This window comes from Fusarium oxysporum, chromosome II (genome assembly GCF_013085055.1).
Source record: "Fusarium oxysporum Fo47 chromosome II, complete sequence".
NCBI lineage: Eukaryota > Fungi > Ascomycota > Sordariomycetes > Hypocreales > Nectriaceae > Fusarium > Fusarium oxysporum.
In genome coordinates this window covers 3694077-4724490 of record NC_072841.1, presented here as the reverse complement: position 1 = coordinate 4724490, position 1030414 = coordinate 3694077, and the positions used below count along the sequence as shown (strand labels likewise).

Below are 1030414 nucleotides of genomic sequence, written 5' to 3'. Positions count from 1 at the left end.
CCAGCATGTTTTCAAGTAACATGCATCTAGATCGGAAGGATTGGACATCGAGTTCAAGTTCGTGGATCTTGTCCTTGAGTTCTGATTCATGTTTCTCCTGGGCCTCACGTTGCTGATCAAGTTGTTCCTCAAGCTCTCCAACACGAGCAGCCCTCCTCTCTCGGAAGGCCCTCTGAGCTGCGCGGTTTTGAGCCTTGCGCTTAGTGGGTGGTGTATCGGTAGCGGGCTTCCTGCCAGGCTTGGGCCTTGGAGGAATCACCCATTCTTTAGAAGTCATAGACACCTTTGGAGGCTCCGGCGGAGCCGGCTGGGGGCTGATTACGGACGACATGGCCATCTTGTTGATGGAAGGAAGAGCAGTGCGCTGCTGAGGTTGTGTGGGTGGAGGTGGCTTCGCACTCGGCTTAATGGAGAGTGGCGTCCTGTGGCTGTGGGGACCCGATGTGGCTGGTGAGGCAGCAGGACTTGGTGCAGCAGAGATGGCACGATGCCTGGTTCCTGACTGTGAAGCGACAGGTGTCCTAGCTCCAGGGGATGCAATGGACTGAGGTGATGAAGCCGACATGGTGGGAGACGACGAGTAATAGATGTTGTGGTTGTGACGAGATCGGTTCTCTTTTCGGTCGGTTGTGCCAAATCGGGTCGGAGTTCCGAGAGGTAAATGTTGAAAGATTTGCCGAATCAAGTTTGTCAAATAAAAATTGCCGTAATTGAGTTGTTAATGTTTCTTGCTCCAATCCGAGCTCTTCGTGGACGTCAATGGTGGTTTGGGTTGACAGTCAATGCTGCAGATTGATAAGATTGATTGGGAGCGTAGCTGACACAACTGCGATGTGACAGCTCGGTGCGATCTCGGCTTTGGCCTCGGTTGATTGATAACGGCTGAGAGCCAGATTGACAGATTGATAAGGTGATGAACCCATCCGAGTACAGGAGCCGGAGGATTTATAAATGATCATCAATCAATCAGAACTAAGTTGGAGAGGGGAGAAAGGGTAGCAGAGAAGGAAATTAATCGCGGGGTGCCTCGTTACTTTTGTGCCCCGAGCACAACCGACGGTTGGGAAGCCAATGGTCCGATTCCAGGAGAAGATAGTGGATCTGATCAGATTGATAAGATTTGATTGATAAAAGTTTTGCGGACGTCACACGCCAGGCACGAATCATTTGCGCCAGGCATTCAGAGACAACCAGCCAGATGAAGTTTCATCAGATTACGACCGAATTGAACAGCAACTTTTCTCGTAATTTGATTGCCGACCAGGCATTTTTCAGGCATCCAGTCTCAGCGATGGATCTAATCAGTCATAACTTTTGGTGGCTCCGCAACACCTTGACCACCTGGACGCATCCAGCCGTGAGACCCTCAGAGCAAGTTATTAAAACTCAATCATTGACGCGACAGTCAGAATTCGGCATTTTATCAGCAGTAGCTCGTCGATCTTGCTGATAATCCTCCGCGGCAGTTCGAATCACGTTGCAGAATATTCGCATTCTCGTCATAATGTAACGAAAGGTAACATCATCACTGAAAATCTCCAATGGTCGTTCTCTGTTCAATGGGTTCCTCCACCGAAGCCCCTCCAAAGCATTGACACACACCTTCTTAATTCGTCCGAGGCTCGGGGCTCACCTGGACTTGGCCGGCATAAGTCGGAGTTGCACGAGCGAATCCGTGATCACGCAGCCATCAGATAAGATCCTTTCAGGATGTATAACTTTAGTGCCAATCCCAGGGTCTCCCTCCGACTTCGCTGTGCAATGGCTTCAACTCTCAGCCCTCTCTCTATACAGGCCTGGAATCCCCATGGAATTTGCGGCGGACTGTTGGGAAATGGCCCGCTCACGTGGGTGAAGTCGTTATATCCGGACTGGAACAGCCGATTATAGGACCTTAATTGAACTTGCATTTTCCGTCCATCCAGCGGCTGGTGGTTCGTGCCACTTGATGTTGGGGCAAGCTACTAAGCTTGGGGCCAGATGATGTGACATTGAACTGTAGCAAGGGTTCAACGCCGCCTGAAACAGCACGGAATTTTTGGCATCTGACATGGTCAATTTGAAGAGGCTCGATGTTCGATGATACCAATCAACTCGAAACCCTTGGCTCCAGTGGGATATTGACTGACTCCAATTCTCGATCTTCAATACGTTCAAGCCAGCTGTCCTTTAGCCTGGACTTATCCTCGGTAACATATGCTTCGGATCAGTTCCTCAAACGTAATGCGACCTGCTTCCTCTGACTTTCTCTTTGCCCGTCCAGTTGATTCGGTCATGGTATTCAGCGCTCGATCTCCACGGAGCTAAACCCTTTGCCAGGTTACACGGAGCAAGTCTAGAACCAACATGTCGATGATGGCCAATGGGAAAGGGCTCCTCACACGGAACTTGGAGTTCCAGATAAGGTGATCTTGGCGGTCGGTATTGCTGTCGGGAGCAAATGGCTTAGATCCAGGGCCGTGGGCGACAGGAAGAGTTCTTATATTCTCTCATTTTTGAGGAGACTATCATAAGAATAAACTCTAACTTAGCAGTGAAAATAGACATTTCATTAACCTTAATATGTGATATATTCATATTATGGAAGATAAATTGTTCTTGTTAATATATGGAAATAAAATCGCATTAAGAGTGATCAATATGCCAGTTCAAAGATATGGGGTCCATCGATAAGATCACAATATCCAATCAAGGCTAGCGCCGCCTAACTTCACCATCACAAGCTCCTCCACCAAATCCATGCCACCTAACCTTTAGCCTACGTCGAGACACTTACAGACAACCACCCGGTATACAACCACCCATAATGGCCGCCGCGCCAGACAACCTCTCATCCTCCATGGCAGATCTCAGAGTATCCGCTCCATTTACACTCTCCGGCTCAGACACTTCCTCTGTCGATGAAGATGCTCCTCTCCCATTTCCTGAAGCTCTCCCACGCGCCGACTTCTTAGCTCAAGACTTCCAACCTGCCGCCTATCTATCTGCTTTACCACATCGCCACCAAACTCTCGAGGATTTGCGATCAGATCTTCGCGACAGGAGTGCTGCGATCAGCTCTGAACTACTCGAACTCGTCAATTCGAACTACACAGCCTTTCTTTCGCTCGGCAGCGAACTGCGCGGCGGCGATGACAAGGTCGAGGATGTCAAGGTTTCTCTACTTGGTTTCCGACGAGCTGTAGAGGAAGTCAAGACGAAAGTTACGGAGCGAAAAGAGGAGACGAATGCCCTCAACGGAGAGCTACGTGGCGTACGATCAGCTATTGAGAAGGGACGCAAGATGATTGAGCTCTCTGAGCGTCTTGCATCACTAGAAGAACGCCTGTCCCTGGATAGTTTACCGAACAATGAAGAGTGGGACGAAGAAAGCGAGGAGGAAGACGAGGACGACAACTACGGAAGCTCCCCAACAAGGCTACTTGTTTCGGCACAAGAATGCAGCCGCATCACAAAGCTACTCGAGTCTTTAGACCCAGATGCCCCGTTTGTGATCAAGATGGAGGAACGTTTGACACGGTGCAGAAACACGTTGCTGCTGGACTTGGGCAATGCTCTAAAAGAAGCAAAGAAGGCTGGTGTAAAAGGACAGGATAGAGTGTTGAAATGCCTGGCGATATATAGAGTGCTAGATGCACAATCAGAAGCCGTCAAGGCCCTCAGAGGCAGTTCATAGCCACAATGAATAATGATACCCACGACGCTCACAAGGTCTATTCTTAATATGACATATGATACAATTATATAAGCTCAAGGCTATTTTTACATGATGCTCGACAATGCCTCGGGGGTAATCTGCTCCTCTGCATCCTTCAACTTTCCATTCAAGCTTATGCCAGGTCCATGGGTTGTGCTGAGAATAACCTCGTGAACCTCCTTGTGCACTTCCTCTGAAATCTCCGCACACTCTGCCTTGACCTTGTTCAGCAACACCTTGATGTTGTTCTTGAGCTGATCCGGCGAGTAACCCAACTGTCCAATAGCCATACGAATAACACCCTGTCTCTCACGATAATCAGCTGCACCAGCAGAGTCTCGCATCGACTTGACGACGTCGGGGACGATGGTTCGCATACGCTTGCTGGGCATGAGACCCTTGGGACCGAGGATTTTTCCTAGACCGGCTTTGTTGAGAGCTCCTTCGCTAGCCTCGTGGCAGATGAGACGGTCGAAGTTGATCTGTTCCTTTTTGATGGCTTCGAAGAGGGTTTCTTGACCGACGGCTACAGCACCTGCGGCGGTGGCTTGCTGAGCGATCTCGCTGCCTTCGGGGCAGATGACGGCAATTTGCCAATCGCTCTGGACGGGGTGGGGAAGTCGGACGCTGTTCTTGATGACGGGTCCGTTTCGGGCGGTCTTGAGGTTGATGTGAATTTCGTACTTGACCGAAGCAGGCGGTTGTCCAACTTCAACGGCTCGTAGGACTCTGTAGAATATTAGTCTCCCCCGCCTGGTGCCATGTTCCCAATCCCACTGACCTCATAGCTTCACATAACGAGTATTGAGGGAATTCCCTCTTGGCCAAGTTATGTCTCTTGAAGTCCTTAGGCAACGCCTTCTTCTTCTTTGTCTTCTTGATTCTCACAACCGAAGCCTGTCGAACTTGTTGAGCAGCCGCCGGGGCGAGGAACTTCGGTATCGTGGGAATTGCCGGTCGAGGAGTCTGGAGGAGGGATAGCCTGGCCATGGAGGCCAAGCAGCGGTCGATTGGCGCCATTGTGAGAGGTTAATTGAGAGCTCTGGCGGACCGGCCCTTGATCGTGATACTCAGATGGCGCAAAAAGTCGAGGTTACTAAAGTGTTTTAGGTGGGCCTGGAATATCAGGTGTCGACGCTTATCGATAAGCCCCTCAACTTAATGAGACGTGAACTTGGGAATGGAATCACTTTTGTTTTGGCGGAGAGACACTTGAGATATTGAATTGATTTTGCTAATATAGTCTATATACATGTAAACCTACTCAAATCACTCGCTATATCACTCGCTATCTAATCAACACAAACAAACATGTCCTTCAACTTGCCCAACACAACCTTCTGTCGCGCAGCATCAGCAGTCGTCTTATCAGCAGCATCACCAACACTAATAGAAGCAAAACATCCGTCCTTCAGAGCAATCTCAGTCTCAGTAGGAAGGCGATCCTCGCCACACCATTCAGTATCACGCTCAGACAGAAGACCAGTGTTGATGCGGGTCAACACCCACTGGAACTTGGACGCATCAGTACATTTACCCTCAACCTTGCCAAAGTTGACGTTGAGATAGACATCCTTGGGCAGGTAAGGCTTTCCAGAGTCGACAATCTTCTTGACGAGAGTGGTCGCGAGCTCAGCGTAGACAAGACTGCGCTTGGGCACGGGGCTAGTGTTGAAGGCCGTATTTCCGGTAGAAGCTCCAGAGAAGGCAATGGCTGGGATGCCTTCTTCGTGAGCAGCATAGCAAGCGGCGCCGACGGTGCCAGAGAAAGGAACTTGGAGCCAAAGGTTGGTTCCAACGTTGGGACCAGCGACAGCAAGCTCAGGAGCGGCGCCATCCCACAAGCCAGGACCAAAAGTGTCGATACCGTACTTCATTGAAGTGACAGGGAACGAGTTGACCCAATTAAGATCAGGGCGTTTGGGATCATGACCAACAGGGCCGCTGTTGGCAGGACAGCTGTCGTACTGACACGCCGTGGTGCGGTCCTTTGGCTTCTCATCCCTAGAGCCTATATGATGTTAGATTTGATTGAAACGCGTCTTTATGTGACTTACTGCTGCCAGACTTGTTCTCTGCAGGAGCCGAGAGAACAACGTCGTAACCCGCACTGTTCAAAGCGTCATTGAAAGTGCGGATATATGACTCTGCCCAGCCATCATCGTTAGATTGAACGATTCTCACAGCCTGAACCGCAAGGGGCAGAATAGCAACAGAAACGAAGGACTTCATGATGACTGAGTTGAACGAAAGAAGGTGGGAAACAAAAAAAAACGCGGGTTTCATACCAGGAGTTTCGAAACTATATATCCCCTTTCGCATAATCCATCCCAATATCTGATTCCTCTAATCATCCACTCCGTCCAATACCACCCTCGTGAGCTCTTAGTGCACCCTAGTCCCAAGCCACCAATCAGCATGCATAGCATCCTCCTCACCAGGTTCGCATCAAAGCTTGAAACCCCCAGGTCATCAGCATCGACCACCCACGTGCCGATCACCAGAGCTAATCAGCGACAGCCCAAGACAGTTTCGACGTTCATCATTTCCACGTTCACAGCTCAGTGGTGAATGACCCCTGGGACGCATGCAGGTCCGAAGAGCGCGTTTATTCACATTGAGGCAACGGCCCGAGCCGTTCGATAAGTTTTTAAGCTTTTCAGAGGGATTCGGTGACTGTTTTGAGGGTTGGTCCGGGGTGGAATCGCGAACTGCCGTAATCGGGTCAAGAGCCGGCGCCGGTTCGGGCGGAAGTGGAGAAAGCCCCGGGCTCGCTACCGGAGTGCGACTGGGTTGAATGTAACGGCGACGACCATCGAGAATTGTACTTGCATGTGACATTCAAGATATTGAACACTTCCACAAGCATGTCCCGGTGGTACCCAGTACTCAATAGAGAAAACGCATGAAGATTAAGGATAGTGGAAAACTCAGGATTTTAATCGTAGGAAATAAAAAGAGTTAGACAAGTTTAGGGTAAGCTTGGTAGACTGGTCAGTGTTATCTTTCCGCCTACTGGTAGCAAACGGCAGTCTTGGATGTGTTGGCAACTCAAAGTGGAATGTAGTTTTCATCACAATAGGTGACGCTGTGGTATGGATGAAAGAATGTATAAGCTCCATTATCTTGGCGGAAACGGACCGTATCGTACCCTCCAGCTCTCAATCATGGAAAATAGGGTCTATCATTAAGGTACTGTTACTGGTTTGCGGATATGGCCAACTACTTTGCAATTGAGTTCCACCACATATGTGCTTCTATCACATCGAGCTCCTTGTTGAACTCTGGCTCCTACTTTTCTGCAACTCAATGCAAGAAGTCGATGACTAGTGCATGGTTTCGTTAGTAATGACTTCTTTTCCGTGGTCTTTACGCCAGTGCTCACCAGGAAGATCAGGAGCGTTGATATCTACTCCAACGATCCGAGCCACGATAGACTGCGCCTAACCTGTACGTCAAGTTCCAGGTAGAGAAGAATGCTCGCGCCTTCTTTTTCCATCGGATCTCCCCTATGAGTGGGCTCTGACTCTGTCCGGGAATCTGTTGCTGTTGACAATAACCGCGTAGTCGATGGTATACATCCCCTCAGGTATCGAAGAGTGGCTTATTGTTGGTTGTGCAGTGGTCGAAAACCACATTTCTAACTCGCGATGAGCTTGCACAGGTTCGCTTAGCACCTTTCATCGTAAAGTAGAGTTGGCTCCCAGGTGAAATTTCCTTCTGTAAGTATCATCAATTCATGCCAGCAATTCCTCGGTGAGTATCATGTATAGCTGGTCTCCTGTGCATCATCATATGCAGATAGTGCGTCTTGAGTAGGAGCCCGAAAGAAGACGGGAGGTGGTGTTGAGCACAGCCGAACTTATACTTCTTTATAGCTCCATTTCAGGGTTCTTGGCTATTTTGCCCCCACGAGGTGGGATGCTACAACCAATTACGTTTCTAGCAACCGTTCCTGATAGAGCCGTGTGTTGAAGAATTATGATACAAAGAACAAAACCTTCAATTAGAAAACAAGAGTGTCATCCACGTATGAGTATTGGGGCCCAAATGTCATGGAGTCAGCACTTGTAGCAGGAAAAATACCAGTAATGGCGACAGTAGCAAACACCAGCACCTTAATTGCAAATACCCCCAGATCGTTTGTTACAGTCCTTGGGCTCAGAGAGCCTCATTTTGCATTTGATCAAGGGTGGCCTGCTATCCTCAAGGCGTTTGACCACTTCAATGGTTTGTGGACATGAACTTATTCTCGACAGACTCAGTTCCCTTGGTCTAGCGCATACAATGACTAGAACATGCAAATCTTTTCAGGGTCCTAAATCAGTTAGACTAGTATAAGATTCTGATTTAATTCTACCGGTTCGTGTGTCTAAGTAGGATGGCTCTGATTGTGCGTGGAAATGGTAAGAAACCCTGCGATCAAGCTGCATTTGATGCGCCGTATGTGTGGCTGCAATATCAGTGCAAGCATGGTGCTTTCTGTTTATTTCATTGCAAACAAGTTAGGAAATGTTTAGGATAATGATTGCGATGATGCTTGTAAAAAGTGACTGAATTATGGGCCTGGTTAGGGTAAGCTCCTTGACCATCACTCCCTGACTGGCTTTGACTGGCTGACAGGCCCTGAGACTGAGGGTAGTTGTCGTTCATCGAGAGATGAATATCATTGTTGACTGCCGCACCGGGTGATTCGAGATACGGAGGCTTGGGGTGCCAAGTTACTGCAGGCGGTGGAGGCTGTTGCGAAGCACGCTGATAGTGGCCATCGTAGTGAGGGTAGTTGTTTGGGAACCTGCCATATCCTTGGGGATACAAAGCAGGTTGCTCGTATTCCCATCCCTGCTGGCCGTAGCTAGGACCTGGTGTGGCGTTTCTGAACCCTTGAGGCTGGCCACGATCACGACCTCGTCCGATGTGAGGAGGAACATAGCCTCGGCCACCCGCGTATAGGTATCCGCGGACGTTAGCCCGATGGTTGTTGAAGGGCATCGTTCTGCTGCTGATGTATTGTTAATATTACCTGCAGTTATTGACGTTAAGTGTAGTGGAAGGGAAACGTGAAGTTGAGAGGAGAGAGAAACACAGAAGAAAATATGTTGTCGATGGAGATATTGAATGCCCGGCATGGACACTCGCGTTGATGGCCGTTGCTAGTGTCAGGGCAAAGTCCTGCCACTCCCAGACATCAACTCACACTCCGGCCAGTCAATGTACACTCACGCCCTGTTGCACTGGAAGTATACTTGAAGATTATACATTTCATTAATTATTTACTTATTATGATCGTGAACAATCAGCATTGCCCCTTTTCCGAGACCTTATCTCCTAAATCCAGTAGTTCCATGCTCAATGCACATCCTATCCCCCATAGGCGTATGAATAGGCCCATACGTCCAACTCCCTCCAAGTCCCTGGACTGCATCCTTCCGTTTCCTTGCACTCATCGCAGCTACACCCTCGAGACCTCTTACCCACGGTGCATCAGCAACGTACCAAAGTGCACCAGCCAGGCTTCGTGGATCGACGGGCAAGTCGGGCCACTTGACCAACAAACTCGACAGCATGGCGACGACCATGATGAGAAGAATACCAATGCTCAGACGGGAACATATCTCGTGGGCTTCACTTGTCTGTGTGAGACTGTATGGTACGTTGGCGAGCAGGATCGGGAGAAACTGGGCGAGGAGGGTGGTGAAGGCGGTGAAGAAGAGGAGAGGGTCGCGGATTCGAAGAGCAACGAAGAAGCCGGAGACTGGGTTTGTTGCTGGTGTCATGAGGACTGATCGTGTAGGAACTTGAGGGTCTTCAGCCATTCGACGATAGGGTGTGATAACAGCGACACCTGACAGGTCAGTATATGTATCAAAAAGGGGGTTAGAAGCGGCTTACTGGTGAAGAGGAACTCCCAGCAAAAGACAACAATGACACCAAGCGCAGAACAAACAAATCGTACACCAAAGTCTTGGCTCTCCATCAGCTTCTTCATGTTCTTGGGCAAGTGTCCAAACGTATCGACAAAGTGATAGTAGCTAATGAAACCAAGCAGACAGATCAAAAACACGAGGAATGTGAAGCGATACCAGAAACTCAATGCCATGAACGTCTGCGGTGCTCGACGACGAGTCTGTGGACGATACGCCATACCCTCTTCATACGGCGTGTTACCATAGGGGGCTATGATATCACGGTTGATGTCGCCAACGACAACAAGACCATACTCGTCTCTACCTTCTTGATTGCGGAACCATCCCATAGCAAACCTCTTCTCTGTAACAGCGCCCTTCAAGTCTTTCCAGTCTTGAGCACCCATCGATCGAATCTCGGGGTTACGAGCAACAAGCGCCGCCGTGTTGGCAGCACACCAGGGATTCGCAAACACGCCGGTTCGCCAGTGACGACTAATAACGCTGAGTGTGAACATGAGTAGAATGGCGATTGCACCGAGAAGACCGACGAGGGCGTAGGCAGCTGTGTTCGAAACACCAAGTTCAAGAGCACAGCCGTCAATGGCACCCTTTTTGCAGCGTCCATAGATCTTGAGACCGACAGCTTCACTGGACAACGGCGCCGCGATACTTGATGCCCACAGAGCGAGTGCCGTCAAGAACGGAAGAGGCTGGTTGTTGAACAAAAGTTTGAACGGAAGATAGATACTCATCCATCCATCGAAACTCAGCAACAATGCCTCACGACCCAAAGCACCGCCCTGCCTTGTCAAGGCAGCAAAAGGCTGATACTGCTGCGCCGACTGATTCAGCGCTCGAATCCCCATCGCAAGAAGAACAGCAATAATAGGCGGTAGAAACTTTCCAATGAAATACCCCGAATGCGTAAGCGTATGCGTCGTAGCCTCAACAACAATTTTCGTATCACCAGTCGGCGTCTCAACATCCGTAACAACAACCTTTGTCGGCGGCACAGTTGTAACACGCGTAGTCCCAACAGGCGTGGAAACAGACGTTATAACCTGTCCATCCGCCAGTGTCTGAACCATAGTGACAGGCGGGGGCGCATCAACTACTGTCTTGACCGTAGCAGCGACTTCACTGGTTCTGACCCTTGTAACAGGAGGTTTCGCTACTTTGCCCTCTGAATCTATAGTGAGAACCGAGTAGATCGTCGTCGTTCCAACAGAAGCGTAAACAATTGGTGGGCCAGTCCGTGTCGTTTCTCGAACGGTTGTGCGGACGGCGCCGTTTTCTTTTACGGTGATGAGGGTTTTTGTCTGGCCGGGTTGGACGACTGTTGTAGGCTGCCACTCTTCAGGGGGGACTGACTCTTCGGGGATGAAGGATGTGAAGGTTGACGCTGCCTCGGTGATGGTTTCGGTGAGGGTGGTTTCGCCTGTTTCTGTGATGGTCTCGGTTGTTTTGGAGACTTCAATTGAGCCTGGTTCTGTGACCATTGTTGTAAAGACTGATTCGACGAGGGCTGTTGTCAGAGTACCGCCTTCAACATCACCAGTTGCAGCAGGTGTGTCGTCTGTAGGGACAGGCTCAGGCTCGGGTTCTGAGGCTTGAGATTCTTCAGTCCCAGTGTCGGCTGTTGGTTCCGGTTGAGATGGTTCGCTTGCGACATCTTGTCTCTTCATGTAGAACAGATTTTCATTCGTGATTCTAAACGAACGACTTTCGAGTGTTGCTGTTTTATCATCGCCATTTAATGTGCGTGTAGCATAGATGATCAGCCCCATGAGACCCAACAACACAAGTATCAGAGCGCTGATGAAGGGCCATCGTAGAGGAATTGGTCGGTAATCAGGTCTCTCTCGTTCCCGCTTCTCAGGTTGTCCCGCATCTGTCTCGACAGGATACACCTCTTGTGCAGTGACAGGTTTATACTCGTATGTAGTTTGCTGTTGTTGCGGCTGTTGCTGCTGATACGGCTGATAAGGTTGATACGGCTCATTCTGCAAATACGGCGGCTGATACATCTTGACGATCGCAGAGCTTGTGTATCCAACTTGAGTCGCGTGCAAGGAAAGGAGGCTTTATTAAACTACCACAACCTCCAACGCCCCAGCCCACCGGTTCTTCAACTCTCCGAATGGCACGGATGCATTAGCAAGGCATTCGTCGTGTCATTGCAACTCCATCATTGGCTTCGCCCTCAACGGCATAATAACCTAAACGTAAAATCCAGGCGTGGCGTCTCCCTGGAAGACCAGGACAGCTGAGCTATTGAGAATGCAAGGTTGCTATTGGATCAACAGGCGAGTGGTGTTGTAGGGCTGAGAGCTAGACAGTCTCAAAGAGGAAATGCCAAGGCTGAGCTGGAGTCTAGACCATTTAAGCTTATCGATATTTGGGTAAAGCCATCATGTGTCATTTCCACTGAGCAGAATATTCGGCAGTTAGCCTTGCACTATTTCTATCTCGCATGTGGGTTTGATAAAAATGTTTAATTATTCGTATCTATGACAACTTTATTGACAAGGCAGATTCCAACGCCCCATGTCCAAAAACCAGTGTTCCAAACGCCATCCCAATGGTACCCAAAATTACCAGCCGAGAACGTTGAACAGGCTTGTTCGGGGATCAGGAACAGAACCGTTGAAAGTCTTTGCACGAACAGATTCGCTCTTTGTGGTGTTGTATTGACTAAAGTAGCGATCGAATGTTCGGGATTGGTTTGTGAGTTGCGAGCGAACGTAGCCGCCGACAACAGAGATGCTTCCAACAGCGATGAGAACAGGGAGGACCCTGAATATGTTAGATGTGGAGATTTTGAGACGAGGTGGATGCTTACTTGGGGCCGACAGTGGGCTTGATCATGAGAGCAGCCATTTTTATGGATTGATGTGATTGGTGGGTTGTGTAAGTGAGCTGAAGCTGAAGATGCAAGTGTTGTTGGTGAGAAGATCTCAGTGCTTGTTGTTGTGATTGATGGTGATGAGAAAAACTATTTAAGAGTAAAGAACTCCGTCATTATATATTCTCATCTCGAGGTCCATTTCGTTCAATTCCGTAACCATTTTCTTCGGTCGCATGTTGATGTTCTGAGCTGACGGTGGTGCTGTTTTTGGTGGTGCCATAGAATGATCCAGCCCTGGACACAGCCATTTCGGGCGATGCCGGGGTCCGCAACACCAAGAATTGGATCTCTACAGCTTGTGAGATCTTCAGGATGAATTGATAGATTATCTGTATTTCCAATTGATGAAATGTTATCATATAGGTTGCTTTGTTATTTTCTAAACGCTCAATGCCATTTTCAGAGTATTTTACATGTGATGTATGTATACGATTCTAATTATTCTCGAACAATTGGACACGGCATTGTAAATTTAATAGCTATGAACATGTGTACTTACCTCTACGGCAATCATATCTCAGCAATAATTCAATTGCAACTATCTACCGAATGCATCTGTGTATGCGATTATGGTGATGGCATTCTCAGAATCTGGTGTTGAGAAATCATCTGATTTTCGGAACCGGCGTCTACCGAACCCACCCAAAATTCTCCGGGAAATCAGTCCATCATTCGGTTCTCGACACACTCAGCCCCGAAGTCCATTCTCGACTGCCAAGATCGTCTCACTGATCAACTCTTAAGTCTGTCGTCGGAATCATCAGGAACAATGCTGTTTTTTCTTGCTTAAGCGTTTATCTTTAGTGATGCGACAGTGGATTGAGAGTGATGACCTCAAAGTCAGTGTCTCTGCATCAGAACCCTCCATGTCTTCTTCTTATCTGTGTATCAGCTCTCCGCACATCCCCGTCCAGGTATGCCCGGAGTCATGAAATGCCCACCGGTCAGGTCCCACAATTCCCGGTGCCTACGCCGGTAACAAGGCCGGCGACGTCATGGATGGGCGGAAAAAGATGACAATTGATACCTAACCCTTCGATTCAATTACATTCAAGAACATATTAGCATCTTTCCTCATAACTGGCATAAAGATCCTCGGCCTGGTCCAATCTCACAATGACCTTAATACTGAACCCAGCTCAAACCGTATCATATCATCTCAGCTACCGTTAACAGTCCATCAATACAACCATCCCCAAACCTCCAACCAAACATGGGAAAATTCCAATCCAGCCCCCAAGCCCTTTATCTACATGTCACATGTTTCTATTCCCGCCTCAATCCCAAAACGTCCATCACTCATCAATGACATCCAATAATCGTCAATGGCTACACCTCTCCAGATATTCTGACGCGGGGAAGCTCCTGATACTGTAGCTCACCACGTCATCCCTCCATCATTCAATGCTCTTAGATCATTGACCGAACCCTATTAAATAGCAAAGGTCCCTCAACTACTGAGATCAAATACTGCTTCATAATAATTGCTGTATCAGAAGAACAAGTCAAAATGTCCATGAGATTAATCCTTCGTCCGGTGGTGCGAATCCCACTCCTCCGCCCCCAGATCCGTCTTGCGACTACAAACCCTACGCATGTCCATCCAGATGGTAACCTCGGCGGTCCGGGAGGTCAGCAGCCCCCACCTGCACGCCCTGGCGGTCCGGAAGCTATCACAAGGAACTGGTACAGTCACCCTCACCCTCCTTGTTATCACCACTGACACTCCCAGGATGCCCATCGCTGCTGCTGCAGGTGTAATCGCAGGCGGCGTCTACATCATGCTCCCCGCACGAGGAAAATCCCCTGAGAGAACTCTCGAAAGCGACATGGTAGCCGCCAACTCGACTGCGATTGGATACATCGGTCAACCATCTGGAAAACCAGGCATTGCTTCTCATTACAGGGAGCTTCGAGATGGGAAGGAAGTCGAGTCGATGAAGGAGTTGAGTGGGAGAAAAGGAGGTGGTTCAATGGGTCCTTTCAGAGCGGAATAAATAATGAAAAATGTGTTCATAACGGAGGCGACCTGCCCAGAGTATCAAATTGTCTATCATCGCTCGATGGAGCTGTACATTAATAGTAACACATCGCTTACTTCTGCTCTAGAGGTTCGTCTTTCTTCTTTTGTAGCAGATAATCTCCCCCAAATACCGCTTTGTACACTCCTCTCAATCCCCTTATCGGCCATCCTGTTCGTGCAGTTGACTTCATTAGTTTCTCGTCACCTTCAATATCAACTTTGACTTTATCGTAGACATTCGGTAGATACGACGCTCCGTACTTTGCTCTTAGCGCATCGTACGCTTCTTTGTTGTAATGTGACCAGAATTCATCTTCTGTGTAGTATGCTTGGGCGTATAGCCATTTCTTTCCTCCGCAGTCTTGTACTTTTTGCTCCAAAGCTCGATTATGTCGAATAGCGTCTCGTCGGTTTCCTTGCAGAGGTCCCCATATTCCAAAGTTCATGAGTTCCACGGTTCCAGGTTTTGCGAATTCTGCGTGCAGACCATATCCAGAGTCCGGATCTTCTCGTCGTACTCGTAATGGACATATCCAGAGGGGATAGATTCTGAATTGCTTGTCCAGCCAGTTTTGAAACTCCGGTACACTGTTGTAAGGCACTCCGACATCTTGGACCATGTAATAGTCAAACAGGTTACTCTTGTGGCCAGCAGAGTACATGACGCGAGCTCGTAGGAGAGGATCCAGGATATATCGTGTCAGTCGGTTAAATGGTGTGAGAAAGTAGTCGAAGGCGTATTTGGCGACCCAGAATCCACCTCTGTCATATCGGAACAGATAATCCTTCAATGGGATGTAGTCGGCGACGCAGGTGACAGATCCCATCCGTAACCCATCTCGAACCTTTTCAACATGAAGATAAAACCACTTATCCTTCCGTCGATTCAGTTGCCTTGGCGTAGCACTGGTTGGTATCTCATCCACCATTCGTCCCGCACATACAACAGTCGTATCCTTGGAGTAGACAATCCCATCAACATAATCATTCTCCCATCTCTTACACTCCTCCTTGATAATCTTGACAGACTCAGACGGCCCCCTCGCAAGCCGATACTTGAGCTCAACATACTCCTTCGCCTCCTTCAACTGAACCTCCAGCAACGTAACAACACTGAGTGTTCCGAACGCCGAAGCAGCACCCCAGAAAAGATCCGGCTGTTCCGTTTTAGAAGCACGCGTAACAGTTCCATCCGCGAGAACAATCTCAATCCAATTCACAGTCGCGTCGAAAGCACCGTACCGAAAAGAGCTGCTCTCTCCCGACGTCCCCGAAAAGCCACCTCCAACGGTAATAGCCGGGAACTCCATAACGACCAGCGGAACAAGCCCCAGCGGTAGAGTCGCATCAACGAGGACTTCCATTGAGACATTTGGTTCAACGATCACCGTCTTGGAATCTTTGTTCACTTCGATGACATGGTTGAGCTTGCTTGTGTCGACGGTGTTGTCCACACGCCGGTTTGAGTGCCGTGTGCTGTTAGTTGAGCCATGGTATAGACGGAACGGTTCCTGGCGGGCGTGAAAGTGCTTAACTCTATCCGCCACGCCAGCGACGATGGTTTTATGAGCGTCCATCATGAGATGGAATCGCAGAAATAAAAAAAGAGAGATGCAGGAATCAAAGATAAAAGACTTGGCGAGTCGTTCAGAGTAGTATCGGGTCGGAAATAGCGAGGAATGATCCACAATTCCTTTTCCTTGTGTCGTGCTTGTGCTTGTGCTCGTGCTTACGACCAAGATTTTATGAGTCGATCACTCATGACGCTTGATTCCGACATATCCGAGCATCATGATTGCTTCGAATCAGCAAGACTCGTCTTATTTACATTTACTTGTTACGGTCTGAGGCGCCACGTCAAACACGTCAGCCCTGCTTTGACCATATCGCCAAGTTTTTTATTCTATTCTGGTCGATCTCAATATGACGTTTGTTGTTTCATTGGTTCAGCTTATGATGCATGAATAGGCGCGTTTGCTAGTGGACAAGCAATCCTGGAAATGGCCCCCACAAGACATTGACAACCAAACGCTGTTAATAAACTATCCTAATGACTCTGCAATTCTAGCTTTGATGTGTAACGCTCTGTTGTGTATTCTCCTATCGCTCCGGTGAATGCGAGAAATCATCCAGCCAAGGTAGTTCATAGTCGCTATCATGCTCATCCTCCTCGTCCAGAGTTTCACTTTCCTCGTTCCCATCGTCTTCGACCTCAGCAAAATAATCAAGATCGGCAATGAAGTAATCAAGATCCTTATCAGTAATAGGTCGTTTGTCTTTCCCGTTGATGAAGGGCTCGGGCGTTTCTTCCAACAACTTTTCCAGGACCTTGGCGTTTTCAATTACTCTCCCTTCCAATTTGTCTGTGTATCTCTTTGCCTGTGTTACGATACCAAGATAATCCGTTTCGATGCCATGTAGAGGACCGCACATCGCCCAGAGTCTTTCCTATCCTGCAATAAAACGTGCTTCGATCGTCCATCGGTCAAGATGGCCTTGTATTATACATCTCCGGCAGTTTGAAGGGACCCTGCCATTGGTCTTGGATTGTAAAAGAAAGCCTGTCGGTATTTTTACTTCGCCACCACACAGGGGAACAGCAAGTTCAGAGGTGTGGGCACAGTCGAACATGACACGATGAGTGCACGGTTCGACATCTTGGGCAACATCTCCCTTCTGCTTGCCTTGCTATGGGCAGATGGGTGACATCTCGAACGACTTGAAGTTATCGACGAGTGCATCGTGACACGAGTCTCCAATAACGTGTCCACAGGGAAACAACAAACCAGAATGTCCTTGTATCGGGGCCATGGTTTCGGCATCCTGGCAAGGTCTTCGACAGGCAACACAACGAAAGCGAATACACGCGAATTGCAAAGTCAACAAACTTTTCTTCCCCTCCGTGTCCTTGCACGCATTTTCTCCCTTGCTGTGGAATTTCACTGTGACTTTCCTCAGCCATTCGTATGCACTCGGCCAGTGAAATTGACTGGGGAGACCTAGGTTTTCCTTCGAGATCGCATTGAAGAACAGATCGGGCATGTCTGGGAACAAGAGTTGCCGTATGGCTGATAAGCTCACCATCTCGTCCTCGGCCGACTCGCCATCACTGTGTTGGGCGTCAGTCATCTCATCGTCTTTCGATGTCTCTTCTATCTTTTCCTCTGCCGTAATTTCTTCTGTCGTTTTGTTATCGTTAATTTTTTCGTCGGCCATCTTGTCGTCTATCGATTTGTCGTTGATAACCTCGTTGTGGGCTATGTTCTTATCGGCAACCTCATTGTCGCTCATGGTGATGATATCCTCGATAATCTGTAGGCTTTTATTTGTATGAGTGATATTGGTGTGATGGCTGATGATGATGTTGATGTTGATGTTGAGTCGACGTTGAAAGAGGTCAGTCCGACTGTTATGAATTGCAAGCACCTTCCAGCTGTGATTCACATCCCTAACAAAGGCAAGTTGTGTCAAATACGTCCTTCCTCATTACTATATGGAACGTACGCTGTAATATGATTAGGCAGGTGATGTCTATTCTACGCCTCAAACCTCAGTTTAGCAGGAACCCGGATCTGCACCCAGCAACTATCAGCCGAACGCCTTCTCATTCTTCTCCTGAGGGACATTATGACGATTTATCTCGCTTTCACGCCTTCTCCTTGGTACATCTCCCAGCGCCAAAGTCATCTGATCCAATGAATGGCCTACCCAAGTATATCGCAGCCAACTCAATGGTCTACGCTCCTCAAGCAACGCTTTTTGACCTGCGTTTTTATAGGAGAAGGCCAGGATGGTCTGAATCATAAACACAGTTGCATTCCCCAAACATGATGTGAGCTTTCCGAATCGAGTATCTTCAAACCGAATACCCAGGCGCTCTAGAACATGCTCAAATACTGCGGGTTGTTGAAGGCGTGTCTGAAACTGATTCTACTTCTTCAAGTCCCATATCTGCACATTGAGTTCTGCTAACCACTCCAAAGCAAGCTGCAACAGCGCAGTTTTGACGGGCTCTGGGTCAAAGGTCAGCAAAATGAGCTGTCGAAGACGTCCTTGCTCGACCTCATCTTTCCGTCTGTTCTTTTTTCTCAGCGCTGAATAGACTCGGTATAATCTGTACGCAAGATCTTTCTCCTGAACCCTTCTTGATCGGCCAAAAGCGAACAAATATGGCGACTGGTCTGATTCGTCTTGGTTCTCGAACTCTTCCACTATATAGTGGGGAGGTGTCATGTACTTGAACCAGGACGACCCACGATCTCCAGGCATGACGCCTTTACCACGGTCATACAAGATATCTCGCATGTCGAGATACGCGACTCCGGCCTCGATGATAGGATCTTGTCGATATGACGGCCCATCTATGGATACACTGAGCTCTCTCACGCAAATATGATGGAAATCCAGAGAGATAAGGATGTAATCAGTGTCAGGCATTTTGGCGAACTGGTTCTCTTCGGTATCTAGTGCTGGGAAGACGTTCTCCAAGCAGTTAGTAGAAAGGACACATGATTGGCAAGGGTTATAATCCAACTCTTCGTCAGAAATAGAGGTTTTGTACGAGTAACTCTCCTCGTCACTCGAAGTCGGCATCGTCAGAGCTGCGCTGAAGCAAAGAAGGGTCTCAGGTGAGGCTCGGGTCAGGATTTGAAAGAGTGGCCGGTTTCGATCTCATTGATTTGACTACAGAATATACAGCCGAGCAAACGACCTCTCATTTATATACGTTGATGTTCCTGTACTTCAAAGTACTTTCGTAAGTGAACGGCGACAAATTACGTCTATGAGCCAGGGTCGCACACAGTTTGTCAGTGAACCATGCCACTGTTTGCCCTCAACCACCCAATACCGCACAATTCAGAGCGAAATTCCAGACTTCAATCGTGTCGTAGTATCGGTCATGTGCAGAAGAAGAGATCCTTCCGCTGTGTAGTCTCATTCACCGTGCAAATACAGCTTGGACCTCGAGATTGACTGCACCCGGTTGAGTGAAGGGATTGCCTTGCAAATTACAGGTGAGGGCAGTACAATAAGAGCTTCACATCGATTAATATCTAACAATTCCAATCATATCTAAGCTTATTACTCTTCGTTACCATAGTGTACCCAAACATCACGTAAAGGTCAAGTTCCTCTTTGTGTGATTTACAGTCTCGGGATAGCTGTCAAGTAGGTCCCTCCCAACTTGAGCATATCAACAGCTTCCTTGACCATCTCATCGACAATCTCCCCAGCAGGCTGGATCTTGGTGATGGCTCCAGCAACCTGTCCCATCAAATGTGGCAGATCGAAATCGTTGCCCTGCTCAAAGTCGTACTCAATTGGTACAACACCCTTATCACACAGTTCCTTGATCTTATCTGGCTGCTCATGCCACTTCCTGATGTAATCGTTCGTCTTCATTCTCAATGGTCGTCCAGAGATAACAAGAGTTCGCTGCGTATCTTCGAATCCACATGAAACAACCTCCTTCTTATGTTCCTCACTGCAACTCGCTTCAACAGAGGCTACAAACCGTGTACCTACCCATACGCCTACAGCGCCCTGCATCAATGAGCTCGCAAGACTCCTTCCAGAGGAGATACCTCCGGCTGCAATAACCAACGCTGGCAGACCCTTGAGAAGAGGAGGGTGGTACTTTGAAGCAACGTCTGCGACGGCGGGGATGAGGATGGAGTTTGCAACATCTCCTGTGTGACCTCCTCCTTCACCACCTTGAGCGCAGACCATGTCAACTCCCAGCTCGAGCGCTTTGGTCTTGGATGTGTCAGTGAATAGCAGCCAACTCCGGTCTGTGACTTACTGCATGCTTAGGATGGCCAACCATGTTCATGACCAGGATTCCCTTATCATGAAACCTCTTAATCACTTGAGGTGGCGGTACACCAACAGCACTGACAAACAACTTGGCACCGCTGTCAATGATGATGTCCACCAACTCGTCCAACTTTCCACCAGTGTAATCATGGTTGGTCTTACGCGCATTGCCTCCGATCTGAGGCAGGGCGAGATCAACACCAAAGGGTAGATCAGGTCGCGAGAAATTGGCCTTCATTTCCGCAATGATCTCTCGAAGTTGATCGGGTGTGTATTGGAAACCACCGATTATACCGAGACCGCCAGCATTGGATACAGCTGCTGCAAGACGACCACCAGACACCCTAGCCATACCGGCGAGGATGATGGGGTGCTTGATTCCCAGCAGGGATGTAAGTGGTGTTGTAATTGGGCCTGGAGGTGCCATTTTTTTATATTATGAATGATAATAAAAGACGATGGTTTGCCAACAGATCAAGTATAAGAATACAATACAGCTGGATATTGGCCCTCGGCTCTTACATATCTGTGGGGATCGGCTCTTTTAAGCATCATCAACCGATCTACCGATTTGCGGGGGAAGCTTCATCCAAAGTCCGAGGCATTACCGCATTAGGCTACCAATTCGCGTATCTCATGTGCCTCTGAAAGCGCTCTGAACCCTTTCTGCATAAAATGCCGACACCGGTGATGCATTGTATTTGTGCATGTTATATTCGCTGAATCTATGAAGTTATCCCGCCTCATTCCCGTTTCATCGTTGGCTCAAATTCCATACTTGGCTCAATGTTGGTATCATACATGAAATATCCGTGACTCGCTATCATCCATCATTAGGTAGTATTACAGAGAGCGAAAGTCCTCGTCATTGGAAATGCGGTAAGCGCGCTGGAACGAAATCTGTCTTCTCTGGTGATTTTGTGCCATCGGGTTGTGAACTGTTTGGCGCTTCATCTTGTGTGGCGGGCTTGTCTTCGACTTCTTCGACGTGGTGGTAGGCGGCTTTTGAAGGCGATGCTTGATACACATCATCCTCTGCAACCTCTGGTTTTGATTCGGAGATTGATTTGGGGTCAGATCTTGGTGCGAGACCTTTTTCTGCCGCGAGTTGCGCTGCTGCTTGCTTCTTCCTCTCGACATCCTCGTCTTGTTCTTTTCGTAGCAGATGCTCTTCTTGTTCCAGGTCATGTAGAGTCGGTCCCTCAACATCTGGCGTTACAGAAAACGAATTTGATCGCTGCTCCATTCGGTAGTCGTCCTTGGAAGAAATTGACCCCAACGTCGTCCGCGATACTGTTCTCGACCCTGCCAAACCACTAGCTGGTCTTTTACCCTTACTGCTTGTTCTCCCACTTCTTCCGCTTCGATCATCCTTTCTAACCATGTCGTATGTTACCTCATCATCGAGTGGGATTGCATCTTCTTCACCTTCGCCATCGCTTGGGAATAAATCGCCCCGTGATCGATAAGAATCTGATGTATCGCCCGACCCTGTCGTCCCGCTGCGCTTTCTAGTCACTGTTAGGTCAAAGTCGTCATCGTCAGAATGTAGTAGTGGTTCATTTTCTCCTTCGCCATGTCGTCGTGGATGGTCTTGTAGATCTGCCGCACTAGGTTTGTATCGTAGAGTACCGCCCATCTTCCATGGTAGTTTGCTGAGGAAACCGATCGGTTGTGTACTAGGAATTACAGTCGGGTCATCATCCATACTTGGTTTTCGTCTTCGGTCTCGGGTTCCATAGCTCATACCGCGTTTCCTGCGCGGTTGTTCAGTTTCTCCCCCAGTATGCCTTCGCTGAGTGCCAGTCCCAGCCAACAATCGATCCCAGTCTTCATTACCCCATGTGCCAAACAGACCATTCTGCTCTTCCTCATACCAGTCATCATAAAAGTCGAAGCTGTACTCTGCTCTACTATGCGACAGCTCTCGTTCTCTGCGCTTTCGTAGACGTTCCTCAGGGTCACCTAGACATACTGTCGTACACTGTTCAATAGAGTGCGCGATGGATGAAAAGCATGGGTTGATATAATTATGTTGAAAGGTCCAGATTCCTGCTGCCGCATTCTCGGTTATGGTCTCGGTATCGTGGGCAATTTGGTTCCAGCGTTGGCGCAGTCGGGGGTCCTCGAGGAATGCCATTGTGAAGATAGTGGATATGACGTCGCAACATGGAAGCGCCGAGGTCGCAATGTTTCAGAAGATGTAAGAGGATTCAGAAGAGCAGATGATTAATTTGGGTGTGAGTCAATTAGTAGACATGATCGCAAAAGGTGAGGAGTTCACGATCAGCCATCAGAAGAATAATCTCGTGAGTGACAGGCTATGATTGAAGATCAGAGTTGATTGCAACTGTAAGACAGCGGTTGTTGTGGCACGTGCAGCGAGGTGAGACGATTAACAGTTGGGCTTGTTGGGTGGTTGGTTGAGTGGAGGTACTTTGAAACGTGGTTGTCTGGTGGCTGACCATCAAGTACTGGATCCACTGGGCTTGACTTTCGATATCTATGATACTCCAATGCTGTAATTCGACGAATCTCTTGACATGACGAACCTTATTATTTTTGGTGAGAGATGGCGAGGCGAAATCTTGTCAAGTTGTCCAAGCTTACACTCTATTTCGATTTGACGTTACATTTGTTAGACGAGGTAAGAAAATATTCGTATTGAGCTACGAGCAGTCTGCAGGTGGTATCAGGCAACGCAAGAAACAGTGATGTAGTACTAAACAGTCCAATGATCTCAAGTTGTGGTATCCTACTTCCTTGGGATACGCATATTTGCTATCACTCTTTCGATAAGCTCTTCCTTGGTGGCCTTTGGGTCGGGATGTAGATTTCTCTGCTTCTGTTAGCCTACGTCAACGGCTGTGAGTGATTCGCTTGCCTTGTTCAACCACAATTGGCATTCTTCCTTTGTCCATGTTTTTGGATCACCAGTAGGATCTGGCTGAGGTGGGAAAACACCCTGACCATCGTTTCCCCAGATTGTGTATGCCGCTGCCATAGAAACAACACCTCCAAAGACTGGGCATATCAGTATGTGGCTTACCCTGCAGATAACAGATACTTACAGAGGACGACGTTCTGAGAAGTGTTAGTGTGTTTGAGCTTGGCTGATCGATAGATACTAATCAATCAATAGATTGTCTGCTCTTACCTTGGACTTCATAAAGTTATCAAGCCGGGTCGACATGTTGACGACTTTCGTTTAGAGACACTGACGTTATCAACAAGTTTGGCAATCAGTAGATGTACACCTATTCCGGAGCAACAAGTGTTGTAGGGCGAGAAGGTCTAGTGAACAACAAAAATAATGCGGTTACAATGATAATAAGCACCTTAAGTATAAGTGTTAAGTTTCATAAGGTATTCACAATCACAATGAAAGGTGGCCATTTCAAGATTCCTGCCTGTTGCCTCATGGCCTCGTCTCATCGTCGTCTGCGCCACGTATTCTTACGCCACATCTCGGTGGATCGGCGACCAACTCTCCCGGACCAGTCCAACAAACGACAGTGGTCCGTGCACTACAAGGCCCCGCGAAAAGCAGCGCACAAAATTAATTCCTTCCCAAATTCATATCGAAATCGTCAACCCGTGCCTTTGACAAGTTTCCGTTCAACCCATCCACCTTGAACTACCGCCAAGATGCCTCAAGAGGTCGCCGATATCAAGAAGGTATGAGATACGAATTACAACGGAAGAAACGAAATACTGACTTAATTACCAGTTCATCGAGATCTGCCGTCGGAAGGACGCCTCCTGTACGTTTTGACGAAGAAAAACCTCCACGAAAAACGCAATTCGATTCTAACAATTATCCCAACAGCCGCGCGGATCAAGAAGAGCAAGCAGACCAACAACATCAAGTTCAAGGTCCGCTGCCAGAAGCACCTCTACACCTTGGTTCTCAAGGACACCGACAAGGCCGAGAAGCTCAAGCAGAGCCTTCCCCCCAGTATGATCCTCCGCCAGGACGCACGATGATACAAACCACTGACCCAGCACACAGACCTGCAACTCACCGATGTCTCCAAGAAGGCCAAGAAGTCTGCTTAAGAAGGTGGTTGAATAAAGGGTTTACTCTGGGTGTGGGAGGATTTCACAGGCACGAATGGGCGTCTCGGGATACCTTGCATTTCATCATGTGCTCTGAAAGGAGGATACTCGGATGAGTCCAAAAAAAATAAAAGAACGATTCGAGTCACAAGATACTGGGTTTTTTTGCGTGACGAGTGTTGAATTGGCTAATGCAGAAAAGGCTTGTGCTCGAAGCGGGAGACTTTGGTAGCTTCGAACCTCACAGCTATACCGGACTCGATCACGTCTTCGAAACCTGGGGATGCGATTATCACCATGATTGAATCGTCGCCTTCTATCCTCCATCCTGCCCACATTCTTTGACCTGGTAGTGTTGCGGATTGGGTCTCGATGGAACGAAATTCTTTTTCGAGAGATGCTTTTTCTTCGGGCTTCACTGATATCTTCCAGACCTTGACGGATCCTCTTGACAGAATGTCTCCTCGGAATTCATTTTCTCCAGCTGGCCCCAGATGATACAAGGCCACGGCGTCCTTGTCTTGACTGATGAATTCTTTGAGCTCTTGCATTAGAGAGATGTTCTCTTGACTTTGGATCCATTCGTTGTGACCACCCACAGATTCCCACGGTGCTGTGAGAAATAGGTACGGCGCTTCGCCATCGGTGATCCAAATGTCCGTGGTGTAATTATAAGGCTTTCCCTCAAGGAGATTGGGTTGGTGCTCCCTGATCCATTGAGCTTGTATTTGCTGGGTCTCCTTGAGGATGTTTCGTAGCTTATCCTCATCGTAACCTGGCTTTAGCTGGATGGAGGCTGTTTCAACGATAACGGCCATTTTATCGACAAAAGACTTGAATTGCTCAATTGACAAAAGTCTAGATGCCCTTTACCCTTCACGATGAAGCTGAATAAATAATCAGTCAATCAGGCATCTTTGACGACGTTGATGCGGGGTTCAGTCGATGATGCGCCATTGAGTTGCCTGGGAAGGATCACAGTCAGCAACGTACTGTAGTCGTCAGCCATCGGGTTGAATACTGGTCGTAGTCCAAGGAGATTTCCGTTCATTTGATATAGCCATCGTGTCAACCCTTTGTCCCAAATCCTTCATCATAGAATCTCATAGTACTCTTACAATATCCTCAAAATGTTAGCCTCAATCTTGAGACTGTCAACCAAGTCATTGCCGACAACGACATGCGTGCAGCCTTGACATATGGATGGATGCCTCGAATTATTCCGTGCCTGGATTGCCGCCCTCTAGAAACTTGAAGAATGTCAACTTATTCCCATCAGGGTCTTTGATAGCGAACTGCCGAAAACCCCACGGCTTATCTTCAATCGCTTCTTCAATTACATCGCTTCTCTGACCCTTGACAGTATCATGCAGCATGTCCAACTGCTCTGTACCCAATGCGATATATACCGACCCTGGTTTGACATCACCATCAGGTTTGAAGAAGTAGATATTGGCTGCTGCTTTATCCCCTGCAAAGATCGAGCAAAAAGTATAATCTGAAGACGGCCCGTCCTCTGGCTTTACCCCGCCCAATTCGAATCCAAGAAAGTCGACATAGAAATCAAGAGTTCTCTGTATCGATTTTGATTCGAACGTTGGAATGATTTTCCACGCTGAAGCGATTGGCGCCGTCATGTTGTGTCTGTTCAATATAGTATTCGTATAAAAGAGATGCGAATACGAAAGTGTTTCAATGCATTTAGCAGCCAAGAGGAGCGTTATGTATGCGACAATTGATGCACTCTTTGTTGTCCAGTAACAGGCTACAGCTTCTCCAAGTACGGATACGGCCACACCAATGAGTTATAGCTGCAGGCACCAGGATGGATATTTTCCCGCCTGTCGTCATATTTTAGCTTCGCCTCGACGACGTAACTGCAAGCCTCCAAGTTCCAACGACTCCAAATGTTCTGTTGCTCGGCAGATATTCGAGGCTGGCTCAAAGTCTCATAACCTGATTTACAGAGAACCGCCCAGCCAACCTCTTCGGGTGCATCGATCAACAGCTGAACCATACGGCTTATCCGACACGCAGGGTCACACGGTTGGGTTGCTGTTGTATTGTTCGTTGCTATCGTCATCATCATCAATCACGCGGCGACAAATGCCCATGCTTGTCTCTTCTGCATCTCTTCTGCATCTCTTCTTCAACTGATAGGCATTTCTGATTCTGAAACCTTGAAATACCCGGTCCTCGCCGGAAAACTCGGTTCATATACTTTTGCTTGTTCGATTTCCCACTCTCGGTTGTTGCATCGACAAATCGCGGGAGACGGGACGTCTAAGTCGTGGTGGGCTCAGCTCAGTCTCCAGATAAACCTAAGCCCAGCTGGAGACTCGACTTTAGCGCTAGACCGCCTATTTTGAGTTCTTCCAATTGGAGGCCTATCATTACACATTCAGTTCAACAACAGAGGACAGGTGTTGTGAGCTGTTGGCAACGTCTTGTAGGCATCTCATATCAACTCATCTCGAATTTGAAGACGAGATAATAACGGTAGCACCTAGATTGTAACCCAAGTCCCTTAGCCCGTCTCGTTAAAGCAGTTAGTTCCACCTCATCTTGTTGATCGTTGGTAACTGTCATCTGCACCATCGAGGCACTCACATCCGGAACCTTTCCTATTTCGGTTGACGGGCGTTTCCCTTCATCGTCCTGCTCGTGCACTTTTCCATGGAAACAAGTGTGAGGTGTGTCAGAAGGCAGGTACACTGATCTAGGGACAGAGGTGGAAAGTGCGGGGGACTCAATTACCCATTACGCCAACAATTCCCAGAGGTGCATCAACCTACGTCTAGACTTTAGCTAACACTTCTTCTGTGACGCTACTATCCCTTTCATTATCGTCTTTGACTTGCATTGCATTGTTGGGAGTCAAAGGTCCTTCCGTTGTTGCCCGCTTCCTAACTATTTTAACTTATCACACCCCCGCTCTCGAATTTAAAGAAGCTACTTTCCACCCCCTGACGATGGTCAAGAAAGGCAACCACTAATTTACCGAATTAAGCAACTTTCCTCCTTCATTTTATACTTTTCTTTCTACCGTTAAATTCAATTATCTTCATACAATCTTTTACTCCTATTTCTCGCTATTCACTTTCTACGAAACATACCGCAGGCAATCATCACGACAGGGGGCAGATCACGTAGTTGGAGACAATATCAACACCAAACAACACGCGCGACACAATCACCTCCATGCCGTCTGTGACCCCAGTCATGGTAAACGGGCTCAATGGGAGCCATGCCAATGGCAACGGCAATAGTCACGGCCCTGCCTCTGATTCCGGCTCCGAAACATCTGGCGACTCCAGCAATGGCAGTGTCCGTCGTCGCATGAAGTTGAATCGCAAAATGTCTAGCCCCATGGCACCTCCTTTCATGGTATCAGCACCAGGAAAGGTCATTGTTTTTGGGGAACACTCCGTTGTCCATGGAAAGGTAAGTCGGTTCCATCTTATCGCCAATTGCATGCTTACATGATTGGCGCATAGGCAGCCATTGCCGCAGCCATCTCACTGCGGTCCTACCTTCACGTCACCACTCTCTCCAAGTCGAAACGTACCGTCTCGCTCCGATTCGCTGATATCGATCTCGTTCATACCTGGAACATCGACGACCTGCCATGGGACGCTTTCCAACAACCCTCCAAGAAGAAGTCATACTACTCTCTCGTAACAGAACTCGACCCTGATCTTGTTGCGGCCATCCAACCACACATCGAAGTTGTCTCACCCAACCACCCAGAGGAGATTCGGAGAGTTCATCATAGCTCTGTCTCAGCTTTCCTCTACCTCTTCCTATCGTTAGGATCGCCATCCTTCCCCCCATGTCTATACACTCTCCGGTCAACAATACCAATTGGTGCTGGTTTGGGCAGCAGCGCGTCAGTTTCAGTATGCCTTTCAGCTGCACTTCTGCTTCAACTACGGACACTATCAGGCCCTCACCCAGATCAACCTTCGGAGGAAGCACGACTTCAAGTCGAACGAATCAACAGATGGGCATTTGTGTCAGAAATGTGTATTCACGGAAACCCTTCTGGCGTGGATAATACGGTTGCGACGCAAGGTAAGGCCGTGGTGTTTCAACGGACAGATTACTCCAAACCACCGACGGTTCGACCATTGTGGGATTTCCCTGAACTGCCTCTGTTGTTGGTGGACACCCGGCAATCCAAGTCTACCGCACACGAGGTTGGCAAGGTCGCAAAGCTCAAACAAACCCATCCTAAGCTTGTTGGCACGATCTTGGATGCGATGGACAAGGTCACGGATGCCGCTTCTGAGCTTATTCACAACACTTCTTTTGACAGCAATTCGGAGACGGACCTTAGCAAGGTGGGCGAGCTGATGACCATCAATCATGGCCTATTAGTATCACTAGGTGTTTCTCATCCACGTTTGGAACGAGTGCGAGAACTCGTCGACCATGAGGGTATTGGCTGGACAAAGTTAACTGGCGCTGGCGGTGGTGGATGTTCAATCACTCTTTTACGACCCGGTGTACCCACAGATAAGCTGCAAAAGCTCGAAGGACAACTAGAGTCTGAGAATTACGCCAAATTCGAGACGACCCTTGGTGGCGACGGTATTGGCGTCCTTTGGCCAGCTGTCTTGAAGAACGGTACAGAGGAGGATGACGAGGGCGGTATGGAGATTGATCTTGAGAAGTTCTTAGAAGCTGAAGGCACTGAGGGTGTCGAAAAGCTCGTCGGAGTACATGGCGATACTGGGGAAAGAGAGGGATGGAAGTTCTGGCGAGTTGAAAGCCAATAAATCACTAATAAGACAGAACACGCTCAAGCTGTTGAGCATTTACTCCGATTTACACCATCTGGTAAGCCATGCGAGGTCAAACATGACTAGGACTTGAAGAAGCGGTGGAAAAGGCCTGTTTGGTGGGAGTTTTTGGCATATATATGATTATAATCTAGTAATGCGACATGTTCTTTCTATTCACTCCGTTAGGGCACCGTACTCCGGGTCTCTGGGCATTCGATGTATAATAGGACTACAATTCAGGGCTTGAGGTATCAAATCATATCATATCAAAACATCTCCAACTACTCCTTTGCGCTCTGACCGCTCTTCAGCAGTGTCACACGGTATTTCCAATATCCCTCTCGTACAGGATCCCATTTCTCACCAAGTCGTCGTAGACACAGCTCAGCCTTTTCCTTGTCACCCTCTTCATCGTACAATTTGGCCAAGAAATCAAGCGCATGTGAACTGCGGACCTCTTCTCCTTCCTCTCCCAGTGCAGTGACAAACTTCTCGGCGAACTCTTTAAAGGAGGATAGGGGACGAGAGCCCTTGGTCAGAACAGCAAAGACATAGTTCCACGGAGACTGATTCTGCGGCGCTAGATCAATCTTCTCTTTGGAGTAGTTGATCTCTCGATCAATTGTCTCTGCTGGAACGCGGGGGTCTGCTTCCGTAGGTCCTGATCCAGGGGTGGAGGCTGTGGGGTCTGAGAAGACAAGATAGAAGCGGTGCGACCAAGCTGAGTTGTTTCGTACATCCTCTTCAATGTGGTTTTGGGTGGAAAGAAGCTCACTCATAGTCCACATGTACAACTTGGAGACGAGGTACTGGCGATACGACCAAACATGGTAGTTCTTGGCATCTGATTCCAGCATCTTTGTGATGAACTGCGTCTCAGAACGAGCCAGCTGACGAACAGTCGCAGTATCCTCCTCGATAAGAGGATAGTAGTGGTCCATCAGGAGCTGGCGATGGTTCCAAATCTGGTAGTTCTTGAGATTGCTGAGAGCAACCTCGTTCAACCATGTGATCTCATCAGGAATGCTGAGCTTGAGTACCGAGATAATCTTGAAGCGGAACAACCAGACAGTGTAGTGTGCTGGATTCATGGAAATGACGTGCTCTGTCAAACGCAGACTTCGGGGAGAGCACTCGTCTGCAGCCATGACGGCGCGAAGGTAGGATACGGCTATGATGCTGTTCAGTCAGTCACTCCTTTAAGGCCTGGGCATCAAACGGACGTACCCTCGGCGTAGTCGTCCGGGTAGGCAATCTGCGCGAGGGCGCCTTCGGGCTCATTCTGCGGGATGGGGATGACATCGTCCCATTCAGGATCCTGGGCCAGACTTCCCGTGATCTCCCCGTACAAGTCCCTCTTGAGCGCAGCCATAGCTTTTCTTCTCGTCTTTTCAGCGGCGATTTCCTCTGTGGTTACTTCGAGCTGCTTCTCTCGCTTCTTGAGAAACTGACGGTGCTGTATTTGTAGCGATGTGAGCTTTGCGTGCTTCAAGGTGCGCTGCTCAAGCTCGTCGGGCGAATATGTCCCGATATCTCGTCCGGAACGGTCTTTTCCCCAGGCGTAGTCGCGGGGAAGTCTGCGAATAGGTAGACCCTCTTTTGTAACGAACTTCCAGAACTCACGCTCTGTCTTGTTGGAAAAGGGTACTCGGCGGTTTACAGCGGGATGGATAAGGTTAACGTGTGCGTATGTCTTCTTCTCAGCGGGAGTAAGAGCCGATAAACCGACTTGCTGACGACGGTTCTCGATAGGATTCGTCTGGAAGAAGCGCTGCTGCGAACGCTGGGCGATGGTGTCTGGGGGAGATTCTGGAGCGGCTGGGAAATGTTAGACAGATATATAGAGGCCGAATCAAAAGGGCATACCTCTGGGCTCGGGGTTCGGGGCCTTGGAGCTGGCTTTTGTCTTGGGTGGCATTGTTGGAGTTGGAGAGCTACGTTTGTGATGGATTGGTGGGGTTTTGTCACTGGTTCTACTGTTTTTTTTGCTGTATGGGGATTGATGCATGTGCAGGGGAGGATACCCCGCCAAAATGAAGCTATTGTTCTTGAAGCCTCGTTGAAGAACAATATGAATACGTGCAAGAAGTGGTTGAGCTCGGATATTTGTTATGTAGTGTTGGCAAACAGTTGTTGGTGGTGTAAAATGAGTTACTTGTTGGTTTGATGTCTAAATTAACCGATACTTGGATGAAAGCCTATCATCTGAGTTCATCCGAATGCCCTATTGTTCTATGTGCTATGATACCGGCTCGTCTTTCATGCCTCATCAAAGTCCAGTTCTCCCCCGTTCGATCTGGATCTTTCGTTCATGATCTTCTACCCCGAGTGGCACGACCTGCCCCTATGGCTTCTGGCCATGGGGTTTCTTGGCCGAGTTTGCGTGACTGTTATCCTCATTCAACGCACGCTTGATCTTTCCAAAGCTTCTCTCAAACTCTGTTTCCTCTCTAATCGGTATCTCTTCACTCTCCGCCCAGCCCTACAGGGCGCGGAAGTTCTGAGACATGACCAGCCATTTCTTGACACCCTTCGGAGGGTTCTTGACCATAGATTCCCAGTTCGGTACGAGAACAAAGGTCTCGTTGAACATCTTTTGAGGCGCCTCTCTGCCCTTTCCGAATTGTACCCTGCCCATAACAGTAACGAGGATAGACATCTTGTCACCGTTCTTCTCCTTTTTCGCGCTGTCGAAGATGTTTTCGGGCGCGCCCATTGTGAAATTTGGGTTGAGGACGTGTGCGTCGAAGGATTCGATTTCATAGTGTGCGTCTTTGCCTTGCGCTTCGAGGAGTTTGGAGTAGTCGGCTGGTGTTGGGAGGACAGCACCGTTGATGGAGATGTCTGCGGCAATTGGGTATCTTTGGGAGGAGTTTATGTAGAATGGGAGGATGTTGTTTTGTCGGTTTATGGCTTGGTAATAGTTGCTGGTGAAGATTTCAGCAGCTGAGTTTGTTAGCTATTGCTTTCGCTGTATGATGATGAAGATGGCCTACCATCGCTGGAGGTTTGCACCTCTGTTGCTAGAGTTGGGGCTGACATGGTCGTGTTTGTGTGTGTATTGATGATTGGAGGAAAGGATTGAGTGGGAGGAAGAAGACGGGCACAAATAGGTCAGGAAACTTTAAGGTTGTCGCAAAAGTAAACAGTTCCAGGCAGAGTTTCAAAAAAGATGCCTGCGATGATGCAGGCGCACAGTTATCACAAACCTTACTCACACGGTACACTTTTTAGCTTATCGGATGAAGCTTTGCAGCTGCACTTCTATATCCCCACATTCCGCTCAGAATTACAGCAAGAATAGTAGCTTTAGAAGCTCTCAGGTGCCATGAGGGCCTTCAGGTTTCAATCATTACAAGGCCTACGCCAATTAAAGTCTAGATTGGCCTGTCAACCCAACTTGAGTCGCCTAGGATGCCGAGCCTATGCGCCAACCTCACAATGGCGCCGTTCGAATAGCACTGAGTCGACAGGCAAAGAGAAGCCATTTTACGTGACAACGCCGATCTTTTATGTCAATGCTGGTGAGTTTGATGTCTCGTAGCTTTGTCATATCTAATTGCTGTGTAGCTCCTCATATTGGCCATCTGTACACCATGGTTCTGGCAGATGTCATTAAACGATGGAAGCAAATCAGCGGCCATGAGGCCTACCTGGCTACAGGCACTGATGAACATGGCATGAAGATCCAGCAAGCAGCTCTGAAAGAAGGATTGCCACCGAAGGAATTCTGCGACAACAACTCCAACAAGTTCAAAGACCTCGCCGAACATGCCAACATCTCGCACGATTTCTTCATCCGAACCACCGATCAAGAACATAAAGATGTTGTACAGCAGTTTTGGCTTCTTCTCAAGGCTCGCGCACCTGAGGGATTGGGTCTGTACAAGGGAAAGCATGAGGGATGGTACTGTGTCAGTGATGAGTGCTTCTATCCTGAAGATCTTGTCCAGCCAAGCGTTTCTCCTCAAACAGGGCGCAAGATCATGGTCAGCACAGAGTCAGGCAATGAGGTTGAATGGGTTTCGGAAGATACGTGGTTTTTCCCGTTGTCCAAGTATAAGGAGAAATTGCTTCAGTTCTATGACGAGAACCCGACATGGATTCAACCAGCTCATCGTATGAATGAAGTGCGCAACTGGGTTCAAGATCATCTTGAGGAGCTCTCCATCACTCGCCCTGCAACAAGACTGAACTGGGGAATCAAGGATCCCGAAGATCCCAACAACACTATCTACGTTTGGGTGGACGCTCTTGTTAATTATTTAACCACATCTGGGTTCGGCACAAAGTGGCAGGTTGGTGATAAGGACACGGGAATCTGGCCAGCAGACATGCACATCGTCGGCAAAGACATCATTCGATTCCATGCGATCTACTGGCCTGCTCTTCTCATGGCCGCAGGTCTTCCCCTACCTAAGCAGATCCTCTGCCACAACCACTGGACCATGTCGAACCGCAAAATGTCAAAATCCATCGGCAACGTCGTCAACCCTTTCTTCGCCGTTCAGCGCTGGAGTCTCGACGCTTTGCGATACTTCCTCATGCGAAATGGCAGTTACAAGGGCGACATGGACTACGCGAACGAATCTATCGCTGCTATCTACGAGAAGGACCTTCAGGCCAACATTGGTAACCTGTTCAACCGAATTTCTCGTGTCAGGAATAATAAATGGAGTACGATTGAGGCAGTTGAATTTGCGAAGGCTGGGAAGTTTGAGAACCTCAAAGACATCTTGCCTACGACTTCTCCTGGGTCCGACTTTTTAAGTCTCGAGAAGAGTCTGCAGTGCCTACCGGAAGAAATTCGAACCAACATGGATAACAATCAAGTGAACCATGCCCTGCGGTGTATCTTTTCGCTTCTCCAGGACGTGAGTATTCCTTCTCCATTTGACGACCAGTGACTGACCTGTCTCTAGACCAACCGCTTTATTTCAGAGACTGCACCCTGGAAGATTGTGAAAGAGAAGAAGTCGGATGAAAATGCGCAAACCCGGCTCAATTGGGTTATTTACCGATCAGCCGAAGCTCTGCGCATTGCAGGCATCTTTCTGCAACCTGTCATGCCCGAAAAGGCTACCCAGCTACTCGATGGTCTAGGTGTCAAGCCAGAGCGACGTACCGTCGAGTATGCTCGCGCTAACGCTGATCTCGATTATGGCACAGGACCTGCTCTTGTGAGTAGACAACCTGATGCCTTTGGGTCTATGTTCCCTCCTGTCGCGGGCATTGAGCTGCCTGATGCTGAAGTTGTGGCTGGGATGGAAGGGCCAAAGAATCGATTGGGTCGTGTGGTGGCAGCGTTGGCGAAGGAGGCTCAAAAGGCTCTAGAGGCTGAAAAGACCCAACAGGTTGAGACCAAAGAGCCTAAGACTAAGGAAGCCGAGACTAAGGAGGCTGAAACCAAAGAGCCTGAGACTAAAGAATGATGGATGTGAATCAGTGTAACGAAACATGTAAAATATGTACAATATAAAGAAAGCGTTGGCATGTTATCCTGCATTTACCTCTGGTTGTGGTTGTAAGAAAGATTTTGGTGCCCCATTTTGACTCGACTTTTTCACCAATGGTGTTGAACTATGAATATTCACCTCACAACTTACACCTCACAAAATCACAATGAAGATCAACCAGAATATAGGTAAACACCAGGCTCTTCATAAAACGCACGTGTACTGATACGTAATAGCCATCTCAACAAGTAAAGCCTTGCTCGTTCCATACGAGGCGCATCATGTGAAGCAATACCACGCATGGATGCAAGATCCTGTAAGCTCTCACCATCACCAGAATCTCACATACTAACACGTCTCAGGATATCCAAGAAGCTACAGCTTCAGAGCCCATGACTTTGGATGAGGAATATGAGAACCAGCAGTCATGGCGCACATCGTCTGATAAACTCACCTTTATCGTCTGCGCACCGCTCGCCGAAGATGTATCACTTGTGAAAGCCGGCACCGCGGATGCAGACCCTCTTATGCGAGGCGATATCAACTTCTTTCTATACCCGTTTGAATCCGACGATGAAGACACAGAGACAAACACAGAAGGATGGGTTACAGGTGAAGTAGACGTCATGATCGCATCGCCCTCACATCGCGGCCAAGGTTTAGGGCAAGCAGCAGTTTGTGCATTGCTCGTCTATATCCAAAAGCACTTAGACGGAATACTAGCAGAGTATGGAGCAAAAGAACTGAAGGGCTTGATGGTCAAGATCAAGGAGGGGAATAAAGGAAGCAGGGCTTTATTTGAGAAGTTGGGATTTGTGCAGAAGGGAGAGGTGAATTATTTTGGAGAGATTCTCATGACTATTGAGTGGGATGAGATTCTGAGAAGAGATTGGTGGAAGGGAGCTGGGGAGGAGTTTAGGGAGGTCAGGTATGAGATGGTTGAGTGAGGACATCTGGATGAGACAGTTATAGATATAAGCAGCTATTGAAGTGGCACATCTCGGTCATGCTTATTTAGGTGCACCGGATGAGCTTATCCCACTATCGTTTTCCGAACCTTTATTTCTATTGAGCTGTAAGTCATCTCGAACCGTTTAGGTCACATTTACCCACTTCTGTAAAGATTACCGGGGTCTTCCATCTTCATGCATGTTACTAGAGGCTACCCTCACAGTTTTTTTTTATCTTTCTTGTTGGCTCATGGTGAGGAAGTGTACTATGTACGATAGATAAGGCATCTAACGAATTTCATCCTGTATCATGAGTAGGCTCATCTATCCCTAATGCTAGTCAATAACGTTGAACCCCTCATAGAAGCTAAACAGCTCTCTTCGTCCATTGATCATGATGCAAACTTACAAATCATCACATCACAACTTACCCATCCCCACACATTTCCAAACCATTGGCCTCACATTCACATATCTTCAAGCCATTGACTCTTCCCCTCAACCTTGCTTCACACCACAATCATCTGCCTTCCTTATCAGACCATAAGCGGGGTTCCCAGACTCATCCACTTGTGCATATAGAATCTCCTCGGTGTTGCACACGAACTGACCGGTCTGCTCTCTCCGCTTCCCCTCCGCGGACAAAGTTCCGCTGATCGAGCGATTTATTGGGTAGAATTTATCTGATCAACCCATTATTGGGCGAATCTTATCAAATGCCAAGACCGAGTGTGAGATTTAAAGTTAGCGTTGCTTAAGCATAAATACAAGCATCGAGCCCGACTTCCGGGGGGACATCGCTCGCCTTCAATTGCATCTGCGACTTTCAAAAATGTATTCCAAGACTCTTTCGTTGAGCTTGCTTTTTGGCAATGCTGCCAGTGAAGTCATTCATGGCGCTGTAGTCTTTAGCCGTCATGGAGATCGTATGTTTTGTCTACTCAATTAATGAATCTCACTTACATAAATAGGCACTACAAAGTGGTACGGCGCTCAATCTCTCACTAGTCTCGGCGCAGAGCAGAATTTCCAAGTTGGTCGAGATTACCGTGATAGATATCTCGCTTCAGACTCTCAATATCGTATCTTGGGTATTTCTGAGGATGAATACAAGCCTTCTCAGATCTTTGCCAGTGCTCCTGATCAGGGCATTCTCATGAACACGGCTACAGCTTTCCTTCAAGGGTTTTATCCTCCTCTGGCCGACCTCGATCCTGAGATTGCGTCTCAGACTCTTAACAACGGTTCTGAGAGCCAGGCTCCCCTTGATGGATACCAATATGTTCGTCTTCACACTATCAACGATAACTCACCAGACACCATCTGGATCAAGGGCGATGATGCTTGTCCTAAGTATGTCACTGCCTCAAAGTCTTTCATGAAGAGCGACGTCTTCGCTCAGCGCGAGGAAGACACGAAGGAATTTTACGAGCAATTCTACGATGTCCTCTCCGACGGCGTCTACAACCTTCGTCCTGAGAACATGACCTACAAGAACGCTTACAACATTTTTGATCTCGTCAACGTCGCTCGCATCCACAACAGCACCTCTCCAGCACGCAACGTCTCAAACGCGGACCTTCTTCAACTCCGCACCCTCGCTGACTCTGCAGAACTCGGCCAGAACTGGAACGAGTCTGATACCGCTCGAGCCATTGGTGCTGAGACTCTCTCCGGTGCTATTCTCAACCAGCTGAATGAGACTGTTACTTCTCAAGGAAAGCTCAAGTTTTCTCTCTTCGCTGGAAGTTACGATACTTTCCTTGCTTTCTTCGGTCTTGCGGATCTTCTTGATGTATCTCCCAATTTCTACGGTCTGCCAGACTATGCCTCTACAATGGCATTTGAGCTCTTCACCGATGATAACACGGACAGTTTCCCCTCGGACCCAGAGGCTGATCTCCGTGTGCGTTGGCTCTTCCGCAACAGCACGGCTGGTGATCTTGAGACTTACCCTCTGTTTGGGACTGGCGAGGACTCTCTTTCTTGGTCAAAGTTTGTGACTGAGATTGAGAAGCGTGCTATTACTGATGTTGGAGATTGGTGCACCAAGTGTGGCGCCGAGGAAGATTTCTGTGCTGCGTACAAGGACGATGACGAGACTGCCGAGGGCGAGAGTGAGAATAAGACTTCCAAGAAGGGTGGCATGTCCAACGCCGTTGCTGGTGTCATTGGTGCCATGGTTACCCTGGGTGTTGTCGCTATCGTTGGAGCTGCTGCTTTTGTTCTCTTGAGGCGCAAGCGAACTACCCCTGCTGGCGAGAAGAGCAGTGTTCGCAGCGGAAGCACTGATGGGAACGCGGCCAAGGTCTAGACATCACGATATGGAAAGGACTATATAAAAGAGTGTGTAACTTATAGGCTAATGAATGACGATTGATACTCCCCATCACTGTTATCCACTTCAATTTCTCTCCAAGGCAGATGTCTGTCGAGTCGCCCTATCGACGATAGTAAGGGCACCTTGAAGCTTCTCGATATCATGCTCCAGCTCTTTACGTCTCCTGGCAGTGTTCTCATTCTCTCCACCAACAATCTTCATCTCATCTTCCGAAAGGCTCAAAATTCGGTTCGTGTTGAGGCCAAGAACAGGCCCGTCTTGACCAGAGATGAACGATTCGATAACGGTGTTGTTAATGGTACGAATAAAAGCGTCCAGGGAGAGCTAAAGAGGTCAGCAAATTGTTGAAACTGAAGATATAGCTTATGGCACATACCTTGTAATAAACTTTGAGAACATCGTGGACATCAAGAACCATGTTCTTGCCCAGACTTTGGTGGACAGACTCAAAACACTTAGGAAGATCAAGATGTCCCGGATCGCAATCCACCCAAGCATTTGTGAGTCCCTCGTAAAATCTTAAGATTCTCCAGCCATGAATCTCGTCCCCAAAGCGAGGGCCAGTGGATTGCAGTCGCACACACTTTGTCTCCATCTCGCACTGAGACTTGCATAAGTCTTCAGTTCTCTGCATGGATTCTTTCCACGAAGCTTCCAAGAGTGTGGCCAACTCCCTCGACAGAGTTGTGGTGTCACTTTCCGCAGGGCAGACGTCGTTGAGGATGGAGGCAGTGCATCGATTGACGGCTTGTGCGACTCGCGCAAGGTGGATGTTCGCGATGTGTCCCCATTTCTTGACTTGCTCTCGATACATATCTGGGTAGATATCGGGGTTGATGATGCCATCGAGAAGAGATCCCTGATAGAGTGCGAGCTTCTCTTGGATGGCACCCATAAGATTTCTTGTGTCTTGAATTTGTGACAAGCCCGGGAACGCCTTGTCAAGTGAAGCATCGAGCTTCGTCTTGTTGACATTGCGAACACGAGACGGTAACTGCTTGTCCTCAGCCCTCGCCTGAGTCTCAAGAGCCAGACGTTCATCTAGCAGGACGCGAGGATCAACTTCTGCGTCCTCAAACTCCCAGGTACCACCTCGTGCTCGCATGAACTTGTCAAATTCAGCATTCAATCGACTAACTTCTCTGCGAAGCTCCATGCTGTGGTCGAGAAATCCTGGACGGTCTAGAGCCGTCTGTGCCATCTCTTCATATTTTCGTACAGTAGCAACAACAAATTGCTGTCTTGCGGCATGGCTAGTGCGAGGCTCTCCAAGCATGGTCTTCTCGTGTTGTCTTTCTTCAAGGTTATGCTGAATTGTACTGCGGAGTGTTGGGAAACAGTCACGTATCTTGGAACTCAGAAGAGTACCAAGGTATGACTTGGCTGCAGTTGAACCCAGACGGCTTTGAGAAACAGAGTTCCAGGGGCTCTTGCTAAACAGCTTCTTCTCTGCGGCGCTCAGGTCGAAAGAATCTGGATCTTTGTCTGCTCGATTGCGAACCAGGAACCAGCCACCAGGAAGGCGTCCAAGGCTATGAGTAGAGTTACCAGTTGCGATAGATACAATCTGACTCAATGTTAGCATGGTCAAAAGAGTTCATGTGGTTAACTTGCCCTCTTGGTCGCCTCTGGTTCATGCTGCACCATATCGCATTTTGTGAAAACGCCGACGAAGCGGTTTTGCTTGATAGGCTTCTTGGCCAGCCTCAAAATCTCCTGTCGATCAAAGTCTGTAGGTGCATCGATAACGCAGCTTCAGTTGTTAGTATGATCGATCACTAATATCGTGCCAAGCTGACTCACATAACGATGTTGTCTTCATTGTTCATGTACTCCTTGACCATAGCCTCAACCTTGGCTTGATCTGTCTCGTTAACAGCAGAAGCATTCTGAAATGTGCCTGGAAGGTCGAGAATACTGAAATAGGAGCGGTGGGGGCCTGACAGCTCGATCTTGAGGACTTCCGCTACGAAGTTCTTTCTGTCTTCTCCTAGACCAGTTCGAAGGCCCATGAATTCAGAGGATATCTGCGGTTGTCAGTCCAGGTACGTAAAACTGATGTGAGCCACCTACTTCATCGATGACCTTTGCAAATCTCTCCTTGGTGAGGATCTTGCCGCTGCACTCATAGTTCTTGATGTTGTCAGATGCAGGATCCAAACCAGGAACATCAACTTCAGCAGGATCAATAGTAATTCGGAATGAGTCGTCACTGTCTGGTTCTGTGCGACGAGAGACAATGCGTGTGGGGAACCGAGTGCAGCAGCCACTATCGACTGGGAAAGGGATTCCAGTCAAGCTTTGGAGGAGAGACGACTTTCCAGAGGATTGTCCTCCCACAATGATGAGCTATCACTTGTAAGTACTGCAAGAGTCCAAAAGTCCTAAGATTACATACCTGAGGAATGCTCAAGTCACCGGCACCAAAGGATTGCAGGGCATCAATTGCATCAAACAGGATGCGGTTGTGCTGACTATCAAAGGGATCTTCAGGCATGATCTCTTGGTTGGAATCATCACGTGGTCGAGGTGAAGAAACTGAAGTTGGAGAAGGATCATAAAACACGTCTCCAAGGCTGGAATCGGTTGGAAACTTTCCAATCACTTTTCTAGGGCTCTCCTTGCCGGAATTGAGGCTATCAACCCCTTTGTAAGGCGTTCGGGGAGGAGTATCAAGAGCGTGGGGATGCATAGAGAGAACTTCAACAGGTCCAGCCATGATGAATTGATGATAATAATAGATGAAAAATGAAATAACAAAGGAAAGATTCAGACAAGGGTATCTTGATATGAAATTGAAGCTGAAGAATGGATTGCCTCTATGATTGTTAGTGGGACTTGAGCAGATTTATAGCTTCCAGGACGACTTAGCTATCTCATCTTCAACAAGCATAGCACTCTTCTGTAGGATGAAACAAACTCACAGACTTTGTTGCCATCACACCAGCTTCTCATGCAACTACGCGCCGGCCATCAGTTAACCTCCGCATAAAGTCAAGGGTTTATTCAGCTCGAGTATATCTATTGCCGGATCAAGGCATCTCGGGAAGCAGTTTTTGGCCAAGAGCTTTCTTGGTACGTTAGAGATGACTTCCCAACCAAACAATTGAGACACATCGGCTGTATTGCAGATGGCTGAGACCATTGTCGACCAGCATAAGAGCGGATATAGGAACCAAATAGTCCAGAGATAACATAGAGTTCAGGTGAAGGTCAAGAAGGAATCAACCGGCAGATTTCGAAACGTCAGATTGTGATCTCATTGGCCGTTTTGGCATATGCTGTTGGTTGCTGCAAGCACTCATTCAGCTATCTGCAGGGGTTTGAGCGCAAAGCTGAGGGACGCAAGAGATAACTCAAAGAGGCAACTCGAAAGATTGAATGTTTGATCTTATCGGTCAGTTCCCCTGCAGTTTTAGAAACGGCAAGGCAATTGTTTTGAATTGCATTTATGACAGGCCAGTGTAGCACGGGTGGCAAGGCTGCTTTCAGCTCTGCGGGAGCTTTCCTGTTGAGCGAGATGTTGATAATGGACAAAACTCGCAATCAAGACCGAGATTGACGACACTGTGACTTGCAAGCGCCTTGGATAAATGAAGGTGACAAGATCCCAGAAAAAACGCATCCTAAGGGTCATTATACTGGCCGGAGAAGAAACACATCAACCAACAACCAACAACGGCGGTTGTTCAGCCTGAGCAGCCAATGAGATTTGACCGTGCCGTTTTCAACCTGAATCCATCGAGATGTCTCAAAGTCTAGCGTTGTTGTCGCTAACATTTTGACCTTCCAGGTGATTGTTGGCCACATCTTCCATTCACCATTGTGCTTTATCAAGAGCTAGGGGATGAAACAAAACTTGGGACAGCTTTGGAATGATTTGGGATAAACTTAGCCGGCTCTTCGATGAGTCGCTTTATCGCACATGATTGTACTGTAGCAAAGCGTTACGATGGTTGTTCATGGGATATCCACAAGACTGGGCTGTAGTTGGTGAGAGCTGGTGGCAAGCACAAAACCTTCATCGAAGTGATAGGAGACATGACTCATTTTTCGTGCATTACAAACACACAACTTAATAACGAATTGGAGAAAATTGATATCATCTTTGAGAAACTTGCTGATGATAAATCAGGATGAACGGAAGGTTCAAGTGAAGCCATTGAGGAGAAAAAGGAGGTACAGGGTAAACAGCCCCACCTCGAATCAGCAGCGTCACTTTCGATTGTAGCTCAAAATTTCAACATTTACATCACCAGCGACTCTACGGCCGTTGCAGCAACACACCACAAGCCGCAGTCTCGAATCTGCGCGCTCTACCGAAATGAACACAATGTTCTCTTCTATCACGCGCCTCGCGCGCCCAGTTCTGGCCAAGCCCCTCACTCAATCGCCCAGGTAAGCTCATCCTCATGCCTCTATCAAGCCATCACTAATTCCATCAGGACATTCACGACCCTCGTCCCTCTCCGACCCTCGCTCACTCCCATGAACGGCGCTATCCGAAGAACAGCTCTTCCCTCAAGCTTCACCCCCTCGACAGCCGCATCAGCCGATACCGTTCCTTCGAGCGCCATCTCAGCACACCCTGCCCTCGGCGATATGCAGATTCGCTGCGGACCCCGAAATACAATGAACGGACATACGAGGCTGGTTCAGAAGCGCAGACATGGATTCCTATGTCGCAAGCGAAGTAAGACGGGGAGGAAGATTCTCCTCAGAAGGAAGATTAAGGGCCGAAGGCACATCGCTCAGTAAGCCTGTGATTATGGCATGAGGAGGTTGGAGGGCATGTGTCAATGAAGCATGAGCGAATTGTGTACGATACCAGAGAAGAGAGCGGAGACTTGGGTACGGATGCCTTAGTCTCTCTCGTGATACAAATCTGTACAAAGACCTACCAAAAGAAACAAAGATCTTGCATTCTCACATCTCGGTGGAGTACCGAACTTGCATATTGCAGCTAAAGTTTAAACCAGGGGATAATATCACGCACTTTTACGAAGGACCAGTTCCAGAACATTTCGGACTTTTCAGAAAAAAAAACAAAAGCTCACAGCGTGATGACGCTGGTCGACGTCGGTGTTGCAGCAAGGCCAGCAAGGCAGAAAGCTCCGAACTATCGCACCTGACTTCGGAGAAAGTCTCAAATTAGAAAGATGAGATTCAGTTCCGATAGACAGATGCAGTCCTGATTCGGATTCACCGGAGCTACCGTTAGTCAACACCATCACGATGTGCGGAAAGTTCGAAACCCCGCATTCTCGAGTGAGAATCACAGGCTTCTTTTCAGGCACAAAGTGCATTGGCTTGGTCTTATTCCTCGGCTTGGATTTTCTAGTGTGGTGGCCTGCATGCTCTTGGTGTGCCGATCATCAGGTACGCAGTAAGCGGAGAAGCAGGCTGTGAATTGGAGATGTCTATCACCAGGTGCTTTTAACAATTGTCTATATGGAATTGTGTATAGGCAGTTTGACTAAAAAAAAAAAAAAAACCAATTGTCAATGCTGATAAAGAAACAAATAGTTTTGACTATCTGATCACAAGTCTATAGATGCAATTGCTATTATCATGGATGAATATCATCTGGCCTCAGCTTTTGAAAGTGATGATGATGACACTAGCGTCCAAGAGATGCAGCTTATGCCGGCCCGCCTTGCATTAAGAGGATGAGATGGTGTGAAAGGTGATGGAAAAGGTAGGTGTCAAGACTTGATAATGCAGCTGAAATGTAAGAAGTGAATAATTCAAGTAATCAGAGACATTTCATGTGATGTTGTACTACCGATTTTCTCATGTTCAATCAACGCCATATTCTTTCGTGAGGATTGGGAAATATGAATACTCGGATATCTTTCGTCTGATAAATGCCAGATTGACATTTAGTTAATCGTGTAAATAATCTCAATGCAATATTACCGCAATTACTGCACTTCCTGGGTTAGGTATCGTGTTCCCCAGATATCGGCACTTGACTCCAGATCAGTTAAACCGGTTTTCCCACACATAAACCCCACCTGACAAAAAGTCCCTTGTCGACAAAAAAGCAAAACCTTGTCAACTCGTAGAGTCTAACGCTGCACGCAATGGAAAACTTGATAGCGGTCAAGGCTGAACTGAATTGAGCCGAGAAGGTTGCAACATGTTTCGGGGTATACTTCCGTTGATCGGCTCTGCAAGTGATAGAGGTGAATGTTTCTGTGAAAGATGGTTGGTCAGTCGACTCGATATAGCTCGGGCGGTAAATCGTAACGTTTTATCTGGTAGTTTGTACTATAATTGGTTTGCTCATCACTGTGACACCAGAACTGTGATCTAACTATTGGATATCGACCAACCACTCTTTCGATTCATACGAATCACCAGACTATTCTTTTATTTTCTCTCCTATTTTTTTCTCAAAGCCCAAAGCCCTACCGTCCCAACATTTTGACAGTCCCCATCGTAATGTAACAGAGACTAACAAAACCCCTGTAGCCCACCATCTTGATCACGACCCTCACGTGGTCCGAGATCGTCGTTACCTGTAAGGGAAGCTCATCCGGGCCCAACGACAAACGGACCAAGGAAAAATGCTGTCAGAGCCCGATGAAGGGGACCTTGTCTGCTGGGATCATGGAGCCAAGAATGCGGGGTGGGCAGTGTAGAACACACCATGAAGGATTAGACTGCCGCGAAGCTTCATTTCCGCTGTTCGGCCCTGGGGCGGCGGTTATTACACCGACGACGTGAGGGTTTGCCAAGATGGATGGGGGGAGCTATGGGTGGATGTGTGAAATGTGATGGGAAGGGGAGAGACGGGATCAGCGACTGAGGGTGAGCGGGTATTGTGATGGGAGCTAGCTGAAGAAAAAAAGATATATAAATGTCTGGTTCTTCTCACGATGTCGATCTCTCAGTAGATCTCAAGGACAGCTTCAGCTTCAGCTTCAAAGGCATCTCTAGGAGTTGTACCTCGCCGGCCTATCCTCACTTACACCCATACCTTGGACCCTATCCCTTGTCACGATGCTTCTTCTACCACTCCTCTCAGCCATCACCCTCGCGGTAGCCAGCCCTGTAGCTCTCGATGACTACGTCAACTCTCTCGAGGAGCGAGGTAAACATAACCCCATCCCGATTACTTCATAAGCTCACATTCCCAGCTGTTGGTGTCACCACAACCGACTTTAGCAACTTCAAGTTCTACATCCAACACGGCGCCGCAGCTTACTGCAACTCTGAAGCCGCAGCTGGTTCAAAGATCACCTGCTCCAATAATGGCTGTCCAACCGTTCAGGGCAACGGAGCTACCATCGTGACATCTTTCGTGTAAGTACAAGGCTGCACAAACACATCGCACCCTTACTTACGCATCCAGCGGCTCCAAGACAGGTATCGGTGGCTACGTCGCGACAGACTCTGCCCGAAAGGAAATCGTCGTCTCGTTTCGCGGAAGCATCAACATTCGAAACTGGCTTACCAACCTCGACTTCGGCCAGGAAGACTGCAGTCTCGTCTCTGGATGTGGTGTACACTCTGGCTTCCAGCGAGCCTGGAATGAGATCTCCTCTCAAGCAACAGCTGCCGTCGCCTCCGCACGCAAGGCGAACCCTTCTTTCAAGGTCATCTCTACAGGCCACTCCCTTGGAGGTGCTGTGGCCGTTCTTGCTGCCGCAAACCTGAGAGTCGGTGGAACACCCGTCGACATTTACACCTACGGTTCTCCCCGTGTCGGAAATGCACAGCTCTCAGCCTTCGTCTCAAACCAGGCTGGTGGAGAGTACCGCGTTACACACGCCGATGACCCTGTCCCTCGTCTCCCCCCTCTGATCTTCGGATACAGACACACAACTCCTGAGTTCTGGCTGTCTGGTGGTGGCGGCGACACGGTTGACTACACCATCAACGATGTCAAGGTCTGTGAGGGTGCTGCCAACCTTGGATGCAACGGTGGAACTCTTGGTTTGGATATTGCTGCTCATCTGCATTACTTCCAGGCGACTGACGCCTGTAACGCTGGCGGATTCTCTTGGCGACGATACAGAAGCGCCGAGAGCGTCGACAAGAGGGCCACCATGACTGACGCCGAGCTTGAGAAGAAGCTGAACTCTTATGTCCAGATGGATAAGGAGTATGTGAAGAATAACCAGGCCCGCTCTTAACGAGGGTATGAGGTTTAATGGGAAATGACATGATTCATGAACGAAACCATAGTACATATGATGCAAATAGGATATAAAAAACATATTTCATTCACTAGCTTTACACATTACCGTGCGCCATGCAATGCCCTGCTACTGACTCAAAGGCCATGCTCAAATTGTTTCATAACTCCAAACACCAACCACCACGCGCTGTATCAGGGATTAATCATGAGATCCCTCAACCACCATGCCTTGAGCATTAGGAACACCAACAAGGATGACACCACGAGGTACGCGGACCTCTTTGACCTTCATGCATCCAAAAACGTTGACCTCTCGGATCTTGGGACAAGATCGGAAGATTGACCCCAAAATGAAATCAGTCACCTCTTCACAGAAGCTGATTTCCAGCTCTTTCAACTCTGGGTAACGAGCATCCTCGTGGAAGACCTCCTCGAAAGCCTCGCGTGAGATATGACGGCAAGCATGAATGTTGAGGTACTGAAGCTTCTCACCCGAATGAGCCATCAAGGCTTTGAAACCCTCACTGCAGAGCCCAACGCTATCTGGGTTCTCCCGAGGCTTACTTGCATCAATCTGTCGACATTTCTGGAGGTCCACAAAGTGCAAGGGAGGATTGGCCCATTTGGTGAAAAGATCAACAAAACCCTGGTCAGTCATAAACTCACTGTCCGTGATTCGGAACTTGGAAAGGGAGCGACAATGCTCGTGAATAGCCTGCAACAGCCCATCGTCAACTTCAGGAACAATCTTCAGAGACAAGGTCTTGAGATTGGCACCGATTTTCGAGACAACTTCGATGTAAGCGTCAGATTCAGTCTTGTGCTGTAACTGAAGTCCGAGATGCTCTAGAGCCGACAAACTTGCGATCGTTTTGATACCGTCGTTGGTTAGCTTTTGGTTATTCTCAACCTTGAGTCGCTTGAGATTGGGGCAATGATCTCTCAGCGTGGCTATGGTTTCGTCACCAAAGTGATTGTCTGTATAATAGACTTGGATACCCTTCAGCTTCTCGCCCTTCTCCTGGATGAACTTATGCCACTTCTCATCGCTCAAAAGATTGGCTCCATGAAGGTAGAATGTTTCGAGATTGATGTCACGGGACAAGAGGTAATCCATGACCTCGTCCTTGAACTGAATACCACATCGGATCTTGAGGTTTTTGAGTTTCGAAGCCGTCTGAAAGATGGAAATGTAATCTTGTTCACCAAGCTTTGCGCCATCATAGATATGGAGGTCCTCGGTGCCGGGCTGGACGAAAAGGGGCAAAGTCTCTGGCTTGAGGAGTCGACGCTTGGAGAACATGCGTGCAATTTTGTCAATCAAGTGATCAGGAAGGTCTCCAAGACTGTCAGCCAGATCGACGTTCTTGGCCAGAGTCTGTACACACAGAGTGGCCAAGCTCTTGGTACCAACGTCGCCGTCAAGTATCCGACTTTGAATTGCGCGACGTCTTCCAACAGGACCCGTATTGACCGGCTTCTTCGGCTTCTTTTTTTGGCCACCTTCTCGTTCTTTGGCTATCTCTCGCCCGCAAGGAGGACAAAGAAGTCCTCCGTTAGGACCAGCGACCGAGTAAGGTGTGACAGTGAATCGTTTCTCGCAAATTTCGCAGTGCTCTATCTGTCCAGGCAGAGGGCCAGAGTTCGATTCCATTAGCGCACGAGCAATTTCGTCATCAGATAAGTCTGATCGTTGCTTGCGCTTCTTGAAAGCTTTGCTCTCCTTGATCTTTGCGAGTTTCTTCTCTTCTTCTCGCTTACGCTTGAGTGAAGCTTCGTCATTGTCGTTGCGACTAGAACGTCGCCCGGACCTGGCACCTGCTGCAGAGGACTCGCCGTTCCCGTTCTCATCTTGAGCTGCATCCTCACGTGCGGCTTGTCGGCGACGTGCTTCAGCATCTGAGCGGATCTGAGCAGCAGAGATATTGTGCGACTAATCATGGTTAGTATGCTATAGCGACGTGCTCATCGTAACAGCCATAAACTTACAGCAAGGAAATCAGTCAGCGCTGATTGACTATTGAGATGTTAGTATGAGTATATGGCTAGAGGTGGTATTTTACTTACGGTCCATAGACAGCACGACCTTGTCGATTAGATTGATTTGTCTGGCCATTCTGGCCGTTTTGACCAGCTTGAGCGTTCTGGTCTTGAGCGTTCTGGTCTTGAGCGTTCTGGTTGTTACTGCGTGTTGCCCGCGCCCTGTATATGATAAGCTTATCGCCACTATAGGCATAAGAAAAACCTACATGATGGAGGAATAACGAGTGACCTAGCAAAATGAAAGATTTACACAAGAAAAGATTCCTCAATCTTCGGCGACCACATTAGCCACCCAGTGAATGAAAGGGAGGAGAGAATCAAGCTTGAAAAGGAGTTGGCGCAAAAAAGTAAAGTCAGAAGCAGCTCGGACAAGTGCAGCGCCGTGCAGTGGCGTTCCCGCTTGCGCATTCTTTCACGAGATTGACACCGTGTCACGTGATGCAATCGCCCCTTGAAGTGGCAAATCCAAGATCTCAGCATCAGGGTCCAAAATTGAACGGCAGCGACAATCTACTGCCGTTTGCAATATGAGATACTGCGGGGTTTCAGAACATACTGGGATATCAAAATGTAGATGCTAATACTAGACTTAGCAAGGCTTCTACCAGTATGAGTTTTGCTATATAATGAGCTATAAATGAACTCTTAATCTATGATGCAACTTATGGCGAACGGTTCTTGTAAGTGAGATTGGCCAATGTTTTCTGTCCCCGATCCTGCCAGGAACGATGCACCCCAATCAGATCGACAATCAAGACCCCCTGGCCCCTGACACGTGCCTGCGCGTAGCGGGGTGCTCTTTCTGACACTGTGAATCGTGAATTGGGGTATCAAACGGGAAGCAACGCCCCGAAAAAAGGAGCTGGTGGCGATTTGCCTTTAACTTCTATCTGACTTTTTCCCTTCATCCTCACGCTTTCATTGTTCATCCGCTTGGAGTCTTTCTCATCTCATTGAACAAATTCTGTCAATGTCAGTCGTTTGTTTGTGTGATTGTTCTTTTGTTGTTGCCCGCAGTCAATCAATTTGTATCTATTCACGGTCACTGCCCAGCACTGCATTCACGGCTGTGCATTAGTGAGCTGCCAACAGACAGGGGTTCAATTGCCGCCCTTTGCCTTCCACCAGGCTCCCATCGTTTGATCTCAATTTCCTGAAAGAAAACACCATCAAAGACTTTTAATCTTTGTCCTTAATCGTGCAGCTGTGCAATTAAAAGTCCCATTTGGAGGGCGACAAGCTGTCCCATCGCACATCGTATCCTAATCAGCAGAACATCCTCTTGGACCAACTGACATCATGCCTCGAGGTCGCCCTTCCACCCGGGGTACGCCCATCACTGCAGCAGATGGTAAGTCTGATGTTCATAAATGGTTATTATTTCTCACTAAAAAATTCTAGCTTCTAGAGATACATCTACTGCTTCTAATCGAATGACCCGCTCAGCCAGGACTAGAAGTCAGGCTGCCTCGTCTATACCAACTCCCACCCCAGCTGTAGATATTCAGCAAGATGCTCCCTTTGGGTCACGCCCAAGAGGAAGACCTAAGAAGAGTATCCCCGAAGTCGAGGCATCACCTCTGTCTCAATTTCCTACTTCTGACATCGCACTTCCCACTAAACGACGTGGCCGCCCAAGCAAAGCACCCATCATTGAGAGCGAGTCTGTATCATCAGTTCCCACGCCACTAGACCCAGATACAGGGAGCGATTATTCAACTCCTGCGTCTAGCAAAGTGCCAACCCCGGCAGCAGTCGATCATGGTAAATCAACTATCTTCGAAGTTCAACTTCCTGCTCCTTCTACCTCTCGCCCCGTTGACCGCGAGAGAGGTCTGCACAAGAGCGCATATTCTATGAACTCGAGGGCCAAAGGCCGGATGGTGATTGAAGACTCGGACGACGAAGATTTTGACAATTATCGAAACGCTCAAGTAGCTCGTCGCCTCCAGGATGAAGAACTCAAGCAAGCATCCAGTGCCGCATCATCATCACTTCCCTTACGAAGAAGCACCAGACCTTCGCTCTCCGGTAGTTTCAACACTCCCGCTCAGGCTTCTGTCAAGCGAGAACGAGCATCGACCCTGACTGACTCTACCGCTAAGCGTGGTCGCCCAGCGAAAAAGCCTAAAGTCATCGCCGACTCAGATGACGAGGAAATTGACATGGATGCGGAGATAGCCCAAGGGCTTGACCTGGACAGCGGCTCCTCATTGAGCTCATACGAGGATGAATCCTTTGCCGATGATGACGCTAGCGACAAGGAAGCAGCTCGATACATCTCCAGTGATGACGAAGACGTTCCAATGGCTATGTCGAGAAAAGCGGCCGGAAAGCGGCCAGCACGTCCCATGGCACGCACCGTACCCCGTGTCAAGGCACCTGCTGCGACTTTTGCCCACTCCGCAAGGAAAGCCGCGCAAGCTGACGGCCCGTCTGGTGATGAGCTCGATGCATTGGAAAGCGCTTTAGGTGATGCTGAGTCTACAGACTTCGCAACTGATAACAATGACGGCTACATCGACTTGAGTAGTAGCGATGCTGATGCAGATGACGCCGATAACAGAGACCATCTCGCGACTATCGCCAACAACCGAAGGGCTTTCAGGAACCAGGGTGTGAGCAGACGTGCCATTAGAGAACGAGAGCGTTTGGAGAAAAACCACCCTGAGATCATAGGCATGTGGGACAGGATTAAAAAGGAGCCAGTGATCAAGGCTGGGAAGGCTACACAACCGGAAAGAATTTCACGCCAACTCAAGCCATTCCAACTTGAAGGTCTTGCTTGGATGATGGAGATGGAGAAGGCAAAATACGAAGGTGGCTTACTCGGTGATGAGATGGGATTAGGCAAGACAATTCAGGCCGTGTCTCTGATTATGTCCGATTATCCCGCGAAACAGCCGTCGCTGGTTCTCGTGCCTCCAGTTGCGCTCATGCAATGGCAACAAGAGATCAAGTCTTACACCGATGGTGCCTTGAACACATTTGTTTTCCATGGAACAAACCAGAAGACCAAGGGGATCACCGTGAAGGAACTCAAGAAATTCGACGTTATCATGATGTCGTACAACAGTCTCGAGTCAGTCTATCGCAAGCAGGAAAAGGGTTTCAAGCGCAAGGATGGCATATACAAGGAGAAGAGTGCTATTCATGCGATCGATTTCCATCGGGTTATTCTGGACGAAGCACACTGTATCAAAACACGCACCACCATGACAGCCAAAGCATGCTTTGCTCTCAAGACTACCTACCGGTGGTGTCTGACGGGCACGCCTCTGCAGAACCGCATCGGAGAGTTCTTCTCTCTGGTTCGTTTCCTACAAGTCGACACCTTCGCGTCGTATCTCTGCAAGCAGTGTCCGTGCTCCACGCTTGAATGGTCGATGGACGAGCACAGTCGTTGCACTGGGTGCAAGCATCCGGGAGTGCAACATGTTTCTCTGTTCAACCAAGAGCTATTGAACCCTATTCAGAAATATGGGAATGCAGGCGCAGGCGCAACGGCTTTTGAAAGACTGCGTTTGATGACAGATCGCATCATGCTGCGCCGTCTAAAGAAAGACCACACCAACTCTATGGAACTTCCAGTCAAGGAGGTTTATGTTGACCGACAGTTTTTCGGAGAAGAGGAGAACGACTTCGCGAATAGTATCATGACGAACGGCCAGCGCAAGTTTGATACGTATGTCGCTCAGGGTGTTCTCTTGAACAATTATGCCAACATTTTTGGCCTCATTATGCAGATGCGACAAGTTGCTGACCACCCTGATCTCATTCTGAAGAAGAACGCTGAAGGAGGGCAAAACGTGCTCGTTTGTTGCATCTGCGATGAGCCTGCCGAAGACACAATCCGTAGCAGGTGTAAGCATGACTTTTGCAGAGCCTGTGTCGGTAGCTACGTCCGCTCTACTGATGAACCTGATTGCCCCCGTTGTCACATCCCCCTCTCGATCGATCTGGAACAGCCAGAGATTGAGCAAGATGAGAATCTCGTCAAGAAAAACTCCATCATCAACCGAATCAAGATGGAGAACTGGACCTCCTCTTCCAAAATTGAACTTCTAGTCCATGAGCTACACAAACTTCGCTCTGACAACGCCTCACACAAGTCGATCATCTTCTCTCAGTTTACTACCATGCTGCAGCTCATCGAGTGGCGTCTCCGTCGGGCTGGTATCACTACAGTCATGCTCGATGGTAGCATGACACCTGCCCAACGACAGGCCTCGATCGAGCATTTCATGAACAACGTGGACGTTGAATGCTTCCTGGTTTCTCTCAAGGCTGGTGGTGTGGCACTGAACCTCACCGAAGCCTCTCGAGTATTCATTGTTGACCCGTAAGTGTCTGAAACGAACATTGTTATCTGAGTAGCTGCTAACAATTACATAGATGGTGGAATCCAGCCGCTGAGTGGCAGTCCGCTGACCGATGCCATCGCATTGGACAAACTCGACCCTGCACTATCACGCGACTGTGTATCGAGGATTCTGTTGAAAGTCGAATGGTGTTGATTCAGGAGAAGAAGACTAATATGATTCACTCCACTGTCAACTCGGACACCAAGGCCATGGAATCGCTCACCCCCCAGGACATGCAATTCCTCTTCCGTGGTTCATAGACGAACTGGGACAACGGCACAGAGCAAAGAGCAAAGACCTTCATAAAAACTAATTGGTCTTTATGAAAACTGGAAATACGGGGACATGAATATGTACAGCATGTGGCATTGGCCACCAGACATGCAGGGTGTACGCATGGAGTTTGGAGTTGACATCAGTAAAGATGCCTTGTTCCTTAGAACGATTTGATTTTGGCACTCGGAGATTCAAACATGTATAAATTTAATGAACGAATTAAAGTATCTGAGAAGACCTGTGTGACCCCGTGATTTGTAATAAATGCAGGTGCCGTGGTACAACATGTCTCGCAAGAGATTACAGAGGTGTCTGAGATTGACAGTTCAGAAATTAATTATGATCTAATATCCGTCTATCTAGCTCTTTTCTCGTTTTCAAATATTGACTGTCAACTTTTGTGTTTCTATTTTCATCGGCCCATGATGAGATTCAAAACATACGAACAAAAAGATTCTCCAAAGAGAACACGAAAGAAATGGTTTCGCTAGCCATTAAGGTGCAAGAAGTGATTGGAATCACAGACCAAGAAGGGCCTTGGCACCAGGCTCGCTGCAGACGTAGATAACGTCGTGGGCGTTGGAGAAGCCGTTGAACTGAGTGGCAGAGCACTTTGTGTAGGCACCCATGTCCTCGAAGTACAGCCAGTCACCGACATCGAGAATGGAGTCGAAGCGAGTGCTCTCAGTGATGCGGTCGATGCCATCGCAGGTAGGACCCCAGACGGAATACTCGAAGCCCTCGCCCTCGGGAGTGGGATGGGCAGCGGTGGTCTCGAAGAGGGTCTTACCGGAGGCGCGGAGAACCTTGGCGATAGGCTGCTGGTGGTCAAACATGATGTTTGAGAAGTTGCCGTAAACGCCATCGTTGACGTAGAGCATGTAGCCCTTGCCATCGAGAGTGGGGTCCTCAACAGTTCGGCGAGCGATGATGTTGCAGGCGATGGTGAAGGCGGTGGCAACATAGTATCGACCTGGCTCGGCGATGATCTCGATGTTGCTGTGAGGAGGGAAGAACTCGTCGAGGGCGTCGCCGAGGACAGCAGCCATGGTCTCGAAGGTATCGCCGCTGAAGCCACCACCAACGTCGAGGGTGCGCATGTTGAACCCGAACTCGTGGGCCAGCTGGAAGACGGTGTGGGCGTCGCGCACGGCCTTGTAGAAGGCAAGAGGATCAGAGGCACCAGATCCAACGTGGAAGCTGACGCCAACAACGTTGAGACCAAGATCCTTGGCCAGGGCGAGAAGACCCTCAGTGGTGTCCATGGCGGCACCGAACTTCATGCTGAAGCGGCACAGAGACTCGCTGTCGTCGGTCATGATGCGGAGGAAGAGCTCAGCTCCTGGATAGAGCTTGGCGATCTTGTAGAGCTCATCGGCATTGTCAAAAGTCATCTGTTTGACGCCCACAGACTTGACGTATCGGACATACGAGTTAGTCTTGCAGGGTTGGGCGTAGATGATGCGGTCGGGGCTAAGTCCTGCGGACAGGACCTGCTCAATCTCGGTCTTGGAGGCACAATCGAAGCCGGTTCCGAGCTCAGATAGAAGCTTGATGATCTGAGGATCGGGGTTGCACTTGACGGCTGGTGTTTGTTAGTGTGTATCACAGCATATTGTCGAGATTTGTACTCACCATAGAAGGGCCGGACCCGAGGGAGATTCTTCTTCCAGCGAAGATGCTGGCGGTAGACCTCTCCGAGGTCAGCAACGAAGAAAGTATCTTCGTCGCCAGGCTCACACATCTCATGGTCAATGGCCTCCACGCGCTGGTGGAGAGCCTGACCGATGAGTTGCTTTGGAGTAATCACGCCATATTGCTCAAGAGGTTCCTGAAGCAGGGGTTTCTTTAATGCGATATGAGGGTGATTGACATTATGATTGTAGGTGTCGAGGACAGCCGTTGCCATAACCATATCCCAAACAGTTGCGGGGGTTCTTTGGGAAGTTGAAAGAGGGATTAAGTCCGTGGACTAGAAAGACGATACTTTATAGAAAAGTATATGTAGTAGAGTGAAGCTTGAACGTACGGGTTCAGCTGGTGTTAGGGCGGTCGAGAGCGGTAGCAGACTGATCCCTCAGTGGACTGGCGAGGCCTCCTCGACTCTTCCTCGGCAAGAGGAAGAACCTCTGTAAACCTCCTATGCGGCAGCTGACGGGTGTCGAAGAACGACGGGGGAGTGTAGTCGGATCGAGAGTCGTGCAAGACGGAGAGATCGAGGAGCTTATCGTCGAGCAGCAATAGCAGCGGGAGGGGGGATCGCGTTGATGATGTGAGAGGGCTTGCAGAGGCTGAAATCTTTGTCACTGACGAAGCTCACGGCCGGAGGAGCCGTGGTGAAGGCGGTGCCTTTAATAGACCAAAGGCGGGTCGAGTTTGGTGACGAGTTTGAGCAGTTTTCAAGTGCTCAAAGTTGCTAGGTTTTGTTGATAACGGTTGCGTATCAACGGGTGCACGTTGGAGCAGTTGAAGAGTATAAAAATTGTCGTGATGAAACGTGACAAGTTGTCGAAGAGGAGAGAAAGTGGATGGGGAGATGGGGGGGCCACCTTTTTATCTGGTCGGCTCTAGTCTTGGCCCAAGATAGAAAAAAGAGGTCGATGAGTTTAGTTTGGGCTCTGCTGATTCGAAGAAAATTGTGGAGGTCGCGTTTCCGTTGCAGGTTCTAATTGCATTTGCAGGTCCAAAGAATTCCAGGTCCCCAGGTCCAGGTCCAGGTCCAAGAAAGAATGGAGAGAGAAATTTTTACCCTCCACTGTGACGTTGACGAGAGGGGCAGTAAACTCTGTACGTACCGTGTACTTACAGGGGACTTTGAGAATTCGGTGGCGCAGTAGATGAACTGGCGCCTAATTATTGTTGTATAAAATACCTAAACTCTGTATATATTCCTCTCAACAACCAATGTTGAAAATTCGTCACAATTACAGTCACAATTCGTGGCCTGACCTCGTAAGTAATCGCCAACTGTAACTGGCGGTGGATGAACCATCTCGATTCTAGCTACAGGCCTAAGAAACAAGAACCCCGCGCTAAACCCAAAAGCCCCAGCAGCGGTAGAATATCCCATTGGTCTCAGACACTTCCAGAGTCTCGGGAACAAGACACCACACCTTGGAAAAAATGCAAAAATATGTACCGATACATGCAGTCCGTGCATGTGCATTTCCCAGTATAGAAGCCCGTTACGTTCCGGGTCTTTTCAAAGGTTTTCTTGACCGACAGAGTCACAGTCAAGAGTCTGGCCTGTAAGCGTCATGTCCTTTCCTTGGTATTTAGCATAAAGACCCAATAATTCCCTCAGTAAATAAACAAATCACAATACCACGAACCGCGTAAGGCTGGAGCTTATTCCGCGGTCAGGCACCATTGACCAACCCCTGGCTATCACTTCCCATCGTCATATTCTCCATCAAAAGGACACCGTCAACAAAGCCTTTTTAATGCCTCTCTAGTATTTATCGCATACGAATAGACGAATCGGCATGTTCTTCCGTCCGAGCATCTGTAACAGTCATACAGCATGTCAACGTTGGTCACTCTGTAACACATCACATGCATGTACTCTGCTCTTTAGTCCAGTAAATCCATCGCTCAAGGACTCCGGCTCTGATAGAACGAGCTACCACCTCTCTTCATCCATCACACCGACTCCCTTCTTCCACAATCTCCCCAGTCTCCAATCATAGAACTCCTCGTGCTTGGTGCTTTCGCTCCGCAGCCTCGAGGGTTTCCACAACAGATGCCAAGGTGAAAGTAGCTTCCAGAAATCAAGATAGACAGAAAAGAAAAAGAAGGGCTGTATCTGCTCTTGCGTTGCTCTGTGGTCTCTGTACCATTGCATAGGTAAAGAGATGTATCGTATCTGAACGCGTAACGAGGCAAAAAATCCCTCGTGTTCACATAGGGTGAAAAGTTCCGCTGCGATGCAATGTGAGGAGGGTCATTTATGCTTTGTTCATCTGTGTAATTTACACTTCATCGTACACGCCATCATACAGCTGTAACTCCAGCTGCTCATTGCTCATCCAAACCTCTAGCATGCTGATGCTTCCAACTCTAGGTCGTTATTAGCTTCGTAATCGTTTTCTTTTGGCCTTACTCGGCGCCCTTGACATCCATTTCGCGGATCTTCCATTCGCCATCAACCCAGGACTGCTTCTCTCCAAGGAAGGCGACTCTGCCTTCGCCCTTGGCCAGTCCGTCAACGAGGTAACGCTGCGCCACTTCGCGCACTTGGTCCTTGGTAACGTCAAGAAGCTCTTCACGCTTCTTCTGCTTCATCTCCTCAGTGATTCCTGAGAGGAATCGGCCCATACCCTCCTGGTTCACAGATTTGGGGGCATCAACTCCCTGGAACACAGAGATCTTGGCCTCCTCAAGGTCACGGTCCGACCACTTCTTATCGACGGCCCATTGCCCAGCACCGCGCATGATGCTCAGTGTGTTTTGAGGGTTAGGGTCACGGTAAGAGTAGAAACCAAAGAGGCCGTCAAGAGGTCGAGAGTAAGCACCTCCACCATATGCGCCACCCTTCTCACGGATTTCGTGATGCAGATGCTTATGTGTAAGAAGCTGTGACAGGATCTGGAGAGGTGCACCCTCCGCTGCTGTGTACGATGTGGTTGGTACTGACAATCCACCATAGTAAACTTGGTAAGGAAGAGGATAAAACGTCTTGCTATCCTTGGGAAGCTGGCGGGGAGAGGGGTTCTTCAGGTCGAGAGGATCGCGGGAGAGGTTGCCCACAAACTTCTGCAGGGAAGCACCATTCTCTGCAACACTCTCTGGGCCGCAGGTAATTGCTGTACGCAGGTTTCCACCTGCAAGTGCAATGCTCTGAATCTGCTTCAGCTTGGAGATAACATCTTCAAGCTTGTCCGTCTCAGGTCGGCTAGCTAAAGAAGTCACCAGCTGCACTTGAGAGAGGCCGGAAACTTGCTGTCGCAGCCACGAGGAACGGGTAAGACCAGACTCAGCACTACCCATCGCGAATCGATGTCCAGTGGATGCAATATCGTTCACAACACCGTCAGCAGATGCCTGAAGCAGCTGTCGAATTCTGAGGGCTGCCTCGGGGCTGTCGAAATCGGTTCCCAAAACGAGCTTCTGGATGATATCGAACATGACAGGAACGTTGCGATCTAGGGCCATACCGGTGAAGATGAGGCCTTCACTAGCTGCGTGGAAATCGGTGGGAGATGGTGTGCAGTGGTAACCAACTGAAACGCCACCAGTCTTGAGCTTGATCAGGTCTTCAAGCTGCTCCATGTTCAGGTCCTTAGTACCAAGACGCATGATGCTGTCAGTGAACAGAGGGACCAGCTCGCGAAGCTCATCAGGCAAGTTCTCCAATGTGTTGATAGCACGGAAGTATGTCAAGCCGTTCGTAGGAGCCTCGTGCCACTGGATCTTGGTGCCGTTGGCATTCTCGTCTCGCACAACCACAGGCTCCTTGCTTCGGGGAATATCCTTGACGTGGACAGTGGGCAGACAGCCGAGGTCCTCGGTGTTGGTCTTGTTTTGTTCGACCAGCAACTCCTGCTCTTGCTTCTCGAAATGCTTGCGGGCGTTCTCTTCACTGCCAGCCTCCTTGATAGCTGCCTGGATTCTGGTAGAAAGTCGCTCCTGTTCCTCCTTGACAAGATCCTCACCGTAGGTGGTTGAAGGGGCCATTGTGAACGTCAAAGTGTTATCGTTGAGCAAATACTTATCGATGAGACCCTCCAGGTAGTTACCCTCGGCCATCTTGGTTTGGAAACCATTGATGGTGTCGTTCCAGGCCAACGAGTCAAAGGGGTCCACACCGTTGAACCACTTGGGCTTGAGACGGTTCAGCATAGAAAATCCAAAGTTGGCAGTCTTATGCTTGAGCGATAACTCAAGCTGGTGGAGGGATCCGTCGATCTTGGTTTTGTCAAAGCCCTTCTCTCGGACGTCCCTCAAGATCTGTTGAACCTTCTCCTTGAGCTTAGGAACGTCTGCCTCCTGAACACCGGTGAGACCAATAGAGAAAATTCCCTTCTTAGCAGAGCTGTCATATCCAGCGTTGGGGCTCCAATCAGCGCCCATGCCAGCCTCAACAAGACCTCGGTACAGAGGAGAACCATAACCATCCATCAAGAGGGTTGATAGAAGTGCCAGAGAGAAAGACTCCAGCACATCTGTGGTGTCACCCATGATCCATGACACAGAGGTCTTGTACTGACGATCAGGGTCGACAAGAGGATCAAGTGGTCCGTACAGAGTAACTTCCTTGGGGCCGCTCAGTGTTACGGGTTCGTGAATTTGCTTGTCACCCTGGATCTTCTCGAAAGCCTGGAGCTGAGCATCGACCTGCTGCAAGTGGTCAACCAAGGGCATATCACCGTAGGTGAAGACCTTGGCGTTGCTGGGGTGGTAGTGCTCGGCGTGGAACTTTCGCAGTTGCCCGTATGTCAAGTCTGTGATCTTCTGGGGGTCGCCACCCGAGTTGTTGATATCGGGGAAGATATGGTCATGGAAGCGAATGTAGTAAAGATATCCAGCATCCGACATCTGACCCTTCATTTCGTTGTAAACGACACCCTTGAATACCAATTTCTTGCTCGCCTCATCCTCAGCAAGTGGGTTCTCAGGACCAATTCGCCAACCCTCCTGGGTAAAGTCGGACTTCTTAAGCAGTGGGTGCAATGTTGAGTCAAGGTACACAGACATAAGGTTCTTGAAGTCCTGCGCGTTGGTTGTCGCAAAGGGGTAGAAAGTATGGTCTGATGCCGTGAACGCGTTCATAAAGTTCGATAGTGTTCGCGGAAGCATCTTAAAGAAAGGGTCACGAATGGGATATCTATAGACAGTCAGCATTCTCTGCTTCCATGTCTATATCAAGACGAGTCGTACTTTTCGCTACCGCATAGTGTCGTATGCTCTAGAATGTGAGGAATACCAGTATCATCCGGAGGGTTCGTCTTGAAACCGATCGAAAAGACATTGTTGCTGTCGTCGCGGGCAATGTGCAGATAATCGGCTCCTGTCTTGTCATGCTGAAGGTGAAGAGCCGTCAACTCAAGCTCAGGAACGTGCTTGGATCGAACAAGGGTGAAGCCATGAAGCTTCTCGCCGGGTTTGGGAAATTGTGAAAGCTCCGTGACGGCCTTTCGAGCGCCGGCGGCGGCGTTACGAAGCATTGTAGCAGAGACGTATAAGAAACAATAAGAGAATTAATAATACAGTAAAATCAAGGAAATAGTGTACAGTCGGATATGCGAAACTATATGAAAGAGTTAAAATTGTCGTTAAACAGTCACCGGAGATTTCGATGTATGTAATGACGCCGGAACGATTCGCCCCGAAAAAGTGAAAGGGTCTGCTTTGTAACCCCAGCAGTTTCCTCATGGAGTGGCCGGGTCCCAGCCCACGTCAGTGCCAAGGACATGCCGTAATTGTGGGTGGCCAGTGGACACTACTCAGTAAGAGGCCACTGTGGGATAGCGCCAAAGCCTCCAAAGCCGCATTAGTGTCCATTGAAGCACTAACTGAGCGGCTCGAGATGCCCACCAGAATCTGTTAGCGACTTAGCAATTATCAACATAATCACCACAAAGGTCCATGGCAAAACCTATCCATCTCAAACCTCCATGAGCCCTCCATCTTGTCACACGTTAGCGACTGTATTATTCGATGCCCAACGAACCCTGACTCCAACGTTGTGTCCTTCCAGAATTCATATAGGTCGTACTGTTGCCGTTACTCAGCGTTGGTGTCGATTGCTATCATCATACGGACAAAGCCAATCTTGGTGCGAAGATATTCCCTCCTCAACCACTCAACGTGCCTCTTCGCTGCGAGTGCTTGGCTTGACAATTCATGCGTGAAGCCGACTAACAGCATCTTCTCGCATCTTAGCCGATACCGAATAGTGTTTTGAGTATCATTTTCTCGTTACCACAACTTCAACCCCTCATCTGGCGACGAACATCCCACCCACGATTAACGACGATACATCCCGCTTCGATGCCCCCGGCCTTTCCTGACCTCGTGACCCCCGCCTGAACGATTGCCGTCGCTACCTTGGCCCATCGTAGCTTCGACGGCGATGCCTGCCAGCCAGGTGGATGCTCCTGTAGCCAACGGGCATGACGGACACGCTCATTCACCTACCAAGAAAGGCAAAGGAAAGAAAGGAATGGATAACAACGAGGCATCGCGTCTGCTCCATGCGCGGATATCCCAGCTGGAGCAGGATGCCGCGGGAGATAAGGAGCAAGAGCTGGAGATTGGTGCGTCTCGCCCTCGTCGTCTGCAAGCGGCAGCCTCCCATGGATTCGGAACGATACTGATACGTGGATGGTACAGAACGTGAAGTGAAGAGAGCGAATCGGGATCTCCTTCAGCAGGTATCCAAGATGGACAACATGCAGAAAATCGACCACCTCACCAAGCGGTCTAGTGAACTGTTGGCTGATATGCGACGATTGGAGCGTGAAAATCAGAAGAACAAGCGGCGCGGGGACACCCTACAAAAAGAGAGAGATGCAAGCCGCACGGAGCTTAATAAGACTGTCGGTCTTAAGGAGAAGCTGGAAAAGTTATGTCGCGAGCTCCAGCGGGATAATAACAAGATGAAGGTTTGTGCGAGAGGGCTGACGGAGAGGCGTTGGCTAACTCTATTTGCAGAATGAGAATAAGGAGCTTCAGACGACACAGAAACGGAACAACGCTCACTGGGACGAAAAGTATGCTACACTCTTGACAAAACTCGATGGATATCAGGAAGAAAAAGATACTCCGAAGAAACAAGTCGTGGATATGGAAGTCGACGAGCTGTCAGTCCCAACCATTCTTTTACGTAGAACTCCGCTCACCTTTTGTTCACAGGTTCCGAATTCGCTTCAAATCGTTCATCGAGCAATACGAGTTACGAGAATTGCATTTCCACTCATTAATGCGCACCAAGGAACTCGAAGTGCAGTACCATATGGCGCGATACGAACGAGAGAAGAAGAACGCAGAAGGGGAATCGACGAAGGCGCGACATCTACAGGCGCAGGTCCAGGCGTTTACCAAGACAGAAACTGAGCTGAGGAATCAGCTAAATGTTTACGTTGATAAGTTTAAGCAGGTGGGTGGACTCGGATAAGATAGTTCGGCATGTTGACTAATGGCACAGCAGGTGGAGGATACCTTGAACAACAGTAACGATTTGTTCCTATCATTCCGCAAAGAGATGGAGGATATGTCGAAGAAGGGCAAGCGGTTAGAGAAGGAGAACGAAGCCCTGAAGCGACAGAAGGAGGCGACAGCTGCCAACATCATCCGCATGGCCGAAGAGCGCCAGGAGTGGAAGAAGAAGACAGAAACCGCCGAGAAGAAGACCGAGAAGCTCATGAGCATTATCCAGCAAATGCAGCAACAAGGGCGTAGGGTGCCACCCGGAATGTCCAACACCGTCGAAAGCGGTTACTCCGATAGTCACGGAGGAAACGAAGGAGACGAAAGCGACTACTCCGACGAGGAAGGCGAGGAGGAAGAACTTAGCGAGTTCGACGACGATACAGAGGAGGAACCACAAGGCAACGAGCAAGGAACGCCAGTGGCCTATGGTCCTGAACGTCCCCCTCAGCCGGTTCCTTCGGCGGCGACAAACGGGCACTAGGAGGCCACTCGGAAGGGGGCTCAAACTGGAGCCAGTGTCAAGAAAAGACTCCCCAGCTTTCACCTGAAAAATCCCTTTTCCGCTGTGAACTTGATGGTCCAGGCTATCTTGTATCAGGCGCAGAACTGGGGAGTTGTAGCTTTTGGGGGCGTGATGATGGCTTCGCGCGTACCGAAAGAGTAAGGATCTTGTTAGTTGGCTACTGGTTGGGCTACTTGCTAGAGATGCTTTTTTGTTGCTGTTTGTTGTTGCTGCTTCGCTATTGCGTGTAAGATGTATTGTCGTAGCTTGTGGATTATTCGAGCATTCATGCCTCGCTCTACTTGAATGTCTACCTTTTGAAGTGAGACATGTGTGAAGTATGCAACAATTGCACATATAAATGATTCGCGCCACGGCAGTTGAATCACTCCGTTCATGACATTCAAGAGTATGACATCTGCTGCTGTATTACTACAGTTGCTCTGTTCTTGTGTCGTATTCTGTCGTATTACCACATCGGGACATCGGGAAATATCACCGCCGACGTGCGTTAGGCCAGATCTACTCTATCATCTATCCCACTTTGATAAGCCGCGCAACAGGGGCGCATTAAGCAGCCTAGCTTCGCTCTTACAACTACAACCCCAGGTTTTCGGTTCATCAACAGCACCGCAACCATGGATTTCCTTCAGGTACGTTAATATCAAGCATGCCCTGAACACAACTAAATCCTCCAATTACTTCAATGGATGCTAACTCCAACAGCGCCTCGCGCGCTTCCTCGATCGACCGCTCTTCCCATGGAAGAAGCTCATCATGGGCTTCTCCGTAGGCCAATACCTCTTCGAATCGTTTCTCACTCTCCGTCAATATCGCGTCCTCCAGAAAACCAGCCCCCCCGCCGTCCTCTCCAAGGAAGTCTCCCAGGAAGTGTTCGACAAGTCTCAAGCCTACGGTCGCGCCAAGGCAAAGTTTGAAATCATCAACGGTCTCTACTCTCAGGTTCAGAATCTCGCTTTCATGCACTTCGATGTCCTTCCTAAACTGTGGTCCTGGACTGGTGATCTTCTTCTCAAGTGGGCTCCTGCGCGCTTCACTGGAGAGATCAGCCATACTATCGTATTCGTCTTGACTTTCGCCGTTATTAGCCAGCTTCTTCGTCTTCCTTCTTCGATTTATCAGACTTTCGTCCTTGAGGAGAAGTTTGGTTTCAACAAGCAGACGCCTAAGCTCTTTGTCACCGATCTCATCAAGACCCAAGCTCTCACCTTCGTTCTCGCGCCTCCTTTCCTCGCAGGTTTCCTCAAGATCATCCAGAAGACTGGTAACCAGTTCTTCTACTACCTGTGGCTCTTCGTCATTGCTCTTCAGGTCTTCATGATCACCATCTACCCCGTTGCTATCCTGCCTCTGTTCAACAAGCTGTCTCCTCTTGAGGATGGTGAGCTCAAGACCAAGGTTGAAGCTCTTGCCGCTAGCCTCAAGTTCCCTCTCCACGAGCTCTATGTCATTGATGGAAGCAAGCGAAGCGCCCACTCCAACGCCTATTTCTTTGGTCTCCCCTGGAAGAAGCACATTGTTATCTACGATACTCTCATCGAGAAGAGCGAGCCTGATGAGGTTGTTGCTGTTCTTGCTCACGAATTGGGCCACTGGAAGCTTGGTCACACGACCAGCTTGTTCGGTATCTCTCAGGTAAGTTTTTGAATTCTATCAGATTATTACTGAAGCTAACAAAAATTCAGGCCCATACTTTCTACATCTTCCTCCTCTTCTCTGTTTTCATCAACAACCACTCTCTGTACTCCTCGTTCGGTTTCCTCAAGCAGCACCCGATCATCATTGGTTTCATCCTCTTCTCTGATGCTCTTGCTCCTATGGATCTCGTCATCAACCTGCTTATGCATATCGTCAGCCGCAAGTTCGAGTTCCAGGCCGATGCCTTCGCTAAGCAGCTTGGTTATCCCGAGCAGCTTGCTCGCTCTCTTCTCAAGCTCCAGATCCAGAACCTTAGCACCATGGACGCCGATTGGATGTACGCCAGCTACCACTTCTCTCACCCCCATCTGTCTGAGCGCCTCAAGGCCCTTGGCTGGAAGGGCTCCGAGGGTGTCACCGACGGCGTCACTGATAAGTCCATTGGCAACGAGAAGGAGGGTGTTGTCAAGGCCAGTGGACGTGATGAGCTGTAAATGCAGCAAAAGATTATCTATTTAGATTACATCTGAACAGGGGCTCCTTAGTCTCCTTGGGAATGTGTTTTAGATACAGGAAAATGGCCGGTATGAGCTGGTCATCTAGAAAGGACTTGGCCACCCTTAGACACGTATAGAACCAGACTCAACTGTACAATACAAGTGTTTTTTTTTTAATCTTATCTATTCATGGCATTACTACCGATATGCTCTTTATGATCCCAGAGTCTACCTGTGCGCCATCTACATTTTACTCATTTGGTTCATCTAATCATCATAGGACTCGTCGGAATCGTAGGATCCCTCAGAACCTTCCAACCCTTCATCTTCTTCAGATGACTCTTCCTCTTCACCTTCTTCGGGCTTCAGGCCGTAATCATCGTGGAAGTAGCTAAGCTCGTGAGTCTGGACCTTGTAGCCCATGTCCTTGAACGCTGTCTCCATACCCTGGAATTTGTTAGTAATGACCAGAAAAGACAGGGAGTGAAACAAACCTCTTGCATGATCTTGGCGGCAGTGACAACGATATTGCTCTTGCCAGGCTCAAAGCACGGTAGGACAGTCTCAAGAAGAGCATTCTTGATCTCATCCTCGGTAACGGCTCGCACGCGTCGCAGAACCTCCTTGCCCCAATCCTTAGGCAGACCACGGACAACACCCTGGACAAAGTTCTGCTGGGCGGCGCTAGGCATGGTGGATTGTTCATCGGCGAACATAACAACGATCTGGCTGATGGTGCCCTCGAGCAAGTGACGATCAATATCAACTTCACCTTTTGCAATCTTGCTGATGGCCTCCTTAGAGGCCTTGATAGCCTTATACGCATCGGGTGAGCGGTAGACATGGTATGAGATGATACCAGAGTTGATATCCCGAGAGAAGTAGACGCCGTAAGCGTATCCAGCACCACGAACAGCGTTCCAGAGAGGACCTTCAGCAGCTTCGAGATATCCAATGGCAACCATGATGGAGGCGAGACGAGGATCGTCGAAGGAGGCCAGGCCTTGGGCTGTTGAGACTGAGTAGGAGCTCTCCAGAGTAGTCATGGGCACAATGATAGCGCCAACTGATCCAGGGTTGCGACCTTCATCGTTGAGCAGGCTCACAGGCTTAGGAATCTCGACCATGTTCTCAGCGACCGTCAGAGACTTAGAGAGTGTGTCCCAAGTAGTCAAGGGGTCCGGAAGAGTTTCTAGATTGGCTGTGACAAGGAAACGGAGGTTCTGGAAAGTGAAGAGCGAGTCTCGAACGGTGTTGAACCAACCAACAACCTTCTCGGGTTCCTTCTCGAGAAGCTTCTTGAGTCTCTTCAGATAGACTGCGCGAACAAGCACACGCTTGGCAACAGCCAGTGAGGACTTTTCCATATGAATAGCAGCGTTGACCTCGCTGGCCATAGATTTGCCATCACGCTTTGACTCAGGGATGTCAGCCAAAGCCTTGGTAACGCTGGCTTTGAGTCGCTGGGGATCAAAGATTGAGTCAAACATCATGGTGCGAATCCACTCAACGGCTGCAGCATACTTTTGAGGCTCAACCTGGAACTGGATCATTATTCCGTCAGGATCGCTGATGTAGCGAGCGGAGTGGAGGGAGTAGCTGATAGTGTCTCGCTCAAGTTCCATGACAACTTGCTCAAAACCGACTTGCTTTCCATCACGCATGATGTGTGTGTTGAAAAAGTTGTCGCTAAAGATTGGCATCAGGGGCTTTAGCTCATTGGGAACTTGAGAAGTGCCGATGTGGATAGTGATGTGAACAAAGTTGGTGGGAACATCCTCAAATTGGATGAAAAGAGGAAGCTTGCCTTGAGTTGTACCATCAATGAGTTTCTGTGCCGAGCCACTACCCAGACCGACTGCGCGTGCATGTCCTGAGCGAGCGGTATCCGACTCAATGAAGTGGATAGAATCTGTGCTAGGAACACTCCAGCGATCGACGACAGAGGCGGGAATGGGCTCATCATTCTTCTTCTTAGCATCTTCGAGACGCTTGGCAAGCTTCTCCAGACCTTCAGCACCCAAATCCTCCTTGCGCTTGGCAATCCGAGCTTCTTCATCCTTCTTCATCTTGGTGGCCAATTCATGGGAAGGCTTGCCGAGGATTGAGATGTGAGGAGCGTCAGCCATCCATTTGCTGAGGAAGTCTCGCCACTGCTGGTCTGTCCACTTCTCCAAAACATCGTACTCTTCCAAATCCTTCAGATCCTTAAGTGTCGAGCCATCTCGCTTGCCAAAGAGGTAGTCGGTGATGATATTTGTAGCGTAGAAAGACTCGGATGTCTCAGCATGGTACTTGACTTGACGCCTCTCACGACGGATGCACTCTCTCATGTAATCCATGTCGATAGGCTTCGAGGCAACTTCCTTCAGAAGCTCAAACAGTCGCTTCTCGACAAATTCAAGCTTCTCAGTAGCAACACCTGTGGGCTGCAGCCAAATGACCATGTCAGGTCGAGGGTCGGTCCAGTAAGAGACCGAACTGGCGAGTTCCTCCTTTTCAACCATGACATTCTCAAGAATGGAGACAGAAGAACCACAGAGGTATGTGAGAAGCACATTAAGGGCAGATGATTGGATAAGGTCGTTGCAGTTAGGTCCGAAGAAACCAACGAGGACCTCTCCAACGGATTCGTCTTCCTCTGGGAACTCAACGGTCACAATCTGTGTCTCGTTAATCTTTGGGGGTTGGGCGGAGTCAATCCAAGGCCTGTGACTAGTCAGCAAAGCACAATTCACTAATGATTATGCAACTTACCTCTTGAAAGGGGTATCAAGAGAAGGAATGTCATCCTTGATAGACTCTTCAAAGTCTTCGAGGATGTGGATAAGCTCATCTTGGTTGACCTCACCTACAAGAACCAAGCAAAGGTTTCGGGGCTGGTACATGTCCCGATGGAACTGGCGGATACGTTCAGGGGCAAGAACTCGAAGAGCATCAGTCATACCACCAGTCTCGTAACGGAATCCAACGTTTTCGGGATAGAGGAGACGACGGGCCTTGATATCCATGAGCTCAGAGCTGCGGAATTGCACAGCTTGCATTTCAGAATAGACAACACCAGCATCGTTGCCTTCGCCGTCGATGTGCCAGACCTCGGTCACGATACTCTCATCCGTAATGGTAGGCAAGATAACATGCTCGAGGTACACAGGGAGAACTTGGGCGAAACCATCCCAACCGGCGGTTTCAAGTGTGTAAGCCGTATGGTCGGTAGCAGTCCAGGCGTTTGTGTGGGAGTATGCACGGGAAGAGAGCTTGTCAAGAAGACCCTTGTACTGGTAGCTCTTGGAACCCATAAAGACGAGATGCTCAAGAGTGTGAGGAGCGCCAGAGTCGTCAAAGATCTCAGTGGCTAAAGTGAAGTAGCCATTGAGCTTAGGACCCTTGCGGTCAGCGACAACAACCTGCATTCCACTACGGTCTGACACATATTGAGTGATTGTGCAAGGCGCATAGTCCGTTTTGAAGCTCTGTATCTTGCGGAAATGCGACTTTGAAGGTTCTGGTGACATCTTGAAGTGTTTGAGGCCTACGAGGCTCCAAATAGAACTTGTTAAGTTAGCAAACTACTTATATATAGAAATCTGAGAGGAGTCAAAGAGATAGAGGAAGAGAGCCGGGCTTATAAAGTAAGAGCACGTGATAATTTAGTGACGAACGGGATATTATAAGACTGTGAGCGTTTGAGGAAACAAGAATCGGGAGTGGCGCTAATTCAAGCGGACGGTGATTGGGTTCGACCAAGAAAAGCAACTGTGTCAAAGAGAAGAAGACATGACTAACTCAATGCTGGTAGCCGCAAGAGAAACGTTTGACATGATGGTATAGACGATAACGCTGAGCAGGGCGACTACCGCTGCAACAGCATATCGTGAACGGGGGGTTTTGGGTGACATCACGACAGTGAAAGTGCTTTGTCGATGACAGTTATTCCCAATCTGAGAAAAGAAGCAGCTGGCAGCTATTCAGAGTTCAACTCGGACTGCATCCAACTGAAAAGAAAAATCGAGGGTTCCAACCAACTTCATACAGAGGAACAGGCAGAGTTATGCTGATATACGAATTCTCGCGAATAGCTGTTACACAGCAGCACAGATACTCAAGACCCCGCCATCAAGAGAAGAACACTGACAAGGAAGAAACAAGGTTGAAGGACAAGGCAGACAAGGCAGAAACCCACCAAAATATGTGACACGCAATGCAGACAGTACCTGATCACAAGGAAAATACTTTACGCACCTTCAAAGATTTGTTGCCTAAGTACCGTAAGATAAGGCTGTAGGTTGCTGCGAGTAAGAATGACGAGGAGAGGAGGGGTCCAATCAGTTACTGGGAATGGGCCTGACGAGAAAAATTACCCCGCTATCGAGGTAGCACTTGGTGTAATTGGTAACAGCAATACGACAGAAGACGGCTGAGGATGCGCAAGAAAGATTTAAATGGATGGTTTATATGAAGGGGATTGAAATAAGACATTGGATGTGAGCAAACATTTTGTTGAATGGTAGCAACCAACATTGTTTTAATATCTTTTGTTCCTACATCAACCACAAGCACGAATTAACCTAGGCATCTATCCAGGCATAGCCTCCGCCCTCCTCATAACTTTAGGTAGGAGCACAAGCCAAATTGCCATCGGCATTCTCAATTTTGGTTGGCACGGTCCTTGTCTTTCCATTCATGACCTCAAGAACAATGCAATCCAAAGATGGGCTTTCATGAACAATCCATTAAAGTGGCTTGTGCTCGCCATTGATTGGCTGTACTGCCGCTAAGCGCACTGGCCAAGGTTCAGCCACTCAGTGCTTGGCTTCAGTGGGAAAGTGGCAGGTGCACCAGGGAGGGAAGCTGTAGTGCTGTCATGACGGCACTGGGAAGTTGCCAGCTTGTGGCTGACTCTCGACTGTAAACTTGCGACAGACACCGACAGCTCATGGCAAGAGCCCAGAGCAAGCCAGAGAATATTGATGATTTACCTTGAACTTTGAGCTGTCCAATTACTATTCGAGTCCCACAAGTGCAACATATCAATATTAAGCTCCACGAACAACTCAGCAGCCGTTGTGCTAAACCCACGATACACATCTAGCTTCACCTGACGTTTTTCAACGTTCTTACGATAATACACCTCCGTCTGTCACGATGGCTGCGACAACGGAGCAAGCTCCGCAACAGCTTAGTGACGCTCTCGTCGCCTTCTCCCTCGAAGGTCGATTCCCCGACAATATCTCCGTTCTGCCTCCTGTTTCCGAAACCGACCTACAGCCTGCGATCCAAGCTCTGGCGAAAGCCAAGCGAGATCTGGAGGTAATATGACTCTATTCAAACGAATTTCAGCCAGCTATGTTGCTCACGACGCCCACAGGCCGAGCTGCACACCATCAATCAAGAAACAAAGCAAGATGTTGATTCCTGGATACGGAATTCAAAGACTCTACAGGAGGACATATTCCGCTCGAAGGCGATGGCCAATGAGATTGAACGGCAATCTGAAGCTCCTGATGCTTCTGGCGAGGCGATTCAAGACGCGGAGGAAAAAGCGGAGTTCTTGAATCGCGAAGTCCAGTACAGTCAACAGCTGCACGGCGCATTGCAAGGCATCAAACGTGTCAACCAGCTCCTAAGTGAAGTAGAAGCTGCTAAGAATGAACGCCGCATATTAGACTCGTTACGGCTACTCGAGAGTATGTTATAAAATTCCCATTGCCGATATCATGCTCACCACTTGACAGAGTCATGGGAAGCAATTGACCAAATTGGTGTAAGCAAAACTTGTCGAGTCATGAAACTTCTGAATCTTCGAAGTTTTGAGCTCAAATCTTCTGTTCATGAGGTTTTCGACCATATCTGGAAGACATTGATTCATGCCGATATTGAGACACGCCAATTCGCCGTTTACAATGCTGTTGAGGGTGAGGAAACTGCCTCGCAAACACCACTACCGCTAACAAGTCTTAGATGAGCAAATGAACCTCTCCGATGCAGTAGTTGGCCTTCAGGCTTACAAAGAGGTCGACGAGCGTATGGAACAGTTGTGGCGAAATGTAGATGCCGCAATCATATCTCCCCGGATGGATATCAAAAACAACACCTTGCCTACTATACAAGCAGATGGAGAGGTCCTGAAGCTATCAGGAGAAGCATCAAGATCAGTCGATGCTCTACTCACCGACCTAGAAACGTCCTTCACTTTTCTCGCCCAAAAACTTCCTTCTGATCTCTTGCCACCACTTGGTAACTTTATGATGGCAGACGTAATACCCAAGCTTATTGGGGAGTGGCTGGAGGTTGCAGTACCTTCGTCGTTGAAAGAGATGGGCAACTTCCAGGCCATGATCAAGAGAGCTCGCGAGTTCTGCCAGTCGCTGACTCAACATGGATACACGGGCTTCACGGATTTACAAGATTGGGTTGACAATGCGCCATCAATATGGCTTGGGAAGTGTCGCGAGACAACGCTCGACTCTGTCCGATCCAAGTTACTTGGCGGAATCGGAGAGTCAAAACAGGTCGAGAAGGTTGAGAAGCAAATGGTATCTCTGGCAGAAGGTAAAGAGATCACAAAAACGCCAGGAGGAGCTGCAGCAAACACCGAAGCTGCTGACTGGGGAGCTGATTGGGGTGATGCTTGGGAGGAAGATAATGAGCAACCCGAAGTCCAGAACAAATTTGCCTCGAAAGGCCCAGGCTCTGCGAAAGCCGACGAAGACGATGGAGCAGATGCATGGGGATGGGATGAAGAGGACACCACTACCGAGGCCAAGGACACCAAAGAAGCCCCCGAGAAGGATGAGGAAGATGACAGTGCTGCTGCTTGGGGCTGGGGAGAAGAGGACACAACCCAAGAGCCAGTGCATGCCCCGAAACCCAAGGGCAAAGCCCCTAATGCCCAAAACGAGACTCGAGAGCTTGTGTTAAAGGAGACATATAGCGTGTCGTCAATGCCTGAGCCTGTCCTCGAACTTATTTATGCCATCTTGGAGGACGGCGCTGCACTAACGAGAGACGATGTGGAATATGCGCCTGTTGCAGCTACAGCGCCTGGCCTCTTTGGTCTGCCAACATTTGCGTTAGCCTTGTTCAGGGCCATCTCACCTCACTACTACTCTAGAAGTGAGGGTGGCAACATGTAAGGACATTCCAAGAATCGGCTGAGGGCGTCACTAATCCGGAACAGGTTCCTATACAACGATGCTATGTATCTAGCAGAAAAGCTCTCCGAATTCGCTGATGGCTGGAAGAAGCGAGACGACTTAACACCTAGGGCGCGAAATATGCTACGGCTTGACAATGACATCAAGAGCTTGCAAGCCTTCGCCAATCGCAGCTATGCCAACGAGATGAACATCCAAAAGACCATTCTTCGAGATTTCCTTGGTGGAGCGCAAAGTCTGATGCAGCAAGATGAGATGGAGGCTTGTGTCGAGTTGGCTTCGGCCCGCATCCGTGCCATGGCTTCTGTCTGGAAACCTATCCTCGCTCGTTCAGTCTGGACTCAGGCTTTGGGTTCGTTGGCTGATGCTCTCGCGACCAAGCTCATCACAGACGTCCTCGAGATGTCGTCCATCGGTCAAGATGAGGCATACAATATTGCAAAAACAATCGCCACAGCTACTGAGCTCGACGACCTCTTCCTGCCCAGCACCCTGACAGGAACTGCTAAGTCGGAGGATGAGGTTCCTCAAACAGCTCAGTATGCTCCTAGCTGGCTACGTCTCAAGTATCTGAGCGAGGTTCTGCAAAGCAATCTCAACGAGGTACGGTATCTGTGGTGTGAAAGTGAATTGAGTCTGTACTTTTCAGTCTCTGAGGTTATAGACCTTATTGAGGCTAGCTTCGAGGCGAACTCAAGGACGAGGGATACCATTCGTGAGATTCAGTCCAAACCTACGCCTTTAGCTGGGCGATAAGAGATGTTTGCATGGAGATGAGGGCTGTTTGTGAGATATCTTGGAAAGATGCAGCATTTATGACGCTTTAGAAATACATATGTGATTGTCTGGCTGTTTGAAGCCTTGCTTCATCTCTGTTCTGTCTTATTTTGTCTTTGTTTTGTCTTGTTTTCATTTCTAATACTCAAATCTGTTGTCAGGAGCAAGTCCACAGCTCATCACCAACAACCACACAAACTCACACAATATGAGCAGCTCTATGGATAATAAAGTAGCCATCTACTACAGAAGCATCTCGTTCTTATACAATCAGCACCATATAGTGCTTTTACCTCAGGAGCAGCTTTCATGTTCATCGACTTCACTGCAACCTCAAGCTACCCTATACTTCAACCGTGTCGGAAAGTGAGGCCCAGAATCGCTTGTCCGATTACGAAGACGATAAGACCCTTGATGTTGGTTTACTTAAGAGAGTAATTGGAGTTATTCTGCCATTATGATTTATGGTCACTTGTTTGTGGTCTTTGAACTGACATCGGGGAGAAATCATTGTCACAATCACAGGCAACAACCTCACGAGCATTGAGGCTCCGTCACTTCACAGCTTTCAGAAACTGACCAGAAGATCACAGGCACCAAGAGGGAGACTCATCTGACGGCCATAACTCACCTTGTCCTTGACAGATGACCTCGCGTAATGACCTCTCAACACGGCATATCACAATCCACAAACTCAATCCGCCTTTCTCACCTTCGTAGCACAAACAATAGATATCGGTCGAGTTTCCCATCGTACCATAATCTAGTGAGCTGACTGACCGGAAACCCATAGCAAGGCAACAAGCGGAGGAACACAAAAGCAGATAGCATAGCATGAGACAGCTGCCGAGATGTCGCGACGTCATGTCCGCCGGATGAGTTTCTGTAAGAGGGTCATTCCCTGGCTGGTATGACGACTAAGCATGCCAAGACGGACGTGGATATCTCCAAGACAAGAGGACAGCCAGTGAAAGGAGCTTCGAGCATGGCACAGCAGCTGTAGGATGCTTCATCGGAGAGAAGCGGACATGATGGCTCTGACCGTGGGTTACAGACAGGTAGTCGCAGGAAAGATTGCGCATTTCAACCCAGGTCCTCCCTGTGTAATGTCTCGTGCCAGCGCATTCACCGACGAGGCAAACTTTGTCCAACAGTCGGGTGAAATCTCGGTGATGAGTCAATTCATATCAAATCCTGATGTTGGTTGATGTTTGTTGGTCTCAACAACGAAGGCATGTGCGTAAATTTGATGCCCGGCGAGCAAGCATGCATGAAATGAAACATGCAGCACAAGCGGAAGCCATGTCCATGAATAGCATATTCGATGAAGCCGCGGGCGATCCGCTGCCGAGTCCCGTAGACCAAAGCAGAGGTCAGAAGAAGGTCCACGTAGCATGGCATTGTTGAGCATAGCATAGCATAGCATAGCATAGCATAGCATAGCATAGCATAGCATAGCGGCAGTGACAGTTGGTTGAAACGGCGTCAGAAGATTGGACCACAAGCATCAAACAATGCCGCACAGATCCAAAAGGATTCAACGCAGGATCTCAAGAGGCTGAATTTCATGCCTTTCGGTGCTGGTGTTGTGCCTGTGCTGGGCTGGGCAGACTCTTACTTGAGTGTCAGAGTTAGACCCCCGGTGAGATGAGGCCCCTTCCATCTCCCTCAGAATCCTCTTAGGACACTTGGTCTTGTCTCAGCATATGATGAGATGAGATGGGGCCTGAGCTCTTACTCGTGGGTCTTTGCGGATGTTTTCCAGAAGCTCCGGGGATGCCATCCGGGCCATAGCTCTCAGAATAAGTTTTCTGAACTGTTCCGAGGCCCCCGTTCGAGTAGGGAATATCCATGAAATTCTGATCTTTTGCAACTTCTTGTTTGAGTAATTCGTTTGCGTCGTGGATACGTTTAGACATGGCCCCCAAGTCATGCACTTAGCCCCGACCGAAATAGATGTATATCCCAAACAACCGTCACTGTCACCCAACGGACTTGGACTTCTGTACCTACAAGGTCCACCCCCGCACTAGGACCAGCTACTCGGGACCAAATTCCCCGTTTCACATCTCGCGGTAGTAAGGGGAACCTTACCACTCTCTCTGTTTTTACTTCTTGGGCAGAACTTGCCATGTCCATGTCGTCAAAAACTCAGACAATAACTGGTCTTTGCCGCGTGAAACGTGACCAGATGAATATGCGAGTGATGGCGTGATGCCCCGGTATTGTAAGCCTGTGGGAGATTAATTCAATGCATCGACCCTGTTGTCAGACAGAGTAAATGCCGAATCCTCATGAATAGCAAACTCTACTGTACAACAAATAGATAGGGGTTGATCCTGCACTATCTGACTCATGGGATCAACTCCTACGCTGCTGTGCCTATCATTGCGAAACAGAGCCCGTTCAGCGTTAGGTTCAATTAGTGTCGGACCGTCGAAAAGTTGCCAAACTAGTCTCGAATAGACGGCCTTCAACAGTTGCCTGTTGAGGGAGTTGACGTGGCATGCCAGCACAGTCAGAATGACTATCTGTGGTGGTGAGGCTGATTAACCATTCCAACGACATGTGCTCAATTGCATCACCAAGCATGACGCCTGACTGATGACTTGTGAATATTGCCGAGTCATGTCGGCGATAACTCACCTGCATCTCGTCAAAGGGAGACGAACAGAGGTAGACTCAGCTGACAGAGGGTCAAATTGATATCATTTCTCCTCGCACGAGGTGTTTCCAGTACCACCATGAATTGTGATATCCAGTCAGCATCCTTGAGCTCGACGCCATGGCTCTGTGAATTGGTACTTTATGCATCATTGGTCTCATGATGAAAAGGCGGCCTATGCAGCACTGCACATTTATCCCTCAAAAAGCACATGCATAGAGGGTCGTTGCATCTATACGTGATGCTGGATATGAACCGCACTATGGCCTCTCACGCGATGTTGATATCGAGTGCACCATACCATGGCCACGATGCCGCGCCACGCCCTTCCGATCTTGTCTATGTTTGTCGTGCCGCAGCGTCTGCAACTCACCAGGAACGGCATGCGAGGTGCTGGCTTCGCAAACTCCCACACAGTCCAGCCCGAACTGATATTTCAAAGTAGGGTGACCACCTTTGCCAACAAAGTGACTGGTCACCTATGCAAGACGACCCATGGGGCCGGCCCGAGCCAGGGCTAGCGATTCCAGACACAACCTTCAACAAAAGACCATACAAATGGTTGATCAGGGCTCACATATGGCAGCACCCATCAGTGGTTTTGCCAACACAACCACCAACACAACTTTTACAGCAAATGAGATGCAAAGCAGCGGCTCGAGGGGTACCCTAGGATTACTGTTCATCGTCTTAAGGGTTCCAAGGTTGCACTCGTCAGCCTACATACAGCACACAGCCAGCTGACCCGACAATTGGGCACATACATCTCATATGCTGTGCCGTAGGTGCCTAGACGTTGGTGTGGTGAGATCGGCAAGGCTGAAGTCGCAAATATCCCCAATATGTTCGAGATGTGGAGTTGATATTTGCCAGCACACGAGGGTTGTGTGATGGTCTTGACTATCAATAGAAAACAAGACAATCTAGATGATGGTGTCTTGAACTAGGCGAATTGCCATGGCATTGAATTCAACCACTTTGGTTACAAGGCATGCACGAACCAGCCAGTGGTTTCTGAGCGACACGATACATTTTCAGACAGCAACCAAGCTGTCAGACAGTATGATTTGTGATATCTGTCAGAAATGGCAAACAGCCCGCTTGCCAATGACACCTTGCAGTGTCGCGACCGAACCTCTACCATTGGTTCCATGCTGAGGTATTTGGTGGCCTTCATGCGATGCAACATGTTGACTGGTCATAGTTGATAAAGCTCTGTAGCTACACAGCATATAGCCTGTACTACGACAACCTCTGACGCATCTTAGTTGCTGTTCCGTATAGAGAATACCACCGGGCTGCTGGGGCCTGTGTAATGAAGACAATCAAACTATGCTGACCAACAGATCACGCTCAGCCAAATTCCCAGCCACTGGTGTCAATAGACATTAATTTGTAGCACACGCCTCAAGACTAACAGTCAGCACCGACGCCGAAAGACGTCAAAGCTATAGCTGTCAGGGATCTCGAGTCAGGGGCCCATAAGAAGGATTCTAGAAGGCTGAGTATCTAAACGAACAGGCCAAAAACCCGACGACCCTAAGGATGTGAGGTAGGGGTTCTTGGTCCCTGGATGTTCCAAGCAAGGTATGCCCACCAAGAGTGGCATCCCAACCATCCGTGGTGATTTGCAAAAACACTGAGAATTGATGTGTGTTTCAATAACTTTCAAACTCGCCGAATGTTCGGGCGTCTGGAGCATGGTCCGGGGAGCTTCGATTATACCCGACAATCTGCTTCAATATAAACGATACAGTCGGCAGTTTGTATGGTTGTGTTGAAATTAGTGGAAGAGTGTCGTTTCGAAACCAAATCGCCAAGGTTCGCGATGCCTGGCTCGATTCTCCACTGATTGCCAGGCACAGCTGATCCCCTGAGGCTATGGCGTTTGTTGGTCCAAGCCTCCAAGTTGGGCGACAGATTAAACTTCGCACCGAAATCATGTACGTATTTCGCAATCAATCGCATTGTCAGTACACCATTCCAGAGCGCAATACTGCCGACTACCACAGCATATCATTGCGTAATGGTGCTTGTGTATCCTTCAATGAATCAATGGGTCTTGGACCGCGAGGTACCCATGGACATATAAGAAGAAACACGCATGTAACCAAGTGCTGAATTTTGCCTCTGGGCCATCAATAAAGCCGACCTGCGAATGCCGCGGACGCTAGCAAACAATGGCGCCTTGATACCTAGTTCAACGCTTTGATGAACCGGGGAGAAGTCCCGCGAAATTGTGTTGGCCGTTGACATTGGTGGTTAGGCATTGACAGTGAGTGTTGTCTGTCTTCTTGAAACCGCCGTTGAGATTTTTCATCCATCCGACACAAATGCGCCGTTGATGCGGAGTATTAAGCTCTGGAATTGATGTGATGCTACACCCCAACCTCAACTTCCCCAGAACCCCTTCTTGCGCGTCAATGATGTGCAGCAGCCACAGGCCCAAGCTTTGTGGTGTCAACGAATCTGCAAATGATATCCTGTGTGAAATTGTTTGCCATATGGCGCTCTGTAATTTGCTTCTCTGTCCACCATGTTTCCGGATGAGTTCGCCGGCGATTGATCCATGGAAAATGGTGGTGCCATGCCCTCCAGGTGGTCTGTTGCTCGTGAATCCGATCCAAAATTGAACATTATTGCGAAGCCTCTTCGGGTGATGTTTCTTACCATCAGCTCGGGTCAATTGAAGGCGCAGGCTCTAGACTCCACTGTAAGAGGAATTCGCCGAGGCCTCAATATAATCAAATGGCTGAGCATCGACTCCATTTTGCAGTACAAGGGTATGGTAGCTCAATTCGTTGCAGAAAGTCAATGCTACCTATGCCCTGAGTGTTCATATGCCCGTTCATGGTTGCTGAGACCAACACCGAGAGACTGTGACATAGCTGCAGATCGAGGAATCGAATGTTCGTTCCGAGGTTGGTGTGTTGTATAGATTAGTACAAAAAACTGGTTTAGATACCATCGATTGATCACCACAGACGTATCAAGTATGGATTGTCTGATGCATGTAACAACAGTCTGTATTGCAACCTTGAAGTTATCAATTTCAACACTCGGTGGTTCTTATCCGAATATCTACACCTCAATAGGAAGGCCGAGCTGATAGATCAAACGTAGATTGGCGGCTCGGATGCACGTTGTCACCCATTTGCTTAATCCATGCGGCATTGAATGCAGCGGCAGGCGCGCAATGAGCGGGCACTCCCGTGGTATCAATTCCACCGCGTGGTCTATATCAGTCCAATCACCAAGGTAGGATGATCTGGCGCCCCCATCACGAGCTTCTCTCGGTACCCGATTGCGCGGGATGAGGTCGTCTTAGAGGTGCCAGCTGTGTCGAACTAAAGAAAAACTAATGCCGCTTCTATACTCTGCCACGAATGATTGACGAATTCAAAACAGCCTCGTATGCGGTGCCGCAAACCTCGAGTTCAGGTTATCAATCTTGTGGTGATTGGATTGCTACCTGGCCCTGGTCATAGCTTTCGTATACGACCCTGTCCTCGAATAGGCTGCTGTTTGCATAGGGTATGCTTAAACAACAGACACCATCAAACGGCTAATTATCATCTTGCAGCATGCTCGTCAATGGTGTCCTTCCCCATGAAAACACCTGTAGCTCGCCTCACACGAATAATTGGACCCCAAGATGCAATTCGCATACTGTATCATTCACAGTGGTGGGCTTCATAGTACAGCAGGTTGATGCGAGCCAATGCAACAGGTCTGACGCTGTGCCACTTCTTGCTGGCATGGCATTGCATAGGTCGCCTGCAGACCATCAGGTGCCCAGAAGCAATGACGCGATAGAATGCATGGTGAGACTGGGCATTGCGTTGTGCCTTGCGCCGACAGGACAAGGTGATTGTGACGCAGTCACTGTAATTACTGGACACAGTCGAGTGTTCAAAGTCTCGATACAGAGCTTGATGGCATACCGCAGATGCTTGGCCCATGGTTGGCTGTCCTCCACAAAGGGTTAAGACCTCTGACATACTGCTTGAGGAAGGGCACGTGGATGCAACCCGTAGAACAGTGGAAATTGAGGGCGTGCCGCAGAAGTCTTGGAACGGAATAATCGGCAAACTTTGCTATGCTCTGTAAGAATACGGCGCATCTTGGACTGGCCGTGCCAACGCCCAGAAGGGATTAATACGATGGACAACACGGCCGCTTAGCAGGCCATGGGCTTGGCATTTACCATATTATGGTCAGGTAGGTAGCTGTGGCCCTGTGGATAAGATAGCTCAAATGGAACGACGATAGAAAATCGACTTGAATACGAGATTCATATCGGCTGCAGCATGCCTGAGAGGCAGAGGTACATAGAAGTACCTCAAACAAATCGAGTGCCTGAATATGGCGCGTGATAGCTTTGACGAAACATCGCATCCCTTGAGTATGCAAGGGCCCTGGCTGGGCCGTATCTCAATAAGACCTTTGGAAAAGTCATGACCGACATAGCCGAGACGCTGCCCCCTCATTCGAGTTGGAGAGAAACTGCAAGTCAAGGCGGCAGCTGTGTCGGTGGATTGAGTGATGAGCCTTCTTCACCCCTCTAAAAGGGCCAATGGATAATTTCTGAGGATGGGACTGTGGAACAAATCAATTCGCAGTCAGACACTCGCTGAAAGGGTGAGAACTGGGTCAAGCATGAGAAATTTAGAATACCATCACCAAATGTGATAGCGAATGAGCTTGCCCCGTGATTTCTAACGTAGCTTTGAAGATGTCAGAAGTTTGTGGTTCGTTTATCCGCTCTGTGCCCCCGCGCTCGTCTTTCATTGTTGTATCCGTAATGAGATTCCCTACGTCACCCGGCAATCGCGTCATATCACCATTCTGGTCACCCTTATTTTCCCGTGAACAAACTGGCTTGCCAGGTTCGCCCGTTCAATATAGGCTGATGACGGAATTTGGAAGACTTGTGTTGCTCTTGAATCTGCCATTTTGCGATTCGTTTGTCTATCGAGCCATGCCAAGTGAAAGACAGGGCTCACAAAGTTGACTGAACGATTTGCTTCTAAGGTTGAGTGTTGACACATACACAAGGCTGACCGATACCGCAGGTCGTCTCCCGAGACACTTGAGATCAGTTCTTTCAGGGGCTCAAGGCAGACGACGGCCCCATGTCTCACAACCATGCCCCTTAAGATCCCTTAGGGGCCGAGAACCCATAATAGATCCTACAACCGATTGGATGATGAATCAAGCAAGTGACGTCATTGTTCTTCCCCACGCAATTGAGCGAGCCCTTAACGAATCAATAGCGAATCAGAATTCCGCTGGCGGTTATGGCTGGCCCAGCACACCGGTGCCGTTTGAACACCCAATTTGCTTCTCAAGACACTCGAGATGCTGGAACCGCTCAAGAATATCCTATCACCGGCCCAGATTGGAACAAGTACCGGCACACCGCATGTGATACGACACTGTCGACATGGTCTTCGTTGCTGGCTCTTTGTCGTTCGGGGTCCAGAATGGATACCTCGTGACCATAAGAAATCTTGCTGGTCTGTCTAAAAATGTCGGTGTATGCAGCCTAAGATGAAATGCGGTCCATGGTTTGTCGTTTTCCACGACCCTGCTATTGGATTCTCAAGATTTCAAACAGGGCTGCTAATGATAGCAGGCCTCGATGTGTTGAATAACAAGCGCGAATGGGATTCTGGCATAGGCCACTAGAGTCTTGAGGACAATGAACTTTGTACGGAGTAACATCAACTCTATTTGCCATTATCCCCAAGGCAAGATGTGCATGAATAATGATAAAGAAATATTGAAAGGCCGTGTCCGTTGGAGTCGAGAAGGATATACGCCTGGCAAGGCTGCAGACTGTGTGTATTACCGAGTGTTTGTGATAAGAAAGCGGGGGATGGCGTCCGTCAAAGATGATGGATGAGCGGACAGCCGTACGGGCAGTATGCATTCTCCGTAACCCACGGCCGAGATATCTGGAAGGTCCCCACAGCGATATGCTGCCCGCAGCAAACGATCTTTTTACGTACACACCCCTATGCAGGTTCCAAGCCGGTCCGGGGCCCTTGTCTTCCCCCTGTCTGAAGCTTGGGGGCCCTGACCTAAAATTGGCGGGAGTCGGCGCCAAAGGATCGACGAGATGATGATCTCATTCCGTTGTTGGCTGTTCAGAGGTTTGTTTCAAGATGCAGTATGAGGATATTGCCAAATCAAATGGCGTATTGCTAAGACGTCCCACAGAAACTGGCGGAATGTGGGATATACATTTGAGGTCCAGGAACTGGTATCCTGGGGCATTCAGCCTCCTAAGTCTCAGGCCCTTCTGCCACCACTTCCCATGACGCTCCTCAACCCATCCCCTGGGCCCAAGACGCGATTGGCTTCCCCACAGGATTTCCTTGACCAGCGTATGATCCGTCTGGCTATCTCGTGTCTAGGCACGCTTGGAAGTTATAATTACCCTGATGTTTGATTGTGTTGTTTCGAGCGGGAGGAGAGACTAGAAAGCCAGTACGGGGAATCGAGAGGTGAGCCGATAGGCAAGTTTGACGAAAGAAATGGCAATCCAACGCTCCACTTGCGCTGGTGGTCAACGATGCGATGCTATTGTCAGCGAGCGGCACTTGGCCGTGTTTCGCTATTAGCAAAGCGGCAAAAGGCGATAATGCCACGTCACCACGACTATAAGTCCGCGGACGACTACATGATAGACATATCACTGGGTTTATGTGACCTCAGATTCCTTGGTTTGACCTTGTAAACGAGGGCAATGCGAAATCGTGTCTGGATTACCATCCTGCATGCCCTATCGAGTAAACCCTGCCCCCCCTTAACCGAGTATTTGGGTACAGTCAACCGTGGCTGCGTGGCAATCTGCACTGGGACCAGCAAGGAATTGAAACCCAACATGCCATACACTGATGCAGCCTTGTGCACAGCTCAGCCGCACGTAGGCGAGAGCACAGTAATCTGTAATCTGGCAGTCACTTTTGAAGATCAGGATGTGCCATCCTCTAGCGAGGGTAGGGCAGGGTTAACAACGACGGTTTGCCGGGGAAGGTTGAGAAGAGCCTTCCGGTGCTCGTGACAGTGGATACGAGAAGGCCCTAAATTGGTAGGACGAGGAGCCACGCGGGCGTTGAAGTTGACATTTTGGTAGTTGCTGTGGATGAGGCTAACGGTTTTCTCAAACAAGCTGCTTGGGTTCCTTGTTGATACTGAGATTAGACCATCCAGTAGCAGCTGAGGTAAGCGAATGCGCCGCCCTGCACTGTATAGAGAAAGATCAGTCATCGCTTTCTCCAGTATAGTGGATACAATCCCTTGAATAGCTGAGATTGCCTCGAGATGCTAAAGAGACACGATGTGATGCTGACAGAGAACACGAACGTGGAGGATTCAGATGCTAGGAAGAGCTTGATAGCGCGCTAGGGGAACGCAAGAAAACTTAGTGTTGAATCCTAAGAAACAAAAAGACTTAGGTAAGTTATGAACAGCTTAATGGGCCATTTGATGAGTTTATTTTGGCAGCCTTGTCAAGGTTTGAAGTTTTTTTGCTCCGTGAGGACGCCATCTGGCTGTGCCCGCAAAATCCAATTTTGGAAGCTGAGGCTGATGATTTTAGTGGAAGGTACTCTGTACGTAGTGGAATCTGGAAATGACCGAAGGACTCTCCTTCTGCCAAGCAATATAACAATATCAAACACTGCCCGCAGGCAGGTACATCTTCGATTTTGGGTCCTGACTTTCAAGGCATGGAATTCAACACCAGACCATACATCATCACGATATCAATATCGGCTGTTAGTCGATCTAAATCATCGGTGTTGCTCGTTTCAAATCCTCGGCTCTGCGGCCCCGTTCAAGGGCCAATTTCCCTCCGGTCGGGTCGGGTTGTTTGGCTGGAGTCAAAATCAACATTGGCGCTCCACACATCGTGTCAGACTGAGGTCATTGTTGGAGGAGGCTCAAAAGCCCGGCCAGTCCAGCCCAACGCAACCTAAAGCAGAGCAACGCTACGCTGCTGAGGCACAACACGGAGTAGGGCAGTCAAGCCGCCGTTCAGAGGCTCACCAGCCCCCTTGCAACCTTGCAACAGCATGAATCCTTGGGGCACAGGCACTTTTGCTTACTGCTCCCTCTGTGGTTCACTTGTTAGTAGTCTTGCGCATGTGGCTCCATGTGGCCTATAGAGTCAAATCTCTGGCATACAGATCGAGTCATCGCCTACGTATGCTGCATGAAAGAGGTACCACGTTTTGATATCAAAGTCCAAGTCAACGTCTGTGGCGATTGATTGGTAGCCCTGCTCCTTGACCAACGCCGGGCACATGGTTAGCCATGTGCCGAAGCGAGAGATTGAAGTGCTGTACACGCGAGTACACCCAATTCTAGGCGCGGAGACGGGTACTGTACGCGTATTGACGGGCGTTGAACGATTGAAGCTTCTACCATCCCCTGTCATGGAATTGTTCTTTTTCTATGACTATCGAAACTTGAATACGGTAGCGACGGGCAGCGGCTCCGACTGCTGTCAATGACTCCTCAAGCTCAGTGACCTGCTCGTCAATCATCCCAAGATTGTTTAGTCTTGGCCGGATCGCTAGCCGAAGCTGTCCTCTTTTTTCTGTCTGCTTACTGGTTCAAAGTACGCTTGGGAACCACCAGTTTGTGTCAAAGCTCTTTGACATTTCCTTTTCTCCCTTTTTGATCCCCTCGTGATCATGATTTGAGAGGGTCTTACAACCTGGGACAAACGAGAATGCAAATATATGCCAAGAGGACAGAAAGGAGCCGACAAAGACAAAATAATAAACAGTGAAGACGAGACAATATTTGATGGTTGCTCGGTTGAGCGTGGGCACCAAGCTTGTTTATTAGGCCAAAGTCAAAGTTTTTTTCTTGAAAAAAGTTGAAGCAGAAAAGACCCAACCCCAACCCAGACTATGGACTTTTTTACCACTTTGCCCCTCTTCTCTTTCATTCTGACAGTCTGACCGGATACGGTCTTGGTTGCCAAGTTCATATCGTGATCGTTGATTGCTCGATCGCCCTCGTCTAAAAGAGAACTTGGTCGAATTTGACAAAACTTTGCTTTTACCACAGTGTCATGGAATGGCTACCAAGGAGGGGTATGGCGTCTTATTGCATCGTCATTCTGAGATGGCTGCTCATCATCAAGCAATTGTGTTGCGACCAACCAGACTGATAGCACATGTCTATCGGACCATTTCGTCCACATTAATTCATATCGTTTTCATCTCGTTGTCAGACAGCTTTGTTAGTCAGGAACGGAGAATTTGCCTATCGCCCCTTCGGATTGCTCTGGCATGGTCGAGAAATTGGATTTGCGCCGGCGCGTCTCATTCTGATTGACCAGCTTGAAAGTAAAGGTGTGTAGCTCAGACCTCTCGGATCCAGCGGCGCGCATCTCTATCTCTCTTGTTTTGCACCGGCTCTCCCTTAAGACAAAACCGTTGATCGCCATGAGGATTTCATGCATTGAAGCATGGAAGATTGGTTTGTGTTGCAAGCCTAGTTGAGTTACACAAGGATCAAGTGCCGAAGTCATCAATCATCATCAACGATAATCGCAATCGCAATCGCAATCACAATCACAAGCATGATGATTTATGATGATGGTATTTATGGCGTCTTTCTCCACTCTGAATGGTTAGCCGTTAGTTCTGATTTAAGAGTGTTATTGGCCGCTGTTGTTGGTCCATTGCGGCGCACTACCGTACTCCGAATCGACGAGGAGTCCAGCAGAGCACTTTGAGGCAAGCGGTGTCGCGTTTATTCTGTCGACCTTGATGGACTCGGCGCTAGAAAAGCCAGAAAAGGGGTGCCGTAAGAGGAAGTGAAAGAAAACGGTGTGAGCCACACTATCCATGATCCATGGCATCCATATGATGGCCGAGCCCCGAATCCCGCCCACACGCGCAAAGCCTCAATCCGACCTTCAAAGGAACAGTCCAAGCCCACTACCGAGCGCTAATTGCAAGCTGGGACGCTAAAGTTACAACACAACGGTTCCCGAATTCCACGTATTCAAGGCTTCAGAGTAAATCTTTTATAAGATTAAGCTTCTGATTTGAGGAAGTTATGATGAGATAATGAAGCTTATCGCGTAATTGCCAAACCTATGATGCTCTATACGACACGCTTGGATTCCAGGGATTGTCTAATTCGCAAGGGGAATGAGGATGGAAAAGAGGAGAGCTTAGAGGAGGATTGAGCCAGGATCCATCGTCATCTTCCAACGTTCCGGTTCCCCATGTGGGAGATGGAATAGCCTTCTCACATAGGCATGGATGCTCTGACGATTTCCAAGAGTTTCGTTCGAATCAAGCTCACACCGCTCTGAGCACCTATTTTCAATGCAATGCAGTTCCCTTTACATCTCGCCCTTTCTTTTTCTTGGCTAGTCCATAGGTGATGGAAGACAGGGTAAGCTAACCAAAGATAAGCCAGCATCCAGTCCAGCCTATCCGATATATCCCTGGCACGTTGACGATGACCCTATGGTAGGACTTGCTTGGCCTATGCTATGTTTCTGAGTCTACCTTTTTGTCGCTGGGTTTTCCCGTGTAACCGTCTTGTCCTTCAACTGGCATGACTATGACTCTTCCCCCCCTTTCTTCTTGCCCTGTCATGTCTACCAATTGCTTGGGTGACTTGGCCCGTTCGCCCTGTTCTTAGCACCGAGGCATAGTGTGTACACGGGAAGTGAGTAATCAAGTAGGTGAACAGACAGGTGAGGAGGGAGGTTCACCGTATCTGTCTGTGTGTATAATGATTATATTGGTCTGGAAGGCACAACGTGGTATGTCGGTCAATCTCAGTTCGAGACATTGTCCTTTAACGACATTAATTTCTGGTCATGTGCACAGGTGGTGTATCAGAATAAGTTAGACCTCGGAACATTTCATCAGATTTGAGGTTGAGTTGAATGTGTTGCATTAGACCAGTGTCTCCCTGCAAACTCAACTTTGTCTCCCTTGTATCGATCAAGTCTTGAGCCTTGGGTAACACCTCTCAACCACCTAAACTTGGACTCTGTGTCTGGCTGCATAAGGAGGACATGCTCACTCACTCACACTCTCACACACACCATCAGGGCCTAACCATTCGCCTCCCCCTTGACCATTGACCATGGAAAACCCCACTCTATCAAGTTACAGTGGATGAAAATCATACACCCCTCCCCCCGGTCACCTCCCCAGTATCCACCCGGGTCTGTCTGTCATCCACAGTAAAAATTGAAAGGGAAAGGGAAAAAAATAATTAAAAAAAAGGGCTGTAGGGAGATGGAAGGGTACGTACCCCAGTCCAAGGTTCCCAGCGTTGGGAAATCCCTGGTCTCTGTATGTACAATACAAGCCCCAGTATCGTTGGATGCTGGTCCCATCAAATCAATCAATCAATCACTTACTCTGGTCATCCTCATCACCCTGCCTGTCTCTACCCAGACTCCACTCCTGAGTTGCACTTTGGAGATTGACAGCGGATCAATATGAGGAGAGGTGTAGATAGAGTACATAACATATTGTCTGTCTGTTACAAAGACAAGCACGGGCACACAGGCACAGGTACGGGTCGTGACTGAGACTTTAGTGGGCTGTTAGGACTAGGCTTAGTGAAGCTCACACAGACGCTTTCGACTCGGCCAACGCTGGCCAGCAGGCAGCGCCGTACAGCGCAGCGGAGGAGGCCCTAGGTACCTACAGGCTACAAGGCAGCACAGACTTTAAGTACTGACACTGACACTGCCAGAAGATCAACTCGTGTCAAGTGTCAAGTAGAGATGCTCCAAATAAAGAAAAAACAGTCTTGGCTGGTCACCCCTCCGCCATAATTTCCCGGCCCCAGCCCAAGAAGACACCCCCAAGTCAGTCAGAGAGAGGAGAGAGGGAGAGAGAGAGAGAGAAAGAGCCCAACCATAACAGCAACCGCCCAGGCTCTGGCTCTGGCTCAGCGCACCGCCGCCGCATACAAGACTCTTCCGCTGCCCGCGTCCAAGCACCAGCAGCTTCCATTCAGTCTCTTCTATTCTGTGATCTAGCTTTCTTGACGTTAGCTCTCTTTTTCCTGCAAAGTCTCAAGTCTCGCCCGCTCCAACGCGCGCCAAAAGAGGACGCCTCCATACTTTGAAGCTTCTGCCCTCCCTTGCCCAGTTCGCTCTACCAACTGTACCAAGAGGAGATTGCCCTATTTTTTTCTCTATCTTTTTTAACCTTCTGGTTCCCGGGCTATCATACAGCCACCGCCCCAAGCTACCACCTACCTTCCAGTACTCAGTTACCTTTTTTACCACAGGCTACTTATTACTACTTGGACTCCCCCCCTTTTCCATCTCAACTATCTTTTCTACCCCTCCCGCTCCACCACCAACTTTCCCATTGACAACCTAACTCACCTCTCTGCCTTTCTCACTTCTTGTCTGTCATAACAATCTACTTTCTTCAAAGAAACCCTTTGACACTCTACTCGAGAGAGACGATTCTTCCACTCCGTCAGCGTTACTCAGACTGCTCCATCACACGCTCAATAACCAAGCGCTGCTCAATTGCAAATCGCCGATCAATTTGCGACAGCTGAAATTCCGAACTTTGTCGCGTTCCCTTGACGTTGGGTGACTCAGCCAGTTCGACCTCGATCTTCGGACTCCCCTTCTTGGACCTGTTACTCAAAGAGCCTGCGGCTTCTCGGAATTGTTATCGTTTTCCAATCGAAATTGCGCCTGATCGAGATCTCCTCTGAAAAAGACCCATTGAACTTTCGGCAGTTTCGGGTTTTATCACATCGACACAAGGAAACCCACCAAGCGCAGGACGTTGTTGGTGTTGACACGCATCGAAGGAGGTGTTTGTAGCTTAAGCTACCCCAACCTGACCGACCTGTGGTTCTCGACGGACTCCTTCATTCTATTCAATCACCTGGACCAGTGGTTCTGCGCTGTGCTGCAGCTCTGTGCCTGTCGAAGACGAACGCCCTGCTTTGCTTGATCCAGCGACCCCAAGGCGGCCCTAAAGGAGCCACCTGCATATCCCGCCCTCTGCCAGCTCACCACGCTGCTGCGAACTTGGCACATCATCACGCCTCGGATCGGCCTTGCCAGGACCTACCCAGTCACCCGCTTGTTACTCAGCATCACTACCCTCGCGTGGTCCACTCAGCAACACCACAGGCTTCTTGCGTCCCTGCATCTGCATTCATTACGTGCGGTCGATACTGCCCTGGCTCTTCTGGCATCCTACCTGACACTGGCTGCACCCCAGAGTGACAGCTGCTCCACGAGGGATCGGCTTCCGCAGCCCCTTCCCCGCAATTCGCGTCTCTTATCGTTACCCCCAGGCCAGACGTCCCACCATGGCTCCCCATTCTGACTGAGCTTTTATATACGTCGATGCAACCTTCGAATGCGACCTGTCTCGCCCTCATAGTGTAATCACAACTCTCAGCACGACCATGTCTTTCAGCTTTGATTCAGACTCAAAATCCACATTAACAACTCACAACCTATCCGAAATGTCCTCATTAACACGCTATCAACTAGGTCAGGTCCAGACAGCCTTTCCTTCACAAACACAACCAGTCCCCATTCCCATGTCAGCTATCAGTGCTTCGTCAGGAACTTCAAACTCACAAGAAGGCTCACCACTCATGTCTCCCGACACTGCTGTTCTGACTACATACTCCTCCGTCCAGCCCTCGCCTGAGCCCATGCGAGGTAGGGAGGAGGAGGTATTCCCTTCAAGCTTCCAGTTGCCCGAATCTGTGCTGTCCCGGAAGACAAGCACAAACTCTCTTGGATACAATGCCATGTCGGAAGTCGCCAACAACAACAAAGGAGGCCTCATTCGCCGATTCTCAAACCGAGCCCAACGATTTGCAGGTAGAAGACGACCATCCTCTGGTGCCCCTGCCAGTCGTGACGGAAGTGTTGGCCCCAGCATTCTCAGACGTCGAAGTGACAGCAACGCTACAGCCCCTCAGGAGAACAGCGCCTTGACGGATACCGATGAGGAGCCTGAGATCATCCCCGACGACTGCATCTCCATGGTTGGACTTGATGGCGCTACCAACACCTCATCCGCCAACAGCACTCACGGATCCATCAGCGCAAGTGCTGGAGCTATGGCTGGCCCGGTGCTTCCGGCTGAGCTTCGCAATGGATGCCCAGTGAGAAAGGTTTCAAAGAAGAGCCGACCTAAGAGAATCAATCTTGTATACGAGACCGAATCCAACAAGCTTTCTTGGGATGCCACCCGACCTCAAAAGTCTCTCCATGTCGATGAGATTAGGGAGATTCGAACAGGCTCAGATATCCAACAGTACATCATCGACTATGGCCTTGGCGAGGAGGCGGCCAAGTACAGCGACAAGTGGTTCACTATTATCTACACAGTTCCCGAGAACTCGAAAACAAGATTTCTGCACATTGTTACAGACAACACTAAGAGCTTGTCACTTTGGACAGAATTCTTGGACGCCATGTTGAGATACCGTCAAGAACTTATGACATCGTTGATGGCATTCAACGACCGTGCTGTTGCCCAATATTGGCAAACAGAGATGGCCAAGGAGTTTGGCGACCAGGTTCGAAGCCCCGAGCAAGAGGAGATGAACATTGCTGGAGTGAAACGTGTGTGCCAAAACCTTCACATTTACAGTTCACAAGCGACCTTGGAAGTCAACTTTCACTTGTCTGATTCGCGGCGACGACAAAAACTAAACTTTAGGGAGTTCAAGGACTTTGTTCGACGCATGAAGCAAAGGACCGACGTTCAACGAATTATCCGTGGCTTTGCCGCCAACCCTGAGTTCGGTCTTACCTCGACAGAGTTTCTTACCTTTCTCCGCGACGTCCAGGGCGAGGATGTTGATTCTAACCGCGTTGCCTGGGAGAAGCTCTTCTCCCGGTTTTGCCGTCAGTACCGCAATGACGAGATCGATCTTCAAGAAAACGCCGAGATTATGTCCGAAGCCGCCTTTGTTGGTTTCTTGACGTCAGAGCATAACGATGTGATTCAACCCGAGCCTCAAAACATTGTCCTGGATCGCCCGATGAACGAGTATTTCATTTCAAGCTCCCACAACACCTACCTCCTCGGTCGTCAGGTTGCTGGTCAGTCTAGCGTCGAGGGCTACATCTCAGCTCTTGTCCGGGGATGCCGATGTGTTGAGGTCGATTGCTGGGACGGCTACAACGGTCAGCCCGAAGTTAACCATGGCCGCACCATGACCACTTCAATCAGCTTCAAGGAAGTTATGACCACCATCAACAAATACGCTTTTGTTAAGTCCAAGTACCCTCTTTGGATTTCACTCGAGGTCCACTGCAGCCCGGCTCAACAGGCGACAATGACGGAGATCATCAAGGAATGCTTCGGTTCACGATTGGTCACGGAGACTTTGGAGGCGTTCCCCGATAAGCTTCCTACCCCCTCTGAGCTTATGGAGCGTGTCCTCATCAAGGTCAAGAAGCCTCAGATTAAGGAAGAGCCTGTTTCCATTGGTAATGACTTCCGTGGTCGACGAAGGGGCAACAGCCTCAACTCGCCTATGATGCGACCCTCGGCTCCTGATGGTACTCCTTTGATGCCCTCTCAGTCCCTTCCCCAGAGCCCTATGTTGACACCCAGCCACTCCTCGCGAAGATTGGTCAGCAAGACCCGTGTCAACACTATCACCGAGGGCCGTGTTCAGGATATGATGAGCAGCAGCACTAGCGACAACGAGAGCGCAGGTGAACAGCCAGCCAAGAAGGCCCCCAACAAGACTGTCAAGGTCCTTGGTGAACTGGGTGTCTACTGCGCTGGTGTCAAGTTCTCTGGCTTTGACACAGTGGACGCGAAGCAGTACAACCACATCTTCTCCTTCATGGAGTCTAGCTTTGCCAAGCACTCCCGCGCTAAAGATCAGAAGATGGCACTTGATATCCACAACATGCGTTACATGATGCGCGTCTACCCCGACCGAACCCGCATCACCTCCAACAACTTCGACCCCCTCATCTACTGGCGACGGGGTGTCCAGATGGCCGCTCTCAACTGGCAGACATTCGACCTCGGAATGCAGCTCAACCGTGCCATGTTCGATGGCAAGGATGCTTCTGGCTACGTCTTGAAGCCCGCCGAGCTCCGGGACATTCAAGTTCTCCCCTACAACTCCGACATTGCCGAGGGCAAGAAGGAGCGCAGTGTAGTCTCATTCAGCATTGATGTCATCTCTGCCCAACAGCTTATGCGACCTGCCAACCTCCCCGCCAACAAGTCTATGGACCCCTACGTGGAGATCGAGATCTTCCACGCCAACGACAAGCGCGACAAGAAGGAGGCTGATTCTAACTTGGTCATGGAGCACGACTCGCCCCTTAAAGTCCAGACTGAGGTGATCCGCGAGAACGGCTTCAACCCCATGTTCGACAAGCAGTTCAAGTTCAAGGTTACCACCAAGCACCCTGACCTGATCTTCGTTCGCTGGTCGGTCAAGCTCTCCAACGATGGCGAGAGCTACAATGAGCGCCCTGCCGTCGCTACTTACACCGCCAAACTCACCAACCTCAAGCAGGGTTACCGCACCCTGCCTCTCCTCAACCATGCTGGCGACCAGTACCTTTTCTCTAAGCTCTTCTGCAAGATTAAGGTCGACTCGGTCCAGAAGATGTTGATTGATGCTCCTCGCCGCACCCAAGACGGAAACAAGCTCAACCGTCTTGGTGGCAAGGTCTTCAGCCGAATCAACACCAGCCCTAAAAGTACTATTGAAAAGTCTAGCTCCGAGAAGACGAGCTTTGACAGCTATTGATTACCAACTGAGCCACATCTATCTCATCTGTACGAACACTTTTTTCAACCTTCTTGGATATAATTTTTTTTACCATTCACTTCTCGATCGATCGATACTGAGCCTGACGAAGCTGGATCTGGACGCTGCTTAAGTCTGATATCGACAAGGATCTTGGGCAAAGGATATCCGAAGCCATCCTATGATGTTAGTCACACATCTTTATTCCATGATCCCAGGAGGATCCTGGCGCGACACGCGATGGGACTGAAGGGATCTGTGACTTGATGGATGGAACCTGCGCCATTACTGTTTACTTTGTTTCTTTTCCTTTCGTTTCATTTTATTCAAAGCAGGGTTGAAGCGTTTGAATAACCCTTTTAACAGTACCCTCTGGTACACGACGATTTCCTTAAAAATACGGCGCATGAAAAAAACAGTTAAAGATGGACAAATACCCCCTTTAGCGTGGACGGTGTTGGTCATTATTGGGATTCTATGTTTATATTATTTTTATTATCGTGGCATTGAACGCTGCTCCGATGGATCAAAGGAACAGGACGGGAATGAAAAGGAGTCTGCATACACCACGCTTGGCCGTGATTTGGGAGCGTCAGGGAAACTTGCATTGCACTGGGGAATACCGGAATTCACGTATTATAGATCGGCACAAGGCAGGGGAGCCAAACACTTGGGAAATATCTCTTTTCTGCTGAAACCACTTTCACTTTACTTGGCCCACAATATCTCTCTCATCTTTTGACTCTCTTGTTGATTCTCCTACAATCTGATGTCATCAATGCCACCTAGCACGGAGGACGAGATGATAGGAAGAAGGTTATTGCACGGGCGTAAGAGAGAATGGAATGGCTGGTGGAGAAGATGGAGATATCCCTCACCTTTGAGGCCTCTGAGATGGGACAATGGATCGACATAGGGAAATCATGATATACACATACCGGTGGCTCACGCTACAACAAACAAAACAAACAAACTACTGGACCACCCCCTCAATCTCGGGATAGGCGATATATTCCTTCACCCTTTCGTGGAAGAGGCCTTCTTGGCCTTGACCCAAGGGCGAAGAGGGGAATAATAAGGAATGAACTATTTTACAAACACATGAATCTCTGATACAGTCTGTGACTCGTATTCTCGTATTATTACCCCTGTTCCTTAACAAAATAGTCATAAACTAATCTCCACAAGTTCAACCTCCTAATCCGAGCGTCGAAACCGCCTCGTTCTTATTTCACGGTTCTCACTAAAAGGCGCTCGTTCCATATTCGTCTCGTCTTCCCCGCAGGGTCCCCCCCTCTCCAATGCTGATCTCCACGATCGTCGCGGGGGGGTGTGCGCCCGTTGAGAAGAGGACATCGTATGGAATGAGAATGAGGCTATTCTGAGTTTCTGGAAGAGGGGGGTTGGATAGTGGAGTTGAAGATGTCATTCCAGCTCGACGTTGTAACTTGTAAGCTTTGTCAGCGTTCAAGTCAACCCCGCTTGGATATGGACATACCGTAGTAGCTTCATCTCAAAGCGTAGCATTTGTAACGCTCCTTCATGAATATCGTCTGAGAGTCATGATGAGCGACATAAACCCCCTTGTACTGGAAAAGATACCTCAGGCCGATACTTGTCTCTCAGCTCTTGAACTCGCTAGGGATGCTTTGCCTATCCCTATCTTGAATCATTCTCTTCGAGTCTATCTTCTAGCTCGGTATATCGCCGAGAAAGAAGACTCTCCCTTCAAGTCTGAAGATCAGAGTCCACTTCTCTTTGTAGCAGCTATTCATCATGATATTGGAGCGAGCCACCTCTGCAATGGCGAGCAACGCTTTGAGATCTGCTCTGCCGACTGCGCAAAGGCGCATCTCGCCAAAAGCGGCTATTCTGAAGCTGCGTCACATCAAGTCTGGACTGCCATCGCAGTACATACGTCACCAGGCATAGCAGAGCGAATAGACCCCTTGTCCCGTCTCATACGCCTCGGCGTGCTGTCTGACTTTGGATCGAAAGATTACAGGACAAGTCTAGGCGTTGACGAATACTACACCGAGATCGAAAAGCTTCTGCCGAGATTAGATGCAGAGAAATGTCTAGGTGACGCAGTTGTCAGTCAAGCCAAGGAGATACCACATGTGGATAGTCTCACTTGGCCAAATGACGCCAAGTTCCCTGCTGCGAGCTGGCCTGGGATACTCCTACGGGCACATGCCGAGAACCCAGGGCATGACGGCGTCAATCCAGCTTTCTGAAACACGCCAAAGGTCTCGGTTGACAGGCGATATCATTGTCGTAGGGAGTGAGATTGGCGGTGTAACCCTTTTTTGAAAGTAACATAGTGATGATCAAGGGGTGTTGGTGTTGTAGATCTCATAAACGTGGACGATCTCAACTCGGCAGTTTTAGACTAATCACACGAGTCACGCTTGGCAAAAGAGTAGATCTATAGTAGATATACACCCGTGGATCCATAGGAAGGGTGGAAGTTAAATAATATTGGATATCGGATCATACACCATCAACTAAAACTCCGCCAAAACGTATCGGAGAAAAAGTAATCTGTACCAAGAAGAAGAAGAATAAGAAGAATAATAATATGATGATGATCGAACTTGAAAATAAAAGAATAGAACACAAAACTCCTCATCTCATGACAAGAAACGTTAAACGTCGAGGAACCTCATTCATTTCATTCGCTTTCGAAAACATAACCCTCCAAATGTCTAATCCACGCCTTCGTCTTGGAACTTTGGTGTCCCTGAACGGCTGAGATTGCTTGGTGTTCTACTGAGAGGACTGCTCTGTGAGCTTCCCTTTCGAAGCATGCCGCTCGCTCCACCGCGGCCCCAGTTGCCGTTGGTGACGACTTCAAGGGCGCGAGCCTCAGCGTCGTCACGACGTTGAGCTTCTGATGTGAAGCTTGGACTCAACTTGCCGTTTTCTGGCTCTGGGTTATTTGTGTCGATGAAGCCATCGTCGTCATCACTGTCCAAGTCTGCAAGCTCGTCGTCTACTGTTCGACCTCGAGGGCTGAGTCGGCTCATGGGCACATTTTGTGTTGCATCGGCATAAAGGTTAGGATCGCGGCCCAGAACCCGATCAGCCTTACTCATCGTCTTGGGTCCTGCAAGCTTTGGTCCTGGAGTGAAATGCCGTCCTGCACCTGTAGGTCGTTCGGGAACATCAGGAATATCATCTGGGGATCCCCAACCAGCGTTAACCTCACGAGCTCGTTGTTGCTCTCGCTCAGCTTTAAGTCGGTCCCGCGCCTCAAGCCATTTGCTGCTAGCTTCCCATGTCCAGCCATCTCCTGTTGTGTTGGAGACAGGGAAGAACCAAAGGGCGGGGGTAGGTCCGAATAGATGCAACAAGTTGCGTTTCCAGCCGAGGTCAAAGACATTAGGGAGCTTCTCAGAGTCCTGTTCGTCGAGATACTCCTCATATCGCCTTTGTCGTTGTTCTCGTTCTCGCTGAGCGTACGAAAGCTGAACAGGGTGAGAACCATCAGGGGGATACGACCGTCGCTCTTCGCCCTCTTCAGGTCGAGTGATACCTGGCAAAGCATTTGTGTGAAAGTCGACAAATTGGCGAGCAGCTTCCGGTACATTGTTGGCGGGATTGTGAGCAGAGTTGTAGGTCTTGCGCAAGGGTGACAGGTATCGTGTCTTTTCGAGACACTCGATCGTAGTTTGTCCACAACGTGCCAGGTGAATATGCCATCCTGTAAAAGCACCCACAACGAGACCAATAATTCCGCTGATGACGCTCAACATGATAAAGTTGACGGGCAGGAAAGTATCGATGTACTCCTGATCATCCAGCGCCTCGTACCAAACCCATGATCCGCTGACCGCAAATGACCAGAAGCAGAAAACAGTCGTATAAATGAGGAACAGGAGGAATGCCTTGTGGTTGCGCAGGCCGATGCACGTTGCTAACCAGGGGCAGTGGTGATCCATCTTCAGAACACATCGTCGACATGTCGAGCAGTGGTGCGCACGATCAGGCTTACGAGCCTGGCACTTCTTGCAGAATCGAAATTCGCCGTTACTCTTGACTGTAAAGGATGTGCCCTGCGGCGTATTTTGTGTAGGAAGGAGTCCATAACCCATATCGTTCGTTGTCGAGCCGGGGGGTGTAAAGACAGCGGTAGTGTAGCACCAGTTGAGCATAATGTAAAGTACAACACCTATTATCGAAGAACCTGTGCCTGTAAAGTTGTTAGATGGAAACATCAGCATCACCGCAGTCCAGACTTACCTATCCAACTGCTCTTCCTGCTGGCACTACCGATACAGACCACCACCCAAACCGCCCATGATGTCAAACCGTAAACGAAAGCCAGTGGAAAGTATGTCGCAAAAGTACAACAGCAACGCTCAATCTTGCGCGCCCATCTCCGAGCTGTCGCCATTGCGCCCGCTTGTATGTTGTCTCTGTAACCTCGAAGCCAGTCCAAACACTATCTCCCTGATCGCTCGTGCAATAAATATTCAGATATCTATTCGAATCGTCTCGTCATAGCGTTGTTCCAGCGTAGCGAACACAGGGGTATCGTTTAGTCGATCTTGAAGAAGCCGTTATTCGATAGCGGAATCTGGGGAAAGGCCAGAGGAGAAGATAGCAGCAGGCTTTGCTGCAAACGCTCAGTATCGCAGGTGTCTTTGACGCAAAATACACAAAATTATTAGATGATGAAAGCAAAGTTGAACTGGTGAAATATCCTGAAATTAATTACGGGAGTGTTGTCTACTCTCACTGTATCGTATTGGATTAGAGTGAAGCTTAGGTCATCAGGGGCCAATGGGTTCCACATTTAGCCCCGCTCCGGTTCTAAATTTACAACTCCGCCTCTTGAACGCGTAAACCCAACGTGCATCCGCTGCGGCTGCTGTAAGTTGAATCAGTGCAATGCTACATAATCTTATAGAGGAAGAAATGCTCGTATATGACTGTGTTTGCTCACGATAGATCAGTTGAATTAACGACTTCACGGCAATGAATGAATTACTTGGGCATCGTCAATGATTCAGCTACTATATAAGCTCAGGTACATTGCCCAGCAGTCTCCCAAGTTCACTTCTCAAACTTGCCAGTCTCAAATTCATTCTCCGCAACAATCATTCCGCGAATCTACCAATGAATCTGCATTCCCGTGTAAGGGTCTCCTCCATTGACCTTGGGGTTCTCCTTCTGCTCAACGAGGTCTGAGCCAGGGCTAGGGCCTTTGCCAAACGTCTTTGACGTCTCATAGCGAACGGTGCCATCTGCGTGTCTATCCTTGACGTTAACCATGCTAGCGAGAAGCTGGTCCATGTAGGAATTGTACTGCTCCGTGTCTCGGATCTTGCACTTGTTGCTGTTGGACTCAACATGCTGGGTGATCGAAGCAAGAGACCCAAACGTGTTGAGACAGTAGGGGCAGCGGTACTTGCTCGCAGAGTGAACCTCGGAGGTGAGGTGTGCGATGAAACCCTTCGCTGTCTTGAAGGCCTTGCCGCATCTCCCCATGCGACAATTAAATTTCTGAGTGTACTCGGAGTAAAACCGGCCCACGTTGAAGTTGGGATGCTTGGGGTCGAGATCGCTCATGAGGTCGAAGGTAGCTCTGGCGCTCGGAGCAGTGACTTGCTTGAGCTGCTCTTGAGTAGGGCGCTGAGCTGCAGGAGCATCTGGGAACAGGTTCTTGCCTTTGTTCCAGCTGTTTTCTTTCTTTTCCTTGGTGGGCTGGAGTGTGGTAGAACTAGATTCGCCAAGGCTGGGGAACTGACTCTGCTCGATAGTAAAGGGAGCAGGAATGCTTCCAGTTGATTCCCAGGTAGCATCAGGAAGACCCTTGTTCGCATTTTCGGGCATGTAGCCTCCATAGTTGTTCTTGAGAGGCTCTTTAGTCAAAGCTGTAAGGGCTTGGGAGAATTCCATCTTCTCCTCACGCATGGTCTCAATCGTGTTCGTATTGAGAATGAGACACTCTTTCTCGACGTGAGATACGAGTCCGCCAACTCGAACGAAAGGGCCTTTTCCACATCCTGTGCAATAAAGGCTTTGTTCCTGAGGGTGATCCTGCGGAGGAGTTAGCAGGGCAATACAGGAGAAGAAGAGATGAAACTAACCTGCTGGATGTGGGTGATTTTGGCGGATTCGGTGTGAAAGTCACGACTGCAGAACTGGCAGTGTATATGCTTAGCCTTGCCTTGAGCGCTCATCTTTTCTTTGTGATCGTGAAGCTGCTGCCACGTGCTGAAGATTCTCTTGCACGGATCACACCAGAACCTGTCGCTGGTGAGGGTGCCAGACCCCGTTTTATATTCGGAGACCACGATGGCTGTCGCGCCATTGGATTGGCGTTTGACGGCTGCCATCTTCTGTTTGGAGTGAAGGGTGAAGGGAGAAGAGAGAAGATTGGTGTTTGTCTGCAATAATGCGGATGGATGCGGAGGTGAAAACGGAAAGATGTGGGAAGGAGGGTGCAATCGAAATTTATATGCAGGTGAAAACGCAGGCAACAAGTAAACAAGAACACAGTGAGTCACTGTCACTGCGAAGCACGGCAAACGTGCAGAATAAGAATGTTAACGGGCTCGCAAAGAGGTGTGAGGAAACAATAAGTTTGAGGGGACAATAAGTTTGAGATGAATAAGAAAAGATCAAACCAACGAAGAGCCACGGGAGGAACAATAGCCGCAGAGCAAAATGGCAGAGAACGATTATATAAGTATCCTGATTGCTGGCAATTCACTTCACTTTGAGCATGATTCTGATACTCGTTTTACTTCTATAATGGTGCTGCCGACGGTTACTAACGCAAAGTTGGACTTCACATCGTTTTCTCGCAAAGAGTTTGAAAGCCAAGCACTGCTCAAACATGGGGTTTGTTAGCAACATTTTCCCATGGAAGCAGGGGAGAAGACAATAGAATGGAATTAGTACCATAGGGGCAAAATGCGAGAGTCTGAGCAACAAACTGTAATGGAGGTTTGGAAACGTGCCCAATGCACAATTGCGGCAGGGAATTGTTTGATGACTGCATTTCCCCTTTGCTTCCTTACAGCTGACTGCATACTGCCATGTCCCTTGCTTCTTGGTACTGTGATCTGGTTCCCGTATTGACAACTCATCCATACATCATCTCTCTATCTATATCCTCGTCCCTTACAGCTGTGATGTCACCATCTTCATCATCTCCTGAATCATCGTCATCCGAATCCTCATTTCCGGATCCCATCTCTTCCAATATCCTAGCCTCTTCTTCCCCTCGCTCGACCGCCCGTGTCTCTTCAGCTGGTGCCCGCTTCGGTCCTGCGTTGGGGTCTCTAACACGCACGCTGTAACCCTTATGCTTGTTCTTCTTTGTCGGTTGCCGTCCACGAAGTTGCGTAAGCTCCTCGTCTGTGAGACGTAGATTAGGCAGAGGGAGATGGAATGTTGCTTGATTGGATCGTATAGGAGTTTCGTCTCCTGCTTGTAGCGTCATTGCGAAATCTTCTCGTGTAAGGTGCCGGTCAAATTGGATCGCGACCAGTTTTGTCTTCATGATGGCCTTGACCTTTGCCCACAGACCTCCGTGATACCATCCGCTGCTTGGGTCCCATTCGGGACGGATAGCAGCATTCTCAAGAAGCTCTTTGAGTAGTGGGTCGGTAATATCGCATACTTGCCACACTTTACCATCAGTGTGAAAGGTGTCGCCGTCAAAAACGTGGCTTTCCGAGAGCTCCTCCAGAAATTCCTTCAAGGGGCCCATCTGGACCTTGCGTAGCGATTTCCACGTCTGACCGCGTTGGGCACGCTTCTGCTTAGGAAGCTTAAACATGAGAGTCTGATAGGTTCGATACTTCGGATCGGTCCGTGGATCGATACCATAAGGAACCACACCATCCCTCCATGGCCCTCCCTTGAACTGATAGGCTGCGTAGTTGAGATACTTTTTGAGCTCGTTCCAGTTCTTGAGTTTGCCTCCAAGGTGATTGAGTAGAGACCGCCGTGTCCACACTGGCCGCTCTTCAAAGGCCGCTTCGAGTTCAGCCATGATTTCCACCATTCTAGGATCGGTCATATCGGGTTCAAGTTGAGGTCCAGCTGGTGCAGGGTCTTCTGCGCCAATGAAGTAACCGACTTGCTTCACAGCTGTAGTGTTGACCGTACCGCCATCTTCAGTGGCACGTACGTAAGGGTTTTGCGAGTATTGGTAGTTGAAAGGGAGGCTCATGTGCGTAAACATCGGTGGTGGTAGAATATCGACATTCGGTCCTTTGTCAGTTCCAGGTTGGAACTTGAACTCCTTAATCTTGTCGACTGCAAGCTGTTAGTATCCTGAACAGATTTTGGACCAAAAAGCTTACCATCTCCAGGGAGCACCTTGTCCACGTATTGTTGCGCAAATGACGATTTGGACATATCCCAGTAAAAGTCCGCAAGCCCCCGAAATCGATGTGTGTTCCGAATAACACCAACTGCTTCAACCTGGTACTTGTCGACATTGTCTGCCATTGTTCGGCGCAATACTTTGGGGTCGTCCAATCTGGCATGAGATGAGACTCTGTCATTTTCTTGTGGTTGATCCTCAGCGTCGTTGATTTCAACATCTCCTTCCCATGGTCCATCAGTACCACGCTTGCGCTTACGCCCTGTTCGTTTTGGAACAGTGATTTTCAGCACGACATTATGACTGCGGGCATTGTGTGACATGATGGGTTTGCAGAACGGCATCTCTGGCGTCAGATAGAGGGGAATCGAGTTTCTCCCTGCATCCATGACCTGAATTCCTATTAGTCGAAGTAGAAGACTGAACTGTTATGAGTTCTTACATGCTGGAGATTTGGTACTCGGCCGAACGCCTTGATGGTACGGTCGATGTTTTCAACCACAGCAGGAATCTCAACAGCACCAATTGCGCGAGAAGGAACTGTATATCTGGGAGCTGAATCTGGATGAACCGAATCATTGGCTCTTTCACCATTGTCATTCTCTAGTTGAGTATCATCCAGGCTTTCATAGCCGTTCTCATCGGACGAAATCTCCATCTTTGCTTGCCAACTGTTATTGTAGTCGTGACATCAAAACGAAAGGCCCAATTTATGAGAAAAAGAATATTGTTGTATCTTCATGTAAGTTCTGTTGTCGCCCTGTAAACTCTAGGTTGAAAAAACAACACTGACAAGCTCCAGATACACACCGGAGCTAACTTTTATGGGAGGAAGACGGTGACACAACAGACCCAAGAATAGTGGCCAATTGGAACTCGCTGATGAGTCGGAGTCTGTGCTGATGCTGCCCAAATTAACGGAGGGGGAAAGTCGATGCCGCTGTTGCATTGGATACGCGATGATGATGACTTGACGTGATTCTCACCAGGTGCCCTTGACATTGATTTCGTTGTGGCTGGGGATGGGCTTCACGCACTGTCTTTCTGACCTGAAAACACTGGCAGAGGACAGTGTCATTCTAGTTAACTTCTGTGGCTGTTCTGGTCTGTGCTTACGACCTGGCTTATCAAACTCCAATGAATGTTGGGTTCGAAAGGGTATCGGTATCACGAAGAGAAACAACGAGACCAGAAAAGACTCACGATTGAAACATCTGCTTAACTCACGGCTGATATGATCTGAAAACACACTTTGTCGTTCCCATCTTAGCTATGGAATGTTCTAAGCTGTATCCTCTCTCTCACCTGAATTTGCACCTGCATGCCTCCAACAGCACAACAAAACTGGCTTACAATCAGTCAATTACTAGAAATAGAGAGTATCACTAATATGCTCAAGTCTAAAGCACATTTTAACGTTCGTCTGATATCCTTTCTTCTAGAATGGACTTTCGAGATTCTGTTTATCTGCGGCTGAACATTCCCATGTTAAATGCCCGGCCTCTTACACAGCCTACCTGTAATTTCGGCCGCGTGACTGGTTCAACTCACACCTAGTGGCACTCCAACTGACTCCCTTGACGCCCACTTCTTGGCAGATCGGTATTTGATGTCCTTTCAGTTGAACTTAGAAATAACTATAAACAACATAAAGTGATACAAATAATAGCTAAAAGATAGCCAATATCAAACGCATTAAAGCCAATGTACCTTAAATTATAGCAAGCATTGATCCAAGCCTCTCCCTAATTACCAGCTCCTACCAAGCATTGGGGTCCATTCAGGAGGGGCACATCCCCCTAATGTGCCTCTGCAGCGCCTCTAGTGGTTTCACCGCCCGTTCCTAGTCATCCCAACCAGGGTCAGTCCAATTGAGCTCACCAGTGCATGCCTAGGGGATCTGTTAGCGATAGCACAGCATCTGCACACTGTCACTAACAGCTGGTGATCTACGTGAACACCATGACCCGAACCTGACCTCCCTCTCCAATAATCGAAGCGCGTTCCCTCCAACTGGAGCTTCCACCCCCCCGCAAAGCACAATACCTACTCTTCGCCGGCGCCCAACGACAATCACGTCCGCTACCTACGACAAGTTTCCGATTTCCTCATCGACGACAACGAGGCTCGAGTCTGAAGCCGCCGTGAGCATCTCGACCACGCCGCGTCCTTGACATTTCTTCTTCTTCGTTCCACTTCCAGTTCTACTTTGCTCCTCACGACCTTTGATCTTACTACGTTTTCTCCTCCCTAAGACAAGACAGCAGCACCAGGAAGCATCAGCAGAGACCAACCCGGCCGAGCCCCCGTTCCAGTTTCCCACCCTCCTGCGCAAGTACCAGCCAGCGCCTCAGTCAGTACCAGCGCCCAGCACTCGCACTGCACAGCACCGCACTTGATTGCACCTCATCTCGACGCACTGTCGCCCAACACCTACCAAAGATCTTCAGCTCTGGCTGGTTCAGTGCTTCATCGTTCTTCTCCTGCATGGGATCAATCGTCGCTTTTCGCTTCCCGAGTAGTCTTTTTACACCAGCTGCCCCGGCCTCATCAGCTTAGAAGCTCTCGCACTCGCGGTCTTTCGTCCGGCTCTCGACAGCACCACAACGCTCTCGCCAGGCTGGCCCCTCTCCTCTTACCTTGAAATCGACCCCTAACAAAGATTATCGACATCGCTCATCGCTACGACGCCTCGATTCATTGATATTGTTGCTTGCGCAGCTGTTATCACATCCCCGACGTCCCTTTGCCCCTGACGTCGTTGCCCCGGTGCCCCACTGCCTCATACAGTTGAGCAGCGGGCGTCTTAAACCGCCCCTCCACACGACACGCTGTTGTCCGACAAGATGAAGCGCTTCAGTCAGAGAGTTGTATGTCACTGTTGCTTTATTATCTACTAGTTTTGCTTGTGCTAATATCATCCAGCTCTCGCGTGGGAAAGATCCAAATAAGTCTTCTAAGAAGAACAAGGATTCCAAGGATGGTACCGCGTCCCCTTCATCACGGGATTCCAATCAGTCACCCGTGCTCACGCCCTCATCCTCCACGTCGACCTTGAACGATCCTAGAAACAAGCCACTGCCACAGAACAATGCTGGACACGGAGGTGAACACGGCAGTGGCTCACAGCCCTCCAATCTGTCCAATGTAACTCAGGCCGGTAGCACCCCTGATCGCTTTGCAACTGGAGGCGCTTCGAGCCCCAATGGTGGAAGTGCCAACTCGAGACTTCCGCCAACTGTTGTCATCAGCCCAACACCAGGTGTAAGTTACACTTCTCGCTACCATTCAGTCTCGAACTTTCGACTAATCACAATTACCACAGCATATCCCTCCCCCCGGAGCCGCCGAGACGATGCCACACGATTTGGCCCCTCCTAAAGCAGGACAAAAGTCACTCTTGATCCATCGAGGAATAGATAACCGCGATGCGATTCCCGAGGGACTCAGAACCCCAAAGAGACAGCATTCTTCACGATTCGACATCTCCGCCCACCGCGAGCTTGAGAAGTTGCCTGGATTCCACGAGGTCCCCCCTAACCGACGACAAGAACTCTTCATGCAAAAGATTGATCAGTGCAACGTCATTTTCGACTTCAACGATGCGAGTGGTGACATGAAGTCCAAGGAGATCAAGAGGCTAGCTTTGCACGAGCTACTGGATTATGTCGCCAACAACCGACAAGTCATCACGGAACCCATGTACCCCAAGGTTGTCGACATGTTTGCCAAGAACTTGTTCCGTCCGATCCCTCCTCCAATGAACCCTCAAGGCGAAGCTTTCGATCCCGAAGAGGACGAGCCTGTTCTTGAGGTCGCTTGGCCGCATATCCAGGTCGTTTATGAGTTCTTCCTTCGCTTCATTGAGAGTCAGGATTTCAACACCAACATCGCCAAGGCCTACATTGACCACAGCTTTGTCCTCCAGCTTCTTGAGCTTTTTGACTCAGAGGACCCCCGTGAGCGAGACTTCTTGAAGACCACCCTCCATCGCATTTACGGAAAATTCCTTAACCTACGATCCTTTATTCGACGATCCATCAACAACGTCTTCTTCCAATTCACCTACGAAACCGAGCGATTCAACGGTATTGCCGAGTTGCTCGAGATTCTTGGCTCTATTATCAACGGGTTTGCTCTCCCTTTGAAGGAGGAGCACAAGATCTTCTTGACCCGAGTGCTATTGCCGCTGCACAAGCCCAAGAGTCTGAGCATGTACCACCCTCAGCTTGCCTACTGTATTGTGCAATTCTTGGAGAAGGATGCTTCTCTTACAGAAGATGTAAGTTGAACTTGTTGTTTCTTAGACGTCATACTAATCATCACAGGTGGTTTTGGGATTACTCCGTTACTGGCCCAAGGTCAACAGCACAAAGGAGGTCATGTTCCTCAACGAAGTCGAAGATATCTTTGAGGTCATGGATCCTGCAGAGTTTGCGAAGGTTCAAGAACCTCTGTTCCACCAGCTTGCCAAGTCTGTCGCCAGCCCTCACTTCCAGGTTGCCGAGCGAGCCCTGTACTTCTGGAACAACGAGTACTTCTGCAATCTTGTCAGCGACAATGTTGAAATCATTCTGCCCATTATGTTTGCTCCTCTCTACGAGAATTCAAAGGGCCACTGGAACAGGTATGTGACGTTGAACGCTCTGAAGGACCAAGTCTAACTGTCACAGAACGATCCACGGCATGGTTTACAATGCTATGAAGCTGTTCATGGAGATTAACCCACAGTTATTTGATGACTGCTCGCACGACTACACAGAACAGCAGAACAGCGCAGCAGCACGTGAAGCTCTTCGAGAGCGTAAATGGGCTGCTTTAAGCGAGAAGGCCAACCAACAGAGGGAAAGCAATGGCAATGGAACCGCCGATGCCCCATCAGCACAAAACCATGTCAACCCCATGCCTCGTGTAGACGAAGTCGACCCAGTCACCGAGGATAATTCGAAGCGCCTCGATTCGCTTAAGTTGCAAGACGGCCGACCCAATCTCCACGAGCGACAGAACTCTGTAGGATCTACTCGAAGTCGGTAATCCAAGTTAGCAGCTATCCAACATTCGTCAATGCATCGAACTTGGATAAGAAAGGGACGAATCCCCTTTCCAAAGTCGAATACAGAGGGACACTGGTGGATTCGGATAACGATCATTGCTGCATAGTCGTGTTTGGCGGTGGTATTATGATTATGAGAAGGGATTGGTTTTTCGCGGTTCAATAATGGACTAAAGAACACGCGTACTCGACATACAGTCACTTTTACTGGGATTGGGACTGGCCAGTGTGAGCACCGTCGCTATATTTCGCCTTTTGACTCTTGAACCTTCTTTCTTGGCTTGCGCCTCAGCTAGACCACATTCAGGGGGGATTGTTCTGGGGAGGACAAAAGCGTGCAGATATTACAATGCTACTGAGTTCTCTCTCTGGCTCTCGAGATGACAAGAAAAGAACGCGTGTTTTTATACTATATTGCCTGTCGTGGCATGATGGGAACCGAGCATTAAAAAAACATGGATGTCTACGCTTCTCGTGTAACTCTTTGGGGCGAATACTGAACTTTGTCTGTTCTTTTCTTCTTCTTTACTTCTTCTGGCTGTCTCACTTTTTTACCCTCCCGCGACATGGAACCGGGCGCCTGGAGGAGCTGTAGGTTCTTCGCTGGTCCCGGGTTTGAGTTGTGTTTTTGTGCTTTTGCTGTGTGTAAAGAGGGAAGAGGGATTGAGGGTCTGCTTGGTTTTATGTAGACGATGAATGAGCAAGACTAAAATAAAAGTCATTACTATTACGACGTCGGTAAATCATGGATCAGGTTGTGTGAAAGATGTGAATCAAATTCAGAGATCTATTATTCACATGTAGTTGTACATCAGTGTATCTCGTTACAAATGTCTCATTGAACACCTTACCATCCTCGACCTCGATCATATCCACCCCTCCCTCTACCACGATATCCGTTTCCTCTCCCCCTCCCTTGATATCCGTTGTGCGGCGGAGGTGGAGGCGGTGGAACATTCCAGCCACCCATCATCTGGCCCATCATGGCTGGGTTAGGGGGGAACCAGCCTGGTGCCATATGTGGAGGAGGCGGCGGAGGCGGCCAAGGACCTTGGTAACCTGCTGGAGGAGGCGGAGGGACAGGGAAGTCTCCTGGTGGGGGAATAGGAGGGAAAGGCGCTGGGGGTGCTTGCTGAGGAAAAGGAGGCGGGCGATATGGACGGTCTCGGGGGTCCTTGCCTTGGAAGGGCGGAGGTGAACGCGATGGTGATCTGCTGTACCCTGGGCGCTCAAATCGTGCTTTACGGCTTCGACTCCGACTCCGGCTTCGGCTGTAGCTGGGACTGCGTGGTCGTTTTGTGCTGCGATCGTTATCACGACTATATGATCGGCTTCGGCTGCGGGAAAGACTTCGACCCCTGGAGTCTTTTGAATCTCGTCGGCGCTTGTGCGTAGGTCGTGAAGAACTTCGTGATCGACTGCGTGAATAGCTGCGAGATCTGGAGCGCGAACGACCCCTGTCTGACCCCTTTCTACCCTTTTTCTTTCTCTCCTTCATTTTCTCGCAAAACTGACGGGACCAGCCGTAGTATGTGTCTCCTGCGATAACCTCGCCAGTGATTTCATCGAGAACAACTCGTTCCCCTAACTCATTTAGATCGTTACCGGGTTCGTCGTTCCACTTTTGCTCCTTCGAGAACATGCGCTCAACCTCTCCCAAGAGGTCTTGCACAGCGTTGACGAGAACCTTGTCTGCAGGGCCAGCAGCGAGTTGAATAGGCCGAATCTGGTCAGGAAACATTGGTTTCGTCGAGTTTGGAGTCAGGTGAGGTAGCCATGTTGTCGCGGGTAGATCATACCACGGTACTGTGCTGTCGCCGTGGAAGGAAGGGAGCGCAAAGGGCGCGTCCTTTGCAAGCTTGAGAGTAACATTGGATGTTTGCGCTTCTTGGGCGGTTTGAGGAGCTACACCACTTGCGAGAGCATCTTCAAGCTTTTTGGCGAAACTTGACTTGACGTATTGCTGATTCTCCCACAGGCGAATAAGATTCGCGATCTTTTGCTTATGTTTCGGGCAATTGTCGAACGCGGCGGCGCTTGCGATCATCCCAGGCAAAACGGGTTCCCAAGCTGTCGCAAACTTGAAGTCATCATTCCTCGTGACGGCGTGATACAGCACGTCATTTAAAACATACAGAAGATGCAGTCTCCGTCGCTTAAGGCTCGGCCGTGAGCCGTCGTCTTGTAGACTCTTGGATAGGGCATTGAAGTATTTTGCCAGGGCAGTCGTGCGCGCGGCAGAGGGCGCAATCTTATCGATGATCCAAACCTTGCATTTCTGTTTGACCAAAAAAAGCACGCAAAATTTAGTGACTTCTGCTTGGGTACAGAGGGAAGAGCTTTTCAAGCGATGGAGCAGACCTGGACGTTGGGGCGCGAGCACTTGGCGAGGGCGTCTGTTAGGATCGGGAAGAAGGCATCGACTTCAGGACGGCTAAGGGATGTTGGATCGGCGCGGAAGAGAGTGGCAGAGAGGGTGGCCTTTGCGATGGCCAGCTCTGGCGTGGCCATTCTTCTGAGTGGCACTAGAGACTCTATTACGAAGACAATAAAATGTTGAACGAACGAAGTTGATAATTGAAGCTATGGTGGAGCTGAGGCGAAGTTAGAGCCTCCTTCAACGGGTGCGAATGCGGCTAATTGCCGGGTCTCTCAGCACGTGGCTTGGCTGCACAAGCGGTAATTCGAGTATGACGCCCATGACGAGCCGCGAATAACGTCAGTTTACCTGTACCATCTCAGAAAAACACCCAATTCAATTTTTCGTAATACTGATTTAGTGAGAGTGTACTAACGTTGCAGCAACACAGAAAAGAGCGATTCTTTCCGTAGAAGCTCCAAGCGAGTTCGGAACCAGGTTCAAGGCTCCACTCCAACCGGTCTTGTCCGTAAGGATGTGTTGCATCCAGCTTATCACCGAATATGACAGCGTTGGTGAGCAAATTTGTGTACATTTTGCAGATGAAATAAATTCAATGTGATAGTTTCTCAATTCGAAATATCCAAGCAAACTGAAATCCTTTGCCTTTTTCTAGTAAATCATAATGACGATGCGTTAAGGTAATTGTTATACACAGCTCCAATACCGAGCCCTCTCCTCATATACACATTTCCGGGGTTGTTGGCTTAAGAGAATCGATCTCCCTTTGGACTTCGGTATACATTTGCACTTTCGTATTTGCTCTTCTCTCCAATTCGCTGGCTCTCGGTCTCGGGCGCATGTCTCGTAGGGGCAGGGTCGCTGCTTGCTTCTTGGCTTGGGGAGCCGGTACTATCGGTGCGGGCAGGGCTTCCGTTGCCCTCTGTGGTTTCCAAGTTCTCGATCATCTGTCTCTTCTTACGGTGGGCTTCCATCTTGGCCTGTCGGTCGGCGTTGATCTGCTGCTTAGCAAAGTAGTAGGCACCGCCACCAGCTGTGACATGGTCAATTGATGTGCTAGGGAAGAAGGAATTGTGAGGTTATGTACCGACGCAAAGAGAGCCCCAGCCCAGCCTATGATTAACATTGTCAGCTTCGAATTGCTAGATTTCGGGGGGGCGGAAATCGGAGGCGCAAAAGTACGAACCAGAAAGATTTAACCTAGAGCAGTCAGTATCAACGGCGCAATAATCGGATTTGTCTCCTTGGAAACTCACAGTGTTCATTTTGGCGATAATCGACAGTTCAGAGTGATGTTGAAATTTTTGACAGCGAAAATCGGGACGCAGGATTGAAAGACTGTAAGAGGCAGGGTTTTGTCAAGGTGTAAGTGGAATGGCCTGACATGATGAACCGAGAGGTTCCTTTCGAGGTCCAGGCCTTGTCGCTTGGCGCCAGATTTGGGTACGTACCGTTGAGGAGCTCTGGTGGTTTTCAGTGCTTGACTTGACCATCTCCCGCCGCTAGAACAGTTTCACCTTGGGGCGTTGCGGCAACCACAAACTGCCGTGAGAAAGGTCACAGGCGCAGCTTATACAGGGATCAATTCATTTGTGCTTTGATGGCACGGGGCGAGTTGAGTTGAACCTTATGATATGTGATTTTTGGCCTCCATCGGCACTTGATTCCTTGGGGCCAGTCGACAACCTGTAGTTGGGAAGTCTTATGATGAGTTTTGAGTATCTTAGGCCTTCTCTAACAAATATCTGTAGAGTTCTTCTAAGTTACAGATAAATATGTGCAACTGTTTCATGACAGTCGATCAACAGGTACAACGACTAAATCGGACAATTTCCAAGGTCCCTTTAGCATGATATCAATTTCAGCGAAAGCTTAGGCAATATAATTTATCCCAAGCCTCGGGATAACCTTAAACTATTTACAAAAATGTTCTTCCTTAGCGATTATCCTTACATCATGACGTTCCTTATTCCATTTACTGACCGCGTGGACATCTTGAACTTCGATGGTTTCCCCGCTGATACACCCCTGAAGCCTTAGCGGAAATCACTTACCCTGGTAGCTCTACAGTGCATCATTCATGAAACGAACCTATATGCACAGTATCAACCTCTCGCAAAACGCATGTCTCTACAGTGCCAAGAACAACGCCAGACGCACCCACTTATGACATAAGGGTGGCTCAGCCAGCTCGAAATTGTGAGAGACCACGCAAGACAACTCGCAGCAAGATCGACATCGAAGCCACGAGGAGAATAGGGGACTTTGAATGAGAAAAAAACAAGACACTTTTCCAAAACATCCCTCGCTAGTTTTCCACGCACTTCCACCACGATATCGACAATACGAGACTCTTTGGGTTCTCGCCAAAGGCCCCTGTCATCAACATTAACATCACCCACCCGCTCTTTCGTCGACCCCCAACGTTCCTTGTCACTGCCCAGTGCCGACTTTTGGAGCTTTAACTTACCGTCTCGAATTCTGACTTTTCATTACAATCTCTTTGCTTGACTCTGGCTTACTACGACCTGTCGCGCCGGATTCAGCTTCCACTTTCGACTGTTGATGCCTTCATGAGTGAGACGACTGGGCGTGGGTGTAGCGGGTAGAGTCACCCTCGACCCTCGCTGTCGAGAGGAAGCATTTGTTTTATTATCATGGAGCCAACTAACGGAGAAGGGCCCGATGGCTCTTCACTTGTATGAACCTCCATTGTCCCAAGTATTCACAATGCTAACAGTTCTACAGAAGCCGGTATCCTCATTACGAGCCCGATTCGAGAACATGGGCAACTCGACCAACTCCAACGTCAGCAAACCTGTCGATGTCCCGCCTACTACAGCTCCAGCTGCCACCGGACCTCCTTCACGACCTATCTCCCCAGCTCCCAAACCGAACCGTCTTCGTGATTTCAAACCTGGACAAGAAGTACCGCCGGCCAGTCCTTCGACCCCAGCAATCCCTGCGAGACCAAAGCCTAAGCCAGCGGCACTGTCTGTTAATCACGATGCCCCTCCCCCGCCGACGTCCGCACGACCAGCTCCGACCCCGAAACCACAAACAGTTCAGCTACAACAACCACCTGCGTCGGCTACGCTTCCAGCTGTGACAGTTCTTCCACCACAATCGCCCCCGAAGGGTCGAATCTCAGCACTGGCAGTTGGAGACCAACCTTCATTCGTAAACCCAGATGCTGTCGCGACACCTCCAACACCAACCGGCGGTAGCCGATCCTTCAAGATTCCAAGTCGATCACTTAATACTTCACCATCTTTCAATGCTCCTAAGTCTCCTCGCTCTGGCGGTTCGAGGCCGCCGTCACCGCCTCCACCTAGACGTTCTGGAGAGCTGATCAGGACTCGAGAACCCAAGGTTCCTCCTCCGCCGCCAGCCCCTCGCAATGAAAAGGCACTGATACCTGCGCCTCCCAAGATCGCATCGCTTTCTGGGCCAACAGTCATTGGGAAGGGTGGCATCTCCCAGGAAAACTCACCATTTAACAGTCCGCCAAGTAGCTTGGGATCTGGGGAGGAGACACCTCCAAAACTACCAACACGACCAAGGCCACAATCGCACATTGAACCAAGCAGGCCAAAATCTGTGGTTATGGGCTTCGATCCTCCGCCTGTTCATCATTCGATCACGACTATGAGAAAGGATCGTGAAGAGGCCAATGGGTTCTCAAGAGGCAATATAACTCCTCAGGTAACTGGCGAGCCTCGGCCAGCACTACCAGCAAGACCTGCAAACTTTGACATCCCGCCTCGACCTCCTCCAGTAAACAATAATAGTAATAGCATGCCTCCTCCCCCACGACCACAACGCCCCGCTGCAACGACAGCAGTGCAAGCCGTCGATCCGGCGCCTACTTCTTCACCACCTAAGCGAGTTGTTTCAACCCCTACGACACAGCAACCTCAGCAACAGCTTGCAGCTCCTTCACGAGGTCATGGCAGGTCTATGACGATAGATAGAGCATCTGACCGAACACCAGCCGAGTTCCGTATCGCCCCGACGACCGTTGCCGCCCCGATTGCTGCTGCCGCACCTCCAAAGTCTGTACAATCCACTCCAGTTGTTGCCGCAAAAATTGCTCCAAAGGCTGAGCCTATCCATCACGTCACGACATATCCCGAGGCTTCAAACACCAATCGACGACCACCCTTCAGCAAGCATGGAACTTATGAGATTCCAACAAAGTATGATGCGAGAAGTTTCGACGTTTGTGGTGAATTTATTTGCGCCAGTGGTTACATGACAAGAGTGTGGAGTCTCATAGACGGCGAGCAAATTATGAGCTTACAGCATACTGAGGGAGTCAAGGCGACAGCGGTAAGCTTCAAACCTGCTGCTGACCCGCGAGAAGAAGGCAAGAGGATATGGATCGGTACCAATACAGGAGACCTCATGGAAGTCGAGGTAGCGACGCATGCCATAACACCGAGCAAGCCAAATGTCCATGGTCGAAACGAAGTTGTACGAATATTCCGACATTGGAACGAAATCTGGACTATGGATGAATCGGGAACACTACTCGTGTGGGGACCGGATGAGAAAGCAGTTGCAAATATCACAGGACATCCGACTCAGAGTTACAAGCTTCCAAAAGGACACACTCATTCCATGGTTATCGGAGATTATCTTTGGCATGCGACAGGCAAGGAGATTCGAGTATTTGCGCCTACAGTCGATGGACGAACCCAATTTCAAGTGCTCGTTCGTCCCCTGATAGCGGATAGTGCCGGCGAGGTTACTTCTGGCACTCTTGTCAAGTCACATCCGGATAAGGTCTTCTTTGGTCATGTGGATGGCAAGGTGACTGTCTACAATACCAATGACTATTCGTGTGTGATGATGATGAACATCAGCACATGGAAGATCAACGCATTGGCGAGTGCAGGCAACTACATCTGGGCAGCGTACAACACCGGTAAAATATGTGTGTATGACGTGGAGGAGGCACCTTGGGTCATTCTCAAAGAGTGGCAGGGGCATGAGAATCCCATTGTCAAGATGGCCGCCGACCCCTCTTGCTCATATTTCCTGGACCGACAGCAAATCATTTCGTTGGGAGCTGATAACAAGATTAAAGCATGGGATGGCTTGCTTGAGGATGACTTCCTCGAAGATTCAATGAAGTCGAAAGATACTCAATACTGCGACTTCGACGAAATACGAGCCCTATTCTTTACCTGGAATGCCGGAGCATCGACACCTTCGAGTCTACGACATTCTGGTGGCGATTCAACATTCTTTCAAGATCTTGTTCAGTCTAGTGGCTCGCCAGATATCCTTGTGTTTGGTTTCCAGGAACTTGTGGACTTGGAGGACAAGAAGTTGACGGCCAAACGATTCTTGAAGCCCAAGAAAAAAGAAGCCGGAACAGACCAGGAACGAATGAGCCACCAGTACCGAGATTGGCGCGACTTTTTGATGAAGACCCTCGATGACTACATGCCAGCAGACGATTTATATCACCTCCTTCATACAGCACCTATGGTTGGATTGTTCACCTGTGTCTTTGTGAAAGCAACCCTACGAGACAGGATCAGGGGCCTCCAAGGCGCTGAGGTCAAGCGAGGTATGGGTGGCTTGCACGGTAACAAGGGCTGTGTTGCCGTACGCTTCCGAGTTGATGACACCTCCATCTGCCTCGTCAATTGCCATTTGGCTGCCGGGCAGTCACAAGCGAACGCCCGACACAATGACATTGCAGCCATTCTTGAAGCTAATCTTTTTGCTGTTGAACGAGATTCTGCTTCTCGCATTGACAGCTTCGTTGGTGGCGGTGATGGCAGTCTGATCATGGATCATGAGCTGTGTATTCTCAATGGCGACTTGAACTACCGAATTGATACCATGTCTCGTGATACTGTTGTTACAGCAGTCAAACAGAACAATCTGGGCAAACTCCTCGAACGAGACCAGCTTTTGGTGGCACGAAGACGAAATCCAGCATTCAAGCTTCGGGCTTTTGAAGAAATGCCCATCACATTTGCGCCAACTTATAAGTACGACGTTGGTACTGACAACTACGACACCAGCGAGAAGAGACGAAGCCCTGCCTGGTGTGACCGACTACTGTACAGAGGGCGAGGCCGTGTCGAACAATTTGATTACAGACGGCATGAGGTTCGAGTGAGTGACCACCGTCCTGTAACTGGAACTTTCAACCTTTGGGTCAAGAAGGTCGATCCAAGAGGTCGAGCAACAGCTTGGATGGAAAGTCAACAGAGCTTCGAAGATATGCGGGAGAAAGAAACGTCCGAAGACAAGTGAGTTTGAACGTGCTTCATCAACGGTGCTGAACTAACATGAAAACAGACTTTTGTTCTTAAGGGATACTTGCGGCTTTGACGAAGAGACGAGCAAGAGGCTCATTAGAGAGAAGTCAGCGAGACGTGACAACCGCAGTCCCGTTCGCGCTTAGTTATCTACTCAATACCCAGACGGCAAAGTCGTCTTGATTCCTAAAAACACAGCACAGAGAAGACACGAGATGCGTATGAACGAGTTGGATTGATGATTTATCGGAGTAAAAAGCAGGTTGGGGAGATTTCTAAAGGAATGCGGATGTGATAATGAGTATCACGGATAAGGGCGTGCGCAGGCGATAGACTAGTTGTTTTTACTAAATTTCTTGTCTTTGTTGATAGCTGGAGGTACGTTAGACATTGACATGGACACATGAGAGGATTGTGGACATTTATGATAGACGTTTGGTCACCCAAGGAGGAGGAGATACTGGGAATAGCTGATGATGAAAGACGAGATAACGGAAAATATAAGACATTGAGGTGTCGGGCGATTTAGTGTGTGAGAACAAATGTTGGTTGTTAATTCAACATATTGGAGTCTGGTAACCATGATCAGCTTTATCGGTGAGCTGCCCTTGTTCGGTCATCTTAAATCTACATTTCGGAAGCTCTATCGAGATTATAAAGTCAATTTACTGTTAATCGAGAATAATCATGCCATAATGCATCATTATCAACCTATAGCCTTCCAATATTGGCAAGCATAGGGTAACTCGCTTATATCCATCACTTTGGCGGTTCAATGTTTGTTAGTTGGATACAAAATGCCAAACCAACTTGAGATAAAAGTGGTAGAATGCTGATAGGAAGAATACGATTACGAGCTTTGGAACGGCTGGATACATCAAAATGCATGTCAGCCTGCATTTGTGTCTAGTTGGAGGCCAACTGCGCACGATGGATGAAGGATAGACGCCCCGCATCATCCGAAGTCCCCTGGAAATTACTGAGAAGCCCCTGTAACTGCAGCAAGCGGAAGCCGGTCCCGGAGGTTAATTCGTTATGGGTATGGAAGATGATTGGCTGGCTCGTGTGCGGCTCCTTGTTGAGCCCGTTGCCAAGTCACCTAATTCGTGAATGGATAAAGCCATCAATTTATCTTCTGAGTTGAGGTGAGAGATTGACTTTGAATTCTTCCTTGAATCTTGGTTCCATTGGTCTTATTAGTGAACAGGGACTGATAAGAGGCTTGGATTAGAGTCCCTACGGATATCTTTTGGCGGATTTGCTCATCATAGACTCGTCAGCCTTGACTAATTACTCTGGTTGATCGAGCGGTGAGACTCAACTCATCTCTTTCACCCTTTCAAAGCTCGACCTCAAGAAAAGTCTTGAAAATGGCGAGCTCAACAGAAAACACGGCTGGTCCTCGAAAGACACCCATTGCCAGCCCAGGACCCAACAGCAAACCTCTCCCAAGGCCAGAATTGACAGACGAGCAAAAGACAAAGTATGAGGCTCTGCTAGAGCAAGTCAAGGGTATCACCGAGATCCAATGTGAGAAGAAAGCCGACGAGGAGGACAAATCAGGCCCTATCACTGATCACGAGCGCTCATGGCTCACCCGCGAGTGTCTCCTCCGTTATCTCCGCGCTACAAAGTGGTCAGTCGACGACTCCGCCAAGCGGCTCAAGGCAACTCTCGCATGGCGTCGGGAGTACGGTCTTGAGGGTTTCACGCCGGAGTACATCTCTCCTGAGCAGGAGACCGGAAAGCAGATGATCATTGGTTATGATCGTCAGGGTCGTCCGTGCCAGTATCTCAACCCGGCAAGGCAAAACACGGATACTAGTCCCCGACAGCTGCATCATCTGTTCTACATGGTTGAGCGGGTGACGGATCTCATGCCGCCTGGAGTGGAGATGCTGAGCCTCATGATTAATTTCAAGCCCAGCAAGGAGCGCAAGAACACGAGTGTGCCCGTGTCTGTTGCGCGAGAGGTGTTGCATATTCTGCAGAACCACTATCCTGAGAGACTAGGCAAGGCTCTTATCATCAACGGTAAGTACTATGTATTTCTTGTAACAAAGACCAGAACTGACAATATCAGTACCGTGGATCGTATGGGGTTTCTTCAAAATCATCACCCCCTTCATTGACCCCGTGACGCGCGAGAAGCTCAAGTTCAACGAAGACATGAAGCAGTACGTTCCTCCCGAGCAGCTGTGGAGTCTCGATTGGGGCGGTGATATGGACTTTGAGTATGACCACGAGACATACTGGCCAGCGCTGAACGAGCTGTGCCGCCAGAAGCGTGACGAAAAGTACCGACGGTGGGAGGCAGCTGGCAAGGAGATTGGTGAGAGCGAGGATTATCTCGCGGGTGGAACGGATGTCAGTGTCAAGGGATTCAAGTTTGGTGAAGATGCTGGTGTCAAGGATGTGCAGGAGAAGTTGGCGGAGACTAAGCTGGAGGAGCAGTCTGTTGCGGCGTAGGTGTACGGTGATATGACGCGTGTTTTTTGGGTGAGATGATAGATGGTTGAGCGTGTGTCTATGTGCTAGGGCGGAGTGGCGTTGAGCCTCATCTGAGCTAGAACAGGCCTCGTGGGGGATCGACCGGTTTATACAGGTCTGAGGACGCCTGCTCGCGTAGTCGGCATAGTATAGACATTTTTCGTATTTCCCTCAAATTGCTTAGTAGGAGACTTGAATCGGAAGAGGGCAATGCGCGAATCGTTCCCGTGAACCAGCTAACTGAGGTTCGGCATGGTGTTGAAAGTGAATATCCTACTGCATCATGGGCGATTGGTCTTGATCACTCATGTTCACTTCTTCACTCTACTTCATGTCTTGCATCACTGCGTAATACTTCGCAGGGCACTTGGCGTATCAGCGCACCTGTATCAATATTCACAAGTGTTCTTGTCTACCATGGCTGAGCCTGTGTCTCACGCGCCAATCAATTCGAAAAGAATTCTCCGAACATGTTCACCAGTCGTATTCATATGTAACTGGCATAAGGCCAAATGTAACCAAGTCCTAATGCTATGATAGTTCACAAAGTGCAACAGAGCCTCACTCAAGCTTGTTCGGGCGCAATGGTTCACGATATGTATCCCAGATTGAACAAGCCTGGCAGTATGCAAAGACACAATAGGAAAAGCCGAGGTCATTTGACCATTCCAGCTTATGCCCATTCCTTTCAAACCCCTCTTCTCGTCTGCAGGTCCAGGGTGAAGATGCACGACACAAGGCTGAATAGCATGTAAGTCGTCGTATTCGGAGTGAAGTCTCCCCAATTTTGATAAAGGCTGACATGTTTTTTGTTTACAGCAAACATAAGTCCCAAACAAAAACAAGACAAATCTGACCCGAAAAGCATGCCAAAAACAACCTCCATCTTTCGTAGCGTTGATGCTGCCTGTTGGTTTTGCCTCTTCTTGTATGCGGTGCCTCAAAAAATGGAAATCCAACCACTCACACGAATTGGCACTCACACATTCTGCAGAGATAGGCAATGAGCGACCTACGCAATTCATGCACAACAAAACCATCGGAACCACTCCACATCGAGAGTGAACACACTTTCATTTGCTTATTTCCATAGCCAAGAATTGTTTGACTCATACTTGGTTATGGTTTGGGTACGGGAAAGTACTCGATTGTTACACAAAGTGCCATAGTCTATTTTAGGGTGAATCAAACCCCGTGCATGTATTCACGAAAACAAGAATATAAACAGTCTTAGTAGAGCCTAAAATCTAGGCAGGTTACGTGTGTACGTACGGGAAGTGCGTAAACTAATTGTCATGTACGTAGGGCAAAAAGAAAACAAGTGTGCTTTTTTGCTTGGTAACATGACCCAACATGACCTAACCACTTCCTGAAGGATTTGGACCAGGAGGAAACCAACCTACATTATCATCCATATAAATACAGGGTTGCTTCTATGGATTTGAGCTGCATACTACGCGCCCAAAGTGCATAACAAGGGACTCTCGAACCTCTCACAGCCTGATCTTCATCCATAGCAACAGGAACCTCAATCAACACCAACCAAAAGCTAGGCCGGGCCCAAGGGTCAGGTCATATGTCCTTCTTCTCTTCTTCACTTCAGGTATAAAAGAGGCCCCGAGGAAGACGTTGTGTGACCCTGCCAGCGCAGTCTTGCATCTAACTCGTCGGAGCAAGAAAGGGCCTCGATTGGATCAGTTGCTCACTTGCATCAGCATAAACATCTTCACCAACAGGAGGAACTGAACTTCTGCAAACCTGAAACCACCTGAACCTGCCTTATCACGGCCTGAACAACTTCACTCATTCATACACCATGGACATCACAAAGATGAGCAATATGGGCTGGCCTCCTTTTCTCCAAGCCATGAACAGCACCGCTCAACCACTGAACTCTTCTTCATCGTTCCCTGGAATAATGGACACTTTTCTTGTATCCGCAGGCCAAGCATCGCCTCTACTCCAGCTCTTCCTATTCGTCTACCGCTTCGTGGGCGCTCAGTTGGGTCTTGACCCATCTCTCCTCCTCACCCTCCTCGGTTGTCTCTGGGGCTTGTCTAAACTCTTCGATCAAGTATATGCAACGATCGATAACTTCCTTCACACCTATTTCAGGTGTACCATATACGTTAGCGAGAATGACCAGATCTATTCTACGCTCATGCAGTTCCTGTCGGAGCAGCAAGACATTGCGACTAATCGTCATCTTACAGCCCAGACTGTTTTTAAGAGTGCTTGGGACGAAGAAGAAGATCAAGCAGATGTGTTGGCCACGAATACTGTCGAAGACGCTGAAGATTCGCCTAAGTATCTCAACTTTGCCAGCGACGCAGCTAGATGTGTAAGTTTTTGTACTCGTGCCTTTTGCAGTCACTGACACCCCTTAGAACCCACGATATGTCCCAGCCATGGGCACGACAGGGTTTTGGCACGACAGGACGTACTTTCGGGTCAACCGTAAGAGAGAGTCTCTGCAAAGTACCAACGGTTGGGGAGGGACCAAGGATGTTGAGGAGCTTAAAATATCTTGCTTCGGCAGGTCTATTGGTAAGCCGATGGCACTGATCTTGAATCAGCACTTATCTAACGATTCAAAGACCCTATCAAGCAGCTTCTCGCAGATGCCAAAACAGCCTATTTCCTCGATACTCGCCACAAGACCACTATCTACCGCCCAAGAATAAAAGAAAGTCGCCGTGATGCTTGGAGCATGTGGCAGCAAGTTGCCCGGAGACCTATCAGACCAATGAGAACTGTGATTCTCGAGCATGAAGAGAAGCACGACGTATTACGTGACATCAACGAGTATTTGCACCCCGGAACTCCTAAGTGGTATGCTTCACGAGGTATTCCCCTGCGCCGTGGTTATCTCTTTCATGGACCACCTGGCACTGGCAAGACAAGTTTTTCGTTTGCATTGGCTGGTGTTTTCGGTATCGATATCTATGTCATCAGTCTTCAAGATCCTACCGTCAGCGAAGAGGATCTGGCTGTTTTGTTCACCAGACTTCCTCGCCGATGTGTTGTCCTTTTGGAAGACATCGACACTGCTGGTCTTCGTCGTCCCAACGATGAAGAAGATGAAGAGGAGAATGAAGACGGTACCGGAGAAAAGGCCGGCGAGGCCAAAGGCAAAAAGACTGAAAAAGCGGAGAAGAAAGAAAAGAAGAAATCCAAAAAGGCCAAAGACTCTTCCGACAGCGACACCGACAGCTCTGAAGAGGACAGAAAGAGACGCAGAAAGCGAAGACGAAACAGAAGAGACAGAGAGAATACCAGCAACAGGGGTACTAATAACATCTTGACTGTGGAAAGTATTTCACTTTCTGGACTTCTCAACGCCATCGACGGTGTTGCTTCGCATGAAGGTCGCATCCTCATCATGACAACCAACAAGCCCGAGTCCCTCGACGAGGCTCTCATTCGACCGGGACGAGTCGATGTGCAAGTTGGGTTCAAGAACGCAACCAGCGCACAGGCATCGGAGCTCTTTTACCGAATGTACGAGATGTCGCGTAACAAGCCAGTCCCTATGTCCAAGACCAAACCAACCGCACCCAAGCCACAGAATGGCAGTATTCACAGTCTCGTGGATAGCAAAGGCAAAGAGACCACTCTGTCGATCGATGATCTCAAGACGATCTCCCAGGAGTTTGGACAACTTATCCCAGAGGGTATGTTCTCGCCTGCGGAGATTCAGGGGTTCTTGCTCAAGCGCAAGAAGAGTCCTCGAAAGGCGCTTGAGGATGCTTCTGGTTGGATTGAGGCTACTGTTAAGCAGAAAGAGCTCAAATCCAAGGTTGTTACTGTCCAGTAGTCTAAGGACTTCAACAGATGCATTGCCGAGGGGGTGATTTTTGGGGTTGCATGAGGATGATAATTGCTGGACTTTGCTTCATGCTATAATCTGATGGCGGATCACGTAGTCTTAGAGCGTAATTAGTAATTCATGAGTCCATGCCTCACTTTCTTTAATTAAAGTTTTTGCTTTTGTAGATGTTGATGAATGTTTCAGTGCAATTGTGATAATGGACTTATCAAGGTGAACTCTCGGTGTAGCTCGGTCAGCACCTCAGGTCTCCACATATGTCACCTCCCTCTACCTCACCCTCCAGACAAGCCCACGTTTACACGTGCGACAACGAACCTCGAAGCACGACAACCACGCTAGATTTCCCCCGCCTTCGAGCTTATACAAATCCTGCCAAAGTAGTTCTGAAGCTGCGAAATGCTCCAGCGACAGTCTCACAGCCCATCATGAGCAACCTCCAACCCCCCAACACCGTGGCGCCAACGCCTACACCAAGCGGCAACAAAGACCCTGGCCTGCGATACCCCAGCAATGGAAAGAATATCTACAGTCGCCCATTGAATAGGACCAAGACGGCTGAGCTGAGCCAGGCGAGCTTTGCGTATCTGTTTGGCGAGATGGTGACGTATGCGCAGAGAAGGGTCAAGGGCATTCAGGAGCTTGAACAGCGGTACGTTCAATCCTCCCTGTTTTCAGGCGCAGAAGCTGATTATGCGCAGACTTAATCTTCAAGGCCACTCTATCGGTCTCAAACTCCTCGATCTTCTCCTCTTTCGCGAACCAGTGCGTACACAGACTCGACCACTAAGCATCATTGCCCTCCTCCACTTCATAAAGCAAAATATCTGGCAGCACCTCTTTGGTCGTCAAGCAGACCGACTCGAGAAATCCGCCAACCCCGAAACACCAGATGAATATATGATCATCGACAACGAGCCCCTTGTCAATCAATACATCAGCGTACCCAAAGAAATGAGTCAGCTTAACTGCGCTGCGTACGTAGCCGGTATTGTTGAAGGTGTCTGCGATGGAGCTGATTTCCCGGCAAGAGTTACGGCGCATACGGTTGCGGAGGGTGATATGTGGCCTGGCAAGACGGTCTTTCTTGTCAAGTTTAGACCGGAGGTCTTGGAGAGGGAGGGGTTCTTGGGGAAGAATTAAGTGGTGATGATGGAGTTTTGGAGTTTTTATGATGGGCTGGGTTTGATAGAGACGAATTGTGTCTTTGGCGATGTGATATCATGCCTGATTTAATATTGAACCATTCTGCCATGCTGCTTCTCTATAGTCATGCTACGCCCAACGCCTTGCTCAAAACAACAACAATGTGCACACGGCTCATCGTGGCAGAGCACTTCCAGAGCCCTTGGGCTTTCCACCAGTTCCAATACTAGGACCCTTGTTCATGAGCTCCGAAAGCCCCAAGTCCTTCCAAGCAGGCTCCTTTGACTTTTGCGTAGCGCGCTGAATTCCAAAAGCAGCATGTTGATCAGGCACGACATCGTCTTCGTCTTCCGGGTTGATGGGCTGGTGAACAGGTGGAACGTAGATCTCGTCATCGGGGAGCTTGTCCTTGCAGAAGTCCTCGAAGAGGTCTGCGTCGCGGGAGCGGTGCATGTGGACGAACGTGAACGATGAGTCTTTGTTCTGAAACTGTTAGCTGGGCAAGAAGGGTTTGGAGTAGGGTGAAGTTACCATTTTGAAGGATGTCAAGGTATCTTGAATGGTTTGTTTGTTGATGTTGAGGATCCGTTGGTTTCCACAGCGGGACGGATGGCGGGGTGTGGGGCCGTATTGAGAGCTCTGGCAGTTGGATATTCAGTACGGCAGTTGATCAATCTTCAGGGCTTGATGAGGTTTCAGATTTGAATTTCGATTATATTAGATAGGACATGCTGAAGTAATACTATGTTGCGAGTTATTTTGTGCTTTCCGTCCCATTGGCTTCCGAACGAGGTTCTCCTGCCCTCTTAGCTGCCTGCAGGCGGTTTCGGCGGCCTTTGTACTAAGTCACTAAGGTGTTACAGCCCACCGTGGGTGACTGGCTGAAGTATCTTTGCTTCTGCACCATCTTCAAAACGTGTCGGCTTGACCTTCACAGTCCGCTCTCTAAGCTTCATCTTGCAATCTTCACTAGCTGTTAGACTCATTCATTCATCTACTGGCTCCGAAGGCCACTATTTCAAACCGCTCACCATGGCGACTTCAGGCGAGCCACAGCCTGCAACCGTGCCACAACCTTTCATAACACCAAGACTACCCCTCGACATCCTCTATCACATCGGATCTCTTCTAGCTTCCGAGTCCATCACTGAGCATGAACACCAAATAGACAGTAACAGTTCCTGCGACTGCTGCATGGACAAGTCGTCAGCCTCTCTCTACAAACTGACCTATACATCCAAAGCCACCAGGGATGTCTTGGAACCCTTGCTCTATCGGAATCTCATCTTGACAACCCCCCAGGATGTTACAAACATATTCATCAATCTCATTCAAAGACCTGAACTTCGTCAACATGTTCAGTACATTCTTTGCTATGCTCCTTTGGCGGGACCACGGGTGAGGAAACTTGAAATGCCCGAATGCAAGAGGATTTGGTCAAAGCGATGTCCTTCTGACAAACCTGCTCTGATGCGTCTTCTCGATGGCGCTGGTCTTCACAAACTCGCTTGGTCGGCTTGTATGTTGGAGCATACCAAGCAACGATTCATGTTTTCCCCTGATTTCAAGCATGATGGCATTCTGGAACTGCTGTTTGCGTCTATTCTCTTCTTGTCGCCAAACGTGACCAGCTTTACCTGGCGAGATTGCAACAACAACCCAAAGGCCTTCATACTGGATCACATTATGTGCAAGGCGGTACACGATGGCCTTCCTCTCATGCCCAAGCTGCAGAAACTCAGCACCGAAAAGGCAGAGTTTGAGGAGAGCAAGCAAGCACAATTCTTCACCCCGCACATCAACCTGTGGGAGAACCTGTACAGCCTACAACTCAACGACATCGACTTGGACATGGAATTTGTTTTGATGCTCTTTAATGGAAGCTTCAAAGAGAACCGACCTGTGAGAGAACTTTGCGTTCGTTGTGTAGCTGGTTCAGAGCGACCAGAGAGCTTGACTTCGTTCCCACCAGGTTTCGAACTGGCATCGACAATGCTTCTAGGGGACAAGAATCTCGATAATTACAAGGACCAGTTCAAAGCCTTCCCTAACCTCAACCTCCTCGATGTAACTTTTGTCTTTCACAGACGACGCATGGAGGAAGGTTCACTCACTTTGAAGACTTTCCTACATGCCGTTGGGTCACCCGAGCGCTTATGCCTGACGGGCCATCCTCTGCCGACTTCGGCTTTAGACACTGGCGTCACACACTCGAGACTCAAATACCTAAAGGTCCGGGAACTTCAGCCAAATGCCCCTGCAAAGACGACATCCAAGGACAACCTCATCGCGGGGCTCAACCAATTCTGGAACAAAAAGTCCATAATCGTACCGAACCTTGAGGAGATTGATTGGGATCACTACACATTCAAGAGAGAAGACATGGAAGGTGAAGATAAAGCTGTCTGGGAACTTGTTGGAGAAGAGGAGTGGGAAGATGATTCGGGATCTGATGAAGATGAAGATGAAGATGATGCGTTTTGGTACTCAATGGAAAGAGGTGATATAGATGCATTTATAGAGGGTGCAATTGGTGTGGAAGATATGTGGGATGCCTGGGGACCTTAGAGTGGGATCAGGTACTACTGAAGATTTTGGAATCTACATCTACGCGCCCATGCAAAGAGGAACGGTTAAAGAACTAGATAGATTATCTTTGATCATCTAGGAGACACAATTCCCCGAACACTCCAGCCATCCGTCACGATCTTGGCAAACCCCCAGTCTCAAATGCCTTTCGTAGCGACCTTGTGATACATGGCTGAGCTAGTCTCGTATATCCGAGATCTTTAGACAGTTTCAAATAGCATTGTTTCGAGACCATAGACCTGGCAACATGATGTTAGGAAACCCCAATCCGAATTTCCGTCGAATTGCAGCGTCAGTAGATCACCCAAAGGCACTTAAAGGCGCTGTAAAGGGTACAAACCGACGTTTCGCTGCCTAAAAGATGGCTTGTCTTCCAGTCTTCAACCGTCATGCAATAGTCTCGTATCCTTGAGTCCTCAGTTCGCATCATCCTCATTCTCATCCTCAGGAACTGGAGTTTCAGTCAGAGTGCCTGCGACCCAAGCATTTCCGACCCCAGCTGTCGACAGATCGATGGCCATTTGAACAATCTCAGGGTGCTGAGCCTCCATGGTTTGGAAAAACTGCTGCAGTAGTTCAGGTGTGGCCATATCACGCATGGCATTCGCCAGCACTTCCCGTGGCATGTTGTTCAACTCCTGGAACAAATGCGCTTCAGTCTCAAGAATCCAGGAGTCAAAGTTGAAGTATCCCGTTTCACCACGGTTCTTGAGGTAGACCTTCTCCTGGCTGGACATGAGCAACCGGTCAGTAGCCATATTGGAATCCCATTTAGCTAGGGGCTGCCAGGAATCGTGGATTGGGTGATTTGCTTCGAGGGTGAACCCGAATTCATTGTGGTGTTCGATTCTGATGTGGGTAAACTCGGCCTTTTCGAACATATCGATGTCCCAGAAGACGTACCCCCATGGAAGTGACTGGTAAGGGGTAACTTCTTCATCGGATTCGTTCAGAAAGATTGCATAGCGACTTAGGACGTGCCAAGCACACTCTGGTCCGGGATCGGGATCTTTGATGAAGGGAGTTCGCATCATGAAGTCTGGAGTGTCCATCCGTGCCCATTTGCCGGGAGTCCCCTCGTAATCGTGGACAATGCAGGTGAGCTGCTCGTCGTTACCGGGGAAAGGGGGTCTGGTTGGGAGATTGGGGTTCCAATCAATGGGTGGATTAATCCTTCGCATGACTTTTGCTCTCAGAGGTCGCGACCCGGCAGTGAGGAAGTCTTTCAGAAAGGGGAGGCCTTGAGAAATAAGACTCATTGATCCAGGGCACAGGGCATGAGTGATGTAGTATGGCAGCTGGGTACCCAGTTCGATATCGCGTTCGAGAAAGGTGTTGAAAGCTAGAAACTGTTAGCATTATGCATAGTCATTATTCATGAGAGGACTTACATGGCGCGATCTCGGTAACCAGCATACCACAGATGCTAGTCAGCTGCTCAATCTCCACAGCAGAGTATTGGCTGTGAAAAGCCTTGAGAATACGGTGTTCCTCCAGATCTTTCAGGCAATGAACCCAGTGAGCCTCCTTATGCTCCTCTTCCGTCGGGGCTCTGTTCTTCCCATGATTATCATGTAGCTGCGAGGCAATCATGAGCTCCGTGATCTTCAAACACGCGTCCAAGCGATACAGCGCACGCTGAAACCGCACCCGAACATTAGTGTTGATAGAATATGCATTTTTGTACTTGACGACTGGATGATTTCGAATAAGAGACGAGGGAAGGCGTTCTGCGAAGTATTCGACAGCCTTATGAAGACGCCACATCTCCTTGACCCGATCGAACGTGAGGAACTGGCTGTAGATACGTTGCTGTTCGCTCGAATAGACGCGATTTATAGCCTTGATGCCAGCTTTGACACCCTTCCATTCTGCAATTTTCATGTTGAATGTCACGATGGCTTCCCGGTAAACGGGTTCGTCCATGGAGTTGAAGAGGATGCATGATGCAATGTAGGCTTGACGTTGCTTGAAAGCGTTGTAAAGTGTCGGACCGGAGATCATGGCAGCACGGATAGAGGCTCTGTCGGGGATGAAGGAGAGGGCATAGGAGAGAACTTCGGGGGGGGGTTTTCTCAATGGGGGACATCTTGTTGTCGCTCGTATCTGAGGCCATGTCGATGTCGTTGGAGGACTCCATTGAGGAGCCTGGCTTCGAAGGATCCGACATCGTGAGAGATCAGCGCGAAGATGAAGAAGGTTTCAAGAGTTAGGATTAACAGGAGACAAAGGATAAGGAGGAGTTAGCGGAGTTGTTTGTACTGTCGGGTGTTTGTCCGTGAATCATTCCGCGGGTAACTTAGCAGTTGCCACCACTTTTTGCAGCTGCCTTGACAAGCGGCTCGCCTTGGGCAAACGTCGTCTACTTTAAGCAACGAACAATCTTACAAGGCTTTATTCATAGAATCGTAGAGATGCTATTGGGCTGTAGAAACTTAACGTTTGACGTCAAGTTGTATCTTTGTCGTTTTGTGTAACCTTCCTGCTAACGACCCGATCCGTTTGGTTGCGAAACCACAAATAGAAGTTAGGCTGCTGGCTAATCGAGTTAAAAGAATTTCCACTGAAGCTGTGGAATTGGTACCTGGAAAATGCTCTATTATCTGCTTCGATACCTACTGGTCCTGATGTTGTTCCCAAAGCCCAGAAATGAATAAGAAGGCGTCCTCACTTGATCTTCAAGTCAGGTGTGTGCCCCAGTGCTTCCATCCTTTAGTACTGAGGTTCCAAGTTCTCCTCGTCTCAATCGGATGCTTCTAGCCATGTGTGTAACTGAAATGTCCAATCAACCTACGAACAACCAAGACGGTCCCGAAACAACTTCTTTCGTGGCCAAACACCCATGCATCCGTTATCTCAAAAGTTATCACCGTACTTCCAAGCCATTTCTGTAACATATGCATACCAGGTGTGATTTTGTGGAGTGAAATAGGTGCGTTGCATTCCCAAATCACATAATGATCCGAATCCCCAGTTCGCGATATCTCGAAACTCATCCGTTTGAATAGGGCCGCTTACAGGGTCGAAATTCTCTTGGGTGGCCACGGTTACTTTGCAGGATCTGAACCAAGACCATATGGATTGATTCTTCTGGATCTTAACGAGCCTAGGACTATGAATCGCTATATTAAGGGCGTGTTCACAATCTGATCGGGCGGCTGTGGTGTTCGTTCCGCATCCCCAGTAGTATGTGCTCGAATTGTAGGATGGGCTCCAACCTGGCATGTTGTGACGCAGAAAATTGGCGCCTGCGAGAGATAGAACAGACATGAGTGGTAATAGGAACCGCATTGTGGCAGATGGAACGTAGTTTGTGTTTCTTGAGATCGAATGTAAAGTGGCGGTTTTGTGGGAGGAGAAACTGCTTGCTGAGATGGGAGATTTGACCTTGTCACAGGGAAGAATGTCTCCTTTCTATACCCCATAATTCCATTTGATCCACTTCATATCTCCCATTCATATCTTTGATCACTGTATAATTGCCTATGGATAGTTGCTTAGCCAGTCGTGTGAATCGCAGTATGAGAAGATGGATGCACATCAATGCTCTGACTCACTAGTGACTGAAGCTTAAAATGAATGATGCTGCTCCCTTAGTGATTTGTACGTGCTATTGAACATTCTGTAACACTGGATTCGTTTTATGCTTTGTGAATGGCAGCTAGGTGCGATTTGACTTGGCCTTAGTACTCTTTCAATGCAACAGTAACGAGGAAGCGATGGTTTGTACTTGTGAAGGGCTTGAAGCGGTTTTGTTGTTGATGAGCCGCCCGAAGCATGAAGGCCACCTAGAAAACGATACAAGTCACATGGATATTCTAATCATCGTCCTCGAAACTAGGTAGCCTAAGAACTTATGGACAAGGTCAAACTCATATTACTATCAACCAGCCCCTGGACTCTCAAGCTCTTGAGAGAATAGGTTACTTTATTAGATGGCCAAACCAGTACCAGCCGAAATGACACTATCGGTTCCTCTAAAATTCATCATGAGGCTCCCAGCCCTTCTCCGTTACAAAGGCTATCCAAGTATTGTTGTCTGGTTTGACCGTTGTTCGGGCCCATTTATCAGGGCATTTATACACCATACCCCGATGAACAACATCCACAAATTCATCTTGTTGGATCTCGAGGGCAAAGTGACCGAGGGGCCCGGGTTGTATATAAAGCTGGCAAGAACCCCAATACTTGGTTAGACCATTGACTTTTCCGATACCGAACCAGCCCGTTTTGGAAACAGTCTTAAACCAGTCAAGTAGCTCGTTACAGTCTGAGATACTGAAAGGAGCCGTCTATACTATGTAAGTAGAAGGAAAATACTCCAAGATTGTTAAAAAGTAACCTACCTTACCACATCCCCAGAGATATTCGCCATCTTTATCTGGGGGGCTGCGAGACACAGGGCCCGCCGTCGTTAGCGAGAGGAGGGAGACGAAAGCTAGGAGGAGGCGCATGTTTTTAACCGGGTAGGTCTATTTTATGGTACTTTGAAGTGATAATCGTGGGGGGCGCTGTATAGTTAGAAGGGCCTTGGAGACATGAGAGAACTGACAAGTTCAAAGGGCGTGCTTCTTATAGGCAATCCATCGCCCCCATACAGCCATCAAACGCTGCTATTGAAAGCAACATCACTGTTTATGGCTTGGCGAATAGCTGTTGTAACTGCTTTGAATCGTAACCAGACATTCGAGCACAAACCTGCTCTGAATACTGAGTTCTGGAACTGATGGTGATGAGAGTTGCCATCGGGAAACCAGCGCCCTAACCTTTATTTTTCCATAAAATATTAAAAGCTCGTAGAACTTGACCACCGGAGAGCTTTGTGACAGCCTAACGGAAGGTGGACTGGTAGGTAAGCCACGAGAGAAACACCACGTATGAAGTAAACTTGTGTTTAAATGCCAATCGCGAACCATATTCGACAAGTGAGTAATTAATCAGAGTCGGGTCAGCTGCTGTTGCGCTCATTTAGTGCAACATCGTGAGTGTATAAGACGAATTGTTTGATTGAGATAAAATTAGCTGACTTGAGGTCATACCACTGCACATTTTGTTACATGTAGTTCATCGAACCTGTGATAATCCTAGATCAATGGGCATACCCTGTATGTAGACGTCGTGCAGCACAGTCGTTGACCGTTACGGATCAAAGAAACGCCGACCCACCACCGACGATCGCCCCTCCCGCGACTGGGGTGACAGCTCGGATGTCATAGCGGGGCACCACCTCGAGAGCTCCGACCTTCTTCCGTCTGCCTAGAGGAAGCTCAAACTCTCAATCTTTGTACCAACCAATCCGAATAGCATTCGTGTTTCGTCGAGTTCATTATATTTGACTTTTATCTTACTGAGATCACATCTCCTACTTCTGCATTATCCAATTTCCCCAATACCCCTCCATCCGTTACCCCGCGCTTATGATCTGAAACCACCAAGCTCACACCATCGTGAAGCTCGCTCAGTATGGCTTCTGGTCAAATCAATGCCACGCCGCAGGCGGTGATGGGCCACGTCACAAAGCTCAGTGATAATGATCCCGACTTCCGCTTCATGGCCCTCAACGATTTACTCCAACTTCTGAATATCGCCAAACCGGACTTTCTGCACCACGACTATAATATCGCCGCTCGTACTGTTGATAGTCTCATCAAGGTGTTGGACGATCAAAATGGTGAGGTGCAGAACCTTGCAGTGAAGTGGTATGTTAAGCGGACAATTCAATCTATAAAGTGCTAACGACAATCAGCCTGGGCCCATTTGTGGGCAAGATTCCGACACCCGTTATCGCTCCCTTGATCGAGAAGCTCTCGTCCCTGAAGCTCAAGAACTCCGTGGACAATGCTGTCCCTTCACTTGCACTGCGAAATGTCATCATCGCTCTCCCTCGACCAGTCCCAGGCATCCCACCAGCATCCGATGTGCAGGAAGCATACAGCGCCATCAGCCGCGTGTTGATCCCCCGACTTATTGGGCCCGGCCCCAAAACCCAGGTCCCAAAGAACCCCAGGGTCCCTCTTCCTCCTGTCCCCGAAGGACTCCTACAAAATGAAGGCGACCTCAACGCAGAAGCTGTCGACGTATTGATTGAGGTTGTCCGATGCTTTGGACCTATGCTTGTCCAAGTTGAAGTAGAGGCTATGCAAGAGGTTGTTATTCAGCTACTTGAAAGCGAGAAAGGCACATCAGTTGTCAAGAAGAGGGCTGTTGTGGCTATATCTATGCTCGCTGTCTACTTGTCTGACGAGCACTTGGAAGAAGTAGTCAGGCGAATCACCCTTGGTCTAACGAAGCAAATCAGCCCTGTCACCAGAAGATTATACATCTCGATCCTCGGTAGTATGGCCCGGTCGATTCCTGCACGATTTGGACCTCATCTTGCCGGTACTGCACCCTTGATTATCAAGGCACTTAGCGAGGAAGAACTTCAAGAACATCTCGATGCTCTTAGCGACGGAGATGATCTTGGGCAAGATTTCAACGAAGTTCGAGAAGCTGCTTTGGTAGCCCTAGATGCCTTCTTGGCCTCGTGCCCTCAAGAGATGCGCCCGTTCACAGATGAAACCATAGAAGCCTGCCTGCGATATCTCAAATATGATCCCAACTACAATGTGGATGACGAGGACGAGGATATGGAGGATGAAGAGGAAGACGAAGAAATGGACGAGGACGACGAATTTGATGCCGATGATGGCTTTGAGGACGACGATGACGACGCCAGCTGGAAGGTTCGACGGTGCGCTGCAAAGACCATCTACACAGTTATCTCAACACGCGGTAGTGGTGACCTGCTTGAGAACGGTGTTCTCTACAACCAGACGGCACCTCATCTTATCAAACGTATTTCTGAGCGAGAGGAGAATGTTCGCCTTGAGATCATTTCGGCACTTTCGCTCTTGGTTCGCAAGACTGGTGAAGGACTCCCCACAACAGACCTCTCCCTAGACGATCTTGAGCCAGACTCCGAGACCCGCATCCCCATCAGCCGGAAACGAAGACGTCAAAGTAGTGGTGGAGGCGCTTCTGCGTCCCAATTCATGTCAGGATCTGGATTGGTTTCACCCGTTTTGGAGAAAATTCCTCCTAGTGGCCCACGAGCTGACTTGGCTCGCCTTACACCGTCTATCGTTAAGGCAATCACTAAGCAACTTAAGGGCAAGACTATTCCTACCAAGCAGGCAGTCATCAAGCTTCTCAATGACATAGTTTCAGTTCAACACGGTGGATTGGCTGAGTACTTTGACCAAGTCATTGGACCTATAATAGAGGCTATCCAGCCCACTGGTGCTGTATCCGCCTCGACTCATGTGGCGTCCCATTCCGGCTCCTCTTCGGCGACTCCAAGCACGTTGAGAATCACTGCTCTTAGCGTGATAAGTGACATTGCAAAGACTCATTCATCAACTATTTTACAGCCGTATCTTACGAAGATTGTCGATGGTGTCGCATCTGCTGCCAATAACCGTTTTTATAAGATCTCGAGTGAGGCTATTCGCACCGTTGAGGAGTTGGTCAAGACAATTACCCCACCACGGTCACGCAATGCTGCCTCCAAGTACAAGGCTGAGCTAGAAAAGCTTTATACGGTCATTATTGACAGATCTTCCGCTCAGGATGCCGATGCCGAGGTTCGCCAACGCGCCATTCATGCATTGGGAGTCCTTATCTCGCGAACTTCAACCTCCGAGGGATCTTCCCTTCTCTCTGAGGATAAGGTAAAGACTGCTCTGGAAGTCCTCCAAGAGAGGCTGAAGAATGAGACTACTCGCCTTGCTGCCGTCCGCGCTGTGGAGAACGTAGCCCGTTATGCCCGGACCCCCGAGCAACTGGACAAGGCATGGGTTCAAGATGTTACTTTAGAGCTGTCCGCACAGCTACGAAAAGCAAATCGGTCGCTCCGTGGCTCTAGCATCATTGCTCTTCGTAACCTTGTCTTGTCGCCCGCTACGAAGGGTCAGCTCGAGCCCGACACTATTCAGGGAATTGTCACCGATTTGATGCCCATCATCGTTAACAGCGACGCGCATCTCCTTGGACCGACATTAATTATCCTTGCAAACTTGGTGCCTGAGCATCCAGAGCTGGTGGTCACTGATGAGATGATCGCTGCCATCTCGCAGCTTCTCAAGGAGCACCATGCAGGAATCGTTCTTGACCAACTTCTTGTGCTAGTCAGCAACATTGGAGAGAGCGGGGCCGGTCAGGGACTCATGCAGGGACTTCTTAAAAATGTCAGCGTTGCAGGCGACCCTCCCGTCGTCGGTAAAGTTATTGGAACTCTGCTCGTCACGGGTGGGGATTCAGTTGGTGTCAAGCTTGATAGCTTTGTCACGGAGCTCTATACCAGTGCTAAAACGAATGATGAAGCCCGAGTCAGTCTTGCCTTGGCTGTTTTAGGTGAAGCTGGAAAGAGGCTTGGAACAAGTTCAACCCTGAAGCCTGACCTTTTCTTGGATCAGTTCCACAAGGAGCCAGACAAGGTTTCTCTCTCAGCAGCCGTTGCTCTTGGCCAGGCAGGTTCCGGCAATGTTCCAGAATTCCTTCCTGTCATCTTGAAGACCATGCAGAAAGGTGGAAACACTCAGTACCTCCTTATTCAGTCCATCAAGGAAATCCTACAATCGATCTCTGCGCAGTCTACTGACCTGCGCAACTACGCCCCAGCTATTTGGGACGAGCTTCTCAAGGCTTCTGATAATGCTGACAACAAGGTCGTTTCTGCTGAATGTGTTGGACGACTTGTCACACTCGACCCTGCCGTTTTCATTCCACGCCTTCAGGTATGCATGCCCAAGCCCTTCCGTTCTGAATGTTCTAACTCTTCATAGGCTCTCCTGAAGGACCAGTCTCTGGGTATTCGAGGCATGGCTGTTCAAGCTGTTCGCTATACCCTCCCTGAAAGTGATGAGATTTTGGATGTGATGCTACGGGACGTCCTAATTCAGATGCTTCTGACAATGCTCCAAGATTCCGACATGGATATTCGCCGACTGGCAATGACCACACTCACTACAGCTGCTCGATCGAAGCCCGACCTAATCCACCCGCACCTGGGAGAACTGATGCCATTTGTTCTGCAAGAATCAGTTATCAAGAAGGAACTCATAAAGGAAGTCATGATGGGACCTTTCAAGCACACCGTGGACGATGGCCTTGAGGTCCGAAAGGTGCGTTTACGGTGAACTCGTTGTGAACAAGAACTGACTTGTAGCAGAGCGCGTATGAGACACTGTATGCCTTGATGGAGACTGCATTCAGTCGCATCAATAACATCGACTTCTACGATCGTGTCGTCGCTGGCCTCAAGGATGATAATGATATTAGGCAGCTCTGCAATCTCATGGTGACCAAGCTGATCGCGATCGACCCCGATGAGACAACTCGACGTTTGAACTCGATCGCTGAGGCTTACAGAACTGTCCTCTCAGTGAAATTGAAGGATAATGCCGTGAAGCAGGACGTGGAGAAACAAGAGGAAGCCAACAAGAGCATCCTCAGAGTGACCTTGCTGCTAGGCGAGAAGATGAAGGCCATGACTGGTAACGCTGGAGCAGCTACCAGTAATGCTGGTGCCGCCAGCACCTGGACAGGATACTGGGATTGGGTCAACAAGGAGTTTGAGAAGCAGTTGAAAGCACTTAGGGAGGAGAACAACCAATTGCAGACCCGGATGGTCTAGTATTTACACGGCGATGGCAATGGTGATGACAATACTGGAAGACGCAGTGAAGACAACTCATCCATTGGCACAGCGATGGATGCCATGACGATTGATGACAATGGCAATGGCGATGACAATACTGGAAGACGCAGTGAAGACAACTATACACCCAGTGACCTACCAATGGATGCGGGGATTGATTACGGGTGGATGTAGTTCTTTAGGAAGAAAACCGACAATAGTAGTTACACTACCGCATGAAATATAAGCTTTATTAGTCAAAAGCGTTGGGAATAACTTACTTGCTCGTTTCCTGGTTTGATTACTTGGAACCTCTTCACTGTTGCCTGTCTTTGGCAAGCAACTAAATCACAGACTTGGGGGCCAAAAATAAGTATGTATGTACCCACGAGGCCATCCTCGTTTCTTGATAGGATTTCTGAAAGTGAGCCAAAGACCTCCCAAGATGATTCTAAAGCTATCTTTAGATTAATAGGTTCTTCTGCCGCTTAGGATTGAGCTCATAGTCCTTAACTCCTCTCGCCTGTATATCTCTGTTTATAAACACCTGCTAGTCGTGTAGCTGAGCTGCTCTCAACATTATTCGGCGCCGGATGATGCCTAAATGGGTAAGTGGGATAAAGAGCATGATCGCCAGGCCAAGGAATGATGAGGACTGCATAGGGGGCCAGGATGTTATGCGGGGGATCCTGTACCATGCGGGAGGACAACGCGCCGTCTTATTTATATAGGATGCATTCATTTCATTCATTAACAGCCGATTGAGTCCTGTATTCATTGCTTCAGTCTTTGGGAGACTTACAAGATGAAGATCCAAGTGCAGCCTCTGCCTCTTTTGCTTTTACTCACTGGCGATGTACTCGCTGCAAAGAACTACCATTGTCCTCCAATTGGTCCAGTCCTCCCTGCGCCAACAAACCCAAGCTCACATCAAAATGTGAAAAATGCCATTGAAGCTATCACAGAAACTATAAAGGCCTATTCAAGCCTTCTGCATAGCTCGGCTGTATCAGTTGGCGTCGCATCAATCTACGAAGACAAACCCTTGCTGGATTTTCATCACACACCAGAGAACTTGGATCCTCGAGGCGTAAGCAAGATCGATGCCGACTCGGTTTATCGCATTGGTAGTATCTCGAAGGCGTATACTACCCTCGCTGCGCTCAAACTCAAGAGAGTGGGCATGCATGATCCGGTGACGAAATATGTCCCTGAATTGAGGAAGTTGAACAAGCAGCAGAGTGAGAATAATGCGATCACGACTGTCGATTGGGATAAGGTATCGCTGCAGGCTCTTGCATCACACATGGGAGGCATGCCTGCTGATTGTGAGTTTTGAGTTCAATGAGAAATCAGATACTGATGCGTGGTAGTGGTGACGGATTTGACGAGCTTCAGGAATTGGACCGACCTGGGTCTTCCTGCGGCGCATGATGTCTTAGGATGTGCTGGCCTGGTTGGAATACCTCCCTGCGACGTTCAAGGTGAGTTAACAACCAACACTCAAAAACAAAACTGACCGGCATAGATTTCTGGGACAACTTTGGCAAACGGCCTCCGACTTTTGCACCTTGGGGCAACCCCGTGTACTCAAACATCGCCTTCTTCGTTATGAGCTTGGTCATAGAGAGAGTCTCAGGACAGTCATATGAAGAGTTTGTGCAAAAGAATGTGCTTGATGTTGCGGGGATGAACAGTACGACTTATGCGAAGCCTGATGACTCTGTAGGGGCTATTGGACCTGACGACATTTTCTGGAATACTTCTATCGGTATCCTTAGCCCGTGCGTCTCCTTCATTCTGGGTGTAGTGGTCTTTAGCTAACTTGCACAGGGCTGGTTCGTTCTACTCATCAACAAAGGACCTCCTCGCTTTCGGATCTTCCATCCTCAAGCACGAGTTCTTAGACCTGCCAGAAACAAATAAGTGGCTCAAACCTGTGACTTTTACCAGTGGCAGGGGGCAATTTATCGGCGCGCCCTGGGAGATTGTGCGATCTAATAAGCTGACCTCTGACGAACGGGTGGTCAATGTCTACACCAAAGGAGGCGATATAGGAACCTATCATTCCATTTTTGCAATGATTCCAGACTATGGTATAGTTATAAGTGTATTAGTGGGAGGACCCGAGATTGCGGGAGGTCTTCCTCTGGTTTTCTTCTCACTGATCACAAAGGCTCTTGTGCCCGCTCTCGAAGCAGCAGGTAAAGACCAAGCGAAAAAGACATTTGCAGGGACCTACATCAATGAAGATACAAATTCGACTCTCGTTCTCGACGTCGATGACGACGGTCCAGGGCTGAGTATCACAAAGTGGATAGTCCGCGGAACAGACGTCTCGACACACTGGCTTCACTATCTCTCCGTGCTCAACCCCAACGTACCTAAAATCTCACTATCTGGGCGATTATATCCTACAGATCTTACAGCGGGGGACAGGAAAGAGTGGAGAGCAATGTTTAGAATTGGTACGGCGAATCAAATTGGGATGCAGGAGGGGTTGTTGTTCTGGGAGGATGCGAGTTGTATGAGTTGGGCGATGATAGATAGAGCAGCGTATGAGTTCTTGGGATTAGATGAGATGGTGTTTGAGAGTGAGGATGGAAGGACGGAGGAGGTTGAGCTGGTGGGATTCAAGACTACCCTCAAGAAGGCTAAGTAGAAGTATGCTGAACATGTGTATTCTGTCTATATCAGATGTGCCAAAGTTCACCAAATCGCTTTCGTTGACGTCGATCGTTATGTTGAGTATAGTGGTCGTTAGATGTATACCATAGACTGTTTGTATAATCAAGAATGTTGAGTGTAGTGTCATGTCAAAGACGAGGTGTCGAAACGTTGATGAGAGGCATCGTGCATGGGAAGGCCACAGCGTATTGTATTGGGTGTCGAATGTCAGACGTCGAGGGTGCAAGGTAGGGGATCGAAGAAGAACAGATTCTTCTGTAAGAAATTGTCATTAACTTAACAGAAAATGTAGATGAAAGTAAAACGTACCCTGGCTTCGACCAGAATTAGATGATGACCTTCTGCGGAAGCAGTGCCAGAAAACGAGAATGAAGGTGGGGACGTTGACTAACACGCCAACAATGGCGACTATGACTTCCACAGGCATGGCCATGCTGCGAGGGTTGATACTTGAAAGAGAGTAATTTTAATTGGGAAGAAAATAGAGTACTTGAGCAGTGGATGGGGAGTTTTGGCCCGAAAAGCTATCATTCTAAATGTGAAGCATGCGGCAGCCAGAGATAGTATATATATGCATCTCAGCTTCGCGAATTCTGGTGGATTTCCCCCGTTCCTGAAAGTATAAAAAAAAAAAAAAAGGTGTGACAATTCTGGTCTAGGTGATCTGCAGGTCGACGTCTTTTCGCATTGGCTGAGGCGATAGGGTTGGTACGAGTCTGCTGTAGGCTCCGATACATTCTTGCCAGTCCTGGCGGCGGTGGCGTATGATATTGTGCTTTTGAAAAGACATGGAAACGCGAATTCTGGCCACCCACTTCTGTTCCATGCTTATAAGTGGTTTTGGTTGTTTCTTTCGCGTGAAAGTATCATGGCTCTACGGCTCATGTTCGCCTTGGTACATTACGAAATCAGTGACCATGTTATAGAATCGTATGAAGCCCCTAGTTAAGAACCTCAACGTATTCACAGAAGCCATCTCGTGAAGTAGATCTGTGTGGAAGTTGCAACTGAAAAACGAGGAAATAAACCTACGTTGTCATCCATATAATAGAGGGTTGCTTTCACAGTTTAGCTGCATATTCTAGGCGCCCTAAGTATACAACAAGGCATTTGTAGGCCCCTCTTTGTTAAAGCCTGGTCTCCATCTGCAGTAATAGCATCTTTAGCTAGTACCAACCAAAAGCTAGGCCGGACCCGAGGGCCAGGTCATATGTTCTTCAAATTTGTTAACTATTGGCACTACAGATCCTTGCTCGCGTTGCTGTATGACAGGTGCGATTGATGAAACAAGAATTTTGGCTGCCAATCGGTGACTCGAGGAACCAGCCTCACTCGACCTCTGCTGCATGATGACCACGGCCTCCAAATCAGGCTCTGGCGGGGCATGGGTTAAACGCGAATTCTGGACAAAGGTCAGCTTTGACCAGGTACTCAGGTATTTTGAGTACTCGAAAGCCTGGTGGTAAATTCCTTACCTGGGTTGATACTTAAAGGCCCAACCCTCCCATCCATTCTCGACTTCCTGTACCATACCTTCACCACTTACCATTTACAAGAAGTCCTTACTCCAACAGGAATCTACTGAATCTATCCAGCATACCGCAAGCACAAAGAATTTCGTCCGCTCTGTGGGAAGCCCAAAGGTCTCGCATAACTGAGCTGTACGTCAACCAAGACAAGACTCTCGACGAGGTTATCCAGATCATGGCCGAAACTAACTTCCACGCTACGTAAGTCAAATTGATGCCAGTTGATTATTAAATATCTGACCATAGGATAGAAAGCCCCAATATATTCGTAAAGTGAATGTCAACTGGAAGCTGCAAAAGAACTACACCAAAGAGAAATGGCGGCATGCAGGCGTTTTAGTTGAGAAGCGCCAGGCAGAGGGGAAACTGACAGAACTCAGCATTGATGGTAAAGTTATCTCAGAGAAGAGGAGGAAGAAAGAGTTGAGAAGATATCATGCTTTACAAGTCGGAGAGAATTGTATGTGCCACGTGCTTGGATTCAGACACCTACTAATCCGTTGTGTGTATCAAGTCGCCAGTACCAATACTTGTGGCGTGGTTGCTTCTACACCGCCATCATCGAACTCCAAGGTTGTTCTCATCAGCCATCTCCCGTGGTTGAACTTCCGAGAAAGCTTCAATAACCTAAGTGAGTTTGTCATTAGCCCAACCGCCCTATATCATCCTACTGACGGAACGCAGTCAATGATCGGCATCCACTGTCCAACCCAAACCAACAAGATGGTTCAGTTAACTTTTGGGAAGTGGCCAATCCATTATTACGGATCGCCCACAACGATGGAGAAATGACTATAGGGAATCTAGCATTGCAAGAACCACCCAAACCTGCCACCGATCTGGTTTCCATGAACTTGGAGATAACGCAACAGAGACTCCATGAGCTGATGCCAACACTGAGTGATTCTATCAACAGCTTCCGACACCAGGGACCACTATGGTTGCAAACTTTCAACTCGCTAGTGTTTCTTTGCTCCAATAACCTGACGGGAACCGAACGCTCCACCTACGAGCTTCTTCAAATTGCCATCTCGAGTGGCTTTCTCGTCAAGATGAAGCATCTACTTACTACGAGGGGACCTACTGTCGAAATATTTGCAGTATATCTTTTGTTTGTGGCGCTCAGAGTTGAAGGAAGCAAAGGAATGGAGTTCCTGCGTTTCTAACTCGAGTCTGGGGTCAGCCCCGACAGCATTGATCCGAATGATTATAGATACTCTGCGCTCCACAGAGCCGTGAGACTGGAGAACCGGGCCGCCGTTCAGCTCCTTCTTCACTTTGGGGCAGATCCAGATGCAAAGATGCAGGGCAACAGAGAGGAAAGACTGGGGAGCCCCCTAAGTTTCGCCGTTGATTTAAGATATAGTAGGACAATCGCAGAGATGTTAATCGGCGCTGGGGCAGAGACCAACCTCGGACCTTACAAACCTCTTATCCGCGCTGCCAGAAGATGGGATACGGTCCTCGTGATACGACTGTTGGACGTTGGAGCAGACCCAAGGTTGTTAACAGCAGGAGGTCTTTCGATGATACACTTTGCGATCGCTTCTCACAATTTGGACTTGGTCAACATGATGATTGAAACGGGGGCCAACCCGAACTTATCGATCGAGGAACTTCAGATTACAGATCTTGATTACTCAGGGACGAGTTCAGGTTCTACCGCGTGGGCCAAATCCTTACTCCAATTCAGTTCGCAGTACTTGTAGGCCCTGCCAATATTGTCAAGCGACTCATTGAGGGTGGCGCAGTTATGGACCAACTTATTGAGCCAGACGTTCAAGAGAACAGGAATCAACCTCCACGATACGAAGGAATATTGACTCCTCTACAAATGTCTATCCAACAGAACCGGGGAGATATCACCAAAATCTTGCTAGATGCAGGCGCAACCATCGACTATCGACATCCAACCACCGCAACGGCATTGCAAATGGCATGCGGCTTATCAAGTCCGGACAGAATGAAGACGGAATTGATCGAATTCTTGTTGGCAAAAGGAGCAGATATAAATGCTCTTCCAGGAGAAAATGGAGGGAGAACAACAATACAAGCTGCAGTTGAATGTGGGGACCATGAACTTCTCAAACTTTTGCTGAGTAAAGGCGGTGACCTATTTGCTTCTTCCTCCAAGAACAATGGATTAACAGTTTTCCAAGCGGCTTTAAGGTCGGGCTCCGCTGAGCTTATGACCTATGTATTCCTGGAGTTGGGCAGTCAGGGTGGGAGTGCCAATTGCGTTGATGGCACGAATTACTTACTGGAGGCGATATCTACAGGTAACAAGCATATTCTAGACACGCTCATGATGTCTTGGAATCGACTTGGGTTACACTGGCATAAGGAATATATCCTGTCTGCCGCCAAAGTCGCCATCCGAAAGGACTTGACACACCTTGTTGAGACACACATTGTCGAGTTTCTCGACCATGTTCCACCTAGTATAACCCAAGAAGACGTCAACTCCATGATTTGCGAGTGCATATGGAGCGGAGATCATAGAACATTAGACTTGTTAATGCATGGTTCTATCGAGCACAATCTTGACTGTGCACAGTCTGAGTATCCAACACCTCTCTGGCTAGCAATACACGAAGGCAAGCATTACATGGCACAGTGTTTAATCAATATTGGCGCCAATCCCAATCAAGAATCACTAGCTATATGTCGAAAAGGCCTTTGTTGTGATATCAGACTCGAAATGCCATTGAATCAGGCGATACTTCAACTTGACAGCAAATTCATGGAAATCCTCCTTGACAAAGGAGCAGACCCAAACAAGGTGGGCCTTTTAGACGAAAGGACTGCGCTTGGGCTTGCTCTCCACCAGGATGTCTCGCTTTCAAAGGTCCAGCTACTTATACACCATGGCTCAGATGTCAATAAGCCTTCAGTATGGGGGACACCACTTGAACAAGTCGCACGAGGAGCCTTTCATCCACTTGAACAGGTCGCACGAGAAGCCTTTCATCGCTCTGATGCTCTGCAGATATGTCAATTACTTCTGGCAGCTGGCGCCGACGTTAATGCTTCAACTGGAAGCACTGCGCTTCAATTAGCTGTTGCTAATGATGATGTGGAGCTAGCCAAATTTCTTGTCGAAGTTGGCGCTAATGTAAACACTTCCTCGATTCGAACCAATGCACTTCAGTTGGCTGTTTCCAATAATAACCTGGATTTGGTCAATTTCTTTCTTGACGAAGGTGCTAGTGTTGATGCTTCGGTAGCAGGGCAGACCGCACTCCAAACAGCGGCCAATCTGGAGAACTTGGAATTGGTAAAGAATCTTATAGACCGAGGTGCCGATACCAACGCGAACTTCCCAGACAGTCTCGCCACAGCTCTTCAGTACGCCGCAATGCGTGGCAACATTGAGATTGTCAAGTATCTTGTCGATAATAGAGCTTCGGTCAACGAAGAGGCTAGCCCTTACTATAATGCGACAGCTCTCGGGCTTGCAGTTGTAAATAATCATACGCGGGTAGCCATATTTCTTATCGAAAAGGGCGCGTCTATCGATGCGAATCCAGCCCTCTACGGCGGGGCCACATTGCTTCAGATCGCCTCAAGACATGGGAATCACGAAATTGTCACTTGTCTGGTTGGAAATGGAGCCACAGTCAACGCGGCGCCCGCAACTGAAAGAGGGGCAACTGCTCTTCAATTTGCAGCAGTAAATGGCAACATCAAGATGGCTGTTTTACTCCTCAAGAATGGGGCTCATGTCAGCGCCAAAGGAGCAGAGGTTGATAGAAGAACAGCACTTAAAGGAGCAGCAGAACATGGCCGATTCGATATGGTATATCTTCTGTTGGAAAATGACGAGGAACCTGAGACAATTAAAGAAAGGTGTCATAATGCAGCAAAGTTTGCCGAGGCTGAATACCATGACGTGATTGCTCGGATATTAAGAGATTACAAGAGGCCATAGTGTTTACGTGGTGTCGAGAAAGGATGTCATTGATGATTGTATTCATAGTTTATCAAAGGTTTTGCTGCTGCAATCTTGAAGTGTCAGGTCTAAGCTAGCTGGTCCTGGGCAACCACGCTATTTTCAAGCTTCCTCCTTGTTCTTGTTTCTCTCATCCATCTCGACCTGCTCAACGCTGGCAGTCTCAATGTCCTTCTTTTGGTGCTGAGGGAGGTCTTCGTCGTGGACTCCAGCAACAGCGTGCTCAAAGGCACGACCACGCTTCTCAGGACCAAACATAGTGGTGAACATGATACCGAGAGCAATGATAGCAGTGGCGACACCCATCACAGGGCCATAAGCCTCAACCTTGTCACCGTTCTTGAGTGTGACGAATGTCTTTTCGGCGATGGCGTTGACGATCTGGGCTGAGGGAGACGAGATCATGTTGCCAATCTGGTAAGTGACACCAGGGAATGAAGATCGGAAGGCAGGAGGCGACAGCTCGTTGAGATGAATGGGAATAACACCCCAGGCTCCCTGAACGAAGAACTGGATGAAGAAGCCAGAAGCACTCAGTCCTCTCTCGGTTGTGGGGAGAATCCAGGCTGGGATCATGAGAGCAGACATGAAAGCCGACACGATAATGGCACGACGACGACCAACGAACTGACTGAGGTATCCAATGATTGTACCACCAACACAAGCACCAGTCTTCATGAGAATCGAGGCACGAGAAGCAGCAGAGTTGTTGAGTTCCTTCTGCTCTAACATGAAGGTGGTGTAGGAGTCTTGGGAGGTGTGCGAGTAGTAGTTGAACCAGGTCATGAGGAAACAACAGTAAACGCACATCTTCCACTCTGCGATGAGCATCTTCTTGCAGTCGGCCCAGAAAGCACCGGGAGTGGAAGACTTCTTGCCCTTGGCGCGGGCTTCGAGGAATTGTTGGGACTCGGGGAAGAAGATACGAACGATACCGACGGCAATTGAGATACCAGCTGATTAACATTAGTAAAAATGAAATGATAGGCTTTGACGATGTTGACTTACCGGCAATCCAGAAAACGGTCTTCCAACTCTCAGTGCTACCTCCAACGCCAAGGTTGGCGCATGCAGCCAAGACGTAGCCGAAAGAGTAGCCCTGCTGCAAAATACCGGACATCAAGCCTCGAGCGTTGGAGCTAGAGCGATATTAGCACGGAAATAAAAACATTCTCCAAACTTGGCAAACTTGGCATGGTAAAGTTCAATTGGGGTAGGGTTAACTTACGGGCACGACTCGAGAGCCATGGCGATAGCATTGCCGTAGACTCCGCCCATGAAAAGACCGAAAAGACTTCGCACGGCGAGGAATTGTTGAAAGGTTGTGCTGTAGATGGTGGCGATCTGAAGGACACCGAGGATGATCATGTTGAAGACCATGGGCCACTTGCGTCCCCATTTATCACCAGCGAGACCAAACATGGCTGCGCCGACAGATCGGAGGAGGAGAGTGAGGGTGATGGCGGTGGTGATGGAGGTCTTGCTGGTGTCATAGTAAACAGAGAGCTTCTTGGTCTGGATAGACAGAGCATGGAAGTCGAAAGCATCAGCAGTCCAGGCACAGAATCCTACAAGGAAAAAGATCCAATCCTTGCCAGAAAGCTGAGCCATTAGACTAATGGGGTTCTTGATGGGATCTGGGTCCCGCCATTCAGTGGTCTCTTCGCCATGCTCGTTGGTGATCACGACGCGCTGCTTCCAGATGAAGAGATCACTGAGAGCTTGCTTAGCTGTGGGAATGACACCCTTGACCACAGGGCCAGCGGGCTCGCCTGCAGATGGTTGCTTGACCATTGTAAAGATGCTTATACCGGTCTTGAGGGGAGAAGGGAGTAAGGAAGTGATGATGGTTGGGGAGAATTGAGTTTACGAGGAGAAGAGGGGGGATTTATATCCTCTTTGCGCAACGCCAGCCACGACCGCAGATCACAGCAACAAGCTTAATGTGTTATCTCCGATTACAGCATCACTAGTCCCCTGCCCTACCATACCATGCAGTGTAATGGTAACATACAGGCCAACATGTCGCACCAACACAAAACCCTAGAGTTACAGTAGACGTGGGGAGGGTCTCGAAGTTGGGGTACTCGTCTAGCGGATCATGCCCGTGAACAGAAAGTGAGGTGACCACCCTGGCTTTGTCTGTTCCCCGCAGAGCGAAGGAAGTATGGGGATGGAGAAGGGATTATCATTTGTTGAGCCGGGTGAGAACGGAGGGAGGAAGGATTTTGGTTTGTTGACTGGGATCAAGGTTGAGAGTTTGTTGTCTGTGTATGCGGGGGAGAAGAGGATGACACCGGATCCGCAAGTTATACGAATGAACGAGTTTATACATAATAATGTGACAAGAATACTACGTAGTCAATCTTTTCAATGCTTTTGCTGTATTGTCTTGTTTTTGGGTGTCTCGTTATATGACATATCCCCTCTCGCCATATCCTATGACGCTGTATCACTCCATCACCCACCAAGAGAAGGTTGGAAGCCATGAAACACAATTGGTCACATGGGATTAACCACCAAGATGACAACCCCGTTCGCATACATACAACAGGTGGGCACCTCCAAAACGTGCGGAGAGGCCGAGCCAGGCCTATTCGGCAATACGGCACCGCTATGCTTCTCAGTGTAACTGCCGATCACCCCGGAATTTACGCTTATACCACTTTAACGTTAGGGTTTGACATAACATTTTAAGGCTCCTTGTTAAGCTTACCTTGCACTGTGAAATATGGGGCCATCACACCCACTGAGTCTGCGGGGAGAGACAACTGATACCTAAACCACCAGCAGGCTAGCAAGGGCAGAAGGGTAGAACTTTTTTTCACAGTCCCCGCTTACGCTGTAACTCACTACAGAGAAAACAGAAACAAGTGGAGGCAGAATTGGGGGAGATACATGCCGAGTCTCCATCTCGATAAGTGACCTTGGCGTTGGAGGTGAAAGGTATTGGCGTTTTCTTGTTACATCTACAAGTCTACTGGGCCTGAGGGTGCACTTGGAGGTGTAGCGATGACCCATGACGGTGTTGGTTTAATCCCTCGTTGGTCCATGCTTACATGCATCGTCTGTCTGAGTTAGGATTGTTCTGGAAGTTGATCGCCGTGGCACTTCTGTAACATCGCTCCTCTTTCGCCAGTCACTTTTGCAGTCCGACTGTTTTTCTTGGTTGGCGATCATTTCGACGGGATGACCTCACTAAGTGCGTCTTGGCTGACTCGGGAAATAATCGCCTTGGCGCCGAGACGCTTTCTCGATGAGGAAATCCGTCGCATCGCAGCCGACTTCATTCATTGTTGACCAACGGTTTATCTTCTGGCACGTTTGTCGCTAAAGACCAGCCAAGTTATCGCGAGACGTTATGGACGACTACTAGAGATAAGAGACAACATAAGAATGTCAAAGCTTTACGAGTCAAGTCTCCTAAGTCAATCTTCCCTCCGTCTTTCCCCCAAGTGAACAAGGATTCCCTCCTCGGTTGGAGATTGAATCGCGGGGCTAGGCTGCATCTGCTTCTTTAGTCACAATCTCCGATCAGCATTAACCCAACAAAGTAATTGGCTAGAAAAGTCGACGCACTCTTCATCGCACTGATTGGTTCTTAACCCGCAAAGTCTCGACGTTCTAGTGGCGGCTCGTACGATATCTCCAACCTCCACTTGAGGGGAACGATGCCTCTAGCTTGGGGTTTCGAATGCCCGAGGTTAATGCAATATTGACTCCGTACTGAGATCCGGGGTATCTGGGGCTGTTACGCTTGTTCAACAGTGGGAGATTAGGGTTCGTGTCAGAGACAACGCATGGGAAATGTCGGGAGCACAATGTAACAGAGCCCAAAGTGCTACAGTTCCAGACCCCGACGATGCATCGAGACTGGAGACACAAACGAAAATCTCCTATCATCCCAAGCGCCCGCACCTCTAGCGTTTTCGAGAACATTTCCCAATTATAACTCATACAGCTCTTCTCCACGCGTTGGCAACCTTCTTCTCCAAATTGTGGCAAACTTACCCCTGCCAATACGTGGAATGCTTCCGCTTATACCTTGATAAGCATGTATGCTTTTTATTCGGATCATTTCGGAATGTGGGAGAATGGTATCATGATAGTGAAGTTTTGTTATCATGAAAAAGGGAATGAGCTGTTTTGATGTCTGTTTTGAGTGATCTTCCCCATAAAGAAGCTCAGATGTTTCCGTAGGTCCGAGATCTTAAATCTCAATCCCATAATCTGAATCTTTCTCCAGGTGTTAACCATGTCCGTCATACCACAGCTGCAGACTCCCCAGAATATGGTCCTCAGATCACCTGATTTGAGATACAGCTGAGATGAATCCTTCGTTAATCTTGTGTTATGGGGCTGTGATCAGATGTTAGCTGTGCATTGGAGACGCTTTGACTCCAACTTCGTAAACGCGCGGAACTAGGATTCCGTGGCAAGAGATAGTCTGATACTGGGGTCATGTTGTTGTGATTCGACGGTGATGTGATTTGGGGTAATGGTTCCAGACTATCGTTGAGGCATTATGGAGTAGTGTCTAAATTGTGAGCTAGGTATGTCACCCTCGTGGCTTAAAGTTTATGCTCAAGCCTTCTGTTAGTGACGGAGACTAGTCATCCCTTGTAATACTCTCTGGACCAAACAGCAGGGTTGGACGCGTAGCAAGGTCGGTTGCGCAAGATCGAAACCATCCCAGCTATCTCCACTGACATTCAGACGACAAGTCTAGAAGACCATGTCCCGAGACATCCGAAACTTCTAGACTGAACTATCTTGAGTGCACTACACGTGGTGTTATTGGAATTGTTTCACTGGTTTCAAGCCACTGAATTATGGATGGTTGAGTCGCCGCTTCGGTTCGTGATACCTGCTTGGTAAAAGCCGGTGCGGGCGCCGAATCACAATCCTTGGCATCTCATCTGTCCCACCGTCCCGGGCAAGACGAAAATAGGCGGTAAAGACACGGCTTGTCGTTATCTCTTTGACTGTTTTCTATGAGTCAGTCCGAGGAGAAAATGGTGTCAAGTATTCAAGGTGTCTGTAAGTTAGCGTCAGTCCTTGGTTGAAGTAGAAACGAGCTCTCTAGGTTAATAACCTTTGTATAGCGAGTTAATATTAAAGAGTGATAAACAGTGAGAGTGCCACGATGTGAGGAATTACTTGATATGAAGGTGTTAGATCAGTCTATGTATATCAAAGCCTTGATGCTGAGGGAGAACAGCGCAACCACATTTTTCTTGAGAGACATAGCAGTGTGTGATAGTTTATAGCTCGAAGGATAGACCCGCGTGGTAACCTTTGTTTACCTCTCTTCAAAGCCCTTCGAAGTCCTCATGTCTACCTCTATTACCTACTTGGATTTCCCAAGTCAGTTCCTTGTGCTGAGGGTCTAGGTTAAGCGATTTGAGGAGAATACTCCTCGAAATGACTCAACTCACGAATAAGAAATTCACCAGCACCTGGACCGATGTTTTTAAGTTACTGGAAGTGAAACGCATAATTTTTAAATGGTCAAAAGGCGTCTTTGCCAGAATGATACCTCATAGAAGCACCATTTCAGCTCATCACCTTCACGCATTCCTAGTTGACGTTTCCTCACTGGCGTGACATTTTATCTTTCGATAAGGCAAGAGAAGATACAGCTTACGAAATCACAATAGACTCCCTGATACTAAAGAGACATCTTATTTCCTTGGGTACTTTTGAATTACAACAGAGTCCCACTGTTCGTTTCTTGTCAGATTTCTGTAGCCGATGAGGGAGAGCATTTCACTAGCAAACCAACAATGGAACTCGTGATATTCCACGTGAGTCCCTCTGGACGTGAACAAAGCTCAAAATAATATGGGTCTTTGTCAATACACAAACACACTGTATCATCTTCTATTTAAAAACTGTGCCAACTCGAAGTCATAGCAAATAATCCTACCGCTTGGATTTGTGGCTTAGCTAGCCTTACGATACCCTCCTAGTCACAGTTGAAAAGAACGAAGCTTCGATTTGATCCTTCGGTCTTGAGTCGGAAATTTACTAAATACCGCACCAATAAGAGTAAGACTACTCTCCGCAAAACACCAACGTCATCAGTTGTGATCTTCACCGACGCGCGTCTGACTGGCTGCTTCGTTTCCTTTGAACGCTACGAATATTTTGATTGGTTGGAACATGAAACTAAACATCCTTCGAAACAAGTGTAGATCCTTCGCGTTGTAGGATTATACGAAAATCGGCAATTTCCAAAAGCGTCATTGGCCGTGGCGTTAGAAATGTTAGTAATTACCCAGTATTAGACTTTGATCAGCTTGAGCAAGCGCGTTGATCATGTAACTACTACCGAGAAGGAGCGAAACTTATGGGGCTTTCAATAGCATAGAAGTTGCGATCATCCCTTGGATGTTCTACCGTGACTTTTAGAGTAATCATTTTCTTCAATATGCTCAGTCTACTCGTGAAAGCAACAACATGCATCGCTTTGCTATTATGCCTGACTTGGTATGGGCAGACTCATTTTTATCGTGACCCTGGTAGTGTCTTCTTCGACAAGGCACGAGCATACGAGACACGGTACTCCGAACATCGCAAGGCCCAAGTTGAGAAGCTAATAAACTCGTACCCGGAGCTGAAAAAGCCGGCTCTGGGCAAGGCACGAAATGGAAACAAACTTCTCTGCGTAGCACTGAGCTCTGTGAAGCGTGAGACACAATACCTCCCTGTATGTGCTATCCCAAACAAACACCTGTGCTCAGGCTCATTAGAATAACAGACGACAATAGGGAGTATGGTACACAGCCTCGTGAAGGAAGAACGAGACGATCTACATATATCTGTCCTGATAGCGGAAACCGATCCGAGACGCCATCCCGGCTGGAACCACCAATGGCTAAACCGTGCGGCCGACGACATCTTTACCTACGATCTCAACGATACACAAACGGAACACCTGAACGACCTCGAACAAAACGGACGATATCAAGAAAAAGGCGTCTTCGATTACACTTACGCCCTTGAACGATGTTACGCCACCGGCGCATTATTTGTTGGCATGTTTGAGGATGACATCATTCTTGCCGAGGGATGGTTTATGAGATTTCTACAAGGACTATCACAGATATCTGACTCTGGCAACTGGCTTTTCATGCGTCTTTTCAACCAAGAGAGATCAACAGGGTGGTCGAGTCGGGAGATTGGCGGAAACAACGAATTCTTGATTATCCTAGGCATTGACATAGGAATCGCAGCCTCGGTGTGGTTCGTACGTCGACAATGGCGAGGTTCACGCAAGTATCTTGACCTGGAGACACTCGCGGTAACAGCCTTTATACTGGTACCGGGACTGATAGTACTGCTGTACCAGTCGGGAAAAGCATCACTATTTCCCCCGTCCCCTGGAGTATTCAAAGAACCTTTCGGGTGTTGCTCGCAAGCAATGGTTTTCCCAAGAGATAAGGTCCCCTTGCTGATTGATAGTTTAAAGGAAAGGAGGGAAGGGCAGATAGACTTGATGCTCGACGAGATTGCTTCGAGCAATGGTCTTGATAGATATGCTTTATATCCAGTTCAGGCACAGCATATTGGTGAGTTTACCAGACAGTGTTAAAGATCACCAGCTAAAAACTTTCAAGGAATCGATTCAGCTAGAAAGACAACAAAAGACGAAGCCCAAGCCATCTGGAGCATGGCCTTTGAAAATCAGAACCCCATAATTCTCAAGAAGGAGCACAGCAAACTCCTTGAAAAGTACGAATTATGGCGTGAGAAGGTTGAGCAAGATGCTCTCGACTCTATGTATCTCGATGAGTTATCATAGTATTTACCAGGCAATACAGTTAGCCCTCAAGTGAGGTTTTTTTCAACCAGGTAGAACTTGATTTTAGTATCGACTTTCACTTGTGCACTCGTAGCAGCTCTTAGCTGATGCCGAACGTGATATGTATTTGCGCTATATCGTATAAGAATCTAAGGCACCTGGTAGTAAAATAGCAGTTGTTGCGTTTCTAACATCTTGAGGTAGGCTAGGCCGCTAGAATAAGTTTGCCGGCATCGCCTACGTAACGCATGGAGATTTCGAGGATATGTTAATAGAGTAAGAGACCACCAGTAGACAATTATGTTGAAATTTCTTTTGTCGAAAATTCCTTTGCAAAGCCTGTAACTCGGCGCATTTCGGTAGCTTCATCCTCGGAGCATTTATAGACTCGGCGAGTATACTGACTAAGAATAAGGCTACTGTTATGCCTATGCTGAATTATCCGCCGGTCATTTTAAATCACACCAATAGGGCGGATGAAACATTCAGCATAGACAACAAGCAGATTCTGGTGTTTCATGATCCAGAAGAAGCAAAGATTCATCTTGAAAGGATGAGTTTCATAGAAAGCAACGCAAAGGTTCCGGCTGATCGGCTCATGCGCCAAGAATGTCACTTCGATCAAAGAATCCTAAAGGAGCAACTCCTTCATGCTGCTTCGTCTATTAGTGGATAGTCCGTGCCAGATTAATCTTTTAAAGTTTCGCCTTGCGGGACGGAAAAATTACCATGTTGCAAGCTAGCCTGTCAAACCAAAATACGACGATCATTCCCTCTATCAACAGTAGTACGAGCCTTTGCTTAAGATGGCAGAATCCACTTTGTCTTCAAGAGGTTTCTGCTTTCCTGTTAGAGACCCTTGGCCGTTGTCAAAGTGGATGCTCTCCACAACTGTTGGATCGTGGAGTTGAGGCTAAAATGAGGGTTATTCAGCATCCCACTTCATCGCGGTCAAGATGGGATGAATAGTGGAGTATGGGATGTTCGCGATATGAGAGAGTGAATTGTATCATTCATGCAATCAATGAGGCTCTTCACCGTCTCGACCGGCTATTCTGGAGAGCCAGGGCTTGGCATAGTCATGTTTTGTTAATACCATCAGAAAGGATCGCAGGAGCAGAAGAAAATCATTTTAAAGTGTTGGACAAAAGACCTGACAGCTACAATCTTCATACTAGTGACGCCTATAGTTGCCTAGTCTAGACTAACAATAAATCCTCGGCGAATATTTCCTCTTCCTCTCCTTGGTTTGATGGATCTTATCAATCTGATCAAGACATCAACCCCCACGAGTGTCACAGGCTAGATCCGAGAAGGCATAGCAGTGCCCACTCTTCATTAACCTCAGGGCATGAAGCTCCACCAGCAAACTCAAGGACATGCCATAACCGAAGTCTTGCCTGTGGGTGTCTTGGGCCGCGTATTTCCATTTATCCAGACGTGTTTCCTCTTTCTGTTGGTCCTGATGTTTTGACTCGTCTTTCACTCATCACCTCACTCTTTATTCTCTTAGCCTAGGTGCTACAGTCATTCTTTCTATAACATCCGGCAGGTCAATCCATTCATTATGCGTACCTCAACTATCATAGCCTCTCTGGCGGCTGCCGTCTCCGCCTATGAGCCCTGGCTCAACGAGCCTGACACTGGTCTTAACACTTACCTCGCCAGCACCAACTGGACGGAGGGCAGCCGTCCTCTTCTCAAAGATATCCGAGGCGTTCCAGACTTTGACTTTGCTGCTCGCCAAGTCTTGACTGATCAGCAATATGCTTTCTACCGCACTGCTGCTGCGGGAGAATGGGCTTACCGCAACAACCTCAAGGTCTGGGAGAAGGCTAGGCTCCGGCCTCACCAGCTCGCCAGCGTGAAGGGGCTCAACGAGACCCTGGGTGTTACTATCCTGGGCCATAACTTCAGTGCTCCCATCTTCATCTCACCTGCCGCTCGTGCTGGCTATGGTGACTCTGACCGTGGTGAACTCAACTTTGTTGATGCAGCTGCTGATGAAGATATTCTCTATGTTGCTGCTCTCTATGCCACCAAGACTATTGAAGAGATTGGTGCTCAACGCAAGAAGCGTGGAAACACTATCTTCCAGCAGATCTACTCCAATGCCAACCTCTCTGTTACTTGGGATGCCATGAAGCGTGCTGAGGACCAGGGCGTCAAGGCATTTGTCTGGACCATTGATGCTCCTGCTACATCTACTCGTCACCGAGCTGCTCGCTATGACACTACCAATGCGTATGTTCACGTTCTCACAATACCAACAATAACTAACAAACTTCAGTAATGGTGCCACTTCTGTTCTAAGCTGGGATCTTTTCAAGGAGATCAAGTCTCACACCAAGCTTCCCATCATTCTCAAGGGTATCACAACCACCGAGGACGCCCTTCGTGCTGTTGAGGCTGGTGCTGACGGTATCTGGCTCTCAAACCACGGTGGTCGCCAAGTCGACTACTCTCCCTCTCCACTTGAGATTGCATATGAGCTTCGACGCAACGCCCCTGAGATCTTCAAAAAGACCGAAGTTATCGCCGACAGCGGTGTCCGTTACGGAAGTGATGTTATTAAGCTGTTGGCTCTTGGAGTCAAGGCTGTTGGTCTCGGACGTCCGTAAGTTCTACTTTCATCCATCACTTGAGGACGTCTGCTGATATTCGTGAAGTTTCATGTACTCCAACGTCTACGGCGTCGAGGGTCCTAAGAAGCTTATCCAGATTCTCAAGACTGAGATTCTTGCGGATGCTGCTCAGATTGGTATCACTGATCTTCACAACATCCCTTCCAAGGTGGTAAGTTTAGTCAATTCTTAGGACAGAGACCATCCTAGCTAACAAATACAAGCTCAACACTCGTGCCCTCGAGCGCGATGTTTACCTCATGGACGAGAACTAAGATTTTTCGCCGCCCCAAGAGACGCATTTATGATATTTATATGTATATATCTTTGCAGTGGATAAATATCTGAAATTGGAAACACTTATCTAGGCGTAGTTCCCCATTAGTAAAGCATTGCTAGCACCAGTTGATTGGTCAGGATACCGAGCTGCATGGTGGCTTGCTGACTATCATGTGCCACGTCTCTAGACTTCCACTTTTTAAATTAACGACTCCATGTTTGAAGCCTCCCAAAAGCACAAAAGTAACCGCCCAAGGGGCGCTAGCCATGGAGGGTAGTACCTCCATCGAATGGAGATGCCATGTTTGCCGCCGCATACCATGGAACCTCGAAGAATGGCACACGTCGGCTGCTATTCAGCATCACGACTCTTTCGACGCCCTTGAGATCTCAGCTGACGGAGGTTGCTGTCTCTGTCGTAGTTTTCGTGCTACGGTATACTATAGTCTCAGAACCATAGGCTTAAAGTCCCCTCCGGCAGGTCCCTGTTTCCTATGGTTACCCACGAAAAGTTACATCGGGCTATCAGGAAGAGGGGATAATCTCGATGCGAGTAATTGGCCTGTAGTCTGCAGATTCTATGTTGGAGATGTTCTGTTTCTCCTTTCGATATCCGTACATCTCATTAGAGCAGATGAAGAAAATACAGTAAGTCAAGGGGATCACACATGGCTCTCTAAGAAATTAACGGAACGACAGGAGGCTGCCCCAGTGTCATTAGAAATGGCCTTGGAACCTGACTTGAAAGAAGAGCTTCGCGATCAAATTCACGATTGTATCAACAAACGTGGCGTCCACCAAGAATGCGACGTCGGGTGGTTTCGTCAAGATCTTAAACCAAATCCACCAACACGCCTCATAGATGTTGATACCAATGATCCCAGTATTGTTCGGCTCATCGTAACCGCCGAGGATTTGCAAAAAGACTTCATCCCTAAGTATCTGACGCTCAGTTATTGCTGGGGCTCTACCAATGGACACGCAAAAACTACCCGAGCAACAATAGCTGCAAGGCGCGAAGGGATCGCAGTACATAGCCTCCCGAAGACTATACAAGATGCTATACAACTTACGCGGCTATTGAAGTTTCGATACTTGTGGATTGATGCTATATGTATCATTCAATCAGATCTTGACGATGTGTACCTTGACGATTGGAACACAGAAGCACCTCGCATTGGATCGTACTACCTACATTCTAAATGCCTCATCTCGGCATCCGCTGCTTCGGATAGCAGCCAGGGGCTTTTCGTCAAGCAGAATGCTAGAAAGTATCCTCTGAGAACGTGTGCACTCGCTTTCAAAAATGAAAAGCAAGAGTATATCTGTCTCTCTGTACCAAGGCCATCGCCTTCAGAAGATTGGTCCGCTGAGCCGCTGAGATCAAGAGGATGGTGTTTACAAGAGGCTGTTCTGTCACCCCGTATCCTCCATTGGTCCAAGCATGCCCTGATATGGCAGTGTCACGGAACAACGAAAAGTCCTACGTATGGGAATGATTTGAACACTGCCCGAGATATACGAACCGGCCAATCTCATATCAGTTTTGCTCAAGAACCAGACCATGCTATGGCGATTGCATGGACGGAGCTTATCTCACGATACTCTAAGATGCATTTCACCTTCGAGACTGATCGACTCGTTGCAATTCAAGGCTTGGCTAACCGACTTGTCGACCTTCACGGTGGCGAGTACTTTGCCGGAGTGTTTCGTTCACACCTTGCTGATGGGTTGCTATGGAAGAATTCGTACGACAAGGCTCACAATGCACTGGCAGGAGTTCCCACCTGGTCTTGGGCTACGAGGTGCCTCAATATTTGGTTTCTTCCAGTCTCACATTCATTCATACGGTCTACGAAACCAAATGTCTTCCCGTACAACCGTAGCCCCATAAATCTCGATACTCCCGAGAAACGTGCTCTTCGATTCGAAGCTCCACTGCTCAACATAAACCTGGGAAGACCGTTCACGGAAACCGATATCGTTTCAACAGTGCAAAGACCTGTGTTTTCATGTCACGTCAGCTTCACAGAAGACAGTGAAGACGAATGCGTCGTGAATTTTGAATACGATGCAGAAAGACTTATGTCCGAGAGATTTGATATGCTAGAGGTGCTCTTTCTCGGACTGCATGTGCTTCATAAATTGCGGGGATATATCAGTCCGAGTGAGTTTGAAGAGTCAACTGTCATTGATCCTGATACTATAGTATCATGTGAAGGGATTCTCTTGCGAAAGGCAGGCCAATACTATGAGCGTATTGGGAGGCTTGATTTTGATATGCCCAAGAATTACAAACGCCGGATAAGCTTGAAGAAGCTGATGGACAGTAATAGAAAGAACGTTTGTCTTATATAGATATCTTAACATAATATTCGGCTTGATAAAAAGACCTGATGGTCTGAGAAGATAGCCCGGTGTTGTTCTTTTCTTAGGCCGGAAATTACAGTCTCCTCTGACTGAGAGAATAGAGCGGAATTCCTGACATCATAGAATGGATTGACCCTTATCAGCCTCGGCTTTTCATTTCGTCAGAGGCTGTGCGAACTTACAGCCCCATATCGAGGTAGAGCTGAGGCTCTGCTCTAAACCCCTTTGGGCGTCATGTTGCGATACCCTTGTAAAGCCAAGAACTACATCTCAACATCTGACCAATCAGACGAAGCGCAGCATGCTACCAAGTTCAGTAAGGTCAATATCGCCTTGACAAAGTCAGAGTTTCGGTATAAGTCTGGACTTGTCATTGACTATTTATTGGTATTTCGGTATCTGAGCCACTGAGAACAGGCGGAGCTGAGACGTTTAATGCTTGCTGATCTTGACAGCGGAATTAAGCTTGTCCACTATGTCTTGGCTTCTCAACATAGCGATGACATGGTCAAAGATGAGGTGGCTACTGTATAAATAGCTCTGACTCTCCCTGAATCTCGATTATGTTACAATATCATCAACAATTATCATGGTTTCCTGCAAATTTCTTACAGCCGCTCTTTGTGCGGGAGCAACGCTCGCACTTCCGCAATCTAAAACCCCCAGTAACCCAACCGCTACCATAGACAACGGCATCATAATAGGAACTTCAACATCAATTCCTAACTCCAAGACAAAGGTCAATCAATTTCTCGGAATCCCCTTCGCTGAAAAGCCTATCCGCTTCCGTCCCCCAACACCAGCCAAATCATGGGATACTCCCTACAATGCCACCGTTTACAAGCCCGCTTGTTTTATGAAGTTTAACTATCCCGAAGAACGACGGAATCGAACGATTGAGATTTTTGCTACACCTGGACCGCCAGCAGGGACTAGTGAAGACTGCCTGAACTTGAACATTTATGCTCCTGCAGGTGCAAAGGCTGGTTCAAAGCCTGTTGCGTTCTGGATTCATGGAGGAAGTTTCAGTCATGGGTCTGGATCTTTGCCTTATTATGAAGGATCCAAGATGGCAGGCTATGAAGACCTTGTTGTTGTTACTGTCAATTACAGGACCAATATCTTTGGATTTCCTGAAACCTACGATTTGCCTAAGGGACAGTGGAATCTTGGGTGAGCAAGATGAAGCATTTCAACTGTACTTTTATACTGACGTACCACAGCTTCCTTGACCAACGACTAGCCCTTACCTGGGTCCAAGACAATATCGCTGCCTTTGGAGGAGATCCGAAGAAAGTCACCATCTTTGGTGAAAGTGCCGGCGCAGGAAGTGTCGATGACCTTATCACGGCTCCACCAGATCCTCTCCCTTTCCGTGCAGCTATTCTTCAGTCTGGTTCTGCCTCAACAAACGTCACATCCACTGGCTCTTGGACGAATGCAACCAAGCTAGCTGGTTGTGACAAAGGCGACTTTGATAAAGTCCTCAAGTGCATGCGCGAGGTCCCCGCCGCCAAGCTCAAGGATATTATCGAAAGGGGCATGCTCGATTTTGCACCTCTCAGCGATGACGGGGTCACTCTATCAAACTATCCCCGCGACATCCGACTCGAGTCCAAGGATAATCCAAAGCTCATGGCTCGAGTTCCTGTCATGTTAGGCACAACAGCAGATGAGGCAAGAATCCCCGACTTCATGAACATCAACGTAAAGGATGCTCTGAAAACCTTGGCCCCTGGGATAAGTGACTTTCAAGTCTCGGTACTCAAGTTCTTCTACCCTATTGGATCTCCCGGCATCAACAACGAATTTGATCAGGTCACTAGGATGGCCACAGAGATCGGCATGCAGTGTCCCATTCGGTATGTCGCGGAGGATTTCGTGGAGACTGGTATCAAGACTTGGCGATATATCTACAATGCCAGCTTTGCCAATACTGAGATCTTCATGGGCAGTGGAGCATACCACTCCGCTGAGATTCCAACTCTCTTTGGGACATTTCCTGAGAAAGGTGCTACAGACTTTCAAGAGAAGTTGAGTAGAGAGATGCAGAAGGCTTGGGGTAAGTTCATCAGAGATCCCGCTAATGGACCTGGATGGGCGCAAGTTTCTAAAATCGGTGTATTTGGAGCCGGGGTGAGACCTGATTCTGGCAACAAACCAAAGAAGGCTATGAAAGTTGTAGACGCAAACATCATTGAGCCAAGATGCTTGATGTTCAAGGGAATTTGGGAGAAGGGTCAGACAAAGGCGTAATATCATGATTGGTGGATCAAACTCTGTAGAATTTGATAGTTGATTGATTTTCGATCAAAGCATTTCCCCGATTTATTTGGTTCTCTATATGTTTATAAAGATTCCTAAGGGTTAAATATCGGTCAGTCACATGGTAAGAGACCAGACATGTTCAGGTTAACATTTGACTTCCTAGTCGGCGTTGTGACCTAGTTATATGTCCAAAACTGACTCCCATTTTCAACTGCGTTGAGCTGGAACAGCGTCGTCTAATTCCAACTCTTTCCAAGCAGCAACCAAAGAATTTATATGCCTCTCCTCCGGATCCTCACTCATGCTCACGACAGTGATAGGATACTGCGACTTCACATGATTGGCAATCAAAATCTTTACTGATTCTTGGCCTGGTCCACGTCTGCCACACCCTTAAGAGTCGTGGATCTCCTTGTTCGAGCGTACCATTCAGCAGACTAAATGTAGTCACTGCCAAGTAGCACGAGTTTGCCTGATCTCTTAGCCCTTCAAAGCGAGAACAAGCGTAGATTGGAGGGCCTACTGAATCTGTAGTGGCTTTCCTCCCATTAAGCATGATTATCGGCCCGGCGTATGTGCTGGTTACACAGGCCACTCCACATTAATTTGGGTGTGGTGTCTCACTTCTATGACCTCAATTGCTGCAGCTACGCAGAGATAGGCTACTGGGCGCCAATGAAGTGATAGGGACAGTGAAATACATGGCTCGATTACACAGAAGAAGGACTGTTGGTGGTAAGCTAACAATTTAAGCCAAGGCACTTTTAATGTAAGTAGGATGCCTCATTGTCTCGGGTAGCCTCGTTTTGCGTATGTTCTGCTCAACAAACTGCCAGAGCTAAGTGATGCTTTGTCTAAAGATGAGTCTGGACTAGAGCCTGTATTTGGTCTTTCAAAGTCCCGTTTATATCCTTGTGTCTTAAGGATCATTCACCGGATCGAGAACACAAACCTGCGGCCCGCCCGTTCCACCTCCGCATCCGGAACCAAGCCGATCAAGACCTCACGTACGACGTCTGCCATGCTTCATCTGGCGAAAGATAAGCGAAGAAGCAGCGTTTCCACAGTTACCAATATCTAGCCAAGTAATGACAGAAGAACTGTATTTGTGTGGAAGTATAAGAAGCATGAGTCTCGATCAGAGTGATAAGCCTCGGTTTGAGGCATCCTAGAAGCTGCAGTCACGACCTTTCAGACAGTCTATCGAATCTATTGATATTGAAACGTTGGGCTTTCAGTAAGGAACGGCTAATGTGACTTATATCTCTTGCTGACATCACCCTGAAACACAGCATCATCATCTGCAAACGGCACTATTCACAATGTTCATCAAGACAGTCATTATCTTATTGGCCTCCTTATCGCACGGAAAAGAAATTATGCAGAGACGCCACGATGTATCATCACCTATCATGGATCAATTCCCATGGTCCTCCTTCCTCAACAAAACAGGCCTCGATCCGCTTCAATATCTCAAACCTCCATCTGACGACACACCCGAGACACTCGCCTGCACCACGGCAAGACCTCCAATCTCAGACATTCGGGCATCACTAACGATAACCAGGAACCTGGTCCCGATCGACTCGCCTGCCCAGTCGCCATAGCCGCATGGTCGAACCTCGCCGATGCAGAACAGTACATCTACATCCCATTTGACCAATGCCTATCCGCAACAGAAGGAACATGCAGAACTGTTGCGTGCGCGCCCACAGGAAATCTTACTATCAAAAGCGATGAAATAACAGGACGAATGTGGAATCCCGTATCGACAAAGTGTGTGTTTGGTGGCGTTGGAGGAATATGGCAGAATGATGGGTCAACCTTGGTCATTGAGATGGGATACGCAAGTCAAAAATGAATCAACACATATGTATTCGTACTGTACAAAAGAGTCTAGCTGGTATTCGTATCCAATATCCTTACAAAACCAATATGCCTTTCCCAACCTTGCGCCAAAAGAGGTATCTCCAAGTAATCCCATCCAAAGATCAAATCGCTTTCATAATCATTTTGTCCGTCCTTTTACGCTGCAGCAGCACTGACAGCTCCGGTCATAGAAGGTGGTGCTCCGGGCAACTCCTCACTGGGGTCAAGTTCGCCCTTCATCTCCTCCTCGCCCTCCTCGACCTTCTTCTCGGTCGTCTTCTTACCCACGGCGTCTCCAAGACCAATGATGTCGATCCATCGCCAGAACTCGACAGGGTTGTTACCGCTCTTGTCAAAGATGGCTTGATCATTGTTGATGCCGTCTTTGCAGGGATCGCCGTTGGCTTCGTTGAACTTGTCGAGCTTATCGAACGAAGTACCGTCAACGAGGTCTCCAGCGAATGTACGACCGACGGGGACGTTGTTCTCGCGAAGCATCTGGAGCTGGGCGCGGAGGTTAAGACGAAGCGCTCGCTCGGGCTGTTCAGCCTTGAAGATCTTCTGCGTCAACCATGGGAACAAGATTCCAAAGTCGGACTGGTTGAGATGCGCAGAGTTGACGACGTAGAAGAAGTTTGGTTCTGACATCTTGTACCCACTGGGTCGTTCGAAAAGCTGGGTTGTAACAACCTTGACGGTAGGATCTGGGCTCAGAACACGCGCCTTCATGTGAAGATGGTCGGTCCACTTGAAGAAGTGCTCCGATTCGACTGCCAGAATAGCCTTTCCACCAGGAGCGCTGGCCTTGTCGGCATATGCAGGTAGCGGCAGATTGAACAGGGGTGCCGAGTTGGGAGCCATCAAGGGCATGCACCACATGTCGAGCAACATGACGAGTGTCTTCTCAGTGACCTGCTTTCGAATATCACTGCCCTCAGCAGGGACAAAGATGGGCTTCTCCATGGCGGCAACTTCTGGAACATCGGCGTAGTATGTGCTCTTGAGCAATTGTGTCATAGTAGCTGCTCCAAAGCTGTGGCCAGCGAAGATGATGCTGCCAGGCTCGTGGATATTGCATCGGCCGATGAATTGATCGAGGCTAGGGGTCGAGCGGTTCAGGTTGGTCAATTGTGTGCCATTGTCAACGGCGAGCATGGCTTGATGGATCATACCGAGCTCCCAGCATCGAATTCGGAGTTGGGCTTCGCGGGCTTGGTAGACTTCGGGGCTGACATCGTGTGAGATCTTCTCGTAGGGAACATGAATTCGGCCGTTGGAGGTAATGGTTCCGTTTTGCTTCTCGGGAATTCGAATGAAGCTTGCGACGGCGCTGCCATCGCGATGCTCAGGGCAGATGACGACGATACCGTGAGAGGCAAGGGAGCCTGCGATGTAAGAGTAGGAGTTTCGGCATCCTCCCAGACCGTGGGAAAAGATCATGGTTGGCCATCGCTTGTTCTCGGTCGAGGATTCGAGGAGTTTCGCATTCTTGTGGGCTGGGATCGTAGTATAGTGAAGATGTCGGGGCAGGAATCTGCAGATTGTCAGCGCAAGTCTTGGGAACGATGCAAATGCGGCGCACTTACGAAAGGAACTCTGCCAACATAGGCCCAATACCAAGAAACTTTGTGTATGCAACGAGATGCTGTCGCTGAGGATTGGGCAACCAGCTGATGTGCTTCTCGTGCGATTCGGGAACAGCTGGGTAGAACATGCGATACTGGACGGTATGAATCTTATCGACGCCTTCTGGGGCAGCGCTGGGCGCTTCAAGTTCAGAGATAGGAATCTCGACATCGACGGTGCCGACCTTGTAGGGCCCTGTGTACTCAGGGAATGAGGGAATGGGGCTTAAGCGCGAGAGGTAGGACATTTTGGAGGCGTTCATGATGAAGCTTGATGCGACGGCGCGCAGAAATGAAGTGTCGCGTGTTGTGTATCAATTAAGGATGAAGAGAATGAAGAAATAACAATCGTTATGTAAGTTCAATAGCGATGGAAATTTTGTGCTTAGAAAGAGAGAAGACAGCGAAACTCCGTCGGCGATTGGATTGCTCGTACAACGCAAATAATCTAATTGTGGCTGTATCTCTTTGGTGACGTTTACACGGACGGGACGCTATGACAAGGGTACAGTACTTCTTTCACATGCAAGAAAATGAACAAACTATTCGCTGAAAGAGCCAGCAATTTCGACAAGAAAAAGGGGGAAAGCAAACAACATAAATAATTAAAAAGGAGTAAAAAAAGGTTTCACAGCATCATCGTCAGCATCATAAAACAAGGGGCAAGTCACGCGACAAAAAACCTGCAAAGGCTTGGAAGCATTGATCTATTCCCATTTGGTGACCGAATTGGCTGCAAGTGTCTTGTGCACAGTTACCAAGATCTTCAAGAATTTTTGCAACTAAAAAAAAAAGTTGGGAGAGGGTCGACGTCATGATAAGATGTCATAGTCCCAGGCCGAGGCAGAAAAAGTCCGGAGATTCCGTATTTCTTGGCACTTTTGTTCGAGAATTTTCGTGGGTTTTCTTGCAGCCATTACGGGGATGATCGTCAGGTCCATCGGTCTCTCGGCCGAGTTTAAACGTCCGTGATAGCTTCGATGTGTATCATTCGCAAACTCAATATGCAGATTCTGCTCTAGAGCTTACCCTCATGGACCGTAAACGTCGTAAAATCGTCAAACCCTCTCTGTTCTTCCGGTGATAACATGAAGTCCCTTTCGAATCATCTCCTTGGATCCCCGTCGGGAATGCCCTTCATGATGTCCATTTTGTCGTTCTCCTCTCCATGGTCTGCAGTCCTTACAGAAATCATGCCCACACTCAAAGTAATCCCATCGCCATGGCTTAACATCCTGCTTGCAAACATGACCCTCATTAGGTCCCTTCCCACATCTGCAACACATCCATCCTCTCATCATGCACTCTTTATATGCACATCCGGCCTCTCCGCAGGGTCTTAGCGATCGAATAACGGTAAAGTCAACACTCCCGCATGAGCACTCTGAGCTGTTGGCGATTTCTTTTCTCGTCTTGCAGTCGATATATCGGGCTTTTTCTTCGTGCCCGCAGGCATAATGTATCCATTCGCAGGTGCACATTGTGTATCATTTCGTAGTTAGAGTTGAAGATGCAAGGAGCCCACCTGCGCGAGACAGAAAAGCAGCCCAGTGTTTGTAACCCGCGCAAATCTCCATTCAGTGACACAAAGATCTATGCGAATTCCTTGGATTTCGGCCGCGTCATTGTCCGTTTCTCGATCTTTGCATCACGCTCCATGTACGTCTCCACAAACGTTCCGAACGACCACTTAAACTCCTCCTCAGCTTTTACCTTGAATCCGAGCTTCTCGTACACCAGCTTTCCCTTGGGTGTAGCCTCAAGAAAGCATGGGAGACCATCTGTGTCTGCACGCTCGATGCCCCAGCGGAGAATTAAAGTGCCCGCGCCTTTGCGTTGCCAGGTCTCGTGCGTGCAGATGACTTCAAGGTAATAATGAGGTCTATCGCCCATGAACTTGCGATGGCCTCGTGTCATAGCGCCAAAGAACTCGACGGCGAGATCACCATTTGCTGGCCATGCCTCGGCTGGTGGAGGATCTTGAATTGGGGCACCAGGCAGGGTCCATTTCGCTAGCGAGACTACCTTTTCGTCTTTTGAGTCTGGGGATGATTTGTGCGTGACGACGAGTAATTCACACAGAGGGTCTGCCATATCATCCGTGAAGGTCTTCTGAAAGAAGCGATTTGAGGCTTCAATGTCGGACGTGAAGATACGGCTTCCGATAGAGGTGTCACCAAAGGCTGAGTAATAGACCTGGCACATCTCAGGGATGTCCTCTGGGACAGCAGGGCGCAGCTGAAGAGGCATTCTGCGATAGTATAGCAAGCGATTCACTGAGTGTGAGGGAACACTGGAGATGATTCAGTGACAAAGCGGTGGCACGATTCATAAATATTGTAACACTGCTGAGCCGTCCTCTAGCATTGAATCGCAATAGGACATCCCCACAAGCGAATCCCAAGCGGAAAGTCTAGCGAGGTACCCTTGTCCAGCTTCACGGGAGAACTTGAAGATCAACTGCGCAATGTGGAGGGAAAGTGGCCATGTTGGAGTGTATGAAGATTCTTGAATCTGGTGAGGATCATAAAACGATGCCACAAAATGCAATAATTGGTGTTGAAAAGCCTCGTTGACGCGGTCGGTATAACTCATCTAACCCGGCTTATGCCGAATTACCCCGTCCCCCGCGCCCTTTACATCAAAAGCAACACTAAAGTATTGGCATGTAGTATGACTCCTCTGTCTTGGCTTATAAAGGTCGTGAGAAATATTGTAATTGAGATATAAACAAAGAACTACCAACATTATATACATCATCAACATTGACCGACCATGTCCAACGACCTCGCCACACAGCTCAAGGCTCTCCACAAGCCTTCATCACCAGTTGTCTTCCCGAATATCTGGGACGTTGCTTCGTTCCAAACTGTTACGTCCCTCAACAATGGGACTTCTAAGCCAGTCAAGGCTCTAGCGACGGCGTCTTGGGCTGTTGCAGCGACATACGGTATCCAGGATGAGGAGCTCACCCTAGAGCAGAATATGGAAGCGATTAGCAAGGTTGCACCGCTCGCCAAAGCGGCTGGCATTCCGTTGTCTGCCGATTTACAGGATGGATATGGGTCTCAGATTGAGTCTACTGTCAAGCGAGCGGTTGAGCTTGGCGTTGTTGGCGCCAACATCGAGGATGTGAGCTCTGAAACAGGCGAATTCTATCCTATCGACGAGCAAGTTCAACGTCTTAAGACGGCTCTCAAAGCTGCCTCTGACGCCGGTTGTCCCGATTTTGTCATTAATGCACGATGCGACACCTTCCACGTCGACACAGGCCTCTCAGAAGCTGAGGCGATGAAAGAAGCTATCAAACGTGGAAAAGCGTACCTTGAAGCCGGTGCGACAACCGTGTTTTACTGGGGTGGATCAGGACGGGGACTACGAAATGCATGGGTTGAGACATTGGTGAAAGAGCTTGATGGACGGGTTGCGGTCAAGCTGGCGCATAGAACCAAGGATGCGCTGTCAACTAAGGAATTGGGTGAGATTGGCGTTGCGAGGATTAGTGTTGGGCCAAGTCTGTTTCTATTGGCGCAGGCTGCTATTAAAGAGGCTGCTGAGAGCATCCTTAACGGTGGAAATTTGTAGTTACACATTCACGGGTGTACAGAAAAGTCTTTTTTGACGATATTCCTGATTATTCGTTGGTGTAGCTTTGTTGCCTGCGATGATGTGAGGTTCACGTCGCTCAACATTCGTGTCTTTGCAGATCTTGGATCATCCTCAAACAACATCTCTGATGACTCTTTTGGCCATCCAATTCCAGGCTCAGTTTCCTTCAGATGGAACTTTGGTTCGACGAAACCCAACTATACCACTTACAATGCTTTTTGCAGTTTGGGGCGGTGTTGGATGCCTACAGGCAGCCTAAGCCTTATGGGCCGGTGCCTGGATCTAGATCCATTGACGGGCTGTGCTGCGATCAGCACGGTCAGCAATTGCTGCAAATGGTCGCCGACGACATAATTCAGCCTATCAGATGATTATGAGAGGATTTTTACCCGCTGTTTACTATTGATTTTCGCTGGCGTAGCTATTCACAGCTTGACTTGGCATCCCTTTTTGCGGGTCTAGGTGATGCCGTGTGAGTAATATGCCGTCGTGCCTACAGATGGAGGCCTTACCTGAGGGCGAATCGGTGTTGTATAAAGAAGAATATATAAGCTGAAGCAAAAGTATCATCATTCTTCACACTTCTTCATTCCAATTCTCCAATCTTTACTACAACCGCCATTCCTCCCTCACATAATATCCTATCAACACTAATACTTACATCATGACTACTGACACTATGGACTCAACCAAGAGCAGCGGTGACGAGTCTACCGTTATCTTGACACCTGCAGACACGGAGCCCAAGGAGGAGACCACAGAGACCAAGACAGAACAAAAGACAGCAGACTCAAAGACAGAAGACTCAAAGACAGAAGAAACACCAAAAGAAGACGAAGAGAAGAAGGAGAAGGTCATGGTCGGTCTCCTCACAGAAAGCAAAGATCTATACGCAAAGTTCGATAAGAACGGAGACCGATCATGGACAGACAAGTACCCCGATGATCTTGAGGAAGCAGCAGAGAATGAAGAGACACAAAAATACGCCGTCATCATCCGCAAGCGGAAGCCCAAGGAGGCTGACTCCAACAAGCCTCTCGACATCGACTCCCTTGTCATTCAATCTCCCTACCTCAAGCGCGTTCTCGGAAAGGTCTTTGAGGATTATCCCGGTATCGTCACTGATGTTTCACGCCTCAAGTTTCATGCTCCCTTTGAGTGCTTTGTCCATCGATGGGGTCAATTCACTGCTGCAAAGGATGATCCCAACTATGATCAAATCACCCGTGAGCATGTTTCGCTGTTGCATAAGATCATGAGGGATGAGCTGGGAGAGATTATTCAGCTTCGGGAGGATTACTTCAAGAACCGCGCTGTTGCCTTTGAGCATGTTTGGACTCTCTTCCCTCCTGGTTGCACAGTTTGGGGTTCTGTTAAGGGAAGACCCGTTGCTGTTCGCTTCGACTCTGGATACCTTGCAAAAACACAGTGCGGCGGCCTTGCCTACATGATGAACTGCAAGGGCATTGATTGGGACGGAAGAAGTATGGGATGGTGCGATATCACCATGCAGATTAACGACTTCCCCGGCACTGCTCCCTTCTCCAGTCTCTCATGCTATCCTCTAGAGTACCACCCCAATCATGACCAAGCACGCAATATGCTTCTCGAGCGTGGACGCAAGTTTGAGAGTCTTGCGGGCTATCACTACAAGGCATACAGCGGCACTGCCATCTGGTGGGTCAATGCGACCAAGTCTCGTAAAGAGACTGTCAACTCACGCATTGTCATCGATGGAGCGAATTGGGAGAAGCAGAACCCCGACCATACCGTCTGGCTTAACTATCTGACTGGTGACGGTCCTGTCGCCAGCAGTGATCGGGATAGTGATGCTGGCAATAATGACGACGACGAGGATTGTTACAGCGATTGTTACAACGACTCGGGTGTCAAGAAGCCTGAATTTGATGATGACCAGCGCGCTCCTCTCAGCGAAGAGCAGCTCATCATGACGAGTCCCATGGTCCGCGGCTATGCCCTGAAGAACAAGCGATGGATGGAGTTCTTTATTGATGATGTAACAGAGGTCAAGTTCAACGAGAAGGCCTTCGACTCGCTTGTTCTTCCTGCCGATCAAAAGGAACTTATTCTCGCTTTCGCTCAAAGTCAGGTTAAGTTCAAGAATGTCTTTGATGATATCATCTCTGGAAAGGGTAAGGGTATCATCATGCTCTTGTCTGGCGGCCCCGGTATCGGTAAGACACTGACTGCTGAGTCGGTGGCTGAGGAGATGAAGGTTCCCCTGTATATCATGAGCGCTGGTGATCTCGGCAGCGATGCTTATGACATCGAGGAGAACCTTCAACGCATTCTCGAAATGGTGGCCAATTGGAACGCTGTCCTCCTTCTCGACGAGTGCGACGTCTTCCTTGAGGCTCGCTCAGCACATGACATCGAACGCAACCGCATTGTTTCAATCTTCCTTCGCATGCTCGAATACTACGAAGGTATCCTCTTCCTCACCACCAACCGCGTCAAAGATATGGATCAAGCCTTCCAGAGCCGAATCCACATGTCGCTCGAGTACCCTCCCCTCGATAACACCGCTCGAGAGTCTGTTTGGCGAGGGTTCTTGAGCCGCGCTATCAGTGTAGATGCAAAGATTGAAGGCGAGTCTGCGCATGAGATTACAGAGGGGGAGATCAAGGCTCTGGCTGGTCTGGAGCTGAATGGCCGACAGATTAAGAATGTCCTCAAGACGGCGAATCTTTTGGCTTGTCATAAGGGAGAGAAGTTGGCGTTTACCCATTTGAGGACTGTTTTGAGGGTCGAGGGTCATTCACTATAAGGCGTTGGGTATTGAAGGTCAAAGGTATATCATTGAAGAACTCTAAATAGACATAACTCTTATTACACCATTGAAGCAGCCGTTGCCTGTCCGTAAGTCACCCGCCGTGACTAGTAGTGCAAGTGATAACGACAAAGAACTTTAATTACCTTTGAACAAAAGACATATCAGACATATCCTAAAGCCCAAAATATTGTATTCCCCGGGAAGACAGAGTGTGTATCAGCAATATCTTCACCTGCTCCTAAAAGTACTCCCTCATATCCCTCTTCCACTTAACCCCATGGATCTCGGACATGAAGTCGTCAACGCACCTCTGAGTGGGCTTCCCCTTCCAATTTAAAACGCCGTGAACCTCAGGATCCCAATTTCGAGGATCTGGGTAACGGAGATCCTCGAATAGCATACGCACTATTCTCGAGAAAGTCTCAATGTCCTTTGAGGGGATGTTGCTGCAGTACTTCCTCACCAGGCAGTAAGCCACGGGTTCCAGTCTATCGAGAGATGGTGTTTTCCACGACCGCTTTGCCATGAAGTCCAACATGTACTTTCTAGCGCTGGCGTTAGGGATGAAACAAACCCTATCTGCACACCCCTCACCGTCGGGATGGTCGCGTTGGCAGATCTTGAACTTCATGTCCTTGCCGAGGATAGGATATGGGGTTTCACAGTCATTCCCTTCCTCCGTATATCTATCGCTATCCTCGTCCCAGCAACAGTTGGGAGGCCGACTGAAGGCGGCGTAGTAGTGTTGGGCGGGCGATGAGTGAGGTGGAGAGAGGGCATCCCTCTTCTTAATGAGGAGGTTGTGAAGACCGAGTTCGATGTCCATGTAAAGCTGGGTACGATAGAATCGGGCTAATTCATCTAGCTTTACCATATTGAACATGAAAAGACTGAGGGTTTGCGTGGAAATTCAGTGTTTGAGAATAATCGGAGGATGTGTAAAGTCTGATGAAATGTGGGATTATTGCGAGTCTTTAAAGACGAGAGTGTTTTAAGAGTAAGTGGATGCGTGAGAAGGGACGACTTTGAGAAAGACAAGATAAGAAGGCAAGAGTCCTTTTTTATAGGCACTTGAATTTATTTTGGTTCAAATAGAATTCTTGTTGTATAATAACTTCAATATGGAAAGCTTATTCCTTGAGAACTACGAGGTATCGCTCTGCCCTCAACAATCGGACGAACACGTATATCAGTTACCTTCAAACAAAGCTTATCGAGAACACTCTTGGCTTGGGAAAATTATTTCGAGATGTTTTGAGTAATATGAGAAGTTCTATCATGGGCAGCCTAACTGTTGTACAGAGAAGAGGCCACAAAATGATAGCCCCAACGGTACCTCTTGGACATTTTTGCCCTGGTAGACCCTCTCGAGTGAACCCCTTTGTCTTTGTTTGATGAAATTCACATAATTGTCTTGACTTATCAAGTTCAATTTGGAAACATGCCACTCACTGCCTGTGATTGAACCGGGTTAAATTACCACTCAGAATTCACACTTGATAAGAGACAAAAGTCTGTTCAAATGGTGCTGCAGCGAATCAAGATAAGGATTTCTCCTTAATGTGATCACTTTAAAAGTTTATTTGCAAAATTCATATAATAGAGTCTCTCGATTAGTTGGGGCTTCAGTTGAACCTCGCCATGATTTATAAACTTCAATAATAAGATTTACACAAAGTATATAAATTAGAGCAACGATTAATAGTGCAGCCAGTCATCTAGCTTCCCGTAACATCAAGAGTCGCCCAAAAACAAAAGTGTAGGTGAAGTTGAAAGAACTCATGATATTGATATAGAGGGTATTGCAATTTTCATGATAGTTGATTCAACTGAAGTGACTCAACTATCGAGGCTGACAAACTTAGTCTACCAACCACATTAGGCAATTCATAGCAATATATCGTGCTCAACCCCGCCTCGGCCCGCTATGAGCTGAGCTGCCTGAGCATTATCAACTTCTTCATGTAGGGCGTGATAACAAAGGGCGCGCTTTGACATTAGTTCCTCTCCGACCATCATTCACTTTCCAATCTAGACAAAGTCAAGAACCCTAATATCCTGCAGCTTATAAATACGATACTGGATCAAAGCTTATAAATCCAACTTGAAACTACTATAATCGCAGCGTTTCGACATACGACAATTATTGACATCGCTCGAGTTACCAGAATGGCAGACTTTCAACCTAAGAGCATTCTCATTTTCGGAGCTACCGGTAACATTGGGCGATATATCACGAATGCTATCGCCAATGCCCAGCCAGCATTCGATCATGTGGCCATCTTCACCTCGGAAGACACAGTTACCAGAAAACCAGAATTGATCAAAGAGCTCAAGTCAAAGGCAGTCAAGATTATCACAGGAGATGTCAATAATACTGAGGACGTAAAGAGGGCTTACCAAGGCGTCGACACTGTCATCAGTGCAGTGGGACGCAATGTCATCGAGACACAGATTGAGCTCTTTAAACTCGCAGCTGAGTCTGGTTCAGTTAAGTGGTTTTTCCCTTCAGAATACGGCACAGATATCGAATACGGTCCTCAAAGCGCCAGTGAGAAGCCTCATCAGCTGAAACTCAAGGTACGAAAGTATATTCGAGAAAACGCAAATGGTCTGAAGTATACTTTTGTCGTTACTGGGCCGTATATCGATATGTACTTTACCCTTTCGCCTGACGTCATTGAGGCTGGAGGATTTGATCATAAGAATAAGAAGGCGGTCTTGATTGAGAATGGGGAGGGCAAGATTGGCTTCACAACTATGCCTGAGTAAGTTTCATCTTGTGATCACTCTTCATAGAGCTGTGACTAATGTTTTATAGCGTTGGAAAGGCTGTAGTCGCAGCTCTTCGTCACCCCGCAGAGTCTTTCAACCGCGCCCTGATCGTCCAATCCTTCGTCGTCAACTCTAAGCAGATTCTGAAGGAGCTTGAGAAGCAGACTGGCGGTGAACCGTGGGAAGTTTCAAGCTACACTCTCGATGAGTTGAGGGAGGCCGAGAAGAAGGGGTGGGCTGCTGGAAATCCCAAGGCTGTTTCATATACACTCCGACGAATTTGGTCTGAGGGCGGCACGCTTTATGAAAAGACGGACAATGAGAGGATTGGACTCAAGGAGGAAGATCTGGAGACTTTGGAGGATGCTGTTAAGAGGGAACTTACGACTGGATACTGATTAATACCTTGTGATACTTGAACATACTTCTTCCGATGGCCAACACTGGGCTTGCTGAGCTCATTCTTCTGAAGTTTATAACAAATTATAGTTCGGTCTCGTCTAGAAGTGAGGTCTTGGGAAATGCAAAGGAGAAAAGCCTCGTTAGGGTACAAAACCTCTTTGATTGAGATGTGCAACAAGTTATATTCACTGAAATTGGCGCTTCTACGCATAATCGCATTCTTCATCTCTCGGATACCCATTCAATGTCATATCACGCCCCAATCTAAGGCCACCAAAGCCAATCGATTTCCATGTCAGCAAAAGGGTTGCGAGGAAACCAGTCAGGAAGATATTCGCCCCATCCCCAGTAATTTCCAGCCCCCATAGGATGGTCAGCGCACATTCGAATTTGCATGACATCAACATCGGGAGGAAGGTCATTAGGATCCCATTCCATGGGTCCAAGACGACCGCATTTCTCCTTGGCCATGGGCCATTGATCGGCTATGGCTACGGTAGCGAGACCAGCCGCGAGAAGGACTTGGGGCTTCATATTGGTTCTAGGGTGAGATGTCAGCAAAAAATCAGAAAATACATTAAAAATTCTTACGTCTTGTGATCTAAATGGTCGTGTTGATATGTTGGTTGAAATTATGGGTAATGAAGAAATAAGGTTAAAATAGAGGGTGAGACTGAACACGAAAAATGAAAAAAGCTCGGGTATATAGCCTGTCACCTTGCCTATTCCGAAACGTGGCGCTTCTCTAAATGGTTTGGATGCCTAAAAGGAATGGTTATGCTGACGCAAGCTAAGAAGAGGCACAGCTTCGGGTTCTGGGGATGAGCTGACACGATAGGTAAGATCATATCGTTGAATTCAATGAGTCCAGGAGCTCGCTTGTAGCAGTCAGTTGAGCTAACTCTAGCGGCACAAGCGCCTCTTGATGGCCTATCATCTTTGTTCTGGCGTATGCAGGCCGCTAATTTGGCTTGATGCTCCACCTGACAGCTTCAGAGCATGTGGCCCGGAGCAAGATGCAGGAGAACTGTGGTATTCCGAAGTGGATATGTGTTCATTGAGAATCAGCACCAAATCTCATGGACATGGCCAGATTGCAGAGTTTGTTGTCCACCAAGCTTGAAAAGAGACAAGTTTAACAAGATACGAGTCATCGTGTGACTAACGACAAGGATCATTTGCTGCGCCTCGAATCCTGGCGGATGCGACAGTCTAGTAATCGTTCCCATGACTGGTTCAACGACTTGATCAAATACCTGAAAACTGCCAAGTTACAGATCGATCCATTGGCCAAAGTGGATGTCTTTTTCGTGGTAGCCAGTCACAGTTTTGCAGACTGGAATTCCTTCAACAGCCAAGCATTTAACGAGAACCTCTTGGATGTCACGTAGGGCTAATGGGTGATAGTTCAAGACTATCTGGCTTTTGATAGAGTCGGGAGTTTCCTTTTTTTGTGCAGAGTTTAAAATATTCGATGACCAGGCGCTTGAACCTTACAGCAACATGTCTAGACTATCCAGCAACGACTCAAGAAACTCATGGATGATATCACCTTCATCGCGAGAAGTTGAGGTGGTCGTGGGGAAATGACAACTGGCAACATCTTGATCCAATGATTGGACAAATTCAAATCAGGTTTATAGTACGTGCTAACTAAATGGCTTCTTTCCCCGAGCAAGAAACAATTGCTGTTCACCACCAATCTCTCTAGGTACTTGAGACGGCGCCGAGGTCAACTTCCACGCCCAATCTTCAAGTCCAGCTTTATCAAACGAAATCTTTACTTCATTCTCTTGAAACCCCATTCTACTAATCGCTCCTAGCGTTCGATTTCCTGTCTGAGCACTACTGCCCGCAGAGCTTGCAACCCAGTCAATGATAAGTAAGATTCCTCCAGGTCTCAGTCGTTTTGAGAGCTGTAATATCATGTTCTCCGGGTCTTCGATATGATGGAGAGCCATGCACATGGCTACCACGTCAAAATCAAAGAATCCTGGGGTGTTGGTCTCCGGAGACGGCGTCAACTCGGGATCGATAAGATCACCCTGAACAGCTCGCATTTTTGTCGACGTATAGCCTGCTTTCAGTGCCATTTTGTTATACTGCTCTACCATTCCTGATGCTATGTCCATACCTCTCACTGTAGACATGAAGGGTGCGAGCGCCTAATAAAATCAGCATAGAGTTCAACGGTTAACGTCGTGGATCTTACCCGAGACGCCACGCCATCACCGCAGGCGTAATCTAACAGTTTTGTCGGTCTTGAAGATGGTGGCCTGATACCAATCCAGTCTATGTTGGAGCGTAGCTCTTTTGATATTTGATTGCACAGCTCAATAATCCAAGGCCATCGAAATAGCGCTGGAGGAGCATTACTGGCACGAGTTAGTCCTTGCGAGGGCCTTAGTAGGTTGAAAGGTTCATACTTGTAGTGAGCCTTGTTCTGCTCTCCCATTGACCTCGGGACTTCATGAGATGGACCATGGTGATGATGATGAGTATGGTACTGCAGATGGTGGTGGTGATGATGGCAATGGGGTATATCCTCCACGGGTTCGTGCTCCATTCTGATGAGAGGTTTGACAATAGGATTTCTGAGATGTATAGTATATATATTCATTCAAGTCCCACGATGTTCAAAATAGTCAAAGATGAGATTTTGCGAGCAAAAAGCTAGGTATCTTGGTTTAGCGACACCAAAAGGGTTGGTAGGTGAGAACCCTGATGGGCTCTTACATCAGTCTGTCAGAACACACGACAGATGAGTCCATATCACAAGAGGCGAGCTTAAGGATGCGTCCCAGTTTCAAATTGACTCAGCATTGATGTTTTTCTTTTCAAAAGGTCACATTTTCATGACCGCTCTGTTTATTGCCACGGGTCTGAGAAGTGCCATAACCAACTTCATTGCTTAGGCGGAACCCTAATGTTGAGCAGTTAACGAGTATTGCTTCAACTCAACTATGGGTTACATGGTTTTGATATAACTGAAATATTCTTTGAAAAAGCCCTTGGCTTTAGGTGAGTTATCATTTGTTCGCACCTCGATTATTTCCTGGGCGCCTTGGCCTTCTGATCTACTAAAATTCCGTCAACATTTGGAACTCAGGATGTGATTTCATGGTACGGAGGAGCAATTGGAATGAGACAGGAATCAAACTTCTGTAGTCGACTAGAGCTCGCTTTTCTTCCTAAGGAAGGCTATCAAGGCTTGCGGAAGTCCTAACGAAAACACAACAGTCGATCCAGCCTTCCAGTTGCTACAATATCAAATATGGAGTGCTCCAGGGTATCCAATCAAGATATGAGTTAAAGGTGATTGTGTACCGACAGGGGTGTGATAAGCTCCAACTGCTTATCAGACTTACTACCCCAATCTTCCCAAAACGATCATTTTCTACCCCAACTGTCATCCCTCAATCATGATTAACTTGTCCAATGTTACATGGGGTTCAGCGATCAGTAACGTCATATTGTAACAAGACAACTGAACGGGGGAGGTATCACGTGTATTGGAGAGATAATGAGCACAAATTCCTCGTCGAATCATGACTTGAGCACGAGTGTCGACCTATCTCGAAGTCGAATTATCATTCATTCTATCAGAAATCCTGCATCATGACTGGTTTAGCGCAAAGATATGAGATCAATGCTGATATGGGAGAAGGCTTCGGCCGATGGAAAATGGTAAGATCTCTGAAAGACAGTGTTTGTTACCAGATATTAACCAAGGTTTAATAGGGCCCAGATGAGGAACTTATGCCTCTCATAGATGCTGCAAATATTGCATGTGGTTTCCACGCTGGTGATCCGTCTATCATGCTAAAGACAGTCCGTCTCTGCAAGCAACATGGCGTCAAAGCTGGTGCTCATCCCGGCTTACAAGACCTCTTTGGCTTTGGACGCCGAAAAATGGAAATCGACCCCAAGGACATGTATGCAATGGTCTTGTATCAAGTTGGAGCTCTAAAAGCAATGCTGGACGCCGAAGGTGTTGAGCTCTCTCACATTAAACCTCACGGAGAACTCTTCTTCTACATGCAAAGAGACAAGGGAATAATGAGAGCTGTACTAGAAGCTTGTGCAACTTTTAAAGTTCCTGTATACGCCTGCCAGAACCCAGAACAGGAGGCTATGTGTAATGAGATGGGCGTTCCCTTTCAAGGAGAGGTCTACGTTGATATCGACTACTCACCAGAGGGAAGACTTGTCCCTTTTGCGCAATCTCATCCTGTAACGCCGGAGTTATGCCATGAACGGGCGTCTGGTGCTGCTATGAAGGATACAGGGAAGGACATCAATGGGGACCCATTCAACTTTGGATTTAAGGGGAAGCCGTTCAGCATATGTCTGCATTCTGATTCGCCGACTGTGTTGGAAAATGCGAAGCTGGTTCGACAGGCAGTGGATGAAGCGAACCGAAAGAAGTTTCCTTCACAGAATACCAATGGTCATAGATTGTAGACATTATCCCAAAATGATAAATACAGCAGGAAATCTGGTTTTCAATAGAAATCGAAAACTGTGTAACAACCTAGACTCACATGATTTTGACAGCTTGATTACTCGTACAAAATGAATGTCGAAATGCTATACCATCGTATACTTGAAACCGTTACTGCGCTTAAGCAGCGGAACGGGAGAAGTACCGATAGCATGGTTGTCTGACACACCTCCAAGTGAGAACTTGGTTCGTTCCTCGCTAAGAATGTCAATAAGATGGCCAGAAGTCCAGACCACTCAATCTGCCCTCAAAGAATGCCGGTCCTGGTCACACATGACGAGCTATCAATGCGGGGATGGTAGCTTGGCTCTTAGCTCCCCCTGTCCATTATATCAAGGGTCGCACGATAAGACTCGAAAGGTTGGGGTAGAAATAGGTTGTCTAGATTGCCTATCGCAAGCCACTTCGTCTAGTAAGTGATAATAAGGTAGTATAAATCATATAGATGTCTTGATGATCTGCATTGCTGTGGTGTTTTAAGACAAGGAGCAGTCTTTAAATATTTTTCTTCTCAAAATCCACAGAATTCTCATTGATGTCCCTTTTGTCTTCTTGATATTTATTTCGTGATCAAATACTGGTGCAATGACTTCTGGAGTCGCCATTCCTGGAACCGTCCAGCTCGTTGATGTCCAAGGCATCTTCAACGTGAAGCATGGCCAACAATCACGCGACATCGTCCTCGTTCCGCAGCCTACTGACGACCCCGATGATCCTTTACGTTGGAGTATCCCTCGAAAGACAAGAAATATCGTCTGCGCCATGGTATGGTGCTTCTTCGTCGCTGCCATGATCTCAGGTTTATCACCTGCTTACATCTTGATCGAGGAAGACACTGGCATTTCGATCGCTGATTTGAGTACTGGCAATGGTATTCTGTTCCTCTTTTTGGGATGGGGAACGATGATTACTCAATGCGTTGCTCTTGCATATGGTCGACGCCTCACTCTTATTGTGTCTGTCATTCTCACCACGGGTATTACTCTTTGGACCGCCTTCATCAAGTCGAGAGGAGAGTTCTTCACAAACCGAGTTCTGCTTGGTATTTGTGCTTCACCCCAAGAGACTCTTATAGAAGTCATTATTGGAGACATCTTCTTCGCGCATGACCGAGGCTTCTATATGGGTGCCTATAGCTGGACTTTATGGTGCGGCGCGTTCCTTGCACCCGTGGCATCTGGCTATGTCGCTCAAGAGCTCGGCTGGCGATGGATCCAGTATATCCTCACTATCATAGGAGGAAGCGTCGCTATCATTACGTTCTTCCTGTTTGAGGAGACAATGTTCTACCGCCATCACGACGTCGGAAACCTGTCTGATACAGCTGCACTCGACCCAGCTACCATCAAAGCCTCCGCGACAGTCGGAAAGGACGTCGAGGCTCCGTCAGAGAAGCAAGACCCTTCAGTCCAAGACGAGAAGTCCACATCACGATCTATGGAGGCAGCGGCGTATACACCAGGTGAGAGCGAAAAGACATATTTAGGGAAGCTCAAGGTCTGGGGCTATCACGACTCGCGACAGCCTAGCACCTTCAAGCTCTTCTTCCTCCCCATTCGACTGCTCTTCTCCTTCCCAGGCATTGGCTTCGGTGGCCTTCTTGTGGGTGGAATTCTCGCCTGGTATAACGTCGTTGGAGGCTCTCTAGCTCTGATCCTGGGAAACCCACCTTACAACTTCAGCGCCAACAACATTGGACTCACGTACCTTGCTTCTGTTGTCGGTGTCACTGTTGGGTGCTTCCTTTCAGGTTGGATGTCAGATGCCCTGGCCTTGTTCCTTGCCCGTCGAAATGGAGGTGTCATGGAACCCGAGCAGCGTCTCTGGACTTGTCTCGTCGCGCTTGTCATGCATCCGGCAGGCTGTCTGCTGTATGGTGTTGGCGCTTCGTATCATATCCACTGGTTTGGAGTTGTCTTTGGCCTCGGGTTGATCTGCGTAACTCTTCCCATGGGCTCCAATCTCGCTTTCACTTATATCCTTGACACTTACAAGGAGGTCGCCGGCGAAGGTCTTGTATCGACCATCTTGATTCGGAACATGATGGGTATGTACACACTTATATCACCATATCTTCACTACTAACACTATCCAGGTTTCGCGTTTGGGTACGCCGTGGTTCCAATGATTGAGAACCTTGGACTTCGCAATGCCTTCATCCTCATCGCCGTGTTGGGAGAGGCTGTCTGGTGCACTGCGATCATGATGATCTATGTTGGCAAGCCTCTGAGAAGATGGACCGCGCATTCTTATTGGAATCTCATTGAGCATTACGGTGCGACTGCTCATTGATCCTCCGTCCCTCAGGTACTAAAGGTTCGGTGGTAGACAAGCAGAGACTTAGTGTCGTTCGGCCAAGCAGTCACTTTCTTCTAGATAGTTTGAATCAAATCAAATCATTGCATTTTGAATTGAGCGCCGTCACATCCCGGTCGCAATTGTAAACATTGAATCCTGATACGTACCAGCGGTTACTGAAAGTCCCATGCAAATACTGGGATGATACTCTCCGTTTGCTCTCCAATAGTTACTTAACTGTGTCCGTGGAGGTACAGATTTCAGCATCCCTCAGCTCCAAATTTTTAGCCTGCTACCAAATGTTTCCGCAATAGCCTCTATAGATCATCGCAACATTTGTACATCCGTATCCCGTGTGGCCTCAATGAGCTCACTGATATGGGGATCCTGTTACACCTACCCCAATGGCTTACCATAATAGGAACACAAATTCCGGGTGCCCAAATTCTTACCTCTTTCGATCACCCCGCGTTGGGGTAGATAAGCTATCGAGATAGTGCATCTTAACCTGCCTGGAGGTGGAGAGGCTATCCCCAGTTTTGATAACACCTCACAAGCTGCTGCTCATCAACTCATACGTTCATTCCATGTTTCTGATCATTTTATAACAAGTCCAATCTTTCGGAAATTTATCAAAAGTTACCCTTTTTCTCATATCTGTCTTATCATATCTTGTTCTTTTACTGAACTCTCCAAATTCGCCTCGGTTGCAGTCATGGGTTCACTTGACTTACACACACTACAGCACATTCGCAAGGTGTTAATAGCGAATCGCGGCGAGATTGCTGTTCGCTGCATAAATGCCTGTCGGAAACTTGGACTTCATGTTGTCTCAGTATTTACCAATGCAGACGCAACTTCCCTGCACGTGAAGTTGGCAGACGAAGCAATCCTTTTACCAGGCGAGGATAGCTCGGCTTATACAGATGGGTAAGTATAGAAATTTCATCTTACGAATTCACGGCATCTAAACATTGATGACTTATAGGGATGCCATATTGGACATCTGCAAGCGCACAGGTGCAAATGTCGTATTTCCCGGATATGGCTTCCTCAGTGAGAACGCAGAGTTCGCTGACACAATTTCCTCTGCTGGCATCATCTTCGCTGGCCCTTCCACGGCTTCAATAAGAGCCATGGGCCTGAAACACGAGGCCAGAGGTATTGCACAATCGGCTAATGTACCAGTCATCCCTGGAACTCAACTATTGGCGTCTGCTGACGAAGCTACCAAAGCGGCGACAGAGTTGGGCTTCCCTGTTATGCTGAAAGCTACTGGAGGCGGCGGTGGTATGGGTCTTCAGATTTGCAATTCAGCAGATGAGATTGCGAAAGCTTTTGCTATGGTCGAGAGTCGCGCTGGTACGCTCTTCAAGAACAAGGGAGTCTTCTTGGAAAAGTACTACCCTCGTTCTCGCCACATCGAAGTCCAAGTTGCAGGCAACGGGGAAATCGTTGTCGCCTTTGGAGAACGCGAGTGCTCGCTACAAAGACGCCACCAGAAAGTTGTCGAGGAGTCTCCGAGTCCATTCTTGGAACGCCATGCTGGATTACGCGAAAGAATGCTTGACGCAGCCATCAATTACGCACTCCAGCTGAGGTACAAGAGCGTTGGCACAGTTGAGTTTCTTGTTGACGACGACACTGCGCAGTTCTTTTTTCTCGAGATGAACACTCGATTACAAGTGGAGCATGGTATCTCTGAGCTGTGCTACGGAGTTGACTTGGTCGAGTTGATGTTAAGACAAGCAGATTACGAACTTCGAGGCCAACTTGGCATCCCCTCTGAGACTCTCAAGGGCCTTGGCAGACCTCAGCCCCTTGGCTCAGCGATCGAAGTTCGTGTTTATGCCGAGATACCGCTCTGTAACTTCGCACCCAGTCCTGGTGTTCTCCAGCACGTTCATTGGCCACAAGGCGATGGTGTGCGAGTTGACACTTGGATCCAAAGCGGCCAGCGCATCACTCCTCTTTACGATCCCTTAATCGGTAAGGTTATGGTCCATAGTCCCGACGGTCGGGAAGCTGCGCGACGCAAGATGCTTGCAGCACTGGCGGATACAGAACTTCAGGGGACTCAGTCTAACCTTGAGTACCTCTCTGCAATTCTCGACTCGGAGTTATTCGCAAGTGGGAACACCCTGACCAATTCGCTATCGACTTTCGAGTTTAAGAGTTGCTCCATGCAAGTCCTTGAGCCCGGTGTATCCACCACGATCCAGGATTATCCAGGGCGTGTCTCTGTTGGACACGGCGTGCCCCCGGGAGGACCCATGGATGATCTTAGTGCTCGGATAGCAAACATTTTGGTTGGCAACGATGAAGGAGTTGAGTTATTGGAGGTGACCCTATCTGGTCCCAAGTTGCTGTTTCATGAGGCTGCGATTGTCAGTGTTTGTGGTGCCGAGCTTCCCATTGCGGTCGACGGTAGCGCGCAGCCGCTGTGGTCCAGACTTGTGGTCAAACAAGGTCAGATTTTGAGTCTGGGTAAAGTCACTGGAAGTGGTGCACGAGCATATCTCGCTGTTAGAGGCGGCTTTCCCGACGTCCCAGCGTTCCTCGGCTCCAAGTCAACCGCCCCAGAGCTTGGGTTCGGTGGCTACCAAGGTCGAAAACTCCAGACACACGATATCCTCGCACTGAGTCCTGATTCCAAAGTGCGAGCAGCCGAAGCGACAACGTTCACCTTTCCATCGCATCACGTACCCAAATTCGGAAGCACCACTATTTGTTGTATCGATGGGCCGTACGGTTCTGATGATATCCTGACAGAGGAGGGATCGAAGACGTTGTATGAAGGGGAATGGAGTGTCAGCCACAACAGTGGCCGAAGTGGTATACGCTTGCAAGGACCGCGATTGAAGTGGGCTCGAACATCTGGAGGAGGTGGAGGATCACATCCGTCTAATGTGTTCGAGTACGGGTATCCCAATGGCGGTGTCAACTTTACTGGAGAATCTCCCATTATATTTGCTAATGACCGACCTGACCTTGGTGGTTTCGTCTGCCCAACGACAATCTGCTCTGGGGAGATGTGGAAGCTCGGTCAACTCAAACCCGGTGACACCGTTCGGCTGCAATCCGTTTCATACGAGGATGCTCTGAAGATCACTCATGAGAAAAACGCTTATCTTGAAGCTCTGGCAGCCTTCGCTAATGGCAAATCTGGGGATGTAAGTGCTCCCCAAACAGCCTTCGCCGCGAAGCCCCCATCCTCCATTCTGCATCAGTCAACCGCAAGGGGTGTACATCCCCAGGTGATATATCGTCAAGGAGGTGATACCAGCATAATCGTTCAGTATGGAAACCAGACTTCGGACTTGCGAAACACAGTCTGTGTCCAACTGCTCACTCAGCAGCTGGCAGCTGCGAAACTGCCTAGTGTGCGAGGTGATCCTAACATTGCCACCCTCACTGTGCGTTTCGACCCAGTCCATATAGACCGTTCTGAGCTTCTCCAACAGCTTCTGACCTTTGATACGAACATTGGCGATACTAGCGGGGTGAAGATCCCTGCTCGACAGATAAGACTGCCTGTCTGTCTGGACCACTCTTCACTCGAGGAGTCGGCGCAACGGTACATGGAGAACATCAGACCGACAGCTGCATATCTCCCAGACAATGTCGAATATCTCCGCAAGAACAATGCTCTTGCAACGCGCCGAGACGTATTGGACTCTCTTCTCAAAACACCATGGTTGACTGTTGCCGTTGGTTTCTTCGTCGGAACACCTATCCTATTCCCTCTCGACCCATGGCGGGTGTTGACAGGCCAGAAGTATAACCCTAGTAGAGGCTATACGCCCAGTGGCTCAGTAGGATTGGGAGGATCAACAGTCGCCATATATCCTGTTGCTGCACCAGGAGGATACCAACTCATGGGCAGAACACTTGGTGGCTGGGATTCGACAGGTAACCGGCCTGGCTTCTCTCTCAAGAAGCCTTGGCTGTTCAATCACCTGGATCTCGTCAGTTTTTATGAGGTGACTGAACAAGAGTATGACAGGATGGAGCGAGATTTTGAGGCTGGTCAGTATACCTTTGACATTAGCGAAACAGCCATCGATATGGATCAGTACATCGCCAAGTTTGATACAGCAGAGAAGGACCCAGAGTATCAAGCATGGCGAGAGCGCCAATCAGAAGCGGCCGATAAGTTGGCTGCACTTGAGCAGAAGCTGTTCGATGAATGGACCATCTCAAAACAGTCTAGTGGTGGTGCAGATGAGGATGGCGACGTTGACTCGGACGAGATTGCTGTTATTGAGTCACCTGTAAACGCGAATGTATGGAAGGTCCTCGTCAAGCCTGGTGATGTACTGGAAGAGGGTCAGACCGTAGCGGTTCTTGAAGCCATGAAGATGGAGATTAATTTGGTTGTTGGTGAAGACCAGGTCGGCGCTGAAGTGGTCAAGGTTGTTCAGCCACCGGGAAGTGTTGTAAGTCCGGGAACGGTCGTTGTAAAGGCCCGGAGAAGCCAAGAGTAGATCATAGCGTACACTTAATTGAGACAACAATTGGAACAGCAACGGATGTCAAACTCTCGCTTCATGTAAGGAGGTTGAGTAATCTTGAAATTAAATTTCGACTAAGGTGCCTTTATCTGGACGATCGGGAATAGTGCTGGGAGGTCATTGGAGGTCACTGGATGTGAGTGGTCGTAGTTACCAGTTCAGCGGTGGCACCGTCACGTGGTTCCACTCGACCGGGCCGGTCTTGGAGGGCCCTGGGGCCAACCCAGTTCTTCTGTCAGTTATCGACTACACTCCACGAACACTCCCTGTCTGACCTGGTTGGTATGAAGATGTTGAAACTGACCAATGTTTATATTCCTTCCCATCAGACTTAGCTTAAGTCGCCACTTCTGTATTCAATGATGCAGCCCAGTATACATCACCAATGATATCAAGGACTAAACGTCCCACTTTACACCATGAAAGGCAGACCTCGGCTCCCAGTGCCTCTTTGCAGGTTCTGCAATAAGGAGTTCAAGAGACAGGAACACCTTGAAAGGCATATTCGCACACGTGAGTCACTCTACTGGATACTACTGTTGAAATGAGGCTGACCATTCTACAAGATACACGTGAAAGACCATATGGGTGTCCATGCGGCCGAACATTTACAAGACAGTGAGTTGACATATCAACATTTGCTTACGCTGGCGAAAGAGCTTACCAAGTCATAGAGATCTACTAAACCGTCATCGCCGACTTTCTCAGTGCTCTACCCATGGCTCAGGGAAACAAGCGGAATCAAATCTGGCGATATCGCCCGACGGGGCTGTGACAACTTCACCCTCTATCTCACAAGCTAGCGATGAGAACAATCATCACAGTCACCAGCTACAGTCTCAAGGAAACCCTTCTAATTTAATGCCTATGGAAGTCTCTCCGCACACAATGTCTTCGCAACAAGAGATGATGGGCCGGTTTTCAATTCATGATCGGCCATTGGGTTACCAAGAGCAGACACCAAGCCATATCTTTGAACCGCCGAAGGATCCCATCCGCAACAGCAATGTAACCCCAGCGGGCGCTTTGGATAGTCTTGACTTCATGCAATTTGAGTCGTTCAACGCGGATATGTTCCCTGACGAGATGGACATGATCAATAGTTATCTCGGGGAGGTTCTTCCCCCTGAACACTCACATCAAGGATTCACACCGGATACAACGAACTTCTTCACTCAATCGTTTGTTCCCGAGCCAGTTCTTTCGCCTGCTCCCTCGAGCCATTTACAGCCAGAGGCACCTGGTCATATAGAGTTGAGTAACGCGCCAAAGTCGACACTACCTTTCTGCCAGAAACAACAAGCCCAGCCAACTCCAGTTCGAAACAAGGTTGACCGGTTGTTGGATACTACAGAAGATATCGTAGCAACAAACCCCTGGGCTGTATCGGCTGCAGCTCATGAAAGGCTCTCCTTGGAGTTCTCAAAGCACAGGTCAGATATACCCCAGTCATTTACACTTCCCAGCAGACATGCGTTATCTCGATATATCGCAAGCTGGATACGAGGCTATCATCCACATTTACCATTCGTCCACCTTCCGACTACCAATCTGGAATCCATGTCACCTATGCTTCTCTTGACGCTGGCAGCTACAGGGTCATTCTATGGCTTTGAGCACCCTCAGGGGTACGCCATGTACTTCGTGGCCAAGGCTATGATCAACCATGAGCTAGAGGAAAGACGCCGTGTGTCAAATCGCCACATCCTCAGCGGTTTCCCTCGCTTTGCGGCGCTCCCTACAAGCTCCACAGAAGTCTATGATGCGCCAACAAATCTCCCTGCCGATTTAACAAAATTTGATATTGAACTATTACAATCCTTGTTGATTGCCGTGATGACTATGTCATGGCTCGATGGACCATTCGCTGAGGAGGCACTTTCTATGAGTAGCAAGTTAACTGCACTCACCCGCGACATCCTGAAACGTCTACCTGAGGAGAATGCCAATGATACATGGGAGGACTGGGGCCGCGATGAAGAGAGACGACGCACCCTTCTCTCAGCATATTTTACATTAAACATTCAAACCATCTGCTTCAACGTGCCGCCTCAGATGACAGCTACAGAGTTTAGCTTCGAACTTCCTTGCTCCGAAGCTGAGTTCAACGCGCCGGACTCGGAAACATGGAATCGTGTACGACGAAAGGTTGACCCACGCAAGCTCAACTTTCAGTCATGCTTTAAGCAATTACTGTCTGGAGAACCACTAGCCAAGGAGGTCTCGGCAACTGAGTTTGGCAATTATATGCTTATCCAGAGTTTGCTGATACAGATCTACTTTGAGCGTCAAGTATCGTCTGCCCTGTTGACTCCATCGCCAAGTCTGTCGGAGAGTACCATTGCGACTTATGCTGCTGCACTTGGTGCCTGGCAATCTTGCTGGGACTCTGCTATCGAATCTGCCCCCGATCCTTCCTCTAGGAATTCGCCGCTACCTTTCAACTCGACTGCGATGCTCCGACTAGCTCATATTCATCTTGGCTTTGGCCTCTACAGTCAATGCGAGTTGCTATCTCGGGATCCTATCGCCAAAGCCCAAGTGTTCGAACCGTATCAGAACCCATTGCCCCTGCGTGCTCCGCATCTTGATCAAGCTGTTCTTCATGCTATCTACGCTTTGAGGATACCTGTGAGAGTCGGTATTGCATTCGTGGCACGTGGCCGTACAGGTCATTGGAGTGTCCAACATGCTATCAGTCACTTTGGATGCGCCCTTCTACTTACCCACTGGCTTGAAAACATTTATCAGCTAGTTCTGTCGGATGGTACGTCAGCTCTCAGAGAGGAGGAAAAGCGCCTGCTTTCTATGGTCGATCGTCTAGTCGAAGAAACTCATCTAGAGGCTTCGCTAGGCCCCAAATCCGATTTTCCTGACAGGATAAGACGTTTGGCTGTTGCAGCAGTGAAGCTTTGGGCAGAAACTTGTAAAGGCATACAGGTCTACGAGATCGTCCATGTCGTCGGAGAAACACTTTCGCTAGTGGCAGAATCACTAGAGAAGCAGATTTAGGTTTGGAACAAGTAAAGAAGAGCCTAGGCTTGGTTAGCTGCACAGGCATGTGTAATTTCAATAACTTGAAAAGGCTGGGAATTCAAGGTTGTATTCTCTAATAGGAATGTTCCACGCGGGCTTTGAGTCAGCGGTCCCCGGAGTTACATTATAGACCACTGTGGAAAACTGGGAAGGTATTATACCATTATTGGGGACTCGAGAACCTCTTCGGTGTTCAAATATTTCAAAGTTTCAAGCGCTGAGTTCAAGGATTGAACTGGTAGAAGAGCCTGTACTGAACAAATAAGTTAGACCTGAAATCCGTCATTGTTCGGGCTACTATGTCTTTGTTCGAAGGATCTGATGGCAGTGTATTTCCTCCTGGAAAAACATTTGGCAGATTGATATTGGACAACTCGGTCTTTCAGTTAGTTGGGCAAGTACATTTTAAAAGCCATATATAATGCAGCCCCTCAAACGCATTGTTATTATTCAGTTCCAGTAATAAATCTATTCAGTATTCTTAATCCCCCTTCACCTACACCTCCTACTCCACCAATTACAGTAACCAAAATCACAAAGAGACAAAGCCCAAAACAAGGAAAACGGAAAGGCTCGCTCGAATTACATTTCGGCATGTGTCGTCTTCTTAAGCTCCAGTATGCTTGCTCTAGCAATGGCAAACCCCATTACATGGAGAACGTCCAGGGTGCATACATCCCTTGCAATGACAGACACGGCTGTTTCATAGAAGAAGCTTTAGCTCTGAAGCCAGGATCAGACACGACTCCCCCAGGCTCCCCTATTGAAAGGGAATATACCATTGTGAAGATTGGAGGTGACCGCGAGACATGTGCCAATAGAAAGGCCAGGAAAATTGAGGAGGAGGATAAGTTCTTTGTTGAAATGAATTCTGTAGTTGACAGAACGGAAAGGGAACTCAACGCCATGGTCATGCGTTGTGGCGAGATTTCTGCCAGTAACAGGAGGCGAAAGGTGAATCATGTTAGACGCGAATATCGACCGAACGATACTTGTTCTTCAGGGTCTTGCCAGAATCAGGTTCATGTTTCTCATGATGGCCGTAAAGGAATGTTCTGTAGGAAACATACTTGCGCTACCCAGGAGTTTGATTGCCTTTCAGATGTTTCTACTACAAGGAACGGTCCCCAATACTCTATATACTGCCCTCTACATACTTGCAGTAGAATTGGCTGTGGGCTTCAGATTATGGATCAAGATACTATCGTCTGCAAGAGGCATCACGATGAGCTTGAATTGGCTATTTCTGCTCTTCGCTGAGAGTTACTGGTTTGTTTGAGAAGCCTATGATATCTCAGCAAGGTATGCCTGGCTTCGAAATAACCCACCAAAAAATACTATACGCCGCCTCGAAAGTACGACACTCCAGCACGTCGCAAACGAAAAGGCCTGTCAGCGGAAAGGAATGATGGCTTCGTATTTATAGGAGACGGGCGGATCAACCAAGGGCTTGGGGGTCGGAATTTCATATTTATATATATCCCGGTCGGGGGCAAATAACGAGAGGAGGCGGGTTTTCTTACTATATATATACCTTTCATATAGCACATGCTCTTCACTGATCAACACACTTAAACTAATTTCCCTTCCGTTACTGGTAGGTTAGACATTGCCTTACCTTAATCATTTGGTTGTTGCAAAGCATTTATAGAGTAATACTTAATATCTAATAGAGATAATGGAGTTTATAGTAGTCACCTACAAAGCCTCCAGGAACATATATCATCCTAGATAGTCTGTCACAGCTTCTTTAGCTGACTACTTACTGTCACATTCGTCAAAGTCGCGAATCCAACTCAAACCAAATCTACCAAGGATTGCACTTTTCGTTAAAAAAGTATTTTCGTTATTCTCATATAGTCCTAAACTCCCTATCCTTTTCCGAAGCTTCCACCATCACAAGAATCCTCTATCAAGATCCATTCCTCCTAATCCAATTTTCATTTTGACTGACCCCTCTATGAAGTCTCCTTCGTCTCCTCAGCCTTCTCATCTCCCTCCTCGATCTCAACTGACCCAACAGCAGCGCTCAAACCACCCTCTTCTTGGTTCTTTTCCTCAAGCTTCTTAGCAGTTGACAAGAAGTACTCAGCAACATCGTTCTTGTGGTTGAAGTACGCCAGATCGAGAGGAACGTAATTCTGCTCGTTTGCCAGCGCGGGAGAAGCACCTTGCTCCAAGAGCAGCTTGATGACATCGAGGTGACCGCCTAGTGCTGCCCAGTGAAGACCTGTGTTTCCAGCTTCGTTTGCCTCGTCTAAGAAGGCCTGCTTCTGCTCCTTTGGTTGGGTATCGAAATATTGGATGAGTTCCCTGACGATTTCTACAAGATGTCAGCCTGGTATTGTTTCGCAATTGGATTGAAATTTGGGTCCTAGGCCTCGCAAAATTTCATCCCTTCAGGGTTGGACATACCTAGGTGACCATTTCCTGTCGCCATGTGTAAACATGTTGACTTGTTGGAAGCATCTTGGGCAGCCGCTACAATCTCAGCAGGGCTGACATTCTCTCGCTCCGCCAGGCTCTTAATAGTCTCTGTCAGATCCTCCTGCTCTCCTGCTCGTGCAAAGTAAATGAGGTCATCGATCTCTTCTTCTGTGAGTTTGGGTGCCATGATGATGCGCTTGGTGATGTTTTCATGTCAAGAATATAAAATTTTATGAAGATGAGGGGACTGTGTGGTTAGATACCCCGCTATTTTCGCACAGTGTGGGGTGTAGATCGCTGCAGGGTAGTCAAGTTCAATTTTCATCCTCGATTTCATGGAAAGGATGAGGAAACTACCAGCTAGTCGCTATGATACATACATCATTTCCCTCTTTTTCCTTGAACATAGACTCCTTCACCAAAGATCATAGCAGATTTCCCTTCAACAAGTCCATGCAAGTCAGATTCTCTCGCTAATGAGTGCTTCTCCAATTTCATCATCAAGCCATGAACACAAGTCCCCAGATTCATCGAGCCACTCAATTTCTGCTTTGACGCCGAGCATTATCATCAGTTGCAACTCGAGTCGTAGTTCTGAGCCTTCGAGCTCATTTGGAGAGTACAGGCTGATCTTCTTGAGTGTTGAGATAGCTGCAGCCCGCTCTCTGCCATTCAGATACGTGACGGGATCACGGCACTGGATCGATGTGATAGACACATGGCTTGGCTGTCCGTAGTTGCTGAGTGAGGTGTTGGTATGACCTCGGGAGAGATGCACTGATCTGATACCGAGCCACCGCAATGCTTCTATACCGAGATCAGCTTCGTGGCTCAGTCTTTCGGATCCGTGTCGGTAGCATCGCAAGATCTTGATGCCGTCGGGATCGTAGTCGAACAGCCCCAGGAGTGGCAGTTGGGGGTACTGTGTATGAACAAAGTTCAGGAACGAGCGCGTGGTCAAGTCAGGATATCCTTTGGCCTACTTGAGTAAGCGCGGGCTTCACGATTCACATTGTCCAAGCATACTGTGACAAGCACCCCAGGACCGAAGATGCAGGTTCTCCAAAATTGGGACGAGCAAAGAGATCGAAAAACGGCCTGCAGGAGTCAGCTTCGTTGAAGCGACGAAGAATTTGTACGTCTTACATCTTTCTCAACAACAAGAATCCATTTGATGTTTTGAACGTCGACGCTTGAGATTGACTGAACAGTCGGGATAGCAACTCCCTACATCACTCAGAATCAAGCAGAGAGTCATAACTAAGGATCTTACCAAATCTCCCGAACAAGGGTTCAGCGTACTCCCATCGCGGAAGCGTATTAGCAACGGTCCAGCCAGTGCACCCTTTGATGCTGCAACCTGCTCCAGTTAGTTGAAGTACCGTGGGCGCTTTTAACAACTCGCACAATATTCAAGTCCCCACGACTGATACCAAGACTGAAAGCAATATCATCAACAAGGTCATCCACTTGGCCTTGCTTCTCAAAGAGATGCTGGTGTTGGTAAAATATGTGGCTGCATATGAGCCCATTAGTACATCTCTTGCATCTGGGGCCAATGCACTAACCGCTTGGTCAGAACGGTGCCAGATACAAGAGCATCATGTGATAGTTGAAGAATGAGAAGTATGCGCGCTGCGACTTGTTAGTCAAATTAACAGAGACAACTCTGCCGAAGTCTGACCAAACTTGACTGCTTCCTGCTGGTTACGACCAGGGAAGTGAACCTGCTCTGGCTGTACATTTGCGGCACGACGTGTTGACCTCCGTGCAGAAAATGGAATTGACAGCTCTTGTCCCGCAGCTAAAGCGCTGATGATTTGCGCAAGAATGTCCTCAATGCAAGTGACAACCGTTCCAGCACTGGGGTTGTTGGTTATCGTATTCGTATCAGTATTCTCGTTCGCTGTCGTTGATGATGTGCGATTAGCTTGGGGATTCTGGGTTAGTTCTGGTATAGCAATTGATTGAGCAATTTCTGCCTCTTCATCCATGGTTTCTTGGCGCTTGTTGAAACAAGCTTATAACTTCGATGATTTTCGTAAGTAAAGTTCAAGATCTTGTCCGAATACGCAGTAGAGTCGCAATGCGAGATGTGGTTCTGTGGAGGTTTTCAAGATTGTCCAATGCCGAGAGTCAATTGATTTTCAGGGGCTTGACCGCTAGACATGGGGGACATGATATGCTGCAGGTGCCACCAGGAAACGGCGGGCCCTCCCGTACGTCGGGCGTACAGCGGGTTGGTAATTCAATCCGCCCCCGTGTTATAGTTTAGTTTTAAAGCATGTGCTGCTCATCAACTTGTGACTGGGGTTTTGTTCATGATCACTCCACTGCTCTTCTCTCAATTGACCCACGAAATTTGCCGTTGAGACCATCAAACTCCCCCAAACATGGTCGCAAATTCTACTGGACGTGAGGGTAGCGCGCTAAAGTCGCGTAAGCGCGCTGCTGACTCCGAGTCGGAACCGCTGTTGAAACAGGGTCAGCCATTCCCTAAGCAGCCTCGCATCAGCTCACAGTTGGACACGACAAGATGGAGGCTCAAGGACGATGACAGCCGTCACACATGGCACTACCTTGAGAACGACGATGATGCGAAGGAGTGGCCACAGAGCTATGCTGAGAAATGGTACCTGAATTTGCCTATGGTACGTTCTTTGCCTGATCCCCTATCCATCGCAACTAACATGTTGGACACAGGATCTCCCTGACCTTCCCACCCCCGATAACCCATTGGCAGCCGCGGAGAACGGTCTCGACTTTTTCGAAAAGCTTCAACTTCCCAGCGGGCATTGGGGTTGCGAATATGGCGGTCCTATGTTCCTCCTCCCCGGTATCGTCATGACCTGGTATGTCACCAGGACGCCAATTTCCTCCGCCAAAGCGACCGCGATCTATAACTACGTATCCGCACGAGCGCACCCAGAGGACGGTGGCTGGGGTCTACATATTGAAGGCGAGAGCAGCGTCTTCGGAACACTGATGAATTATGTGGCCCTTCGACTTGTCGGTGTCGACCCTGAGGACCCAGTTCTGGTTAAGGCTAGAGGAACTCTACACAAGATGGGAGGAGCATTGTATGCGCCACACTGGGCCAAGTTCTGGATGGCTATTTTGGGAGTCATGAGCTGGGATATCGTCAACCCTGTGCCACCAGAGTTTTGGCTGCTTCCTGATTGGGTTCCCTTTGCGCCATGGAGATGGTGGATTCATATTCGAATGGTGTTCCTGCCAATGGGCTGGCTATACTCGAGACGGTGGAGCTGCGAAGAGACCGATGTGATTCGATCACTGAAGAAAGAAGTATTCCTTGAGGATTATGCCAAGATAAACTGGTCAAGCCATCGCAACAGCATTGGTGTTGTGGACAATTATCACCCCAAATCATGGTTGCTCAATGCGGCCAACTGGGTGCTTGCCAATATCTGGATGCCCTATATGCGACCCAATTTCCTAAAAGAGAAAGCTGAAGCATGGGCCAGCAAGCAAGTCGATATGGAGGATGCCAATACGGGCTATGCCTGCTTAGCCCCCGTCAATGCTTCTATGAACACCGTTCTGTGCTATGCTCGCGATGGCCCTGATGACTATGGCGTCAAGAGGCATATCGAGCGACTTGAAGAGTATCTATGGGTCAAGGACGAGGGCATGTTGGCTAACGGCACCAATGGTGTACAATGCTGGGACACGGCATTCTTGATTCAGGCTGTTTTTGAGGCTGGTCTTCACAAGAACGAAAAGTACCGACCCATGCTCATGAAGTCACTACACTACTTGGAACGTCAGCAGATTCGAGAGGACTGTGTCGATCAGGAAGTGTGCTATCGTCAACCCCGAAAGGGTGGCTGGCCATTCAGCAATAGGGATCAGGGCTACGGTGTCAGTGATTGCATTTCGGAAGCACTCAAGGCTATTATCCTTCTACAGAAGGTGGGTGGCCTTCCTGAGGTTCTTGAAGATCGACGTCTTTTCGACGCTGTCGACACTTTGCTCCTGTACCAGAACGACAATGGTGGCATGTCCTCATACGAGAAGCGACGAGGAGGCGAGTGGTTGGAGATGCTCAATGCCGCTGAGGTATTTGGTCGTATCATGATTGAATACGACTACCCTGAATGCACAACAGCTTGCGTGACAGCTCTATCCATGTTCAACAAGCACTGGCCAGACTATCGAACAGACGAGGTCAGGACACTTATCCGGACGGCCGCCGAATGGATCAAGTCCAACCAAGGACCTGATGGCAGCTGGTACGGAAGCTGGGGTATCTGCTTCACATACGCTGGTATGTTTGCGCTTGAAAGCATGAAACACATCGGCCAGACATACGCAACAGGCGAGAACTCTAGACGTGGTTGCGATTTCTTCATCTCCAAGCAGAGAGCTGATGGCGGATGGTCAGAAAGCTACAAGGTACGTTGCACAGACTTTGCTTCACAGCTCTTACTAACAATCGCAGGCCTGCGAAACGATGGAATACGTCGAGCATCCTTCAGGCTCCCTCGTTGTCCAAACAGCCTGGGCTCTGATCGGACTGATGGAAGCTGAGTATCCTCATGTGGAACCCTTGAGACGAGGCATCCAGTTCATCATGGACCGTCAGAAGCCCAACGGAGAGTGGTTGCAGGAGGCCATCGAGGGTGTCTTCAACAAGTCATGCATGATCTCGTACCCCAATTATAAGTTCACTTTCACCATCAAGGCCCTGGGCATGTTTGCGAAAAGGTTTCCTGAGGAGAAGCTTGTACCAACCTGGGCTGTGGCGCAGAATGGAACGAACGGAGTGAAGACGAATGGTGTCAAGACAGTAGAGGTAAAGGTGAATGGCGTAAAGCCAAACGGTGTCAAGACCAACGGTGTCAAGGGCAAGGTATCTAAAAACTAGACGGATAGATACACATGATGCATGAATACTAAGGTACCTAAGATACAACGAGAAGGCGGCTGTCAAATTCAAGCCCTCGAAAGTAATTTTAATCACGAATACATCAAGAACATGCGTTTCAGACGCCTGCATGACTACCTACTGTCTGGCCCTAGGATTCTGCCCTCCACATTGACTTGTATATAAGTAGTCCAATGGTTGCCGACCGTTTTTCTGCTCTCCAGACTTCATCTTCATTTTCATTTGTTCTCACCTCTCTCACCCCCAAATCTAAAGCTATACCAAGTGTCGCCTCGACCTCATTTCCCGTTTTGCCCATCTCCATTCATCATCCTCACTTTGTAGATTGTTGGAATGTGACGCCCACTTCAATGATTCGCTCAAGGAACCACAACAGGATTGTCTCTGAAAGTAAATAAGGTACTCATTAATAGATCCTGAAGTTTATACTGCTCAGGGTAAAGGCAACTTAGGCACCAAAAGCTTCCACTTACACAGCGCGGGGGCTAACATGAGCTGCCTGCATCATGCCCCACCAAAGCTTCCAGAACCAACCATTCCTCACATCCAACTTCAACTTTAAACCTTCCACTGCCGCCTTCACACCAACTCTTAACAATACCAACTCACGTCATCGTCATACTGCAAACTTCCTTTTCCTCAAACATTCTTTTTAAACCCATCCATTGCAGTCTACCATGTCGCACATCACACTGGCCCAGCAAGGCCTCGCCGCCGCCGAAGCACGCAACTGGGATGAAGCTATCGAGAAGCTCTCAACCGCCTTGAAGGCCTCGCAGAACCCTGCATGGCTGGTCGCCCGATCGAAAGCCCTTATCAACAAGAAGCGCTTCCAAGAGGCCCTCGACGACGCCAACCTTGCTTGGCATACCGCATACCAACGAAACAAGCGGCCGCTCCTCATCGATGCCCACTACCGTCGTGCTGTCGCCTACTTTCGGCTTGGACAATATGCCAACGCCGATGCATGCTGTGTTTATGCTATGCGCTTAGTCAAAGGGTTTCCTGCGGTGGAGAAGGAAGATCCGGCGAAGAAGAACACAGACGAGAATGGATTCTATAAAGTGACCTTGAAGGATGCTCAGGAGGAGTCAAAGACCGACGATATCAACAAGTCACAGGGAGGGGCGGCAGGTGCGCTGGGAGCACAAGGCAATGATGTTGCTAATGCTAAAGAGTGGCGCATTGCGAGCACTTTGCGAATGCAGATCCTGTTCGCTATGGATAAACTTCCAGAGGATGACCCTGCACGCAAGCTCACCACGGCCAACAAGCCCGAATTGAAGGAGCTATCGGATGTGGGAAGCAAGAAGGCTGAGACTAAGGAATCAGCTGCTGCCACACAAACCGCCCCAAAGCCTACTGTGCCCGCTGATACCCCAGTACGACTCCAGGAATTCCAGAACGACACCACTATGACAGTATCCATCTTCTCCAAGGGCGTCAATAAGGACAAGCTCCAGGTCCAGTTCAGCCCCAAATCAGCTCACCTTGACTCTATCATTTGGCCCAGCGGCGACGAGAAGCCATTCACACTTGATCTGTGGGGTGAGATTGACACAGAGGCATCAACATACAGGGTTACGCCCAACAAGGTTGAGCTAGCACTCAAGAAAAAGACACCTGGAAAGTGGGCGCAGCTCAAGGGAGAGGCAGGAGATTCTGCTCCAGACGCTGCAGCCGCCGAGGAGGCAGAGTAAGTTTCACAAGTTCTCAGCCGGCACACCCTACTAACTTCACTCAAGAAAACTCAAGGTGCTCAAAGATGCTAGAAAGAAGGCCATGGACAACGCCGCGGCAGAGGCTCCTGCTCAAGAGAAGCCAACAGTTTCTACTGAGGCGAAAGAAAAGACACCTGCCGCGCAGGACTCTTCCAAGCCGGCATACCCCTCATCGTCTCGTACTGGACCCAAGAACTGGGACACCATTGGCGACGACATTGACTCTGATGAGGAAAAAGACGTCAACGTGTTCTTCAAGAAGCTTTTCAAGGACGCCTCTCCTGAGCAGCAACGAGCCATGATGAAGAGTTTCACTGAGAGCAATGGTACAAGTCTCAGCACTGACTGGGATGACGTCAAGAATAGAACTGTTGAGACGGTGCCCCCTGAGGGTGTCGAGGCCAAGAAGTGGTAGATGGCAATCGTTTATGAGCCAAGGATGGGAGATATTATGTTATGACTACTGATCAATGATTCATGATCTATGGTGTTTGGTGGGCTATTTCGGCGTATCGGAAAGGGAATGGAAAAGCAGCTCAAACTGAGCCATTAATTGAACCAATTCGTAATTTTCGCTATGCCGTGCGTGTTCTATATGCTATCCCAAGTTCAACACCTCGTAATCCCTTTCTCCCAACTCCGCAGCTCCTTTTCTCTTTAAGCCATCAACAACGCTCTCAACCTGTCCCCCGACCTTGTCAAACCACTTCGACGCCTTCAACTCTTCATCCTCCAACGTGCGACTCCATTCCTTGCCACTGCGATACTCCGCTGCCAAAGCTTCAGGCACATGTAGCACACGGCTCACAAGATCCTCTCGTGCAATATACGCTCCTCTCAACCATCTCGATCCTCCACCAACGTCAAACTGATTCCTTCCATGCATGACCCTCATGTTATCGAAAAGCACACACTCTCCTGGCTTCATCTTCATCTCGAACATGGCATCGGGGTCATTGATCAGCCCATCGAATAACTGCGCTGGTTCAAGCCAGGCTCTTGCATCAACGGCGGGAACCTGGAATTGATTCTGAAAGGGCGGACTCCAGTATACAGCTGCGAGATTTCCATCTGGTCCAACGTCAAACAGTGATCGCTGCTGACGATAGAAGTATCCGTGCTTCTCATAGTGATACGGAATCTTGACACGAGCGAGATTCTTGACTGTTGGGGAGTTTTGTAGCCACAGTAGCTTTCCAGCGAACAATCCATCACTAAACAGAGACTCTCCGCCGTTGCACGAGTTTTCCATGCAGTGAAGAAGTTGGATTGCGGGTGGACTCTCGAGGTATAGTAAATCCTGATGAAGACCAAGATATCCGCTTGTGTACGCTACATTCTCGGCGTCTGGCTTAGCACGAACGTCGAAAGTGCGGCCATAGAAGGTTTCTTTAATATTTGCGATGCGTGTTGTAATGTTGACGATGGAGTTCTCATCATGCGGTACGTTCTTCAGAAATACAAGACCGAGATTCGATAGATCGAGAAGAGTATGCCAGAATGCATCATCGCCCTTCATGAACTCATGATAGTCAATCTTTCGCACACGTTGCTGAATAGTCGCTTTGTCCCAGAACGTACGCCCTGTTTTGGGATACACTGCGTCTTGTCTTGGATATGGCATTCTCTCAATTGGTGCATGGCCAAGCGCCTTGTCGACAGAACTCCAAGGAAGGATCATCTCGTGATCTTTATACATGTCGTTTTTAAACGAGATGCCCACACCGGTTGAAGTCGTGTGGATGTTGTCAATGGCGATGTCTGAGGGAATTGCTGTTGTCGCAAAGCTCTTTTGACCAGAGGCTGGATCGACGCATGTTGTGCATGTACAGCTATCGCGAAGAATAGTGGCATCAAGGCGTGTCCAGCCGCCATGCTTCTCATCTTGAATTTGGATGAAGCGGTCTCCGCTGGAGATGGTGAGGTTGTTGTCTTTAGCTGAGAGGGTTGTTGTTGGCTCAAACAGCGGCGGAATCCCAAAGTTCTTTGTTGTGAGAGTCCGTCGATGTGTACGACATTGTGAATTTGTTGGTTTGAGGATGATTCTCTGAGCACTTGCTCGAGTTGATGAGAGTCCGCGAGGGAGAGCTCTACAGCTGTAAGCTGTCAACCTGGAGGAGAACATGATAGCGTCGGCCTTCTATTAACACAAACAAAACGTACAATCAAGAAACGAAAGAACTCTATGTGACAAGTCAAGATTGAAGTTGAGCAAGGATCTATATCTATATAATAACGATGGCGGCCATCCTCGTACCTCGGCCAAAAGGGAGACATTGCTTCATGTGGGGGTTCTCGGCTCTAAACCCCGCGTTGTTTGGAGCTGGACCCAGTGATGGCTTCAGTCAGAAGCAAAAATGGCCTCATGTGGTGATGCAGTGTGACACCAACGAGGCTGACATTTTCACATATTACGTTATACGAGCAGATGATGAAGCCCCAGATGATGTATGTTCATGAGGCCTCGAAGAGGGCACTGATATTGATTTGATGGCATAATACATATCGTGTACAGTAGATCGCAAACGCCTGATAGCCTGTTCCTACGCCAAAGAGCATATAATCCACCAGTATACCATTACACTTCCGTTGTATCATCAGTTCATCGTGAAGCGTCCAGCGATCAGCCTCTGTTGCGGTTAGCAGACCATCGCTTCACCATCACTTCTCTGACTTTGTATAGCTTCAATGCTTCAGCGACTCCCTGCTCCAAAGCCTTCTCAAATTTCGACGGTGGTGGTACATCAACGTACACCAGAACAAGACTCTTGGTGACGTGTGACAGAACGCGCACCGTGCCATGGAGCCACTGCCATGTCTTCTGAGGGTCCTGTTTTCCAGCCTCTTTCCAAAGGGCATGAGAATAAGATGGAACGACGATCAGACCGAACTCGGCGTGGTCAAAGACCGGGCCCTTAGCATAAAGCAGCCAGTCCACGCCAAACTTGATGCCTGCACGAGGTACCCAACCGAGCGATCTGAAGTAATGATACACTGCATAGTGAATGAGGAAGTTGTCGTCAGGCTGAAGCGCGGGATCCGCAGGTTCAACTCGAGGTGGGAAGTACGAATGTTGTCTGAAGAGTCTCAACAGGTCCGAAGATGAGAGCTGGGCACCCGAGGAAGGATCGGTGACCGTCAGAACACCCAAACCGAAGCTCAAAAAGAAAGCCTCCTCTGGCGTCAGCTGGAGGTGTTCCATGTTCTTCAGCACTGGCTTGCTAGTACGCTCCAAAGAGTTCTCTTCATTTTGTCCGTTTAAAGCCACGGGTGACGCAGCGCGAATATCGGCAAGCCCGTTAGGCGTGCCATTCGGCGTCGAACGCTTGGGGCTAGGGGGATCACCAAAGTGGAAAGTGGTTGATTCCACTGTTGGCGAGAATCGTACACTCTTACGTCGCTTCTTGGGCTTAGTGTTGTCTTCCTCGTCTGACGAAGATGCAACCACGGAAGTGCCATTCGCATCATGGTGAAGGATGCCGTTCGCAACTGGTTCCATGACATGACCATTGAGGAGGGTATCCACAGACAGACCCATCGCCGTTGGATGGACTCCGGATATTCCGAGACCGTCGATCTCTTCAGCTGTCTCGATGGCAGACTCTTCGACAATTTCTGCAGCAGAGTTCGGCATGCCTAGGATAGTCGCAGGGCACACTGGCGAAGCATGCGTAGGAGTGGACACAGGCAGGTTGACCGGCTTGATAGGCGTTGGCTTAAAAATGTCCACCAGTGAATTTGGCAGAGCCAAAAGTGCAGCAGGGCTGACAGGTGACTCGTAAGTTGGAAGGGCAGCCGACAGCGAAATAGGTTTGATGGACCTGGGCTCTGCGATGTCTTTCGACTCTCTGGCACGTAGCTCTCGTTCCTTGGCTTCAAAGGCTTTGGCTTCTCGTGCTTTGATCTCTCTCGCTTTGGTTTCTTCCGCTTCCTTACGGCGGGTCTCTCGGATCGCCTCTTGCTCGAGACGTGCTCGTTCCCACTTGGCACGCATACGCTCCTCTCTTCTCTGCACAGTCATAATCTCGCTGACGTGTGCATCAGCTAGTCCTTGGCGAACTTGTTCACGCTTTAACCAAGCTGGCTCACTACGACTTAGACTACCCTTCCCGTAGAAGCCTTGCTCCCACAAAGCTCGGGTAGAAGCATCATCCGTGATGTGGACGGATGATGTAGCAGCAGACCATACACCATTATGCACAACCGAAGGTTCCGCTTTAGGCGGAGACCACAGTTGGCCTAACCACGCATACGCGACATGGAAGAAGGATATGGGGTTATTCGGATAAAAGGCCGGCAAAGGAAATGTGCGGATCGGTGCCGGGAGGGCGTAGATCTGATGCAATGGAGGCCCTCGCTGCTGTGATTGCCGTTTGTCGGCGGAATCCGTGGTAGGCGGGGTACCAACGGAGACTGTGTTTGATGATTGAATCTCAGCCATTTCTCGCCGGGGTCATCTTGGTCTTGACAGATGTCAGTGGGGTTTTCAGAATAATCATGATGAATAAAAGAACCAAGTTTTGGTGTTGCTCAGATACCGTTGTAGTCTATAATATCAGAGCTTCATGGGAGACCAAATGAATGGATTCTCTAAGCATTTTGATATGGTGTCATCACCGCAACATGAAGCTCCGCTGCTCCGGGGAATTGAAGCACGCAGAAGCTGCAGCGTAATTGCATCTCAAGGATGAGGCATGACGAAGAAAAGAGAAAGAAACCTACCTATCTAGGACGTGACCCAGGCACGATGCTGGCTGGGTATTTAACCTCGTGGCCATCCACAGCAACACACTGCTCAACCTCGACGAGCTGAACAATGTCAATTGCTCAAGTGTGAAGCTCGACCGAGGTCCTTAAGCTTCCACGAGCTTTGAGAGATTTTGTTGTTGTGGTTTTTGTGAGGATGATGACAGGAAAAAGTTTACGGGGCTGAAAAGTCGAGCTTTTTCTTGGAATTGGAGCTCCCCACTTTGATGCCTTGTGCGCAAGGCCATTTCACTCACTGGCTCCGCTCCGGAGATTTGACAAACAACTCCACTGCAATTGGATGTTGGCGTACGAGGTTTGGAAGTAAAGCACAATATGTGAGATGACAAACTGCTGTTTTCTATTGCCATTTTCTGTGCGGCACCTCACCGCTCAGAAGCTTCTTGGTTTGGCGGCCTAGGTATTAATAAATATCACGTTTTCCCTGGGTCCAAACCCACGGCCAGCGAGATGTCCCCATAGTTGAACCAGAACTGCCAGTTCCCCGGCTCCTAGATACTTGACCTCCAGACCGGCGGGAAGAATGCATCGGTAGTGCAGGTAGAATTCAAGGCGGATTCAATAATCTCGCCTTGACTCTTCCAAATGTCTTACCTATACCTCGGCCATCTTTATGGTAAAACACAGCAATATTACCATGCTCTATGTCCACAGCATGGCGAGAAGATCGTTTGCATCGTGTCCATCGGTCTAGAACAATTCCAGGTATACATCATGATTGAAAAGCGCCGCCTTTCTTCTGAGCTTCTCGACGAAACTAACCCTTGCTAAGTGCTTGGGTTGCCTGGACTCTCTTGACAGCCTTGACGCTACCTTTCGCTAAATTGTCATTGTGGTCCCTGTGGAAGTCATAGGCCGTGACAAGAGCATGCCGTGGTCACTTTAAAGGCATTCAACTGCTCCAGTTCTTGCGTACTCGTGGAGACCCCGACTATATCATCCACGAAACCGGGTATATGCTTGCCATGCAATGCGCTTGTTGTCCTGGCAGGACTGCATCCTCTTCAGTATAAGGGTTAGGCTGGTGGTTTCAAGAGAGCTCAGGTAGGCTGAAAGAAGCAGGACGCGAGTTAGACGGTGGGCCGAAGTCCTATAGCCCAGTCTTGCTGAGAACACAACTTCGGGTACTTTGGAGTTAGAGGAGAGATGGGGATTTTTCTTTGGAAGTACTCACTCCCAGCATATTCGTATTAGGATCAGGAACGTCAGTTAATTACCTGTGAAGAAGCCTTGGGAACACATCGATCTATCCTACAAACTTTTTACAGGCTGCATATTATAAATGCTTTGCTGAGAAAGCATAACATCAATCAGCTATTGGATCAAGATTTGGAATGCTTCTTGCTCGGAATACAACGTAAATAGGCCGGTGATGACGACATGCGTGATCCAATAGCTATTCCGTAGTATTGTCCATCAGCTTTGATTGGGTTGTCAGCATTTCTCAGTGCCGGGCAAATAGGGCCATAAAGCTAAGACAAAAGTAATCATTTAACGTTACCTTCATAATCCTACACATGATAAGAAATGCATCACTTCTGTAATACCATGCAGCTACACCAGGAAACTTTAGCAAGATGCTATAAAGAAGGCTGGGTTCCTGTAGCATTGAAACATGACAAGCTTCAAGATTTCAACGACTTTGATCTAAGCCACTGAACACCGCTCACAATATCACAGCACATCGGCTGTTTTATATAAGCACCGATCTCTCATTAACCCCAACAATCTCTCCGAGTTCAAGTTCGTTTACGTCGCTCTGTCTCAAAAATGACTTCTTTCGATGATCACGGCTTCCCCGTAGTTCACCTTTCGAGCGATGGCTGGTCAACTGAGGACGAAGCAACTGCCACCTGCTTCTGCGGAGCTGTGCAGCTCGTACTTGTAAGTCTCTCTGAGTGGTATAAACTGAAGCGAAAACTTCAAAGTCCTGACATGATAATGAATAGCCACTGAAAAAGCCCGGTTTGCTCAATCGCCATGTCTGCCATTGCATCGACTGTCGCAAGATCGGCTCAGCCTTCTACCAATCCAATATTACAGTAGACGACACATATCTCAAGCACGTCCGTGGTGAGGACAATCTCTCAACCTTTAGTGAGGAAAAGACCATTCGCGCCAACGCGACCATGACCAATTACTTCTGCAAGACATGCGGTACTCTCATGTATCGTCGTGGCGCTCGTTTTCCAGGCTTGACGATTCTGAGGACCGGTACTGTTGATGATCTCAGCCTTGCAGATACGAAATTGAGACCGCAGGTTGAACAATTCATCGAGAGACGAGCTTCTTGGTCTAAACCCATAGATGGCGCGGCACAGGTTGTTGGGATGCACCAGCCTTCGGATATTGAGGGTATCCCTTAGCCTACTCACTAGAATCGAATGATATGAAGATAAAGCTCGATTTAATGGCATTTAAGTTCCTCATATAAGCAACTTATGTTTCCTACCCGCTTGTTTTTGTATTTGTTGAGCCTGTCAATGTGGCGCTCGAATCCTGTCTCCGACCGTACTCGCACATCAAAACTTGATTCACCACGGTGCTTATGCTGAATTCCCATAGTCCAGATATCTCTTAATCGTATTTAAAACAGGTCTGCTTATGATTCATCGACCGTCTTGTAACTGGTAATCATGGCATGTGCTTCGGAGATGCCACCCCACCAGTTCTGAGCGGCGCTCTGCGTGCCATGAACGTCCGTCGTGGAGGAGACCCGCGGTCTAACGAGGATGGTTGTGCACTGCTCTCACAAGACAGCCAATTATGGGACTATCGTGGATTTATGCTTGCGGACTTGCCGGGAAGGGTCCATCACTTCAAGACCCTAGTTCGGGGATTGCATCACTGTCGAATGTGAAAGCCAAACTGGAGGACAGTACATGTTTTTCATTTCCGACTGCCCATCTTAGAGGGAGAAAGAAGGTGTCTATTGACTTGCGCTATCATCTGTGCCCCCTTGGGGGTTCTGACTTCAAGAGGCAAAAGAACGGATTTCAGAGAGAAGGTGACAGGAGTTACCATGGAAGGCATACAGTACGCCGTTAGGTATGTATGGAAAGTTACCTTGCGACTGCTAATAAGTCTGCGGAGGATAAAATACCTAGATAAGAACTTGGGCTTTTTTATATATATTTAATTTAAAATATGTAGGTGCCAGAAATATTTAGTCTAAGGTCCACTAGATCTCTCCCAAATCTATATTAGTTTACCCAAGTATTTATATTATTTAGGATTGAGGTCCTAAATCTTTTTGCTTCCGCCTCCCTCCCTCCCATTATACCACTCCTGCACATTGGATGAAAATACTGCCTCTTTCAACAGTCCAATTCGGCAGGCGGTGACCTATTCGGGAAGGCGGTAAAGATCTTTCTCCTGGGAATGCATATACCTTGCATCTTGTTCAATTTCCATTCACCGATCAGGGCCATAATGTGGTCGTTGAAAGAGGTCATTGCTGGCGTGTCCTTGGCTGTAGCTGGCCTTGTTGCTACCGTTATCGCTATTGGTGTCCGGGCTATGTAAGTCACCGAGCTACTAACTATCTACGAGCTCTCCCTAACGCCCACAAGCTTTCGCAACTTTGCTAGCCGTCCAGCTCCTTCACCCAACCTGGGTGACAATACTCCTCATGTCACCATAATTCGACCCATCAAGGGCGTCGAGCCTCGACTCTACGATTGTATTGCCGCATCGTTTCGCCAGAACTACCCCCAAGACAAGATTTCGATTCGTCTCTGCCTCGAAAATGACACCGATCCGGCGTACCCGATCCTACAGAGGGTCCTTGAGGACTTCCCCGGTATTGATGCGCGCATCTTGTTTGAGGTAGACGACCTTGCGTTAGGCACGACGCCGAATATGGGGCCGAATCCAAAAATTCGTAATCTCAGCCGAGCATACCGAGAGGCCAGAGGGGATATTGTGTGGATTGTGGATTGCAACGTCTGGATGGCCAAGGGAGTCTTGGGGCGCATGGTTGCTAAGCTTAAGGGCCACAATGTTGGTGGCGATAACATTCCCTACAAATTTGTTCATCAACTTCCCATTGTTGTTGACTTGATCGACTATTCCACACCGGTTGCAGCAGACGGTCAGCCCCTGTTAGCTGCTTCCTCTGTTGAAGACGATGACTCTGATCACCTGGGCGAAGGGGGTTCTCATGATAACCCCAAGGTTTGGGCTCAGGGCGGTGGACGACTTGACGAGATGTTCATGGCAACGTCGCATGCCAAATTCTACAGTGCTATCAACACTTCTCGTCTAGCGCCTTGCGCTGTGGGCAAGAGCACCATGTTCTGCAAAACTCAGCTCGATCACGCGACCGACCCTGCACTGAATCCTAAGATACCTAGGGGCAAGAGCCTCCCAACGGGCGTGGATTACTTTTCGCACAATATCTGCGAAGACCATATGATCGGCGACGTCCTTTGGAATGCTGAATTTGCCGGTTACAGGAACCATGGGTTAGTCTGGGGTGATATTGCTGTTCAGCCGATGTCGGACATGTCTGTCAAGGCATATGCAGCACGACGCTCTCGGTGGCTCAGAGCGAGAAAGTTCACGGTTCTCCCAGCTACAATCTTTGAGCCATTCACCGAGTCTTTCGTGTTTGCCACGTATTTTACTTTTGCAATCACCACACTGCGGATATATGGCATTCCTCCGACTTGGCCTGCTAGGGTGATTACATGGCTTACAACGATTACTGTCTGGATGCTTGTCGACTTTTTAGGCTACCGACATTTGCATTCTGGCGTTACTATGGAGGTTGATGAAGACACACCTCGTTTCGCCAGAGGTTCCATGAATCGAGACGGAATCAAGAGTCGCAAATTCTCAGAGTTCTTAGCTGCCTGGATTGTCCGTGAAGCTCTAGCTCTTCCGATCTGGGCATACGCAGTCGTCTTCGGGAACACCGTGAACTGGCGAGGAAGACGATTCCGTATTCGTAGGGATACAACTGTTGAAGCACTTGACCCTGAAGAAGAAGAACGGAGTCGTCAGGTGCCGACTCCTGAGCTCGAAAGGGGATCTTCCCAGAATAAGCAACGGGTTGATTGAAGGTACCACGATTGAGCTGATGACATGATTTGCATGAGGTGGATGGATAGCATTGATATAGACATGGATAAAGTAATGTGTAACGACAGGGCTTAGAGGTAATAGTTGTAATGATAGAACACAGCGAAAACATAAATAGATCACAGCGTTTTTCACTTGGGTTATGGCAGCGCCTGAGGGTCGGGCAGTACCTGATCGTCCGCAACTTTAGACGAGTCATCTTGAATGTCGGTGCCTGCATATTTTGCCCATTACTCATTTTTATACTCAAAGTTCTGGAATGAGTCTCATCGTGAAGATGCAAGCCTCCTACCGCCACGTGATTGGACGAATTCCCCCACAGTGCCTGGTCGCTCTCCAGCATCAGCACCCCATTCGTTAGCATTTTCCCAGGGCACGATGCGGTGGTTTCTAGGTTATGCGAAGCGCAACTCAAACTTGTTAATACCCAGTACAAAACCCTTCTCCCAAGTTCCAAAGTAAGCACCTCCAACTCACCTCCTCACGTTACGTTTAGTTAACGATTTGCTCAAGACGCTCCTTCGCAATGGCTTCTCCTTCGGACCGTCGACCCCTCGTCATCTCTGGACCTAGCGGTGTCGGAAAGGGCACGCTGATCAAGATGCTCTTCAGCCGTCACCCCGATATCTTCACTCTTTCTGTGTCGCATACTACTCGCAATCCTCGTGAGGGCGAGACCGATGGCGTTGAGTACCACTTTGTCACCAAGGATGCGTTTCGGGATTTGATCGCCAAGGATGGCTTCGTCGAGCAGTAAGTCAAGCGCATCAACAACCAACACCTGTACTAATACTGGTTACCTACAGTGCTCAATTCGGAAGCAACCTCTACGGAACGAGCAAGGCGACCATCGAGGAGCAAACAGCCAAGGGCAAGGTCGTTGTTCTTGACATCGAAATGGAGGGCGTCAAGCAAGTCAAGGCCTCTTCCATCGACGCACGCTACGTATTCATCTCGCCCCCTGATACCGAAGAGCTCGAGAAGCGACTGCGCGGCCGTGGCACCGAGACCGAGGAGAGCATTCAACAGCGCTTGACACGTGCGCAGGATGAGCTTGCGTGGGCCAAGAATGCCGAGTTTGACAAGATTCTCGTCAACGATGACTTGGAGAAGACGTACCAGGAGCTTGATGCTTTTGTCTACAGTGAGAAGACCAACTAGAGTGGAATAGACGGGAGGTTATTTGAAGTTTGACACGCAGTGTGCGACGTCTTTGGGATGCGGTGTACAGGGTAACGCAAAAGTATAAACGAGAAGCATGATAGACCTGCAATGATCAATGATTATACCCAGTAAGACTGAGCTTATTGAGGCTGGTATGTTCTTGTGTGGATAGGGTTAACCTTTAGCAACTGCCTTGTGATCTGCATGTCTGTTGAAAGAAGATGCGAAAGTCTAATATGGGGTTCGTGAATCTTTGCTGAGAAGTTCAAAGGTTTCGTGACCAAAACTCACATGGTAGTCAAAGTTTGGATGGGCCAACATGACGGGTTAGCGTCTGGCCTGACTGCAAGATATCTGAGTACGTGTGTTGAGTGAGACTGTAGGAAGCTTGTAAAGATGAGAGACCATTATGATGTATCTAAGGCTGCAAGGGTTGTTTCCACCTCTTCAAGTCCAAGAAGAAGGAATATATTGACCTAGCATCATGGTAGTATAGAAACGGGTTGACCTAATAGAAGAAGAAGTATCCCCCCCTCAGCCATGCGTCGATGGAGAGTACTAAGAGTTCTGTAAGGACATGATCATTCAAGAGTTTTCTTCACGGTGTGCTCTCAGAGACTCAGAAACTTACTTTCGTAGAATCGTATGGTTCCAGACTGAAGTTTTCATGTGTATAGGGCAAACGAGGCTTGAGTGTATACCCTCATCGAAAGTATAATGAGATGCTGTCTATAAAGCCGCGCCCCCTTCGTCTTTTCTTTCAAGTCAACTTCTCCGCTTCAGATTCTCATCATACTTCTTACAGTATTCGTCAAGTTTTACTCACGTTTTCATTAAGTCACGACAAGACACTCACACAAACTTCACTTCATACGGTATTATCATATACCAGCCTATCACTACTCTTCTTTTAAGACCAAAGTATTCTCTCAAACATCCCATTTCATTTCATTTACGACTTCCATCCTCGATCACTCAAGATCATGCAGACCCAGAGCCACCTCAACAACACCCGCAAGGGAGAGTATGGGTTTTTGAAACTCCGAGGTCGCGAGAATTAAGTATCATAGGACGATTTTATTACTATTACGCTGTACCACCGCGTGAACAAGCTTCCAGCTTCTGGGTCATCCAGTTGTGAAACCTCTGAGAGCGATGATGCCTCCAGGGTCTCGTCAACTTCAGATACGTCGGGGTCAGGCACACCTATCGCAAACGTTCTGCCAGTCAAAGCTCCTGGATTTCACGTCTATGTTCCCATTCGCACACAAACACTCATTCTCACGCGAATCCAGGCTATCTTGGAACATGCCTGCTTTAACTTCGCCCAAGAGGCTATGCCAGACATCCTTGAAGAGACGCAGTGGTCATGCCCAGAAGCAGGAGAACTAAATGCTTGGGCATTCTACTTTAGGAAGCGCTGGGAAATACTCCAGCAGCTCAGTCGTTGTCAAGGAAGTGGCCTCATCCTCACCTCTTTTCTCTACTCAGCCAAACAAATTTGACATATTGCTGTTCACCGACAGCCCATCACCATGGACCACCTGTCCATGTTGATGAGTCATGTCATCAACTTCTGCATTTGCCTTGACGTCCCAAAGGCCTTGGACATGACCCGCAAGATTCGAGATTCTGCGGAAACTCAAATCCAAAAGCTTGCGGACTGCAAAAAGAACATCGAACAAGGACTTAGCACGGTTAGCCATGAGACCTCCATGACACGCATGGAACTCTGGGCGCAATGAGCAGCAAGAAATGCAAGAAGTTTGAGAAAAAAAAGAACGGCCATCTTCAAGAAGGTCGAAAATTTGCTCCTTTCTAGGGAGGTGGCGTGCTTTACCTTGGAAGACGATGAGGATGATGAAGAAGACGATGACGAAGAGTAATGAAGTATGGTGTTTAGAAGCTGGAATTTGGTTCTAGAAGGAGTTTTACACGATATTACGACAGCATGGATTACGATAATGATTAATGAATAATGAAGCCGAGTTATTTGAACTCTTGGTCATACTACTACACATTTATTACGTTTTGTGTCACTGTATAATTAAACTTGTGACCGAAAATGTGCCATAATTTTCATATATAATATAATCTCTGACTGAAAACTTTCATTTCATATCTGAACATATAGAGTTTGCTAGGAGTGAGTATCATTCGTCTCGTTTAGGCAACATATCTTCCATGTGATTCATCCGAGTACCAAATCGAATATTCTCGGCTTCACGCATGTTTTTATGACTTGAGAGGGCTTCTGCGGCTTATAACCACACGTATGTCACTGACCGGTCTCTTAACTCCAGTTCCTGGGATCATAGCAGGCAACTTCCACTCTCCCTCTGCAGGACTTATATCCCAAAGACTAACAACAGCTGACCCAAGAGAAATTATCTCTTTCTCTGCAAATGTTCGACCTTTGCACATAGCAGCTCCAAGGCCCCAGGGCTTCAACTTTCCGTATCGTGCCATGGCTTTTCCTGTTTCAGGGTCTGTATCAAGGAAACGATCAGGGATGAAAGTGTCAGGGTCCTCATATATCGAAGGGTTCTTGTTCTTCAGCGCGAGAGGAACGCTGATGTATGTTCCTTCTTGAAGATCATGTTTGATATTCCCATCGTTGAGACTGACGGGTTGAGTGACATAGCGAATAGATGTTGGCTCGTTGACCAAGCGATATGTTTCAAAGATGCAAGCCTTGAAGAGCTGACACTTCCGGAACAGACTCGGAAAGTCCATTGACTTGATCTCGGGTATGGCACCATCTGATAAGGTGACATAGGGGGAGATCTCGTCTCTGATTCGTTTAAGCAAGCCTGGAGTCGAATAAACGTAGAGCAAGAACCAGAACAACACAGGCTGAGCGTTGGCGTTGAGACCCCAAAAAGTACCAAGATCCGCTGCAGCACGTTCAGGAAACGTCCATCCGTCTCTGTTGTAAATCTTGTTTCGTTCTCGTAGCATCATACCAACATCTGACATGTCGGCACCAAGATCAACTGGCTCTCCTTTCTCATATTGGTCGACTCGTCTGTATACTGCCTCCAGACTATCGATGATTCTGGCTCTGGCCTTGAGGCCATCTTGCATTATTCTGAATGGAGCCCACTTAGGAACGCCAACCATGAGTAGTGGAAATAGGTCATTATCGAAGGTCCAGAAGTCATCTAGCAGCCGAGGATTCCGATCCAGTATGTCTTGGCCGTAGATAAGAGGAACAGACATACATGCTCCAAAATCTCGAGTCAAACTCTGCAGGTTTGCTTCGACTTTCCCCGGACTATCAAGTGTCTCTGGCTGAAGGACCTTGATTCCTGCAGAAAGCTCCCATCGTGCCATATCCTTAGGATTAGAGGAGAACGTGACAAGTGAAGCACCTCGTTCTGCTACACGAGACTTTTCAACATTGGCTGTCGAAGCGGCATCATTCAGAAAAGTTCGCTCAAGAGGAGGAACAAGATCCTTCAGTGATGTGTCGAATTTGGCTCTTAGCTCTGGAGTATCAGTGCTGCCAAAGACAAGGGTACAGAGTGAGTACTGTGCCGGATCAGAGTTGAAAGTGTGATGAGATTGGGCTAAGAGACGTTCTACGCCGGGCAAGTCGACAAAGATCTGATGTCCTGAAGTAAGACCGAACAGAGAGCCTCCATAGCGGCTTAAAGCTGAACTACATCACAATTAGCTAAGTTCTTAGTGTTGTAGAGAATGCGATTTACAAGATTCGTCGACCTATGCCATCTCCACTAAGGATATAACTCGCAATCGCAAGTTCAATGGGAGCATATCTCGGCAGATTCTTCTTATACCCCTTCCTCTCAGCCCCAGAAAATGCTTTACTAAATGCAAAAATCACCAGGACAGCGCATAAGAACTTGTAGGCCACCGGCAAAGAGCCAAACGTCGCCGAGGCGGTCTGGTAAAGCGAAGACAGCTCCATTGTCTCAACAACAAACTTGTACAAATTTACTGAGGGAAAGCTCTCTGTTTAAGAATGTTCAGGAGGCTGACACCATGTTCGCTTGACTGAAATTAGGGGAAATAGAGTTTACGTGATTGGTTGCATCAAGTGGAATTATCCCGACTAAGTCGACATCTTAGCGTCGCTGTATCAGCACTAGACGGGATCAGCATCCTTAAACTCGATCTCGGGTTTGGAGCTGTCTGATAGGTCAGTATGAAGACGTCGAGGTCGTCAATTTTTTGTAATTGGTTCAGGGCGATATATCCTATCTGCTAGGCTCTGGTCTCAGCTTCATGCCTGTGTACACATATTCGTTCATCAATCATGTTGCTCTTCAAATTCATGATAAACCGAATACGAGGAATTTGAGTTCTCATCATAATGATATGGTTACATTGACACCTCATTATCAGCCAAAGTCAAACTTTCCGACGAAGCCGGCTATCATATGATAGATGGCATTATCACGGATATAGATGGAGTAGTTCTGAGGCATCGTCTCCAAGTCTATGATGGATATTGCAGCAAGCCACATGCACCTAACGAGGCCGGTCTTACATATCACACTAGCCAAAGAGCCTTGATATCTCCTCACTTCAACTTCAGAGATAAGACTCACCTGTTAAAATAACTCATAATAAACAATCAAAATGGACTCTACAGTACGAACCTTTCAAGTCTTTGGCCTTACCTCGAGCCTTGTCCTCGCGGGAATAAACCTTGGCTCCTCACTCCTCACAGTCCCTCTTCTCTACAATCAGCCTACCTCCATCAATACACCCTTCTTCAAGGACTTCTACACCCGCGGGGCGGTGACTCTTGTCCCGCTCGCTCTATTCTCAGGTGCATCCTCTGGAATAGTTGCTTATCTTGTCCCCGCTCAACGTACACTCTGGGCAGTTGCTGCTGTCGCTACAGTGTCTCAGTTGCCCTGGACGGTGCTTGGGATGATGGCCACAAACAATCGACTCAACGATATTGCTGCTAGTAGCGTTGAGCAGGAGAAAGTTGGCCGTGATGAGGTCGTAGCTTTGTTGAAGAAGTGGAGATGGATGAATATCGTTCGGGGGCTTCTGGCCTTCGCTGGAGGCTTGTCTGCGATTTTGGCTCTTCAGAATGAGTAACAGCTCGAAGGGGAGGGATAGTGTGATAGCTTGATAGTCTTATGCGAGTGATATTGTCAAGAATCGATGCCCTTTCTCATGAGTCAGGGGTACGTAGTTAGTGGTATATCTGAAGAAATTCAATGCTCCTCTCCATGCTCAACGTCCTTCCAGTCAGTAGCCTCCCCGTCATTATCCATCTATGTAGTGGTCCCGACCATCCCAATGCAATTCCACCTTCCAGCGCTTTTTACAGCGACAATGCGTCTAAAAACGCCCCAAGGACTGACCAGTAACATCAGCAAAGAAAATCAACCCAATTAGATAAAATACAGGAATGCAGTCGTGTACTCATGGAGCAAAGTTGAAAGCCTCTGCCGAGTCGAGAGACAAAAACGCCTCCATATTCATAGTTCCAAAATCAATATCCCATCCAACATCAGCAGCTGTGAAATCTGCCATATCTTCTGATGCAGCGCCAGCAGGAGAGCTCGAACTCCCATTCATCTGACCAGTGACATCAAATCCGAATGGCATGGAAGGGAAGGTGAACGCAGGCTCGCTCCTCATACCACCTGCAACAGAGACAGGTGCTGGTGATCCAGGGAGCGTGGACTGCGGGGGCTGCTTCTGCTGGTTCGTGTCTACTGGATCTTTCAGTTCAAATCCGGCAGATCGGACCATCTGCTCTATTGAGGCGATTGTTATTGGAAGCTGGCCGGCGTTTACTCCTGCTGATCCCATCATGGAGCGAAGGCATCTTAGACCAGAGTGAATCCAGGGCAGATTGCGGTGAGCTGTCTTCTTTTCTTGAAGCATATCGAAAGCCAAAGCGTAGCATGCTCCCTCCATAAAGAAGCCATGATACTTGATATCCTGATTTCTGTTAGCCGGTTCTGACTCCGAGCCAAGGGAGGTAAGCGTACACGACAGAGAATATTAGTGGCACATGAGCCCGTTAAGAACCCAACGGAATTCCTCGCTGCTTCCAAGCAATACTCGCAAGCGCTATCGAGCCAAGGCGGAGGCATCTGTAGATTCTCTGCTGAAGTAGCAGCAGCACGGTCGTGATTCAGTTTTGCTCGTAAGATGAGAAAGGGGCGGAATGTTAATAGGAGTGTATGATGGTACACTATCTCGATTAGTGTGGTTCATGAGATGAATTGTGTTGGCTTACTTGTTGAAACCATAGCTTGGCACACACCGAGCTCTCCTGTGCTGGGGTCTCCAACAAGACCAAACTTCATATCCTTGAGTTGTTGCTCTGCAAACTGATGTAGTTCGCGGCGGATCTCGATGGCTGCATTCCAGACTGGCAACAGGGAGTCATGCCGTGGACTATATATTTTTTTTACACACTTGTCCATGATACGTGATAGAGTGACCAAAGACTTTAGTAGTTTTTGGCCTTTCGGTAGTGGTATGATCGAACCAGGGTCAGGAAGCGAGCTAGGTCGGCCAAGGACAAAGCATTGCCATCTGTACCATGTCAGTAGTGGTCAAAGTGGATAATTAATAAATATACGTTTCCCAGAAGAACAAACTCCAGAATGTTATTCTTCGCTGATTTGTATCGTCTTCAGTGTATCCTGGGCGTGAGCATCCATCCTTATGTAGACCAGCTGCTACTGCTTTTCTGCATGCAGTTCCGACATGCAAGAAACCTGAGTTTGGCCTTGCTCTTTCAGATTGGAAGTGAGCGTGAGAGTGTGTAAGCTTATATGAGAGCAAAGTTCAGGAGGTATGACTTATCATTAAGAGGTGTATCTGAACCATCTGCATGTTCACAACCTCATCCAATTTGGCAACTCCTTGTTTGGTTTTCTGAAAAAGAAAGTCTGCAATGGCTTCTTCGCCTGTCATTGAAGCTCCCAGTCCTACAGCCAGCATGATGATGATAGTCTCGGGTGCATCATAATCAAAGATACCTGGTGGTTGATATAGGGCACTTAAGCGACGGCGGTAATGGTCTTTACTCATGATGGGAAGACCGTGCCAATAGGTCAGAAGATATCTCTCGAGTAGCCGATGAGCAGTATCTGGGTCAATCAACATTGCTGAACAGTCATCTGGTACTGATGATGGCCGTTGGTTGTCGGCCAAATCTCCGAAGAATAGTCTCCGATGACTGAATAGGTCTAGACCCGGACCAACTTCTTCGACAATTCCAGAGCGTGACGGAGGATCATTTGGGCATGTTCCTGCTATTTGGTGATAGATCGAGTTGAGTAGGGCGAAATTCGATGAGGGGCCATAGTAAAGCTGGAGGAAACAAGACGGTGATGCGCGATGTGTCGCAGCAACACTATTATGTGTCAAACTGCGTTCACTGTCCATTGCTGATCCTGTAGGTCCGACAGATGCCGCGTCGTCGGCATTTGGCGTAGGCGGCACAGTTCCTTCATCGGAGGGTTCCAGAGACGTGCTCTCCATGGCATCGTGAGACATTATAGTCTCATAAGCTGCAGTTCGCGGTTTGACCTTGCGCGTCCGATTACGGGCCTTTTCGCGATAGACGCAACTGAGATTTCTCATGCTGCAGTTTTGACAGGGGGTCTCCCCATTGCACTTGATCTTCTTGGCGCGACATTCTTGACAAGCCTTTGAGATCCTCCATTTCGTCGTGTTCATGGTCGCCGTAGAGCTGTGTCTACTCTAGATATTGATAAAGATATGATAGACTATTGAATTCAATGCTCGGCATGCATGGAGTGATTAACTTAGTTTGTCTCGGCACGCTAGTGTGGATTTCGGTTTCATTAGCTGCATAAACTTTATTTGTTTTGGTGCATATATAGCGGGAACGGGCACTCCGTAGTAGGAAATCCGGTCGGCCGCTGCGTCAGGGATACCTTGAGCATCCTTGACAGATTCGTGCCTATGAAATTATCTAACAGCTCCAATTGCTCTTGATAACATCGGCAATAACCCCATGGTCCTCGTCTTGCTTGAGCCCGCTCACCACGACAACAGCAACTATCCCTTCAACTCCCTGGACGCGAATCGGGATAGCTCCACCATGGATTGCGTAGTCACCCTTGTTTGAATCTGCAATGGCATATTTGGCAGCGAAAGCAACCTCATCCCCCTTGAACTTGTTGTGCATGAACCACGTGCTATTGCCGAATCGGAGAACTGTGTTCCTCTTACGGCGAACCCATTGCTCGTTGTCGGGAGCTGTGCCAGGTCCGGTAACGGTTTGGAAAACAACCTGGGAGGTGTTTGCAAGGGCAATTGAGATCACCGTCGGCTTGCCTTCGACAGCGTATGGGTAAAGACGGGCGTAGAGAAGGTTACCCAGCACAAAAGCATCCTCTGTGGTGAATGATGTGAAAGTGAATGAATCGCAATCAGCCTTGAGTTCCTCGAGCTGTAATTCTATCAGTATAATGGCGTTCATTTTGTATCAGATTCACTTACGTCAGAAGGCGGCTTGGGAATCACCTCTGTCGTCGGGCTCTGGATGGCTCCCTGGACCTTCTCCAGCGCAGCGCCAGTTGTCGTCTCTCGGGTCAAGGCTTTAGGTGCCATCGCAATATTTGATGATATGACGGTTGATAGAGTTTATGGTTATTGATTTGTGAATGGTAAAGAAATTTGCTCGGTCGGCGATTGGATAGTGGAAGATATATGTCACCACGTAGGTGGCTCGGTTGGACCTTCATCTCGTGTGGAGACCACGATTTAGAAGCACCCAGAACATCATTTTCTTTTTCACCACAACATCTTGTATCAATTCCATAAGGTCATTATCTTTGTCATGTTTATTCTCGTAGGGAGTTTCTAGGCTAGCTATACATTGTAAATACTTGAATGGGATTCCGTGACTCTAGCTGAAAGCCTACAGAATCTACAGTGGTCAAGTAATGATATCCACTTGAAGTGACGTCAGAAATTGGATTGAGTTGGCGACGTCTTTCAGAAGACGACACGCCGTAAAACTTAAGCTTATTACTACTTCGATAAAGTTATGGTTGAAAACGGCCTGTATTTCTAGTTCAATAGATAGACCATATCGTAAATCTATACCGACAAAGAGTCTCCGGAAATATTTCTAATAACATGGAATTTCTAAAATTAGCTAGCCAACCAGGCTTCGACATGGGACCTGAGTCAAGCACACTTCATATGGAGCAGAGTCCTCGGATTTCATGCTACAAAAGATACCCTAGCCCTGGGAGCAAAAAGACTTCAGATTTTAAATATAGTGCTAAGATAAACTTATTAAAAAGTCCCCTAAGCTTAGCTAACTCATCTAAATATTTTTATCGTTTAGGATGAACGGACTAAGTTTTCCTGCCCCCTTAGCCGTTAAAGCTCCGTCTTATGCTCAGAGTCTCTATAATTAACACATGGAACACAATCGGTACAGCGATACCATGCTCCCGAGAATGTAACATTCAAGCTTGACATCCTCTTACTATATCTCCCCAACGATAAGAAATTCTGTCAAGGCTCAATCTAATCCGAAGTACCACCGGACATACTTCGCACAAATTGCTTTCAGATAGTCACTAAATTTACTATTGTATTTGTGTCTCCATCTAGCAGAAAAGGCCTATATAGGTTCTAGATATGGCCCTGAGAGAACTGCAGCATGGGAGATGGTTGCCATTCAGCTTTAGACACAACTTACACATAAAACGAGAACTTAAGGGGCATCCATCGCATCAGAAAAGGTTATCGTCCCAAGGCCATCAATGTACCCTCTCTGAAGGTGTGCAGACTCTCAAACCAATGAATATCAAATTTACAAAGCATGAGCTACACGTTAGCTGGCATCTAGGGTGACACCTCGCTTGCTCAACCTCCCTTAGATCTCTCTTTGGCCTTTGCTGCTCAATGAGCCACGTAAGAAAGACCCGGCCATCCCTACAAGCTTTTCTGCTACAGAGAAGAAAGAGCCGATATCAAACAATCTGTTCTTACTATAGGAGAAACCACACGTTCTAGAAAGCTAATACAAGTAGCAAAGCACTCGGTTTGAAATTCTGAGTAATAGTAGAAAATATAATCTTCCCTTGTGCCTTCCCTTTTCATGCTTCTCTGCTCTTCCCCATTATAATATCCTCTCCCATATTCATCCACCATTAACAAGCTCTTCCTTTTCTTCTTTTTGGACAGGAAATTTCATGTTATCATCATTTGTCTTCAACTAAACACAATATCTCCACATCTCCAGGCAAAATATCCATAAACATGAGCCAATCTTCTAATGGCCACCCCAGTGAGGGGTCTGCTTCAAGCCCGGCCATGTGTATGTCCTCAAGCCGTTCTGTGGTCTCAAGCTCTCCTACGCCCGCCAACAGTGAATCAGTTCCTAATCGCATATCCCCTATGGCGAGTGAGACTCCAAGCGCAAACTCCCAATACAAGGACTACGAAGAATCCCACGATGACAGGCTTCCTGCTGCTCCCTCGCAGATGGGCATGACCGATCATGGCAGTCGAACCTACCTCTCCCTAGGTGATGTAAGACATCATCCTGTCTTCATCAGCAGACGTCCACTGACTTGCCCTGACCAACTTGCTCGACAAACGAAACTCCTCGCGACCCATTACGATAAGCTCTCAGGCAACATCGCGATATTCGGCGACAGGCTTCACAATTTGCACGATGCGATTAACTTAGTGTTGGAGAGACAAAATCAGGAAGTCAACAACCCCAGGTCGTTCGTCACAGACCCTGTACACTGGCCCGATGAGGCCGCATCGGCACAGCATTCTGCACACAGCCAGTCGACTCCAGATCACAATTAAGCTCAATAGTTAGTGCGCATATTTTAGTAAAGTCCAAGTTACTGTCTTAGGAGTATTAGCTGGGTCTAATTGACAATCTTATACCTTTGAAGCCCTCTTCGAGGGAACTTAATGTGATTTTGACTGTGGTTTTTCATGCCAAGTGTGACTTCGTTAGTGGCTACGTCTGGGGGATTAAGCTTTTGTATTGAAGTCTATCTGCTTATCCTGAAAGCTAGATTGGATGATCTGTCCTGTTCACTTATTTCTCTACACTGTTGTGTACTCTGAGAATTTGAGAAGAGGTTTTTGGTCTTCTGCTTCTAGCAATGAAGGATCAGGACGACTTCTTATACGCTAGACAGCTGCAAATAAGGTTACTAATTAAGTCATTATAAAAGCTTATTATTATGTTTAAATTGGGAGGCTTATCTTTGTTTAGGCTATATGCATATTTCCTTCTAAAAGCTGAAGTCAGTTGGGCTTTTTCAGAGTTTTGGCTTGATATGTCTCGTTGAGATGTCATAAACTTTAACCATCAATCAATACCTTTGAAGCCTTTGGCTCAAAAAATGTGTAACTACTCTACCCGAATTGTCTTCACTACTACCTCACCTCAATATTCCAGATGTTAAAGGTGCGCGAGTGAAATACAAAGACGCATATTTAACTTAAGAAAATGCCGAGCAAATATCTCCAGGGTAACCTAAAATGACAACGAAGTAAAAGTCAACTTCCCCAAGAGCATAACTACCACGTAGGGATTATCCATCAAGCGAGAATCCTTAAAGAGTCTCGAACTCATTAGTCCTGAATAAGCGGCTCTTTATCGTGTAGCCGATCTACCGATGTTAACCTTGGTAGACCTTGGTAGCTGAGCTTGGTGAGCTTGGTTGTTAGTCCCCAGGGAGCAAGAAAACTTCTGACGTTAAATCAGGGTGCGAAAATAAACTGGTCTAGAGGCTTGCTAAGATAACCTAAACTTACCTCAGTATTTTCCTCACTTAGAAAAGAGGTCCCAAGTTTTCTTGCCTCCCCTTCTTAGTGTAGCTGTTGTCTTAGGTAGTCGTGACGTAACATCCGCGGCCCATCCCGGCCCCGTCTAAACCAGCACCAACGAAAGCGCCCCTGATCATCTTCAGCTCTAGACCCGAGGATCAAACCAGGAACTGCACAAGGATCTCGATCTTGAGCATGCATTGAGTTTTGAGATATGGAACGCAATTGGCCAATTGGACTGTCTTGGTCTCATGTGGGGAACGCCAAACTCACCCCGCAATGTCCGCATATGAGCGTCATTGACGTCACGTTTCCGGAGCTTTGGTCCTGAAGCTCTAGCTTGTGGTTTGTTTGCGTCGTGATCGTATGAATACGTCATTCCTTAGACAAATTGCAAAAAGTTATTTACTTAATTTCGAAATGCCATCTTCGACCTTTTCCTCCCCTCATCCTCACATCTTTCCCCTCTTCACTACAATCTGATTCTCCATTCTCCATCTCATAACAACCATTCGGACACAATGCTTCCCGCTCGCCCTCTCATTAGATCAACTGTGCCTCGTGCCGCACGTGCTTCTCGCGCTTCTCGCCAAGTTCGATTCCAATCTACAGCCTCGTCTTCATCGAGCAGCGCTCATCTCGCCTCCGGTATCGCTGGTGGTTTTGTCGGCTCAGCTATCTTCTATGGCATCTACTCTTACACACCCGCTGGCCGTGCTGCTTCAGGTATCAACAAGGCTGCCAAGGAGGCCCAGCAAAAATATGAGGCTGCCGCAAAGAAGCTCCAGAAGAACACTCCCGACGCCGACCAGGCTGTGAACTACATCAAGGAGTTTGCTTACTCCTACGTTGGGTGGATCCCCGGTGGTCGCGCCTACGTTGATGCTGCCTTCAAGGACTGGGAGAAGGTTCGAGAGAACAACAAGGATGAGGCCGACAAGCTCGTCAACGATGCTTACAAGCAGTTCCAAGATCTTTCCAAGTCTGGCCTGAGCCTCGAGACCGCTTCAAAGGCCTACGATGTCCTCGCCGATCTCGCTAAGAAGGTCGCCAACCTCGCTGGTGATGCAATCAGCGACATCATCGACAACCATCCCCAAGTCAAGGAGAAGCTTGGTGGCAACGTCGATCAGCTCAAGGAGCTCGGTGACAAGTATGGCCCCGAGGCTAAGAAGCAGGTCGACGAGACTTGGAAGCAGGTCAAGGACATCTTTGCTGGAGGTTTCAGTGCCGCCAGCATAAGCAAGGCCCGCAAGCTCATCGAGGAGAAGGTGGAGCAGATCAAGAAGCTCGGCGACGAGGCCTGGAAGAAGGGTCTTGAGGAGGCTAAGCCCTACCTTGACAAGAACCCCAAGGTCAAGGAGCTTATCGAGAAGAACGCCGACGCTCTCAAGGAGGGTAACACCGCCGAGCTGTTCAAGCGCGCCAAGTCTGCTGTCGACTCTGGCGACCTAGGCGACCTAGAGAAGTACGTCAAGGATGCGACTGAGAAGGTCAAGTCCAAGGGTAACGAGCTCACTGGTGGCTGGGTTGATATTGAGAAGTACATCAAGGAGATCCCCAACGGTGGCGAGGTCATGGAGAAGTTGCAGCAGTTGAGCGAGGTTGCGGACAAGCACAAGGAAGAGGGTGAGAAGCTGTTCAAAGAGACCGTCGAGGAGCTGCGACAGGTGCTGGAGAAGAAGTCTGAGAAGGCTCAAGAGATTGCTGGTGAGGCCAAGAAGGACGCTAAGAAGGAGACCAAGTAAACACAGAATTGTTCTCCAGTCCATGATTCCCTAATGATATTCTCTAATAATTGATCAAAAGTTCAGACAGTCAAGTTCCAATATTTCCACTACCAACCAACGCTGTGACCTGGCTAGCAAGTGAATATTCTTTCACCCAACTAAGGACTATACTTCAATCCCTTGCGACCTATCCGTCGGCCGTTGAGGAAGAAGTACTGCAAGTTCGCAACGACAGCCATAACAAGACCAACCGAAGCCAGAGCCATGATAGCGGTCCAGCCTGTCTTGTAAAGAGGAGCATCGCGCTCTTGGAAGAGTTGACTTCCAATAATGCCAGATGTGTTGGCTGACATGATGAGGATGGCCATGGTGATGGATCTCTCTCCAGCGGAACCAGCGTTGAGAGACATCCAAGAACCATTAAGGGGATCTATGAGAATATTAGTATAATGTGAATCTATCGACTATGTGGTTCAACTTACGCCATTGCCATCCGAAAGCATGTGTTAATGTCAACAGAGCGAATCGCGTATGTCCATCGGGTGAAAACACCATGACACGATCAGCGATCTGACGAGTCAGCAATGCATGAGTAAGTCTTGAAAAGAGTTGCTTACTGTAAATGCCCAGAACATGAAGATTCCAAATGCAACCAGAGGGCCACGCATTTGAAGTTTGTCACTGGAAGGAGTTAGCACAAGGTCTCAAATGATGAATTGGTGTTTCTTACCCCAGATAACCCCATAGTAGGTTGGTCACAACGAGGGCCCAAGATCCAATTGACACAAGGGCATTAGACTTGAGTCTTTCATAACCAAATGACTTTACAAGGCTTGGCGAGTAGGAGCCCATAGTTGTAGCGGGTGCGAGAGCACTGATAGTAAGTAGAACATGAGGAATGAGTCTCCAGTTTGTCATCTGCAGCCGTCAGCACACTGCGATATGATACACCGAATAAGATACATACCACATTGCGAAACTCTTCTTTAGTGACATTTGGCTTTGCGTGAATCTTGGAAGGATCATCCTTCAGAATTCTCTTCGTTAGGATCTCTCTCTCCCTCTCAGTGAAGACACCGAATTTGAAGAGTGAGACGGGGTTGAAGGGACTGTCGGGGAAGAACAGAATGAAGAGAATTCCAACGAGGATGGTGAAGATACCCTCAAGCTAGTATTGTTAGTTTAGATAGATAGGCTAAGGTTGTGTTGACTTACGATGAAAAGCCACTGCCAGCCTCCGAGTCCACCAACACCTCTCATGTGAAGACTGCCATGATTAGCATGGGAATCAAGATTTAGATAGCTTAAGTCATGCTTACATCCCATATGCAATGAGACCTGATGCTCCAGAGGCAATCATGTTACCCAGGAAGTAGATGGAGAATCGCTTGCTGGTCTCATCACGTTTGTACCATCGAGTAATTGTATACAGTCCTGCAGGGATAAATCCAGCTTCACAAAGACTAATCAAGTATTAGAAAATATTTCGCAAAATATCGAGAGACAGACATACCCAAGAAGAAGTCGAGTGGAAAGAAAAGCGCCCAAACCTTTCTGGAAGGCTTGAAACGTGGCAACGAGGCCCCTGTAAGACGTTAGACAATATCAGAAAGGAGACATTGGGTCTACTTTACCATGCAATGATCTGGGATCCAATCCACTTGGCGGGCCCAACACGGTAGAGGATGAAGTTGCTGGGAATCTATCATCATTAGCAACCCTTATCAACACACATACTTTGGAAGCATACCTCAAGCAGGACAATACCCGCAGACAAAAGCTGCTGTCCAACGTTGAACTGACTTTGAGTAATCCCAACATCAGCCATGAAAAAGTCTGTGAGAGCATTTCCACTAGAGTTGTGTCAGTCGAGTATATAGCCGAGTATCGGTGTAATCGTACATGTTTCCTCGATCGAGTTGAAGGGCAAAAAAGCCAAGGACTAAGAGTGGCATAATAGTGAAATCGACCCTGAACGGAGATAAAAGGTTAGTGTTGGGGAAAAACTCATAGTTTCTGGATGGTTTATTACTTACTTACGAATGAGTTTCGCTTCCTCTTCTTCTGTCCAGTCAACTTCGATGTGCTCCAGATCACTGGAACTACCATCTTGGCTACCAACAACTGTCTCATCAAAGTTCTTCTCCATTTTGAAGACTAAGTATAAGATAAAACTTAGACTTAGATTGTCAGTTAAAGGGTAATTGCTAGAGAAGTTGAGCCAAGTTCCGCGGGCGATCGCCCTCTTTATTTCTGCGACATCCCACGCGATAACCCGATCTTTCTCATCGCCATTGAACTCCACTGTTGCCTCTTTACCAGTAAAAGACAACAATTGCCAATTCCTAACAAGTAAAGATGTCTTGAGTTCGCCGAACCTTGGAGTGTAATGTGGGATAGTGGAGTTTTATGCCATCTATAGTGCCCATCACGCAATTGACCAACGAGCTCATCCTTGCAACCTATATTTCCGAAAGGCAATTTATTGATCGATATGCATAAAATGCTACAGTTTGAAAGATTCTGTCATATTAGAGTGCATGTCTTCATCCTGTGCAATAGTCTAGATGCCCATGGACTCAGCTGTCAATATGCTGTTGCAGAAATGGCTTACAACTAGTCCAAATACACGCAAAAGACACAAATATCCTGCTCCCCTACCATCATATGAAGTCCGCCTAACGAGATTCTGACATTAATATTCCGCTGCCAAGTATCCCGGGTATAAGTGCCGGATCTGTTTGCTCAATGCCACCATGCTATCACGACATTTAACCCCCATCTCAAGTCAATGTGTGTTGCATTCCTATCACAGTAGCGTGCGACGACATGCAGCCAGGCATGGCCATTCATGTGAGAAATGTCAATGTGCAATAATCAAGTCTTGAAACGCTTTTGTTTTCGCCCCCGAACTCCTCCTTCTAGATACTAGATAGGTTACCCACTTCAACACCACTTCCCATTTCTACAACAATCCCTTAGCCTTGAGATCATCGTGCGCCTTCTTCTGTCGGTCCCATTGCTTCTTCAAACCCTTCAATTGACTCTTGGGCACATCACTGCCATCTTTCATCTTAGTAGGCAGTCCTTGCTCATCCCAGGCACTGTATCTCTCATCACCCTTGAAGAGATCCTCGGGTCTGACCTTGGCCTTCTCACGAGCTTCTTGATCGGCCTTCTCGCGTGCAAGACGAGCCTCCTCCTTCTTTCGCGCCTTTTCAGCAGCTTGGGCGGCCTTCTCTTCACGTGCAGCAATCAGTTCAGCAGCGGGGATGAACTTGATCAGGGAGGCTTGGCCGTCAGGTCTGTCGTCCAAGTAAACGCCTAGGTTTGTGAGATCCTCGTCGCGAATACGATCTGTCAAGGAAAGAATAGCCTTCTTCGTTTCGGGTGCTTGGTTAGAAACAATGCGACGCAGCTCATCTCGAAGCTTAGAGACGGCACGAAGATAAGGCAAAGCCAATTGCTCAGGGTCGCGAGAGCCACCAGAAGCGATCGACTCGAACTCAGCAGTAGGGTCTTGCTCAAGCAATGAAGAAATCTCGGCGCTCTCTAGAGACAAGCCAGAAACATCTGACTTGACCTTGGTGAAGACCTCGGCGTAGGGCTGAACGGCTGTCTTTGGCTCAACGTCTGAGGCGATGACTGTGGCCCAGCCAAGGCCTTCATATGGCGGCGAAGCATTCGAATCAAGACCAAAGATGCCCACAATCTTGGTGATCCAGCGTGCAATAGACTCAAGAGCCACAAGATCAGCGTCCTTGTTGTCTCTCAAGTGCACGTTGGCAGTGTTGACCAACTTGAGGATGACAGACATAGCCTTTGGTGTGTCGATTGAGTTGACCAAAGCAGCCTCAAAGTCCTTCTTGGCTTGCTCGAGCTCAGCCAAGAGACCCTCACTGGCCTTGCCATCTGCGCTGAGAGACAGAGACTTGACATCATGTGAAATACCAGCCTCCGCCAGCAATGCCTTGACGTTGATGAAGAAGTTCTGCCATATGTCAGTCATGTTAGATCAAGGTCTGAGTCATACTCACGCTTATGGTTGACTCCCAATTGTCAGCTTGCAATCGCATATCCGGTGAAATTTCAACACCATCGTTCCATCGACCCATCAAAAACACAATTCGCATTCCCCTTGAAGAGTAGTTCGTAGCCAATGCATCCTGAATAGTTTGGAAGTTCTTGAGAGACTTGGACATCTTGGATCCAGAAATCGACAAGTGACCCATGTGGATAAAGTAGTTGACCCATGTGTGTTCGCCCTTACCATGCTCGCAGAAGTAAGCCTCGCTCTGTGCCAACTCATTGTCATGATGAGGGAATGCCAGGTCGATACCTCCAGAGTGGATGTCAATTGTTGCTCCTAGAACATCACTGCACATAACCGAGCACCTTGAATTCACTTGTTAACTCATTACTCAGTTGCCTTGGTTCATTTGAACTTACTCAATATGCCATCCAGGACGTCCATCTCCCCAAGGGCTAGGCCAGAAGGGCTCGCCAGCCTTGGACTTCTTCCACAGAGCAAAGTCGCCGGGATTCTTCTTTCCACCAAGGTTTTTTGAGAGGGAACCCTCGCCTTCCTCCTGGAGAGACTTGTCATTTCGGTTGTCAGGACGCAGTCGCGCATAAGTATTTCCGGCCTGCTCAAACGCAGAGATATCAAAGTAGACAGATCCCTCAGATTCGTATGCGAATCCCTTGTCAACAATTCTTTTGACGAAATCGGCAATTTGGGGAACGTACTCGGTAACTCGAGTGATAACGTCAGGTCGCAGTACGTTGAGCGCATCCATGTCGTCCATAAATAGCTTCTCCATGCTCTGAGTCAGATCTGTGAACATTGTCTGATCCCTCGTGTCAATGGTTTCCTTGTAAAGCGAATCGAGGAAGGGCAATAGAATCTCGTCGGTGCCGGGGAAGATCTCGCCAGAAGCGATAGCTTCAGCAGCAGCAGTCATATTGCTGAGGTGCATTTTGACCTTGGCCTCATCGTCGCCAGGCTTTCCCTCACCAGAAATGGTGCCGCCCGCAAGCACGTGTCCATACCCTGCCTCTCTGCGCTGAGCATAGTTGGTCGCATCGATGTCCTCTCCGTCCTTTAGCAGCAAAGGCAGGCTGCTCTTGGCGTATGCCCGGAAAGCGGCCAGGGCCAGATCTCGAAGTTCGTCCTTTGTGTAGTTCTTGTTCTTCTCGAGCTCGAGCAATCGTTGTCGTCGTGCCTTGATGATGATCTGTAGAGGTTTAGGCAAGTCGCATAGTGTCTAGCGAGCACTTCTTCATACCTTGTCGTCGATGTCGGTAATATTCATGACAAACTTGACATCAAAGCCAAAGTAATGCATCAGAATGCGACGAATAATGTCTGTAGAGACATAGTTGCGAGCATGGCCCAAGTGACTCTTGTCGTACACAGTAGGACCGCAAGCATACCAGGTAACTTTGCCCTTCTCAATAGGAACAAACGGCACTGGAGCGCCAGGCTTGAGCGAGTTATAGAGCTTTAGCGACTCCATTGTGCTCGTGTTGGAGCTGGATAGAGACGAATACAATCGATGGAGGGGTCGCAGTCGGGGCGTTGAGAACGGAGTGGGGATTTTGGATCGAATAAGACGTTGTCGAAAGAGATTCATACAGACGCCAAAAGGGAAGACGAAGGGGAGAGAAAAGGAGATGAGAGGGAGGGTATCGTAGGAGGAGAAAAGGAGGTGTATATGCAAGGCAAGGTAATGTACCTTAGAACAAGACAAATGTCAACAACGAGAGGCCTGAGTCACAGACGAGTCAAAGGGAGAGAAAGACGCCATAGATCACTTTTCGAGTCACCCGAGACCTGCCCTGAGCTACAGGGGAGCTACAGGGGACCAGCACCTGAGGTCCCCGTGAGGTCTGTCCAATAGCCTGGTCCATGATCATTTTTAGTGTCACATTGAGTGCCCCTCACTAAGGCTTTCAGTGGGGACAACGCTAATTGTTCAGCCTCGTGCGTATCCTGGAAATATTTTTCTGCCTCGTCTTTGCAAATCTAGTCTAATCTTTACCTACCTTATACCAACTCGATTCTTACGACACGCCTGTTCTTGCAGTCGCATCAATGGTTCAACCATCTCCTTTCCTGGAGCCAGGAACTACAACTTCCACTGGTGACTTGGCAATTGTTCTTCTTTCCAGAGATAACCTTCAGCCCATTACACTGGAACAGTCGACTGGCGCAGTCGATGGATACCTCGAGGGTGCAACTTTAAACACGCGATTCGGATCTTTCCCTCACTCGACACTTCTTGGTATTCCTTGGGGATCCCAAGTTCGTGCATCAAATGTCGACACCGGCTCAAGAGGGCGAAAGCGCCGCCGCGAAGCGACAGATGATGACACACCGACAACGACTGGCCCAGACGATAATGTAGCAGATGTGACGTCTAAGCCTGCCAAAAAGGCTGTCGCAGCTGCAAGTGGTTTTATCCATATCCTTCGACCGACTCCCGAGCTCTGGACAAGCAGTCTGCCTCATCGAACTCAAGTCGTGTATACTCCCGATTATAGCTACATCCTTCAAAGAATACGAGCAGTTCCCGGTACTCGAATCATTGAAGCTGGAGCCGGCAGTGGAAGCTTTACACATGCCTCTGCGCGTGCTGTGTACAATGGCTACCCCAAGGACGAGAACGATAAGAAGGGAAAGGTTTTCAGTTTTGAATACCACGAGCCTCGATATATTAAGATGCAAGAAGAAATTCACGAGCATAAGCTAGATGGTGTCGTGCAATTGACACATCGCGATGTGTATGGAGAAGGATTCAATGTGGACGGGAAGTCTCCCCAAGCAACATCAGTCTTTCTTGATCTCCCTGCGCCTTGGGAAGCGCTTCATCACCTTTCAAGACAGAAGCCCGATAAGCTAGAGAAGGAAAGCGAGAATGCCGACACCCCTGAATGGGTCTCACCTCTGGACCCCAAAAGAAGTGTTCATATTTGTACCTTCTCTCCTTGTATTGAGCAAGTTACAAGAACAATTGAGGAGCTTCGGCTTCTTGGCTGGAAGGACATTGACATGGTGGAAATCTCAGCTCGACGGATCAACACTATTCGTGAGCGAGTCGGAGCAAATCTTCCTGCGGAAAGGGGCAATGTCCAAACACCAGCCAACGTGAAGGAGGCCATGCAAAGGCTCAAGGAGATCAATCGAAAGACGAAAGAATTCCATAAGGTGCATTTCAAGTCAACGGACGGTGACGACGACTCATCAGCAATGGATGTAGATACCCCTGCCTCAAATTCACCCAAGACCGACGCCAATGGAAAGGCTGCTGAAGATAGCAAACCATGGATGCATGGCAATCTCTACCATAGACCTGAGAACGATCTCAAGACTCACACGTCATATCTCACCTTCGCTGTTCTGCCTCGAGAGTGGACCGAGGAAGACGAAGCAGCAGCTGAGGCGAAGTGGCCATGCGGAAAAGAGGGTGGAGTGATTGGAAGCCTCAACAGGCAGGCTCGCAAGCAACAAACAAGGGAGAAGCTGGCAGCAAAGAAGAAACAGAAGCAGGAGAACGATACCCAGAAAGAGGGAGTGGTCGAGGAGACTGCAGAGAAGCAATAATAAGAGAATCGCCGATAAGCGGTTGTGAGTTCAACGTATCAATTTCTCCAAACCAGTCTGCTGCAGTCCAATCGATGGCTGTGCCTTCAGTCAGCATTGTGATTGTTATCATTGTGATGTCCGTTACCTCAATTACAAAACTCCTATTCGCAAGGACGATATTCTAACTTCATGCGTCCATTCTGGTTCGAAATTCCGCCGCACGCGACAGGCAGCTGACAAGGCGGACTTGACTGAGGCCATCCATGCTCGACTTGCCAGATCAGGTACCTCGCAGGATTAGTCAAAGCGCAGCTGTTCAATTGGGAGATGCAGTGACACCTGTTCAACGCTCATAGCTTTCACAAAACACGCCTTTACGATTCTCAGCCAACTATATGAATAATCTGCTCATCTCTTACCCAATCAGGGACTCATTCACCATACCTCGACGACCCACGGGTTCCTGGAAACACGAGAGGTCGTTTTTTGTGTGTCTCCTGCATGCAGGCTTCCTTTCGGCACCCAGCGAGAAGAGTGAGGCTGTCGGGTGAGGAAATGCGTTAGGATTATCTGCGAACCTCGAGTTTGCGACCCGACGCAGCTGTCCTTTGCTTGGAGGGATATCCCTGGATTATATCTCTTTAACGTACCCGTGTTCTCGTGCACTTATTTCCGTTCTGGAATGCTAAGCGACCGCCGCATCACGAATATGGTGAACAAAAGACACACTGCGCATGAGTCCCAACCTTCAACTCCTGCATCGAAAGCCATTGAGCCATTGCCCGGGCGATCTCGGTGGTCGGAATGGGCTCTCCACAACTCGGGACTGTACTACTATCGAGCTCGATATATCTCATTCGAGGACATCTCATCAATACCGCCAACTGGGAGAAATTCGATTGTGCCGAATGTTCAAGGCGGATACATTCATTACCAATCCATGAGTGTCAATGAGGCGACCAGTCAAGGGTCCAGTCAAGCTCCAGAGCTATCAACTTGCTCTACCGTGACAACACCAACAACCAGTGATCCTCCAGTCTCTACACAAGAAGTGTACGGTCAGCAGAATGATCAACTTGTCGTTTCAACAAAGACGACCGAGGATAGCATGTTGATGAGCGGAGCGCTGCAAGCAGAAGCAGACACTACAGAAACTGTCGTAGTGATATCGAATTCCAATGCACCAAAGCGGAAATCAACTACATCAAAGAAACAGAAGGAGAAGAAGAAGCATGGAAAGAAGTTGGATGTGGATAAGAGGAAGCAAGTCAGCAATAAGGCGAAAGTGAACAAGTGGTTAGACACTCTATAGTCCCGTGTGGCATTCTTATGTTATCTGGACGGCATTTCAAGTTTATGGCGTTAATTAGGGAAATAGTAGTATGTTTCAGCGATCATGTCGAATCTCATTTGCATGGAAAAAGCATATAATACTCTCAGAAACTGTGAAACACAGGCACTGTGCTTTTCCTGCCCAGATCACGTACTTTACACAGTGTCAAACGAAACTCTTGCGGGCTCGGATCAACTCTTCTCCACTTCTCCAACATCCCTCACCACCAAGCCTCGCCATTTTTCACGATATACCAAGCTCCAGCTCAGCCTCGGCCTTGTGTACACGCGACAACACGAAAATCACACCCAACCACAAACATGACTTCCACAATCGGTATTCCTATTAAGCTCCTGAATGAGGCGCAGGTCCGTACTCCTTTAGATGGCACTCCTGATTGAGCTATCAAGCTAACTTTGCCTTATAGGGCCATATTGTGACGCTCGAAATCACTTCCGGTCAGACTTACCGTGGCAAGCTTCTTGACGGTACGCCCCCTCTCTTGCTATCCTTTCTTTTCAATTGTCTTGAAAGCTTGAATTTTTGCTGACACATCGCAGCTGAGGACAACATGAACGTTCAACTAAAGGACATCACCGTCACCGCTCGCGACGGCCGCGTTTCCCATCTCGACCAAGTTTACATCCGTGGCTCACACGTACGCTTCTTCATCGTTCCCGACATGCTTCGCAATGCCCCTATGTTCCGCAGCCGTAACGTACGTGGTCGTGGTGTCGGTCTTGCCAGAGGTCGCGCGACGGTCAGCCGAGCGCGCGCAGGCGGACGAGGAGGACGATAAACAAGACATAATAGAAATATGCGAGTTTTTGGCGTTCGGGCTTGGAATTTTACAATGGGCATGCCTCGATTTTGGGAAAATGAGTGGAACAGGCTTAGGTTGATACCAGTCTAGAAGGGGGATATGCCTTGTGAGGCTTGCAAGACCTCACAGTAGAGGGTGGTATTTTGAGATTGACTAGATTACAAAAATGAAGGCGTGTCTTACGCCTGGTATCTCGTCACCTTCTAAGTCCAATGCTTTTCAGTCCATACTGTACAGGTTCCCCTTTTATTTCATTCGTCCAAGAGCTTCCTGGGCCTTGACTACCAGCTCGCGAACCTCATTAATCTCATCACCTTTTTGGTCTACAACTGGCTTTTCCTGCTGCTTCTCGTGGCTGAGAACCTCTGCAACACTGTCCTCGACGCCTCGGAGAGCCTTACGGCCTTCTTCTCGCACTTCGCCCTCCCAGAATGTTCGCGCTGCATCCCATTTCTTCTGTAACCGGCTGCAACTCCAGACTATACCTAGTGCTGCTACAGCACCGGCTTCGTATACTGTCGAGGAGAAGGAAGAGATATAGAGAAGAGCGGCGAGGGATGTTGTAAGTCCAGATGTCCCTAACGACTGCACAACCAAGCGTTGTGCGAGAGCTTGTAGCGCAGGGACAGTCTCGTTTTGGAGATACCTTCGGGTAAAGGCAATATGGCCGGGCCATTTTGGTAGTGCCGGTCGGTTGTTCACTGGTGCCAATGGTTCCAACTCTCCTGGGCCAAGCCGCTTCAGCTCAATGTTTGCGTCGCTATCGTTCACAGAGTGTGGTTGAGGATAACTTTGGTCCGCATTTGCAGCTTGTGCGATCTTCCCGGTTAAATAAACAAGCTCTCGCTCTGCTGTTGGTAGGAACCGCTGGTTGAGCATATCGTTTGTGAGCATGGCAACATCATCAACCCTCCAGAATAGTTGCCACCATCCTAGCTTTCGCCATCTTCGGCCTGTGAACGCCAAGTCAAGCTCGTCTTGTAACTCTGCATGAGCTTGCTGTGACCATGCACCAGCTGCTTGAATCAGTACAGGGGAGAAGTCTGGCTCCTGACCGTTCAGAGTGGGAGCAGCCTGGTAAGTCTCCCTGATTTCACGACGATTTTCCTCCTCGCATCGCGCCAAAATGTTGTTCAACAGAGAAGTAATGAGCCCTCGCACTGCGGGTTTCGTGGTGCCATCGGGGGAGCTGATTCCTGACTTAAGCCATGTTGTTAAGGCAGGGAAGTTACTGTTGAACCAAAGCCGCTCATACTCAATGGCATTGCTGGAACTCTGACGAAAGAGTGACACTCCCCTCTCGGCAAGTGATGTATCAACAAGCGCAAAGGGTGTATCGAGCTGCTTCGAGTCAACACCTCTCAAATCAACCACTTTTAGCACAGACTCCTCTTCCTTGGCAACTGGTACCGATGTGACATTGACAGCTCCTTCAAACCCATCACCGACAAGAATCGCCCTGTGCACAGGTGTAGTAACTGGTGTTACTCGATCTTCAGCCGATGGAATGCCGACCTTGGGCACCAGAACAGACTCTTCGACCTCGATAGCCCGTGTTTGCTCATCTCTGGCGAACTCGGGAAGATGCGTCTCCATGAATAGTAGCTCCAAGTTGAGGTTATTCCATTCCGCCGAGGATACATTGACCTCACTCAAAAGACTCGTTCTGGTGACTGTTAAGGTACTCTGTTGCTCTGCAGTGGACCGGATTCGAACAACGAGGGGGTTCTTTGGGTCATGATCCTTCAATTGGCGCTCCCATTCTTGCTCATCCTGCAGCGGATCCGTTACTAAAACCCTCAGAACATTTTTCGCAGTCTGTCCCGCGTTCGAACCAGGTGCCAGTCCCAAGATCGCAACCCTCACAGCTTCCTGACCAGGTATTTGCCGCAGGCCCTGTAGTGCCAATTGCAATCTTGAAAGATTCACCAAAGACGGTGCGAGTTTCTGAATATCGAGAAGATGTTGTTCAAGCTCGGCACGAGGATTCGTCGACACAGTGTAGAAACGTTTTCCGAGGATAGCGCGACGAGGTCGTATTCGTGGCCTTGATGTAATGCAGCAGAATGGACATATCGAGACACCGTGAGGCTTTGATCTCGGTATCAAAACCCCGAGTTTGCCTGCACGAGGCAGACGGGCTCTCGGTGAAGCCATTTGCTTTGAGAAATGATTGGCGATGCGAGGTTCTACCTCATACTACAAGTTGCACTATAGGTTTGAAGATGGAGCTACCAAAGCAGGGAAGCTCCGTTGGCGGCAAAGGGTCGGCAAATCACGGAAAAGTCGTCACAGGCATCTTGACTCAAAGATCACCAACGAGCAACAGCCTTACAACTTAGGAAGGCCACTGTCGATCACTTGTTCTTTTGATTGTTTATGGCGGCTAACCAGACATACCAGGATTTCGATTGTGTTCAATCTCTAGCACGGACTTCATGACTGAGTTTCTTGTCCAACCATGGGTGATACCAGACAGGTGATTAGAGCCAGACTTTACGTCCTTATCTATATACCTGGATTAAAGTTCAAGATGGAAGCCAAATACTGTCTAACAATGCTTTGTCTCTTCGATATAGACAAGGTGATATGCTATCTTGTAGAGATATTGATAACTCAATGTGCATCGCAAGCATACGGAGTAGTGGTTATTCCGCACATCATGACCCACTAAAAATATAATCGCGGGGTGCCCCACCCTACGAGATGCTTCAGTACACCACCAGAAAAAAAAAAGAGGAAAACCCTGCCGTCTCTCACTCACAGTCAAGAACGCAATGCCGAAATCGTCAGATAGCAGGCGCGGCGGTGCCCGCAAGGGGCCATACGATAAGCCTGAAGCTCGGAAGTCAATCTTCAAATACAACACGAATATTGGCCAGCACATCTTGAAGAACCCTGGCATCGCCGATATGATTGTCGCAAAGGCAAACCTCAAACCCACCGACACCGTCCTCGAGATCGGTCCTGGAACCGGCGTCCTCACCACACGCATTCTAGAACAAGCCAAAGCGGTCAAGGCCGTAGAGCTCGACATACGCATGGGAGCCGAGTTAACAAAAAGAGTCCAAGGCAAGCCCGAGCAGCAAAAGTTGGAAATTATCATGGGCGATTTCGCCAAATTGGATCTCCCAGAAGCACTCCCACCCTTCGATGTTTGCATTAGCAATACCCCGTACCAGATTTCGTCCATCATCATCTCCAAGCTCATCTCTCTGCCTCGGCCTCCACGCGTCAGCATTCTTATGGTCCAACGAGAATTTGGACTACGGTTATGCGCTCGACCTGGCGATTCCTTATACTCTCGCCTTTCCGTCAACACACAATTCACCTCCAAAGTCGCCCTGATTGCCAAGGTCGGCAAGAACAACTTCTCGCCGCCACCCGAAGTCGAATCCGTTGTCGTGAGACTTGAGCCACGACCAGAAGTGCCTGCCGCCAACATACAGGAGCTAGACGGCATGTTACGTATCTGTTTCTCGAGGAAGAACAAGACTCTACGAGCTAGCTTCATTGATTCGGAGGAGCTCTGCCAGCGAAACTGGATCACTTGGGCGGCTATGGATCCCGAAAAAGTCAGCGAGCAAGACTTGCAGTTCTTCCGTGACAGCGAAGACACAATAGACGCTCACCAGTCTGTATGCGGAATTCCCGTTAGCAAGGCCACTCTCAAGAGCTTCATCCGGAGCAAGATTGAGCATGTCCTTGAGAAGACTGAACTCTCTGAAGCACGATCAGCCAAGTGTGACGAAAACGACTTCTTACGACTTCTTTTGGCGTTCCGCGAGAACAACATTTATTTTACATAATGTCCAACATAACGATCGCACAACGTATTTTATCCAACCACATCTTCAACCCGGTCTGGCCAGCTTGAGACTTCTATCATCAGCACCACTCTCAGCTCGTCTCTAACACCAAGGAAATTCGATTCCAGCGACACGAATTCGCATGAGAATGAGATCCTCGCTGGGAGTACAGTCGCTTTATGGATGATAGAGAAGGAGAGTGAGGAGGACGATGTCCCCAGCCCAACCTGCGCCAAGCCAACTCTCCAGTTTCATCCGAGAGCCGCTATTGCCGCGCATTATACCCCGATAATGGAGATTATCATGACTGCATTGAAAGAGGAACAAATAGTAGTCTACTGTAGTTCGGAGATTCGAGGTTGTCACCCGGAAAAACTCCTCAGAGCCGCGTAGCTTGGCATGAATGCAACACCCTGGTTCATCCTAAATCGCCCGATAATTGTACACTGATGTCATGCCGCAGATGAGAGAGCTGCATGGAATAATCCCAGGCTTTGATCGCTGGCTTACCTGCTGCATAAGGCCACGCGAAAATTCTCTTGCTTGTCGTTTTTTCTAGAAGGTGCAATATGATTGGTTGCAGTAATAATTTGAGGCGAACAGGCTTCACAGTTCTGCCTTTTTATTGCATATATTTTGGGTCGTGATAGTGAATCCTCCTGCAGCGTTCGACTCATGTCTTGCCTTGTTCTGCGCGGTTTATGAAGGCCTATCTCCTCTGCTTGAGGCGGTTATTGTAATTAGCTTATACGAAGCAAAATATAAGTAACTTGGATCCAAGCAAACTTTTATACTTTCAACTTGTATCTCGAGTGCATCTCTTGCCCTGCCGCTATAAACGCCTTGTTGGTTCATTTAGGCATCATCTGATTTCATTGTCATCTGATGAGTCTCAGCCTGAGAGTGCATTCACGTTTCAAAAAGTCTTCTCCAACTCAATCATGGCTGCAGTCATGGAACCCAACCCACCACCTTCATTCAATTCTCACATCCAAATGCCGGACATCAAAGACGCAATAAAAGCAGCCTTCCCAAGGACAGCAGAGTTGTTAAGCCTGCTAGAACAAACGAAACATATTCGCACTGATCTTTCTCTACAACAAAAGATCGTCTCAGACCTCGAGTCACAATTATCAGAATCTAACCGAGAACTCGATGGATTAGATCGCAAGCGTTTAGCTGATCTTGAGTCGCATAAGAAATACCGCGATGGCCATGTAATGAAGTTTCTTTACAAAGCCAGCGGTAAAGAGAACTCATTTACAGGTCAGGCTGAGAGGGAAGAGCAAAATTACCACAACACACTTCAACAGGCGCATCTGGCATCAGAGCACAATTCGAGTGTCAAGGCTAAGCTGAATGAAGAGCTTCGGAAAAAGAACGATCTCGACCAGAGCATGCAGAGTTACCTCGATCTTCAGAAACAGCTCGACGATATTTATGATGATATCTTTTCAGGTCCAACGCCAGAATTTCCGGAAGAGGACGCAAAGGAACAGCAGAGTAATAACGCACTATCTGCTTATGTCACTACAAAGACGGCCCTCGAACTACATCAAAAAGCATTAGGTCTGCTCGAGCAAGCAACAGCGACAATGACAGCTGGACTACAACAGGTCGACAAGGCTCTACAATCCGGAGACATGAATCATCTTCGAGCTCTAAATAAGGGCAGGGAACTTGTTCAACAGAGTAAGATGACGGTTGATCAGCTAGTACAGCTCGGTGCGGATGTGATTGAGCTGCCACCTGAGGCCAATCCCCGCACTATGGAGGTCACGTCTAACCTGGGCGATGTCTGGGGAAAGGTAGATATCACCGGTGGTCGACAGGAGGTAGCGCGATGCACAGCGGCTTTGAACAACTGTTTGAGTCAGGCGAAAGAGAGGAAGTATCATTTGAGTAAAGAGCTCAAGAGGAAGGGTGAAGAGATGGATGAAGCCCGTACGGAGTTACAGAAGGTTAGAAAGGGTATTTTTGAGGAGGTCATGGGTGATGATTTGGTCAAAGGGTCATAGACTGGCGAAGTATTCGGGATAGATACAGGGGAGATTAGACTCAACTCGGATCTCGGTTGATAGAGGGTCTTCAACCCGCAATCAGAAAGCATTGTTCAGCATCCTCAAAGTTGAGGTTGTCGTCTAAAGGAATGCTTGTGATTCGTCTTTTCGGCAACGGTCGCTTAAGTAGCCCAGCCTTTAACAGCTATGGATCCAATGTCAATGACACAATGCCAAGAATTGACAGCGGTTGATTAATTTCTTAGTGTCTGTGCAGAAGACTACTAGGCCTTTCATGTGAAGCTCCCTTGAGGTTCAACAAATCTGAAGGGCCCTTCTACATCGCAAGATGCCTAATCTTAATGGAATATTTCATCTGAGAAGACCGCAGGCTTTGTTTCTGTTCCTCAAACAAACAAAAACTTGGAGCAATTTACTATATCAGCTGCCAATCTACTCATAAATTGTCTTCTCGTTTATGTCAAGTGGCTTTCCCTCTGAATGTCACTGTCCAAGACATGCGTCTTTCATTCCCACAACATAGAGTCTTCTAGACATATCCCCTTTCTCAAAAAGGAAACCAAATCGTCAGGGACCGTTTTTCGCCAAATGTAAACGATTATTGAGACCCTTGGGCATTTTGACGGGTGCGTGGCCCAGGGTCACCCATTTCCATTCTGGGGAATAGCTCCAAAATGATGATTCATGACTTTGCGGCAGGACCAGGGGTTTGGCGCTCGTCTCTCCATACACTAAAGAAGCTTATATCAAAGCTGAATGTGAAGGGTCCTGCCGTAGGATTTAAAGATCCAACGTCCACCGCTGAAGAATGTTGTGTTACATCTGACTATTTCGTGATTATCAAGTATTAGCTTTGACTTTTCACTCATCCTCATCATGAGCAGCTCTGGTATGTTCGCAATTGCACTGGACATATCCCTGTGATACCTACGCTAGATACTAACAAGACTCAGGAGAACGCCCAATTAATGGCTATGTCGACCCAAACTTTCCCAACCCTAACGGCGAGTGGGATACGCCTGTAATCATTTACGGTTACACACCCGCGTTTTCTCTCGCCGTTTTCGCTGCAGCCTGGTTCGCCCTCTTCCTCGTCGTCCATCTCGTTCAAACAATCCGCTTTCGCAGCTGGTACTTTATCACATTCCCAATCGGTCTTCTCTTTGAGATCGTGGGCTACGTTGCTCGCTCGCTCTCAGCCAAGAAGGATCCGTACCATCTGCTGTACTTTATCCTCAACTACTTCTTCATCGTCACGGCGCCTGTGTTCCTCGCCGCGGGCGTGTACACTATCCTCTCCGCACTGATCCCTCGACTTGGAAGACGATATTCATTCTTGCCACCAAAGTTTATCCTTTGGTTCTTTATCACTTCTGATGTTATTGCTACGGTTGTGCAGATCACTGGTGCTGCTCTGATTGGTGTAAGACAGTCGAACCGAGATGATCCAACTGACGCCAATAACATTCTTCTTGGAGGTTTGGCTTACCAGGTTTTCTCTCTCGGTGTGTTCGTTGTCCTCACGGCTTCATTCCTTTTCCGTGCTCGAAGGGAGGTTAGTTCGCGCGGCAAGAAGCTCAGCTTGTTCTGCGTTGCTTTCGGAGTGGCTACCATCATGATTTATCTTCGAACCTGCTTCCGTCTAGCAGAGACAGCTGAAGGCCTTGGGGGACATTTGTATTCGAACGAGATCTTCTTTGCTTGTCTGGAGTTTGCTCCTGTGGCATTGGCTGTCTTGCTTTTTGCTATCTGGCATCCTGGAAGATGTGTCGGCAAGAAGGTTAGGGTGCAGGATTTGGAAAAGGAACAGACTCGAGTTCAGGACTTTTAGTTTGAGAAAAAGAGATACCCATTGTCAGTTAATCCATAGGCAGTAATCTTAAATCAAGTTTGTTGGATAGAAATATGATCTTCAGCTAGACAGGGAGGGACTAGGCCCTGTAGCTGCCAAGCTTAGTGGCTGTCTACCCGCTGGAACCGAAACCTTCAGCGGCGGGAGCTCCACCTGAGCTCCGGGGCTGCTTACAACTTCAACAAGCTCCAAGAATGCCAGCTCATCCCCACCATCAACAACCTCACAAACAAATATACGATGCCCCCTCTTCCCCCTTCCGCCAATCCTTTGCCGCGGCTGATCACATATTACCAAACTCATCATGACTCCTCGGGAAATCTCATCTCTCCCCTCTCTCTCATCACACAACCCGGTATCGCCATAACCCACGTCATTGTCGCCGCCATTCACATCAACGATGATCCTCAAAAGATCACGCTCAATGATTATCACCCATCTCACCCCATTTTTCAGACTATGTGGGCTGAACTACGTGTACTGCAAGCCTCAGGTGTGAAGGTGATGGGCATGCTGGGTGGTGCTTGTAAGGGCAGCTATGCACGCCTGGATGCCGACCAAGAGACGTTTGATCGGTACTATGGTCCCGTGAAAGACATGATTCGAGAGCGCGGTCTGGACGGCCTGGATTTGGATGTCGAAGAGGAGATGACCCTAGGAGGAATTGTGCGGCTGATAGACCGTCTACGCTGCGACTTTGGGCCAGCTTTCATCATCACTCTGGCACCAGTCGCCATGTCTCTTCTTGACTTCACCAAGAATCTCAGCGGCTTTGACTACGAGGCTCTCGAAGTGATGCGCGGACGTGATATCGCCTGGTACAACACGCAATTCTACTGCGGCTGGGGAGATTGCAGTAATCCCCTTATGTACGATCTCATGGTCCGCAAGGGCTGGCCACCAGAGAAGATCGTCATAGGACTTGTCACCAATCCCGAGAATGGAAGCGGCTATGTGCCGATGAACCCTCTCAATATGGTGCTCACAACGTTGCGGGGCCGATATGGATCGTTTGGAGGAATCATGGGCTGGGAGTACTTCAACAGTTTGCCTGGAGGAAAGGAACGGCCATGGGAGTGGGCCAGGGAGATGACCAAGTTGTTGAGAGGGCATTTGTTGTCGGCGCCTGCACAGGCTACACAACCAGTACTACCGGCGGCGGTAAAAAGTGGTTCGAAAGCAAAGAACGAAGACGTTGATCCAGATGGACCTGGTGGACAAGATGCACCAGTGCCAAAACAGTTTGAGTACTACTCGGATGGGCTTGATGATTAGACATAGAAAGCAACCTGGCCAAGGGACAGATGACTTTCACATTTGCGAGCGATAGCGACTATATAGCCCTTCGCAGTTCACTACGATAAAACGAATAGACCTGTGTTATAGAGGCAGTCCACTTGCGAACAAGGTCTTAACATCGCCTGCACAAAGGATGGTACTACTCTTCTTTTAAAAATTCCGTCAATCTCAGCACGATTTGCTTCATACATTCAGGAAAAGATACATTTATGCCAACTACATAGAAGTTATGATGTCGCTTGCCCAATCCCTGTTCTGGGATTTGATCTTTTCGGCTTTAAGGCTGGCCCAATGCTGTCACCAAATGCGGCTAAGCACATTCAACAGCTCACATCTTAGCACTTACAACAAAGCCGTGAGGCTTTCGGAGATGTGTCGTCAACTTTGCGACTTCCTGCCAAAATGAGGGTCGGATTGAGATCCAGTACTCAGTTACTAGCTCAAATCCAGCCATTTCATCTAGCTGCTGGTGCCACCATAATAGCGCTCATCGTCAACGCTCAACATCTCCGAAGCCTTCTCGTAACCACATCGCAATATATATATGACTCGCTTTCGAATGCTCTTTTTAACGTCTCTCAGACGCTTTTCGGGTTCAGCTACGACGACAGCATTTTCGATCAGCATATACGCCTGATTCATCTGTCAGATTCAGCATCCAACTCATCACCTAATCTCACTCTCCATACCTTCAAACTCGATGAATGTCCGCCATACATCGCCCTTTCTTACACCTGGGGTCCGGTTACACAGAACACAATCTTTGACCAAAGTTCAATTCTTTTGAATGCAAGGCCATTTCCCGTATTACCAAATTTACACCATGCAATCAAGCAATTACGCATCTCAAGATCAGGCCAGTACCTCTGGGTCGATGGAATCTGCATCAACCAGAGAAGTCTCCCCGAGCGCTCTGCTCAAGTAGCAATAATGGATCTAATATACAACGGAGCCGCCGAGACAATAATATGGCTTGGTCTCGCCACAGATCAAACAGCTAGGGCTATCGAACTCGTTCAAAAGATTGCGAAAGGCGCTGAGTCTAAGATCATAGAATGGGGAAGGGTTCAGTCATACGGCGATGCTTATATCATGAATGATCCTGAGCTCTTAAAAAGGAATGGCCTTCCAAATCTTACCGAGAACGACTGGCTGACTCTTCGAGATATCTACACAAGGCCGTGGTTCGGACGTGTCTGGATGCTTCAAGAAGTTGCCCTCTCTCGCAATCCAAGAGTTCTCATCGGCCATCACGAGACAGCATGGGATTCGGTTGGCGACACAGCTGGGCTGATCAACATGTCCGGTGCCCTTATCGGTTTGTTTACTGTGGGCTCCGGATCAGAAACCGCGCCTTTAATCTACTCTCTTGTTCACGCTGCTGGCCTTCATGTTACTCGCCAATGGGCCCAGGACAAGAATAGTCGGTACAAGGAGATTCTGAGAAGCATTGATTATTCTGTTGGGATACGCCAAGACCATCCTAAAAAGCTGCTGCTCGAGCTATTGCTAAGTAGCATCGGCTTCAAGGCGACTATTCCCAGAGATCGTGTTTACTCTCTGCTTGGAATCGTAAACTTCATGGAGCGTGCGAAAGGGAGACCTCGGCTCGACGTCATTGTAGACTACAAATCTCCTAACAATGACATCCTTATAGATCTGGGCATCAGCTTCTTTAGAGAAACAAAATCCCTACATCTCCTATCCCTCGCCGGTATCACCAGCCGTGCCGTGCCAGCTGACTTACCAACCTGGATCCCCTCTTTCGAGACAGTTCATGTCCCCGTTCTTGGCCCCAACTATACCAGAATGCTTCCATTCGATGCCGCCGCGAGGGAAGAAGCAGACTTTACAATCGACAGGTCTCTCCTCCATCTAAACATTAAAATTTTTAGTCCTCATCTAGGCACAATCGAAGAACTCGGTGAGAGCTGGTCTGATGTTATTCAAGGGAAGTTTAACGATACGATGAAGATGCTTCTTCACTGCGGCACAACCTATATACCTACGGGCCAACCAATAGTTGAAGCTTTCTGGCGGACTCTTATTATGGACTGCGACTTATCCCAGCGGCCCGCACCATCACATCTAGCCATGTCCTTCTCTAAGTGGATGCTTCTTGTCACTATCCAAGCCCTGATCGCTTATCAGCTCAAGAACCCATCTATGTACGATCAATTCGATGCCTTAGAGCCACTTTGGACCCTGGCTAATACTCGAGACTCTACCAATACCCTCCCCAAATCTGGTGATATGATCCCATTATTGTTTGAGCTTGGCTTACGCCACGACCCCAGTGTTCGGGTTGACACTGAATCAGAGAAGACTGCCAAGTTCGCTTCTTGGGCCGAGATATCCGCTCCCTTCGGAGCCTTATTACGTGTCAATCTTGCTGCAAGCAGACGTATTGCGAGAACCATTCGAGGCTACTTATGTCTAGTTCCTCTTCAGGCCAAGGCCGGGGATAAAATCATGATCGTCGCTGGCTGTGCAGCCCCCTTGGTCCTTAGAAGATCAGGCCCTTCAGAGAGCCGCTTTCAGCTTGTCGGAGACGCTTATGTTCATGGCGCTATGTTTGGAGAGCACATCACTGGCACTGGCGAGTCCTCCTGGAGAGATGTTCATCTAGTTTGAGAAGTGGCCTCATTCGGTTCGCCACAAATATTTTGACTGAAGTTCGGTTGTGCTTGTAGTGAATGATTTAATTATGGCCCATCATAGAGTCGAGTTAACTCATTGAAATACATGTCGAGAAGCGAAGGAAGTAATACCATATAAACCACCAAAATTGACCATCCCCTTGTTCATTCCTCATAACCGACATGACCTACACGCGCCGTAGAATTCCTTATGCACTTAATACAGATAAAAGATCCTTCAGTCCCCATTTCACCAGCATGCCATCCAGGGGCTGCACTGGGCCTGAATGTTGTAGCTGTTGTAGAGCGGGTAAGTACCCTTGACGGCTTCCAGAGCCGGATCAAAGAAGTCCTTGTTGAATCGCTCAGATTGGCAAGATGAACATGGACCAGCGAGGAAGTTGTCGTATGTTGTGTTGTATGCGAGATAGCCGATGGTCTTCTGATGAGAAACATCAATAGCCTGGAGACTGAAGGACTCGGGCATGACCACCCAATGATCCGCCGTGGAGTTACGCTTTCCTGGCACGGTCGGGTTCTGGTTGAAGAAAGTGCTACTCATGCCAATTTCATGGAGAATTTTGATCAATATCAGCGTCATATGAGAGTCAGAATCGATCTGGATGCCAGCACAGTCGATGTTGATGGTGTATCCGTCCCCTTTGACCGGCTCAGTAACACACTTTCCAGAGTCCCGATCCCAGGAGAACTTCTCAATGAAGGCTTGCCATGTGTTTGGCCAGTTGATGAAACGAGGGCTGAGGAGAATAGACACAAACAGCTTCCCAGCATTGGGATCAGCCGGAGGGTTTGGTTCACCACCTGTAGGACTAGGCGTTGCTGGCGGCTGTGAGACAAAAGTAGTCGCGGCAGGGGGGGCAGGAGATGTTTCCAAGGTAGAAGTGGGATTTTCCATGCCACTGGGACGAGGGGGGGCGCGGTTATCACGGTTGCAGACAAAGGCGGTCAAGCAGACCGCATCAGCGTTGACAGTCGTGTTGATGGCTGCGCTGACAGGGCGACCACGGTAGGCATAGCAGGTAAGTTCTTGACCACCTTCTTTGGTGGTGACTGCAGACCCAGCTGGTTGACCGTCAGCAATTCTCGGGTTGATGTAAGCTGTCCAGACGACACCGTTAGATAGCTTGACAGTGGTTCCCTTGGGATTCCAGGGGTAGGTTCCATCTGCGTAAGGAACTTCAACCTCCAGGTCAGATGGAGGGGGGAATTTGGAGACATCGCCAGGCCACTGAATGTCCTGGTACCAGTTCACCTGGCGAGAAGTAGACCATCCAGGGTGGGCTTTGTTGTCGCCAATGCCACAATCGGCAAGAATTAGGTCCTCATTGGGGTGACGAATCTGGGCTTGGGCAGTTGCCAGAAGGGCACCAATGGCCGCCAACTTGACAGAGACCATGTTTTTGAATGAAGGGTTTGCTTCGGGAAGGTAGTGCCGGTAGTTGAGTGCAGGCTTTTGAGATTGATTGAGTTATTTGAGGCAACAAATTGAAGGATTTGTGAGAACTGAGGAGATGCAGATGTGTATGAAGGAAGATGAAAAGGAGAAGAGAAGAAAACAGACGAGGGAGAATCTTAAACGACTGGATTCTGTCATATGGAAGCACTTTGACTGAGTTCCTTCTTTTTCAGCTACAGTGGCTTCATTCTGAGGACCTTGTTGGGGACCTCTGAGGTCATTGTCTTGCGTCTTGGGCAGGAGCCTGTCCATCACGAACTGGCGATTTGGAATGGGGAGGAAAGAACACAGGGACAAATGACGCGGTCAATACTCCTTACCTGCCTTCAAGGCTTGCATTTTGATATTTCCACATGATCCTTAGCGTCATGGATGTTGAGGACGTTGGGGTTTGGCTTGTGCAGTATCCCATAGTGGTAAGAGAGGCCATCAATGGTAGTACCTATTCGAAGAAGAACAAGGACCACGATGGCCTCACTCAATTGTGCCTATGTATTCCTGGACTGAGTTTTATTGCCCCAAGATCAGAAGTCCAGAGTTTAGCTTCACTTTGTATCGGTAAACTTTTTGGCAAATACGTTCAAGGCGATACCTATCGGAGATTCTCACGGTGATCTTTCCCACTGCAGTTCAACACTTGGACTTATGCGAAGCACGTAATCTTACAATGTCACAACAACAACAAATGTTGCCCGATTCTTTTCATGAAAACCGCGACGGTGTTTCCCGTAGTAAGGCCCAATATCTTTGACCTTTGCGCCTTTGTATCGCGCAAAAGAAGTTATGATCGACAAATACGAAGCAAACAATAAACGAACGAATTTATTGCTTTGTTGGCAAGCTGGTTACCCTGAACTGTAGCTGGAGCGCGCGCCGAAATCAGGCCGTCAGCAGCTCCACATAGAATTCAACAACGACTGTTGAAACTTTGGATTCACTTAACCATACCAACAAAACGCCTTCCCCAAGCCCGGATACTTGATCTCAATATGCGCCGCAACTTGATATCTTTCAATTGGCGCCCTAGCCTCCGTGCTCGCGCTCCCCCGCGCATCAACACCTCATATCGTCGCGCTGAGTCAACCCAAGCTTCCCGCATCGACCGCATCACATCTAAGCTTCCTCGACGTTTACAAAGATACACTAGCGGTTTACGCAACGCTCCAGTCTCGCACGTTGTTTCATTCTTGATCCTTCACGAAATCACAGCAATTGTGCCCGTGCTAGGACTATTTGGCCTCTTTCATTACACAAATTATGTGCCAGTGGAATACGTAACGGGCCACTTTGGAAGCTATGTCGAAGATGGAGTTGGCCGCTTTGAGAGGTACTTCACACGCAAGGGATGGTTTGGTTTTGGTCAGAACGAAGAAGGTGAGGCCTCAAATGCAGCTACAACACATCCGGACTCCAAATCCGAAGACGCAGTGGAGCGCTGGCATAGTGGAGATGGGCGGTACAAAGTGGTAGTTGAAGTTGCTCTCGCGTACGCAATCACTAAAGCTTTACTGCCGGTTCGTATCATCGGCAGTGTATGGGCTACGCCATGGTTTGCTGGGGTACTCATGAGAGCCAAAGGAATATTCACAAGCAAGCCTTAGTCACTTTGAAATCGAGCACGAAGGTTTTGAGAAGATTTTCTGTCTTGGTTTTTGTTATACCCACAGAGATGAAGTCATCCCACTTGTATGTGCTTTTTCCATTCCGTCATTCAGGGCGTTACAACATTGACAATTTAAGCCTTCTCGTAGACCCAGTTGAACTGGGCGGACTTCCAGGAGAGGACCTCACCCTCCTTGAACCAGAGAGCAATCTCCTTCTGGGCGTTCTCGACGGAGTCGGAGCCGTGGCAGACGTTGCGGCCGACATCGATGGCGTAGTCACCACGGATGGTACCGGGGGAAGAGGCAAGGGGGTTGGTGGCACCGAGGATGGCTGAATATGCAATTAGAAAATGATGAGCAATATTCAAACGATTGGAAACTTACCACGGCCAGTCTTGACAGCATCACGGCCCTCCCAGACCATGGCGCAGATGGGGCCAGAGGACATGTCTACATGAAGTTAGATTTGGTTGTATCAATTGGATTTGGGAGCCATACACTCAATCAGACCAGGGAAGAAAGGCTTGCCAGCGAGATCGGCATCTATAACGATGTTAGGGCGAATTGATATATCGAACGACTTTTGGGAATGACGCACAGTGCTTCTCGAGGTGCTCCTTGCCGGGGCTGACGAGCTTGATGGCAGCAAGCTTGAAGCTGTAAAAAGTTAATAGCTATAGCAACAACGACATACAAAACTACTCACCCTCGGTTCTCGAATCGAGAGATAATGGGACCAACGAGGCCACGCTACGGGAGCCTTGTTAGCTCTTATCAAATCAATTGTATAACCGTCGAGGTTTGTTTACCTGGACACCGTCGGGCTTGATAGCGATGAAGCTACAATCAAGTTAGCAAACCATCCAAACAGGAGCGTCAACCATGATGGAGTGAAGCTTGATGGCGGGGTAGCTTACGTCTGCTCGGAGGAGGACATTTTGGCGATATTCTTGTCTGGTATGACTTGAGATGTAGGAACAGAGTAAGAAGTAGAGGTAGAGGAGAGATCGACTGGAGGGGAAAGGCTTGAAGAAGGCGGTGAAAAGAGGATATAAAGGGCGAGGAGGGCGAAGAGAAGAGCAAAAAATCGCGGGGCCAGATTTTCCGCACTTCTCCGTACCTGCTGCTGCTTCCAATTCTTGCCGCTGGCGGCGGGGTCTTCTCGCTGGCGGGGCTCCTCTGCAGCCATGATGAGCTGGCGTTGAGGGGTCTTGGGTGCGAGATCCGGAGAATTCACACGGACACGTGATGTAATTAGTTGTCGAGGACAGATAGAAGTTACTGAATAAGAGAACAGGAGTAAGGAGAGGACTAGAGAAAAGACAAATGAACGATACTATGAGAGTTAGTACAGTTCAAAGTAAGACAAGGCTAATATAAAAAGAACTTAAGAGTATCGAAACTTCTCTACTTACAAAACTCAGAGCGTGTAAATGAACTATACCTGCATCAAAAAGAGCTTCTTACAGTGCATCCAGCGCAAAAGCTGAGCTCAGAAATCGAGAACTGAAATGTTTGATTAACGGGTCTAATCTTCTATCGAAGCTGCCCCGCCATTTCGGTATCCACTCCCCTGCGTCTGAAACCAACCCCAATTCGGAATGGAGTTTCACAGGGGGAGCTTAGGGACAGCTTGACTTGACTTCGACATCATCAAAGCTGAGGTTATCCCAGCATAAACAACAATAACATTCCTTGCAACCAGCGACGGGACAGAGGATATAGGCCAGGGGACCATATCTTATGTCTATGTGTTTTCTGAATTTAATTGACCAGTTTCCCGTTCATTTATTTCACCGTGTTTGAGCTCTGGTTCCTGACCGTCTCAACATCATGAGGTCGAATACGGCGTCGTCCTTTCGCTGGACGGCGCTATTGCTGCTGCTAGGCACCTTGACGTGCCTTTTCCAGTCAGCTAGTAAGTTTTCATGAGTGTACTGACGAAAGTCTCTGCTCACAATCTTCCCAGTTGCCGTGAAAGACAAGGACTTCAAGAAATGCGACCAATCCGGCTTCTGCAAACGAAATCGCGCCTATGCCGACAACGCTGTTGCCCAAGGTTCGAACTGGAAAGCCCCATATGAGATCTCGGCCGATTCGACAGTTTTTGAGGATGGAAAATTGCAGGCCGTGGTTGTCAAGACCATCAATAGCCATGGAGAGACCGTCCGTCTACCCCTTACAATTTCATTCCTCAAGTCTGGTGCCGCCCGAGTCACTATGGACGAAGAGAAGCGACGCAACAAGGACGTGGTTTTGCGAGACGATAGCCCTGTTCGAAAGGAAAGATACGACGAGGCGGACGATTGGGTTCTTGTCGGTGGTTTGGATCTTGACAAGGAGGCGCAGCTTGCTTTCCAAGATAAGTCTCAGATCAACATCAAGTACGGACCCGAGGCCAAGCAGGAAGCCATCATCAAGTTTTCACCTTTCGAAATCGACTTCCGACGTGATGGCAACTCGCATGTCAAGTTCAACGACCGCGGTTTGCTCAACATGGAGCACTGGAGACCCAAGATTGAGAACAAGGAAGGCGAGGAAGCCGCTGAAGATGAGAGTACATGGTGGGACGAATCCTTCGGTGGAAACACTGACACCAAACCCCGAGGACCCGAAAGCGTTGCCTTGGACATCACTTTTCACGGGTATGAGCATGTGTTTGGCATTCCTGAACATACTGGTCCTCTATCACTGAAGCAGACGCGTGGCGGAGACGGCAACTATGACGAGCCTTATCGTATGTACAACGCCGACGTTTTCGAGTACATTCTCGATAGCCCAATGACGCTTTACGGCTCCATTCCCTTCATGCAGGCGCATCGCAAAGGTTCATCAGTTGGTGTTTTTTGGTTCAACGTTGCCGAGACCTGGGTCGATATTACCAAGGCCAAGAACCAAGCGAACCCATTAAGCCTTGGAGTTGGTGGTAAGACTAGCACTCATACTCATTGGATCTCTGAGGCTGGTCTTCTGGATGTCTTTGTTCTTCTTGGCCCTACCCCCCAGGACCTCACCAAGACTTACGGCGAGTTGACTGGCTATACTGCTATGCCTCAAGAATTTGCAATTGCCTACCACCAATGCCGATGGAACTACATCTCCAGCGACGATGTTCGAAACGTTGATCGCAACATGGACAAGCACAAGATTCCATACGACGTCATCTGGCTCGACCTTGAGTATACAGATGATCGCAAGTATTTTACCTGGGAGCCTCACTCGTTCCCCGATCCCATCGACATGGGTGAGCACCTCGACGCTCATGGTCGGCAACTAGTTGTTCTCCTTGATCCTCATATCAAGAAAACCGATAACTATGCTGCTTCCGAGGAGTTGGTCGCTCAGGACCTTGGTGTTCATGACAAGGAGCAGAAGCTCTATGAAGGATGGTGCTGGCCTGGAGCTTCCAACTGGATCGACTGCTTTAACCCTAAGGCCATTGAATGGTGGAAGACTATGCTCAAGTTTGACAAGTTCAAAGGAACCATGTCCAATACTTGGATGTGGAACGATATGAGCGAACCCTCAGTCTTCAACGGACCCGAGGTGACTATGCCCAAGGACAACATTCACCACGGAGGATGGGAGCACCGTGATGTCCATAACCTGAACGGCTTGACCTTTCAGAATGCGACGTTCCAGGCTCTCCTTCACCGTGAGAAGGGCGAGCTTCGACGACCATTCATCCTGACCCGAGCCTTCTACGCCGGGTCGCAAAAGCTTGGTGCTATGTGGACCGGAGATAACCAGGCTGATTGGGGACACTTGGCTACATCTATTCCCATGACCATCAACCAAGGAATTTCCGGCTTCCCCTTTGCTGGTGCTGATGTCGGGGGCTTCTTTGGTAACCCCGAGAAAGATCTTCTCGTCCGCTGGTATCAGACTGGTATCTGGTATCCCTTTTTCCGAGCCCATGCCCATATTGATGCTCGCCGTCGCGAGCCTTACCTCCTAGGTGAGCATTACACGCCAATTGCAACCGCCGCAATCCGACTCCGATACTCGCTTCTCCCTGCTTGGTATACTGCATTCTACAATGCTGCCCAGGACGGAAGCCCCATTATTCGACCCATGTTCTGGACCCATCCCTCTGAGGAGGCTGGTTTTGCTCTTGAGGATCAGTTCTTCGTCGGCTCCACTGGTCTCTTGGTGAAGCCAGTCACAGAACAGAACAAGGAGTCCGTCGATATCTGGATTCCCGATGATGAGGTCTACTATGATTACTTTACCTACGATGTTCAAAAGACAAGCAAGGGCAAGTATCTCACAGTGAGCGCGCCCCTTGACAAGATCCCTGTTCTATTGCGAGGTGGTCATATCATCCCTCGACGAGATATTCCCCGACGATCAAGCGCTCTGATGCGATTTGATGACTACACACTTGTTGTCTCAGCCTCCAAGTCTGGCGCAGCTGAGGGTGAGCTCTATGTGGATGATGGCGACTCGTTTGATTACGAGCAAGGTCAATACATTCACCGCAAGTTTACGCTTAGTGGAAACACCCTGACCTCTATTGAGGCCGAGGGACGTGACACCAAGTCTATCAAGTCTGGCCCTTGGCTGAAGGCCATGGAGAAGGTGCACGTCGACAAGATCATCATTGTCGGTGCGCCCAAGACCTGGGACCAGAAGGAGGTGCAGGTTGAGTCTGAGGGACGAACATGGACGGCCAAGGTTCAATATCATGCAGCCAAGGGCAGCCGCGCAGCCTTTGCGGTTGTGGGCCGAGTTGGAGCCAAAGTTGGCGAGGATTGGAGCATTAAGCTTGCTTAAAAGACATGAATTTAGTTTGATTAGAGGTGGAGTGCAACTAAGAATAGACACAATTTTGGACATTAAATTGATTCACGAGTGGGCTATGGACGGCAGCATCCGCAAGAATTGCGACTATGGTATGTACTAGACTGTCACCATCGACAAAGGGATACAGTATCAAGTACTACTAATCAGGCAAGTATCGACAGTGATGGCGCGTCACGGAAATACGGACGATTTCAGAACGGCCGAGTGAGTGGAGATGCATTGAAGTCAAGTCCAGGGTTGAAAATAAGCATGATTAGAGCAATTACGAAACGGAATGCCTCAAGGGATAGAGTACAGCATCAGTGACGTCGGTGCCTTCGATGATTCAGAGTCGGATCATGAGCATCATGACAACGCACAACTCTTGAAGATAGTCGGATAAGAATTGGATATGCACTACATGTAAGCTGATCTGTGCATCAGAAGCCGACGAGGTGCATGGAAATTTGCTTCGATCAACTGGGGTGAAGATTATGGAGAAGCACGATCGAAACGAGATTTGCTCGCTTCAAGATAGCTGGGAACTGAGTTATGATATGCTTCGTACAGATGGGTCGATGTAACGTTTGTTAGGCGACCTATGCTCCTAATATTCGTTAACTATGAGGCAAATCATCATAAGAATGTTTAGGCTGATAATCGTGATCAAGTCACTTATTTTTCTGATCCCGATTATAAACCATCCTTATTTTTTTGTTATGCATGATAAATAAAAATCTCATTCGGTAAAATCCCTAAGCATCACTAGAATCATAGACCAGTTCCCTAAAGGATATCATAAGTCTATCCTGAACTTAGGGTAAGTGTTTCCCGAAGACCATCCTGAACTTCCAGGTTATGATGACTGAGCCGCAAGTTTCACAAGCTTGGGACGGATGAGGTTGGGAATACCAAGCCCGAGACCAAACAAGATGAAGTAATGATCGACTGTGACAGCTGTTTCTTGCGCATATTCACGCTTCCTGCATATGATTAGTCTCCCTTCGCGACACCAACATGAAGACCCTGACTTGGCCCGACCTGTGAGTTGCTTGATTCCAAGGGAGCCCCAACGCGGTCTGCATCGACGATTGACATTCAGTGGAGCTTAGTTGCCACTCACCACAAGAATTAAACTTCTACCGAGCAGCATATATAGCAATGCAATCTCGATAGATGTAAGCGATGACAAGGAATAAGGGATGATTATATTCGGAAACACGATAACGTAAATTTGGTTGTTTCAGATGAAAACTATCATGATCCTCATGGTTGGTTATCTCAGCCGTTGATATCGAACATGTGCTGGGACAGGGGGTTTTAATGGCTGCGCTGCGGGCGTTTGCAAAGCTTTATTTGGACAGCTAGCATTGGTTCCCAGTAATCCAAGCCCCCTGAGCTTGAGCTTTGATCAGAAATGGCTGGTTTCCATTCTAAACAATGGGTCTTGATGTTAAAATCCGCGGCCCGCGGATTAAGAGATGCTGAGTATCTGGAAATGGTTTCCTTTATCCTATGTAAGTGTTTATATGGTTCAAGCCTAAGCTTATGCTTCTTAGTCCTAAGCTTAGGATGATGTGTTCATAGTTCATTTAAGTGATGATATGTGATTCAGCGACCTTGAGATTCCCTCTTTGCAGCCAGCCTATAGCGCGCTTGCGCGGACATGTAAAGCTATCTTACACCAGAAATTCATTTAGTCCTGGCTGCTCTTGATTTCGGCAAGACGGATGCAAGCATGAATCGTCTAGAGGCTGGGCAGAGGATTTGAGTGGTAATCTAAGGGTCCTAAGTGTCTATGGTTTCACAGTCTGAGGCTCTTTTTGCGCACTTGAAACTGCCCCTACAGATTTTGTTTTTGGTGAGCCCCCACGCTGACGCGGATGGTAGCACAATGAGTTGAGGACGGGAGTGCCTGGCGGCAAGCCACTGTGCGTGTGTGTGTGGTAGGGATGCAGGGGACAACTATCACAAGATTGATATTCTCAACGGGAGCGGGAATCAACGGGGAGAAAAAGATTTTAAGTCCGCCACCAGCCATCCACCACAAAAATTATCATAAATGATCGTCACCATCATGGCCGCTGACTATTTTCAGCTAATGCACCAAGAATACGAGATGGCGAAATGCGTCAATATCGAAGAGATCGAGGAAAGTCAAAATAAGGGTGTTGACCTCAGATTGCCTCATTTGCAAAACAGCAAGGATCCATCATGAGCGCATCTTGGTCGTTTTCTTGGCTGTGACGTCAGCTTTCTAAACCCTGCGACTTGGTAAAAAAATCCAATGATTTTCTGTCTTGCTTAAACCCCTGATCCAATGCATCTACAGTGGACTTGCGCCCGTCTTTTGTCTCGGGTTAGCGAGTGTGACTGCGTCAGATCGACCTATCTTTTATTTGTACTGCAGATGCAAGAATTCATTCACGTTTTCGTCCCTGATTTTCGGCCGATTTTCATCAGTGACAACTCAGTCATGATCTGCACCGATTTTGACCAAACAAGTTCAGGCTATATCAACAAAAGAACTTACCAAGCCCTGAATTGGGGGGTGTAATGGCCCGGCGGCATCCTCGGGGTTTCCATTTAGGGAGTTCCACGGGTGACACCATCCACACCGTCTTGGCCCCATGTCCTGACTCCCGGCGAGACGGCGTGGATACTGAACATTACTCGATGATGAAGGCCGGTGGCTTGCCTTGACCCTGAGCCCCGTGGTTCCACTTTCGACGGGCTACGGGCTATGGCCGACCGACCTTATCACCACTAGACCAGAGCAAGATTTTTGTGTTGGCTGGATTCGGTCATGGAGGTGTGGGCATGTTTTCCTATCTTGATGATGATGGTGGGAAGAAGAAAAACAGTACTCTGTATGTATGATGGAATGTGGAAGAGAAAAGTCGAAGGAAAATTGCTACGCAAAAGACGGGTAACATATATGTTGCAGTAAAATCGGATAAAAATATCCATGAAAGAAATTCCACCTCCATAAAATCATTCTTCACTCCCTGATCAAGCAAGCCTATCTGAGGTGACCCATTCTTCCTCCATCTTGGCTACAGTGCATTGTCTCCAGTGCTCCACGGTCGCAGGTCGATCTCTTAAAGCTCAACAGCATCCCCGTCACCCGCAGGGTTTCCAATAATTCCCCCAGATTCTCAACTACTTTGTTTCCTTTTCCTTTTGTCGAAAAACTTCTCTCGCTTTCATAAAAATTAAGTGGGAGACGAAAAGTCGATCAATTTGCTTGGGGTGACGACATCATAACACCTCAACACCAAGCAATATATCTTTGCGCATATACAAACGTGCACTGATCGCCTCACCAGGCGAGAATCAATCTGTTCGATCGATGTCGTGAGATATCATCGGTTGATCAGTCCACCTCGCTTCACTTCACTTTTTCTTATTCGTCTTTGTCTTTCAATTTTTTTTTATTTTTTTTCATCTCACTTCCTCACAACGGAGCTCTTGAGGATCTTTCATCACTCACTCTTAACCATCATTCAGCAAGTCTCTTTCTTCATAGACTTGGCTTGCGGCGATACTTCCCCATCTTTCTTCCTCAGATATTGTCCTTGACAGAGCCTCGCGTTGTGAATACCACCAAAGGGGCCATCATGAGTTCCGATCCTCCGCCTCATGGCTTCGAGGAGAAGGAGTTGAAAGACTTCAATCTCAAACAACCACCTCCAACACGAAATCCATCCCAATTCAGCGCCTCACAGCAACAAGTACCAGCACGAACAGACTCACCAAACCCAGCGCCCGAGCAAAAGCAATCTGCTCCATCACTCGACACATTTCCTACTCTTCAAGCACCGCATGAAACAAACGACTCGACCTCAATCAGATCACCTATTGGACAGCGCGCCGATGCCAGCCGACTTGACGATAACATCGAACTTCTGCGGATCGAGCGTGCTGTGTCTGCTGATGATGCGAGTCAAATGAGGAAGCGTGCTCATAATGTTGAGCCCGAGGATGCTTTCAATGCACCTATTCCCGCCGAGACCTATCATAATGAGAAGAAAGTGGATCCCGATGCTTCTTTATTAAAATTATGGATGTTTCTGAGAAAGTTTCCCCGATTCGTTCGATATGTTGTGTATTTGATCCCTGGTGCTGCTATCCTTCTCATTCCTGTCTTGCTTGGCGCGTTCGCACTCAAGTCCGACGGCAAGCGACGAGATGTCAACGGTGTCGATCTCATGTGGTTTGGTATTTGGCTTGAGATTGTCTGGGGAGTTCTCTGGGTTTCTCGTATGATCACAAGTCTCCTGCCTCCAACTTTCAAGCTTGTTGCAAAGCTCTTTGGATCTACCAACGCCAAGAAGTGGAAGGACATTGGATACCAGCTTGACCTTCACACAGCCGTCTTCCTTTGGTTCCTTGCCATTCTCATCTCATTCGAGCCGACTATGCTGAACCACAACTTCCGGGATCGCAAGCCAAACTGGGTCAATATCATGAACAAGGTCATTATCGCTCTCTTCACTTTGGCGACACTCAATTTTGTCGAGAAGATCCTTATTCAATGGATCGCTTTCACCTTCCACCAGCGAACTTACGCTACTCGAATCGATAACAATAAGGCAGATATTGGCCAGCTTGTCCATCTTTATGAGCATGCCAAAGCCCACAATGAGAAGACCGACTACTTCTTCCAGCGCGGCAGCAACTCTGCCAGTGGTGCGCAAACTCCCCTGCAGACACTCCAGGACAACGCCCGAAACGCATGGAACAAAGTCGGTTATGTTGCTGGTCGGGTTGGAAATGATTTGATCGGCCGCAAGGTCGACAGCAACCACCCTCGCAGAGTTGTTAATGAACTGCTCAAGACCATGTCTACAGCTCACACCCTGGCCCGCCTGATCTATCGTTGTGCTGTCAAGGAAGGCGAAGACCTTGTCTACCTTGAAGACATGGAGAAGATCTTCGAAACTGAAGAAGAGGCCGAAGCTGCCTTTATGATGTTTGACAAGGACATGAACGGCGACATCTCACTCGACGAATTCGAAGCTGTGTGCAATGAGATCCATCTTGAAAAGAAGGCCATTGCCGCATCGCTCAAGGACCTTGATTCGGTGATTAAGAAGCTCGACAAGGTCTTTGTGTTCATCATCATCGTCATCACCATTATTGTCTTCATCTCGATTCTCTCTGGTTCAGCTGCTGCCGCTCTCGGTTCCGCAGGTACTGTGGTTCTCGGTCTGGCGTGGGTTCTTCAGGCCACGGCCCAGGAGTTCCTCCAGTCTATCATCTTCGTCTTTGTCAAGCATCCCTTCGATGTTGGTGACCGTGTGACTGTTTACGGATCTACCGGTGACACCATGATGGGTGATGATTACTACGTGACTGAGATTTCTCTTCTATACACCGAGTTTAAGAAGATGCAGGGTCACATCGTGCAGGCTCCCAACTCACTTCTCAACAACCTTTTCATTCTGAACCAGCGACGATCAAACGGTTTAGCTGATGTTCTTCCTCTGGTGATGCGCTTCGGTACTCCTCAGCATATGATTGATGACCTCAAGGCCCGTATGACCGACTTTTGTCTGGCGAACAAGCGTGACTATGCGCCTCGCATCATTACTGAGATGACCAAGGTTGATGAAGTGCGATCGTGCAGTATGAACATGATCTTCTTCCACAAGACCAACTTCCAGAACGAACTGCTCCGTCTCAACCGTCATAACAAGTTTGTCACGGAGTTGATGACTCAGATGGTCAACGTTGGTATCCAGTCACCGTTCCGCATCGAGCCTGGTGGCAGTCGTGAGCATCCGATGTACTGGTCTGGTCTCCAGCCTCCTCCTGCGTATGGAAAGGAGCCCGATCATGGTGGCGTTGAGCTTCACGACAAGCCCGCCCATGACCGGCCTCTTCACTCTGAAGGACCTCCTCTGAGCCATGTTTCCTCAACCTACAGCCGCCGAGGCGTCGATCGCATGGGTTCCATTGACAACAATGTCAACGACTTCCAAGATGTTTTCGAAAACAGACGAGACAACATCCACGCACAGCGACTTGCTTCCATCCGAGAAAAGGAACGGGGCTCCCGAATCGAAGATGAGAAGGAGCGTCGTTCGCTTGCCAGTTCTTCAGGAGTAGATCGCCGTACTTCGACGGATAGTCGATCCCGGGTGTTCGGTCGCGTTAGGACTGGGTCTAAGAGCCGACGTCCGGGCGATATTGTCTGAGGACTGTTATGAGATTATGAACAAAGCTAGCATTATAGAGTTCCAGATTGGTATATCTGGAGAGGTGCATAATTTTCTTTTATTTGCGTTTTTATCATGCACATTGACTGTGCTTTGATATTTTGGTCAGATAGGATTGTAGAGTATAGACAGCGAATATTCGACAAGATTGACTTGACTGATCTGATAAATGTCCCAGACTGAAGTGATGGACATTTGACGATCTATTTGACCGCATCATAGACGAGGTGCCATTAATTGGAATCTGTATGATGGAACCCGCGGAAGCGAGGACATACAGGGATGATCCTGGACTGTTGGAAGTGATGTAATGCTTGATGTAGAGAGAATAGTTGGCGAACCATGAGCATCGGGTATCAGAGTCTGGCAATCGGAAGGGTATGTCATCTCGCAAGGCCTGAGAGACTCTAGATCACTATTAAAGCACTCATCTTGGAGGTTCGCACTGTTCCTCAGGAGAACTCCAACTCCAGGTCCATTGACCCCTCAATCAAGGCTGACACCCTAGTCTAAGGGAACCAAGACCATGGTGGTAATTAGAGCTATTAGCGTAATTAAAGGGTCCTCTAAATCCGCCTTACAAGGCCCGTATCCAATAGCAAAACAGCTGATCCCATAGCTCGTCGGTCAAAGTGGAGAGTGCGCTCAGCTCCCGCGTAGGATCATCAGGCTGGACAATTGAAACCTTGGGCGCTTGTTTGACGATGGAAGGAATGTGTACCTGAGCGTTTATATATTAGCAGTATTCATTTCATCTCCTCTAATATACTTATCGCTTCTGCACGTTAAACGCCGAATCACTGTTGTAATTCCTTCGTGCCCTGTCCTTCCGGAGCTATCGCTGCCTGAGGTCATTCGCATCCAATAGTTGGTGGCTGCGTAGTTCAGCTGAAGCTCGCCCTTAACCGCCCGGCCACATCACCAAAGCCTCGTTTTCTCTACACCTCCGAGGACGGAATTTACCCTCCCTCAAGCATTAGCCATGCCCATCGCAGCGGCGCAATAATATTGACCTCTCCCTAGCGCAAACGAAGCGATAGAACCATGTCGGGCCTACCAGAAGGCTGGGAATCCGACTACGATGGCCGACGCTGGTTCTACAAGTACAAGCCAACGGGGCATATTCAGTACCACTTCCCAAAGGAAGGCGACGAGTTTCCCGACTTCATAGATACGTTTTCGCCAGCGCCAGTCCTTGCGCCCGAAGAACGTCTCGAATCGCAGCAGCAGGTCCGAAGATATGCGAGCACGACTACACCTGCGAAGTTGAGCCCGAAAAAGGAAGATGGAGGTTATGGTATGTCGGCTACGGCGCGGCCCGTAAGCATGACATGGGATGGTGGGTTTGAAGATGAGGAGAATGGAGTGTTTCAGCCAGAAAACTTTATGTATCTGGGGCCTGGCACTTATAATGATGTGAGCCCACTGGCAGAGGAGGAAGAGGAGGCTGCGAGACGAGTTGTTGCGGGCGGAATTGAAGGAAGAGTTGAGAAAAGCTCCTCTAAAGGTGTGAGTCCTCTAAACAGTGAGAGGGCGACGCCTGCTCAAGGGACGACAATCGCGGGTCCGGTCACAGGAGAACCCGTCTTGGTGCCGCCTACAGTTGTTGAAGAGGTTCATGAGATGCCGGTCGTCGAACCTCCTCCACCGCATGACCCTGTGGGCATTATCGCCGAGATGCCGACAGACGACACAGCTCAGGCCCATATTGAGAAACACCCTCCACCGGTCGAGATGGCGGATAACATGGTCCTGGCGCCTATCGAGACTGCAGTTTCTATGATGGCTGAGTTACCAGAGCGAACCAGTCCGAAGACCAAGAAAAAGGAGGAACCACAGCTTGCGCCTGGATCACTGCGGGACTATGGCGCACAAATGCAGCCGTTACGGATATCCAAGAAGCCTGCTGAGGAGATGCCGCCTGGCTTTCAATCATATAAGCCAGCAGATATTTCTGTTGATATACCCCCAAACCCAGCGCCTCTTCGACGAGCGACTTTCCAACCTGGGGGGTCAATGATGGACGCAAGTCCTGTTCGGCCTCCTGATAGAGGTCATTCTGGTACGCCCAATGTCCTGTCGCCGCCTCAGGTACCACCAAAGCGTCCTCTCGATGAGCCTTCACAGCCTCAAATACCGCCAAAGCACCCTGAACAACCTCCTCCTCTGAGCATCGCCAACAATGGATCTTTGGTCCCGGATCAGCAACCAGAGTTATCCCATATGCCTTCTGTACTGAAGCCAGCACGAGGAAAAGTTCCTGGTCAGCAAACTGTGCCTGGTCCTGCAAGACCACCACAAGGACATGGTTACGTACCGCCTACACAAGGGAAACATCCTCCATCTATGACTCCAGCACCCCTTTTTCAGCAACAGCGCCTAGAAGAACCGCGAATGGGCGTCCAAAGGGTCAACACTGTGCCTGAACTATTACCTTCTCAGAGACCACAGTCCACCGTCCAAACTGGACATCAGGTGTTAGCACCTAGTACAATGAATCAGCAACATGTACCAAAACGACCGGCTAGTGTGATGCCTGAAACGGTGGCTGGACAATCTCGGGAACAAATCCAAGGCCGTTACAATGCTGGGCCGCAACAAGGCGGAAATCTACCTTATCGAGGTCCAGTTGAGAATGTGTCACCGGCAGGTCTTCCGCGATCGGAAACTGCAGGGCCTATAACTCCATTTCCTCCATACCCAGTTGATAATCCACCTTATCCTGATGATGGACCAGTTTATCACAGAGAGAACCCGCCATACCCAGAAGAACCTTTTGTACAGAAGCAAATATCAGGTCAAGGCTCTAGCGATCCATCTCCCCCCATATCCAGCAACCGGCGACACTCATCATTTAGCTCTGCAGTCATCTCGCCAGATTCGAGACACGGCAGCATGTCATTTCCCACTCAAACGCCATCTCCCATGGAACATAGTCGTCGCGCATCAACCAATTCAAGCATCAATCCAAACTATACGCCTTCTCCTGTTTCCCAAACTTCGTCTTCAATGCAGAGTTTCTCACCAACGCCTCCGTCTGTTCCGACCAATCAGTATCAACAAGGATCATACTTTACTATGCAAGATGTTGAAGGTCAAGGCCATAACATTGCTGCCCGAGACGTGCTGCGCAAGAAATCTCTAAGTCGAAGCACGGATGCTAGACGTAGCTCGGTCGGGGCAGACCCTGTTGCTGCCCAACGTGGATCACCTTTGGCGCAACAAACTGGACAGGGTTATAATATTGCACCTCAGGGAGTATCACGTTCGCAGTCCCTTCGACAATTACCTCAAGGAAATGTTGCACCACAAAATCAACCTCCCACTGCGCCTACGCCACCACCACCACAGGGACAACAAGGCCTAGGACGCATCGAGGAGTACGAAGAAGCTCCGGGCGCAACAGTGAGTCGGTCTTCGACCGTGAGTGTAACAACAGACATGAGGAAGGGATCAGTAGGTTCGTCTGTGCAGCCAAGTCCGATGGGAAGTCGAAGAACAAGTTGGCAAGCTGAAAGCCCGAAAAATGTTTCACCTATCCAGTTCCAAGGACAGCAGGGCCCAATACCACAGGGCCATGCAGGACAGCCTATGCATCAAATGCAAGCTCCTCAAGGTGCTCCTATGGCAGCTCAGAATTCGAAGCAGTTGCAGCGAAAACCTTCACAAGGACATGCACCTCAACCTCAAAACCAACAATTGTCTGCCCGAGATTCGAGAGCACCTCAGGGAGTTCCTCCACAGCAAGGCCCTGGATCACAGGGGCAACCTATGCAAGGCCAGGTGATACCACCCCAGGTTCAAGGGAAAGCACCTCATCCTGGGCAGGTATCTACACCGGTGCAGAATGTTCTCCATAAACCTCCTCCTGCGCCTGCCCCAACGCCTCCAGCGCTAGCCCCTAAGCCTACACCAACGAGGTTGCAAAAACGCTCGTCTTATCCAGCCAGTCCAGCAGGACAGCTGCCTCCTCAACTCCAGTTCCCGCAGGGCCCTGTTCCTCCTGGGCAAATGCCACAAGGTCCAACGCCAGGTCCAATGCCTCCACAAGGACAACAACAAATGGCCTATCATGGCCAAGGATCCAACGGGAGAATGCAGCCGCAAGTCCAGATTCCTCCAAACCAACAGCAATGGCAGCCTGGCATGCAGCCTATGACACCTCAGGGCTCTCGCCCAGTCTCTATGCAGATGCCAACTCAGGCTTCACAAAGCGCTGGGGCAAAGGAAGGCAAGGAGGGAAAGAAGTGGCTCAAGTGGTTGAAGGGTGGCTCCAAATCTGTTTCACATAGTCCAACTACGCCAGTCATTTCTTCACCTATATCACCTGCTATTGGACGTCCCAGTTGGGGCGGTGGAGAGTATGCTCAGCAAGCTGTATGGCAGCCCGGGGAGCCTATGTCTTCTGCCAAACCAGGCTTCCAGGGAAATACGGTGCCTCCTCAATCTCAACCTGGGCAGATGCATCAACCAGCTCAACCACCAACTCAGCCCGTCCAGGCACCCCCTCAGCATGGCCAGATGGGTTTCAGACCTGGTCAACCACTTCCTCGGACTGGACCACTACCGCCTCAAGCCGCTCAGTTTCCCCAGACCAGTCAAGCGTCTCAGCAGCCAAGCCAAATACCTCCCCAGTCTGGACAGATGCTACATCAAGGAGGACCTCCAGCCCAGCCAGGCCAGATTATCCCTCAAACCATGCAATTGCCTTCTCAACAACGGCAACCACCTCAGAACAGACAGATGCCAATACAGCAGGGACAGATAAATACCCAGCCAGGACCAGCACCGACTCCATCGAGCCAGATTCCTCCTCAAGCAATGCAGTTGCCGCCCCAGAACCGACAGTCACCTCCCCAACAGGAACGAATGCCCACTCAACAGGTTCAAACGCAACCGCAGTTTAATCAAATGACGTTTAAGCCTGGCCAAGTTCCTCCCCCAGGTCCAGCACCGAGAGATCGACAGCCTGAGCCTAGAGGATACTCAACGGGAGGGCAATCTGTAGGAGTCTCGGCAACACAGCCTGTGACTATACCTCCTAAAGTGTCAGACCCTTCCATGGCTCCTCCTGTAAGAGTTGAACCGAGCAACATTTCTCAGCGACAAGCGCCACCTCAAAGACAACCATCCCCAGCCCAACCAAAAGCTTTGGAACAAGCACCTATGCCTCAGTCTAAAGCTTCTAAGCCGCCTCAACCTCCACAAATTGCTACGCCAAACACCCTTCAACCTCAGCCAAACAGCCAGAGAGGTATATCTCCACCCCCGCCTGCAGTGAGCCCCGGCTTGTCTGACGCGGCTGCTTCCTCGATAAGTCACATGTCCTCTTACAGAAGAGACAGCTTCTCGGATGCTGGGTCAATCACAACCATCGAGGTGGCTCAGGCACAGCCACAGCCTGTTTTGAAACCTTCCATCGTTCAAGTCCACAGGAGATCAACTGACATGATTAGCAAATCTCAAGTCCATCTGAATAACGACTCTCAGTCAAGCTCAGATGTGACTCCGAGAATATCCGCAGAGACTGCTCGTGTGGGAACAGAGGCTGCTCCGCCTCCCTCAAACCTACAATATCAGCAGGCTACTTCTAGACCTGAGCCCATACCTCAGGTCAACACTTCAAAGCACGATATCACTACAGCACCTTTGCCCTCCAAACCCGACGAGCCAAAGTTTGTCCAACCCCATACACGGGACCAACATATGAACCAGGAGCCAGCACCGCACAAGGCTGATCATCGCTCTGCGGCTTATGCCAATTCCAGTATTCCAAATCAACACAGCAACAATAATACCAAACCGATTTCGAATATACCACAACCGGCACCTGCCAAGCCAGCTGCCCCAGCCGCAGAAGACAAATGGGCAAAAAAACCAGTAGTAGACTATTCTGGTGGAGACTGGGGAGATGATGATGACTGGGACTACTGATATCTTGATTGTATACATGGCTTCACATTTCTTAGCGATCATATGGCGGAGTTCAGTATCCATTGTCAAGAGTTTGAGATTGTATAAGAGCAGGAACTTAATTGGGAAATATAGATAGAAAACTTGGTAATCTACAATCAAGAGTTGGTAGTTGGCTCTTCTCTGGTGGTTATACACATCGAAACTATTTGCTGGTGTTTGACTTCCCTCTCTTGGCCGCTTTTGTCCCTGGAGTAGCACGCTCAAAACAATCAGCGTAGCATTCTCCCGCTCGCTCTGAGAAGTGTTTTCAACAACACAAAGATAATGTTACTTAGTTCTGGCACAGAGATGAGTCACCTGCCTAAGAATGCTTGTCTTGTGTAAACTCTGCAGTTGAAAGAAGATCCCCATGATGTAAGTCAACGATAAATGCAAACAATACATGAAGGCGACCAAAAGTTTTCCTGAACGTTTCCAGGTATGTAAGTATAGCTTTTAGGACAAAGGGTGCTAGCATGGCATCCACTTCAGAATTCGAGCAAGATCCTGTAAGATATCCTGGTTGTGGTCGATCTCATACATCTGGATATGGACAGTATCGAATTGAGGGCGTCGAGAAAGAGCATTATGAGGTGCACTTGGAGAAGTTTGGAGCAGCAGAATTATATAGAGTATTATCGCAGGCATAATTCTATAACCAAGGGATGAGGCTGACAGTGATCTGGCACTGCATGGTACTTTGAACTTAAGATTGTCTTTAAATCCCTATAAGCTAACTCCTTATTCTGGTTTTCACTACTGTGCCACTGCCTTTTCAACTCAGAAAGTTCTCTTTATCACCAAACATTTCTTTCGGACTCAACGCGCATTTCCTTCATTCTTCCTACTTCGTCAGCCTCTCGACACTTCACCTCCCACCCAAGTCAGGGGATGATACTCACTCTTCGGTATTCTATTTAGACTGCTCTGTAACGATACTTTCAAACTTCGAAAACCGCAGTTCTCCAGTACTTGAGACTATAATCACCAAGCGAAGTTGCTAACATTCGATGAGGCTAACTTCTCTTACCATTTGTTTTGTTTCCTACCTTTGCTTCTGTTACCCTGCAAACTTTCAATGGCACCTCACAAACCTTCAAGAAAATAAACATGCCTGCCTCCTTTCATCTTTCGCGCCCCGCGCGCACTGCTAGTTTATCCTCTCTCTCTCTCTCTTGAATCATGGTATCTTTCTTTTTACATCTTACGCATGAGAGAAGATGAGACGCTTACCCAGGATATCTTCTATATATATTATTCTCAGGGTACAGTACCAAGCTGGCTGCTAGCTACGATATATTGGGTGGTCTTCTCTTCCTTGATGCCAACATAGCGAATCTGTACGTCTTTGTTATTCATGCCCGGTCTCTTCATCTCTGACGATTTCATTTTCCCCAAGCCTCAGTGCTGATAACATGGAAGAAAACGAGAACACCTTCCTAGATCTGGAGTCGAGTCTTATAAAGGAGCTATATCTAGAACCTGATGACAGCAGATTGTTAAAAGGGTTCAAAGACAACTGAGACAAATACAGCACATACTGGGATGAAGATACCCAGAAGAAGCTACTACAATACATCACCGCCGGGGATGTGAGAACGAACGATACCAATCGCGTCGACGCCAGCGGTCACAAATTTTGATAAACTAAGAAAAAAGTTGATGACATGGGCGATCTGGCCGTATTGAGAACCCATTATGGGATCGAAAAGTTGTCGAAACCCAAGTCTAAAATAACTGACAAGTTTATTGGCATCATCCCATCGTCTTGGGCTTGCCCAGACTTCAAGCTTGATTATCAACACTCTTAGTAGTGCAAGATCTTCCAGTTACAGAGACCCCCAAAGCGCTAGTCGTCGTCCTTCTCTCTTTGTCACATACCCCATTCATACTGTTGATTCAAAGTCGCCATCTCTTTTCAAGTCCTTGAGAACCACGGTGACACTCTTCCTCCTATCATCTGTGCAAAATATCCAACCAACGCCAGGACATTGCTCTTAATCCCAGTGACTGGAGTTATGCCACTGAGCGGAGCAGCAGAGCTCGACGTTCTCTCATCCGCCACAAAAGATGGCCACGACCTCAAGGTGAAGACTTCCAGGGGGAAGTGACATCTGTGCAGGACCTCACGGGTCTCGATCTCACAGACGCTAAGAAGGAGACAGATGGAGTTATCTCGTGAGTCCTTGACCACCCATTGTCTTAGCGGCACTGAATGTTGTACTAATCTTCCTAGGAACCAGCTAGGAGTTATGGTAGGGCTGCTTCTCCGTCTTCATTACCATACCCCCAAGGACTCCAACCTCGTCGGGACCTTCGAACCCTACACAGGTCATGTCATCCCGTACCAACCGCACTCTTTAACTTCACAAAATTGAACATAGAAAGTAAAATGTAAGGTAGGTTGAATAAAGCCTCCCGGTTGGCGAGCCAGAGGTGACGCATCGGCCAAGTGACTAATCAAGAGAGTCTTATGCCAAGCCGGCTGCTTGCTGGCCATCTGTCCTCTGGGGCGTAACCTTGGAGAGTTCCATGTTCTCTACAAAAAAGACAAGCACCAGCAGCTCCGACTTTCAGTGATCCTTCCCAGGGCGGTTGCCAAATCCCATCTTGTCTACTACGACGAGTGGGCGACCTCGCTCAGGGGCCCGATGAAGCTCGATCCAGTCACGAAGAACTGGCGCAGAGAGATCACGAGCTTCTAGAGTGAGCAAATGAGAATCTGCGACCAGGTGGTTTAATCTAAGGGTGAGGACGAACAGGGTACAGCAATCACAGACACTCAAGTCATTGATACTGCTAACATTTGCTTAACAGAAGATTAAACTCACTGATGACAGCATTAAGTTGCTGGTAATCCGGCTGTAGACGGTGGAGAGGAGGGGTTCCTGACAACGCTGTCAGTCAGGGTAGTCAGCAGGGCCGCAACATCGTCGGTGCCCATGGCGGGCGAGTCAAAGAGGAGCCTGTGAATGGGCCCGACCAGATGGTGATCGACAGTATCCCAAGCCTTGTAAACCACCAGCAGAATCACGCCTCAAATACAAGACACGCATCCAATTCCACTCCTATCGACAGACCCGACCAGATGATGATCGAGAATAACCCCAGCCTCCTCAGTCGTGAGAACCTCAAGCAGGATCAGGTGTCAAGGGAGCCTTAGTATTCTCATGTTTTGAATACCTGACGTGGAGAATTAGTGAGTCATCCAGGGCCATGTTGGGAAAGATTATCCAATGTTAGTTACAGGGATAAGACATAAAGCTGATATTGAAAACCATCTTCTGGTCTTTAGGATAACTTTACCCTAAGGTTACCTAATTCATCATAAACTTAGGACTAACTTTTCCTAACGCTTTGTAATCCTTGGGATAAGTTTATGTCGAGGCTTTTTTATCCTATTCTCGCCATAAGTGTCGCATAGTGAAAAGACTTATCGTATGTCTCTTAAGATATAGCATAATAGACTTTGTTCTTTAAATCATTATCCAAAAAGTATAGCAAGCAGCTGGCAAAGGCATTTCTAACCTTGTGCCCAAGAGGCTCGCTCAAATGAAAAGACTGCTCAGGTCAGAATACAGATTACGTGTCCAGGTCGTATGCTAATGTGAGGTTGCATTATAAAGCTCTAGACTTCAAGGTTATCTTCAGCATCAAGTTCTATTCTATATGCACAATCGCCAGGCTAGTTACATGTTTACATGCGAGCACGAAACCTGATGAGGGTAGTGACGAGGATGGCACTGGAGCGGGGAGTGCCACTCAAGATATTAATGTCTGCATGAAACTTCCATAACATTAATTAAATTCATGCAGAGATTCCTTGTTGTTGAAGGAGAATACCCAATCCGCATGGTATATCAAGTCTATGCTTCGGAACCCCTAGTACCTCTTGTTATTCGCAGGTCAGAGAGGAGAGAGACACCATAGGTCTATCTTGTTCTCTCATATATTCTCTTACTCTATAGCTGACTCAAAATAGGCTATTTAGTATCGACGGGAAAAATGGAGGTGCACAGGAGTGTAATAACTACCATTGAGTATACCAACTCTGTGAACATCATCGATATGCAAATATCAGCATTACCAATGTTCTTCACCCCTTTTTAGTTCATCGTCTTGATACATAGATAGAGACTTTCACCAAGTAATCGAGCGTGCTCATATAAATACATACACTCTGGATGGTCGATCTACAATAAGAGAAACAACAAGAGAATTGACTTACACGGCACTTGTCCAAAGTAACTCGACAAACAGCCAATCAACGCATTTTCCCCAAGAGCCAATGTTGCTGAGTGGGTCCTAAACCAAGGGCTCTCCACAAATTGCGAAATCGGTTATAGTACTCAAAATGAATATGGGTCTCCAACAAACACATCCGGTGTGGTGTATCGGTTTATCATTCCGCGTTTTCAATTGCACTGCAATAAATACCGCGGCGAGCGGGGTTCGACTCCCCGCACCGGAGAATCCAACGAGCTCACTATGAGTTAGTGATCTTTTTGTGGTGTTTTACAATTCGTGGTGAGACATATTGACCATGCCGAGAGTAAAGCGGTATTCTTTCTTTTTTTTTTTTTTCTTTTTGGTGATATATTCCCTACTCAGAAACCAGCTTACTCATGGGCTTTCCTTAATGGATTGATTATAGAAATCTTAATTAACAAACTACTTTTGTATGAAAATGCCTCTTGAAGTTTCTTTTCAGCTTCGTGGGTAGAACATCCACGAACACTTAGTACTATCTGAGAAGCCAAGCCATTTCTAGCTGATACGAACCCCTTGATATGAACCACCAGCTTGTATACTACAGCAGGGTAACTTCATCTTGCTCTGCTTCTCATCATGTTTCACTACCCTGTCAGCTTCTCTCATAGAGTTAAAGTCAGCGTACCTGCACGAACATGGTGCTTACGTGTTTTCATCCATCCCAATATATCCAATTATCCGGTTCAGTCACTCAGCTCTCAATTTGGCTTCATTATTGCTCCCAGCTGTCAGATCCATGATTCTTTGACATCTGCCAAAAACGGCAAAAGACTATCGACGCCGAAATAAAATTGTGGGGTGGTCCGTATCCCGGGGTCCCCACTAGCCGTCACCTTCCCTCCACCTTGTCCGAAACGTACCTTCCTTCCGCTTCTCTGAGTCTGTTCGAACAACATCATTGCATTTCTCGTCTAGCGTCTACAACGTTAATTCCTTAGAATACATCCTTTCTTTGTTCGTAACTAGCTAGCATAGGTACTCTCCCCCTATTGACTACACCCCGCATCATGACGTCTACCGCCCACCGCCGCCTACTCCAAGAGTATCGCGCTCTCACCAACAACCCACCAGAAGGCATCACCGCCGGCCCCATCTCTGAAGACGATCTTCTTCACTGGGAGTGCCTTATTCAAGGCCCTGAGGGTACTCCCTTTGAGGGTGGCGTCTTTCCTGCGGAGCTCAAGTTTCCAAAGGACTATCCGCTTGCCCCGCCATCAATGAAGTTCCTCGCCGATGTGTGGCACCCCAATGGTTCGTCAACTCTTCAGTCTTTCGCATGCTCATACTGACTTTCTACAGTGTACCCTAGTGGTCTGGTATGCATTTCGATCCTTCACCCTCCTGGCGACGATCCCAACCATTACGAGCACGCATCCGAACGATGGTCACCTATTCAGTCTGTCGAGAAGATCCTAATCTCTGTCATGAGCATGCTCGCCGAGCCCAACGACGAGTCTCCTGCAAACGTTGAGGCAGCAAAGATGTGGCGTGAACGGCGCACCGAATACGAGAATAAGGTCCGCGAAGGTGTCCGAAAAATGCTGGGTCTATAGCATATAAATACTTAGTGGCAAGGAGTATTGGCGCACATTTTTGACACGGCGAAGCATGGCATAGCATGGTGTTCGGCAGCGGTATCGCCGCCTAGATAGAATTCATATACTCATCCGACATCCGTCTCAAGACACGCTTCTAAGTGAACGCTCTACAAACTCCATCCCTCATGCTCATGTATAGATCATAGTCCATTGTCCGCCTTAAACTTATCCCAGCTCTCGTTGAGAGTGCTAAACACCAATCCTGCGATCAACCTGACCTCGGTACTTGCGTTTTGAGGAAGCTGCGACATGTTAGAAAGATTCTTGACAGGGTCATGTGTGATACAATGCTTACCTTGTCAGGATGTGTCTTTGCGATAGCTTTCATATACGAGATCTTGACCTTATTGTTCATAACTAGTTCGTGCAAGCCCACCTTCTTCCATCCACTGTTCTCCCACAGTACGCTATCGAGACTAGCAAGCAGAGCCCGAATATTGTCTCGTTTTCCGTCGCGCCAGGCAGATACCTTGGCATCAACCTTCTCGGAGAGCACAAACTTCTCGTCATCCTCCTTGGCTGCAGCCTCATTTGCCTCACGAAGGCGCGTGACGGCCTCAGAGCTCTTTTGAGGTCCAAGACTGGCTGTTGCGGAGGGTCTAGGCCGAGGTTTGGCGGCTGCTGGCTTCGGTGCTGGCTTGGGCTTGGGTGCCAGAGTGTTTTGGCATCTCTGTCGACCCTTAATGGCATTCGATCCACCAACGCCACTCTCGACACACAACTGCCAGACCGCACTAGCATCGCCCCATTTCTCCATCTGTTCTAGAGCTTCTGCTTTCCTGCTCAAGGCCTTACCGTAAAGGTCTTTCAGGTCTCGGTTTTCGTCTACTCCACTCTCATTCTTCACAGCCACCACTTCTCCTTGACCATTGCCAGGTCCGATAAGCTTGAGTGCACTATCGGCATCTTCGACAGCCTGCTTGGGCTCTCCGGTCTTTAGCGCAGTCAAAGCACGGTTGCAGAGGAGGAGGATGGCAAGAGGATGTGTCGGTGGAACAGCTGACAGCGAAGACGAGTAGGATGAGTGGGCAGCAGCATAGTCACCTCGCTTGAAGTGAGCTGTACCCTGGAGGCGGTGCTGTGTAGAGGTTTGGAGCGCGACGGGGCTGATAGACGGGATCTCCCGAGCTGGTCGTGGTGATGGTCTTGAGACAGGGGGTGAGGGTCGCTTAGCCTGTGGAGTTGGTCGAGGAGAAGGCTGAGCGGGTCGTGAAGGCATAGACTGGGATGGTCTAACTTCTTGAGAGTTGAAGAGTAGATCTGATTCTGGTTCCGCCGGCTTGGATGTCGGCGCTGGCGAAGAGGCCTGTGAAGATGTCTTATTTCTCCTATTAGGGCTTCTATAAGTAGAGATCTCATCGTCTGCCGCCAGTCTGTTGAGTCGCGATTTAGAATCAAAAGCCGATGTCGGTGGTTGCGCCTGCTGTTGCCATCGAGGTGCTGGACTGGCACGACTGCCAGCAGAGTGAGCGGGTGATTGTCCCCTCGATGTCTGAGGAGTAGCCCTCTGCTCAGTAGGTCGACTGTTAGTCCGACGAGGCTGGGGACGGCCGCCAGCTTCAAGCATCATAGCTTCGTCTGTAGCGTCTGCTCGTGCCTTTCCTGCGCTTTGCGATCTGGACTGCTGCTGTGCTTCCCGCATCCACTTAGGTTGGTTTGGGTCGCCTTCTTGTTGGAAATCGGCGACAGCCTGCTGCATCTTTTTCTGTCCAGTCTTCCAAAGTGAGTTAGCAGTCTTGAACAGGCTGTTACCCATTGCAGCAGCTGTCTTTGCCAAGTCCTGATCGCCCGCTGCAGGCGACCTGCTATCACCTCTTGGAGGTCGACTTCCGGGCCTACTAGAACTAGCAGATGAGGGTTTCGCCTGCGCCTGTTCCTTAGATTTTCGATGCGCCTCGTCCAGAAGCCAATTGACCGCAGCTTGAGCATTGTAACCGTCACCGCTCTCAACCAAAGCACGTCGGGCATCGTCAGCGGAGAACCCATAGTCCACAAGTTGCGCCACAGCTCGATCAAAAGGATCCTTGTTGACTCGTGGTGTTCGTTCAATATACTGCTCACGTGCTGGGGTAGCTTCCTCTTCAGATGAGCTTGAGTCCTCGTCTTCAATAGGCTTTCCAGGTTCCGCATTTGGTCTGCTGGCTTCCTGTTTACGTCGTACTTCCTCAACTGGACGTGCAAGATCTCCCAAAAAGTCGTCATCATCTGCCAATTGGGTAGATGCCGCAGGAGCAGCAGCGGGTTTCATCTGGTTCAGGCCAAAGGGATCATCATCTTCAACTCCAAAGGCGCCTCCATTCGCTCCTTTTCCGTTAGGATTCCATGCGTTGGGGTCGCTCAAGTTAATTGGCGCAGCTGCTGGGGCCCCATTCGCTGATGTCGATCGATGCGACTCAGGAGGAGGATAATAACTCGAATTGTCGACTTTGGTATCTTTATTGAAGGCGGCAAAGAGGTCGTCGTCGTCGATTTTTGGCGTGTTCGAGATAGGCGGCGGTTGTAACGCAGGGCTCGTCGATGCACCTCTGCTTCCAAGTGCGTCCCAGAACTGTCCATTACCAAACTGAGCCTCCTGTTGTTTCCTTCTCTCCTCTTCCTTCTGTCGCTTCTCAGCCTCAAGTTGCGCCTGTCGCTCAGCCAAACTCAAGTTCTGCTTCAACTTTGCCGGTCCGAAATTCATCAAATTGCTGAAACTATCCTGCGATGGCTTCGTCGGTGCCGGCTTAGGGGCCACGGAACCAGAGCCCTGTGTGGACAGAGGCGTGTTACGACCTGAGCCCAAAGGGGATGGTGTTGGTCGCATGGGCGCGAATGCCGAGTTCATAATAGGCGGCTTCGGTTGGCCGCCGGCTGGCTTAGAGGACCAATCGAGGCCTGAGAGGTCGTCCATCGTGAAATATCTGGTATGTTATTGGAAATAGTTAATCATAGTACGAGAAGTGAAGTAGTTGTCTGTTATCGCAACTGTGAGATGCGACCCTAGCCAGGGGCCGCATTCGGATGTGGGGTTATGTGGCTGTGCATAGCTTGTGGCTGCCTTATCACTTGATTCTGTACGGTCTACAGATCAGGTCCAGAGCGTTCACTCCTGTTTGCTTGATGGAATCGACTTAAGTGAAATGTTAATACTTTCTAGCAAACTCGGTAGACTTAATTGGATATCTCATGTCAGGATCGTTCCGAAGAAGGAATGCATCAAACTTGGCAAACCACTAGACGTGTAAACTCAGCCAGCCATGTCTGAAAGCAAAGACATTGGCGTTTGAAAGTTACTTTGGATTCCATACGCTGCCACAGCTTGACTGAAAAGAATTGTAAGTAATCACGGGCCAACCCGAAAGGAGAATACAAGTCTGATTAGCAGCGCAATGTATTCCAGACCAATGAATATTGCCATTGAGAAAGCTGATCCACTTACACACCATACGTCGCCTACCCTGTACTACTCTGATGGTTGATGTGGGCAATACTGTCATTATACGCAAGCATACGATATAAGTTTGTTTGAGTAAGTGACAACAGCGCACAGCCATTGATGTGAGCCACGAGTTGAACTGTCAGAGCGTAATTTTTCATCCTCATTATCTCTCCCTCAAGGATACAAAAGGTCGTGCGGATGCATGATCATGAAAGTAATGACATTATCGCTAGGATCCTATAATTTAACACCGCATCCTACTACGCTCATGTTTAGTTGTGTGATCAGTGATGTTTCGTGATGAAACGAGGCGATGGTCTCCAAAATGCCCAAATAACGCGGATATTGGGCACCAGGACCCTGTTCTCAAATTAGACTGTACCATCGTTACAACAGCTATAGTAGTAACCAATAAATAGAACAGCCAAGGAGCTTTGGGCGGTTCTGGACTGTCTACTGTAGCAAACGTGCATGGCGCTGGTTCAACGAGCTTTGAGGCAACCGAGAAACGTGGCCATGGTTGTACTGCCATACAGAAAACTCACTCTCATTAATGAGCTAAAGACTTGCAGATCAAGTATCCAATTCACGCTTGTATACGTAGTTGCAATGTCGATTCAATAATACCTCGTACTGGCACTCAATGTAAGGGAGATTGGACAAGTAAATCATACTGTAACAGATCTGCGTTGAAGCGTGGAGCAACTGGAGGGAACCAAAACTAACTGACTGGTATGAACATTGAACGACCAAAGCGTAGTGATCGAAATCTCCCAAAAATTCAACCAACAAACAGAGCCAAGGAAGCCAAGATTCTTAAGTTGAAAGATATTAATTATGTTGGTCTTTATTTACGATATTTACAGGGTCACCACCTTTATTAGCTAACTTCAGAGTCCAGACTGAGGTCATCCCGCCGTTAAACGACCAACGCCACTCTCGATTATGATAGGGGCTTGGGTGGCAGTGAGGAACAGACAGCCTATGATTGGCTGATGCCGGAAGTGAAACCCGTTTCAGGCATCTTGGCCCCTCAGATATTCCAACCCCTGGATGTAAATCCTTATGCAAAGCAAATAAATGTTTGGGAATTTACAACGTTGAAACTCTTGTAGAGACATATCAACGAAACAGACAAATGACGATGAACACCCAGGACCTGAAGATCATGGCCATCAATCAGCTCTCATTCAGAGAGGTTTCGTTCGTTACCACTTAGAAAACCCCTTGTCTCTCCCTTTGTCTTTGAGGCTTGGACCCTTGCCTCGCTCACAACACTAGCAAACCAGCCATCCGCAAACTTGACGACACACAATCTGAGACAATTTACCAAAAGCAGTCCAACGGCGTCATAGCCACACAGATCATGAGAGAGTAATTAGCGACCGATCTAACCGTGAATGACCAGCATGTCCTAGTGTTCCCTTTAGTGTGTAATAGAATGCCGTACGAAGGAGATTTGGCCATTCGATGTTATGCAATCATTTAAGCAATTGTGCACGTGGTGGAGCCCGCGCGACTCTGCAAGGCGCAGGAATCCAATCAATGTTTGGCTGAACAGTGAAGATCTGTAGATTCCAATCTGGAGAGTTGCTCATCCGTTGTGATTGACAGGAGAAATGATGGAAGCCCAGACCTTCTGGCGCCGTTCGCAATGTGACCCGATGCTGTGTACAGGCTCTGATTCGGCAACTCTTCTGCCGAGACGTCCCCTGGGCTTGCTGCTAACTGGCATTATCCAGGGACAGCCTTGGAGATCTCCATGTATTCATTCCGACTACCAGCTGCTGGGTGCCTTGTACCTGCATTTATCGCGTGCCGTTCATCCATGGAGAGGTATTTACGACATGCTATTTGCCCCTACCAGCGCTTACAACCTTCAAGATCGGCCAATGACCCCAGGGTATTCTTCTTAGTTCGGTATCACGACACAAGACCACTCTAACACCCCTGTGCGTTATAGGTTGACCCTTGGAACCGATGCAATTTTGACTGCGACACAACCAAACTATCCCCTCCCTTCTCAGAAGAGAAATGCTCCGTTGAGTGCCAAGATGAATTGAATTGCCCCCGGGCTAGAACCAAACACCCCATGCTCTTTGCTTTGCCTGTCAATGCCATGTTCTAGCGGCGTGTGCTCCCACTTCGCGGACGATCGTCCTCTCCATTCTCCATTCTCCATCTTTCCAGCTGTGCATTTCCCTTTTGTTATTCCATTCCTTTTCGATTGCTTTTATTCTCGGGTTTTATCCATTCACTCTTTTGAAGTTCGGGCTGGCTCGCTTCACACTCATTCAACTCTCTTTTCCGTCTCTTTGACGTTCGTATCTACACTCTCTTCTGGTTTCGACCATACCCACGTTCCTTGCGATTCTGCCCGTTCAATCTCATTCGTTTATCATTCAAAATACCGATTATCTGGTTCCTGTATTGTGAAGAGTATCGACAGCTCGAGATCTTAAAAGGTGAAGCGTTTTGCGAAAGAAACGCGACTCGCAAGACTTGGGAGAGTCACGCTTGTATCATAACCATTCCTTCGCAATAACTTTGCCTGGATCTACCGAACCTTGTGAAAACCGTTGATCGTCAAGTCGTTACAGAAAACGGCAGGCTGATATAGGCTCCAACGGTTCCCTAAAGTTTATCAACGAGGCTTGTCAACCGCTCATTTCGAAAACGACTTTCATCTGAACAGTCGACATCATTACTCTCCACTACCGAGACTCTTCTGGTTCAGTTTAATTGAATTTCTGCCAAAAACTTCCCGAAGCGTCTGTCAACCACTCTACGCTGAGACAAGTCCACCGATTGTGTGGGAGTTGGCGTCCGTAAACCGGAAGCGGCACCATTGGACAAAGCATTCTTTGTCCTTGATTCAATCCAGCACCATCAAAGGATTCGGTGGCTCAATCCGGAAGTGTGGCAGTGACCTCGACGTTGGGATCTGAACCACGCGTTGGAATTCAGGGTCTCGGATTCTCAGCGGGGCTGGCCAGACTATTCGCAAGAGTGTTGCGACCGTCAAGAGCAATAAAGGCATCCCCAGCCATTACAGCTTTTGGTTTCAATATTTCCTCTTTGATCCCTTCTTTCGTTTCTTTTTGAATCAATATTGTTCGGAAAGGGAGTTTCGAGGATTACAGAAACTCATCATCGATTTGACTGAAACTCCACAGTACGTTGACGGTGAGTACACTTCCACTTCCACTTATGTCTTCACATCACCATGATCGGAACTCGACTACAACGACTCAAAAAAAGCACCTGTCTTTTTAAAAGACACAAAGAACATAATATTGTTCATTTCTCCTTGAGAAAACGGTCTTTCAAAAATGCCTCTTTCCCATTTCGCGCATTGAGCCGTACCTGTGGCGGCTATCCGCTGCCAGCTGGCTTCCGCCTGAGTCCCTCCTTCCGTTTGATGCTCGACAGCAATGCTCTTTCCCTCTGTTAAATCTGGACGATTGCTTGCACTTTCCGCTAATCATGCACTTTTCTTCTTCATCATCATCATCATCATCACAATTCTAACATCTCTCATGCAGATCGCCTCGTTGCATCGTCCACTCTTTCAAATATCGCCTCTCGAAGGCTGAACTTCAAGCCTGAATAGGCCAATACCATCAAGATGCTCAAATCACTCATCACTCTTTCTGCTGGCCTAGTAGGTGGCGCCCATGCTTTCTGGCGCATGGAGTGCCCTGGTCGTGTGGGACTTGCCCGTATTGATCCCATCGTCGATCCTGGCACAGTTTCTAAGCATGCCCACTCAATTCATGGGTCTTCCAGTAAGTCGTGAACAATGAGACCTTTCTGTGATGCTATTCGTGCCATTATACAGCAAGCAGTAGGGCGCCTAAAGAGCTTCGCTAATACCGCACAGACTTCGCCGAAACCGTCACCACCGAACAACTCCTAGATGCCGATTGTACATCGTGTCGAGTAACACAAGACAAGTCTTCTTACTGGCATCCTGCTATGTATTTCCAAGATGGCGATTCTGGAGAGTTTGAGCTTGTTCCTCAAGTGGGTGGTATGCTTGCGTAAGTACTTCTTTAAGGATCCTGGAAAGCAATACCCATGATCTTGAATGATCAAACACCACAAACTGGAAGCTAATGCTCTATAGTTACTACCTCCTTTTTGGAGATAACGTGACTGCTTTCCCTCCTGACTTCAGAATGCTCTCTGGTTCAAATGACCGAAGAAGCTACACCATCGGTGATCCAAGCAAGCCAGACCCGGAGAAGTCTATGTGGCAAGCTCTCGGTCAGACCACGCAAAGCGATCTAGCTCAACGGGCACTCGGATTCAACTGTCTGAACTACCAAAAAGCCCCCGAGGGTACCCTCTATCGTCACTACATGCCTGACAAGGCTTATCTCGATGCGAACTGTGCCGATGGAATCCGTCTTGAAATCATGTTCCCATCATGCTGGAAGGGCGGTGATGCTGTTGACAGCCAGAATCACAAGGACCACGTCGCGTTCCCCGATCTCGTCATGACAGGTACTTGCCCCGAGGAGTATCCTGTCCGGCTACCTAGTCTCATGTATGAGGTCATCTGGAACACGGCCGCTTTCTCCGATCGTAACGGTCGCTTTGTCTTTGCCAACGGAGACACTACCGGTATGTTTAAGCTCATGTCTCAAAACAGTGTACTTTTTGACCTTTTCTATTAGGCTACGGTTTACATGCAGATTTTATTATGGGCTGGGAGGAAGAGTTCCTTCAGGATGCCATCAATACCTGCACCAGCGAAACAGGAAGAATTGAGGACTGCCCTCTCTTCGACGTTGTTAGCGAACAGAAGGCCACCTCATGCGAGATGAAGCTTCCCAAAGCTTTGGCTAACGAGGATGTGAAGGGTCCTATGAAAGAGCTTCCTGGTGGCGATGGAGTTCCCAATGGAGATGGCTCCGACGTCGAGCAGCCTGACCCAACCGATGGTGCTCATGCACCCACCTTGACCTACTCACCTGGTGACCGACCAGAGAACTCTGCCTCACCTCTTCCTGGTCAAGTTTTCAAGGTGTCGTCAGCCTATGGGGCTCCGGCTCCTGGCCCAAGCTCTAAGACCACTACTAAAGATGTTCCATCATCCGTTGAACAGAAGCCATCTCTGTCCACAGACGAAGTCCTCATCCCCACAATTGACGCTGGAGAGGTGGGCGCGGCTGCAATCAAGGAGTCTACGATTGCTGAGCCTCTCCCTGCTTCGGCACCTACAACCACTCCAGCGCCTGAGCTGCAGCCTGTGACAGACACAAAGAGTTACTTCAGCACACAGTTTGTAACAAACGGTAACCTCGTGAGCAAGATCCTCTGGGATGAGGAAGTGGTCTATGTGACCGATCTCCAAGAGGAAGTTGTGGTTGTTACTGTTACATCAACTGCTGTTGTCACACCCTCAGCAGTACCAGCAGCAGCGCCACCCAGGAGGAGACGTCGTGGAGCTCACCTGCATGGGCATGGGCATGGGCATGGACATCGATATTTCTAACATTTAAAAATGAGATTAAAAAGGAAAACAAAAAAGGACAAAAACATCTGCTTCTATTGTCTGGCTGGTTCCAGGTGTTCGTATGTTATACATGGTTGGAAGAGGAGCATTTGGCTTGGAGGTTTTTTTTCTTCATAGGAGGACAATGGCAGCCCACGAGTTTGGGAACATGTAAACTTAGAGAGAAACAACCTGCTACAAATACAGGAATGATGAATGATCACAACTCGTACAGCCAATTTCGAGGAGTAATCTCCCTGGTGATTACGTATCCCCGATATTCCCAGCTGAAAAACTGTGTGATAACCCATATGTTTTCCTTGTTTCGAAGCAGACTGTAACTCTACGGTTTACCATCTATACATCATGATTATATGCCGGTCGAAATGACGACTTAATTGAAGGTTTCTTGAATTTTCCGAAGCCAAGGCGGTGCAGCTATCTTAGAGTGTCGTGAAGCCGGTGTCGTGGTTTGCTGAGGCTGGAATGGGTAACACCTAGCAACACATTCCTCATGATATTGAACTGAGACCCTGGAAATAACCTCAGCAAAAACGTCGACACGCAATTCAAGAATTAAGATGAAAGCGGGCTTTTCCCCTTTGAAGGGTTTTTCCTTCATTTGGATTCCGTCATCTCACGTTGTCTGTCCTTTTCAAGCTTCGTGTACTGAACTTATTGATTCTCGATACTCATGAAGCACTGCTGCTGGCTAAGGATTTCTCACGATTCAGCTACGGCAGTGTAAATAATGATGGATCTCTCGAATATTTCACGCAGAGCCATTCATGGAGCCGGTGGACTTGGTCTCGGATGGATCCTCACATTTTCCATTGGTGGTGCAATCCTTCTCTTTGCGGCAATCGGCTTTCTTCTTACTTGGCGCGTCAAGTCTCGAGATAAAGAGGACGCGACTACTGTATATCAAGTGTCGGAGAATGTCGAGGACCATAGACGATCGATCTTTACAAAGCGGCTGGTCAAGCGCAAATACGCCATGTCAAGATCAGTTAGTCGACTCTCACTCTCGCTGCCACCGGTATTACCACCACTTCCGACATATAACAGCTTTACCTTCTTCGGTGGAAACGGAAAACGAGGACGATCGAGTAGCTGGGTCGAAGAGGATAGATTCCATGGTCCAAGAGTTAGCAGGAGTCGTCGCGATAGTCTCTTTAGTCGCGATGGATGGCTGGGAAGAGCACCGACAATTCCAACTCTCATGACGGATGATGACCTAGAAAAGGCACAGGGTAGTCAGGAGCTTGAGCAAGGGATCAAAGTTCAAAAGCGAAAAAGTGCCGAGACTCTCAAGCCAAGCAAAACTGCACCTGAACTACCTATGCCAGAAGATGAGGCTCAGACGAGTCCCGTGCGAGCTCCCTCAAGAGCTCGTGTACGAGCTTCTGTAACAGATACAGATCTTCGAGATATCCTTCGAAGTACAGAACAGCGACTCCGAGACGGAACGAGCCGTTCGCCAAGCAAGAACTCACGCAGCTCACCAACAAAACGTTCACCACAGAAGATCTCATCAGTGAGAAGCACACCACGCAAGAACTCTCCTACAAAAACGCCACATAGTCACAAGACCATATCATCTGAGGACTCAACCAACACAACTGGAACAGTTCGCATCTCGAGGATCCCGCCGAGCCCTACCAAGAGAGCTACTATCCATGTGGTACCTACAGATGCGCAGAGTCGACAGGTTTCTACTAGCTCGATTGGAAGTGCTGCAAACAGCTTGATTGCCGAGGCGACGCAAGAGCTCGTATTGCCAGGAGGACTGTCAAGCCCAAGTCGAATGAGAGGGCGTCAATGGGACGCCCCGGAAGACCCAAGCCCCGAGACGCAAAACCCTCAGAAGAAGACTTCACATAAACAGTCTGCAAAAGAAGATAGCCCCGATAGGCGGGCCTCACAAGACAGCCAGGCATCAAGTTCACTTTCGACACTGTACAGCGCCAATGACCCCGAAGAAAAGGACCAGCCAGATCCATTTGTCGAGCGGAAGACACCTGGATTTATGAGCTCAGAAAGCAGAGGATCTTTGTTTGGAAACCGAGCATCACACAAAAGGGGAAGGAATTTGAGCATATCGATCCCAGGCGGACAATCCATCTTCAACACAACAGGACAACTTCGGCCTTCGTTTGTAAGCACACAAGCTGTTGGAGGCCCTCCTATCTCCTCATACTTGCAACCGCCACCAGAGCGATTCCAGCGCAACGATACTTATTCACGCGATCAAGACGGTATTGCTCTTGCGTTCCCTGTCAGCAATTCATACACCAGCATCCTGACACCATCTGTGACGACTACCGAGGGAGATAGCACACTTTCACTTGGAAACAGGATGAGCGAGAGCCCCAAACCTGAAGTGCCGGAGCGTGTGAGGCCACTGTTGCAAGAGAACAGACATAGCGTGGCGACAGTACCGAGCCCCTCGACAATGACTTCTTCGCCTTTTGATGAGCAGGATATGTTATCGTTGTTAATGGGCACCGCACCCAAGAGAGCACTCCCTGAGCCACCAAAACATATCGCCCAAGTCGACCAGATCGTCATGCCAAAGCCAGTATCGCCAATGCCGAGACGAGAGTTCTCACAGCATCTGCGACAAATGTCCTCAACAGCGAATACCATATATCATGATGAGCCACCGGTGGACTCCCCAAGCGCGATTTCTACAGGATCACCCCTTCGCCGTTCCATCTCACGCTTGAAGAAGGATATGCCGAATCTTGCACCGCCGACTGTACCAAGCATGGGATCCCTCGGAAATTCGATCATGGAGCTCAGGAGGATGAACAGCATGGTTAGTTCTTACAGCGGTAACTCGTTAGGATCTTCTGTCAACGAACCTGATTCGCCGACACTGCCGATGTTGAACTTGACCAGTAGCTTCTCACGAAGAACCATAAATCCAGTCACGCCTAGAGCTAGCATGTCTGGTCGCCAAAACTATCTCAATCTCGGAAGTCCTAACAAGAACTCGTCGGGATCAGTTGTGCCACCTATGCCAACTCGTCCACTACCACAAAGCCGCAGCAATCGTTCAAATTTAGGAGTTGAAATACGCGAGGATGATATTGATGAGGGGAAAGAGAATCAAGAACCATCGTCGACATCAAGTGGGCTCAGAGAGACACGAAGGAGCGCGAATATGGGACGCGATACTCGCGACTTGAGCCGGGCACCAAGCAAGACCAAACTTGGAACTGTGAGTGAGCTCATCGCTGAAAGCAAACGCGATAGTAAGCGCAAGAGCGTGGATTCGATTGGATTATACGACGCGGATGGATTTTTGAAGAGTTCGCCTGTGGATGCGAAGGGACGATGTCTACGCATGTAAATGGAAGGGTTTAATTTTTCTTCATCATTTTCTTTTGGGTTTCTTTTGTTTGTCGGGGACTCATCATCTCATGTAACATCAGCAGGCTAATTTATGCACTTTCTACTGGGGATTGGATTTACCGGGAGCTTTCGGACTCGTAAGTTTTATTGGATTGATCTGTAGGTAGCTTAGGTAGAAGCTTGTTGGATATATACCCTTCGCACGTAATCTTAATAGAAGATCGTATTTATACTGGCTGCATTGTGAAAAAAAAAAAGGGTTCTTTTCTTGAGTTGCTATATCAAACTGAAACTCGTAATGCATTGATTAATTTTGTCTTTTATACCATAACGCCCTGCCATGTTCTCTCGTGAGGTATCATCTATTACTCCACTCGTGGTCGCTTGTTCTCGGGATCATCAGCGGCTGCGGTTTCGATTGCATCAGCGCCCTCGGCTTCATCGCGATCTCGCACTCTTCCTGCGCCTTCTCCCAGTTCTTCCTCTTGGCCCCCAGCGCCGGGCCCGATCCAATTGCCATCCTCGTCGAAATACTCGTTCACGTTATCCGCCGTGATCCAGCCGCCGCTACCAGGCATAGGAGGCGGTAGACCGCCATTACTAGCACCACGCAGAACGCCTGTGAACCCCTCAATGGCCTGGTGCTCCTCGCTGCCCTCGAAGACAATACGGTCGTACTCGTCCTCGTCCTCTTCGCCATCATTGGGGTCAGGGTGAAGGTCGGAGCAGTTGGCCATGGCGTCGTACAGTTGCTTAGCGGCGCTGGGCTCAGAATCTGATTTGGGTGGGATGATGGTGAGATCTATTGTGCTGAAATCGTCGTCTTCGGCACCACCGTCTGAGAATTCAAGCTGCATCCATACGGCTTGGGTGCGCGGCGCATCTGTTTCGGGACCTAGCTGTTTGATAGCGTGGATGGATATCGAGGGATAAGGAATTGAGACACCTGCCTCAACCTTGGGACTGAAGATAGTCAAGGCCCTTTGCGATGTTAGTTTGAGTTATACCATTTGAAACATTAGACATACTCTGAGTTCACAAAGACATCCACTGCCTGCTCCACAAGCTCCTCGACATCACCATTTATGCTGTCGCCTTCAGGAGCACTAGGCTTCTCGTTTGAGTCGGCAGGAAATAGAGCTAGGCTACCGCATTCCGTCTTGGGAATCCATGCCTTTGCGCCTTCGAGATGGTAGTGAAGGACAGGCTTTCCACTGACGAAGCTTTCGGGTGTTGCTGACTGGTACTCGGCCAGAGGCGTGTAGTCTTCGGCCTTTGGCGGTGTGCGGATTGTCGTTGGCAACATGATTGGGTGTTTGGCGTGAACTGGTTTGTTTGGAGTGGAGGGGTTCACCAGGCAGCTGAAGAAAATGTGCATCGCGAAGGTGGGAGAGCTTTATCGTAGGTTGAGCCTTATCGATAAGCTTATCGCACTGTGATGACTGACCAGACGGGCGCGTCGCTTGACCTCAACCTCAAATTCACTTACATATTCAACCTTACACGATTCCAAATTCCCTCGTCTCTATACACAGGACCTATCATTAAATATTACGGGAGAAAGATATCTGCAAGATCATATAAAAGCGCTTGAGCCGATATCCTAATACAGCAAGATTGCGTATAATTGCCAATATGCATGACAACAAACGTAGGCTTCACTCATGCACGATGCATGATATAAAGCTAATTCAACCACAGGATCCCATCCCCTTCTGGAACAAGTCCCTTTGACAGTCTCTCCATTTGTGTCACTTCCAACAGCGACAACACTCTCGTATAACTACAAGACTATGCCCTCAAACATCCCACCCTCGTCCCTGGGCATCGAGGCAGCATCAGATAACCCCGCAGGCCAAACCAAGCCTAAATACGTGGTATCCAACTCTGGTCATGCGGCACATCCAGAAGACATCATCGCCTCATGCCGCGCACTTCAAGCTTACGTGACCAAGATGCAAGAGGATGCAGAGCGTGAACTCCGAGAATTTGATGAGAAGATCAAGGCGCGTGAACTCGCGGAGAAGAGGAGAGTTGCGCCGGGTTGGCTCGATAGTGAGATGCACATGTTGGAGCCTGAGAGGAGTACACCGGTGCAGCAACAAGGTGCTGGAAACGTACCAGAGCATCAAAACACTCAGAGCGGAACCAATACGAATGCGACAGAGGACCAAGGTGCAGAATTGGACCGAGTATTTGGTGGGATGGCTCTGAAATGAGCCATTTGAGTTGGCATTTTACGAATCACGACCAACGGCGCAAGAGATAGTTCTATAAAGCCTTGCTCTTGGTAGTTTTACGCAATGGCTGCTTCTTCACCATAAGACCGTGGACTCTATCAGGTTGATGCTCCACAGCTGTGAGCTCTATATCTAGCTTTTGTCTATTTCTTAATGGTGGGCACAGAACTGTACTATACATCTGATACATTCGGCACTCTTCAGTTTTCCCTGACCACAAGGGCATGAATATTCTTTTAGTGTCGCTTGGAGGAAACAGCCAAGATCTTGTTAGCAGCGTGTGCAGCAGCAACCATAATGGAAGCCTGGGTATTTCCAGTTGGAACCTCAGGATGCATGCTACCATCGACAACAAACAGGTTCTTGGTTCCCCAAACTCGGGTGTCAGGCCCAACGACGCTCTTGCCATCGTTCTTGGCTCCCATATTAGCCGACCCGAGATGATGGTTGCCACTGTACGAAACCTCGAGAATAGTGTCGGCGGTGACATTGTTAGGCACACTCAGAACGCTACCAGGCTTACGCGCGTAGCTAAGAAGTTCGGCGACAAAGGTCTTGAGAGCATCGCGGTCACCCTCGGTATTGAGGAATGGCTTTTGAGTGATGTTGGTGTTGCCCCCAGGAGTAATCTCGAGGGTTCCGTGGGATGTAAGACCGTGGGTGAGATAGACCTTGGCTGAGATGGTGTTGTTCTCAGGGGCATTGACTGTGCCTTGCACATAGCGGGTCACGCCATCATTGCCTTCGACGCTCTTCCAGAAGTTAAGACGCTGAGCTGACTGCGAGAGAAGGCCACTTCCTTCAGCAAACAACTCAACAGTCTCATCGTTAGGCTCAGTGAATGCCTCCCTGGGAAGGGCTTGAAGCTTATTCTTGGTCTGGAAATCTACGACAACAATGGGATGGTCCTTCAGGCGCTGGCCAACGGGAAGGTCGATCCACTGGGAGGCAGGAGGGAGCTTCACGTTCGTAGAGCCGGACTGGACAATGCGGATTTGCTTCTTTGGTCCAATGCCTGAGTTGAAGAGGATTCGAGGTGTCGAGTGGGTGCCGGATGAGAGGACCACGGAACCACCCTTGCTCAGCTTAATGATCTCACGAGAACCGTCGTCATGCTCCACTTCGATACCGGTAATGATAGGGCCCTTGCGAACAGCACGGATGACCTTGGCGTGAAGCTGCAAGCTGAAGTTGTCGAGGGCCTGTGCAGCGGGTAGAATATCACGCACGGGACCACCTCGAAGTCCATTGCTGATCTAAGTGATGTTAGAGTCTTCTAGCAAGTATAGAGATCGGACTTACCAGCCAAGGAGGGTGCGTAAAGATCTTATCCTTCGCCTCGACGTTCTCAAGAGCATTGACCTCATCCCAGCCATTGCTCTCAAGGAACTTTGACATAACCTCAAAGGCACCATCATCATAGCGCTTTCCATCGGCCGAGGGAAGAATGCTCCCGGGCATACGTTCAAAAACGCTCTTGGCAGCATCGGACACTCCATCCTCCCATTGCCATCCCCTAGGCCAGCCCTCAAAGTCAGCAGCTCGGGGCTTGACAAACATGAGAGCGTTCAACATGGTAGATCCACCGAGCAAGCAACCTGCTGAGGCAGCAATGTCTGTGCACCACTGAATGGTCGGTGAGATATCGGTGTAGTAGGCCATGCCTGGAACATCGTATGCGGTGACGGTTTTGTTCCACTTCATCAAGTCATCACGGTTACCCGTGGAATAAAATGAAGGACCACCACGCTCAACAAGAAGAACCTTGTGGCCAGCATTGGCAAGTCTCTCGGCAACAATCAGACCCGACGCTCCGGCACCGGCTACGATGTAGTCGTAGGTGGTTTTCCGGGTAGTAGTGTTACCAGCAGAAGCAAAGCCCAGCAGAGCCGAGCCGATAATAGTGGCGAACTTCATTTTCAGAACCGACAAAGACAAAGAGGAAATGGCCTGAAAAGCAAGTCTTGAAGACTCGCCAATGCCCTTTTTATATCTATCGTGGGCAGAGGATCTTGTAAGAGATTAGATGAGATTGATAAACTCCCCACATATGGTTGCTGGATCTAGCACAAGTGCCGGCGCTGAGTGGATTGTTGGTGGGTAAGGGTAACATTAAGCTTGTTCTTGAAAGTTATCAGATGGGGATCGACAGGCATTAAGACGTTTAGTTCAGCACTGTTGTCATGGCATGGCTGGGTTTTAAATACCTCATCTGAATGGAATCTGAGAGTGGTGCTCTTGGTTTTACTCTTTTATGTGAAGATAAAGCACTGATTTGTGCCATGTCATGCCCACGTATTGCCTTGAGTCTGTTCAAGTTCCTCCAACCGTATAACTAGAGAAGTCCTCGGAGTTAAACAAATTAACCAAGGTCAATATACATGAATTTCTATTCAAGTACGTGGCAATAAACTACGTCAGCTTGACCTTTGTGGAGCCCGTCCATGTCGTCCGTTTATCCCGAAACCCTGGTTCTTGACGCTTTATATCATTTTCATCAGATAAGATCTTGGCTAAAAGTTCTTCCATCAATGGAAACAACCAAGCCGGATGACGGCAGTCATGCAAGGGAAGCTTTGTAGAATAAGATGTAGGCGACGTTCCTGCATGTTTATGCCTGATAAAAAAAAACATGAATAGCACTTGTACCGATGCTCTGCGTTCAGAAAATAATATTTCGAAACAAGCTAAATTGCAGAGTGTATAGCATTTGTAACCGCTCTTTACATGTCAAGATCTTCTGAAGATCCATGAGATTATCATCAGTTCAGAGGGGAGAAAGGAACTTTACTCCGATCACGGTGAGCTTTCTGCCAAGACGAGTCCGAATTGGCCTGCTTGGCGACTTGCATTGACGGTGGAGACATATATTTTCTGTCAAGTGGCCGCTGCTCTATTCAAGAACTGATGAGGATACCTTTGGTTAAATGTTCTAGCAAAGAATCGCCTGAAAGTGATTTACTGTCACGATTTGTGGGCCAGCTCGTGTTTTTCAGAGCCTGAACCTAAGATATTGGCTAAATAATGACTTATTCCTACCATCACTATTCCAGTTCAGAAGATACCTTATAAATGAGTGCTCTATTGCCTAAGATGTATTGCGAAGCAAGTAGCCATTATATTGTTTCTACAATCTAATAATTTGGGACATTGTGTCAACTCCAGTGCCAAGGTAGATTGGTATGTTCACTTAGCAACTTTTGACCATGAATCACAATTAAAATCCATAGTGGGGCATCGGTCCTCTTTAAGGTCAATGGACTTTTTGGTTAAACAAATCTTGTGTAACCACATTTTGCGGATAGTGGCATTTCCTCATCGACTCCTTGCTTAGTAAAGTGAGAAACGCCGTTTGACCACAACATCAATATTTACGCTTTTAGAGCAGAGCAATGGTTTTGCAGCTGTCTTATTCAAACATATGAGAAGATTGTAGGTAGTTATGACTTGCGTCACAACAGAGGCAACTCTGAAGCATTTGTATAGTGCTTCAGTGGGTTAACCGAGGAGGTCAACAATCACAAGACAACTTTATAGGACACAGCTGGCCGATTAGATACCTACTTAAAGCACTGTGGTGGTGTTGCTAAAAGCAAGAGGTAGCGGCGAATTTCTGCAGGTTCACGAAGTCTATCATAACCACGCTTTTATAGGTAACGGAGTTTGTTCCTCACTGTAATGAATGCCTTCATTTACCTGGGGCAGTGATAGGAAGTGAATGATTCAGCGCATCTTCAAGGTGCCTTCCATCTCGAAAGGCAACCTCGCTCCACACTTCTTCATCCATTGCCACTTATTCAGCCGATCTTTTCATCCCATTGTTCTTCATCTTCGCACATTCGTGATACCTTCATCCCCATACCGCATGTGTTATAGTGGAGACAAGTGTGCGCGGCAACTCTATTGTTCTAAACAACTTTCCAACACTCCATTTGCCTCCGCTGCTACAAATATGGTGAGCTTGCTAAATACCACGGGCAAGCATTTGCTTAGCCCACGGCCTGAACCCGGAAACACCAAGAGGTGTCGGGCTATATATGTTGTTGAGTCGCCTGGAGGAACGATGAGAGAAACAGACCCTGCAGCATTCCACCGGCCAAGGTTCTCGAACATGTCCGCTACGCAGCGCAAGTCAAATGAGGCCAAAGTTCCTAAGATCGTGGAACCTGACCCGGGACCAACTACTGGATTCTTCGCTGCTAGTTATCCGCTTCGTCCTGCCGCCAGCCGTCAGAGAACGTACCCGCAACAACAAGAAGAGGAACGAGACGAGGACCAGGCCACTCTTTATCGATACACAAACCATGATCTCTCCCAGCAACATCTTAGCACTCTGTCTGTTCGCGAGAAGCTCCGAAAGGGCATCGCCATGGGTTTTGCCAATAACCTAGCACGCACGAATGCCACGCAAGAGGTGCTTCAACAAGGCCCACAGGGAAACCCGGGACCACAACCCATGGATACCATGACGATCAGTGGAATGATGATGAAAATGGATGTGTATCATCATATGATGCCTGAACTCTCTCGTCTTCACTCCAAAGGAGTCAGCAATCGCAAGGGGGTAGAGATGGTCAACCATGAGCTGATCAACAACGCGGCTGGAGCCACTGGCCGAGCCGAATTTCTTAAGAAGAGGTCTCAGCATATCAGGGCCCGTGAGGTTCCGGTGTGAGTGTCCATCATCATCATATATCCGTGTTGGTAGTTCATACTTACAATTTTTCCTAGACGAGTAGCTAGTGAGCGTCTCCATGTCATTACTGGATCTGCCAACAACAATCGTTATGCTCCCTTCCCGATACTTGATCTTCCTCCAGAGCGCCTCATGCGTGTTGAGCCCTTTCCCAACAAAAACGACTCGTCTCTCATTGTTCCTCTAAATTCGGAAGGATTGATGGCGTGGCTTGAATGGGCATGCCGCCGCTTCGGGTACTGGAAACTTGAACTTGACTCACTACATTTCAAGCATGACATGGTGAGGAACAAGATGCTGAAACGGAGTGTGAGCCTCGGTACACACAGTCCAGTATCGGCTGAGATCGCAGACAGTTTGGATGCCCTCAAGCTAGATGCCCGAAAAGGCAGCATCACTCTATATGAGGCAAACGTGTGAGTTAACTTCAGGGGTGAACATGAGCACAATACTGACTGCCAATTTGAAGCACGTGCGGAAGCCCTCTGCAGCAACAGAGATGGACATGGTTCAAAATTGTCAAGCCGCTTTTTGATATCAAAGGCCCTGTGCCAGAGAAGTATCACACGACCGATGCCACCATGGTGTTTGCCATTCCTACGTCTAAGATCAAGAAGATCAAGGAAGAATGGGACCCGCCCTTGGTCGTTCCTCAAGCCAAAAGCCAAGGGTCGTCCCAGCAGGATGCCTTTGCACATCTTGGGGACTTCGGACGACTCAATTTGGAATCTTACACCCAAGAAGCGACACGCCAACTGACGCTCGAATGGAGATACAGCGAGAAGGGTATTCCAATGTTTGCAGTAACGCCCCATCCATGGTTCATGAAGAAGTTCCCTCCAGACTTTCTCTGGATAGAGGATGCTCCCAGCTACTCTGCCGACGAATCCTGGTGGGATCGCCTTGGTGAGAAAGCCATCAGCGATCGGGATCACTGGCACTATGTTCAAGCACTCATGTCAGGTGACATTTGTCTCGTTGAGGCCAAGTCCAAGAAAGGAGGTGAATGGACTAAAGTCGCACCTCAAGTATCGAAGGGCAATGCTGGGCGAACGTCGATGTCCAATCCGGGTGTCGGGAACCATCAATCTAAGACAGCTTGGGCAGCATCTGGATTGCGCAATGAGGTTCAGCGAGATTGAGCATGATCGACCAGCAGAGATTGATATCAAGTCGGACATAGGGAGCATCAGCATTTGCCTGCTACAGGCGCTGAGGTGAGACGGACATGGATGTCACCGCCACAATACCTATTGGGATTAGATTGGAGTTAAGGCGGCATTTGACCAGACTTAGACACTGAATGAAGGGAAACAGAATGTCCTATAGAGACTGAGGCTTAGTCTTGGTAACTGGTGTGAAGATGTTAGCATATAAATAGGTTTGACAGAGAACTAGATGGCTTACACAGGTAATACAGACCTGGCGTGTTCTTTCATAGTCAGCCAGCGCAACCTAGCATTTCGCACTACTTCTTTTTCTTCCCTTTAGGTGTATCATCCTTCTTGTCTCCAGACATACCAGCTCTCGCAAAGGCGTCACTGGCCACGGAAGTGATCAATCTGAATCTTTTGGATCCTAAATGGGCACCCCCATACCAGCGTGTAACCACGACCATAGAATCCCAAAGATCCATGGACTGCATCAGCTGCAGGAGTCGGGATCCGGCTCCCGTCTCGCCATCGTCATTGAATTGTTGATGGCCAATACCCTCACCTCTAATGCGCCACGCCGTGATATTGTGCGTTGCGTTGCGTATACGTTTGTCCGATTCAAGAAGAGACTCAACGTAGAAATTGGCCTGTGATGGAGATGTTACAGGGGTAACGTGTGCTATGAACTCTGTGATGCGCTTTGAGGCTGTCCAAGTTGGGGGCTGTGATTTAGGCAGAATGGATTGGACTGCTCTCTTCGCAGCCATCATGTACTGCAATTGGATGGCAATGAATCAGAATAGATTCAACTCAGACAAGAAGGAGGTTAATTTTGTGTTTCAATGTCTTGGACTGCTTTATGCCTTGTCTTGGAGTAGCTTAGTACGTAGTAGACACCTCGAAACAGCCACAATAATAATGGGAAAGTTTTGTATCATGGACAATTGACTTCTCCAACTGCAAGCTCGATTGATGGAGGGGAGCTCCAAAGCTCAGCGGCTCTTGGCTTATATGATTGGTCGCCTTCGTTTTCCAGGGGATTCTCTGACAGGTCATGAGCTGGTCAAAATTGCAATTAGTTACCACAGGTATCCGTAGACAGGGAGCTACTAAGCAAACGCAAGGCGGGGCGGGTTAATATCAAAGCCGAGAGAGCGCAAGCAGGATGGGAGCCTCCAGGTCCCCGCCAAAAATCCTCCATATCCACATCCACCACTGAACTTTTCTGTATGTGCGCGCTCGCCCCTCAACAACTGTTCTTTTAGCCTTTTGCCCCTCCGACACCGACAACCCGGCACCTTTCATTTCTTCGAACCACGCCCGATCGAATCTTCTGCCCTCACTTGAAAGAGAATTATACCGTTGAGCCGAAGAAACACTAAAAAACCTCGCCCATCATGCAGGCTCCGGTGGTGGTTATGAGTGAGTCTATACCTCTACAAAATATACAACCCCCACACTAGAGGGCGAACCCCTGGGCCCTGAGCCTGAGAGGGGAGCTTTCGGTATCTCTTTCAATTCGGAATCGAGGCTGACCGAGATTCTACAGACACCAACAGTGGTGAGAGGCAGACTGGCCGGAAAGCCCAGCTGTCCAATATTGCTGCTGCCAAAACGTATGCCATTGTCCCTATCCTCGAGTCGCGTGCCCGACCCTAACCACCGATCCTAGTGTTGCCGACATTATTCGATCATGCCTCGGCCCCAAGGCCATGCTAAAGATGCTGCTCGACCCCATGGGCGGCATCGTTCTCACAAATGACGGACATGCTATCCTTCGAGAAATCGAGGTCTCCCACCCTGCCGCGAAGAGCATGATTGAGCTCAGCCGGACACAAGACGAGGAAGTCGGGGATGGAACCACAACCGTCATTATCTTGGGTAAGAGAGCATGGCTACACTGCAATGCTAGCTGAGCATATCACTGACATCATCTGAACAGCTGGTGAGATTCTCGCCCAAGCTCTTCCCCAGCTCGACCGTAACATCCACCCTGTCGTCATCATTTCCGCCTTTAAGCGAGCCCTTAAAGACGCCCTTGAGATCATCGAGGAGATCTCTCTGCCGATCGATGTCAACGACGACAAGGCCATGTACCAGCTCATCTCTTCTTCGATTGGCACCAAGTTCGTTTCTCGATGGATGGATCAGATGTGCGACCTCGCCCTTAAGGCTGTCCGCACTGTGACATGGGAGGCTGGTAACGGCAAGACTGAAGTCGACATCAAGCGATATGCCAGAGTGGAGAAGGTACCCGGCGGTGAGATCGAGGACAGTAGAGTTCTTGACGGTCTTATGCTCAACAAGGACATCACACATCCCAAGATGCGCCGGCGCATTGAGAACCCCCGAATCGTTCTCCTCGACTGCCCCCTTGAGTACAAGAAGGGCGAGTCTCAAACCAACATCGAGATTACCAAGGAGGATGACTGGAATCGAATTCTGCAGATTGAGGAGGAGCAGGTCAAGGCTTTGTGCGAGGCGATTGTCGCCGTCAAGCCTGATCTTGTCATTACGGAGAAGGGAGTGTCTGGTGCGTTCTGAATTCATGACTCCTGAGGAGCATGGCTTACTAATTCTGTCATAGATCTTGCCCAGCACTACTTCATGAAGGCCAACATCACAGCTCTCCGCCGAGTTCGAAAGACCGATAACAACAGAATAGCCCGCGCTACCGGTGCCACCATCGTCAACAGAGTAGAGGATCTCCAGGACTCCGATGTCGGTACCCGATGTGGCTTGTTCGAGATTGAGAAGATCGGAGACGAGTACTTCACATTCCTTACCAAGTGCCAGGACCCTAAGGCCTGCACAGTCCTTCTCCGAGGTCCCTCCAAGGATGTCCTCAACGAGATCGAGCGAAACCTCCAGGATGCCATGGGTGTCGCACGAAATGTCATGTTCTCTCCTCGGTTATCGCCTGGCGGTGGTGCTACAGAGATGGCCGTATCCGTGAGGTTGGGTCAACTCGCCAAGAGTATTGAGGGTGTCCAGCAGTGGCCCTACAAGGCTGTAGCAGATGCTCTTGAGGTTATTCCTCGAACTCTCGTCCAGAACGCTGGCAAGAGCCCTGTCCGTGTGTTGACAGATCTCCGAGCCAAGCAGGCCGAGGGTAAGAGCACCTGGGGTGTCAACGGTGACACAGGTGCCATCGCAGATATGAAAGAGTACGGAGTGTGGGAGCCTCAGGCTATCAAGCTCCAGAGTATCAAGACCGCCATTGAGGTAAGCATTTCACGACATTCCCTGTCATTTACAACTACAGAAGAGGATACTGACGATCTGAACAGGCTGCTTGCCTTTTGCTCCGAGTTGATGACATTTGCAGTGCCAAGAAGGCTGCGCAGATTGGTGGCGGCGGGGGTGGCGAAGAATAAAGAGAAAGAGCATGTTTGTAGATGACAATTCTGATGTGTCTGTGTGTGAGTGAGCGATAGTAGGATAGGCAGGCGTGTAATTCGGACTGCTTATACGAATGTCTGTTTGGATGGACTGGTCATACCCCTCTGTGCTAGCCGAAAGAGCAAAATAGACAAACAAGGAAAATATGAACACAATGGGCGCCGGAGCGAGCATGATATAGCTCCGGTGACTCTTCTCAAAAGGAAAGAAATGGGTATCATATAAAATTACCTGGTCGATGAATACTGTTGCGTCTACTTACGATGCCCTTGCGAGCCATCCTCCTCCTGTAATCTAGGTCTAAAGTCTGATTCCGATAAAGCGTCCTTCTCGCCCCTGACATTTCGGTGCAACTGGGCATGACTTCTTGGGCTGCTGGCCTTTTGTATTCCTTTTTGTTTAGTCGTCTTCGTCGTGAATGACTAGTCCTGCAGGTTGCATCGATGGCGTTGATTCTGTATCATCCTTACCATGCTCGGTCTTGGTCTTAGAATCAACATCAGCAGTGTCCTTCTCAGCATCGTTCTCCGCGAGCGAGGAGTCATCTTTGGACTGTGTCGCGTTGGGCGTTTTGTCAGTGGTGGCAGGGCCCTTGCCCTTCTTAGACTTGCGGGCCTTCATCTTCTCCCTCTTTTCGCGATTCTTGCGCGTGCGTTCTTCGTCTTTGCGATCGCGTTCAATCTTGTTCTTGTTAAACTCTTCGATGTCCTTTTCGCGGCGAAGATCCTCATCCATACTGCGCAGACGCTCATACTCGCGCCGACGGCTCGCCTTATACACATGAAACTCGCCTGAACCGGCACCTGCACTAGATCCTTGAACGTTGGTGACAATTTCCGGGGGGGCGGAACGCAAGGCAGAACTGCCAGAGCCGGAGGTAGAGGACTCGGGGATACGGATGATTTGGTCGGGCTTTGAGAAGAGGGCCTCTACCGAGGCGGCTTGCGCTGAGACGGGCGTAAGAGCGCGCTTCTTGGTAGGGCGATGGGATCGGGGATCGGCCGACGTTGGTACCGATTCGGGACCAGGAGCAGACATTTTGGAGAAAAGAGGTAAAAAGAATGAGTCAAAGAAATGTTGGTTATCCGATGCCTGATCTAAGGTAAGATGAAAATGGGCTGAGGCACGCGTGAGAATGAGATGTCGACGGGCGCGGTAGATAGCCTGAATAGGCAGAGGATCGTCGGGTGAATTGAAGTCCGTTGAATGATTGATTGATTGAGACAAGAACCTCTGAAAGGGAGCGGTCAGATGGTTGGCACGTGAAGAGAGCAATTGCCGGCAGATGCCAGATGGTTGTGTCGGTTGTGTTGATGGGTAGGATAAATCGAAGATAGTGGATGTTAGCCAGGATCTGATGAGAGTGGCGTTGGTTTGGGTACAAGGTTACCAAGAATTAGCCTAAGCAACCGCTGGGGGAAAAAAGTTGATCGCGCCGGAATGGGTGTGTCTGAGGGTCGCCTGATAAGCGCGCGGCAGTTGAATTGACATCTCAGGCACAAAAAAGTTCCAAGCCGCGTCAGCAAGCCACAAAGAGACTCTGCGTGATGAACATGTGATTGATTGCAATCAGGAAAGGCAACTATTGTCGCTGCAGAATGCATAAGTACTGCAGGCGGGAGCAGAAGGGGAAAATGCAAGACAAAAGCTACTGTTCAGAGTTAGTATCAGATCGTCTCTGAATGACTTTATCCAGAGACGATGTTGCAATCGGCGGCTGGGCGCTTCCCGTTGCAGATCACATCACCTCACCATGCTCCGCTGTAGCCGTCATTCTTCAGGTGATGAGATTGAATCCAGATGGTCCAAGACAAGCAAGGGGCCGTCTAGATCCGATAGATGGTAATTAGCCGGCGAAACATAAATAAACACCACGAGATTAATCATGATCATGACCACGGGAGGGCCGAAAGAAAACAAGAAAATGGAAAAGGAACAAAACAAAATGCATGCATGGGAGAGGCATGAACATGAACTTTGGGTGCCGTCGTGACTCAAACTGTCTGCTACAGCGGCCGGGATTACTCAATCTGGCTCTGCAGATCTCCAGGATTGGCTAACCAATACCAGATTGCCAGATTCTCAGTATCTTTGACAAGGGAGAGCAGAAAAGGACCAAGTCAGTTCCAAGGGGACGGGAATGGTAAATCATATGATTTGATATCAGCGGATATTGTCCGCCGCCATGCGATGTCCGTCCGCGGGCGGAACAACTCAAGGTCACAAACACGTCAAACACCGAATCGTATCAGTCTTCGGACTTGTATCGCCAGATTGTCCCAGCACGCTTTTCGCCTTAATCATGATTAGGTAGCAAGAACCGTTTGCGGGCCCCTCCTCCAGATCGTGCCATGGGGAGGGGAGCTGCCCCTTGTGCCTTTGCTTCATTCGTAATATTAGCAGGGATCCGGAAAGATTTGGTTGAGACTAGTCCATCTTCCAAGAACTCTTATGGGCTGTTTCTGTCTCTGTGTGATAACCAGCTTGAATATGGCCTCCATTGTCATTGGTCAATCATTGTGTGCTTGGAGGCTTGACCGTTGACGACTGAGAAGCTGTTGCTTCTGCTTCGGTCGACAGATGGCGGGGCGGCTCCGGCCCCCAAACGAGGATGCTGGTACCTACCTCGAAAGTACAGCACCCTTGGAATCTCCTCCCGTTTCCCGGCACCGTCTCTCCGCTCGGATGGAAGGTTCAAGGTGCACGATACATAGTCCCTAGGTAGATAGGTGCACACATCCTTCCTTCCTTCCTTCCTCCAGCTGGGCTGAGGTGGTGGTGGGGGGTTATCCCGGCAATTTTGGCGGGGCGTTTTTTTTTTCGGAAACATGGTTGCATGGCATGGCATGGGCTTGCACTTGCCCTCACTCTGATGGATGCTTCAAGCCAGGATGTCTCGTGAGCTTGAGCCAACGACTACGGGATTAGACAAGCCTCACTAAAAAAAGACGTTGCGTTCCACGCTTCATCTTCCTTTAGCTTTTCTTCGTTTGTTTTTTTATGACGCTTAGCTCCTGCTCTTTCTCCTAAACTTCCATCCTCTTCTCTCCTAGTATTCATAATTGGTGACTCCTGCCTATGCTTTGGCTGACCAATTGCAAAACTATCTATCCCCTACTCCGCCATATTCTATCCCGTCTTAACCCAACCTGTCTCACAACTTGAAAACCTCCATTCAACTTATACAACTATTGTGAATACGCTCAGGACCCCAAAATATCAAACTTATCCTTTGAGTTATCAGAGACACGCTCAATCACTTAAAGACTACCCCTCTATATCACATACCCAAAGCATCATGACCAAGCCACGCTTGATCATTCTAGTTCGCCACGGCCAGTCCGAAGGCAATAGTACGTTAATGCTCTGGCTTTTTCGTCCCTCATTGTTCAACACATGCTGACAATTATAAAGAGAACCGCGAAATTCATCAGACCGTTCCCGATCACCGAGTCAAACTTACGCCAGAAGGCTGGAACCAAGCCCACGATGCCGGACGTCGTCTCCGAAGCCTCCTCCGTCCCGACGACACCTTACAGTTCTTTACCTCTCCATACCGCCGCACACGTGAAACAACAGAAGGAATTCTCGAGAGCCTGACCTCGGACGAAGGCTCCCCGTCGCCCTTCCGCCGAGCTAACATCAAGGTGTACGAAGAGCCTCGGCTACGTGAGCAGGATTTTGGTAACTTCCAACCATGCAGCGCTGAAATGGAACGTATGTGGCAAGAGAGGGCCGATTATGGCCACTTCTTCTACCGTATACCTAATGGAGAGAGCGCTGCCGATGCTTACGATCGTGTGAGCGGATTCAATGAAAGCCTCTGGCGACAATTTGGTGAAGATGATTTCCCCAGCGTCTGTGTACTGGGTAAGTATTTCACCAACCAGCTTTGCATCTTTACTAACAGTACATTTGTTAGTGACCCACGGACTCATGTCCCGTGTCTTTCTCATGAAATGGTATCATTTCACTGTCGAGTACTTTGAAGATCTCCGAAACATCAACCACTGCGAGTTCCTCATCATGCGCAAGCAGGAAAACAATAAGTACCTTCTAGAGAACAAGTTACGAACTTGGTCCGATTTGCGGCGAGAACGCAAAGACAAAGAGGACAAGGACAAGGACAGCTCGAAACTCCCACGCACCAAAACTTTTGTTGTTACACGCCGATGGGGTGGATGTCCCAATGGCTGTGACCATAGTCGCCACTATGCTAAGCGTGAGGATTTGGAGATCATGCGCAAAAAGGATCATGAGAACGGCGGGCCAGAGCCTTACGGCAAAATTACAAACACAGACGAGATCATTACCATCGTCAGCCGGAAGCAGAAGGCTCAATTAGACTGCATTGGTACCAATAGTGAGAGCGCGACCTTGGGAGCTCATGATGAAGATGGACCGGAGATCGACATTTCATCAAACCATGAAGGCAAATCCGTTTCTGACCTCAACGATACCCCCTCAGTTATCTCTGCCAGCGAGTATATCCAGTCGCCATACTTACATATTGGCCGCGATGGGGGCGGCAGCTATTCTGGTCACACATCTGCCGCCGAGACTGACAACGACTCGTCAGAGGATGAGAACATAAGCTTACACCGCATTGCCTCCTTGAACGCGCAACTAAACAGGACCGTTGGCGAAAGAAGCGAGAAGCCTTCATACAATCAAAAACCCCTCCTCAAAGCAGGACCCGAACATCTAGCATACACGAGCGATAAGGATAGCCCGGATGAATATGCACGGACTAACCGTCTTGGTGATGCATCTACTGATGCCTCTTGTGACGGTGACGCTGAACTTGTTGAGGATTTGGATCGCGCTGAGAAGGAGGATCGAAGTATTCGGGGTAGTGTGTACTGATCATATTCTTACTTGGATGGGTGCAATCTCACTCTCTTATGACTTGAATTTCATGGGAACAGCGGATACCAGCCCGCCAAGGCGAGGCAAATTGTTTTGATGATTTTCATATCTTTATTCTAATGACGAATGATTTTGGAACGGATTACGGAAAAGCAATGGATAGAATGACCAACTATGCTGGCATGGTTTTGAGATTGAGCTATTTGGGGGCTATGATAACGTTTGTGTTAGCATAACATCACAAAATAACATGTTTTTTCCTCCATTTTCAGATGTTCTAGTCACGCAGAATTGTTCTTGAAATGGTTATAATTTAGATTGATTTCTTTATTTTTTGCCTCGTCATGAGTATTGTAAAACACCATGTTGGAAATGCCCCGCCGCCACCTCTTTCCCGCGGCGTCCCTCTATCTAAGTATAAATGAATATCGAACAATGTTGAATAGCTTCAGCCTATCCTGCTCGTCCACTTTTCATGCATAACCCATATTCTTCGCCAAAAACATTACCGAAAAAGAACAAAAATGTATATCCTCATTGTACCTGCCGCTCTTGGCTATCGTGCATTTAACCCACATATGGCAAAATGAATCATTCAATCAGGCCGTGGTAGCAAGACATGAACAATGCAAACAAAACTCCTTGACGCCATATCCAGTCTTCGAGCCCTCCAGAAACCCCCTCAGGTCATTCAACCCAGGTGAGTGAAAAGTGAAACGAAACAGACAACGGGCGCCTGAAAGATCGCCAGTACCCATTATAAACCCTGCGCCAATGCGACAGGTAACGTCCAGCAACATGCACAAGACAATTTCCCTGACCGAGGCAGGAAAATCGTTGTTGGTATAAAAAGTCATATAGCCCTGAAGTAAACTATGCCAATGGAAATAAGGTCATTTGCCAGATGCCTCGACCTATGTCAGCCCCACTGAGCTGCGACAAGGCTTAGCTTTGGCAGCAGAAGACCAAGGTGGCCCTACATAGATCTGTCCGGTCTAAAATAGAAGCTGCCATAAGTATCATTATGAACGGAGGGGGGAAATCGTGAACAGTCGTCGAATGTACAAGGTTCAAAAAGAAGAAGAGGCAGAGGGGTGACTGTGCGCCAGCATTGCTTGAGAGGAAGAGAGTGGCAAGAGTGTTGTGATCAGAAGAACTTGGACATAGCTCTGCTGAGGTCGATGAAGTCGACTGGCTTCGTGACGTAGTCGCTGAATCCCGCTGCGACACATTTATCCTGAACATCTGACATGACGTTGGCTGACAAGGCGATGATAGGCATCTGGGGGAAATTGTTGGCAACTTCCCACTGTCGAATCTCACGGCACGCCTGGTAGCCGTCTTTTCGTGGCATATGTAGATCACACTAAGAAGTATGTGTCAGTTATTAAAATCCTCACTGGAGACTGGAGAGTGTGGTGTAGAGCAACATACCAAAATCAACGAGTAGTGCTTATGTGGCTTTGACAAAACCATGTTGGTGCACTCTGCGCCATCAACGGCAATCTCGACATCAACCCCAATCTTCTTGAGGTACTTCATGAGAACCTTCTGATTGACAGGATTGTCCTCGACCAGGAGCACCTTGTAGCCCTTGTTGCCCATGCGCCGTTCAATCTCCTGGTAGCTAGCCTTCTGATTCTCGACCATTTGCTGCGCCGTAGAGCGATTACGATCTATGCTAAGATCACGCATCTTGTTTGGGTCGAATATGACAGCAAATCGAGATGGCTTCACAGGCTTGTAGATAAAAGTCACCATGTTATCTGAAAGGAGCTGCTCATATTTAGTGTTGGCCGCCAACTTGATGACGGCTTGCCGTTGCACCGAATCTGACAACACAAGAATAGTCGTCTTATCGATTGTCTGTGATTTCGTAATGTCATCCATAAGACCAATGATAGCCTCAGCAGAGGGAAGGTTGATGACGATATGTGTGAACTTGATAGGGTCCTCGCCACCAATTAATGTTTGTGCCTCATTCACGCTTGCCAAGGCTGTGATCTGATGGGGTACATCCTTTGGCAGAGTCATCTCAATATGCTGAGTAGTGGCCTCGCGACTATGGAACTGCGGGCAAATGATGAGGATTGAGTACATGGGTGGTCGGAAGTCCTCAGGTGAGCCACTGCCAGCTAAGAGATGGGTACCAGGAGAGCTGCGCCCTGAGGGCATCTCCAACTTCATCTGAGACAAATCTTGCCCACTAGCTTTAGCCGCCTCGCTAAATCGGGCCAGACCACCGGTGACAGATGTTGCTGAGGATCGGTCGGTGACTTGCGACTTAGCTGAACGGACAGACGGGTTGGAGCTACCAACAGAAAGGCCTCCAGGCGACGTAAACTCTGATGTTGTACCTCCAGGGCTAGCGCCTTCGGCGTTTCGTAAATGTTTTGGCGGAGGGAGAGGCTTGATAGTGCTGGGAACATTATCAACCATCTCCGGCCTAGGCGTGAAAGCACCGGTAGCAGGAGGGCTATCAGGCAGGTTAGGATGATCATCAGCTGTAGGGAGGCCAAACCGCGCTGTGAAGGTAAAGGTAGAGCCTTTGCCCAGCGTTGCGCGTCCCGTCATGCTACCGCCATGTAGCTCAGCAAGTTGTCGAGAAATGACGAGGCCCAGTCCACTCCCACCGTGTTGTCGGGTGCTACTTCCATCGATTTGACTGAAAGGTTTGAAGATCAATTCCGCCTCCTCCTTCGAGAATCCGCGACCTGTATCAGTAACAGAAAACTCCAGCATGATCTCATTCTCGTCGACATGGGAACCCTCCGCGACGTATACACGGCACCGACTGAAGACTTCGCCCTCTGAAGTGAATTTGATGGCATTGCCAGTGACATTGAGGAGAACTTGGCGAATTCGCACCTTGTCGCCCTTGACCCATGCAGGTACATCGGCCTCCACGAGATAGTTCAACTCCAGTCGTTTCGCAATGGCCATTGTCGAAACAAGCTCGTTCACGTCTTCGATGATGGACCTGGTATGGAACCATTCGTACTTTAGTTTCATCATGCCAGCGTCGACCTTAGATAGATCCAGAATGTCATTGATGATCATGATCAAGCTGTTGGCACTGGTCTGTATAGTGTTGGTGTAGTCGAGCTGCTCTTCATTCAGAGTAGTATCCTGCAAGAAACTTACCATGCCTGAAATTCCGATCAAAGGAGTACGAATCTCGTGGGACATGTTGCTCAGGAATCTTCCCTTGGTTTCCATGGCCTCTTTGAGCTTGGTCTCAAGAAGCTTATGGTCGTTGATGTCTGTCGCAGATCCAAAGTAGGAGCTAGCACCACTGCCAAAATCGATAGTGTCAATTTCGACACATCGAATCAGATGCCAGCGGTATTCTCCAGTCTTGGACAGTAATCGAACCTCAGTTGTGTATGAGACTCGGCCGGCGCTATCAGTCGCCACTTTGATTATTCCCTTTCGAGCCAGTTCAGTCAAGTCTGCAGCAGGCCATTCGTACGCTGAACTGCTGCTAGAGCTGTTATTCCGAGACAGGGCTTGCTGCACATTACGGAGAGGCGAGTCTTGAGGTGTACGCGATCTGGGAGGTTGAATAGTGGTAGTTGACGCCGCCTCAGACTGTGCAGATCCCTGCCGGTATATCTTGCTATGACCTTCACGTCTTATTCCGCCGGGTGTTGAAGGTTGGGTAGAGGGAATACGGCATTTAGCAAGATCGTCCGGATGTACAAAGTCCATGAAACCCAATCCAAGTGAGTCAGAGAAGCTTTGTCCTGTATACGAGAGCCACTGTTCATTGGCAAAAGTGATTCCTTCGTCTTCGGTCGCTGTGAAGATGATCTGAGGGATGAGGTTGGCAAGTAATCGGTGTTTAGCCTCCGATGCCTCAATTTCCTCTTGTCGCGCCGCTTTTAGCTCAGCAATGTGCTGGTCGTGGATATCCATGTACGATCCAAGAAATTGCATGATAACCCCTCTCTTATCCTTTGACGCAACTGCTCGAGCATAAAACCACCGATATGCGCCGTCGAATCGTTTAATTCGAACAGTCCTCGAAAATTGCTCGCCCGTGCGGATAGAATGGCCCCATGCTTTTAAGTAGTCGTCTCGATCATCAGGGTGAAGACTACCCCATGGGTCTGCGGCAAGGTCGGTGGCTGTCTGGCCTCGATATGAAAGATAACGGCTGTTAACCCAGACAATTTCTCCGGTTTGCGGAAGTGCGACGAATACATGCGCGGGTAAGGAATCTAAAATTAGTCCCTTGAGTCTGTCCGAAGGCGGTGGCATATCAACAGCTGTAGTAGTCAATGAGCCACTCCGAGAAGGTGCAGAAACAGGTGTCGGTCTGGCTGAGAGTGTAGAGCTAGGCGGAAGAGATTGGAAAGTGGAAGCAAAATCTGCACCATATGAATGAAGCATGCTGTGCCCTTGTCGAGTGCCACGTCCGGTCTTGGTAGAGTCAGCCAAATCTTCAGCTGTATTGTCATTGTTGGTAGGATCCAGAGTATCTATACTGACATCTGGAGCGTCAACCTGAGTCGGCTTTTTGGCCAATCCGCCAGTTGATTCGTCAGAAGAAGTACGGGTCGCTTTATTATCGGCAACCAAGTTTTGCTCAGGACTCTCTTGTGTAAGAAAAGAACCGCTGACTCGGATACTTCGCTTCTCAGCAGGAGAAGTGTCTTTTGAACTTGTTCTTGCCCGTGGGGTACCTATGCCGCCAAATGTTTCGTGTCGTGCGGGTACTGGTCTTTGCCTGGAACTGAAGTATCCCTCTCCCTGAGGTGTTGCAGCAGGACTCGAGGTCGGCGGTGGTCGCTTGTCGGCATGAAAGCCTCCAGATCCCTGGTCCCACCCAGGAGTGCCCAATGGAGATCCAGTAGCACTTTTAGAAACACCAGAGTAATCGCTCGGACTTGTCATACTACCAGCGAGGGACTGGTGGGGAACAATGTCATCCGCAGTCAGATAAGCCATGCTCTCCAAGGGCCGCCCATCGTGTGCAACCGCCCCGAATCCAGCCGTCTGCGGTCGTTTCCGTTGAAGCCCTGCCAACTCAGTCTCAAGATTACTATAGTGCCGGCATAACGAGAAAGTTGTGGCCATATGAGGTGCCAAATGTTCCAGGGAATGTTTGAGATTAGATGGATAAGGGATGATTGGGCTTAAAATTGATAAAATAGCGATCGGTGCTGGCTTGTCTCTCTTGAGACTGTCTGGTGTGTTACGGCCACCTTCATCGCTAGGAGCAGGAACACCCTCGCTTTTGGTACGCGCGTGAGATCTTTGCTCCATCAAAGTGCTGTCTAGTTTGAAAGTTCGAGTGGGTTTCGAGAGAAGGACGTGAGAGAGGGGAATGTGAAGAACCGTCCATGAGTTGTCAACACCGATAGCTTCGGGCGGTCGCATTCCAGTGTAATCCTCTGTGCCAGTATCTGGATTGAATGAATCTTCGTCGACCATAGCATCTGTGAAAAAGGGATTTTCTTTAGGATCAGCGCGTACAGCTGGTGATGGAGCTGGTGACTGTGACCAAGGTGAAGGTGGCGCTTGTTCAAACTCTTCGTACTTAGGCGTTGGAGGCCTAGGCATATCGTCTTCCAAGCGGCCCTCCAAGCGTGAGGCTATTGATTTCGCTCTGTCGGCAGCTGAGTGAGTTTTGCTTCGAGTCGGTACACGAGAAGAACTAGCTGAGTTGAACATCGATGATAATTTCGAGAATGAGTCCGAGCGGGGTTTGGCAAAATTTCTTGGAGCGTTCGAAGGTTCTGGGGCGGCAGGTTTTGGTTTCTTCGACGACTCAGCCGGGGCTTCATCAGCAAGATATGGATATGATCTAGTAAGTGCAATGGCTCTTCCGCGTTCGAGTACCCGCATGATACCACTGTGGTCAATCAAAGGATCCGCCTCATAATCAAGAGCCTGTAATACCGGTAGAACACGCCCCTGGCTTTCCTTTTCACCCATGAGCGGCGCTTCCCAACTTGGAATTTGTTGCTCAATGGCATCGTGTTCGTCAAGTGTCGTCTTATTCAGTTTGGCATAATCGACATAGGACTCTTTCGAGGCAGGACCCGCGGGATAATTACTTTGGCTCCTGGCTAGAAATGCTGGTCGCCGAGCCTGTGCATTAGGCGGAGTTCGTGTTCTCTCCCTCTTATCCTCATAAGTCGTAAATGAATGGCGACTAAATAAGTCTGGCCGGGAGGCAGACTTGGCATGCAGATTATCGTCAGAAATCGATGGTGTAGCATTAGAACCAGGCCAGGATCTATCGTAGTCGCTTGTACTCAAGACGATGCTACTAGACTGTTTGGCAGCCATATAACCCAAACTAAGATCGTCCTCCTTGTGAAGATTGAAGGTTGCTTTTTGGCCCCAAGGAACATTTTCGATGTCTGTTGTGTCAGCTGGAATAGCAAGTGTTACTCGCTCAGCTTTGTACACATCTCTCATAATTTGAACAACATTCGACCACCAAGCATCTAGTCCAGGCTCGGCAGCTAGCATTAAAGAAAGATCGTAGAGGTTAGGATTGGGAAAATCGAGATTCTCAGGCTGTGGTGACATTGCGGACGGGTTAAATGTGAAGTTGGATGCTGGAGTCGAAGTACTTGAGAGGACCTTATCCTGGGCAGCCATGCCCAAGGCGTCAAAAGAACCATAGCTGAAAGATCGTGGAGCACCTGTAGGCGAGAGTGTGGTAAAAGGTCTATGCAGATATGACGGCACGAAACCAGCAGGGGCCATTCGTGGAAATGGATATGACGGTGTTCCTGCGATGGGCCCTGGGGTGGGAGCGCCTCGGACTGTAGCATTCGACTCAGTTGAGGCCGTTGTCAGAGCTGAAGTCTGAAGCGGTGAACTGGAAAGGCCCTCTTCGGGGATAGGAGAAACCCGGTTCTTTTCGTTGGGGCTTGCCATCAGGCCTCGAGCAGACATTTCGCGGCGTTCAAGGTCGCGTGCAAGCTTTTCTCGATATTCGTTAAGTTGCTTCTGTGATGACGCTTGGGTGGGAGAGGGAGCACCACCGAAACCTACACGCCGAGGACTCAATGCATCTGTTCCAGCACGGGCAGCCAATGGCTGAGCAGTGTTACCCGAGCCTTTGATCACAGAAACAGTGCTCTCATCGGTAGGATCTCCTATCATGTTGTTGTGGACGCGGGGCTCTTTAGATTGAGCATCAAGGGGCGAGGATGGAGGGTGGCTCGGGTGGCGATCCGTCGTCATTGCGTCACGCGCGGTTGGTGTCGCAGTCGCATTTATAGTCGAGTTCGAAATCGATTCCGGCATCACACATCCATTTCTAATAGCGCTCACGGGCAGCTTCTCAGCCAGCGAAAAAGACGGCAATATAGGTGTCGAAGAGGCGAGAGTCGTCAAGTCTTGTTGACGCGATGGTGAGGAGATCGATAATATGTCGTCGCCAACCGGCGAGGTGGCTCTTTGCATGCCTCACAGGAAAATAAAGTCGTCCAAAGACCAACTGCTGAATCCTTCTCGCCGGCAGGAAGAGTAGTGTTGAGGATAATTCGCGATTTAAGGATATGTCAAACTAAGGTAGTGGTGGAGGAGGGGGGATAGAAGTCGACGCTTTGTTCCCTCTAACCCCGAGCCAACAGTGGCAGCACAGTAGCAGCAGCGATAGTCTCTAAGAACCTAGCACCGGTTGATCAACGACCGAGGTGTGTTTATTGATCCGTAGGGAGGTCAGGATTGGATGGCCCAGGATCCGAGTGTGAGGGCCGTAAGAGGATGTTCCAACAATGGGGCAACGAGCGGCCGGAACGCAACGCAGGAGGTTTGAGAGCGGAAAATTGGGGGTTCGACCACACACTGGTCCTTCGCAGTGAATTGTAGTGTCTCTCAGACTGTCTTGGTGCGGAGATTCAAAAGGTAGCGGTGGTAGCGGTGGTAGAGAGAGGTGGACTGAACTGGCCTGGCCTGGTTTAGTGAGAGACTGGAGACTCCTCAAACGGGCACTTTGAAGAACCGATTTCAAGGTGGGCGAAGTTGGCTTCTGGCTTGCATTTGACTCAGGTACATCAAAGTAGCGTACAGCGGCTCCGTTGTACCAATTAGCATACAATGGTCGGACATACTACTTGTCTGGTACTTGACTAGTCCACGATGCTGGCGAGCAAAACGGGGGTAAGTAGTGCCAACCCTGCACACGATGACGTAGAGAAAGCGACCCTCAGGGAAAGAAGCAAATCTGTAGGTAGCACCTACCTGGTCACCTACGTAGCCGGCAGGTAGGTACGTACCGAATGGAAATCCCAGCCCCATAGTAAATGGCATTAAAAAAGAGGGCTAAAAGGAACTCTTCTCTTTTCTATTCGCACACAATATTCACGGCCATGAATCGCTTCACACTAGACCATCTTGCCTTGTCACTTTCCATCCTAATCACATTGCATTTGCATTACATGAACAGACTCGAGCAGTGATGCCGTTACTAATAATAATCAGCGGTGCCAGTAAACCACAGCACATCAATATCCATCCATGCATTCAGGGGATTGGCTGGTCGGTGCTCATGATGCTCCTGAGCGCAGATTACAATGAAGGCCAAGAAGACCGACCAATGGCTGCAAAAGTGGGTGCTGGCGGCTGGTGCATCATCATCGTCATTGTCCGCTGGTATCCCTGGTAGCCAGCCAAGCATCAGCCCCAGCCGATGACCACTTACAGCCCTGACAAAGCTTCCAGCGGCAAGGTAACTTCCACTGGTGAGGGGAGCTTTACTTCCAGCGACAACCACGTCCATTGTTGCCCTACTGCCTGTATCCAATGGCTGCCAGCATTGCTGTAGGTACACACCCTTTTCCAGTGCAAACAATACGCCAGCGTTGATCAAGCGCGCTGTAGTGGCTGTCGCGAACCCAGAATCTGGGTTCGTGAAATGTCCCCTTGCTCATAAGAATCTAGGAAACCTTCACAGCAGCACCCCGCTTGCTAACGGGTATTTATTGGAGGCAGACTCTAAAGTGATTTTGCTTCGTTTTGCGATCAAGGCGCTGTTCATTCATGCGACCAATTTGGCGGTCATCCGTCCTGTCAAGTCTTTCAATGTTATTCTTCATGCTTCTTCGTCACAGATCGAAGCAGCGCTCGAGCCACCACTGTGACCTGTCATCGGTCATGGTGGCCTTTCCCCATGGACCCTCTCATTCTCGCTCTAGATCGGCGATCTTCAGTTAAACTGTCTCTGTTAGGCATTTTGACAGGAGCCACAGAGACAGGAACAAGGACTTTCGATCGTGTTCAGGATGAGGCTCTCTATGCTATTTACTTCGTCAACAAAAAGACGAGGCGTCTTGATGAGCAGACTGCTAACAGTCGTCTCTTGATACCTTCTCTGATACGACGCAAGCTGCCTAGGTATTCCTCAGAACAAACCACAATGAGTCTCTCTAGGCGAACCAGTTACAAAACCAGCCAAACCAATGATTTCCTCCAGCCCTCATGATTCCACTGACTTCTTCTGTCTCTCCTATTCGCCCAACGCTGCCAAGCGAATTAACTCGATCACACTCGACGTCCAGTTGACATCATCATGGATTTCATGTCTTTTTGCTGCCTATCTACTACCCGTGATGCTATCATTCGTGGAAACAACTCGCTTCACCGAATTCGATAATTGGCTCTCTCCTTTTTTGCCTTTTTCTCCAGGAAACTCCCCAGGGAATTTGGCTCGTCCCATGGACAGAATGAATTCATTCTAGCCTCGTTTTTTCCGACAACTCAATCACACTGCAAATTAGACTCTCGAATGGTGCTTTTTGGTCACAGACACCCTTCAGCAGTGGGGAGGCCTTTCTGGGGTCAGCCCTCAATTCCAATTTCAATATTCCCATATTAGGACCTGGCCTAGCTGGCCTCCCACGGGGGCCTGTGGGTTGACGGAATATAGCCGGACATGCAGGAGAACGCAGCCACGGAGGGCTTGATGAACTCCATTATGTACCGGGATATTTTTATTAACATACCGGACTACTGAAAATTACCATCAGTTTGTATGTCTGTTGTACCCAAGAGCCGACCTCCCTGCCTTTCCAGAGAAATGTGGTTTATGGGGACAAAACTGTCAAATGCCAGATTTTCCTATAGAAACATCTCAAAAAACCTAGCTGCGAAGTATCAGCTCCTCCACCGTGTTGAAAGGAAACAAGCTTCCCCACTACCTAGCACTTAACGCGAACGAAAGGTACCATCCCTCATCGAGGTCAGGTCGACTGGCATTTGGACAGGTTTTCTTCCTTCGGTTATTTATGCACTTTGTGTGCCTCGATCAGGACCTCGCAAAGTAGTGGGCTTATCTGAAATCTGAGATGTGACAATAGTGGCAGTATTCCTCTTCCTTACACAAAAGGCTGTACCATTGTTCCACAGCAAGCTCAGCTTCTGTTGTGTTGGTCACAATTGTAGCCAGGCCTACGTTTGTTCCCTCATTTATTGGATTTCTGCGTCTTGTCTCAGTGTCTTGTGCTTCCACCGGCGCCTGAAGCAGCGGCTGGTTTGAGATGAAGGGGTTTTCGCATGACGTCTGTGTGTTCAAGACTTTGCCGTGACGTCAAACACAGCGCGCCACAAGAGATCCAACCAATCTCAAGTTGTGGGGTGAGCCATGCCCATGTCTGTCTCTGGCGACAACGTGTCTAGCCTCCGATGTATGGAGCTGATAGAAGCTCTCAGTAGACCCCCGGGAACAGGAACACTTCAGACCTGGAGATACGATGTCAAAATAAACTCTTCAAAGAGTCACCTTAATTACTGTGCTAAATTCCTGGATTTTTTTATCGCTTAGGATCGAGCCCTAGCCTGAGTGGGTTTTCATCTGCTTCAGATCCAGGCACCTGGGTTTACTTGCCCGCTGCTTTGCTGTAACTTTGTTATCGCCTCGGACAACAAACAACAAGATCAATCAACAACACAAACAACCGCTGCCAGACAACTGGTGATTAGTCTCTTATTATATCCATAGCAAATCTGTTGATTTTTTATTTTATTTTATTTTTCAAGAGGAAGCTGATATTACTTGCAGAAACCCCAGACTGAGAGCTGGACAACCACCATGACAATGTAATCACTGTGGAACAGAAATCATGTGCTACATACCACGCATTTGATCAACTGAGCCTGGTTGGTCAACGCCATATTGGATCTTCAAAGATCGCAGGGCTCCCTTGGGGTTCTTATCACTTTCCAGTTTCCACTGTCTGTGCAAGTTTGTAATCACAGGTCGTAAAGCGATCTGTAGGTGTGAGTCGGTGAGTAAGTTTTGTCCAAATAGACCTCCCACACCAGAAAATGCAATACATTAGGTACACTGCATTAATAGGTATTGATTGTTTATCTCCCGTGCCATTGTAGCTTCTCATACCCAAGCGGGGATTTTTAGGCAAGATGTGGGACTTCAAGTCTATCAGCCAGTGTTGACATTCGATCCTGGTCCAATCTGAATCGGGGATTATTCGAGAAGTTCAACTAGCACGATGTCTATCCTGGCCTATCTTGGTTACCCTGGATTCACCAGCCCTTCGGATACCAACGCCATGACCGTTTTTCTGTCTAATGGATCCTTGCTCATGTTACTTTGAGCTTGGGGTCTAGTGGGATGTGGGTTATCGAATGACTTGAAGATTTTGTGTCCCAAACATGAAAAACCTGCCATACGTGCATGGATGAGACATGGTTTCTTCATTCGAAGTATGCCCGTGGGTTGTGAGATCTCAGCCTTCACTGTGCCTCGCTTTCACCTTAGCTTTGCAATAGGCCTTTTGGCATGATCTCTCCATGGAATTAACCCCGTTATCAATACCTACCTTACCTAGGCAGGTAACTGAGTAGCTGCTTCACTTGGCTTTGTTGAGCCTGCACTGAACGGTTCGGCTTCGGCTTCGGCGGAGTTGATATTTACCAGAAATAGTAATGTAGTAATGCTATGAGAGACTATCAAAGAGATATGCACCTGCAATTGCATGTAGGTGACTGTGCCAGGACTAAGAAAGCTTATCGATTATTCACCGTCATAGTTGCGTTGTTAAGGGAATCTAACGATTTAGGTAAATAAGGTAGCTTAGGAGGAGGCTCGGCACTTGAGCAGTGAAATTGGCTGTCTATCGTATCATATTACATGCTATTTACAGCAACATACCTGGCATATAATAAAGGTAGCCGATATATATGCCAAATTTAGGGTATAGATTTCGGTTCACTAGCAACACGCACTGTAGTGTGTTTTATACCAGTATCTCTTGTATTGGGCACTTTGAGGAATGCCCAGACCACAGTCATAAGTCCGAATCATAAGGATGTGTAGGCTTAGTCGGAATTCGAATAGAACATACAGATAGAATAAGGGTCAGATACGGCCTAAGAGTCTCCCGAGAACGATATGCATTCTTAAAACTACTGTTTCTTATATGATGAGTCGCTTAGCTAGCAATTGTATATCTTGGGGTTCTCTAATGTCTAGCTGCAATAACTGGGTATACCTGAGCTTTGTATCACCTCTTCTGTTGTTGCGCAACCTCCCCGGCACATAATGATAGCAATGACTACTCACGAATTTCATCACCAAGGGGTATATCAGAATTACATAGTATGTACAAGTTTGTTCTCTGTCGTTATGCTGCTGCGCCAGAAACACCTTCGTTGACAGAAAATATTATTGTTTATCTCCCTCTGACGACTTCCACAAGACGGCAGAGCATCGGGCCTCTATCAATTAAGTACATTCTCCCTGTTTGAAGGAGGACATATCACTACAGGACCTGAGGGGTGGAAGAAAACACCAGACTTCAGTCTTATATAACAAGACTCCTGGACTGATTTAGGATATGTTTTCGTCTTAGATCCCGAGATTTCACTCTTTCGTGTATCTGATTAGAGACCTAAACCTCTCTCTGCCCCTACGAAAGAGAACCCCCTATTCCTGAAGTGGGATGGAGAAGATCATAAATTTATAGCATGCTCAAATGGAAGCTTTAAGTTGTCTGAAAAGTGTTTCGTCAGAGTGTTTTATGATAGATTATGTCTGATCATTGGATGTGTTCGGCTTCAGGTCTCGGTAATACAATATGACAGATGATATCACTCGAACAATAATTAAATACGAAAGATTGAGGTTATGCAGATTTTGTACATTTGCACTGAAGAAAGGGCGAATCTATGACTACGAGTCTTTGAATGGTCAATACGCAACACTGTAGCTTTTAAGGTCGGTACAACTCAGAAGTCAAGAACACGCAGTTGCTAATTTCGTCGCAAGATATATTTCCCATATCGCATCGTGAGACTGGTAAATTGATCAGATTGTATTAGTTAAGCGTCGATGCCTAATTAAAAAAAAGCGGAAAAAGAGAACTAGTATTAAACGTGATGAGATCTCACTCGCTGATAGCAGCGAGAGGCGCGACTTCTCCCAGCAAATTCTTCACATAATTGTGCCAGAGGCGCCGTACAAAAGCTTTCAGGACGGTTCCAAACACTGAGAACATACACCAGACGCCGTGTTCTAAGGTTGTATGCGAACTCATCGAACATGGGAGTATGACCTACAGATTCCATGCAATTGGGTTTCCAGCAGTGGTCAAGCGATATAGACCAAGGATGATCAAGTCGAGCCAGGACCTGGGAAGCCGAGCTTTTGCTTCTGAATCCGAGGCACAACACCCACCAAAGTGACAATAGCCAGCAAGAGCACGGCCCACAGCTTGATCTTAAGTACATTATGGTTGTAATCTGTCTCGACGGCACTAACGACGGTAGTCAAGAGCAGAACAAAGATGATATATCCACTCCAGCGATGATACTTCCAGACAGCCTTGGCATTATCCACGCCGCCATACAGGGCTGGGGTAGCCCACATGGTGAAACCAACACCGTACTGGAGGAGAAGAACGATAGAAGTGATGACACCGAGATATCCATGGACAGAGTGAAAGTGAGGACCGTTGTTTGCAATCTTGTTATACTCGATGATGGTCACGCCAGCAACAAGGATCAAGAAGGCCACGAGGTTGAGACTGGCATGTACGCGCTGGCCGACGCGCTTCTGCTCTGCCGTATGAGTCGGCTGCAGACTTAGAACAGACTGAGCCAGGGTGAGAACCGCGAGAGATTGAAGGAGTGGGTGAGCTGAGAAGAGGATCAAAGGCTTAGAGAGGACGCTTGCCCAGATCAGAATAGTGAGCAGGACCACGCCTAGCTGAGCTACTATCCCAGTACCTGATACAATGTACAGTCAGCTATAAGTCGATTGTGTATAAATTCGAGGCTTACCGAGAACGAGGTTCTTGATCAAGGGGACGCCATCTTCTTGCGCAGCATCGCCAGGTCGACCAAGGAGAGGCTCAGTTTCTCTGGCTGACAAATCCTCGATTGGAGGGAATCGCTCCGGAACACCTGCAGCACTCGCCATTGTGAGCGAACTAACAGGAAGAGCTGTCTTCTGAGCGTGAGACTCAAGCTTTGTGTATACGATCTGCAAACGAAATAACAGGTAAAGAGGTGCCGAGTCGAACTCTATGGCCACTTGTTCACGTCCCGGGCTTAGCAACTGCGCATGCACTTGGAGGGGATTCGCAAATGCAGATAGATCACGTATGTAAGTGAGAAGTTTACAATGACAGAGATTCGTGTTTTCGTTTCGCTTCTATTTGCCATCACCGTTGACGTCAATGAGACGATCGAGCTTTGGCCAATCACAAGTCATCTTTTTGCAATAGCGCGGGGTAGAGCGACGGATACATCATGTAGCGCAGTAATCGCGTCAATGTCTAGGGTAAGGAAGAAGGAAATGAAACGGAACTGAAGGATTGGCAGATGATCTATGCATAAATTCGGCATAATTATCTATTACTCGATATGATCGAGCAAGCAGCTTATGCTACTAGATTAGCTCTTCAACTATCGTCAAATTGACCCGCCACAAACGATGTTCTGATTGGTCCATCGTCGCTTTAAAGGTCCCTGAAAAACGGCCGGACGGCTAAACGATACAATCCTCCACTCCCCCGAAGCCGGCGATGGGACGGCAATTGGCCAGACGGCCGGCGGCCAGCCGAAACCCCAGACTTATCTGCAGCTGCATTGCAATAAAGGCTGGAATTGGTGAAGGATCGTACGTAAGAGGATCATCAGATTGTTTGCAGTACCGAAACATCCAATAGCAATAAGAGATCAGGCCAAAAACCCGGAAGCATTTGCCATGATCCAATATTAACGCCATATCAGTGGGCAGTTCGGAAGTGGCCGAGCTCCCCTTCTCCGACTAATAGAACAGATCATGGTTCTCAGCCGAAGGAAATAAGGCGATAAGACCGTTCTACAAAATTGTTCAACCCCCAAGTTCTGGAGAACTCTAGATCCGCATACTTTCATTCTACATTGTATAAACACATACATCATGACTTCCATTGCTGACGAAATCGAATACAAGCTCGACAACGTCGAGGTCTCAAGGGTTCGTCCAGACGACATTAACAAGACTTTCCGTTCAACATGCATTGGTATGAACCTATATGTGCTCACTTACACTGACCCGTAGAAACAATGCTGAACAATTACAGATCTTATCTCCAGTGGTCTTGGTGGTAAAGTCCTTGGCTACTCTGACCAATGGTTCTGCGAGGCGTCCAACCTGTTGAACCCCAGAGCTCCGATTGCTCAGCCAGGTAAGATGGTCTTCACAGGTGCTTGGTATGATGGTTGGGAGACTCGACGACACAATCAGGAGTCATTCGACTACGCCATAATCAAGTTGGGCGTCGCTTCTGGCACGATTGAAGGAGTCGAGATCGACACAGCCTTCTTCAACGGAAACCATGCTCCTGCTATCTCCGTCGAGGGTGTCTTCAGCCAAGATGACGACAAGGTTGTTTCATGGGGAGGAGGTCGAGGAGAATGGGAGACCATCCTCGGGATCCAAGAGTGTGGTGCTTCTCAGCGATTTGCCTGGAAGCTCAAGTCTCCTAGCCAAAAGGCATACACACATGTGAGGCTCAACATGTACCCCGATGGCGGTATCGCACGATTCCGTCTCTATGGGCACGCCGTCCCCGTCTTCCCTGAAGACAAGGATGTCATCTTTGATCTTGCTGCAGCTCAAAATGGCGGCATTGCTGTGTCGTGCAGTGACGAACACTTTGGAACCAAGGACAACCTTATCATCCCTGGCCGAGGAAAGGATATGGGCGATGGCTGGGAGACAAAGCGATCACGAGGAAAAGACCATACAGATTTCGCCATCATTAAGCTCGGTGCCCCTGGATATATCGAGAATTGGGTTGTTGACACTGCGCACTTTAGAGGCAACTATCCTCAGAAGGTCTCAATTGAAGGTTGCGAGTGGACAGGCCATGGCGATCCTGTCGCAGATGCCACAGCCTGGAGAGTCTTTGTACCCCCCAGCAAGACGGGGCCCGATCAGGAGCATGAGTTTGAGAGCGAAGAGAAAGAGAAGAAGGCCCTGGTAACTCACGTAAAGCTTATCATGATTCCTGATGGTGGAGTGAAGCGATTGCGGGCATTTGGCAAGCGAGCAGTTTAGGGTAGTTGACGGATGAACTTTGGATATGTTCGTGATGAATACAAATGAAATTAATTAGCATAAGCTAAGATTGGGATGTATCAAAAGTCATCTTATTATTAGGTGGATATATCATCAGTCTCAAACAATTCGCGTCTTATTTCACGCATCACAAACATTAGCTGCCATGTCTATGGATCATATCGGCTTTATTTGAAGCAGAGTCCTTATGAAATGCCGGATTGGGTACAAAACTATATCCAGTAATGCTGTGGCTGTACCTCTGTGACGACATGTGTAGTATGTGTCCTTGTAGGAGGTGATAATTAACGTTGGGCGGTATCTCTTAGCGGAGCTGCTCCAAAACCTAAGCGGAATGACGGTTTCTCCACGGCTTCATCAGGGACAAAGTGGGTAGGTTGCCCTCCACGACAACTCAGACGACATCAACACAAGCAACCAACTTCAGCTCCAACGATATCTCGATCCAATAACGCCTCCTTATCCACAAAACAGTAGAGAACTAACAAGATTACTTTTCTTTATCGTCAAACCATCTCTTGCAAGATTCCATGAACCACGCGACGAATCTGAATCTGTCTCTGCCCCTCCCTCCATCATGGATCTAGGGGACTCTATCAATCCCGAAGGACAGCCTGAGGAAAAGCCTCGCACTCTCCCTGCAGATCTACCCAGATCTCTCGATGACAGAAGGCATGTGCCCAACGAGCACCTCATCACCGAGACCGAGATGTACGATGGTTGGCAAGGTTCGTCGCATCGCCACTGCGCATTTGCATTTGCGCTTCTTGTATAACCCAACACGTCACTGACACATTCGTAACAGGCCAGTCCCAGTTCCTCACCACACCAGCTATAGCAAAGCCTCTTAACTTCGGCAACCTGTCGCTAAACGACCCCGAATACGAGGATGACATTACCAAAGGACCCAAAGACAGCGACACGCGATTAATGGAAATGCTGGCCGCCCAGGCAGCGCACCAAGCAGCTCCTGCTTTCGAGAACGAAGATGAGGTCGTGAATAGTGAAAGTCTTTCCGAGGCGGAGAAGAAGGAGAAACTACAAAAGGCCCTCAACATGGCTGCGAGTAACGGCGATGTCGACAGAATTCGAAAGCTTCTCAATGGGAAGGCAAAAGACTATCTTGATTTGGACGCTGAAGACGAGGATGGAACACCGCCCCTTATCTATGCTAGCTGCTTTGTGGGTGAGCCGCCATATCTTGCACATACATCACTGACCTTCATTTAGGGCCATGAACCTGTTGTCCAAGCATTGATCGATGCGGGTGCCGACGTAAACAAACAAGACCGTAATCAATGGACAGCTCTAATGTGGGCCATGACAAATCGACACAAGGGTATCGCTAAACTACTCCTCGATAATAATGCCTCCTCCGACCAAAAGACCTCGTCAGGACGAACAGCATTCGACTTTGTTCCCCCGGATAGCGAGATGTCATTCTATCTCCACGACAATGGCTACAATATTGGAAGCGCCGGAACGGATGACTTTTACCGACCTGGGTTCTCCCAGGATAGGTTCGAGGAAGAGATGGCCGAGAATGAGATGCGAAGAAGGCTGATGATGGAGAGTGCTCGTGATCTCGAGGTTGACCTGGGAAACGTGGGTATGGATGACCAGCCCGAGGTAGGGTCCAAATCAAAGTCGTGAAGAGCTCTTGGACTGACTGATAGTACAGCCTGTCGATGAGTTTGAGGAAGAGCAGCAAGAATTCGACTGGAATCGTTGCTTACATGATCAAATGTTTGTTTTTCAAGAACACGAACTTGAACGCATCCTTGATATCGTTATTACCAATATGACGCCGCAAAGATCACCGACACAGAAACCCGTGCCAGCCAACATGATATTCCTCAGCGCACGATATGCGCATTACCACTCAAGCCCCGAACTTCTGGAGCGACTCTTGGTGTCAGCTATGGATTACATCAATGACGTTGTTGAGAGGTGTCAGTGGGACATGACTATTCTAGCCTTTTGGATCTCAAACGCCACCCTACTGCTTCACTACCTGAAGAAAGACCCTGGGCTTTTCGAGGCAACGGGTGAGTTCCAGGCGCAGCTGGCTGAATTGATAAACGAGATCTTTATTCTTATTGTGCGAGATGCTGAGCGACGCCTGGACAAGGTCTTGGACGTAGCCATGCTGGAACACGAGACCATTCCCGGATTCGAGGATATCACTTTCCAAAATGAGTGGAAGCTCTTCAAGCGAAAGAAAGAAGTCAAAGAGGAGCCACTAGAAAAGCGATTCAGACCACCATCACCGAAGCAGCGAGCAAAGCCAGCACCCCGAAACGTCACCTCACTTCTCTCCTCTACTCTATTTGTACTCGACCTTTACGATATCCACTCCGTGATTACTGCGCAAATCATTTCCCAGCTTATTTACTGGATTGGAGCAGAGCTCTTCAACCGCATTATGTCAAATCGAAAGTACTTGGCCAGAACAAAGGCCATGCAGATCCGCATGAATATCTCCATCCTAGAAGATTGGGCTCGGACGAATAACAGACAGGCAGAGCACTTTGAAGGAGGTGAAATGCGCTCTTCAGGGGAGTCAACAATGGACGCTGCTCGAAGACATCTGGCACCCGTAATTCAGCTGCTCCAATGGCTACAGTGCTTCTCATCACTTAATGGAGATGATATGGAGGCTCTGGTTGTCACACTACAGCAGCTCAAGAGACTGAGTCCCCAGCAACTCATCCACTCAGCCAACCACTACAGGCCAGAAGTGGGCGAAAAGGGATTGCCAAAAAGTGCTATGAAATACTTGATCAATCTACAGAAAGAGGCGGCACTCAAGCGGGAGAGACGGCGGAGTGGTGTACCTTCACCACAAAAGTCAGGCCAGGACAGCACGCCAGTGACACCGGTAAAGGGCCGGTCAAACGGGAACAATCTCGCCACTCCCGGAAGTACTGCCAGTCCTCCAGAGGATGACTGGGACGAAGATGATGACATGCCAGAGCATCTGCTGCTGGATCCCGCCCTGATGTTGCCTTTCGTGCTGCCGTCGGTAACTGACATGCTTGTAACTTACGGCGCTGGACTTGGTGGAGTTAACCGTGAGCGAGAGCGCAAGTATATCCCCACAGTGCCACCGGAGTTTCTTGAGAAGTTAGAGGTGAGCGGCGGAACTAGGAAGGACCCCATGTTCGGCGAAGCAGATTGGGAGAATGAAGAAGTTTGAGGAAGTGACACTAAGGCCGTCAAGAATGCACGACCAAACCGGCAGACAGCGAGACTCGACCTGGAAGATCCAATGATGGGGGAGGGCTGCTTCTGAGACTCTTTTGCGTAAGCAGCGAGGTCTCTCGCCGTTGATATTAAGGACTCAGTGATAGAACGTGGACGTCAAGGAGCATCCCACGGGCCAGATTTGGCGAGTTAAGCCAGTGATGGCAGAGGCAACGGAAAGCCCCCTATGCAACCTGTAAGGGGCAAAAAGCCCTGAGTGACGGGAGAAACCCCATGGTGACGGACGCGCATCCACTGCCACGTTCTCAACGCGTTGAAAGACTATCACCAGACGGTGGAGCATTTGGCAAACGGCCAATCCTACACAGTTTCCAGAGCAGAAGAGGCAAAATGGAATATGTATTCATTTGTGATTCAAGCACGAGCGAGGTTGTAAAGTTCAGCATATGGCAAATGGAGTCGTGGAAGGAGAATCTAAAAACCTGATGTTTTGCCAATTTTTGGTTGCTTTTTGCTACCATGATCCGTTCATGAGAGACATGTGCCAGCCCTCTCAGCTCTCCCGTTTACCAGCCACCTGATCGAACGGTGACTGTTTGACTCATCAGACTTGTGGTTGCAGAGCAAGCTTCAAGCTTTGTGGGCCAAATGCGCCGTACTCCAGCCTAGCAAGGGTTACGTATCCACTTCAGAACAACGCGGCGTTGTCTTTTGCTGCATGCACTCAACCGTTGGCAGTTTGGATGTACGGATAGGCTAGAGGATACTTCTTTTCTCTTTTCCCCAATTGTGCGTTGTTTGTGTGCCCTACCTGTCCCAGAGCAGTCCTCAATAAGCGTTTGTTGCTTGTTCATCTGGTTTTTCCGTCACCTTGCCAGCCTCGAAAATTCACGGAAGCGGCGCAGGAAAAAGACGATAAAAAATGTCCTTTACCGCTATTCGCTGCTGTCTCCCGCCTCATCATCAGGAGAAGGGAAAAGAAAAGAAGTCCCCACTAACCACGCGGTAGACGGATCAACGTGGAGGAAAATGCAGCAGCAAGGGGTTGCCCGATGAGTTGGCATCGACAGACTAGGACATGGGCCTAGGGCGGTGACAGCTACAGTTGCAGCGTTCAAAGAAGCCATTCCATGGGCAGAACGTGGACTCTCTATGGCCCCGTGGCCCGGCCGGGACAGAAGGGTATGTGCAGCCTTCCCGGTGTCACTTACGATATTTCCTCCTTTTTGTTTTCATTATTATGCAGGCTCCCTATAAGCCAAACGAGGAGAATCTCGTCTGTTCGATGTTGCCTTAGCCGGCTTAACACCAAAGGAGGACAAAGTCCGATCCCTGCATGTATCCCAGCATAAAAATGTCCCTAGGTTCGGGAGCGGGTAGATCTTCCCAGGGCAGATGGATATCACACAGATCGCTCTGTAAAGGTTCACGATAATCATGTGAAGACTGAGACAATTTCCAATTTTGCTTTTTCGTCTTTGCCAAGATAGGTTTTCCTGCTCTTGCTGGGGAAACGAAAAGAAGCAATTCGATAGTACTGAATTTCGTGGTGCTTCATGTAAGGGAGAGTTAAGTTCCGTGGTGGGCCTTGGTTAAGAATGTGATAGAGTGTAAGAGCTCGCATAAAAAGGTCTCAATTAAGCACAGCCTATCGGGAGATCATCATCTGAGTTTGACCCAGAGCTAGAGAGCCACTAACTCAGTAGTCGTAAACTCATAATTATTTCAAGAAGAGGGTTTGGTTTCAATTGTAAAATTAAAGGAGTAGGTGTCAGGACTAAAGATGAACGAGTGCTTATTTGCTCATCAGTACTCCGTATAAGCACGCAAAACTCATGGTGACGAACTGATTATGATACGCATAGAGGAAAAACAGAGTTTGATACGCGTTCTCGTGTAATGAAAATTAGTGGCGGCAACGTTAAGGCTCCGGGAGGGCTGCAAAGTTGATTGTGTAGCTGATCTAAAAAAGGCGATTGCGTGGTTTACTTGCATAGTAATACGCTCTAACTCAATCACACTAGGACATGTGATCAAAGTTTTGTCTTTGTTTTGAGGCTGTTGTAAAGGAGTCTCGGCTTTGGCTAAGTGACTGAAGGCTGAGGCGCTATTAGATGTGTTCCAGAATAATTGACTGTCGTTGAATCAATGGACTGGAGCGGAAAAGAAACACGTAATTGGAGAGTACGAGGCTGCTGTGAGACCAGGTTATCCCGTCCCGTACAGAGATACTGTCTTATTCCTCGCTCAATGCCATGTGATGCTGTGTGCTGTGTGCTGTGTGCTGTGTGCTGTGTTGAGCGATGAATGGCCATCGTTTGGTGTCTGGTCGCGGGTACCTTGCAGACCCTACCTCTTCTGGGCGGCCCTATCGCTAATCCTGGTCGGTATGGATGACTCTGACCTTGGGTATCGATTGGATCATTGTGATAGCTCACAGAGGCCCAATAAACTCGCCCCGAAACCTGTTGCGGCATGGTTGGAAGAGATGCTGGTTGGCAGAAGAAGTCGCTCTCTGAATGGTTGAGGAAGAGAGGTTAGAGAGGTGAGACTCGAGGTTTATCTGTCCGTGCTGTGCTTGTCTTTGTCTTTGACTGGGGGCATGTCTTAGTGATCCCCTGCTTCAGGAATGCAAACGCTTTGGAGGCACTTTTGGACTGTTCAGCGTACAGCTTATAGATCGTGATGAGAATTAAAGGACTCGTCGCCATCGCCGTTTGGTGTCTTGCTTGCAGCAGCCTCCAAACTCTATACCCTGGTTCATAATGAGGTACATCCGGCTGTAGAGGTTGTCACCATGCTTAAAACCAGATTGTATGCATATTTTCTGTTGGGTCTTCATCTTGGAGGCTGCCAACATTTTCTTTGTGCCTGAAGAGCGAGGAGGGTGGTATGGCAGTAAAAAGGGTTACATGGGATTCATGCAATTCGCCGGCCATTCATCAATGCCTCACCTGAGCCTTTCCGAGTGCCTTTTTCTTCCTGCGCCCATGACTAACCATGCGTTGATGTGTTGTATTCCGGCCGGTCACGGTCATTTATCTGTGATTACCTGATGGTCAACCTCCGACATTTCGACCTGTACGTGGTTAGCCGGGTGTAAGTGCGGTGTGGATTCGCCCAACCCACACGTCAACCACATCGAGCCATTGAGTTTTCACCGTCTCGACTCGCTTCGTTTGCCTTGCCTTAGCTCTATGCTCGATACCCCATAACTCAAGTTACTTACCGCATGTAGCGGGCGGGTTCTTGCCGTAGCCAACGGAAAACCGTGGAGTCGGTGGGATGATGTGGCTGTCAGTAAATGGACCAAAGAAAAAAAGAGAAGAGTGAAAAAGTCAGGTTTTGTTTATCTTTTTCTCGGTTGTTGTTGCATTGTCGATGAGTCGGTCTAGCAAGACTAGTCGTCAGTAGTAGAATTGATATGGTGTATAAGGAACGCACTCCATCTCCATCTTGAGATCGATTCGCCTCGCTTGGCTTCCCCATTGCTTGCTTGATCATTCTCGTGAGGCCGTGATCTGTGCCTTCCATCAACCGCACTGCATCTCACTCTACATCAACCATTGTTTCCACCTGCACACGACTTTACGACCTTATCTCACGACCAATATTTGAAGAAAATTCAAAACACGGGACATTTCAGTTTCGATCAATGTTGTGCCAACCTTTCGAGTTTTCGCTACAGAACGATCCTTGACCATTTCTTTGCATGCCCGCAACCTTCAACTTGACATCCGCGAGATTACATTGTCTCATTCAAGTCTAAGACCTGGGCGACTCGACTCGACTCAATTCAATTCTGATCGACCTAGTTTCGATAGATTTAAGTTCCAGTTCAGTTCAGTCCGCATTTTGGCGCCTATTTTCGAGTCTCCCTTGATAAGACTCTCCCTTGGGTTCCCTCCGGATTCTCGACTTTGCCGCGACTGTCTATAACACCAGCTTACGGCCCTCTCCCTTTCTTCAGCTTGCTCTTCAACTCCTCACCTGAGCTATTGGGTCTGGTCTTGGGTGTGCTCGATCCCCAGAATTAGCATTGCTCCCTTGCATTTGCTACTCATCCAGCCAACCTGCTGGGGTCTTACTTACAAACAAGCTTCTATTTACACGAACAGATCACCACCTTGTCGACACCAACCAGTCACACTGGTAGTTGGTTCGAGGTCTTTAAAACTTACATCATTCTCGTCGTTGGTTCCTTTGTTCAATTCACAAAATAGCACCATGTTGCCATCCAAATTTGGGAGTGTGCGGCAGAAGCAGCCTGAACGCCGAACCAGTTTACGACTTGATCCCAGCATAGTGGCTTTGCGATACGAGAAGACAATACCAGCAGAACCTCCGATTCTCATTGTCTCACGAGACCCTACTCGGCTCTCACGTCGTCCTTCGTCTTCTTCGGCATCATCTCACAGCTCCCGCCACCGTCCTATTGTGATTGTACCTCCTGGTATTGTTGCACCACCTGCCGAGGAGCACCCGGCCCTCCGAGGCTCATCATCATCGTCATCATCATCATCATCATCAACACCAACTCTCAGGACTTCTCCCGTGTCAGTGGAAGAGTGGAAGCGTGATTCTGGGGTTGCTAGAAACAAGTCTACTTCAACAATTCACGAAGAAGAGGACGAAGATGGCCACTCGGAATCCGAATGCAAAAACAAGATTCCTGCAGTGGAATCAAACGCATCATCACTGGTATCATCCGTCATGCCGCAGCCCAGTACGACAACGCAGCGAGACGAAGATCCATTTGTGGATGAGAATAGCATCTTTGAGCCGCTAACATCAATACCTACCGATCCCTTTTGTGTCGTGTACAACGCTCGATGCACCACGCCGCCTCCTCCACCTCAGGTGTCCCACTCTGATACACCTTTACCATTACCTGCACCTGCAACACCTACTCGACCAAGTAGGACGACTGCTTCCACTGTTCCTTTCACTATTCCTTACTCTGAGTGCCTTGCAGGCAAAGTTCCCTCCTCCCCAACATACCCTCCTCTGTCAGGTTCTCGCTCTCACAAATCTCCCTGTTCCTCGCTCCCATCGTCACCTCGTACTTCTTGTTCTTCCTCTCCCCCCACAATCTCCAAGGGCATATCAAGATCGGGGTCCTCTCGGTTCGGTACATTTTCGCAAATGTTCAACACCCCAATTCAACCCTTGTGGCGGGGCACCGCTAGCACCGCCAATTCCAGCGCGTCTAGTACCCCAACCGTCAGTGCACAATCCACTATTACCACAGCCCTTGGCGCTACTGCCAACGCTACCGTCAACGCTCCAGCCACTGATGCCGATACGGCGATTGATTTGGCTGAGTCTGGGTCGCTTCCGTCGGATAAGGAACAGGGCTCTTCCCGTTTTTGGAACAGGTCCCGTTCTGCCTCCACAACCTCGAATAACAGCACTAGCACTGCTACATTGGCGGGCACCACAACCATTTCATCTAATAACGATCTCCCCTTTGTTCCCCTCGACGTGTCTATCCCTTGCGAAAGTCTCCTCGATGATGCCTTCATGAACACTGTTTCTTTTTCCAATCGCGGCAGCATCATGTTGGGAGCTCAAGACGCCGCCGCCATCGACGGCGCTCTCAATCAGCACACCATGTCAATTGATTCGTCCTCTTCTACCTCGACCTCTACAAACGCCGACACGTTCGCGACCAGAAACAATGACGAGAGCGACTCGGGCCGCGCCACCCCAACTCCCACTCCCTCAACTACTGCTCCTCGTTCCATCACTCCTACTCCTACAACGCCAACGACCCCAAAGTCACAGACCCTTCCTCGACCCAGCGACGAGTCCAACGACATGAATAATTCTGTTAAGGGGGCAGGCGATGGTTCTCCTCAGGGCCTGATGTCAACCCCCGACATTCGTGTCTTGGCCGCCGACGTGGAGAAGGAATCTCAAAAGGTGAGATCGCTCTATACTGTTGGCGATGGTTCTCACGGTGAGCCTGGCAAGAGGCACTCGTACTGCGAGCGTCTTGAACCAACTCCCGAGGTCCCGTCCGAGGAGAATGAACTTGACCCGTATGGTTTTCCTTGAATGTCCCTGTTGTAATCATTGCGGACTGTGATTTATGCTAACCTGCGCCTCCTCTTTAGTGTTCCAAATCACCTTTCTCCGGCCTGGCAAATGCCCGCATCTGGAAGTTCTTCTTCCCTGCGGTCTAGAGGTGGAGGGCTCGAAGATTGGGATGACCTTGAAGGTGCCCACGTTGACCGATATGGCTTCATCACACTACCGCCTCCGCCTGGCTCAAGAATGGGCACACCAACAGAGACGCGGTCAGCCTCGGGCTCCCCAAGAAAACGTAGCTTGCTACAGAAACGAGACCCCTATAGTTTGACATCCACTCTCAGTGGTAGTGGCCGACGGACTCCAACCAGGAAGGTTTCCGCAAGGTCGCTCAACACTCAAACATCCGAATTATCAGTATCAACATCGCTTCGCTCATCTCGATCAGTAATACGGCAAGCCAGCAACTTGCTGCCCCACAATCGCGACAGGCGGTGGATGGACGAAGCAGGTGACATGCTCAATGCAGCCCCCAGCCTTCAGGACATCGTGGACGAGATTCAAGCCGAGAAGTTAACAGAAGTTATGAAGCGCAAGGAATGGGAAAGGTCAGAAAAATGGAGGAAAATGGCTAAAGTTGTTCGTAGGGGCGGCGAGGGTGAGGGCATGGAGTTTGAGTTCGACATGAGAAACCCGAAGCTGATTGAAAGGACATGGAAAGGAATACCCGACCGATGGAGGGGAGCAGCTTGGTGGTCTTTTATGGCCACCAGCGCGAGGGAACATGAGGGATCACCGTCCGAGGAGAGAATCGTAGCCGAATTTCATCGGCTCCAGCGACGAAGCTCCCCAGACGATGTACAGATCGACTTGGACGTGCCCAGGACCATCAGCCGCCATATCATGTTTCGACGACGTTATCGAGGAGGCCAGCGACTACTGTTTAGGGTCCTCCACGCGATATCAATCTACTATCCTGAGACAGGTTATGTTCAGGGCATGGCTTCGCTAGCGGCAACACTGCTATGCTACTTCGACGAAGAGAAGTGCTTTGTAATGCTGGTGCGAATGTGGCACCTCCGTGGACTGGCTCGTCTATATCGTCCAGGTTTTGAGGAACTCATGGCAGCCATGGGTGACTTCAGTAAGCACTGGCTCAATAAGGAAGTAGCCAGTAAACTGGTGAGTCTGAAGCCTCTCGATACCTCAAGTTAGGCACTGACAATTCTAGGACGAGCTGTGCATTGACACTACTGCTTATGGTACACGCTGGTACCTGACGCTATTTAACCTTTCCGTACCCTTTCCAGCCCAGCTGCGAATCTGGGATGTCTTCCTCCTATTGGGTAATGACCAGCCTTCTATGTCTGAATCACGAAAGTCCGAGAGCAACACTCCTCAGACAGGGGAATACGATGTTTTGCACGCTACTAGTGCAGCATTGGCTCAAGCCCTTCGAGAGGTCCTCTTGGACGCGGAATTCGAGAACGCCATGAAGGCATTAACATCATCTATCCCTGTCAAAGATGAGGATCTTTTGATGAAAGTGGTCAAGGCGGAATACAAACAACACCACGGCAAGAAGAAGACGTAGCAAGTCTTACTGCCATGACTCAAGTCCAACGAGGGCATTCTCCTTTGTCTTTTGGTCTGCTTTCTCTTTGTACATGCGAAGCTGTATCACGATACCCTTCAAGGTTCTTTCCTGTTTTGCGTTGCGTTGCGTTGCTGATACCCCCTTCATGCTGCGGCCTCTGAGGGACCACATGCCTAAACGAGGCCATTCTTTTCTTTGCATTGGTTCATGGGTGCGTCATGGATTCAGAAAAAGGATGGGATTTTTTCCCTTTTGGTGGTTGATAGCGTTTGGAGCCACGGAACCTAATCTTATATACCCCTCCGGGCATCACCTTGTTTTACTGTCTTGCTTCCAGGGTTGCTTTGATGAGGCTTGGGGAAATACGGCGTGTGATTGCACTTTAATGTACATGAGGAGGACAAAGAGAGGGCAAAAGATGTAGAATAAGGAGAGCCGAGAGATGAACCAAGGAGCGGGCGCTATGTTAGGTTATTAGCCTCGAAGTTAATGTAACTATGCAGTATCATTGAAGACATTTCCAGGACTTTGCCTCGCTTGCCTTGGTCAGATCCATGTAACCATCTCAGCCCCAGCTAACTGTGGCTTGATCAGATCATGCTGGATGTGACAGAACATGGTGACATGGCTCCAGTCGTACACAAGACGGTAGGTAACATCGAGGTATAACAGTAACTGTTAAGCAGTAATCAGGTGTATTTGGCTCCTCCCAACAAAACCCAGCAAAGTTTGTTTCTCCAGGTAGTTACTCGGATCTCTGTGATCCGGTCAGCCTCAATGTCTGAAGCTGTCATTGTCTTCTATCCATCCATTCACCCCCGTTGCTTTTCTCGGCAGACCAGTCTGTGCCCCCCCTCCATCTCGACCGTGCTGATTGCCTCTTTGGGCATGAGTGTCCGACCCCTCCCAGAACTCCGGTGCGGGGGAACCGGCGCCCATGAGGTCGGGAGCGGCTCACCAACGCGAGGACAAAGCGACCAACCTCAATTGTGGAATCACAGTCTATAGCACAGCTAAGTTAAAGTTATTTATACCCAAAGTTGCTGGGGTTGATCCATTGAGCTATTTAACTGTAAAGCAACCGACACCATTAGCTTGTTCCCTGTCCTTATTTCTGGTACTATTGAAGAAAGAAAAAAAAACCAGAATTGAGTTTGACCCTAGCTTCGATGTAACCAACCGGACGATAAGTCGATGGACTATAATATGACGCGAACAAGGGAATGACGCGAGATATTAGCTTCCCTAGAGAATACTACTCTATTTCTCATGCCCTTTTGCTGATTGCTTCCAAACTTCTTTCCATAGTCGCGCAGACGGCCGAGTTTACCCCTTCAAGACACTCCTGCACAAGCCACACATGCATGATGAGAGCTGAAACCAGCTTGGCATAGATTTTCTGTCATCTTTTGAAAAGGATAGTAGCATAGTGGCTTACATGCAGAAGACCCAGCACCTTTGTTCCTGCAGAGCTCCTCAATAGGTCCTTTCCTCTTCTGGTAAGCCAGATATAATGTGGCTTTTTCGTATTCTCGACTCCTCTCTCTCGATTGAAGACTTCTCCAAAGTTCAAAGACATGGCTGGCTTTGGGTTGCAGCCCAGGTGGCATCTAGATTCTTTGAGGACTAGACCAGGTCAGACCCCAGTTTTACGAGGATCCAAGTTTCGATTTCTGTGTTTCTAACGCAGCTTGAGGCTCCTCAGAATAAGCTATGTGCTGCTAGTGCTATGGGCGTTCAGTAACCGCAACTCTGTTTTGGGGTGTTCCTGGGAACTACTTTGAGAAATAGGCTGTGAGGCTTCTAGTAGACTGAGGCTGCTCTTCTTGTATGTGCCCGAGCTTCTTAAAATGTGGCTTAACATTCAAAATAAACAAGGGCGAGAGTCTTCTCCATTCCTCGGTCGGCGACAATTGTTTTTGTTCATTTCGCTCCGAGTCTGTTTGATGACGCTCAAATTGACTTCCTTGAGAATGTCAGTAATGCATTGCCTGAAGCTGCGAAACTTCAACCCCCTCAATCTAAGTCCATAGGGTGTCTATAGCTGTCCGTAGAACAAGAAATATCCCCAATGTTTCTCTTTCCCTCATCCCATCGACCCTCAGCCAGAGCCTGAGCCCGAGCCCGAGCCCGCTATACCCAATGCTGTTCCTTGATGCTGTGGACTCCCTCCCCAATAGACTGAACCGAAAATCAAAGTCAAAAACTCCATTTTGTACCGTGCCCCTAACCTTTAGCCAACCCTTGCCCTCTCCAGTGCAGCTCAACGAGAACATATACTTAAAACAAAGTTGCGGCGCCAACTTCTAAAAGACTGATGTAAAGTCAAGGGACCAGCTTGAAAGAGTCTGAGTCCGAAATTTTAGTAGTAACCATGAGGAAAAGCCGCTTAACTGGCCCAATGCATATTTGCTTCGATAGGTAGTACAGAGTATTGATTGGAGTATGCCTACTAATAAGCCAGAGATTGTTGATCATTCCGGCTGGGCAAATAAATTACTCTTTCATGTTTCGTGTGTGATTTGTGGATTATCGTAAATTAAATGACAGCCACGCTTAGACGTGAAATGACTGCATGTGGCGCACAAGCGTCAGAGCCGATCGACGAAACCGCGTCTAGGGTGCACTACCATCAAGCGCTTTGTCCTTCCCCTGAATTTTCTCGCGATTTTGAGGTTTCCTCGATACTCCGATGCGGCTTTGAATCTCCAGGTGATGGCTGCTTGTAGCGGTTTTCTCGCTCTTCGCTCGGGCGACGGGGCCCTGGATACCGTGTGCCAGGCGGTGGCTCCTCTGACAATATAGCTGATACCGACTGTTTGTTCTCGCTGCCGGGTCTTTCTTGCGAGGGTATAGACGTTGAGCTGCGTATCGGTGACATTCGGCGTAAAGGTCCGCCAAAACTCTCTCTGCGAGACCGTCCCGGCCCGATGACCCTGAAGGGTGACATGTCACTTCTTTGTCGCGAGTGACCACGTCGCGATCCACGAAAAGCTGCGCTCGACGAGCCGCTTTGACTAAGAGGCGGAGGTGATCGATATCGCTGCTCACTGCGGGCGGGGGAAGGGGCATGATGCCCTGTTGCTTTGCGCTTTCTGGGAGTTTCCCCTATAGTCACGGAAGCTATGTCAGTTCACAGAGAGTCTCTCTTTCTCTTGGTCTTGGACGAACCAGAAGGACTTCCGGGTCGGTTCGAGCTTCCGCTAGCTTGCGATGTTGGTGGCTGCCAGTGGTGAAAGTATATCGAAGGACTTGACTGGGGTTCTTGTTGCTGTTGCTGAGCTTGCTGCATATGCGGATGCTGATGCGAGTGCATCGGAGGAGCGTGTGCGGGCTGTGGTACGTTGGTGTTGAGGCTCGGTAATGCTGATATGCCCATGGGCCGTCCTATAGCACCACTCACTGTCTGGCTTCGAGGCCTTGATGGTGATGGCGGATACACATATCCGGCTGCTGGAGTCGATGCAGATGGAATGCCCGGGTGCTGTGCGTGGGTATGCGACAGTGTTTGGGGTTCTCGCTGGTGTTCAGGCGACACAGGCCACTGTGCGGGCATAATCTGGGCACGAGGAGGAGCCTGTCCAGGAGGCATAAACTGCTGAGCCCATTCCAGGGCGGCTTGTGGCGCGACTCCTCCGCCACCCATGCCTGCAAATACCAAAGGAACCATGGGAGGAGGTATACCTGCCTGAAGCGACGTCCGCAGCATATCCATTTCAACTTTGCGCTGCTCTAGACGCAAACTCTCCTGTCTTGTCCGCGCTTCCTCCTGCTTCGTCCGCTCTTCCTCCTGCTTTCTCTTATCCTCTTCCGCCCTCGCCTGCAGCCAATGTCTCATGGATTCCTCTGCTCCTTGCCATTGCTGAGGTGGAGCAGGTAGTTGGCCCCATGAATCTCTCTGCTGGTGACCAGGAGGGCCCAAGGATGGCTGTGGCGGAGGCGGAGGAGGCGGATGGGGTGGGAGATGAGTAGATGGAGGAGCACCAGCTGCTGGGGGCTGCTGGGGAGGAAGAGTCATGGCCGCCGGCGGAGGCAGGCCACGATGAGGAGCCGACATGGGCTGTGATGGTGGACTGTGTCCCCGATAGGCGACAGGCAGAGAATTGTTTGCTGGTTCTCGATATATCAAGGGGGGAGAAGGTCGAGAGGTTGAAGGCGGAGTCGGGAGATCATGGACGGACTTGTAGCCGTAAGTTGGTGGCTGCTTGACGGTAAGCATCGTTGTATGGTAGCTGGGCTACGCCAGTGGGGACATTGGTACGGCAAGAGGAGATGCGTGGATATGAAAGGCGCATGTATTGTTGGGAGGCTGGGGCTTGCTGCAATTGACTTTTTTTTTAACAGATAAGAAACAGTTGACTGAGTGCTGGGCAGGGGACGTGGGTAACGATGTTATACAACAAGATTACACTTCACGCTTGAAGATCTGGGTAGTTCTGGCAGGACGGTTCAACCAGATCAAGTGATCAAGCAAATCAGGGAGCAGAACGACAACATTGAAAAGAAAGGGTTGCCAAAAAATATTGTTGTTTGGGCTGTAACCGTCTCGTGGATCCTCTAATACTTGTCTCAACTAGGGACTGGAGTTATAAAAGGGAGAAGAAACAGGCGACAGGAATATAAAGCAAATGATATCAAAGAAGGAAGAAGAGGGGAACAGAAAGAAGCGGCGTACAATTTGGGTTGTGGATATGCAAGCTTTGTATAAGATGGCCAGAGGTGACGGGCGGCGAGCTGGAGATGTCGGCCAGCTCCAGGTCGAGATGAGCGGGGCTGATGAAACCAGTTGACAAGCAGGCCCAAGTTCATTTGGAACCAGTCATGGATGGCTCTTCCACATAGCACACATGGGGGGCACGCGCAGAAAAGAGCTGTCAACGAGTGCGAGTTAGTAGGAAGTTTGTGTGAGAAGTGGAGAAGATCCAAGGCTGACAAGAGACGACTAGAGACGTTGAATCGATGTGAATGGATTGGGCCGAGATGAAGGAGAGAAGGCCCAGATATGGAAAGTTCCGCGGTGAAGTAAAAAACTGCGAGAGAGATTGGAGCTTTAAGCTCAGCGAAGCTGTTGTAAAAGACGGAGTAGTGAGTAAGGATGCATCAAAGGATAACAGCTTAAGACGCAGGTACCAGCCAGCGTGGTGTATTGTCCTGTGAATCACTCTTGTTATTCACAACTGAACGGATACGTCTAGGTTCTTGTTGACATCGATGATTGGAGTCTCCAAGCAGAGCCGCCCTTTTAGTTTAGAAAAAGGAATGTGTCGAACAGTACCCTCCCTCAATCAAGGATATATTTCGTCCTGTTCTTGTGTCGTTGGTCGTCCTGTTCAAGCTAGCTTACCATTGACCACTGAGGCAAATGGGACGAGGGTAGCTTGCAGACTTCACGGAGCTATGGCACGAGACCAACGGCTTCAGGGACCAAGGTTGTTTAATGAACGAATAGGAGGGAAGCCCAAACAATACAAAGAGGAGAAGATAGTTGATGATCCTCGATAGAAGATGGAGGAGAGAAAGGAAAGAGAAAAAAAGAGGGCTGAGCAGCTTCGGTATGAGTGGAGAGAGGAAGAGTGACTGGTGGAAAGTGAAAGCACACGCACACGCCCGCACACGCCCACCCGCTTGCTTATACGCACATCATCAAGCGCCGGCCGCCGAGTTGCTCTTTACCGGTCCGCATCTTGACGCATCGGGGTCGTAATTTAACAGTCAAAGACTCTTCAAGACAGAGTGGAAACGCTGCGTTGTGGGAACTTGCCCTGAGCGGGCAGGGTATGCTCAAACTAACAAAATGATTAGGGATCAAAGGGCAAGAGACCACGGCTAAGAGCTCGACGGCCATGACATGCACCAAAGCACAGGTTCAAACCTCCATATCTGGCCAGAGCAGTCCGGCATTAGACATTTAAGAGCGAATATCGTTCCAGTAGAAAGAACGGCTATGCTCTTGATCATCTCACCAAGTACCAATATGGCAACTTTTGAAAGTTAAGGATAAAAGCGTGTATCAGAAGAGATTTGACAGATTTCGGGACACATGGTAGGGACAAGACAAAACACTAAAAAGGTAGTTAACCCAGTAAGCAGGGGTCGGTATTGTAGGGGCAGTGGCAGAGGCAGACCAAAGAAGTGGCTGAGGGGTCCAGGGCTGGGATGATTGCTACCATAGAGATAGAAAACCCAGACGGTCCCATCGAATTGAACGTGCGTCGTGCATGCTTCTGGGGATTCGAGCAGCCAACAAGAAGACAGGATGGAGGGACCAAAAAGGGTACAAGTTTGGGATGAATAGATCATGAGAAGTGGAGTGGCATCGGGAACCAGGGAGGGGCGTGCACGACGTGTTGAAAGAGGTGTGTAGATTGCGGTGCGAGAGGCAATAGAAGAACTACTTCATCAACACATATCCAGATACAACATCAGTGTGTGGTAGTTAGATGTAAGTTATTAGTCCAAGCCCAATGGAGCGTTCTCTCTTCCCTTCCCTTCCCTTCTCTTCTCCTCCCTTTTGCTTTCGTTGCTTGATGTTCTCGAAAGCTATGCTGAAAATCAACGAGGCACAAGATGCTGCAGACATTCTTACCCAAGGACTCTTGTTAATAAGCTTTCTTTGTACCGACTGACTCTGCACCTTACCCCAGGCTGCAGCTACGAGCTAATGACACGAGCGCTGAGGCAAAGTGTCCGAGCTACTACAACCTCTGAACCACCTGTCCAAACAAGGCTCTCAGCCTTGATATGATACACGGGCGGGCTGGCAAGACATGTTGCCTCAAATCCGGTAGTTGGGCGGTAATTAGAAAGTCATCAATCGTGTTGTTATACGGAAGGGTGGACGGGTGGAAGCCCCACGAGTGGCTTGATAGGGTCCTGAAGTGTACATACGCCAGACATTTGTGGCAGGCAAACAATAATTTGGATGTTAGTTTTTAGCGCATCAGCTTAATTCAATGCAGTTAGATTGATGATAGGGCGTGCAGAGCTTCATCAGATACGTACTTTGGCCACCAAGCTTTCCTCAATCTTCGTATTCCCTGTCTTTTCGATTGCTTGTGATTTTTTGCTTCGTTCTTGTCTTCAAGGTTTACTGTTAAGGATCCAAGGGTGATGTCGGGGGCTTGGCCGTAGTAGACATTCGAAACAGGTCATGTTGAGTAAGTCAGGTCGTAATGCAGCTTCTACATTGGATGTAAACATTGAGTCTCGAATGATATGGTGCAATCGAAGTCGTGGGCCTTGTTTGAAATGAAGCTTCAGACTCAAGCCGTTCGTGTGTCACAAGGATGCGACTCTAATCGAAGCACAGGAAGTGGATGAAAGCATGGATCGAATTTTGAAAATACCTAGGCTAGAAACCTTGAGAAAAGCTGTTGCACGAAGCGCGGTTCCCGTCGTAGCAGGGTTTAAGCCGCTCTCCAGTAAAGTACTAGGCTTGAATACCTGTGGCTTGTGATCTATTGTTTCGGGTGTGACGGGGGGCACTGCATGGATAGAAGGGTCGAAGAATTGCGAAGGTCATTGAAGTCGTCCACGAAATAGCGTTTTCATTGGTCTGAAGCAACTGGATTCCTCTCTGCCTACCTTACCTTACCTAATATAACGTAAATTCCCTAAGACAGGCAGTAGATGCCATGAGCCTAGACGTGGCTAGGCTCCTACTGTCTTTGGCTGCTGCCCGCATCTCGCTTCTGCAAGGACCTCATATCATCTTCTGCTGTGATGAACCAACTTCGGCAGTTATTCATACATATTTGTAGAGCCTTGGCAGAGAAAGGTAATGAAAGGTGAGGGAAAGAGAAGCTCCACTGGCAGTTGAGCCCCGAGCCACCCTGGCAATGGCCCTGGTTTTGGGGTTTGCCTGGGTCTAGGCCAAAATGCCTTACAATTAGCTTGTGACCAAGTTGCTTCAGCCGCTCCTTCCGACCTCATGTGGCGCTCAGTTTGAGCAAGCTATTACTTTGTGTGTGGGCTTGCTTACATCCACCACAGACGTCCCCTTTCATGTCGGGGTTCCGCGTTTCATCTTTGCAAATCTCCATCCTGCCAACCCACTTTACCGAAGTTACAGGGAGATATATATTTTCCCAACTGCTGAACGATTACGCATGAAGGGAAATTGGCCAAGACGAGGCATTGTCAGACACTAGTCTCCGATCATGAATTGTCCGATCCTACAGTATCACAAGTCAATCACCATATAACGGCTAGCCGGTGCTCACGATCTCCAGTAGCAGCCCAGCATCATATTTCGTCATTATAAAACCGTCTCAAGCTGTTGCAGAACTGGGCCTTTCCCAAACATACTCGTGGCAACGGGCCAGATGTCAGAGTAACCCATGGAGGCCACCAGGCCTGCTTGCCTTAGTAGTCAGCCCTTCCAGGATCAGGGTCAACAATGATGCCCAGGTTTGGTCATGATGAATTGGTCGAGGAAAATTGGCACCCTCTTTCTAGTCAGTTCAATCTAATACCAACCCTTCTGCAGGACCTCGAGGCGCCTGGTAGTAATCTAGATTAGCGTTGCTCAATGCTCACCAAAGCGATGGGCGGGGTCTTCCCCCAATTCATCCTTGAAGGCTTGAACCTATCGTCACGCAGCCACACTTACCAGGTCCGTCGTCAAAAGCACGTTGCAGCATGGCTTTCTCGTGGTGGTGGTTCACTAGGCCGCTTGAAGAACCTCTCTGCAGCTTTAGTCGAAGGCCAAGCTACCTATGTATTCGGTAGCATAAGAAAGACCAATGGAACACTCCCTCCTGACCAGGCCTGTGTGGCGTAGTGCTGTGCGCTGGAGGATTCGTCTGGTTTACTAGGATTTCTCAGCTTTACAAGCCCACAACTAGGGAGACTGATCTCATCCGACACAGAAAAGGAAACAGGAAGCTTCTTTGAGCTAGCCAGAGCCCGTCCTAGCAATCGTCATCAATGGGCAAAGATGAGCAAGCTCAGGCGAGCGGTACCCCACCCTTTCGGAAAGCCCCACCCTCTCGAAAACCGTTACCACTCCTTGTTGTGCGCCGTTAGATATCGGAAGTGCGCCACGATCCAGGTCAAGGTTCTGACCTGTGCACATACGCGGATAAGATTGTTGATCAGTCTCTCGAATTCGTTTGGTGGGCTGGCTCAGGATCAACCAACCATTCCCTCTCAGCCATGATATCTACTATGTAGAGCTTAAAAACGGATGTTTACATGGCAGCAGCCAGGATATGGCTTTTCACACACAAAAAGGCGTACGGAACCCAGGCCATACGAGGTTATCGGACCCTGGACATCCTCAGATACGATTAATAGAGCAAAATAGATAACAGAATCCATTTTTATTTCGACCGCACAGGTCTTGTTTCTTGTACCTGTCTTAGCTGCCTCTAAGCGCGCTTCCTTATGTTATTCTGTTTGTTTCGCGTAGAGACATACAGGGCTTACTGAAATTCATCCCTTATCTCTGCAGAATTGTAACCAGTACTTTGAAGCGAGTCACCTGCAAGGGACGATTTCACCTGGGAAGAGGATCAAGATTCTTGGAGTGGATGCAGCGATACTTGCACAAGTTGGCTTCCGATTCGAATCTAGTCTGTCACCGGTGATACTTCTGAGTTGAGAAAAGTTTAGAAAATTTGTTGACGTTGATGCTAACCCCGTCTTTTGTGATGCTTATTCTTCTCACGCTTTGGCTTATTGGGGGTAATTCAATGCCCGGGAGCCATGGAAAGTCCCTGCACAGGTGCTGCCATAATAGCATCCGATACCCTCTCGAACATTCCGTCCGGTTTCTCTGCTTCACAACAGCTTTGTTGTACAAGGAGATCCGCGGTGTCTCTCATATTGGACGAATCGTACGAACTTTACGCTTGGAGTACGAATCAGGTCAAATTTAAGGCCCAATTTGTCTTGCTTTACTAACTAGGTAATCAGCACGAACCCGAGGAATCAAGACTTGATCAAGTTCCCACCTTTCTGGGTTGTTTTGACCCCTCTGTTCGCTATCGGGATATCAGATCAAATGACAGTATTGTTAGAACGACGCTGTTTGAAGTACTATCCCGGATCGCAAATTACATGACCTACAGACCCATAGAAGTCAGCATCAAAGATGATCTCACATCTCTATTGGTCATACTACTCGTGTGCATTGGCCTTAGTGATGATTCTAGGCAAACATCCTTTCGCGATGATTGCATACGGATATGTACGGGAGTACAGCGTCTCCAGATCTACCTCGGACTTGGAGTCAACATCTATGTAGGTGCATTAGTTAGTACTAGCCTGTAAGGGGTGTCCCTAGTGAGGCTCCGTGCAGATCTTGTACCAATTAACATTCGCCAGGGCATGCTCTCCCAGTTCCAAGGACTAGGGATCCCAGGACCATATCATGCTCTGTCCAATTAGAGAACGAGTTGGTCGGTCGGGCCCGAGACGCACCTGCAGCTTGGAAACCCCATGTCGAGAAGGGACATCTGAAACACCAAGTCACGCCCTGTCCCCTGTCCCTGCCCAGCTCCTTCTTACGACATTCTCCTCATTTTTGTTGTTTTGGTGGAAGTTTGTCCAAACTGGGCATTTCCTCCCATTTTTCATTTCGTCCAACGACCCTTCTCTCAACTCCTTCCTTGCTTGACTTCACTCTCATCTCGTCATCTATCCTCTATCCCCGGCTTCCTGTCCCACATTTTGTCACCTCACTTGGACTCGTGCATAATTATCCTTGTCTCCTGCAAGTCTGGATCCATCATCCTACAATGAACCACATCAGACACCAACATTGATATGAGATGAATCATCTCCGTTTTGCATACTTCACCCAACAGAAGCAAAATGACTTGCCTTCCTCGTTTCGCTTGTCGCTTTTAACTGGCCGCATGCACGTCTCGATCTTGTCTTAGGTTAGCCCGCCTGTAGCTTGAACGACACAATGGATGTTGCCTCCGATGCACGATAGCACCCGATATCATCTGCACAAATCTCTGAGCCCGTGTTTAAATGAACCGAGCGACTAAGTTGTCACACTAGCCGTTTACACATATCGTCTAGCGAATCTAGCAAAGCTGTTCCAGAGCCTCAGCCGCAAGCTGAGGGCATCCATACATTGTCAACAGATGCACTGATCCCTTTGTGGTTTTGTCGTGGATCTCCAATTTGCAATCCTGGTCTCGTTCGGTACCTACGCCTACGAACTTGGCTCAAACTTATAATGTGCTCATTCAAATAATACGCATGCGTGTGAAAGGAACTGGTCACGCCATGCCAGCTGTTGGAACGGGGGGCTGCCTCAATCAACTTCTACGTCCGTCTTCGTCTGGTGTCTTGTTAGATAGCTCCATTACATCTAGGCACTTGTCTGTCTGATAAGAGCGCACGTGGACATGCTCTGTCATGGAGTTTCCTCAACAATGAAGGAATGAGATTGACTTTCAAATCTTTTCTCCTGATCACAAGTACAGGATGCCTGTCGATAGACCACGATTACTTGCTCTGCGGCTTCCATGATTACTGTACATCAAGCAACTCAATTCCGCAGATCCTTTACTGATCAGTCGCAGCCCAGGATTTGCGACAGGGCTCGCTCAGGCACAGATACATGGACCTATCTTAGTCGGCTCGTTTAATTTGCCGCCACCTATGAAGTTGGAAGCTCTTGTTCGCCCGTGTGAGCTGATGGATCGGCAGCTAGCCTTTAAGCGACTTTCCCACCCACCCTCGTGGTCGGCCCAATCCGATGACACCCTTGTAGTTTTTGGATCTGACTATCCCGATCCATGTGCGGGTCTGGTCTAGACGGGACTCAACTCCAGGGTGAGAGCATCCTTCTCAACGCCCTGCCTTGCCCATCCAGTCAAGGGGTAACTTAAGGTATGGAGAGGTGTCAGACAATTCCGCCTGGCCCAACACAATCCAATGAATGACCCCCATGTCGTTGGTTGACTGAGAATACTGAAGCCCAAAGCCTGCACTTGTGATCACATCCACATACTGACAATCTTCGAATAATTGACAGACTCGGTCTCGGGTAACTAAATCAGGATACGAAACTCGGCTTTGTTTTGCGGGAGCCCACCGCTATAATGTCTATGTATCTGGCTTCCGAGATTCTCTGGTGACCGGCTACTTGCACCCAGGCACCGTTACACTACTGGCCTTTGCGGCGCGGCCTAGCTGTAGAGTATCTAGGTACCCTGGCTACAGAGCCAAAAGGCTTTACCCTGTATGAAGTACCGAACCGACCGCAAAAATTTCCGCATCAAACAAGAAATGGCCATGGTCGATCGCCAGGCTACCGGTCATGTCGATAAGTAAATGATTCGATAACCCACATCTCAACCTCACAGTGCCACAAGCCCTTGACTATTTGGGCGATCAAGATCAGCGAAGTGATTCCCCTGCTAGCGCTCCCCGTTCCATCTGACATGTGTCTGTCGTGCCAGAACCCACGAGCCCACGAGCCCCAAGATTTAAGGCAAGCCATCGTGTAGGGATCGACACCGGAGGCTGCACTGGATGCTAGGAATTGTCCTTCTCTGTTTGGTAGTCCGGACTTGACGAAAACCTACCCGCCCTGACTAAAAAGGCCGGCTTCCGTACCAGAACTTGCAACACGACTCCACGACTCCAACTTCAATTGCGTGGCGAGAGATCTCATTTGCCCGTCTGAGCTCCCTTGTCTCTGTCGATCATCTTTCCCTCTATTGATATCACCCAATTACGAGATGCTGTTTCTAGATGTTGACTTCAGTCTGGCTTGCTGGCCTAGCAACAAATAATCAAGGAACAAGGACGCGTATCTGTTAGTCCACGGACCATAACTACTCTCGGTACATATGCTCCCTTGCCTCCAAGTTGCTATACCTGGTCGTTCCGAGTTTCAAATTTTTATTAGAAAGGAGAGTGACTTAGATCATGAGACCTCGTCTTCATGTACCAACAGCTTGAAGGCTCGGACTGAACTATGACGAAAATAACATTGAGGAAAATTGCGCGCCGCATGGTTCGCAGAGACAAAAGGCCGCAATGTTGCCACGACTGGTTTTTCTTCCTGTTGCAACCTAAATCAGGTACTGAACTGGCTTAACTCTCAGTGGGCTTGCACGTTGCCAGCTGAGAACCCCTTCCCCTCCACAGTGGCATCTGCATGTCTTTACGCGAGATCGAATCCTTGAGCCAAGGTTATCATTGACCAACCAGACACGCCGGGATCTGCCATTGATCGAGAACTGATCGGTTGGTCAGCTTACACGTCAACTCCTTTTCCGCTTCTCCACCCAACACCCTCGCCACTTGTTGTATGTGTGGCTATCATCCCGTCGACAACATGCAGTCACGCAGTAGGGTCTGACCTATCTTGAATGGATGTCGTCGGAGACTCGTCTCATCTAAGTTAAGTTAATCTCGGACACCAATGCGTTGTTTGTCGCCAACGGCCGCTAGCGTGAGTCCCCCCATGTGGCTCCTCGCCTCCGTCTTATCCTTTACTCCATGTCGATCATGTCCATTTATGGCTATGATTATTCAGCTTCGTTCAACTCGAATTCACTACACTACACCCTCCAATCCTTATGGTGTCAAGCATCGGCGAACTGGCGTGGAGCTTTGTTCGAGGTAAACCGAAGGGCACTGTATACTATTCACTGTGCATCTGTCAATCAATTACAGTTCCTGAGAGCTCAGAAGGTATAATTTCATTGTCAGGTATCCTCACAACGTTCTGTATTTGTAATGCTAAACTTTCACAAATCATATCCAGCCAGTTCAACTCTACTGTAACCTGTGGCATGTTCTCCTGTTCTTTTTGGCGCTCGGGTCCCAAAACAGTGGACCATGCTTTCTATGCTGAATCGATGATTTCCGCGAGAAGAATAGAATAAAGCAAAAACGAGGTATCTTGTAAGGCTCCAAACAGCCTACCATATAGCATGTACCCCCTTAGCCATCCAGAATAGAATGTCCTCGCTCACCTGCGCCTCAACACAAGCCCCCGTCCTCCTCGAATGCTCCTCGCTGAAGTAAAAACAATTATACGAAATTTAGATCATGCCCAATAACATGAAGGTTGTGAGGCGGGAGAAAGCTCTTTTCGTCCACCCATGTAGAGTGTCTTTTTCTTTCTCTCGCATAATCCACCAAATCCATGAACATCAAGTTCCGTTCCACCAGTCATCCTCAATAATCCCTGCCATGTTTAAACACGAGCATAAATTCATATCATCCATTGGTGCTCCCTTCGCCTTGTTGGTAGTATAGGTCTATGAAACAGGTCAGGTCAGGTGCCATAGATAGTTATGTTGGGATTCAGAGCCTGTAAGAATCTTGTTTCGTCGGACAATTGATGAGGCTTTGCCTGACCTTGCCAAGCAAAGGTATCTCGATTGTCTTAATGAGGAAAGATTCGATCCTTCAACGATGAGGCAGAGGAGGTCAGGCTACTGCGTTTGCTAGAATCCTTTCCAAAACTGTAAGAGTTGTTCTCCGCTTTCTGGCCCTCTTCAACAAGATTCGTTGTGCTCTGCCGTTGCGGTTTTTTGAGAACACCTCGCGACTTGTCGTTGGATATGTTGCTAAGCGATGGTCGCTCGCTGTTTGACTCGCTGTTGCGGCGATTTTTGACAAGCTTTCGAGGCAGTCGCTTCTGTGACTGAGAGGTTGAGCTGTCTGCGATTGACGCCGTGTCTATAGACCGATCATCACTTGAAACACGGCCAAGGCCAGAGGCATTCATTGAGTGCGGTGAACTGCCACGTATGGCTAGTGGCGATGGCTCTTGTTCTCTGTTGTAGACAGGGCTGTCTTGTGCTTGTAGAGCCGTCTGGTCAACCGGTTGGTTGAACACGGCTTCTTCCTGCATCGGATTAAGAGACACGTTGGCCAGCCCCTTAGTTCCCGCACTCGGTTTGACCATAGGAGATGGAAGAACAAGCGATGAGTTAGATCTTTGGGTAGCGACTCCGGATTGCGTGTGGGGGCTAGGTGTGGATGATGAGTCGCGTTGCAGTGGAGGAGAAGATTCTGGTTTTGGCGGTGGGTGCTGCGTCATGTTAGTGAAGATCCCATCCAGTAATACTGGTTTCCCTTACCTCAACGCTGAGATATGCGTCGAGCTTCTTTTTCAGAATCTCTGATCTAACTGGCTTGGCGAGATAGTCATTCATACCAGCAGCCAAGCACTTCTCCCTGTCCCCTTGGATAGCAGAAGCCGTCATGGCAATGACCAAAATAGTGCGCACTGCATCGAGAGAGTCCTTCCGAATTAGCTTTGTCGCCTCATAACCGTCAAGAACCGGCATCTGGACGTCCATCAAGACAACGTGATATGGTTTGCCCTCTTTGGCCTTTTGCCGGAGCCCTTCCACAGCCTTGAGGCCATTGTCGTATGCAACAACGCCCTTGTACCCCAATCTCTGCACGTATTGTATAGCGATCTTTTGGTTGATCGGGTTGTCCTCGGCAACACAGATGCGAATCTCATCCTTGGGCACTTTAGACAAGTCCAGATAAGGGTTTGGCGATTCCGCTCTCTCCACAGGTGAAGTTGCTGCGTAGTATCGGTCGACAGATGGCGTAGCTTTAGTCTGCGCGTCTCCTGCAGCAACATCAGACTTGGCCTTCTCAAACGTGACAGTAAACCAAGCAGTTGTGCCCACATTCTCTTCACTCTCGAGCCGAATCTTGCCCTTCATCATTGTCTCAATGAGTGACTTGCAGATGCTGAGACCGAGACCGCTTCCACCGTATTTTCTCGCTGTGCTAGCATCCGCTTGGCTGAAGGGTTGGAACAGTTTTGCTAGCTGCTGAGGAGGAATACCGATGCCAGTATCTCGAACCCAGAAAGTGAGGGTGGCGTGCTCCTTTGTCTCCTTGTCCAGTCGAGCACCAATAGTGATCGAACCATCTTCGGTGAACTTCAGACTGTTTCCAATAAGATTGCCCAAAACCTGGTGTAGACGGATAGGGTCGCCGTATATTAGCATGGGCGGTAGGTTGATGTTTTGTACGATCTTGACATTCTTCTTGGACGTCTTCTCACGATTGCTATATGAGACGGCCCGAACGACTTCGCGGACCATGTCTTCGGGGTTGAAGGCAATAATGTACAACTTCATCTTGTCTGCCTCCATCTTGGAGAAGTCCAAGATGTCATTGATTACCGTCAATAGCAGATCAGCGGAGACTCGAATCGAATCGGCCATCTCGAGCTGATCCTTATTCAGATCACTGTCGCGAAGAAGCTCCGAGTTGCCGATTACGCCATTGAGAGGAGTGCGAAGTTCGTGGGAGACATTGGCCAAGAAGATGGATTTAGCCTTCGCCGCTTCCTCTGCCAGCTTGACATTTCGCTTAGCTTCCGCTTCCGCGTTCTTGGCCTTTGTCTCTGCTTCAAGGGCCTTGGCAAGTGCGCGCTTCTGAACGGCTACCATAGAACGGTTTTCTGCAGATATTTTCTCGACATTCTTCATCGCAAGGGCGTTCGAGTAGCTGATGCCAATCTGGTTGACAAGAAGCTGCAGGACCGTGACGTTGCGATCTGTGAATGCGCCCGGTTCACCCTCCAGATAGAGCACGCCAAGGAGAGGCTTGTTGCCATGACAGATCGGAATCGCAATAATACTCTTGCCAACGGGGTTTCTCTGAAGCCAGGATTCGTTGACATTGCCGAATCTCTCGTCAGATATCAAGTCAGGGACAAAGACTGACTCAAGGAAGCGGGTAGAGTAGAGAACAACATTCTCTGCAATAAGTGAGGTTCCTGATATAGGGATACCTGGTATATGGGCGGAAGCTCCTCTCTCAGGATCACCACTTGCTGCTACACACCAAGTATCCATGTCGTTCTCTTGGACAACAATGGCAGCCAGCGTAGCTGAGCCACCACAAGTCTGTAAGATGACGTCGCACATAGTCTTCAAAAGCTCGTCGACTTGCAGCATAGAGGAGATGACCTGCGACGAGACAAGAATGGCGTGCAGATCGATCATATCGAGAGCAGGCAGTCCCGCCCCGGGCTCGGCCTGAATGTTCATTGAGCCTCGCCATGCCCCTATGCGCTCGCCCTTGTTGAGGTCGGCCATGTTCATCGTGTTGGAAGGGATGCGTGCAAGATCTCCACCGTCCTCTGCGTCTCCAGTCCTGTATTGAACTGAGGTGGCATCAGCGACAAAGTCGGTTTGAACACCGGTATCGCAAGTACGGTAGTTTCTTGTAGGACCATGTAGTAACAGGCTATGTTCCTCCTCGATGGCTTTTGAAACACCGAGAGCCCCCATCTGCCGGAATAAGCCAACTGCTTCAAGAAGCGCTGCTCGAGCTGACCGACGCGCACTTCGTCGGATGAACATACCAGCCATAAGATAATTGCCAAGAGCTTCATCAAAAACGGAATTATGCTCAGCTGCATGATCCAATGCTTGCTCATAGTGCTGAATGGCATTTCCATGGTTCAGGGACAATTCCTCAATCTGTGCTTGCAGAAACTTTATCCAACTTAGGTAATTAATGTCAGAAACAGTGCACCACTCATCCATCATCTTCACATAGCGGCGCAGTTCCTTTATGACCTCTTCGGCCTGCGAGGAGAAGTCTTCAGTTGGAGAGCAGGGAAGTTGAAGCTTTTGTAGCAGGTATCCAGCACGAGCGAGGCCGTGGAACAACAGTATCAACCTACTGTTGTGCGCTGACCATAGCATACTAAGCTGATCAACGGCGTGACTTCCAATTTCCACGGCACGCTCATAATGTCCGTAAAGGAATAGGGGTATGATCTCGAAGCTCTCATAGAAGGTGACAGAGCGGTTGCTCTTACGGCTACAGCTGATCAGCCATTTCTTGTAGTTCTCCGCGTTATGTGTCTCGTCGTTCATGACTTCCAAGGCGTTGCTAGTGCGAGTCTTGCCCTGAAGAGCCCGGCAGAGCTGCCTGACGGCAATGAGTATTGAACCTCCTCTAGAATCAGCATACCAGTTGGGAATTTCCTCGCAGCCATATTGACAGAAGCCTTCGAGGTCTGAACAGGTTTCTCCGCTGAAAAACTTGAAAACCGAGGACACGCCGTAGCTCATGATGGTTGATATCCTGTCACCAGCGACTGATGCATACTCCACGGCATCCTCCATCTGAGCCATAATCATGGGCATCGTCATGTGAACATGTCCGATACACATTGAGTAGAGCATCAAACCACGGGCGAGAAAGAAAGGGTCTCGAGATTGGTAGAGCAGCTCTTGGGATGTATTGCCTAGCTCCACCGCAAATTGTGTCATATTGAACCGGGACAATGCGATCATCGCGAGATAGAGGAATGCCATTCCAGACTGTGGATACGCGCCCCTTTCGAGGTGCATCTCGACCATCATGAGAGTGAGATGATAGTACCGTAAGCCGTCGCTCCACCAAGCAGCGCTAATGGTTTCGGCCAGCACGGCTCCGACAGGTGCGACACTAGGATCCTCTGCTTGCTTATAGTTGAGAAGTTCGCCACGTCCCATCGTTTGAATTTGGATTGACAGGCGCTCGAACTTCTCGTCGCACTTTTGGAAGCTTGGCTCATCATCGACAGTGACCCTAAGGCCGACCAGGCAGTCTTTGAGTGAAACTAGAGCAGAAGCGGAATCACCACTCTGGGCGTATATTCTTGACTGTAAGACGTATGCTGGTGCTTTGTCGAATGGTGATTTCCCATTCTTGAAAATAGTGTTGAGAATCTCGTTCGCGGCGGTATACTGACCCATGTAAAGATAACACTCTGCTGCTCTGAGGTAGAGCTGCATTGTTTCATCGTAAGATACATCTTCTTTGCCGTCTGTCCAGGGATCGTCCTGGAGGAGAGTAAGAGCAGTATTGTAATATTTTGCGGCTGTGGGCTTCGCACCGCTCTCTGCGGCGGCTTGGGCGCAGCTCGTCAACAGTTTGCGATATTGGTAACGATTTGAAATTCGTCTCTTGATGATGTCAACCGCTGCACAAATATGGGAGGCTGTGTTGTCCAGCTGTTGGTTTTCGCCGCCATAGTATTTTTGAAGTGTCTGGGCAATAATGAAATGCATCTTCCGAGAATTGCATTCCTGCAGGTCTGCCGAAGCATGAATGTATCGGTCATGGGCAAATCGAAATCGATCATCGGTCTCACTAGGTACAATGATGTAGGCCTGTATGGCTGCTTGAAGACCAGCAATTGCCTCTCCTTGCGAATAGGTTTTGTGTGTAAACGTCGCACAACATGACCCCTTATCATCCTCATGGTAATCAAACTCACCCCCCATCAAATGACAGATGAGTTCAAAAGAGAATGAGTTGCCGATAAGGGCAGCCCAAGCGAGAAGAGTCCGTGCTGCTGCAGGGAGCTCTGACAGTCGGTGTGTTATGAAGCCTGTATCAAGTATGTCGTAATCCTTTTCCCCTTGGAATTGCTCAAAAAGCCTGTCAAGGTCATAGTGCCACTGGCTGTCTCTGTAATCGTACCAGATACACTTCTTCCGGTGGCAAGCACTCAGCATCTCTCGCATGTAGAATGGATTGCCAGCCGTCTTGGATTGCAACACCAAAGCGAGAGGCAAAACTTCTTCCTTTGGTCGGCAAAGTGTTGTCGAGACGTATTGAACTATATCGTCTTCGGTCAGGGGTGACAATGTTATACGCGTGACCAAAGGACCGCCCGAACGAGGATACTCTGCTGGTAGCAATCAGTCGTCATTCATAGGACTAGAGCATCTATTAGTACATACCTTCGCCTTCAGGGAGATGAATCATGCTTTGGATTTTATCCCATGTGATTTCTTCCGTTCGGTAGGTCATGATGATGACCATTTTCATCCTCGAAGCGATGATTTGGGATATGAGCTCCATTGATTCATCGTCGGCAAAGTGAAGATCATCCAAGCAGAAGCAGATGAACTTGTGTGCAGTGAACACGCGAAGTACATCTAGGAATATGTTCATCAACCGCATTGTCTTGGTGGATGTACCCGTACGAAGAAAGTCTGAAGATGATTGTGAAGCAACGCTGGGGTTCCTGGCAACTGGCTTGGGTGAACTTCCAGGAGATGACCCCCGTCGTTTTAACCCAGACTTTCCATTTCCTCTGATGGAGGCGAATTGTAGAGACGATGAGATCGAACGGCCAATTGATGCTTCTGGGGGGCCGAGAAGAAACTCCGGGAGGCCCAAGAGACGGTGCAGCATTGGCCAGACGGGGCGAACGAACTGCTTAAGGCCCTGATGAAAAGGGGTCTCCGTGTTCCTCTCACCCCAGACTTGCTTGAACAGGGACGAAAGCAGCTTAAGCAGAGGTCCAAATGCTGTTCTCCTTGCGGTGTCAAATTTCGCAGTGGCACAGTATCCCCGCCGCCTGGCATCCGCCAGAACGCTTTGAACAAGACAGCTCTTTCCAAGACCTCCTGCACCCTCGATTGTGACAACCTCACAATGGTCGCGCCGTCTAAACTTGGCCGAGCCCAGCTGTCTTGACAGGCTGGATGCTGTCGACTCTACGACGCTGTGGCGATTTTGGGAATCGGGTCCTGAGCTATCGACAAGACTGCGTGTCTCAATTGAAATTGACTGGTGTCTTTCCCATGGCCTGGCAATTCTCGGAAGGGTCCCTGATGGCGAAGATGAAATTGTATCGCCAGACACCGTCTGGGTATCCGAAAATAAGGGGTTGAAGTTGGTCTTTGGTAGCTTAGGGTCAGAAGAAGCAGTGTGGGTAAAGGAACCGCTGCGATAGTTCGTGCCATCCACAGAGCTCGCTCCCTCGCTAGAAATGTCGTCAAAAGCGGCCATATCGTTTGACAAGGTTGAACCGTCAGAGAACCGGTTCGTGTTTCCCTTCAAGTTCATGGCATGGCTTTTTGCGACGCGATCAATGACCTTGTTTAATTCTGCTTGCTCATGCTGGCGGCCGATCATGATTGCTGGAAGCATGAAGAATGATGATACGTCTTTGGTTCCAATCCTCCACTCCTTAAGTGCCAACCAATCTCCGTCACCGAGAAACTCCTGGACCTTGACCAAATCATGGCGAAGCCCGCTCGCCGAGTGATAACGGTCTTGGACATTCCTAGCCGTGCATCTTTGTATGATCCTTCCAACCACGTCAGGAATATCAAGCCTCACTGTAGAGACGTTCGGTATCCTCCGACCAAGAACACCCTGTACGATGTCGAGGGGGCTATCGCCTTCGAAAACTGGTCTCTGAGTCAGCAGGGTCCAGAATAAAACGCCCAAAGAGTAAATGTCGGTCCGACTATCTGGCTCAGCAGGCATTCGTCCTGTCTGTTCAGGGCTTATATATAAGAGCTTGTTCTGTGCTCCGAGTTCTTTGGAAAGCGTTGACCATCCCGTGCTCGTCAGGCCGTGTTCGAACGAGCGAATCCCAGACCCAAAAGACATAACTTTGACCTGCCCAGTTTCGATATTGAAGTGAAACGCATCGCCTCGAATTTCGCCATGGATCATGCCAAGGTTGTGGTGAAGAAGCTCCAGACATTGGGTCGCACCTATAGCAAAATCTAGAAAATATTGTAGAGAAATTGGAGGGTGCAGTTCGGGTTCGTTCTTCCGTAATGAGGTGAATGTCTCTCCTTGTATGCGAGCTCTGTAAAAAGCCGGTCCCATGTCCAGCACTTCGAGTAGATAATTGGGTCCAGGATGCTGGTATATAGAAACAACAACCTGTGCCCGATCGCCAGGAAGGGGTTGTAGCCTGATCAGATCGATAGGTTTAACAATGTGCTCCCCTGTCGGATCTGAAGTGGCAATTAAGCTTTTAGCTATGTGAAAAGCCCGCTCCTCTCGCAGGGCGTGATATGATAACCGAGCAACGACTGGTTCTTCGATATACGCGGCATCGCTTGGTATATTGGAGGACGATGAGGCTGGGGGTGTTATTGCTTGAGTATCGTACCCGTCGATATTCGATATTTGGGCGTAAGGTTCTGACGGCGATGGGCGGCCGGAATGTAGCCTCAGGGCGGATCCTGGGCTTGAGGCATTGTGAGAGCTCGAAGGCGAAGGTACCGACGACACCCACCGCGTGCCGATTACATGCCTAGAAGTGGTCAGAGAATGAGATGAACATGGTGGAAACCAGCTATAGTGCGAGGGCTGATGATGAAGGTTCGCAGAGTATAGCGGAGAATTTACCAGAAGTCGTATGAAGAATGGAAAGGTAGCTGGCTTTCATCCCATGTATAACCAGCTATCTGACGAAGTCGCTCGTATATTCGAGGCGGGGGATCAAGAAGGTCGTCGGTAACGAGAGAAGCACCGTCCATGATGGAGCGCGAACGACGGCGCGCCTCGTGGATATCACAATCGGTGTCGGTAGCAGGTCAGAAAGACCACGAGAAGCGATCGTCAGTGTTCAGTTCAATTAAAGTCTTAGGCACATGCAAATGGAGCGCCCATCATCGGAGATATATCGGCCGTGGTTTCAACGTTGATGGCGCAGAGCAATGACTGTGAATTCAGTGTCGGAGGATGACAAGTGGAAGAGAGAGTCGGGCGCGGCAAGATTCGGCGTGCATAAATAAAGCAACGACAGGAAGGATATGGGATATTGTATGTAGGATCTACGTTTGGTAGGCCGAGTGTTTGGTGGAACTCTTCCGGGACAGTGTGTGGGTAATTTCAAGACTGTCGAAAGTGATATGATGTCTATGACGGTGGAGGCTCGCTATTAAAAGGCATACGACAGATCGGAGTGGGCGAGGTCGTGGTAGGGAGTCTGGGATAAGGAGGAAGAGTCCGTTGATCCTGCAACACTTGAGTGAAGAAATGGTGAAGTCAAATGCAGGACAACTTGTGTTAGTGTGTGGTGGTTACTGTACCGTACCGTGACCGCCGAGCACAGAACACAGACAGGGTGGGCTGGAGTTGGATTAGGTTCAAGTTGGTTTAGATTTGGGTTGAGTGGACTTTCAAGGTTGAGGTGGATTCCCGCCCCTCCCCAGGCTTTCCCCCAAGTGAGAGACAGCTACGTACTCCGTATTACCGTACCTACGTAGGGGTGCTGGGTTATTTGTTTAGATTAGCAGAGCCCTTGGGTTTGCAACTCAGTTATTTTCCAGCCCAAGCAGAGACAGTCTTTATTTGATCGATACTTGAACTGGACATATCTTGGCGAGTCAACCATATTCTCCATTGAGTAGTCCAGGTCTAATTGGTGAGAATTACCCATGTTTTTGTGTGTGTGCGCCAAAAGATACAGGGTCCAAGTCTTGTTCACGAGCTGGTCCCGTCTTGAATTAGTGGTGGATGACGGAACAGCAAGGATACCATCCGGTTTGACAGTTGGGCCTCGTACCCATGGTGATTGGTATTGGTGGTAATGACCCTGCCTCTGGCTGAAGAAAGTGGACGCATCAAGTGTCAAGCAGAACACGTTGTGATTCAATTCAGGGTAGTCATACATATCTCCTCTCACCCTGCATAGTCAGCTTCCATTGCATCATCCAGCAGTCTTGCCTGAGTGTGCTGACTTGACCCCGTTTCAAAACATCATGCAGAAACAACTGTGCTCTCTTACCACTGTCCTCGTGAACCTCATCTCACTTACCCTCACCATCTCAGTAACCATGATCCCATTGACTTTCTTGTTTCAGCCGAAACTCTACAGCATTTCTAGCGCCACTATTCCCGCTTTGGGCAGCCATAACAACTCAAGCTAAGAATATGTTATCTCCGGGTGCCTCTTTTTGCCCATCCCTTCTGTTTTGGCCAAAGTTTACAACGAACTAGAAAATTTTCTCCAGTCTCGTGCTGTCAAGGGGAAATTTCAATGTTCTGTTATGGCGCATCCACAACTTCACTCATGGCCTGCTGTATCAGAATCTCATTGTTAAAGTCAAGAAGTTGTGTGGGCTTCCCAAATTTCGGCTCATGCGCAATGGACCCTTGTGGCGCCGTTTATGGGGCAGCACAACCAAGCAAGCGCTTGTTTATTGAACTGATCTGTTGGTAGGGTAGCTTTGGGCACGCATTCCCTTCAAGGGATGTGAAGCTGGAAGCAATAGGTTTTTCTTCCGTATAATTTCATCATCGTGGGCAACAAAAATGAGATATCTCAATTACATTCTCACATCTACCCCTAAATTGCACAACGTACGTAGACCATGATGTAAGTGGCAGGGAATATTATATGTCACTGAAACATCAAGCATCCAGGAACCAATCACTGAGACAACAGTTCTGATGAAGAAGAGCTAAAACACCAAAATTCATCCACGCAACGATATAAACGCCCCAGAAATGCTAGAATGGCTTCAACGATGGAAACATGAACATGCTCTAAGTTCTATTGTATGTTGTATACTATTATGTATCTGTATAGGATAATCCGTTCATTTGTCTAACCCTAGAGCAAAAATCCCAGATCTATCTATATCATGCCCCGCCTTGTCAAGCGGAATCCTATATCCATCCGTCTAGCTAACTGGGAATCTTCACCAGCAGCGGCCTATGTCTCGTCATCAATCCTAAATTCGGACTCATCGTTTCTCGAGGCGCTAACTCGCTCTCCACAAAGTTTTCTTGTACACATGTCTCTTGAGATATCAAACAACGTGCCCAATCATAAATTGCTCACGCTATACCTTCAACTCCATTTCCAACTCCATTCCATTGGCTGTGAATTTACTGGGCCTTGGAGTGGCTTGGAATATCCTTGGTGCCGTTGGTCTGAGGAGGAGCCACAATGAAGTTCTGAGTGAGGCGTCGCTCAGTGTTCTGGCGGGAGTTGACGAAGTCAGGGTAGTTGAGGGTCAGCTCGACGGCACCGCTGTGAATGGCATCGACGGCCTCAACACCAAGCATGAAGGAGTGGTCCTGGTTACCGACCTCGTATCGCCAGCTGCCGAATCGACCACGGGAGAGAATGTCCATAGCCTCGAGCTTGGGGAGAACCTGCTTGAGGACGCCCTCGCGCTCAAGGGTGGGGGTGGGGTAACCATGGTCGAAAGCACGGTGGTAAGTAGAGACAATCTCGTCCTCAGGCTTGATCATCTCGGTGTTGATGAGACCCTGGATGCTATCCTTGAGGAGGTTCTCGACATCGACAGGCTTCATGGTAGACTGGGAAACCTCCAGCATGATAGACCAGTAAGGTCCCTCCTTGGCCTCGGAAGACGCAGGTTTCTCACCATTGGCGAGGTAAAGGGTGGGGAGCTTGGCATCTTTCTGAGGCTGGTTGTAGGGGGAGTAGTTGGAGAAGATAGTGGCACGGTAGAAGGGACAGTTATCCTCGGGGAAATACAACCAGCACTTGTCACCGATGCGCTCAGGGCGCTCACCTCGGATACCGACACCAATGACGTGGGTAGTGGAGTAGTAAAGCTGCTTGGTGAGGCTGACAAGCTCCTGGTTGCCGAGCTTCTCGGCGAGGTGGTCGACGGCCATGGTGTTGATGAGCTTGTTATAACCGATGGTGCTGCCATCGGCGAAGTAGGCAATCTTCTTCTCGGCGTCAATCTTGGTGACCTCACCCTGCTTGCCGAATCGCTTCTTCTCCTTGGGAATGGTCTCAGCGACGGCAATCCAGATACCACCGGTACCATCACGGGCGGGGAATCGGAAAGTAGCGTTGGGGCCCCAGTTACCAGCGACCTTGTTAAGGATAACGTTCTTGGTAACGAGCTTAGCATCGGGGGCAGCGACACGCTCACCGAGCCACTGGCATTGCATCTGTTGGACTATTAGTACACCACCTTCACCGTATTATACCGAAACTGTGGTCGTACCTTGGTGGTAGGGACGGCCCAGACCTTGTAGTTGTAAGGTCGCATGAAAATGTTGGCAATACCCTCACCCATCATACGGACAATCCACTCATCGAAGTCCTTGGGCTTGGTGTTGGCGACACGGCACTCAAGAGCAGAATCGATGATGCCCTCGATACAGCTGACCTGGTCCTCCTTGGGAAGCATGGAAATGTTGTTCTGGAAGGGGTAAGGAACCCAAAGGCCCTTGTAGCGAACGTAGGAGATTCGCTGGTGAGTGTACCAGTCATCGTCCTTGGGGAGGGCCTCGTCGATGCAGTCGTCGAAGTACTTGTAGTGGGAGAAGATAACGTGGCCACCGACGTCGTACAGCTAGAACAATTGCATGGTTAGGTATATATTTGTCGAGATTGGAAGACGACGACTTACGAAACCCTCGGGGGTGGTGTCAGTGCCAGCAAGACCACCAGCCTTGTCAGAGGAATCGACAATCAGCCATGAAGGACCGTTCTGTTAACATCGTCAGCTGCAATTCTCGGCCTCAAGCTGAAGGTGGCGGTGAGCGCATACAATGTGGTTGAGACGCTTGGCAGCACCGAGACCAGTAGGTCCCATGCCAATAACGAGGACATCAACGTTACTGCACAGATGATAAATGTCAGCAAGACTTCTTTTTGCATGAACAAACAGTGCTTTCTAGTATACAGAGACGTTAAGCAACTCACACGTCGGCCATGGTGGGGGTATTAGATGAAGCTGAAGAGGATGGATAGAAGACCGCAAAAGGCACAGAAATATGCAGACGCCGACAACAATGGAGCGACGGGGGGAGAAGAAGTTGTACAGAACAACAAGAAGACAGCGAGAAGATCAAAGTCTCGTGGTTGCTGTAGATATTGACCGCGATTGCAGAAAGTGAGGTGGCTTCAGGAGTCTGGCAGAAAAGGAGGCGGTAACGGATGGATGGCGGGGCTAAAATTATTTTGGGTCCCCTCGACCCTCCTAGCCTCCCTTAGTTGGGGCCCCACCCACGGCCCCCTGATAGATGGTGGGTGTGGGTGGTCTGGTTCTAACATGGGATTGGATGATCTATGTGATATATTTCTCTGGTTGTTGGTAGCACAATCAGGGTCAGAGTCATGATAAAGACAGGGACTCTCAGTAAAGGAGATTATTTTCAATCCAGCTTGGGTCATGGATGTGCTTACACCGGACCTGCATAAAAACGTCAGTTTTGCAGCGGTTACTTTGTAGTGTAGCTACCTAGATTAGAGAGGATCTGTTGTGAAAGGCAATCTCACTGCCAGGCACATTGACAGATCAACCTTGTCGCCCAAGCGAGGAACTGAAAGATAGCCTCCACTGTCTATAAGGGTCCTTCGACGACCAGCCCGCCCTGGACAGTTGCCAAGATCGCCTTCGATAGTAGAATACGAATATGACAACTGGCTACAGTAGTCGCAATATTGATATTGCATGAAATCTTAATCGATACGCTATTCGACCTATGTGTAACGGACACTGTGCCGTGAATGGGGACAATTAGCCTCTTAGCAACTGTCGGAGTGGCTCCCGTCGTCTCGACTCCGCCAAGATTCCGTCAACTCCAATATCAGAGGAGCGCTCCGAGTACCATGAGGCTGATCTTGCATTAATCCGATACCTTGGTTTGATATATTTGAAACCTGCGTTCCCAGAATAATCAACGCATTGCCAACTTTATTGCTGCGGTTTGTTAGAACTTCGGAAAATGATGGCCAACGGCATGCTTGTTGCTCAAAGATCCCACGCGATGAATTCGATAGTCTGTTGGTACTGTACAAAGCAGGTCCACAGAGTCTTTTGCTGTAATTTCCTAAGATGAGATGTAATTCAAGGCTCCATGGTAGATAAGATAATCACCGTCAAGAGCGTCTTTGACTGGACAATTGAGCACACTCCTAGTCACTCTATGCCACTGGCCAATCCAAAGCACGCTCAAGACTTGATCTCAATTTCTCTTCTGACCATCGCCAAATTAAAAACGAAGCCACAACTCGATGCTTATATCCGGGTTGGAGTAACTGTATGTATGTGTATCATTCTTGTCTGAGATCTGGGCTGAAGCTCGTTAGACGTGGCAAACAAGCTCGTGTTCCAGAATAACACGTATTTCGTGCAATCCGAGTCTTCGCAATTCCTTGCAAACAACTGCCAGGAAAATGTCACTGGCTGTTGCTGACAGTCAGCCTGAGAAGCACACATGAAAATATGTAATGTCAGGGGTAGTTTGCAAGACGGGTGAGTGGGGGATTCTAAAGCAGCGATGTACCTGTACAGTGCAGCATGAATTCAGCTTTATCATGATAAGATACGGGATGTCCAATGATTGTCCAAGCAATTTCTATGTTCGAATCTCTTAGATGAAGTCTGTAGCAAAACAATGTTACTAACACGAAGCGGTCAACCGTTCAAGAATTATGCCTATAGTTGGTTCACACTAGTTGTTACATGCATGTAACAAGCTTTCGCGTCTCCCTTCTTTCTTTGGCCCTTACCTCCGTTGGTCGAGCGATGATCGCGACTATTGTTTCCACAATATCGGCTCATGTAAACCGACCTTGAAACTATTATGGTCAACATGCTGGAGCAACGAGATGAAGGGCTGGAAGGCCACGCAGAAGGCTTCGTAACCTTCGGTTAAGAAACGTCACTGGGCCCAGATATAGCAAAGGATCAACTGGCGGTTTGTGAAGTGTCTCCACCAGGCACGGCTGTTTGATAACCTCTGACAGCATTGTATGGACTCTGAAACAGGAAGCAGATCAACCAGCTATCAGGATCGTTTTGGCGCTACTATGTTGTTTTATCAAGAGCCGACCGTGCGAGGCTTGCAACGCAAGGCTCGCCTCGCGGGTGAGCTCCCGCCCTCTTCAGCCTGGTCTTGGCTCGCTGTGGCATGGATGTTACTCACAACGGTAACAGATCTCTCCTCTCCGCACGACGTATTTTGTTACCAAGGGACACCATGTAAAATGCCTCATGCCATTGTTTGTTTTCTTGAGGATGAACTTAATGTTCTTAGTAAATGGGAACTCTAGAGTTGGTATCCACCATGAGCCAGCTTTGAACAATGCACGGCGAGTCGTGGCTCAACATGGTTACAGGGACCCCTTCTGGGTTTCCAAGGATTGGTACATTTCCTCAGCTCGGTTTGATATCTCACTGTATCTGTCTCCGTATGTTCTCTACATAATACTGTGGCTTTCTGACACGATCAAAATGGGTCCTTGGCCCCCTAACAATGCTTAACTGAAAGCCAAGTTCGGCAAACTGGGCCTTGAAGAAGCGGCCCAAGATGATGGACCTCTGAGCCGTCTCGGCTGGATCTGCAGATATGTGGATGAACTGGTGTTGAGATTCAGGTTACGTTTTTATGCCAAGCTGGATCTACCGATTAACTTGTTGGAGACATGACAAAGCAAACTATGATGGTTACTTCAGGCCACGGTAAGCTTTCTTAAGTGAAGATTAGGATTTTAACGCGCCACACAGTCTGTTTAACCAGCAGCTATAGTGCTAAAGGAAGTTGAAGGAGCATAACGAAGACCATAATTCAAGGTGGGTTGCCGAAGCTGTTCTGGCTGTATGTAGTTATAACTTACCTAGGTTATAAGCTCAATCACTCCGTGCCGCTGAAAGAAGAAAGAATGCTGTGTGTTGAATACCTGCCGCTCATGGCCAAGGCGCAAACCGAGACGAGATTAGAGTGACGCATGTTTCTGGTTGAGGAGTATTATACGAATATAGACCGCGTAAGTGAGGGCCAGAACGTCAATGTCATGGGAATGCAAGAATGAAGCTTCGCAGTCCGAGGAATCGATAGACCGAATTAATTGCCTCAAGAGAATAGCTTGTGAACTTTACAGAACTCATGTATTATGCGAACCACACTTTACTTGTTCTTGGGTTTGTTTCCTTTACTATACAGGATCTAGGTCTTTCCTGACTGTATTTAGACGAAAATGTCCAAATTCGAGATGGTTCCGGCAGTTGGAGGTTCGCCCAACGGGGGGCGGGGTGTGAAGGTCTCCATCGTTGACAGTTGACAGTTGGAGACACCTGAGGTTAGATACCAAGTCGACACCAAGTTCTCTAAGATAGGTATTCTCTTCTAGAAACTGACAGCTATTAAAGGAACAGTGCTGATTGAATGGCTTAACTATTCTAGCATGCATTTGTTCCTTCTGTCGCTGGTTGATAGGTACCTACATCCAATAGTATCTTGAATTGAGCCATTCAGCCACAAACATTCCTCCCTTGAACTTTCACCATCATCGCAAAGTCCAGATTCACATCGAAATGCAGTAAGCGCACAGTGCAAAAAGACCCCTCAGCTTATCTGGCAACGACAATTGGAGGGCGATCTTCCAACGTGGGCGGGATGATTCGCCAGGCTTGGCTCGGCCGTAACTAGCGGATGCCCCTGAATAGAACCACATCAGCCAGTTCCTGTTGCAGTTACAGTATCTGTACACAGTACCTTGCATCCCTACAGCAGTTGCCCCTGTACACGCGTCAAATCAGCTTTTGCAGGCTTCGTGTGCCACACGGCTGGGGGTACCAGTACCTGAGCATGAGAATTGTCTCATTCCGTCATCCACTTTGTTCGTGTTCAACTGGCTGAAGGCTTAGTGCTAGTCAGTCAGTCACTGTAGGGTCGGCCACCCGTGCTGAGCTTTGTGGCTCCTCCACTAGTATGCATCAAAATGCTAATTTCAGAGGGGAAAACCCTTCCATAACATTTTTCTGATTGCCGCGCCTCACCCTTGACTGATTCCTAGCTTGCCTTGCCTCCAACCAAAATTACAATAATAGCCCACACCACACCCCCCTGGATGAGATTTGGAGATCTAGTCAACATTGCCTATTCCCCTTTTACCAACTGAAGTACCCTTCTTCATCCCAAGCCATCCCTCTCATTCCTTTTTTCATTTCCTCCCTCTTTCTTCTTCTTGTGCCAGAGACGACTTCTTGTCTTGCTGCCTTGTTTCTTCAGTCTTTCTCTTTACCCTATCCCTTGCGAAACCAAGCCACCTTGAACCAAAGTCCAAGGAGCTGAACCTTTTTTCGCCTTTTTTCTCTTCTTTGAGACCTTGTCTCTCCTAGGCCCCGCCAAATTGCATATCAAGCACCCCTCGCCTTTTCCGATTCTATTCCATTACAGGACTCGGCTGTCCGTCCGCTCGTTTGCGCGTCCCCCCTAAAATCTGTCTTCAAGGGGTCTCTTATCTACAACCACGACTTTTCTCGCCGACAGCCTCAACCATCTTCAATCGCATCCTTTACATCACCAACAACCAAATTAATCATAATGTCGGCTGACGAAAAGATCCGCGTCTCGGGCGAAACGCCTCGTGCGACCACTCCTGTTCTTCCAACGGTTAACCCCGGTCTCGAGAAGTCACAGTCTGCTCGCGCTTCAATTCACCCTACTTTCTATGTTATGTCAGTAGTTTTCTCGACTATCCCACGAATTGACTTTACGATGCGCCAGAACCTTTGCTAACCACATTGTGCAGTGCATGGATTGGTTTTTCATCATCCGTCATCCTGTTCAACAAATGGCTCCTTGATACCCTCAACTTCCGTACGTTGTCAACATTATTGGGATGTATCTGCTCCTTTGCTGACAAGTCAACTCCCAGGCTACCCCGTCATTCTAACGACCTACCACTTGACCTTCTCGACAGTCGTCACTCAGATTATGGCCCGATGGACTCCTTACCTTGACGGCCGCAAGACGGTTAAGATGACAGCTCGCGTTTACATCCGTGCCGTTGTTCCCATCGGTATCTTCTTCAGCTTGAGTTTGATCTGCGGAAATTTGACATATCTCTACCTTTCTGTTGCTTTCATTCAGATGCTCAAGGCTACCACGCCCGTCGCCGTTCTCATCTCTGGCTGGATTCTGGGTGTTTCTGCTCCCAACCTCAAGCAGTTCCTCAATGTCTCCGCCATTGTTGTCGGTGTCATCATTGCTTCCATGGGCGAAATCCACTTCGTCACTGTTGGTGTGCTCTTCCAGATGGGCGGTATCATTTTCGAGGCTCTGCGACTTACCATGGTCCAGCGCCTGCTGAGCTCAGCTGACTACAAGATGGACCCTCTCGTCTCTCTGTACTATTTTGCTCCCATCTGCGCTGTCATGAACGGTGTGGTTGCTCTCATTTGGGAGATCCCCAGGTGCTCGATGGCTGAGGTTTACCACGTTGGTCTGTTCACTTTCTTCCTGAACGGTCTTTGCGCTTTTATGCTCAATGTCTCCGTCGTCTTCCTGGTATGTTTCCCTTGGCAATTCCCACGCAACTTCATACTAACTTGACTCTCAGATTGGCAAGACTTCTGCTGTCGTCCTCACGCTCTGCGGTGTTCTCAAGGATATTCTCCTGGTCATTGCTTCTATGATGATCTGGGGCACCCAGGTTACTGGTCTCCAATTCTTTGGCTACTCCATTGCTCTTGGTGGCATGGTCTACTATAAGCTCGGCTACGAGCAGATCAAGGGCCACATTGCTGATGCCAACCGACAGTGGGCTGAGTTTGGTGCTCGCAAGCCCATTCTCCGCAAGGTCACCATTATCATCGCCACCGCTTTCCTCATCTTCACCTTCTTTGGTGGCCTTGCTCCTGGTTACTCCTCAGAGGTTGATCCCACTAGACTGGCCAATGAGGTGTCCAACCGTTTCGGCATCAACGATGCCCAGCACGTCTAGAGCTCTGTATTATATGGTGCCAATGGGAAACAAGACCCTGACGTTTACTTCACGGGGCGAACGGCGATCTAAGGAACCTCTTTTCTATATCCGTTATTTCCTTATGTATTACGCCCAACTAAGTTGTTGAACTTGGTCTGAATGTGTCCACAGTCGGATTGACTTGGCTCACTTTTCTGTGGATTGGAGACTTTTTGATATATTCTGTTTGATTGGGGAAGGGAGGTCTTATGAAGTGTAAAGCCATAGAGCTGGGCGCAGAGCGCGAGGTAGCGGTCCTATGCATGAACCGCATCACGAAAGGTCTAATTGATGTGTAACTCTAGACGGCGTTTGGCCATAGACATGTAGAAACGAAACGGTTAAGAAAAACCTACCATAACAAAAGTTCATTGATCTATTATCCCTCTCTTTCGTTTCACCGGGTTTAGTTTGTGCGCGTAATGTACGTTTTGACGGTAAATTTTGATTCATGTTATGGATTTCGTAAACCTCGTAGACATTCAACCGTCAAGAAAAGTCCTCAAGGTCTATTCAACACCTCATTGATGGCACCAATTCATTGAACTCCGCCAGTGGTATCCTTCGGTCGGGACAACACGTCCGTCCGATCCGCGTTGTATATTGACGCTACAATCACGCGGCAAGTAGAGATCTGGTTGTGATTTAAGAAACTTCATATTGAGCCCATAAAAACCGGCGTTCCTTAATGCCATCGATGCTCTGTACATCCCGCCAACTCCCTAACCGTGATGGAGAAACGATTCCTTTTTTAAAACTCTGTGGTGGGTGGTTAGCAACGCTTCTAATTCAAATGCATGTCAAGAGCACTAGGCGGGTTTTGATGCAGCTCTGCTCGGGTGGTATGGCGCAGCGATGGTATAACATACTGAGAGGGGTGAAGAACCATCGGTTCTTGCCGCTGGTGTATCGCTCCTCGAGCACCTTCTTGACAGTCTTCTTGGCATCCTCGCGCTGGGAAACCTCCTTGAAGGTGTCGTTAGAGACGGCGCCCTTGAGGCCCTCGAGCTCCAGGGTGTAGCGAGTGGGCATCAAGTGGTTGTAGTTGATGACCTTGATGAAAGGCTTGATCTTGTTTCGCTTCTCCTGGCGGGTCTTGGACATGCGGCGGGTGATCTTGGAGGGGTATCGCTCAATGCCGGCAACCAGGGCGTGGCCGAAAGGGTGAGGCTTGTTGCCGTTGTCAACGGGCTGGATGATGACAACCTATTTGAAGCATATCGAGTCAGCGAAATGTTTCCTTGAAGAAAACGACGGTAAGAATCGTTCCCCATCATAGCATTCCTGCGAGTTCTGCGCTCCGTGTCTTGTCATATAAAACACCAATGACCTCTTCGTTTCAATCCCTTCCCTCAACGCTATCTTGCTCGGATGCTGCAGAACTCGGGAAATGCCATGGAACAGCAGTATGAAATCTGTCGAGCGCGTCGTACCTTCTTTCCGGCGTATCTGCCGCGGGTGATGATGGCGACTCGGCCGACCTTGAGGAACTTCATCTTGTCCGGCGGTGTGTTGTCTGCTGGTTAGTGAAGTTGCGAGGAGTTGTCAAGACAAGTTCAAATTACGCACCAAAATATTTTGTGTGGGCTGGTGTGCAAGCGAGACCCAGCTAGTCACATGACAAGGTGCCTTCCATTTTTCGGAGTGTCCTGTGTGCTGAGGGGTCCGTGCATGAGGACCTGCCCTGAACTTTTCGAGGCACTCATTCTGTATTACCTAAGCTTGGTTGGCGGCTCCAATTGTTGGGATGGGTGTTAGGCAAAGCTCCCCTATTGAGCCACCTCACCTCATCATTGTTCATATACTTGATAAGATAGGAATATCACGATGCCTGCACCAACATATATCATCTCCCGCGCTGCGGATCCAATTTTTGGTGTCTTGATTGGCCTGTCAGCCGCAGCAACCAGAATCAACCGCGAAGAAAAGGACAAAGGTCGAACAACTCAACAGACTCTTGAAGCTGCGCGACGGTAATCCCGCAAATTATTAGCTTGAAATAAGATAGAAACTGACTACCAGCATAGACGAGTTGGACTTTCTTCCAAGTCTTCGTGATTATGTCTGGGCTCGCTTCGACACCTGAGTCACTACTGGTTTTGCCAACTTTCAAGATCTTAATGGCATGTCAAGCCTTTTTGGATATTCTGTCTCATTATATACATGCACCTAGTCACCAAAAGACGGACCATATTCCTTCTTCATTGCTTCTCGAACAATTTGTCCGCAGAGTTTGGCCGTTGGGTTGACACTCACGGCCAAGCCCTTTGCAATTGGATTTCCGTACCTTCCACCAAACGCTAGGTCTCGAGATGCAGCACCCTCAAAGTCGAGCTTTTCCCATTTGGATTCTTCAAGGGCCCCATCGATATCCAAAGAACGACTTAGCATTAGTCTGGCTGTTTTCAGATATAATGCAGCTCTTTGCGTGTGAGCCATAGACAGAGTGCGCGCAACCTGAGGAGAAATAGGCATGGTTGGTGATGAAGGGGTGAGGAGTGCGATTGATGCTTCGATATCGCTCAGTGCTGTGACAACAGCTTTTTTTCTTTCCGCCTGGTCGGGTGACTCAATTAAGGGCGCGGAGTTGTCTTTGGTATCGGAGAGCATCATCGCATCTCCGTATAGCCGCCTGAGGATCTGTACACGGTTGTTTCTGGCGCTGGCGTAGTTGGGATGCTCAGCAATCATACTCTCAACCGCCGAAAGGCTTTGCTGATAACCCTTGACAGCAATATCTTTTCCTTCTTCAGATCCAAGACTCTTCAACTGGGTTTCAAGGCTCTGGATGGAACGAATAATATCTCGCTCCCTCTCGACTACTCGCTCATATATCGTGGCATCTGTGATGTTTGGGTCCCGTGGTAATGAGGAGTCGAGAACGATACCGGCATATGGGTTTGACTCCGGATCCTTGATTTTCTCGAGAATATTGATATCGTGTTTGCTTAAGCATACAGATGCCATTTCGACTGTTGTTGAGCAGTGGCTGAGCAGATGAAGATAACTCAGTGATTCAATTTGTTGAGACCTTCGATTCTGATATTCGGCGAGGACGATAGACTCAGAAAACTACCTCAGGAAGTGTAAATCCTGGAACGTTCGGGATCTGATGTGACGTGCTGAGCGAAAGAGATGACGCTGAAAAAGGCTGGCTCATGTTCTAAATATCATTCCTGGTATGGGCATGCTGGATAAGCCGACCTGCTTGAAAGGTGTCTCGGCTTTAGCGGGAGATGATCGATACTCAGGCGACTAGTTCTCTGCATTGTCGTGCATCTCTCATTCGCAAGGATGTTTCGGCCGGCTTTGCTGCTGACAGTTCCGCAGTCCATCATAGGGCATGCCGCCATAGAGTGCTCGTTAAGCCGTGTTGAGACTTCTGGAAGTAGTCGGCCAATGTCGGCTTGGGGCGGCTGGCGCCGCAGCGGGACACTCGGCCGGGGAAGTTCCGCAGTGATAACCTCATAACCACCAACAACAACCTTCGGCACTACCGCCTTTGAGATCGATCAATTGGGCTCTCTTGGCTCTCTGATGATATCAATCAGACCGCCGTCTGACGCGGAAGCCCCGCGCGTGACCCTTAACCCTGCCATGACGGGCATGGCTTTGCTTTCTTACGCCGCAAACCCCATTGGTTCCCAGTTTCATTGAAACTCTGAAAGCCAACGAGGATGTTACCGATGGATATGACTGGTATGAGCTATCTCACGTTTATCCTGGCAGGCCTGTCTTGGGCCGTATAATGCCTTCTCCAGGCGGAGCCGTTCCGTGTAAGAAATGACAAAGAAACAAGCAAAACTTGTTGCTTCATGGTTAAGCCGGGCTTGAATCAAATTGGGATTTCTTACATATACTCGCCTGTAGCCCCCCCATCTCATCCGCAGCCATCAACTCAAGTCAGTTACGAACTTCCTGCATACCTAGCTTCTCGGAGCCACCACACGGAAACAATTTGACCCTAACACACAAGCCTCAAACAAACGTTTACTCTATTCTGATATCAAAGACTCACCCATCAAACCGTCTGTGTGTCAATGTCCCCTTCTGCCATTACCAACTCCCCTCCTCAGCAGGCAACTCAGCCTACTACTGTTCCTATCACTTCTGCCCTCGACCGAGCAGACAACACTTTTGCGGTTCAGCCGCCCCCTAACTTCACCGGCTATGACCACATAACCTGGTGGGTTGGCAATGCCAAACAGGCTGCCTCATATTACACCAATCTTTTTGGCTTCAAGCCCATCGCATATAAGGGGCTCGAGACTGGAAGCCGATACTTTGCCTCGTATGTCATTGAGAACAACGATGTCCGCTTCGTCTTCACCTCGCCTCTGCGATCTGAAGCTCATTTCCCAGACGATGAACCTATCTCCAAGTCGGACCGAAAGCTTCTCAAGGAGATGTACGCTCATCTCGAACGCCATGGCGACGCCGTGAAGGATGTTGCCTTTGAGGTTGAGAATGTCGACGGAGTATATCACAAGGCGGTTCAGGAGGGTGCTATTGCTGTTCAAGACCCCAAGGTTAGCAAGGACAAGGAGCATGGCTCCGTCTCCACAGCCGTCATTTGCACATATGGCGACACCACCCATACCCTCATCTCCCGTCAAAACTATACTGGACCCTTCCTCCCTGGCTACCGAACCTGGAAGAAGCACAGCGCCACTGTGTCTCTGCCAGATGTTCCCCTAGCCCGCATCGACCACTGCGTCGGTAACCAGTCCTGGAACGAGATGGACTCGGCCTGCGCTTTCTACGAGCAGTGTCTTTCCTTCCACCGGTTTTGGTCTGTGGACGATTCACAGATCTGTACCGAGTTCTCAGCTCTGAGCTCCGTTGTCATGGCTTCACCAAACAACATTGTTAAGATGCCCATCAATGAGCCAGCTCTCGGCAAGAAGAAGTCCCAGATTGAGGAGTACGTCATCTTCAACTCTGGACCTGGCGTTCAGCACATTGCACTTCTAACTCCTGATATTATCACTGCCGTCTCAGCCCTACGCGCTCGTGGTGTCGAGTTCATCGACGTTCCCCCTTCGTATTACACTGACATGCGCCACCGTCTCAAGACAGAGCGTCGCAACTGGGAGCTCAAGGAAGAATTTGAGACTCTTGAGCGTCTCAACATCCTAATCGACTACGATGAGGGTGGTTACCTGCTTCAACTATTCACCAAGCCGCTCATGGACCGACCCACAGTCTTTATTGAGATCATTCAGCGCAACGACTTCGACGGCTTCGGCGCTGGTAACTTTAAGAGCTTGTTCGAGGCTATTGAGCGTGAGCAAGCTGAGCGTGGCAACCTGTAAAAGGGATGTCTCTGAGATGGGGCATATCAATGAGGGGAAATCAAAATTGCATCACATATGCATATACATAACCATATTGCATGGGGACGATTCAAGGAGAATCAAAATTTCGTGGAAGCATGAGACGAGTTTGCGATAGCATGTCATTATTGCAACACTGGACAGGGATACACCACACCAGTGCCTACGAGCCATTTGCCCATGGGATACTTAGACTGAAATGAAATAAAACTTGACAGAAACTTTAGTTCCTAATGCGCCACTTCGAGGTCGTTATTTGCGATGCTTACTCACAGTATTTATGACATGGATGAATGTTGCCTCGTCTTTTGTTCGCTCCTGGGATTTCAACCTCCCTTCTCTCTTAAGCCACACATAATGACACATAGTTTTACACACATACAGTCTCAACCTCTATGTCATTACAACATCACCGTTGGTATATGCAGCTGTGCCGTTCGGCTCACCCGATGAGGCAGCGGCATCTGTCTTAGATAATAAGCTCTGGCAGCCCGGGCAGTTGTGGACAACCTCATGGGCAAAGACGTCACAGTCGATGCAAAAGTGTTGTCCACACACTTCACATGCATATCGCCCGCTTTCACTGACGCCCTTGGCTGTCTTTGGTGCGCCACTGTCTTCTCTAGACTTATCGGGTGCTTTGCCCTTTGGTGGCTCAGGAAATGGCGCTAAGCATGAAAAGCAGGCTGCAGAGCGGCTGGCTTTAGTCCAGGGCACTTCAACCCAGTTCCGTAACGGGAAGAGATGATGATATGAGCGGGCAAGATGAGTCGATAGAATAAGGGTGAGGTCACAAGCTGGACACTCAGCTGGGATGCGGCACACACGAGCGCCGCAACGGGTGCAGAGATATCCCTCTCGGAACGGCCGATTATGGCACGCGCAGTAACTTGTAGTCCCGTTAGGAACAAGTGTCCGGGACGGGAAGCCCATCATGAGAAGACTGGCTGTGCTCTGTTCAGCCGTGCGTGTCACAGGGGGTGTCGTGGCTGCGAGGAAAAGTTCGCGGAAATGGACCTCGTCCATCGCGATATTGTATTGTGACTCATCACCGGCATTCGTTCGTGAACACAGATCAGCGCAAATAGCGACCTGGGCGGAAAGACCGACAATCGAGACACGTATTCGATCCGTGATCAGGTTGCCAATGGTTTCATGGATATCGCCCGGGTCACTCGATAGTAATGCGCCATAGATAATGAGTACTTCTCGTGTGCCGTGAGAAGGCGCATGGCTATAGCAAGTCAGTTTGACTGTTCCTCCATCGTGGCGCAGTTATAAACTCACAACAGAGCTCCTCGACACATCTCCAGAGCGTTCTGCAAGCTTGGGTTGCCTTGAGGATCTTCGTTCTCCAGCCCTTTCAGCTTTTCCAAGTGTTCTGTCGGGTTTCCTCCAACATCGCTAATCCTCACAGCAACACCATCTCGCATACCAATGATTCCTAGTTGAGAAATAGGATTTTGTTCAAAGAACTCTCGCACAAAGGCAGCCGCGTAGCTCAGCATGAGGCGATACCTTGTAGGTAGCAGATCCTTCTCGGTCATAGCGAAGGACATATCCAGCACAAGCACCATATGCCGAATAATTCCTCTTTGTAGGGGCGTCGTATCGCGTAATAATCGCTTCCGCTTCTCAGCCTCAAGCGCTGTGAGACTCAGTATTCCGTCTTCTTCCTCTGGTAGATTCGTCTCCCAAGTTCGTTTCGAGACTTCCCATGCTCTAGCTGAGTCGCCTTTTCTCGATTTGGCAGTTTTTCCTTTCGCCGCTTGAGGATCGTCGTCTGTGACGCGGTGATCCATGAGATCATCATCCGACATGTCGGCGACATACTCGCCGTCAGAGTCGGCCATGGTCGTGGTTGTTTAGGCCGTGCTTTGATCAGAAGACGGAGAGGCCGAGAGCGGTTTTGTTTATAGAACAGAGTTGTAGAGTCGGAAGCAAGCCGATGGCTTGCTTTGGGAGCGGTGTTGGTTGAGAAGGAGAACAAAGAAAATGTTGATGATGGTGACGGAATCAAGTTCACAAGGCTGAAAGAGGTTGGCAGCCTTGCCTAAGAAGATCCACCTTGAAGTTTTAGAGTTGATCACCTAACCAATCGCGCAGTCGCAGGAAGAAGCTTGGTTAATCGGTGGAGTATGGCGGCGACCAACTGCTCCAATATAATAAAACATCACGACATGGCATGTTATTCACATAGCTGATATTGGGATAATGTTAACAGTTCATCCAATTTAATTTAACTTCGATTTCTTATGCATTAGTCGCTCATCAGGGTATAACTTCGAAGTCGAAAACTAATAAATACTATATACAAGCTGGCGCGTAACAGGTCACTCTACGACAGCATGTAGAACCAAACAACCCAACAACTGTTCTTAAATCCAGGCCCATTGGCAAAACTGCAACGCGATCCTCCTTTCATATCTCACCATGAGTCGCAGATAACTCTTCTTGATGCAAATACCCAACCATCGGTCTATCAAGTTGCGTCGCATAAATGGCCCTACAACTCAAATGAAAATCAACTTCGTTTTACTCCAGAAAAAATCGTATTCGTCAACGTGTGTACGTCGTTCGACCGTGAGCTCGGCCGCCGAGTGTAATGAGGGATATCGAAACCGAAAAAAAAAAAAAAAAAAAAAAGATACGCCACTGAACGCCGTCCCAAGAACAATACCGCCAAAATGCACATGTGCCGCATCAGGGGTAGGTGTTGGTTACAGGCATGGGCCAGTCGTCCTCAGTAATACTGGACCAGAAAACCCAAACCATGATAACAGATAACAGGGTGAAGAGCGTCTGGAAAAGGGCGCCATCGATCTTTCCACTCGTGCCGTCGCAGATATACTTGCTGATCGCGTAGTTGAAGACCTGACCGATGGCAAAAAGAAGGGCTGCGGCGGCAAGATAAATCATAGGACGCGTCTCGCCCAGAATTCGAATTACAAGGATAGCCTCAAGAACAAGGAAGGCGACGAGGAGGATTAGAGGGACAAGTTGGTAAAGGACGTAGAGGGCGATGTTTCGGTTCCTGGGGGCCTCGTAGCTATCGTCCCAGTAGCCAGTCCACGAGAAGCCGGTGTCGAGGGCGATGTAGCCAGTTCCAATAAGCAACAGAAGAGCCGAAATGGCAATTAGGGCCATCGAGAGTGGCGTTCCATCGTCGATGATCTGATAGCCAACAACGGCGTTAAGCATTAGAATCCAACATGTGGCAATGATCATGCCGATATGGATAGCAGAGAAAGCCTGATCTTGTCAGTACACTGTGAAGCCAAAGAGAATCAGAAGAAAAGGGGAGGGGTCGCGGTCTTACAATTCTCACGGTGCTATTCAGTGGAAACTCTCCTACTGAAAAGATCTCGCATATACTGATGATGATGTAGCCGATGAGAAACATTTGCATCTCCCTTCGACCAACGGCAGCCCGCTTCTTCTCGGATCGCAACAGGAGAAAGACGGCGGTAATAATGGCAGCTCCAGCGAGGAGGATTGATCCCAAGTTTCCAAGATGTCGCCCTCCACTCAGGGAGATACCCGTGAGCTCGCAGCCTCCCCAGTTGCCATTCTGGTCGTGGTTCTGGGACAGAAGCTATCGACGATCAGTAAGGTCCCCATTGTTTCCGACTCCACATGACGATGTATGGCGTAGGTAGGTAGGAAGGTCGGACATACATTACAGACTGGGAGAGTCGAGTCTCTGCAAAAGTCCTGTTGTACATAAATTAGAACGTGAACTCTGTTGAACGACAGAAAATCGAGGGCGTACATGAAAATTTCCAAATTCGGTAGACCCCATCGTGATTGCGGATGCGAAGCTCCTTGATCAAAGGGTGCATCCACAAGCAACCACAATTGGGGAGAGTAGAGTAGGGTTGAGTTCGAGGTTGGAGTCGGCCGAGCAACAGGATTACAGACAAAGGAAATTCGGGAGGACGTTCAATCGTATAGGTTTCGTCGGATTTTCGTACAGATAAATCAAAGATGAAGATGTAGAGTAGAAACAAGGAAAGAGGATTTTCTCGACCCCTGGTCAAGCGAGTGTTCGTGCGGTGGTTGACTTGACGGTGTCGTTGCTAGGACGGGGCTGCGGGTGGCTGGTGGAACGGCAAGCTGTAATTTCGCGGTGTGTCCAGCTCCTCAATCGAGAATGTAGAAATTTGCGACAAAGTCGGAGATGCTGCAGGTAACAATTAATAATAAAGCTGTTTTCGTGAGAATAATTCTGATGCAAGATGCAACATCCAAAGCAGGTCAGATCGTGACGTTAACGGGCTGATTGATACAGGAAGAGCTGGTTTGCATACACGCACGCGAAAAAGAGGCGGCGAGAGCCAATATAACATAACGACCCAGCAGGCCTCTAGCAGGTTTTTGGGTAGTCTCAGCGATGGAGGACACCCAGTTCCAGGGTCGCATCACATTGAAAGCCCCGTCTACGCCAGGCCAGGGCAGGCGAGCAGGGAGGGAGTCTGCAGGGTTTCCTTGGATGACAAGTTCCAATTCGTTCCGTTGGTCAAGTTCGGTAGCCTTGGCCCGTGTTCCCTAGGCTCAAAGGTACTTCTGCTGATGACTCTCTGTTTCTGTTTCTGCGTCGGCTTCTGCATGTTGTGTTGTTAAAGTGGCCCCACGCCTACGCTCACGGGCATCAAGATGCGGGCTCGCTATTCCCCGGTCACTAAAACGCAGGTACCTACTGCTAAATGGCCGCTGAGTGGCTGTTGTAGCGGGCTTTTGAGTAAACGCTAACATGTTTGCAGTTAGTGATTGGCTCGGATGATCAAATTGCGATGGGCCACGCTTGATGAAGCCGGGGTCAATGAGATTGCTGTTGCAGGCATGAGGCAACCTCTTCTCGTGCTCTGAGTTGATAAGTTAAGTTGAATCGAGCTTGCTCACAAAACGCACGGTCTGTTCGAGAGGGAGGGACTGAAGGGTGGAATGGCATCATTTGAAGTCAAGTATCCAAGCCTAGACGAGTCACAGGTCGAGCTGTTGTTGAGTGCAAGATTTGGTAGACAAGTTTGAAAGGGAGATTCAGATAACGAAAGGCATGTTTACTTTGTTTGTTTGTGTTACGCATTCTCGTATCGGTGAATAGTACCCAGACTGGCATAGGGCTTTGATCTTCCAGCGTCACATCCCACCAATCGACAGCATGTCTGGAGGGTACCTCATAGAGATGTGAGAAGCACCATGCAAGTCACGATGTGGGTGGATGATAGATGTCAGTGCACATGAACTCATTTACGATACAAACCAACCACCCCTCAATTTGATCTTAAATAACTCGATTATAGCGTCTATTTCTGGCTTGCATCGGCCGTCTTGCATCGCGGGCTTCCGCATCTCATGGTTCACATCATCATTGGTCTCTAACTTGAGTACTGATGCCCTCAAACATGACGCTAAATGCTGTGTAAGGATATTGAAGGCGGGTCGTAGTGCAGCCGTTTCGTTTCACTCGTCCAATTGCGGCCTAAAGCAAATTACAGTCTTGGCATTGGCTTTTTGGTGGCGCTTTATGCTCAATGCTCAAATCTCAATATCAATGATCTTCTCTAACAATGAATCACTTGCATGATTCTTGTTGCGAAGCGAGACGACTCCCTTCGCCTTTACCCCATCCTCTGCTAAGTGGTCCCATCCCTCGCTCCATATGTGGAATATAGACGTTGGTCAAAGCCCTATAAAACTCATGCCCTGCTCAATATGTGCTCGATTTATTTTATTCTAGACTTGCCCTTGGCCCAATGACCCAATGACCATGTCTCCCTTGAGCTGCTAGCACGTCCCCAAACTTGGAAGCTCAAATTGCCAAGAGATTTCTGAATGCCCGCCACAGCCGGCCAAGGAACTTGTGCGAATACTGGTCTGCTTTCAATTCCATCTCATACATCGTTGCCACAGCCTTTTAGAGATCGACAACATCGGCCACGTCGTACATGTGGCCCACATTCTATTCTTGCTTCCAGCTTCATCGATATTCATTCCAGTTTCCTGCTTGAGTAACCTTTCCACCATTTGGGCTGAATCCAGACCCCGAATCCGTGGCTTTTTACATCAGCGTGCAGCTGAGCGCTGAGTTGGTCAGCAGCTAAACTTATTTCTCCCTAATTGATCGTCTGTGCCAGCAGACCCTGCTTTGTTTCAGAATCACGACAAAGTTGCTTCATCGACTCTTGGAGATTTCCAACTTAATACTGTAATTGGTGCTTCAGGTTTTCAACGTCTTGTTTCAGGCCTGTTTTCAACACCGCATTGCGTAAACCGACCTAGGGGTTCAAGAAGACTACTACACCTTTCTAATTAGGAAACAATAATAATTAGTCAACGAGCTTGCTAAGCTCAACTGAATTATCCTAAACTATCCTAAACTCGTCTAAACATTTCTGTCACTTGGGGTCCAAGTCCCTTGTTTTCATGTATCCCCTAGATACACTCCGTATGTGCTATATCCTAACCCAGAACTTACCGATGTGATGATCCCTTGACGACTAAGGTCATTCATGCATGTGGCGCAGCAACATCCATGCTCGTTATCTTGTGGCTGCATGTGGTACGTCTTAACCGTCCTTTTGAAGTGATGCCGTGGCTACAGGCTTAATCGGTGTTCCTGGGCTTGATACGTGTAGTGTTGACGGCCAAGGGGCGAATCTTCTTATCTTCCGGAAACTAGTTCCTGTCCTCCAGGGTCCTCGACTTCGGTATTAGCAATACGTACTACCGTTAAGTGCTATGTGTAGTTGAGTTGGTACACATTCATGAGACAGTTTCTGTGTCCGTCAGAAATCCGAAACACTGTCCTTATCTAAGCAGCTATTAGGCATTGTATTATTCCAGTTACTATAATAACTAGACTCGTTATCAGCTTGGATACAATTGGGATATTCAAGAAAATTTGCAACACTTTATACAAGAGTACAACAAGATAGGTATAGGGTATCTGACCAAAGTACATAGCTCAACTTACAGTTATGAGAAAATAAAACTTATGAAGTTAAACAGCATGTAACTACTGGCATCTACATCGGTCAGTCCTGATAAATATCTCATGTGTGCGGTGGTACTCATGGGGCTAAGATTTTTTATCTGGAATCGCGGATCATATCTGACGAGTGAATACAATCATTGCATCGGAACTACAACACACGTACAGTATTTCAACCAGTGGTATTTTCGATCAAACTGTCACACAAAATGGCCTAAATGAACTGTCGCAAGGCCCGAAAATGCCGAAAGGTTGGCTTGAAAGGTATACTAGAATGGTACGCCAGAGGGTCATGGATGTAGTTACATGAGCTATCACTACGAAAAGCCTACGAGAATCACTGTTCAAGTCCTATATGCCCCTTGTAAAACCAACACTTGAAGCAATTATATTTGAGCTGCTGAAGAGCGTGTGGATATATATAGACACGAGACGTTGGGTGATATCAAGTTGCGATTTTCAGCTAAACGCCTGCTACCCAAGGGGGCACAAAAAAGCCGAAGGCAGGAAACATAAATATGCGTACGAAAAGGTACTTCAGGCTATCTAACCTTAGCCTTTAGCTATATCTACTATGAGGCTGGCGGTATTTCGCAGTTATAGAGCACCCCTATCAATGGAACAGATGAAGGCAAGAACTACCACGAGCACGCAATGAACAAATAGCAAACGAGACGAAACACGAAGAATATCGCATAGCATCAAGTTTAATCATATAAATGAGGTCGGGGTTGCTATTTCTGTTGAATTGATTTCTTTTCAGAGGTCTAAAAACACCACGACCCATCCGCAGGCAGCAGAGCCTGGCTGGGGCAATTGCTTCTGCGACACAAACATCAGTGGCCACCCCATTCCAACTACAAACGTCACTGACGATGATTTATAAGAGATTGTGATCATATGTATATACCGAAGATGTTCCTGGTACGACAAGATCGTGTTATTCACATATTTCATGTCCGTTAGCCTGCCAGACTCATACTTGAGTGAGCCTCTGAACAGCCCGACACAAATCACACGGAAGGTTATATTGGGAATTCGGAGCTCGGGGTGGAATAAATTACATGAAATCATGATGGAGCGTTCTCAGCCTCTTCTCACAATCCATAGGTCTACCTTCCTTACTTACTACATTCTTGCTCTTGTTACTGATCCTACTTGTAGCTAACTAAAAGATCTGGAATGAAGTTCACAGAAGTGAGAGTCACCACATCATATTTTACAAGTAGTTCAAGATTTCGGTTTGTCCATGAGGGCTTCCATGCACTTTTATAATTCACAGGTTATGCTTGTTGTCCGAAGACTGTGATTTGCTCAAGACAACTGCACAATATCTCTCCCATTATGCCCATTATAATAAAGGAAGATATATCTCATCAGCGAAGATATATGCAAGCATGTGAAGAAATACAGGGTTAACAATGATCATATTTAATTCCTATATCTTCCCTTCGTATGCTTGACCAGAGCGAATGCATACCTATTCATAACACGATATGCACGATTACTACGAACCCAGGTCTCATCTGACAATAGGCTGGACCCTGACATAGAATCACGCGACTAGTGGAACAAGGGGGCCAATGTAATTCGCCAGTTTGACAGCTTGTTTTCAAAGGGTCGGTCAACATCAGATCGTCGTGTTTTAATCTTTCAACCTTGCTACATCCTAGTGTACGATAGCCCATCATTGAACTTGGATGTATGAACTTCCTGATAAGCATTGCCCATTTAAAGCAAAGGTTCGTATTGCTTTCGAAAATCCGTGATTAGGCTATAATATATCAAGTCAACAACTTTTGCGAAATCTGCAAAAACGAACATCTCGCATTTGACAAACTCGATTATGGATCCTGTCCTGCCCCACAAGAGTCAATACCTGGAGATGGAGTGACGTAGTTTGGATCCACCACGAGTCAAGCGGGCCCGCCAACATCAATATCTCAAGAAGACGATAGGCGGAAGACCAAATCACTGCGAACCTGAATTTACCCTGGACTTTTAGTTGTGTGAGTGGAACTCGAAGAATATTGAGATTTCAGTCTTCCCTCTTTGCGATAGCGTATTCTATGGTGGAGGACCAAGTACTTGATAAGTACATCAGTTCTTATATGTGCCATGAAATCTGGGGGTTACTTAGTATGCGGAGAGAATATCCTCGTGAACATTGACTTCGTGGGGAAATACCAACGATTAGAACCGACCGCTTTTAATATTGGATCTTGGTTGCAAACGTTGTGTGAGCTGCCTCAAAGACTCATGACAAAAGACGAGAGGGGAGCCAATGGCTCACCTGTTCACGAACACGTCTCAAGTTGCAGATGAGGATAAAACAAAGCGCATGAACTGCATGTCCTGCCAGGAGGGAATTACTGGAACCTGCATATTTCCAGCTTCCCGCCCACAGTCACACTCGAGTTCCAACTGAATGGGTAACAAGGCATGTGACTGGCTATGCTTGCACAGCCTTGGATGCGATTACGAGTCAGATCTAGCAGCGCTTCATCTGACTTGTCTCAGCTGAGGAGAGATCTTTTCAGAGTGGCATCCTTATTTTGCTCTCTATTGATTGAGAGAAACGGTGGTTTTTATCGACGAAGCTGCCTGTGAACCCCCACTATGGCTGTCTTGGCTCTATAACGCGTCCACACACCCCACACTTCACGATAGTTCGAAATGACCTACGACGGACGGCAAGCTTGCCAGCTTGCCCCGAGCGTCTATAGTAAAAAGCGTGGAGAAGTGCCCGCTTGTGAACGTGGAGTCTCCTAGACACAGTCTCATCGAGTTGACAAACTGGAAGCACGTGAAGGTACTGTATCCGTAAGACCGTTGAAATTCAGAGTTTAAGGCTGGCAGAGATGAGCCATTATTACCCCTGAGAAAACGGTAGAAATTGAAACTGGATAGAGCGAACTGACTGATGATCATGCAATCAGGCAATATTAGAGATTGGGTAAAGTGGAATCGCTACTGTACTTGAGATAGAGTAGCGAGTATGGAGATCAGATACAGACAGCCCAGTCAGTACAGTGCAACAATTGGATGCAATGCAGTAATTAGAGATCCTCCATCTCAATCTGACAGCCCAGGCCAGGCAAACGCGACCTTGACTCCTGAAAGCCTCCCCTGAACGGCAAACTCCCGTACATACTATTTTCCAGCAGCCGTCCCCTTGCTTGCTCTCGATCGAGTTTTAGTCGTCGACTTGTCCTATCCCTCAAGTTGCTGCCCTTCCTTCATCTTGAACAGCATTTTCTTCTTCTTTATTCCCCCTTCGTTACCAACCTTCATCCTTATCATCAAATCACCTCCTTTCGCGCTGTTTTCCTCACCCATAAGTCGATCATTCCTCCCCCCCAAACGTATCGCTTGCACATTTTCGTGATCGCTGCCCCTGCTGCTGTCTCGCCTGACTATTATTGAAATTTGTCACTTGGTGCAGCAACTGTCCGCTTGAGGTCCTATCCTGTCTCAATCGTGGTCATCTGCCTATCGTCCACTGCACCGACCCCTAGCCAGCTACAGCTTACCTCCGCGTGCTGCACTCCAGCTTTTCCCCAGCTGCGACCCCATCCTAGGCAGTTTGATCTTGTCTAGTTCGTTCTGTTTCTGAAGATCGTTCATCAATTCAGCCAAAGGGCCCATGACAGCGCTTTGCTTGCCGATTATTACCGCGCATTCCGCCTGTACCGCATCTCAACCTCACGCACACGCAATTTGTCCAAGGTCACTCCAAAGTACCTGATCCCCAAATCTACGCTGCCGAGTGACGCAGTTTGAGCTACCACCAACCAGGGGTCCCAACAAGCCCAGAAGAACAAGGCCTGATACAGCATATCTCAACTGACTAGGAACCCACCTCACACGCCCAATTGAGCCCGCGCCCCAGTCAGGTATCACTATCTTTTGCTGTGTTCACCAGTCAATCTTTTTTTTACCCATTGAATCCTCCCATAGACGCCGATAGACCCTGATTCCGTACCGTCCACACCCCGGTCACCCGACCCCATCTTTCCCATTCCCCTCCGTCTATCGCTGGGCCGTTCAAGGTGCCGATGACCTCGTTGTCTCTCGGCCTTTCCCCTTCTCTTTCCGTACCTTTTACCTTCAATCTCTCTGCAGACGGGCGCTGCTGCTTAACAGCCCCATCTTCCCAAAATTCCTCCCTCAAAGTCTTCACGTCTTCCCTCAAACATTCCTCTACGGACCCTTCGTCCTGATAATCAACAATACCAAGACCCGGATTCACAAGCGACGTCATTGCTCGCGTCCCGCAACGACCACGATCGTGACTACGACGACGATAGCGACGATAACCGCCAACACCGCTCCGACGTTGCCAAGTCTCATCGTCGCTCGTCCTATTCTGGCTCCGAATCGTCGTGGACCGACACCGGCGATATTGGCGAGCAGCTGGCCGACGAGCACGACCCTGTTCGTCTACAACTCTCTTCAGACGTTGAGGACGAACTTCTGGCCAACGTTCATCGCCGACATCCCAAGCACGGCAACCAGAAGAGGGTTCGCATCCAGGACTCACATCACCACCGTCATTCTCAGTCGCGATCTGCCCTTATCAACAAGGAGGCTATCGAGGTTCCTAACTTCAACCCCCCAGGTCCCTCTCGCGCTGAACGCGTACTCGGCGCCATCATGGCCGGACGTACAGGTTCAATCCATGGCCTAACAGGCAAGGCCTTGATGTAAGATTATGCACTCTCGTCACTTGCAATGTCATAGACTGACCTTTACCAGCTACTTCACCAGTATCTTCGTATCACTCGGTGTTTTCCTTTTTGGATATGATCAGGGTGTCATGTCAGGTATAATCACGTAAGTTCTAATGCCTGTTGAACTCGTTTTGGGTTTGACTAATCGATTACCAGTGGACCATACTTTATGGATTACTTTGATCACCCTTCCAAGGCATACGTTGGTACTATGGTTGCTATCTTAGAGATTGGTGCATTCATCACTTCCCTGATGGTCGGTCGCATTGGCGACATCATCGGTCGAAGACGCACCATCTTCTACGGGTCTTGCATCTTCTTCGTCGGAGGTGCTCTCCAGACTCTGGCTACTTCCATGCCCATGATGATGGCTGGACGTTTCGTTGCCGGTTTCGGAGTTGGCATGCTCTCGACCATTGTTCCTGTTTATCAGTCTGAGATCTCGCCCCCTCACAACCGAGGAAAACTAGCATGTATTGAGTTCACAGGAAACATCGTCGGTTACTCAACATCTGTCTGGGTTGACTATGGCTGCGGCTTCATTGAGAGTGACTATTCTTGGCGCATTCCTCTTGGACTGCAATGTTTCATGGGTGCTCTGCTTGGGCTCGGCAGTCTGGTCATTGTTGAATCACCTCGGTAAGTCAATCATATTTGGTATGTGTCGAAATGGCTTGCTAATTTCACAGATGGCTTTTGGACAACGACCATGATGAAGAAGGGATGGTGGTCATTGCTAACTTGTACGGAGGTGGCGATATTCATGATCCTAAGGCTCGAGACGAGTATCGCGAGATCAAGATGAACGTCCTTCTTCAACGCCAAGAAGGCGAGCGAACATATAAGGACATGTTTCGTCGATACAAAACCCGAGTTTTTATTGCCATGTCCGCCCAAGCGCTCGCCCAGCTCAATGGCATCAACGTCATCTCCTACTACGCACCTTACGTCTTTGAGTCTGCTGGTTGGGTTGGTCATGACGCTGTCCTCATGACTGGTTTCAACAGTCTCACCTATCTTATGTCAACAATTCCTCCGTGGTACCTAGTGGATCGTTGGGGTCGACGCAAGATTCTTCTTTCTGGTGCCACAGCCATGGCCATCTCACTATCGCTCATCTCTTACTTCCTCTTCCTCGACATCAAGTGGACTCCTCGATTGGTTGTTCTGTTCGTCATGATCTACAATGCCGCTTTTGGTTACTCATGGGGACCTATCCCCTGGCTCTATCCTCCCGAGATTCTCCCTCTTAGCATTCGATCAAAGGGTGCCAGTCTGTCGACAGCAACTAACTGGGCGGCTAACTGGCTTGTGGGTGAGATGACGCCTATCCTCCAGGAATGGATTAAGTGGCGCATGTATCTGGTTCATGCATTCTTCTGTGTGGCCAGTGTTGTTATTGGTAAGTTCTTTTGTCATGTCTGAGCTGACACGATCGCATTGCTAACATATTATAAGTATACTTTATCTACCCAGAGACCTGTGGCGTGCGCCTGGAAGACATGGACTCGCTCTTTGGAGACGCCAGTACCGTTGCTGGTACTCCTTCGTTACACGGCACTGAAACTGGTTCTTTGATGAGGGCTGGATCTCCTGTAGGATCCTCTCGAGGGCTTATTGGACCCTCATCTGCTATTCCTGGACTTTCCCTCGACCCCCCTGCGATCGATGATGACAGCAAGTCCCAGATGCAGACCGGCGGTGATGAACGAAGTATTGGTGGCTGGCTATCAAGAGTGGTCGGACGAAACAGGTCCGATAGTGGCAGCAGTGCGCAAGGTCGGTATGCTCCTCTTGGCCAACAAGAAGAGGGCCGAGAAGGCCGACGTGATGACTATTGATGAAGTCTTTTGGAGTTTGTCTATAAGAATAACTGCATATAGATGGCGCACAAGGCGCAGGATGCGTTACCGCCAGGATAAGATAGCGCAACGATCGCCTTGAAGGATATTGGAGTCACTTGATGGGAAAGAATCAATTAAATGTGCCAGGGTCTAAAGGAGACTTACGAAACGAAGGTGATGTGTGTGTTTTTGGATGAGGATCGCTGCATTTCTTTGAAGATCTATGGATCGATATATTTAGACCGAATTTTCATGGAGTTAGACGGCTGATAATGGCCTGTATATCATACATAATGAGAGAAGCGGCTTGATACAGATAAAGAAGTAATCATGTTGAAGAAAGTGTTGTCGCCACTCCGGAGTAAGGTTTTGCTCTCTCACAGTTTACTGTCATGAACTCGATTTGTTCCATGATAGTTAAAGTGGGCCCATTATAACTTCTCACTCATCGTAACTGGAACACGAATGGCATACAAACTGTCTATCCAAATTCTGCAAGCATGGCTACCCCGACCGAGATAAGACATGCTTATCGACATCTATATCGAAATCTTCTCAAGGCAGTGCAATACGCAATTCCTGCTCGCTTCGTAGCCCGCGATCAACTCCGGAGGGCCTTTCGCGAGCCAGGTGCCACATATGATGGACGGGGCATCAAGCGAACCATATGGTTTCTCCAGGCGGCAGCGAAAGAGAAAGGACTGGAGCATAAGATCTTGAAGAACTTATTGCGAGTCCGGCAGATGAGATACCGGAAAAAGGATTACTCGGCTTATGATCCGTTGAAATATGCAGAGTAAGTCTGAATAAATTTTCATGAGTGAGCTAGTGCTTATGTCGCGATTAGACAGGAGATGAAGGAAGCGAATGCGACTGCGTATAATCATTATGATATGACGGTCGCTATGCTTAATAAAACTATGGGCATCTGTCTCCGTTGAGATTACTTGAGGCTCCCCCAAGTTTATGCGAAGAAGAGCAATCCACTAAGCCCAGGACTCGCCTCGGAAACCTACGGTAGCTGAAGTTCTTGGAATACGGACACACAGATATCAAGTTCTCAGACAAAGAAGGAACAGAGGTACGGATGCGTATTTTGCCATCAAAGGCCTGAGGTACTATAGAAGCTCCTCTAGCGGCTCTTCATCGAGACGATGAAAGGGACATGTACATCAACTGTACTACGTACACGAGGCACAAGGAGTTGTATGGTTGATGGCAGATCTTGGACGGAATAACCGGCAATTATTTGCATACGTTCTGACATGGGCATTCCCAATTCCCCGAACAGAGAGACCTTAAATAGTACATGTACAATACATTGAACATAAATCGCAATCCTCACTAGGCTAACCGAAGCCCTCAACGCCTTCATAAATGCTTTTCCTTTGTCTGTGATGGTCTTCTCCTTCAACCATGCTTGCTGGGTCTTTTATCGGCATTCGGGAGGAAGCTCTACTCCTCGCTCGGAACGTCTATGTCAACACCAAGCTCCTCAGAGAAAACCTGGTTTAGGCTGGATCCATCACGAACGTAGATCCAGTCACCCACAGCTGTGCCCTCTTTCTCGTTCTGGCCCTCGCCAACGAGGCACCAGTCGTAGCGCTTAGGGCCAGAGATGGGAGACGACAGCCAGATCTGCTTATTGGGGGGCTGTTTGTTGATGATGTATGTGCCCTTGTCAGGCCAACTGATGCTGAGGACTCCAGCCTGTAGATAAATGTATCAGATGGGGTTGGACGATGATCGCATCAGTTATACGTACTGAGAAGTCGACGTCGATGTCTTCTCGCTGATCCTGGAGTTCCTCAAACTTCCCGACAACATTATCGAGGTACTCGTCCGCAAGGTCATGGTACTCTTGCTCCGTAATATCGGCCACAACAGCATTCTGATGGATCTCTTCGGCTTCGTTCAAAGGCTTGGCAGGATTCTCCGTATCAGGCATGATACCCCGTTTGATGGAAACCGTAGTCGAGAAGCATTTTTGCGAAAGGGTAGATCGGATGGAAAGGTGTGTGATTGCAGGAGCGATACGGAAGCTTGAGCGGCAGATGGGTGTTGAAGAGCGGATCGTTCGCGAAGCCAAGCGGGAAGCTTGAAATGCGATTTGTCGGGACATTTTGTTTGTTAGAAGATCAACTTTCAGAAATTGCGTCCTGACTATAGTATTGAATGGTTAGAAAGGGCCCGTAAATGAAAACCAGAATAGCATTCGCGGTGACGAGCTCGGTCAATTGCTGTTATTCAGAAGATGAACGAATTGAAGCAACCAAGCTCCCCGCGGTCTGGATAAGTGCAGCTGCCAGGTGGGACTGACCAATTGCACCATGAATTTCGTCAGTGGAGGTACGTACCGGGATTGCAGCTCCCGCATCCCGTCATCAGCTCCGCGTCTTCATTACAGACACATGCCCCACCATCTACCGCTTCAACCTACCTACAATACCATACGAAACCCAAACCTTGCCTACCTACACTAGGTCATCTACATTGATTCGAGTGAGGGAATGAAGAGCGCCTGTCCTTCATCATGATAAATGCCTTTCTGGTCTTCAACGGCCAAGGTCAGCCTCGTTTGACCAAGTTCTATACCCAATTGGTATGCTTTGTCCCCCTCCAGCTTTGTTGCCAGAAACTCAGATGCGCCTCATAGGAAACGAGTATACAACAGCGCCTTATCTCCGAAATATTTACACTCGTCTCGAATCGACCGGCCGGATCTTGCAACTTCCTACCCCTTCCACCTCTGCTCGCCGCTTCGGGCACCTCCCACACCTCCTCGGAAGAACAGAACGATGTTCCAACACTAGTAACATATCGCAACTATGCGACCCTTTATTTCATCGTCATCTCCACATCGACCGAATCGCCGCTTGCCCTTATCGATCTGATTCAAGTCTACGTGGAGGCCCTTGACAAGCTCTTCGAGAATGTCTGTGAGCTGGACTTGATCTTCAACTTCGAAACCCTGCACTCTACCTTATCGGAAATGATAATAGGGGGCGTGGTAATAGAGACAAATCTGGATCGCATTGTCTCAGGGGTAAAGGCGCAAGGAACGGTCGCGAAGAGACCTGTGAACGAAGGCAGAGGACCTACTGGTCTGGGAAGTGGACTTGGTATGGGTGCCAACTTTGCTTGGACTGGGCGATGAAGGTTACGACTATTCAGAGCGACGAATGAAATGCATGATAGAGCGGATTACAAGATGTGTCTGCCTGTTGAGATATCCATATATGTTTCGACTCTACGAGACTAACGCCCAACTCCAAGTATTGAATAATATACATAAAGAATACACTATTTTGATTCTGGCTCGTCCTTTGGGGGATGGAAAGGCGGCGCATCTGGTCGTCGTTCGTATCGCTTCTCGGGATCGACTGTGCCGAATAGATATTGTGTCTTCTTACGAATCTAACGATGGCGTTAGTAGTTCTTGGTTCTTCTATAATCATATGTACGAACCTCTTCAGAAGGTTTATACTTCTGACCCCACCATTCGAACTCGGAGTAGAAGCAGATCCAGATCAGTGCAGCTGGAACTTGAGTTAGATAAGAGCCCGGAAATGATTGCATGAGAATAATCTTACCAACAATCGTCAGGAGCTGAGCAGTCTTGACAAATTTCACCCATCGCGGTGCTCGACTTGCTAGGATAATGCGACGTTTGTACTTCTTCTCAAACCGGAGTTGTTGCTGGACAGTAAGTTGCTTGAAGTTCGGAGGCCACACTTTTCGGGCCTTGTAAGGGTTGGTTGCCACCGTCAGAGGAGCCTTCTTGAGAAGACTATCCTTTGAAGATGAGGCCATACGTCTGATCAGCGTGGGAAACATTGTGATTAAGTCGCTTCCGACCTCGAGTGACTCAATGGTTCAAGACATGAAGCTTCGCATGAGGAATGTCGTTAGTGTTGGAGAATCTCCAATAGGCGCCACATCACCGCCACAAAAACCGCCCACTCACTAGCCACCTTGACGCACTACGAGTGTGCCCCGCGATTTTCACCCCTCCTTCTCAAGTCCGATTCAATCCCTTCCAAACAGTGACTCAAAAATTTCCACGGAATTTCGAAGTGCGTATTATTCACTCAACCTTCATATTTCAACATACTATTCAGGGGAAAAACTGACAATATTTTCTCTTTCTTCACAGGTCTCGTCCATTTGCGACTATGGCTTCTACCGATTCTGTTCCCAAGGCCATGGAGGCTCTCAACATCTCCAAGACCAAGGAGCTCAAAGGTGCAGGTCCAACTTCCTTCACCGTTTTCAAGTGGCCACTCTAACTATGAGCAGACCGAGAAGCGAGACACTCTGGTCGCACTCGAGAAGAAATATCAACAGAAATGGCAGGACGACAAAGTCTTCGAAGCTAATGCACCCACCACGGATGAGGTGCCTCTCCACTCCATTCCCGCCGCCGAACTTCGGGAGCAGCAGCCCAAGTTCTTTGGATGCATGGCCTACCCTTACATGAACGGAACTCTTCACGCTGGTCACTCTTTCTCTGTCAGCAAGGTTGAATTCGCCGCTGGTGTTGCACGCATGCAGGGAAAGCGAGCCCTCTTTCCCATGGGCTTCCACTGCACTGGTATGCCCATCAAGGCTTGTGCCGACAAGCTCGTCGACGAGGTCAAGATGTTTGGCCAGGACTTTTCGGGCTACAAGGATGATGAGCCTGTTGTCGAAGAGAAAGCCCCCGTTGTCAAGCAGATCAAGGAGGATATCACCAAGTTCAAGGCTACGAAGGGCAAAGCTGCGGCGAAATCTGTCAAGATGAAGTAAATAGAGCTTCTGTCCTCGAAATTTCCAACTTACTAATACACCTCGCAGGTACCAGTTCCAGATCATGCAAGCTATCGGAATTCCCACTGAGGAAATCCACAAGTTCGCTGACCCTCAACATTGGCTCCAACATTTCCCTCCCCTGTGCAGGGAAGACCTGACCAATTTTGGTTGCCGTATCGACTGGCGTCGATCTTTTGTCACCACTGATGCTAACCCTTACTACGACGCTTTTGTTCGATGGCAGATGAACCGTCTCAAGGAGCTGAATAAAATCAAGTTCGGCAAGCGATACACCATCTACTCTATCAAGGATGGTCAGCCCTGTATGGACCACGACCGATCTGAAGGCGAGGGTGTTGGCCCCCAGGAATACACTGCCCTGAAGATCAAGGTTCTCGAATGGGCTCCTAAAGCTGCCGAGGCCCTGAAGGGTAAGCTCCCGGAGGGTGCTAACGTTTACAAGATCGCGGCTACTCTAAGACCCGAAACTATGTATGGCCAAACTTGCTGTTTCGTGGGTCCCAAGATCACCTATGGCGTTTTTAAGGCCAACGACAATGACTTTTATGTCATGACGGAACGTGCCGCACGTAATATGGCACACCAGGGTATCTTTGCTACCGAGGGTGTCGTCGAGAAGGTTGCTGATGTCCTTGGTTCTGACATGGTCGGCACTCTTGTTGATGCTCCCCTCTCATTGCACAAAGAGGGAGTACGTGTCTTGCCTATGGAGACTGTTCTCCCTACAAAGGGTACTGGAGTTGTCACCTCCGTGCCATCTGACAGTCCTGATGATTTTGCTACTGTGACCGACCTGGCCAAGAAGGCTGATTATTATGGGATTCAGAAGGAGTGGGCTGAGCTTGAGATCTTCCCCATTATCGATACACCTAGTTATGGCGACCTCTGCGCTCCTTTCCTGGTCAAGAAGCTCAAAATCGCTTCTCCTAAAGACACGAAGCAGCTCGAGGAGGCCAAGGAGCTGGCGTACAAGGAAGGCTTCTACCAGGGTGTTCTGAAGGTGGGCAAGTTCAAGGGCGAGAAGGTCGAGGTCGCTAAGCCTAAGGTCCGACAACAAATGATCGACGCCGGTCAAGCCTTTGCCTACTCTGAGCCTGAGCGCAAGGTTGTCAGTCGATCAGGCGATGACTGTATCGTTGCTCTTATGGACCAATGGTACTTGGACTACGGCGAAGAGTCATGGAAGAAGACTGCACTTGACTGGGTTGAGAATGGCCTAAACACTTACACAACTGAGACCAAGAACAGTTTCGAGGGTGTCCTGAACTGGCTGAACCAGTGGGCTTGCGCTCGAACCTACGGTCTCGGCTCCAAGCTCCCTTGGGATCCTCAATTCTTGGTAGAGAGTCTGAGTGACTCGACTGTTTACATGGCCTACTATACCATCGCCCACCTTCTACATAAGGACATCTTCGGAAAGACAAAGGGAAGTGCCAATGTTGGACCGGAGCAAATGGTTGACGAAGTCTGGGACTACGTCTTTTGCCGCCAGGAGCTCAGTGACGAGATACTCACAAATAGCAAGATCCCCAAGGAGACCCTGGAGAGCATGCGCCGCGAGTTCGAGTACTTCTATCCTCTTGACGTGCGAGTCTCGGGCAAGGTGAGTCAAGACGTGTGTCTTCACTAAGCTATCCTGAGACTAATCAACGTGTTACACAGGACTTAATTGCGAATCATCTCACATTTTTCTTATATTCCCGTTTGTTACCCTTTTCTTCTTCTTTTCCTGTTTCCTGGCTTTCCCCGATTTTCCCCGTACTTTTCTGAGTTTTCCTGAATTTTCCTGGACTTTCCTACATTTTTCTAGATTTTTCTGACTATTTCCTTATTTCGTTTCCTCTTTTCAGGCAAATTTAGTATCTTTTGACTAACACTTCTTAGATTTGGCCCTATTCTCTCAAGAGTACTGGCCTCAAAGTATCCGCGCGAACGGTCATCTAATGCTCAATGGCGAGAAGATGAGCAAGAGTACCGGTAACTTCATGACTCTCCGAGACTTGACAGAGAAATACGGTGCGGACGCTTCTCGTATTGCTCTTGCGGATGCTGGCGATGGAGTCAATGATGCCAATTTTGAGGAGGATGTTGCCGATACCAACATTCTCCGATTATATACTCTCAAGGAGTGGTGCGAGGATATGGTTCGAGACCAGGATCAACTTCGAACTGGTGAGTTGAATTCGTTCCAGGATGCCTTGTTCAACAACGACATGAACGCGGTTATCAAGGAGGCTGTTGAGCAGTATGTCAACACCAACTACAAGCTGGCCTTAAAGGCTGGTCTATATGAGTTGACGAGCGCTCGCGATTTCTATCGAGAAGCCTGCGCAGCAGCCGGCATAAAACTGCACCGCGATCTTGCCCTCCGGTATATCGAGGTACAGGCTCTGCTGCTGGCGGTCGTTGCTCCCCACTGGTCTGAGTACATTTGGCTTGAGGTGCTGAAGAATGAGGGCACTATTCATAATGCTCGATTCCCCGAGATTAAGGAGGTCGATGCTTCCCTGTCGGCGAAGCGTGACTATGTACGAAACACTGCTTCCAACGTCAACTCGGCGGAGGGTCTGCAACTGAAGAAGAAGGCCAAGGGCAAGGAGACATCGTTCGACCCCAAGAAGCCTAAGCAACTCACAATCTTTGTCACGGACAAATTTCCAGCTTGGCAAGCGAAGTACATTGATCTCTTGAAGGAGATGTGGAACGTGGAGGCTAAGTCAGTCAACGATAAGGAGCTCAATGGCAAGATTGGCAAGATGGGAGAAATGAAGAAGGCCATGCCATTTGTGCAGAACCTCAAGAGACGACTTCAGGCCGGTGAGCCAGCGAGCGTGGTCCTGGAGCAAAAGCTGGCATTCAACGAAAAGGAGACTCTCCTGCAGATGGTTCCTGGATTGAAGCGAACTAGCGGCCTGGTTGCTTGCCACATCATCTCAGTCGAAGAGGGCAGCAAGAAGGGAACCAACCTCGGAGATGGAAAGGAGGTGGAGCTTTCAGTACCTGCAGCCGAGCATGCAGTCCCTGGACAGCCAACATTCCATTTTGAAAATGTTGAGGCTTGAATGTAGGAGCTAAGAAAAGGAGATGATCTTGCTTGTTGTCAACATAGAATGTATAACACGGGGATGCATGCAAACGGTTGAGGTTACGTGTTCCTGCATCAGATGTGTGTACTGTATGTGGATCGATAGATCTGTGTTTTGAGTTAAAATTGGAAAAGTCGTCGATCAATTATACTAGAGACGGGCTTGCTTTGTTATGCCTGGCATAATTGCTGTGATTTGGATTCTGATCTGGGTTGAGCTTGACGAACCCCATGTAAGCCTCCCCCTTCGCCTCGACTCGCCTCGATACTCGATACTCCGTACTCGATCCAGTAATCAGGATTCTTCGGTAGGCTATTCTTGTCCGTAGAACTCGGTGCGCGCCTACGCTTACGCAGACATCACGTAGTGCTTTGCCACTATACATACAGTAAGCCGACAAAGTGGCAGTGATAGTGACGAGATTCGATAATAGTCATGCGGTGATCGTGATAGTTCCGGTACCTATTGTCAAGTTGCAAAGTAGGATTCCAGAACTTGACAGAACATGGTTGAGCTAACAAGGTTGACTCAAATGAGACAGGGGTAGTCGATAGCATCAACGAGGCGAGAGAAGAGTTTGGTGTATTGCATGGTTCGTTTCAACGACATTTAATGTAAATTTACTCATGTCGAAACAGACAGTCTGACCGAGCTTCTAACTTTGGCTTTTTTCTCCGAGCGCTACATGAACAGGGCAGGGGGCAATTGTTAATTCGATATTGAATATTTCCGTCTGCATCTCCAGTTGGTCTGTAACAAACCCCTGGGACCATATAATGGATGATGAATGCTATCGAGAAATGTTCCGGGGCAACAAGCAGTAATAATAAACAAAAGGGGCCCGAAAGCTTGTTCATGCAAAAATATGGAGTTTTCTGGGTCGGTTAAAGGAGACAAAGATTGAAGGGGGGATATTCAGATTCAAGGGACCTGGTCATCATCACTATACCTGAGCACTCTCCTCCAACCGTTGATTCAGATTAAAATATGGAATTATGGATACATTCACTGATGGGTTCCATCAATTGCGCGTCGTGCGCGGTGTGGTAGCGATGCAGGCGACGGAAGCGGTAGAGGACGGGAGACAAGCCAGACTGCATGCCGAGGGCAAGCTAGCAAGAAGCCGGCAGGGGGAGGGAGCTTGATTTTCTATGGAACCACTATAACCGCACAGGCCATTCATATTCGCTGTTTTGCTGGGGTTTCTCTGGTCTAAGTGACCGACAAAGTTCAAGGCAATCGATCATGATGAAGCTTGTCGGAATGTCCGCGCTGTTTCGTTTTAATGCAATACGCGGTAAGGAAACGATAATAGAGTGAAAGTGGCTGGACGATCATTCCTGTTTATTCCCTCTCCCTCTCCTTTTCCCCTTGACTGGTGGTTTTGTGGTCGCGGTTAAGGCCGCAGCCTGGTCTGAGCTGTTTGATTCTGCTTGCGCGTCAGAACCACAATTAAAAAAAAATCCAACACAGATCTACAGATTATTAGTCCGAGCCGCAAAATACAATCCTAGCACTTGGTCCAGCCGCAAGATTTCAGGGCACAGGCTAACAGGGCACAGGGATATGGTGGTCTCATCTGCAACTGCGGGAGAAGGGGGAAATAGGGAATACCGGCAGCCGCTATTTGCGCAGGTTCCTTGTATTTGCATATTATTCCGTCCATGCTTTCCAGTATTAACAGTGAGCGGCTGGTTGGTGTTGTTGTACAACGTCTCCAGTTATCTTGTGGTTGTTTTTAGAAACATTCTCTGGCAAAATCGAGCGGTTTTTTTCTTCTTTATTTGCCTTGGTCTGGAAAGCTTGCGCAATCCGCCTCCACCATCCCCAAACAAACTAACCCACGCCCAACCGCGACCATTCATGAATGTACCCTGATCCTCAAAGGTTTAGATACAGTGCAGTATACACATAATCAAAACTTGGTTGCGTTTATGACGCAAGTCTCTTGTTGCCCAGTGAAACCGTGTAGGTTTATGGAACTGCACAGCTGATCATCTTGAGGCCTGTTCCTGTTTCCGTGAATCTCTAGAGGTTGGCGTCGGCTGGCTAGGCTGGACCTGAACGTTCTGCAGTGCTGTTATGCGTAGCTGGCTGTCTCTCCCGTGGTGTGCATCCATCAAGTCAATATCTTGTCGTCTTGCATATGGCTGCGGGTAGTATCAGATCTTGGTTGGTTGATCTAGCAACAATATACCGTAGTGCATAAGCATCAGCATCAGCGGAACGGTTGGTGCGAGGCTGGGTCTATCTATTTTTTGTTGATTATCAAATTACTCACTGTACAGCCGCGTCAAGCCTGTACTGCAGTCAGCCAGTGTAGTCCAGCATGACTCAACAGAGAGTCTTCCTTTCACTGCAACCTCAACTGACACTGTAGATTGCGTTGACTCTCTGCCTTGATTTTCAGACAGAGAAAACAAAAGTCATTGTGGGCCCTCTCAGCTCTGTAACTGACGCACCGGATCAACTTCCTCGTTGAGGTCCTGGCATCTGGTATTGGGTGATATCGAAATATCCTGGCGGTGGAGTCATGCATAGTATAACGGTGGAACTCGATGACACCAAAAGAAGTGGGTGGCTTGGGGTTGGGATGATGCAACCGCCCCCTGGGGCTGGTATCATGCATCATGTATGTACTGCACTGACTGACTCTCCTCTCAATCCTTGCGAGGTTCTCAGGTATATAGGAGTCGAAGCTCCTCTGCTCATTCAAACATTTTCTCATTCTCAGCATCCACTCAACAACTACTACAACTACAATCGCTACACCAACACTCGTTTAAACCCGATCTTAATTCTCTTCGAACTCTTCTACCAACGACCAAACAACCTAAAACCACCATCAAAATGCACGCTTCCGCTGCCGTCCTCGCTTTCGTCGCTGTTGCGGCTGCTGCCCAGACCCCTGTGGCTCCCGTTGCTACTCCCGTTGCTACTCCCGGTGCCCGTTAGTTCCAACCCTTTCTCACGATCCTCTCACGGCAGTTCAACTAACATCACGTTAACAGCCACCAACGGTACTAAGCCCGGCTCTGGCTCTGGCTCTGGCTCTGGCTCTGGCTCTGGTTCCGGCTCCGGCTCCGGCTCCACCCCCGCCAACGGCGCTGCTGCCCTCGGCCTCAGCGGTCTCGCTGGTGCTCTCGCTGTTGCCCTTGCCCTGTAAATTTCGACATTCGGAACTTGTGCAAGGTTTGGTGGATATGAGGACATGATGCATTCTGATGCATAGTCCTGGAGGAACCGTGCTGGTGCGCGTTTAACTTTCGATGGAGATAGATCGGGAACGTTTTGTCCTGACTAGAATAGATAGACCAATGGAGCGAAATCACCTCCAGCTATATTAATACTAATCGCATACCACCATTTTCTGGTTTTTTTTTCTTTCGTGAAATATAGTGTGTCTCTTTTACTGCCCAGCTCACTTGAGCCTCATGCTTCCTGCTTATCTCTGGAAGCTTGGCAGGAACCCTGAACCAACGGAGTAACGGCGGCAAATTTATTTCCGGCATGCCATTTGTGTTGCGCTCTTATCTGAACTGGCTGGGGCCTCAATTCCTTCCTCCCTGCCCGTTGCCCTTGTAAATTGGCTGGTTGTGGCGGCGACACAGAGTACGTTGAACCAGTATCAGCCGGGCTTCCAGGTACCCTGGAACCACTCTTGTCCTACCCATGCAGGGGTTTCTGTTCGCGTTGGTTTGAGGACGTTGCGAAAATAAAATTTTCAAGGATTCCGGAAGTTGTGGCCGATTTACCGGTGTTGGGTTGGACACAGAAGCTTCAAGCTCCTCAAAGGGTGTCGTGCTCACGGCGGAAGGGTGACTGTCGTGCCGGGTCTATTCGCATGGGTAGTCGCAATTTGTATGAATCTATCGCCATTCTTGCTTCGCTCAAGCGGCTATAGGAACCTGTCCGCCCGAGGTGCCTGAAGTGGGAGGTTTCGGTAGGTCATCCTGAACTTGTTAACAGAAAGCCACAAGCAAACTTTTGTCGCAAGACATACCAGGTCAAAAATAACCCGAATCATGAGACTGCAACTAGGGCACACGGCAATATCCTGCTCGTCCAGCAAATCCTCGAGTGTGATTTGAAACTTGTCGCCACAAGGACATGGGAACTGGTAAACGCCCATAGCCTCATCAAAAGTCATATCCTCGATCTCGACCTCATCGTAGATTGAAAGACCCTCGTCATCGGACATTCCGGCTGCTAGTTGATGGCTGATATGGTTGGAATAAGAAAGGTATTTCGGTGATGTTATGTTTATCCAAAAGGCTCAGAAAAGTTGCCCCGCGATGCGACCAAAAATTCAGTCATCCCCGCGGAAAGTGGCTCGGATTGATAAATGTGGCTGTGCTCGATTTGTGGCTGTTGAGTCAAATGTCAATCACATGCCGAGCGCAAGAGGAAAGTGTGGGGAGGCTTACACCTGCCCCAGATTCATCGACCGAGGAAGCTTCTGTATGGGGAAACTGCCATCGATATCTTGGAGCTCACAAGACGTCCTTGGTCATGTAGCGCAAGAATCTTACTCCCTTCAACACCTTGAATTCTTTCTCCCTCTCTTTGGGCTTTGATCCTAAGACATTTGTTTGAACCAGTGCTTGTTTTTTATTTGGATACCATTCGACTTCCGATTTCCCCATGCGCTTAGCTGCTTTGAATAGATCTGTGACGTGACGTCGATACGCCTCGGCTCAACCCCAATCTCGACTACTTTTCGACTTCAAGTGCGATTTCAAGTGACTGCAGAGTCATCGCTAGGGATCGCTCAATAATACTGTACCATTGTCAACTTAATCTACAGAGTCTCTGAGTCTGCGCGCGCGTTATGGCATCGCAATCGAAGCTCGCCTTGCCGGGCGATCGCACCCTCCGGGGTATCATCTCGCAACTCACAGCCCTCTACGTTTCCAATCGCACACGTATCTCACGCGCTGTATGGATAACACTGTTCGCTGCCCTCGTTAATCGAATTCGCCTTGCCATCTCCGAGCAAAAGGCAGCCTCCGCCCGTGAAGCTGCCCAGCGCGCAGCCCGTCGTGGTACCACATCCAGTGGAAGCGAGGAAACACCCCGAAAGAAAGTCGAGCTGAATCGCGAGTTCTTTCGATCATTGCTTCGGCTACTCAAGATTGTTGTTCCAGGATGGCGCAGCAAAGAGTCGAGGTTACTGATGAGCCACAGCTTCTTCTTGGTTCTCAGGACTTTAATTAGTCTACGCGTCGCCGAGATGGATGGTGCTATTGTAAAGGCTCTCGTGAAAGGAAACGGAAAGGAATTCTTGAAGCGCATAGTATGGTGGATGCTCATCGCGGTCCCTGCGACCTTTACCAACTCCATGGTAAGTCTGATTATTCCCAGATATTCGTTACTTGCTCACGACTACTTTAGCTATCGTATCACCAAGCTGAACTGTCGCTTAAATACCGATCACGGCTTACGCAGCATATACATGACAAATACTTATCCAATCTAACTTTTTACGGTATCTCGGCTTTGGATGACAGAATAAAGAATCCAGATCAACTGATTGCGGTCGATGTATCAAAGTTCTCCAATAGTCTGGCTGAATTATACAGTAATTTAGCCAAACCTCTACTCGATATGGTATGTTGAAGCGTTTGCACTTAACAACAACGTCGCTGACCACATTCAGACAATATATACCTGGTCTTTGTCGAAGAGCGTTGGCGGTGAAGGCGTTGTCTTCATGTCACTCCTTGTTCAATTATCAGCCAACGTGATGAGAGCACTAACTCCGCCGTTTGGGAAATATGTTGCAGACGAAGCAAGGTTGGAGGGCGAATTCCGCTTCCAGCACTCGCGCCTTATCGATTATAGCGAAGAAGTCGCTTTATACGGCGGCCACAACGCTGAAAAGGACACGTTAGACAAGGGCTACTTTACTCTTATCAAGCACGTCAACTACATCCTCCGTCGACGCTTTTACCACGGATTCATGGAAGATTTTGTTATTAAATATTTTTGGGGCGCACTTGGTCTGATGCTCTGCAGTGTTCCCGTCTTCGTCAAGATGCCTGGCCATATCGCGATGAACATGGGCGATCGAACAGAAGCCTTTGTCACCAACAGACGGATGCTTCTCTCTGCATCCGACGCATTTGGCCGTATCATGTTTTCATACAGAGAGGTTATGGAACTGGCGGGCTACACATCTCGTGTTGCTACTCTACTGGATGTGATGGATGATGTCCAGGCTGGTCACTTCGAGAAGAAGCTCGTGTCCTCTTCGGGCGTCGAAGGTAACGAGGCTGTTCTCAAGGGGCGTGGAACTGTCCACGAGAGTAACGACATCACCTTTATTGACGTGTAAGTTAGAGATCACTGTCCCCTGTTACCACGCTAACCCATTCGCTCAACTAGGCCCATTATCTCACCTAACGGTGACGTACTCATCAAAGCTTTGTCTTTCACTCTCAAACACGGAGACCACTTGCTTGTTGTTGGACCCAACGGCTGCGGCAAATCGTCTCTTTTCCGCATTCTCGGTGGTCTCTGGCCTGTTTATGGAGGCACAGTCTACAAGCCCCCCTTCCACGCCATTTTCTACATCCCCCAACGGCCTTACCTTTCCCGAGGCTCCCTTCGCCAACAAATAATTTACCCGGATTCTCTTCGCCAGATGCGTGCTCGTGGTGTCACGGACGTAGACCTTCTCGAGTATCTCAAGATCCTTGGTCTTGAGCACCTACCCGAATTATACGAGGAAGGTTGGGACGCTGAGGCTGAGTGGCGCGATGTTCTTTCTGGTGGTCTCCAGCAGCGTGTTGCCATGGCTCGGCTCTTCTACCATCGCCCTAAGTACGCTATCCTTGACGAGTGTACCAGCAGCGTTGCCCTCGAGACAGAGAAGGCCATGTATGATACGGCAAAGGCTCTAGGCGTCACTCTCATGACTGTCAGTCACCGTCGAAGTTTGTGGAAGTATCACTCTCACATCCTTCAGTTCGATGGCCAGGGCAACTATGTTTTTACCAAGCTTGATGCCGATCGACGTCTCAAACTTGAGGATGAGAAGGAAGAGCTGGAGGTTCGGTTGCGCCAGGTCCCCGAATTGGAGCGCCGCATCGCCGAGTTGACGGCTGCTTAGACGGCACGACCTATATTAAGTTTTTGGTGGAAACATTACCGAATACCCATGAATGAATATTTGCACAGATATAGCTGTATTTTCTCGAAGGTGCTTAGACATCGGCGTAAAGTGTTTTCTTGATGTGGTAGTATATTACAGGCAATAATTGAAACAGCTTCATCGCCAACCACTTGATGGTATCCTGCATGTTTGTGATATATTGAGATGTACAACCACTTGCCAAATCTCAGGATGGACAACCGAGCTGGCTTTGCGTTATACATAGTCGAGGCAACTCAAAGAACAGAGCTTTGTACACATCCCCGGGGGTGTCATGACTCTCAACCCATCCGCCAAACCTCTCACGTCAACCATCCTCTCAAAGCCTAGTCCAATATCTTACCCACTCCCCCGGTTGCGAGGATGAAACCGGCATGTCTCCTTATGCAGGCTGTTATCGCCTCTCATGATAGCCCGATGGTCGGCGCCGCAATCCCAGCAGAATTCATGCCCACATTTTGAACCTGCAATACACAAGAATCAGCACTGCATAGGTATTTTGCCTGTAGCCAGCCGAAAAGTTTGTGGCCTACCGTATAAACTAAGTAACTTGAGTAGTGCCCATGGATCCTGTTGCATTTCTCAGCTACTTGGTGCAGACCCATTGGCACTACTCAATTTAATCAGTTTGAACGCTAGAAAAAGCCAAGACACAAGTGTGTTCTGCTCCATGGCTTGCCGCAGGTCCAACAGAATTGGTAATTGCATTTCCGACCTGCTATGATTAGTGTCCATATAACGTGGCCAACGTGGAAGACCTATGTGAACGCACGGTACCCATGATAGTGAAGCAGCATTATAACAAGACTTGCATGTGCGGAAAGATAAAAAATAGCAAAGGTGGCAAGGAACTTACACGTCATATGTGAACTAGAATGTTTGTTAGAACTGCGCTTGCCATCGTAGAACATGAAGATTTGATGCTTACCAGCCGGAATTCTTCTCGATAGCCCATCCGCATCCTCCACATGGTTTTGTTGTGGCTCTCAATGTGGCAATGCTCTTCGCCTCTTCTATTTTTCTTCTGGCTGCAATTTGGCGCCTTTCTTCTGCTGCCTTCTGAGCCGATGCTTTTTCGCGAAGAGCTCGTTGCCTCTCCTGTCTTTCTCGCTCTAGCTCTCGTTGCCTTTCCTGATTCTTCTGTCTCTCTCGTACCCGTACTCGTTGCCTCTCCTGCTTCTCTCGCTCTAGCTCTCGTCGCCTCTCTTGATACTTCTGTCTCTCTCGTTCTCGTTCTCGTTGACTCTTCTGTCTCTCTCGCTCTCGCTCTCTCTCTCTCTGATCCTGCGCCTCTTGGTGCTTAATTTTAGCCTTTTCTTTGGCGACGAACCTGCGAGCGAGGTCCCGATCTGCCTCTTCTTGAGCTGCTTGAGCTGCTTGAGCCTTCGACCACCTTTCATTTTCAAGCTCCAAGTGGCCACGGAAATCCGGATCTTCTTGAAGCCGATCATACTCCTCGCAAGATAAATCTTCATGCCAGTTGACTCCGTGGCGAAAACATGAGCGATGGCTGCATTTAATGCAAACGACGATGGGCTGAGCAGACCCAGAGTCATGGATCTGCCCAGAGCCGCAATCAGAGGTACACCAGAAGAAGTTCTCATCTTCTTCCACAGCAGCTCGGAGCGCCTGTCTTTCGTATCTATACGTTGTTAGTCATATTCCATCTGTTTGAGTACCGCATTCATACTTGGCAATTGTCTGTTCATCGGCAAAGCGCTGAATGTCGTTATATTCTAGATTTTCTTGGCACTCGTCACATCTGATATCGGTCCAGCGTTTACTTTTCATGCCCACTTGGATCGATCGCTCCATGCAATCCAAACATATAGAAGGGGTGTGCGTGCATTTTGAAGTGACGAAATCTGGAAAAGAATCTGTAGCTTTGATGTCGCTACAGACAATACACTCTCGTCTGTCTATTGCCCTTGTTGTTGTAGCATCACTGTCTAGTGACTCGGGCAGATCAACGTACGGGCTAGCAGAGGACGAAGATGAAGATGAAGCGGCGGCGGCGACGGCGGTGTTAATTATAGGTCGTTCATGGGATGGAATTCTGTCGTGTCTGATATCGGAAATCTTAGTGTCTGTATTCTCAAGGTCGAAGTCTGCAAAGTTTAGGATAGACGCTGGGGTAGGATGATAGCCTTGTCGAGGCGACAAAGCAGAAGTAACCCCATGAGCGACAACTAAATCGCGACGAGATTCTGCAGTAAAGTCAAAGTCGTCGAGAAAAGAAGGACGTTGATAGCGAAAAGGGGCTTGTGTTGAAGATGCAGGAGTTGTATCGTACGCTTGAGACTGAGCCGTGTTGCTTGATGATGAACCTTGAGATTTGCTCGTTGGATTTTGCACTGCAGTAGCACTCTCATCGTCTTCAAAACCACTCGTAATGGCTGAGTCCACTCGCCCATAGAAGATGCCATTTTGGGAGGCCATGTTGTTGGTGCGCGCAACTTTGGACTGTTGGCGAGGCGGTTGAATAGGAGGGCCTTGCTCAGAGTTGTGTCTTCGAGAGGGAGAAGCGCGAGAATTTGAGTATGGAGGATTCCTAGATCGATCAGGGGAAGGACGGGTACTTTTTGCAGCCACTCTATTCGTGGGCTGAGTCACAGCGGCAGTGCCAGTGCCAGTGCCATTTCTGGTTCTCGGGGCAGATGTCTGATTAGTCGAAGTTGAAGTTGAAGTCGCTGCCTTGACCTTCTTCTTTTTTGGTACCACCTTGTAGCCTTTGCTTCCCTTGAAGCATAGCATTTTGCAAAGGAAGCAGGTACCCGATCTCCCGTCCAAGAATAAGCTGAGGTTTCACAGCCCTGCCTAGGTTAGTAGGTAATGTTGAGTGGGCAAGGCAAGTATGATGTTTGATGATGGTTAACAAAATTTCCATAGAAACGATTTCAAGGCAGTAGGAGACTAGATATACTCTGCCAACATTAAGTTCAAGAGGAGATATCTTAAGGCTACCATCAAAGAAAGCAAGAAAGAAAGCTAAACTGGTGTCTTTAAAGCCAGTTCTGCAGCTGGAGGCCATCTTTATCGTGTACCTGAGGTCCATTCCCTATATACAACATTGGCCCGAGAAGCCTGCAGGTGGCTAAAGCAGAAGGTAACCTGCTGGACTTATTCGGAGGGCAATGGAAGCCATTCACAACTACGAATTCGACACATCGATCCTTAGACCCTTAGTTCCCGGCCCATGTGCGTGCCCGATTAAGGTTATAACATGGATCCCATGTGGCCCGCCCCGCCTCCTCCAAGCCATCTTTGATCGATGCACCCACCCCCTGGGGCGGTATAAGTACGATCAACTACCTAGGTAGGTAGGTACTGAGTAGGTACGGTAGATCACAAGCACAATGACGAGAACCGTGTTACCGACTGATAATAACTCTTCTTTAACTATGCAAACTAGACTAGAATGGTAGATTTTGTCCAGCAATCTGTGCCAAAGCCACCATAGTTCGTCCAAATTTGGACATCATTACCTTGTTTACCGCTTGAAACCTCCAGATACAAGAATCACCGTGAGCATGCATATAACTTTAAACATATTCACATGTCACAGTACTAAAGCGCTGGTCTGTCAGAACAGTTAGTATAAAGCATGACAAAATTGCCTCCACGAAACTTACTTTGATAGATCAGAGTATAACTAGTGGATGCGGAGGTATATATAGCCTCGATCTTACAGTTCAGCTCGTAGTACCATTGGTCGTCGCAGCCCTTTCTGCGACGTAGCTGATTCTCCGGAATATGATTGACGTCCGCTTCAACGATTGAGAGCATCTTGACATTGTCGTTGCGGGACAATGGAGCATCTCGAGACAAATGGTCATTGTATATAGTCATCTTGACCTTTCGAATGCGTCCTTTACTGACAGGATTTGTCCATACAAATGCGGCGATATATGGGTCGTTTTCAGACACCGTCGAGCCCTACTGTGATGTCAGTTTGGTCGGATTTGCTAAGTGAAATGGCGTCTGTCAACCTACTCTCGTAATGAACCATTCCATGACTCGGACTTTGTAGCAGCCGTCAAGACCGCACCAATATCTTTCGCTCTTGAGATTTCCGTGAGACTTTTCATCCCAACGGACACTCCATTCAGTGCCATAGTGTTTTCGGGCCTTGCGGTTTTCCACCTTGACCACGGCGCAGTCTGGGGAGGATTGAGCAAGTCCTTTGAGCACTGCTCCCTGTACAATGGCCTGCCATGCGTTGGGGGGCTGCATTATCCGCACAGAGCTATCTATGGCAGCCCGAAGTCGCTCCTTGAGGTAATTTGAGGACCCAAAACCGCCAACCAGAAGAATGGCTTGAACGGGCACGTTACTAGCTGTGATCTGATCCTTTACCAATCTGATGACCTCAAGCACCACAGGCTCGAATATTTTATTGACGTCCGATGCCTTCAAGGCGAAACGACCACGACTGATGCCGAGCGACTTATTGTTTGCCAATCCTGCCACAGGGATGTTATAAGTCTCGTCAGGTTCAACGTTTAAAGCAAACTGGCGCTTGACCTTGTTCTCAAACACATCCAGGGCCTCAGCCATGATCTCGTCATCGAAGCCCTCTTCCTTGCCGAGTTTGCTCTGAAGAAACTTTGAGAAGCGCATGTTGAGAAACGTGGAGCCGCAAAGTGCACCTGAACCAGGAGCCGCTTCCTGGACCTCCAGAATAGGCTTCGTGCTCAGGATTGTGTATGAGATCAGGTCGACGGTACCACCGCCTGCGTCGACCACAACTATGGTGTCTCCAGCGTCAAGGCCGTTCATGTCCAAGTCATGAAGGGCATATATGGCAGCTGCTTCGGGTTCGGAAACCAGATGGACATGGTGCTCGGACACGGAAATCATAGCTTGTTCGCATGCTTTCTTAGTCTTTTCCTTCGCTAAGTCGCTCCAAATGGCAGGTACAGTGATTACAAATTGCAAAGGAGTGCTGTCGACAAGGCCACTGCCGAGCTTCTCACGCAGGGTGTACATTAGATGGTCAAGGAGCTGCGAAATGAAGTCGGTAACAAGTTCGTCGACGTTTCGGCCGCTTCGTGCACCCTCGGTGCTTGGATTGTAGCCAACAGCCTGTGTGGAAGGGTCTAAGTCCCTTCAAAGGTATGAGCCATCCAGCTGCCAAAGTTTATGTAGGTTTGAACACTTACAGCTTGAACCAGTCAACAACTTCATGCTGAGGTGCATTCACAGGGACCGAGAAACCCCATTCGATTTTGTCTCCGTTATATCGAATTCTTGTAGGGACTTTATCGCTAGATTGTCCTTCCTTGTTGGCACTCGATACTGGCCATTGCGTGATACAAGTCCGTCGTGATGGGTTGCGATTCTCAGCCCAAGCGACACCAGAGTATGTGGTCCCAAAATCGACGCCAACGATGATCTTTCGATCGGCTGTTTGGGGCTTACCCACTTCCATCGAAAAGGCTTCTGCGGCGAGGGGGGTATGAAACGAAAAGAAATATGATGAGTTTCACGGCTCGGGGCAGCGATACGCCTCGACTGGTACCTGAGCCACAAGTGTGAAATGGATAGGGAAAAGAGGAGGGAGGGTGGTCTTTGGGTTAAGAAAAAAGTGTGGATGTTTCTCAAATGGAAGCATGGAAGAAAAAATGCAATAGAGAGGAGCGCTTGTTCCTTAAGGTAGTAGGCAGAAGGTAAGGTGGCAGTGATACCGAGGCAGGCATAGATCGATCTGCTGCGCGGTGTCACACAGAATGCCAATGTAGCAGATCCTATGAGGAAGGTGATTTTCCTGTCTACTATGGTATATCGGAAAAGGTATCTTTTGTTCCTGAACGAGCATCTTTCCTGCCCTTGCTTACCTACCTACTGCGGTATACAAGTCTGCTTTCTTGCTGCTGGCTTTCGATTTCATATCTGGCAGTATCTTTAAGGATCTTACACTCCGGCGTCTCAGTCATCGCGGTTTGCCGTCTAAACCAATTCCTATGGCAGGATCTTGGGTCACAATGTATACCTTATTTAGTAATGAGAAGCAGTTGTTCGCATGCTGAATGAGTGGGCTGTTAAATTTGTCAAGGCCTGTACTTGAACCATCCTACTTGAACCATCCTCATGATGAACAACTGGCCATAAACTCAGCTTCGGTAGTCTACCAAAAGTACAATATGCTTAGAACGCTACGTTGACCTGAATGATGCTGGACACTAAGAGGCAGATGTGCATGGACGTGAATGCAGAGCAGCCACTAAAGCATTAGTTCCATCAGATGCAGATGCGGCTGAGTGTGAATCCGTTTGGTGTGCCACACTTAGCAGGGGTGCAACAGGGGTTTCGCTGATCACTCTGTGGGGGTTGGTTTAAAGCTTCTGTACTCCGTACCTCACTCCACTTCCAATACGAACAACTCAGACCATGCCCGTTTGGCGATACGATGTAGAATTCCATGCGACTCGAAATAGCATAAGATCGAATCCGATAATCTTACTACTCCTGACCGTGTTTACTATATGAAAGCTTAAGATGCCGACTGACATCTGCCAGTGACGAGCATCGACATCATACCAACTGTCTCGCTTTGGATCCATAAGTGCTTGAAGACATCACCAAAGATATATAATGTAATGAGGGGAGAGCGTCGTTTTCATGAAACTCCAGGCAACTAACTGTACTAAGGTTTTTCATTTAGAAACAAGGGAGGTGAACACAGGTTGTGAAACAGTTGAGCAATAATCCAAAGCCAGTTAGATTAGATGCGGACACCCCGATTAACCGTGCCCGAAGACCGTTTGTGGCTACTAACATCCATCGTAGAGGTCTGGCTTGTGTTGTATCTACTGGAGTCAAGCAGACTTCGTGCAAGCACCCGAAAACTGAAGCACCTCGCCTGTCCACACTTCCTCGCTTGCTCATTGCTCATTGCTACACTGCATTCCCGCACGTTTGCTTGCCGTAATAAGGTAGTACGCGTCCAGCAGCCGCCCCTCAATTGGGCTTGTTCATGGCCTTTGTTCTACTTATTTCTTACATCCATGGATCCTTGCATCCTTAGTAGCTAGACTTCTACAATTCTTCTGATAAGAAATTTACAATTCAACACAGCATCTTATCTTTACCATCTTACCAACGCCCGACTCTGAGCTTGACTCTCCCCTTTTGGTGCCTACAACCGAGTTCATTGAAACGAGCAGGCTCAAAACAAGCACCGAAGAAGGAAATAATTGCGTGCCTCCGGTCAATCCAGGCTCTGAAAGTTCCACTCCGCAAAACCACAGCCAGAGAGAACGGCGATGCATGCCACTTTCACCAGAGAAGGAACTTCGAAACATGTCATCTGGAATCATGCCCGGCAGCTGGGACGCTGAAAGCCCTAGCACAACCAAGACTCATGAGTACTATGAGCGAGATATTGGAACTAGAAAGGGTACATCTCAACATCCTCTAAAAGGAATTCCATCACTCTAGAGAAATCTTCAATTTCCTCAGCAGTCCTGGCGAGGCTCAGCCGCAGTCGCTGAGAAAAGCTGAACCATCGCTCACGACTGAGGAGGTTGGCTCATTTGGTTCACTGGTTGATTCAAAAACCGACAGTTTCACTCATCACACTAACATCGCTTAAGAGGAAAACCTTCAACTTCATCATCATCTTGTCGAAGATCTCCTGCAAAGGCTATCCGAACTCAATGGGAACAAACAGATCGCTGATGAAAAGGCAGACAGGCTTACGAAGAAAGTCGTGAGCATGGAGCATAGATTGAGCTCCCACATGACCCTGGCGAGCAAGGCTTAAGAGCTGGCCGAGGAGAACCATGTACTCAGAGAACAACTCAACGATGCGCAGTCCCACATATTCAGTCTCCAGCCCTACCGCAAGGATCTGACACCCGAAGAGGTTGGGCAGGTACGAGATCCGTTTTCCAATGACTACACACCTTTGTGTACAATTGCTAATGTTAATTTAGGATTACGATGCTCTGGTTGAACAAATTCAAGACTGGGTCCAGAAGCTCGTGAACCCCTGGCTAGAGGACTGTGACGATGATGCTCATGCTTTCTTGACCCACGCGAAGAGGCGCAAAGCCGATGCCAACAGATTCAAGAGTGTTCTAAAAAAAGAAAAAAGAAAAATACCGGGATCTTATGAATGGTCTGAATTTCCCAGAGACTGACGAGGACATCGTTACATCCGTGATAATAAGATATCTTCATGCTAGGGTCTTTCGGTCTGTTCTCTACGATGCCATAACACGCAGCGTACAGACTATCAGTTTTGTCGAAGACCACATGTGAGCCTCAGTTGAGCCCAAGAGAGGTATGTACAAACAGGCATGGAGATATGTGTGCGTAAAATTCGAGACCGTTAACACGAGCAATGGTGCAGACCATTTCACCGTGAGAACATGGACTGCTGAAGCATACAACACCCTTCTCAGTTGTCCCCGGTTTAAACCAGTTCGCCAAAGATAAGCTAAGGAGATGGCCGTACAGCTTTCCGACATCCTCGGGATTTTCCCCCAGGAGGAGAATCTTCACAGTTGCTACCAAGACCTTACCGGCCTTGTTGTGTATGCCGCCATCAGATTATACGAAAAATTGCAAATCTCAACCAACCACTTCTATCTGGACATAAATTCCTTTCTTACCAGTGTTGGTTGAGAACTCCATCCAACGCCCAGGTTCATTGACTCATTCATGAGGCTTGACTGCAAGAACGTACTGCAGAATAGGAAGGGATTCAACCTGCAGAAACTTGACCCTCCACCTTCCGAAGAAGACTTGTACCACAAACTGCACAGTGTGTGCACCGTAGTACCAGCTTTTTATATGAGACAGGTCGGACAAGGAGATGCCCTCAGGAGTCCTATCGTCGTTAGGAAGCAACAGATCTTGGTAGCTTGGGGTTAGGAGGAGCAGCGACGAGCTTGCCAAGACGATGGGTATTGAACACTTATTTCGCATTTGTTTGCGTCGAAGTCCTCAGAAGAAGGTTAACTATCTTTCTTCGAATGAGAGGTGATGCATGATGGTTTAGGAATGACAGCACACCGTGGGACTAACCCATGACTGTTTACTTCATGGCAAGGGGCAAGAGATGTCCTGGGAAACATAGGAAGGTGACAGCTACAGGCCGGGAAACTTAACGTCGTCTATTTGCAGACAAACTGGGCTCCATAACAGGATTGGTGTGAGCACCTGATATGTGTGTCCTAGTATTTAACAAAGAAACCAATACGACATTGATTGTTGTGCCTCGCACGAGTCCTTGCCATAAAGATATCATTCTATCAAGATAAACTTTCTATACATAAGCCCAAGTCAGGGGCCCAGGCTGTTCACACAAGACACAGTAGAATGAATTATCAAGTCTCGATGCCGCACAGGCTCTAGACGTAAATTGTACAAGTGTGCTGCAAGCACACACACACACAGCTCCCTATGGCCTGCCATAACTAGGCATAAATAATATCCTAGGTATCCATAACACCAAGCTTACATGACGGAAATAGTCTGCGAAAAAAGTTAAGAAACAAATGAATGCGAAGAGGTCTTTTTGTGGCGAAGCAGGCAACATCAGTGAGGGAAAACAAGCCAGAAGAAAACAAAATATAAAAAAGAAAAGAGCACGTCTCGGCTTGTCGTCAGGAGAGCAGCGAGGTATCAGCACATTGTATATCCATCCTTTCTCCCTAGTTCACGCGTCGTCTCCGTCCTCAAGGTGATCCAACCTTGGGTGCTCTAGTTGTGATTACACATCTTCTTTCCCTCTAACCCCCTTTTCAGGTAGAACAACATTCATAAAAGAATCAGAAATACAAAGGAAGGGTATAAGAGGAACCTGTATAGGTCGGTCCGTTCATGTTTCCACCGTCTCATATCGGTGTTCGGAGAGTCTTCGTCCTCTCAGTATCGGGACGCCTTATTGTCGAACCCTACGTTGTAGCGGCCAAAATAAGCCCGGAAGTAGTCCTACTCCTCGTCCAGACTTCCCATCATGCCATTGCCTTTGCTGCCCTTGCGACCAAGCTTTAGCATGCTGAATCTCTTGCGGACACTGCCCTTCTTGCTAGGGATCTTGTTCTCGACAGCCTTTTCGTTGCCGCCACCGAATTGCTGGTCGAAGCTCCCTCGGCTGTTAAACCCTCCCGGAGACTCAGGATGCTTCTCGTCATGAGATTGAGTGCGGAAAAAGCTATGCCGACGGTTGTGTTCTTTGCTTTGACTTCGGCTTAAGGAGCGGCTCAGGTTGCTCGCTGTTTCAATGTCAACAGCGGGCTCCTCAGGCTCAGTTGGCAACTCGGGTTCCTTCTTCTTGCTGCCACCAAGGAAACTGAGTCTTGTGCCTCGTTTTGAGACGGGCCTAATGACTGAAGCTTCCTCTGTGGTAACGCCGTTCACCGAAACCCCAATATTCTTATGTTTGGGGCTGGCCTCAGAAGAACGAGACGATCGTCTCCAAGTAGGAGAAGGTGTTGCAACCATTTCGCGTTGAGGCTGAGGAGGCGTGAAGTGTGCGATTTCCGATGCAAATGTACTCTCAAAGACTATAAGAAATTAGTTGTCTGAAACAGCCTGTGGTTAAAGTCCAACTTACACCTATGAAGCTCCTCATATCTACTGTTGAGAATTTCATTGGGACTTCGGGCGAACATGGCAAGGCACCTCTTGATCATGATAGCATGGTCGACGAGTGCCATCTTAATAGCGCTGTCTTGGGGTGTCAGTTCTACCTCTGATGCTTCCTGGTCCTCATCCTCGTCAGCATCATCGTTAACTTCCTTGGGCTCTGGCAGCAGTTGGCGGTAACAGGCTACACTACTTTCGGAAGTTGGGTTGACAGAAACGCTCACTGCATCGAGAAGAAGTTGAGCATGATCCCCGTTACCGTCAGCAACTCGATGCTCAAGGGCAGTCATTTCTTGGGTTTTGCGGACAATCCGCTCCAAGGCTGTCTCATGGGCGCTGAGTCTAATTTCCTGCGTGTCAACAACTTCGCTGCGACGAAGTATAGTAGGGAAAGCATCAGCAGTTGTGAAAACTAGTTTCTCGGCAGAGTGCTCCTTAACAGGGCCATTTGTATTGCGTCGTGTGGAGATAGAAAAGGTCTGAGGATGAGATGATAAAAGAAAATCCCGAATTACTTGTGGCACTCGTGCGCGCTGGAAGACATGATGGCTGAGGTCGCGATGAGGAGTGACAGCTGAGATAACCAGGAACTGGCCTTCAACGTCATCAACATCGCCCCCAGTGACAATTTGAGCAGCTGGATACTGCTCTTGCATGCGGTCTGTAAAAGCGGAAGCGCGTTCGCTTGGAGATCCCTCGTATATATACTCCTTGTCTCTGAGGTTAGCGTGGAATCCAAGTCCCTTGTAGACAACCTTGAAGTATTTGGGAACGAGTTTGTCACTTTTGGAGATGGTCTCATATATCGTTGCGATCGCTCGTTCAGTCCTGGCCAGCTTGGAGAAATCGAAGATGTTGGTCTCGTACTGTGTTTGTAGTTCTTTATATGCTGCCAAAGCATGGCTCCATGACTCTCCCTCTTCAAAGTATTTGATCATGTCGAAGTAGAGTCTCTCTTTTCGCTCAAACTGAGTCTGTGCCGGAAATTCCGGGTCGGGCAGAGCAGAGGTCTGGCTAGCCGGATCCCACTCATACAGATCAGCATGCAGCCGTAGGGCCAAACCAGCTTCTGTGTGGTTCCGCAATTCGGCTTGCAGGTCTGCAAGCTGGTGCACATAGCGAACAAAGATCTCCTCCTTTTGCATATCGCGAAGGAATTCCATAAGCCGCAAACGATTAATGAGATGTGTTGCTTCGCCAGTATCCTCACTACTGTGAACTGCAACCAGGAGGTCGAGAAACTCATCTATAGTTCCAACGAACTCACGTAGAGCTGTGTACAACGGTTCGTCGGGAATTTCTGCCAAGGGCTCAAAACGTTCAAGTAGCTCGGGTATAAACAGTTTCTGGAGGGTGCTCTCAGTCAAAGGCTTCTCCTTGAAGAACAGATCCAATCGATCGATTGTCTCTGTCTGAATGATCGATAGATCCTCGCTCAAGGTCCATTCGCTGACAATCATAGTCTGTAGCACTTCGACAGCCATTCTTCGGAGACCTTCATGCACGCTGAGGCACAACTCGACGATAGGACCAACGAGTGCCGGTACATATTGAACTTGATATCCTCCCATCTTTGAGAGATTGTATCGGCTTCGTTCATCAGGAGTAGTCTCCCATCCGATCGCCTCCCAAGTGCGACGAAGGAGCTCAGCACCATGTTCTCGAACATCCCCCGCAATCTTCCACACTGCTCTTCGCTTCTGCTCAGGGAACGTCTCTAACGCGAGAGATGTACTGCCCACGAGTTTAAGGAGTGTGGTAAAGAAGAGCTTCCATAGCTCAGTATTAAAGCTCTCTGCTTCCTCTGGGTCGGGAAGGAAAGCTTCTAGCATTGTACCAGCGAGATACTCAAGTGTCCGCATAGTCGATTTGTGATGATGTATGTGTACACTCAACCAGCCCAGGGGATATGCTTCTCCCTTCAGTATGCTCATGTGTACCCTAAGAAGATTCTCTAATAGAGTAGTCAAGTCGTCCTCGGCAAGCTCCAGTTGCATGCCTGAGGGTGAATTAGATATTGCGGACAAAATAGCAGAAAGCTCGACCAAGGCTTCATCGAACTGAAGGTCTTCATTAACAGGTTTAGTAGGGAAAGGGTAGGACGATGGGAAAAGAAGAGAAAGGCGGTCTTTTGGCGTGCGGGGAGCAGCAAGAATCGCCAGGTAAGAATCGATTATTTTCGGAATGTGGTCCGGAATTTCTGAGCCGAGATAGTCGATCTGGCTCGCCAATATAGAACAGCATAGACGGATCTGGTCTCTCCATTGGTCGGTCACCTCTTCAGAATGACCCCAGTGAGGAGTGATCCATCGAACAGTGTTGGTGCTGAGGGCTAATTTTTGGTCAGGGTGGGCAAATAAGTCCAGCTTGCCATAATTGATAATCAGGACAAGCTTATACAGAACAAGTTTGCCCTTGACGTCTGTGCACGAGTCCATAAAGTCAATGGCAATATGCAATATTTCCTCTGTGGTCAGCAACCCAGCAAGTTCTGGTAGCCATGTGTGGAAATGCTGGACGGCGAGCGTCTGGGTTCCAACAAGTGCAGGGGCAGAGTTGCGCATCATCGCGTCAAGAGCCTTAAAGATGGCGCGGAGCTCGCGTGTAAAACCGGTGGTGTTGGATGTGATACCGATGCCAGCTTCTTTCTCCTTCTGCTGGGTTCTAGCATGTGTGATAAATTTAAGGATGTGCCTGACAACCTTGAAAGTAGCACGCAGCTTTCGGGCGGTCTCGGGCTCTGTTGGGTTCTGAAGGAGTCGTGTAAAAGATCGCATTAGACATGGAGTCGCAAAGGGGTAATTGAATTGGTTCTCGGCATACTGATCAACCAATGGGCCTAGGTTGAATCTTCGGTCATGTACAATGCCTAATACTCTGACCAAGGCAGTGAAGACAAGATCCTCAAATTCATGACTTCCGGAGTACTCCACGAGGATTCCGAATAGACCATCAAGCACATCGCTGAGCAGCTTAACCACTTCGATTTCAGGCACAAAAATGAGTTGCCTAAGTACACCTGGAACCTCCTCTCGCTGAAGGTCTCGCCACTTCAAGAGTCCTAGGATCACTCTGTCCTGTGAGAACCTTGTGCTGCAGAGATAGGTATCGATACGGAGCACAGCGAGGGGGCCAGTGACTTCCGCAGGATGGTCATCTTTGCCTTGCGGGCTCCACGAGAGCGACAGATACCCGCCTTTTCCAGTTGGCCCAGGTTGTGCGGTAGAGGTATGCTCATCTATCTTATAAAGCAGCAGACCGTGTAAACCATCCCTTATGAATGCCCCCTGGTCCCACAACGGCATGTGACCAATGGCAAATGGGGGGTTGGGCATATCAGAAACAAACATGACAACATGAGCTTGTGGGACTTCGTTAGGGGCCAGAGCAAGACGCAGTGTCTGATTCCAGGGCTCTCCTCGTTCCGTAGCTATCGATTTGAATGTGCTCAAAGCTTCTGTGTTGGAGGAGGCAAAGATACAGTTCTCAATTCGCTCTCCGGAGGTCTTTCTAACCTCGAGGGTTATCTGGAGGTTGTTTCCATGAACACTAGAGGGCATGGCCGTTGCGCTACCACCAAATCGAGACAGCAGGTTCTGTTTTCCCAGGGCAGCGTCAGTTAAGGTTAAGTAGATGTCAGAGCGAGGTCTTGTAGGGGCTCCGGAGAATCCCATCTTGCTTGTCTTTGTCACGCCTGAGAGCATCGTTGGAGTGGATTTTATGAGGATGTCAGCGTCTGAGTGATTAAAACTCTTGAGCTGAAGCTGCAATCGCTCACCCCTTCGGGACTTTTCATAGTGTCCAGAAGGGCTGTCCAATAATTCCTTGACCAGCGGATCCCAATCATCACCAGCATCCTTTTCGCCTGCATGCCTCGAAGATGTCGACCAGATATTAACAAGATGTTCGACCTCGTCATCTTGCTTCATGATTGGATTTAATCTTAGAACACCAAGGCCGATTGTGCGATCCGCAATCTGCACTCCATCTGGCGGGCTGCCAGTTTTTGAGCCTGCTGTACTTGGAGGTCCGGTGCCTTCTCGACTTTCGGCGCCGCTTGTTGAAAGTCGTTCGTCATTTTGCTCGGCAACGGCGTCCATCCGTGTCACAGGTGACCCTCTTGAAATGCCAGATCTTGAGCTCTTACCACCCCACATGAGGCTCCGTCTTGTTGACTTCATTCCGCCTGAAGATGTCGGTTTCATGTTGTCCCTCGAGTATGGAGCCGTTGGACCGGTGCCTGAGCGCGAGAGAGGCTGAGAGGGTATAATCTGCTGAGATGCTAGCACTTTGACAACCAGGAAGAGCTCTGTTTCTGCTGAAGGAACATCGCCCACGTCTTGTGAGGATAAATCTGTGAAAAGAGTCTTCGTCTGGGCATGCTTGGCCAGGTTGACGATTGTGCCCCCGGCAGGGATTTTTACTGTAAATCCTTCTGAAAGAGTAGTAGGCTGACCATATTGAGGTTTGCTGACGAGGTAAAAAACCAGTGAGGTCTCTTCAATCGAGGCACCGGCGAAGCCCTTGATGTCGACCATGAGATGGTGTAAAGCAGTCAATTCGACAAGGGACTGTGGGGGCTCATCCAATAGACTCATCACAGACTGCAACTTGGTGACTTTGACAATACAATCGTCGGCTGTTAAGACCCTTCCCCGAGCTTCAGGGTCTCGCACAATAACTTCACCTCCACATAATTTATTCACCCTAACCAAGTCCCAGACGGTCCTTTCACGTAAACGATCGTATTCGTGTGCAGTAAGAACGTTATACAGAAACTGTTGCCGATGTAAGTTGAGGCCTGTAATAAGCTGAGAAAGTTGATCCAGTCGACTATATTGTCGGGAGAGTAGGAGCTCATGGAGGTTGGTGGAATGCCATTCTCGAAGACATGAGGCGATCTCGTCTATTAAGGGTTCCGATAGCGAAGTTGGTGTCTCGTCTCCGATCTTGAGCATTGGTACGGGTGCAGCAGGGCGTGGAGCGTTGGGATCTCTATCCACGGGTATTGATAGGCTTCCCAGGGTGCCATTGGGAAGTTCCTTGAAGGGCGTTCTGCCTTTGCTCGAGATCGTTGACCTATTTCCATCTTTTCGGCTCTTGCGCGCTGAAATGTTCGTCACACCACTCTTGGCACTATCACTCGCGCGAGGCATATCACCATCCAAAGCTGGGCCATCGCTTGCTGCATCTTCGTTTTCATCACCCTCTTCGGGCTCTCCTAGCATCTCGCGAACCTCAACACAGCTTCGTGGGAAAATTCCGCTGAACACACGCGCCTCGAGTGTCTGGCCCTTGACAGAAGTCAGGCCAGCCAGCAGACTGGGAGGCGCTACGAGGTAGCCGCGCAGCCAGTTGCCGTCTGGTGTCTCTTCGATAATGTAGAGCTCATCGCCAATCTCGAGGGGAAGGTCGGCGGGACTCGAAGCTGGGAAAGGGTAGGTCGCGACGGCGAACGCGATGCGGGGAAGAGGCTGCCAGGGCATTGAATATCGTAGGGGACTGGTGCAGCTTATCGAAGAGTTCACAGCCGCCAGAGCTGGCGTATAGTTGGAGGTTTCGCAGCTGGGGGTCGGCAGCGGCAAGAGGTGGGTATAAGCTTTAACGGTTCGAGAGAAGGTCGGGTCAGGAGGTTATGAGTAGGGCGGTTGGTCTTTGTTGCACTACTGAACTCATCAAGAATTCAGATATCGGGAGCGCAGTGCCAGGAGCTGTCGTTAAACGTGTGCCCCGTTAATCAATCGCGGGCTCATGGATCTCGAAATTGGTCCCTGCAGCGCAGTTCCGAGAAGGACAGGATATGATATGGCGTTGAACAGGCGTAGGCACAGGCACAAGATAGCGAGGGTTTGGCTCGTGGTTAGTCGATTTTTGTTCGAATGCGCCGAGTTGATCCAAAACGAGCGTTGTTGCTGAGTGAGCTGTTCAGTTTGGTTGGCAGGTCGCTCAAATCAAATTCGAACCCCCTGAGCAAACGCGAAATAGCTTGCGGCGGGTTTTGGCAAGGGTTCTAGATCGAGGGGTGGCCTCAGCCTTTTCGCGGGATGAATATGGATGGATGTTGGTTCGAGCGTAGGCTGCGAATGGAATAGGCAAGACAGGGTCGCCAAAAAGGGCAAAAGGAACGTCAAAGAATTGCCAGAAGAGAAGGGGACAATAAGAGAGAGTTGCTATTGTTGGATTGAAAGGGTAAAGTGCTAAATGGCACAAGTGATGAAACCAACGTTGAGATGGATCGTTATGTGCTAAAAGAGTCAAGAAAGTTGGGCTACAAGGGCTAGCATGATACCGTTCCAGGCCTCGGGAGGGGACAGAATGCGCCGGCTCTAGTCAAGGTCTGTAACAGTACCAACATATCTCTTACTGCATATATGGATCTCAATGTACTGGTCTAACAGATGTGAAGAATAATTGCTTTTTGAGCTTCTAGGATCATGCCCAATCTCAATTCCATCCCGTCTCCACTAGTGTCTGCGGTATGTGCTGCAAGTTAATGAGGTTGTGGATCGACAACCCATGAATTTGGGGATTAGATGCAACTCGAGATTCTAGACGTGAAGAAAAGAAACGGGGCGGAATTAGCCATTAACATCAACGTACCGCTCCCCTGGAGACCTGCAGCCCTCTTTGCCCATTTTGCTCACGCTGCATGGGCGCCGTCTTACACACCACCAAGGTAACATTAATGAGACGACATCCTCAGCAACCTAAAAGCTTCTACGAATCCGTGCAAATTCTAATACGATAAATATTCAGATCAGACGAAATGCGAAATGTGCCCGGTTATCGAGTTGGCTCGTGCCAGTATAACCCACTCTCATCGACGGCCCGCGTACAAATCGTCTAGTACCTTACGCATCTATCTCCATCTATATGCAGGGTTCGCATTAACATTCCCAACCTCTGGCCCTTGGTCTATCATCAGCATGAATCATCGTGCAGATTTGATGCCCTTGCTTTATTCGGGTTCCACTGCCTGCCCAGACAGCCAGACTGCTATTGCATCGTGTGATATTCAAGCCACCGACTTTGATCAAAGGAATGCCCTGTCTTACATGATAGCCTCAAAGGGCCAACCAACCGCCAGCAACCAACTGGCCGGACATAACCGGAATCATATTTTCGGTGGTACAAAGACACCAATACTTCACCCACCTTCTGCCAGAGCGTCAAACCAGTTTGAGCGAACTCTCTCTTCGAGGGTAACCCGATGACCCAAAGTGAACAACTACCCTGCCATGTTGGAATTTTAAGCCTCCAATTCTGAGACAACCCACGGAACTCAGATCCGTGGTGAGAATGCTTTATACCATCCTTGCGTCAACCCTGCATTAGGCTCAAAACTCAGCTATGTACCACGGTTAACCTCATCCTGCATGAGTGGCTTATGGTTTACAAAGAGGCGTGACTTTGGTATCGTAGATTCAGTGCCACCACAAGCATCTAAAACATTCATAGCTGCTTACTCTGAAAACTTAGTCAAATCAGGACGAGCTATTTACCCAGTGAAGCTGCTCGTCTTCATCTTTTTATTTAAACACGTTGCACCCAGGATAGTGGGTATTCAAAACATAACGGCCTTTGTCAGGTGTGATATCAACATGTTCGCAATGACTCAATCATGCCAATACACACAATTTCAATGGAGCTTGAAACTACAGCGACACAAACTGCTATTTCTAGTTGGAAGGAATTTCCGTTCGAGATCGAAGCTTCATTGCATGTCTTCATTACATGTGTGATATGTGGAAGAAGAAATACTCAAGTTTGATATACTCAGTTACCCTGGACCAGTCTCTACAGAACTCTGAACACCTCTACATGCTGGGTCCAGTAATACAGAGCTTGACAAATTTGTTTAGCGACAGCATGTATATGACTGTAGCTATCAGGTGTGGCGAGTTGTGCCTTTGCTCTTTATTAACTATTGGTTTTTTTTTTTTTTTTCCCTTGCCGTCAGCCTTGTACGAGGCCATCGAGCTTTTTAACTTTTCTACAAAGGCTTAAACAGTGAGACCCCTATAGCAGGCCATCATCGCAGAATCCAAAATCATATAAGGTTCATCTGCCTCAACCTTGCGTACGAGAACAGATAAAGTGAAATCAGTGAAAAAGCAGTGGTTTAAACTGGGGATTAACTATTGGTTTATGACTGCCGACTCAGGTTCAAATACCAAGCCTGACGGGTGTATTTACCTCATGTATGAGTACCTATGCAGCCCTGCATTCATTCAACACGCGTTTCTTCGAGCGTCCTCGGACTTAAAGAAACGTCAATGATGCCATCGGATCCGTAGTAGCGAAGGGTTTAAATCCCAATAGCAGCAAAAAGATAGATATTGGAATTGCCGGGGTGTTTAAGTACAGCCGCCGGGTAGTTCCTCTATTATCGGCAGTCGACCATTGAATAATATCAAGACCCATGTCCTTAAGAGGAGAACCGCCGGGGGCAAACACCCACCTGACAACCACGTCAAGTTGATCTATCCCCAATCAGATCCTTTACTACACCACGGGCTTCTGATCGTCGGTACTCAGACAAATTAGGATGGGGAACCAACCACCTTAGAGATACACCATGACAACACCCCATGAAACTTCTGACTTCGCATGTTATGTCAGGGCAATCGTTCCAACTTGCAGAAGAGGATAGTCAACTCACTTATCTTCTGAACGTTCTTGAGTCTTATTCTAGCGCCTTACTGAATCAACTCACAAATAACACCATAGCCCATTCACCTCATAATCAGAGCAAACCCCCACACTGCAAGCTTCTCTCCAAGACTATGCGTTCGGCCATAATTCCCAATAAGGCAGCCCAAAGCACAACGTCCACGCTACGACCGGGGATTTCTATATAACCCGCCAATTCAATGTTCTCATACAGCCTCGTGCCATCATAGGCCCTGCGGTTTAACGTAGTATCTCAGGCGGAGGTCCAAGAACGGCCAACTATAAGTTGGCAGTTTCCCAGCTGAAATATTGACCTCCGAGTCTTTGATCACCAGGCCAGAGCTACCGCCACATACCTGATATATTGTCCACTTCCAAGTATGCCTACCCCCTTATATCATCTGCCACTGAATACTGACTCCCGCTAGCAAGATGGTGCTCATTACTCAACTTCTATCGGGCCTTGCCCTTGCTTCTGGCATCCTTGCATCACCTATCGAGCGTCGTGCTGTTATTAACCACGATGCTGTCGTTGGGTTTCCGCAAACAGTTCCATCCAATACAGCTGGCTCACTCTATCTGAAGTACAAGCCTTACCTCAAGGTCTTCAACGGATGTGTGCCGTTCCCCGCGGTTGATAGTAATGGAAACACTGGGTATGTTAAGTTTAGATGTCCTTGGACTGGGGCTAACTTCGTTGTTAGTGGAGGCCTAGCCACGAGTGGCTCATCTAATGGAGGTTGCAGTAGCAGTCCCGGCCAGGTCTACGTACGAGGCGGGACTTACAATGGCCGCTACGGCATTATGTATTCTTGGTATATGCCAAAGGATTCACCCTCTCCCGGACTAGGACATCGCCATGACTGGGAAAACGCGGTGATATGGCTGTCTGGTGAAAGCACAAGTGCTACAGTTGTTGGCATGGCAGTTTCTCAACATGGAGGATATGACAAGAGAACTTCTGGTACATTCTCCGGAAACAGTCCCTTAGTGGGCTATACTGCCATCTGGCCCACCAATCACCAAATGATCTTCACCAACGACCAAGGTGGCCAGCAGCCGCTGATTGCCTGGGAGAGTTTGACCGCTGCGGCTCGTACAGCTTTGACAAACACTGACTTCGGCAGTGCCAACGTCCCCTTCAAGGACGGAAGCTTTGAGTCAAATCTGGACAAGGCAGCTGTCTGAAACCTCACGCAGATTCTCATGTGTGCAAGAGATGTGCTGAAAGGGGATTGACAACGGTTCAAAGCCTCTAATCTGACAGATTCCTAATACACACGTGTTAATCGACAGCATAAGTCGGTATTCGCATAACGAATATCCTCTCAAAGAACTACATGTTGTTGCCTCATAATTGACCCTGCGTTGTTGTTAATGTGATGGTTGTTCGCCACTCTTTCTACCCATCCAATTACAAGTATCGGAAAGCAACCTGCCAGTGAGAAGCTTCTTCACACCAATGAAACAGCCAACGACACTCACGAAATACGGTGGGCCGTTGACGGAACAAGCATGTGGGCCTTTTATCGTCGAAATAGATTCTCTGCGTGTTAGTTAAGCTCAAGCAGGGGTCCACCCAAAACAACAGAATGTGGTGATGACCTCTGGTAATCGCTGTAAAACCCTCTCGCACAATTCAAAGATACCCTGAAGTGGCGAGCAGATGCACGGTACGTTTGCCATTTTAAACCAATCGGCAATCCACGTTTGTTTTCGGCCATAGATGTTATCAGTGAAACTACCTACTCAACTTCAGGATTGATTCGCCGCACATAGCTCGGTTTTGCTATGACCCCCGCGCTGTGGATTGACATCATATTTGATGAGTGTATCTGAGATTACTATCAACCACGCCGCCATCTTTGAGATCGACTTCTCGATTTTTTTTTTTTTAAATTCTTATTATCCCTTCCTCAAATTAGCCGAACTCAGCTGCAACAATTCATAGGTGCCTGCATCACCTGCCTTACCTTTTAGTCTTGCGCTTGCAATACACTTGGTGTTCTGTCATCTCGACGCATTCATGTCATTTCGTCTGCACGCTGCAGAGACATTTCCCACAATTACCACCTTCACCGATCTTACAATTTAGCCATACGTTGATCAAGTGCTACCTTCAAATCATACCAAAGAATATACCGAGCTACAACAAAGAAACAAGCAAAATGGGGACACCGTTCATCAGTCTCCTCGAGCCTAGCAAGCTTGACGGATACAAACGCGGAGCGCCTCTCGAGGAGCAGCCATCGTCGATTTCACAGACTTTCCTGGATGCCATGGAAGTTCGCGAGCAAGTCTTTGTTAAGGAGCAAAATGTTCCGGCCGAGAATGAAGTTGATGACGATGATCCTCGTTCGTGCCACTGGGTTGTCTACGCCAGCGTCAACAAGGTCGAAGAGCTGGAGGTTCGCAATGAAGAGGGAAATGTGATACAACCTCGGAAGAGCTCGACACGCTCAACACCGATCGGAACCATCAGACTGGTACCGTTTCCTCACGACCCACACCCAGAGGACGGGGGTAAATACTGGAATGGGATTCTCCAAGACGATAATGGTAGCCAGAATGGACACAAGAATGGGCACAAGAAGATGAAGGCATCGTCGGGGATCAAGCCATATATCAAAGACCGGAAGACGACATTCCACAATGGCCAAGAGCCGTATGTAAAACTAGGACGACTGGCAGTGATCAAAGAGTTCCGAGGACATGGCATCTCTGGACTTCTCGTTAATACAGTGCTCAGCTGGCTGAAAGCTCACCCGTCATACTTCAATCCCAACATCAAAGAAGTCGGCCTCGAACATCTCAATCCAGTCGGAGATGTCATGGTGATTCCCCAGTGGTCAGGACTCGTCTGCGTCCACGCGCAGAAGCAGGTGGTACAGCTTTGGAAGAAATGGGGATTTGAGATAGATGAGGAGATGGGCACCTGGTGGGAAGAGGGTATGCCTCATGTTGGTATGTTTCAGCGCTTGGAGATTTCAGAGAAGATATCCCGTCTAGATTAGTTGCTCTCTATTCCCCAAAACAAGTCAACCATGGCACTGCAGTGAGTTGAGAAGGGAAAGACAAAAAGTTGAGTTTTTTTCTCCAGAGACGAGACAGTCAGTTAAGTCGAACATGGAAAACCATAGAATTATAAACACAGACAGCTTTTGCTTATACATTGAATTTTAGTTCATTCACCTCTAAGGGAGCTCGACTTTTATTGAATCTAGAGCCACCTAAGAAAATCCCTAGCCGCGTTCCCAGACCCGATGAACGCAAAATGCAATTCTTGAAAGAAGCCGGAACACGCCAAAGCCAACCCTTCCAATCATGATACCGCCGTTGCACCTTTTATCGGTTGCTCTTGGCCACACGCTCCAACTCATCCTTCTTCTTGATAGCGTAAGAGTTGCTGGAACCCTTGGCAGCGTTGATCAGCTCCTCAGCAAGGCACTCAGCAATGGACTTGACGTTGCGGAAAGAGGCCTCGCGAGCACCAGTGGTGAGGAGAGAGATAGCCTGGTTAACTCGGCGGAGGGGAGAGACATCAACGGCTTGTCGTCGGACGGTACCGGCGGAACCAATTCGGGTAGAGTCTTCGCGAGGACCGCAGTTGACGATGGCGTCGACAGCGACCTGGATGGGGTTCTGATCGGTCATGAGGTGGATCTACCCCTGGTGTTAGCACTCTGTAAAGGCCAAGAAAAAAAAAATCCCCCCCTTCGTGGGCTTCTTAGGTTGGACGTACGATCTCGAAGGCGTGGGCGACAATTCGGACAGCCATGAGCTTCTTTCCGTTGTTGCGGCCGTGGTGCATCAGAGAGTTGGTCAATCGCTCAATGATGGGGCAGTTGGCCTTGCGGAATCGCTTTGTAGCATAACGGCCAGCAGTGTGGGTGACGTAGACGGGGTTTCGCAGGGAAATGTAGTCACTATTCGTAGGCCATCCGTCAGCATCCCGTTGCGCATAAGTCAAGTTTTTGAAGATAACTTCTTCAGAGTCAAAACGTACGTCAGGGAGATGTCGCGGACCTCGACATCGTAGTCCCACTTGTTGAAGAGCTTGACATTGCCAACCTCCTTGACAACATCCTTGGGGAGCACCTCATAGAGGGCGGAGTTCTCGACCTCGATCTCGCCGGCGTCAGACATTTTGGCTGTTGCAGTGGTCTCGGGACTGACGGGCTGCGGTTAGTACAGTTGTGATCGAAGTGGGAGGGAGTTCGAAATCGAAGTTTACAATGTGGGCGCAACTGAGATTCGAGAGAGACGATGGGAGGGCAGAATGTGCTTAGAGTGGGGCGAGTGCAACCAATCAGGGCAACTACCCGCCTCGGGTCAGGGTCGCACCTTCTTTTTTCTTAGGGCTCGGCTGCCCTGCAACATCTCGGGTGGCTCTTTCCACTTTCCAATCGCGCAGTGTCAATCGAGCGAGGTCTTCGGATTGAACACCACACTTTGTCTTGTCCAACCCAGACAACAGCACATCAGACAAAATGGTAAGTCCATGATGATGCCCTCCCTCTGCTGAGGCGGCGGACTTTACAAACATGAATTTTTGACTGACTTCGACATCAGGCCCCCGCCGCTGGAGCAAAGAAGCAAAAGAAGAAGTGGTATGTATAAGGCGTACCGTCATCGACGATGTTCAGAAACTTACGCATCTCCAAAGGTCCAAGGGAAAGGTCAAGGACAAGGCCCAACACGCCGTCGTTCTCGACAAGACCACCTCTGAGAAGCTCTACAAGGATGTGCAGTCTTACCGTCTCGTCACCATTGCCACCCTCGTCGACCGAATGAAGATCAACGGCTCTCTGGCACGACAGTGCCTTGCCGACCTCGAGGAGAAGGGCATCATCAAGCCTGTGGTCACTCACAGCAAGATGAAGATCTACAGTATGGCCTCCTCCCCCTTCTCGCACGAACATTCTGGCCCCGATGCGCTGTATTCGACCAACTGCTAACATGACTCCAGCCCGTGCCGTCGGTGGTTCTGACTAAATGCAATGAACGATAACTTTGAGTCTCACGATTGTGCGTCTGGGCGGCCTGGACGATAGACAGGCCGCATGGTCGGAGGGTGTTGCAAGGCGAAAAACAAAAGCCTGGTTTAGGACGCTATTCATGCTCGGTTAAGCATTGGGACGGAATCGCTTTAGCACACATGGCAACGGAATGAAAAATCTTCGAAACGACCAAACTATAGTTCCTTGTGATGTACAACCATGTGTCCCGATAGTATGGGGAGAGCTACTACTGTCTTATTTTCCACAACCATTCTGCAACTACTTAATGTTTGATAGCCCGCTAACATTTGGTTGAGGTATGAGCGCTTGTTGGACCAAGGCTTGACTGAACGATATTTGATATTGTAAACCCAACAGCCGTTGCATACAATTTGTCGAGGGTTACCTGGTCACCCGCACATGTGATAAGTTGATTCATTGGAGCAGGCGGCCGTTGCTCTGGCGTCCTCAATCACCTTTGTCAAAGGCTCACGTAGAAATCATTGTCAATGTGTTCCCTTTTGACTCAGAGATCTGGGTTTGGTCACCGAAATTGCCATGCTGGCTTGCAATCGAACTTGGGGCCTCCGACAAAACTGAAATTCGACAGTATGATCACTGCCGACCTAAAAGATCTAACAGTGATTCTTTCCAGAGCACATCTCTTATGATCGTGATCAAACAGCGTGTGACTGCACTACAAGTTGTTTCATGCTAAAGCGACTGATGAGTCCGCTTGCCAGCAAGGCAGGTCAGTGAGGCTTGCGAAAAATGACTGCCAAATTGTGGCTGAGAGCTGTTGAAATCACGACTTTTCTAGTCCTTTGCACAAGTAGGAGAATTGGTATTCAATTTGCAGCCTTCAGCACTTCGCCAGGAACTTCATCGCTTTCCATCTCACTCTACAGTAGCTCAACGATGCGTTCCGTTTCTGGACTAAGACAAACACTTCATATGCTACAGCCTGATGAGATATGAAGTAGAAGTCTCTGTCAGCACCCTGCAACCGCCCCCAGAGATATCGAGTCATGTCGCTGGTTTTGGTTGCTTGGATATTGTTTTAGCACCCAGTACTGCCAGTGTAGCCTTGTTTCTCCCCGAGAATTCAGTTCCAGCCTAACATACAATTACCAAACTGTCAAAAAGACAAGGCTCTCGCACTGGTAGTCTAGCATCATGCGCAAGAATAAAATGCGTTGTTGTTGAAGCTGTTCGATATGTAGCACGTGACCTTAGAAACGCAGATTTGATAATCACGTGCTACTATGTTGAAAAATGTTCATTACTTTCGCTGCACTGATGAGGTTTATAGAAGAAGCTCTTGGAGCACAGCATACGAACGCGTGGTTGCTGTAGGTTGTGTTAATGTATATGTTGATTCGGAAAGGCATCGAGTGCACAATCCCCTGAAAACAATTGACGCAGTGCTCTTTGATGACTTTTGCTTGGGTGACCAGGGAGGGAATACACCCGAGAATGGACGCAGGTAATACACTCTAACCTAGATGGGATGTAGCCGTTTGGTCTACGTACAGATAGTCCATGGCATGTATATTTCACATCGGCTATCCGTGGACGAACGGCAGAGGTTTGGCCACTGATATAACCAAAGGACCGTGAGATTGAAAGACCTGACAGCCTGGATACGGGAGGGCAACAGGTATAACGTCAGTGATGGTGTCTGGTTCACCTTCGTGGCAGTGCCGCGTCGAAAAATTGCAATCTTCAAAACGGAAGACAGGAGACTGGACACCGTGGTTTCTGCCCTTTTCGAGAGGTCGGTTTTTATAGGTCAATGGCTCCAAAGAGGGTCATCAGAAACATTTGGCAAGATCCTGAACGGTTTATAGTTGATTGTCCAAAATGGCCCTATATTAAGTCTCTAGAATGAGAAGACAGAGCACAAAATCATTAGGTTTATAATCATGAAGTTGTCGAATACTACTTACTGTTCATGGATTGGATTGCCTCGAGGAAACGGGCGTCCCGAGAGATAAGCTAGGGACAAAGGACCATAACTGGAGAGAAAAAAAAGTTAGGTAGCCGAATCTGCATGACGATAAGCCCTTGTTCATACTGTACAGTACAGTGCATTTCAAAGTGAGGCGGTGGCGGATTCTTCATTCGGCTTAAAGGGTATGAGCTTGGTTTCTTTTGACCGAAGCCTCAGGAAAGCTACCCCCAGGGAGCGAGAAAACTTCAGAACTTGATATGAGAAGCTAAAGCAAACCCATCAAAAACCCACTAAGCTTATGCATTTTTATCCAAGGCATTTTATCACTGAGGAAAGAGGCCCTTAGTGTTCTTACCTGTCTAGAGCTGTAATCCCTCTACTGGCCTCTATTAAAGAAGCGTAACAAGGGTAGACTTCTCTCACGATCCGGGTACTATATATCATGAAGCTTCATAAACCAGAATCAAAGAATCTCTAATAGGAATGCATTTTCTCCTATGGTTTCAACAAATGCACAAGCCGTTACCATGATTCTCCTAAGACGGCAAGAACTATACACTTGATTTCATTTCCCAGTCTCGCCAGTATCACAAGTTGTCTGCAACAGCATGAATTCAATTATCCCCTGAAAGCGGAGAAGGTTTCTATTCAAGAGTTGAACCGGTATAGCTCAGTACCTTTCTTGTGGATCTTTGGTTCCGGTGTGGGATATCACTGCCTGTAAATTTATGATAGACAAACGACGCCAGGACAGTTGGCCACAAACATTTAACTCACAATTTACGACTATCATAGTGAACGATACATCCAGGGACCAGGTTAGTCAGGACATAGAGCCAATTGAGCCGGGGCGTACGGCTACTCTAGGAGATCGCTGAGCTGGAAGCTTCCTCGGTTGCTGAACAGAACCGGACCCGAACAAAATTCTGAACAAGAAAAAAAAAGATTGTTCCCCGTATTCCTGGACAGCTCAAACAAACAGACACCAATTGGACGGATAGGCTGAACCAGGGGGTGCAAACCGGGGGAGGCGATGAGGAAAGACCCAAGAGGACCAAGACCAACACAGCGTGGCTCACCTTGATTGACGCACAAAAGCTTGCGCACTGTGCCAGGTGTGCAAGGCTTATTTCGGGCGATGCGACCAACAGTCTGTGGAGGGACCGGAAGCTAGTGGATTAGAGAACGAGCTGGGGGCTAGGAAAGGTGGGTGAAAGGATGTCATGATGGAGGGAGGGATGGCGGAGAGATAATATCCAAAGTAATGGGAGACTGACGACATTTGATCGAGATAAGCCAATTGCAGCACAAGATGGCAAGTGCGGCAAGAGAAATCATTGGAAGCACAATGGACTGGAAATTGGTTCGAGATGATTTATTTATTGCTGTTTCTCATAAATGCCGTACACATAGAAAACTTTTCTGCCTGCAGGGCAGTGAAGTATCATGGATGCTTCTGGGGGTCAGCTAATCATCTCAGGAGCCTGTAGGTGTAGCCTACAGCCTACAAGCACCAAATCTACCTACTGTATTGTACAGTACCCCATACAGTAAAAAATGACCCCGAAGAGAGAGCTCCCATGTCTTAGAACGGGTCTAGGTCTCGGCGCTCGACAAAAAATCGGGGTGAACCGGCATCTCATCTTGCAGCCGGGCAGCAAGCTCAAACCTGGATTTGTGCCAGAAACTACCCACAATTCAGTTCACTGATTGCCACTGAGTGGCCACTTATCCACCCCCTGAAAAAAGCTCAGAGGCACTCTGGGCACCCGGGGCAAACAGACCTGGGCGAGGCTGTGGCCTCAGGCTTCCAACCCGCACTGTTGCCGTGGAGAGTACGGGTTGGCTTGGTTTTGGTTGGCTGGGGTCCCAGCTCCCTTTAGCGCGGGCCCGGAAAGATTCGCTCAAAAGCGCCTTTCATTCAGATCCGCCGCAATTTTTTTCCCTCCCCCCAAATACCTCGCACCCCCCGTCGGCGCAGATTTATTTTCTCTCGACTCCTCCATTCTCTCTCTTTCTTCTTTCATCCTCAATCTCCCCTCAATCCTTTCTTCTTGTTCAAGGGAAAGACCTTCACAACCGCTACCATGTCTGCTGAGCAACCCCAGAAGGTCTTGGGCATGCCGGTAAGTTTCTTCTTCCTTTGATCACAGATCCCCTCGACCGTGAAATGCCGCGGCATCAAAAGACGGCATCTTCATCAATTAGCCGCTCGCGAGTCTTGCTACGTAATTGATCATCAAATATGGATGTGTCGATTGCAATTCACTCAATGGGCACTGGTTGATGAAGATGTGGTATTTTTTGCTTAGCTGGCATCTCCGCAGGACTTCGACAGTATTCGCAAAATGTCAGAGTAAAATGCTAACATGCTTTTAGCCCTTCATGGCCGACTTCTTGAGTATGTACCCACGTCGCTACCGCTTACCAGTATCAATTCATTGGGCACCATGCCCTTTGTCGTGCTTGACGAATAAACACCTCGTTCATCATGCTAACAATTCATAGTGGGTGGTGTTTCCGCCGCTGTCTCGAAGACCGCTGCCGCTCCCATTGAGCGTGTCAAGCTCCTCATCCAGAACCAGGTCAGTTTAACACGATCAAGCATGCTCAGTCCCATCCACTAACCCCCAGCAGGATGAGATGCTTAAGACCGGTCGTCTCGACCGCAAGTACGCCGGTATTGGTGACTGCTTCAAGCGCACCATGGCCGATGAGGGTGTCATGTCCCTCTGGCGAGGAAACACCGCCAACGTTATCCGATACTTCCCTACCCAGGCTCTGAACTTTGCTTTCCGTGATAAGTTCAAGAAGATGTTCGGTTACAAGAAGGACAAGGATGGCTACGCCCTCTGGATGGCTGGTAACCTTGCCTCCGGTGGTGCCGCTGGTGCCACTTCCCTCCTCTTCGTCTACTCTCTGGACTATGCCCGTACCCGTCTTGCCAACGATGCCAAGAACGCTAAGAAGGGTGGTGACCGTCAGTTCAACGGTCTCGTCGATGTCTACAAGAAGACCCTCGCCTCTGATGGTATTGCCGGTCTCTACCGTGGTTTCATGCCCTCCGTTGCTGGTATCGTTGTCTACCGTGGTCTCTACTTCGGAATGTACGACTCTATCAAGCCCGTCGTCCTTGTCGGTAACCTTGCCAACAACTTCCTTGCCTCTTTCGCTCTCGGCTGGATCGTCACCACTGGTGCCGGTATCGCCTCTTACCCTCTTGACACCATTCGACGACGCATGATGATGACCTCTGGTGAGGCCGTCAAGTACAAGAACACCATGGATGCTGCTCGCCAGATCGTCGCCAAGGAGGGTGTTAAGTCTCTCTTCAAGGGTGCTGGTGCCAACATTCTCCGTGGTGTTGCCGGTGCTGGTGTCCTCTCCATCTACGATCAGCTCCAGGTCCTCCTCTTCGGCAAGGCCTTCAAATAAGCGCTTTGTATAACATACCCTGTATAGACGAGTGTGTGGGGGATAAGGAATCCGGGGGGATCTTAATCTGCGGGCTTGACATGGTGTCCGCTGGTTGAAACTAAAAGGCGAGATCGAAGTGCAGGTTGAGGGAAGTTGTCACAGATACCCGACGTGGTCCTCTGAAACAGCAGCTCTTTGCGGGTTAGAGTGGCATAGGCACGGCGTCTTTTTCTAATCTTGCTTTGCCTTCCGTTCTAGGCCGCTGTAATTTATACACCAATGCAATTTCCCTTTACTGTCCATACATTGTCCACTGAGCCTTGTGATGTCACATCGTCGTTCCTTGCTCTTTTCTTTTCGTCATCATTTGATTTTGTGATACTGAGGGGTTTGTTGTTTTGTTGTCTGAAACTTGACGTTGGATGCTTACTAAGCTACCAGCATTTACCATGTAGGCTCGACGCGGTTACCAAAGTAATTCTTGCGCGGCGCAACAACTTTATGACGTTGGACCCTAAGTGTCCCCTTGAACTTTTGACATGCCTCCAAAGCAATCATCAGGTACAGGCCGTGGCCGACCAAAAGCCACAACCAAGAAAGGCGCCAAGGCATCAGAACCCGAATCCGAACCACAATCGAGTAATCCATTTGAGCTCTCAGATGACGATAACAACCGACACGGGACCTCAACGCGTGAAGCACAAGCTGTAGAAGAGGAGGAACCTGACAAGTCGATCCCGCCAGAGCTGCTCACACGGCTGCTGCACGAATTCTTTGCTAAAGATGCGACGCGGATATCAAGAGATGCAAACGCCGCGGCGGGCAAATACTTTGATGTATTTGTGAGAGAGGCTATTGCGAGAGCGGCTGTCGAGAAGGATGGCGGATTTCTCGAAGTCGAGGACCTGGAGAAGGTATCACCACAGTTGTTGCTGGATCTTTGAGTGGTATCAATCGGTATCTCTTCTACCTTCGGGGTGAACAAGAGTCGAAGTGTTCAATGGGTATGCATCTGGAGAAAAGCACTGGCGACAACCGCGCATGACTGACGCTTTCATACATAGGGCGTATGGTGGCTCTCCGGGCCAGTGACTTCCTATGTTGCACTTTGACGATAATACGGGCACGTGTATCTGAAAAGCATTCGACCGACTCTTTGTTAAACATTAACACTATAGCAGCCGAGACTTTGGTCCTCGAAAGCTCATTATCGCAACACGATGTCTCCCACTACGCCTGGTATCCATCTCAAGCTCAAGGAAGTGAAGACGGAGTATCATCCGATAGATGCAATGGCCGCCTGCACTGCAGCCTGGTGTCTTCCGACTGTGTCAGCCCAGATTGTTCATATTGGCGTTGGCGATCGCACCGCCGGTCTTCTGCCACAAATCTGTGAGCTTTCACCAGCTATGTACGAGGATACGGAATCCTTGACTTGGGGCTGTCTGGCAGGTTGCCATATCACGAGCTATTGATGTCGTTCCTAGTCAATACACGTCATTATAGTGACCTAGGAATTGTAGAGAAATAGGGGAGATCACTTCTATCTGTAAATACCCGCATAATCGGGATCAGAATCACGAATTTGAGTTCCAAGCGTTTTGTTAATGTGAAAGAAGAATCAAGACGTATTCGCAGAGTCAACTAGATGGAGATGTTGTAATGCTCATATTTCCAGATTGTAACAGGTTATATTTGCAATGACTCCTGAAACCTCATGCTCTTAGAAGGATCATGTAATCCGCAGCCCTAGATCTCCAAGCCGCTCTAATGCCTACAATAGTGGCGAGCTAAACGTGGCGTTGTGCTACTCTTTGTCGTTCCTGTTTGTTGCAGGCAGTCTTGGGTTTTGGTAAATGTTCTCGCACATTATGCAAGTCGGCTTTTCGTCTGAGAAGTTCCGTTGTGAGTCATAAAATCAAAACTCGTTAAGGACGATTTTTAGCCGCCTGTTGACCAAGCTGAAGTTCATCGAAGATTTCGTCTAAATACAATCGTATTAAGAAATTAATCATAGTAAGTTGATAAAGCTGGGGTGTTCCAAATGGCAAAACCCCAGCAGCTCGTCCCCCCCACATAGGTACGTTTAGAATCTGCAACCAACACGAAACGTCGCAGCTGAAACCCGACAAACCAATGCAACGTCAGCGCGGACTCGAATAATGTTATTCTGCATCAAGAGAAAGCCAAGGCTCTCAAGTTTCAAATTACCGTATGGCAGCTTTGCACCCATGTGCCCCTTAAGCCCTTTAAGGACCAATAGTGGCAGCGAAACTATATTCGTCTCAAGATATTACGGATGAGGCACTTCCGAAGCAGACGAACCCCTGGTCGATCTGCTCCGACACGGTTGGGCCTGGAGCCGACGCCTATAGTCACCGAAAATATCTGACTGTTAGTCTGTTATAATATAGGTCTGGATAGTAGACATGCTAAGCGCCATGGGTTGATTTCTCAGTTGACTTAACCAACAAAATGAATAACCTCATTTTGAACAGAAAGGCTACTAGATCAATGTTGACAATGGAAACCCGAATAAGAGGAAGAAATCATAATCGTTTGTCCGAGTTGCGATAGTCGCTCTTCTGTATTTAGTTCCGAACATTATGTCGTTGAGCTCGATATCTGAACCTGACATATAGCCTGGGTAGTTCCCAAGTCTTACCAAAGCTAGCCAAGACATACCCAGCACTATTTGTTTCATTCCGCAACTCTTCCAGCGAAGCCTTGTTGATAGTGTCTCATACTACGCCTGTCCTGTAAGTCTACCGAGGAGCCGAGACGGAAGCCCCAAGATCCATCTTTCGGCGCCGTTGAGAGGCGTGCTTCAGATGTGCTTCGAAACTCGTAATCAGGGTCAAGACCATCATAGGCCAAGCCCCAAGATAGATGTATATATACCAATCCGTCTCGTCTCTTTTGTTTTGTTTCTCCTCATCTCTCCATCTCGTTCCATAATCAACAGTCTGGTCCTGTTCCCATTGGACGCGTTTCCTTTGTCCTTTCAATCTTTCATTAATTCTTCTTGTTACTTTCTTAGACGAGGCTAGTCCTTGAGAGCGCAAGTCGCTTCTTTTCTTTGCTTCCATCTCTGAACATCCCTCCCAGAGTGCCCTTCCTTTGCCTCTACCAAATACCCACAATCCCAAATCTCTAATCATTATGTATTTCTCTCAAATTGCTATAGTTGCCCTTGCGGCTGTTGCTGAAGGTATGTGCCCATGGAGCCACAAAAGAAGAATCAACTAACAGTCTCTTTAGCCGTCGATGTCCAAGTCGTCTCGGTTGGCAGAAACTCGGCAACAAATGCCACTGGCCTCAAGTTCTGGCCTGAAAAGATCACAGCAGAGCCAGGAACCATGGTTCAGTTTCAATTCTGGGCTGGCAACCACACAGTGACACAGTCTACCTTCGACGACCCTTGTGTACCTATTGGCAACGTTATGTCAAATGTCACTGGCATCTACTCTGGCTACCAGCCTGTCGAGGCTAGCATGTCCAAGGGCATGATTCCCACTTACACCATCATGGTCAAGGACAAGAAGCCTATGTGGCTATTCTGCAGCAAGGCAAAACACTGTCAGGGTGGAATGTCGATGGTTATCAACGAAAAGTGAGTCTGCTACGACCTCCTGTCAGGGTTCTTTACTAAACGTCACCCAGCACATCTGCCAATGCTACAAGATCGCTCAACAACTACAAGAGCCTCTGCAGTTCAGCAACAGTCTCCGAAGTCGTTCCTGTTCAAGGTGGTGGCTCCCCGCAAGGCGGAAATGGTGGCAATGGCACCAACACAGGCGGTTCTGGAGGCGGCAGCTCTGGAGGTGACGGCTCCGGAAACGATAGCTCAGACGGCGGCAGCAGCTCCGGCGGCGACAGCTCTGATGGCGGCAGCTCCTCCGGTGACGATAGCTCCGATGACGGTAGCTCCGATGACGGTTCCGAGGATGGCTCTGGCACGCCAACTGGAGTCGCGGCCCCTGGAGCTACTGGCACTCCCACAGCTGGTTCTTCAGGCGATCCTGTGGTCACTGCTGCTGCTGCTGAGCTCAAGGCCCCTATTTCGATGCTGCTCGCAGTCGGTGCCGCTGCTATGTATGTGCTATAAGCTGAGAGCATGACGAACTTGTGAATGGATAGACATAATGCGCAACAATTAATGGGGATATTTGTACCAATTGCTGGAACGGTTGGGCAGCCTCGGGATAGGCACAGTCATCAACGGTGTTTACGGCCAGGTTCAACGGGAAAGTGTATCAAGGTTGAACGTTTAGATAACAACCAAGAATACCCAAAAACTATTAGAGAGATCATCTTCATTATCCCTTAATTTGAAGTTTTTAACGTGTTCACGGTCATGTATATCATGCCTTTTGAGCTTGGTTGGGTTTGAAAAAGGATGGATACATGCTAACCAGAAATACAAACATGCAACATTCCCAGTCTGAGTAAAGATCAATCCTTCTTAGGAATCTTTCTTGTCTTTCTGCTTCTCTGAGCCTGGTCGCAAAGCTTCTTGGGCTTCTCGTTCTCCAGCCAGTCGGGTTCCCGATACACATATCCCACCTTGGTGTACTTCTTGCTGTTGGCAAAGAAGTCGACCCAATGCTGGAGCGCGGCATCGGCCTTCTTTTTAGCCTCTTCCCTCTCTTTGATCTTGAGCTCAGCAAGCTCCTCGGGTGTCCAGTGAGAGTCAACTTCAGGATCGTCGAGGGGCAGGAAAGTCTCCTCATAGCCACGGAGGTCGGCGGTCTGGTCCTCAGCAAAGCAGCCGGTCACGAAGCCGCGAGCAGCATCGGTGGCAGCGAAGTAGCTGTATGAGCCCCCTGGGCCGTACATGCGGCGGCCGTTGGAAACATCATAAATCGTACCATTGATGGCAAGAAGAAGAGGTCTATCGGGGTCGGTACCGTCGTGGAGAGAGAGTTCCTCCAAAGTCATATATACAGGCGGTGGCTAACAGAGAATGGTAGTTAGTAATAGTCCAGTGATCATCATAGATTTAACGTACAGGTCCAAGAATCAAGTCCTTGTAGAATCTCTGGGTCATCCAGTTGGGCTTGTTCTTGTGTCCCCACCAGAAACTCTCCCCTCCGCTAATGACATAGCTTAGACCCATTGAGGCCACGATAATGAAGCTGATGACACGAACGACATCGAGGTAAGGGGAGTAGCCATCCCATGGGTCTTCTTCATCGACCTGGGCCGAGGATCTTTTCTTGCCCTTTTTTGTCGGAGTCGAAGGCTGAGAGACTTCAGATTCGGTCTCGTTCTTGGGCCGAGGCTTTCGCTGTCGCAGAGTTGATTCATCGGCCATCTTGACAAGTAACAAATACGATCTTTAACAAGTTTCAAAGAAAATGCAGAGAAAAGAATTGAAAGGAGACAGAAGCAGATTTATAGTAAAGAATGTTACAATAGGGGCGATCTTAATATAAAGTGGCGTGTCCTGTCACCTTGACCTGGCCTCTGCTCGGGGTCGGAAGCTTCAACTTTTTCCCTTTTCCATGGATCAATGGAGTTAACTTGCGACGTTGGACAGCTTTATCGTGATTCTGGCACGCCTTATCAGCCGACTCACTCCACTTCGCGGGGTCAGCATAGTTGAAAGCAGTTGATTGGAGCGTTGCGGTTAGAATATGCTACAGACACACCACCGGGGGTAAGTTACAAATAAAACGGCCAAATTGCTGGCATGAGGTCACCTGACGTCGTCTTGATCACCACAGCAACAAGTTGCTCATCCAATTGATACACACCAAAGTGGGATGGTAAACAATCGATACTACACCAGCACCACTTTTACTCAACTTTGCCTTATCACAACACACTATTAACCTTCAAGTCAACTGTCGACCCAGCTTAACGGCAGCCACCTGCGACAAAACTCAATCAGTTCAGTTTGATACTTCATATCCGCCTCCACGTCTGCATCGAAATTATATTCAACAACAATGGAAGAGACAAACAGTCCACCCGGCTCTCCGGGCGGGCCCCTTCAGGCCGTCACTGCGGACCGTGTGAATCAACAAAGAGAGCGGGAGTCCGTGTTCTCTCACCTTCGTGGCGGTTCAAGAGATAATTCCGTTCATGATAAGATCAGCCAGTTCAACAACCTTAGTGTTACTATGCAATCAAAACAGTTAGAACGCAAAACAGCAGATGCTGCTTTGAAGCGCGCCATGCTTGGCCGCGAAGAGGCCGAGACTGAGTTGCGCAGATACAGAGAGGAGAACAAAAATCTACGAAAGGCCATCGATGAGGGTAAAGACCGTGAGCGAAAAGTCGGAGAACGTCTGGAGTCGTTAATGGTAGGTTTCCTCTGAAGCCAACGTAAACATTGCATGTTGACCATGTCACAGGAGAACTATGGCCGAGCAAAGGAGACCCATGCACACACACAAGCTCTATGGGAAAAGGAGATACGCCGCGCACGAAAAGAGACATTCAAAACACAATCATCAATCGTCAAGCTCCAAGAAGAACTCAAGTCAGCACGCACAAACGCAAAGATGATCGACGAAAACCTCAAACGAGAAAAGGCTAGGAGCAAAGTCCGAGAGCAAGAAGCATTCGAAGCGCGCTATCAGATCGTTGGTGTTCAGGAACAACTAGACCAAGCATTGGAGCGTATCAAGCTCGTCGAGCAGGAACGTGACGCCTACAAGACTGCGGCCAAGAACGAGGAAGTTGCCCGTATCGCTGCCGAAGGTCGTATTCCTCTACCGCCACAAGATGCCGACGATGAGTTTGGTTCTCCTAAAAAGGACAAGAGGCGAGTGTCAAGAGATCCTCGAGTATCTCTATCGACAATGGACATCGTCTCCTCGGAAGCTAGTGAGGTTGAGATTGAGGAATTGTCCATTCAGTTGCAGTGGGAGCGCCAAAGAGCAGACCGTGCCCATGAGATGATTGAATTCTTGCAGGCCGAATGCCATCTCCGTTGCTGTGCTTGCTCTAAGTCAACCCGTCGTGCCAGTGCTGAGGCCCCTCGCCAGAAACGCCGAAGCTCTTTTGGACTAGAGGGACCAAACGACAAGGTCCTGAAACTGGATAATGAGGCAGTAGACGGCGAGAAGCGCGCTACAACTCCTCCCCGTATCGAGGAACCGCAAGCCCGGACCGAGCCCGAGACAGGAGCAGAGCCTGATGTTCAGCCTGAGCCAGTCCAAGAACAGCACCTCCAAGAGCCCCCTCAACGTATCATTAAATCCCGGAAAGAGCCCCGTCGAAGCACCATATTTTGTCCCAAAGAAGGCATTTTCCGGACGGTTTCGGAGCAAGAAGCCGAGATCATTGAGGCGCAACGCAAAATCGAAGAGACCGAGGCCGCTGCCAAGGCTCAACGAGAAAGTCATGCTGAGAGCGAATTTCAGGATGTTGACGAGGTTGTAATTGAAGAGCAAGTTGAGGCTGAAACCACGATCGGTGATGGCACTGAGATGGAGCCCCGTTACTCCGGCGAGTACGATAACTACCGGAGATACGCACGAACCCCTTCAGTCGAGCCTCCAGCCTTCGCCATGCTTGCTCAAGAGAGAACATCACTCGCCTCACTTCTCAACGCTCCTCACAGTCACTCGGCACCTGTTCCTTCAGTACCAACCATGCCAGACGTGGCCGAGGATATACTTGTCTCTCCTGACACTCGACCTCACACCACAAATGCCTTCTACACCGTCACCACTACGACAACCGTGCCAGTTCACGACGACAAGGTCAGGAACAGTGCCTCCTTCAACGAACGTCTTCGCACACCATCCCACAACAGCACAGGCACCACCTTTGACATGTCAAATCCTGCTCTCACCCCTACCATGACACGCGAGCAGGCTCTCGCCAAGATCCGTGAACGTCGTGGCCGTGCCCGTTCAATGGCGCAGGGCGCAATGACACCTAGCCGTCGAATGGTCGAGGGCGTTGAACGACGAGATATGAGTGCTCCCACAGGCAAGGTTGCTGGCAAAGGGCGATGAATGTTGAACGACCAAATTGTATGAGCCATGACACGACCTGACGAACACCCTACTACTCTTCACATTCACCCCTATTCCCCCCTCCTGAAATTCTCTCTTTTCCGACCCGACCCGACCATACATAAAAAGTTCTCGCTTTTCACCTCTCCTGATGGGCCCCTATCTTTCCGCTCACCCTTTAGCCCATCACTTTTTCTCTTTTCCTGCAGGGCGAAGGGGCGTTATTGTGTTTTCTCTACTTTAAACTGTTGTTGTCAAGTCACTTGGGACTCAAGAACATGGAGCATCATTCAGCGACTTGCCATCTTGTTTCTATGGCCGTTTTAGGGATGGTCTCATGGGTTCTCATGACATGTGTCAGACAAAGTCTTTTGTTGGTTTTGGCCATAATTAATATGCGTTGGCTGGATTGTGTACAAATTATTTGTTCCGTATTTGCAATTCCACTATAACAACTGTGTCAATTACCCCCGTTTTCATATTTTCGTGTGGCATCTCACACTATTGGACGTCTCATAGATGTTTGTTATTATCCCCGAGATGCCAGTTACAGATCTGATTCGTAACATAAAAGCATTTTTCGTTCTCGCTTCACTACGGCTGCAAAAACCAGGTGAAATATACTGAATTAGCTTCCCAGAAAGCTCCTTGACATGTTACGCGACAATTGCGAGCTCATTGCATCAAGCTTGGCTGCAACAAGAATACATTCAACACCCCTGCCGTTTGGTGCGTTCTGAATGCGTAACCTCCATTGCCCTGTCGTGACAACCCACTCCTCATCGCCTGAGTCACCATCTGCTCGCTTTCGCTTCCGGGGATATTCGTTTGTGGAAGATTCGGACGCCGCGGCATTGATGAAATCCTCGAGATAGTCCTTCCCATCTAGAATAATGGCTGATTCGGGCTCGAGGGCTATACGGACAAGATCTTCCTTTAATAGTGCATTTCCGAGGTTTGTCAACTGTCCATGGTTGGTGAGATGTTCAGTTTTGATCGCCTGGGAAAAGTTTAGCTTTGACGAGACAAGCTCAAACAACTTCGCAACTCGTGCTTTGGTGTCCCTGAAGAACTCCGCCCTAGCATTACTTCCTGAGAAATGAAGCTTTGTTGTTTCGCCGCCAATTTCGAGGACCAGCTCAGCAGGCTTCTCGTCCACATAAGGTCGAGCGTATTGCACAAAGCCGGTCAACGGGTCTGTATTGCTAATAAAGACACTAACGCCACTCTTCTGTATGTTCTCAAGACGAAGGACAATCTCATCACGTCTCGTGGCTTGATTGTAACTTAGCGAATGCGGGATAAGGCGCTGCTCGAGGCCCTTAAAATGGAAGTAGCGCGCATCGCTGAGGAGATCCTGGCGGTGGGCTTCATCACGTATTCGAATAGGATATCCTCGGAGAAAGTGTAGGAGCTCAGCAAATGTATCAGCGCTGCGCTTCGGAACCGAAGGAGGGAGGATCGAGGGTGGACGGATAAGGCCTTCGCGGTCAATGCCAGGGAAGAGATCGTCCGGGCGTGAGAAGAAAGCAGCGAAGCCGAGGGAGAAGTAGTTCGGAGAATTTCCTGGGTCGTTGAAGATCTCACGAGGAATCTGAAACTCGCGATGGCCGATGGAGATAAAGATACTCTCCTCGTAGAGCTGAGAGATTAGTTTGGGCACTGTATACCCGAAATGTCAGTTCAGAATTTGGGTCGCAAGATGGAGGCGACCAACAGCTATAGAATTGCGCATCTGAAAACAGACGCACAAAGTGCTCGCCGTCGCGAGGCTGAACATGGTAGCCCTGAAGATGGAGAGAGATATCGCGAAAGATGACTGGGTCGCGATCAATGTAGAGCGTTCGGATAGCCGAGCTCGACTCGTCGTTTCGTTCCTTTGCCGATTCCAACTGGCAAACGAAGTATTGGGAGAAGTATGAAGGTGCTGCGAGGCGTTAGTCAAGAACTATGAGATAGACAGTTGCACCAGCGCAATGCGACAAGTCAGTTGTCGCAAAGAGAGCCGTGAAGTCAAGACTCACCGTCAGAGGATAACGATGCCCCGGAGAGCTTAAACAATTCGCTGCCGATTTGAATTGGGAATACGCGCTCATGAGGGAGAATAAGCGGGATCCGAGAGACGTTGCGCTCTGACAGTGGCTCAACAGTTAAATTTCCAGCATCAGAGGAAGCGATTGAGGTCATTGTAGCCGTAATTGTATGGCGGTCTTGCTGATCTTTCAAACGTACAGCGATTTCTCGGTGAAATGCGACAGCAAGTTCACAAATACAATGCCTCTTGGGCCCTGGAAAGTTGAAGTCGCAGCGGACCGTTTTAACGTTGATAAGCTACCGTTAAGGTGTAAATTTATCCGGTGACAGCTCTGAGCTTACACGAGGGTTGCATGAGCTTGCGCCACTAGACATGGATAGTGGCTGACAGATACATTATTAACAACCTTACAAAGTTGCGGCGCCTGGGTTTAAAATCGTTGCGATGATGCTTAATTGGTTCCATCTATGTTCTTTAAAAAGGCTTTTGATGCTTGTAGCACAGTTAACCGTCGTGTAACATCGTACGAATATTCAGCCTTCAATGTCAATCAACTCGTTACGTCCTTGTGCAGACGCTCGGTATCCCGTAGAGATTCTGAAATTATCGGCTCATCAACTCAACTCCGTTTCGGACAACTCCAACGACTGCCCCAGTCTGGATCAACTCACTGCCTCCACCGGCGACTCTATGCTCGATATTGGCGAGACCATCCAGCCAGGTGATCATGACCTCAGGACCAACCTCTAGTTTCACTAACTCCTCGGAGAGCGCTGTGATAATATCCGCCAGCGCAAGACCTCGCGACACCTTGAGAGCGTTGATAGTGTTTAGACAACTTGTGACATCCGATGTCTTAAGCAGCGTCGACACAATCTCTTTGATGGCATCAGGTGGGGGTGCCGCGATGCAGTTATAAATAGTCTCCGTTGTGATATTTTCGCGTTCAATTTCGCTGTCAGGCACTTTGGGTGCATCCTTCGCTCGCAATGGTGTACCTGAGCCTCTGTTAGCGCTTGCTTTGGGAAAGACGAATGCATGCAGACTCACTTGATGCGTGACAGGCCTGTAGAACGTTCAGTGCTCTTCGCATATCACCCTTGCTTAGCTTCACCAACGCATCAACCGCCTCTCCGCCAATCCTAACATGCTCCTCCTCCACCACCTTGTCAACTAGCACCCTAATATCGCCCTCCTTTAACGGACTGAAGCGGAACCGTGTGCATCGACTCAGAAGCGCTGGGCTAAGCTTGTGGGAATAGTTTGCAATGATACAGAACCGTGTGTTGGTGGTGTACTTCTCCATTATTCGTCGTAGAGCCATCTGGGCTGTGCTCGTCATAGCATCAGCCTCATCCAGAACAATGAGCTTAAATCCAGCCATCGAGTTGCCTGAGCGGGCAGATGCACCACCCATGGAGAAGATCTGTTTGGTACTGGCAAATGTCTTGATCTGCTCTCGCACTACATCGATACCACGGTCATCTGAGGCATTGAGTTCGAGAACCATTTGGCGCATGTTCGCAGCTCCATAGATACGACGAGCAAGGGCCAGAATTGTCGACGTCTTTCCAGTACCTGGAGGACCGTAGAGGAGTAGATGAGGAAGACGGTTCTGGTCGATGAATTTGTTGATAGTGGCGAGGATATCTTGATGGCCCGAGACGTCGTCGAGGGTATTTGGGCGGTACTTTTCAACCCTGAGCTCCGTTAATCCTGATCTTTGATGACGTTTCTTACAAGCACCTACCAAGGGAGACTATCCTCAGCCTCAACTGGCAGATTGGCAGCACTTCGCTTGCCTTGCTTGGCTTCGGAGGAAAATATCACATCTTTGCTGACAACGGGGACATCAACGTCCATCTCATCCCCAATATCGGACATATTTGCGCTTGTTTTTTGTTGTTTTCGGTCTTTGCAGTTCCTTTAGTGATGGATGGTTTTCCGGGGTTGCTCGTCCCGTTCAATTCTTGAGCTTGTTGCGCTGTATGGAAGTTTGAATGTTGAGGTCAGTGAGGGACACGCGCTAGGTTACACCTAAACGCGTCTAAGCGTGTCATTCAATTAAGACCCTTGCACATAGCAACGGCCAATCACAAGGGCGAAATCGTCAACTTCACACTTCCACTTACACCCTGTAGAGTATCACTATTCCTTCAGACGTCAGTACATCTTTTTGAACGGTATTGTTTCCAAATAAAAGGTCGTTATAGCACTGATTCGGATATACTATGGTGAATACAACTCAGTATCAATTGCAACTCTAAAGTTGTCTAGAGATATATCACCCAGAGAAACCCGAAGGTGACATAACCAATAAACCATTCCAGCGCCCATCATTCATCACCCTATATGGTCATTAAAAAGAAGAGTATCTAATTGTATCCTGGAGGCCACTAGAAAATAATACAAGGCGGTGACCTCTCTTGTCTCATTTCATCTCATCACTCATCATTCACGTAACTGATTCGTCCCCAAGCCCACAATCTCAAACATTATGGGGATAATAGCCACCGCAAACCAAGCAATGCCTACCACATCAGTCAGCAAACCATTTCTCTGGTCAGGAAAAGATTTCAGACACTTACCAGTGTAAACCACGAGCTTAGTTACGACCTCGACGTCGTATCGCACACGAGGTTTGATTAATTGCGAGAACATCTCCCGCTCTCCCAATCCGTCCTCGGTGCCCGTAACAAAGATCTCGACCCGATCATCATCGGCGGCCGGTGTTGTCACAACCTCGCCGGTTCCCATCATCTGCTCGAACTCGACGATTCGGTTTGCCTGTGCACCAGACGCCTGAGCTCCCTTGCCAGAATAGTCCTCATGCGTGGTCTGGAGCTCCAGGTTGCTTGACTTGCTCTTCAAGCTATGGTTACTGCTGACACTCTCGCGTCGCTTGCGCTCTCTATACGCCAAGGTCTCGTATGCATCTGCGGCACTCTGAGGACCAATCGACACAGAGCGACCTCGGGTGGTAGGGTTTCGGATACTCTCGACCATGCGTGGGAAGTCGGAGGGCGAAGGGAAAAGAGTATCGATACGAGAGCCTGTTGGTACAGTCTTGTACTTACTAGCAGGCGTGAAGAATCGTCGAGGCATGTTCACGCCAACCTGTTCAAATATTCGGAATAAATGAGGCAAAAGCTTAAGCAGTAGAGGCTTCATCGTCTCGCGCCACGCAAAGACGACAAGAACGCCGAAGACGATCCTAGCCACGTTGGCAGCCAATCCCAAGTGCGTAATATCCACCGATCCTCCACCATGCGCATGAGTCTCCCAAGGATCCAACGCAATCTTGCCGTACGTCCAAGTGCCAAACTCGAGACCAATGACAACACCAGCAAAGGCAACACTGTCATCGTAACATGGACAATCGTCTGCCGGCTCAGGATGAATGCGCACCAGTACAAGGATAATCAAGGCAGCTACGAGAGGCGCAGCCCAAGAGCTGGAGTGCATATATTCATCCAGGGGAGGTCCGTAGTAGAATTCGAGCAGAGAAATAGCGGCACCCATGATAGACCCTACAATTACGTCGAGGAAGCCATGCATGCCACAGTATAAGCGCCCAAATATGATCGAAGCAGCGTAGAAGTATGAGAGACATTCGAGTGCGAACTTGGTGGTTGGAGCTAGCGTATTATCGGGACTGCGTAGTATCAGAAGCGCATAGACAGCGACAGATACGGCATTGGCGCTATGGGTCGAAGGGAACCCATATTCGAGGGCTGCAGAACCAGACATTGTGATTCGGTGCAAAGGAGGCGAAAGTGGTCGCGGGAGAGAGTAGAAGTCCTTGATAAAGCCTGTCCAGAAGACACCGAGCGCAAGAATATGCACAAGTCTACACGATGAAGCATGTCAGTACCTGTCAAATCCTGTAATATCGAGATTTGTTACTGCAACAGCAGCGCAACATCATGCGGCGCGGCGCAGCGTATGTAGACGATAGAACATGGTGTGACTTACCCCTTGCCAAATGCTGCATAACCACACCAGAAGCAGATGGGTAATCCGATCATGAAGAAGGTATGGGTTCCGAGGTTGGCAGTAATGGCGAAGTAGCTATCGAGAGCTGGAGTCCGTAACTTCTCTTGCATCCACGCAAGGTAGGGTGTCTCCCAGCGGATCAGAGGCAGCATCTGTTGGCGTAGATTGTAACGCCATTTCGGCAGGGCGCGCTTGTCTGCGAGAAGAGCAATCAGCAAAGCGCGCGACGCGAGAGAGGTCGATATTGAGGCGTACAGTGATCGAGACTTCTCAGTCCGGCATCGGGAACGTCGTCGCCTTTGGCAGAGCCGTTTGTCGTAGGCAGAACCGTCGTGGTCGTGGTGGCATCGGGAATGTTGGCGCTCAACGGCGGGGCATCGCGTTGAGGGCCGCTCATGGTTTTACGGCGAAAGTAAAAGTAAGAGATACGTCAATTGTGACGAGTACAAGATCCAATACGACGACGAAACATTGAAGTCAAAGAAGACCCGATAAGGAATGTCGTGAGCCTGAGTGCGGCCTTGGGCTTCAATGGACAGAAGCCCTGCTGAGAATGTAGTTGCAGTGTAGTAGTTTAGTGGGAATAGTTAACCAACGATGGAAGCGGCGGGAGTTTGATCAAGTGGAGCTTTGCACTATGTTACATGAACAGAACCAGACCAGCAGAGGCCAAGGTTCAAGTGTAGAAGGCAGGTAGCTGGTCAGCTATTTGTATATGTATCGGGTAAGGAACAACAATGGTCAATTGATCCTTGTCGTGGGAGAAAAGGGTCAGATTAGGTAGATATTTGTCCGCCATCATCTTGTTTGACTGTTCATCGAAGTCCGCTGCGTTTGGCTTCAACCCTTGGCACTCGCAGAGGACAGCAAGACAAGGCGGCCAAAGAGCCACACAAAATCAGGGTTTAATCAACGGATCGGTTACCTCGCTAACTTAAAACTTCGCGGTTCTCCTCTTCAGTCCCCTGTTGATACCCCAGAAGCGAAACCCATCGTGGAAGCTGATGAGATGCACTAACAAGAAAGCCACTGGTTCATAGGCAGGGGGTTCTGGTCTTGTAGATATTTACAAAGGCCAACATGGGCATACTCATAGTTACAGGGAAAACGTCTTGGGTGTGTGCAACAAAGCAATTGCTACTAGGAGACGAATATCGGCCATGACATACAGCCAGCCAGGAACCGATTGCTTGGTCAGGGGTGCTTCGATGGTATTGTCTGGGGCTATAAAAAAAAAACCAAACAGTCGTACAGTGTGGCAATGACATCGGTGCTGCATGGGAGGTTGGCTAATTAAGCATACAATTGAAAAGCTGAAAATATTCGGCTCGCAACGATCAAAAGCAACCTGGAGAATAAGGAAAATGAAAATAAATTATAAAACATATTCATTTTACAGTACATCGTGGATTTCGATGTATACAGCTTTATCGTAAAGTAAAAAGTCGGGCCTTGGTCTCCATCCAAGTTAATATTTACAGACTCGACTTCAAATTTCATCACCACATCAAACTCACTATCTGTAAACCACCTCACACATCCCGCCTCCACCACCGCCCATGTCCTTCTCTCTCCGCGGTAAACATGCCATCGTGGTCGGAGGTACCGGTACGCTGGGCTTCCGTATCGCGAGCGCACTTGCAGACCGCGGCTCTGTTGTAACCATCATGAGCCGTAATGCCGTTGATGATCGCCAAGTCCTTGAGCCCAGACTCAAACCTTTTGAGCCTCTCCCGTACAGAGAGGACTTCGACGGCGGGAGACGCCCAACAGAGCACCAGTTCAAACGCCTGGATGTCCAAAGGGGAGACATTTTCAAGGGTCTATTTCCCACTCTGGGTCCCGTTGATGTCCTCGTCAACTGCGCTGGCACCAGTCAAGCGTCAGCTCTCAAGAGGACCGGCGAAGAGGAAATTCAACGGATCCTTAACCTCAACCTCCGGGCGACTATCCTCGCCTCTAAATATGCCAAATTAACCAATCATGGTGTGTCCCACCAGACAGTTACTTATCTTCGATAACATCTTCTCACATGTGCTCATAGGATGCATCATCAATGTTTCAAGTCTTATGGCTACCAAAATGGGTGCTGGTGCTACAGTATACGCCGCTTCAAAGGCTGGTGTCATTGGTACGTTCGTGATATATCCCTAATCTTATGCTAATGAATCCCACATTATTTTACATGCCAAAAAGAACCTGCTGACTCCATATCGTCGCAGCTTTCACCCGTGCCCTAGCCCTTGAGTATAAAAGTCGCTCTATCCGCGTCAACACATTGCTACCGGGTTGGATACAGAGTCCAATGTGGAATGGTGAGTCTCCCCTTCCTGCGCCTTCAATCCCTGGCGCCTATCACCCTTGCGAAGACGAAAGCCAATGTTAATGTACAATGCCCTGTTTTAGAACTTACTGAGACTGCTCGAGAGGCTTACCTCAAGCAGTGTCCCTTGGGTCGTTTGGGAACGCCCGATGAGGTAGCCGACGCTGCCATGTTTTTGATAACCAACCGCTTCGCCAACAATTGCGTGCTGAACCTGGATGGTGGCTTAAGCGCCAACTAGTAAAGCCATGGTTCCTAGGATATACGCATCGTCCTTTTAACCCCTTGAATTACCCTTCAATCGTCAATGACGATAGCGCCGCCGGCGGCCCGACTTTGGACTTCATCCACATCTACAATATCGGTTCCGGATTCGGTGATCTTGAGTTTCTTGAGAGGTGGTTCACCGTCCTCTCCATGCGGTCTCTTGATACCCTTCGGCTCGGCACTAACGGCCTGCTCATCGTTGAGTTCTCCATTGCCATTCGCGGCGACTGGCTGGAGCTTCTTTGGTCGACGTGGAATCTCAGGGATCTCTGAGAATGTAGCCTTAACCGGTTTCTCGTCTTCTTTCAATGTACTATAAATTGTAAGCCTAGTTCAATAACAACAGAGACAAGGACAAACCCTTCTTGGACATTGATAACCACATTGACGAGCGTGTCTTCGTCGTCCTGGTCGATGACAGTCAAGAATGAGTCCTTCTTGATACCTAGTAGTTTTGTCAGTCCTCCACGAGCAATTCATTTGTCCTTTCAATGAGGCCTTACCAAGATCAGTCAGCTTTTTGGGTAGATTCTCGTCGTCGCCGTCTTCAAAACATTCAACCAAGGTTCCTATGTCATTGTTCACGACAAACTCCTTGCCTTCAAATCCCAGTTTTGACATGACGATGTCATCAACGAGATCCTTGAGAGTCGCCCGAGACAGGTCTGCAACAATACTTGTGAAGTAAACACTACATACGGGGCATTCGGGATTTGGCTCTCTGGACCTATCAGGGGCCAGAAGTCGAGCTGGGGCAAAGGGGGTCAAGAAGACCTCCTTGGACTGTGCATACTCGCCTTTCAAAACTTTGAAAGACTGAAGAACACAAAGACCAGCGACGATTGCGTTTGTTGTGGCAATAGCTGGAATAATGTTACCTGCCATCTGTTTGGTATCGAACCGAGACTTCTTGTCAATTCCAAAAATTGTTGAGCGAATGTTGGCACTTGCTGTCACAAAGTCAAGGGTATCAATATCATCCTTGTCAAATGTGATTGTGGGGTCGGGGTCTTCAGGTTTTTTGTTCTTCTTGAGCTCAAGAATTCGCTTGCTTAGTCGGTCAAGACTGTCATTGAAGACCACTAGGCTCTCTTCCAGGGACCAAACCCGCTGATCGTCATTCAGAATCTTGTCCTTGTTGGCGATAGCCTCGCCAGCCTGCGCGAGAATGGTCTGATATTGAAGGGGCTCGGGAGCTCGCCGGGATGTCCACATGCCCTCCACGGAGCGTAGTCGCTCAATGTCGGCGTTGAACACCTTGTCGAATAGCATCTGAGGGAACTTGGACGTGCCAGTAGCATCCCGAATCATCTTGAGAGCTTCAGACTCTTTCTTCAACTCTTCAATCTCTTTGGCTGGCTCTTGTCAGTATGTGCTGCCCCTTAACACAGCATCTCACTTACCGTTGTCGGCATCAGTTGAGTGGTCAAATGCGGCCTGATCTTCACTTGTGCCAAATATCTCACTAAATTCTTTGTTAGCAATCTTTCACAAGTCGATATCTGTATACATACTTAAGCAGATAGCTTTTACCCCAGACAATGCAGTGGATGGGTTGACTGGGGGTGCTTCGAATTGTACACACAGGGAAAGACTTGGGTGCTTCCTTGGGAGTACAGTCGTAGCATGCAGTAACGCCTTTTTTGATAACCTGCACCTGGCCATTGAATCCAGTGGTGCCACTCTCGATCAGGGGTACATCAGCTGCCAGGCACATCTTATTGACGTGCCTGCGCGCTTCGAGGTTATCCAGAGCATTGAAAGCAATGCGGAATTGCTGGAACCAGGTCACAGTGAATTCGTCATCCTTGATATTGGCATGGTGTGCGACAATTTTGACATTGGGATTAAACCGTTCTGCTGCCTCCTTAGCCACCTGCGCGCTGATTAGTATCTAACCAAACTCCATCTTGGGCAGAATGACGCACTAGAGCCTTGGATTTTTTTATGTGTTCGTGACGGAAAAGAAACTGTCGGTTCAGGTTCGAAAGGTCGATGGTATCGAGGTCTACAATATGTATTTCGCCAAAGCCTGTGAGGACGAGGTTCTTGAGCAACTCGCATCCAATTCCGCCAGCACCAACCATGAGCACACGAGCCTGCGCGATCCAAGTTAGCATACCCACAATGATAAGAAGTGGTCGAGCAAGATCGCCATGTCGCATCGCATACAGTCCAGTCCTAGATACATCGCTCCTGAAGCGTCAGATCGCCTTGGATCCTGGTGCGAGATCAAGGCTGAGAGGCGATATTTAGTTCCATGCATAAGAAACGTACCTGCTTGACAGAGGTATTGAGTGATGCGCCTAGCGACTGCTGGTTATGTCGGTCACGCGTCATGGCCAGCGTGCGTCTTGGGGATGCGTTCTCGGATGGAGCAGTTTTCTTTTGCTGCTGCTCTTGCTGTCGTTGTACTTGTGTTTGTATTTGGGGTTGCTGCGTAGAAGCTGGAGCAACAGCTGGAGCTGCAGCCGCATTCTGTGTCTGGGCCGGAGCCTGATCGGCGCTTGTCGCATTCATGGTTATAGTGATCGCCTTCTACACGCGGAAACGGGATCGAAAGAGTGGAATAGCCCGATCCGAGGGCTGCGCATCAAGGTCGAGTCGGTGCGCTTGTTGGTGAAGAATGTCGCGATCAGTTGAAGGTGGAAAGGTTGAATAGGATGTTAGTGGTCAGAGAGCTAAGATAGAGCACTCAGCAGGGGAGCGGCGTTGCAGGGCGACCAATCGGACGGGCCTATCACAGAGCTTCGAGCTTCTAAAGCCGGGAATTCTTGGTGTCAAGGCTTAATGGATTGGGCTCCACTGTGTACCTAGGTTGTCAATGAGCACACCACTAACCATCACAACTGGAGGTCCTCGAAGAGCAAGAAAACCTCACACCTTTACATAGGATACTGAAATAAACTCACTAAAAGACTCCTCAGTTCCTGCTAGCCCAACTGAGTCATTTTATCACTTAATATCAAGGTTATAGGTTGCTTGCCTCCCCCTAGAAGGCTTGACTTTTTAGCACTCTGACTATTTGTTACTGATGGGTTGGGTGGGATGGTGACGTGCAGATGGACATGCAAGGACAATGAGTGCCTACCTACCAGCACTCCAACAAAAGGGTGTTACCAAGTCATCCATTTAGTGAATATCATGTGAATCGCTTGCCTCCAGAAGCATTTGACTATTCACTAACCATCATACAATTCCTTCCTTTGCCGTGTTTCGGCCATGGCAAGCTGCAAGGGACGAATAATACACTGGGCTGTCGGTAGCAGTTATGCGACCGCGGGACCGCTCCCGGGCCAAAAAAAAAAAAAATTAAAAAAAATTAAGGGATCTGGATACTCGACTCGGCCTTGAAAGTCTAGCTGAATCATACAAAGAAAACTGTCCGCCATTGTCACTCTTTGCTTTTTTTTTCTCCTCTACGCTTTCTCATTTTCGCTTGGCTCATTCTCCTTTTCCCTGACGTGTAACAACCCATTTCTCTAGCGATGTCTGACGACGAGGTTGACACCGAACTCTTGGAACTCCTCCGCCAACACCTTCAGGGGAAGATCGATATCCAGGAGGAGCCCGAGACAGGCGTCCTCGAGAGCGCTGAATATGTCTACGACAGTTGCATTGATGTTGCCGTTGACATGCGTGCCTCTAAAAAGGCAGCGGAGAGCATTTACGAGCAAATGCAACAGAAGAGTTACTCAACTGCCACCTGGTCAGAGCATGAACTTCACCCCAAGGCCAAGGACGAAACTACTGTCAACTTCATTTTTACTATGGACTTGCTAAACTTTTCTTTCTGGTCTGAGCTGCCTGATGATGAACGCTTTGCTATTGAGTATCGCGGGAAAAGATGGACTGGTTATTGGAGTTTGGTGGCAGCTCTCCAAAGAGCAATTGATGAAGGTCAGTTATCATTTTTCACGATGACTCACGCATAGCAAGCTAATACTTCGCCTCACTAAAAGGCATTCCTATCACAGATCCTTTCTACTGGAAGAACGAAGAAGAGTGTACCCTGGAATCCCTCACACATGTTTTCCGGTCATGCACAGAAGAGGAAATTCCCCTCCTTGAGGAACGCTTAGACTGCCTCCGAGAAGCTGGCCAGGTTCTCTTCAAGGTAAGCCAGAACAACGTCAATCCTGACATTTACTAGTAATTCTGACCACATATACCAGCACTACGATGGCTCTGTTGCAGAGCTCATTTACGCTGCTGACGGTTCTGCGGCACGCCTAGTGAACTTGCTAGCGCAGGATTTTGACTGCTTCCGTGATGAGCATCGTTTCGAGGATGGCAAGATGATTCGGTTGATGAAGAGAGCACAAATCCTCGTTGCGGATCTTTGGGCATGCTTCAACGGCGCGTCATACGGCGAATTTCGAGACATCGATAAGATCACCATGTTTGCAGATTATCGTATCCCTCAAATTTTGATGACTATGGGCGCCTTGTATTGTTCTCCAACAGTTGCAGCTGCCATCAAGGACAAGAAGATGATAGAGAGCGGATGTTCATGGGAGCTACAAATACGAGGTAAGTCATTCAAACTGCAGTCTTATTCTTTTACTGAACAAATTAGCTTGCAGTATCTGGTGTGTTGAGCTGATTCGACGAGAGATTCTGCGTCAACACCCTGACGCTCATGTCAACGCCATCCTAATAGACTTTTTCCTCTATGACAGTATGAAGGAACTAGAAGCGGCGGGTAAGGAGCCCATTCCGCATCATCGGACAAGGAGTATTTGGTACTAGATGGAGGCCGCGAGGCCTGTTCCCTCTAGATTTTTTTGTGTGTTTTGAGAGCCAAGTTTAGATCATAGATTTCTTATTCGACGAGCTCTTTATGTGCTTATCGGATAATTGAGACAGCAAATAAAGCCACACCGGCACCTGAATATCATTCCCTCAAACACCTTACTCCGTAAACAGCCTCTGGTGACCAAATAACAGGCGGAGACATTTCAGGCCCCTACAGCAGTCGAATTGAGGATCTCATCCATGTGAGCCGTTTCGACTTTATCGTTACCCTTTCTTTCTTCCTTGAGAAGAACAGCGAGGACTTCAACCGGAGGATTAAGACCCAGACGTTCAGCTCGTTTCCAGCGCTTAATGCGAGGCATGCCTATACAGGGCTGTGCGGGTTAGCTACGGCGAATCCATGATAGCTCAAGCCCACTTACACCATATTGTGAGCTGACATCGAAATATCGAAGAACCTTCTCACTCAAAGATACACCTTGCTGGTGCAATCGCGGCGTAGTCCATTGGTCTTCAATGGACTTCCAGTACTTCTTGATCTGTGCGTCTGTGACTTTCTCTGCTTGCAGCTCCAATTCAGACTTCGCAGGTTCTGGGACTACCTCAGTCTCTGTCGCTGCCTCAACTTCTTCTTCCTTATCAACTTCTATGGACTCATGGTCGTTGACAACAATATCTTCAACTTCACGCTGTGTAGCATGCTGGCTGGGGTCGAGCTTTGTGATCGAAGCAGAGATGGCAGACTTCTTGGCGCTTTTGGGTACTGGTTTGGTGACTTTGTTTGAGAAACTCAGAGTAGACTGTCCCTTGGCTGGCAGGCCCCTGCTGCGAGTGCTGGCAGCGGATCGTCGAGTTGTGGGCATAGTGGGCTCAGCTCCTAAAACGAGATGGCGCTGCTGAATGCTGAGGATGACGCTTGATGAATTGTAAGTGAAATCTATAGAGCTGTAAACAGGCGCTGGCTGGTGCTGAAGAGTAAAACAAGTTGCAAGCTTAACGGTTAACGTTGAGAGAACGGATGCTTTATGGTGAGTGATGATGATCGAAATGTGAGGTCGTTTATTGACCACAGGTACAGGGTCAGCGACTAGGTTGGGTGGCTCTAATGGGAAGGCTGGAAGGGACCAAATGCATGACGTGCAAGCCTTAAGATTGGCAGGACAACGCGAACTTAAGCGCGGGATCACGTGCGTTACATCATACTCTGTAACACTGATTATTGGCGCAGTTTCATGGCGAAGCAAGTCTCTGTTTCGAATGACATGAATTAGCAATGATCCTTATTTAAACTCACAACAGCCCAGGCCGGTCAATTAGGTACTGCTAGAATTCCTGGTCTTATCCTCAGCTTGTGGATTTCATTGCAACCGACTTATCGTATTGATGCCATCAAGTTCACATATACAAGCTGTTAGTCAAACATGATAATATGAGCTTGTGATGTCAATCTTTTCTGGCTTTGTCTTGGTGATCGAATTGTCTCATCACCGAGAGCTTCCCATTTCTATTATACCATGATCAACCACCAGTAGCCTCTCGATAGAACGAAAGGCTCCTGTTTGCGCCAGCAGTGCAGAACATCTCGCTTCTGACAGTCTTCGGTAGCCACTTTACAGACCAAAGAGCTTTGTCCGTCTCACTATGGGTTGCCACACACGCGCTTCGCTCAATTGACCATACCTTGACCTTTCCATCCATTGAACCACTTAGCAGGTACTCTCCAGTATCGCTCCAGTCGAGTGATGTGATCCACGAAGAGTGTCCAGTCAGGTTCCCAACATGTTCTCCGTGTTTCATGTCGTAGAGTGCAATGATTCCAGCGTCACCTGCTGCAGCAAGTCGAGTGTTACCAGGAGAAAAGGTAACTGATCGTACAGGCTTTGCGAGACCTGATAGCACATACATGTCAGCAAAATAATATGTAAAAGGTGTGCGAGGCAACCTACCAGATAATGAGTACAGGACTCTTCCTGTATCATTGTTGAAAATGTAGACAGATCCATTCTGGTGGCCGCTGGCAGTGTATTTCCCATCCCGGCTCAAGTCCACTGACATGCCAAAGCTACCAGATCCAGCACTTCCGGTTTCGTACTCACGAATCTTGGGCTTCTTCTCATCCATAACATCCCAGACGTTGACTCGGCCATCGTTGGTAGTAGTAGCAAGGTAAGATCCATTCTCACTCAATGCCATAGCCCAGGCTTCGCCAGGCTTAGATGAAGATCCTGTAATCTCGCCATTCAAACTCCATTCGCCAGTGTCGCTGTCGACTTTCCAAATTTTCACCTCGCCGCCAAATCCAGCACTCGCTGCGACGTTGCCATTCCGTGAGGTGCACACGTGATGACACCCCAGCTTGTGTGCATCTGAGATGGACTGCTTGAGTGGGAACGAAGGATCAGTTGTGTCATGAATGTGAAGCGTAGAAGATCCACTGCCTGATATCACAGCTTTAGATGTCGTCGCAATGGAAAAGATGTCGGTGATGTGGGCTATACACTTTTAGTAAACTGCGTTCAAGCTCTGCTTCATTGATTCACCCCGCGGCGGGGAGGTCAAGCTCACCATTATCCACGGTATGCGTGGTCAAATATTGTTTCGACTAGTGAAATTAGTTACCTTTCTATCAATGGCTGGGTCTCCGGTCGGGCTTACCATCTCTCCCACGCCGTGTCAGATGTCGTGCTTCTCTCGCTCTTCAATATGACGTTGTATGAATGAAAGTGCTTGGCTTGGACTGAACTGCGGATGTATGCAAGTGGTCTTGGTGGGGCAACACAGGGTCATAAATATAAAGCTCCAAATCAAGACAAAACATTCAAGATATACCTACCTTAGGTAGGTATGAACCAATACGGCAACTCCTAGTTGACCATTCACCAAATTTTATTAATAGGTAGGATATCACACTATACTCTTGCATACTAAAACCATGTTGCTTCAGATGTTATATACATAGAGTTAAAACACAGTTCTCATTTAGATCTTCGAGCTGCCAGAATATTATCATGGGAGTTAAAACTTTTACATAGTATATTGTTCATATTCATACAAGGCTCAAACTAAGCCAAAACGCCCATGGTATGCATGATTCCGTGGTGACTATACAGTGGTAAATCATCAATGTTCCATATCCTTTTCTCTTTAGATCGACCTATCATTAGGGTAGTCCTGACGCCAAATTTGTCTCATTTCTATAGTTTGTTAGATTGCGATATGGCCTCGATTATATCAAGAGGGTAACAATATACCTTCTAAGCAGGTTTGGCATAATCGGTGTGTACGCTTGGGTTGACCACATCCGGGACATTTGCACAAATTGTTCACATCCTTCAGCGCCTTGCCCGCCATTTGTCTGTGTCGTTTTCTCGAATGGGAGACCTTGTTCTTAGGTACCGCTCGTAGCACAGACTCCCAGATATCATCGATAGTGGGGAGGTTTAAGGAAACGCCAGGGATCGCAATCGACAACGACGGGAAGAGCTTCTGGGTGAACTGGCGAAAAGACACCGCAGATAGTACGGTCGGAGAGTAGATTCGGGGGAGAAGCGCAGCAGCCATCTTCACAGAGAGACGTTAATGGGCTTGAAGAAGATGAACGATATATCGGCTTTGGTGGTCTAGTCCCAGTCGAAGTTCCAAGGCCGGTGCCGGGGTCTTTGAAACGAAACGAATTGAATTGATAAATGTCTCAGTACTTCGATGGTGAGTGATTGTTCCCTGATAGAGCTGAAGCGTCTATAGGTCGTCGGGCTCGAATTGGGGTCGCGATGATCAAAATGCGCAAGGCTCCAAATTCCAGCTCAAAAGTCTGATGGCCTGGGCTATCTCGAAATGCCGCCAGCCAATCATCAGCTAACCGACGCACTGACCTACTTGAACCAATGAGAAGCTCGAAACGCGCTTTCCCCCTTTCTTTGGGACCCTGGACCTCCCTGACACCTCCCTTCCAGTAGGGAAATTGTTTGCTAAGGTGGCAGGAAGCCCAGTGCCCGAAAAGTTCCCCCTAGGATCGGTTTCCACGCCGCCTCTCCTAAACCTCCAACTCCCAGCTTCGCTACATCTTCAGGCGTCACTTTGACCTTGCCAACTGTTCGCGCTCGTGTTGACCTTAGTTGCTTCGAGTCCAGTCTTTCTTTCTTGGAATATTCACAACATTCCCGAGCTCTACTCTTACCTTCGCTCACCGTTTTAATCGAACACTTCTCTCCCGTACGAGTTATTCAAGATGGCTGCCGCTCCCTCCAACACTATCTATCCTCAGAGCCATGTCGGTTTCGACAGCATCACTTCTCAGATTGAGAAGAAGCTCTTGAAGCGCGGTTTCCAATTCAACGTCATCTGTGTTGGTAAGTGACGACTCTGTTTCGATTGTCCCTATGGTTTAACCTGCCATGGTGTGATTGCTCGCAGCCCGACTGCCCGTCTGCATTAAGTTTCTATACTAACATGTCTTGCGCATTGTAGGTCAGACCGGCATGGGCAAGTCAACGCTCATCAACACCATCTTCGCTTCTCACCTGATCGACTCCAAGGGTCGCTTCCAGCCCGACGAGCCTATCCGCCAGACCACTGAGATCCAGGCCGTTTCTCACAACATTGAGGAGAACGGTGTCCGACTTAGACTAAACATTGTCGATACTCCCGGTTACGGTGACCTTGTCAACAACGACCGCTGTTGGGACCCCATCGTCAAGTACATCAAGGATCAGCACTCCGCGTACTTGCGCAAGGAGCTCACAGCACAGCGAGAGCGCTACATCCAGGATACCCGTATCCACTGCTGTCTCTTTTTCATCCAGCCATCGGGTCACTCTCTCAAGCCCATTGATATTGTCGTCTTGAAGAAGCTGTCTGATGTTGTTAACGTGGTGCCTGTCATTGCCAAGGCCGACACCCTGACCGTTGAGGAGCGTCAGGAGTTCAAGGAGCGCATCAAGGAGGAGTTTGCTTTCCACAACCTTAAGATGTACCCCTATGATAACGAGGAGTTTGATGATGAGGAGCGTGCTCTGAACGGTCAGATCAAGGTTTGTCTACGTCGCTCGAGTTGAATTGGATTGTGCACATACTAATACGTAATAGAATCTTGTTCCTTTCGCTGTTGTCGGTTCCGAGAAGTCGATCATCGTCAATGGTAAGCAGGTCCGCGGCCGCCAGAACCGATGGGGAGTCATCAACGTTGAGGACGAGACTCACTGCGAATTTGTCTACCTCCGAGACTTCCTTCTCCGAACGCACCTCCAGGACCTTATCGAGACCACCTCTCAGATCCATTACGAGACCTTCCGTGCCAAGCAACTGCTGGCCCTGAAGGAGAGCAGTGCTCACGGTGGGGCTAGCAGCCGACCCATCAGCCCTGCCGCTGACCGCGAGTTGAGCCGAAACTCGCAACGAATGACGATGAACGGCTACTAGGCTGTCTTTTGTTTTTGAAGTTGTGCTGGCGATGGAGCAACGGCGTCTCTGGGCAGCTCGATAGCCCGCATTTGTTACGACCCTCCATATCTTTCACGGCCTGATGTAGAGCAACTCAAAAGTAAATGCTTTGTCAGGAGGGGTTCGCTGGTCGACTTGACCGTAATAGAACCAAGGCCTCTTACATCATTTCGATGACATCGGCATGCGAGCAAGGACAGGGGTAGAATGTTTCGAGGTCCAAAATGAGACAGGAACTGGTCGAATATGACCAGGCTCTTCCTAGCTGCGTACCATTTGACATTTCTACCCGTCAGTCCATATCGAAGCTGTACACGACTTTCTTCTTTTTCTTTCAGTGTTACCCCGGAGAGCTATTTGGCCTTTTTCTATGCTTTAATAAGACCGATTACCCCATACTCTAATCTAGAGTTAGTTTCCTGCCTACATAGTGTATCAATTCCCTTGGAGTTTCTGACGAACTTGTTGTGCCCAATGAAAATGGATTGTGACTTCGAATGCATTTGCCTGGATCCGTGAAGTCCTTATAACCTTCTCTTGGTGGATGTTGGCGTGATATGGCATATCTTAAACTTCGGTAAATCCCAGTTATCTGTAGAATCCTATTGCTCTTGTTGGTCTATGGCATCGTCACCGAGCCATCGCATTCGATCATTGTAAAATGTAGCTACATGGAATTCCATGAGCATAGGGTAGCCTGAATATTATAGGTCGAAGATATAATGAAGGTAGATGCCTATGAAGCCCAAAGCTCCTCTTGGAAAGCTGGTTTTGTTCCGGTTTTCTGGTAGAGTCCTGTCTTTATCCTTCGTCTATGTACTCTGAAGCAATGGTAAATGTTTATCTTGTGTCTCTGGTTGGCCAATATTGAAGTAGTGTTTTCCAGCCAACTATGATGAACAGAAATGGAGGCATACTCCGCACCGTGGAGATACAGAACATAGCTCATTGCTCAACTTATATTTCATGAGCTGATGACATCAAGTATAGGTGGGCCTCCGCCCAAAGATCAACTGCCCGAGTATTAGGACCTCATACTGCGCGATAAGCTACCATACATAGAAATCGATGATCTCTACGGTACCAACGACCATGGTATGAGACTCCGGTCACGAGGCATCACGGAAGACTTGATCAATGACATAGAAGCCCTTTGAAGCGTCGCCCTGAGTTAAGTGCTACTCGTGACCGAGTATGTATGATACGTTCCATGACTGGGGCATCTTCATTAGGTATGACATGTGGTTTCCAGGTGAGCTCCTGTTATACCATTGGCTGCAGGACTGCATCCCTAGACGACAACAGTGTAAGTCAAATTCCCACGCTCACTTGTCCCCATTGATGGCCAAACTGGTATCACTACTCTGCATTTCAACCCACTGTTTAGCTGCAAACATCCGGTGACCCAAAGTATACTACAACTGTAAGCAGCACGATTCATTTTAGGGAGCAAAGGTAAAGATCGCCTATGGTTTACCGACATAGCTCCCTGTTAGCATGGCGATATTGATGCCAAGAAAAACGCTGTTACAGTCAAAGCTGCCAGTAATTTAACTTCTGTAACTAGAGATTGCAGTGGTGCAAGGATGTTGAGCGACAAGCGCACATTTAAAACGTGGTGGGACCGTTCAGGAAACCCTTCAACGGTCATTTGTCATTGAGCAACAGTGAATGGTTGATCGAACCAGATCAGATCTGAGTGGTTTAAGTGGCTTGACAAGCAGATCTGATTCACCAATGGCTGTTGAGCGTCCCGTATCTTTTTTTTTTTGACTTTGATATCTGTCTTATGTACAGTCTCAGATTCCTTCTGTTTTGTCCACCCATTCCCGTCAACCTGCCTTCGAGACCCCGTTCTCATCGTTCAGTCGCCGAATCTAGACTGCAAACAGTAAAGTGAGTTCCCCATCCAGCGCCAACGAACCCCGGCAACGACTCGACTAGGTCGGGGACCCTTGTAAACACAAGGGTCCTGTAATTCTTCAGTTGCTCGTTCGGGCCAAGAATAATGAGTGAGTTAGATGACTTGCAATTGATGTTGATTGATTATCATTCCTCTCACCTTCTGAGATGATACAATGACATCTATCTAGTACTACCTTAGTACGGTACTGTTTGCTATCCATATTGGAGACCTCGTATAGAGCATTCTAAACCAAACACTTAACTTGTTTACGTATCTTGGCTTGAAGCTTGGCTTCTGCCGGAATCTGATCTATTCATGCTAAAGCCAAAATGCCATGGCCGGTCTCCCGATAGTGGTGTAATAGACTGCAGTCTGCAAACGGTCCAGGCTTGCGGCGTTGATGTCTTGTGTTTATTGTTGATTTTGATGGGATCTATGCACCAATCCCCTTTCCATCAATTAAATGCTTGGCCTCGGTATCCTTTCTTATTTGAGCTTGCCTCTTCCGCTGCCCTGGGATTTCGTCTGAATCTAGATCGTACTGCACCTGCTCATATCTGTTCCCGTCTAATCTTCTCGTTTGGTTGTTGCATGCCTGTAACACTTCCGCCTCCACATTGAAGCAGTATTTGCTGGTTGACCCATCACTGTCAGTCGCTGACATTTATCCTAACCTTCTCCCACTTCCACTCTTACTCTCCTCCTCCACCACGTTGCTTGCTCTTTCTTCCAACCCCATACGCTCCTTCTTCGCCAAGCGATTGTTCTCGAATTGTGGTCCTTTCGCTTCTTATCGCTCTTTCTCATCGAGATCGGTTCATTTCGTGCCTTGATTTTTACCTACTACCTAAGGTTCTCCTTGTTCATCCTCGCTCTCCTCACCAGCACCATCAGTCAACAACGCAACCTTTTGCTGTAAATTAAGCTGTTTGCGTTGCGTTCTTCCAGGTCTACAATCGACTCTTGCACTATTACCACGACTTTTGAGAAAAGCCAATACAGAAAGATTCAGTAGCACGTTATCGCTATGCTTGTATGTCCACTCACCTCGCGCCACTGTACATGGCGCATTACCATTCGATACACCACATATTGACATGCGTACTAGATCAAAGCCGCCCTCATGGCCCTTGGGGCCGCGGTTGTCGGCGCCGTGCCTCCTCTGGAGATCAAGGGAGCTGACTTCATCAACCCCGAGACTGGCGACAAATTCCAGATTGTTGGTATGGCCTACCAACCTGGAGGCAGTGCCGGTTACGATCCTTCCAGCGGAAGAGATCCTCTCAGTCACAAAGACGAATGCATGCGAGATGCTGCTCTCATGCAGATTCTTGGTATCAATGCGATCCGTGTTTACAACCTGGATCCTAACATCAACCATGATGAGTGCGCTAGTATTTTCAATGCTGTAAGTGATCTGGCTCAGCCTACGTGGGTGATGATCTAACATACTTTGTTAGGCCGGCATGTACATGATGATTGATGTCAACTCTCCTCTGCCTGGTGAGGCTCTTCACTCGGAGAAGCCATGGGAGAGTTACTACACAGCCTACCTTAACCGCACCTTTGCCATCACCGAGGCTTTTGGCAACTACCCAAATACCCTTCTATTCTTCTCCGCCAACGAGGTCATCAACAACCAGGCCACTGCTGAGTTTGCCCCTCAGTATATCCGTGCTGTCACCCGCGATCTCAAAAACTACATCAAGAACAACTTGAAGCGCCAAATTCCTGTTGGCTATTCCGCCGCTGACGTCCGCGATGTTCTGTGGGATACTTGGAACTACCTTCAGTGCGCCGATTCGGAGGACAAGGGTGATATGAGTCGTGCTGACCTCTTTGCGCTCAACTCTTACTCATGGTGTGGACCTGAGGCCACCTTTGAGACTTCTTCTTACGACGATCTTGTTGCTGGCTTCAACTCAACCTCTATCCCGATCTTCTTCAGTGAGTATGGGTGCAACAAACCTCAACCTCGTTACTGGAACGAGACTCAAGCCATGTACGGAGACGAAATGACCCCGGTCTTCTCGGGTGGCGTCGTGTACGAGTATACTGAGGAGGACAACAACTATGGCCTCGTCAAGATTACTGGAGACAAGCTTCGCATTCTCGGAGACTTCAACCGCCTCAAGAACCAGTTTGCTAGGATTAACTGGAAGGAGGTCCAATCTCAGCCTGCAAGCAAGAGCTCTCCGAAGGCTCCGGCTTGTAAGGCTAGCATCATCGAGGATAGCGGTTTCGACAACAACTTTACTCTTCCAACTATCCCTGACGATGCACAAAAGCTGGTCGACAACGGTATTAAGAACAAGCCTAGCGGAAAGATCATCGATATCTCGGACTGGAACGTCAAGCTTGATGTCAGTAACGCTGATGGCAGTGCTATGAAGAATCTTAAGGTCATTCCCCTGAAGGACGACGAGTCCAATGCGTCTGGTAAGAACGACGCAGACACAGGGAGCGAGACTACCGATGACAATAACAGTACCAACACCGACAACAGCACCAACTCAAATGGTGGAGATGCCAAGGATGATGAGGATGCTGCTATTCTTAACCGCCCTTTGGCTTGGGCTATGGCCCTACCTTTGGCCGCCATGGTGTTTGCGCTTTAGGGGCCTGTCTGGAACAGGCACAAGAAGCAAGCGGAAAACAAATAATGTGCTGCATTTGGTACTTAGAACGGGAAGTCATAACACGTTTGATTTCTTTAGATACGAAAAGTATACGATACCACCCGCCCCACCATCTGGTGACATGACGACTACTTCTCAGGCTCAGATTCTGAGCCTGCTCACTGGAAGGTTCTTGAGATCCTCTCGATTTGAGCTTTTTATACAGATACACTGTTTGTTATTGACTTAAGAATTACATGGACTTAATTGCTCGGGATTGCACAACTCTGCCAGGCTGTGGCATGTGAAAGTAACTGAACAGTAGGGCATACTAAATGTCAAGTTCCCAATGCCATCAGTACTTGGTCGACTCAGCATTATCATATCCTGCCGCCATTTTGATCATCGTGCCTCTATTGCCCAGTATCTGCATACACATGAAAGAGGCAGTACAATTCCTTTCCTATTGCCCTCTTCAACATGAACCGCAAAAAACATTACTGCACAGCACACATTTACACCTATGCCTATAGATCTCCTTCGAGGCGATTTCTCCGTACCCTTATTGGATGTGTTGAAAGACGTCGGGTTTTCATCAATTCGCCCTGATGCTACTTTTTCAAACAAGACTCTGCCTTGATGTCATTCTACGCGGTTCGAGTCTCTCCTCGATTACGACAGACAATATGATTAGACATTCCCCTCTAGATATAGAAAGATACAACGAACCCAATAAATCAATCTGGCTTGGTCAACAATAGGAAGACAAACTATGGAAGAAAACCGCACGTAAGCGGATGATACATTGAAATGTATTTAATATCCATGCAACATCAATGGAGCTTGCAACACAGCATCTTATACATAAGCATCTTGGATAACCAAGAGGCTCATCAAATCCATAAGTGTCATCAGATCTATTAGCTTTCTTTCCGTTATAGCTCAAATACTGCCGTACACGGCTTGTTCGACCATTTTTGGTCCCAAGCCCCAAGAATTGCATCGCACCACCTGGTACCCGTTTGTCTATCTTGCAGTACAAAAAGTCGTTCATCCCTTCATACTATACCAATCCCCTGGTAAAGTTTTCAACCCCTTAAGCCTGGAACTCCTGTGCCTTGCTCTCCTCCCACTTGCCAGGGACGAGGGCCAGAGGCACAATACCAGAGACGTGCATCTCAGGGCCAAAGATCTTGGCGTTGAGGCCGAGCTCCTGAGTGGCGGCCTTCATGTTCTTCAGACCCTCTTGGTAGTTGGGACCGGCACGTCGCACCCAGATGGAAACATTGTGCTCGATTAACTTAGGAGCGAAGTCTCGCAGAGCCCGGATAACACCCTTGAAAGTGCTGGCGACGTTGGTGAAGTTGGCAATACCACCACCGATGAAGAGAACCTTGCCCTCATCGCTTTGAGGAGCACGGAGGAGAAGGTCAAGAACAGTTCGAGCGTAGTGGTAGGTCTGAGACTCGGTGGGAGCACCGGAGTACTCACCGTAGTTGGCGAGCTCGTCGGCGAAACCAGCAGAGGCAATGGCATCGGCGTAGACGACGGAAGCACCACCACCAGCAACAAGGGTCCAGATACGGCCCTTGGCGTTCAGAACGGTGAGCTTCAGGGAAGCACCAGTCTTAGCGTCGAGGTCAGCGATGTAAGCCTCCTCCTTGGTCAGCTCACGACCGAAGGGGGCGGGGAACTCCATAGGAGGGCCGGCATCGATGTTGATCTTGCCATCAGCAGAGGGAGCAATGTTGGTAAGACCGAGAGCAGCAGGAGATCGAGCAATAGCCCACTTGACACCACACTCGAAGTCAGCAGTCTGGTCGAGCTTGGCAGCAAGATCGAGGAAGTGGACAGCGGCGGAGGTCTTGTCCTCGTTGGGAATGACAACGAGAGGGTTGATCTCGAGATACGTGAATTGGCAGTCAACGTAGACGGCATAGAGGCGGGTGATGAAGTCAACAAGGACGTTGTGGACGCCCTGGGGAACCTTCTTGAGAAGAGTAGCAGCAATCTCCTCGTTGGAAGGGTACTCGGCGAGGTCCACGGGGATCAAGAGCTTCTCAGCCTTAGCGTCAACATCGCCGACATCAACACCGCCCTCGTGGGTGAAGAGGATCCAGTCGCCCTATAGATGAAGGTATCAGTAAATTAGGTCCAGATAGTTTGGCAGTTGGATGTAGGCCGGAAAACCGGTACTGGCTGTGGGGTTGGTCGCGGAAGGGTCCGAGAAGAACGGGGGTTGTTTCCGACGATTTCTTATCGCGGCATCCGTTCGCCCGTTTCGGTACAAAGAAGGATTACCGGCACAGGTAGAACGAGCCCACAATTAGACTATGCAACGCCGAGCAGCAAATACAAGTTGCTGCGGACCCCTTTCTTCTCTTTAGATTCTCTCCCTCTCTTCCTATTCCCTTCTTTCGATTTCAAGATCTTCATATTGGGAATATCTAGCGCCCAAGGAACTCATCCAAAATCACAAGAGGGAACAATGCTTCAACTTACATCACGGACTGAGTTGATGTTGATGTAGTACTCAGTGTCTTGAGGATGAGGAACAAAAGGCTCGACGAGGAATTGTCTCAACACACCAGTGGTGTGCTCAACCTGCTGCTCCTTACCGGCTCGCTCAGCGACCCAAGCCTTAGCCTCAGGCCAGGTCTTGTTAAGGGCCAAAAGACCACTCTTTCCTCGTCGCTTGATGAGCTGATCGGGCTTGGCAACGAACTTGGCGTCGGGCTGGAGGAGCCAAGGGTAGGTGACCTCAGCCTGGTTCAGAATATCCTCAACATTGGCATCCTCGGGGAAGTGCAGCGAGGCGAGTCTGCTGGGAGGGTTGTGAGTAGTAGGCGCAGGAAGAGGACTGGGCTTGATAACGGGAGCGCGGGTGAGGTGGTAGTTGAGGATGGCCTTGCCGTCGGCCTCGAGAATCGATTTGGCGGACATTTTTGATTATGAGGAAAGGAGGAGAAACGCAGAGTTTAGAATGAATTGGCGAGTGTCGGTTTATTCCTTTTCTTCAATTCTGGTGGAGAGAATCTGGTTAGCAAATACTGAGTCTGGTCTGGTTCAAGGATGATCGGTGTTGTCTCGCAGGCATAAAATCGATTCGAATGGTTCAGCTCAGGATTGGAGTTGAAACAACAGCCAGGGCTGACAAAACTAAACAGTGGATTTCACAGCGGTTTATACGAGCGCAAGACTCAATGCTCAAGTGAAGCAGTCATGATTGCGATTGACTTTGGCTCTCTGAAGAGAGTTGACGACCGTTTGGCGGGGGAAAAAGCACACACTCACCACTGACTGCACACGAGCTCAAGTGGGCTGCAACAATGAAGTTGAAATTGAGGATTGGAGGGAGAGATGAGATTATGACAGAGAGACGGGCAAAAAGTAAGGGAAAGAGAAGAGGATGAAGATTGCTCAAGACGATGAGAGAGGTGAGAATGGAGGAGCAAATAGAAGCAGCGAGAGTTTGGAACGAGACACTGCAAGTTGAGGAGTGTGTGAGTGAGGGTGAGCTCTCTCGAAAAAACCACTGGTCCTGAACTGAAGGAAGCTCAATGGAAGGGGAAGACACCCGAAGCGGGTGGAGTGGAGGGGTCAAGTTGAAGGGGGGAGTGGAGGGGCGCTCGACAACCTGGCCTGGCGTGGCCTGGGCTAGGAGCCTGGGGCGGGCGGTCAGTGGAGGGTACCTGGAGCTACAGAGTCGATCAGCGCGTGGCGGAGGTACCTGGGCCCTGAAATCCATTGGGGACGGGGTCCAAAAAGCGATGAGGGATTGTCAAGTACCGGTACATGGACAATGTCACTCCGACTCCAAGCTGTTGAGGACCAGGGTGGACCAGGGGGAGACGACCGACACCTTGAGTTACGTACGACAGGTCGATTCGAATTTCATCAAACCGCCGAAAACCGCAGCAGCCAATTTACGCACCGCACGCTACGATCCGATTCTTATCCAGCCCAATCGATTCGAAATTTCGGAAGCTTTCGTGAGTTGTTCGGCCACTTCTTCTCGTGAGTCTTTTTCATTGCTTTTTGGGGAAGACCATGATCCAGACAGACATCAGATACAGCCTGTAGATGGCCTAAGCACCGGTTGGCTCCGGGGTACGCGAAGCGAGTCGCCTGCCCCAAAGACTTGGATACCAAAACAAAAATGGAAGTCTTCCATTTGATGAGATTGGCAAAGATTGACTCGGGTTCCGGGAGAAGTGCCCATAGCTGACCTTGCGGTGAGTTCGAAGACGTACCTCAACTCAAGGTGAAGCGAGCCTACGAGGTGACACCAGCCCAGTGGCTGTTTTGGTTTTGGTGGTCAGCGCCTGGGCTGGACGCCACCCCCGACATGGTCTAAGCTTGATTTCCTGCCCCTCCATTCCCCTCCATGATGGACCTCGCCTCACCTCAAGCTCTTGAGCTATCCGATTCTATTCAGTGCTATTCACTCCGAACCCACAACTACCGGTTGGCTACGGGTTCGGTATCCATCAAATCGCATATCTAAGCTTCCGATGTTCGGTGGGGAGAAATTTCTTTACAGGACAGGCTGTGCAAGCATGCATGCCTTTTTGGAACTGCAGACCATCTGTGGAACATCAATCGGACAGTCTAGATAGTCCAGGAGGAGGAGACCCAAGATGAGGAAGTGGCTTCATTTTGACGGGTAGGGAATTTCAACGCAGTTACAGATGCAAATGCAGGCTGTTTAGTGACAGTCAAGTTTCACTTGATTCATCTTTCTAGCCTTGCTATTGTACCAAGGCGGTAGGGCTAGCTTCAGTCCAGCCGTCCTTGGCTAATGTGAGCATGTGTGTCCCACTCAACAATGATTCCATGCCGCCTTTCCATTCCCCTACCTGGAAAAGGGTCTGGTAGGATTGGAAGGCTGTCGGACCTCAACATGATACCACCACCAGCCAAGAAAATCACCGACTTGACCAAGGGCGCCTGATCATGAGCCTGCCAGTTTCCCGAAGCAGAGGCTTACGACATTCCGAGTATTACTGTACCGTCAGCTGTACGGACTTGTGAACTCAAGTGTTAGTTCATGAGATACCGATGATCTTGCAAGATCTTCGACGGCACTCCGTATGGATAATGCAGGGCATGGGTTGGCTGCACACGAAAACACGGGATGACCCCATCGTTTCACTGGACCACAGTCGACATGTCTCTTTTCTCTTGGCCGCGAAACAATATGCACTGATTCTTTAAGCATTACCAGTAGTTTTTACTACTTGATGGTCTCAAATTTGGCCATTCATAAACTTCTCGGAGCCATAGTGGGGGATAAGCGCCATCACAACGCCTCTTACAAGTGTAGACTGGCATGGACAACGGCCCCCTCATGGTGTGGCAGCTCCAGTCTTCAAGCTCAATTGCAAACCCGCCTTGACCAGACAAAAAAAAAAAAAGCCCGTTGATTCAACAGATCAACAAGAAAAAAAAAGAGGACCCTGCAACAAGCGAAATCCCCAAAGAAAACACAGGCTTCTTCCCCAACTGGCTGGTTGATCAAATTCAACTACATCAACCCTTGCCGTCTAGAGACATTGGATGCCCATTTGGTCGGCCGAGGAATTCCCCATCTTGGCAATTGAGTTTCTCAAGAGAGATATCACCAAAAAAGGCATTAGGCAAGACCCAATTGTTGGCTCTCAAAGGTGAGTGAGTGAGCTTGTTCCCGTCCATCTGCTCCAAAAATATGGTCTGGGTGTGCGGGTATGGGCGATGGGTTGCGTGAGAAACCTGGCGCGAGCGGTGGCTAGTGATGTACCGGGAGGTGGGTCAACAGGGGTAAACTTCCTGCCCCTCGATGTACTGTACCTGAAGTACCCGTTACTTGAACCCCAAGCAGCGGTCCTTGCAGTTGCAGAGGCGTCAACCCCACTAAGTTTTTTGGGTGTGGTGAGACCTCAAGCAGGACCCGACAGGACATAGCACCGCGGTGAATTGGTGCTACAGCTGTCCACTGCTTGCTGAGAGAAGCCTCATCAACCCTTGAAAGTCAACCAAAACCAAAAAACCCAAGCCCAGTCCAGCTCTCACCTGCCCACCTCCCACCTCACCAGAGACGTTCAGTCATTCCTCCTGATTTCTAGGTCCCATCACATCCACTCACTCCCCTCCCCCTCGTCTTGTCTCGTCTCCGACTTTGTCTCCTTCAACTGACGGATCTTCTCGACCGTTTCTTCTACTCATCTCAATTCCTTCCCCATCTTCCTCTTCATACATCTCCCCCCATACCTAATTCCTTTGAGCCAACTTCTCCCCAGAGAGCTCAGAGCGTTTCCTCTCCCCAGCAGCTGACACCTTATTTGGTTCCTCCAGCGCTCTAAACCTTCAATTCTCCCGCCTCTACTCACACCGTTCAAGTTCGATATTCATAATGGCTCCCGCTTCCTCCAGCGGCCTGTCGGCCAACGACAACATTCAGCGTTTCCCGGCTCCAAGCCGACCTCTGAGCCCTCTTCCCGAGCACGCTCTCTTCACCGACAAGACGCGATGCTTCGTCTACGGTCTTCAGCCCCGAGCCGTCCAGGGCATGCTCGATTTCGACTTCATCTGCAAGCGCTCTAAGCCCTCGGTCGCCGGTATCATCTACACTTTCGGTGGTCAATTCGTCAGCAAGATGTATTGGGGAACCAGCGAGACTCTGCTGCCCGTCTACCAGCAGGTTGACAAGGCAATGAGCAAGCACCCCGATGTCGACGTTGTCGTCAACTTTGCTTCTTCCAGAAGTGTCTACAGCTCCACCATGGAGCTTATGGAGAACCCTCAGGTCAAGACCATTGCTATTATTGCTGAGGGTGTCCCTGAGCGAGTAAGTACATGCCAATGGCGATGTGCCAAAAAAAAAAAAAAAAAAGAAATAGCTAACAATTACTCTCAAGCGAGCTCGTGAGATCGCCCACGTCGCGAAGAAGAAGGGCGTTACCATTATCGGACCTGCTACGGTTGGTGGTATCAAGCCCGGCAGCTTCAAGATTGGTAACACTGGTGGTATGATGGACAACATTGTTGCCTCCAAGCTTTACCGCAAGGGTTCCGTTGGCTACGTTTCCAAGTCTGGCGGTATGTCCAACGAGCTCAACAACATTATCTCCCAGAACACCGACGGTGTGTATGAGGGTATCGCCATCGGTGGTGATAGATACCCCGGTACCACTTTCATTGACCATCTCCTGCGATACCAGGCCGACCCTGAGTGCAAGATCCTTGTCTTGCTCGGTGAGGTCGGTGGTGTTGAGGAGTACAAGGTCATTGACGCTGTCAAGCAGGGTATCATCACCAAGCCCATCGTCGCCTGGGCCATTGGCACTTGCGCCAGCATGTTCAAGACCGAGGTTCAGTTCGGTCACGCTGGTTCTTTCGCCAACTCTCAGCTTGAGACTGCTAAGATGAAGAACGAGAAGATGAAGGAGGCCGGCTTCTATGTCCCGGCTACCTTTGAGGATCTTCCCGCCACTCTCAAGGAAGTGTATGACAAGCTCGTCTCACAAGGCACCATCGTTCCCCAGCCCGAGCCCGTTGTTCCCAAGATTCCTCTCGACTACTCTTGGGCGCAGGAGCTCGGTCTCATCCGAAAGCCTGCTGCCTTCATCTCCACCATCTCTGATGACCGTGGCCAGGAGCTTCTCTACGCTGGTATGCCCATCTCGGACGTTTTCAAGGAGGATATCGGCATTGGCGGTGTCATGTCTCTTCTGTGGTTCCGCCGCCGTCTGCCTTCATACGCTTCCAAGTTCCTCGAGATGGTTCTCATGCTCACTGCCGATCACGGTCCCGCCGTCTCTGGTGCCATGAACACCATTATCACTACCCGTGCTGGTAAGGACTTGATCAGCGCCCTCGTTTCTGGTCTCTTGACCATTGGCTCCCGATTTGGTGGTGCTCTCGACGGTGCCGCTGAGGAGTTCACCCGTGCCTTCGACAAGGGTCTTAGCCCCCGTGACTTCGTCGACAGCATGCGCAAGGCCAACAAGCTCATTCCCGGTATTGGACACCGTATCAAGTCCCGAAACAACCCCGATCTCCGAGTCGAGCTCGTTAAGGAATACGTTCTCAACAACTTCCCTAGCCACAAGCTCCTTGACTACGCTCTTGCTGTCGAGACTGTCACCACCTCCAAGAAGGATAACCTGATTCTCAACGTTGATGGCTGCATTGCTGTCTGCTTCGTCGATCTTGTCCGCAACTGCGGTGCCTTCTCCGCCGAGGAGGCTGAGGATTACCTCAAGATGGGTGTTCTCAACGGTCTCTTTGTTCTTGGCCGAAGCATTGGTCTTATTGCCCATTTCCTCGACCAGAAGCGTCTGCGTACTGGTCTTTACCGTCATCCTTGGGATGACATCACCTACCTCCTCCCCAACCTTCGGGAGGCTGGAGCCCCTGGTGCTGAGGGCCGGGTGGAAGTCTCTCTGTAAGAGATGGAGAATGATAATTCAAATGGGAAAGGAAGGAATAAGGCGTCGAGCATTTGATGATTTTGTGCCGGCCTGGACGCGTCGTGGAAAAAAAAAAACGACGGTCTGTATGAGGATTACAATACAATGTAACTAGTGCTGGAGGCCGCAAGATGGACCTCCATATTACTCGCTTGATTCTATAGACATGAATGTTGATGTTTGCTATGAGATCTTTTCGCGTCACATGCCTAATTTGTCATGATGAACATGATATGGTGGTTTGAGAACCCTCATCTTTCCAATTCGAATCACTCTTGTATCAATCCGAATCTCTTTTAGGTGTGGAGCGTTCCCCAGCTCCCGAATCTTTGATAATAACAGTGCGACCATAGATGTCAGATTAAGAGGAAACGAGTCCCGGTACTTCAGGGAACCCTTTAAAGCAATGAGCACGTCTTGGAGAAGACGTCACCTGAAGTCTGATGTGTTTCTGAGGCCGATGACTTAACTCACGTGCTTCATCATGAGAAGTCCTCGGAAGGTGGTCACATGACATGCTAGGAATCGGTGACGTTCCCGAAAAGGTTTGGCGTACCCAGGGATTTTGACGCCGATTCTTGAGCTCATGCTTCTTTGACGACGACCGACGAAACGTGAACGGCGGGTTGGTGTTTCTTCCTGGGGCTTCTTCGATTCCAATTGCAAGCTATTTATGGTAAGTCACTCACATCTCCCATTTATAGGTAAATCTCGCTCACGCAAAACACAGATCCTGCGCTCCATTTTCTCCTAAGGATCAACCACTACAAACCACCTCCAACAATGTCTTTCTTCCGCATCACCCTTCATCGCTCCGCCATCGGTCTTCCCGAGCGCACACGAGGTGTCCTCGCCGCGCTAGGCTTGCGCCGTCGTATGCAGACCGTCTTTCATCCCGTTCACCCACAGTTCGCCGGTATGATCCTCAAGGTGAAGGAGCTGGTTCGTGTTGAGGAGGTGGATCGCGCACTGAGCAAAAGAGAAGTAAAGGCTGCGCGGACGCCGGATCCCGGGTTCTATATTGAGAAGGCTGTGCCAAGAATGTAAAAATATGTGATGATACCAAGGAAGAGAAATGGGAGTGTACTATACTGTAATGACCCTTGTATAAAAGCTGGTGCAAGATAGGACGAAACTATAGAAGTGCGATCAAGACACATCAAGTTTTAATTCACAAGTTGTTTTGGATGGAGAAATGAAATACAAGAATTATCGCATTGAGACCCTAAACACCCCGAACACGATACTCATTACAAGATGTATCACGAATACCCCAACTATCTCACAATTGCGTGTCTAGCCCTCCTTTATCCCAACCGCGAGTCATATTACCCCAAAATGGGTCATAATGTGAGTGACACTCCTAGTTTGCCCCTCGCTGCCCATCTACCAGAGCTTACAGCCTGATATTGCCCCAGGAAAACACAGTCTGAAGTGGTGGAGCAGACGGCGCCCAAGGCAAAAGCCCTGGTACTAGAAACTATGGTTTCCTTAGTAAATTGTGCTGTTCAGAAGCTACGAGCCTTGTCAATATACTCCTGGCTGGGAGTCTCGTACTCATTGACAAAATATGTCTCGCAGTTACGTCCTAGCCAGACGTTGAACTTTCCTATCTCCTCTCGAAGACGGGACACGGACTGCTGGTCCATGTTGGTCTGCGCCAACAGTTCGGGGAGAGAGACTGGTAGCATCAGGTCAGCAAGAAATTATCTATAAAGGGGGGTGAAGGGAAATAGGTACCAATTAGTCGAGCAAGATGCTCAGCGCCATAGACATCGCAGACATTGGTGATTTCTGGATTCGCCTCAGTGTTCTCCCAGAGCTTCTTGAGGTCCATGTACTGATGGCGCTCGAAACTAGTCACAGTCAGCTATCTGAACCGTTCAAAAGCAGCCACACTTACCGATATAGCAGGATTCTGCTAAGAGCCTTCTCGAAGTACTCGCGGAAGCCTGCGACGACTTCCTCCAAGATGTCCATGCTGGACGATCCCTCTTCGCGGTGTGGACGCTCATGGGCAAGATAGTCTTCAAATATCTTGGTGACTGGCTTATTGTGAGGAAGAGGGACAAGCTGGTTGTTCTTGGTGATGTTTTCCCAGTCATCAACCAGCATCGCTTGAATGTGGTCGGGCACCGGGAGTTTGATCATAGGTTTGTTGTGGAAAGCATCCTCCTAAAGCAAGATTAGCACATGACGGATTGTTCGAGCGGTGAAACAGCTGGTGGCCACTGTATAGGCATATGAAATCAAGGAGTGTATATGGGATCGATATACCGTCTCGAGCTGGTCGCATGAGCGCGGCTTGGGCTTGGCACTAGGCTTGAGGGGCTTCTGACGTGGCTGCTTTGGCTCGTCTTCGACAGTCAGGGGCATAACGTAGCGATCATCATGGATCAGTTTACCCGACTCGGTTACATAGCGGTGACCACTAGAGGGGAGAAGAGTGAGATGGTCCTTGGGTTCTTTGAGGTCGGTCAACTTGACCTTCTTAGAGGACTTGAAGGAATCCATCGACTTGCCAGGCTGAGCCAAATCAGGAGAGCCCCGAACATTCGAGACAGGGAAAAAGCCTTGCGGAGCAGAAAGGCCGCCCGTCGGTTCCATGACGCCGCAATGTTTTGCTGTTGATGAAGGGCTGGGGGTGACAGGGGGCAAGTGCTCAAGCAAGGGAAATGTTATGATGAGGGGGGGGGGGGAAGAAAACTAGGAGGCACGGGTACTTTGAAAACGGTAAAGCAAACAAAAGCTGTGGGAGGGAAGATGTAGTGCGTAGAAATGATGCCTTGTCAACGTGGAATTTTGATGCTGGGACAAGGGCGAGTAGTCACAAGAAAGGAATCATGGAGGGGGGAAACGGCAGCGCCATAGGCAGTGTTGAATGTAGGCTGAGGCTGGATCACAATATAGGGCTCGGTATGGCCCTGGTTCAACCGATCAGATGGGAAAACACACTTTGATACAATAACAACCTTCTCCCCAGTTTTGAGATAAGGAGACATGGATGAATAGTGTAACAGAGTGTAGATGCCTCTTCTTTCAACCTGTCTCACCAAAGGGCCAACTAGGCCAAATTTTGCATATCACAACCCAGAACTGCCGGAGAACACTCGCAACAAGAACAAACAAAGCATCGAGTGGGATGATCTGGGTAATGTAGCAAGAAACATCAACAAGCAAAGAATTTCTTACCTGTTCCAATTCCCAGTCTTTGCCTCGTCTTCCTCCCCTGCCTCCTTGAACAGTGGCAGAGCCTGATCGCTCCTCGCTGACTCTAGCAGACTCAGCACCACTTCTCAGGCCCTTTTTCGGCTGCTTAGTGCTTCGTTGGATGTTATGCTTCAACTGCGCGTGCAACTGTGCAGCCAGCTCTTTGTGCTCATCGTCAAATGGCCGGATACGGTCAACCAGCACCCAGTCGTCCCAGGTGTTCTTCCACCCCTTGTAATGGACTTTGTACTTGTATCCGTCACTGGGCTTCTCACCTGGTTGAACATCCATAATCTTGGCTTCGTAGAGCATGTCCATGTGGAAACAGAGCACTTTTTCATCTTTGCTGAACGGCGGTGGCGCCGGTTGTTGTCGAGCAGGAGCCATGTCTGTGATGTAAAGGGCAAAAAAAAGAGAAGAAGTTACAAGAGTGGTAAAGAAGTAGTATGAAAGCAAAGTTAACAAAGCACGGATGTAGTTCTTCAAAGTCTAGCCAAGTCCAAAATCGATGAGTTTTGATAATAAGAACAATGGGTATGGGAATGGATGGGTGGATGGATGGATGAGATTGAATGCTCAGATACAGTGCACGTACAGGTTTCTGATGACAATTTACGGTAAGGTACCCGTACTTTGGAGAGGGTACACACTTAGTTCGCGTTAATGAGGAAACAGGGGATGTTCACTGTGACCACGCGACGCGACAGCCCCCTTAGGTTGGTTTAGAGTCAAAGCTGATGGAAGTGCTTCAACGTGATAAGATAAGGGATTTGGTAACAAAGGAGTGGGTAGTGGAAAACCAACGCTGACATTGGGCTGAATTAGTGGGAGGTGACCCCTCCATGCCCGCTCTGAAGACATCCAATCCATATTGGAGCCAGGCCAATTTAGGTTCTTGTCACTGGGAAATGGCCCTGCACATTGTACCTACTGAAGTGTGCCTCTGAAGTTCACTGGAACTGACATGAGTAGACTGGACGTCGTCTGTTTTTTTGAAACCTTCGACTTTCTTGAACTTGCAGTGAATCACACGCATAGACTACACTCGAGCCCCCTAGAGATGCCAACACACCTCTATGAACCAACATTCTCCTTGATCTCACCTTCTCCCGTCTAGCTATCATTTAGATGGCTCTTCATCATGGTATCTAGCCTCGAGTACTTCGGATATCTCTCTCTCGAGGTTGGGTACACGTAGTGGAAGGTTGAGCTGGGGAACTGTCTTGCTGGCGGACAACAGAAGGGTCATGAGCAGTATGCTTTATGCCTTTATACTATTTCTATATAAATCATCCCAGCTGATACAAGAGTCCCTGAGCTATTCAGCTTCAATACTGTTGTGATCCTTTCACATACCGAGCGCCAGCACCAGTAAGAAGACATGATACTGTATTTCGTGAGTAGACGTTGGCCGTTTCCTCGGATTTCTGGCAAGGACCTGATTCGTTGACCTGCTGGCATAGGATGGCCAAATCTCGAGGTCAACTTCACAGCAGCTCAGCTTCAAATATTGCCATTGTTATTAGTCGTGATGGAAAAGGGGCGCCGGCGGGCACTCCAAGGTTTAAACAGAAGCCCAAGAAACATAAATGTATGATATCATGTAAAATGGATGTACCTACACTGATGCATTAAGCTGTTCCCAGTTTGTGTTTGTATGAAACTTGATTTATCAACAGAAAGAGAAAAAAAAGGGAAGAAGAGGAAAAGAGCCAAGGAGGACGCCGAATGGTATTCAGCAAGGTCTATCAAAATCTCCCCTATTGTCTCATATCGAGGCATTGAAAGCTTGGGTAGTGTTCCTGAATAACGTCCTGTTGTGTAAGCTGGGGCTGTATGATTTAGGCTTGGGCAATGTGGGGCACTTAACGCGCTTCATTTTCAAGACGCGTCCCGATTGTATCCCAAGGTAAAGCTGAGCATATCGATCCAATACCCTTCCTAAAATCAAGGATTCTTTTCAACAGTTGCACGAGGGATAACTCAACTCGAAACCATAGACATGGCACCAACGGAAGCAGAGCTCCTTGCAAATTACCTCATCCAGCCATCTCCTTTGACCGCTATCGTCACACTCGAGCAATTCAAAGCCCTCTTTCCCCGTCCACTACAATCCTCACCTCAGGTTCGATCACTCTTTCGAGATCTACAAGCTCAACGCACAGATCTTCTCGACCAAGTCGCCGAGAACATCGCACATGAAGCGAAACGAGGGATCACAATGCGGCGAGAAGTCGTGCGGGCTAAGCGCGAGGCAGAGCGAGAGGATATAGACGCCGAGATCGAGATGGAGCGAGCAGTATGTCCAAACGAGTACACATCATGGTGCGAATACTGACCGACACTGCTTATAGCTATTTGGAGATGCTTCAGGTGCAGCGAGTGCCAAACATACTCTCAACTCTGTTATTCCAGAACTTGAGGGTGCCGCAGGTGCACTACATGCCGAACTTGCACATTTGAAAGAGGAAGAAGCAACTTTACTCGACTCTGTACAACAGACTACAGGAGCATTGAGCGATCTACGATATGGGAAATTCGCTAATGGTCGAATAAGCGAGGGGGTTATTGATGGCCTCAAAAACGTGGAAACAGCTTGCGAAAACAAATCATGAACGAGCAGATCACTTCAAGGGCGTCTACAACTTCACGAGAATAATCATGATCTCTCCGAACCAGAAACTTCATATATTTGTACGACAAATTAACATTTTCCCAGATATCGAACAATTTAACGGTTCCATCACTAAAGCCTGTCAAGTGTTTGCTAAGACCGAATTATTGGGCGCGCTGAGCACCAGCCTGGGGGGCACCGTTGACGCCTTGCATGCGACGGGACCTGGTGCTATTAGTATCACGTTTATTTGGCTCAGGGGTTGAGATAACTCACATCATGGCGCGGCTACCGAAAGAGACAACGAGCATGAAGAGCCAGTTGGGGATGAGACCCATAGCCCACATGAGGTAGCCGAAGGGAACAGCTACGCCGTACTCGGCAAGCTTGCCGTTGAAGGGATGGAACCAGCTGCTGTCAATGCGATGGAACTGGTCCTTGCTACCGGACTCGTGGAAGGCAACCAGAGTGTCAGAGGTTGTGGTAGTCAAGTTAAGCCTCTTGCTGTAAATCTCGACGGGCGCAGGTTCGGGGAGCATCTCAATGATATAGAGGCTGGCGGGACCCGCAGACCAGGCATTGCAGAGAATGGGCTGGTTGTCGCAATTCAAGTAGGCCATATGGGGGGTGTTGTCGAGGAGCGCAAACTTGGCAGCGGTCTCGTTGAAGGCCTGCTCGACAGTTCCGCATCGACCTGTAATTGCATGTTAGTAAGAGTTCATTACGACTGATACGATGGCAATAAAAAAATATGGCAAAAATCATATAGTGTAAATTGCTGGTGAGCAAACGTACCGTAGCAGGTCTTGTTGCCGCCAGAGATGAGCAACCACCACTCCTCAGGAGTAGTAGCACCAGCTGAAACAGGCTCGTAAAGGGTTTGCTTCCAGTTCTCAAGGGTCAGGACGTTGAGTCTCATAGAACCAGCCTTCGCCTCAGCGGCTGCGACAGGGTCATGGTGGCCTGGGTTGGGAATATATGAGGCGAACTGTCCGATGACATTTTGGAACTGGGCCTTATACTGGTCGATAGGCGAGTCCTGAGCGGCAGCAAGGGCGGGCAGAGCCGCAAGAACAGTGGAGGACGAGAAGCGCATATTGGCGATTTACTTCAATGAGCTTGTGATAGTTGACAGTGAAGTATGGCGCAAGTTAATCAACAAATATCGACCTCGAGGAAACGGCTGGAGAGGAATAGAAGAGAGGAAGAAGAAGGAAGGGAAGATAAGACAGGCAGGCAATGGCCAGATGGAAAGATGAACGGGCTCCGGTGGAGATGAGTGAATGGATGGGCTAAGGTAAGGGTAACTATGCCTAAGCTTGGATAAAGACCCCGGTGAAATTGGATGCATGGGGAAAGCTGGACCCTTGTAATCGTTGGGGAGATTCTTCAGTGGCTTACTTTGTTAACTCCTCTTTATTACCTTGGCTGCTGACTTATACGTAAGGTAAGGTAGCTAAGACCTGGAAACCCCGAACAGGAAGACAACTGGTAAGTCAAAGGTTGAGAAAGAGAGAGGTGAAATCAACCAGGTCAATCAACGCACTTTGGCGCATGAATGATACTCCAGAAATCTGGTTCTTGATAACGCTGGTAATCGACGTGTTTATGGACATATAACACGCTGAAGTTTCCATCCGTATGGCGTATTCCCCCGCGCAAAGTCAACCCCCCGACCGACAATTTGAAAACCAATGATGACACCTAACGAGCAACGATTTGATAGCTCCAGCCCATCCTGACAGACGTGCTCCAGAGCTAACACATGCCTAGGTGTCTAGGTACTTATTAGTTAGACCAGTTCCACTAAATTGAACAATCCTCCTGTTCAGTCACTCCACTGAAGACAAGCTGTACTTCCCCGAGACCCCAACAACAACTACCACACCCCAGTCATGATCACAAATACAAAGACACGGACCGACACTTATTCCGTGTCATTCTCACGTCCTCTTCGACGCGCGTGTCTGTGAAGTGATTCACGACACTACCAGATTTTAACAATAGGTTCTATTCTTGGTCTTGAAGTTTCTGATCCTCTTATTTGTTGTATTGTACACTTGTCTACTCCAATCCTCTACCTACGTAACGTTTTCCAATTCGTATTATCCTTGTGCCCATACCATTCGATCCGTCCCGTAGCAACGACCCTGCCTCCGGTTCTGTTCCATCACATTCATTATGAATCCTCAGATGGCCCAGCAAGGCCAAGGCCAGCAAGCTGGTGCTGGTCAGGCACAGCAACGCCCACCACCTATGTATCAGCCCAACCAGATCAGGAACCTTCCAACATTGAGTGACGAGGAAAAGTCCAAGTACGAGGCCGGATTGCAGGGTCTTTGGAACAAAGCCAACAACTCTCCCCAGAACAGCCCGGATCACATTGCTGCCCGTCAAAAAATCATAGAGTTTTCGAAGATGCTTATCACAAAGATCCAGCAAAGACGATCGCAGCAAATGCAAGGACAGAATGCCCAGAACCAGCAGGCTCGCCCTCAGCAAATGCAACAGAACGCTGCTGGGCAAGCAAATCAAGCACAGCCTCAGCAACAAGCTGCCGGGGCTGCTGCGGGTAACCAATCAGCTGCCGCTGCTGCCGTTCGACGAAACCCGGTCCCCGATCATATCCAGCAGCATGTTAATAAGATCAATTTTCGAGCACCTCAGTCCGTCATCGATAAATCCGCTGCCGAGGCTACCAAATGGATAGAAGAAATCAAGGAACGTTATACCCGAGCCTTGATGACTATGGATGCGAGCAAACAGAAGGTTGCTCAAATTGATAAAATCATTAATGATAGAGCCGCGGCTGGACAACCGTTCAAAGAAGATGAGCTTCGACAGCTACAATTGAAGAAGGATCAGCAGCTCAAAGCCCATACGGATGCCCACAAATGGGTTGACAGTGTCCGCAAGCAACAGGGAAGTTTGCAGGGCACTGGCCAGGCCCAAGCACAAGCTCAAACTCAACCGCAAGCACAAAACTCTGTAAGGTTGTCGCAACAAGGAAATCAGCCAGTGCAGCAGGCTGCAGCGACACAACAAAATCAACCCCAAGCACAGCCGAGGCCACAGCAGCAGCAGCAGCAGCAACAACAACCCCAGGCAACGCAAAACCAACCTCAAGCGGCTCAGCAACAGAACAACGCGCAAACTAACACTGCCCCTATTAACGCGGCTGTCGAAGTTGCTAAACAGCAGTTAGCCGCCGTCAGTCGAGCTTCCCCAGTCAACGGAACACCTGGAGCAACATCGGCGCAGGTACGTCCGGCGCAAGGGACACCTCAACCAGGACGCCAGCAACTACCAGCGGCGCAAGTTCAGGTTAAACAGGAACCTGGTGCTGCCCCCATAAATCCTGTGATGGCTTCGACAGCTGCACAGAATCAGGCTGGGACGCCAACCCAGCAGAACGCGCCACGGATTCCTACGCCCCAACAAGCGGCGGCGGCTTCCGCTCCGGTCACGGCGGCGGGTCCTCAGCAGGCTCTCAGTCACTCAGCTGCGATGGATCTTGCAAACCAGAAGGCTATTAACACTCCAGGAAGTGCCTCGGTGCCTGGCCGGCCTGCCGCAACTGGAACACCTACACCGGGTAGTGCAGTGAATCAAGGAGTGATGGGGCCTAACGTTCCCCAGCAACCAACACCACAAGGTCATCCACATGCACATCCTCCACAACCTCAACAAACGCCAATGCAGTCTAAAATGCCTATCCCCAAGGTGCTTCCCGAAAAGGCCACAGCCGTGCCTCAAGGTGTTTCGGTTGGTGGCGGCGTGAACACTGGTCGGCCTACAATGTCCCAAGGAAGCGGAACCCTTGGCGGCGTTATGAACCAACCGGCGATGGCTAGAATTCCCGCCTACAACCACGAAGCTGAGGGAGATCACGTTTTGAGTAAGAAAAAATTGGACGAACTTGTTCGGCAAGTATGCGGAGGCCCGGCGGAGGGGCAAGATGGAAACCTGCTCACTCCTGAAGTGGAAGAAGTGAGTTTATCGCCTACTGCAGTTGAGATGAAATTACTAACTTAGTCCTAGAACGTCCTGAACATGGCAGACTCGTTTGTTGACAGTGTCCTTCATGCGGCGTGTCGAAACTCAAAGGAGCGTGGTTCCAAGGTGCTCGAGATTCGCGACATCCAACTTGTCCTGGAGAGAACTTACAACATCCGTGTCCCTGGATACTCGTCTGATGAGCTACGTACTGTCCGCAAGATTCAGCCGTCTACCGGATGGATTGCAAAAATGAGTGCAGTCCAGGCAGCGAAGGTCATGCCTGGCAAGGGTGAATAATGGTCTGGCCCTGGGAGAAATGGTGGTGGTTATGAGAAGGCTTATCCGCGAGTAAAAAGAACATCGGGCATGGTACACTTTGTGTTTTGCAAAAACAGGCGTTGGGTGTATACCCGGAACAAATCGGCGTCAAGGGGTATTCGTTTTGGTATGATGAGGCTATTCTCGGAAAGTAGGTAGACCAAGATTACATGAGGTGCCTCTCCCATATGCAAGAGTTGACCTCCTAGGTTATGATGCAAATAATATACGCCTACCTAAGTATGACTCGACACTTGCTATAGTCCTGGAACTTGAAGTGTCGCCAAATTGCCATCTTTCTTGCCAACATGATGAAAGAGAAGTCTTGAAACTATACACATTTGTTCCCCTAGGCGATACTATTTGTATATCCATTTTTGGCTAAAGAGCCTTTTCTCGATTTTGGAAGCTGCTCTGTAGGGTCTCGTCACTTTATCACTTAGGCACCTATATGTTAGTACCTAGTTGAAAGATTGGAAGTGACTAGCATAATATCTGCATAATTTACATAAGCATGGTGATATTCTCAAGGTTGTGCAAAAGGCTGCAGGCAACATCGAAACGTCACTGCTCCTGGCCCCACAAGGTACCAGCTTATTAAGAATACCTAGGGGGTACAGTGGAGCGCCGCAAAATAAGACGTGAAAACAAGTAGCTTTCCAGCCCATCCAAGTAGTCTCTCAGCAGCCGCCTCAGTTGCCCACTGGCCAGTCACCAACGCCCCGGTCTCCATTTGGTGAGCTAGCACGAGCAAGCAACCAGCAGCATCACCTTGAACCTCCCTCAATCCAATACAGCACCAAACTCCCCACGACGACCACGGTCTTAATTCCTATCTCAAAGCGTGTCTTGCTCTCTCGGCCTCGGCACCGTACATTCTTCAAACCAGCACCGTCCGGGCCCAACCAACTCGGCGCCACGACAAGCTGAGGCGCGCGCACGACTCACGGGGTCAACAGTATTCTCCCACTATCGTCATCAACAGCTTCTGCAGCTTCAGCATCATCTTCTCGCAATACACACAAATAAACCCATCGTCATGCCCAGCAAGACGCCAAACAACAACGGAAAGAAGCCTGCCGGGAACAACGTTCAGAAAAACAAGGACGTGGAGATGACGGATAGCACAAAGCCCAAGGGCAAGAAGTCCGCCAAGGATGGTGATGAAGAGATGACCGTTGTTGTTCCTCCTTCAAAGTCGAAAAAGTCCGACAAGACAGCGGCTGACGCTGAAGGTGATGTGTCAATGGGCGAAGAAGAGGAAGAGGCCAAGGTTGACCCTGTAACACAGACTATCGCAGGTTAGTAGTTGTCGTCGGAGCTTGACCAGCCCAAGCCAAACAGTCACTGACATGTCTTTCCAAACGCAGATATCAAGAGCAACTTTGCTTTGATAGACCGTGCGGTTTCACTTTTCGACGCCAGATTCTCCCTCCGCGCCTTACGATCTATCTCCATCATCCGCAAGCGTTTGACCCCCGATATCATTGCACAGGTCATTTCCGAGGCTTTCCCAGCTACCGCCAACTCGAGTGCTATTGTTAAGCCGCTCCTTTCTGCCATTGAGCGCGAAGATGTTATCCTGGGCCGACAGAGTGGTTCAGAGATGGAAATCGATGAGGCGAAGACGTCTGGCAAGAACGGTGCTAAGAAAGAAGCCAAGGAACCCATTCCTGAGATTGATATTTTCCTTGGTATTCTTGTCCAGGTCTACCTCTTTGACTCCAAGCAGTTCCAGCGCGGTGCCGACTTCTCTAAGTACCTTTCGGACAGAGTCCAATCGCTCAATCGCCGTACACTCGACTCTTTGTCTGCCAAGGTCTACTTCTACTACTCCATCTTTTGCGAGCACATTGTGCCTCTTCCCCCTTCTCCCCAATCCCCCGTCGTCGCTATCCGGCCAACTCTCCTCGCCGCTCTTCGAACCGCCGTGCTACGTAAAGATGTCGACACACAAGCCTCGGTTATCGTTCTACTGCTGCGAAACTACCTATCAACTTCGCACATCAACCAGGCTGATCTCTTGGTTTCGCATACCCAGTTTCCCGAGAACGCTGTCAACAACCAGGTAGCACGATTTCTCTACTACCTCGGTCGCATCCGAGCTATTCAGCTGCGCTACACCGAGGCCCATGAGCATCTCACTGCTGCCACTCGAAAGGCTCCTTCTAGCAGCTGCGCCCTTGGCTTTGCTCAGACAGCCACCAAGCTGCTCTATGTTGTTGAGCTGTTGATGGGTGACATTCCTGACCGATCTATGTTCCGACAGCCAACAATGGAGGTCGCTCTCCAGCCCTACTTCCTCCTGGTCAAGTCGGTCAGAGTTGGAAATCTTGAGGACTTTGAGACAGCCATTGCCGATCATGCCGATACCTTCCGACGAGATGGCACGTACAGCCTCATCCTCCGTTTACGACAGAACGTCATCAAGACCGGTATTCGCATGATGTCTTTGTCCTACTCTCGTATCTCTCTTCGTGACATTTGCATTCGCCTGCATCTCGGTAGCGAGGAGTCGGCTGAGTACATTGTCGCCAAGGCTATCCGCGACGGTGTGATTGAAGCTACCTTGGATCGTGAGAGAGGTTTCATGAAGAGCAAGGAGGTTGGTGACGTGTATGCTACTCGTGAGCCGGGTGAGGCGTTCCACGACCGAATTCGAGCTTGTTTAGCTCTCCACGATGAGAGTGTAAAGGTTTGTTTCCCATTCATTCATGAGACAGGATAGAGACTAATTCGCACTAGGCTATGCGATTCCCTATGAATCAACATCGTCTTGAGCTCAAGAATGCCCAGGAGGCCCGCGAGCGTGAGCGTGAGATGGCCAAGGAGATCCAGGAAGGTGACTTGGACGAGGATGATCTTGGTGGAGACTTTGATGGTATCTAAACTTTGTATATTGTCTCGGCTTGAGAGCATTTGCTACCTATTGATCAATGCCTGTGGTTCCTCCTTGCCGACATCGTTAGGTACCGTTAGCTGCAGTTTCTTTTTATGACCCGCTTGTCGCTTAGAGTGACGGTGGTGGGTAGTCTGCTGGAATACGGCGATAGAAAGGGGAAGGGTTGAGGTGGTTTGAACGTCTTACCAAGGCTTCAGTGTATGTGTACTAGATGCTTCGCGCGGCGGGAATAAACTTAGAGGCATGGAATACTTTGTCATTCTCATTGACACAGGAATTGAAACACCTTTTTCTTCAGAGTGGTATTCTAAAAGCAACACACTGCTTCTTTTAGTGAGTAGATACGAGGTTTCTTCCCAGGTGGCGGCAAGGGTACCTTGTGCTGGGCCATTTGGCCGGGGGCTCAGGAATATACTATGTCTTTGATCCACCATTTTCAACAAATGGGGAGCTGGCGCAACGGTAGCGCGTCAGATTCCAGCTATTAAGCACGGAGATTCCTGAAGGTTATCGGTTCAAATCCGGTGTTCCTCATATTTTTATCTTTTATATATAATTTCTCTATCTAACTGTCTCCTAAACTATTAGAATTCTTTTTATATTATTTTTAAAATATAAGGTAATTTATATTAGCTGCTGGCCTAGTAATGCCACTCTGACTAACATCTTTATGTATATACTTCTATAAAGACGAAGGTAAGCTGAGGCTACCCATATAGCGCAAGATACCCATTTAGTCTAGGACTTCATGGCACTTAGTTGTCAATCTTACGCCCTTGGATCGACAGGTGTGGGCCATATCCATGGTTGCCTTACATGTTGCATGATCCAAGCCACGATCTAGGATTCTTAAACCTCCACTATGTTTATATCCGATCAGTATCAAATCGATACGTATACGGCAAACACACAAACACAAGGCGCTGGGAACATTAATCAAGATCAACAAGTCAAGAGTGGAGAGAGGTGATTACAGTGTTGCTCTTGTCTTGGCGATACTATTATTTTGCTCCAGACCACGAAGATTAGACTCAAAGTCAAATCGTGAATATTTTGACTGTCATTCATCTCAGGCAACTTATACCTATTCGACTTGAAACTCGGAACCGCATGGTCGCCAGAGTCCTATTCACGGCCCTTTCCTGAACACAAGTGGAGGCCACCGCCAGAAGCTGCTGGAAACACGAGGGCATGTTCAAAGTTTGAGGTGAGGTTGACTCACTCGGCAAAATCAAGCCGCCAATTGTGCACTGCACAGAGTGCGCCCTGCGTTCGACAAGGTCTGAACAAGCAGCAAAGCAGTGCCAGCCAGTGCAAGGTCCCCTTGGAAGATTTGTTACAGAGTTTGGGTGTCATCTATCGGTAAGGCTGAGCTTAACTCCATAGCCATCTCCGTTGTGTAGGTATATAAAAGGCTCGATAGGAATAGTGGGAGCCCTTTCTTCCTTTTCATATCACACACAAGCCTGACTGCTTTGATTTCACAAGTACACCATAAAACCTGAATCCAAAGTCGCGCACTTGGAAATGGCTTCCGCTACCGAGCTTCGGCCTACTCAGCCGCCCTCATTTTCAACACATCAGCACGCGACACCATCTTTGCCTTCGGTACCATCGACCAAGTACCACGACGAGGTGGAAGTGGACCTGGCTATCCATCTCGCGACGCTCTGCCGCAAGAGCCTCGTCGAGCTCGACTCTCATCTTCCCGGCTTCAAGCCTTCTCATCCTTTCACTGCAGATGAAATCGTTTCTCTGCCGCTTGATAAGCATCGGGTCGACGATACCCTTCATGAACTCCCTCGACGCAGATCTGCTCGTCATAACCTGGCCGTCGCTATTTCTTCCTGTTTGTACCCTGTGCATCAAGGTTCGCTAACAGCCATCATACGCTACGAGGAAGACCGTGTGCGCCTCCGTGCTTGGGCTGCCTTGCAGCGCAGGTATGACATGCTGAAGGCCACTATTCGCAACGGTCATACGGCCCGTGGCCTGTCCAGCGGTGCCGCCCCTGGTGTCCAGGCGCCTGTTTGGGCCTCCCGTATCACATCACAGGGAGTTTGGGACCCTGCTAAGCATCCCATTTCTCTTGAAGGTGTGCCAGCAATCCCCATGCCTGTTGAGATCGCCCACGAGGCCGATCTTGTGCCATTCCTGAACCATCTTAGGGGTGGGGGCACTTCCAAGCTGAATGGTGATGAGAAAGGCTTCGAGCTGGATGATGGACGAGGTGAGCCTTACTATGGTGTGAAAGGCGCCGAGTTCCGCAAAGGCGTTGTCTATGAGGATGGACGCATGGATCTCTGTAAAATGGTCGTTGGACCTGATCACATTGGTAAACTGATGGACTCGCTTCGACCTAATGAGTTTGTACGCCACTTCCTCCTGGGCAATAACATCATCGGCCCTGTAGGTGCTCATGAGATCGCCAATTTCATCCACGATCTCCCTGGACGAATTGATACTTGGTATCTCGCTGGAAACTGCATCGACAGACCCAGCTTCAATATTCTTGTCGATGCCATGATCGAGTCTGATGCTATCACCAACATTTGGTTGAAGCGAAACCCACTTGGATCACATGCCTCTGAGGATGTCTATCGACTCATAACCGGAGTTCGGAATTTGCGAACTCTTGATCTCGACCAAACCCAGCTCGGTGACCGAGGAGTTTCGGACCTGTTCAACCGCCTGGCAGGTCACGAGATGCCCGAGGGTGCGAAACTACCCCTGAAGCATATCTATCTCAACGGCAACGGCATCTCAAATGAGGGTGCACAGGCTATTGGGAAATTCCTCGTGTCTCCGCACTGCGGCTTGACGTCCATTTACATGTCATCAAACCCCATGGGGGATTCTGGTGCAAATGCCCTTGCTCAAGCACTACCTAAGGCACCGTATCTGACTCGATTGCTCTTACAGTCGATCGGAGTCAGCACCAAAGGTGCCGTTGCGCTGTGCAAGGCTGCTACTGGTCATCCCGCTCTCGAAGTGCTTGATCTTGGACAGGCTTATGCCACCCATGATCTCGGGCAGGCCTATAACTACATCGAGGATGGTGCCGTAACTGCCATTCAGGACCTTGTCTCGGCCGAAAGCCATCTGTCCTATCTCAACTTTGGACATATGGCAGTGACACCTCCGGCAATCAATCTTATTTCAGAGGCAGTGCTCAAGAGCCCGTCACTCGTGTACTTCGCGGCCTACCCAATTCTGCCAGATCCAGCCCTCAAGGCCGCAACCTTCAGGCCAGCAGTTGACACGACTTTCGCCAACCCAGCTGAGCCAACCAGGCCGCAGATTCTGATGAGCAAGGCTGTTCAAGAGCATCTTTCTGCCAATGTCAAGACTCGGTATGGCGAGGAAACCTCGTACAGTCAGTTCATGGAGGAGGACAGGCGCTGGCTCGTAAGCGATAAGACCGATGTGCGCAAAATCGACAGCGTGTACCGTAATCGCGATGCTGGTCTCGCCCGTCGCCGGCTCCTGACTCTGGTCAAGAATTGGGAGGAGGGTGATGAGACCCTTGACCGTGTCATGGCAGCTCATGCCCCAACCTGCTCTTTGCGCCGACACTGAGTGACAAAAGGGGTCGAGGAGCAGTTGCTTACTTTTGTCTGACTTCACAAGTCTATTTCACTTTTTGAAATGTTGTTTCTGTTACGTTGTTGGAATGTAACCAGGAAGTGGAGGACAGGGGAGCATTTGCTCATTCAACTTGGAGATGAATTTATTCGCTCCTTTGAAATGTTGTTGTTGTTCTTAGAAACCTGCACTTCTAATTGAGCACGTTGAAACATGTCCGTTCTAACATCATGCGTGGTATAGTGTACTTGAGAAATAATGTGATATAACAGAAGACTGTAGTGCTGTGGGTGGTAGTAAACTCAAACACCATGAGACATGTTGCCCAATAGCTATAGCACGTGATAGACGTGATTGTGACATGATAGGAAGCATCCGCAACATTTGCCGTATCCCCCGCGTCGCGTCTTGCCCACCTACATTACCTACGGATTATACAACTCAAGCCTGCCTTACCTAGCCGTAGATCTGATCGCATGACGTTCCCTTTCTCTTAAAATAACTCACGGACCCAATGTCGAATCAACCTTAAAAGACATAAATCTTCCAGTCATAAATGAACCATGTTTCTACGTGCGTAACTTATCAGTCGCTAAAAACGAAAACCACTTGACAACACCTCCATTCTGGCTCATCGGCCCCAACTTCTTAGTCTACCTTGATTAGTCCAGTATACCAGAAACTCCACGTCCAATTCCTAGTGCCCTTCCATACACGCAAAGCTCTATCAACCACCATATTTCTAAATCGAGGCTCGCACAGCGATGCCTCAAAAGCGCAAGCGACCAGACCAAGATCCCTCCGAACAAGAATTGTTGCCCGCATCCGCACTCAAATCGACATCTTCTGACTCTCAATCAAAATCCGCCAGCGCGCGCCGGGCGACGCGTCAAACCCCAGTCATTCCACCAACACCACCAACAACAGCGACGCAACTACAACCTCAACCACGCACAGAAACGGCTGTACCACCTCCTATAATACCTACACTATCATCAGCTTCTTCGAAGCCGACACCCTCTCCAGAGCAGAAGCGGAGTCGTGCCTCCAACGGTCGTCCTCAACTACCTCCATCGCAGCCCAAGGCGCAAAGTCAACACCCCCCTTCTGTGCTGCGATGGGCTCCGCTTGAACAGCCAGGCCCAGCAGTAAGGCCTCCCCCTCACCATCTCCATCCAACAACGATGGCAGCCATGCCCCCACCTCGGCCGATTGCCGCTGGTCGTCCACCATCAGACTTGGTTGCGCCTGAGATCACCTATCATGTGCCCCAGTCGCATACAAACTCATTCCAGCGGACCTCAGCTCTTGTCCGACCTCATGGCCCTACGGCACAACCACCACGTATACTCGAACGACCGCCGCCTCCAATAGTCACGCCAGTTCACCCTCCGAAGCCTCCTGTCCCACCCTCTGTACGGCCGCCTCTGCGAGCCGATCGCAACATTGACAAAGTCGTGTTGGGTAATATGTGCTTCAGCACGTGGTATCCTAGCTACTATGGAAAAGAAGTGCTTGGGGAATCATCAGGCAATCTAGGTAAAACAGGCAGCAAGGACCTGGGGGCCAAGGATCAAGCTACAGGCGGTAAATCATCATCCCGGCGGGATCGCGAACATCACCCAGTAGTTGATCGCCTCTACGTGTGTCCTACCTGCTTCAAGTACTCCAAAGAATTGGTTGCCTGGTGTCATCACGTCCATGTGTGTGAGAGGAAGACTCATATACCTGGTCGGAAGGTATACGTTCATCCACGGGGGCGTAGAAAGATTCTTGTTCCCCATGATAATAAAACCTCTGGCCCCAAAAGACGGAAAGGGGAAGGAAACATTCGGTTGGTAGAGGAGATCGTCCAGGACGAAGGAGAATGGAGCATTTGGGAGGTTGATGGTGAAAAGGATGGGGTACGTGTGTCCATTATGTCAAGGAGAGCCCCAATGCTAACTTTTGCTCTTAGCTCTTTTGCCAGAACCTGTCACTCTTCGCAAAGCTCTTCCTCGACAATAAATCCGTCTTCTTCGATGTCACAGGTTTTAACTACTTCCTACTTGTTTACACACCTCCGACTCGATCTTTGCAGACTGCGACCGAGCCTGAGCCCCCTTCGCCTCGAATTACGGGATTCTTTTCGAAGGAGAAAATGTCATGGGATAATAACAACCTCGCTTGCATCCTTATATTCCCCCCATGGCAGCGAAAGGGTCTTGGTGCGTTGCTGATGGGGGCCTCGTACGAGATATCTCGGCGGGAGGGTATTCTGGGTGGGCCGGAGAAGCCAATTTCTGATCTTGGTAAGAAGGGCTACAAACGTTACTGGGCAGGTGAAATCGCGAGATGGCTATTGACTATCAATATGGACTCAAAGACGCCCCAGAATGAGGTCCTTGTGGATCTCAGCGACTGCAGTAAGGCAACATGGATTCTTCCCGAAGATTGTCTCCAGGTGCTGCGAGATATGGGTGTTGTCGAAGAGGCCGGTTTGGGCCCAAGCAAGCCTGAGGAAAAGCCTGTCGCCGAAGCCGAGGCCGAGGCCGAGGAGAAGAAAGGCGAAGAAACGACAAGGACATCGCCTACTGCTGACGGAGGAGTTAAAGAAGAGACCGTGCCAGTTGTCAAGACGGTGCCACGGGTGCGGATGGACAAGCAGGCGGTCCGTCGATATGTGGCCGAGAATCGGATAAGTCTAGAGCGGATGTGTGATCCTGCTGGGTTTGTCGAGGGCTACGCGATCAAAGCACCCGAGGTAGTGGAAGAAGAGGTGGTCGAGGCGGAGGAGTGATGGAGTCGAGATATTGTCGTTGTACAATTTGCTGACATGTACCTATAGATTAGACGCTTCGGCGATAGTGATACCCGTGCTCGAATTAAATGAGCTTCCTCTCATCATCATCGTTCTCTCTCTTTTTTTCTCTCTCTCTTTCTCTTTGGATCTAGTAGGATCATCAGGGTCCTCTGTTCGCCTGGTTCTTGATCGAGAATCATAGTTTTATGCCACAATCCTGGTGTGACTTACTAGAGACTCGATCATGCAGTTGAGCTCCTGCAACTATTGCGGTTTACATAATGTGTCGGGATGCATGTTGACTACCTACCTCTGTCATGCCATTTTCCTCAGGTCGTGCCGAGGTCGAACGGGAAAACGACCTCGATGCGGTCGGAGGCACTCAGCATGGAAAAGCGGTTCAGCATTGCATCAGGGAATTCAGAAATGGCGTTCGTATCGTAATTGAGACTTCCGGCGCGTATTTGAAACGGTATATCGAGGTCAATGGCTCTGAAATAGCCTTTATTCTCATACCTAACTCTTGACAACCATCTTTGCCCGATCTAACGAGCTTTCCCAAAAGGGTAAAGAGCTTAGACAAGCTTGTGTAGTTTCGCACAGGGTCGAGTTTTTTCAAGCTCGTCCCGATTTTGCCCTTGCCCAACAGTGTGAGTACTGGCACTGGGACTGACACACCCCCTTGGGCCGAAAACTTTTCGTCAGCCTGGAAGTCAGCGACTTTTACAGTGCCTGCCTACCTAGGGGTTAGGCAATCCCAATCTCTCAGGCCCTAGTTGCCCCAGACTCCCAAGTGTTGTCCGTTGCAGATTTGAGATTTGAGATTCAAGATGAGATGTGAAATATGGGGAGCACTCCTCTTCTCACAGACGTGGGTATAGGGACAAGGCTGGAGCTACCGATATACAGTGTCAGTCTTTATTTTCACACGCAATTATTAGACATTCTGTGGCTGCGGAAGTGGTCATGTCAAGTTTCAACGCAACTTGACCTCTTCATGCTTTCACGAACCTTGATTGGCAACTGGCTCTGTTCTTTGTAGCAAAAAGAGCATAGGCGGTGCCATATTATCGTCAAAACGATATTGCTACAAGGCCAATTGTCGCCCGTAAGACCTGATATATGAAAGGGAGTGTTTGACAAATTGAGTATTTGGTCAAAACGACATTATTCGTCATATCAAACCTTTCTGACTTTCTTCAGCCTCGCTGCCGTGCAATTATTGCAGGAGGTTGAAGGCTACGGCCACCCGTTGCTGTCCATCATTTGATTCGCGCACTGTCCCAACTCATCGACGGCCAAACCTAAATTCGATCTGGGCTGTTTGATCGAGCGGGAAAATTTTTTCCTTTCGCCCAACGATAGCTAGTACCTAGCTAGGTAGGTAATAAAGGGCTGATCTACTGTCATGTCCCAGCTCTTCAGTGAAACTACAGGACAGATCCATTCGTACCGCATATGACTTTTGATATACTACGTACTCAGTTTGTAGGATTGTTCATTATCATAGAGTATAGATCAAGGGATCGTTCTCTATTCACCTGCGATCGTTAAGAAAAGTCAACTCAAACTCAGTGATCGATAAGCAAGAGGCAGGATGTTCAGCGACCGCTCCCGCGAGATGATCGAGAAGACCAACGCTCAAATGGTTGATATTGCAGTAACCTGAACTTGTCGAGACAGGACCTATTTGTACTGTACATGTCTTTTTCAATAAGGCTTTGATTCTGGTCCCCTCCCTCACAGGATTGACTTTACCTTCACTTTACGGTATCAAATGCATCCTTCGAAGTGTCTCTCACCATCCACACACGTGGGAAACTCGTCCCTTGATTCGCCGATTAGGCTCTGTAAAGGCCACCGAGAGAAATCTCAGCTCGTACTGTGTCTTGTTACTGTACACATTGCTCTCTTTATAGGTGGGTGTGTTGCTGCACTTGGCTCAAGCCTATAACCAATCAAAATCAGATCTCGGCAGCATCCAATGTCCAGGTACGGATACCAGCTCTGATATCAACTCTGTTGTCATTCTGTTCTAGCCTTGGCTAGACAAGCGTCAGCACTGTAACGGTACCTCGTGTCATCAAGATAAAACTTCTTGACGACTTTTGCGTCAAGATGCTTTTCATAGTTGGACGATTTTTACCATTTCAACGGGTTTATGTGATTGAAGGCGACCTCAATTACCTACTTGTTTAGATGATGCATCTCATTGAAGCTGCTGGCTGTATTGTCTCGGAGATCCGGTACGACCGTCGTTGTCCGTTGCCGCAAAATATCTTTTTTAGTCTTAGCTGTAGGGGTTCTCGTTGTTCCGGCTTTGTCCCCCCTCCGTACCGAGATTTCACTCAATGTTGCGCGTTCCATCGCCGGCCCAATCTATTAGCTGGCGCTCCTTGTAGCCCTTCAACCATGATTCATGGTCCACCGCCAAGTGTGTCCCTCCGACTGTAAAAGCCTCAGGCCTGAAGGTTTCTCAGTCCTTCCAGAGCAATCACAGCTCAGCATTGTTGTATCTCACTCCACCCGATTCCCTCCGACGGCTAAGCAGCCCGTGCAGAGCTCAATCCCTTTGCCTAATTCGCACCCGTGATATCATCCCCATTCCCATCATTTTCCAGCGGTCCTGGACTGCTTAATAGCGGGCAAATATCTTGTTTGTGGGAGGTTTTCGTCTGTTCAAGTTCGTGCTCAAGCCACATTCTCACCCGTGTTCGCTGTAACAATCATCTCTCCCATATTCATCGTCGTTCCCTTCTTCCCAGCGTTGCCCCGGCTGACATCCTCACCCCCCTGACAATATCCACCCGTGTGGGCCCACCTATCCTCACTTTCTTCCCGGCTCCAGGCGCTCTCTCTTCCCTTTTCCTTTTCCCACTACCGTCCTGTCTCGTGTTGAGCTCCGTATCTCTTTTCTTTAAACCTCCCATCAGCCTCTCCCTCTTTCAAACATCAACCATCTCCCCTCACACATCAATCACAATGGCCTCTTCTCGTGTCTTCGCCTCTCGCCTGGCCTCCCAGATGGCCGTCAAGGCCGCTCGCCCTGCTGTCCGAGCCCCCGTCGCTGCTGCCAGCAAGCGAACCATCTCTGGTAAGTTTCTGATGCGGCAAAAAATTTTCTTCGAGCTCAATTGAGCTGGTGTCGAACCCGACTCGATCGAACTTCGCCCATCACGATGAATGAACAATTCGCTCACAATCGATTCAAGGCGCCAGCCCCCTCCAGGCCATGAAGCGTCAGACTCTTCTCCAGGCTACCAGCCGCAACGCCTTCCAGGTCCAGCGCCGTGCCTACTCCTCCGAGATCGCCCAGGCCATGGTTGAGGTCTCCAAGAACTTGGGTATGGGTGCCGCCGCCATTGGTCTGACTGGTGCCGGTATTGGTATCGGTCTCGTCTTCGCCGCCCTCCTTAACGGTGTTGCCCGCAACCCTGCCCTCCGTGGCCAGCTCTTCTCTTATGCCATTCTGGGTTTCGCTTTCGTCGAGGCCATCGGTCTTTTCGATCTGATGGTTGCCCTCATGGCCAAGTTCGTAAGTCAATTCCCTATTCTCGCACTTCTATTCCCTTTCGAGCATGAACTAACATGCTCCACTTTAGACCTAAGTTATTTCCCGGCCAATTGGGTAGGCTCGTGCCGAATGATCGAGTCAACGAGACAGAGGAGGCTGCTGAGCGCAGTGCATTGTGCCATGTCTTGAAAAATTTGACATGGGTGCGCTTGATGCCAGCTTGCACGATAGAGGGGAGGTTGTCTTGTAATAGACGGGATAGAGATCTGGGAGTGACATTGGTCATAGGCACTTTCCTATGATTAGAATTGGGGAAATTCTGCATAATTCCTCCCAGGGATCAATTTGTAAAATAAAAAGCCTCATTCATCCCGCTTCTTCCAATGCATATGGATATTTTCCTTGTTCCACCATCACAAAATAAATGGTTCATCTGATAATCGTGACTTCACGTATTGATGTTCCAATTGACGTCTCAATTAACTTTCAGTCGATGACATCGTTCCGAGAAGCTTTATCTGCTGCATGATAGCTGTAAACATGAGGCATTTGCTGAGCTCCCGTGGGCCGGTGCCGGGGGTTGGCGGGCTAGCCGGAGACAGGCTTGAAGACACTGTTCTTCCAGCTTAGCCGAATTGACCCGGGTGTGACCATGGTCTGTAACACATAATGGGTCTCTCCATGCTTGGTGCCTGCGTTTCAAGGCACACAATTCCGATCGAAGTTTCTTCATGATATGGAAAAGAGATCTCCACACGGTGTAAATCCTACCCTCGCTAGCGTCTGTCGCTAGCCGTAGCGCACAGCGAAGACCAATAGGGCGGGCATGAGCGAGTCGTTCGAGTGGGTTAAGAGGCAACTGAATGATCTGTGGGATTTGATAGTGGAGCTGCTGTGAGGGTATGTAAAGAAACGCAAATCCACCTGACAACAATGTCACGAGCTGGTCTGAAGTGATCGCTGGGAATACTGGTCAAGATGCAATGTTTTCAAGCTCCAGGACAGTCAACATACCACTTCCGATGGGTTTGTCGGGAAGGCTTTGACTGCCATTGAGTAGCATGATCTCCAGGGAGTATTGCTAAAAGTTCAACCATTGTAGTCTGACCAGTTGCACCACGGGGCACTGACAACAGTTTCGACGAAACGAACGAGGCTATAGCGGACGGGGTCCTATGCAAGATTCTTCAATCAAACAAAGTCGAGGTTTCGAGGACGGCCAGGGCGGCGTCTCGAACGAAATGATCCCACGAGCTCGAGTGAGCACCAATATATGAATTAGACGACATCTGGACGCGCGATGTGTTGCACAAACGAGTTGGTATCGACGGTAGATTATGGGGCCATAAACACTTTCCGGGCTCGGAAGGCTTGGGCAGGTTGAACAGCAGACGATGCGAACGACGACATGCCAGGGAACTCCGGGGACAGTGGTGAGAACGGGTTCAAGTGAACAGCGACATTGGGGACGGTCCAGTATGGATCGGAGGATTGGGATATATGTCGAAAATGTACCGGCGTCGATGACTAAATGTGTGTTTTGCCGTCGACACGCACATAGGGCTCATTTCTCTCCCCGTTTGCTTGTACTAAAAAGCAGGGAGGTTCGGGCTTTGGTGGGAGTATGGAAGAAGAGAACTTCATCACAAACCTGGATACAGAATCATAAGGCCTTGGTGAACTCTCTGGGAGATGAGACGCCTCTGTCTATATGTTAGTATGCCGCGACGGGATCATTCATCTCTGAGGTCCTGCTTTGACTTACTTTATAGATTATCGTGTGCTTTGGCTCAGGCCCACCCGACTCCACCGTTGTTGAAGGATTGGTGTCATTCTTGCTGGTGTAGGTCGCTCAAGGGCCACAACGAAACTCAATACGGGCATAACGACTTGGGAATCAACAACACCAAGAAGAAAGAAATCAGAGGGAAGAAAGAGATGTGAATGCTGCATCTTGGGTTTCATCCCGTCTCTTTCCCCTCACTTGGAATCACATGACCTGCCGGTCTTGCCTGGCCACTTACCACTCTCAAGGCATAGGCCACATCATCGACGTGATTCGGAAACCATGACTTGCTCAGGAGACAGCGGATGTAGACAACGGCAATGGTGTGCGTGTGCTTGAGACATTTGATGCCGGCGTTCTTCTCATCGTGCCTTGTGTGAAATGGAACGAAGCTGGGTTGGCGGAAGAAGCGGCAAGACGAGGACAAAGATGCAAAAGGCAAAGAAGAAGCAGAGTAGGGGTTTCAAGGGTTGGTCCTATTGTTATTGACAAAGCCAGGTTTTGAGTAATGCCACGGCGACAGAGTGAGATTATCCGAGTCACAAAATGAGGGGAAGTCAACGCCGTGGCTGCCGTGCAAGAGATGAAGGGGGCAATCAGCCGAATAGGGTCTCCTGCATTTGGCAGGAACAGCCTCTGGATGGCACCTTCCCGTTTCCTGCGATTGGCCATTACCACCCATCCACGCCGCGTTCCTTGGACGTTGGGGTGCCATCGACCACCATCCAAGCCGTCAGCAGAACCCAAATGGACGCGTAGTGGTTGTGATTTGTCAAAGCGCAAGGGGAAAGGACATTCTAGCCTACGGTTGCCATTTTAGATATTTTAGCTTGTGAAACTATGTTGTTGCGAATAGCTTCTAATTTGCTATTGCCCATTACAATGGTTTATATGATTTCTCACGCGACAATTCTAAATATTATTTGCATTAAAGTCGGCAGTCGTTACAGTCAGAAGCCATTCAAAGCGGGGAAAGTGGAAAATCCGGGGTAATTAGGGTACGGGTAACATTTGCATCCCTTCCGTAGTGGAGCTGCATTACCGTATCGTGTCCCCGAAGGCAGGCATTGGATGTTCAATCGGGTTTCGCAGGGTGAACACCTTGTCCCCATCATTCGATTTTTTATGTCCAAGTGCTTCGATAGCCAACAATTCAGGTTTTATTCGTGCATACAGTCTCCAGTATAATAATGCGAGACGGCTGCCTACTAGGTACCGTCTCGGAGTTTATACCCTGTTCGATCGTCGATGTACCCTCGACTGTGGCTATTGATGCTAGTGTGGTTCGACAATCAAAAAGAAAACATTCTCTGTATTATAGACCTAGTTAGGGGATTGACATAAGATGGTGACTGCTGGTCGAAGGGAATGAGAAGAAACCTCTTTTTTAGAATTAAGTCCGCAGCTAGTATTATTATCATCACCAAGTAAGGGAAGGACGCATTTAATACCTTAGATACACCATGGTCTGACGTGCAGTGTAACTTTCCCAAACCAATAGTGATAGAGGCTAGAATAGCTACTGACATGAAAAGATAAATGAGGTACCGGCTGTTGTTTCATAAATCATGTGTTTAATATATAAGCTGTACTAAAGTAGATTTATCAGGAAAATTCTAGTATATGCGTACTCACCAACTTGTAGACGTCGAAAATAGTTAGCTTTATCAAGTTGCGGAATGGTCGACATGGCTGTACAAAAGTTCAGCTGAGGGAGAATAGCAATTCCAGAATGAAAATTTTAAACAGCAGCGAATGAAGGCATAATTATTAAGCTACTGACTAAAAGCCGAGTCTCCCTATGCCGTAGTCTAGGACCCAAAACTCCTGATTTCGCCATGGTTACCCGGCATCCTACACCCTGAAGTTATTTTTTGAATGTTGCACTTCGCTCTCCTCTCACTGGGGGCGCTTTGCGTGCTCCCTTGATGTCCGCGTCCGCAGACTTCGAGTAGGGGTCGAAAACCTTCTTCTTGCCCTTTCCGTCTGCCTGTCCACCATTAGATTCCCTGTTTGAATGGAGCACCGATGTAGCCTTGCTATAGTCGAAAGGCACTGCGTCAAACTTCTTGGTCTTGTCGTCCTGTTTCTTCTGCTTCTTCTGAGCTTTGCGAACCTTCTTCGCTTCTTGTCGTCGAAGTCGCTCTTCTTCAGCCTTCTTCTCCTCTGCCTTGCGAAGCTTGCGGCGAGCACTCCTGGACGCTTTTTGGGAGGGTTCATCTTCGACAGCGATGACTCCACCACCCTCTTGCATCTCCTCATCACTATCATATTGTGATGAATCCGTGTCCTCTTCACTTGGCTCGGATTCTTCAATCGCTTGCGACTTTCGCTTCTGACCCCTCCTCAACGTAAACTCTTCGTCAGCCTCTTCAACCTCAGCATTGCCAACTGCACTCTCCACAGTATCTGTTTGCTCAGAGACATTGACCTCTTCGGCGGCTGTATCGTGTTGAACGTCTCCTTTAATCGAGCCTTGTTGTATGAATCTCTGCCAAGGGAACGGAATAAGTTCCTCCTCAGTTTCGGTTGGTCGCGTTGAAGGATCCCATTTAGAGCTGATCGGCATATCGCCAAATAACTGCGACCGAGTCAGCCTACTGACCGTGACCTCTCCATCAAGGTCCGGTAACTTTGTAGTTTTCCTAGCTGCAATAGGCATGCCATTCTTTCTCACGCTATCCGGTGCCATCGAGGTAAAGAAGTGAAGCAAGCTGAGTCCACCCTTTGCCTTGGTCTCTTTAATTTGTTCCCAGATCTCGTTAAAACGCGGTCGTGCTAGAGACGCATTCAGGGGTAACAAGCTGTGTAAAGCCTTTGCGTCAGGCGGGTTGATTCGGGCGATCTCTGTGATATCCCTGGTGCTAAGAACGTAGTTGGTACTCTCGTCCTCTTTCCTGGCAGTGTTGTCTCTCCACTTCCACAAGGCTCTGAAGACAGCAAATTGTTCGCTATCGAATGCTAAGTGCGAGTTCTTAAAGATATACCCATACCAGCCACGAGAGCCTTCACCAGTCTCTTCATCGTAACCGGGATGTTCGTAGCGGGAAAGTGACTGTTCCTTTGATTTCTCCACAGCCCGGCCAATGTAGTCTTTATCAACATCACCTCTATCCGAGGCAGCAACAAGCTCGTTTCGTACCCGATCGTAGATGTAGAGCAAGTAGTGGGTGTCGGACCGAGCATAGTACATCATCTCCTCGGGCAGTGGCCGTATCCTCCAGTCGGCCAATTGATACTGCTTGTCTGCATCAAAGTCGACGAACTTAGACAACAGGTAGGCTAAGCTCTTGGCTGGATAGTGGAGTTGCTCGCACGCAAAGAAGGTATCGAAGAGACCATTCACATACAGTCCCAGATCTCGCTGAAGCCAAACCATGTCCATGTATGCACCATGGAAGACCTTTTGATGTGTTAGTTATAGTTTTTACTGCTCGGACTAAGGAGACATACCTTGACCACACTGGGATCGGTGAAAACTTGGTTCAGAACCTCAAGTTTATGGCGCCAGGGTTGTAGAGTATCTACGATCCAGTCCTTCTCTCGCGTGCTGATTTGCATGAGCGATACGAGTCCAACATAGGACCTAAAATCGTGGTGTTCCAGATCTATCGCAATCTCCTTGGCACTCTTCAGTTCCTCCAGCATCTCCAGAACGCCCTCGTATGTGTCGACAAAAGTCGCCTCGGTTGTTTCGACCGGCTGGTACATGATGGGTTCGGATTCCTTGAAGACTCGTTTCGGATATGACATACGGACAATTTCGTGTTCATAGGGGTGTTGGTATCTGAAAAGCGAAGATTAGTATTTGACTATCACCAGTGGTCTGAAATCGTAAACGATTCATGAAGAATTGTTTTGGATATGGCGGACATACTGTGGCGTGCCAGCTTCATTAGGGACGACGTTGAGGCTTTCCTCTAAAGACAACTTGGCATTTGGTTTCGACGTAAGCATCGGTTTCCATGGAGCAGGAGCAAAGTTGTCGGGCTTTCGTTCGAAAAGGAGTTGAGGCTTGGTCATATTGGCGTTTCGGATAACTTTGTTCGTGGACTTGGGCTTCTTGGACTTGTTCGCCTGTGTGAATTAGCTGTAGTACTCCAAAAAAAAAAAAAAAAAAAAAAAAGTATATTTGACATACAGGATCAGGTAAGGGTGGCTCCTTTCTCTTGACAAGCCCTGTGTACTCATCCAAGGCTGTGTCGGCCTTCTCGAGTGATGAATCGACAACATCGACGACGCCCCTCCATTTCATCTCGATGTCTTCCACATCTTCAAGCTTAGGCGCCTTGACACCACATGCCTTACCGGCAGTCAGGAGAAGTTGTGTAGAGAGTTCGAGGATCCGCGAAGTTCGATCTTCGAGTAGTTGGCCGACACTAGGGTTGACTGTACGCTGGAAACTTAAGTCTTCGGCGGCGATTCGGTTCACAGTCTTGATTGTGGAAATAAGTGACTTCTGGACACTTTCCTGAAGCGATTTGAAGTCTTGAGATTGCTCCATGTTTGCGACAGGTGATGCACGTTGCGCGTGCAGTTGGTAGCTGTGCCTAATGTCGCGATGCAGTGTTGATTCTAGAAAAATTCCTAGATTTAGTTGCACTTATCGATAAGATAAGATCTCAGTCTGCTGCACGTTATGGGGTAAAGTTAGTAGTCTAGGTTAGTAACATGGCAGTTGGTAGAGTGAGAATGATAACTACGGGGGGAAAAGTTCAGAATGCACTTTTAAGATACATTTAACATTTAGAAGGGGGTAAAAATATCTAATTTATTTCTTTGTCTCCATATGCTATTTGAGTAAAGGAGTCGCGGTTATGTCTAATGTATATATTTACTTCCATTATGTGAAAGAATAAAGACATGTCTAACTCCCACACTTGAAGTCATGGAATGCTCTCTTCGCCATAAAACCCAAGTTTGGTGAGGTCAGATGTCAAAATCCAAAATTGACACACTACATATTAGTGCCTCATAGATATCTACAATCATATAGTTTTGGCGCAGACGAAGAAAATTCAGAATGGGAGATTCCTTTCATATATATTTACCTATGCCAAACGCCCGAGGTAAGCTTAACTTGCTTGATTCTAACATTAACCGCCCACCCCCAGACCTAGACTCATCATCGTAGCATGCCTGTAAGTTATTGATTGTTACGGATCACCAAACAGTCTTTATAGTCGAGTAGATAACACGATGAGGAAATGTTTATCGAAAGCAGCTACAGTTCCCAGACACTCATACTTGGACCAAGAATACCTAGGTATTGGAGCAATTTAGTTGCGGCTACCGGGCCGACGGCTATGCAAACCTCGCCGATTTGAGACGGGAGGATGGCTGTAACCCAGTGATGGGTCTGGGTTCAGGCTCCCATCAATTCTCTTGTTTTCGCGCTTTATCTTTGAAGATGACAGAAGTTCAGGACGTTCTGGTCCGGCCGATGAACCCCATCAAGGAAAAAACATGGCCTTGTCCCTATTATCAATTGGTTGATTGGCCTGTGTGTAGTGATAAAGCCCACTTCGTGAAAACCAGCGGCAGGCAATCTAGTACTTGGGCCTTGTAATCTATCTGATGGAACCCGGACGAAGAGTGCCCTGAATGCGTCACTTTTCCATCACTACAGCTGGCTGGGCTGGCTGTTTATAGAGTCACAGAATCAAGCTTTGTATCACAGATGTGGAGACCCGCACACTCTTGACCGGTTTTTGCCATTTACTGAATTCCTTAGTATTGATACCTTAAAAAATCGAGAACAAAGACAACGTCCGTAATGCCCGCATAGTGGCCAATGAATCGACCCGTCTCCGGAAACACCTCCGGGCTGCCCTCCGGTTCAAGCAATACAGACTTTAGAAGCACTAATAGGCAGATGTATAGAAGTGGAGAGCTAATTCACATCCGGACCTCTCGATTCGTTGCTGGCACTCTTCTCATTGTTACTGTCCACGAAAGTCGATGCCTCGTGGGTGATTGACAGGCGTAGGATGGTGTTGGGTGTCCAGTGGTGTTTTGCTTTGGCGATAGCGACCCGGCCCGTGTAAATGCCTCCCTCCACTCCATTCTCATCTTGAAGTAAACGGCCCGGATCTCGATCTCAGCGAATAGACGACAACCGGGAGGCGGAAGCTATCGGCTTGCGGGATAATACCTACTAAGGGAAAAGAAAGCATGAGACATTACATATTGCAATGAGATCAGATCAGGTATGTGGTGATTGAAATAAAGAGGAGCACGAGAGAACGAGTTGTTGATCTCATATTGTTCGTCTCCCATGTTACTACGAATTTGCACGAATTTGCACATGTTAAAGTGAATCGTAAGTTTGTTAGCGCACTCTCCAACTCATGAACTAAGGTATTATCAAAATCAGGCACAAGGTAAATAATAAGGGCTGCTCGGTAGGGTGGGTAGGTATAACTACTAACCTACTGACGACTGCTTGCGGGCAGGTGTCAAATGCCCCTCACTTGCCATTTCTTCTTATGCCCCTCAGCCCCATCCATGCTTCTGGCCAGTTTCTGTGATATTCTTCTGTTGTCTGACTGGAACCTGATCTCTCCCCTCTAACTTCTCTCAACTTCTCATTCGTAGCACGATCTTATTGATTTTCGTTAGATCGACTCGCTCTACTGCTCCTCAACAGTTGCAGACAAATCTGACTTTTGATATCAACAGAAAGTCCTTGTTTCTTCAATTACTTACCGTCTCCGCTTACCACGCTCTTCTCCAATAAATCGACTGACCTTACGCGCAATAGCGTCATCGTTTCGCTACTCAACAGCCCAAAGCTCCTTACACTAACTCCACTACTGGGGATCTACGCCTCTCGGCTCTAAACCAGCTGCCAGGTCAATTCCCTGCCCCTCCACAATCGATAATCGATCATCGGCCATCGACCACAAAGAACCGCGACGAGGCCGACTACACTCCGACTTTTTTCTTTCTCAAGTTATCTTCTTTCAACCTTTCAATATCCCAAATCTCCCTGTTTGAGATTATTTCTTCCCAATACCGTCATTATGCCCGGTGCTGTCGATGAGAATGGCCAAGCTGCCCCAGGCCGCCTGTTGCTGCTCTCCAATCGATTGCCCATTACAATTAAGCGATCCGAGGATGGTAGCTATTCATTTTCCATGTCTTCTGGAGGTCTTGTCACGGGTCTCAGTGGTCTCAGCAAAACCACCAGCTTCCAGTGGTATGGTTGGCCAGGTCTCGAGGTCCCCGACAACGAAGTCGAGGGTATGAAGCAACGACTGAAAGACGAGTACGGCGCGCACCCGGTTTTTATCGACGATGAGCTTGCCGACAGACATTACAATGGGTTTTCTAGTAAGTAGCACGATTTTGACACTATAAGAATGTTCCTGACATGATACTTGCAGACTCAATTCTTTGGCCTCTTTTCCATTACCACCCTGGTGAGATTACATTCGACGAGTCCGCTTGGGCCGCATATCAAGAAGTCAACCGCCTCTTCGCCAAGACCGTTATCAAGGACGTGCAGGATGGTGACCTTATTTGGGTTCATGACTACCATCTGATGCTCCTCCCTCAAATGCTCCGTGAGGAGATCGGCGAATCGAAAAAGAATGTCAAGATTGGCTTCTTCCTCCATACACCATTCCCCAGTAGTGAAATTTACAGGATCCTGCCTGTCAGAGAAGCACTCCTTACTGGACTTCTTGACTGCGACCTTATCGGATTCCATACATACGACTACGCTCGTCACTTCCTTAGCAGTTGCTCCCGCATTCTCGAGTGTCCCACGACCCCCAATGGTGTCGATTGGAATGGCCGTTTTGTGACAGTTGGCGCCTTCCCCATTGGAATCGATCCCGACAACTTCGTTGAAGGACTGAAGAAGCCAAAAGTGCAGGAACGTATCGCTGCACTCAGCCGAAAGTTCGAAGGTGTCAAGCTCGTCGTTGGAGTCGATCGCTTAGATTACATCAAGGGTGTTCCTCAGAAACTGCACGCTCTCGAAGTGTTCCTGACTGAACATCCGGAATGGATTGGTAAAATCGTCCTGGTTCAGGTTGCTGTTCCTTCGCGACAAGACGTCGAAGAGTATCAGAATCTTCGTGCCGTGGTTAACGAACTGGTCGGCCGTATCAACGGAAAGTTTGGTACCATTGAGTTTATGCCCATTCACTTCCTCCATCAATCCGTCACTTTTGACGAGCTTACTGCCCTGTATGCCGTATCTGACGTCTGTTTGGTCTCATCCACTCGAGACGGTATGAACTTGGTGTCTTACGAATACATTGCGACACAACAGAAGAACCACGGCGTCATGATTCTGAGCGAATTCACAGGTGCTGCTCAATCACTCAATGGCAGTCTCATCGTCAATCCTTGGAACACAGAAGAGCTTGCCAATGCTTTACATGACGCCGTTACCATGAGCCCTGAACAACGTGAAGCCAACTACAAGAAGCTCGAACGTTATGTTTTCAAGTATACAAGTGCTTGGTGGGGTGCTAGCTTTGTCTCTGAAATGACTCGTCTTAGCACTGAGGGTTCTCAGCCCAAGACTCTGCGCAACGTCTCTGGGGCTGTAATCGGACTGGAGCAGAAAGCTCAACAGGCTGTCGCTGATCTTGAGAAGAAAGCCGAGGAACTATTAACTATTGACGAGAAGAAGGAAGCCGATTCACAGACAGAGCCTTCTCAATAAAAATTGTCTTGTAGCAGGGAAGGATATTGGTGTGCAAGAACGAGTTCACGGTTTGGGTTCAAGCGGTCATGATTTGGGATCTCATTATAAACTGTTTTTCTTTTGCTATAATAAAAAATTATCTTGATGAAGTCATCGACCTTGTTTCTGAGTGTCTCGACTAGGTTTAAATGTTCATTTGGATCTGAGTTCTTGTCATTGAATCATGTGTGTATAGGTAAAAAATCCTCTGTTAGTGGGACTCTTTCCATTTCTGCGCATGGTAACCTAGAGTATCAATGCCGTGGGCGAATGTAAGCTACCATGGGCCCGAAGATGATAAAGTGCGTTGATTGCGATGCAAATGCATCAGCAGATGGTATCTAAACAAAAAGAGACCATACAGGTTATGAAACCCATACATTACAAATTCCAAAGTCCACCAAAACTCCGTCTCGGATCTCATCATGAAGTCGTAACACTTCGAAGTACTACCCTAATTTGCCGAATCAACCGCAATTACGCAAGTGACAATCTCTTCCACTCAATAAGGTGCATTGACAATATCGTCCTTTCCAAGTTTGTATCGGCCACTGTCTCGGGTCCCGATGCGTCCAGAACCTCGACGCGAATCACTCAGTCGAACGTTACCAATGATGCTCTCGCGGGTAGGTTTCCTTAGACTTTGTTTTGCGACCATGTTTACTTCGTTGGGCAAAGCAACAATGACGTTCTTGTCCGAGCCGTATTTGAAGTCGTCCGCTTTGACCTCCTCTTCATAACGCTTAATTTTATAAGCTGCCTTCATACCCCGAAGGATTCGCTTCAGGTTCCATTCGATGATGTAGGGACCAGTTGCAGTGATGATGCTTGTCTCCTCTGCACCTTCTCCAGTATTGAATTTGGCAGGAGTAAAATCAACCGGTTTTCCAGTCTCGTGGTAGAACTGGGCCACATGCTCTGGGGTAAGGGCGAGTCGTCGAGGATGCGGTTTATCATTGGCAGCGAAAGGCTTCTCGAAACCAAGCTTACCCTCGTTCTTTCCAGACTTCTGTTGGGCGTCAACCAGCAGGATGTAGTTCTTGGTTGTCCCCAAGATCCACCGGCCATCGGCAGAAACGTCAATACCAGTGATGGGGTCACCAAGCGCAGGAAGCTGTGTCTTGGCTCGAATGCCGAGCCGGTCAAAGAGACGAATGTCACCCTTATTACTTGCAACAGCAATATAGCCCTTTTCAGTAGTTGCGAGGGCAGAGAAGTCGTTCTTCGAGGCATATTGCTTCATATCAGCATCAACAAGCTTGTTGCCGGACAGACGGGGGTCAACTCGGTAAAGAGCGTTGTTTGAGACACCCAGGAAGGTCTGTTCAGAAGTCATCTGCGCAAACTTGTTCTCGGGGGCAAATGTGACAACGGGGATGTCATCGTGAACGTTCCACTCATCCACAACCTTTCCATACTCAAGGTCCATACGGTAGAGCTTGTTGGGATCTATCTCATTCTGTAAGATGAGATCTCGATCCTCGCTATGCAGCATGACTTTCTTCGGGTTCATGAGTTTGCCTGAAGGAGTTGTGACTTTGGAAATGTTCGTGGAGAATTCGAGGTGATTGTTGGGTGTATGTTTGAATACACCGATCTTGGAGCCGCGAACGACGAACGAGCGGTCATGCTTGTAACCAACAGCCAATTGTGAGTTGACCTCACCATCAGCGTTCTTGGGGAAGCTACTATCGTTCTCCTCATCTGTGTCGTACTCCTCCTCTTGCGCGCGATCATCCTCTAGCTCTTCTTCTTCTTCCTCCTCCTCCTCCTCCTCTTCCTCTGTGGAAGGCGCATCTTCCATAGTTAGGTCGCCAAATGCGTCAAGAACATACTCGCGTTCTTTGTCTTGCATCTTCGTCCACTTTGTCTCGTTCAGCTTCTCCCAAATGGCTTGCATAATCGCTTCTTGGAACTTTTCCAGGGTGGGCTGATCCTTAAATCTGAGAAGCCATGATCGTGCAGTTCCATCACTGCTGAAATGGTTGAAGACGAAGGAGAGATATTCAAAATCAAAGACAGGGTTGAAGTCAGCGACGACAGGAGTACCCAGATACGCCTTATCGTTCGACTCAATCTGGAGCCAGTATTCCCATTTTCCAACTTCTGAGACTTGAGCAATGACAGAATCATCAACGAGAGCGAAATGACCAGGCTGAGGGTCAAAAACATGGAGTTCAGCCACAACAGCGGCATATATCTCCAGAGCCTCGGGAGGGTTGCTAGCGTCCGGACCAGTCAGGACCGGGGCTTCAATTTCCTGTTCTGGGACGAAGGCAGGCTCACGCCTAGCAGCGGAATTTGCTTGGGTCTTAGATAACATATCGTCGACAGATTCGATAGATCGAGCTAAAGTTGGGCTATGCAGGGGACTAGCAGGCGGTATCGGGTCCTCTTCTTCAAATTCGAACTGCTGAAGGTCGGAGGCAGTTGCTGTAGAATGCGATTTGCGATACTTGCGCTCGTATTGGCACTGCTGAGCAACTTGCACAAACTGCTGTACCTGGGATGATGTAACAGAAGGGTCGCAAACGAACTGGAAGAGGTCACCAGTATCACCGCTTAAATCCTTCCAAGCAAGAACTTTGTCACCACTCTCTCGAATCTCGGATCGAAACGACAGAGCTTCGTCGAGTAGGAAGGTCTTCTCGTCTTTCTCAGATGCGAGGGCGTCGATTTCGGCGTCTTCACCCTCTTCTTCGGCAAGAAGCTCTGCCTCACCTTCTTCAAAGACGCGTTGAACAACAAGCTGGTACTGGAACTCCTGGTTTGTGCGTCGAATGCGGATAGCCGAGTCTCGAAAAATGAGTTCGGAATAGCCCTTAGGAGATAAGGGTCGAACAAGGTAGAGCTGTCCCTGTGGAAGCTCGATCAATGCCTCCTGCGTGCTTGAGCCGAATATCAGTTTGCCGACTTGAGAACGATAGTGTTAGTAGACTTGCACGAGAATGAAAAACGGCGCAGCAGAAGGGGGGAGATGCAGAAGTGGTGGAAGAGATAAGGCACAAAGCAGCGAGGCTGTTCGTCTTTATGCTCAAAATGTAGATGTTGGTTGTAAGGTGGGAGCAGGGATGATGCGGGGCAGTCACTTACTTCCTCGTAAGGCGAACATGCTGACCCTGGGCTTTCAACCGAGGAAAGAAGGAATAGGGCAAAGATAGAAAGAAAGTGTGTGATGCGACACTTGCACGGCTGGTGTTATTGTTGTTGGCGTTGAATCAGGGAGTCGTGGCGAGTATCTCCCTAAGGCTAGGATGAAAGATTAGAAAAGGAGGAAGGCGAAAGTCGACGATGCTGTCGGTACACGACAAACAGATAAAAAAGTTGTGACGTGACAAGACACCAGAGCAGGAACAGGCAGAACCAGACCAAGCACCTTCCCATTCGCTCACTAAGGCACCTTCGGTTATTTCTTTAGGCACGGTAGGAAGCTCCCGCGTTGTCTTGTGACAGTAAAAAGGAAATGGAAATTGCACCAAAGGCGGCCGGGATTGACTGGACCAACAGCTTAGGCAGGATCAAGCTTGAGCGTGTAAGGAGGACGAAGTGCGTCATAACATGGAGGAAGTACTGTATGAGAAAAAGGCTGTGACTGCCTCCCGCCTTTTTTCTTTGTGTACTTTGAAGAAACCTGGGTTGGAGGGGTGAAGAAGGAGGGGTCATTGGATGTTTGCCACAACTGACGTGCGCCACTGAGGCTAGTGGACCAGGGGTATTTGGGAATAGTTACAGGTGAAGGAGGATTAGGAGAAGATTGGCTTGGGGAAGCGAGAAAGCTCGAGACCTCCATCCTAAGCGAAAAAGAAAAAAGGACCTAGGGATGCTCAGTATGAATTTAGGGGCCTTGAGACTAGTTATCCCTGGCATCGTGGTTTGTTCATAAGAATAACAAGATTCTTTATCGAGCTATTTAACATAAATGACCACATAAACACAGATAATTGAACTGCGATTCACGACAATGTTGGTTGGCTACGTCAACTGCTAGTAATACTAGTGAGATAAATCTTGATTCAATATCACCAAACGCATAACAATACCTTAGTTTACCATAGAATTTCCCGTATGTGCCTTCCAGCCAGTTGTCCTAAGATGGTGAATTATTCTGGCACATAAAAGATCTCCAACAATGATTAGGCAAATGTATACATCCTTGCTTCGATCAAAGTTCACTTTCAGCCTGAACACGAATGCCTCCCTCCTCTTCGTCACCGGCTTCATATCCCTCCCATTCATTAGGTGGTTCCGGGCGAGAAATACCAGCAAATTTATCTACAGCCAACCGGGCCACATTCTTGCCCATCAAAGCACTGGTTTCCATGCATGACACGAAGCTCTCAATACCAGACGTGTAGTATACACCCTCGCCGATAAGAGGGTCCTCAAATGTGACACGAGGGAGCTCAACAGGGTAAGAGTTGAACCAGTGAGGATGATACCAAGAGATAGGATTGGAAGTACTTGCATCATCCTGTAACTTTCCAGAAATCACAGAGTCTGGGATGTCGGTGCCCAAAAGACGTGTGAGGAAATCGGCAGTGACGGGTGTGGGCGAGAAGATCTTATAGACACGCTCCTTCTGACCTGTCTTAGGGTTGACGACATATTTCAATGTGCTAATAGAGTAGAAGCCAGTACGTCCGACTCCGTCGGCCCCTTTCCCCGGTTCTTCGTCTTCACCAAGAGTAGTGTAGACGGTAGCGGGCGCTTTGCTTCCGGGCTTCAAGCCAAAGAATTCGGGACTGAGCTCCAAAGGTGATGCAAAGAGTGTAACATGCAGTTTAGTATAGGGGATCTCATCGATTTTGTGATCGAGAACACCCTCTCCAGCTTTTATGTTACTGAACTGCCAGGGGTTGGCGATGATGACATTATCAAACTCGACATCATATTCTTTCGAAGTGTCGTCCTTTGAGCTAGCATCTTTCGTTGTGATGACATACACTGGCGAAGATGACCGCGTTTTCTTTTGGACTTTTTCGATTGAAGCCACAGTCGTGTTGCGAGAGATAGAAGCTCCGCTCTCTATCACCATATGCTCAAAGATACGCCAGTTGCCGCTCTCCACAGACATCGCGTTGTCGGTTGCCAACGAAACCTATCGTAGTTAGGCAAGAAGCGTGCAAGGGGTCATACCTTCCACTTACTAAAGTCTCCAGACCATGGATATAAGCCAAGTTTGAAGCATAGTTGACACGTGTGCCAACCTGTAAGATCTCACGGGCGAAACGAGGATCAATTTTCTGTCCAGTTAGCCATCATCTCTTTTCAATTGAACAGTTTGAACTTACGTTTTGCTTTAACATCTGCTCTCCCGTTATACTTGTAATCTCGTTCCATCCCAATTGTTCGGCTCTCTGAGTGAGCGACTTGAAAGGAAAGTAAGGGGCTTCGTATAACTTGAGGAAATATTCGATCATGGCATCCACGATTTGTTTGGACCTGTAGGGTGCGAGCCCATATCTCCAAAACATCTTGGCCAGATCCCACCATGCCCAAGACCCCTCGGTCGTCTGGAAGACGAACTCGTAGCCATCCCATATAACAGTCATATCATCCCTCGCGAGACGGTGGGGCTCGCTCACTGGGAGATGGTAGCGTTCACTGGCGTTGGCAAGAATATGATTGGCGCCAACAAAGATAGACGCGCCGAGCTCGATGGGCAGAGAAGGGTCATTATACGCAGGGACTGTCAATGTACGGCCTCCAATGCGATCCGTCTTTTCAAAGACAGTGATATTAATAGCAATATCCTCTTCTATAGCATATTGCCACAGATGGAAGGCTGCTGACGACCCAGCAGCTCCAGCCCCTACACTCTAAGTTAGTACATGCCCGGCCTGATATAGGGATTGATCGGCAACATTGTGAAGGAATACATCTGTAGCACTAAGGGTTTGTGTTCTAAACATGTCTCTAAAATACCGAAATTAACTACGAACCAATGATGGCGACGTTGTGAACATCTTCTGCTCTACACAGGACACTTGCGAGGGCGCCGAGGAGAGCCAAATGTAACATGCTGGTTAAAGTCATCATGTTTCACGATAATGAGATGAATGTGTAGAATCCAGGTCGCCTCGAGTATTTCGATGGGAGAAATCGAATGATGTCCCAAGTGAGACGTGAGCGTCCATTCACGTGACTCAGAAGCCGTTGGCTCTAGGGAAGGACAGATAAACAATGTGTCCAGACAACTCTAAATCCGTATGGAAATAAGCAGTACCTGATGGGTAGTCCCCTATACAAAGGAACGAGAACCGGTGTTGGGCTGATTGCTTACATTCGCAGCCCGAATAATCGCATTGTTTCGAAGACTGGTTTTAGTAAATCATGGATAGCATCGTTCACAAGTCAAGGCGCGCTGTCAGTACCGGCGCCCGGCTGAAATAAATCCGCGTTCATAAGAAGTAGCGTGCAACGGGCATCAAGACAACAGAATAGTGTTTCAACAATAAATTTGGTATCTCAATGTGCCACTAAGTTCCCTAGTGATTCATCCTTATGGAATCCAGAAAATAATCCATACCTAGGCCCACGCCGTTTTGCGCAACCCTTCATCTCGTAACAAAGATTATCCAGGGAATCATTATCCATCCTCATAAACGCCAAGCTAAATGCAAAATTATGCAACCTTCCCGTGAAAACAGAGACTGAAGGTCAAGAAGATCACACAAGACTGTACAACAAGTCTTTTTTTGGCCTTCCGTATTCGTGAAATCCGTAACTCCTAATCAAGTCGTGAAATATGAAATGTAATAAGTGGGCTGAAGTAACAGGTGAAGATTAAGCGCTTTCCTCGCTACTGCTGTAACCACTTTCGATCGCTCCAGCAGTATCAACAGAACTCTCATGTGAAAGCCCCGGGTTGGCGCTATTACTCTTGCTTGCGCCCCGAGCAGTGCCAGCAGCTGCAGCAGCGCTACTGGTACGGCGTGCGGCTTGTCGGGGCCGATTCGGCAACGCCTTTGGGTCTCGATTGATGTCATAAATATTCTGATTCGGCGAATCATCAGGTTCATCACCTTCTTCGTCGCCACTGCTAAGATCAACACCATCAGGATATCCATCTGAATGGCGTCGCACTGTTCGTTGGCCAATAAGTTCTCTTAAGGACGAAGACATGTCGACATCGTCCGAATCGTCATAATCGTCATCGGCTGTAGACTCGGTAGGGCTGAACGGCGGAAAGAAGATTGCAGGGGGAGGCAGCGAAACTGGTGTCAGCCGCTTGATACGGCCTGACATGTATTCAATCTCAATGGGAAGAGAATGCGTAGCAGGATGCGATTTTGAAGCTCCCAAGTCCGGTGAGGACGTTGACATAGTCGCCAATCGCCGAATGATACCATCCGTGTTTTCATTAAACCTTCTACCACCAACTTGCGATAACGCAGACAAATCATCTTGCTTAGGTCGCTTGGTTGAAACAACAACCATGAAATGGTCTTCAGGTAAAACTCCTCCTAAGCCGCAAGGCTCAAGGGGGAAGTGCTGCATGTACTGCGCATTATCAGACCACGTGAAGTCCAGATCAACCTCGCTTACATCGTCGGCATCGTCGGTCAGGCTTGGTGGATCTTCACTATCGACATCCATCGCTGTACTTTGCTGACTAGACAAGGGCCCACGATCGGTCAACGGCCGATAGTTGATGAACGAACCAGAATCTGTTCGTCGGAGAGGTGATGGAGGGATCTTGAAGTTATCTTGATCTGTCTGAGTCTGACCAGAAGCGCGCGTCTGCGTCGTTGACGACATATCTCCGGGATCTCCAGATAGATCCGTGCAAAATGGGGCACCGCTATAGTAGATAATGGCACCATCATGGCGGCGCTTTCTGCGACTGGAGGCTCCTGAGCCACTCAGCCCCCATCTTGATTCACCAATATTGCTTTCCTCTGGGGGACCAAAGGAAGAAACGGTTTCATCGAGTGATGTCTGGCCACCCGATGAATCCTGCTGAGCGAACAAGGGCTTGTAATGGAAGCTTTCGGATGGAGCACAAAGCTGCGGGTCAAACATCAAGCCATTCTTGCTTGAGCTTCCAGACTGGAACTCGTCCCCTGTGGAACGCCCAGTTTTCTGACGCTTGCGCTTCTTTTCCATTCCATCTTCAGTGTCGTCTGTAGATGGACTCTTTTGGGAGTTATATCCAGAGCTGTCGCTGCTGAATCTTGTTCCCTCTGATCCGCCTCGCCATCGAATCTTTCGGCCATCGGGCGACAGCTGAAATTTTGTGCTTATTCCCGAAACAGCTGAACGGACAAAGTCGGGCGTCACATTGATCATATGAAGTTGAGCCAAATTGCACAACAAATTCAGATAAACCCATCCCTCAGCATCAGGGTGCACATCCTCGCTATGTTGTTCAGCTAGTAGCTCCGGAGGTACCAAGCCCAGATGGCGAATATAATCCATGTTCTCGGCTGGAACCTGGGCACGGTCAGGGTCCAAATCACGAGGTCGTGTGGGCCGTTGCTCGGGCAAGGTCGTCATAGGAGGAGAAGTGTTTGTGCCTGACCCTGTACTGTTACCATTACCACCGGACTCGGTATTGTCGCCATTGGAATTGGAGGCAGAGGCATTGTCAGCAGATCGACTCTTTTTGCCGGAGTGACCAGATTGCTGCTCAAGGGGAAGAATTCGAGCTTCTCTCGTGGGTTCTTTACCGCTGGTCTGTAATGCTGGTGGTTCGTGAATAGAATTTGATGTGTTTGACATAGTGGGCTGTGTCTCCGCGACAACTGGTGCTAGAGCTGCAGAACTTCCACTCGGCAACACGGGCTGCTTCTTCACCACATGGCGCCCACGGATCTTTCCTGTGAATAATTGTTCAAGTCGGCGAACAACAAGCTTCTTTCTCTCTTTATCCGTCATAATCATGTGTCTCGGGTATAACCCTTCGGGGATATCTCGGAGGTAACTTTCAACTGCCTCAGACGACTTGGCCTGGGAGCCCATGCTAGGACGGCTCAAAGACGTTCCCGAATTGGCGCCGGTTGACATAGAGGCGTATGCAGAGTCGGCAGGGCGAAAATTTGACCCTGAAGAAGATGAGGCATGTTTCGATCCAGATTCAGAATACATCTTTTCGCGAGTAGCGTGTCGAGACTTCTTTATGTTCTGTGTCGAGGACGCGTTAGGGGACCCCTCAAGACTTGCAGCGAAATCTCGGAGCGTCGCCTCCAACTCTCTTTTCTTCTTTTTCGGCAGTCCATGAACCTTTATTTCGAACAGCTTCTCCTTTCGGAGCATATCGGGACCGGTGTTCTTATATCGCTTAAGCTCTTCCCTCAGCTTCTGTATCTCTATCGTGAGATCATCGATAACGCTTCTGTAATCGTCTGCACTGCTGCTGCGTGCCGCGGTGAGCTTAGGGGGGGCAAGTTGGTGATTGTAGTGAATTTTCTCTTCATTCGAAGAATCGGACTCTTTTTGAAAGAAAGGGGGGTCAACTGCCAACCCAATCAGTCTCCTACTCAATTCAATTTCTAACACTGGCTCTTACCTTCCATGACGTTGCTGTCGAAAGTTGCCGTTGGGTTTTGATTTGACTGGTCAAACCATGTATTGGGATCGCTCTGGCCTGTCTCATGACTATCGCCTGATGAGTTTCGTCGAGGTGATCCTGTCTTAGTTGTCTTGACAGCAGGCCCTGAGCCCTGGCCGGCCTTGATTGATGCATCTTGTGCTAGCCGGTGATGGCGCAGGGTGACAGAGTTCGCGGGAGAGGTACGCCGAGGGAGAGGATGGCCAGTCTTGGACGAAGACGGCGGAGGTTGCATTCCGTGATAAGTGGTTTCGTGAAGTGGCATTGTCTTTCATAAAATTGATGGATGGTTTAGCATTTCCTGAACTGTGAAGCAGCAAGCATGTCGTGAAAATAGTCGCCGAGAAGGGTCCTGGTATAGACCTAAGGGTCCGACGATCCGTGACGTAGGGCCTGGAAGCACCTTGCAGTGGGCTGAGAGCCTGAACGTCAGGGGAATCATTAGCACAATCCATAGGTTTACGAAGCAGCGGGATGATGGAGGGTATGAGCAATGAAGGTTCTCACAAACGACAGAGACGAGCTCCTATTGGCTGTGGGGCGAGGACCGATCGATCGATCGAGGCTTCATCGCCAAATGACGAAAGATGATGAGACGCAGGTTACACTGTCTCAGGAGGGGAAAATACCGGGTGTTTCTGGGACACTCACCGTTTCCAAAACCTACTTCAAGGCAATTGGAGCCTTCTTATGCGTTCCTCTGCCAAATCTCCCAAAATTTCTCCGATTCAACAAGACGTTGATTGATAGTTTCCCGAATAGCGTCGTTGTATGTGCGTGGGTGGTGTTGAGTTGGCGCGAATCAGAACTTATCTCCACAGTCAAGCCGGGCCACAAACAAAGGTTGCATCTACCCGAAAAAGAGTCGCAGTCGTTCAATGGTGATCTTTGGTCGAACGAGGAAGCTCCTAGAAGCTTAATTTATTCACTAGAGAAATCGTTCGAGGTGCCAATCCTCGTCAGTGCCCCAGTGTGTTTTAAACCAGGTTTGCAATAATGCAATAATTTGTGATTTAGTACTTCTTGTAGTTCGTTGCTTGATTGTGAATTCAGATCGTTGTGCGAATTACTGGAGTCAGTGGCTCGGAGGCGCGTTCGCGTGAGGTGTTGATACGGAATGCTGGTCAAGTAAAAAAGTTGCCTCTTCGAGTGTCGTGTGGTGAAGCCAGGAAGCCTATGCGGTGCAGAAATAACAGAAAGATAATACAGCTTCAAGGGCTGAAATGTGTTGGAAAGAAGAGAGAGCAAGCGGTGGAGTCAGGTATTCCAACGGTCGATATATGAACAGACCAGGGTGGCACCGAGGTGGCACTGAGGCCGATGGGTGTGAAGAAGCTGGAAGTAGGAGAAGCGACTGCTTACTACCGTTCCACGGAGCTGAAGGGGCAGAGGAGGTCTGGGCGAGAAAACGGTATCGGGGTTGGTGAGGAGTTCAAGCTGAGCCTGAAGAGCTCAGGAGTCAAGTCAAGTTGAAAAAACAAGAAGAGTAAACAAGCCACAAACTGGAAAACCCGTCTTGGAAGGATACTTAACAGGAGGAATCTTATTAAGGCTGAAGGCCGATGGCGAGTCTGGGGGGCAAATTCGAGACAGTGGCAGTGGGCAGTGGACAGTGGGAAGAAGGCATTCAGGGCCTCCACCAGAGACAGAAGAGTTTTGTCCTTCACTCCCGGTGCAGTAGAGAGACAGTGAGGTACTATCCATGCGCACCCGCCAGGGCAGCCGAGTTCCGGGGCGCGGCGGCGGCACTCATTCACAGTTGGTACGAGCAGTACAAGGCGAAGGCGGCGAGGGGGAAAGGTTGGGCTGAGCGAGGATGCCAGGTTGGGACGAGGATGCAAGAGCTAGAATGATAGATCGAGCCCTTATTGCTCCGATTTCCAAGTCGTTGGAGAAGCATTGAGATCAGAGACCATCGGACCCAGAAAAAGCCAAAAGCAGGGACCTCCTTTAACGGGCTCAAGTAGCGCCTCGGTGCACCAGTTGATGGTGTGGACCTCTAATTCGTTCACTCCTTTCTTCAGTGGCCACGCCAACCTGCTCATGTTTTTATTCCGCGACCCGCTAGGGACCAGGTTCATATCAGGGCAGACTTTCAGGGTCGCTGTTGAATCTTATTACGATCACACCCCTTTGAATCGTCACCTCCGTCGCCTTCGCTTACGCCCCGGCTTTGTCTGAGTGCGGGGGCTAGAGAGCATATCTTGACCAATAGTGAATCAGATTGTTGGATGAAAGAAAAGTGAGGCCCAGTGTCTTCCACAATTTCTAATAAGCGAGTCGCCCTGTTTTCTTTCACCCTCTGTGTCAAAGCTGGCTGCTGATCTTGGTTTCTGTCTGTCATCGGTCCATGCTTGACCAAGGCAATTTGGTTTGGAGGCTTCCAGACTTCCGCCGGGTGCTAAATAGAACCTGGCACATTGTGCATTTGCCGGATGCTTTTCATTTACCGAACTGACTATCAACTCACATGCTGTCTCCTAAATAGCTTCAGTTTCTTGGATACGCGTTAACTCTCCTGATCTCTTATTGGCTTTGACTCATAAATGGCCCCATTGTTCTGTCGAGACACCACCAAAAGAACCGGCGGTTCTGAACCCTTTCAACACAGTTCGAGTCAACGAGAGACCAGGCCAATTATCGAAAGTCAAGGAATATGGGCTGTGGTGGTTGCTAGATACCCACTCTATACCCGAAACTCAACTCTGCCAGGAAAATGATCTCCAGTCATCTCAAACACAAACAAACCCGACACCATGTTAAAAGGCAAACATCCGCAATCGCCATTTTATATTGCTATCTTTCAGTTTCCTTGCTTATCTGACCCCCCGAGCAAGTATTTCGCACTTCCTCACCTTATCATCTCACGATACCCTCTGTTGATGTGTGAGATATCCTGACACAAATCACCGGGGAACCGGACTAGCGGTGTTTCTGGCTGGAGACCACGCGTACCTAATACCTGACAGGCCCATGCACGTCCCAAAACTCTTTCCAAGTTTTTGACATTCAATTTCGTGATACCTCTGCACAGTAATTCCCTGTTGCAGTTCACAGCAAGCTAACATGCTCAGAGTAGAGATTGTGGCCTTTTCCGGCGTGCGATGTGACACGATATACTCCAGCCAAAACCCCTAGAAACCTGTCATTGACTGCCCAACTGAGGCTCTGGTTTGCAGATCATTTGCCATGTGACGTCGATCCGTCATCCCAGGTGAGGAAATCCAGGGTCCTTGCAAGGACAAGTCCCCTGATCGCCTAGAACATTTCGAATGGTTTCTACGGACAGAAATCTCGATTCCTTGTTTTCGCCCAATACCTACGTAGTGGGCGACGGATGGAAACAGGAATATTGTGACAGTAATGCCACACACTTAAGGTTTGTAACGGGTTTTCTGAGGAAAGTCACGAGACTGACAGAACAATGTAAACCGTCCAATCCCGACGATTCTCCGTCCGCTCCTAAAGTTATGGCGTTCTTGATGGGCAGTGGAAGGTTCCTACAACACCAAAAATGTATCTCCAATTAGATGCACACCTCAAACCCGATTCTCCGTGGCAATAGGATATGCCAAACTTTGAGATGCGAATCGAATTCTCAAAACCTGCAAAAATCCTGTCTCGAGTGGCAATACACCTCTATCGCGCCTCGCCACATCTCTTTCAGATATAAGCGACCGAATACGTTCTGATTGGATAGATTGACGCTTCAATCTTCTCGATCTCGAGGAAGCGCAGTTGTAGCTCAGATCGAGCTCCACGGGACGACCCTTCGTGCAGCGGCTGGATCGCGGACAGGCTTGTGTAAAGGTGGCTTGGGTCCATCGACAACATCGAATCCCTTGTTTCCTTTGAGAGGTTGATTTCTTGCACAAGTGTCGATCAAAGTCCCTGAAAAGAGGAATCCAGAGGTGCCCTCTTTATTGGAGGCTTGACTCACTCCTAATGCCGAAATGCGATTTCCAGATGATGGGGATTTGAACAATCTCCATGTTGATCACCCGTTCATCGTCGGCATCGCTGCTGGTCGGGTCTCCCCCTTCGATCTAGAATGGATGAACGTGTTGATTACTGGTGGATTCGTTCGAGACCATCGTCAGGGACGCAATTGTAAGCGAAGTGTTGTGGCCCTCCGGTATGAAGGAAGGATTGCGAGATGCAACGCAAATCTTGATTGTAGTACTTGGGATCTTGTCTTATCACAGATCGATCACTTTATTGCATCGTACAATCGAAAGATCACGAAACCCTTGCTTTACACCACCATGGCGAGGCACAAGCATCCTAGTCCCCCAGGTAACTTTCAAGATCTATAGGGACGGGCCCACGGGTTTGATCTCTAGGCGTTACAGATGTGCACGCGATCTGTGAAACATCCTGACCACTTGCAACGGATGGTTGAGCTTCCGTGTTTGTCTTCATGACTAGCCTTTGCAGTATGGACCAGTTCTTTACCGCGAGCAGCATAGAACCCTAATTAAGGTATTGCAGATTATTGTGTCACCAGTGCTGCCGTCGTCACAATCAATTACTCAAGCCTTGCATCTTCATGTCATATGCCCGAGCCACTACGGTTGAGGCAAGGCACATGTGTTTCTGCTTCTTTAACTATTCACCACTTGCGATAGGTCTAACCTAGCATTCGGTCGAGGGTCTCGACTCTGTGGCTGTTGCTTATTTCCGCTCGATCTTCGGGACCTTGCTATTCTCCCACAATCGTCACCAGGATTGGTACGTACACCAACAAGACAGTAAAGCACAGCTAGACCCCTTCTTCTCTTGGCTCCCGCATCAAAACTAGATGCGTGAGCTAACTCGCCCTTTCGGGGGACCCTTGGCCGCCGGAGCGGGACCTCCGTCGTCCCTTGACCACTAGGATGTTTTGAGGATGCTGTTCGAGCGTCCCTGGCAGATATCTGCTGTATGAAGCCACACATAACCCCTGGGCGATCGTCGAATTTGAGACGAAGCGACTACATAGAGAGAAGAGCATGAGGCTCGTGAGGTTGCACAGATCTGAAGCATTGTGGGTTCCGATCGCCCAGGATGCGGGAGCTGATCTGTGATCTGACCCTTTGATACACGGCACCAGACTTGAACACACCATTGGCTAAACGGCTTTTGGTGTAAGTTGAGCCTATCAAATTCTCCATGGTAGTGTGAAGTTGCTGCAGTTGATATGCTTCTGATAACCCTCAATCACGGTTCCTGTTCCTTTCACTTATCCAATCTGAGGAAGTCAGGTATTATCTCAAGACTCGACTTTGGTTGGTTTCGCTGCCACTTTCCCCATACTTTCGGAGACAGTCCCTCGGCAATTCTGTTGCCAGATAGCAGACAAAAGTGGCCTTCTGCGTGGGAATAATACCTATTTCATTATGTTTCTGTGTTAGGAAACGGGGTTTCCCCTCAACTTGTTAGTATCCATCCGGCGACCTGGCCTTAGAGACTCTGGTCCAGTATTCACCACGGCAGACTATAGTTCGCTAGTTTTGGTTCTCGCATCAACTTCCCAGGGACTTATACCAGCCTCTCACTGTTCCTTCTTGCGGGTGGTACGTACAACTGATTCGGCTCGATATTGCCACCCTAACTGCCTGAAGCGAGCAATGGTATGTCTTGCTCATACCGGTCTTGGGTCAAGTCAATCGTATCTATACGATATGATACAGCGGTAAAGATCTAGTGGTTTCATGATGCCTTGGATTTTTGTTTCTTTTTCAACTCCCTTTCCCGTGTCGCCAATTTTGAACTACCTAGACTTAGTTCGGTTTTTGTTATTCAATCATGATTTGACACAAGAAAAGCATTCGTACAATACTCATACTGTCGGTGTACTATCCCATATGATGGGACAATTATGTGTAGCTCATATAGGATATCCAGTTGTCAGGAAAGGGTATTGTTGGTTTTTAACATCAACAAGATTACTAGCCACCCATTTTCAATTTCTATATCACACACCGAACTTCATGTGCAGAAGAGATCTAGCTAGAATTGTCTTGGTGAGAATTTACTAGCCAGTATAGGGTAGACTGGCTGTTGTGAGTGCTTCGATGTCGTTTTCTTTGTGTACTTGAGGTATTAGGAAACAAGCAGAAGTGATGCACTGATAGGGTCTATTTATCAGTGCCTTGATCTGCCCCTTCAGAAACTGGTACTATCAGTCGATTCCATAGACGGTCTCATAGTGGACTAATTCACTTGAATATTTGTACCGAGGCAGGCAAAAAACTGAGAGACAGTGTTGTTCGTCTCTATTACTGGTCGTTTTACTATTTTAGGATTGCGACTCTATGTCTATGCAGTCTAGCATAACTTCTAACGCTTCCGCCCTCAACTCCAGAGTCAACGCATCGACTCACGTACAACAATAACCAACAACTCACAAATCGCTAATGCCACATCCACTACTGCTACACCATCCCGAGGGACTCTTATTTGAGGTACGTGCTCTCATCATCGTCATAAACATTAAGCTTTTTGGAGAAGAGACTTGCCAGTCATCTCCTCGGGTTGAGGCAGACCCATGGCAGCAAGCACGGTAGGGGCAACATCACCGAGGACACCCTCGTCGGTCTTCTTGAGGCTCCAGCCCTCCGGGTAGTTGGCCATAAGGAGGGGCACCTTGTTTGTGGTATGGCTAGTCTTGGGCTTGCCGTCAGGGAATTTCATTTCCTCAGCGTTGCCGTGATCGGCTGTGATAAAGAGGACGTAGCCCTCCTTCTTACAGGCCTCGAGAATCTTGCCAATGGCCTTGTCGGTGGCCTCACAGCCGATGACGGCAGCGTCGTAGACACCAGTGTGACCAACCATGTCAGGAGGGGCAAAGTTGTTCATGACAAAGGGGAACTTCTGCTCACCCAGGCGCTTGACGACCTGGTCGGCGACACCATCGGCAGACATCTCAGGTGCAAGATCGTAGGTAGCGACGGACTTGTTGGAGGGGACAAGATCCTGGGACTGATCACGGGTTTCGAGAGGGAAGACCTTCTCAACACCACCATTGAAGAAAAAGGTGACGTGAGCATACTTCTCGGTCTCAGCAATGTGGACCTGCTCAACGTTCTGCTTGCCCAGCCACTCGGCGAGGACGTTACCCATGTGCTGGGGCTTGAAAGCAACCTCAAAGGGATAGTCACCCTTGTACTGAGTCATGGTGACAAGGGGTTTGATCTTGGGGTACTTGAAGTCGGGAAGAGGAGATCGATCAACATCGCCAAGAAGCTGGGTGATCTGGCGGACACGGTCGGATCGATAGTTGAAGAAGAAGACGGTATCGTCATCTATGCTGCTGTTAGAGGATGTGTATGAAACGTGAATATTTTAAACTGAACTTACCCTTAATGCGGCGCTCATCGCCACCAACAATGATGGGAGTGAGGAACTCATCCCGATCAAAATCACCGCCGCGCTCATATCGAGCCTTGACGGTAGCAACGGGATCCTCAGAGGCCTCACCCTCGCCGAGGACAAGACCCTTAAGGGCAATCTCGAGGCGGTCCCAACGCTTATCACGGTCCATGGCAAAGTATCGGCCAACAACGGTACCGATCTCACCGATGCCAATCTCCTTGGCAGTATCGACAAGCTCCTGCATATAGCCAGCGCCGGACTTGGGGTCGGTGTCACGGCCATCACCGAAGAAGTGGATGAAGACCTTAGGCACGCCATACTCCTTGGCGGCCTTGAGGAGGGCGTATAGGTGGGTTTGCTTGGCGTGCTGCTGTGGTATAAGTGACTGCTAATAGAAGGAAGGAACTGTATGTGATATGACTTACCACACCACCGTGGGAGACAAGACCGCAGAGGTGTAGTCGGCCGTTCCCAGCAGCAACACTCTGGAAGGTCTTCTTGATAACATCGTTCTGGCCCAGCTGGCCGTTCTTGATGGTTTGGTCGATTCGGACAACATCCTGCCACACAACGCGACCAGCACCAATGTTCAAGTGTCCAACCTCAGAGTTACCCATGAGACCCTCGGGAAGTCCCACCGCCAGCGATGAGGCCTCGAGCTCAGTGTAGCCCTTGGAGTCCTTGTAGAGAGCGTCCATAACGGGGGTCTTGGCGTTGGTGATGGCATCGCCGTCTTTGGGGCTGTCGGCAGAGGGAATGCCCCAACCGTCAATGACGACTATAAGAATGCAAAAACAACATGATTAGCCAGGCCAATTCCAAGTATACGAGGACGAAACACAATGTAACAATCCAATCTGGTCGCGAGACAATTGGCAATTCCTGAGCGACAGGAGTAGTTGTCTTCAAACGTTGCTCAGGATAACGAGCCATTGCAGCGCTGTTGCTATCGCGATCGCGGGGCATGAAAATGGGTTTGTTGGAATTTGGAGGGGGCGGGGCATGACGACGTACTGAGGCAGGCTTTTTGATCAGTCTTGGACATGATGACTACTGTTTGTTGGTTTTTTTTTTTCTTGCACTGAAGCAATGAGAGGAAAGAAGAAGAGGACCAGGGAAAAAGAGAAAGAAATAGACGAGGTATAAAGAAGAGGCTCTAGGAAGATAAGGATAAGACGGAGAGTAACTCGGGCCTGTCTTGAGTAAAAGAAATGATGCGTGATTTGATGGGCCCAGACACGACAGATGATTTTGCAGGGAAACACGTTGTAGTAGTGGGGGTTTATGTCATGTCACTCACCAGCCATGATTTGTATTCACACGGTGCGTAGTATGTGTAAAGTCCCATTTTGTACCGTGCAATGATGAGCTCACACTGTCAGTCTCTGACCTTTCCTCCCTCTCTTTCGGACCGTCAACCCAACAACAAAACGGCCCATCGGCCCAATCGATCTTTCCCATTTGCCCACCACCATCTGTGATAAAACTCGACGCTATTACGGGCTTTTATGCAAGGCTGAAAGAATCCACTTGGCCGATTTCCCCGAGCTGTATGTAATAGAGATACGACGCCGTCAGCATCGCTCACCTTGAACTGCCTGCCAACATCATACTACACCGCATCCACACCTACCTCGCCTGATTCTCTCCCACCATTCTTTCCGAGCGAGCCCTCGAGCGGTCAAAGCAGAATCGAGTCATATCATAAAACGACAGACCATGTCTCCATCATCTGCATCTGCGCCTGCATCCGCATCTGGCCCACACCCATTGGCCCTCCCGCCCACGTTCTCTCCGGATACTCTAGACGCCCTTTCCGAGCTCTCTCTCGTCCTCGCACGCGTCCGCGCCGGTATTCAGTCGTCGGCTGGAATCACTACCGAGCCTGCACCGGGGACCACCGGTCACAACGCCTCTGGACCTACATTGTCTTTCAAAGATGTCCCTGGAGCCACCGATGGCCTGAAACACAAGCTGCAGCGTGCTCGCGCACAGGTCCGAGAGCTCCCGGACATGGACCGATCCATCGCTGAACAGAACGATGAGATCCGTGACCTTGAAAATCGCATCGAGAAACAACGAGCATTACTCCAACGACTAAGAGACGAAGCCACTGGAAGGGATCGGAAAGAGGAAGTCAGCGCTGGTGACAAGATGGAGTCATGATACATGTCCAATATTTGTTATGATGAGTCACCTATGATTCTTGGGATTAGACTATTTCTTTTAGCGAGGTTGTCATCTTGATTTATCAGCAGGGTGTTTGGAGTTTCGCGTTGAATAAAAGGATTTACAATTGCGCGTTGCGTTCTACATAATCTGCGGATATGAAGCCTACGGCTGGGTATGAATGTCATCCTTTAACTATTCATCATGGTCATCACCTCCGTGGAATACCCAGCTTTTTTAAGGACTCCTCCACGCTGACACCAGGCTGGCCAGGGACGACAGATCTCCAAAGGTCATCACTGAGCCTCTCGTTTTCGGACAGAGTGGTCCAATTAGGGCTGTGACCAGCCTTGAGCCACTTAAAGTCATCGACCTGATCCCACTGGTTTTCTTCAGGCTCCTCAGCGTCCGTCATCTATGCACCTGTTAGTCTGGCTATTCGATTATTGAAGATTATATCTTACATAGGCCTTGGGCAGCGGTGAAAATCGCATGCCAGAGCAGTCCTCAATAATAGGATGACTGCCACAATGCAAGTAGATGTCAACGTTACTGCACTCATGAATCCGCACTTGCCTGGCCACAACAACTATCGTGCTGTCAGACACTCCTGTGATATGGACTGCGCCGTTGACGCGACCCCCGACGATGAGGCTCTTGGACACGTTCTTAATAGCGAGGCCAGGGAAAGCTGAGCCCGAGGATGTCGGAATAGACATATCGATGATACAATTCTTGAGATCAGTGAGGCTGCCCGAAGAGGTGGCACGGGACGCCGAAGACGGTAGAATAATATGTAGCCCTGAATGATTCGAAATGCTAATATTCTTGGCTGCCGAGAAGCTGGGCTTACGAAGGGAAGATGCGCTGGGTCGAGCCATCTCTTCGTTATAATTTTTGTACGTATCCTTGGACGGTAATTCGCTGAGAGTGTCTTCCTTTCTCACCGAAGGAGGACTGGCGATGGTAGATGCAGTGGCCGTGTCATGCTTGGCCCGAGAATGACTTCCAGGGCTAAGTCGAGGGTCGTTCTCAGGAGCGCCCATATCAACGTGGTCGGTCTTACGACGAAACTGAAATTTCGACTTTGGTGTGATTTTGGTGAGTGTCTCGTTCAGTTTGTCCTGGAGAGTCTTAATGGTCTATCGAGCATGTGAATGTCAGTCGAAGCTGCGAGTCAAAGATGCCAGCTGTGTTACCTCAGAATACTGTTTTCTATCATAAGAAGGTGTGTAGTCGGCAGCATCTGACACTTCGTTTTGTAGCTTGGCGATACTGGCTAGAATGTGATCAATGGCCTCCTGGCGCTCACCACCGACACTAGCAATGGATGGTAGCTCATCGATCAGGTCTTGGAGTACTACGCAACATGGAGGTTAGGCAATGGAGAGCATTTGAAGACCTAAACATCCACTCTTACCTGTAACACTCTCCAGGAAATGGTTATAGAAACGTTGCTTAGGATCCATGGTGGCTGATTGAAGAATGACCTGATGGGTGGCAGCCCAAGGGTCGTGTTGATGGGTTGCTGTTTGAACCTGTGTTTCCATTACGAACAGTGTTAATACAAGTTGCTAGTTCGAGTTCCCTTCTATATGCCCTGCTTGGAAGAAATGTGAAAGATGATGTTACAGCAGAAGGTGTCAGAGAGCGGACGAGAACGACTTTATATGGGGGCAGATATGTCAAGGTGAATGGGAACAGTAGTGCAATTGACCTATGACAAAAACAGGCATGAATCAGAGAACTGGGAAGCCGATTTCACGTTCTGATGAGAACGTAGTAAAGGGACTCTGGGCCGAGGATGATCTCTCCAGTCTTGGAGATATATATGCATGACAGTATCAAGAGACCGAGAGAAAGTGTCAATCACTTACCAGGAAGTGAAATAAGCCGCAGCAGGTGATGCCAATATGTGTGCCTCTAGATTCTACTACCCCAGAGTGCTGCACTGCTACCCCTCGTCTCCGTACGACTTTGACAATGCTTCCTCAGCTTTCAGGGTCACGACTTGACGTGTAGTCGAACCAGCAGCTGGTAGTGACGTCAATGCCGCCTGATGGGGCCGACGAGAATGGGAAGACGCTGTTGAACGTGGTGATGAGTGGAGTAGCCTGCCCTGAGCGGTTGGGGGATAGCCTGTTCGAGATGGATGGACGGGATGAATTGGTGGATGGTTCTGCAGGACAAGTATTCGTTAGTGAGAAATTGGCGGGCGTCACAAGGCATGGAACGGAAAGGACGAGGCGTTAGGTGTGCTGCAAGCGTGGTGTTGTTGCCAAACGATGGCACCACTATAAATCGTTCAATCCTTTAGAGCTGGGGTTGACCATACTTCGTTAATAAAAGTACGGCGGGGAGGGTTCTGGACCCCTTCAATAGGAATGGTGGGTCAATGCCTGTTCTTCAAGTTGAAGAAAGCGATGAAGAATTGGAGAGCACCTGAGAGCATCGTCCACTTGTTAGAGTGGGCCGAACAGGAATTCGAGAAGCCTACGATCAAGACTTTAGAGGGACCCTTGAAGATTCTGACAAGGTCTTGTTAGACACTTTCTATTGGTGTCTCGTAAGTCACATTGGCAACCAACCATCGATAAGCTTGTCGTCATTGCTAGTTTGCGCAGACATTTTCGAACACAGTATCCGTATGCCATAACTTATTAACTTCTTCTGGTCTCCGCCAAGGAGAAAACAAGGTTGACGTTTTTAGGGGTTCGGGGGTCATTGAGCTTGTCTTAGTTCAACGCCATGCAACGTGGGGAACAATGGTGGTGTTGAGCATTGGGGAATGTTATATCATTTGGTAACCACTTCTGAGACGTTAGAATTTGAGCTGAGAGGTCTCTACGGTAATCAGCCAAGTCAATCTATGGAACATTGTGGTGGTTTATTGGATACCTAGGTTTGGCCATTTCGGTTCCAGCCCGACTTGCTCAGGCGGACAGACACAGGCATAGTCACAAAAGAAAGCAGGCACAGCATGAAAGATACGTCGTATGGACTATACCTGTACCTACTGAAGTAATCCACGGGTGACTCAGGGCCAAGAGGGCCGTGAATCCGGGGAGGTGGGGTTGGAAGAATGAAAGTTCCAGTTATATTTCATGTGTGTAAGACTAGATATCCGATTTACAATGTGACGAGTGCCTTTGGGATTAGCCTGAGCCTAATCAACACTTGTAATTCATGACGATCATCAAATTACTCGCACAATACGAGTCAGAATAGACGCCCTCAGGGGCTTCTGCTTCATGAAAATGGTGTGATACCAAGACTAGGTCTCGATCGATGCACAATTACCGGATCTGACCGTCTCTCAGTTGATTGTCCTAACTATTCACTTTCACGGCAATTTCTACAGAACCCATTGATACTTGTAGCTATTGTTCATTACTACTCAAGCAATTCTCATGTCTATCATTCATCTAGCCCGTCCATTATTCGCTGAGGTTCTTCTGCCTGCATTGGACAATGGTGGGATATAAGGCAGCGGCATCCGCTTTGCTGGTTTGGTCTCTGTATTCAACGCTCTCCACATCTCCCAGATGGTTGCCCGACGAGCCGGCAACATGCTGTATTGTAGACTATATAAGTTCTTGCGGTTTATTGGCGGCACGAACTTGCCCGTCAGCAAGCAGAAGAAGACTTTTGGTGACAGGTAGTGCTTCCGGATGCGATTTGCCATCTGGAAGTATTGGTTGAACATGATCCGGAACGTCAGAGGAATCGACTAAGAGTGGTGTCAGCGTGCTAGGTTGCATACGAGCAATCGGAAACTGCACACCTTGAGGTAGATGACCGATGTAGGCGGCAATCCGTCAGCATTATTTGCTTTGTCGTGCCTATAGTCGTGACTATCTCGGAGCTCGAATCGTATACCACCTGGAAGTCTCCTTGGATCTTTTATTCTCAACATAAGTGCAAACAAAGGAAAGTGGTTTAGACATGAAAGAAGGGTATCAAAGCCAGCCTTTAAAGAGATAATAGCCATCCTTGCGATGGCAAAGTTGAGATAGAAGACGGCGACTGTGGGCAAGAGGAAGAAGAGTAGCGTAAAGAGGATGGTGCCAACAAGGAGTTGATCTAAATCGTAGTCGCAAGAATCGATACGGTTGCGAAGAACGTTGTGTTTCTTGCCACGGAAAAGATGAAAGAGGGACTGGAGAATGGTGAGCTGCCAATGGTATATCCGTCCGGATGCAAGGTAGAACGAGTAGATGTGAATGGTCAGTGTGGATAGCATATCGGAGAACATGGCAATTGGCATGCTAGCTCCAGCAAAGGAGGAGAACCCTATGAACCACACCATCTGGGGTAATGCTGGTGTTAGAGTCTCGATACAACCTATATTATAAGTCAGAAAAGGTATAGATGTTTGAGAAGCTTCCCAAGACTCACTAGACCAGTAATCAATGACCCAAAGGAACAAATCTCCTAAGAAAGCTGCCAGTTCACCATTGAGCTTGAGACCAGCCGGCCAGCCCATGAGCCATGATATGCTACTTTGAAGTGCGTCTACCGTGTAGGTCTGGAGTAAGTCCCCGATTTGCTCAGCCACCCAGTCTGCATTCTCAATAATGTATGAACCTAGAGCGATTCCGATGATGACATCGTTGGCAACAAGCCATAAGCTGTTGTAGAAACGGATATAATCTGGATGGCTAGTTGTAACACTGGCCCAGTTGTTTTTCCGTTGCCGCAATGTCATATACTGCATCGGCCAATAGCAAAACTGTTGTAGTCGTATCTCAACTTGTTGTGCTGTAGCCGATATATCTTTCAGAGCCGCATAACCAGGCTTGGCTCGAAATTCAAGCAGCAAGAGCAGCATCTCTGCTACAACGCGGTGGCCCATGAGAACAAGGACAAAGGTCTTGCGTATAGTAGGGAAAAGGTAGAGCGTAAACCATGTCCACAACTGAAGGATGACATAATTTCGCATTGTCGATGCTGTCTCAACAACCCTTTCAGACACACTAAGGCTTCGGCGTGGTCTTGACCCCAGCCGTCCCACATTTTTATGCAACGTCTTCTCCAGCTCCCAAGACCAGTTTATCTGATTGATGATTTTGGGCAGGGCCCTATCGCGCGCAGAGGGAACTCGTTTGAAAATGGTGTGCTGCTTGAGCTTCTCAGCCAATTTGCGCTTCTCTTCTTTCTTTTGGCGCTCTCGAGTCTCTTGCTCCCCTTCCGACACTGTTGTGTCGCCTAACAAGGAACCATCATGACCAAGCGCTAGTGCAATCGGATTCAGCGAAACGTATTGCATTCCCTGGGGCTGAGGTCGGTCATATAGAATGAGTTGTACGCTGATGGCCTTCGCGCATGTAATTTTTGGTTCCCTTGGATCTGAGTTCGTCGTAGCACAGAACCAAGAAGGGTCTGCGGCGGCTGCATCGATGGCATTCGAGAGGCCAAGGACATGCATTGAGCTATGGCCACACATATCGGTGATCTGGCTAGTCGGGTGAAGTTCGCTGCGGAACAAAGTACCGGCTTTGAGATGGAATTCGGTATTTCGTGCCTGAGAACAGTTAGCATACCCCTGCTATCGTATTGCAATACACCAAACAAACATCGACATCTTCGAGTATGGTTACAACAAACACGTCCAATATGGAATTGCGCCATCCCACCACGACACCAGGGCGATCGGACTTGCGAATGTCCGTCGGCCAGAACACTCTCATCAGCCCATCATGCTCTACCATGACAAGCAACTATGTCAACTAGGACGAGGCTCTTAAAATGAACCACGTCTTCTGAGTTGTTCCCGCGCAGAGACCCCAGTTCCTGTTCCTCTTGGATGCTGAACAGATCTTGTTAGCCATTGTCAGCGGCTTCGGATGTTGTAATCGGGCGTACCAGATTCGTTTCTTTTCTGGCTAGTAAGACGGTCGGGGCGCAAATAGAGAGAAAGAGGACGGATAGTGCAGCAAAGGCTTTCGCTGCGCGTGTCTTTGTAGTTATAGGTTAGTCCTGTAGAAGGTTGCGCAAGAAGGAGGGGCATCGACTCACGACAACACCGTTTTCCCAAGCGAAGATGGCAAGTTCATAGAGACGAGTGACGAGATCCCAACGGGCAGTAATGTAACCAGCGACGAAGATGCCGAGCGTCAGAATAGAAAAGGGGTGCATAGAAGCGCTATTACTCGTGGCAGTACATGCCGTCCTCTGGTGAAAGCTTAGAAGATATAGAGTCTATGCCAAGCTGTCGTAGTGGGTTTGCTGGCGGGACGAAGCGAAGGTTGACCGTAGGTTCGCAAAGCCGGTAGTCCTGAATAATGACGAGAATGTTTGGTTATCAACGTCAGAACTAACAAAAGGAAATGGGATGCAGGTTCAAGAGGGCATTGCCAGCCCAATGGAAGAGATCGAGTTGATTGGTTCCCCTTGCACATTGTTCTGTCCCTGAAGAGCAACATGGAATGGACTAACAGTGGGTCACCAGTCAATCAAGATCACGTGTGAGCGGCCTGATTCCGCATCCTTCAAGGCGATGACGATGGTAGGTAAAAACGATAGGAGCATGATATGGAACGGGGAGGAGGAATCGCCAGGCAGCAGAAATTATATGGGAGTTGAGTAGAGAGAGTATATGCATCAGGTATATCCGGGGCTCTTATTCACCTAAGCTCCGAACAATCATATTTTCTTCATCCGGGACGCCGTGCTCTCCAGTACACGATATATGTTATTCTAAAAGCAATATTAGTAGGTTAGAGGGCATAGGAAGTAGGAAGGTATCATACTTCTCGGCCCAAGGTGTTTTAGATCGTTCTCTTTGTTTTCCTCCCGGGCCTCTTCTACTAATTTATCCACACCTCGATCCTTTAGAGCAACCTGTGGTAATTTGTGAGCAATAAGAAGCCTCAAACCTTGAATGAAGAGTACCTTGAGACAGTTTTGGTATTCTTTGAACATGTCTGCACATTCCTTGTTGTCCTTTTCCTGGCCTCGAAGGTACTCTGCATATGTTCAGCTAAGTGCCACAGTAGAGGTCGAGATACATACTTTCGCTGTACCATTTTAAGAAACACGTATCATACCGTCTAGAATCCTGTATAAGATGGAGCTCTTATCCACGATGTGAAATGAACTTACTCCTTAACCTCGTTGCACTCTGGAGCTAGTGAAGCTGACATTTTGAACTGATGGTGGTTAATGATGTAAGATGTTTGAAGCATTAAGAAATCTAGGTAGGTAGAAATACTTAGGGTACCCCGGAGTTAAACACGGCAAGCTACACCTAAAAGCCACTCCACCAGGTAAAAGGTTAAGTAGCCAAGAGAGAACAGTCTTGATATATCTCCTTTCAGACACCTTGGTATGCCAAGCCACCCTATGAGAATATCAGTACCGAGCCTTTGTTTCCTCGAAAACCGGAGAAACATTGACAATTCTATTGTGTTCATTAATGTAACGATCTCGACTAACAGGGACGGAGTCTTCAGAAACGCAACAAGCTGTCATTGGTCAAAGCTCTCCCCCGCTAAACAGAAGTCTCCACAATAAACGTACAGGCTCACTCTGAGCCTGTCGCGTCTGAACGCGACTCAAACCGAACACTCGACTGCTCATCGTGAAATGCTATGAACCATCAAATCACTTTTATTTAAGCAACCTCGACAAAGAGTCATTTATCGGCTTAAAACTATTTTAGAGTAAACTTAACTATGGCGCCATCAGAAGATGAAATCGAGCGGGCGCTCCTTGATGCCACTTATCAAGTCTATCAAGCTACGCCAGACGAAACCACTGTGAACAAGGTTCGCAAACAAACCGAAGAGAATCTCAGCCTCGATGAGGGATTTCTCTCAAGTGCGGAGTGGAAGCAAAAAAGCAAAAGTCTGATCAAGGAGCGAGTGGTATGTTTGGCTTTTGAACGACGTCTATATCATAAACTTACACAGAATTTAGGAGAAACTTATGGATGGATGGATTCCAGACAGCAATAAAAATGCAGATTCAGATGGAGAAGACAAAACTGGCGTGAAGCGCTCTTCTCCTGATGCTGAATCACCTGAACCAAAGCCCAAGCGCCAGAAGCGCGTCACAATGCCCAAATCAAAACCAAAGTCAAAAAAGGCGAACAAGAAGGAGGAGTCTGATATTGAATCTGACCTTGAATCTAAGCCCAGTGTATCCAGCGAACTGAGCGAGCTGAGTGATCTCAGCGAGGAGGAGAAACCCCAGAAGAAGCGAAAGCGAGCGGCGCCAAAGAAACCAGCACCAAAGCACAAGTCTAAAGCCGTTAAACCCGAAGGGGGGGACGAAGGGGACGAAGAGGACGAAGAGGATGCGATCAAATCTGAACCTGAAGTGCCAGGGGATAATGACGATGAGGTTGAGAATGGAGAACTCAAAAGTGACAAGGCAACAACTTCAACAAAACCACAGAACCCAGAAGATAGAGAGGAGGGTCCCAAAAGAGGTGAGAACAAGCCAGTTGTCGACGAGGAAGAAGAATATTCCGATGTCATCGATGAGCCAGTAAAGCCCAAACGCAAGAAGAAGGAAAAGAAAGAGGCAGCCAGCAAGCCAGCAAAGGATACCAAGGTTGCCGCAAAGAAAGTCACTACATCTGACGACTCTAACACCGAGGAAATCAAGCGACTGCAGGGTCAGCTTACGAAGTGTGGTGTTAGAAAGCTTTGGCACAACGAGCTGAAGAAATACGGCGATGATGCCAAAGCAAAGATTCGACACCTTAGGAAGATGCTCACTGATATCGGAATGGACGGCCGCTTCTCAGAAGCGAAGGCGCGCGAAATCAAAGAGAGGCGAGAACTTCTGGCCGAGGTTGAATCTGCGCAGGAGATGAGTGCTCTCTGGGGTGTAGAGGGCCGTGGTCGTGCAAGCCGCAGCAAGAGCAAGAGTGCCAAGGTCGTTGAAAGCGGCGATAGTGACGCCGAAGAAGACGACGGTGACGAGAATAATGATGACGAAGAGGAAACGTATGCTGCGAGACGCAAGAGAGCAAGGGCGGATTTGGCGTTCCTGGGCGATGATGACAGTGATTCCGATTAAGGCCTATGGGTATTCTATGCTTATGATTCACCTGTCTATGTCGACGGTATGTAATTTAGGAACATCAGGATGCATCACGAGAAACTTTGTACAAAATGGTGTCTGGGAACAGGAGTGATCTGGTTTTTCTTTCCAATTGTCTTACGATAGCTAGGCGTTGAAAAAAACAGCCTCTATTTAGCTGATGTGCTTTTCATCTTCAGTGATCCAACTCAATCGGCCCACGCCTTGTATACGGTTCTGGCACCGTATGTGTCACCCTTCTTGAGCAGGACCTGGTTCTTCCACTCAGGTACATTGGCAGCGTTAACATAGCGAGCAGGCTCACAGCAGAAACCGGCACGAGCACCACGAGCAGGCAGACCGTTGACGGCAGGCACATTAATGCCGGCGCCGGTGTAGATCTGGAAGGTAGGCTCAGTGCTATAAACCTCGAGGTTCACGCCGGAGCCGGAGTGGTGGGCCTTGACATTGAGGTTGAGGGGCTGGTTGCGGGTGTCCAGGGGCACAGAGGAAGGGTCTGTATTTAGGACAAAGCAATGGTCGATATTGGGCTCCTGGGGGCCCAGTGTGAAGGTCTTGTTGGCGGTGACACCGGGGAAAGGCTCAATCTTGCCTGTGGGGATGAGATCGCTACCAACAGCCAGGTAGTTGGCTGTAGGCAGGGTGATATCTGTACCGGCAATAGTCTCCTTTCCGCTGGGGTTGAAGTAGGAGTGGTTGGTCATGTTGATGACGGTCTCATCAGCGCCACCAACGAGCTTTGCCTCGTATTCCATGGCGAGAATGATGACTTCCTTGCCATCGACGTTTTGTGTGCCAGTTGTGTAAGTAACAGTGACTTCGACGGTGCCAGGGTATCCCTCGTCACCATCCTCACTGGTAAGTGTAAAGGCAACACTCTCACCACCCTCAAGTCCCTCTACGCCTGGAACTTGGCGAGTTCCAACAGGTTTGGGGCCGTCCCAGACGCGGCTGCTCCAGCCAATCTTACCGCCATGAAGATGGTTCTGTCCATCGTTGGCGGCGAGAGTAACTTCCTTACCATTGAGGCTGTCAATGCGAGCACCCTTAATGCGGTTGGCGACACGACCAACAGTCACGCCGAAATAAGGGGAGTTGTGCTTCTCATAGTCCTCTTGCGTGGGGAAGCCCTGGACGATGTTGACGCCGTTGACGACAAGGGACTGGATAATGGCGCCAAGGGGCAGGAAAGAAATAGGAGCGTCAGCCATGATGGATGGTCTCACTACAGCCGTTTTGTATGTGCGTGAATATGAGTATAGTTGAGGATGGCTATATGAGGGTTGAGGGTTCTTTATATCACACCAACAAACCTAGCATAGAACGGAAAGAACAAGTAAACAACAAAATGGTTATGCACTGAATTGAGATGCGGCCAGGTTTATCTATTTCGTAGTGTCTGCACCCAGCAGCAGACTCCATACAGGGATAAATGGGATAGTTGTAGGACCCATCATGACACTTCAGGCTAAACTGCCAATGGAAATGGGGTCATGAGCCGCGGGGTCTTTTCATGGCAAATATGGAACAACCAGAATCCCACAACATGATGACGGCGGTATTCGGGCCAGCTTGAACGAGTGTGTGGTGACTTGAGTGCGGGGTGCGTCATGGGTGCTCCATTAATATCACGTAGTGACTGGTGCGGTTGTAAGCGATAATTTGGTAGTCCGTTGCTTGCGCAGTACTATCGCTGCGTATTTTCATGAGGCTTAAACTGTGCGTATGTACCTAATTGCGTGCATACTAAGAGTATTCACATGTGCCCATCCATGTTTTAACAGGTGTAATTGTAATGTTGTGAAGGCGCGAAAGGCTGCTTGTGAAGCTTAAGCATGATCACGATAGGCTCAGGCCCATGGGTTCCACAACCACGTATTATGGTGTAATCGTTCACATGTGTTCAGAGATTGAAATCATGTCCAAATATCACAATAGGCTGATTTATAAGGCACAGAAAAATCCCTGAGTTTCAGGTTCTTCATGAACAACACGTACGTACTTTGACGCTGTATACACAAACTATCTGTTCAACCCTTTTGTAGCCCCGAAAACGCCATCTAAATGCAAAGTCGCTAGAGTGGTATCTCAAAGTTGCACATCACACAATTCCAAACAATGGTTCATTCCTAATCTTGCGCAGACACCCTACCATTCCAGACGATCGTCACAAACCAGCTTAACATCAAATCGCTCATTGCCGTTCCAGACCTTATTGCCTGAGTTGCACCCAGCCACAATCGTGCGAAGATCACTGATCATTCCACCGGGGCCACTGGCAAAGACTGTCGTGGGACCAGTAATGGTGTTGCTCACAAAGTCGCTGATGAGCTTGGATAGATTAGGGTGTCGGTCCTCATCGACAATACCGTTTCCGATTTTAGCAACGGGGACATCGGTGCCGCATGCACAGCCTTCTTCTATCACGTCTGACGATGATGATGAGCCGAGTTGTCTGGTAGCATCTGTGACATCCTTCTCGTCGCTGACCTGAAGCTTGGAACTGCTGCTGGAGTCTCGTGTAGCGTAGACGCGGATCTTGAGATTGAGAGCCTTTCGGGCCTGCTGTAGAAGGTCCATCTCCTCCTGAACCCATTCAGCGTCAGCGGCATGGCGGATGGCCCAGATGAGCTCAATCTTGCGGTCTCGGGAAATGGGTGATCGTGCGAGTTCAAGGAGGACAGGGAGTACATAGGCAATGCCAGTGCCACCAGCGACACAGACAATATTGGTGTCAGGTGCAATATGGTCCATTGTGGTCTCACCATAGGCGCCAGTGAGAATGACAGAAGTGGTAGCTCTCTCGGAGATCGTGAGCTTCTTAGCAGCCAGCTCAGCCATCTTCTTAGTTTCACCGCCCTTGGCGCGCATGATGTACGAGTGCTTCACAACACCCTTCTCAACGACAGGAGCATTTATCGGAGTGAAGGGATGTGATTGCCAGATGTTGCTCTCAGTGAAACAGAGGAAGTAGTGCTGTCCGATCTTCCAGGGGTCCTGATCGTTTTCAAGGTCGAATCGAAGAATGTCGCCATGCTCAGCGTCAGGGAACCTGGTGATAACAGCTTGGGCAGCTTGAAATCCCATCTTACCTGAGGGGAGATGGTGGTAATGCAGATAAGCGGTACGAAGCAGTCGGAATCCACGGTCAGCGAACCAGAACAGGAGTGATGGAAGCAAGAAGCACTTGAGCTGCTTCCAATGACCCCAGCAGGCACCAATATAAACCATGGCGAGGACGTAGTGAGACTTGCGGAAGAACTCGTATCCTGTTGCGCGAATTCCCCAAGGAGTACTTCCGATGAACATGAGGAGTAACAGAATCATGGCAACGACACCCCAGATCATGTATTCCTGTACAATCCACTCGGCGGCAACCTTAGGTTGAGGCTGGTATAGACGGACCTCAACGACAGTCCAGGCAATGGTGTGAAGGGAACCCTGAAGGAAAATGATATAGCCCAGCCAGCGATGTAGGAAGATGAAGCTCTGGTAGGGCACTCCTGTGATGAGAGAAAGGACAGATTCTCTGCTAGCCAAGAGGACAGACAGAGGAGTCAGGGCATACGCGAGAATACCGACTCGGTCAGACCAAGGACCGAGAGTAGTGCGAGTGTTGTAGACTCCAGGCATATCTTTGACGGGAGTAACCCATTTCTGATAAGTCATACCGACAAAGCTCCAAACAGTGAGATATCCCACGAGGGACAGCATGACAGCAACCTGAAAGCGAGTGGTACGGCCAAAGATCGTCCGGCAGGCATCTGGAAGGAGATATTGCCGTGTTAACGAGCTGAGACTGCTGCGGACCTTGGCGAGACCGGCTTTTGGGTTCACTCCAAGAGTGATAGCCGGAGATGAGGGTTTGCCGACATGTCGTAGAATAGCCCAAAGGAAGAAGACAGCGAGGATAGTAGCCCAAAGGATTCCGGAGTAGAGCATGCCTAGATCGTGGGCATAATAGACCAGATCGAGATACTCGCAAGATCCCTTATCGTTTGTGCAAGGGAGAGCGCGATCAGCGTATCCCCAGTGAGGTTCCAGGGTTTTGGCTTCGCTCATGTTTTGGATGTGGCGAGCATCCAGCTGGCTGAGAGACACCATCGTGAAGGGCGTACTGGTCCTGCTGTTCTATGAAAAGTGTAAAAATATGTCAAGAGGCAATTGATTTTCTCATAGACTGGTGGGACAACGGATCAACGGATGGGCGATCTGTAGCTATCTCATGTATCAAGAACCATGAGAAGAGATGACTGTTGAGTATCAAGACTAAAGTAGAATAAAAGACGTGATGCCATTAGATACAAATAAGAATCGACCCATCGGCCGAGTCTCCACTGAAGAACCAACCGCCGTCACGGTCTTGACGACCTAGTATGAGCATGTTTGAGGTCTACGAGATAATCGGGTACGAAGTGATAATAAGGTCTACTTGGCGTCGGGAGCCAGGCCATATCGGGGAATTGTTTCCTGATTACTTGCTCAAAACGCCCTCTTGGAGATTGGCCGGAACGACCCTGATGAAGAAATGATACCCTGAGATAGAAATAAACATACGAAGCTGAGGCAAACGAGAGACTATTCAAGAGGAGTTGAGCAGAAATGAGCACGTTTTACCGGGATCTTCACTCCATGGTGGGGCCGTCGCAACATCCGACTCCACCGGGGGAATCCACCGAAGCTCGGCAAACCTTGGGATGTGGACGGAACCTGAAGCTTTCCAGCCCTAGATTTGGGTTTTACAGTATTATCAAGGATCGAATCAGTGATGGAATAATATCGCGTTATTAATATCTCCCTCATCCTTCAGCATAACCTTAAATTTTGACCTTATTTCTGCTCTTCCATGTCGCTTCTTAATTCTCCGGCAGTCTTACAAGTCTTGGAAACAGCTCAATCTTTCTCAGTGGAACCTCAACTCCTTGATATTCGCCTTACTTAGCTCCCCAACCAGCCACTCTCTGGTTCAAAACTACACAGTCTTGGTTCAGTTGAAGTTAGATTCATTGTCCATTGCCGATTACAACATTCAACCACCACTGTTCAACTCGAGTGAAAATACCAACCTAACAACTCATCATGGATCACGGAGGAATGGGCGGTAGCGGTGCTGCCTGTAAGGTCGAGGTAAGATTTACTACCAGGAGATACCAATTTGTTCTTAACTAATAACCTCAGATGTTGTGGAATTGGAACACAATCGATGCGTGCTTCCTGGCCTCATCATGGCAAATCAAGAACCAGGGTATGATGGCTGCTACCTGTATCGGCGTTATCCTCCTCGTTATTCTTGTCGAGTTCTTCCGCCGTATGGGCAAAGAGTACGATGCTCTTCTTCAGCGTGGCTTTCAGCGTCAAGCCACTACCCACAGTGTTTCTCTCGCCGCCGCGGGTTGCACGGGAGCTGTTGTTCCCACAAGTCAAACACTTACATATCGAGCTTCACCTCTGCAGCAATTCATCCGCGCATTCATCCACGCTGCTACTTTTGCGGGAGCCTACATCATTATGCTCTTGGCCATGTACTTCAACGGCTATGTTATCATTAGTATCTTTATTGGTGCTGGCCTGGGCAAGTTCTTTTGTGACTGGCTCGTTGTAAGGATTGATATCGAAGATTTGACTGCCCCTGAGGACAAGGCCAAGGGGATTGAGGAGACAACTGTTTGCTGCGGCTGAATATATGTCGATTGTATCAACCAGAGCTGATATATACGATGGAGGTTTTACATGACAAGTCTTTTTCTAGTGATACCCGTAAAAGCACTTTTGAAATCGAATTGCCTCGGTCATTATAAGCACACGGCGTGTATCTTGATATCCTTAGGAAAGTATTTGTTGTGAACATCTTGTAGAAGCTTCCTACTGACTAAAGTAGCCTGTGGTAAGTAAGCGGTATCGCAATTTGAGTTGTTGGTGTACCACTAAGTACACTATTTGCGAGTGACCTTGATCATCTATTTATAGTATTACCTTTTTTTTTAACAGTGGCAAGGGAAATATTTATATGCTACTAGAACTCAATGAGTCCAGCTCGAGAAATTATCTATACTGCGACCTTGCTTGATGAATGCATACTGGTTATTCCGACCATTTCCAGGGGTGAGGATATAGGGTGGCACGCTGGCGTAGACCTTGTGTAACTAGGAGGCGGCATAAAACTTTGAACTTGAGTCCTATGTGATAGAAAGACTCGGATAATACTGTAGTACTTTATAATATCTTGTGATAAGTTCAGCATAATCTTTAGCTTGTTTACTTTCTTATCCCGACACAAGGCCTCAAGTTTCCTGATGCCCAGAGGTGCGATAATATATAGCCCACTCTCCAGGACGTTTACTGTGGACTGCACCGAGGCATCTAGCCATCAAGGTTGACCCCCCATAACTTAATTAAGACAGTCACCAGTGACTCGTTTCTCATGCTGTCCACTTACAAGACTATCGTCTCATATCTGAGCTGGGATCAAGCAGCACAACACAGGTCAAAGCACCATGTTTCAAGTAGTTGTGCTTTGCCCAAACAAGGTAGTCACGAGTAATTCGAGACCAATACTAAAGCTTTGTGAAGTAGTACTCGACAGGGATCACGATCTAAGGCCTCGGCCGGCATTTGACGTATGGGCGGTAGTGGAGCAAGAAGGCAAAATAACTTGCTCATATCTCTCTCACCACCCTAAATTCATAAACATTCACCATATAATACTCATATGAAAGAAAAGAGAGATATGGTCTTTATCTCTGTCAATATCTTGCCACTATCATGAGTGAGTTGGTCGAAATTGCCGAGGGGCCGTACCAGAAAGGCCCATGATGGATCTGTGATTACATAGGGGATCGAACGTTGGTTGAAAGAGTCAGGGCGGCCTGAGACGAGAATGGTGGCTTTTTGGCATCTGGGAGAGTTCCTTAATAAATACGTGCTCAATCCAGCTCCAACCAACTTATGACCTGAGGTGATTTATTTCCAAGCGGCCCCGGTCGCCGTCAGATCGACCACGCCACAGATCAATCCACCACATACAAGACTGTCGAGAGCCTCGTCAGCGCTTTACAAGTTAACTGTAATATTTGAAGGCGGAATATCCTCTGATATTACTTTCATTTCTTCTTCTTCTTCTATTTAATATTTAACATCGTTTAAAGATTACGGATTATACACAGCACGCCTTCAGCATCATGTCTTCATATTCTTCTAGTCTATCGAGCTCATACTCGGGCTCACCAACTTCAAGCTCTGCTTCGCTTTCATTACACCATCATGTGTCCTCCTCAAGAAGAGATACCGGCAAGATTGGAGACGAGATGGGAATAATCAGAACCTGGTTCTCAGTATTGGACGATAGTGAACGGTCATCTGCCCTCCACTCGATCGCAGAACTACCAAGTCTGCGAGAGATTGAGCCAATGATTCAGGCACTCAAAGACCGCAAGCGAGAATTATGGAAGCAACAAGAGGAACTCATCATTCAGCCTCCTGTAAAGCCGAAATGGATCATGCCAGTGTTCCCACACAACTCTCAAGATCCTCGTTGGGCTGCCAAATGGCTTCGAGCTTTGAGGTTGCACAAGTATGAAAGATGCTTGTTGGGAATGTCTCCAGCTCAAGTTTCATGTCTAGAAGACGAGGATTTGCAGCAACTGGGCATTGATACCGTTGGCGCTAGGGCGAAGATGCTTCGCGTAAGTTATGAGGATATCAAAGCCTGTATTCGGTATGTCGTCTAACATTGTATAGGCCATCCACAATGTATAGAACTCAACATACTCGACATGTTATGCTTAATTATCAGCAGACCAACCGGTTTGGTCATGACTCTATCTTCGTCACGAGTTTCCATGACGAGCATTCCTTCTAGGACATTTCATTTTCACACCAGGCTTAGCGAGGAGCAACAAAATCAGCGGAAAAAACACGGCATTGCCAGATCTGATACACAAAAGCCACATCGGAATGGTACGGTGGTCTGAGATCTGGCATTAATGGTGTTGGGGTGGTTTGACATGGGGAAATAATGGCGTTGGGGTATGGATTTGGAGGGGTTATAAAACTACGCCGCATCCGGCATCATATAACTTTGGCGTAAGGGTCTTTACATAGTACAAACTTATAGATAACAACTGTACATATTCATATTTCATTATCATTCAATTTGGCCATGCTAGGTATCTATCATCATGCTCTAAACATCTGAGACATGGCGATCAGCGGCAGATCTACGATATGATGCTGGCCCAACCAGATCGAGCGTGACCCGAAAGTCCGAATGTGACGCTGAATTTGCGGGTTAATCACGAGGCTCTTACGAACCTGATACTTACCTACTTGGCTTTGTATTTGTAGTCATGCAGTACAGTAATCCAATACTATTCTTATTATTCTCATTATTGGAACACAAAATAAAAGGTCCAATTGGAATATACCCTCAAGTCACACTGCCACTCGCGCTTCCCTTTTCGGTTTATTACTAGTGAAGCAAGTTAAGTACGGACGGAAGGTCACAAATAGCAAGTGGTGCTTGCGCAACCAAAACCGATAGTTCAGGTGCCGTCGACTCAGCTCAAACTGCGGATCCTCCCTTCAACGTACCTCGACAAGGCATCGTTCCCAACTAGAGCGAGCTATCGACCTTATTTTCGACAATACTCAGCTCTGGACTCGGCTCGACTCGTCCTGGTCCTGAATTATCAAACAATGAACTATGGCTATGGCCACCGCGTCAGCAAACATCTCTAGCACCCCGAAACGCAAGCGTGGAGAAGAAACCTGGGCATCTCCTATACAATTCACATTTGTGCATGAGCCTCTATCGTCTTCCTTTCACCCTTCTTCAGTCCCAACTCCAGCAGACACAGAAGATGGCAGCGATAGCTCACGGTCAAGGGTCCTTGCCCATAAGTTCCGTGGTCTTGCACTGGAAAGTGGGGGCGGGGCAACAGTCAGCAACGAAGACAGCGATAATCTCATGGATGAGGACAAGTCGATGAGGAAGCGACAGAAACCCGATGAGATTATGAGCGGGGCAGATGCAGCTCCAACTGTTCAAGAAGTCGTCGATCTTGACGGAAAGTCTGTCCTACCATCAAAAGAACCACTGCAACCTTTCAAAGGTCGCGTACACGAAGAACCCCAGCAACAAAAGCAAAACCACGGGAGCCTGCATCATGCATACCCGTCTATCAACAGGCTTTCCGAGTCAAAATCGAGAGTCAAGAAGAGAACGGGTTCGCCGCCACTCCGCATGAAGCGCCCTTCTCGGCGGCCTTTTGAGGACCCAGACGAAGAAGAAGTCCAGATTGTCGACCCTGTCAGAGCTGCACTGACGTGGCATGAAGATGAGATCACCATCTACGACCCTGATGATGAGGACGACGACGGTATTGGAATCAACGGTATCGGATTCAAACCCACACCAGCTCTTGCGCATGCACGCGCCATGAGACGGAGACAGCAGATGGCAGAGTATCGCAAACGAGAAGAGAGCGAGGCACGAGCACGACGCAGTCAGCGACGCGGTCGTGGTTCGGGAGTCAAGTTCGGACGATCAGAGGAACAGTCACCGCCGCGAAAGGTCAGGTTCACAGACACGGAGGCTTCGAACATTGCGATTACTACAGGATAAAGATATTATTTGGCGCGTATTGGGCTCGAAGCCAACGCTTATTGGGACGCTGGCAGCGGCTATAGATGTTTCTAACGATTACTTTGGCGTTTTTTTATTATTCTGGCGGCTTGGAGGAAGCGGCGTATCAATCACGAAGAAATTTCATGGTTCTTTCATGGGGATTCACGGTTGGTGAAAATTGAAGGGATCGTTGGCGAATACATCCAAGGCCTAATCAAGCCGCTCTATACCCTGGTCTTTAAAAGATCATACAGCACTATTACGATTTGGTGCCCAATTCACGGAAGCACTTCTTTATACTTGCTCTTGTCGTCTAGGTTCATTTTTTGCAATTGGGATATTATCTACAAGCTATGTCCAATACACGAGATATACACCCTTACACAAATAATAGTACATAGGAGGCGCAATGTGCTCAACCTGATGGTTACCAGACCTTGTACCATGGCTTTACTGCCGCCTTCTTTTCAGCCTCCAGCTTGTCGTGCTCACGTCTTGCCTCTTGGATCTTTCTTGCTTGCTCTCTCCTATTCTCTGACACCACCTCAATGTGTCGTTTCATTTGTCGACGTTCCTCGCGGCGTAGGTACTGGCACCATTCGTATGATGCCATGCTTCCAAGCACAAACATTCCAACAGCCCAGTTCGCAGCGCTACCGGGGTTCCCTTCACTCCTTTTAGACCATGCCTTAAACTAGAAAGTTCAACATTGTCCACTCACCTTTGAGGACGAACCTCAATCCTCCAATACCGGCACCGGATGCTATTCCTGTGATGAAACCTTGTCGAGCACAAGGAGTATTTGCAACATTCGTAAAATCATCCTTCTTGATCATAGAAACGGCCTCTGAAATAGTTGGCCTATTATTCGTCGGTGTCGCTCCATGTTCGCCGTTGACTGTAGTAGCTTCGTTTTGCTCTATGGGTTTCGACCAGACATGCAGGGTCTTATCGCCGGGCATCGATTGCCCATCCTGTGGATTTGAAGCCATTCCTGGCTATAATTGCGACGCAATTGGTGTCATGAACAAGATCGCACAGCCAAATATCGACTTTCTTTAGAAGCACGTGGGATAAGACCGATGACGCTTGACAAGCAAGGCTTGCATCGGGATCCTTGATGGCCCGTGCACGCTTCGTTGCTGTGTCGAAAGTCCATTAAAGTAAAGTGGGGTGCAGTCGCGTCGCGAGGGCGCGTCTAAACGCGTCTCACGCTTCCAATTTATCCAATCTCGGTCCAGGCTTTAGGGACGCCCTTCATTTACTTTGTTCCCACAGATACACTCCGCTCAGTGTTGACTTTGCAAACAACTTTTTTTCTCAATTATTTTTTTTTATTCTGTGTTGTTTTAACTGCTCTTGTGCAATTTCCCTCTCTCCATGTCGAATCTCTGCTACCTGACATCGTCAACTGCTTGTTAAACCACATTCCTTTTGGGGAGCCCCCCCCCCCCCCCCCCCCCCCAGAACACTCAATGCCTAACACAAGTCTTCGTCGCCCTCAGAAGGGCTTCCGTCGAGGAGGCAAAGTTGCCTACCATGGTAACCGAACACGCACATTCGCGGCCTCGTCCAGGAACGAGGCCACGTCGGCAGACGAGAAATGGGAGCGGACACGGCTAGCACACAGCATTGACGAGAATATGGGCTTTGCGCGTTATGAGAGCGGAAAGAAGAGAGAAGGCTGGCTAGTCAACATTCAACCCACATCGATCGAGGACGAACGGATACCGGGTGGTCGAGCCGCTGTCGACTGCTATTTCATCGAAGAAGACGGCTCGACCTTCAAAGCTACTGTGGAATTTGACCCATACTTCTTGATCGCTGTCAAGAAAGGGCGAGAGTCTGAGGTTGAGGAATGGGTCAAGAGGGTTGCCGGAGGTGGTGTCGTCAAGTCGATTCGAAGAGTTGAGAAAGACGATCTCAATATGCCCAACCACTTGCTCGGCTACCGAAGGACATTTCTGGAGTTGAGGTTTGCCAATGTCAATGACCTCATGGCTGCGAGAAAAGATATCATGCCTATTGCGGAAAAGAACAAGAAGAATATGAATGCTATGGATGCCTACGCCGAGGTGGCAACGTAAGTGCTCAACTGATCCTTGGCAGGATCAAGCTAACACGAAACAGCTCGAATGGCGACTTCGACCTTTTTGATGATTCACGAGATGACGACCGAAATATGAATACTGCCCTTTCCGATGCGAGCGACTTTATCGTCGATATAAGAGAATATGATGTACCATACCATGTACGAGTAATGATAGATTTAGGTATGATCAATCCTTGTCCACACTCTTCTACAAGCTTTACATGATGTTTGCAACCAAGTATTTGCTACTTCAGAGCCCTCAAGGGCTATGAGACCACTATTCACCATTGCCCTGATTATTGCTTCTATACATTCCTTATTTCTGCCTTGAACCCTTGCCAGTCACCTACTGACCTGGACACCCAGATATACGAGCCGGAAAGTGGTACTTTGTTGAAGCCAAACATGGTGTCACCAAAATTTACCCAAATGAAGAGAGGTCGTTGCCGGCTGAACCTGTAGTAATGGCTTATGATATTGAAACATCAAAGCTGCCTCTCAAATTCCCCGATGCTGCCACCGATCAGATTATCATGATTTCTTACATGATCGATGGCCAAGGGTTCTTAATTACCAACCGCCAAATCCTTTCAGAAGACATTGGCGACTTCGACTACACACCCAAACCAGAATACCCGGGCCCCTTTATGATTTTCAACGAACCTGATGAAAAGGCTGTCATCGAGAGATTCTTCCTGCACATCAAGGAGGCACGACCTACCGTCATTGCGACTTACAACGGTGACTTTTTCGATTGGCCTTTTGTGGAAGCACGGGCTAGCATCAATGGAATTGATATGTATCAAGAGATTGGATGGAAGAAGGACAACGAGGATCAGTACAAGTGTAACTACAGTGTGCACATGGACTGCTTCCATTGGGTCAACCGAGATTCGTATCTGCCTCAAGGATCTCGCGGTCTGAAAGCCGTCACTGTCGCGAAGCTCGGATACGACCCAGACGAGCTGGATCCCGAATTGATGACACCATACGCGACTGAGCGACCTCAAACACTCGCTGAATACTCCGTCTCCGATGCCGTTGCAACATATTATCTGTACATGAAATATGTCCACCCTTTCATTTTCTCGCTTTGTACGATTCTACCTTTGAGTGGTGATGAAGTATTGAGAAAGGGAACTGGTACACTCTGCGAGATGCTGCTGATGGTGCAAGCATATCAACGAGAAATTGTACTTCCGAACAAGTATATCACACCAAAGGAGGCCTTCTGGGACGGACATCTCCTCGATTCAGAGACCTACGTCGGCGGTCACGTTGAAAGTATCGAAGCAGGAGTCTTTCGAGCTGATATCCCGGTGGATTTTGCTGTCGACCCTGGAGCTATTGACGAGCTCCTCGGCGATTTAGATGCTGCCCTCAAATTCGTAATCACAGTTGAGGAGAAGAAGAACTTTGATGATGTAGAGAACTACGAAGAAGTCAAGGCTCAGATCGTCGAGAGGTTGAACAAGCTCAAAGAAACGCCGAACCGTAACGAAAAACCCCTGATTTACCATCTTGATGTCGCATCGATGTACCCCAACATCATGACAACCAACCGATTGCAGCCTGACTCTATGATTCAAGAGTCCGACTGTGCTGCCTGCGACTTCAATCGACCAGGAAAGACATGCGATAGAAGGTTACCTTGGGCTTGGCGAGGAGAATACTTGCCCCCAAAACGAGATGAGTATAACATGATTAAAAATGCACTTCAGAACGAGAAGTTCCCTGGTAAATATCCCAGTTCTCCTATGAGAACCTTCCAGGAACTCAGTGCCGATGAGCAAGCCAATCTTGTACGAAAACGTCTTCAACTATATTCTCAGAAGGTCTACCACAAAATCCATGATTCAACAACTATTGTGCGAGAGGCAATCATTTGCCAAAGAGAAAACCCCTTTTATATCAACACTGTACGAGACTTCCGTGATCGTCGATATGACTACAAGGGCAAAGCCAAGGTTTGGAAGGGAAAGACGTCATCCTTGCAGTCTGCTGGTGCTGCTCAGAGCGAGGTTGACGCTGCCAAGAAGATGATTATTCTCTACGACTCGCTGCAATTGGCGCACAAGGTTATTTTAAACTCATTCTACGGATATGTGATGAGAAAGGGATCTCGTTGGTACTCACTCGAAATGGCTGGCGTCACTTGTTTGACGGGTGCTCACATTATTCAAATGGCTCGACAACTGGTAGAACGGCTGGGACGACCTCTGGAATTGGATACCGACGGTATCTGGTGCATGCTTCCCGCAACTTTCCCCGAGAACTTCTCCTTCAAACTCAAGGGCGGCAAGAAACTCAACATCTCATATCCCTGTGTTATGCTTAACCACCACGTCCATGCAAAATTCACCAACCATCAATACCAGACACTCGTTGATAAGAAGACCCTCAAGTACGAAACACATAGCGACAACTCCATTTTTTTCGAAGTCGATGGTCCATACAAAGCCATGGTTCTGCCCACATCGAAAGAAGAAGACAAAAACTTGAAGAAGCGTTATGCTGTCTTCAACGATGACGGCAGTCTTGCTGAGTTGAAAGGTTTTGAGGTGAAACGTCGTGGTGAGCTCAAGCTCATCAAGATCTTCCAGCAACAGATTTTCAAGTTTTTCCTCGAAGGTGAAACGCTGGCCGAATGTTATGGGGCCGTTGCCAAGGTTGCCAACCGTTGGCTGGATGTTCTGCACAGCAAGGGCACAACATTGGCAGACGAGGAGTTGATGGAACTCATTTCTGAGAATCGAAGCATGTCCAAAACACTGGAGGAGTACGGAAACCAGAAGTCAACCAGTATCACAACTGCCAAGCGTTTGGCAGATTTCTTAGGGGAGCAGATGGTAAAGGACAAAGGACTGAACTGTAAGTTCATCATCTGCGCTCGACCCAAAAATGCACCCGTTACAGAACGAGCTGTTCCGGTGGCTATCTTCTCTGCAGAGGAATCTGTCAAGCGTACATATCTGAGGAAGTGGTTGAAGGAGGAGCCCACTGACACTGATCCTCGTGCACTGCTTGACTGGGATTATTACCTGGAGCGATTGGGCTCTGTTATCCAGAAGCTGATCACCATTCCTGCGGCTCTCCAAAAGGTCCGCAACCCTGTACCTCGAGTGCCACATCCTGACTGGCTTCAAAGGAGAATCAACATCAAGGACGACAAGCTGAAGCAGAAGAAGCTCACTGATCTTTTCAAAAAGAGTCCACTGGAAGACATCACCAACATTAATGGTCCTCGACTGGATGATGTAGAAGATTTTGGTAGCAAGCTTTTGAAGCCCAAGCAAGTCAACGCAGTCATTGCATCCTCTCAGGCTGCAACGACGGTTCAGAAGCGCAAGTCTCCTGAGCCGGCAGAGAACCCCGATCCCATGTCTGCACTTCCTGAAGTTATGCCAAGTGCTTCGGAGAACTATGAAGCATTCTTGATGTACCAGAAGAAGAAGTGGAAGTTGCAGAAGCAAGCCAGAATCCGTCGACGGCAATTGTTTGGTGACCGAAGAGGCGGTGCAGTCAACAATCTTCAGCAAACATTCATGAAGCAGGCGCACACTACTTACATGAGTAACTGGCAGGTCTTGCACCTCAAAGCGACTGAGACTCCTGGTATTGTCATGGCATATGTCCTAATCGATGCCAAGATTCATACGCTTAAGGTCAATGTTCCTCGACAAGTCTTCCTCAACCTCAAGAGTAAGGATCTTCCCGATGTTGAAGTGGAAGGCTGTGAAGTCGAACAGGTCAATTACACTCTTCCCAATGGTCATCCATCAAGCCATCTCTTCAAGTTGACTGTATCGGAAGATGTTTACTTCAACGAGAGCGAAAAGTTCTCCCTACTCTTCAATCATCCTAGTGTTGAGGGTGTGTATGAGAAGCAAGTACCCCTGAACATCCGAGCTGTCTTACGTCTTGGAAATCAGTGTACCATTGACGCAGCACAACATGCTGTGCTGGGAAAGGGTCTTGAGCAAGGCTTTGATCTGGCTGGTCTGAAGCGACCAGCCAAGACACGAACGTATCTCGAGACGTCACCACTGGCTTACATTTACGTTTCTCACATTGCAACTGGAGAACGACAGATTTTTGGTATCTTCTCTACCACCAATGACCAAGCTCACGTCGTTATTCTGCAGAAGAACAAGGACTCCGGTCAAGATCTTCCCAATATCTCCAAAATGTATTCGGAGATGCTCGCTAGACGGCATGCGGAAGCAGCTGGTACCAACTGGCAGGATTGTTTTACCTACCAGGAGAAACTCCACATCAAGATCACCCAAGTGACGACCCGACGCAAGGCTCACTTGGAGATAGGTGATGTTGTCAAGAAGATGCGCAAGGACGAGCCACGACCACAGATGATGGTCATCCAGTCGTCTCAGCGTAAGCTGCTCATTCATGATGTCCCTATCTTGGGAGAATTCCCAGTCCTCCCCTTGAAATACGATGTGGCGGATAGCTCTCTACCTCCTCTGGGGTGGCAATCTGTCATCGCCAAGCGACTTGTTGGCCATTATCTTGGCCTTGGATCCTGGATTCTACACCTTACCGCTTTGGCTCGTTACGGTGATGTGCCTCTGTGTAATTTGGAACGAGACGATCCCCGATTCTTGATCGATGTTGCCTATGCCCGACGCCTTCAAGCCAATGGAGTCGTGCTTTGGTGGTCTCCCGATGCTCGCCCTGACCATGCTGGGTATGAAAAGGACGATCTTCTTGGCCCTCTCGACACAGTCAAAATGCCAAATGTCAACAATCCAGGAACCTTCTCGTCTGTGTGTATCGACATAGATGTCAGAAATCTAGCTATCAACACTATCCTGACCTCATCTCTTATCAACGAGCTTGAGGGTGCCGACTCCGTCTCGTTCAATCCCGCTGCTGACGACTCAGAGACACTTGCATCCGAGAACGCCTTTGCCAACGCTGGCGTTCAGGTGCTGCGTGAGATGGTGAAGGCGTGGTGGACCGAAGCTTGTCGTGGAAGTACCATGGCCGATGTTCTCGTGCAACACCTTGTTCGCTGGGTTGAGAACCCCGACTCTTTCATGTACGATCGAGCCCTGCACTACTATGTGCAGATGATGTCTCGTAAGGCCTTCCAGCAGCTCATGGCTGACTTTCGTCGAGTGGGATCTCAGGTCATTTTTGCCAACGCCAACCGTCTTATTCTCCAAACCACAAAGGCCGAGGTCGGCAACGCATATGCGTATAGCGAGTATATCATTAAGTCGATCAAGAGCAAGCCACTCTTTCACTTTATCGACTTGGAGATTAAGGAGTATTGGGACTATCTTGTATGGTACGATGAGTTCAACTATGGAGGCAAGGCCTGTCAGGAGGTTATTGAAGCCGAAGAACAGAACCTCGAAACTGTCATGCACTGGCAGATGGCAACGTTCTTGCCTGTTCGACTACAGTCCACATTTCAGGACTGGGTGATTGAGTTCATCCAGCTCATGCATCAACTCAAGCGGCCTCATAACGGCGACCCAGATGCTACACCACGTCTGACACAGCTACCAAGCAAGGGCCTGGAGGATCATGAAGGTCAGATTCTATTAGGCAAGGCATTCGAGAAACCGCTGAAGAAGGACATCATTGGCCTCCTCAACAAGCAGAAGCGTGAGCTACTTCATCCAGAGCTTGCACAGGACTACACATTCCCCGTCCTTCCCGGCTCACACCTCAACCCTCGAAATCCTATCCTCGAGCTTGTCAAGTCACTCATGCAAGTTCTATCGCTTGACAAAAACATCACACTTGAAGCTCGATTGCTTCGAAAAGAGCTTCTAGCCTTGTTCGAGGTGCGCGAGTTCTCGAAAGACGGTACCTTCACAAACCCATCAGAAAGCCTTCGTCTTCCTCAGATATCTTGTGACAGCTGCACTATGATGCGAGATCTAGACCTATGCAGAGACGAAGATCTCTTTGGCGAAGGTGCTGCTTGGCGCTGCGGCTTCTGTGGCACCGAGTTCGACCGTGTCGCCATAGAAGAGCGATTATTGGGCATAGTAGAGAGCTGGATTGTGGAATGGACAACGCAGGATCTCAAATGTGCCCGGTGCGGTGCACTGAGACTGAACGACTTCATGGAACACTGTACCTGCAGTGGAGAGTGGAAGGAAATTGTGTCACGGCAAGACGTGAGCAAGAAACTCGGAGTTATGAAGAGGGTGGCCAAATTCTACGGGCTAAGAATGCTCAGTGATGTGGTCGAGGAACTTTACAAAGGTTTATGAACGGCGTCATGATGGTTATAATGGAGTTGGCTTACACTATAATGAAGACAGTAGTGGAGGAGTAGAAGTGGTTTAGAGCATAATTATCATAACCCATAATGATTTGGGCAATTCAAAGTTGAGCATTGTAGTAAATAGGGTATCCTAACGTTGACTGAGCTTCTTTATGGTCCCCGCACAATTCTTTCCTTCTATCACTTGATAATTCTACTCGTGCTAAAACAATATCATCTGTCTACACCAAGAACACTGTCTCCAGTTCTTCAGGTTCCCGAGGTGGAGTCCGATCAAGGACACAATCCTCAACGAGATCGAAAGCAGCACGCTCCAGGTGCTGTGTCTTCGTATTGCGGCGCAGTATATAGGGGCACAGCCCGCCGCTGATAATTGATGTTTGGTCGCCAACTCTTGTGTTAGGCGGTCCTAATGCCAAAGTCCCTTCGCTGGTCAAGAGAATGTAGTTGCTATGCGCTATTTCGAGAGCAGTCGAGTACTTCTGAATGATTTTCTTGTCCTTCCAGATGGACTTTGCATCAAGTACCAGTGCTGTTGGGTCTGACAATGCTGGCAAGCAAATTGAACAGCGTCGGAGGCCGTCTTTTGCGCGTATTTCTCCCTTAAGTTGCCCGATGTATGAAGAACGTCGCCATCAGAACATTCCGAAAGAAGATAGACGAGGATGGCCAAGTCAGGGCCATCCTTGGGCAACAGTGAGGTAGCTTCATCACCATTTTCGTTGGTCAAGACGGCCCTGAAGCATAACACACGACCCATTGATTCCCTGTGGTAGTTTTTCTCCCAAGCACTCGAAAAAAGCTCAGAGTAAACAGCTTCTAACCCTTCGATTACATCGATCAGATTGGCCAATTTTTGGAGCGATAGGTTTAGATACACGCTTGATCGTGGAACATAACTGTGAGGTTACCTTAGGGCAGTTTTCGATCTTTGTAAAGTGTTCCCCTCCAGGACTGTGCCACTCATACTGCAGTAAACATTGTTGAGAGTTTTCACGATCAAGGGGGGGGGGGGGGGGGGGGTGGGGATGAATAAGTTCATGATCTTCAGTTGGCGGAGAAGGGGTGGTTTAGAGGTACTGTTAGTAGCCCAAGGATGCATTGACACTTTTGATGAATGGATAACTGCACACTATTTTCTGTTTCAAGCTCCCTGAGGTCAGACGAGATCTCCTCCTAGGCTTTGCCTGTATCCGTCGAGAATTGAAAGTGGTCTGAACTCCCGCGTTCCTCCAAGTGCCTCCATATCCAGGTCCTCGGTCGAATAGGTCGCCAATATATACATAGACACAGGCGGCATGGTGGAATATCTGATGCATGAGGCTAACTTGACGACTCTTCTCCATTTGGTCGTTCTGGTTGATGCACAAACGTCGGCCCACAACGGTGACGGTTTCCTCTCTTTGTCCTGCGCGCAAAGTTCTCAACGGAAGATCGAGATTTGTCGTGATCCATTGGATGAGCCCATTGGCAGTGGTTTTTCTTGGCGTCTGAGGATTCCCCCAAGTGTAGAGTAAGGCAACATAGTTAGGGGTTTGGCCATCAAGAGCGGAAAGCTTTGTCGTATACTGATTATTGGCCTAAGATACACAAATGGTCCCAAGAGCTCCGTGTCAAGCGGATCATTCCAAGAGCCAGGGAGTAACTGGATCAGGCGAAAGGATTTCTTGGGAAGCTGCCTATATAAGGCCGGAGTATGCGAATTCGAAGTCGAATATGATTTCATTATGGATCATATGGTTCCGGCTAACGTTTTGGTATGTGTTGCTTGTACGGTTCGGTAAGTCGGCAAAGCTTGCCTTTTTCGTCTCTCAATATCAGACAGTCGTTGCAACACAATAAGCTTACAAGAAATATCAATGCGACTGATCAATGTTCGGCTTGACTGGAAGTGTACCCAATACAATGATGACTCAAGACAATAAAGCCGTTGATAGAGAGTGTGGGATCGATAGAGGGAGGTCAAGATTCAAGGCACTTGTTTAGTGACATGTTGGCAGGTTCGACTCTTGAATGCCCATCGCCCTCCTCTTGATGGACACTGCATGAGGGAGGTAATATGTGATATAGGATACTTCCCTTATTTAATCTGAAATAGTTCGGAAATCTAGCCCAGTACCTACTACGTAGATACCTACTTATCTTACTGCTCGAATTGAATAATGATAGCTACCTTACGTCTACATATCCTGTCTACAGAAAGGAAGCATGGTTAAGTCATCTATAATTCTAGGATGGGTTTCTTTTTTTTTTTTTCTTCTTTTTTTTTCTTTTTTTTCAAACAACTTCCAACTGCAAGACACTTCAGATACAACAAAGAGGTGAATATTGTGAGACAAGTAATCAAGAACAGTAATTCAGTGAATGATAGGAAAGATCAGCAACTCTTACGGTGCGACGCATAACCATGAGGCACAAAACACCCCTGCACTGCGCCATGAAGAAACATGAAACTACGGGCTTATCCCCAATCGTGAGGGGTTGATTGAACACAGTTGGGGGCCAAAAAGTCCTAGGTATCGCCAGTCCGCCTAACGTACCTCGGGTGAAAAGGAGAAAGAGAAACAAAAGTGTAGAGCAATCAACAAGTCCAGCATGTTTATGACAATATCGGCCATCAATACCGGTGGTCACTTGGGCCTCATTTTCATGTTTTGCTTTCTTTCCATGTAGTTCACTTGGACCCAAGTTCTTCAGTCCCCCCTTTGTGTGTTCTGCATCAACAATCAGCCTTACCACTTATACTTGCTTACACAAACGGTACTTCTTTTCAGAGAATGAGTGGTTCGCCCACCTCTGCAGAGGCCGCCAAATTTCTTCAGGCAACCACAGTCACCTATGACCAAAGAAGGCCCCAGTTTCGAATGTTTTGCAATTTTCTCCATTCCTTGTTTGACCCCTCAAAAATTACTTTGTCCGTTTTTTTTTTTCTCAATTGCAGCCTCACAAAGCCATTGTAAGTTAATGAACTCACACAATGAACAACCTCAGGCGCAAGGACCACCGCGGGGCCGTTGACTTCCACGGTCCCGGCCATCACCACGGCCCCACAGTCCGGCATCGGACCGTTCAGGCAGTATCGATACCTCCCACGACACTGGCTTCAATTGCTTTGTCGATGTCAAAGACTACTGCATCTCCCCGTCTCATGTCTTTTGATTTTTTTCAGCAGCCAATTCAATCAATTCATTCCGATTTCAATATTGACTGCTATCGGTCTGCATCACCAGCCAGGTTGGACCTGGGCCTGGAGCCTTGTACCAATTGGGCTGGTGAAAGCGATATGCGAGAGATGAGTACAATTTCTACCATCAGTGCCGATACTTCTTCTACTGGTTCCATTTTCTCCTCTGTTCCGACCGAATTCAGTGATGCGATGACCGTCCGTAACGGTAGAGGTCGCTCAAGAGGTCCGAGTCCGCTAAGTCGAGGTGGGCGAACTAACAGCACTGATAATTCGACGCCTTCTTTCGTCTGCCTTGGCCCTCAATGCCAACGAGCTTTCTCGTCTGACAAGGACCTCAAGTCCCACGTCAAATCTTGTCACACCTATCTGTGTAACTGGGCTGGCTGTGACCAGCCGAGCTTTTCCACCAGGGACGGACTTATCTACCATGTCAAAGTCAAACATCTTGTCATTTGTCCATCGCCCGGTTGCACAGAGACGACATTCCAAAGTATTCGCCTTCTTCAGTCCCACATAGCCATGGCTCACCCCGAGGATGGTAGAGATGATGCAAAGGAATGGGAGCTTCCAGCAAAGATTAATACTAGCATGGAGACGGGCAACAGGTCATCGTCGAGTGGAACGCCCACCACTACTCTTGCGTCTCTCAAAAGAAAGAACAGAGATCATGACACAGATATGTCCATAGATGTGGTTAAGACGAAGCATCAATGCCAAGATCGCCTACAGGCCGTCGTTGAGAAGCGAGCTAGAAAGAATGCTGGTAAGGCCATCAAGTCTCCCTTCTCTTGATAGCTCACAGACTGACTATCAAAGGCACTCCTAGAAGTGCAGAAAGTCCAACAGACCTTATCAGAGGGCGAGCCTCACGGTTTATAGAAATAACGAGCTTTCCTCTAGTCTTCGAACACGCCATTCTTCCATTTCTTTCCCAATATCTGCCTATCTGGGTTGGGCCTCGTCACGTAGTCACTGTCACTCGAGGCAAATCCCCACAGATGAAGCGAATTTGCATCATGGCTCCAAAATCTATTTCTCGTGCTCGAAAGATCATCATTGTTAGCCACGTTCAAGATCTTATCCCCAGCAACTTTTCCAAGCTAGTCACATTTGCTTTTACCCAAGGGGAGATTAACCGCACCGTTACCTGGGCTCGTGGCCTAGGCAAAGATCACAAGGACGATATCTGTGCCGCGAGAAACCCCTACTTCTTCCGCGATCCTTGCATGGGTGACAGCATCGGTGTTACAGGAAACGGGGTATTTGAAGATAGCACTGCTACTCTTGGTCCTTGCATCACCGTCGGTGGTGGGAGTTATTGGTTGGGCAACTTTCATCCCTTCATGGAGGCCTACCAACAGCTCGCTCAAGTGGAGGTTGAGCATCCATCTTCCCAAGATCGCAAGCGATGCATAGACGAGGGGCATGATGCCATGGCCCAGGAGACGAACTTCAGGCTCGGTAAGCTCGAGGTCACGTCAGGTCTGAACCTCAAGACAACGAGAATTTCGCATGATCCTTATTGGGATGAGTGTGATATGGATAAGCCCCTTGTCGTAACAGACTGGGCTCTCATCGGTGCTCGTACTTCACAAGCAAATATCCTTCGCAAATTCCCTTCAGAAACCCAGCCTCCAACTCAGGAACCAACCGTGGCTACTACAACCGCTATTGTGCCAGGTGCAGATGTTCTGTCTAGCGGTCGAACATCTGGTTATCAGCGCGGTCAGATTTGCGAGATCCCTGCGTATGTCTCTGGGGTGGAGAACCAGACGCAGAAGGCTACGAGAGAATGGTTTATCGAGGAACCATGGCCGCAAGAGGATGAGGATGCCTGGATACGTGGAGGCATTGGTGTTAACGGCGACAGTGGTGCTGGAGTGGTTGACGCCAATACACATGGTCTAATCGGTCAAGTCTGGGGTCGCAATAACTATTGGGGGCCCGGACAACGTGTCACCTACTTCACTCCCATCGCAGACATTTTCGACGATATCCAGGAAAAGTGTGGGCAGCAGTCACGCCCTCAACTTCCGCAGCATCGTGATGAAGCAAACTGCTTTCCGTTACACCCATCATGTCGTCAATGCTTCGATCTACGGGTATACCTCAATAGTAGCAGGAGGAGCTCGCGGATGTCGCTCCAAAGCATGATAATGGGTACAGGTGATGGCGACCAGGATCTGACCTCTATTGAGGCTGTCTCAGAGCTAGCTACACCAAAGGATTACCACCGCTATTCGGGCATCGAAGAGACTCTGGCTTCTCTCAGCGGCATTGTCTCTCCAGCAGGGCCCAGTGGTTATCCTGGCACTCCCATGATAGCCGATATGAAGAGCCCCTATGCTACAGAGCTGGATCTTGGTGATCTGTATGGGCCAGAAGCAACTGCACCAACTCAGGCTCGAAAGAGAAGAACGTCTTGTCTAGCTGCTGCGCCGGGTTCAGATAGATGGAAGAAGCAGAGAACTGGTGATTGATCAGCCAGCGAAACCTCCTCGTGCCATCTTCTTTGCTCGAGCATCGCGTCTATTGTGGTTCGCCCGAGACCCCTTATTTGCTTCCTTGTTCTTCCTAGCACTTTCCGTCTCTTTCTCGCCTGTAGGCCCCGCAACATTGCCGCCTCTTCCCCGACCTCGCCCCCGTCCTCGTCCTCGACCACCACCTCTGCCACCCCTCGATGATCCACCGTCAGGTTCGCTTCCTTCTTCTCCCGAGCCAGCTGGAGATGCTCGCCAAGATGTGCGTTCTAGTTGCGCTTGTTGTCCACTAAAGGCATACTTGGCCTCTAACCGTCGCTTCTGTTGGGGGTTCCTGACCAAGATAAGGGCCCATCCCTCTATGGCTTCATCTGTCATTCCAGTTTCTTCCCGCAGTTTGGCTCGCGGGTTACCTCGCCTTGTGCCAGCATCACGGTCGAACAGCTTTGAGTCCATCTGGTACGCACGGAACAATGCCTCCTCGTTGCTGTCGCTCGCCGCATCGGCTTCCTGGTTGGAGGCGTCAACGGTGCCACCCACATCGTCAGCATCGTAAGTATCATCACGTTCGTCATCATCAGAATCGAATGCCGCGAGGGCAGATAGAATGGCCGATTTGTTAGGCGCGGTTGCTTTATCTTTGAGCATTTCATCGGCGTTCTTGCCTGGTTTCTTTCCAAATGAAACCTTAGAAACGTCCATGGCAAGGCGGTCGAAATCATCGTCGTCAAAAACATTGTGTCGTGTGGGAACCTGGGGCGGAGTAGATCGCGGTGCAAGCTCTGTGTGTCCTGCTTCAGGGTGTGATGACCTAATGATGGATTAACAAATAATCGCGATTTGAGAATAGGAAGATTATAACGTACAAGGACTCACTGCGGTCAGCATTAGCCAAGTGAGGCGGTAGAGTCTCACTTAGCAAATTGGCAACAACCTGCTCCACGTCCTCTCCGTATTCATCGAGACATTTGGACACAAAGCCGGATCCTAAATCGGGAAATAAATCCTGAACCTGAGTGATTTGGCTCATTTTATGAACATGAATGTCGGCATTCACTTCTTGCTGTGTTATTTTGCCTTTGCCTTTATCCAATCTCCTTCTTATAAGTCGTTTAGGACGGACCATGGTTCCCTTTCTGTAGCCCTCCAAGGCCGTAATTCGCTTCTTGAAATTTTCGGTCGCCGCGCCGGTATCCTCCGCCCTCCGTAGTAGTACCTTCAAGAGGGGGGTGTTGGTGATGAGCTCAGGGACAAGTGAGTCGTTGACATTGAGAGGGCCAGCCTTGTGAGCATCAGCCGCTTCCTTGAGGGCGTATAGTTGATCACTCAGCATCGACCATTTGGCGGGTTCAGTATCTATTAACCCAACCAGACATAGATACGTCGTAGTCAATATCACTTTGCGCAGAGGAGGGTTCATGACGCGGAAGCACACGATGAGGCCATCGAGAAAGTCAGATCCCGCAAGGAATAAAGTGCAGGTATCCGATGAAGCATGTAGAAGATAATTCAGTCGTATCAAGCGAGCTTCAACGCTCTTCAAATCACCCTTGATACCAGCCTCTAACTGTGGGATAAGTTGCTTCTTCAGGGCAGTCAATGCAGCCTCAAGCGCAGTAGCATGTCGCTGAAAGAGCCGTGCAATGAGAGGGGCAGTAGCTTTTCTGGGGAATATTCTTGCGATATTTGCCAAGAACGCATAATCGAATAGTTGAGGAGGTGGAGATACAGTGAAGACTCTCGATACGAGCTGAAATACAGCTTTTGGTAGTGTTGTCGAGTGAGAGTCTAGTATTGTGAAGCCTGCCTCTGCTGTCTCCTCTGCGAAGGAGACTAGGAATGTTGCAATGGAGTCGTCGCGCGCCAGGGCTGTCTTGATGTCCTGTTCAGACAGGGACGAAATGGCACGGCAAATAGATGTCCAGGATTGCAGGAGTGTATTCCATTCGCTGGAGGAGAGATGCTGTCGCCATGATGACTGGGGGAATGGTGCGAAGGGTGGTAAAGAGACCATGGTTGGGTGTCTTTGTGTGCGTGGTAAACTTCTGGTTTTGTGCGCTAAATTGAGTGCAATTTTGGGCTTGGTGAGAATTTCAAGAGAGAGATGAGTCGTTCTTATAAACTGTCGCTCATGACCTTCATGAATATCGTGGCTCAAGCCTGCGTTTGCATCGCCGGATGATTCATCAGAAAGTGGATTCTCACAGCTGCAAGCTGATGAAGTCAACCTGGAGGAGGTACAAAGATACTATTCTACCGCTCAAACCAATCAATGGCTCTGATTATGAAAGCGCTTAAGTGCTCCCGGACTAGTGCGTCTGTACCCGAGAGCTGCCCTGGTAGTTAGTGCTACAAGGCAAACACCAAGCAAGTATCTTGAGATGATTTCACTAATGAGCTTTGTTGATTTGTTGTGGACAGTCTTTGTGAGATCTCTAGCATTCGATAAACTCTTATGTCATTTCATCACTTGAAGTGGGGCCTGCTGTATCAAAACCACACAGCAACCTAATAAAAATGCACTGAATCTGATACCATCCTTCACTTTACTTATCTCGTGAAATTGTTTCTTTTACTGTCTAGATTATGCATCCAAGCATCCCCAATGATTATACACAACGCCAATTAATGCATTCTCCTGAATCGTCTAACGCCATCTATTCATCCCCGACTCTTCATCTCCACATCATATATAAAACAAGTTGTGAACTGACTCAACTTGACTCCTTGGCTAGAAGTCCCATAGTGTACATTCTCGCGGAGGCGGTAGTTCGGGCATCAGGCCACCCTCAAAGGTTCCAGTCTGTGCGAAGGCCATCCACTGAGCCTTGGACTTGTCGTCATACATCTCAGGGGGCAATTCTGTATCCGCTGAGAATGCAGGAGGACCATCTGGGAACCAAATCCGCCGCCATGTCCCATCAAATTCTCGGATTCCGGGTTTGCCGTCCTTGTAAATGACTGATTTGCCCTTGAACGTTAATAGCCGTCCATCCATGCCTTTTGAGCTATAGCTCTCAATTGGCGGATGCTGTCTACTGCTGTTCGGTGGATATGGGCCTGTCGAAGTGGCTGCTGCTGCTGCTGGGGGTTTTTGAGCCTGTGTTGTAGCAAACGGGTTCGCGGCAGCTGGTGCAGCGTTGGAGGGTTGGCCAAAAGGATTCGCTGGTTTCTGCTGCGAGGGTTGACCAAATGGATTGCTTGCTGGTGGTTGGTTATTCTGCGATGCAAAGCCATTTGACTGAGTCTGTGAAGGCTGGCCAAATGGACTGTTTGTAGGTTGATTCGAGGTCGCGTTAGATGCACCGAATGGGGTTGACGTTGCTGGTGCGACAGCATTTGAAGGTTGGCCAAATGGCGAGCTTCCCTGAGCAGGCTGTGAAGGCTGTCCAAACGGATTCGCCGGGGCATTGTTCTGGTTATTATTGTTGGATCCGAAAGGATTGGCAGGCTGACTGGTTGTCGCACTACCACTTGGAGCACCAAAGGGGTTCGCTGCAGGGGCATTATTGTTATTTGCGACGGCACCGAATGGGCTAGAGCTGTTGTTCGTTCCACTTGGTGCTCCGAAGGGACTCGGTTTCTGTCCAAGCTGGCTGGCTTGGCCAAAGGCACTGCCCTGCACGTTTAGCTGTGACGGTTGACCGAATGCGCTGCCTTGCGTATTTGGTTGTGACGGTTGGCCGAAGACACTGCCTTGTGCATTTGGTTGCGAAGGTTGTCCAAAGGCTGGTGTGCCAAACGGGTTGGGCTTTGCGCCTAAAGCTGAAGTTTGGCCAAAAGCAGATCCTGGCTGTGACTGCTGGCCAAAGGTTGAGGTTTGCGCTGGCTTGCCGAATGCCGAGGCGGTTTGTCCCAACTGTGATGGTTGTCCGAACGCTGAAGGTTGCGATGGCTGACCAAAGACCGAGCCTCCTCCTTGTGCTGGCTGCGATGGTTGACCAAAGGACGGTGCACCAAACGCGCTTGGTTTCGCGCCGAGAGTCGATGGCTGCCCAAAGGCGCTTCCACCGGTCGATGCGCCACCACCAAAAGGACTTGAAGGATTGTTGTTGTTGGACCCGAACGGGGTTGGCTGAGCGCCAGTATCAGCGATTGTCGATTTGGGTCGCTTCCCAACAAGAAATTCGCCAAAGGGGGCTCCTTGCGTTCCCTGTTTGCAAATATCGTGCCGATTCGGGTGGTTGTTTTCTTCGCCTACGATAAATTGAATTGCCCCTTTAACATCGCGGAGAGCGGTCTGCATTTGTTGTTGTGCCTGCGCATATAGCTCTTGTGCTTCGTTAAGCTAAGGTCGAATATAGGTCAGTCTGGACGGTCGCGTAGAGACCAATTGAATGGGCGCTCACAGCTTGCTGTTCGTTCCCCGACGCTTTCCCCATCATGAAATGTAGCCGCAGCTCTTCAAAACTCTGTTCGCGCGGGTATCCGCCAAAGAGCTGACCAGGAGCATCTCGCCCTGGCGCATAGGCTGAGAGGATCCATTGCGGAACCTCGTTCGTCAAATCCTTTTCGATGGTGTCGGTAGTAATGTTGTATTTGTCTGCTACGTCGTCAATTCCTGTCCCGTGTATCAACACCTATCGTGTTTCGTACCAGCTGGGTTTTGATTGCTCCCTCCTCCAAGAGCTCCGAAGCGGTTCGAGGGTTGATTTCGATTGTTTGGATTTACATGTTCGAATCGGCAACTATCTATGGACAAGTCAGTGTGATCAGAAGGAGGACAAAGCAGCCCACAGAATAGAAATAAACCGTACTGCCGAATTTGCAGTTGCCCTGCTGAAAGAATTTACACAAAGTCATCTTTCGACGCTGATTGAATGGGAGTTGCGTCTTGGTCCAGTCAAATTATGAGCGTAGAAACTTGGACACGCGCCCGGAGTCAAATGAGCCAGGTGCCAAACTGCCTCATGACATGCCCCAGTTACGTGTAAGTCGTGTTCGCTGGATTTGGGCGAATTCTTTCAATTCTTTTTTTGGAAAAATGAAGTTGAGAGAGGGAAAGAAATTGCCTAAGAGAGAAAGCTTAGAGAAAGATAGAGAGCACTCTCAGCCTTTCCCCAGCCTCGTTGGGCCCATCGGGTTTTTGCGAACGCTTGTCATAAGTGTTGAATTAGTGGGTCGTTTTGGGCTAGAGCCTGAAGCTCACTGAAGCTTTGCTCCCCCGTGGAGCAAGGAAGCTTCCATTTGGACTGGAAAAAAGGGTGCCTAAATAAATACATCAACTTATAGTAAAAAGCCGCTTTAATCTCTGGCTAACTTACCTAAAAACTTTCGTCACTTGATATTTATACAGCAGAATTTATACTCCGTCTAGGTATATAATAAGGTGAAAGCTATATTTAAATTCTACAGCAAATCCCCGGATAAAAAAGTCTTTACTCCACAAGTTTCACTTCAAGACTCCCTTTGACGGTTAGTCACTTTATGCAAGGTACAAACTAAGCCGCTGTCTAATCATATTTATCACGGTAACATAACAAAAGATATAGCTTCAATTTTAATGCTTTTATTTTTGTTTCATTTAACCATTCGTAGAACATTCAATCATGAGTTTTATGTTCTCCTCCTGCTGGATCCAAAATTAACATCTTCGTGACTAGGTAGGTAGGTGTCTGTATCTTATGTCCTGTACGTCCATTTCATGAACTCATATTTCTCTCCTACTTTTATACTTTTGAGCTCACGCGTTGATATGCGCAGCCTTACGGAACTCAATCATAGGTCCGTTCTTAGCACTCGTAAATGTATCAACCAATTGCATCTCGCCTGGTCGGTGTCGACCCCATTCATTCTTGGGGTTGCCCTCAGCAGGATCCACGATACCAATAGCCTTGCGCATATCATAAAGATACATAGTGCGGGCAAGTGTGTTTGTCATCTCAACATAGGCGAGACCCTTGCCGATACAGCCACGGGGCCCAATGCTAAAGGGGCAGAATGCACTGGCAGCCAGAGCAACCTCATCCTCGGTTGTTTTCTCGCCAGTGAGGGGGTTAAGAGCGCCAACGAGCCATCGCTCAGGAACGTACTCATATGGTGAAGGGTAGTAGGACTCGTTGTGGTGGATGGTATAATGGGGGACGCCGATAACGGTGCCCTCGGGAATGGCACGGCCTTCAACGGTGATACCGCCGGAGAGAACCTCACGGGGAAGAATACCACCGACAGATGGAGAGAGACGCATGGCTTCATCGATACAGGCTCGGAGGTAGGTGCAAGATGCGAGAGTAGCGCCTTGGCAGATCTCCTCGACATCGTTGAACTTGCTTCGGATTTCTTCGGTGACTCGCTCGAGAGCGCGAGGGCATCGGACAAGGTAGAAGAGAGTGGCAGCCATCGCGGTCGATGTGGTGTCAGATCCAGCAATGATACTATTCAGTTGTTAGTTGGAGTGTTTCGAGGTCGTCTAGCGTCACTTACAGCAGGTTGGACTCGGACCAGAGCTCAGGAGTACTGAAGCCCTGGCCAGTCTCGGGATCGCGGGCCTTAAGAAGATAATAGAAGAAATCGCGGCGATCTGTCTCCTCGCCAAGCTTGGTGCGCTCTGCAAGTTGGCCCTTGCTGTAGCCCATGTAGCGAGCACGACCAGCAGCGAGTCCAGGGAAGAGGATCTTATCCAGGTTGAGTTTGTTCACGATGGGCATGGTTCCACACTATGAGAGTCAGTTTCATCTGTTGCCATATTGGAAGATGGCAGGTACACTTACGAGAAGGTGGCGGGTTGTAGCAGCTTCAACAAGCTCCAGGGCAAAGCGGTTAGTCGGGCTCTCAAGCATATGGAAAGCCTTGCCGAAGCACAAATCACCAAGAATATCCATGGCAAGGTAATTGCACCAGTCGCTCATCTTCCGGGGCTTGGTCCAGCCCTTGGTCTCTTCTCCAGAGCCCTCCAGCATACCAATCTGCTCGCAGAAAGTACGGACGTTACCCAAGATGTATCGCTGCATCTCCTTCATAGCACTCTCGGAGAAGGCCTGAGACATGACACGGCGCTTGCGGGCATGGACGTCCTTGTCGCGCGTGTTGTGCGTGTTGGCGGTAGGGTGAACAAAGGCATTGTAGAATTCAGCCTTGCGGACGTTTGTGCGGAAGCCGTAGATCTCCTTGAGGGCCTTGTTGGAGTTGAAGCAAAGCGAGTTGGGGCCGAAGCGGACAACTGGGCCGTATTTTTGGTGCATGCGCCAGAACTCGAGCTGCCTGTCGCCCTTCCAGGCGTGGTAGAGCTGGTATCCATCTGTGATCTTGGCGAGGAATGGGCCTGGGTATTTGGCTAGAGGGTGAAAGAAGACTCGGTAAACAACAATGCCGAAGCCCTGGTCACATATGAGTTTCTGATTATCGTAGAAGCTGTAGGCAGTGTTGACTTACATAGAGAGCTAGTCCTCCTACCAACAACCCCAAGTAAACCAGCAGATGTGTCAAGTTGAACGTCATCTTGTTTGTCTCACACACAGAAAGGGTGACTCTCTAAGAAGCTGTGAGAATAAGAGGTAGATAACAGATCAAGAGAGACGGAAGCCCCGGAGGAGTTATATACGTCTTATCAAGGCACAAAGCGATACACCTCCATACCTACACGACGACTGTAGCCCCATGACCACCCTCTTTTCTATCTAGCCCATCATGCCCGCCCACTTCTCATGTTTCGCTGACTTCTTCCATCCCTGGTCTGGGTCTAGGCGAGACGCTCATAGTCGGCTGGCGGCGGCACACAAAGCTTGTCAATAATCACAAACTTGTTGGAGGTGGAGGGGTGAGCCATGAAGTCTTCAAGCGGCTAAGTTCGGATTGGAAATGACGGAACAGTATTGGATCGCGGAGAATTGAGAGATTGTGGGGGAGCTTTTTAGATTGTGGGGTTTTAAGTTTGCCATTTGGGGAATTGTTATTATTTCGATCCATGATTGCATCCAGCTTCGATGACTCCTAGTTACGAGGGGCATGAACTCGGAATTTTACTCTTTGATGTTGGCATCTTTCTTATAGTGGTAGTTATCCGTCTAATGTTCAGATCTACTATATAAATCCCGTTATCTCCCACTCATGAAATAACTATCACAGTGGTGCAATACATCGCTGGCTCACAACAATGCTCAGACGTTGTTCCTAGTCCAGCCTCCTCACCTCCAAAGGTCACCTGCCATTTCAAACTTTCCCTTAAAAGCACAGTCAGCCGCCAATCGGTTGTCCACGTCAAGTCAAGGTCTTTATGCCGTCATGAATAATGTGTATAATACGAATGATTGTCGACCCCCTCGGTCTTTGCTCCAACTCGGCACTCACCATGCAAGCGGCTCTGGTCCGTCCTGCGGAATCACACAAATACTCTTTTTTTCTTGGTCATACCTGGCGCAGCAGCGGGCGACAGGGGCTTGTAAACCTCACATGCCCGACGATGACCGCGGCGTTGTGGAGTTTCGGCGGTCCGAGTGGGGACGGAGATATTTCTTTGCGGGGTGGGCACGGAAATCTGCAGTTTTCGTCTGTGTACATACACAATGCAAGCTCGACAACAGTTCTTTTGCAGAAATACATTCAGGAATGGATACGATAGGGTAATTCTTTTTTTGGACCTTGTTGGTCAGCGGCTGACCGATTTCGTGGTAAGTCTGCCTCAAGCCACTTGAGGTTCATTGTAACTCTGTTATCTCGCAGGAACACAAGCTTTACATGGGTTGTGGAGGTTTGTGTAGAAGGATAACAAACATTATCGAGGCAATGTCAAACTAAAATGCCACGCGTTGACTCCGCAAGCAGTGCATACACTCATGGTTAGGTACATAGTACACAGTTACCTACAAATGCATCTTATATACATAGATAACACCACATAAATCACCTGCTCCTTGAATGAATGGTGAATACCCTAGAGCACCGGCCTCAAGACATGAGCATTTTCAACAGGGAATTTTTTGCTGCGTCTTCGGATCACTATCATACAGCCAACATACATACAACAAAGAGTATATATTGCGTGCACTAGAATTAAGCACATGAACGTCGCCGCCATACATCATTCATAATCCATATCTTCCCTATCCCATTAACTCCTCCCATTAATATGAATGGCATATACGGCATCGAGGTGCACCTTTGTCGTATTGCTCAAACCCTTAAACAGCGTAATGTACAGCCTATCTAGTTGAAATACCTGGGCTCGTTGAACACATGGTATCTGTGCTCTCGCACGCCATCACCTCGGAACATTGCGGGGAATCTCCAACCCTCAGGGACCTCCTCCTCCTTAACTCGGCGATTGCGCTCCTTATCTGGCTGGGCATCCAGTTTCTCGATCTCCTCTTTGGACTCAGGGATCTTGAACTTGGCAACCTGTAGTTCCGTATCGGTAATCGAGCTGCGACTCACGCGCGCGTATCCCACACGTTTGAGTCTCTTGAAAAGGATGTATTCGCACCATCGGTCCCAATCTGACGGATCTACATCTTTCATACCCGACTTCTCGCTCACATAAGTGTTGTAGTTACCCTCCTTTGGTTTTGTGACCAGATAGCTAAGTAAGAATGCCGGCCGAGGGGTCGAGCCCATGAGGTCAGCGAGATAAAGTGACTGCAGGCGTCGGTCTTCAGGATCCTCTTCTTGCCCGGAATGGAAGACAAATACATCGACGAGCTGACCATAGACATCCAGCGTCGCATGGATAGCAGGAGCCAGTTCACCGACAGGACTAGGTAGAAGGTGATGCGTCGAGTTGAGGATGGGAAACTTCGACAGAAGAGCGGCACCCCATGTATGCTTATTGGGACCAGGACCGTAGTCGACATACATGCCGAGATCCTCAGCAAGGAACTGCGTAGCATCACGGTTACCCATGATGATACGCTGGTTGTCGGACTCAAGAAGACCGATGACATCAATTTCCAATTCCTTAATGAGATCTCGCATACGGTACTCTGATGCCCACATATCGTTGTCAAACGAAAAGTGGATCGTCCAAATACCTGCAGTGAGGATACGGTCATCAGCATGATAAGGCTGATAGTTATTACTAGGGAACCGCTGGAAGGCCGAGATCAAGAAGAAAACATTGATCAAGATGGTCGCAACGCCAAAATACTTCCTTTGCTGGGTTGGCACAGACCGCTTCGAAGGTTGCCGTTGATGACCTGAGGCGTTGATGCCATACACGCCAGCACCAATGCAGGTCATCATCGTGTACATGATCCAGTCAGTGTGCTCACGGACGAGTTGGCCACCTGGAACAAAGGCATATGCCACAACCCAAACGTGGAAGAGTACCAAGAAGTTGTAGATGAGGAAACCGTTGCCAAAAGTTGTTGCAGGATTTGTCTTGGCTGCATGGGTCAAAATGGGCACAGAATATGCCATCAAGTAGGTAGCAAGCGTTAGAGCGCCGTAGTAACCGGACCAATGGCTGAAGAAAGTCAAAAACATAGCACCAACGGTACCAATGATATAGACCCCCCAGCTGCTTGCAAGCCTAGGCTGCCAGACTCCGCCGAACAGACCCAGCGACATAGCAAGAACAGTGAGCCAGCCGTGTGTAGAGAAGTATGGGCCACGAATGGGATAACCCTCCCATCCCCAGAGGATCATGGTGCTGGTATCAGAGAGCAAAGAGTGGAGGCCAAAGAACAACCCAGCAAGACCGAGTGACGAAAGGAAACTCGAGCTACTCTTGGCAGGCCGCGGAGCCAAACCGGCAGCGAGGGGTGCTCGTCTGGTGAAGCGGAGGGCGGCTAGAACACCCAGCACAAGACCAGTGTTGTTCCACCCGCCATTCGCAGCATGCATAATAGGCCAAATAGGGTTATTCGTCCACCACGCAAACTTGGCAGTAGATGAAAGAATAAGACCAATCATCCAACCCATGATCTTGGATTCAAGGCGGCCCTCGTGAACTGACTCTGCAAAAAGAGTACCGGCCCACCCCAAGCACGACATAAAAACGCCAAATCCAACCGTAAACAGGCGATAACTGGGTTCCTCAACCAGATAGGCTGCGATGCCCGCGAGTGACAGAAGGTGTACTGCGCGCAAGTTGTTCACCACAAGAGACCGAGCTGAACGGCTAGCCAGAATGAAGGGCGAAATCGTTGTCATGACCAAAACTTCGTATCCTGAAATGCCCATGTACCAAAGCGGGAAGTCTGATATTGAGTTAGGCTCACACAGGTCTCAATCAACAATCCAGATTGACTTACACCATACTACAAGCCCCAGACTAGTCAGAATAGTCCAGAAAACATACTAAGATGGGTCAGCAAATCGTCGTTCCCGCCCAACACAGAAAGCTTACTCCATGATAGACTTCAGCGGCAATATCAAGTGCCTCGGGCCAACTGAAGCGAACAGCAAAAACACCGCCTGTTGCCTTTTCCTTTCTAAGGACTTGGTTAATGACAATCTTCTCCTCACGCTAATTCTGTACTTACTCCTTTTCCAGGACGGCGGATGGGATAGACGACAGGTTCTCACTGCAAAAGACTTAGACCATGGCCTGCAAACATGTATATTTCGCAAACGGCTGTTCTGGAAGCCAAAGACTATCTGGGAAGCCATTGAACGTACCCCTTGCTCGCACCCTTGATATCTCTAACCTCAATAGCGAAGGTACTGAAATCGAGAGCCGTCACGGCGTCGAAGGCCACATCAAGGATGATCAAAGACCACTCGAAGAAGGCGTAAGTCGTGTAAGCTGGTTTATAGTGTTAGTGAGCCAAATTTCAATGGCGTTGAACCATTGTCCTACCTCCAGCGACACGATGCACCTTGTGCTGAATGAAGAAGTAGATCAGTGGCACAAGAGTGCCGAAAAAGGCAGATGCCAAGTATTTGCGATATTTGATGGCCTGAGAATTGGCGGGGCTGAGTGCGATACAGCCAGTCGTCCACGGAAGCGTCGCAACAATGTAGGAAATCATGAGAATATCATGCCAATCGTGATCGTCTGTAGATGTAATGTATGTCCAGCCGCCACAGGTTAGAGTTCGAAGTAGGCCCATAACAGCAACGAACGTAGGCAGCTTCTGGCCGGGCTTTCGCGTGAGGAGATACCATAAACCGACAAGGGCAAACCGAGGACCTGGGAGCTATCAGTACAATGCGGATATGGTCCAATTCGATCGATTATGCTATACCGGATGTGATGGCAATGAAAATCATGAAGAACGATCGCTCGGGGTACCGATCGCCAATCGTCGCTGAGACTGAGGGGAACCATTCTTGCGGATAACCGTAGAACTCATTCTGTACGATCTTGTGATAGTGTAGGTAAACACCAATAACCAATGCACTAAAGAAAGCAGCTAGAACACCATGAATCAGCGCCTCGGTCATTCAAGTTGCATATCTACAACAGAGGAGGATGCAACAACATACTATACGCGACAGCAGTATGCGCCCAACTGACCAAACTTCCATTGAAGCTTAGGACAACGCCTGTATCTTTGTCCTTGTATTTTGAAGCCATTTCGAAGGAGATAAGGACTGAACAAACTCTCTAAAATCCCATCCGGGCGATCCGGGAACCAAGAGTCAAAATCTCAGAACGAGCGACGAGAGAAAATGATCATGCAAGTGGTGAGATTCACTCTCGGACGAGACAAACAGACCTCGGAGCTTTGACGTTACCTCCACCGCGACGTAATACTTGGAAGTGTAATTGCTAAGTGGAGACGGACCGGGGCAGGGGACACTCGGAAATCGATATTATTTTTTGACACTGGCCCGCGCGCTCCTGAAGCGAATCAAAGGCCAGGGACTCCAAGCGAGAAATAAACAGCCTAACGTTAGACGGCGATTTCCATTTTGGCTCCCGTCGTCGCGACCACCACGAGGCTGAAGAGTGCCCCGCTAAAAAAGTTATTGATCTGCCAGCCTTGTCGGCAAAAAAACTTCCTAAATTTGCTGTCTACCTTCTGAACCACACTAATACCTCTTGGTCGCACAAACGCAAGATGGCTGGCGTCGCTGATAAGGCGAGATTCTATCTCGAACGCGCTGTACCGCAGCTGCGAGAATGGGAGGAGAAAGAAATATTTTCAAAGGTAATTGCGTTCTAACTTGGCTAGAGAACATTGTCATCTAACCCATCATTTTCGTAGGATGAGATTCGCACAATCGTCCAAAAGCGCAACGATTACGAGCACAGAGTTCTCTCACCTGGGAATAAGCCATCGGATTGGTCTTCGTACGCGCAATGGGAGCAGTCCCTTGAGTCCCTCCGCAGCAAACGCTGCAAGCGTCTCAAAATCCGACACCTCCAGTCTGCCCATGCTGGCCAGGGCCGTACGCTTGCGATTTACGAGCGAGGTGTCAATCGACATCCAGGAAGCAGTGCGCTGTGGAGGGAATATCTTTCATATACGTCCAGCGTCAAAGCATCCAAGCGCTGGCGCAAAACCATGACCAATGCTCTACGCATGATGCCTACAGACCCTGAGCTGTGGGCAATGGCAGGTCGAAGGTCAGCGAAGAATGGCGACATGGCTGCCGCGCGTGGGTTTTTCATGCGAGGTTGCCGCTTCTGCACGACGAATGAAAAACTCTGGGTTGAATATGCGCGAACGGAGATGGAATGGCTTGAAAAGGTTGATAAGCGCAAGGCGGTCGCAAAGCCCGGCCAGGATGTTCTCCGGCCTGATCGTGAGGAGGATGGCGACGAGCTGCGACTTGTGGATAGTGATGATGATGAGGACGACGATGATCTTCCCGAGCCATCCAACGCCCAGGCCAAGGTTATTGACAAGCAGACGGCTCAGCATTTGAAATCAAACCCTGCCATGGATGGCGCTATCCCTATGGCTATCTTCGATATCTCAAAGAAGCAGGCCTTCTTCAGCGTCAACACTGCAGAGGCATTCTTTGACCTCTTCGTGTCTTTCACACATGTCCCTGCTCAGCCTAGGATATCACAGCATGTTCTGGATGCTCTTGATCAGGAGTATCCCAACCACCCAGCCACATGCAACGTCCACATTCGCCAACCTATTATGGGCGTGAACCCACAGACAGCAGAGTTTCCCAAGAACCTCAGAGAGGTACTGTCACGCTTGAACCGGTACCTGGAAGCCACAACAGATCGCACGGAATTACAGAAGAAGACCGTCGCATGGATAGATGGGTATCTTGCGCTGGATGTTTTGGATGAGGGTATTCGGGCAGTTTTGGAACATACCAAAAAGAAGATGGAGTCCATTTAAATGGGTATGAATAGAGCTAATTATCATTTCTTCAGTTACCTTTTAAATGCTATGGTCAGTGAAGGTGCTACACTTGTACTATGTGGTTACGCTAGAAATCAACATGATACATGCACCTTGTTCCTGTTGCATTGGCGGCAAATCTTAATCGTGGATACCATACCGATAGTCAGAAACAGGAGGAAAAAGACAACAGGTAAAGAGACAGATATCGTGACGGCGGCTATAATTACTGGAAGAAGCACTTTTTTCTTCTTCTTTTTCTTCTTCTTCTTCTTTTATTTTTATTTTTAATAAACACAGTCCTGGGTTATAAAATGTAGATTGCATAATCGATATTTGAGATCCTCCGTCTTGGGAGGCTAAGGTAGGGAGAGCTGAACTTCTAAGAACTTAAAGCCCTAAGTGACAATTATGTAGATGGTATTACTAGGTATGTAGAATAAACAATGATGAAATTAGCAGGCTGTTCAACCACATCATTTTCTTACCCTACCTACCTAGGCTAAGGTCCGAAGTCTCTAATATCCAGAGGCCAGGAGAGACTGGGGATCGCTTTGTGGTGGTTGCAAGGCCCCGGCCCGATATTAGGGTGACCCAGCGTTTTGGGATCATCCCGTCAAGGAGGAAGCCGTTGTGGGGCTACATAGCAACTGTAGGGAAACGAAGAGCTGAAATGAGCAAGTCAAAGAGGTGGCAAGCTAAATGAGACTGAGCAGCTTTTATCGGGAATCACTTCGGTAGCAACAAGAACAGTGCGTTCAGTCGATGCAATCTCAGAGTCAAAATTGATATGCGGGAAGCATCGCATCCACCAACAGATGTCGTTTCCTGAAGAGGGCTCCATGCCACGCGATTGTTGGTCCCGCAAGCGACTGGAGCCGTCTATTGATGGCATCATGCATCATGTAACTTGTATATGCATGGGGAAGCCAGAACGGCATCTGGGCCGTTTTATATGCAGGCTTCTGTACGCTGCCTAGTACCTCCTGACCGTCCAGCCGTGACACGGTCCCAAGATCCAGGGCTGATGTGATGCTTGTTCGGAGGTGACCCAGAGTAATGATCGTTTCTCTTTTTTGGCGAGTTTTACGTTCAATCCTCAGGACCTGCTGGGATTGGGCCTGTCTTATTTATCAATTATACGTGATGCGTTTTTTCCCCCAAAGTCTCAGGGCGTCAATGGCTCAAAGGCTAATGAACGGCAATTACATGTCGATCATGTTGGGTAGGAGAAGGTCTTTTGCCTTTTGGGGCGAGACAGATCTGCAACCATCACAGATGGTTGGCCCAGCCCTGTCCATGGATTGCCTACCCTCACGTCCACTTCCACCCACGAATGACTTTGCTGACCAGCCAGCAAAAGACACCTTTCACGAGAGATAATGTGAGTAATCCGAGGCAGAATTGACTTCCTGTAACCTGCAGCACGACAAACTATTCGCCACCGACCCCGTTCTCCATCAATGTGGGGAGTTCACGACAGGGGAAGAAGAGCAACCGAGAAGCACATGGCATGTAGGGCGACTGGATAAGGCGCAGTTCACGGCTAGGAAATGAGGGGACTTGAGAAACCGATTTCAGGAGGGATTGGGAGGGGAAAAGAGGGGAAGATTAAGCCTTTTTCTATGATAGCGAGACCGCTTCTTTGCAATTCATACTTGGTGAGGCAAAGTCAGTTCATCCTCCAATCTTTGTTACAGTCTGAGGTGGAGGATCCATGAGCCTATATGGACGTGTTCAGTCATCACCAGCAGAGTTCAACAAACCAAAGAACCACCCACAAAAGCATAATTGAAAGATTCTGCCAGAGTAACAATCGTTGATCGAAACTGATTACTGTTATTAGGGCCGTGGCACAAGCAGGCCCTGCCAAGTCAGTCGCCCACCTCAAAACAGCGCGTGGGTGATCTGGAATCGTACCGTACAGTACAGTGCGCAAGCGACCCTAGGTGTGAGTGGGTGGTCGGATCGTGAGTGAGAAATGAGAGGATCAGAGGTTGGAAAACAATAGGAGACCTGGAGAAACAACGAAGGGAAACGAAGTAGCATGTATTCCCTCAGAGCCTAGCCCATGACCCGTATCGATATATCTTTTTCTAGATGAAACCTCATCAGTCAACTTCTCGTGGTTTCGCTGGTCAGACTCAATCCTTGGTCCCATCTTGAAGATGAACGGCAGACATGCGCCACTCAGGAACCACGGCTTGACCAGATAAGTGTGTGAATAAGAATCTGAGAACAAATGAATTAAGATACAGATTGACAATAACTTTGAATAGGAGCAACAAAATTGGAGCATATTTGAGCGGAGAAAATTTCGTTAATCAAAGCCCCCGAAGTGAGAGCTCAAGTGAGGTCGCAAGCCCAGGCACAGCACAGGCTGGTCGTTGGCGGTACGGAGAAAGGCAAGGCAAGGTAAGGTATTTCACATAACTACCCCCCTTCCCCCGTTCCTTCTTGCTGCCCATTTCCCGCCTGTTTTCCCCTCTCAAACCTTTTTTACCTCTTATTCTTGACTGCTTCACTTATGAAACCTCTCTTTTCGACGTGTGTTGCTGTCGTACGCACGCCTGTCTTTTGGCCTGCTCACTTATACAGACGCGGAGCCATCTCCAAATTGTCGGGTGGTTTTCAGGGCACCCCGAGCCGCTGGGCTGGGTTGTAAGTGGGATGGCAGTTCACTCGATTGCAAATCCATTTTTGACACGACACGCTCACAAAGCCAGCGAAAACAAGCATGATTTGACCAAACAAACGACAAACAAATGGATTTCACGAAAATCGCGACAGCCTTCACCGGCACCTCAAAGACAGCCCAGAACGAACTTGAGACGGCGCTGGCTGTTCTGGCCATGACGGCCTGCCTGACAAGGATCCATCCACTGGCATCCACTCGGGAAGCGCCAGTGGTGGGTGGACAGCCCGCATCAGGCGCCACCGCAGACAATCCCCGGACTCAAAGCCGATAGCTGTGTGTCTGCGCCTCTTTCAAGTAGAAACAAGCAAAGACAAGTTCATGTTTTTCTGACCCGAAAGAATGGTTATGGGGCATGCTGGCTGTTGATTCGGGCGAATAGCACCTGCGCAGTCGCTGTTCTGAGGGGTTTGCCCTGTTCCTGGCGGCGAATGACCCGTTTCTCTGTATGGGTCTGCCTTCGCGGTATGGCCGTGGAGGGTCACCCCAATGGAAAGCTATCCCAGCAGTTCCGGCCATTGCTATGGACACAGGGGCCAAAAGGCCTGCGTACAGCGCAGTCAGCTATCGCTATCGATTGTGGTTGACTTCGTTCTCAATGAGACAGCGCCTGCACAAGTGTGTTAAGGCAATGCTGGTCTCGAATGAATCGTTACATTGGGTATTTGGTCCGAAATTGTGCGACACACATACTACGTGCGCGCGCGGATTACGTCCACTGAGATACGTGGATAAATACAGGAGCAGATTGCTGGACGATTTGCACATGAGGCGTACTACTTTGACAGCACCGACATACTCTTCGAGCTTGGGCGTCAGAATGTCTGCAGTTGCAACAATAGTTCAGTGTTTTTCTCCGGTGCTTACACTACGAGCTTGGAAGCCTTTCGCCAACCTGTTTCGATATCGACCTGAAGGTCTGTAGCAATTGAGAGTATCAACTGAAGAAAGTAGCTCAGTTGCAACAAAACAGTCGGACCGGAGACAAGATAATGGCAAAACTCTCGTCATGGCGTTTCCAGGCCAGCTTCAATATCGCCAGAAGTCAATAGTCAATGTTTGCCATGCAGTCATGGACTGAGCTTCATCGATGACTGGCAGAAGCAGTCCCCATGAAGCCATGGGGCACTTTGATCGAAAGCCTTTGTTCGTCTAGCAGCGCTTGTTGTCACATGCAACATCGCCAGGAATGCCGCTTCTCAGTTTTGTATGGAAGAATGGGATAGTAACATGATAGCAGACTCGGGCCCGCTGTTAGAGGTTGCTATCACTTGCTATGGTAATCTTATCTGATACCGAGCTAGCCTTACTTTCTCACTAACGCAAACAGCTGATTCGTCTAGGTGCGCACGAGTGGCTTGACTTCAAAATGACGCTATACCAGGAACAGTCAAGCACAGCGCGCTGCAAAACAGACTCAGCCTCCCCCCGACTCTCAGAGATGTCTTCGCCGTTCGCTGAAACCCAGGCCAATCCATTCAGACCTGACCCGACTCGACGAGCATCCATTGCAGTTTATCGCAAACTCACTGCAAACGCGCTCTCACTCTTTGGCTTAGGTAAGGCTATCATCTTTCTATTGAATCTCAGCATCATTTCATGCATCCAGTAGAATCTCCGCTCCAGTGGACGATGGAATGCGATAGATAGAGTTGTACGCTGTCGCTTCTCCTCGCTTCGCTTCACTTTTGCCTGCCCATTCGCATCCACTATTTCTCTTGTCTTCCCTTCCTCGTTGGTCACTCAGCGAGCGGCAGGTTTCATTGGCTAGTCGAGGTCGCCTGCGCTTGGTTTGGTCTCCGTGCTGCGCGTCCTTGCCCTCCCGAGCACCACCTCCCCGGCAGCCCATCGTCCTGGTGCTGCTACTGCTGACGGAGACCCGCCCAGCGAAAAAATTCTCCCTCACTGGCTGGCTCAGCTCGGCCATCACCCTGCTCTCCACTGTTGGCGGCGTCGCTTGCTGGGTTGCCTGCTGAAAAGGTGGCTGCTAGCCTGCTACAGTGCTGTCCGTTGTCCGCTGCCCGTCCGTTTGCTCTCTTGCTTCCGTCGCGCGGCTTTCGCTTTCTCCCTCTACCTTTCCATCCATTCTCACCCGACCCGTCATTCCCATCTATCATCTGCCGCTTGATTGAAGCGCGTCGCCCTGCACCGACCACCGTGCCAACCAATCCAATCTGGGCGTTTTTTTATTTCCCACTTTCCTGTCCCCTTTGCCTAAGCCCATTCCCAGTACTGGCAGGCTGACACAAGGTCTTCTCGCTGGTCTGGTTCTGGTTCGGTCTGGTCTCTCGCACTACACTGCTCTCCACCAAACCCACGCCGCGACGCGACTTGTCCCATCACCACCGTGTCACTGCCTCATCTCCCACTCATCGCTTCCTATCTCAGCCTTCCGTCATTGTATCCTCGTCTTCTTGGCGCTCCTCCATGGACGCTTTTCGCGTGCCTGCTGATCGCTAACTCCGTCGCGCATAGCCTGTTGGGTCGATCGCCATGAGCACCTGGATGAACGACGCCGTCCCCAACCACAATGGCAACGGCTTTCCACACATGAACGACTCTAATGCTGCCGGTAACATGATGGATCCTTCCGCTTTCATGGCTAATCCGGGCCAATTCAATCCTGCTCAGTTTAATCAGCAAATGGGCGGCGCCATGGCTAATGGCCCTGGCTCCATGCGCAATGCTTCACCTTCTTTTCAGAATCCTGTATACCAGACCAATTCCGTTATTCCATCGAAGCGGCCTCGCCCTCGTGAGGATAGTCTCGCTGGCTCTCCTAGCCAAAATCCCGGAATGCTTCCAACGTCGCGCTCTGAGACGCCGCAGCAACAACCATTTGCTGGAGGCTTTCAACCCGGCGCGGTTCAGCAAAACCCTGGCCAGTTTTCTCATCTTCAACCTAATGGTTCCGCCAATGCGAGCCCCTCCCCGATAATGAGCAACCAAATGCGACCAGGAAGTGTTCCTCAGCGGGTCGCGACCGCGTCACCGCACCCATTCTCTCCCAGTGGCCAGCAATTCAACCCTCAGACATCACCGATACCGTCCGAACATGGCACTCCTCAGCCGAACCCCTATATGCAAAATATGGCTCAAGGCTTCAACCCAAACTTTGCTCCATCACCTTCGAACGCGCGACCTTCACCAAATCCGAATGCGATGACCGGCAACCAAATGATGGCGCAGCAGATGAGTCAAATGCCGCAACATATGGGCCAGATGCAAGGCAATATGTTCCCCCCTCAAATGCAGCAGGCTCAACAGCAACAAGGCACACCACAGCAACAAGGCCAGCAGCAACAAGGGCAACAAACCCCTCAACGCCCGGGCATGATGGACGCGCAGAAGATGGCCGCCTATCAGATGAGACTGCAACAACAACTGCAAGGCAATACTCAAATTCAAGCACAGATGCAGGCGCAAAATATGGGCCGCGGTATGATGCCTAATAAGCAGGTACCTGGAATGCCTAACGGCCAGATGCAACAAGGAGGCATGAGGCCTCAACAGAGGATGATGGCCAACGTGAATCCTGAACAATTTATGAAGAATCTTACGACACTAATGAACTCAAAAGGCTTGCAATTGGATGCTAATCCCATGGTGATGGACCGACCAGTTAATCTCATGGTGTTGTTTCAAGCGGTTCAGAATAAGGGAGGATACAAGCAAGCAACTACGACCCCTAACGGCTGGCCCCATGTTGCTCAGATGCTTGGCTTGCCACCTCAGAATCCTATTGTTCCGCAGACGTTGAAGACGATCTATGAACGCAACCTTTATAAGTTCGAGGAAGTGTGGATCGCTCAACAGCAGAAGCAAAGGATGATGCAACAGCAACAACAGCAATCGCAGCAACAGTCCCAACAGCAACCGCAACAGCCACAAACCCCAGGCACACTCATGGGACAAGCTACTCCACAGAAGCAGATGCAACCTGGACAACAAATGACCCCTGGGGCCATGGGCCAATCTGGGCCGCCAGCTCAAATGCAACAAACTCCCATGAAGCAAATGCAACCAGGACAGCCTCCAGTTAACGGATTTTCCACGCCTCAGCCTCAGATGCAGCCACAGCCTCCAGTGATGCCAGGCCAAAATCGCACGTTATCACAAACGATCGACGCTTCTGCGGTGCCAGAGTTCCCGGGCGCCCCCTCTCCAGCAACCCATAGGGCTGGAAGCATATCGCAAAATGAAGGACGTCAGGCCTCAGCAGCACCTGTGGTTGTGGAGAAAATGCCTCGGCTCGCACCTCAAACTGACGAGTACAGCCCTTGTGCCCGGGAACTATCAACATTTGGCGGTGTTGACTTGAATGCGTTTAGCAAACTTGGAGCGGAACTCGAACGCTGGAAACCCGATGTACCTCCTCTTCAGGAACTGGGGAACATCGATATCGGTGCTCTTACTAAGAGTTTGCAGAGCGGGATTCGTGGCGAGACACGCCTAGCCCTCGACGTACTGGCAGCTGCATCGTGCTCCATGAATCAATTGCATTTTATTCAGCTTCGGTACTGTGACGAGCTAATAGAGGCTCTCATCGAATGTGCCGAGGATCAAGTGGAGATGCTGGCTGAGCATACAGCCGAAGTCTCCGATGAGATTCAAATATCACCATATGAAGACGTCTTGAGGGCCTGCCGTCTTGAACGGTTTAATATTCGAGATCTGCCAGTGTTTGGCACTCAAGAGTATGAGCTCGACCGGGCCGTCGACCGTCTAATATGCGTCACAACTATTCTTCGAAACTTGTCGTTCCCTGGCGAACAGAACGATAATCATTCTGTACTTGCGGATGAGATTGTTATCAAATTTGTCTGTGCTGTTATAAGATACCTCGGTACCCGAACTATGCTTCTTCGATCACACAACAATACTCTCGATTTCATGAAGGATGTTGTAATTTTACTCTCCAATATTGCAGGGTCTGTAGAGATACCTGGACGCGAACAGGCTCTCTGCCTCTTGCAGTTTCTCCTGGCATTTGCCCCGGCGCCCAACCCTACAGTCTCAGACGGAACCTTATTCTTTACGCAATACGAACCAAGCTTGCACGCCTACCTGCCACATGCTGTCGATGCACTTGCGAAGCTACTAGCTCGTGATGAACCCAATCGGGGTCATTACAAAGCTGTCTTCGCACTCGACTCGAACAGCAGCCCTCCTTATGAATTGCTTACTCGTGCCTTCGGCTTGGCCATAGCACCCATACCGGATAAGGCCAGGACACAGACGAGACAACCTAACCTCCCATCCCTCGTGGAAGTTCGAAAGCCTTTCTTGATGCAAGGGCTTCTTTCTGCTGAAATCTTGGCTTCACTTGCTCCGGGTCACGACAGCGGAGTCGCCCAATCTTGGCTATCATCTGGCAATGATTTCGCCCAGAATCTATTCAGGCTCATCCGGGAGCTCAGTCAACTGTACGAGCAACCGCAAGTTCAAGGTCCCCGAACAGCACCCCGAAAAGACCCTGAGCTGGTGTATATCGTTGTTGTTGCGGTTGCTCTGTTAAGACGACTTGCTGAGAAGGCCAGAGATCCCAACGATCCAACGTCATCCATACCCGCCAAAGCTATGCCAGCACCTCATGCTTTGCTTGAAGCGTTGTCAATGCAATCTGCTGAATGGTCAAAGGATGAAGTATTGCAAAAACTTTCAACCTTTTTTGCTCTTGGGAGGTGATAGTCACATTGGGACTTTATTTTTTGGATCAAATTCTACAGCATTACCCCATCTTCAAGCTTGTATGTTAGTGTTTTGAGAAACATGGGATTGGTGTCTTGTCATTTGAAGCGTGCGCTTCTCGTTTAGACTTGCATTCTGGAGTCGATGGTTTGGGGACAAGACAGGTGATGATGAAACTGCTTGTCTATGTACAGGTGTATAAAGGAAGTTGGAATGGTGAACAAATTCAGACATTAGGGACAAACAAAAATATGCTTCTATGATGCGCTCGCATTACTACATGTATTGTACATCTTGTGTCGCCCCTGATGGTGACTGGTCAATATGATACAGTTTTGATTCCTCCCATGTGTTTGGTCGAGGATAAGACCTGGCTAATCTCTGAATACACCACTCATGGCCGGCTCTTCAAAAGCCGGTCTTCAGGATCCACTCAACTGCCTTATCGTAGACATGACCCTGTAACAATTAGTTGTCTGTCGAGAGCTCCAATGTTGGAATTGATTACCTTGATCTCTACATGTTGTGTTGTAGGATTTAATCGAATATCCACCGGTTTAATCTCCAAATCCCTAGCCAAGTCCTGGATAAACTTGGAGCGGTCTCCATCAATCTTCTTAATGATAACGATCATGCGGTTGCCACCAGACATCCACTTGCGGTATACAGGTAGCTGGGAGGATGGCGTCCGTCGAATAACGTAGCGAAGGGTTGCGCCGAGTTTCTCAGGGTTTTTGGATACTGGTGGAGGGACGAATGGTTGCTTGAGTGGGCGATCCTTATATGGAATCTTGTTCTTCCTGTTGGGGTTGACGGGCTGTCGGAGAGGGTTGGGCTTGTATGAGACGTGTGTTTTGAAGGTATTCGTTGAAGATGTGGCGGCCGCAGAGTAAGACGCTCGTTGTGTGAAGATTGCTGGCTTCTGGGCAATGGCCTGGCGTCCTATTGACAGGACTCTGGAGGTAAGGAAATGCATCGTGCGGTCGGGTATTGGAGAGAGATTGTAGGATAGAGCTGTTTTCCGTCGCAAGGTTCTTTGCTTTGGCGATACCGCGGAACGGAAGAACCACAAGAGATATGCAACGTGATGCCCAAAATACAGTCTCAATTGATTTCGCTCATTAGCTCTTGAACATGCCACACTCTGTCTGTCGGTGCACTCTAAACGTAACAGAAAGCTTGCCGCTGATGGAAAATCTCAAGATCACATGACTGCTTATCTCTAATCGTCGGTAAATTCACGGTCGGTGCGATAAGCTGAAACCCCACACCACGGAGTGGATTGGCGAAATTCACCAAAAATCTGAGGTGTTCGTGCCCCTCCATCAAACCCATCATCACGACCTTTGCGGCGAGTCACTTTTCTGCCCTGTCCGACCGAACCCTCGTCCGACCGATTTTTAACGACTCCCTCTTCTCAAAGACATCACCCAATATGGAGGACGTTCTCAACGCCGTCTCGGCCGACGGCTCGTCGATCATGCCCCGCCTTGCGCCGCACCTGAGCCGACATCTTCTCTTTCCTCTGATCCAGTTCGAGAGTGAGAGAGCCGAGGAGCAGGGTCAGGATGCCAAGGCAAAGGAGATTCTCTCCGGAAAGATTAAGCTCCTCGAGGACACAAACATGACCGATTACGTTGCGACTCTCTACTGCGAGCTCCACGGTGTGTCAGAGGCCCCCGAGCAGTACAACAAGAAGAGACAGGAGGTGCTTTCACAGCTGGAGAACTACGAGCAAGCCACCGCCAAGATCGCCGATCTCCTGACCCAGGACGAGGTCGTCAACGGACTCCGAAGTGACAAGGTTGCCAACTTGGAGTTCCTCAAGAACCAGCACGGAGTAAGTAGCCTGAGAGCTCTCTAGTCGCCAAGGTCAAAGATATCTAACAGGCTTTTCACCAGGTCACCATGGAAATGGTCAACGCTCTCTATGACTTCGGTCAGTTTCAGTTCCGATGCGGGCAATACGGTCCCGCTGCCGATATGCTCTACCAATTCCGAGTCCTGTCCACCGATAACGATAAGGTCTCTGCTGCCACCTGGGGCAAGCTTGCCTCCGAGATCCTCCAGACCAACTGGGAGTCTGCTGTCGACGAGCTCAAGAACGTTAGGGAAAACATTGATTCCAAGCTCTTCAACAACCCCCGTGCCCAACTCGACCACCGAACGATGTTGCTCCACTGGTCTCTTTTCCCCCTCTTCAACTGGGAGGGTGCTCGGGAACCTATCTTGGACATGTTCTTCTCCGCACCTTACATCAACACCATCCAGACCTCTTGCCCCTGGATCCTGCGATATCTGATCGCCGCCGTTATCACCGGCCGTGGCCGTGCTCGCAACAGCTCCATCCAACAAAAGCAGATCAAGGACATTATCCGTTATGTCCGACAAGAAGCTTATGAGTACACCGACCCTATCACACAGTTTGTCAACGCCCTCTACATCGCCCACGACTTCGAGGCTGCCCGTGAGGCCCTCTCCATGGCCGCTGAGGTCTGCCGCAGCGACTTCTTCCTTGCTTCTTCCGCCGATGCATTTGTCGATGCTGCCCGACACCTCATCTGTGAGAGCTACTGCAAGATCTTCAGCCGAATGAACATCCGCGACCTTAGCGCCAAGCTCGGCCTGAACCCTGACGATGGTGAGAAGTGGATTGTCAACCTGATCCGTGAGACTCGATTGGACGCCAAGATCGACAGCCAAGATGGCACCGTTGTGATGAACCACCCTCCTAACAACGTCTACCAGCAAGTTATTGAGAAGACTAAGGGTGGTTTCTTCAGGACCCAAGTCCTCAACGCTGCTGTTTCAAAGTAGAGACCATAGCTAGTTGCGAATGATCTTTTTATATGAGTGTTTTCTTTTTTGCAACGGCTCAAAAGGGCCAATGCAATTCAAAGCGAGGGGCAAGATACCTCGACCAGAGGGTTGCGCCCTCCGTTACCAGGAGAAACAAGATATGGCCCCTTTAGTTTAGAAGGAGGCTGATCTTTGCAGAGGATGAGCAGGATATAGCAAAGCATAAGACGGGGAGACAATGATAGAGCAGCGAGGCAAAAATGACAAACACGGGCCAAATGGAAGAAGCGGCGGTTTTAGAGGCCCTGTATATCCCCGGTGATGCGGTTTGCATTGCATGGCGTTCTCGGAAAAGGGAAGAGGCAAGGGGGATAATGGAATTTAAGTTGATTGTTGAAATGAAAGCAAGCACTCCCATCAGCTGGGATGTATTATTTCTGTGAAGACCCTCATAAACGGTTTAAAGCCATGAAGTTCTCCTTATTACGAGCTAGATTTTTGTCTATCGTTACTCTCGTAGCTCATAACCACATCTGGTCCTTTCCTCTACAATGCCCTATCCACAGTATGCACTTTCATAACTATACTGGTCCAAAGCTGTACGTGCGTGTTGCCTCACTATAGCTAGTTGTTAATGCTCGCCTTCACGACTTGCGAGCCATACCATGCCTTTCAGGTTCTCGATGACACTGTCTCGCATCCACCAAACACCCTCATCCTCCACTGTAGCATCTTGATCATCTTCCCGTTCGACTTCACGACGTACGTGTGACTCTGTGATGGTCTCTTGACTGTCGAACATGTTGGTACCTCGTAGTCGATCACGTACAGAAGCCCATTCGAACAGCAACCTGGCTCCCTCCAGACGCTCCCGATCTGTGCCTTCGGCAATGCCTTTTGCCATCTCCAGTCTGGCATCAACAGCACTGCCTGAGTGCTGAGTGTCATCACCTCGCTCGAGCACTACGGCTCGCTCGGCGTAACTGATACCACGCAGACCTTCAAGTCCAAAGACCCATTCCAGAGGGTCTTTACCCTTCTCATCCCTACCAAGTGCCCGCAGGGTTGAAGCAAACGCTCCTTCGCGCGGTGGGCGCCTGCGGAGGTACAGGCTCTGGGTATCTTGGAAAGCAGCTCTAACCTCTGGGTTAGAGAAGTCAAGCTCCACATCCCAGAACTGGGGTCCACATGTGGTTGATAGACTAGCAATCTGGTCTATTGGTGGGAGGATGCAAGGAGCCGTGCGATTCAGAACCGGCTCAGTAGAGGTGTTCTTGCGCATCCTGATTTGGACAGGAACAGTGATCGGTTGGCCAGTAAGAACATCTTTTGTAACCAGACACCGCTGCTCTGTAGCTAGAACCCAGAAATGGCGAAGAGCTTGGAGATGGGATCGATTGTCCATAACACTCGTAGGGAAAATGGGGTAAAATGCAACCAATAGAGAAGCAATAGCAAGGTTGCTGGTGCCAAAAGTTGCCGTCCCGCATCCCAAGAACAAAGCGCCGATCGCAAGATGAGCCGCAAGATGAGAACCATAGGGTGTCTCAGGATCATCGCGACCATGAAGTGCACGAAGACGACGTAGAACAGGGATGTCACCTGTTCCGGCCATGACAATGGACGCAGATATGGCAACGATGTCTTGACACATGCGTGCATTGGTCCGTGTTAGTTCTTCATCATATGGTGGAGTACCATTTGGATGCATGCTTGCAGTGGATGGTATCTGTGCAATACGCATGAACTGATCCAGATAATAAAGTAGAAGATCCCGAACTTTGGGAGATGCGCTGCCAGAGAAGCGCAGTGCAATAGAGAAGCAGAGACCAGCCACTATGCTGTGGAATGCCATATCAGTTGACTGCAGTTTTGTCGTTGACTGTAGCTTGAACTGAGAACGATAAGGACGTGGTAGGTTCTTACGAATCCAAGCAAATGTCGGCTCAATCTTGGACCACATGATCAGGTTCTTCGTCAAGGTCCGCAAGAGAAGAATATCAGGACGAATGTAATCAAATTGCAAGACTGAGTTGGGTATGTCGATCTTACGCGCGACGATCTGATCTTCTGACTTCATGTAAATGAGAGCCAGGGCCATGACAGCGCCAGCAGCTGCTCGATCCAGAATATGAACTATTTCAATGTTCTTGGTTGTTGTAGCATGAGAAATGAGCTTCTCTGTGAGTCTCATGTCATGCAATCCCTTAAGATCATTGCCTTTGCCCAGGTTGATGAATCCAAGAGCAAATCCAGCCGCCAGTCGGTAGCATTCGCTTCTCAGGGGCTCTTCTTCATCCTCTTCGTCAATATGCTCAATCTCAGAGAGCATAATTTCACTCATTCGCCGATGCTGACTGTTGGCATATAGCAAACCGATGCCCATTATACCCGAAGTCTGCGTCAGAGGGGACAGATTCAATTCTGCTGCTCCACGAGGCAACATCCTTGTGGCATGAACGGAAAGTAGACGAGTAATCAGCGAATCCATTGTGCCCATGTAAGATGCTGCCAGACCCAGAAGTAACCCGATGGAGGTCATTGTATGTTTTGGCGTCAGATATTTGAACGCAACCCATTTTGCTACGTCTTTCAGATGGCCGTTCAGGCCAAGGGCAAGTAGGAAGCCAGCATGTCGATTGTTGAGATCTTGGCCAGGTTTGTTGTAAAGAATCCATGATGTGTCGATACCTTGAGCCTGGGGAGAAATGGCTAACCCAGCTGCGACACCCTGGTGAAAGAAGCCCCAGCAAACCTTCTCTTCTGAGAACTGTGATTTGTCCACACCCACCGTGGTATTTGTTGGTTTTACAATGCAATTGAGGTTAAATCCACCAATATGAAATTTCTGCGTGATCAGAGGGTAGCGAAGACTGTAGTACAGCAAAGCCCGACCTGCAGGAATTGCCAAAGTGCCTGTTGCAATTCTTGTTACGAGCTCCTTTTGCTTTTCAAGATATTCGCTCTCTGGCCAGCCTGGGTGGGGATCAAGTCGAACCAGTCTTGCCTTGTGGGTGGAAAGTAAATCTTGAGCTTCGTTGAGGCGGCGATCTTCTTTGAACAAGGAGCGAATAATGGCTTGACGTTCCGTTCCTTCACCTTCATCGTATCCGATACTGTTTGATTCATCGACACTCTGACAAAGCAGTTTGTAGTCCCAAGTTGCATTGTGTGTCGGTGTCTATTGCTTGTCAGTGATCATCCGTGAAGACGGGGTTTAGATCTTACTAGAATCTTGGAAGCACTTGGCTTAGGTTGCTTCCCAGGGGCGAGAATGAGACTGATATCCCGGCGGTCAACCAATTCGAGGAGATCCTTGGACCAGGAGGTCGGTGGGTGCGGTTGGCACAATGAAATGGCATCACGTAAAGGTGAAAGAATAGCCTCCGGGAGGGTATCAAGAATTAAAGGTGTAATACCGGCATCCCTCATAGCTTCCACCATCTGTACTGCACTCGTGCTTGGTTTCATAAATTTGAAAAATTGCTTGAACATAAGCGTTCTAGGGAGAATAGACTCCCATCGCCTGTCCTGTGACTTTTCCGCTTCGGATAATTGAGAGCCAGCATAATAAACATCCGCTGGGGTGATGTAAGGAACCCTCCGTTCTCCAGTAAGTCGTGATTGAATCCAGTTGACGACGTCTGGCCGTACAGGTGGCTGAGGGATTGCAGGCCTCAGGTTGAGATCTGATCCAATGGTTAGCTTTGCATCACAAAGACGATTCACGAATATACCAGAATCATGACTTTGATCGACGTCTTCTTGTATGCCCGCCTCGTATATAGCAATAAAGCTGGGCCACTTGAGCCATCGAGCTATTTGACACATAATGACTCGGAGATCAGCACGGCCAGGAGATCTGAATTCTGGCGTCATGATATCAAGCTTTTCTTCCTCGAGAAGTAGGTGCAAACCCATAAACACATCAACAGCAACCTTGCGGCGGCTCTCCATGCTTTTGCCAAGTGCGGTTGGCATATAACCAGCGGCTCCGAATGCCGTTTCGCCTAGTATAGAGACCATGTACTCTTTGGCCATAGATATATGTTTCGAAATGAAAGTGGTAGATAGGTTTTCGTCTCCAGAATCATCTCCATCTTCATCCAGCGCCCACTGCCAACCTCCGTTCATCATCCACGTTGGACACCCTAACGAATTTGAAGTCTCGGCTTTTCCCAAGGATCCCCAGTCCTCCGATTCTTTGATCGAGCCAAAAGAGCCCGAAGGGTGCCTCCTTCTGCGAGGAAGTTGTCGAGTTTTCGGGAAAGGCTTCGTGTCAGTCCGGCCGAGACTCAGAAACAAAGATAAAAGGAGGATGGTCATCGCAGACCATTCAATGTCAGTACTTGTCTCGTCATGGCCTCCTATCCATTGCATACAGTGAAGCCAGCCAGCGAAGATGTGTTCACCAAGTGCATGAGGCAGAATGCTACGACAAACGTCTAGGACTCTTCGAACGTGAGGTGACCTCGGCTCGAGCTGAATACGGAGCTCATGAAGCCGGCCTTCAGCATCGACAACATCAACAATGCCACCTTGTCGAGGATGCCGTACACCAACAATGCTGCCATTACTGAAGTCAATAACCTCGGACTTTCTCTGTGTAACATCGCGGTCCACAACTCTGCCACGATATTGCAAACTTCTAGTGTTATCGACGAAGAGAAGTGAAAGCGATATTTTAGTAAGGACACTCCACGGGGCCTGAGTACTTAGTTCGTGCCGGCCATCCATTGATTCCGACAGGATTAGAATCGCCGAATGGTCACCGTCCATTAGCTTGCAAGAGTCAACGACATTTTGAGCATGTCGTCTGTCAACAACAGTGGCTACGACGGTTGTACCGTCGGGTATGTTCTTCTTCCCTGGCTTGGCGCCCATATTAGTCCCACGCTGAATGCCCAGCTCCAATGTGAGAAGTTGAAGACGTCTCTCGGTAGCATCCTGAATACCAATAAGAAGTTGACTTTGGTCATGCCCATCGATGGCAAACGGAGGGGCCACCAAGATAAAGACCTTGGTTTGGGTGCGGGCTGGCTGATCCGAGTATCGAACATTGGAGTTATTCATAGGTACGCTGTGAAGTTTAGTAAACAGGATTTCATGCTGTAGCCCATCAAACTCATGATCATCTAGACCCATGTTGTGAAACCCTTCGTCAAGGCCTTCATAGAAAGGTGCCGCTAACAGACTGCTCAGACTAGGATGAATCTGATGGGCATAGTTGGCACTAAGGCGTGCATGGCTTCCTTGTGATTCATGCCTCCTAGCTCCAACATGACTAGATAGTAGCGGCTGATCTGGTAATATGGCTCTTTCATGCGACGCAGACAAGTCAGCTCTCGCTAACATGGAGCTGACCCTACGAGAGCTCCTCCGCGCAACACCACTGCCTTCCTTGTCTTGTTGTTCTAAGGATGAGACAAGGTCAATCATGGGCTTTTCAAGCCTCTCACTCTTTCTCGGCCGCTTTCCTGGAAGAGGTGCTCCAAAGCTTTCTCGCAAGTTGGGCTGGACAGGTGTGCCAGGAGTACTAGCAAAGGCAGGAGGCATGGAGCTACGACGCCGGGCAGTCTTTGATTTAGCATCTTTCTGTCGAGCAAGAAAACGGTCTTCATGCTGCAGGTACGTGAGGCGCCAGACAGTGTATTCACTAGTTTCGCGGTTGATTGTCACCGCAATGATCAGAGGTTGACTTAAATCTTGTGTCAAGGCGCCAGGGATTTTGATCTCTTCCACATGGAGAACTTCTTCAGCTGAATCGAGAAATGCCAGCTTCTTAGCTGCTGTCTGCCTTAAGCTTTTGCCATTTTGTGCCTCCTGGTTTGTGACGACCAGTCCCAACTCCAACAGCGGGTCAGTCAATGAAACAAGGCGTGGCCAACGGGACTCGGGTTGTTCCAGCGGAGCTTCCCAAAGGTTATCTAAAGTTGAGCTCAGACGAAGTGGGAGTGCTTTCGGTTTTCCCAGACCTTCCACAGAAAACGCGGTCAGTTGAGAGCTATTGAATGCTGTCAACTGCGAAGAGACGAAGGAATTCGGCGGCACTCGGGGGAACTTGAGGGAGATTGGCGCAACACTTTCAGCTTTTTGCTTTCGTTGAATGATGACTCCTACTGGGCCTGCGAATGCGGTTTCAACTTCGAATGGCATGTGGACAATATGACTGGTACCAGAGAGGAAATATATGTGCGCCTGGGTCTTGAGGAAGACAACCAACGCTTTAGACAAAGCCGGTCGCTGATCCGATTGTGCCTCTTCCTCTTGTGTAGATTTGTCGTCTTTGGAAGCCGGGAAGTATGCTAGGAGAGCCTGTATAACAGGTTCTTTTTCGAGTTCGAATCTGAAGGTCTTTCGAAATATTCCACCTCGACACCATATGACGCAGTGTTCCGTCGAAAGGATTTCGTCTTCGAGATCCCCATCGAATCGATCCTCTGTTGAAATATCCCATGTATACGACGTTGACGATGGATTCGGCGGTAATAATTGTTCGTTGATGGCATGTTGAAGCCCTGAGGGCTGGTGCAACCCCAGGGACTTCACCGTCGCCATGTTTCAATGCCCGCCATAAGCAGCTTCAGCGCGTCGAGAAACAAGCAATTCTTCAAGGAGTTACCAATGGTTTCTCGAGCAGAAAATTATGGTCGATCGTCTCTTTGAGAGAGAGTTGAATATGTTTTGCTGCGCGTCAAGATATTGTTTACTTTATGTTGGATCTGTCAGTGGTGCACTGCGCCCCGCGAAAGTGTACTGGTCCTACCTATCATGAGTGCTAAGTTAGTTGGTGGGGCTAGGCGCGAATACCCTTCAGTCGTTCTTGGCGCGTCTAGAACCAAAGCTCTTTTGAAGCTGCCTCGTGACGTAGCTGCAAGGTACAAGGTACCTCTACCGACCTTTTGCGCATCGGACCTTTGGAGGCTGTCATAGCTTTGGTCAGGGCTCTCAACAACTACCTAAAACAACCCAGCAGCTTTCCAGCACATACAAACGCTCTCTTTCTGGGTTCTGTAGCTTTCCAGAATGATATCATTGTTGTCATTGCAATGACGGAGCAGTCACCGCAACCGAGCCATGAGTTGGCGCACGATACCGATACCCAACAACCGGAGCATGAGCCAGCAGTAGACGCCAACGAGACGTTCCCGCCCGTAGAAAACAAAGCTCCCGACGATGTAGCACACGAGAAAGATGGCAAATCAAAAGATGCGACGGGCAAAGAAGGGGGTGCCGAAGCCAGAGATGTAAAGAATGGGGATAGCAATGATGGAAAGTCGGGACACGATGAAAACAATGGAGAAGAGGAGGAGGAAGACGACGACGATGATGATGAAGCTGACGACGATGACGAGGACGACGAAGATGATGAGGACGATGATGAAGATGAAGAGGATGAGGAACCAAGACTCAAATATGCTCGGTTAACTCAACACCTTAACGGAGTGTATCGAAACGGCGATGCAACTAGCGCGTTTCTTGTCGCGGGAGATAAGATGGTAGGTTGCGTTTGTGTCGGTGCATATCAGCTTGCTAACGTCTATCCAGATAGTTGGAACGCATAATGGCAATATCGTAAGTCTTGGGCTGGCGGTCAACACGACTCTCACTAATTCCGGGCCAGCACATTGTTCAGCTCCCCATCTTCCAATCCATGAGAGTATACCATGCGCACTCAGCCTCAGTTACCTCTATATCCATATCGCCGTGCCCTCCTCCATTGCCAACCGAGAAGAAGCCAGAGGCAGCGCCAAGGCATACGACATCCAGCAACGCTACTGTCTCTTCTGGTCGCCAGGCCGATGCATCTCCGGCGGCGGCTTCCAGAAGACCTCGCGAAGCGTCACAAATACCCAGAACGCCATCTAACGATATTTATGTAGCGACTTCCTCCTTGGATGGCAATGTATGTGTGCAGTCTCTTGTTGATATGAAAGATGTCCAGCTACGGAACTTTGCCCGTCCCGTTCAAGCTGTGGCTCTGTCGCCAGAATTCAAGACAGATCGTACCTATTTGTCAGGAGGACTTGCCGGTCAGCTCATTCTTACCGCCGGAGGTGGTCCGGGTCGCAGTACCTCGACAACAACTGGAACTGCTGCGGCCACAGCTTCCGGCTGGCTGGGAAGTATGGGACTTGGCGGCAATAGCGGCAAAGACACTATCCTACACTCTGGCGAAGGAACTATCAGCACTATTAAATGGTCCTTGTCTGGGAAATATGTGGTCTGGCTCAACGAACATGGAATCAAAATTATGCGGTCAAAGCTCCACCTCGAGAGCGCAGACATAGAAGATGCATGGAAACGAGTTGGGCACATTGATCGCCCACAAACTGATGAATGGGAAACCATGGCAAGTGTATGGAAAGGCCGCGTCGAATGGATTGATGAACAAGCTGTTGAAGTGGATGAATCTGACCAGAGCACTGTTGATAAAGGAATATCTCCTGCTGCACACAAGCTCAGAGAACAGGCTGTAATGGGCAAGAAGAGTATCGAACGGTTGCTTGTAGGTTGGGGTGGGACGATATGGATCATACACGTTCATCCAGGAGGCGTCGGCGTTGGCCGGCACGCTGGCGAGAAGACTGTTGGGCGTGCTGAAATTGTTAAAATGTGGGTTTTGCTGTGAATATGGCCTCCTTGAGTTAAAGCTGACCTGAAACAGACTTCGGATGGATTGCATCATTTCCGGCATTTCGCTATATACCCACAACCTTTTGTTAGTACTTGCGTATTGCTTGCCTGAAGACGAGGACGAGGATGAGGATTCCGGATCGGTTTCAAACTCACCAGACAAAAAGCATAAATCCAATCCTTCAACAGGAAGCGAGCCGTCTGGCGGTGTTCGCCGCCGACAGAATAACCAGCCGCCTGAACTCCGCCTTATCGATCTTAACTCCCAGGCCGAAGCCGACAAAGACAGTCTGAGTGTCAGTCGTTATGAGAGGTTGTCATCAGGTGATTACCACTTAGGCGTTTTGCCTGCACGCAATGCTGCGTCTGCAATTGCTTCATCTCGGGGCGCTCTGGAGGCGATAGCTGGGATCGGCACAGATATGTGGAATGCGGCCATCAACCCTCGCTCCCTATTCAGCTCCGGAGCTAGCATTCGCAGCAGAGGGAGCGGTGATGATTCTAGTCTCATAGGGAGTACGGCAGGGACAATTCGACCCGGGACCAATCAAAGACTTTCCCCCACCGTCCATTCTGGTCTTGTCAAGCCAGGCGTGAAGATATTCATACATAGTCCGTATGACTGCATCCTCGCGACCAGACGAGATCTGAGTGATCATTTGGGATGGCTCCTAGAGCGCCAGCAGTACCAGCGTGCCTGGGAGTTACTCGATGAACATCCAGAGATTATGGCACCGCTAAACGAAAGGGCTAATGATGGTACTCCTTCAACTCCAACACTGAACCAAGAGCCTAGTGACGAATTCAACGATGATGAATCTGTTGTCGATTCTCAACTGCGAGATTTTTATTCTTCGGCAGAGCGAGAGAAAAGGCGTATCGGAGAACTCTGGATCCAAGAGCTTATCGAAGAGAACAACTGGGCATCTGCTGGTAAAGTGTGTGGTCAGGTACTCAAGACGCCTGATAGATGGGAGAAATGGGTTTGGACATTTGCTGGTGCGAAGAAATTTGATGCCATCACGGACTACATTCCTACAGAGCCCATGCATCCGCCCCTTCCTTCGACTATTTATGAAGTTGTACTTGGCCATTATATTCAAAACGACAAGCCAAGGTTTAGGGAGCTTTTGGATCGTTGGTCACCTGAGCTTTTCGACATAAAAACAATCACAACTGCGCTGGAGAACCAGCTCAAGTATCGAGACGTACGCGAAGACAGCATCGATGAAGGGGAAAGGGGGCGGGACTGGAGGATTGTAATAGAGAGCTTGGCAAGGTTACACGAGGCTAACGGACGACATCGCGAGGCCCTCAAATGCTACATCAAGCTCCATGATGCGGATTCGGCCTTTAGGTTGATTAGAGACAACCACCTTGCAGAAGCTGTTGAAGACGATATTCCAAGCTTCATTGGCCTCAGAGTTCCATCAGGTAAAGTTGATGAAATGACAGCAGAGGAGCTTGATGAAGCGACATCAGAAGCCATCACACTACTCGTTGATGAGGCTCAGCATGGTCTCCTGCGCCCTGATATCGTGGTGGAGCAACTTCTCTCCAAGAAGCTCAACCTGTACATATACTTCTATTTCCGAGGTCTATGGAAGGGCGATGGTATTCAGGAACATAGTGGGGAGAATGTGGACCGGCTGGTGATGGACAGTCAATCTTTGGTTGACAACTTCGCGGATTTGGCTGTCCATCTGTTTGCGACCTTCGACCGGGCGTTACTTATGCAATACCTCAAGACTTCAGTCTCCTATACATTTGAAAAGGTAACACAAAGTAAAAAAAACATCACTGCGTTCTGGCTGCTAACTCAGTGTAGGCTGTTCAAGAGTGTGAGACGTTCTCATACTACGACGAGCTCGTGTTTCTATACTCTAAAACGGGCCAAATGAAACGAGCTCTCTACCTCATCATCGATCGTCTAAAGAATGTTCACAAAGCAATCGAGTTTGCTAAAGAACAGGACGACCCTGACCTATGGGAAGACCTCCTTAAATACAGCATGGACAAGCCTAGCTTCATTCGAGGTCTGCTTGAGCAAGTCGGTACAGCTATCAACCCAATTACTGTAGTGCAGCGAATTCCCGAGGGACTTGAGATTGAGGGTCTCAGGGAAGGGCTTACGCATATGATGAAGGAACACGAGATCCAGTACAGCATTAGCTCGGGCGTTGCACGAGTCCTTCGCAGTGAGGTTGCCACGGCGCAGAACGAGCTTCGAGCTGGTCAGCGTAAGGGTATCAAGTTTGAAGTAGTTATTCAGGAACAGGAACATGTGGATATACAAGTCAAGGATGTTTCCACGGACCCCGACAATCCAGAACCCAACATTTCTCACCCATCTACGGCTCATGATCACAGAGTGCCGAAACCGGGACACTGCGCAAGATGTCATGAACCATTTACCGAGTTTGAGATGGAAACATTAGTTGGATATGCTTGCGGGCATGTGTTCCACGTGAGTCATCTCTTGGAGATGCTGCATGGGAACAAGAAAGTGGATGTTGATTTAGGCAATGGCTCAGAGGAGGGAAGTCGGTACTCAGTAGGCGTGAAGGTGATGAGAGCGCGATTACTAAAGGATAAGATGAAAGGGGGCTGCCCTGTATGTCATGTTAAAGAGTAAAGATATCAGGACATCAAGGGTGTTTATACAGTGACGGCGCATAGAGAGGTCAGTCTTAGCACACTAGTTTGGATAGTTTCATGGCGTACAATAAAGACACATATGATGGTAGCAAATCCGAGTTCTTTTCAGAGTACCTAGGTACAGCACAGCGCGTATTAAGTCCCTCACTCGGTTCCGGCAAGCCAGAAAATCCATCACAATCCTGTACGTGCCATCATTCTACTTGCTGCAGGCTCTTAAACCAACGACCGTTGATATTTCCATGTCAAACCATCCAACACTATCCGTTTCTCTCTAGCGTGAAAGATATATCCGAGTATAGAGTGAGCATGATGAATGCATGTGGAAGCATGATCTAGAAGTTTTGTTTTAGAAGATGACAGCGATGAGCATGCCAGCGATGCTGAATGCAGCACCAGGAGCAAGCATCTTAGCTGCTGCACTAGCAGTGGCACCAGGAGTGCCAGTAGGAGTGCTCTCGTCGGTCTCCTCAGCAGAGGAAGGGTAAGTGTCTGTGGCAGTGCTAGAGATAGCGGTCTCGTACCCGGTCTCGGAGTCAGTCACAACGACAGCGGTGTCAGTGACGGAGGATCCGTAGGCGGCGGTGGTGGTCTGGACGCCGGGCACATCGGTGGCACTGACGACAGCAGAAGGAGAAGGGTTCTCGACACTAGCGGAGTCGGTAGGGCTAGGGTTGGTACCCTGCTCGCCGGAGGCAGTACCAGGTCCAGGGACGTAGCTGGGTCCGGAGGAGGGAGGGACAGGGACAACAGGGGCACCAGTAGACTGAGCTCCAGTCTGTTCAGCAGGAGGACCGGCCTCGGTGGTATCGGAGACACCCTGGGCGCCGACAGAGGTAGCGGAGCTGTCAGCAGGAGCAGTAGCTCCGGTGGGAGCGGAGGGCATGCCGGCGGCGGAGGAAGGGTGCATCTCGACGCTGTAAGGCACGGAGGCGACATGATCGCACTTGGTCTCGTGGGTAACAGTGCAGATGTTCATGGTAGAGACGAGAGTGCCTATCGTCGGTCAGCATACGCCATAGCAAAGGTAATAGATATCCATACCGTCAGAGATTGAATAACCAGCATCAGTCACAGCAGTTTCGGTGGTGGTATGATCAGCTAGAAAGGTGTTAGTGCAAATATAATATCGCGAGGCTACTGAGGTTACGAACACAGACAAGTAGCAGTCTCGCCCCCAGTTGCGACGACAGAGGCAGCACAGAATGCCAGAATGATGGCGATAGCCTTGAGCTTGAGAACAGCCATCGTGAAGGTGATGAGCCTGTTAATTATCGAAGAGATTAGCAAGTGTTCTGTGAGCGTGGTAGTGGAGAGGGGAGAAGAGCGCCAGGTGCGTGAGTGAGAGACGCGGCGGAATTGAAGAAGCACGAGTACAAAAGGCTTTCAAGAGGCACACAGAGTTCAAATGTGAAAGTTAAACGAAGACTCACAGGTTTGATGTTTGAAGATGTTGTAGTGCAAGTGACTGTGTGCAAAGGATAATGCAAGAGAGTGGTGAGGTGCACGATCGATGCAGTGAGGAGAAGATGAGAGAGTGTGTGTGTGAAGAAAGAAGAGAGAAGTGGAAAACCCAAATGACGAGATGATTCCTTTTCTACCTCGACGCAAAGGTAAACAATAGGAGAGGCCCCTGCGTTAGGTAGGCTGCAAGTGTCAGTCCGTTTGACAGTGACAGACCGTCGCAGTGATGAGCAGCTGGCGAGCTATGGTTTCAAGGGGCAACGGTTCAACAACAGTAGGGATGAATAGGGAACATCCAGTAATTAGTGTATGTAACTATGGATACTGGTAGAATGCTGAAGCAACAGCCGTTATTTGGTGGTACCGACTCTTTGTTGCACTACGTGGTGTTGAGGCATCCCATCACACTTTTGGTGTTTGCCTGAGCTGGAGGTTGAGTCACGAGTTACTTAATAAAAGGCTTAACAATAGCAATAGTTGCCGGGGCTGGAATTGAACGACTGTTTGATATTATTGATGCCATTTCTTAGGGGCTTTCTATTTGGGTACTGGGTAGAGTATTGTTGGATCTGTTGCTGGTATATGTCGGTAGGTTCCTTAGGAACCCTATATCTTCTCAGGTGGCTACTACACACCAGGTGGTTCATGTTCTTGCAGTCATATTCATATACAAGTCTTCGAAGCAGCTCCACACTGTAACCGCTCATCGGAACTGATCCTTGATATAAGAACCGCCGTTTTAACAGCCGGCCTCGGTCAACAGCATTGTGTTTTACAGGTCATGTCTAATCACTCTTGCCACTAAATTTCAAAGGCATTCTCTGCTTGAATGCGCGATACTGCGGGCCCTGTCCTACGTTGCAACCGCAGCGGCATCTCGCATTTCTACACACAATATAAGCCATACCTGTCTGAGATAGATTTACGATTCACATCTCCTCCCAGTAACTTTTACTATATTATCCTTAGCCTAGACTCACGAAATCTGCTGAACAACATGCAAGTCTCCTCGCTCAACATGAATACGATGCTTCAACGAGTCTCAGCGTGATCTCACATAGGCTGTGCTATTGTCTCTCCAACACGTGTCTGGACAGTGCACTTGCGTCGTGTCACTTGCCTGTGCTTCAGAGTGAGTACCCGATGAAGGACAGGCCGTCTCTGAGAAGAGTCATGCAAAGTACCTATATGCAACTCTGTTGGCATGGGGAGGACAGGTTGAGGTTTGTCTAAGCGAGAGTGTGGGTTCTCGTAATAAGATGGTATGTCTTAGGGTCCTTTGCATCTGCCTATAACATTCGCACGTGAAGACATCGAGAGTATTAATTGCGATTGGGGTTATTGCCAAATGAACATTGCACCTGGCTATGCAAGGGTCTAGAAGCAATCTTGTTATATAGATGCATTTAATGTTGGCATATTGTTCCACTGCGCCATTACATAAAGCATTGAGGCAATATAAATATATATAAAGAGAGGCTCTGATGTATCATATATAAAAAAAAAAACAAAAAAAAAACAAGGAAAAAAAGGGGGTATAATGATGGATTCTAACCACCTTCAATGGACGAACAGGGAATCGAACCCTGGACCACTCCCACACTATTCGGATGAATTATGCTAAGGGAGTATTATACCACTAAACCATTCGCCCGATTGGATACTAGATGACGACAAATTGGTGTTCATGTTCGCTGCGAGTAGTTTTTGGACAGCTGTAGCACTCAACTTGGTACACAACGTTCATGATATCTCTCTTATCCTGATACTCTCATCGCAATTAGTTTTTCATGTCCTCAAAGATAATATTGCGAACTCGTATTTTGCCCATCATCGTACAAAGAGGAAAGTAAACCCGCAATCCAAGCATTTGGGTATTGACATCAACTCTTATCAAACTCTTCCAACCGCCGTTCAAGAGAAAGGTTTCACTTGGAAGCTTGGAGCTAGAAATAAAAAATAAAGTCCCATTTAGCCTTCGAACAGTTGTCTCAGTCGTCTGAGATGTCCGGTAGTCGATAATATCGTAGTGACCAGCACACCATAGCAGACCAACATGACCAGTCGGGTTATGAGATCAGGAAGAACCATCATCAATACCCCTAAACAGAGAAAACTCATAGAAAACCCGTTTATGAGAGTTCTGAGAGGAACAATTGGAGCGGCAGGTGGTGCTTGATTGACTCTGGGAACATTTGTTGCCGTCCCATGTGATAGAACGACAAGGTCTGACGCACCAAGGAATTGAGTTTCGTCATCTATCAAAATCTGCCTATGGTTCAGATAAGTTCTGTAAGCCTGTATTTCGTCGTTCGTTGGCGACGGTCGTTTTTGCATGTCTTCCAGTGTCGACATCGCCGTTTCTGACCCAGTTAGATGAAGTCGTGCCCGAGTCTTTGATGCACTTACTGTACTTGGAAAGAATAATATCTACTCTTTCCATAAGATCAACCCTATCTTTATGGATCTGGCGGCCAAACCTCCGTTCTTCCCGAGCAGATACAGGCATATGCCCCCCAAGTCGTGTAGTGATGGAATCCATGCGTAGTAGTTCTTCCTCCAGCATCCCAAGTTGGTCTTGATAACGCAAGAGGTTGCGGTGAAGTAGCCAGTCGAATCTTCGATATATGGGTATCAGTTGTGGTTCGGCTCGGCCGGAGATCCTGGCTGCAATAGACGCGTATCCGTGCAGAGCTTCGATGGGAAGCTCGCCATTAGGCGCAGCCATTTCGTCCTGGGTTTCTGGGTAAGAAGTATCGTATGAAGGATTTTGATCGACAAAAGCAGGCTCCAATGTGCTGGCCTTTTGGTTCACGTATGTAAATCCAGGATGATAAGGTTGCTCGATTAGCGGAAAACCCGATTGCTGAGGTGAAAAGGGGTCTTGTGATGGCGGATAGCCAGCAGGAGTATGGTTTGGTCCCCAACCAGCGTATGACATAGGACTAACAGGAGATTGAGGATAGTTGGCAACGGCAACAGTTGTTGGAGCATATGCCGAAGGCGCTGCTTGACGTCCGCTGGGAGTATTCTTAAAATAGCTCGATTCCGGGGACGATGCGAATGCCTCATGGGGGACAAAGTGCGGATCAGGCCCGGATGATGATATACTGGCAGGTCGATGTGCTCCCTTGTTCTTCATGTTCCTAGCTTCCCTTAGCATCTTTCTCTTGCTGCTAGTGGGCTTAGTTACGGGGGTATCATCGGTGGATGTAAGCTGCGTAACGGCGGACCCGTTGACAGTTCGTTGAACGTTTGAACGGGTGTGCTCCATTTTGGATGACGAACTAGGCGGTGTTGGATAGTGAGTAGCACCCTCACTGGGCGATTGACTGTTTGTTTCTTCATAGTCTTCAACCTTCGATTGCTGGGATACTGCTTCTTGGATGGCGCCCTCCGAAGAAGACCACGAGGGCCGGGGTCGTGTTTGTGCCCTGTCGCTCATTGTGAGTTGGCGCTATTGGTCCTATGTGAATTGATGTCTTGATCAATTCGCGTGGATGTTTTGTTAGATAAACTCCGCGCTCGTTTTATCAAAGATGTATTATTGTAATATTGAGGTGTCACCCTGCGATAAATGTGGTGTTGTTTCAAGCTTTCACTGAAGCATAGGAGGCATCTCAGCAGTGGTGACCGTCTGTTGAGGCTGTGATAAAGCTGAACACAGCGTTTGACAGGATTGTAGCACCCGGAAACTGGCGCCAGAATCCGTGAGCAACCGTAAGTATGTCAGCCCAATAGTCTAGTGAGATTTGACATGAAAGCGTGGAGAAGGTAAGACGAAGAAAGTTCCCGATAACTTTGAATGGGACTTTAAAATGATGAGTATCGAGAGTGAATGCAGAAGAGTTGATGAGAGTATAAACTTCAAGACCTCTTGAAGCTAATAAATCGGCATAAGATGACGACGCGATGATATGTCTTCTATTCACAGTCAATGCGTTCGCCTGACTGCCTTGTTTCCAACGGCGACGGCGTGAGCAGCTGAGCCGCGGAGGCCGGCTAAGCACTTAAAGCTTGCCATTGGAGTATGAATTAAAGATGGTGGGGAGTCCGAGTGTTGGGTGGTATCAGAAGTAATGACCGTCGCATGTGAAGTGGTGTTGAGAGCAGTCATCCAACCATCCAATGCAATGGCAGCCGAAGAGAGCAAAAGAAGGACACTCTTTCGGCTGATATGGAACCGAACCAAATTCACCTAAATATAAGAGGTGGGAGGTTCTTCAAACCCATTTTTCTGAAATTAGAAATAGATACTTAGACAATCTATGGATCAAACGTAAATATCAAGAGATACACAAACTACAGACAGACACAGGCAATTGAGATCCTGGTCTTCTGGGCACGTGATTGGATCATTAATCTTTAGCCCGTGCTGTATGGATATTCGCTACGAGCCTTAGTAAGAGTTGATAGCTCCACCTGAGCTTTAAAAAGAACATCCAATGATTGCTTCAAGATCCCCCTCAAAAGACTAATTGAGTTGGGGTAACTATGATTTTGAGGCCGTTTTGATTGTATGCATATGATCAGCCTTATTTGAACTGCCAAGTCATAGTGTATTCCGCCGTAACCCTTCGTTACGTCCCTCCAACCAAAACACCACCACACCAAGCAAATTCGAAAGCCTGGGGTCTTGATTGATATCGCAGTATATCAGACCACACGAACTCGAGTGAGTGTGAAAAAGCTTGACCCTGCAGGTATATTGCCAGAACCTTGCACTTCTTATCACCATGTCACGAATATCAACATCTATCCTCAGCAGGTATCTGTTGAAAGGACAGATACCTCGTCAAGGATGTATCAGTGCGCGCCATGTATCCAGACACACATCACTGCCATCAGCGGCCATAACCATCGCCAATACGACAAGGCGGTTGCATGCTGCTCCTGAAGTTGTCACACCACCTCCCGACCAACCAGTGCCTTTACGGAAGCAGCTCAAGGACGAAGCCAAGAAGGCCAAGAAGCAAGGCAAAAAGAAGCCAAAGGGTGATTCTCAAACTGTCGATGGCTGGGAATTGACCGTTGGTATCGAGATTCACGCTCAATTGAACACCGCCCGCAAGTTATTCTCGCCAGCTGTTACGTCTTTCAACGATGAACCAAACAGCCATGTTGCGCTTTTCGATGTTGCCATGCCAGGAAGCCAGCCCTTGTTCCAGAAGGAAACTTTAATTCCCGCTTTGCGTGCAGCCTTGGCCTTGAACTGCGAAGTCCAAGAGGTCAGCCGATTTGACCGAAAACACTATTTCTGGTGGGATCAGCCCTCTGGATACCAAATCACTCAGTACTATGAACCCTTCGCCAAAAATGGGTATATCACTCTTCTGGCTCGAGATGGAATTTCTCCTCAAGATGGCGAAAGGGTGACGATCGGAATCAAGCAGGTTCAGCTTGAGCAGGATACCGCCAAGACGCTCGCTCAGGCTGGCAAGGTTCAATGGCTCGACTTCAACCGTGTGGGCGTTCCTCTTATTGAGATTATTACCGAGCCTGAACTTCATCATCCTCGCACTGCTGCTGTTCTTGTGCGCAAGATTCAGATGTTGTTGAATACCGTCGATGCCTGCGTCTCGGGTATGGAAACAGGAGGTCTGCGAGCTGATGTCAACGTTTCTGTTCGAAGAACCGATGGATCTAACCCATCTCTCGGCACAAGAACCGAGATCAAGAACCTGAGTACCATCAAAGCGGTTGAAGACGCAATCATTGCAGAACGTGACCGTCAAATTCGCGAGTTAGAAGCCGGACGCTCTATTCCCAGTGAAACCCGCGGTTGGTCTATTGGGTCTACTGAAACACGGCGACTACGTGGAAAAGAGGGCGAAGTTGACTATCGATATATGCCAGACCCTGATATCGCGCCTCTTGTCATTGGAAACGACCTGGTAGGCCACTTGCGTCAGTCACTGGCTGTCACTCCTGATTCGGAGCTGGACACTCTGATTGCCCGATTTGGCCTTACGGCCAAGGATGCGTTGTCTCTGATTAACCTGGAGAATGGTTCACGTGTTCAATACTACTATAAGGTCCTTCGCTCCATCCAGGACAAGCTTTCGGAAGATCTCAGTGAGGCCGAAATGCCCGAGTTCAAGAGCTATTCTGCTCTGGTGGGTAACTGGATCATCCACGAACTTGGCCGCCTGACTACCTACAAGGCTGGCCCACTTGCAGCCCGAGATCTGACGTTCACACCAGAAGGCGATTGCGAGCAAGTTCCTGACTCAGACCTGTCACAGCTTCTTTACCATCTGATACGCAAACAAATCACGGGCAAAGTTGCCAAGGAACTTCTCTTTGCCATCTATTTAAAGGAAATCGAAGGCGGAGTCACCCAAGCAATTGCAGAGAACGATTTGTGGTTCAAAGAGATTCCCGAAGAGGAATATGAGCAGTTGGCTGATGAGGCCATGGAAGGAGAGCACAAGATCTTACAGGAGTTCGCTAGCTCTGAGACATTTCCTCAGGGCAAGCTCATGTTCCTCGTGGGAAAGATGATGCGACTCGGGCCTACTGAGCGCATCGTTCCTGCAAATGCTGAACGTGTCATGAGGGCAAAGGTTGAGGGTCTTCGAAACCCGTGATTCACCCAAAGCCAGAGGAAATGTAACAATGATCAATAACACAATTCTTCTCCCGTCACCTGAAGTGTTCACCTAAGAACTTCGTGCCACCGCATTGTTGATTGACGATGGCTTTTAGCCCACGACTAAAGATAGTTTACCAGTCCAACAATGAGGCTTTGGCCGGGCATCACTGGTGTCACCAGTGGTTCTCTTGCGCGCTGAAGCACAAGGTAGCAAACACGGATCAGTCGATACAAGGCATGGCACAGTACCTAGAATAAATCTCTCTTTCTCTTCTTCTAACGTATTCTCAAAATCAAGTTTGGTTATGACAAACTCTGGTGCATCTACGACAAGCTTGTTCCTCAAAACTAACAAACTCATGGCTACTATGATTCCAGCAGACGTTACAGTTCCTGCTCATGAGGACAGAGATGTCTCACGAACTTGGCAATCCAGCCATGGTTCGACATTTAAAACAGTTGTCCACGGCGACCGAGACAGCGAGAGCGGTGTCATGACAGAGACAGTGTGGGAGACGATGAATCCATATTCGAGTGATCCAGATGGTATATCTAATACTATACCAACAGCTTCTTTAACAATTATTACAGCGACACCTGTCACTACTACAAACAACTATACTACATATTCTACTGCGACTCCTACCGGCAGCCAGAGCTCTGGTTCTCTGGCTTCAACATTACACCACTCTGGTGGTCTATCAGATGGAGCTATAGCTGCTATAGTAATCGGTGTTCTCTTTGGCTTGGCCATTGCAGCCCTGGCAACATGGCTCTTGGTTCGAAAGTCACGAAGACGCTCAAGAGTGACCCAAGTTACTCCTCTGCAGACCCCGATCTACAGTCCTTCACCACCTAGTTCCCCATTACCAACGCCTCCCCCTCTAACAGAATCTGGTAACGACCGGATTTCGAGCTTAGAGGATTCCTGGGTCAGTTATGGCGACCGTGTCCGATCACCTACGCCTCAGCCCGCAGTGGCGGAGGTAAGAAGCTTTACTCGAGCGTGGCAGAAGCCACGGGCATATACCGTCAGCAGAGGCCGTATGACTGAGGTGCATGGCTCAGAAGGCTCAGAGTCTCCCCCAAGTCCCGACGATGATATGTCACCTATCTCACCTCTGACTCAAGCTGGTTCTTCCCAGGCTGATCGACGTGTTGTAAGCCCTGTGTCTTTGGTTTCGAGATTCAGCACAATGTCAAACAGGACTGATCAGAATCGGGAGCGGGGAGAAAGTCAGAGTAGAGCGTTCTAATAAGGACTTTGTGCCTTGGCTCTTGGAGAGACCTTCTGCTTAATAGGGACTGGCTTAATTTCGGTGTTTCTGAATGAGAGTGAGACGACGAGATTTTGTGCTACGGCTTTGTCGCTGACGGATAGGAGATGGGTCCGAAAGGGACCATTTTGAAGTTGTTTAGCTATTTAGTTGCGCTATAGATAGGACAGGGGAAGGCCAACGCAATTTAATTTATGCTTGAGATTAATCAAAGATGTCTCAACTTTGAATCATGTTTCAATATTCCACATTTGGTATACCCAAGGCGAAGGGAACGGTATAAGGTAGTCGGTATTATGTGGTAATCAAGAGTAGCAAGATAGATGTTAATTTTGAATCACCAACGTTATTTATTTGGCAAGGCCTCATTCACACGGCAAAGATTTCTGCAACAGTCAATCATTTGTAAGCTAGTGACCAATATCGAAAGACTCCAGACTCCCTGCGTGCTGACACACGACAATGCTCCAAAACAGAACGAAAGAAAAGGACCGCAGCAAAGCAAGGTATGTTCTCACCAACCCCATGTTGCCTCATCCTCTAGGCCCACTCCTGCTCCTTTCATACTTTTCCATTATGTTCATGACTAGGACCATGGCCATGAGCTGCCTGCAGCACTTCGTTATCATACTTTCCAGGCTGGAAAGCATAATTCAAGTTCTCTCTGTCCTTTAAAAACATATCAACTCTTTCATCCTTGGACCTACCCGCCGCAATTGTATTACGACGGGCAACCTGCTGCCCAATGGCGAGGTTGGACTGGTTCTTCATTTCCACGAGATCGGCGCCATATTGATCTGCTCTACTCATCTGAGCAAAAGCGCCTATCATGCACATAACAACGACGAGAGTGGCAAAAAGGCCATTGGACATGTATAAAGGATCCTTGACTCTGCCATCACGGGCATCGTACCATCGTTCCCAGTCTTCCCATGTAGCATTATGTGCGGCAGATCCGGCTCTGTGGCGCCAGGCACGGTCGGCGCTGCGGACAGTTTCGTTGAGTGTCTGAGGCCGACCACCAGTCCATCCTACACCATGGACATCGTAGAGTTGACGTTTAGAGGGATCGCTAAGGAGGTCGTTGGCAGCAACAATAAGGCGATACCGTTCTAAGCGGACCTTGTGTGGTATGTTATCGATATCGGGAGCATGGCTGTGTCGGTCGGGGTGGTAGACTTTGACAAGCTGATAGAATCGATGCTTGGTATACGGGGCGTCACTCTTCATAGCGAAGATCTCGTAGGGAGAAGGATAAGAAGTTTTGGGCCATTCAGGTACTTCATTATGGCTGAAGCTACCTCTTTGGTCGCTATTCACTGTAGCATATCGCCTATATCCGTCTATTGAGAAAGTCGTTGCTGGTGCGTAGCTAAATCGTACCCCTCTAGATGACGTTATAGACCGGATAGGCGTTATACTCGACACAGCGGGAAAGGCATTGCAGGGACCGAGAAAAATAGCAGATTTGTTCAGCGGCATGACGAGTTTGTTGAGTGACATAAGCCCAGAGACATTGAAATCATGTTCAGCACCACGAGCTGTGAGGTTTTGGATATCGCGGATTGAGCATGTTAGAGCAGGAAACGATAGCTACAAAGATGGAGGTTTAAGTGGCGTATCACGAGTAGCGAATGAGCATGCGCATCATCCAAACCCGCAGATTCCGTTCCCCACAATCGCCGACTGAGGTGGCAGGGATTATCTAATGCCCGGGCCACCCGACAACGGCGATTGAAGCCACAGCCGGCATGGTCACGAGACCAGATGTTTGTTCACCGAGATGTTCACCACGGTGAAGGCTGTCTCCAAAGCATCCCTGCTTCGATCTGCCGACGTCCCGAGATACCCTTGCATTCGACGACAGATTCGTTCACATTATCCGTTCGGGTTACCACTGTATTTCCTTCCAATCGCTCCCGGGTAAAATCAGTCAAAAGTAACTCCAACCGACGATCAATTCGAAGTAAAGCAATTCATCCAGCAACCAACACTGCCGACGTATCCGGCTCTTGAAGTATTGAAATACTATCTCTCATCGAGATGAAAGACTGATCACCCTGAATCATTCGGCAATTATTTGAATGTAACCGAGCTTCCATTTGAGCGCTGCCGAGGATATTATCAACTTTTAAAGGATATAAGCGCGGGAATAATAAGTCATCATACACACCATGTCATCAGAGGCGCTACGCTAAGTCGGGAGCCTCGATCTGGACAAGATTCACGTATCTCTCGTGTCAGCTAATTCCGTTTATGCTTCTCCTCATTTGAGTCAAAGCCCGACTCCGCGATTTGGGGTAAATGGCAAGATAATGTTCGTCACATATGGGGAAGACCCGTCAAGAGGTCAACCAGACATACGGTACCTGGGGACGGCAGTTCCTGTGTCCGTGAGCCAATGAAACCAACAGCAGTATGAACATGACTCTTGATAGCATCGCTTTTACCACGTTGTGAGCTGAAGTTGGTGGAGTTCATCAGCGGAATTCTTCCGGCAACCATGACAATCACTCCACTTATCAACGACACAGTTCAGTCGTCATCTCCACCGCAGGCTTTTCTCTGCTTTACTAATGCCTCTAGGGTGTTTTCTCGTGGGAATAACTCCGACGTGCAGCTCCCCTGCTGGTTTGTGTTGAGGCTCGGTACTAGCTGAGCCAGGATTGATCCTCCCGGCTTGGCTTGAGCCTCAACGTTGGTCTTGGACACTTCCAAGCTTCGCAGACGAGGGTTCTTGAAGTATCGATTTTTCACTCCAGATGAAAGACCCTAGCCAAAATAAACGGCCCAATGCTCAGTGATTTACATGATATGATTTGAAATCTCCGCGGGTACGGATACTTGACTCGAACCTAGCCAACCATTGCCACACAATTCTCATCACCAACCTTATGACGACTGGATTATACCCTGGACACTGGCTCCGCTTCGTCTAAACCACCCCCAAGCACAGTCTCCAGCATGGTATATCCGCGTGCCGACATATCCAGCGTTTCCCGGGTTAATAGGCCCTGCAAAGGTTCCGTCACACCATGTTGGGGACCTCCACATTGGTAACTGGACCTATTCTCCACGCCCATCCTTGATCCTCGGCCCTTTGGTGATGTTCTTGCTCAAGGACTGTTAGTGTCGTGGGTCGTTGAGCTCGGAAGATGGGACACGTTCCAATGAGCTTGACTATCAGTTCTCGGCCTGTTGCTGATCCTACCAATGTGACCTTTTGGAACTTGCCGTTCCCACACTCCAAGAGACCGATGGAGTCGAATGTCCGTTCGTTCGTCATCTCAAAGTTGAGTTTGGGGTAGATCTCGTACCCAAGTACGAACAATGGGGATATAAAGTTATGTCCGGGACCCTATGTGCGTTGACCAGATCTTTCTCCAGAACTCTACCCCGAATCTCTCTATATAAGCTTGTTTCTCTCGTGTTAAGTGACCAGCTTATCACTACTTATTTCTCATAAATCTTAGTGCAATACTCAGACGAGATGTCTTCGGGCACTCCTCCCTCCCATGGGGCAACTACCCCTACGCAGTACACCGATAAGGAGGAAGGCCACTATCATTGCAATCATCCCAATCATTACTATGAAGAACGAAATAGGAACGTTCAGAAGCCCCACCAGTCCATGGTGTCGCAGGTGTACAACCCTTCGTTCTTCAAGGTTGCCAATCCTGGTCCTTTGGGTTTGATCAGTTTCGCTTTGACTACCTTTGTCCTCGGCCTCTACCAGTGCGGTGCTGGGTAAATCATCCCCCTATACCTGGTCATAGTTTTACATGCTAATCCTGTGTTACAGTCTCCCTGGATCAAACCCCTTCGGCGGCGTCGGTCCTGACCAAGCCATCTTTGGTCTGGCTGTCTTCTTCGGTGGCATTGCTCAACTTTTTGCCGGCCTTATGGAGTTCCGCGTCGGTAATACCTTTGGTACTACCGTCCATTGTTCCTACGGTGCCTTCTGGCTTGCTTTTGCCATGTTCTTCGTTCCTGATCTGGGTATCAAGGACGCATACAAGGGCGATGACCGCGCTTACAGCTTTGCATTGGGCATCTTCCTGATTCTGTGGTGCTTCCTCACTCTTATATTCTTTGTGGCCGCTCTCAAGACGAACATTGCCATTCTCATTGTTCTCGGTTTCTTGTTCCTCGCTTTCCTCTTCCTCAGCTTGGCTCAGTTTCTGCAGACCACTCACCCTACTGCTGCTATTCGAATCAACAAGACTGGAGGCGCATTCTCATGCATCTGTGCCTTCGCAGCTTTCTATGCAGGTGCGGCTGGTATTATGACTGAGGATACGACATGGGTTCGCTTCCCTCTTGGCGAAATCGATGTCCAGCCCAAGAAGACAAACATTGCTTAAGCACATGTGCTTCTAATGTTAGGGTGGAAAGCAAATGTCGGTAGGCTGCAACGTTGTTTCATAATGCATCGTGGAATAAGAATGAATAAGTATGTTTAATACCCGAACAATATGAGGATAATATGGAGACGAATAAGACATGATATCAGAAAAGACAACATTCTAAAATTGATGACGTCAGGTTTCACTTGCCTGAGACAAGCGTCACATACAGACTACAGGTCTTTGTTTTCAGTTGTGGTATGGTCACATAGTAAAAAGCCAACCTGACTTGGTCATAGTTGTGATGAGTTTAGCAGAAGATGAATGTGTTAATTGATTTCTTAATGCATGAAATTGGCTCCCCCAGTCGTATGATGCATGCCTTATAATCGTACAACAGACCATCGTGGGGTCTGAACTTCATTATATCCCATTTCAATCATGACAAGTTTAAGCTTTTCTTACAGCTTGCCCTTGACCTCTTCGGCCGCACCCTTCACCTTGCCCTTGGCCTGCTCAGCAGCGCCCTTGGCTTCACCCTTGAGCTCCTGAGCCTTGCCAGCAGCTTCTCCTCGGAGCTCTTGGGCCTTTCCGGTGGCGCTGCCACCAGTCACATCCTGGGCAACATCCTTGGCCTTCGCGGCAACGTTTTCTGAACATCCTTGTTAGCAATTGAACATCTTGAGCCAGTTGATAATTGAAAACTAACCGCCAGCCTCAATGCCGTCGACAATCTTGTCGCTCACAACACGATCAACCTTCTTGGCAGTGTCCTTGACAGCATCTGTGGCAGTTCGCTGCAAAGCAAAGCTCGTGGTGAATGTTCGAGGAGCCTGGAAGGCGATGACGCGAGGTGCGAGGGCTACACGGCGGATGACGTTCTCTGTGAGGAAAGACATGATTGTGGTTGCTGGTGTTTTGTTGTGGTAGAGTTTGGTTAGGATCTTTTATGTTGCGAGGTAAAGAAAAAGTCAATTGATGAAATTGAAAAGAATAGAGAGAGCTTTTCAAAAGCAGAAAGAGAGACAAGGGAAGCTCTTGTAACTTATGTTATGACGACGGGAGCTTGTCATAGCTGTATGATGTCACTCGCGGGGAAAGAACTCCCTGTTGCGGCGCGACCAAACAAGCACGTGAGAAAAGGAGAGGTAATGATGACGCAGTGAGGCTTGAAATAAACGGGGAGAAAGCGCTGAGCTCAGAACGAGCTTGTCCTCTTTTTACGTTTTGTGTTCAATCTCATCATCGAAAGATCCCGCGGCCGATCGCTGAAGAAGGTTTGGGAGCTCTTGAGGGGAACGTGCGTTTACATAAAAAAGGCTGATGCTAGTGCCGTGGAAGGTACCATTAGATCTACGGCAAGTTTGTTAATAAGATCAATGTAACAACTTTTAAACTCAGCTAATATAACTCACCTCGAAGTGTCAAAATACTCGTGACCTTGAAGCAGCAAGCGAAACCACCCATTCAAAGAGCTACAAAACACATCATAAATTATCCTAAGCTTGTCTGAGTACTTTATCGCTTTTAGAACCGAAGGCTCAACTTTCTGTCATCTTTCCATGCCTCACAGTTGTCCCTGACCGTATTCATTGGTTAATAGATTTGGCTTCATATCGCTTGAAGCTTATTTGCTTTCATATCTAAATCGGATTCAAATCTAGTACATTAACTCATAACAGATTTTTCAAATATCATCAGCCGTCGTTATCATGACAAAAAAAAAAAAAAAAAAAAAAAAAAAAAAAGAACAAAACTTCATAAATCATCATTTCGTTGTGCCTTTTACATCTCTCTCGGCACTGATACCTTCTGGCGATGCCGCTTTAGGCCCTGTCTCTATTGCTTCGCCCTCAATATCCCGACCATCGTGATTCGAATCTCCCAACTGCATAGTAGCAGCTTGCCGAATCATAAAACCCTCATCTCTGGCTCTTGGCGCCGGTTCGTCGCATTTCTCGTCGGTTTCATTGTCATCCTCAATGACTTCAACTGCAGATGTCCCCACTCGACCGTTTATAACGTTGTCGATACGTAGCCTAGGTGGACCCGAGTTGAGCCTCATACCGTTCTTAGGAGGTCCAGCTGCATATGGAGTCAGCAAAATAGCAACTCCAACACATTTCTTGCGTATACTTACAAAGCAGGAGATCGAACAGCTTGACAATAACAGGTCCCCAGACGGTAACGGCGATGATCTATCGAGTACCATGAGATAAATGAACTGATCAGGGGAGCGATGGAAACTTACCTGGCCGTACGACCACCTGTTGGCAGCAAAACTCTCGGCATTGATGACTTTCGTTAGAGAAATCATGTACAAGATGTTGATGACGAGATATGCGACTTCGAGGATGCGCCAGAACCATATCTTGATAAAAAGACCTCTTTTCTGCTTCCCCCAGCGCGGCCATCGACCAAGACGGTAAGATCCAATCTGAACATGTTTGGTGAGATGATGCTTGCGAAGTGTCCACGCCAGCTGATCAGCTACCAAGGCAATGATGGCAATGGTGTCGAGAATAAGAAACGTCATTTTGTACAACAAGGGATGCGGAAAGAAGCTGAAGGACTGTCCATCGATACCTTGAGTTGCGGCGCAATATGTTCGCGGACTTGGGTTGAAGCCGCACGCTTCTATCTGATTCTGGCTCTTGAACAAAGCAAACGCGTCTTTAAAATAGATCTTTTGCGAGGTTGCGACAATGGCGAGAAGATACTCCATGAAGAAGCCCAAGAATGTGTGCCAGTTACGAATGCCCTCATGATGCAGACACACTTGGACGAGAAACATTGGTAAAATGCCATTCTGGCTTACATGAAATGCAATGGCAGCGTTGACAACGATCTCGCCCCAAAATGTACCCTCTTGAGAGTTGACAACAATGGCAAGAATCGATGCAATTTGAACAGCAAAGACAAACCAGCACTGAGCCTCTTGAAATTCGACTAAGGTGGTTGCAATCGCAATGCTCGTGCGCGACAGGCCACCAGAGTCACGCCAGATCATACTCTCAATTCGAGTCAGACTGCGCTTCAGGCGGTAGGGCTTAGGTTCTGATTTGCGACGACTGGTATCTTGTGTAATAGTGACCCAGAGAGTGAAGCCTTTGAGTAGCAGATAAAGGGATGCAGCGAAGCATACTTGAAGAACATACGAGATGAGAACCTGAAGCCCATGTCAGTGTCTAGAGGACTCAACAAATGCCAATCGGACCTACTCCTGGTCCAAAGATATCTGGGTTGACCTCGGCCGGTAACTCTGGACAAAACTCGTCCAGGGCCTCGAATATCTCCTCAGGGGTGGAGGTATCATAGGAGAGGCGGTCAATTGTCCGGTTGCAAGGTTTGCTCAGACCATCGTTATCACAAGAATCTTGAGCGCAAGCGATGAGAGATCTGAGAACAGGTCGACCGTCAAACTCGGACAAAGTTCCAGATCCCATGATTGCGCTAGCATTGCGCTCAGTCTCTTGGCTGACATAGTAAGATTTCGCATCCTGAGTCCAATGCGCCGCCGCAGCCAAGGCAGCGCAATTGTAGAACGTCTCCAACGAGCTGAAGAAGAGACTGGAATTGTTGCAGGCGCGTGTGCAGTCAGTTCTACCATCGACCTGGCACCCAGAACTGAACAGAGTTATTTCCTGGTTCCCATCGAGACTTGTGGCGAAAAGCTCTTTGAAAGTGAGTCCCGAGTCAACATCATCAGAGCCAGAGCCGAGACCGGCGATGTCAAGAAACGGGAAGAAATCCGATGTTCCTTCGATGGAATCGCGAATGAGAATAGTGAGAGGTGTACTCGAGGCTGTAGATGATGGCACAGACGAGGCGAGAGTTGTGGAAGTCAATAACGATTGCAGAACGGATGCTGATACCATCGCGGAGATGTCTCTTGGTGAGACGTAGTGCATCCTCCACGGACTCAATTAACAACGTCTATCCATCGTCTTTGTCTAGTCTTGTGGCTATATCACTCGATGTGCCAAAGAATAAGAAAGGAAGAAAGAGAAGATCAACAGAAGTTGGAGGAGACTGAAGATCCCATCCAATGGGTCCAGTTCGTCGCGGACTGGGATCTGGGCTCGCTACTGTGATTAGTCTATGCCGTTGTCTTGGCACGTTTCCCCAGAATGGAAGTTTAGAGAAGTTTGTTTGGTGGCTGAGATGGGCTTTGTTTTCTTGGCTCTCAAGATTAGTTAGAACAGAGATGATATTGAGCAATTCCCATCAAAATATTGAAAAGAAGTCTAGTAATTATAAGCTGACTAGACATAACAGCTTCTTTGGATCGTCTTATTGTTGATCGTCATCATATCAATTGTATGTGGAACTTGGACCAACTCATCATCTCCACCAAACATGCTTCGTCGATAGTAACAACCCTATATCCTACTCATGGGGGTTACCAGAATATTAAACAGAATTCAACAGGCAAGGATATATATAACCGTCTGAAGTTAAATTAACCATAAATCTACGGATGCTTCTCTTAAAATCCCGTCCTTGTCTTATCGGTTATCGGCTTAACATTATGAACCGACACCAACCGATGCACGTCATCCCTCGGCTTGCAATGCCGCCGTGTCTAAGATACCTTAATATACAAAGCTTCAACTTCCCACCACCAATATCGACTCAACGATCACCAATTGATCTGCTCAAAATGGCCCCTCGTCTCTCTCAACCCGTAGTGACCCTTCGTCTTCTCAGACGTTACTACTCCTCTGCCACCGAACCTCTCATCCGCGTAACGAACCTCCCCGCGCCAAACACCGGCCATATTCGTATTCTTGAGCTTAACCGCCCGTCTGCGCGAAATGCCATTTCGAAGGCTCTTCTAGCGAACCTTCGCGCCGAGATCGATGCTGTGCATATTCAATATGGGCCCAATGGCGAAGAACTGCCACTGCAGAAGCGTTTCGGTGGTGCAGCTGGTGTAGATGAGAAGGGTCCCACGAGAGCTGTTGTGCTGGCTAGTGCTGTTGATACATCGTTTTGCGCTGGCGCGGACCTCAAGGAGCGTAAGGGGATGAGTCAGGGAGAGTCGGTATTCCCTATATCAAATAGTAATGTGCTGTACTAACCATCGGGCACAGAACTGCTGAATTTCTTACAAATCTCCGCAACACCCTCACATCTCTATCCAACCTCCCCATCCCTACCATCTCGGCCATCTCCTCAGTCGCACTAGGCGGCGGTCTTGAGCTCGCTCTCTCCACACACTTTCGCGTTCTCAGTTCCAATGCAACAGTCGGTCTTCCTGAAACCCGTCTAGGCATCATCCCCGGCGCCGGCGGCACCCACCGTCTTCCCGCTCTTATCGGCCTCTCCCGCGCCCGCGATCTGATCCTGACCGGCCGTCGTGTTGGAGCTCCTGAGGCATACTTTCTAGGTATTGCTGATCGCCTTGTTGAGATTGTGCCTGAGGATGAGCGTGATGGCTCAGATGTTCTTGGCGAGGCCAGAAAAGCAGCGTTGAGTGAAGCTGTGAGACTTGCGCAGGAGATTTGCGAAGGAGGACCGATCGGTGTAAGGGCTGCTCTTCAGGCTGTTGCCTGGGCAAGGGAAGAGGTTGAGAACAAGATGTATGAGCGAGTCGTCAATACCGAGGATAGAAACGAAGCTCTCAAGGCTTTCCAGGAGAAGAGGAAGCCTATTTTCACTGGCCGATAAGGCATATTGAAGAGCTTGAGAGTCAATATCAAAACACGAGCAATGTGGGCAGTATGAGTTCGTATGAACAGTTGACAAATCGGCCATTAGAAACAGATGGAGCCAACTCCAAGTTTTCTTTTTGCAACTCATGGAACAGTATACAACGCCGTGTCTGCTATTCTTTCTGTATCTATCTGATCCTCTGGGTATGCCATCACCAAAGAAATCCCGCCCCAAAAACCTGTTAGTTGCATGAACTCCGTTGAATGGTTCTTTGGCTCAATCGCGGGTTTATCCCTTTCTACTACCTCTATCCTTCTCACACCACGAATTACAATTTCTTTGTCTCTTCGTCCTTGGTAGCCTTCTTAAGCTTTTCCCTGAGCTTTGCTGCTTCGATAATGTGATGTGCCATGCCGCGGGGCCCACGGTGCCGCCTGGCGTCAGCCGGAGGATTTGTCCGAGGTTTCACCTTCAACTTAATCCGTTTCTTAACCGCTCTGATAGCGCGATCGGGGTTTTCAAGCTCAGATCTTTTGCACTCTTGAGCTATTGTGTCACAGTCCTCAAGGGTTAATTTTACATGTATCACAGGTTCTGTTTCGGGGTCATCCAGAGATTGCTTCTCAGAGACATGGGGCAATTTTGGGAGTTCTGATGTCCGATCATCATTCTTGACAAGCATCGGTCGTTTTGTGGGTGATGTCGGAGCTTCATACACATCCGCTTCTGTAGAAGCACTAGCATCATCTTCGTCTGACAAAGAAGATCGTTTAGCTGGGTTTTGAGCGCTTTGGATTCCAGAGGCCACCGCCGTGTCCGTTTTAGCTGTGGATGGCTGTTTGGACTGAACAGACGCTTGACCTTTTCTAGCCGACAATCGAGGAGGTTCCTAGTCACTGTTTTGCTCCGAGTATGCGGGCGGAAGCTCCTGAGGAGACTCTGAGGTCTTTAGCGGTTCGCTGTTGGTGACCGTGAAATCTCCATCGGCGTCAAGATTTTCGAACGAGGTATCTGATGGTGGTGCTGGTCTTCGACGCCGAGGTACGTCGACGTAAGTCTCTTTGTCTTCATCGCGGACGTAGCAAAGAAAGTATGGCTCTCCACTGGTGCTCAATGTGTTCAAAACTTCATCCGTGCTGCGTTTGACCTCGACGTTGGAATCATTGTATTTGCGCCAAACATCCTGTTCAAAATCGTAAATCCATACCCAATAGTGACCAGACATCAGCTGGCCACGATGGCATATGACTGCATGGAGCCGATATGGATTGCTCTTCAACTTGGAGTAGTAGTTTTCCAGGGCTTCCTCCTTGTCTCTGAGCTCGGAATCCATCTTCTCCCGAATGGCGGTCTCGGTGTCTTTGATGTCTTTTGGCCAGGAAGGTAGACCAGCCGAGGTCACTGAGTTCACGCTAGGTCGGCCAACAAGAAGATAATCGTCATCGACCGTACCATCGAAACTCCAGTCCTCTTCTACGATCTTCACACCATCTGTCATTTCACTGTCTTCTGTAACAGCTGCAATACTGCCTTTGGCGTCCTCTTCTTGTCCAATGCTCTCGAGGATGGGTCCAGTTGGAATCGTGCTCCCAACTGCAGCCTTGGAGGCTTTGATGTCAGATATGCGGCTGGCAGTGGCCCAACTCTCGACTCTTTTTCTGAAGGTCAACGACTCGTGAGGGGCATCCATGTATCGGTCGAGGTATAAGATTTCAGGAATTAGTACCGGGTTGCCATTCTTGCTACCCATAGACTGCGACCGTTGAATGAGTACGTGCAGAACAGGGGGTAGAGTCTTGATGGCTGTATATCGTGAAAGCTTATCTTCTTCGATGATTTCCTGGTCGAAATTTCGGCCTAGAGCTTCGTATAGTGAGCATGAACCTTTGGGAGCGGGAAATGCTGTAATAGACCGATCAAAGCTAATTTCCTTTTGATAAGTCTTGTCATCAAACTTCTTGGTGTAATTGATGGTGGTAACGAAGAAAGTTTTCATGATCTCTTCAAATTGAATACCGGTTGACTCGTCAACGGATGATGGGCGTATAGCGGCTTGAAGACGATTGATGATGCTGCCCATTACCTCTTCTACATCCTGCTGGTCGGTGCCAGAAGACCTTTTTTGGTGTTCCAGAGCAGTCAGCACCTTCTGGTCGACCGTTTCTGGCTCCTCGACATCCCGCATGTTGACATCAGTAGACTCAATGTCCTGGGAAGTGCCGTTCTTCGGTTTTTCGACAGCCTCGGAAATCTCCATAGGCCTATCACTCGTTCGGCTGATTTTAACGACATCCTCATCTTGTCCAACCTCCATCACTGTATCAATTACCTGATCTTCAGTGGTAGTTGGAGAGGTCTCCACTTTGTCATAAGAGCGGTCAGAATCCTCTTCGACAAGTGTCTGCGAGCTGACGGTGCTAGCTGTATCAACTGGGTCGCGGCTGTCATTGGCGGTTACAGTAATCATCTCCACATCGTTGTTCTCCTTTGCTGGGGGTCCAGGGGGCGGTCGAGTAGGAAGCGGTGGCGGCTGAGACTCAGTTGTTACTTCAGCAGAGCTCTTCGTTTCTTTGAGGAGTGTGCCGGTGGACAAAAGGACAGCATTAGCTAGCCTTTGAGACGGACGCGTTGCTACCTTATCGGATTGTTCAAGGTTGTTGAATAGATCCGAAAGCTCCTGTACAACTGAGTTTGGTCAGTTAAGCTATGCGCCAACTAGAGGGTTTACCTAGACAAGAACTTACAAGCCTGAGCAACGACAGCCTCGCCACGATCCAGCTGCATTTTGTTACCACCAAGCAATCGCTCCTTGATTTTTTCGTCCGTCAACTCGAGCTTGAACTTGTCATAGTTGATAACGACGTCTCGAACTGGTTTAACAGTAAAAAGATATTGTAAAAGGCTGTTGAGGTAGCACGTATTTCCAATATTCTCCAGTCCAACCGGAAGATCAAAGTTCGCAGCTTGTGCTGAGGCGCCCGTGGCGCTGCTTCCATCGGGAACTGCAATACCATGCATTTCTCTTAATTCGCTAACTGTGCTTTTGAGACCTGTTGAATTCGTGTGCTCGGCGATCTTCTCCATGGCCTCCAAGTAAGTTGTCTTGGCGTCTTTGTCTTTGGCGTTTCGAATCTGTACGCTTGATTAGACTCATGCTCTAGGCTCAACAACAACAACAATAACAGGTGCATATTTCTGACCTTTTCTTTCACGTCGTCCAGTGTATCGGGCCCAAAACCACTAGCATCACTTAAGCCAAGGATCTCTTTGGCCGTGGGTAAAGAAAATCCTTCCCCATACTCCATCACCAACTCTGCTGTGTAGTTGTCATCGGTAGATGCTTGAGAGATCAGCATCAACATATTTCGCGCGGTGTTAGCACAGCTGGGATCTTGTGCCACCTTTCGTCGAAATGCCTGTACTATGGATTGTGCCTTGTAGTCGTTCAGAGGCTGTAGCTCGAAGAATAGCAAAGCCTGATTTGTCAACCCGCCATCGTCACCGTTTGTTTGACTTTGTACTTGGCTCTCGAAGATTGATGATTGCGTAACAGCGTATTCATTGAGCTGTTCGTCGTTAAGGTCATTCCCAATACTCATAAGAGCATCAATGAGTGCTTTTCGCTTATCAGGAATCATTTCCCACTGTCTCTTGTAAGCATTGACAACAACCTCCTTCGGCTGATTCGGCAAAACGCCCATGATCTCATAACGCGTGATATTCACTAAGACAGAATCCACGTTCGGTACCTCTGCGCATCCCAAATCGGCATGTAGACCAGGGGTGCAAAGCTCAGCAGGCTGGCCGCCTCTGTGTATAATGCACTGAACTTCAGATCTCACATCTTCGATGTATGCTCGATATGTCCCTAAATCGGTAGCCCCAGAGGGGTTATCTGACCGAGGAGGGATCGGTGGTGTGAAAGTCCCTCCATCGACTCCATCTTCCGCTACATCAACTGTTTCCTCGAATTCGAGTTGTCTGAACATTTCAAAACATCGAGTCCCGAAGAGTACAAAAAATCGCTTATTCCTTTTAGAAATACTCCTGGCGTTCTCCTGTGAAGTGGCCTCAAGTAAGTTCTTAAGATATGTGTTCAGGTTCAGAGGAGCTTGCAGTGCCCAGTCATCAGTTGCCGCGGCGTACCGGTCCGGGTCCTGTTCCTTAGCACGGCGCACATTCTTACGAATGGTATCGTGGTCAAGTAATAGGTCGATCCACTCGCGAGTCATGCGAGGTTCCGAGATTTCCAGTGTGACTGAGAACGTGCATGGGCCGGCTGAGCATGCAAAAGGCTCGCGAGCAACTAGTGGGTAATACTTATTTCGTTGTCTGTTGTCAATCTTGACGAGTGGCGAAGGTTGCGACTCTTGCCCAACCCAAACAAGATGATGCCAGGGGAATCTCGCATCACTCGGAGGCCACTGTTCCTGTTGAGGGTTGCATGACTCTTGAGAGTGTCGCTCGTCCCATGACATCTTAAACACAAAATGAAAGTGGCAATCAACGCACACCGAGGACAATACCCGCGTTGAGTTGGTTGAGTAACTCTGGTTACCATTTATCATCAATCGATGGGGATGCTCCCATGGATATGGTGTGTTGAGTTCTGTTTTGCGCAACCGTCCGAAGACATCGCATACAGTGAAGTTATTGTGCAAGAGTTCATATATCCATCTCGAAGGGTGACATCCTGGAAGCAGTACAGTTGGCTACCGAGCTTGATTCTTAGGGCAATTGTAAACATACCTCCCAAATTTTGATTTAGTATCCTGGCTTTAAGAGGCGTCGAGTTTTCAGTGACAGAAGTTCCACTTGTCCCAGGTAAAGAAGCGTAGCTCGTATCTAGATCCTGTGCGGACCTCAGGTCGTATCGGCTCGCCATGAGGAGCTACTTGGATGCTTGATCGATGTGTGATTGACAGTACTGCTTGATAAAGCCGCTTGTATACTTTATCAAGATGTGAGGTCGGAGGTAATATAGTGCGTTGGAGAGGGACAGATTCCAGTTTGTGGATTGCGGGGTGGCACTTGTTGGACTACTAGCAGACAGGCAACCGTGGGATAAATTCTTCGTGCAACGTGGAGAGATACGGTCCGCTGAACAGTGGAATTAGTTCGCTGGGAAGATTCAGTTTCGTTTGCGCGGAATTCGTTGGATCGGTGAATGAACAACCCCAGTCTGGTGGCGGTCGAAGCTCGAGCTATGAGGATGAATGAAATCGTACGGGTCGATAGCTTCGTGCTTATTTAATCATAATTTCGTGAATCGAGACCTGTGGCGAAAACAACGAATAATAAACGTCAAAAGAGGCTAGCTGAGAAGAAATAATTTGGATGCCTGGAAAAGTTTGACGACGCTCGCGATGATGGCGACGTAGACAAAACGACGGTAGCTGACGCAGTGCTCTTTCTTGGCCTATGCGATGGATGATGCAAGTGCTGAGTCAGCATCTTAATCGGGGTGGAAGGCTCAATCTGGGGGTTAATGCGACAGCTTAGATGACCTTTACCTATCAAATACAGAAGGCAACTAGGTTCTATCGCCTTCATTTTCTTTCTTTTATTAAATTAGTAGGTAGTATTAAAGCTGTTTTAATTAAGCTTTAGCTTACGTACCTTTTTTGGGTTGGCAAGTTCTATTTCCATGCCGAAAGGTCATTGAATGCGACACCTTATGCGAAAATCCCACCGAACTTGGGGAAGACAGTGACTGTACATATGCATTTCATCAGCGGCGTTCTCGCTACGTCCTGTTCCACGCATATGTTTCTCGTTCGCAATTAGCCGAACGCGCCTACCCCAAGTATCACTTGAATCGCATCTTTCCCTTTATCGATTAATGAGAAGTTTCTCATACAGCTGATATCTGACGCGTCCCCTGTTCATGGCATGGTCCAGTGACAACTCAGGCTCGTGCTACTCATCGAAACGAAGCAGCACAGGTAAGATTGACTCCAACCTGAGGAAATGTCCCTATTTGCTACGCATAGTAAAACGAAGTACACACAATGTCAGCAAATGACATTCACCTCCGTGATTCTGCGTATACAAAGTGTAACATTTGTCTGGGCCCAGAAACCAAGCTCGAACGAAAAAGACGGATGGAGAAAAATAATCGATATCAGTATCAGTATCTAAGCAACTTGCCTTCTAGGGAATAGAAATGCATTCTTTTCCTCATTCTTCTTGATTATCAATACTAGTAAAGCAGACAGGAAATTTGGCACAGAACCTCAATATACTTGAAGATTCTCATCAGCAATCTACTTACTGCCTAGTAGGTAGGTAATTAAGAAGGTATTCGTTACTAACAAGTTGAAAACACTGGTGATTTGTAAACCCCTCTCGATCTAAAGAAACAAGAGTCTAGGAATGTGTATCAAAATACGGCTTTTTGAGTAATACGATTTATGAGGTCCCAAATAGGGTTTTATAGAGTTGGCCTCAGGTATTAGGTATCGTTTGTGGGACTGCAACCTGGAGGTATCTGCTGGAAACAATACCTCTGATTCCATCTAACGCCAAGCTTGATGCTGAAGCAGGGTTCTCACCAAACAGTGTCGTTATCAATCCATTACGAAAATAGTAGTACAGTATTTCGGTTTTCATTACGCCAAATTGACTTAAGTCGTAAAAATAGGACAACGCTACTTTTCGGTGGATAGCATCTACAGCAATAGATCTCAGGATATCACCAACACTCACAAACAGCGTCCAATCAGAAAACAAGTCAACCCTGCAGATCATCTTTCATTTCCCGCGTCACGGAAAGGCGCCACCCGGCACTAAAGCGAGTTAAAACGCTCAGCGCTTGAGCGGTTAGCGCTCCGTCCAACCGTAACGGTCAATTAGCCGCCCATTCTTCTGGCCCCTTATGCAGATTCCCTCAAACATTAACGCTGCAACCACGCAACAGATTAAGTAACTTCAAAAGTCTTATTTCCGAGATCCATTGCCTTTTTTTCTGGAGTATCTGATGCGCTGGAAAGTATGCGGAAGGGGTCATCAGCTTTGGCATCTTTTCTTGCAGTGGGACTGCCATCATGCTGAGTTGTCTACAGATGGTGCGGCACTCTGCCAGGATGACCCTCCCAGAATATAGCGCGGAAGCCGAAGTATCGGACTATCTACAGGAGCTAGTATTGGTTGACTTCCGTTCGGCGCTTAATCCAGGCTGATTCTGTAAAGTTAGGTAGCATTGTATCCTTGACGGCCCAGTTATTCCTGTTTCGTGATAATGAACCATCGACCAACATGCATACTCCTCTTGCCTTAACACATCTTCTGCTTTTTTACTAGACATTCTGTTTACTCATTGGATTGAGAGGTGTTGGTTCCAAACACTTGCTTCTTATGGAAAGTTCTACTGTTCATCAATTGTCACTATGATACGGCAGTCTTAATGCGGTTGTCACCCAGCACTTGAGCCTCGACATTTCTTCTTCCTTTTCAATTAATTTGTGTGAAAAGTGGCAGGCCACTATTTCCCTTTCTATATATCTTTGTTATGTCGAGCTGGGAGACGACAGCCCTTCGGCTGCACGGCAATGTGGCCGCCGACTCAACACCAAGCTCTCTACACAAGAGTCTACCACTACTACCAAAGAGAAATGTCAAGGCCAGGACAGCTTCAGGCGTGAAAGGGGTATCTTCGCAAGAGAAAAGCCACAGGACGAAAGGATGGAAACCACTCTCGCTTTCGACGCCGATGTTACTCGCTATGATCGCACTTACGATTCTTCTCGCCGTCGCCGTTGAGACATTAGCACAGCGCAGTGCAACACAAGGTGGTCTCGCTCTCTCACCTTCTCTTGATGATATGCCCGGGTATGCCAAATTCAGCTATCTTTATGTGCCAACTATTATTGCTGTGTTGTACAGTATGCTTTGGAGCTGGATCGATCTGGACGTTAAGCGGATGCAGCCATGGTTCGAGTTGTCTAAACGTGAGGGCGCCACTGCCGAAAACTCACTGTTTCTGGACTACCAATACGAATTCGTGGCTCTTGTTCCTTTCAAATCAGCAAAGAGAAAGCATTGGCCCGTTTTCTTTGGGGGAACTGCTATGGTCATCGTCTTTTGGGCACTAACACCCCTTCAGAGTGCTCTGCTTGGTACAGGTATCGTAAAGCAGACTGACATGACCACACTCGTGAACAGGTCTCAGCTGCTTCCCGTTGCCGAGCATGTTGTGGTCCTTGATCCCGAGTTCCTCAATACAGGGTATGCCATAGGCTGGCTCGGTCAACAATTTCCTGCCTTCACGACGCCCGAATATGCGCTCCTCCCATTTTACGCAGGTACAAGCCCCAAGCTTGCTAACTTGGAAAATCGTCAAGCAGTCCCTTCGAATATAACCGCAGAAACTACCAAGCTTTGGACTGAACTCAACTGTTGGCCTGCTGAGATCGCAAGGAAAGGTATCCGAAGCAAGGAAGAGTTCAATTTTTTGAACGGACAAGGTTGTAATACAACCGCTGGGTTTGGAGCAAGAAATGAGACAAGAATGTTCTACATTGGCTTTTATACCAGTCCTTATTCGGACTTCCAAATCGAGAACCCAAGATGCGGGCGGACTCCTGATTCAATACATCAGTTCTTGGCGATCTGGGCCAAAGCTATTCCTGTCGATTGGGACCCATCGCCAACCTTCAACATCTCTGCCATGTTTTGTCAGCCTCAGTACTTCAAGCAGAAGGTTCTGGCAACAGTCAACGCGGAGACCTTCGAACCAGATAGGGGATCTATCCTGGAACTTGGACCACGAGAAACTCTTTCAGATAATGAGTTTAACAGAACTGCCTTTGAGTATCTCATTGCAAATGGGATGGCAGAGACACCGATTACGAAAGATTATCCCTTCAATGCTGTTGTTGAACAACATCCGCGACTGAACCACACCAACCTCACGTTTCCTGTATCTAACATGGTTGGCTTCGCATTGGCGGGAAAGGACTTGGATAAGGATCAATACGTACATCACGACATACTGCACAAAGCATACAACGACGCTCACAAATACCTTTTCTCGATTGCAACAACGACTATCTTGATGAACTCGACCACCTTTTCTAACAAGACTGTATCTGTCGAGTATTTCATGACTGGGGTTATAGTCAGTCGAACTTTTGCGACAGCGGTGGAATGTTTCTTGCTCATTGTCGCCATTTTTACAGGACTTGTTTTATGGTTTTCGCGGGCCGCACCAAGCAACCTGCCAGTAAATCCGTCTTCGATAAGACGTTACATCGACTTATTCGGCGACAGCCCGGAGGCACTCAGCACATTCAAGCCTGTGGGTTACACTGATGATAAAGGCCTTCTTGAAGAGTTCAAGATGGACAATTTCCAGATGATAGCCAAGGATAACGGTACTAGGGTAGAATTACTGATTCACTCGAGGCTTCAAGCACCAGAATCTTATAATAAGTCTGTTCCAAAGGACTACTATGATCCTGTCAAGCCTTTAGCCCTCAAGAAATGGGCCGGTCTCCTCTTCATTGTCTCCCTGATCGGCGCCATGGCTTTTCTGTCGTACTTAAAACAGCAGGAAACCATACTGAATGGTCCGAGGTCTCTCATAATGGAATTGATAGTCTTACTAATGTGGACGCAGGTTTGATTCGTCCTTCCAATAATTTCGAAGTCCGTCAACTATTGGAGAACTACATCCCGACTATCTTCGCAACACTCGTTGAACCCTTCTGGGTCTTGTTGAACAGACTGCTTTGCGTTCTTCAACCTTTCAAAGATCTTTCGGAAGGGAAAGCAAAACCAAAGAATACGATTGACGCTACATACACTTCAATTCCGCCCCAGCTGGTCTTTTGGAGAGCTTTGAAATCAAAACACTTCGTCCTTGTCCTTGTCTGTTCCATGGCTCTCCTTGCAAATCTTCTCGCTGTTGGCCTCGGTTCCCTTTTCAACGAGAATATTACAACTGCGAATTATACGGTCACCATGATCCCAAATTTTGCGCCACGATTCAATAATGATTCCGTCTTCGAACTCACTGACTTTTTACAACGGGATCTCATTACTACTAGTTTTTACCAAGACCATTTTTATATAGCAATGGCCAACATTACTTCGGGGACACTTCTTCCCCCTTGGATTTCACAAGAGTACTACTTTCAGAAACACCAACTCAAAGACTCGACTTTCAATAGGACCGGAGATCTTTACACTATCAGTACAAGAGGCTTTGGTGCTAGTGCTAATTGCAGTGCTATACCAACTCATGAATTGACCACTAAGTACGAGATACCAGAATTCTGGCCTGAGTACCGGATGAACCTGAGTCAATGTACAACTGATGACCAGTTCGTCGCAAAAGCCGTACCGGTCATTCGCCAAGCAACAAATAACCGATCCACGGGTGTCTCAGCGATAGAGTATAGCCACACAGTCGACAGCACTTTCTCCTCGCCGCCTTGTGCGCGAACGATGACTTTTGGATGGGGTCGTACTCTAGAAGCGAAGAACATTAACGGCACAGTCGAGGCCAGTTTCATGGTCTGTCGTCCAATATTTCAAACCGCCATGTTCAATGTCACAATCGATCCTCTAGGTAATGTTATCTCCTATGAGAAGACGAGCGATCTCAAGGCCACAATGGACTACAACAACTCAAGTCTGCATACCGATATCATATTTCAGACCTATAATCCGCGGTGGAATACAGATCCTCAATGGCATAACCACACACTCTCGATGAATTGGATGAGTCATCTCATTATGGTTATCAATGGTTCAAGATCAACCCTCGACCCGAAAACTCCCACGCCGGATTCGAAAGACCTGATACCAGTTGTTTCTGACATATACCGCCGTGTTTTCGCCATCTTCCTCGGCCTAAACGATCATATTTTTGAGAATAATGATGAGGGCGAATCAGTTGCTGCAGTACGACATACAAAAGAAACTCGAATTTTTATGGAAGATGCGTCTTTCATCATCACCATGACAATACTTGCCCTGAATACCATTGTTGCTGGCTTATTCTATATCAAGACTGTTGCTTTTGTCTTGCCACGCATGCCAACGACTCTTGGTGCAGTCGTTGCGTATTTTGCACCAAGTCGTCTTGCTACTGTGGCTTACAGAGATGCGCCAGGTCGATCCTCTCGGACCATTAGCTTTGGAAGATATATTGGGGCGGATGGGAAAGTACACGTTGGGATTGAGGCAGATCCTCACGTTGTGCCTATTGATCCTTCATCACTCGGACCACAAAGAAATTATTTTAAGTTTCTTAGATTCAGGGGGGGAAAGAACATGGACAAGCCGGATCGAAGTGAGACATGGCTTTGAAAACCCATGGAATAGATGAATATGACTTACGATTGTAACACGAAAGCATGAACGCGTGTCAACACGAGTAAATGTTAAATAATAGACCTACGAACGCCAGGGCTCGTTACGCTCCTTTGGAAGGGTACTCCTGGAAGGTTTTTGTTGAGTACATCACCGACTTCCGTTGATAAGACAGCTCATTTATCTATCTGTGTACAGAGCTCAAGTTGGTAAGCAAGAGTCAATCGAAACCGCCACGTCTGTCTGTAATGCGCAATTAACAAGTCAATACGAGATAATAGGATTGAGTACAATATTCATTTGCATTTTAATTCTACAACGAAGAATGCTGCCGTGTGGAAGCGAAAGAAGTCATACAAGGAAAGAAAAGTGATTTAGTCCCCCAGGCGCCTAACCAAGCCATATACCAGCCCCAAGCCTCCATGAGCACGTTCTTAACCTTCATAAATTTCCTAGATCTGCGAGCGCTTTGCTCGGCGCATGTTCCTTTTGCCTCGCTTAGTGATCATGGCAATATCAGCACTTTGACCGGGGGTGCAAGTGACACCAGAAGAGAGCTGCTGGGCGGCAGTCCAAGCACCACTGGCACAGCGCTGGAAAGTTGAGCCGCCGATACAGTTCCATTCGCCCTCGTTTGTACAGGCAGTTCCAGCAGCGAAACCACTACTTCCAGCACCAGAATCAGAGCCGCCACCGCCAGAGCCAGAGCCAGAGCCAGAGCCAGAGCCAGAGCCAGAGCCAGAGCCAGAGCCAGAGCCAGAGCCAGAGCCAGAGCCAGAGTCAGAGCCGTCCGTGGGTGTCTCGGGAGCAGTAGGAGCTTGAGTGGCAGTAGGTTGAGGGGCAGAAGGCTGAGAGACAGTGATGAAAGCGCCACCAGGGACTTCAGGGGTACCGTTGGAACCAGAGCCAGAGCCAGAGCCAGCACTGGGAGCGGGAGTGGTCGCAGGCTGAGTGGGCTGAGCACCGACGTTCGTAGTAGGAGCAGCAACGGGAGCCGAAGGCTGGGAATCATCTCCGCCAGAACCACCACCAGAGCCGCCGCCGGAGCCGGCCTTCTGACATCCCTCTCCCTTAGCATCAGTGAGCAAAGTCTTCAGCTTACTAACGTCTTTGCCGGGGTTGGGGAATTTGAGGTCAGTGTCGGCAAGAGTTTCACAATCATTACCAATGTTGGCAACAAACATGTCGGGGAGAGAGTCCAAGTAGTCTTTGGAGCCACCGGAGCCCTCAACATTAATAGCGGCACAGTTCATGTACATCTCGCGATTGCCGACGTGGTTAAACCAGGTCCAGGCAAGGGTGTATTCACCAGCGGCCAATTCCTCAGGGATGGTGAAGTCATATTTATCGGGGTTCTCGGCCTTGGCATTGTCACCCAAGTTGCCGGTAGCGGTTCTTGAAGGACAGCCGCCTTCGATGGACTTGATGACCTTCCACACCGAGTCCTTGGTTGGGTTCTTGTCAGTGGTAAGAGAAACCTGGCATGAGCCTCCACCATGGACAGCTTGGCCAGTGAAGGAGAGCTGCTGCGTGCTGCCTTGCTTATAGACGTTGTTTACGGAACCATCGTTAACAGCACCCTTGCAAGGGAAGTTAGCCCCGCTTGCATCCAGAGGGCTGTTATCTGGGCTTCCGTAGGGCTTGGGATTGTTCATGAGCATATGAGCACTGGCCAGGGAAGCCAGGCTGGCAAAAGTGAAAGCCTTCGCGAACATTTTGATTGAGGGGTGGAAAAGTCTAAACGTTCCTGACGATAGACTTGATGTTCCGGTAGTGAGATTGCCGTCAAGACAAGAATCGAGTGATATGGGTATAGGACTGAAGAGTCGTAGCTCGATTTGAGTATGAGTGAAGGAAGGGTCGAATTGCACCAGGCAATACGCGAATGTCGTCGAGACAGAAAGGACTAGCCTTTGGAAAGAAAGAAGAAGGAATGGAAATGTCGTTGAGACAATCTCACTTTGAAGGACTGGCTGGAGACTTTTGAAGTCGTTGGTGAAGAAGAATGGTAACACGGGGGAGGAAACGGCGTCTTATATGGACTTGAGCTCGCTCGATGGACTGGCCACCAGTGTTCTGAGGGCAGACATAGAGGCAAGGGGATTCCGTGAGTGGGAGAAACACCCGCGAACGGACGCGGCTGCATGCGACTCAGAGGCGATCATAGTGGACCTTTTCTCCGTATAGCCAGGGAAGAGTCAACTGCTAGTAAACATGCATAGCCACTCAGGTTTCTTCAATGCAATTACTGAGTCTCGTTTCGAAGCAAGGCGGAGGGGTTAGGCCCGGAGGACCAAGAGACAATTTGCAGCAAGCGATGCATGATAGGCTGACGACAATGTTTCAAGACTCATCTGGTCACGAAAGGAAAGTGTGAGTGGACTGGACCCATGCATACCCCAGAGGAAAAGACGAGGTTTTCCCCTGACTAGCGATTCGTGTGTTTGCAGGGAACCTGTCCTGCCTGAGAGAGGGATCTGTATGGAAGACGACAACGGATCTATTGCCGTCGCCCTTGTTCAGCTGCGAGGCCCCTGTATGGTTTGTTCAAGCGCCTTCTACAAGAATGATGAGCCACTCAATGATTTGTCGTTTGTAAACGGGTTCAATGCCGTCAGCTTAGCGTAGGCCGCCGATACATACTCCATTGTGGCAAGGGAGCTTAGTCGGTGAAGTGATGACTGAGAAAAGAATATGTGGTTGGGGCGCAAGGGACTCCAGTTGTGCGACCACCAATCAGGCCCTGTCGAACCAAGTGCTCGGGAAAGACGATGGCCAGACTGGGGACTTTGAACAACCCTGCTCTCAACGTCATGCTACGGAAAATAGCACAGAAGGCTTCTGTTCATGTCCTGGAATACATTTCACCTTGGAACTACCCCTTGGGTTCTAACATGCTGGAAGGCTCGACAGGAAGATTCACATAATAATTCGACATCCATCTGATGATTTGCCTCAGTGATCCGAGCTCATTGTCGAGTCAATGCATTGTTCGGACATCCGTGTCATCCCCTGCAGTGGCAGTCCGTCGTGCTGGGCCAGCCATTACGAGAAACCTAGCTCTTGATAGCGGGGTTCCGATGCCAATCAGGGGGCGATGACAGGGATAAGGCTGAGCGACAGGGGTATGGCCAAGCGATCGTGTTGAAATGGATTAGTGGCTTGAAAGTCCAGAACCAGTCAGTTGTCTCATTCTTGCCAAGACAAGAAAAATTGAGGATAGTGAGATTTGACGGCCACAGAGAGGAATTTCGCAAATATCTATGCTGCACATCGAGATACCGCTAGGTATAAGTTCGCAGCTACCATGAGTAGCTTGGCCTTGACCTTGGACCTTGGTGCGACTAGATAATAGTATCGGAGGTTCGACTGGATCCATTGTCATTGCAGGCTGGGCATTCTGGAGGCCTGCCATCTTCAGCAACCCCCTGAACGATCGCCTCCAAGTCAGGGGGCAGCTGTAGATCTTGAACAGGGCAAAAATCTTTAACGTGTGGTCGAAAAGATCTCAAAGAATGTCTCCTGACACTCCTCCCTTTTTGGGATTTATCTCCGTGTGACGAACTAGGACGGCAGGGAACCGTCCCTTGGACTCTCGGAGAGATAATCGTTTTTCTTCTCCCTCATGAAACAGGCGCAGTTTCATAAGTTGCTTCCTTAGTGACAATGGGCTCTTATGACAAGCCAATCATAAAGAGAATGTATCATACACGAGGCGTGGGCGCCTTGCGTAAGTTGCGGATAAAGGCCTCATTCTGAGAATTTCTGCAGGGAGTTGTCATGATGTTTCGCGTCTTGGTGTTTTGGTGTTTCGAGTTTGGATGAGAGGTGGTGTTGGTGTTGGAGTGGGATTGAGAGATCTCATGTTGGTTGGAAAGCTGGGAATATGTGTAGCGCCCGGAGGCAACCGAAACTTCTTCCTAGCCAACGTGGCAGGCTGAGTGGTCAGCTACAGTGAGTGATAGCACTTACAAGTCTTCTTAGCGTATGGTCTATCGACAGAGGCTTTGTGCCTAACTTCTTTTTGAGGCCAAGGTGAGATGACGCTTGCGTCTAGAGCACGCTTCACAAGATCCGAAACCAGAAATTTGATGTTTTGTACCTCTATTGGATCTGGCAGGCGCATGATGAGATCCAATCGCCGTGTTACATTAACGCCAGATACAGCTCTCTTTAGGGCTGACGGCACTATATGCAGACAGCTCGAAATAGTATTGTTGTTGTTGTTTTCGACACTCTCACATACGGTCACCAATGGTGAATCGCGTATAGTCGCCGATATATCTTCAGTGACAGCTGTCTAGGTTAGGCGATTTTTCAGCCATTCTCGTGACTAGAAGCTCATGCAGCCCAACCAACAAACAGACCTGGAAAAAAAAACAGGGGTGGTATCAGACGAAACACGGCGATTCTCTCATAATATCTACCAAGGTCCAGGGTCTTAAAAAGGGTCTCGGAGTTCAGATGATCCTCACTCAGCTCGTACTTGTAAAACTTGACAACGACAACCATGGTTGAGATTCAACTTGAGAATCCGCATGAAAGCACCGACCACATTTCTCCATCAAATATCCACGCGTTAGGCCAATTGAACATTGTCGATCTTATTAGTCTCTGTCCTAAGTTTCAAACATAACGAACAGGGCCGGGTATAGCAGCCGCGTAAACAGGTGGCGTGAAGCCATATTCCTCTCGGACAACGAGGAGGATTTCCACCTGTAACCCTTGACCCAAGCACGTTCGGAGAGAACCACCGGGAACCATCAGCCACATTTCACATAGATTAATACAGAACGAGGCTCTTTGCCACTATACACTTATTGATAATTCTAATTCCAACTTGCACTGGAAAGGAAGCTTCTCGACACTTGTTACTTAAAGGATTCGCCGCAACGTTTCGTCAGCAGGTAGACCTAATGCGTTGCGAACTTGTATCATCTGCAAAGATGCACTAAATCTGGCAAAGTTGAGACTCTAGCTTATATCCTTCATTAAAGGAACCGGATACATACATGCATCTTCAGTATACTGAAATAAAGGTTGCGATAGCCCGTGGACAGGTGCGTCCCGGCAGCCTGGGACAATTTAACCGCCCATGGCTTAATGAGTCCCAACGCTCTGTCGGCACAAGGTCAACGTCAGACCTGCAGTTATGAATTACTTTACGATGCGTTGTCCAATTCTTGGCACAACCGGGCGCTTGCGAAACTCTTTAGAGATAATTATTTGTCTATTTCATCTCGTACGACTATATCATCTATCTATGAGGCCCATTCCGCCAACCGGTTTGCTGGTGCCAGTGTCTCTATTCTTCACCGCTCTAAGGCAAATCCATTGCAACCAAGCAAGCGACTGACCTCTGATACTGGGAAAGCGCTTACAGAAACAGGTGTTTACTTCCACTCATCCCACTCATTATTGGCGGTTCCTTCGGGGATGTCTGCATCCGTATCATTAGTATAAGCACCTGAGCATGGTTGAATAAACTTACCCTCGCCAAAACCCAGACCAGCGCGAGTCCAGTTCTTCATCTTCGACTTTCGAAACTCTTCAAAATCCCACTCGCCCTTCTCAAGGTGATCGGGGTTGTTGAAAACGTAGACAAAAGTCTCCTTGGCCTCCCCCTTCTCAGGGGCAGTTCCGTCTTTGTTGAGAAGCTTGACTTTAACCTTCTCCTTGAAGTACTCGGATCCCTCAAACATGTCGAGCTTGTCAACGTTGCCGTCAGTCAGTCCAGTGGCATATATGCCAAGGACAGTGTGGCCCTTCTCGGGGACCACTGCAGGGTAATCCGCAGACTCAACTCTGTGGCGACAGTAGCCGTCTAGGATAGCGGGAGTGAATGTGTGCATGTCCTTGATGGCCTTGGGAGGGTCACGATTGCCGTAGCAGACAGTGAAGAACACCTCGGGAGCCATCTGAGGTAATAGATTAGTACTCGATTTCGAAAACGACTTGTAAACCCACCAGGGTGCCTGCATAAGCTTTAGTCAACACGGTTCAAGGAGTCTTAAGATACATCACTCACCATAGAAGAAAGCCGTAAAGTCGCCACTCATTTTCTCGGGGTTTGGTTTGAGGTGAGAATATCGTGTGTTTGAGTCACTATGTAGATGGATGTGATAACCCAGTTACAAGATTGCGTAGCGAAATGTGGTGCGGATGATTTGTGACAGAGGAGTTTAGCCTGACGAGAAAGAATAGAGTTTAATATATAGTCCACAGAGGAGAGTAGAGTTATAACTAGGGAAAACCTTTGCGAGTTGGGTTGATGTCTGCTTGATCAGTGAATCATCCTCCGTTACCCTATCCCTGAGCTGAGGTTATCAAGCGCACCGTAATCAGTGGGGCAATCAGCACGTATGAGGAATTCTGTATCGAATTCCCCTTTCTGTGCTATTATTTGCCTGACAAGCATATTGAGTTGTGAAATTGGTTTCGCTAATATGTTACATGTAGCTGTTCCATATCCTATACAAGGCAAATAGTTCTTGTTGTTTATAAACCCCAAATTACGGAATCAAGCATTCTAAACAATGTAGCACAATTTGCTTGTCCTCGTCCTTGTCTTACATGGTCGTCGAGGAGGAACAGATAAGATATAAGATAAGATACGGTCATGCCCGCGCTCAGCCCTGGGGAGTAAGTCAAGCATGATTGGCCAAAAAGTGAAGCTAATGCCGGTCAAATGTTAATACGGCGTTAGCGTCTGAGGAATTGGCGGCTGCACCCCCCAGCATAGTCGTTCTCGTAATTTTCAACGCGACAGCCCTTCACGTCAAGTTCGACTTTCAAGCTTGCCTAGCAAGACCATACACCTATCACCCATCGCAAACCACCACGAATCCTCCAGATTGCCTCGCCGACATCACGCCCTAAACTTCCAGAGACTGCTACGAAAGATCCTACACATTGGCCTTTTTATTTCGTTCGTTGTTAATGACACGATATCGGTCGCAATAAGCAGCTCCCTAACTCAATCTTCCTGCCCTCAAGTTTAAAGGGCCGGCATCATACCGACACCTCTGCGGATGGAGTTTCGCCGATAATGCAGCCATGTCGGGCACCACTATAGATGATGTCGTTAAGCGACTCAGCGCAACTGATATCGGTACGAATACACTTGAAATCAACCCCGCCGGAACTGCTGTCGCATGTCTGCAATATTGTGATCATGGCCACTGACGAGCTCCAAATCTAGATGTTAGACTTAAGCTTGAAGCTGCAACTACGTTGCGCGATAGCTTAGATCACTATACCAGTGGTCAAATATACCCGCCATTCCTAAAGAGATTAATGCCCATCTTCTTTACCATCTTACGCGGACCATGCATCTTTCAAAGCAACTCACCAGACCAGGTCAGTTTGGAATTCCCAAAGGATCAACCTGCTGCTAACGTGCGGCAGAAACTTCGAATGGCCATCCTCGAGGTCATTCACCGATTACCTACCCAGCCCGCTCCTCCTGAACCCTTCGAACCCCACGCCGAAGAGACAGTCGATTTGTTGATGCAACTTGTACGAACAGACAACGAAGAGAACGCGACAATATGTGTGAAGATAATATCAGACATTATGCGCCACCAGCACAAGGTGTTACAGGGCAAAGTACAGCTCTTCCTCACTCTCATTCAAGAGCTTTTCGAGCAAATGGAGAAGGTCGTTCGAGAGCAGCTTGACAATGCACCCCATAATGCGCCATCGCAACCAGGAGCGCCCTCAACCCCTGGCAACTCGCAGACGAACTTCCAGTCCCCAAGGCCAGGCTCACCAGTCGCTTCCGTTAACGATCTTGGTACCGATACACAGCAACAGAACCGCCCCCTGCTGAAGGGCATGCATTCCTTCAAGGTTCTCTCCGAGTGTCCCATTATTGTGGTGTCCATATTCCAGGTTTACCGAAACACGGTGCAGCAGAACGTTCGGAAGTTCGTCCCTCTCATTCAGAATGTGCTGTGCCTCCAAGCTTCAGCACAACAGCAAGCGCACGCCGATGCTGCTGCCAAAGGAACCATTCATACGGGAGTGAGCCCTGCTATCAAGAACCGGGTGGCATTTGCCGATTTCATTACTGCTCAAGTCAAAACGATGAGCTTCTTGGCATATCTCCTTCGGCAATACGCCTCGCATTTGAATGATTTTTTGCCTCGACTCCCCGATATTGTCTTGCGTCTCCTGAAAGACTGCCCTAGAGAGAAATCCGGCACACGCAAGGAATTGATCGTTGCGATTCGCCATATCATCAATTATAATTTCCGCAAGATCTTTATTCCCAAGATTGATGAGCTCCTGGATGAGCGGACACTCACTGGTGATGGATTGACGGTGCACGAGACGATGCGACCTTTAGCATACAGCATGCTTGCAGATCTTATCCACCATGTCCGAGACTCTTTGAAGCCAGAACAGATTAGGAAGACTGTTGAGGTCTACACTAGGAATCTGCAGGATAATTTCCCCGGTACAAGTTTTCAGACAATGAGCGCGAAGCTTCTCTTGAATATGGCAGAATGCATAGCGAAATTACCCAACAAGGTGGATGCACGACATTATCTGATCATGATTCTGAACGCAATTGCCGACAAGTTTGCTGCCATGAACCGGCAATACCCCAATGCTGTTAAGCTCTCTGCTCTGTACCGTGAACAGATGAAGGCTGGCACCCCTGAGACATATTTAGCAGACAAGGACAGTCCCCCCGACTGGGATGAAACCGACATCTTTTCTGCAGTACCAATCAAGACGTCGAACCCACGAGATCGAGGTGCTGACCCTGTCGTTGATAACAAATTCCTCTTTCGAAATTTAATGACAGGCCTAAAGAACACCTTCTACCAGTTGAGGACATGCAACGTTGGGTCACCTATTGACGCTCAAAATGCTCCCACGCACTGGCAGGATGTTTCTTATGGTTTCACAGCTGAAGAGGTTAAGGTTATCATTAAGCTCTTCCGAGAGGGCGCGTATGTCTTCAGATACTACGAGATTGAGAAGCCAGCAGCGGAGTCCCAGTACATGTCGCCAGTAGAATACATGGCCAACTTCTACATGGTTTCATGTAGCAAGGAGGAGAAGGACCTTCTTGAGACCTTTGCCACCGTTTTCCATGCCATTGATCCCGCTACTTTTCACGAGGTGTTCCAGCAGGAGATTCCGCACCTTTACGATATGATCTTTGAACATACAGCGTTGTTACATATACCCCAATTCTTTCTCGCTAGCGAGGCGACTTCTCCTAGCTTTTGCGGTATGCTTCTGCAATTCCTCATGGAGCGAATCGATCAGGTCGGCTCTGCAGATGTCAAGAAATCATCCATTCTGTTGAGGCTCTTCAAGCTGGCTTTCATGGCCGTTACCCTATTCGCCAACCAGAATGAACAGGTGCTATTACCACACGTTGTCAACATTGTCACGAAATCCATCGAGTTGTCAACAAAGGCAGAAGAGCCAATGAACTATTTTCTCCTTCTTCGCTCGCTGTTTCGCAGCATTGGTGGTGGAAAATTCGAGCAGCTGTACAAGCAAATTCTCCCTCTGCTTGAAATGCTCCTGGATGTGCTGAACAATCTCCTCATGGCTGCACGAAAGCCATCTGAGCGCGACCTCTACGTGGAGCTCTGTCTCACAGTCCCGGCTCGGCTTAGTCATTTGTTACCGCACCTCAGCTTCCTGATGCGTCCACTCGTCGTTGCTCTACGCGCAGGCACGGATCTCGTCGGACAAGGATTGCGAACACTGGAGCTGTGTGTTGATAACCTAACAGCCGACTATCTTGATCCCATTATGGCACCTGTTATCGATGAGCTGATGACTGCTCTCTTTGACCATCTCAAACCTCACCCTTACAGCCACTTTCACGCTCATACCACAATGCGAATTCTTGGTAAACTGGGTGGGAGAAACAGGAAGTTTATGACTAGTGCTGTGCCGCTTACTTATAGGGAGTATGCTGATGATCCCTCGAGCTTTGATCTGAGACTTCTGGGCTCTAAGAAGGACAGAGCCTTCCCTGCTGACATGGGAATTGACTTTGCTATCCAGAAGTTAATGGAGTTTCCAAAGGCAACCAAGAATAACCACAACAAACAATATGATGGTTACTATAAGAAGCAAGCATTGCATTTGATCAAGGCACAGCTCAAACTTCGAATCGGTTATGATCAGCTGCCAGATGACCTCCCGCGTCTTTTGCGACTTCAAGCTGAAGATCTGGTTGCGAGAAGGTATGAGATCAATACTGCCAATTTTGAGATCTCAGACCGTGAGCGATCCATTCCGAAGAAGGAGAGCGAAGATCTGGTCGTCAAACGGCTTCTCAAGGCCATCATGTTTGCCCATTCCTTCCCTGAATTCAAGGATGAAGCCAGCACCTTCTTGCTCAACGTTTGCAAGCACTTCGCGATCATTGAGATTGGCAGAGCTTTGGTGGATTTGAAGCGCACATTCAGCCCCTTCGACCCTAACGCTGGCGAGGGCCCTTTGCACATCGATACGCGTAATCTCTCAGACGCCATTGTTGAGTCGCTGGCTTCTGATCACCCTGATGTGCGCGAGGCGGGCAAGAGTGCCATTCGTGAGATGTATGACGCTACGGCAATTATCTTTGGTTCAGAAAGCGATGTTGGCAAACTTCCTTTCTTCAGTCATCTAAGCAGTACTTTCTGCCACAGTTGCTATGAAGAAGAGTGGTTCACCAAAACTGGCGGTAGTCTGGGAATCAACTACCTGCTTACTGAACTTGATCTGGGCGACACGTGGATCACATCCAAGCAAACTGAGTTCATCCGTGCACTTACTTATGTGGTCAAGGACATGCCCCAGGATCTTCCTGAAAAGACGCGTTGCCTCGCTCAAACTAGCTTGGAGGTGCTCTTGAAGCGCATCACCAAGGACATAACGAAAGAGGACACGCTGCCCATCACACAACAACCAGGGCAGCCGCAAAACCCTCAACTCAAGCAGCCTCGACTTTCCCAGATTTGTCAACAATTTGGCAACGATCTGTACCATATGAACAAGCATGTTCGAGAGACCGCAAAACACTCGCTGGAACTCATCGCGACAGCGGCAAAGTGTGAGGTCTGGGAGCTGTTGGAACCCTGCAAGGACAAGATTCTGCAACCCATCTTTGCCAAACCTTTACGTGCGTTGCCCTTCAGTATTCAGATCGGCTACATCAATGCCATGACGTACCATATGAGCTTGAAGAACGACTGGGTCCCATTTGATGAGAACCTAAACCGTCTTCTGATGGAGTCGTTGGCCCTTGCGGATGCTAGCGACGAATCTCTTGCTAACAAGCCCGCGGAGTTCCGTACGCATGAGCACATTGTCAACCTTCGTGTTTCATGTATTAAGCTTCTTACAACTGCAATGACGTTTGAGGAATTTTCCAACCAGCCGACTAAGACCAAGATTCTTAGTGTCTTTTTCAAATGCCTGTATTCAGAGTCAAAACCTACCATCATTGCAGCGAATGATGCCCTAAAGTCTGTCTTATCGGTAGATAGACGCCTGCCTAAGGAGCTTCTACAGGGAGGTTTGCGACCAGTGCTGCAGAGCCTCTCGGATCCTAAACGCTTGAGCACGGCAGGACTCGACAATTTGTCTAGGTTGCTGAAGCTGCTTACTTCTTATTTTAAGGTCGAGATCGGTGCTCGCTTACTAGAACAGATCGACTCCATCGTCGAGCCTAGTGCCTTGCAACAGATATCCTTTACTTTCTTCGACCAACACCCACAGATGAAGATCATCACTGCTATATTGACCATTTTCCATCTGCTTCCTGCTCCCGCTGAAGCCTTTAAGGAACGATTGATCGATTGCTTTCTTGGTTTAGAGGAGAAATTGCGCAGAACTCAACTGAGCCCTTTCCGCCTGCCTATTTACAGATACATGAATCGATATCCAAAGGAAATCTGGGCCTATCTTTTTGGCAAAGTCGAAGACCTCAAATACGGCCGGCTGTTGGCCCAGGTCCTTGCACATGCTGATAGTAGTGCTTTGCGAGAGGTCGCAATTGAGAACCTTGACGGTCTCATTACCCGTTGCAATGAGCTTATCAGCCAAAACAATGAGGCCAAGTTCATTGCCATGGTGAACGCGATCCACATATTTGAGTCTCTCAGCCATTTCCCCAGCGCAGAGAAGTGGATGGACAAAAAGGAGCATCTCGACTGGCTTAAGAGTATTGGCAAGGAACTGGAAACACATCTTCGACAACACACCCTTCCTGCACATCTCCGATTACCTGCTTACCAAGCAGCTGAAGAGCTAATGACTATCCTCGTCAAGTCTCTTGAAAGGGCACCCAAAGACTTGGACCCTCTTTTCAACTTGATCGAATGCGTGACATCTGATGAGCTACGGATCACCCAGGAGCTGTTCTCCTTCATTTACCAGAAAATAATCTGCAGTGATGCTGTTGACTTCTGGAAGACCATTGTCCTCCGGTGCCTGGATACTTATGCTGGGAAGTCTGCTTCAAACAAGATGAAGCATTTCCTCTTGCATTATATCGTTAACCCAATCGTTGCGATGGACGTTATGCGAAACTGGAAACAGCTCGATCAGAACAGGACCCCTCGACTTATGGATAGAACTGTCATTGATGCAGTAAGCAGCAAGATCTGGAAGGTTCAACCGGAGTCGACAACGGACGACCAAGCTCAGCCCGGCATCGATCACACTCGCTATGAGGTTTTGCAGCTTTCGGCAATGTTGGTTAAATACTATCACACACCCCTCCAGGATGCCCGGAAAGATATCATCAAGTTCGGATGGACTTTCATTCGTCTTGAGGATGTCATCAACAAGCATGCTGCTTACGTAGTCATTGGATACTTCATCGCTCATTATGAGACACCTCCAAAGATTGTCACTCAGGTATACCTCTCTCTCCTCAAAGCCAATCAGAACGAGGGGCGCGCCTTGGTTACCCAAGCACTCGAACTCATTGCCCCTATGCTACCGAAACGATGTGGAACTGGCCAGAACGAGCGCGTTGCGGCTTGGGCCATTGCCCCCCGGCGTGTTCTTGTTGACGAAGGACAAAATGCCCAGCAGATGACGAGTATCTACCATTTCCTTGTTAGACATCCTGATCTATTTTATGAAGCTCGTGATAGATACATCACCTTGATGATCAGTTCTCTACGGAAGCTCGCCACTCCCCAAAATGCGTCACATGAGTCCAAGAGGCTCTGCCTCAACATGATGTGGCTTATCTGGACATGGGAAGAACGGCGAGTTGAAGGAAAGTCGGCAGCTTTTGGGGCGAGGTCCCTTTCCCAGTCTCCCAACACGAAGAAGAGAAAGTTGGAGTCTGACCAGGCGAATACATCTTCACAGCCAGTTGGCCGTGCGGAGTATCAGATCCCCCCTCTTTTCCGACTGAAGATGATTAAGTATCTTGTTGAGTTCATTGCTCAGTTGAATGAACGCTACGAACTTCCTTCCGCGAAACCCCGGGATCATGTCTCATCGTCAATCCCCCCAGTCCCTCTTGCGTTGACTGATCTCTGCAAGAAAGCCATGAAACTCCTCTACAACTTGGTGCAGCCACAATACTGGGGTGACCTCGATCTCGACCTCTTTCCTAATGTAACTCAAGTTATTTTGGCGAGCGAGCGAACACAAACTATTCTTACGGCTGATCCTACAGACAAGGAGAAGTTTGATGACAAATTCCTGACCAACATCATCAACACTCTTCAAGTGGTCCGTATCGTGCTCAACTCCAAGTCAGATGAGTGGATCCAGAAGAGCATGCCAGCTATCCAGAAAGTCCTGGAGAAGTGCCTCAAATCAGAAAACCCTGAAATCCAAGATTGCCTTCATCTTTCCGACAAGAAGTTTGACGACAACCGTGAACTCCGATCGATTGTCAAACGCATCCTGGACTCCGTACCGGACGACACACCTATGGAGGACGCTGATGCCGACGGTGAAACTGAGACACAAACATCTGAGATTGTTGCTTACCTGTCACAAGTCGCAACAGAAGCAATGAACAGCAGCAACTTTACTTCAGGTGTTAATATTCTGTGGTCTCTTGGTCAGCGAAAGCCGAACGTAATTGATCAGCATATTAATTCTCTGATGAAGGCTCTCCAATCCAAACATGCGAGAGAACATGTCCAACACTACAATGCGATTGCAAATCAGGCAGCTGGTGTTAACAGGAACCAGGACCCCAACACACCAAGCGGAGAAATGTCGGCCTACGATCTTGAGATTCAAACCAAGATTATGATCAAGGAAATCCAGGTCGTAGCGCTGCGGATGGAAGTGCTGGGTGACAATCGACGACCTTTCCTCAGCGTCCTGGCAACTTTGGTTGAAAAGTCCATGTCGATTGAACTTTGTGAGGAGATACTGAACATGGTTGAGGGATGGGTATTCCGATCAGAAGGAACATGGCCAACACTTAAGGAGAAGACGGCTGTTCTTCATAAGATGCTCTCATTTGAACATCGACAAGACCCAACCATGTTATCCAAGTTCCTGGACCTTGTTATTCGCATCTACGAGGACCCCAAGATTACCCGCACAGAACTGACTGTTCGCATGGAGCATGCATTCCTTATCGGTACTCGTGCAGCGGATGTTGAAATGCGTAATCGCTTCATGGCTATCTTTGATAAGAGCTTATCCAAGTCGGCCAGTGCACGTCTGTCCTATGTTCTTACCTCTCAGAACTGGGACACACTCTCAGATTCATACTGGCTCGCGCAGGCTACACAGCTGCTGCTTGGAGCTGTCGAGACGAACGCCAATATCCAACTATACCAAAACGACTTCAGGACCTTGCCGATTTCTCGCCTGCTCACCATCTTCACGAAGGAGATGGAGGCTCGGGAGCCTACTGTGATTATCGATGACAAGTTCGAATCATTCATGGCTACTCATCGTCGCTTCATGTCGGAACTAGGAGACATCAAGGTGAAGGACGTCATCGAACCATTGGTGCAGCTTCAGCATGTTGATTCCCAACTCGCCCACAACCTTTGGGTAACCCTCTTCCCAATCTACTGGTCGTCTGTAGCCAAGGATGACCGAGTTGATCTAGAACGCGGCATTGTTGCTTTGCTCACAAAGGATTATCATAGTCGGCAAATTGACAAGCGTCCTAACGTCATTCAGTCAATCCTCGACGGCGCTGCAAAGACTTGGCCCGAGTGTAAGATTCCACCACATGTCCTCAAATTTGAGGCCAAGACCTACGATGCTTGGTATACTGCCTTGGTTCAACTTGAGAACTCTGCCATTAAACCGCAGGTCGATTCCGCTACGGTGCGAGAAAGCAACCTCGACGCTCTTGTCGAGCTTTACGCTTCACTTCAAGAAGACGATCTGTTCTACGGCACCTGGAGGCGTCGCTGTCAATTTGTTGAAACCAATGCTGCTCTGTCGTACGAACAGAACGGCATGTGGGACAAGGCCCAGAAGCTGTATGAGAATGCCCAGATCAAGGCCAGAACTGGTGTGATCCCCTTCTCCCAAGCCGAGTACATGCTTTGGGAGGATCATTGGGTTCTTTGTGCACAGAAGCTGCAACAGTGGGAGATTCTTCAGGATTTCGCTAAGCATGAAAATTTCCAAGATCTCCTTCTCGAGTGCGCTTGGCGGAACACAGAGATGTGGCAGGATGAGCAACACCGCGAGGCTTTGGATAATATCATCAAGGGTGTTATGGACGCCCCTACACCCCGCAGAGCTTTCTTCCAATCTTTCATGTCACTTCTCAAATTTCACAATCAGAAAGAGGCCAGCACGGACTTCGCTCGCGTCTGCGATGAGGCAATTCAGCTCTCAATCCGTAAATGGCACCAGTTGCCCGAGCGCCTGACCAATGCCCACGTTCCACTTCTTCAGAACTTCCAACAATTGGTTGAGCTTCACGACGCCAGTGTCATTTGCCAGAGTCTTGCGAATACCAACCAGACAAACTTGGATGTCAAATCTGGCGAACTCAAGTTACTGCTGGGTGCTTGGCGCGATCGACTCCCGAATGTGTGGGATGATATCACTGCTTGGCAAGATCTTGTCACCTGGAGACAGCATATATTCAGCCTCATCAACCAGACGTACCTACAATTGCTTCCTCAACAAGGACAGCAAAACGCCGGTGGAGCTAGTTCGTTTGCTTATCGCGGTTACCACGAGACTGCCTGGATTATCAATAGGTTCGCCCATGTCGCTCGCAAGCATAACCTTCCTGATGTTTGCATCAATCAATTGAGCCGCATTTATACGCTGCCTAATATTGAGATTCAGGAAGCCTTCTTGAAACTTCGTGAACAGGCCAAATGCCATTATGAAAACCCCGAAGAGCTCTCGAGTGGTTTGGATGTTATCAACAATACAAACCTCAACTACTTTAGCCCGTCTCAGAAAGCCGAATTCTACACCCTCAAGGGAATGTTTTTGGAGAAGCTCAAGCAAAAGGATGAGGCCGATTCGGCCTATGGCACGGCGTTATACTTTGACATCGGTGCCGCCAAAGCTTGGGCGGAATGGGGCTACTTCAACGACCGCAAGTTCAAGGAAGACCCGACTGACCTCAATGCGGCACGACAAGCACTGACCTCGTACTTGCAAGCTGCGGGAAGCTACAAGAATGCTAAGTCTCGCAAGCTCCTTGCACGAATCCTGTGGCTCCTCAGCTTGGATGACGCCAAGGGCACGATCGCGTTGGGCTTTGATGACTTCAAGGGCGAAACACCGGTGTGGTATTGGATTACTTTCATCCAACAACTTATCACGGGACTCGGCCACAAGGAAGCTCCTCGTGTTTTCCAGTTGCTGCTGAAGATCGCAAAGTCCTACCCCCAGGCTTTGTACTTCCAGCTTCGAACCAACCGAGAGGATCTTCTCGTTATAAAGAAGAATCAAGAAGCCCGAGACAGAACAGCACGACAACGCGCACAATCTGTGGCATCCAATGGAAAGGCGAGCGCATCACCATCCATGACAAAGCAGGATCCCCCCAGACCTGGCACAGCATCATCACGACCAGGCACTGCAAATGCGACTGATGGAACCCCGGTCAAGGCGGAGGGTGAAGCGAACGGCAGCAACGCCGCAGGTACTCCCGCACCTACCAACGGGCAAACACCTGATCCTTCGAAGGCCGCACAAAAGGCCACCCCTCAACCTGGACAGCCAGGGCAGCCTCAGAAGAAGCCTCCGTGGGATTACACAGAAGAGGTCATGTCAGTCCTCAAGACTGCTTTCCCTCTGCTGGCCCTTTCAATGGAGACTATGGTGGACCAGATCCAGAAGAATTTCAAGTGTCCCCCTGATGAAGACGCATACCGATTAATTGTTGCTCTTCTTAACGATGCTCTGGCCTACGTTAGTCGAACACCGCCATCTTTCGCCAAGAATGTGAAGCTCCCAGCGGCGACCGAAACCAACATCACTCGTTTTGCTGAAACAATCCTGCCTAGTCACATCAAGAAGTCATTCGAGGCGGATTTCGTTACGGTCAAGCCAACAATGTACGAGTATATCTACAAGCTGCGCCGCTGGCGGAATAAGTTTGAGGAAAAGCTGGATCACCGAATACCTCGCGCCTTTCTTGAAAACTTTTCTCCTCATCTAAGTGAATTTAGGTATGGCAAATTCGATGAGGTGGAGGTTCCTGGTCAATACTTGCAGCACAAGGACAAGAATCAAGACTTCATCCGCATCGATCGTTTCCTTCCAAACATCGACCTTGTTCGATCTATCAGCGCTTCTTACCGCCGCATCAAAATGCGTGGACATGATGGAAGTATTCACAAATGGGCTATTCAGCACCCTGCAGCTCGACACTGCCGACGAGAGGAGCGCATTTTGCAGCTTTTCCGGTCGCTTAACCAAACATTGGGCCGCAAGAAGGAGAGTCGACGTCGTGATTTGCAGTTCACGATACCAATCATGGTTCCTTTTGCACCTCATATCAGACTTGTGCAGGAAGATACATCCTACACTACACTACAGGGAGTATATGAGGATCATTGTCGAAACATGGGCATGTCGAAGGACGACCCTGTGCTATTCACTATGGAGAAGCTTCGTGGAGCCCTTGAGAGCAAGAGCTCTGTAAGTTGCCACAGACACCAACATGGTTTCGCAGTAACTAACAATAAACAGAACAAGCCTGAGCAGGCAGCGACAGCTCGGTTGGAGGTATTCAACGCGATCCAGGAGAAGTGGGTGCCATCAACAGTGGCAATAGAGTATTTCCAGAAGGTGTTCCCACAGTTTGCCGAGTTCTGGCTATTCCGCCGCCAGTTCTCGTACCAGCTTGCGGCGTTGACATTCATCACGTACATCATGTACATGCACAACCGATACCCACAGAAGATCAACATATCAAGGGCGACGGGTAAGGTTTGGGGGTCTGAAATGATGTCTTACATGAGCGCCAACAAACCCTTCTTCCACAACCCTGAACCGGTGCCATTCCGACTCACGCCTAACCTTCAAACTCTGATGGGACCACTTGCCACTGAAGGTATCTTTGCATGCTCGCTGATGGCCATCGCGCGATGCTTGACGGAGCCTGAATACGAACTGGAGCACGCCTTGACGCTTCTCGTGCGTGATGAGATGCTGTTCTGGTTTACTGGCAGCCACAGGAATGGAGTAATTACAGAGGGCCAACTTCGAGATTCTGTGCAGGTCAACAGTGAATCGATTGTCAAGCGGGCACTCAGCCTAGCGCACAGCCCTGTTGGTAACCTGCCTGCGAACCAGACAGTGATTGACGCCATCGCCAAGGCAGTCAATCCTATGAACCTGGCACAGTGCGATGCGCTGTGGATGCCATACCTGTAAGGAGCAGGTTAATATTTATACTTGGAGGAAAATGAGAATAGATAGGTGTGCAGATGGCTGGCATGGTCTTGGGACTTTAAGCATGGCGTTGGGGGTTTTTGAGAGAGCGTGTATCTTGTATGTACGATGTTACAGGGAGGGCAGATATGACCCCAAAATGGTGAAGATGCAATATCCTAGCATGAAGTAGCAGTTTTTGTCTTGCTATCAAATTTTAGCAGCTGAGAGTTTGTAATTTCTACTCTACTTAATTATGCAACTGTTTACTGGCATGATAGTGAGAATGTGCAATGGTGATGTTGATTCTCAACACCAGCCAACCAAAGATGGTGACAGAGTTACAGGGTTCCCCACAAGCCTCGGCTCGGAACAGGAGCTTATTAGCTTCCTGTCATGCAGGTATAGACGAGATCGACAAAGTTTCACAACCTATCTCAGTCCAAGTTAGGTCATAGCTGAAAGGACGAATATGTCGGGGACGGAACCCCGCACGATAGAGCACGGCAGAGGCGTTGCCGCGTCGGTCAAGTTACCTCGGACATTTATCTTGGAGTATTTAATGCAGTCTCTTGTGGTCACCGTAGTTCAGTCCTTGGTCTTCATCTATAATTTGAGTTGGTTCTAGGAAGCAACGTTTACAAGACTGAAATACATATTACAATGGATCTAACAAAGACACCTCGAAAGGTCTGGGAACACCCCAATCCCAAGAGCACGGCGATGTGGGCATTTATGCAAGAGGCAAACAAATTACATGGACTTAATCTCAAGGTATTATATGGATTTAAATGTGAGAACCATGTTGTAAACAACTAACACGCATTAGACATTCAACGACTTATACCAATGGTCCGTCTCTAAGCGCAGCGACTTCTACGCTCAACTCTGGGCCTCTCAAAACTGGATCCACGAGGGTTCCTACTCATACGTCGTAGACGAATCAATCCCAATCACAAAACTTCCCGCTTGGTTCCCAGGTATTCGCATCAACTACGCCGAGAATCTCCTCTGGACAGGTGCCATAGGCGGTGCACCAGGCGAGCGCTCAACGCTTCACAAAGAAGATGATACTATCGCTATCACAGAAGTCAGAGAGGGTGATTCCTCTGTGAAGAATGTTACTTGGGGAGAGTTGAGGAGAAGAGTGGGAGAGCTGGCGAGTGCGTTGAAGCAGAGAGGTGTTCAGAAGGGAGATAGAGTCGTTATGGTTGGTGCTCATGCTGTTGAGACACTTGTTGTGTTTCTGGCTGCGACTTGGCTTGGGGGGTTATTTAGCAGTAGCTCGACGGATATGGGCGTTGGAGGGTTGTTGCAGAGGACTGTTCAGATTGACCCCAAGGTGAGCTCTTTGATACCACCAAACTTATGATCAATGCTGACCTGAATAGTTTGTCTTCTTTGATGATGGGGCTCTTTATAATGGAAAAGTCATCGATCTTCGCGATAAGATCAAGGGAGTTGTCGAAGGAATGAAAGAATGCCCTTCTTTCCAAGGCGCGATCATCGTTCAACGTTTCGACTCTCCTCACGATACTTCTCAAATCCCCAAGACACAACGTCTCGAGTCTTTCCTCTCATCCGCACCTTCAACTCCACCGCCCATCGAAAGAGTTGGCTTTCAAGACCCAATGGTAGTCTACTATTCCTCCGGAACAACAGGAACACCAAAAGCCATCGTCCACGGCGTTGGTCCAATTCTAGTTTCAGTGGCTAAAGAGGCTATTCTTCATCGCGAAATCACCCCCAAGGATGTTGCGCTTCAGTATACTACTACAGGCTGGATCATGTATCTTGCTAGCGTTACTCGACTTGCTTTTGGTGGACGAACTGTGTTTTATGATGGTTCGCCTTTTGTACCAGACCGTTCTGTGCTGTTACGGATCGTAGAGGAGCAGCGTGTTACGAATTTAGGAATTAGTCCAAGATGGCTGGGTGAGCTTATGAAAGAAGGGATAGTTCCTCAGAAAGAGGCAGATCTGAGTAGTCTGACGGCTGTTCAGAGTACGGGAATGGTGTTGAAGGAGCAGGTATTCGACTGGTTCTATGATGGGGCGTTTCCAACGAATATCAAGTTGGCCAACTTTTCGGGCGGTACAGATATTGTGAGTCTCCTATCCAACGTCTTCTTACAATTGCTGACTTTACCAAGGCTGCCTGCTTTGTCATGGAGAATCCTCTATCTCCCATCTACGCCGGTGGATGTCCAGGACGAGTTATTGGAACACCGATGGCAATTTATCCATCCTCTCCAGACCTTGACAAACCGATCTCACCGGTTCCTGATGGTGAACCGGGAGACTTGGTCGGAACTGCAGCGTTCCCCAATGTCCCTCTCTATCTCTGGAACGACACAACTCCCGCTCCAGGAAAGAAGTACACTTCAGCATACTTTGATCGATTCCCCAATGTATGGTCACAAGGCGACTTTGCAGCAGTTCACCCACAAACAGGTCATATTCATATTCTCGGCCGCTCAGATGGAGTTTTGAACCCAAGTGGAATTCGATTTGGAAGTGCGGACATCTACGCTGTGCTTGAGGGAAGCTTTGCAAAGGAGGTTGCAGAGAGTCTCTGCGTAGGCCAGCGTCGACCTCAAGACCATGATGAGAGCGTTGTTTTGTTCCTGCTGATGAAACCAGGAGTCAAGTTCAACGCTGAACTCGCTAGTAGGATCCGAGAGAGGATCGCTAAGGAGTTGACGAAGAGGCATGTCCCCAAGTATATCTTTGAGGTGCCTGATATTCCAGTAAGTATTTGCCCTCACAACTGATAATGTGTAGTAAACTAATGATGTTTAGACAACTGTGAACGGTAAGAAGGTCGAACTTCCAGTCAAGCAGATCATATCGGGCAGTAATATCAAGCCAAGCGGGACGTTGTTGAACCCTCAGAGTCTGGACTTTTTCTATCAGTTCCAGAAGATTGAAGAGATCGATCAAGTTAAAGCAAAGTTGTAGAGATACTAGATAAACATGGGGTATACAAAGACAATACAAGTTACAAATCCTCCTCCTTCTTGGGAAACTTGCCCCCATTCACACCAAATCTCCAAGCCATCCATGCCAAAGCTCCCCCCATACTTCCCAGCCCCAGTCCTCCAACCGCACCTCTCCAGCCCTTTAGAGCATTGGCCCCTATCAAAGCCCCAGCTCCGGCGCCTATAGCAGTCCAGTCATCAGTCTCAAGCTGACCTCGGTTCTCAAGTAATCTCCAACTTCGATCCTGCCACTCAACTTCTTCTCTTCCACGCATACGACTGATTGTCATGAGAGCTCCTACACCAACCGCTGCGACTGCGCCTGTTGATGCAGAGCGGATGAGACGTGGGAAGAATGTTAAAGTTGGAGTTTTTGGGCGGAGAAAGGGGACGAAGTGACGTGTTGTTGTTATGCCCGTTGCGATGATTGAGCTTAGTGTTATCGCTCGCGCGATAACGTGTGTTGTGAGTATTGTTCGTGCAAGAGGCTGATCCTCTGCATAGGGAGTATGAGGAAAGAATCGTGACATTTTCTTTTTGTTTTTTTCTTTTTTATAACACCAAGTAAATAAAGAGTGAAGAGTATCAGATATTGTATAAGCTGACGTCCAATGCTTTGTTCTTATATACATTCTACGCCGCGTCATATCATCAAGCCACTTCCACTTTCAGACGCCAAAAGCACTCGCTCTTCTTTCAGCTCCGTCTTTCCATCGACCATGATTGCTTCAGGGATTTGATTGAATAAGCACCCCGTTATTGGTTCCCCGATGCGACGGCCCGGATGGATTAACGTGCCGGTTACTCCGCCAGAGCTTATTTTACGGATATTATGCGAGATCCGAGTGCGAGATAGTAATTCAGTACTACCTAATTGATTAGTGATATCATATACAAAATATCATACATTGTCGCTTCTCATACGGAGGAGACAGAGTACGCTCATACACTCACTAACTCAAAACCATGTCATGTTCCCCAATGCGTATCATACCACAAACGCCTAGACCTATCCCAATCATATGATAATCTCCCCATCCCAATGCTATGCTTGCTATGCCTTCTGGGTCTACTCTCTGGTATCCTTATTCATCATCGCTCATCTCCATCATACTACCCTCCTTCTCAGGCGAACCGTCCTCGTCCTCCAAAACCGTCATTCGTCTTGTTCGTCGCAATCTTCCCTTACCCTTCTCCGTTCTCCCTGCTGTTTTTCGACCCCCATTGACCTTGACGGCTGCATCATGCTTCCGTTGTCCCAACGTGCGCTCAAAGTCCAAGAGGTCCTCAGCTTCAGACTCTGCCGCACCATCAATCAATGCTGTCTCTTCTAGCGCTTTGTTCAACAACTCTGTTGCGATACTGTCCTGCGGATTGATCGCCAGCGCTTCATGAAGAACAACCACTGCCTCCTCAGGCTTGCTCTGTTCCATGAGAATAAGCCCTTTCGCGCTGAAAATGGCCGCATCCTTGCCTCCTTGTCTTAGCACCTCATCAAACTCGGCGAGCGCTCGGTTAAAGTGTCTCAACCGTCTGAAAGCGTGACCAAGATTTGTCCTCGCAGCCAACCAAGCCGAAGGGTCGCTATCCATATCATCAGCGATCTTAAGCGCTGCTGTAAAGTACTGTGCTGCCTCCTTGGGTTTGTCTTGGTGATATTTCACGATACCCATTTCGTTCAAGAGTAAGGGGTCCGTTTTGCAAAGGCCATAGGCTGTTTTCAAAAACTCCTCCGCAAGTGTCATATTGTTGAGAGCGTGATTTTGCATGCCCAAAAAGACTTGGGGTAAATGTGTTCCCATGAATAATCTCGCTGCTGTTGAGTAGGCCGAAATTGCTTGATCGTGCTCGCCCTCTGCCGCAAAAGTGTGTGCGAATCCAATCCATGCCGGTCCAAAATGCGCGTCCATCATACTCGCTTTGCTGAAATATCGTCGTGCCTCGGGGATTTTGCCAATCGAAAAGTAGTAAATACCAACTGCGAGCCACGAACATGGTTCTTCAGGGTGACTATCAGCCAGGTCGTGGGCAATCAAGAAGAGGAGATTCTTCTCTTTCAGCTCAAACAAACAGGCCAGATGGACCGGGTACACACTAAAGTTGTACTTATCTTCCTGTAGGATCCCATTTGTGATATTCAGAGCATCCCGGTACCGACATTGCGTATAGAGAAGATCCGCACGAGCAAGCTGTAGGTCTGGATTTGATGCAAGGTGGTAGTGTGTCGAAAGAGAGTCGTATGCTGTCTCAAAAGCTGCAGGGTTGCGGTATTTGGACAGTCGCGTCGTGTAGAGCATCTTAGTAAAGTCGGCAGCCTGCTGTGAAGACGACACATCTCCAGAGACATGAATGGAATCAAAGTCCAAGCTCTCAAGGAACTGCCATTCTTCGTCAGGCGACAATAACGAATTGTTCATAAGCTGCTGGAACGCCTCAAAGCACTGGACATCGATTCGCACAGCGTCTTTGTAACACTCCTTTGCGCGATCAAAAGCGTTCTGTTTAGCGTAGCAGATACCACGCAGAAAACACATAGCAGCTTCATATCTCCTATTAGCAGCCTCCTCCTCAGCAGCTGGATCGCGACGTCGTCCATGGCGTGGCTGAGTCTTGCGCTTGTTACTCGCGCCATTGGCAATGAGATGCGTTGGGTTGCGATCGCCGAGAATCGAAAGGGCTTCATCGAAGCGAGACTGTTTTATAAGGCAGTGACCGGCGAGATAGCGACATGATGGGTTTCTGGCGATGAGGTCTTGGCTGGAGAGAAATGCTTGGGCGCGTGTGTAGTTTCCTGTCGCGAAGTGGACTTGGGCGAGCCAGAAGGCGTCTTGATCGTCATCTATCGAGATATGTTGTTAGGCAATGGAAAAGAGGTTGTTTATATCAGTATATCACGAACTAGTCAGTGCAAGTAGCTTGTCGCCGATAAATATGGCCGACTCATATTGCGCCTTGTTGAGGGCATCTTGCCTCCATTCCCTCAAGAAATTCTCCATTCCTGATTTATTCGCAGTTCATTGAGTGCTGTGCCCAATCTTCAGGTATTCGCTTTATGTGTGGCTCGGCGTGTTGCGATATGGGGTTGGTCTTGAGAATGGAGGTGGTTTGTTTGGAATAACGTCAATCAACATCCCACCAAAAGTCAACAATGAATCTAATCTCACCGCAAGCCCGCCCAGCCGTTGTTCGCGCCTCCACTAGAGCCTAGCGTGTGAAGGGCGTTCTAAGAAGCCACAGCGGGCGTGCCTCCATCAACGGCGGGGTAGCTTACAGCGACCATTGCCTCTGTCAGAGGCGACTAAAAAGTTGGCGGGGTTGAATTTGTAGCGTATCAGGAGCCATCAATTTGGCACTCGCCGATACAGGAGCCCGTCATGCAGTCAAGTTTTAAAAGTCTACAACTACCCGAGAAACATTCAATTGTACAACTATACCAATCTACTCGCAGAAATGGCATCTTCTCAACCTACTCGATGGGCTGCTCTCGCCCGCGATACGAACGAGACCAAGATTCAGCTTGCTCTTAACCTTGACGGCGGCGATTTCCCTCCGGACACTGACTCCCGTCTTCTCAACGATGGAGATAGCCATGCTTCTCAGGCTAGCAAGTCGCAGAAGATCGCTGTCAACACAGGAATTGGTTTCCTTGACCATATGCTTCATGCTCTAGCTAAGCATGCTGGATGGAGTCTTGCTCTGAACTGCAAGGGTGATCTTCACAGTTCGTTGCCCTTCAACCGCCACAGAGGGATGTCAAATGACTGACTTGATATCTCTAGTTGATGACCACCACACCGCCGAAGATGTCTGCATCGCCCTTGGTTATGCCTTCGCCCAGGCTCTCGGCACTCCTGCTGGTCTCGCCCGTTTCGGCTACGCCTATGCTCCCCTTGACGAGGCCCTGTCTCGCGCGGTCATCGATCTTTCCAACCGTCCCTACAGCGTTGTTGACCTCGGTCTGAAGCGAGAGTGGCTTGGCCAGCTCAGCACCGAGATGGTACCTCATTGTCTCCAGAGCTTTGCCCAGGGTGCTCGTGTTACGCTGCATGTTCACTGTCTTCACGGTGACAACGACCACCATCGAGCCGAGAGTGCTTTCAAGGCTCTTGCTGTTGCTATCAAGGCTGCTACCACAAGGATACCTGGTAAAGAGGGTGAGGTGCCTAGCACCAAGGGTACTCTGAGTGCGTAAGGGAATAGTCGCTTAGGAGTTCCGGATAAATACTTGGTTTTGGTTAGAACTAGACCTGCTATTGATAGGAATGCAGGAATCAGACTTTGAGATATAAGTGAATATATGACCTATGTCACATAACAGGCTTCTGGAAATATTTACAATGCGTTGCCTGGCATGTCTCCTCAAGACCCTGCATGCCGCATTCGTTACGCATCCATACAAGATATCTTGTTAATCATATCAAAATTCACAGATCGGCTCATGTAGACATGCAATTCAGGCTATATTTTTGATAAGATCGTCAACTCCTTCTTAGCAACCCTCAAGTTCGGTAGTCACCATTGATAGTGACATAGTCATGGCTGAAGTCGCAGGTATAGTGCACAGCAGACTTGTCGCCTGTACCTAACTTGACAACGATCTCAAGATCTTCCATGGCGAGAATCTCCGATGCTCGCTTCTCGTCGACCTGCTCGGGCTCACCGTCCACGAGCAGCTTCAGCTCAGCTGAGCCATCGGTAGGGACGAAGGAGACATTGGTGCGCTCGGGAGTAATCTCAGGAACGTCATTCACAGGTTGGCCAGGAGGAGAAATGAGAGCATATCCGGTGGCGCAAAGGACACGGCCCCAGTTGGCATCTTTTCCGTACAGAGCAGTCTTAACGAGGGGGGATTTGGCGATGGATCGACCAATCTCACGGGCTGCCTCCTCAGAAGCACTGTCGACGACACGGATGGTAACAAATTTGGTAGCACCCTCACCGTCTCGGACGACATACTTGGCCAAGTCAACAGAGAACTCGGTGAGGAGCTTCTGGAAGGCTTGGTAGTCTGGAGACTGCTCAGAAGTGACCTCCTTTCCGCCAGCGGCACCGTTAGCAAGAAGAGCAACAGTATCATTGGTAGAAGTGTCACCATCAATGGTGATGGAGTTGAATGACCGGTCCACCGCATGTCGAAGAACATTGGGCATGACATCAGGGGAGATAGGAGCATCGGTAGCCAGGATGGTAAGAAGAGTCGCCATGTTGGGGGCAATCATGCCTGCACCCTTTGTCATACCAGCAATGCGGTACTCAACGCCTGGAGAAGAAGGAAGCTCAAAGGATCGAGACATGAGCTTAGGGAAAGTATCTGTGGTACAGATAGCTTTTGCACATTCAAGCCAGTTCTCATGAGAACCACCAGCCTTGCTAACAGCTGTGGGGATCTTGTCGAGAATCTTCTGAATTGGCAGCCTGGATTAATTGTGAGCCACTGAAGCATCAAATTCAGCCAATCGAAGAAACGAACCTCTGACCAATTACTCCAGTGCTCATAACAATAGTAGAGTCCTCATCACCAACTCTCTGATCTGTCGTGCGGGCCATACTGGTAGCATCTTCAAGACCTCCGGTGCCGGTGACAGCATTCGCATTACCAGAATTGACAACCACACTTCGCAGGCCCGCGTTCTTCTTCTGCTGCAAAAGTTTCCTGCTATAGGTCACAGGAGCAGCCTGGAACTTATTCTTTGTGAAGACACCAGCAGCGGCGCAGGGACGATCAGAAGTGACGAGGGCGATGTCGGGCTTGCTGGTATTGCCAGGTTTGACACCAGCCAAAACACCTGAAGCGATAAAGCCTTTGGGGTATTTTCCTGAAGTAGGAATGTATTGAATCTTTGAAGGAGGAACAGGGTTTGAGCCAAGGGTGGCTGACGCCGAAGAGTAGGCGCGAGCGAATTTCTTCATCATCTTGGCGACTGAGGATTTGTATTGTTGATGCTGTAGTTAATGGGAATTTTCGCTGGGGTTTGATATAGAACTGTAAGCTACCTACTTAGTGCGGTATCGCAGCGATCAGTGGCTGGGAGTACCCAAAAGACTCCATTGACTCATTTATGACCGGTTCTTTAATTATTTCATTTCTCCTTAAGTTTTTATATATTAAATTAATGACAAAGTAGGATATTGCAAGAAGCGACAGCTCATGTGAAATCTCATTCTCTTGAAGTGAGAGTCTGACTGAGATGAGCCTACTTAGTAGGTAAGGCAGTGAGTTATATGTACTTGGTATGGATGCCAGACAATCAGCCACCAATAGAGTGCATACTCTCAAGAACCTGAATAAAGGAATTTCCTTATTATGGACCGGGCGAGTCTGTGGAGGTAATGGAACTTGTAGTAAGTCGAAAGTTCCGTTAATCAGCATCCAGTGACAAGCGTGAGTCCACAGTGCTCTCCCATACAGGCAGGCCCTGGGAAGCAAGAAAACGTCAGACTCTAGAAGAAGATGCGAAAATAAACTTATTAAATAGGCCCCTAAGTTTGCTCAAATTCTTTTGTCATTGAGGATTGAGGTCCTACGTTTTATTCCTCCCTTATCTCATAGATAGGACATCTAGTAAGAAGCTTTGTTTATAATGGGAATCCTTTAACTACCTTGATCGTAGGTCCTCCTGGAGCACTAAACCTTATATCTTTTTGACATTTATGTTTATCGCCACGGGCAAATGTTAAGCTGAGGAAAGTCCAGATGACTCTAGGCATAGACAGCTCAAGTTTGTTGATTAGCGAGCGAGTAAGTCAACCTGGAATTCTACCTTAAATAAAAGGGAGGTAGGCAACGAAACTGAATTTTCACATGAACAAATTGCAAAGCTGTGACTGCCAATCTCATGCCAAGAAGGTTCACACAGCTGGAGCAACTACGATCAAGGTTTGGCAAAGAACGCAAGGTACAGGTATGCTGAAGTAATTGTTGGATATGGTTCGCGAAATGCGCTCCGGGGGGGGTTATTGTTGATCGAATCAATTCCCGCAGGAGCTCATCTCGAGGGTGCAGAAAAACAGCTGGAAATCTTGATCCTGAGCGAGAAAGAGCAGTGAGATGAAGCCACAGGTAAGGTAGCCCAGCCATTTTGATATGGAATTTATCCAATACCGTACTGTAGGCACAGCCAATCGATGGTGTCGCGTGCCTATGAGTGTAGGATAGAGTGTGCCTGCCTGCTGGGCTGGAAATTAAGTTGCTGCTGCCTCTGTGCCTGCCTGCCAACAGTGGAACCTTCCGCTGGTGCCTGGAAATTAGAGCTCCACCTTCCTGTAATTCGCGCTCAGATTGGCCTTAATGCCTTAGGTAATATATAGAAGTGGTCCGTGCGCGAGTGATCTCTCCCAGCTATAAGAGCCCGACTTCCTCCCACCCTTTCAGACTTCTTTTTTCCTTTCCTCTCCATCCAAGTGCATGGGCGTTTTCCTTCTCCGTGAAGCGATAAGCTGAGAGAGGAATTTTGCTAGTTGAAAACTATACACTGACCGCTCCTTGTTGGGTTCGCCTGGCAAGGGAATTTTTGGAACTCTTTATTTTCTTTCATTGCGACCAGTTCTTGATGGACTGCCGTGAAGAAGGAAGCTCGTGACTGATGATTCATGATTGCCTCGTAGCAGCTTCTGTTGAAGCCAAATGTGATGCCTCGCGTCAACTGTGAAGCTGATCTGCCCAAGGTGACGATGCCTTCATCCTCCCGAAACTCCACGCCAAACTGAGCACCTCTTGTAGGACTCACTGTAACGTGGTGCTGAACCGTTTAATGCTTAACATTTTCCTTCGGCGCATTGTGATGTCAACATGCGACGCGATGTGAATACTGTTGCGCGTGCGACCTTGAATAGATCTGGTGTTCGCGAAAGAAACGGCATGGAACTGACGAATACGTAAGGATACCAAATAATAGCTTCGTTATCTACAATAAACTTATCACATTCTGCAACCACCTTGCACCTATTGAGTGACATTCTACGTAGTAATCTAGAGGCTCTGCTGGACTTCCAACTGCCACACCCACACCTCTTGAGGTTTGGCTAGCGCGGGGCATTCGATCACTGATTGGATTTCTCCATCCAAATGCCGGTCCAAATCATTATTTTCGAATGACTCAAAGCCTCCATTTGAGTGTCCCTCGCTACAAACGGTACCTTTACTGTACCATCTTCTACAGAAATAACGAGTATTTTCCAGTGAATCACACGAGTCCGTAACGAATCTTCTACGCAAGTTGTATCACAGCGCACACTCTTTTCTTGATCTCTGAAAGTCTGGGAGTGCCCCGCCCTCGGATAACCACATTCTCGATATCACCACAAAAGATCGCTCGAACCAGTTCCAATGTCCACAGAAGCCGAGGGCTCGGTCCCTGCGCCGCAGACCACAGAGAATAACGATGTTAAGACGGAGAAGAAGGAGCAGGCCCAGCCTCAGAAGCCCAAAGAGCAGCAACAAGCAGCGCTCGTTGGCGAGAAGAAGTTATCGGGCGCTGAATTAAAGAAGAAGGCCAAGGAGGAAAAGGCTGCCAGAAGAGCACAAGCCAAGGCTTCGCAGGCTTCACAGGGCCCATCGCAAGGCGGTCAACAGGCGTCCGGTGATGGGAAGGGAGGCAAAGCAAAGCCTAAGCAGGACGGACAGCATCAGCACCAGCAACATGGCGGCGCAAAACTCCCTATTCGACCAGCGGCAGCGACGGCTGTGGTTAAGGACGACAAGCCTTCGATACCAGACTGCTTTAGCCACCTCTCTATGGCTAGGCGGATAGAAATGACAAATGCCGACAAGGACGTCCATCCTGCTGTCTTGGTTCTCGGCGAGCACATGAGCGCATTCGCTATCAGTGATAGTGTCACACGACTCGAGGCGACGCTGTATGCTTTCCAGAAGGTCAGAAATTCTGCCCCTGTGATGTAGTATTGATCTAACAGCCCCAGGTCATCGACTCTTACACAACTCCTCCCGGCTTCACTTTCTCCCGCCATTTCACACCTCACGTTCTCAACCCCCAGATCGAGTACCTCACAGCATGCCGCCCCATGTGCTTCTCAATGGGCAACGCCATCCGGTGGCTGAAGCTCCAGATCAGTAAAGTGGATGTCGATCTTCACGACAACGACGTGAAGAAGCTCCTCAAGGAGTCCATTGACAACTACATTCGTGAGCGTATCACTCTCGCAGACTACGTGATTGTCGAGACTGCTGCCAACATGATTGGGCATGGCGATGTTGTACTCACCTACGCTCATCACCACCTCGTTGAGCGCACTCTTCTCCAGGCTCGCAAGAACAAAACTGACTTCCGCGTGATTCTTGTCGATGATCCTTATGAGCGCGTCGGCATCGATCTCGCCAAAAGGCTCTCCGCCGCTGGTATCCAAGTCACCTATGCTTCCGATCTTGGTGCTCTGCGAACACACCTCTACGAGGCAACTAAAGCTTTCCTCGCAGCCGAAGCCATCTTCAGCAACGGTGCCATGTACGCCCGCGCCGGCTCATGCGATATCGCCACGGCAGCGACTGATCTGAACGTCCGCGTTGTGGCACTCTGCGAGACGGTCAATTTCACAGAGCGTGTATCCATCGACTCTCTCACTTACAACGAAATCGACCCTGAGCGATCCACCGATGTTGGCTTCCGCTTACTGTTTGACACTACACGCGATAAGTATATTTCAGTGGTTGTGACGGAGCTGGGCAATTCCTCTGCCACGTCTGTGCCTGCGATTCTAAGAAAATTAGAGGAGTTGTAATCAGACTTGGATTGGGTTAAAGGAACGTGGAAAAGACTATCAGGGATGATAGATGACGCGGCGTCTTGAATTGTCATTCTTGTTAAATCGGTCTTGGCTGGTGCTGGAATTAGAAGCAGCTCTATGAGGCAATGACAATAAGTTTTTAATTTATTGCGTGTGGTATAACATGCCATGAGTTCAATCTGGTGATCAATATCGGGTTCCGTGAAGCAATTGGCGTTCGGTGTTCTGGACATCATATCATCACAGCGTTCAGAGCTTTGGCGTATTAGATTCGAATCAAACGTCCCATTTCGACGCTCAACCTCCCAATATCACAATGTACAATAATATCGCCTCTTCAATCTTCTTCTCTCAAGCCGAAGAGGTCTTCATTTCCCGATATCTTAAATTTCCATTCCTGTTCTTTTCCCTCTAAGCCTCCGCCTTAGCGTCCCGCTCCGCCTTGCGCGCTCGCTTCTCGAGGAGCAGAGCCTTTCGTTCTTGTAGAGTAGAGGTTTGGCTGTCGTCAACGCCCTGCAGCCAGTATCCGAAGCTGGCGCCGCCGGCCGCATACACGGGGTACACCCAGAGGGAGGACTTGTTGAAGAATGGGCGCATCTCGATACCCATTTGCCAGAATCGAGCGCCGAGGCCTTTTTTCTACAGTTAGTATCCAATTCTCTCTATCCGTCGCATGTGTCTCGTCTCCAATTGCTCATGTCGTATGCTCGGATGCTATGGGCGGACGAATTGGCTCAGGTATGTGACGTACCGAAAAGGCTCCAGAAGGCGATGCGGTGGACCATGATGGGCAATTGACTGTCGGGTACTCGAGATTCGAGAGTGGAGAGATTTCGTGGAGGAGAGGTTCGCTCGGAATGCGAGTCGGAGCGTTAACTTCGTTCGTTACCGAGAGGTGAGGTCGTGATCTTCAAGATCCATCCCAAGCTCACTGTAATTGGAGTCGAATTGATTGGTCACGATGACGATCACGTGAGAAAATATCAGACAACTACCCTGTACCTTATCGACATATCGACGTATATCTTGTATGTACCTATTCAATGGAGTTCTCGCAACTTAGAAACAGTAGAAAAAGCCTTGTGGTAAACTATTGTTGATTTTCTTTTGGTCGCTATCTGAGCTGCAAGTATCAGCGTTGGCAAAACATGTGCATAGAGCTTAGTGTATGAATCTCACTCGTAACTTAAGTGGCACAAGATCATCTTATCGCTATTGCATCACCAGTTGCAGGGTTATTGTGAGACAGAAACTATAAGGTGCGTGTGCTAGACCCCGTACACAATACTTGAAGAATCTAGAGTCTATATAAAGTCTAGTGTCTTAATTACGATCACAACCACCAAAACAACCAGAGAGGTGATATCCCAAGACGCCAAACGTCTCAAAACTCCCCGCTATGCCATGATAAAAACACTCATCAGTCTAGCAAGCTTCGTCCTAATTGACCCGGGTAAGGTGGTGGTGCACCAGATGGAGGTGGTGCAATCGTGGGTGTTTCGCTGCGAGACCCAGCATTTGCAGTCCATTGCACCGCTTTGGCCACGATTTTGGGGAAATACTGCTGAATAAAAGATTCACTAGCATCGTTAGTATGATCTTATTGGACGAGAGGGGGTAAACACTTACGTATAGTAGCTGTGATCAGCATTGTGTAGCGACACGAGATTGTGTGCAAGTTCGTGTGCCAGAACCACCCACCACCAGGTAGCAGCCTCTGCCTTGGCTTGTCCACTTCTTCCTTCAATTTGCGCGGCGTGCAACTGCAAGAAGAACCTGAAGTTACAGAAGATACTGCCTCCAGTGTTGAAAGCAATAGTGCCGCCAGCCTCGTCATAAAAGATGTGCAGGACTTTGGGTGACATAGAGTAGGTATTGCCCACCTCAATCAACATACTGGAGAAGACATTAAGGTTGTTCAAATGTTTCGACAAGAAACTCCCAGGGTCTTTGACATCCTTGGAGAAGAATATCTTCATACCATTTGAAGTTTCTGCAATGAAAGTGATGTTCTGTGCTGGTGTCTTATCACAGTAAGTGGCTTGTTCCTTTACCTCGTTGACTTTGGGCTCCGAAAAGACGCTATCAGATCCGTAAGCCCGGGTCGATTTGATGGCATTAAGCAAGTTCTGCTGCACAAGTGCAGGGCTTGTGACTCTGCCCTCATCCTGTTGCGGCTTCTTGCCGGTGTTGGAAGAGCTTCCGCCAGATGCCTCAATCTCCCTAGGTCTATCCAAGAACTTGTCCAACTCTTTGTGAGACTCATCTTCATGCTGGTCAGACTCAAATCCAAGTCGACGACTGATGTTTGAGAACAATCCCCTGCTCTTCCTAGCCTGTTGCTCAGGAGAGCGCTTCGTTTCCTCGGGCGAGTCCCAGGAACCTGGCATCGTGGGACCAAGAGGTTCTGGGATCCTGGTAGCTTCGCGTGCAGCCTCGGCCGCTTTTGCCTCGGCCCCCCATTGCTCTTCTCTCTCTTTGATCTGGCGCTGCTCCTCTTCCAGTGCCTTTCGTCTCTCTTCCTCGGCAATTCTGGCCTCGGCAGCCTTGGCCCGAAGTATACGATCGACATTGTAACCGCGATTTCTCAAACCGTAAAGATCGAGCGTTAGGAATGGCTCAAAGAATAGGTAAGCCTGCTGATTCGGGCGGTTTAGCAGCATCTGGCAGATGGCTTGACCGATCTGGTACATGTCGGGCTTCGACTCATCAGAAACATAAAGAACCCACCCGTTGCTGGTCTTTTCACTCGCAGCTGATCGCTTCTCCGTATGAGTCTGATACTGGCCCTTGAGAGTCCTTCTCAAAGCCACTGAGCGAACAATGTGGACCGTAAGGTTCTTGTCCAGCCATTTTACGTCATGCTTGATAGCATCGCGTCGGTAGTTTGTGTATTCAAAGAGAAAGATCTTCGATCTCTCGACAACATGCTTGCGGAGACTGAGTGCAGCCTTTTGTTTATCACTATGGGGCCCAATTCTGACCTCCTCCTGAACAACACTGCTCAATTTCTGAGCACCAAGTGCTAGATAGAATTCTTCAAGCGCATCCTCTTCCGGTGCACAAATAAGGCGATCTTTGAACAATCTGTAGCTGATGATATCATCCAGGATCACTATTTGGCCAGCAGAGGCAAGCTGGTATTGTCGAATAGGTTCATCCTCTTCCTCTAGGTCGTCCGACTTCCCCTTAGGGGGCGCGAGTTCTTTGTATGCAAGAAGGAAGGGCGCTGTACGCATTTTCCTCCACAATTCTTTGTCTCGGTGGAGTGTTGAGGATGCTTCTGCTAAGGATTTAAGAAGATCCAGGTACTTCTCCGAACTCTGTAAAACACCGAGGAGACGGGCTGGCTCACTGCATGCCATTTGCGCAACCTCCAACTTGGTGGGCTCACTTTTGGCACCACATTGGAACAAGAATGCATTCGCCTCAGGACCAAAGTCGACAAAATCGAAGATGTCTCCATATGTAGTCGAAGCCCCAAGGTACACCCGTGAAGGACTGACATGAGTCATGGAAGAAGTTGATTTCTCAGACGATCGAGTAGTCCTTGTGATAGGAACTATCGAGGCGTTACGCAATTTGACCAGGTTATTCTCGCCGAGTTCTGTGATTCGAGAGGCGAAATAGCTGTAAAGTGCCACAGCATTCTGATGATCTTGAGGAGGCGATGCTAAAAGGCGGTTCACACAGTCCACCATTGGCGGATCTCGTGCAACACCGAATTTCTATAGATGTTAGCTGAGTCTTTGTCAAGTTTTAGATCAAACTTACAATAGCATGGTCGTGTAGATCTCTCCTCAAGATGTTAAACCCAAGGATAGACGCTCGCGGATTGTAAAAGCACTGCGAAGGCGGTACAAGACGGGTATTACCCTGAAGAGGCATGATTGCCTTAGGACTGCCACCAAGCTGGAATGATCCGTACCCATTTATCTGGTGGTTGGCGAGGAAATATGTCATGGACGAAACGCGAAGACTTTCATCCTTGCCAGACATCAGCTCAACGAGTTCAGGAACAGATGGATAAGGCCGTAGCCCAAGAGAATTTATGAACCGAGCTTCTGGGCTTCCAGGTCGATAGCTACCAGGAGGCCCTGGCCACTGGAGTATAGGTAATCGCAAAGCACGCAAAGAGTCCTTAGGCTCGAATAGCTCCGAAACCTTGTAAAGCGTTGTTGTTCCCTTGGTGGACTCCATTCCCTTTGGACCAGCTTCGGCTGGGCAAAAGCGTGTCTGCTTTAGCTTGCTCAGGTCTTCACCCGGGATATCCTCGCGGACAGATGCTAAATATTTGATAAGCTCCATGTGACTCCATTTCTGATGACCTTCACTAGAGGCGTTCAACAGCCTGGTAAAGATGGTCTCGAGATCTACTGTTTTGCGGACGCCAATGGTGACCAGAAATTTCTCCTTGATCTTCTCGCAACCTTGAATGACCGGAAGATCGTCGAAAAGCTTGACAATCGGGAAGAAGGACTCAGTGGGCTTTCTCATACCCTGCTTCGTAGGTACAACTGTGTTTGCTTGAAGAAGAGAAACGATGGTGGTTCTTGCGTTCGGGCTCGAGTTTTCAAAGTTCTTCGAAAGAACAGTCAAAACCTGAATGGCAAACTTGGATGATTGAGTCAAGTTCTGTTCCTCGGATCTAGAAGAATTTGTGTCCAAAAGGAATCTCAACCATGGGAGAATTTCTAGCGGCTCCCATCCTAAAGCACGCAATTCAGCCTGCTGAGAGTTGGCAGTGAGCGCATGAGGGATTGTGGTAGGAGGAATGGGCAAGTTGGCAGGAATTCTGTTCGCAATGAGGTGATTCCGGATGCTACCGAGGGCAATTATTTCGCCTTGTTCCCCATCATCACTCATCGTGCCAACAGCTACTTCAAGCAAAGCAGATCGACTGCCAGGATCGAGCTCACCACTCAAGCTCTTCTTGCCTGCCCAACTGATGAAGTTCATCAATTGAACTTTGTTCATAGCCTTTGTCTCCAGCTCCTTCTTCACATCTGTGACTGTGATGTGTGAAATAAGACCGAAGTCTATGAGCTTTTTCACGAATGGGACACCCTTCATCTCCTCAGGTACAACAGGGATGCTGTTGACGAATTTACTCATCTCATCCGAAGCAATGCGCACATCGACTGTTTGCAACACGCCTCGTGTTGAGTAGGTCTCGATTGAGGCCTTCTTAAAGCACATCCAAAAAGCTTCCTCAATAATCTGACCAACTTGACTGCTGGGAGTTGAGTCCTCAAATGTGAAGGTTTTGTGAATGTGAAGAGCTTCTGGCATGAACTTGGCGATGACTGCGGGAGAGAATTTGGTCTCTTTGGCCATAACCTGTTTGATCCGGCTACTCAGGTCACTCATCTCGTTGGCAAAGGCAAGTCGAGTAATGATACCAGCAGCACGAAGAATTTCAAGGTTCCATGTCCTGACCCAACGAGCATTCAAGTCGATAGCCTCTCTTTCCACAGTGGGAATCACTGACGGTGCTGAAATATGGAGTCCAGCTCCGGTAGTTTGCATGGTGGGAAAGCCAATGAAGATGCGACCGCCCGGCTTTTTATTGGGAAGCACAGATGCAAAGACATCTGTAGCTTTGCCAAGCGCCCCCGATGTTGCGGCCTCTTGCGAAGCTTGAGTCTCATCATAGGACGAAGTTAGGATGGCGATTTTGGTTGTCTTTGGCGGGGGTTTCTTTGTCGCTCTTTCGAGTTCGGAAGCAAAGGACGAGGCTACGCTTGTACGAATACTTGCAGAAGTCGCCCGAAGGAAGATTGTGGAGGATGAAAGCTTAGTCACATCTTCGGAAATCGTCACTTGCGCAGCATTCTCCTCGTGCTGTGCTTTTGTCCTAATGCCTGCCTGTGACGCACTTGACGTAAGACGGGCAAAGAAGGATCTTAAGGAAGGAGTTTCAGGGGCACCGTAGGACTCATTCTTTGTGGTGGATGTCGTAGCTTGTGGTTTCCATCCTATGGCGGCCATGTAAGACGCATCGATCTGTGTGCTTGTGCGGTCAACGCTAGTAACCTTCATTAGGCCATCCTTTGTCCTCGCCTCGAGGTCGCGAGGAAGAGGAAGTTCAACACTCGGAGATGACTTTTTCTTCAGAGACAGAATCTGGTAGTCATCAATCCAGAACTCAATGTGCTCGAGCGCAACAAAAGTCAAACTCGTCGCAAGGAACTGGCTAACAGACAACAAGTTCGGGAGGGGTGTAGTTGTATTTCTGTAGTCGAGGACGAAGGTTGTATGATGGGTAGCTTGATCTGCTGGAATTTGAGACTTCTTTGTGAAAAGTGCATTTCCCTTCCAGTAGAACGCCATGGCCTCATTGCCGGAGCTGACGAACGGCTCTTCGCAATCAGCGAAAACACTGTAGAAACCGACACCGAAGGCACCGATCTTTGTTTCGTCGGGGTTGCCCTCGGCAATACGCTTCAGTCTTCCCCAGTCTGTCTTTGTGAAGGGTTGTCCATCGTTCTGCACGACTAATCGGCGAAGTGTATGGTTTGACAAGGTGTGTTTCAGTATCTCGGATCGGCTCGTGGTATTCGGTAGTGGCACCTGTGTTGATGGGAGAGTTTCCCATTTGACGCTGACCGTCTTTGCCTGGGCATCCGCAGCGTTCTGAATTAGTTCTCGTAATGTTGTCCATTCGCCCGAGTATCGCGCAAGAACTTTGTCGATAAGAGCTCGAGTATCGACGGTAACGGCTTCCTCGTCTTCGCCATCGCGGAGAGCGGCGGCTCGTAGTCTTGAATAGTCCATCGTGGTAGGATTGTGATGGTTTATACGCGCATTCTTGTGTCGACGGGAGGGTAAGGTTTTGAAAGATATATGTCCAGAAAAGAGAAAGAGGCACCTCTAATCTGTTGTTCGTTAGTAATGATACTTTCTGTGAACGAGTTTAAGGAAGTGGTCTTGGAGTATAAGCAAGGCAGACAGCGACTACGTACGACGGTGAGAGGTGGCAAACGGTATTAAGTTTTATCAAACCCTAAGCACATAGGGGGATGTGACAGAATCACAATAGGAAGCAAACAGTGTGGCAAAAGGGGATGGCGTTGAGAAATCAGAAGTCTAGATGATGTATGAAGACGGTTTCATCGTTCATATGATCTCAAACCCGTGGTACAATAAAGACCCCGAGGCTGTTAGAGGTGGTCCCTGAAAGTGACGTTGTCCACTGTCTCTGGCCAATCAAGATGGATATCGACTCACACCACATGCCGTCGCGCTGGGAAGATATAGTGATCTGGGGCAGCCTCGCCGCTAAGTTCAGCTCTAATTATCATCACCACTAATTTCTGTGGTAGATTACTGGACCTCGTACTCCCGTTTGTACAAAAGTCCGATTACTTTAAGATGGAGGATCTGAGGCTTCATTAAGCAACATTTTTCTTTAATGGACTGGAAATGTTGCTGCTGGAGGAGATCTTGAAGAATCGACGGTCTCTCGAGAGTGCATTTGACTGAAACTGAAAGCTTTGTGCAACGCTATTTGCAGGATGCATCGTCCAGATTGATAAAACTCCCGTCATTACTGAGACTCGAGAGACTAGGTGCATTAGAGTTACATACATTTCTAGGCATTTTCCAACGAACATAAGCTGTCGTGGGCCTTGTCGAAAAAAGGATCACCGCTGCTACCCGTCATGGATCCCGTCAACTTAGACCAGGTAGCCAGGGCCGTGCTTAGATCCATCCATCGAAATTTTTGATATTGAGTCAACGATCGCCTTAGCCTGCCGAATTCGCAGCTCAAAATGGGACCATTGATAGTGATTTCTTCCCCCCCAACAAATAGCTATGACTCGCTCCCTATCAAGGAATTGCCAAGCCTGTAACTGAATTCTATCTTGGTAAATTCTGGGGTCGTTTTTGTAGATAGTTCGTCGAGTCCGGAGTCGGAGGCCGAAGTCTTGTAAGTGAATCATTGTTTTTGTGATAGGCACGGCTGGGTGCATGGCCGAGTTAAGATTTTGCTTTTTGTACGGGAGAACAGTATCTCGAAGTGAGTCAAATTCGTAGTATATAATATATGTTATTTCCCTTTGACCATTTGCTCAAACTCAAACACTTGCACACACCGAAGCCTGCTGCTCAACATCACCATTTCTCTTCATCTTGGCCAAATAACGGCACACCTCACAACAAAACGACTTCACAATGTCAAAAGGCCGTGTTTGTCTGTAAGTTTATATGCCGTTGATGATAGGCTGCTGATATAAAAAACATTCGCTAACTCTTGATTGCAGTGCCTATTCTGGAGGTATACACTTCTGGCTCTTTCTCCAAACTGCACCTGGAGTGATTAAATGTGAGATTTATTGCTAACATTTAGCCAAGGTCTCGATACCTCGACTATCTTAAAATGGCTCATTCTAGAGGGCTACGAGGTTGTGGTATGTGAAACTCCTCCAGCTGCTTCTCCAGGTTCAATCTGACATTCTTTAGTGCTTCCTCGCCGATGTTGGTCAGGTCGAGGACTTCGATGCTGTCGAAAAGAAGGCCCTCGCTCTCGGCGCGGAGCGCATGATCATCGAGAATCTTCAGAAGGAGTTTGTCGAGCAGATCGTTTTCCGAGCAATCCAGTGCAATGCCATCTATGAGGACCGATACCTCCTTGGAACTGCTCTGGCCCGACCTGTCATCGCTCGCGCCCAGGTCCGCGTTGCTGAGAAGTACAACTGCAATCTTTTGAGCCACGGCTGCACAGGCAAAGGCGTAAGTAAAACCGTCAGACTTTGAGAACCACCTGCTAACATGCCGCAGAACGAGTATGACACTTTCCATTACGAAAAAATTCTAATTCATAGATCACTGACAGAGCCCCTTAGTCAAGTTCGTTTCGAGCTCGCCTTCAAGGCTTGCAACCCTTCCATTAAGGTCATCGCCCCCTGGCGACTCCCCGAATTCTGTGAGAAGTTCCAGGGTCGACAGGATCTCCTCAAGTTCGCCGCCGAGAACAACATCCCTGTTTCATCGACCCCCAAGGCTCCTTGGAGCCAGGACGAGAACCTCGTTCATTGCTCGTACGAGGCTGGTATTCTCGAAGACCCCGATCACACTCCTCCTAAGGACCTTTGGACCCAGACTGTCGATCCCCTTGAGGCTCCTGACAAGCCTCTCGACTTCACCGTGTACTTCGAGAAGGGTCTCCCTGTCAAGGTTGCTACCCCTGACCAAGAGGCTACCGACTCGGTAGAGCTGTTCAAACTGCTCAACAAGATTGGTCACGACCACGGCGTCGGCCGAATTGACATGTACGTCCACTTTCACCATTGATTTGTAGCATAACACTATGCTTACAGTTAAACAGTGTCGAGAACCGATGGATTGGGCTCAAGAGCCGAGGATGCTACGACACCCCTGGTCTCACCATCGCCCGCCTTGCTCACGTCGATCTCGAGGGTCTTGTCCTCGACTCAAAGGTCCGCAAGCTTCGAGATCAATTTGTGACTATCGAGTGGTCCCAGTGCCTTTACAATGGCATGTACTTCTCCCCTGAGCGTGAGTGGCTCGATGAGGCAATCGTTTCTGCTCAAAAGGGTGTCAACGGTCAGGTCCGCCTCCGTGCGTACAAGGGCAATGTTTACGTCCTTGGACGATCCAGCGAGACCAGCAGCCTCTACTCCCAGGAGGATGCTTCAATGGACAGCCTTGACACCTTTTCTCCCATGGACAGCACTGGCTTCATTGCTATCCAGTCTATCCGATTGGAGAAGTACGGTGCTCAGAAGGCTAAGGACGGCCAACCCCTTAGCCAGTCCTAATCGTGTAATAGTATGGGTGTAACAACAGTGGTTTGGTATGGCGTTAGGTCAGGTAGAGAGCTTTAAAAGTATGCAAACTTCCTTCTATATGGGAAGCGCAAAGAATTGACTCATTGATTTGGACGCAATATGGATACAAATGGTGACTTGACGCTTTCCCTTGATATCTCTGGGAGGGGTATCTTATATTCGACTAATGAGTTCAAGGCCAGAAGCTGTGACTTTAGTCTCGACGATGAGGCCTAGGACTGGCACTACGTCTGCGTCTATCTCTCGATCTCGATCGGCGGCGCTCCCTGCTCCTATCCCTGTGTCGTCGTTCGTCTTCCTTAGGACCTCCTCTTTGATGAGCCTCACGGTGACGCCTATGGCCATGGCTACTTTCCCTATCACCATCCCTATCTCTGTGTCTGTGCCTTGGTCCATCCTCATCTCGTTCCCTGCCTCTATCACGGTCTCGACTTCGGCTCCTCCTGTGTCGTCGATGGCGGCGCTCGCGATCATGACCCCGATCGTGACTTCGATGCCTTCGTCGTTCTCGTCTCTCGGTGTCGTCATGACGTCTTGAGCTCTCCCTCTTTTCGTTCCCAGCTTCCTCAGGAGGGCCGCTTTCCGAACCAACCTTTCGTTTACTGGGATCAACCTCTACTGCATTCGCACCAGAAGAGTTTCGTACAGGGGGTGGCAAACCCAGGGCTTTTGCGATAGCGTCCTCCTCAGCCTCCTTGATTTTGCGCAATTCCTCCTTTCGTTCTCTCTCTCGACGCTCCTCCTCGGTCTCGCCATCTTCATTGGGTTCTCCAGAGTCGTCTTCGGCTTTAGCATACCAGTTGAGATCGCGACCTTTTTGCCAGCGTCCAACAGGTGCCTTGAGACTGTGGCCGAGATAGTTTTCGCGATGTGAAGAGCTTGCGACTTCATCCCAGCTAAAGTTGACGCCTCCTCTGGAACCAGTCTTGCGGATACTTGAAAGCAGATCCATGGCGTGTTTTTGGGTGCTGGTGGTCTTGTCTAGATTAGATCCCTTTCTGGTGTCGATATATGGAGGGGTTTCTTTTCGTCGTGATGAACTATGAGGGTTGTGAGATCGAAGATTGGAGGTTGAAATTGATGCGCGGCGCCTCTTACTGGATGAGCCGCTGAGGCGGAACACGGCCGCCTTGTAACGCGCTAGAAGCGGAACCCCACGTCAAACAGAGCTGGAGCTTCAATACGTTTCTTGAACCTTTAACTAAACTCCAAGGAAATATTACCATTCATAGCAACAAATACAACGAAGGAAGCTGCCCCAATAATACTAACAAGATAACCCCGATTCTTCACAATGTCGAATCCAAACGATCCTCCCCTCGACGAGATCCAATGGCGCTCTCCTATGGCGATTCAACAAATGGGCGGCCTGCACAATAACACCATCCTCTTTTACTTCGCAGAATCGCCCTTCTTCGAGCGCACGTCGAACAACGCTGTTGTATATAACCAAGCCATGAATGTACCATCGATGTATCCAGTCATTCAGACACGCGAAGCCTTCGAGACACATCTTAACACCATGTCAGGCCTTGAATTCAGGGTTGTCGAAGAGCCTGCTGAAACTGGCCCTGGCGCTGGTACAGGTGTATGGGTCATTCGCAAGCAAACGAGACGAAAGTCAGCGTATGACGACGATGAGATTACTGTTCACGCCACATACTTCGTGGTGGGGGAGAATATCTACATGGCACCCACTCTCAGTGCCATTCTTTCAGCAAGAATTGTATGTTCTTTGCAGCAGTTGTTTCGCGAACGGTTCTAACCTCATCATTGTAGTTGACTATATCTTCGCAAGTTACCAATGCTGTGACAACTGCTGAATCAGTCAGAAAATGGGGTCCCTCTATGGGTAACTTTTACCAGCTCCCATCAGCCAAGACATCAACAAAGCCAAGGATCCATACCTCTGCAGCGGCGACCCCAATGCCTGTATCAGATGAAGCTAGCAAAGCTCCAGCTGCCCCTACAGCAGCCGCGCAGAAAGATGACGAGAAGTCACTGGAAAGACTAGCAGAAGAGTCTTTCATGATTCACATGAAGTACGGCGGTGAATACATCGACGAGAACCCTATCACAGGTCGCCCAGGAGAGTTCCACCTCACAACAACAGGCCGCAAACCACCACAAATTGGAAAAACGGATGGCCCCATTAGGAGTATTAATACGCCGACGATCAATACAAAGGTTGATGATAAGAAGGAGAGCAAGGAGAGAACACCCAAATCAGCGACTGCTCCCAAGCCTAGGCGTAAGAAGAGCAAAATGGTCAACTCTACTAGCACACCAGCTGCGTCTTGAGTTATTACCAGCAAGGACGTGGCGTTAATCTGGGGAAAAGTGTTGTTTTTAGTTTTTATAGAGTAGTTTGATACCCCAATACAGTTCATTATTGTGCTCTTGTCATCTGTTTTAACGTCCCTAACTAATAGTATAGCCCCCATCAACTGACAATGCAGCACCCTGAATAAAAGAAGCCTTGGGACTTGATAAGAACAAAACAGCATCTGCTACTTCCTGCGGAGTCCCTTTTCTTTTCATGACGGCAGTCTGTACGGCCGGGTCATCTTCCGGAACATTAGCCGTCATGGGAGTTCTGCGAGGTCAGTATGCGTACAGGGACACCAAGAGATAACTTACTCAATAACTCCAGGGCAGACGCAGTTAACACGAATCTGATCTTTGGCATACTGTATGTGTTAAATAAGAAGGTAGGGTCAACCCATCAGTTGGACTTACATCGATAGCATCACTTCTCGTCAAACTAATGATAGCTGCCTTTGAGGCGCTATATACCGCTGTCCCAACTGTCAGCCCGCATATAAGCCTGTTCAAGGTACAATATATTCTCACGAGTTTTTGGTTTCCCCACGAGGCCGAGGTTGCTTCCAACATTGACAATAGAACCTCTAAACCCAGGCCGTCCATCATGAGTAACTCCAACATCTTGACTGGTCATATATTTTAGCTCTTCTCGTGCAAACAGCCACAGACCACGAAAGTTGGTATTTATAACATGATCGAACTCTTCAGGGGTGACTTCATGACTCTGCTTTGTCGGACCATATATTCCTTTCCAATGCCATTGTGAGTAGAAGTCAAAGCAAAACAGTGTATAGACATACCAGCACAGTTGACGGCATAGTCAATACGCCCGAAATGCTTGATAGCAAGTTCCATGTTTCTGGAAACTTCATATGTGTCAAGGTTATCAACGTGTCTGATGAACACATCTGGATTTGCATCTCCGCTCGTAGTTTTGATGGTCGCCTTGGTATCGTTCAGACCTGTGCTGTCTTTGTCAAACAGGGCGAGCCTCCGACACCCTTCTATGGCAAATGATATAGCGACTTGACGTCCAATACCTTGTATCATTAGATGAAGAACCGAATATTAGTTATTTGGAGCAGTGGACCATACCCGATGCGGCGCCAGTGACCAAAGCCACGCCTGGGAAGAGGGCATTGGATCTTTCAGACATATTTATGGTTAACTTGTCCAAAATCGCATGAGAAAATGACTCTAAAACGCACACTTTCAAGTCTTATGATCTCAACTGAAGCCGTGTTCTTTGAAGTTCTCATCTTATAGCATCATGCTTGCATAATGACGTCGAGATCACCCAATCACACAACACCGTTTACTGCCGAGACTCAGAACGTAAATATACATGAAATCTTATTTTGTATAAACCACGAGGTATCTTGTCTATGTCAACTTTTAAGACTAAATTATCGAAAACATCTCCCGTATCTGCAACCTCTACTCCACAACCCATCCCTTGCCAGGAACCTTTCTCTGCTTCACCTTCTTCGCAGGGAGAGGCCATCCTTGACCACCGGTGCTCTCGGCTCTCAAATATGGAACCACAAAGCACTCTCGAACTGCAGCTCCATCCGTGCCCGTTGTGGGTTTGAGCTCCTTAATCGGCTTGCCGTAGGTGATAAGGGGTGTTCCCTTGGCCAACCCTGCTAGTTGCCCGCCAGTTACGTCTGTAAGGGCATGCATTCTTGTCTTGGGACGCTTTTCCGCATCAACTGATTGCGCAGCTCGCTGGAGATAAGAGTAAACGATGTACTCGGGGCATTCCTGAATACTGATGTGGGCAAGAGGTGAGGTGGGATGGATGTACACTGCACGGTCGCTTTCAACCTCCTTGCCAGCGTGGATAGGAATCAAGGGGATATATGGAACATCGATGGACCGGCGAGGCTTGCGGAATTGCTCAGGAGGGTTGGGTGTAAGATCTGCTCGAATAGCAACCTGATCCACGAAGCCGGCCGCGACCATTTGCTTCAGAGCAGCGACTTGTTTGGGGGATGGAGGATCCAGCTTATCCTGGTATTTCAGGTTGGTGAAAGCCGAAACATTTGTCCTCAACAGCTCTGTGATTTGTCGTCGCAGCTGTTGGATTTCCTTAAGCACCTTGTATCTGACAAAATGGCTCTCACACCATTCCTCTGTAGGCTCATGAGCAAACTCACCCACGACTTGCAGAAGTTTGATAGCATCGGATTTATCGTCTAGGTAACAGAAATTCCTGTGAACCTCGTTAAACATCTTTCGCACATTGGCTTGACGATCTTCTGCAATGACGTCTGATGTTGTACGGATAGCGGTTTCATCCTTTGCTGCGAGCGCCGGAATCGCTTGGTTCTCAGGAATGAAAATTTCGGCGGCTGATAAACCAGCAACAAGAGCAATTGTGTAGTGGATACAGTCATGAAGATGGCCAACCAGCAATATGCGCGCAAACCTAGGAGACAGAGGGAACACAGACATGGTTTGACCAATCTGCGTAACTTGTCCTGTCGAGGAGATAGCAGAGAGATATGTCAACAGCTTCTCAGACTTAGCAAGCGCTCGTCGATCAGGTGGTGTAGGGAAGGGGAAGTTGACAACATGCTGCAGGTTCATCGCCTTGAGCTGTAGCACGATACCCTCAATAGGCATTCGCAACAACTCAGGATCTGTGAAAGGTGGGAAATCTCTCTCATATACTGCAGAGGAGTAGAGTCTGTAACAATGGCCAGGACCGGTACGGCCAGCACGACCAGATCGCTGGTTTGCGCTGGCTTTACTGATCCATCCAATATCGTAGCTCTGAACTCCACTTAGACGATCATACTGTCTCTCTTTTGATCGGCCACAGTCAAAGACATATCGAATACCAGGAATAGTCAAACTGGTTTCCGCAACGTTGGTTGCCAAGATGATGTTTCGTGTGCCCTCAGGTGCTGGCTCAAAGACTCGCATCTGCTCGCGTGTTGGAAGCAAGGAGTAAAGAGGTAAGACTCGCATCTTTAATGGTGCAACCTCCTGGTCCTCTTCGATCTGGAACTCATCCTCATCGTCCTCATCTTCGTCATCTGTGGGTATCTCATCAAAATCATCGCCATTACGGTCATCCACGTCTCCAAACTCAATATCTTCTACCTCAATAGGAGCCTCGCTAGCAGAAATTTGTACTTTGGGTCCATCCGCAGTCTTTGGACCGCCAAATGTAGCCTTTAGCTTCTTGCTGAGCTCTAGAATCTCGTTGCGGCCAGTCAAGAACACAAGGATATCACCAGGTGGTAACTTCTTATGGCCTCTGCTAATCTTTCGGAAGGCCTCTTCCACGTAATCATGCTGAGTTCTTCGGGAGAAATGAATGGTGACAGGATGTTGTCGGCCCTCAACCTCCAATACTGGCGGTGGAGTGGCAAAAAGCGTCGGATTCATGGTGAGATCCTCTATCCGCAATGTAGCAGACATGATGATGAGTTTCAAAGGCTTGACTGTAGGATCCTCTGCTGCTAGTTCTGCTCGGAGCTTGATGACTCGGCTGAGCATACCAATCAGGATATCCGTGTTGACGCTTCTCTCATGAGCTTCGTCGATGACAATGGCCGAATACTTCTTCAGTGTAATATCCTGCGCAACTTCTCGTAGCAAAACACCATCAGTCATGAACTTGATAGCCGTCTTAGGATCAACTGTGCCCTCGAAACGGATCTGGTAGGCCACCACCTCAGACTTATCACCAAGTTCCTCACCAACTCGCTTCGACATACTGACAGCAGCGACTCGACGGGGCTGAGTGATACCAATCATACCAGGCGTTGGCGAGTCGGGGGAACCATAACCAGATTCATACAAGAACTGAGGAATTTGAGTAGTCTTTCCGGAACCTGTGGAGCCGCAAACAACGACAATGTCATGGTTATGAATCGCTTCCATTATCCTTTGTTCCTCTGATACCACAGGAAGTTTTAACCTAGCCTCCTGGACTTCTGGTATTCTCGTAACCGTTACGCTGTAAACCTTTCGATTGATATTCTGCGTTGGTTGTAGTTCCATCGGTAAAGGATCTTGCTCAGGGGCTCGGGGAACAAAACTTTCTGGCTTGGGGATTTCAAGATTTGCTGTTGTTCCCTCGATGGATTGATAACCTAGAGCTTCGTTTCGCTGTTGGTGTGCCCATGCCTTGAAAGACGATGACCTCTGTGCTTTGTTCTCGTCTGCGTCTTCCATGTCCTCATCAGACTCTTCGGATCCCTCACTGGATTCTTCATCATCTTCCTCCTCGCTTTCGCTATCATCCTCTGCGATATCATCCTTTTCAGCCGAGTCGTCGCTGAAACCATTCCACTCATCGCTATCGCTATCACTTGCAACACTGTCAGCTTCTTCAGACTCGGGCTCAAGTGGCGTTTCGATTGGCGCCAGGGAGAATTTTGATTTGACTCCGCCTCGCTTCTGTCGCTTTTTGATCACCGGTCGTCCTTCGTCGTCGACCTCGAGCGGTCTCTTCAGACCCGAACCAATTGTTGGCGCAGAGGTTTCTGTTTTCGGTTGATCTGACTCTTTGGGTGTGGGTGTGGGTGTGGGCGCGGGCGCGGGAGTTGGTGTGGGCTTGTATGACTTTTGTTCGTCGGGCTCAGATTCTTCACTCTCATCGCTCGAGATCTCTTCATCCGCGTTTAGTTCTTTTCTCTTCTCAAGAAGAATCTCGTTTCTCTCCTCCTCACCACCCTCCAAACCAGCTTTCTCCTCTCTCATAGCCCGCCTCAATGCCTCCTTCTTGGTCTCGCGGCCCTGACCAAGGATTCGGCTGCTCGAGAACAAGGTTGTGTCGATTTGTTGCTCAGCAAGTTTGGCCATCAGCTCGCGGGACTCGTCCTTGCGCAGCTTGCCTTCAATGTATTTTTCTAATCGCTTGGCCTTCTTTCCGCTCATTTTCGCGCCTTCTTGGCGAAGCTCTGCCTTCATCTGTGCCTTTTTGGCCTCACGATCAGCCTTGGCCGTCGGCAGGAGAATCTCCTGGTTTGGGTTGTCCTGGACTTCATGCTGAGCATTCTCCTTGGCTCGTTCACGGGCGAGGACCTTGTGCTTGCGTTGACGAGGAACGTATTTGGCCATTTTGAATTATTGTCTAATGAATTGACAATAAATTTTGCGAAAATGGCATGAAATGTTAATACGTTGGAGGATCAACCCAAGTCGCAGATGTGACGATGAATTTCATGAAATTTTGGGATCAAAAGTCGTTCTGCCGTGAATTACCGCCAGAACCTGGACCTGCTTTTGGTATAGTGCGGGGTGGTGGGGCCGCCTAGCTCAGCGGCAACGCCTGAACCTAACAGCTTGAATGGGATTCAAAGCTACAGCTCAACTCTACTAAAGCATAATACTTTCTTCAAAGATGGCGACTGTTGATGTTAGACAAGACTCTTTCCCTTCGAGATCTAGAGAAGTTTCAGGTCTCGTGAATGGCATAGCTACAGAGATTACATCCACCAGTTTCGCTGACAAGATCCTCATCACTATCTCCCAAGAAGGCCGACTTTCACAATGGGTAATTGAGTACTCCTAGTCTTCAAGCTCTACTACAGCTGACATCGTAACAGATACAAGTTCCCTTAACAGGGTCATCATCTGGAGTTGTTGAGATGAGTCTGCCCAGCTCAAACAAAGGCCTTCTTCCATCAACACATCTCACACCAACAACGCTATTTGGTGGAGGGGGTGAGGAGCGTGAAACTCTAGGTCAGCTTTACGCAGCACAAATTGCCAGCCAAATTTGTCTCAGATCGCCTGATGACCGACGAATACTGGTCCTTGGACTTGGACTTTCCAAAACAGATCTGGAGCGCGAAGCTTTCTTTGACCTTTTGGAGCTTGCCCAAAAGGTATTATGAGTTGGGCGAAGAGGTGCTCCCTAAGATGCCAGCAAGATATACTGTGGCTGTAACAGTCTACCGCCAGTATCCAAAGAAGGGTTGCAGCGTTTTACACCAAGGTTTATCAAAAGAGCTTATTAAAGCTACCATCTTCAGACACAAATCACAATTGACTATTTAAAAGCATTCATGTATTCATTAAGGTGCATCGCCAACTTGAAACTCTGGGCAGCACATCCCCTTATAGACAATGTGCTCAATGCTATTTGCATATTCTACTTGGCACCCGAAGTAACGACGTCGTCATCTATCCTGCTTTTGTTTCTTGCCCAAGTTCAGAGCGTAGGACCAGTAACGACAACCTGACTTTTCGTTGCTAGTGTAATGACCAGAGCGTCAGCAGTCACGATGAAGAGGAAAATCCGGCAGCCTTCTCCAGCCATTCATATGTGGGAGAATGATAATTAGTCGTTCATCCAAGTCCTTCACCAGTATTTATAACAATAACGTATATGCTACTGCAAAAACTATGTTCATGACGTTGGAGCTCGGTTCTTGCGATCACTGGCGGATATTAGTGGCTTAACTCATGCCATGATATTGAATGACTTACGTGCTGAGCCTTCTGGAGAGCTGCTGCAATTTCTTGTCATTGTTGGCATCATCAGCTGCCTTCTGAAGCGCGGTATTTCGCTCCTCCTCCTGGTGCTTGACGACTTCCTCGTGAGTGGGTGGCAGCCTCTCGTTCTGTAAATCGACCTTTCGAGCATCCTCGAATCCGTTGATTGCGTTCTTGAGGCCTTCGGCACCAAGCATAAGAGTTCCCGCGGGCAATCTTCCACCAGACACAGTCTTGAGTTCTGTGACCTTCTCGGACTCCTCGCGAAGCACCTGGAATACACGAGACAGCCGTCCGATGGCGAGAATCTTGTTCTTGATGGCTCTACGTCGAACTTCAATCGACTCAGGGTCATTGGACAAAGCTGGCGAGGCGGGGCCAGGCGAGGTTGAAGAGGGTGTCTCTTCTTTAAGTTCCTCCTCGGAACAGGTGCTGAGAATGGCGATGAGCATATCGGTGATCTTCTCCCCCACGAAAGGAAGAGACCAGGTGAAAACGTCCATGAAGTTGGGGAGCCAATAAGGATGAGGAGTGCAATTGAACTGTCGAATGTTCATCACGTTGTTCTCATACTTGAGTACCGCAGCCTTGTTGTTGTACACATCGAGGTAATTGGGGGCGGAGAAAATGGTCATAACACTTGGAAAGCCGGTGGTTCTGGTCTTGCGGTACATGCGGTAGCCGGCATCTTGGGCCTCGTGAGCACGAATGATTGAAAGAAGGTTATTCTTTTCCAAGAAGGCGCAGGCGGCTGGATAGGAGAAGAAGTATGAGCATCCTCGGACATGGTTGTGTAGGAAATAGTCGCTTGTCTTCTCCTGGCCAAAGTCTTCGAGAGGATCAGCCCAAAGGATGTCGCACATAAGGCCCTGAGTAGGAGGCTCGCGGAAACGATCAATCTAGTAAAGGTTAGTCACAGGTTTGTGGCCAGGAAGCGGATCAACTAACGCTCTTCAAGTCGTCGAGTGTGTGCAACTCTGGGCTCAGTCCACCATGAATACAAAGAAATTGCTTGTTCATAACAGCAGCAAGGGGAAGGGCGCAGAATGATTCCATGCAGGCCTCGTAGATAGTCTCTGAGTATTTGTGCTTGCACTCGAGCTTGAAGGTGAAGTAGTCAGTCAAGTGGCGACATTCATGGTTTCCTCGCAACAGCCAGAGGGTCTTGGGGTAATGGATCTTGAGACACCAGAGGTAGAGGACACACTCTATGCTGAAGTAGCCTCGGTCGACATAGTCACCAAGGAAGAGGTATCGGGTCTCAGCGGGGTCACCTCCGACTTCGAACAGCTTCATCAGATCGTAGTACTGTCCATGAACGTCACCACAGACAGTAATGGGAGCGTCCATCTCCAGAAGGTTGGGCTCGGCGCGCAGAAGCTCGGTACCCTTCCTGATAATCCAAAGAGCCTGCTCTTCGGTAAGACGGCCCTCGCGATAGAAATGCTGCTTAAGAAACTGAAGGTTGGGCTTGGAATGGGTGTCATCCTCGAAGAATTGCTCGTCGGTAGGCTTGTACATGGCAGGCGCTTGGACATCTGTGAAAATGCGATAGATTTGAGTCAGTCAAAGTAAGAGAAGCTTATGAGAAAGACCATAGCTGTAATGTCGAAGGTACCATGATACCAGCCTGAGCGGTAGCTAGGAATATTGTGGACAAATCTGCGACAACATTGTTGTCGATGATGATGGCGGGGTTGAGGCGGCGACAACTGGAGGGGATGTCACGAACCTTTGCACACACGCTCCAAGGTGCTGACCTGGGTGTTATCCTCCATGGTGTGAATAGTAAAATCGATCTCTGGTACCGGCTTCTTCTCCTGAATGGCGCGAATGGCATTGTCGACCTGGACGTTGCGTCGCTCCTCAGTAGAGGGCGCAGTGTTGGCCTCGCCTTCAGAGTCCATGGAGGGCGGCTAGGGGGCGACGAGGCGAGAGGAGGAGAGAGCTGGCGGCGGTGAAGGTGTTGAGAGTTATGATCAATGAATGAGTGATACTTATAGAAGCTTGCACAAAGAAACAATGCAATGCGACTATGTAAAAAGGCAGACGGCGATGCGCAAGGGAAGTTTCTGAGGGAATGCCGTGGCCGGGTTTGAAAGAAGATGGTTACTGGATATAGGTAGGGCTGACTAGAAAGAGCGGGAGGTCAAGTTGGGAGGTAAGAACTCAGCAGCCACTGCCAGTTGGGAGATGACGGTTGAGCGATTCTAAAGGAAGGGGCCACCGGGCTTGGGTACCCCGGGAGGGAGCTTAAGTACTGATCCAGCGTTGGCAGGTGGAGATATACGAGTGAATGCGGGCACAGTACTTGATCGTCTGGGCCGCTCTTCTGAATCTGACAGCTCCTCACGTTTATTCCAATGACAGGTGCTGACCTCGGCCCAATTAGAAGATAGCAGTAATTAAAGGTAGGATTCTCGCTCGCGTGGTCATCATTCGTTTACCAATGGAAAAAGATACAGCTGAACTTTTCATTCTCTCTTTGCGCTACTGCGCAACGTTAATTTGTCCTACGGGGAAGGGAAAGCTAAGGTACCGACCGACTGCCCTGAAACTTGCTGCTAAAATCGGATATTTGGCTGGGCCTAGAATCTTATCAACGATCCAAGTGGGATAACGGTTTTAACGAAGAGAGCGGTGAATGGTGCAATATTATTGCTCACTTCGTAACATTCTGCGCATTTGCGCTCATATCGATGTTATTCACGAACCTACCTATGTAGCCTATGAGTGTAGTCCACTAAAACCCTGAGGCAGAGGAATCCGAAATCTGACGATCATTGACGAGGACACGAATCTTCACATTCCTAGCCCGTGTTACGCCCATCTGCAGTTCATTATTACAGCTCACCAACATGTCTTTGCTCCTCGTGGCTGCTGAATAGTTCGTCCAGGTGCAGATCATCAGAACCTTGCTTGGAACGGTCATTTCCTGATAAAGCCATCTTGGCGCTTCTGGCCCAAGATGCTAACTTTGAGCACATTATCTGACCTCAGCCAAGTCTTAGGGCAGCTGCCGAAACGACGTTGACATATGTATTCATATTCAATGTAATACCTTTGATATCTGTTCTCCAAACTCCCTTGTGCCAATGCATAGGTAGGCAGCTAGTTTTGTTACCCAAACATGACATGGCATGAATGCTCAACTGCGAACATTTTGGAGCCATCTTTAAGGAACACAGTAACCACCATCAACGACCAGGTCATGACCAGTTGTAAAGGATGAGGCATCACTAGCCAGGTACAGATAAGCTCCCTTGAGCTCTCCAGTTTCGCCTTGACGTCTAGATATGGTGTTAGTCAACAGCAAGTGAAATTTCGATGTCAGTCCAGACTCACCCAGCAACTGTCTTTTCCTTGAAAATGTTCTTGACGTCCTCGCTGATGAAATCTGTGATCTCGGTCTTGATATATCCAGGTGATACAGTGTTGACACGAGCAAAGCCTGTCCATTCCACAGCCAGAGATTTACCTAAAAGCCTACAGTTAGTCGTAAAAGCTTAGTTCTGCAAATGATATAACACTTACAGAAGTGGATTACAGCTGCCTTCGAAGCGTTGTATACTGCCTGCAATTGAGGGATGTTGACGATGCTTCCACTCATAGATGCTGTAGCAATGAAGCTGCCCGCCACAAAATTTGTCAATTTCTTTCCATCCAACGTTGTGCCCTCTTTCTTCTGTCTTCGGAAATGTGCTCCTGCACTCTTGGCGCACCACATGACACCGTCAACGTTGACCTCCATAACACGGCGAGCTCTTTCAGTAGGCCCGTCGATGAAGGGCCCGTCTTCCCAGGCAATACCGGAATTGGCCACAAACACGTCTAGACGACCATTGAAATCGGAGATAATGTCGTTGATGGCCTTGTCAACTGCTTCGGGTGAGATAACATTGACTTGGTATGCTCGGCCTGGCACTTCATAAGTCACGATGCTAATGAAAAGGAATAAGTTGGCTTACACTTGACACCGTAGTCCTTTTCTATCTTCTCAGCTTCTTTCAGTGCTTGCTTGTTGCTGTTGTACCAGATAGCCACATTGGCGCCAGCCTCTGCCAGCCCTTGAGCAATGGCTAGACCAATACCTGCACCAGCGCCAGAGACAATAGCTGTGCGGCCTTTGAGAGAGAATAGTGGAAGAACTCTGGAAGTGTCTGGCACAGCCATGTTATCATGGTGAAATGCACCAGTTTTAGGATCCATGATTGCGAATCAGGTTGAACTCAGACAATATTGATGTTGTTACGAGTGAGCCTCTGGCGTTGAGTGATAAGCTTCAGGTCAACAAGGTTACGCACCCAAATCAATATTTGTAGGGCACCGTCATACTTTATATAGTCCTGTAACTTTTGTCCAATACCAAGCATCCTCGGCTCTTCTCCCAATTGAATATCTATCCTCATTTTGCGACATTTATCGACGAACCAAACACATCAGACCAAGCATCTCTCACAGCCCTTGTCCCTTCGGTGGACCCAACGCACTGTATTACCTTAAGGTCTGGAGGTTAGCAAGGCACAAAGCCGTCTCCACCGTCTGGCGCACCTATGAACAAGCGTCATTCACAGATTAGCCGTTGTAAGACTTGATGTTTTGTGATACGCTGTAACAGCTTCATGGAGAAATGCCTCTAGTGTGCCTGCTATTTCTATCAGGGCCCGGATGTTCACTTTCGGCCCCGTTACTGTCCATTCAGCTCCGATCAATTTTCCATAACTCGCCGGGTTGAACTATCAAGTGGCCGAATGGATTTCGCGGGGTTAAAGCGTTCCCCGCCATTAGCAGCTGTGCCAAATTTGACATAACCTTCTCTCTGCATTCAGGCTGGTCATTATCGCGGGTAAAAAGAACCCTCCATCTGCCTAACATTGAACAACTGACACACAACCTGCTACAGCCGGGAAGTGCATGTTACTAGAGCTCTGATTTATGAGTCTTACTGATAAGGGGCCAACTATTTCAACAGCCATCCAGCTAAAATCGAATCGCTTCCTTGTTTACCGGCTTCTTCAACTTTCCTGTATGGCAGGCGCTTCTTGTTCAGGAGCTTTAGTAACGTCTTTGTAGTTCTTGCTCCGAGTATCACCTATGACCCTCGGTCTGTTGTTGTAGCTGCGTCCATCGACCCGACCTCCTGGTGTGTTTGTCACCCGGTAGCAAGACACAAAGTCATCATAGGGGACTGTTGAGTGAAAGGTCAGCCAATACGTAAAATTCAGAGCATTGATTGAAGACCTACTGTAGGCGCCACAGATTCGCCGAATGCCCTTGAACGCACTTCGGCCGTGCAAAACTCGCCAGTTGTTGAAGACTAGAGAAGGTCAATATGTGATTGTAATCTCAGCAAGGCATCTCTCCACTTACTGACGATCTTTCCGGGTTCCAACTTGAACCAATATTCATTCTCTTTGCGGCGCAAAATCTCATTCCACGCTCGAGCCGCGGCGTACCAGTTCTTAGCCTCGTAGGGATTCACAGCACCACGATCATCGTTATTCCAACGAATTCGCTTCAAATGACCACCTTGCTCCTGCTCAATGACAGGATACACCTTGTCTGGAGAAATAGATATTCCTACGTTACCGCTTGCATGCCATGGCAGCTCGACTTGGGCAAGAGTTTTGAAAGCCCAAGGGTTCTCCTTTCTTAGAGTTACAGCAGCTTTGAAGCCATCAACAAGGAGTGACTCTCCGCCTAAGGACTCCCCTTCTTCAAGCGCTTCACCCGGAGCTGGCTCGTGTGAGAGACAGTGAAATGCTTGTAAGCCTGCAGGCTCGGTAAAATATGTAGTGTCTGTATGAGCTGGCAGAGCGAGGTTTGTGTACGCCGTATCAGCCATAGCAAGATCTGGTGTAAAGTCGTAGAAGCCGCCATAATGTGTATTTCTGATCGGACCCAGGCGCTTTAGGAGATCTTCCGTGGACTCGGGATAGACTGGTGCATCTGTGACGAAGCAGAAGCCGTGAATACGCTATGATGCGTAAGTTATTGCGCCATAGTTATAGGGTTCAAAATGTCTTACAATATTTTTCGTAAGCTCACCGATAGCTTCCCAACCGTGGTCGACAAAGAATTGGTTGTAAGGAACTGAGGGAGGATGAGTTCCAATGGATGAGTCCCACAATCGGATCACACTAAACTGTTAGAGATCTCGATATTGCAAGTAGTTTAGTGGTGATGAGCTTACTGATCCTTACCAAACTCTTTGGCGTATGCTCCTTTGAACCAGCAGTAGAGGTATGACAGAGGATGCTGGCTCTCGTGGCCGTCAGACCCTATCGCAGTAAGTATTTATCGATAGCGCCACTCATAATCAAATCGGCTCTTACAGTTAACATGGAGTTTGTCCTCTGTTTCTTTGAAATCAACTACTTTGAGATCCTCCTCTTTCAACTAAGTCGTGTGTCAGTATAGCTACATGGCCCCCAATGTGACGCAGAAGTAGTCACCCACCTGGAAAGTGTCAACATTCCTTTGCTTTGTATCCTGGTTAACACATTGGCTGCATTGGCAGTTATCTCTAGAAACCCATGAGCGTTAAGCAAGCGATTAAGCGCGGTCGTCTACTCACCGTAACCACATGTTAGGACTTCACCCCAAGGCCAAATGTCAGCGACCTCAATCTCATAAGCGCAGCTTCACTTACAAGGTACGATACTCGGTTGTACTTTTACCATCCAAGGCCTGGCGTTCCATGCGAATCTGCGATGTTTCTGTACGTTGAATAGTTGTTTTGTGGGCGGACTTTTCGATTTGCATCCCCATTTCCGATTGGGCTTCCCTTTGCCTCCTTTTGGCTTCTTGGGATAGCATGGAGCCCAGACTGTACGTTTTCTTCCCAGAGACTGCGGCGCTTAAAGGACCAGGACGGCTAAAGAGCCTGGTGCTGTGGATAGTAGAGCAATTAGCATGGTTAGTAGAGTCATGAGAGTATCAAATTACCCCGGAGATCGAGCAAATCGGCTGAACATTGCGACAGAGTTGAGAGACGGTAAATAATACTAGAGTTTTTGTTTAGAGGTCAATGACTACGATCAAACTGTCGCATAATACAGTGCTCTTCGCCATCTACCTTATGTATACCTCGGCATATAGCGGCAGCCCCCGATAATCGCATCAGGATTCTCCGACAAACCGAGCTCGCGTGGAGTCGACAAAGCAAAGGGCGTTTTTGTTAATTGACATGGCACGTGCATCTTAAGCTTGAAGGTAGCGCTTGATGTGATATAAATGTTAGTTTTGGCTCTCACTAGTTACTAAGTGGCCAGGATAGTTATAAATCTAAATACGAAATATTTCACCTATTTTAAATACTCAACGTTTGCTCTTCTGTATATGAGTTTGCACCCGAGATCCAACAGACAAGACCTTTCTGTTTCGACAACTCCACCTGTTGCTGGGATTTTAGGGCATGGATCAACGGATGCTGAACCCTGTCGCTGCAACTTTTAACCACGGGAACTGTGTTTTCTTTCTTGGAGCTATCCATGCCCAATATGATGCATCCTATTGACAGTTATCAATTGAAAGAAGAGAACTTAAGTCACGATCAGGCTCAAGAGCCAATCCGATAATTGCTATACCGAAGCTGCTATTTCGAGTTCCCTCCTCTCAACATCGATTTAAATAAGCTACAGCACAAGCCCATTATCAGAACCCAGGGCAGTCCCGCGAAGGACACACCTACAGGTACAATGATTTACTTAATTGTTTCGTTTCGTTTTGGCCGGCTGGTCGTTCACCATCCGCGGCCAAGTGGTTGTCTCAACTCCCAATAGCGCGTCCCTCAGGGAATCCTCCCCACTTGTATAAGCGCCAGACCTTGAACCTGCGTCTCTTCGATCCTTGAGGTTTCGAAACCACCGCCCTATAAAAGAGAGTCGTTTCTGGCCTCGCTTCCGAGGGTTTGGGTTGCGTCAGGGGAGAGTAACTTACAGGGGCACATCGACCAATTCTTGGGGCCTGGTCCACGCTATTTGTCGCGCCCGCGGTTAGGATGCCTTCGTGATTGGCTTCACCAGGCGATCCGCGACCCATGCTCTCGAGGCTGACTTGGTTGTTTCTTAGAACAGAACCAACAGCTCGAAAAATAGAGATGGTTCTGGTCTGTGATTCATGTAAGGAAGAACTAACAATGGGACTGGGCTGCCGGAATAGCTTGGTATGCGTCTTTCAGTTGCGTCTCCCGTTTCTTTATCATTAAGAACTGCTGCACGGCGTCTGCACATGAGGCGCTTCGCTCTCATTACTACCAGCTCTCTTTCCTTCTGGCGAATCTCAACTCCAGCCTGTCGGTTATATCGCCCATCTTCCATGTAGATGTGCCATGGCTTTTACTCTCCAGCCTCACGAGGGACATCTCCTCAGGATCTTCCTTGTGCTGGTTTCCTTTCTGCTGGCTCCAGCAAGTCCAGCTGTCGTTGTACCACATGTTAGAGTCTTTGCCAAAGAAGAACCTGAAAGCCCTCGAAAGGCTCCTCCGTCCTTCTTGGACTTCCCATCACAACACCAAAGGCGAGATGGGTCATGTCCGATATCCGGAGATCATTGGTGTGGCAACGACCTTCCAGGAGATTTCTGTTGCTCCTCGCAGGCTGATTGCAAGGTCCTTGCTGCAAACACAACCGCTTTATGCTGTCCAAAGAACTCGAAAGGAGATTGCGAGATCATTTTGCCCATAACCTGCAACATCGAGAGACAAAACCCATCAACGAACCCAGAAGCTGAGGTCAAAACACTTGCACTAGATCGGAAACTAAAACGCTGTGGCGCCATGAACGGGGCCAGGAGATGCTGTCCATTTGGATATAGTTGCAAAGACGATAAGGAATGCGTACTCGACAAAGACCAGGACGAAAGCTATGCCTTCTTGCTTCCGGTCCCTGAATATACATCAGCCACAACTTCTGCTCCAACATCCACAACTACATCCTCATCAACTTCTGATATCCTATCAGTCGAAACATCAGAAGTACCTGACAGGGTTTTCCAACCGCCCTCAGCCTCAGCTGATCCTACGACTTCTACTACGGAGTCAACCACTCCAGGTGATAACGAAGAGGAGGAGAAGGGCAGCGGTATAAGCCCAACAGGAGCTGTGACTGCAGGCACTGTTGCTGGCGTCTGCTGTCTGGTTGGAGTAGGCATATTTGTATGGATGAAATGGTTCAGAAAGAAGGGAGATCGAGATACTCCTGAAATGTCGTTAGCCCGGGAATCATGGGGATACTTCTCTACAAGAAGTGCGCCATCAACACTACACCTGCACCTGGCTCGTGGCCCTGATGACAAGTTCATTGTTACACCAACCACGGCCGGGTTCACACCCTCCTACCCACCGCTTGCTCCAATTGTAGATGAGAACCAAAGCCCTGTTGAGCTTCCCGCAACACCCGTATCGCTCTGTATGTGGTCGAATTTCGAAAATGCTGCCGTTGAGGAGCCAAAGCTGGCTTACATCATTCCAGCCAAACGGCAATGACTGGTTTGAACAGAGAAAAGAAATAAAAGAAGAAGAAGAAAAAAACATTATGATGAACATGATACGCAAAACGATGAACGGTCTACCTTTCTTGTACATAGATTATATATTTTTTTCACGATTTGTCTACTCCTTTTCTTTGTTCCTATCTAGCAATCTCCATGATTTGTGATTTTGGAGGTGGAAGATATGTCATCCATCGTGGGATTGTCAGTTTTGTTAGAGACTCTGGAATTTTCATTTACAAGATTACAAATATCATTAACGGATGTCTCTGTCGTGTATCTTGTGATTTCTAGCATCTTCTATACATAGTAAATTACCGTGTACTAACATTCTAAAAAGCCACGACAAGACTATGATGCAGGTACATTGTACAGTGTAAAATATGAGACAGCACTGTCTTATTGTTTTAGAACCCACTAACGCAAAGACGCAATGTTGTATCAATTTCAACACAGGCTGTTCCAACACGATCACATCTCATTGTCGCAATTGCCTCTTATTCTGCCAATTTTCTCGCCTCCTCAAGTGGCGTTTCCAATTATATATTTCTGCCGACTGCATCATTTCAACCACCATACGGATCGCTATCGCATCAATTTTCTCTGTCGCATTTTCACGCCCACGCAGCTAGGCCATGGCTTACCCTTCGATCGGCACCAATATTCTACCACTACTTTCCTGATCACGGGTCCGAGGCTAAGACACTTCGAGCTGAGCTGCGACTTCGAATTTCTAGGCGGAGGTTAATCCGACCTCCAATACAGCATGACGTCTCAACATCCTGACTTCGACGAGTTCTACGACGATCAAGTGGCAGCTCATCGACAGCTCTTTCCACAACAGAATCCTTGGGATCGCATCACCCAACCGAGTGTCCTAATCTCTTGTCTCATCGTTGTCGTCACTATCACATACAACTTATATGCTTCAACCACCACCTTTCAAGAATCAATACAGCTTTTGGGAACCAGTCTTTGGGACGGTCTTGTATTCATTGTCCCTGAGAGCCTCCTGAATGCCTTGGATACACCCGACAATTCCACTACAATCGCAACCTCCGAGTCAATGAGTCTCGTCGAACGAAGCCACCATGCCGTCAAAAGCGACAAGATGCGGAGGGTCTTGGGGCTGACTCGTCCCGGCGGCGTCATGTCCTCAGTCTTTGAAGTTAGAAACCGCGCCCTCTCCATGACCGGCAGCGTTTTGGGCTTGAAGACCGAATCCGATCGTCCACCAGGTCTTGGCAATATGGACAACTCATGCTACCAGAATAGCATCCTCCAAGGACTTTCATCACTCAAACCTCTACCTGAATACCTCTCCACTTATCTTGAGGCATCGAATAAAAGTGGCGATCAAGACGTTGCGCAAACATTACGGACCCTGATCGCCGACCTGAACGACGTTTCGAATTATGGACGCACGTTATGGACTCCAAGTCTGCTCAAGTCTATGAGCACATGGACTCAACAGGATGCTCAAGAATACTACTCTAAATTGTTAGACGATATCGATAAGAGTGTCGCAAAGGCTATCAAGAACGCGCAGCCTCAACATCCCGGTCTGGCCTTTAAGATTGATAAGGACGACGCTGCTGTAAGTGAGCATAGCGACGACAGTGGTTATCAAAGCGTAATAACTGCACCCGAGATCAAGTCGGGTCACAATCCGTTGGAGGGTATGCTCGCACAAAGAGTGGCCTGTGTTCAGTGTGAACATTCCGAGGGGTTATCCATGATACCTTTCACATGCTTGACACTGAGTCTTGGTTTGAACAAGAATCAGCATGACCTGTATGAAAGGCTGGACGCTTACAGCAAAGTGGAAGCGATCGAGAACGTCGAGTGTGCCAAGTGTACCCTTCTGAAGCATGAAGACCTTTTGTCTAAGTTGGTAGACAGGATGCGACACAACGGGACGCCAGACGAGCAGCTCCAAAAAGCTCTGCGCCGACTTGAGGCAGTGAAGCTAGCTTTGGAAGAAGATGATTTTGAGGAAAAAACTCTGACGGAAAAGTGCAGCATTTCGACTAATAACAAAGTCAGCTCTACGAAGACCAAGCAGATTGTTATTTCTCGAGCGCCAAAAAGCTTGGCAATCCACATGCAACGATCGGTGTTTGATCCTTCTACTTTCAACATGATGAAGAACTCGGCTCCAGTCAACTTTCCCATGACACTGGATCTTGGCCCGTGGTGTTTGGGTAGTGCCCCCAATTCCTCAACCCAGGCATCGAGCGCAGAGGAGAAATGGGACGGGGACCCTCGAGAATCAATGATAGCTGGCGACCAAGGCTCATCCAAATTTACGGGACCTATCTATGAGCTTCGAGCAGTGGTGACACACTATGGGCGGCACGAGAACGGGCACTACATCTGTTATCGCAGATATCCACGACATAGCCCGCCTGTCAAAACAGTTGACGATGAGGAACCTGATAGCAAGGTGGATATTCGGCCTGAGCTCGAATCAAAGAATCAAGAGAACGACATCGATGAACCTGAGATGGACTGGTGGAGGCTGAGCGATCACAACGTCTCAAAGGTTAGCGAGGATGTAGTGCTTAGCCTTTCCCCCGGCGTCTTTATGCTCTTTTACGACTGTGTGGACTCTACGATGGCTATGAACAATCAAGACGAAAGTATGCAAGATGCAAACGAGGTTGCAGATCTTGGTGCCGCAACCGGGCTGGCCAGTGCGACGGACAACACGGCTCAAATAACCCAGGGGCACGAAACTCAAGCGTCCAATGGCAAGCCAGAGGAGGCATCGAATTTGGAAGAAGACGCCACGTCATGCATCGCAAATGATCAGGCTGCCGTTGAAACGACAACGCGCGGCTCTAATCTGATCACCAATACAGCTCCATTGGTTCATGTTGCGCCATAATGCATTGTAAAGCTGAAGGATGGAATTTGGAAAGGAAGAGGCGGTGCATGAGTAGACAAGGCTTCAAGTCTCGGCGCGCAACAAGCGAAGAGCAGACACGCTTGGTGTCATTTATGGGTTTTATTCAAAAGCATAGCGATGGCGTTGAAGAACCAGTTAACAATGGTTGGCATACCTGTTTATTGTAAGAAGGGTCTGGGATAGAGAGAGAAAGCGGTTCAAAGGGCATGTTGTATTGAAGTTAGTTAGGTTATTATAAGGGTTGATACCAATGGTGGTACTCTGTGCACGGGATTATAATGCATAGACAGGTTTCTCGGCGCAGCAAACCCATCGTTGTCACAAGCCAGAATTGAATTGTTAACCGAAATTGTTGTTTCTCGCTTGGATGAATGGGTTAATATGTTTCAGTGAGGGAAAGGCCAAAAAAAGTTATAAATATGGTGCCGGCACTGAAGGGCCGAGAATAGAGAGTCGAGAAGCGGTTTGGCCCACTTCAGTGGGAACGGACCCGACGGAGTGCCGAAACAATAACGGCAGGTCGCCGAGGGAAAATGCGTAGTGGTATTCTGTAGTGTCAGTTGGTTGATCAACCTCCTGAAGAAGCGGGATAAACTTCACTCCGCGGTTATATCGGCAACTAGTAAGGAGAGCGTCTAAGTTGATGGTGAGTTTCTGAATATCTGCTAAATGTGTCATGTTGAGGAAACTACTAGTTAGAGACAATATGAGATGTCATCGATATGCAAGTCCCTTGGCATAATTCCTCATATGCAATGAACATCGCAATTCTGGAGGAATTCAACAGCTCGTATAATTGTTAGTGGCCCCATCCGATTAGAGCCAGTTCAACTTTCGAGGACCTGGTCTGTGAGGTGCTACGTACTCGGCCAAGACCGATCAAAGGGAAAATTGACAGCTGCCATGTGCTTTCTGTTCATCCTGCTCTCACAGTCCCACAGTCCAGAGGACCAAACAAGTTAGGTGGTTACAGATGAAATCTAGAACAAGGAGGGTCTCCTCGTATAAACAGCTCGCAATTATGCCAAGCTTCCTGTGCCAACCAGGGGACAACGCTTAGCTGTGTCAAAGTATCAGCCTGATTGGTCAATCCGTAAACAGAAACCCCCGGGACAGGGTCTCTGACATCCATGCCCCCAGGTGCTGATCCGCATGGGCTTGCCTTGCCGTCTAGCCAGCTTTTGCCTTGTGGGACGATTTGCCCTGCGCCCCTTTGCACTGGAAAAGCTTCGCCTGTGATGATAGGTTTGAGCGTAACTTGCTTGGCAGGTACGAGGAGTAAGACGAACGACGGGGAATTCTTTCACGAGGGTCTGTTGACGTATTAGTTCCGCTCTTTGACCCAGTTGTTGGTTGGAACTCGGCGTCTTTGTCTGAAGAGCAGGGCGTTAAGTCCTAGGATTTGTTCGTTTGGGAGCCGATGTTGGGTTGTCTATGTCAGAGATCGGCAACATTGAGCCGACGTTTGGCTAGGGACAGGCCCATTTCGAGGCTGAGCGCGATGAGAAAACGTACATCCTTGACTGCGATTGTATCGTGTTTTGTTAATAAGTACGATGAACCCACGTGTGTGGTGCCTTGTCGAAATTTGAAGGTTATATCCTGCTTTTGTCTCTGCTTCTGTTTCTTTGTTTTTTGCAATAAATCTAAAAGCAAATAATTCTGAGAACAAAGAACGACGTATATGAAGCTTCCTGCTTTCATACACAGATCGATCACATCACTAATAAAGGCAGTCGCAACTAACAAGCTCGCATCAGATCAGCTTCCGCTTGCACCAACAGGAAGTTGCTCGACCAGCCACTTTCCCAAACCGTGCTATTCGACTTGTCTTGTGAGACCTCCTCATCATCGAACTCTCTCTTTCCAGCCTCTTAAGACACCGAATTTCTTTTTCTTTACTTTCGGTCCCTTTTCTTCTCCTCCCTCTTTTTGGACTCTCGACCTTTTTTCTCCCTGCTCTCCCTTGGATAATACGTCACTCGAAGAGGAGAGTTTGGGTCTAGCTCCAGGTGGCTTTACACTATTTACGCGCTGTATCGTGTCTCCGACGACAGTCAGCAAGGCATCGATCACTTCTTACTCCTCCCAAACTCGAGAAACGAAATCGAAGCATTGTTAACTTTTAAACTGAGACACTCGAAACAATGGCGGGATCAAACGATCTGGAGGCCAACAACAGGATGTCGCGTGGGTCTGAGGCTGTCGACAATGGATTCTCAGAAAAGCCTCTAAACCAGGGAACAGGTTCGAGAATACACGCGTCCGTCTACATAATGTATGTGAACTCTAGATGTGGATAAGTTCTATATGTGTGGGGATGTCTAACATGGTGTTTGAACAGAACATGGATTTTCTTTTCCAATACCACGATTCTCTTCAACAAGTGGCTAATTGACACTGCTGGATTCCGTAAGTTTCCTGCTATCGATCAAGTCGTCAAAAATTGAATTCGTTTGCTAACTTACCCTTATAGGATATCGTGAGTATTCTACATGTTCATGCATAGTGTATCATGACGTGAAACTAACAAGCTACCAGCTATCATCCTCACAACATGGCATCTTGTCTTTGCAACAATAGCAACGCAACTGCTTGCTCGCACTACTACTCTTCTCGATTCACGTCATTCACTCCCAATCACTCGACGACTCTACATACGGACCATTCTCCCTATCGGCGTCCTCTACTCCGCCTCACTCGTCTTTTCCAACATCGTGTACCTCTACCTGTCTGTTGCTTTTATTCAGATGCTCAAATCTACCGGCCCTGTCTGCACTCTCGTGGCTTCGTGGGTGTGGGGTGTCGCTCAGCCGGATAGTAAGACATTTGGCAACATCATGCTCATTGTTGCTGGTGTCGCCATTTCCAGTTTTGGAGAGATCGAGTTCTCCTGGTGGGGTTTTATCTTTCAGATGTGTGGCACCATTGCCGAAGCCGTGCGTGTTGTCATGATTCAGGTCATGCTCAGTGCCGAGGGTCTCCGTATGGATCCTCTTGTCGGCCTCTACTATTACGCACCTGTTTGTACCCTTATGAACATGGTCGTTGTCTTGTTCAGTGAAGGCCCCCGATTTAAGTGGGAAGATGCAGCTCAAGCCGGTTATGGCGTACTGCTTGCCAATGCTTGCCTTGCATTCTTCTTGAATGTCATCAGTGTCTTCCTTGTAAGCCAGAATCCAATCCCCCGCAATTCACTTTCACTGCTAACTCCTGTTCAGATCGGTAAAACATCAGGACTTGTCATGACTCTGAGTGGCATTCTTAAGAGCATCCTTCTCGTGGCTGCTTCTGTTGTGCTTTGGGGTACTCACATCTCCCTTACACAAACACTGGGATACGCCGTTGCCCTTATGGGTCTTGTTCTATATTCGATCGGTTACGAACAACTCCTCAACATGTGGGAAGAAGCGGTTGCATGGGGTACCGGTACCCTAAATCGAGAGGGCGAGATGTCTCCTACTTTACGCAAAGCCATCATGATTGGATGTTTGGGTTTCATCACCGTGATAATTGCTGGCGCGTTATGGCACTATCACGGGCTATCTAGCGAGCATGTAACTCGGGTGACCTCGTCCTGGTTTGCCCATTGATGACGAGTTCACTTAGGCACTATATATAGACTTTTAATAATGATCAAACGTTTCAATGAACTTATGTATCCCATCTGTCGTAGAGCTGTGATGCTAAACTGGTCGAAGAGCCCTGCTATGATGGTATCAATTCATGCTTAAAGGGGTATCTTATTAAACCACCTAACCCATGGCAAACGAACTTCCAGCTATATGGCTAGACCTCCAATACTCCTGAAAACTGCCAAAAGTGTAATTGTTATGAGGTGAAAACCAACTCATTATCAACGGCGGCTTCTACTTCCCCGCCTTTCTCGTCGAGGAGATAGACTACGCTCTCGCCTGTTCCTCCTATCCCTCGATCGTTCTCTTTCACGATCCCTGTCACGATCACGTCGATCCGTATCGCGATCTCTGTCCCTGTCTCTTCGGTCTCGGTCCCTATCACGATCTCTGTCCCTATCTCGCTCGCGATAGCTATCTCCACCCCTCAGCTTATCACGATCACCTCTATCTCTGTCTCTGTCTCTTTCTCTTTCCCGGTCTCGATCTTTTGTTGCATCACGTTGTCGGCTGCGGCTCCTGGAACGACTTCTCCTCCGCTCCTCACGACCTCCAGGCGTGTATCTGTCAATATCGTCCTGAATCCGGCGGCGGCGTAGGTCAGGAGATATTTCACCACTGCTTTTTTTATCGTTGAGTCCAGGGATTGGGAGGCCTTTATTCCTGGCGTCCTTCTGAGCCGCCAGATAAGCCTTGGCTTCTTTTTCCCGCTTTCTGACTTCTTCCATCTTCCACTCCTCAAGGCCATCCTGAGCTTTGCTGGAGCTCGGTCGTGCGGCGGTGGCTGTGGCTCGTGAGGGAGAGCGACTACGACGCTCATTTGGTTTTTCCTTTTCCCGTTCTTTCTCGGGGGCCGCTTTTTCCTGTTCCTTCTCGCGAGGCTTTGCTTGATCACGGTCGTTACCAGGCCTTTCTCTGCTTCTGCGTCTCAGAGGAGATCTCTCGCGGCCGCGTTCTCGGTCACGAGGTCGGTCTCTGTCTCGTTCACGGTCTCTTTCTCGAGGATCATAATGATCAGCTCCACCAAGGCGAGTGTCGTGAGACCTGCTCTGATCACGTCGAGTACGGGAACGGCTCCTTTCCCGTCTATCAGAGCGCAGTCGTGAGCGGTCCCTTCTGTCTCTGCTTCGATCTCGGCGCTCGGGTCTAGGTCTAGATTGGCTTCTCTCTCTTCGCTCGACCACTCTAGGTCGAGAACGGCTACGATCACGCCTTCGGGATCTGCTTCGCTCGTAGTGGTCATACTTGGGTCGTGATCGGCTTCTAACCGCACGGTCCTCTCTGCCAGTTCGTGAACGAGTCCTGTCCCTTCTAGCTCGAGACCGGCTTCTGTCACGTCTGTCCCGAACACGCGAACCACTGATGCCTCTGCGTGGGGAGTTTGAGCGTCTATCGCGACGAGAATCTCGTTCCCTTAAGCGATCACGTTCTCTATCTCTCTCGCGATCCCCATCGCGGTCGACGATCCGAGAAGCACTACGACTCGGCTTTCGATCGTCCGCGTCAGGTCTCTTGGCCTGTGCAGGTGTTCCAGGGCCATCCCGTTCAGCTCCGAGCCCTGCATCGCTGGTCTTGCGGCCCTCTGCAATCGACGAACGTTCTCGCCTGATCGGATTGATAGCCGAAACGGGCCCCGTTTTGCGTGGCGGCGGTGCGAGGGAAGAATCAATCTCCAACTCTTGCTTTTGGGCTGGCTTGGAGCTTTCGCGGAGCAGATCGGCCAGAGCCTCTTGCTCCAGTCGGTCGTGTTCTTCTTTGGAGAGCTTCTCTTTCAGCTCTGTAGAGACCGCTGGTTTCTCCTTGTGGCGATCATCCCTATGTCGGTCATGATCACGATGACGATCCCGGTCGCGATCTCGGTCTCGGTCCCTACCCCGATCGCGGTCCCTGTCCCTGTCCCTGTCTCTATCTCTATCCCTTGTGTCACGGTCTCGGTCCCTATCACGCTCGCGCTCTTTGTGTCGCTTTTCTCTTTCAATATCTCGTAGTCTTTCACGTTCCTCGCGCTCTTGTTCGCGCTTTCGGCGACGCTCATCTCTTTCTTCCTGGCGTTTGATTTCAGCTTTCTCTCGCTCTCGCTCTTCCTTCTTTCGTTCCTCTTTGAGGATCCTCCGTTTCTCCTCCTCGATTGCAGCCTCTTTTTGTCGCAGTTCTTCCCGAACTTTTTCACGCTCCGCACGTCGAGCCTCAGTCTCAGCCTCATATTCTTCGTCTGTTTTGGCGCCTCGAAGCTTTTCTGCCTCAGCTGCTTCCTCGCCGACTTCGGCCCGGCGTGTTTCGCGGATTCGCTCCTCTATGGCGCCCACATCGATCAGCTGGCTGATGACATCTTCAGCTTTGTGATAAACCCCAGATCTCTCTAAAGCGCCATCGATTAGAGCTGCAGCCTTTCTCCGGTCAAGTGTGAGAAGCTGCTGTGGGTTGCGCTCAATTTCCTGCTCGGCCACCTCGAGAATCGATTTCGTGACCTGCGCCTCGTAATCCTAATTATGCATTAGTATGGCATTGCGCATGTGTTCCTATCTCATCATACGCTGGCTTCAAACTTGTCCCAAACTTGTTTTCGAATAGAATCGTAGGCTCCCTCCTTCTTGAAGCTATGGGCAAGCGATTCTATTGCTGCTCTTGTCGCGGAAGGTAGAGGAAGATCTGAGGCCTTGAATTTGCGCGGTTCAGGAGCAGGCGCTTTTTCGCCATTCAACGGTGGTTGTTCGACACCTGATTGCGCCATGATGTTGGTGGTATCTGCTGAGGCGCAAGATATTGAAAAGGAGATGTAACAGCGCGCGTCGTGCGAGCGCGGAGATGAATCTTGAAGATCAGCGCATAGCGCAATTTGCCAATCAAGTATTGATGAGCCTTAAAGCTAAAGGGGGGGCAATCTTCGAGAACAAAGAATTAAGTTGACATAAGTAAAGGCAAACAGAGAAAGGGTTCTTTGAGCGACGTGACATACAAAACGCCAGATCACGTGGGGCTTTAATGTTAAATGCCACGACTGGTGAGTTACCCTACACTGGAACGGCCCTGGAGATGACCATGAATTAATGCGAGCAAATATGTTTTTGGAGTTTTACTCTCTGCTAGATATTAGTAAGAATATTTTTATTCCCATATGCTCGGTGTCCTTCTTGTCGTCTTTGTGGATGGTAATGCAGTTCTTTGACGACTGGAAATGGAGACCTAACGTATCACATCTTCCTATGAAACCAACAGTCTCCAGTCTGCTGTAACACTTGACTGAGGATATTTCGGTAAACGAAGACCATGGGAATCAGGGACCAGTGCTAGAAGGAAAAGCCTCTTGTTGAACTGATACAAAGAACTTTATTTCAATATTTGGTACCAATAAAGAGCCTCGCCCCAAAGAAGAGACATCATTGACAAACAACACAAGTCACAAAGATATCAGCAACCACCCTCGATTAGAAACCAAGCCTGCCATAACCAATCAGTCTAGTACCGAGTGGTACACTTTGCAGTCGTCGTAGCTCTGGAAGGGCTCTGCTCAACAGATGATACCCCTCCTTCAACGATGGTTGGGCCAGGAACTTCATAGTCAACAGAGCTGGAGTAGACATTGACAAGAATGCCCGGATCTTCGACGTCGTAAAGCTCGGTACCGAGGTACCCAGAGGGGGAGTCGGACCCATCACCCGTGATTCTGAGGTTGAAGCATTGTGGATAGTTTTGGGCACCGCCTCGCTCAAGAGCATTGTGCAGAGCAATGATCTCGTGTCGAAGAACGTAGTTCCCGGATGCAATGCTCTCTGGAATCCGGACGTTCCACCTGTCTCCATTCTCTTGAAGAACGCTGTCTGCATACCTGCCAGGAGTGCCCTGTTTAAGTTGACCCAGACCATCAATCTTGAAGAACTCAAGCTCAGTCTTGTCAACTCGCTCACAAGGGCCCTTGCAATTGGCGAGGTAGTTCAAGACAGGGCCGATGTGGTTCTCAGGCCAGCCTGACCATCGGAGGGTGATGACATCGCCTGCTGTGACTTCGATGTGGCCCTCGGCTGGAGTGGCATCGCGGTGGCAGATGATATCAGGATCGCCATAGGCTTCAGGAGAAACGAAACCATTGTCTCGCTGCGAGATGGTCCAGCCAGCAACGACAGGAGGGTTCTCCATGTAGGGAAAGTCAGTGCTGCCATAGCCTTGATAAGACACACCGTTGATGATGATCTCATCAACATGACCATGGGCAGAAACGGTGATTGCAGGAAGAAGAAGGGCAAGCCAGCAAGCGGCCTTGAAACGAGTCATCTTGGAGAGAAGGCTCATGGTGAAGATAACGACAGAAGTTGAGAAATGTCAATGAGTGTGTAGTCAAAGAAAGAGTGTTGGAACTGGATGAAGAAAATACTCTGCGTTTTTCACTCCTCCTAACCTTGAGAGATCACTCAGATTTTATACCTGAAGCTGGGACTATCAAAATACATTTGAATATCTGCGTTTGAAACTCCCCTGCATCTCCTCCACACCAACGATAACCTTACCTTGATTAAAGGCACACAGGAGCTTTCCTCCGATGTAGTTATCCTGTTTCTTGGCGAATCAACACCCGAAGGATGTATCGGCTGTATCATGATTGGTCTCCCCTTCGGCTGTCAACCTTTATCCCGTGGTCTGTACAACATTCCCAGACAAGATTTTCACAGGGCCAAGAAAAAGCCACAGTAGGAGATACACCAGACGAGAAACTAGAGTCAGGGGTGAACGCCGTATTATGACTGCTTGAATCAGGGGGAAGAGGCTGAACCAAGCCGTCAACTTGGTCTCTAGACGAATAGGGTGCTGTTTCTATCTGCATGCAAACGGAACAGAACGTGACGGGGGCTTGCAGCCGTTGTTTCAACATGGGGTATTCCGACTGTGCGTACTCATTGGAGAGGCGTTGGTCAATGACCTGCAGCAACCCGTACGCCACTTGGAGTTGAGACGGCTGAAATAGAGTCCCGGGATGCCGAAGGCTGGCTGACAAGTATGAGAGCATCGGATCGGGCAGTCGAGAAAGACTGAAATTAAGGGCAGGCTCAGCACCTAGCTTGCTAAGCAAAAGAAATCTATCAAGCCGAAATCTCACTTGATTGTCAAGTGAACAGAAATTCGTGAGATATTCAAGAGTTGTGATCTGTCGTTTGGATATAAATATTGTGAACTACTAGAAAACAACCCCTTTTGTCATTTTACACCATTTTTAGAAAGATGGAGGTGGATATCATGCCGTCTCTTCGTCAAGCTCGTAGGGGAGAGATACATCCCAACCGCAACGCCATGCCAGGAAAATGCACCTCAGTGCATACACCACAAACATTCATCATTGTGCCGTCTTAGAACTCGCCTTCCCCGCCATGGCCAACCACGCTGGCAGTCCAAAGACCAACAAGTCCCCACCAGTTGACCTTCCAGCCTCTCCAGAGTCCCTCGCGACCCTGGCCCTTGTAGACTGTGGCGGCAACACCCTTAGTCTTAGCCTTGCCTTTCTTTGCTACGGCTGGTTTCGTGCTGGCGACCTCGTGAGTTCCCTCTTCGTTCACGATATGGAACATGGTGCCAAAAGTGCCTTCATAACGTCCTGGGGGGACAATAGTTGTGAATTGTTGGTCAGGACCGCTAAGTGCTTGCACATATTCGTGGCTTGACAGAACCGAAACCTGACCACGTCGAAGGACAGTCTCAATAGGAAGCTTGAGCAGGATTGCAGATGATGAGGCGACAAATTTGGCGATAGAAAAGGTCATTGGCGAGACCTGGCTGTCGATCATGAACTGAGTTCGGAGAACCAGGGGTGTTGAGAGAGTGATAAGAGGATGGATCAATGAGTTGAGGACGGTTGGCAATACTAGCATCGACGAGCAGAGGTATGAGGGGAGGTTTCTGAGGGTGGCTAGCGTCCTGCGCTGGCCGTTTGAGCTCGGAGTGACGATAAGTCTAGCCAATATTAGTTTTGCTTTTGTAAACAAGATGCGATAGATCATACCTAGTTCGCACCAAGTCTAATGGTGAGAGAGCGAGTCCTGTAGCCACGGCAGCAGTCGCGGCAACAAAGAGCGACGCCCAAGGATACGGCGAGGCGATATCGATCATGCGATCAATGTCCTCTCTAACGCCCATGTCCGGGACATTGAAAATCGCACTGAGAAAACTTCTACCCCAGTTTTCCAGCAGCGACTGCAACACCGTATAGAGAAATGTTGCATTTGATCCCTTCCATACACCCCAAGCACCTTCTTTTCCCCATAGCTGCCCGATCACTTCAAGAATCGAATCTGGTCGGCGAAGTGTGAGGTAATGTTCCGGAACATTCGGTTTCTTAACAGGAGAGGGAGCTCGTCGACCGTGCGAGCTTCTAGGAGTCGAAGGACTGGGAGTCGATGGTACGTGAGATGTGAAATAGGCAGGTTCCTCGCCTTCAGAATCTGAGTCTCCGAACTATGCGTTATGATTTAGCGGTGTACCTCCCACCAAGCTCGAAATTCACTTACACCGCCGTACATAGAGCTTCCATGAAAAGAGGGCTGTCTCTTAGGCGTCTCCGGCTCAACAGGAGTTTCGTATACAGCATTTTCATCCTGGTTCCGGACCTGAAGCAATGTCTTTGCCACCTCGAAAGGTTGGGCCATGAGCACTGAGGTGTACTTCCATAGCAGCTCGTCGATAAGGTCCTTGACATTCTGGACCATAGACGGGGAGGTATCGCCTAGATAATCATTGTATTCGAGGTCGGAGAGAATATCGCGTGCTTTGGAGGCATATCTTTCACCAGCTGCAGTCACATGTCGTCCATCGGGGAATGGGTTTGGGCTAGGGCTCGACTTATTGACTGTCTCGGCGGCTTCTCCAATTGTGGGAGGGATGTAGTACGGCCTCAAAGGATTGACGCCTTCTCTGTGAGTCGACATGGTTGGCCGAGACAACACGACGACATAAACCTCTATAAAAAATAATTATAGAGAAAATGCGACAGTTGAGAGCTCCAACGTTACCCGATTCTCACCAGAGAAAATGAAATCATGCCTGCCAATGGCCCCACCCCGGCCACCCGGAGTTAGACGTCGGACTCCGGCCAATGAATTTCCCGGCCGAAAGCGCTGTTTTGCTGATCCGCTATCCGAAGCTACTCACTTTTTTTCGGGCTTGCTTAATATCACCTTGGACGTGAGAGGACGAGACGGGGGCATAAGCGTCCATTGACCGAAATTGGCGCATCTAGAGCGTTTCAACACTTTCCCTCTTCAACTGAAGGACCGTACAGCTTGTCATTGAACATAAAACGCTCGAGCCCCTCAATTCCTCCATTAATTTTCGACGAGAACCCCGCCAATATCCCGAATTCGCCGAAACTATGTCTGCGTCACGATCCTTTGCGACTTGCTTGGCCAAGCTCCCGGCTACGGCACCACGAACAATACAGTCAATGCGACTTGGTCAGAATGTACTGTCTCGGACGTCCAAGGGTCGATCTCCTACAATCTCTCGATTTACTCGCTTCTCGCCTGTTTCCCATAGAGCATTTACTACCACGACACAACGGCGCCATGGACATATTGACCCCCCGAAGCCCGGTGAAGAGTATGTTGAACCTAAAATCCCGACTGGAAAGCATTCGGCTGACATTACTTAGACTTTATGTCACATTCATCGAGAAGGACGGCACAGAGAACAAGTTTGCTGTTTCTGAGGGGGATAACCTTCTCGATATCGCCCAAGCAAACGATCTAGAGATGGAGGGTGCATGCGGAGGATCTTGCGCCTGCTCGACATGCCATGTAATCGTTGCCGACGACGCATATTTCGACAAGATGCCCGAGCCCGAGGATGACGAGAACGATATGCTGGACCTGGCCTTTGGACTCACCGAGACGAGTCGATTGGGCTGCCAAGTTAAGATGACCAAGGAGCTAGACGGCTTAGTGGTGAAGCTGCCATCCATGACAAGGAACCTGCAAGCGAGCGATTTCAGTTAAGAAGCTTAATGAAGCACATGTTTTGATATGAGATGAGGAAAACTCTGTACTTGTAAAACTACTGTATTTGGAAAAGACCGGGCGATGGCGGGGATTCAGGTGCATCATACGGGGTATCTTTGTTGTGACATTTAGTTGTAAGGCCGGAAGAGCACGGCCTGATGATTCCACTACTCCTCTTAAACGAAAGAAAGAAATGAACACACTGAAATGATATTACGCCTCCTCAAGCGCTCCCTTTTTTAACCCACCGCCGCCTGAGGCGATCAATTCCAGGAATCCCTTCTTACTCATCTCATTGACCTTTTCCTCTCGCTTCTTCATACCGATAACACCCTCCTTTTTCACACCCTTCTCAGCTTCAACAGCCTTGACTTGTGCGGCACGAACGGCGTTGAACAGCTTGACAACACCACGCTGCGCAACCTTTCGTAGCCTCCTCTCTGTCTCCATAATCTCGGATGTCGATGTCTCGAGCTCTCCAGTGGCGTCGTTTGTGGTAGCGATAAGAACATCCTTTACACGGCCCTTCTCGAAAGCTCGCTTCTTCTGCTCGCGCATCTGCTTTTTCGCCTTAGATTCTAAGGCGCTGTCGACAGCGGCCTTGGAGGCTTCGTGTGCTGCGGCACTTCGGGCGAGGACAGGATCTGATCGCTTGGACGATGATAACTTGGTGGAGAGAATCTTGGAGAGCGATGTTGCGAAAGCATTGGGGTCGTTTCGCTTCGACTTTTTGCGTTTGTTTGTGGACGCGCCATCCTCATCGTCATCATCTGACCCTTCATCGTCATCATCGTCTTCCCCTTCGTCGGATTCGGCTTCTGGTTTGCTGTCTCTGGCATTCTTGGCGTTTGTTTTTGTCTTCTTCAGGGGCTTATTTGTTACAGCGTCCTCGTCTTCTGAGCTTGAAACTTCATTTTCGGAGTCGCCAACATCGTCCACCTTGACATTGTGAATATCGTCATCTGAATCAAGCAGATTTACAGCGTCAAACTCTTGCGCCTCCTCGGGTTCAGAGTCACTGTTGTAATCTCGGAGTTGCTTTCTCTTTTGCTTCTTTGAGGGCCGTTGTAGACGACCGTCGTGTTGTCTCTTCTTTTTGTTTCCAGGTCCGGCCATTGTGAAATGTTTGTGTTGAATTGATGAAGCTGGGATATTCAACGCTTGCGGTGCAAGTCGTCGCGGATCTGAATTGGACGTCAAAACTTTTTGAGAATTTTGCCGGGGAAATTTTCTGGCCAGTGGAGGGGTGGGCCTGGGCGGTGAGCTAAGCTTCTGTGGATGGACTGTGGGGCCGATGCTAGTGGGGCCGTATCTAAGAGGTCTCGGTACAGGCTGAGTGTAATAATTTGAATAGCAGGTATTACTCTATGGTATTGTTTACATCCTGGTTCGGTGTTGAAAAGGGATTCTAAGGTGAAAAGAGTGGTATTAAATAGTGCTATAGTTTTCAAAAACTGAATATTGGTCCCCCCTCTTTTGTAAAGATCTAACATCTAAAAGAACTTGCTGAGCTTGTCCCACAGTGATGGGGACACGACCGTCTCAACAGGAACTGCTTCAGGCGCATCCGGGGCCTCCACTGTTGTCTTCCAGGTTTCCTTTCCGTCGATGTAAAGGGTGTAGTGCAGTGAGCTCCCGCCGTTCTCAAGTTTCTCAATAGAAAAGGATCCGAACTTGGACTTGCCTCCAGGGATATAGCTTGATATTTGTTAGTGACCATGTCTTGTTCAATGGAGCATAGACTTACTTCATCATAATATCCTCGTCATCTGTCTGCTTGTACGTTGGGAATGGAGAAGCGAATTGGTTCAAAGGACTTGTCGAAAACTCGTGAGCAGCAGCAGACTGTGGCCATCGCGAGTCAACGGGGGGTGGAAATCTGGTTGCGGCGAATTCATGACGATCTCCAGAGAGGATAACGACACTGGCGCCTCGAGCACCAGAATCCCACATGGCTTCCAGGACTTGCTTTCTCTCGGCAAGGAAACCACCCCAGGTATCCTTCACATTTATAGGCCAGTTCTTAGTGAAAGGAACAGAAGAAGCAATGAACTTCCATCGAACTCCTTGGGAAGCAGGACGCTCCAACCATGCCAGAAGGTCAGCCAATTGCTCCTTGCCTAGCATGGTCTTGTCCGTGGCATTGAAAGGGGCGTTGTTGCTGGAACGATAGCTGCGAGTATCCATCATGAAAAAGCTGGCTGGTCCCTGCGTGAACTCGTACCATGTGGCATTACGTCTCAGGTTGAGAGGACCTGCAGCTTCAGAAATCGGTGGGTTGACATTGGCTTGGTAGATGTGCCAAGGGTCAACAGCCGCGCTGTAGATGCCAGTTGTGTTAGAAGACCAATCGTTGGAGATCTCATGGTCATCGAGCACATGAATCCAGCTCAGATTCTGTGCAACAGGGGCCCAGTCAGGTGAAGCATAGATTTGGCGGTATTGCATGCGATACTCTTCAGTCGTTTTCCCAAAGCGTTCAGGGACGTCAACATAGATGAAGTCGCCGAGGAAGAGCATGAACTGAGGATCCAACTTAGGAAGTAGACCTGCAAGATTCCTCAAGCCAGGGATAGCCAAAGCATGCTCCATTGGGTTGTAGGGAAATCGAGGAAGAATACAAGATGTGGAGAGGAAAGTAAAAAGGCCATCCTTGGTGTTGGGCATCTCTCCAATCTTGGGAGCAGAGCGGAACTCGCCGGTGTGGTTGTTGGAAGTCCTCCACTCGTAGATGTTCTGCTTCGCGGAGTCAAGTGGCACCGTAAGAGTTGTGGTAAAATCGGTGCTGTTGTCAGTCGAAGTGACGTAGCCTGCAGTGAGCCAAATCTTGGTGTCATAGGTCGGCTCATCATCCTTGATGTGATATTCGAATGTGATGGGCATTTGTAACTGATCGGGCTCACGAATGACGAACCTCGCCTCTGATGGTGACACATATCCAAGTCTAACAAAAGAAAGATCATCAGAAGGATAATACCACCTTGCACGAAATAAAGCATCAGCTGTCAAGCCGATAAGAATGGCGTTGATGAGGAAGGTCAAGATCGACGCAATTGGGCGCCTAACACTGGGAGCTCCGGACAAGAGGATGTTCGCGATGCTGGGAACCTTCTCTCCGACCGTAAGCTTCTCCTCAATGTCGACAACCTCGGCAACAACCTCAGCCTCAGGTGCGACTGCGACACCATCTTCCGTTAATAAGGGAGTTTCAGAGGTGATTGTGGACTCTTTCACAGTGACGTCGACTTCATCCTCGAGAACTCCAATCTCTGGCTGAGCGAAGTAACTCGAAATGTAAGAAGGAACATAGATTGCAAAAAGCGCAAACGCGATTGAAGGGAAATGTGCCTGGAGGATTCGGTTAGTTGGTCAGATTAAAGCTTCTTGAGCTTGAGCTTACTGGGAACTGTAGTCTATGGTCAGCACTTTCTTACGCTAGCAAGTATGAACCACTTACAAGTCTGAAGAATATGAGAGCGCTTATCCTCAGAGCGACTGAGGATAGCTTTGCGGCCTTCGTTTGAACAGCCATGATGACGGCTCCCTCTAAAAGGGGACACCAAAACAATAAGGAGGTAGGTCGCGAAAGCTAGGATGAGACGGGGCGTGTAAGACAAGACAGCCTTAAAAATTTGCGGTAGAATTAAGGAGAGTCAAGAAGAACAAAAGCTAGAAGTTTATATAGTAACAACTCAACGCGTCATGAGGAGCAAGTTATTTATCAAGAAAACAGCCCCGTTTTACCTGAAGCTTTGTTTATGAAGGACTACCTTACAAGGGGGTGAGGTCATGGTCTTGGATGACCTTGTCCTGTAATATTACCTTGGCTCGTATTGGCTCATAAGTTCGTCACTCGTGTGTGGCTTGACTGTGGCTGAACGGCTCCGCTACCTGGGCTACCTGGGCTTGCTAAAAAGGAGCCCAGGAGGGGTCTTTCAGCCACCCGCCAGACTATTCCACCCCCGCCGCCCTACAGCCTGTGCTACATGGCTAAGCCACACTTTCAATGCCCCTCTCCGATCTCGGCAGTTGGGCGGCGGGGGTAAGGGTAAGGGGAGCTCGGCGATATATCTCGTCGAATTTATTCTTCAATTTCCTCACTTCCTTTTCCAACCACTTATTCTCGTGCTTCATCTCATAAAACGGACTCTTCCTTGGACGAACTCTGCCAGATAAGTATTGCAACCATGGCGGAACACAACATTGTTGTCTTTGCGGGCGACCACTGTGGCCCAGAGGTAGGCTACCCGCGAGCTTTCCCACCCTTGACTCTAGACGGAGAGAGGCTGACTTTGGTTATTTGGCAGGTTATTGCCGAGGCAATTAAAGTATGAGTCTAGTATTTGCGACCTGCAGTTGAGCACGTCTGACGCAGGATTTAGGTTATTAAGGCAGTTGAGGACATCAGCCCGACTGCTGGCAAATTCAATTTGGAGCACCTGCTGCTCGGAGGGGTAAGTCGTCCCCCGATGACGGATCACACGGGCACAAAGACACCCACGAGAGAAGTCTCTTGCTGATCTCTGCGTTTCTCCCCAGTGCTCTATCGACAAGACCGGCACCCCTCTTACAGACGAGGCCCTCGCCGCCGCCAAAGCCTCCGACGCTGTGCTTCTCGGCGCCATTGGCGGCCCTGAATGGGGCACTGGCGCCGTTCGCCCGGAGCAGGGCCTTCTAAAGCTACGCAGTGAGATGTGCGCCTATGGAAACCTCCGTCCCTGTTTCTTCGCGTCCGACGCCCTTGTCGAGACCTCCCCCCTAAAGGCGTCTGTCTGCCGTGGCGTCGACATGATGCTAGTCCGGGAATTAACCTCAGGCTTGTATTTCGGAGAGCGGAAAGAGTACGATGGAGTCAATGCGTTCGACACTACTGTTTATACGAAACCAGAAATCGAGCGTATCGCGCGGCTGGGCGGCTACCTAGCCAGGACTAGGGGAGACTCGCGGGTCATCTCGCTAGATAAGGCAAATGTGTTGGCGACAAGCAGACTATGGCGTTCTGTGGTTGACGAGGTTTATAAAAACGAGTTCCCTGATCTGAAGGTTGAGCATCAGCTCATTGACAGCGCGGCCATGATCATGGTCAAGAACCCGACGCAGCTCAATGGCGTTATGATAGCGCCAAACTTGGCAGGTGAGCGAGGCCCCTTGTCCATCTCAAAGGCGGTTTGGCTGACGAGCTTTTAGGGGATATTCTCAGCGACGAGGCGAGCGCTATAACTGGCAGCATAGGGCTCCTCCCGAGCGCGAGTCTCTGCGGGGTTCCGGAAGTAGGCTCTAAAGTGCTTTCTATCTATGAACCTATTCATGGTGAGACTCGCATCCTCCACTCGAGCCCTCATTTAGATATCAGCCGCTAACTTAGATGACAGGTAGCGCGCCGGACATATCAGGGAAAGGGATTGTCGTACGTTAAGACCCCGTTTCGGGCGATTCCTATCCATTCGCTGCAAGTACAGAGCTGATATTATATCTAGAATCCCATTGGCACCATCCTTTCCGTGGCTATGATGTTCCGGTACTCTCTGAATCTTGCCCACGAGGCCAAACTCGTTGAGGACGCGGTTCGCGCTGCCATCGACGGCGGGCTAAGAACCAAGGATATGGGCGGCAGCACAGGCACCGCTGAAGCAGGAGATGCCATCGTTGCTGAGCTGGTCAAGACTCTCAAGGCATGAGATATCTCACGCCTTAATGAGAATAGACAGAGAGGTTGAAAGGAGGAAATAGAGGTGGAGGGTTGGAAGTTATAAAAAAAGATAGTTGCTGGGAATCGTGAGTCAACAACAGGAGTGGTGGAACAAAACAGTGGTTGACAGGAAAAGGGTTCAGAAGAGACTATTTATTTACTGGCGAAGAAATAAAAAGAGCGCAGTTAATAACAGTCAAGCTAGACGCAGCTTTGTCCTTACAAAAGAGAGACCCTAAACATACAGATATGATGTATCGTCAGGCTCGCTATCATTAACCTAGCTGCTACAAGTAGCGCCGGGAGCCCCTGGCCAATGAAATCACGTGATGTCGACTATTCAATCAGGAACCGGGGTCGTTGGCTCCGACACATGTCCACTTTAGCGACAGCTTGTCCTGAACAGCACGCGACAACATCTCATACAAAGCCGCAACAATGAGACTATCAACACTTGTCGCTGGACTTTTCGCCGGCCTGGTCACCAATGTCGCCGCTACTGCTTTGACATATAAGCTCGATGCTAACGAGAAGGCCTGTTTCCATACCACCACGAAAAAGGAGGGAGAGAAGATCGCTTTCTACTTTGCTGTGAGCCTCCTCCAATGCAAGGTCACCCACCGAATATGGAGTTTAACATGAACTACAGGTCCAATCCGGTGGTTCTTTTGATGTCGACTATGTCGTCGAGGGTCCCAATGGCAAGATCATCATGGATGGTCAAAAGGAGCGACAAGGCGACTTTGTCTTCTCCGCCAATGTTGTCGGCGACTACTCTTTCTGCTTCGACAACGAGATGAGCACCTTCGCTGAGAAGTTTGTCGATTTCGAGATTGCCGTTGAGAACGAGTCCCGCGCCCAGCTGCCTTCCAAGCAGGGTACCACCCCCGAACAGACTTCGATCCTCGAGGACTCCATCTTCAAGGTCTCTGGCCAGCTGTCGACCATTTCCCGAAACCAGAAGTACTTCCGAACTCGTGAAAACCGTAACTTTGCCACGGTCAACAGCACTGAGGGCCGAATCATCAACTTCAGCATGATCCAGATCGGCCTGATTATCTGCATGGGTGCCCTACAGGTGTTTGTTGTTCGATTCTTTTTCCAGGTAAGTCCTACTTGCATGTATGAACGTTTGCGGAATACTAGCTAACTAGATAATCAGGGTGCGCGCAAGGGCTACGTATAAAGAAATCGCTGTACCATCATATACTACGACGGAACTGGGTGTTACGAGGCGCGGAATCAAAAGGAGATGGATATTGGAAGTGTTATGTATAATCAACGGAAGTAGAGCGCTTGAACTGTCTTAAGAGTCTGGTATTTGGGTTGACTTTACAGATTTGCGATACTGATATGATAGTTGTCATGATACGCTTTTGCTTGGCTTGACAGTTAATGAAATGACATGAAGCTGTCACACTTTACATTTATGAATAACCGATGTTTTCCATATGAATTGAAGTTCTCTTCTGACTTCTGCCATCGTCAACATCCAAATCTCCTGATCAGCTTCACGTACATGAAATAATACCTGGCCAGTAGTTGCCCAACCAATGAGCTATGACGTTTCTGGGGCATGGCTACAATAGCTCCATGCTTTTCAGTACAGTATAGGTACCCCCTGAATTTTCCTTAGCCCATGACAGCCCTACCATAAATAGCAAGGATATCTCTATCTTTCTTAGACTTTTATATAATAAAGATAAAATATATATGTGTAATTAAAAATATAATTTTTTAACATAATTGTTTAGTTATTCTTTCTTATTAATGAGGCTTAAATATTAAGAAGAGTGAAGAAACCTTAGTCTAATCCCTGTAATCAGGTAACATGCTAATAATCATTCAGGGGTTGACCTGTAGGCAAGAGTGCTCAAAAAGAGAGCATCGCTCTCTGTCTACCAATAGAACGATGAATGGCTCAGGTAGTGATGTATATGTAAATCAAAGTTCAAATACTACCTGAGCGCTCGAATCACACAGACTGAGGAAGTCTTTCACGTGGTTCCAGGAGCTGCCTGATTGCAAAGCTTCAACGACCAATTACGTTACTCTACACTGAGCTGCCTTGAACTTTAGTCTTAAAGATTCGGTATAATCTTCGAGTATGAGTTATCCGCTTCGTAATCTTTGCAACTTTTAGTTGTTTTTCTATTGTCAATCTTCCATCGGATTTAAATATTGCTTTTCAAGGTTGATTGATGCACCGTCGAATCTTGGCGTAGCACCAAGCTACTCGATACGCTAAACCGTTTTTAGAGCCGTCGCCTCTTGAAATTCTAAACCTTGGAGCCTCGCGACTGATGAACGTTCCAAACAACTTCATCCTCACAAACACAAAATGACATCGATCGCCGGGTCGCTTCAGGCTGCGCTGCCCAAGCCAAAATACACGGGCGAAGATGAAGAACCCCCGGCGCGAGCGCAACAACGCGGTGTTCGAATTGTTGGCCCCGGACAACTTGACGAAACCCAGCTCGTCCTCAAGCGATCTGGTCCCCCAGCATATGGCCAGCGCTCAGGATGGCGCCCTCGATCGCAGGAGGACTTTGGCGATGGAGGTGCTTTTCCCGAAATCCCCATCGCTCAGTATCCGTTAGAGATGGGAAAGAAAGGAGGAAGTTCTAGCAACGCGTTGGCAATTCAAGTTGATTCCGAAGGCAAGGTCAAATACGATGCCATCGCGCGACAAGGACACAGCGAAAATCGTATCGTTCACACTTCGTTCAAGGAATTGATTCCTCTTCGACAACGCGCCGACGCGGGCGAGATCGATCTTTCGCGACCCGATAAGGAGTCTGTAGAGGCAACAACGGAGAGGACGAAGAACGCATTAGCTGCATTGGTCTCGGGAGCGGTCGCAGCACAGAAACCGAAAAATGTTAATATTGGGCAACGAAAAGACGCTACGTTTGTTCGATATACACCTGCAAACCAGATGGGCGACAACTCCAAGAAACAGGACCGCATCATGAAAATTGTCGAACGCCAAAGAGATCCCATGGAACCACCCAAGTTCAAGCATAAAAAGATCCCTCGAGGACCACCTTCGCCGCCCCCACCAGTTATGCACTCACCACCACGAAAACTTACCGCTGAAGACCAAGAAATGTGGAGGATTCCTCCCCCAATTTCGAACTGGAAGAACCCCAAGGGGTTCACAGTACCGTTGGATAAGCGCCTGGCTGCAGATGGACGAGGCTTACAGGATGTAGTCATTAGCGACAAGCATGCTCAACTTGCCGAAGCTGTAAAGATGGCCGAGCGTCATGCTCGTGATGAGGTTCAGAAACGTGCCATGATGCAACAGCGCCTGGCGGAGAAGGAAAAGTCCCAAAAAGAGGATACCCTTCGAGAACTGGCCCAAAAGGCTCGAGCAGAACGGGCTGCTGCTGGTCGTGGGCGTCGAGATTCTCGTGACTCTGGGGACTCGAGGGACTCGAGGTCGCGATCACGAAGCTACAGTTACTCCGAGTCCGATCGCTCTGATAGTGAGGATGAAGAAGTCAGAGAGCGTGTCAAAGCACGACAAGAGAAACAAAGGGAGGAAGAGCGAAAGCTACGACAAAACCGCATGGGTGCTGAACGACGAGCTCAAGTTATGGCCCGTGAACAAGGCAGAGATATATCTGAGAAGATTGCTCTGGGCCTGGCCAAACCTACACAATCGAAGGAGACGATGTATGACTCGAGACTATTCAACCAGACAAGCGGATTCGATAGTGGTATTAACGAGGACAACCCTTACGACAAGCCTCTCTTCGCTGCACAGGACGCCATCAGCAGTATTTACCGACCACGGGCAAATGTGGATGATGATGACGATGGCGAAGCTGGTGACCGGGAAATGGCCAAGATCCAGAGGAGCAGTCGTTTTGGTGAAGCCCTTGGTAAGGGAACTTTCAAAGGTGCCGCAGACGCCGAGGTCAGTTTCCATTTTTACAGAACACCGTCTAAAACTTTGCTAACAAACTCAATACAGGCACGAGAAGGGCCAGTTCAGTTTGAGAAAGATGCTGGAGATCCTTTCAACGTTGACAAGTTTCTATCTGAGGTGGACCAGAACTCATCATCTAAGCGAGGTTATGGCTTGCAGGATGAAGACAGCAGACAATCCAAACGACCGCGAGTCGACCCTGACGACGACGAAGATTAAACAGCAAAATTGTGCAGAGAGTTAGTGGTTATACAGTTAGACTCAGTCAGCCGTCAATGAGCAGTTTTTGGATTACAAGAGGCATATTTACAATACCAAGACACTATCAAAGCACAACCCTCGTTGCTTGGCGAATTAATCTTATTCAACTGTCTCATGATACCAACCGTTCAATGCTAAGACCATCGTTGGGGGAGGCCCCAGCTCCAATACGTGGAATCACCGGGATCTCATCTCCCTCCGCATTTCGGAAATGTGACCAATTTGGGCTTGTTTGCGGGGTAAACGTCACGAACTGTCGACCTTTGGAGAATCGCCATGGTGTTGACCAGGTTTACAAGGTCATTTGCCTGTGTGAAGCTAGCTTTCCCCTGATACTCGCTGATCTTTGACCCGAAAACCGAGAGCAAGGGGCTTTTATTTCTCCCGAATAATTTGCTAAAGTTCGGTCTTAGCCTGAAAAGATGTGATCGACAACGTCCCCATGGGGAAATACATGACCAAGCTACGCTCACCTTCTCATGAAAGCTTCATCCCCCACAAGGTTGTTGGGGGTTATTTGTGGGGTCATGGGTGAATTCTGTAGTTATAAAGAGAGTTGGGGTCGCATTGATCGTCCTGGAGTTGTTGATCGATAGCTTCTGCCAATTACACCCATTGCAGCCTTGACCATGAAGTTCCGCAAGCTTTCGGCAGCTTTCCTCGTTTCGTTGCTTCAGGCACCTCAATTGGTAGCTGCGGTTCTCAATGCGACCGAGACCGATACACAGTTGGTAATTTCAAACGACCGACTATATGCGGCTGTTCAGAAGAAGGGCGGCGCCATTGTAAAGCTCACTCTTGACGGAACGAACCTTCTCGGTAGCCCATCTGGATCTACAGGCATTGGACCTTACCTTGATTGTTACTGCACGCCCAAGGGATTCTGGACGCCGGGTTCCGTGGCCCCTGAGTACAAACTCTTCAAGGGTAAAGATGGCAAGGGTAAGGACTATGGCGGTATCGTCATGTCCGACACGTACACCGAGACAGGTCAGGTTCTGGAGCAATACTGGTTCTTGAGAGATGGAGAAACTGGGCTCCATACCTTCAGCCGAGTCGCGTATCACAACGAGGAGCAGCCCTTCCTTCGCAACCTTCAGGAGCTTCGAACCCTCTTCCGACCGAATAACGACATGTGGACTCATCTCCTGACCAACACGAAGCAATATGCGCCTCTCCCAGGCAAGGAAGCAAAGGAGAAGCAGGTTGTGGTACAAGATGCTACATGGTATCTAGGAAACACACCCAATGATCCCTATGTTAAGCAGGAAGCGGATTACTTTACCAAGTATACGTTCCAAGACAGCTGGCGTGATATTGATGCTTATGGACTGTGAGTTTCATGCGTCTCGGCATTTTGGGATATTTGACTGACAGATAAAAGGTTCGCTGATGGTTCCAAAACCGAAGATGGAGATGCATATGGTGCTTGGCTTGTCATGAACACCAAAGACACCTACTTTGGTGGACCTCTGCATTCTGACTTGGTTGTTGATGGTATTCTTTACAACTATATTAGCTCTAACCATCATGGAGATCAAACGGTCAGTCCACTCACTTCTCTATTAAGACTAGAACTAACCTGTGTAGCCCAACATTACCAATGGATTTGACCGAACATTTGGACCTGTAAGTCTATCTGAAGCATCTAGCATATTAATTTCTCTAACTTCTCGTAGCAATACTTCCACTTCAACCGCTTCCCCGGAGAGACCGACATCTTGAAAGCCCAGGCCGATGCAGCTCAATACGCTGACCCTGAGTGGAATGCCGATTTCTACGATTCAATTGCAAAGCACGTTCCTAACTACGTACCAACGAAATCCAGAGGGTCCTTCGAGGTCAAGGTCGATCTTCCCAAGGGGGCCAAGAATGCCATTGCTGTTCTCGCACAGAGCGGCGTGGACTTCCAAGACAATGTCTTCGACACAAAGGCCTACCAGTACTGGGCTAACCTCGATGAGAGCGGCCGTGCTACTATTCCTCGAGTCAAGTCTGGAACATATCGTCTTACCGTCTATGCCGATAACATTTTTGGACAATACACTCAGGACAAGGTCAAGATCAAGGCTGGCAAGACTGAGAAGAAGAATGTCCGCTGGAGGGAAGAGTCCGCAGGCAAGGAACTCTGGCGAATTGGTACTCCTGACAAGACCTCTGGTGAATACCGCCATGGCTTCGAGCCCGATACATCCAAGCCGCTGCAGCCGGAACAGTACCGTATTTACTGGGCCAACTGGGACTTTGTCAAGGACTTCCCTGAGGGTGTCAACTTCAAGGTTGGTGAGAGCGATGTCGGCAAGGATCTCAACTACGTCCACTGGAGTGTTTTCGGAGGAAAGGGCAACTCCGTACGCCCAGAGCAGTATGTTGGCGACGGCAATGTCAACAACTGGACTATTGCCTTCGATCTGAAGGAGTCGCAGGTCAAGCAAAAGAAGCATGCGACTTTTACCGTTCAACTTGCGGGTGCCAAGACTGCTGCTGGAAACACGGATATCTACAATGCTTCTGAGCCTCACTCGAACCTCAAGTATACCGTGAACATCAACGGCAAGGATCTTGAGCCTTGGGTTATTCCGTAAGTCGAACCTGGATCTCTCGAAGATGAGCTATGCTGACCTTTTTAAGTTACGACCACAGCAGCTCCTGTGCTGTTCGCTCCTCAGTGAGCTGCTACAATATCGCTCATAAATTCGAGTTTGATGCCAAGTTGCTGAAGAAGGGCGAGAATGAGATCATTCTGAGCTTGCCTTACAACGCTACGAACTATGAGTCTGCTGTGCTGCCAACATCAGTGTATGTTCAGTATGATGCACTTAGGTTGGAGGTTGAGTAGAACATGAGCTGTATACCTACCTAATTAGCAACGATTATTAAAATGAAATTTATGATTTCTTGGGACAAGAAAATAATCAGGAAACGTGATGCTAGATTTTCCGACATCGTACGACAGGGCTGATCTTTCGAAATTATTCGGTTATCAGTTTCTGCAGGATCGGAGGGTTTGGCGTTGTAGTAGCGCGTGAGGAGGGTTTGAAGGATCGCCATGATGAGAGAAGCAACAGTAACATCCCAGGGTCGCATAAAGTCAATGTTTTTCGGAGGCTTTTACTCTCCAAGACTAATTTATATAAAACTGGCCTTGAAGTTAAGCAAAATCTTCTCATTGAGTATCGAGACTCACAGCTCAGTTGATTTCAGTCTTGTACCTTTTAATCAATTCAGCTGCATCAAAATGGCCTCTGGGGCGTTTTTCAACCCTAGGGTCCTCCTCTTAACAGCTCCCCTCGTCTCATCAAGCATCACACTCTGGTTCGCCCGTGACCAAAGTTTCTTCCTCACCCTCTTCACCAAGTCTCCCATTGAGCGCAAGAAGGCCAATGAGATCCTCCCAGGCTACATCAGTAATTTCTACGGTTCAGGCCCATGGGCGGTCCTCACTTTCATTGGCCTAACATTCAGCACTTCGATCGTCAATATCTGGTCTGACCGCGCTTTACTCCGGTCTCGCGGCTCACTATTTTGGTACGGCTGGTCTGCTGCACTGGCGCTGGGACATCTTGCATATGTGCCTGCTGTAGCGTGGAAGCTCAGGGCGCTGTGGGAGGATAATTGCGCTGTTGAGGGGACGGATAATGTTGGGATGCTGGAGAGATGGTTGGCTGTTAATCATTTGAGGATGTTAACGACTGATCTTGGGGCATGGCTTTGTGCTGTTGTGGCTATTTCAAAGACATTGACTGTCTAACCCATGCTGGGAGGCACTGGATGTCTTTTGTACGAAATCTTTTTGTTATTACAGTCGAGGATCTACTGGCGGAGTGGGATTTGGAATCAGAGATCTTGATATGTTACATGGACGATGAGCGAGGCGTGATACTTGGTAGCATTTTAAACGCTCCCTTGATATTTCTTATAGGAGCTAGAGGAGCTATGTCTAGTTATGTTGCAATGGTAGCCGAGTCCCTTGCACGCGACAACATCATTTTCTATCCCCTCAGACAAGTTGTAAGCGGCTCTCGGCTTCACGGCATGTCTCGTACGTCTCAGGCCTGTGTAAGTTATCCTCAATTTCTGTTAGCGTCGGCACCAAAATAAGACAATGTCCACTGAGCTCTCGAACTTAAATAATTCGAGCTCGTTCTTTTCAGTGGAGATTATAAATAAAGAGATCAGTAAAATGACGCGTTGCCAGGCCGTATTTCCGGTCATCGATTCATGGTAGTGTTGAGTTTACACGCTTCTGTCAGTTATTGGTCTGCAGATTACGCGTCTCGCTATCTCTTAGCAGCCATTTCCGAATTTAAGCTATCCCTTGAGACAAGTAGATAATGCAATCAACACGAACTATTTTTGTAGTGATTTCGGAAACGTTGTTGAGACTCTGACTTATCAGTGGTTTTGTTTGTGGTCTTTCGTGTTACCCCTGAACCCTCTCATGGCTAACACGGCTGCACGGCTACGCGGATATCATCATCAGCATCGAACTTCAGCCCACAACAAAGCGATGCATGCGCTAGGGAGTAGGCAGATCGGAAAGACGGCATGTGGGGGATGCCCCATGGGCGGGCGAGTGCCGTTAAGTACCCTTGTATATTGATTTGCTGCTCATGATACCTACGTCAAATGCCCAATAAACTTTCCCATTTCTCAGGTAGGTACCTTACCTCGTCTTATAGAAAGGGATTGTGAATCACCCACGGGCTGCCTTGGATGTGCGCCCGACCATCTGCAGCTGCACAATATTGAAGGAAGGAGGAGAGCTGCTTTGCTCCCTCAAATGTTTCAACAGAAATTCCTCACTTCCTCCTTCCTGTGAATAAAAAAAGAAACTTGATTCATATGCTTCTGAGAGGGTGCACTCGAGGCTGAGACAACCCATCTCCATCAACATCCATCTCTTCTGCATTGCATTCCATTCTATCTATCACCAACTCTCTTCTCTTCTCTTCTCTTCACTCCTCTTGTTCTCTTGTCATTCATCACTTGATACAAGCAACTCCAGCTTCAACTCTTCACTCACCTATTTCCCCAGTTCTTCCATTTTCAACTTCGTCAACATGTCGCGGTATTCATCTGGCGTCAAGCCTGGAGAGATACCTCCAATTTACGACGAGATAATGCTGGCTCGTAAAGGCCAGGAAGTCCGTCATGCGAGCTCAACAATGCCCTGGTGGAATCCTCGGTACTGGCGAAAGAGAGTCTGGGCTGCTATTATCATAGTCATCATTGTCATAGTGATAATAATTGTTGCTGTCGCCGTGGGAAAAGCTAGAAAGAATATATATCCAGACTACACACCATTATCGTACAGCTTGAAAGATACATGTAAGTGCCTATCATCCTCAGCTTGGATGAAAAGACCCGCTAACCACTGCCCAGATGGGGGTGAATCCTTCTTTGATCAGTTCAACTATTTCACAGGATACGACCCCAGTAAGAACTACCTCCTACTTCAAGGGTTGCAGTACTAACGCTTCTTTTCAGCTGAGGGCTTCGTTCATTACGTTCCAAAAGCGCAAGCAGAGCTTCTTGTAAGGAACCCCTGCTGGCCACAAAACAAAACACTACTTAGTATCATGTTCAACTAACACTCTCCAGAATCTCACATATGCTTCGCCCAGCACTGCCGTTATCAAAGTCGACACTTCTGTCGGCCCCAACGACAAGCCTAATGCATCTACTGGTCGCTTTTCTGTTCGAATCGAGTCCAAGAAGACATACGAGAACGGCCTTTTCATCTTCGACGTCAAGCATACTCCCTATGGCTGCGGCACATGGCCGGCCCTTTGGCTTACAGACCCTTTCAACTGGCCGAATCATGGAGAAATTGATGTTATGGAGTCGACAAACAAAGCCGAAGACGGGAATCAAATGACCTTGCACACTACCGGCGACTGCTCAATGGACGTACGCCGCGAGGACACAGGTAAGACACTGCAGAAAAACTGCAACCACGAAAAGGATGATAATGCAGGCTGTGGCGTTCTGTCAGAGCCTGCGGGATACGGCACTGTCTTCAATAAGAATGGGGGAGGTGTGATGGCGGTTGAATGGCGGCATGAAGGCATCCGCATGTGGCAGTTCGGCAGAGACTCTATACCATCAGATATTAAAGGAAACAACCCAAAGCCCGACACTTGGGGTACTGCTGTTGCCGACTTTCCCAACACACATTGCAACATTGGCACGCACTTCAAGAACCAGAGTATCATTGCCAATATCGACCTGTGTGGCAGTCTCGTCTATCACGTTTGGGACAACTCTGGATGTAAGTTGGCCCATATACTTGTAAGGAGGTAATGCTGACAATTTTCAGGTTCGGGCAAATGCACTGATCTCGTTGCCAACAATCCTGAAGCATTTGAGAATGCGTATTGGGAGTTTGGCACTTTTCAAGTATACCAAGCAAGTTGAGTCTGAGTATGTCCAGAGCTGAACGTGTGCTGTTTGCTCTTTTGAAAGCGCGGCGTTAAGAACAAAGGGGTCTTCAGGTTGCATTTATGAGATAGACAGTCATTGCAGAAATAAATTCTTTTGCTAAGATTACAGTGTAGACTCGTGGACTCTGCATGAGCAGTTCCTCTATGAAGTGCGGGTCTTAAAATACCTGTTAATACAAGTGCCATATCATCATCTCCATATCTATCCTTGTGCCGCCTTCGTACATTCAGTGGCGAAGATTCCAAAAGAGGAGAGAGTCCGTCTCCCAACGCCGCCCTATGCTCTAGAATATGATTACCGTAAACTCCCACGTCTGTAGAAAATCCAAGCATATTTATACATCTCTTAACCCGCTTATTCGAACCCCAATTTTGTTTATATCAGCTGCCAGCATTTAGTCGTCCTTGGGTGGTGATCGCATGTATGCATCGATGGCCGCACTGAATGCTGCGAAAGCCAAACAACCACCTGCAGCAGCTTGAGGGCCAGCATTCTTGGCCAGAATACCACCCGTCAAACATCCTGCGGCGACACTGTTGGTAAGATCGTTCTTCGCTCGCAGGCCCTCGATACCGCACTCTACGCCAGAGTACAAAGCGCCAACTTTTCCGAAGTTCTTGGCCATAGACCATGATCGTGTTCCCATATCCTTGAATCCGATCTTGAGTTGTTGCTTGAGAGGAAGCGATGTGATTGTGCTTTGCGGGCTACCGGGGGCGGCTGTGTGGTAAGGTGTATCGTAGGACATCTGGCAGGGATATTAGCTTGGGATGACGGCTCGAAGTTGGAGATAGAACGCACAGAGGCCATGAACATTCCGAATAAACCACCCATACCGAATCCCATAACTCCCGACATGACTGACTTTCCAAAACAAGACTCCATCGCAGATTGAACCTATATTTCTCAAAGTTAGCTATGCGCCCCGCGAAATTCCGAGCAAGTTGCGCATCCACGTACAGCTTTAACGTTAGGATCTTGAGGCCCGCCGATCCCAGGCGGTGCGGCGGCGCCGCCTGAAGGTGTCATTCCCGGGAAGTTCATGGTTGTGATGAGATGAGATGAGGAACACGGTCGTTGAAGTGGGAGGGCTGGTTTAGCTACGGCCGGATGGACTTGAGATTCTCTGGGGAAATCTTTCGGGAGGATTATTTCTGCCAAGTATCACCGCCTTTCGGGGGGCGTTGTCGGAGATCCGGCCCCACCATGCCGACTTCGGCGGGCCCGCCCGGATAGACAATCAATCAGTTTTATTGTTCAAAGGTTAGAAGATGTAAAGAACAAGCAAAGGATGAAACGAAGTTGAGGTCACGGACTCATGGGAAAATTAATTCCAGGATTTTCATAACTGTTGTTTGTTTCAAATATCAACAAGGCTGTCATAACAAACTGCTGCCCTCAAGTTGTTGCTCTAATAATACATTTCCTCTTGTCAAGTCTCAGCAATTATCCTCCTAGTCACATATCTTCAAAGCTCAAAAAAAAAAAAAAGTCTCTTCATGCATCCCCTTTGACTACAATTTCCGTCCCGCTCTCAATCTCTCACTTGTCCTCGTCCAATGTCTAGGTCTTCTTGCCACAATGTGGGCCAACCCGTCGTCCATAATTATCCATGATTCATTTTCTCTGGCTCGGTGGCTGCTGGTTGCTTTGACGGGGGACAGGGCGGTCAGGAAGTCTTCGTCGCTTAGGGGCCTGATTCTGGTCCTGGCCACCACTGTAGCCGCGCTTGCCAGTCTGATGTGATGTCTCACGAAGAGGGGCAGAGTTCGGAGGCTGCCTAAAGTTGATGAAAGGAAATGTTTGACGGATAGAAGGTAGACTCCCTCCTTGAGGTCCCTGAGGGGACCGCTGAGGGGGCCCAGTATATGGCCGAGTCCATGAGCTTTCCTCCTGCGCCCTGGAATGTCGAGCCTGGACATTGCTGTTTCGTGGAACCATGGACATCGATTCTCCAAAGTTCTCGTTCTCTCGAGTTTCAGGTACGAGGCGCCAAAGCCCGCCTTCCAATTTCTCCATGGGTCGACTCAAGAAGTTGCCTCCAGGTCTGGCAGCACGCACTGTTCTGGGCAGCGGGCGAAAATCGAGTGCATACTTCGCCCTCGGGTCATCTGGTGGTGACTGGTTTTCTTCAAAAGACTGCTGCTGAGCCCAATCGTACGGAGCGAACGAACGAACATATGGGACGCTGGATGTGCCTGAGCCACTCAGTCCAGGTCCAGGTCCATCCTCATCGATAGTGGGCAGTGCATTTCGATTCTCCGCGACTCGAGTCTTGGCTGCATTCTTGCCCCGTCGTCTCTTGGGCTTCGACTGCTCGCTCAAAAGCGCGGTAAGTTCAGGGTTTTGAGGGGGTCGCGGAACTGGAGGGGGACTAGCCGGTGGAGGTGATCTATGGTTCTTGTACCATTCTGTTATCTGTTAGAACCTTGGAATCGAAGGGGAAATCGTACCAGACTAACCGATCAAGCGTAGGTGCCGTTCAACAAATGGACCAGCATTCGGGGAAGAACCACCCTTGACAATGTTCTGGTAGTGATGCTCGTCTATCAGAGTCAGCAGAAACCTTAGAAGGTATTGGAAGCGCATAGGTAACTTACATAACATGTTCTTAGTATAGTTGCGTTGGGCGATGTCACCAGCATTGTCGTTCATATATTGCGCGCATTGCTCCCAGCTCATGCCTCGATCAGCTGGGTTAGCAGCAGCTACTGAGCGAGGAACAACGACTTCCCAGAGCATTCGTTCTTCGTCTACCGACCAAGTCTTTCCACCCATAGTTGAGGCCCAATGTTAGGGTGGACCAAAGAAGAGAGGAGAGTGAAGAAGCAAGTATATAAAAAAGTGACGATAACGAAGTACAACAGGCAGAGTATATAAGGCAAGCGACGATGCCTATATCGAATGGTAGTGCGGAAAGAGGATAAGAGTAAAGAATGAAGATCACGAACGCAGCTTTATAGGCTCTCAGGACAATAGATGAGTGATTCAGTCCCGTTTGCATTGTCTGCTTAAGCCATGCGAATGCTTATCAAAGGTCAGGTGCCCGTACTGAATGAAGGACAATGGAGCAGGTCGCATTGTGATTCAATGTAAACGGAGAAGTTCAGACGAGCCGTTTGACTCTGACTTTTCCCTTCGACACCTTCCGACATGACTACTCCTCAAAGATGCTGCGGGGTTCAGGAGCACTAATACCCCTAGCAAAGAGGAAAGAAGCCAAAGGTCGTTCCAATCTCGAGAACTAGTGTTGTCAGTTGTTGCCAGTTGTTGCCTTATGACGATTTACCGTCTGTTGAGGGGCTGACAGCGACTCACGATACTCTTCTTTTCCAGAGGTATTACTCCGTCTCTCACCCAAAAACCCCACCCTCCTGTCATATTTGCAAGCATCATGTCGGTCGTCAGTCTATCACCGACGAACGCAACGTGTGCAGGATCCGTCACTCCTGTCTCTGGGTGCTTTTTGAAATATTCCATGATCTCTTGGCCACAACCTGGCTTCTTGACCGAGTGCGAGAGCACAGTGATTCCTGTGTTCTCTTCGACCTCTGCAGCTAGCTTCAAATTCTTATCCCATGACGTTGCTCCAGCAGTATTTGACACCACAAGTAACTTGCGACCAGGATAAGCCAACCTTAACTTTTCGAAGTGAGTCTATGCTCCAATTTAGCAGACAAACTTGAGTATCAGGCGGGGTACAAATTATAGGCACCTTGTAAGAATCATAAACCTCAATACTATCAGGATAAGCAAAGCAATCGTCTTTGTCGAGAACAACAGCCTTGATCTCTACTTTTCGACCATCTTTTTGCAAGCCTTTTTCTAGAGGAATCGGCAAGTCATTAAAAGTTGAGACTGTGTGATGAGGTAGACACAGACTCGGCTTAAAGATAAGCCTTGTGATATTTAATGAGGCTGATAGATTTAGATTCAACATCGTTCCGTTGTCTATAAAATCCGTATAACTTAGTCTAGAGAGCATGTGAAAATGAATTGTCGTTGGAAGTGAAGCTCGCGCCACATGCATTGGCGCCACAAGCGCCACTGCCAATTTAGCAGGCGCGTTACTAGTAGTTACCACGCGCCTGGGCTCTGTATTCATTTTACCGATTCCAGAAACTACATCAACAATTACAAAGAGTTGGCTTTCGGGAAACTCAAGTGATTCCGCCAGCCTCAGCGATCACAAAATGCCTCCAAAAAAGGCAGTACCTGAGCCTGATACTCAACAAGATCTTCCAAGATCCTTACGAAAACGAGGGCACCAAGATCTCGAACCCATTCCCGAAAGCGACCTCGAAACATCACCAGTAAAGCGACAACGAAGTGCAGCTCATCATTCACCCAAAGCCACCACCGGAACGAATGGTCATACAGAAGGAATCCACCGAGATGTGATAGGAGACAGTGATGCAAGTTCATCCGAATCATTATCAAGAGTCGACCCAGATGAAACCCCTAAACCTGCACCAAAACGACGAGGGAGACCACCAAAGAAGGCTGTGAATGGCGAAACCCCCACACCGAAAGCAAACCGTACTGCTCTTTTTGAAACGCCAAACAAGAAAACGCCCATTGCTCTGAATGGAGCAACACCTGGAGGAGCAGATAGATCTGCCAAGCGAAAGAGTACGAGAGCTCTCATAGAACATGTTGTTGGCGACGACCTTACGGATGAGGAGGAATACGATGGTCTTGCGCAGCAAATCTACGAATCTAGTGAAGACGAAGAAGCGCTCGAGGGCGACATTGCCATTTCCACAGAAGCATCAGGTGTAGATGAAGCTGCGACACCTTCGAAATCGACACCTCGCCGAAAAGCTCAGCGGAAAGCACCAGCTCGGTCTCCGACTCCTCCTCGCGACTTGCCTCCTCACGAATTATACTTTGCGCACAACAAACCTGGGCGGGCGAAGACTTCGAATAATACTCTGGGATCACTCGCCCTACTTACACACGACGAATACTTTACTATTATGCGGGAAACTCAGGATCACCATGAGGCCGATATCGAATTTTTGGAGAGTCTACATGCCGAATCATTCCCGCAATGGGCGTTTGAGTTATCGCAAGGGTTCAGTTTGTGTCTATATGGTTATGGCTCGAAGCGACGTCTCCTGCATAAGCTTGCCGGTCACTTGTACTCTTCCATTAGGAAGGAGAAGGGGGACAAGATTGTTATAATCAATGGTTACGCCCACAACACCACTATGCGCGAGGTGTTGAGCACAATTGGTGCGGCTGTTGATCCAAGTCACCGCATTCCTCTAACGCAACCTGCCGTCATGGTCCCTGCCATTCTATCACACCTCGCCACAACGTCTTCAACATTGACTCTTGTTGTTAACTCAATCGATGCAGCGCCTCTTCGTAAATCCGGTTCGCAGTCTGCTCTAGCGCAACTCGCGGCGCATCCTCAAATACGGTTGGTGTGCTCAGCTGATACACCAGACTTTGCACTACTATGGGACATAGGTGTGCGATCTGCGTTTAATATGGTGTTCCACGACTGCACGACCTTTGCCCCATATGGTGCCGAGCTGGATGTTGTGGATGAGGTACACGAGCTTCTCGGGAGGAATGCTCACCGAGTCAATGGTAGAGAAGGTGTTGCGTTTGTTTTACGAAGTTTGCCCGAGAACGCCAAGAATCTGTTCCGCCTCTTGGTGGGCGAGGTGCTCATTGCTATTGAGGAGGAGGGCGACAGCGGCGATGAGCCAACTGGTGTTGAGTATCGAATGGTGTATAACAAGGCCGTGGAAGAGTTCATCTGCAGTTCCGAGATGGCTTTCCGAACCTTGCTGAAAGAGTACGTTCATTGTCGCCTTCCGTTACACAATCATGACTAACGAAGACTAGATTTCATGACCATCAAATAATCACGAGTATGAAGGACGCTCTAGGAACAGAGTTGCTGAGCTTGCCGTTTAGAAAAGACGAGCTAGAGGCAATCCTGGAGGATCTCATGTCATAATGTAAAACCAGTGTAACATATAGAATCGGAAGCATAACAAAGGTGCATGGGCGCTGGTGTCGGGAGAGCATAAGATATCACGAGAGAGTTGAGTTACATTATTGTAATTGAAAAAGGGGTATAACTAAAACGTGTAGGGGAATAAATACCCTAAATTGAGACTATCTTCAAGTCTGTCATGAACATTACGTCATCTATGCAGCCGTCTGCCATGTTTTGCTCTCTATATCAAGCATCCGTCTTAAAGAAACCACCGGAACGCCACCTTTGATGTACTTTTATATCAAACACCCAGGCTTTTCACACATGTCCACAACACCACTGGTACGATGACGTTGTCGTTGCCGCCAGTAAGAACAGCCTCCGTCAAGCTCGCCATGGAGGCGCACATCGCAGCGTTTCGTGTGCCAACAATCACTCCAGGCTGTTCACCTGCAGCAGGCCAACCACCGATTCTCAACCACATACTAGCGGCACCGAGTCCCAGCATGACAGCCACAGCGAAGGCGACGCTGCCCTCGAGGCTCTTACCGCCTCCCCAGAGCCACTTCCGACGTCCATATCGACGACCGATAAGAGAAGCAGCTGCGTCTCCTAAACCCACGCAGATAACTCCGGAGACAAGACTGACATCTCGAGTTGTGACTTCCCAGCCAGAGAGGTAGCCGGATCCAGAGCGTGGTAGAGAAGCAAGGCCCAGCCAGAGAGGAATTGCGCACCCAATTAGAAGAAAGATGTGCGAGATGACAACTGGACCACGGAAGTCTCTGCCGTCGACGTATGGTGCTAGGAATGAGGCAATGGGCTTTGATAGTGGAGGTAGCTGACTTGCTCGCAGAAGATCCAGGATCAAGAAGACCGCAAGAATTAGAGACAGGGCAAGAGCTGCATACGTGGGATCGACAAAGGTTGCGGGCAAAAACATGCCAACCATCATAAAGTGGAACACCTTCCGCCGTGTATCGACCTCATAGATGTCCTTCAGACGGAAGACGATAATGAGCCCGAGAATCAAGATGCCCATCCAGTAAGTACTCAACAGAAGTCGAGTGTTTGCTTCTCCAAAGTCGTTATAGCGAACGTGCTGTACCCAACCAGAGTGGCATTGCTTGTCGTCTGTGGGGTCAATTCGCGGGGGTAGGCATATCCATCTTTCCAAGTTCAGACTGACAACTTGATATCGGAACCAAGACCAGTCGCCGAAGAGATATCCCAAAGCCCAACCAATAGGCTCATTGCCATCTAGGGCATACCATTGTACATAAGTTCGAATGCCACCAAGGATGATAGCTATTATACTCAAGTAGACGTATCCAGCATAGAGCCATTTCCTCAAAGTCGCTTGCTCTTGAGTAAGCTTGAAGAAGGGCCGAACGGACATGGAAGTTGCTCGCTTTTTGCGCCCTGAAGGAGTATGCGTCGCGTTACGTCGATTTCCATGATCAAGGTGTGGTAAGGTATGTCTCCGTGCAAAAGACCAGTTTCCGAAACCATCTGCAGCCGTGGGCGAAGAGGGATCACTATCAGGTTCTGCTGGGTTCGGGGAGCTTGGTCCAAGGGTTCGAACTCGAGTAGGCTTCTTGAACAATGGGCCTGCCTCGTCCTCGGATGAGCCAATTGTATCATACACAGCATCCTCATACTCTGGTCTTAATAATTCGTGCCTCAGCCGTCGTAGCGAGAAAATTTGTTTGAAGCTCTTCCAGAGTGGCGGCCGCTGAGAGACTGACACTCTCCGAAATCTCCATTTCGGCACTCTGGCCAAAGCAATTCCCCAGCTTATGACACGTCCACAAAAGAATAGGAGAGAAAGACCGCCACCCCACAACAGGGCTTTGAGAATCAGAACCTGGGGTGAAGAAGCTAGAAGCAAAACGTTGATAAGTGCGATTGACAAGAGCTGGAGCTCAGCCGTCAAGAGACTAGTTGTAGTGAGATAGTGCAATGTCACACACAAAGTTTGGTGAAGAGGATACAGTAGAATAGCTGTTTCTCCAGAAATAAAAGATTCCGGGTGCTTGCTTTCGAAGTATTCACGCTGCTTTGGGCTCCAGATTAATGGAATGCAAGTTAGGCCCCATGCTAGTACATCATATGTAGCATAAGGATCGACCTTGGGAATAACGCTCTGCGGAATGGAAGCAAGGCTCAGAATAAGGTTAGGTAGAATCGCTGCTGGGTTGCTTGACGAAATAAGAAGCGAGACATATAGAGTAATCGCCGAAGGGTATAATATGGGAGCGGGGTCGAAGTGCGCAGGAAGCTCGAGAGGTATTGGGTGAGATGGTGTCCTGTTACGGTATGCCCAAGCGACGACTCGGACAGGATACAAAGCGAGTAGTCCCGCATATACAAGACCACAGAGTAGAATATCTATAATGGTTATTTCAAAGTTATGAGAAGGAAGGCAATGCGCATACCTTTTCCCCAGATTTTTATGAGCTGCAATACCTGGGAATTTGAAGCTACCATGAGACCCAGCGCTAAAACAATGCCAGCCTCAGTTATGCGTCGAACAACGACTCTTCTTCGTTTTTTGAGGGCTTCGAGCAGACGTTTCGTTTCCGGTGTCTCGGTAGGCATGGGCGGCTTGTCTACGGTGCGAATGGCATGACTATCAAGAAGCGCCGGTGATGGAAGAGGTGTTGAAAAGCCAGACAGCGGTTCATTGAGACCTCTTAATCCTTTGTGCAAGTTCGCTTTTGGCGCCGGTAAGCCTTTTAGATAATGTTCGTCGTCAGCTTCGGAGCCGCTGTCGCTCGTCTGCGGCGAGTCCTTGAGAAAACTTGGCCATGCCGTAGGCGATGGTTCGTGGGGAGCATCGTCACCGGTCTTGGCGGATTGCGCTTGGCGGTTCCTCAGTGTAAAACGATCTGAGAGATGCGGAAGGTCTATATTCTGATGATGGTACGGGTGAGGCGATCGCGATCGAACTCGAAGGCTGTCTTGTTCGTCGGGGTCGAGGGTATTTAAAGAGTCGGGGCTGAGATGTTCTGTCATGACGAGGGTATTGAAGGTACCTCGATATCAATCATGGGAAGACAACAGGGCTGCGTATGCGCCTCAAGCACGTTTCAAGGAGAGTGTTGCGAACAAATGGATCAAATTGATGAATAACGAGAGTGAGAATGATTTGAATCAGAGACTATTCCTGTCAGTGGAGTTATCTCCACATTGTCGATTTTGTTGGAAGAAGCTCGAGCATCTGTCCTCGTCCACATGTGATAGTGGACTTGTCCGTCGGGCGTTTCGTCAGCTAACTTCAATCAGTCAGCAGCATGCATAAGGCACGGCCACTCATGAGCCACGTCAATCGATCGTGGCTTTGGGGAGCAAGAAAACTTTGGGTTCAAGTACTAAAAGTAATTAGGCAAGAATCTTCCTAAGCATATACCAGATTTACTCAAGTCTAGTTGTCACTTAGCATTAAAGATTTCGAGTTTTCTTACCTCCCCTAGAGGGGCTCAATATCATATGCAGGTAACCCCTTCAACAAATTCACTATCGAATCGATGAAGTTGACAGAAACACCCTATATGAGGTAAATATTCAATGACAATTAAAGGGCTCGATAGACCCAACCAATTGTTTTGATCTTATATCTCCCTTCATGTTTCTTACCAATTTCTATATCCTTTGAATCCTCATATTGCAACATTCCAGTGCCGTCGCTAAATTTCTCCTTGCTTAATAAACTTTTTGATTCCTTCCTTGTCTTAGAGAACAAACTCAAATGTTTTTTCTATCCCTTGGAGAGCAGGAGAAAGCCGCAATGAAACAAAATCACATGCACAACCTTCTTTACTAGGTGCATGGGAAGAGAAAACAGGAATGATGATACCGACAGCTCACAGCACCAGTGAGTGTCACTCACTATCAATCAGATCGTATCGCAAGTCTGACGGATCGAACCACTGGGGCTTCCGAGTGGTCTAAATTTAGACATACATTCAACCTTCAGCCAGTGGGACCCTGAGCTGTCTCCCCACGCCCATCCTGGACCTTCAGCACAGGCAGACAGGCAGTGCAGCAATCTGTACCGAGGCCCTCTAGTCTAAGGTGTCCAGCATTTACAAGGATGATACATACGTCAACTGGACCTTGTTGGTTATGTCAGATGAATGGTCTACAAACTATATCCGCTGATTCAACAACAGCAAGCCATTTGGCCATTGCTAACTATCGCCAGACTATACAATCATTTATCTTTATACCGCAAGTCATAGCTCAAAACCGAACCTTGGCAATCCCATTGGTTCAGGGTTGGGTCTAAAACCTAAAAGCCAACTTGCTACTTGCTTGTCTCGAGACAGTTGCACTTTGACAGCAATTTGTGTCTGATTGTGGTTTCTGGTTGGTCTACCAACTGATACTAGGCCTCTATGGCTGCATTGGCGCGTCTCACAACCAAGAAACATCTCGTAAGTGCGTGCTGGCTTGCTGCCATTCAGAGGAGACGTCCAAAAACACAATTAGTTAGTATGTATTTCTGCTCTCACAAAAGACTGGAGTTTCATGCTCCGAGTTTGGGTGTAGTGACTCGAACAGCGATTTGGTTAATCGTTACAGCTGAGGTTACGGTGCAAACATGGTTGCATACGACCCAATAGAATTTCATCTATGCCAGCCATTCTCTTTTTCAGATGCACTGGTCCACGTTGGCGGAATCGACATTACCTACTAGGTATCCAGAACTAGGTAGGCCGCGTGGAGCTTTGTGAATGACACGATATTGGCTGAGCATCATCTCGCAGAAACTGATCATCAACGGTCAACAACAATTCTGACACAGAATTGTTGAGCCGCCAGATCCGGTTGCATACATCATATCTGCTTGGCACCAAAATTTGCTTCGTTTGGACGGACACGCCGCCGGAGACAAGGACTGTGCACGTTTCCGTACTCCATCCTATGACAAAAAGCACCAAAAATAAGGATCAACCGAAATTCCCCATCGTATTGCAGTTTGATATTGCGCATCTCCGTCATCGCAGTTGGTGAATTTGTCGATCCGTCACACGAACAAAGACGTTGGCACAAATAATCAAGTTCAAAGTTGAAAGATATCACACCTGGTCGCTTATTACGACAATTAAGAGCAACCATTACAAGTCTCAACTGGGCGTGTCATAGAACAAAGGTTCATGGCAAAACATCAGCAACGAGTTTCACGCTGACAAGTTGCTTGATGGTCGATATGCATCACTGCTGCACAGAGGTGATCATATCTCCAGACCAGGTCAATTGATTGTGTTCATAATCACGGCCCCAAGTTGCAAGACACGATCAACACTCCGAAAGCCTTGGATAAGAGAAGGTGAAGATGGAAAGACAACACCAAGGTCAGGGGCAGGGTTCAGGGGACAAATCAAGTGGGTCAAACATGGAATGAGGATCGGGGCCATGCGGGCAAAAAAAAAAACAGAGCATCATCTTGGGACCAATGACTTGGGCCCGAATGTTGACCCGCCTCGATGCTCAGTTTTTTATGGCGATTCCTCGTATTCACCTGGGAACGAGGCGATTTCTCACCCCTTGTTGCCCTTCTACTATACCCTTCCTCTCCAATCTGTCAATTTACTTCCCATGGGTCTCAGGAGCTTTTTAAAGAATACGAAGAGCAGCATGATGGGCTCATACGGAGACAATCACACAATGCTCCTCTTATACAAGCCCATCCGTCTGCCGTTACATCCACAGTGACATCACAAAGCTCATGAAGGTTCGTATCTTAGCGGCGTACGGTTGATTGAGGCGCCGCCGTCTGAGCAACTGAAGGACAGGTACCAGGGGGTCACGGATGTGGCAACGGTGCCCCCATCGACAAAAATACTCGTGCAACTGATTACATGGCGATGAAGTTGAACGCCTGTGTAGCAAGAACCAAGAACCAACCATACCAAAGGTGGCATATCGGAATTGTGACAACCGACTTCTGTTGATGGCCCAGCTTGTATCGGCCAATACTAAACAATGGCTGAAACCTTTCTTAAGTTTCTATAGCAATTGGATGTTCCAAGAATGAGCAGTTGTGCCCTTGTTATCAGACAGTCAGTGCTTCAGCTCATCTCTGGTCAACTTCAGGTCAAGCAGTCAGCACGCCTCATGTCTTGGACTGTGTTTACTGACAAGAAATGAGGGCTAGACAGGCCTTGTTGAGCCGCCCTTGGGCACCCAAACTCCACCAAAGCCCATCCCTTCCAGGCTCCCCGGGCTGCTCAGTGCTCAACCCTCCCTCTGCGACTGGGTTTCCAGTAGACGGAGGTGTAGCCGGCCGCCGGCTGAACTTGGCGGGACGACAGAAGCGCTAGACGAGGCCTAGCTTTTTGTCTAGTGCCCGGGTGGCTGTCGTTAAAAACTGCAAGCGGCTCCGTCCCAAGCCTAAAAAAGAAACACGCATAGCGATTTTGTCTAGATCTCCAACAGCTTTTGGCCTTTGCCACTCAGCAGACAAAAACAAAGACACAGCAGCAAATAGGAAAACAGCTGACTTAGACCATTGTGATAGTTGTCTGCAGCTCAGCCTCCTCCTGCCAAGACTAATTTAGGTCCCGGGGCTTTTAGCAGGACAGATCCCCCTCATCTACCCACGATTGACCACCACAGGTTGCATTTAACACCAAACTCTCCTCGTCCTCGCCCTGAACTTGAGTTCAATCTCGCAGTTGGCTTAACGTGACGGACTCAGCTCGTGTAACACCCATCACTCCACTTCCTCCACTTCCTCCACTCCCTCGCTCACACTCCGCAAACGCCTCGGTCGACTGTCAATTGCTTACAGTACCGGCAGGCGGCACACCATTCGCTTCTTGGTCCCTTTTGCTTCTCTCATCCTCTCATCATCAAGCTGTGTCTCCATTCATAGAACCGAGCAGACTCCTCTCTCGGACGCTAGAGCCACCTCCTGTCTGCTTGGCACACGACACTCTTCATCATCGATAAAGGGAATCACCCCTCTTGCCGGCTGTCGTCTGCACGTTCTTGAACCCTAGCTTGTTTGCTGCACTGTCTTCACCACTCACCGTCTGGGATCTCGCCTCCTCAACCTCACCACCTGCTCTCAGCCAGTCGTCTCGCGTACCATCCCCAAATAGCAAACCCAAAAAAGCTGCCATCTGTCTTGGGTCCGCAATTCTGGACTATTCTCAGCCGCTAAACGTCCTCTGCATATCCGTCTCCAGTCTTCTTCGGGCCTGATATCACCCTGCTCAATTTACAAAACTCAACCTTCTCCCATCCTTCAAACCTTCTCACTCACTTCTACATCATGGCATCTGTCGACAACAAGAACGACTACAGCATGGAGGCAGGATTGTTGAGCACTGACCGAGAAGAGAGGACCATGTCGTCAAAGGAAGCACTACTCCAGGATTCGGAATCTGCCCAGGCCATCCCACGGACAAAGACCAGAAGGATATCCCCAGCTGGCAAGGCCTTGATCGCTTTGGCCGCTTGCTGTCTTCTGGGCGTCGGTGTAGCATCCATTGGAGGTGCTACCCGATTCTGCCCTGGACACCTCCGCCATGGTGATGTTGTTGGAAAGCATGGCATGAACGCTCATCGACCAAATCTTTCCGATTCCATGGCCCAAATGGTTCGACGACAAAACACACCAGCGCCTACCGATACAGAGCAGGGCACTGGCCCTACCGATGCCGCTTCTGATGGTGCTTCCAATGCTCCCTCGGGCGGCTCTTCAGGCGGAGCCTCTGGTGGTGCTTCAAACACCGTACAGCAACCCACTGCTACGAACGAGGCTAGCGAGACTGCTGCTCAGCCTTCCGCTACCGCCGAAGAGTCAACCGACCAGGCCAGCGCCACAGATGAGGCCTCAAACACCCAGGCTCAACCGTCAGTTACTCAGCCATCTGCCACCAGTGAGCCTTCCTCACCCTCGCGCCCTGCGAGCTCAGAACCTGAGGAACCCACCTCTAACCCGGATACAGGCCCACCTTCTGCCACTGCCCGACCTACCGAGGACTCAGCTACTGAAGCATCTCCTTCTGCCACGGAATCTCAAGGGGAGCCTACTGAGCCTGCATCCACAGCTGCTTCTACACAGCGAACCACCCGCAGGACCACGGAGAACCGACCTGAGTCCACTGAGGACTCTTCCCCTGAATCGACCACCGATGATTCCGAGGCCACTGCCACTGGTACGTCCGTTTCGGAAGAGGAACCTTCTGAGACTGCTCCCTCTTCTCGTGCTTCAACTTCCAATCCTTCTGCTCCTAGTGCTGCAACCTCCACTGCTGCCAGTACGTCTACTCGAAGAACTTCTTTGCCTGATACCTCCTCTTTTTCTGAATTACCGTCCGAGACGGCTTCTTCGGGTGAGACCCTTCAATCCACCGCCCTTGATGATACTTCCACTGTTATCGAAACTGCCACCGTTCCCCCGTCCACTGTCGCCGAAGCTACCACTGTCCTCTCCGACTTAACTTCTGAGTCAGCTTCCGGGCCAACTCAAGAGTCGGAAACAGCCTCCCAGGCTTCAGAGGAGACAGAGACGACCACCGGTATGTGGGACGGACGAGCAGCAACAGGGCTCTTTCCAGGGACATTGCTGCGAATCCAATTCCCCAAACCTGTTGTGATATTACTGTTTCGTGCCATCTCCACAACCTGATGCCTTGACTTCGTGACTATCGCAAGTGCGCCAAAACTTGAAAATGCCTTTTGACCCTTGATTGCCTCCGCGTTGACTACACACTTTTGCAAACGGTTACCATTTGAGCGTATATGCTAACATTGAGACAGGCGACCAGGAAACCGCAACTCAGACAGACGAGGCTTCACAAACCTCAGACAATGCCGAAAGCGCGACTGAGACTAAGTCTGACCGAAGCACTGTGACCGGAACAGGTACCAGACGAACTTCGAGTGCTGTGCCTAAGACCTTCACTTCTACGCTTGAGGATGGTGGCGTTACTACCATGACTTCGACTTCTTGGGTTGAGGTTGTTCCCTCGGCCGAAGCTACTGCCGGCAGCAACCCTGACCTTCAGAATGCCGCTCCTCGATCCGTCGGTTCAGTTCTTGCCGCAGTCGTGGGTATGGTCTTCGGTGGTTTCATACTCCTGTAAATGGAATATTGATCACTTGACCTTACCTCGCATCCAGCGAAAACGTCACGCGAATCCCGTGACGAACGAATTTGTGGTCCCGTTGCGGGCACCAGTTAATTCAGAATGGGTTCATCTTTATGAATATCACGGTCCTTTCTTCATGGGTATAAAATCAGGATAATAGACTTGGGGGCAGCATCAGACGGGATTAATCAATAGACAAGAACTTCCACATACGGTTGTATCTTGGGGGAGATTTAGTTCATTAATGGCGTCCAGCATATATGCCGAACATGGATCGTATTTAAAAATGCATAGTACATGAGCGAATACAAGCATTTGCGTTTGCATATTCGATTTTCTTTTCCCTATTTCCAAGCAAATCGATGTGGTCATGTTGTGCGTAATGGTCTTGACCTTTACTCCTTGACACAGGGTTTTGGTTCTTTCAGCCCAGCAAGGGGTGAACATTACGCGCCTCCAGGTGACTGGTTCTGATAATGCCGTAGATCAATGCAACAGATAGCATTTGTGGGGATATTTGTTTAATTCGAGGGTATAACCAAAAGCGCCAACAACTCCCGTCCATCCGCCTACACACATTCGCCACCAACTCAACCTTCTGTCCTGATATCCTTAACCGGGGCCAATCCTGGGCATATCGTGATGCTCGCTCAATCTGGACAAGTAAGTATTGAGTTCTTCGACACGCTCCTTATGTGTTTTGAGAAGTTCTGGTCGCGAGCTTGAAGACTCAGCGAGTTTGAGCAGCTATAGACTTGTTAGCATGATATCAACAATATAAGGCAATGAAAGACCTGCCCTCTTCTTTTTTATCTCTTCGTGGCGCTTTTGAGCCTCCGTCTTTTGGACTTCGGGTTTGTCCTCATCATCCTCATCGTGGGGCTCTTGCTCCTCTCTATCCTTCTTCCTTCTCTTCTCTTCGTCCTTGTTTCCAGTATCGAGATTCTTTTCAAGATCGGTCTTGTCGCGCTTCTTCTTTTTCTTGTGTATTTTGGCGCCTTTGAGTTTCAGGGCGCCACCGCCACCGACTGCAGCATAATCGTCGGAGCCCATGGTGTTGTGGTGTTTGAGAAGGGTTGTCGGAAACGCGATGATCATGGACTTGACGTTAATCATGAACGAGTGACTAAGGTAAGCAATATGTGGCGGTGCGAGTGGCTGGGCCCCACTGAAGAGAGCAAGGGGCTGGGCTAGACTGGTAATGTGTTTCTGATCCATACGCGGAAAGGAAAAGCGAAGCAGCACTTGCATTGACAAAGAAGCTTCCTTGTGATGAGTTGGGTAAAGCCGACTCCTATCTTTTCAACTTGGCCCTCTTTCTTTGTCCTGTTCCACTATAACGAAGCAAACATTGCCCCTTTTTGGTATTGAATGAAAAGAGACTTCATGAGCAATCAATCAATCAATCAATCAATTATTGACGAATACGAATACTTTCTTAATTGTGCTTTTATACCCCATCTTTTCAATCTCGACTGCTTCAAAAAGACTTCAAAACAACTACCGGCCACCGAGATCTCTACGTCACAGATCTTGCTTTCTCACATCCTTCGGCTGCCGATCGCTCAACACATTCATTTCAAGTTTGCGCGACGACGAACCGCTATGCGCATTGGTCTTTAACAGCTGAAATACTCGAATTGAATACTCGTGGTTCCTCGATCTTGGCGGATTGGTCGATTAACTAGTCGCTGGGAAGAGGGGGAAAGGACAACTACACATACACCACAATGGCGCCGCCTTACGGACTCCCGTCGAATATGAGAGACTCGCTGGAACTCGCTTCCTTGGCTAGCTCAAGTCAGCTCAACGAAGAGGGGGCTACAGAGATCTCTTCGAGGCCCAGCATATCGTCGTCGCGGAGACTGTCGCTCGAACAAGATGACCCCCTGGACAGTGCCAATCCTGCAAACAGGATGAATCGATCGTATTCAGTATCCTCAGCTTTTGACTTCTCCGCCAATATGTTCCCTTTAAGCTCGACGGCTGGTGCCGAAGGTTACGCTCCCATTGGAGCACCAACATCAAGATCGAGGCCGAGCGGCGGCTTGGGAGGAGGGTCGTTGGAGAAAAACAAGACTTTGACATACTTGAACGGATTATCGCTGATAGTGGGACTCATTATCGGCTCAGGAATCTTCTCGTCGCCAGGATCTGTGAGCACAAGAGTTGGGTCGCCAGGTGCAGCGATACTCGTCTGGATTATCGCGGGTATACTCGCTTGGACAGGCGCTGCGTCTTACGCTGAGCTCGGAGGAGCGATTCCTCTCAATGGCGGCGCTCAAGTTTACTTGGCCAAGACATTTGGCGAGGTGATAGGCTTCCTCTTTACATGGGTTGCCATGTTGGTCCTTAAGCCCGGTAGTGCCGCTATTATCGCCATCATCATGGGCGAATACTTTGTTCGAGCCTTCATCGGTCCTGACGCTGAGCATGTAAGCCCTTGGATCAACAAGGCTGTTGCGCTTGTAGGACTGTTCATTGTAACGTTCTTGAACTGTGTGTCTACAAAGCTCGGCACGCGTGTGAACGATACGCTCATGTTTATGAAATTTATCGCTTTACTGGGCGTCACCGTCACTGGTGTTGTCGTTGCCATCACAGGAAAGACGCTCAAGGGCAAATCGGAAGTTGAGTGGAAGCCGCATCAGCTGTTTGAAAACACATCGACCGACATGTCTGCTTGGGCTCTTGCCCTTTATGCCGGTCTTTGGGCATATGATGGCTGGGACAATGTGAGTGATATCAGTCAAGTTTGCAAGTCTCGATAACTGACATAGTCTAGACAAACTACGTCGTTGGGGAGTTCAAGAACCCAACTAAAGACCTACCCCGAGTCATTCACACAGCCATGCCTCTGGTCATCCTCTGCTATGTGCTAGCTAACATCGCCTACTTCCTTGTCCTACCTCTCGAGAGCATGGATGGGTCCAACACAGTAGCTGTCATGTTTGGCAACCGAGTGTTTGGTTCCGTAGGCTCACTCATTCTCGCACTCATCGTCAGTGCCAGTTGTTTCGGTGCCCTCAACTCTTCGACTTTCACCTCCAGTCGTTTGGCATATGTAGCTGGCAAAGAGGGCTACATTCCTTCGATCTTTGGCACTATTGGTATTGGGGGCAGCCCACACGAGCACGAGCTCAGCACGCAGCGTACACGAAGTTGGTTCACGCGCAAGATGCGCAGAATGTTCGGCGATGAAGATGCTGGACTGTTTTACACGCCAGTCTATGCACTCATTCTCAACGCTGTTCTCACAGTTGGTTACGTGATTGTTGGCGAGTTCAGCACTCTCGTCACCTTTTATGGCGTTGCAGGCTACACATTTTATTTCCTCACAGTCCTCGGTCTAATCATCCTACGCGTGCGGGAGCCGGGACTTGTACGACCGTACAAGACTTGGATCACAACGCCTATTATTTTTTGCTGCGTTAGTCTCTTCCTCCTCAGCCGCGCTGTCTTTGCACAGCCTTTCCAGACCATCGCCGTCGTATTCTTCGTGGTAGCTGGTGTGCCTGTTTATTTCTGGCGCATTAGAGGACGAGACGAGCAGGTCTTGAGACGGAGAGGACAACCCAGCGAGGAAAAGAAGTGGTGGCAATTCTGGAGATGATTAGAAAATATAGCATGGATTGGGAGAGTTGGCAACGAATTCATGTCATGAATGGTAAAATTATGGTCAGCCATATAGCGCTTGATGGCTCATAACGAAGCATACCAAAAATAGCGAGAAATTTTGTATTAATAGCAAAGTAAAAGACTAAGAACAGTAGAACATTTCTGCTTGGCTTCATTTTGGCGGTAGTCATTGTGAGTGAATGTGTAAAATGGCTGTTGACGTACACAGGCAGCCCGATGCCTGCTGCATTGTTGGGGTGATTATAGGAACCAAGAAGGAGAATCAAAAGATAGAACACATAGTATTTCTTTTGACAAAGGTACTTCATCTATATGTGCTATATCAATTATCCTTTTTTTTCTCTACGTAGGTATTTATCATATGTTGAAAGGTTCAGGTTAAATTTAGCCTTTGCCAACCTTTATTAATGCTACTTAATGGAGATTATCAAGTGAAATAATTGGGAGCTTAAGAGCTCGGGCGAGGCTTTTCATGGCATATTGTTAGGATCACTGAAGGCAAAAGACAAAAGGAGGTAGAACTTTAACAAATTGTATTATCTGCAACGCTGATTGCTTTTGACCCGCGTCTATAATGCAGTTGTTGTAAAACTATTCATCATCATGTACAAATCATTTCTTCCATTCTCTCAATACATTTATTTCTTCTCACGCTGACCATAGGCCTTGGTGGCATAGTCACCCTGGTGAACGATGAGATCCTCAGGCTTGTAGTCGTGGCGGCCAGAGAGGTAAGAGTCGATGATGGCCTTGGTACCGTTGGCATATCGGATCTGAGCGTCCAGAGAGGTACCGGACATGTGAGGAACCATGGCGTTACCGCCACCCCAGTTGTTCTTGGCGGTTCGCAGAGGGTGGTCCTTGGGAGCGGGCTGGTGGTCCCAGACATCACCACCGTAACCGGCGAGGTGACCAGACTTGAGAGCGGCAGCAACGTCCTCCTTGACAACGATGGCACCACGGGCAGTGTTGACGAGGTAAGAACCCTTCTTCATCTTGGCGATGAGGTCCTTGTTGAAGAGACCCTTGGTCTTCTCGTGGAGAGGGCAGTTGATGGTGACGATATCACACTGAGCGAGCATCTCCTCGAGAGTATCGACGCGGCGGCAGCCAATCTCCTTCTCCTTCTCAGGAGAAAGGGGCTGGTAGTCGAAGTAGAGGAGCTCCTTGCAGTCGAAGGGCTTGAGGCGGCGGAGGACACGCTCACCAATGCGGCCGACAGCTACGGTACCGACAACCTTGCCCTCAAGATCGAACTCCTGCTTGGCAGCATGGGCAACGTTCCAGTCACCGGCCTCAATCTGCTCGTGGGCAGGGACGAAGTTGCGGATAAGGACGAGGATGGTCATGAGAACGTGCTCAGCAACGGAGACGACGTTGGAGCCAGTGACCTCAGCAACGGTGATACCACCGTTGGTCTTGTTGGCAGCGTTGAGGTCGACGTGGTCAGAGCCGATACCAGCGGTGACAGCAAGCTTGAGCTTCTTGGCGCGAGCAAGACGCTCAGCGGTCAGGTAACCAGGGTGGAAGGGAGTGGTGATGATGATCTCAGCATCCTCGAGCTCCTTGTCGAAGGTAGAACCCTCATCGTCCTTGTCAGATGTGGTGATGAGAGTGTGGCCTTGGTCCTCGAGCCACTTGCGGATACCGAGCTCGTTCTCAGTGGTACCGAGAAGGAGGGGTTGCTATGAGACGCGTTAGTCGCCATAAAACCAATTGGCTGAGGAGAAGTGATTTGAAGAGTGATTGAGGGGTTGATGGTGCAATGTTCAGACATTGGGTGTAAGTTGGGTTGCATTGTTACTCAGACCCTTGTAGTGTATACCACGAGTGGAACAAGCCATATAATGCCACCCAACTGTCACTTTTCGATGTCTTTGCATGTTGCCCAGACGTTGCCCCGCATCATCGGGCTGGATGTGGCTGATTCTCATGTAGTGAGACCATTTCCCCGCGTTTGAGATCGACAAGCGCGGAGGGATGGTGTGTGGGGAGTTGTTTGTGGTTGTCGGTAGATATGAGAGTTGAAGGCAGAATCAACGACCATTGGAGATAGTTGATAAAGAATCAAGAGGAATTGGGTTGAAATAGAAAGTGGTAAAGACATACATCCTTGGCGTGCTGGCCACCATCGTAGAGAACTGCAAGAACCTTGACCTGTTTGGCGTGTTAGTTGAGGCTCAAGAGGATGTAGAGATATAGATGGAGAGGAATGCTTACCATTTTGGCGGTTGTGAAAAGGGTTTATTGGTTAAAGGAGGAAGTAAGAGAAGAAGGAAGAGTGATGATGATGATGATGGTGATGATGAGAGTGAGGAGGAGAGAAAGTAGGATATCGAGGGTCCAATGCCAGATATTTATGCTCTGGAAATGAACGCGCCATGGCTATGTATCTTGTCACCAAGTAACGGGCACCGGCGTCTGATCGAGCCTGTTACAACGATGTATGCTCTCCACAGTTAGAGAGACAAGACAAAGATGGCACAGCCAAGGTTCCACGTCTCACGCACACGCACACGCACAAGCACAAGCACCGTAGTGCTGCGCTGTAATGCTTGCGTTCTCGCCATGAACGGAACTGGAACCGTGGCACGGGCAGGGGCCGGTGTCTCTGAGACAGCGAATCTCCATCGATCCCGCGAACCCCGAAGGTGTCGGCATCTGAGGGGGGGGACCATGTGTGTACGTTATGGAGTACTCTATCAGCTGTGGGCGTCAAAGTCTGGAAGCATTCTCCATCTCGGTAGGTTCTCTGTGGAGGCGACAAGCGCCGAAACTGGCAGCCGTAACGAGGCCGGACATTGAATATCGAGCTGTGAATTCCATCAGGTACTTGGCCAGACTGCTATTTCGAGTGTCTGTGGTCTGTAATTCACGGCGACCGGCCTGTAACCCGCTGGATGCCGTCCCAACTAACACGCGCGCAGCCGAAGAGAGCGGGGGAGGGGGGAGCGCGTGCGACCACACACTTGGAGGGGTCTTACTCGAAGAGGAAAGTATGGGCAAATGGGCGAGAAGCTCCTCTTCCATGATACGGGGCATATCTCGGTGTTCGGTGTTGGTTTGACTGGGGGAGAGCTCGAGAAAGGGTAAAGTGGAGGATAAGAGCTAGAGCTGTAGACCAATCGCGTGTGGTCATCTTCTTCAGGCGGGGTCTCCAAGGTTGCCTCTTTCGGCACCCACAGAGCGGGGTTAAGACCGCCGACCTCTTGAAGTCAACGGCAGCTACGGTACAAATCTCCGTCTTTAGGTATATTCTGCTGTCAAGAAGAAAAATTAAAGGTGATGCTGTGTCTCCAAGGGACTCCAATTGAGAGAAATTGAGTTAGTCTCTTGGAGAAGAATGGAACATTCTAGGGAAACAATGTCCGATGCGATGTGATACTGACGATGGTGTAAGTGGGGGACATGCTATGATGGATGGATGATGCCGTAACAACTACAACTACACCACAGCAACCGTACCTAAACGACTTGCTATTGAGTAATTGGTCTCCAGTTATCGCTACGGAGTCGTCTATTGTGGAAATGTTACTCGGAAGCTGTTATCAATGATGCAGTTGTCCACAGATGGACCGACTCTCCACTGAGGCTCTGATATCGTACGTAGATTGCCTCATTTACAAGGACTTGTCCCTCTCAATCATTGATATCTCTAGCATACTTTGACCGGTGACTGATACCTAGGTAAGACTTCCATCGTCTCATGACTGCATACTATACCTTGTCATAAACTCATATGCCTCAAATCTGATTTCCGTCGCTATTCGGTATCCCGCCATCCATCCGTGTCTAGCCCCCCCGAAACTCCTCCTGACCCATACTCCGGCTACGGTCACGGATGCGGATGCGGGGTGACCTCTTCCGCACTTTCATCTCCGGAGCTTCAGTGAGATTCGACCAGAACCGCCACATGATGATGGCGAGAAAGCCAAGCTTTTCGGACTCGATCTGTTTTGTTGATGCAGTTGTTTTGCATCTCAAGTGTTTGCCTCTTTGGTTATTTCCCCGCATTTTCATATTCCTCAGCTTGAGAACCTGCAGGTAAACAGCTCACTATCAAAACATGTGTATAGCTTCACACGACGAGAGTGAACAGCTTAATATGAGTAGCATATCCCACTCCGTACAACTAGCATTTCATTTAATATTTACTTATTTTTCCTTCAAAAGAAGAATACAAACCTGAAATGGCGAAACTCATATTATCGCATCGTCTAAAATATCAGCATACCTACCTACCCTGAATCTTCGGACAACCGGCGTCTATTAAACCCTCAAGGTTCATCATCCTCATCCCCTACCTTTCCTCTCTTTGTGATCCCATTCAGAAAGTGTCCCACAACGCCGTAACATCTCCGACCTGTCACCCAAAACCCAACTTAGCATAGTCTGAGGCTGCCAAAGTTGCCCCTGGCGTTAGTTATAGTGCTGGTGTTTTCCCCCGCCGCCGGAGGTCGAAGCCGGCTTCGGGAACATAGCTCGCATCCGTAGCAGCTCGGCGCCTGGTAATGTTCTCGGATCAGAGAGTCACACTTCACCCGCGAGGAAAATTTGGAGCTTGATGAGGCTCAGTGAAATAACTTGAATGGCTGGAGCGATTTCAGTCTAACCGCGCTCTTCAACTTCTAGCAAAGAATTCCAGTTGGAATCAACACCTTTTCCTCGTTACTCCACGAGACCCCATTAACCATATCTTACACCAAAAAAGAAATCCATTGTCCTAATTTTCATCGCAGAATGTCGTTCCATCCGTATTGCTTGAATGTCGAGCCCCAGACCGTGATGCCGTCCCACAATCCGTCTACCTATTTATCCGATCCGTAAAGCGCCAGCCCATAAATCATACCTATCATAAACCCAACCCTACTCTGCCCAGTCGTCATGAAGCGAATACGACGACATTAGCCCGTACCTTTTAAAAAATATGAACTTACATCAGAAACCCAAACAACAGAGGGGCTGGTATCGGCATGGGAGCTCCATCATCATAGTCATCAAAATCACTCGAGTTTCCCTCACCCCATCCGTCTTCCCCATCTTGCTCCCCTTGATCATTTTCATCTTCTTCGTCTTCATCCCCATCCCCTCCGCCCATGTAGGGAGGGAAAAGCTCGAATGGAACTCCATCGCTATCGACGTCATAGTAATCTGAATGATCGTCAATCTCGTCACTGACAGAGCCATATTCGAAGTCTTCCCCTTCCTCTTCCTCTTCAGCATCCTCGCCCTCAACATCCATTCCAATAGTAGCATTGAGCATATCCGACACCGAGGGTTCCACATAGGCTATGTCGAGGGCCTCCAGGACCTTTCGCCCCTCGACTTTTAGGACCTCGGTTTTCGGAATCGCTTGCTCCACGAGTTCTTTGACATCTTCATCATCAAGCGTTGTGACATCAGTTCGGAGACCAGCTGAAATCAACCGGCTGGTAAATGTCCAGTTGAGTTGCGGTACACGATCATCTGATCTTCCGACTAGAACCCTGCTTGGATGGGGCTCCCAGTGTATAAGAGATGACCAGCATTCTCGATGTAGCCTCTCTGGTTTGCCGCGCAACGCGTGCGGATGTTTGGCGAGAAGTTGACATGTCTGTGGCTGATAACCATGAGTTATGGTATACATGAGAGCACCGTCAGGCATGGCGTTTGTAGGCATATGGATGTCAGCACCCCCATTTACAAGAACAGGTGTTGTCCGCCAACAAGACCCAGATTTGAAACTATAATACAACGGTGGCTCGCCCTCGAACAGCTCATTCGGGTCCTGGCCGCGATCAAGAAGCACTTGAATCAGGCTTGATGGCTCGTCGGCAATCGGAGAAGGCTTCTCCAAGCACCGGTAGATTAACCCCTTACGGAACACGCTCGGGGTTGATACCGACCTCATCAGGTCGGCGGCTCGTGTCCAGAGTTGATTGTTCAGAGCCGTTTTGAGAAGATCCACCAAGAAGCCCTCGGAGGGACCTGAGATGCCGTACTTGGCGTAATCGATGTGCAGAATGAAATCCGTCTTTCCATCATCATACGATTCGTGAACGAATATTGAGAGAAGCCTTTCCAGATCGCCCTTTTCTGGCCGCCCCCCGTTCTCAATGATCGCTCTAGCGATATTCAAGTTTCCATGAATGATGGCCTCTGTGAATGGACGGCTGGTAGCAACACCCTTTTCGTTTGGGTCAGCACCATGCTCAATGAGAAGCTTAGCTAGAGTGGCGTGCTGATTATCCCATTCACGGTTGAAGTAGGGTTCACATTGCCGTGTGCAGATAATGTTGAGTGGAGTGATCTCGTCTCTCGAATCTTCCAATGTTGCTCCTGCATCCAGCAGCATCTTGGCAGAGTCGTACAAACCCAGAATAGCAGAGCCTTCGGCAGTCTCACCGACCCTCGCAAGCGCAGACAGACCTTCATTGTCTACCGCGTTGACATTGGCACCACCTTCGAGCAATGCTTGCATTGCATCTGTGTTACAGCTCGCGCTCGCCACCATCAAAGGTGTCATTCCAAGAAGAGTTTCCCGTGCATCGACATCGAAACCCTTAGTAATGAACTTCTGAATGATTTCGGCCTCGGAGACCTTGCTAGATTGCTTCGGAGGAGATCCGAGGGGGTCAAAAAAGTCTTCTGGCCGGAGGTGACGAGGTCCGAGAATCAGGTGAAGGATACTGAATTGGTGTACAGATAATGTCGTGACATTTGAACCCAGATCAACGAGTCTTGCGGCGTCATCGAAGCGACGTGAGAAACATGCCATCATGAGGGGTGTCAGCCCCGTCTCAATGAGCCTCTTATCAAGATCGGCGCCATGTTGGAGGAGATATGGGACTACAGTGTCCCAATGTCCATACCATATTGCTTGGAACAGTGGTGTTCCCATAAACGGACCTTCAACATCGATGTCTTCTTGGTACTTTTCGTCAATGAGAAACTCAACGAGATCCATCATGTTCTCTTTCGCAGCGTGATGTAGTGCGGTGAGTTTGAATCTGCTCGAGTCCACAGGGGTGTCGTCCTGTCGCCATGCGAGCGGTTCCAGCTCAAAGTCTACTCCCTGATAGATGACCGGCGACGCTCCACGTTTCAACAGAAACTTTGCCGTTTCGTACTGATTATGGCATATGGCGACATGTAAAGGTGTCCAGTTCCCCCCATGTAAATCTTCGAGCTCTCCTTCATCAACAGCTGGAGACTCGGTGAAAGCTTCCATGGGCAGATGTGGACGACACAAGCACACGCCCCATGAAGGGGCATCAATAGGAGCACCCGCATCGAGGAGAATCTCAATCATATCGATCCGTCCCTTACTCGCAGCAACGTGTATAGGCTCCCATCTGCAATCGCTGAATATGCCGTCGTCGCAACCGCTTTCGAAGCAATCGCACATGTCGTGTAACACATATGATGCGTCCAAATCAACTGAGTGGTCATCATCGTGAACCCTCCACACAGGGTCGTCGTAGTAATTCGAATGGTAGTTGTACCACTTATGCGCACGGTCGATGCGTGGTTTGGGTCGGTGGGTGAAGGCTACCCGTGAAGCGTCAACGCCAGCTTCGAGAGCACGGCGCAAGACATTGATGTCTCCATGTTCGACAGCCCAATGTATGGCACCCGGTCTATCCGATCGAGCTTCGCGTTTCCAGAGAATCGGGCTGGCGATATCGTAGCAGTGTCGGTTGGCTCGTGATAAGCTAGCTATATCATATTTCTTGACCAAGAACCCGGCGATATTACAGAGGACCTCGTTTGGCAGCCTGTCCAGCGAAGGCATGGTGGGCGAGCTACCTTGGGCGACGAGGGACCTGGAGAAGAGGATGATGCAAGGAAAGAAAAGTTAGGGTATGACTGAGTGAGTATGAGGGGGAGCTGTAGCTCATGCCTAATAATAATCCATGGCAATGGAATTTCTCGATTTTCCCGAAGTGGAGCTGTTTGGCGAAGCTCTCGCATCACGCCAAAGCTGGACGAGCCAACCAGATCGAGGTTTACGTAGTTTAGCGGAGTTCGCTCCGCATCTAGCGCCATCAGCCCTGTCCTGGTCAACTGAAGCACTGTCCATTCGTTGTATGGTCCCAATACCTCGGGAGCGTGGGTTGTTTCATCGGGAGGAATTAAGCACTTTAGATGGAAAAGAGATGAAAAGTTTACATCATTTGTTTCGACCCATAGCGATGTAACTAAACTGCATCATTACCGTTATGCCCAATACCCTGTAGAAGTGTCAGCGGCTGAGTGCTATGCAGGGTTTGACCCACTCTCAATCGTACATTGTTTTAGTCAAGACATCCATTGGATTGAATGGAAGGTCCATAGGTTTGGTTGAAACATGGGTCCATGATAGAATCAATGGGCTCAGATATTTCTATGTCAATTGGAAACAAGGGAGGAAATAATCAAGGCGGTTTGCACAATCGAAAGGCAATTCATCCCTGGAGCAGGCTCATTTACTTGGCACAGATCCAACAAGCTTGGCCGTGCAATGGCTTTGAGATACTCCCCCAGTCAACTGGATGTTATCGATGTGCAAGTTGCTTTTGGTGGCTCTGTGCACATTCTCCCATATACACTCTGGAATATCGTTGGTTTATTTTTCCACTTTCTCTGTGCTTCGTAAAGTCAGATGATGGTTTGTGATAACCAGGGGCAACCCAGCCTCAACGTCGACCACACTCGGCCCATTCTGCCTTGGACTTACAGCGGGAGGCCGACCAACATGAAATGGAGGGTACAAACGCAAGGCTATACACCCTCGACTAAAAGTCAAAATGAAATACTAGAGCGAAGCAACATTATATAAAGTTGATCCCTAACTAACTTTCATAGAGAATTCTTACTACTTTATCTATACTCCTTCCTGCATTGGCTATCAACACCATAGTCAAAACCTGAACCATGGGCGTTGGAAAGCCTCGTCTAGACAAATATGAGAAGATTCTCTCACGTCTTTTTGAGAATCTTGCATTATTCCATATACTCAAAGGCATCGATGGCCCTCACATGGTCACCGCCCATGCCCCAACTGATGTTCAAGGTATCAGGCGCAGGTTCCTCAAAAACTTGAGTTTCATCTGCGATTATCGAAAGGGTGGAGACACTACTACTTCAATTGCTCTAGAATCCCAGACAAACGAGGTTATTCTCTGGGTTGCCGCGAATTGCACGCCGCATGATAAAGTCATCCGGTTCCTGAACGATGTTCTTCAACAGCTACAAAGGGACCCGAAAGGGACTGAGGAAGAACGAGAAAGGCTGAGAGAGAAGTTGACAAAGAAATGCGTTGGCTTTGCAGCCCCAAGGCTGAAGAAAGAGTGCAAGCTATTGTTGCGGGCTGCTAGTTACTGCGAAAAGTATCTGAAAGAAGATGGCACAACAGTCCAAGGAGCTGGTAAGTTGAGCCATAACAACAGGAAGAGGCATAACTAACTAGGGATATTCATAGAAAGAAGATCCCTCCTAGAGTGGCTACCTCGATTCTCTGCCACTAATACCGACACTCTAGCCCTTTGTAAAACTGCTTACGATTCTCGACATGATCTTCAGATGTCGAGCCTTGGGTCTCTAAGTAGAGAGCTTGGTGTTGCACCTCGAGAAACTGCAATGAATATCAAGGCAGTCAGACATTTGATAGGTCGTCTTGCCGAGAGAATCCGCATACCAGCACTCCTGATTGGAGATTTTCTCATGTTAGGACCACTTTTCAACTCTTATCAAATCAAGAAAGTTCAGGCCCCTATCCCAGCAATTGTCCCGCCAGCGGATGGGCTTAGGAACCTCAACTCGATCCTAAAAAGGATACTACAGCCTAGGGATCCCCGTCTTGAGGATATGCAGAACTATCTCGCTCGATTAGATGGGCCACTAAAACTGGAAGAGGCCATCAGATCCATGTACGACGAGGATAAGGGCCAAGCACGTGTGCACTCCGAGATTCAGGTGCTAGAAGAATTCCATCGCAACGAACGAAGCTTCGTCGGTAACGATCGCTACATAGCGTGCAGCAAGCTTTCATGTCTATGCTGCAAATTCTACTTTAAGTACCACCCTGGAAGGCTCGAGGAGCCCGAGTCTCATCAGAAAGCGTACCTGAACTGGAGACCTATTGAGTTGCCAGGCGGACGGGAGAATGAGCACTGGGCGCATCAGCGTCGAGTCTTGGGAATGCTTAGCAGTGAGCTGAGTACAGTAGTTGAAAAGCAGATCGAAACTCGGCAACGGCCTACCCCATGGCAGCCAGATTCTGTGACGAATATCACCGAGGCTATGAACTCTGCAAGCCTTGGCGAGGTTGAGGCTGACGAAGTCTTGGGAAACGGTGATGGATGGAGTGATGGCACAGATTCTGCCTCATTGGCACATATGAACGAAGATGAATTCAGCGATGAGAGTGAGGATAGTGATGACGAGTCGGATGGAGGCGCAGGATTAGATGCTTGAAGTGACAGGAGCATATATCTAAGAGTTTAGTTAACTACTACTATTGACAAATTGGATATTTAGGAAGAACCCAGCAATGGAGGAATACAAAATTAAATTTACTCTCGGTACACGCTATTAAAAGGACCGGCTAGCTACGGCGCTTCCTCTCCCTCTTCTTTCCACAATGTGCCTCCCGCTCATGTCTACTCAAGTTGCACTTCCTGGTAAACCACTCATTGCATAACAAACATTGGAAGGTCTTCCGGGAGCGGTGAGTCTTGTAGTGACGACGCATATCCTTCTGCCAAACATCTGTATAGTTACAGCCAGGCCAGGAACAGTGAACAGGTCTGGTATGAGTTCGAAGATGGTTGCTAAGTTCTCGTTAGTAACGTGGGCATACAGAATTAAGGGATCACAAGCCTCACTTCCGCTTGCGATTCTCGTCGAAGGACTTATCGCATTTGGGCCAGTTGCAAAAAAATCTTCCATTTCTTGAAAACTCGTCACTTTTCAGACGAGTCACGGCATCTTCTTCGAACCTTTCCTTACTGCTCGTTTCCGAACTTGAACTATTATCTGTTGAGATCTCAGCAGGAGGAGAAACAAAGTCTGACGCGATGAGACCAAAAGATTGTATCTGAGTTCCGTCACTTCCTAAAACCACAGGAGAGAATGCATCAAGGATTGCATCGTTCGACTGGCTGTATGCAGAACCCGCACTCTACAGAGTGGATGTGGGGTCTGGGGAGCCGGAGAGCGATACATATCCTGGAAGCACCTCATGTGCGGATTCAGGAAGATCGAGAAGAGATACAGGCGAGGAGGAAAGGTTGAACTGAGCTGCTTCGACATTGCTGAGATGCGAATCCATCCCGATAATCGGCGCTGCGAAGTCAACCTCGGAGCAGTCGTCCACAGCTGGAGGTGCGGAGTCCATAGCCAAGCCAAGAACATTCTCTTGATCCATCAAAGGGCCAAGAGAAACAATGTCCTGCGGCCATGAGCCCATGAGGCTCTGATCCACATCCTGAGAGTATGTCACCGTGAACAAGGCCTCGAAGTCTGTTGGAGACACTAGATACAAGGCGGCGCAACGTCAGTACAGCGGCCGGTGGAGTATCCTCAAGTATAATGACTCGAGCTTGACACTTTTAACTTACGGCTGAGCGAATTGTCCGAGCCTACGAAACTTAATTCCGTAGGCTCGTCCTGAATCTGGGGAAGTGACTGAGTATCACTCATGAGCTTGACGCTGCGAATGGGATTGGAAAGAGGGTGCGTTTACAAAGAAACTCTCAGAGGAAGCGTTTAATTTTATACTCTATTGTTGTTTTCTCCTTATCTCACATACTCTCGGCATGGCTTAGAATGACACTTTGAGTAGGCTTTCTCGCAACCTCTTGGCCAGGCAAGTTCCAATGATTGTCCCTCGACCCCTCAATTGGAGCTCAGAAGTCATGTTATTAGTATTTGGTTGGCCATGTTTGTTGGTCGGAAGTGTAAAAATGCCCGCTAGGGGAGGCCTACCTTATCTTATTGGCCGGTGATTAATGTGGTTGCATACACAGAGGTCGGGGCCAACGGGAACTTTGGCTTACACGGCCCGGGCTGAGGAGACGATGTCTTGGAGTGAACTCAATGGGTTTAATGGTTTGTTTTAATTCTGTCTTGAGACTTCCGACGGTTGCTTATTGGAGGTGACAGTAGCAAGGCAAACTTGTGCCTGGCGAAGTCTAATAAGTTGCAACCAACACCTGTCAGTCTCACCACCACCCCCGACTGAGGCTCTGTTTTTTTTTCACGATATCAGCCTTGGTGAGAGAATAAGACTTTTGGTTGCCTCACCACATCTACACCAAGACAAGTAATGCTTTATCTCTCAACTTAATGAATAGACGTTACGATGCACCTCAGCGATGTCATCAAGCCACAGTTTGGGGTAAAGTCACTGCCTAAACTATAACAAGTGGAATACAACTGGAGAAAGTCGTCAACTCGTCCAGGTCTAGACTGAAGACATTCTCCACAACCAAACCACGCCGTTGAAACCATGAGCGAGCCCGGTTCCTAGGCTAGGAGGAATCGAGGATACGGTTATCAAGAATAGACATTGACTAACCAAACCCCATTTCAAATCATGAGAGGTTTGCACTGACCAGCATCATATGATCATGATGGTGTTTTCACGTCTAAGCCGCCGCCAAGTAACGTTATGCTTCAATTAGTTGCATGATAGGACATCGAGATTGAGTTTACGTTTGGAAAAAAATGCCCGCCCGAAAACTCCGACTCCCATGATACTATTCTGGAAGAATGTCGGTGATCTCATATGAACAGGCCGCACGTAATTGAGATATGAACCGCATTTATGATATAATTCACGATGCAGGACATGAAAGATCATCGCAGTGACACATACAAAAAGACCCTGGTGATATCATTTCAAGGGATATGAAACCGCCATCTCGTAAAGATCTGTTGAGATCTTGATCAGAAGCGTCATAAACGTTGACAGGCAATGGACTAGTAAGCCAACCCCTGCGACTGCAATGCCACGCAATGGAGCTCAACGGTTGACAAAACGGAATGTCCATGAGGACCAGCCATTTCGCGTAACACGAGGCTGAGGCCAGCCTCTGTCCTGTCAAACAAAGACCATCGTATCCTATTCCTTGGCATCGGTCTCGCCTGTGCATGTACATTAGCTCACTAATCGTTAGTGGTAGATCCACAGATTTGGGTTTTATCGGCGAGAAAAAAACCAATGAATATCGTAGCATGTGACGGAAGAATGGCATTTGAATGATAAAAAAGGGAAGCTAATTATGGATATCGGATCTTCAATCATTGGACTAGGATCCTCTCATGTTTCGAAACGAGGGATTGAGCATCGTAATCTCTTGACGTCAGAAGAATTGGACCTTTTCATGACGATATTCATTTGCTTACTTGGGGTGTGTTTGAGATTGTGTAATCAGTGTATTATAATAAGGTAATGTTTATATTACGTTGTCTCTGATACTGGCCTCAACATCGTGAATGGCACCTGTCTCTTGTCCATTGCCGGAGAGAAACACCCATCCAATGAAATAGTCGCGGCAGGACCCTCGTATTGAAGGCCCCAACTTGGCCACAGCTGGGACCCCCCGCACCGGCGATCCCTCTAGCCATTCGCTAAACCCCCTGCAATCCACTGGAGCGGGTTCCACTATGGGCTCAATACCCACTGAGGATCCGCTAGTCACCTCACGATGCTATAGCCAGCCACTTCCAGGTTGCGATCGGCCAGCTACATCGGTTGAGCTGAGAACATTTTGAGGCAACATTAAAAGACTCGACCATCGCCCTTTTTTTTTCTTAGTTTGCTCGTATCATCAGTTCACTTCAAAGACCACAAACACCATAGACAAGATATTAACTCGATTCTTGTCATCCTCTTCCCATTCTCGCTTCTCAAAATTTACCTCTCTGCATCAAAACTCTACCCAGCAACCATGCTCACATCAACCTTCTTCCTCAGCCTTCTTGGCCTTGCAGCGGCCTCACCGGTCCAGCCTCACATCAACGTGAACCCTCAATACCCTTCTCGGTCGACATCAAAGGGCTTCAAGCTCGTCGTCAACGTCACAGACCACTCCAAGGACTTTGACCCCCCCATCCACAACACCGAGCTCACCAGCATCCACACCGGAGCCGGCCTCGCCCTCGTCGGAGTTATCGAGAAGGACGGCCGTATCTTCTACCAAAACGGCACCAAGGAGGAGCGCCAAAACGGCGAGGCTACTGTCATCAGCGACGGTGGCACTCCTTTGACTCCCAATGGCATCGCTCTTGTGGCCGACAAGAAGAATAAGAACCTCTTCGGTGCTACTCTCAACTTCGAGCCCGGCACCCCCGGTGTTCAGTTGAACCAGCCCGAGGACCCCTACACATATCTGTTGCCCGAGACTTTTGTGGCGTGTAACAAGAGCTTGGAATACTACCAGGGCAAGCACTTCATCGTCATTGAGCAGGCACACCTCACCATCGACAAGAACAACAAGATCCAGCGCAACATCCCCAAGGGTTGTGCTCCCATCCGCCTTGTGCCCCAGTGTGCCGAGTTGGAAACTCTTCCTAAGGGATCGTACTCCAGCCACAAGTACGCTCTTGAGTCCAAATGCTACAAGGATGTTTCCAAGATCCAGTGGGAGAAGTACAGTCCTTAATTTGAGATATCTTGGTGAACAATGAGACGGAAATAATGATGAATGGGTAATGATTGTTTTGAACAGCCAGTATTACTAGGATTGGCATTAATAGCCTTAATAATGTATAACAGTTATCTTTATGTCTAAATGCTTCCTTTGACTGTGACCTGTATTGTGAAATCACTTCTTCGAGACATCAGCGGTGAAGCATATGTGGGTATCACAACCTTACGCACAACCAGATCTAGACTTGCCAAGCAGCTGGGTAATCCAAGACCACACAAGAACAAAGACTGCTCGTGAAACCATGACAGCTGCTTTTCCCGGCAATCGCGGGAGAGGATTGGGAAGTGGATTGTCCCCGTAAAAGTCTATCATCAGGTGCTGCAGGCACATAAACTCAAACTCCACAGAGCCATTGTTTGTCCGTTAGCGGCTCGTCTTTGGACCAAAAGATAAGCTTCATGTACCAAAACGGAAGAGGGACGTTGTCTTGAGTCAGTCGTTTTGCCACTTGTGAATGATGTTTGCTACTGTTTATCCCTGTTTGTCAACTTAGATCATGATCAGCCAAGTTTGCGACTTCAGCTGGAAACGAGAATAGGCTTGTCTTCGGCGGATTGAATTGGAGGTGTTGTAAATCATACCGATGGCAAAACTGTATTTGTTTCTGTTGAGGTGGAGGTTTGGGCTGGTACTGACACTCAACGGCTATGCAACGGCCACGCATAATGAAGGCGCCACGGAAGCCTATTTGGCCTGTATTGTTTGCTAAGAGCCTACTGAAAAGGGGTACCAACAAGAAGTCATCATCATCGACGACGATGGCGATGTCCCCCGGGTTGCCGCAATTCCTGCCAACAACCCCCCTCAAAGCCTTTCTTGGGTCGATATCATCAATCAAAGCCAACAGATCGTCCAACACACGCTGAATGTCAATTTATACACCGAGACCGACCTTACTGGCCTCGCTCGTTATGCGTGGTGCCTCCTTTCTGGCCTCTTGCTTCTCATCGTAAAGTTTGACGATCCGTCTCTTTCGGTGTTCTTTCTCTCGTCCGGTGTCATTACTGCAGTACAATTTTGGCGAGCCTCTCTTTCTTGTATTTCTGTTGTTTCTACTCCTTTCAAGCTTACTATTATTCTGCGAAGCCCAATACGTGTGGCCATCTTCTGTCGGTCACGTCACACCGAAGAGAATACTAGTTCGGTGGCGGTAATGTATGCTATTCAAGAGAAGTGCGATGGTTTCTGGGTTTGTAACCATGGACATCAGCTGCAGAGCAATCCCAGTCACATCTCTGCTACCTTCTGGCGTGGATGGAAAGGCCAGCCTGGCACTCACTATTCACGCTCCCTACCTTTCGGTCATCATTCCGCGGAAACAGATTCACTGTCGTTGATTATGCCCTGGTGACAGAGTTCCAGTAAGCCAACTGTTGCAAGAAAACATGCAGGAACGAGTGAAGACTTACCAGCTCTTGTGCGAGAATCCTTGCTCTTCGAAGGAAGACGTAAAATCCGTGGACCTCACGTCGCCTCTCTCGTTCCGCCTCCAAGATCAGCTGGTCGAGGAAATTGGTGACTCTGAAGCATGTTGCACCAATACACCCAGAGATGTACTGGCCTTCTGCGATGTAAATGTTGTCGTGAAAGTAGCCATTGAAATGTTCAAGTCTGTCTCTGGCCCAGGCGTTCTCTATGTTCAAGAGCGCGACGGGATCCTCGGTTCTCCATTGCGTGTTACCATCTTCCGTCACCTGATACCATGTAACATCGAAGAGTTTTTGGGTGCGATGGCGGTAGCCAGCCGCGCCCGCGAGACATAAGATGGTGTTTATATTGTCGAACTGGCTCATAAGCCAGATTGCAGTTCTCGCTCTGCGCCGGCTCTCTGGGTACGCATCCGACCACCGAGCTACCCACGTCGTTTCTCAGCCGCGGCCTCCTTTTGCTCCTTTGTCATTGCTGCTCAGCAATTTCTTTTTAGTCCACGCCGCCTCCGCGGTAAGCAACCGAACTGGAAAATGCCAATGTGTATTTGATATCTATGTTGAAAACGTGAGTGGCGATCAGAAGCTCGATGGTGGTGCAAAGACCAAGCAGTCCGAGGCCAATTACAGGTCGTCCTAGAATAGCTTTGATCTGCAGCTAGATCGTACCGTCTCGCTTACAAAGATGATATATATCTCCAGCTTTTACTAGCTGATACGGTGATGCGAAATATCTCGTATGGGTATGAAGGTTGTGTTGTGAAGGTGCGGAGAGAAGGTATAGGATGGGGAAAAGGCGTAGTTATTGCAAATCGTCAGGCACAGTTTGCTCTTTGCTGGGGTTGACAGCTGGGCAGTGTCGGCCATTTTCATTGCGACGACATTGCTTTCGAAAGTCAACCTCGATCACTTCGAAGCCCAAGGGCTCGATGCTTGTTCAAAAGGTTAGATGTCAGTTTCTCATGTTAATAGTAAACTTACAGTGTTCAAGTCCGGTGACGAACTCGTCAGTGAAACATGGCTCGTCCGATTCAGCCATGATCGTCTTTTCTCGCAGAGGACAGAGCATGAGGATAACAACAGCCTAATTTCCTTTATATTTTTGAAATGTGTCGACCAGGGGCCTTATACATTAACATTCTGGGGACACATATGCTCAAAAGCGGCAAGAGAACCATCGGGTTCGGTCACAGACCGAGGCACCGAGAAATAAAGGCGATCTGAATCAATTCAAAGATACCAGGTATCGACTTGAACTCGTCGTCAAGCATGGTTGGCTCAGTCCAACAACTGCGCCTCTGTCCAGTCACAGGCTCGGTAGATACGTTTCGCAGCTCTTCAGGGAGTTGGGTGTTGGGCGGGAGGTCAATCGCATCATGGGCATGAGCCTGATGAGGATAATGTCAAGGTTTCCCACGGTTGCGAGACACACCATCTAGAAATCTGATGTCATTCCCTAACGAAGTAGCCAGGGGAACCGACGCATTGCGTGCATCATTTGGGGGTAATGATGCCCACTGGGCACGTATGGTGTTCGTGCTTTTGCCATCTAGCCACCAAATTGATTTGCTTCAATCACTGAGTATTGTTAGAGGGGCGTCGTTGATTGACATACGACAGCATACCTTCAAACGGTCACTGGAGAGATCAGAATGGGCTCAGCTGGCACTCGGGGTTGGTTGCAATGGGATAACCGCGTTGAAACTGGTGGGATGATGACAGGAGGAGTTGGATGATAATGAGAAGATGAGAGAGAAGTGCTGTACTTTGCACATGAGTTGTTTTGAGCAACCATCTCATACCTTCCTCGCACACTGAAACATTGACCTCCTGCCATGGTGATGTCTTTGCTCCTGCCAAATAGCCAGCAAAGTAAGAAGGTGCGGAGTGGTGGCTCACTGGTGGTCAATCTATCCGTGCATTTCCTGGTGAAGTCTTCTTGCCGATGATAATGATGATGATGATGGCGAGTAGAGTGAGAAGGTGCCAGGTGGTGGTTCCACCGGCGGTCAATCAGGGCATACACTTGCGTGTCATTGTGTTACTTAGGTTCTGATATACCTACCCGAGCGGCAAAATGCTTGTCAGTTGCTGGCACTGCCTGACAACCCTTATTTTCGATATTCATAATAGAATAATTAGATTTTTACCTTAGTAGGTACTGTATGAAGAATCGCATACGTAGAATTCGGTTGACTGTTATTGTTTCTCTATTTATTCTGCTTCTTGCTGATGTCCTTATTTTCTTTCCTTATAGCTAATATTTCTCGGCGATGGAGTCATGATCCGGGAAAGAGACGTTTACCTTTGAACATCGTTTTGAGAATCATTTCAATATCCTCAGGCTTGCGCCTCTTCATCTTCGCTGATGAAAAAGTTTTCAAAAAGGGAAGAATGTCAACAGCTCGATAAATTTTCATGACTTTCGGCCGCAGATTTTCACGGGCAAGAAAGCTCTTGCGATGCAGTATTGCTGTGATATTGCCTGACTACGATGTTTAACTCTCCCTACTCGGTTCTGCCTGCATATTCTTTTGCCCCCTTTCTCCATTTATCAATCGAAATGCCCAGAATCCACCACCTACCTAGGCCAAGGAGGTCTCGAGATGATTCCAATGATATACAGGAAGTTGTTACCTCTCTAGTAACAGTAAGTCACTACTATCAACACTTTTTCGCGAAGAGTTTCTTATATTGGTGTTCAGTATTTCTTGCCGGGCGCCCATGTCCAACTACACCCCAGTCTCAGCCTGTGCTTCTTCGAGCCTACACTCCTCTTCACACATTCATAAAATCTCACCTCTTCCATCCCTCCGCCCTCATTCTGCTCCATCACGCTCCGTCATTCCCTCTCCCTCTGCATCACCGTTCATACTCCCTGACATCATCCTCTCCTGCGGCGTCTTTCGCGCTCTCTGGCATTCTCTCCTCCTGCGTCGACTCTGCTTCTCTGTCGGTGCGACCCTTCTCGAAATGATGGAAAATGATGGAAGATCACCCTGGGAATGTTGGCCATGCTAATATGGCGCCTAGCAGTACCATCAAGTTACCGTTCCTTTCAGTTGAACTCGATAGCAATCAGTTGTACCAGCTAGCACGTTGACTCGGCCCAGATGTGCGCCAGGCCGGGAAAGGGGGATACAGCCTGAATCTTCCTCTCCGTCTACCAGTATGTGACCGCGTGCAAATCTCTCTTTCAGCTCTGTATCCATAGACGCGAGAGAGAGAAGGGAGTTTACATCATGAAGCTGGCGAAGTTGCCAGCACAATCGGCAATAGGGCAATGACCTTGAGCGAGGTTGGACGGATTGAGTACTAAGTTTGCCGTCCTTTGACCGAAGGCCGATCATATCTATGACTTGAGTGAGATTTGGCTCCTTGTTTCCGAAATTCGGCTCTGACGGGATTTGATCAACAGTATTGCCGTTCATCTCGGCATCAATCCTGCGACAGGAAAGATAGTTCCTTGCAGTCATTGGAGCTGTGCAGAGATTCTGTGGCATGTTCTGTTGGTCAACCATGCGGCCGACCAAGAGTATGGGAGCAGTTGTGTCCAAGTACGAATATTTCCTTGAGCCAGCGATCCATGAATTGAAGAGCCTCAGGGGGCAAGAAAACTTGCGACCTTAAACTAGGGTACCAAAATAGACTGGTCTAAAGGCCTGCTAAGATATACTAAACTTACCTGAGCCTTTTCGTCCCTTAGGATAGAGGTCCTAGGTATCCTTGACTCCTCTAGAAGGGTGATTAGAATCTGTATCTGGAACACAGTGTCATTCGCAGCATTGTGAAGCAATTCGGGGCCACCTTGCTCTCGATCCTCGTCACTTTGGCGCCTCATATCTTTGTATGTGAGGCCGAGAAGATTCATGACCTTAGAGCAGGCAGGCGCCCCCCAAAGGCCGCCTGGACGAGATGGTGCTTTTGGAGATCAATGAATTTACATTTGTCGCGAGAACCAGCCAAGACCAAGACGAGCCAGGGTGTTTTCCTCCAGTGTGCAACCCGCGGCGATAGAAGGGTTAGTAGCTATGCTGATCAAGGTACGGGCCCAGCTCCTGAATTGCTGACCATCTGTCTGGCACGATCTCTAACAAATGCAGTTTCGAGGAGGGCTGGTCGTTCGGTATCCGGAGGGAGGTATGCCCCGCGGCCCGTACCGGTCTGAGCGAAACACATCACTCCACGACGAGCGGTGTTGATGATGAGTCTGATGTTGTAAGCTTTGGTACGTTCTTTAGTATTGCTATCTACCCGCTGAATGACAGTATTGATGCACCTTGCGATTGTTCCACCGTTCAGCTCTGCATGTGAAGGGCTGATGAACTTTCTGTCTCCACCTTTCCATATAGTCGTGAACATTTGATCTCGGGTTGCGGTTGAGATACTCATGTAGACCGAGGCTAGGTGCTTTCGGGCAGCGCCGGGCGCATCAGGGTAATGGAGGCTCTGCGGGTGGTCATACTTCAAGTAGCCAACTTGAACTCTGGCATCAGTGAGGGTGATTGCCGGCATGTGCCTGTTATCTTCGTTGCTAGTGAACGCATTCCAATCACGGGATAATTCTCTCCAGAAACGCCGCAAGTCTTCGACTTGGTAAGGAACTCCAAGTCCTTGCTGGACCTCTTGGTCTTGTTCAGCGAGATCCATACACCGCATGAGCTCGCTTCTGCAAATCTCTCCCTCAGAGTATACATTAGTAGAAGGATGGCGATTGTTGATGCATTGAATTATATTAACGGCGTCATATGCCGAGAGTCCTTGAGGGACGTTGCCAGCAAACGGGGGAACTTGGTAAATGCTGTCAACAACTGTGGGGTTGGGGGAACTCGGGGGTAGTTGGCAGCAACTGGGCGAACTTGGGGAGCATCGTCATCGATACGATGACGATGGCCTCTTGTTGGTTAGCCATGGCTTTTTGCAGACGAGAGAGGAGATATAGAAGAAAGGGATTGGGGGTGGAGGTGAGGTTGAAGAGGGCGAGAGAAGAAGAGTTGAAGGAGGGTCAATCTAATCCCACGCCAGAAAAACGACATTGCGCTCAAGCTTGTTGACTATTTCGTGCGCAGTACGTTCCCGAGGCTTGAGAGTATCTTGGAACAGGCGTTTAAGGGTTGAGACCAGGTGGGGAGAATATATATATTGGGTTGTTCCGAATACGAAGCTGTACGGCTCTGTAATATGGTCCCATTTCTTCGTACGCGTACAGTCGTCGCCAAGGTGGCCTCGAAATTCGTTGATGATGTAGTGACTGGCTGTCATTTTTTCCCTGAAGATCGAAAGCTCGATCTCCGGGCGGCGGGTAGGGCTTGTCGGAGGCAACCATTTTGCGTGTATCGATATAAGTCCACCCGACCTCAGTGATAGGGCTGTAGCGATACTGGTGACCGGCCCTGTAGTGGGACTTAGAATAGTCATCAACCGTCTCTCAGCAAAGGCTCTCGAAATCGATCGAGATGATGATGGGGGCTCATCCTCTAGAGGCGATAGGATTTTGTGGCAGCGTCCTAAACAGGCAGAAACCGTTTCAACTTGTCCTCGTTAGGAGTTTGAGCGTTGTTGTCAACCCGGCGATAAGACTCGATGCCCGAAGATGTAGACGGATATAAGCCAGTGTGCTGTCTCCAACTTGACATTGGGCCAGGCGGAGGCTCCGCATTCTTATTTTTATTCTTCTTGCCCATTTCGATATTATAATATGGCACAGCGACTCAGGAAGTGATATTGAGTAGGGAGCAGATCAGCTAAGTTCAAAGGGATCAGTGTATACCAATGGATATGAGCGAGGCGGGGAACAAACCAAGAGTATGTGATATAGGTAGGTAAGGTAGGTTAGTTGTAGGAAGCCTCGCAGCAGAACGCAGTTTATGGCACCTGGCAACAGTCTGTCTTTCTTGATAAAGTAATTTGAGCTCGCCATAACAGGTGTCACCTTATGCCTCAAGAGAAGCCGAAGAGAGTAGATCTATTCTACGCCAGAAGCTTTCTCGTGTCAAGAGTTGCCAGCCAATCTCGGTAGTGATATATACGGAAGTAATAATATATAATATCAGGAAACGTCTCATATAGAAAAACAATGACGAATCATACTTGAAGCAAGTCGAGTCTCTCAAGAAAATATTCAGCTTGTCTGATGCTCAACTAACACTACATAACCAAGGTAGCGTGTTTCTACACAGATCAGACGTAACTTCGGAATAAGGGTACTACAACAATGTAGGAATGAGCACTTCTCTGGCAAATTCTCCCTGTGCGGCCATGTTTACACCAGGTTGACGATAGTTGACGTGCGTTGACAGGCTGATGATATCGAACATTGAGAGACCTTGGCGGCGAAGACCAACAAATGGGGGAATTTGGGGGACATTGGTAGCAGCCGCGGGAACTGAAGGGAGGTTGGCAGCAACTCGGGGATGTTGCAGGATATCATCATCGTCGATGGTGATGATGACTTATTGTTGGCCAGCCATGACTTGCGGCAGATGAATAAGCGGATATAAAGGAAGGGGATCTGGGAGGGGACGGTAAGGATGAAGAAGGAAAGGGAGAGGAAGATATCAAGAAAGAAAGGTCCTACCCTACACCCTCGCCTACTATGTACCAGACTTCTAGCTAAGGCCGGAAAGAAAAGCCTGAGAACTTCTCTTCTATTTATACTTTTATGAAAATGTTTGTAACAGAATGTTTACATCCCCGACTTATGTTCAATATATTACAAATTTGCTGTTGTGCTCCACATTTACCGAACTTGGAAGCGAAAACACCACAATTTGCAGCAAAAGAACAACCATTCGGGCCTAAACATTTGACCCGCAAGACGATTTCCAACATTTGTCTTTCGCTTGTATTTTCTTACAAGTCAATTTGTTTGCAAAAGCGTGTATTTTCGTAAAGAGTGTAAGTAACAGTGCCATCTTATGGAGGTAGCTTGCCTTATTCTCAGTTCTTAGGAACCCCCTTTTCGATCTGAAATGCAACTTCGATGTATTCAACGAATTTTTCAAGTTATTTCCATAGCAGAGCCTCCTCTTCAGCTCAGCACGAGCTCGGTTAACGGTGTTTGTGCGGTGCATGTCGATGTTCTCCTCAAGACATGCAATGCAATAACTTCGCTTCTGATTTTATCTAACTCTTCGTTAATTGGCTATAAGGGTAGGTCGTTGGCATTGCCTATAGATGTATCCCAATCTTTGAATACTTGAGTCCAAAAGCTCTGCCAGTGTTCGAATCGGTAAACGGCTTCAAGTCGTTCCTCGACTCGGTGCTTCTTTTGAGCGAGGTCGGTGAACATTGTGAGTTCATTGCATGGAAAACAGCTAGGACAAAATGACAAAAACAGGCCGCCAAACAGAAACGCAAGACTCAACATGAAATGAAGAAAGCGAACGCAGCACTTTCAGAAGAACTGAAACAAACGAACAGTTTGAGAAGGGTGCAGCGGAAAGAAAGAGTTCGAAGAATAGAAGCCAATGACGGGTTAGATCTCGAGAGCTGAGGCATTTTGGACCAAGTATTCACAAAGGGACATTGCTATCTGGACAAAAGACTGGAAGAAGTTATCCAATGCGAAAAATGAATCATATGGTTGCATTAGGGGTGGCTTCAAGTTGTCCTGACCATCCGACATAGGCTACGCTTATGTTCGTTGATTGAAGCTTAATGCGTTGCTCACTTCCTTTGCAAGTGGCATATCTTTACACACACTTTACGCAGTTGGCCACATTCGACATCATCTCAGTACTTTGATCAATAAAACTCAAGATCAACTATTATCTAACGCCACTTGTCGTCCCTGTCTCATTTATTTAGCTCAGTGGTTGCACAGCGTTCATCCATCCTCCTAGGTGGTCAAGCACCAACTCTCCGCAAAGCCCAGCTTATCGGAGAACGCGCTGCAGATGATCGAAATGTTTATTGAACTATGCTCCGAGCCTCCCCTCACCTCAGCACCGAGAGAATACGGTTGTCTAATGGCTAGTGTATGGTCTTGTGGGAGGGGACGCCGCATGAGATACGTGCTGAACTTTGTTATTACGTTTAACTTCTGAATCCATGTGGAAAGAAGACTCAGTTTCCGAACAGCGCAACATTTACCAATCGGTGCCGGCATTAGGTTGGTTGCTGGGCGAATCATAGCTTGGATTCACATCTTGGGTTTATTGAGTGGAAATGAACAGAAGCCTTCCATTGGGGGTATCATCAGATACTTAAGGTGTAAGTGACAGTAAATCGAATCAGGGATTGTAAACATTTCACGACTGTCTTTCTTATCTAGTGACCTGACAATATTTCCCAGAGAAGACACGTATATAAGGAGCTGCTCTCTCTTTGACTTGGGACACCTTTTTCCCTTTTCAGTAACACTCTTTTCTTTCACTCCTTGCTGTGACAGTTTCTACTACACTCACAACCTCTTCATCACGACACCATTTACCCCACGCAAACCTTGCCTCATACCTCTCTTGGCATAATGAGTGGATCGATACGGTCTTTATGGTCGCGGCCTTCGTGGCCTTCAAGATCTTCAAGTCCTTCCAAATCTGAGCAATCGTCAGGGTCGCCACGGTTTTCACAAAATGTTAAAAAGTCCATCGAGGAATACGGGCAACGAATGAAATCAAAGATGAGCCAGGCCCGCAGAGGCATTAAAAAGGCTGCTTTTAAAGCCAAGAACATGCGAACCCATTTCTATGGTCGTGAAAAGACTCTCTGTAAGCGGTACGTTTCTCTTTTTTCCAAGCAGAAGTAGTTGATCGTTGACGTTTTCTCAGAATGGGGAGATATACCAAACTAGATGAAAGCAAGTCGGAGTAGACCACCTCAGTATTCCCCTCGGAAGACCTGTGTTTCATTACAGCACATTTAAGAGATCAAATGATCTTTGTGTGTTGCTGGAAGGGCTCATATTTTTGTGGCTTTATCCCCTTACGGCACGGTTAGATTGCGATTTAGCTGAAAGGAATCAGACTTGCGATAAGAAACATTAAAATTTGTCGTTCGCCGGCTCGAGATCAAGTCAGATTGTGTACTCAGGAAGCTCAACATTAAACTCTGAGTTTAAAGTGATACGTATCGAGTAGTTGCCACAATCCAAGCCCGCAGCTCTCTCTAGGATTCTCGCGTGCTGTTGAGGTCGACAAGGGTGTCTTTGCGAAAATAAAAGGGGGTCATATTATAACCTCTCATTATCTCGCTTTCCGTACTACTGGGTGTTGAAAACCTTGGCCGTGTATAGATTCCGTAAAAGCTATAAGACGAGGCTATCTTTCTAAGTTCGTCTATATTTGAGATACTTGAGCGTGAATTGTAAAACTCAGAATAGCTGAGCATTAGAAACCAACGGTTAGCTTCCGAAAAGATTTGGTGATTCTCTCATGGTTCTCCAAGTCGACACAACTCCATTCTTACTTGTTGGGCGGCATTAGTGTCAGTCATGAATAAATAATGCCATGCATAGAGAAAACTAGCCCAGGATCAACATGGGAGCCCTCAAAATATGAAAACGGCAGTGGGTTGTCAGACTTCAAGGCTATATGGGTATATTCAGGGGCAAGGAGCATTGGTAAATGCCAGCCATGCTTGGACTTGGCAGCAGATACGAGTAAATGTAGAGTATTCGACCAAACTGGATTCTCTTTGTGCCTTTTTCTGATCTCTTCATTTATCTGCTTTGGGGACAGTGGAACTTGCTGTCGGTAAAATTAAAGCCGATGTACTCTGAAACCTCCAATCATCAACAAAATCTAGTGTCCCTCCATGTATTAATGCATGGCCTGTCCATCATATCACAACCGTTCTTAATTCATCATAGATGAAAGTAGAGAAAGCGTGTCTTTTCAAGGTCAGGGTATTGATTAACGGAATATCTTGGAAGAACAATGATATACCACAAGCATATAAAACCAGGAGGGAAAAGGGCGAGAGTTGCCAAGTCTCAATGAGACAGCTGGAGAGGGAAGTTTTCTCAATATCTTCTGCTGTTGATGTCCTGGACCAGAGGCATATTGGAGAGCCAGCTACTAAAAGCTCAGCATAGACATTCCTAAGCAATATGGCGAGCAGGGAACAAAAGTTCTGTTATGCTGAACATCTTGATTGTGAAGCATGTCACTTATGAACAACAACATGGACTTTTAAATCCAGCTCTAGTCATAGAATAAAAGGCATAATTCTTTAGTGCAATCAATTACTTTGGCTGTTTAGACAGAAAAGTCAAGACCTATCCTATCCTACGAAATTCCGAAGAAGCTATAAAATATCAATGCAAATTCCCTCCAGTAAAAGCCAGGAGCCTGTTGCTCTACGTATAGGGCAATTACTCTACCAACAACCAGCTGTAATCTTCCATAGTAAAAAGAAAAGCGACACTCCTTCTCAAGGCATAAGTAAAAGCGGTGTTTCCTAGCTTCGCCCTGGCATTATTAATACGTTCAACAAATCACGGGTAGCACACTGGCAAATGAACAGAACGTAAGAAGTTTGGACAAGGCAGACTATTTCTGACCGTGGCCTCAAGCGAAGGGATCGAGTGATACGCATCTCGAAGGTACTTGACTGGACTTTGGCGCAATCTAGGTAGAATCAATTAGTAAGATTGCATTGGACATGTCAGGAGCTTACAACTTACTTGAGACTAGCGATAGTGAACAAGACTTGGCATCATCTCATGCATCTTCATCCCGATCCCCATATTGTAGGTAGGAATTATCTCCAAAGCTTGGTGCAGGTCGATGAAGAAAGGCTCTGCTGACTGCGTCTTCTGGTTAAGAAGACCCATGGGGAGTCATCCTCAAGCGGATCTCTTCAGCTCTTCTTCAATGATTGCCTCACGTTCCGAGTGGGCCATGAGAAGGCATTCAACTTGGCCGACAATCCTGTCCCAACGTTGTTCAACCCAATCGATCCAAAGCACCATTTTGAAAAGAGTGCCAGAGATACAGCCACACATGAACTGGCCCTCTGCAATGAGCTCGTTCGATCAGTATGGTTCCTCAAATTTCTCCAGGCGATCCCTAGCCCACTCGCTTTCTCGCCAGGCGAACTTGCTGAAGCCACATGAGACTTCGTAGTTGATATTACTATTAGCCTCATGTGGTGTCCATTCAACACCAAAAAGACGTTCAGTTCTATACCTATAGGAAGCGCTTTTGGAAAGTCCAGCACAAACATCCCAGTTTGCGTAGATCTTGATGTATTGCAAGGTGCACCTTGCTATGTTTTCCAGAGCCCAGGGGCCCTCTGACCAACGGGCAGCCCATTCATCACCGCAGTACTGTAGATAGTATGTGGTGCATTCGGGCATATTAGGATGTTGAGGGAGCTTGAAGGGCTAGTGATTATGTGTTGATAGTTCTTGAGTAAAGCAACTGCTATATCTTTGTTGCTGTAAGCGAATCGAAGATTGATGTTGATGAAGGAAAAGATGAAGGATCGACGAGACAGTTGTCAAGGAATTAACATTAAGGGTGACTAGGTATACAATCCTAATATCCATTGCGCAGTATGGACAGAATGGCATCAAGAAGTTACTGCCACTGCCACTGTCAACTTGACTGTTCTGGTGTTCGAACACATCATGGCACTGGCAATGTAACAGACACTGATGGTTGCTTTGGTAATCATTTCACTGCATGAATTCACTTATATTCTTTTTTATTTTGTTTTTCATTTGTGCTTCCTTGCTCTTTTCTCCAACCGTTCAGACTACAGCATCGTCAGCATGTCTTCCAACGTCACCACGAGCGAAAGCCCTTCGACTACAGGACCCCAAGTCCACAATAAAGCTACCCATGCTCAGCAAGTATCTACAACTCATCAAAATACCCAAGTTGCTCAGGCTCATCAGTCTCAAGAAGGGCTTCAACATCCTCCAGCTCCTTTGGAACATATTGATCATGTCGATGAACTCGTCGCCGACATTCCCAACCAACAGCAAAATGTTCAGAATCTCATTGCCGACCAGGCTGACATGCAGTCAGTTGCCGGTCTCCCCTTTAACCAGCACAGTCCCTATCAGAATATCGTGCAGCAGTCGAACGTCTTTCCCCAGCAGCCTAGCAACCCGAACTTCGCTCAGCATACATATGGATACCCCTCTCAGCAGGCTTTCCAGTATCCTTCTCACGCTGGCCAACAGCAATATCCTCAGATGGGACAACGATTTCCCTCTCAGTCGGCGTTTCACTTCAATCAGCAGTTCGGGAACTCCTATCTTTCTCAGCAAAACTTCCAACAGAGTTCACAACTCCAGGCTCATCCGCACCATTATGCTGTGTTTCAAGACCCACGAGACGGCGCACCACCTCAGCATCAGTCTACTCATAGTATGCCCCTCAACCTCGCCGGAGGTGGAAATGCCTTGGCCATGCAGCACCCTCAGCAACTTGGAAATCCCGCCCAGCAGGTTGCTCCAGCAGCCTCAACACATCCGATCTGTCATGAAGTCGGTTTCAAGAACCTCCTTGAAGATCAGGATGTCGCTGAATCCCGAGGCGCTGATGAATGTGTTTCCGAACACAGCCAGCTCGTCATCAAAGAGAAGATGTCGCTACACGATCTCATCAAGCTGTACGAATACGTCCAGCGGAAGGGGGATGTCTATCTCCCAGCCGGTGATACCTACAAGCTCTTCTGGAGTTCTCTCTTCAAAAACTGGAATTCCAAGATGCCAGTTTCCGAAAGTCACCCTCTGCCTGCACGTAGCAAATCAGACATTCACATCCAGATCGGCTACTACTCTACCGATGCCTCCAGCAACCAACTAGCAAATGGGCGCCGAAGCTCCAAGGCTCGTAAGGGCAACGCGGTTCCGATCTATCTTTCACTCGACCTTGACGCAGAGGGCATTAACTGGCTTTACAAAGACAATAATGGACAACGTGTCCATAGGTCGCAAGTCAAGCTTCTGGTCGGTCTCAGCGATACTCAAGCCAAGCATAATGTCTTGACCCATTACGACACTTATGAGAAAAACAGAGTCTGTGGACACAATCTTCAGCTCATCATTGAGGCTGCTCGACGACGAGTTCAGAAATGGGCGATTGCAGGTAGTGGAGCCAACGTCGAGTTAGGGGTTAAGTGCCGACCTCCAACAAACCTCCTTCGACTAGTACTCGCGTCTGAACACTTTAGAAATCAGCATTCGAAAAACTGTGCTGTCGCTGATCTTGAGGCCCTACGGCTTAAGCCGGGCTACGGGGATCGAAAGAATTGAAACGGAGGTGTATTCGCGATAGATCTCAATGGCAAGTCATTCTTCTTTGTACTAAGCATTTGACTTGTTTCTAGCATCTTTTAAAGTCGACCCTTACCTTACTGAAGGGCTTGCTCGTATAGGGCGTGTTCACGCTTAATGAATGTCAAGGTTCAGTTGCTACCAGGTATAATTGGCAATGGAAGTGACAGGTGCTTGGAGTCCTGATGTCGATACCGGCTTTTGAATGGATGGATGTACTAGTCATCTTGGAGTTGCCAAACCAATAATAGACCCTGATTGGCTGAACCCTGGCTTCAACCAATTGTGAAATAACTGCATGTTCACAAAGCTAATGCAGCTTCGGTACCGTCTAACTTTGCTCAATCAACATGGTTACATCAAGGATTTTCTTGGGCCATGCAAATTGGTACGCTAAGAGCACCAAGTTTCAAATCATCGCCAGCTCACTTCTTCGTTGCGTTATGTATGTTCAAAAGGGAAACGGTTGGAACTCTTTATTGTCCTCGATCCATCTATCTCGTGTACAGTTCTAATCTAAAATCGCCAATCTCTACAACCATAATATCCAGCCAGGTATCGAAAACAAAGCCCCTGAATCAAATATCAAACGCCTTTACCTCCACCCCTAGTGCCACTCAGCGTCAATCTTCTCCCAGTTGTCAAGGAAACTCTTGAAGAACTTGACACCCAGGCCGGGATCCAATGCACCAGTAGTGGCGCGGATGGAGTGCATGCTAAGTTGTGGAAGACCAACATCTGCAGCTCGGACACCAATCATGCTAGACAGTGCCGGGCCAATGGTTCCACCGCTTCGAGAGTCACTTCGAATTTGGAATCTCTGTGTTCGGCATCCACCAAGCTCACCGGCCCGCTCCATAATAGCAGCGGAGACACTATCCGTGGTCATATGGGCGTTGGAGTCGTAGGTGATAGCTACACCAACATTGAGCTCCGGCACATGCTCAGGAAGATATTTCTCAAGGAAGTTGGGATTTCCAGCATGTGTGACATCGGCAGACGCGAGGAAGCTTGCAGACCATGTTTGCCCTTGAAGTCCTGGTCCATATACATCTGGACTAAGACTCTCGACAGTTCTTTCAACCACAGAGGGAAGAAAGTTTCCACGGGCACCCTGCCTCAGCAAGCTACCGATTTCTTCGTCGTCAAATAGAGCGACGAGCTTGATTCCTCCCTCTTCACTGTTTTCTGAAGATGCTAAGAGAGCTGTAAGGGCTGCCCAAGAACACAACTTATCATCAATGCGACCCGCGAAGATGAATTCCCGATCCAGGCCACCGGTCTGAGCGGGCTGAGAGTCATAAAGCTCGAGTTCCCAGTTGACAATTGAACTATAAGATTGGATGTTGAGTTCCTTGGCAATGAGTTCGACCAGTCGTGGGGGCTGCGTGTTGACGAAAGAGCCGGCGGGTCCAAGAGCCTCGGTAGACGCACGCTGTGAACTCTCTAGGCCGATAATAGGAACGGCTTGAGTCTCGGCGTTGTTGTTTCCCATCATACCAACTCCGAAATGAGGCGCAAGAGTGGGGATTCGGGCGATGGGCCAGTCTAGCTTCACCAGCTTTACAGTCTTCTTCCCGGTTTCTTTATCATCGAGGATAACTCGTCCACCAATGCTGAGATCCCGGTCCCACCAGGTTGCATTGAGGGCTCCAGCATATGGTGCTGCTCCCAACTGAATGTATCCGGCCTTGACAGGCTTTGTGCTAACGGGCTTGAGCTTCGCGGCGAGAGCGTCAATGTGACCACCGATCATAGCAACACCATCTCCAGGCTTATACGCTTTACCAACTTTAAAAGCGATCAGAGAGCTCCCATTCCGAGTGACCCAGTACTTTCCACCAGGCTGAATCTTGCCCGACCAGTTATCGCGGGGAGAGAGTTGCTCATATCCAAGCGCCTTCAGCTTGTTCTCAAAGTAATCGACGGTGTGAAAAATCGTAGGGTTCTCCCGAAGAAAGTCGCAGAAAGGCTTGGTAAAACACTCAGGCTCCATCTTCTCAACCTGGCACAGTTTACAGGCCTGGCCGGCCTCAAGGTGCCAGTTGACCTGGCCGACTTCATCAGGCGCAAGCTTGGTAATACAAGATGCGCATACACGGTTGTCCTTCGTATCGCGGCCCTTCATATCTGAAATGATGAAGTTCTTGGAACTTTGCTTCGGTTCGGTCTTTTGGGGCGCAGTCGCATTGTTGTTGAGCGCAGCTGACGACGATAGCGCTTGTTGTCGTAACGATAGTGACGAAGCGCGGGCGCTCAGCATTGCAGGCGTAACCTGAGTCATTTTAAGGGATGAAGCTATGTGCAAGCTGGAGAATTAAATGAGACTTGTTGTCAAAGGTCGAAAGGCGGAATCGGTGAAAGGTGGAATGTGAAAGGTAAGGATTATCAATGCTTGGTTGGATATTGTCGAGGTTGAGCTACATATAACAACGACGATCTCGGAGCTACCTAGGTTACCTGGTCAGTGCGTTGCGTGACCTGCCAAACATGGGTCATGTGTTGAGATAAGGACAACAGAAATACAAGAACTTACCGTATTACCTACCTTCAGATAAGGCATCTAGGTAAGGTAGTATATTAATATCCACCGGAAGAACCTTGAAAACTCATGACCAGGGCACTTCTGTCAGCACTGAGTTTATTTATTTATTTTTTATAGCAGAAACAATTAATCATCTCCCTTCATTCCGTCAGAATCGATTACAACACTGAAGCAATGCACCAATGCGACACCGTTAACAAAAGCATACAGCAATATATATCATATCGCCATCGATTTTCATATTGACCCTTGATGACAGATAGACCGTGAGCCAGCATCGAATACCCTGGTCATCGCAGAACTCAAAACATGAGTTACAAACATCGCACGATACAATCTGTCGCATTCAGTATCATAATCAAATACACAAGCAGAAGAAATTGCGTACCAGAAGCATTGATTTCATGGGGTTGCGCCATCGTCGTGATTAATCACCGCTCCGGGAGCTTCAGATCAAACTTTAGTAGTGGACATAAGAGGAGCATGTTCCAGGCCAAGACTGACATATAATCAAGTAGTCGGATAATAGCCATAGATCGACCAACCCACGACAGCCCTCTTCAGGATATGATTGCTTCTGGCGCAGGGCAAGCTGTGATGCAAGCGCATCACGTCTCCCAACAGGCGTCACCACTCTCAATTTTGGGCAAGATCGGATCTGTACCAAATCGGGTAGGGACTCTGTGGCCTGTATATGCGGGTAGTCGACCTTCCATAACGCCGTCATTGGCATATTTGACGATTCGCTTGCGAGCAGTGTGGATTATGGCCTCGAGATTGTATTTATGAACCCGGGAAGCCTGGCTCTTGTCGTAATCTTTGATGCTTCGCATGTAGGCATCTTCACGAGTCGAGCCAGGTGGCTTGAAAGTTACATGCTCTGGATCACCAAACTCGTCATCAGCGTCCATATATAGGAATACGATCACGATTTTCTTGCCATCCTTATACATTGAAGGAATCATAAACACTTTTTGACCAGCCTGCCTGGCTGTTGTGTGTTGATGAATCGGTTCCTGCTCACCATTCTCTAGGGCACGTTTGCGTTCCTCGCGCGAGACTGGGAGATCTTGGCTACATACGCCAACTTCAGTCATTCCGTCTGTGAAGACACAATGTATGTATTATGGGCTGTAGAGAGGTTTGGAAGATTCCCAGTCAGAGAAGATACTGGAGAAGAAGGACTCGCGTTGAGATTGCGTAATTGGGCAAAGGCTGAGAAGGTCGGTGGTGTTGTGGGAAACCTCGAGCCAGGCAATAAGCAGGTCTCTTAGTTCGTGTCTTTCAAGATATGTTAGATGGCAGAAGTGCGTGATAATTGCATCGGGTGCGCGAGACGTGGTGATGCTGGAGTCTCCATGGAAGTCTTCTAGCTCGACGCCCTTGATGGGAATAAGAGCCATCTCGATGCTCTGATGAGCCATTCTGCCTTTTTTTCGATTATACACGTATTGTAAAAAGGTTTCGTCTTCTCAGAATCGTTTTGTGATCTTGTTAGCAATGCTTAAAGAGATGAACGACATGAATCTCACGGGGAGATATAAGATGCGTTTTGATGGTAGACTCTATTTGTACGATGATCTTCCCCTCTAATAGATGCTATTGCCTTGGAGAATAGGCGTGAAAGCTTCGCCTTCCTTCCACTGTTCACAAACTAACGTAAGTGTCAGGGTCAGGCGCTGCCTATTGACTCTCGGAAGGCACGTTGCTAACGTAAAGTCTAACATATCTAACATGGGACGGATGATCTCAGGGGTAAATACAAAGGCTCTGATTATTTCTCGTAGACGAAAACAATATAAAAAGTCCATTTCCAAAGCAATTCAATCGAAACAATATATGTGCATGTGAATGTGTGTAGCATATGTATGGGGGTATCTAAACTAGCTATGCTGAACAATTTACCAGGTAGGTATGCAACCAATCTATGGAGCACCAGCCCAGAACCAAATCAACGGTATCTCGAACTCGAAGATGCTCGTGCTAAATCTTCAGCCTCCGACATCTCCAGTAGACTAACAGCCTCGTCGGCATCATCTTCATCGTCGGATTGTCCCAGCTCGGCAGCAGGGTCCTCACTGGTCTGTTCGAGAGGGCGGCGCTTCTTCTCAAAGTCCTGCTTGTGCGCTTCGGCAAGCATGCGTGAGAATGTGCGTTTTGGGGGTGGTGGGGGCGCCACTCCTCCTGTTCTGCGTCGAGACAAGCCTTCTTCTGCTTGACCGGCTGAGACGGCGGTGGATTCGGCTGTGCCGTGGCGGGAGGGTGTTTCGAGTGAGGCAACACCTTCAGTGTCGTCGGGTTGGCGGCTGGCGACGGTGCTGTCCATACTGGCACGAGCGATGAGGGGCTCGATTCTATAGGGGAGGGGTACATCGCGGGAGGCCTTGTACTGAGAGACGTTTCCGCAGTGCTCATTCTCAACGCGGAAGAGAGTCCACATGCCTCGACGGGTGACTTCCATGAAGGCGACCATGAAGGAGACGATGGTGGAGTGCTGGGTGTTGTGGGTGAAAATGGCATAAAAGATCCAGGCAAATCGAAGGATAGGATCTACCACCATGATGAAGTAGTATAGCCATCGTCGCTTCAGGGCAAGGATATCTCGAAGACACCAGTGCCGCGAATTAGGTTGAAGAAGAGAGAAATCCATAAAAAGATCCCAGAAAGCTGGTGGTTGTCAGAAGTGTTTGCAAATAGTGAGGCAAGCAACTTACAGCAATAGATACTATTAATGGTTGAAAAGGTAATGAATAAAGCAAGATGCATCTTGGAATCATGTATACGGTAGAAAGACAGCATCACAGCAGCAATTATAGTCGCCGTATACTTGCCACCGTTGACTAGATGAGGAAAGACATTGCATGTATCTTTATATCGACGAAGGCATTGTAAAAATCGCCAAATGGGTGGAAGAGCAGTCAAGAATCCAAGGGCCCGTGAGTGGCTAGAGTTGCACTGCACCGGATTCTGCCAGTAGTTGGCATACAAACAGAAGAATAGTTCAATATTCTGGGATTGTTAGTAATTGCTCGTTTTCAGTTGAGATTCTTTGTACTTACTGCGGTAGCATATGTAAGTGAACAGTAAATATCTCCGAGGAAGAAATCACGGAACTCGACTGGGTAGAGTCCAGCCAAGAGCAAACGCCACTGGTTCATGTCAGCAGCTTTCAACAATGAGTGAGGGAAGACTTACATGAGAATATGCAAACCAGCGCCGGCTTTTATAGAGCAATGTAGGGGCAGGAAAGAATAAAATAACAATAGTAAAGAAGATAAGAATAACCGGATAGTAGATGTACATGTCCGGGTCGCCATATCTACTAAAGTTCACCCACATGAAGAGGCCCAGTACCAAGAAGAAGAAACTTGGAAATTGAGCCAGCTCTCTCCAGTCTAGATGATGCCGCTGATCGAATTCAAAGATGAAGGGGTAGTTGACTTTGTTCTGGTTCCAGATTAAACAGTCAATGCAAAAAAGCGAGAACAGATAGAGCATGAGGAAATAGCCTCCATAGATCTGCATGAGATAGCTCGTCCGCACGCGTACTTCGACGTCGTCATCGTACAACAGTTGTGCTCCGTAAATAAGGCCCTGGATCGCGAACACAGCACCAGTGCCAATGAGCAGACCATTCTGGAACATGCCGATTGACTGGTCTTCAGGCTTCTTGTTCAGACTGCGGAGCTTGCCAGCGGCTAGCTTGTGGTTACCGCGCTCGAAATAGCGAGCATACAGGTCTTCCACCGTACGAATGTGTCCCTCGAGTACATCGCTGTTGACAAACCATGACTGGTTGACCTTTTCGTTGAGATAACGATACGGAGGTCGGGCATTGACAGCCTTGTCATATTTCTTGTTGAGCTTTCGAAATGCCGTGCGGTTAAGCATTGCGTATGACTTGAGCAATTCAAGCCCACGATAAAACTCTTGGAGTGCGAGTTTGAGCTTGCGCTTTGCTGTGCGATAAGAGACTTCGTGTTGGGTCGGGCGACGGATGTAGTCTCTCTCAGCGTCACCCACGACACCACCGTTGATATTGGGTGTCGTGTTCATCTTCTGCAACGCCTTCGTGTTGGGTCCGATAGGGAATATCTTGGACTTGATAGGATCCATGATCCCATTGAGCTTGCCATTGGCGCTATCATGGGTTCCTTTTTTCTGGGGATTCTCCTCCCGGGCTCGCTCATCGGCCATCTCTTGAATTCGACGGTTGCGCATCTCGTGAAGCTGTACTCTCAAAATGTCCAACCTCTGACCAGCCTGTTCTTCCTTCATCTTATAGAAACTCTCAACCTTTTCAAGCTCTGAATCGAGGAAGTCAAAGAACTCTCGCTCCCTCTCCTTAACCAGGTCGAAGTTCTGCATGTTGATATCAACTCTGCGGTCGCTTTTTGCCGTTGATTGGTGGGTAAATAGTCGTCGGAGGTGAGAAGGTGAATCCTGAGCACCAGATTCTAATGGTTTCTTGGTCGAGTTGTTTACGTCCGGCGATGCAATCGTCGATACGACACTGGCTGATGATGTTCGTCGAGGATCAATTCGCTGAATATTTCGTCGCATCACCTCGGTGGGCCCAACAGTAGCAGGCGAAGCGGGGAGGTCGCTCTCATGATCATGAACTTTCAGCGCGGGCGCAGGTAATTGAAATTCGGCATGTTTGGTCTCGCCAGCCAAAGGCGACGGCTCAGGTGGTGTGTTGACAAAGCTTCCATAGTGTCGGTTGTCGCCCGAATCTGTGAGGGACTCGTTTTCGGCGGTTCTGCTTCGCGGCGTGGGGATCGACCTCGGGGGCGCAACGGCTGCTACCGATGGAATTGTCGTAGAATTCAAAGCCGTGTTCTCTCTTATAAACGGTTGTCGCAGTGTTGCAGGCGAAGCAAATGTGCCTGTGCGAAGCTGCCCAAGACCTCGAGGTGTTCCATTTGCACGAGCAAGAGCTCTACCGACAGCTTTGATGTGCTTCTTCCCTTGTTTGTAGTTGAGGTACTTGATGCGCCATTCTACACGTTTAAAGTTAGTTTTTTATCCAATCTACAAGACAATTCTTGGGTATTTACCAGGCACAGCTTCTCGCTCGAGCTCCTTGGCGAACTTCATGACAGCTGCTCACAGCCGAACAATAAGAGGACTATAAACTTGCAGCATCTAAAATTTGGATGAAGGTCGCTAAAGAAGTTAGGGGCAAAAAAGCTTGGGCTTAATTAAGCTCGTGGAAAATTTGTTGGATCGCGTCAAATCCGTCAACGTGCCCCTCCCTGGTGATCATGAATGAATTCGACCACTAGGGTCAGGAGCTTTGAGTTCAGATGAACGAATGAATTGCTTTTGACGTCAATGCACGAGGTCCTCACTAAAGAGAAACGAAACGAATCCGCTAGCCAAGACGGGGAATGTCTTCCGCATCAGCATGGGTTATTAGGTGCCGAATTACCCTACACAAAATAATTGAGTTCTGATTTTGAGGTGAAAGATGATGATGATAATAGCCCAAGGAAAGGATGCTTGGAATTTCAAGTCTTAAGGAATTTGACTGTGGCGTATTAACCCTTATTCTGCTAATCTAAACTTGAGTTCCGAGGCCACAGCTGGCTTGCAACTCAATCCAACGAATGAATTATTGCCGCCCCCAGCGGTTGGATATCGAGTTGTTGAATAAACGACGATCATTAAGAATACAAGAGAAAGAAAGGTGATCTCACATAAGATTTGAATCCGATTTTAGAATTATGCGGCGCAAGCGTTGATATCTGGGTTTGACGTTCAACGTGTGCACCCAAACTTATCTCAACGTTGAACTTAATGTGGTTTCTTGTCACATCAAATGGTGATGCAGACTACCATATTACATAAAGCTATCTGATTGTATTCCGATGTATACTTAGCAATTGCAGTGCGATAGAACTGACTTCTTGATTAACACAACGATGCGAGGATCTACGTATACTTGCCAAACTGTTACCGAAGATGTCAAGTGTATTCCAAAATTAAAGTTGTGACATATGCTCTGTCTTTCCCTCGATTCTATTCTACGCGTAACACAACTTGCTTACAAAAGGAACCTTATTGTTATGCTCTGTAAAGGTTTAGAAAAACACTTCAGTAAACGCCCGGCGGTGTAGTATCCGACTCTGCCGACCTTTGATCTATCAGGGATAACGCAGCCGAAACATAGCTTTTGCTGACGTGTTAATCGAAAGGTCATTAAAAGAGGAAATGATCAGACCTAAACTTTGGTGAAAAAATGATGTTCCTGAAGTTTTGAGCACATTGTGTTACTGTTGACTCATAGTGCTCAGGAACCACCCCGTGTGCAACAACGAATCGGCAAGACTTGACACACACAAATTTCAAGAACAAATCGAAATTTCTCAAGACCGAATTAGAGAGAAAAGTTAATATGTGGTTACATTATGGTCCCCCATCAGGACGAAGCAACTGAGGAGCTCACGCCGGCGAGTTGCAATTGTCGTCTTGAGCCTCATCACCTAGGTGCGCTGGGAAATACCCACTCGTGGCTACTAGGTTATCACCGGATGCTTCATTCCATCTGAAAAAGGTAAGATATTTCATCAAAATTTACCTCATTGTATCGAGATTTGAGGGGTTTATTACTCCCTCAACAGAGACTTGACTTATATGGACTTCTTCGCCAAGCACCGGCTCAACGCTTGATCGACTCTAGGAGCTTGAACTTTCCTAGTCTCCCATCTAGAAACCCACTAAGTAAGGTCCGTCCGATCCAGATCTTTCATTTAGTGACATTGATGATTTCATTATTACCACGTGTGCTGTATCGTCCAAGACATGTTCCTCGAGGTGGCTGGGCCGCCGGATCAACGGCTTAACGCTCAAGAATCCATTGTCATGACAAAGAGAGGAATGTTTTGATAAACAAGACATATAAACAACGCATGATTCAGCCAATGCATCACCCAAAAAAAAATAAAAAATTACATCATGGTGAAACTCAGAACCATTTGTTTTGATCGACATGTTTTACCTGGTAACGCAGCATTGCTGCCGAACATCCGAGTCGATTGGGTAGAAAGTAAACAAACTGTAGCATCATGAGAGCAATGCCATTACGACAACCGTGGAAGCTCTGACGAATAAGGAGATTGAAAATGCCAGTTCCGGTTGCCAATGCGAGAAACGAAACAGTGTTCCCCGCATCGTTCACCCACACTATCTATCAATCGGTGTGATTGAGGTAAGACCTCGCATCAACCTACAAACACTTGTTTGGCGAATCGAAAGTTTTGTCTCTCAGCCGAGTTTGGTTCCCGTGAAGATCTACCTCAAGCTACCATGCACGTACCAAGGCTTGACATGTGGCTAGGTGCTTATGGCATGGACGTCTTTTCAGCTTAAGCGGAACTGCATCCCCGGACAAACTTGTGTGACAGTACGTCACTGCAGCTTGCAGACTGGACTTGTAAAGCTTGAGGCCTGTATGGGCTTTCGATGACCACTCAGCGAACAACACACGGCTTATCGATATTGGGTTGCTTGTTTAAGCTGCAGCCTTGTGGTGCCTTGTTCCTTGTTCCTGGTGCCTTCGATTAAGCTCATTCGAGTTCATAGGTCAGCATTGCCAACTCATGATCATGAAAGGATTAAACCCTCAAAACCAACATCGAAAGCCAAACTTGTTGTTCTGTGTGGCGTTTCGATACTACCACCTTAATCCTGCTTATGTTGCAAATCGCATCCTCACGATACTGCATGCGTATCCCATCGCCCGAAGCTCTAGGGCCCTGCAACTTAAACAGAGTGTTATATCGATGACAAGTTGGAATGTACCTTGTCTATTCGTGGGGATTGTAATTCTCTTACACACCCTCCAGAACGGCACATTCCTGAAAGGGCTGAGACTCCCGGCAGATATTCCTGCATGACGCCGTGTTACAAACAGGAAAACGTGACGGTTTCCTCAAGCTTCCACTGGTTGATGAAAGTTTCAATGTGAAAGCCAATTTACATGAATTAAGGATTATTGATTTGCGACAGGGATTGCCTAGTCGCAATGGAGGAATTCTCCCGCCGAAAGTGAGTTTTGGAAACGGAAAATCATGGAACGATAGCTGCGAGATCGAGATCGCGAGCTGCCAATGTGCCCTGATTTTCTTTTGTCTCCTGACTTTTATCGCTTCCTGATGTTTCATCCGCGGAATTGGTCTTGGCGGAAGCTTCGGAGACCAGGTTGTGCCAGGATACTGGAAGACTCTGTGGGCCTTGGCATCAGGAAACCAAGGAAGCCATCACGGATATTCAGGCACATTACCAGAGCTTTGACTGCTGTAGTGCAGTTCACTCTCTTTATCTCGCGTGATGTAAGAGAGAAAGGTCGAGTTATCAGACCAATCAGCTAAACCTTAGCCGTCCATCCATTGCGGCTCCCTAAAAGCTTTAAGCTCAAGGCGCAAGGTTAGCTTGATAGTTTTCAAGTTTTGCTGGGCTCATTGGAGCGGCGCGGACAGATTTCGAACGCTCCAGACTTTCGGCAACCAGATATCCGCTCAAGTAGAGGTCTGAGAGACGATAAAGGACCGAGATTGAGGATTTTTCTATGAGATTCGCCACCAGATTCCCAGATGAGATTATCAAAAGACGTGAGGATCTCTGTAAGTGTAGTGGCGGCACGAGAAACAAGGCTCTTCACATTGACAGCCTTGGCCTTGACAAGGACCCTCACTCACGGCTCGAAGAGATGGAACATGCATTGCATCTGCAGATTCGAGTCTCCATATTCTTGGCGAGTCGGTAGTACGGAGCATTTTTGTGGATCAGATTTGTTAGACTTTTCCCTCACAAGCCCAAAGGGCCAAAGAGAATTCGGCCAAGGCGACACTATATCAAGTTTTCTGCTACTGTTGTGTTCGTGGTGGTTCTCGTCTCTCAACTCATTTTGGTGCATGCAGCCAGCAGCCAGCCCACACGGTCATGGCCGAATGGCACCCCACGTCTAACGTGGAGAACCTCGCGCGCTTGCGAAGCGAGAACGGATGGATACCAACTAACCAGAACTCAATTGTAAGTTGTGGCTTCGGGACATTTTTTTTTTTATCGATGACAACGTGAAGCCGTTTCCAATGGAGAGAAATCGGCGCCTAGAAAGGAAAGGATCAGGATGGGGCTGACGCTTACGTGACGTGACTTGAAATGGAGATATTTTCTAATGAATTAATTAACAGCGCATTGTATAAGTCTGGTCAGGGTCAATTGGATGATGAATGGGATCAGAAATATGGGAATGATTTTCCGATCCGTTGCCCGATATATCGACCGGTGGCAGCATCGATAACTTGGGTTTTATTGGTGATTGACGCAGATGCGGGATGATCTGATGAATCAGACGTCAAGGTCACTTGCTTCGGTTCCTATCAAATGAAGCCTTTGACAGATCAGAGAGATATCCACAATGGTACTCACTGATCAGTCAGTACGTTACAACGATTACGGTGATGCGATGGGTGCCCCGCCCGCTGCTCATCCTTGCATATGGGGTCGGGGCAGGTCTATGTAAGCCTGCAGTTTCCCCAGTCCCCGGAGTCAAACGGAGCTGAACTGAAGGACAGCAGCAGAGTGGGCTGAAAAGCCAGAGCCAGAGACGGTCAATCAATCAACTGAAAGATAAGACTTGTCCTTGCACCAGGTCTAAAACCCGGTGAGAGAGTTTAGATTAAGCTCAGCTTTACAGGGCTGCGCTATATGCAAAAGAGAAAGCGGGGAGATGATTTGGTCGAGATTTGATTGAGAGAAGCGAATAGAAGAGAAGAGTCAACAACTGAGATGAGATCCATATCTTGGAAGCGAGGTTGTACACCAAAATTCCTACCAGAAAACATCAGTTCATCCGACACCACGGAGGGGTTCTTTTTCTTCGACAAGGGTCAATCTGTAGGGAAGCTCACCAATGCGCTTACATGAACTCCACGCATGGTCTGAGTAAGGTCTTGTAAACCTAGGCTACTGTAGGTGGTATTCTCTGCTGATGCAAGGGTATTGCATTTGTCGGTGAAATATGGAGAAGGTAATTACAGTGAAGCCATCAACTGTTATGAACGCCATCTTCTCACAGCCGTTGACAAACAAGCCCCAAAAGTCACTCGTTGTGATATTCCTCACCCTTGAACGCCAGTTGTCAAATCGAATTTTCCCGCATATAGTTAACGCCAAACTGAATTCTCGGTCCCGAGCGATGGGTTGGCTGTAAAATGCATTATGTTTGTACTGCGGCCGCCTGCACGCAGGTCGAGGTTGCACTGGATCTATGGATGGGAAGTTACTTCAAGGCTCATGGGTCTTGAGATTGGCCAAAATGCCCTCTGGGAAGCCCTTTCGAGCCTAGGAACTTTCCGCATACATGGTTATGACATTCGCTTGAATAGACGATTGGATCACATGGGAATTTAGTTGAAGCCCATGCCTTTCGGGGTCCATCCAATAGCTAAGGCTCTACACCTTTATCAACTCTGATGGTGCTGTGCCTGGATTTTGTCTCAATGAAGCTGGCTCCTGTAATTTCTTGATGGTATGTTTTCCCATTAGCCTCCCTTATCTGGAGTAACAATGCAAATGAACGTGGGCTTGATAATGAATCACCATGCCGATGTTTGTGCGTTTGACCAATCCAAGCTGTCCCTGCTATTGACTAGGCGGCATGACTGTTCCTCAAGGGTCACATCGGCTTTTCTCGTGCTACCCTTTTTTGTGTTGGGCCATGTGTTCCAGTTCTGAAGCTTCTTTGTCGTTATCGAATTCCTGCGGTACCCTTTACGCGGGGCACAAGCGTAAGGAGAGCCTCTACTGGAACGGTTTCTTTGGATGCCTTCAAGTATTGAGACCAAATTGGCTGCAGCTGCTGTGAGAGAGACGAGAGTTTGAGCCAACCGCTTATGGCAGCTGAGTTTCAACAAAGACGATCTACTAAAAAGTCAGGTTTTCGCGGGATTTTGTCTTTGATGACTGTGCTGCAAGTACACAAAAGTGACCCCAAACCCCCACCTGCATCTGGATCTAGGGATTGCAAAAGAAGGGCAATTCTTGGCGCGGCTCAATGTGTGCTGCAGTAGGTGCTCCCACGTCGGTCCAGTAACTTCAGTTCTGTGAGGGTGACAATGAAAGTGACATCGTCTTAGATGTCTCGAGATGCTCACATCACCCTGACTGTTGGTCTCGTCAGCGTCCCTTCATGCAAATGGCCTCCCTGGCGGGCGTGGCATGCTATTTGACGCATTGTCAGCCGCTACAGATTTGTTGCAGGGGTGTGTGAGTTGAGAGACTCTACAGAGGCGATGGCGAGTTAACCAAGAAACAATGGAATAGTTGACTATTTCTCTTGCAAAGGTGAATCACTTTAATTCAGATCACGGTTGGTTGCGATATGGAGAATACGACAACCCCAGTCATCGCATTTGTTGATTATTCTCTTTCCCGTCGCTTATCTGCTAATTAATGCAATGCTAGTCTGGTTCAGTTCAATTCAGAATGAGAGACAAAAGCGCCTCAGCAACAAGCGGCTGCTGCCCTACGAGACGAGTACGAGGATAGTTAGAGCAGCCCGGCCAGACCAGGCCTTGTCGACATCAACCTTAGCTAGTGTCTACCCACTTGGCCTTGCATGCAAGAACATGACATCACGGTCGATTGCAGGGTCTGATTGGATAGCGCACCAGGCTCTTCTTCGGTGGTGTGCCTTCAGCTGGCCCACGTTTGGGGGACGCCAGGGCTGACTTGTTCTAGCACGAGTTGCTCGAGTTGGAGTTGAAACTGGGGAGTGTAGGAGACGATGTAAGAGGTTGATGATGGGCGATTAAGGACCAGCATTTTAATAACGTGCCAACAAATCTGTTGCAGACCAAGGCATTGGATAGAAATCAAGTTATTCAGCATTAATGGGAAGCGTCGGTGACGAGACGGATGTAACAAGAGTGAAGCAGCATCACCAGCCTCAGTCACGAAAACGCCCCATGTTCCACATTCTCTTCCCTTTCTCACAAGCAATCATCACGAAACATCAATTCCTTTCCGGCCAGAATTGAACTCCAATCTGCGTCCTGTAATATCCCCAACCCGGAGACCAATGACCCTTTGCAATAGGCCAAGACAGCTGGTCTCGGCGGCCAAGAATTGACGATCTCCAGTTCGGCATCATAGAGGTACATTCAATTCCCGTACAGACAGCCGCTTCCAGCACATTTCTTCGCGCTGAACGTGCTTCGCCCTTTGACCTCATGCCCATGTTCACCTCATGGAAAGTGTCCGCCTGCTAGCGGTGATCCACCTGCAGGCGACCACCCACTAGCGCTGGAGCCCACTAAGCCCACCCGGACCTCACCTAACCTAAGGTACCCTCCGCTTGGCTCCCCTCCGTGGCCCATGCAACGTTGGACTGCTTGGCTGCCACTGCCAGTGCTCACTGACGGGAAATCGAAATCCTTCTTTAGGTAGTCGGCGCCTCTTCCCACCATCCACTTCTGCTCTCACTTCTTCTCTCACATACAAACAACAAAACACCAAATCTGCCCATATTGGTACAGTCATATCTACACCTCCAATACTCACGATACTTGGGGCATCTCTATTACTCACTGCTTTCGTCACACTCTCACTCCCATCCTTCGCCTTTTGGCTCCAACGCCCCGCTTTCTGGCGCGCTACTCAGCTCAGTCTCACTTTTTTCGGCTCCCTCTATAACCCGCCCAGCCGCGCCCGACGGGGTCAAACTCTCTCCCTACTCTCGGACAGACGCCGCTACCCGCGAGCAGCAAACACATAAAGTACCTGGCGTCCCCCCTCGACGTCGCCTGGTCCTGTTGGTCATGTTGGAACCCCAGGCCATGAGAGGGCCTATCGACCAGACAGTCGGCTATGGACATTCTCGAACACGAACCACTTCCTCAACCGCCTTTCCCATGCAATTTCAAACTTCTCACCTTGCCCAACCGGGCCCCAATCTCTCACAGAACCGTCGCTCACCTTCTGTGAATACTTTCAGCACCGCCTCGAGCATTCCTCCTCCTGCCGCCTACCGTTCTTCCTCACAATCCGAGCTTCGTCGCTCCACATCTAGCCGCTCAGGCGGAGCCAGCAGCCAACCCTCCAGCTATGTCGCTCTTCTCCGGAAACAAAAGGGCACCGTATGGTGTGATCGCTCCCAGTATGAAGACCCACGACTGCTAGCACAACAACGCGCTGCAAAGATGCGAGCAACTCTCGAGGTTGTTGGTGGATCACGCAGTGCTTCCGGTGGAGCCGGAGCAAGAACAAGCACCGGCCTCAGTACTACAAATAAGGTCGCCGCCAAGATTCCCAAGATTCGACATCATGGAAAGAACCCAGTTGTCGGCTACGCTCCTGGCGAGAACCATGTTGGTGTTGGCGGTGTGCCAATGCGACTTAGCGCTACTGAAGTTGAGGCTGAGAGCAGCGAAGACGAAAATGCCGGAAACCGCCCTCATCACCGTAGAACGGGGAGCAGCGGACGAAGCAGCACAACCAGCAGCCGCCGAAACCTTGCCTACCGCACATCAGGGGGCATGGGCAGCCAGCATAGCCGAAGGTGGAGTCCTGGTGACACACCTGAACGCACCGGCAGCTTGGTGGAGGCTACACCTGAAGACATTGTCGATGACGCTGCCAGCGGCAAGGCTCGCAGCATGGCGAGTGGCAGCAGTGGTGAACGCGCCGACAATGTGGGAGAGTTGAGCAATGCCCCTAGATTGGCCTCCAACTCTCTCATGCACTCGGCCCTTACTCGAGAGAAGAGTGTCAAGTCAGCTGATGAGCTGAGGAGACGTGGAAGTGTGGACGAGCGAACATCTACCCTTACCTCTGGCCGTCTTTTCATCGCCAACCCTGATTAAGGTGATATTTTACGCGACACAAACTCCAACTGGCTATAAACCACTATATCATGACACCATGAGCCAAGAGGAGGCTTCTTTTCCATCATTCGTTACAGCACACTTCGTATCAGGAGGCGGCTTGCATTGGTCGGCGTTCCAGCATTGTTTTACCGCTTGCTTTTCTACACTACCTATCATTTTCAGGGACGCCACACCCTACGAATTTCCTTTTCCAATCTCTCGCTATTATCATCTCTACACCTCTTGAATGGACGAAGTGTGCATCTGGAGCGGGGACTCCACTGTCGTTGACTGACATACCGATAATGTTTGAAGATACCTCTGCCCTCTACTATAGCCAGGATTCAAGATAAAAGCATGCTTAATGATACCACCCCATGATCTCATCTGAGAACAAGGGGCTTCAAACAACCATGACAGTTCCGTCCCTGACTCCCTGTGAAGTTGAATTTTCTGTGGATCTAATTAAGATCGGCTCCCTCTCGTGTTGTCCACATCTGGTAAACTCTTATGTATGTCAGGGCTCCAGTGACGTTACCGTCCACTTGGTTGTCTGGTCGTTTCACTCTGGTCCCTTAGCGGCGCCAATCGTATATTCTCGGTTGCTGTTACGAGATCGGGCCCCCTTAATGATATCACTGGGGATCCCCATGTTGGGTGTGGATGGCAATTTGTCGAAATGGGCATGTCGATCGTTGAATTACCAGGTTAGCCGCAGGCGCTTGAGGCGTTCCGGCTGCCACGCGGGGCACAGCCACAGATACCCTGGAAATTCACCTAGCCGAGGCTTAGCCGCGGCTTCCCTGTCACCTCTCAGCGCGTTTCTTAATTGCCCACTTAAAGATTAGGGCGCCAGATCGACGCGTCGGGTCGCGCTTTCCATTAACTTTGGTCTCCTTTGGGGAGGAGGCTTCTCTTTCAACTTGGTTGCTTCATGCCACCTGCGGATCTCTTGCACCTACCCAAGAGATTATTCACATCTTTCCAAACAACCTCGGGCTTTAAACAAAGCTTTATCAAACGGAATGATTGTGCCCTTGTTTTAATTCTTTTTAATTGACCTTTAATCGCATGATTTCTTCCTACTCACGATAACCTAACAACCACCTTTCTCAAGACCGTTCCTGATCATCACCGTCATATTTCGCACCACACGACAACCCTTTCGCTTTGAGCGAATCGAAATTGAGCTGATCAGCTCGCAATAAAGCACCATGCCCCTCTACGAACTTTCACCGAACATTCAAGAATCTGAGGCTACTGGCCGTAAGAGAAGTCACGATGAATTCATGGGAAATAATGATGGAATAGACACCGCAGAAGACATCAAGTTGCCGTCTTTGGCTTCTGATCGACCGAATGGAGAATTTGGTAAGTCCGGGGAGCGCATCAGTTGTGATAAGTATTAATTGTCCGTAGCATTGTCTTCCACTTCATCTGGGGAAAGAGCCCCATCGCCAGCTTCATCAGAACTGAGTGATCCTGGTACAAGCACTCCTCCTCGTCGGTCTCCGTCCCCTCAAACACCAGCCAAGACACAAATCACACAGACGACTATCAATTCGACATCGAAACCTGCTACCACTCTGGTAAAGAGAAAGAAATTGACGCCTGCTGAAAAAGCCGAGAAGGAAAAGGAAAATGCCAGGCAGAAGGCAGAAAAGGAGAAGGAGAATGCTCGACTCAAAGAAGAACGTGAACAGAAAGCAGCTATCCGAGCAGTTGAGAAAGCTAAGATTGAAGCTGAGAAGGCAGCTAAAGCTAAAGAACGTGACGAGAAACGACGTCAAAAGGAAGAGGAAAAGAAACGCAAGGACGACGAGAAGAAGCGAAAGGAAGAGGAAGAGGAAAAGAAGGCTCGGCAGCAACGAACACTCGGCTCCTTCTTCAAGGTTCCGAGCACTCCTAAGAAGACTGTCGACATTCCTCAACCTAAAAATGCCACGTCAGGAGACACTAGCCCAGCAAAACCTGCGAGCGAACCACCAAAGAACGAATACGAGAAGATATTTAAGCCTTTTTTCATCAAGGACAACACACGAATTGCCCATATTGGGCCTGAGATGGACACCGAAACACGCGAGGTTAAATCTAAGATCCTAGATGAATGCGTTGGTGGTCAACGAGCTGGAGAGTTGGATCCTTCTCGGTTCGACCCAACTCGACTCTTTTCTTTGCCTAGCAAGCCTCGAAAACGAGGCGTGCTCCATCATCCAGTTAAGCACATCATGGAGCAAGTCTACAGAGAGACAGAAAAGGCGGAAAACGCGGGTCCTGAGCATGTTGATAAGATCATGCGAGACACCCGTCAGAAGCTTTCCAAGGTGCCCATGAAGGTGATTTCGTTTTCACAAGACGTGCGGCCCCCTTACTATGGAACCGTGACTTTCAAGCCATTCGTACTTGGAAAGCTCAACATGAGCCAGCTGGCTCGAACGCCAACAGCAAGACGACTGCCTCTTGACTACGACTATGATTCGGAAGCTGAGTGGCAGGAGGAAGAAGAAGGAGAGGATCTCGATGTTGACGATGATGAAGAGGAGATGGACGACGAAGATGACATGGATGAGTTTCTCGATGATTCGGAAGATGCTGGTCTATCTCGACGAATCTTTGCAAACACCATTGAGCCAGACAGCACCGGGATCTGTTTTGAGAATGGAAACACCGTGGCGAATCAGGTTATCTACGACCACAGGATGGAGTTCATGCATGGTAAGTCTCAATTGGACCTGAGTGGAATGAGCATATATTGACCTATTTCCAGATGGACTTCAGCAAACCTGGGGTATTGATCCATTCTCAACGGAATATTGGGAACCTGAAGTCAAGAACAAGATACTCAAGCCTATGAAAACCACAGCGGCATCTGATGGTAACAGCAAGATGCCCCCTCCTCCTACGCCTGCGAATGCGTTCTCAGCTTTGACAGGCAGCAACGGCAACACTGATGGTGATGCACCAAAGCTCGTCAAGTCTGAGCTACTTGATGACGTGAAGAGAGCTATTTTGAGCAACAAAGCTTTATCCAAGGTTGGAATTATCGACTTTCTCTACCATCAATTTCGGGACGACGTGTCTCGCACTGAGGTGAAGAATACTGTAGAGTTGGTAGCAGAAAAGATCGGTAAAGGGCGCTCCAAGGAGTGGGCGCTGAAGAGTGGACATGAGATTGCCTCATGAGTATTGACTAGGAGAATCGGAACGACATGATAATTTTTGGCTGAATATTAGCGTCGGAGTGACAGGTCTGCTTGGGATTGCTTCATGGAATTGATTGGAATGGAAAAAGGAGGTTGATGTACAATTTTACAACAAGCATCAGGACGATGTTGAGGTATCTGATATTGCATGCGATAGACATGGAGTAGATACCCTCATACTATTCGAGTTGGTGAAAAGATTACCAATCTAGCAACAATTATTGCATTATGTTAAAGTTAGTGACTGTTTTAGAAATTCAAAGCAATAACAGTCTCATTTCTGTCTGAGCTCCTGATAGTGATGACGGAAGCTTGCGGGGCCAAATTAGAGACCTGGGGGACCGCGCGCCCCTGAAGATTCAGGATCCACGAATAATAGTGGACGTGTTTCTGGAACTGTTCCTCATTTCTCCAAACCAAAACAACTTGACGATTTATTCTACATCTCGTTAAGCTCAACGCCTCGTGCCGATATCTAAGCCGCGAGCCAAACCGTATCTGTATCTATTCGGTTTGTGCCGCTCAATCATTGAACCCTTTTCCCCACTGCCTCTATTTTGAAGGCGATTACGAAAGCTTGCCGCTTGTGCCTTGGAACTCTAAGCTTTTGAGCTACCTCACCACATTCCTTCGACCGCGCGCAATGATAAATCGATCACAATAACATCACTCGCTCACATTAATTCTCTCATTTTATTCTCCTGTTATCGGCAGCGCGACATGTGCGCTCGCCCAGCATGGAGGATCCCTGGGGTTCCCCTTGGACTAACGACGAGCCACCGAAGATAGACCTTCCCGCGCCGCCGCCACATGCGCACTTCACTGCAGACCACTCGGGCAGTTCACAGCGCGTTTCGCCTGCTCATACGCCATGGAACGAAGATGATGATGCATGGGGCGGATGGGCCGAGGCGGGTAAAGATAGTAGCCCGCGCTGGGGCAGAAGTCCTGGCTTGCGCCCCATGGGGGGTAGTCCAGCTGGTTCGAGGTTACCATCGCCGACCCCGGATCCATGGGGACGCTCGCCAACGTTTGATACAGCACGATTACGAAAGGAGGATAACGGAGATTCAGCGATTAGTCTCGGTGAAGGACTGCGACCGATTGTAGGGCGTGTTGCAACGAGGACACCATCACCTGCGCGGTCACTTAAAGAGAACGTAGCAGATATCTGGCAGCAGGCAGACCCGGCGCTTTCGAATAGGAGCTTAAGTCCTTTACCGATCGAAGATGAAGGTCGACCGGAATCACCCAGTGGAGTACCTAGACCAGCTTTACAGCGTGGAATAAGACCGCCTGCTTTGCGACAACCTTCCAATAAGGTTTCTGAGTTGGTGGAGATGTACGATGATATGGCAAAGAGTAGCCATAGTACTTCGCCTATTGATCCATCCATGCGGAAGGTGTCGGACAATGCTTCGGTGCAGGATGTCACGATTGACATGAAGGTTGACGAACCAGATGGGATTGAAGAGGAATTACAGGCGAAGGTCGAGGCGGAGGAGGAATTGAAGGAAGAGTCGAATGAGAAACTTGAAGTTGGACTAGAAGAGGAGATGGAAGCGGAGGTGGAAGAGAAGTCGAAACTTCAACCCGAGCCAGACGCGAAAGTCGAGATCGTGTCTGAAGAAACCCTAGATCAAGACGAGAATGTGATGGAGAATGGAATTGCAGAGTCACCCAAGGATGAAGATCAAGGGCAGACAGACTCAGACTCATGGTCGGATTTCGAATCACCCATGAAGGAGGCACAGCAAGACGAGGCTAAACAACCTGAAGTTGAAGTTTCCAAAGAACAGCCAACAGTAACAACAACTGACACGGCGAGCCATGAAGAGACATCCAAAGAACCAGCACCAGCTCCGCCGAAACCACCCTCGGAACCATTCGCAATTGACATGACAAAGCTGGATGATATCTTCCCATCAATCGAAACGAGCTTCCCATCCCCGGAGCCGATTCCTGATGTCATTATCGACGATAGCTTCACTTCCATCTCGGAGCGCAAAGCATGGTATCTTATGTCGAGACCTGGTTCGATGCGGAAGCACAACTTGGGAGACGACGAAAACTATGTTCGCGTTGGTTGGGGAAACTCCCAGGTTCGTGAACAGGCAATCAGAATTGTCAGGCGATGGATGGAGGAAGACTCGATCACGGGCCGTGTTGTTCTCGGCCGAAGAGGTGGTGCAGCTGGTGCAAAGATCTTCAACTGGGATTCATCGGCGCCATCCACCGAGATCTCAATCTCCGAACTTTTGGCGAGGAAGAATCATTCGAGACAGGCTTCAGCAGCTTCCAAAGGAACCGCCGCGTCGCCTACAGCTGCAGCGTTTGGATGGGGTAGCAACCCCATTCCTTCGCCAACTGTTGCTGCACCCTCTTCTGCGCCTCGCACTTCGACCACAAGTGAGCCGAGGTCATCAGTTGAAACGTCGCCCGTTGAGGCCACGAAAACATCCCCTGTGTCAAAGACAAAGGCACCTCCTTTGGCATCTCCTCCAAGACCACGTATCACCGAGGAGCCTCCTTCTCCTATCAAGCCTACACCATTAAAACCTACAAACCGACCTATCTCTATAACGCAACCTTTGCATTTCCCAGCGTCACCTACAATCTCGGAACCACAGTCTCCACTCAATCCTCCTTCGTTTCTATCAACAAACCGACCGGTATCGGTATCGCAAGCACCGACATCCCCTCTAGCACAACCTCCAACAAACGCAGGCTGGGGCGAAGATGATGACGATGATGATTGGGGCGACATGGTCTCATCACCCACAGCTGAAACAAACGGCGGGTTTACTTCCATGGATGCGATTGTGGATTCCAGTTCGAATGACATCAAAGACCATACCAGTCAGCCCTCAATTACAGCTCAAAGTCCGTTGGATGACATAGTCCAGAGTGCACCGCAATCTGAAATAGTGACCAACGGCCGACCGTCTACGGATACTCTGCCTTTACCTTCTCAAAGCTCTGCGCCTAACCACGCTCAATCGCCCACGGACCCCTGGAACATTTCAGCGCTGCAAGGCATAGCTTCGAGCCACTCTCGATCGACTACTGTCGATTTGACTGCTTCCCCTGTGAAGAGCTTGATCCCCAATCATTCAAGATCCACAACAATTGATTTGGGAACACCTCGGCCGCCCTTGGCAAGTCTTGCATCCGCAAACCTGATATCAAACAAGGCCAAATCACCAATCGAGCAAGCAAACAAGGTCAGTACATGGGACTCATGGGGTTTAGGTTTACTCGATGATTCCAACAAGCCAGTTAGGCCAAAGGAAGATGGGATGTTTGCAAGCCAACAGCTACAAGCTCCTACGCCACTTGACACATTCAAAGACATGGCCTCTCCTAAAAAGCCCCGGCCGGTATCACTACCTGTCCCTCCGCGACCAAAACCAGCCATTGAGTCCTTTAAAGACGACGAGATCGTCGCAAATATTCTTCGAGATCTGCCGGATCTCTCTTACATGTTACGATAATGTGGGGTAGTCATGAGGAGTAAGAGAAGGAAAAATACGTGATCGAAAGGGGTAAACATTGCTGCTAGGGAGTTGCTTCATGATTGGCAGATTGCCAGCTGTATATTAATCATTCAAGGCGTTGATCCGTGTTTTGGATAGCATTGCCGTCATATAATTGTTGGAAATAACATAGAAATTATGAATTACTGCAAGCTGTTTTTGAGCTTTCTTTGGCGTGACGTCTTGCCGGACGAGACATGTGCATGCTGCCTAGAGAGGAATACGGTTCATGCAATACTTCAAGGGCGGATTGTAAACAGGCGGACTTCACCTCGCTATCAACATAATCTTTAACTCAACTACACGCACTAGTATATTACGCCCGAACGAGATGTTGTAAACAAAGTTGGCCCCAATGGTCTCGCAACCTCCGCCAACTCATCAAAGACAGGTGATCCTTCAGTGAACAGCTCACCAGCAAGATATTTTATATCAATACTATAACCACATTCTACGGAATGACAAGGAATGCAAGACTCTGCGCATAGCCTCGCGCTATCTCGGCTGTTATTAAGGTCACTTTCACTGACGTAGAGGCTTCACGACGCTATTGGAAGAAGAATCCCACATTCTCTTGAAGCCGAGCCATAAAGTGTTTCTCGTTCAGAGAAAACGCAGTGTTCCAAGAAAGGGATCCAAAGATATGCCATGGTAGGTATGCATAATGGCTTAGGAGCTTGATGTTGTAAGTAGCCACCCCAAACACTGCTAACATTAGTTAGTTATCTGAGGACTATATGTATCATTACTATACGCAAAGAACTTAATGATATTCTTGAATCGCTGTTCTGGTTCTGATTTTCGCTCCAGTGCCCTTAAGCCCCTTGAGCTGATCAGTCTCGTGTGGAAGAAAGTGATGATATGCAACGAGCCAGGGAGATCACAGACATGAAATAACGCCAACAAGTCGCTAAAAAAGAGTCACAAGATAGCTTTTGGTCTGGATTCAATAGCTTCCCAAAAAGTTGGGCAATTGATAGGAAACGACGACGAGGTTGACTGGTTGTGTAACTCGAAACCAACTGAAAAAAGGTGCAAGGATGAACCGTCTCACTGCTAACTTAGGCCATTGTTTACTTATTGGATCACGGAAGTGACAATATTTAGAAAGACTTATGATAGTTTCAAAGAATAGAACTCCATTGACACCGACATATATGGGTCACATTGTGTGACGATATCGTATATGGCTCGTTTCGTGTAAGGAGATATATACTAAGTAGAATGAATATAGGCTCAAGAACTATTAATCGTGGTTCAATCTAACAAAATCAATGCATTAGAAAACTCGATAAAAAGGGGCTCTATTTCTATGGTAGTGTTCTATTTCGTACTACCGCTATCCATGACCAGTCCTGCCAGTTGAGTTGACAGCCCCCAGCCAATCTCTCAAGTGACAATAAAAACTTCGGTCCTGATGCAACAGCTGGATTATTCCATCATAAGATATATGTTCTTGATCAAATCAAATTCTTGTGATCTGTGTGTCTTTTCAATGAAGGCAAAGAACCCCTGAATGGAGTAGACGGTCAGCTACCAGCATATGAGAATATTATAAGCTGCCTTGTCTTAGCTTATGTAGGTGCAAGATTGTTACAAGCATCCAATTAGTCGGTAGTCGATGGGAGAATAAGCTTTGAGATGCTCTCGGGCACAGCCCTTATCTTGTTACTCCCTCAAGTGTTGAGATGTTCACATATGAAAATATCTGCTTGGTCGAGAGTCTTCCACACGAATTTATTTGAAGTCAACCATGCAAACTCCGGAGGTGCCCGCTCCGCAGCAACTCGTCATCTAAGGCCACAGCCTGATGCGTGAGAACCAGAGCATTGCTTGGTGACGCCGTCTATAAAATCCGCAGTCATCGCAGACAAACGTGCGAAAAGGGTCATCGGCATGAGGCTCTAGCGCCAGAGTAACACCGTCGTTGCAAGCACTTCGCCCAAAGGTGCCGCAGTCGTCGCAATCTGGAAGCAACTTCGCCGTCTCCTAGAGGCGAAATTGACCATCGCAATGCGCGCAGGTTCGGTAGAAGACGAGCGTTTGGCACATGTTGGTGTATAGGTAGGTAGGTTGAAAGATCCGAAGGAGAGATCTCGCAAGGGATAGACACGCTGATAATATCTATAGAAAAAGCAAAATTGAGGATATGAGTTATCTATGAGAGAGGAAAGGGGAATAGGGGATAAAAAGGTATTTATAAGATTGGAAAAGAGACGAGATGGGAAGGTCATTCAGAGAACAAACAGCCTTGACGCGCGGCCATGATGAATCTGTTTGCACTTAGGGACAGTGAATCAGGGTGTAATTGGGCCTGTAAGTCACTGGAAATCTCTAGACTTATTCTGAGTCACTGCACGATGGTGGAATTAGTAGTGTTCAAAGGCAACTTGTGATACTGTTTTGGAGTGATACTATGTCCGTGATGATACACCAAAAGGCAATGTCATCACATGATCTACTTTCCTACCTTGATTTTCTATTAGGAAACTTGCTTACCTGGAATACCCATACTTGTTGTCCTCGCGAGCCTCCATGATTTGGTTGTTGAGTTGATGACTCTCATAAGCCTGTCTGGATCGACAGCCTCGACAACGGTAGTTCTTGTTTGCACCTTGGAGAGACTGGTCAGGCAGAGTAGTGCGAATTACATCGCATGATCCACAGCCATCCTGATGTTTGGAGTATTCGATCTCATCGACGCGTTGGCAGACGATGCACTTGCGACACCAGATCTTGATTTCGCACATGATTGTTGATTGATGATAGAGTTGATGAAAGAATTGGTAAAAATCTTGGGTCGTTTCTTTTGTTCCTCCTGGATTGAGATTTGTAATATTGTGGAAGGGATTGGAAGAGTAATGGCTTTGAGGATGAATATATAGCAGTAGCAACAGTCACTCACCGGAGAGGGAGCAGCTCCATATTCAATATTTCAAGACAGCGAACGTTCTAAAGCCAACCGAACATTTTCGCCTCATAATGCGAATAGATCCTTTGTTCGTATATGTTACGAGGCGCGTCCGTGACTCACAACCGATTGTACAGACAAAGAACAGTAATAGCATAGAAACAGGAATATGAGACGCTCTGTATGATCTATCGCGAAAAGAATACAGATAAATCGATACGTGTTCTATTGACTACACAATATCGAAAAAGAACAAATAACACCAGAACATAACGTGATGACGCCGCGTAAGTCTAGAACAATACCATAATCTAATTTGTGAATTGAAATTTGCAACAGACATATCATATTTTGGAGATGATGCCCAGTTGCCACTATCCAAACTAGCCCCTGTTGAACCCTTCTCTGGAACAAGCCACTCTACCCTATCGATCTGATAGTATCTCACTGCTCTTTCAGCCTAATCTCCAAATCCTCGTTACTCTGTCTACTTAACCCAGGTGGCGCATAGATAACTCTATGAACCCTCACCCCTCTTCCAGTCCTGTCGAGCCTCCTATTCAGGCGTGACGTACGTCTACATCGAGGAGGCCTACACTCTCTGCAATATCGATCCCAACCCCATCCAGTTGGACTGATTTGTCGGAATACCCAGTCGACGCCTAAAAAACAAGCGCCGTAAGTACACAGGTCTGTGTTCTCAGCTTCTTCGCACATGGGGCGATATGCTCGCGATACTTCGTGTCGGATGCGGCAGACAGGACACCGTGCCCAAAAGATGACCCCTTGGCACATTTTTAGTCGACCTAGTGATTGTAGCGGAGAGATTAAGTTGATGGTGTGATAAAAGAGTGAAAGGCAGAATAGGTGGGAGGGAATGAACTTATACTGCTCTTCTTTTCTCTTCACTAGAGGCCGTGATTCGCCTGGTGCATGTCCATGACAGAGATTCAGTTATATCGTTCGTCTTCAACCAGTAGAATCACCGGCGCGAAACATTATTGATCACAGCAGCAGGCTCTGAATTAGGACTGGAGTGCTACAGTGGAAAACAATCCGCCCCCAAACGCGTCACACACTCACTGCTCCTCAGTCTTCCTCCCCTTATTCGCCCGGTACAATCTGGCAAATGCACCAGCCTCGTCTTTCAACAACTCCTGAGGGGCTCCAAACTCAACCAAAGAACCCTTGTCCAACACGGCAACTTTGTCAAAGTCGAGCAGTGTATCAATGCGATGAGCGATCATGATAATCGTACAGTCCGAGAACTCGGTACGGATGACCTCTTGCATCCTTGCATCTGTTTGTGTATCGACGCTACAAACGGTGTCAGAAACAAGAAAAGTTCAAGGTTGATGAAATGACTTACCTGCTTGTCGGCTCATCAAGAATGAGCAGTGAACTTCTCTTCAATAACGCTCTTGCAAGACAGAAAAGCTGGCGCTGACCGTGAGACAAAACGTTCTCGTCCATCTTCTCATCAAGAGGATCCTTATTGTCGTCGATCTTGGCTTCGATGACAGACCAGATACCAACTCGCTCGAGGGCGCTTCTGATCTCATCATCTGACGCCGTATTGCATGGGTCAAGATTGGCACGGATGGTATCGCCAAAGACAAATGGATCCTGCGTCAAGCAGCTTAAACGCTGGCGGATCAAATATCTAGGTACCGTCGAAATATCTTGTCCATCAAGAGTGATCTGGCCATTGACGATCTCTGCCATGCGGAGAAGGGCTTGGACGAAAGAACTCTTTCCACTTCCACTTCGACCGCAAAGACCAAGCTTTTGTCCGGGTTTGATGCTAAACGAAAGCCCACGTAGCACAGGTTCAGTAGTTTGCCTATAGAGTCAACACATTGGACAAAGCCTTTGTTGGTGTAGATCCCACTTACTCATACTGAACATCCAGATTCTTGACTTCAAGACTGCCTTGTCTCGGCCACAATTCCCCTGGTTCATTGTCTTCGTTTGTCTTTTGTTCATTTGGTGCAGAAGAACAGAACATACGAATGCGCGCAATAGCGCCCAGTGATGTCTCGAGGATCGACCAGTTGAGAATAATACCCTTCATGTTGGTACCAAGTCTCATCATGTTGACAAGCGCGATACCCAGAAGTGAAGGATCAATCTTTTCGCGGAGAGTTACAGCAAAAACCACGAGAATGATCGTCAAGAATGCTACCACCATATCCAGAACCAGAGTCAGCCATCGCTGAATACAGTTGAGAAGATAAGCTGGCTTCTGGGCATCATCAATTCGACTCAGCGCCTTGTCAGTATACGGCTGAATCCAACCAAAGGCTCGAATTGTGGCCAGTCCGTCGATGGTCTCGAGGAAATGTGAGAACAGTGGCGCCTTGTGTTCGATTCTAAACAATGTGTTAGTAACAATATTGAACCATTCAAGATCACGCTTATCTTACTCCAGAAGACGGAGTTGTTTGGATGTTCGGACATAGAAACGCTGGATGAGGGCAAGCACAACGATCACGAATGGAATCGAGATGGCAAACCAGCTGACAGCTGCCATAGCAAGACCAGCAGCACCAAAGCATGCAGCAACCTCTGTAATGGATATTAGCTTGCATCAACCATAATGCATAGATATATCTCACCAAAGAGGAAGATGGAAAAGGCCAAAGGGAGAATAATGTCAACATGGCGCAAATCCTGACTGAATCTATTGATCAGAGATCCCGCCGCACTGTTGTGAAGGAAGGATAGGGGAGCGCCCATAGCAGCGTTTAGAAGTCGTGAATGAAGCAATTTTCCACTAACGGGTCCGCAAACCAAAAGGAACATCCTGGGTTCTTGTCAGTAAAGGTCGCACTTTTACAGTCAGTTTCACCCACGCAATGGCAAGCGTAATAAGAACGCCCTCGAAGGCAGACAAGACGGTATATATGCTGAGCCAGTAGCCAATATCTCTGCTATCACGACCTTTTCCATCACCCCACCAAGTGACCCAAACATCTGATACAGGTTAGCAGTGTGTAGATTTTATTCAATAGAGAACTTACATCGAAAGGACGTAATAACCCCTGCACTGGCGATAAGGAGTATCTGGGCGAGCATGTTATGTATCCCATTAGCCTTGAAGTAGTACATAAACACGCTTCGATCACTCGGCACTTCAGTCGGTTCATCTTCAACCGCGTCCTTGTTGTCGGTCTTGTCACTCTCCTCTACAGGTTTGGTCTCGGCAGAAGGTTGGTCATCGTGATCGTCGTGGCTCGAAATGTCAAGATCGTGGATATATCCATTTCCGGATCGCAGTTCATGGTAAGTTCCTTGCTCAACAAGTCTCCCGCCCTTTTCAAGGACGACAACAAAGTCAGACTCCGGGAGCCTGTTCACTAAAAGGACGTCAAACCACTGAGGCATGATTCATTAGTAATAACGTACCTGCATGTGTAGCCAAAATAACAGTAGTGCCATTCTTTCGAAGAAGACCATCCTTTCCAAAGACGCGAGTAAAGATGATCTGCTCAGTCACCTTGTCAAGTCCACTAAACACATCATCAAAGATAGCCACAGGCTTCCTGGAGTATAGGGCACGAGCTATAGCAATTCGTTGCTTCTGTCCACCGCTCAACTTGACTCCTTGCTCGCCAACCTGGGTAAGGTCTCCTTCAGGAAGCCGTCCCAAGTCGATGGTCAGGTCGCAGGCATTGATGACTGTCTCGAACCAGGCGCTGTCGTATCCCTTGGACTCTGCGATGATATTGGCACGGATTGTCGCATTCATAACCCAGGGAGTCTGGTCGCAAAATGCGACTTCTGATGCGTCCAGAGACACATTACCCATAGAAGACGTTGTTTCGCCCAGAATAGCCTTCAGCAGACTCGATTTACCGGAACCAACCGGACCAACAAGCATGGTAAGCGATCCATTCTTGTGACTCGGGAAAGTTGTGTTGATGTCTTGAAGAACAGCTTTCTCGCCCCAGAGAAAGTTGCCATCCTCGATCACGATTCGACTTCCATCGGCTCCAACAGGGATATCTTTCAATGGAGTCGCCTCGATGGTTTCCTGGACGGGTTGCGAGCTCTCCGAAGATGATCTGGAAGTGTTTTTGACGCGGCCATTAACTTGGCGGCGGTCAATTCGCTCTTCCAAATTGAGAAAATCTTCCATTCTTCTGAAGCATCCAAAGACTGAGAAAGATCCTGGGATACTTCCAAGAAGATGCGATAGAGGGTCCATCATGACACCCAAGATAGACAATGCCGTGATAGCTTGGGCTGCAGAGAATGGTTCACCGTTTCCGAACTTTGCCGCAAGGGCATACGCGCCAAAAGTGATTGCTTCAGTCATTCCCACATTGCAGTTGGCTAAAAGAGTGAGCAAAGAGAATATCTGCCAGACCAGAACTACTTACTGATACAGTTCAGATAAACATTGATCAGGCGGTAATGTTTACCGGTTTTGATCTCTTCATCCCGTTTCTGAGAAATGAGGCTGCTAAATCTTTCCGATAGTCCAAGCATCTTGACTGGTTTCATTGAGCCGAGAACCTCAGAAGTAAGATTAATGCGGTCCTGAGTGGCCTTCTGATATTTTATCTGGCGAGCGACCATCATCTTGCCAATGGAACCCGTAAGGAGGAGGCAGACTACACAGTTAGAATTGATTGGACCAGAAGACAGAGTTACTCACTGATTGCTGTGACGATAGGAGCAACACAAACAGCACCAAGCTGTGCTGCCAGCAGGTACATAGCAATGCCAACTGTGAGAGTGTTCGCCCAGGATTCAACCAAGAGCATGTGAAGTTTCTCGATCAGGGTTTCCACATCATTTCCCATGAGTGTGACAGCTGAAGACTCGCCGAGGTCGTCGGTAGGAAGTTTCATCATCTTACTGTAAATCATGGTCATGAGACCACCACGAACCATGGCGCCAGCTCTGAATGTCAGATGCTCGTACCACGCTGTGAGCAGCTATATAATGTCAGCATGGTGTACTTACATCGCCTGGGGTGATCATACCGCAGAACCGATAAAAACGAATGCGAATGCACCAATCAAGCCATAACCCAAGTTCATTGTCGAGTCAGACTCGGGCATCGTGAGGAATCGTAACGCGTTGCTGACAAGAAAGGGTTGAGAGATACTCAAAGCGATCATACCAATACGAGGTGGTATTATACCAAGAAGTTCCCATCTCAAGACAGTCACGGTTGCCAGAAATAGAGAAGGTTTCTTGCTCTTCGAAGTGGCTGTAGTCTCGAATTAGAGGTGTTGACTTCATCTCACTATGGTATCCTACCTTTCTTCCATGATTTTCCGAAACGAACTGCGAGCTTCTCTGAGGATAGCTTCTCGTAGATGGTAGGCAGGTCATTGTTAGTCAGAACAGTAGCCCAGCCTGAGATGAGGAGTGAGTTCAACCAGACAAAGAACCCGCGGCTGAAGGGGCCGCTTGTGCTTTCTTTTGAAATTGGCTTTTCGCTTGATATCAATATCTTGCGTTTCTCAATCGTTTCTAGTACAAGCAAGGTCAACTTGAAGATTGTCGAGGTTGAAAGAGTTGCAGCATACGCAATGTTCAGTGACATGAGCCATTCTGTACGAAGTCGAGCGGCGTCGAATAGAAGCGAGACAAATAAATATGCAGTGAGAATGAATGACGGTCGAACAGATTTGACGTGCTCGACGTGAGCCAACAAAAGAATGGCGAAAGCTGCTAAGAGATTGAGAATGGCCGCAGCTAGTGAGAAGCGAGTATTGAGCTTCTTGGCGGATGGAACTAAAGCTATTAAAACCACCTGCAAGATAGAATATATGGCGGAAGTGATCTGAGTAGTTTAATTTAGCCAAAATGTTAAGGAAGACAACCAAGAGTGTTCTTACCAGCTTTGGTGTATATGTCGCGTGACGCTTGGTCTTGTCTGGACTTCTAAAGAGGTAGAAGGCTCGTGGGCCGGCAATTGCAAGAAAAATAGCAGATGGAACGATGCTGAGGATACTCTCTTGAAAAGATACTGAGACACAGTTAGTCAATTGCTCACGTCAAGTTCCCTGGTGTGCTCACAGGTGAAATCAAATCCACCGCGACAACCCTCGGTCCAAACGCTGGGCCCAAAGAGGCTATCGCCACAGGCCGTGGAGTTGTAGCCGTCCATAACGGCTAAGACTATCACCAAAAGCCTGCAGCCCAAGAAAAAGGCCAAGCTTGAGTGTTTCTTGGCCTCTTGGGATGCAGAATGTTGCAAACCAAGGAGAATATAAATGGAGTTGACGTCCCTGAGACCTGATACCCGTGGACCCAATAGCGTGGTAGTACCCTGCTCATGCATGCATGCATCAGCTCCAATTGCACAGATCCTACAAGCCGCACGCAATTGTGGTTACTCTGCAACCACTACAGATAATCTAGAACGACGTTGATGCAGTTAATAGCTTGGCCATGTTAACATTCCGATAGTGAAAAGATCGTGCCGCATTCGAGACTTGATTTTGGCAGCATCGGTCAGCACGCCTCAAAATAATGAGCATCTCGGACGAATAGAGTCCGTTAAAATGAGGAGACGGATCAAAATCCTTGTTGGGACGATTTCCTTTGCGAGTTCGGCTGACTTTTTATCATTTGCTGGTCGACTTACAAAAGTCCCTTGCCATGGCCTTATTCGGAAGGTAACTGATAAGCGTATCGCAATTATTCCTAGGTACCTATGTCGGAAGAGTATTGTTCCTTACAAACTCCAGCGATACGAAGTATTGTATAGTAGTAATAAAAAAGTATTCTATTTGGGTATCTTTCAGTGTAGATAGTAGATGAATATGTTTCTTAAATTTGGCATATCCAGTCAATGTTGAGATTGTTGCTTGTCGCTCCCCCAAACTCCAACTACTGAAGTCGCAATGGATCATCTGGCATATAATCATCTGTTTCGTAGCCATCGCTGTCTGTAGGATCTTCTCGTGATCGCTTCGTCGGTGGCTTAACGAAGAAGAGCGCAATCCAAGACAGAGAACAGAGGAACGAGACGTAAAACCAAGGCAATCCAATCCAGATTCCTTTTCGCTTCAGACCCTGGTCAAAGAACCAAGCCAGGACTGGCCCTCCGATAAACGACCCTATCACCTCAATCATACCTATCAAGGCATATAGTCGAGCAGTATACTCAGGTTGCACGTAGTGTGTAACTGTTGCGCGAGCCAGAGGACTGTCGGCCGCGCCAAACGTCCCAATGAAGAGACCAAAGAGGAACATGACAGCATTATGACTGATGCCTTGCCAAAAGGCTGCAAAGGCGAGTATTCCGGTCGAGATTCGCGTCAAGAACAAATCCTTGCCAAATGCCGACATTCGAAATCGAGGGGACACCAGAATCTCCGATACCTTGGGCAAGCCGGCGAGGATGATGAGATTTAGAATTCCCAAAGGAGACAGAATCAAGCTCACTTCAGCCATCTTCCACTTGAAATGCTTGCTGATATATTGGCCCAGGGTTGTCGTGTAAGCCGTAAACCGTGCATTCGTCACGAAGAATGTCACCATGATCATGAGAACACTTGGGTCCTTGAGCATGCCAACTGAATGCTTGAGATCTTTGATAGCATGTGATACATGCCCCTTGAAGGTGGTTGGAGCGCTTTTGCCCGCCTGAGCTTTCTGGTGCTTGAGGTTGATAGTCAAGGTTTCAGGAAGCAGGCAGAGGATGCCCACGATGATAGGAACAGTGGCAAAGACAAGGTAGACGGGAACCCAAGGTCCGTACTTGTTCATTAGAATGCCTGCAATGATAGGCCCTGAAATACCTCCCAAAGTCGCACCAAACGTAAGCCATAAGAAATGCTTGGCTCTGGGAGTGATATTAGTATATGCCCGGAGAGAATGATCTTCTGTCCACTTACTTGTCTTCCTCCGAACTGACATCGGCTGCGATCGAATAGAGGGTAGAAAACATTACCGGAACGCCACCGCCGAATATCTGAAAGAAACCTCCCACGATCAAAAGATAGGGCTTTTCTCGAAGCTCGCCTTGAAACGCCTTCATGCTGAAGGGAGCAAAAAGAAAGCACACGGCAATGCCAGACCATGCCAACATCACAGTGGGTTTACGGCCAATCTTGTCGGACATCATTCCATAAGGAAAGGCTACGACAAGACCTGGGACATATTAGACACTGAATATTGGGTAAGTTATCCGTCTGGGGTACTACTCACCAACAATAGAGGTGATGAGACTGTTCCAGCCATACAAGTATCCAAGCTGAGATTGAACCTCATCAACCTTGCATTTCATCTCATCGATGATGTCCGTAGATGTATCCTGGTAGTGTATATGGCAAAACATATCCTCAATCAAACGCGCAGTCGGCAAAAGCAACAACATCCCACTCAAAACAACAGCAAATTTGATGACAGCAATCAAAATGACAATTCTTTTCGGTGAATGAACGCCCCATCGCGAGAATCGATAACTTGGAATCGGTTCTGAATGAGAATGAAGGCTTTCGTTATCGCTTACTGCATCATCTTCTAGCGGGTCGAGATCAAGCAGAGGCACATCCAGATGAGACTCCAACTCCACATCTTCGCTAGAAACGGGATGATACTGAGGTACCATATTGATAGAAAAGATTAAGGAACAACTCAAAAAGATGCCATCCGGCCTTGGAGAAGCCAAAGATGGCTGAAATTGGTTTTAAAAGAAAGAAATTTGAGAAGACGTCAGAATAATCAAGGGAGGCTGAGCTAACTTGAAATTTGACTAGGCTAGCTAGGCTATTTCAAGTATCAGATCCCCAGATTTAGCTTCTTGGCTGACAGCTTCAGAGATTTCAGGGGTTGGAAAGCCACCGACGACCCCTTGTTCTTGGTCGCTGAGCCTCTGTAGGGCTGTTTTTGTTGCGTGGCTTAGGCCTGGACCGTGCTGGTACGCGTATCAGATCGGATTCTTCTTGTTACACAATTTGTTTCCGAGGCGGAATTGGCTCCGTATTGTGCATTGATTTTAATGCTCTTCCTTATGCACCAAGTTGTTACACATAAGCACCAAGAATAGTCAGGGGCCCAACGAAGTTGTAAACGTCGCATCTAAAAGGGATATCGATGTTTTGTCGGGAGGTGTCACGAATTATGCCGCTTAAATAATGGTAGGTGCCGTGATGGATAGAAACTCTATTTCGCAGGACCGTCAACTGCCGTAGCGGGGCCGTATATCAAACCCCGCATCCGTACCATCCGTCTCTCCGGATCCGGTCTCTCCCTTTTAAGAATCAACGACACTCAAAGTACAATAGACTATTACGGTCAACCTAGGCTCTTCAAACTCATAGATCAAACATCTCAGTCATGTCTTCTCCTCTTCGTATTGGCTACGTGCCAGAGCACTTCTCAACTCCCCTCTATTTTGCTCAGAAGCACTTCGGTCTCGATGCGGAGCTGATTCCCTTTCCTTCAGGCACCGGCCACATGGTCACTGCTATTCGAGCTGGTGAGATCGATGTAGCTGTTGGTCTGACTGAGGGTTGGATTGCGGGTCTAGGCAAGGAGGGACTTGAGGGTGATGGTGGATATCGTCTTGTTGGCACATATGTTGAGACACCTCTTTGTAAGTCTTCTTCGCCATGACGATGAAATAGTCACTAACACATAAAGGCTGGGCTATCTCTACTGGTGCAAAGCGCCCTGAGATCACCTCTGTTGACTCCCTCAAGAGCGGCAAAATCGGTGTTTCACGCATTGGCTCAGGAAGTTACGTGATGGGCTTTGTCCTAGCCGATCAGCAAGGCTGGTTGACCCCCGGCGCTGCAGAGAAGCCCTTCTCCGATACAGTTGTTCTCAATAACTTCGAGAATCTTCGAAATGCCGTCAACAGTGGCGAGGCCGACTTCTTCATGTGGGAGCATTTCACCTCCAAGAAGTTCTACGACTCTGGTGAGATTCGTCGCGTTGGCGAGATCTACACTCCCTGGAGCAGCTGGAAGATCGTTGCTTCTACAAAGCTCACCCAGAATGGTCTGGATGCCCGTGTTAAGGACCTTTTTGGAAAGCTGGATGAGGGTATCAAGCACTTCAATGACAATCAGGAGGAAGCTGTCGCGTACATCTCAAGCAGCCTTGGATACACAGAACCTGATGCCCGAGAGTGGCTCAAGACTGTCCGATTCCCTACCAAGACTGAGGGTGTTCGGGCTGAGGTTGTTCAGAACACGGTTTCCATCTTGAGAAAGGCGGGAGTTTTGGCTGAAGGCAAGGGCATGGAGCCTCAGGCCATGGTGTTCTCGTCATAAGCTGGCCTTAATGACCGATCAATTAGCAAAAACTACAAACTAGCAACTCCAAATTTATGGCTATTCGTCAATCCGATCTTTTTCTCCCCGCCTTACCATTTCGCCCACGGCAATTCATCACCGAGTTCACCGACCAATTCTTATATCCCTAACGCTCCGACTCGGTACACATCCGTCGTAGGTGATCGTAAAGATGGGTTAACTGGTTGCAATTTCTTCCAACAAGAGTCCTTTCTTCCATATCCCTGATTACGTGAAGTAGATCGATGACGCGCTCTCTGTAAGTCTCAGCGCACAGCGGCCATAGATGCGCTGAAATGAGTTCCCGATGAAATTCGTCAGACGAAAGCGATCTACAGTACGAACATGCTGCAACTTTATAGTCTTGATAGGTATTGAAGATCTTTTCGTTGGGAAGAATGCCTCCATCAAAATAGAGGACTTGGTGGGAAAGAAGACGTAGCCCCTTGAAGATTTTGTCGACATAAAACTCACGCTTGTTCAGCAAGTTCTTGTCTGTTGCACAATTAGTTCAACATTCAAGATACAATAGTAAGTATATCACTTACCAATAAGTCTGAGGTCCTGTATCCTGGCCCAATCCTTATCCTTGATGCAATCCCTTGCCTCTTCGGGCAACTCCCTCTTACCAGCTCTGCAGAAAAGGCATAAGTTGTCGAGGACCAATTGCATAACGTCGTGAAGTCTTAGCTTTTCGGCGACGAGAGCCAGAAGCAGCCAGTCTTTCACCCGGTACAAGTACGTAGCCTTTTTTGCCATGTCAAAGATACACCCTGAGATGGCGTCCTTGTGAAAAAAAGGAGAGAATTGCGCTCCTTGAGTTCCAACCATTTTTGGATCCATACCACTGCTGTAAGTGGCTTTCGGATGTCCCAACCAGGCATGAACTTCGAGTATGTAGAATAGAAGGCGAGGGCTGGAATTTTCATAGTCCACCACTTCTTTGCCATGGACAATTTCCAAGACTATTCGGAGAGCGTCCTTAGCCCTCTCATTCCTGAAGTCCATGCCATTGGTGTCGGCCATCCTTTTGCGTCCGCCCAGAAGTTCGAATTGGCGCCACGGAGGACATATTCTGTTCATGCGATCTTCGTTAACTGGAAAGCTCAGGATCTCGTCTCCTTTAAGCACACAGAGCGTCGAGGTTCGCTTGTCTCTTTTCGGTTGAGAGAGACGATGAGATACGCTGCGTGTGATATAAGGCCGGTCTCGGGTCGACGGTGAACTTTCTTTCTCAATTGGGACTCCTTTATGCTTTACCATTGTATTGGTGCTCTTGCGCTTTTTCGATTTCCTGCGGGACATGGATGCTTTAGGAGCAGGCGGCGACTGCTCTTTAACTCGTGCGACCGTTTAAACGCAAATCAAGAAAATTCAAGGATGAGTCAAAGAAATAGGCAGAAGGGATGCAGCAAACCGAATTACAGTCATATAGCAGGAGATGGGACTTTGATTGGATACTTTCGAAAGTAAATTGTCGGCGCAGCTTGACAGTGTTGGAAATGACTAGGAGGCCAGTGAATCGATCTGGGCGTCCTGAGAAGACCAACCGGGAGCTTGGGTGTATTTGGGCAAGCACGACGGATACATGCAGTTGCATAGCAAACTTCGAGTCTGAAGTCTAGGAGGAAGGTGCTTGATTGGTCCTTCCGAAATGAAGAAGGGAGAAATTATATACATCCGTCAGTTTAGGCCAAGTTATCATCAGTGGTGTTTGCTGTATCACCGCCCTGTCAACACCCTCGGGTAGGGATGATACTTGATTAAAGATCGACCAAGTCATTGAGTTGGAGATCACGGCATTATCTGTTTCAAATCTGCTCCTAGTCATTGGTCTTCGAACTTGGTCAATATGTCTACCTGCTGCAAATACTTTTGCTGGCATTCAAGTTACCCTAGATATTCCTTCACGAATACACCGCATTCATTACATAACGTTTACAGCCGTTACTAGCAAAGAGCTTGGTACTTTTGGTCTATTGAAGAAATGGGTAGGTCGTCAAGCCTTTCGCATTCATCCTCATCGCTGCTCAATTTTGTATACCAATGCTACCTTATTTGCGTTTATCAGTTCGATAATTTGAACGTGTCAAACACAGTCTATTAGAGACCAAGATCTCCGTGCATCAGCTTAATGTCGTTATCCAAAATATTATATAAAATTAAAAAAAGATCTGACTTGAGAGTCTCACAAGTTTATGTGAATTTGGTATAAGTGATATCAGAATGGGTTTCACCGGTGGGAATAAACCACCCCCGATACCGGCTCAAAAATAGAACCCTTATCTTAAACTTGCGAATGATTACCCCAAAGTGTCACCAAGATCCCCGCTTCGATTAATTGCGTGCTCGAGACCCTGGAATTCAATAACCGTCCGACATCCGCGACCATATTAATATTATCTCTCTCCCACATTTCAAACACAACCATCGAAATACTCTCAAAACCGCAGTGGTCGCTTGCGCTGACATCACCAACATCTTCGCTTATCGCGACTCGGGCCGAGACGCGCACAGTTGCGCGCATCCGGGGAAACTGCTTTCGCATCGAAGATAAGAGATGGCACCGGCTATGTCGACTTTATCAGATGAGGGATCGCTTTCGCGAGAGCGACAGCATGTACAAGATGAGAACGATGTGGCAGTACCTTCGAGCCCGCTACTAGAGTCGAGATCAAGATCACCAGCTGGGTTGAGGGCGAGACTGGGCTTGGGCGGTGTTGCGAGAAGAACCCTTGGCTTTGCGCTGTTATTGCTGACCGTGTTCCTGTGGACATTATACAATTTCATCGCCAGTGTAGGAGCATCAAAACGGTAGCCTTCATGTTCAAGCTAACAAATGTTTTTAGTACATGTTCTCTGATCAAACCTACAACAAGCCTTTCTTCATCGTTTACCTCAACACCTCGATATTCGCTATCTCCTTAATACCCAAGTTCTTCAAATACCTACGGAAGCATGGAATCAGTGGAATGCGAGATGATGCGACGCAATTATGGTCCGATTACAAGCATGGCAGAATAAATACGAAGTCACTCTATCAATCCGAGGACGACCAGGCAACCGAGCGCTTGATATCGCAAGGATACGGAAGCACCGAAACCGCAGCCTCCGAAGAGAAGCTGACATTCAAGGAGACTGCCGTTTTGAGCTTCGAGTTCTGCATGCTGTGGTTCTCAGCGAACTACTTTGCATCAGCTTGTCTCGAATACACAAGTGTCGCGAGCGTTACGATCCTGACATCCACGAGTAGTGTCTGGACTCTTATCTTCTGCTCCCTATTCGGAATCGAGCGGTTCTCGACAGCCAAGATCTTAGGTGTAGGAGCTTCTCTAGCAGGAGTGATTCTTATCTCGACTGTGGATTTGTCCGGCAAAAGCGATGAGGATAGAGGGTCGTTCCCGCACAAGTCACCTACACAAATCGCGGTTGGAGATTCAATGGCGCTTCTGAGTGCTGTTATTTATGGTCTTTATGTGACGGTGATGAAGCGCAAGGTTCCAAATGAGGACAAGGTCGATATGCAGCTGTTCTTCGGGCTGGTTGGTGTTTTCAACGTGGTTCTCCTTTGGCCCATCTTCTTCATCTTGCATTGGACGGGCTTGGAACCGGTGAGTTTTGTCCCGATCCGTGGTGTGATTGTGAGCTAACCGTGGCCAGTTTGAACTACCACCTAGTAGCACACTTTGGGGCATCATTATTGTAAGTTACTGTGGTTCCGTCGAGGTATCAGAAAACTAACACACGATCAGTTCAATGCGGTGTCTTCCTTCATCAGCGATATTTCATGGGCCCTCGCTCTGCTCATGACGACACCCCTTGTGGTGACAGTTGGCTTATCTCTCACAATACCCCTGTCTTTGATTGGCGAGATCTTGCAATATCAGCAATATTCGAGTTTTACCTATTGGGTTGGTGCTGCAGTTGTTTTTGTTTCATTTATTGTGGTCAGCCGAGAAAGTCACGATGGGGAGGAGCCCAAGAAGGACGACGACTTGGAGAGATCGGTGGGAGTTTAAGTGTACGGGTCATGAAGATAACGAAATGCACGAGCTTACGGACTTTTGAGGCGTTTGGGTTGCTTTCAACAGCAAGTTACGGAACAGCAGGGACAAGTTATGCACAGGATGCAAGGCGTTTCAACCGCAAGATATGGCTACATGAACAGTTCAGTCATGGAGATAAGGAGTTAAGGACTTAATTTAGAATGTTAGATTTCCCGATGTAGAAAATTGCAGGAAATAAGTCTTGATCGTGCAGGGTCTTGAGGGTCCTGTGGTTCTGGACCCTGAACTTCTCACTTATACTCTCGATCTTGGGCCATGTAGGATGATCTGTGAAGATCGAATCGAAAGTTTGGGCGGGACCATGCGCCTTGGGACCGGGGTTCGGATCGGGGAAGGGTTTGAGGCAGCCGGGTCTAAAGATGAGATGGCCAATTGTACTGCTTTTTATGAAGGATGTCACTTAGATACGGAAGCTGTGGGAAATCGTATCATGTCTGGTGATGGCTGATGTTTTCGTCTAATTCTTTACTTTTGCAATAATTGACAGCTCAGCAGTACTCGTAATAGTAGTATACGTGGACATATTTGCTTCTTTAAAGCTGAAAGACCCTGAAATATAATCAAAACTCATATCGACTAGATCTTTCGTAAATCTCATCTGCCTTGATTCTTGTGTCCTCTATGCTCAAACGATAGAATGCTTGTCCTGGCCCGGAGCAGCTCCGTTAAACATTCTTCCCTGTCCGACCCAGAGCTCCGGAGCGTTTTGGCGTTAGATCCCTGTTTCCAGCGGGTCCATTACCGATGACACGCCAAAATTCCGATCATGACTTCACGTTTCCAAGTGGGGGGGGGGCTTCTTTTTTCAGTAGCACTCCGTGTCATGGGCCCTTGTCATGAGGGGGATCTACAGTGCCCTTGTTCCTGATGTGGCGTTGGCGGGAATGAGAGGACTGCGGCGTTTTGCATCATGCTTGATTTGATTTTCCATGCGTGAATCAATATTGATTCGTGGTGTGGCTTGATAAGCAGCTCACTGTGGATGATAGCTTAAGCTCTAGAGACAGCTTTTCAGAATCATAAGGAACGGTGAATAGGTACTACTTGAGTCGAATTTTAGAGGCTCTTAATCATTCCCTTGTCATAAATCTTCCATGAGGAAGGCATGGCATCATACCTGCTCCTGCTCCGCTTGTAATATCGTTCATGTTGCCTCCTTCATCTCCATTTGCAGGGTCCTCTTCCATCTCGACCCAGGCCAGACCGAAATCGACTCTTCCTCCTCCTTCATAACCCTACATTCACTTTGCCTAACCTGAATTGACCTATTTCCTGTTCGACCCTAGTCCTCATCATCTTGTCTTCCTCACTCTTTATCTGGAATATTTTCTGTCCCTACCTCAACCTTGACAACCAAGTACTACTATCTTCGTCGCACACCAATAACCTAAACCTCAACCTGCAATAAAAAACCAATCCTCTACTTGAAGTCCAGGCCTGAGGGTGGCCAAACAACCCAGTCAACTCCAACGGAGATGGCTTCGCTTCGAGCCGACGTCTCACAACATCCTCAGCCTCAACCTGCGTCCGACCCTCTACCCCTACCCCAACCTCAACATCGCCAACATGACCTCTCCTTAGCCGAGTCTGTCGCCATTGCTACAAGATCGGTGCACGCAAAGCTTAACAAACTTATTATCGCCCGGCTACCGCTTGCGTTGCCTCCTCTTGCTACCGATTCATCCGCTTATATCACCGGCTTACTCCACGTTACACCTATTTATGTCGCCTTTGAGACGCTGTGGCGCGACATACTTGAGTCGGGCTTGCCTGTAGATTTGCCCGGAGAGGCCGACGAGACCTGTGAGCTGGAAACTCCACCAAACTCAGCAGAAACTGCATCCCCAGCCTCCGATCTTCACGAGCTGTCAAGTTGCAGCAGGATGCAATCGATACTCCAACAAATGTATCTCCCGGGGTTAACGCGTTCAGATCGTCTAAAGGCTGACATTGCCAATTTGGCGGGGTGGTCCAACGATACTGTTGAAGAACAGTTACGGCTTGTCGAAGAAAATGGTCGATTGGGGGAATTTATACAGCACATCAAAAGAACTGTCCAACATAGGCCTCATGTGCTGATGGCATATTCCTATATCTTGTTCATGGCACTCTTTGCTGGTGGCCGTTTTATCAGAGCTACACTCGAATCAGCTGGAGACGATTTTTGGGACAGGTTACCTTCGCCAGTTCAGCCAAACCGTCTACCCTGTGAAGAGAGATCAAGGCCAACTAAGCGTGCAAGTGGCTTGTCCGACGAAGAGATCCCAATAGACGACTTTCACCGCCATGCGACTCACACGATGCCTCTCCGATTTTTCCACTTCCAGACTCCTGAGGACGGGGAAGATTTGAAACGAGAATTTAAGCGACGACTCGCTAGCATGGAGGGGCAGCTCACAGCACGCGAGAAGCAGGATATCGTTCAAGAGTCGATTTGCATTTTCGACAACATGACACTTTTGGTTCAGCAGCTCGACATGGTCTGTGATGCCCCAGCGCGCAAAGAAAGTGGCGGCAGTACGACCTCATCACTGCTTGACTTGGTCGATCAACTGCACCCGTTTCGCTCTCGTCTCAGAGATAGTGTTTCTATCGCAAGAGACAGAATTCAGCGATCTACAAAGCTTGCACCAAGCGGCACTAAATTAGTCTGGAAGATCTGGAACTACAGTGCAACCGCATCGACAGTGGAGCCAGAGAGTGGGATTAAGCTCCCGATCGGCCATCCTGGTCTCTCCAAGAATGATGCTGCAGCCATTGAACTCTGTCCAGCCTTTTCCAAGTCTATGAGATTCGACAAGACCTTGCCGCGACCAATGCGCCTGCCAGCCAAAACAAACACGACCGAGCACGAGTTGAAAGATTGTCTTCAAGTCGCCTCCAAGAAGTTTGATAGCATGAGCCTCTTCAACTGGTTGATAGTATTGACTGTTGGTGTTATCCTGCTGGGAGCATTATGCTCTGCTAGGCGTGGCCGCGGGGTAATGATTATTGAAGCATGAGAGGAAAAGTTGTTCCAGACAGCGATTGCAATTTGTTTGGCGTTTTATGGAGTTGAAGCATTCAGGATAACCCTCATTGGGGGGAAGCACGTCTATACCTGGAATTGGTTGCATTTTTATACCTAGAGCACACGCATACGATTGTACTCGATACCCGTTCACGGCCGTTCAGCGTTCTACAAAGAAACGATTACGACACTAGATTCAGAGATAGCCAGTTTACGTCATAAATACCTAAACGATATATCCTTGAACAAGATTATACTGTGATTCCAATTCGTGAATACTACCTTTTTAAACTGTCATTCCTCGTGAATGCTATCTGTAAATGCCCTTTATGAACCCGCTTGTGTGCTCGAGTCTCTGTGGAGAGCTCTGCTAACTAACATACATGTTTGAAACGCCCATGTTGGCTGAAGGGTATCGTATAATATCAAAGAAACGCTATGCGCTACTGCAACATGCTATCAACTCGTTACTCATCATCTTCATCATCCCAGTCACTGCCCACATCGGCCCAGCCCGCCATGTATCGCTCACCACCAAAATCTCCGATTTGTCTGAAGTACCGAGCCCGACCTTCATCCTCCTGCCACTGACGTACGATAGAATCGTCAGACGCGCTGACTAATTTGCCATCGTAACTCCAGCTGACGTTTGAAACTTCACGTTGATGGCCATGGACGAGAGCTGTGCCATTGCGGAAGATGGGGATTGTGGAGGAGGTGGGTTCAGTGCCTGCGGCAGATGAGAATGAGCGGGAGGGTGTAGGTGCAGATCCAGGTGGATCAAGGAGGTGAGCGCGCTGGGCACAAGCAGATCGAAGATATCGCTCGTCTGTGGGAAAGAGCACGACTGAAGACTCAGAGCTACCCACTGCAAGGAGGTCGGATGAGTGGGAGAGGCCCTTGGGTCGCATTCTGCACTTGACAAAAAATGTTCGTGCTGCGAAAGAGTCATGCTTGAAACCATAAAGAGGTCCTAGGCCTTGGGCTGCGATGGGTCTCCTCTTAGTGGCGAGGTCTTTGAGCTCAGGAGCGTGACCAAGCATGAGATGAGACATGGAGTAAGCGTATATGGTGTTATCTTTACACACTGCGTACATACGGGCGGCATCACTGCTGAGAGACAGAGAGGTGATACCATATGAACGCCAGGCGTGGTTGGAGGGGACGGTGGTAGCTGAGAGAGGTGTGCTCTTGTCTTGGTGACGACGGTTGATGTACCGAAGATCCCAGAGCTTGACAACAGCTTCGGCCTCAGAAGCGGAGAGTAAAAGATGTTCACGACCAGCGGGAAGCCATTGGATTGCAGTGACGGAAGCAGGAGAGGTCTTACCATGGGCAGTACGCTCATGGGTGTTGTCAAGAGTGTTCACGGTCGAGGCCTGGAATGGTCTAATGGTCTCATCTCGAACAGTGACGGTTCGACGACCTGTCTCGCTGCTACTGATCGTTGAGAAACTTCTCACATGAGAATGAGGGCATCTCAAATCCCATAGACGAATTCGACCAGCCTTGTCTGATGTTGTCAATACGTTGCCAATAGATTGGCCCTTCTGCCAAGCGATCTGTCGGGTCGAGTTATAATGACCATCTGCGAGTCTAGCGGCAATAGACTTGGTCGTAACATCCATAATCAGAGCTGCATCACCAGCTGTAGTCGCAAGACGCATATCATCTTGGGAAAAGTCCATATCCCAGATGGCATTGTCATGAACCGAGTGAACACCCAAGTCCTTTTCCTCGTTGGGATCATCGTTTGGAGAAGTGTCGAAGAACCTAACACAACCTTCTTCATCACCGACAGCCGTCACGGGGGCATTGTGAGTGCTTGTAAGGCAGAAGGGGATGGTACGGCTGCCACTAGGAGTTAGACATTCATAAGAATCGATGCAGCGGCTGTGAAACCTTGCTGTCTCGGCTCGAGGGTCGTATGCTGGTGTGTGAAGATATGTTTGACCAGTTGAATATCCAAGTCCATGCTCTCGGTTGAGTAATTGTGATGCAACGCCTCTATTGCCGAATTTTCGAATTGGCCTAGGTGCGTAGTTGGCTAGCTCCTAGTGATGATGTCAGTGACGCCAGGGGCTCTGGGGATAATGACATACGTTATCAGGTTGAGGTTCCTCGGTGATGCTGGGTGTATGAACGAGAAAAGGTGACTTTTTAAGTGTTCGAGCAACTCCACGGCTAGTCCTGAAGAAATTGCTCTGATGTGGTGTAAGTAGAGATCGTGTAAGCAATTTCAGACCAAGCCAAACTTACCAGGGTAGCTTTTCTATAGCTATCAAGACTCTCCAGACTAATTTGGCTTTCTGACATTTGAATTTCATTATCATTGCCTGGAAGTGTGTTGCTTGAAGTAGTTGTGGTACTGAATCGAAGTGGTGGCATATCATCCAAGTTCAATGTTGGCCTCTTGAAGACAACCTCATCACCCGAAGCTTCGGCCTGAAGCTTTCTCTTCCGTGATTCATCCTGGAATCTATCACTTGGAGAAGAAGGTAAAATAGGATCACTATGAAGAAGCGATTGGGGCGAAATGGGCTGCTGGTTAGTATCGGACTCGTCCAAGCTCCCGAGAGCAGTTCTAAACTTTGGCAACGGCTGAGTCTGAAACTGTCTTGGTTGCCAGAAGCGATTAAAACGACGAGGTGTTATCGAGGGTGTTCCTTTTGGTCGTGACGATGACGCAGGCGTTGGAAGAGTATCTGGGCCATCGGAGGACATGGCAGGCAACGATGCCCTGTTGAAGCCGCGAGAGGCTGGGAAGTCGGGTCTGACGATATATGGTGGCGAAGAGGTCACAGTTCACGAATTGATGAGACGAATATTTGCAGAGACGTAGATCAGAACATGTCGAAAATTGAATATGGTGGAAAGAAGAGGCTCCAATTGCAGATTTAGTTTGGTTGCCAGAGGAGCCAAAAGGCCGGGCTGGGATGGGGTTGAAGCGAGACGAGAGTGGACCATGCCAATGTCATAGGCCAAAGACGCGGTCGCGAAACCGCGGAGCGTGTAAATGGGCGATGTTCTCGCGTAAAATGGCTTTCCTAGTAGCGCCACAGTTGGACAAGACGTCAGTGCAGCTAGCCGACGTCAGCTGTGGCTCAAAGCTCTCTAGCTGCAAGGGTCAACGATGCGGATGTGGCGACTCCCGCTTTTGGCGGTGGCTGCAGAACTGGATTTTCTTTTTTTCCCCTGAATATGATATCTTTTGAATGATCATTTTAACACAAGACATTTCATAAATCACGGCTTCGCAGGGGGTCGTTGACGTGATGAGAAGCAATCGAGTCATAACTAGATTTCAAGCGAAAACGGGCAACAAAGAATTGAGTTGTTGAGTCACGCTTTGAACGGGACTTGAAGGCAGTTCAAATGACGAGAGCCGTGATATTCTCCACTATCAGCGGGCCCATCCCCCGGAATTTTGAACTCGTATGCAAGGATAGAAGCAGTCTCGTGAATGATGCCATCAGTGATTACTGCAGGTACTTCATACTATAAAAACATGTATTTTAGGTACATACATATGTGTGGTACCTAGCGCAGCATATGACAACTCATCAGCACCAATAGCTTTCATGCACTATCGTAGCCATCTCACGTTGGTTCTATCAGTCAAATCCTCAAATCCTTTAATCCTTTAAAGTGCCCCTATTTTCACTCATCCCCATTGGCCGCTCTCCCCTCCCTCTCAGCCTTGTCTTACCTCTAACCTGGGCTTGTCTCCCGCCAAAGCCGATGGCCCGTTCACCGATAGCCACTCCTGGCATCCACTGGAAGAAGCAACGCAACCCTTGAGAGTTCCAAGGCCAATGGTGTCATCCCTCACCATTATCACTCTCTCACAGTCACTCTCCTCCCGTCTCCGTAATACGCAATCCCTTATTTTTCTCCAGGCATTTTTCTCCCTACACCTCTCTGTTATTATTCTTTCTCGCACCTGTCCTCCCTCTTGACCTATCTGTTTTGTTTTTTTCCCCCCTCCGGGCCAGATTGATTTCTTTGCGCGCACAAGGCAAAATCATGTGCCGTTTTCTGGTGAGTCCCCTATAATCAAGATCCCTTATCTATACCTCCGAAGCCGGCTTCTTGGTCGCACGCAGAACACAGTACTGACACCGTAACTCTTTCAGGTCTACAAAGGGAGTGACGAGATTCTTCTATCAAAGCTGATTCTCGATCCGACTCATTCTATTCTCAAACAATCATTTGATTCTCGGTTGCGTCTCGTGGGTCAACCCCAATTTCTTTGACCGACAATCCAAGGAACGTCATATCATAACTGACACATGTAACTATCTACAGGATACGAGACGAGGTCAGAACAACGCAGATGGCTTCGGCATAGGCTTCTACACCGATCCTAAGCTTGGCTCAGCGCCTTGCCTTTTCACATCGACCATTCCCGCCTGGAATTGCACCAATCTGCAGCGAATCGCTTCAAAGACCGCCTCCCGCCTAATCTTTGGCCATGTTCGTGCCACGACCGAAGGTTCCCTAAGCGAAGACAACTGCCACCCTTTCACACACGGTAGTCTGATGTGGATGCACAATGGCGGTCTGGGTGGATGGAAATACATCAAGCGTCGCCTTGGCGAGCGTCTCGCTGACAAGTGGTATTTGGGCGTCAAAGGCGGAACGGATAGCGAGTGGGCATTTGCCCTCTTCCTCGATACTCTTGAGCGACTTGGCCACGACCCAAGCGCTTGCCCCGAAACTGGCTTTGGTCCGACTATTCTTCGAGAGGCTATGAAGCGCACAATCGTGCAGATCAACGAGATGACCGATGCGATTCCCGAAAGTATACTGCAGAATGAGGATGTCGATACCCGAAGTTTGCTCAACTTTGCTGTCACCGATGGCCATAGCGTGATCTGCACTCGATACATTAGCAGTTCCAAGGATGAGGCGGCCAGCTTATACTATTCTTCCGGAACCCAATGGACAACACGAACACAATCTGCAAGTGACAAGCAATACCAGATGGAACGCAAGGATCGGGGCGCTGACATTGTACTTGTTGCAAGCGAACCCCTGACGTTTGAGAGAGGTATGCAAATGCTCTGGGTATTGAAGGGGAGGGGCTGACTTGAAGCAGAGAATTGGGTCAACGTACCAACAAATTCCATCTTGACAATCCACAGACAGACCGTCATGGTCCATCCGATAATCGACAAGTACTACGAACGTGATCCGCACCACGTTCGCTCCAGTGCATTTGTCCAGGCTAAGGGACTTACATCAAATGAGAAGAACCGAAGTGACGTTGCTAGTCCTGCGGGAGTTGATCGGCAGCAACAGGAGCTTGATGGTTACCGCAAGATGATGACAGGCACTCTCAACTTTGGCCCACCTAGGAGCCTCAGTCCCGATATGTGCCGTCAGACCAGAAAGGTAGCTCCTGTGTGTGAGTCGATACCTGTGCCTCAACCACAAGCGCAGCCTCCACCTGCACAGACAACCCCGCCAAGTGAACAAGGCAACAAACCAGCCCCAGCACAGGGAAACATCAAAGTTAAGAGACGATCTGTTCAGCTGCTGGATGGCAACCAAGGCCAAAGTTCAAACGATTACGATCAAATCTCGGATACAGAAGAGCCAACGAGGGCAGATGTGCATAATCCTAGGAAGCTTTCGCGGTATTTCCCTGAACTGACGCTCGCATCGCATGCGGGGTCTTAAAAGGAGGGGAGGGGAAGGCTGGGGAATAAGGCAAGGTAATCTGGGAAAATGGCATGATAGAAGGGGTCTAGGGGGTGCGAGACTTGGTTTGAGTTTATTTTATGACCGTGTGTGCTTGGGCATCGCACCGAATATCTCGGCGCTTGTGGCATGGTGTTGAGGTGTGAAATTCAGTGTACTCTAGATTGGCATTTCGGAATTGTTTTTTTTTTTTTCTCTCTCTTTACTTTCATGGATACCCTCGTATCGAAATCACCATATCGAGTCATAAGAACAAAATGGGAATCAAAGTTTACTGTACGACAACGCCTCTATGTTTAAGGGACTCGGTTAACATGGTGACAGATGCGTTTAATTTCTAGGCACCAATGGCTTTTGCCGTCTCTCCGTCAAGCCAGAGTGCTCATTCGCTGTCACTCGCCCCTTTCACGGTCAAATATACGTGAGAGTTCAACAGCTTCCGCACAATATCATGAACAGCACACACAGGCAAGCCATACTGTTGAGGCACTGGTAAATAGGGAAAATTACTTGGTGGTGATGACTTCAGAGGCAGTGTGTTGCTCTATGGCTACTTCCAAACGAGACTTGCCCTCGACGATGACGACCGATTCAACTGTAACTACCTTACCTTAACTGCCAAAGGACGTTTTGCGTAGCTCAAGTCACGAAGGCGATACCTATCAACGCTTTTGAAACTCTACGGTGCTTCTTCAAATCTACTTAAACAACGTGAAGCTCTCATCATCATACCTTTTCCTCTTTCCCCTCCCTATACGACGCATATGACTGAACAGCGAGGGACACTGAGCGACGATATGCCTTGCGGTGTCGCTATCATTCGATACGAGCAATGCCTGCACAAGCTCCTCTTCAAGGTCGGATGCACTCAAGCTTGCAAAGGCCTCTGTCCCCCATCGCGTCAAAGAGTCCTCGTCGTCACTAGTTACCTCTGGCTCTGTGAGGACTGCCACAAACGTGAATTTAACACAGAACTCGTTGAGCGATACCACAAATGGACAAATCTCCAGCGCGGAGTCCCCCTGGACTACCCCCCCGAGCAACAGAGAATGTTGAGCATCGTATTGCAGAACCGAGAGTGCCTTGACAACGCGTTCCGCGAGAGTGTCCGCGCCATGAAGCTCGAGGAGATCCAGTGGGTGGCAGAGTGGACGTATGAGTATGGTCTTATGCTGTACGATGTAACGGTCGCGAGGAAATGGAATCGAAGCAAGGCTATGAGGAGGATAGACCAGTTGAGGAGCTTGCGTCTTTGGGATCTTGTCGTGATCAAAGATGGTCTACGATGTTCTAAGGAGCTCTTCGAGGACCAGCCAGAGGAAACTTACTGGACGATCAGTGGTGAGTAAAGCCTTCAGGGGTATTACAGAGGAGAGAAGCTGACTTGGCCCAGAACAGTTCGCCGAGCAACATTATGACCGAGCATGCGAGGTACAGCTCCCTGAGCCAAGTCGACCACAGCCCCCTTTGTTTTCTGAGATTGAGAATACACCTGAGACAAAGGAAAGCGTCGAGTCCCCGGACATGATGGACTGGGTCCACGATGGCGAGGATGATGATGACGAGGACCCCATAACTGAGCAACCTCCTACATCACAGCCACTCCTTGACGAACAACTCCATGGCACTGCTACAACAACGAGTACCCACGTCTCGCTGAACCGGTAGTTGCACCCTAGGTACCAAGCAGGCGGGCCTCGAGGAGGAGACCCGATGCTCTGGTCGGCAGACGCGGTTATCAACTTTGATTAAGATGCCGTAACACAAACTCCCCAGCCGTTACGATACACCCACGGCCACAACACAACCCACGCTCTGGCCCGCATCATTCTGTATGTGCATGGTTTCAAGTAAGAGGTATAGGAAACCGAAACTATTCTCAGATTGATAGCGTACATGTGATTGCGGGCGTAACGTTGAATCTAACCCCATGACAACTCCACGTTAGTTGGTCGTACCCATCTGTTTTGCACTTCCACCCCTTCCCTGATAGTTCATTTCTCATTTCTAGATGTATTCTTTTAATGTCTTACACCCCATCCTACCCTATCCCGTCCTAATCACCACAAAGGAACCCAACCCAAATTGTGTTTGACCTACCTCGTCGGGAATAGCATCAATCTCAGAATGACAAACCTCATCAGCCTCAGGTTTAGCCTGCCCTGTATGCACACCACCCCCCATCTCCCCCAGCCTCGGCCATGTCTGTTTTCACTCCTGAAACCAGCATTAGCTATGCCTTTTTTTCCTTGATCGTTCGCCGTTCTCACCGAAGCCATCCCCCCCATCCTTGTACACTACCAGCAAGGCTCAGCAGGATTGTTACATGTCGTGGCGTTTTGCCCACCCCTACTAGCTCCAGGAGACAAGGCCGAATGGATGTGGAGAGAAGGGAGGATCCTTTTAGCTTTTTGGATTTTGCTTGTGATGTTACGTTGAGGAAGGAGATCGCTGACTAGGATATGTTTCTGCGTTTGACTGTCTCCGTTCTCGATCATAATAAAACCCTCTTACGACTACATATACCTGGATGTGGGAATAAGCATTGCAATAGCCTTGCAATCTCCATTTGAAGTTGCATTGACTGATTATCATACTGTTGCATGTCTCATTCAAAGTGACAGCGCAACGTGGTGCAAGGTGGTATCCCGGTGTAGAATACGTAACTATATCACCATGCATCTGTCGTTTACACAACAAGTACTACCGTACCGGTACTTGACAGAGTTCAAGCAACTTACAAGGGACCCATCCCAACTCCATTACCGTAAATCATCCCTAATGTCGATCATTGAACCCATTCCCATTCCCATCCCCACACTCACACTTTCAAACTCTGGCTTGAATCGGCCAAAAAAATATCTGATAGTGGGTTAGACATCGTCTTGTCTCAATCTTAACCAATCAACGATCTAACCGCGCCTTATCAATCCTCGTCCAGCTGTGCTCTTGTAAAAGCCCTTCACCTTCGGCCGGCTCCGCCAGGTACAGCGGAGTCAACCCGCGGTGGCGCCGCTGCAAGCCAGACTCTAACCTTTCGCTTTTAGGAGTACTACGTGGTAAAAGCTAGCTGGAAATAAAAAAGGAGGCTGAAAGTTAGAGGCTGTATTCAACCTAGTCCAGCCCTGTAACGTCTTTGCAACTGCCAAATCTTGCATCGTCTTTCACAATGGCTTCACTAGCACCCTCGGCATATCCTGGATGTGAGGGTCACTCTCGACTCCTTACTCCTTAATCGTTGACTGGCAGTAGCGGTAGTTTGACACTTTTCAGGTGAAAATTCGTTTTAATCTCGGTCTCTTTGGACTATATTCAGTACGTACCCAACTCCAGAAGGTCTGTCCTAATATGCTAAACCGAAACGCCTTGCTTCCTTTCTAACGTAACCGTTCCGTATGCTGTTGCGTTGCCTGCGTTACATAATACAAGATGATGATACTAGCCTTTCCATCAAGTTAAACTCCCAAACTTAATCCCACAGTAGTCCCGAATCCGAATATGACACACATCATTAGGCTAACAAGACCGGCCAACTTCACCAACCCCTACCCACGCCTGTCTGCAATTCATGACAGCCCCTTGTAACTTGATCCAAATCCCTGATTCCCATCCCATCATCTCAGCCCAGTTCAGTCCGAGCACAAACGCCTTCACATGTCAATCGCCGAACATCCCTGCACATCAAAACATGATCCACTCCACCTCCACTCCGGGTCCCCCGATGCATTTGGTCCAGTTGAACGGTCCGCGTTGATCCCCGGTCCTGGTCCCCAACATCAACGGCTCTTCTCCCGCCCAATCTTGGGCCCACAACTTCTCCAGCACCTCCAGAGCCGCCAAATTGTTCATGTAACCAGAACGGAACATGATATCACGACACTTGGACCGCACCATGTTTTGCTGTAATTCGTTGACGCATTCGCAGCCCGCAACGAAAAGGGGCCAGAGTAGAAACTTCTCGGCGCTACTTCCTGTGTCCAGGTTCGTTGCGTAATAGACCACCTGGCTGACAAGGCTCTGGATGCTCTGGTGGCCTGAAGGTAACGATGGGCTCACTAGTCGCTCCGTGTATAATAGGGCGGCATAGCGGAAAGCCTCAGAGAGGGATTCCAGGTCTCGTAGTTGACTCTGTGTACAGGGCTCAGGAAGTGAGGCGCTGACCCTGGAAGCATCGAAGTTCCAATTTTGGAGGGCTAGCCGTGCTTCTTTCCACTCATGCCAAAATAGGGAGCGACCTTCTTCGTAAGACGTGGCCGGGGCACTTGTTGGCGCAGCTCGATCCTCGTGGATTCCCGTGTTTGATCGCCCATCACCGAGACCATGGCTAGTGACACTGCTCATGTCTCCTATCTGATCGTTCACATTAAACCCTGTGAGAGATTCTCGCCGAGCGTGACCTAGTGGGGAGATGTAAGACAAGGACGGTGATCGTTCAGGTACTTCATGAGTTCCATATGCGGCAGCTGGTTTTCGTACGGAGCGATTCTGAGACAATAGATTCAGGCGTCCGAGTCTGCTAATGGTCTTGAAGAGCTCGCGGTCACACCCCACCAGGTTCTCGGCTCCAACAGGCAAGAGTTGAGAGTCTGACACCCCACTGAAACCGGGATACACTTGGGACTCGCGCTCGTTGATGCTGGCAGAAATGGCGTCAAAGTAGTTGAAAATAGCCTCCATCCAGGCAGAATTGCTAGATGTTGCAAGATGCTGAGTTCGAAGAGCAAGAATCTTGCTGACACCAGCAAACTGAGTATGGAATTTGGCGATACCGGACTCAACCATGCGGTAATGACACAGTAGGAGGATCGTAGCAAGGACTGAATCGTGAATTGCTTTGGTCCGGTCGTTGAGTTGTTCGTTTAATAGGTGCACAGCCAGGTTACGGTGTTGGTATTCCTCGGCGAGGGACAGGTCGTCGGGCTGAGTGTCTGCCATGGCTTCGGCGGCATGTTTGTCAGCCATCAACTTCTCAGAAAGATCTCGTGTATCACGTCCGAGACTCAGTTTCCTCTTCATGCGGAGATTGCAGGATGCAAGAGCACAAATTGCATGGCTCAAACTCTGGCTGTTTACAGCTAGTCGCAGAATATGGTCTCGAAATGGGTTGTGTGGCCCGTCGATAAAGACCATGGAGGGACACATGATGTTCTCGTAGTAATCCATGAAAAAGGGCATCTTGGAGATGAGGTCCTGGCTCACATGAACAGAATGATTTTCGGAAGCGGTTGGCCAACCCGAGGGAGCAAAGTCCGAATGATGAGATTTAACATCTTCATCTTGCATCGATGGAGACTGCCAGGAGATCGGCATCGAGCTGTAGCTGGCGCCATATGTATCGACTTCAGGCACGCCTGCACACGTTAGAACCAAGGAATTCATTGGTTCCATCTGAGCTTACCGAATGAATCACAATCCCGAACCATCCTGTTGCCCATTTGCGAGTCAAAGGTATCGGCATGCGAGTGAAGGCTGGAGCTCATTTCTGAAGGAGCATGGGCGAGGCTGGGGCATGAGGTCGGGGCGAAGGTCCTTGCGTGTTCGGCGTAGAGGGATGCTGGGGGGCTCTGAGGACCAGGAGAGCTGGTGCCTGTTGTATAGCTGTCGTACATGTAGGACGGGCTGTGAACATAAGAGACGTCGTCTCTGGTATAAGACTGGCTCATGGGCGATACGTAGCCAACGTCGGGAGTAAGGGGATCGATAGAAGATGAGAGGTTTTCTGTTACAAGAGGCACCGGGAATCGATGAAGATTTTGTGCTGTTTCTTGAGCGGGAGAATAGTTGACCGCACCCCAGTTTCCTTGGTGGATAGGGGTTGCATGCTCAGGATGGGGGATAGAGAGGTAGTCGTATCCTGCCATGGTAAATGGTGTTGTAGGTGCAGAAGCGACTTGTGTCACTGCAGGAATATCAATAGGGCCTTGGCGCATCCGGCTGACTTCATCTTCCGTCCCTGAACGAGCAATGGCAGAGCTTCTTGATGATGCAGTCGAGTGTTTTCTAGGTTCACGAGTAACAGGGGGAGCTTTTGCAATGGGCAGAGACAAGCCACGAAGCTTGCCTCGACTGGCCACGCCAACTCCCCAAGTAAGTTGTGTTTTATAACCAGAACATTCACTGCCAACCTCGAGACACTGAGAGCAGTATGGTCTTCTACGGTCACACTTGATGTTCTTCTTGGAGCAAGAGAAACAATCATCAGAAGCGCCACCAGCAGGAGCACGTCTTCTGCGCTTTCGTACTGCAGAGGGATCCTTGACCGTGACGGTCGGTTGTGACATGGCGGCTGTCATGTTCGTGAAGTTGAAGGGGTAAAATGTGTAAGAGGTGGATGGGTGTTGAGAGAGTTGTTGAGACCAAGGTATATAGCCAAGTTGAGTCAAGTTAATGTGTATGTTGAGAAGAGTCGAGGTGAAGTTGGTGGTGGAGTAGTGGTACAGTTAAAGAATTTGGATATGAGGAACTCATAAGAGTATAGACAACGGGGAGATCTTAGAAACGGTGGAAACACGATGTTAAAGTATGAAGTCTTCAGGAACGGGGTATGAATATGGAAGTGGCGCTCTAGGACGGTATAAGGCAAGATGAAGACCAGATAGAAGAGGCGAGGGGTGTTCAGAGATAGAGGAGGGTATCGCCCAGTACTTGAGAGCAGCATCAAGACCCTGAAGCCGCGGCAGGGATCATGATGGGGAGCAGTGCACATGAGGGGTGCAGGGAGAGTGAGGGGTGTGGGTGAAGTTCATTACAAGGAGTGGTAGCGTGAAATAGCGTAGTGATGTACCTACAGCAGATAGGCACGTTTAAGATCGAGAGAGCGGGACGTCTGATGAGAGACGGGAGTGGAGAGAGGGGGATGGGGGATGGACTCCCATGATGGGGGCACCGTTGGCTCTGGCTTGTCTTGCTGTGGCTCTGTCTCTGGCACTGGCTCTGGCGTTGGCATCATCGTCCCAAACCCAAGCAAGCGTGTCTTTTTGCGATGATCAGCGGGGGATCCTTGGATGCCATCTCCATTTCGGCCGAGGTAGAGGAGCAGAATAGGTTAACTAGTGACAACCACAGAAGGGATTCCCCTGGCAATAAGAAAATGGTTTCAGTCTCAACGGACCCAGTCCAATCTCAATCTCTCTCGGTGTGTCTTGGCCGGTGCTGGCGGTGATGTCTACAGTAGATAGCGGCAACGCGGGCCTCCTTCATACGTCGTTGTTTGGAGAAGAGGAAGAGAAATATGGAGAGACGACGACCTGAACCAGGAAAACTTCACTCACAATGACGGGAAGATGGAGGGGAGGGGCGGGATCGAAGATTGCGTGGGCGTGGCTACTCGCTACGGTACGAAATGGTAAGTGTAATTGCAACCAAACAAGTTCGTTACGGTTAAGGTACCTTGTTTGTCGTGTGGAATGTGAGCAGTCGTAAGTATCTATCTCTAGCCCCAGGAAAGTGGTTCATTCTTTCCCTGCCGACCCTGTAAGTCTTTGGGGTAAGCCAGCAAGCACCCGCCCCAAGTCGGGTGGATAGAACCTCCCATCGTTCGGCGGCCTACGGGGGGTTAAGCCCCCCCGGCTTGATCTCCATGAGCGGTTTAGTGGCCGTCGGTATAGCGCTGCGAGGCACCTAGCGCTGTTCATACACCGGTATAACTGCCCTTGGCCGTTCCCACATTGCCTGGGGGTTCTGATTTGGCCAGCCCATGTTCATCGAGTCCGTCCCTTGTAGAGCAAGGTCTCACTCGCTCTCTTCCGCCCGAGTTCCCCCCCAACTCTCGGATCTTGGACAGATTGGACTCACGAAACTCTTATTCTGTACTGTAATCGTCGCGGACAAGGGAGCACTCAAGACAAGGTTGAAAATCTAGGCCAAGTCCGGGAAAGAGTGCAGCGAGCGCCAAGTCGGGGACGATTGCGCAAAGGGAATAGAGCCTCAAAGCATAAAAGCCGCCGGTAATAACTAGAGATGAGTTAAGATTGATGCGTGAATATCCAAGATTTGCAAGGGAACCCAGGTAATGTAGGAGAATTAGGCAAGTTTTGTTCCTCTTTGTGGCTTGTCACGTAGCATCCTCTCGTCTAGATGAAAAACCGTCTGGAGCCGACATGACAACGGTATACGGCCGAAGCACACCTGAGGCTCAATCCAGTCTTGTAAACTCTGTAAGGAGCTTTGTTCCGGCATAGGTCTATGCTTCCAGTCTAGATAGCTCATCATACATGACACAACGGGCTGGCAGAGTGACGGTTTGGGGCTAAGATCAAGAAGGAACCTGCATACTGACACTGACACCGTAGATAGTCTGGTGCGCAAGTAGTTTGACGCTATGGGAGAAAAAAAAATTCGAAGAACTCAGGGGAAAAGAGGCTTCAAATTCAATCTGTCCAAGCTTTTCACCTTTCTGTCGTACAAGTCAGTTCAGACTGTAGACTGGAGGTAAGATACTTATCTCTCAGACACTCTCGGAATCGCCGACGAGGCTGCGATAAGTCAACTTCTCCCACTGTCACTGGTTGTCACTACAGTACTGGACGATACTGTAGCTCTTGGCAGTTGTCGATCACATAGCATCGACAGATGCAGGTTCGAATGGTTCCTGACGACAGGAAGATAAGATATCCGTTATCATATCCGTAATGGAAACAAAAGATCTTTATTGCGTGCGAGCTAGGTACCTATCTCAAGCGACAAAAGAGCCAAGACAGGCCAGGATGCACCAGACAAGGAGACTTGCATACAGACATCCTGGATCCATGTAGCGACAAGGGTGACAAAACCGCCGCCGGGTGCACCTTAAAATCATCCGCTGCATTTGCATTTGCAGTTGCAGTTCCATATCCACAACCATAGGCGCTAAAGCGATCCACTCCCGGGGCATCGTAAGCACCCTTGACCGTGGTCAGGTCAGGTCCTTTTGCAACGTGACTGCCCAATCAAAAATGTCCATTCCTTCGTCTCAACCATCTCCATCTCCACTGAAGACAACCTCATCCACTCCCCATGCATCCATTATCGACAGCTTAACCACTCGCGCTGTGACAAAACAAAGTCTCCCCGCCTCTCAGAAGCAAAAGGGCCAAGCAGCCTGGGGTTGCCAAGGCTCACGATTAATCCTGCTTGCTGCGTTAGCCACCTAGGTAGCTACCTCCTTACAGTGGAGAGGCGGAGGAGGAGCAGCAGTACCAGTAGCAACAACAGCAGACGATAGAAGCGTCAGTCAATCTTGAAATTACCTCGGTTCTAGCTCGCTTGCAACCGTGGATCTTGTAAGGCCTACCGTGCCGGCATTGTGCAAATCAATTAAGAACAGGGGCCCTATTGCCTACAACAGCACGACACAGATGCTAACGTTCATCTGGCAACAGCGCCGTCATGAAAGATATTATCCAGAGGCTCCAGAGCCAGGCTTTCTTGCAGTTTTGCTAGGTTGGCGACGTCGAACCTCGAAACGAGTATCCGCTCAAGTCCTACCTCCGCGTTTGCTGGCCGCCTTCCACTTTACCTTACCACATATCTTCAATTGCCCTGGCAGCCCAAGACCAAGCTGGTGAGAGGCAGTGGAACCAACGAATCTCTCACCCCGCAGGATCACACGCAAGACAACCGCGCACAACACATGGCAAGCCGTGGCCCAGGATGACATGAACAGGGCTGATTACCCCCATGCTTTGAGACAATCAGGACATCCCTCACTGATAACTGGACAATCATAGCTGTGTCGGAAACATACAGATTTGTTCCGACTGCTCGGTTTATCTGACCATTACCAACTCACGCCATGATTATGGTGACGAGAAATTCGACTGGCGGCAATACCACGGAGACACTTGGAACATTGCGGTACATGTCTCTTAGCGGTTGATCCTGAGACCAATTAGTCACGACAAGGCTAATCACCCAGTTGCCTAGCGGTCAACCGAGGCGGCGCCTCAGAAGCAGTTTAGGCGTTGTCAGAGCTTCTATGCATTCTTCCACCAGACTTCTTCAGCCATGTCACACAGACTAGGCGCTGTCTAACTTCAACCGTCTTGGTCCATGCAGTCAACAGCCCTTGCTGGTTCCCCCCACTCGACCCTCTCTCGTGCTGAATTGCGCCCGTCCACTTACATCATTTATGGACTCACAACTTCGGAGACAATTTATCTGCTGTGCAAGCCTGTTTACTTGGCTCACCAGCATTTTCCATTCGGTCTAGAATTACGATATGATCCCTTCTCAATTTACGGATAGAGCCCGAGACCGTGAAGTCCCAGAGGAAGTCCCAGAGCTTGACCCACGCCTCCTCGGCCGAGAAACCCGAAGGTTTCAAGGACAGGAGGATGGAATGCCAGGTGTAAAACCACAGCACATTCTCAATTTTTACAGGACTCTATAAAGTTTGTGTTACTGCTAAATATTCTCATTACAAATGGCTTCCGAATTTCCAAGATTTCACACTTCAGCGATTCCAAGAAAGTGGTTGCTTGCATGCAAGAGATGGATGCTACCCTCGCACTGAGGACAGACAGCCACACCTATGCACGCCGCTCTCGTCATCTGGAACCACTTCAACACCACTACGCACAGCGCTGTCCTCAGCCATTTGCAACGGTTGCCATCATCGCCCTGTCTAGTAACACGTATCCATGCGAAGCACTTTTCAAAAGTATCCAGTGTCCAGCTATCAAGGATCGTATGCTCTGCACCGTCGCGTCACACCACCATGAGATTTGAACTGCCCTGCACTAGTTATCGTGAAGTGTGAAGCATGGCTGTCCACCACATCCGAATGTGCTTCACCATGCATGTCCGCAAATTCGACGAAGCAACCCTCCCTATGTTTCGAAGCTTTAAGCGTCGCAGCCACATTTCTAGAACATCAACATCCCACCGATCCTATCACTCCTTACGTACGTTTATGGTCGTAGTTGGCTCAACCGCGGGGGTTATCAGAAGCCTTGCTTGACGCCTTGGCGGCTTGACAATAGTCCCCTGGTTGGTGGTACGCATCACATCACACAGCAAGGACAGAAGACTGCATAGGCATTCTTTCGGTTAGGCACTCCAACCGTTTCGCCGTTACTACACAACCATTGCGCTGTAGTCATTTCTCATCGTTGCGCGGTACAGTTTAGCTTACATGAATGCCATCTGTGATCGACTTCAACTCGGCTCTTCTATCTTCAGGGTCAAAGCCAGTTCGGTACTGCTCAAATCCAATCCAACGTTGCTCGTAAGTGTCGGCCGGTCCCGAGAGAGGACCAATCTCAAACACACACTATCAGGAGCCGATAAGGCAGTGATCATCTTGCGCAGGTCAGCTTTAGCGGCTGCATTCGTGGAGAGCTGCAGAGTTTCATCGGTGTCTACAAGAGTACCGATCCTTCGGTCAGGGATTAGGAAAATGTCCACTAAACCGGGATCAACCCGAAGGTTGGGAGCCCGAACACGACAGGGCTTGGGCTCATTCATACTCCTGGGATGCAGATGTGAAAGGAAGACTTGAGACACAAGCGGACCAAATAAAGAGTCTCCTAAACGTGATCGTCGCTGATCTCTAAACTCGATATAGATGCATGAACCCTTCCAGGCTGATCACAACTCTTTTCATCGTCATTTCAAGAGTTCCTTGCACAGAGCCCTTGAACGAGAGCTGGTCCCTGTAAATCCGACCCCGACGCTTATCCTAACCCTTGAATTTTGAAAACTCCCAAGGCTGGTTGGAAACAACACTATTAATGGAGAACTTCTTCGTTGCAAAACGTCTTGACGCCGGACCTTCCGCTCACCGACAGTACTAGGCAAAACTCTTATCTTCCTCCGTTGAAAGCCAAGATTCACTGGACTTGTCCTTAAAGTCACTATGTGGGCTATCAGTAACTGCTTGACATGCAATACATACAAAAAGGGTCGGATCATCAAACATGCGTTTGCAAATGTTGGCAATCGCTCTTCGTCAAGCCCTTCGAGATACCCCTGTTTTAAAAACGCATGGTGACAACAGTGGCTGCGACAGTGGTGGGAGTACTACAGTGATTTTTCCTCAGCGGACGACGCGGTAAAGACTACAACAATATAGGTCAAAAAGCTTCAATGGTTGAATGCCGTGACCTGGAAACGACTACCGGCGCCTCTTGTTTTGAAGCAATCAATCAACACACAAGCCAGTCAATCCAACGTATCGACAGAGACGGTGTGCGGGGGCGGCAAGGGTCTACATTGGTAGCTATTCCGAACCAAGCCCAAGCTTGGTTCTAGCCGCATACACTAAACGATAAAATCGTGCGTTAGAAGGACCGAACGATGCTGCATGGAAGCCAAGCTAGGGTCTAAGCCTCGCACTTTGCAAAAAGCCCTCTCTTCCAGCACTACCAATCTCTCCCAAAGTGACAGGGGGGCGCTTAGAAGCAGCAACCACTCACTGACAGCGAGGCATATCCATGCCAACCAGGTCTCGGTCGTCACAGTCCCTGTCGCCGGCTCATCAACCTTATTCAGTTACGATACTCTCGTTTCATTGGCTGCTGATGCGATTGATGAGTCTCTCGTTTCTCATCGCTGGAAAATTAAGAAGCAAGCGCTACATTACGAAAAACTAGAGCAGTCCAAGGCCCAAGTCGAACTAGGGACCCAAGGCTGTCTCAAGCCTTTGGTCATAGTCGCATCTTATTATGATACTAGGAACAAGTTATTTTCGGTTCTAATGACCGCCTCGGTATCGTTTTACGTCTTGGCTCGCATCTGAATGTCTATTTTTTGATCGGATTCCCACTCACCCGAGTTGTATACTACGCTTTGCCTGAAAGCTGATAGGCATTGAATGCAAAGTAGATTAAGGTGTGCGAAACCTCGAGGCAATCATTTTTCTTGACGGCAACCATGTTGGATACTGGCCCTTATCCTTTATTCGCGCAATTATGGCTAATCCTTGTTGAAAACGCTCTTCGCCAATACCCGAGACACAAATGTCCGACAGGAGCTGACGGTGTCTTCACACTGCTTCAATTCGAGCCGCTTGCTTGCACAACCCCTGCCTAACCGAGTTCCCCATGTCTGCTTCACGCGGCTGTTGAGCTAGGCTAATGAGAAGTCGGTCTGCTCCCCATCAACCACTAACATAGCCATGATCTTCCAAGAATTTTTGAGGCAATGGGTAATTCCGCCATTCTTTATCTCGTCTTTCGGCGACTCGTAGACTCTGGTATCGCTTCACGAGGGAGGCAACCGACATTGATGCGTTGGGGTTCATTTCCGATTTGCCACAAGCCTGAGATGAGGTTGAATGCTACGTTGCTGGTAAGGTAATGGTGAGCGAATCAAGATTGGTCCTGAATTACACCAGGACCCGACTGCTCCGGGCGAACCACTGCTAGTTTCAACTAGGCCATTCACGTTGGCTTGAATGCTGCCAGGCTGGAGGCTTGGTCTATTATGGTGTGGCAGGACGTCTGTCGGTTATGATCGGTCCCCTCGACTCAGGTACGCATCATGGCTACTCGTCAAGTTTATAGTGCTGATGCTTTTGGGTATCATGATTCAAAGTCTAGCAAGTTAGCCTGCCATTGATCGATTGAAACAGTTTGGAGTTTGGACAAACGGGACTAGGGTTCAAAAAGCAAATCTCACCCTAGTTTATCGTGAGCCGAGGCTCCCTGGCCATCTGCCTGAACGGTCTAGGGCCCGAAGAGTTCATGACAACGGCTTTGATCGACATCCAGAAACCCCAAAGCCATGCAACAACAAGTCCCTGAAATCTCTCATGAAAGGGTACTGAAAGTATCGTCTCCACGTCCCCAGATTTCCCCGCAAACTGGGCGGACAGCTACCGATGCGAGTTTTGATGTCGGCTTCATTCAATCTCGTCTTCACGTGCTGGACATAGTTTATTATCACGTAATAGTATTGCTGTTTTGACTAAAAGTCGGGTCAGGGGGCATTCCCAACGCATCTAGCCAAGTTCTTTGGCAGCCACCCTTGATCTCCAACAGCCCCGACAAGAAGATGGAGAACCCTACCGACCCCGCGTCTCTTGGTGTTGGTGTGTCATGAGATTGCCAGCGCGGGGATGGGCCAGGTACCCTCATGCACATAACCTGTCTTTTAACTTTCGGCTTCCGATGAACAAACTTGGGCTGTTTGTCTCGGACTCTCACCGTCACTGACTTGGCTCGTGCGGCTTCAACAGTCGATTCTTCTCAGGTCCCTTGTGCCGAGTATGGAAAATCGTCAAGCCGCAAAGGGCCGAGCCCTCAACAGCATGATGGTGGTTCATAGATCAGCCACACCACTCCCTTAATGCAAGACTTGGACGTTTGTAGAAGGCCATTTACGAGATTTGAAGGAGTTGAAGTCACCGCCAGCACATTTACAAGTACACGCATGCCCTGGTAGTCATGGAATCTCGTGGGCATGGAAGCGTTGGCGCGCTGCGAGGTATGGCTCTCCGCTCTCATAGTGCAAAAGTTCCACTTGAATCACATAGACGACGGGGTTGATATGGGTCTCGTGCGCGAACAATGCTCCGGAAATCATGAACGCTGATAAAGATATCCTGCCTGCGGCTTGGCTCTTTCAGTTCTACGTCGACCGTTCGAATACGATATGCATTCTTCCAGACAAAGCGGGACGGTCATCACCATAAGAATGCTCCCCATTCGTCCCCCGCATTCCCCAGACTTTTTTGTGATGGCTTGAGATGGTCTGGAGGGGCGGAGCAATTCTAATAACGGACGAAGCAACATTTCTCCACACGGAACGAGAGATGGGTACATAGGTTTTTGCAGCGCAGTGCCGCATGGCAGGTCACCATGCTATTGAACGGCGTGCATCGCGTTAATATCGCCGAAAACTGTCCTATCAACTCGCTTCATGACCCTCAGGCGGCATCGCAACACGTCTTGCTTGTCAGACAGGTGGATACCTAATTTGCGGTATTCAGCTGGCAATGGTATTCGAAAGCTCACTCCCCTATCTTTTATTCGTCGCTTGTACGTAATTCTCGAGCTGCCTCGATACACAAACCGACGAAGGGCCGGTAGCGTTGCCCACAGGGCAAAGAGGCTGCGAAATCTCTTTACCTTTGAGTTTTCTGTCTCAAGTAATTGCAGTTTTACTTCTCGATACGGAACAGTCTCAAAAGCCAAGTGGCTAGTGGGCTTGAGTTTGACGATCTTGAACCTGCATTTATTTGGCTCCCGTCATTTCCCTTACCGCTTGGTGTTGGCGTGCGGCCGTTCTGTGTGGGGGAGGGTGGCATTGCAGACTTCTGGAAATCTGGGGAAGGCAACGCAGAAGAAGGGATGGCATATCGTGGTTATCCAAGGCAAAAGTTTCTTCACTATCTGACGGCGGAAGGCTTTCCGCTTCCTCAGTGCAGGGTATACAGATTGTGGCTTTCGGCCTCTCTCGGTGCGCGGTGGACGATCAGTGATCGACACTCGGTAGGCTGATGGCCAAGTCTGGCGGTGGCTTGATCAGGACATCCAATCAATCCAATGTACAGGCGAGCTCTGGAAGATGACGACAATGATGATGATGTGGTTGTGTGGCAGCTCAAGATAAGCCTTTTCTGAGAGAGTGTGAACTGTAACAAATCTAGGGTAGGGAAAAGCGACGTCAGGCGGATATCTGAGATGGCAATGATGAGCCTCGCTTCCAGTGGTTTGACGTTTTGGCTGAATCCTGGTGCTTTCGGATCGAGATCTGCCAACCAATGTGGCAGATGAAACCTTGTACAGGGCTACTATGTATATCACAACAAAGATCTTTTCTTTGTTGAGGAGGATACATGGTGTTCGTTACGTTGACCTTCACAGACAGATGATATCACAACCATGAGTTTCTGGTAATTATCTACAAAGCCCTCGTCAAAGGATTCTTCACCGAAATAGTGACGACAAGACATCAGTTTGTTATCACAAGCATCCGCATCACCAGGTACTATCGTATTTCGAGGCTTGCTGAATATTGTTTCTGGGAATGGCCTGCATTGATGGATGGCAGGAAAGTTACCCTGAAAGCATTACCATTTCACTGGACAAACGATGAACGACCGTAATTGAGTGCACTATGCTATGGTAAGTTTGTATCCGCTTCATGCAATTTCCTCATGATTAGAGGCATGGGATTCTGCCACCACATTGCCTAGGGTAGGATTCTTGGACAAGCTGTTGAAACAAGGGGAACCCAAGCCGCAACGTGTTGATTGGATCTGGACCTTTGATTCAGGCTGAAAGCTTACTCTCATGATCAGATCCCAATGCCGAATTTTCCTATCCGACCTGGCACCAGGCGTCGTCGGGGATCATTCGCCGCCTTTGAATCTCGACCAGCGATGAGGATCATCAGATAGCCCCGTATGACATGGTGGACATCTCTTACTGTTGGATATGATATCCTATACGGCTCTTATGCGGCTGTACGACTTCGGTGATTCCGGTAATCTAGGCAGCAGATCCTATTCTCTTCATACTGTCCTCCCTCGTCGACATCCATTGGTAATAGCAGGCGCTGACACATTCGCGCACCGTGAAATGGAGGACGGGACTCGGAGATATAAGGTATTGAACACAGGCGTGTAGGACTTGATGCTTGTTAACGTTGCACGGAGAGCTTATGGCACGGCTGGGTTTGTTATTGAACCAGATGTTGTCTTGAGGTCTTACAAGTGGCTCAGCTTACGTTTGCTTTCGACCTTGCCCTGTGCAACCTAGATGACTGAGACTTGGGCGATGCTGTTAGTAGATGTGATGGCAGGAGCTTTTTTCCAGTAATTGCGATCCTCGGTCAGTCTTCGAACGCAATGGATACCCAGCACAACATGTAGAACGGTTCTTTCGTATCTCTACAGTGGAGTTTGACAACAGGAACCCTGAGGCGTGGGAATCGTAGGTTCTGAGTTATGTCTGCGTGATTCAGGCTCTATTGGCCCTTAGTACCCGAAAGACATCTGTAGACCAAGATGGCTGCGACTTACCCCTGTAACTTCGAAGGTATCGTATCACATACTCATCACTTGTCTCTCGATGTGTATGGGAATAGGTGTTCAGATGTATGACAGCAGGCCTTGATAACAGAGCATCTTCCCAAAGCCCAAAGCTCCTATAAGGTCAAGCTTGGTAAAGCCTATTTCAGCTATGCTGTTAATTTGAGAGTAGCAAAGGAAGACGAATCAATCTCCTATTCGTCTACGAACAAGAAGCGATTGGAATTTGTTGTAACCGAAAACAATTCTCTGTTGATGGCACAGTTGGCAGTGGAAGCCATCACTTGACATGAATATCTAGTCGGTTTTTCAAAGCCCGCGCGAAAAGTCCTCAAGCTTTATTGCTGCCGTATAAAGCTATCCTTGGTAGTTGGGAAGCCCAAAACTGAACCCCTTGAATTGAATCAAAAGTCTTCTCAGAGGAGGGGTCACCAGTATCCTTGAATAAGGATCAACTCCAGATGACAGATATGCTGGAGCATCCATATCGAGGCGCTTTGTAAAGGCTTAGAATGGCAAACCCACTTGCAACTGATCGCTAGCCTGCGCATCATCGATGATACAATATGTTGTTCCGAGCTCGAGACAGCCCGTGGTCCGACTTTCGCACATAGTGATTTCGTTGCTGCCGAAGCCTTTCATGAGTGTCTTATAATCGAGTCTCCTGGGTCTTTTGGACATGGGTGCAATTGATATTGACTTGGATTGCTTCCTACGACAGGAGAAATGAGGAAGGAGATCCGAATGTGATCTAGAAGAACTGGCAACAGATTGTGGTTGACCATGATACAAGGCCCAACAGTAACCGATTTGCAGAAATATTAGAAAGACAACACGACCAGATCATTGCCTGGGACAATCTAATCGGAAAATGCCACAGCGGAATCAATTGAACAGTATAATGTAGTTTAAAGTATTAGTGCCGTTCTTAAACTGTTGCCTACCGGGATTCCGCTCTATCATACTATCTGTATTCCGCAAAACAGGGATAAATAGGCAGCAGAGAAAACAAATCTAACTATTGGGAGACCTAGGTTGATTATAATTGAAATGTCGTAATATATATTCGGCTCCTCAAACAGCTGCCTAGCATCTATCGCTGGGCTTGGTGCAGGATATGAATAATGCCGGGTAGCTTGGTTTGAGTGATAACTTCAGCTCTTTTGGGTTTCGGATTTATTGGTACATACATATTGTAAATAATCTGTTAGAGCAATGAGTAAGAACTCTATAGCGAATTATGTTGAAGTCTATATCCAGAGCTATGTTTAAATGGAGGTTAGAATTAACGGGCGCTTGTGGCAACAAAACCACTTTTGACGCACACTCAATCGTAGCATATTGAGTATCACATATCACAACCACAACAACGAAATAGTGTACCACAGTAATTTCTCTGCCTTGGTTCATCAGTATTCAATAATATCTACGTAGAGCGACAGTGTCACGTGTAATAAGGGGTTGCTGGGTCAGAGCGCCACAACAGTGCTTGCAGTTCACATCGTTTAGGCACCATCATTCTTGAAGAGATATATCAGGAGAGTATATCAACAGAGAAATTGATTTTAGTCAAGAACACAAAGCTCACAGTTTCTAATACCCATTAATCTCACGAGTCTCATTGTAACCATGGATCAATTCTTTCTTGATCACGCTCAACGCTATCAAGAGCTGGTGAATCGCTTCAAACCAACACCTGTCAAGTCCAAGACCAGCAATGAAGAGTCCAACCCTGACATCACTATTGCTACTCGCCTTCGGCCAATTCTCGACGACGAGAAAGAAGGAGGACAGTTGATTGGCGCCTTTCCTCGAAACAACGCACCTGGCGTGATTGACTTACACGAACTGCGGAGACCAGTCAGGGGACCTCCTCCTTTGGTGGTCAGTACAAGATATCTCGTATAAAGATAGTATGGTTACTGATAGAATTTCAGTCTACAAACTATCGTGTGGACAGGGTCTTCAACTCCGAAGACACAACCGAAGGCATCTACCAAGAGCTCGTCAAGCCTCTTGTCCCCTGGGCGTGGGGCGGCGGTGTTAGCACCATGTTCGCCTATGGCCAGACAGGTTCAGGCAAAACATACACTGTCAGCGGCCTCGAGCGCCTCATCGCTGAAACACTCTTCTCGTGTGATATTCAAGGTACTCGCAACATCTTCATCTCTATCATCGAACTCGCGGGTAACTCAGCCTCTGATCTCCTCAACGCTCGCAAACCCATCTCTATCTTGGAGGACTCTTTCGGGTCGACTCATCTGGCTGGAGCTTCAGAGTACCACGTTACAGATGCGGATACTTTGATCAAGCACATCAACAATGCGGCATCTTTCCGACGGACTGCTTCTACGCAGAAGAACGACTCCTCGTCCCGCTCGCACGCTATCTGCAAGATTCGCCTCGAGAACCCTGAGCTCCCCCAATCTGACGACGGGCTTCTCTATCTAATTGACCTTGCCGGTTCGGAGGCCGCAAGAGATGTCACCGAGCATTCAGCCCAGCGCATCAAAGAATCTCGAGAGATCAATGCTAGTCTTTCTGTGCTCAAGGACTGTATCCGCGGGAGAGCCAGTGTCGACGCTGCAGGGCTCGCCACTGGCAAGAAGGTCTACGTACCGTTTCGACAGAGTGCTCTGACTAAAGTTCTGAAACATGTTTTTGATCCTGCTGCTGAGCGCAGCTGCAAAACCGTCGTCGTGGCCTGTGTCAACCCAAGCTTCCTTGACGTTGGCGCTACCAAGAACACGCTGAGATACGGAGAAATGCTGAAAATCACCGTCCCTAAAGCTGCCGTGCCGAAATATGATGCTTCAAAGCCGAGCACCTGGCCCCAGAACCTGCTCCACGACTGGATTCTCAAGAACGTAAGTCATCGAATACCAGCTTGCTGTTAGTAACAACAACTTGCTAACACCATCTACAGTCTGGCACCCCGCCCGTTTCTCCTACAGCTCTCGCACCCAAAGAGACGGGTATCCAACTTCTTCGACTCCCGGTTCCGGAGTTCATCACACGCTGCCTCAAGACCCCGGGCATCACGCTCGAGCAAGCGACCGCCTTCCAAGCCAAATTCTGGCGTCTTCACATCGATTCACAGCGAGCCGCTAACAACAAGCCAAAGGCGACCCAGAAAGACGCCAAGTCGGAGAAAGAAGAAGCTGGAAAACAGGGACTTTCAAGCCAAGACCCGAGACCCGAGATGGCAGATGTTCCATTCAAAGAGCGTCTTCGGCCGGGAATGGTGGTTAGCTGGAATCCGTCTGATGACACTCCAGGATTCTATCGTCTGCCTGGGCGTAATCTCGTCATGATTCTAAGTCCCGAGGGGGAGGGAATCTTCAGATGCGCTGTCACTGTTCCTGCAATCATGCCAGGAGCTTTTGAGGTTTACCTATGGCAACAAGTTGTCGCCCAGGTTGATACCATGGAAGCGGAGGTCTGGCTCGAATACGACCCCGGAACTAGGTATTACTATGAAAACGTGTAAGATGAGTGGTTGGAGGAATTTGGGGTGAGATCTTGGTATGAGATTGTATGTGGTCGGGTGTAAGTGAGCCACGGATGATCGGAGGGTTGTGACATGAGAAAAGATAATATGGTATCACATAAAAGTTATTGCAGTAGTGAATATGCTTCGGAAGTACATGGTAAAATGATTTATCTGTTTATTGGGTTACTGATTGGTACGTCGAAATTATTCCAATGGGATGAATGACGCCAAGCCACACAGCTTCATGATTATCAGATGGGTTACAGGCAGAACAGTTCATAGTTGGTTAAATCCTTGTATTAGTTTATGTAGCAGTACGCATGGGCCTAAAAGCCCTCATTAAAACTTCATAATCCTCGCGTCGCTGTCTGGCCCCAACAGGGTATCTCATTTTAGATTGAAGGGGTTCAACAGCACACCTTTTGTCGTTCACTCATCTCAAATTAAGCCTCAGCCTTCTCCGCAAGAGCCTTCAGGATAGGCTCCTCCAGACTCTCGGGCTTGGTGGTGCTAGCCCAGCGTCCCTTGACCTTTCCATCACGCCCAACAAGGAACTTCTCAAAGTTCCACTTGATGCGCTTGAGGCCCAAAAGACCCGACTGCTGGTCCTTGAGCCAGGCCCAAAGAGGGTTGGTGTTGTCACCGTTGACCTCGGTCTTCTGCATGATGGGGAAGGTCACGCCGTAGTTGAGCTGGCAGAACTCCTGGATGTCGTCGTCGGTGCCGGGCTCTTGGCCACCGAACTGGTTGCAGGGGAAGCCGAGAATGACAAAGTCCTCAGGGTACTTCTCCTTGAGCTTGGTCCAGAGCTTCTCGAGGCCAGCATACTGGGGAGTGAAGCCGCACTTGGAGGCTGTGTTGACAATGAGGACGACCTTGCCCTTGTAGTCGGCGAGGGGAACCTCTTGACCGCGCTCTGAAATGTGTTAGTTGAGAGTTATGAGAAGGCTATCATGAGAGTGGTGTGGTTAAGGCGGGGTATGAGAGGGGAGACACATACTGTCAAGAGGCTTAAAGTCATAAAAGCTAGTAGCAGAAGCCATCTTTGAAGTTGTACTCAGATGACGAAGATGGTTATGAGTGATATTTCTCTGGTGAGGACTGTTGTGTTTTGTGTTGAGAGGTGAAAATGGCGGGGAACGAAAAGAAGTCGTAGCGGTGGTGGTGTAGTATTTATTAAGCCAGCGGGAACTGGAACTTGATGATGGCCGTAAAGTCAACCAACGAGGAGCAGTAGCACGCCACAGGGACATTAGATAGGTACAGGTATAGGTGCAGTAGAATTGGTAGTAGAGGAGCAGGGAATAAACCTGAAGAAACAATCCGAGTTACACAATAACGGTACACTGATTGTATGGAGACTGCTTCTACACTTCTACAAGCCTCGGCACTTGACTCCATTTTTGGTTTGGTGACGTATTCGGGGTGGAGTGATCGGGGTCTCCAATTCCGCCGGTACCGAGGATTCAGATAGATAATAGGTATTTGGAATTATTCCTGACGTTCACTGAATTGTTTTATATGTTTCACGTTTATGTGAGCCGAAGTATAATAGAAGGATATATATATCTGGTCAAAAGCGGTTAAAGTGCCCAGCTGAAGACCATCACTCGCTAATCAGAACAAGACATGCACTACAAGCATAGCTTCAACTGTATAACTTAATATCAGAGGCCCTTTCTATACACTCGGTCTTTTTATATAATTCTGCCAATCTCTCTTCTTCTATTTGGAATCAATTGATATCGGTGCAACACTCTGCTGATTTATTTCATAGCTACTCCCCGGCTCGGTAATAGCTCCGGTTCGGATTTCGGAGCTGCCCCGCTAAAGACATTCATGGATTCTCAGAGGAGCGGCCGCTTTATCTCTTATCGATAAGACTTATCTAAAGTGTATGTGGCGGTGGTGGCGCGGTCTGTACGTCACTACTGGACCCCAACTCTTTCCGATTCCCATCTGATCGGACGCCAAAACGTTGATCATGCTCATGACAAGTACCGAGACTACAGCTTGGATCTTGCTTCTCGACTCAGTTTTGTTCATTTCAGTTCGGCTTACTCGTGTCCTGTTGGATATGGACGCAAAGAGAAACATCGTCGTCGTTGGTAAGTCACCTCGCCACTTACAGGGCTCTCTATTATCCCCGTCATATCTCAACAACCTCATCTCATACATCGGACCACATAAGGCTGATAAAAATATCAGGAGGCGGCATCATTGGCTCAACCACGGCCTACTATCTAACACGCCATTCGAAATTCAACCCAGCCTTACATACTATCACCCTTCTTGAGGCTGCTCCTACTATCGCACAAGGTGCATCAGGCAAAGCTGGCGGTCTTCTCGCCCTCTGGGCTTATCCAGAATGCCTAGTTCCTCTCTCATATCGCTTGCATGCCGAGTTGGCTGCTGAGCATAACGGGCCTCAGAGATGGGGTTATCGCCAACTCGGCTGCGGAAGCTTTGATGCTGTCGTGACGCGCGACAAGATCAAATCACTTCAAGCCAACGGAAATGGAAGCGCAAACGGCAGTGAGAATGGAAAAGACTGGGAGAAACTGCCGAAGCAAAATGGCGCAGCAAAAGAACTTCTAGAAGAAGGCATTTTACCGAAGGATCTCGATTGGGTAGACCATAGCATTATTAACAGCTGGTCTGAGATGGGCGCACCCGGAAAGACAGAAACATCTCAAGTGCATCCCCTACATTTCACAACAGCAATCGCAGAACTTGCCCAGCAAGGTGGCGCTCAAATACACACCAACGCCAAGGTAACCAAGATAAACTCCACAAAGAATGGCGTCGAAAGCATAGAGTATCTAGATCGCAACACAGGGGAGACGAAGACCATTGCCAGCGTGACAGATATAGTCGTGGCAGCTGGTCCATGGACGAACAAAGTCTTGCCTCGGGCCAGGATCGAGGGCCTAAGAGCGCATAGCGTTGTCTTCGACGCGAACGTTAGCCCGTATGCTGTCTTTACAGATATTCAGCTCCCTCCGGATTTTATACCCGAGCATCGTGCTAAGATGGGGCAGAAAAGGAGGCACAGGGGCAATGTTGATCCAGAGATTTATGCTCGGCCTTTTAATGAGGCCTATGCCTGTGGTGAACCAGATACAAATGTCCCGTTACCCGAAACCGCAGATCAAGTCGAATGCGACGAGGCTCAGTGCGACGACATAGTCTCATATATCAGCACGTTCAGTCCCGTTTTAGCCGCGGCTCCCATCAAGGCGAAACAAGCATGTTATCTCCCAAGGCATATTCGCTTTGGACAAGAGAGCGGACCTTTGATCGGCAGAACGACTGTGCCTGGGTTATTCGTTGCTGCAGGACATACATGCTGGGGAATTCAGAATGGTCCTGGGACGGGCAAGCTCATGTCCGAGTTCGTGTTTGACGGAGGGGCAAAGAGTGCTGACGTTGATAAGCTGGACCCTCGGAAGTTCAAGGTTTAATAACTCTTGAGCAGTTGGATATTAGGTAGATATAGACGATTAATGAATAACATGGGGTCTTGGCATGAATTTGGTGTACCAGACTTAATAGGTTTGCGTGAGCAAGATGAGATGATTCCAGAAACCACCGACTCCATTACAAGATGTGATCTAGGCAAGACGTGCTTTTCTTATAAGATTTGCTGGAATCATCATTACAGAAGCTTTTCTTGTTGCCCGTACTGGTTAAGGTATATAAAGAGGTTGGCGGGTTGGATCACTTTCCACTAGCGTCTCACTTCTCTTATCGATAAGACTTTGCGATCAAATTTTGGCGGGCATTTTTTGGACGTCTTAACCGTCTTGAATTATCGACATCTCAACCAACACAAGAATTCACATTATCAACCATGGGTCGTGAACTCCAAAAGAAGAAGGCCCGCTCAGGCCGCCAGCCTATCCGTCAACTTAACAGATCCAAGAAGATCCTTAACCCCCGAGGCAACGATGCCATTGCAAAGAACTGGTATGGCCAATCCCCAAGCCACGGATGAAAGCGCAAAGCTAACTCCCCAAAGGAACAAGAAGGAGACTCTTTCTCAAAATTACCGTCGTCTCGGTCTCGTAGCGCGTCTCAAGGCTCCTACCGGTGGAACAGAGAAGAAGCTCGGCGCAACCACAACCCGCGCATACCCCAACGATCCCTTCTCTATCGCCACCGTCGAGAACGCCATTGTATCCGAGGCACGTGTCGAACGCGATGCTGATGGAAAGATTATCCGTATTCTCGGCGAGGCCAAGCCTAACCCGCTTAACGATCCTCTGAACGACCTCGATAACGACAGTGACGCTGAGCCTGCCGAGGAGTGGGGTGGCATTGAGGACGACGCTGATGCGACCGATGTTGTCAAGACTCTCCTAGAGCAGAGCAAACAGCCTGATCTTCCCAAGAAGAGACATCAGAGTACCCGGGAGAAGGAATGGTTGGATAAGCTCGTGGCCAAGTATGGCGACGATACAGCGGCTATGGCCAGGGACCGAAAGTTGAACCCCATGCAGCAGACCGCAGCAGATATCGCCAAGCGAATCCGCAAGATGAACAAGGAGTAGAAGCGGGATACACGGAATAAAAGCAGGGCTTTGGGGGTGAATAAGATGGAGTCGCTAAATCATCAAGCATGGAGTATCAAAACTGGCTTAAGAACAGAAGGCGTTGGGAGTTGGATTCGAGCATCTTAAAATATAAGACGTCGTATACTTTTCATTTCACACGGCCAAACTTTTATACTGTCCAAAATATAGAATAACCGCAAGCATGAGAGAATCCAAAGTGCCTTATATATATGTGTGTGTGTTTGCATGGGTGCAATGTCTAAGTTAGATCATACGCAGCCAAAGGCCTCATCCATCTCCCTTGTCTCCGCGAAAGCCATGACGCCGTTAAACGCCGCTCCTCGACCAGAGGCGTTATCTACCGTACAAAACATGTGAACCCCGCATCCCAGACGCAGTTTCCCAGGCTATTCCACACCCAATCAAAATGAACACCGTTGCATAAAAAAGAGACCGATATATCCTTTCTTTCATTTATCACGCTGTTGCTACTTAGTGCCCCCTATCGTAGTTGCCGGCGGGGAATTGTGCGGGTACATCCTCATAAGGATGACCACCTGTTGGGTTGGCGTAGCTGGCAGGCATTGATGGAGGAGCACCGCCGGAGTGGTACTCAGTGTCGTTGTCGAAGAGGGTGTTGTTTCGAGGGGGGAGGGCACCAAAACGGTCGGGATCCTCGTCATCGGCGCTATAGGGGTTGGCATCGCCATAGCGGGAGTGGCTGTTATAGCTGTTGTTGTTGTAGCCACCGCCGTAGGCACTGCCTGAGGGCTCGTGATCGTCCATGTCGACTCGCTCGTAAGCCTCATCGCCGTGAGGAGCCATGGAGAAAGCAGCCTTGTCAGGGTCGATGTTGTCGCTGCCCATCTGGCGGTTATCGTAACCTGGCAGGATGTTGTGGTTGTTGTAGTAGTTGAGGGTAAACGCGGAAACAAAAGTTGAACCAGCGAAGAGGAGGCTACAGAGGATGTCAGTAAATATTCAGCAGAGATCGAGTTGAAGCACATACGTTACCAGAACACCACAACCGACAATACCCTTGCTGATGCTGCAGGCCTTTCCACATTGACCAGCGGCATTGTAGGCAGCCTGAGTAGCAAAGGCAGATAGCCATATGATTGTGAAAGCAGCGTCAACAGCAAGCATGGCATGCGGTTGAGCAAAGCGACGAGTGCGGCCCCATCGGGGAGTCATGATGAGGAAGATCCATGCTGGGACAGAAAGGAAACACTGCAGATGTCGTTAGCTCCCTATACACAATGTGAAATAGCAGTCGAGATGTTGACATACCACTGCGAATGTCCAGCCATTCCTTCCAGTGACCTCTGCATCCTTTGCATTGAAAACACCAATTTGCAAACACCATGCGACCAGAGATATGATGATCTGGAAAGAGTGAAGGCCAAGTTTCAGGTTGGGGACGATGTCGGGGTCGATTTCAAACCGCATATTGGAGGTCGATGTGAAGACTTTCGAGATATGTAGGAGGGAAGATTGGAAGGAGATTCGAGAAAGCGATCTGCTCGTTGATAAAGCCAAAAATCAGGCTGCGAAAGTATGTATGTGTCTTGTTTGTTGGCTTTTCAGCTTCAATCGCAATGGCTTAGGTCGTCTCAAGCCAAGATGAATCGGATCGTCGTCAATGCCTCTGAAGAGATGAACTCGCTAGGATGGGTCAGATGAAAATGGAAAAAACACAAACAAAGAGCGTTATCGTTATTGAGAATGTATGTATAGAATCGATGTTGTTTTGTGTTGACGAAGGGTCAAGTCGTTAATGGGCGTTGGGATGAGTGCGAATTAAGTTCAATGGCCAACTTGGAAACCGAACCCTGACGAAACAGGTTCCAGTTCTACTCAGGTTCCCTGGCCAGCGGGACCTCCTCCAGCATGACGCCCGCCTAAGCCTAAGCCTCCACTGGCTGGCCACGCGTTGCTAGACGCAACAGCGCTGCAGTGACAGGGCTGTCTCGATGTGGCTGTGTGGCTTTGTATTTTCCCTCTAATGGGATCAATAACTTGAGTCGTTCTCTAGATTATCGACTAATTCATCGACCATGTCAGCGCTAGATTCAGGGGCTTAATACCCCTAAGACTCGACAGGTTCTGCGTTACCGACAAAGATGCCTTGTGGAATTTACTGTATGCCCAAGGACTCGCCAAGGCATTACGGACACATACATCACCATGCAACAGCTGCGCCACTGGAGAAGAATTTAGGGGACCACAGCGATCAGAGTCAACACCAATTAAACGCACTGGATTCCGAAATCTGCATAGCGGTATCTAAATTTATGCTTCAGCTGAGTGACAGGCCTCAGCAGTTTCATCATCATTCCGACTTTTATATAATCTCCATCTGAAGCGCTCTATATGTATGTAGTGTTGCTCATTGCTATAAAATCCAACGGTTGTCAATTCACTAACAACCTGATGGATCTGATCTGCACAAGGACACCAAAAATGACTGACGCCACGATCATTACGCAGCTTTGTTGGCTTTCATGACGTTGTTTATCCGGATGTTACGGATGCTTCGCTGTTGTTGCATTGGGTTGCTCGGCAGATGCATCTTGAACACGAAGTGAATGTGACTCTTTATTCATTAGACTCACATGACATGAATTGACTTGATGATACAATGCAAATTTTGACTCTGATCAACGTGTCACTGATAAAATGTCGCAATTACGCGACAGGAGCCACAGCGGATGCTAACGGGGCCCAAGTCCAACCTAATCTGCCTCTGAAACGGTCATATCAACAAGGGTCTATTACCTCAGCCTATCGTTTTCCACTGGCATGTATCTACATGGGAATAGCTTCGGTTTTGCCATTTCTATAAGATATCAAAAATCCTGATCTACCATTTTGAAATGGTTCATTTTGGATAATGCAATGAAAGAAATTGGACGCATAGTTATATCTCACAACAGCTGCCTGCAATGTCTTTCACACAGGACCCCGGCTAGGTTTGATGAGTAGTGACTCGAGTTAAGCACTGGAAAATTGCAGTCCTTGAGGATCCGCGCAGTAATATTACTCCGTCTCGAGAAGTCACTCCTCAAATCTGAATTGCAAGGTTATCTTCTTCTTGTCTTTGTACTCGCATCAGTACTGAACCTTCTCACATATCATTTAGAGGGAACAAATGTAGGGTTGACTCCCGAAACTTCGTGTTCTCCTTACGAAAGCTCGCAGCTCAGACCACAGGATTATATCAATGGCGGAATGTTTGAAGATAAAAGAGTATCCTTACCGTCGGATAAGCTGGTACTGGACCTTTATCGTATTTAAGTCGCCACAGGAAATAAGACCATGACAACTCTACTATTGATATGATCCTTCAATTCGTGTTCTGCCGACTCTTGAGCCCAAAAGAAAGTGTCAGTCTGCATGCAATAAATGCGACGTATGCCTCAAAAAGGAAAAGGATACACAGGAATGAGGCACAGAATCCATGCCCATGAAGAACAAATTCTATGACTTGAACGACACCACTATCACAATCTCCACGACAAAAATTGACTGCCACTGCAGTGAAGAAGCTTCACCTTACCAAGGTTAACAGTCGACATATCTGCGGCATTGGCTCCATGCTTAATAGGAAGAGCATCACTTACTACTCATGTGCCCTCCTGGTCTTAGGGTAAACGAGAGTTCTTCGGCTTTTCACGGGAAGCCCTATGGCTCTCATCATTCCCGAGAAGCTCGACTACAAGAGAATAAGGAGGGGTGTTGTTGGCGAGCACGATTTCAGTCAGGAGTGTGCATGCTTCCGTTTCTACTCGAACTTGGCTATGCCTGAAGCAACGCATCCCGGAGAGAAGCCTCTATCGTGGGGTTCGCATGATCGATCCGCAGTTAGTCACTGCGCCCATCCTTGACGCAATACTGTTGAGAGCGAGTTAGGCCTCGCGTATACTGAACAGAAGTGTTAAGATGGAAGGGATGATGTTGATTCAACTTGTTGATCTTGATAAAAAGGAAGGTCTGCTCAAGGTGCACTGGGGCTACACTACGTGTCTTCAAAGTCATGATTATGTCAAATATTACTATGCATTATCCCTGGAGTGCCTAGCTCAACAGTCCAGTTCAGTTCAGTTGATTCAGTTGTATTTGATCTCATATATTTGACGTCACCTTTCATCCACTTGTCTCACGATGCCCTCATTTGTCTTGAACTAACCTGCAAACGGATGATAAGCCCACCAAAGAATAAACATCACCAAGCTCAACAACTCCTCAGAAGAAGGTTTTCTGGGTCTGTCACAAGGTTGACTTTTGTACTTCTGTGTAACCACCCCAGAAGAGTCTCCAGTCTCCAATGAGAGTGAGACTTTGAGGCTTTTCTCCGTGTGTACGGTGTATTCGCACTGAAGTTTATCAGATCTGCATCACATTACTAAAAGCCTTCACGCCAAGCTCAGCATGGGAATGGTTTCAGGGCACGGAATCCGTCATAACTTAATCAGAAAGAAACATATCACATTCTCTCCGATGTGCTCGATCCCATCTGACCAAGCAAGGCACACCAACCGCATCAAGCCTCCTTCCAACATCACAAGTTTATCCTGAAAGTACATTTAATTCTTATTTATTGGGGGGTATCTAGCTAATATTCTGACTATTCTACTTTCCTTCAAATGGCGTCTTGTACGCTCTGGTGGTATCCTGTTCTCCCATAGTTGGCCGTGGTAATCATTATTAAATGGATAAAAGAAACATTTCCGAATATGGATGAGTTATGCAACGCCGGCGCTGAATGCATTCCTGAAAATCTCCCTCGTTTTTTGTTCTTCTACTCTTGTTGTTTTCCTGGCTGTTCTATAACAGAAGTGCGATAGGCACAAGCACAGCTATAGCAACGCCAGCTGGTGGATGTTTGCTAGCTGCTGCACCATCAACATCTTTCGATGGAGCTGCTTCAGCTGCGTCAAATCGCATCTTGGCGTAGCTATTGATATCCCTGGATGGTTTTCCAGGTGTCTTTGACTCGGCGTCGTCGACATTAGGGCCAGATTTGCTTGCAAGACTGAACTTGACAAAGTCGGCCATGTCTGGTCCCTGGCCGCTGTATTGAATGGCCTTGTGCTCAAGGACAGTGTTTTCAAGAGGCCGTGTATTGTTCTCATTCGAAGGAGAATCGGTAGCTTCTGTATCAGCCACTTGAGTTCGTAATGTTGAAGGACGCTCAAAGGCAGTCTGGGCAGCAAGTGTTGCTGTGGGTACACTCTCTTGATATGGAGAGCCACCACGAGGATATGTCATCGTTGCAGTAACTGGCTCGTCACCGCAGATGCTGCAGGTCTCGACGCCAGAGGTGAAGCCATAAGGAACAGCAGTTGGTGTAACATCAGCCGGCATGGCTGACATGCCTCTGTAGACTTCCTTGACTTGATAAGGGAACTTGGCGATGCCTGATGGTGAAAAGACATCGAGTGTTGTGGTGTATGTATTTGTGTAGGCACAGTCCGTACATAGACAATCCTGACATTCAGGCATCTCAATAGTCCAGTACTTGTCAGCACCTTGTGTTGGCTCAGCCTGGCCAAAGCTAGTTTGAGTTGCACTGAAGCATTCTGTCATGGTGCGCGTGGTATAAGTGTATCTCTGTGCAGCAGCCTGTGTAGACCACAAAGCACTGAGGAGAATAAAAAGATGCTTCATTGTGAGAAAGAGAAACGTTTTAGTTGAATGAGTGAGTAAGACAGACAAGCGTGTGTGAGACAGGATCTACGGTAAATATCTATTCAGGGTCTCGAGAGCGCCCGCTGTTGGTTCCTTGCAGATTTTCCCCTGCATCACGGCAACTCTATCTCACAGCCCAGATCCGGTTCAACCAACAGCATCATAATTTTGTGAATGTGAATGTGACCCATCACATCGAGACCCTCAGCCTCAGAGATCAGGGTCGGCCGCTTGAGTGAGGACAAGATCCATAAGCAGGTACACAGTGAGCCAAAATCTCCATCATGATCTACGAGATCTGGGCTAATGCGCCAAAACTCTGTTTCGGGGAGTTTGTTACATAAGAGGAGAATGTTTGGGCGTATCAGGTGAAGCCATAACCACCCACAGAGCTTACAAAGCGTCAGCGTTGCTCGGATGAAGTGTTCCTGGGCAGAGTCTCCGGATACAACTCCGTGCCATCACCGGAGACTAGACTATCTTGGCTCCCGTAACGGGCCGTAGATCGGTCGAAGGTTACACAGTGGCATACCTTAGTGAGCCCACCATCTTGCTTTTTCCGTCAAGTATGGCGCCTGTCAAGATTCCCACTCGGAAGCTAAAATGATGCACTCACTGAACCCGTTGCTCAATGGCCATAGCTCCTGGGACTAACACTGAAGCATTACACGAAGTATAGAGTTGACTCAACGGTTCTTCAGCAGAGACAGAGAACACAAGAACCTTGGCAAACCCCCCAACCCCCCCAACAAAGCAGAAGACTCGTCGTACGGATTGGGACATCCTGAACAAATCATGACTTGGTAGTAAATCAGAGGCGAAATATGATGTTTTGATCAACATGGAATATAAAAAGACGGTACACAATAGTTGATCTTCATTCAAGGGACCAACAAACAGTACAGTTCAGACAACGCCTCACTCTAATACCGTACCTTCTCGCCACTCTGCCCTACAGAAACAACGCTTGAGGAAATAGCAGACGTTGTACCATCGTTGTCTGTGCTTGACTTGACTTCACGTCAGAGTCTAGCCCACGAATCTCTTTCCGAATCTGGCCACCACCATCATCTGAACAGCCTTTCCGCAACATTTCTCAACGACACCTCTTACACTCCAATAAACTTTACCATCAAGCGAGGTGGCTTTTCGGTGAAAGCGGTAGGGGTGGCGTTCCAGACCTCGATGTCTCAGATGGTGATTAGACCTAGACTCTGAGTTCAGGACGCCGTATCTAGGACGACATAATTCTACAACAGATGTTGACATAGCTTTTGCAGGAAATTATATGTCTACAAAGTCTTTAAATATGGACAGTGCTCAAGCCATCTTACGATATATATTCCCCGTAGTCGATTAGTTGACGGAAATTAATAGTTAGCTGGACGACCATTCAGCGCCTCAACAAGTCCGTCGGCCGCTGTCTCTGAATATCTCGTGGCCAGGCGCTCTGTAGCTCTAGCCCTGTGTTATCTCCGATTGAAATGTCCGCAAGCTTACGAGCTTTGACCGTAGTCCTTGTTGTGAATAACCCCGAAACTATTATCCAGTCAGTATAAGACACTGCCATATGACCCTTCAGTTGCACAACTCCAGGAATGCAAACATTCCTTGAACAGTATTTCATGATAAAAGCATTACTCTTGCATGATATAAGCCGACTTTGAGATGCCCTCTCGTCCAATAGGGTTGGTCATCATCTAGATCATATCATAAAACGCTTGGCCAGAAGGAATGGTCCCCAAAAATGACAAAGTTAATTAGTGTCTCAAACCGGTTGTTTTCTGGCTTGCCAAGCTCGACTTGTGTAACACAAAGCTCTCAAAGGAGATTTTACACTGCCTGGGTGTATGATCCAAGGTTTTGGGGGTGTAGCAACAGTCACGAGTTTCCATCTGCAACTTATGAGAAGCAAGCCTACGCATATTATTATGAAGACATGACCAGGACCATACCTTTTACAGCGGAGCTGATTAGCCTATACAAAGAAGTACTACGATTCAATCAATAGGATATTGGGCTATGAGTGAGGTTATATCGTATCCGGAAAAGGGCGTATCGTTAGCAAGTTGAGCGGTCAAGGTCTATGCCTACCCCCTCGGTCTAGATTCTTGACTCTGCCCGTATAAGCTCCAATCATGGATCCAGACCAACCTCAGGCTGACTTCATACCTTTCTTATCAAAGGTCTATATCTGCATTACTTTATGTCGACTTTATCAGCATTCATGTTGGTACTATATGTCGAAACAACAGAAGAACCAGTTCCCAGAGGTTATGGGGGTTGGATTGCACAATCACGATAGCTGGTCTTCTTCAGAACCTATGGCTTGCTTCAGCCCGCAGAGTTTTGCCATACAGTCTTTATTCACTTTCTACATCCAAAATCTTTAAGCTAGTCCAAGCAACACGAGCCTCATAGGAAAACCAGCTATCATTAGTTCCCCAATCTTGAGCCGAACCAAAGTCCCGGGAGATCTTCCGGGGAAACGAATGATAGAAGATTGTTCATCGACTTTTAAATTAGGGATAATAGGCTTTTTAGGTGAGTCCTCAACAGAGAAAGTGCTTCGGTATGTTGTTCAGCAATGTCAGTCGGGTAATTTAGAACCAGTCTTAGCTCACTATTGAAACAGCCTGCAATAAAAGGTCAAACACTAAAATCAGGGCAAGTTGTTGTTATACGTCCTTTTATATGACATCTGTATCAAGTCGCAGGTTACTCTAGGCAGTAAGGGAAACTCAGAGCAATATGAGTATAGCCTCTTCAGCCGCTTTTCTCTCTCGGCGTAAGCTCTGAAGTGAGTTCCGAAGAGTCAGCCGAGGCATTTTTGCTAGAGCTACCTTCAACTCTGTCATCGCTGTACTCGGCCAGAGTGACCAGTCGTGGCTTGAATCGAGCTAGATGTGATGGGGCTGATGAGGTGTAAACTATGTAGTAATGTTTCATCTATGAAGCCATCCAGAGTTCAAGCTTGGGGTAGAAGACAATAGGTCAGTGTTGATGGTTCTTGAAATCCAAAGACGAAGGATGGAGAGAGAGATCGATATATTCTGAGACTCTAAGAAAGACACTCTAAGAAAGCCATCTTTCAAAAAGCGTACTTCTATTGAAAGAAATTTAAATGGAAATTGTAGATGCCTCATCACTAGCACCGATCCCATTCAAGCACTGGCTGAAAATTTGACCCATTATCCACGAATATCCGTGATTTACTACATGTCTACCTAGGGCGGGTCTTCAACCACTGCTTTAATCTATCCTTCCAGCATTTTCAATTTCTCTTTCTTCCAACTCTTTCAAACCCCTTACGATATGATCCTCATTTACGGCTCCGCTTCAAAAGTAATCACCGTCTCTCAAGAGTCGAATGAAGGGTGTGCTGCCTCATGAGCGAGATGCACAGTAGCCCAATGATAGCGAAGGCCAGCAGTGTAAGCCACACTCCCCTGAAGGCCTCCACAAAAGAGCTGATGACGCCGTCATACCATCCTTCAGGAAGATGCTTAATCTCATCCAGGTCGTCTCTGATGCGGCGAATCTCATCTGCAGCCCCAGGCTCGGCACCGAATCTGTCCCAAAGTCTAGCTTTGAGGATGTTTTGGTACACGGCTGAGCCAATGGTAACTCCCACAGTACTACCGAGGCTGCGTGCCAGATCTAAAGTTTATTAGCAATGCGAACTCAACAAAATACGTCTAATTAACTCACAGGTTGCAGAGGTGATGACAGCCTGCTGAGAGTGGTCAACAGCAGCAATGCATGCCAACAACGTCGTTGTGAGGGTTGCACCATATCCAGAACCGATCAAGAAGAAAGAAACTCCCATCAGCCACTTGGGACTATGCTCATTTTGTATTGTAAGAACCACAACTCCCGCAATAAGGAAGAGCAAGCTCACTACACCTAGTTTGGTGTATTTTCCAGTTCTCTTCATAATGAAGCCCGAAAGGAGAGATCCCACTGAGATACCGATCGGTGATGGGAGAATCTGGATACCAGATTGTGTGGCACTACTGCCAAGAACCTGCAGGTACAGGGGAACATAGAAGAGCGCCCCCATTACCGCCATCGTACAGGCAAGATTGCAGAGACAGGCGTTCAAGACAGTCCGGTCGAGAAGAAGCTTCACTGGTATGATTGGCTGGCGGGCCTTACTCTCCCAGAACAAGAATAAGCCAAATGTGATGAAAGCAAGAGGTATCGTGGTCAGCGGGAGTGGATGAGTCCACGGCACAATATTTCCGCCTGAGTTGAGGCCCAAGAGCAGGAATACCAAGAAAGAAGATGTCAAGAATGCCCCCATAAAGTCGATGCGTGCAAGGAACGACTTATCCGACTGCTTAGGAGGAACCCTGACCAAGAAATGAACTGCTACAGCAGAGACGAGTACTGGAGGTACCTGGATCAAGAAGGCAAGTCTCCAGCCCTGGGATGTGTGATCATTAATCAAGCCGCCAAACACACCACCCAGCATTGCACCAGATCCATAGCAGATGTTACCTAAGCCCTGAATAATGCCTCTCTTACGTAGAGGGACCAGGTCTGAGCCCAGGAACGTCGAGATGCTCATCAATCCACCACCTCCAATGCCTGCGACAACACGTCCTATGATCATGGTGGTCTGATCACGGGCCAGACCACAAATGAGATTACCGGCTGCGAAGAATATATTGCTGAATACGAGACCCGGTCCTCGGCCAAAGATATCTGTCAACCGCCCCGAAATAGGTTGGCATGCGGCATTGGAGATGAGGTAGGCGGTTGCAAGCCATGACAACAAGCTGAGGGATTGGAACTCGCTCGAAATTGGTCCTGAGAGAGTCGCAATAATAGTAGAGTCGATGGCACCCAAAAAGACTCCGATCCACGCTGTACCAAAGATGAGAACCAACCGGCCAGTTGATACCTCCTCAGCAACAACGGTTGTCTCTTCCTCTTGTCCTGCTGGTAAACCTCGATCAGGGTCATCTCCTTGAGCTTCACTTAGTGGTTCGGCATCTTGATTCTGAGGTTGACTTGTAGACTTGAGCAACGGGGTTCGTTCATCACTGAGTGCATTCGTGCCGTTCTCGGCCACGGCAGAAGCTACGCTACCGCTGGCAGATTCACGCATCTTCACTCTCACCAAGCAATTGAACGAAAGAGAAATCAACTGAAAAGAGACTTCGTGCGGGCGGTCAGAGTAGGTTTATGTATCCCCGTGTGAGACTTATGTGAGACGGAATTGAGGATTACTGACAAAAGGGCGTTGTTGATATATCCGTGGTTACGATCGGCGACTATCGGCCTATCTGAGCAGCCGCTAGTATCAAAAAAGGGTAATCTTTCAACCGAGATAAGAAGAACCGACGGCTTGAATTCACTAATACCTAAAGGGATGACGCGGGGGTTAAGTAACCAATGACGTCTACAGTATTCCGGGGAAGGGTCCAGGGTATCTCAAATGGTGAAGGAAACTGGAATTGAACTGAATGTATACCTATCTTATAATTGTGAGAGAAGAAGTTGCAGTTAATCTCATCATCAGAAAGGTATTACTACAATTTAAACAAGAAATTAAAGATTTCTTCTTGCTTGTTATGAACTATTGAGAACTATTGGAAATTGGCACATAGGTGTATCGATAGATGGCAACCACGAAATCGACTAGACGAGCATGGGTCAAAAGGTTAAGACAATAATCTTTCTATTTGCCGGTCAACGCAGTCATGCATGATCGGCGAGGTCGCAATGCATCCAGGCATGACAGCTCATCTTTTAGGGGGTAGCATGTGAAATGACGCGTATTTAGGACACATCGCTCATGAGTAGGTTTCACATAAGACACCATGATAGCTCGGCTTAAGCCTTTTGTTCATTTACATTCATAATTTTATAATCATGACCAAGTCCAGACGGTACATGCCCATACCCAAATCCATGTCTAGTCCATTGGGTCCTTTTCATCATTAAATGCAACGCTATGCAAATTCATACCCATCCATATCAATGGTCTTTCCACTGGACAAGCAAACAACAGATTCAAACATCGACCGTGAACTATAGTGAGTTCTCAATCTCCATGAGCTCCTTGATACCCTCAGCAATGCCCTTGGCTTGCTCAGGGGTGAGACGGGGCAGGGGTCGTCGAGGGTAGCCACCATAGCCGTAGTAGCTCTGGATAGCAGACTTGGTGCCGGCAATGGCAGCCTTGGTCAGTACCCAGTCGGCCTTGGAGAGCTTCTTCTGGAGAGCTTGAGCCTCATCCTTCTTGCCCTTAACGTAGAGATCCCAAACCTTGACGCAGGTCTTGGGCATGACGTTGGCACCACCAGCAATGATTCCGCTACCGCCGCTGACCAGAGTCTGGATGGTAAAGTCGGCAATACCGCCGAAGGCAAGGTAACCAGAGCCTTCTTGGAAGGGGGTCTTGGCATCGGTAGCGAGAGCAACCCGGGTGAGCTTACCGGTGCTTCCACAGGTAAACTTTGTGCCGACAATGTTGGGGTGCTGGCCGAGCTTGATGAGGAGATCGCTGTCCATGTCAAGACCAGCAACAGCACCAGGATAGTTGTAGAGAACGATGGGGATAGGGCTTGCATCGGCGAGGTCGGTGAAGTAGTTGTAAATGGCATCCTCACTCATCTGGGCCTTGTAATAAGAAGGAGGGAGAACAAGAGTGGCAGCAGCGCCAACCTCAGCGGCCAGCTTGCTCAGCTCGATAGTGCCCTTGACACTGCCCTCAGTGGCTCCGAGGAAAACGGGAACGGATTGGAAACCAGCCTCATCCAGGGCCTCTCGGGTGGCCTTTGTGACAGCAATCTTCTCCTCACGTGTGCAGTGAACAGCCTCGCCATTGGAGCCCATGGCAACAAGACCGGCCAGGCCAGCTTGACCTAATCGCACGGCGTGCTTCTTAATGGTGGGAATGTCGAGCTCCTCAGTCTCAGGATCGAAGAAGGTCATGACAGGAGCGTAGATCCCGGTAGGCAGCGACTTGGGAGCGGCGGCATGGCCATTTTGGCCGTTGGTAACACCGTTAGAAGTAGTCATGATGAGATGTCTAGTGTGCCTGGGGATGTTTGTTGGGGAATGATGGCTAGTGGAGTATGAGAGACGACAAAGATGGAGGAAAAGTAAAAGACAGACGGCAACAAACAAGAACGGAACAGGACAAGCCGGGGTTTAAATGAAACGGAGAGGGACTTTATAGCTAGCATACCTTACCATACGGTAGCGTATAAACCTCAAGACATCATGTCGAATGGAACCGACAAATCCATTTTCGGTACCTTCGCTACGCTACGCTACTGTACCTCGCGGTAACAGTAACCAGTTTGGGGGTGGATTCGCCTCGGGAAGTCAAGTGCTCAAAGGACCGTGTGGGTATTGGCTCGATCGTCCCCCAATTGGAGTAATGCAATGTAAGTCTGGAGAAGAGAGGACCACCAAAATATCCATTTGCGATGGTAAGAGTTGCGCAACATTCGGCAGAGAAAGCTCAGAAGTGATGTGTTGGGTATGAGGCTATGAGACTGTCATACGTCGTCACGTAATCTGGTCTCACCAAGCAAATCGAGTCCACTGAATGAGATGATGCACCGCAATGCCATATCATGCTGCGGCTAAAGTCGACGGACAGATAGATAAAACCATCTGCTGGTAGTATACCCAGGCCAAGAAGATGCCAATATGACCGATTGCCTCTTCAGCTGCCGGGTGATCTGTTTGATAGGATGCGAGATCGGCACTTCCGATCAGAGCGAACCACCACCACGAATAACACAACTCTCGCACTGACATCTATTGATGCACCCTCTTCCATCGCCAGTCTCAATGCTGGGTAGAACAGACGTGGGGAGCCGGTTAGGCGGGACGAACAAGAGACGGAGGCTTGGAGGTCTAGGAAACCGTTGGATCGCTTGGCAAATCCATGTTCAACATCCCGCGCTGATGTCGATTAGCCGGCCGGGATATGAGCTCTACAGTAGTGTACATTGTGTAGGTCCAGGTGGAGAGTCACCCTTTTGCCTTGGACCCCGAGCTGACCAAGGCTTGTATTTTGCGGCGTCACGGTGTGTAAGAGAGGCAAAGTGCATAGTTTATCGAGACTGACCGGAAGGTGACCGGGCTGTGCTTGTACATGTCTGTACTTCCACTGAGTGTGTGCGCCTGAGTTAGTTACTTACTTGGCAGTGTAAGTTTCGAGGTGAGGAATTTGGCGTTGGTGTTGATGGGGTAAGTCAAAGTCTGGCTCTGAGTGGGCGGAGAATTTCTGGCGATGGTACCCCCAACGTGGCACCTGATGCCGTGTTACGAGGGGTCAAAGTCACGAGACCTTAAAGTTGATTGATATCAATTTACTTGGAACTGGATGCGAGTAAGCGTTTGGTAGACTTTCGGCACTTGATTATGTGACGACAATTGATGTTATCAACAATTTATACGACGCTGAAACGGTTTCGATATTCACAAGCTGTAACAAAACTCTGCTACTGTAAACATCAAATCATATCACCCATGATTACCATTGCTTCCGGTCATGAGCCGGGGATTCTAGTGCCGTGGGGGTGGGGGGATGTTAACCCCTCCAAAGCACTAATCCTCTGTACCCCTCACTGTACTTCGCAACCCATGGCGATTTATAGTGATGATCCTCATGGGTTTGGGGGTGGTTCTGGCTTCTAGACGCTCCATCGAATTTATGGTTCCTGTGAGAAATGCCTCTCTAGTCAGAATGGGAAATGAATCTATCCTTCACTAGTGTAATACTTCTAAGAATTGCTGTCATGATAAACCTATCGCCACTGTAAATTATTGTGAAGATCATTCTCTCCAATTTTGACGGTTTCTGTCATAGCACGAGGGGGATTTCCCCGCCCCCGATGCTAGCTATGTGAGACAAACACCACCAACATGATCACGAAATCAACCACAACAGGATAGCAATGGCACCATTATCTCAAGGATTCAGTTTTATCTCTTCCCCTACCCCTTTCTCCCCCAGATTTCTGCGAAGCTGTATCATCCCCACACTCACATGAGCACATCAACACAAGATTTATCCGGCATCATGACTCCATATTCCCAAAGCCATCCATCTCTCTAGCTTGAGATTGGGGGGATTTGACGCGGGGACTCATTTTTCCTCCAATCACGTCCGGAGAGAACCCCGAACTGTCCCCCAGCTTTGGTTCCAAGCTAGCGGAGACATGAGCGAGCATTCATAAGAACAGTATTCAACCTTCATGTCCATCTTCTCATGATTGCACTCTAGACCTCGTCTCTACACCATCTCGAGTTTCATTTGACCTTGGTATACGTTCATACGTAATTTGGGACTCGTTTATATACCCTCATACTCTGTTTTTGCTCTCATCATAGCTTCTGCCCCTCCCCCGCCTTGCCCCTCGGCATAACATCACAATGGAGCCTCTCAATGTTCTCATGGTGAGTTGATCCAAAAACAACAGTCTCACACTCAATTCATGTCAGTTTGCTAATATGAAACCTTTAGATTGGTACTGGAGAGTACACCACCGGTTTCGTCGGTGGCGGTGCCTCTGGTTCAGACAAGAAGGTTGGCGTCGTTGGTCTCAGTCTCTTTGATCTGCGCCGTCGCGAAAAGGTCAACAAGCTGGGCATGGTTGGCGTCAATGGCAAGAAGTTCCCTGCTATTCGTAAGCATCTCCCGTACACAATTGTCATGCTCATAACTAACTTCCCCAGGCGAACATCTCAACAAGAACATCCAACAAGTCTACAACAACCTCGACACCTCCTTCGACTCATTCCCAGAAAACGACAAGGTCGACCCCGACGCTTACAAGACCGCCATTGACGCTCTCAAGCCTGGCGATGCCATCACAATCTTCACCCCCGACCCTACCCACTTCCCCATCGCAAAGTACGCCATTGAGCGCGGCATCCATGTCATGATCACCAAGCCCGCTGTCAAGGTCCTCGAGGAGCACCAGGAGTTGGTTGATCTCGCTCAGAAGAAGGGTGTCTACGTTTACGTCGAGCACCACAAGCGTTACGACCCTGCTTACGCTGATGCTCGCGCAAAGGCTCAGAAGCTTGGCGACTTCAACTACTTCTACAGTTACATGTCTCAACCCAAGTCACAGCTCGAGACTTTCAAGGCCTGGGCTGGAAAGGAGTCTGATATCTCTTACTACCTCAACAGCCACCACATCGATATTTGTGACTCAATGGTCCAGGAGCGCGGATATGTGCCCGTGAGCGTCAACGCCTCTTCCTCCAAGGGTGTTGCTGTTGATCTGGGCTGCGACCCCATCACGGAGGATACCATCTCACTTCTCGTCACCTGGAACAAGAACGGCGAGCCCAGCAAGCGAGCCGTTGGTGTTTACACAGCCTCGTGGACCGCTCCTCAAAAGGCCGGTGTCCACTCGAACCAATACTTCCACTACCTCGCTGCCAACGGTGAGATCCGTGTCGATCAGGCCAAGCGTGGCTACGACGTTGCAGATGACTCTATCGGTCAATTGATGTGGTACAACCCCTTCTACATGAAGTATGCTCCTGATGAGGATGGCAACTTCGCTGGCCAGACTGGTTATGGTTACATCTCTATTGAGAAGTTTGTCGATGGTTGCAGAGCTGTCAACTCTGGCAAGCTCAAGCCTGAGGACCTTGACGCCAAGCCTCTCCCTACTCTCAAGAACACTATTGCCACAACGGCTATTCTTGAGGCTGGTCGAAGAAGTATTGATGAGAACCGAGAGGTCAAGATTGTTGTCGAGAATGGCAAGTGGAGGCTGGAGTAATGGATGAAGGGAATAGGAGAAGGATAAATACCATATGCTACGTGTAGAAATGTCTGATGGGTTACGGCCAAAAGTAATGATCAAGCCTTTTGTTATTGCAACCTTTTAAGAAATGATCTACTGGTTACTTAGTGAATATGATTATGCTCTGAGTCTAATGCGGGGTGGATACTAAAACACCATACCCTTTAAACTCTTGAGCTCCACCAAAAACTCAACACCACACCTTATATACCCACGTTACAAAGCCGGCTTTGATCTTTCAATGCTTCTCACTACGTAAAAGTTCAAGCCAACCTCATATAAAATATCTTCTTCCTGTATAGCCAACATGCCAGAACCCCGCTTCTCCGATCTGATCCTCCCTCAAAATGAACAACTCTCCATGTCCCAACTCATGGCGTCTTTCAAACGCACCACACTTACAATCCACAACCGTCTGACTAGCATCCAAACCGATGCAAACTTTGTGGACCTAGTGTCTCAAGCATATAGCCCGCGGCCACTTGTGGCTAATGAACGTTGTGGGAGTTGGTATATTCCGCCTGAGCGTAAAGGTGCAAGTGCGTATTTTAAGAGTACGGATGGTCATGAGAGGGCGTGGAAATTTAGCACTAGGAGGTTGAACTTGCATCTGGTTGAGCTTATTGAGAATAATGATGGGTACGTATAGAGACCTACTTATCTTCCTGTTATCTGAGATCTAACATGTTAATAGTATCATAATCGTCGACTCTACTCGCCGTGGAAAGCGTATGTTCTCTCTCATGACAACCAGAGCCTCAGATAAAGTGGCGACTGACTTATATAGGGATGCCTGATGCCCTTTCATCGACGATTCCTATCTGGTGCACAGTCCTCAACCTCACTCTTCTCCCCTCAAACCCATCCTCGGCAAATCTCTATCTGCCAGCTCATCTCCCCGCAACAACACACTCCCAAATATGCGCACTCATCCCTGGATTCGTTGCTTCCTTCAAGGCACTCAATCTCAATCTTCCAACATGTCTGACAAAACCACTCCGGCCATTCTGGGTAACCCCAGACTCATCTCTTCCTTCTGTCGAAGACACATCCTCCATATTTGACGACTTCCGCCCCGTCATCTGCTGCACGGCTAGTCGCCGAGTTATAGGCAGCGAGATGGACGAGGGAGGATATATACAAGGTGCGGCTGACGATACTGAGATGTGGGCGCATGATCTTACAGCGCCTTTGTTTTGGGAGAATATTGATGAGCTTCTCAAGACGCCAGAGGCTGAACTGCCAGATCTGATCTCCAGACTAGTCAGCGACCATGCTGCTAGCAAGAAGGACGAAGGAACACACATAAAGCTGACACCACACCTTTCAGTTTGCCCTTTACCACTTCCCGCCAACCCCTCAGAGTGTCGCATTGTCGTAACTCAAGACACCACACCAAAAGATAACTGGATAAAATCCAAGACTTACATGCAAGCCGGCCTTGGCAAAAACAAGCTGGCTAGTCGCAACCTTCGCACTTCTCTATCTGAAATATGCAACTTTGCTGCTAAATATCTTGCCTCAGCCACAGAGCCTAATCAGCAACAAATTATAGTCGCATGCGAATCAGGGCGAGATCTGTCAGTCGGCGTAGCTCTCGCGATATCATGCTACCTATTTGATGACGGCGGGAACATCAGAAAATCAACAGAAGACGTCTCATTTACAAAGACTTTCATAAAGTCGAGATTGGGTGTCATCATGACAGCTTACCCGGGCGCCAATCCCAGCCGGGCCACTCTACAGAGTGTCAACAGCTTCTTAATGGACTGGCGAAAATGATGCAGTTCATATAGAATATATATTCGGGATCAACAAATCAATCATGAGACAATACGACCTTGTGTCTGGGACAAAAAGCTGTATTGTGTCTCAGTCTCAACATTGTCTCAAATGGTTACCATGACAGGGCAGAGGGTTCGTAAAGTTTATTAGTTCAATTGATCTAGGTGATTTGCTCCATCTCTTTCGCTATTTGACCGATATGTATTTTGGGTATTCCTCAAAGCAATTTCAATAACAAAGCTCGTTTCTTTAGACCTCACCAGCCTCAATCTTCTGCAGAGCAGCAGGGAACTCGGACCAGTGTCGCATGATGACAACGGCACCAGCATCCCGCAAAGTATTCTCCATCTCGGGCTGCTTGTCCTCAGCATAAGGGCCAACATAACCAATGACCTTGATACCGGCACGAGTACCGCTAAGGGTGCCGCTCTTGCTGTCCTCAATAGCGACAGCCTCCTCGGCCTTCTTGCCAAGTTTCTCTAGAGCGTGGAGGTAGATAGCGGGATCAGGCTTGCTGGTGGGCTTCTCGAGACTTGTGGCGGCAGAGAAGACAACATCGCCCTGGAAGTACTTGTCCTGACCGACCTTCTCGATGGAGGCACGGACACGGCGGAGGGCAGAAGAAGAAACCACGGACATAGTGTACTTGCCAGAAGCGGCAAGCTTCTCGAGCTGCTCATCAACACCAACGCAAGGTCGGAGAGATTCCTTGAGCTTGGCAATGACGGCGTCCTCCTCTTTTCGAACATAGGTCTCCATGTCCTCGGGTGAGATCTCGATGTTGTAGTTCTTCTGGAGGGTGGTGAGCATGCCGCGGAAGTTCTGACCGACGAACTCCTTGATGAGGGTCTCGCCAGTGAAGCGCATCTCGACCTGACGAGCCTCGCAGATCTCGTTAATGAGACCCGCGCAAGCCTCGAAGGCAAGCTCCTCAGAGAGGACGAGGGTGTTGTCGCAATCGAACAGGAGGGTGTTGATCTAGAAATTGTCAGTGTAAGCGCGAATAAGATCGAGATTGCATGAGCAACATACCTCGGGCATTTTGGCGGATTGGGGTGAAGAAAGTTCTAGAGAAGAAGCAAAGACGAGTTCTAAAGAGGAATTGGATGTATGAAGAAGAGAAGAACAGAAGAACCTTGTGGAAAATCAGGTGGAGCAAGGAATAGATGGAGGTGTAAGGAAGAAGAGACAGCGACGGAGCTACTGTGGGGGAACGGAGGTTTTATGGAGGACGTGCCTTGGTTCAACGGAGCAGGGACATTCGAACTGTAACGGGAACTTCACCTGCCATCGCAACTACGACTGCCCGTAGCTGCAATATGCTGTAATGGGAATATGCGAGTGCGACTGGGTGATGCCGGGGGTTGACCGGGTTGTCTTGCAATGAACTCTACAGGTTGTTTGATATGCATCTGCACCTCATGTGTAAGATTCGACAAGAAACCCCGCGTTCATGAATAGCTATCTCAAGGTAACTTAGGTACAGCAGGGAGGGGTTTCCAAATATCCTTAAGCTAATATAGTAAATTAAACAGCTAGAAGAGCTATTTGTACTGATAAAATACTTCTCGATATGCTCGCTGAGTCAAAGGAAAAATCGGCTGGTTCTTCATAGAACTGTCGATCGTCAACACGTTGAAGTCAGACAAAACAAACCCCTCGTAAGTCAATCCAAAATCAACATCAAATCGAATCAAATGCCCCTCCCCCTCCATTCAGCCAAGGTAAGGTCCGACTAGGAACCGCCCAGTGTCGTCATCAAAGCACTATGAATCCCTGTTAGGACATGACACTAAAAAAGAGGGACCCGTTTTCTTCCAGTCCACCGGCCCGCATCAGCGACTTTGCTCTTTGAGCCTCTGACAATCATGGATTATGCTCAGTATGCACTAGACCTACAGTGATGACCTCGCATAAGCATATGTAAGTGAGTACAAAGACATGGCTTTTCAGGCTTCGGAGAGTTCGAACCGATAGCCCGTCTATCAACATGCATGGTCCATGTAAACAGTGTCACTCTTCAACGGTGGTGGACCTCCAATACACACCCTCGTCATACACGGCTCCTCTCCTCTACCAGTTGCGGGATTTGTAACATCCCATATTAAGCGATACAAGAGTATTTACCCTCCCAAATCGCGATCGTACCAGATGAGTTGTTTTTACCTCATATGGAATGTTCTTCATTTCGGCAACTCTTCTTTCAATCTCGAATCTGTCGTACTATTAGAGACAGCTACTATAGTATATATGGCATCGTTTCTACCAAGACATCAATTAGAACAGCCGTCAAATGGATATCAAAAAGCCATATGCTAATCAACTTCCTATCATTCTCCTGTCGCTTGTGTACTTCGGGCAACCAAGCCTGGTCTTCCATGCTAAGGCTTGTGCCATCGAACTTCCACTCTTTTTCATTATTCATTAGAACCCTAAACGCCAAAACACCATTTGAATGTAGTGCAAATCTTCCTAACCGAATTCCGATGCTGCTGAGGTTGGATATTTTCCCGAGCAAACGTCTAGTATCCGGTAAGAGTTGCAGATAGGTCCGGCGACGGCGCGCCTTTACAGAATCTCCCTGAGCTTCTGCTTCTGATCGGCAGTCAAACTTGCTGGGAAGTTGATCTTGTACTTGATGACGAAGTCGCCTCGCTGGCCAGGCTTCTTAGAGATGGGCATACCCAGGCCAGGATACCGTTCCTCGCTGTTGGGCTGAGTAGGGCCTCCCTTCTCGAGGTTGAGCTGCCGGCCGTCGATCGTTGTCACTGTCCTTCGCCAGCCGGTCAAGGCCTCCTTGAGATCAAGGGTTACCACATGGACAAGATCGTTATCCTCGCGCTTGTAGAGAGGATGTTCCTTCTGTAGGTTTGTTAGTTATCATTTCGTAGGCAGAATTATGACACGGTGTGCTTACCTCTTCGACAATAAAGTGAAGATCTTGGCGGCCCCCCTCTACTTGATCGCCGACTCCGTTGAACTTGATCTTGGAACCCTTCTTCAGGCCCGGTTTGATAGGGACTTCAAGGATCTGGTCGGTCTGGACTCTCTTTCCGGTCTCATCGTAAGTCTTGCGCTTAATCTTCATCTTCTTGGTCACACCGTTGAAGAGCTCTTCAAGCGTTAGGGGCAGAGGTCGCTCGACCGTGGTAACCTCGGGAGTAGCTTCTCTAGGTCGAGGCTCGAAGCCTGAGCGTGTGCGTGAACTGCGGCTTCGAGGACCAGCACCGCCAAATCCGCCAAACATGCCAGCGATGTCGTCTTCGTCGCCACCGTGCATACCACCAGCAGATCCGTTACGCATGAATTCGGCAAAGATATCTTCGGGGTTGCTGAAGCCAAAGCCGCCAGCACCGCTGCTGGTATTGAAGTGGAAGGTTCGGGTGCCGCCTCCACCGGGCATACCACCTTGGAAGTTGAAACCTTCGAATCCGCCAGGCATGCCTCCGGCGGCGAAGGGATTTCCACCGGCACCACCTTCGGGCTGTGCGGTACCGCCGCGGAGAAGGAACTCGAGGCCGTACTGATCATATATCTTTCGTTTCTCGGGATCGGAAAGAATTTCGTATGCTTGTGAGCATTCTTTGAACTTTTCAGCCGCATCGGGGCTATCCTTGTTCTTGTCTGGGTGCCATTTCAAGGCTGCTTTCCTGTAGGTGGTGTGGTTAGCGGTGTCCGCCAGGTCATGATGCTAGACGGAATGCGCGGTGGTTCATATTTCAGCGAAGAGAATCTCTTTCGTCAATTCGCCGAATAGAAATCATGGTTTGCTTGTGCATTTGCAAAAGCAAGAACCTGGTGAGAAAATGGTATTGTGTATTGCGCCTCCGCAGCTCCGTATAGATAGTGTGTACTTACTTGTATCCCTTCTTGATCTCGTCTTGAGTTGCCTCAGGCTTGACGCTGAGGGTGTCGTAGAGCTTCGTTTCCTTGACCATGATCGCGCGTGTTAAAAGTTGTGTTTCTCAAGATTATTTAGGTGTGCGATATGGTTAAATTTTGGCGAGCCAAATAGGTTCGATAGAACGAGAACAACAAGAAATGGGTGGCAATGCCAAGGATTGCTTATTGTTGATTGTTTGTTGAAACAGTGAAAGACAAACACCAAAAGTGCGCTTCGTATGATGAAGAGGTTTCGTTCTAGGTTGAATGAGGTGATGTGATGTGAGGTTAAAGAGAGGGGATGTTTTAGTGCAAGAGTGAGTTTACAAAAGATGAGTGGGAATCCGCAGGTGAGGATTAAAAGATCAGTCCAGTGACGCTTCAGAGTCAAGGTCGAGAAAGCACTACGCCATGCTACCGTGACAATCTCCAGAAGCCACCGCTGGGAAATACTGGGGCATGGGACCTTGTGGAAGCTTCTAAAGTGTAGGGGGGAAAAGACACCGCAATGTGAAAGGAACTTGATATGGAATAGAGGCTGGCTGACCTCCAGTCTACCAGGGTGGGGGTGACGTCGAGTCGATCGACGGATATCTCTCGAACAACGAGAAGTACCTATACATCTGCCGCTGTCGTATGTTCTTTGTTCGACTGTATTGTCTACCTAGGAAGTATACTACTTGGAAGCAAGTGGGAATTCTCTCTTTGCAGAATCCTCTTTGTAACACATTCTCTAAAGTCAATTCCGCAAAACTACGCCATCAAGGGTCATGCTCTCTCGTCCTCGTGTCGGGCTCAATCTGTCGATACCTGACAACTTGACAGGGATAATTGACCTATGACGATACCTAGCCGTGGTGGAGACGACGCCCCAGACGCCATAAATCCAGTTCAAGAGCCCCAACTTGGAGCTTAAGATGGTTGCTGGAAGCTTGAGCGGATCTATGATAGAGCCTGGTTATGGGGTTGTCTGAATGACTTGTATGACTGTGTACCCATTCTATGATGTTTTTACCATCTTGGTGCTCTGTGAGACATTGCACAAATCTGTTGTGAATCGAAGTTGTTACTGTGACTTGCGGATTGCGTTTCCCCGTTGTAAGCTGCAGCTATTCCCGGCAACCCTGGTCCATGGTCGAAGCTTCTAGAACCTTCTAACCTCTGAACGAGAGATTCTGATTACTTTACACATGGATGAGATGTTCTAACAATTCCAATATGTGTTGATGGCTTCTTTGGCTAACTCGTCTTTTGGGATTATCTAAAACCCGATGTTCTAAGGTTGAGGTCTAGCACTATGCCTGCCTCTAAGGGAACCTTGACCATCTGGGTCTCATATAACTGTTCGCGTGCTGTATGACTTTGCGGTAACTCGAGGGGAAATATTCAGCAGCTTCATTGCACAGTCACTTTAAATGTTAGTAGTTCCATAAGTCATATCTATGCAGTAGCTGCTTCAGCATCTATACTTGAAGCTTGACTAGTAGGTTGCTCAAGGGTGATTGTTGGAGGTAGGTTACGTATGACATATTTGCTTCGTGGAGCTATTGTCAAAGCAATCACGTACATTTGACAAATCTAGAATTAACAATGCCGTTCATTTCATTCTTTTCCACATGAACAAATAGAAGCAGTTCTAGCGTATCTACCTTAGGTATCTTACCAGGTAAGGTTGATTACCTCGAGGTGCCCAAGAGTTGGAGGCTGGCACGTGTAAGTCCATGCCAAGAAATTTCTTATCTTATCTCTCTCAGTACGTACCCCTCCACTGCAATCCAGCGCAACTGTACACTGCGGAAGCTCATCGCTTAGATCGTCATTTATTCAATACAACAAACATTCGGCAAGCGTGTTTCGTCGAAAACATAGTCATCACTATCAACATCAGCGTGGAGGAAATAGTTCATACTATTGTTTGCTTCATCCTATCTTTATCGGGTAACCCCTATCGAAATAAGCTCTTTGGCCCCCTTCATGGTGGGAGGAGTGTCCGATCGATAGACTGAGCTTGTTAGAACTCACAGAGGACGATTGATTTTCCAGCCCCAGCCATGGAGACTTCACAACAGGAGGCGATAGGACAAGTGATAGAATTCACAGGTCTCGACCCTGTGGACGATCGTGAGCTGGTTATTCAAGCTCTGAAGGTTAGCATCGGGCGGACCCCTCAAAGTGAGCTTTGCGACTGACGTATACTTACTTGACAGCAAAGTAACTGGAAACCCGACTCTGTTGTCAGCCAATACTACGAAAACCAGGATGGCGTACGAACATGTTCAAGGCCAATTCCCAGCACATGCTGATCGTATTGCAGTTTCGAGCAAAATATAAACAGCTTTGGGACGATTCTATGTTCACCGCAGATCGAGACGGTAGCGACAATACGACTGGTATCTGTCAGTACACTGTTACGCTTCCCTCCGGACGTCAACTGACCCCATAGCCTTCCATGTCGAGTCTTCCGATCACAACATCATTCAGGGCGTCACTCCCCCGTCAGAGTCACACGCGTACGGCGCTCCTTCGAGACCTCCTTCACGATCAAACAATCGATCTCCCTTGGGTACGATGGTGGACTGGACTGCGGCACATGTGCCCGGTAACTCTCTTGGTCACCACCATGAATATGCGCTGACCAGGACACATACAGGCGTCCCAGAGAGCCAAGCCCAAGAGGATGATGACATGCAACGAGCTATTCGTGCGTCAGCACAAGAAGCTGGACTACCGGTGTCACATCACGAGTCCGGTATTATAGGAACTTCGGAGCCACCGCCTCCGCATTTTGGTCCTGCAAACCGCGAAACATATGTGGCGGCCGATTGGGCCATTGTCCAGTCTGATCCTATGAAGGAGAGCTCCGTGAATGAATTTACACCGTCAAAGCGAAAGAGAGCTCCAGGCGCGCCCGCGATGTTGGTAATCAGCAGTGCGCAAGGTGGCGAACACCGCCTCGGCGGGCTTCTCACAATTCTGCATGAAATTCCTCTTGCACGGAACATACTCCTCGGCATTGGATCGCCTGCTACCACATACGGCTGTAATAATGACTGGTGGCGAGGACAGATCATTCTATCACCGGAGGTTTTGGCAAAGATGGCTGAAGAAGGCAGCTCAGACCCCAGTGTGCACAAGAGCGGCAGTGCATTTGAGGACGAAGTACACCGATTGATGGCATTTCTTGACTCTACCGAGCGTGGTTATGGCTCGATATCTGTTCTGGCAGATATTTTGGCGGATTCCGACAAGCAGGGCATGGAGAAACAATTCTATGAGATGCTCGGCAAAAGATACCCTGATGTTGCTCAGCCAATGATGCAAGTTGCTGGAGTGTCGATGTTCTACGGAGATGATGAAGAAGAAGTCGCAAGCTTTGGCCTTCTCGAGATAGAGCACTTCCAACATGAGTACAGCTACATCAAAACTCTGTACGAGGCACTTGACCACGTCATGTGGAGTGATACCGTGGGTTTGGATAAAATACACGATGGATCGAAGATGGCATTTTTCAAAAAGATGGGCGATGTTTTAGTGCTAGACACCACTGGTGACGGGCCAAGCGATTCGTTCGAGATTCCCTTGGAATTCTACCCAGAAAGATACCTCATGAACCGGAAAGACGAGGCACGTCGGATCCAGCACGGGTGGTGCCAAACAAAGGAACAAACGAAACGTATTCTGGACAAGAAAGAACAGCTTGTTAGCTTAGCGGGCACTTGGGGTGACGCAACTAATGACAAGGGTGCAGTTTTGAAAAAAGCGATCGATCAGTGGGAGGGATACAGGAGTTATCTGGAAAGCTTCCTCCGATTCAAGACTTTGGAGAAGTCGGGATTCGATATTGATAAGTACCCTGACTACCGCACTGCTCCTCCAGATGTGGACGACAACGTGTATCTGGAATCTCAGAAGGTCACAGATGTGATCGACTATTCTGAGAGTTTGCTTGTGGACTTTGAGACAAAAATGAAAGGTAAGTCTAGGCTTTGAAAGGCTTCAGTGCCCGTGGCTAAAATGGCTCTAGGCCTTGATGTAGAACTCGAACAGATCACAGCCAAACAGCGAGCGTTGGGGAGACTCCTTACAGTACCGGATAAGCCAAGTCGTCCGAAACCCATGTCCTGCAAAAGGTATCTCCTCCGCGGATTAGTTGCATCACCCAGCGTCTTATATGTCTGCCAACGGGAGGAAGCAGATCTCATAGACCTTAGTGACGTGGAGACCAAACCAAGGGATCAATGGTGGAGGCTGGCTTATACCCCTTATGGAGACCAGGCCGTTAGAGCGGAGGTAAGAGAACTTGACATTGATTGAAGCAGAGGAGGTTGTTCTTGTTAACACAATTGCAGAAAACAACTATCGACATAGTATTGGTCGATATCTGGAAGGATACCAAGAAACCACTGCTGGTATATGCAACGGAAGACGCCCTTGGAACGCCGAAAGACCATCTATCATCCCAACTGGAACGATTCATCAAGGTGGAAAATAAAGCTTTCCGTCAAGAGTTATCTAAGGAAGAATCCACAGCCAATGAGTCCAAGCAGACGGGAAACTTTGAATCCAGCTCGTCTCTTTCGCCTCATTCGTCCTTCTCGCCTTCTAAGAGAAAGCATCGGTCTGACAGCGGTGGTTCAATGGACAGTAATCGCGCCTCAATCGGCAGTGACGATGATAGGAACGGATTTGACAACCCTTTCCTCCCTGATGACGACGAAAGAGTTGGTACTGAAATGACGGATTACGTCCATAGTTTCACTGATATGGAAGGCCACATCCCAGATTCACTAACAGGCCGTACTCAAGATTCAACAGCTCCGACAGAGCCGACATCAGCTACCATGACACCGAGCACAGTAACAGCCGACTACTTAGACACCAACACTGCGTTTGCTGCGGAGGAGCCTCGAAGCCCGGAGATGCAAGAGAAGGCTAGGCCGCCTCCTTTTATGTCATTGTCCAGGAACTCGTCTATGCGAGCGGAGCCAACCAATTTGATGGACATGGACATCCCAGATGAGAAATCTTAGGTGGCTCCGAGAGATAAAAGTTCACGAATACCGACGCTTGCTTGTAAGATGTTACATTCTTCTTTTTTTGTTCTGCAGGTGAAGAGGGCGTGCCATTCGATGAAGGGGTCGCTGGCTTACATAGCATGATTATTAGAATAGCATTTGAGCGCATGGAGTTTTGGGTTTTGCTCATGTAGCCTAGTCAGGACATGGTAGAGCATGCCGTCGAGCGGGTTCTTTATCAATATCAGCACTAAAGATGTCTTGTACGAGTGTCCGCTTTCTCTCCAACTAAGTAGGACAAGTACGGAATACTATCGACAGATGTTCCTCACTATGGCACCAAGCGAATCTTTGTAAGTTGTATATTCTGTCTATAGAAAGCACGCCTGATAAATACACCCTTGCTCCAATGTAAACAGCACGTATAAAACAGAGACCACCGGTCTGCCTGCATTCCCTCAATGTCCGTATCGCTCGATGCTTGCAATGCTCGTCCCAGTCCGAGTAATGCGCATCTTGAACGCCTTAAAAATGAAATAAAATCACCTCGCTATGTCGATAGTACTGTAGATGGAAAGAGGATACCGCGAAATGGTGTAGAAGGCAGAGGCATGAAAAGTGGCCAACCCATCACTCGTCCTGGCCACGCTGAGAAATGCATGGCCTCCTGGGGAAGTCTACTTCTGGTCTCTGACATCATCATCATCCTCGTCGTCATCATCAAAGTCTTCCATGTCCTCGTCGCTATCGCTGCCGCCAAAGTCTTCCTCTTCGTCTGTCATATTCCAGAAGTCGGCATCATCATCAATTGGCTTTTGTGGCGCAGGTGCGAGCTCGGAGGGAGTGGGCATCCTTGACCCTGGCGGGATATCCTTCTGAGACTTATCAACGATGTCCTTTGCTCGCTTGTTATACTCGGTCTTGTTATCACGATAGAGGACGCTAGCATCGACATTTGCGGGTGAGTTGATTTCGGGATCGTCGAGGAGGAGTAGAACGGATCGCAGGACCGATTCGACACCGTGGAGAACATTCCAACGCTCGCTGGCCAGCTCGCCTGACTGCTCGTCTTCGCCTGGCTTGTGGAGGATGGAAATGCAGAGATTGCCGTCGGTGTAAACGTTGGGGTGACAGATGTTCTTAGTCAGAAATTTGAAGCTGGGCGGCTGGTAAGGATAATCATTTGGAAACTTCATCTCGGCCTTGAGGTAGGCTCCGTGCCAGACACTATCGGGGTTAACAACCCAGAGGCCGATCTTCCAGAGTAGAAGGTTTGAGTCGTCGGTCTTGAAGACGATCATGTTAGACAATGCTTGTTCCATGGTACCAAACGACATACCTCGATGTTGACCCATTTCTCCTTCTGGAGGGGTTGCAGTTCCTGCATAAGTCTCTTTTGCGCCATGATGACTGACTATCGATAACTAATTAGGTGCGCTATTCCGTCCGTCCAACGACGAGAATCCTCCAAGCGAGCGTGTGTTTGAAAGGACCGAAAGTTGAAGAGTGGGTGAGGTAGTTGGTTGTTGCGAGTTGACGAGATGGGCCGGGCTTAATAAGTCAGGCCAGCGCCAGCGGCGAAAGGGAGTTGTTGACTGCCTGCGCTGTGCTGTGCTGTACGGAAAGGGCGGTCGAGGAGGGGCGGCTTCGGCGATTGGACGCGCAAAAGTTGAGCAAGGTGGTGTTTGGATTTAGAAGAAGCCGCAGCCGCTTCGCTTCGCTTCGCTTTGCTTTGCTTCGTTGGCAAATTTTGTTTGGATATCGCCTCTTTTTGTGTTGACAACGGGGGGGAGGAGTGTTTATTTGTTGTTTGCTTATCGCTTAACAATGAGGCAACCTTGATAGCAAACGCGTTTGAGGTTCGGAACGCCCAGTAAAGACGAATGCGGAAAAGAGGTAAAAGAATAATAAGAGATAGAAAAAATTGATGAACCTTTTTTAGTCTTTTCCTTCTATTCTCATTCAAAAAGCAACAGAGATTAAGGTAAAAGAAGACGAAAAAGCTTAGTAAATTAATTACCTGAGGTATTCAATGAAGTATGTAAAGAGTAGAGAGTCATTCACTTCGGCCTTGCCGCCGCCATCCGGAGACCGGAGCATGAAATGGAAGGAAGGAAATCCACTCTAAGCCCCGGCTGGTGACCACTTGCAAGTTGCACCTGCCACATGGTTCTGGCTCCAGTCTCCTGGCTCTGGCTCCTGCCTTGGTTTGCCCCTCGTCTTGTGCCTGCTGCCCTTTCCCTTTGGCGGGAAAAACTGACGTCGGTCCCTTGACCCCACACCTCCCTTAAGCACGGCCCCACCCCAAGATCACGCTTAGGTACGTATCCGTTCCCGCCCGCTCCAGCCCTGCCTGTCCCCATTCCCGTCCTTTACAGCCATTTGATGTACTGTAAAGTGCATGAGATAGGATGGGAGAAACAGGTGATCAACATGCCATGGCTATGGAATTGGAACGTGCCCCTTTTTCATTTCTTTGTCTTGAATATACTTGTACCTGATCGACAAACGCTCCGGCCGCTGCTTTAGGGTATATGCGTGTTTGGGCTGATTCAGCGTCAGCGCATTGTATCATCAGTGTTTCGAGTGAGATTCATGTTAAAACAATATGCAGGATTGAGGAGGGCCAACTGTGTTGCTTATTGTGTCTCCATTAAACTACCTTATGGGTATAAGAATGATGAGGATATCCCTTAAGTCTCTTATCTAAACTGTGTAAATATCTTCAAGAGTTTCTCAAATCTAGACCTAGTTTAGTATATGTAGCCAAGCTTTAGTATAAATTTTATAGACTTGCTATAATCTTTAGAAGTTTTGTAAATATTATTAGAATTTATGATATCAGAACCCTAGGTTTATTAGGCCCCAAGATCGTAATACACGCAGTTACCCGATCGAAAGTTGTACAGGAATGCGTGCCGCGACCCATCGTTTTTCTTCTGATACTTAAACCTCAGGTTATCCAACTCGTCGTGGATCTCACGGATATACTTCCTCTCCGTATTCGTCACCGACTGCTCGACTTGTCGCCAGCCCTCAACCTCTGAGAGGCAGGTCCCGCGGATTAGGTCCATGACCTGATCTGTGGTCTCGATGGCCAAAATAGGACCATCTAGGAAAGACTGAACCAAGCTGCTGGCACTGCTTTGAGCTTGTTCCACAACCGTTCTACGGTTGAACTTTTTGCTCCGTGTTTGTGCCACCAGCACACGAACCTCCTGCTCTTCCTTCTCGCCCGAGCCATTGGTATCTGCAGAGCTGTTGCCGCGAAGTTTCACCACTGTTTTTGAATCGCGTTCTCGAATCTCGTTACGAAGCCAAGAAAGCAGTTGTGTTGTTGGTATATCTGCATCAGGCACATCCTTTCGGCCCAAGCTTTTGATCTTCAACATTGCATCCTGTTTGATGATGATGAGCCAAGAATATTCTTCTTCTCGGTGTTTCGATAACAAGTCTTCGGGAGATCTGGCATCCTTGGCCAGCTCAGCGCTGATGCTGTGTGCCCAGAGCGTTTGAAGTATCTCGGCACCTAAAGATCTCGACACAGCAGCGTTGAAGCTAGCTATCAAACAATCACACTGTCGCATGTATCAGTAAGTGTTGCGCATATGGTCATGTGAATGACTTACTCGTCGAGAGTTAAAAATTCCGCTTGATTCGTCCTCGGATTTCTTCAAGAACGATCGCCCCCCGGCTTTGGGAATCTTTGCCAATCGCTCCCATGCCAAACTGAATCCAACTGCATGTTTCTCCCGGACTTGGCCACCAGCCCTAGGTCGGAATTCTCTGATAAGTTGATCATACCTACCGCCAGCAGCAAAAACATCCTTGACCTTTTTATCGTAGATGCATGAAAAGATGATGCCGCCCGTGTAAAAGGCTTCTTTCAAGCTGTTCAAAGGATTGATATAGATCTTTGTTCCTACACCCAGGCGCTTGCAATACTCAATGACTTCCTTGAGATGCGCGATTGTCGGAGAAGCTCGCTGGTACATATTGCTGCCCTCAAAAAGGGTTTTTAATTTGGAGAATGTCTTGTTTGGAGTGTCTATTCGATATTAGCTCTGAAGCTTCATATATGTCACTGTACCTCACTTACCTCTGAAGTCGAATTTCTGCAATTCGTCCACGCTTATAGCCGAAACACCTACAGTTGGTGACCGCAGCTCAACCCTAATCTTCTGCCAGTTAAAATTGTGAATGTTCAGCTTACTCAACACATCTGCCGCTGCACGTCGACTTGCAGGGCTTATCCCACAATACTCGAAGACAAGTTGTAAAAGATCTGAGTGTCCCAGATGGAAACACATAGGAGTTGTGGACAAGGAGGGAAATGTGTGGACAATCTCATCCATCACTTTGAGAACCTCTGCTTCATTCAAAGCAAAGTCCAGGGCGTCAGTGGTGACAATGTCGAAATCAGCTTCTCCAAACATGAGTGGGTGGCCTCCATCGTTCTTGTCGCGGAAAACGTTGCCAAAGGTAAAAGATCGTTCAACTACTGGATCAAAATACGCCATCATCCTTGCGTTTCCCAGTGTGAGATCATAGGGCAGCTGCACCACTTTGCCTCTCGGGGTCAAAAGCTGGACAGCATTATCTCCATAATGTGATGTCCGTGGATATATGCTGCTTCGAGGGGGCTCCAAAGCGCCATGGCGGCGGAAGATCGAAACAAGCTCTTGCTTGACCAGTACTTGATTGAGCAGCTCCTGTGGACTCAATGACCTCGCAGACATATCCCAAGCATAATCCTCAACAGGGTCCATACGCTTCGAAAATAGCCACGAAAGCGTCTTGTGGTAGTATGGCGAGCTTGGGTTTGCAAGTATAGCAAGAGTCTGTCTACCTCTCACACTCTCTATTTGAATAGGCAGCTCTTCGTTGTTGAGAAGGTCAGTACTTGAGGGCCTCTCCTTGGGGTTATGGTTGACCAGAGACAATATGATATCTGCCTGAGCTTTGTCCGTAGGCTTAAAGTCCGATGGCAACACTGGTTTCGGCCGCCTAAGCTGACCAAGGACATCGGCCTTTTGCATACCCATCATAGGTAGATAACACATCTCGAAGAAAATGATGCCGAGTGAATACATCTGATTTCGTTAGCGTAACAAGGCAACGTCCGGATTTGATCCACTTACATCGACCTTCGTGCTATATATGCCGTTGACCGTCGACCTGACTTCAGGGGCGGAGTAATATGCAGTACCGATGCTTCTCGTCATATCGTCTGTCTCCAGAGTGTTTCCGTTCGCCTTTTCCAGTGAGAATTGTCCGCTGGTGGCAAGTCCAAAATCACCAATCTTCACATTGTCAATACCATCAGAGTCGCTAGTAATAAAGATATTTTCCGGCTTCAAATCACGGTGGACGATGCTAAGCCCATGGATATGAGCCAAACCTTCCAGAATCTGAGAAAATAGTCGCCAAATTTCAGGAGTATTCTTGTAAAGATTCCTTGCAATTAGATCTCGAAGGGTCTGGCAATGGTGAGCAAATGCGTATTGGAGATGCTACTAGACTGCGTGACTCACTCGTTTCTCACAATACTCCATCGATATGTACAACATGGTTCTGTATGAACGTTGATATCGAGCTCGTCGCTGGAACATGGCGTTTCTTTCTTTATCTGGCGACGAAACTCTGTGAATAGACATCTCATCTTCTGTATCATCCTCATCTTCTGCCTCGTCTTCATCAGAGTCATCTTCAGAGTCTTCAGAGTCTTCGAATCCATAATCGACGTTGGCATTGGATGAGATGAAATCAAGCCCTCCTGTACTGGTAGCGAACTCAATGTCAATCCCAGCAGACCCAGTTCCTTGAGTGTTCTCTTCGGTAAAGTAACCAGTTGATGTATCATCTTCAGTTTCGGCTTGATCAGGAGCTTCTTCAACCCATGCGGTATTGTATCGGACAACCGCAGGATGGTTAAGCTGAGACAAAAGCCTTACCTCCTTTAGAATCTCTGTAAGATTAGCTTGGGAACGTGGTTTGATTTTTTTGATGGCGTAAATCTGGCCGTCCAGCTTCATCCTCGCCTTAACCACCTCTCCGAAACCGCCCTTTCCTAGCCTGGCTTCCTCAATGAAGTCTTCTGTGTACCGTGACAGCGCGGGACCTCGATGAGTAGTAAACTCATGTCGAGGTTTTGCCGGAAGGTTTTGTGTAGACACCGAAGAGCTTGTAGACGGAACTGCAGGAGAGTCTTGGAAAAGAACTGGAGCATCTGTGGCTAAAAATTCGCTGGATCCAAGCTCAAAAGCTCGAGGCCGTTTTTGCTTATCTTCCTTGAAGAACCTGTTGACTAACTCATGCAGCGAATGGGACAAAGTGACCGATTCCATAAGATTCTTGGGCGATGAGTATGTTCGTAGCGCGTCAAGGCCAAAGATCATCTGAATGAACACAACGCCGAAATCCCAAATATCTGTCTTGAATGTATACGAGGGCTTAGATGCACCGGCAATCTCAGGGGGCAGCCAGTAGGCAGACTTGGCAGTGTTCAATCCCGGAAGACCAGGTTTGTTCGAAGTGATAGAGTGAATTTCTCTCTGATACCAGGCATCAGAGATCTTGGGGACGGTTTGCCCATTCGGCTCTCGGAACAGGAGAATGTTCCCTGGGTGAATATCTTGATGTGCAATATTTTTGTTGTGAAGGAAATTGAGCGCATCTAGCAGATCCCGCGTCCAGGAACGCACTCTGCCAATATTCTCAATCCGTCCTGCAAGCTCTAAGAACTCCTCCAGAGAATTCTTTTCTGCTAAGGGAGACAAGACGTTCACAGTGCACACATTCGAGACAGCAGGATCAGTAGAAAGTCCGGCCTGGACCTTGAAGCCCAAAACTTCAACAAGATGACGGTGATGAACTCGCTTAACAGACTTGAGATCCTGAAGACGAGACTCGAGACTTTGTAGCTGAAGCTTGAACTCTTTCGTGTCCTTATTTGTGGTACGGATAACAGTCTGCTTCAGTGCCATAGGCAGGTTGCCTTGCCCATTGATCAACACAGGTCGGACTTCGTAAACGGTGGATACAGGTCCCTGCCGAAGGTGACGTTTGCTTGTAACAGACTTGAAGACGAGGGTATTTCCCGACTGATCCGTAGCGTTACATAATTGCTCGAACTCGATGATTTCTTCTGTCTCTAAGCTTGTCGAAGATTGCTGGGGCGTATTGCCGCCGTTACGACGCTTTGACTCCTTAGCCTTCTGTTTCTGTCGATCAATCTGCTGTTGGAGCATCTCGGCCATAATACGCTCTTCTTCTTGCATCGCTTCTATTTTCTTTCGGGCTTCTTCTTCTTTCTTCTCTTCTGCTAACTTCGCCATGGAAGCTTCGTGCCGCTCTCGTTCTTCTTCGAGAGAAGGTAGATGCTTCCCGTTTGCCTTCGCTTGCGCAGCATCCTCGAGGATATCCCGTACTCCTTCGACGATTTGATCGATCATTTCTTGCGCATCCTGTGCGAATAACTTTGGCTTCGTCTCTAGGTACTTCTGGATCTTGAACGTCGTAACTTCCTTGAGGTCGTAGTTCTTCAACGTGATAAGAGGAGGTGACTTTGGGTAAGTTGCAGTCATGACAAAACCCAGCGTACAAGCAAAGTCTTCATCCGATGATGCTTTTATCCGGATATCAAAATGTGGTTCTGACTTCTATAGGTCGTGAGCTTCAAAGTCGCCCAGATGATGGATCTCGATGATAAGGGTTCTTTAAGGTACCTTCCAGGCGTTTTGAGTCTCGGTATGCATGACGAAGTCGTCGCTGTAAATAGCCTCAAGGGCCAGTAGTTCGTTCTGTTGTAGCTCTTCATATTCAATTTTGTTGGTGACCTCCGGGCTCGCAGCAGGTAGCAAGCCCGGGAAACTTGACTCATTTTTGTTGTTATTCTTGAGACCCGAGGGTGTGTTCCATACCCCAGATTGCTTCCCCGCCATGTTTGCACAAAGAAGTCACAGCAAAAGCTGTGACTTCTACAGGGAAGAGGCCATGACGGCGATACTGAAATGATAAATGATGTTGTATTAAGGAATTTATAAGGATATCCAAGGTATGGATAAAGATGAGTAGGAGAGGAAGACAAATCACCTTCTGACGTCGGGACAGCGGGGTAGGTAGTTAGTTTCTAGGGGATGCGAGAAAAAGAGTGGCCCCTACCTACCATCTCGACCTCGAGATGCTCAGGTCCATGGTATCCTAATGTTCTGATTATTTTATCTAAATATTATCATAAGCTCAAACTTACTACTCTAAGTCTTAGGTCTAAGATTAGGCTGCATTTATATGAAATAATCATCTACAAAAAGAGTAATACTTATTCTATATCTCCTGAATTCCCTCGTCTCAAGAGTCTTCAATATCCATGTTTCCATCTTAAGTTCTCGATACCTGGCATCCATGGCTGCCAACTCAATTGGCGACACCCATTCACAAAGGCGGTGTCGTTTCATCGAATTACACGCGGCCACAGGGCTGATGAGGGGTCCGCTGCGGCTCTTGCGGTGGCCACCTCAACTTAATTGCTTGAGTGCTCCATTGGAGCTGCCGCCTCGGCCACCTGGCGTCCCTACAGATCGTGCAGCGGACTAGATGTAACTCCAACCTTGAATAACCCGGAAGAAAATAAGGAATAGCGAGCTCTTCATATGATGACAGTTGCTCCTAGGTTCAAGTCTAAGTATTGTCTCAGCAATGCTCCTCCTGTTCATGGTAATATGGTTCTAAGTTATGATAGCTTGCAATGTACAGAGTAGCTGCAGAGAGACTGATATCTTGCATTAGCTGAATGGCCCCTCTATTTTCGCACTAGCGCAGTTCTCATTGGGTGGAAGGCCCTGGTGGGACAAGGGCGTTTGGCGTCTTTGATCTGCGACAGGTGGAAGTAAACATTGAAAACGAAAGTCAACATTGACATCAACGAATTTTGTCCAATCCTATCCTGCCACAATTAGACGGTCAACAACACAACACGATCGACGAGGAGGATAAATGTTACTACTTCATCGTTTATGATCGCTTATGCGAAGGGCTTCCCTCTTTTAATCGGGCGTTTGACATTCGCATTCACGCCTACGCGCAACGTGCCGCAAGATGTTGGGTTGGATGTTGAGACGCGGCGAGAACGCGCCAGAACCAGTCAATGATGGAGGTATGTATGCGCTTAGACATGATAGCAGGTGAAATAATTGACTTCGTTTACTAGACACCACGCAAATTGACCAACCTGACACCCCCGCGCCTGTTTTCGCTGCTAGAGCGTTCAAGAGTGCATTGTTTGGAACTCCAGCGCGACCTACCAACCAAACTACAAGAGCAGTAGCAAAAGACAGAAACGACAAGAGAGATCAAATGTCTCGAACCCCGCCTCGACCGCAAGGAATTCTTTTGACCCCAGGTACTGGAACTACGAGACGAAAACGCGTATCTTTTGGACAAGACGTCAAGAAGAATAACAATCTCAGCAAAGAGCCAGAAACGCGCCAACGTACACGATTAAACGACGCTTTGGAAAAGGCTTCCAAATCGGTAAATCAGAAGAACACAACACAGCAAGACCAGGGCGACTCTTCAGATGAGTGGGAAGAAGCTGATGACGAGGACTACTGCACACACGACATTACGGTTGATCTTAACGAGCCTCACTCGCAGTCGGGCAGATATTGGAAGGAGGAATTTGAGAAATACCACGAAGACGCGAAGGCCGAAATGGAGAAGCTCCTCAAGTATAAGCAACTGGCGAAATCGTATGCCAAACAAAAGGATGCTGAGGCAATTGAACTCGCAGTCAAGCTCAAGGAAGAACAGCAAAAAGTGATCGAGATGGAAAGGCAGATTGCCGAAGGTGCTTCCAAGATTGCATCGAAGCGAGTAGACAGATCAGACGAAGTCAGTTCCGAGCTTTTATCGACACTCACGAAGCAAACAGCCTTGGCTGTGCAGTTTCGAACACGCGTCCAAGAGCTTGAAGACCAACTTGAGGAGTTCCTTCGAGAGCGGGAAGACGATGCCGATCCCAAAGACCGCAAGCGACGACAAGCGACATCACCCAGGACGCAGAAAACCCTTATCGAGACACAGCGCGAACTGAGGCGAGCCCGAATGCAAGTCAAGGAAGTTGGCGAACTTCGTGAGCAGATATCTTCTCTAAAAAGTCAGCTCAGAGCGGCGGAGAAGCGTGCTACCCAGGCTGAGGCAATGAACGAAACGAAGGGTACACAAGAAAAACCCGAAAACGAATCGGTGCGCGAAGGTTCACGAGCACAAGAACTACGCGCCCAGCTTCGTGAAGCAAGGGAAGAAAATAGGAAGAAGGATGAGGAGCTACGACAGCTAAAGCAAGAATTCGAAGCCTATCGTAATGAAACTCAAGCCCACAATGCGGACACCAATGGAGTTTTAGAACGGGCGCACACTAAGATTGCGGAGCTCAAGAAGGAAATCAGGATCCTCAAGACTGGGGACAATTATGCTCTTGAGCAGAACGACAACGCTGCTCGGCCTAAGAGCTGGCATGTTCAGACAGACGCAGGGCGTCTGGCAGACGAGGCCTCAAAGCCCAGAAACGTCGATGTAGATGACAGCACCAAGAATCGAAGGCATAATATGGAACGACGAAGCTTTGACTTGACCGAGCTTGGAAATGACACCATGGAGCTCAAGGCGGCAGACCCAAACGTGCCCTCATTACGCCAAAAGTTTCACGAAGACGCTGTGCCAAAGGTCACCAAATCGGATATCGGCACGTCAAAGCCAATATCGTCAAGTCTTGGTGATAAGCCAGACATTGGCCGGCCTAGATGGCAGCCATTCGTTCCGCGATCACCAAGAAATAGAGCATATCTTGGCGAAGAAATCACCAAGCGAATTGAGAATGGGGGTGCGACTCCCGGCCGAACTGGCTTGGATGACATCGCCGCGCCTGACCTGCCCGCACTGGCCAAGTCGATCGCTCGCTCGAAGCGCATTACATCTGGCGAGAAACCTGAAGAAAGAATCGACTTACTACACGACCACTATGCGCGTGTAGGGGGCCCAGATCCCAACAACAGCACATTCATGGCCAACGCGCCAAAGAGTGTGTTGCCGCCTGAGCGTAGAGCTGCTGCGATTGCAAGAATTGAACAAAGAATGGCGGAGAAGAAACGAGCGCGTGGAAGAAAAGCATATGATAAGGAGAATGTTCGACCTTGAGAATGATAATGTACATACGATGGATACCTTGGGTGTGATATGAGTAAGTGAGGTGGAATACCCTGACTATTGACAATTGTTCGTCATCCAGTCAAAAAGACTGAATTGGATTGGCATTCGCGTGGAGTTTAAGGGGTTGTCCTCGAAGGAATTCTTATTGTTGGATTTACATGATGATGGTTGTCATGGTTTTGATAAGTAGTTATTTTAAACCTCGATGGTCTTATCTCTGAACGAGCTATTTTGATGCTCAACTTAACCTCTAAAAATATCTAAACTCATGATGCCTTCACAAATCCTGACCCCAGATACGGCCAATGTTATTCAAGATGAGATTTTTTATTTAGAAAAGCGTCTTCAGGATGCTAAAGCGCGTCTTGACAAAGTCCTACCTTCGCCACCCCTGTCTATGGCTACAGAGCGTAAGACTCATCTCAACCCATAGATAAGGACTATAACTCACGACTCATAGCTCATCTAGCCTCGACAACTCATTTTCTACTTCTTCTCTCAGACTCGGCACTTCCATTAGGCTCATTTGCTTTTAGCAGTGGTCTCGAGTCTTATCTTGCTCACGAACCGCGTGCCTCGGCATCGTTTGCCTCCTTTCTTCCTTCATCGCTTTCATCGTTCGCCGCGACAACACTACCCTTTGTCCTAGCAGCGCACCGCGACCCGGATTCTCTTCCTCAGTTAGATGATCAGCTCGACGCTGCTATCATTTGTACTGTTGGTCGACGTGCGAGCGTTGCGCAGGGTCGTGCACTGCTAGGAATCTGGGAGCGGTCGTTCCGTGCCAGCTGTCCAGATGTTGATGGGCGTCCGTTGAGGGAATTTGCAGCATTTTTAAGACGTGAGAGTCAGAACGAAGTGCCTCTTGTCTCTGCGCATCTGGCGCCGCTGTTTGGAGCGATATGCGCGCTTGTAGGACTGGGTTTGCGACAGACAGCATATGTCTTCATGCTGAGCCATGTTAAGGCGTTGATATCTGCTGCGGTGAGAGCAAGTGTCTTTGGTCCCTACCAGGCGCAAAAGGTTTTGGCTGGGCAGCAAGTACAGAAGATGATCGACGACATGATCGATCGAGAGTGGAATACTCCCGTTGAAGAGGCTGGGCAAACAGTGCCTATTATGGATTTATGGATTGGACGGCATGAGACATTGTACTCTAGAATTTTCAACAGCTGATATCGTATGCTGCTTGTGGTATCATTATTGTAATACAAAATATCTATGCATTTCTAAAAATCAATCAAAACGCCTTGTCCCTATTCATCATCGCTGTCGCTGTCACTGCCGTATGCCACCAAAGGTCCTGTTGTAGCCGCTGCTTTCGGTTTCGATGCCACCGAGACCTTGGCCTTGTTAAGAGCCGCGAGGGTGCTGCCTGAGAAGATACCACCAGTCTCTTGTTGAGGTTGAGGCTGCTGCTCTTCAACTTGAGCTGGTGGTTCGCCGGACTCTCCGTTTTCAATCATTGGCCGTTCCTGATATTCAACTTCGAAACCTTCTCGACCCAGGGGGTTTACTGCCTGAGTGCCTCGGGCAAAGTGGATTTCATCGGGCGCCTCGTATCCCTCAAGACCATAGCTGCTTTCGATCTTCCGTCGCTTTCTCGCTTCGGGATCTCGGCCTTCGATTTCAGCGACGAATTCTGCGGGAAGGGCTCTTCGAATAGCCTCAGCGGCTTGCTCCTCGATTTTGCGCGCTTCTCGAGCTTGCGCCATGGGGTTGGGATCGGCTGTTGCCCAGCGAACGTTGAGCACTTCCTCGTGGTCGAGAGATTGATGTGCCATGGCCTCTTTGGCAAATTCGGCATTGGCTTGGTTGACGTATGTGATAAAGGCGACACCTCGGGTGTTGAGAACACGAACTATGATTGTTAGCAACAAGTCAATTGGGATAGTGGAATTGGAACTTACTGCGCTCGACAGGGCCCCATTCTGCAAAGTGTCGCGCCACAATCTCTTCGATATCGTCTGTAACATGAATCCTTCCAACATACACTGTTCTGTTCTGCCTCATAAAACTTCCGACACCACCCATGTCGTCTCGGTAATCGGAAAACTTGTCGCGTCCAAAGCAGTCGACATTGGGGTTGAAGTGATCGTATGGTCCAGGTAGCCTATGAAGAAATTCGCAGTCTTGACCCTTGGGACAAACGCCGCGCGCAAAACGTAAACAGAAGTAGCTTCCAGGCATCGCGTCGGCGTTGGTATATCCGCTGTCCTTCGCAACATTGCAGCGACCCTTCGCCTTGGTCTTCGATAGGTACTTGTCTTCTCGATCACCACCAGACCACTTGTTATACCAAATGTTGAAGATTGTGCCGGTCTGAGGAGGGGGTTCTGATGTGACGAAATCGGGGTCGACTTGGGCGCGCGCAGGTCGCTTCTTCTTGCGAATTATCTTCTTGACGACTTTCTTTCCGGTTGGCGCTGCAACCTCGGTATTCGTCGTCGCTACCGCCATATCCTGCCCTTCTTGCTCGACGGCCGGCGCCGCTTCGATTTGTTCTGCTGTATCGGCCATTATATCTAATGTGGAAGATGAATCCTTGAAAAGTTGTTGTGATGGCAACGCGACGAGCCTGTGCTGATGATGCAAGGCTGTAAAAAGATCCATTTCTGGGGAGAAATAAAGTGTCAGAAAGGGAAGGCGGTGAGACTGACCTCCCGCACCTGTGGAGCTTCATGTTCGAATTCTGCCACGACTTCATCAGGCCTCTCTCAACCCCCCACTCATGATTTAGATCTTGATCTGGCGCCTAGGATTTGGTTTACACTTTCTGTTGATTGCCTTTTCTTTGTTGAACTGTTTCTAGAGGCGCAAAAGCGTCTCAAAGTACCGCCAATATGGTGAACATTACGGAGAAGATCAAGGAGTAAGTTCAGTCTTGAATACAGTGGCGGGGCATCACTGACATAATAACAGGATTGAGGAGGAGATGAAGAAGACACAAAGTGAGTAAATCTATGATCTTAGAAAACCTGATGTTATGTCCCTTTGTTGCAAAATTGCAGCAGTTTGCCCAAAGACGAGACCTAAAACAGTCGGCCTTGGGTGAAATTAAAGTTGCGACGAGTTGGAGGAATATCAAATCGTTCCAAGGACTTCACAAGGCTTCGTGAATATTGACTAATATCTTTTCAGAGAACAAGGCGACTGGTATGTTGTCGTAGAAATAATTTCTGAATGTTACAATATTAACGACACCCAGAATATCATTTGGGTCTATTAAAAGGGTCGGTTTGGCATGCCATGGCTACAGGACTATGTCCTTGAAGAGATTTATACTAATTATCCTAGAAAACTCGCTCGACTAAGGGCACAGCTTCTAGAGCCTGGTCCTGGAGCTGGCGGTGGTGGTGGCTCAGGTTTCGATGTCAGCAAAAGTGGTGATGCGCGAATTGCTCTTGTTGGTTTCCCATCAGTAGGAAAATCGACATTCTTATCGAAAGTCACCAAGACGCGGTCCGAAGTTGCTTCTTATGCTTTCACAACCTTGACAGCCATTCCCGGTGTGCTTGAGTATGGTGGTGCTGAGATTCAGCTGCTCGATCTTCCCGGTATTATCGAGGGTGCTTCTGAAGGCAAGGGTCGAGGAAGACAAGTTATTTCAGCCGCCAAGACCAGTGACCTTATTCTAATGGTTCTTGACGCTACCAAGAAAGCCGAACAAAGAGCATTGCTCGAGGCTGAATTGGAAGCTGTCGGCATCCGCCTGAACCGAGAACCACCGTAAGTTCAACTGAGACAAGTTTGAATCGCTATTAATGTGAGACTTTAGCAACATTTACCTCAAGGTCAAGACAGCGGGTGGCATGAAAATCACATTCCAGTCTCCTCCCAAGAACCTGGACGAGAAGATGCTCTACAACATCCTGCGCGACTACAAGATTCTTAATTGTGAGGTTCTTGTCCGTGATGAGAACGCTACAGTCGACGACTTCATTGATGTTATCATGAAGGACCATCGAAAGTACATCAAGTGTCTGTACGTCTACAACAAGATTGACAGTGTCTCGCTTGACTTCTTGGACAAGCTAGCACGCGAGGATCATACAGTTGTCATGAGCTGTGAGCTGGACCTGGGTATCCAGGATGTTGTGGACAGATGTTGGAAAGAGCTCAAGCTGATCCGTATTTACACCAAACGCAAGGGTGCTGAACCAGACTTTGGTGAGGCGTTGATTGTGCGCAGTAACAGTACAATCGAGGATGTCTGTGACCGCATTCACAGGACTCTGAAGGACACGTTCAAGTATGCGCTGGTATGGGGTGCTAGCGCAAGACATGTTCCTCAAAGAGTTGGTCTGGCACACCCTGTGGCGGATGAAGATGTAGTGTATATCGTCAGTGCTTGGAAGGCTTAGATATATGTGCAAGCCTCGTGAAGCCAAAACAAAAAATCATTACTACACTCGGTTTCATTCGTTCAAGTCTAGAACTCAAAGACATGCTTCATTGTTAAAATCCGTACATAAACCGGCCACCAGAAAAGAAAGGCAAGCCAAACCCTGTCATCGCGTCATATCAAGCCAAAGTTTCCGTAACCTGTATCACCAATACAATGTGTGTATGTGTACGTCAAGTGAACCCCTAACGCCCTTAACCTGACCTCCAGCGGTTTAATAAACACCATTGGCTAGTAGTCAATAGCCAGCAAAAGCAAAAGCGGTATCCATGAAATGTGGACATGTTTTATCCGGAAAGAAGAGACATATTGTTGATTCTCTTACAACTGGAAACCGGCCTTGGCTGGTGCTGGCTTTGCCCCCAAGGGATTGTCGCCCTGGAGTTTCTTAGCGCTCGCTTGGGCGAACAAGGACTTAGGCTTAGCCCTGAAGAAGATGTTAGTTCATTGTTATTGTCAGAGAGGAGAAAGAATGACGAACTTGCTGGCGTGCTTGTTTCGTAGAGCATTGATCTTTGCAGAGCAAGGGCTCATGATGTTGTCTGAAGGCGAGACGTACTTGTTGGCACTGCTTCAAGGTTAGACTTTCACATTGAGTAGAGGCAGTTCAGAATCACTCACGTCTCTTCCTCAGCCATCTTGGACTGGAGAACCTGGCGATGATACTCCATGCTCTTAACGTCTTTGGTAACTGGCTGCTCAATCATGGGAGCGTTGACGTCCTTATCGGCGAGAACCTTGGCTGACATGATGAAAGTGTTGTGAGAAGTTATGAAGTAGAGGCGTTCGTCTGAGAGAGTAATACTCGAGTGTAGAGAGAGTAGAAGTTGATTTACGATAACGTTCTTTGTTTGTGTATGAAGGAAAACAGTTGAGATGGATCTTGGGTTTCTTTAATGAAGAAAATAGAGTGCCCTTGTATGAAATTGGTACAGTCCATGCACAAGTAGTAGAAAATTAGCAGGCAAAGTAAACGGTGCCCTCTGTTAACTGGGCAACGGGCAATTAAAGAAAAATGCAAGGATTTTGGGCAGCAAGGACCCGATGACGTTGATTATTTCCGTGTTTTAGCGGGCGATAGAGGCCTGGAATGGTCGGTTACAGGGGACTCCACTGTGAGAAATGGCACGCTGAGGCCTGTGTTTTACGCTTGCTTGTCGTGAACAACGCACCATCACTGGGGTAATGGAATGGCATGACTTACATGTATATGAAAAAACTCTCAGGGATTAGATGTTGACTCATTAAGAAAAGAGACATTGCATTGATAGTTCTACGACACCCAATGAAAACTCAAGGGCACCGGGACCTTTAAAACAACTCGTTAGCTATACCCAGTTGTTCTAGGTATAATGGAAGTGCAATATGGCATATCACACTTGAGATTACAAACATAATCAAGCATCACTGTCGACGGAGGATTCTCGGGAACTGTGTGAATTATGCCTTTAATACTGGATGCCATGGATGGAATCAATGCCAACAATTGCCCTAAGAAGCTCTAGGTTCCCTGTTTCAGACACCAATGGCAAGTAAACAAACTGGATGTCCATATCAAAAGTTCACCTTCTACAAGCAATTGAGGAATAGCTATACCGAATTCAACAAATGGCGTGTAAGATATCTAGCATGTTTAATAATATAATAATTCGGATATTCAACTAGTTATGCGGCCGCTCTTTGGCCAGTATCAAACAAACAACCAACATGCTACCACGCCACTCTTCGCTGTGACAACCAAAACCTACAACTTAGCATTGTGCTTTATTCTAGCACCAGGCTGGGACCTCTCAACACCGTATTGCTTCAACAACTCCTCAGTCTTAGCCCTCTGTCTCTTAATTGTCGCTGTCGCCTCAGCACTGCGCTTGTTCTCATTGCGTCCCAGCTGCTGCAGATGCACCTCATCAGGTCCGTCGGCAAGGCGCAGCGTTCGGATACCTGCCCACATGTATGCCAAGGGTGTATCCTGGGAGACACCAGCGCCTCCGTAGGCCTGAACCGCACGGTCGATGACATTGAGAGCGGTTTGGGGAATGAGGACCTTGGCTTCTGCGATCTCCTTGAGGGCCTTCTTGGGACCTAGGTCGTCCATCTTGATGGCGGCATTGAGAACGATCAGGCGTGCGGCGTCGATTTCAATACGGGACTTGGCAATCCATTCGAGGATGACGCCGTGTTCGCGGAGAAGTTTGCCAAATGGCTTCTTAGACTCATCGTTGACACGGAGGAGCATCCAGTCAAGAGCACGCTCAGCCTACATATTGTTAAATGTTGGTTCAGACTAAGGAATATCATGGCAAACTTACAGCTCCAATGCTGCGCATAGCATGGTGAATACGGCCAGGTCCAAGGCGACCCTGAATAATCTCAAATCCTCGTCCCTCGCCGAGGACAAGGTTAGAGACAGGAACTCTGACGTTCTTGAAGGTGATGTGTCCATGGCCGTGAGGAGCATCGTCGAATCCGTAGACCTTAAGCATGCGGTCGATGGTAATACCAGGTGTCCCGGCGGGTACCAGAACGACCGACTGTTGACGATAAGGGTCCTTGTTGTTGGCATCTGTCTTACCCATAACGATGTAAATCTTGCATCGTGGGTCACCAGCACCGCTGGACCACCACTTCTGGCCATTGAGAACGTACTCGTTACCCTCGCGACGGATATCCAACTCAATGTTTGTAGCGTCAGACGAAGCAATTTGAGGCTCTGTCATGAGGAAAGCAGAACGGATCTTGCCATCCATCAGAGGCCTCAACCACTGCTCCTTTTGAGCGTCGTTACCATACTTGGCCAACACTTCCATGTTGCCTGTGTCAGGAGCTGAGCAGTTGCATGCCTCGGAAGCAACGTGTGAGCGACCGAGCCACTCAGCCATGAGTCCATACTCGAGGTTGGTCCAGCCAGGAGACTCCTTGTAGTGGCCCTTGGGAAGGAACATGTTCCAGAGACCGAGCTTTCGGGCCTTGGCCTTCAGATCCTCGATGACGGAAGGGTGACCTTCCCAACGAGCATCACCCTCTCCGGCTTGAGCCTCTACAACAGGGTCGGCACTGATATGAGTTAGAGATGCAGTTGCGCTGTGTGAAAGGGGCAACTCACGGGATACATTCTTCCTCGACGAACTTGGCGACAAGGTCAAGCTGCTTCTTGGCAGCATCGCTGACGCGATTGGCAGCCTGCATTATCATTGTTAGTGTCACTATGCTGTTAACTGAAGTTAGGGATGGAGTTTCTCACAATGAGAGGGATTCTCGCCGACATCGTACTTGTCTATAGTCGACTTAGGAAAGACTGTGGTATGGTGGATGATAAGGGAGTGTAGTATCACAAGCAAAATGGATGATATATCACAACAACAGTGTTAGACAACGAGATGATATAAGAAAGAAGAGAGGAATCAAGTCAAGATATGAAGAAATAAAGTACAAGTTACTGCAAATAATTCTACCCCAGGTTTGTCTCAAGCTCCAACTTCTCCGCACATCGTCGAATGTCCAGCAACGGAGCCGAGGTTCGCGGCTGCTGACTGTACATCTTGGCCACTCACATCTCGCACTTCTCCAAGTGGATACTTTTGAAATCCGGGGTACAACTGCTATCATTGGAAGCCTCCACAGCCTCGGGCAGCTGTGGGTCTAAGCCGAGGAGCTCTGCTAGCTGACTCGAGTTTCCCCGGTTATAGGCGACTTGATTGATGTACGATATTGATAATGGCTCGATTTTTGATCTAATAATGGCCTGATTAGATGCATCTTCAAGTAAAGCCTAGGCATTGCCTCGAGACTCTAGCAGCTGACACATTAACACTCAAACACATCTCATATCACCATCATATCACACTCAAGATGCTGAAGTAATTTCAAAGACAGAACAAGTCGCATCCATGTATAAACACCAAGGAGAAATAAGAAATAGAACTAAACCCAGCTGCCTCTTTATGATACATCCAGGCAACGTCAATGATCCACCACCGAGGATAGCTACCCTCCTCTTCACTCAACACAATCACAAACCTGCCCACATCCAATCAACATCTGCCCATGTCATCCTTTAACAAGCGCAGCCATCACGGTCATTCTCGATGTGGATGTTGATCGGGTCATCAAAGTCGCCGCTGAATTCCTCAGACTCTTCTTGGGCGAGAGCGTTGCGAGCAATCACTGCGAATCATTAGCTTTATCAAGATGACAGAGCATAGAGTCTTACCCTCAAAAGCCTGGTCGATGTTAATGGCTTCCTTGGCACTTGTCTCAAAGTAGGGAATATCGCCCTTGGACTGGCAGAATGTCATGGCACGCTTGTTGGAAATCTTGATAATGTTAGATCGTGATCACCATTCCTTTCTGCTTACTTACCACCCGCTTGCTCTCCTCAACATCAATCTTGTTTCCAAGCACGACCTAATTTCTGCATCAGTACGCTTCCTTCTTTCAAGCTTAGGGCCACTAACGAATGGGAAGTTGGGAGGGTCCCTAGGAGAAGCCTGGATAAGGAATTCATCTCTCCAGCTGTCCAGTGCCTCGAAACTCTTGGCATTGTTCACGTCGTAGACCAAAACGCAGCAATCGGCACCTCGGTAGAACGCCACACCGAGGGATTGAAAACGTTCTTGACCGGCCGTATCCCAGAGCTATCCCAAAAAAGTCAGTCTACTATCCTCAAGGTGCGATCTTGTGTCCCTGTCCTACCTGCATGGTAACTTGTCGATCGTCAACGAGGACCTCTCGAGTTAGGAAGTCGGCGCCGATAGTGGCCTTGTAGCTCGCGCTAAACTTCTTGTTGACCTGTAATCACAAGATCGCCATCAGTCTTTTTGCAATTTTCATCGACATTTGGTTGAAAATGCGTACATATTGGTTCATCAAGCTGGTCTTGCCAACACCGCTATCGCCCAGGATGATAACCTATTTTCACAATCGTATCAATACTTGGGTTCCGGACAAATTCTGGCGTGGCTTCCATCATCTCGCACCTTGAGAAGGACCTTCTTTCGTGAAGACATGGTGAAATATTGTTTCTGGACGAGAAGTGTTGCTCAATGACGTTATCTCGAGCGTTCCAGACGCAATGATCGAAGCGCCGTCGACTTTATAGCCTCGATTCCTCTATTCTTCGGTTCGCGGGCTGTCTTCGACGTGGAGCAAGACTGCTGCTGCTGTGATCGATCTGGAACTTAAATTCGACCGTCAAGAATCGGGTTCGTAAAAGGTTGGTGTTTTGGAGATGGCAGCGGCAGATGACGGTGGGCGGAGGTACCAATGTCGCAGCCTTGCCCGTCGCTCGAGGTGATTCTACAGACTAGTCCGGGTTTAGCTTAGCGGTATGCATAAGTCAGGAAAGTGGGGGTCGCAAGCCGCTGGCGGTCTTGGGTTTGTGCAACTCCACGTGACATCATATGCACCTCTATCATGCGACATTAAGCTTCCGAAGACTAGCTTTCACAAGAACGTTCTAGTAGGGGTCAACCTCCATTATCAGGTACGCAAAGCCTCATGGACGTGCCAACGAGGCTGAGACGGCTGAATTATGGCGGATGATGGCCTTCTCGACAAGGTCCACGCTCTGAGTGATCTCGAGCTGGCCTTGCTCCTTTGTTTAATTAGTCGCGAACACTGTCTTGTCAGCACACCATCCGATGCTATCGACGACTTGATTCAGGAGCTACAGCTTGTAGCTACAAAGACATTTGGCCTCAGCTGGGTCGTGATCGATTGCACTCCCTCCACGACGCTCGAAGACTTCGCTTCTGCTCTTCTTCTAGGCAATGCGGCTTCTCCATCTAGTCACTCTCCGACAGCATCGCGCCACCCCGACTCATACTTTACGTCGAGGCCATCAACGTCGCATCCGCGCACGCCCCTCAGTCCTCTAACGCCCAGTGGTGCGTTTACCTCTCGAATTGCCAACGTTGTTTTCGCAAAGAATCTCGATCGAGCACCACAAGCTGTACAGATCCAAGCGCTGGAACTTCTACGTACCCGTCGTATCTTTACACGAACATCTGTTCAAACAGCTCCGAAACAATTCGTCTTTATTCCGGTCCTAGAGGCAGCGAGTGGAGGCGAAGCTCGTGTGACGGCGCACTTGAATGATTTCTTATACATAGCCTATTGGCATAATCCCGAAGATGGATTTGTCAACTTGGAGGAGGCAGATGGCGGCAATGATGCCGATACTGCCTCCACGGGTAGTGTTGTGAAAAGGGGTCCTGGTGAGGAAACCAGCTCAGACCCACCCCTGATCGTCGAAAGCGTGGGTTGCCCTGGTTCAATTTCTTTCCAGTCGTTGACTCTATCATAGGATATCAGTTATCTTGGTACACTCAGTAAAGAGGCGCAAGTAGATGTCGAAATCATCCGCTACCAGATGAACATCGTCTCATTTCTTCGAATGCACCGAGCTGTTGCTGGGGGTGTCAGTCCCACAGCCACAAAGCACTTTGGTCAACTCATGCGTTGTTTAGCTGCTCTGCATCGTCTAGACTTTGTGACACCAGCTCTGGTTGGCCTCGCTGCCCGCAAGGTGTACTTACATCGAATACAGCTGACTCCCCCTGAAAAGGAGAGGAGCATGCAATGGGGGAGTAGACTGGAAGCAGTAGAAGCCCTGTTAGAAGATGTCGGTCCCGAGGATGTGATTGAAGATGTCTTGGGCATGGTGACCGCGCCGGTCTAAGGCGGGTACCTTGTATTAATTAATTCTATAATATTCTACACGTCATGACAAGTCGAGGACTCCAGTTCCCCCATGAAGCCACTCATGGCTTACAATCTCGTCCATCTTTTGTTCATGATGCTGATGGTCCGTAGCGTGATTTTGCCATATCCCAATGTCATTGCCGTCCCAAAAGAATCGGCCTAGTAGTAAAAGCAAAAGCCAACATACATCTCCTTTCAACGCCTAATATCCTATGGTATAACTTAAGCAATCTGGTTGACCTTGCAAGACCAGCCGGAACCACCAGCAAGAAGAGGCAAACTGAGATATTATTAGTAAGGGACAAAAAAAGACGAAATCGTAGAAACTTACCTAGCGCCGAGGCACCAGCCGAGCTCGTTGCCCTTGATCTTCTTGGCAATCTTGACCTCGCGGTCAATGGGCATATCGTAACCACTGTGGAGGAGAGCCATCATGAAGTTGAGGTCCAGGCACCATTCAGGTCGGCCATCCAACTCAGCCATAGCATCAGGGATGGTTGTGAAAACATCCCAACCAGACTTGCCCATGCAGACAGTCTGGGTAAGATCGTGCATCTCACGAAGAGTGAAGGAGTCGGGCATACCGAGGGGCTTGGTGCGGTCGAAGAAGTAGGAGAAGATGTAGACATCCTCCTTGGTGAAGGTCTTGGAAAGCAGGGGCTGGTGAATGCCGTTGAAAGAGCAGGGAGCGAGCTTGCACTCCTCATCCTTGTTGAGAATCTTCTCAGCAAGGTTTCGGCACTGAGCGGGAGCAGGCTGCGAGGGACCAACAAAGGTAACTTCAACAGGCTCCTCGCTGCCATCAAGAGTAACCTCAACAGTCTTGTTCATGCCGGGGGCAATGCAGGGGTTAACAATGGGTTGCTTTACCCAGGCCTTGTCGGTGTTCTTAGACTCGATATCCTTGATGAGAGCGCCATGGATGGCCTTGCGGGCAGCCATAAGGCCATAGCCCAAGTGAGAGTGCTGGTAGAGCTCGAAGTGACGACCGCCGAAGTCGAGATCATACTTGTGGTCACCCTCAGCAAGCTTCTCGGGCATTCCACCGTGAGCGGCGCCCTTGAAAGTGGGCTCGAAAACGATCTGAGTAGAACCACCACCAAGATCAAAGACAGCGGCAGTCTCGCTCTTATCGGGACCGCCAATCTTGCCGAGAAGGTAGTTGGTGGTGATCCAAGCATAAACACCTTCGAGAGAACCGTCCATGATAACGACACCCTCGTTCTCCTTGTCGACGACAGGGAAGGGGTAATCCTGCTCGAGGTGTCGTCGGACTTCAGCAAGAATAGCATCGGAAGCTTCCTTGCCAATCATTCGAAGACCAGCGGTGGCCTTGACGGCGACGGGAGTGCAGCCCTTGAGGGCGTTGGGAACGGTATCCATAGCGACCTTCATGAGGGGATCGAGACTCTTGGCAGCGGCCACAGGGTCGCCGTTATACTTGCTGAGGCCACCGACATCCTTCTCGGTCATCTTGAACTCCTCGTGCTCAAGCTCAGGGGTATCGCCACAGTTGTTGAACTTGTAGACGTGGATTCGCGAACCAGTGCTGCCGGCATCGATCATGAGAACGTACTGGACAATGGGCTTGTCCTTGGAGTAAGACTTTGTGCATCGTTCGGTACCGTAGGAAGAATCTGAGGGGGACTGGCCATTGTTGCCCTGCGCAGGATGAGTGACTACTTCTTGTTAGCAAAATGTGATTCGGACTCTCGATCGACTGCTGCTACTACCTCCACTAGGCGTACCTTCGTGATACACTTCAACACCCTTAGGGGAGATAAAGTAGAAGAGGGTAACAATCGCAAAAACGATGGCGGCAGTCTTAATCCACCTCGTCCGCTGGGACTGTGTCATCCAAGACTCCTTCATCCTGCCAATAATGCCTTGCCTCTTGGGCTTAAACTTGTATCGGTCTGGTTTCTCGTGAGGGTCGAAGACGGGGAACTTTGATGAGGGCGGCGATGTGGGTGTTCTCATGAGCGCGGGTCTCACGAGAAGGGGAGATAAGATTGTGGTGTCGGGGCTGTCTATTTAAAGAAGGGACTGGACTCGGTCGACCATCGGATAATTCTAGGGAGGGAGGGAGTGGTTCACTTCGAAACGAGGGTTGGATTGGGAGGAAGAATAGGATTGGAGCGTGGCGAAAAAAAAGGAATAAATTAAAAGGGATGGGACGGACGAGATGAGATTTTGGTTGTTGGCTGTTGGCTGTTGGCTGTTGACAAGCTGGCTCTCTCTTTCAGTTGCAGACCGATAACACGGATACAGTGAGAAAGGGGGGGCAAAGATAGTTTTCGTGAGAGACGGAAATGGTTTGGTTTGCGTGATGCAGCCAATCTGCATGCTTAAAAATCGAGGTTCCACACGCACCTCCACGGCCATAGCGATAGTGCCCGTCCAGCTGGCGCATCTGTCAGGGGCTTGGAACCTTGGAGTATCAATTTTTAGGGGAGACATGCGAAAAGCCCCTGAGATCCCAGGGAAGAGAACGAAACGCTAATTTTAGATGCCCCACCAATGGTCAATATGCGACTTTTGATGTCATCAAGTTCGAACAGTATTATTGAAAAGTGCCGAGAAGATAGTTATAACTAGGTATTCAATACTCGTTCAAAGTGCCCTGGCTCGATCTGTTATTTTCTGGTTATGCCATGACTCTAGAACATAGACTCAACTGCGCCTCTTTTCTAGGTAGACTCTCTCCGTCAGCGCCTTTAGAATGTTCCAGTCTCAAGTGAAGTCGACGCAATGTTGCCTGCCTATAGTACTTTCATACTTGCACTTCAATTCTTAGAATCCTCAAACTCGACCTGTTCAACCCAATAACCACAACCTTTGCTCCCAAGGCTCTGATCAAACCTTCATAAAGCCATAAATACCTCTCGCGAATAAATCTCTGCGATCCTTATCAGCCAAGAAAACCACATTCCTCTCACCCCCAAGAGACAAAAGATGGACGTCCAACTCTTTGTCTATGACCTCTCACGAGGCATGGCCCGTCAAATGTCCATGGGTCTTCTGGGCTTTCAGCTCGATGCCATCTATCACACCTCTATAGAACTCAACGGCAAAGAGTATGTCTATGATGGAGGCATTATCGCAATCAGACCAGGCTCGTCACACCTTGGACAGCCCTTGGAGAAGATCCGTCTCGGCACAACGAATCTGCCGATGGATGTAATAGAAGAGTTTCTCGACTCTCTACGGCCGATCTTTACACTAGAGGTAATGCCCTTGCTACATGTTTTGCTTACTTGTCTAACGATCCACAGGCCTATGACCTCTTTCATCACAACTGTAATAATTTCAGCGATTCGTTCGCAAACTTTCTATTAGGAAAGGGTATTCCGGAGCACATTGTCAAAATGCCACAGGCTGTTCTCGACTCGCCCATGGGCCGTATGCTTCTTCCTCAGCTTACTCAAGGGATCAATGCCGGGAGACAGAATGGCTCTATCCTCGGACTTCAGCAGAGCGCTCAGACGCCAAGTGCTCCAAAACATGGCGTCAAGATTGTTTCCAATTCTGCCGAGTTCGATCGTTTGATGAACGGGGCAAAGAATTCATGTGCGGTCGTCTTCTTTACCTCAGCGACATGCCCACCTTGCAAGGTCCTCTACCCAATTTATGACGAACTTGCGGAAGAAGTTGGGGAGAAAGCCACACTGATCAAGGTCGACATTGCACAGCCCCAAGCCCACGAAATTGGAAGCCGATATTCCATCAGAGCGACACCAACCATTGTGACATTTCTGCGTGGTGATGAGGAAAATAGGTGGTCAGGGGCTGATCCAGCTGCTCTTCGAGGAAATGTCCAGCTTCTAGTGCAAATGGCACATCCTGTTCATCCTCATGAGAGACTCCGGCTGCCGACCTTTGCAAATCCCAATGCAAAGCCTGTTCTCTATGCAAAGGTCCCTCCGCTGGATAAACTTCTGGTTAAGATGGGTGACGAAGTTGCCAGGAAGCCAGAGGTACAGGCTCTCAAGAAATACCTTGAGGATCGGGCAAAGGATGGTCCTTCAAGTGCAGTCATTCCCGAGATGAACCACCTGTCGAGCCTTGTCAGGGATTCAGTCACAGCACTCCCCCTTGATATTCTTTTCACTATCGTTGACTTGTTCAGATGCGCTCTTTCGGATCCTAGAGTCAGTGGATACTTTGCTGAAGAAAAGAACCACGAGACAGTCCGGACTGTGCTGGACTTTGTCAATCAACAACCAGGATGCCCTTATGCTCTTCGTCTGGTCACGCTCCAGATGGCCTGCAACTTCTTCTCGACGCCCCTATTTTCTGACGAAATCATGCGAGACAACTCGTTACGTTCTGCGGTCATTCTTCTCGTCTCTTCGAGTTTCCTTGACGAGAGCCATAACAACGTGCGAGTTGCTGGTTCTTCCCTCCTCTTCAACTTATCAGTGGCAAATCGCCGGGCAAGACAGGAGTCAAAACCTACGCTTTTAGGAGATGACGAGATCGAGCTTGCTGCGTCAGTAGTCGAGGCTATTGCCTTGGAAGAAAAGTCAGCAGAGGCGTTGCATGGAATGCTTCTCGCTTTGGGTCACTTGGTTTATGGTACACCACTTGATGGCGATCTCCCAGATCTTCTTCAGACGGTTGGTGCAGGAGACAACATCCTTGGCAAAAAGTCCAAATTCCCTAATGAAAAGCTTATCACCGAAGTCGGAAAAGAGCTTATGGGCAAGGGGTTTAGGAAGCCATAGTCATTTTTCAATCTTATCTTCTAGATATGAACAGTTAAATACTACTCACGACCTCATAGCAAAGTATATTCGTCTATGCCCTTCTTATAGACCGGATTGGCTTGCCTTTTGGAGTGCAGGTTTGTTCTCTCGAAAACACAAAGAACGAGAAGCATCAAGATGTGCGCTTTCGAAGGATGGCGTCACCTCGCTGCTTAACGATCCTTTTTGGAAGGTGAAATTGTCAGGTAAAGACAAGTCCGTATGAGCATATCGACAAGATGACCTAGTATGAGAGATCGGCATCATTATACTGATCCTTTTCGAACAGACGTCACGTTAGTATTGCCGATTTTTGTTCGCAACCGACGACCTATCTGGTACAGCGTTTTAACCTGCTTCTGTCTCAGACCCAGGAAAGAGTCTCTTGGCCTCAGAAAGCTTGATTGAGATTACAGTCTAGTGTCCGTCGTTCTACGGGTCTGAAGTGACGAGTGACGGGACACACGCACCAACCCTGGTCCCTGGCATATGCATACCTCTAACCGCCACCAAAGGGATGCGATTCTGTCCCTATTGGGCAAGAACTGACTGATGGAGTTTGGGCTGAACATCCTCTATCCTGTTGAGCCGCCTGTCAACTGGAATGCGGAGCCGTTTGAACTACGACCACCTAGTGGCACCAAACTTCAGCCGTTTCGGATTCCTTTTTTGGACCAAAATGCATGGTCAACGATTTGTTGCTTTCCGATTATGGAAATGCTAGACTAACATATCTGGACCATCAAATAGATGCTACGAGCTCACTCCTGTGCACTTGCATTGCACTCCTTGCTGATCATCTTCATATTCTCTTGTGGGAGGCGTCAAACTTCACTGTGCTGTGATGCAATGGGCCCAAGGAGGCATGATCGACTCCTTCGATAGAACTTCTTCCATCAGCCACCTGATCTAGTTTCTTGAGTTGAAGACTATATTACATTGCATGCGATGCCTCCAACGTTACGCTAGAACCTTGACATTTTTATTCGGTCTTACTGGCGATAACCTTAAACATTATTGTAATCCAGTGTTGTTATGGGAGACAAAGAGTCTTTTCCTTTAATAATATATGTTTTCAGTCACCATGTTTTAAAGAGTCAGGATCTTCCACTTCATTTCATCTCACAAAAGCCCAAGCCCTTATGAAGCATAAATACAGTCTAAGAAACACATAATCCCAAACATGGCTTTGTCTGCAGAAGCTATCATCTCTATCGTGGGGACTATCATCAACCTCCCAAGTTGTGTCCTAGCGTTCTATCATATGTGTAGGGACAGAAGAAGGACCACCACAGGGACACTCGATGTATGTGGACAATGTGATTGTCATGTTGTTTCTAACGCGAAACTGGTCTGTTCTAACAGATATCGAACAAGGACATAAACTGCCCCGACAAATGACGCATTATTCTGGTTATCATTCCATTTGGAACCAGCATCCAGATTACCCCAGTCCATGGGTTTCGTACATCGTTCCATCTCGCTTTCGAGGTTATGGTCGAGTACAGCGAGGTCCTGCATGGACCCTCTGATAGTGGTAGAGGTGCTTAGTTAAGCTTCAGGTTTCTCCTCAGATCAGTCGAGGCTACAAACGTACGGTCATTGTTTTCTATGGCGTATGTTGGGGTACGTTGGGCTTCCTTATATCGCGATTGTATGGGAAATGGGAAGTTGCTGCTCTTACTTTTGGTTTCCTTGTTATACCGGTTCCTTAATAAGCAGGGTAGTATTAAATTCCAAGGAGATCCTTGAAATATCTTACAAGTACATAATCGAATATGAAGGTATCGCGATCATGGCAATAACTCTGCCACCTTCTATACAGAGCCTAATCCAGCTGGACTTCATCTGAATTATAGGGTAAATGTTTGACCAGACCCATACCCAACCACCTTTGAAGAATCTCTGCTGACTAACCTAAACGGCAGCCCCACTCAGAAATTCTTGGGGTATATAAACTCGCACTTTTCCCGATCTCTTTTACTTTTGCTCCTTAGATCAAAAAGCATTTTTTAATGTTTTCTGAGCCGCCACGACCTTCACCCGACCTCTGGGTCACCTCCCACGGTGTCGCGTTGCCTTTCCCATTGCGGGAAACGCTCAGTAGATTATAACCCTTGGATATAGGAAATTCTCCGTCAGGTCGTTGTTTCGCAACGATGTCTGTAGGCGGTGTAATGCCAAGAAGGGGGGACATTTTATCATCCTGAAAAGGATTTTTAGTAAATTTCGCGCTGCTGATACTAATCAGTGTGATATCGTGTAAACTCGTGCTGCTCATTAGGTGTTTGGCTGATAGATATCAGCTGTAAAATTTCGCGTCGTGAACTTCGCGCTGCTATGGATGCGAGACCTTGTTTCGAGATGCGGCTCTTCGGCCTGCGTCTCGACTTCGTTTCTGCAGACCAATACCTAAGCGAGCTTTGCCTTGTCGTAAGGATTAAGCTGATGAGGCTCAAGACCGTTACTGGATCGTGTTCCTAGCGACCAAGCTAGCGTCCATATCCAAGACACCTTCACAAGTCGCACTGCACCGGCTTCATGTCAAATTCGACTTCTAGACACGTGAATCATGAATTCATTACGTTGTAGGCAAACGCCCTATTGTACAGCGCCGATATCCCCAAAAGCCGCAAAAAATCCTATCACTCATCGTTGGGAGAATCGCCCAAAATTCCATCAACACCCTGACTTCTGTGCTGATCCCTTACAAAGTCTTCGATTTTGTCATCGTGATGCGGCCGCTCTGGTGGTCCTGGTGGCTTGTCTTCCTCCTTGGGTGGGCTTTGACGAGCGGGCAGGATCTTGGCTGCAGCTGGAACATATTCTGTGACTGCAACAAGTCAGTAATTTATCATTCGCAGAGTGTTTGGCAAAGCATACTCTTCTCAATAACAGGATTGGGTTTCTGATTCTCCAGTTCACGGGTGCTGTCAGCAGCCTTGTCAAGCTGCTCCTTGAAGCTCTCGTCTTGGACGTTGTTGTTCTGGCCTGATTCTTGAGAAGCCATTTTTGTTTCGTTTTATGCGGATTGTGTTTCCTGTTGAAGGTTGATGCTCCGATTAAGATCCAGACGAGAGAAGGATGCATGTAAATATTGTGTATCCCTACCCCATTTCCTTGTTCTTCTATCTTTATCCCCGGCATTGGCATACGCAATGGCGCAAATCCTTAATGCACCCCTGTGAAACCTTACATTAGTCCATTCTTTCAGCTTGTCACCCTCTATAAAGTGACGTCAAGTCGCAGCTGGCGGGGTCGTTCCGATAAGGCCCGATAACGATTCAAAAGTCTATCTTATCGGACCGTTCTGAATGGATGGGCTGATGATCACCCAACGATATCACTTTTGTTTGTTCTGCTAAAGAGGTATTTTATCAGGAACAAAACTTGACGCCGTCCCTTTTTTTCTATAGGTGCTATTTTCAACCTCAATTCTGTTGAAAGTACAGCAAAGATGGCGCCAATTCCTATCACTATCGTTACAGGGTTCCTGGGATCAGGTAAAACGACACTGATTCTGAACCTGATCCCTCAACTTCGTGCCCAGAACCCAGACTATAAGCTTGCGCTTCTCAAGAACGAATTCGGCGATCTCGCAGTCGACTCACAACTAGCGGCCAACTCTGCCATTTCGGGTGTCCAGGAACTCCTCAACGGCTGCATCTGCTGTAACCTCGTCGGTCAACTCGGCCCCGCGCTCGAAGAACTAGAAAAGACCGTCACACCCGATCGAATCGTTATTGAAACCAGCGGCTCGGCATTCCCCGCGACCCTCGCTCTCGAAGTCAACCGCCTTGCGCGTGAGTCCGGGAAGTATATCCTCGACGGTGTCATCAGCGTCATTGACGTCGAGAACTGGAAGGGTTATGAGGACACTAGCTACACGGCACGCATCCAAGCGCGCTACACCGATCTCATTGTCTTCAACAAGTGGGAAAATGTCAGCATGCTGAGATACGACGAATGCCTCGACCGAGTTGGCGATCTAGAAGTTGACGTTGCCAAGGTCAAGAGCGACAAGGGCAAAGTGTCGATGGACTTGATCTTTGGTGTGGATGGTGGCTTGGCGAAGGAGTTGACAGAGGTAGATCTTGAAAAGACCAACGGCCACAGCCACGACCACTCCAACGGCACAACAAACGGCCATTCTCACGACCACCAAAGCGAAGTCGAGGTTTTGTCAGTTGTCCTGAAAGCCGATCCTTCAGCACGAGTTTCGACCGCAAAGCTCATCGCCTTCCTCTCCTCCGCCCCCAAAGACGAAGCCTACCGCATCAAGGCCCTTGTCTCACTCTCATCAACGCCCACAAACTCCGATCCCGATATCCCCCCACCAGAGCCAAGCGCCTCCGGTCGATATATCCTCAACTGGGCATTTGGCCGCTGGACGTTCACACCTGTTGCGGAATCACTGCAGGAGCATGACTCGAGCAGCGATGTTACACTACGCATGACAATAATTTTTGCACGATATGAGAGCAACAAGTGGAAGAAGAGAATTGAAGCTGGTGGATTGATAGAATTAGAAGGTGGAGATTCAAGCGGTTTGGCCATTACAAAAATTCTCTAGATTAGAATATAGATTTAAAAGTTGAGATGGATTAGATGTGGGAAGATGTCACGAAGAGACGAAAGAGATGGTTATGAAGCATAGACCCATGATTGGATTGAAAGAACGCTTGTCGCTATTTGACCAGGATATAGAAAAACAAACCCGCTACCTGGCATTTTGAATACATACATGATACAATCTTTTACACGCAATCTCTTATAAGGCTCTATATCCACCCGGGACCTGGATTGACAGGACTCGGAACAAAATTCGCACCAGGCGCCGGTCCATTAGTGACTTTGTCGTCGTTGAAGTTTTGCTCATCAAAGTAATAATCCGCCCAGTCTTCTTCATAGACATCAGCCTCAGGAGTCATGGATTTGATCATCCATGGATCATCGAATGCGGGACTATCATCTGCCTTGGCCCTTGATTCAACCTCTTCCTGGAAGCGCTTGAACACTTCAGGCGTCGAGAGGGCTGACATTGGGGTCGGAGGAACTGAAGGACCCGTCGCCACTGTCTTGACGGTCTCAGCTGGACTGCTGCAATGCGATGTTGGCGAAGCCGGCGGTGACAGCGAATTCGCTTCGGGATCAGAGGTGAGAGAAGCGGAGGGGCGATGAAGCTTGGCGATACCGTCGAGAGACTGAGGAATCAGAGGAGGTGGACGGTTGTACTTCTTGATAGTTGGCTTGTGATGAAGTCGAGAGAAGTTGGGACTGATTTCGACCGGCGTGGCTGTGATGGCGTCATTCTCACAGCTTGAACAAGTCCCAGACGTCTCAGCGATTCCATTATGACACACCCGACACATTGGGTCCGAAACACTGTCTTGTCGAACATGGACTTGTGTAGAAGGTGCGTGAACGGGATGGGAGTTAAGGGCATCTGCCGTTGGCTTGGAAGGCCGTCGCACAACGACTGTATGAGCAGACTGCTTGCGCTTCTGAGAATCTTGCGATGATCGACGAATAGCGACCATTTGAACTGATTGTTTTCGTCTGGGCCATCCTGAAGCCGAAGCATCGCTTGGTCGTGGTGATGAGATTGGTGAGACGCCAGGTGTAGCGTGGTTGTCTACTCGTTCGAGTTTGATGGTCTTGGCTTCGCTGATGACCGCAGAAGGCGAAGGTTCTCTTGCAATCTTTAAATCATCAACAACTAAGAGGCTTTTTCGAATGTCCACAGAAGGTTCGGGAACTTGCAGTGAATCTTGTGGTGTTGCTGTTGCTGTAGACCCAATGGTGTCGACCTTTTCTAACGGACATGGCTCCTCTTCAGCGGGTGTAAGTGGTCCAAAGGCAGATCGGAACTGTCCATTAAACGGTCCAAAAGTTAATCGCAACGGCTGCTGTGCTCGAGGCTGCTTAATCTGTGGTTGAATTGCCCGAGGTTGTTCTGTTGGTGGTTGCGGTTGTGGCTGTACTATTCGAGGTAACTCATGTTGAGGCGGTCTCAATGCTGGAAGCTCTTCTTGCGTCGGTTCTCGCACAGGAGATAATTGTTTCTGATGTTGAATTTCATGTCGTCGATGTATTTGCTCCACGAAAGAAGCTTTTCTCATATTAATAAGAGACTTTTTACACTCTTCGTCGCTGGGAATATCGGCCTCAGTGATCCTCCTCGCAGGTCGGTCCGGATAGTGCAACATGGTGAAATCTTTACTGGTTGAGGAGGTTGTTTTTGCCACAGACTCGGAAGCTCTTCTAAAGCCCCGAAAACTCAGGTTCCGGGGCGAGAGCTGGTCCCGCCAGCTGCTCATCTTATCGTCGTTGCTGGAAGTCCAAGAAGGCATCGTGAAGTGGTTGGGCTTGGGGAAGAAGAGTAGAGTAGCCTGACTCGGAGCACGATGTCTCACAGGTCAGGAAAGAGAATTTCCCAGAAAACCTGATTTCAGCAGAATGGATATCCCAGCCCCAGCCTCCGTTATAAGGAAATGTCTTTGGGGTCCCCTTTTTTGACAGAGCTGAGTGGTGTCAGGCTGTTTGACTGGAATGTAAGTGAGTGATAGACGGGAGGGGTCTTGGGTCTTTCAAGACAAGCCCCCCCTCGGAGGATATCTTCAGTGGGTATAGAGCTCTGGGGAACAGAGCGGAACTGAACTGAACTGAACTTGGAAGACGGAATAGAGTTTCTCGTGGTAAAGAGAAATGCAAACCTTGTTAGATAGTCTAGTTACCTCTAGCATGCGCCTCTTCTTACCTATGGCGGCTCGGAGGTACCGATGACAACAGGTAGTGTCATTGTGCGGGGGCAACTCAACCTTTTGGCTTCTGCAGTAACTAAATAGGACACTTTAAGGCGTCAAGGTGGTGTCAGGCACACGGCACAGGGACGGGAAAGGTACGGCTTGGTACAAAGACGAGAGTTTGTCTCCCAAGAATGCAGTTTGGGTAACACCAAAAGTGCTCCAATCTAAGAGCACCAACCGTTCTACAGGGATAGGCCGCAAGAGAGCCCGAGCATAAAGACACAAGCACACAATGAAAGCTGAAAATAAATTTCCCTCTCATGATTCTTTCTCAGTGACGACTGACAGAGACTGAGACTGAGAGGTGACATACAGCCACATGGCCCATGATTCATGGTCGCAAGCCACCAAAAAAACGCCTATCCACTACCCGACATATCCAGAACCTCAGAGACCATTCCAGTCAATCTTGCCCCTGATATTCAAAACCTCGTGCAAGAATTCATGAAAACTATATCGACAGAATGGTTCAGCTGTTAGTTCCGACTGTCTTGTCCCGTTCCTCGGTTCCTGTGCCTGACATGGTCTTTGCAAGGCTGTTCCTGGCTAGTAATCTTTGCCATCCTTTGTTGGTCATGACTCGGCTTACGCCATCTTTTAGAGACTTTGTCGTCAAGTGTGGTAATATTTCCCTCAGTAGCCTCAATTAGGCCCTCTACATGGGTCATCCATGCTAGCTGTCAATCATGGAGATATTGCGGCTTTGTAATTGATTCATTGTTTGATTAAGCGATCGACTATAGGTTGACAGTTACTGTCATATTGTTGCTAAGAACCAACAGCGTTGGTGGCAGCTCATTGCAGAGAACTTCGACATCAGAGAGATACTGTACAGTAGAAGCTTCATCCAAGCAAGTGCCCTCCGAAGGAATTGGCAGCGTGCTGAGAAGAACAGCAGTCTCCTTGGAATGCTGACGCATCAATTCGTTCACAATGAGATGCTGCGCTCTGCTTGGAAGCTCGTTGAAAGAGAGCTCCAATCCCTGCGGTGTGTAACCCGAATTTTGACCTTCCTCCTCTAAATGTGAACTTAATCTGTATCTTTCAAGCATTTCTGGAATTTGGTCATAAGATTCGCCCCCTCCTTGTGTAGATCCTCGAGAATTCCGCCGTGAATGGAATCGAGAATGATGCGTTGAGTATGGCTCGCAGTCAGACTGTTCCGCGAAACTGACTTTTCTGCTCTCCTCGCCGGCTAACACTTGACCGCTAGGCCGGGATCTATTCGGGAATTTTCCTAGCGACGATTGCCGCGAATAACTCGGTCGATACGGTCCGGCCTTGGGAGTCTCAGATTCGGTACTAGAGGGCGGCGCAAAGCTTATCGTGGACCCCTCTGCTTCCGAGGCCACGATCTTTGTTTCCGGGACTGGGCGGCTGGAGAACTTCACGGCCGAGGACTGCCTGGAAAGATTGGGTCTTCCTGGTGTTGACGCGCCGCTGCGATACGGGCGTACAGTGTCTTCTCGCGTAGGGCTTGGGGGGCGCACACGACTGAAGGCTGTAGAAGGTCCTAACGAGTCTCGCGAGACAAGAGGGGGAAACTCTGCCGGGGCAGAGTCTGTGCTGCCTCCATGTCGTCGTTCGTTCGTCTGTGTTGCTGACGATTCTGGTGCAACTTGAGAGGCTGATGCTGATGCCGACTGTGATGTTTGGACTCCACCAACACCAACGCCAACTCCCTTGACTGTCGCAGACGATGACATTGTACCGTACGATGTACTTGTCCCGACCGCGTCCCCAACTGTGTCAGACTTGGGCCTTCGGCCAAAGCTTTCCCAAAAGTCACCACGTACTCTACCATCCTCATCATGAGAATCTCCACCCCCCAACAATGGCTGACGAGCTGCATCACTCGGGCCGATGTTTCTTTCGTCAATCGACTCATGGTCTAGTGTAGAACTGTACCCCATTTCCTCGTCATCAAGAAGTTCTGCTTGCGAGTCTTCTGCCTCGTCATCCTCGTTATCCGTTTCATCTAATGCACCGTCTGGGAGATGGTGTGTGTGAATTCCCATACTAACCCCCATCTTTGAAAGCATCCGAATAGCCGGCCGTCTTGGTAATTCGGGAACATCCGTCGTGCTAGCACGTCGACGATCGTATATCTCCTCATGAGGGTTATACAAACCGGGCCTCCCAGATATCGTATCATATATGTGCTCCAGCTGATCCAGCTCCTGAGTAGAAGTCATGTTGTCTGATCGGCCTCGGAACATCTGAACATCATCCCACCACTCTTCGTTACGGAGTGTATCGTTGACGACAATTTCCCAATCGATGTCGTTACCTATTCCATTGACGATGAGATCGTAAGTATTTAGACTGCCTGATGCCAAGCAAAATACTTTGACCTCTGCGTCAATTCTCAATTTCTCAAGAAGTGCCAGAACTCGAGCATGCTCTTCATTGACCTCACTCTCGTATTCCACAAACACCATGACCCGAAGGGTATAAACATGTTTCCAGAGTTGCACACTGTGAAGAATATGCCCGAGCTGCAAAATGAGGGTGTCTACAAATATTAGCTTGTGCCGTCTTCACAAGAGATTCACCTTACATGTATCAAAGTTGGTGGTCAGTAAACTCTTTCCGTCAGAAGTAACCTCGGCCGACATCTGGATAGGCCACAGGTCGATGTACTTTTTGGTGTTGGTTCCGTCCTTTCTTGGTGTCTCAAGTGATTCAAAGCCACACCCCACTGCAATGTTAAGTCTATATCGCAACGCAAGGTCCTCTAGTATAGTCAGATACTCTTTTGGAGACATCATATTCTCGGTACGAATAACGTCTGTTGGTAGGATGCCCTCCATGAGCCTTGCTGACGTGTCACCCCGTCGCCTCCGAGGCCTTTCGGGAGCTTTGCCATTTGACCTAGGGGGCCGTCGCATTTGACTGGACAAAGATACGGGAACATCAGGTACGCGTAGCTTCGGGTTTGATTTTCGCAGTTCCTCCATGTTGTAAAATCCAAGCACAGCAATGTTGGGACGCATGCCACCAAGGCCGGCTGATAGTATCAGATTGCGGATGCCCCAAGTGATAGTGGGGGACATTGTTAGCTGCACAAAAGCCTTGATCTTGGAGAACTCATTGATGTATTTTGTCCAAGCATGTTGTTGAAGCCGAGCTTCATGAACCCCTGAGTTGAAGTCGTCGGTCACGATGACATGACCAAGAATGTAAAGCGACCCCTTTTTGAGTGAGTTACAAAATTGGATCAACCTGGTCTGTCTGCGAGGGTTGTTGATAAGTAATATGATATGCGGTCTCCAGAATTTGATGTGTTCTGGTCTCAGGCGTAGCAAATACTTCCTTACTTGATGATAGATCAAGTTTTGGCTGACATCGCCCCAGTGCTTAGGAGGGCTGAGGTAATGAATGAGGAGGAATAGCAACACAAGCACTGTGATAGCAATAGCAGCATAAGTCTCATCGATGAAGAACATAGCAAAGCCTGACAAGATGCCGGCAAGGAAAGCAGTTTGCCAGGTGAAGAACTTGAAGCTTGGCCTGAAGTTAGGGGCTGACCCGACTTTGAGAAGGAAGCAAGCTAAATTCATGACGAAGAAAGTCATCTGATATCCCATAGAGATAAAGGTAGCGATCTGGTTGAGATCAGCGAACAGCGCCAGTTGTGCAATGACATAAGTCAGAAGCAAAGCGTAAATCGGTTCGTCACCATGTTTCGTGCCCTTGCTGAAGAAGCCGAGGCCTGGAAGAAGCTTATCCCTTGCAAAAGCTTGGAACAGCTTGGAGGCACCGATCAGGCCCATAAGAGCAGAGAAGAAGGTGACTGCACATTCACCAGCGAGGATGACAGGTTGGGAGAGGTTGACGAGAGGGATGACATTGTCGTTGGCCAGGAAAGATGAGTGAGTTGTGCTCGCAGCCAGTGAAAGAATTACGACAAAGTAGATGATAAAGGTTGTCAACATTGCCCAGAGCGTTCCGTGAGGGATCGATCTGCTTGGGTCTTTTAGGTCTCCAGACATGGATGCACCTGCGAAGATTCCTGAGGTAGCACTGTCTCATTGTCAGTACGAGCTTGTTATACACACACAGGTTGACATTAGGGCCGTACGGAAAGAGAATGCCAAACAGATCACGAAACGTTTCGAGGCCTTTGAATTGGGGGCCGCTGTGAGGAAGGAAATTGTCGGTCAGGGTATCAAGACTAGGTCCGGTGAAATGAATCCCGAGATCCCTATCATGGAAGGGAGCCTTGAAGACAGCAGAGACCGGGATGCTGACAATGGCCAAGCTCAGGATGGCAAGCAGAGCATTGGAGGCTCTCGAAAAAGTTGCAGATCCTAGGAAACAAAGACCAGTACAAAGCAACAGGGCAGCTGTTTGGAGGCCATAGCCAGTCCAGTAACCTGAGGGGAAAGCCGCACCGAGATTTAGTCTAACACAGTCAATAAGACCAACAACGTTCATGCTTGCATTGAGAACTTGAGCAAGATAGAAGAGGATTCCGATGGAACCACCAAACTCGGGTCCCAGAGACCGTGAGATAAGATAGTATGCACCACCGCCCTTGACTTCGCCATTGGATGCGATAGCTGATAGAGAAAGCGTTGTCAATAAGTCAATGGAGTAAGCTGTAACTAGAAGTCCTGGAGTCTTTGTTAATATTTATGAAAGCCCTCATATGCGAAAAACCTACCGAGGATGCCCACGAAGCCGATTTTTCCAATAATTTGACCGAATCGCAAAAACATGAGAATACTCATGATATTGAGAAAAACAGGGATGTAGACACCCGAGATGCTGCCCAACTTGTTGTGCCGTGGCTCCATGGTGACTGATACCGATCCTCGTCCGCCATGAGACTCGGTTATGCTATTTCGTTGTCGTTCTCCCCCATTGTCAACTCCCTTGATATCTGACTGTTGAGGTGTTGTCATGGTGCAGTCCAGAGAGCAAGTCGGGCATTCAGTCAGTCAGCCAGACGAGGGGTCAGTAGTAGCGAGCACTGGCCCACATGAGCAAGTATAAGACGGTGAAGAACCGCGGTGGAACAAAGCACAGAAGAATGAGGCCTTTGAAAGAGGGGAGAGGCCTGAGAAATAATGATGTTATGGTGTATTCTATTGTTCAAGGACCACTTAGCAATTGGGTAATCGGTCGTCAATCCTATGCTTGCCAAGAAAATTCCAAGCTGAAGCCTCCCGCGTGTTGCACATTGGGTGTGGTTAGTGTGGTGGTGGGTGGATAATACAAGGGCAGTTATTCGGCAATCCGGGCAAAAACGTCCATGTTAGTTTGGAGATCATCGCCAATCAAGGACGCCACAATAGCCTCAAGGGAGGCATTCTTGGGCCTCCATCGTAGTTACAGCAGGAAAGGTATGGAAGTTTGGAGGAACTAGACGGGTCAGCAGGGGACTACGGTGCTAATGTTGGTGTTTGAGGTGGTTTCAAGGGTCCACGGGTGCTGGACATTCCCCGCTAAAACCTCCATTTCAGCGGTTAGAGGCCAGTAGAATCCAGTAGTGTTGCTTAGAGCTATCTCTCCAGAGCTCAAGATATCACAGTGATAGTCGTCTTTATGACTCTGTCTGTGGGGAAGTCGGATCATGTGCAAGAGCTGGCCCAGGGGAGGCAAGAAAACTCGAGACTTTGATCCTAAGTGACCAAATCAACTTTTCAAAAAACCTCCTAAGCTTATGATAACTTACCAAAGCCTTTTTATCACTTAGGGTCAAGGTCCCAAGTTTTCTTGCTCCTGGAAGCTGGCGTGACTTGTTATGCTAGAGCTCATAGTGAACCACAAGGTGCAGCTTCACATCGCGATAGGCGCTGTAGGTGCTACCAAATGACGTAGGCCATGCCGAAGGAAATCCACTCTGAAATTCAAGCTTCTGTCGGTGCTTCTGTTGCCGAGGTTTTGAATGCTACCTATGTTCGTCGTATGGCCAGAGAGAAAGACGAGACCTGATGTTAGTAAAACACAAAAACCAAGACGAGAGATCGAGATCTCTGATGTGAGATATAGAAATATCTATTCACATGTCGACATGCGCCTCATTCATCTGACTCGACTCAGAAGGGTCGTGACGCCCCCACTGAGCGTGACAGCATAAACGTGCCCGCTTCATCGCACCAAGTGACGGGTAATGTACATCGATTATCGTTGTGGGGCCGCACAGCCAAGATTGAATAGATTCGTGTAATAGGGTTGATATAATTCAAGGTTATGGTTCAGTGTTTTCATAGGCGTGGCTTCACTATAGATACTCTGAACAGAGAACAACTGGTATCGAAGTTGGTGATAGTGATGAGCATATTGTGCCGCAATAAAACATATGGGGATAAGAGATCAACACTCGTAAACAAATCCTTCTGAAACGTTACTCATCAACGTCCCAAGGTATCTGACTCGGTCATTACGACCCCAATTTGGTAGGTACAGTACAACCCTAGAGATAAGGTCGCAGGCAAACGGTTGGATTTCCTTTCAAAGCATTTTGCTTGCCTATATCCATTGGCTCTGGATGAGTCCATACCTAGAATACTCGACGGCAGACATGGAAGTCATGATATGATATCCATTTCAGACTCGGGATGAGTGATTAGACACTTATCACAGCTTATATAAGCTGACTTGGTTTTCAAACACTTTACCATTTTATTTGTATGTTGATGTAAATGATGTACAAGGCACCTCTCCATACAGTTGTAACTATTATTTTTGCTAAGTATTGACCTTTTCAATGCGTGGAGTCTTCAACCAATACCTCCACTATTAGCCTAGCTTGGCTCGGCAGCTGCCCTTACTCAGTAGTCACCAGACCCCAGAGACTGGGCCTTCCCTGCGTCTGAGCTTCACCGTTCAGGGCAACTACCAGCCTGGGCATAGGCAGTTTGCAGCTTGGAGCCTTAGCCTTAGCCTGTATGCTACGGCTTGACTAAGCCCTTATCTCACCCTTCCTCTTCACTCCAACAAGAAATTCCGATACCTCTCAATTGACTCTATCACCCGACCAAGCGTGACATATTCATATAACCTTTGTTCCCGAGACTGGTTTTGGTCATCATTCTTTGTCGTCATTCTTTTTGTTGACTTCTTTGGTTCTTCGACTGTCTTATCAGTGTTGCTGGGCATCCCGCCAGTCATCTGCCTGCTGCGTCATTACCGCTGTTCGCAACTCAAAACTGCTGTCAACACCGCTCAGACTATGCGATAAGGCTTCTCACACCTTCAATCGGACTGAAAAATGGCTTCTCCTTCGAGAATCCCATCTGAACAGCCTCCTAGGTCTGCTTCGCCCTCGAGCTTCCGACCTCGATCGATTTCCGCTTCGGTCCCTCGAGCTGATTTGACAGCGCGTCTTGCTTCTCCCATCCCGTCACAACTTGGAACTACACCTCCCAGAGGAGGTTCGCCACGACCTGATGCAGCTCCACGTGCCGAGAATCTCGAGGATTTGACCCAGTTGCCTGGAAGCGGGACCAGCGCCCAAGGACCTGGTGTATCTGCTCTCGCCGCTGCACTCTCCAACTCTCTAGGCCAGTCTCCTCCGCGACATGGCACTCCCGCAGCTCGCGTTGCTACTCCCCCGATTCGCTCACAGTCTCCTCTGCTCGGCGGTCGAAATTCGGGGACACCGACCAACTATGGCTCTTTCAATTCACGGTCACAAAATGCGCTGGGCACCAGTGCGCCTTACGAAGATCCTGAGATTGTCAAGCGTCATCTAGTCCAACCCTCGGATGATAATCCAGGCTCAGAAGAGTCATCGATTCAAGGTAATTCGAAGGGCAAGCAGCCAGCCGAAATCGGCGGTGCCGGACTGGGCGAGGACGAGTTCTCCAGCCTGAAGTTGCAGGGAGGTGATGTGACTCGAGGTATCTACAAGTGGACCGAACAGGCAGAAGCGAGAGCAAAGTACAACCGCAGCAAGAGTTTCGATTTGGGACGGCCTGAGCCCGAGGCGGAGGTACTTGACATCAACTCGATAAAGGTGCCCGGTGGCTTCCGAAGAAACCATCTCCGTCGTAACGTCCAAAGCCCTGGTCCTCACGGTCATCCTGAGGACGGCCACGCCTCTCCTGCGCCGGGCCAGCAGAGATTGTTCACCTCAAGCTTCCTCGAATTCTTGACGATTTATGGCCACTTCGCTGGTGAGGAACTGGAGGAGGATGACGAAGACTTAGGACCGAACGAGTACTTCTCATCCGGAGAAGACACAGACGAGTACAACTCCGACGACGAGCGGGAGCCTATGGAGGATAGTGCCTTGTTGACACCTTCAAGACGCAGACGCAAGCGCAAGGTCCGCGGTGGCACTGGAAACAATAGTCCCATGAACGCGGCCTTGCTGCTTCTTAAGTCCTTTGTCGGTACCGGTGTCCTCTTCCTTCCTCGAGCCTATCTCAACGGAGGTATGCTCTTCAGCAACCTGATTCTCTTTGGCGTTGCCGCTCTGAGCTATTACTGCTTTGTGCTTCTCGTGCAAACACAGCTCAAGGTTGGAGGCTCTTTTGGTGATTTGGGTGGTGCACTTTACGGGAAGCATATGCGTACCCTCATTTTGGCTTCTATTGTCATCAGCCAGATCGGTTTCGTTGCCGCTTATACCGTATTCACTGCCGCCAATTTGCAGGCCTTCGTCAGGGCTGTTTCCGACTGCAAGTCCTCGATCAGTATCCAGTGGCTCATTCTTATCCAGATGCTCATCTTCCTGCCATTTGCTCTTCTACGAGATATTGGAAAGCTAGCATTTACTGCTCTAGTCGCGGATGCCTTTATTTTGATTGGTCTGGCTTACCTCCTGTACTACGATATTCTGACTCTCAACGCGAACGGTATCTCCGACATCATCATGTTCAACAAGAAGGACTGGACCTTGTTCATTGGAACTGCGATTTTTACTTTCGAAGGCATTGGTCTCATCATTCCCGTTCAGGAGTCGATGAGACACCCTCAAAAGTTTCCTCGGGTTCTTCTTATCGTTATGATTATCATCACAGTCCTCTTCATTGGCATGGGTGCCATCTCTTATGCTGCCTACGGTTCTCACACCGAAACTGTTGTCTTGCTCAACTTGCCTCAGGACAACAAGATGGTCAACGGAGTTCAGTTCTTGTACTCTGTTGCCATTTTGCTTTCTACACCATTGCAGATCTTCCCTGCCATTCGTATCGCTGAAACAGAGCTTTTCACTCGCAGCGGCAAGTATAATCCTTGGGTCAAGTGGCAGAAGAACGTCTTCCGTTTCTTCGTGGTGATGCTTTGCGCGGCCATTGCTTGGCTCGGTGCCGACCATCTGGACAAGTTTGTTGCTCTCGTTGGTAACTTTGCCTGCATTCCACTTGTCTTTATCTATCCTGTAAGTTAAAAATGTCGAAAGATTTGATGTGCAATACTGACTGTTTCTTCTAGCCTATGCTTCATTATAAGGCGATTGCCCGTACGAAGTTTTGGAAGGTGGCCGACATCCTACTCTGTATCTTTGGATTTATCGCAATGGCGTACGCTACCACACTTACTGCGATGAGTTGGGCCACTGCGGAACCTAAGCATCCGGGATACTGTGATGAGAAGGGAACAATGGTTGGCTTCTGAGTCATTGACTCATGTATCGTTGGTGTATAGGTGTGTGAGCATGGGTTTGAGAGGTTTGACGGCCGCAAGGCTTGCTATACCCGTGTGTTAGTTGAGGATCCATTGCATATTGTAGCTTGCATTGTGGTGTTACATTATTGGATAGATTGTATGTAGCATTTGGAAACGGGTGATGGGAGTTGAAGGGTTTAGCCGGTTCAGTTTCGAGTTTCATTATGCATCGCGTAAGATGGCGTATTCAACTGTATTCCTTTGACGGTCGTTAATTCGTGATTTCGTTGATATTAGCAATTGTCTATGAATGATTCGGCTTCAACACGTGGGGAGGGGGGCCGGCTCGACCGGAAAGTGGGGGATTCTATATGAATCTCGGAGACCGAGGCGAAAATGATGATGTAGGCCTATCGCAAAACACCGGGCCGTGATATGGGTTATTGGAGGTGTCACCAGAATAAAAGCGAGGTCTCGTTCAAAAGCCACGACCATAATATCTAATATTCTACCATGTCCCTCCGGCCGTCAATAAACTTGACAAGACGCTGTCTTTTCAGCTTATCATCAACGTCCAGGCGAACTTTTGCTCAACAGACACGGCAAACTCGACCTCCGCCTCCTCCGCCCTTTCAGACTGTCGCAACATGCCCGGAGCCGACATGCGGGTGCGCGGCTACTCCTGCTATGCCAGAGGATCTCCCTCTGGACCGTGAGGGGCCTCTTAAAGGCGCAATTGCTGGGTATGCAGAGCATGTACTAGTGTGTACAGGAAATGCAGATTGGCCATCGAGAATAGAGGATGATAATGGCGGTGATTGCCTCGCTGCGGATCTGAAAGAGTTGTTTGGACGTGGAGGGACTTATAGCGATGTTGGTTTTCTCTTATTATGTGTGGATTGTCTTGCTGATTCTTGTAGCCTTTTCATAATATCTCTGTTCTCAACTCGTCGTTTCCGAGCTCTGTTCCACCACGTCCTGAAGTTCAAACCACATCTGTGTATTTGGTTCCAAGCTTCAAATACGTCCCTTTTCTACCGCGGGTATCATTTGATAGTGTAGAAGCACTGGCTAAGGGGTTTCTGCTCCCTAGGAAGCTTCACCCTGCACATGAAGGACTCTCACCTATACATCGGGATCGCTTGACCCGCAAAGAAGGGTACCAGGGACTACTACCAGGCGTTCAAGATGTTCGCGATATTTTGGTCTTGATATGTGGACATACAGGACGTGACGCGAGATGCGGTATCATGGCACCTGTTCTGCAAACTGAGTTTGAGGACAAGTTGGAAATGGAGGGTTTTGACGTCTTGCATGGACCCGTGCAAGTTAATCTCGGCGACAAACAAAGAATACAGGGAGAAACCGGTGAAGGCAAGACTACAGCTAGAGTTGGTTTGATCAGTCATATCGGAGGTCACAAGTTTGCTGGCAACGTTATCATTTATCTGCCTCCAGACCTGAAGATGGGCGATGAGCCTCATCCTTTGGCTGGATGCGGAATTTGGTATGGAAGAGTTGATCCAAAGAATGTGGAGGGTATTGCAAAAGAGACCATTCTGAGGGGAAATGTGGTTGCGGATATGTTTAGAGGAGGTATTGATGCTGAGCATAAGATGTTGCGGATGTAAGACATATATATGTATTGATAGATGGCTAGATACCCCAAGTTCGAGACATATGAACAAAAACTCTCCAATAGAAATAAACATTATATAAACCATTACCACGCGTTACGTATTCGCGAATTGTATTCAATCATGACGACGATGAGGACATGTTGAGGCGATTCAAGTGATCCACGTGACCTTGATCTAGTAATTACAGCTTCAATTTTTGGTGACCATCAGCTCAAGGAACTCTTGAAGATACTGAAAACGACGGGACCACAAGGACCAACTCGAACGTCTGAGCACATCCGCCTTACTTAGTCTGTTTTGGCCTCAGATGGTTTCGTTCTGGATATGAAAGCTCAATAAGACGACTGAAAAACTCCGAGATCAAAACTGATGCCCTCACCACCAACCGATATGATGAGAGCCACATCGAGGATAATCGCAAGTTCATCGCGGTCTATCACCCAGAACCGACGAATTCTCACAAAGTGTGGTCAATTCCAGAGCCGTTTGTCAATAGCTAAGACACAGCCTCCAAGAATCTCATCACGGAGCCTCTCAACTTCATCACCACCTCGGCAACATGCTTCTGAAAAACCAGACTTTTCTACACCTCTTCAATCACGAATCTTCCCCTCTCTAATAGTCGTTGGAATAATTCTTGTCAGTGGCGGCTACTATCTTCTCACGCCGCCGTCTCGACCCAACACTCTCAACGAGATAACCTTTGTTCCCTACGGCATCACAGCTCGCGAGGCCATCTCACCAACCTCATTCGTCATCACCGCAGTCCCACGCACACCAAACCCTTCTCTACCATATCTGAACCCCTCAGATAACCACTGGAGGTATCCTCTTTGGTCTGTGGAGTTCAAGCAACCTGAGGTGCAAATTTCTCGACATTATACGCCCCTGCCTCCACTGTCTACAGAGGATCCTATAGATGGCTCGCTGCGGTTTTACATCCGGACTGTTGGCGATGGTGAAATGTCCAACTATCTAGGTCGAAGACAGGTTGGAGAAGACGTGTTCCTACGTGGTCCACACGTTGGCTTTGAACTAGCGCAGCGATTGGGTGAGCACTCTCGTCTTGTCTTCCTTGCCGGCGGTACAGGTGTAGTGCCTGGTATACAAGCAGCGAAGGCTGTCTTGGAAGCGAACGAAAAGTCAAGCGTTGACCTTCTCTGGGCTGTAAGGAAGAGAGAAGAGGTTCAAAAAAGTGCTCCTCCTCGGCAATCATCGTGGAAGTTTTGGCAAGAAAAGAAGCCCACGACATTAGGCACTGAGGTCGAGAGTCCTAGCCCCGTCACAAAGCGCTTGCAGGACCTCAAGATAGCCTATGGTGATCGTCTAAGGATTCAGGTCGTTGTTGACGAGGAGGGAACTCGCTTCCAGGATAGGGATATTAGCAATGCCATTGCAGCATCACCAGGAACCGTTGCTTCATTTGATGCAGGCTGTCGATTCCACGATCAAGCAATGCATGTTCACGCCTCCGAATTCGCCCTCGCTGAAGGGCCTGGTTGTGTGTGCAAGCCTTCTGAAGGCACCACCCCCGGGAAAAACTTGTTTATCGTCTCTGGCCCCGACGGTTTCATTGAGTACTATGCCGGGCCCAAGATATGGTTAGGTGGCCAGCAGACTCAAGGTCCGGTATCTGGTATAGCTGGCTATCTGCAAAAACAGAACCCTCTCCTGGCAAGAGATTGGCTAGTCCTCAAGATGTAAAATCACTGTCAAGATGGTCTCATATAATGTATTATAGTTCAAGGCACTCATAAAGAGGCGTAGACATCATCTATTGGGTACAAATAAAACATGTAATACTATGTAACAATGGCGCCTTCTACGTGATAACCCAACGCCAACACTAAACTCCAAACCCATGACATGTTCCTCTAGTGGCTCTGAACCTTCCTATACGACGGAGGCTTCATTGTCCTCCTAATCAACTTGCCTGCGTATGGCGGGATCAGTGAAACAGCACCAATGGCTAGTACACGCCAGACGAATCCCCTGAGCAGATGTTAGTAAATATGACTCAACAAATGAAGTGCGACTTACCATGTTATCAAGAACCGAAGGTCAAAGTATCCGCCCAAGAAAGGTATGGAGCCGATATACAAGAGGAAAGTGCCGATGATACTAATGATCATAATGGGATGCCATGTAGTGATCTCAATGGCCACCATCAGAAGTTCGTTGAGCACTAGAACGGTATAACTGACAGCAACCATCTTGGGCCCGTCGACTTCAGTGAGAATCTGTGACAAGCCCTGAATCATGCCGCCTTGGTAGATGGATACAAAGACCCAAACGAAGAAAGTTCTGTACGATAGAGATCGTCCAGAAGTGAGTTCCTTGTAGAGCTCAGGGTAGAGGTTGGCAAGGTTCTCGTCCACGTCCTTGTCTAACACAAGTGACAGCACAGGGGCTGCAGTATACACAGTAGCATAGCCGACAAGTAGCCAATCCTACAATCGTCAGTGGTCATGAACGGAGAAACCAAGTCCACGGCTTACCTTGTATAGACCCTCAGGCTCAAACTTGATGGCAATACTGTACATAGTCTGACATACAGCAATGATCAAACCACGGTGAATAACAAACTGCGCGAGCTTAGCACTTCGCTTGTAACTGTTACGACCATGCCAGACCAATAGCTTGACCAGATGACAGAACTGCTCAATAGAAAAGTCTGCCGCCAAACTAGCCTGTCGACCTTCCTTGCCAACAATGCCGACACCAACATCAGCAGCTTGGATCATTGAGACATCGTTGCCACCATCGCCGATACAGCATACGCGCTTTTTAGTGTACTCGCGGATGAGTTTGGCAACTTCGGCTTTTTGGTTTGGCGAACAACGGCAAGCAACAACGGTGGGCAGCTGGACGGCGATGGAGATAAACTCAAGACGGAAGTGTGTCAAAAAGAGAGCCAGACTTTCGCCATCTACCAGGAGACAAGCGTCTGTCTTGCTCCGGAGAAAGTCAAGATGTTCTTGGGCGTTATCCTTCTTCTTGAGCTTGGAAACTGTATAGATGTACTGACCGCGAGCCACCAGTTTGGAGCTGACGGCAACACATCTGGCAGTCTCGACCTTGTCACCAGTCAACATCCAAATCTTGATACCAGCATTGCGGAGGAGCTCCAGAGAGGGTTTTACGTCCTTCTGCAGCTTATCCTCGACACCAGTCACGCCAATTAGTTCCAGATCATGTTCCAGGTAGTGTGAGACCACCCGCTGCATGCCAGCATCACGCCCACTGATCGAAAGCGAGGCTTCTTGATAGCGAGCCGAGAACTCCTTGTACTGATCGTATGAGAGCTTCTTGCGACCAACGACCAGCGTACGTAAGCCTTCGCGCGCCATATTGGCGGTCTCCTCGTCGAGCCAATCATTCGCTGCAACAATGGAGCTCATGACTGTATCAGCACCCTTCTGGAAGAACCAGATTTCGCCAGTAGAGAGACTCGGATTCTTCACCTTGACGTCTTCGTGGAAGTGAACGATGATACCCATTCGCTTGCCTTCGGAAGTAAAAGGGAAAACGTCAAGGATTCGCACGCGAACCACCGGTCTCTTGCTGTTCGTGTATTCCAATACCATACTCTTGCGATCTCGGTACACAAGTCTCAAACCGACTGATTCTGTCCACTTGACAATGGCGATTTCGTCAGGAGACGATGCTTGATATCCAGTAACCTCTTTGCCATCCTCAATGTCAACAGTAGGTGTAACATTATGGCAAAGGGCGAGTGCCAGAACTACATCTCGAACTCGCGTGCCAATCTCTCGTCTTGTACGTGTCGTGCCCATAGTTGTAGTGCTAGAGTATGTGGATGACGGAGTGATAAGCATGTTCTGGGCAGCAGAGTCTGCGGATGGTGGGATGTAGAAGCCTTGTTTAACATACGTTGACACTTCGTCCATTGCCTCGTTGGCATAAGACACAGTACCAACGTGAATCTTCTTCATTTCCATCTCATTCTGGGTTAATGTACCAGTTTTGTCGCTGAGCAGGTATTCAATTCGGCCGAGATCTTCAGGTATAGTACTTGTTCGAACAACTGCTCCAGGCATACCAGGATCGCGTTGGATAAACCAGGAATATGCGCTCTTGCCCATGTCCAAGTTCACACGCAGACTGATGGGGACAATAGTAGAGAACAAAACCAAAAATCGCATGATCTTGACGTACCACACATTGTCTTTGGTGTTTCCGAAACCCTCGAGTGCGACAAGGATGATGGAAAGGGCCAATGTCAACGCGCACAAGATCTTAGTCAAAGAGTTGATCTCGTATTCGAGCAGGCCGGTCTTGGAACGTGAGGGGGCTGTCGATAGAGCAGATCGCGTCTGAGGACCTGTGTACATGATGACGGCCAGTGTCGTGGCTTGCGAGGCGATGACAGTATTGGCCCATGCTGTGTTATCTATTGACAGAGCAGCCGTGTGGGAAGCGTCAGAGTCTTGTACTGTCGCATGGTGCGCCAATGCATCCTTTCGAGATTCCACCAGCTCGATTGTGCCCAGAAACTCGTTTACCTTTCTGTCTGGCTTTCCACCGGTGACGCGCAGACGAACAAACTCCTCCGTCGGTAGATTTTGTGTAAGCGGCGAAGCAAGTCTGAGCTTCCAATCCGTCTCACCATCCAACTGATCGGTCCTGATAAAAGTCTCCCCTCCTGGTCCGCTTTCAGTCTCTTGCTCTGGTGCCGCTTCTGCAGGTTGCTTGCCCTTTGCTTGAGGCTCTTCGCCGTCGAACGCCAACAAGGTATCCTCCTCTGCTGGTTCTTCAGGAATCGGTGCAGGGGCTGGTGCCTCGGAAGTGAAGCATTTTAATATGACAACATCTGCAGGTACACGTTGACCCTTTGTAAGTTTGAGAACATCGCCAACTTTCAAGTCTTTTGACTTGCGGCTGACTTCGACGACTCGTGAGGATGGCGGGGGTGCCTCGACGTCGTCTTCCTCCAGAATGTCTGACAAATTCTCTCGAGCCCCCTTTGACTTCTTCCTAGAGTGTTTCTGTAACACTTCAGATTTGAGCAGTTTTCGTTGGCGTACAGGGGCAAGGTTGGAGTCGGCATCCTGGAAAACCAGAATGTTGTACTCTTCTGAATTCGCTTCAGTGTCTCTTCGCCGTCTGGCAATATCATCGAAGGCCTCCTTTCCCATGGTAATACAGAGTACGAACGCCAATGGTGCAATGTAGGTTAACAAGTAGCCAATTCTCAGGGCGGGTATCGCCTGCGACAGTGCCACGAGAAGGAAGTACATGTTGAAGAAGAATGAGAATTCGTTATAGAGGGTGATGGGGAGGAATGTCAAGGCTGTGTACTTGGCATTTGAGATGATGTTGTTTGGAAATCGCACAGGTTGAGTCGATCCCACGGCCACATGTCGAGAGGAGGATGGGTCGTCGTCTTCTTGGTCCTCCGCATCGCTCGGTTCTGGTTTCTTCGAGCCCGACATGAAACTGGGGAGTCGTAACCGTGAAGATACTCGATCCGAGTTCATGGACTTCCGGCTTTGCGAAGGCTGCCCCCCTAGCAATGGTTGATCGTCCTCATTGTAACCGCTTCCTTCCGACCATCGAGACGCACTGCTATTATGTTCCCCTAATAATGCCTGGGAATGTTCGTCGTTTCCGTCTCTATCCTGGCCGAGGTCGCCATACCCGCGATTCCTCTTTCCAGCTCGCCGCACTCCACCCATGCGCAAATTTCGCAGCGCTATCCGCGATGTCTGTGGCTCGGTTGAAGGGCGCTCCTTGTCCCTTGGAGCTGGAGTAGTTGATATTGGGTCGAGCTCCTGAATATCTAGATCAAGGTCGGAATCGGAGTCATTCGTGGGAGAGTCGGTTGGGTCGGAAGCTCGATATCGTGGTGAGGGCGGCATCCCTGGCTAAGCTCCTGACGATGAGGAGGAATAGAAAAGGTGCTGTGTTAAGAGTGAAGAATGGAGGATGGGAGCTAGCGGTGCTGCTCAGACATGCTGCGGCGGTGATATGAGGACGTTTACGATTCTTTTCGTAGTCGTGCTTTTCTAATTGTAAGACTTTCCTCCCTCGTGTTCCTTCTCGAGGAATTCGGTGTTCGTCTTTGTTCTTTCAGTTGTATACCGTTGGAGGCCGTCGAATCTGTAGGAGCTCTTATCTGTATCGCATTTCAGGGTCGAAGTCGCAAAGGGATCGACGCGTTCAATGTCCGTCCGGCGAACTTGTTGTTGATGAATGCTGGCAGCAATCGAATAGAGGCCGAATTGTGTTTCGTTTGGTGCACTTGGTGTTTGTTGAGAAATGGTGACTCGTGTCTTGGCTCGCAAGGGGACAGATCATTTCAAGACTGGGTGCTGTATCATTTGTATTGTCGTAGCCTACGCTATTGCCAAGCGTCCTCTGGGGGGGGGCGTCACCTTCAAAAGTGTCCCGCTGCCATTTAGAGAGCCCGGTTCTCATAGATACCTCCCATACTAGTGTAAATTAGCCTTCTTCCAGGTATTTCGCATGTAGCTTAGTGGGGCGTGGCGGTAGCTGTCCCTGACAGATTACGTGGAGGTGCATGCTTACCCTGAATGACCTCAGGAAATCTCTAGTTCGTGACTTTATATTAACATGAGGATACGTTTGATTTCCACTACCTATTATCAGGCAGATGGATATTTGAACTATAGGTCTACGTCACAAGTGTACGTACGTACTTTGAATCACATGTAAAATGTCTTACTAGTTTTCGTTCGTTCAAAAACTCCTGGGCCTTTGTTCAACTCTCCCAGAAACATTGAGTCTCATCATGAGAACCATCCACGCAACCCACGTGGTTATTCAAGGCACTGGTCAGATGGTTGAAGGAAAGGAGACGGATCATCGAGCGCAATAAGTTTCGTAGGTATTATCGCCGGTGACGATTTAAAATTAAACACTATCTCAATTCCTTCGTAAACACATGATATACATTTTTTTCGGAAGGAATTGTATATTTTTCCAGCTGTCTCTTGGGTAGTATTTTACATACATTGACTTCATATCCGCCAGCACCGTTTCGTGCTACAGTTTAAAACCCAAGAAATATTTCAGACATACTAACCGCCGTACGCCTTATCCATAATACGCCGTCAAAGCTCGGAATTGTGTTTCCATTCGTCGTTGGGTCTATGTATTCGATGGGTAGTATAGACTTGAAACGCGTGGTTGTATTCATTGGGAGTGAGAGTAAGCTGTGACATTACTTAACATAATACTTTAAGCGTTCCTAACCCCCAATGGAAAATTTATACAGAGTACAAAGAAAAAATTAACAATGGAAGCTAGCTTTAGTATAAAATGGGAAATGGTTCGTATGTAGCATTCTAACGCAAACAAAGTATTGGCTACAGGGTAGGCTTGTCATTCAGCACGCACGTGACCGTCATAGCGCCTGAACGCGCCTGGTATCCATGGAGCAGCTCGTTGGCTCAGCTTCAGTCGCAAATATTTAGAAGCTTCTGCGACAGCAAAAACAACCATCATCGCGATCATCACATCACGAATTGCCCCACTACACGAATCGAAGTCTCGCGCCGATATAACTGTCATCGAAAATAATAACTGTCGGCATATTCGACACCCGCCGACACCATGGTCCAGATCAGCGAGGTGAAGGGTAACAAGCGAGACAATCGCACAGCCGCCCATACTCATATCAAGGGCTTGGGCTTGAAACCAGACGGATATGCAGAGAAGCAAGCGGCCGGATTTGTCGGCCAAGTCGGCGCGCGTGAGGTAAGGACCGATTGAATCAAATATTGACTTACGAATACTTATTCGGTTGCTAGTCCTGCGGTGTTGTAGTGGACTTGATTCGGGCTCAGAAGATGGCTGGCCGAGGTGTGCTGTTGGCAGGAGGACCTGGAACTGGAAAGACCGCTCTCGCGCTCGCGATCAGCCAAGAATTGGGAACCAAGATTCCCTTTTGCCCCATCGTTGGCAGCGAAATCTATTCCACCGAAGTCAAGAAGACCGAGATGCTGATGGAGAACTTCCGAAGAGCCATTGGCCTCAAGGTCCGAGAGACGAAGGAGGTGTATGAAGGAGAGGTTACAGAACTCACACCTGAGGAGGCCGAGAACCCATTAGGCGGCTACGGCAAGACCATCAGCACACTCTTGATTGGACTCAAGAGCGCAAAGGGACAGAAGAAGCTCCGCCTCGACCCAAGTATCTACGAAGCAATCCAGAAGGAGAGAGTTACGGTCGGTGACGTGATCTATATCGAAGCGAACACGGGTGCCTGCAAACGAGTTGGCCGATCAGACGCCTACGCCACAGAATTCGACCTGGAGGCGGAGGAGTACGTACCTATTCCCAAGGGTGAGGTACATAAGAAGAAGGAGATCGTGCAAGACGTTACGCTACATGACCTCGATGTGGCCAATGCCCGCCCCCAAGGCGGCCAGGATATTATGAGCATGATGGGCCAGCTAATGAAGCCCAAGATGACGGAGATTACAGACAAACTTCGTGGAGAGATCAACAAAGTGGTCAGCAAGTACATCGACCAGGGTGTTGCTGAGCTTGTGCCAGGCGTTTTGTTTATCGATGAGGTAACACACATCCCATCCCCCCTATCATAACGGGACGGGAACTCTGAAGCTAACCGATATGACGTTCGACAGGCACATATGCTCGATGTGGAGTGCTTCACCTACCTGAACAGAGCCTTGGAATCGCCCATCTCCCCTATCGTGGTCTTGGCCTCCAACCGGGGAATGTGCACCATCAGAGGCACTGACGACATTGTCGCGGCTCACGGAATTCCTGCCGACTTCCTAACACGCTTGCTCATCATCCCCACAACGCCCTACGAGGCGGAAGAAATCAAGCGCATCGTGCGGATACGCTCATCAACCGAAGGCGTCTCAGTATCAGATGCTGCCATTGACAAAATCTCGGAACACGGTGTCCGCATCAGCCTGCGGTATTGTCTGCAGCTTTTGACCCCTGCAAGGTAAGTCACTGTGGCGAGAGGGGAGACCCTCTGGTAAAATAATCCGAGACACGGTTGCTGACTGAAGAAACAGCATTCTTGCCAAGGCCAACGGCCGCTCGCAAATCGACGTTCAGGACGTTGCTGAGTGTGAGGACTTGTTCCTTGATGCCCGCCGAAGTGCCGCCCTCCTCAGCAGCGAGGCCGGGCGAGGATACCTCGCATAAAATGGAGAGGCTGCAGAGCCTGAGGGTGTTGAATTTCAGTCTAGAAGGCGCTGGGTGTGAGGGAAGACGTGTCATAATTACTACTTTTTAAAGGAGCTACGTGGTTGATAAGGAAAGAAAACACCTGACCTCTAGCTATTGTGTACTTGATAGGGAACCATGGAATACTACAGAGAATTGGCGTCGGGCTGGCTCAGATAGGCCACTGGCTATTAACCATTGGCCATATCAAGATATGAGAGAGAATGGCATCTGCAAATCCCTGTCTAACTTTAGCTCCCTTCTAGGTGGGAGGTGTGTGCCTCCCTTGTCTTGTGCTCCCATTATGTCAAGCTAAATCTACACCAAACAACAAAGTGGCACCCTCCTACAAGCTCTTTGATCATTCAGCAACCACTTCAACTTCGGCATCCAAGCCCTAGACACTGGGTCAGATGGGATCGGATGGTGGAGCGGGAGCAATCCTGCGTTACCAATGCCAGCCTATCTCATCTTATTTCAGCTGCCGTCTCAAGCCTTGATGGGAACTGTTGGTTCGCATAACTAAATATGGTTAGATATTCAAAGAAAGTCGCCCTTGAACGAGTTTATGCATCACGTGCTACGTATAAACTTGTGCCAATTTCGGAGACGACATTGTCTTTGTTTCAGTCCCTACTACCAAACATTCCAGCCCCAGACTAAGACCAGACATAGTCCACATTCCGGCTCGACATTGCACTGCATTGTCGTTGTTGGATGAGGCTGGAATCAACAAGGGGTTAGTTAGAGTCAGAATATGCTGTGCTTGGACTAGTTGAGGGTCGGTATTCACATCATAATGAGCGGACGTGCTCTGCATGGGGAGACAAAAAGATGGACCAGGGAGGAAAGGGAGAAAAGATGATATATCATGGCAAAGTCCGTGGGTTATGGTTCTCTTTGTGAGCGTTTTTTGTTTCCCGTCCTGTTTCGTTGGGCCCTATCACATTCGCTCATATTCCCACACACTCTCATTCTCTCACTTGTTATCAGGTTTTAACTAACAGACCCCGGCCCCCTTTCGTCCTACTTTACTAGGGACTGCACCCGACTGCGGCAAATACCTTGTTCCCTGTTCCTGGTGCCGTACACTTCCTAGTGGTCAAGTGGCTACGGAAGTGCAGCTGTTACTGCCGACAGACCGGGCCATACATTGGATGTGCAGACGCAGGACCAAGCTCTAAGCCAAACCTGCAGAGAGCCGGGACATGTAGGGGTATTCCCCGCTGTTTACTCTTAGCAGCCCCTGGTGCAGTACGGTTAATCTATCTTGCGCATTGGTAAAGAACACAGTGGGAGAGTTAAGCTGAGCTTATCAAAGAACAAGAGGGTGTCATTGGATGACAAGGGAAAGGCTGTGAAGTTAAGGTGACAAGAAAAGAAGTGAAGAGAAGGGAAATCTAGGGGATCTAAGAAAAGAAACAAGAAAAAGTCAAGACAAGAGATCAAAGACGAAGGCGATAATGAGCCACGCCTAATTTCCCACTTTAGGCCCCAACGGAAAGAAAGGAAGCGAAAGAAAGAGACAGTATTACAGGTTCAAACAGTTTCATTGTTCTTTGGAGGCTACTGAATGGGCTACCATTGAACACACAAAGACACGGCACTGCACAGACAGACAGACAGTGGCCCAACACTGCGAGAATCATTCTATCTTCTTTCAGTCAAGAAAGGGAAAAAAGCAGAGAAGAGCCTATTCTGAGGAACGAAAAGGCCATAATAGCACACGATCATTGATTCTATCTTTATTTCCTATATCTACCTCATCAAGAAGTTGCGTCTCCTCAGCTCATCTCTCGGCCTCAATCTCAACGGCACCGAGACCAGGGTACAGGGTCTACCACCTCCCGTTCGTTTGCCTGTCAGAGGAACCAAAGGAAAGCAAAGCAAGGCAAAGAAGAAGGAAAGTCAAGCAAAAATGACACAGGTCATCTCTTTGGTTACGCCCTCCCAGGCTATGACCCCGGCCCACTCACCCATGGATTCTGATGACTACGATAGGCCCCGAGCCTTTCGTGCACTCCCCGACACTCCAGACTCTCCTAGTCCTCGCACTGCTGGCTTGGGTAGAAAACGTGCCGCTCCCATCAACACTTCTGACGCTAGCTATGGTAGACTTGAGAGACTCAAACTGAGTACGCCGAGCAGTATGGCAAGTAATGAAGCTACAAGAGATATTTGCCTCTGCACTCCGGCGCCCAAGATCCCACGACCTCGAAATGGTGAGTCGCTTCTTTCTTTTTCTTTCTTTCTTTGTTGATATGCTATTTCGTTGGTCATGATAGTGAAGCTTGGAGTTGTGGATAGTGACAACATTTATGCACAATCATCCTCCAACATATACTCAACATCATAGCTGACCGTTACCAATAGCTTTCATACTGTATCGCCAACATCACCAAGCCCAAGTTGTCGCTCGCAACCCAAACCTGTCCAACCCTGACATCTCCAAGATCATTGGAGAACAGTGGAAGGACGAGCCCCAAGAAGTCAAAGACAACTGGAAAGCACTGGCGGATGAAGAAAAGCAACGCCATCAGCAACAGTACCCTGACTATCGCTATCAGCCACGACGTGGTAACAAGTCACAAGGCCTCCGATCAGGATATATCTCCGCTGATGAATCTGGGAGATGCTTAAAGTGCAACCTCCGGTGCATTGCAACCCCCTCAACCCCCTCTACACCATACCCCACACCATCGGCAAGTGAAGGCAGAGCTCCCCCGTATCCATATACGCCGGCTTTGCGTGATCCAGAGGCAGCTCGTCGTGGAAGTTTTGGTAATTTGGCTATGAGACAACAGCAGCCTTCCAAGCGTTCTCCTTATCGAGAAGTAGAGGAATACGGCCCCGAGTCACCAGAAATGAAGAGACGTCGCTACAACACTACTGTCAGCTATCACCCGATATCATCCCCGGGGACGGTGGGACGGGCATTGTCACTAGGAGCGGCTCCCCAGAGACCGTACCCTGTCACGCCTCTGCCCGAGCCGTACTTTACTAGATCAAAGTCAGGCCCGATGCCTCCCCCCCCACGACCAGCAGCAGGAGGGCCTTGGCCCCACCAGGAACATCGAGGCCGGCACCCTTCCTATGATGATGAGTCCCTCAGACTCCCTCCACTGCAGACTCAAACTGCCATGTCTCCCACGAATGCACAAGAGGTTGATATTCGACAGCTCCAGACTCCAGTCACGGGGCTTGGAATATCGAATGCTCGAGATCCCCAAGCTAGAAGCGTGGAGGCCATGGTCATGTCTATTCCGTTCACCCGAAAGCTATCTGTGCTCTCTAAGATAAATCACACTCCGATCAACTCTCTAGGTCCTGGAACCTTATCTCTTGAGAAAGTCGAGAACAGGGGGGCTGTCATTGCCGTAGAGGGGCCGAAGCCAAGAATATTGAAGCAAGTTGGCTTGCTGGTTGAGCGAGCGCTTTCGACCTCCAACGAAATCGCACTCAAGACCTGGGGACAGATGACGGGAGACGATATCAAAAGCAATCAAACTGGCTCCCAGGACAACGACGAGCCGTCAGAGTCGAACGCCAGCCTTGTGTCATGTTTTGAAACGATGATTCAATGGCACCAGAAGTCACGAGAGATGGTAAAACACATTACCAGCCAACCCGAATCGCTACGTGGATCACAGCGGGAGAGGGACTCAGATTCACCAATTTCACGACGTGGTTCAGTTGAAGAGGACAACGCCTCCAGATCATCATGGGATGACAACGGTAGTTCAAAGATACCGGTTGCCCTTATTAAGGAAGGATTCAGCCTCACTCTTTCGGACTCGTTCGCCTGTAAGATACCCATTGCGGACGCCTATGCACCGATCGACCATTGGCAGTGGATGGCTACCCTCTGGCGCGGTACCATCAATCCCGACCTTGTTGTCTACGTGAAACCAAGTCTAGAGGACGAGATCGCGAAGTGCGGAACGGTCGATTCCTACAAGGGGCTCATGGTTGTCCGTGTTGCGGTGGGTAAAGACTTGGATGATGCAACTGAACGACGAATTGTTTTTGAAGTCATTGAATGGGTACGGGGAGGGAGCTTCAGAGAGAAAGCCGACAAGACACGTTGAGATGACCGAAGCACGATATTCTTTTTGGAAGTGGGCGATGAAAAGGATATTGTCAAGGTTACACTTGGATCTGAGGATAAAATCTACAGCACCGCATCACTGATGGGTTGTTTATTTGGAGGAAACATGTGTTGGTTCAGTTAATATCACATTCCTGTCAATGGGAGTAAACATGTAAAGTTTAGTAGGTAGGAGTCCATGGCGTCAATACTCTCAGATCTGTTTGTTTGTTTACATGCGTTTCCAATGATAAGCATAGTCTGAGCCAAGTCCGGAGACTAAACAGACAAAGAATATGACCTGAAATCCTAATTATAGCTTAAAGAGATATGTATCTTTCCATTCTCTTTGTTCGGCCTAGGTACACCTGACGTCTTACAAGTGAAGCTACCTATCCCTGCGAATCGGTGGAGTTTGAGTTTACCCCTGCAGCAAGTGTACGTACCTTAACCGCTAAACGCCGGGAATGACTGCCGCCATCGTAATTTATCCGAGAGGTAAACGCGCCCCCGACTTTAGGGACTTAATTCAAGTACCGCTCCACTACGCACTACCCAGACAGCTTCCCTCCCGTCTAATTAGTACTGTACGCGCCTCAGGAGACAGCATCAACAAAGACAAAGACGTTTCTCCTCGATACCGTTAAAGAGCACCTCAAGTACTAGCGGTGCCGGCACGATGCCCTACGATCTCGACAGCGCCTTATAATGCCGGATTTCAAGCCTGGGCAGACTGTCCAACTAAACGATGGCTCCAAGGCCATCGTTCGTTTCGTGGGCACCACTCACTTTCAGGTTGGAGAATGGATAGGCGTTGAGCTGGAGAACAAGACGGGCAAAAACGATGGAAGCGTTCAGGGAGAGCGTTACTTTGATTGTCCTATGGGCTATGGCATGTTTGTCAAACCTGTGATGGCCAAGATTATCGCACAAGCACCTACACCAAAGCCGGCTGCCCGGAAGCCTGCCGCAAGGCCAAGCAGTTTCGCACCTACTTCAGGTAGAGCCTCGAGTGCGGCAGGAGATGCAGGCTTGGGTAGAAGGAAGAGTCTCAATGCTCCCAGTCCTAGCCCAGTACCTAGAGTGTCCCGGCCGACAAGCATTGCAAGAGTAGGTGCTGTTGTACAGCTGTTGAGTTGAATGCTAACCCGGATCAAGTCGCCTACGAAATCTCCCACAAAGCAGTTGAGTGCTGCTTCGAGCACCACTGTATCCCGAACAGGAACACCATCGAATGCGCGCGCCCCTTCCGTTGGAGCAAAGTCGCGCCCATCAATTGGGGGACCACGAACATCCATGGGTCCTCCGCCACCCACTGCTCGAACAAGACAAGCATCTACTTCGTCAGGCACAGCACGAGCTGCATCCGTAGCTCCAAGGACAACGACTAGCCGCATGTCTTTGGCCGGACCACCACGACCAGCATCTCGGCCAGCATCACGGCCAAGCTCAGCTGCCAGACGGACATCGGTCGACTCGCAAGCAAGAAGGGGCTCCTCGGACAGAGATGATATTGCTTCCCCTATTAAGGATAATGGGGACATTCTTTCACCTCAGCCCAGGAGCCCTGTTCAAGCCAGAACAAAGGCCCTTGAGAAACTTACAGGTGGACCTTCATCGCGAACAACCACACCCCCTGCAGCACGAAAACCTTCATCTACGACCACCGGACCTCGTCCTGCTGCAAGTACGGCAGCAAGTAGAGAAATCGAAGACCTCAAGGCCAAGTTGAAGGTTTTAGAGCGCAAACGGGCCGAAGATCGAGACAAGTTGAAACAACTTGACAAAGTCCAGGGCGAGAGAGACAAGTTCGAGAGTGTCATCCAAATGCTGCAACAAAAATACCAACCGCAACAGCAGGAAAATGCCGAGCTGAAGAAGTTACTGAAAGAGGCGGAAATGCGACTTGATTCCGTTGAAGAGCTTCAGGCAGAGCACGACAGCATATTAGAACTAGCAACACTCGACCGAGAAATGGCGGAAGAAACAGCGGAGGTTCTGAAGGCCGAACTGGAAGCCCTCAAGGAGAAAGCTGAAGAGATGGAATTGGAGGTTGAGATTTTGCGGGAAGAGAACGAAGAGTACAGTAAGGGAATGGCCCCCGAAGAACGAGCAAGTTCAGGCTGGTTGCAGATGGAACGGGCGAACGAACGATTAAAGGAAGCTCTCATGAGATTACGCGACCTTACTCAGGAGACCGAGGAAGAACTGAAAGGCCAGATTAAAGGGCTCGAGGAAGACGTAAAAGAGTTCAACACTATGAAGGAGGAATTCTCCAAGTGCCGCGGAAAGCTCGAGCAGTCAGAAAGTGCCGTGGAAGATCTACGTCAACAACTCGACAATGCTCTTGGTGCCGAAGACATGATTGAAGACTTAACGGAGCGCAACATGAGCATGTCTGAGCAAATCGAAGAATTGAAGGCTGTCATTGATGATCTTGAGAGCCTGAAGGAGATCAACGACGAGCTCGAGATCAATCACGTGCAGAACGAAAAAGAGATGCAAGAAGAACTCGACTTCAAGGATAGTGTCATTGCTGAGCAGGCTCGACGAGCTGCCCAGCAAGAAGAGTCGCTAGAGGATATGGAATATACCCTCTCACGCTTCCGTGAGCTAGTGACAAGTCTGCAAAGCGACCTGGACGACATGAAGGCCTCACAAGCTGTCACTGAGGGCGAGTCAGAGAAACTCAACGACCGATCCAGGGCCATGATGGATCTCAACATGAAGCTTCAGATCTCAGCATCCAAGGCTCAAGTCAAGACTATCGACCTTGAACTTCGACGACTGGACGCCCAGGAAGCAGAGCAACACCTGGAGATCGTAAAGCTATTCCTCCCTGACACTTACAAGGAGGACCAGGATTCTGTTCTTTCTCTGCTTCGCTTCCGTCGGGTGGCCTTCAAGGCGAACCTCCTCAACAGCTTCATCCGCGAACGACTCAACGGACAGCCTCATCCTGGACACGAGGACGATGTATTTGCTGGATGTGATGCCTCGGATAAACTCGTCTGGGTGTCTACTATGTGCGATCGCTTCGTCAGCGACATGACGCACTGCACCATCGAGCAGTTCTCCAGGTACCAGAACGCACTGCACGAGCTAGAGCCTGTTGAGCGAGCCTTGAACGTCTGGATTGACGGTCTTCGCCGCGACGACCTGAAGGAGAAGACTTGCGCCGACGAGTTGCATCGTACCATCGCCCTCCTTTCTCACTTGGGAGAGGTGCACATCTCTAACAGCCTGGCTAACTATGCTGACGATCTTCACATGAAGGCCATGGTCATGCAGAGCCACCTCGACTCCGCAGCCGTCTCCTTTACCACCGTGCGAGGCCTCGTTCAACGAGTGGTTCCTGCTGAGGGCGAGGAGGATGAGCTGGCTCAGCATTTCGCGAAGAAGTCTGAGGCGGTTGTTACTCATACTCGAGGTACAAAGGTCATCGCCGCCAAGGCTGTCCGGGCTCTCCAGGATTTGCGAACGCGATCTCTGTCTCTACTGCCAGACACCAATGAAGCGTTTGAGCAATGTTGTGAGGCAACGCAAGAACTTGCTGATCTAGCACGACAGATTGGTCTCGGCATCCACAGCTTGTTCACTGCCGACGAGGGTCGCACTGAGCCCTTCAGCTATGCAGAGGTACAAACTGCTGTTTACAAGACAGTCCTTTCTGTCAGCACGTCAAGCGAGTCGGACCTGTTCTCTACTTATTTGTCCAAGTTGCGAGCCGTCACCACTCAAATCAGTGACCTGGTGTCGCTTGCTACCGACCTGGATCAGGTTCAAGAGTTTGATGTCACTCCTGCGCCCTGGCGACTGCGATCGCAAGAGCTCAAGGCTCTCAAGACCATCCCCGTTGACGCGGAAGAGGAGCTGCGGCGCCTCAAAGAGGAGCATAGTGAGGCTCGTCGTACCATCGCCCAGCGCGATGAGCATCTCAGCACTGCTGTCCTCAAGATCGAGACGCTTGAGTCCAGAATGCGTGATGCCCAAGCTAACATTGATCGCATTGCCAAACTGCAAGAGGAGCTTGAGGCTTCAGGCCAGCAGGTCGGTAGCCTCAAGGAAGACATTGAGAAGCAGGATCGTGAGCTCAAGAATCTTGAATCAGAACGCGACAAGTGGAAGAAGATTGCCAGCGATAGCCGTGCTTACGCTGATGGCGCAGATGCTGCTGGAGCCAAGGCTGGTCAAGAACGAGCCGTTGCCACAGCTCGCGAGATGGATGCCCTCAAGAAAGATATCGAGAGTCTGCAGTCTGCAGTTCGATATCTACGTGAGGATAACCGCCGGGCTCGTACATCTGAGCAACATAAATACGAATGGCTGGCTGAGCCACTCAAGAAGCCTACTTCTGTTGCTGAAAAGCGCCGTAACATGATAGCAGCCGAAGGCAAGGATGTCCTCGGCGAGCTCGTCAAGATGGCGTCTTCCGCTTCCCTTTACGACTTCGCTTCCCTGCCCCAAGACAAGCTCGCCTGGAAGCCTGTGCGATCAACGCCGCAGTATCACGCAGCCAAGCAGATGGAGGACTATGCAAGCTGGGAATCTTGGCAAGAGTCGGTCCTTAAGAAGGCCCACGTTCTCCAAGGACAAACGGCCAACGCTGAACGGAGAAAGAAGACGCCCACAGCAGCTCGTCTACGTATTAAGTTGCCCGGCGTCGACGGAAAGGTTGTGCCAGGCTCAGGAAGGGGTGTCCAGATCGTGGGATCGCAGGAATGGGAGGCTTTACAGGGCCGGTTGGCTGTATGATTATAGAATATTACATACCCCTTGATTTCGTCTTTGTCTTTCATCAATTCTGATGGATTTTGTTGGTATGAGAGAACGAATAGCAAATCTACGTAGCAGAAGCAAGCTTTGCCAAACCACCTCTGACATTCAGGGGCTTTTAGGAATTGAATCTTGAATCATTTCATCTTTTTCGTTCATATGTGATTATGCTTGATCGCTGGGTATCTCTATTCTTCCCAGATCATGGCACCCTCTACATTCCGTACAATGGATCCCCTCATGCTTTACCCTTACCCTTCTTATCCTTCTTCTTCTTACTACCACCACTGCTGCTCTCTTCGCCGCCACCTCCTTGTGCACCCATAAGAGCCGACATGGGGTCTCCACCGCCTTGCATCTCCTTCATCATATCCTTAAACAGATTCTCAGAGACACCACCGCCCGTCATAGCAGCACTTAGATACGGCACCAACTCGCCCATTTTCCATCCGCGCGGCACAGCGGGCTTGGGATAGGGCTTTCCAGCCTCGGGCTGTAGCTGGCCTCCAATGCGGACACGCAGACCGGGGCTGTCTTCGGTCGTAGGGTTCTCGCGCAGGTGTTCAGCAACAAGACGATACAAATGATGCTTGTTCTTGACAGGGTGACCAGGCGTCTTCTTCAGTCCGACCTTGACACGACCAGGGTTCGCCCAATCCTTCGGATGCACCTTTTCAGGTTCAAAGAGTGTTGGTAGGCGTAGTCTCGAGCAGGCGTTTGCGATCTCTCGCGCGAGGGGGTCCTTCACAGCGAGTTCAGCGCCCACACGACGGCCCTCTGCGCGGGATCGTGATGCATCGAAGTAGACAGGGTAGAGACATTGGAAATCGGCGTAGGCAGATCGATCGGCTGAGGCGGGCATGGTACCGCCAGCAGGGGCATCGGCGGGGACGATGGCGGGCATCTGACGAGGAGGAGCTGCAGCAGCGGGAACTGTTTTAGGAGCGGCCTCGGAGGGTTCGACTCGGCGCATGATATCGGAGTCGGCGAAATCATCGATATCGGCCTCGGCAGGGTCAGAGTCGAAGTCGCTGTCCGACACCTCTTCTATTCTTGGGTGGGACATTTTTGCGGTTTTGGTGGGTTGCCAGAGGAGGATGAGGAGGAGGGGTATAGTTGGAGGGACGTTTGGTAAGTGTCAGTATCCTCCAGCGGTCGAGAAAAGACCGAAGTCGATATAGACGAGGTTACTCGTCGGGAGAGTACAATTGAGACCCAAGGACTCGGGTTGGCAATGGTTGAGGTGAGGTTGAGAGATATGGGGTACAAGTGGGACATGGAAGGTGGCACTTTGCCCATGAAGTTCACCAGGCCAGGTGTGGGATGAGCCTCAATGTGGGGTATAGGTAAAGCTGTTGCTCACCGAGTTCACCGAGAGTAACTCCTATTGGTACGAAAATGAAGGGTCAACAAGACAGGGGCAAAAAAAAGTAAGCTTTGTTAACCACAAGGATACCATGAAGTAAAAACTATCTGGCTATCTAGAGAAGGAGAGAAAATTTGAGATTTGATCATAGTTGACAACTGAGGTGACATTGAGATAACTCTAGGCAGCTTAGGCTAAGGATAACCTTGGGCAATTGTTAGGATGAGAAGCAGAAGGGCTTGAGATCTGCAATTAGAGAGCTATGGACATCAAGGTCGGGATATGAACTAGATATATGAATCATTCATAACGGTGAATATTAGACCCTCCGTTCAGTCAATGAGTGATGTACCAGGATAAGGGCCTGGGCGCCCTCACCAAGTATGAAGAAATACACATCGGCAACTTGACAAGAATGATAAAGTCAATCAATTTATCGAAGCTCCGTTATCCCATTCCATAGAAAAGCCTGTCACAGACATAGTAGAACTTCCTAGCCCTTCGTATAATGAATATTAAAAATTGTGTGATCGAGAAACGAAGTGACTATAGTGTACACCAGATCAAATCCGAAACTGTGCCAACCGAGTGCCTTGCAACCTGTTGCAAACGCTACACATGATGCAGCTATTCATCAGTTTTCGTGTATCTTGCTGTTGGTAAACTTGGTATTCGGGGGATGACCGTCGACCTTAAATCTGCAATGCGACCGAGTGCACACACCATTGGTTACATTGGGGCACTGCAGTGGCGAAGTCAGCAAGTAGTAACAAAGGCTTTGAAATTTGAAAGAACTGACATTATGTCCATATATGCAGTCGTTGACATCACAAGCTTGTCCGTTAATGCAGGGGTTCTGTCGGGCGAGCATTGCGAGTGCCTTTAACTGTTCTTTTGACGGCTTGAACGTATGGTTGAAAGTACAAGCACCTATTCTGGTACAGGGCCCACGGAGAAAGTGATTGTTGCACAGTTTGTCGGTGTCCTCACGACGCTTGATATCTTCCATGGCTGGAATACCAACCGTGATGGGAGGATCGCGGCCCCGAGGTCCAGGGCTCCAAGCTGGCTGAGGAGGTGTCTTGCTCGCGGGCTTAGTCTTGTCCTGTTTAGGAGGTAGGGGCATGGTCAGTTTGGGGGGAGGACTGGCGCTTTTCGTGATCTTGGCCCAGGAAGTTTGTGGAGGCGACATGGATGAAGTGCTCGTAGCAGGCGTCAATACTGCTTGTGTTGCTGCGCGAGCTACCGGTGAACTCTGGGGTTTGGTCGCCTCGGTATGCTGGACACTCGGTTTCTCTATCAAAGTCTTATCCACAAGTTTGGTCGTGCGAAAGATATCGCCGTCAAGCGCGTAAACAGTGTTGCCGCAGGCCTCGATTTCGCGCACTATAGGCTCTCCCAGAAGTATGGAGACGCACATTTTGGCATCCCCGGCCTCGTTAACTCTGCGCAGAAAAGGAGCATATTGGGCACTATGGCCGACGCCTAACATGACGTGCCTACAGTTATAGCATCCCAAATGCCACATTGCCGTTTCTATGCACGTCAGTCAAGTGTGTCTCTGGCCATTTCACCAGCCGTTGGACGCACCTTGAATCTTGCGAACCAGTGTTCCTTTGCCCAAGCCAATATCAATAAAGTTGAAAGAAGACTTGGCCTCTGTGAATCCGATAGCAAATTCATGGAAAAGGCTTGGGTCATCAATGCTGCCATCATTCAGCAGGGCTCGGCCCATCTCAGCAATGTTGACCAGAACGTCGCAGAAAATTTCGAACGAAGATGGTAGGCTAGGACAAAGCCTCGCTACCGCGAGAAGCAGAGCTTGCGCCGCCTGCTTACCACCTTCGCGGCCTTGCTTGATAAAGCGATTGTCAAACTGCATGACAGTTAGCGAGACCTTCCTTCACGACGGACAACCTTTTGAGAAGGCGAGCTGGTTGAGATTAGACAAGACGAGATCAAACGTACAATGAGGCCATTGCCGTCCATGATTATAAAGACATAGTTATTAGCACTCTGAACATATTAGCTTCTGCGTTCTGTGTGCACAGTGACATGTATGTACCCTGATGCTGTTGAGGTCCGCGGTGAGCGTTTCACATTGCAATCGAGTGCCTTCATAGAGTTTGCGGAGCTGGCTCATATGATTCAAACCCAAGCTAGCGTCGGCAAGCTTTTCTTGGAGGGCATGATTTGTTTCTTGCAGCGCATGCAATCTTTCTACTAGATCCTGTTATGAGAGTCAGAAATGATCGGACAATACGAAGTTACAAAGAGGATACTGCAGAAAGTACCGGGGCGGAATTCAGACCTTGATATATTTCTGCTCGGGCATTTCTCGAGCCTGTAGAGCATTAAATCGACTGACCAAGTCATTCATTTGAGTATTAGATGCCATTTTGGAGGTCTCTTGTAGCGCGAAGACAGGAGTTGGTGAAAGGCGCGTGTCTGTCTCGATAATGAGAGAGTTGGACAATAAATGGGAGAAGAAAGAAAAAAGATCAGCTGTTGGCCCTGTAATTGCACGCACCCAGCCAACATGCACACCCTAATAAGTCAGGCAAGGTAGTAGATACCCTAGGTAGGTACCCTTTCTCCGTCGGCGCAAGGGGATTGGATTGTATGGGGGTGGGAGAAAGGAAAGTGCAGTGCAGCGCAGTGTGAGTATAAAAGTAAGGCAAGGCAAGGTAGCGGTAGTGTGCACGTTTGGGGGAGATGAGATGAGGAAAGAGCAGTCAGTGAGTTCAGTTGCCGAGAAAAGCAAGCAAGCCAGCAATCAAACCGAGCTGAGCTCTTCATTCGGCGCTGTTATTGGTAACTGGAAGCTGCTTTGATCAGGTCGAATCAAAGACGGAAAATTGTTAAAGAAAAGAAGAAGATGTTGATGTTGATCTTATATCAACTGAAAGCAATCGAGTTAGATTTGGTGTGCGACTTTTCGCAAAAACTTTTTTTTTTCTAACGTCGTGTTCCTTGCGACCTTGCCTCGATAAAAGCCGAAGTTGGGTTGGCTAAAATGTGTTGACATAAAAGTCAAGCACAGCCTTATTTATAACCGGGACCTAATCATCTTGCAAAAGGACGTATCATGGAAACGGGATTAAGTCTTATAATAAAAGTAAATTTACGGATTCCTGAAACGAACGAATCTGAAAACTGAAAATGACTACGGGGATGCCGCTGGAAACAGTATTCAATAATCTGCTATATTTCGTAGGTACTAAATTTGACGATTTTATTATATCACACTTGGCTCCTTCCCGTCAGCGATCACAGTTAAGCAGGCCCGAGACAGGGATCATCAGCCCACGGCCTTGCCCATGCAAGCTGCAGGTGCAGATCCACAGTGGAGACGCGCGCCAAAGGTGAAAGATCGAACCCCGGGTCAATCTGATTGGCTCAGGTGTCACGCCTGAGCACCTATCGATAGAAGCATGATACAAACCAAATGACTACCAAGGTACTTCCATCTCTCCAGGCGTGAATATATGATTGGGTGTGAAACAGTAGATTTAAGAGGCCAATACTAATCCAAGATCCTGGTTTGTCGTTTCTCTCTCCAGAAATCTGTTTATCTTTCGGCATACCAATTAACTGCCTATAACCATGCAAGTGTGCGGCTTTTTATGTCGATTCGCCTTACATATAGTCAACTCCACTCTACCGTTTGATCTGGAAAAATGCCTTGTCATCTCATTGATTCATCTACGGTTAGCGCTAAGACAAAAACACGGAACCTCAAAGCCATACACTTTGCTCAACATGTATATTCTATGGTTTTCTGATCTTTTCATGAACCGCAAATGTCATAGGCTATCTATGTCTCATATTCACACAATAACATGAATACTCTTCAATTACCCGAAGACCTGCGCATGACGCCTCCAATTTGACCCGGTGTTATTCACATACGGCGACTAATACATCCAGCCGCATGTAAACCGAGCAGAAGACTTCACTATTCGCCACCACAACAGACAAATAATGACAGCGTTGGTTTTCGAGTTACAGTGGGTGACACAGCAGACCAACATCGGCTCTTGAGGCCACCAACAGCAGTTCCCGTCTATCTGACAGCCTATCCACGGGCTCAAGCCCTCAGCCTGATCCTGCAGACGCCCGTGCAAGCGACATGCTCCGCGTGTCAAAGATATTACCTGTCCAATCAAGAACCGCCCCTACTGCCGTACGCGTGCAACTGCATTAACTAGAACGCCTTGCCACTATGGACTACCAGAGCTGGCGAGCCCTGAGGCATACTGTCTCATTCAAGCATCTGTCCGTTTATTCTGTATCACAATGGCTTTAGCTTTAGACTTCAAGCGACCATTCGTATAAATGGAGAATATAGTCTAGGTACTGTGAGATACGACAGCTGGTCTGCCTTGATACATTCATAACATATGCAGCTTATTTAGGGGCGGTAAACCAGGCTCTGGCCATTTCTGAGTTGTCAAGTATTTTAGTCTGATTCATTCATGTTTCGGCTAGTTCTTCCTCAAGTGTTGGAAAATGTGAAAGCTGAAATCAGGGCTGTGAGCCAATCCTAACCAATAAAACTGAGAAGACCACCGACTATTGTGAAATCAAAGAGAGCATAACGCTCACTGTTTGCACGGTGAGTCTACCACAAGATTCAACAATCTGACATTTTCAAGATCCTAGATGATGTCGGGAATGCTCTCGTCTGTCGCAGCAGGGAACTGGTTCAGCATTTGCCAAACAGTATCATCTCCCCATCCACCTCCAAATTGCCACATGGAATCATTGCCAATATCTCCTTGGCCACCTTGCAGGGGTAGAGGAAGCATAATCATGCCGGGGCCCGCTGTAAGGTCATTGTAAACAAGATCTCCTGTCGGAAAGAAAGGGGCCATCGCATTCAGATTGTCCACTGAAGGAACTATCCATGTCGAGTCCAGTCCCGAAAAGTCACTACTGCACAAAGATGACCTACCTGGTGTCGAATCTGCGTTTGCTTTGATCGACCCCGCTGAAGAGCTGGGAGCTAGAGGTGGCAAGGAACCAGTCTGGGTTTTGTTCATCGCTCTCTTGAATCGAGCAACGATAGCTCTTAGCACGCCCTGAGCCGACTTGGCCAGCGGATTGCGCTCTTGAATTGCCGAAAACCGTTCGATCGTCCATTGAAAGTGCTCTATCGTCTTGTCGGTGTACTCCGTGTGCTCACGTGGAAACAAGATATACACGGATGCCAGGAGTACAATCGCATCGAAACTAGCGAAAAACAACATGAAGTTCCTCCACGAGTCTGGAGGCAAACCTTCGAATGTCATTTTCTGAATTTCGAGTGTTTTCAGACTCGCATGAATAGCCTCCACTCGACTCTCAAGGCGATTGAAGATAAAAGGCCTGTGCAGAGCCATCTTACTGAACTCATGAAGACTCGCAAAGTAGAATCGATTTGCTGGATACCAGTGTGCCTCTGGTAAGTGGTCCCACCGTGTATCGGGGTTCTCCATTCGAAAGGAAGCCGGCATCTTCTTATCGAGATTTAAAATACATTGGTGAATCTCGTCAATCTTTGCAGGGTCCATTGGGTATGAACCATCGACTTCAAGGTTCTGAATTGCCCGCAAAGGCCCACAAAGTTCGTAGTTCCACAAGAGCCGAGTAATCGGTGTAGGATGATCATCTTCGCTTCGAGGAACCACTGGCATCTTGGTGCGATTTTGAGGTATAGGCGCGTCAACTGGAGGTGTAGAAAGAGTCTGATTCCAGTCGACGGTTCCTGGACGTCCAAGAATCATCGCGCAGTTGAGGTCCCAGATGGCGAGGAGGATGTAGATCCTTCTCCTCCGTTGAATCAGCCATTGATTCTCTAGAATACTCTCGACGCTTGCGTCCTTTGGTCTGGGATCTAAGCTGTCACGATGCATCCCCAGGTCCTGAGCATCGCGAATCGCAATTGCGATGGTGTGCCACTACCCAACATCAGTCGACTCTTCTCTAGGTATCATCTACTAACAGGAACTTACTGCATCTGTAACCTTTGCCGTAAACTTGTGGAATGACGCCCTGAGAAATTGTGCTTGCACTGTAGACAGAGACAAGTTCTTCTTCCCCAAAAGGTCAAGAACTGCCTGCCCTGACTCGCTATACTCGACAGCCAAGTCTTCGAATCTCATACCTCCAGCAAATTTGAGCGAGTCGAATGTGGAATCTGGCTTCTCGGGCAATAGGAGAAGGGCCGTTGCTATGATTTGAAATACGACTGCTGGAAAGGCTCGCAGTTCAGGGTTCAAGCCGCGGGGACCGACATCTGAGAATACCGAGAACGGCAACGAATTCCACTCGTCGAGTTGCGCATAAAAGATGTCAGGGTCGATTGGATAGTACTGCCAGTTGAAGCCACGCATGTACATCTCGACGAGTTTTTCGATGTAATTCCGGGCAGGTAATTGTCGAATTATAGCCCTGTACTTTTCCCTCAAGGCAAGCTCTTTGCCGGGAGAGCCTCCGGAGGAATCACGAGATGTTAGATCTGGGGGCCCATCTTCACCGTCTGTGAGCGTCTCGATGCGTTTAAGTATACCCATGGTAGACGCGCCATTGTGAGCGTATCCCCAGTCAGCTACCTTAGACGACAGAGGCTCGCCTAGCCTCTCATTCGATGAGTCAACAGACTGTGCTGGTGACGGCTCGGCTTGTTTAACGAATGTATCCGAGTAAGTCGGCGAGGCTTTTGTTGTCTGCTTGCTCTGTTTGGCTGTTGGAGCTCCTGTTTCATAAACACAAGCTGACTCTTTATTTCGAGACTTGCAATTGCCGCATGGTTGTTCGCGGTCGCACTAAAGATGTTTTCAGTCAAATATTTCTTGTATAAGACAAGTGTATCGTAGTCTTGTAGTTACGGACCCTCTGCTTTCTTCGATGGCATTCAGTGCACGATATGACAATTCGTCTTCTCTTCCTCAGACGTGGACCATCAGCGTTCTCAGCTGCTGCTGTCATGTCGGCTTCTTCGGAAACGGGTATGAATGACTGATCACTTGGGAATACCCGGAGCAAATATGTAAAGTTATAGTAAAGTAGTATGGGATTCAGATACTTAGAGGCTAGAGGTCAATATTAAGGTGGAGTATGGGAAGGTCTATGTTGATCTCGGCGGACGAGGATCAGCTTTCAAAGTCCTCTAACTCCGGGCTTCCAAGAAAACGGCGTCACTTTGATTGTGGGGCATCCATTACAAGAATGGAATTCAGCCCTGTGCATCTTTGAATGGACCCACGTTATTGAAGGAAGAAATGGATATATGCAGCTGGAGTGAATTAGCTACAACCGTCGACATGAGAGGTGCATTGAAAGCACACGTAAGGAACCGAATTATTCCGTCATTGCAATTCATATTTCGTATCTTTTCCGACAATCATTCTCGTAAGGTTGTGTTGAACCTGGTATCATAGATGCAGTAGAGAGGAACCAGGCTTATGCAGTTGGAGAAGGCCTAGTGCTTAGATGATATTCCCAATCAGGGAACCAAGTCTCATTTCTCTTGTAAGTGAGTTACTCCATGGATGCTCCATGTAGTCATGATATTCATGTCAGACCCGCTAGATGTCTCGATAACTCCATTGCAGCCTGCCTACCGCGCGAAAAACCTCAAGGCCATCCCGACTTCAAGTCATTTTCGCTTCTTAACGAACCCGCTCCGTGTAAGCCTTCCATGCCGCGGACCGATATCGCTCAGCTTCCTCCTCAGGATCGCTTGCCTTGATGATACCGCGTCCAACAATAGCAATGTCAGCACCGGCAATACCAATGATCTTCTGTGGCGTGTTGTACTGTTGACCCTTGCCATCACCCTTGATGGCTTCATTCTCATCCGCGCCCTCAGGGGGCAATTGGCAACCGGGGGTCATGTGGATGAAGTCATCCTCGGGTTCTGTGTTGAGACACTCCTGTGAGACAAAGCCCATGACGAAGTTCTTGTGTTCCCGCGCGGCCTCTACACATGCTTGCGTATATTCCTTGTTCATGAAGTTGCCCTGACTCGACATCTGTGCCAGGATAAGCAGGCCCCTCTCGATCGGCGCTTCATCGATGCCGGGGAATACTGTCTCATCGCCCTCAGGGATCGTCTTGACGAGGCGTGGTGAATCGGCCGACTCGTACTGTTGGGTGACGGTGGTGGTGGAAACAATGCTACCTTTTCGGCCGCTGTCAGCGCGAGCAGGTTCCGGCGTGTCCTTCTGGTTCTCGTTGTCTGAACGCTCGCTATCCTCATCCAGTTGACTGGCGGTGGGAGTTCCAATGCTGATAGATGTCTTGACCTCGTAGTGGTATCGCTCGAGCCATCGGTTGGCAGCGTGGGCCAGAGATGTAACCGAGGCCTTGCCTGGAACCATATTTACATTGGTAATATGTGCCCACTCGATGATGCGCGCAGCACCGCTAGTATACTGCAACTCGACCGTATTGCCAATATCACCAAACTTGCGATCCTCAAAGATGAGGAAACCATGCTTGCGTGCTAGTGAGGCGAGCTTGGCACCAGTACCTGTCCTAGGATCAAAATCCCAGCCGGCCACCATGTCATAATGAGTCTTGAGGACGACGATGGAGGGACCAATCTTGTCGGCGAAGTAGAGCAGTTCGCGAGCGGTTGCGACATCGGCGCTGAGGCAAAGATTCGAGGCCTTGAGGTCCATGAGCTTGTAGAGATGTCGACTGAGAGGATGGGTAGCTGTCTCAGCTCGACTGGCGAAAGTCGCCTTGAGGGTAGGATGCGGCGACATGACACGGTAAAGTTTGTTCGAAGATCAATTTGATATGAACAAAAGTATAGGAAAAGACGGTGACTCGAACTGGGGAGCGAGTTCAAGCACACTAAATTGTATGTGGATCTAAGTCGCAAGTTTTGGGCAACCTCGACACTTGTCCAATTCACAAAGATGTTCACAACAATCTAGTCTACCTGGCGCAAGTGGCGGTTTGGCTTGATAGAGGGGAAGCTGGGGAAAAATGAAAAACGGAGACAAGGGCCACTGATAGGAACGAGGGGTGAAGATCTTATTAGCTTCGGCCGAATGGGTCTCGACTGAAAGTGTCGTCCGATGTGAGGCGTAAATGGGTGGAATGTCGATCGAGAGTGGGAGGAGAATTATGAGGAGAGGAGAGGAGAGGAGAGGAAAGAGAGCGAGTTAAGAGGAAGGAGGAGGAGGTTTGAAGTAAAAACCTTTCGCAGAATGACACGGGATGGGATGGGGTTAGTTAAGAAGAGACTGTAGGTGAGAGGTGAAAGGTAAAAAGTGAAAAGTGACGATCCACAGCTCGACTTAAAGAAAAGTGACCTATGGACCCAACCAACGAAAGGCACTGAAGGTGAGGCGAGAGACAAGGCTAGAGGGTCGCTACCACCTAGGTGCTAGTGCTAGGGTACCTTAGCTTAGCTCCAACATGAAGCGAAAGGGCGCTTGAACCTCGAGATTCATAACAAGCTAACACGTTTAAGGCCCGAGGCTCAAACGCAGCCAGAAAGTAAGTAGGCATTCAGAGGTTGAAGGCACAGGCGTGGCGTCAAGCAGGGATTAACAAGAGTGTCTCTTTTTTACTGTAACAGGCGGCGAATGCAACATGTACGCACTAGAGGCACTACTGTAGGTATGTATGTACTCAGACAGGAACAGGGGCAAGGATGTTTGACAGCAATTCAAAGAAAATGGCACTGATATGGACGATCCAAAGCTTGAAACTCAACTTATCCTGGCAGTTCTCTTTTAGCCGGAGCGGACAAGGGCAGCCACCCATCCATCCATCTTTGTAGTGGAAGACTCTGTGAGGAAGAATCAGCCAATTGAAATGGCAAGCAAATAAATCCTTCTTTGGGGAATTGGTCGGAAGTAATCCGATATGTATAACTACATGACTACACCTTGTCTACAAGTCCTCCATTCGCCATTGCCCAGTGAAACAATCCTCAACTGAAAAAAATACATACTCTCCTCATCCTGATCATATCACCACCGATGGAAACAAATTCTTCCTAACCCTAGGACCCATGCCCCCATACCTAGATCCATACCGTCAGTGACGTGTATCGTGGGGGGCACCAAGACGGACAAGTCGAGAAGCCAATTCAAGACAAGCTTGGTGGATGAACAAAGACACGAAACCCCAAAAAATCATCTGATTTTAGAGGAATCAAACAAGCATACACCTTCTGTCGAGACCAGGTCCAACGTTGGCTATCCGGGTAGGGTTTGGCCTACACTGCACTTTGCGGATCAGGGATCAGAAACTAGAGAAGTAGGGCGAGATGATCATAACCAATCCTGGCTTAATGATCTGTTCAAGACAGCCCAAGAGGCGGGAGGCTTTGCCATGGTGGATTGATGCTTTTCACCATGGAAGCGGCTATTAAATGGTTCATGGTTTTTATGATACTGACTGCAGGTGATATCTCAACACAGACCATCACCAAGCTCAACAAAGGGATCATCTCTCAGGTATGAGGCGGTTAGGATACGATCATCACTCTGATTTTCCAAAAACCTCCAAGTGATCTGGCTGGGTTACACGACATCTAAACTATTGCCGCAAACACCCGTTTCAGCGGTTCTTCAAGCCGGAGCCAGCGAGGGATTAAGGATGACAGGACAACTAACCTAATTCACGGCGTACAACGTCGAGATCCACAGAACCCCAGGTACATGGCTTTGCATCAGCCCGACCGTCTCCAGATGCGCGTTGCCTGCCTGTCTGGTACATGTTGTTAGTAACTCATAAAGCTAAGACGGCTTATCGAAACGACGAGACGGGAAAACGGGACGATGCCGAGAGCCCATATCCTTGGGCGTGGTACCTGGCGTATCTCAACTGACTACCTGGATTGAATCCGACTGGCACAAATACAAACCCTGACAATAGCTTGCGGGTGGATAAGATTGCGGTACGCACCGAGACTCGCTGCTAAAGTATCTGTCACTTGTGATGAGACGCAACGACGGAACGGAGCAACCGGCAGTGAGATGAGCTAGCTGCAGTAGCGGCTTCACTTGACATGGGGGTTTTGGTTTTCACTGCTGCAAGGCACCGCCGTTTTACCACTAACGACTATCAACTCTCAACAGTAGCTAAAGGATGGGGGCTTGTTACAAGCTAAGAGCTCCGTCTAAGTTAACCTCTCCCCTTCTCACCTTGGCAGTTTGGCTAGAAACGACAAATTGCCCCCCCCAGACTATCAAGCCCCAAGCTCGGGCTCTTCATCATGACCGTCCCAAGATCGTCACCAGGGTCAGGATCCGCCGTCCCCAGACTTGCCTTTCTTAGGTAGCCTCCCGCCCGCGAGTGACAACCACAACTTCAGGGGACGATTGTACCTACACTTGAACCCTGGCAAACTTAACCTTACAGCATACTTCAACGCAAGCACTCAACAAGCTCCTCAAGCAAAACCAGGGTCCCATCTGCGTGCCGCCCTACTGTACGGTACTGCCTGGTGTCTCGGCTATGCCGTAAGTCCCTCCACTCTCCGGAACTCCCGAATATCTATCAGAGTCGGGAAAACCTTATGCAGCAGACGGAGGACTGTTCAGGAAATTGCTTTTTGACATAATTACCGCTTTCTGCTAAGCTACGCCTGTCGCTAGTTCCTTTGAGTCTATTTAGACTTTTCAGACCTCTGTGTGTCTGCAGCTCGTAAAACCACCAACCGACTGATATTCGTTATTTCTCATACCAGTGAAGCGACAATTGACAACTCGGGAACAATTCAGTTACCGACTGCCGCCTCAGCCAACGTGAAGTTGAAAGTCCCGCAAACTAATGGTTTTAGTTGACTGCCACAATCAGACTGATTGCATGGCTCACAGAGTCAAGCGATTCAATACTGCTTGGCGCGCGACTACCACAGTTCTAGACAAGCTACCAAGAAATATATACAGATGGGACGGGAAGTGGGAGTCGTTCCGAAGCGAGGCGCGTTGAGGCTTGAAGTTAGAGACCCTAGATATGAGATATCATAAAAGTGCTTGCTTTGGAGTCTGGAAACGAGTTGGTGATTTGTACTGATACGGCAATTTCTCACTGAGGTGCCATTGTGCACATTGGTGTGAATTGTGACCAATGTCAGGGTCCTGGGGATACTCGGGACCAGTCGCTCATGACTGCGCAGCCACTGACAACGATGGTCCCAGTCGAACTCTGTTGAAGCGAGGCTGTCGATCCAGCTGAATCAACAGTTTCACCAGTAGGGTTGCAGTCTCAAGTCTGCGTCGCATTTGAATGCGTCTATAAAGCGCAAGGTCTTCGACTCGCGAGTTTAAGGCCACGGTTTTACTCATCAACTTATAGTGCTATGTAAAGATGGTTTAAAATGCTACTGCGGAGTTGACTCGCATTCATTGATAAGGTTGCGGGGTCTGTACGACAATGTCTGCGGCTAAATGAATTCTTGGTAGTCTAATCCTCTCATTGCGCATATATCCTGATCTCAATGAATATTATTGTGGCTCAAGATGTCATGATAACCGGGTTCACGGTCATCAAGAACCAGCTGTCATTGCAAGGCATCGTAACGAGCTAAAAGAAGAGCACTAAAGCATACATTGTGTTGGGACTTGAAGCTTCTTCACGCTCAATTTTATCTATACAGAGACAACCTCAACCGCGGCAATCATAGGGGCCGTGATCTGAACATTTTACCGCTAATGCATTTAATCTATGTTAGAGTGATCACCACACACTCTATCTGTTCTGGTATTATTACCTGTGCGACGTCTCGACTACGCATGTTAGCCGGATATAACGCTCTGGAATTGATGTCTTGACGAGACAAGTCATGACATGGCAAAAACACATGTTGTCTCTGCAAGCCGAGGCCAAGTTCACAATCAATGCGACTGGCAACCTTGGATCTCGAGACTTTTATGAGCAAATCATACGTCTTAATAGTGAGATGATGAGTTGTTCATTGGCAAATATCCAAGAAATAGACCTTGAAAGTGGAGTAGGTGCCCTCTTTCTAAGCTGACAATTTGCCATGAGCGGATATCAATTTCAGGGGATCAATCTGCGACTGGTGCAAATTTGGAGCTCTTGGCCAGTGGAAAGCGGGCAAATCAACACGCCGAGCCACTGAATTTACACGCAGCCAAGATCTAAACATGTCCGAGCCTACCGAAAAACCACCCCCTGTTGTTCGCTTGGCGGGAGCATCTCATGGAAAGGGAGCCTCTAACCTAAGCTTACCTTACCTTCCGCCGTTCGTCATCACCCATTGACTTCCTCACGCTCGGCTCGAGTTTTTGGAGCTTCCTCCTCGATCCTCTTTTTCTTCCTTCGCATCCGCTCCTTCTGACATCTTCAACGAGTCTCTTTTGTTAACCTTCCGCGAAACGCGACAACTCTACTTATAAATCCTCTTTGGCCTATTCGATAGCTTCAACAGCGCCAAGTAATCCCTGCCCCTTTCGCAGATTCTGTCCGTTATCTCGATCCAAACTCCGCCGCTGCATGATAAGCCACACCACCTTGATAATCACGACAACTCGAAGCTTCATCTTCCACATACAATAATACAAAACCTCATTAACACCATGAGCCCAAAAACTCGACGACAGGCCGCAAAGGCCCAAAACCCTTCTTCTGATTCCGAGCCTGAAGTTAGATCCAACGGTAACGGGTCTGCCAACGGCGTCGCGGATGCTTCGGACGATGCCCCTCGCGAGAACATCTTCCTTTTCATCCCCAACATTATTGGTATGATAAGGAGAAATCATTTTCAAAATCAAGTCAGGCTTACTAACGATTGCTCAGGCTACGCGCGCATCGTCCTTGCTATCGCGTCACTCTACTACATGCCCCTCCATCCTCGTACTTGCTCGTTCCTCTACAGCGTCTCATGTCTCCTCGATGCCCTTGATGGCTACGCCGCGCGTATCTACGAACAGTCCACTCGCTTCGGCGCTGTTCTTGATATGGTCACAGATCGCTGTACTACAGCCTGTCTTATTGTCTTCCTCTCCTCCGCCTTCCCTCGATGGGCCATTGTTTTCCAGGGCTTGATTGCTCTTGACCTTGCCAGCCACTATATGCATATGTATGCTACTCTCGTTGTCTCAGGCACCAACGCCAGTCACAAGAGCATTGACGAGAGCAAGAACTGGCTATTGCGCCTCTACTACACCAACAAGGTATGTATCTTCAAACACTGGTACCTGTGTTATATACTGATTGCGCCTAGAATGTCCTGTTCGCCCTTTGCGCTCTCAACGAGCTCTTCTTCATCGCCCTCTACCTCCTCTGCTTCTCGTCTCCTCTCGTCTCGCCCTACCTCATCAAGCCCATCCAGACTGTCGGTGCCGAGCTTCAGGCTGGTGCTCAAGTCAACACTTCGATCCTCGCCCAGATCTTCCCCGACCCCTTCAGCCCTGCTGCTCTCGAGCTTGCACGTGCGAACAAGATGGATTCTACAGTACCTTGGATAATTGCCGGGGTTAGCTTTCCTTTTATGTTCCTCAAGCAGTTCATCAACTGCGTTCAGCTTTACAATGCCAGCTTGGGCCTCGCCGAGATCGATCTCAAGACTCGCAGAGAGCAGGGTCTCCCCCGCCCCAAGCCCAAGGAAGCTTAAATTTAACAAGTTTTCTTCTAATGGTCTCCCTGAAATTCGATAATAACTCGATGGGATAGGACGACCATTTTGTTAACTGTATGAAAACTAGCAGATTCTACCAGCTACCTTTTTTTGTGACTGAGAAAACGGCTTGTTTCAAGTTGTGTCTTCAGTCTGTTTCAACATGCTCTGTCTTGCCAGGGAGCAATCAAGTAGGGATTATTGGAGGGGAATACTGAGGGTTTCCCCTTACTGCATGACGCGGCGTATGAGGTGCGGTTTTTAAAGACTCTGACTCCGGAGGGGATGAGATTTACTGGGTAAAAGTATTGGAAGAAGCGGCGTCCTCGAAAGCAGTTGGAGGGATATCATGGACTGCTGGAGGAGATAATCGTGGGAATCTTTTGAAACCTTTTTTCATGGAATCTAGCGAGTGCGTTTAGACCTCGTTATACACTTTTCTTTTTATTCATGGTGGCCTCTTCCTTTTGTTTTATTCTTGGCCTATACTTTGTTAATAGTAGACGATGTCGATACACTCGCTGGAACTGAATAAGATTCACAACATAGTTCTTGAAGAAAATGACTGATACATTAGTTGTTCCATTTCTTTGAAGAGTATAACAAGCATGAGAATACTGGTCATGTGGTTCCCAAGGCTAATGGGCACTTATACGAGAAATCACTAGGATTGACCAGGGGTATGGCCATCGATCGTCTCAATTAACCTAATCTTGATGACTTTAGTCTAAGTTTATGCATGAGAGCCTAAACTCTGGAGGGAATGGACTGATATTGCATTCCTTTATCACTTTGCAATAATCAGCTCCCGTCATCTCACTTCAAATTCTTTACCAACCTTCACTCTTGAAGCTTTTACGTTTCTACCACCAGGCTGGGGACTTCAGCCAGCCTTCCTGAACAGTACTTGATAGTATAAGGGCCTCATATCAGATCAGAAAATTGGAGTTTCCGCGGTATCATACAGGCTGGGGTTTGCTGCTGAATGCCTTCTGAACTCTGTAGCTTGGTATGTTATCCAGTTTCAGCCGTGGAGGCTGGAGTAAGAGGTCTCTCGGTAGTCTCTTACTAATTTCATTTCACTCTTCCGTGAACTCCAGGAGATCTTCGTCGGCCTACTGATGCTTAATTACTGCCAGCGTTAGCACCAACGTGATGGACAAGCGGACATTCGGACTGCTCCTCTAGGCTTACCAGTGTTGTTGTAGAATTTGAAGCTCTGTTGGTGTGTCAAGAAGCTTTATTCGACCAGTGTCTTTTACACGGGAAAAGAAACGAATTAGAACCACTACAGGACGCATTGTTGTAACCTTGGACACTCTTTTGCTAATATGAGAAGCCCAGGCACCTTATATACTCGTTGTTCAAGAATTTGACGGGCTGGAGATCCCCATGTCTGGCTGTCACAGAGGTGCATGGAGTCGCACTGGGCCCGGAAAGCTAAAAGTCTGGGGTTTCTATTGTGAATGTAAACTTTGAACTTCTCTGGCTAAGTCTAGACATGTACTACTGAGTTGAAGCGGTTCGATACCACAGTTCGGTATCGGCTAAACATGGGAAATCTATGTCTTGATTATTGAAGTATGCTCGGATAAAACGGACCTGCCGTATACACAGTCTATTCCTCATCCTGGTCGCTCAGATAAATCTAGGTGGGCTTGCAGAATCGAGTCCGCTCACTTTCAAAGGTTGAGGGAGCCAAAAGTGAGTATTGAACTTGTTCAGTCTTGAGTTCCTTTCCCCAACATGTAAGATGGTCGACAAGGATCCTCGCCTCCAAATTCAGCGTTGTATCAAAGATCAACTGACATTTGCCCTCAAAGGTCATAGTGGTAGAAGATAAGCAAGAGTTTTAACGGATTGAAATAGAAAGATAGCGCAGAGAGTCTAGTGCAAATAGTGGCTCTACCACAATCAACATTTGAGTATCCGTAGAAGTATGCTTCAAGACTTGTACATTTAAGTTGGCTTGGTAAGTGCTTGAAAAGCAGAAAATATATTGTAGTTTTCTGACAAGACAAGGTAGGTGTTGGCCCGCATGGACGATTGCTGTCATCCTGTGTGTTGTCTACGCATTTGCGCAAAACATTGAAATATCCGCAATGTGTCAATTGCTGCAAACAGTCGTAGGTTTAGCAGAGACAAGTATACTTGAAACCATGCAGAAGGTGATTATTTACAAAAGATACACTTGTATTTGCAATGCCTTGCCAATTTTACCGACATTGTCATCTAAGGTTGAACCGGCGAGGCTCAGTCTGGCACGAGGCATCCATGTGCAGTATGGTTCATACAAATGCTCAACTCCAGGGATAACCCCGCAAGAAGGACGATAAATATGTATTTTGATTGGTCTGAGCTGCATGTAAGAAGCCTCTTAAAGATTAGATCGGGGAAATTGCAGGTCACTCAGGTACAACAAGCAAGGCTCTGCTAATACACCAACAAGAGCTTACCATATCCGAGGATTATATCATAACAAATCGGGAGTGGAGTTGAAAGGTTTAATGCCATGATTGTTTGGACTTTCCCAAGCGTGAGGTAAAGAATGCCTCAGGACTTCACTACCATTATAATATGCCTTATAATTTCGAATTGGGCGTCATGTGCTAAACTAATAGCTTTTGCAAGGGTCCAACTTGTCATTGACAACCCGTCCAGATCTAGGCAGATCCAGCAGCATGGAACGACCTTAACATGACAGGGCTAAGCCATCGGATTTAGCTTTGCGATTGGTCAGGTGTCGGCTTATAAATGGGCCCTGTGTTGTGCATACAGTGGGGGTGGAAACTGCGCCCAGGGGCTGTACAGGGGGCACATGAGAACGCCTTGTCCTTGTGGCGGCCCAGAGGTCGCCAGAAGGCGAACCACTTAATCGATTCTGTGACAATGGAGAAACTGCCCCTTCAAGGCGGTGCAAGGGGCGCTGAAATGAACAAACACCATGGAGATAGTTACATTTGCCTTGAGCGGCGACATTTATTCTGCCTTGTACTAACAAACGAACATCGATATGCATCGTGGTTGATATAAAGAGTTGCCATGAGCGCCCTGGATTATTATAAATACTCACAATCCACTTGAACAAGGCAAATCACCACCATCGAACAAGAAGTTTATTTAAAGCCATTCGCATCATTGAACTTTGTGAACAAGCTTCTCGCGACAAAGAACGTGACTCACAGCCTCAGCTCAAACCTTCAACCTAGACAATTATAAAACCACCTTCCGCGACATGCCACACGCAGCTTCACCTTCACCACCAAAAATGTTCAGCCGCATCAAGGATAAGTTCTCAACCAAGAAGTCCTCCGCCGAGAGTCACACACATTTCGACATGGGCAACTCAAACTCGACCCCCAAAAACAACCCCTTCCTCGATGTTCCCGAGGAGGCTCCTCCTGCTTATGAGCCCACCCAAAGGACAGCTCCTCTTCTCAATGTTCCTCAACGTGGAGCTTCACCAGCGCCTAGCATCTCAAGCATCACCAGTGCCGAAGATAGATATGCCTTCCTATCTACTTTCGATACCATCTTTGTTATTGACGACTCTGGATCCATGGCTGGTCGATCTTGGAGGGAGGTTCGAGAGGCGCTGAGCACTATTGCTCCGATCTGTACTTCTCACGACCCCGACGGTATTGACGTCTACTTCCTGAACCATCGATCAGCAGCCGTCGGAACCGGAGTCCAAGCACCCGGTGGATACTTCCAGATCCGTGACGCCAACCAAGTCCAACATCTGTTCGAGTCCGTCCGTCCCTGCGGAGCAACACCAACGGGTTCTCGTCTTCACAGCATTCTCAAGCCCTATGTCGCCCACCTTTCCCGTCGTGCGGCCAACGTTGACTCGACCAAGCCGGTCAACATCATTGTAATCACCGACGGATGTCCCACGGACGACCCAGAGAGTATCATTGTTCACCACGCCAAGAAGCTTGATCAGATCGAAGCTCCTCCTCATCAAGTTGGTGTCCAGTTCTTCCAGGTTGGCAACGAGCTTGGTGCTGCCAAGGCTCTGCGTGAGCTCGACGACGATCTCGCTGACCAGGGTATTCGCGATATGGTTGATACAGCAACTTGGAATTCCACTACTTCGGACAATAGTAAGGCTTTGACCGCAGATGGGATTCTCAAGGTTGTTCTTGGTGCTGTTGTGCGACGCCTGGATCGCAAATCCACGCGTGGCTCTCCCCAGGGCCGTCGTCACTAAGCATTCATTTTGTAATGGCTCCTGCTTTTCGGGGTCGCAATTTCTTTCCTCTATTGTATTATTATGGTGGTGGTATTCTGCTCTTCATTGATACCAGGAGTTCGGGGCTTACTATAGATAAGATGGATATCAGAGACCAACAGGACTGGGACGACTCTCACGAGAACACCAGATCACAATTGTTTCGCTAGTTTAATACGTCAAAATCAATTATTACCCCTAAAAACAATCGCATCTACATCTTTTGGATGTATGTGCCTCATTTCTTCTTTCGAGGCCGCAACAATTCCCATGACTGATCGTAAACCCAGTAGTGCTTGCTTTTGCCCCCGACGATTGATTGCATCCTCAACCACCAGAAACCCCCTTGTACCTGTTTTCCCCACGACGGAAAAGAAAATGCAAAGAAACAACACCGTCTTTGGGGTATAGATCTCGGTTATCTCCAGAAGGGGTTATGAGTTGCGATATGAGGGTGCCTATATCCTGCCGTGAAGTGAACCCAATGCCGTTGTGCATGCAGAAAAATGCGCATGGAAAAAAAGAAGAAAAAAAAAGTAAGCAAATCTCCCTGAAATCAAGTACTAAACACCCGTGATCGCCTGACTTTTATGAACGACCGTCTCTAAGTCGTGCTGATAGGAGGAATGTGTCTTCCCCTCTAGATAGTCACAGCATTGTTGCTGTGCGTAATCGTTGTTAACAGTAGTATGACATTATGGTACAGTGGTAGTATTCACCGTACTCAAAAGAACCTCGGCGGTTCTTTAGACCCAGAGGTCTTTTACCCTCACGTTAATCGCACAGATCAACAACAATGAGGTCAGTGGTGATGCATTCATCGCATGCATACGACATCAGCCATACAAACTGAGTGAGCAGAGATGTTTGAACCGGTGTCATTGCGGCAGGTCACAACAGGTGTGGTGACAAGAGCAATTCGCCAATGTTCAGCCTGGAGCTCATGTGGATCAGAGTCGGGCCAGATGGGGAACATGGACTGGTGCGAGAATCGGCTTCCGATCTCGGGGAAGCGGAAGTCAAATGTCAGTCGACTGCTGAGAATGCGGCTCGACAGAGCCCAGGCAGCAGATGAGACCTTCTCGAGCTCCTTGTAGGTAGTCTCAGGGTCGGCGGTGGGGTTTAGGAGTGGCTCGACCATGTGAAGGATAACGTCTGAGATCTCCTGGCAACGGACCTTGCTGAACTCCTCGAAGCTGTCCAGCTTGAGGACAGAGTCCACAATAGCCGCCTGTCGATCAAGGATGTGCTGTCGACGAACAGCGGTCTGGCCTGCAACCTTTGTTAGTCGATCACTTTGATTATTCGGGCTAGTGTCTTACCTTGAGTTCTCTCAAGATCCTTCTCAACTTCAGCGAGGCCGTAGGTAGCATCGGTCTCAGCACCCATCCAAGCCCGAGGAACCCAGACGCGGTTGACAATGTAGTCAATGATGACGCGAGTGACAAGGCAAGACTTGGAACTTCTATCCTTGAGGTGAAAGTCAAGGTAGGAGATTGCCTCTGTCTCTGAGAGGGGGTGGTAAGTAGCCAAGAGAACAGGCCAGAGGCGAGTGCTAGAAAGATCCATAGGGTTGACAAAAGTCGGCTTGTCAGCATAGACGTCGACGAAGAGGCGGACAGTCGTGTAAAGTTCCGTCAGCTGGTCATGCCAAGCCCCAATGGTCATTTCGGTGATGTGGATAGGAGGACCGGGGAAAGAGGGACGAGTAGTCAGCGCGCCAGGGGGGCCGGCGAAATCAGGAGCTTGGACAGGATCGCGGAAGCGACTGTACTTGTTGCGGTTGTGAGAAGGGGTAGGAGGGTAAAACTCCCGGCGCTGCTGGCCGAATCCGCCATTGCTCTGGGCAGAGGGTCCCTTGTCAGGTTGCCCGTAGGATTGAGGATAAAATTCAGGTGCATTAGGACGATAAGTACCGTTGCTGAAACCACGACGGGGGGCATTTCGACCAAACATGGACTGAGGTCCAGCACCGTTTGGGGGAGGGACTGCGTAGCGAGGTTGGCTCTGTGCAGGAGTAGGAGGAGCCCACTGGTTGAACCGGCGCTCACCTGGAGCAGCAGTGCTTGGGCGAGAAGGAGGAGGCACAATGTGAGAGCCAAAGCGCGTGGGCAGATTGGGGTGACGACTGTTCTGTAAGGAAGAAGAGGGACGTTGAGGCTGCAGAGCGCCGTCATTGATATCAACAGCCTTGTTAGGAGAGTCCGTGCCATTAGGACGCAGAGACATGATAGACTTCTGAGCGGCGTTTTTATCAGGGCATGCCTCTGCGATGGTCTCAAGAGCGCGTGCCACAGAGTCAGGACTGGAGTTGCTCATGGGCCACATGGATCGACGAGCATTGATCTGGTTCTCTATGTGCTTGATGGAGATTTCAAGTTGCTAAATACTTTCGTCAGTTTTGTCACAGTGATATAGAACAAACTGCGTACCTTGACCATCTCATCATGATCGGCGCTGGATCTGGTACCCTCAGAACCACTATCACGGACCTTCGCCTTGAGAGACTTCAACTCATCCATGAGCTTCTCAAGATGACCCATGAGTTTGACGGCTTCGGTCTCCGCTTCTTGGCGTTTGCCCTTCTCATCCGCCAGCTCGGTGCGAAGGTTGCCCAGGTTGTGACTTTGGTCATCAGCCTCTGCCTTGGCAAGGTTGGCCTCGATACTCATTCGCGCGATGGCCTTGTCCGTATCCTCTTGATCGAGGGTCAGGTTCATAAGCGCATCAACAAGCTGGCTCGTCTCTGAGCTGATGATCTGCCCGACTTCCTGCAGCTTTGTGATAATCTCGTTGGATTCATTGGAAGAAACACCAGGCATGCGGCGAAGAGATGTCTGGATCTTCACAAGTATCTCTTGCGACATGCGAGCCTTTTCAAAGGCAGGCTGTGAGGCAATGTCAGTGGTTGACCCGGAGATGCGCTGCGACTTGAGCCGGATAGAAAAGCAAGCAAAAGGACGAAGAAACTCGTTGACTTACGTGATTGTTGGTCATCTGCTTGATCCTCTCGGATCGAGCAGCTCCCGCGAGAGGTGTCGAGAAGTTGATACTCAACATGGTGTTCGTGTTGGAAGGTTTGGTATCACGACTCCCAATGCTGGAAGACCACTTTGACGAGGGTTGACTCGGCGCGAAGTGACTGTCAGTAGAAGAGGACGTTTTATACTCGTGTGTCATCATCGACAGAGCAAACTTGCTCGAGTACTGGAGAGTAGGAAAAGCACGATGCTCGGTAAGGAACAATAGGAATGAAGATAGGAATATGTGGAGGCCGAATGATGAGTGCACTTTACTGAGGAGGCTAAAAGTGTAGGAAAGAGGCTGAAAAAACAACTCCGAGCCAAAACCTTTTTGCTTGATATTCGTCCGGTGTTTGGCACACTCCGGGATGAATCCTTTTTTGTTTGCCAAGCGAGAAAACAAGACTGATGGGTGACTTGAGGGTAATAGATGAAAGATATCAGCTTGCCCTCACGTAAATATCACCAAAGATCTTATATTTTGCGATCATGGGCGAATCCAGAAGTTACTGGATTAGAAATAGATAGAGAGAGAACCATAGGGGTCCTGAAACATATTCTCCTAAATAGTTCCCTTTCGAGGCGACTGACTACTCGGTTGCCTGGCACTGGCACTGGCACTGCCAGTGACCAGCAACTCCTGCAGCTCAGGAACCCGGGTCCGGCCTGATTCAACAAGGTTGGAGATTAAAACCTTGCTAAGAGTGGTCAATGGGGCATTTTAAGGAGAGTTCCCCGGAAACAATAGCACTTGCTATGGCGCCTGGCTCAAGGGCCAAGAGAAGGAGTAGACAATCAGCCAGATGAGACTCGGGAACAAAGATCGAGACGAACACTCAGCAAAACAATAGGTGAAGGGATGAGACAGAGTGAAATTGAAACAGGCTGATATGTTCAAGCAATGCAGTTTGACTAATATCACGGAGCGCGTCCCCGTCAAATTGAGTTTATGATGGAAGTATATCAGGAGTCAGGGCAAAGAGTCATATCCGCTGTTTTCGACACTACACAAGACTTCAAGAACACCGTCAGACTTATACTAGACCCAAGAGCATTCCTCTCTTCTCCTTAGGTACTTTGCTCTTGGTGAATCGACATCCTCTGTAGATATCACACACAGGGCGCGACCGTCCGTTATGAAGCAGGAGATGCATTGATGAGGGGCACTGGGCATTATCAGTAAAGCAATGACCAGGTTTCATATCTCCCTCACCTGTTGTATATCACTGTACATGGTCACAATAAGGATAAGCAATCATCACTCTCAAGACATTCTATATTGTAACAAACTATTCAGATAATAAAGGTGCAAAACTGGGTTGCTGCCCCTTCTCGATCAAAAGGGGAAGACTTCCTAGGGTACAGACATCAGCAAAGGTCCTTGAGACTAAACGAGTGCTGAACCTGGAGTTCGATCATTGATCCGGATGAGAGAGCGCGTGCGCATCGGGTCCAGATATGGTAGGTCGGGATATGGGGCGGAAACCTGCGACACCGTGATTTGGTTAAAAAGATATGTGATGTTTCGAAACTTGAAAACCTTGATGTGTGAGATGAGAGTCGTAATTTTTGATGGGAGTCATGCCGAGGATCGTATATAGATGACAACGGAGGAATTCCGGAAAAAGCGGAGACTTCAAGTCTGTTGATCACCAGGAATTCTTAGTGGTGCTCTTCAGCCAGTTGATATGGACTCTGCTAACCTGCGAGAGTCCTAGAGAGCGTTGTTGACAAGCCAAAAATTAGCTTAGATTGCCCGGGTACGTGAGAACAAACTGCTGTAGACGGCATCTACAACAGGTGACGCGTCGATCATTCGTCCGCCGAAGTATCGGCCATTTAGGCCCTTGATGGCATTCTCGCCGCCCTGGACTTTGTCAAATTTGAGATAGATGTCACCCTTGGAGTTGGGGTCAGCCGAGATGTGAACCACATGTCCATACTTGCTCTCGGCCTCTTGACGAACATCGTCCTCGAGCTCCTTGACCCAATCGGTGCCCTCCTCTCTGTGAATTGTCAGCATTTGTTCAAAGTGAAATGGCGGAGATACGTACTCTTCAGGATCAAACATGTTGTGCAACACAACACAGCGACTGGCCATGTTGACATTAACAGGCAATGGCTTCGTCTCCGTCTTAGGTTTAAGCACCTGGCGCTCGTCATGGCCGTTGGTGGCGCTATCGTCGGTTCGGGCGAGTTTCCTCATCAATGCATCGCGACTATAGTTGTTAAAGTTCACACCAGCGACATCGGTGTCATCAAGAGCACTAGCACCTCCAGTCTTCTCATTGTCTCGACCGCCAGCTCGGTCGAAGGTTGAGGACTGAGGGCCTCGTCCGCCGGAACCAGAGAAAGCTGAACCTTGGAAGTTCTGGTTTTGATTCTGTCCGGAAAATCTCTGCAACATGTTGGCAGTACTCTCAGGGGTAAACTTATCGTTTCCGAGTCCAACACGGATAGGACGTCCCGCTAGATCAAAGCCGTTCATCTTCTCCAGTGCCTCTCGTGCCTGACCAGCATCACGGAACCTGGGAACGTCAGTGAATAGTACAGTGAATGGATAAAAGAACTTACTGGACAAAGCCATAGCCGCGGCTACGGCCGTTCTCATCTTTTTGGAGTTGAACGAATTCAAGCTCACCGAATGGCTCAAAAACAGCCTGCAAGTCTTGTTCGGTGACGTTGAAGTGAATGTTGCCGACATAAAGGCGGTGGAAAGGGATAGAATTGGGGTGAGGTCCCGAAGCTTCAGGGTTTCGGGCTTGCCGGTTTTTCTCGGCTTCTGTGACTTGTACGATGACAGGAATACCTAAAAGCTTCTGTCCAGTAAGTTGAAGAGCCTGAGTAACGGATTCCTCATTTTTGAACTCGACATAACCAACTCTGCATATTGTTAGCGATTAGACTCTAGAATAGGTTTAGCTCGGCTTACCCCTTGGATCTTTGGCTAATACGGTCCTTGACAATTTGAGCCTCATTGACAGGTCCAACCTTCTCAAAGAATTCCTTCAGCTCGCGAGTGCGCAGACGAGCGGCAAGTTGCTGCACAAAAACAGTGCGACGATCTCTTTCGTCCTCGGTAAGCTGGGGGTTGCCTTCTTCACGCTTGGTTTCGCGACGTTCGTCGTCGCGACCGCGTCCATAATCACGGTTTCTTCGGTCGCGGTCTCTGCGGTCACGGTGATCCCGGTCGTCACGGGGGCGGTAATGGCGGTATGGAGAGCGAGATCGTGAACGTGAACGTCGTCCACCTCTGTAGTAATCACCATCTCTGTTTCGGCGTGAGTGACGGCGGTCGCTATCACGGCTGCGGCTTCTCCTCCTACTTTTATGACTTCCAGCATCGCTTCGAGGCGTTCCTACATCGGGTGTACCCCTGCGGCTTCGGTTGGGGCTGTCCCTACGATCTCGGCGTCGCCCATGATCGCGGTCGCGATGTCGACTTCCGTCTCTATCACGGCCACGATCACGTTCCCTATCCCTCCGTTCGGGCTCGTCTCGCGTTCTATCCTCCACAGGGCTCTTAGTCTTCTGTTCAGAGGTATCCTTCGCGGTGGCGTCCAGGAGTGCTTCCACGTCCAAGGTAGCCATGATGTCTGTGTAAGTCTGGTAAAACTCCGATTTGGGACTCGTTGGTGATTTAGCACCAGGTATATGTTTGCTCGTGAGTTTCTTCCGCCGGGTGATTTGATAATTACTGTCGTCGGGTGGGAAATTTGTTGGGGGGAGGTTGCCTTGAAAACTCCTGATGGGTCAAGCTTTTGGCTGGACGGAAAGTCCCAAGCGTCTGGCTTGCACGTGACGAGACACGTGGCGAGTACCGCGGCCACCACGTCGGCAATGCCGCAAGATACAGTGAAGCAGAGAAGCAGAAAATATCCATCAAAGGGTTTATTATTAAAGTAACTCTGTCCAAGAATAGACCGACCCATTGGGCAAACCAGTCCCAACCATTAAAACTATTTATGAGAATGATTCATCGCCATTAATGTCAGTGACCACCATGTTCGTTACCATCCATAAAATCATGACTGCTCCGTACAACCCAGTGTTCACCAACTACTATGAAAGCAAGACAGATATATACTGTGTCCTGGCTTGAATTGGTTCTCTTTGCGCCAGGCAGATTTCGTGCATTATTACAGACTTATTTCGTCTTCTTGGTGTTGTAGATCAGCTCAGTACCAAACACACTGTCCCAGAACTTGCTCGTCACACCGAAACCGAGTTCATAGTCAAGGAAGTGGTGAGCAAGATGGTACTTCTTGAGTTCCTTGTACCACAGAGGAAGGTCTTGGTGGTGAAGGAAGTAATGTGTGAGATCGTAGCAGACGTATCCGAAGATGCCGCCACAGTAGGCTGCAGTAGCAGCATACCAGTTGTGGAAGAGTACAGCATGTGCAAACTTCCAGAAAGGAGCGGCCAAAGCAGCGAAGAGCGTAGGAGGCATAACAAGACGATACTTGTCCATAGGGAGATAATGATGGATGCCGTGAAGGATGAAGTGAAGTGTAATTCCAACACGGTTGTCAGGCAGGTAGCTATAAAAGTTAGCGGCAAGCTCAGGAGTAAATGATTGGGAAACATACTAGTCAAGATGGAACAGGAAGCGATGCAGGACATATTCAATGATGGTCCAGAAGAACACGCCAAATAGCCAGTAGCCCACAGTAAAGAGCTGGTTGTCAAAACCTTGAGAAGCAACCCAGGTACCGTACGCGACGCAAGGCAGCCAGACCATAGGAACAACCCACCAGGCGGTCTTGGAGAGAGGCTCAAGGAAGTTACCAAACAAAGGCGCAGACTGGCCTCCCTTGTAGTGGCGAGGGCGATGGACCTGATCAAGATAGAATTCTTTGGAGAAACCGCCGAACCAGATCTGAGGGAAGAGGGGTCGGTTCAGGTCGAGAAACTTGTTCTTCTTGTAGTCCAAGTTATAGTCTGTATCCTTGCTCAAGTCCTCCGCGCAAGACATTCCGGTTCGGGGGTGGACGGAGCCATTGGCGTCTCCGTTGGCTTCACCATTGGGTAGCTTTGCATTTCCGTTGCCGTTGGCCTTTCCGTTGGCGTGTCCATTTACAGCCTTTTCAGAGACGAGAAATCCAACAAGGTTCTCGTCGAGAATCTCGTAGGCAGAATCAGAGTGTGTATGAGAATCAGAATCTTTAAGGATCTCTTCGATATCGCGACCGGCGTATTCGAGAATATATTCGGGACCGCCAGGATGATCCTCAACAAAATCGGTGATATCGTAGACCTTGTTGCCGATGGTGACATAGCAGGAGTCACCAGAGTTATGCGCTTCGACCTCAGCGCGAGTGAAAGTTGGTAGAGTACGTCCAGGCATTTTGTTGAAGCAGCGGTCGGAACGTACGGGTCGAGATGAGGATTGGGAGGCAAGGCGATTGAAGCAGCGCACAAGCAGAGGTGCTCCTTGTCGACAACCAAGGAGGATTGAAAAAGGAGGGAAACTGAAGGAGAGTGGAGGATAGAATGATTGAAGCCTTGGGAGGAGGGTTAAAGATTAAGTTAAAAAAGGTTTAATATCAAACGGTCAAGGGCATGAATGAAAGGGCGGCGTGAGCGGCAAGTGAAAGTCGCCGCACAGGGGTCCATCCAGGGGATATTTTTTTTAATGAGGATCCCCATCCGTGTTAGTAGAAGAGTGGCGCTATAATGACCATAAAACATGCCACAACATTCGGGATACAAGACCTGATATCAGAGTATTTGCCGGAACGACAAATAAGACAGTGTTTATATTGAAATTAGCGGTGGACGATTGGTCCTTGAGTGATTGAGGTTGAAGGAAATGATCAAGTGTTAGTGATGGTAACACGGTCCCTAATTCCATGCAATTGACGCCTAGCTGAGCCTGTCAATGCTGAAAGTAGATCGAGATTTACCAAGTAATAACAATCTGGCATTCTGTAATGGACATTGCAACATCACATGCAGGACTCGGTATCATCGTGCACTGTGAGGTAGGTTTTTATACATTTCATACACTCTATACATCGTAATCGTAATATTCGTATCCAAATGTCAGCGTTCAAGCACTCAGATGATGTACATTATTTACTTTTCGCTTATGTTATCTTTCCTATCTGGGTAATTCGGGACCGAAAAGTCTAGCGATCAGTCGATCAATGGGCTTACGAATTCCTATTCATCTCCTTAGCGGGGACAATGAATGGCTGCATTTCAGAAAACATCGGAATCTTAGTGACCCGTATGCTCCGATTACTGCATTGTACTGCCAAGGATTATTTTCCGAAGAAGCCGGATCTCCTTTACTAGATGAGCTCCACCAAACAAAACCTCAAGCTCATCTAACTACTGGTTCTTCCACAGCATCCCGTGCGACCTTGAGAATATGAGCGGGCCTTTCAGGATAGGAGAGGATCATGTCACAGTACTTTAAAAAGTAGAATGTGACATCTGCGCAGAGTCCGTGATATATGATGTCCTTGGTCGATTTACCCAAATACAGAGCTCACGATGCCAATCAAGTCTTCTATTTGTAAATGACTAGACCAAGCCATTTACAAGTGAGGCTGAAACTGAAAATGGGTAAGAGGCAACTGAACTCTTGAAACATTTCCCATTTGGCAAGTTTCCTTGATTTGCTTGATTGCAAGAAAATGCTGTTGAAGATGGGTGTAAGTGGGCAGCCCTCTTACCACCACCTAACAACCTTGGAAGTCAGCAATAAACGTCAGCATTGGATTAGTAGGTAAGTAGCTAGGACTTCGCTTTCTACACAAGCCTCAAGGAGCAAGAAAGCTTCTGATCCTAGGTAAGCTCAGGTCCCAAAAACAATTAGGCCAAAGGCACCTGAGCCTGTACTAAATTTACCAAAGTCTTGTTGTCACTTAGAATACTTAGGTAGAGGTGCTAAGTTCTCTGGCCTCCCTTTGACAGGGTCGGCATTCACGTCTTATCTCTAGAATGGATTATATCGTATTTCAACTTAATATTAACAAGCCTTTGGAATTGAAACGCCAAGACATGTTTACGTATTGTCTGGCTGAGCCTCATCTTCCATTGCCGAGCCACAAGTGGTGGGTTGAGCTTCGCAATCAACTCGAATACAGAGTCAAGTTCGAGTCCATGAGAGGCCTCTCGCCCAACCGTTTGCTACCCAATCTTAGCCTAGGCTTTTGCTTAGCATGTGCCTGAAGCGGAAATCCCATCAGCCCAATCAGCGCCACGTCCAATGCTAATCAGGAATCGCCTTCGGGAGCTGAAAGCTAGAGCCACTTCTTACTCCCTCCCTCCTAGCAACGAACCCCAAGCCCAGCCACAACAAATCCCGTCATCAGTGTGACCTGCTCTACTAGGTCGACTACCTAATCTGCATGTCACACTCACTCTCTTCCTCTCTTGGCATATCAAGTTTTTAAACCTCCTCTTGGCCTTTTGCTGCGACCATACCTTTGTCCTTTATCTTGTTACCTATCCTCTAGACCTTTTGGACTCTACTCGCATTACGCCCCTTGCTGAACAACCCCGCCATAGGGCTGCATCACTAACTTACCATGCCGTCATTCTCCATGCCGCGGGGTTCGTGGTTACTGCTGATCGCAGTATGCCTCATCCTGCTTCCCGGCAAAGCTGAAGCCTTCGGTGCTGGAAACATTCCTTCAATTGCTCAGGTCAGTATTAGACCTCACCCACAGCAAATTCTCTCCCTCCTATTGACACGCGCATAGGTCGAAGGTCACAACTGGCGCCATGGAGGTAAATTACCCCTCCATATCGATCCCGTTACATCGCGTTGCTCACATCATTTTCAGACATTGAGGATATGCTGGAGACGATCGCCTTCCTTCACGGAAAGAAATGGACTTCTATGCTTATCAAACGAACCTACTTTGGAAATTGGTTACGCGACTATTCTCAGGCCGTTGATATCGGCAGTTTGAAGGGTGTCAATGCCGAGACTATTCGCATTCTTGTATGAGCCCGCTGCTTTGCGCCACCGATGACTCTCTTTGATGCTTACATGATCGACAGGTTTGGGTTCTCTCTTTTATGGCTCACGGCTATGCTACCGGCGAATTCGAAGTTACCGCGGACCGTCTCGGCGTCTATCGTCCAGAAGAGCACATCGACAATCCTCTCGGTTACGGAGATGGAGTTGATGCGCGGACTTTTGATAAACGTTTGCGAGGGCCCGTCGAGAAAATAGAAACCGAAATCGACTCTCGGACGGGCATGAAAAACTATATCGCAAACGAGAATGGAAATTGGGCAACCAGCGCCGCTTATCTGCGATACAGCTTCGCCAGAAGCATCCACTATGGTCGTCTTTACACCAGCGGTTCCAAGAAAGGAAACGAGGATGACCTCTGCGAGGCTTTGAGATGTCTTGGTCAGGCGCTGCACACCATGGAAGACTTCAGTGCCCACAGCAACTACTGTGAGCTTGCCCTTCGAGAGCTTGGCTACCACTCTGTGTTCCCCCATTGCGGTGCGCATACCGAGATCCATCTGCATGGAAAGCGCGTATATCCCCTTGTGACTGGCACATTTGGCGCCGTCGACTTCTTGCATTCCGTCATTGGAGAGGCCTCGGATCACTTCACGCAGTCTGAGGTTGACGAAGTCGATGTTGCACTCAAGAACGCCGAGGGCGCTTCCAACCGATCTGGTGGTGGTGGCGGTGGTGAACGATCCCTACTTGGAGGTTTCCTTGGAATCAAGTCCAGTCCCTCTGACTTCATCGGCTTGGTTTCAAAGCTTCCCGGTGTCGGTGACGGATTCGCCGCTCAGGCTCGAGACCTGAAGGCCAGCTCTGAAGCCCAAGAACAGCGCAACATGAGCTACCAGCAGACCCGCGGTGACCTCTCTCGTGACAATGCTAACCAAGTTCCCGGCATGAGTCCCGATTTCGACCCTGTTGAGACAGCCCGCAAGATCTATCCTATTCTCGAGTTCCGCGACAAAATTGTCAAGGCCATCAGCCGCGGTATTGCCAAGGTCCCTGGTCTTGAGAAACTTCTTGAGAAGATTAGCGAGACCCTCACTGCCTTCATCTTGGGTCTTCTTGCTCCTTTCATCCGACCTATCATCAACCAGGTCTCAAAGGTTCTCAAGGACGGTTCTTCCGGCGTCATCACGGCCAGTGCTAAATCTCAATATGAGCCTTGGGACAATCCCCAGTGCTCTGATCCTACTCACTCCATGTTATCCAAGGACCATTTCACCAACATTCTGAACTCATGTGCTGGGCGTATCGCCGCTACCATTCTCCAGTACACAGTTCCGTAAGCCAACCCCACTATCCCGCAATAACTATCATAGCTAACCATCCTAGTCGCGTCCTCTATGCTTGGGAAAACACTGGGGTCTCTGTCGACGAAGTCGTCAACGACGTCCTCCGTGCGTTCCACCACCCTGCTGCTCGCGACGACCATATCGAGATCCAACGTGACATGTTCAAGACTGTCAAGAAGTGGGCTGACGAGCACCCCCGCCGCCACGAGCTTGCTCATCTTCTCTCCTCCGACTCTGTCAAGAATCATAAGAACCACATTCTTAACCAAGTCCAAGGCAACAGCCGCAGTATTGGTGGTGGTGGCTGCAACCATGGGACATTTGGCGATATGGCTAATGCTGGACATGGCAAGGTTGCAGGATCCTTATGGTCTCAAGTCAAGACCCGCGATCTTGACTCGTTGGAGGGTAAAGATGGTAATCCAGCTGCAGGCTACCTCTCGAGCTCTCCTGCACCGCCAAGCCAGTCTTCGTTTGAGTACGGTCAGAATCCCAACTACGCAGCTTCCAACTCGGGGCACTCTCAGCAAGGTGGATATGGTGCTCCTCCACCCCAGCCTCCGTATGGTGGTGGTTATGGGGGACCCCCTCAACCTCAGTACGGAGCTCCCCCAGGTCAATATGGCGGTCCTCCCCCAGGTCAGTATGGGGCTCCTCCCCCTCAACAATACGGCGGCCCGGGATACGGTGCGCCTCAGTATCCTCCATACGGTCAGCAGGGCTACGGTGGACCGCCTCCTGGTCAGCAACCTCCTGGATGGGGTCAATACCCTGGTTCACGACACGGTTACTAGAAGGTTTAGATTAGACGCAAGGTCAAAAACGTAAGGAAGGAATGATATATACGACCACGGACTAGGGGATTGGATAAGGAACTTTTAGGGTCAGCCAAGAATAAGGCTGAGATGAATTGGTAACGGCCGTTTTGATATCCAATACCCAGGGGAGAAGAGGCAGCCGGTTTTTTGTTGCACTAAAGATGTGTTTACTTCCTCAATAGCAAGATTTTTGAAATACCGTACATGCTCGTTAATATAACGCTGCATATCTACCATCTTGGCTGGGTATCAAAGCGATATAGCCCAAGTGATGCTGCTCCCTGAGCGCACGCTATGTCGCCATCTGTTAATCCTGAGAACTCCCAATCCCATGCAGTACAAATGAGAATAAAAGAAGCTGACATGCCCAAGTTGAATAACAAAGCCGAATGCTCCATCTTAGATTCTGGCCCGCTATCCTACCATTGAAAGACTCCCACTCCCCTACCATATATCCAAACAAAAACGTCTTCTCGTGATGATGTAGTGCGACTACCTCTTTCCTCGTCTTGGATCTTGAGCTTCTGCAATGCGTGCATCGCGAATTTCCTTGGTACCCAAGCTGCCGAGTCCGCCTTCAGATCGACGCTCCCAACCACCCAGACGGACGACTTGGCATGTTGCGTTATCGCCGTCGGAGGAAACTTCAGTAGCGTATTTAACGATATTTCGAGCTCCATCTTCAGGCGTACGGGCCTCCTTGACAACATCGACGATCTCTTGGTCGCTTAGAGTACCAGAGATGCCATCAGTCATCAGCACAAGGAATGAATACTGGGCAGGGCCCATCTCAACTCGTGTAAGCTCTGGTTCAGCTGAGACTCCAATGCGCTTACTCCCCATGTCTCCGAATGCACGACTGTTGGCTAGGCCTGCAATGCGCTCCTCGCCGAAACTATCGCCAGAAACCATTGACCCAGCAGGTGCATAGCGTCGCAACCGGCGGCTTTCGGTGGGGGTACTAGGGTGGTGATCAGATGTTAGAGGCTGTGCTAAACCAGTGGCGGTATCACAAAGAAGGATTCGACTGTCGCCAACATGGGCGCATAACAACGTGGACTGGGCAGCTGGGTGCCAAAATGGGGCAGGCGTTGGAGTAGAGATAAGTACTACAGAAGCCGTCGAGCCGCCTTTAAAGCGCTCCGGGCCTCCTATGCCATGACCAGAGGGGGTGGATGGGTGGCCGAAGACTTCATCGTTATTAACAGGAGTATCAGCACCTTTGGTATCGTTGGGGTCTATCTTTCGAGCTTGCGCAGACACAAAATCTAGATCAGCACGCAGGAAGGCGTATGTGAGAACTGATTCTATCGTGATCTTGTGGCTTTCACCTGGGTTGTCATCTCGCGAGAGAACAAAGTGTTCAGGGTGAAAGCGCCTGAAATAGCCACCAATGGTTTCTCTGTACTCCTTGACCAAGTTTTTCTCCATACGAATCGCTTTGGCCAGGTCTGAGACTGGGGCAGCCGGCGAGGCTGCGCTGTGTATTCGCTCCCCGTGTACTGGTTTATCGGAGAGGCCACCATTGCTTGCGCTGGGGACATTCATTTCGCTTTTGACCTCCTCTGGTCCCTTCATGGGCACAGCGTCGAGCGCCTCACGTTTTGTTGAGGGGCTCTTAGTCGACTGAATCGGCTGTGATGGACGACCTTGTTTGTGCTTATGATCATGGTGATGGTTATGGATGCCCTCACGACCAGGTTTCCTCTTCCGCAAGCTGCTCTGCAGGCCGAACTCCTCCGAGGCTTTTTCTATATAACCCGGCAGCTCGTCCCGGACGAAATCTGCGCATTCGGTTCCACCATGACCATCGAAAACGCCAAAATAGAAGATTTGAGGGTCTCCCCAAGCACTATCCGCCGCTGTAGCTTCCCCTGGTTTTTGTTGCACGCTCCTGGGTGCCCTCTTTGCGAAGGCCGGAAGGCTGATGGTGCCAGCCTGTTCTCGATCTTCATTGTAGGGACGACTTCCTCGATCTGTCGCGACACCAAGATGGTGTTTCGCCCTCCGCATGGGAATGCGCACCACAGTCAGGTCTCGGGTTGACGGGATATAAGGCGGGGCGACAGCGGGGACTGGGCCAGAGCTTGGGGTGTGAGGGGTCGCAGCATCGCGAGGAAGTTTATGACCAGGCCCACGAGGGCGAGAGTCGGGATGGACAGATGATGAAGGTAGATGCGTCACAAAGTAGGTATGGAATCCTCGTGTACCGTATGTTTCAACTGCCAGCGGTGAGAATAAACCGAGTTGCGATCCCGGACCTGTAAGCCGAGCCTGTCGCGAACTCCCGGTCCATGTCGCGCATGTCGAATAGAACGTCGTAAGCCGGGTATAATCAATATGCCTAGAATTTCTTCGTGCTCGCTGCAACGCGTCTGTATGTGCGAAGCGATTCGGAGCTGTCAACGGTCGGGCTGAGATCTTAAGGAGCTGGATCGCAGGGGTTGCTGTTGAATCGACGGCGCGAGTAAACTGGGCCATTGTCGATGCTCGACGAAGAAGGTTGTATATAACTGGCTTTGTCAATCCTCGGTCATCAGCGTCCCTTGAAGAACTGGAGCGCTGTGCAGGCTACAGTCTGCAATGCCATCGGGCAAGTTGTGGAAAGTTAATAGCGTTAGGGAGCGGATGGTATAGGATTTGGCTGATTCCTGATCGGTAGGAGGACCAAACGAAGCCGTTGAGTTTTCTGTATGAGAGTGAGAGAACCATATAATCCAAGCCAATTTAGCAGATGATCTTGTCAGTCTCGAAGCGAAACATGACCATGGAAATGAGCGAAGGATAAAGGGTCGGGTGTCCAGTTGCTTGTCGGAAAGTGACGATATTGGATATGACTTCCTAAGTGGAGCCTACCAAAGGTCGTCTCGCACTTAGATAAGATTGCCCAATCACGTTCCACCAAACCCAGGCTTCAGGCGGCACAACGAGAATTTAGCGGGGATCCCATCGGGAGTCAGGGGTGGGAATCTTCGTTCAACCGCTAAAACCAACGACTCAGGGAGCCCCGTGGCTGTCTTTACAGTCCCAGACGTACCACTTATAACAGACCACATAAGACCTACAAGGCGATGAATAATGAAAAAGTTGGTGGTACACAGACTGTAAAGCTGTAGAGTTTTGATGAATGAGTCTCTGGCCGTGATCTGAACTAGTTCTTGTGTGAATGTTAACGGAAAATGCCCAAAGCCTTCTGCTGTCTGTTTCCCCGGAGTTCGGATTTTAACGTCAAAGTGGCGGGGTACGTACTCTACCTTTGAACGTCATCCCAACCAGAGCCTGAGATCTTCTCATTTTCACTATGGATAGCACGCTTTAAAGGCTTTTTCTTAACTAAACACCATCAACACACGGCATCCGGCCTTTCAATACTTCAAGCCTCTACATAGGCTGACTGACATCTCCATGTCGACAGAAACCCATTACCTAGCAAATGGGCGAGTCTGGGACTACAACATCCGCCGAGGCGGACGGGCCAGAGGCTTCTAAGAAAGATCTGCCTCCCCTGGTAGAAATCGATCCCGCTGGTGACATTGTCTTGGATGTAACCTTTGAGACTTCCATCAGTACTCTCAACAAAACTCGCAAGGCTGAGCTTGCTGCCAGCAGAAAAGCTGGTACTCAGCCCCCTGATCGCTCATCTTTGAAATCAAAAGTCCGGGTGGCATATCGGGTCAATTTGGGAGCTTTGAAAAAGCACTCAAAGTACTTTTCAAACCTTTTATCGAACTCTCAATTTAGGGAAGCCAAGCTTATCTCGGATATACATGAGAAGCTTGCCCAGCTTAAGATCAAAGTCAACGAGGCAAATGTCGAGGACTTACCCTGGATTCCCATCACCGACGATGACGATGCAACCAAAGCTGCTGGGCGCGAAAATGCCATGGAAGATATCCTCAATATCATACACCAGCGCCCAACAAAGACTTCACGTGGAACCATGTCATACGTAACCACGCTAGCAATCGTTGCTGATCGCTTCGATTGCGTGGCAGCCGTTGCTCGGGTTCTGAACACAGACCTCAAGTTTAAATGGCCGTTGACGTCAAACAAACCTTTGCGCAGTGGCGATGGACGACCTACAGAAACAGAACAGGTCTTGCGTCAAAAGGTTCTGGTTGCGTGGCTATTAGGACAACCCATGCGCCTGCAACAGTCAACTCGAGAACTCATCATGCGAGGATCAAGTCTCTGGAGCGAGTTTTATGATACTGATACTGATATGACTGCCGCATGGTGGAATCTGCCTGATGGCTTAGAGGGTAAGTGAAAACCTAAGGCTCGAGGTGCAGATACAATGCTAATTCTTGTCCAGAGGAGCTCCGACATAGGCGTGAGTGTATCCTCAACACCGTCTCCTCTGTCCAACGGCATTTCCTCGCACTGTTCTCATCTCGAGAGAGGCAGTGTAAACTCGGGTATGACTCGAGTGCGGCATGTGACTCTTACCAGCTTGGTCAAATGCTAAAATTCCTGGTGAACAAGAATTTGCTCTTCCTCGTTGACTACAGTCCAGCGTCGTTGAACATGGTTCCTGATACTGCGATGATCGAGATTGAGGATCTCCTTTCAACGCTTCAACAGTGTCCGAGTTATCAGATTGACAAGCATCACACAAACTGCGGGTTACGGGTTCGACTGGAACCAATCCTGAGTTATATGCGATCTATGCTCTCAGCTGGTGTCATCGCGATACCGTATGCCGACTGGAAAAAGAGGCCGATTGAAATCTCGTGGCTGGCTCTTAGAGAACACGCTGTCGACGATGAAGATAACCCACCCAAAAAGTTTCAGTTTACACGAGCGATTGCGAACGATCAAAGGTTACGTTACGAAGGAGCACTTTATGTAGACAAAATGGCAAAGGCCATGTTCATGGCAGATGAATGGGATTGGACTCCTGAAAATTGATAAGATAGAACAAGACTTGCTTGTTGCGTGTGATTGGATATAGACCAAGCTAGACTCATAGAGTCGTTAGAAAGCTAAGTGAATTATACAATGAACCATCAGCAGATGAGTCCTAGACTCTCTTGTTATGTTCTCCTAAGCGGTAGTAGTCTTCTCTGTTGCAGCGTTCTTGGGAGTTGAGCTTGCGTGGCTCTCAGCATCATCAACAGCGTTGGCAGGAGCCTTCGCCTTTCCGAAAGGCAGCCTGCCATGTGTCTCCTTAAAACGCATGATGATGAAACCGATCATGACGCAAATCCAGTATAGGTTATAGGAGATGACAGAGCCATAAGTAGCGGAGTTTGTCCAGCCAAGAATGGCATTGAAGATACCCCAGCCGTTCTGAATAGCTTCGGTGGAGGCACAGCACTAAAGAGTTGTTAGAATATTGAGGTAAGTTTGTCAGATGAAGACATACGTTGACGTGCCAGACACTCTGGTCAATATCATAGGAACCAGGTCCGTTTCCAAACTCATCAGCTTCACCACCAATGTACTCATTCCACTTGGCCATCTCGAAACTCCAGACAGAGCGAGAAAAGAGACCAGCACCCACGAGGTACAAGAGGCAGGTCGAGAGAACGAGGAAGAGTTGAAGTTTGGTGCTCGCGCCACCCCTGGGTCCAGTTAGTCGCTGAAATTCATCACACTTGTATATATAGCACTTACTTGTAAAGAAGATAGCCAACACAGCAACCGGCAAAGAGGCCGACAACAGTTGGGAGAGGAATGGACTTGGCCGAAGCAGAAAAGGACACACCAGCGACGAAGACGACAGCCTCGATACCCTCTCGAAGGACGGTGACAAAAGGCAAGACGAACATAGCGTACTTCTCGATAAACTGCTTGAACCATCCCTTGGAACCAGCTTTGATTGGCGATTCGAGAGCCTTTGCCAGCTTGACTCGCCACTTTGCTTGCATCTTGCCGATACGGAGCAGAGCTGCGCCCATGACGGAGATGATTAGGGATGCAAAGAGACAGAATGCGCCTTCATAGTAGTACTCGTTCTTCTCCCATGAGTTCCTGCCAACGGTGTAGAAGACACCAATGACAGCAGCGGCGACAACCAAGCAGATGAAGAACCCGATACCCGTTCCAAGCCAGACCTGTCACTCTAGTCAGTATTCAAGGCAGGCGTAGGGGATATCTCTGTTGATTCACCTGGCGTCTCAGCTGTTTGTACACCTTGATGTCACCATTGGGGCCGTCAAGGGTTTGCTTGAGGAAAGCAAGCAAGACAGAAACGATGATGACTGTCTCAAGCGTCTCTCGAAAGACAACAAGGAAGACAGGAACCGCAAAGACGTCTACGGCCATGTTGACAGTTGACAGTTGACAGTTGATAGTGTTGTGTTGTGTTGTGTTGTGCAGTTGAGTCACTTGAGAGAGCTGTGTTGGGCTCAAGATAAGAGAGGAGCTGTCTCGAGCTCAAGTATAAGGTGATACAGCAAAGTGAGAAGTATGGGACTGTCGAGAAGAGGGTGTGGGAATGGAGATATTGACTTTGATGTTACACTTGGTTCGTTTGGGACTGGAGCAGCTTGTGAATGATCCAGTCATCACAGGCTGCCGATCAGATAACTTTTTTGCCCTTACGAGAAGAAAAAGCTCGAGCAGGGGGTCGGAAGACACGATCTGATTTAGTATCCGCATAACAACCTTGTAAGCTAAGCTTGTTGGCTAAGCGTATACTTAGACGAGTTGCACTTTTGAGATGCCGCAAGGATCAGCAGAGTAAAGCGCGGAATGTAAAAAAAAACCTCGAACATGAGAACCTGGTCGAGAATGAAGCGCGAGCTACCGAGTACCGAAGCGATGGCCAGAAAACAGCCCACGATCGGACTTGTTTGGGTTGTTGGATGGTTGGTGGCTTGCTGCTGCTCAGTTAGCTTGTCGACACTCGGCAAGGAATTGCCGTAGCGTGGGATGTTTCCTCATGGGGCGGTCTTAATCAATCAATCAGATAATTCTGTGACTGCAGATTGAGGGTGTGAATGTCCTAGATTTCCCGCAATTGGGCTGTTTCTTATTTTGATGCTTAACGTTTAACTTGAAGTGACTTCGAGGCCCTCATTGTGCACACACTTCTTCAGACTGAACTGGACCGCTCGAAAGTCAGGCTCAAGACAAGAATGGAGGAAGACTCATTGACGAAGCTACATTGATGGAAGCTTAGGATAGCTCCGTGTCTCATAGCACCCCACAATGTGACCTCGGATCCCAGTTAAGAGTCAAATGCCGATATGCTCTTGCTTGTATCGACTTGACATGGGTAATTGTGGTACTTTTCGGAAATGCTGCAGTCACCGTATTCTGGAAAGTATCATGCCCAAAAGCCTTGACTTTCAGATGAGGCAAATTTGGAATCTCAACTACATTCCCTCCGAAGCGGCGATGTTCCGTCGAGATGGATGGCAGTGACAGTTCAGCCGCACCCATGCAGCTGCATCAAGGCAAGTGGCTGAGGGTCGAGGGTGTTATGACCTCCTGATTCAAGATCAAAGTTATCATATCAAAAAGATCAGGAGATAATCATTATCTGATCCGAAGCAACCATCAGTGACAAAGCCAAGCTAGACGAGATAGCATCAAGGATTAGAGAACGCAGCGGCTGAAAATCCTGAGTTGCATGGCTCGTCAAGATCTCGGGTTCGCTTGTGATGCTGAGGCTCTATTGGAGAGGCTTGTCCGTTGTCAGACCACTCTTTGGCTGCTGGTACCATAGAATGGCTTCTCGACCGTTGAAGGGCCCACTCATGATCGTCTAAGTCAAATCGAGACCATGTGGCTGCTGTTTTCGGCTTTGGTATGCCACTGGATCCTCTTTTTCGCAAGGACTTGTTATTTCTTGACGCCGAGATGAGTGATTAGGAGAGCTCACTCTAGTAATGCATTTTGCTTCTGATTGAAACTGGATAGACAGAGCCAAGAATCCTCGGTATTTCGAGGGTAGAAACGATCGCCAAGAGGCTGCAGCACCTGTGATAGCTGTGGGTGACCCGGCTTGGCATAAGATTGGCAGTCTAAGGCAGGCTGGGCAGGGTCTGCAGGAAGAGAAGATCGTGGACCCTTGAATGAGCTTCCAGGGATCGGGAGTGTCTGTGCCGAAAAATGTGGTACCACTTGGGAACTCAATTCTTTGGCCTGCTCCGAAGCGAATCATATGTCAAGAAGTTTTACCGGCATTGAATGAGAGAGGGAAACACGAGGAAGAGGTTACGATTGATAAGATGAAGCTCAGAGGGGAGTCATCATTTAGCATCCCACTAGCCAAAAGGAGAAAGGTGAGGAATCGACTTAGTCTCTACTAGCCTTCTACCGTTAATGACTCCTCCACCTGAACCCCTCAACCTTGCACTTAGACGGTATTTCTCGATGGTTTCAAGCCTTCTCAAGCCACGATGAATCAACAGCTGCTCATCTTATCCATCTGTAGGCCGATCCTTGCTCGTCTAGAACGATCACATTCACGTTGTCTAGCTCGTCTTTTTGCACACGCGCGCCGATTCCGCAGTTGTGGTTCAGGCCAAAGCCTTGACCCTGATCAGCTCATTCCAGCATTTTTATCAATCATCATGCGCCAGCTTCATTTCTGTGTGTCAACCACGTTTGGCGCCGCAGAATTGACTCGCTAGTCGGACGTTCTTCCCGAATTATGTTCATCGCAGGCTTGGATGGAACAGCAAGGGTTATTAGACTAAACAGTTCAGTAGCTGGATAATCTTTAGGCGATTCTTGACTTGCTTCGGCTCTCGGTATCACCTTTTACTTACTACCTACTTTTCTGGTGTTGGTGCTACCCAAACTCTGACCAAGGACTGTGCATGCATCTTCTTTTTCCCATGTCCATACCGTAAATTGATCATCCCACCAACCCCCATCTTATACTCAATCTACTTCCGGTTTTCGTCATCTAATCTATTGAATCTGTTCCATCCCAGTTCTTCTTTTGCCTCCTGACATCTGCTTCCCACCAGTGTCTTACAAGCTTTTATACCTCCCTGCTTGGGCCTATCCCTCCCCTCCTTCATCTTGTCTCTCATCCTCACCATAGTATCTTGTATAATTCAAGCTGCTGAGGCTGAGACGACTTAGGCCCTCACACCTTCAGAATGCATTTCAACTCTTTATCAGTTGAGGCAGCATTGCTTCTCGCCCTTCCTCATCTCGCTTCTGCAGCTACCAGAAAGTTTGATTTCGATATTGGCTGGGTCAGAGCTAATCCTGATAATGCTTTCGAGCGCCCAGTTATTGGCATCAATGGCAAGTGGCCAATCCCTACAATGGAGGTTGACATTGGTGATCGGGTCATCATCAATGCTCACAATAACCTGGGCAATCAATCAACTTCTCTGCATTTTCATGGCCTCTACATGAACGGCACTACCCATATGGATGGCCCTGCCGGTGTCAGTCAATGTCCAATTGTTCCTGGAACCAGCTTCACATATAACTTCACTGTAAGGATGCTCGAGATCCCCTCTGTATCTCTAGATTTAACATATCCACTACAGGTCGACCAACCAGGTACCTATTGGTATCACAGTCACACTGCTGCTCAATACCCTGACGGTCTACGTGCTCCCTTTATCGTTCACGATAAAGATTTCCCCTACAAGGATAAGTATGATGAAGAGGTTATCTTTACTCTCTCTGATTGGTATCATGACGAGATGCAATCCATGATTCCCAAGTTCATGAGCAAGGCCAACCCTTCAGGCGCAGAGCCTGTGCCTAACAATGCCCTGATGAACGAGACCACAAACTTCACAATGTCTGTCAAGCCCGAAACAACCTATCTGTTCCGTACTATCAACATAGGCGCCTTTGCTGGCCAATATCTCTGGTTTGAGGGTCATAAGATGCGCATTGTCGAGGTCGATGGTATTTATACCGAAGAGGCTGAGGCAGAGATGATCTACATCTCGGCTGCTCAACGTGTCAGCTTTTTGCTCACTACCAAAAAGGACACCTCCAAGAACTTCCCTATTGTTGCCAGCATGGATACTGTGAGTGCTGCCAGCCTAAGAATGATGCTGAAGCAAAAGCTGACAGTCTCATCTAGACCCTTTTTGATGTCCTTCCCCCCGATCTGAACTACAATGCTACCGGCTGGCTCGTCTATGATAAAAAGGCCGACAAGCCAGACGCCGCTACTGTTGAGACTTTGGACCCCCACGATGACATGAAGCTTGTTCCATACGACAAGATGGGCATTCTTGGAAAACCTGACCAGGAGTTTACTCTCGATGTCAAGATGGAAAACCTCAAGGATGGAGCCAACTACGCCTGGTTCAACAACATTACCTACGTCGAAGCCAAGGTTCCCACTCTGTACACCGCCCTCAGTGCAGGCAAGGACGCCGAGGATCCAAGTGTTTATGGCACTTACACACACTCCATGGTCCTTAAGAAGAATGAGATCGTACAAATTGTCGTGAACAATCTCGATTCTGGTCGCCACCCTTTCCATCTTCACGGGCACGCATTCCAATCTATCTACCGTTCCGAAGAGGAGGCTGGTATCTGGGCCGATGCCAATGTTACTGAAGCTGATTTGCCCAAAACCCCTATGCGACGTGATACTCTCGTCATCTATCCCAACGGTAACATTGTTATGCGTTTCAAGGCCGACAACCCAGGTATGTGCCAAAACTCAATTTAAGGAGGAATTCGCATAATTAACTCTTTTCAGGTGTCTGGCTGTTCCATTGCCATATTGAATGGCACGTGGTGTCCGGTCTCATTGCCACCTTCGTCGAAGACCCTCTTACTCTTCAAGAGACCATCCAGATCCCTAAGAACCACCTGGACGCCTGCGCCGCTGCTGGTATGCCTACCAAGGGAAATGCGGCTGCTAATACTGAGAACTTCCTTGATCTTACTGGCGAGAATAAACCTGCCAAGGCTCTGCCTGCTGGGTAAGTCCCTCTATTCCCTTTGCTTCATGAGGCTGACGCACTGACACTCCTTGAAGATTCACTCCTCGTGGTATCGTTGCTCTTGTCTTCAGCTGTATCTGTGGTATCCTGGGTGTAGCCGTCGTGGCATGGTATGGATTTTCTGCACCTATCGACCCAACCAGTGCCGGCGCTCTCAGCGCTGGTATCGTTGATGGTAGTGATTCAGGTGACGGCAACCCTGCTCATAAAGGACCTCAAGAGACAGTTGTTTCCCCTTCAGGTGATGCGAGAAGTCACTGATTGATGGGTTGGACGTCCATGTCTTCCTGGAGCTCAGCGGCCTTGCTTCCAAGGCTCTTTAAATTTGATAATCTGTACTAGTGTTTGAATATACCATTTTGTTACTTGTTAGGTTCATCTTTAATAATGATATTTCGGTATCCTTCTCTTCTGTGCAGAACTGCGGTCCAATCTTCCATCGTCGGCTTAGCTCCAATTTGAAGATCCATTGCCCACAGTATATCCTATTTTCAGGGGCTCGCATAATTCAGGGGTCGTTGACGAAAGCTTAGTTCTCAGAAGACAAAGAATATGATTGAACCGCATAGTCAGTCGCTTCGGTCTGTCCAGATTTGTCTGGGTACCAGGGAATTGTATAAGCCTGTCTGCTCAATGAATAAGCCGAAGAGCTGATCTCTAAGTAGGACGCGGCAATACTTCGTCCAAGGGATCCAAAGGGTCTAAGTTTAACCGAACGTTTTGAGCTTGATTGGGGTTTTGCTATGAGTCTCGGTATCTGGCCCGAAGAGCTCGATACCGAAACCATCGTCAATGGCAAGATGGTATATATTGGTTGCCAAGCTCTCGATACCTACAACGAAGCCATTACCAAACTCCGTTACTCTTAGTATCCGGGGACTTGACTTAGGTATGTCTCCCAGCGTCAGTTAGTTGCTATATTTCTGTCCAAGGTGCTTTTGAGTCTCACGGATATCTGGCTCTGGCGATAGTAAAGCTGTGCATGATAGATCAAGTAACTGCCACTCTCATTTCAGATTTCGTAACCAGTTTTCTTGCTCTTGTGTGAGGCTGCTCGGTGCCATATCATTCATATTCATGGCTGAGTCTATCATATAGAGCTACTGCTGATATACAGATGGCGAAATTTACTCCCGTTGGGGGATAGTGGAAGAAGAGCCAGGTTAACCGCAGTGCTAATCGAATCCGGTTATGTTATTCCTTCAGCACACTTGGCGAGATTCTCAACTCAGTGAATGTTTATTTGATGATCCTACCGTGGCTATCTGCTTCCTCAGACAGTCTGACACAAGTCGATAGACTTTCCTGGACATCACCAGATTATGTACTACGTGAATCTTCAGACGAGCATGGGCTTAGGCGGCACCACGTACCATTGTGATCGTAATCGGAATTGGGAACAACCATTGCATCGTGATCGTGGTATCAAAAGCTTAACATATTCTTTTGTTTCACCCCTTCATACTTGTGCATCCTGTTGCATACAAATTTCGTCATCACTCACCCGTTCAGTAAAGCCAGGGTCCAGAATCACACTCAATTTTCACTTAAGAATACAAACAAAATCTATTATTTCGTTTTCAAGTCTTTCGAAGTCCACATCCTTTTAACGATTTGAGCCCCCCGCCGCGTGCGTATCCTCACGTACACATCTCGAGGATACACAATCGTCTGATCATCATATGTCTCATCAGCACCTTTCGCTAGCCACTCTGTCATCGGCTAAATCCTCAAGTGGGGAGATAGAAACGAGAGAACGGGGAGGCAGACAACCCCCATTGCGCCTATGAGACACGACAGAGAGAAATGCACATCGAATTCAACACCTGTATTTCTTAGTGCTGAAACAACCATTGAAATCATGTTTGCAGCGCAACCAAAGAGGCACATCAGACAATTCCGAGAGTTACAAGCTGATTTGCAACGGCGTTATGCTCCCATATCATTCAGAACTCCAAGAATCAGTAAGGGAAGAGAAGTACAACAGGAAATGCCATGGTTTCAAGAAATTATTCTGAGTAAAAGGAAAACAGGGAGGGGTATAGGTATGGTTCAGCTGAGGACAGTCATCACGCTCGTGGTGCCATGGTCATTGAGTGAGGCGTTTACTGGTTAATCTTCTCGTTGACGGCAGTGGTGGTCTCGGCCTTCTTCTGGTGCAGGAAAGAGCTCAACCAAGAGAGTGTCTCGTTGCTGACGACGAGGACGGTGGTAACGGCAGCTTTTCCGTGCGCGACGAGGCCTCCTTGCTCGACCTTCTTAATCTCAGAGTTGTAGACCTGGAAGACGTGGTCCTTACCCTCAAGACCCTTCTGAATTGGGAAGAGGATGAGAGCACGGGTATCTTGGTAGAGTTCATCGGTGGGCTTCTTGACGACGGGGAACTTCTCATCGATACGGTCGAGGGTCTTGTCGCCTAGGGAGTCGACCTTCTGGACATAGGGAGAGACATATTGGTAGGGCTTGGCGAAGTAGGGGACGACGGGAGCGGCGAAGGTCTGGTAAGCAGCGTCGGTGAGCTTGATGGAGCGCTGGCCGAATTCGTTGGACTTGAAGGAGTGGACGCCGTCGCTAATGACAGGGTAGTTGAGGAGATGCTGCAAACGGGTTAGTTTGAGTCGCAAAGTGGTGGGCTATTCAACAATTACCTGGACGAAAGCAGAATACTGAGCAGCGCTCACGTCGCCATTAACTTGATGAGACATGGTAGTTGTTTTAGGATTGCTTGCAAAAAATCAGTGCAAGTGGTGAAGTCGCAAGGTTCGAGATGAAGTCAATTGCTTGTCGAAATCGTGATGACGTTCGATGACGAGTGATAGATAAGCTTGGATTCGAGTCAGGAACGGTAATTTTCTTTAAGAGGAGCTTCAGGTGGGATGTGATGGCGTAGGATAGATAAACAGAAGAGAAGAAGGTGGGAAAGTGGGATGGTCGCAATTGAAGGGGACCTGCAGAGGCTAAAAGGGAACAGGATGGACGAGGAAGAGGGGAGGAGTAGTCAGGGCCAAATTGTGTGTCTGTGTGTGCGTTACGTCTGAGGTCAGATGAGGGAGATGATGTTGGTGGGACGCCACAGTATGGAAGCTCATTACCTACAGTTTTTGGTGTAAAAGAACTCGGAGGAAGAAGAGAAGACGAAGAGGAAAGGGCCTATCTAGGTTAATAAATGCGCTTTGGGTGTGCTGTAAGTGCTGTCCAGTAGGTAGGGGGCTAGAAATTCCGGAGAGTAACCCACCTTTACGATACAGCAAATATCAAGGTGCAGCTGTTTTTTGCCATCGCGAGGATTCTGGAGGAGTGAGTGAGTGAGTGTTAGCAAGCAATCAATTTGCATGTGCAAATGCGCAAACATGTGCTTGTACTAGACAAGGTATCTTTAGAGCTATTTTGGGCTGAGTGGATACTTGACGTAGCTTGGGCATGTAGGTACTGCTAACTCATTATCTTGTGGCTGATTCAAGCTGTTTCTTGTGAGTCTCCCTTTTTTTGATATTGGATGAAGGAAAAGATTGGAGATTGGCATCGTTACATCTCCGCTGAGTCTTTAGCTGAGGTTATCGAATGACATGTCAGCCACATGCTTTTCAATTCTTGTAGCCCTGACCAAACATCAATTCGATCATAGCAGTAGGCATCAGTCAGTATCAGTCAGTCGGTACAGGACAGGCATTGGTGGGGTGCTGTTGGGCCTTTGTGACACCATCACAGTCAAAAGATAGGCAATCGTTCGACTCAGCCGCATGCCCTGTCTCTGAGAGTTCATTCCTCGTTTCATCTCTTTCCTCAACAGCCATTCGATCAAATGGCTCGCCCCGGGAAGACGGGAGCTCATTAATTAGGTACGTATCCCTGCTGCTCGCGTAATGTCCCTGCAGGCAGTAAAAGGAATGAATGATCTCCGTGACATGTGAAAGTGGCCCCTCCCCCCACTCTCCAAGCAATAACGTTTCCCTTACTCCAAACATAACCAACACCAAGATTGTCAATTCGACTCAAATCTCCCCAACAAAAGAGCTTGAGCTATAGAATCCCTCTCTCACTGATCAAGGAGTGCAGCTATTACAATTCTACATCGACGCCACGCGTCCTTGGCGTCAATCAAGCAAGAATGAGCTCTTGATACAATATGTGTTCCTTTTGGGTATTCCGAACGAAATGACATTCAAGTGAATGAGACTTATTACTTTGGAGGCTTTGACATCTCCACTGTCTACATCCGGCTTATCAACTTCTTCTGCGGGCTCAGTTAGTTGGCACATGAATGTGGAAGCATTGCCTCTCCTCGGAGATAATGGCCAATAGCCAGTTCCGTGGAGTGCAATACCACACAATGCAATGCAATGGAAAATCAGACACAACTCAATCTTCGTCATGATGCGTTTCAACACGACGCTTTTCCAAGTCTGTGATCCCTCGCATTGCGTCTGCAAGCGCTCGGTCCACGCCAATCCTCATCTACACAGTCCGTACTCCGTATGGCTTATCTCGGGCATTTTGAAGCCTTAGCTATCCGTTCAACCTAGCAACAGCAATCAGGTCGGATCAGCAACTCCTCCAGTCTCAGCCAGGTGGCAGGCACTTAGCTTGTCAGCTATTCGCCCCTAAACCTACTTGGTAACAGGGTAGCAGTCCGCGTATATGTGGGAAGGGCACTTTTTATCACTCTTGGTGTAACCGCCACGTGAAGCATTCGGTCAATACTAAGACGAATCCAATGCATTGATAAGAGACCTCTCATTCTGCTGCCGACTTGGCGAAAGGCAATCCAGCTGCTGCCGCGGTTAAACCTCATATCAGACACGAGCTCGACTGCCGGCCTCGGATCTCAAGGGAAGAAAGAATAAATATCGCTTCCAGAAAAGCGGCTCCGTCTCGTCGCTACGAACTCGATTCCTCTTTCGACATTTGCTCCATAGCCTCATCACGTTAACGGAATCGCTCTATTACCTTATCGACCGATCACCCAAAAGCCCCAAGGGTCCCCTGCTACGTGGCATGAACTTCCTGCTCCCCTGTCATTGAAGTCGACTACGGCCCACTTACAGCCACTTTCACATGTCAGAAATTACATGTCGAGTGATGACTGAGTGATGGGCGATGAACTCATCCATTGATTAGACGTGGGTGCCCCCTTGAAAGTCTCAAATCAAGCAGACGGATGCGCTTGTGTAACCCTGATCGACAGTATATTCAACGGCTCATTGCGCATGCTCGGCAACGCATGCCAGCAATACAAAATCTCACGATCTTCAAGTGACACCAGTGAACAACGCCAGCATTCCTCTCTCTAGCCCACACGTTCCTCTGCGCAAACTCTTGGTCGGCGCACAGGGTGATCGACCAAGCGCTGACACTTTGCATGATTTCCATATTTTTCCTCACGACTCTTTTTCGTCTTCTGCGGTGGGAATCTTCCTCTCAAGCCTCACCGAATTTGCGCCGTGTCATTTCAGCATATCGTGATCACGACAGGATGCATATTTTCTTGAAACGCCGTTTCTCTGCGTCTTTGGTGAGCGACTCACGAAGCCCAACGGCTAGGGCTACTCGTCCCCTCAACATCACATGTCCAAAACAAATCTACTCTTCGTTATTTCGTTATCGCTATGCCTATCGTGATCGTGGCAGCTCAACCCCAGCACGATAGCTTCCGTCGGTCAATGTGGGTCTCATCTACACCTAGCATCTGATTTCGGGCTAGTCGACAGCCCTACATAACTTGCATGTTCCCTTCCTCTTCATGCTTGTGCTCATGCGTGGGAGATCCGCTCGCTTTGATTGATCTGACTTACAAGGGCTCCTCGGATTATCTTGGACCACATGCAAGACCCTCAAATTCGGGTTGTTTCCGATGATCATAGTTCATAGCCTTTTTTCTGGGCTCGGTTCCCTGCATTATCGCGGCGCAAGCCATATGCAGTCTCGAAATATTCGTACACCAATTCACAATGCCTGAAGATTCACGGATCTTTAAATTTACGAGTATGACTGGTCTAATTTCGAGACTCACTTATCGCATTATCGGAGACACTGTTGAAAGTCGATATAACGATACTGTTCACATTTCACAAAGCAACACTGCTTTCACCATCATGGTCACCTGTTGTCTTACAACAGCTTGTTAACCCACATTCAGGTCGGGCTTTGCCGAATCACATCGCTGAACGCTGTGAAACCAAGCGGCGGCTTTCTTGGGGATCTTCCAATGTTTTACTTTAGTTCTGACATGAAGGAATATCTACGCCTGCTAAGGGACGGCTCGATGCGGATCGAAATGTCAGCTGCTCAGCTCAATTGGTTGCGACACCTGTCAATCGGCGATCAACGTCAGGCCTCAATACGGTCAGATGCGAAAATGATAAATTTATTGCACTATGCGCGGTAATTGATACTGTCGCGCAAGCAAATTGGTATGCACAGACAGAAAGACGTGCGTCACACATTCAGTGAGTTAGATGGTTATACCAAGTGATACAACTGCTGCTGCGGCTGCTTTTCCTCTTTAAATTCCCGTGCGTCAGTCCCGATCTCTCTCCGTCTGTCTTTCTTCGGTAGATGTCGTGTGGTTACGTTGAGGTACTGTACTGTAATCAATTTCTATCAATATGATTTTTTATAACCTCTTGTCTTTCGCACTGTTTGTGACCTCGTCTCTGAGTCGAGCCACCGATAAAGAAATACATCTTCAGTGGTCACTATGTGATCGTGATGGAGAGGCCGTCCTCGAGAAACTAGGGGAAGAAGTTCGTCCACCCTACAAACGCAATCCGATCACCTATTTCGACACCATGCCCCCGACTCATGCGCAACAAGGCGTCATGTTCCGCACCAAGACGAACAAAGGCAACCCGTTTTCTATCATCAAGGTCCGCTTCGATGAGAAACCAGAGTGCATTCCTCCCGGCGCCCATTGCGTCTATGATCGATACGGAGACAACGTTCCATTCACTTGCGGTCAACGGTACCTCCTGGGTGACAAGACCAAAGAGATCTGGAGCGATGACCAAGTTCGCTTTGCAGAAAAGTACGACGACATTGACTGGGATGGCCTTGTACCCTACGGGCCTTTCCCAGATGGCAAGTGGAAGTTGAAGATATTGGGGTACAAAGCGAAGCTGGATGATGTAGTGGCTGGAGAGCTTCACCTTATGGAGATTGAACTGTCTACCCCGAAAGCTGGATCTGAGAAGGTGTATCAGGATGTCACTGAGTATCTGAGAGAACACGATGTATTGCTCTGCGATCCCCAGGCGTCGAAGACACTGCGCCTGTTTCACGATATGGGATACATTAATGATGGAGACACTTGGATTGAGGAGCTTTAGCTACTCGTCATACGTGTTAATTCTCTCTCGGTCTATCAACTTGCAGTGTTGACGATGTGCCCTCCAGCTTTTTCGTTGGGTTAGGAACACGGGATTATTGGAAACGCTTTAGTTCTTACACATGGACCCTACGTAGTTAAAAGCTGATATAATGAGGCCCAGTAGTTATGCCTCTGAATATTAGGGTTCCTGCCAATCTTACCCCTAACTTAACGCAATCTTGTTCTCATACTCGAATCCTCCTTATCGCTGTACCTGCATTCAGCATTGCCCTTACCAGTCTCGCCGGCATTCGCCTACCCTTCCTATTGCTATCAATAACCTTCCCAACACTCGACTAAGCATATTACTTGACATTGACTTTAGCGCCATATGTAATCCTCGAGAGCTCCTAGGTCCTCTGCATCAGCCATATAACCAAGACTGCCTTGCAAAAGTTACTCCATGGAGCGGAAACCTCAACGGCAGCTTCACTATTTCTTTTTAAAATTGCCATCCTCGCCCCCGCTATAGCCATATATATCCTCATCATCGTCGGCTGGCCTCGCCGGAAGGGCAGGACGTGGGTGTATAGGTGGAACAGCAGTATTGACTGGGTCTTCAGGAGCCTGCGAGTCTGTTCGTTGATGATGATGAGCCGTTGCAGTGGAATCTTGGAGGTTGTTCTGAGTTCCTTCTTGACCATTCTCCTTGGCGGTATTTTGAGTGGTCTCTCGAATGTTCTCCTGTACGGTGCGATGAGCGCGACGTTGAGTGCGACGTTGTTGAGCCTTGTCTTGGGCGATACCTCGAGCAAGCTCTTGATAGACACCTTCCATGAAAGCTTTAACACTTTTTTTAGTGTTTCCCCGGGAGAGACTCTGAATGATATTTTGGGAGGTGTCCCGATCGAAATACTGAACAATACGTTGAGTGTTGTTTTGAGCAATACCTCGAGCCTTGTCTTGAGTGCGACCCTGAGTTCGACCCTGAGCGCGACGTTGGGCTCGGATTTGAGCGCGAATTTGAGCCTGACGTCGATTGCGGTGTTGCCGAGCCCTTTCTTGAGCAATACTTCGAGCTTTCCTTTGGTTGACGTCCTGAGCGCGACGTTGAGCGAAATACTGAGCGTCCTCTACCTCGAATTTGAGAATTTGAGCCATACTGTGAACCAGACTTTCTTTGAGACCCTGAGCATAACATTGAGCGTCCCATTGACGGAGATCCTTTTCCTGCCTTCGAATCATTTGCTCGAATTGCTGTGCGAAACTTTGATCGTCCCATTGATTCATACACATGGTGATAGGAACGTCCCATGGATCGATGTCTTGAGCGTTGCCTTGATCGATAGCTCGTGTGTTATTTTGAGTATTATTCTGAGTGATACCTTGAGTGATACCTTGAGCATTGTTTTGAGCGTTTCCTTGAGCATTATCATCATCCTCATCCTCATCCATAAGCTCTGGTGTCTCATCGATAAAAACCTCCATTTCTTCAAGTGTCTTTGTTTGTCTGTGCTCCCACTCTTCATCTACCTCCTTCTTCTCCTTCATGTGCGCTTCGAGGAGCGTGTCTTTGAGCCATTGGCACTCAATGAACAGGATGTCGAGCATTTTTTCCCTGTTCCACAGCGTCATATTGACATCACACATGTTGTAAGTGTCGATGAGTTTCCGCTGCCCCTTCAACAGGAACTCGAGTTCCCAGTCGTTGGTGTAGAGTCCGTGGAGGACGAACAACAAACCAGATGCAAGCCCCATTGCGTTCTGAAATTGCTTCTTCGCCAAAGCCCTGAGTGCGTCACGATTCTTGAATAGGGGGTGGTTCCTGTAATCTTTCCACTCATCGTTGTTCCTGATGACGAACCATTCACGCCAGATAAAGTACTTGATGGCGCGCCTGCGCCAGTAGGGAAATAGTTCCCTGTGGTATCTGACGGCGTCTAGGAAATTTTCGATCAGGGCACAAGCATTTCGCCTGTTGGTGAGAGGAAATGGGCACTCGAGGGGCAAGTCGAAGATGGTTATCTTGTTGCAGAGATTCGCCTCCTCCCACTCTGTGACTTCGTCCCACTCCAAACGAGGTTTCGGGTCCTTGAGTCGCCTGGCATTATCGTACCACGACGATTGAGTAATGGTTTGTCTTGGCATTTTACAAGATAAAGGATCGATGCACAACTATCGTGATATTTTGGGAAGATTCGTCAGGATTCAGGGGTGTTCCATGTTAAGGAGAAATCCTAGAGCGAGAAGTGTGGCGTGATTTGTTTAAGCAAACAGCCACACACAAGCAGCAAGAGCGCATCATTTCCATGTGTCAATAAACTTCCTCCATGATGCGAACAAGGTTGTAGATGAAAGCTTAAGATACCAAGAAGACGAAAGTTTAGGGTAGGCAGTAGTCGGAAATACGGATATCATTATCTCCACTTATTAGACATTCATCACCTTGGTCAGCCTTAGCAAACCAAAAATATTGGGGACCATTCCATTCTAGCAATAGCTAGGTCCAAAGGTTGCAAAGCAAACCACCACAATTTAGCTGCTGATGTAACATTGACTAAACATCTCTGACCTCCACCACGGATCAATTCGATCCAATGCCATCCATGGCTTATTCTATCTATTTCTACTCGTAGGACCCTGCATTTGTCGTGCTTGCAAATTCATCTTCTCATCCAGCCTTGTCTCTCGTAGTATATAAATCCCCTTTCTCAACCGCCCTCCCTGGTCATGACCCTTTTTCGTTCCATCTTCATACCAGTATTCATTGCTCTAGCAGCTATTGCATTGTTCCAACATCGTATCAAGGACACAGCAACTTCAACCTTTGAATTCCTAGGGACTCTTACCCCCCTGGCTTTCCACAAGGCCAACACTCAGCACAAAGAACACCACCTTTTCGCCACAGAAATGTCTGTCACCCGAGCTGTTCGCAAGGTCTTCCTTGCCGTTGAGCAATCCGAAGGAGCTGGTGCTCGTGTCCGTCGCTCAATTGGCACTCCTCAGCTCCGCAACTTTTCTCCTTTTCTCATGCTCGATCACTTCTCCGTGAAGCCTGGTGCTGGTTTCCCTGATCATCCTCATCGTGGCCAGGAGACTATCACATATCTCCTTGAGGGTGGCATGGATCATGAGGATTTTGCTGGCAACAGGGGTACTCTCTCCGCCGGTGACCTCCAATTCATGACTGCTGGAAAAGGTATGAACCACTTACTTGTCCTAAATAGCAGAATCGTACTAACATCGCCTAGGCATTGTGCACGCTGAGATGCCCCGACAAAACGAGGATGGCAGTGCAAACGTCGGTCTTCAACTTTGGGTCGACCTTCCCAAGGACCTGAAGGCTTGCGAACCTCGGTATCGCGACCTCCGTGGCTCCGAGATCCCCATCGCCAAGGTTGACGATGACAAGGTCACTGTAAAGGTCATTTCTGGCCAGAGCCACGGCATCGACTCAGTCAAGGATCTCGCCTACACACCCGTTTGGTTCCTCGACATTGAGATCCGCCCTGGTGGCAAGATCACCCAACCTCTCCCCGCAAACTGGAACGCATTTGCCTACACTCTCGAGGGAGATGTTATCGTTGGCAAGGATGACCAGCGACGTGTTGTCGAGCAGTACCATAACATTGTCTTTGAGCCGCAGGGAGATGTTGTTCACTTTGAGGTTGACGCCGGTGCTTCAAAACCCGCTCGACTAGGTATGTAAAACACTCACCCCCGAGAAACTATACATACTAACATTTTGATAAGCCCTCATCGCTGGTATTCCTCTTGACCAGCCTGTTATCCAATACGGTCCCTTTGTCCTCACTTCCAAAGAGGACGTCGCCAAAGCTCTTTTCGACTACCAAACCCATTCCAACGGTTTCGAGCGAGCAGAGAACTGGCAGAGTGAGATTGGCAAGTCCATGATGGACTAAACCTTACATATATGTGGCTTGATGACTTGACTGGCGTTACAATGGGATATGTATTTAGCTATAACTACACTTATGAGCTGGCAGCGCTGTTTGAAAAAATTGGTGGTGTTACATGCATAAATCATACGAAGAATGATAATCTAATAGCGGTCCTCTATAGTATTTCCACGGTCTGTCTACCATCGAAAACCTGTCAGTCCAAACTAGGTTCCAACAACCCCAGTCCCTCTATTTATTATATGAAATGAGCCGCTTGACAATCGGTTCTGTTTGGTTTCAACACCGTCATGTCATGGTAATACATCAAGTGACACTGAATACGAATTGCGCACATTTTTTTTTGAATAAGATTATCTATTACTATTTCTCAATGAATGTGAGAAGCAAAGTCCACCACCGAAGTCAGGCCGTAGGCCGGGTATCACCACCATCCCAGAACCCATGTAACCATGAGAGACGATACGTACAGGCTGAGCTTGTGTCAGGGCAGCACAAGTCTGCCGCTTCCCGTCGTCATCTCCCACGCCACCGCCCCCTTCTTCATCTGTCACAAACAGCATCAAAATCCCATCCATTCTAACATTTCGCGTCATTTCCATTAAAGGAGAGATAAGCCGTTTGCATCATTAAACCCTCGAAAAACCTGACCCGTCATGTCCATTCATACCATTCACCATTACGTGAAGATTTTTCCCACAAACCGACTCCTTGCACCGAGGAAATATGCTAAGGGTCCCAAAAGATCGAGGTACAGGCGTGAATTATGTATCAAACATGTGCAACGTAAAAGCATCAAACATCAAATTATCGTCCATCCTGATTTAAAGGAGGAGCATGGCAATACCAGCTGCGGCGATGACACCAGCAGGGGCACCAGTCATCTGAGCAGCGGCCTGAATGAAAGTTAGAGATTTTCAATAGAATATAGGAGTGGATTAACTTACAGCATTGTCAGTGCCGGTGGTGGTGGCCGAAGCATCAGTGCCAGTAGCACTGGTAGCACCCTCGGTGGCGGTGGAGGCGTCAGTAACGGTCTCCGAAACCGACTCGGACTGAGAACCGCTGGTAACGGTGGTGAGAGTTCGGACAACCTCAGTGCCATCAGTGGTGAATGTGGTGACCTCGGCGGATGCGGCAGAGTCGGTAGAGGCAGTCTCGGTGACGAGAGTTCGGACGATCTCAGTTCCATCGGAGGTGAAGGTGGTAACCTCAGCGGACTCGGCACCAGAGGTCTCGGTCTCAGACCCGGAGGTAATAGTAGAGACGATGGTAGAACCACCAGAGGTGAAAGTGGTGACAACTGCACCGCCGAGGATAGCCTTGCCGGTGGTGGTGAACTCATCTCCCTCGGAGTTGGTGAGGACGCTGGTGTAGGTGCTCACGGAAACATCGTCGGAAGCGCCAGTAGCAGTACCGCTGATGGTGGAGAGAGCAGAGGTGATGGTAGAATCGCCAGAGGTAAGGGTGCTAAGGACGGTTCGAACGGCGCCAGAGCCAGTAGCCGTGGCCGAAACCTCGCCAGAAGCACCAGTAGTGATCTGAACACCAGCTCCTGCGGAAGGTTAGATATGTTGATTCTTTTGTAGGATCAGGGAAACTTACGGCGGCAGATCTCAAGACCGTAGTTCAGGACCTGGGCGGCCTGCTCACCGTTGCAGATAGCAGCAGAGCAGTCACGGAGACCGTAGATGAAGTTCTGGTTGGTGCACAGGCAACCAATATCGCCGGCGTCACATCCAAGCTCCTGGGACTTCTCGGCACTGACCATGTTGCCGGCGCAAGTACGCTGCTCATGGTTAGAGATACTCTAGCTGTGCACTGCTTGGATTTAGACTTACACCACACTGGGGGAGATCATCAGAGCTCTGGGCAACGGCGGCAGCAGCCAGGCCGAAGATGGTGAGGAAAGAAGACTTCATCTTGACGATTTTGCTTGGTCGACGGTCTGTATCAAATTGGTGGATTAGTTGAGGTCTCTTATGAAGTTTGTAGCGACAGTAAGCAGGCGATGGTGAACGAAGGTAGGTTTTGCGAGCGTGTTAGGCGAGCGATGTAAACGAGGGGAAGTTAGGCAGTGAATCACCGCCATCAGGAGCAGAGGCGACCCGTGAATAAATGAAGTGCGACTACCGGCGGCCTGCTCCTGAGGCACGCAAGTGATGTTTGCGTGAGACAAAGCAAGGGACCGTGTATCACAGAGGTATGGAAGAGCCGAGAACAAGAAGTGTGTAGCCCTCAGCCCCTCGCAATGCGATGTTCAGTGCTCGCGTTCGGTGTCAAATCACACAATCACCAAGTTGGAATGAGGCAAACTTGTTGGCAAGCAAAAAAGGCGCCGGCAAAGATGGACAGTGTAGCTGGAGTAATAACGAGGAGATAGTAACTTACCTTGATGGTAATTGATATGTGACTACGGCACAAACGAAGGTGATCGATCTCGTGTAAGAGTGAGACGAAGTGAGACTGGCCTGGGGGCTGGAGGTTGGGAGATAAACTCGATTGAGTTGTTGGAGAGAGGATGTTTGAGATGTTGGAATGAAAATTTCTCAAGGCTGATATTGATGTGGAACAAGAGGAAGGGTGAGGAGGAAGTTGTGGCTTTAAAGGCAGGAGTAAGTGGTGGGTGGGCGGGAGCCAGAATCTTGATCTTGGCGTGACGGTTGCTTGCTTTGCAGGAGCGAGCAGTGCTTGCCAGCTGGTAAGGCAAGTGCAGGCAGGGTACCCTAGCTAAACGGTGTGTTTCCCAGCTTGGCATTGGCGGTCTAGCAGGGCAAGCACGGCAAGGGCTTGATCTTGCCTTGTCACTACGTACGTCCTCTTAGAGTGAGAGGAAACTGCCATCACAGATTGAAGCGTAAATCTGCACCTGGGCCAGTACCTTACTGCTTGGCTTGGATACCGCCTGCAGGGAGACCACCGATGGCACGGGAGGGGCCAACGCTAATACGACCCAGTCCAGTCAAGGCTCAGTTGCTGGCGGGGAAGCTAGAAAGTCCACTCCACTGGGCCGGACCGTCAAAGACACAGACTCCAGCACAGACGGACAGGGCCAGGCACTTGGAGGCCCCCCCATGTTGACTATGATGTTGTTTTACGGGGATGTTTTGTCAACGACAGAAGGATATTACGATGAGCCAAGCAATTTCTCATTTGTGATTTTGCTCCGCCATGATAATTGAGTTAATGCAATCGAGAATTGGGTATCCAAACCAGACGTCAATGCCGTAATTGGAGATACACAATGAGGTCAGAGCATGAGCTGTAGACAAGATGGGTTACCCTTGTCACAGCGGGGAGCGGCTTTTATAGCAACTTGTCCACGTCGGTGACGCTGGTGTAAGCGGCTGCGAGGGTCTCACAGTTAAAGTTCTTACACTCAAAATTCTTGTATTTTCGCCCAGGGGACACTTTGACTTTGACGTTATGATATCTGCGGCGGGGTAAAGAAGTTGACAAAGCAAGCTACCTACTGGAAAAGTTTCATATTCATTAGCAACTACGGATACTATCAGGGAAGCTGCAGCATATGAGATGGAAAAAGAGGTCAAGGTGAGTGATAGCTGGACGGGCTGCCACGCTAGATCGCCAACCACCCGCATCGGCACCCACATCATGGCGCATGGGGCTTTGAAACCGGACGGGAGCTGATGCGAGGACAAATTGATATTCAAAACTCGATGTCCTCGTTGGGTTTGCCAATAGCGCGTGCGTGGTAGTTTCTGTGCTTCTTTGCTAGCCAAACTTTCGGATATCGGTCCTACCACCAATAAAGCCTGTGGAGGCAAAAAGATGCAAACTTGACTTGATCACACCAGACTAGAAAACTGGATCAGCTCTCGTCTATGACGGAACTCTCTTGGGTCACCGTGAAGAAATGAATTGATTGAGGCAAGCAGGAAGGAACTCGTATGCCGAGCCGGATAACGGCCACAGGAGCATGAAGGAAGGAAAACGGGTATGACGATTGCCAATAACAGTACCCTGCTTGCCCAGTTCAGTGCAATTGATGTTGTGTTGTGCTCCTGCCACAGCAACCATCATCTTTGCCAGGCAGTCACAACCAAGTACCACAGTTTCATCTAAACACTATCCCAGATTTCCATCTTCTAAAGACCACCCATGGCAGTAGCTCACAGTACGTGTGATATCGCATCTCCAATTATCGAGAGTGAAGTTAGTCGTCGTTGGCCAGTGGCGTTGGTGCTCTCTCCGATTGGCCAATTACCCATGTACTAATCCATCCTTGGCAACCACACAAAAACAAGCTGAGGTGTTAGCCAACTTTTGACTCCCTGGCAACCGGGAAGCGGAATCATGTTCTTTTTTCTTTCTTGTCCTTTGGGAACTTTCTTCTCGATTCCCGAATCAGATGAGATGGTGTCAATGGTGATGGTAGTGTGGTGCGTACCTGTCTTAGGAACAGACAAGTGCAATTTAGGCCTTAAACCCGACCTTCTATTTGTTGATTATCATTTGTCCGTGCAATCATGGCAATATCTGTATCAATTTCGCATTGTGGTTGTGTCTTATCAGGTTTTCGCTTAATATCATCTACAACATCGTTCTCCTCAAGCCTGATCTTTCGATGATGCCTACCCCACTTGAACCAACTCATCCACTTCAACTCGTCCCACTCTGTACCCATCGAGAACTTTCACTACAAACCCTGTGCTGTCTGTGATTGTGATGCTCGATTCCCTGCTCAGCTGGCTTTGATGAGCTGTGCCCAGACTAGCCACCCAACGGGCCAAGCCACTCAAGCCACACGCCAAGCGAACCAAGAGAACCAGGGATTAGGTCAACTGGCGGGCTCTTGATGTCATCCATCGCATCATCGTCTGTTTTCTTCTGTTTCTCTCATGGCCCAAGCTTCTACCCCAGCGAATGGCTCAAGGCCCTGTCGAGCTGGACAGACCAGCCTGGGCCTTGACTTTGAGCCTTGCTCGATATTGGGTATTCAACATCCCTCCACCTCTTGGGCCTCGGGAGTTTCGTCTTCATCTCAGTGCCACGTTTTCCGTCTCGTCATCGTGACGATCTTGGTTGTCACTTCATTGAATTCAATTCCTATCGGAATTCTGTTTCATGTTTCATTCCTGATCAACTGTCGTCTGATCATCGTCATGGTTAAAACTGATAATCTTATGGAGATGCTTAAAAACGAAGTGCGACAATTATCGGCCCCTTGGAAGACCGGAACCTCGCTCCGATCGAAGCATCTCATAAACTTGAGACACCAGCCACTGACTAACTTGCAGTTCAGCTCGCATATTGTAGCTGGCTCTCCCTGCGACGTCGTAATGTCTCGCCATCTCCAATTTGGCAGAGTTTTGGAGGTCACCAGCCCTCTCGAAGTCCCTTTCATTTCCAGCAGCCCAATCGCAAAGGACCTGGCTTTGAAACTGGATAATACCTTATTGGGGCTCGGGTCACATTCGTAAACTGTCGCATCAGAACCAATTGGTGATTAGAGTGTAGCCTAACACCTGGAAATGCAGTAAATTGCCCAATTGGGTATGCTCCAGGGTGGCTGTGTTATTCAAACTCTCAGACCTCGTAGCATAATAATCGACGGCTCTAGAGTCTCGATCTACTGTAGTCCAAGAGCTGTATATTGCGATAGACAAGGATATCCAGCTCTATTATCGAATTATCGATGCACGAACCCGTAGACCTTCAACTTGTCTGGCTAGACTGTTGCTGATCACCACATTCAGCTGAGCTTGCATAATCGGGCGTCGCGCCAACAGCAAAAGTGCCATCTCGATAGTGACAACGATCTTCGCCGAACTGCAGCTACCCTTGGTTGCCTGCCATTGGATATCAAGAAGACGGTCAAGGCTTCAACTTCAATCGGAAAACAGTTACCCACCTACGCCAGCTTCAGTTGACTGCCGCTATTATTCTCAACGCCTATCAGCCCAAGCCACCTTATGTCCATGGATTACAGAAAGTATCACAGCATAACGAAATATTAAACATAAAATATTATTCAAATGCGCAAGCATCAACATAAACTATCTAAGTCAATAGCAGCTGCAGCTTCACGAGCAGACTTCCATAGTCTCAATATCATTAACCTAACAATATACTCCGGTATAAGCATGCTCAAGGGGGATCATTGCCGCCCAAGGTACCCATACATAACCAAACATCAAATTACCTTTCCATCGCTGTATCGTAGCATGCCTCCCAAAACATGTCTTCGTTTTCAACTCATCCATTGTCATAAATACATGTGCGCAGACAGCTCTTGCTGTTTTCTAACCGCTGCACATAATGCAGGATTCGGGATCCTCAATGCTACCTGTTACACGATTAGTATCTTCATTCATGCCGAAGGAACGTTTGTCACTCACACTGCAGGACGGCCTCCGAGTAGATATCACGCTCACGATCCTCGTTGTCCTTGTCTTGATCCTCAGACTGAGGGTTCTTCTTGACACCCAACTCTTCTTCCTGAACCTTCTCGGCAGGCTCAGTAGGAAGAGCCCTGGGGCTGTCACCCTCCTCAACATCAGCCTTGATGGTGGGCGCACGTCCAGGTACCGTCGCAGTACCATTTAGGCTCTTGGCGGCATTGCCGTTCAGGCCGCTGTCTTGGGAGCCAGTCCTGCTACCGTTCAGTTCAGTACGTCCCATAGTTGAGGGCGAGGACATGAGGTAGCTTGAACCAGCAGGAGGAGCACGCTTCTTTAGAGGCTTGATCTGAGCTGAATTGGAATCGGCAAGCTTGAGAGCCTGTTGATCAACAGTGAACTGAATAGGAGCAGCAGCAGCCTGTGTACGAAGGTAGTACATGCCAGTCTTGAGGCCAAGCTTCCAGCCTGCAAAGTGCATACTGGTGATCTTGCCCATTGTGGGGTCTTTCATGTGGATGTTCAGTGACTGGGACTGATCAATGAAGGCACCTCGATCAGCAGCCATCTGAACGACTTGGCGCTGAGAGATCTCCCAAACGGTCTTATACAGAGCCTTGACATCGGCAGGGATGTTGGGAATGTTCTGAATGGAACCATTCTCAGCAATGATGCGGTTCTTCATAGCATCGGACCACAGACCCATGTCGACAAGGTCCTTGAGCAGCCAGGGGTTGACAACCTGGAACTCACCAGCGAGAACACGTCGTTGGTAGATGTTGGAGGTGTAGGGCTCGAAGCACTCGTTGTTGCCCAGAATCTGGGAGGTACTGGCAGTAGGCATAGGAGCAAGGAGCAGACTGTTACGGATGCCGTGTGTCTTGACTTCCTCTCGAAGAGTCTCCCAGTCCCAGAGGTCAGAGGGCTTGACGTTCCACATGTCGAACTGGAGGATACCCTCAGAGGCGGGGGAACCTTTGAAGGTGGAGTAGGGACCCTCCTCCTTAGCCAGCTGCACGGAGGCAGTGAGGGCAGCGTGGTAAATGGTCTCGAAGATCTGCTTGTTGAGCTCACGAGCCTCGGGTGACTCGAAGGGCATGCGCAGAGCAAGGAAAGCATCGGCAAGGCCCTGAACACCAAGACCAATGGGTCGGTGGCGCATGTTACTGTTGCGAGCCTCCTGGACAGGGTAGTGGTTCACATCGATGATCTTGTTCAGGTTGCGAATAACAACCTGACTGACCTTGTGCAACTTCTTGAAGTCATAGCAAGCCTCATCGTAGTTGATGAAAGAGGGCAGAGCCAGAGAGGCAAGGTTGCAGACAGCGACCTCGTCAGGGGCACAGTACTCAATAATTTCAGTGCACAGGTTGGAGCTTCGGATGGTACCGAGGTTCTTTTGGTTGCTCTTGCGGTTGCAGGCATCCTTGTAGAGCATGAATGGGTTTCCGGTCTCAGTCTGGGCCTCAAGAATGGCGTACCAAAGTTTCTGAGCCTTGATAGTCTTGCGACCCTTGCCCTCCTTCTCGTACTTTTCGTACAGAGCCTCGAACTCCTCTCCGTAACAGTCGGCGAGGCCAGGGCACTCGTTAGGGCACATCAGCGTCCAGTCGCCGTTCTTTTCAACACGCTTCATGAAAAGATCAGGGATCCAAAGGGCGAGGAAAAGGTCACGGGCACGGACCTCCTCTTTACCGTGGTTCTTACGGAGATCAAGGAACTCGAAGACGTCAGAGTGCCAAGGCTCGAGGTAGATGGCAAAAGCACCGGGTCGCTTGTTGCCACCCTGGTCGACATAGCGAGCAGTGTTGTTGAAGACACGAAGCATAGGAACAACACCGTTCGATGTACCGTTGGTACCGGCAATGTAGGAGCCAGTAGCACGGATACGGTGCACGTTCAGGCCAATACCACCAGCCATCTTGGAGATCATGGCACAGGTCTTGAGAGTATCGTAGATTCCCTCAATACTGTCGTCCTTCATATCAACCAAGAAGCAAGATGACAATTGGGGCTGAGGGGTGCCGGCGTTGAAGAGCGTGGGAGAGGCATGTGTGAAGAATTTGCTGGACATCAGGTTGTATGTCTCCAAGACTCGCTCGATATCATCACCCCAAATACCAACAGACACACGCATGATCATGTGCTGAGGGCGCTCGACAATCTTACCGTCAATCTTGAGGAGGTATGATCGCTCCAAAGTCTTGAAGCCAAAGTATTGGTATTGGAAATCGCGGTCATAGACAATGGCAGAGTCCAACTCCTCCTTATGTCGCACGACGCACTCATAAGTCTCCTTGGAGATCATGGGTGACGGTCGGCCGTTCTTGGGGTTCACATAGTGGTAGAGGTCGCTCACAACAGCGGACCATTGCTTCTTGGTCTGCTTGTGAAGGTTGGAGACGGCAATACGGGCCGCAAGGATGGCATAGTCGGGGTGTGTGACGGTCATGTACGCAGCAGTCTCAGCGGCCTAGTGGTCAATTAGCTGGTGTCTGGAGCAGCCATGATGAGCGAGTCACTTACAAGATCGTCCAATTGCACGGTGGTGACACCGCCGTAGACACCGGAGATAACCTTCTGGGTGATGGCAACGGGGTCAACGTGGTCCATGTCAAGACCATAACACAGTCTCGAGACACGAGCAGTGATCTTGTCGAACTGAACACGTTCTTGGCGCCCATCTAATGAGCAAGTCAATCATCATGAGTTCTTATATTGTCAGATCATACATACCTCTCTTTCTGACGAACATGATGGCGGGTGAGGAAGGATAAGGCGGGGAGGTCGGATTTGAGCTTATAGCAGGATCTATTCCTGCTGATAGAAGAGATTAAAAGGCAGAGAGCGTCTGAAGGGTATTGACGCTTCGGTGAAAGAGAACGTGAGAATTATTATAAAATTCGTCGTATTTTGTTGTGGTTGTTGAGGAGATGAGAGAAGCAAATTTCGCGTGGATGGATGGTCGAGGTGGTTTTAAGGGAGGCGCGTCCAGAGACGCGACGCCAAGTTCTTAGCGCGACAAACAGTGACAGGCATCGCCGCAATCCATTAAAAAAGCCCCGCCTGAAACCTGAGGCAACGCCCCGTTTGATGCTTTGACTGGTAGATATGGAGGGTTATGCTGGTGATTGGAGGGAGTTATAGGGATTCACTTGACTCGCATGAGTTTAACAAGGACAGGAGTATCGTAATTCGTGGTTATCTCATTCACTTTACGCCTGCAATGAGCCAAAACTCTTCTTCCCCTTTCCCACATCGCGTCCTCGCGTCCCCTAGTCATTTTGCGTTGCTGCAGCGCTTGGTGGGGTTCATGGGGGGCAGACAACGGCGCGAAATCACGTGAGATCCATGCAAATTAATAATTGTCTTTGGTAGCTCTCGTAAGCAGGAGAACATCCCGTGGAATTAACTGAGCTTGGACCTTGGACTGAGGTTGACGGGAGGATGAGACCTTGAACGAAAACGTAGATCAAAGAGCCAATCATCGTCGTGAACCAAGACTACCTTCCTGTTTTCCGTTTTTGAGTCTAAAAAAAGGCAGCTAGAGATTACGGTTGCGAGGCAGCAACAAGTCAGTGACTCACGCTGGAGTCAAGCAAGAGACGTTTAAGATCAATGACATCGAGACCTCTCTTTCACTGTTTTCAATCTTCAGCAAGAATTGGTTTCAGGGCGTCAAGTCTCAGATTTCAAGCCTCACAATTTCGCAGTATGGCTTCTTCACCAACGCCTCAGCCCGTTGAGGGCTCCAGTTACAAACCTAGATACATCGATGTATGTCAATCACCCAATATACATCCGATATCAGATCCCGTTAACACATAGCGTTACTAGTAGATTGGCATCAACTTGACCGATCCTATCTTCCGAGGCAAATACCACGGCAAAGAGCGACACCCCGACGATCTCGATGCTATTATCGGAAGAGCCCGTGAAGTTGGTTGTACAAAACTTATAGTGACCGGCTCAGACCTTGGCAACTCTCGAGATGCCCTCACCCTTGCCAGAGATTATGGTGAGTCTCACCCCTGTTTATCAATCTGATAACAAGACTAACATCACCCACAGCCGGAACTATCTTCGGGACTGCAGGCATTCATCCCTGTAGCAGCTCCGTCTTCAGTGAAGCGGGTCCTTCTCACGAGTCTGAGCACACAACACCATGTGATCCCGATCCTTCAGCTCCAGTCTCGGAAGAGCACCCCCCTTGCCCAACAAAGACTGGTAAACTCATCAGAGACTTGACTTCTTTGGTGAAAGAGGCCCAAGCATCAGGTCAGAAGAACCTTGTGGCTATGGGTGAGTTTGGGCTTGACTATGATCGACTGCATTACTGCTCGAAGAGCATCCAGCTCCATTCCTTCGCAGCTCAGCTCCAGGTTGCTGCGTCGATATCTCCTCAGCTCCCCTTGTTCCTCCACTCTCGCGCGGCCCACAATGACTTTGTTCGGCTTCTGAAGGAGGCTTTTGGTGAGAAGCTAGAGAAGTTGGAGAAGGGCGGCGTAGTGCATAGTTTCACTGGCACAGCTGAGGAGATGCGCGAGTTGATGGACTTGGGTCTATACATTGGTATCAATGGATGCAGCTTCAAGACTGTAGAGAACTGCGCTGTTGTCAAGGAAGTTCACCTCGACCGTCTTATGATTGAGACCGATGGACCATGGTGTGAGGTGCGACCAAGCCACGAGGGCTACAAGTATCTGATCGAGAAGAAAGAGACGCCCAATAAAGAGAACCAACAGAATGGCACTGCCGCTACCGCTGAATCTGCACAAAAACCGCAAAAGCAGTCGAAGAAGAACCAGAAGAAAGAGCCGGAGGTCCCGGAACGATACAAGACTGTCAAGAAGGAGAAGTGGGAAGAGGGAGCCATGGTGAAGGGGCGCAACGAACCGTGCAATATCGAGCGTGTCGCCAAGATCATCGCAGGTATCAAGGGAGTTAGTATCGAGGAAGTTTGCGAAGCTGCATGGAAGAACACAGTGACAGTTTTCGGACTTGAAGAGAGCTAAGAATTGGCTGATCAGTCATGTTGTCATGGGGGTATCAAATAGAGAAGAAAGACATAGACCATGCGCCGTTATAGATCCAACATTTGTTTCACATCCCTGAGCCCTTGTATCCACGTATTCTTCCATGCCTCACAAGTCCTGTTGTTACTCCCTCTTCTCCTGTCATCCACCCCGGCATCCGCTCTCCATCTATTATGCCAGCCTCTACAAGTTGCCGTACGCCAGCCCATACATGTGTTCCAGAAAATGTAACTTTGATAGTTGGTGTCCATCGATCTGAAGAGATGGTATCGTCGTTGTCTTCTTCTGCTGTGATATTCGCCTCTCGAACAACGGCCGTAATCTTGCTCTTTCGTCGATTCTTGCTCCCTGCCGTGGCGTCATCTTCATTCTCTTCTGTATCGCCAGTATCTTCACTTATAGAAGGAAATGGATCCTGTATGATGATGTCAACCTTTTCCACTCCTTTACCATCAGTGACAAAACCCGAATCGCCGAACCGAGCCTTGGCAACCAATCTCGATTTCTTTGCAACTCGTTCAGATTCAGTGAATGACACTCCCCGCTTGAGGCTGAGATTTGAGGACGATGATTCTCGAGATAGTGGTGGAGTTGGAATAACGGTATCCAATGGAGATATCTTTGTGGCCTCATTGGAGTAGATGCTCCAGCCACCTCCTGCGGAGTTTGTGCGTCCAGATCCCTTCTTTTCTAGAAGTGCATCCAAGTTCTTGCTTTGAAGGTTTCCTGATTTGAGAGTGTATCGTTCACGTGGGCGTGAGAGAGCCTTGGGTACCCCATCCACGATTAAGCTATGTAAACTCTTAGACTCTCCTGAGCCACTGTTGCCTGTAGCTTGCGATTTCGTAATGTACAAAGCAGGTGATCCATCGGGAAACGCAATGTACACTGTCCTTGAAGAGTCGAAGTTTGTTGCTGTGCCATTTGGGTTCCGACTTGAAAGAGCAAAGTCCGTGTTGTAGGGCGAATCTATGACGAAAATGCGCAGTAGTAGAACAGGTATGGCTGTAGGTCGGTGAAAGTGATAATGTGCCTTGACGTCAGGTAGCACATGGGTTTGAAGGTTTTGGAGAAAAGTTGATGGATGAAACCGAGGTATTGTTAAACTTTCTTGGTCGACTCTGAGCACCTGGTCCTCGCCGGCATCTTGAGAAGGCTGCTTAAGAGGCAGAATCTGATAGGCTGACCATTTTTGAGATGTTGGGTTCTGTTCGAAATAGGCCATATCGGCCATGGCTAGTTGAAATAATGTCAGGCCAAGTCTCCAATCACCCTCAACAATACGGCTGACAACATCTCTTTTTGACCCTTTTTGTTGCTGCATATCGAAATAAAGTTGTTGTAATTCGTCAATAGTTTGACAGGGAGGGTAAAGATCGTCATTTTCTTCATCGTCGTCTTCATCCCTCCTCTCAATGTAAGGAATAGAATTCGGGAGACTCTCATCGTCAAGCCAGTCTAGTGCCAGGGAAATAAGAGACTCTCGTGAGAGTCTATTGAGACTCTTGACAACAGCAGGATTAGATGCATCAACTCGTAATGATGACGGAAGCCTGGCTTTTGTTGGGATAGAGTAGCGGGCCATTGTTGTTTGTTTGGTTGTTTGTGATTACAATGGTAAAGTCACAGTAACCATTTGAGATGTTGAACGAGGCATGCGTTGAGAAACTCCGCAAGGCTGCCCCCTTAATTGACGTCTAACTGGGTTGGGTTGATTAATTAGCCCTTTAGACAGATAAGTCGATAAACAGTGCTTGAACGCTTCGATAAGACGCGATATTCGCTTTGGAGTCGCGTCTCAAACCAATCCAACCAAGGGCAATTGAATGCACGGACCAGCAACGATCTCGGACAGAGGCATCTCATACACCGATCACGTGTTTTATCACGTGATATACAGCCACTATCTTCCTACAACCTGAACTACGGATTTGAGGATTCACAGCGTATCTGGATGTGTGAGACACTCGATATGCCTGGACAGCTTCAGATTGCATTTGCCGCTTTTCTTCGGGATAAAATGCTCCTCTCATAAGAAGTCGAAACAACGACTCGGCTCTAACGATGGGTCGACTCGGACATGATCGTGGGCCAACTCGGAGAAGTAGTTGATTGGTTCAGAGTTTCCAGTGTCTCATGGCTTCTTGTCAGAACCAGATAACCGCGGTTCCACTACCAAAGGGATTGGCGTTCACAAAGTTTGGTTCCGATGACGGGCTGACTACAGGGTCCAATTAGCCCTGATGGATTTTACCGTCGGAAGTCATCACTCATCTTGGTCTTGATGTAATGGGGCAAATCATTGACTACAACCGCGGGCCGCGCTGGGAATTGATTTTCTGTGTCTGTTCAGAACTCTCTCTGGATTGGCTTCATAAATGCCCCCACGTAGTCGAGGGGCAGGGGCTATGACGTTTCGACAGGATCCTGCAGATCTGTCCGACAGATTTTCAAGACGGGCTAAGGATTGAAGGAACAAATGCATCCAGGATCCTGCAGTGTAATACAAATGATGCATCGAAAGGAACACCAACTCCGAGGTGCAACGGAAGGTAATAAGCCCGTGGTAGGCCTATCTCCAGAGCCTCAATAATATGTGTCATAATTTTCTTCTAGTGACCTGGGGCCGCAGACAAGCGAGTCGTTGTTCAAACCGGGGACACTTTCTTTTTGGAGATGGAATGAGAAGGATTTCCACAAGAGATCCCAGTTCATTCCTGGGGGCCCCAATTTTGACGGGGAGTTCGGGAAATGTCCGGATCCTGAGATTCAGCGTCGGCTCAACTCAAGGAATCGTACCAACCAACAAGAAGCTAGCCAAGAGGTTTACGGTTGGATCATGATTGACTTTGCCCACGCGCAAGCAAGGGATGACCTCCACTCGGTTCCAACTTGCAGCCGCAAAAGCGCACGAGGGACCCTTGAGGCTGGATCATATGCAACCCAGCAGACAAAGATGAGAGAACCTGTCAGCCTGCCCGGGACTATCACAATACATGAGTGTGATGAAGACCGTTAACCATGTATGCAAGTGGGGGCTAGCTCAGAAAACTACCTATACAGAACAGTGCCGTTGTTTTGCTTCTGAACTTTGGAATGTTTAGTCTTGAGCAGAAGAAGATGTCTTTCCAGTAATCTGAGCTTCCTCTCATTCCGAGGCTCAACTGCCGAATTTTAAAGGGAAACGTCCTTTGTGCGTGAAATCCGTTCACCGATTATTCGGCTCAGCGCAAGAAACTAGAGTTAGCGAAAACCAAAACAACAGACTTGTAACGATACGGTTAGGTTGAGTTATTCGACTGAGGCAAAGAGCCGAACGAACTCCCCGAGCCTGTCCGGAATCGCCACCTGCAGAGCATCAGAAACGTTGCGGTGGCTTGGCTGATCGTATTTCCACGTTTCCATGGGCGCTCTAATTTTGCTGTTTTGTCGGGTGAAGCTCCCTGTCGGCTGTGACACCAACGCCAAAGATGCACGAGTGGAGTGTCTCTTTGTCGCAGTTCATCCCTTTTGAGGTAAAGGAGAGCAAGCCAACCCACGCTGGTGTGATAATTTGTGAAATAATCACTCATTGGGATTGATGGATTGGTGTTTTGACAAAGACGTCTCACATTCCGAAGCGGAGAAGGGACGGCAAGGAATAAGGACAACCCACGTTTTCAGATGAAAGCGAGAAAATCTGCAGATGAACGACAGGGGGGCGGGGAGTTGAATTTCCGCCATGGCTGATGTTTTGTGTACAATGGGTAGAGTCAAATTATGTACTGTTCACACGAAGAATATTGCAAAGTGCAGTGCTTGAAGTGATGAGTTATTTAACAGTTCATCAACTTCAACATACATTCGTTTTGATTCCTTATGCTCTGTAGAGAAATTCCGTATTACTTACATCACAATTAACAGCCTGAACTGTCGTCGCTTGAGGTAGCCATCCCCCCTGTTACACTTGAGGGCTGGTGTAACTCTCTGGTTGGTGGTTTGCGTGGGGTGTGAGAGGGGAAATCCATGACGGCTGGAACCATCATCTGCGTGATTGTTAAGCAAGCCGACGGTCTTGCAGGTAACACTTGCTCGGGGACGCTTGGTAATCAGATTCTACACTATGAGCCTATCGATCATGAATACCAGTTGAGGGTTATTGAGTTGCAAAAAGGGCAATGAATTGAGGTTTTGAATAGAGTTCTACAATAAACCAGCGGCAACAACAAAGAATAGGTCACAACCAACATAAATCATCCTGAGATACGTATTGCGACATTCGAAGACTGTTGTGCTATTCGCCGAAGAGACCCATGTTCTAGGCTCTCTTCAAATCTCATCGCCAAAAAGGCTGGTTCCCATCCATTACAACCCACTAAACCTCTAGGGGATGCCACCCACTATCCCACGAATTGTCCAGTGACTGCCCTCAGCTCACTACCCACTCCGTAGTGGCTTCGGCGGTTATCGGCCTCAACTCGCAAGTACCTCAGCATCCACTTTGAGAAAACCAACTTGACTGCCTGTTCTTTCTTCCTCCACTTCCTCCCCTCAAATTCCCCCAGAATCAACCTCGGAATACATTCACTGCTAATTTCGATCCTGGATTTCGACGACAACACCACCGACGACCGCTCAAGTACATCACCGACTACGACAGCCATCGACTTGTGATTGTGGCTGTGACTGTCTTTATTGAGTCACCAGGGCTTCTGCAAATTTGTCCATACAAAACCCCGCTCATTCTCGCTGAGCCGCTTTCGGAACTGGTACCGAACGAAACGTCGACCATCGATTGAAGGGACGACGAGGAATTCATATTGTTATTGGAGAAAATTTTGAAAGAAAGAGTTATTGACCTCGATTAAACCACCGAAATGTCAAACTTCAACGGTCGTCGCGGCCCCAATGTGTCGCAGTATCTTCGCGACCTCAACGCCATCAACCGTCAGGAGACTGCCCACGAGGAGCCTTTCAACATGGAGGAGGATCTCGCTCTTTTCACCAACACTCAGTTCTTCGACTTTGAGACTGGTCAGAACACCGACTATCAGGCTCAGCCTCTGAAGGTTGATATTGAGGCTCCTCAAAGCACCTCGCCTTCTGATGGAATGACCCCGGCTCCCTCAGTTGTTGGTGATATTAACCCCAACAGCTTTGATTTCATCCAGGGTGAGTTTTGCTATCTCTGCAGTATGGCATTTATTTCCCTATGGCCGCGCCAAGTTGAAAAGAACAGTTCGAAGCATGGAAAATGAGACAAAGACGGAGTCAAGACGGGAGCATTGGTTTTGTCACAAAGCAGAGCCTCTGTTCATAAATTTCTACCTGCAAAGATGCCACAGATGAGCTGATATCCGTCTTGCTTCATTTTTGTTGTCCCTCATGTTTTTCCCTTCTCTCCTCCAGACGTATGGCCACTGTCCAAGCGGATAGTCAAAATCCTGGCCTCATACACCCTGACCCTGAAATCGGCAATGAACAGCGTCTCTACTGCTTCACTGGCCATTAACCTTACTACCCCCACCTTCAGTTGAGAGCCCTGCTCCCGATGTGCATCACGCCCTTCTGTCATTGGGGACAAGTTGTCCCCCCGACGCAAGTCTACTTGAGTGTGGCCCGCCTGGGATCCCCAGCTCGATATCAGTGGCTGGAGGACGGTGGTGTCTATGGTGCAATATCTCGTGATTTGCCGGCACTGATCACGACATCGACTTACACCCCTGCACCTCACAACCACTTCCCAAGTTGGGAAAGCCTGCCTCCCCAGGCCTCAAGGGCCTATGCAAGACTATCTGTTACTCTTCAACTCTCAATGTCTACGATCTTCTTCTCGTCTTCGTCATGACACTTGACTCTTCTCGACATAAACTGACCACATTATGATGGCAGGCGATTTTAGCTTCCCCGACTTTACCAGCACCTACCCGTCTACTCCTTTGAACGGCTTCGCGGATGGTGCTCAGAACTTCCCATCTATGCAGCCCAACGCCCCCGCGGGCTACCAGCCCGTCCAGCAACAGCAACAAGCCCCCCATTACGGTCAGCAAGCTACTCCTCAGCCTTCAACCGAGAAGCGCGGCTCTGAGAGTGGCCCTGGTGCCGGCCGCGGAAGCCTCAATTTTGAGGAAGCCTCCCGTCATGCTGCCGAGGAGGACAAGCGAAGGCGCAATACTGCTGCTAGTGCTCGCTTCCGCATCAAGAAGAAGCAGCGTGAGCAAGCCCTTGAGAAGTCCGCCAAGGAGATGTCCGAGAAGGTCTCCGTCCTGGAGAGCAAAGTCCAACAGCTCGAGATGGAGAACAAGTGGCTCAAGAACCTCCTTGTTGAAAAGAACGAAGGCAATGACGAGATTGTCACATTATGGAAGGAGTTTGCTGCGTCCAAGTCTACCGACAAGTCCGAGTCAAAAGCTAAGTCCGCCGTCAAGGAGGAGACGAGGTGATCCGACGTATAGCGTTGGGGAAGACAATACGGTGACAAAGACGGGCGGCGTTCTGGCTCGGAGCATTTGGGGAAGGCAATGTGGCGTTTAATTCTGATCTTTTCAACAATTTCTGGGATACATGGTGCATGATGATGGGGCACTGAGGCTAGCCATCAAGGCTGCCTGGTATGGTGCACAACCTAAAATATCGCGAGGTTTCGTGAGGTGACGTTCAGTGGATGACGATATGATGGATATACATGGTTGTTTGAAGGCAACTGATAGAGACCAGTCCCTGGGTTCGGATGACAGGACAAACTGGGAGGGCTTTTTTGTTTTGCAATGATATCAACGGGTATACGATACATCGTTTCCGTAACTAGTTTCTTAAGGTTCAACACGTTCAAAAAGTCTATTCTGTGTCTGTGAGATGAGTCGTAATATCATCCATTGCATCTAATTTCCAGTTTCCTCATCGCATCATCCGAACATCCGAGGGCTTCTATCATTCCTCGTAGCATTAAATCACCCTCATTTCTCGGCATTGGTGCCTGACTTTTGCTCCTCCTCCGCTTTCTTAGCCTTGAGAACATCCATCCTCTCCTTATTCCTCTTTCCCAACAATCTCAACGTCTGCGCCCTCTCATGCTCAGTCATACCCGCCCAGTTTCCAATCCTACCCATAGTTCCATCTGTGTTTACAACGAGCGGGCCCATGGCGTCGAGCTTAACAGACTCGCCCACACGAAGAGACGTCACGTCATCGCCCTGGTCTGCGGCGGCGTGTTCTGGGGCTGGAAGAGGAAGTGGTGTCTTGTTGGTGTCCTTAGCTTCGCTGGACCCTGTCTGCGTTTGCTGATCGTTGCTGGACATTGTACTGGAGAAGCGAGGTGCAAATGTAGTGTTGTATAGACGAGTGATTGTAAGGCGTGGGAGCCGCTTGAGCATAATGTGGCCGAGTGGTTATGGCTTCACTCGTTGAGGGAGAGTGCTTTATGAGTGTATTAAAGCACGGAACTCTCACTATATGATGCGTCTTGTTTGAATCGACAGACTTTCTGAGTCTAAATGATTCTGGGGTTTTCTATTGATGGATTATTATACTGAGAAGTTGAAGGTCGATGTGAGAGTGTCATGGAATTAAGTTAGGAGGAGGATAGAAAAAAATGGAAGCCGATAGAGTAGGCCAGCCACTAAGAATCCCTGCGCCAATTCTAGAACTAGTCGCTCCATTGTCTTCCATATTCCAGCACTCAAACAACCAGAAGGGATCGAGATTCATGACATAATTATCATAAGATACCTGAAAACATCTTATTTATCATAGTAGTTTGTCGAATTTCGCCTTTGCTAGGAGAAGCATTACAGTTGTTCGTATTGGCCAACTACCAGGACACCACAAACTACATAGTTACAGTGGGGGACTCGACCTCACATCAAGAATTATCCACAGCGGGTATCGTCCTTTCGGCCATTTTTGCTTGTTTTATAAAGAGATCGGGACTTTTGAGCGAGACGAGCGGGTAGATCTACGCCTCAGTGCAATGTCGCCATCACCTGAACTTCTGATAGGATTATCACCTTTGAAAGGCTAATTCAGGGTCTCATCCGAGCGGCAGCAGGGGCGATGGCGATATGAGCTGGATGAGGGGACTTGAGGGCGGAATAAGGCGTGATAAATGCATCTGCATAGATGCGGCGGTCTAGAGTTCATGGGTGTCGTCTTTATGCTCAGCGTGGGGTAACTTGCCAAAAAGGGTGTGACTGATAGAGAGTATTTAGTCAGACCATGATCAAGTGACAGAGGACTAATTGTGGTTTTCAAGTAATATCAAAGAATCCGAGACGAGGACGATTCATTAGGAAAAATAACGATGGATACAACTGTCTGAGACGATCTAGCAGACCCCTCCATCTATGACAGGGATGATCTCTTTCAATACTAATTCTCGTGTAACCTCAGCTTAACTTATTGCCAAACTGCGTGCATTTGCCATGCATAACAGTTGTGACAACATATCTGCTGTCTCTGTGAGATAATACTCTGAGGTGTCTCAAAATTGTCAAAGCGCAAAGCTCGTCAACAACCCGGCTCAGGCAATAAAATAACACATAACTCATGTGGTTGAGCCAAACTTTCAAGCAAGCATAGGTCTTGGTTGTTTTAGGAGACGGCTTAGTTGAGCTTTCGGTGCCTGCAGCGTGTTAGCTCTATAAACCACTACGACGAGGTATTGGTTGAACTGGAACTCACTTCTGAACAACACGTTCAATGGCGTCCATTCCCATCTTGAGAACATCCATGCGGGGACCGTAAGATAGTCGCACGAAGTGATGGCAAGGGGAGTCGAATAGATCACGACGGCGCGAAGGGTTAAGATCGAAGAAGATACCGGGCACCACAATGACCTTCTCTTCAAGACAAGCCTGGAAGAAGTTGAGACCATCTGAGATGGACTCGGGAAGACCTTCAAGGTTGAGCCAGCTGATGATCGTTTAGTCTCATTCAAATGAATCTTGGGTAGGTGAAGACTTACAGGTAGAAGGTCGAGTCAGGGACATACTTGATGATGAAACCCATCTCACGGAGACGTCGAACGACGAAGTCACGCTTGTCCTAAGAAATAGTTAGTCTCTCATGTCTTGTTTGACTTAATCCGTGAGACCTACTCTGAAGTGAGACTGGAGGTGAATCATCTCATTCTTGACCACACTGGGCTCAAGCATGGGAATAGCAGCTTCCTGGAAAGGATGGCAGGCACCACCATCGAGGTAAGATCCGCATGAACCGATGCTACGAGTATGTCAGTCATCCTATGGCAGAAAAGGGGTACCAACAAAAGTGACTCAAAAAGTTCAGAGAAAATTCAAGATAAAACGTACGCATTGATATATTCTAGAAGGACAAAATCAGTGTCTTTTCTTGGTGTTTAGATTGTTTGGTGTGCTTACCCTTGGGTCCCAGGATCCAAGCAATTCTCCAACCGGGCAGACGAAAGCGCTTGGTGAGACCATCAATGATCAGAACATCATCTTCGTCGACGTCATCCACGTTCTCTGCCGCTGATATTGTCGAGCCATCGCAATTGGATGTGTAATTGTATCCCGAGTAGAACTCGTCACTGATGAATGTGGCTCTGTCTCGGCAAATGTCCTGGATCTCCGCAAGCTCCGGGTTGGCGATAACACGGCCAGTGGGGTTGCGAGGGTTCGAGGTAAGAATGACAGAGGTACCACGGGCAATTTCCTCGGCAATCTTGTCAGGGTGAATGTGGTAGCCGTCCTCTTCAGCCAGAGGGACGGGAATGGCGGCAAACTGTGAGATTTTGTCAGCACCCCACCACCAAGCATAAATTTTTCGCTAGAGTAAAACGCACGTTCTTGAAAAGACTCAACATCTCATTGTAAGCCGTATAGTCGGGTAAGAAGAAAGACAGGTATGAGTTGCCGAGAACGGCGGCGATACGGATGAGACCCGCGCGACCACCTGGGACGATAGCAACGTTTTCCCAAGTATACTGACTCTCCTTTCCCTGACGATGAGCCTCGTTGTACAGTTTAGCAACAGCCTCTCTCAAGGGCTTGATACCAGCTGTAGGACCGTACTCTCGACCAGCCATTGAGATGTTAATGGTTTCAGGTCTGGGGAAGCAGCCTTCGATATCGTCCTCAACTTCAGGAGCACCCTGACCAAGATTGGCCCACGCATCAGGGTTCTCGAGATAGCCATACTCGGAAGCTCGCTCTGTACACCAGATAACACCGGTTGATGATCGGCTGGCATCGAGACCAGCGTGGGGCATATGACCTTCATGGGCACTTCGGAACTGACGATGAACCTTGGATTGGAATTCTAACAAGATATTGAATTAGTATAATGTGATTGGGTACTGTTATTATGATACAATCTCTCTACCATGTTAGAGAGTTGAATTATGACGTTGTGGGGCAGAGCTGCAGCTGCAGCCAAGCTCCTATGTAGCTCATCTAAGGCGGATTTGGAGGGGTTCAGTTCATGGAGGGGCAGAATGACAGGGATTATTAGGAACAGAGAGGGGAAAGTAACGCGCCAGTGGCGCCGGTAGTGAGAGTGAAAAGGCGGGACGGTGAGGGGAGGTAAGAAAACGGTGAGGAGAGTAGATGAGGTTTCGGTGTTCTTTGATGGTTGCAAATAGCTCATGAAGCTAGACAATATGGTACTGGAGAGCTTGAAGTATAATCTTCAAGCTGAAGACATATAAAGCCGTCTTGAGAGTGCAGTTGGGCGAGAAACGCCACATACAAAGGAGAGACAAAAGGCTTACCGTTCATCGAAGGCTCAGTCGTACTGAAACGACGAGTGAGGGTCTTGGGGGCGCCAGTATGGCGGTTGATAGAGAATTTGCGTCCACTGAAAGACATGATGGCGATGTGAGAAGAGGGATAAAGAGAAGGAATTTGAAAAAAGGTTGGAGTGGTATTTGATTAGGTAGTCGACGTGGTGATTCCTAGTAGGACTAGGTTAGGTAATGGGAAGCTGGCAATACGGCTCTAGTGAGGCCCAGTCATGCAAGTCACAATAGTTGCGACAGCCAGATCAAGATGTCGGCGGGGGAAGAGATGATCTATCTCAAGAAGAGAAGAAAGAAGGGAGAGGGACGAGGAAAACACGATGTGGATGTTTACGGGGGATTGGATATAAGTGCAAAAAAAAACCAGTAATGGCCTTGGTCACTAAAGCACAGAAAAATTCGGGGGTGGGACCTTTTAGGTTGCCTCTCCAAGTACTGTACCACAGCAGGAATAAAAGCAGAAGAAAAGAAAAAAAGAGGCCATTCAGCGTCTAGCAACTGTAAACAGTGCCTGGTCAGTTGGTCTGTGAGGCCCCAGGAGCCAGGTGAGCATTGACCTGGGCTGCAAGGTGAAGGAGGTGGTGAAGAACAGAGCTGCAATTGGATTGGATTGGGCTGATGCCTCACCCGTAACGGAAAACGGCATCTCTAGAGTCAATTCTCTGGCTAAGTAATTATCGTGTTGCGTGTTGAGGTAGCCAGAATTCGCCCCGAGATCGAACATGATCGCCAAACAGCTCACACCGAGTGTCCAAAGCAGGACGCATAATCTCTCAAGCATGCCACTATTCGCAGCTTTGACGTTCCATTACAGCGTTAATCCTGGGGTAGATACCCCCCTTTTCGCAGCCTGATACGACATGTCATGTCGTTTGAAAGTCGAGACGCTTCTCTAACAGATATGCACGTTGCCAGCTCTGTCCAATCATTTGAGTTTTGCCCAGCTTTTTCAAGTTTTCTCTTTATCATTTGGCCGCCGCGCAGTTATTTGAAGCTCACCTCAATGACAAGCAAAGTGACGTACTGCTACTGTCCATAAATGCTAGCTCAAGAGCTTAGGTGGGGGTAATATTGAGGTGACCAAGGAATTCACCTCAGTATAACCTACTCAGAACAATAAGTTCAATTCTTATTGTTACTTCGTTTACATTCTCTTCCCTCATATTCTGCCCAATCTCAACCTGACCGGGACGTTTGAGTCCGGTCAAGACCCGCATACATTGGCATTGTGACGATCTCAGAGGGTCTAACCTCGATATCGTTACATAAAACCCCAGTTTGGTCTCTTCCCTTACCCACAGTGTCTCCGACCCCAGGACAGCGAGTCAAGCTCAACACCAACTGGTCCGGAGCTTGGACTGCCGGCCCGGCCCCCTAGCTTCAACTGCAACTCCAACGATCAACTCCAACACAGCCAGAACCTCAGGGCTGATGTCCTCGTCCATGTGAAATGTCGCGCATCAGATTAAAAGGGAAGCTCGGTGAGAACCCGAGCCTGAAACACTCTAGAAGCTCGCTAGAACATCCAGAAAAAGATATCTTGTCCTGATAGAGCAAAAGGAAGCAGCCCGGTTGGTCCCGATCTCGCGGGTCCGTGAGCCTCGAGAGACCACTTACAACTTGTCGAATCATGAGACAGACACGTTACCAAGACATCGTGTGGAACGTTTTCGATACCGACGAGGGTTGGTATCTCCATGCTCACCGTGCTCACCTAGACTGCGCCGCGGAACGGGACGGCCTCGCCGTATAACGGCGATACGCACCGAGACTGTTTTGATTATTCGCGCAAACGCATTAAACTGACAGGCATCATAGCCAGGAGTAGTTGAGCTACGTAGCAACATTTCTCCAGTAAGAAGTACCTGAACTGAGAGAGCTAGCGATACCCAAGTCTTGGCAAGAACTGATATGAATTGGTGAAGCTCTAGGGTATTTAATAATGCTCCTCTGTTCACCAGTTCCTTTGGTTGACAATTATCGCAACAGGACAGGCAGAAAAGGAAGATAGCATCCAGGATTATCTGTTCAGGTTTGTCTTGATACATAATATACTCATTCATGCCAAGTTTTCTGATATTTGATCCGCATAAACACAAACTGCCTAATCATTGAACTTCCAGCGATAGATTTTCAACACGAATATACATAATAGTGACATCGCATTATCATCTATGAGACTACCTATAGTACTTACCTAGGTATACGTACCTTCACTGGCCATCACTGCGAGTTGGAAACAAACCGCTTACATAACACTCTCAGCCAGAGAGATACACTGCTTGATCAAAGCGGGGCTACTCTGTACGCATTCTCTCCTTAAGGTGTACAGCAACACAACTCCAACTTGGAAAGAAGAAATTTCTTCAACATAATTATATATATGTTATTATCAGACCAGAAATACTCTTATTCGAGAATCTACAACGCTGATATGTTTGAGATGAAAATCAAACCCACCTTTCCGCTCTGTCAGAATACTTGATTGAGCAGGACGTGCCCGGTGCAGGCGTGCTCGTCACTACGAGATGCACAGTAGGCCACATGAAACGCACAATAATTAGTTCACACTGACAAGCATCAGGAAACACCGCGAACATGCGGCTGCGAGGATCGCGGTGAGCTTCAGTAAAAATCACCTGGTCGTGCCACGAAGGCTTGACGAATGGATGAAGAACCGGATCGATGGAGCACGAGTGCGGCTGGAAAGAGGCTGGCCCAGACTCTGAAAAGAGCGAGGTCGCCGACCGACTCAACGAACAAGGTATTTATCTGCCCGAAAAGATCACGCCTTTATCGTTGATAGATTGCTGAACTCAAGCTACCAGTTAAACAATATTGATTTGGCGATCGTGAGCGCCTATCCTGCATATGAGCCCACCTCAACCGAGGCTGATAAGATCGACAAAGCAAGAGAGCGTCTGGACAGAGGTTCTCAAGACCCCGAAGTCCGAGAGGACTCGTTCTTCAGCGTTACTACTGCCCTAACAACCATGGCTGAAGACGCGAAGAGCTACGCCGAAGACATCCAAGTCCTCGAGCACCTTGATGAGGATGACAAGGTGACTGTTCTGTCGGCTACAATGCCACTCGGTAAAGAACCAAGTGGCAGGAAGGCCATCATAGTTGACCCCGCAGCACACACATAATAATGTTGCGGAAGCAGCCCTCCTGTCTGGAGAGACTGACGCGACGGGGCATGGAACACGAGCGCCAGTTCCCTCTACTGGTTTATCAGAGAATTCAACCAGCCAAACTGCGTCTGATGGTGATAATGAGGGAACCGTTTTAAAGACGCTCAAGTCGAGGAAAGCAACGTCGGCGTGGGTTCAGCCCAACCAAACAGTGATTGCTGCATACCATGACGAGGACATGCTCGACAGCAACGACGAGCCTCACCAAGTGCCTGTCCATGGCACCTATTTTGACAATGTCTGGACACCAGGCAATAGTGGGTCAACGGTGACAAATGGGGACATGAGGATTGTCCGAAAGTATGTGCGCGCCAGCCGTCTATTTATCCCCCGAGACGGAGCCAAACATATGCCAGACCGTTTGCCGGTTGAGATCCCCGGCCCAGAGAGCGCAACACCTGCAGTTTATGTGGGTATCTCGAGGGTCGCCATACAGCATGTGTTTATGCGGAACAAGGCCAAGGTCAACAAGGTCTCATTCGCAGACAACACAGAGAGCTTCGATCTGAGGGCTGAGCCTTCCAATGTCGTGGCAGGGATCAACACAATTTTCCACGAAGGTTGTACTGTGCAGGGAAACATCTCGCGGCTCAAACGATTTGTGAAGGACAAGACAACAGTTTTCGAGGAGCAACCGGCGCCAATGGAAAGACTCGTGCGCCAGAACAACCGAGTCCTACAATATCTTCCCATCGAACCTGTGCAAAACCGCAAAGCCAGCGACGATGCCGGACATCAGCCATCTTATCGTATCGTTAACAGAAGGGAGCTGGAAACTATACTCATTGGATTTATCTTGCCGCGCACTTGGGATGTTTGAACTACATAATAAGCTAATCGACAGGCTCAACATCTTCTTGGCAGCTCATCCTCTGGACTCGATGCCAACCAATATGGCAGTTCACGTTGTCTGCCTATACTTCAGGGCTAAGAACTCCCCTAAGCTGGAGTCGGGAGGATTTTTTTCAGACGGAAACGGACCAATGCCAGCAGTTGACCTGGAGTTTCCTGGCATGCTATCCCTGTGATAGTTTGACAACAAACACCCGATTTACCCGAGTTCTTTACTCAGTATCACGAGAGGTACATACAGAGTATCTATCACCATGCACCTAACAAGCATCGTGATTGACTTTGAAACACTCCGGGCATTATTATCGCACTCATTGGAGATGTCACGGCGATTGGGGCTGGAAACAGATGGGAGGCATCCACCAGGATAGGACATGAAATTAGAAGAGAAATCATACACTTTAGGCCTTCCTTGTCTAATCTTAGGATATTTAGCTAAAACTTTTATGATTTAGGATAAGCTTAGGCATAATCTTAGCAAAGATTATTCCCATTCTTCACCCTTTCAGCGCGGAGTTGTGATGATGATTTGCATGAATGTCCTCGACAACCCATCAGGAATGTTCTCCAAGGCAGTGAATAAGAAAGTCTTGTAAACTTGTGAGAGTGTAATCAGAAAGCCGGTGTTTGTTTCCTGCCGAGGGATGATTCTTGTGCAGTGCCATGTTAGAGGTATCCTGATGAGCAGTCAGAAATTCTTTCCTGCTTGGCGACGAACACAAGATTATCATTGTTGAAGTCTGAAGAGGTCAGTTGATTTCATGAGAAGAATACAAACTGTCGCGAAGTCGACTGAAAGAGCACCTTAGTTGATTTTCCGCATTGTTCGTTGGCGCATTGGTGAGCATATGCCATGGAATGAGACAACATGGACAAAGGGTCTTGATCAAGAATCAATTGCAATAATAGAGATTCCTGATCTATCTCCAGTTTGAAAGTCTAGTGCTAGATGCTTGCATGGTCGATACTTGGCTGGGATTGATTAGGCTGAGTTGCCACGATGTAGATTGAGGTATGTAATCATTAGACCCTTGCAAAATATTGGAATAGATCTTGTGATATCTTGAGGCTCGTCACTACCAGACCAGAGATTCCCCCACATGTCTGGCCTACAGAAGCGAGGGACAACATCCCCTTGGGTTATGAACTGGTAATTGTCTCCTTTCGGTCTCGTAACCAAGGCTTCAATTCGGGCGAGGCGATCACGGCCTTCTCTTCTCGAAATGATGACAAGACATAAACTCTTCAGCCGCTTTGAAAGAATCGACTTATTCTTAAAGGTTCTTGATTGAGCTTGCGCGAAGGTCCAGTTCTTGAAGCCCTGCATACGGTATTCTCTGGTGGCATGAACCGGGCGATGCAGGAAGTTGTAGATGAATTGGGGGAAACTCAGGAGACCACCAAGTCCAGGACTAGGTTTTCCGAGAACAATTTCTATAAGTCGAGGCATTCTAGGGAGGACATGGATTGCTTGGGAAGACGGAACAGAACTCGACCCAAAACGACCACGACCACTGATGGAATTTCACCTCCAGCATAGTCAACCTAGACTCTCAAACCTTCAAAGAGAAACACAATGGATCATCTTGAACCAAATTTGGAAAGGATCAGGGTCAGGTTAAGAGGCATTCAGTCGCTTACAACAGCTGAAATCGACCTGATCGCCCAACACCATGAGTGGCTCACCGCACTGGACGAACGCGAGCGACTAGCTTTGTCTGAGGAAGACAGCCCCCGTACATGGACTGAGGACCTAGCTACCTTTGCAAGAGGCTGTCTTAAAGCCCTCAGCGGCGAAATCGCCGACGTTGATGATGACATGGATGGATCACGTTCCGGAACTGAGCACGAAGAAGACACTTGTATGAGCCCTGATCTTCTGGAGATCATAACCTTGTCACCTGAGTTCGCGAGACATATGCGAGATCAAATCCGGGATCTCCCTTGCCGAGCAGTCGACTGGGATTATCCTCTGGAAATATTGAAAGAAGGTGCACCTGCGAAGGAGGACGTTTTATATGCCATCAGAGCCATAATGTGTGGTTGGGTAAATGAGCTTATCAATGCCAGGGCAGTGTTGGAACATCGCATTCGTGGAGTCACTTCCGAGAATCGAGCAGTTTTCATGCTTCAAGTACCAACCCATCTAACCCGGATGGTTGGTGTTCTGGATATCGAGAAAGATGGGAAGATCGGTTCATATGCAGAATGGAAAAGTCTGGATAAAGGTTTCCCTACCAGATACAGATACTTATGGGACTATATCGACTACATGTGGCCGATTCTTGCTGATGTACGGGCTTGGAACGTTGTCAGTCGAAACCTTGATAACATCTACCAATCCGACGCATGCACAAATCAAATGGATCTCCTTCTCAAGTTCTCGGTTGATTTGCATACCATCCGATTTGATCATCATCCAAATGGCCGTCCCCGCTTCTGAGTAGGGTTGGAAGCCGGCCTCCCAGAATCGAAACTTTGTCAACGGTCCAACGTTTACCAATATCTACTTCCCAGTCCCAGCCAAGTTGGGGATGCAGTCCCTTGCCATTCTCTTCGTCTGAAATAGTTGAGTTGTTCTTAGGGTTTCGAACTTTGGGCTCAACATACGCCATCACACCCTCTACCGACAAATTGATCAATATGGAATAAGTACAAAAGTTGTCAGCGATTAAAGGGGTTAGAACTTAGCAATTCATGGAAGGCATAATGATAATAATGATAATAAATTCTTTTGATGTAACTCAACAGGTTTCATTAAACTGATCCTGAAACAAAGAATACGAGACAACATGATGGCAATTATTTAGAGAATTGATAGGACCAGTCTTGTTAAAAGATGCTTCCAAACAACCTATAACTCTCAACCTAAACAACCAGAGCCTGTCTTTCCATATAAACTTGACCCAGGCTTGCTACCAAATAGCTAAACGGTGGTAGGAGGTTCGAGCCAGAGGTTTTCGGGTGTTGATCTCGTAGCTCGGGTCGATAAAGGGGGTTGCATTGTGTTCCCCAATCTGGGACAAAGAGTAGATTTGTTCCTTGAGTTGTCGTCTTCTTCTAGAACTCGCTGGTTGAGGAATACATCAAATAACCACTGTCTGTTATCTATGTCGATTCTTTCCTTCTCGGTAAGCCCAGGGGATGTTTGTTGTCTGGCGGCATGGAATGTGTGGAGTTGTGCGAGGTCTTCCATCACTGAATAGGGGCTGTGATGGATTCCCTGTTGTCTTTTACGGGTGTGACTGTCGTTGCTGTTAGTTTCTATGTCTGGCAGACTGGGGAGAATATTCTTCCACGCGTACCTTTTGTGTCTTTCATAATAGTTAATACAGTTCATAGACAAACGCTTCGATAATAATATAGAGTTTTGAGCTACTTGTTACTGCTGCGAAATCTATGCTCATGAGGTTTGATTGTGTCATAGCTTGGCTGATTTGATCCAGCTCCACCACCGTGACAGAGGCCTCTGGGTCCAGTGGACTGCGTATGAGAGACAACGGCATGGTGCTGTTGTTTGCGGCCTCTACGAGGCTTGGTTCCAGAGCGGGTGCTTCATCCCCGGTATGGTCGATGAAGGGGATCTTGTTGGCTCGTTCCTCCACCCCTCCCTAAGGGTCGCTGGGCTGCCAGTATGTGCGCCCCTCGAGGTTCAGGAACTTCCAGCGGGTTCCAAGGGAGAAACACGAACGACCGATCAGCGGAGGTAGGTCGTCGACTTTAAAGTTGGAGGGTCCAGCCTCAGGCGGGTGCTCATCACCTAAGAATCTGACTTTGTGAGCGGGTTCATTGGCCCCCGCGAGGTATGAAAGGATGACTTCCGCTCGGCCATTTTGTCTTCGCCACTCGTTGAGGATAGTGTTGGCAATGGCTTGAGTGCAGGGGAAGTTACCCTCTTCGTCCTTGATGAGGTACCGGCCCTGCGCGTCCGGTGGAGCGTGTTCGTCAACATTTGGTGGGATCTCCTCCAACTTGATATCTGGAGTGAAAGATTTGGAGTCTCGCACTGACGGGCGCGGTCTCCATGTATCCAGGTCGATCGCCTGGTCTTGGCTACTCCCGTGGGGAGACGATCCGCACGAAGCAGAGATCAAACTCGGCTATTTAGAGGAAGTAAAAGTCGTGGCAAGGTCCGCGCTGCATGCTGATGAGATGGTCGGCATATTTATATATTTAAGAAATAAATAAATAAAGTAAGAATACTGTGGAATATATATGTGTGTGTGTGTGTGAGAGAGAGAGAGAGAGAATGGTGGTTAATGTAGGGGAGGTTGCAGTGATTGTGATCGTGATAATAATGTTTGTGTGGTGCACAGAAAAGGGAAAACAAATTCGAACATGAAGAGATTTAATTCCATCAGATTAAAACAAAAGAAAAAGAAAACTTGCCCTCTTCTAATGCTTGTTGTGCTGCTGGTGCCTGTCCTAACACTCGGAACTTGGTCCCCTGACACTGCTTGATAGCTGCCCGTCAGTGAGGTCTAGCAATTATCAGAATCACAATAATATCTTTCCATAATCTTATCACGTGGAATATCTTACTGCCGCTTAAGATTTATCTATGGGGGTCTAGGGGTGCTGTTGGCAACATTCGTGCAACCATCACCACTCCCACGATGCAACAAAATACTGAAAACCAATGCACAACAATAACAAATACTTTGACACCTTTATTACTACAATTAATATCAGTGACTTAAGCCCCGACTTCTCTTATACCAGTCACTACTGTTTGTTACATTGCTTTCGTCATTCCACCATCTAGCAATTGTGTGCCACGAGACGCTCATACGCAATAAAATCCTCTTCACCAACACCGGAAGGAGATCGACCAAACGGCTATTGACAGCTGCCTTATAGTCAACCTTGAAATACTCGGGTGCCAGGCTACAAAATCAGACGCCATCAACTGCTACAGAATCATCGGATGTCAGGATGCGCTGCGCAAATCAATCTGACCACCGAGTGCGCAAAGTAGTTGCTTGTGAGGACCACACTGCCGACAGAATGCACCATCATCTGTCTCCAAGACTACCAATTCTTCAGTGATATCATTATAAAATGAGTATCCAGACGATTAGTCCGGGGATTTTGCTGGGCCGGGCAAGCTTCACGTTGCTTTCTGTGCCAAAATGGAGTACACCGCGTCTGAGTATGAACGTCGACGTCTACTCATCGGCCCTGTCAGTGCACAGGGACTAGACGAGAAGATGGCTCTGGTCACGCGACAGATCCCAAGTCCCGACGAAAGGAATCAAGAGTACTGGGCTCGGACCTTTTTCCAGGTCGCCAAACGAGATGGTATCAAAGCTGAGATCAAAACCATCATATCGACCGATTTGTCCAAATTCGAGACACGAGACTACTCTGGGTACTTTCACCCCAGGCAGGCCGACCCGAAAGCCTCGGGATATAGATGAACGGAAAATCAAGAAGGTCAATGATGTCTTTGACACAGATAATCCTGTCAAAAGCTCACCAAGCCTTTTTCTTTATCGGCATGATGGCATCCAACTTGGCTGTAAAAGTGATGCCTGGAGAGGAGTTCACTGCCAGAACTCTGTCCTCAAAGGACCTCTTTGAGCTCACCATTCCTATGACAGAAGGAGAGAAGCAACAAGTCCAGCAAGAACGAGGACCCAAGTACTACTGGCAGCGTGCCCGCCTTATTGGCGCTAACGCAACAGTAGAGGCCGGTATCTCCAACCATGAGTATGAGTTCGCTACTCACCCAAAGATGGGGATGAACAATCGTCCTGTTGTCGCTTGCTGCAGCACCAACGCCCTTCGGCCGCTGGCGTTAATTCAGGTGGTCATGAACGCTTCCGACAATGGCGATTCCACGGACGTTATATCAAGCATGACATTGTCGAGAACGAGCCGTCCAGCAAGGGGCTGGAGACTATGTTAACTCTTGCCACTGAGACTGGAAGAACGGCCACTATCTCCACAGATGCCAATGCTTTCAAGTCGAGTCTGGTTTACTGGTGATAACAACACGCCGGAAAAGATCAACAACAGGAAGGCGGACAATTGAAAGAAGAATCAACAGTGTTCTTGCGCCCATGGTTGCCTCTGGTAATGTCCGACATCTTGCAATATCCATGTCTTATTAATACGGCGTGTGCTAAGACCCGCCCAGAACACTTTTTACATTGCTTCATATATGTTCTTTACGTTACTATAATAAAGCATTACATGGAAATGCTATCCAAGTTGAAGCTTTAATTCCGTGCGAGAGCGCCGAGCTTACTGTTCTGGAGTGATTTGGAAGCAACTTAATGATAAAGATATATGGACACCTGAGCATTAAGTTTTCAGGACATGAAGTTTGTTCATTTGCACTTCCATGAGTCGCAGTGTAAAGCATATATGATCAAAGTTTGCATGATTCAAAGGATTTATGGTTGCATATGACTCAGCATCACGACAGTGAAAAGAATACATTGTTTTTTTAAGACCAATAGTCTCGAAACGACGAATTCCAGATATCGCCAGCGTTTGAGATAGCTTTTGTGAACCTAGTTATGTGGCCTTGAATCAAAGCAGAGGTTTCTTGGTATTGTTTGGTGTTAGTTCAGCAACTCCCTTGATACTGAGCCAAAATGAACTTCTTCTAATTCTCCCATAAAAATATTGTGTACAAAAGGCAATGTGCACTTTGCACTTACTATCCTACCCAACAAAACCACATACCATGATATAACTTTCGTCCTTTTGGTAACGCGTTTAGTATCAGAACTGTCCAGTGACCTATAGGCGACAAAGGGGCGTCAGTAATTCACCTCCATTCGTTTGTTCTTTGTGGTGTTCTCAATTTGTCTTTGTTTCACGGTTGATTTCAAGTGGCCATGTTCACGTTTGAGTTTCCTGAACACTCAAGGTTAAGTCTAATAAATATCCAGAAAAGTCGTGAACTCTTCAAGGCTAGATTTCGATAAACTTTCTCAAGATGACTTCTAAAGGGCATAGACTTTTAAGAATGGACCATATAATCTACAGGTTCTCTTCCTTTTTGTCGAAGATTTTCTCTGACCCATTGTCTTCAATATCCCGGCTTACACAGTCTCAGCCAATTCTCAACTTGGAGGCCCGTAGCATACAATCGAAGACTATGGAGAATAATCAAGAACCACTATTAACCGCCGACATGGAAGTTGGTGCCGTTACTGTTGAGGCTCCCTTCGATGAGCCCAAGAAAGGCAGAGTCTTGATCCTTAATGGGTTCCCAGGCACGGGGAAAACAAGTGTTGTGAAGAATCTCAAGGAACGACTCCCTGGCCAGAAGATTCAGATAGTCGACAGCCCCATAATGGCCGGACCAGTGTACCCTCACGCGTATCAGCGAGGGTGTCGATCAGCCTACCTTCATGAGATCCGAAGATTGGCGGACCAGGGCTACACTATCCTGGTCACAGCTTCTCTGGCGAACAACATATCGAGCCAACAAGTTATCGAAGACATCCTTCGAATTATCTGCGGGAAAGACATCTCCTTGTTCTGGATCAACATCAACCGCCAAGAGGTCGTACAAGATCAACAAATATCGAACTCAACCCGGTTAACGAACGGCGAGTCGAAAACAGAAAATTCTGATGTCTTGCCTGCCACCGCCGAGCGAGGCCAACTTGTTCTTCCCTCAAGCCTAGGGCATAAGCTGGATGGTATCAGCTTGGTCACTCGAGTGATGAATTTGGGGAATGACATCGAGGACGCAGTCAAGAAGGTATCGGAGGTTATGGCCCGAGAGGAATGAGACCACATTGTCTTTGGTTTTTCTTTTGTTCCTTTTCGTAGGAGGCTTGGAGTCTGGGCATTTCATGATGCCTGGTTTTGTTCTTTGGCATACCGTTGATACCACATACAAGCACATTTGCTGGATTTCGGAGCCCACACGAGACAGCACAAATGAACAGTAGTGCAAACTGGAAATACAGAATAATATTAAAATCATGTTCAGTATGCAGTTGCATCCGTACACAATTATTGAATCAAAGTGCCACGCGCCTGAATCAGTTGGTTGCAAACGTGCAACACCGTACCCTGGATCGTGATACCATCAAACAAGCATTCCTACGCCAATGCAAGTAAGACAAAACAAGGGAATTAATAATGTCATCATCGGAAACAACGGAGCTCAGCTGGGCCCAATAGAGCGGTCTACCCATGATTATAAGACATGCTATGTCGTCGGTGAGCATTGTACTAGGTATAAATGCGAGGCACAGGGAAGCTGCATAAGAGATTACTTGGCCCAGTTCGTTTGTACAAGCATAATTCTAGGCATAGCTCTATTTTCAGAATTAGAAACACCCGAGTCTTTCTTGACGCGATCGATTTATCAACGGAGAAATTCTTTGGAATTTGATGGTATGTCTGACAACCATGTTCCTAGGGGCCAAGACAGCATTATTCATGAACGGCGAAATAGTAAGCCGTAGCAGTCGAAAAATCTGAAGTATCGAATTTTTATTTAGTATTACCGAGAGGAGGATCGACAGAGTAGCACGCTGATAGCGAAACGAGACCGACGTCCAAGCGAGTCTGTTCCTCGGGGTTCACGGAGAGACTACTGACTATCTCGGCGTCTGTATAGTTTGACAGGCCGGGAGCACAGCAAAGCACAGAATGCACGTGGGTAAGTGCGCAACGGAAAGAAATATCATCATCAGCAGAGGAAAAAAGCAAAAGCAAGCCCCGGCTAATAAGGACATGGGCCTTTTATTAGACGCGGATCAGGAGGACGGGATAAGGAGCATGGACCGGGGGAGAAGAGAATCAGGTAAGGACCTCGCCTAACAATTAATTGCCTTGGCTTGCTTTGCTTTGGGTTGATGAGAGGCTTTTGGTCTATACGAGATGAGCGATGATATGTCTCAATTGACAAGTCGAGTGCAGTATCTGATTCTTGGCTTGAGGCGCATGGTGAAACGAGGATATCGTAAGCCGGAGAGGCAACAAAGATCGACATAATTATAGTGAGCGAATAGACGTAGAGATGCTAACAAATTCGAGATAACAAAGCCGTTGTTTAGGTCAAGCCTTCAAGGCCATTGGTGCTGTGCCTAGATGGACGCCATCTAGGACTTGAAACGCGCGGCGGCTGTATAGCGTCATGAGCATGGGGCACAACTTCAGGGAGAGTGGATAAAAGCCCGGTAGTTTGGTAGAATTTGTGTTATTTACCTCCACTGGCGACATTGGCTCATAGTTAGTGCTTGAACCTGAACTTGGTCGAAGCTGGTAAGAAATGGAGATATCCATCACGGTAATTCCTTTGGCCGATTGATGACAAGACAGACAGTACTCCGTAGATAGACATCTGATGCCACATATGCACTCAATAGTATGTATAATTCAGCTATTATTATTCAGTTTCCTCAGCTGGGTTTCTGCAGCAGGGATCAAGTACGAGGCATAAATGCCCAGGATGTTGCTTTGTTTAGACCTTCAACGTTTCTTGCCACGAACTGGTGGCAGATTCATATAAGCCGGTTATCTATTATACGCGGCTTCAAGTAACGGTAAGGTTATTTGCCTCAAAAACAAAGGGCCACTGACATCTTGAAGAAAAGCCTCGTGGGTATTGATCTACTGTTGATCGTTCGGGGTTCCATTAACGGGAAGTCAAATCAATGTTACTACCCATGTGCCAGGATGATGATTGTACTGTATATTTGAAACACATCTGCAGTATTCAGCGGCTTTGCCGCAATATATGGCCTGTTGAGATGTTAAAGTTTGAAAGCAGATTACAACGGCTCGAATTGAGCTTTGGTGTTTTCTCTAGCAATGCCGATCCCGTCTGCACACAGGCAGACGAATCTAAAGTGGTGGAGACGTTGTAGCGATGGATTCGAGAGTGCATGCATCATCAGGTAAACCGTACAGAAGCGAGGAGCAGGGGATGATGCAAATGCAAACGCCTATCGGTAGAGGAACTAACCTGGCATGACCACAGCTGAAAACATCACCACCTCCAAGTTATTGTTTCTTAACGACTTCAACTATTGACCTCAACTAACCTGAAGAGCTTACTAGATAATGCCAAAGACCGCATTAGCCTTCCTGTTTCGTTTCTCCGCCCAGGGACCCCTGTCGATCGTTTCCGCGCCTGGTCACATCGCCCGTTAGGCCTATCATCGTCTTGGACAGAGAAGGTCGAGCTTCGGACCAAACTTCAGACATTGGTATCATAAAATGTTTGGAGAGAAACAATGCCAACTTGATTGAGCACAGTGAGCCATTAGCTACAGCGTAATGTACTTGTACTAGGCAAGGTATTAGAGTGATATGCTTGTGTCTTGTAATACAAGACATTCCGGAGTTGTCGTTTCTTGTTCATTTCCATAATTAGTGCAATTGGTCTCAATTCAAGTTGTCACTGTACTTCAAACGTGCTGTCTTCGACCTCCTTCATCTGGTTTGGCTTTGGTTGATAGATAGATCACTTGACCGTTAGGTTTCGAGAAGGCGTTTTGCTTTTTGTCCCTTCATGTTTGCATCACACAGACACACAGGGAAAAAAGATACAGTCGTATTGTTCATTGCCATCAGAAGATTCTGAACGTCAACATCAACCACAGATAATTTCCCACGTTGGGGTCCGGAGCTCACTTTTCTTGATTGCGATTGGCTGTGTTATCTCTCGAGCCGGGGGTTGATAGAGTGGGGGTGACGATCCTTGGTGTTAAGGTCACGCTATGGAAGAATCAGAGACTCAGATCGACTCGAAGAAACGGCAGGAATGAGTTAATTATCCTAGGGCGATGAAGATGTTTAACCTGTAGGAATGGAGTTTCTCCAGAAACAATGGCATTTGCCTGCTTATTTTATAGTCACTGGAGAAACAGATGTGCAAACGATTGTAGCCCGGGCAATCAAGACACAGCTCAAACACTGCGCTGGCTGTCGGGGATATGGAGCCAAGTGACAGAAGCATGAAGAAATGTCATGTCAATTCTTCGGTGACATTGTCAAAATGACAGAGCGGCACTTGACTGCTTTGTCCATTCCCTGGGACAATGGAACTCCAACGTCAGTTCAACAACAAACGGCGCAATGCTATTGTTTGTGTATTGGAGACCGGTATCCAAGTGCTCCGGCTCTAGTCAGATCAAGTATCCGTTACTTGACAAGGCAATGCTTGTCTCTCGTGGTTTGAGTTTCCCCGGCCCTCAACTCTAGGTCAGAAAAGGAGTTCCCCTCGAACTCTACATCTCGCCACTTAAACGTTGGCGTTGGAGACTAAGAAGCTAACAAAGACGTTTGGTTATGACATGTCATGGAATTTCTTCTCCCTGGTGGCGAGAACAAAGCAAAGAATCTGCATGACTTGGTGAATCTAACCAAATGAATATCACAACGTCCGAACTATATGAGGCCCGTCCACGGGTCATAACGTCGCGTCGAACGCTGAGCGCCATAATAAAAATACCGCCGTCGTGTCCGCCATGTACCCGGAACCTAGGGACCCATGACCCCTGCAGAAGGCGTGCAGTGTGCCCCTGACGGCCCCAGCATCCCGGCCCCTCAATGGGTGGAGGGATTGGACCTCTGTAGCTCCTCATCTAGCCCCTAATGTAGGTACGGTACGTAAGGTACCGGTACATGCATCGTCTGACGGACGGCTTCCCCTTGCCTTGACTTTGCAGTGCAGGTGCAGGTGGTCTATTACTTTTAGTAGGTAGTGTAAGCAAGTTTATTGACTGTAAGGAGGGATTTAGAGCATAAGGGTTTGATTTTCGTTGGGTTCGTCTGTGAGACTGTGACAAAGAGTCAACGCCAGCATATTCACCTACAGTCACTCACTTACACGCGAAAAGATTGGTTACACATAATCATATTACCTGTTCTGCATGACTGCGCCGACAAATACGACTCAATTGTTTTCAGTTCCTACCCTCCTTGTTTAGTGATAAATGCCCGGCTCACCAAACTAGGAGAAACCAGTTACAGTACCTATCCCAACCTAGAAAGTGACTGGCAGGGGATCAAAGCCCCCTTGTGCGCCATCTGTCTCACAATTTCGCCCGCTGAAGCCCTGTTCGTTGAGTGCTTCTGGTTCATTTCTGCCGTTGTTATTCCTCCACTTTCGCTCCATTCAACGGACGGGAGCTCCCATTCTATCCATTCTCTCAACTGAAAACGGTACGTATAGGTACTTGACCTCATTCCTTCAGAAGCTGTCTCGCTTCTCCCGTACCTACCTGGGCTCTAGGTACCTTACCTTAGTTCTCCACTCACCCCCCGACTTACACCCATTCATGGCTTCTCTCGTCTCTTCTCCCTTTACTTTTCCTTCATCTCCCCCCTCGTTTCTCGAGTTTCAATCTTCTCTCTCTTTTCTTCCTTGCTTTTCTATTCAAAGCCCGGTTGACTCGAGCATTGAATGAAGCCTTGAGTGCGGAGCGGAGCCTCAAGTAAATCGGGCACTCCAAGACAAGTTCGAGGACTGACCAAACCTGCTAGTCAGTATAACTCAGGAATAAAGACAGCATAATTGAGAGCATAACGACTATTCTCAAAGTCAATCCGACGACAACTATATCGATATCCGAATTTACGAAGGAAACGAGAGGCCTTTTCAGGCTCAACACTATCAACAATGCCTCCCTCCTTGAACACCCATCCCTCCTTTACCCGTCCTCGGACTAGCGACCGCGATGGCAGGCCCAGCACCCGCGACCAGGGCGCTGATCAGAACCTCCTGATCCCCAGCCGAACTTCTTCGCTTCACTCGCGCATCACCCAGCCCATCCCTTCAACCCTCAACATGAAGCCTCAGCAGCGAACTCCGAAGACTTTGACACATGCCTACATGGTTTGTGGTGTTGGTCGTGAGCCTTCTCAATGGGTCAAGGCTCCTGCACCGGCTCAAGGCAAGATTGGCCACATGAAGGGGGCTGTTGGGCAGTTCTGGCTCCCTGAGATTCTGGGCAGCAGCCCACGTCTCGAGCAGGATAATGAGATTGCGCGGGCTCTTCACTCCGCTATGAGGGTGCGTACACCCAACCCATTGACCATTTAAAATTCATATAGCTGACCAGTGGCAACTATTGTATAGGCATGCTTCCCTCACGATGTCGAGATCTGCACAGGCCGAAGTCAGCCTCACTGTGTTCACCATGCTTTCGTTCTCCAGCAAGATTCTTCTCACACTCTTTACGGCATTTGCCTGCGCGTTTGGTCGCGCGCCGATGAGAAGAGGGCCGAGACAATTCGTGACCTTCGCAAGAGAACCGAGAGCGACTACTACGACAACCCCGATGAGACCTACTGGATCCCTTACTGCTTGTCGTTCCTTTCACGATACCCTCTGTACAATCTTCTTGGAGATTATCTCAGAGGTATGTGGATTCACTGGAACAAGGCTACCAACCTGTTCCACGCTGAGGAAGTTTCCCGTATCCTAAGCTTCCCTGCTCCTCGCCTCAACGATCTTGTTCGCATCGACATGAAGGACTACGCTCTCTGCTACCAGTTCCCATCTTCGCCTACCGGATTCCAGAACTTTGCCATGTGGCCTCTTTTCAACTGTCTCTCGATTCCCAACATTGTCGGTGTTATCGAAGCCGCCATCTCTCCTACACGCCGAATCATCTTCGTCAGCCACTACCCTGCTATGCTCACCATGGCTGCTGAGACCGTGCGATACTGTGTTCGAGTTTACGAGTGGAGCGGACTCTATGTCCCAGTTGTGCACGCTCGTCACGCTAAGGAACTGGTTCAGGAGCCCGGCCCTTACATTTTGGGTATCACCGTTGAGTGTCGCTCGCTCTTCACTGCCCCTACCGATGCTCTGGTTGTTGATCTTGATCGCAACTTTGTTCTTACCTCCAGCCCTCCTACTGCTCTTACCCCCGGCCAGCGCAACAAGTTTGTTACACGACTTACACAAGCTCTCAACGGTGATGTCACTCCTTCTGGAGTTCCTCAGCATCTTCGATCCGCTTATGGTGGCGGCAAGCTCGTTCCCGCGGGCCAGATCATCGTTATGCGCGGTGAGGTTGAGTCTATCCAGGATCCTGAGTGGTGGAACCAAGATGCCGTCATGGCTGTTATGGACCACGTCTGTGAGAAGCTTGGACGCAACACTGGTATCAAGGCCGTCTTTGGTGGATCTGTGAAGAAGCCTCTCATGACCAAGGTTTCTATGCGCCATCTTAATGAGATCGTTCGTGAGAGGAACCAGTACTCTCGCGATGCTCTTGAGGCTTGGCAAGATTTCATCAACCTTAAGGGCCGCATGGATACGGAGCTCAACAAGGTTACTAAGCGTAACAACTACCTGGTTGAGGAGCTTGAGAGCTGGAAGCAGCAATTCCTCAAGTTCCAGGCCTTCGCTGAGACCCTCACCAAGGAGACCCAGGATCTCAAGGTCAAGATCGACACACACAAGAGGGAGAACCGTCGTCTTGCTGGTCTCATTGATCAACAGAAGGATGACAATGCTCGCCTCTCTGTGCGCCTCACTGGAACCGAGAAGCAGCGTGATGACGCTCTCGAGGCTCTTGTCCTTCAGCAGGAGATTGCTGAGGAGCTTGAGCGTGAGCGCAAGAGGAACAAGAAGGAGCTTTCCCAGCTTCAGCACACTAACATGACCATCATGCGACAGCGTGATGAGGCTCGCAGAGTTGTCCTTCACCTCCGCAGTCTTATCGGTGGTCAGAGCCACCACATGGAGCATCTCATCCAGTCTCTCACCAAGCCTGATGACCTTACCCATGAGATCGAGGAGGGTTATGATGAAGCCGAGGAGGATGTGCAACAGGCTGGTGAGCCTGGCCGCCTTACCCCCAGCCCCAACCCTCGAAACAAGCGATACTCTTCGTCTAGCTTCACCGACGTTGCCGATCGTCACCTCAAGGATAAGACTGACGCCATTGCTCACATCGTCCGAAACATTGCTGAGCAATGTCAAGCTGCTGTTGAGGGTCTCCAGCTGGCACATGATGCCGAACTAGGGAGTTCTAGTAGAAGGAATTCTAGCCTCTCTACCACCCAGAGCGATGACGGCCACTCCGCCGCCACGTCCGAAACAGGAGACGACTCCCTCCTGGCGCCGCGGTCCGGGAGGGCGTCCAGTATCCCTCCCACCCCGGATCTCATTCCCAACAGGAGCAGCACAGCAATGTCCTTTGCCTCTACGGCTACGACTCCGGAGCGAGCGTCCCAACAGTATAGCCTTAGAGACGAGATCCCCACCAAGATTGTCGAGGATGACGAAGAGGACTTCGAGGAAAATCGAAGCGACAACGGAGGGGTCACACATGAGACAAGCGTCGTTTCTAAGCATCAGCTCCAGCACCAACAGTCCCTGATGCACAGGCCATCGGGCGCCAGGATCAGCGCTCTTGGTGGCACCCGCTGAGTGTTTTGGATAAACACCTTAACGTCTGAGCATGAGCCTTGCTTTTTTGTGAACTTCTCACTTCTTGCTTATTTCGATTTAATTGTCTTGTATTTGGCGGCTGGCTTGGATCAAAACCTGCGGGTTCGGCGTTTGATGTCCCTTATATCTTTTTTGTCACTACCATTTTTCTGCCTCATCTGATGAGCAGCTTAGCTCATATACCTACGTTAAGCCTGACGGCCATCTTCTCATTATGTTAGAATATTCTTCTACGTAGCGGTGTTTGTATAGTCTTCCTCCTTTACTTGGTTGAAGGGGGGTATAAGAATGAAACACATTTGAATGTTATCCTAGCCTCTAGTCATGTGTGAAAGTACTCGACTTGCTGTAATATACATCATTGTGGTGGCACGTACTATAGACTTGCAAGTTATTACGGCCTTTTAGCCTGATGTTGTATGGTATGAGACGTGAGCTACTGATAAGATATGCGAAAAGACCCATAAAAAAGTTTCCGTTAGCGACGTCTGCCCATTGAGAGTGTTGGCGCATTCTTCTCTTTCTACAACTCCTTCACCCAGACTTCTCAACTGTCGCAATCTATAATGGCTGATCCTTTGTTAACATCTCTTTGCGGAATTTGTCACATATCGACCCCGAAATACAAATGCCCAAGATGTGGCACTCGAACCTGTTCCCTCGCGTGCATCAAGAAACACAAAGCCTGGTCTGAATGTTCCGGCGAACGCGACGCAACAGCCTACATGGCTCCATCGAAACTTCGTACTCCCGCCGGTGTCGATCATGATTACAATTTCCTCCATGGAATTGAGCGCTCTGTCGAACGCGCCGAGAAGCTTCTCGTTGAAGAGCGTGGTATCGTGCAAGAGGAGGAATTGCGACCGATGACGGTCCAAGAGGTTAAATGGAAGCCTGGAAAAGATGGGCGCAAGCGCAAGGTTCTCGTCACCAGAGTCTTACGCGAAGCTAAAGGCAGAACCTTTGAACGGTTTTTGGCTGCACGATTGAGGAAGTTGAACATCACGATCGTGTGTGCGCCGCTGGGCATGGCGAGGCAGAAGGAGAACCATACTACACTCAACCGGCGAACCAACAGAATTAATTGGCAAGTTGAGTGGATGGTGTTGGAGAATTATCCTGATGCAGAGCCAAAGAAGGTCCGGATGTTATCGAAGGTTATGGATGATGTGCCACTATATGAAGCATACCATACTTCACTAGAAGAACAGCAGAAGGCGAAAGGGCAACAGGCCAGGAAGACCCCACGAGCAGGTACGGACGGACAAGTGCAGGACTTGGTGAACTACACATGGTCCTCTGGGTCATTTGCGCTCCAAGATCCCTCTACAGTTACTTGGACGAATCATAACGACACAGAGCCAGGCTTGTGGCCATCTGAGAAAATAGAAGCTCAGAAGAAGCAATTTCAATTCTTTCTCGCAAAGTTCCGGACCCCTTCGGACAAGCCTTCTGTTGTCACTAGACTCGACCCCGAAGACTGCCTGCGAGAGGTACTGAGAAATACGCGCGTGCTGGAATTTCCCACAATATGGGTTCTTGACCAAGGCCAGAGCCTTCCTGAGACCTTCACACTTGGACCCAAGGATAAAGCCCCTCAGGAAAGTAACAAGAGAAAAAACCCCCCTGGAAAGAAAGGCCCGGCCAAACCGAACAAAAGAAGAAATAAGGGTCAGGATGTAGAAGAAGGTGAGGTCAGGAGTGACGAGGAGGGAAATGAGTCAGACGATGGCATCAACACTGGATTCAAGGGAGTAAGTCTTGAGGAAGGTGATGTGATTGCCGAACAAAGCCTTGGAGAAGAGGATGATGACGATGATGAGACGAGCAGCTCTGGAAGTGATAGCGACTAAGACTGAGCAGGTATAAATTGGTCAAGACGTAACTGTAATGATACCCCAAAATGAACAAAATATCCTGTACCAAGTTCTACATATTATTTTCCCCCCTTCGATGTTCCTTAATTACTTTGTTGCTTTCTATCATGATACTGTCGTTGGTGTTGACCTGAGTGGCTGTGCTCCGCTGTCAGCCACATGATGGAACGACCTGCAGTAAGGGACAGTGAATAGCTAGCTCCCCGCGGCGTTGACTTTGACATGCCCAACTCGACACACTCGCTTTAACGTTCACCTATGCCCAACGAATTTAATATCTAGACACCAGCACCAAAAGTCCAGCACTATAAAAGACACGATACCCCCGCATCATGATTTGATTGGGCGCGGAACCCCTCGACGCCGACGCCGCTACAATGGACGACACACCTGCTCCCAAGCTCTCAGAGCTGCTACGGCATCCCGACGATCTAGACAAGATACCCGCGCTCAAGTTAGAGTTCTCACGCAAAAAGGGCGCCGTAGATGGCCAGCTCCGAAGCGGCCTGCGCGAGCAGCTTGAGACGACACAATCGGGCATGACGGGGCTGAGCGACGGCCAGAAGACGGTCCAGATGATCAAAGAGGAAATGATTAAGATCGACAAGCTGTGCTCGGAGTCACAGAATATGATAAAGGACTTTGCGAGCATCAACCTCGTGTCACAAGCACACCGCAACTTTGGCGCCGTCGAGACCATGCGTCGCAACCTCGAGACCTTCAACGAGCGCATATCGCGTGTCGAGTTGATGCTTCGGGAAGATGACGAGGACAGCGACAACATGCCCAATCTGCTGCCGTGCCACTACGAACTTACTCAATTGAGAAATATCCGCGACGATGCTATGGAACAAATACAACGCGCAGAGGACGAGAGTCTTGAAGCGACACTGGTGGACTACTTTTCGAGGCTAGACGACACGATTGATTGGTTTGATGAGCATGTTGGCATCATTGCTCTGAATCTCATTAATCTCGTTGTGCAGGACAACAACGGGCTTGTTGTGAGATTCGCAGTGGTGATGGAGGCCGAGGAGTCAAGCGACCAACGTGTACTAGCACTGCAGGAAGCTCTCAAAGATCACAAAGAAATGGCAACCCGTTTTCAGAGTATCACAGACGGCGCCAAGAAAGTTCGTGGCTATAAGGAGAAGTTCATACAAGCTATTCGACTCAGCGCAGAGCAACAATTTGAAGGAGCAAAAGAAGAGTTCCTCGAGGATCCGAGCAAGTTGGACAAGATCATGAAGTGGTATTTCAACGATCTAAACGTCGTCAAGGTTGGAATGTCGCACCTTATGCCAAAGAAGTGGAATATCGTAAAGACATACGCTGGCGTATATCACCAGCTGATGCACGATTTCCTGGTCGGTATGGTAGATGGCAACGAGGCGTCGTCAGCACATACCTTGGAAATCGTGGGCTTCCCGGAGAAGTACTACAGAAAGATGGTAAAGATCGGTCTGAAGCAAGAAGAGCTTATACCTCATGTTATCGACAACCGCGAAGCAGAGCTTGTTCGCGACTTTCGTGAGCTCATCATTAAATTCCTTGATGAGTGGATTGACCGAATATTTGCACAAGAGAAGCGCGACCTGGCAGAGCGCAACGTCGAGGGCTCCAACTTGGATCAGGACGAGTATGGCTATTTCAGAACCAAGAACTTTGTTGCCCTATGGCGAATGCTGCGTGAGCAAGTGGACACGGCTGCCAACTCCCAGCGCGCTGATGTTGTTGAGGGTGTAATTGACGCTATGTTTGCCCGTCTACGCACTCGTCAGCAGTCGTGGCAGGCTATGCTTGAAGATGAGGCTATCCCCTACGAGGAGGGTAAGATTCCTGAACTCGAGGGTTTCCAGGCTCTTCAGGATTGGCTCGTGGCTACAGCAAACGACCAGATCGCCTGCATCGACGACAACGAGGACGAGAACCGTCTTGCATACCTCTCAAGCTTCCGTCGTCTTGTGGAGCAGCATGTTACACCCGCGTACCTTGAACGTATTGAGAGTGAAGTTAATACGCTGCGTGACGGCTACGTCGACTTCAGCACATGGTGTATCAACCGCTTCGCTCAACTTATATTCTCTGTCGATTTTGGTACCGTCATGCCTGACTTCTTTACGCCTCGATGGTACACAACTACTGCTATGAAGCAGATGGTGGTGACGTTCGAGGAGTACGTTAACGACTACCGCCATGTATTGCACCATTCACTGGTCGATATTTTCGTTGAGATCTTTGCTGAGGAGCTACTTGTTCGCTACTTATCTGCTGTGCGCAACAAGGGCGCAAAGTTCCGTCGTACCGACCCATTTCAGGACAAGCTGTTCAACGATATCTCCACAGCTTTCGAGTGCTTCAGCACACTCCCTTCACCTGACATTGGTGCCTCTATCAAGGAGACCTGGCGTGTTACAGAACACTTCTTGCGTCTATTGACAGCTGACCGCGATGCCATCGTGGACGCTTACGTGACGTTCAAGATGGCTTACTGGGACCTGAATGTCCAGTGGGTTGAGGCTGTGTTGAAGTCAAGAGATGACTTTGAGAGGTCTTGGATCGGCGCGGTTAAGAAGGAGGCTGCCAATATTGATAGTGGGCGTGGACCAGAGACTATTATGAGCAGGGTCAAGTAACCGAGGACGAGTCATGATTTGCGTTTAAATGGGAAAAGGTAGATGGTTATTGCAATTGTGTATGATGGGCATCATTTCATGCCCTGTTAGCGACAATGTTATTTACGCTTGTTTGAATGACTCATTATTGTAACTTGTTTGTGTCTGCTCTATCTGCATCATTATATCGGCGACACAAAACTGCATCTCTACAGCTGCAATCTCAAAGCATGCAACATGAAAGACGAAATCAATACAGGCTTAAGCAAACAAGTAGTCTTCATGATACTACAATGTGTGGACAGATGATAGATGATAGGAGAACAAGCCCATGTCCAATGGGACCAAGACGCAAAAGGAAAATCTCGCTGCCAAGAAAATATTCAACAAAGGAATCATGAGGATGCAGACAAAAACAGTAGCAAGGAAACAAGTATGCGGTATGCATTAAGCCCTTCCTTCAGAAGATAATATCCGAGACAACTCTGTTGTTGTGTTTATTATGAGCGGCTAGCTAGAAAGTTCGCCGCCTGTACACGTTAGAGGAATTCCTTTATGCAGATCGAGTTCAACTAACCTTGTCAAGATCGTAATCATATTTCTCGAGAGCATCGAGAGCTTCAGGTCTCTTGTAGCCCATGCTTGTAAGGCTCTTCAGGATTGGGTCATCATGCTCGGATTCGGTTGACAAAGTGCGGTTCAGAGCCTGCTGACCAGGATGGGACTCAGCGCCCGCTGGTTTCTCAGCGGAAGCAGGCTGGGCAGCAGTTGCGCTAGGGGAGTCGAGACCAGAGAAGATAGCATCCCAGTCATGAGCCTCGGGAGCCTTCTGCTGGTTGGTTCCGACAGCAGGCTGAGCAGCGCCAGTTGAGCTGTGGGAGATGAAGTCGAAACTCTCGTTGCCGAACGCAGTCGACTCAGTCTTAGTCTGGCTTCCGGGTGGGCTGCTATCAAAAACGGGGTTGAAGTCGTCCAGTCCGGAGCGAGAGATGTTGGCAAAATCCTCATCAGCAGAGCCTTCTTTAGCATCCTCTAGGCCTTCAAAGTCACTGTCTAAGTCTTCGAATCCACCCTTGGTCTGAGGGGGGTTGGAAGGGGCAGGCTGTTGCGAAGCAGGGGCAGTTCCGGTAGCAGCCGCGCCAAAGATATCATCGACCGATGACTTTTGAGCAGTGGATTCAGTCACGGTTGCGGGAGACGAAGGCTGCTCGGTACTGGTTTATGTTAACTCTTGACATCAGAACTTTGAATATGATCGACCACTTACCTAGGGGCCTTGGGTTCTGCGGGAGGGGTGGCTCCCTGGGCTGGCTGTGGTGAAGTGCTGGCAGGGGCTGCGTGAGTAGCTCCAGGTGACTCTCCCGCGTTTGCCTTCTCGCCAAAGGGCTTGGCGGGCGGTGATGCAGGTGTGAAGTTATCATCAAAGCCTCCGTTGTCACTACTTGAGTCAGACTCCTCCTCATCATCACGCTCAAGCTCTGAAATGGGAGGGAACTCCGAATCAAAGGCAGATGACTTGTTCGCTTCAGGGGAAGGCTTGCTATGGTTCTTAGCAGTGGTGAAGGCAGCAAATGCGTTCTCGAAGTCGGCCTTGGCCTTGGCCTCATCATTACCGCCAAATGGATCCGCAGACTCGGTTGCTTTTGGTGCTTCGTCCTTAACAGGATCACGGGTAGTATCGTCAGGGGCAGAGGCTACGTCCTTGACTTCAGACTTGTCAAGCTCGTCGTCAGGGAAAGCACCAGGAACACCGGCAGGGCTGTCAGAAGCTTTCAGGTCACCGGGAACAGGGGTGGCTGAACCATGGAGAGGGTCATCAGCACGGGAAGCAGGGGGTGACACTTGGCGAGAGGATGAGAGCGACTCAGTATGGTCAGGGAAAGGCAAGAAGCTGGAACTGATCTGCCTTGACTCCGGGGGAGCAGGGGGGTCTGCAGCAAGGGTTGCTTGGCGGCTCATGATAGGAGAGCTCGCGGCAGGAGGGGTGCTGTATGAGCCTGCACTAGCGGTTGAGGCACCAGTATGCTGGGGCTTGAACGAGGTCTGTGGAGGTGGTGGAGGAGTGGCCGAGGCGCTGGGTGGAAATGAGGGACCAAAGAGGTCGTCGAAAGACTTATCAGAGACATTCTTGGTGGGAGGAGGAGAAGCAAATGCACCCATAATATCAGTGCTTGCAGTGCGGCGGAAGAAAGGGTTGTTAGCGCTAGAGGTCGAGGCAGCCGGGCTTGCAATTTGAGCCGAAGCAGATGCTGGCGAGCCAGTGTTTGCCAGCCGAAGATCCTCAATGCTCTTGGTGAGCTCCTCCGCCTCTCCCTTTAGCTTATCACGCTCGCCCTCTGTAGTGGACAGCTGTTTCTTGTTGATGGCGACCAGTCCCTTCTGTTGGCGAGCATCAGACTTGAGCTTTTCAATCTGAGGCTTGAGCTGCGCGATCTCTCCATTGACTACACGAATCCGTTCTCGGAGGTTGGTATTTTCTTGTTGGTCCGCCTGAAGAGCTGCCAATACTTGCTGATGCTGCGTCTGAGTATCACGGTAAGTTCCTTCAAGCGCCATGCATTCAGACTGAAGTTTGGCAGTCTCCTTCCGTGCATTGCTGAGTTGCTCCTCAAGGGCACGAGTATCTTGCGCCTCCTTCTCATATAGGGTGCGCAGTTGGGCCAGTCGCTGCTCGAAGTTCTGCTTCTGAGACGTGGCCTGGTTCAGTTCATTTTGAGTGGTATTTCTCTTGGCCTGCACATCTTGGGTTTGCTTGGACAGAGATGAGATCTGGTTAGAAAGGTTTGCAAGCTCAGTGGTTTCCCCGGAGATGTTCTTGCTAGCCTCATCGTTATCTGACAACAAGTCCTCGGATGCAGAAGGTGCCGGAAGCTTCTGGCCAGAGCCAGCTGAACCACCAGTGGGCTGTTGCGTCAAGCCTCTACCAAATGAAGATGATGGTACAAATGGCTTAAAGCTTGAACCACCGGTTCCTGTAAGAGATGGCTTAACGGGAGAGGTAGGCGTGAGTGCAGAGCCGCCGGCGAAAGGATCGTTGGCGTTGGAACCCCCTGTTGACATTGGAGCCTGAGCAGGGGGAGGGGGGGCAGGGCTGGAAGTGCCTGATTCAAGGCCGAACAAGTCATCCAGAGCGGACTTAGGAGCGGGAGGAGGAGCCTGTACAACAAGTGGGGGAGGCGGATCAAAGGCGGATGTAGCAGTCTGTGGTCGAATCTGGGTGCGCATGCTGGGAGGAACCAAATTAGGTGGTAGAGTAGTTGGTAGAGGGACAGAACGACCACTTCTCTGCTGTCTAATCAAATACATAGCAACCGCAAACTCGTCTCGCGAAAGCTGCCCCTGAGACTTTGTGTCGGCAAGATCCCAGATTTGGGCTAAGGAGTCTTCAGGAAGGTTAGACTGGCTGAAGAAAGTGACAGCCTCCTCTCCTGTGATATATCCCTTGTTTCCCTTGTCAAGGTCGGCGTAAATCTGATCGAATCGAGCCTTGTCGGCAGGTGTCACGGCCCAGTCGCTAGCACCACTCTGTTGAGGAGACATGGGAGGACGACCGAGAGGGCTGTTTGTGCGAACCTGGGCTGTTCCGCTAACTTGTCGAGGAATGGCTGAGATGCCAGGACCAGTCGAAGACTGGCGCGAGGCAGGACCACGGCGCGAGGCAGCCTCGTAAAGACCAGCGGGGAGGACGCTAGGGAGAGATCGGAGAGCTCCTGTCTTCATGGAGGTAAGAAGGTGCATGGCGATAATGAACTCGGTCAGGACAAGAGCACCACGCTGCTCGGTGTCGGCAAGCTGCCATATTCTTCCCAGTGCTTCATTGGGTAGGCCGGACTTCTCGAAGATGGACTTGGCCTGGTCGCCGGGAAGCTGACCGCCTTGGAGAGGTTGACGTTCGAATAAACCAGTATATTGTGCGACCTTCTCAGGAGTCAGGGGTGGGATACGGATCGGCCCGCCGGTGCTCTGAGCTTGAAGAGCGGCCGGGGGAGGCGGCGAGCTGACGGGAACAGGCGGAGGCGGTGGAATGCCACCGGCACCTGTAACCTGAGGAACGATGCCATCGAAACGAGGAAGGGGAGCTTGTTGGAGGGCGATCTCGGGAGTGGGCTCGCGGCCGGCTTGTGCGTGTCCGATGAGTCGTAAAGCGATACCAAAGCCAGCTGGTGTTAGGAAACCTCGGTTCTCCTTATCGGCGATCTGCCAGATCTAATTCAAGTATCAGCATTGAGTTCAAGTCAGTAGAAGGGTCATGTATATCATCAACGTACCTCGCCAAGGATACGGGAGTCTAAACCTGTCTTGTGGAAGAACCTGACAGCAATTTCACCGACAACGACACCAACACTGTCTGAATCGGCCTGTCGGAAGAGTTGTCCATAGGTGCGCTTCTCCTCAGGGGAGAGGTTCAGGTTTGGCGCTGTTTTGTCAGCTTTGTGTGGTAGAGAATATCGGATGTGGGCTTCAAGTACCTTCATCAGCCGCCATGATCGCGTATACGAGCTATGGAAGCTCAGGACGGTAGAGACGGACGATGGATCGCGATAGCGCCAGGAGAGATATTAAGGATCTCGAGTATACAATAGTAATGGACCGCAGTAATCGATTATACAGTCGATACAGCGATCGATAGTGAAGCCAATATAACGGGCGTGGAGAATATGTAGTTGAGGAGACAAGATGGAGGTTGAATTGTGCTTCGCTTCAGTATGGAGATTGGATCGTCAGCCTGGGCTGGACCATTATGGATGTGGATTATGGGGGGGTTGGTCGGTGCTGCCAAGTCGAGAGGGAGCAACGCAGCAAATGAGAGATGGTGAAGGGCTGCCCAGTAACCAACCAGAAGTCGGCGGGACGTGACTGGGGATAAAGAACCTTGACAGAAGCAATTATCCGCTAGAGACGCACTGGAAGTTTGAAACTCGTCCTCTATCGCGCCAGAGTCTCACAGGCTACGTAAGGGTTTAAGCCACAAGGGCCACCGAAGCTCAAGCTGTTGATATTCAGCTATCAAAGCTCCACCTTTGTACGTCATGACGCTTGAATGGATGATATTGAAGAAAACACCATGATGTGAATAGCTTGTTGTTTAATTTGAGTCATGTTCTTCAACATTCTGTTTCCATTGCTGTTGTCTATCATAGAGGCTTTACCCCAGACCATCAGGTTGCACAACAGACTAGGAGCATGAATTTGATTACATGCGGCTTCTACCAGTAAAAAAAGAGAACTATCTGTGCCACCTGGGAGAGGTTTGACTTGAAGATGTATACTTGAAGAAAATCGAGACTAAACGATTTTTGAAGATTGAGATTTAATTCCAGTTTCAAGGGTCTCTGACAGTAAGACTTGGTGTGTCGTGTTACCATGCTGCCGGATATGCATGCATATGCGAGGCTTCCCGTTACATGTGCATCCATCGATTCCGAGGCCTCAAAAGATGTCTCATTTGACTTGGAGAAGCCGATTTTAGCCTAATCATGAACTCAATCATTTTCACTCACTGGTAGTTAAAAGCCTTTGAGGTTTTATAGCCCATTCAGCTCTACTCGAGCAAAGTGCAAGAGTTTCGATATACACCATCGTCAGTGTTTATGATGTGACCAGGTTATAGTAGCCCCAGTCATGACTAATCACTGAATATTTCAGGAAATAGTTTAAGTCTCAGGGTACCATGAAATAATATCATGAATGGGCAGCAGAATACGTCTTATATCGCCCTCTGTCTTTGTAACCAGCCTCGGAACTGAAATTGATGCAACCCAATGCGGGGCTTATGTCAGATTTTCTGGAAGCATAGGTAGAATTAAGCAAGTAACAGGACTTATCGAATTGAATTGAAACATGATTCCACATCCATTTATCTGATTTGAAACCTGACACCACCATCAGACTCCAAAAAGGTCCCCTGGAGCTCGGCATGGCCTCCACTCCACTATGAACCATCCCCGCTAACGGAGTTTGTAGTTACCTAGGCTCGGGGATCAAAAAATCATCCTCAATGCGGGTGGATTTGAAATCGTCTCTTTTCTGCAGCTCGTCATTGATATCAACCAACCAATACTTGAATTGAAGTCGGTTTGCTTACTCAACCCTCCATTGACTGTCTTAATAACACAATTCTCGTTTCTCAAATCACATCCATCCAATCCGCTTCCGTTAATCTCAAGTAACCCCGCCACAACCACTACCTACCACTTCTCATTCTGGTCCCTTCGCATCTTGTGTCCTATCTTCGTCCCTTTAAAAGACGTCATTCCCCTCCCGATCTCTTTTTCACTCTTTCCATACCAATTACAAAAGGTTAAGCCTCGAGGCAACCTCATGCAAGCTCTAGCCCACTCCCTACGCTCATCAACCTTGTCTTCGTCCTCGAGAACGACCCCGCTGCGAATAGCTTCAATTACCCGCCATCTCTCCACATCTGCGCGCAATATGGCTCCCATCACCAAGGAGACCGACTACCTCGTCATTGGCGGCGGCAGTGGAGGTCTTGCCTCTGCGCGCATGGCCAGCAGCAAGTTTGGCGTCAAGGCTACTATTGTCGAAAACAAGCGACTCGGTGGAACTTGTGTGAACGTTGGGTGCGTACTGATGAACCATGCAATATGAATATACGCTAATGAAACCCAGCTGTGTGCCAAAGAAGGTCACTTACAACGCTGCCGCCCTCGCCGAAGCCATCCACGACGCAAAGGCCTATGGCTTCTCCGTTGAACAAACCGCTCCCTTCGACTGGTCCAGCTTCAAGACGAAGCGTGACGCCTACATCAAGCGCCTGAACGGCATCTACGAGCGAAACCTTAATAACGATAAGGTTGACTACCTACACGGATGGGCGCGCCTCGTCTCCAAGAACCAGGCTGAGGTCACACTCGACGACAACTCCAAGGTCCTCGTCAACGCCAAGAAGATCCTCGTTGCTGTCGGCGGCAAGCCTACTATTCCCCCTGAGATCCCCGGCGCCGAATACGGAACCAACAGTGATGGCTTTTTCGATATCTCGACACAGCCCAAGAAGGTTGCTATTGTCGGCGCTGGTTACATCGCTGTCGAGTTTGCCGGCATGTTCAACGCCCTTGGCACGGAGACTCACCTCTTCATCCGCCACGACACTTTCCTTCGAAACTTCGATCCCATGATTCAGGAGAGCGTCACTAAGGAGTATGAGAGACTCGGTGTTAAGCTGCACAAGCGCTCGCAGGCCAGCAAGGTCGAGAAGGATTCCAACGGAAAGCTTACCATCACATACAAGGATGATCAGGGCAACGAGAGTGTTGTCAGCGATGTCGACAACCTGATCTGGGCTATTGGCCGCACTCCTGAGACTAAGAATATCGGTCTGGAGGAGGCTGGAGTTAAGCTTGGCGAGAAGGGACATATCCTCGTCGACGAGTACCAAAACACTGCAGTCGACAACATCTACGCTCTTGGTGACGTTACCGGAGAAGTTGAGCTGACCCCAGTTGCTATCGCAGCTGGTCGCCGTCTTGCACACCGTCTGTTCGGCGGTCCCGAGTTTGCTAACCTCAAACTCGACTACAACAACGTCCCCTCAGTTGTCTTCTCCCACCCTGAAGTCGGCAGCATCGGTCTCACCGAGCCCCAAGCCATCGAGAAGTATGGCAAGGACAACATCAAGGTCTACAAGACAAGCTTCACAGCCATGTACTATGCCATGATGGAGCCTGAGCAGAAGGGACCAACAAACTACAAGCTGATTGTTGCTGGACCTGAGGAAAAGGTAATTGGTCTTCACATTATGGGATTGGGTAGTGGTGAGATGCTGCAGGGCTTTGGTGTTGCAGTCAAGATGGGTGCCACAAAGGCCGATTTTGATAGCTGTGTTGCTATTCATCCCACCAGCGCTGAAGAGCTTGTTACTTTGAAATAGAGAAGATATAGAGGAAAGGATATTAGCGTTAATACAGGGTTACAGAAATAAAAGGAGTTGTTGGTTTCATTAGACCTCACGTCGTGTTTCCTTGTTGCATCGTGATAACTTGGCGTAGTTTGAGGATCAATATCCTTTGCTAGACGCTCTTTTATACTTCGAGGTATCGATCTTGGGTCTTTTCGTGGTACATGCTTGGGCAATTAGGTAGATGTATCTATTGGTTAGAGCTCAAGTCTGGGTATGACTTTAAATTACTTCGAACTTGCAGCAATCCAATAATGGAAATAAAGACTGATCAATCAATCTCAAGCCAAAAAGGAATCGCCTCATAAGAGTCGTTACATGCATTGTTCCACAAAGAGTCTCGCGCCCTTGTGCTGTCATATGGCTATGTCACAGCGGGAATCCAAACCGTATCTGACTCAAGCGAGATCATGACGCCTCAAGATAGTATCAAGAACTCAATTGCCGGAATTTCACGCCCTACGCGCCTTATGTCAAAGTTAGTACGGTAAATTTACATAACAATCAAGATCGGGATTTTTACAAATGCTGTCCTACGCGGCTATCGGTGACCGGTAGCCAGTAGTTCGGCAGCCGATATATAGAGGAGAGTTATCATATGTTTTCTCAATACAACAGTTCACTTCACTTACACGCCACCGTCAAACGCAATGGCACTCTCAAACCGCGCCCACGAAGCCGAGGAGGCATGCAAGGGGATGGCTTTGTGGGAAGTCATCACCAATCTTTACGACCATGAAAACAATCCTGATGGTATTGTGAGTCTTGGGGTGGCTGAAAATACCCTCATGCACAATGTTTTACGAAAACACATTCACGATAACTTGGCCTTGACCAACCCGGCTTTTACTTATGGAGATGGTACCACGGGTACGAAAAGAGCCAAACAGGCTGTTTCTAGATTCTTGAATAAGCATCTGAAGCCTTTTCGGGATATTGAACCAGCGCATATTTCCATGACCAATGGATGTAGCGCTGCCATTGAGCATTTGTCGTGGGCGGTTGCGAACCCTGGTGATGCGATTCTCCTTGGGCAGCCATATTATGGTACCTTTGTCCCTGATCTCACGTATCGTTTTGGAGCCAAGCTTCTTCCAGTTGCGTTTGGTGATGTCGATCCTCTCTGTGAAGAGGCAGTGACCAAGTACGAGGAAGTCATTCTCGATACTCAAGCCAAGGGGACCAAGGTTGCCGGTCTAGTTATCAGTCACCCACATAACCCCTTGGGACGTTGCTATTCTCGCAAAGCTCTCATTGGCTTCATGAAGCTGTGTCAGAAGTACAAGGTTCACTTTATCAGCGATGAGATCTACGCCCTCTCAGTCTGGCCGAACACTGTCGATCAACACCCTCCCCCTATTCCTTTCGAATCTGCTCTTGCCATCGACACTACGGATATCATTGACCCTGAGAGGTTACACGTTCTATGGGGCATGTCCAAGGACTTTGGTGCCAATGGCATCCGAGTTGGAGCCATTGTATCTCAGGCCAACTCATCCCTTCACGCTGCTATAGTCGCTGTTGGTCTATACAGCTCTGTATCTTCCATCTCCGACCACATCACGGCCAACGTCCTGGAGGACGACGCCTTTGTCGATGCATACTTGGCCGAGAACCAAAGAAAACTATCAGCTCAATACGCACGAGTCGTTTCTTGGGCAGTGAAGAATAATATAGATTACGCTCCCGGCGTGAACGCTGCATTCTTTTTATGGGTTGATCTCGGCAAGGTTTACGAGGCACTGCACCCGAAGGTTGAGACTGACGATATCACGGATTTTGTCATGGACAAATTGATGGAAAGGAGGGTCTTTCTTGCCTCGGGTAAAGCCTTTGGTTCCGAGAAGCCAGGCTGGTTCAGAATTGTGTTCTCCCATCCAGATGAGTACCTTGATCTGGGTCTTCAGCGAGTGATGGAAGCATTGCAATAGCATTTCTGTCTTAACATGATTGGATAACACAACAAAGTGTGATCATACTGCGAATAGAGATGCTTTTTAATCAACCTGGCTAGTGGTTGGCTTTCATGTCCCCGTTAAGCCCATGGAACAGACTTGATATCTCCCCCTATGTGGTTTTCGAAATATCTCTACCACTTCTCAGCCTTCCACCTGGACATTGGGAAACAATTTACCCATCCTAAGTAGCCAAGTTCCAGTAAATTTTCACCTTATGTGCTTTGCCAGAGGACTCATCTCACTGAACTGTAACCGGCATCCACCAGTTCATTTGCACTTGACATGACAGAGTAGCCTGCCCACAGACCGTGTTTGTTGGAATGGAGCAACCCTGTCACAACTCCAGTCTCGTTCTTCGCAGCAGCTCCAACCATTTTGTCTTCTGGCGTAAGGTTCGGGCCTTTTTCATCCTCCGGTTGGCCAGTCCAAGCCCAGTGATAGACCCGATAGTGAGTGGTGGCAGGATTACGCACGACTCTGACTGACTTTGCAACGATTATACCTTTAGTAAAAGGAGGCCAGCGTGTAGCGAGACTGACAATAGTGTCCCATGGAAGCGCATCATCTGGGTCCTCGCCCAGTAGCCGCGCAAATGACATAGTCCCATGCTGGTTCTTGTAATTGATAGCCTCGTCCAGCTTTACCAGAGCAACATCTGTACCCGGGACCACATCTACAGCCATTCCAATTCTGTTTTGTAAGAAGAACTCCCTCATCCCTACAACATCTCCTGGGTGAACAATACGCGCTACCGTGGTCATCAAATGTTAGTCCTTTTGGTTCTTGATGAGAACGCCACTAGATACAGTTACTGCAAAGCGTGGTGTATCCCCTTTCCCTCTCAGGTTCCCAACACCTTTGGAACCACGGAGCTTCGTTCCAGGGAATAGGGGTAGTTCGCTGACATGACCAGGCCACGGATGATCGGTGAGCTGTCTTGAGCCCCAATGAGACCATCGCTCGTGACTGGTATCGTCCACCCCAGTATCAACAACTTCACAGCAAGCAATGTAGCCAGGAAGCTGGTTCGCCTTCGACTTTAAATCAATTTCCCAGCCCAAGCTAACCACGATCCTTTCGTCCATGGTCAGCATGACCTCCATAACTTTCGGATAATCTGGATGACTGGAAAAATATCTCAGTCACATCTTGAACCATCGCTCGCAGCGAGGTCTCTGGGAAACGATCTTGGCGTGCATCGATATTTACGCAAATATGGAGGTTCTGGTTTCCAGCAAAGATATCTGTGTTTGGTACTTGAGGCTCGATATGTTGGAATAGAGAGATCCTTCCCCGGGTCCTTTCGTGACGCTTGCCCTCGATAGGTGTGAGGAGCAAATCTTCTGTAGTCTTGGATGCTATTGTAAAAGGACGCTCGTTGATTGTGAGAGGCCAAGGACGTGATGGAAAGCTCTTGACGAAGAAACGGTACCAGTAAGGGGAGCACTCTATATGCGTGACGCTGTGGAGTATGGACAACCCTTCCTCGCCGAAGATTGGCTTCAGATACTTGCCATCCGAGCCGAACCTCATTGGATATGTAACATGCTTGGAATTCATATTGTTTTTGTTCCTTATGCATGAAGATATGAGTATGGATTCTGTGTTTGTTTTGCCTAATCATTGAAAAAATTTCAATGGCTCAGATCATTCTTAGGATCAGAGAAGCAGCTTTTGATGGCTCCAGACTCTTGGTTCCTTCTACAGGCGTTCTGCTCCTCGTTTCTCTTTTCCCTTTACATTTTTATCTTGTTGGAACCTCTATCTGCTTGCTCTTGTTCTTCTCAGAGGATTCGACTTCTAACGACACCCCGAAGCAGGAAAGGTTTCCTCTTCTTGGTTCAATACGGCTAGGGCAGGAATCCAGGCTTGAACATAACGATTACATAGTACAAGGAGTAGAAGCCAGATTCAAAGTTTCTGAGGTGCATCTTTCTAAACATTCCTGCCATCACAATGGTTGTTCAGGAGTTACCTAACATCGGCAGTATCATCTTTGATACAAGGTTCTTTCTTTGCACTCATCGACGAGGACGTTACCTTACCCTACATGGCGAGGCAACTTGTGGGCGTCTATTAGAAAGCACATGCGGCCTTGCTTTAATCCAATGATTCAGGGTAGTCTACCGGAAGGCTAAAGATGAATTGGTCGTCTCCAGGCATAAACAAAGACCTCCCCCAGCCGGTTCAGGCCGATGCTTTCCATTGACAACTCAGACCGCAGACCCTCAGGCCGGTCTCGTCCTTGGGAAAAAATGCAACAAGCCCAATGGAGACATATTGAGCACGTCCCCTCCGGTAGAGCAAAGAGAGGAGCCGGAAGATAAAAGTGAGGCAAAAGTGCATCCAATTGCACTTGTGTTGGTCGTGCCGTAGTCGCTGTTCAAATTTGTACTCCGGCGCCCAACCCGGCGGTCCGCTACGGATAGATCCCGTCCGGGGGTCGGCTCACCAATCGGAAGACTTGACCCATGCCCGGGTCCCGATATTTTGGACAAGGGCCCCGAATATTTTTTTTAAGGTGCAGATGCCATCCAACGGCCCTTGAAACCCCAGCTCAGTGAGTGAAAAATTAGAGACGGTCCGACTTATGGGGACGGGGAAACGCTGAGGGGATTCACTAATGCTGTTTAATGGACATCAAACAAGGATTGTTTGAAGCGGCTGGACCCTTGGAAACAGCCGGTGCTTTAGCGTGTCAGCATGAGTGATACGGACTGCCGCCATCGGATGGTAAGTTGAGGGTGTCGGTCAAGTTGTAAGGAGACACCGGTAGACGCCGCTCAGCTGCAGAGACTTGAGTTCAGTTGTTATCAAATAGATAGCCAAATTAGTTTGCCCATCACGCAACAGTAACAAAGGAATATGCTATTCATTCCCTGCTGGTCATGCCATGTCCACGTCAGCGAGTTCAGTGCATCTGATGGTGCCCTGTAAGTGGTAAAGCTACTGCAGGTTGGCTTGAAGGCGAATCGAAAATTGCATCTCTTGTGCATGGCCCTGGTGTGCTTACTGTGTGTGCCTGAACCCTTACAATCCATCCAATGCAATACCGATACCCGAACAGAATCTGATAGGGTAGTCTTAGGCGCAGTACAGTGAATTGCTATATCTCGGGGCATTATTCCCTGTCAGGGTATCATAGAGATCCTGCAAGAGAGGAAGAAACAATTCTCACTGGATGTGATCCCAGACATACATGCGATTTACATTTGATGACGGGATAATTGCGGCATATGTCTGGTACAATCGTGGATGTATGCAGCCAACTTCAGCCAGCCATTCTCAGCTACCTAAGGTTCCATTGGCTTGGCTCACAATCAATACGTACCAGACCCATGGGACAGAATCCACTGTGAATAACAAACATTCACGAGCATCCCTTGGAGGAAAGGAATTGCAGTCAGGGGTATCAGTATACAAGAATAACTAGAGTTTGTTATTAAACTCGCTTTCGCGTAAACTGTCAAGCCCCAAAACTATTCCCGATCAAATTGTCCGCTGCACCTTAGATCGAAAGGCGAGCTGTTGGAAAGAATTTTCGTACCAGGGTTCAAAACATCGAGCGAATAGAAATGAACCACAACTGGCACGGGTTTAACACCACCACCACGAACGATCCATTAGTATCGGCTGTGATGGTCTCACTTATATCCATGACTATCACACTAGGAGTAATCTCGGACCTCCTTAACGAAAAACTTGAGGGGGGAAAACAGAGATAGCCAGACATGGGATACCACAAGATCTCTCGGGATATCGAATAGGCGAAACTCTAGATGCTCCCAGATCCTGCAAGCGTCCACTCCTCCTCTCCAAAGAGCCAAGCTTTTGACGATCGTTGATAACGTCTTAGCCTAGCGTGCTCTTAGGGCAGGGGAGAGGCCATAGCACCTTGAGTTGGAGGGTCACAACGGAGGAACCGTACGCTTTAGGTTTGGGTTTCGATATGGTTCTGCTTGTTGGCCTTTTTGCCTCCCGCTACAAGGGCGCCTCTGTTGATGGTGAGTGGTCTAGATGGTGATGGCCTGGTATCACGAACGGCCGTGCCCTTGAAGGTTTGGAGCTTACGAAAGCGATCCCCGCGATAACTGGCCCCCGTAAATTTTCTGGGGTTAACTAGTGTCGTGTGTTGGGGGAGATTTGAACCAGTTGGAGCACTTGGTTCTGCAAAATGAGAGAGAAAAAAGTCTAAACTGGCATCATGAATGCGGATGTGACCCTCTAATGTCACCATTTGGGGGATCGGGACCTGAAGAGGCTTGGAACTTGGAGAGGGAAAAAACGTCTGTTCGCGACCAGTGACCCTTTGTTTGCCATGCCTCTATACCCGATTCTGGGAGGGAGTTATCCTATGAAGGAATTGAGCACCCTGGACGTGAATGAATGAAGCCAAAATGAGGCCCTTGATGTGGATAGACACTCACTCACGATGGTGATAGTTGACGCCTTAATTCGCCTCTTGCAACACAACATGCAGCGATTCCCACTTAACGACACCATTAAACTCGATGACTGTGTTTTTCATGCCGTCTTCATCCGTCCAAGGACGCCGTGAGAGCCCGAACTCCGCACTCGGTATCCTCCAACGCGGGGAACGAGATGGGGAAAGCTCCTGTCTCACAGCTAAAGTTGACGTTATCCACTGTAGACAAGCACTAAACACTAACCAAGGACCACAATGTCCGAGTCTTGACGAGAATAACCGTAAGAGTAAGAGGCCAATGTTTATTGTGACTCTGTCTCAACTCACCTTCATACCATGCCTAGTTAGACAGAGCATCCGAAATACAGTTGGACCTGATCTGGTATTACACTAATAACTTCACGTCATGAGTACGGCATAGACATTTCTCACAAGCAACTGTAAGCATGAGAGAAATCAGTGAAAGACAAATACACACACCCAATCGCCTGGGTCTCTCCCTGATACCGGCTTTCTCCCCGCTTAATGGCATGTCTTGTCTCTCTGCCTGCTCGGGTTGCACAACTTCGAGACAAGGAGCGGGACCTGCCTACATACATACACGTATGGTGCGCGTCATGATGGCTTAAAGACAAGGCGTTATTGAACGTGAAAAAAGAAAGGAAGAGCGCAGCTACCAACAAGAGAGGGCCAAGATTCAGGAATTGTTAGACATGTTGCCCTGCTTACTCTGTTTTTCAACCCCTGGCCTAAGCTTGTGTTCCACAAAGTTTCTCGAAGCTCCAGAATCTCGATGTGATGAACACAAAGATAACGAATTATAGCTCAGCCATTCCAGGATCGTTTGAGCCAGCCTCATGCACTTGATTGTTTCTCGAGGGAGGATCATGAAACGGATCTATCAACTTTTGGCAACCGAGGCGAGCATACACATATCCGGAGACAATGATAGCTTGTCAGTGCCTAGGAGCTATGACCATAATTATGCTCATATAACGCGATAAATTATCAATCTTCCATTGAGTCCCCGAATCACGTATACCCTAAGTACCGCAGAAGTGCAACATGATCTGCTGACACACGGCGTCTCGCCATTCAATCTTGTAGCACTTTTGTAACAACCACTCGTTTCTACTAAGATTGTAAGGACTTGTCATAGATCAACACATCGGGGGACCGGGTATTGATAGGCTACAACATGTTTCGGTGCTCTTTCTAAAGATATCAAAGCGCCTAAAAAAGCAACGATACTGTGATAGAAAACGTTTGTATCTGTGTAAGACATAAGCACACAGCCCAACATAGGCGGTGGGGGCCACGCCTTGTCTAGCTGAAAGTTTGGAAACTGGAATAAGAAGCACGAAAAGACGCCATAAGCATGGGATAGTTGATACGGGCGTGCTGGACCGTACGAGACAGGCGTTCTGGGCTGACGTCCTATGCAGTCCCGGCTCGGTGGGCAACAAGACACCGCCTCCACCTACGCAGTAGCAAAACATGTGCAGAGAAATTCATGGCTTGGAGTCGCGAACGCTGTAGAACATAGCCTCTGTGTGTATTTCAGAGACATGGCTGCCCAAAGGGTGCCGCGGGTGTAAATGGCTGCACCCCTTC

General features: G+C 48.7%; 348 protein-coding genes and 3 non-coding genes across 351 annotated transcripts in view; 177 read left to right on the top strand and 174 right to left on the bottom strand.

Annotated features, from left to right (window-relative positions):
* Positions 1–800, bottom strand: part of FOBCDRAFT_289140 (uncharacterized protein) — a 2252-nt gene extending 1452 nt beyond the window's left edge. Inside the window, exon 1 of the mRNA XM_031174724.3 lies at positions 1–800. This exon is cut by the window's left edge and continues 1452 nt beyond it. Coding sequence (XP_031051509.2) covers positions 1–565 — 565 coding nt within the window. The 5' untranslated portion in view covers positions 566–800.
* A 1921-nt stretch (positions 801–2721) lies between these two features.
* On the top strand, positions 2722–3707 carry FOBCDRAFT_216243 (oligomeric golgi complex component, COG2-domain-containing protein). The gene has a single exon (XM_031174723.3). It carries the CDS (start codon positions 2807–2809, stop codon positions 3674–3676), a length of 870 nt encoding a protein of 289 aa, XP_031051508.2. The 5' UTR covers positions 2722–2806; the 3' UTR covers positions 3677–3707.
* On the bottom strand, positions 3694–4777 carry FOBCDRAFT_216242 (ribosomal protein L1-like protein). Its single transcript, XM_059609433.1, has 2 exons — positions 4479–4777; positions 3694–4426 (listed from the first exon to the last, which is right to left on the bottom strand). Exons 1-2 carry the CDS (start codon positions 4715–4717, stop codon positions 3763–3765), a joined length of 903 nt encoding a protein of 300 aa, XP_059466820.1. The 5' UTR covers positions 4718–4777; the 3' UTR covers positions 3694–3762.
* A 212-nt stretch (positions 4778–4989) lies between these two features.
* FOBCDRAFT_289135 (survival protein sure-like phosphatase/nucleotidase) lies at positions 4990–5929 on the bottom strand (the record flags this gene model as incomplete). Its single annotated transcript, XM_031174720.3, has 2 exons — positions 4990–5708; positions 5755–5929. 2 exons carry the CDS (start codon positions 5927–5929, stop codon positions 4990–4992), a joined length of 894 nt encoding a protein of 297 aa, XP_031051505.3.
* Positions 5930–8202: 2273 nt separating this feature from the next.
* On the bottom strand, positions 8203–11633 carry FOBCDRAFT_289133 (uncharacterized protein; the record flags this gene model as incomplete). The annotated part of the gene is made up of 4 exons (XM_054703481.2): positions 8203–8263; positions 8319–8699; positions 9092–9542; positions 9590–11633. The coding sequence occupies 4 exons, from the start codon at positions 11631–11633 to the stop codon at positions 8203–8205; spliced, it is 2937 nt and encodes a 978-aa protein (XP_054559456.2).
* Positions 11634–12200: 567 nt separating this feature from the next.
* Positions 12201–12486, bottom strand: FOBCDRAFT_269973 (uncharacterized protein; the record flags this gene model as incomplete). The annotated part of the gene is made up of 2 exons (XM_031174717.2): positions 12201–12402; positions 12449–12486. The coding sequence occupies 2 exons, from the start codon at positions 12484–12486 to the stop codon at positions 12201–12203; spliced, it is 240 nt and encodes a 79-aa protein (XP_031051502.1).
* Positions 12487–13965: 1479 nt separating this feature from the next.
* Positions 13966–14718, top strand: FOBCDRAFT_18713 (uncharacterized protein). Its single transcript, XM_031174716.3, has 2 exons — positions 13966–14200; positions 14247–14718. Exons 1-2 carry the CDS (start codon positions 14025–14027, stop codon positions 14509–14511), a joined length of 441 nt encoding a protein of 146 aa, XP_031051501.2. The 5' UTR covers positions 13966–14024; the 3' UTR covers positions 14512–14718.
* On the bottom strand, positions 14231–16144 carry FOBCDRAFT_18708 (uncharacterized protein). Its single transcript, XM_031174715.3, has one exon. The coding sequence runs from the start codon at positions 16115–16117 to the stop codon at positions 14609–14611; it is 1509 nt and encodes a 502-aa protein (XP_031051500.3). The 5' UTR covers positions 16118–16144; the 3' UTR covers positions 14231–14608.
* Positions 16145–16637: 493 nt separating this feature from the next.
* On the bottom strand, positions 16638–17828 carry FOBCDRAFT_269970 (uncharacterized protein; the record flags this gene model as incomplete). The annotated part of the gene is made up of 2 exons (XM_031174714.2): positions 16638–16985; positions 17619–17828. 2 exons carry the CDS (start codon positions 17826–17828, stop codon positions 16638–16640), a joined length of 558 nt encoding a protein of 185 aa, XP_031051499.2.
* A 639-nt stretch (positions 17829–18467) lies between these two features.
* On the bottom strand, positions 18468–19130 carry FOBCDRAFT_269969 (uncharacterized protein; the record flags this gene model as incomplete). The annotated part of the gene is made up of 1 exon (XM_031174713.2): positions 18468–19130. One exon carries the CDS (start codon positions 19128–19130, stop codon positions 18468–18470), a length of 663 nt encoding a protein of 220 aa, XP_031051498.2.
* A 473-nt stretch (positions 19131–19603) lies between these two features.
* Positions 19604–20798, bottom strand: FOBCDRAFT_289127 (2-nitropropane dioxygenase). Its single transcript, XM_031174712.3, has 2 exons — positions 20341–20798; positions 19604–20294 (listed from the first exon to the last, which is right to left on the bottom strand). The coding sequence occupies exons 1-2, from the start codon at positions 20779–20781 to the stop codon at positions 19683–19685; spliced, it is 1053 nt and encodes a 350-aa protein (XP_031051497.1). The 5' UTR covers positions 20782–20798; the 3' UTR covers positions 19604–19682.
* A 232-nt stretch (positions 20799–21030) lies between these two features.
* Positions 21031–22694, bottom strand: FOBCDRAFT_18702 (uncharacterized protein). Its single transcript, XM_031174711.3, has one exon. The coding sequence runs from the start codon at positions 22492–22494 to the stop codon at positions 21220–21222; it is 1275 nt and encodes a 424-aa protein (XP_031051496.2). The 5' UTR covers positions 22495–22694; the 3' UTR covers positions 21031–21219.
* Positions 22695–22997: 303 nt separating this feature from the next.
* FOBCDRAFT_216228 (uncharacterized protein) lies at positions 22998–23870 on the bottom strand. The gene is made up of 4 exons (XM_031174710.3): positions 23512–23870; positions 23426–23438; positions 23239–23378; positions 22998–23193 (listed from the first exon to the last, which is right to left on the bottom strand). Exons 1-4 carry the CDS (start codon positions 23545–23547, stop codon positions 23110–23112), a joined length of 273 nt encoding a protein of 90 aa, XP_031051495.2. The 5' UTR covers positions 23548–23870; the 3' UTR covers positions 22998–23109.
* Positions 23871–24002: 132 nt separating this feature from the next.
* Positions 24003–24413, top strand: FOBCDRAFT_269965 (ribosomal protein L38e; the record flags this gene model as incomplete). The annotated part of the gene is made up of 4 exons (XM_031174707.2): positions 24003–24032; positions 24085–24118; positions 24184–24312; positions 24367–24413. 4 exons carry the CDS (start codon positions 24003–24005, stop codon positions 24411–24413), a joined length of 240 nt encoding a protein of 79 aa, XP_031051492.1.
* A 152-nt stretch (positions 24414–24565) lies between these two features.
* FOBCDRAFT_18689 (uncharacterized protein) lies at positions 24566–25458 on the bottom strand. The gene is made up of 2 exons (XM_031174709.3): positions 25435–25458; positions 24566–25378 (listed from the first exon to the last, which is right to left on the bottom strand). The coding sequence occupies exon 2, from the start codon at positions 25229–25231 to the stop codon at positions 24602–24604; it is 630 nt and encodes a 209-aa protein (XP_031051494.2). The 5' UTR covers positions 25232–25378; positions 25435–25458; the 3' UTR covers positions 24566–24601.
* Positions 25432–26050, bottom strand: FOBCDRAFT_289121 (Glyoxalase/Bleomycin resistance protein/Dihydroxybiphenyl dioxygenase; the record flags this gene model as incomplete). The annotated part of the gene is made up of 1 exon (XM_031174708.2): positions 25432–26050. One exon carries the CDS (start codon positions 26048–26050, stop codon positions 25631–25633), a length of 420 nt encoding a protein of 139 aa, XP_031051493.1. The 3' UTR covers positions 25432–25630.
* A 1370-nt stretch (positions 26051–27420) lies between these two features.
* FOBCDRAFT_18672 (ribosomal protein S5 domain 2-type protein) lies at positions 27421–29377 on the top strand. The gene is made up of 2 exons (XM_031174703.3): positions 27421–27857; positions 27911–29377. Exons 1-2 carry the CDS (start codon positions 27615–27617, stop codon positions 29192–29194), a joined length of 1527 nt encoding a protein of 508 aa, XP_031051488.2. The 5' UTR covers positions 27421–27614; the 3' UTR covers positions 29195–29377.
* Position 29378: 1 nt separating this feature from the next.
* Positions 29379–31239, bottom strand: FOBCDRAFT_216216 (uncharacterized protein). Its single transcript, XM_031174702.3, has 3 exons — positions 31067–31239; positions 30428–31018; positions 29379–30371 (listed from the first exon to the last, which is right to left on the bottom strand). Exons 1-3 carry the CDS (start codon positions 31116–31118, stop codon positions 29482–29484), a joined length of 1533 nt encoding a protein of 510 aa, XP_031051487.2. The 5' UTR covers positions 31119–31239; the 3' UTR covers positions 29379–29481.
* Positions 31240–31333: 94 nt separating this feature from the next.
* FOBCDRAFT_257672 (uncharacterized protein) lies at positions 31334–32341 on the bottom strand. Its single transcript, XM_031174701.3, has 2 exons — positions 32197–32341; positions 31334–32146 (listed from the first exon to the last, which is right to left on the bottom strand). The coding sequence occupies exons 1-2, from the start codon at positions 32240–32242 to the stop codon at positions 31683–31685; spliced, it is 510 nt and encodes a 169-aa protein (XP_031051486.1). The 5' UTR covers positions 32243–32341; the 3' UTR covers positions 31334–31682.
* A 455-nt stretch (positions 32342–32796) lies between these two features.
* FOBCDRAFT_127858 (methionine--tRNA ligase MSM1) lies at positions 32797–34632 on the top strand (the record flags this gene model as incomplete). Its single annotated transcript, XM_031174700.2, has 2 exons — positions 32797–34074; positions 34123–34632. 2 exons carry the CDS (start codon positions 32797–32799, stop codon positions 34630–34632), a joined length of 1788 nt encoding a protein of 595 aa, XP_031051485.2.
* Positions 34633–34801: 169 nt separating this feature from the next.
* FOBCDRAFT_316224 (GNAT domain-containing protein) lies at positions 34802–35712 on the top strand. The gene is made up of 3 exons (XM_031174699.3): positions 34802–34844; positions 34893–34972; positions 35019–35712. Exons 1-3 carry the CDS (start codon positions 34823–34825, stop codon positions 35601–35603), a joined length of 687 nt encoding a protein of 228 aa, XP_031051484.2. The 5' UTR covers positions 34802–34822; the 3' UTR covers positions 35604–35712.
* Positions 35713–36414: 702 nt separating this feature from the next.
* FOBCDRAFT_316223 (histidine phosphatase superfamily) lies at positions 36415–37999 on the top strand. Its single transcript, XM_031174698.3, has 2 exons — positions 36415–36532; positions 36578–37999. The coding sequence occupies exons 1-2, from the start codon at positions 36439–36441 to the stop codon at positions 37918–37920; spliced, it is 1437 nt and encodes a 478-aa protein (XP_031051483.1). The 5' UTR covers positions 36415–36438; the 3' UTR covers positions 37921–37999.
* FOBCDRAFT_248367 (P-loop containing nucleoside triphosphate hydrolase protein) lies at positions 38000–40722 on the bottom strand. Its single transcript, XM_059610836.1, has 6 exons — positions 40346–40722; positions 40021–40296; positions 39751–39974; positions 39562–39700; positions 38324–39514; positions 38000–38271 (listed from the first exon to the last, which is right to left on the bottom strand). The coding sequence occupies exons 1-6, from the start codon at positions 40664–40666 to the stop codon at positions 38011–38013; spliced, it is 2412 nt and encodes an 803-aa protein (XP_059464242.1). The 5' UTR covers positions 40667–40722; the 3' UTR covers positions 38000–38010.
* A 1558-nt stretch (positions 40723–42280) lies between these two features.
* FOBCDRAFT_269955 (uncharacterized protein) lies at positions 42281–42705 on the top strand (the record flags this gene model as incomplete). Its single annotated transcript, XM_031174695.2, has 2 exons — positions 42281–42345; positions 42393–42705. 2 exons carry the CDS (start codon positions 42281–42283, stop codon positions 42703–42705), a joined length of 378 nt encoding a protein of 125 aa, XP_031051480.2.
* Positions 42706–44955: 2250 nt separating this feature from the next.
* FOBCDRAFT_289104 (Alpha/Beta hydrolase protein) lies at positions 44956–46091 on the top strand (the record flags this gene model as incomplete). Its single annotated transcript, XM_031174694.2, has 3 exons — positions 44956–45046; positions 45093–45258; positions 45308–46091. The coding sequence occupies 3 exons, from the start codon at positions 44956–44958 to the stop codon at positions 46089–46091; spliced, it is 1041 nt and encodes a 346-aa protein (XP_031051479.2).
* Positions 46092–46163: 72 nt separating this feature from the next.
* On the bottom strand, positions 46164–48503 carry FOBCDRAFT_216203 (uncharacterized protein). The gene is made up of 4 exons (XM_059609432.1): positions 48346–48503; positions 48164–48298; positions 48086–48113; positions 46164–48029 (listed from the first exon to the last, which is right to left on the bottom strand). Coding segments are annotated over exons 1-4 (1899 nt in total). The 5' UTR covers positions 48348–48503; the 3' UTR covers positions 46164–46295.
* Positions 48504–49328: 825 nt separating this feature from the next.
* On the top strand, positions 49329–53030 carry FOBCDRAFT_18633 (SNF2 family N-terminal domain-containing protein). The gene is made up of 3 exons (XM_031174691.3): positions 49329–49490; positions 49541–52481; positions 52535–53030. The coding sequence occupies exons 1-3, from the start codon at positions 49439–49441 to the stop codon at positions 52761–52763; spliced, it is 3222 nt and encodes a 1073-aa protein (XP_031051476.2). The 5' UTR covers positions 49329–49438; the 3' UTR covers positions 52764–53030.
* On the bottom strand, positions 52977–54894 carry FOBCDRAFT_18629 (pyridoxal-dependent decarboxylase). Its single transcript, XM_031174690.3, has 2 exons — positions 54415–54894; positions 52977–54364 (listed from the first exon to the last, which is right to left on the bottom strand). The coding sequence occupies exons 1-2, from the start codon at positions 54692–54694 to the stop codon at positions 53298–53300; spliced, it is 1347 nt and encodes a 448-aa protein (XP_031051475.1). The 5' UTR covers positions 54695–54894; the 3' UTR covers positions 52977–53297.
* A 1856-nt stretch (positions 54895–56750) lies between these two features.
* FOBCDRAFT_316216 (Metalloenzyme, LuxS/M16 peptidase-like protein) lies at positions 56751–60090 on the bottom strand (the record flags this gene model as incomplete). Its single annotated transcript, XM_031174689.3, has 3 exons — positions 59659–60090; positions 56882–59605; positions 56751–56838 (listed from the first exon to the last, which is right to left on the bottom strand). Exons 1-3 carry the CDS (start codon positions 59943–59945, stop codon positions 56751–56753), a joined length of 3099 nt encoding a protein of 1032 aa, XP_031051474.3. The 5' UTR covers positions 59946–60090.
* A 763-nt stretch (positions 60091–60853) lies between these two features.
* FOBCDRAFT_269949 (myosin-like coiled-coil protein-domain-containing protein) lies at positions 60854–62413 on the top strand (the record flags this gene model as incomplete). Its single annotated transcript, XM_059611434.1, has 5 exons — positions 60854–61037; positions 61114–61385; positions 61435–61583; positions 61636–61879; positions 61931–62413. The coding sequence occupies 5 exons, from the start codon at positions 60854–60856 to the stop codon at positions 62411–62413; spliced, it is 1332 nt and encodes a 443-aa protein (XP_059464240.1).
* A 558-nt stretch (positions 62414–62971) lies between these two features.
* On the top strand, positions 62972–64767 carry FOBCDRAFT_216195 (peptidase family M48-domain-containing protein). The gene is made up of 3 exons (XM_031174683.3): positions 62972–63087; positions 63161–64090; positions 64141–64767. Exons 1-3 carry the CDS (start codon positions 63073–63075, stop codon positions 64585–64587), a joined length of 1392 nt encoding a protein of 463 aa, XP_031051468.1. The 5' UTR covers positions 62972–63072; the 3' UTR covers positions 64588–64767.
* A 14-nt stretch (positions 64768–64781) lies between these two features.
* FOBCDRAFT_289102 (Metalloenzyme, LuxS/M16 peptidase-like protein) lies at positions 64782–68145 on the bottom strand. Its single transcript, XM_031174679.3, has 3 exons — positions 67348–68145; positions 65085–67299; positions 64782–65037 (listed from the first exon to the last, which is right to left on the bottom strand). Exons 1-3 carry the CDS (start codon positions 68103–68105, stop codon positions 64858–64860), a joined length of 3153 nt encoding a protein of 1050 aa, XP_031051464.3. The 5' UTR covers positions 68106–68145; the 3' UTR covers positions 64782–64857.
* A 1587-nt stretch (positions 68146–69732) lies between these two features.
* On the top strand, positions 69733–72591 carry FOBCDRAFT_289096 (uncharacterized protein; the record flags this gene model as incomplete). Its single annotated transcript, XM_031174676.3, has 5 exons — positions 69733–69900; positions 69959–70277; positions 70326–70505; positions 70552–71722; positions 71771–72591. 5 exons carry the CDS (start codon positions 69736–69738, stop codon positions 72501–72503), a joined length of 2568 nt encoding a protein of 855 aa, XP_031051461.2. The 3' UTR covers positions 72504–72591.
* A 15998-nt stretch (positions 72592–88589) lies between these two features.
* Positions 88590–92189, top strand: FOBCDRAFT_289090 (uncharacterized protein). Its single transcript, XM_031174671.3, has one exon. The coding sequence runs from the start codon at positions 88645–88647 to the stop codon at positions 91984–91986; it is 3342 nt and encodes a 1113-aa protein (XP_031051456.2). The 5' UTR covers positions 88590–88644; the 3' UTR covers positions 91987–92189.
* A 1319-nt stretch (positions 92190–93508) lies between these two features.
* On the top strand, positions 93509–94423 carry FOBCDRAFT_216176 (uncharacterized protein). The gene has a single exon (XM_031174670.3). The coding sequence runs from the start codon at positions 93549–93551 to the stop codon at positions 94221–94223; it is 675 nt and encodes a 224-aa protein (XP_031051455.3). The 5' UTR covers positions 93509–93548; the 3' UTR covers positions 94224–94423.
* On the bottom strand, positions 94424–96724 carry FOBCDRAFT_216174 (Palmitoyltransferase PFA3). Its single transcript, XM_031174669.3, has 2 exons — positions 96232–96724; positions 94424–96181 (listed from the first exon to the last, which is right to left on the bottom strand). The coding sequence occupies exons 1-2, from the start codon at positions 96383–96385 to the stop codon at positions 94695–94697; spliced, it is 1641 nt and encodes a 546-aa protein (XP_031051454.1). The 5' UTR covers positions 96386–96724; the 3' UTR covers positions 94424–94694.
* A 144-nt stretch (positions 96725–96868) lies between these two features.
* On the bottom strand, positions 96869–98604 carry FOBCDRAFT_216173 (uncharacterized protein). The gene is made up of 2 exons (XM_031174668.3): positions 98085–98604; positions 96869–98034 (listed from the first exon to the last, which is right to left on the bottom strand). The coding sequence occupies exons 1-2, from the start codon at positions 98331–98333 to the stop codon at positions 97105–97107; spliced, it is 1179 nt and encodes a 392-aa protein (XP_031051453.2). The 5' UTR covers positions 98334–98604; the 3' UTR covers positions 96869–97104.
* A 239-nt stretch (positions 98605–98843) lies between these two features.
* On the bottom strand, positions 98844–101295 carry FOBCDRAFT_216172 (transcription factor TFIIIC subunit TFC1). The gene is made up of 3 exons (XM_031174667.3): positions 100779–101295; positions 100314–100728; positions 98844–100266 (listed from the first exon to the last, which is right to left on the bottom strand). The coding sequence occupies exons 1-3, from the start codon at positions 100992–100994 to the stop codon at positions 99086–99088; spliced, it is 1812 nt and encodes a 603-aa protein (XP_031051452.1). The 5' UTR covers positions 100995–101295; the 3' UTR covers positions 98844–99085.
* A 1551-nt stretch (positions 101296–102846) lies between these two features.
* Positions 102847–105554, top strand: FOBCDRAFT_18567 (protein phosphatase 2A regulatory subunit RTS1). The gene is made up of 5 exons (XM_031174665.3): positions 102847–103206; positions 103262–103600; positions 103662–104618; positions 104665–104963; positions 105010–105554. The coding sequence occupies exons 1-5, from the start codon at positions 103183–103185 to the stop codon at positions 105368–105370; spliced, it is 1980 nt and encodes a 659-aa protein (XP_031051450.2). The 5' UTR covers positions 102847–103182; the 3' UTR covers positions 105371–105554.
* Positions 105555–106176: 622 nt separating this feature from the next.
* FOBCDRAFT_18564 (uncharacterized protein) lies at positions 106177–108204 on the bottom strand. Its single transcript, XM_031174664.3, has 3 exons — positions 108185–108204; positions 107751–108117; positions 106177–107667 (listed from the first exon to the last, which is right to left on the bottom strand). Exons 2-3 carry the CDS (start codon positions 107898–107900, stop codon positions 106237–106239), a joined length of 1581 nt encoding a protein of 526 aa, XP_031051449.2. The 5' UTR covers positions 107901–108117; positions 108185–108204; the 3' UTR covers positions 106177–106236.
* Positions 108205–108319: 115 nt separating this feature from the next.
* Positions 108320–109270, bottom strand: FOBCDRAFT_216166 (uncharacterized protein). Its single transcript, XM_031174663.3, has 4 exons — positions 109026–109270; positions 108956–108969; positions 108857–108882; positions 108320–108802 (listed from the first exon to the last, which is right to left on the bottom strand). The coding sequence occupies exons 1-4, from the start codon at positions 109032–109034 to the stop codon at positions 108516–108518; spliced, it is 336 nt and encodes a 111-aa protein (XP_031051448.1). The 5' UTR covers positions 109035–109270; the 3' UTR covers positions 108320–108515.
* Positions 109271–109983: 713 nt separating this feature from the next.
* Positions 109984–114660, top strand: FOBCDRAFT_248357 (Endonuclease/exonuclease/phosphatase). The gene is made up of 3 exons (XM_031174661.3): positions 109984–110468; positions 110518–114044; positions 114094–114660. Exons 1-3 carry the CDS (start codon positions 110427–110429, stop codon positions 114197–114199), a joined length of 3675 nt encoding a protein of 1224 aa, XP_031051446.2. The 5' UTR covers positions 109984–110426; the 3' UTR covers positions 114200–114660.
* A 521-nt stretch (positions 114661–115181) lies between these two features.
* Positions 115182–116877, top strand: FOBCDRAFT_177587 (CRAL-TRIO domain-containing protein). The gene is made up of 2 exons (XM_031174659.3): positions 115182–116087; positions 116137–116877. The coding sequence occupies exons 1-2, from the start codon at positions 115424–115426 to the stop codon at positions 116520–116522; spliced, it is 1050 nt and encodes a 349-aa protein (XP_031051444.1). The 5' UTR covers positions 115182–115423; the 3' UTR covers positions 116523–116877.
* Positions 116878–118359: 1482 nt separating this feature from the next.
* FOBCDRAFT_269934 (BCS1 N terminal-domain-containing protein) lies at positions 118360–120360 on the top strand (the record flags this gene model as incomplete). Its single annotated transcript, XM_031174658.3, has 3 exons — positions 118360–118884; positions 118931–119090; positions 119141–120360. 3 exons carry the CDS (start codon positions 118360–118362, stop codon positions 120358–120360), a joined length of 1905 nt encoding a protein of 634 aa, XP_031051443.3.
* Positions 120361–120661: 301 nt separating this feature from the next.
* On the top strand, positions 120662–121604 carry FOBCDRAFT_18531 (NO signaling/Golgi transport ligand-binding domain-containing protein). The gene is made up of 2 exons (XM_059608601.1): positions 120662–121024; positions 121074–121604. Exons 1-2 carry the CDS (start codon positions 120801–120803, stop codon positions 121513–121515), a joined length of 666 nt encoding a protein of 221 aa, XP_059466819.1. The 5' UTR covers positions 120662–120800; the 3' UTR covers positions 121516–121604.
* Positions 121605–121692: 88 nt separating this feature from the next.
* On the bottom strand, positions 121693–122425 carry FOBCDRAFT_269932 (Apc13p protein-domain-containing protein; the record flags this gene model as incomplete). The annotated part of the gene is made up of 2 exons (XM_059611433.1): positions 121693–122001; positions 122387–122425. 2 exons carry the CDS (start codon positions 122423–122425, stop codon positions 121693–121695), a joined length of 348 nt encoding a protein of 115 aa, XP_059464239.1.
* Positions 122382–124222, top strand: FOBCDRAFT_216157 (uncharacterized protein). The gene has a single exon (XM_031174655.3). The coding sequence runs from the start codon at positions 122551–122553 to the stop codon at positions 124084–124086; it is 1536 nt and encodes a 511-aa protein (XP_031051440.2). The 5' UTR covers positions 122382–122550; the 3' UTR covers positions 124087–124222.
* Positions 124223–124443: 221 nt separating this feature from the next.
* On the bottom strand, positions 124444–126111 carry FOBCDRAFT_257646 (uncharacterized protein; the record flags this gene model as incomplete). The annotated part of the gene is made up of 2 exons (XM_031174654.3): positions 124444–125449; positions 125499–126111. The coding sequence occupies 2 exons, from the start codon at positions 126109–126111 to the stop codon at positions 124524–124526; spliced, it is 1539 nt and encodes a 512-aa protein (XP_031051439.2). The 3' UTR covers positions 124444–124523.
* Positions 126112–126963: 852 nt separating this feature from the next.
* Positions 126964–127398, bottom strand: FOBCDRAFT_197551 (uncharacterized protein; the record flags this gene model as incomplete). The annotated part of the gene is made up of 1 exon (XM_059608877.1): positions 126964–127398. The coding sequence occupies one exon, from the start codon at positions 127396–127398 to the stop codon at positions 126964–126966; it is 435 nt and encodes a 144-aa protein (XP_059466818.1).
* Positions 127399–128084: 686 nt separating this feature from the next.
* On the bottom strand, positions 128085–128570 carry FOBCDRAFT_289072 (uncharacterized protein; the record flags this gene model as incomplete). Its single annotated transcript, XM_054703474.2, has 2 exons — positions 128454–128570; positions 128085–128399 (listed from the first exon to the last, which is right to left on the bottom strand). Exons 1-2 carry the CDS (start codon positions 128559–128561, stop codon positions 128085–128087), a joined length of 423 nt encoding a protein of 140 aa, XP_054559449.2. The 5' UTR covers positions 128562–128570.
* A 782-nt stretch (positions 128571–129352) lies between these two features.
* On the top strand, positions 129353–134049 carry FOBCDRAFT_216153 (armadillo-type protein). The gene is made up of 4 exons (XM_059609431.1): positions 129353–129806; positions 129854–132884; positions 132933–133271; positions 133319–134049. The coding sequence occupies exons 1-4, from the start codon at positions 129571–129573 to the stop codon at positions 133781–133783; spliced, it is 4071 nt and encodes a 1356-aa protein (XP_059464238.1). The 5' UTR covers positions 129353–129570; the 3' UTR covers positions 133784–134049.
* Positions 134050–134390: 341 nt separating this feature from the next.
* Positions 134391–136448, top strand: FOBCDRAFT_248353 (beta-lactamase/transpeptidase-like protein; the record flags this gene model as incomplete). Its single annotated transcript, XM_031174649.3, has 6 exons — positions 134391–134394; positions 134450–134477; positions 134573–135114; positions 135160–135270; positions 135315–135570; positions 135620–136448. The coding sequence occupies 6 exons, from the start codon at positions 134391–134393 to the stop codon at positions 136446–136448; spliced, it is 1770 nt and encodes a 589-aa protein (XP_031051434.3).
* Positions 136449–137823: 1375 nt separating this feature from the next.
* FOBCDRAFT_237267 (ankyrin repeat-containing domain protein) lies at positions 137824–141934 on the top strand (the record flags this gene model as incomplete). Its single annotated transcript, XM_059610124.1, has 7 exons — positions 137824–137909; positions 138070–138204; positions 138255–138463; positions 138518–138634; positions 138688–139153; positions 139187–139659; positions 139704–141934. The coding sequence occupies 7 exons, from the start codon at positions 137824–137826 to the stop codon at positions 141932–141934; spliced, it is 3717 nt and encodes a 1238-aa protein (XP_059464237.1).
* A 24-nt stretch (positions 141935–141958) lies between these two features.
* On the bottom strand, positions 141959–143804 carry FOBCDRAFT_257642 (major facilitator superfamily domain-containing protein). Its single transcript, XM_031174644.3, has 3 exons — positions 143184–143804; positions 142964–143094; positions 141959–142911 (listed from the first exon to the last, which is right to left on the bottom strand). Exons 1-3 carry the CDS (start codon positions 143747–143749, stop codon positions 142058–142060), a joined length of 1551 nt encoding a protein of 516 aa, XP_031051429.2. The 5' UTR covers positions 143750–143804; the 3' UTR covers positions 141959–142057.
* A 4584-nt stretch (positions 143805–148388) lies between these two features.
* On the top strand, positions 148389–149762 carry FOBCDRAFT_197545 (uncharacterized protein; the record flags this gene model as incomplete). Its single annotated transcript, XM_031174643.2, has 3 exons — positions 148389–148667; positions 148719–149529; positions 149578–149762. 3 exons carry the CDS (start codon positions 148389–148391, stop codon positions 149760–149762), a joined length of 1275 nt encoding a protein of 424 aa, XP_031051428.2.
* Positions 149763–151329: 1567 nt separating this feature from the next.
* FOBCDRAFT_269923 (uncharacterized protein) lies at positions 151330–152661 on the top strand (the record flags this gene model as incomplete). The annotated part of the gene is made up of 4 exons (XM_031174642.2): positions 151330–152006; positions 152053–152379; positions 152432–152558; positions 152611–152661. 4 exons carry the CDS (start codon positions 151330–151332, stop codon positions 152659–152661), a joined length of 1182 nt encoding a protein of 393 aa, XP_031051427.2.
* A 358-nt stretch (positions 152662–153019) lies between these two features.
* On the top strand, positions 153020–155023 carry FOBCDRAFT_248351 (heterokaryon incompatibility protein-domain-containing protein; the record flags this gene model as incomplete). Its single annotated transcript, XM_031174640.3, has 2 exons — positions 153020–153313; positions 153365–155023. The coding sequence occupies exon 2, from the start codon at positions 153389–153391 to the stop codon at positions 155021–155023; it is 1635 nt and encodes a 544-aa protein (XP_031051425.2). The 5' UTR covers positions 153020–153313; positions 153365–153388.
* A 601-nt stretch (positions 155024–155624) lies between these two features.
* FOBCDRAFT_269921 (Alpha/Beta hydrolase protein) lies at positions 155625–157291 on the top strand (the record flags this gene model as incomplete). Its single annotated transcript, XM_031174639.2, has 2 exons — positions 155625–156208; positions 156259–157291. 2 exons carry the CDS (start codon positions 155625–155627, stop codon positions 157289–157291), a joined length of 1617 nt encoding a protein of 538 aa, XP_031051424.2.
* Positions 157292–158534: 1243 nt separating this feature from the next.
* On the top strand, positions 158535–159151 carry FOBCDRAFT_216147 (uncharacterized protein). The gene has a single exon (XM_059609430.1). It carries the CDS (start codon positions 158626–158628, stop codon positions 158908–158910), a length of 285 nt encoding a protein of 94 aa, XP_059464236.1. The 5' UTR covers positions 158535–158625; the 3' UTR covers positions 158911–159151.
* Positions 159152–159161: 10 nt separating this feature from the next.
* Positions 159162–161418, bottom strand: FOBCDRAFT_257640. The gene is made up of 2 exons (XM_031174636.3): positions 160759–161418; positions 159162–160706 (listed from the first exon to the last, which is right to left on the bottom strand). The coding sequence occupies exons 1-2, from the start codon at positions 161058–161060 to the stop codon at positions 159329–159331; spliced, it is 1680 nt and encodes a 559-aa protein (XP_031051421.2). The 5' UTR covers positions 161061–161418; the 3' UTR covers positions 159162–159328.
* Positions 161419–162265: 847 nt separating this feature from the next.
* On the bottom strand, positions 162266–163116 carry FOBCDRAFT_18514 (acyl-CoA N-acyltransferase). The gene has a single exon (XM_031174635.3). It carries the CDS (start codon positions 163045–163047, stop codon positions 162391–162393), a length of 657 nt encoding a protein of 218 aa, XP_031051420.1. The 5' UTR covers positions 163048–163116; the 3' UTR covers positions 162266–162390.
* Positions 163117–163510: 394 nt separating this feature from the next.
* Positions 163511–164409, top strand: FOBCDRAFT_18512 (phosphoenolpyruvate phosphomutase-domain-containing protein). The gene has a single exon (XM_031174634.3). The coding sequence runs from the start codon at positions 163573–163575 to the stop codon at positions 164380–164382; it is 810 nt and encodes a 269-aa protein (XP_031051419.2). The 5' UTR covers positions 163511–163572; the 3' UTR covers positions 164383–164409.
* A 668-nt stretch (positions 164410–165077) lies between these two features.
* FOBCDRAFT_216144 (P-loop containing nucleoside triphosphate hydrolase protein) lies at positions 165078–167256 on the top strand. The gene has a single exon (XM_031174633.3). It carries the CDS (start codon positions 165086–165088, stop codon positions 167192–167194), a length of 2109 nt encoding a protein of 702 aa, XP_031051418.3. The 5' UTR covers positions 165078–165085; the 3' UTR covers positions 167195–167256.
* Positions 167257–167438: 182 nt separating this feature from the next.
* Positions 167439–168074, bottom strand: FOBCDRAFT_197538 (uncharacterized protein; the record flags this gene model as incomplete). The annotated part of the gene is made up of 1 exon (XM_031174632.2): positions 167439–168074. One exon carries the CDS (start codon positions 168072–168074, stop codon positions 167439–167441), a length of 636 nt encoding a protein of 211 aa, XP_031051417.2.
* Positions 168075–169152: 1078 nt separating this feature from the next.
* FOBCDRAFT_18511 (uncharacterized protein) lies at positions 169153–170409 on the top strand. The gene is made up of 2 exons (XM_031174631.3): positions 169153–169968; positions 170022–170409. The coding sequence occupies exons 1-2, from the start codon at positions 169370–169372 to the stop codon at positions 170371–170373; spliced, it is 951 nt and encodes a 316-aa protein (XP_031051416.2). The 5' UTR covers positions 169153–169369; the 3' UTR covers positions 170374–170409.
* A 139-nt stretch (positions 170410–170548) lies between these two features.
* On the bottom strand, positions 170549–171031 carry FOBCDRAFT_18510 (uncharacterized protein). The gene is made up of 2 exons (XM_059608598.1): positions 170969–171031; positions 170549–170918 (listed from the first exon to the last, which is right to left on the bottom strand). Exon 2 carries the CDS (start codon positions 170909–170911, stop codon positions 170642–170644), a length of 270 nt encoding a protein of 89 aa, XP_059466817.1. The 5' UTR covers positions 170912–170918; positions 170969–171031; the 3' UTR covers positions 170549–170641.
* Positions 171032–172026: 995 nt separating this feature from the next.
* On the bottom strand, positions 172027–172943 carry FOBCDRAFT_197536 (S-adenosyl-L-methionine-dependent methyltransferase; the record flags this gene model as incomplete). Its single annotated transcript, XM_059608876.1, has 2 exons — positions 172027–172542; positions 172590–172943. 2 exons carry the CDS (start codon positions 172941–172943, stop codon positions 172027–172029), a joined length of 870 nt encoding a protein of 289 aa, XP_059466816.1.
* An 864-nt stretch (positions 172944–173807) lies between these two features.
* On the top strand, positions 173808–174850 carry FOBCDRAFT_257635 (uncharacterized protein). Its single transcript, XM_031174626.3, has 2 exons — positions 173808–174064; positions 174119–174850. Exons 1-2 carry the CDS (start codon positions 173996–173998, stop codon positions 174839–174841), a joined length of 792 nt encoding a protein of 263 aa, XP_031051411.2. The 5' UTR covers positions 173808–173995; the 3' UTR covers positions 174842–174850.
* Positions 174851–176162: 1312 nt separating this feature from the next.
* Positions 176163–184705, top strand: FOBCDRAFT_248347 (allophanate hydrolase subunit 2-domain-containing protein; the record flags this gene model as incomplete). The annotated part of the gene is made up of 8 exons (XM_059610835.1): positions 176163–176928; positions 178082–178109; positions 178168–181618; positions 181706–181731; positions 181921–181975; positions 182120–182206; positions 182260–182311; positions 182421–184705. 8 exons carry the CDS (start codon positions 176163–176165, stop codon positions 184703–184705), a joined length of 6750 nt encoding a protein of 2249 aa, XP_059466815.1.
* Positions 184706–185323: 618 nt separating this feature from the next.
* Positions 185324–186008, top strand: FOBCDRAFT_197532 (uncharacterized protein; the record flags this gene model as incomplete). Its single annotated transcript, XM_059608875.1, has 2 exons — positions 185324–185683; positions 185733–186008. 2 exons carry the CDS (start codon positions 185324–185326, stop codon positions 186006–186008), a joined length of 636 nt encoding a protein of 211 aa, XP_059464235.1.
* Positions 186009–186552: 544 nt separating this feature from the next.
* FOBCDRAFT_216135 (ankyrin repeat-containing domain protein) lies at positions 186553–187368 on the bottom strand. Its single transcript, XM_031174622.3, has 2 exons — positions 187145–187368; positions 186553–187052 (listed from the first exon to the last, which is right to left on the bottom strand). The coding sequence occupies exons 1-2, from the start codon at positions 187341–187343 to the stop codon at positions 186688–186690; spliced, it is 564 nt and encodes a 187-aa protein (XP_031051407.2). The 5' UTR covers positions 187344–187368; the 3' UTR covers positions 186553–186687.
* An 86-nt stretch (positions 187369–187454) lies between these two features.
* On the bottom strand, positions 187455–189190 carry FOBCDRAFT_216132 (Spo11/DNA topoisomerase VI subunit A). The gene is made up of 7 exons (XM_031174621.3): positions 188841–189190; positions 188725–188791; positions 188564–188672; positions 188430–188516; positions 188303–188383; positions 188183–188254; positions 187455–188135 (listed from the first exon to the last, which is right to left on the bottom strand). The coding sequence occupies exons 1-7, from the start codon at positions 189148–189150 to the stop codon at positions 187617–187619; spliced, it is 1245 nt and encodes a 414-aa protein (XP_031051406.2). The 5' UTR covers positions 189151–189190; the 3' UTR covers positions 187455–187616.
* A 266-nt stretch (positions 189191–189456) lies between these two features.
* Positions 189457–192190, top strand: FOBCDRAFT_216129 (terpenoid cyclases/protein prenyltransferase alpha-alpha toroid). Its single transcript, XM_031174620.3, has 3 exons — positions 189457–189807; positions 189860–191572; positions 191619–192190. The coding sequence occupies exons 1-3, from the start codon at positions 189550–189552 to the stop codon at positions 192042–192044; spliced, it is 2397 nt and encodes a 798-aa protein (XP_031051405.2). The 5' UTR covers positions 189457–189549; the 3' UTR covers positions 192045–192190.
* A 445-nt stretch (positions 192191–192635) lies between these two features.
* Positions 192636–194355, top strand: FOBCDRAFT_216128 (co-chaperone SGT1). Its single transcript, XM_031174618.3, has 2 exons — positions 192636–193761; positions 193811–194355. The coding sequence occupies exons 1-2, from the start codon at positions 192743–192745 to the stop codon at positions 194199–194201; spliced, it is 1410 nt and encodes a 469-aa protein (XP_031051403.2). The 5' UTR covers positions 192636–192742; the 3' UTR covers positions 194202–194355.
* A 29-nt stretch (positions 194356–194384) lies between these two features.
* On the bottom strand, positions 194385–198227 carry FOBCDRAFT_128547 (uncharacterized protein; the record flags this gene model as incomplete). The annotated part of the gene is made up of 2 exons (XM_031174619.3): positions 194385–195897; positions 196435–198227. The coding sequence occupies 2 exons, from the start codon at positions 198225–198227 to the stop codon at positions 194385–194387; spliced, it is 3306 nt and encodes a 1101-aa protein (XP_031051404.3).
* Positions 198228–200048: 1821 nt separating this feature from the next.
* Positions 200049–200989, top strand: FOBCDRAFT_216121 (Mss4-like protein). Its single transcript, XM_031174616.3, has 2 exons — positions 200049–200437; positions 200503–200989. Exons 1-2 carry the CDS (start codon positions 200324–200326, stop codon positions 200917–200919), a joined length of 531 nt encoding a protein of 176 aa, XP_031051401.2. The 5' UTR covers positions 200049–200323; the 3' UTR covers positions 200920–200989.
* Positions 200990–203772, top strand: FOBCDRAFT_257626 (uncharacterized protein). The gene is made up of 3 exons (XM_031174615.3): positions 200990–201589; positions 201878–202074; positions 202126–203772. The coding sequence occupies exons 1-3, from the start codon at positions 201320–201322 to the stop codon at positions 203615–203617; spliced, it is 1959 nt and encodes a 652-aa protein (XP_031051400.3). The 5' UTR covers positions 200990–201319; the 3' UTR covers positions 203618–203772.
* A 225-nt stretch (positions 203773–203997) lies between these two features.
* On the top strand, positions 203998–204934 carry FOBCDRAFT_316177 (P-loop containing nucleoside triphosphate hydrolase protein). Its single transcript, XM_031174613.3, has 3 exons — positions 203998–204096; positions 204152–204391; positions 204445–204934. The coding sequence occupies exons 1-3, from the start codon at positions 204017–204019 to the stop codon at positions 204797–204799; spliced, it is 675 nt and encodes a 224-aa protein (XP_031051398.1). The 5' UTR covers positions 203998–204016; the 3' UTR covers positions 204800–204934.
* A 2103-nt stretch (positions 204935–207037) lies between these two features.
* On the bottom strand, positions 207038–208736 carry FOBCDRAFT_128674 (cytochrome P450; the record flags this gene model as incomplete). Its single annotated transcript, XM_031174611.2, has 2 exons — positions 207038–208466; positions 208516–208736. The coding sequence occupies 2 exons, from the start codon at positions 208734–208736 to the stop codon at positions 207038–207040; spliced, it is 1650 nt and encodes a 549-aa protein (XP_031051396.2).
* A 674-nt stretch (positions 208737–209410) lies between these two features.
* FOBCDRAFT_289053 (uncharacterized protein) lies at positions 209411–209884 on the top strand (the record flags this gene model as incomplete). The annotated part of the gene is made up of 1 exon (XM_031174610.2): positions 209411–209884. The coding sequence occupies one exon, from the start codon at positions 209411–209413 to the stop codon at positions 209882–209884; it is 474 nt and encodes a 157-aa protein (XP_031051395.2).
* A 33-nt stretch (positions 209885–209917) lies between these two features.
* Positions 209918–212543, bottom strand: FOBCDRAFT_216112 (uncharacterized protein). Its single transcript, XM_059609429.1, has 5 exons — positions 211616–212543; positions 211389–211564; positions 211041–211342; positions 210790–210995; positions 209918–210739 (listed from the first exon to the last, which is right to left on the bottom strand). The coding sequence occupies exons 1-5, from the start codon at positions 212492–212494 to the stop codon at positions 210215–210217; spliced, it is 2088 nt and encodes a 695-aa protein (XP_059466814.1). The 5' UTR covers positions 212495–212543; the 3' UTR covers positions 209918–210214.
* A 58-nt stretch (positions 212544–212601) lies between these two features.
* On the bottom strand, positions 212602–213530 carry FOBCDRAFT_216110 (uncharacterized protein). Its single transcript, XM_059609428.1, has 2 exons — positions 213284–213530; positions 212602–213233 (listed from the first exon to the last, which is right to left on the bottom strand). Exons 1-2 carry the CDS (start codon positions 213392–213394, stop codon positions 212754–212756), a joined length of 591 nt encoding a protein of 196 aa, XP_059466813.1. The 5' UTR covers positions 213395–213530; the 3' UTR covers positions 212602–212753.
* Positions 213531–215062: 1532 nt separating this feature from the next.
* Positions 215063–215623, top strand: FOBCDRAFT_269896 (uncharacterized protein; the record flags this gene model as incomplete). The annotated part of the gene is made up of 1 exon (XM_054703468.1): positions 215063–215623. One exon carries the CDS (start codon positions 215063–215065, stop codon positions 215621–215623), a length of 561 nt encoding a protein of 186 aa, XP_054559443.1.
* Positions 215624–216929: 1306 nt separating this feature from the next.
* FOBCDRAFT_216109 (uncharacterized protein) lies at positions 216930–218418 on the top strand. The gene has a single exon (XM_031174606.3). It carries the CDS (start codon positions 217123–217125, stop codon positions 218347–218349), a length of 1227 nt encoding a protein of 408 aa, XP_031051391.1. The 5' UTR covers positions 216930–217122; the 3' UTR covers positions 218350–218418.
* Positions 218419–218489: 71 nt separating this feature from the next.
* FOBCDRAFT_237249 (major facilitator superfamily domain-containing protein) lies at positions 218490–220480 on the bottom strand (the record flags this gene model as incomplete). The annotated part of the gene is made up of 11 exons (XM_059610123.1): positions 218490–218761; positions 218814–218901; positions 218949–219012; positions 219062–219249; positions 219299–219499; positions 219547–219598; positions 219651–219794; positions 219845–219916; positions 219966–220033; positions 220082–220184; positions 220368–220480. 11 exons carry the CDS (start codon positions 220478–220480, stop codon positions 218490–218492), a joined length of 1365 nt encoding a protein of 454 aa, XP_059464234.1.
* A 414-nt stretch (positions 220481–220894) lies between these two features.
* Positions 220895–224124, bottom strand: FOBCDRAFT_216107 (tRNA synthetases class I (C) catalytic domain-containing protein). The gene is made up of 4 exons (XM_031174602.3): positions 223620–224124; positions 222781–223568; positions 222369–222726; positions 220895–222322 (listed from the first exon to the last, which is right to left on the bottom strand). Exons 1-4 carry the CDS (start codon positions 223965–223967, stop codon positions 221297–221299), a joined length of 2520 nt encoding a protein of 839 aa, XP_031051387.3. The 5' UTR covers positions 223968–224124; the 3' UTR covers positions 220895–221296.
* A 238-nt stretch (positions 224125–224362) lies between these two features.
* On the top strand, positions 224363–225966 carry FOBCDRAFT_18470 (S-adenosyl-L-methionine-dependent methyltransferase). The gene has a single exon (XM_031174601.3). The coding sequence runs from the start codon at positions 224429–224431 to the stop codon at positions 225935–225937; it is 1509 nt and encodes a 502-aa protein (XP_031051386.2). The 5' UTR covers positions 224363–224428; the 3' UTR covers positions 225938–225966.
* Positions 225967–226628: 662 nt separating this feature from the next.
* FOBCDRAFT_257620 (uncharacterized protein) lies at positions 226629–228257 on the top strand (the record flags this gene model as incomplete). Its single annotated transcript, XM_059611205.1, has 5 exons — positions 226629–227186; positions 227290–227299; positions 227376–227620; positions 227680–227740; positions 227813–228257. 5 exons carry the CDS (start codon positions 226629–226631, stop codon positions 228049–228051), a joined length of 1113 nt encoding a protein of 370 aa, XP_059464233.1. The 3' UTR covers positions 228052–228257.
* Positions 228258–230281, bottom strand: FOBCDRAFT_216103 (uncharacterized protein). The gene has a single exon (XM_031174598.3). The coding sequence runs from the start codon at positions 230230–230232 to the stop codon at positions 228322–228324; it is 1911 nt and encodes a 636-aa protein (XP_031051383.2). The 5' UTR covers positions 230233–230281; the 3' UTR covers positions 228258–228321.
* A 522-nt stretch (positions 230282–230803) lies between these two features.
* On the top strand, positions 230804–231976 carry FOBCDRAFT_18459 (S-adenosyl-L-methionine-dependent methyltransferase). The gene has a single exon (XM_031174597.3). It carries the CDS (start codon positions 230853–230855, stop codon positions 231882–231884), a length of 1032 nt encoding a protein of 343 aa, XP_031051382.2. The 5' UTR covers positions 230804–230852; the 3' UTR covers positions 231885–231976.
* A 616-nt stretch (positions 231977–232592) lies between these two features.
* On the top strand, positions 232593–234134 carry FOBCDRAFT_216101 (uncharacterized protein). The gene has a single exon (XM_031174596.3). The coding sequence runs from the start codon at positions 232826–232828 to the stop codon at positions 233900–233902; it is 1077 nt and encodes a 358-aa protein (XP_031051381.2). The 5' UTR covers positions 232593–232825; the 3' UTR covers positions 233903–234134.
* Positions 234135–234781: 647 nt separating this feature from the next.
* Positions 234782–237143, top strand: FOBCDRAFT_289041 (glycoside hydrolase superfamily; the record flags this gene model as incomplete). The annotated part of the gene is made up of 3 exons (XM_059611737.1): positions 234782–234794; positions 234859–235685; positions 235896–237143. The coding sequence occupies 3 exons, from the start codon at positions 234782–234784 to the stop codon at positions 237030–237032; spliced, it is 1977 nt and encodes a 658-aa protein (XP_059464232.1). The 3' UTR covers positions 237033–237143.
* Positions 237144–237411: 268 nt separating this feature from the next.
* On the top strand, positions 237412–239690 carry FOBCDRAFT_177541 (heterokaryon incompatibility protein-domain-containing protein; the record flags this gene model as incomplete). Its single annotated transcript, XM_031174593.3, has 1 exon — positions 237412–239690. The coding sequence occupies exon 1, from the start codon at positions 237459–237461 to the stop codon at positions 239688–239690; it is 2232 nt and encodes a 743-aa protein (XP_031051378.2). The 5' UTR covers positions 237412–237458.
* Positions 239691–239945: 255 nt separating this feature from the next.
* On the bottom strand, positions 239946–241215 carry FOBCDRAFT_316165 (uncharacterized protein; the record flags this gene model as incomplete). The annotated part of the gene is made up of 1 exon (XM_031174592.3): positions 239946–241215. Exon 1 carries the CDS (start codon positions 241110–241112, stop codon positions 239946–239948), a length of 1167 nt encoding a protein of 388 aa, XP_031051377.2. The 5' UTR covers positions 241113–241215.
* An 889-nt stretch (positions 241216–242104) lies between these two features.
* FOBCDRAFT_18446 (uncharacterized protein) lies at positions 242105–242940 on the top strand. Its single transcript, XM_031174591.3, has 2 exons — positions 242105–242858; positions 242913–242940. The coding sequence occupies exon 1, from the start codon at positions 242162–242164 to the stop codon at positions 242771–242773; it is 612 nt and encodes a 203-aa protein (XP_031051376.2). The 5' UTR covers positions 242105–242161; the 3' UTR covers positions 242774–242858; positions 242913–242940.
* FOBCDRAFT_289039 (nucleoside diphosphate kinase) lies at positions 242494–243965 on the bottom strand (the record flags this gene model as incomplete). The annotated part of the gene is made up of 7 exons (XM_031174590.3): positions 242494–243107; positions 243161–243226; positions 243275–243319; positions 243375–243433; positions 243483–243526; positions 243586–243616; positions 243694–243965. 7 exons carry the CDS (start codon positions 243963–243965, stop codon positions 242908–242910), a joined length of 717 nt encoding a protein of 238 aa, XP_031051375.2. The 3' UTR covers positions 242494–242907.
* A 474-nt stretch (positions 243966–244439) lies between these two features.
* On the top strand, positions 244440–247636 carry FOBCDRAFT_155898 (glycosyl hydrolases family 31-domain-containing protein). The gene is made up of 2 exons (XM_031174589.3): positions 244440–244694; positions 244746–247636. The coding sequence occupies exons 1-2, from the start codon at positions 244610–244612 to the stop codon at positions 247550–247552; spliced, it is 2892 nt and encodes a 963-aa protein (XP_031051374.2). The 5' UTR covers positions 244440–244609; the 3' UTR covers positions 247553–247636.
* A 1342-nt stretch (positions 247637–248978) lies between these two features.
* FOBCDRAFT_197505 (uncharacterized protein) lies at positions 248979–249779 on the top strand (the record flags this gene model as incomplete). The annotated part of the gene is made up of 5 exons (XM_059608874.1): positions 248979–249078; positions 249288–249370; positions 249411–249422; positions 249452–249496; positions 249660–249779. 5 exons carry the CDS (start codon positions 248979–248981, stop codon positions 249777–249779), a joined length of 360 nt encoding a protein of 119 aa, XP_059466812.1.
* A 946-nt stretch (positions 249780–250725) lies between these two features.
* Positions 250726–253961, top strand: FOBCDRAFT_18430 (Mechanosensitive ion channel-domain-containing protein). Its single transcript, XM_031174588.3, has one exon. The coding sequence runs from the start codon at positions 251182–251184 to the stop codon at positions 253762–253764; it is 2583 nt and encodes an 860-aa protein (XP_031051373.2). The 5' UTR covers positions 250726–251181; the 3' UTR covers positions 253765–253961.
* A 1601-nt stretch (positions 253962–255562) lies between these two features.
* FOBCDRAFT_216091 (uncharacterized protein) lies at positions 255563–259966 on the top strand (the record flags this gene model as incomplete). Its single annotated transcript, XM_031174586.3, has 1 exon — positions 255563–259966. A coding segment is annotated over one exon (4157 nt), but the record flags the coding sequence as incomplete, so codon positions are not given.
* Positions 259967–264120: 4154 nt separating this feature from the next.
* On the top strand, positions 264121–264211 carry FOBCDRAFT_t51. Its single transcript has one exon. It is a non-coding gene; the product is annotated as a tRNA-Glu (tRNA).
* A 555-nt stretch (positions 264212–264766) lies between these two features.
* Positions 264767–265678, top strand: FOBCDRAFT_216090 (ubiquitin-conjugating enzyme/RWD-like protein). Its single transcript, XM_031174584.3, has 2 exons — positions 264767–265263; positions 265312–265678. The coding sequence occupies exons 1-2, from the start codon at positions 265020–265022 to the stop codon at positions 265563–265565; spliced, it is 498 nt and encodes a 165-aa protein (XP_031051369.1). The 5' UTR covers positions 264767–265019; the 3' UTR covers positions 265566–265678.
* On the bottom strand, positions 265590–268531 carry FOBCDRAFT_18424 (uncharacterized protein). The gene is made up of 2 exons (XM_031174583.3): positions 265906–268531; positions 265590–265852 (listed from the first exon to the last, which is right to left on the bottom strand). The coding sequence occupies exons 1-2, from the start codon at positions 268498–268500 to the stop codon at positions 265751–265753; spliced, it is 2697 nt and encodes an 898-aa protein (XP_031051368.2). The 5' UTR covers positions 268501–268531; the 3' UTR covers positions 265590–265750.
* A 4125-nt stretch (positions 268532–272656) lies between these two features.
* Positions 272657–274752, top strand: FOBCDRAFT_289032 (uncharacterized protein; the record flags this gene model as incomplete). The annotated part of the gene is made up of 4 exons (XM_031174581.3): positions 272657–272816; positions 272912–273071; positions 273158–273657; positions 273711–274752. 4 exons carry the CDS (start codon positions 272657–272659, stop codon positions 274529–274531), a joined length of 1641 nt encoding a protein of 546 aa, XP_031051366.2. The 3' UTR covers positions 274532–274752.
* Positions 274753–275621: 869 nt separating this feature from the next.
* FOBCDRAFT_216086 (uncharacterized protein) lies at positions 275622–278161 on the top strand. Its single transcript, XM_031174579.3, has one exon. The coding sequence runs from the start codon at positions 275754–275756 to the stop codon at positions 277887–277889; it is 2136 nt and encodes a 711-aa protein (XP_031051364.3). The 5' UTR covers positions 275622–275753; the 3' UTR covers positions 277890–278161.
* FOBCDRAFT_316156 (regulator of volume decrease after cellular swelling-domain-containing protein) lies at positions 278136–279246 on the bottom strand. Its single transcript, XM_031174578.3, has 2 exons — positions 278920–279246; positions 278136–278872 (listed from the first exon to the last, which is right to left on the bottom strand). Exons 1-2 carry the CDS (start codon positions 279195–279197, stop codon positions 278257–278259), a joined length of 894 nt encoding a protein of 297 aa, XP_031051363.2. The 5' UTR covers positions 279198–279246; the 3' UTR covers positions 278136–278256.
* Positions 279247–279375: 129 nt separating this feature from the next.
* FOBCDRAFT_18414 (uncharacterized protein) lies at positions 279376–280164 on the top strand. Its single transcript, XM_031174575.3, has 2 exons — positions 279376–279542; positions 279593–280164. The coding sequence occupies exons 1-2, from the start codon at positions 279527–279529 to the stop codon at positions 280108–280110; spliced, it is 534 nt and encodes a 177-aa protein (XP_031051360.1). The 5' UTR covers positions 279376–279526; the 3' UTR covers positions 280111–280164.
* Positions 280165–280367: 203 nt separating this feature from the next.
* FOBCDRAFT_248326 (uncharacterized protein) lies at positions 280368–282349 on the bottom strand (the record flags this gene model as incomplete). The annotated part of the gene is made up of 2 exons (XM_031174577.3): positions 281434–282349; positions 280368–281387 (listed from the first exon to the last, which is right to left on the bottom strand). Exons 1-2 carry the CDS (start codon positions 282046–282048, stop codon positions 280368–280370), a joined length of 1635 nt encoding a protein of 544 aa, XP_031051362.2. The 5' UTR covers positions 282049–282349.
* Positions 282350–284242: 1893 nt separating this feature from the next.
* Positions 284243–285969, top strand: FOBCDRAFT_269870 (uncharacterized protein; the record flags this gene model as incomplete). The annotated part of the gene is made up of 3 exons (XM_031174574.2): positions 284243–284802; positions 284863–285243; positions 285297–285969. The coding sequence occupies 3 exons, from the start codon at positions 284243–284245 to the stop codon at positions 285967–285969; spliced, it is 1614 nt and encodes a 537-aa protein (XP_031051359.2).
* Positions 285970–286295: 326 nt separating this feature from the next.
* Positions 286296–286748, bottom strand: FOBCDRAFT_197493 (ribosomal protein S5 domain 2-type protein; the record flags this gene model as incomplete). Its single annotated transcript, XM_031174572.1, has 1 exon — positions 286296–286748. One exon carries the CDS (start codon positions 286746–286748, stop codon positions 286296–286298), a length of 453 nt encoding a protein of 150 aa, XP_031051357.1.
* Positions 286749–287190: 442 nt separating this feature from the next.
* Positions 287191–289403, top strand: FOBCDRAFT_18406 (chaperonin Cpn60/TCP-1 family). Its single transcript, XM_031174570.3, has 6 exons — positions 287191–287403; positions 287531–287597; positions 287654–287862; positions 287924–288514; positions 288569–289206; positions 289272–289403. Exons 1-6 carry the CDS (start codon positions 287379–287381, stop codon positions 289356–289358), a joined length of 1617 nt encoding a protein of 538 aa, XP_031051355.1. The 5' UTR covers positions 287191–287378; the 3' UTR covers positions 289359–289403.
* A 379-nt stretch (positions 289404–289782) lies between these two features.
* On the bottom strand, positions 289783–290421 carry FOBCDRAFT_269867 (uncharacterized protein; the record flags this gene model as incomplete). The annotated part of the gene is made up of 1 exon (XM_031174571.2): positions 289783–290421. One exon carries the CDS (start codon positions 290419–290421, stop codon positions 289783–289785), a length of 639 nt encoding a protein of 212 aa, XP_031051356.2.
* Positions 290422–292222: 1801 nt separating this feature from the next.
* FOBCDRAFT_316151 (acid phosphatase DET1) lies at positions 292223–294535 on the top strand. Its single transcript, XM_031174567.3, has 3 exons — positions 292223–292736; positions 292798–293253; positions 293306–294535. The coding sequence occupies exons 1-3, from the start codon at positions 292682–292684 to the stop codon at positions 294247–294249; spliced, it is 1455 nt and encodes a 484-aa protein (XP_031051352.2). The 5' UTR covers positions 292223–292681; the 3' UTR covers positions 294250–294535.
* A 719-nt stretch (positions 294536–295254) lies between these two features.
* Positions 295255–301683, bottom strand: FOBCDRAFT_289023 (putative histidine kinase HHK2p; the record flags this gene model as incomplete). The annotated part of the gene is made up of 2 exons (XM_031174565.3): positions 295255–295618; positions 295687–301683. 2 exons carry the CDS (start codon positions 301681–301683, stop codon positions 295400–295402), a joined length of 6216 nt encoding a protein of 2071 aa, XP_031051350.3. The 3' UTR covers positions 295255–295399.
* Positions 301684–302689: 1006 nt separating this feature from the next.
* On the bottom strand, positions 302690–303001 carry FOBCDRAFT_197488 (uncharacterized protein; the record flags this gene model as incomplete). Its single annotated transcript, XM_059608873.1, has 1 exon — positions 302690–303001. One exon carries the CDS (start codon positions 302999–303001, stop codon positions 302690–302692), a length of 312 nt encoding a protein of 103 aa, XP_059466811.1.
* Positions 303002–307534: 4533 nt separating this feature from the next.
* Positions 307535–308888, bottom strand: FOBCDRAFT_216071 (eukaryotic cytochrome b561-domain-containing protein). The gene is made up of 2 exons (XM_031174562.3): positions 308521–308888; positions 307535–308466 (listed from the first exon to the last, which is right to left on the bottom strand). The coding sequence occupies exons 1-2, from the start codon at positions 308657–308659 to the stop codon at positions 307853–307855; spliced, it is 753 nt and encodes a 250-aa protein (XP_031051347.2). The 5' UTR covers positions 308660–308888; the 3' UTR covers positions 307535–307852.
* Positions 308889–309646: 758 nt separating this feature from the next.
* Positions 309647–314009, top strand: FOBCDRAFT_237231 (uncharacterized protein; the record flags this gene model as incomplete). The annotated part of the gene is made up of 7 exons (XM_031174559.3): positions 309647–309749; positions 309810–310525; positions 310568–310783; positions 311238–311538; positions 311616–311992; positions 312041–312439; positions 312492–314009. 7 exons carry the CDS (start codon positions 309647–309649, stop codon positions 314007–314009), a joined length of 3630 nt encoding a protein of 1209 aa, XP_031051344.3.
* A 4235-nt stretch (positions 314010–318244) lies between these two features.
* On the top strand, positions 318245–321644 carry FOBCDRAFT_128267 (uncharacterized protein; the record flags this gene model as incomplete). The annotated part of the gene is made up of 3 exons (XM_031174557.2): positions 318245–320061; positions 320137–321232; positions 321282–321644. 3 exons carry the CDS (start codon positions 318245–318247, stop codon positions 321642–321644), a joined length of 3276 nt encoding a protein of 1091 aa, XP_031051342.2.
* Positions 321645–324263: 2619 nt separating this feature from the next.
* FOBCDRAFT_289011 (uncharacterized protein) lies at positions 324264–325866 on the bottom strand (the record flags this gene model as incomplete). Its single annotated transcript, XM_054703465.1, has 2 exons — positions 324264–324742; positions 324819–325866. The coding sequence occupies 2 exons, from the start codon at positions 325864–325866 to the stop codon at positions 324264–324266; spliced, it is 1527 nt and encodes a 508-aa protein (XP_054559440.1).
* Positions 325867–335546: 9680 nt separating this feature from the next.
* On the bottom strand, positions 335547–344180 carry FOBCDRAFT_289008 (uncharacterized protein). The gene is made up of 4 exons (XM_031174538.3): positions 343776–344180; positions 341357–343680; positions 336716–341304; positions 335547–336666 (listed from the first exon to the last, which is right to left on the bottom strand). Exons 1-4 carry the CDS (start codon positions 343904–343906, stop codon positions 336016–336018), a joined length of 7695 nt encoding a protein of 2564 aa, XP_031051323.2. The 5' UTR covers positions 343907–344180; the 3' UTR covers positions 335547–336015.
* Positions 344181–345902: 1722 nt separating this feature from the next.
* Positions 345903–348308, bottom strand: FOBCDRAFT_177508 (uncharacterized protein). The gene is made up of 5 exons (XM_031174536.3): positions 348073–348308; positions 347918–347987; positions 347777–347857; positions 347369–347719; positions 345903–347312 (listed from the first exon to the last, which is right to left on the bottom strand). Exons 1-5 carry the CDS (start codon positions 348081–348083, stop codon positions 346266–346268), a joined length of 1560 nt encoding a protein of 519 aa, XP_031051321.1. The 5' UTR covers positions 348084–348308; the 3' UTR covers positions 345903–346265.
* A 3929-nt stretch (positions 348309–352237) lies between these two features.
* FOBCDRAFT_18301 (triose-phosphate transporter family-domain-containing protein) lies at positions 352238–354161 on the top strand. Its single transcript, XM_031174534.3, has 4 exons — positions 352238–352834; positions 352909–352976; positions 353035–353666; positions 353719–354161. Exons 1-4 carry the CDS (start codon positions 352701–352703, stop codon positions 354100–354102), a joined length of 1218 nt encoding a protein of 405 aa, XP_031051319.1. The 5' UTR covers positions 352238–352700; the 3' UTR covers positions 354103–354161.
* Positions 354162–354548: 387 nt separating this feature from the next.
* FOBCDRAFT_216036 (ribosomal L27e protein family-domain-containing protein) lies at positions 354549–355753 on the bottom strand. Its single transcript, XM_031174533.3, has 3 exons — positions 355557–355753; positions 354993–355329; positions 354549–354882 (listed from the first exon to the last, which is right to left on the bottom strand). The coding sequence occupies exons 1-3, from the start codon at positions 355617–355619 to the stop codon at positions 354875–354877; spliced, it is 408 nt and encodes a 135-aa protein (XP_031051318.2). The 5' UTR covers positions 355620–355753; the 3' UTR covers positions 354549–354874.
* Positions 355754–355899: 146 nt separating this feature from the next.
* On the top strand, positions 355900–356237 carry FOBCDRAFT_18295 (uncharacterized protein). The gene is made up of 2 exons (XM_059608583.1): positions 355900–356096; positions 356151–356237. The coding sequence occupies exons 1-2, from the start codon at positions 355951–355953 to the stop codon at positions 356179–356181; spliced, it is 177 nt and encodes a 58-aa protein (XP_059466810.1). The 5' UTR covers positions 355900–355950; the 3' UTR covers positions 356182–356237.
* On the bottom strand, positions 356128–357292 carry FOBCDRAFT_18293 (uncharacterized protein). The gene has a single exon (XM_031174531.3). It carries the CDS (start codon positions 357088–357090, stop codon positions 356293–356295), a length of 798 nt encoding a protein of 265 aa, XP_031051316.2. The 5' UTR covers positions 357091–357292; the 3' UTR covers positions 356128–356292.
* A 722-nt stretch (positions 357293–358014) lies between these two features.
* Positions 358015–359645, top strand: FOBCDRAFT_18292 (Glyoxalase/Bleomycin resistance protein/Dihydroxybiphenyl dioxygenase). The gene has a single exon (XM_031174530.3). It carries the CDS (start codon positions 358164–358166, stop codon positions 359436–359438), a length of 1275 nt encoding a protein of 424 aa, XP_031051315.1. The 5' UTR covers positions 358015–358163; the 3' UTR covers positions 359439–359645.
* A 207-nt stretch (positions 359646–359852) lies between these two features.
* On the bottom strand, positions 359853–361312 carry FOBCDRAFT_197476 (Ssl1-like-domain-containing protein; the record flags this gene model as incomplete). Its single annotated transcript, XM_031174528.2, has 2 exons — positions 359853–360693; positions 360747–361312. The coding sequence occupies 2 exons, from the start codon at positions 361310–361312 to the stop codon at positions 359853–359855; spliced, it is 1407 nt and encodes a 468-aa protein (XP_031051313.1).
* Positions 361313–361975: 663 nt separating this feature from the next.
* On the bottom strand, positions 361976–363458 carry FOBCDRAFT_18282 (chitin synthase III catalytic subunit). The gene is made up of 4 exons (XM_031174525.3): positions 363232–363458; positions 363138–363173; positions 362779–363054; positions 361976–362711 (listed from the first exon to the last, which is right to left on the bottom strand). Exons 1-4 carry the CDS (start codon positions 363259–363261, stop codon positions 362163–362165), a joined length of 891 nt encoding a protein of 296 aa, XP_031051310.2. The 5' UTR covers positions 363262–363458; the 3' UTR covers positions 361976–362162.
* Positions 363459–369666: 6208 nt separating this feature from the next.
* FOBCDRAFT_197474 (uncharacterized protein) lies at positions 369667–370717 on the bottom strand (the record flags this gene model as incomplete). The annotated part of the gene is made up of 4 exons (XM_059608872.1): positions 369667–369869; positions 369987–370140; positions 370198–370365; positions 370439–370717. 4 exons carry the CDS (start codon positions 370715–370717, stop codon positions 369667–369669), a joined length of 804 nt encoding a protein of 267 aa, XP_059466809.1.
* A 196-nt stretch (positions 370718–370913) lies between these two features.
* On the top strand, positions 370914–373354 carry FOBCDRAFT_18273 (and other transporter-domain-containing protein). Its single transcript, XM_031174523.3, has 5 exons — positions 370914–371159; positions 371212–371289; positions 371343–371825; positions 371876–372588; positions 372645–373354. Exons 1-5 carry the CDS (start codon positions 371110–371112, stop codon positions 373025–373027), a joined length of 1707 nt encoding a protein of 568 aa, XP_031051308.3. The 5' UTR covers positions 370914–371109; the 3' UTR covers positions 373028–373354.
* A 106-nt stretch (positions 373355–373460) lies between these two features.
* FOBCDRAFT_216028 (uncharacterized protein) lies at positions 373461–374362 on the top strand. The gene is made up of 2 exons (XM_059609427.1): positions 373461–373826; positions 373878–374362. Exons 1-2 carry the CDS (start codon positions 373531–373533, stop codon positions 373969–373971), a joined length of 390 nt encoding a protein of 129 aa, XP_059464231.1. The 5' UTR covers positions 373461–373530; the 3' UTR covers positions 373972–374362.
* On the bottom strand, positions 374363–375314 carry FOBCDRAFT_216026 (ferroxidase). Its single transcript, XM_031174521.3, has 2 exons — positions 374796–375314; positions 374363–374740 (listed from the first exon to the last, which is right to left on the bottom strand). Exons 1-2 carry the CDS (start codon positions 375150–375152, stop codon positions 374486–374488), a joined length of 612 nt encoding a protein of 203 aa, XP_031051306.2. The 5' UTR covers positions 375153–375314; the 3' UTR covers positions 374363–374485.
* Positions 375315–375438: 124 nt separating this feature from the next.
* Positions 375439–376473, top strand: FOBCDRAFT_18255 (AP complex, mu/sigma subunit). The gene is made up of 2 exons (XM_031174520.3): positions 375439–375632; positions 375687–376473. The coding sequence occupies exons 1-2, from the start codon at positions 375564–375566 to the stop codon at positions 376185–376187; spliced, it is 570 nt and encodes a 189-aa protein (XP_031051305.1). The 5' UTR covers positions 375439–375563; the 3' UTR covers positions 376188–376473.
* On the bottom strand, positions 376142–376913 carry FOBCDRAFT_18253 (uncharacterized protein). Its single transcript, XM_031174518.3, has 3 exons — positions 376624–376913; positions 376499–376569; positions 376142–376447 (listed from the first exon to the last, which is right to left on the bottom strand). Exons 1-3 carry the CDS (start codon positions 376865–376867, stop codon positions 376334–376336), a joined length of 429 nt encoding a protein of 142 aa, XP_031051303.1. The 5' UTR covers positions 376868–376913; the 3' UTR covers positions 376142–376333.
* A 50-nt stretch (positions 376914–376963) lies between these two features.
* Positions 376964–381068, top strand: FOBCDRAFT_216022 (uncharacterized protein). Its single transcript, XM_059609426.1, has 6 exons — positions 376964–377106; positions 377187–377277; positions 377330–377814; positions 377867–379445; positions 379505–379544; positions 379727–381068. Exons 2-6 carry the CDS (start codon positions 377206–377208, stop codon positions 380902–380904), a joined length of 3354 nt encoding a protein of 1117 aa, XP_059464230.1. The 5' UTR covers positions 376964–377106; positions 377187–377205; the 3' UTR covers positions 380905–381068.
* Positions 381069–383549: 2481 nt separating this feature from the next.
* FOBCDRAFT_316130 (uncharacterized protein) lies at positions 383550–384294 on the top strand (the record flags this gene model as incomplete). Its single annotated transcript, XM_031174516.3, has 2 exons — positions 383550–383878; positions 383940–384294. Coding segments are annotated over 2 exons (533 nt in total), but the record flags the coding sequence as incomplete, so codon positions are not given.
* FOBCDRAFT_288998 (uncharacterized protein) lies at positions 384181–385129 on the bottom strand (the record flags this gene model as incomplete). The annotated part of the gene is made up of 2 exons (XM_059611736.1): positions 384181–384764; positions 384932–385129. The coding sequence occupies 2 exons, from the start codon at positions 385127–385129 to the stop codon at positions 384480–384482; spliced, it is 483 nt and encodes a 160-aa protein (XP_059464229.1). The 3' UTR covers positions 384181–384479.
* A 630-nt stretch (positions 385130–385759) lies between these two features.
* On the top strand, positions 385760–388104 carry FOBCDRAFT_288994 (ABC transporter transmembrane region 2-domain-containing protein; the record flags this gene model as incomplete). The annotated part of the gene is made up of 4 exons (XM_031174514.3): positions 385760–386272; positions 386323–386538; positions 386588–387261; positions 387316–388104. 4 exons carry the CDS (start codon positions 385760–385762, stop codon positions 388040–388042), a joined length of 2130 nt encoding a protein of 709 aa, XP_031051299.2. The 3' UTR covers positions 388043–388104.
* Positions 388105–388675: 571 nt separating this feature from the next.
* On the bottom strand, positions 388676–390838 carry FOBCDRAFT_288992 (uncharacterized protein; the record flags this gene model as incomplete). The annotated part of the gene is made up of 4 exons (XM_031174511.3): positions 388676–388799; positions 388941–388954; positions 389013–389726; positions 389775–390838. The coding sequence occupies 4 exons, from the start codon at positions 390836–390838 to the stop codon at positions 388720–388722; spliced, it is 1872 nt and encodes a 623-aa protein (XP_031051296.3). The 3' UTR covers positions 388676–388719.
* A 788-nt stretch (positions 390839–391626) lies between these two features.
* FOBCDRAFT_126762 (uncharacterized protein) lies at positions 391627–393515 on the bottom strand (the record flags this gene model as incomplete). Its single annotated transcript, XM_031174510.2, has 4 exons — positions 391627–391664; positions 391717–392020; positions 392078–393191; positions 393247–393515. The coding sequence occupies 4 exons, from the start codon at positions 393513–393515 to the stop codon at positions 391627–391629; spliced, it is 1725 nt and encodes a 574-aa protein (XP_031051295.2).
* Positions 393516–394812: 1297 nt separating this feature from the next.
* FOBCDRAFT_197464 (uncharacterized protein) lies at positions 394813–396228 on the top strand (the record flags this gene model as incomplete). The annotated part of the gene is made up of 5 exons (XM_054703461.2): positions 394813–395022; positions 395162–395483; positions 395680–395795; positions 395901–395960; positions 396022–396228. 5 exons carry the CDS (start codon positions 394813–394815, stop codon positions 396226–396228), a joined length of 915 nt encoding a protein of 304 aa, XP_054559436.2.
* A 1798-nt stretch (positions 396229–398026) lies between these two features.
* Positions 398027–404169, bottom strand: FOBCDRAFT_197463 (uncharacterized protein; the record flags this gene model as incomplete). The annotated part of the gene is made up of 2 exons (XM_031174507.2): positions 398027–398601; positions 398652–404169. The coding sequence occupies 2 exons, from the start codon at positions 404167–404169 to the stop codon at positions 398027–398029; spliced, it is 6093 nt and encodes a 2030-aa protein (XP_031051292.2).
* Positions 404170–407788: 3619 nt separating this feature from the next.
* Positions 407789–408544, top strand: FOBCDRAFT_269836 (necrosis inducing protein-domain-containing protein; the record flags this gene model as incomplete). Its single annotated transcript, XM_031174506.2, has 2 exons — positions 407789–408012; positions 408061–408544. The coding sequence occupies 2 exons, from the start codon at positions 407789–407791 to the stop codon at positions 408542–408544; spliced, it is 708 nt and encodes a 235-aa protein (XP_031051291.2).
* A 980-nt stretch (positions 408545–409524) lies between these two features.
* FOBCDRAFT_197461 (acyl-CoA N-acyltransferase) lies at positions 409525–410370 on the top strand (the record flags this gene model as incomplete). The annotated part of the gene is made up of 1 exon (XM_031174505.2): positions 409525–410370. One exon carries the CDS (start codon positions 409525–409527, stop codon positions 410368–410370), a length of 846 nt encoding a protein of 281 aa, XP_031051290.2.
* A 73-nt stretch (positions 410371–410443) lies between these two features.
* On the bottom strand, positions 410444–411609 carry FOBCDRAFT_18203 (ribosomal protein S7 domain-containing protein). The gene is made up of 3 exons (XM_031174504.3): positions 411363–411609; positions 411099–411282; positions 410444–411019 (listed from the first exon to the last, which is right to left on the bottom strand). The coding sequence occupies exons 1-3, from the start codon at positions 411500–411502 to the stop codon at positions 410702–410704; spliced, it is 642 nt and encodes a 213-aa protein (XP_031051289.1). The 5' UTR covers positions 411503–411609; the 3' UTR covers positions 410444–410701.
* Positions 411610–411743: 134 nt separating this feature from the next.
* On the top strand, positions 411744–412410 carry FOBCDRAFT_18195 (ribosomal protein S25). Its single transcript, XM_031174503.3, has 4 exons — positions 411744–411849; positions 411929–411966; positions 412023–412246; positions 412326–412410. Exons 1-4 carry the CDS (start codon positions 411847–411849, stop codon positions 412349–412351), a joined length of 291 nt encoding a protein of 96 aa, XP_031051288.1. The 5' UTR covers positions 411744–411846; the 3' UTR covers positions 412352–412410.
* A 3800-nt stretch (positions 412411–416210) lies between these two features.
* Positions 416211–418029, top strand: FOBCDRAFT_215998 (mitochondrial carrier domain-containing protein). The gene is made up of 4 exons (XM_059609425.1): positions 416211–416436; positions 416690–416711; positions 416819–416895; positions 416948–418029. The coding sequence occupies exons 1-4, from the start codon at positions 416398–416400 to the stop codon at positions 417743–417745; spliced, it is 936 nt and encodes a 311-aa protein (XP_059464228.1). The 5' UTR covers positions 416211–416397; the 3' UTR covers positions 417746–418029.
* A 195-nt stretch (positions 418030–418224) lies between these two features.
* On the top strand, positions 418225–418839 carry FOBCDRAFT_18169 (CENP-S associating centromere protein X-domain-containing protein). Its single transcript, XM_031174501.2, has 2 exons — positions 418225–418731; positions 418792–418839. The coding sequence occupies exon 1, from the start codon at positions 418267–418269 to the stop codon at positions 418669–418671; it is 405 nt and encodes a 134-aa protein (XP_031051286.1). The 5' UTR covers positions 418225–418266; the 3' UTR covers positions 418672–418731; positions 418792–418839.
* Positions 418840–420562: 1723 nt separating this feature from the next.
* FOBCDRAFT_257571 (uncharacterized protein) lies at positions 420563–422057 on the top strand. Its single transcript, XM_031174500.3, has 3 exons — positions 420563–420938; positions 420989–421340; positions 421391–422057. Exons 1-3 carry the CDS (start codon positions 420890–420892, stop codon positions 421833–421835), a joined length of 846 nt encoding a protein of 281 aa, XP_031051285.1. The 5' UTR covers positions 420563–420889; the 3' UTR covers positions 421836–422057.
* On the bottom strand, positions 422038–423234 carry FOBCDRAFT_18160 (uncharacterized protein). The gene is made up of 2 exons (XM_031174499.3): positions 422739–423234; positions 422038–422683 (listed from the first exon to the last, which is right to left on the bottom strand). The coding sequence occupies exons 1-2, from the start codon at positions 423042–423044 to the stop codon at positions 422183–422185; spliced, it is 807 nt and encodes a 268-aa protein (XP_031051284.2). The 5' UTR covers positions 423045–423234; the 3' UTR covers positions 422038–422182.
* Positions 423235–423681: 447 nt separating this feature from the next.
* Positions 423682–425753, top strand: FOBCDRAFT_288982 (uncharacterized protein; the record flags this gene model as incomplete). Its single annotated transcript, XM_031174498.3, has 2 exons — positions 423682–424038; positions 424090–425753. The coding sequence occupies 2 exons, from the start codon at positions 423682–423684 to the stop codon at positions 425701–425703; spliced, it is 1971 nt and encodes a 656-aa protein (XP_031051283.2). The 3' UTR covers positions 425704–425753.
* A 578-nt stretch (positions 425754–426331) lies between these two features.
* On the bottom strand, positions 426332–429622 carry FOBCDRAFT_197454 (activator 1 subunit 3; the record flags this gene model as incomplete). Its single annotated transcript, XM_031174495.3, has 6 exons — positions 426332–427345; positions 427455–427630; positions 427728–427991; positions 428410–428736; positions 428789–429438; positions 429489–429622. 6 exons carry the CDS (start codon positions 429620–429622, stop codon positions 426332–426334), a joined length of 2565 nt encoding a protein of 854 aa, XP_031051280.2.
* Positions 429623–429973: 351 nt separating this feature from the next.
* FOBCDRAFT_215989 (phosphatidic acid phosphatase type 2/haloperoxidase) lies at positions 429974–432443 on the bottom strand. Its single transcript, XM_031174492.3, has 4 exons — positions 431990–432443; positions 431714–431930; positions 430327–431588; positions 429974–430269 (listed from the first exon to the last, which is right to left on the bottom strand). Exons 1-4 carry the CDS (start codon positions 432129–432131, stop codon positions 430190–430192), a joined length of 1701 nt encoding a protein of 566 aa, XP_031051277.2. The 5' UTR covers positions 432132–432443; the 3' UTR covers positions 429974–430189.
* Positions 432444–433293: 850 nt separating this feature from the next.
* On the top strand, positions 433294–434120 carry FOBCDRAFT_269824 (uncharacterized protein; the record flags this gene model as incomplete). Its single annotated transcript, XM_031174489.3, has 3 exons — positions 433294–433720; positions 433779–433865; positions 433957–434120. The coding sequence occupies 3 exons, from the start codon at positions 433294–433296 to the stop codon at positions 434118–434120; spliced, it is 678 nt and encodes a 225-aa protein (XP_031051274.3).
* Positions 434121–434354: 234 nt separating this feature from the next.
* FOBCDRAFT_269823 (uncharacterized protein) lies at positions 434355–436844 on the bottom strand (the record flags this gene model as incomplete). The annotated part of the gene is made up of 7 exons (XM_031174484.2): positions 434355–434637; positions 434685–434769; positions 434828–435679; positions 435728–435789; positions 435839–436200; positions 436253–436423; positions 436602–436844. 7 exons carry the CDS (start codon positions 436842–436844, stop codon positions 434355–434357), a joined length of 2058 nt encoding a protein of 685 aa, XP_031051269.2.
* An 814-nt stretch (positions 436845–437658) lies between these two features.
* Positions 437659–439108, top strand: FOBCDRAFT_18128 (uncharacterized protein). Its single transcript, XM_059608569.1, has 4 exons — positions 437659–438224; positions 438287–438441; positions 438500–438857; positions 438911–439108. The coding sequence occupies exons 1-4, from the start codon at positions 437813–437815 to the stop codon at positions 438928–438930; spliced, it is 945 nt and encodes a 314-aa protein (XP_059464227.1). The 5' UTR covers positions 437659–437812; the 3' UTR covers positions 438931–439108.
* Positions 439109–439180: 72 nt separating this feature from the next.
* On the bottom strand, positions 439181–440214 carry FOBCDRAFT_18122 (DNA polymerase delta, subunit 4-domain-containing protein). The gene is made up of 2 exons (XM_031174482.3): positions 439505–440214; positions 439181–439456 (listed from the first exon to the last, which is right to left on the bottom strand). Exons 1-2 carry the CDS (start codon positions 439943–439945, stop codon positions 439286–439288), a joined length of 612 nt encoding a protein of 203 aa, XP_031051267.1. The 5' UTR covers positions 439946–440214; the 3' UTR covers positions 439181–439285.
* A 118-nt stretch (positions 440215–440332) lies between these two features.
* On the bottom strand, positions 440333–441882 carry FOBCDRAFT_215976 (WD40-repeat-containing domain protein). The gene is made up of 4 exons (XM_059609424.1): positions 441738–441882; positions 441648–441684; positions 441029–441574; positions 440333–440971 (listed from the first exon to the last, which is right to left on the bottom strand). The coding sequence occupies exons 1-4, from the start codon at positions 441738–441740 to the stop codon at positions 440601–440603; spliced, it is 957 nt and encodes a 318-aa protein (XP_059466808.1). The 5' UTR covers positions 441741–441882; the 3' UTR covers positions 440333–440600.
* A 53-nt stretch (positions 441883–441935) lies between these two features.
* FOBCDRAFT_215974 (uncharacterized protein) lies at positions 441936–442882 on the bottom strand. Its single transcript, XM_059609423.1, has 2 exons — positions 442334–442882; positions 441936–442276 (listed from the first exon to the last, which is right to left on the bottom strand). Exons 1-2 carry the CDS (start codon positions 442641–442643, stop codon positions 442227–442229), a joined length of 360 nt encoding a protein of 119 aa, XP_059466807.1. The 5' UTR covers positions 442644–442882; the 3' UTR covers positions 441936–442226.
* Positions 442883–443074: 192 nt separating this feature from the next.
* Positions 443075–444634, top strand: FOBCDRAFT_18111 (septin CDC10). Its single transcript, XM_031174480.3, has 3 exons — positions 443075–443431; positions 443550–444112; positions 444168–444634. Exons 1-3 carry the CDS (start codon positions 443311–443313, stop codon positions 444498–444500), a joined length of 1017 nt encoding a protein of 338 aa, XP_031051265.2. The 5' UTR covers positions 443075–443310; the 3' UTR covers positions 444501–444634.
* Positions 444635–447129: 2495 nt separating this feature from the next.
* Positions 447130–449303, top strand: FOBCDRAFT_18103 (Glucanosyltransferase-domain-containing protein). The gene is made up of 3 exons (XM_031174479.3): positions 447130–447460; positions 447536–447835; positions 447888–449303. Exons 1-3 carry the CDS (start codon positions 447455–447457, stop codon positions 449043–449045), a joined length of 1464 nt encoding a protein of 487 aa, XP_031051264.1. The 5' UTR covers positions 447130–447454; the 3' UTR covers positions 449046–449303.
* A 752-nt stretch (positions 449304–450055) lies between these two features.
* Positions 450056–452126, bottom strand: FOBCDRAFT_18089 (uncharacterized protein). Its single transcript, XM_031174475.3, has 2 exons — positions 451548–452126; positions 450056–451170 (listed from the first exon to the last, which is right to left on the bottom strand). Exons 1-2 carry the CDS (start codon positions 451986–451988, stop codon positions 450142–450144), a joined length of 1470 nt encoding a protein of 489 aa, XP_031051260.1. The 5' UTR covers positions 451989–452126; the 3' UTR covers positions 450056–450141.
* A 2892-nt stretch (positions 452127–455018) lies between these two features.
* Positions 455019–457708, top strand: FOBCDRAFT_18078 (citrate synthase-like protein). Its single transcript, XM_031174474.3, has 2 exons — positions 455019–455871; positions 455942–457708. The coding sequence occupies exons 1-2, from the start codon at positions 455437–455439 to the stop codon at positions 457472–457474; spliced, it is 1968 nt and encodes a 655-aa protein (XP_031051259.2). The 5' UTR covers positions 455019–455436; the 3' UTR covers positions 457475–457708.
* A 460-nt stretch (positions 457709–458168) lies between these two features.
* FOBCDRAFT_269815 (mitochondrial 54S ribosomal protein YmL33) lies at positions 458169–458542 on the top strand (the record flags this gene model as incomplete). Its single annotated transcript, XM_031174473.3, has 2 exons — positions 458169–458175; positions 458226–458542. The coding sequence occupies 2 exons, from the start codon at positions 458169–458171 to the stop codon at positions 458540–458542; spliced, it is 324 nt and encodes a 107-aa protein (XP_031051258.2).
* A 461-nt stretch (positions 458543–459003) lies between these two features.
* Positions 459004–461092, bottom strand: FOBCDRAFT_197441 (MRG-domain-containing protein; the record flags this gene model as incomplete). The annotated part of the gene is made up of 6 exons (XM_059608871.1): positions 459004–459176; positions 459236–459351; positions 459399–459670; positions 459773–460119; positions 460549–460642; positions 460688–461092. The coding sequence occupies 6 exons, from the start codon at positions 461090–461092 to the stop codon at positions 459004–459006; spliced, it is 1407 nt and encodes a 468-aa protein (XP_059464226.1).
* Positions 461093–462627: 1535 nt separating this feature from the next.
* On the top strand, positions 462628–463553 carry FOBCDRAFT_288974 (Cnl2/NKP2 family protein-domain-containing protein). The gene is made up of 2 exons (XM_031174470.3): positions 462628–463004; positions 463060–463553. The coding sequence occupies exons 1-2, from the start codon at positions 462708–462710 to the stop codon at positions 463318–463320; spliced, it is 558 nt and encodes a 185-aa protein (XP_031051255.2). The 5' UTR covers positions 462628–462707; the 3' UTR covers positions 463321–463553.
* On the bottom strand, positions 463358–464685 carry FOBCDRAFT_215956 (uncharacterized protein). The gene is made up of 3 exons (XM_031174468.3): positions 464115–464685; positions 463596–464013; positions 463358–463544 (listed from the first exon to the last, which is right to left on the bottom strand). Exons 1-3 carry the CDS (start codon positions 464413–464415, stop codon positions 463484–463486), a joined length of 780 nt encoding a protein of 259 aa, XP_031051253.1. The 5' UTR covers positions 464416–464685; the 3' UTR covers positions 463358–463483.
* A 608-nt stretch (positions 464686–465293) lies between these two features.
* On the top strand, positions 465294–467941 carry FOBCDRAFT_316102 (transcription initiation factor TFIID subunit A-domain-containing protein). Its single transcript, XM_031174467.3, has 2 exons — positions 465294–467309; positions 467361–467941. Exons 1-2 carry the CDS (start codon positions 465501–465503, stop codon positions 467613–467615), a joined length of 2064 nt encoding a protein of 687 aa, XP_031051252.2. The 5' UTR covers positions 465294–465500; the 3' UTR covers positions 467616–467941.
* A 398-nt stretch (positions 467942–468339) lies between these two features.
* On the top strand, positions 468340–470835 carry FOBCDRAFT_155804 (proteasome regulatory subunit C-terminal-domain-containing protein). The gene is made up of 3 exons (XM_031174466.3): positions 468340–468937; positions 469007–470331; positions 470382–470835. Exons 1-3 carry the CDS (start codon positions 468676–468678, stop codon positions 470523–470525), a joined length of 1731 nt encoding a protein of 576 aa, XP_031051251.2. The 5' UTR covers positions 468340–468675; the 3' UTR covers positions 470526–470835.
* Positions 470836–470983: 148 nt separating this feature from the next.
* On the top strand, positions 470984–471072 carry FOBCDRAFT_t52. Its single transcript has one exon. It is a non-coding gene; the product is annotated as a tRNA-Trp (tRNA).
* Positions 471073–471991: 919 nt separating this feature from the next.
* FOBCDRAFT_288970 (uncharacterized protein) lies at positions 471992–474166 on the top strand. The gene has a single exon (XM_031174464.3). It carries the CDS (start codon positions 472066–472068, stop codon positions 474115–474117), a length of 2052 nt encoding a protein of 683 aa, XP_031051249.2. The 5' UTR covers positions 471992–472065; the 3' UTR covers positions 474118–474166.
* A 370-nt stretch (positions 474167–474536) lies between these two features.
* On the top strand, positions 474537–477394 carry FOBCDRAFT_215949 (acyl-CoA N-acyltransferase). Its single transcript, XM_031174462.3, has 2 exons — positions 474537–476027; positions 476081–477394. Exons 1-2 carry the CDS (start codon positions 474888–474890, stop codon positions 476900–476902), a joined length of 1962 nt encoding a protein of 653 aa, XP_031051247.2. The 5' UTR covers positions 474537–474887; the 3' UTR covers positions 476903–477394.
* A 2393-nt stretch (positions 477395–479787) lies between these two features.
* Positions 479788–480793, top strand: FOBCDRAFT_215947 (uncharacterized protein). The gene is made up of 3 exons (XM_059609422.1): positions 479788–479999; positions 480118–480440; positions 480508–480793. The coding sequence occupies exons 1-3, from the start codon at positions 479888–479890 to the stop codon at positions 480511–480513; spliced, it is 441 nt and encodes a 146-aa protein (XP_059464225.1). The 5' UTR covers positions 479788–479887; the 3' UTR covers positions 480514–480793.
* Positions 480794–483946: 3153 nt separating this feature from the next.
* On the bottom strand, positions 483947–486766 carry FOBCDRAFT_257551 (ribonuclease H-like domain-containing protein). The gene is made up of 4 exons (XM_031174456.3): positions 486347–486766; positions 486083–486282; positions 485659–485992; positions 483947–485608 (listed from the first exon to the last, which is right to left on the bottom strand). The coding sequence occupies exons 1-4, from the start codon at positions 486707–486709 to the stop codon at positions 484073–484075; spliced, it is 2433 nt and encodes an 810-aa protein (XP_031051241.2). The 5' UTR covers positions 486710–486766; the 3' UTR covers positions 483947–484072.
* A 1978-nt stretch (positions 486767–488744) lies between these two features.
* On the top strand, positions 488745–491020 carry FOBCDRAFT_17993 (glycosyl transferase). The gene is made up of 2 exons (XM_059608563.1): positions 488745–489540; positions 489594–491020. Exons 1-2 carry the CDS (start codon positions 489231–489233, stop codon positions 490886–490888), a joined length of 1605 nt encoding a protein of 534 aa, XP_059464224.1. The 5' UTR covers positions 488745–489230; the 3' UTR covers positions 490889–491020.
* On the bottom strand, positions 491001–494506 carry FOBCDRAFT_215941 (VID27 cytoplasmic protein-domain-containing protein). Its single transcript, XM_031174450.3, has 2 exons — positions 494003–494506; positions 491001–493822 (listed from the first exon to the last, which is right to left on the bottom strand). Exons 1-2 carry the CDS (start codon positions 494019–494021, stop codon positions 491412–491414), a joined length of 2430 nt encoding a protein of 809 aa, XP_031051235.2. The 5' UTR covers positions 494022–494506; the 3' UTR covers positions 491001–491411.
* Positions 494507–494880: 374 nt separating this feature from the next.
* Positions 494881–496973, bottom strand: FOBCDRAFT_215939 (Prenylcysteine lyase-domain-containing protein). Its single transcript, XM_031174448.3, has 4 exons — positions 496852–496973; positions 496201–496721; positions 496057–496152; positions 494881–496007 (listed from the first exon to the last, which is right to left on the bottom strand). Exons 1-4 carry the CDS (start codon positions 496946–496948, stop codon positions 495072–495074), a joined length of 1650 nt encoding a protein of 549 aa, XP_031051233.3. The 5' UTR covers positions 496949–496973; the 3' UTR covers positions 494881–495071.
* A 377-nt stretch (positions 496974–497350) lies between these two features.
* FOBCDRAFT_17983 (frequency clock protein) lies at positions 497351–500910 on the bottom strand. Its single transcript, XM_031174444.3, has 2 exons — positions 500421–500910; positions 497351–500367 (listed from the first exon to the last, which is right to left on the bottom strand). Exons 1-2 carry the CDS (start codon positions 500725–500727, stop codon positions 497696–497698), a joined length of 2979 nt encoding a protein of 992 aa, XP_031051229.2. The 5' UTR covers positions 500728–500910; the 3' UTR covers positions 497351–497695.
* Positions 500911–504746: 3836 nt separating this feature from the next.
* FOBCDRAFT_197428 (uncharacterized protein) lies at positions 504747–505615 on the bottom strand (the record flags this gene model as incomplete). The annotated part of the gene is made up of 3 exons (XM_059608870.1): positions 504747–504935; positions 505202–505435; positions 505535–505615. 3 exons carry the CDS (start codon positions 505613–505615, stop codon positions 504747–504749), a joined length of 504 nt encoding a protein of 167 aa, XP_059466806.1.
* Positions 505616–506689: 1074 nt separating this feature from the next.
* On the bottom strand, positions 506690–509280 carry FOBCDRAFT_215921 (BPG-independent). The gene is made up of 4 exons (XM_031174438.3): positions 508833–509280; positions 508244–508596; positions 507804–508185; positions 506690–507748 (listed from the first exon to the last, which is right to left on the bottom strand). The coding sequence occupies exons 1-4, from the start codon at positions 508861–508863 to the stop codon at positions 506937–506939; spliced, it is 1578 nt and encodes a 525-aa protein (XP_031051223.1). The 5' UTR covers positions 508864–509280; the 3' UTR covers positions 506690–506936.
* A 145-nt stretch (positions 509281–509425) lies between these two features.
* Positions 509426–510091, top strand: FOBCDRAFT_17906 (RNA polymerase II transcription mediator complex subunit 9-domain-containing protein). The gene has a single exon (XM_031174437.3). It carries the CDS (start codon positions 509538–509540, stop codon positions 509982–509984), a length of 447 nt encoding a protein of 148 aa, XP_031051222.1. The 5' UTR covers positions 509426–509537; the 3' UTR covers positions 509985–510091.
* Positions 510092–510198: 107 nt separating this feature from the next.
* Positions 510199–511456, bottom strand: FOBCDRAFT_197425 (tubulin binding cofactor C-domain-containing protein; the record flags this gene model as incomplete). Its single annotated transcript, XM_031174436.2, has 4 exons — positions 510199–510402; positions 510452–511129; positions 511187–511347; positions 511408–511456. The coding sequence occupies 4 exons, from the start codon at positions 511454–511456 to the stop codon at positions 510199–510201; spliced, it is 1092 nt and encodes a 363-aa protein (XP_031051221.2).
* A 1952-nt stretch (positions 511457–513408) lies between these two features.
* FOBCDRAFT_237203 (N-acetylglucosaminyl transferase component-domain-containing protein) lies at positions 513409–517132 on the bottom strand (the record flags this gene model as incomplete). Its single annotated transcript, XM_059610122.1, has 11 exons — positions 513409–513717; positions 513772–514331; positions 514386–515511; positions 515564–515689; positions 515853–515945; positions 516006–516132; positions 516309–516420; positions 516740–516830; positions 516882–516955; positions 517002–517039; positions 517092–517132. 11 exons carry the CDS (start codon positions 517130–517132, stop codon positions 513409–513411), a joined length of 2697 nt encoding a protein of 898 aa, XP_059466805.1.
* Positions 517133–517555: 423 nt separating this feature from the next.
* FOBCDRAFT_215906 (uncharacterized protein) lies at positions 517556–519124 on the top strand. The gene is made up of 2 exons (XM_031174425.3): positions 517556–517855; positions 517908–519124. Exons 1-2 carry the CDS (start codon positions 517664–517666, stop codon positions 519015–519017), a joined length of 1302 nt encoding a protein of 433 aa, XP_031051210.2. The 5' UTR covers positions 517556–517663; the 3' UTR covers positions 519018–519124.
* Positions 519125–520553, bottom strand: FOBCDRAFT_215905 (galactose mutarotase-like domain-containing protein). Its single transcript, XM_031174424.3, has one exon. It carries the CDS (start codon positions 520250–520252, stop codon positions 519230–519232), a length of 1023 nt encoding a protein of 340 aa, XP_031051209.1. The 5' UTR covers positions 520253–520553; the 3' UTR covers positions 519125–519229.
* A 440-nt stretch (positions 520554–520993) lies between these two features.
* Positions 520994–523594, bottom strand: FOBCDRAFT_215904 (ferric reductase like transmembrane component-domain-containing protein). Its single transcript, XM_031174423.3, has 2 exons — positions 521185–523594; positions 520994–521134 (listed from the first exon to the last, which is right to left on the bottom strand). The coding sequence occupies exon 1, from the start codon at positions 523143–523145 to the stop codon at positions 521190–521192; it is 1956 nt and encodes a 651-aa protein (XP_031051208.2). The 5' UTR covers positions 523146–523594; the 3' UTR covers positions 520994–521134; positions 521185–521189.
* A 185-nt stretch (positions 523595–523779) lies between these two features.
* Positions 523780–524826, top strand: FOBCDRAFT_316085 (Ctr copper transporter family-domain-containing protein). Its single transcript, XM_031174422.3, has 2 exons — positions 523780–524168; positions 524220–524826. The coding sequence occupies exons 1-2, from the start codon at positions 524121–524123 to the stop codon at positions 524718–524720; spliced, it is 549 nt and encodes a 182-aa protein (XP_031051207.2). The 5' UTR covers positions 523780–524120; the 3' UTR covers positions 524721–524826.
* A 1393-nt stretch (positions 524827–526219) lies between these two features.
* Positions 526220–526899, top strand: FOBCDRAFT_197419 (uncharacterized protein; the record flags this gene model as incomplete). Its single annotated transcript, XM_059608869.1, has 2 exons — positions 526220–526723; positions 526837–526899. The coding sequence occupies 2 exons, from the start codon at positions 526220–526222 to the stop codon at positions 526897–526899; spliced, it is 567 nt and encodes a 188-aa protein (XP_059464223.1).
* Positions 526900–527627: 728 nt separating this feature from the next.
* Positions 527628–528878, top strand: FOBCDRAFT_17859 (uncharacterized protein). The gene has a single exon (XM_031174420.3). It carries the CDS (start codon positions 527743–527745, stop codon positions 528661–528663), a length of 921 nt encoding a protein of 306 aa, XP_031051205.2. The 5' UTR covers positions 527628–527742; the 3' UTR covers positions 528664–528878.
* Positions 528879–528984: 106 nt separating this feature from the next.
* On the bottom strand, positions 528985–529755 carry FOBCDRAFT_215899 (uncharacterized protein). Its single transcript, XM_031174419.3, has 2 exons — positions 529388–529755; positions 528985–529332 (listed from the first exon to the last, which is right to left on the bottom strand). Exons 1-2 carry the CDS (start codon positions 529656–529658, stop codon positions 529094–529096), a joined length of 510 nt encoding a protein of 169 aa, XP_031051204.1. The 5' UTR covers positions 529659–529755; the 3' UTR covers positions 528985–529093.
* A 386-nt stretch (positions 529756–530141) lies between these two features.
* On the top strand, positions 530142–537087 carry FOBCDRAFT_288920 (uncharacterized protein; the record flags this gene model as incomplete). The annotated part of the gene is made up of 3 exons (XM_031174418.3): positions 530142–530749; positions 530797–530939; positions 531125–537087. The coding sequence occupies 3 exons, from the start codon at positions 530142–530144 to the stop codon at positions 537007–537009; spliced, it is 6636 nt and encodes a 2211-aa protein (XP_031051203.2). The 3' UTR covers positions 537010–537087.
* A 2913-nt stretch (positions 537088–540000) lies between these two features.
* On the top strand, positions 540001–542662 carry FOBCDRAFT_288915 (uncharacterized protein; the record flags this gene model as incomplete). Its single annotated transcript, XM_059611735.1, has 3 exons — positions 540001–540973; positions 541027–542581; positions 542641–542662. 3 exons carry the CDS (start codon positions 540001–540003, stop codon positions 542660–542662), a joined length of 2550 nt encoding a protein of 849 aa, XP_059464222.1.
* Positions 542368–544704, bottom strand: FOBCDRAFT_288913 (uncharacterized protein; the record flags this gene model as incomplete). The annotated part of the gene is made up of 2 exons (XM_031174415.3): positions 542368–543501; positions 543557–544704. 2 exons carry the CDS (start codon positions 544702–544704, stop codon positions 542691–542693), a joined length of 1959 nt encoding a protein of 652 aa, XP_031051200.2. The 3' UTR covers positions 542368–542690.
* Positions 544705–545112: 408 nt separating this feature from the next.
* On the bottom strand, positions 545113–547760 carry FOBCDRAFT_215888 (uncharacterized protein). Its single transcript, XM_031174413.3, has 4 exons — positions 547448–547760; positions 547287–547382; positions 547040–547233; positions 545113–546978 (listed from the first exon to the last, which is right to left on the bottom strand). The coding sequence occupies exons 1-4, from the start codon at positions 547491–547493 to the stop codon at positions 545422–545424; spliced, it is 1893 nt and encodes a 630-aa protein (XP_031051198.2). The 5' UTR covers positions 547494–547760; the 3' UTR covers positions 545113–545421.
* Positions 547761–548201: 441 nt separating this feature from the next.
* On the bottom strand, positions 548202–550173 carry FOBCDRAFT_17836 (cytochrome P450). The gene is made up of 4 exons (XM_031174412.3): positions 550062–550173; positions 549401–550006; positions 549114–549346; positions 548202–549064 (listed from the first exon to the last, which is right to left on the bottom strand). The coding sequence occupies exons 1-4, from the start codon at positions 550125–550127 to the stop codon at positions 548374–548376; spliced, it is 1596 nt and encodes a 531-aa protein (XP_031051197.2). The 5' UTR covers positions 550128–550173; the 3' UTR covers positions 548202–548373.
* Positions 550174–551602: 1429 nt separating this feature from the next.
* On the bottom strand, positions 551603–555301 carry FOBCDRAFT_215882 (Frag1/DRAM/Sfk1 family-domain-containing protein). Its single transcript, XM_031174409.3, has 8 exons — positions 555054–555301; positions 554813–554980; positions 554425–554757; positions 554244–554370; positions 554108–554149; positions 553972–554056; positions 553877–553922; positions 551603–553822 (listed from the first exon to the last, which is right to left on the bottom strand). The coding sequence occupies exons 1-8, from the start codon at positions 555142–555144 to the stop codon at positions 551832–551834; spliced, it is 2883 nt and encodes a 960-aa protein (XP_031051194.2). The 5' UTR covers positions 555145–555301; the 3' UTR covers positions 551603–551831.
* A 236-nt stretch (positions 555302–555537) lies between these two features.
* On the top strand, positions 555538–557130 carry FOBCDRAFT_215877 (snoRNA-binding rRNA-processing protein UTP6). The gene is made up of 2 exons (XM_031174408.3): positions 555538–555721; positions 555779–557130. The coding sequence occupies exons 1-2, from the start codon at positions 555632–555634 to the stop codon at positions 556874–556876; spliced, it is 1188 nt and encodes a 395-aa protein (XP_031051193.2). The 5' UTR covers positions 555538–555631; the 3' UTR covers positions 556877–557130.
* A 4530-nt stretch (positions 557131–561660) lies between these two features.
* FOBCDRAFT_17808 (uncharacterized protein) lies at positions 561661–565289 on the top strand. The gene has a single exon (XM_031174406.3). The coding sequence runs from the start codon at positions 562068–562070 to the stop codon at positions 565260–565262; it is 3195 nt and encodes a 1064-aa protein (XP_031051191.2). The 5' UTR covers positions 561661–562067; the 3' UTR covers positions 565263–565289.
* Positions 565290–565516: 227 nt separating this feature from the next.
* On the bottom strand, positions 565517–566433 carry FOBCDRAFT_215872 (mitochondrial large subunit ribosomal protein-domain-containing protein). The gene is made up of 2 exons (XM_031174403.3): positions 565774–566433; positions 565517–565724 (listed from the first exon to the last, which is right to left on the bottom strand). The coding sequence occupies exons 1-2, from the start codon at positions 566239–566241 to the stop codon at positions 565674–565676; spliced, it is 519 nt and encodes a 172-aa protein (XP_031051188.1). The 5' UTR covers positions 566242–566433; the 3' UTR covers positions 565517–565673.
* A 117-nt stretch (positions 566434–566550) lies between these two features.
* Positions 566551–568082, top strand: FOBCDRAFT_248292 (eIF3 subunit 6 N terminal domain-containing protein; the record flags this gene model as incomplete). The annotated part of the gene is made up of 2 exons (XM_059610834.1): positions 566551–567105; positions 567156–568082. Exons 1-2 carry the CDS (start codon positions 566701–566703, stop codon positions 568080–568082), a joined length of 1332 nt encoding a protein of 443 aa, XP_059464221.1. The 5' UTR covers positions 566551–566700.
* A 613-nt stretch (positions 568083–568695) lies between these two features.
* On the bottom strand, positions 568696–574766 carry FOBCDRAFT_316071 (uncharacterized protein; the record flags this gene model as incomplete). The annotated part of the gene is made up of 3 exons (XM_031174400.3): positions 571802–574766; positions 571293–571753; positions 568696–571245 (listed from the first exon to the last, which is right to left on the bottom strand). Exons 1-3 carry the CDS (start codon positions 574620–574622, stop codon positions 568696–568698), a joined length of 5832 nt encoding a protein of 1943 aa, XP_031051185.2. The 5' UTR covers positions 574623–574766.
* A 239-nt stretch (positions 574767–575005) lies between these two features.
* On the top strand, positions 575006–579452 carry FOBCDRAFT_215867 (uncharacterized protein). The gene is made up of 5 exons (XM_059609421.1): positions 575006–575563; positions 575613–575639; positions 575689–576680; positions 576733–578476; positions 578530–579452. The coding sequence occupies exons 1-5, from the start codon at positions 575114–575116 to the stop codon at positions 579334–579336; spliced, it is 4020 nt and encodes a 1339-aa protein (XP_059464220.1). The 5' UTR covers positions 575006–575113; the 3' UTR covers positions 579337–579452.
* Positions 579453–579708: 256 nt separating this feature from the next.
* On the bottom strand, positions 579709–580607 carry FOBCDRAFT_197404 (uncharacterized protein; the record flags this gene model as incomplete). Its single annotated transcript, XM_059608868.1, has 3 exons — positions 579709–580355; positions 580404–580460; positions 580520–580607. The coding sequence occupies 3 exons, from the start codon at positions 580605–580607 to the stop codon at positions 579709–579711; spliced, it is 792 nt and encodes a 263-aa protein (XP_059464219.1).
* Positions 580608–582387: 1780 nt separating this feature from the next.
* On the bottom strand, positions 582388–582477 carry FOBCDRAFT_t48. The gene has a single exon. It is a non-coding gene; the product is annotated as a tRNA-Ala (tRNA).
* Positions 582478–583095: 618 nt separating this feature from the next.
* Positions 583096–584268, bottom strand: FOBCDRAFT_269775 (uncharacterized protein; the record flags this gene model as incomplete). The annotated part of the gene is made up of 1 exon (XM_054703450.1): positions 583096–584268. The coding sequence occupies one exon, from the start codon at positions 584266–584268 to the stop codon at positions 583096–583098; it is 1173 nt and encodes a 390-aa protein (XP_054559425.1).
* Positions 584269–585271: 1003 nt separating this feature from the next.
* On the top strand, positions 585272–587804 carry FOBCDRAFT_215861 (GatB/GatE catalytic domain-containing protein). Its single transcript, XM_031174393.3, has one exon. It carries the CDS (start codon positions 585560–585562, stop codon positions 587411–587413), a length of 1854 nt encoding a protein of 617 aa, XP_031051178.2. The 5' UTR covers positions 585272–585559; the 3' UTR covers positions 587414–587804.
* On the top strand, positions 587778–588792 carry FOBCDRAFT_257520 (uncharacterized protein; the record flags this gene model as incomplete). Its single annotated transcript, XM_059611204.1, has 2 exons — positions 587778–587964; positions 588010–588792. The coding sequence occupies 2 exons, from the start codon at positions 587778–587780 to the stop codon at positions 588672–588674; spliced, it is 852 nt and encodes a 283-aa protein (XP_059464218.1). The 3' UTR covers positions 588675–588792.
* A 183-nt stretch (positions 588793–588975) lies between these two features.
* On the bottom strand, positions 588976–590358 carry FOBCDRAFT_215859 (uncharacterized protein). Its single transcript, XM_031174391.3, has one exon. The coding sequence runs from the start codon at positions 590196–590198 to the stop codon at positions 589257–589259; it is 942 nt and encodes a 313-aa protein (XP_031051176.3). The 5' UTR covers positions 590199–590358; the 3' UTR covers positions 588976–589256.
* A 1225-nt stretch (positions 590359–591583) lies between these two features.
* FOBCDRAFT_215857 (GPR1/FUN34/yaaH family-domain-containing protein) lies at positions 591584–593349 on the top strand. Its single transcript, XM_031174387.3, has 3 exons — positions 591584–592057; positions 592169–592442; positions 592498–593349. The coding sequence occupies exons 1-3, from the start codon at positions 592042–592044 to the stop codon at positions 593057–593059; spliced, it is 852 nt and encodes a 283-aa protein (XP_031051172.2). The 5' UTR covers positions 591584–592041; the 3' UTR covers positions 593060–593349.
* On the bottom strand, positions 593350–594323 carry FOBCDRAFT_257517 (uncharacterized protein). Its single transcript, XM_031174389.3, has 2 exons — positions 593751–594323; positions 593350–593693 (listed from the first exon to the last, which is right to left on the bottom strand). The coding sequence occupies exons 1-2, from the start codon at positions 593938–593940 to the stop codon at positions 593503–593505; spliced, it is 381 nt and encodes a 126-aa protein (XP_031051174.1). The 5' UTR covers positions 593941–594323; the 3' UTR covers positions 593350–593502.
* A 486-nt stretch (positions 594324–594809) lies between these two features.
* On the bottom strand, positions 594810–597029 carry FOBCDRAFT_215854 (uncharacterized protein; the record flags this gene model as incomplete). The annotated part of the gene is made up of 4 exons (XM_031174386.3): positions 596263–597029; positions 595293–596210; positions 595182–595239; positions 594810–595126 (listed from the first exon to the last, which is right to left on the bottom strand). The coding sequence occupies exons 1-4, from the start codon at positions 596950–596952 to the stop codon at positions 594810–594812; spliced, it is 1983 nt and encodes a 660-aa protein (XP_031051171.2). The 5' UTR covers positions 596953–597029.
* A 623-nt stretch (positions 597030–597652) lies between these two features.
* Positions 597653–598817, top strand: FOBCDRAFT_17764 (ClpP/crotonase-like domain-containing protein). Its single transcript, XM_031174385.3, has 2 exons — positions 597653–598084; positions 598138–598817. The coding sequence occupies exons 1-2, from the start codon at positions 597705–597707 to the stop codon at positions 598712–598714; spliced, it is 957 nt and encodes a 318-aa protein (XP_031051170.3). The 5' UTR covers positions 597653–597704; the 3' UTR covers positions 598715–598817.
* Positions 598818–598985: 168 nt separating this feature from the next.
* Positions 598986–603597, bottom strand: FOBCDRAFT_288890 (uncharacterized protein). Its single transcript, XM_059611734.1, has 5 exons — positions 603449–603597; positions 601900–603392; positions 601444–601831; positions 599597–601384; positions 598986–599560 (listed from the first exon to the last, which is right to left on the bottom strand). The coding sequence occupies exons 1-5, from the start codon at positions 603582–603584 to the stop codon at positions 599028–599030; spliced, it is 4338 nt and encodes a 1445-aa protein (XP_059464217.1). The 5' UTR covers positions 603585–603597; the 3' UTR covers positions 598986–599027.
* A 2612-nt stretch (positions 603598–606209) lies between these two features.
* FOBCDRAFT_248286 (uncharacterized protein) lies at positions 606210–610015 on the top strand (the record flags this gene model as incomplete). The annotated part of the gene is made up of 3 exons (XM_059610833.1): positions 606210–606529; positions 606584–608268; positions 608319–610015. The coding sequence occupies 3 exons, from the start codon at positions 606210–606212 to the stop codon at positions 610013–610015; spliced, it is 3702 nt and encodes a 1233-aa protein (XP_059464216.1).
* Positions 610016–610301: 286 nt separating this feature from the next.
* On the bottom strand, positions 610302–612086 carry FOBCDRAFT_257513 (uncharacterized protein). Its single transcript, XM_054703445.2, has one exon. The coding sequence runs from the start codon at positions 611731–611733 to the stop codon at positions 610471–610473; it is 1263 nt and encodes a 420-aa protein (XP_054559420.1). The 5' UTR covers positions 611734–612086; the 3' UTR covers positions 610302–610470.
* Positions 612087–615243: 3157 nt separating this feature from the next.
* FOBCDRAFT_17741 (uncharacterized protein) lies at positions 615244–616292 on the bottom strand. The gene is made up of 4 exons (XM_054703444.2): positions 616047–616292; positions 615986–615993; positions 615510–615936; positions 615244–615458 (listed from the first exon to the last, which is right to left on the bottom strand). Exons 1-4 carry the CDS (start codon positions 616075–616077, stop codon positions 615412–615414), a joined length of 513 nt encoding a protein of 170 aa, XP_054559419.1. The 5' UTR covers positions 616078–616292; the 3' UTR covers positions 615244–615411.
* A 782-nt stretch (positions 616293–617074) lies between these two features.
* On the top strand, positions 617075–629088 carry FOBCDRAFT_288880 (uncharacterized protein; the record flags this gene model as incomplete). The annotated part of the gene is made up of 4 exons (XM_059611733.1): positions 617075–617129; positions 617220–617377; positions 617426–628108; positions 628160–629088. 4 exons carry the CDS (start codon positions 617075–617077, stop codon positions 628844–628846), a joined length of 11583 nt encoding a protein of 3860 aa, XP_059464215.1. The 3' UTR covers positions 628847–629088.
* Positions 629089–629506: 418 nt separating this feature from the next.
* On the top strand, positions 629507–631803 carry FOBCDRAFT_288876 (uncharacterized protein; the record flags this gene model as incomplete). The annotated part of the gene is made up of 5 exons (XM_031174375.2): positions 629507–629617; positions 629673–630185; positions 630235–630948; positions 630996–631592; positions 631645–631803. The coding sequence occupies 5 exons, from the start codon at positions 629507–629509 to the stop codon at positions 631801–631803; spliced, it is 2094 nt and encodes a 697-aa protein (XP_031051160.2).
* A 15-nt stretch (positions 631804–631818) lies between these two features.
* Positions 631819–632393, bottom strand: FOBCDRAFT_17717 (uncharacterized protein). The gene has a single exon (XM_031174376.3). The coding sequence runs from the start codon at positions 632351–632353 to the stop codon at positions 631844–631846; it is 510 nt and encodes a 169-aa protein (XP_031051161.1). The 5' UTR covers positions 632354–632393; the 3' UTR covers positions 631819–631843.
* An 89-nt stretch (positions 632394–632482) lies between these two features.
* FOBCDRAFT_155739 (uncharacterized protein) lies at positions 632483–634943 on the bottom strand. Its single transcript, XM_031174374.3, has 2 exons — positions 634723–634943; positions 632483–634662 (listed from the first exon to the last, which is right to left on the bottom strand). Exons 1-2 carry the CDS (start codon positions 634817–634819, stop codon positions 632909–632911), a joined length of 1851 nt encoding a protein of 616 aa, XP_031051159.1. The 5' UTR covers positions 634820–634943; the 3' UTR covers positions 632483–632908.
* A 224-nt stretch (positions 634944–635167) lies between these two features.
* FOBCDRAFT_257508 (Imidazoleglycerol-phosphate dehydratase-domain-containing protein) lies at positions 635168–636138 on the top strand. The gene is made up of 2 exons (XM_031174373.3): positions 635168–635544; positions 635603–636138. Exons 1-2 carry the CDS (start codon positions 635274–635276, stop codon positions 636013–636015), a joined length of 684 nt encoding a protein of 227 aa, XP_031051158.1. The 5' UTR covers positions 635168–635273; the 3' UTR covers positions 636016–636138.
* On the bottom strand, positions 636139–637789 carry FOBCDRAFT_177377 (arginine biosynthesis protein ArgJ). Its single transcript, XM_031174372.3, has 2 exons — positions 637294–637789; positions 636139–637238 (listed from the first exon to the last, which is right to left on the bottom strand). Exons 1-2 carry the CDS (start codon positions 637734–637736, stop codon positions 636323–636325), a joined length of 1359 nt encoding a protein of 452 aa, XP_031051157.1. The 5' UTR covers positions 637737–637789; the 3' UTR covers positions 636139–636322.
* A 2280-nt stretch (positions 637790–640069) lies between these two features.
* On the top strand, positions 640070–641711 carry FOBCDRAFT_17700 (uncharacterized protein). The gene is made up of 2 exons (XM_031174369.3): positions 640070–640695; positions 640743–641711. The coding sequence occupies exons 1-2, from the start codon at positions 640150–640152 to the stop codon at positions 641556–641558; spliced, it is 1362 nt and encodes a 453-aa protein (XP_031051154.1). The 5' UTR covers positions 640070–640149; the 3' UTR covers positions 641559–641711.
* A 1-nt stretch (position 641712) lies between these two features.
* FOBCDRAFT_17696 (uncharacterized protein) lies at positions 641713–642475 on the bottom strand. The gene is made up of 2 exons (XM_031174370.2): positions 642316–642475; positions 641713–642196 (listed from the first exon to the last, which is right to left on the bottom strand). Exons 1-2 carry the CDS (start codon positions 642347–642349, stop codon positions 641976–641978), a joined length of 255 nt encoding a protein of 84 aa, XP_031051155.1. The 5' UTR covers positions 642350–642475; the 3' UTR covers positions 641713–641975.
* A 330-nt stretch (positions 642476–642805) lies between these two features.
* On the bottom strand, positions 642806–648659 carry FOBCDRAFT_177372 (uncharacterized protein). The gene is made up of 4 exons (XM_031174367.3): positions 648530–648659; positions 645339–648442; positions 643194–645292; positions 642806–643144 (listed from the first exon to the last, which is right to left on the bottom strand). Exons 2-4 carry the CDS (start codon positions 648339–648341, stop codon positions 642985–642987), a joined length of 5262 nt encoding a protein of 1753 aa, XP_031051152.2. The 5' UTR covers positions 648342–648442; positions 648530–648659; the 3' UTR covers positions 642806–642984.
* A 1083-nt stretch (positions 648660–649742) lies between these two features.
* Positions 649743–651349, top strand: FOBCDRAFT_197384 (argininosuccinate synthase; the record flags this gene model as incomplete). The annotated part of the gene is made up of 6 exons (XM_054703441.1): positions 649743–649765; positions 649832–649893; positions 649923–649978; positions 650031–650300; positions 650349–650839; positions 650896–651349. 6 exons carry the CDS (start codon positions 649743–649745, stop codon positions 651347–651349), a joined length of 1356 nt encoding a protein of 451 aa, XP_054559416.1.
* A 223-nt stretch (positions 651350–651572) lies between these two features.
* On the bottom strand, positions 651573–652331 carry FOBCDRAFT_269753 (kinase phosphorylation protein-domain-containing protein; the record flags this gene model as incomplete). The annotated part of the gene is made up of 1 exon (XM_054703440.1): positions 651573–652331. One exon carries the CDS (start codon positions 652329–652331, stop codon positions 651573–651575), a length of 759 nt encoding a protein of 252 aa, XP_054559415.1.
* A 243-nt stretch (positions 652332–652574) lies between these two features.
* FOBCDRAFT_215820 (mediator complex subunit MED6) lies at positions 652575–653772 on the top strand. The gene is made up of 2 exons (XM_031174363.3): positions 652575–653105; positions 653159–653772. The coding sequence occupies exons 1-2, from the start codon at positions 652674–652676 to the stop codon at positions 653678–653680; spliced, it is 954 nt and encodes a 317-aa protein (XP_031051148.2). The 5' UTR covers positions 652575–652673; the 3' UTR covers positions 653681–653772.
* On the bottom strand, positions 653773–654937 carry FOBCDRAFT_215819 (uncharacterized protein). Its single transcript, XM_031174354.3, has 6 exons — positions 654800–654937; positions 654505–654744; positions 654233–654451; positions 654119–654177; positions 654020–654069; positions 653773–653975 (listed from the first exon to the last, which is right to left on the bottom strand). Exons 1-6 carry the CDS (start codon positions 654858–654860, stop codon positions 653801–653803), a joined length of 804 nt encoding a protein of 267 aa, XP_031051139.3. The 5' UTR covers positions 654861–654937; the 3' UTR covers positions 653773–653800.
* A 105-nt stretch (positions 654938–655042) lies between these two features.
* FOBCDRAFT_215817 (P-loop containing nucleoside triphosphate hydrolase protein) lies at positions 655043–657546 on the bottom strand. The gene has a single exon (XM_059609420.1). The coding sequence runs from the start codon at positions 657473–657475 to the stop codon at positions 655142–655144; it is 2334 nt and encodes a 777-aa protein (XP_059466804.1). The 5' UTR covers positions 657476–657546; the 3' UTR covers positions 655043–655141.
* A 1448-nt stretch (positions 657547–658994) lies between these two features.
* On the top strand, positions 658995–659718 carry FOBCDRAFT_215815 (uncharacterized protein). The gene is made up of 2 exons (XM_031174352.3): positions 658995–659219; positions 659272–659718. Exons 1-2 carry the CDS (start codon positions 659067–659069, stop codon positions 659560–659562), a joined length of 444 nt encoding a protein of 147 aa, XP_031051137.2. The 5' UTR covers positions 658995–659066; the 3' UTR covers positions 659563–659718.
* On the bottom strand, positions 659719–662364 carry FOBCDRAFT_155718 (Metallo-dependent phosphatase-like protein). The gene is made up of 4 exons (XM_031174351.3): positions 661896–662364; positions 661112–661701; positions 660158–661062; positions 659719–660108 (listed from the first exon to the last, which is right to left on the bottom strand). The coding sequence occupies exons 1-4, from the start codon at positions 662068–662070 to the stop codon at positions 660078–660080; spliced, it is 1701 nt and encodes a 566-aa protein (XP_031051136.1). The 5' UTR covers positions 662071–662364; the 3' UTR covers positions 659719–660077.
* An 860-nt stretch (positions 662365–663224) lies between these two features.
* On the bottom strand, positions 663225–664455 carry FOBCDRAFT_17639 (uncharacterized protein). The gene is made up of 4 exons (XM_031174350.3): positions 664132–664455; positions 663698–664081; positions 663509–663641; positions 663225–663453 (listed from the first exon to the last, which is right to left on the bottom strand). Exons 1-4 carry the CDS (start codon positions 664370–664372, stop codon positions 663339–663341), a joined length of 873 nt encoding a protein of 290 aa, XP_031051135.2. The 5' UTR covers positions 664373–664455; the 3' UTR covers positions 663225–663338.
* Positions 664456–665104: 649 nt separating this feature from the next.
* FOBCDRAFT_17635 (uncharacterized protein) lies at positions 665105–667201 on the bottom strand. The gene is made up of 10 exons (XM_031174349.3): positions 667112–667201; positions 666816–667055; positions 666741–666758; positions 666623–666689; positions 666499–666562; positions 666357–666444; positions 666192–666303; positions 665534–666140; positions 665409–665480; positions 665105–665351 (listed from the first exon to the last, which is right to left on the bottom strand). The coding sequence occupies exons 1-10, from the start codon at positions 667138–667140 to the stop codon at positions 665179–665181; spliced, it is 1470 nt and encodes a 489-aa protein (XP_031051134.2). The 5' UTR covers positions 667141–667201; the 3' UTR covers positions 665105–665178.
* Positions 667202–668495: 1294 nt separating this feature from the next.
* FOBCDRAFT_288863 (uncharacterized protein) lies at positions 668496–669650 on the top strand (the record flags this gene model as incomplete). Its single annotated transcript, XM_031174348.2, has 1 exon — positions 668496–669650. The coding sequence occupies one exon, from the start codon at positions 668496–668498 to the stop codon at positions 669648–669650; it is 1155 nt and encodes a 384-aa protein (XP_031051133.2).
* Positions 669651–670088: 438 nt separating this feature from the next.
* FOBCDRAFT_215804 (uncharacterized protein) lies at positions 670089–672930 on the top strand. The gene has a single exon (XM_031174347.3). It carries the CDS (start codon positions 670422–670424, stop codon positions 672543–672545), a length of 2124 nt encoding a protein of 707 aa, XP_031051132.2. The 5' UTR covers positions 670089–670421; the 3' UTR covers positions 672546–672930.
* Positions 672931–674492: 1562 nt separating this feature from the next.
* Positions 674493–676219, top strand: FOBCDRAFT_17604 (triose-phosphate transporter family-domain-containing protein). The gene is made up of 5 exons (XM_059608514.1): positions 674493–674844; positions 674911–674978; positions 675043–675048; positions 675108–675733; positions 675788–676219. The coding sequence occupies exons 1-5, from the start codon at positions 674714–674716 to the stop codon at positions 676157–676159; spliced, it is 1203 nt and encodes a 400-aa protein (XP_059464214.1). The 5' UTR covers positions 674493–674713; the 3' UTR covers positions 676160–676219.
* Positions 676220–677129: 910 nt separating this feature from the next.
* On the bottom strand, positions 677130–678932 carry FOBCDRAFT_288859 (complex proteins associated with Set1p component shg1-domain-containing protein; the record flags this gene model as incomplete). The annotated part of the gene is made up of 3 exons (XM_059611732.1): positions 677130–677569; positions 677628–678684; positions 678735–678932. The coding sequence occupies 3 exons, from the start codon at positions 678930–678932 to the stop codon at positions 677130–677132; spliced, it is 1695 nt and encodes a 564-aa protein (XP_059464213.1).
* Positions 678933–679657: 725 nt separating this feature from the next.
* FOBCDRAFT_197371 (glycosyl hydrolase family 61-domain-containing protein) lies at positions 679658–680488 on the bottom strand (the record flags this gene model as incomplete). Its single annotated transcript, XM_031174338.2, has 1 exon — positions 679658–680488. The coding sequence occupies one exon, from the start codon at positions 680486–680488 to the stop codon at positions 679658–679660; it is 831 nt and encodes a 276-aa protein (XP_031051123.2).
* An 880-nt stretch (positions 680489–681368) lies between these two features.
* On the bottom strand, positions 681369–683184 carry FOBCDRAFT_17591 (mitochondrial carrier domain-containing protein). Its single transcript, XM_031174337.3, has 3 exons — positions 682693–683184; positions 682188–682639; positions 681369–682138 (listed from the first exon to the last, which is right to left on the bottom strand). The coding sequence occupies exons 1-3, from the start codon at positions 683107–683109 to the stop codon at positions 681538–681540; spliced, it is 1470 nt and encodes a 489-aa protein (XP_031051122.2). The 5' UTR covers positions 683110–683184; the 3' UTR covers positions 681369–681537.
* Positions 683185–683352: 168 nt separating this feature from the next.
* Positions 683353–684282, top strand: FOBCDRAFT_17586 (adrenodoxin). Its single transcript, XM_031174336.3, has 2 exons — positions 683353–683779; positions 683832–684282. The coding sequence occupies exons 1-2, from the start codon at positions 683553–683555 to the stop codon at positions 684172–684174; spliced, it is 570 nt and encodes a 189-aa protein (XP_031051121.2). The 5' UTR covers positions 683353–683552; the 3' UTR covers positions 684175–684282.
* On the bottom strand, positions 684266–685372 carry FOBCDRAFT_17583 (Rrp15p-domain-containing protein). Its single transcript, XM_059608513.1, has one exon. The coding sequence runs from the start codon at positions 685291–685293 to the stop codon at positions 684391–684393; it is 903 nt and encodes a 300-aa protein (XP_059466803.1). The 5' UTR covers positions 685294–685372; the 3' UTR covers positions 684266–684390.
* A 211-nt stretch (positions 685373–685583) lies between these two features.
* Positions 685584–688003, bottom strand: FOBCDRAFT_177349 (PhoD-like phosphatase-domain-containing protein). Its single transcript, XM_054703438.2, has 4 exons — positions 687635–688003; positions 687578–687583; positions 685925–687525; positions 685584–685875 (listed from the first exon to the last, which is right to left on the bottom strand). Exons 1-4 carry the CDS (start codon positions 687707–687709, stop codon positions 685671–685673), a joined length of 1887 nt encoding a protein of 628 aa, XP_054559413.2. The 5' UTR covers positions 687710–688003; the 3' UTR covers positions 685584–685670.
* Positions 688004–688271: 268 nt separating this feature from the next.
* Positions 688272–690118, top strand: FOBCDRAFT_215795 (putative beta-isopropylmalate dehydrogenase). The gene is made up of 7 exons (XM_059609419.1): positions 688272–688415; positions 688485–688505; positions 688560–688631; positions 688717–689311; positions 689365–689487; positions 689550–689584; positions 689655–690118. Exons 1-7 carry the CDS (start codon positions 688365–688367, stop codon positions 689853–689855), a joined length of 1098 nt encoding a protein of 365 aa, XP_059464212.1. The 5' UTR covers positions 688272–688364; the 3' UTR covers positions 689856–690118.
* A 56-nt stretch (positions 690119–690174) lies between these two features.
* FOBCDRAFT_215792 (emp24/gp25L/p24 family/GOLD-domain-containing protein) lies at positions 690175–691348 on the top strand. Its single transcript, XM_031174327.3, has 3 exons — positions 690175–690457; positions 690516–690971; positions 691029–691348. Exons 1-3 carry the CDS (start codon positions 690305–690307, stop codon positions 691050–691052), a joined length of 633 nt encoding a protein of 210 aa, XP_031051112.2. The 5' UTR covers positions 690175–690304; the 3' UTR covers positions 691053–691348.
* Positions 691349–692168: 820 nt separating this feature from the next.
* On the top strand, positions 692169–694172 carry FOBCDRAFT_17564 (SKIP/SNW domain-containing protein). The gene is made up of 2 exons (XM_031174326.3): positions 692169–693791; positions 693849–694172. The coding sequence occupies exons 1-2, from the start codon at positions 692208–692210 to the stop codon at positions 694020–694022; spliced, it is 1758 nt and encodes a 585-aa protein (XP_031051111.2). The 5' UTR covers positions 692169–692207; the 3' UTR covers positions 694023–694172.
* Positions 694173–694655: 483 nt separating this feature from the next.
* On the top strand, positions 694656–696976 carry FOBCDRAFT_288853 (galactose mutarotase-like domain-containing protein). Its single transcript, XM_031174324.3, has 5 exons — positions 694656–695397; positions 695449–695608; positions 695655–695693; positions 695744–696645; positions 696696–696976. Exons 1-5 carry the CDS (start codon positions 694694–694696, stop codon positions 696901–696903), a joined length of 2013 nt encoding a protein of 670 aa, XP_031051109.3. The 5' UTR covers positions 694656–694693; the 3' UTR covers positions 696904–696976.
* Positions 696977–697211: 235 nt separating this feature from the next.
* FOBCDRAFT_17556 (uncharacterized protein) lies at positions 697212–698168 on the top strand. The gene has a single exon (XM_059608509.1). It carries the CDS (start codon positions 697303–697305, stop codon positions 697813–697815), a length of 513 nt encoding a protein of 170 aa, XP_059466802.1. The 5' UTR covers positions 697212–697302; the 3' UTR covers positions 697816–698168.
* A 533-nt stretch (positions 698169–698701) lies between these two features.
* FOBCDRAFT_177332 (concanavalin A-like lectin/glucanase domain-containing protein) lies at positions 698702–700605 on the top strand. The gene is made up of 5 exons (XM_031174320.3): positions 698702–699395; positions 699450–699503; positions 699555–699601; positions 699669–700338; positions 700387–700605. Exons 1-5 carry the CDS (start codon positions 699128–699130, stop codon positions 700482–700484), a joined length of 1137 nt encoding a protein of 378 aa, XP_031051105.1. The 5' UTR covers positions 698702–699127; the 3' UTR covers positions 700485–700605.
* FOBCDRAFT_215783 (Tim17/Tim22/Tim23/Pmp24 family-domain-containing protein) lies at positions 700606–701694 on the bottom strand. Its single transcript, XM_031174317.3, has 3 exons — positions 701472–701694; positions 701313–701408; positions 700606–701259 (listed from the first exon to the last, which is right to left on the bottom strand). Exons 1-3 carry the CDS (start codon positions 701553–701555, stop codon positions 700906–700908), a joined length of 534 nt encoding a protein of 177 aa, XP_031051102.1. The 5' UTR covers positions 701556–701694; the 3' UTR covers positions 700606–700905.
* Positions 701695–702035: 341 nt separating this feature from the next.
* Positions 702036–703289, bottom strand: FOBCDRAFT_288843 (uncharacterized protein; the record flags this gene model as incomplete). Its single annotated transcript, XM_031174316.3, has 3 exons — positions 702036–702922; positions 702974–703057; positions 703112–703289. The coding sequence occupies 3 exons, from the start codon at positions 703287–703289 to the stop codon at positions 702129–702131; spliced, it is 1056 nt and encodes a 351-aa protein (XP_031051101.3). The 3' UTR covers positions 702036–702128.
* A 507-nt stretch (positions 703290–703796) lies between these two features.
* FOBCDRAFT_128615 (mitochondrial PGP phosphatase) lies at positions 703797–704451 on the bottom strand (the record flags this gene model as incomplete). Its single annotated transcript, XM_059607842.1, has 2 exons — positions 703797–704168; positions 704227–704451. 2 exons carry the CDS (start codon positions 704449–704451, stop codon positions 703797–703799), a joined length of 597 nt encoding a protein of 198 aa, XP_059466801.1.
* A 169-nt stretch (positions 704452–704620) lies between these two features.
* On the top strand, positions 704621–706488 carry FOBCDRAFT_288840 (origin recognition complex subunit 2-domain-containing protein; the record flags this gene model as incomplete). The annotated part of the gene is made up of 2 exons (XM_031174314.3): positions 704621–706323; positions 706374–706488. Exons 1-2 carry the CDS (start codon positions 704705–704707, stop codon positions 706486–706488), a joined length of 1734 nt encoding a protein of 577 aa, XP_031051099.2. The 5' UTR covers positions 704621–704704.
* Positions 706489–706605: 117 nt separating this feature from the next.
* On the bottom strand, positions 706606–709803 carry FOBCDRAFT_17525 (uncharacterized protein). The gene is made up of 2 exons (XM_031174311.3): positions 708909–709803; positions 706606–708861 (listed from the first exon to the last, which is right to left on the bottom strand). The coding sequence occupies exons 1-2, from the start codon at positions 709486–709488 to the stop codon at positions 706772–706774; spliced, it is 2670 nt and encodes an 889-aa protein (XP_031051096.2). The 5' UTR covers positions 709489–709803; the 3' UTR covers positions 706606–706771.
* A 3592-nt stretch (positions 709804–713395) lies between these two features.
* Positions 713396–715307, top strand: FOBCDRAFT_17501 (uncharacterized protein). Its single transcript, XM_059608499.1, has one exon. The coding sequence runs from the start codon at positions 713756–713758 to the stop codon at positions 715115–715117; it is 1362 nt and encodes a 453-aa protein (XP_059464211.1). The 5' UTR covers positions 713396–713755; the 3' UTR covers positions 715118–715307.
* An 802-nt stretch (positions 715308–716109) lies between these two features.
* FOBCDRAFT_17498 (uncharacterized protein) lies at positions 716110–716676 on the bottom strand. Its single transcript, XM_059608498.1, has 2 exons — positions 716379–716676; positions 716110–716327 (listed from the first exon to the last, which is right to left on the bottom strand). The coding sequence occupies exons 1-2, from the start codon at positions 716631–716633 to the stop codon at positions 716193–716195; spliced, it is 390 nt and encodes a 129-aa protein (XP_059464210.1). The 5' UTR covers positions 716634–716676; the 3' UTR covers positions 716110–716192.
* Positions 716677–717270: 594 nt separating this feature from the next.
* On the top strand, positions 717271–719311 carry FOBCDRAFT_288833 (amino acid permease-domain-containing protein). The gene is made up of 2 exons (XM_031174296.3): positions 717271–718315; positions 718366–719311. The coding sequence occupies exons 1-2, from the start codon at positions 717311–717313 to the stop codon at positions 719191–719193; spliced, it is 1833 nt and encodes a 610-aa protein (XP_031051081.2). The 5' UTR covers positions 717271–717310; the 3' UTR covers positions 719194–719311.
* Positions 719312–719735: 424 nt separating this feature from the next.
* Positions 719736–721551, bottom strand: FOBCDRAFT_215761 (D-isomer specific 2-hydroxyacid dehydrogenase). The gene is made up of 3 exons (XM_031174295.3): positions 721440–721551; positions 721329–721376; positions 719736–720904 (listed from the first exon to the last, which is right to left on the bottom strand). Exons 1-3 carry the CDS (start codon positions 721440–721442, stop codon positions 719858–719860), a joined length of 1098 nt encoding a protein of 365 aa, XP_031051080.1. The 5' UTR covers positions 721443–721551; the 3' UTR covers positions 719736–719857.
* A 2428-nt stretch (positions 721552–723979) lies between these two features.
* FOBCDRAFT_17463 (ankyrin repeat-containing domain protein) lies at positions 723980–727061 on the bottom strand. The gene has a single exon (XM_031174294.3). It carries the CDS (start codon positions 726991–726993, stop codon positions 724153–724155), a length of 2841 nt encoding a protein of 946 aa, XP_031051079.2. The 5' UTR covers positions 726994–727061; the 3' UTR covers positions 723980–724152.
* Positions 727062–728089: 1028 nt separating this feature from the next.
* Positions 728090–729686, top strand: FOBCDRAFT_288827 (uncharacterized protein). Its single transcript, XM_031174293.3, has 2 exons — positions 728090–728607; positions 728662–729686. Exons 1-2 carry the CDS (start codon positions 728115–728117, stop codon positions 729654–729656), a joined length of 1488 nt encoding a protein of 495 aa, XP_031051078.2. The 5' UTR covers positions 728090–728114; the 3' UTR covers positions 729657–729686.
* Positions 729687–730362: 676 nt separating this feature from the next.
* FOBCDRAFT_269721 (uncharacterized protein) lies at positions 730363–730883 on the bottom strand (the record flags this gene model as incomplete). Its single annotated transcript, XM_059611432.1, has 2 exons — positions 730363–730703; positions 730802–730883. The coding sequence occupies 2 exons, from the start codon at positions 730881–730883 to the stop codon at positions 730363–730365; spliced, it is 423 nt and encodes a 140-aa protein (XP_059464209.1).
* A 1903-nt stretch (positions 730884–732786) lies between these two features.
* On the top strand, positions 732787–733971 carry FOBCDRAFT_215749 (uncharacterized protein). Its single transcript, XM_031174290.3, has one exon. The coding sequence runs from the start codon at positions 733136–733138 to the stop codon at positions 733847–733849; it is 714 nt and encodes a 237-aa protein (XP_031051075.1). The 5' UTR covers positions 732787–733135; the 3' UTR covers positions 733850–733971.
* A 410-nt stretch (positions 733972–734381) lies between these two features.
* FOBCDRAFT_257473 (uncharacterized protein) lies at positions 734382–735869 on the bottom strand (the record flags this gene model as incomplete). Its single annotated transcript, XM_059611203.1, has 4 exons — positions 735758–735869; positions 735307–735725; positions 734790–734975; positions 734382–734759 (listed from the first exon to the last, which is right to left on the bottom strand). Exons 1-4 carry the CDS (start codon positions 735795–735797, stop codon positions 734382–734384), a joined length of 1023 nt encoding a protein of 340 aa, XP_059464208.1. The 5' UTR covers positions 735798–735869.
* A 3100-nt stretch (positions 735870–738969) lies between these two features.
* On the bottom strand, positions 738970–740471 carry FOBCDRAFT_215743 (uncharacterized protein). Its single transcript, XM_059609418.1, has one exon. It carries the CDS (start codon positions 739981–739983, stop codon positions 739363–739365), a length of 621 nt encoding a protein of 206 aa, XP_059464207.1. The 5' UTR covers positions 739984–740471; the 3' UTR covers positions 738970–739362.
* A 6572-nt stretch (positions 740472–747043) lies between these two features.
* FOBCDRAFT_197347 (uncharacterized protein) lies at positions 747044–748537 on the top strand (the record flags this gene model as incomplete). Its single annotated transcript, XM_031174280.2, has 1 exon — positions 747044–748537. The coding sequence occupies one exon, from the start codon at positions 747044–747046 to the stop codon at positions 748535–748537; it is 1494 nt and encodes a 497-aa protein (XP_031051065.2).
* Positions 748538–749008: 471 nt separating this feature from the next.
* Positions 749009–751020, bottom strand: FOBCDRAFT_215739 (aminopeptidase I zinc metalloprotease-domain-containing protein). Its single transcript, XM_031174279.3, has one exon. The coding sequence runs from the start codon at positions 750840–750842 to the stop codon at positions 749166–749168; it is 1677 nt and encodes a 558-aa protein (XP_031051064.2). The 5' UTR covers positions 750843–751020; the 3' UTR covers positions 749009–749165.
* A 691-nt stretch (positions 751021–751711) lies between these two features.
* On the bottom strand, positions 751712–752527 carry FOBCDRAFT_197345 (uncharacterized protein; the record flags this gene model as incomplete). Its single annotated transcript, XM_054703433.1, has 2 exons — positions 751712–752205; positions 752275–752527. 2 exons carry the CDS (start codon positions 752525–752527, stop codon positions 751712–751714), a joined length of 747 nt encoding a protein of 248 aa, XP_054559408.1.
* An 11403-nt stretch (positions 752528–763930) lies between these two features.
* On the top strand, positions 763931–764974 carry FOBCDRAFT_269712 (uncharacterized protein; the record flags this gene model as incomplete). The annotated part of the gene is made up of 1 exon (XM_031174275.2): positions 763931–764974. The coding sequence occupies one exon, from the start codon at positions 763931–763933 to the stop codon at positions 764972–764974; it is 1044 nt and encodes a 347-aa protein (XP_031051060.1).
* Positions 764975–766046: 1072 nt separating this feature from the next.
* Positions 766047–768323, top strand: FOBCDRAFT_17432 (chromatin assembly factor 1 subunit A-domain-containing protein). The gene is made up of 3 exons (XM_031174274.3): positions 766047–766348; positions 766397–767692; positions 767745–768323. Exons 1-3 carry the CDS (start codon positions 766192–766194, stop codon positions 768158–768160), a joined length of 1869 nt encoding a protein of 622 aa, XP_031051059.2. The 5' UTR covers positions 766047–766191; the 3' UTR covers positions 768161–768323.
* A 222-nt stretch (positions 768324–768545) lies between these two features.
* On the top strand, positions 768546–771869 carry FOBCDRAFT_215729 (uncharacterized protein). The gene has a single exon (XM_031174272.3). The coding sequence runs from the start codon at positions 768918–768920 to the stop codon at positions 771672–771674; it is 2757 nt and encodes a 918-aa protein (XP_031051057.2). The 5' UTR covers positions 768546–768917; the 3' UTR covers positions 771675–771869.
* Positions 771870–773620: 1751 nt separating this feature from the next.
* FOBCDRAFT_197340 (uncharacterized protein) lies at positions 773621–774466 on the bottom strand (the record flags this gene model as incomplete). Its single annotated transcript, XM_059608867.1, has 2 exons — positions 773621–773840; positions 774216–774466. 2 exons carry the CDS (start codon positions 774464–774466, stop codon positions 773621–773623), a joined length of 471 nt encoding a protein of 156 aa, XP_059464206.1.
* Positions 774467–775673: 1207 nt separating this feature from the next.
* FOBCDRAFT_288814 (P-loop containing nucleoside triphosphate hydrolase protein) lies at positions 775674–780757 on the bottom strand (the record flags this gene model as incomplete). The annotated part of the gene is made up of 14 exons (XM_031174269.3): positions 775674–775944; positions 775997–776470; positions 776523–776999; positions 777054–777195; positions 777246–777433; positions 777483–777603; positions 777651–777986; positions 778036–778965; positions 779013–779246; positions 779291–779573; positions 779622–779851; positions 779902–780430; positions 780486–780616; positions 780667–780757. The coding sequence occupies 14 exons, from the start codon at positions 780755–780757 to the stop codon at positions 775707–775709; spliced, it is 4404 nt and encodes a 1467-aa protein (XP_031051054.3). The 3' UTR covers positions 775674–775706.
* A 603-nt stretch (positions 780758–781360) lies between these two features.
* Positions 781361–783274, bottom strand: FOBCDRAFT_215726 (major facilitator superfamily domain-containing protein). The gene is made up of 3 exons (XM_031174268.3): positions 782806–783274; positions 782493–782748; positions 781361–782440 (listed from the first exon to the last, which is right to left on the bottom strand). Exons 1-3 carry the CDS (start codon positions 783206–783208, stop codon positions 781483–781485), a joined length of 1617 nt encoding a protein of 538 aa, XP_031051053.2. The 5' UTR covers positions 783209–783274; the 3' UTR covers positions 781361–781482.
* A 502-nt stretch (positions 783275–783776) lies between these two features.
* Positions 783777–784967, top strand: FOBCDRAFT_215725 (uncharacterized protein). The gene is made up of 2 exons (XM_031174267.3): positions 783777–784195; positions 784243–784967. The coding sequence occupies exons 1-2, from the start codon at positions 783937–783939 to the stop codon at positions 784875–784877; spliced, it is 894 nt and encodes a 297-aa protein (XP_031051052.2). The 5' UTR covers positions 783777–783936; the 3' UTR covers positions 784878–784967.
* A 58-nt stretch (positions 784968–785025) lies between these two features.
* FOBCDRAFT_269706 (uncharacterized protein) lies at positions 785026–786203 on the bottom strand (the record flags this gene model as incomplete). The annotated part of the gene is made up of 2 exons (XM_031174266.2): positions 785026–785393; positions 785447–786203. The coding sequence occupies 2 exons, from the start codon at positions 786201–786203 to the stop codon at positions 785026–785028; spliced, it is 1125 nt and encodes a 374-aa protein (XP_031051051.2).
* Positions 786204–787320: 1117 nt separating this feature from the next.
* FOBCDRAFT_17407 (uncharacterized protein) lies at positions 787321–789169 on the top strand. The gene is made up of 4 exons (XM_031174260.3): positions 787321–787695; positions 787748–788509; positions 788559–788600; positions 788651–789169. Exons 1-4 carry the CDS (start codon positions 787459–787461, stop codon positions 788915–788917), a joined length of 1308 nt encoding a protein of 435 aa, XP_031051045.2. The 5' UTR covers positions 787321–787458; the 3' UTR covers positions 788918–789169.
* Positions 789170–789943: 774 nt separating this feature from the next.
* On the top strand, positions 789944–792227 carry FOBCDRAFT_215719 (uncharacterized protein). The gene has a single exon (XM_031174259.3). The coding sequence runs from the start codon at positions 790441–790443 to the stop codon at positions 791965–791967; it is 1527 nt and encodes a 508-aa protein (XP_031051044.2). The 5' UTR covers positions 789944–790440; the 3' UTR covers positions 791968–792227.
* On the bottom strand, positions 792212–795194 carry FOBCDRAFT_215717 (WD40-repeat-containing domain protein). The gene is made up of 3 exons (XM_031174256.3): positions 794235–795194; positions 794078–794179; positions 792212–794029 (listed from the first exon to the last, which is right to left on the bottom strand). Exons 1-3 carry the CDS (start codon positions 794697–794699, stop codon positions 792443–792445), a joined length of 2154 nt encoding a protein of 717 aa, XP_031051041.2. The 5' UTR covers positions 794700–795194; the 3' UTR covers positions 792212–792442.
* A 597-nt stretch (positions 795195–795791) lies between these two features.
* FOBCDRAFT_215716 (nucleophile aminohydrolase) lies at positions 795792–797960 on the top strand. The gene is made up of 4 exons (XM_031174255.3): positions 795792–796016; positions 796112–796207; positions 796284–797028; positions 797077–797960. Exons 1-4 carry the CDS (start codon positions 796002–796004, stop codon positions 797658–797660), a joined length of 1440 nt encoding a protein of 479 aa, XP_031051040.2. The 5' UTR covers positions 795792–796001; the 3' UTR covers positions 797661–797960.
* A 485-nt stretch (positions 797961–798445) lies between these two features.
* FOBCDRAFT_288806 (uncharacterized protein) lies at positions 798446–799349 on the top strand (the record flags this gene model as incomplete). Its single annotated transcript, XM_031174254.2, has 2 exons — positions 798446–799022; positions 799075–799349. 2 exons carry the CDS (start codon positions 798446–798448, stop codon positions 799347–799349), a joined length of 852 nt encoding a protein of 283 aa, XP_031051039.2.
* A 1612-nt stretch (positions 799350–800961) lies between these two features.
* On the bottom strand, positions 800962–804314 carry FOBCDRAFT_215709 (fungal-specific transcription factor domain-containing protein). Its single transcript, XM_031174253.3, has 2 exons — positions 803080–804314; positions 800962–803032 (listed from the first exon to the last, which is right to left on the bottom strand). The coding sequence occupies exons 1-2, from the start codon at positions 803972–803974 to the stop codon at positions 801363–801365; spliced, it is 2565 nt and encodes an 854-aa protein (XP_031051038.2). The 5' UTR covers positions 803975–804314; the 3' UTR covers positions 800962–801362.
* An 11953-nt stretch (positions 804315–816267) lies between these two features.
* Positions 816268–818320, top strand: FOBCDRAFT_257455 (P-loop containing nucleoside triphosphate hydrolase protein; the record flags this gene model as incomplete). Its single annotated transcript, XM_031174245.3, has 3 exons — positions 816268–816522; positions 816576–817505; positions 817565–818320. 3 exons carry the CDS (start codon positions 816268–816270, stop codon positions 818126–818128), a joined length of 1749 nt encoding a protein of 582 aa, XP_031051030.2. The 3' UTR covers positions 818129–818320.
* Positions 818321–818574: 254 nt separating this feature from the next.
* FOBCDRAFT_269697 (thioredoxin-like protein) lies at positions 818575–819174 on the bottom strand (the record flags this gene model as incomplete). The annotated part of the gene is made up of 2 exons (XM_031174244.2): positions 818575–819047; positions 819132–819174. The coding sequence occupies 2 exons, from the start codon at positions 819172–819174 to the stop codon at positions 818575–818577; spliced, it is 516 nt and encodes a 171-aa protein (XP_031051029.2).
* A 529-nt stretch (positions 819175–819703) lies between these two features.
* On the top strand, positions 819704–821664 carry FOBCDRAFT_215700 (FAD dependent oxidoreductase). The gene is made up of 2 exons (XM_059609417.1): positions 819704–820239; positions 820340–821664. The coding sequence occupies exons 1-2, from the start codon at positions 820116–820118 to the stop codon at positions 821593–821595; spliced, it is 1380 nt and encodes a 459-aa protein (XP_059466800.1). The 5' UTR covers positions 819704–820115; the 3' UTR covers positions 821596–821664.
* Positions 821665–821926: 262 nt separating this feature from the next.
* FOBCDRAFT_215698 (ribosome biogenesis protein Nop16) lies at positions 821927–822928 on the top strand. The gene is made up of 2 exons (XM_031174243.3): positions 821927–822100; positions 822153–822928. Exons 1-2 carry the CDS (start codon positions 821985–821987, stop codon positions 822682–822684), a joined length of 648 nt encoding a protein of 215 aa, XP_031051028.3. The 5' UTR covers positions 821927–821984; the 3' UTR covers positions 822685–822928.
* FOBCDRAFT_257451 (uncharacterized protein) lies at positions 822891–824539 on the bottom strand. The gene is made up of 3 exons (XM_031174241.3): positions 823978–824539; positions 823697–823917; positions 822891–823645 (listed from the first exon to the last, which is right to left on the bottom strand). The coding sequence occupies exons 1-3, from the start codon at positions 824134–824136 to the stop codon at positions 823180–823182; spliced, it is 846 nt and encodes a 281-aa protein (XP_031051026.1). The 5' UTR covers positions 824137–824539; the 3' UTR covers positions 822891–823179.
* Positions 824540–827514: 2975 nt separating this feature from the next.
* Positions 827515–828357, bottom strand: FOBCDRAFT_269693 (uncharacterized protein; the record flags this gene model as incomplete). Its single annotated transcript, XM_031174240.2, has 1 exon — positions 827515–828357. One exon carries the CDS (start codon positions 828355–828357, stop codon positions 827515–827517), a length of 843 nt encoding a protein of 280 aa, XP_031051025.2.
* Positions 828358–831453: 3096 nt separating this feature from the next.
* Positions 831454–833687, bottom strand: FOBCDRAFT_315994 (major facilitator superfamily domain-containing protein). Its single transcript, XM_031174239.3, has 2 exons — positions 832090–833687; positions 831454–832038 (listed from the first exon to the last, which is right to left on the bottom strand). The coding sequence occupies exons 1-2, from the start codon at positions 833492–833494 to the stop codon at positions 831728–831730; spliced, it is 1716 nt and encodes a 571-aa protein (XP_031051024.2). The 5' UTR covers positions 833495–833687; the 3' UTR covers positions 831454–831727.
* Positions 833688–834205: 518 nt separating this feature from the next.
* On the bottom strand, positions 834206–835518 carry FOBCDRAFT_17358 (uncharacterized protein). Its single transcript, XM_031174238.3, has one exon. It carries the CDS (start codon positions 835411–835413, stop codon positions 834421–834423), a length of 993 nt encoding a protein of 330 aa, XP_031051023.1. The 5' UTR covers positions 835414–835518; the 3' UTR covers positions 834206–834420.
* Positions 835519–837316: 1798 nt separating this feature from the next.
* On the top strand, positions 837317–839274 carry FOBCDRAFT_177281 (uncharacterized protein). The gene is made up of 3 exons (XM_031174237.3): positions 837317–837810; positions 837878–838040; positions 838090–839274. The coding sequence occupies exons 1-3, from the start codon at positions 837787–837789 to the stop codon at positions 839151–839153; spliced, it is 1251 nt and encodes a 416-aa protein (XP_031051022.3). The 5' UTR covers positions 837317–837786; the 3' UTR covers positions 839154–839274.
* A 210-nt stretch (positions 839275–839484) lies between these two features.
* FOBCDRAFT_288796 (tRNA A64-2'-O-ribosylphosphate transferase) lies at positions 839485–840959 on the top strand (the record flags this gene model as incomplete). The annotated part of the gene is made up of 3 exons (XM_059611731.1): positions 839485–839816; positions 839872–839906; positions 839965–840959. The coding sequence occupies 3 exons, from the start codon at positions 839485–839487 to the stop codon at positions 840957–840959; spliced, it is 1362 nt and encodes a 453-aa protein (XP_059466799.1).
* Positions 840960–841095: 136 nt separating this feature from the next.
* Positions 841096–842134, bottom strand: FOBCDRAFT_17347 (HAD-like domain-containing protein). Its single transcript, XM_031174235.3, has 2 exons — positions 841995–842134; positions 841096–841940 (listed from the first exon to the last, which is right to left on the bottom strand). The coding sequence occupies exons 1-2, from the start codon at positions 842001–842003 to the stop codon at positions 841212–841214; spliced, it is 738 nt and encodes a 245-aa protein (XP_031051020.1). The 5' UTR covers positions 842004–842134; the 3' UTR covers positions 841096–841211.
* A 1026-nt stretch (positions 842135–843160) lies between these two features.
* FOBCDRAFT_215691 (uncharacterized protein) lies at positions 843161–845240 on the bottom strand. Its single transcript, XM_031174234.3, has 3 exons — positions 844821–845240; positions 843880–844612; positions 843161–843824 (listed from the first exon to the last, which is right to left on the bottom strand). Exons 1-3 carry the CDS (start codon positions 844898–844900, stop codon positions 843531–843533), a joined length of 1107 nt encoding a protein of 368 aa, XP_031051019.2. The 5' UTR covers positions 844901–845240; the 3' UTR covers positions 843161–843530.
* A 1406-nt stretch (positions 845241–846646) lies between these two features.
* Positions 846647–850251, top strand: FOBCDRAFT_215686 (uncharacterized protein). The gene is made up of 6 exons (XM_054703431.2): positions 846647–846991; positions 847052–847108; positions 847159–847240; positions 847288–848817; positions 848869–849134; positions 849194–850251. The coding sequence occupies exons 1-6, from the start codon at positions 846896–846898 to the stop codon at positions 849872–849874; spliced, it is 2712 nt and encodes a 903-aa protein (XP_054559406.1). The 5' UTR covers positions 846647–846895; the 3' UTR covers positions 849875–850251.
* Positions 850252–850536: 285 nt separating this feature from the next.
* Positions 850537–851264, bottom strand: FOBCDRAFT_269685 (ubiquitin-conjugating enzyme/RWD-like protein; the record flags this gene model as incomplete). Its single annotated transcript, XM_031174230.2, has 2 exons — positions 850537–851145; positions 851199–851264. The coding sequence occupies 2 exons, from the start codon at positions 851262–851264 to the stop codon at positions 850537–850539; spliced, it is 675 nt and encodes a 224-aa protein (XP_031051015.1).
* A 990-nt stretch (positions 851265–852254) lies between these two features.
* FOBCDRAFT_215681 (anticodon binding domain of tRNAs-domain-containing protein) lies at positions 852255–857967 on the bottom strand. The gene is made up of 6 exons (XM_031174227.3): positions 857587–857967; positions 855394–857520; positions 855001–855339; positions 853959–854952; positions 853489–853907; positions 852255–853437 (listed from the first exon to the last, which is right to left on the bottom strand). Exons 1-6 carry the CDS (start codon positions 857800–857802, stop codon positions 852718–852720), a joined length of 4815 nt encoding a protein of 1604 aa, XP_031051012.2. The 5' UTR covers positions 857803–857967; the 3' UTR covers positions 852255–852717.
* Positions 857968–858767: 800 nt separating this feature from the next.
* Positions 858768–861289, top strand: FOBCDRAFT_215680 (spindle pole body formation-associated protein-domain-containing protein). Its single transcript, XM_059609416.1, has 2 exons — positions 858768–859013; positions 859068–861289. Exons 1-2 carry the CDS (start codon positions 858956–858958, stop codon positions 861053–861055), a joined length of 2046 nt encoding a protein of 681 aa, XP_059466798.1. The 5' UTR covers positions 858768–858955; the 3' UTR covers positions 861056–861289.
* A 49-nt stretch (positions 861290–861338) lies between these two features.
* FOBCDRAFT_288787 (uncharacterized protein) lies at positions 861339–862243 on the top strand (the record flags this gene model as incomplete). Its single annotated transcript, XM_031174226.3, has 2 exons — positions 861339–861477; positions 861528–862243. The coding sequence occupies 2 exons, from the start codon at positions 861339–861341 to the stop codon at positions 862241–862243; spliced, it is 855 nt and encodes a 284-aa protein (XP_031051011.3).
* On the bottom strand, positions 862217–863646 carry FOBCDRAFT_177261 (uncharacterized protein). Its single transcript, XM_031174224.3, has 2 exons — positions 862978–863646; positions 862217–862928 (listed from the first exon to the last, which is right to left on the bottom strand). The coding sequence occupies exons 1-2, from the start codon at positions 863585–863587 to the stop codon at positions 862324–862326; spliced, it is 1215 nt and encodes a 404-aa protein (XP_031051009.2). The 5' UTR covers positions 863588–863646; the 3' UTR covers positions 862217–862323.
* Positions 863647–864002: 356 nt separating this feature from the next.
* Positions 864003–865431, top strand: FOBCDRAFT_237143 (P-loop containing nucleoside triphosphate hydrolase protein; the record flags this gene model as incomplete). Its single annotated transcript, XM_059610121.1, has 4 exons — positions 864003–864018; positions 864276–864300; positions 864365–864796; positions 864846–865431. The coding sequence occupies 4 exons, from the start codon at positions 864003–864005 to the stop codon at positions 865429–865431; spliced, it is 1059 nt and encodes a 352-aa protein (XP_059464205.1).
* A 22-nt stretch (positions 865432–865453) lies between these two features.
* Positions 865454–866483, bottom strand: FOBCDRAFT_215671 (uncharacterized protein). Its single transcript, XM_031174222.3, has 3 exons — positions 866094–866483; positions 865954–866040; positions 865454–865899 (listed from the first exon to the last, which is right to left on the bottom strand). Exons 1-3 carry the CDS (start codon positions 866219–866221, stop codon positions 865794–865796), a joined length of 321 nt encoding a protein of 106 aa, XP_031051007.1. The 5' UTR covers positions 866222–866483; the 3' UTR covers positions 865454–865793.
* A 596-nt stretch (positions 866484–867079) lies between these two features.
* On the bottom strand, positions 867080–868924 carry FOBCDRAFT_215669 (acyl-CoA dehydrogenase/oxidase). The gene is made up of 4 exons (XM_031174221.3): positions 868714–868924; positions 868576–868652; positions 867782–868526; positions 867080–867729 (listed from the first exon to the last, which is right to left on the bottom strand). Exons 1-4 carry the CDS (start codon positions 868735–868737, stop codon positions 867217–867219), a joined length of 1359 nt encoding a protein of 452 aa, XP_031051006.2. The 5' UTR covers positions 868738–868924; the 3' UTR covers positions 867080–867216.
* Positions 868925–869334: 410 nt separating this feature from the next.
* On the bottom strand, positions 869335–870772 carry FOBCDRAFT_177253 (small GTPase superfamily). Its single transcript, XM_031174220.3, has 7 exons — positions 870449–870772; positions 870327–870380; positions 870165–870260; positions 869927–870106; positions 869832–869876; positions 869683–869785; positions 869335–869636 (listed from the first exon to the last, which is right to left on the bottom strand). Exons 1-7 carry the CDS (start codon positions 870476–870478, stop codon positions 869527–869529), a joined length of 618 nt encoding a protein of 205 aa, XP_031051005.1. The 5' UTR covers positions 870479–870772; the 3' UTR covers positions 869335–869526.
* Positions 870773–870900: 128 nt separating this feature from the next.
* On the top strand, positions 870901–872119 carry FOBCDRAFT_215667 (uncharacterized protein). The gene has a single exon (XM_059609415.1). It carries the CDS (start codon positions 871003–871005, stop codon positions 871774–871776), a length of 774 nt encoding a protein of 257 aa, XP_059464204.1. The 5' UTR covers positions 870901–871002; the 3' UTR covers positions 871777–872119.
* A 3-nt stretch (positions 872120–872122) lies between these two features.
* Positions 872123–874433, bottom strand: FOBCDRAFT_215666 (nucleoside phosphatase family-domain-containing protein). Its single transcript, XM_031174217.3, has 3 exons — positions 873923–874433; positions 872506–873853; positions 872123–872454 (listed from the first exon to the last, which is right to left on the bottom strand). The coding sequence occupies exons 1-3, from the start codon at positions 874152–874154 to the stop codon at positions 872397–872399; spliced, it is 1638 nt and encodes a 545-aa protein (XP_031051002.1). The 5' UTR covers positions 874155–874433; the 3' UTR covers positions 872123–872396.
* Positions 874434–874911: 478 nt separating this feature from the next.
* FOBCDRAFT_215663 (PUL domain-containing protein) lies at positions 874912–877013 on the top strand. Its single transcript, XM_031174215.3, has 2 exons — positions 874912–875402; positions 875450–877013. Exons 1-2 carry the CDS (start codon positions 875130–875132, stop codon positions 876899–876901), a joined length of 1725 nt encoding a protein of 574 aa, XP_031051000.2. The 5' UTR covers positions 874912–875129; the 3' UTR covers positions 876902–877013.
* Positions 877014–878113: 1100 nt separating this feature from the next.
* FOBCDRAFT_215661 (uncharacterized protein) lies at positions 878114–878629 on the top strand. Its single transcript, XM_059609414.1, has one exon. The coding sequence runs from the start codon at positions 878227–878229 to the stop codon at positions 878452–878454; it is 228 nt and encodes a 75-aa protein (XP_059466797.1). The 5' UTR covers positions 878114–878226; the 3' UTR covers positions 878455–878629.
* Positions 878630–879567: 938 nt separating this feature from the next.
* Positions 879568–879932, bottom strand: FOBCDRAFT_269673 (uncharacterized protein; the record flags this gene model as incomplete). The annotated part of the gene is made up of 2 exons (XM_031174213.2): positions 879568–879755; positions 879806–879932. 2 exons carry the CDS (start codon positions 879930–879932, stop codon positions 879568–879570), a joined length of 315 nt encoding a protein of 104 aa, XP_031050998.2.
* A 368-nt stretch (positions 879933–880300) lies between these two features.
* On the top strand, positions 880301–881673 carry FOBCDRAFT_17265 (CobW/HypB/UreG, nucleotide-binding domain-containing protein). Its single transcript, XM_054703430.2, has one exon. The coding sequence runs from the start codon at positions 880380–880382 to the stop codon at positions 881493–881495; it is 1116 nt and encodes a 371-aa protein (XP_054559405.1). The 5' UTR covers positions 880301–880379; the 3' UTR covers positions 881496–881673.
* Positions 881600–883707, bottom strand: FOBCDRAFT_17262 (uncharacterized protein). The gene has a single exon (XM_054703429.2). It carries the CDS (start codon positions 883273–883275, stop codon positions 881704–881706), a length of 1572 nt encoding a protein of 523 aa, XP_054559404.1. The 5' UTR covers positions 883276–883707; the 3' UTR covers positions 881600–881703.
* A 761-nt stretch (positions 883708–884468) lies between these two features.
* On the bottom strand, positions 884469–888641 carry FOBCDRAFT_288783 (amino acid permease-domain-containing protein; the record flags this gene model as incomplete). The annotated part of the gene is made up of 4 exons (XM_059611730.1): positions 884469–886246; positions 886292–887757; positions 887795–888341; positions 888401–888641. 4 exons carry the CDS (start codon positions 888639–888641, stop codon positions 884469–884471), a joined length of 4032 nt encoding a protein of 1343 aa, XP_059464203.1.
* Positions 888642–890614: 1973 nt separating this feature from the next.
* On the top strand, positions 890615–896639 carry FOBCDRAFT_177239 (transmembrane amino acid transporter protein-domain-containing protein; the record flags this gene model as incomplete). Its single annotated transcript, XM_059608531.1, has 7 exons — positions 890615–891206; positions 891246–893068; positions 893122–893292; positions 893344–893394; positions 893893–894057; positions 894216–894802; positions 895418–896639. Exons 1-7 carry the CDS (start codon positions 890954–890956, stop codon positions 896637–896639), a joined length of 4272 nt encoding a protein of 1423 aa, XP_059466796.1. The 5' UTR covers positions 890615–890953.
* Positions 896640–896724: 85 nt separating this feature from the next.
* FOBCDRAFT_288779 (uncharacterized protein) lies at positions 896725–900817 on the bottom strand (the record flags this gene model as incomplete). The annotated part of the gene is made up of 3 exons (XM_031174201.3): positions 896725–896927; positions 896976–897385; positions 897434–900817. 3 exons carry the CDS (start codon positions 900815–900817, stop codon positions 896810–896812), a joined length of 3912 nt encoding a protein of 1303 aa, XP_031050986.2. The 3' UTR covers positions 896725–896809.
* Positions 900818–902348: 1531 nt separating this feature from the next.
* Positions 902349–904541, top strand: FOBCDRAFT_215647 (TIP49 C-terminus-domain-containing protein). Its single transcript, XM_031174200.3, has 4 exons — positions 902349–902678; positions 902732–903499; positions 903572–903903; positions 903977–904541. Exons 1-4 carry the CDS (start codon positions 902535–902537, stop codon positions 904107–904109), a joined length of 1377 nt encoding a protein of 458 aa, XP_031050985.1. The 5' UTR covers positions 902349–902534; the 3' UTR covers positions 904110–904541.
* Positions 904542–905947: 1406 nt separating this feature from the next.
* Positions 905948–908432, top strand: FOBCDRAFT_315969 (uncharacterized protein). Its single transcript, XM_031174199.3, has 2 exons — positions 905948–906352; positions 906504–908432. The coding sequence occupies exons 1-2, from the start codon at positions 906049–906051 to the stop codon at positions 908216–908218; spliced, it is 2019 nt and encodes a 672-aa protein (XP_031050984.2). The 5' UTR covers positions 905948–906048; the 3' UTR covers positions 908219–908432.
* Positions 908433–908773: 341 nt separating this feature from the next.
* On the top strand, positions 908774–913116 carry FOBCDRAFT_257425 (dynein associated protein-domain-containing protein). Its single transcript, XM_031174198.3, has 2 exons — positions 908774–909327; positions 909376–913116. Exons 1-2 carry the CDS (start codon positions 908926–908928, stop codon positions 912970–912972), a joined length of 3999 nt encoding a protein of 1332 aa, XP_031050983.2. The 5' UTR covers positions 908774–908925; the 3' UTR covers positions 912973–913116.
* FOBCDRAFT_215642 (signal recognition particle, SRP19 subunit) lies at positions 913117–914276 on the bottom strand. The gene has a single exon (XM_031174197.3). It carries the CDS (start codon positions 914057–914059, stop codon positions 913232–913234), a length of 828 nt encoding a protein of 275 aa, XP_031050982.1. The 5' UTR covers positions 914060–914276; the 3' UTR covers positions 913117–913231.
* Positions 914277–914776: 500 nt separating this feature from the next.
* FOBCDRAFT_17210 (uncharacterized protein) lies at positions 914777–917217 on the bottom strand. The gene is made up of 6 exons (XM_059608477.1): positions 916671–917217; positions 916425–916589; positions 916328–916375; positions 915950–916235; positions 915159–915895; positions 914777–915101 (listed from the first exon to the last, which is right to left on the bottom strand). The coding sequence occupies exons 1-6, from the start codon at positions 916755–916757 to the stop codon at positions 914994–914996; spliced, it is 1431 nt and encodes a 476-aa protein (XP_059464202.1). The 5' UTR covers positions 916758–917217; the 3' UTR covers positions 914777–914993.
* A 1490-nt stretch (positions 917218–918707) lies between these two features.
* Positions 918708–923115, bottom strand: FOBCDRAFT_155577 (humps family-domain-containing protein; the record flags this gene model as incomplete). The annotated part of the gene is made up of 3 exons (XM_059608374.1): positions 918708–920301; positions 920356–921168; positions 922024–923115. 3 exons carry the CDS (start codon positions 923113–923115, stop codon positions 919021–919023), a joined length of 3186 nt encoding a protein of 1061 aa, XP_059466795.1. The 3' UTR covers positions 918708–919020.
* A 4694-nt stretch (positions 923116–927809) lies between these two features.
* On the top strand, positions 927810–929168 carry FOBCDRAFT_17193 (CDP-alcohol phosphatidyltransferase-domain-containing protein). The gene is made up of 3 exons (XM_031174189.3): positions 927810–928078; positions 928136–928512; positions 928563–929168. Exons 1-3 carry the CDS (start codon positions 927916–927918, stop codon positions 928950–928952), a joined length of 930 nt encoding a protein of 309 aa, XP_031050974.1. The 5' UTR covers positions 927810–927915; the 3' UTR covers positions 928953–929168.
* A 2644-nt stretch (positions 929169–931812) lies between these two features.
* FOBCDRAFT_215636 (uncharacterized protein) lies at positions 931813–933346 on the top strand. Its single transcript, XM_031174187.3, has one exon. The coding sequence runs from the start codon at positions 932191–932193 to the stop codon at positions 933166–933168; it is 978 nt and encodes a 325-aa protein (XP_031050972.2). The 5' UTR covers positions 931813–932190; the 3' UTR covers positions 933169–933346.
* Positions 933347–934006: 660 nt separating this feature from the next.
* Positions 934007–936249, bottom strand: FOBCDRAFT_197287 (uncharacterized protein; the record flags this gene model as incomplete). The annotated part of the gene is made up of 4 exons (XM_054703426.1): positions 934007–934461; positions 934512–935571; positions 935622–936119; positions 936172–936249. 4 exons carry the CDS (start codon positions 936247–936249, stop codon positions 934007–934009), a joined length of 2091 nt encoding a protein of 696 aa, XP_054559401.1.
* Positions 936250–937959: 1710 nt separating this feature from the next.
* FOBCDRAFT_269655 (uncharacterized protein) lies at positions 937960–939803 on the bottom strand (the record flags this gene model as incomplete). Its single annotated transcript, XM_054703425.2, has 4 exons — positions 937960–938218; positions 938267–938740; positions 938787–939095; positions 939145–939803. The coding sequence occupies 4 exons, from the start codon at positions 939801–939803 to the stop codon at positions 937960–937962; spliced, it is 1701 nt and encodes a 566-aa protein (XP_054559400.2).
* A 287-nt stretch (positions 939804–940090) lies between these two features.
* FOBCDRAFT_155568 (uncharacterized protein) lies at positions 940091–941803 on the bottom strand. The gene is made up of 2 exons (XM_031174181.3): positions 940802–941803; positions 940091–940753 (listed from the first exon to the last, which is right to left on the bottom strand). The coding sequence occupies exons 1-2, from the start codon at positions 941557–941559 to the stop codon at positions 940360–940362; spliced, it is 1152 nt and encodes a 383-aa protein (XP_031050966.1). The 5' UTR covers positions 941560–941803; the 3' UTR covers positions 940091–940359.
* Positions 941804–943589: 1786 nt separating this feature from the next.
* Positions 943590–946333, top strand: FOBCDRAFT_17153 (heterokaryon incompatibility Het-C). Its single transcript, XM_031174177.3, has 5 exons — positions 943590–943870; positions 943928–943955; positions 944012–944172; positions 944232–945484; positions 945535–946333. Exons 1-5 carry the CDS (start codon positions 943754–943756, stop codon positions 946286–946288), a joined length of 2313 nt encoding a protein of 770 aa, XP_031050962.2. The 5' UTR covers positions 943590–943753; the 3' UTR covers positions 946289–946333.
* Positions 946334–946677: 344 nt separating this feature from the next.
* Positions 946678–949108, bottom strand: FOBCDRAFT_17155 (type 2C protein phosphatase PTC6). Its single transcript, XM_031174180.3, has one exon. The coding sequence runs from the start codon at positions 948791–948793 to the stop codon at positions 946805–946807; it is 1989 nt and encodes a 662-aa protein (XP_031050965.2). The 5' UTR covers positions 948794–949108; the 3' UTR covers positions 946678–946804.
* Positions 949006–951223, top strand: FOBCDRAFT_269651 (uncharacterized protein; the record flags this gene model as incomplete). Its single annotated transcript, XM_031174176.3, has 3 exons — positions 949006–949011; positions 949743–950574; positions 950628–951223. 3 exons carry the CDS (start codon positions 949006–949008, stop codon positions 951221–951223), a joined length of 1434 nt encoding a protein of 477 aa, XP_031050961.3.
* A 67-nt stretch (positions 951224–951290) lies between these two features.
* FOBCDRAFT_17145 (iron permease FTR1/Fip1/EfeU) lies at positions 951291–952836 on the bottom strand. Its single transcript, XM_031174173.3, has 4 exons — positions 952427–952836; positions 951932–952371; positions 951681–951879; positions 951291–951631 (listed from the first exon to the last, which is right to left on the bottom strand). Exons 1-4 carry the CDS (start codon positions 952580–952582, stop codon positions 951359–951361), a joined length of 1068 nt encoding a protein of 355 aa, XP_031050958.2. The 5' UTR covers positions 952583–952836; the 3' UTR covers positions 951291–951358.
* A 2244-nt stretch (positions 952837–955080) lies between these two features.
* FOBCDRAFT_155559 (Cupredoxin) lies at positions 955081–957580 on the top strand. Its single transcript, XM_031174171.3, has 5 exons — positions 955081–955725; positions 955780–956274; positions 956331–956907; positions 956961–957186; positions 957243–957580. Exons 1-5 carry the CDS (start codon positions 955378–955380, stop codon positions 957466–957468), a joined length of 1872 nt encoding a protein of 623 aa, XP_031050956.2. The 5' UTR covers positions 955081–955377; the 3' UTR covers positions 957469–957580.
* A 1624-nt stretch (positions 957581–959204) lies between these two features.
* On the bottom strand, positions 959205–960105 carry FOBCDRAFT_17138 (uncharacterized protein). Its single transcript, XM_031174169.3, has 2 exons — positions 959856–960105; positions 959205–959804 (listed from the first exon to the last, which is right to left on the bottom strand). The coding sequence occupies exons 1-2, from the start codon at positions 959910–959912 to the stop codon at positions 959313–959315; spliced, it is 549 nt and encodes a 182-aa protein (XP_031050954.1). The 5' UTR covers positions 959913–960105; the 3' UTR covers positions 959205–959312.
* Positions 960106–963812: 3707 nt separating this feature from the next.
* Positions 963813–964532, top strand: FOBCDRAFT_269647 (uncharacterized protein; the record flags this gene model as incomplete). Its single annotated transcript, XM_054703424.1, has 1 exon — positions 963813–964532. The coding sequence occupies one exon, from the start codon at positions 963813–963815 to the stop codon at positions 964530–964532; it is 720 nt and encodes a 239-aa protein (XP_054559399.1).
* A 71-nt stretch (positions 964533–964603) lies between these two features.
* FOBCDRAFT_215614 (uncharacterized protein) lies at positions 964604–966858 on the bottom strand. The gene has a single exon (XM_031174166.3). It carries the CDS (start codon positions 966659–966661, stop codon positions 965006–965008), a length of 1656 nt encoding a protein of 551 aa, XP_031050951.2. The 5' UTR covers positions 966662–966858; the 3' UTR covers positions 964604–965005.
* A 215-nt stretch (positions 966859–967073) lies between these two features.
* On the top strand, positions 967074–968663 carry FOBCDRAFT_155555 (RmlC-like cupin domain-containing protein). Its single transcript, XM_031174165.3, has 3 exons — positions 967074–967712; positions 967765–968214; positions 968267–968663. The coding sequence occupies exons 1-3, from the start codon at positions 967244–967246 to the stop codon at positions 968434–968436; spliced, it is 1089 nt and encodes a 362-aa protein (XP_031050950.2). The 5' UTR covers positions 967074–967243; the 3' UTR covers positions 968437–968663.
* A 594-nt stretch (positions 968664–969257) lies between these two features.
* FOBCDRAFT_197275 (uncharacterized protein) lies at positions 969258–970355 on the bottom strand (the record flags this gene model as incomplete). Its single annotated transcript, XM_031174163.2, has 4 exons — positions 969258–969329; positions 969381–969988; positions 970039–970222; positions 970275–970355. The coding sequence occupies 4 exons, from the start codon at positions 970353–970355 to the stop codon at positions 969258–969260; spliced, it is 945 nt and encodes a 314-aa protein (XP_031050948.2).
* Positions 970356–974412: 4057 nt separating this feature from the next.
* Positions 974413–977759, bottom strand: FOBCDRAFT_17118 (ribonucleotide reductase). The gene is made up of 4 exons (XM_031174160.3): positions 977532–977759; positions 977322–977479; positions 974796–977268; positions 974413–974743 (listed from the first exon to the last, which is right to left on the bottom strand). The coding sequence occupies exons 1-4, from the start codon at positions 977548–977550 to the stop codon at positions 974700–974702; spliced, it is 2694 nt and encodes an 897-aa protein (XP_031050945.2). The 5' UTR covers positions 977551–977759; the 3' UTR covers positions 974413–974699.
* Positions 977760–978509: 750 nt separating this feature from the next.
* On the top strand, positions 978510–979810 carry FOBCDRAFT_197273 (uncharacterized protein; the record flags this gene model as incomplete). Its single annotated transcript, XM_031174158.3, has 3 exons — positions 978510–978572; positions 978636–978813; positions 978867–979810. The coding sequence occupies 3 exons, from the start codon at positions 978510–978512 to the stop codon at positions 979808–979810; spliced, it is 1185 nt and encodes a 394-aa protein (XP_031050943.3).
* An 88-nt stretch (positions 979811–979898) lies between these two features.
* On the bottom strand, positions 979899–981500 carry FOBCDRAFT_288746 (centromere protein Chl4/mis15/CENP-N; the record flags this gene model as incomplete). Its single annotated transcript, XM_031174159.3, has 1 exon — positions 979899–981500. Exon 1 carries the CDS (start codon positions 981414–981416, stop codon positions 979899–979901), a length of 1518 nt encoding a protein of 505 aa, XP_031050944.2. The 5' UTR covers positions 981417–981500.
* Positions 981501–984321: 2821 nt separating this feature from the next.
* Positions 984322–986647, top strand: FOBCDRAFT_215605 (uncharacterized protein). The gene is made up of 2 exons (XM_031174157.3): positions 984322–984982; positions 985703–986647. The coding sequence occupies exons 1-2, from the start codon at positions 984688–984690 to the stop codon at positions 986251–986253; spliced, it is 846 nt and encodes a 281-aa protein (XP_031050942.2). The 5' UTR covers positions 984322–984687; the 3' UTR covers positions 986254–986647.
* On the bottom strand, positions 986648–987485 carry FOBCDRAFT_215604 (uncharacterized protein). Its single transcript, XM_031174156.3, has one exon. The coding sequence runs from the start codon at positions 987181–987183 to the stop codon at positions 986767–986769; it is 417 nt and encodes a 138-aa protein (XP_031050941.1). The 5' UTR covers positions 987184–987485; the 3' UTR covers positions 986648–986766.
* Positions 987486–988061: 576 nt separating this feature from the next.
* On the bottom strand, positions 988062–991004 carry FOBCDRAFT_17078 (pyridoxal phosphate-dependent transferase). The gene is made up of 8 exons (XM_031174154.3): positions 990540–991004; positions 989613–990088; positions 989188–989551; positions 989119–989131; positions 988906–989029; positions 988773–988852; positions 988490–988720; positions 988062–988430 (listed from the first exon to the last, which is right to left on the bottom strand). Exons 1-8 carry the CDS (start codon positions 990634–990636, stop codon positions 988412–988414), a joined length of 1404 nt encoding a protein of 467 aa, XP_031050939.1. The 5' UTR covers positions 990637–991004; the 3' UTR covers positions 988062–988411.
* A 1895-nt stretch (positions 991005–992899) lies between these two features.
* FOBCDRAFT_257403 (uncharacterized protein) lies at positions 992900–994580 on the top strand (the record flags this gene model as incomplete). The annotated part of the gene is made up of 4 exons (XM_059611202.1): positions 992900–993101; positions 993151–993330; positions 993395–993659; positions 993733–994580. Exons 2-4 carry the CDS (start codon positions 993232–993234, stop codon positions 994578–994580), a joined length of 1212 nt encoding a protein of 403 aa, XP_059464201.1. The 5' UTR covers positions 992900–993101; positions 993151–993231.
* A 1608-nt stretch (positions 994581–996188) lies between these two features.
* FOBCDRAFT_197268 (uncharacterized protein) lies at positions 996189–997055 on the top strand (the record flags this gene model as incomplete). Its single annotated transcript, XM_031174150.2, has 1 exon — positions 996189–997055. One exon carries the CDS (start codon positions 996189–996191, stop codon positions 997053–997055), a length of 867 nt encoding a protein of 288 aa, XP_031050935.2.
* Positions 997056–999773: 2718 nt separating this feature from the next.
* On the top strand, positions 999774–1000844 carry FOBCDRAFT_215600 (uncharacterized protein). Its single transcript, XM_059609413.1, has one exon. It carries the CDS (start codon positions 1000029–1000031, stop codon positions 1000521–1000523), a length of 495 nt encoding a protein of 164 aa, XP_059464200.1. The 5' UTR covers positions 999774–1000028; the 3' UTR covers positions 1000524–1000844.
* A 720-nt stretch (positions 1000845–1001564) lies between these two features.
* Positions 1001565–1002368, top strand: FOBCDRAFT_197265 (uncharacterized protein; the record flags this gene model as incomplete). Its single annotated transcript, XM_031174147.3, has 1 exon — positions 1001565–1002368. The coding sequence occupies one exon, from the start codon at positions 1001565–1001567 to the stop codon at positions 1002366–1002368; it is 804 nt and encodes a 267-aa protein (XP_031050932.3).
* A 4506-nt stretch (positions 1002369–1006874) lies between these two features.
* Positions 1006875–1010315, top strand: FOBCDRAFT_315941 (AEX-3 domain-containing protein). Its single transcript, XM_031174146.3, has 2 exons — positions 1006875–1007612; positions 1007679–1010315. The coding sequence occupies exons 1-2, from the start codon at positions 1007220–1007222 to the stop codon at positions 1009983–1009985; spliced, it is 2700 nt and encodes an 899-aa protein (XP_031050931.1). The 5' UTR covers positions 1006875–1007219; the 3' UTR covers positions 1009986–1010315.
* A 172-nt stretch (positions 1010316–1010487) lies between these two features.
* On the top strand, positions 1010488–1011950 carry FOBCDRAFT_215596 (uncharacterized protein). Its single transcript, XM_031174145.3, has one exon. It carries the CDS (start codon positions 1010573–1010575, stop codon positions 1011857–1011859), a length of 1287 nt encoding a protein of 428 aa, XP_031050930.3. The 5' UTR covers positions 1010488–1010572; the 3' UTR covers positions 1011860–1011950.
* A 148-nt stretch (positions 1011951–1012098) lies between these two features.
* On the top strand, positions 1012099–1014609 carry FOBCDRAFT_17060 (SNARE-binding exocyst subunit SEC6). Its single transcript, XM_031174144.3, has one exon. It carries the CDS (start codon positions 1012261–1012263, stop codon positions 1014517–1014519), a length of 2259 nt encoding a protein of 752 aa, XP_031050929.1. The 5' UTR covers positions 1012099–1012260; the 3' UTR covers positions 1014520–1014609.
* A 443-nt stretch (positions 1014610–1015052) lies between these two features.
* On the bottom strand, positions 1015053–1019200 carry FOBCDRAFT_17061 (uncharacterized protein). Its single transcript, XM_054703420.2, has 4 exons — positions 1018968–1019200; positions 1018767–1018915; positions 1015766–1018704; positions 1015053–1015712 (listed from the first exon to the last, which is right to left on the bottom strand). The coding sequence occupies exons 1-4, from the start codon at positions 1018981–1018983 to the stop codon at positions 1015067–1015069; spliced, it is 3750 nt and encodes a 1249-aa protein (XP_054559395.2). The 5' UTR covers positions 1018984–1019200; the 3' UTR covers positions 1015053–1015066.
* Positions 1019201–1020930: 1730 nt separating this feature from the next.
* Positions 1020931–1022389, top strand: FOBCDRAFT_128499 (uncharacterized protein; the record flags this gene model as incomplete). Its single annotated transcript, XM_031174139.2, has 2 exons — positions 1020931–1021079; positions 1021129–1022389. The coding sequence occupies 2 exons, from the start codon at positions 1020931–1020933 to the stop codon at positions 1022387–1022389; spliced, it is 1410 nt and encodes a 469-aa protein (XP_031050924.2).
* Positions 1022390–1023038: 649 nt separating this feature from the next.
* On the top strand, positions 1023039–1024437 carry FOBCDRAFT_17054 (pyridoxal phosphate-dependent transferase). The gene has a single exon (XM_031174138.3). It carries the CDS (start codon positions 1023067–1023069, stop codon positions 1024345–1024347), a length of 1281 nt encoding a protein of 426 aa, XP_031050923.2. The 5' UTR covers positions 1023039–1023066; the 3' UTR covers positions 1024348–1024437.
* A 170-nt stretch (positions 1024438–1024607) lies between these two features.
* FOBCDRAFT_269626 (uncharacterized protein) lies at positions 1024608–1025934 on the bottom strand (the record flags this gene model as incomplete). Its single annotated transcript, XM_059611431.1, has 3 exons — positions 1024608–1025122; positions 1025231–1025448; positions 1025501–1025934. 3 exons carry the CDS (start codon positions 1025932–1025934, stop codon positions 1024608–1024610), a joined length of 1167 nt encoding a protein of 388 aa, XP_059464199.1.
* Positions 1025935–1030414: the final 4480 nt, after the last annotated feature.

Bases quoted from the DNA above. Each gene is read 5' to 3' on its own strand.
- FOBCDRAFT_216109 (XM_031174606.3), top strand. From the start codon at position 217,123: ATGCTTCCCGCTCGCCCTCTCATTAGATCAACTGTGCCTCGTGCCGCA.
- FOBCDRAFT_18195 (XM_031174503.3), top strand. The intron at 411,967-412,022 runs GTATGTATAAGG...GCATCTCCAAAG, and splicing joins AAGAAGCAAAAGAAGAAGTG to GTCCAAGGGAAAGGTCAAGG. The intron at 412,247-412,325 runs GTATGGCCTCCT...ACATGACTCCAG, and splicing joins CAGCAAGATGAAGATCTACA to CCCGTGCCGTCGGTGGTTCT.
- FOBCDRAFT_18122 (XM_031174482.3), bottom strand. From the start codon at position 439,945: ATGCCCACAACTCGACGATCCGCTGCCAGCACTCGCAGCAGGGGCCTG. The intron at 439,457-439,504 runs GTAAGTGGGCTT...TAACCCGCACAG, and splicing joins ATGTCAGCTCACAATATGGT to CCCTGTATAGGCATGCCTCG.
- FOBCDRAFT_17525 (XM_031174311.3), bottom strand. From the start codon at position 709,488: ATGACAGAACATCTCAGCCCCGACTCTTTAAATACCCTCGACCCCGAC. The intron at 708,862-708,908 runs GTATGCGCATTG...TAACCATTATAG, and splicing joins CATAAAAATCTGGGGAAAAG to ATATTCTACTCTGTGGTCTT.
- FOBCDRAFT_18292 (XM_031174530.3), top strand. From the start codon at position 358,164: ATGTCCCCTTCTGCCATTACCAACTCCCCTCCTCAGCAGGCAACTCAG.
- FOBCDRAFT_216228 (XM_031174710.3), bottom strand. From the start codon at position 23,547: ATGTCGACCCGGCTTGATAACTTTATGAAGTCCAAG. The intron at 23,194-23,238 runs GCAAGCGAATCA...TAACAGAAGCAG, and splicing joins GCCAATTGTGGTTGAACAAG to AGAAATCTACATCCCGACCC.
- FOBCDRAFT_17498 (XM_059608498.1), bottom strand. From the start codon at position 716,633: ATGGGCTCCGACGATTATGCTGCAGTCGGTGGCGGTGGCGCCCTGAAA. The intron at 716,328-716,378 runs GCAGGTCTTTCA...ACAAGTCTATAG, and splicing joins AAGAGATAAAAAAGAAGAGG to CTGCTCAAACTCGCTGAGTC.
- FOBCDRAFT_215614 (XM_031174166.3), bottom strand. From the start codon at position 966,661: ATGCCAAGACAAACCATTACTCAATCGTCGTGGTACGATAATGCCAGG.
- FOBCDRAFT_315969 (XM_031174199.3), top strand. From the start codon at position 906,049: ATGACACAGGTCATCTCTTTGGTTACGCCCTCCCAGGCTATGACCCCG. The intron at 906,353-906,503 runs GTGAGTCGCTTC...CGTTACCAATAG, and splicing joins GATCCCACGACCTCGAAATG to CTTTCATACTGTATCGCCAA.
- FOBCDRAFT_289127 (XM_031174712.3), bottom strand. From the start codon at position 20,781: ATGGCACCTCCAGGCCCAATTACAACACCACTTACATCCCTGCTGGGA. The intron at 20,295-20,340 runs GTAAGTCACAGA...GACACATCCAAG, and splicing joins TTGGCCATCCTAAGCATGCA to ACCAAAGCGCTCGAGCTGGG.
- FOBCDRAFT_316085 (XM_031174422.3), top strand. From the start codon at position 524,121: ATGGATCACGGAGGAATGGGCGGTAGCGGTGCTGCCTGTAAGGTCGAG. The intron at 524,169-524,219 runs GTAAGATTTACT...TAATAACCTCAG, and splicing joins GTGCTGCCTGTAAGGTCGAG to ATGTTGTGGAATTGGAACAC.
- FOBCDRAFT_17061 (XM_054703420.2), bottom strand. The intron at 1,018,705-1,018,766 runs GTACGTTGATGA...TACTTGAATTAG, and splicing joins ACTCCCGTATCCTTGGCGAG to ATCTGGCAGATCGCCGATAA. The intron at 1,015,713-1,015,765 runs GTAAGTGGTCGA...AACATAAACCAG, and splicing joins GCAGAACCCAAGGCCCCTAG to TACCGAGCAGCCTTCGTCTC.
- FOBCDRAFT_215888 (XM_031174413.3), bottom strand. From the start codon at position 547,493: ATGACTTTGTGTAAATTCTTTCAGCAGGGCAACTGCAAATTCGGCA. The intron at 547,383-547,447 runs GTACGGTTTATT...ACTTGTCCATAG, and splicing joins GGGCAACTGCAAATTCGGCA to ATAGTTGCCGATTCGAACAT. The intron at 546,979-547,039 runs GTGAGCGCCCAT...ATTCGACCTTAG, and splicing joins CGGGGAACGAACAGCAAGCT to CTTAACGAAGCACAAGAGCT.
- FOBCDRAFT_155559 (XM_031174171.3), top strand. From the start codon at position 955,378: ATGCATTTCAACTCTTTATCAGTTGAGGCAGCATTGCTTCTCGCCCTT. The intron at 955,726-955,779 runs GTAAGGATGCTC...TATCCACTACAG, and splicing joins GCTTCACATATAACTTCACT to GTCGACCAACCAGGTACCTA. The intron at 957,187-957,242 runs GTAAGTCCCTCT...CACTCCTTGAAG, and splicing joins GCCAAGGCTCTGCCTGCTGG to ATTCACTCCTCGTGGTATCG.
- FOBCDRAFT_216101 (XM_031174596.3), top strand. From the start codon at position 232,826: ATGGCTGCAGTCATGGAACCCAACCCACCACCTTCATTCAATTCTCAC.
- FOBCDRAFT_17983 (XM_031174444.3), bottom strand. From the start codon at position 500,727: ATGCCACTTCACGAAACCACTTATCACGGAATGCAACCTCCGCCGTCT. The intron at 500,368-500,420 runs GTAAGAGCCAGT...TTGGGTTGGCAG, and splicing joins CGACAGCAACGTCATGGAAG to TTGACCCCCCTTTCTTTCAA.
- FOBCDRAFT_316102 (XM_031174467.3), top strand. From the start codon at position 465,501: ATGAATCCTCAGATGGCCCAGCAAGGCCAAGGCCAGCAAGCTGGTGCT. The intron at 467,310-467,360 runs GTGAGTTTATCG...ACTTAGTCCTAG, and splicing joins TCACTCCTGAAGTGGAAGAA to AACGTCCTGAACATGGCAGA.
- FOBCDRAFT_215666 (XM_031174217.3), bottom strand. From the start codon at position 874,154: ATGAGAACACCCACATCGCCGCCCTCATCAAAGTTCCCCGTCTTCGAC. The intron at 873,854-873,922 runs GTACGCCTAGTG...AACAAGAAGTAG, and splicing joins TGTTGAAGTGTATCACGAAG to TCACTCATCCTGCGCAGGGC. The intron at 872,455-872,505 runs GTAAGTTTCTAC...ATAATATCTCAG, and splicing joins GGCTGGTGCCTCGGCGCTAG to TTTGCCTCTTCTTGCTGGTG.
- FOBCDRAFT_18282 (XM_031174525.3), bottom strand. From the start codon at position 363,261: ATGGGGTCTACCGAATTTGGAAATTTTCAT. The intron at 363,174-363,231 runs GTACGCCCTCGA...TATGTACAACAG, and splicing joins CCGAATTTGGAAATTTTCAT to GACTTTTGCAGAGACTCGAC. The intron at 362,712-362,778 runs GTAAGACCGCGA...TGACAAGATCAG, and splicing joins TGAATAGCACCGTGAGAATT to GCTTTCTCTGCTATCCATAT.
- FOBCDRAFT_18424 (XM_031174583.3), bottom strand. From the start codon at position 268,500: ATGGACGACCTCTCAGGCCTCGATTGGTCCTCTAAGCCAGCCGGCGGC. The intron at 265,853-265,905 runs GTAAGCATTGTA...AACATGTCGCAG, and splicing joins CAAAGACACATCCTGACAAG to CTTCCTCAAAACGCAAGTAC.
- FOBCDRAFT_216243 (XM_031174723.3), top strand. From the start codon at position 2,807: ATGGCCGCCGCGCCAGACAACCTCTCATCCTCCATGGCAGATCTCAGA.
- FOBCDRAFT_17153 (XM_031174177.3), top strand. From the start codon at position 943,754: ATGCCGTCATTCTCCATGCCGCGGGGTTCGTGGTTACTGCTGATCGCA. The intron at 943,956-944,011 runs GTAAATTACCCC...CATCATTTTCAG, and splicing joins TCACAACTGGCGCCATGGAG to ACATTGAGGATATGCTGGAG. The intron at 944,173-944,231 runs GTATGAGCCCGC...CATGATCGACAG, and splicing joins CCGAGACTATTCGCATTCTT to GTTTGGGTTCTCTCTTTTAT.
- FOBCDRAFT_17407 (XM_031174260.3), top strand. From the start codon at position 787,459: ATGGCACCGGCTATGTCGACTTTATCAGATGAGGGATCGCTTTCGCGA. The intron at 787,696-787,747 runs GTAGGAGCATCA...AAATGTTTTTAG, and splicing joins TATACAATTTCATCGCCAGT to TACATGTTCTCTGATCAAAC. The intron at 788,510-788,558 runs GTGAGTTTTGTC...AACCGTGGCCAG, and splicing joins ATTGGACGGGCTTGGAACCG to TTTGAACTACCACCTAGTAG.
- FOBCDRAFT_18255 (XM_031174520.3), top strand. From the start codon at position 375,564: ATGATAAATGCCTTTCTGGTCTTCAACGGCCAAGGTCAGCCTCGTTTG. The intron at 375,633-375,686 runs GTATGCTTTGTC...TGCGCCTCATAG, and splicing joins CCAAGTTCTATACCCAATTG to GAAACGAGTATACAACAGCG.
- FOBCDRAFT_177253 (XM_031174220.3), bottom strand. From the start codon at position 870,478: ATGTCTTCACGAAAGAAGGTCCTTCTCAAG. The intron at 869,786-869,831 runs GTAAGTAAGCAG...AACATTATCAAG, and splicing joins TTGAGGAGAGCAAGCGGGTG to ATTTCCAACAAGCGTGCCAT. The intron at 869,637-869,682 runs GTAAGACTCTAT...AATGATTCGCAG, and splicing joins CATCGACCAGGCTTTTGAGG to TGATTGCTCGCAACGCTCTC.
- FOBCDRAFT_216121 (XM_031174616.3), top strand. From the start codon at position 200,324: ATGACTTCTTTCGATGATCACGGCTTCCCCGTAGTTCACCTTTCGAGC. The intron at 200,438-200,502 runs GTAAGTCTCTCT...GATAATGAATAG, and splicing joins GAGCTGTGCAGCTCGTACTT to CCACTGAAAAAGCCCGGTTT.
- FOBCDRAFT_215726 (XM_031174268.3), bottom strand. From the start codon at position 783,208: ATGGTACCTCAGTATCATCCCGTTTCTAGCGAAGATGTGGAGTTGGAG. The intron at 782,749-782,805 runs GTGAGTAGTACC...AATATGTCCCAG, and splicing joins TCTCATCACCTCTATTGTTG to GTCTTGTCGTAGCCTTTCCT. The intron at 782,441-782,492 runs GTAAGTGGACAG...TATCACTCCCAG, and splicing joins GTCAGTTCGGAGGAAGACAA to AGCCAAGCATTTCTTATGGC.
- FOBCDRAFT_18111 (XM_031174480.3), top strand. From the start codon at position 443,311: ATGGCTGCCGCTCCCTCCAACACTATCTATCCTCAGAGCCATGTCGGT. The intron at 443,432-443,549 runs GTAAGTGACGAC...TGCGCATTGTAG, and splicing joins ATTCAACGTCATCTGTGTTG to GTCAGACCGGCATGGGCAAG. The intron at 444,113-444,167 runs GTTTGTCTACGT...AATACGTAATAG, and splicing joins CTCTGAACGGTCAGATCAAG to AATCTTGTTCCTTTCGCTGT.
- FOBCDRAFT_257635 (XM_031174626.3), top strand. From the start codon at position 173,996: ATGACTGGTTTAGCGCAAAGATATGAGATCAATGCTGATATGGGAGAA. The intron at 174,065-174,118 runs GTAAGATCTCTG...AAGGTTTAATAG, and splicing joins GCTTCGGCCGATGGAAAATG to GGCCCAGATGAGGAACTTAT.
- FOBCDRAFT_215661 (XM_059609414.1), top strand. From the start codon at position 878,227: ATGTATGTGGACAATGTGATTGTCATGTTGTTTCTAACGCGAAACTGG.
- FOBCDRAFT_257640 (XM_031174636.3), bottom strand. From the start codon at position 161,060: ATGAACGCCTCCAAAATGTCCTACCTCTCGCGCTTAAGCCCCATTCCC. The intron at 160,707-160,758 runs GTAAGTGCGCCG...GACAATCTGCAG, and splicing joins ATGTTGGCAGAGTTCCTTTC to ATTCCTGCCCCGACATCTTC.
- FOBCDRAFT_215899 (XM_031174419.3), bottom strand. From the start codon at position 529,658: ATGGCTTCAAATCCACAGGATGGGCAATCGATGCCCGGCGATAAGACC. The intron at 529,333-529,387 runs GTGAGTGGACAA...AAAGGAGTGAAG, and splicing joins ATTGAGGTTCGTCCTCAAAG to GGAACCCCGGTAGCGCTGCG.
- FOBCDRAFT_17586 (XM_031174336.3), top strand. From the start codon at position 683,553: ATGTCTGCGTCACGATCCTTTGCGACTTGCTTGGCCAAGCTCCCGGCT. The intron at 683,780-683,831 runs GTATGTTGAACC...GACATTACTTAG, and splicing joins CCCCCGAAGCCCGGTGAAGA to ACTTTATGTCACATTCATCG.
- FOBCDRAFT_215671 (XM_031174222.3), bottom strand. From the start codon at position 866,221: ATGTCAGCCAAGGTTCTCGCCGATAAGGACGTCAACGCTCCCATGATT. The intron at 866,041-866,093 runs GTGAGTGATTCT...ACCTTGAAGCAG, and splicing joins AAGATGGCTGAGGAAGAGAC to TGCCAACAAGTACGTCTCGC. The intron at 865,900-865,953 runs GTTCGTCATTCT...CATCTTCTTCAG, and splicing joins CGAAACAAGCACGCCAGCAA to GGCTAAGCCTAAGTCCTTGT.
- FOBCDRAFT_17808 (XM_031174406.3), top strand. From the start codon at position 562,068: ATGAGCACCTGGATGAACGACGCCGTCCCCAACCACAATGGCAACGGC.
- FOBCDRAFT_18253 (XM_031174518.3), bottom strand. From the start codon at position 376,867: ATGTTTCCCACGCTGATCAGACGTATGGCCTCATCTTCAAAGGATAGT. The intron at 376,570-376,623 runs GTAAGATTATTC...CTCAAGTTCCAG, and splicing joins TCAGCTCCTGACGATTGTTG to CTGCACTGATCTGGATCTGC. The intron at 376,448-376,498 runs GTTCGTACATAT...CGCCATCGTTAG, and splicing joins AGTATAAACCTTCTGAAGAG to ATTCGTAAGAAGACACAATA.
- FOBCDRAFT_216090 (XM_031174584.3), top strand. From the start codon at position 265,020: ATGACGTCTACCGCCCACCGCCGCCTACTCCAAGAGTATCGCGCTCTC. The intron at 265,264-265,311 runs GTTCGTCAACTC...GACTTTCTACAG, and splicing joins CGATGTGTGGCACCCCAATG to TGTACCCTAGTGGTCTGGTA.
- FOBCDRAFT_216028 (XM_059609427.1), top strand. From the start codon at position 373,531: ATGGCTACCCCGACCGAGATAAGACATGCTTATCGACATCTATATCGA. The intron at 373,827-373,877 runs GTAAGTCTGAAT...TGTCGCGATTAG, and splicing joins GATCCGTTGAAATATGCAGA to ACAGGAGATGAAGGAAGCGA.
- FOBCDRAFT_17262 (XM_054703429.2), bottom strand. From the start codon at position 883,275: ATGCCTTCTTGGACTTCCAGCAACGACGATAAGATGAGCAGCTGGCGG.
- FOBCDRAFT_18203 (XM_031174504.3), bottom strand. From the start codon at position 411,502: ATGTCTGACGCCGGCGAGATCGAGGTCGAGAACTCCGCCCTCTATGAG. The intron at 411,283-411,362 runs GTACGTTTTGAC...GCCTACGAATAG, and splicing joins GTCCGCGACATCTCCCTGAC to TGACTACATTTCCCTGCGAA. The intron at 411,020-411,098 runs GTACGTCCAACC...CACCAGGGGTAG, and splicing joins TCGCCCACGCCTTCGAGATC to ATCCACCTCATGACCGATCA.
- FOBCDRAFT_18470 (XM_031174601.3), top strand. From the start codon at position 224,429: ATGGTTCAACCATCTCCTTTCCTGGAGCCAGGAACTACAACTTCCACT.
- FOBCDRAFT_215725 (XM_031174267.3), top strand. From the start codon at position 783,937: ATGTCTTCTCCTCTTCGTATTGGCTACGTGCCAGAGCACTTCTCAACT. The intron at 784,196-784,242 runs GTAAGTCTTCTT...TAACACATAAAG, and splicing joins ATATGTTGAGACACCTCTTT to GCTGGGCTATCTCTACTGGT.
- FOBCDRAFT_216086 (XM_031174579.3), top strand. From the start codon at position 275,754: ATGACGGATGATGACCTAGAAAAGGCACAGGGTAGTCAGGAGCTTGAG.
- FOBCDRAFT_257642 (XM_031174644.3), bottom strand. From the start codon at position 143,749: ATGGTCAAGCAACCATCTGCAGGCGAGCCCGCTGGCCCTGTGGTCAAG. The intron at 143,095-143,183 runs GTAAGTTAACCC...ATATCGCTCTAG, and splicing joins ATGGCTCTCGAGTCGTGCCC to CTCCAACGCTCGAGGCTTGA. The intron at 142,912-142,963 runs GTAAGTCAACAT...AATGTTAATCAG, and splicing joins GACCGTTTTCTGGATTGCCG to CTGGTATCTCAATTGCCGTC.
- FOBCDRAFT_215680 (XM_059609416.1), top strand. From the start codon at position 858,956: ATGTTGGGTTGGATGTTGAGACGCGGCGAGAACGCGCCAGAACCAGTC. The intron at 859,014-859,067 runs GTATGTATGCGC...TTCGTTTACTAG, and splicing joins AGAACCAGTCAATGATGGAG to ACACCACGCAAATTGACCAA.
- FOBCDRAFT_215739 (XM_031174279.3), bottom strand. From the start codon at position 750,842: ATGACTCAGGTTACGCCTGCAATGCTGAGCGCCCGCGCTTCGTCACTA.
- FOBCDRAFT_215804 (XM_031174347.3), top strand. From the start codon at position 670,422: ATGACGTCTCAACATCCTGACTTCGACGAGTTCTACGACGATCAAGTG.
- FOBCDRAFT_17556 (XM_059608509.1), top strand. From the start codon at position 697,303: ATGGCCTCTGGGGCGTTTTTCAACCCTAGGGTCCTCCTCTTAACAGCT.
- FOBCDRAFT_18531 (XM_059608601.1), top strand. From the start codon at position 120,801: ATGAGCAACCTCCAACCCCCCAACACCGTGGCGCCAACGCCTACACCA. The intron at 121,025-121,073 runs GTACGTTCAATC...GATTATGCGCAG, and splicing joins ATTCAGGAGCTTGAACAGCG to ACTTAATCTTCAAGGCCACT.
- FOBCDRAFT_18672 (XM_031174703.3), top strand. From the start codon at position 27,615: ATGCCGTCTGTGACCCCAGTCATGGTAAACGGGCTCAATGGGAGCCAT. The intron at 27,858-27,910 runs GTAAGTCGGTTC...ATTGGCGCATAG, and splicing joins ACTCCGTTGTCCATGGAAAG to GCAGCCATTGCCGCAGCCAT.
- FOBCDRAFT_18293 (XM_031174531.3), bottom strand. From the start codon at position 357,090: ATGGCATCTGTATGCTTAAGCAAACACGATATCAATATTCTCGAGAAA.
- FOBCDRAFT_215939 (XM_031174448.3), bottom strand. From the start codon at position 496,948: ATGATGACTTTAACCAGCATGTTACATTTGGCTCTCCTCGGCGCCCTC. The intron at 496,153-496,200 runs GTAAGTTCAAAC...CTAACTGGACAG, and splicing joins AGCAGATGTTAAAGCAAAAC to AAAATTGATCCTCGTTTCGC. The intron at 496,008-496,056 runs GTAAGTGGAAGG...TAACTACGATAG, and splicing joins TCCATGGTCTGGAGACTTTA to GTTTCGTTGGCAACCGACAA.
- FOBCDRAFT_18169 (XM_031174501.2), top strand. From the start codon at position 418,267: ATGCCTCCAAAGCAATCATCAGGTACAGGCCGTGGCCGACCAAAAGCC.
- FOBCDRAFT_17155 (XM_031174180.3), bottom strand. From the start codon at position 948,793: ATGGCCCAGTTTACTCGCGCCGTCGATTCAACAGCAACCCCTGCGATC.
- FOBCDRAFT_17078 (XM_031174154.3), bottom strand. From the start codon at position 990,636: ATGTCTTTCAGTGGACGCAAATTCTCTATCAACCGCCATACTGGCGCC. The intron at 990,089-990,539 runs GTAAGCCTTTTG...ATATCTTGTTAG, and splicing joins GACTGAGCCTTCGATGAACG to AATTCCAATCCAAGGTTCAT. The intron at 988,853-988,905 runs GTAGGTCTCACG...ACTATTTCTTAG, and splicing joins ACCTCCAGTCTCACTTCAGA to GACAAGCGTGACTTCGTCGT.
- FOBCDRAFT_215604 (XM_031174156.3), bottom strand. From the start codon at position 987,183: ATGCTCAAGCGGCTCCCACGCCTTACAATCACTCGTCTATACAACACT.
- FOBCDRAFT_315994 (XM_031174239.3), bottom strand. From the start codon at position 833,494: ATGCGTGAATCTGCCAGCGGTAGCGTAGCTTCTGCCGTGGCCGAGAAC. The intron at 832,039-832,089 runs GTGAGTTAATTA...AATAAACTTTAG, and splicing joins TGTCATCACCTCTGCAACCT to ATCTGGCACGCAGCCTCGGT.
- FOBCDRAFT_216203 (XM_059609432.1), bottom strand. The intron at 48,114-48,163 runs GTAAGTAAAATA...ACATCTCAATAG, and splicing joins GGTCGTGCTGTCTATGGACC to TCAATCAGCGCTGACTGATT. The intron at 48,030-48,085 runs GTAAGTTTATGG...AACCATGATTAG, and splicing joins CGCTGACTGATTTCCTTGCT to TCGCACAATATCTCTGCTGC.
- FOBCDRAFT_18514 (XM_031174635.3), bottom strand. From the start codon at position 163,047: ATGCCTCTTCAGCTGCGCCCTGCTGTCCCAGAGGACATCCCTGAGATG.
- FOBCDRAFT_155718 (XM_031174351.3), bottom strand. From the start codon at position 662,070: ATGGACTCTGAAGGCGAGGCCAACACTGCGCCCTCTACTGAGGAGCGA. The intron at 661,063-661,111 runs GTTAGTTGATCC...AACCTTTACTAG, and splicing joins CACTCGACGACTTGAAGAGC to ATTGATCGTTTCCGCGAGCC. The intron at 660,109-660,157 runs GTAAGTCATTCA...AATATCCGCCAG, and splicing joins CTCTCCAGAAGGCTCAGCAC to TGATCGCAAGAACCGAGCTC.
- FOBCDRAFT_216173 (XM_031174668.3), bottom strand. From the start codon at position 98,333: ATGGCAGCCGTCAAACGCCAATCCAATGGCGCGACAGCCATCGTGGTC. The intron at 98,035-98,084 runs GTTAGTTTCATC...ACTCCTCCGCAG, and splicing joins AAATCACCCACATCCAGCAG to GATCACCCTCAGGAACAAAG.
- FOBCDRAFT_17145 (XM_031174173.3), bottom strand. From the start codon at position 952,582: ATGGCCGTAGACGTCTTTGCGGTTCCTGTCTTCCTTGTTGTCTTTCGA. The intron at 952,372-952,426 runs GTGAATCAACAG...CTAGAGTGACAG, and splicing joins ACAAACAGCTGAGACGCCAG to GTCTGGCTTGGAACGGGTAT. The intron at 951,632-951,680 runs GTATGTCTTCAT...ACAACTCTTTAG, and splicing joins AGAGTGTCTGGCACGTCAAC to TGCTGTGCCTCCACCGAAGC.
- FOBCDRAFT_248367 (XM_059610836.1), bottom strand. From the start codon at position 40,666: ATGGCTGGACCTGTTGAAGTTCTCTCTATGCATCCCCACGCTCTTGAT. The intron at 39,975-40,020 runs GTAGGTGGCTCA...TGACAACCGCAG, and splicing joins TTGCAAAGGTCATCGATGAA to ATATCCTCTGAATTCATGGG. The intron at 38,272-38,323 runs GTATGTGCCATA...TGACCTCTTTAG, and splicing joins TTCTCAAAGTTTATTACAAG to CTCTCCCTGGACGCTTTTAT.
- FOBCDRAFT_216036 (XM_031174533.3), bottom strand. From the start codon at position 355,619: ATGAAGTTCCTCAAGGTCGGCCGAGTCGCCATCATCACCCGCGGCAGA. The intron at 355,330-355,556 runs GTACGACGCGCT...TGCTTCAAATAG, and splicing joins GCAGATACGCCGGAAAGAAG to GTTGTCATCATCCAGCCCGT.
- FOBCDRAFT_216129 (XM_031174620.3), top strand. From the start codon at position 189,550: ATGGTCGCAAATTCTACTGGACGTGAGGGTAGCGCGCTAAAGTCGCGT. The intron at 189,808-189,859 runs GTACGTTCTTTG...TGTTGGACACAG, and splicing joins GGTACCTGAATTTGCCTATG to GATCTCCCTGACCTTCCCAC. The intron at 191,573-191,618 runs GTACGTTGCACA...TAACAATCGCAG, and splicing joins GATGGTCAGAAAGCTACAAG to GCCTGCGAAACGATGGAATA.
- FOBCDRAFT_215605 (XM_031174157.3), top strand. From the start codon at position 984,688: ATGTCAAACTTCAACGGTCGTCGCGGCCCCAATGTGTCGCAGTATCTT. The intron at 984,983-985,702 runs GTGAGTTTTGCT...TTATGATGGCAG, and splicing joins CAGCTTTGATTTCATCCAGG to GCGATTTTAGCTTCCCCGAC.
- FOBCDRAFT_17741 (XM_054703444.2), bottom strand. From the start codon at position 616,077: ATGAGTGGCGACTTTACGGCTTTCTTCTATG. The intron at 615,459-615,509 runs GTAAGTTTATTC...ATACGGATGCAG, and splicing joins TGGTCTGGGTTTTGGCGAGG to ACATCCCCGAAGGAACCGCC.
- FOBCDRAFT_257551 (XM_031174456.3), bottom strand. From the start codon at position 486,709: ATGGAGCAATCTCAAGACTTCAAATCGCTTCAGGAAAGTGTCCAGAAG. The intron at 485,993-486,082 runs GTATGTCCGCCA...TTCGCTTTTCAG, and splicing joins AATGAAGCTGGCACGCCACA to ATACCAACACCCCTATGAAC. The intron at 485,609-485,658 runs GTATGTCTCCTT...ACACATCAAAAG, and splicing joins CCGATCCCAGTGTGGTCAAG to GTCTTCCATGGTGCATACAT.
- FOBCDRAFT_18406 (XM_031174570.3), top strand. From the start codon at position 287,379: ATGCAGGCTCCGGTGGTGGTTATGA. The intron at 287,404-287,530 runs GTGAGTCTATAC...GAGATTCTACAG, and splicing joins GGCTCCGGTGGTGGTTATGA to ACACCAACAGTGGTGAGAGG. The intron at 288,515-288,568 runs GTGCGTTCTGAA...ATTCTGTCATAG, and splicing joins TACGGAGAAGGGAGTGTCTG to ATCTTGCCCAGCACTACTTC.
- FOBCDRAFT_18689 (XM_031174709.3), bottom strand. From the start codon at position 25,231: ATGGCCGTTATCGTTGAAACAGCCTCCATCCAGCTAAAGCCAGGTTAC.
- FOBCDRAFT_18511 (XM_031174631.3), top strand. From the start codon at position 169,370: ATGGCAGACTTTCAACCTAAGAGCATTCTCATTTTCGGAGCTACCGGT. The intron at 169,969-170,021 runs GTAAGTTTCATC...AATGTTTTATAG, and splicing joins GGCTTCACAACTATGCCTGA to CGTTGGAAAGGCTGTAGTCG.
- FOBCDRAFT_17993 (XM_059608563.1), top strand. From the start codon at position 489,231: ATGCCCGGTGCTGTCGATGAGAATGGCCAAGCTGCCCCAGGCCGCCTG. The intron at 489,541-489,593 runs GTAAGTAGCACG...TGATACTTGCAG, and splicing joins ACATTACAATGGGTTTTCTA to ACTCAATTCTTTGGCCTCTT.
- FOBCDRAFT_177261 (XM_031174224.3), bottom strand. From the start codon at position 863,587: ATGGCCGATACAGCAGAACAAATCGAAGCGGCGCCGGCCGTCGAGCAA. The intron at 862,929-862,977 runs GTAAGTTCCAAT...TAACAATCATAG, and splicing joins ATGGGGCCCTGTCGAGCGCA to TTCGTGTTCTCAACACCCGA.
- FOBCDRAFT_215716 (XM_031174255.3), top strand. The intron at 796,208-796,283 runs GTGGGTCAACCC...AACTATCTACAG, and splicing joins TTGATTCTCGGTTGCGTCTC to GATACGAGACGAGGTCAGAA. The intron at 797,029-797,076 runs GTATGCAAATGC...GACTTGAAGCAG, and splicing joins ACCCCTGACGTTTGAGAGAG to AGAATTGGGTCAACGTACCA.
- FOBCDRAFT_17859 (XM_031174420.3), top strand. From the start codon at position 527,743: ATGGCTATGGCCACCGCGTCAGCAAACATCTCTAGCACCCCGAAACGC.
- FOBCDRAFT_315941 (XM_031174146.3), top strand. From the start codon at position 1,007,220: ATGCCTCCCTCCTTGAACACCCATCCCTCCTTTACCCGTCCTCGGACT. The intron at 1,007,613-1,007,678 runs GTGCGTACACCC...ACTATTGTATAG, and splicing joins CTCTTCACTCCGCTATGAGG to GCATGCTTCCCTCACGATGT.
- FOBCDRAFT_18078 (XM_031174474.3), top strand. From the start codon at position 455,437: ATGGCTCCCGCTTCCTCCAGCGGCCTGTCGGCCAACGACAACATTCAG. The intron at 455,872-455,941 runs GTAAGTACATGC...ATTACTCTCAAG, and splicing joins CTGAGGGTGTCCCTGAGCGA to CGAGCTCGTGAGATCGCCCA.
- FOBCDRAFT_155739 (XM_031174374.3), bottom strand. From the start codon at position 634,819: ATGGAGAATTTCTTGAGGGAATGGAGGCAAGATGCCCTCAACAAGGCG. The intron at 634,663-634,722 runs GTTCGTGATATA...ATATCTCGATAG, and splicing joins CAAGCTACTTGCACTGACTA to ATGACGATCAAGACGCCTTC.
- FOBCDRAFT_215877 (XM_031174408.3), top strand. From the start codon at position 555,632: ATGGCTGGCGTCGCTGATAAGGCGAGATTCTATCTCGAACGCGCTGTA. The intron at 555,722-555,778 runs GTAATTGCGTTC...TCATTTTCGTAG, and splicing joins AGAAAGAAATATTTTCAAAG to GATGAGATTCGCACAATCGT.
- FOBCDRAFT_215859 (XM_031174391.3), bottom strand. From the start codon at position 590,198: ATGTCACTCAACAAACTCGTCATGCCGCTGAACAAATCTGCTATTTTT.
- FOBCDRAFT_216242 (XM_059609433.1), bottom strand. From the start codon at position 4,717: ATGGCGCCAATCGACCGCTGCTTGGCCTCCATGGCCAGGCTATCCCTC. The intron at 4,427-4,478 runs GTCAGTGGGATT...AATATTCTACAG, and splicing joins TCGTTATGTGAAGCTATGAG to AGTCCTACGAGCCGTTGAAG.
- FOBCDRAFT_215698 (XM_031174243.3), top strand. From the start codon at position 821,985: ATGGGTCGTGAACTCCAAAAGAAGAAGGCCCGCTCAGGCCGCCAGCCT. The intron at 822,101-822,152 runs GTATGGCCAATC...AACTCCCCAAAG, and splicing joins GATGCCATTGCAAAGAACTG to GAACAAGAAGGAGACTCTTT.
- FOBCDRAFT_18160 (XM_031174499.3), bottom strand. From the start codon at position 423,044: ATGGCCGATGAATCAACTCTGCGACAGCGAAAGCCTCGGCCCAAGAAC. The intron at 422,684-422,738 runs GTACGTTAAATC...ATTCTCTGTTAG, and splicing joins AGGACTTGATTCTTGGACCT to CCACCGCCTGTATATATGAC.
- FOBCDRAFT_215905 (XM_031174424.3), bottom strand. From the start codon at position 520,252: ATGGCTGACGCTCCTATTTCTTTCCTGCCCCTTGGCGCCATTATCCAG.
- FOBCDRAFT_17501 (XM_059608499.1), top strand. From the start codon at position 713,756: ATGGCATCTGTCGACAACAAGAACGACTACAGCATGGAGGCAGGATTG.
- FOBCDRAFT_215681 (XM_031174227.3), bottom strand. From the start codon at position 857,802: ATGGCGGGGAAGCAATCTGGGGTATGGAACACACCCTCGGGTCTCAAG. The intron at 855,340-855,393 runs GTGAGTCACGCA...CACCATTGCCAG, and splicing joins TGGAGTATTGTGAGAAACGA to ACCCTTCGAGATCTAATTGC. The intron at 854,953-855,000 runs GTAAGTGGATCA...TAACGAAATCAG, and splicing joins TATATAGCACGAAGGTCGAT to ATGTATTCACTCGGCATCAT.
- FOBCDRAFT_18128 (XM_059608569.1), top strand. From the start codon at position 437,813: ATGTCTGACGACGAGGTTGACACCGAACTCTTGGAACTCCTCCGCCAA. The intron at 438,225-438,286 runs GTCAGTTATCAT...CCTCACTAAAAG, and splicing joins CCAAAGAGCAATTGATGAAG to GCATTCCTATCACAGATCCT. The intron at 438,858-438,910 runs GTAAGTCATTCA...ATTAGCTTGCAG, and splicing joins ATGGGAGCTACAAATACGAG to TATCTGGTGTGTTGAGCTGA.
- FOBCDRAFT_17591 (XM_031174337.3), bottom strand. From the start codon at position 683,109: ATGTCGACTCACAGAGAAGGCGTCAATCCTTTGAGGCCGTACTACATC. The intron at 682,640-682,692 runs GTAAGTGAATTT...CATAACGCATAG, and splicing joins GAAGCTCTATGTACGGCGGT to TTCGGAGACTCAGATTCTGA. The intron at 682,139-682,187 runs GTATGATCTATC...AATATTGGCTAG, and splicing joins TTAGACTTGGTGCGAACTAG to ACTTATCGTCACTCCGAGCT.
- FOBCDRAFT_215700 (XM_059609417.1), top strand. From the start codon at position 820,116: ATGCTCATGACAAGTACCGAGACTACAGCTTGGATCTTGCTTCTCGAC. The intron at 820,240-820,339 runs GTAAGTCACCTC...TAAAAATATCAG, and splicing joins GAGAAACATCGTCGTCGTTG to GAGGCGGCATCATTGGCTCA.
- FOBCDRAFT_177377 (XM_031174372.3), bottom strand. From the start codon at position 637,736: ATGATGAAGAAATTCGCTCGCGCCTACTCTTCGGCGTCAGCCACCCTT. The intron at 637,239-637,293 runs GTTCGTTTCTTC...CAATTAATCCAG, and splicing joins ACTGGAGTAATTGGTCAGAG to GCTGCCAATTCAGAAGATTC.
- FOBCDRAFT_17717 (XM_031174376.3), bottom strand. From the start codon at position 632,353: ATGTCACGATTCTTTCCTCATACTCCCTATGCAGAGGATCAGCCTCTT.
- FOBCDRAFT_155568 (XM_031174181.3), bottom strand. From the start codon at position 941,559: ATGCCTGGACGTACTCTACCAACTTTCACTCGCGCTGAGGTCGAAGCG. The intron at 940,754-940,801 runs GTATGTTTCCCA...TAACTTTTATAG, and splicing joins TTCCTGTTCCATCTTGACTA to CTACCTGCCTGACAACCGTG.
- FOBCDRAFT_177372 (XM_031174367.3), bottom strand. From the start codon at position 648,341: ATGGACTATTCAAGACTACGAGCCGCCGCTCTCCGCGATGGCGAAGAC. The intron at 645,293-645,338 runs GTAAGTTTGATC...TAACATCTATAG, and splicing joins ATCTACACGACCATGCTATT to AAATTCGGTGTTGCACGAGA. The intron at 643,145-643,193 runs GTAAGTGTTTAC...TAACGATGCTAG, and splicing joins GCTGATCACAGCTACTATAC to TGAATCTTTTATTCAGCAGT.
- FOBCDRAFT_215906 (XM_031174425.3), top strand. From the start codon at position 517,664: ATGGCGCCATCAGAAGATGAAATCGAGCGGGCGCTCCTTGATGCCACT. The intron at 517,856-517,907 runs GTATGTTTGGCT...CACAGAATTTAG, and splicing joins GTCTGATCAAGGAGCGAGTG to GAGAAACTTATGGATGGATG.
- FOBCDRAFT_316156 (XM_031174578.3), bottom strand. From the start codon at position 279,197: ATGTTGCCAACGACAATCCGCACACCGCCAAAGGCCGAAGACTACACG. The intron at 278,873-278,919 runs GTATGTCTAATG...AACATCGCAAAG, and splicing joins GATGTCTTTGTGAACTCAGA to GGCCTTGACTATCTTCAGTC.
- FOBCDRAFT_18564 (XM_031174664.3), bottom strand. From the start codon at position 107,900: ATGGCCACGCCAGAGCTGGCCATCGCAAAGGCCACCCTCTCTGCCACT. The intron at 107,668-107,750 runs GTCTGCTCCATC...TTGGTCAAACAG, and splicing joins GCTCGCGCCCCAACGTCCAG to AAATGCAAGGTTTGGATCAT.
- FOBCDRAFT_155898 (XM_031174589.3), top strand. From the start codon at position 244,610: ATGAGGTCGAATACGGCGTCGTCCTTTCGCTGGACGGCGCTATTGCTG. The intron at 244,695-244,745 runs GTAAGTTTTCAT...CAATCTTCCCAG, and splicing joins GTGCCTTTTCCAGTCAGCTA to TTGCCGTGAAAGACAAGGAC.
- FOBCDRAFT_177508 (XM_031174536.3), bottom strand. The intron at 347,858-347,917 runs GTATGCGCTCAC...CGATGTTAACAG, and splicing joins CCAAGCGTCTCAACCACATT to AACGGTCCTTCATGGCTGAT. The intron at 347,720-347,776 runs GTAAGTCGTCGT...CAATTGTTCTAG, and splicing joins ACACCACCCCCGAGGGTTTC to CTGTACGACGTCGGTGGCCA.
- FOBCDRAFT_17193 (XM_031174189.3), top strand. From the start codon at position 927,916: ATGAGCCCAAAAACTCGACGACAGGCCGCAAAGGCCCAAAACCCTTCT. The intron at 928,079-928,135 runs GTATGATAAGGA...ACGATTGCTCAG, and splicing joins TTTCATCCCCAACATTATTG to GCTACGCGCGCATCGTCCTT. The intron at 928,513-928,562 runs GTATGTATCTTC...GATTGCGCCTAG, and splicing joins GCCTCTACTACACCAACAAG to AATGTCCTGTTCGCCCTTTG.
- FOBCDRAFT_215667 (XM_059609415.1), top strand. From the start codon at position 871,003: ATGGCGGATGATGGCCTTCTCGACAAGGTCCACGCTCTGAGTGATCTC.
- FOBCDRAFT_316223 (XM_031174698.3), top strand. From the start codon at position 36,439: ATGTATTCCAAGACTCTTTCGTTGAGCTTGCTTTTTGGCAATGCTGCC. The intron at 36,533-36,577 runs GTATGTTTTGTC...TTACATAAATAG, and splicing joins CTTTAGCCGTCATGGAGATC to GCACTACAAAGTGGTACGGC.
- FOBCDRAFT_216172 (XM_031174667.3), bottom strand. From the start codon at position 100,994: ATGGAGATTTCGTCCGATGAGAACGGCTATGAAAGCCTGGATGATACT. The intron at 100,729-100,778 runs GTAAGAACTCAT...ATAGGAATTCAG, and splicing joins GAGTACCAAATCTCCAGCAT to GTCATGGATGCAGGGAGAAA. The intron at 100,267-100,313 runs GTAAGCTTTTTG...AACAGCTTGCAG, and splicing joins CAAGGTGCTCCCTGGAGATG to TCGACAAGATTAAGGAGTTC.
- FOBCDRAFT_215949 (XM_031174462.3), top strand. From the start codon at position 474,888: ATGCCTCAAAAGCGCAAGCGACCAGACCAAGATCCCTCCGAACAAGAA. The intron at 476,028-476,080 runs GTACGTGTGTCC...TTTTGCTCTTAG, and splicing joins TTGATGGTGAAAAGGATGGG to CTCTTTTGCCAGAACCTGTC.
- FOBCDRAFT_17836 (XM_031174412.3), bottom strand. From the start codon at position 550,127: ATGACGTTCAACTTGACACATCTGCTGGTTTACTTGGGGTTGTTGGTA. The intron at 550,007-550,061 runs GTAAGTCAACAC...ATATGTGACCAG, and splicing joins TAGGAGGACTAGCTCTCTAT to GGCTTCGGCATTGTTGTTTA. The intron at 549,347-549,400 runs GTAAGTGTACCT...TGACTCTCATAG, and splicing joins CTACAACCCGCCACCTTCTC to TGTGGAACCATGCCCATCGT.
- FOBCDRAFT_215882 (XM_031174409.3), bottom strand. From the start codon at position 555,144: ATGGCTTCAAAATACAAGGACAAAGATACAGGCGTTGTCCTAAGCTTC. The intron at 554,371-554,424 runs GTAGGACAATGG...ACTATAAACCAG, and splicing joins GGTGCATCGTGTCGCTGGAG to CTTACACGACTTACGCCTTC. The intron at 554,150-554,243 runs GTACGTTCAATG...AGTCTTTTGCAG, and splicing joins ATCAAGGGTGCGAGCAAGGG to TGAGAACCTGTCGTCTATCC.
- FOBCDRAFT_216144 (XM_031174633.3), top strand. From the start codon at position 165,086: ATGGACTCAACCAAGAGCAGCGGTGACGAGTCTACCGTTATCTTGACA.
- FOBCDRAFT_18708 (XM_031174715.3), bottom strand. From the start codon at position 16,117: ATGATGGACGCTCATAAAACCATCGTCGCTGGCGTGGCGGATAGAGTT.
- FOBCDRAFT_18629 (XM_031174690.3), bottom strand. From the start codon at position 54,694: ATGGTTATGGCAACGGCTGTCCTCGACACCTACAATCATAATGTCAAT. The intron at 54,365-54,414 runs GTGAGTACAAAT...AACAAACACCAG, and splicing joins TCGGGTCCGGCCCTTCTATG to CCGTCAAGTGCAACCCCGAT.
- FOBCDRAFT_316151 (XM_031174567.3), top strand. From the start codon at position 292,682: ATGACCAAGCCACGCTTGATCATTCTAGTTCGCCACGGCCAGTCCGAA. The intron at 292,737-292,797 runs GTACGTTAATGC...ACAATTATAAAG, and splicing joins CGGCCAGTCCGAAGGCAATA to AGAACCGCGAAATTCATCAG. The intron at 293,254-293,305 runs GTAAGTATTTCA...TACATTTGTTAG, and splicing joins CCCCAGCGTCTGTGTACTGG to TGACCCACGGACTCATGTCC.
- FOBCDRAFT_17060 (XM_031174144.3), top strand. From the start codon at position 1,012,261: ATGGACGACACACCTGCTCCCAAGCTCTCAGAGCTGCTACGGCATCCC.
- FOBCDRAFT_216176 (XM_031174670.3), top strand. From the start codon at position 93,549: ATGATGAGCGACATAAACCCCCTTGTACTGGAAAAGATACCTCAGGCC.
- FOBCDRAFT_215819 (XM_031174354.3), bottom strand. From the start codon at position 654,860: ATGTCTGAAAGATCCAATGCCCTCTTCCCAGGCGTGGCTTTGGTCACT. The intron at 654,745-654,799 runs GTATGGTCCACT...TAATGATACAAG, and splicing joins GGTCACTGGCGCCGCATCGG to GTATTGGACGTCAAGTCGCT. The intron at 654,452-654,504 runs GTATGTCTATAC...GGCATTGGAAAG, and splicing joins CTATGCCGTCAACTGTGCTG to GAATATATGGTCCGACAAAG.
- FOBCDRAFT_18273 (XM_031174523.3), top strand. From the start codon at position 371,110: ATGGCCGGACGTACAGGTTCAATCCATGGCCTAACAGGCAAGGCCTTG. The intron at 371,290-371,342 runs GTAAGTTCTAAT...ATCGATTACCAG, and splicing joins GTCATGTCAGGTATAATCAC to TGGACCATACTTTATGGATT. The intron at 372,589-372,644 runs GTAAGTTCTTTT...ACATATTATAAG, and splicing joins TGTGGCCAGTGTTGTTATTG to TATACTTTATCTACCCAGAG.
- FOBCDRAFT_215861 (XM_031174393.3), top strand. From the start codon at position 585,560: ATGTCACGAATATCAACATCTATCCTCAGCAGGTATCTGTTGAAAGGA.
- FOBCDRAFT_215663 (XM_031174215.3), top strand. From the start codon at position 875,130: ATGGACGTCCAACTCTTTGTCTATGACCTCTCACGAGGCATGGCCCGT. The intron at 875,403-875,449 runs GTAATGCCCTTG...AACGATCCACAG, and splicing joins GGCCGATCTTTACACTAGAG to GCCTATGACCTCTTTCATCA.
- FOBCDRAFT_215817 (XM_059609420.1), bottom strand. From the start codon at position 657,475: ATGATTGGTATCACTCAGCCCCGTCGAGTCGCTGCTGTCAGTATGTCG.
- FOBCDRAFT_18459 (XM_031174597.3), top strand. From the start codon at position 230,853: ATGCCGAAATCGTCAGATAGCAGGCGCGGCGGTGCCCGCAAGGGGCCA.
- FOBCDRAFT_216157 (XM_031174655.3), top strand. From the start codon at position 122,551: ATGGCGACTTCAGGCGAGCCACAGCCTGCAACCGTGCCACAACCTTTC.
- FOBCDRAFT_248357 (XM_031174661.3), top strand. From the start codon at position 110,427: ATGGAGCCAACTAACGGAGAAGGGCCCGATGGCTCTTCACTT. The intron at 110,469-110,517 runs GTATGAACCTCC...ACAGTTCTACAG, and splicing joins GGCCCGATGGCTCTTCACTT to AAGCCGGTATCCTCATTACG. The intron at 114,045-114,093 runs GTGAGTTTGAAC...ACATGAAAACAG, and splicing joins AAAGAAACGTCCGAAGACAA to ACTTTTGTTCTTAAGGGATA.
- FOBCDRAFT_215989 (XM_031174492.3), bottom strand. From the start codon at position 432,131: ATGAGCGGCCCTCAACGCGATGCCCCGCCGTTGAGCGCCAACATTCCC. The intron at 431,931-431,989 runs GTACGCCTCAAT...CTCTTCTCGCAG, and splicing joins ACTGAGAAGTCTCGATCACT to ACAAGCGCGCCCTGCCGAAA. The intron at 431,589-431,713 runs GTAAGTCACACC...TTCATCGTGTAG, and splicing joins TATGCAGCATTTGGCAAGGG to ACTTGTGCATATTCTTGCGC.
- FOBCDRAFT_18430 (XM_031174588.3), top strand. From the start codon at position 251,182: ATGAGTTCCGATCCTCCGCCTCATGGCTTCGAGGAGAAGGAGTTGAAA.
- FOBCDRAFT_17764 (XM_031174385.3), top strand. From the start codon at position 597,705: ATGGCCCCTCGTCTCTCTCAACCCGTAGTGACCCTTCGTCTTCTCAGA. The intron at 598,085-598,137 runs GTCGGTATTCCC...CATCGGGCACAG, and splicing joins AAGGGGATGAGTCAGGGAGA to AACTGCTGAATTTCTTACAA.
- FOBCDRAFT_155555 (XM_031174165.3), top strand. From the start codon at position 967,244: ATGACCCTTTTTCGTTCCATCTTCATACCAGTATTCATTGCTCTAGCA. The intron at 967,713-967,764 runs GTATGAACCACT...AACATCGCCTAG, and splicing joins ATTCATGACTGCTGGAAAAG to GCATTGTGCACGCTGAGATG. The intron at 968,215-968,266 runs GTATGTAAAACA...CATTTTGATAAG, and splicing joins TTCAAAACCCGCTCGACTAG to CCCTCATCGCTGGTATTCCT.
- FOBCDRAFT_288853 (XM_031174324.3), top strand. From the start codon at position 694,694: ATGAAGTTCCGCAAGCTTTCGGCAGCTTTCCTCGTTTCGTTGCTTCAG. The intron at 695,398-695,448 runs GTGAGTTTCATG...GACAGATAAAAG, and splicing joins GATATTGATGCTTATGGACT to GTTCGCTGATGGTTCCAAAA. The intron at 696,646-696,695 runs GTAAGTCGAACC...GACCTTTTTAAG, and splicing joins CTTGAGCCTTGGGTTATTCC to TTACGACCACAGCAGCTCCT.
- FOBCDRAFT_216153 (XM_059609431.1), top strand. From the start codon at position 129,571: ATGGCTTCTGGTCAAATCAATGCCACGCCGCAGGCGGTGATGGGCCAC. The intron at 132,885-132,932 runs GTATGCATGCCC...AACTCTTCATAG, and splicing joins TTTTCATTCCACGCCTTCAG to GCTCTCCTGAAGGACCAGTC. The intron at 133,272-133,318 runs GTGCGTTTACGG...GACTTGTAGCAG, and splicing joins ATGGCCTTGAGGTCCGAAAG to AGCGCGTATGAGACACTGTA.
- FOBCDRAFT_17432 (XM_031174274.3), top strand. From the start codon at position 766,192: ATGCCCCTCTACGAACTTTCACCGAACATTCAAGAATCTGAGGCTACT. The intron at 766,349-766,396 runs GTAAGTCCGGGG...AATTGTCCGTAG, and splicing joins TCGACCGAATGGAGAATTTG to CATTGTCTTCCACTTCATCT. The intron at 767,693-767,744 runs GTAAGTCTCAAT...ACCTATTTCCAG, and splicing joins CAGGATGGAGTTCATGCATG to ATGGACTTCAGCAAACCTGG.
- FOBCDRAFT_216216 (XM_031174702.3), bottom strand. From the start codon at position 31,118: ATGCCACCCAAGACAAAAGCCAGCTCCAAGGCCCCGAACCCCGAGCCC. The intron at 31,019-31,066 runs GTATGCCCTTTT...AACATTTCCCAG, and splicing joins CCCGAACCCCGAGCCCAGAG to CCGCTCCAGAATCTCCCCCA. The intron at 30,372-30,427 runs GTACGTCCGTTT...ACAGCATCATAG, and splicing joins CCCGGACGACTACGCCGAGG to CCGTATCCTACCTTCGCGCC.
- FOBCDRAFT_17696 (XM_031174370.2), bottom strand. From the start codon at position 642,349: ATGGTCCACCGCATCGCCTTCTGGAGCCTTTTCG. The intron at 642,197-642,315 runs GTACGTCACATA...TGTAGAAAAAAG, and splicing joins CGCCTTCTGGAGCCTTTTCG to GCCTCGGCGCTCGATTCTGG.
- FOBCDRAFT_257517 (XM_031174389.3), bottom strand. From the start codon at position 593,940: ATGTCTTTCCTCACAGAGAACGTCATCCGCCGTGTAGCCCTCGCACCT. The intron at 593,694-593,750 runs GTTAGTTTTCAA...AAGGATGTTCAG, and splicing joins CGACGGCATTGAGGCTGGCG to AAAACGTTGCCGCGAAGGCC.
- FOBCDRAFT_215749 (XM_031174290.3), top strand. From the start codon at position 733,136: ATGCTCACATCAACCTTCTTCCTCAGCCTTCTTGGCCTTGCAGCGGCC.
- FOBCDRAFT_17700 (XM_031174369.3), top strand. From the start codon at position 640,150: ATGTCCACAGAAGCCGAGGGCTCGGTCCCTGCGCCGCAGACCACAGAG. The intron at 640,696-640,742 runs GTCAGAAATTCT...TAACAGCCCCAG, and splicing joins CGCTGTATGCTTTCCAGAAG to GTCATCGACTCTTACACAAC.
- FOBCDRAFT_177587 (XM_031174659.3), top strand. From the start codon at position 115,424: ATGGCGAGCTCAACAGAAAACACGGCTGGTCCTCGAAAGACACCCATT. The intron at 116,088-116,136 runs GTAAGTACTATG...TGACAATATCAG, and splicing joins CAAGGCTCTTATCATCAACG to TACCGTGGATCGTATGGGGT.
- FOBCDRAFT_18446 (XM_031174591.3), top strand. From the start codon at position 242,162: ATGCGCCGCAACTTGATATCTTTCAATTGGCGCCCTAGCCTCCGTGCT.
- FOBCDRAFT_215691 (XM_031174234.3), bottom strand. From the start codon at position 844,900: ATGGTCAAGGAAACGAAGCTCTACGACACCCTCAGCGTCAAGCCTGAG. The intron at 844,613-844,820 runs GTAAGTACACAC...CACCACCTACAG, and splicing joins GAGATCAAGAAGGGATACAA to GAAAGCAGCCTTGAAATGGC. The intron at 843,825-843,879 runs GTAAGCACACCG...ACAAACCTACAG, and splicing joins TTCACTTTATTGTCGAAGAG to AAGGAACATCCTCTCTACAA.
- FOBCDRAFT_216174 (XM_031174669.3), bottom strand. From the start codon at position 96,385: ATGGCGACAGCTCGGAGATGGGCGCGCAAGATTGAGCGTTGCTGTTGT. The intron at 96,182-96,231 runs GTAAGTCTGGAC...ACAACTTTACAG, and splicing joins CAGGAAGAGCAGTTGGATAG to GCACAGGTTCTTCGATAATA.
- FOBCDRAFT_288970 (XM_031174464.3), top strand. From the start codon at position 472,066: ATGGCTTCCGCTACCGAGCTTCGGCCTACTCAGCCGCCCTCATTTTCA.
- FOBCDRAFT_216103 (XM_031174598.3), bottom strand. From the start codon at position 230,232: ATGGCTTCACCGAGAGCCCGTCTGCCTCGTGCAGGCAAACTCGGGGTT.
- FOBCDRAFT_155804 (XM_031174466.3), top strand. From the start codon at position 468,676: ATGCCCAGCAAGACGCCAAACAACAACGGAAAGAAGCCTGCCGGGAAC. The intron at 468,938-469,006 runs GTTAGTAGTTGT...TTCCAAACGCAG, and splicing joins TGTAACACAGACTATCGCAG to ATATCAAGAGCAACTTTGCT. The intron at 470,332-470,381 runs GTTTGTTTCCCA...AATTCGCACTAG, and splicing joins TCCACGATGAGAGTGTAAAG to GCTATGCGATTCCCTATGAA.
- FOBCDRAFT_215717 (XM_031174256.3), bottom strand. From the start codon at position 794,699: ATGTCCTCCGATGGCCCAGATACTCTTCCAACGCCTGCGTCATCGTCA. The intron at 794,180-794,234 runs GTAAGTTTGGCT...ACACCACATCAG, and splicing joins GCTATAGAAAAGCTACCCTG to AGCAATTTCTTCAGGACTAG. The intron at 794,030-794,077 runs GTATGTCATTAT...CATCATCACTAG, and splicing joins AGGAACCTCAACCTGATAAC to GAGCTAGCCAACTACGCACC.
- FOBCDRAFT_215647 (XM_031174200.3), top strand. From the start codon at position 902,535: ATGGTCCAGATCAGCGAGGTGAAGGGTAACAAGCGAGACAATCGCACA. The intron at 902,679-902,731 runs GTAAGGACCGAT...TTCGGTTGCTAG, and splicing joins GCCAAGTCGGCGCGCGTGAG to TCCTGCGGTGTTGTAGTGGA. The intron at 903,904-903,976 runs GTAAGTCACTGT...CTGAAGAAACAG, and splicing joins CAGCTTTTGACCCCTGCAAG to CATTCTTGCCAAGGCCAACG.
- FOBCDRAFT_257425 (XM_031174198.3), top strand. From the start codon at position 908,926: ATGCCGGATTTCAAGCCTGGGCAGACTGTCCAACTAAACGATGGCTCC. The intron at 909,328-909,375 runs GTAGGTGCTGTT...ACCCGGATCAAG, and splicing joins GGCCGACAAGCATTGCAAGA to TCGCCTACGAAATCTCCCAC.
- FOBCDRAFT_216166 (XM_031174663.3), bottom strand. The intron at 108,803-108,856 runs GTACATAACCTC...ACCATGTCACAG, and splicing joins CTGGGGCTCTCTTTGCGTCG to CTGGTGGCGGTGCCTACTAC.
- FOBCDRAFT_18295 (XM_059608583.1), top strand. From the start codon at position 355,951: ATGCCTGCACCAACATATATCATCTCCCGCGCTGCGGATCCAATTTTT. The intron at 356,097-356,150 runs GTAATCCCGCAA...CTACCAGCATAG, and splicing joins ACTCTTGAAGCTGCGCGACG to ACGAGTTGGACTTTCTTCCA.
- FOBCDRAFT_215947 (XM_059609422.1), top strand. From the start codon at position 479,888: ATGGCCTCTTCTCGTGTCTTCGCCTCTCGCCTGGCCTCCCAGATGGCC. The intron at 480,000-480,117 runs GTAAGTTTCTGA...AATCGATTCAAG, and splicing joins CAGCAAGCGAACCATCTCTG to GCGCCAGCCCCCTCCAGGCC.
- FOBCDRAFT_18702 (XM_031174711.3), bottom strand. From the start codon at position 22,494: ATGGCATTCCTCGAGGACCCCCGACTGCGCCAACGCTGGAACCAAATT.
- FOBCDRAFT_177281 (XM_031174237.3), top strand. From the start codon at position 837,787: ATGGAGCCTCTCAATGTTCTCATG. The intron at 837,811-837,877 runs GTGAGTTGATCC...TGAAACCTTTAG, and splicing joins AGCCTCTCAATGTTCTCATG to ATTGGTACTGGAGAGTACAC. The intron at 838,041-838,089 runs GTAAGCATCTCC...TAACTTCCCCAG, and splicing joins CAAGAAGTTCCCTGCTATTC to GCGAACATCTCAACAAGAAC.
- FOBCDRAFT_215792 (XM_031174327.3), top strand. From the start codon at position 690,305: ATGAGACTATCAACACTTGTCGCTGGACTTTTCGCCGGCCTGGTCACC. The intron at 690,458-690,515 runs GTGAGCCTCCTC...CATGAACTACAG, and splicing joins AGATCGCTTTCTACTTTGCT to GTCCAATCCGGTGGTTCTTT. The intron at 690,972-691,028 runs GTAAGTCCTACT...CTAGATAATCAG, and splicing joins TTGTTCGATTCTTTTTCCAG to GGTGCGCGCAAGGGCTACGT.
- FOBCDRAFT_215976 (XM_059609424.1), bottom strand. The intron at 441,575-441,647 runs GTGAGCTTGACC...AAAAGTGTATAG, and splicing joins CACGCATACCGTGGATAATG to CCCACATCACCGACATCTTT. The intron at 440,972-441,028 runs GTAGGTTGCCTC...ATGTGCTATCAG, and splicing joins AGTCCTGTACTCATTATCTG to GTCTCGCAAAGCCTGTACGA.
- FOBCDRAFT_17639 (XM_031174350.3), bottom strand. From the start codon at position 664,372: ATGGATCCTAAAACTGGTGCATTTCACCATGATAACATGGCTGTGCCA. The intron at 664,082-664,131 runs GTAAGCCAACTT...ATGAAGTGCCAG, and splicing joins AAAGGACTACGGTGTCAAGT to GCCGAGCATACCAAGTCAAT. The intron at 663,454-663,508 runs GTGAGTCTGGAC...CACCATATCTAG, and splicing joins AAGGAAAAGACAGTTGCTGG to ACGTCAAGGCGAAACTGGAG.
- FOBCDRAFT_288974 (XM_031174470.3), top strand. From the start codon at position 462,708: ATGGCACCAACGGAAGCAGAGCTCCTTGCAAATTACCTCATCCAGCCA. The intron at 463,005-463,059 runs GTATGTCCAAAC...CACTGCTTATAG, and splicing joins AGATCGAGATGGAGCGAGCA to CTATTTGGAGATGCTTCAGG.
- FOBCDRAFT_17604 (XM_059608514.1), top strand. From the start codon at position 674,714: ATGGCGGGATCAAACGATCTGGAGGCCAACAACAGGATGTCGCGTGGG. The intron at 674,845-674,910 runs GTATGTGAACTC...GTGTTTGAACAG, and splicing joins CACGCGTCCGTCTACATAAT to AACATGGATTTTCTTTTCCA. The intron at 675,734-675,787 runs GTAAGCCAGAAT...ACTCCTGTTCAG, and splicing joins ATGTCATCAGTGTCTTCCTT to ATCGGTAAAACATCAGGACT.
- FOBCDRAFT_17358 (XM_031174238.3), bottom strand. From the start codon at position 835,413: ATGACTACTTCTAACGGTGTTACCAACGGCCAAAATGGCCATGCCGCC.
- FOBCDRAFT_17118 (XM_031174160.3), bottom strand. The intron at 977,269-977,321 runs GTAAGTGACTCG...ATTGACCACTAG, and splicing joins CCGTGCAATTGGACGATCTT to GCCGCTGAGACTGCTGCGTA. The intron at 974,744-974,795 runs GTGAGTGACAAA...ATCGTGTAACAG, and splicing joins CTCGGAGGCCGTCCTGCAGT to GTAGCATTGAGGATCCCGAA.
- FOBCDRAFT_215867 (XM_059609421.1), top strand. From the start codon at position 575,114: ATGACGGAGCAGTCACCGCAACCGAGCCATGAGTTGGCGCACGATACC. The intron at 575,564-575,612 runs GTAGGTTGCGTT...ACGTCTATCCAG, and splicing joins TTGTCGCGGGAGATAAGATG to ATAGTTGGAACGCATAATGG. The intron at 576,681-576,732 runs GTGGGTTTTGCT...GACCTGAAACAG, and splicing joins CGTGCTGAAATTGTTAAAAT to ACTTCGGATGGATTGCATCA.
- FOBCDRAFT_17635 (XM_031174349.3), bottom strand. From the start codon at position 667,140: ATGTTCAGCCGATTTGCTCGATCTCCGGG. The intron at 666,563-666,622 runs GTGGGTGACTAC...CACACGACTTAG, and splicing joins GGAATGTTGACACTTTCCAG to TTGAAAGAGGAGGATCTCAA. The intron at 666,141-666,191 runs GTAAGACATTTT...TACGCATCATAG, and splicing joins GTGAGCTTACGAAAAATATT to CGTATTCACGGCTTCTGCTT.
- FOBCDRAFT_215956 (XM_031174468.3), bottom strand. From the start codon at position 464,415: ATGCGCTTCTCGTCCTCCACTGTTCTTGCGGCTCTGCCCGCCCTTGCT. The intron at 464,014-464,114 runs GTACGTTTGCTC...ATGCAATTACAG, and splicing joins CGGCAACAAGACCTGCTACG to GTCGATGCGGAACTGTCGAG. The intron at 463,545-463,595 runs GTGAGTTATCTC...TAATAGCACCAG, and splicing joins TTCGGTAGCCGCGCCATGAT to GTCCCGTCGCATGCAAGGCG.
- FOBCDRAFT_316224 (XM_031174699.3), top strand. From the start codon at position 34,823: ATGAAGATCAACCAGAATATAG. The intron at 34,845-34,892 runs GTAAACACCAGG...GATACGTAATAG, and splicing joins GAAGATCAACCAGAATATAG to CCATCTCAACAAGTAAAGCC. The intron at 34,973-35,018 runs GTAAGCTCTCAC...AACACGTCTCAG, and splicing joins ACGCATGGATGCAAGATCCT to GATATCCAAGAAGCTACAGC.
- FOBCDRAFT_216135 (XM_031174622.3), bottom strand. From the start codon at position 187,343: ATGGCACCCAAACTCACAGAAGAAGAGATCGATGACCTCATTTACTTT. The intron at 187,053-187,144 runs GTATGTCCAACC...GACATCTTGTAG, and splicing joins GACAGGAAATGGTCACCTAG to AAATCGTCAGGGAACTCATC.
- FOBCDRAFT_289102 (XM_031174679.3), bottom strand. From the start codon at position 68,105: ATGTCACCAGAACCTTCAAAGTCGCATTTCCGCAAGATACAGAGCTTC. The intron at 67,300-67,347 runs GTAAGTTGCATA...GACTAGTCACAG, and splicing joins CTTGATACCCCTTTCAAGAG to GCCTTGGATTGACTCCGCCC. The intron at 65,038-65,084 runs GTTTGTTTCACT...AACAAATTCCAG, and splicing joins CCGCCAAGATCATGCAAGAG to GGTATGGAGACAGCGTTCAA.
- FOBCDRAFT_18510 (XM_059608598.1), bottom strand. From the start codon at position 170,911: ATGAAGCCCCAAGTCCTTCTCGCGGCTGGTCTCGCTACCGTAGCCATA.
- FOBCDRAFT_215600 (XM_059609413.1), top strand. From the start codon at position 1,000,029: ATGAACGGAAAATCAAGAAGGTCAATGATGTCTTTGACACAGATAATC.
- FOBCDRAFT_216026 (XM_031174521.3), bottom strand. From the start codon at position 375,152: ATGTCCCGACAAATCGCATTTCAAGCTTCCCGCTTGGCTTCGCGAACG. The intron at 374,741-374,795 runs GTACGTATAACT...ATTTATCTACAG, and splicing joins ACATCGACGTCGACTTCTCA to GCTGGAGTCCTCAGCATCAG.
- FOBCDRAFT_216147 (XM_059609430.1), top strand. From the start codon at position 158,626: ATGTTCATCAAGACAGTCATTATCTTATTGGCCTCCTTATCGCACGGA.
- FOBCDRAFT_215729 (XM_031174272.3), top strand. From the start codon at position 768,918: ATGGAGGATCCCTGGGGTTCCCCTTGGACTAACGACGAGCCACCGAAG.
- FOBCDRAFT_215921 (XM_031174438.3), bottom strand. From the start codon at position 508,863: ATGTCCAAGACTGATCAAAAAGCCTGCCTCA. The intron at 508,186-508,243 runs GTAAGTCATATC...ATACCACAGCAG, and splicing joins TTGTCTCCCACGGTGGTGTG to CACGCCAAGCAAACCCACCT. The intron at 507,749-507,803 runs GTAAGTTCAGTT...ACAGCAGCATAG, and splicing joins CGATGAGCGCCGCATTAAGG to ATGACGATACCGTCTTCTTC.
- FOBCDRAFT_215783 (XM_031174317.3), bottom strand. From the start codon at position 701,555: ATGAACTTCCCGGGAATGACACCTTCAGGCGGCGCCGCCGCACCGCCT. The intron at 701,409-701,471 runs GTACGTGGATGC...TGAGAAATATAG, and splicing joins AAGATCCTAACGTTAAAGCT to GTTCAATCTGCGATGGAGTC. The intron at 701,260-701,312 runs GTGCGTTCTATC...TATCCCTGCCAG, and splicing joins TCGGAATGTTCATGGCCTCT to ATGTCCTACGATACACCTTA.
- FOBCDRAFT_18103 (XM_031174479.3), top strand. The intron at 447,836-447,887 runs GTAAGTGATCTG...ATACTTTGTTAG, and splicing joins GCGCTAGTATTTTCAATGCT to GCCGGCATGTACATGATGAT.
- FOBCDRAFT_215636 (XM_031174187.3), top strand. From the start codon at position 932,191: ATGCCACACGCAGCTTCACCTTCACCACCAAAAATGTTCAGCCGCATC.
- FOBCDRAFT_215686 (XM_054703431.2), top strand. From the start codon at position 846,896: ATGGAGACTTCACAACAGGAGGCGATAGGACAAGTGATAGAATTCACA. The intron at 847,241-847,287 runs GTCAGTACACTG...CTGACCCCATAG, and splicing joins CGACAATACGACTGGTATCT to CCTTCCATGTCGAGTCTTCC. The intron at 849,135-849,193 runs GTAAGAGAACTT...ACACAATTGCAG, and splicing joins ACCAGGCCGTTAGAGCGGAG to AAAACAACTATCGACATAGT.
- FOBCDRAFT_18713 (XM_031174716.3), top strand. From the start codon at position 14,025: ATGTCCATGAGATTAATCCTTCGTCCGGTGGTGCGAATCCCACTCCTC. The intron at 14,201-14,246 runs GTACAGTCACCC...TGACACTCCCAG, and splicing joins GAAGCTATCACAAGGAACTG to GATGCCCATCGCTGCTGCTG.
- FOBCDRAFT_216110 (XM_059609428.1), bottom strand. From the start codon at position 213,394: ATGGCACCTAAAGCCTTGACCCGAGAGACGACAACTGGCGCTGCGCTG. The intron at 213,234-213,283 runs GTAAGTGAATCT...ATAGAATTACAG, and splicing joins TTCCCAAGCCGCCTTCTGAC to CTCGAGGAACTCAAGGCTGA.
- FOBCDRAFT_17265 (XM_054703430.2), top strand. From the start codon at position 880,380: ATGGCGCCAATTCCTATCACTATCGTTACAGGGTTCCTGGGATCAGGT.
- FOBCDRAFT_257451 (XM_031174241.3), bottom strand. From the start codon at position 824,136: ATGCGGTTTGAAATCGACCCCGACATCGTCCCCAACCTGAAACTTGGC. The intron at 823,918-823,977 runs GTATGTCAACAT...CGACATCTGCAG, and splicing joins ATGGCTGGACATTCGCAGTG to TGTTTCCTTTCTGTCCCAGC. The intron at 823,646-823,696 runs GTATGTGCTTCA...CATCCTCTGTAG, and splicing joins GGTTGTGGTGTTCTGGTAAC to CCTCCTCTTCGCTGGTTCAA.
- FOBCDRAFT_18512 (XM_031174634.3), top strand. From the start codon at position 163,573: ATGTCCAACGACCTCGCCACACAGCTCAAGGCTCTCCACAAGCCTTCA.
- FOBCDRAFT_215719 (XM_031174259.3), top strand. From the start codon at position 790,441: ATGGCTTCGCTTCGAGCCGACGTCTCACAACATCCTCAGCCTCAACCT.
- FOBCDRAFT_215820 (XM_031174363.3), top strand. From the start codon at position 652,674: ATGTCGAATCCAAACGATCCTCCCCTCGACGAGATCCAATGGCGCTCT. The intron at 653,106-653,158 runs GTATGTTCTTTG...TCATCATTGTAG, and splicing joins CCATTCTTTCAGCAAGAATT to TTGACTATATCTTCGCAAGT.
- FOBCDRAFT_215669 (XM_031174221.3), bottom strand. From the start codon at position 868,737: ATGTCGGCGAGAATCCCTCTCATT. The intron at 868,653-868,713 runs GTGAGAAACTCC...ATGATAATGCAG, and splicing joins CGGCGAGAATCCCTCTCATT to GCTGCCAATCGCGTCAGCGA. The intron at 868,527-868,575 runs GTGAGTTGCCCC...AACTCATATCAG, and splicing joins GTCGAGGAAGAATGTATCCC to TGCCGACCCTGTTGTAGAGG.
- FOBCDRAFT_215857 (XM_031174387.3), top strand. The intron at 592,443-592,497 runs GTAAATCATCCC...CCTGTGTTACAG, and splicing joins CTCTACCAGTGCGGTGCTGG to TCTCCCTGGATCAAACCCCT.
- FOBCDRAFT_288827 (XM_031174293.3), top strand. From the start codon at position 728,115: ATGGGCGTTGGAAAGCCTCGTCTAGACAAATATGAGAAGATTCTCTCA. The intron at 728,608-728,661 runs GTAAGTTGAGCC...GGATATTCATAG, and splicing joins CACAACAGTCCAAGGAGCTG to AAAGAAGATCCCTCCTAGAG.
- FOBCDRAFT_257626 (XM_031174615.3), top strand. From the start codon at position 201,320: ATGGGACTATCGTGGATTTATGCTTGCGGACTTGCCGGGAAGGGTCCA. The intron at 201,590-201,877 runs GTACGCCGTTAG...CTCTTTCAACAG, and splicing joins GTTACCATGGAAGGCATACA to TCCAATTCGGCAGGCGGTGA. The intron at 202,075-202,125 runs GTAAGTCACCGA...AACGCCCACAAG, and splicing joins GCTATTGGTGTCCGGGCTAT to CTTTCGCAACTTTGCTAGCC.
- FOBCDRAFT_215596 (XM_031174145.3), top strand. From the start codon at position 1,010,573: ATGGCTGATCCTTTGTTAACATCTCTTTGCGGAATTTGTCACATATCG.
- FOBCDRAFT_257571 (XM_031174500.3), top strand. From the start codon at position 420,890: ATGTATTTCTCTCAAATTGCTATAGTTGCCCTTGCGGCTGTTGCTGAA. The intron at 420,939-420,988 runs GTATGTGCCCAT...CAGTCTCTTTAG, and splicing joins CCTTGCGGCTGTTGCTGAAG to CCGTCGATGTCCAAGTCGTC. The intron at 421,341-421,390 runs GTGAGTCTGCTA...AACGTCACCCAG, and splicing joins TCGATGGTTATCAACGAAAA to CACATCTGCCAATGCTACAA.
- FOBCDRAFT_215974 (XM_059609423.1), bottom strand. From the start codon at position 442,643: ATGGCTGCTGCGCTTCTCCCCCGAATCTACTCTCCGACCGTACTATCT. The intron at 442,277-442,333 runs GTATATTGTTAC...AACAAACTATAG, and splicing joins ATGCCAAACCTGCTTAGAAG to AAATGAGACAAATTTGGCGT.
- FOBCDRAFT_18633 (XM_031174691.3), top strand. From the start codon at position 49,439: ATGCCTCGAGGTCGCCCTTCCACCCGGGGTACGCCCATCACTGCAGCA. The intron at 49,491-49,540 runs GTAAGTCTGATG...AAAAAATTCTAG, and splicing joins GCCCATCACTGCAGCAGATG to CTTCTAGAGATACATCTACT. The intron at 52,482-52,534 runs GTAAGTGTCTGA...ACAATTACATAG, and splicing joins CGAGTATTCATTGTTGACCC to ATGGTGGAATCCAGCCGCTG.
- FOBCDRAFT_288833 (XM_031174296.3), top strand. From the start codon at position 717,311: ATGGCGCCGCCTTACGGACTCCCGTCGAATATGAGAGACTCGCTGGAA. The intron at 718,316-718,365 runs GTGAGTGATATC...GACATAGTCTAG, and splicing joins CATATGATGGCTGGGACAAT to ACAAACTACGTCGTTGGGGA.
- FOBCDRAFT_216071 (XM_031174562.3), bottom strand. From the start codon at position 308,659: ATGGCGAGTGCTGCAGGTGTTCCGGAGCGATTCCCTCCAATCGAGGAT. The intron at 308,467-308,520 runs GTAAGCCTCGAA...ACATTGTATCAG, and splicing joins GATCAAGAACCTCGTTCTCG to GTACTGGGATAGTAGCTCAG.
- FOBCDRAFT_17583 (XM_059608513.1), bottom strand. From the start codon at position 685,293: ATGGCCGGACCTGGAAACAAAAAGAAGAGACAACACGACGGTCGTCTA.
- FOBCDRAFT_215795 (XM_059609419.1), top strand. From the start codon at position 688,365: ATGGCGGAACACAACATTGTTGTCTTTGCGGGCGACCACTGTGGCCCA. The intron at 688,506-688,559 runs GTATGAGTCTAG...CGCAGGATTTAG, and splicing joins TTATTGCCGAGGCAATTAAA to GTTATTAAGGCAGTTGAGGA. The intron at 688,632-688,716 runs GTAAGTCGTCCC...GTTTCTCCCCAG, and splicing joins AGCACCTGCTGCTCGGAGGG to TGCTCTATCGACAAGACCGG.
- FOBCDRAFT_215904 (XM_031174423.3), bottom strand. From the start codon at position 523,145: ATGGTGTCTCTCAGCCAGCTGGATGCTCGCCACATCCAAAACATGAGC.
- FOBCDRAFT_216107 (XM_031174602.3), bottom strand. From the start codon at position 223,967: ATGAATCTCTTTCGACAACGTCTTATTCGATCCAAAATCCCCACTCCG. The intron at 223,569-223,619 runs GTATGAAGAAGT...AAACCTCTACAG, and splicing joins TTACCGACATCGACGACAAG to ATCATCATCAAGGCACGACG. The intron at 222,323-222,368 runs GTGAGTATGACT...GACATATGGCAG, and splicing joins ATTGGGAGTCAACCATAAGC to AACTTCTTCATCAACGTCAA.
- FOBCDRAFT_289008 (XM_031174538.3), bottom strand. From the start codon at position 343,906: ATGGACGGTGCTTCTCTCGTTACCGACGACCTTCTTGATCCCCCGCCT. The intron at 343,681-343,775 runs GTAAATTCTCCG...GACCACTTCTAG, and splicing joins CATTCTTCATACGACTTCTG to GCATGTAATCGGCACGCGGT. The intron at 341,305-341,356 runs GTATGTACTAAT...GATTGCTACCAG, and splicing joins TCATCTCCCTGAAGGCGAAG to CAGAGTATCCTCGTTCGGGC.
- FOBCDRAFT_17210 (XM_059608477.1), bottom strand. From the start codon at position 916,757: ATGGCATCTAATACTCAAATGAATGACTTGGTCAGTCGATTTAATGCT. The intron at 916,236-916,327 runs GTACGTTTGATC...ACTGTCATGCAG, and splicing joins TGGACGGCAATGGCCTCATT to TTTGACAATCGCTTTATCAA. The intron at 915,102-915,158 runs GTCAGTTCTTTC...TCGCCACTGCAG, and splicing joins ACTGCATATATGGACATAAT to TGCCCCAATGTAACCAATGG.
- FOBCDRAFT_17054 (XM_031174138.3), top strand. From the start codon at position 1,023,067: ATGGCACTCTCAAACCGCGCCCACGAAGCCGAGGAGGCATGCAAGGGG.
- FOBCDRAFT_289090 (XM_031174671.3), top strand. From the start codon at position 88,645: ATGTCTTTCAGCTTTGATTCAGACTCAAAATCCACATTAACAACTCAC.
- FOBCDRAFT_177349 (XM_054703438.2), bottom strand. From the start codon at position 687,709: ATGGCTGTTCAAACGAAGGCCGCAAAGCTATCCTCAGTCGCTCTGAGG. The intron at 685,876-685,924 runs GTAAGTCTATGC...ACAAATATCAAG, and splicing joins GACGAGGATATTATGATGAA to CTATATCCCTGGAGGCAAGT.
- FOBCDRAFT_216195 (XM_031174683.3), top strand. The intron at 64,091-64,140 runs GTAAGTTTTTGA...ACAAAAATTCAG, and splicing joins GCTTGTTCGGTATCTCTCAG to GCCCATACTTTCTACATCTT.
- FOBCDRAFT_216112 (XM_059609429.1), bottom strand. From the start codon at position 212,494: ATGAACACGACGAAATGGAGGATCTCAAAGGCTTGTCAAGAATGTCGC. The intron at 211,343-211,388 runs GTATATTTATTA...GACATGGTACAG, and splicing joins AGTTTGTTCTTCTGGGAAAC to ATGGCAATGCTTTGTCCTTG. The intron at 210,740-210,789 runs GTACGCTTACCT...AACAGAAATCAG, and splicing joins CCACTAATATTCTCTGTCGT to GATATCAAGTATCATGGCTT.
- FOBCDRAFT_177332 (XM_031174320.3), top strand. From the start codon at position 699,128: ATGTCGCGGTATTCATCTGGCGTCAAGCCTGGAGAGATACCTCCAATT. The intron at 699,504-699,554 runs GTAAGAACTACC...GCTTCTTTTCAG, and splicing joins TTTCACAGGATACGACCCCA to CTGAGGGCTTCGTTCATTAC. The intron at 699,602-699,668 runs GTAAGGAACCCC...AACACTCTCCAG, and splicing joins AAGCGCAAGCAGAGCTTCTT to AATCTCACATATGCTTCGCC.
- FOBCDRAFT_288890 (XM_059611734.1), bottom strand. From the start codon at position 603,584: ATGGCGAGCCGATACGACCTGAGGTCCGCACAGGATCTAGATACGAGC. The intron at 601,832-601,899 runs GTCAGAAATATG...TCAAGCGTACAG, and splicing joins TGGACGACGTGAAAGAAAAG to ATTCGAAACGCCAAAGACAA. The intron at 599,561-599,596 runs GTGACTAGGAAC...CGGCTAGAAAAG, and splicing joins CGCATACTCGGAGCAAAACA to GTCAAGCGTCTGTTCAGTCC.
- FOBCDRAFT_215872 (XM_031174403.3), bottom strand. From the start codon at position 566,241: ATGCATTTCCTTACCTCCAGAGTCCTGTCAATAGGACGCCAGGCCATT. The intron at 565,725-565,773 runs GTAATCAATTCC...TAATTGTTACAG, and splicing joins CACAACATGTAGAGATCAAG to GGTCATGTCTACGATAAGGC.
- FOBCDRAFT_257513 (XM_054703445.2), bottom strand. From the start codon at position 611,733: ATGTTCGCGAAGGCTTTCACTTTTGCCAGCCTGGCTTCCCTGGCCAGT.
- FOBCDRAFT_215743 (XM_059609418.1), bottom strand. From the start codon at position 739,983: ATGCGGTGTATGGATCTCGCTGAACAAGACCAAGAGGTCCAGCAAGGA.
- FOBCDRAFT_17463 (XM_031174294.3), bottom strand. From the start codon at position 726,993: ATGCCTTCGCTGGACAGGCTGCCAAACGAGGTCCTCTGTAATATCGCC.
- FOBCDRAFT_17138 (XM_031174169.3), bottom strand. From the start codon at position 959,912: ATGTCTCATCAAGTTAATGGCGACGTGAGCGCTGCTCAGTATTCTGCT. The intron at 959,805-959,855 runs GTAATTGTTGAA...ACCCGTTTGCAG, and splicing joins AGTATTCTGCTTTCGTCCAG to CATCTCCTCAACTACCCTGT.
- FOBCDRAFT_215998 (XM_059609425.1), top strand. From the start codon at position 416,398: ATGTCTGCTGAGCAACCCCAGAAGGTCTTGGGCATGCCG. The intron at 416,712-416,818 runs GTATGTACCCAC...AACAATTCATAG, and splicing joins CTTCATGGCCGACTTCTTGA to TGGGTGGTGTTTCCGCCGCT. The intron at 416,896-416,947 runs GTCAGTTTAACA...AACCCCCAGCAG, and splicing joins AGCTCCTCATCCAGAACCAG to GATGAGATGCTTAAGACCGG.
- FOBCDRAFT_216022 (XM_059609426.1), top strand. From the start codon at position 377,206: ATGGCTTCTACCGATTCTGTTCCCAAGGCCATGGAGGCTCTCAACATC. The intron at 379,446-379,504 runs GTGAGTCAAGAC...CGTGTTACACAG, and splicing joins ACGTGCGAGTCTCGGGCAAG to GACTTAATTGCGAATCATCT. The intron at 379,545-379,726 runs GTTTGTTACCCT...AACACTTCTTAG, and splicing joins CACATTTTTCTTATATTCCC to ATTTGGCCCTATTCTCTCAA.
- FOBCDRAFT_215761 (XM_031174295.3), bottom strand. The intron at 720,905-721,328 runs GTATGTCTTTAC...CGCGTCTCATAG, and splicing joins GTGGCCAGCACGCCAAGGAT to CAACCCCTCCTTCTCGGTAC.
- FOBCDRAFT_257508 (XM_031174373.3), top strand. From the start codon at position 635,274: ATGGCATCTTCTCAACCTACTCGATGGGCTGCTCTCGCCCGCGATACG. The intron at 635,545-635,602 runs GTTCGTTGCCCT...TGATATCTCTAG, and splicing joins CTGCAAGGGTGATCTTCACA to TTGATGACCACCACACCGCC.
- FOBCDRAFT_215642 (XM_031174197.3), bottom strand. From the start codon at position 914,059: ATGTCCCACCCAAGAATAGAAGAGGTGTCGGACAGCGACTTCGACTCT.
- FOBCDRAFT_18301 (XM_031174534.3), top strand. From the start codon at position 352,701: ATGTCGGCTGACGAAAAGATCCGCGTCTCGGGCGAAACGCCTCGTGCG. The intron at 352,977-353,034 runs GTACGTTGTCAA...GTCAACTCCCAG, and splicing joins CCTTGATACCCTCAACTTCC to GCTACCCCGTCATTCTAACG. The intron at 353,667-353,718 runs GTATGTTTCCCT...CTTGACTCTCAG, and splicing joins ATGTCTCCGTCGTCTTCCTG to ATTGGCAAGACTTCTGCTGT.
- FOBCDRAFT_18089 (XM_031174475.3), bottom strand. From the start codon at position 451,988: ATGTCCGCCAAATCGATTCTCGAGGCCGACGGCAAGGCCATCCTCAAC. The intron at 451,171-451,547 runs GTAAGTTGAAGC...CTTCATCTATAG, and splicing joins ACATCAACTCAGTCCGTGAT to GGCGACTGGATCCTCTTCAC.
- FOBCDRAFT_18567 (XM_031174665.3), top strand. From the start codon at position 103,183: ATGAAGCGCTTCAGTCAGAGAGTT. The intron at 103,207-103,261 runs GTATGTCACTGT...AATATCATCCAG, and splicing joins AGCGCTTCAGTCAGAGAGTT to CTCTCGCGTGGGAAAGATCC. The intron at 103,601-103,661 runs GTAAGTTACACT...CAATTACCACAG, and splicing joins TCATCAGCCCAACACCAGGT to CATATCCCTCCCCCCGGAGC.
- FOBCDRAFT_257672 (XM_031174701.3), bottom strand. From the start codon at position 32,242: ATGTCAGCCCCAACTCTAGCAACAGAGGTGCAAACCTCCAGCGATG. The intron at 32,147-32,196 runs GTAGGCCATCTT...TAACAAACTCAG, and splicing joins GGTGCAAACCTCCAGCGATG to CTGCTGAAATCTTCACCAGC.
- FOBCDRAFT_216132 (XM_031174621.3), bottom strand. From the start codon at position 189,150: ATGGATGAAGAGGCAGAAATTGCTCAATCAATTGCTATACCAGAACTA. The intron at 188,792-188,840 runs GTCAGACTTCGG...AACAAGTCGCAG, and splicing joins GCAGGAAGCAGTCAAGTTTG to CGCGCATACTTCTCATTCTT. The intron at 188,255-188,302 runs GTAAGACGTACA...TGACTCCTGCAG, and splicing joins TTCTTGTTGTTGAGAAAGAT to GCCGTTTTTCGATCTCTTTG.
- FOBCDRAFT_17564 (XM_031174326.3), top strand. From the start codon at position 692,208: ATGACATCGATCGCCGGGTCGCTTCAGGCTGCGCTGCCCAAGCCAAAA. The intron at 693,792-693,848 runs GTCAGTTTCCAT...AACTCAATACAG, and splicing joins AAGGTGCCGCAGACGCCGAG to GCACGAGAAGGGCCAGTTCA.
- FOBCDRAFT_316177 (XM_031174613.3), top strand. From the start codon at position 204,017: ATGCGGTGGTTTCTAGGTTATGCGAAGCGCAACTCAAACTTGTTAATA. The intron at 204,097-204,151 runs GTAAGCACCTCC...GATTTGCTCAAG, and splicing joins CCCTTCTCCCAAGTTCCAAA to ACGCTCCTTCGCAATGGCTT. The intron at 204,392-204,444 runs GTAAGTCAAGCG...GGTTACCTACAG, and splicing joins AAGGATGGCTTCGTCGAGCA to TGCTCAATTCGGAAGCAACC.
- FOBCDRAFT_215709 (XM_031174253.3), bottom strand. From the start codon at position 803,974: ATGACAGCCGCCATGTCACAACCGACCGTCACGGTCAAGGATCCCTCT. The intron at 803,033-803,079 runs GTAAGCTCAGAT...TAACGTGTGCAG, and splicing joins TCGGGATTGTGATTCATTCG to GCGTGCCTGAAGTCGATACA.
- FOBCDRAFT_215815 (XM_031174352.3), top strand. From the start codon at position 659,067: ATGGCGACTGTTGATGTTAGACAAGACTCTTTCCCTTCGAGATCTAGA. The intron at 659,220-659,271 runs GTAATTGAGTAC...ACATCGTAACAG, and splicing joins AAGGCCGACTTTCACAATGG to ATACAAGTTCCCTTAACAGG.
- FOBCDRAFT_216128 (XM_031174618.3), top strand. From the start codon at position 192,743: ATGTCGCACATCACACTGGCCCAGCAAGGCCTCGCCGCCGCCGAAGCA. The intron at 193,762-193,810 runs GTAAGTTTCACA...ACTTCACTCAAG, and splicing joins GCAGCCGCCGAGGAGGCAGA to AAAACTCAAGGTGCTCAAAG.
- FOBCDRAFT_17906 (XM_031174437.3), top strand. From the start codon at position 509,538: ATGTCTCCATCATCTGCATCTGCGCCTGCATCCGCATCTGGCCCACAC.